Genomic DNA, 1099567 nt, shown 5'->3' with positions numbered 1-1099567 from the left:
GTTAGTCATACTAGAAATCAGCATTAGGTGGCACTATAACTAAGACTTAGCTTTTCACAGAATTAGTAAAGTTATGTCAGGCTGAGCTACTTAAGTCTGCAGCTGGGGGCTTACATGACTGAATGCTCCCTCATACCACAATATCCCTGCATATAGAAAGTAAATGTCTGGGAGAAGGGTTTAAGTTTAGCAAAGGTTTTGGGAGGGTTGCGGGTGGGTGAACATTCCATGATGTTCCACTTGCAGTCTGAAATGGTACAGCTCAAATACCTGTTTACCATTTCAGTGATGTAACTACTGCAGAGATAATCTCTCAAATGAAAGGGGTGGGGAATCTTCCAAACCATGCTGCTTGTCATGGGAATAGCAATACATAATCTCTCCCCCCCCCCAGCCCCGAGAACTCAAGTGTTGTGATACCACTAACAGAAAAAGGGATGAAAATAGTTTCTCATACAGAAATAGAGCCAAACTGCAAACAAGGAGAAATGGAAAGCAAGGGGGGTTTGCTACACAGAACGGTCTTGTTTATGTAGGAAGATTTTTTGAAATGTTACTATATCATTCCCAGGATTTGGGGGTTTGAAACTTTTGAAGCTTTTGGTAACTTGTAGGGAACGTAATGTATAGAAAAATATATTAAATCGGCACCTTGAGTTTGGCAAAGGTATATCACAGAAATCACAGCACAGCACAGCAGACCAATCAGGCCCTTGTTAGATGCAACTAGTGGAGCAAATTGTCATGCTTCTTCCCCTTCCAGCTCTCCTCTTGCTCTTAATGAGTTCCCAGAAAGGAGAAAGGCACCTAAACTGACAAAAAGGAGCTGACGCTGCCACCAGGCAGAGAGCAGAGGGCAGAGTGACACTCAGAACCAGAGGCCACCACAAGTACAGCAAGCATCAATAGAAGTTATCCTCACTCCCACCCGCGAATAATGTAACTTATGAGCTGGCTCTTAATTTCTTACTTACTTCTTTTTAAATCACACTCACAGCATAATGCAAATTCTGTGGTAACCCCAACCAAGTGAACCAGAAAATTCTGCTGAGGAAACCTTAAACCTGTTTGATGTGATTATAAATGTACTAAAAAAGACATTTGGTCTTACTGCAAAACTGTTTTCTCTGTGCATGTCAAATATGATCTCAGGTGCGTAGCTAGCTCCACCTAGCAGTTGAAGGCACAAAGAGCGCTGGTCAATTTTGCAGGAACTTCCTGCTCTCTGTGGCTTCTTATCACAGTTCCTTTGGACAAGCCCATTAGACAAATATAGACTTAACTTATCAACTGAAGAGAAACAAACAGCACTCACACACTCTCTGCAACAACAGGCTTACTGAAACGATTATAGCAGCCCAGCCTTCATAGGGAGTGGCCCTGAGGTCATATTTGACATTCACAGAGAAAACCGTTTCACGGTAAGACCAAATGTCTTTTCTCCTGTGCATGTAAAGATGACTTCAGGTAGGACATACCAAAGCTGACCCATGAAGGGTGGGAATATAGCTGGGCTGTAATAACCTTATTGGTCTGGGAGAACGTGTTATAGCACTCTCCTTCCAAAGGCCACCTCAGCAAAGGCATAAGCATTTATTTTGTAATGTATTAGGATTAGCCCATGTAGCCATTCTGGATATCTTCAGGAGAGAAGCATTGCAGGAAAACGCTGCGGATGTGGTTGTCACCCTGGTGGAGTGGGCCACTACTTTGGTTGGGCAAATCAGTCTCAGGGCAGCATATGCTAGCGTAATGCACGCTTTAATCCACCTTGCTAGTGTTGAGGTGGAGAACTTCTTTCCTAATGAAGCTGGATGAAAGGAAACAAATAAGGTATCTGTTTGGTGGAAAGGTTTTGTTTTTGCAATGTATACTTTTAAGGCTCTTCTCATATCTAGTGAGTGCCACACCTTTTCTGTGGGGTGGACTACGTTGGGACAGAAGGAAGGAAGCACTAGCTCTTGTTGACAGTGGAAGTTAGACAACACCTTGGGACAGAAGGGACAGTGTGGAGAACAACCCTATATTTATGAAACACACAGTAACACCTTGAAGGGCAGAAGACGAACATAAACTTTACTAGTGGTTTGAAGGGAGGTTTCTGGAGGGCAATTAGTGCTTAGTAGTGCTCTGTAGGTGGCGCCAATATTGTTGCTCCGCAAAGGAAATGCTTCAGGAACGGATGAGATCCCAGTGGTGTGGCGCTTCAAGGTGTTGGGTCTGAGTCCCAACGCTAACCCGTCTTGTAAGAAGGAGAGAACTTCACTGATACCTGCTTTCCTAGGAGGCATCTTATTTCTCTGAGACCAAGCTGAGAATGCCATCCAAGTGCCTTCGTAAATTCGAATAGTGGATGGATGTTGAGAGGCCATCATTGTCTCCACTACCAATGATGAAAGGCACTTTCTCAGCAGGCATCGTCTCTCAACTTCCAGACATGAAGCGCCAGCCATCCCGGTCTGGGTGGAGAAGCTGTCCTTGTGACAGCAGATCCTCCCTGGGGGGAATCTGCCATGGGGGGTGGGGACTGCCAGGTCGAGTAGTTCCGGAAACCAGGCTCTCCTTGGCCAATACAGAGCAACCAGTAGGGCTGTAGTGTTCTCAGTCCAGACCTTTCGGAGTACCCTTGGAATAACTGGAAGTGGAGGGAAGGCATACAGCTGACCTGCAGGCCACTGGGATGTCAGGGCATCTATTCCTTCCACCTTTGGTATTGTGTATCTGCGGAAAAACCTTTTTACCCGATAGTTGAAGTGGGTAGCAAACAGATTCACTTTCACTCTCCCAAAGTGGTCCACTATCTGCTGAAAGGCTATCGGATGGAGTGTCCATTCCTCTGATGGATTTGCTGCCAACTCAACCAGTATGCTTGACAGTTGTCCGCCCCTCTGAAGTATTCCTCCAGGATTGAATCCAGATGGGCCTCCACCCATTGGAACAGTAATGAGGCTTCCCTTTGAAGCTGAGCTGACCTTATGCTCCCCTGATGATTCAAATGAGCTTTGGCAGTAACATTGTCGGTTCTGACAAGCACCACCCACAACTGCCTCAATCTCGCAAAGTGTTTTAGAGCTAGGTGGATCGTGCGCAGTTCAAGAAGGTTGATGGGAAGCAAAGACTCCTGTGCCGACCAAGTTCCTTGGAACATCTGGCGATCGCATATGGCTTCCCATCCTGTGAGGCTAGCATCCAACGTGATGAGCATTCGCCAAGGGTTGCGAAATGGGATACCCCTTTGCAGATTGGGCTTGTGCGTCCACCATAATAGGGAGTGACGAACCTTTGGCGATAACAACCTTCGATTACTCCTGGGCACTATGTCACTTTGGAAGGATAGTAGTGCCCACTGGAGGGGACGTGAGTGGTGATGTGTCCAGGGAGTGGTTTAAAATGTAGAGACCATCAGCCCTAGGGCTGCTGCCAACTGCATGAGGTCCACTGATGGAGAGGTCAGAAGATGTGACAATGCAGTACGTATCTTATCTATTCTGTCCTGTGCCAGTCTTATAACTCTGTGTTCCAAGTCTATTGTTGCTCCCAGATGCACAATGCAACAAGATGGGCACAACTGGCTCTTGGCATGATTGATTAAGAATTGGTCCTTTAGACATGCTAAGATTAAGATTAGTCCTTCAGACATGAGTAGGTCTTCCCATGATTTGTGAATTGATGGGGATCAAATTAGGAAATCGTCCAGATATGGAAAGACATGTACTCCCTGTGTCCTGAGGTGAGCCACCAGGGTCACCACGACCTTTGTGAAAATCCTGGGGGCAGACAACAGACCAAAGGGCATGGCCCTGTATTGGAAGTGGTCTCCCCGTACTGTGAACCTGAGGTAGTATTGGTGGGGAGGGAGAATAGGGATATGCAGGTACGCCTCCTTCAAGTCTATTGAGGTCTGTCTCAGGGTCTCCTTGATTGTCATCAAGGTGTCCATGCAAAACTTGCAGTATGTGACATACTTGTTCAAGTTCTTCAGGTCCAGTACTGCTCTGAACGAACTGTCTTTTTTCCCAACTGTAAAGAAGGGTGAGTCGTTTCCCAAAAATCTCTATCCTGTGGGGACAGGTTCTATTGCTGCTATCTGCAACAGGTGAGAGATTGCCTGTTGGATCCTCTCCCTTTTGTGTGGAGACGAGACGGGAGACAGTACAAAATTTGGGGGAGGCGAGGATGTGAACTCCAGACGTAGTCCATGCCGGACAGTCTGCAGCACCCATTGGTCTGATATGTTCCTCCATCGATGGGCAAACCGCTGGAGGTGCCCTCCCACTGGAGTGGTGCTGGCATCAGAATTGGTGTTTGTTCCCACACGATTGGGACCCGAAACCAGTCCTGTTGCAGTACTGCTGCTGGCCCCTGACATGGTTGCTCTGCCTATTCCAGAATGGGCAGCTAGGCCTACCTTTTTTGCCCTTCCTGGCAGCCTGGAACCTCAAAAGGACTGGAACATCTGGCAAGGATGAAATGTTCTGTGAAAGGATCTGCTGTTGTCTCTTTTACTGGATGGGGTCATAGATTTCTTCTTTTCTTTAGATTCCAGGACACCTGCAAGGGTACCATCCCCAAACAGGTTTCCTCCTACGTAGGGTTCTGAGGCCAAATTGGAATGAGCCAATTGGAATGAGCCAAATTGGAATGAGCCAAGCAACAGGAGCTTGAAGTCTTAGTGCATCAAGGCAAATATGACTTCATAGGGATAACAGAGACTTGGTGGGATGACTCCCATGATTGGAATATAGCCATTCAAGGATATAAACTCTACAGAAAGAATAGAAGCAACAGAAAAGGAGGGGGAGTAGCGTTATACGTCAAAGACAAATACACCTCTATGGAAATCCAAGAGAGCGAACAAAGGGGTCCGGTAGAGACCATTTGGGTAAAAATAAATGGAGAAACAAATAAAACCCACATGGTAGTAGGTGTCTACTACAGACCCCCTGGCCAAGAAGAGGTGGCAGACGAGGCCTTTCTCAAACAAATCTCTGAAATCTCAAGGAGGCAAGAAGTAGTAGTGATGGGGGACTTCAACTACCCGGATATCTGCTGGGAGACAAACTCTGCGAAGCACAAAGCCTCCAACAAATTCCTGATGGACCTTGCTGATAATTTCCTCTTTCAAAAAGTAGAAGAAGGAACAAGGGGATCGGCAATCCTGGACCTGATCTTAACTAACACGGACGAATTGGTCACGGGAATTAAAGCGGTTGGTACCTTGGGGGAAAGTGACCACGTAATGCTGGAATTCGTGATTCTGGGGAAAGCCAAAGAAGAATATAGTCAAATATGGACCTTGGATTTCAGGAAAGCAAATTTTAGCAAGCTCAGGGAAATGATGGGTAGGATCCCATGGCTAGATAGACTAAAGAAAAAAGGAGCCCAAGAAGCGTGGGAGTTCATGAAGAACGTATTACAAAAAGCGCAATCGCAAACAATTCCAAAGAGGAAGAAAAACGGAAGACATTGGAAAAAGCCAATGTGGCTACACGGAAGACTGGTGGAGGAGGTAAAAATAAAAAAGAGCATGTATAAAGAATGGAAGGAAGGACTCATCACCAAGGAAGAGTACCGACGAGCGGCTCGGGCTTGCAGGAATAGCGTAAGGAAAGCTAAAACCCAGAATGAGCTGAGGCTGGCGAGGGAAGCGAGGAACAACAAAAAGGGGTTTTTCAGATATGTTCGAAGCAAGAGAAAGACCAAGGAAACGGTGGGACTGCTGCTCAATGAGGATGGCAAAATGCTGACAAGGAAAAGGCAGAACTGCTCAACGCCTATTTTGCCTCCGTTTTCTCCCAAAAAGGGAACAGTGTGCAACCTTGCATTGGTAGCAATCTCAGTAAGGGGTCGGGATTGCAGTTCAAGATTGATAAGTCAGGAAATACCTAGTTAACCTAAATGAGTTCAAGTCTCCAGGGCCTGATGAACTGCATCCCAGAGTATTGAAGGAACTTGCTGATGTACTCTCGGAACCTCTTGCCATCATCTTTGAGAAATCCTGGAGAACGGGAGAGATGCCAGAGGATTGGAGACGGGCAAACATCGTCCCACTCTTTAAAAAGGGTAAAAAAGAAGATCTGGGGAATTACAGGCCGGTCAGTCTGACTTCAATACCGGGAAAGATATTAGAACAGATAATAAAAGAGTCCATTGGCAACTATCTAGATGACAATGCTGTGATTAGAAGGAGCCAGCATGGGTTTGTCAAGAAAAAATCCTGTCAAACTAATCTCATCTCTTTTTTTGATCGGGTCACTAGCTTAGTAGATGGTGGAAATGCTGTAGATGTCATCTATCTAGATTTCAGCAAAGCGTTTGACAAAGTCCCCCACGACCTTTTGATTAGCAAACTGGTCAAATGCGGACTACATGGAAATACTGTCAGGTGGATTCACAACTGGTTGGAAAACCGTACTCAAAGAGTGGTCGTCGGTGGCTCTGCTTCGGACTGGAAGGAGGTCTCGAGTGGAGTGCCACAGGGTTCTGTCCTGGGGCCGATACTGTTCAACATTTTTATCAATGACTTAGATGATGGGGTGGAGGGAAGCCTTATGAAGTTTGTAGATGATACGAAACTGGGAGGGATAGCTAACACTATGGAAGACAGGAATAAAATCCAAAGGGACCTGGATAGACTAGAAAATTGGGCTGAAATTAATAAAATGACATTCAATAAAGACAAATGCAGGATTCTGCATTTAGGCCACAAAAACAAAATGCACGGGTACAGGATGGGAAATACCCGGCTTAGCAGTAGTGCGTGTGAGAAGGACCTTGGAATTGTAGTGGATCGCAAGTTGAACATGACCCAGCAGTGTGATGCTGCGGCAAAAAAGGCAAACGTGGTTTTGGGCTGCATAAACAGAGCTATAGTTTCCAGATCGAGGGAAGTAATAGGCCCACTATATTCTGCATTAGTCAGGCCTCATTTGGAATACTGCGTTCAGTTCTGGGCACCTCATTTTAAGAAAGATATAGACAAGTTAGAGCGGGTTCAGAAGAGGGTGACGAGGATGATAGCCGGTATGGAGAACAAGTCTTATGAGGAAAGGTTGAAGGAATTTGGCATGTTCAGTCTGGTGAAGAGAAGGCTGAGGGGTGACATGATTGCACTCTTTAAGTACCTGAAGGGCTGTCACATAGAGGAGGGTACAGATTTGTTCTCTGCTGCCCCAGAGGGTAGGACTAGGTCTAATGGTTTGAAGTTGCAGGAGCGTAGATTCAGATTGGACATTAGAAGGAACTTCTTGACAGTAAGGGCAGTTCGGCAATGGAACCAACTGCCTAGGGAGGTGGTGGGATCCCCTTCGCTGGATGTCTTCAAGCAGAGGCTGGACAGCTATCTGCGGGAGATGCTCTAGCTGTGGATTTCCTGCTGTGAGCAGGGGGTTGGACTCGATGGCCTACAAGGCCCTTCCAACTCTATGATTCTATGATTCTATGATTCAATGGCATAACCACAATGTCCTCCTAGTAAAGATGCCTTCTGCAAGCAACTGTGCTGAGAATTGCATGGCAACCATTGAAGCATCCGCCCTGGCGATTTTCAATACGGACTTGCATACTCGGGCTGGATCCTGCTGCGGACCGTCCAATAAGTCTTCCAACCACAGCAGGGAAGTTCTAGCAAATACAGAGGAAGTTGATGATGCTCTTATTGATAACGCACTGGCTTCATGGATTCTTCTGAGACCCTGATCCATTTTGCGTTCTGTAGGATTACAGAATCCCAAGGATTACTTTGGGAAGAAACAATGGGAGCTTAAGTACCTTGGTTTTGGCTGTGGGTCCAGACACACAACAGACACCCTAGATGCCATGGGGGCTGGAGGGTCCTCTAGGGCATTTAGACTCAAAGTTTCCATTGCCTTGCAAGTAGGGGCAGAAATGGGCGTCCTGGAAGATCCTATTGGTAGAGACCTCTTTGGATTCCGAGTCCCCGCTCCACTCTTCCTCATCCTGTAGCCATGGTGTCTGCCCTGAGCAGCTGCATGAGGATCCAGCGATGCACGGTTGGTCGGAAGCGGTCTTGAGGCTGGTCTTGGGCCAGAAGCATGAATGTGCTATGTCCTCCCCAGATTCTGAGTTGAGGGTCCAGCAGGCCCCCCCCCCATTTTGTCGAGGACATAGTGAAGAGGCTGTTGGAACAGACATGTCTCTAGCCAAATCTACTAGCAGGGATTCCCTCAGCTGTTCCTTCAATTATTGAAGCATCGGGGTGAAAACTGCAGTTGTAGTTACTGAGCATGGCCACCTGGTGATTAAGCATCCTCCCTTTCTGACTCCTGCTGGGGTAGAAGTAGACTGGGGGTGTCTTGAAATCATGAGAACTCCTCAGAGGAGGATGTGGTGGAGAAAATGTAGGTTAAAGATGGATTGGGCTGCCCCCCTTCTTCCTCAGAGAGAGGTTCCTGATCCCTTTGCAGTCTGCACTCAGAGCGGTGTGAGTTTTGCACAGCCATGCCATATATATAGCCCTCATGCTCCCTTGTATTATAATCCTGCCTATTCACATGTGAATGAGCTTCTACTGAAGCCACTCTGCCCACTTGAATACATGCCTCCATAACCTCCTGCCTGCCGGTAGAGGGGCAGGCTACTGCTGATTCAGCAATTATTTCCGACGTCTGGTGGTCTAGGACTGGTGGGAGCAGCTTGACCGTCTTAGCAGGGGCCTCTGATTTTGTGGTTGCTTTCCCCATGGGAGCAACGCACCGCGTGGGCCTTACGGAGGCAGTAAGAAAATGGAGGCCTGAAGCTGGAGCTGTGGGCCTTTAGAGGCAGGAGGTCGATTAGAGGTCTTTGTTGGGCCTGCTGCTGGAGACACCAGAGATTGTTAATGGCCACAAAAGGGCTCCGTTGGGCCTGTTGTGACCTACGCTGAGGATGGGTGATGGCAGGGAGGGGAGTCGGTGAGGTAATGATTGGTGGCCATGAGCGGCCCCGTTGGGCCTGTAGCAGCCTTCGTTGGACCTACCACGTCCCTCCCTCGCAGTCCAAGATGCTGCAGAACTCCCTTCCTCTTTGTTATTTTTTTTAAGTCTATGGGGCTAGGGAAGGGGTTCACTAGCCTACACAAGAGGAATAGATACTACAAGAAAACAGAGACAAACACAGAAATATACAGGCCTGAACCAAGAGGAGAGAGCAGATACAACCATCTTTGGTGAAGGCAGAAGGAGAACTGTGATAAGGAGCCACAGAGAACAGGAAGTCCCTGCAAAATTGAACAGCGCTCTTTCTGCCTTCAACCACTAGGTGGAGCTAGCTACCCACCTGAGGTCATCTTTACATGCACAGGAGAATAAGCCACCCAAGGCCCGACTCTGTTACATGATAATGCATTTCCATGTTTGGGCTGGGAAGCACAGCACTTCTGGTAAACCATTTTAAATCCTGGATGCTTTCACTGTCAAAGATCTCCTTTTTCTGCCTAAAATTGGCTCAACGCTTTGTGACCGTGGACGGATCTTCATCTCGGTGTAAGGGATGGAAAATAAGTGGCCTTTCCATGGCTCCCAGTTAATTCCCTGGAAAGAGAAAATACCTAATCATACATAACATAAGAACAAAGGAAGCTGCCCTAAGGTATACCAGGTCAGACCATTGGTGTGGTATTGTTGACAATGAGTGCCAGTGCTTCTCCAGGGTTTCAGGCAAGAGTCTGATTGAACCTGGGACCTTTTTAATGCAAAACAAATTTCTTGAATCTATGGACAAACATCCAAATCCCTGCATATGTTTAGTATAGAATAGTCTCATTACAACTGTACAGAGCTTGGAAAAGTTACTTTTTTGAACTACAACTCCCATCAGCCCCAGCCAGCTGTTCTGCAACTATATCATTGTTCAGTTACTGTTAATAGCCTATAACAATTTTGTGGATTAAGGCCTATGCCAAAACCTTTCAATAATTTGCCAGGCACCCTGTCTATGAAACTCCCTCCCAATACAAATTCGATAATTCCAACATTATATTAGGCATCAGCTTAAGATCCATGTATTTTTGCAGGCTTTCAGAGCAGAGCAGGAGAGGCTCTATCTGTCTAATTTGTCTAAAATGTTTTCTGTTCCACTGTCTTGAATATTGCTGATGTCATATCCTAATGTTATTGTACTTTGTTGTAAATTCTGGTTACAATCTTCCATTTTATGAGGCATTTTATGCATGTTGTTAGCTGTCCTGGTCTCTATATGAGGAAGAGTGGAATATAAAAACTTAATAATAACAATAGCAAATATCACTTTTATAGCACTTATGAGTATATTAATTCTGAGTGATCAAAGCATTAGTTACCATGGTGCTTCAGTTCTGAATTGCCCCTTTTGCTACTGGCATCTCAGAAATGCTTGGTGTCACTGTGCTTTGCAGCAGATATGCAACAAAAAGGCATGTGCCTTCAAGTTGATTATGACCAAGGACATGGTAGAACCATCTGAAGCCCACTGTAATGAATTTGCTAGGCACTTCCCGGATAAAATCTTTAGCATCCACCAGGACTTAGACTCCAGTGTTACAGCAGGTGAATCAAGCGAGGTATCCAGAGCACAGCCTTGTCCCTATTTCTTGGATGAGTTTCGGTTGGTGCAGCTTGAGGACGTTGACAAGGTGCTTGGACAGGTTTGTGCAACCACTTCTGTATTGGATCCTTGCCCTTCTTGGCTAATAAAAGCTAGCAGGGATGGAACAGCCGGCTGGGCCAGGGAAGTGATTAATGCCTCTCTGCGAGAGGGGGTGGTCCCTGGCTGCCTGAAAGAGGTAGTAGTGAGACCACTCCTGAAGAGATCCTCCCTGGACCCAGAAAATCTTAATAACTATAGGCCGGTAGCAAATGTTCCATTCCTGGGCAAGGTCTTGGAACGAGTGGTTGCAGGCCAGCTCCAGACACTCTTGGATGAGACCGATTATCTGGATCCATTTCAGTCGGGTTTCAGGCCTGGTTTTGGCATGGAAACAGCCTTGGTCGCCCTGTATGATGACCTTTGTTGGGAGAGAGACAAGGGGAGTGTGACTGTTGATTCTCCTTGATCTCTCAGCGGCTTTCGATACCATCGACCATGGTAACCTTCTGGGGAGACTAGCTGAGTTGGGAGTGGGAGGTACTGCATTGCAGTGGTTCCACTCCTACTTGGCAGGTCGCCTCCAGAAGGTGTTGCTTGGGGAACATTACTCGGCATCCTGGACTCTCCAGTATGGGGTTCCGCAGGGGTCAGTTCTGTCCCCCATGCTGTTCAACATCTACATGAAACCGTTGGGTGTGGTCATCCGGAGTTTTGGAGTGCATTGCCATCAGTATGCTGATGACACGCAGCTCTATTTCTCCTTTTCATCTTCTTCAGGTGAGGCTGTAAATGTGCTGAACCAGTGCCTGGCTGCAACAATGGACTGGATGAGGGCTAATAAACTGAGGCTCAATCCACACAAGACTGAGATGCTGCTAGTGGGTGGTTCTTCTGACTGGATGATGGATGTCCAACCTGTCCTGGATGGGGTTGCACTCCCCCTGAAGGAGCAGGTTCGTAGCTTGGGGGTTCTCCTAGAACCATCTCTGTCACTTGAGGCTCAGGTAGCCTTGGTGGCACAAGAGTGCCTTCTACCAGCTTTGGTTGGTGGCCCAGCTACACCCCTATCTGGACAGGGTTAAGTTGTCCATGCTCTGGTAACCTCCAAGTTAGATTACTGCAATGTGCTCCATGTGGAGCTGCCTTTGAAGACAGTTCGGAAACTGCAGCTAGTGCAAAATGCAGTGACCATATTGGTAATAGGGACCAGACAGTTCAACAAGCCTTTTAGGTTGAGACCTATTCCAGTCTGCATCTGTGTTAGAATTGCTTAATATGTATTTTAATAATGTTTTTAACCCTTTTTTGAAGTAGTTTTTCTTTTTAAAAGTTTTTAACGCTGTTTTGTTTTAATGTATTTTAAGATCTGTTTTTTATGATGTTTTAAAGTATTTTTAGCGCTTTGTTTGCCGCCCTGGGCTCCTGCTGGGAGGAAGGGCGGGATACAAATTAAATAATAAAATAAATAATAAATAAAATAATGTTTCCAAGCTCAATTCAAGGTGCTGGTTTTAACCTATAAAGCCTTACACGGCTTAGGACCACAATACCTGATGGAACTTCTCTCCCAACACAAACCCACCCGTACACTATGTTCAAGATCAAAGGCCCTCCTCCGGGTGCCTACTCCAAGGGAAGCTGGGAGGCTGGCAACAAGGGAGAGGGCCTTCTCAGTAGTGGCCTCCAAATTATGGAATGATTTCTCTGACGAGGTGTGCCTGGTGCCAACACTGTTATCTTTTCAGCACCAGGTCAAGACTTTCCTCTTCTCCCAGGCATTTTAGCATGTGTGTTTAAATTGCTTTTTAAAAATGCGTTTTTAAATTTGTATATTTAATTGTTGTAAACCGTCCAGAGAGCTTCAGCTATGGGGCGGTATACAAATGCAATAAATAAATATGACTTATGGCAACCCTATGAATCAGCAACCTCCAATAGCATCTGTCTTGAACCACCCTATTCAGATCTTGTAAGTTCAGGTCTGTAGCTTCCTTTATGGAATTGATCCATCTCTTGTTTGGTCTCCTCTTTTTCTACTCCTTTCTGGTTTTCCCAGCAATGTCTTTTCTAGTGAATCATTGTCTTCTCATTATGTGTCCAAAGGATGATAGCCTCAGTTTCATCATTTTAACTTCTAGTAATAGTTCTGGTTTAGTTTGATCTAACACCCAATTATTAGTCTTTTTCACGGTCCATGGTACCCACAAAGCTCTCCTCTAACACCACATTTCAAAGGAGTTGATTTTTCTCTTATCCACTTTTTTCACTGTCCAATTTTCACATCCGTACATCGAGATTGGGAATACCATGGTCTGAATGATCCTTACTTTGGTATTCAGTGATACATCTTTGCATTTGTGGACCTTTTCTAGTTCTCTCATAGCTGCCCTCCCCAGTCTTAGCCTTCTTCTGATTTCTTGACTATTGTCTCTATTTTCGTTAATGACTGTGCCAAGGTATTGATAATCTTTGACAAGTTCAATATCCTCATTGTCGACTTTAAAGTTACATAAGTCTTCTGTTGTCATTACTCTAGTCTTTTTGACGTTCAACTGTAGTCCTGCTTTTGTGCTTTCCTTTTTAACTTTCATCAGCATTCATTTCAAATCAATACTTTTGTCTGCTAGTAGTATGGTATCTTCTGCATATCTTAAATTGTTGATATATCTCCCTCCAATTTTCACACCTCCTTCACCTTGGTCCAATCCTGCTTTCTGTATGATATGTTCTGCGTATAGATTAAATAAATAGGGTGATAAAATACACCACTGTCTCACACCCTTTCCGACGGGGAACCAATCAGTTTCTCCCTATTCTGTCCTTGCAGTATCCTCTTGTCCAGAGTATAGGTTGCGCATCAGGACAATCAGATGCTGTGGCACCCCTATTTCTTTTAAAACATTCCATAGTTTTTTTCTGATCTACACAATCAAATTCTTTGCTATAATCTATAAAGCACAGGATGATTTTCTTCTGAAATTCCTTGGTCCGTTCCATTTTCCAATGTATGTTTGCAATATGATTTCTGGTACCTCTTCCCTTTCTAAATCCAGCTTGGACATCAGGCATTTCTCACTCCATGTATGGTAAGAGCCTTGTTGTACAATCTTGAGCATTACTTTACTTGCATGGGATATTAAGGCAATAGTTTATTTATTTATTTATGTATTTATTTTATTTTATTAAATTTCTATACCGCCCCATAGCCGAAGCTCTCTGGGCGGTGCACAACAGTCAATACAATACAATAAAATACAATAAGTCACATATAAACAAATTTAAAAACTTTTTTAAAAACTTTAAAATTATAAAATACCCAGAAAATCAAGACAGTTTTCAACACATACTAAAAAGCTAAAATGCCTGGGAAAAGAGGAAAGTTTTAACCTGGCGCCGAAATGATAGTAATGTTGGTGCCAGGCGTACCTCATCAGGGAGATTGTTCCATAATTCGGGGGCCACCACTGAGAAGGCCCTTTTCCTTGTTGTCACCCTCCGAGCTTCCCTATGGGTAGGTACCCGGAGGAGGGTCTTCGATGTAGAGCGTAGTGTACGGGTGGGTTCATATCGGGGGAGGCGTTCCACCAGGTATTGTGGTCCCGTGCCATATAAGGCTTTATAGGTTAAAACCAGCACTTTGAACCTGGCCCGGAAACATATAGGCAGCCAATGCAAGCGAGCCAGGATCGGTGTTATATGATCGGAACGCCTAGTCCCTGTTAACAATCTGGCCGCTGCATTTTGTACAAGCTGCAGTTTCCAGACTGTCTTCAAAGGCAGCCCCACGTAGAGCGCATTGCAGTAATCTAATAATTACTGCATTCGCTGGGGTCCCCTTTCTTTGGAATTGAACACTTCCAGTCTATGGGCCATTGTTTTGTTTTCCATATTTGTTGACAAATTTTTGTCAAAATATGGACTGATTCAGTCTAAGTAACCTGTAGCAACTCTATTGTCATCTATTCCTGGTGATTTGTTTCTTCCAAGTATTTTAAGAGCAACTTCCACCTCGCATTCTAAGATTTCTGGTTCTTCATCATACTGTTTCTCTGTGAATGAATCTGTCATCCTTGCATCTCTTTTACGGAGTTCTTCAGTGTATTGCTTCCATCTTCCTTTTATTTTATCTTGGTCAGTCAGTGTATTCCGCTGTTGATTATTCAACATCCCTTCTCTCGGTTTAAATTTTCCTTTAATTTCTCTAATCGTTGGGAATAAAGCTCTTGTTCTACCTTTTTATTGTCCTATTTCTATACAATAGTTGTAATAATTCTCTTTAGTTGCTGTATTATTGCATTTAGGGTTCTGACCATGTTTCTGTCTCCTTTTGCTTTCCTTCTCTTTTTAACAATTTTCAGAGTTTCATCCATCATCCATTGAGGTCCAATTCCTCCTCTTCTGTGTTTGCCGTTGGAGCTTAGACTTGGATAATGGTTATGTTAATACGTTTCCCATTGACTCTCATCGATATCACTTGCTCACACCCAGCATTATAGCTCCTAATTTGCTACATCACTTCTCACTATTAAAGTAATCCTGTTTCTTAATTTCACATTTCCTGCATAAAATATCTTGTAGTTGCCTGAATGAATGCCTGTAGTTGCCTGTAGCTGTTCCATTCCTGCCCATTTTAATTCACTCATGCCAAGTATTGTAATGTGGATAAGTTCCATTTCTTGATTGACAATTTCTAACTTTCCCTGGTTCATGCTTCTCAGATTCCATGTTCCTACTGTGTACATCGTACTACTCCGCCTTCTCCTTTCGCATCTATGCGCAACAATCTCTGGGCTTCCTTTCAGCTTTGACCCAGTTGTGGCAGTCACAGCACTACTCGTACTTGTCAGTTGTTCTTCCCCAGTAGCTCACTGTGCCATCTGACCTGGGGGTATATGTCATGTTGCATTTTGGATTCTCTGTTCATAGGGTTTTCATGGTAAGAGGTATTCAGAGGTGGTTTACCATTGCCTTCCTCTGAGTCTGGATGCATCTTAGTCTGGTGTCTCAGCTTTGACCATTCAGCCTTGGGTGCCCCTGCTAGGAGTCTAGCCTCTTGGTCTAGACTCCTGATGGCATTGCTCTCAGCTTCTTCAACACACTCAAACCCCCTCACCACGTTAAGGTGTACATCCTAGAGGGCATAGTGCCTTGTAATCCCAGCTTCCAAGATCTTTGTTCTACACCTTATTATTTTAAGTCATTCTGAAAAAAGTATGAAATTACAGTGCTCATGGCAAAGTGGTGAGAATTTCAGTTTTCAGATTTTCTAACAGCTCCATGAGAAAGCCTGAGGTTGCAATCCTATATACATTTACATGGAAATAAGTCCCAGTGAACTGAAGGGGTCTTACATCTGAGTAGACATATGTATAGGATTGCATTGTAAAATTGCATTAACCAATTAAACATTGCAGTCCTAATAATAATAATTCCTCACCTAAATTCAGAGTCAAGAGATAATAGAACAGAAGGGTTTCCTGTTCCATTTGGAGCACAGTTAAGGAGCTTCCAAGCTTCTAATACAGCCACAGGGAAGTTCCTTATGTTGCCAGTAATTTGTCATGCCCTTGAAAAAAAATGGCATACCTGATGTATAAAAGGAGGACTGAAGCTGTACAGAGTGCCTATTACTCACCTCACTGTGCTTATTTTCTCCATATTTGCCATTGAGATTAGCCAAGTGGCAGTTCTTATACCACCAGCCACCGTAGTGTGTTATTGCACAGTTGCTAAGAGCAATATCACTGTCCCTGTCCCAGGTAGTAAATTTCCAACCGTTATGGTAAGACATGGCATCCCCTGATTGGGAAAAAAAGAGTGCATTAGGACCTTAGGGATCCCGACTTCATTAACACCGTTAATTCCTGAAATAAGAGCTGCAAAGATATGCCTAGAGGCATCACAAATACAAGGGAACCTCTTTCAATGTCTAGCATATACAGCTACAACTAAATGCAGAGAAACGTGCACAAATTCCTGCACAGATTTGACACCAGCTAATCTTAGGAAAATGTATGGCTGTTTCGATGGATGTTGGAAATGTGGTTAGCTAATGGTGGACTTTATTCACTGCTAATTAAAATGCATGATTATACAGATATACTGGATGCAAATTATTCATAGTAGTATAGGAAGTTTGCTGCCACTGAAATTATCTTCTGAGTTGGGTTTACTTCTGAGTAGATATGCATAACATTGCACTGTTACAGGCATAGCTACTAATAAACCTAATATTAGCTAGTAATACATCTCTTAATAGCCCCTACCACTGAGATACCAAAAGTCTAACCCTCTTCTGGTAGAGAAGCGGTTTGTGGGAGGTTGTGAAATCATTACATTGATGAAGCTGACAAATATGGTCAGAGTATGAGAAGGGTGGCAAAGATTTTTTCTGTCAAATTATGTATTGGCTACTAAATGAATAAATGAAATAATTATTTTGGTTGGAAGGGTAATGTAAAAAATATTAATGGCTCCTTAAGTGCCAGGGTCATACTCTAATTATGTATAACTTTATGCTGTCTATGCTGTTTTTGTCTCTTTATATATTGTCTTATAGGTGAATATGAGAGCCAGCATGGTGTAGTAGTTTGAGTGTTGGACTGCGACCTGGGAGACCAGGGTTCGAATCTCCACACAGCCATGAATCTCACTGGGTGACCTTGGGCCAGTCACTGCCTCTCAGCCTCAGAGGAAGGCAATGGTGAAACCACCTCTGAATACTGCTTACCATGAAAACCCTATTCATAGGGTCGCCATAAGTCGGAATCGACTTGAAGGCAGTACATTTCCATTTCCATAGGTGAATATGGTATGATTGAAGCTGGAGCGGGGAAGAAATACAAAGAAACACTTGCTGCTTGCTATCAAACTCCCCTTTGCCAACCTAGTGCCCTCCAGCTGTTTGGACTATGACACCTTGTGCTGACTCAGGCTGATGGGTGCCATAGTCAAAGACAGCTGAAGGGCACCAAGGCGGTAAAGGCTATAATAAACTATTTAGACTCTGACAACTTTAACACATTCCAAGCTAGTCAGCCCCACACAGTCCTCGTGAAGTAAGTCTCACTAGTTCTGGTCCAGTGTCCGTGTGCCAACGCATGATGTTGCAAACCTTACCAGCAGTGCCTCTGTACTTTCCGACAGAGAGCCTGTATCTATCTCTGCTGGAGCCCACCTGGAAGAGGTCATAGACAGCGTATACAGACTCATTGTAAGTTCGTAAATCCACCCGCAGCTCATATGGAATGGAGGCGGTACTGGTGAGATCATGCAGCTTTTCAAGGCCTAAAAGGAATGATCCATTAAGAAAAAAAATCATTAGGAAAAAAGAGGAAAAAAAGAAGAAAAAACCCTGTCAGCTCACATTAACAAAACATTTAAACATCTATACAACCATTTAGTTTACACATATAGATCAATATTTGCCATCCAAATGTCCAAATACATATCCAGACAAAGTTGGTGTTTATAGAAGGTATGCTCAAATGTAGCAGGGCATTTAGGTCATCAAACCATTTCCTAAGAGTTGGCAGGTATTTGTCCTTCCAGGCTCCCATTATGTCTCTTATCAAACATTAAGTCCGTTCTTGTTTCCCTGCCGTTAATCCCCATATAACCCAAATTGTGTTTGCATTTTTACAAATTTGTAGGGCAGTACAATATCTCAGAAAGGAGATCAGGTCTCCTGCTCCCCATATCCCCACTATAAGCTGCCCAATTTCCCTGCTTTTAAAGTTTGATAGAAATATCTGTTGGCTATAGGTACATTCTTAAATCGCAAGGGTGGGAGATACATTCAGATTGGCTTGGAAATGTTATTTCCTCAGGTTGTGGGGAGTGCTTATTCATCACCAGTGCTGGCCAGAAAGACTGGATAATTATGCATGTATTAACAGTGGCACTTTTGCAAAGCCTATCATGCCTTTCTCTGATCAGATACAGAATACAAATACAGTACCAAGCCAAAATTCCCCAGTAGGATCTCCAAAGCCTTCAACATAATTCCTCCAGCGCTTAAAGAAATCCAGCTGACCTGTGTTGCGCCTCTGAAATACCTGCAGAAGCAAACAAAAACCAATTGATTGATCTGATCCACTGAATGCTGATTCCTTAATACTGAATATCAATGACAGGATTATAGATGAATATTGAAGATAGGAAGACTCAAACTATGGGCAGAGCAGAAAAATCTAAACTGAAGAGACCAATGTAAATTTACTATGAATTTTAGAATTCTTCCCATATGAATTTCTCCTTGAATTTGGGGTTTGTATTACCCAATCTTGCTTGTGGAGCAACACCAATGCATTAGTGATCTACTATTCTTACTTTTTAAAAAATTCTGTATTCAAATGATTGCACTTGTGCAGTTCTATGCAGTTTTTGGTTCTCGTCTCCCCCTTCTCTCAAGCACAGGTGTGCACTGAGACTGATTAAATCACAGGAGAAAAGGGAACCCTTTTATGATCTCCTCAAGATTCCTTTTTGTGCAGAGTTCATATCATTGTGCATATGAACTCATGCATATCAGTAACCTATCAAAAAGGGTGTGGAAGGAAGGCACACAAAGTAAACACTCCACCAATTCCCAAATTAATTTTAGAAATTATCCATGTTAAACCAGAATGCAGGCAGAGCAAAACACGGGGCAGAACCAGTCCATGAACAAGAACAGAATGCCACAGGGGGGTTCACTCATCCCTAAGAAAAAACCTTCAAGACAGACTATTTGAAATATGCCAAGACGTTGCATCTGCATTATCACATGTCTGATGAACACTGCTAATTCCCAGGGTACACCCTACTTGTGGGACTTGTGCCTTGACCTGCAGTCTGCTGCTCACCTTCTTCGCCCACAATAGGGTTTGAATTTTGGTGCAGGGTCTGCAGAGACAAGTGCAGCTTTGGTGGAATTGGGAGGAATATTACTAATGAGTTACAGTATGCTTCATCATTCCATTTGGGTAAATAGGCAAACTCATTTTCGGGAACAGTTTGGAAAAAGGTTGAAAACAAAATGCTTTCAAAATCAATTAACAGAGCAGCACCCTTCTTAGCAACACTCACTATCCATCCACCACTGTCGGTGGTCATGTCACAGTACACCTGCAGGGGCCTGTTGATGTCGCCATTCAAGTAGATGGTGTACATGCCGTTGGTGGAGTGCCCATTTTGTTCAGTCTGGCTGCAATCTGCAGGGTAGGGATTGCGTATGCTAACTGCAAGAACAAAGGAAAGAAAAAGCCACCTCAGCAAGTCCAAAAAGATAAAGCCAAAGCATAGTACAGTAATAAAAGGAGGCTGAGGCAAAGCAACCCTAAGAGATGATTGGATATGTCATTTTTGGTTTCCCCACGTTTTTCAGTTTTCCAATCTTCAGTTTGGTTCACCCCATTTCTGCATCAGTTGCAATTAAAAAAACGAGTATGGATATCTGCATATGTTTTTTGTGGATTTCTCCTAAAATACACATTTTTGCAAGGAATTTAATACAATGCATTTTGTACACATGGTTTGTGACATCTACCACCCAATCACAAATACCCCCTTTCTGGGAAAGGTGATTGGGAGGGTTGAGGCACAACAGTTGCAATTACTCGTGGATGAAACAGCTTACCTTGATCCATTCCAATCTGAGTTCAGGTCTGGTTATGGGATTGAATTGGCCTTGGTCACTCTGATGGATGACCTTTATCAGGGGAATATCAGGGGAGTGTGACCCTGTTATTCTTACTTATCTCTCAGCGGCTTTTGAACCAGCTCTGTGACATGGGAATTGGGGGCACTTCATGGTTGGATTCAAAATTCAAAGAATAGCATCACTCATAAAGCCCACTGACAGATATCCCTTTCTTTCCATTTATATGGGAACAAATGATACTGCCAAGCGGAGCTGTGAAGAAATCACATAAGACTTTGAAGCTCTGGGAAGGAATCTCAAGGACTTTGAGGCCCTGATAGTTTCCTCGTCCTTTCCTCTTAACCAACAGAGATGACTTGGCAGATGAAGTGGCAGTTACGGGAACTCTGGGGGAAAGTGATTATGCTATACTAGAGATTTTAATCAAGATTTTAAAAGAAGCAAAAGCTGAGAGTAGCCATACATGTACCCTGGACTTCAGGAAAGCCGATTTTAATAAGCTCAGAACAATGGTAGGGAAGGTTCTGTGGCAAGCAACCCTAATGAGAAAAGGAGTCCAAGATGTGTGGGAGTTTTGAAAAGAGGAAATTCTAAAGGCACAATGGCAAACAATTCCAGGCCACAAAGGAAGACTACAGACAGGTAGCATGGAATTGCAGGAGTGGTGTCAGGAAGGCTAAAGCTGAGAATGAGTTGAGGTTAGCGAGAGATGCCAAAAGCCACAAAAAAGCTTTCTTCAGGTACATCCATGGTAAAAGACAGAGAAACGATATGGTGATACAGCTACTCAATGAGGATGGCAAAATGATAACAGATGACAAAGACAGAAGTGCTCAATTCCTACTTTGGCTCAGTCTTCTCTCAAACGTTCTGTTGGCAACCGTGAAGTTGGAGGGGCAGGATTGCAGCTTGAGATTGATAGACAAATGGTGAAGGAATACGAATATCTAATCACTTTGAATAAGTTCAAATCTGCAGGCCTGATGAACTGCATCCTAGAGTATTGAAGGAACTGGCTGAACAACTCTTGAAGCCACTTTCTATTATCTTTTAACGTCATGGAGGATGGGTGAGGTGCCTCATGACTGCAGGAGGGCTAATGTTGTCCCTATCTTCAAAAAGGGCAAAAAAGAGGAACCAGACCAGTCAGTTTGACATCAATCCCCAGCAAAATTCTGGAGCAGATTATAAAGCGGTCAGTCTGTAAACACCTTGAAAACAATGCAATGATTACTAGAAGCCAGCATGGATTTATCAAGAACAAATCCTGCCAGACTAATCTTATCTCATTTTTTGATCGGGTGACCTTCCTGGTAGACTGCAGGAATGCTGTGGACGTAATATATCTCGACCTGAGCAAAGCATTTGACAAAGTGCCCCATGATATTCTGTGGGCTGGAGGGAATAGCTATCAGGTAGATCAACAGTTGGCTACAGAATCATACTCAAAGAGTGCTTATCAATGGTTCCTTCTCAAAGTCGGGGGAGGTAATGAGTGGGGTACTGCAGGGCTTGGTCCTGGGCCCAGTGCCCTCCAATTCTTTTTTTAATGACTTGGATGAGAAGGTGCAGGGAATGCTTATCAAATTTGCAGATGATACAAAATTGGGAGGGATAGCTAATACCTTGGAAGACAGAAACAAAACTTAAAGTGATCTTGATAGGCTGGAGCATTGCCCTAAAACAACAGAATGAAGTTTAACAGGGATAAGTGTAAAGTTCTATACCTAGGAAAAAGAAATCAAACGCACAGTTATAAGATGGGGGATATTTGGTTCAGCAATACTACATGCGACAAGGATCTTGGGATTGTTGTTGATCACAAGCTGAATATGAGCCAACAGTGCAATGTGGCTGCAAAAAAGGTGAATGCTATTTTAGGCTGCATTAACACAAGTATAGTTTCCAAATCGCATGAAATACTGGTTCCCCTTTCTTCAGCACTGGTTAACCTCATCTTCAATAATGCTTCCAGTTCTGGACACCACACTTTAAGAAGGATTTAGGCAAACTGGAATGGGTTCAGAGGAGGGCAACGGGGATGATCAGGGGACTAGAAACAAAGCCCTATGAGGAGAGACTGAAAGAACTGGGCATGTTTAGCCTGGAGAAGAGAAGACTGAGGAGAGATATGATAGCACTCTTCAAGTATCTGAAAGATTGCCACACAGAGGAGGGCCAGGATCTCTTCTTGAGCATCCCAGAGTGCAGGACACGAAATAATGGGCTCAAGTTACAGGAATAATGGGCTTAAATTACAGGAAGCCAGATTTTAGCTGAACATCAGGAAAAACTTCCTAACTGTTAGAGCCATACAACAATAGAACCAATTACCTAGGGAGGTGGTGGGCTCTCCAACACTAGAGGCATTTGAGAGGCAGATGGACAGCCACCTATCGGGTATGCTTTAATTTGGATTCCTGCATTGAGCAGGGAGTTGCACTCAATGGCCTTATAGGCCCCTTCCAACTCTACGTTTCTATGATTCATTGGGTAATTATCTCTCAGCCCCCAGGCAGTTGTGCTGTGCTGTGCCACAGGGCTTCACCTGTCCCCAGTGCTATGTAAGAGCTACATGAAGCCATTGGGAGCAGTCATTAGGAGATTTGGGGCTAGGTTTCATCAGTATGCTGATGATACCCAGCTCTGTTTCTCTGTATAAAATCTGAATCAAGAGAGAATGTGCAAGCCCTAGACTGGTGCCTGGACTCAGTGGTGGGCTAGATGAGGACCAATAAACTAATTCTGAATCCTGGCAAGACATAGGCACTGTGGGTAGGCAGTTCCTGAGTCTGAATAATTGGTCAATCGCTTGCTTTGTATGGAGCTGTACTTTCTCCGAAGGAGCAGGTTCATAGAGTGGGGGTGCTCTTGGACACATCTCTGTTGCTAGAGGCTCAAGGGACCTCAGTGACTAAGATTGCCATTTACCAGCTTTGGTTGGTAAATGTCCATTTCTGGATTGGATAGCCTGACCACTGTCTTCCATGAGTTGGTAACCTCCAGATTAGATTACTGCAATGCACTCTATGTGAGGTTGTCCTTGAGACTATCCTGGTAGCAGCAGCTAGTGCAAACTGCAGCTGCTCAACTGCTTATTGGGGCAGAATATCACCATCATATTATGCCACTGCTGAAAGAATAGCACTGGCTGCTAATTAGCTACCTGGCTAGGCTCAAGGTGCTGATATTGATGCACAAAGCCCTAGACAGTTTGAAACCAGGATACCTAAAAGTTCTTCTCCAATTCTATGATTCACATACATGTGGAGCCTACTGCAACAGCAGCTTTAGGGGCTGGGTAAGGAGGCATTGTGGGGCAGATGAAGGATTTTGAATCCCATTGCCCCTGTTGAAGAAACAGTGGGTCAGTGATCCTGACAGCTTTGTTGATATGTCTTTCTGAGTTGATGCAATGTAGTGAATAACCCAGCATGACCTGTTAGCTTCCAGTTCAAATCCCACTTGAGTTATGAACCCACAAAGGCTAATTACATGGATACATATTCACTAATAGGCAAAAAACCTTGCGATTTAAGAACGTACCTATAGCCAACAGATATTTCTATCAAACTTTAAAAAGCAGGGAAATTGGGCAGCTATAGTGGGGATATGGGGAGCAGGAGACCTGACCTCCTTTCTGAGATATTGTACTGCCCTACAAATTTGTAAAAATGCAAACACAATTTGGGTTGATCTTTCACAGTCCAATCCACTTCCTTTGTAGCTTGGAAGAATTTGGTAACATGTGCCTCTGAGCATATGGTGAGCACATGGGGAGGGGAAAGAGGAGAAGGAGGGGGTTGGAAGGGGATGAGGAGGGGAAGGGAGGGGTGAAGGAAAGGAAAGGGGCAAGAGGGAGGGGATAGGAGGGAGGAGGAGGGGAAGGCAGTTTTGATCATTTGCATGATTTTTAAGTTCAGTGGGATTTACTCTTGTACAATGATGCTTAGGATAGGTGAAACTGACCTGGGGGAGGGGCAGGGAGGGGAGCAGGAGGGCAGGAATGGGAGGGGAGGGAGAAAGGGAAAGGGGAGGAGATTGGATGGATGGGCACTGGGCAGAGGGGAAGCCCCTTTCCTTTCCAAAAGGAAAACGTTGTAAACAGTATCATTCTTTTTCAGGGTTTACCCCTCCTTTTTATTCTACAGCAGGCACATGTAGCCTCCTACACAAATTTAAACCAAAGCTGTCCCAGGCTACATCCACACCAGATCTTTATTTTCCCTTTAGATAGTCATGGTTTCTCCCAAAGAATCCTGGGAAGGGTGCTGACAGTTGCTAGGAGATGCCCTGTTCCCCTCACAGAGCGTCAATCAGAGTGGCTGACTGTTAAACACTCTGGCCACTGAAGGGGAATAGAAGACTTCTCTCAGCACCCTTCACAAACTACACTTCCCTGGATTCTTTGGGGAAAGCCAGGACTGTCTAAAGGGGAATAAAGATCTAGTGCGAGTGTGGCCCCTGATTAGACAAACCAAGCAGCTGTGAGTCTGGCTTTTATAACACTGACAGTTGGTTCTTACTGAGCATGCCCGACATTATCGTTGAGTTCAATACTAAATTTCTTAAATTAATTAAAAATCAGCCAGTCATTTTTTTAAACTTTTACACTGCAGATCAAGGTCAGAGTATGGGGCAAGGCCAGTAATAGGATTACAGGTACTCTGTGAACATGGGTGATTTTAAATTAATTTCAACAGATTATGAGAACTCTGACAGAAAAGTCTAGAAGGGATCTGGTTTTTCTCTCTCTCTTTTTACACTTTGAATTCTTGATTCTATCTGACTGTTTTGTGTATTGCCATGAAAATTTAGAGGGTTGTTAAACAAGTGTTTCTGAGTTCAGGACTATAAGTTTTGTAAGGTTTTGTTTTGAAATGAGCTTAAGAGAAGCACCAGAATGGCATGGGGGGTATTTTCGATTTAACATTGCAGAATGCGAAAAATGCATGCTGGCTACAGTATGCAGCCACTCTCATGGCTGTATAATTATAGCAAATCTATACACAAGCCCTGCTTATGTTTGACGAAGAGGCTTTGCTGCACAACATGATGGCTGAAGAACAAGACATCTTTAAAGCTTTAATAACAAGTAGGCAGTTTTAAAGACCGCTTGTTCTTCAGCCATTGTTTTGTGCAACAAAGCCCCTTCTTCAAACAAAAAAAGGAAGCATTTTGTGTATAGACTTGCTATAATAAGTTTTGTGCTTGTCCCATTTAATTTGTAAGTATGCCGACATTTAAAAAAATGATTTGTTTGGAGCTTTATTTGACTTTATGGTTGCTTTTTACTCCAGCAACAGAAATGTTCTTGACAAAATGTTCAAATAACACTTGCCATTTGTTAATTTTGACAAGAGTGGTATATTCAAATAGCAGTATGAGTGTAAGATTTGCTCACACTGGATTTATCCCGCTGTATTCCAACATCTAGTAATATCAAACGAGGTTTTGTGCTCGTGCCTCACGTTTTAAACCTCTTTATAAATGATTTAACATCTGAATTAAAATAGGATCGTTACTTTCCGGTTATGGCCAGGGATAGAAGGCTATTTCTGCTTCTCAAAGCTGGTGATAAGATCTTCTCATCTCATTCTCTGGTGAAACTTCACAGATTTTAGCATCTTTGAGTGCATTTTTATTTATTTATTTATTATTTGATTTATATTCCACCCTTCCTCCCAGCAGGAGCCCACATGAAGTTTTCCACATGAAGTTATCAAGTGTAACCTAAAACTAACATCCTTCTTGCTAGCCCCAGACCAGCCCTTCAGAAATTGCGTCTTGAAAATCAATCTATTGTTCAAGTGAGATTTCATCAATTGAGTTATTATTTTCCACTTCTGGGGCTCAGCAGCCACATCTTTATGCTGTAAAATTAGAAGCTGAACATCAGGTACATGGTACTTTGAAATTCTAGCATCCTTATGGAGTGCTGCCAGTTCTGGACCTGTTGAACTTATTCCAACATTTCTATTCAAACCTGAGATGTGAGGTCTTTCATCAGATTTGGAATGTCTTCAAAACAGGTTATTTATTTATTTATTTGATTTTATTAAATTTCTATACCGCCCCATAGCCAAAGCTCTCTGGGCGGTGTACAAACTAAAACTTCCATCTACAATTAACACACATATTTAAACAATTTTAAAACTACATCCAAATTTCAAAATTGTAAACATTTTAAGACAGACAAAAACACATATTAAAATATTTATTTAGGTTATTAAGATCAATTCTTGAGACTCCTTCAAATACTGATCACCACACACATGAGTTCAACCTCTCAAAGGAAAAGTACATATTAGCTGATGATGGGTGAATTTCCCCAGCTCAGTTCAGAACTGATTTGGCAAACAAAGCTATATTAAACACATACCCCAGCACAAGAACGCAGGAAGCTGCCTTATACTGAGTCAGACCATCTAGCTCAGTTTACTCTGAGCCCAATTTGGGTTCCATGGCACTCCTGATGACATCATCAAATACTTGGTTAGAAAAATTAATATGTATTATTTATGATTTTGGTTTTCAGTTGCATATTTTCCTACTATTATTCCATGCAGTGCCAGTTACTTCTTCTCCTGGAGTTCCTGAGAAGGAGCCTAAAATTGTGAAATTTCAGATCCAAATCGTGAAAACAGACTCCTTGGCCTCTTTCCAAACGTTCATTATACAAAAATCTGAGAAGAACAGTGCAGATTTAGCTGGCAGTTCCACGCTTCCAGTTTTGAGGTCAAGCACCATTTTGAACATCATGTAAAAGACATCTTGCCTGCTACTGTTTCCAAGGCCTACCTGTAGAAAAGGTGGTGGCTACTTTTCGGCTCCAGTGGTCTCCCTTAAAAGCCATAATATGTATGGTGTATTTAGTTCCCCGACCAAGGCCTTCTAGCACAAACCTTTCGTCATTAGGACCTAGTTGTATTTCCTGCCACACAAAAGAAAAGAGAGGCAAAAATTACACTCCACTGAGAATTTCACTCCAACCCCTCCTGCCCTTCTCTCCACTCTTTGTGATCTGCCCCCTGTAAAAACCAATGTGGAGACAGAGAGAGAAATTATTGACCACCAAAACATTGTGGTGATCCATGGGGAGATGAAAACTTCAATTTCCCTTGAACAGGGATGGGGAACCTGTGACTCTCCAAATGTTGCTGGACTGTAACTTCCATCATCCCTGACCATTGGTCATGCTGGCTAGCGCTGTTGGGAGTTGGTCCAACAACATCCAGGTTCCCCTTCCTGCTCTAGGGGAACAAGTCAGAGGCATACAGTGAGTACTTGAGTTTACTGGGTGACCTTGGGCCAGTCACTGCCTCTCAGCCTCAGAGGAAGGCAATGATAAACCCCCTCTGAATACTGCTTACCATGAAAACCCTCTTCATAGGGTCGCCATAAGTTGGAATCGACTTGAAGGCAGTCCATTTACATTTAGTGTGCATAGCATTCATAGACTAAGATCCAGTATTTGAAGGGAATATGCTGTATTCATATCCCCACAACACAGGCACAGGGCAAGTCAAATTAAAAAGCCTAATTTTTAATCGCTGAAATCACAACTGTTCTTTCACTTTTAAAAAACTGCTGTTAAAATATACTGTTTTATTCCTGTGCTGCATTTTAATTGCTTTTATAACTGCTGATTCTTTGCTTTTATGTGGTTTTAATACCTTATTGTTGTTGCATGTCATAAACCATCTTGCATGTGGGATAGAATTTAAAAAAAAAAAACAGGCAAAAGGGCCCACATGAGTATATGTCAGCTGCATGCCAAATCCTCATGATGATTCAGCATTACTCTATAGTGATGCCAGTTCCTTCCCCTACCAACTTTCCAAAGGCTCTAGACATTTTCTAGGTGCAGTGCAATTCCATAATTTTAGGTTTAAGTAGCTACTTGTTTGTGGGTGCATTTATATCGTAAGCTTACTATCACTTTTTTAAAAGGTTATTAAACAATGAAATATCGTTTTATATCCTGAATACATCAGACATGGTAGGCTAAAAATCAAAATGAGTAAGTGAAGGTCTACAGAATCACAACAAAGAGGAATATGAAGGTGCATACTGTGAATGGGAATTCCCAGGTGGCTAAGTGAGCCAGTCACTCATGGGTTGAGAGACCCCTGATTCACCCAAGACAGGGACATGTGACTAACAGATTTAATTATGCTTCCTTTTACAGGGTTCTCTTTCAGTTTCCATACATAACTAAGCTCATTCAAATAACAGTTCCAAGAACCTAGATAAAAAGCAGTAGACAGACAGATGGGAGATAGCTCCCAGAAGCAGGAGGCTTGAGTAAAGCTGGCATAGCAGAGAGAGGGATCTGCTGTAGTTGACAGTGTAGTGTGTGGCTGTGGCTGGCTCACTTATCCACCCAAGAAAGCCCATTCATAGTAGGGATCCAGTGTTCCTTTCTTGGATGGATAGTGAGCTAGCCACATATGGGACCTCCCAGAGCCTTTGTAGACCTACGGTGGGTGATACTGAAAAGGCCGCTTATGAGGATGGCTAGATGTTCACTAGAACTTGCCTGCCAAATGCTGCCTTTGCCAAGGCATGAAGGTTCAGTTTACAGTGCCTAGTGATTGTAGAGGCGGAGGACCACATGGGCACACTGCGGATCTCATTAGCTGACAGCACTGCTGAGGTGACTGCAGCCCTAGTGAAATGGCATAGTCAAATGCTGTGTCTCATAGTCTAGAGCAACCATACCTTGATCCACCATACTGTTGTGGTGGATTGAGCTTTCTTCCCTAGGGTAGTTGGGTGGAAGGAAACAAAGAGGTTGTGAGTCTGCCTGAATGATTCAGTTCTGTGAATGTATCTTCTGAGTGCTTGCCTTATGCTAGGTCCTGTCCACAGGGTGGTATGGGGTGAGGACAGAAGGAAGGTAGGATCAGTTTTTGAAATCTGTGGAAGGTAGAGTTGACCTTAGGGATAAAGGTGGGGTCAGTGTGTAGAATTACCCTACCCTTATGAAAAATGCATAGGTCTTTGTTGACAGAGAGGGGGTGAGTTCAGACACTTGCCTCGCTGAGGCAATGGCCACAAGGAATGCCACTTTCAGAGACAGCAGCCATTGAGAGATAGATCTGAGGAGCTTGGATGGTGGCTGCAACAAGGCCTTGATTACTGTATGGAGTTTTACACAAAAGAGCAGTCAGTTATAAAAAAGAGTGTCACTCCAAGGGCTCGTCCACACGGCAATTTAGTGGTGCTACTTTCATCCCCTTGTAATTTGCATGGTTCACATGATGTTGCGGGCAAGCAGAAGCTATTAAGCCCTTTTCCCTTTAAGTCCGTATTAACCCAATCCAATTATAATGTGAAAAGGAAGGCAAAAAAAACCTCAGCTGCGCTCCTCCTTGTAGGTGCTTTGCTTCAATGTTTTTTTAGTGGGCGGGCTATCTTTTAATGCCCCATCGCCCTCTCCCTCTCTGCCACCCACAAAAGCTGCCACAGCCACTGCCTACTTTGTGTTTTCACTCACTCCCCCCCCCCCAGTCCACCTTTCACTCAGGCTGGGACAATGGAGAAAGAGGGAAGGTCTAGTCAATTTCATTTTTTCTTGTCAATTTCACACCGAGGCACTTGCCCAGAGGGAGTAAACATGTAAAATTAGAGGGCGGAGCCACAAGTAAACAGCGACACTGATCGTTCACAGAGGAAGGCCTACTGGTGTGAATGGAAAATAGCAGATTTGAAGCAAGCCCCAAGTCAGGCAATGATTTGATGTTGCACTCATGAAAGGCTGCCACTTCCTTTCCCTTTCCTGCCTCCTGTACTTGCAAGGTCAAATTTTACTTTGATTTTTAATATAGCTCTTTTGTGCAAAAGCAGTTCTGCACAAAACAGCTGTTTTAAAAATAAAAATACCATGAATGTGCCTTCAGCAGCAACCAGTGAAAAAGGGCAAGCGGCATCCTTTCCTTTGGGCTGATGGAAACAAAATGGAAGAAGGGGTTGTGGTGACAGATGGCACCCATTGAAATGTCATCACACATGTAAAAAAGCCTGCTCACACAATGAGTCTACTGTTTGGTAACATGTGAATTTATAGTTGATTTTATTCCCTTGCAGGATAATCCATGGACCAGAAAAATCTGAATTTATTGGGGGAAAGTGCAGGCCGCTACTTGGATGAGGAGGCCAACGTGTGGGTGCTGCAAAAGAAAAGAAAAGTAGAGACACAAGCAGCTTCAAACCACCACATTAAACTCCTTGTTAAATCTGTTAGTCATGTGTCCCTGCCCTGGAAGAATCAGGGGTCAATCCATGTGCGGCTGGCTCACTATCCACCCAAAAATATTAAATTCAGGGGCTCATTCAGTATCTTCACATCAAGTACTTCCTAAGTCCATGTGAGAGCAAGGCACATTCTCCTTGCTAAAAAAAGCACTGAAGTTGAAGTCTTTTGTTCTCTATAGACCTCTTTATAAATTATATTTTTTAGGAGTAAACTAAACAAAAACAAATTACACATACACCTAAAAAATAGAAAATGCAAAGCAAATGCAGCAAACATGTTTGGAAGGTGCATGTTTTATACAGGTAAGATTGGCTGTGATTCCCTGTTGAGGGTACACTCCGTGGCAAATCTGGGTTCTGTGTTGTACAGCGTATGAAACTGCCCCATGAGACCTCCACACTGAAAAGCTTTTGTGGTTTTGAACTGCTGGCTTGACTAATCTTACGTTCAGTCACATAGCAATTTACAGACTTACCCTGATGGTACCATCTGGTTCCTGATAGGTGAGAAGATAACCACTGATCTGAGCATCAGGTGGTGTCCAAGTGACCAATCCACTTGACTGTGTCACATCTGATACACGGACATTTCTAGGAGGGTCAATTTCTAGGCCAAAGACAAAGGGGGGGAGGATTTGAAGCTGCCATATAGCTTATTCATTACAATAACTGGCAGAGAAATAATGTCTGTATATTCAGATTTGACCTTGCCATATTCATAAGAAGAACTGAAAGGATTATTCTGCTTTCTCCATTTCCCTGAGTTGTCGGAAATGCTAAGGTTAGCCTTAGTTGTTATCATCATCATTTATTACTCGCCCTTCACCCTAAGATCTCAGGGTGGGTTACAACAATTTTGAAATATGACATTCAAAACAATTTGAAAGCAACCTAAAATCCCAAAATAGAGTGCATCCTAAAAATACATGTCTCAGGTGTCAAAGGCCAGGGTGAAGACATACATCTTCAACATTCACCTAAAACTGTACAGCAAAGTTGCCAGGCATACCTCAGTGGGGAGGGAGTTGCACAACTTAGGGGCCACCACATAGAATGCCCTCTCATGGGCCACTACCTTCCAAGCTTCTGAGAGTGGCGGAACTACCAAAAGGGCCCCCCTCTGCTGATCTCAAAACCCAAGAGGGTCTGTAGGGAAGGAGGCAGTGTTTCAGATAGTTGACTCTTGAACTACAGCCACAGGAAAAGAGCAGACTGAGTTTGAGGGCTCATCCAGACGACTGCAAAATGTGTGACATGCGCGCTATGTGTGTTCATTATTTTTTGGTCGTCCAAATGACGCGTCGCACTGTTACACATTTTCGCGGGTTAAATCCGCTCCTTGCAATACCGGCAAAAATGTGATTTGCTGTTTAAAATCAGGAATCATCCGCTGTGCCTTCAGGAGGTAGGATGCAATACCGTGGACTTTACAGCTGATGGGTGGTTCTTGGGCAGTTCCCCTTGCCCCTACTCCTCATTCCAGCCAATCACGTATCTGCACTTTTGCTCATGTGCGAGAATAAGCCCGGGAAAATTGAACCAATCATCGCAATGGTGGGGTGTTGGGGGGGGTTCTGCAACTACTGCATTCTATTTTTTGCCAGCCTGCAAACTGGGCGGCCGCTCTGGGTGAGATCTGCAATGCACAGCAAGCAAGAAAGGGGCTACTAGTCGGTTTCATGCCTGCCTCCGGAAAGCTTTGTCAATTTCATTCTACTGGCTGGGTTTTTTTTTCAAATCATTTCGCCACGGGAAGAAAAGGGAGAAGGAGGGGTATGTGACACGTTTCTTGCTTTTTGGAGAAATAAGTGCGATTGCCAGCGTGTGTATCTCCTTAAATATCCATAAAGGCAGAAAAGCATACATAAGCATAATATCGCAAATACAAACAAGAAAGCAAGCAGGCTTCAAATGGGTAGACCTGGTGGCCTAGTCTACCCATTGAAATGCATAGACTTTCCGGATGCCAGGTCTACCCATTGGGACGCATGGGCTTTTCTGCCCCCAGTTCTACCCGTTGAAAGTAATGGGCATTCCCTGCCCTGCATATGAGTGGTTTGCTACAGCGTCCCCTCCACCCGGAACCATAGAGACTGGAGAACCATAGAGCAAGAAACATGTCACCCCCGCTCCTTCTCCCTTTCCTTCCTGGGGCGAAATGATTTGAAACAAAAAACCCAGGAGTAGAATGAAATTGACAAAGCTTTCCAGATGCAGGCGTGAAACCGACCAGCAGCCCCTTTCTTGTTTGTATTTGCGATATTACGCTTAAACAAATGTATGCTTTTCTGCCTTTATGGATATTTAAGGAGATACACACGCTGGCAATTGCACTTATTTCTCCAAAAAAGCAAGAAATGTGTCACCCCCCCTCCTTCTCCCTTTCCTTCCTGAGGCAAAATGATTTGAAGCAAAAACCCCAGCAAGCTGAGTGAAGTTGACAAAGCTTTCCGGAGGCAGGCTGAAACCGACCAGCAGCCCCTTTCTTGTTTGTACGTGCGATATTACGCTTAAACGAATGCATGCTTTTCTGCCTTTATGGATATTTAAGGAGATACACACACTGGCAATTGCACTTATTTCTCCAAAAAAGCAAGAAATGTGTCACCACCACCCTCCTTCTCCCTTTCCTTCCCGAGGCGAAATGATTTGAAGCAAAAACCCCAGCGAGTAGAATGAAATTGACAAAGCTTTCCAGAGGCAGGCTGAAACCAACCACCCCCCTCCTTCTCCCTTTCCTTCCACAGCGAGAACTCCTTTACAGCCATATTGTGCTTCGTTGCAAAGGGGGAGAGGAGCATACGTCATTTTTTTGCTGACCAATTGGTTGATAGGGGGAGGTTTTAGAGGCGGAGCTTGGAAAAAGCGAAAGGAATGTAGGGGTCTTACCGCTGCTTGTGTGGGTGCAAAAAAGCATTTTTTTTAATTGGGAAAGAGCAAACTAAAAGGCAAAGTGAGGACTATCAGATGACAAACCGAATATGGAAACCGTGGATTATCCCGCTCCGTTTGGATAAGCCCTGAATTTAACCAGTGCTATTTCAATCCAAACATACAACAGAGATAGTTGCCACAACTAGCAGAGCTCCAAAATAATAAATACCATGTTTTGATGCCATTATGCATGCCATGGAAAAAGTGCATAAAGAAACATTTTTCTCCCTCTCTCATAACACTAGAACTCGTGGACATTTAATGAAGCTGAATGTTGGAAGATTTAGGCCAGTAAAATAAAGTACTTCTTCACACAGTGCATAGCTGAACTATGGAATTCACTATGGTAGTGATGCTCACCAACTTGGATGGTTTTAAAAGAAGATTAGACAAATTCATGGAGGAAAAGGCTATCAATGGCTGTGCTCTGCCACCAAAGTCAGATGCAGTATGCTTCTGAATACCAGTTGCCAGAAGCAGCAAGAGGGGAGAGTGCTCTTGCACTCAAGTCCTCCTTGTGGGCTTACCATGGGGATCTGGTTGGCCACTGTGAGAACAGGATGCTGGACTAGATTGGCCACTGGCCTGATCCTTCAGGTGCTTATGTTCTTTTGAAGTTCACACTCAATTACTAATTGAGGAAGGGCCTTAGCTCAGTGATATACTGCTTATGCACAATGTCCCAGGTTCAATCTCAAGTAGCAGTCCTTGAAAAGACCTCTGCCTGAGACCTTGTGGAGTCATTGCAATGTGGAGAAAACAGTACTGGGTTAGATGAATCAAGAGTCTGACCCTTGGCTTGATGAACATGTTGTTGCGGCTGCTATTGGTGCTGTATATACCACTTATTGCCAAAATGGCTTCTAAGCGGTTTACAAGTATAAAACTGATTATAAAGAATATAGCCACACACAACTGAAATACCCAATAAAACAGTTCCATGAAAACATTAAAATAAACACCCACAATTAAAAGATACAATAGACAAGCCAATTAAAATAACATATCAATTAAAACACCAATTAAAACAGGAGGCTCAAGCCAGGAGATCAGGGGGATGCTTGTCTAAATGGGTGTGCCTTCAAGAGCCATCTGAATGCAGGGAGAACATTCCACAACACTGATGCCTCAGTAAGTTACACACAGTATGTTACAGTAAGCCAGGAGTGGGGAACCTGTTGCCCTCCAGATGCTGCTGGACTACAATTCCCATCATGACTGACCACTGGCCATGCTGGCTAGGGCTGATGGGAGTTGGAGTTCAGCAACATCTGGAGGGCCACAGGTTCCCCACCACTGCAGTAAGCCATAGTTAAATGACATAGTTAAACCACAAATGAGCAGCATGTTTACTGATATACTCAGCTCAATTGGGCCTCCTTTGCTCCTTCCCTGCTTGTCTTTGTCCTCAGCTAGAGGAAATAAACCAGAGCACTGGCTTATTGCTACACACGAAGCAGAACTTGTGGCTTGTTTCTCTCTAAATAAAGAGAGAAACAATATTTCTCTCTAAATAATGGGTGGAAGCCAAGGTTTGTTATTGGCTTACTACTCGTTGTCTGTCTGGGGAGGGAGGGGAACCAGAACTGTTGGTTTGTACACAACACTAAACCAGCCCTCTAGTCTGTTTTCTTCCATTTAGGGACAAGGGGGAGCAGAGGAGGAGTGAAGCAGGCACAACTGAGCAGCACACACCAGAATGTTGCTCATTTGTGGTAAACTATAGTTCATTTTTAACTATGGCTTACCTAGAGTGTGACCTGGACCAGAGTCAAACAGCTTCATATATTCATTATTACATGTTACAAGTTTAGGGACTTAGCATCATATGACGCTGCCTTCCAGAGTCAGATGAGTGTAATGCAGTATTGTCTGGTAGTAGCTGTCTAGCACCTTTTACCCTGGACAACCCTAAAAGCAGTACTGGGATGACTAATAACACCAACTAAAAATGAAAGCCAGCACATGCACAGCAGATTATAAACATCACCAACCAAGCCCAGTCCCACTAAAGAAAAACTTTGGTGTTTATAATTTAAAATTCACAGGAGGAGCCACAGAAGAAGGGGGGGAAGGAGGTGACAGTAAATTGGGGAGGAGAGATATAATTTCAATTCAATTATATGTATTTAGGGTTTGATTCTGCAGGTAATTCCTATTGATTCAATGGGGCTTCCATTGAATGCTAATGGTGTTAGCATTGCTTCAGTCCTTTGCACGTTTTCCTGGGAGGAAGCCCCACTGAATCTATATGACTTACTTCTAAGTGGAATTTAATTTGGGCTACTTATGCATAGGGTTGTGTCGGATGTGGTTAACGGTCTTGTGGAAGAGATTCATTTTGAGGCTGGACATGAAAAAAGGAAGAGAGGCAACTTTGTGTGTATTTTTAAGGGAGCAAGGAAGAAAGGGCCCAGCTAAGCGAGAGAACAGGAGCCTTTCAGATGGCTGGGGATGGTGAAGCCGGAGGAGAAAAGGTCAGGGGCAGATATGTATACTGTACAGAAGAATCCACTTTTTACTCTACCGTCGTCATCCCCCCCACATAACATTTTGCATCTCCTAACTTATTTTACTGTCTCTTAGAGAAGTTGTAAGGTTCCGGTCCCAGATACACGTCACACACGCACCAGCAAAGTTAGCATTGTCTAAGAAGAGAACCCAGCAGGATATGAATAATTTGGCAGTGTAAAATTAAATTATACTCTACCCCACAATCACACTCAATAAATGTGAGAGATAAAAATGTAACATTAAACAGATAACATTGATCCCATCAGAGGGAACTGGCATGAAAAGAAGTTTGGAGTGTGAGCGTGTAATCGCCTACAGCAAACCATTTCCATTGGCCGCAACTGGAGGGGAAGCAGGTTGATCTACTGACCAGTTGCAAAATCTCTTTGATGCAATTTTTTTTACATCACACTCAAGCTGATCCCACCAGGTTTTGCAGTAAAAATGGGTTTGACGAGGGTCATGTGCCCCCGTTTTTAGAAAAGAGAGGTGGAGATGCACTGGAACCAGCAGAACAGAGTCGCAGTGTGAACCAGCCCTAAGTGTGATTTTTCCCTAAGAATTTTCAGTGCATGTGATGGAGAATTCTTATATTCAAACAATAGATAAAAATATATTATTTGGGAATTATAAGGTTATAATATTTCTAATAGTGTAGCAGTCATCTAAAAATCCTTTCCTTGGTGTACTGTCTCTCCTGCCTGCTAAAGTTAAAATGCATAAAATGCTTGGCACAGCTTGAACACTGAAAAGATAAGATAAAGTAGAACACTGTGCAGAACATCTCGGTATCTCCAAGACGTAGGAATAACTGCAATAGCTAAAATGGTTAGCTCAATAGCGGGAGTATTCAGCTCATAACGAAAATGTACTGAGATGTGAAATGCTGAACATTAACAAATTGACTAGAACATAACGTAAACAGTGTAATGCTCATGCAATGTCTATGCAATGCCTATGTAATAATGATGTGTAAACTCCTGATACGTTAATGATAATTTCTTTCTCCTGAAGTGCATAAAAACCCCAGGCAAGCACAACCATGCTGCAGTTCTCCACTCATTCAAAGGGTTGCTGAGGTACGCTTGTCATCCAATAAAGGCCTACCTTTTTGCTGCAAGCCTGTGTCTTCTATTCCCTCAAGGACCCCCAGTCCAACGAACTTAAAAATTCCCCGTCACATGCTTATTCTCATGTGGACAGCAGAGGGAGCTGCAGGGCCTTGCTAGGAGTGGGTATATCATTAGGCGTATCACGAGCATTAGCTGTGCTTTTCTTACAGATTTTGTAGTAGCCCATGATGGCAGTAATGCTGCTATTTGCATCATGAAGAAGCTCCATCAGTATCCTGTTATAGTGTTGGGGCATGGCCATAGAGCAGGTGTCTGCATTTCCTTATGGGGTGATTTGATTCACAATCAGAAGCATCACTGAAAGCAGAAGTTACCTGGTGTGACATAATTGCTCAAGGGCCAAAATATGCATGAAATTAAACACGTGGTTTAATCTCAGTTGTACTGTGGTGTGTGTGTCTGTGTGTTTAAAGCTGGAAATAGCAGCTGCTGAGAACATGGAGCAGGGACTGGAGAAGGCAGGGGAGCTAATATTTCCCCTACTGCACCCCCCCCGCTGCGGTTTGCATTGGGAGGAAAGCTCCTGGATACCAATGGGATCTTCTTTCATGATGCAAATAATAGCTTGGGGGGGCATTTTTCTTGGGATCCTGATTGGGGAGAAAGGCTTAAAAAACCTCATTATCTATGCATTCTGATCCTAATCAATACCTCCTCCCCCCCAGTGGCTGTTTTAGTTTTTTAAAGGTTTTTAAAGGAGAAAAGGGGGGGCAACCAAAAGTCTCCAGGGGAGGGATTCCATGGCCTAGTTACACCCTGCATCTTCTATGACAGTGCAAACAGCTGGGCAGAGCCTCTGATAGAGAGCTCTGCAAGAAGGCAAGTGGAAGGCAGTCCTCAATCCCAGAAGATGTAGGGCAGCCTTCCCCTACCTGTGGCCCTCCAGATGTTGTTGGATTCCCAATTTCCACCCCCAGACATCAGCAATGGGCAGAGGTTGTAGTACAACAACAACATCAAGGGCACCATGTTGGGAAGGGTGGTTTAGGGCTTTACAAATGAGCATCCACACTTTGAATTGGGCCCAGAAACCAACAGGAAGCCAATGTAGCTATCTGAGCATCCTTATACAATGCCCAGAGAGACAAGCCCAGTTAACAGTCTGATCACTGGAAAGTACAGCTGGTCTAAATTACAAACACTTTTCAGAAGCAGCCCTACAAAAAACATAATTAAGTGATAATAATCCTGCCCTACCTTATAGGGCTGTGAAAAGATCACTGAAATAATGTCCTTAGGATTTATGTAGTTCAATGCTCTTAAGTATTATTGCCAACATCACTCCAAGAAGCTCCTATGCCAACAGATATTAGCCATGTCATCTAGTGCTGATCCTACAATTGTCCCTACCAGCTATACGAATGAGTCTTTAGGCAAAATAGAAGCAAATTCTGTTACTGAGAGAGGAAATAGCTATTGTGCAGAAGAACAAGTGACTTCAGATTATAATCTCATTGGATCTCTGCTTCGTTTGCCATAGTTCCTGGGGCTAGTGAAGCATTTACTGCTCTCGGACATGCATCTCTGCTTTAAATAATGCTTTGTCTTCTGCTTTTGGATCTTCAACCCTGAATACAACACGCAAGGGAGGAGGATGAGCCATTATGGGATTAACGCAGTATCTAAGGTAACACATGCAGTGCTCACACAATCAACATCAAAAGTGTTGTCTGTGTATGAACCAGTGGAAGTATGAGCACATGTAGTCAATATTTCAACATGCTCAGTATGACACATCCCTCAAGTCAGCTGGTCACTGGCTGTTTAAGCACTAGCAGCCCATGGATTTCTGTTTGGAGAAACATAACTTTCCTTAACCTATATTGCCAAATACTGGAATGCTGAAAAGAATGGGGGGAAATGGGTCAGTGTTGTTGGGAATGGGTCAATGGAATGCAATATTTTTCTTCTTTTTCCTGTATGGATTTGAAATGGCACACCAAAGGCTATTTGCACTGATCTGAATTCAGAGCTTGGAAAAGTTACTTTTTTGAACTACAGCTCCCATCAGCCCCAGCCAGCATGGCCACTGGATTGGGCTGATGGGAGTTGTCGTTCAAAAAAGTAACTTTTCCAAGCTCTGGATTTGATGCAGAAAGCATCTGAACAGTGGATCAAACTTACAGATTCTCTCCATACTAGGCCCCTTCAGTACTGCTGAGGTATTGATCTTCTGCAACTAGCTGGAAGATTTCTTGTAAACTGCTTAGAGGTTTTCTTACAATCAAGTGGTATATCAATTTTATTAAATAAAGTAAGATGGATGAAAACTGTGCATCCACATGACACTTAATATAACACTATATTATTAGTATTATTAGTATTATTAGTATTATTAGTATTATTAGTATTAAAAACCTGTTGGTTTAGACCAGAGCTAAGGCACTCTCATGTTGACTCAAGCTCCACAAAGCTGGAAACTTGAAGTCTGTAGCTAATGTCTTTGCAGATGTGCCCTGTGAGGTTGTGACCATGTAGTATCACAAATTGTGCTTAGTTACAACTTACTCTCCATGCAGCCACACTTGTCCTTGGGGCTTAAATCCAGATAGAAAAGAAATGGAGTGGCTGGGACTCCATCCTTGTCCTGCATTGCTTTATGAAGCAGCTAAGCCTTACTAGAGGAATCCTCCTATCAGTTGAGTCATCCCTCCAGGGAAATCAGCTCCTTAATTATTTTTCCTTTTACAGTCCGAGTAATCCGACCATGTGCATAATACACCCAATTATTTTTATTTACACAACTACAGTTTAGTTAAAAACAAAACATTTCATTAGCTAACTTGCAATTAACTAAAATGAGCTGTTTTTTAACAAAAAAAGGAAGAAAGGAAAAAGTCAAACTGGTTCTGCAGGGTCCCCATTGCAGGACATGGTAATGCCAGGGCAGCCACAAAATGCAAAGCAAAGAAACAGAAGAGTGGGTTTTCACCAAATAATAATAATAATAATAATAATAATAATTTATTTATTGGTCGCCTATCTGTCCAGGTTAGTGGACACTCTAGGCGACTTACAATAACAAAAAGCTATACATAATATACATATACAAAAACAAACCACAGTCCTAAACAATTTAAAACCAATTTCCAATTAAAACATCATAAAATTAATCCTCCTTAATCCCACCAAAAAAAAAAAGCAGCACACAACAAACAAACACCCAGGCCACCCCAGCCAGCCGGCTTATGTATTCCTCCAAAGAGGGACAGGTGGTAGCAATCAGTCCCAGCTGGCTGGGTACCTGGGGCCTGGTCCTGCAGGATGCAGGTCTGTCAGGCAGAAGTCCCACAGGGAAGGGTGGTGGAGGTGGTGATCCCACAGCAGCAGCAACAGCAGCAGACTCTCCTTCCCTGGGTGGCGATGTTCTCTTCCTGCAGGCCCTGGGTCTGTCAACACCAGCTCTCTAACAAATGCTATGAGGCACATCAACAACATTTTGCCAGTCCACACTGGACAAGCTGGTGCTCTTATTACATTCAAAGTCAGAAAATTCGTACAAGGTCTTTTAAAACTACGGGAGGATGGCATGGAAAATAAATGGAATGGAATGGCTTGAGAGCAGTGTCATCTGGAATCTCTGTTATAAATGCTTCCAGGTAAAATGTCTAGTATGGAAGCAACATTTATTTGCATCAAGACATTTTGGTGCCTGTGACCAAAAAAAAATAAAATTGTAAATTCCAGCAATGGAAACTTTAAGTGCAATCCACCAAGAAGTTCTCCAGAGACACCACCAGGCATATCCAGTGGGTACCCATTTCAGCCCTATACAATAGCTACTGCTATAGCAGTGCTGCTTATACTAATGGGACTGGCTTTGGCTTTCTTTGTATGAAGACTATCGAAATCTTTGTGACCAGAGACTGCAGCAAACCAAGCACAATAAGTACACTTTTCATTTGTACACAGACTTTGTATAATGTTTGGAAACCAAATATGCAGTGCGTTTTTGTGATGGTACCAGAGTACTGTCACTTTTTTCTTTTTGCTGCTGCTCCTGCTCCGGCTGCTGCCATTTGTTTGTTTGCTTCTGTGCTGCCATGCAGCTGCCTTTTGCAAGGGGAGGGAAGAAAGGCTCATATAGCTTCCTCTGGCTGCAACGGGACTTTAGAAAAGCCTTTTTTGATTTTCGGGGTGTGTTCCATTCACTATGTCATGTGTTTGTGGGTGCACCACAGAACAATACATTTCTGCAGAGAGTGATGTATTCCTTGGCTGTTTGTGCATGTGAAAGAAAGAAAGGGAGGGATGTGCGATCTGGGTGTGTGTTAGAGAGTGCGGGGCTTATATGTTTGGTCTGTGAGGGAGGGAATGTATTGTGATTAGAGATGGAAAGATCTGTCACGTTTGGTTCTCTCAGTGTCGCATTAGGTTCACCACATTTCTGCAGCAATTTGAGAATTTTCTTTTTAAAACTCCTCATGAAAATGTTTTAGTACTTTAGTGTGAATTTCTCCTAATAAATATATCTTTGTACACATTTTTGCAAGCAGTTTATCCTTATATATGCATTTTACATGTTATTTTCACCAATGTATTCATTTTGTGCACACTTTCCCACAATATATGCATTTTTGTAAACACCGCATGGTTGGCAAATGCATTGCAAAATTCAGATAAGTGCAAAGTTTGAAGGATGGCTGTGTTTTATTTCTAATATTGTTTTGGAAAGCGTGAATTTGATAAATTTACCTTTAAATGTGAACTAAATCAAATTTCTCCTCCAACCCTTATTGTTCTCTCTCTCTACCCCCCCATATATGTCAGAGAGGGGGAGAGATGTATATTTGTGTGGTCTGAAAGAGGGACGAAGGGATGTGGTGTCACCCGGTGCGGCCCGCAGCGCCTTCTCCCTGAGACTGTGAGCGATCGTGTGCGTATAGCGCACGCGGCCAAACAAGAGGGGCCGGGAGCGCGCTGCCGCCGCTTCCACCTTCTAACAGCCGAGGAAGGCAGCCATCACGGCACGCGAAGGCTCTCGGTGCCTAGGTGGTGCCTGGGGGGGGCGGCTCTGGGTGTCACCCCCGTCTGGAGGTGTCACCTGGTGCGGCCCGCACCTGCCGCACCGCCCTAGTGACGCCCCTGATGTGAGGTCTCTGTGTTTGCATGAAAGGAAAAAGGGAGAAGTGCGTGCGTGCGTGCTTGTGTGTGTGTGTGTGAGAGAGAGAGAGAGAGAGAAAGAAAGAGAGAGAGAGAGAGAGAGAGAGAGAGAGATGCACTTGGGCAGGGAAGGAGGAAAACATGTATTTGTGTCTTTGTATATGTGATGTTTGTGTGAGAGAGAGAGATGCACATGTGTCTGTGGTCTGTATGTGTGGCAGTGAGTGAATGAGTGAATGTACATGAAGAAAGGAGGGGAACAACCACTTTGTATATTTTTCCTGGAACTGGGAAATAATTCTTGTTAGACAACGGTATCATCAGGACAACAGGACATAGGTGACCTCCCACAGTAAACATGAAGTTGTCAGGAGCTAACAGGAGAAGCAGGAATGAGTGTACACTTTCTAATATTGTGTTAAGCCATACTTCCCCGTGCCAGCCATTTTGTCCTGGTGCCTATGGCACCTTCATCAAGAAATGAGTACAGTACTGGCATCTCATTTTTTACACAAAAAAGCACTGCAAATACATACATGGTGCTTTGGTCACAGCAAGTACTCAGTGGCTCATATTCTAAGTAACTGTTACGTGTGGTTACATGTACAATCTTTCCCAAGGGCAGTCAAGAATCCTGTCATCTCTTCCCATTGCCCACTCAAGTTACCTGTCATTGACTTTGTGCTTGTCCTCTTGCTCTGCTGGCTTCCCTTCAGAGCCCAGATGTAGATGATATACTCCATGCCTGGCTTCAGTCCAGTCAAGGTGGTGCTGGTCTTATCCTTCCCAACTGCAATCTCTTTACTTTCTCCATCAGCAGAGGTATAGCCAAGTATGTATTGTTCAATGGGAGCTGAGGCCTTATTCCAAGAGACGGTGGCTGTGCTCTCTGTTGCTTGGTTTGTTTTCAGGTTTGTAGGGCCATCTATCTCTGTGAACCAAACTGTAGGTGTTACTATTGTTTTCTTTCAGTATCAGTTATAATCTTCTTGAGACTTCCAGTTCTTTTATTGTAAATTGTTTTATAACATTAACCCACAAGATGTTACTGTAGACAAGCACCACAACAATGGGTAGGTTTTCCAGCAGTTTTTAACAACTATATCTCAGAAGTGAAATGTTATGCATGCTTGCATCTTGATGCCTGAGGATTTGAATTAATTAAGGGGGGATCTGGGAAGACAAGGATCCTCCGTGGCGCAGAGTGGTAAGCAGCGGTAACGCAGCCAAAGCTCTGCTCACGGCTGGAGTTCGATTCCAACGGAAGGAGGAAGTCAAATCTCCGGTAAAAGGGGTCGAGGTCCACTCAGCCTTCCATCCATCCGTGGTCGGTAAAATGAGTACCTGGCATATGCTGGGGGGTAAAGAAAGGCCGGGGACGGAACTGGCAAACCCACCCCATATATACGGTCTGCCTAGTAAACGTCGCAAGACATCACCCTAAGTGTCGGAAACGACTTGCACTATATGTGCGGGGACACCTTTACCCCAGAAGATGGAATTAGCATTGACAATACAGATAATTTACTTAACAGAATGTTTGTCAGACCCAGAGCCTGTTAAGGAAAAGGCAGGAGCACTCTCCTTATAACTCAGACTAGTTAGCACAGCTGAACTGGAAGCTTTTATGTGGATCACATTACCCTTTCTGGCCTATGGCAGTCAAGAAATTCTTTACTGGTCTGGCTGTAGTTCCCTCTATTGGTCTGAGCCTGGTTATGAATCTCCATTAGGCACCTATCTGGATCTAGGTTCAGAACATGCAGCAAGCTTGCCTTCACAATGTGAAAAGTGCTCAACAGAAGATGTTATGCATCTTTCAGTCAATGACCTGCAACTTACCACATTTGCCATTACAGTTCTGGTTACAGGGACCATACAACTCCCTTGTTACGACAGCTCCACTGGAGGCCAGTTTGTTTCTGGTCACAATTCAAAGTGCTGGTTTTGACCTATAAAGCTCTATACGGTCTAAGTCCAGGCTATTTGTCAGACCATATCTCCCCATATGAGCCTGCCCGGGCGTTGAGATCCTCAGGAGAGGCCCTTCTCTCAGTCCCAACACCTTCGCAAGTGCGATTGGTGGGGACGCGAGATAGGGCCTTCTCGGTGGCTGTCCCCAGGTTCTGGAACTCTCTTCCTAGGGAAGCACGAATGGCCCCTTCCTTGCTATCCTTCCGTCAGCAGGCAAATACTTTTTTATTCCGACAGGCTTTTGGACTAGAAGATGTTTAAGATAGGGCCTCATAAGGTCTGTTGTAGTGTTCGATGGTCCTATTCTTAATGTTTTAAATTGTCTTAGTATCTTAAGTGTATGTTTCATGGTTTTAATGTCGCAAATAGTTTAATTCTAATTGTATATTTTGTATGTTTTTTTACCTATGTGTAGTTTTTATTTGTAAGCTGCCCTGAGTTCCAGTTTTGGGAAAAGGGCGGGATAAAAATAAAGATTCATTCAGTCAGTCAGTCAGTTCTGATCTTCTTTCATAAATGGATTCTAGTTTTAGGATATCTGAAAAGGGCTGCATACTGTATGAAAATAATAAACAATATATAGGCAGAAAGGAATATAGCACATTTCATAATATAACATCTGTGGGTTACCTGTCTCTGCTTTTGTGCTAGCCTTCCTGCTCTGCTGGGTTCCCTTCATGGCCCAGATGTGGATAGTATACTCCATGCCTGGTTTCAAACCCATCAGGGTGGCGGTTCTCTTGTCTTTCCCCACAGGCATCTCTTTGGTGTCGCCATCAACTGAGGTGTAGCTCACCACATATCTCTCTATTGGAGCCTGGGCCCCATTCCAAGAAATGGTAGCTGTGTTTTCTGTTACTTGGTTGGTTACCAGATCAGTTGGGCCATCGATTTCTGTGAAGGGAATAAGGAGGTTTGGTTTTGACAGTGATCCTGACAAGATTTCTATAAACCTCTGGGAGCCATTTCTTCAAGGCATTTTGGTTCCTGAGGGCATAAAATCCAAGTGGTACTCTCTACTCCCACCAATTAACATGGAACACAGTCTGACCATTAAAAATTAATGGTAGCCATGCAACAGCACTACCTGGGGCTTATGCAGGAGAACTTGCCAATGGGTCATGCCCCAATGGTCAGTTCTGTCTGTCTCCTACTCTGTCAATAATTTAATAGCAATCCAAATTTACTACCCAAAATGGTTGCTTCATCTTATTTCATAGTAGAACCTTCTTCTGCATTTAATTTCAATACTTATACCAGCATCTGTCTACATTATGATCAACAGGGTAAGATCTCTTTAGTCAAAACCAGCTCCAAGTTTCTGTGCTGCACCAACTCCCATTGCTTCAGACATCAAAATGTACCATACTAAAATGTACTCTATCCATCACATTTGTATTTCATCCTTTCTACAAGTTGATTAGGATAAGTGTTCCTAAGATAATCTTATGTTATGGTCACCACAGCCCTGTGAAGTAAGTTAAGTTCAGAAAGGATGAATTGCTCACGGTCACCCAGTGAAAGGAACCTTAAACCCAGACTTCCCCAGTCTAAGCCAAACCTTCTAGCCACTACACCATCTTCATGAAGTGTGTCCAGACACTTGTAGACAACCTCTCAGATTTTAAGGGCTTTCCAGATCAGAAAATGAGACGACAAATACAAAACGAGATGACACTTAGGTAGTTAATACTCTTAAAGAAGGAAGGAAGGAAGAGAGCAGACAGTTGTCAGCTATAGTATAAGGGTCCATGCTACTTACACAAAAAGAAATAGAAAACCCAGGAGTAACCATGGGGTTGCTAACACTGTAGTTAGTATTACTAGCAGATGGCAACATCTTTTGGCCCTGCAGCCTGGGGGACTGAGGAGAAGCAGCAGGATCTATTCTGTTATCTTGATGGCAAGCCTCTTGGCTAATGGTTTCTCCATTAAGGAACACTTGATGACATTATTTCACTTACTGTTCTGTTGAAATCAATGGAGCTTTGGTATTCTGAAGTAAGGCCAGCCTGGCATAGGCAAACTTCTGCATAGTAGAACTATTCCCAAGACATACTACTACACACTAAAGATGGGGGATTGACTGTATGAATGCTGCTTTATAGGGGGAAAGTTCCCTACATATCAAAAATGACCATGTCCAGGAGAAGGCTAGGCTACATCCTTTCTCCCTAACATGCTAGTTTTCTATGTGCAAGGGTTTGGGGCTTTTTTAAAAAAAATATGGAGGAGCATTAAATTGTGTGAATATTCTAACTGTACTTCAATATAGTACATTATAGGACAGAGCATGGAAGTAATTAGTTACAAATAACTAGTTACTTGTAATTTATTACTTTTTTGAGTAACGAGTGGGTAATTCATTACATTTTGCTGGTAATAGAACGGGTAGTAACTTCATTACTTTTGAGCTGTAACTGTAACATTTCCAGAGTTACTTTGGGGTGTTACTTGAAGGGGAGCAGGGGAAGTCTTCTGCTGCTCTGATTTGTGGATAAAAATCATGTGCTTCAAATTGGGCTTCTGTGCAGAGTCACTCTTCCCTTGTGTTCTATGGGTACTTAGGAGGTGATGAGGGAGGAGGTGGTGAGCAAGACAGGGTGGAGAAAACAATTGAATTGACTGAAGCTCAATCCAGACAAGACTGAGACGCTGTTGGTGAGTGCCTTCTCTGCTCAGATGGTGGATGTTCATCCTGTTCTTGATGGGGTTACACTCCCCTTGAAGGAACAGGTTCGTAGCTTGGGAGTTCTTTTCGATCCTTCCTTGTCTCTTGAGGCCCAGGTGGCCTCAGTGGCACGGAATGCTTTTTACCATCTTCGATTGGTAGCCCAGCTACGTCCCTATCTGGACAGTGACGACCTCACTTCAGTTGTTCATGCTCTGGTAACTTCTAGATTGGACTACTGCAACGCGCTCTACGTCGGGCTGCCCTTGAAGACTGTTCGGAAACTACAGCTAGTCCAGAATGCAGCGGCCAGATTGTTGACGCAGACCAGAAGGTCCGCTCATATAATGCCTGTTCTGCCCTGTCTGCACTGGCTTCCTATTTGTTTCCTGCCTAGATTCAAAGTGCTGGTTTTGACCTATAAAGCCCTACACGGCATGGGACCGCAATACCTGGTGGAACGCCTCTCCCAATATGAACCTACACTGCGCTCAACATCTAAGGCCCTCCTCCGAGTACCATCCCATCGAGAAGCTCGGAGGGTGATGACTAGAACCAGGGCCTTTTCAGTGGTGGCCCCCGAACTGTGGAACAGTCTTCCCGATGAGGTGCGCCTGGCTCCGATGCTACTATCTTTTCGGCACCAGGTGAAAACCTTTTTATACTCCCAGGCATTTTAAAGTGTATTTTAACAGCATTTCTGTATTTTAGACGCTGTTTGGTTCTTTTATTGTTTGTTTGTTTTGTTTCTTGATTTACTGTATTTATTGTATTTATATATTATGCTTGTTTTTATCTTTTTGTACACCGCCCAGAGAGCCTTCGGGCTTAGGGCGGTATATAAATTAAACTAAATAAAATAAATAAATTGTTTAAAGATGGACAGGAGTGGAGGGAGAAAAGAGCCAGAGGGCAAGGAGGCAGCAGAAAAATGGACATGAAGAACTGGCTGCAGAGGTGAGAGATGACGATGTGTGTGTGTGTGTTGCGCAAAGCTTGAGGTGGCTTTTGCCTCCCTCTCCACCTCTCCTCTCTTACCAGCGGAGAGAGACTTGAGCCAAAAGCCAAAAGCCACGGCTTCAGAGTGAGCGAGGGGCAGGCAGAAATTGCAGCAGCAAGCAACCAGGATCCTAAAGAGCGGATGCTTCCAGATTTCTTTCCTGCCCTTCCTTTCTTGTGAGGAAGATATTCCCTGGAAGCCCTTTTGTGAAATCCTCCTCCCAATGTCAAATGCAAAGAGTTTCAAACAGGCACTTGTCCAGGCTAGGGTTGCCAGGTTCAGGACCTGAGACTGATCCTGTATCTTTAGGAGAAGAGAAAGTCAGCCAAGTGCAGGTGTTCTTGCAACACTGTAATGGGAAAAACCACAAGGTGGAATTCTCCCTTCCCCCTGCACAATTTGTAAAGATACAGAAAACCTCTTGGAGGTTGTAATTACCTTACTTTTTGCTTTCAGCCTACTGAGATTAAAAAGCTTTCCATATGTTCGATATGTGATTTCCACGCCACTGGGAAGTTTCCCCTCAACAAGGTGTAGAATCATGGCAATGAAAATAGCAAATAAGGTCGGAGCAATGATGCATCCCTGTTTGACGCCTGATCCCACTTTGAATGGATCACTTTGAGAGCCATTGTTATCCAAAATTGTCACCGTCATGCTGTCATGGAGGAGTCGCAAAATATTCACAAATTTATCAGGGCATCCAATTTTCAGAAGGATGGTCCAGACAGCAGTTTGATTTACAGTATCAAAGGCCTTAGTCAGATCAATAAATGCCATATACAGAGGTCGGTTTTGCTCCCTGCATTTTTCTTGAAGCTGTTGTGCAGTGAAGATCATGTCCACTGTACCCCTGGAAGGGCGGAAACCATTCTGGGATTCAGGGAGGATGTCTTCTGAGATAGGTAGGAGGAGATTTGTGAGGATCCTTGCAAGGATTTTACCTGCGGTAGCTAGAAGAGAGGTGCCTCGGTAGTTCCCACAATCTGTTCTATCACCCTTCTTGAAAAGGGTGATAATTATGGCATCCCTAAAGTCTTCCGGGATCTCCTCCCTCATCCAGATTTTTTCGATGAGCTTATGAAATTGTTGTGTAAGTTCAGGCCCACCTTCTTTAAAGACTTCAGCAGGACCACTAGCTTTGTTATTCTTCATTTGATTAATGGTTTTACTGACTTCATCCAAATTAGGGGATACTGCAAGTTCATCTCTAATTTGTTGTGGGATTTGTGAGAAGACCTCACCAGCCACATAAGAGTTATGATTAAGGAGGTCGCGGTAATACTCTTTCCAATGCAGTGCAATAGACTCTTTGTCCTTTAGAAGTTTGGTACCATCTATTGAACGTAAGGGATTTGTACCATAATTTGTTGGTCCATAGATGGCCTTTGTGGCATTAAAAAAGCCGTGTGCATCATGAGCATCTGCAAAATGCTGGATTTCTTGAGCTTTCTTTATCCACCAGGCGTTCTTAAGTTCTCTAGTTCTTCTTTGGACCTCAGCCTTCGCACTGGCATAGATTTTTTTCTTAGCAGCACAGTTAATGTCTTTTTGCCATCTCTGGAAGGCTTTCCTTTTCTTGTAGATGATATGTTCAATCTCACTATCATTCTCATCAAACCAGTCCTGATGTTTCTTAGTTTGGTATCCAATAGTTTGTTCACATGCTGCAATAATGGAAGTCTTCAGTTTAATCCAGTGTTCCTCGACGTTTTCAGGGAGTTCCGTCGGTAGATGTTTCTTGAGAGTTGTTTGAAAGCAGGCTCACTTAATAGGATCTTGAAGGGCGCGGATGTTCATTTTACGCCTTGGTTTTCTTCCTTGGAGCCTACGTTGAGGAACAATATTAATGGCTATAGTGGATCGAATTAATCTGTGATCTGTCCAGCAGTCATCGGCGCTCGTCATGGCCCTAGTGAGGAGTACATCATGACGATCTCTGGCACGGACAATTATGTAATCCAGGAGATGCCAGTGCTTCGGCTGAGGGTGCTTCCATGATGTTTTAAATTTATCTTTCTGGTGAAAGAGTGTGTTCTTAGTAACAAGATTATGCTGTGCACATTTAGTCAGAAGTAGCATGCCATTCAGGTTGCTATTGCCAACTCCTTCTTTCCCAATGGTTTCTGGCCATAAATCAAAATCACACCCAACTCTTGTATTGAAATTGCCCAGGAGGATAATTTTATCCTCCTTAAGTATCTCTGATAAGGTGGTGTCCAGCTGGGTATAAAAAATTTTCCTTGATGTCTTCATCAGCATCTAATGTTGGTGCATAAGCACTTAGAATAGTTGCCTGCTGGTTTTGGGCGAGTTTTAATCAGAGAGTTGAGAGTTGTTCATTGCCAGTAGGAACTTCTGACAAGAGCTTCACAAGATCGTTTTTAATAGCAAAGCCTACTCCATGTATTTGTTGTTCTTGTTCAGGAAGTCCTTTCCAGAAGAAGGTATAACCTCCTTTTTCTTCCTTCAACTGTCCTTCTCCTGCTCTTTGAGTTTCTTGGAGTGCTGCTATGTCAATATTAAAACGTCTCAACTCCCTCATGATGATGGCAGTCCTGCGTTCAGGACATTCACTATCTGTATTGTCCAGTAATGTCCGTATATTCCATGTTCCAAAGTTCAATTGTCTTTTGCGACTGCTAAGTGGTGACCCCACTGGACGTGGTGATCCAGTCAGGGAGAGAGATGAGGCAGACTATGTTTAGGGCACCTTTTCTAGACCCCTCCCCATACGGGGTGAGCAGAGTGGATCCTGAATAGGATTGCTCAGTCGTGGATATAGCTGCCAAACTACTCAACTGCCTCGGTCCTTGAGCCAGGACGACTGAGTCTGTATCCACCGCCCGTGTGCCGGTCCATGACTAGGGGCTTCCAGATTTCACAGCCCTGCCCCCGTTGCCATTCGCCAATCGCCATGGGACTTTTGGTTTGGTTTGGTTGGAAGACGCCTGTGTGTGAATTTGTTTTATGTGGGGAGATAGGTGCACGACGATCAACACACAATCTTGACAGAAAAAGGCTTTGATCCAATGGCATGGATACCATGACGATTGGAAGTCACTACCTCAGCCTCTTCTGTGAGCAAAATGAGGTTAGACTGCAATGCTCCTCAATCCACTGGCCTGAGATTAAACCCAACAGAGCAGAGTGGAACTTCTGAGTAAATACACATAGGCTAAGGCTCTTAGATATCTGAATCTTTTTGAGCTTGACAAGTAGCCCTCTTCAGGCATTCTATTTGTATATATAAGTAACACATGAGCAGGGAGAGAGGGGATGTGTGTGAAGCTCCATCCCCTCAGCTGCTGACCCCATTGCAACATCTGAAGTAGGGAGCCTCCTATACTGATGGAGGCCCCCTGCATGATTTAGAACTATGGAAATCGGGGGTCTAAAGCACGCTGAGCATCTGAATGAGTACAGGAGGCTCTCTGCTTCAGAAGGTCACCCTCCATGGTGGGGGCAGCACATGGGTATGTGTGGAGAAGGGAAGGAAAGTTCTGTCAGTTTCAGTTTTCTCAGTTTCTCATTTTTCCAATCTTAAATTCAGTTTTCTACATTTCTGCAGCAATGTGTGGCTTTTCTTAAAAAAAAGTTACCACGAAAATTCTCCAGCATTTTAGTGTGAATTTATCCTATTAGATACAGTTTTGTAGGCAGTTTTGACTAATGTACACATTTTTGCAAACCATTTCTCATCATATAATGCATTTTTGCATGTTATTTTCACTCATATATTCATTCTTATGCTCAGTTTCTCCCAACATATGCATTTCTGTTAACACTGTTTGGTTGGTGAGCTGCATTGCAAAATTCGAATACGTGTGCGTTTCGAAGGATGGCAGAGTTTCAGTTCTCATATTGTTTCAGAAAGTGTGAATTTGATAGATTCAGCTTTAAATGCAAACTGAATAAAATTTCTTGCCCATCCTTAGTGTGGAGACGAGTAGTGTACTTGTTCCGGCTCTCGTGTCCCCTTTACATGCAAGTATAGCACCTGAAGAGAGTGAATATAACTCTCAGAGAACCAATTCATGTACTGGAGTCGACAGCAGAACAAACATTTTGTTACTGAATGAATGAAAACAAGTTCAAAATTACACTTAGATCAATCATCCTAACAGCCTTGAGTTGTACTTTAAAATTCTTCACGCTGCCTGCAACACATGGCAATTCACAACAGATATTGTTCAGGGTGAAGTTTATCAATAATAGAATGGCATTTATATGGGACTTTGAGTGTTCATAGCGGTTCACGTACATTACCTCAAAAATCCTTACATGATGGTGGATGGGTATTACTGCCATATTGCACAAAGGGTCTAAAGCTGAGGCAATAGTGGCTTGTTAAAGGGCACCCGCTGAATGTGTGCCTGAGGCAAGACTTCCCATCACACATTCTTAGCGACTGTACTCCACCAGCGCCAGCCAGTCAGCAGCTACCTCCATGTTCCAAAACGCTTCCTGGTATTACCTGTCACAGCTTCAATGCTTGTCTCTTTGCTCTGCTGAGTCTTCCTCTCAGCCCACAAAGTATTCCACGCCTGGTCTCAGGTCTGTCAGGATCATGCTGCTTTTGTCTTTGCCCACTGACAATTTCCCATTGGCAGAAGTGTAGTTTACCATGTATTTGTCAATCACAGCCTGAACTTCAGTCCAAGAGAGGGAGGCTGTGCTCTCCATCACTTGGCCTGTCAGCAGGTTTTTGGGACTGTTGATTTCTTTTTTAAAAAAGATCTTAAATAAAAGAGTTGAACAGCGGTGCTACAGCAAGGCTTCCCACAACCCTATCCATTTGGGAATGATTCTGAGTTTGCTTGATATGAGTACAACCATTTTTATAATGCTCAAATTCTTTTCTGGGAATCATTAAATAAAGAGCAAAGTAGGTCCAGAGGAGCAGCAACAAGGAAATTTGGAGAGCCTATATGCAACAGTAACTGAGGAAGAGTTGTTGCATATGTAAAGGCGCTATGAAGGAAAGTCCATGTTTACAGGGAGAGGAGTTATTTAATGTAAATGTTATTACTGCCAAATATTAAGAGCATGTGCTGTTTTCCAAGTCAAAACAGTGAAGTGACAAACAATGTCTAAAATAGCCCATCTGACAGAAAATGGATTCTTAGGAAGGATAGCTAGTTGAGTAGAACGAGGACCCAACTTCAAGAAAAAGGTCTGCTGAAAAGCAGAGAGCTGTCTCCAAAATCATTGACCAGCCAAAAGCTGGTGTTTGTGATGACAAGGTGAAGCTCCAAAAGCATGTAGGACAAGCACAAGAGTAGTGATTTTTACCTCATCAGTTGTTAGGATACATAAGATGAAGGTCAAAATCACAGCTGGGAGAGTAGAGTAGAAGCTTACTGGTAAGAAGTATGGCTTGGGTTCGATACAACATGCTCATCAATTAGCAGTTAATGAGCAGTGAGCCTCTTTTCTGACTAATTACCTGTCACAACTTTAGTGTTTGCCCTCTTGCTCTGCTGCCTCCCCTTCTTAGCCCAAATGTAAATGATGTATTCTTTGCCTGGATCCAGACCTGTCACGGTGGCGATGCTTTCATCTGTGCCTACAGATACCTCTTTTATATCTCCATCTGCAGAGATGCATTGTGCTGTATATTTGTCTATGAGAGCTTGAACTTGTCCCAGAAGACTGTAGCTGTATCCTCTGTTACTTGCTCAGTCACTAGATTTTTGGGAATGTCAATCTCTTTGAGAAAAAGATTAGGAGTTACAAGTAGGGTCTATTTCATACTCAGCACTCCTGTTTCCGCCACCACCCACTCCACATATGAAGTCTGTGCCAAGGAAACTCATATTCTGAACCATGGTAATCCTTTCTGCACCATGGTATTTCTAATACTGGGCTTGAAATCAATCATACAAAAAAGACAGGTCACACAAATTTTGTCATTTGCATACATTTGCTTAATTCACATGCTTTATATTGCATATGCTGACATTTGAGATTTTTTACAGAATTTTAAATATACTCATCATTCAACAAAGGAGCAACAAGGGAGGCCAACCTGGTATTCTCCAGATGTTTTGGACTACAACTTCCATCAGCCCCAGCCAGCACAGACATGATGGTGGGAGTTGCAGTTCAAAACATTTGGAGGGCACCAGGTTGGGGAAGGCTAACATAGTTATACGGGAGAGCCTTCAGGGATTTGCAAGCAGAAAGAACAAACCAAAGGCTGAGGGGAAGAGCTGTGCCTAAAGCTATGAACGAAACATGGGGGATGCCTTTCACAGGCAATGTTTGCAGTGTTTTAAACCATTGCTCCATGACTAAAAATGCCTTGAACCAGTTATTGAGATTTATGTATATGAGGGGCTTCCGTATATGCATCACTTGCTGGATCAGAAAGCTCAGGTATAAACTGAATGCATACCCAAACATCTCAGAATTGATGCTGTTTATCCCCACTGTGTTGCTTTCAATGAGATGCAGATTCTGCATCTGCTTCCAGATTCTGGCAGAATGGAAGCTGTCATGTATAAATAAATACCATTTGAAACACAACTGTATCTGGATAGGGGCAGGAGAGAAGAAACATGCTTTAAAAATAAATAAATCTGAGACTGTCTTGATGCTACCTGTATCCAATCGCAGCGTTCGCAGGAGAGCAGCCAAAAAAACCCTCAGGTAATATGATGACCCAGAAGCCTGGGCTATTCTTATTCCATAATATTTTGCTCTTAATGATTTCCAGGAAGTCAGGTCAAATATTATTATTATTATTGTTGTTGTTGTTGTTGTTGTTATTATTATTATTATTATTATTAATTACATTTCCATCTCACCCTTCCTCCCAGAAGGAGCCCAAGGCTGCAAACAAGGGACAAAACACTAAAAACATCATAACACATCTTAGAAATATATTTAAACACATCTTAAAAAGCAATACGGGGTGAATCTTCATGGAAGCAGGTAAACGCAGTTGGTATTATGCCACAGGGTTGATCTGTGCTTCCACTTCAAAGGGTCCCACTCAGCGCACCTCTACCTTGTGACACAGGATGGAAATTGGCAGGTAGCATGTAGAAAGACACACCCAATCTCCCACCTGGATTTCTGGGGCAGGTTATCGATGCTGATCAGCTGCCCATTTCTAGGCTGCCTTGGCTGTCTCTAACTGTTCTTGTAACATCTGTTGCATTACTTGTAACTCCTGAATATATTCGATAGCTGCAGTAACAGCCAGCGTCGTGGTGGGGTTGTGAAAGAGTGTGGGTGATATCCATAACTGGCAAAGAGCAGCATCTGTTGGGTGGAGGAATGGACAGAGTTGTTGTAGGCAAACTCTGCTAGGGGCAGCAGGGATACCCAGTTGTCCTGTTGATAGTTGACATAATAATGAAGACACTGGTCTAATGTGGCATTTACCTTCTCTGTTTAGTGTTTACCCATCTGTTTAGAGATGGTGCACAGAAGATAGGCAGAGTTCTATTCCCAGCAGTTGTAACAATGAATGCCAGAACTGTGCAGTAAATTGGGTGCCCTGATCTGAAGCTAAATTGTTTGGGAGACCGGAAAATGTGCTTAATGAACAAGTGAGAAGTCTCTTTGGCAGTAGGAAGGCCAGAGCATGGAATGAAATGGGTCATTTTACTAAAAGTGTATACCATGACTAGGATTGAAGTATTTCCTTGCAAGGGAGGGAGGTCCATGATAAAGTCCAGAGTTAACAATCTTCACAGTCCCTCTGGTGTGGGTGAGGGTTTCAGTAGGCCTGTAGGTCTTCCTGGGGCATGTTTTGCCCTCATGCAGGTGGAACAGGAGTGCACGTATTTTTCCACATCATACTCAGGGCCACCAAAATTCTCAAGTAATCACCTGCAGAGTCATGAACACACTGAAATGCCCAGTGGCGGGAGTGTCATGACACTGTCACAGAATCTTGGCCCAAAGCCCTTCCAGAGGCATGTATAGAGCATCATAATGGTAGAGCAACTCCCCCTCTCCTTGTGAAGCTGGGAACAGTGTTCCTGAGTGAAAGGGTCTTGCTCCTGGGCTATGTGCAGTTCCTCAACCCATGCTCTGAGGATAGGTTGCCATTTTTTTTAATTGTCTGCTGCTTCCAATAGGCTCTGCTTGTCTATTTATGAATAAAGCAAATAATACAAATACTGTACACCATACTTTCCAATGGTCTTTCTTTCCAAAGGGAACTAAACCCTGTAATGCTATCTTTGGAACTTCTCATTGCTTCAGAGGTGTGGCGTGGAGGTGTACCAATACTGTACACTTCTACTATATTATACCCATGAGCATTACAAGGAGAAAGCGGAAAATCTTTAGGGAGAGTCTGTCAATCCTATAGTTTTAATACAGACCTGGAATCAAATCCCAGGACAGCCATTGACTCAGGGTTAATTCACTCATGTGCTCATAAGAACATAAGAAGAGCCTGTTGGATCAGGCCAGTGGCCCATCTAGTCCAGCATCCTGTTTTCACAGTAGCCAACCGGATGCCTATAGGAAGCCTTGCAAGCAGGATCTGAGCGCAAGAGCATTTTCCCCTCCTGTGGTTTCCAGCAACTGGTATTCAAACACATACTAGTAGCAATTGTGGCTAGTAGCCATTGATAGCCTTATCTTCCATGTATTCAAGTGTTCAGCTTGCATATCATTTGACAAGTCTTAGTAGATTCACAGTTAGAAAATAACATCTGTTTTATACTAGTAAACATATCTTGGTTTATCCCTGGAGACGGTGGTTTGCTGAAGGAGTTAAATATCCTCAGTTAAGGATCACTACACCCTCCCTCACAACATTTGTATTTCCCATCATTTCCTGAGGAGAGTGAATGTATATTAAATCAGTTGCACTCTGTGGGAGGGATATGTCATCACAATAACAGCAAATAATGTGTTTCATTGTGAATTAGGAAGAAAATGACATGGAGTGATGTGCTTGCATGTCATCAGCCCCCATCAGAAACTGGGTGGTTCAGTTGCAGTTTATCCTGACAGAAAATGGTAAAAACAATATCCTATTTTATGGAATTATCAGAATGAACAAGGAAGTGTAACATACACTGAGCCCTAGGTGAGTTAATGTATACACAGTAAGGAATACCAGGGCCGGTTCCAAAGGGCGACCAGGTCGGGCCTTGGCCAAGGGCCCCTGGAGCCACAGAGGCCCCTGAGGGGCCTCTCAATAGGATGGGGGAGTAGTAGCAGAGTAGCTGCCACGGATAGCAGAGAGAGAGAGCTTCTTCTGCCTGCCTGTCTCTCCTATCTTTTGAGTCTGCACAGACTGTGCACGCAGGACTGCCATTAACCAAGATGGTGGCTGAGGTTTCCCTAAGGCGCTGAAGCCTCCGGCACCATTTTGATTGATGGCAGCGATGCACATGCATAGCAGCCCGCGCAGCTGCAAAAGACAGAAGAGACGGAGCCAGTGAACAGATGGGCAGAAGAAGCTCCCTCCCTGCGAGAGACAGGTAGGTGTGTGTGTGTGTGTGAGCGCACACACACGTGTGTGTATGAGCAGGCCCCGGCATGTCTGAAGCCAGCCCTGAGGAAAACAGACAGATTATATATTTTGCTCCAACTCTTGTAATTGTTTTTGTTGGTACTTTTAAGTTCAAAAGTGAATGTAGATAAAATGGTTTGCTAGACCTCTGCATCTGTCCATTCCTACCCATTTTCATTACTGGTTGAATATGAATATAGTTATGTGGCAAAAGGTCATTTTCTGAATTAAAACACACACGCACACTAAGCATAAAGAGACAATTGCAACAGTGCAAGGGTTAGCACTAGCACAATGGGATTTCTCCTTCTTCCGTATGCCCTCTGTGCTGTCCCCAAATCTGCTCTGAACCTCCAGAACAGATTTTGGGAGTGTGTGAATCATAGAATCATAGAATTGGAAGGGGCCTTGTAGGCCATCGAGTCCAACCCCCTGCTCACAGCAGGAAATCCACAGCTAGAGCATCTCCCGCAGATAGCTGTCCAGCCTCTGCTTGAAGACATCCAGCGAAGGGGATCCCACCACCTCCCTAGGCAGTCAGTTCCATTGCCGAACTGCCCTTACTGTCAAGAAGTTCCTTCTAATGTCCAATCTGAATCTACGCTCCTGCAACTTAAAACCATTAGACCTAGTCCTACCCTCTGGGGCAGCAGAGAACAAATCTGTACCCTCCTCTATGTGACAGCCCTTCAGGTACTTAAAGAGTGCAATCATGTCACCCCTCAGCCTTCTCTTCACCAGACTGAACATGCCAAGTTCCTTTAACCTTTCCTCGTAAGACTTGTTCTCCATACCAGCTATCATCCTCGTTGCTGTCTTCTGAACCCGCTCTAACTTGTCTATATCTTTCTTAAAATGAGGCGCCCAGAGCTGAACGCAGTATTCCAGATGAGGCCTGACTAATGCAGAATATAGTGGGACTATTACTTCCCTCGACCTGGAAACTATAGCTCTGTTTATGCAGCCCAAAACCGCGTTTGCCTTTTTTGCCGCAGCATCACACTGCTGGGTCATGTTCAACTTGCGATCCACTACAATTCCAAGGTCCTTCTCACACACACTACTGCTAAGCCGGGTATTTCCCATCCTGTACCCGTGCATTTTGTTTTTGTGGCCTAAATGCAGAATCCTGCATTTGTCTTTATTGAATGTCATTTTATTAATTTCAGCCCAATTTTCTAGTCTATCCAGGTCCCTTTGGATTTTATTCCTGTCTTCCATTGTGTTAGCTATCCCTCCCAGTTTCGTATCATCCGCAAACTTCATAAGGCTTCCCTCCACCCCATCATCTAAGTCATTGATAAAAATGTTGAAGAGTATCGGCCCCAGGACAGAACCCTGTGGCACTCCACTCGAGACCTCCTTCCAGTCCGAAGCAGAGCCACCGACGACCACTCTTTGAGTACGGTTTTCCAACCAGTTGTGAATCCACCTGACAGTATTTCCATCTAGTCTGCATTTGACCAGTTTGCTAATCAAAAGGTTGTGGGGGACTTCGTCAAACACCTTGCTGAAATCTAGATAGATGACATCTACAGCATTTCCACCATCTACTAAGCTAGTGACCCAATCAAAAAAAGAGATGAGATTAGTTTGACAGGAGTTTTTCTTGACAAACCCATGCTGGCTCCTACCAATCACAGCATTGTCATCTAGATAGTTGCCAATGGACTCTTTTATTATCCGTTCTAATATCTTCCCCGGTATTGAAGTCAGACTGACCGGCCTGTAATTCCCCAGATCTTCTTTTTTACCTTTTTTAAAGAGCGGGACGACGTTTGCCCGTCTCCAATCCTCCGCCACCTCTTCCGTTCTCCAGGATTTCTCAAAGATGATGGCAAGAGGTTCCGAGAGTACATCAGCAAGTTCCTTCAATACTCTGGGATGCAGTTCATCAGGCCCTGGAGATTTGAACTCATTTAGGTTAACTAGGTATTTCCTGACTATCTCCTTATCAATCTTGAACTGCAATCCTGACCCCTTACTGAGATTGCTACCGATGCAAGGTTGCACACTGTTCCCTTTTTGGGAGAAAACGGAGGCAAAATAGGCGTTGAGCAGTTCTGCCTTTTCCTTGTCAACATTTTGCCATCCTCATTGAGCAGCAGTCCCACCGTTTCCTTGGTCTTTCTCTTGCTTCGAACATATCTGAAAAACCCCTTTTTGTTGTTCCTCGCTTCCCTCGCCAGCCTCAGCTCATTCTGGGTTTTAGCTTTCCTTACGCTATTCCTGCAAGCCTGAGCCTCTCGTCGGTACTCTTCCTTGGTGATGAGTCCTTCCTTCCATTCTTTATACATGCTCTTTTTTATTTTTACCTCCTCCACGAGTCTTCCCTGTAGCCACATTGGCTTTTTCCGATGTCTTCCGTTTTTCTTCCTCTTTGGAATTGTTTGCGATTGCGCTTTTTGTAATACGTTCTTCATGAACTCCCACGCTTCTTGGGCTCCTTTTTTCTTTAGTCTATCTAGCCATGGGATCCTACCCATCATTTCCCTGAGCTTGCTAAAATCGGCTTTCCTGAAATCCAAGGTCCATATTTGACTATATTCTTCTTTGGCTTTCCCCAGAATCACGAATTCCAGCATTACGTGGTCACTTTCCCCCAAGGTACCGACCGTTTTAATTCCCGTGACCAATTCGTCCCTGTTAGTTAAGCTCAGGTCCAGGATTGCCGATCCCCTTGTTCCTTCTTCTACTTTTTGAAAGAGGAAATTATCAGCAAGGCCCATCAGGAATTTGTTGGAGGCTTTCTGCTTCGCAGAGTTTGTCTCCCAGCAGATATCTGGGTAGTTGAAGTCCCCCATCACTACTACTTCTTGCCTCCTTGAGATTCCAGAGATTTGTTTGAGAAAGGCCTCCTCTACCACCTCTTCTTGGCCAGGGGGGTCTGTAGTAGACACCTACTACCATGTGGGTTTTATTTGTTTCTCCATTTATTTTTACCCAAATGGTCTCTACCGGACCACTTTGTTTGCTCTCTTGGATTTCCATAGAGGTGTATTTGTCTTTGACGTATAACGCTACTCCCCCTCCTTTTCTGTTGCTTCTATACTTTCTGTAGAGTTTATATCCTTGAATGGCTATATTCCAATCATGGGAGTCATCCCACCAAGTCTCTGTTATCCCTATGAAGTCATATTTGCCTTGATGCACTAAGACTTCAAGCTCCTCTTGCTTGTTTCCCAAGCTCCACGTGTTGGTATATAGACACCAGAAGTCTCTTTTGTCCTGATTGGATTCCTCCATTAATATACCGTGAGCTTTGCCGTGCATCTCTTTCTCTCTCCCAGTGTCTCCTGTACCCTTCAAATCCTTGCGTTTACAACCCACTGTCTTTGGATCGGTATTTAAGCTATCATCTCCATCCTCTAGAGGCTTTAGTTTAAAGCCCTCTTGATGAGTTTTGCCATACTTCTGCCAAAGAGATTTTTCCCAGTCCTTGTGAGGTGCAGCCCATCTTTTGCCAAGAGTCCCCCCTCCAAGAAGCTTAGACCATGGTCCCAGAATCCAAACCTCTCCTGTCGACACCATCTGCGTAACCAGTCGTTGACCTGCAGTATCTTCCTTTCCCTTTGTAGTCCTCTATCCTTCATGGGAAGAATTGACGAGAAGACCACCTACGCCCCAAAATCCTTGACCTTCTTACCCAGAGCCTCATAGTCTGAGGTGATCTGTTCCAAGGTGTTTCTGGCCATGTCGTTTGTGCCCACATGGATGAGGAGAGGGGGAGTTCATTCTGTTGCACATCGAGAAATCCGTGTGCTGACAGAACAGTCTACTTAGCGTTGTGTTGAATGAAGTTGTGGTTGGTGCCCACTAGATTTGGTGGGGCTGCTATGGGGTCATGACCAATGAGGTTATGACCAATGAGGTCATGGCCAAGTTTTGTTTTTCCCCATTCTCCTCCCTTGCAAACATACTGTGGACACTTAAAGAATTGCAGTTTTACAAATAGCACCTAACTAAACTGTAAAGTGTCTTACTATGATTCAGAAAGGTACCTGCTGTCATAGTAGCTTCTTAGATGGAAAAAAAGTTGTGTGGCCTCCACCTATTTTGGTTCTTTCCCTGTCCTTCTCCTTTGCAAAGAAACAGTGGACACTTAAACACTGCAGTTTAAATAACACTGAGCACCTAACAGAGCTTTAATCCTATGCTCATTCTCATGAGTGTCCACACAGTTAAGTCGCACCACCTCAGTTGTGAACAGAAACTTAGATCTCTGCTCATTCAGTAAGGCTCTCCCAATCCTGTTTAAAAACACACACGCACAAAGTGAGTGAGTTACTGGAAACTCGCATTTAGAAGGCACTACAAAAGGCTTTAGTCCTATGCTTGCTCTCATGAGTAAGCCTCACAGAGCACAGTGGAGGCTTACTGATTTCTCAATAAGATGAAGAGGGTTGTGTTAGTAACCAGCAGTGCTTGGAAAGTTCATTTTAAAAAAGGAACAAAATAGTTCAGTTCAAATTCATCCAAACACACTTTTAATTCATAATAAATTCTGCCTGCCATGCACAAGGCACAAGAGTGCTGCTCTCCCCCAGTGCCAACCCTGAACCATACAAAGAACTCTAATGAAGAGTAAAAATAAAAGAAAGACATATTTATATTTTTAAATTAAAACATATTTAAAACAAGCATTTGTAATTGTATAAACGTAATGGTTAGAGTGTTGGACTAGGACCTGGAGGACAGGGTTCAATTCTACACCCACTTAAATGAATACAGCGGGGCTTCTCAGTAAAATGAATAGGCTTATGTTAGTTGCTACAGCTAAATCATACCTCCTTCCTCAATATGTGAGATTTTGTGTTACTTCTGTGGAAAAAACAGCAAATATTATATTCAGGAATATTATGTTTTATTTAAACTATTCCTGGTTTATTCCCTGGTATGCAGAATGAACCTCCCTGACCTGGAGCAGTGTATTCAAGTATCATGGATAATAGTCACTGGCTAAAGATTTCCAGAGTTTCTTTTTAAAAAAAATAAAACCAATCCTGTAAATGGTAAGCTCCTATGCTCAGAGAAAAAGATATGGCAGGTGGGAAAGACATGAAGCCAAAATGTTAGAAAAGCCCATTTTTATACCCTATGATCAGTTCTAAATAGCAGGCAGTTCCGCACGTTCCTTCAAGATTCCACTGGTGCAGGGACTCAGACATTTACACAAAGTATCTCTAAGTTTCTTGGTTTTTATAAAAGCCATCACCACTACCACCACCACCACCTTATGATGCCAGCCAAACATTTTTAGAGGCAGTTTGCTATCAAGAATCTCCTTTCCCATCTCTTCCCCCCTACAATAAATAAGGCCCAGTCTACCCTTTGAAGAAACTAGATTACATACACACACACACATATACACAATATCAGAGCTTGGAAAAGTTACTTTTTTGAACTACAACTCCCATCAGCCCAATCCAGTGGCCATGCTGGCTGGGGCTGATGGGAGTTGTAGTTCAAAAAAAGTAACTTTTCCAAGCTCTGCACAATATTATGATGCTAGCTAAACAATTTGGGGGACAGTTTGCCACAAAGAATCTCCCCTTCCCCTCACCTTGACAATAAAAAAAGCCCAGTCTGGCCCATGAAGAAACCAGATTCCCCACCCCCCATTATGATGCCAGCCGAACATTTTTAGGGCTGTTTGCCTCCAAGAATCCCCTTTCCCATCTCTCCCCTCTACAATAAATAGGGCCCAGTCTGGCCTATGAAGAAACCAGCTTCCACCCACACCCCCATGCCAGCTAAACATGCTTTTGGGATCATTCACTACTACTCTTCTCAAAGATGGTTGGCCAGAACAAAAGGTGGACAGAAATAAGTCCAGAGTGTCTCTAAATGTGAGGTAATGTATTGAATATGACTGTAAGGAACAGAGAAGGGACTGGGCTATAGGTTTGGGGTTTTAGGGTGGGCAGTGCCCCACCTGCCCTTACTGAGGGGCCTCCACTGGTTGAATACAACCCAGATGTTCCACATATACTCCACTTTATAGTACTGTCAGACAGCACATGATGATGACAATGTTAAAAAGCAATAAAGGATAAAGACAGAAACTGAGATATGCAGAAACCAAGTGCCTATGGAATCATGGCACATTTTTCAGCCTAGTAACTGGTACAATGGAGGTTGGGGGAGAGGCCTGCTGCCACAACCTCAATTCCCCCTCCGTGCATTGATTTCAGTCTGTCACACTGAGCTGGTGCTGTAGACAGGCTGGCAGTATCTTGAAAATACTCCTTTAGCATGTGTGCGCCTGTCAGGAGGTGCCACATTTATATAGCCAACATATATTCTCCATGGCCAACCAATTTTGTGGAGGTGGAAATTCTCCACAGGATTTTATACAGAACCAGAAAAGAAATGATTCTTTTCGGTAAATTCATTTCATTCCTTTTTTAATTTGTATACCACCATTCTACATTACTGTTCTCAAGGTGGTTTACAACCATAGAAATGACAAAATATACCAACCCCCCCTCTCATCCTATAATAATTCATAATATAACTAAAAATAAACAATTGGCAAAATTCAAGGATTCAGTTCACATATTATCATAGTGACAAAATATCCACTAATGACAACAAAACAAAAATACCTTCACCAATTACAATAAACCATCACGATTACAGTGCAGATCAGAACATAGTAATGCTAATGTAGATGTAAATTTAGGTCTCTGAGCAAATGGAGATGGTGGCTGGCTGGGGCTCTCATCAGCACTGTGCTTTGCAGCATGCCCAGCAGCCCTGTAAGCAAAGCAAGGCAAATAAATAAAACAAAAAGGTGCAAGTGATGCAGGGTCTAGCCCAGTCCCAAAGTCCCAGGACTTGACTGTCCCAGGACACCCCCTAACAAATGCCTGCACACGTATATTTATTTATGTAAAATATTTATATACTGCTTGTTCCATGGTCTATCGACAGGTAGTTGGCCAGTCTGTAAGTTGTTTTCAACATGCCGGACAATAATTTTAGGTTTGAATAAAGTTCAGGGATCACTGGGGTCACTGGGAAAACCATGTCTCACCTTTCCTTAGAAGTCAAGCAAGATACTTTATTTGTTGATGCAGGAGTCTAGAAAATCTAAATCTAAATTTGTGTCTGGGCTATACTCAGACTGTAGTTGATAGCTCACAAATGGAACAGTTATATCAGAGATATAAGGAGGTGCTGCTGTGGGTGGTGGGCTGCCCAGAGATGGAACGGCACTTGCAGGGGTGACACCTAAGGAAGTCATCTCTTTGGGCCATCCCTTGGGGGAGAGGCAGGAGGCACTCTCTTTGTTGTATGGATCCTCCTGTCTGTGTGGCAGATGGGGAAGGGAGGGGTTTTTGGTGGGGCCTCCCCTGCGTGAGGCAGGTTGGTTTCATATTTATACTCTAAGTTATTGTGATTATTTGATGCCTTTAGTGGGAATCTAGGGTGAGAGGTCAGAGTGAAGGAGGTGGTCAAAGCCATCTCTTGTTGACAGAAGAGTGCCTCCCTGTGAAGACTGATGAAGATATTATTTTTTGAAACACTTTATCTGATCAAGTTGCTATGAAATGTGTGCACTTAACTTTTAGCCTCTATAAATTCTTTATGCACTTTATAGTATTGCTGTAAATCGCTCAGAGAGCTTCAGCTATGGGGTGGTATATAAATGTAATAAATAAATAAATAAATAAACAGTATAGATTTATTAACTGCAAGTTATTTTATAGTATATGATAAAGCTGCTCGGAGCAGTGTGCTCTTAAATGTTTAAGCCTCTATGAAAATGTTTATACACTTCATTAGTTTTGTATCATTTGTTATAGTCCTGCCATGCAGTGTCTGCTGGTTATATTACTGCTGACATGTGACTACGTTGGAGGGTTTATTATATTTTTAATTAATTAGAATGTTTTAATTGATGGTTTGTTTTATTATGACTTTAAATGAATATATAATCAAATTGAGTTATTTATTGGATTGTTGTTATGTTTTGAAATGATTTAGTATTTGATTGTTATTATTTGATTACAGTAACATTTCTGTTCTATTGTGTGAGCCACTTGGAGCATATTGATATGGAAAAACAGCATACAAATTTAAATAATAAATAAATAAATAATGGTACTCTGTACAAAATAATAATGTTAATGATAATCTCCTGATAGAAAGCAAACATATTAGAAGGATTCTAGTATAGTCTTCCCATAATTTCTTATTCTTCTTGGTGGAAGAATGTTTTTTGTATGGAGCAATAATGAAGCACGAAAGCCCCTGCCTGCACTCTGAAGTGGTACAGCCCAGACACAGGTTTACCATCTCAGTGAGAACTAGGCGCATAAGAAATGTGATACTCTGAACAATGAATATGCCCAAGAAATATATCAATATTTTGAGATATTACAAACCTTTACAATTTATACAGAAAGAAGTAGCGGGATTGCAGTGACAGGTCCCACCCCAGCTACCATCAGTCTACCATCCTGAGCACAGAACCTCTGTATGTACAAGCAATATGGTGCACACAGGCACTGTTCTTGGCACTGAGAGAGACTATGCACATATAGCATGTACACACAAAGAGTCTGTGTGAATTTCGTCATTTTCAGATTTGTTACTGTATTTTGTCAGCATCCTTAAATCCTGTATGTCTTTGGATCAGGTTTGACTAATGCTTGCAACTGTCACACTGGCTTTTTTTAAAAAAAATATCTGCAGCTAATTTGACATCTTTATTAACATAAATAACTGCTCTGAAGTACTGCAATGTGTATTCATTTGAAGTTCTGTCTCAATGAGGTGATAACAGTCACCATTAACATCTTTGGTCAGCACCACAGTAACCTGAGGCAAGAGGCAGAATTGACAGGTGATGATCTGCCTAATTTAAATTTAAATGGAAAACCCAAGAGTAGAAAGATCGCCAACAGCATTAGCAATTTCTTTAGCTATTACAAGCAGATCGGAAATAGCAAAAAAAAATGGGAGGGGGGGAAATGTTACGCATCAGCACCACAAGCCAGTTGCAAAAACCAAAACATGGACTGGATCCAAAGCGCGAACCCCATCCCTAGTGCAGAATAGCAAAACAACATGTGGAGGTTAGTAGTGCTTTCAGATCCCACTCTCCTTGCCCCTCTGTGACCTGATTGTACACAGATTTTACTTTGACAAAAGTCTTGAGAAAAAGACGGGGCAATTAGGAAGGCTCAAAAAATCACACTGTATGACAGATTGCTATGGCAGCTGTGACAACCTGTAGCGATTGTGCTTGTGCAGTGACGTAGGTACTTCATCATGCAACAGCCAAAGCCATTTATTTATACCTGTCCAGGCATTCACAGAGGATGGCTTCCCTTCCATCTCATCCTTCATGGATATGACAGTGATCGCATACTGTGTTCCTGGTTTCAGGCCTGTAAAGAAAACAGAACAGAATGAGGTAATGCAAATTATTCTGAGGCACAGCTGCATCTTATGTTTCCTCTTCTTTCCGGATTTTATGTGGAATGTGTGTTTCAAAGCCCTCTTTTTTGTTGCATATGGGATATGTCTAGCTTGATATTTGGGGGAGGGTAAAATTACACCTTAATTTTTCCCTGTGTTTGCAGTTCTAAACTAAAAAGCAAACCTCACCGGAGAAGCAGAGGGCCTTGTTCTGCATTCCTTCTTTTACTGTGAGAAGATCAACACCAAGACAGTGTCAAGGTAGGTCTTCTCAGTTGCAACTTGCAGGGCTTACCCTCTGGAGTCCCTAACGGTTGGTCTTCTCTGTGCACCACTTATGTCACTAGCTGAAAATACTTATTCTTCTCTAACAGGATTTATTTGCTTATTTTTGCTGAAGGCTGGGGACTTACTGGCTGTTTGTTCTGCTGTTTTTACTTATGGGTTCTTGGCAACTAAATTCTTTTTAGAGTAGACCCACTGAAATTAACAGACCTAACTCAGCCATGCCCATTAATTTCAGTGGGTCTACTCTTATTATGATTAATGCTGGATACGACCCTATGTTTTCAACTCATTTTTAGTTTTTACTGGGTTGGATTTTTATTTTTAATGTTATATATCACTTTGAGAGCTCTCAAGTGACTGGAAAATGCAATTCTATAAATAAAGCAAATATTTAAGGTTTGGCCTGAGAACAAAAGAAGTCAGGAATCAGAATTGTGCAGAAACTATAGATTTCTGCTAGAGACCATGTTCCACACAGATCCTATATATGTATATTCTTATTTTATGCCAAGGATGGCTAATCTGTGGCTACTCCAGATGCTGCTGAATTACAGCTTCCATCACCAATGACAAGTGGCCATGGTGGATGAGGCTGATGAGAGTTGGGAGTCCAATATCTTCTAGAGGGCTGTAGGTTATCAACCCTTGTCTGATATGCCTTCCTTTCTGTCCTGATGCTCAAGGCACTCTGCAGATTAATTAATAAAACCACAAACCTAAAACAACACTGTTGTGATATTCAGGAAGGTTTGGAGACAGAGGATTGATGGAGCCATAAATACTGCTGGGGGGGGGCTCGCCCCAGGACAGATGATGATAAAGGCACCAGGCACATCTTTTGCTAGGGAGATTCCTGACTGATTGCTCTAGATAAGTTGGATCTTCCTTACATTTTCTGAGACAGGCAGGGGGGGAGAATACTCACCCACCCACCCCAGCTGATGTATGTGAAAGAAAACAAAGGGGACAGACTGCAGCTTTGGAGTGGTATACAGAAGCAGCAGCAAAATGTTGGCCTCCATAATTTTGGGTGCTGGCTGCCTCTCTGAAGATCTGATGTGGGACAATGGATTTGGCTGTCTGTTGGAATGTTTAAAACCTTCAACTAATGTTGAGAAAGAAGTCACACTAACTGTTTCTGGGGTGATTCTGGGGTGATTCCATTGACTGTGGGCTTCCCAGGGGCATCTGGTTGGCCACTATGAGAACAGGATGATGGACTAAATGGGCCACTTGCCTGATCCAGCAGGCTTTTTTTTGTATTCTTATTTCCAATTTATAGCAGCCTGATATTATTATTTATTTATTAAATTTATATCCCGCCCTACCTCCCAGGAGGAGCCCATATTTGTGTCTGTGGTATAAGAAGAAGTGTGCTTGACAATACCCAAATACGGTCCCAGAGCAAAAAAACATTTATTCAGAGGAAGTTGAATGTTTTTCTGCATTTGGCTCCAGTGCTCTTTGTTGACCTATCCCTGACCATTTTTCTATTAAAAAAATGATGGGGTGTTTTTACTACCCCAGTCTGCTAACATTGTCTGTGTCAGTAAATACACGCCAATGTAGTTCTGGCACAGTTTATGTCCCACGTGGCTTTTTATTTGTTTGTTTCCAGAAGGAAAATGGTAAGCAGTAACTGGCTGAAATTTGGGAACGTTGTACAGGTGACTTCTGACAATGTTCTAGAAATACTTCCCTGTAGGTCTATTTATCTGTATATTGCACCATGAAAACTGTGCCGGGGTAGGTTTTTGCCCCACAAAACTGGAGTAAGCTGTGCCGCCACGTGTGCTCAATTTGTATATTTGTAGATAAACATATATTAGAGAATGCCAAAAGACTCCAGTGACCTCCTTCCAAAGGAAACCAAATTTGGGGAATTGCTGCAGCCTGGAACTTCTCATCACTTGGAGAAGTAGAAAGAGAGTAACTATATAATAAAATTCCCAAAACAACTTCACTGAAAATAACAGAGAGAATGCTCTGTTTTTCATGTCATGCACTTTGTCCACCAACTGTATATGTGTACTGATGATGATATATAAACAAACAAAGTCAGTTCTCTTTCCAGTTTACACTGAGAAAAATCAACAACTTCCCACCATAGTCCTCATTCCTGATGAGCACAAATGCATCACATTATCACTTACCTGTGATGACATATCTGCTGTTGACATCACTGCTTTTAGGAACCAGCACCTCCTCCTCCTCCCCTGGCATGAGCAAAGAGTTGAATCTTAGCTTGTAATAATCCACCTCTGTTGCAGGATTCTCCCATTCCACTTCCAGGGAATTTTCTTTCTCTTCTGTCACCCAGATAGCACCAATGGCAGAAGTAGCTAGAAAAGGGAGAATAAGCAAAGCTGAAACAACATATTACAACCAATCCCTTTGCTTTCCAAGTGTTAATTATATGACAAGTTTGGATAAGGAAGATAAGGCAATTGCTTGGATATAAGAAGATAAGGAAAGAGAGGAGTTTTTGTCAGCAGTTTCTCCATAGAACATAAGAATAGCCTGCTGGATCAGGCCAATGGCCCATCTAGCCCAGGCCCAGCATCCTATTCTCTTTGTGGCCAATCAGATGCCTATGGGAAGCCCACAAGCAGAATGTGAGTGCAACACATTCTCCTCACTTGTGAGTCCCAGCAACTGTTATTCAGAGGGATACTGCCTCCAACAGTAGAAGTCAGAAGGGTGAGGAAGCGGTGTTCACCTAACCTCCCATTGATGTGCCACTGCTGCTTACCAGAGGTAGAGGAAGAGGAGTAAGTTAGCGGCAAGTCAGCATGCTATTCCCACCAATGCATTTATACCATGTCAGCCTCACTGCTATCTTGGCCCTCCCACTTTATGTCCCAGTAAGCAGCAGCAATGCAGGTGATTGAAGGTCAGGTGAGTGCCATCACCCTGCCAATCACTACTGCCATTATGGTTAGTAGCCATTGATAACCTTATCCTCTATGAATTTATCTAATCCCCTTTTAAAGCTATCCATAAATTTGTTACTGCATCTTGTAGCAGCAAAGTCCATAGATTAACTATGTACTGTGTGAAGAAGTATTCCTCTTGTCTGCCCTGAATCTTCCAACATTCATCTTCACTGAATGACCGTAGGTTCTAATGGAGAACCAGTGTGGCGTAGTGGTTAGAGCGTTGGACTATGACCTGGAAGACCAGGGTTCGAATATGCACATAGGCATGAAGCTCACTGGGTGACCTTCTGCCAGTCACTGCCTCTCAGCCTCAGAGGAAGGCAATGGTAAACCACCTCTGAATACCGCTTACCATGACAACTCTGTTCATAGGATCGCCATAAGTTGGAATTGACTTGAAGGCAGTCCATTTCATTCAGGTTTTAATATTTTAAGAGAGGAAGAAAACCTCTCTCTGTCCACTTTTGCCACACCATGCATAATTTTATACACCTCTATGCCCCACCCACTCACCTTTTTTTAAATTAAACAACCCAAAATGTTGTTCGTTTTGGATGCCCTTTTCTAAATCTTTTCTAGCTCTACAGTATCCTTTTTAAGTTGCAGCAGCCAGAACTGAACACAGTATTCCAAATCCCATCACCTCATATAGCAGGGGTGGGGAACCTCAGGCCCAGGCCCAAATGCCGCCCTTCAGGCCCCCAGAACTCTCCCTACGCCACTCCCCTCTGCTTCTGTTTCTTACCCTGAGTTTTTTTGCCTGGCTGAAATGTGTCCTTGAACTCTTGCTTGTCTGTGTGAAGGTGTGTTGAAACTAGCCCTAAAAATGTCCCACCCCCTTTTGTCCCACTCCTGCCATATAGAATTTTTATAACAGCATTATGATATTGGCAGTTCTATTCCCTAATGATTGTATCACCTGCACCCACTACCACATCCCTTAGAGATGTATCTTCCAAGTAATGAGCTCCTTCAAAGGCATCATTCCCCTGTTCCTCAGAGTGACATCCTTTTTCACCAAGACCCTCATTCTCTATAACAGCAGGAGAGCTGTCACCCTGGAAATGGGACACCACTATCATGTCCCCGAGGCCTCGTCCACCAAACTCTGATTCTCTCAGTTTTTCCAGGTCAGACAACTTGCCTTTCTACCTGCAAACCTGTTATAATATTGTTAATTGAATTAATTTACTTTGGGGCTTGAGATTTATTAGGTCAAAAAATTGAGAAGTAGGCCCTATCCTCTCACCCTGCTATCAAACTCTCACCCCCTAACTCACTTGTTACCTTGGCGCTTTGTCATTGGGGCCAAGACGCTTCGTCAGCTGGGCCCAATCTCTTGCTTGTAGAGTGGGCTTCCTCGCTAGGGTGCCCTGAATTTATAGCCCTGCCTGGCTTCCCCCCCCCGATGAGGTGGTCCACGTTTGGGGGGGAAAACCTAAAGAGGTGAGGTTCAACTACTGAGCTGCACCAAATTCCAGTGAACATAAATTTGAAAGGAGGATTTAGGTCAGTTTCACCCTCTGAGAATGGGGATTTTTGTCAAGGGAATGGACAATGAATGGTGATTTCGTGGGGAGGTAAGAATGTGAGATTTTTGTCAGGGGATTAGACAGTGGGTGGGATTAAGATGAAGATATGGGCAGTTGAAGTCCCTCTAGAAATGATAGGGTCTGACTCACTGTACAAGTTGCTGATTTTCACACAAGAGAGGTACGGATGCATTGCTGTTGCTAAGGTCACACAGGCTGCAATCCAATACATGTCTACACAGAAGTAAACTCCATAGGATTAAATGGGACTTACTCCCAGGTGTGTGTTGGATTGCAGCCTTAGTCACTTAATCACTGTTGCTAAGCAATTAGAAGGAAGGAACATGTGGCATCTCCTGTATCTTCCCTGGTGATGAGATTCACTGTCTTCCACCAAAGCAGTTTGTGCTGAGAAGTACAAACAGAGAAACAAAGCAAATGATGCCTTGTGCCTTTAACAGCTGTGTCACTGGCACAAATTAAACAGGGTAAACCTAGTATGGAAATAAAATTATTGGGGAAACTTCACCTGGTGACATTCTGTCTGTCAGACATCTTATTGCTTGTGTGTGGTCCCTGATTTGCTGGCGAGGGAAGCGAGGAACAACAAAAAGGGGTTTTTCAGATATGTTCGAAGCAAGAGAAAGACCAAGGAAACGGTGGGACTGCTGCTCAATGAGGATGGCAAAATGTTGACAGATAACGAGGAAAAAGCAGAACTGCTCAACGCCTATTTTGCCTCCGTTTTCTCCCAAAAAGGGAACAGTGTGCAACCTTGCATCGGTAGCAATCTCAGTAAGGGGTCAGGATTGCAGTTCAAGATTGATAAGAAGATAGTCAGGGAATACCTAGTTAACCTAAATGAGTTCAAATCTCCAGGGCCTGATGAACTGCATCCCAGAGTATTGGAGGAACTTGCTGATGTACTCTCGGAACCTCTTGCCATCATCTTTGAGAAATCCTGGAGAACGGGAGAGGTGCCGGAGGATTGGAGACGGGCAAACGTCGTCCCGCTCTTTAAAAAGGGTAAAAAAGAAGATCCGGGGAATTACAGGCCGGTCAGTCTGACTTCAATACCGGGAAAGATATTAGAACAGATAATAAAAGAGTCCATTGGCAACTATCTAGATGACAATGCTGTGATTGGTAGGAGCCAGCATGGGTTTGTCAAGAAAAAATCCTGTCAAACTAATCTCATCTCTTTTTTTGATCGGGACACTAGCTTAGTAGTTGGTGGAAATGCTGTAGATGTCATCTATCTAGATTTCAGCAAGGCGTTTGACAAAGTCCCCCACGACCTTTTGATTAGCAAACTGGTCAAATGCAGACTAGATGGAAATACTGTCAGGTGGATTCACAACTGGTTGGAAAACCGTACTCAAAGAGTGGTCGTCGGTGGCTCTGCTTCGGACTGGAAGGAGGTCTCGAGTGGAGTGCCACAGGGTTCTGTCCTGGGGCCGATACTCTTCAACATTTTTATCAATGACTTAGATGATGGGGTGGAGGGAAGCCTTATGAAGTTTGCGGATGATACGAAACTGGGAGGGATAGCTAACACTATGGAAGACAGGAATAAAATCCAAAGGGACCTGGATAGACTAGAAAATTGGGCTGAAATTAATAAAATAAATTCAATAAAGACAAATGCAGGATTCTGCATTTAGGCCACAAAAACAAAATGCACGGGTACAGGATGGGAAATACCCGGCTTAGCAGTAGTGCGTGTGAGAAGGACCTTGGAATTGTAGTGGATCGCAAGTTGAACATGACCCAGCAGTGTGATGCTGCGGCAAAAAAGGCAAATGTGGTTTTGGGCTGCATAAACAGAGCTATAGTTTCCAGGTCGAGGGAAGTAATAGTCCCACTATATTCTGCATTAGTCAGGCCTCATCTGGAATACTGTGTTCAGTTCTGGGCGCCTCATTTTAAGAAAGATATAGACAAGTTAGAGCGGGTTCAGAAGAGGGCGACGAGGATGATAGCCGGTATGGAGAACAAGTCTTATGAGGAAAGGTTGAAGGAACTTGGCATGTTCAGTCTGGTGAAGAGAAGGCTGAGGGGCGACATGATTGCACTCTTTAAGTACCTGAAGGGCTGTCACATAGAGGAGGGTACAGATTTGTTCTCTGCTGCCCCAGAGGGTAGGACTAGGTCTAATGGTTTTAAGTTGCAGGAGCGTAGATTCAGATTGGACATTAGAAGGAACTTCTTGACAGTAAGGGCAGTTCGGCAATGGAACCGACTGCCTAGGGAGGTGGTGGGATCCCCTTCGCTGGATGTCTTCAAGCAGAGGCTGGACAGCTATCTGCGGGAGATGCTCTAGCTGTGGATTTCCTGCTGTGAGCAGGGGGTTGGACTCGATGGCCTACAAGGCCCCTTCCAACTCTATGATTCTATGATTTGGAGCCTATACTTCAGCACAGCAGCTTGTAACATCCTGAATGTGTTGTTGTTGTTGTTTGCAAAGGATGAACTTTTTATTAACCAAAAAGGTCATCTGGATGAACCAGTTCATTTTGTAAAAGGACCAAGTTGAACTGAAGCCAGTTCCTTTTTACAATTAACTTTCCAAGCACAGGAAGAAAGTTAGTGAAAATAAATCCTAAAATGATCCCAAACTGCAAATCTGTGTAACAGAACATGACACTTTCTCCCACAGAAATATAGAAGGGGGTGGGGGAGATTGGAAGATGGGGAGCTCTGTAATGGAGCCTTTTGGCCTCACTTTCCCCCCCTCTCTACCATTCATGTAGTGGTAAATTCAGAAATGTGGGGTCCCTTCATGATAGTCACAGCCACACACCCTCCCCCTTTTTTTCTTTTGCTGCTGGGTTGAGAATGAGATCCTTGTTAATGCCTTCTCCCACAACAACAGATATCCCTAGGACCAATCAGCATGAAAGGGAAGAACCTTCTCAGTGGCTGACTTACCTCCTTTCTCTCTGATTGGCTCCAGTCACCAGGAAAGGACAAGGAAGCAAGTTAGAAACCTCTTCTCAGTGTCTAGCATATCCCCCTTTCATGCTGATTGCCTTGTAGGACACTGGAGATATAGGGACCCTGGTGAGACTGCTCCCAAAAAAGTAAAGGGTCTAAGACCCCCTGAGACCCTGGATGACTACACCCCTGCTCTCTACTCATTTATGTGTGTGTGTGTGTGTGTGTGTGTATATATATATATATATATATATATATATATATATGCAGTGTCAAGCTAGAATATCACTTCATGCATGTGATGAAAATATAGTCCATGAAAATATATGCCATCTTTAAGATGCCACAAGACTTTTTTTACTCTGCATCAATTAGTTTCATTAATTGCCAAAGCCAGGTTTGGCAATCATTCTTTGTTGAGTGTGTACATGATAGCAAAACTGAGTCTGATGCTATGTCATATGCGAAATAGGCTGATATTCAGAAACTGGAGCAATGATTGGAAATTGAATAGACTGGGAAAGGTGACCCTTAATAAGAAAACAATATTGACAAAAAATGAGAATGATGGGAGCCTTTTCAAATAGGAAATCAAAGGAAATACCCACATAATATCAAGTTAGATATGCCAAAACCATGGTTTGCATTTGAAGATGTATAATAAGCAAGCCATGTTTCATTGCTATGTTCTGCTTTAACCTTTTTTTTTTTTTTGCACTCCATCTCTACGTGCAGTGATCTCTAGAGGTGAAGCAATGGTTTGGCAATTCAGGCATCCTACCAAATGGTTGTTAGTACAAATCATGGTTGGCAAACTGACTTTAAACCATAGTTGGCAAATTGACTTCAAGCCATATTTTCCAACTGCAGTCACAGCCACAGTGTGTAAACTTCAACATCACACCAAACCATAGTTAATATTTTTTAAGCATGGTGGGAGTGAAGTCACTTTTTCCAAGTTTTACTTTTTCAGCCTGCTGATGTGAGCCAGGCACCACAGATTTTAGAACAGGTGAAGGGATATTTTAGCATTCTTACCTGTGCTGGCTTGCAGGAGTTCTGGGGCACTAGAAACCCCCTTCTTTACATTGTGTAGAGTGATTATATACTTTGTACTAGGAAGAAGACCCAGAATCTTGTAGGTGATCTGATCTTTGGGCACTCGCACTTGCTTCACAGAGGCCTCATGCCCAACAGAAAAATAGCTGATGAGGTAATAGTCCACATCAGTCATCTTATCCCAGCCAATGCTCAGAGAATCTTCTGTGGTCTTGAGGATCTGTACATTCTGGGGAGCAAGCACTGGGGCAAAAAAAGAAGGATGTCATCCAAGGGATGGAGCCAGTGACTTCAAGAGGCTTTGAACAAGAAGCATAATTTTTTTCAGTTCTTCTGAGTGGATTACTTGGCAATGGCAGGTTTACAGACTGCCACTATATTACATTCATTAATAGGAACACGGTGCCAAGTTCTTTTATCGTTCAGCTTTGTAAGTCATAAGGTAGGTTCACAGTCTAGTAAAATTTAGCAACTCTTACATTTTCATCTCAGTGCAAAAATAAATGAAATGTGGGAGATCTGTGATTGGATCTCTCAAGGTTTTCTTTTTACATAAAATCATTAATAATTCTTAAAGATACTTTGATTGCTTAACTTTTTCATTCCAGATTAAGGTGATTATATAGATTTTTTCAAGATATATACACACACAAAGAAGAATATACAAACTAAGACAGCCAATAATATATATGTGATCATCCTTGTGCACTACTGCATCCCTGTGGTTTGGTGCATGATGGTATACTCTGGAGTGCTGACAGCATAACCTTAACTTTATATGCTTTTGTATTGCCGGCACAATTGGTTAAACATCTTGGCAACCAACTCCATAATTTTGTAAATGGCACAGTTATTTAAGGTCCCAATAAGGCAGAACTCAGCATCATTGCTTTGAAGCTTTTGCAATAAGAGTTAAGTGTTGTGACCACAACTTAAGTTGTACTGTTAAGACTGAAGATAATGCCAGTATTTGAAATCTGAGTTAAGGCAAAATTAGTCTCAACAGATCTCTTGGTGGCTGATACTGAAGCAATCATCAACAAATAGCACCGGCAAAATTCTGACACATGAAATGCAAACAATCAAATTTCTCACCCATCCCTACTCCTCACAGAGCTACGATTCCCAGCACCCTTAACAAACTACGGTTTCCAGGATTCTTCGCGGGGGGAACCATGTGCATTAAATGTATGGTATGGATATGACCAATTAAGCAATTGATGTAGAGTGAGTTGTTTGGTAGTTGGTGAACACTGCTACAGAGGCTGGACTAGATCAAGTGAGGAGGAACCAAATATCATTTCTACTCTAAAGCCTTTCCCAAAGAAAATACAGTTTAGGGCCAAACTGGGTGTGACAGCAATGGCCTTGTGTGCAGAAATTAGGTCTACCACTAAATCCTTTCAAAATGTCAGGGGGGGGTTTTAAAATGCAGCAAGGTCAGGTGGAAGCAACTGAACCTCCATCTGCCCATACTTCTTCCACCCCAAACTGATTTTTATAGCAACTCTGTAACAGGTAGGATCCACCCGTGAGTGAAAAAAAAATAACCAAAAGCAGTTTGGGATGAAAAGCCTGAGTTCAGCTCCTCCTTCCTACCAAACTGTGTTGCATTTTACTGGCCTTCTCCCCACCTCTGCTTTGTAGGGAACCACGTCCTGCTGCCATCATATCTAGTTGTGCCCTGATTAATCTGTCATAGTTAAATTGGTGACCCTGAGGTGACTAATGCCTCTTTCTTACCCAGCATGGCACCAGTTTCTCTTGTCTGCCCCCTAGGTGGCATAATATTGCAACCTGGTTTATAGTTTTTGCTGATACAATTAAGCTAGCTACTGATGGTTCCACAGGTTCATCAGTTAGTGCCAGTAACAACAACCCAGACACCTCCACTGGATGACACTATGCAGATGCAATGTCACCATCAACATTATACAGTACGGCCCCACTCAAACAGCAGGTTATGTTCCAGACCCCCGCCTAAAAGCGAAACCCCCGAAAAGCAGAACTCCATCGATAAAATGGTGCCCAATGCCCCCAAACTGCCATAAAAGCGGAACAAGCGCCGTATGAGTGGGGCATTACTCTAATTGAAAGCTGCCGTATTAGCGGAACGCTGAAAAGCTGGCTGCCGAAAAGCGGGGCCCTACTGTACAGAATAGACCTTCTAATGAGCTCGAAGTGGTTTCCATTTAGCTTAACCAGACATGGCCAAGTTATCATCGCTTTGTCTCTTAACAGTTCTTCAGAATACCAAGAAGCTACTTCAGTTCTGTGCAGTGGAAGATGGCAAAGAATCCCAGTCTCTTCTCAGCAGGGATGCATAATCCACAGATCTTGGAAGTAATTAGCTACAAAAAACGAATTACTTGTAATTTATTACTTTTTTGAGGAACGAGTGGGTAATTCCTTTACATTTTTATTGTAATAGGAGTGATTTTATTACTTTTGAGGAGTAATTGTAATGTTTCCAGCATTACGTTTGGGCATTACTTGTGGGGGGGGGGGAAAGGGGAAGTCTTCTGCTCCTCTGATTTGTGGATGAAAATCATGTGCCTCAAACTGGGCTTCTCTCGTGTGGGTGGGTAGGAGGCGACAAGGGAGGAGGTGGAGAGCGAGACAGGGGTGGAGTGGAAAAAACAATTGTTTTAAAAAATGGACGGTGGTCGAAAAGAATGGAGGGAGAAAGGATCCGGAGGTCAAGAACATGGATAAAGGAGGAGAAGGAGGGAGCAGCCGAATGGAGATAAAGAACTGTGGAGGTGAAAGATGACAGTGTGTGTGTGTGTGTGTGTGTGTGAGAGAGAGAGAGAGAGAGAATACTGTATTTGCACTTGGCATGCAAAGTGGCCTCCGCCGCCCTCCCTGCCTACTTTGCTGCATTTGCATTTTGCATCTGAGGGGAAAATGTTTGCTTGGGTGGGCGTCCTTTAGTTGGTGGCAGGGCAGGGTCCAGGAGGTGGTTAAGTGAGAGAGATTATGCTTGCTGGCTGAGGGGGGGGTTGCACTTGGTTTGACGTGCAAAGGTCTGAGTAGTGGCCTCTGCCTCCCTCCTTGCCTCCCTTTATCAGTGGAGAGAACTTATGGATAAAAAGAATTATTCTACTACCTCTCTCTGTGTGTTTATTTTTAATGTTGTTTTAGGCAACTTAGCATGCAGCAGCCAAGGCCAACACTTTGTAGGCACTCTAGATTTTTTTTAAGTAACATAAGTGTAATGGTAGTGATTACTTTGGAGTAACGGTAAAGTAATCAATTCCTTTCAGAACAATTGTAATGGTAATGGTAATTTATTCCTTTTGGGGGGCATGTAACAGGAATTGTAGTTTATTTATTTCTAAGAGTAATCTTCCAAATTCTGATAATCCAGCTAATTCCTCTGACGAATCAGTGTCTAATGGTGGGAAAGAAACAACTAATCTCTCAACCGCCTCAGCAAGAAGGGGATCTGCCTCTCTCCCTTGAGCAGAAGTGCTTGCCAGAGCTCAAGGAAGCCTTTACCGGAAAGCATCCCACTTTCCAGGTTCAGCTCTGCCCAGACGGATCCCAAACCACAGTTCTCCTCAGAGAAGAAGGAGGAGCAGCAGCAGCAAGACACCCCCCGAGCAGATCTCCATACTGCTAGTGACCCTAAAGTATTGTTGGATCCAGACATTCCTGCCTCAGGACTAGAAGTCCCCACAGAAGCTGCCTGGGTTTCTGACTGTCTCACAGATCCCTCCTCAACCCCCCCTCCCAGGAGAGAGGAGCAGAGGAGACAGTGAGGCTACTCAGGAGGAGGGGTAGTGCATAGAAACACCTGCCTAGATCAGGGCCTTGCTGAGAGAGCTGGGAAAGGGTGGAACCTCCAATTCCTATATAAGCAGTCTGAGCTGCTTAATTGCTGATGCAACAGTTCTCTTTCAAGTTCTTCCTCTTTTTCTACTTCTTTCTCTTTTTCCAAGCATTATTATCTTTTCTAATGAATGGAATAATAGAATACTAGAGTTGGGCCAGGAAGGCCTGGGCACAGATCTCACAACATAACATGCCACAATCTCTGAGCCTAGCCTACTTCTCTGATGGTTCTTGTGTAGTTAACTGCAACAACAACCCATAAGTAACCACCTACATGCCTCAGGTCCCAGATTCGATCCCTGTTATCTCTGGTTAGAATGATCTAAGGTAGCAGAGATGCCAGTATAAGACTTCATATCCTAATGTGGGTTGGGATATAAAAGAGATGAAGAATAAAATAAATATTGGTGACAGGTGAGGCAGGCCTGGCGCCAGCCGGCGACCAGGGTGGGCACTGGCTGAGGGCTCCTGTGGCTGAGAGGGGCCCTTGCTGCTGAGGCTGGGTGAGAGTAACTCCTGCATCATGATCTGCACTATCATTGGGTTGTGGAGTGTGTCCCCTGCAGCCTGATGCTGGCACGGATTGCGGAGCAGGAGCCACCCTCCCAGACTTCACCACCGCCAGCACAAGGTTGCCCATACTACTTCCCACATCACAGTGTCTGTGTGCTGCCACGCATGTTTGCCATCATGATGCCCCCACCACAATCTTTGGTGATAGCAGCCATGTGCACACAGGTGCTAATGTGCTGGTGTGGCCTATTTAAGCCCCTGGCAGCGGCAGTGCCACCCACTGCTCTCACTGCAGTCTGGTGCCAGCCCTGGGATCAGGCAGTCCTTTTCTGATACTACTAGAACCTGGAGTCATCCAATGAAGCTGAATGTGGGACGATTCACACAAAAGGAAGTATTTCTTCACATAAAAAAGGTAAAGGTGTCCCCGCACTTGTAGTGCGAGTCGTTTCCGACTCTTAGGGTGCTGTCTTGCGACGTTTACAAGGCAGACCATATATATGGGGTGGGCTTGCCAGTTCCTTCTCCGGCCTTTCTTTACCTCCCAGCATATGCCGGGTACTCATTTTACCAACCACGGATGGATGGAAGGCTGAGTGGATCTCGACCCCTTTTACCGGAGATTCGACTTCCTCCTTCCGTTGGAATCAAGCTCCGGCCGTGAGCAGAGTTTCGACTGTGTTACTGCCGCTTACCACTCTGCGCCATAGAGGGCAGAGTTAAACGATGGAATTTGCTACCACAAGATATAGTGATGACCAGCAACTTGGACAACTTTAAAAAGGGATTAGAGAACTTCATGGAGGATAAACGACTGGCCTGATGGATATGTGCTACCTCTGCTGTTGAAGGCAGTGTGCGTCTGAATACTAGTTGCTGGAAATCACATGTTGGGGAAATGGTGCACTCAGGTCCTGCTTGTGAACTTTTCATAGGCCTTTGTTTGCCTTTGTGAGGGCATGGTGTTGCACTAGATCAGCCTTTGATCTGATCCAGCAGGGTTCTTTTTACATTCTTATGGTTACTGGGTGGCAATATTGCAACCTGTGTAAATTTCTCCTTTTCAGAATGCAAATATTCAGAATGCAACATCATGACCTATTCAATAAAAAAATTAGCAAGCCGAGCACAACCTGCCCACACAGATCCCATTGACATTAATGAATCCTGTGCAGGAGTGGTAGATTATACTAGTTATTTTGTTAATCATTAGGTTCCTTCTTAATTTACTGCTGAATGTCAGTGAGAAATCTTGATTTCCCTGTTTCTGGTTTTTCTCTTTCTTTGTGCCAAAGCACTCCACCAAATATTTTCTATATTAATAAGGAGTTAATGAATAATAAGATATATAATTGGTAAGGAGCAAGCCTAGGACTTAATAGGATTTCTGTATGTATAAATCATATGCATAATCAAGGCTCTCCATAATATGTGCCTTAAAGTTAATTTTTAAGAACAAAAAACAAACCCTTCTTGTACCAAATCCAAATTTTGCACCATGAAAACTCATATTACATGCACAAAATAATTTTGCACATGAATGCCATCTTTGCTGTGATCATTTTCCATACCTTATCTTGAATCAGATCACTGCAAAATTTGGGTTTTGCTTTATTTTGTAAGAAGTAACAAGTGGAACCTGCAACAAAATGTTGCAGTGTGGAGTGTTCTAGCCACCCTATTCCATTCCCCATCCTTCCTATTTTTCCATTTCCCCACCAACAGCATTCAATGTCATCTGAGCATGCCTAGTCATCATTTGGGAGTTCCTTCCCTTGAATATTTTTTGAAAAGTTTTATGTATTTCTGCAAATCCTCAGATTCCTCCAAGCCTGCTGATACCTCCTTCCTATGCAGGGACAGTGCTGTTTTGACAATATAAAAATCTGCACTCGGAGAACTGATGAATATGCATTGCCAATCATCTTCCTGTCGCAGCATCACAAGAAACACAATGAGATTATGCAGATAAAGGGATAGGACTATGCTGGTAGGGGCTTTCTCAGCTATTAAAGACTCCCATTAAATTATATGATAAGAAGTAATTCTATATCTTCCTGCTTAGGTGTGTCTGTCCAACAAAAGGAAGGGTCTCTTACCTTTGGAGCAGTCAAGTCCCGTGAAGCCATCCTTACAATAACACTCGCCACTATCACAGTACCCATTTCCACTGCAGTCATTGGGGCACCTCTTCTCACTGCAGTCGTCACCAATGAATTCCTTGAAGCACTGACATACACCGTTGACGCAGACCCCATTTCCACTGCAGTTCTCAGGACACAGGAGCTGGCTGCAGTCCTCACCAGCGTAACGTGCATTGCAAATGCATTGACCATTAATGCAGTGCCCATTTCCACTGCAGTTTCCCAGACAGGCAGAGCTGGAACAGTCCTGGCCTTCCCAGCCTTCATCACATTTGCAGGCACAAATCTCTTGGATGAAAGTTCCGTGCCCGCTACAGGATGAAACCTCTGTCCAAAATGAGAGATAGAAACATATGAGAGACAAAGAGGCAAAATTAAAAAGATTATGAACATGAAAATCATCCTAGTAAGAACACAACAGTGGAATTACCAGTTGTTAGATTTGGGGAGAAGACTTTCCCCCTTTACTGGCCTCCCCAGGTTTTAGACTGTAAAGTGCTTAGGGCAGGAACCTATCTGGAACGGAAGACTTATTTGTTTTGCACACTTGGAGGGAGGGTAGAAGTGCATGACAGACTTTACATAATTAAAGCCCACTGTTCTAGTTCAGGCTTACAGGGACCCATTAAGCTGAATCCATCCCACCACCCATGTATGTGAGGCAATCCAATGTTCAATAAGTTTCCTGATTTTGCTGTTTGCTTAGGGCAGCAAACCCGGGACGAGGAGGTAGATGTCAAGCATTTAAGAGGCCACAAACATAAATAGTGGACTGCATTTGGCTTGGTAGGTTGCAAGTTGTGCAGGCAAACCATGGTCACCTTGTGGTTCTCACCTTGGCCTCTGCCACAGCACCTCTGTGGACTGCAGATCCCCCTCAGATGCACCACTTCCATCTCCATCTTCTCTAGTCTTTCCAACAAAGCCTTGAGCTGGCCTCGGACTTCACAGTCAGCTTTGGGAGTCTGCAGCCAAATGTTGTGCTTGAATATAATATTTTGTTCCTCACCCTCATCCATTTCGCCAGTTGCCAGCATGTGGCTTTCTTCTTGAGGGGGATGTGGGTCAGACTCCACCTTGACCTGAGAGGACTTGGGCACATCAATCTTGTATGAGTGACTGAAGGAGATCTTCTGGCTTTTGGCAGAGCAGTTTTCAGGTTGAACTGGAAGCTGTGCTGGGGCCCCATGGACTGAGTGGTGCAGCAGAACCCCCAGAAGGACATTCCAAAATACCATCTTGTTTCTGTGCTTATTATTAAATGAGCAAAGCTAATTTGGAAAGAGAAAAAGTGAAAGGAAGAACAAAACTGTCATAAAAGCAAGATTCTATATACTTGAATATTGCAAAAAGATATCAACCAGGCAGCTCTCTTCTGGGAACTCACCATCTACCAGATGATCTGCACATGCAGTAGAGTCACATGACAAAGCTTTTCTTGGACTATATATCCCTGGAGACATGAAGTCTCCTTGCACATAGAGAACTGGCATATCAGGGTGAAGGCTATCCTAGAATCCGTCTCTGACAAAGTTAGATTAATATGTGCATGGAGGATTTTTTGGATGGGAGTATTTGATCATGAGGTTTCCTACTTGCCATCTGATGTGATGCATTCTGCTGCCGCTTGTGTATATTCAGTTCAAATGAACAAGGTTCCACAAGCACATTTAGGGCCAACCACCAGAAATAGCGATTAGGTGTTTATAGCTATCTGCAAATTTAGAGCTTTATGCTACCATCCCTTATTTAAGCAAGGCTTTTGAACTTATTTCTTGTTATCAGAGGGCTGCATGAAATAAATTAATTTAAAATTTGAAGGCTCCCATGAGCCAAAGTATCTAAGGCTGTCTGTGCTACAGTGTATGCATGCTTAGTCATACCTAAGTCTTAACAGTGTTCAATGTACCTTTGCTTAGAATTGTAGTCTCACTGCTCTGGATCTGCCTCCTTCAAATCAAGAAGAAGGGAGGGGAAAAGATGTCAGCTCCTCTGAGGTTGGCTAATTCTGCCAAATCTCTGCATCAAAACACATACCCAAAAATGCTCTGACAGCTTAAAATGCCATTTTATTGAATGTTGGTTTCTGTTCATATTACAGACTGACAAAAATATGTCTCTTGAGCACATTGCTCAAGATCATAAATTGTTTTCATCTAATGTTCTGACTGTGTCAAAGCCATAGTTAAACTGTGTGATAATTTCATATATTTATCCTGATATCTGTTCTAATTCACTTCTGAAATTGTGTCTGAAATGTACTTAAACTTTTCTTTGTTCTTTTTGTGATGATGTTAATTTATTTCCTATAAAATTTAAATAAAAGCAATTTTTAAAAACTATAGTGTTAGCTGAGGGAGGTGGAATTAAATTAGCTTGTAAGCTCCAAATATGTGCTCTTAGTATAAACAGAAACAAATGCTGTGTGACACTACAGTTTCGATCCTTTTCATCAAAATTGTCCAAATCCAACACTATCTTTGTAGAAAAATGAAGACCATTAGAATTCTATCTACAACACTATTAACAGTACAGCAAAGTTTTGCTGGATTGCGCCCCTCATATGTATCATTCTAATTTTGATATGTTGTGCACAGGACATCAAGCACATTCTTTGCATTTGCACTATTTACACTTAGTTAAATTAACCAATTTATTTCATTAAATTACTAATTAAAATTTGTGGCATTCTTTAAATTAACTAATTCATTTCATTTAATTACTAATTAAAATTTGTGAAAAGCTTTACTCTTACATGCTCTAAAAGTAAACGTTTTTGAGGTACAAAAGTGAAATGGGTCATCAATGTACCTAAAAGAGAAACGATCAGAAATTTGGGAAGATAGGTCTAACTGAAAGATGTGTTTACGTGTAGTCTTTTAGTGCTGGGTAACATATATATATATATATATATATATATATATATACACAGATTTTTAATTTTTGAAGCATACAAATCCAAAACAACAAATTCACACACACCCCAGAACTGCACAACAAATGGCATTATGAAATATTGACTCTATTCTAATGCCCTCTTCTTTTCAGGTTATAAGTCCTTTGATCTTTAAAGCCTTATACATTGCAGAACTCCTATACCTAAAGGACTACATTTCTCCATATGAACCTGCCCAGGCCCTGAGATTGTCAACTGTGGCCTTTCGCTGCATGTCACCTCTAGGGGAGGTCCAAAGGATGGTGACAAGAGACTGGCCCTTTTTTGTAATAGCTCCCAGTGTATGAAATAATCTCCCCAGGGAAGCCTGCCTAGCACCAACTTTGCCATAATTTCAGCACCAGACACAGATTTTTTTGTTTTCTTGGGCATCTGGGCAGTACCAATGGTTGCATGTTTTTAATCTGATTATGTTTTTAATATATTTACGTACTTTTATTACTGTGTGTTATTTTTGTATGAAATAATCTCCCCAGGGAAGCCTGCCTAGCACCAACTTTGCCATAATTTCAGCACCAGACACAGATTTTTTTGTTTTCTTGGGCATCTGGGCAGTACCAATGGTTGCATGTTTTTAATCTGATTATGTTTTTAATATATTTACGTACTTTTATTACTGTGTGTTATTTTTGTTGTAAATTGCTTTTTTATTATGAGAAGCGATTCATACATTTAATAAACCTAACCTAATGTAACGGGAGTTCCAGTGTTGAATACTAGGATGAAAGCGCTCTCTCTCCCTCCCTCCTCATCTCACAACATACCATTCTGCTGAAGCAGCCTTGTCCTTCTCATCCTGTGGTTAGTCTGGCCACCTGTCATGCAAGGGACATCTCTAATAATCTGCTATTTCATTTTCCAAGCTCTCCTGCTCTTACCAAAATGCCACAGAAATTAGCTATCTCTGTGGGTGCTCAAGTCCCAGGTTTTCTCAGACAAATCAGCAAATGAAGACTTCGTCAAAGCTTTGGACTAAGGTAGTATTTAAGTTCCCCCAGACTGTCACCATAAACCTCAGTAAGGATTGTCCAAAATTTTGTTTTGCAGTCTTTGTGTTAAAAGACTGCCAGACCAAAAAAAGGCACTTAGAGAAAGAGGGGGGACCTCCTTCAGCTCTGCTGCATGCCATTCTCAGCCATAAACATGACTTCATAATTAAAGTCTGTCCAGGACCACAAATTGATTCCAGGTTGGCCAGTCTCTCAAAGTAAAGTCCCAGAAGGATCCAGCTCTTTTAAGCAGCATGATAAGAGGCTTTGGCTTTCTTCTGGGGACAGAGCATCCTATCGTTTCCTGTTTTTAGGAGACTTAGGAGGGACGAAGGCCCATTACATAATGATCTCAATGAATCATGGGTTATTTTGTATAAAACAGCATAACTTGGAGATCTGAGATGACAGTAAAAGCAAAGGAAAATATTGTACTGAATTATAGGAAAAATTCATAACAAGAAGATCTATTAGTTTATGGAAGGTTCTCCTAGACATCACAATGTTAGCAGCTCTACACTGGCATACTAGCCAACAGAAATAGTTTTGCTATTGATTAAAAAAACAAATGTTATGAAATGACCAATCTGATAATGGGAACATTAAAAAAAATAGCACTGAGATGGATAGAAAAGGACAGATGTCTGATCTTAATTGTATCCCAGAGAACAGCACTAGTCCTCTGGCAGTGTACACAGAGAGCCCAATCTAGGAGAATTATTCCACACATGAACACCATGTGTTAGAAGTGGAGGTTTGGGGGACGGGTTGTCTGAGTGGCTCAGCACACTTCTGCACAGTGTATCCATTTCTAAATAAATAGTTCAAAGCCTTTTACTTTAGCAGAAATAGAACTAAAGGAAGGACATCGACTAAAAGAGAACTTGGGCACATCCAATGAAATTAATTGGCGGTAGATTCATGATACACAAATGAAAGAACTTCTTTGCACAAGGCAAAACTAAGGGTAGAGACACACTTGCCAATTTGCTGGCTTCAATCAGCACGTCTCCACCTCCACTTTCAGAACATAACGCTAGTCAAACAATGCTAGTTAAACTCCATCCCCTTTTACTCCAAAACATCACAATTTGCAGCTGGAGCACATTTTACCTTGAAGTCAGCTTCACACAGACTTCAGAATGGATTGGCCATCAATCCTGTTGTCACTCCAGGTGTGTCCAATGTGAACACTTTGCTGTAGTGCTCAGGCAGACACAGTTATTGGCCCAATGCTTTACTGCAGGCAGTTCTAATCAGCAGTGGGGAAGGGAGATGTGTCCAGCTGTGGGCCAATACATTTGAAACCACAGCCAGACAAAACGGTCTCACTGCTTTTAAAATAACTAATATGCACGTAGCTTAAGTTATTAAATTACACAAGATGTGGTGATGGCCTTTAGCTGAGATGACATTAAAAGGAGATGAGACATATTAACGGAGGATAGTTCTTTCAATAGCTATTAGCTATGACAGCTATATGGGACATCCATGATCAAAGGTTCAATGTACATCACTGAAAATAAGTTGTGGGAGGGAGGAAGCAACTGCCTTCAGGCCCTGCTTGTGGGCTCCTTAGAGGCATTTATCTGGCCACTGCTGAAGAAGGACTACAGAACCAAACTATGTGCTTAGGTAATTCTGCAAATCATAATCATTCCCTTTGTTTCTGATGTTCAGGCATGAATACTTGAAGTTAATATGGGGCTACCCACACACAAGAGGGAAGTAGCAGCAGGACTGGAGTAACCCCAAGGCTTGGGGGGGGAGGGATCTAGGAGTGGGAAGAAGAACAATCAGTTGAATGAAGCCACAGCATGCTGATTGACACCTGCCTGAGGAATAGGGGAAATAGAACACCAGGAGGGACTGAGTGGGGTGTCCTGCAGAAGAGCATAGCGGCTGGCTGAAGTACTGAAGAGGAATACTCCATGCTGTGTTTTGTTACAGTTGCCGCTTGTAACTTTTCTCAGCAAGGAAAAATGCCACCCTGGGCTCCTACTGGGAGGAAGGGCAGGATATAAATTTAATAAATAATAAATGGTTTTTTTATTATTATTACAGCTGTCCCCTGTGACACAAGGCAGCCCATTTTCTTAAATTGAGGAGTTTAAAAAGCAGTCTGTATCAATGACTTTGTTTATTGTTCAAAGCAAAACGGTTTAATACCTCTGTGGCAATCATAATGCCAAAATACAATTTTATCATACAGAGATAAATACAATAAATACATAATACCAAAATACAATTTTATCAGGGAAGAATGCAAAAAGAAAATACCTCTAATTAAAAAGAGAGAAAGAAGTCAATGGATGACTGAAGAAACTCTTAAAATGGTTCAAGAGAGAAGGAAAGCAAAAGCAAAAGGAGACAGAAACACAGTTAGAACCCTAAATACACCAATACAGCAACTAGTATGTAGGGACAAAGAGAACTATTACAAAAGTTATTGTCTAGAAACAGACGAGTACAACAAAAAGGGTAGAACAAGAGCCCTATCTCAAAATATTAGAGAAATTAAAGGGATATTTAAACCAAGAGTAGGGATGTTGAATAATTGACAGGGGAGCACACTGACTGACCGAGATAAAATAAAAGGAAAAGGGAAGCAATACACCGAAGAACTCTGTAAAAGAGATGCAAGGATGACAGATTCATTCATGGAGGAATCATATGAGGAAGAACCAGAAATTTTGGAATATGAGGTGAAAGCTGCTCTTAAAATACTTGAAAGAAACAAATCTCCAAGAACAGATGGCATACCAATAGAGTTGCTACAAGCTACTGAGACTGAATCTGTCCAAATTTTGACAAAAACTTGTCAACAAATATGGAAAACTAAACAATGGCCTACAGACTGGAAGCATTCCATATACATCCCAATTCCAAAGAAAGGGGATCCCAGGGAATGCAGTAATTTTTGAACCATTGCCTTAATATCCCATGCAAGTAAAGTAATGCTCAAGATTCTACAACAAAGGCTCTTACCATATATGGAGCAAGAAATGCCAGATGTGCAAGCCAGATTTAGAAAGGGAAGAGGTACCAGACATCATATCGCAAACATACATTGGATAATGGAACAGACCAAGGAATTTCAGAAGGAAACCACCCTGTCCTTTATAGAGTACAGCAAAGCCTTTGACTATGTACAGATCATGAAAAATTATGGAATATTTTAAAATAAATGGGAGTGCCAGAGCATCTGATTGTCCTGATGTATAACCTGTACTCTGGACAAGAACAGAATATTGAAAAACCGCCTGGTTCCTGATTGGAAAGGGTGTGAGACAGGGGTGTATTTTATCACCCTACTTGTTTAATCTATACACAGAACATATCATATGGAAAAACGGGATTGGACCACGATGAAGGAGGTGTGAAGATTGGAGGGAGAAATATCAATAATTTAAGAAATGCAGATGATAACATATTGCTAGCGGAAACCAGTAATGATTTGAAACGAATGCTGATGAAAGTTCAAGAGGAAAACACAAAAGCAGGACTACAGCTGAACGTTAAAAAGACTAAAGTAATGACAACAGAAGATTTATGTAACTTTACAGTTGACAACGAGGACATTGAACTTGTCAAGGATTACCAATACCTTGACACGATCATTAACCAAAACGGAGACAATAGTGAAGAAATCAGAAGAGGGCTAGGACTGGGGAGGGCAGCTATGTGAGAACTAGAAAAGGTCCTCAAATGCAAATATGTAATACTGTACACTAAAGTCAGGAGAATTCAGGCCATGGTATTCCCAATCTCTGTGTACGGATGTGAAAGTTGGACAGTGAAAAAAGCAGATAAGACAAAAATCAATTCATTTGAAATATGGTGTTGGGGGAGCGCTTTGTGCATAGACTGCGAAAAAGACAAATATTTGAGTGTTAGAACAAATCAAACTGGAACTATCACTAAAAGCTAAAATGATGAAATGGAGGCTATCATACTTTGGACACATAATGAGAAGACCTGATTCACTAGAAAAGACAATAATGCTAGGAAAAACAGAAGGGAGTAGAAAAAGAGGAAGGCTAAACAAGAGATGGATTGATTCCATAAAGGAAGCCACAGACCTGAACGTACAAGATCTGAACAGGGTGGTTCATGACAGATGCTACTAGAGGTCACTGATTGCCCTAAGTCGTAATCCACTTGAAGGCATATAACAATGGCTCCCACCTCGCCAAAAACAAACAAAGAAACAAACACCTCATTGACTGGCTGTACACAAGCCCCTGACTTTAGGAAAACACAAGTCCTTGGTTTTCCTAAAGTAGGGTTGCCATATTGCCCAGTTAGCCGGTTTTTACCGGGATTCTTTGCATGCCACCTGGTGCCCATTTAGCCCCTTAGGTGGCCTGGATTCTCGGCTTTAATTTTAAAAAAATTAAGTTTCTAGGTGGTCCGGTTCTCAAGATATAGATAAAAACGTTAATTTTTTTTAAAAAACAAATCTGTCCTTTATAGCACTTCGTAGCTCAGTCTAACCCCGGCCGTTCAGGATTGCAGCCAATCAGTGTGAAGCCAGTTTGGTTGACCTGGGCAGTGTCTAGAAAACCTCATTGCAATGCCAGAAAATGGTGGTTTCCCCCCCCCCACGTTTATCTGAAAATCTCATAAATTGGGTAAGTATATACATTTCAGGTTTTTTCCCTCTTGTGTGCAGGAGTCAGATCCTGGGCAGTGTTTTGAAAACCTTCCCAATACTTGCTTTTGTGGGGGTAAAAGCATGCTAATCCCATATGTCCAGAGTAAATCCCATTTAATTCAACAGGACTTACTTTTGAGTAGACATGGTTATGAATGTGCTGTAAATTAATGGGACTTTTGAGTAAATGTAAAAAAAAATTGTGTTTGTGTTCTAACTATTTCTGTCCCCCCTCCAGTCCTATTTTAAAGCAAGTAGGCAGGTATTACAGTTTTTATTCTGTAGGAAACTAATACTGATTTTTTTTAAAACTAATACTGATTTTTCTGCAATGACCAACTGGTTTGACAATAAACTATTATATGGGCTGTATGTATTTATACATCTGCAGTGTGTGTGTGTGTGTATGCAGTCTTTCCAACAACCCTGTGAGGTAGGGTTGGGAAACCAAGGCAACTCACAATAAGAAATAAATCCCTTTAAAATCCAATAACCATAAAGCAAGAATAAACAGTTGGAAAACAGCCTAAAGAGGTATGATTCTGAATTTTGGGTTGGGTGAATGAAGTTTATTTATTTATTATTTGATTTAGTAGTAAATTTATTAACGATCCATTGATCCATACACAATATCATACATTAACCATATTAATTTACAAATCCAAAAATATTTGTTTAAAAGGTCACTCCAGTGTTAAAAAATTGTTACAAGCTCTGGACAAATGTACTTCTTACTGAAATTGCTGCTACTGCAAATTTTGCTACTTCTACAGTAATTTCTTCCTTATAATCTGATAATAGGTAATTTACCTGTAGGTGTTCTGGGTTTGATTTTCGATAATCTAAAAGAGGTACTATTAAAAGCGATTGCAGATGTTCATATATAGGGCAGTGTACCATGGATATTAGTTTCGACTTCCCCTTTTCCACAGGGACATAGGCGTTCTCCATACGGAATCTTATTGTAACGTCCCTCTAATACCTTTGATGGGAGAACATTCATTCTTAGCCAAATAAATGCTTTTCTATACTTTGATATGTTTAAATTACTTAGATAGGGCATGGGGATAAAATATTTAGCATTATGTCTGTATTTCCTTGCCTGTTCTAAATGGATTTGGTAATCAACATCTCTAATCCGTTGTTTAATATTTATCCTAGCAGTCTCACTACCCATTTGTGTTAAAATTTGCTTTGAGAAGCCGAGATATTGGATTTTGTTAACAATAGAAGAGTTCCAAGTAGAGTTGAAATTATCTATTAGTATATGAGGAGCTAGTCCTTGAGGTTCCAGGATTAATTTTATCCAATAATTGATCTTCAATGACCAAATTATTGATTCTATGGATTGGACCCCCATTTCTAGTCTTATTACACTGTTAGGAACGCAAGAAGGTATTGCCAGAATAGATCGTGTAAAGGAAGTCTGCACTACCTCTAACTCTGGGAATTTATCTCTTGTTGCTTGCATGCCGTAAATAAGCTGAGGGATTATTTTAGCTTGAAATACTTTAATGGCTGGAATAATCAACTGGCCTCCATTAGTATAATAAAACTTTAACAATGCTTTAGATGTTTTCTTTGCATTTATTATAACTGATTTTATGTGATAGCTATGGCTACCTGACGATTGGAAAGTGAATCCCAAATATTTAAATGAATTCACTTGGTCAATTGATCTCCCATTTAGTATCCATTGGTATTTTGTTCTTTTCTTACTAAACAGCATTACCTTAGTTTTTTGGTAGTTTATATCCAGACGTTCTGACTGACAATACTGGGCTATACCTCTTAATAGTTTCTTTAGCCCTATCGGAGTCTTTGATAATAAGGTCAAATCATCTGCATATAAAAGGGCGTTTCTTGGGGCATTAGCAAGCATTGGGGAATGGATTGCGTACGCGTCTAATTTTTTAATAACATCATTAATATACAAATTAAAAAGGAGGGGTGACAGAATACATCCTTGTCTTACGCCTTTTAATGTTGTGATCGAATTAGTTAAATGACCCTGCATGTTACATCTAACTTTCAGTTTGGTATTTTTATATAGTCCTTGCATCAACATTAATAGACGTTTGTCTACTCCTAGATGGTATAATTTTGCCCACAATCTTGATCTTGGTATCGAATCGAATGCTGCTTTGAAGCCAATGTATGCCACACAGAAAAGACCCCCTTTTCTATGCGCGTATTTATCAATGATATGCTGTAACACTAATATGTGATCCAAAACAGATCTTTTTGGTCTAAATCCTGCTTGTTCTTGACTCAGTATATCCATTTGTTCTACCCAAGTAATCAATTTATTAAATAGGTGGGCAGCATATAGCTTACTAATAACATTTAACAGGCTAATTGGTCTATAATTTTCTGGGTCTTCCAGCGAGCCTTTCTTAAAAATGGGCACTACTGTCGCCATTCCCCACTCATCTGGTATTGTCATCGTGGAATCAATATAAGAAAATAGTGATGCTAATACAGGGGCCCACCATTCAGCATTATTTTTGTACACTTCGGAAGGGACATTATCTGGGCCAGGTGCTTTATTAGGTTTTAGATTCTTAATCAGTTCAAATATTTCTTCCTGTGATACTGGTGTCCATTTTGGTAGTACATTCAATAGTGAGTATTCACATATCCCCTCTTCTTCTGGGCTATGATATAATTTTGTAAAATGCTTCTCCCATACTTTTGCTGGAATGTTACAATTAAAGTGGGAGTGTGATTTCGGCCAATAAGATGTAATCAATTTCCAAAAAAGATTTGTATTTTTTAATTTAGCAGCATTTTGCAAACGAAGCCACCTTTCAGATCTTTCTGTAAGTTTTTTCCGCTTAATTAGTTGTTTATATTTTCTCTTAACTATCGCGTATCTTTGTAAATCATCCGAACGGCCTGACAAGGTATATGCATTGTAAGTTACTCGAAGTTGCTTTTTAAATTGGATACAGTCTTGGTCAAACCAAGATTTTGTTCTGTTAGATTTACAGTTCGAATTGCTTCTTGAATGAGATAGACTATGGAAAAAAGTGAACTTTGTATGTTTTAGGGGTCAAGTTTGATATATATTATGTACCTATAGCTGATCTGTAACAAATCGGAAGTCAAGTTTTTTCTTTTTATTTTTGCTGTATTGTTTTTGTTGTTCGATTTTGTTGTGTCTGTTTTATAAAAATTTGAATAATAAAAATTATTACAAAAAAAAAAGAATTGCTTCTTGAATGTTTGGTCAAATTCTTCGTTAACGTCATCATTATTTTGTTAAGTTGATTCAAGGGATCGAATGACTCTGAGCTAATTGTTAAATCTTGTCTGATCTTTATTATCTCCGCCGAATTAAGTATGTTGGTGATCTGATCTGCAATTCTAGGGATCCATCTCACTCTATTCGAGTATATATCTATATTTTTGTCTGGAAAGGAACTTTTAATTAAATGAATAGATTTCTGTCCGGAATTTACTTCTAAGACAACTGGGAAATGGTCACTTTCCAATCGTCTGACAACCATGAATTTTAGTACAGAACCAAATAATTCACATGAAATGAAACTTAAATCTATAAGTGACGTTCCTGTATATGAGACATAAGTAAATTCGCCCTCAGTATCACCAGGAGAGCGACCATTCAACAGAATCAAATTGATCTTAGTTGTTAGTTTCATTAAAAGTAGGCCCGCATAATTAATCCCAGTATCTTTTCTAGTTCTCATTGGTATATTCAATATTTCATCCGGAATTAAATGTTGTTGGAGATATTTAGAATATAGTGCTGCATCAGAAGGACCTAGCCTTGCATTAAAATCCCCCATTAACAAAATCGGTAGTGTTGGGTAGCATTCTGTCAGCTCTTCTAAGTATTTTTGTAAAAGGTTAAAATGATTAATAATACTCTCCTTGGAGCGACCAGGAGGCAAGTAAACATTAATCAGAATTATTGAAAAATTAAAAAAATCAATTATTATAGCAACTGCCAAATCTTTAAGAATTTTTAATTGTTTTACTTTGACTTCTAACGATGTTGAAATTAATATAGCTATACCACCTTTAGAGCGCCCTCCCTTGATACTCGGGGTAGCTTGTATCTCAAATGATGTAAATCCAGCCAAATATAATTTTTCTTTTAACCAGGTTTCTTGCAGCAAAATAATATCATGGGCTAGCAAAAACTGTTTTAAATCTGCGTTGTTCGCCTTGTTTTGCCATCCGGCAATATTCCATGATATTATTTTGAGCTTATTCAAGGAGGTGCATTTCCTCTGTCATCGAGATAAGCATTGGACCTTGCTATTCTTATCATTTTGGCCCCCATTAGGTATATTATTTATAGATATTGTTCCAATAGGATTTGTCATTAACTGTGCAGGTGGTTCTAATATCGGATTATTAACTGAAAAATCAACAGATATACTCTGGTTTGATCTTATTACTGTTGAGTGTTCATCTCTAGTATTAACTGATGTCCCTATCTCTTCTCCTTCAACAGAAGTTAATAACAGTTTCAATCTATTGACAGTTTTTAAACGCTCCGATGCACTTTGTCTGTTACAGATAGTTATAAGCATCCGTTCCTCTGGTAAAATTGGTGAAAGTATGTAGTTATCTATTGCTATAGTCTTTTCAAAAACTTCTTGCAGACCAGTAAAAGTCGTTTCCAATGAATCATTTCGCATTGTTACTTTGGGAGCGGTTGGCTCTTCCTTATTTGCTGATGGTCTATCTATTTGTTTGATAGACTGAGGAATATAAAGGTTCATCGGAGGTGCAATGTTTTCGAATAGTCTCGATACTTGGATATTTTGATAGTTGAAAATTGATCTTTTATTATATATCCGCTGTACATCGTCACGATCTTTAAAGGTTACTATCGCTCTTGCCTTTTTATAGTTGAAATGTAAATATTGGATCGATAATATTCGATCTATGTTTATTAAACCCTGTTCACTAGCTTCTATTATTTTCCAACAGTGGCGTCTCCATTGATAAGTGGACAGCATACCTCTCGGTTTGGGATAGTTTATGAACACCAGTTTATAGTTGTTTAAAGTTAGTTTCCATCTGTGATCTACTAAGATTGAATTTTCATCTTGTAGACCATCAGGGTCGGGCTGGACATCCTTTTCGATGAGCTCCGGTCCTCTCTTCACATTGTTCCAGTCATCACCAACTTCATCGGTCTCTCCATCCTCTTTTAGCAAAGGGGGAGGAGTGTTCAATATAGGTACAACCCTGTGAGGTAGGGTTGGGAAACCAAGGCAACTCACAATAAGAAATAAATCCCTTTAAAATCCAATAACCATAAAGCAAGAATAAACAGTTGGAAAACAGCCTAAAGAGGTATGATTCTGAATTTTGGGTTGGGTGAATGAAGTTTATTTATTTATTATTTGATTTATATCCCGCCCTTCCTCCCAGTAGGAGCCCAGGGCGGCAAACAAAAGCACTAAAAGCACTTTAAAACATCAGAAAAAACAGACTTTAAAAAATATTAAAACATCTTTGACAATATTTCTTAAAAGCGTTAAAAAAACATCTTTTTTAAAAAAAGAAAAGGCTTAAAAATTTTTAAAAAGCAATTCCAACACAGACTCAGACTGGGATAAGGTCTCAACTTAAAAGGACAAGTTGAAAGACCAAGTTCCTTATCACTTGAGGCTGTAGTTCTCTGCACACTTCCCAGTTTGTGTAAGCCCCATTGAGTACATTGGGACTTGCTTCTGAGTAAACAAACATCGGATTGCACTATAAATATATTTACAGATTGTGTAATTCATAAACATATTTGATAGTCATGTTTATATAAATATTTCTTCATACTATGTCCCAATAAGTATTTGATTTCACACTATGGTTGTAGATGATTTTTTCCTCTACATTTTAAGTGTGCCCTTCTTCCTGGGGGTGTTCATGGTTCTCCGTTGTTTTCATCCTGAGGGTAGGATAGGCTGAGAGATGGTGAGTAGTATATTTAAGGTCTCTTCACCTCCCCCCCTTTTTTTATTTGTATTTATTTTATATGTCTCCAATATCTTCCCCTGGCTGTTTTTATGTATTTTAAATATTTTTAGATTAAATAAATAGGAAATCATAATTGTGAACCTCCCTAAAAGCAATTTACCTATCCTTATGTTTTGGCAAAGTGATGGTGTGAAGGCATGCTGGTAGAACAAGAGACCATGTCTGAGGCAGGTTATAAGGTGTTTGAGGACTTTGTCACATATTACTTTTTGAGACCTGTAGATTCATGTTGGAAAGAACACGTGCACGTATTGAATGGTGGCTTGGGTGCTGTTTTTTCAGTCTACGCCGCATGCGTAGGGAAGGTGATACGTTATCTGGCAGCTAGCTTCATAATGTGAGAATGAAAAACATTTCGATCACCATTCACTTGTTTACTTTTCTCACTATTGAGACCACTTCATATATTACTTTTTCGTACACAGAAATTTAATATTTGTATAGGAAAAAGTATTTTGTAAAATATGAAGGACAGTGGCTGCCCAGTCAGTATACCCACTGTACAAGATCTACTCAGCCACTGTAATTACCTTTTTGTTTTGAGTGCCCTGTTGTCTGGGTCTTGGCTCAGGTGTGTATCCAACCTTGATGTGCTTATGGAAGGGGTGTGCAAGTAGTGCCCCCCCAAGTGTGGAGGCTTGGACAAACATTGTGTTATGGAAAACCAAAGTCTGTGTGAAAGTACATATTTGGGAATGCCATCAGTGTAATCCTAAGCACACTTAATAATGTCACGTCACTTGCACGTCACAAAATATTTTACGGTCATGTCCATAAGCACCAGAAGTGTAGTCGCCCAGGGGGTCTTAGTCCCTCTGCTTTTTTGGGAGCAGGGTCCCTATGTCTTCAAGCATCCTACAATCAGCATGAAAAGGGAGTGTGTTAGTCACTGAGAAGAGTCTTCTAATATGCTTCCTTGCCTTTCCTGCTGATTGGAGCCAATCAAAATGAAAAGAGGTGAGACAGCCACTGAGAAGACTCTTCTCAGTTGCTAATGCTCTCCACTTACATGCTGATTGGCTCCTAGAGATGTTTGTTGTTGTGAGAGAATGCATTAACAAAGATCTCATTCTTAATCCAGGAGCAAAAAAGGGTGTACGTGGCTGCAACTATCATGAAGGGACTCTGCACTTCTGAATTTTCTACTAAACAACTGATAAATACCTATGTAACTTTGTGTCTGGAGACTTATTATTAAGAATCACTTTCCATAATTGTAAGGAGGTATGTCCACACACATGCATCCCAGGCACCTAAATGAGGGGTGAGAGCAGCATAGGGACATACTTCTGTATTTTAATCTTTTTGTACACCGCCCAGAGAGCTACTTGCTATGGGCGGTTTATAAATGAAACAAATAAAATAAAAAATAAAATAAGCGGATGTCTTATACCAGGGGTTCCCAAACTTTTCTTCTACATAGACCACTTGAAAATTGCTGAGGGTCTGAAAGTATCTGAAAATTTACTATGGGCATATGCAAGATAATTAACTCCCATTAGTGATAAGAGCAAGAATTTATAATTATTATTTTAATTAAAACAAGAGGCTTATCAGTACTTTGAAGAGGTTGTTGTTGTTCTGTGCCTCCAAGTTGACTATGACTTATGGCGACCCTATGAATCAGCGACCTCCAAGAGCATCTGTCATGAACCACCCTGTTCAGATCTTGTAAGTTCAGGTCTGTGGCTTCCTTTATGGAATCAATCCATCTCTTGTTTGGTCTTCCTCTTTTTCTACTCCTGTTTTTCCCAGCATTATTGTCTTTTCTAGTGAATCATGTCTTCTCATTATGTGTCCAAAGTATAACCTCAGTTTCATCATTTTAGCTTCTAGTGACAGTTCTGGTTTAATTTGTTCTAACACCCAATTATTTGTCTTTTTCGCAGTCCATGGTATGCGCAAAGCTCTCCTCCAGCACCACATTTCAAATGAGTTGATTTTTCTCTTATCTGCTTTTTTCACTGTCCAACTTTCACATCCAGGACTGGGTCTTTCATGATGCCCGGTGGGGGTGGGGGTGGGAGCAGGAGAGTAGTTGATAAGACAGACATCCTGGCATTGGTAATCTAATTAGCAAGGTATGTGTGGGGTTGTTGCACACTTTCAGGCCCAGTTTCATTTTGAGTAGGGAGGTGGAAACTGTGTAGGTGTGGTTGATCAAAGGGAGAAGAAATTTTGAGTTAAGCAAAGCCCAATTCAAGGTGTTGGTTTTGACCTTTAAATCCCTATATGGTTTTGGCCCAGTCTAAAGGAGCGCCTCCAGCATCATCAGCTATGCCGCCCAACAAGATCAGCCTCAAAAGACCTTCTCTCCATCCCATCAGTCAAAACAGCCAAACCGGTGAGGACTAGAGAGAGGGCTTTTTCAGTTGTGGCCCCCACCCTGTGGAACTCCCTCCCAAATGTTCTCTGCCACGCCCCTTCCATGATGAGTTTCCGCCAGGCCTTGAAGACCTGGCTCTTCAGGCAGGCTTTGGGGGTTAGCTAGATTTTATCTTCATTGTTTTTAGTTTTTTAATGTCTAGGTATTGTATGCCTATTTTGTACGTCGCCCAGAGTGGCTGGACAGCCAGCCAGATGGGCAACTAATAAATTCAATAAATAAAGTTCAATAAATAAATAAATAAAACCTAAGAAACATACAGATACTTTGAATGTCTGAGTGCCTGCACCAGTGGAATACTGGAGGAACTTATTAAACTTGCTGCTACAGTATTTAGAACTGAGCATGTGGTGTGAAAGACTCCTTTTTCTAACATTTTGGCTTCTTGTTTTTGTCCACCCACCACATCTCTGAAATATATCATATACAGTAGGGCTCCATTAATACGGCGGGTTAGGGACCAGGCCCCCGCCGTAAAGTGGAAATCGCCGTAAAGTGGAACCCGTTGACTATAATGGGCCACGTCGCACGAAAATGACGCGAAAATGTCGCAAAACGCTGTAAAAGCGCAAAATTGGCTTTAAAACAGGGAATTTCCCTGAATTGAAAGCCGCTGCATGAGCGGAACGCCGCAAAACAGAACGCCAGTAAGCAGGGCCCTACTGTATGTAATGGTTAACCCGACTGGTGCCCTGACTTACTTTATGTTTGTTGCTATTTTGTGTTTTTATTGTGTTTTTGTATTGATTGTGTATTTTTATTGTTTTTATTATATTTGTAAGCTGTCCTGAGCTCTGTTTTTAACAGCAGAAGGGCAGGATGTAAATCCTCTTACTCAATCAATAAATATTCCATAGTGTTGGAAACTAGAGTCTAGGCATTTAAGGCTGAAATTGTAAATTTTTAAAAAAAAGATTTCTCACATCTTTCCCCAGTTTTTGGTGGTAATTCCTAGGCACAAAAACAAAACAACTGGACAATCCAAATATTAATATGCAAATATTTGCATAATATGCAAATAATATGCAACTACTTGCATAATCTGCAAATTAGCCTGCCCGGATTTGTGTTACTGGAATATGGCAACCCTATCCTAAAGCAGTTGCTAAATCCTAAATGCACACATTTTATTTTGTTGGATACAAAAAATGAAAATCCTTTTTTTCCCTTTGCTGTTCTTTTCTAGCGTTGTTTTCTGTGGAAAGCTTCTCCAAACAATTATAATTGCCTGTGTGAGTAATGATGATGGTGATGATGATGATGATGGGTTTGTATGTGTTTAAATCTCATACTGCTATTTTGAAACACAAGCATGTTTTATACATTTTGCTTTGAATGTGTTAAACTCCTTTTCCATCAACTCAGTAGCCTTGTCTTTGTGTGCAGTTTTTCATTTTTGCCCATGTGAGCTTTTATTATTATCTGGTTATTATTTAATAGTTAGATATTGTTTCAAAATATATTTGTTACAGTGAATGTCCACCATTTGGTGAATATTGACAGCCGCATGTGAACAGTTACCAACCCAGACTAATTTCTTCAATATCCAATATATATTATCTGCTCACTGGACATACAACAGTGTAGGCTGTCAACACTTTGATGACTGAGAAGATTCTCCATTTTATATCCAAGGTCTTGAACATTCATAACATTTGTGTAAGATTGTGAATGTCAAACTCAACATTCAGTCTTTCATTGTTACTCACCGCTGTGAGACGGAGTTCTGGACAGAAGGGAGTTAATGGAGCCAGGATGACAGCAAATATATTTTGTTAGACCATGGCAAAGTTGCCAGATACATATTTTTATTTTATTTTATAAGGAAAAGGATAACACAACATACAAGATAAACTGGAAACACAGTTATAAAATAAAAGCAATAACAGCATTGACTTTATTCTCCATCCATAAAATTGAGAGCAGATCAGACAAGGGAGGGATAAGCAACTCATGGGGGATTCCAGGGGGCCAGATGTCTAAAAGATAAAATAGCAAGGGGGAGGAAAAAGAACATAGAGATATCAAGGGGGGGAATGAAAAAGAGGGAAAGAGAGAGGAAGAAAAGTTTTTTACAAGCAGGGCCAAATAAAATCATGGTTATCAGGGATCAGCAGCCAAAGTGGGCAATCATTAACACAGGTTATAAACAACCACCAAACTGCAGCATACTTCTCTGTTTCAGCCTTGCCTCATAGCACTGTAAGATGATAAGCCTTTCAGACAATATAAAGTGACACTATAGGTGATGTGTTTCCATGGGAACTAAAACTTATGTTTTCTGAATTCAGAAAAATCATACTTCCCTGCCCACTATGGGTCTGTGTGAACAGTAGGGGTGGAAAGATCTGTCACTTCTGGTTCTCTCAGTTTCTCATTTTTCCAGTCTTAAATTCAGCTCTCCACATTTCTGCAGCAATTTGAAATTTAAAAAAATCTTCATGAAAATACTCCAGCATTTTAGTGTGAATTTCTCCTAATAAACACATTTTTGTAAGCAATTTTGTCTAATGTACACATTTTTGAAAGCCATTTCTCATCATATAATGCATGTTCATATATTATTTTCACATATATTTTTATGCACACTTTCCTCTAACATATTCATTTTTGTAAACATTGTTTGATTGGAGAACTGCATTGCAAATTGTAAATAAGTGTGAATTATGAAGGATGGCTTTGTTTCAGTTCTCATATTGTTTCAAAAAGAGTGAATTGGATACATGTTGCTTGAAAGGCAACTGAATCCAATTTCTCACCCATTCCTAGTGGACAGAGGCAAGAAAAAGAATCTACAGTTTGAATCAGAGAGTGAGAGACACAGAGAAAGCTAGTTTTTGCTCTGAAAGCTAGTAGCATTTTCGGGTGCCATCTGTCACTCTGGAGATGATGTGGGAGCAGTGAATTTTGGTTGTATTCAAGTTGTGACTCCACCTGTACACAGTCTGTATATTTATAAATATACAGGGAGGGAGGGGATAGGAGGGAGGAGGAGGAGAAGGGCAGGTTTGATCAATTGCATGCTGATTGAGTTCAGTGGGATTTACTCCTGTGCAATCATGCTTGGGATGGGTGAGGCTGACTTGGAGGAGGGGTGAGGGGGAAGGGGAGGGAGGGGAGGAAGGATAGGGGTAGGGAGGGGAAGAGGAAGGAAGGAGATAGGATGGGTGAGCACTGGGCAGAGGGAAAGCCCCCTTTCCAAAAGGGAAACATTGTTAACAATATCATTATTTTTCAGGGTTTCTCCCACTTTTTTTGTTCTACAGAAGACACCTGTAGTCTCCCACCCAAATGTAAACCAAAGATGACCCTGATTAACCAAGCCAAACAGCTGTTAGTCTGGTGTTTAGAACACTGACAGTTTTTGCTAAGCATGCCTGCGCTATCATAGACTCCAATATTAATTTTCTTAAATTAAATAAAAATCAGTCATGCATTTTTTTAACCTTTAAACTGCAGAAGATGAAGATCAGAGTATGGGATAATGTCAGAAATAGGATTATAGATACACTGTGAACATTGCTGATTTTTAATTAATTTCAACAATTTATGAGACCACTGACAGAAAAGTCCAACTGGGGTCTGGATTTATTTACGCTTGTTTTGGACTTTCAGCTCTGGATTCTCTCTGAGTGCTTTGTGCATCACCATGAAAACTCAGAGGGTTTCTGAGTTCAGGACTATAAGTTTTGTTTTGAAATGAGCTTATGGGAAACAGCAGAATGGCACGGGGGTTATTTTTAATTTAACATGGTGGAATGTGAAAAATCCATGCTGGCTATAGTATACAGCCACTCTTGTGACTGTTTACTATATATATGAGCCTTACAAATCACTGGAATTTGAGGTATAATTCCTTTTATGTTACTGAAACACTTAAAGTAAGAAAGAAGGTTTTATTTGAAATATTAAAAACAACCTATTTTAACAACGGTCTCAGAATCTTTTAAGCTACTTTGGAAAACATTGTTGATGAATGGGAGAAAGATGGGATGTAAAGGAGTGAGCAGATTGGGGGGGTTAACTCAGAAACCTGCAAGTTCACAGCAGGAACAGTGCAAGCCCTAAACACACTGTAACAGCGCAATCCAAACCATCTTTACTCAATAGTAAGTCCTATTGAATTCAGTGGATCTTACTTCCACATAAGTGGGGTTACACTTACAGACTAAGCCCACTGAAATCAGGGGACTTACTTATTGGCCAACACTAATAGGTCTCTTAGCCCCTATGGCACTGGTCTTCAGTTGATGGCTGCAACCCACAAATAGATTGCACCCTGTTGCAAGTTCGGTGGGTTAGTTGTGCTTCTAAAAAGGTTACTGATGACTGTCCTACAGTGTGGGGTGTTTTGAGGTTACAGTGGTGCAGTTGTTAATATGACCGATCCATTTGCTACCCCTGGAAGGATAAGGATGTATTTTTGCTTTAATCAAAATGAACATAAAGGTAAATATCACTTTGAAACATATGCTAGTATTCTGAATAACTGGTTTATAATTTTTGCAATGGAAAATACAGTGGTTTTATAAGGACCATACAAACTAATAACATATCCAACTAAAATTAGTCATGTTTAAGTCACATTAAAGTAATTTGCAATTACAGTACCTTATTCTATTGATTTCAATAGGACATCGGAATGGCTAGCGTTACTTAGGCTTAATATAATTAATTTATATAGTATAGATTGCAATCATAAGCATACTTATCTGGAAGAAAATCCTTTTGAAATCAACGGGACTTACCGCCATGTAAACACAGTTAGAATAAAGTTGTTAGAAATTTAAAATTTCCATTTTAAAATTTCAATTTTTTCATGATTTTGTAAACTCCTGTGGCCCAAATAAAATTAAATATCTTAGCCAGGCAAGACCACGTGTCAGAATGCTTAAAGCTCTGTAGTCAGTATTATTTGTGAGATAGAGAGAGAGACAGACAGACAGACAGACAGACAGACAGACAGACATGTTCACCACTAAAAATTACAAACCAATAAAAAGGGAGGGAAGGAGAAAGAGAAAAGCAGTTAGAAAAATGGAGAAATCTATATATTAAGCAACTTTCCCCCACATGAGGAAAAGTGTCCAAATTAATGAAGCATCAATTAACTGCAAAGAAACACTTGAAACATACTGGATGTTCAAGGATTTCATTAGTAATCCCAGGATAAAAGCAGAAGTTATATACTTAGATGATGACAATTCCCCCCCCCCCAAGAAACACAGTGTTTACTTCAAAACTAAAAACAGTCTAAGGAAACAATCCTCTCCTCTCCACAAGACCAACTAAAGAGTCTTAAGAAGCTGCGTAACAGAAACAAATGTAAACTAGCAGGACAACACAGATGCCACTGGAGGTCCCCCAATACGTAAGTGGAAGGCTCTGCCAACATAGATGTTTTGCTGGAGAAGTTGCGCCAACAGAGCAGGAGAAAACAGGGCATGTCGGGGGCATGTGTGGATATCATCCACACACCCTTCATTTCTTGGACACGCTCACAGAAATGTCAAAATTGTGCACCAACACTGGGGCTGATGTAGTAATATTTATTTCTCTCCCATTACAGTCAACAGGAGGGGGAAAAGAAATTCTGTCTATCCACACCTCACTCCCTGATAACTGCAGAACAGCAAGGCAATAGATCTGGCAGTCACTCTGTGAGCAGACTCCACCACTATTCTCAGTGTAAAAGTAAGTTAGGTCTGTTCTGCCCATTTCACAGATTGGTGTCAGAACCTACAGAGCAATTTTGAAAATTAATGGTATAAAACGAATTTAAAAGGAGCAGATAATACAAATCAAAACCTTTAAAATACCCCAAATCCTAATGAGTTAATGACAGGGGTGAGACTTGAACCTTCCTGCCCTTGGCAATCCACTATTCCCTTAGTCAAAATTTCCCAACCCATGGGATTAATCAGTGCTTTTTTTGTGATGGTGCTTGTCAGTACAGAGTATTGACACCTCTTTTTTGTTGCCCACAGCAGCTATTTTGTGCTGGCATGAAGCACCCATGGAACCTATATCAACATATGAGTACCGGCATCTAATTTTTTACCAAAAAACCCCCACTGCAGTTAATACTATTGATCTACCTTGCAAGGTTGTCAAAAAGATTACTGAATTAATGTATATGAAACACTCTAAAACACTATATAAATACTATTAGAAGTATTTTTACATTAGGGAGGTGATGTAAACTGATACATGGGTGAAAGGACTGGAAGTTCCAGTCACCAAATAAATTATTTGCATTGTGAACTATAGTCCACGAAAGCTTATGCCATAATATTTGTTAGTTTTTAAGGTATCACAGGAAGGGAAGATTGGCTACCCTTCTAGAAATCGTTACAAGTAAATTATGTTCTTTTAAATAAACTTCTCTAGTAATACTCATATGATTGGGATAGCAGGGGAAACACACCAGAATTATGACACATGGCAAGTTTTTATTTGAAAACGTTTTAATTATTGATTTCAAAATAAACCCGAGACAAAACATCAGCTTAGAAAACAGTAGCCTGAGAAATGTACTTATTTAAAGTCAGTGCCTTTTTACTCTTTGAATTCAGTTCACATAGTAACAGCTGACTTTACTATCCACTTTATTTTATTTTGTTACATTGAGCAGGCAATATGCACTGTGTTTTCAATAATATTTCTGGCCACTGACATTGCATTTGGCTTTTGTGTTAGCTGTAAGCAATCAAACAGTACCCTGATTTCAAAAGTGTGCATTTGTACAAAAGCAATTCACACACACACACCGCTTTGACTGCAGGAAGCTTGCATTCCAAACCCAGGTATGTTTTACACAGAAATGTGTTCTAAGCACAGGATGGGACATTCCATTAACTGGAATTACAATGAAATATAATATTAGATAGAAATACTGAAGTAAGGCAAACAATCAATGTTATGCATTTCATCCACTTCAACCAAACCTACTCTTGTTTAATTGATGACAGAAATAACTTTTTTCAGAAAGTCGAGATGATGTTGCTGGTTTTCATTTTTAAAACATTTTGAGGGGGAAGACTTCACATCTAGTTTGTTTGGCCCTCAGTTAAACTTTACAGAAAAAATCTTCCTTACCTTGGAGATGTACTTCTGGTCTCAGGTAAGTAGTAAGATCCTTCTGATATATTCAGCACCTATTGAAAGGAAAAGCAAACCAAGGCTCATTTACTTATTATTGTTTGCCTGGGAATGCCTCTCCTCTCCTCTTGAGGTTTAAATTTCTTTGGGACCTGATGAAAGAACCAATAGAGATATTTGGGTGGTTCCCTTCTGAGGGCTTCCCCAACCATTTTCCCTTCCCTCCTCCTCAGGATAGATGTGGTTTGAGGGATGGAAAAATAAATTCATGATCTTGCACTGTCACTCTTAGCTGGAGAAACCAAGTTCTATCATGTAAACAGATATTCAAACTAAAAGCAAAAGCTTGCTTCTGCTGAGATTGCATTGTGGCTGCATTTGACCCAGGAGGAGACTTGAATTCCAGTCTGCGGTAAGCCATGTGCCTTTCGCGATGCACATGCCTGAATCCCATTTTGTAACATGGAGATTCTCCAAGAGTGGTTGTGAAAACAATATCTGAGATATTGGAATGTTATCTACCCCAAGTTTCAATAGCAGGCTGTACACCTAATTAACAACTTTGCAAACACAGGAATACAGCTGTGTCCACACCATACATTAAAATCACATTATTTTCCCCAAAAGAATCCTGGGAAGTGTAGTTTGTTAAAGATGCTAGGAACTGCAGCTCTGTGACGGGTAAACCAGAGTTCCCAGGATTCTTTGGGGGAAACGATGTGCTTTAAAAATATGGTGTATATGCAGCCTTCCCTCCTCTAGGATGCACAACTTAACGTGGTGAGGGGGTTTGAGAGTGTTGAAGAAGCTGAGAGCAATGCCGTCAGGAGTCTAGACCAAGAGGCTAGACTCCTAGCAGGGGCACCCACGGTGGAATGGTCAAAGCTGAAACACCAGACAAAGATGCATCCAAACTCAGAGGAAGGCAATGATAAACCACCTCTGAATATCTCTTACCACAAAAACCCTATGAACAGAGTATCCAAAATGCAACACGAGATAATGCTGGAAGATGAGACCCCCAGGTCAGAAGGCACTCAACAAGCTACTGGGGAAGAACAAAGGACAAATAGGAGTAGCGCTGTGATTAATGACGCAGCTGGGTCAAAGCAGAAAGGAAGCCCAGAGGCGGATGCGCACAGATGTGAAAGGAGAGTCCAGAGTTGTACAACGCACACAATAGGAACATGGAATGTGAGAAGCATGAACCAGGGAAAGTTAGAAATCGTCAAGCAAGAAATGGAATGCATCAACATTACAATACTTGGTGTGAGCAAACTAAAATGGACGGGAATGGGACATTTCCAATCAGGCAACTACAAAATATTTTATGCAGGAAATGAGAAATTAAGAAGAAATGGGGTTGCTTTAATAGTGAGAAGTGATGTAGCAAGAGCAATTAGCTACAACGCAAGGTCTGAGCGAGTTATATCAATGAGATTAAACGGGAAACCTATCAACATAAGCATCATCCAAGTCTATGCTCCGACGGCAAACGCAGAAGAAGAGGAATTGGAGAGGTTTTATGCAGAAGTACAGGAAGAAATTGATCACACACCAAAACAAGATGTGCTGATAATCATGGGGGATTGGAATGCAAAAGTAGGGGACAGAGAAGAACTAGGAATTGTGGAGAAATGGGGCCTAGGAGACAGAAATGAAGCAGGAGAAAGACTTACTGAATTCTGTGAAGCCAATAATTTGTTTCTTGTGAACACATTTTTTGAGCAACCAAAAAGATGACTGTACACGTGGACATCACCAAATGGTCAATATAGGAATCAAATTAATTATATAATTGGTAGCAGAAGATGGAGAAGTTCCATACTTTCTGCAAAAACAAGACCAGGAGCAGACTGTGGTACAAATCATGAACTAGTCATATCGAAAATCAGAGTAAAGCTAAAGAAGACCAACAAAGCAATCATAATGCCAAAATACAATTTAAATAACATCCCAGAAGCATATAAAGATCAAATAAGGAACAGGTTTGAGGCTTTAAACTTAGTTGACAGAGAACCAGAAGAACTATGGAGTGAAATCAGAGACGTTATCAGGGAAGAATGCAAAAAGACAATATCTCTAGTTAAAAAGAAAGGCCTCAATGGATGACTGAAGAAACTCTTCAAATGGTTAAAGAGAGAAGGAAAGGAAAAGCAAAAGGAGATAGAAACACAGTCAGAACCCTAAATGCAACAATACAGCGACTAGTACGTAGGGACAAAGAGAACTATTACAATAGTTACTGTATAGAAATAGAAGAGGACAACAAAAAGGGAAGAACAAGACCCCTGTTCCAAAAGATTAGAGAAATGAAAGGGAAATTTAAACCAAGAGTAGGGATTTTGAATAATCAGCAGGAGAACACACTGACTGACCGAGATGAAATAAAAGGAAGATGGAAGCAATACACTGAAGAACTCCGTAAAAGAGAAGCCAGGATGACAGAACCATATGATGAAGAACCAGAAATTTTAGAATGTGAGGTGAAAGCTGCTCTTAAAATACTTGAAAGAAACAAATCACCAGGAATAGATGGCATACCAATAGAGCTGCTACAAGCTACTGAGACTGAATCTGCCCAAACATTGACAAAAATCTGTCAAGAAATATGGAAAACTAAACACAGACTGGAAGCATTCCATATACATCCCAATTCCCAAGAAAGGGGATCCCAGGGAATGCAGTAATTATTGAACTATTGCTTTAATATCCCATGCATGTAAAATAATGCTCAAGATTCTACAACAAAGGCTCTTACCATATATGGAGTAAGAAATGCTAGGCATCCAAGCTGGATTTGAGGCACCAGAGATCATATCACAAACATACGTTGGATAATGGAACGGAGCAAGGAATTTCATAAGAAAATCACCCTGTCCTTTATAGACTACAGCAAAGCCTTTGACTGTGTAGATCATGAAAAACTATGGAATGCTTTAAAAGAAATGGGGGTCCCACAGCATCTGATTGTCCTGATGTGCAACCTATACTCTGGACAAGAGGCTACTGTAAGGACAAAATATGGAGAAACCGATTTGTTCCCCATCGGAAAGGGTGTAAGACAGGGGTGTATTTTATCACCCTATTTATTTAATCTGTACGCAGAACATACCATACGGAAAGCGGGATTGGACCAAGATGAAGGCAGTGTGAAAACTGGAGGGAGAAATATCAATAATTTAAGATATGCAGACGATACCATACTACTAGCAGAAACCAGTAATGATTTGAAACGAATGCTGATGAAAGTTAAAGAGGAAAGCACAAAAGCAGGACTACAGCTGAACGTCAAAAAGACTAAAGTAATGACAACAGAAGATTTATGCAACTTTACAGTTGACAATGAGGACATTGAACTTGTCAAGGATTATCGATACCTTGGCATAGTCATTAATCAAAATGGAGACAATAGTGAAGAAATCAGAAGAGGACTAGGACTGGGGAGGGCAGCTATGTGAGTGTCAGAGGACTCATCAGACGAGGATGACTCAGGAGTAACAGCAGCAGACCCAGAAGCAGCAGACCCAGAAGGAGAAACGGAGGAAACTCCTGAGAACCCAGCTCCTTCTCCCCCTCAGCTGCATTCCTTGACAAACTCTGTTCTAGACTGGTCGATTGACCCTAGATGTGCTGTGTTCGGGGATGCAGTACCGGATGGGACTAGGGACCTAGCATCTGAGTTGGCTCTCGCTGAGGCACAAGAGGCACAATCTGCTTTAGATGAGTTAATGGTCAAACAGATAGATGAAATGGCAAGGTGCCCACTTCTCCCACCCCAAAATGGGAACTCTAACATCCAAGAATCAATTAACCTAAAATATGAGGCGGAACAACTAACAATCAAGCAGCTGTTTGAAATTGAAAAACGGACAAATGACATGCTCAAGGACCTAGGTTTAATCAAATCATTCCTGGTAGAGTGTAATGGGTTACTAACTACAATGGTAGAACTTTGCAGAAGGGGAAATATTGGCTCCATACAAAGGGAAAATAAGCCTGGGTTTTCCCAGAGTGCCTCTAATGCTGATAGGCCTATTGGAACATGCCCTAAGCATAGTCTGAAGGTAATTAAAAGAGGAAACAGGAATGGAAAAAAGAGTAAAAATATAAAGTGCATAAAAAATAAAAAATAAAGGGCCACACATTTGGATAGGAAAATGTATTTTAAGAAATTATTCAGATTGGTAGATAAGATCCCTAAGAAAGTAAACGACAATGTTTCAACTAAAGGGGGAAAGCTGTCTAAAGGGAAAATGAGCAGAACTCAGAAAGTTGAAGAGAAACCATTATGTGATCAGTCAACTAAAACATCAGTTGGACTTCCTCTTTCTACAGATGGGAACTGTAGGCTGAGGGAAATGAATAACCCATGGAAATTTGTGCTTCATAACCAGGGACTGAGGCTTGAAACTGGGGCAAATGACAAGAGTCAAGGGCCAGAAGAGACATCTAATTGGATGGTGTCAAAAGAATCATAGAATCATAGAGTTGGAAGGGGCCTTGTAGGCCATCGAGTCCAACCCCCTGCTCACAGCAGGAAATCCACAGCTAGAGCATCTTCCGCAGATAGCTGTCCAGCCTCTGCTTGAAGACATCCAGTGAAGGGGATCCCACCACCTCCCTAGGCAGTCGGTTCCATTGCCGAACTGCCCTTACTGTCAAGAAGTTCCTTCTAATGTCCAATCTGAATCTACGCTCCTGCAACTTAAAACCATTAGACCTAGTCCTACCCTCTGGGGCAGCAGAGAACAAATCTGTACCCTCCTCTATGTGACAGCCCTTCAGGTACTTAAAGAGTGCAGTCATGTCACCCCTCAGCCTTGTCTTCACCAGACTGAACATGCCAAGTTCCTTCAACCTTTCCTCATAAGACTTGTTCTCCATACCGGCTATCATCCTCATCACCCTCTTCTGGAGCCTCTCTAACTTGTCTATATCTTTCTTAAAATGAGGCGCCCAGAACTGAACGCAGTATTCCAGATGAGGGCTGACCAATGCAGAATATAGTGGGACTATTACTTCCCTCGACCTGGAAACTATAGCTCTGTTTATGCACCCCAAAACCACGTTTGCCTTTTTTGCCGCAGCATCACACTGCTGGGTCATGTTCAACTTGCGATCCACTACAATTCCAAGGTCCTTCTCACACGCATTACTGCTAAGCCGGGTATTTCCCATCCTGTACCTGTGCATTTTGTTTTTGTGGCCTAACTGCAGAATCCTGCATTTGTCTTTATTGAATGTCATTTTATTAATTTCAGCCCAATTTTCTAGTCTATCCAGGTTCCTTTGGATTTTATTCCTGTCTTCCATTGTGTTAGCTATCCCTCCCAGTTTCGTATCATCCACAGACTTCATAAGGCTTCCCTCCACCGCATCGTCTAAGTCATTGATAAAAATGTTGAAGAGTATCGGCCCCAGGACAGAACCCTGTGGCACTTCACTCGAGACCTCCTTCCAGTCCGAAGCAGAGCCACTGACGACCACTCTTTGAGTACGGTTTTCCAACCAGTTGTGAATCCACCTGACAGTATTTCCATCTAGTCTGCATTTGACGAGTTTGCTAATCAAAAGGTCGTGGGGGACTTTGTCAAACGCTTTGCTGAAATCTAGATAGATGACATCTACAGCATTTCCACCATCTACTAAGCTAGTGACCCGATCAAAAAAAGAGATGAGATTAGCTTGACAGGATTTTTTCTTGACAAACCCATGCTGGCTCCTACCAATCACAGCATTGTCATCTAGATAGTTGCCAATGGACTCTTTTATTATCCGTTCTAATATCTTTCCCGGTATTGAAGTCAGACTGACCGGCCTGTAATTCCCCGGATCTTCTTTTTTACCCTTTTTAAAGAGCGGGACGACGTTTGCCCGTCTCCAATCCTCCGGCACCTCTCCTGTTCTCCAGGATTTCTCAAAGATGATGGCAAGAGGTTCCGAGAGTACATCTGCTAGTTCCTTCAATACTCTGGGATGCAGTTCATCAGGCCCTGGAGATTTGAACTCATTTAGGTTAACTAGGTATTTCCTGACTATCTCCTTATCAATCTCGAACTGCAATCCCAACCCCTTACTGAGATTGCTACCGATGGAAGGTTGCACACTGTTCCTTTTTTGGGAGAAAACGGAGGCAAAATAGGCGTTGAGCAGGTCTGCCTTTTCCTTGTTATCTGTCAACATTTTGCCATCCTCATTGAGCAGCAGTCCCACCGTTTCCTTGGTCTTTCTCTTGCTTCGAACATATCTGCAAAACCCCTTTTTGTTGTTCTTCGCTTCCCTCGCCAGCCTCAGCTCATTCTGGGTTTTAGCTTTCCTTACGCTATTCCTGCAAGCCTGAGCCGCTCGTCGGTACTCTTCCTTGGTGATGCGTCCTTCCTTCCATTCTTTATACATGCTCTTTTTTATTTTTACCTCCTCCACCAGTCTTCCCTGTAGCCACATTGGCTTTTTCCGATGTCTTCCGTTTTTCTTCCTCTTTGGAATTGTTTGCGATTGCGCTTTTTGTAATACGTTCTTCATGAACTCCCACGCGTCTTGGGCTCCTTTTTTCTTTAGTCTATCTAGCCATGGGATCCTACCCATAATTTCCCTGAGCTTGCTAAAATTGGCTTTGCTGAAATCCAAGGTCCATGTTTGACTATATTCTTCTTTGGCTTTCCCCAGAATCACGAATTCCAGCATTACATGGTCACTTTCCCCCAAGGTACCAACCGCTTTAATTCCCGTGACCAATTCGTCCGTGTTAGTTAAGCTCAGGTCCAGGATTGCCGATCCCCTTGTTCCTTCTTCTACTTTTTGAAAGAGGAAATTATCAACAAGGTCCATCAGGAATTTGTTGGAGGCTTTGTGCTTCGCAGAGTTTGTCTCCCAGCAGATATCCAGGTAGTTGAAGTCCCCCATCACTACTACTTCTTGCCTCCTTCCAAACAGTGTTGGAAGTTGAGGCTTGTATGTCACAAATTGGCTTTTTCAAATTATCCTAAGCCAAATGGTGTGTTAACCCAACTACAACGCAAACTTCATTTAATACAAATTTTAAAATTAATTGCCCCTGCAAAAATCTCTGCTCCAGATATTATCCATATCGAATACCTATTTTTCAGTTATAAATATGCCCATGCAAATGGCCAGGGAAATATACTGTAAAAAGGAAGAGTTTCTAAAAACAGGACTCTATGTTTCTAGAATGTTTGAAAATATCGCTCCCGCCATGCCATTAGTGAAGGGAAAATTATGGGATGACCAGTATAAAAGCCTATGTGCATATAAAGTGACCAGAGGTGAGAAAGATCTTATAGACCTGAATGATTCAGACGTGACCTATATATCCAAGATTGCCAAGACAGGAAGGACTCAGGAAAATTAGGGGAAAGAAAAAATAACGAACTCAAAGAAGACCTGTCTGTGCTGGAATGTTTTGGAAATGATCTTTTCTCTGAGAGGAAGAGCTTTCCAGACTTAGCTGGTTCTGCACCTGCCCAAGCTCAAAAATGGCAAAGGTCATCTAAGGATTTTTATAATAATGAGGAGAAAGTGCTTTTAGAGTCATTTTGTGCTCTGTCTCTAGAGGCACAGAATGAAATAGTGTTGAGACTTGAGTCCTTAAGAGATCACTTGATTAACATGCAGGCAGAGCGAGATGGACTCATAGAGAAGGAGGGTACACAACAGGTAGTAGTAGACGGTGGTTCTGCTCAACAGGGAAACAGGCTGAAGGGAGGGGTGGGAAATGTACAGAACCTCCCTGGCATGGAAAGGAGTACGAGGAATTGCTTGGTTACAGCTGAGATAAATCCCCTAGTAAACAAAATCAAGCCCAGTTGTTCTGGGAGCGGCATAGCCCTTAAAACATTAGACGCAAACTCTTTGATGATAACGCCTTCTATGTGGCTTGATATGAGATACCTGGAAGATAGGGAACTGGGATCTACAGAAAAATCAGTCTATAAGAATCCCTATCCTGTAAAATCTGTGTGCCCTGTGATCTCTAATGTCAGCAGGATGTGTCCACAATTCGATGAAATTGAGTATCTGGAGCAGGATCTGGAAAATTGGGGGAAGCAGAGCAAAATTCTGAAGGGTACAAATTGACATCATAAACAGCAGATCACAGGTTTGCCAGACCCATTGATAGTGACATCAACAGCTGGATCCCCAAAGAAGTCAAAAACAGGAAACTATGATCACTCTGACAGGTCTGTAGGTATCATGTCTTGGAATATAGCTGGGTGGAAGGCCAGAGCCTATGACAATGATATTATCGAGTATTTATCTAAGTATCCAATGATAGCACTGCAAGAAACTTGGCTCACGGCAAAGGATGACTTAGTGTTACCAGCATTTATGTCATGGGTTAACTCAGCACAGAAAATAAAAGATAGAGGCAGAGCTATAGGCGGTTTAGCCATTTTGGTTAAGGAAGAGCTGGGATGGAGGGGAGAATTGGTTGGTACAGCAGCCCTGACTACCAATTCTTTGGTGGTAAAATTCGTGGTTCAAGGTATGGTGCTTATCCTGGTAAATGTTTATATACACCCAACTACCTCTCAATATTCTTGGATGAAACGGATTATCTTGACCCATTTCAGTCTGGTTTCAGGCCCGGCTACAGGACAGAGACGGCTTTGGTCGCCTTGGTGGATGACCTACGCAGAGAGCTGGACAGGGGGAGTGTGTCCCTGTTGGTTCTACTGGACCTCTCAGCGGCTTTCGATACCATCGACCATGGTATCCTTCTGGGCCGCCTTGCTGGGATGGGACTTGGGGTCACTGTGTTGCGGTGGCTCGGCTCCTTCCAGGAGGGATGAACCCAGAAGGTGGTGCTGGGGGTTCGACTCCTTGGCCGTTGACATATGGGGTCCCTCAGGGCTCAGTTTTGTCCCCCATGTTATTTAACATCTACATGAAACCGCTGGGTGAGGTTGTCTGGGGGTTTGGGGTTCGGTGTCATCAGTATGCGGATGAAATTAAATCCAGACAAGACAGAGGTGCTCCTGGTTAGTCGAAAGGCAAATCAGGGAATAGGGATTCAGCCTGTGCTGGATGGGGTTACACTCCCCCTGAAGACACAGGTTCGCAGTTTGGGTGTGCTCCTGGACTCAGCTTTGAACATGGAGGCCAGTGGCCAGGAGTGCTTTTGCCCAGCTAAGACTGGTGCGCCAGCTGCGCCCATTTCTGGAGACGCCTGATTTGACTACAGTGATGCATGCCTTAGTTACATCCCGTTTAGATTACTGTAACACGCTCTATGTGGGGCTGCCTTTGAAGACTGTTCGGAAACTTAAACTAGTACAAAGAGCTGCAGCCAGAGTGCTCACTGGAGCTGGTTTACAGGGACCATACAACCCCCTTGTTGCGACAGCTCCACTGGCTGCCAGTTTGTTTCTGGTCACAATTCAAAGTGCTGGTTTTGACCTATAAAGCTCTATACGGCCTAGGTCCAGACTATTTGTCAGACCGTATCTCCCCATATGAGCCTGCCCGGGCATTGAGATCCTCAGGAGAGGCCCTTCTCTCAGTCCCAACACCTTTGCAAGCGTGATTGGTGGGGATGCGAGATAGGACCTTCTCGGTGGCTGCCCCCAGGTTCTGGAACTCTAGGGAAGCACGAATGACTCCTTCCTTGCTATCCTTCCGTCAGCAGGCAAAGACTTTTTTATTCCGACAGGCTTTTGGACTAGAAGATGTTTAAGATAGGACCTCATAAGGTCTGTTGTATTGTTCTATGGTCCTATTCTTAATGTTTTAAATTGTCTTAGTATTTTAAGTGTATGTTTCATGGTTTTAATGTTACGAATAGTTTAATTCTATTTTAATTGTATATTTTTGTATGTTTTTTACCTATGTGTAGTTTTTATTTGTAAGCCGCCCTGAGTTCCAGTTTTGGAAAAAGGGCGGGGTAAAAATAAAGGGTAATAATAATAATAATAATAATAATAATAATAATAATAATAATAATCTTTGCCTGAGGTTTGGGTGCACCTTGAACAACTATTAGAGGAACTGGGCACTAGGTTTCCAAATGCCCTGCTTATACTATTGGGGGATTTTAACGCCAGAATAGGCCCATCTTTGACAAAGGTGGCTGAGCAGTGTGGACTTTCAGAAAATGATCTAACAGACTTTGTAGATCTGAATTACTGGAAATCCAGGAATAAGAAGATAACAAAGCTGGTGTAAATCTGTTTAGGATAACATATATGTTTGGATTACGGATAGTAGGCAGCAATAATCCTAACATTCCGTACCCTTTTACCCATTTCTCTGCGTGTTCAGGCAGTGTGCTTGATTATATCTGTGTCTCCAGAGGGAAAGTTCACTTGTTCTTGGGTGTAATAGTAAATTCTAGGGAGGATAGTGATCATTAACCCATTAAAGTGAAGATAGCCATTGAATCTGATATGAGGACGGTGACCTACTCAGATCAATGGTTATCACAGCAAGTGGAGGTTCAGGGGGAAAGGAGACTGAAATGGCAAAAGGTAAATGTGAGCAAACTTAAAGACTTCCAGAACTCAATTATGGGCAGAGTACTTGGCAATATAATTTTAACCCCTGATGCCAATATTAATGCGGTCCTGGAAGCGTACCAGGAGATATGTAATAATTTGAGACCTTTTCTAAAAACTGATACGAGCCCAAATGAATTAAAGCCTATGAAATCTTTATGGTTTGACACAGAGTGCAGAGTATTGAGAAGGAAATTGAGAAGACAGATACGGAAAGCACATGCCTCATTTGATCCTGAGATACAGAATATCATGTTAAAACTTAGAAGTGATTACAAAAAATTAATCTCAATTAAGAAATCACAGTTTCAGAAACTTTTCTGGGCTGACCTCGAACTGGCAGCAACAGGGTCAAATTCTGCCTACTTCTGGCATTTGGTCTCTGGCGGACTCAGAGAAACAAAATTTACACTTGATATTCCTATTCCAGCCCTAATTTGGGAAAGGTTCTATTCAAACTTATTTAGAGAAGAAGAAGAAGATGTAAGGACAGTTAGTAGTTCTCCGTGGGCATTGGACATCACCTCCCTTCCTTTATGGTCATCTGTAACTGCATTTGAAATTAAATCTCTTATACAGACAATGAAGAACAATAAGGCCCCAGGTGACGACTTTCTGCCCTCAGAACTGTTTAAAAGCGATGCTGACTGGTGGGCCTCATTATTGGCAGGGCTATTTACCCATATAAACAAGACAGGCTGCATCCCAAAAGGCTGGAATCTTAGTATAGTAGTCCCAATATTCAAGAAAGGTAAGTGGCAGGATCCTAGAAACTACAGACCAATTAGTCTGATTAATATCCCAGCCAAAATTTATGCAAAGCACCTCTTGCACAAAGTAGAGGACTGGGCGGAAGAAAATTCTATTTTAGCTGAAGAACAGGCTGGTTTCAGGAAAGGCCGATCTACCTTGGATAATGCTGTATATTACTCCATCTGATAACTAAGTATTCCACAAAGGGTGGACAGCTTTTTGCAGCTTTTATCGATTTAAGCGCAGCTTTTGACTCCATAAATAGACGTCGTCTCTGGGAAATGCTGCCAAACACAAATAGACAGGAGACTCTTATTCCTAATGAAAGCACTTTATGCAGAAACTTACTTGAAGGTTAGAAACAGGTTCAAGTTTGGTCCTGACAGACAAGATCACCACACATAAAGGTGTAAGCCAAGGTTGTATTTTAGCACCGTTCCTTTTTAATTTTTACATTAATGATATTGTCGTTTTGCCCCAAAATCAGAATTACCATATGCCCAAAATCTTAAACAGAGTGGTAAATATATTATTATATGCAGATGATATGATCCTCCTTTCAACATTCCAAGTCGGCCTGAAAAGACTGCTAAGACAGTTTAGCTCCTACTGCACAGAAAACAACTTGGTTATTAATAACAATAAATCTAAAGTAGTAGTCTTTGGTAGAAAGAGGAAATCTCATAGATTGTTTAAATCTGTCGCCAGTTTGCAATCCTTAAACAGATTACTAAACTATAGATACCCAGGCTCACTACACCCTGTTATAAACATCTTTAAAGCAAAGGTGATACCAATGCTAATTTTCAGCTCCGAAATTTGGGGCTTTGCAGATCTTTCTAAAATTGAAAATATTCAAAGTTGCTTTTTGCGTACGATTCTAGGGGTTTCAAAATCTACTCCAGCTTATTTAACTAGAGCCAAACTGGGCATAGATAAGATCTCAGGGTTAATATATGTCAGGATGGTAAATTACTGGTGCAGAATAAATAACCTAACGGAAGACAGGCTCCCTAAGATCTGCCTGGAGGAACAGAGGATATTCCCCCAAGGAAACTTTTGGTTGCAGAAGCTTGTAAAACTTCTCCCAAATTTTGGTTTCTCTGTTTGGGCATTGAATCTGAGGCTGAACGTTACTAATAAGATCTTTAAACAAAGAGTATCTGATGTAGGTGCACAAACTGACATAACTACCCTTTCATCCGCAGGAACAGTGAAATGGTTAGCTAGCGTAAAACGTGAGCATAAATATGAAAAATACCTGTCATTCCCCTTGAAAATGGAATTGCGTAAAGCCTTCACATGTTTACGCTTTGAACAAATGGACACAATGATGAAATGGGGGAGATTTTATTGTATGCCAATACATGATAGGTTGTGTGTCTGTGGAGATCCAGTTCTGGAGGATCTGGCTCATTACATACTTGAGTGTCAGTTATATACTGACATTAGAGAAAGTTATTTAGAGCCTTTCCTAAAGAAAATGAAATTTTGGGGTGTGAAAGAGAAACTCTGCTTCTTGTTACAAAGAACAAATCAGTATGTGATCCGGAGGGTTGTTGCATTTGCGATGAAGGCTGCTAGATGCAGGGAAAAGTCCTGGACTCCATTTCTGTTAATTGTCATAGAGATTCGTAGATATGAGTGTATTAAATGGTCTCTGCTATGTTATCAGATGTTATGTCACTCTACTCTTTGCCATTGTGAGGTTTATTTGCTTTATAAGTTAAGTTTTATTTATTCTAAGGTCAGTTATATACTTTCTTATTCAATTTTAATTGATATACTACACTTGATCTTAGCCAAAAGGCCGAGAAGCTTTCGATCTTATTCCCAGAGATAGGCTGTGGGAAAGATTTGAGGCCACAAACATCGACAGGCGTCTGCTATTACTTATTCGGTGGCTACATGAAAATACTCACTTACGCATAAGATGTAACAACTCCGGTAGCCTGACTAGACCCATTCCCACTTTTAAGGGAGTTAAACAGGGCTGTATCCTGGCCCCCTCCCTGTTCAATTTTTACATCAACTCCCTGGTCAGCAGCTTGACGTCAGTCTCCTCCCATCACCCCACTCTGGTGAATAAACCCCTGTCAGTTCTCCTGTATGCTGACGACGCAGTACTTCTATCTCTAACAAGTGTTGGCCTGCATCGCCTGCTGAGGGTGCTTGGGAACTATTGCAAAAAAGATCTGCTAGAAATTAACCAGGCCAAATCGAAGGTAGTGGTGTTTACCAAAAAGAAGCTGAAGCACCGCTGGCTCTTAAATGGCCGCCAAATTGAACAAGTACCATCGTTTAAGTACTTGGGAGTAACTTTCCATTCTACGGGATCATGGCAACTACAAACTATAACTGTCATTGCTAATGCACAGAGGAACATCAAGGCTCTCCTGTCCTTTTTTCCCACTAAAGGTGGGCAACATGTTCCCTCTGTCATACAAGTCTTTGTTGCCAAAGTAATCTCACAAATGACATACGGCTCCCAGATTAGTGTATACGATAAATACACACCATGTGAAGTGATCCAAACCAAATTCCTGAGGATGATTTTGGGCATTCCATCCTGCGTCCCTAATGCCTACCTTTGCCTGGAAACTGGGCTTCCCTCGAAAGAGGCCCGTATATGGACACTTAAGTTTAAGTACTGGTTAAAACTCCTGTTTCTACCTGTGGGTCTGGCCAGGTCTTCCAGTCTAGGTGGAAGAAAACTTTAACTATGAAACTTTCCACTCTAGGATTTTCGGCTACTGCTGTGCTTTTGTTAGGCCATACCAAGGCGATGGAGGCAATCTCTCAACGAATCCTCGACACTGAACTCCAAAATCATCGTTCTCGACCAGTGCCCAATTTTGGAGTTATACCTTGCCCTGGACCCTTTACCCCTGCGTGTTACCTTGCTTCCCTTCCTACCCCAAGGCTCCGGAAAGCATTCATGATGGCTAAGATTAATGTACTACCCTCGGCCTTTTTAGATGGCAGATTTCAAAAAATCCCCTATGCCGAGCGACTATGCCCCTGTGGAGTGGGTGCCGTAGAGACTGTGGGACATGTTCTATTAGACTGTGCTTTTTATAATGATCTCCGACACACGTTGATCACCCCAATCACACAAAGTCTCCCAGGCAAGGACGCTGCTTTCCATGTTAGATATCTTTTATCTGACCAAATTTCGCAGGTCACAATTAAGGTAGCGAGATTTTGTGCCGCTGCTATTTCACTCCGAAGAGCACAATTAACTCAACTGCCAATACGGATCTGAGTTTGGGTTTTTAGTGATTATTTTTATCCAAAAAATGTGTGTCCTGTCATAGTTATCTGTTTTATGATTATTTGACCCTGAGCGTATTTAGTCTGGTCTTTGACCGTAATAAACTATGACTACTTATTCAATTTTAATTGTGATTTCTGAAATTACATGGAAGTCTTAAATATTTTAATGTTTTGTATTCAGTGTCCCCTTGCAATGGCCTTCGGACTAAGCAATAAATAAAATATACATTCATTTTTTACATTTTCTAGGTTTCTTCACTCTCCCACACATGCTTCTTATTTTAAAATATGTTGTCCTGGAGTGCTCCAAGCACTAGAGGCCTAAACCCAAGTATGGAACACATCTCTTCTAGTCTAGCACCGGAAAGCACACCAGGGCAGTTGTTCCACAGAGTCTACAAACCTATAATAATTATAGATATGCCATGCATTAATTAGTGCATGGTGTGTGCACATCACCAGCGGCATCTTAAGGCAAAAGGAGGGGCGGAGTACCTGAACCTCAGTGTATGAGGTGCAGTCAATGAAGGGGGAGCAGAGGGAGCTGCTTGCCACCAAGTCAAACCATTGGGTACATCTATCTCTGTACTGCCTACACTGACTGGCAGCAGCTCTCCTGCGTTTCAGGCAGGGAGTCTTCCCAAGCCCCACCTGGAGATGCAGGTTTACAGCAATAGGGACCTTCTACATGCGAAGCAAGTGCTCTGCCCACTCAGCCACAGTCCTTCCCCAGGGAGTGTGGGGAGTTCCGGAGGGGGGAGAGGATGCCAGGGGTGGCTCAAGGCATGTTTGGGGAGATGGGAAACTGGGGGAAGGGGGACTCTTTTGGCAGGAGCCCAAACTGTAGTCAACCTGCCAGAAGGTGTGGCATGAGGGGGTGCCCACCTGCATTGACCCAAGTGTGCGAGGAGGGTTTGGTTCAGTTTTGTTTTTTGTGACAGGGGGGCAGGAGACTATTAGAGGGTGTTTAATCCAGGCAGTGCCCTATCAGTCCTGGGGAGAGAGCAGCACCAGGGATCAAGGGTGGCTCTCTAGTCCTCATGGAGGATGGTGGGTTAAGAACCTAAGAACAGCCCTGCAGTGCTGGATCAGGCCAACGTGGGCTCATCCAGTTCAACACATCCTCTTCTCACAGTGGCTGACCAGCTGCAGGGCCCCTGCACTCCCCTTCCGCAATCTGTGGCAGGATTGCAGGGCAGAAGCTTCAGAGCTGCCCACCATTCTCTCGCTTCACCTACCTTTCTCTCTGCTGTTTTTTGCAGCGTGCACAGGTTTGCCATCAATTAAGATGGCAGCCGAGGTTTCCCTAAGGGGCTGAAGCCTCAGCTGCCATCTTGATTGATGGCAAACCTCTGCGTGCTGAAAAAACAGCAAAGAGAAAGGTAAGTAGAGTGCGGGAATGGCGGGGGGCTTAGGATCTCCTGCCCTGCGGCCAGCCCTGCTGGGTGGCCATGCCACGCCACGCCACACCAAAAACCGGAGATCCAGGGACAGGGTGTGTGGTCTGGCCGGGGAGCCAGAAAACACCCCCGAAGCCATAGACTCTGGCCGAAAACCGGAGATCTGGTTGTGAAATGAGCCAAAGTTACCCCATATTTCTGAGACCATGTGATTGACAACATAGTCTCCAGGCGAGCAAGAGATGTACACACAGTTAAATCTGCTTACCTAGTGGCTTCAGCAGTAGCAGAGCACCACATCCTGTTCTTTTAGCTTATTCGATGTAGCATCCTGTTATTAACCACAATCTTTGTTCCAGTAGCCTGCTTTGTCCTAGACAATGTGCCTCTGTGGTTATGCAGAGTATATTTGCCATGCTTGTTTGAACCATATAGCCTGTGTGGTTAGCAAAGTGCTAAGTTCTTATCTATGCAAAGAATACGTGTCTATGATGCAGGAACTGGTATGCAACGTATGTAACCAGAAATGTATAAAAATAACTTGTACCCGGTGTTCGGAACTTCAGTTTTTTTGGTTTCAACTGAGGTCTTAGCTCTGAGCTAATACACTACCGCTCCTCCAATAAATTGTTGCTATTTTTTTATTACTTTACATCTTGTTGAATGGCTGTTATTTGCAGTACCTAGAAAAGATCCCAGAGGGAATATTTTTCCTTACCTCATGGTAACTCTAACACACACACATCTCAGACCGTTGACGATCTCTGCTCATTTATACAAATTTACATGACAATTACATAGTGGTTATGCTGTCTTCATTAATCTTCCAGCCAATCAGGTAATTTCTCAGTAATTCTAATACCAGCGCATTTCAGCTATGAGTTATTAGCTATGAGTGTTATTTTGTCCCAGGCCTTGGAGAGCACTGGGATGTTCAGTACAAGTCCTGTTCCACTTATCTTATCTTTGGAGTCAAGCTGTACCAAGCATTCCAGGCATACCAGTCAACATGGATACCAGGCCGAGGAGACAGCCTCAAGTTAAGGATTTTTAGCTGGCCTGTTACAATACTATTAAAATATTATAACCTTATAATTCCCAAAGAAGATATGTATTTGTTTGAAAATAAAAATTCCTCATCAGCTTCCCCCTTTGAAACTAGCTAGAATACTAGCTTCACACAATCACATTTTCTATGTTGTTTATCAAATGATTTGGTGAAGAAAAGAGAAGAATGGTATTACAAAATTACTGGTTGTGTGGCAGCATTAATCATTAATCCTAACCCATTCCTAACTTTAAACTAAAGAAATAAAAGGTCCCTATTGCTGTATACCTCCCAGAGAGCTTTGGCTAAGGGGAGGTATATAAATGTAATAAATATATAAAATAAATAAATAAGGAAGTATAATAAAAGGAAGTATAATAAAATCCCCTGGTTATAAGGAACGACAGATACAAAGATTACCTATCCTAGGCCCAGGAGTGGGCAGTGGAATACAGCTGAAGTGGTGTGAAGGAGCTCCAGCCAAAAAGCATGAAGGAATCTGTTTGATCAAGGCTTGTGCCAAGACCCAGCCTCCCTTCCTGTTCTGTGGCCTGCAGTCCTGTGTTGCATTCCTTAAGACCATACTTACGCATGTTGGATCTCAGATCACCATCACCGCCCACCTAGGTCTCAAGCCCTGCTTTTATTCAGCCATATCATCCAACCCCAAAATAAAGTGATATATCCGTGCAAATGTTTAAGGACTACAGAGATCTGAGGTATTTTTAAAAACATAATTCAGAGATCAAATGCTCAGAGACAACAGTAAAAGACAAACTGCATTTGGATAAAGGCATCATAGTCTTTTTGTTATTAAGATAATAAGACTATGATGCCGTTATCCAAATGCAGTTTGCACTGAATATCAGTGAAAGAAGCCTGCATTTAGCTGCTTTTTCTGGAGCAGGTCAGGAGGGGAGCGCACTGTTAAGAACCTGATTTCCTGAGATGCTAGTAAATGCTTCTCTGGGACGTATTTTCTTGAATGAGCTAGGGAAGTGTAAGCTCAATGGGTTCCAGTTAATCTGGTTAATAATGCTAAATGCTTTCACAACTCAGAACTCAGGCTACCTTCTAATGCTGTCTTTTTTCCTTGAGGCTGCCTTTTAAACAATGGGATTGTTCTGCTGAACTTGAGGGAAGCCTGCCGAGGAAGAAGATTACATTTATTTCAGTTTCTCTTTGTTATTCTAGGTGCCAACAGAATGGCCTTGCTGCTTGTCCTCTTTCACAGTTCCTCAGGAATGCACAACAAGGCATAAAACAAGGGGTGTGAATTATAATTCAGATGACACCAGGGCCTTGTCCCCTTGACTCCAAATGAACCAAAGTGGGGGTTAGTCCGAGTACTTGTAACAACAGATGTCTTTTCACACCTTAGACTCCTCTGTTCTGCCACTGACTCTTATGCTTCCATCTTGTGTAACTGCCATTTGGGTCTTTATCCATCCATCTTACTATGGCAATCATAATGATAGTAGCCAATGTGACATATCAAGACCCTCGCAATGGGATGGGTTATAGTTAAGAGAACTCCCATGGCATTTTCACTCCAGCTGAGCAGGTCCACAATTTATGTGTGCCTATATTTCTAATCCTCCGTGGCTCAGAGTGGTAAGCGGCGGTAATGCAGCCGAAGCTCTGCTCACAGCCGGAGTTTGATTCCAATGGAAGGAGGAAGTCGAATCTCTGGTAAAAGAGGTCGAGGTCCACTCAGCCTTCCATCCATCCATGGTCGGTAAAATGAGTACCCAGCATATGCTGGGGGGTAAAGAAAGGCCGGGGAAGGAACTGGCAATCCCACCCCATATATACCGTCTGCCTAGTAAACGTTGCAAGACATCACCCTAAGAGTCAGAAATGACTCGCACTACAAGTGCAGGGACACCTTTACCTTTTTTTATATTTCTAATCTTAGCTGCAGTATTGCTGATATTGTGGTGTAATGTGGCTTGTTCTCCCATTTGCTTAACTCTTTCTAAGTGTTTCTGAAATTTAGGGTGAGAAAGTAACTGTTGAATATCAGCGAGCTCATAGCTTAATGCAACAGGTTCAAGATTTTACACAAGATTTTACACATCTTAAAACAAATAGCTGAAACATTGCAAAGCCTCAGCTAGGAAAAAGCGATGATGCCATTCACTCCCATTGACAAGCACATGCTGACACATCCATATTGATCAGCTTATTTTACAAGCTTAAAGCCAATGTAGTGTAGTGGTTAAGGTGTTGGACTACGACCTGGGAGACCAGGGTTCGAATCCTCACATAGCCATGAAGCTCACTGGGTGACCCTGGGCCAGTCACTGCCTCTCAGCCTCATGAAAACCCTATTCATAGGGTCGCCATAAATCGGAATCGACTTGAAGGCAGTACATTTACATTTATACTGACAACTTATACAAACATTCTTTACCCACATAGAAAATGGAAATGGACTGCCTTCAAGTCAATTCCGACTTATGGCAACCCTATGAATAGGGTTTTCATGGTAAGCGGTATTCAGAGGGGGTTTACCATTGCCTTCCTCTGAGGCTGAGAGGCAGTGACTGGCCCAAGGTCACCCAGTGAGCTTCATGGCTGTGTGGGGATTTGAATCCTGGTCTTCCAGGTCATAATGCAACACTCTAACCACTACACCACACTGGCCAATGCTAAAAACCATTCTTTAAGACTTTGTTAAGAAAACCAAAGAACACCACTTTTCTTAGGATTTAAAAAGCAAAATCCGATTCTATAACACTTGGATTATGTAATGAAAGATAGCAAAAGTTAGATTAAAGCACAATGCATGAGTATCAATTACATTCAAGAATACAATGAATAGCTACCAATTGTGGAATAAAACCATTTTTGTGATCTTGAAACATACTGCAGGGTGGCTTGTAAAGAGTTCATCCTCATGAAACCAGATGGTTATGTTCAGTGGAAGCTGAACTGAACTGTGTGTGGTTTGTTGATGCTGGCCAGAGAATGTGAATAATGAGAAGAAGAATCAACCCCCTCCCCTTGAGTGACTGTGGTAAAAGGTTGCAAGCTTGCACAATATGGGACATCTTGCCAGAAGAAATACTGGTCTCCACTGCAGGATGATGGCCAAAGTAGATGTGTTCTGTAGTTGAGAAAGAATAAAGCAGGCCTCTTCACTGTTATTGCAGCAACGCAGGAAAAACGGCATGCCAGTTCCATATCTGTGTCCTGGTCCCGGAGCAGTTAGTACTTCCTCACCCTCCCTGAGTTCTGGAAACATGAGGTCCATTGTGGCCATATGTGCAGGTATCCAATTATTAGGCCTATTATTTCTACCATACTATCAATATAGGGCACTTTTACAAAAAAAGACAGGCTCCTGCCCTCAAGAAGCTTACAGTCTGAAGGACAAATCACTCAAGGGAAGGATGAGCATATGCTGTTGCTTTTAGAAGATAATATAATTATATGTTAATATATTTAGTAAGATAACATTTCAAGTTAATTATTACTAACTTCAACCTGGGTGTGGTTTAGAAAAGTGTTGAATTGTATTTGTCAGCTAGACTTCCACACCTTTGCTGAAGCATGTAGAAGTTTCTATCAGCTTCAGAGATATCAAGGAGGCCTGTCCTGACTGGGTCTCCCTAGCTAGGCTGAATGTTCGGAGATACAAAAAAAAAAATAACCTCAACAGCTGAAGGTATCTTGCTTTAGAGAATAGTGCAGCCCTGTTGAAGGCAATCTTGAACGCAAATGAATTTTTCACATAATTTAAAATAAACACCACAAGCACAAAAAATAATGCCCCTATGGGAACTGTGATTATTCTGAAAAAAAGTGCAGAAGCAGAAACAGCCACTAAAGTATTTATGTCAAACTGGCAACTTTGTTACTGTTGAGTTTGAGGCATGGAAGTTGAAAAGGGCATTTGTTGGCCAGGTGATGGCAATATGTTTATGAAGGGGGAGTACTTCCCTGACATTTGTCTTCCTTGCAAATGAGTTGAGTTGAAAAGAAATAAATCATTAGGGGGTTGCCCCAGCCAAGTGTAAATTCCTATGGGAATTACAACTTCCCACATGGACTTGATGCTGCCCTGCAATTTGTGAATGCATAATAAAATGTCATATGCACAGGGTCTTGCTTGGGAGGCATTTATTTGTGGATGAATTGTCACATGTTAATTACTACAGGGCCTCTATCAGGGTTGAAAATGTTGTGGAAAGAGGACCTTGGGGTTCAATTCAAAGATAGTGATCAAATTCATGGTTTTAAAACCATATAAATCCATAACCTCTAAATTAGATTACTGCAATGCACTCTACGTGGGGCTGCCTTTGAAGACGGTTCGGAAACTGCAGCTTGTGCAAAATGCAGCAGCCAGATTGGTAACAGAGACCAGACGGTCTGAACATATAAAACCAATTCTGGCCCCCTTGCACTGGCTGCCTGTATGTTTCTGAGCTCGATTCAAGGTGCTGGTTTTGACCTATAAAGCCTTACACGGCTTGGGACCACAATACCTGATGGAACGCCTCTCCCGATACGTTCAAGATGAAAGGCCCTCCTCCGGGTGCCTACTCCAAGGGTAGCTGGGAGTCTGGCAACAAGGGAGAGGGCCTTCTCAGTGATGGCCCCCGAATTATGGAATGATTTGTTTGATGAGGTGCGCCTGGCACCAACACTGTTATCTTTTCGGTGCCAGGTCAAGACTTTCCTCTTCTCCCAGGCATTTTAGCATGTGTTTATATTGTTTTAAATTTTTAAATTGTGTTTTAAATTGTTTTTTTAAAAGATGTATATGTGTTTAGTTACTGTAAACTGCCCAGAGAGCTTTGGCTATGGGGCGCTATACAAGTATAATAAATAAATAAATAAATATCAGCTTTTGTTAGAGAAGTCACGCTCAAACTCTGTCATCAGTGGTATAGGACCTCGGCCCAGCTTTCAGGCATTACTTACAGTCTTTGTCCAGAATGTTGGAGAGGGTGTGGGGCCCGCAGTACCTATTTTCATCTATGGTGGGAATGCTCCCATATAAAACCTTTCTGGATTGAGGTTTCTGAAGAACTATCTAGATGGTACCCTAGTTGGCCCTCCATTCAGTTTTTGATTATTGTAACAGTACTTTGTTTAAAGATCTTGTAATGTATCTTTTATTTGCTGCCCATCTTTCAATTGTTTAACTAGTCAGTGTCTCAGAAATGCTCACTTAACCGAACTTGACCTTAACCAGCAAAATATCCTGTGCCAGGTTACAGGGCTATTAATTTATTGAGTTAAAAATATTTTTTCCACTAGCTCAAGTGGGATCCCACAAAGAATGTAGCACAGTTATGCAACATACATGCATATAGAAGCATTTCCAACCATTTTTCTCTTGGCACAAGGCTCAAGGCTCATAATTGTTAATATCGGATAAATGGCACACACTTAATCATGATCAGGAAATAACTGAGAAGCTGTGAAATGTTACATCTGTAAAGTGATTCATAGGCATCGAGAATAAATCAGTCATACAGAAGTCAGAAGGAAAGGATTGATAGAGAAACCAAATGTGTAGTAATTATAGAACTGCAGGATAGGCAGACATACTTCAGGAAAAAAAGTAACCACATATGTTCTTTATCCTTCCATAGTATCATATTTTCCTCTTGGAACTCCATCCCACATGATTTTTTTTCAATGAGAGCTGCCCTCCCAACCACCAGAACTTTGTGGTCTGCAGAAACCCTTACTTGAAGGTTTTGCAATGGCTACTAGCAGCTGAATCCAATGCAAAGGACATTTATATGCACTGACATCAGCACTGGAATGAAATCCTGATATAACCCAATAATAGATTTTTTTAAAATTCTCATTCCATGAAGATGCTTCATACTTGTATATGTAAGGGTACATAATACATGATAGTTTACTGCGGAATTTAACATGCGACTAATTCAGGAGTTAAAAGGTTCACATATTTTCCAGGTTAAATCAGAGAGAAAATGGAAAATGGTCTGCCTTGAAGTCGATTCCCACTAGGGTTGCCAGGTCGGAACCATCCAAAAACCTGAGAAAATGGGGGCGGGCCCTAGTGACGTCAGGGAGCGGGCCCTAGTGATGTCAGGGGGCGGGCCCTAGTGACATCACAGGGCAGGCCCTAGTGACATCAGGGGGCGGGCCCTAGTGACGTCAGGGGGCGGGCCCTAGTGATATCATTCAACATGATACATTGTATCAACCACAGTTGCTTGGAGCATACCATTCAAAAAAAATTCTCTGGAGATTAAAATAGAAATCTTACCTAAAATAGGGTGTTCCTAGGTCCATCTGAAGTGACAAGGTCATTCTTTCTCACAAGCTTAGGGTGATGCAAAATGGAAATGGACTACCTTCAAGTTGATCCCAGATAGGATCTTCATGGTAAGCAGTACTCAGACAGAGGTGGTTTACTATTGCCTTCCTCTGAGTCTGAGAGGCAGTGACTGGCCCAAGATCACCCAGGGAGCTTCATGGCTGTGTGGGGATTCGAACCCTGGTCTGCCAGGTCACAGTTCAACGCCTTTAGTGAACATTTAATCTAGTTTACTTGCTTCTGGCAAGAAGGGTTTACGTGCCCTCAGGCCAGGCCATTATTGGAAGAAAGGAGCTTAGTGTTGCAGGGGCGTTAGATGGGAGCACAGATAGATGCCCCTGAAGGCAGCAACTGTAAGCATGCTTATTAAGGAACTAAGCCCCATAGAACTCAATAGGACTTACTTCTGAGTAGATATGGTTGCAGCCATGTTAAGGACAAGGGAGGGCATTCTAGGCAAAACAGACAAATAATTGGGTGTCAGAACAAATTAAACCAGAACTATCACTAGAAGCTAAAATGATGAAACTGAGGTTATCATACTTTGGACACATCATGAGAAGACATGATTCACTAGAAAAGACAATAATGCTGCGAAAAACAGAAGGGAATAGAAAAAGAGGAAGGCCAAACAAGAGATGGATTGATTCCATACAGGAAGCCACACACCTGAACTTACAAGATGTGAACAGGGTGGTTCATGACAGATGCTCTTGGAGGTCACTGATTCATAGGGTCGCTATAAGTTATAATCGACTTGAAGACACATAACAACAACAAACCTCCCTGATAGACTGTGGGAATGCTGTGGACACAATATATTTCAACTTTAGCAAAGCTTTTGACAAAATGCCACATGATATTCTGATTAGCAAGCTAGCTGAATGTGGACTGGATGGAACAGCTATTGGGTGCATCCACAGTTGGCTACACAATCATATTCAGAGTGCTAATCAATGGTTTCTTCTCAACCTGGGGGGGGTAACTAGCGGGCTACTATAGGGCTTGGTCTTGGACCCAGTGCTCTTCAACATTTTTATTAATGACTTGGATGAGGAGGGGCAAGGAATGCTTATCAAACTTGTAGATGATGCAAAATTGGGAGGAATACCTAATTCCCTGGAAGACAGAAACAAAATTCAAAGGGATCTTAATAGGCTGGAGCATTGGGCTAAAAACAGCAGAATGAAATTTAACAGGGATAAGTGTAAAGTTCTACACCTAGGAAAAAGAAACCAAATGCAGTTATTAAGATGGGGGATACTTGGCTCAGCAATACTACATGCAAGAAGGATCTTGGGATTGTTGTTGATCACAAACTGAATATGAGCCAACAGTGTGATGTGGCTGCAAAAAAGGCAAATGCTATTTGAAGCTGCATTAACATTTGGAGGCAATATGCCTCTGAAGGCCAGTTGCGCTTATTTATTTTATTTATCTATTAAACTGATATCCCGCCCTTCCTCCCAGAAGGGTCCTGCTTGCAGGCTTCCTATTACGGTTGGGGTGAGGAACTAGATGTTCTTATGTTCTTAAGGGAACCTGAAAACTACTGAAAGGTACCAGGAGAACAGATGGGCCCAACTCCTGCTGTGCAGCTCCCAGCACAGGCAGATGAAGCAGGGTGGCCAAGGCAAACTAAGACTCCGAGCCCTGACCTGAGGCAGGATTGGACCAGATGCGAGGATCCGCTTCATTTACCCAGGAATGTTGGATGCAGACCCATGGATGCTCTCTAGCCCAGTGCTGTCTGCACTGGCAGCGGCTCTCAGGGCTTCAGGCAGGGGTGTCTCTTAGCCCTACCTGGAGATGCCGCTGAGGACTGAACCTGGGCCCTTCTGCATGCGCAACAGTTTCCCTAAAAATAAAGTAAGATTCTAGTCCTTATGGTTCTGAATGAAGGGTGATTTAAACAGGGAGCTGCTTTATACTGAGTTAGGCCATTGGTCCATCTGGTTCAGCATCAGCACTGTCTACAGCGACTGGCAGCGACTGTCCATGTTCTCTACCACTGAGTTACGGCCATCTTCCCTTGATTTAAAAGGGGGGGATGGGCTCTGGCCTGCAGGTCCCCCAATATCACCTGCTCCACAGGCTCTTCTCAGGCGGGAGGGTGTTCAGCACTGGGCAGTCTCTGCTTGAGGAGAATTTTGAAAGTGCACATTGGGCAGGCTGGCAGCTGACCCAAGGCATCTTCTCCTCAGGCCACTGACCCACAGACAAAGCCAGCTGGGGCCTCAGGTTGATTTGGCTGCTGGTGGTCAATGGCTCTTGACAGACAAAAAGAGGCTTCCTACTCTGCTGCGGGGGGCTTTGCACGCACACTGAGAGGTTTAACTTCCAGAGTCTTGAGTGGAGGCAACTCAATGCTGAAAAAAGACTAGAAACTTGTTAGCAGAGTTAGGTTTGGGATCAAGAGCAGACCCAGCGCTGATGTGTGTGTGTGTATATGTGTATGTGTGTGTGTGTGAGAGAGAGCGAGAGAGAGAGTGAGAGAGACTTTCCCTGTGAAGTAGCAGACTTTTACGCTGCAGCAATAACTGAGGATTCAGACTTAGTAAAATAAGGAACAGCTTGCTTCATTGAAGGAAATACACAATAGATAGGAAAGGGATTCTAGTTCTAGTAAACTACCTGCTTCGGAGGTTCATGGACCTGACATGGCCTTTGCCCTCATGCTGCAGGTGAGAGAGACAAAGCAAAGACATCTCTTCTCTTCAAGAGACAGAGAAGAAGCAGGAAGGAGAGAGTTGGAAGGTGTGGTCAGCATTCCTAAGAGGTATCAGTTTTCAGGAAGGAAGATGAGCATATGACCAAAGGAAAGGCACTGCCTAGCAACCTGGAGGTCTCCTCTCTGTCTCCCTCCAGACGTGGAAACACCCAAATCGAGTTGCATTTCCACGATTCCAACACAAGTGATGCTTAAAATGGAAACTGTGATTTATCAGGGACAGGGATTAGGAAACAGACATTGTTCCTGGGGAACCTGGCCTGGTTTTCCCTGCCTTCCATCTGCAAGATTCTTTCTTTATTTTAAGACCCACTCTGCACCCACCTGTTCCCGGGGCTGCCAGCTTTCTTTGGGTGGCAGCCAGAAATTCAAGACGTAGAACTTTCATTGTCACAGAGATGAGGGGACGGGCCTGTTCACCTGCTGAAGTTCCATACACACACAAACCCAGCTGGAAAAATCACATGGCAACCTCATCCTGCTATACACTTTGCTTATTTAAACATTTGGTTTTCAACAATCCAAGGAGCAGTGGCAGACATGGAACCACCAGCTTTCCACAATCAGAAAAGGAAGGGGGGGGGCAGGGTGTGAGAGTGTGTGTGTGTGTGTGATGGAATTTCCTCCCCCAAGGTGTGGTGATGGCCAGAGACTGCTGAGCCCCATCTCTCAGGCCTCTCTCTCTCTCTCTCTCTCTCTCTCAGGCCTCTCTCTCTCTCTGGCCTCTCAGGCCTCTCTTCTCTCAGGCCTCTCTCTCTCTTTCTCTCTCAGGCCTCTCTCTCTCTCTCTCTCTCTCAGGCCTCTCTCTCTCTCAGGCCTCTCTCTCTCTCAGGCCTCTCAGGCCTCTCTCTCTCTCTCTCAGGCCTCTCTCTCTCTCTCTCAGGCCTCTCTCTCTCTCTCTCTGGCCTCTTTCTCTGGCCTCTCAGGCCTCTCTTCTCTCAGGCCTCTCTCTCTCTCTCTCAGGCCTCTCTCTCTCTCTCTCTCTCTCAGGCCTCTCTCTCTCTTTCTCTCTCAGGCCTCTCTCTCTCTCTCTCAGGCCTCTCTCTCTCTCTCTCAGGCCTCTCTCTCTCTCAGGCCTCTCAGGCCTCTCTCTCTCTCTCTCTCTCAGGCCTCTCTCTCTCTCTCTCTCTCTCTCTCAGGCCTCTCTCTCTCTCTCTCTGGCCTCTTTCTCTGGCCTCTCAGGCCTCTCTTCTCTCAGGCCTCTCTCTCTCTCTCAGGCCTCTCTCTCTCTCTCTCTCAGGCCTCTCTCTCTCTCAGGCCTCTCAGGCCTCTCTCTCTCTCTCTCTCTCTCAGGCCTCTCTCTCTCTCTCTCTCTCTCTCTCAGGCCTCTCTCTCTCTCTCTCTGGCCTCTTTCTCTGGCCTCTCAGGCCTCTCTTCTCTCAGGCCTCTCTCTCTCTCTCAGGCCTCTCTCTCTCTCTCTCTCAGGCCTCTCTCTGCAATCAGCCGCAGTCCAACCTGCTCCTGCCACCCAGCAGCCTTCTGCTTCCAAACGAGATTCCACACTGGTCTATCGCCCGTGATGCAAACCGCAGCCAGAAACGCCCAGCGTGGCAGCTCCTCCCACCCAGCAGCCATGCGTGTCAATCACGCATGCGTGCCTGAGGGGGAGGTCCAAAAGCCGGAGATCAGCCTCTTCACACCAAATATGGCCAGAGGCCGGAGACGGACCACTTTTGCCGGAGACTCCGGCAGAAAACCAGAGACCTGGCAACCCTAATTCCCACTAATGATGACCCTATGAATAGGGTTTTCATGGTAAGCAGTATTCAAAGATGGTTTACCATTGCCTTCCTCTGAATTTACTGAAGTCTATGGACAGATTTAGAAGACCTGGCTTCAGATCCCAGCTTACTCAATAACTGAGGATGCTCTGGAGAGTGTGTTGGGAAAGTCACTCTTTCTCAACATCAATTCCCTATCTATAAAATGGGGATTTATAGTGACAAGTAGAATTTGTAACAAAATGTGGTAGTATATTCGCATCCCTTAACAGAAGTGCTCCTGTCCAGCTTTCCCATCCATCTGATTCCTACCCCAGATACTTTAATTTGTTGGAGGATTAAGCCAGGCATTCCACCCACCCCCCATTTTTCTTTTCCAACTGACATTCTTGGAGAAATCCAACATTAAATCCCCTACAAGCTCCCCCAATTTATTTTAAGCACATGTGTTGTAGTTATTTCTTGGATATATCATAATAAGTATAGCCAGAGCTTGGAAAAGTTACTTTTTTTGAACTACAACTCCCATCAGCCCAATCCAGTGGCCATGCTGGCTGGAGCTGATGGGAGTTGTAGTTAAAAAATAACTTTTCCAAGCTCTGAGCATAGCCTCTAATCCTTAAGATCTGTCCATCACCATCTCTAATATAAGGATAATACTGACCTACCTTATAGAATTGTTGTAGAGAGAATAGTAGAAGGCCAAGTACAGAGCCCTGAGGAACCCCAATAGCGAGAGGGAAAGCAGAGGAAGTGTGTCCCCCTATGGGCACAGAAACAGTGATCAGACAGGTCAGAAGTCAACCAGCCGGGGCATAACAGGAATAAAGTAGGAGGGAGTTTTCTGAGGTGTTAAAGGTAACAGAAATGTCAAGCAGGATGAGGATTGAGTACACAGGCCCATCAATTTGGCAGCAATGAGGTCATCAATGATTTTCAGGAGAGCAGTTTTAGCTGCGTGTGAGTGCAAGGAATTGAGGCCAGATTGGAGGGAGGCAAAATTTATTTATTTATTTATTTAATTAAGCTTATATACCGCCCGACTAGCAACAGCATTGGAGGAGAGAAAGAAAGACAATGGAAGTCAACCTGCTGCAGGAGCTTGGAGGGAAAGGTTACAAGGGGAATTGGGCAGTGGTTGGAGAGGAAGGATGGGTCAAGGGTGGTTTATTTTTTAAGAATAAGGGACATTTCAGTGTTTGAATGCTGAAGGGAAAGCATGAAAGGATAGAGAGAGGTTGAGCATGTGGATGGATAATAGCAGGGGAGATGGCAACTAGAGGTTGAGAAGGGACAGGGTCAAGGGAACATGTGGAGGGGTTAGATGAGGCTAAGAGGGTAGTCAACCCATCAAATGTCACAGGGGAGAAAGAAGAAAGGGTAGGAGGTGCTGGGGGAGGACAAAATGGAACAGAGGGGATGAAGAAAAGCTAGAGAAGTCTGAGTGGACGGAATCAATTTTAGTATTGAGGATGGAGGCAAAATCTTGAATAGAGTGAGAGGCTTTAGCAGGGCATCAAAGGTAGAGAAGAGGTGCCTGGGATTCCTAGGGCTGGTATGGATCGAGAGGTGAAGAGTAGTAAACAACTAGATTGACAGCAGTTGAAAAAGAGTGGAGGTTAAATTCATAGCGGACTAAGTCAGCCAAGTCTTTACACTTCCTCTAGAGGTGTTCAGCTGTGCAAGAACACGAAGGAAGATACTGAATGGAGTGAGTGAGCAAAGGCTGAGGATGAGAGGAGTGAACAGTTCACCAGGTGAAGGTTGAGAAGAGGGACTACCTGAAGGTTCAAACTGCAGAGTCTGACAAGTTGGAACAAGGGGTGCTTCCAGACTAGAGATGGGCGACAGTTTTGAATAACTTCTCATTTAAAGCCAAATTTATCCAATCCACACTTTCCTAAACAATATGAGAAATGAAACACACCCATCCTTCAAAAAGCACACTTAGGGCTGGTTCACACAGAGATTTCATGTGAGATGGGTGCCACCTGCACCCCTGTTTAATTTGCACAGTTTACATGATGTTGCAGACAAAGGGAAGGTGTGTCACTGCTTTTCCCTTTAAATCCGAATCAACACAATCTGCTGAAAATGCAGTAAGTGTAGGAAAACCGTCTCTGCTTCGCCGTGCTCCTGCCATGTAGGCTGTTTCCTCTGAAGTTTTTTGCTGGGGGGTGGATCATCACTTCAGATACTCCCCTTTCTCTGCCCACTAAACCCTCCATGAATTCCATTTCACTTCCCGTTGCTCAAGAATCAACTTCCAACTGGCTGCTCCCAAACTGCTGCAGCCCTCCTTTTTTGCCCCTTATTTGCCCAGTAAACTGCCTTCCTTCACTGCTGTTCTTTCAAACTCTTTCCACCGAAACTCCGTCGGGCTTTGCAAAAGCAAAGCTGAACTACCCCCATGTCTTTCCCGCACAGTGGGGACGGCAGCGGCAGTGGCTACTTTTCATTGCAGCATCATTTCACACACACACACACACACACACACTCTCAACCTGTCTCGGACTATCTAATTTTAAAAAAGAAAAAGGAAGAAAGGGTTTTACTAGGAATAGGAGGGGGGTCTAGTCAGTGTCATGTCAATTTCAGGCTGAGGCACTCTCCCCGCTTCAGCCTTTAAACCCAAACAGTCATGGGATTGCACCTCCCTCTTAATTCTGAGTTCCATACACCCAATGTGACAGAAGGCATGAGAAACACACACACTTCCACTAAAAATTGCATTTCGTAAGTACTTAATAAAAAAAGGGTTTTGCTATAAATATGTCAGGAGGAAATTAAACTGACAAAATAAAGTTTTTCATGTAAATTGTATCAGGGCTTCAGCAAACCTACTCCCCTTCTCCATTAGCAATACTCCAGAGGGAGCAAACATGTAAATTTGGGGGCAGGGCCACAAGGAAACAGCAATACTAAATATGACAAAAACAACAAACAAACAAACATCCTTAAACAGCCCCACCCCTCGCTAAGGAAGGAAGCCTGCCTTCCTGCCTTCAAAGGAAGGAAGCCTGAGATAATCCTAAAGAGTTAAGCCATCAGCCTCAATTAACACATCATTGGCTGGCAGCAGTAGCTGGGAGGGACCAGCCACACATATAAATTCAGAGCATCCTAGCGAGGGAGCCTGCTCCACGAGCTAGAGGGAGCCCTGGCTGACGAAGCGTCAAGGCCCCGGCCCCGGCTGACGAAGCGTCAAGGCCCCGGCTGACAAAGCGTCAAGGCCCCGGCCCCGGCTGACGAAGCGTCAAGGCCCCGGCTGATGAAGCGTCAAAGCCCCAGCTGACGGCCCCGGCTGACAAAGCGTCAAGGCCCCGGCTGACAAAGCATCAAGGCCCCGGCTGACAAAGCATCAAGGCCCCGGCTGACAAAGCGTCAAGGCCCCAGCTGACAAAGCATCAAGGCGAGTTAAGCAGCAGAGCGAGTTCGGCAGCAGGGCAAGGAGGCCAGGCCCCCCACTCTACCCGTCTGTTCCCTGACCACAACTAAACTGCAGTCCCCAACCCACTGACGTAATAAACCTTAAACAAAACTATGCAGCAGGGGTGTGGGGGCTTTCCAGTGTTTTGTACTGCCTGCAGCATGTACGACTATCTGCCTGTTGGACAGAAGTCGTGGGTGTGCTGTTGGTGCAATGAGCTCCTGGCTCTCCGGGAACAACTTCATTTCCTTGAGGCCAAGGTGTCTGACCTGGAAAAGCTGAGAGAGGCAGAGAGGTGTGTGGAGGAGGCCTTCAGGGACGTTAGAGCTGTGTCCCACTCCAAGGATGATAGCTCTTCTGCTATCATGGAGAACAATGGTCTCAGGGAAGGAGAGCATCCAGCTGAGGAAGAGGGAAACGATCTCTTAGAAGGGACCCTTTCCTTGGGGGATGAGCAGCTATCCTCTCGTGCCGAGGATATCTCTCCAGGGGGTGGAGGGATCTTTGTAGTGGGTGATTTGATCATTAGGAACATAGACAGTGGGGGGTGTGATGGGCATGCAGACTGCAAGGTATTTTGCCTGCCTGGTGCAAAGGTTGCGGATATCACCCGTTGTTTAGATAGTTTGGTAGACATTGCTGGGGAGGAGTCAGTGGTTGTGGTGCACGTTGGCACCAATGACATGGGGAAATGCAGCTGTGAGGTCCTGGAAGCAAAATTTAGGTTGCTAGGTAGGATTTTATAATCTATCAAGGTACAGGCTTGTTATATATTATAGACTTATAGCTGAATTACGACAAATTGGAACTCAATTTTTTATTTTTTTTATTTTTATTGTATTAGTTATGGATTTGTGTTTTTTCTTTTTGTATTGTTTTGGTTTTGAAAATTTGAATAAAAATTAATTGGGAAAAAAAGGAAGTTGTTTAAAAACACTATATTAGAAGCTCAACTGGAGTGCATACCGCAGATCAGAAAAGGTACCACCAGGGCCAAGAAGATGCCAGCATGGTTAACGAGCAAAGTCAAGGAAGCTCTTCGAGGCAAAAAATCTTCCTTCAGAAAATGGAAGTCTTGTCCAAATGAGGAAAATAAAAAAGAACACAAACTCTGGCAAAAGAAATGCAAGAAGACAATAAGGGATGCTAAAAAAGAATTTGAGGAGCACATTGCTAAGAACATAAAAACCAACAACAAAAAAATCTATAAATACATTCAAAGCAGGAGACCATCTAGGGAGGCGATTGGACCCTTGGATGATAAGGGAGTCAAAGGTGTACTAAAGAACGATAAGGAGATTGCAGAGAAGCTAAATGAATTCTTTGCATCTGTCTTCACAGTGGAAGATATAGGGCAGATCCCTGAACTAACATTTACAGGAAGGGATTCTGAGGAACTGAGACAAATAGTGGTAACGAGAGAGGAAGTTCTAGGCTTAATGGACAATATAAAAACTGACAAATCACCAGGTCCGGATGGCATCCACCCGAGAGTTCTCAAAGAACTCAAATATGAAATTGCTGATCTGCTAACTAAAATATGTAACTTGTCCCTCGGGTCCTCCTCTGTGCCTGAGGACTGGAAAGTGGCAAATGTAACACCAATATTCAAAAAGGGATCCAGAGGGGATCCCGGAAATTACAGGCCAGTTAGCTTAACTTCTGTCCCTGGAATACTGGTAGAAAGTATTATTAAAGCTAGATTAACTAAGCACATAGAAGAACAAGCCTTGCTGAAGCAGAGCCAGCATGGCTTCTGCAAGGGAAAGTCCTGTCTCAGTAACCTGCTAGAATTCTTTGACAGTGTCAACAAGCATATAGATAGAGGTGATCCAGTGGACATAGTGTACTTAGACTTTCAAAAAGCTTTTGACAAGGTACCTCACCAAAGACTTCTGAGGAAGCTTAGCAGTCATGGAATAAGAGGAGAGGTCCTCTTGTGGATAAGGAATTGGTTAAGAAGCAGAAAGCAGAGAGTAGGAATAAACGGACAGTTCTCCCAATGGAGAGCTGTAGAAAGTGGAGACCCTCAAGGATCGGTATTGGGACCTGTACTTTTCAACTTGTTCATTAATGACCTAGAATTAGGAGTGAGCAGTGAAGTGGCCAAGTTTGCTGACGACACTAAATTGTTCAGGATTGTTAAAACAAAAAGGGATTGCGAAGAGCTCCAAAAAGACCTCTCCAAACTGAGTGAATGGGTGGAAAAATGGCAAATGCAATTCAATATAAACAAGTGTAAAATTATGCATATTGGAGCAAAAAATCTTAATTTCACATATACGCTCATGGGGTCTGAACTGGCGGTGACCGACCAGGAGAGAGACCTCGGGGTTGTAGCACAATGAAAATGTCGACCCAGTGTGCGGCAGCTGTGAAAAAGGCAAATTCCATGCTAGCAATAATTAGGAAAGGTATTGAAAATAAAACAGCCGATATCATCATGCCGTTGTATAAATCTATGGTGCAGCCGCATTTGGAATATTGTGTACAGTTCTGGTCGCCTCATCTCAAAAAGGATATTCTAGAGTTGGAAAAGGTTCAGAAGAGGGCAACCAGAATGATCAAGGGGATGGAGCGACTCCCTTACGAGGAAAGGTTGCAGCATTTGGGGCTTTTTAGTTTAGAGAAAAGGCGGGTCAGAGGAGACATGATAGAAGTGTATAAAATTATGCATGGCATTGAGAAAGTGGATAGAGAAAAGTTCTTCTCCCTCTCTGATAATACAAGAACTCGTGGACATTCAAAGAAGCTGAAGGTTGGAAGATTCAAGACAGACAAAAGGAAGTACTTCTTTACTCAGCGCATAGTTAAACTATGGAATTTGCTCCCACAAGACGCAGTAATGGCCACCAGCTTGGATGGCTTTAAAAGAAGATTAGACAAATTCATGGAGGACAGGGCTATCAATGGCTACTAGCCGTGATGGCTGTGCTCTGCCACCCTAGTCAGAGGCAGCATGCTTCTGAAAACCAGTTGCCGGAAGCCTCAGGAGGGGAGAGTGTTCTTGCACTCGGGTCCTGCTTGCGGGCTTCCCCCAGGCACCTGGTTGGCCACTGTGAGAACAGGATGCTGGACTAGATGGGCCACTGGCCTGATCCAGCAGGCTCTTCTTATGTTCTTATGTTCTTATGCTGAAAGCCAGGACCTCCAAGGTGGCTTTCTCTGAAATGCTACCGGTTCCACGCGCAGGACCAGCCAGACAGGCCCAGCTTTGCAGTCTCAATGTGTGGATGAGACGATGGTGTCGGGTGGAAGGGTTTGGATTTGTTAGGCACTGGGGAACATTTTGGGACAAGCCGGGCCTGTACAAAAGGGACAGGCTCCACTTGAACCAGAATGGAACCAGACTGCTGGCACTTAAAATTAAAAAGGTGGCAGAGCAGCTTTTAAACTGACTGAGGGGGGAAACCCGACAGGAGCTGAGGAAGGTCCGCTTCGGAGTAAACCTCCCCCCTGGGATAAAGACCAAAGAAATGATGACATTTTAAAAGGGCATTGTGAGAGCAGGGGCACAGGATATAAATTCAGAAGAGCAAAATTACCACAGGCCAAACCACAAGTGCCAAAGACACTTGAAGAGAGACACTGCTTACAAGTGCCTGTACGCTAATGCTAGGAGCCTGCGAACCAAGATGGGAGAACTGGAGTGCTTGGTATTTGAGAAGAGCACTGATATAGTGAGCATAACAGAGACCTGGTGGAATGGAGAAAACCAGTGGGATACGGTTATCCCTGGATATAAACTATATCGGAAGGACAGGGAAGGACATATTGGTGGCGGAGTCGCTCTATACGCGAAAGAAGGCATTGAATCCAGCAAGCTCGAAACCCCCAAAAAGGCGGACTCCTCCACAGAATCGTTGTGGGTGGTGATACCATGCCCCAGGAGGGATTTAATACTGGGAACGATCTATCGTCCCCCTGATCAAAATGCTCAGGGAGACCTGGAGATGAGATATGAAATTGAGGAAGCATCCAAACTAGGAAATGTGGTAGTAATGGGTGACTTCAACTACCCGGACATAGACTGGCCGCATATGTGTTCCGGTCATGACAAAGAAGCAAAATTTCTAGATATTCTAAATGACTATTCCCTAGTCCAGTTGGTCATGAAACCGACCAGAGGGACGGCAACCCTGGACTTAATCCTCAGTGGGGACTGGGACCTGGTGCGAGATGTAAGTGTTGTTGAACCGATTGGGAGCAGTGACCATAGTGCTATTAAATTAAACACACATGTAAATGGCCAATTGCCTAGAAAATCCAACACCATCACATTTGACTTCAAAAGAGGAAACTTCACAAAAATGAGGGGATTGGTAAAAAGAAAGCTGAAAAACAAAGTCCAGAGGGTCACATCACTCGAAAATGCTTGGAAGTTCTTTAAAAACACTATATTAGAAGCGCAACTGGAGTGCATACCTCAGATCAGAAAAGGTACCGCCAGGGCCAAGAAGATGCCAGCATGGTTAACGAGCAAAGTCAAGGAAGCTCTTAGAGGCAAAAAGTCTTCCTTCAGAAAATGGAAGTCTTGTCCGAATGAAGAAAATAAAAAGAACACAAACTCTGGCAAAAGAAATGCAAGAAGACAATAAGGGATGCTAAAAAAGAATTTGAGGAGCACATTGCTAAGAACATAAAAACCAACAACAAAAAAATCTATAAATACATTCAAAGCAGGAGACCATCTAGGGAGGCGATTGGACCCTTGGATGATAAGGGAGTCAAAGGTGTACTAAAGAACGATAAGGAGATTGCAGAGAAGCTAAATGAATTCTTTGCATCTGTCTTCACAGTGGAAGATATAGGGCAGATCCCTGAACTAACATTTACAGGAAGGGATTCTGAGGAACTGAGACAAATAGTGGTAACGAGAGAGGAAGTTCTAGGCTTAATGGACAATATAAAAACTGACAAATCACCAGGTCCGGATGGCATCCACCCGAGAGTTCTCAAAGAACTCAAATATGAAATTGCTGATCTGCTAACTAAAATATGTAACTTGTCCCTCGGGTCCTCCTCCGTGCCTGAGGACTGGAAAGTGGCAAATGTAACACCAATATTCAAAAAGGGATCCAGAGGGGATCCCGGAAATTACAGGCCAGTTAGCTTAACTTCTGTCCCTGGAATACTGGTAGAAAGTATTATTAAAGCTAGATTAACTAAGCACATAGAAGAACAAGCCTTGCTGAAGCAGAGCCAGCATGGCTTCTGCAAGGGAAAGTCCTGTCTCAGTAACCTGCTAGAATTCTTTGAGAGTGTCAACAAGCATATAGATAGAGGTGATCCAGTGGACATAGTGTACTTAGACTTTCAAAAAGCTTTTGACAAGGTACCTCACCAAAGACTTCTGAGGAAGCTTAGCAGTCATGGAATAAGAGGAGAGGTCCTCTTGTGGATAAGGAATTGGTTAAGAAGCAGAAAGCAGAGAGTAGGAATAAACGGACAGTTCTCCCAATGGAGAGCTGTAGAAAGTGGAGACCCTCAAGGATCGGTATTGGGACCTGTACTTTTCAACTTGTTCATTAATGACCTAGAATTAGGAGTGAGCAGTGAAGTGGCCAAGTTTGCTGACGACACTAAATTGTTCAGGATTGTTAAAACAAAAAGGGATTGCGAAGAGCTCCAAAAAGACCTCTCCAAACTGAGTGAATGGGTGGAAAAATGGCAAATGCAATTCAATATAAACAAGTGTAAAATTATGCATATTGGAGCAAAAAATCTTAATTTCACATATACGCTCATGGGGTCTGAACTGGCGGTGACCGACCAGGAGAGAGACCTCGGGGTTGTAGCACAATGAAAATGTCGACCCAGTGTGCGGCAGCTGTGAAAAAGGCAAATTCCATGCTAGCAATAATTAGGAAAGGTATTGAAAATAAAACAGCCGATATCATCATGCCGTTGTATAAATCTATGGTGCAGCCGCATTTGGAATATTGTGTACAGTTCTGGTCGCCTCATCTCAAAAAGGATATTCTAGAGTTGGAAAAGGTTCAGAAGAGGGCAACCAGAATGATCAAGGGGATGGAGCGACTCCCTTACGAGGAAAGGTTGCAGCATTTGGGGCTTTTTAGTTTAGAGAAAAGGCGGGTCAGAGGAGACATGATAGAAGTGTATAAAATTATGCATGGCATTGAGAAAGTGGATAGAGAAAAGTTCTTCTCCCTCTCTGATAATACAAGAACTCGTGGACATTCAAAGAAGCTGAAGGTTGGAAGATTCAAGACAGACAAAAGGAAGTACTTCTTTACTCAGCGCATAGTTAAACTATGGAATTTGCTCCCACAAGACGCAGTAATGGCCACCAGCTTGGATGGCTTTAAAAGAAGATTAGACAAATTCATGGAGGACAGGGCTATCAATGGCTACTAGCCGTGATGGCTGTGCTCTGCCACCCTAGTCAGAGGCAGCATGCTTCTGAAAACCAGTTGCCGGAAGCCTCAGGAGGGGAGAGTGTTCTTGCACTCGGGTCCTGCTTGCGGGCTTCCCCCAGGCACCTGGTTGGCCACTGTGAGAACAGGATGCTGGACTAGATGGGCCACTGGCCTGATCCAGCAGGCTCTTCTTATGTTCTTATGTTCTTATGCTGAAAGCCAGGACCTCCAAGGTGGCTTTCTCTGAAATGCTACCGGTTCCACGCGCAGGACCAGCCAGACAGGCCCAGCTTTGCAGTCTCAATGTGTGGATGAGACGATGGTGTCGGGTGGAAGGGTTTGGATTTGTTAGGCACTGGGGAACATTTTGGGACAAGCCGGGCCTGTACAAAAGGGACAGGCTCCACTTGAACCAGAATGGAACCAGACTGCTGGCACTTAAAATTAAAAAGGTGGCAGAGCAGCTTTTAAACTGACTGAGGGGGGAAACCCGACAGGAGCTGAGGAAGGTCCGCTTCGGAGTAAACCTCCCCCCTGGGATAAAGACCAAAGAAATGATGACATTTTAAAAGGGCATTGTGAGAGCAGGGGCACAGGATATAAATTCAGAAGAGCAAAATTACCACAGGCCAAACCACAAGTGCCAAAGACACTTGAAGAGAGACACTGCTTACAAGTGCCTGTACGCTAATGCTAGGAGCCTGCGAACCAAGATGGGAGAACTGGAGTGCTTGGTATTTGAGAAGAGCACTGATATAGTGAGCATAACAGAGACCTGGTGGAATGGAGAAAACCAGTGGGATACGGTTATCCCTGGATATAAACTATATCGGAAGGACAGGGAAGGACATATTGGTGGCGGAGTCGCTCTATACGCGAAAGAAGGCATTGAATCCAGCAAGCTCGAAACCCCCAAAAAGGCGGACTCCTCCACAGAATCGTTGTGGGTGGTGATACCATGCCCCAGGAGGGATTTAATACTGGGAACGATCTATCGTCCCCCTGATCAAAATGCTCAGGGAGACCTGGAGATGAGATATGAAATTGAGGAAGCATCCAAACTAGGAAATGTGGTAGTAATGGGTGACTTCAACTACCCGGACATAGACTGGCCGCATATGTGTTCCGGTCATGACAAAGAAGCAAAATTTCTAGATATTCTAAATGACTATTCCCTAGTCCAGTTGGTCATGAAACCGACCAGAGGGACGGCAACCCTGGACTTAATCCTCAGTGGGGACCGGGACCTGGTGCGAGATGTAAGTGTTGTTGAACCGATTGGGAGCAGTGACCATAGTGCTATTAAATTAAACACACATGTAAATGGCCAATTGCCTAGAAAATCCAACACCATCACATTTGACTTCAAAAGAGGAAACTTCACAAAAATGAGGGGATTGGTAAAAAGAAAGCTGAAAAACAAAGTCCAGAGGGTCACATCACTCGAAAATGCTTGGAAGTTCTTTAAAAACACTATATTAGAAGCGCAACTGGAGTGCATACCTCAGATCAGAAAAGGTACCGCCAGGGCCAAGAAGATGCCAGCATGGTTAACGAGCAAAGTCAAGGAAGCTCTTAGAGGCAAAAAGTCTTCCTTCAGAAAATGGAAGTCTTGTCCGAATGAAGAAAATAAAAAGAACACAAACTCTGGCAAAAGAAATGCAAGAAGACAATAAGGGATGCTAAAAAAGAATTTGAGGAGCACATTGCTAAGAACATAAAAACCAACAACAAACAATTCTATAAATACATTCAAAGCAGGAGACCATCTAGGGAGGCGATTGGACCCTTGGATGATAAGGGAGTCAAAGGTGTACTAAAGAACGATAAGGAGATTGCAGAGAAGCTAAATGAATTCTTTGCATCTGTCTTCACAGTGGAAGATATAGGGCAGATCCCTGAACCTGAACTAACATTTTCAGGAAGGGATTCTGAGGAGCTGAGACAAATAGTGGTAACGAGAGAGGAAGTTCTAGGCTTAATGGACAATATAAAAACTGACAAATCACCAGGCCCGGATGGCATCCACCCAAGAGTTCTCAAAGAACTCAAATGTGAAATTGATAATCTGCTAACTAAAATATGTAACTCGTCCCTCGGGTCCTCCTCCGTGCCTGAGGACTGGAAAGTGGCAAATGTAACACCAATATTCAAAAAGGGATCTAGAGGGGATCCCGGAAATTACAGGCCAGTTAGCTTAACTTCTGTCCCTGGAAAACTGGTAGAAAGTATTATTAAAGCTAGATTAACTAAGCACATAGAAGAACAAGCCTTGCTGAAGCAGAGCCAGCATGGCTTCTGCAAGGGAAAGTCCTGTCTCAGTAACCTATTAGAATTCTTTGAGAGTGTCAACAAGCATATAGATAGAGGTGATCCAGTGGACATAGTGTACGTAGACTTTCAAAAAGCGTTTGACGAGGTACCTCACCAAAGACTTCTGAGGAAGCTTAGCAGTCATGGAATAAGAGGAGAGGTCCTCCTGTGGATAAGGAATTGGTTAAGAAGCAGAAAGCAGAGAGTAGGAATAAACGGACAGTTCTCCCAATGGAGGGCTGTAGAAAGCGGAGTCCCTCAAGGATCAATATTGGGACCTGTACTTTTCAACTTGTTCATTAATGACCTAGAATTAGGAATGAGCAGTGAAGTGGCCAAGTTTGCTGACGACACTAAATTGTTCAGGGTTGTTGGTGAGGGCCTCCTGCAGATACCATCTTATCAGGAGGTTAGTTCTGCACAATATAGGAAACGGACCTTTAGTGTGGCGGCACCTACCCTGTGGAATTCCCTCCCCTTGAATATTAGGCATATTACTGCCTTTTTGCCGCCTTTTGAAGACTTTCCTCTTTCAACAAGCCTTTTAAGTTGAGACCTATCCCAGTCTACGTCTGCTAGAATTGCTTGTTAATATTTTTAATAGTGTTTTAACCCTTTTAAAAAAGATGTTTTTAAAGCTTTTTAAAAAAATGTTTTTAATGTTGTTTTAATTTATTTTAAGGTGTTTTTATGATGTTTTAAAGTGTTTTTAGCGCTTCTGTTTGCCACCCTGGGCTCCTGCTGGGAGGAAGGGCAGGATATAAATCAAGTAATAAATAAATAAATAATATGTATATATTTATATATATGGGCTAAGCTTTTGTGAACTACAGTACTTTTCATTTGTCAATGGAGTTTAGTTCCTTTAATGGCATTCTGGCATATGCATTTTTACACTGACTTTGTTAAAAATTCTGTGAAATTTCAGTGTTCTTCTTCGACTAGCTTTGCAAAGAAAAACTAAATGTGATAAAAGTTGTGCTTTGTTCTGTCTCCTCCTCCTCCTCGCGGCTCATTCCAACACAATCTCTCCCAGCTTCCGGATTCGCTGCTTCACGCCCCTTCTGCGCCTGTCCCCTTCCTTAATGTTCAGCCCCTCCTCCCCGGGCGCGGCTTCTTGCGCATTCTCCGCCACTTCGCGAAGGTAGCTCAGCCTGGTGCGGGCAATACATGCGCAGTTGCACGCAATGTCGTCGTTGGCGCGTAGCATTGTGGGGAAAAGATGGCGGCGGCCGTGGCGAGGGTGTTTCAAGGAGCGTCTCGGCAGGTCAGAGTCGTGGTCGTACATATTTCCTCATATATTGCCGTCCCCTCCTGGCGCTGGGATGTCTCGGTTGTACATTCTTGCTTATTTATTTTGAAGTGTGTTGCCCACACCTTGCACATATTCGCTGCGCTCATGTCTAATAATACGATGCTGATACTATCCCGCTATGGAACAATGCCCCGTCGAGCTCGGTTAGGCGTACTCCCTAGTAAGTGTGGGTTCCCTTGCAGCCTAAGTGTATTAATCGGAAATGCTTAAAAGCGGTAGGTCACTTGTGCAGAAAAAAAAACCTTGGTTCTGTTATGCATGACTTGCGAATCCATCATGAGCCTGCCCCTGAGCCCACTGATGTACAAATTTGTTAAATTACAGTCAGCTGTGTGTACCTTTGTTTATGAGAAGAAAGCAGGCTTGATTTATGAAATCTCAGTTCTGTGCTCAGGGTGGCAACATGGGCTTTTCATTTAGGCTCACAACAACATGGGTGATACATGTTACTACCGTGTTTCAGAAATGGAGGCTGGGTTGCTCAGGACATAAACGCAGTTGGTAAGCTAATGAGTGAGCTGGGATTTCATCCCCAGGCGCCAAACACAAGCCATGTTTTCTGGATAATCCAGAATAAGTCTATTCACTTAAAGCACATTCTCCCTCACCCACCAAAAATATTGGAAATGGTAGTTCACTTCTCACAGAACTACAGTTCCCAGTGCCCTTAACAAACTAAAGTTCCCAGGATTCTTTTTTTTTTGTGGTGGGTGCTTTAAATGTATGATGTGTATGTAACAGGGCCAACATGTAAATAGCCATTGTCCTGGCTGGCTGTAGCAAGTAAGAATTTCTTTCAGGTTACCAATTTTTTTCCCCCATGCATCATCCTTCAGTGTGCTAGAAATTACTAACGGTGGTTCTGGGTGGATAGGCTAGTAAAATTATTATGGACTCATACTTTTGTGGCCTTTTTCCCCAAGACTAAATCTGGGAAAAAACTTGTCATCAAATTAGATAAAAGTGTAAGATTTTAAAAATAACAGCTGCGCTAATGAACATCTGGACATTTGTACTTGATCGCTTACACAATTTACCAAACCTTGACCCTAACTAATTTTTATTATAATAGATCTTCTCCATATCATGTATTGGGCAAGTAAGGAGTTATTATGTTGACTGGAGGATGGTGCGTGATGTTAAGAGAAGGAAAATGGCTTTTGAATATGCAGATCAGAGGCTGCGGGTGAATTGCCTTAGAAAAAACAAAATTTTGCCCAAAGAACTCCAGGTAAGGTGGAAATTACTCTGCTCGAGTTATTCTGGATCCTAACAATGTAGTAACTATTCACTCCATCCCAATTATATCACAGATTCCAAAAATTATTTTATTCCAGTATGATATAAACAAAATCAGCATTCTGCTGGTTATGAACAGAAATCCATTTCTCTAATAATTAATTTTCCACAGAAAATCCATTACTTCTGCATACTTTTTCAGTCATCAGTTTATCCAGTTTGTTTTTTCTAGGAGCTAAGCAACCACCCAATCATTCATGAAGCAGGTTTCCAGTTGTGTGCAGTTATGAATTGCTTGGTAAAGCATTACATTGAGTGTCAGTGTGGAAAAGAACCTGCTGTTGAAGGATCCTGCCATGTGGCATTGTTATTATGGTTGGTTCCCTGAACTGGAATTTATTATTTATTTAAAACGTTTTTCAGTTAAAAGATTCCAGTTGGTTTTCAGTTGGTTATTCTGTTCAGGTAATTGGTCTGTGTTCCTTCTTATTTTGAAAAAGTATCAAAAGTATTGATGGTTTAACAGTTAGTTTTCCTCCTTGGTGGTTCTGTCCTTTTACAAAATGTTTTCCTTTTTTTAAAGTGGTGGTATTATAGGTAAGCTCTGAAATGCAGTATATTGTGTTTTTGTTAAGTACCTGTGCACATGTGTGATTTGAACAGTCCAGGAACATGTTAAAAGAAAACAACAGAGTGTTATGACACCTTAAAGACTTAACAAATTTATTAGGGTATAAGGTTCTATACATCAGATGCATGAAGTGTTGCCCTTGGTTGCTAGTTTTTTTTTCCTAAACAGCTGCTGCTGTTAATGTAATAATCAGTCTTTACTGTTCTGCATTTCATTAGCTTCAGTTACCCCGCAACCCCCCCACCCCACCCCCTACCTGCAACTCAAGATAACATTTCATGAATCTGATATATAGCCCTAAATGCTTTTGTTTTAAATGTCTTCAAGTCAATTATGATTTATGGCAACCCTTTGAATCCTTTGGATATATTCATAGGGTTTTCACGGTAAGAGGTATTCAGAGGTGGTTTACCATTGCCTTCCTCCAAGCCTACGGCATCTGGTATTCCCAGGCGGTCTCCCATGCAAGTACTAACCAGGCCTGATCCTGCTTAGCATCTGAGATCAGACGAGATCAGGCGTGTTCAGGGTAGTATGGCCATAGCCTAAATGCTTATGCCATAATAAATGTTATTCTGTAAGGTGCTGCAACACCACAAGAGGACTACCCCTCTGAAAATAGTTAGGGGAGGTATTAATTTTAGTTAGGAAACCTTGGTTCCAATTCAGGCCTAGTTCTTACTGGAGTGGTAAACCTGTATTTAGGCTGTATTATTAAAGACTACAGGTAGGGTAATCACTAAGGTGATGAACGCACCTCTATACAACTCACCCCCCCCCCAACACTTCCACATAGAAATCTAGCATGTCAGGAAGGATAGTCTAGAATCCTTCTCTGACACCTAGTTTTTGCATGTAGGGAGTTTTCCCCCCAGGTGCATTCAGTCATATGAGCTCTCACCTGAAGTCTGAAGTATAGCCCAGAAACAGGTTTATACCTCAATGAGGAGTGTATCCTGTTAACATAATTAGAGGTGGCTGATATACACCATCCTTTAGACTGTGGTTGCATTGCAACAGCCCTCTCTTTATATTATTTAAGACATTTATATACTACTTAATCATTAGCATTTCTAAGCAGTGTACATAAACCATTCAGAAAATAAAAAAGTTATAAAACCAAGCATTTCTTTAAAATGTCTGCTGGAACAAGAAAGTCTTAAGTCATGTGCCTGAAGTTCTGTAAGGAGGGTACTTGCTTAATCTCAATTGTCAGGGAGTTCCACAGGCTGGGCGACAACACCGAAAGCACAACTTTTAGTAGTTGCAGGCCATGCATCTGAGCCGTGAGAGACGGACCACCAATAGAGACTCCCCCAAATATCTCAGTAATTCGGTTGCAATATAAAGGATTAAGCTATCTTGGACCCATGTTGTTAAGAGCCTTGTAAATAAATATAAGAACCTTGAATCTGGTCTGCTAGCATATAGGTAGCCAGTGCAAGCTTTAAAGCACCAATGTTCTGTGCTGGTGGAAGTTTGTCCTCATCAACAATCTAGCCACAGGACTTTGGACCAGGCACAAGGGTAGCACCACATAGAGTGCATTGCATTAATCAAGCCGAGGTTACCAGTGCTTGAGTCACTGCAGCCAGGCTATCCATGTCTAAGAACAGCCATAGTTGGTGCATTAGCCATAGCTGATAAAAGGCACTCCTAGCCCCTGAGGCTACCCAAATCTCTGTGACAAAGAAGGAATCAGGAGCACCTCCAAATGACAGACCTATCCTTTCAGAGGGAGAGTAACCCCATCTTAGACAGGCAAATGGCCAGTCTCCCAGCCACCAGAACCATTCAACCACAGTGCCTGTCTTCACAGGGTTCAAGCTCAGTTTATTAGCCCTCATCCATTCCATAACTGCATCCAAACAATGTTGCAGATCATAGTCTCCATTGACTCAGATGTTATGGAGAAATAGAGCTGTGTATCATCAGTGTACTGATGATACTTTGCCCCAAAACTCCTGATGACCACTCCAAACATCTTCATATAGATTTTAAGCAGTACTAGCAACAGGATTGTGCCCTGTAGCACACCATAGCACAAAGATTATGGGGCCAAGACACTCTCTGGACATGGGCCTTATACACAGAGCTCTTACTTTGCTGTTTCTTCTAATGGCTTGTTCTGACAGTATCTGCCATCTCACAACCATGTGTACAAAGTGTGAGGGGCCCCTTTTCTTCCTAGGAGAGAACTGCTCACATCTCATATGGAATAGAAAGGCTGTCATGCACAGGGAACATAATGTGAGAGACCTAGAATGGTGTGAATTCTAAAACTGGTTGCTAGAGTAAACTATCTGAATTTACAAGTAGCTACAGGCGAATACATAATTTTGAGCACAGAAAATGTATGCTCCACTGGGTTTTAACCCTTTAAGCAACTCCTTCTCTAAGAGATAAAAACTTGTGATTTCTGCTAGTAGTTTAGTAGGGGGAAATTCAAGCGTTGGGTCACAGCCGAAGTGGTTGTAAAATTGCTGCTGTGACATTTACTTCCTGTAGCGCTAAACTTTTAAGAGATCAAAATGTCTCTGTGAATTATATGTACTACTAAGTCCAGAACACATGATTACCACTGCTTTTAATTTGTTTCAGGAAGTGGCAGATAAAGAGATAGCTGCCCTACCCCGGGACAGCTGCCCAGTGAGGATCCGAAATAGATGCGTTCTGACATCCCGTCCACGAGCTGTAGTGTGGCGATGGAGACTCAGCCGCATTGTCTTCCGCCATCTGGCTGACCATGCGCAGCTCTCTGGGGTACAGAGAGCAATGTGGTGAGCCATCACCAACAAGGCTTTTCATCAAAAAGACAAAACTGAATTCTATTTCAACTCCTAGGATGTATTTAAGACAAGCTATATAGCTTGCAGCATTCAAGGAATGGGGAGAAACAGAGTGTGCAAATTGGTAGCAGATTGCTGTATAGAAGATAAGCTAGTTTAGTTTTGTCAAGATTTCTCAACCTGCTCACGTTGCAACTTTAAAAATGACACGGAAAAATAAACAGTCCCAAGCTTGACTTCTGTTCATTCCTTGCATTTAAGGTTTGATACATTTAACATTACAGTGTTGCAGGGCACATACTGTTAACAAATCTGAAAACACCATATATAATCAAACTGGCTTATACAGAGTATCCAGATACACTATACGGTTATTACTTATATTATCTTCTTGACTAGGCTGTTGATCAGCGCAACTCTTAACTGGAAGAATGCATGGTCCAAGAACAATGGTTAGAAAAATGAGCGATTAAGTACAAGAGGTGCATTAGTTATCCTTTATTTTTCTATTTCTATTGGTGGGTCAGAGGCCTTGGCCTCAGATGTTCTTTTGACTATAGCTTGCTCAGTCCATAACTGCTCTTATGGCATACCTCAACAAGGACAGATTAATTTCATCTGTGCTGATGACATGAAGGTTTGTTCCAGATTGAAACTTCAGTAACCATCCCCAGGAGCTTCTCAGCAATGTATGTATTTACTTAATCAGCATGCATTAATAATGTTCTTGGAATGTGCAGAGTATATAAGCACCCTTGCCTATGTATGCAGCTTAACATACACCTGCCCTGAAACACATTTCCACAACTTTCCTCTGCTTCTCATACAAAACCTGAGCAGGTGAAGCATAAGTGAAGAGATGTTGACAGCAGACAATACACAGATGCATTCAAACTAATTTGCTAATTTTTATCAGTTTCACAAAAGCACTGAAAGCCCTAAAGCCTTAAGGAAAAAGGGCAACACACTTTAAGAAAATGCATTTTAGCATGTTTCATTTCCCATCTCCAACCTGAAATGTAACTCATTGACATTTGCTTAGAAGGTTATGTAAACACCACACTTTCTCTGATCTCAGCAGAAGTCCCATTCAGAAAATGTACACTTAAACCAATCTCCATCATTTGTTCAAATATCTATTGGTAAATCATCTTTAGCTTGTTTTTCTCGGCTCTCAACCCAGGCTTTGTTAATTGATCTCTTCATTTCATCATCTCCTTCAGCATACATCTTTTTCAGGAGATTCATCAATCCTTCACTGGGGTCTGATGTGTCATAAGAAGCTTTCCTAAAGTAGGCAGATATAAACAGAGAAGAAATGACATTATCCATTACACACTAACTTTGGTATGCCTCTTGAAACATTTATATACAAGTAATTAAATGACCAAGTGACTAATGCTCTAATACTAAACATGTTTACCTGAAACTAAGTTTTACTGAAAATCAATGGAACGTATCGTGAGAGATTGCTAGGATTAGGCTAAGAGTGACTGGATGGGAGAGATAGGAAATCTACATGACTTTCAATTCCTGTTCTGTTTCTCTCTGCTCCTGCTCACAAATCTCCCAACTCTCAAAACTGAATTTGTGCCCTTCTATTTTCAGATACACAGGCTACTTCTGACTAAAGGGGAGCAGAAGTGAGACAATGAAAAAGTGCAGGCATTAAACAAATCTGTCACTTGCACTTCCTATTATTTCTGTTTTATCTGCAGCCCCTGACAAATAAAAGAAAAATAGCTAAGCCCACTTATATCCTTGACGGGGGTGGGCGGGAATCAAAGGTAAATGCTATGTGTTACTCATAACTCAACAAGGTAGTCTTAACACCCTCAGAAGAATCTCAACAACAACAAAAAAACTTGAAAATATGATTGCTTCATTATGTTCCAGGCTTGAAATCAATGCCACATAAGGGCAGAAAAAAAATACACATGGGCACGGCTCTGGTAAACTATCCATGCATCCCTCGGGGACCTTGCTTTGCAAATTGAGAACCATGGATTTCACTCCAGGACAGATGAGTTCCTGAACATCTGGCAGAGTAGTAATTCCACAAAAATGCCATGAAGCTTTTCTGCAGCAATACAAGCAACCAACTTCTGTATATATAATGGGATATTAAGTATTTATATTCTTAAATACTGCTTACCATGAAATCCCTATTCGCCATAAGTTGGGATCAACTTGAAGCTAGTCCATTTCCATTTCAAGAACACAGGGAGGATCTCATTTAAAATACTGTGGTCAGTTTTGAGTACAAAAAACCACCAATAGAAAAATAAGTTTCCACAAAAAATATTACAAGCAGAGATTAAAAGCTCATCCTGTTTCAGCTTAAAAAGACATGGGGATTGCATTCTATTCTGAAGATAAACAAGTTCTAGACAAGATGAAGATTTAGCAGAGCTTCTGACTAAAATATCTGCCCGTCATGAATACACATTAAAAGGGTGCAATTTGAGTCTCTGATAGGGGAACCTGGACTATTGTTTTGCCACAAAGTTTCTAGACCGCCACAAATGGAGAGACCACAACGATGCTTCTCAGCTTCAAAAAGTAGCTCTGTCTCAAAATATTTTGCATTGATCAACACAACTCTGGGTTAAACTCAAGCTGCAAGTCCTTTTCTCTAGAAATCACCGCGACAGAACAAGAAATAGAGGTACACCTACTCCTTCTCCTTCGTCTCTTTTTCAACCTGCGTTAGGCACTCCCATTTTTCCTCTTGCTTTTTCTTACATAGTATCAGGACCATATCTGTTTTGATCTGAAAAATAAGAAAAGCAGTACTCCAAAAATTGAAATGAGGTGACAGAAATACCATAACTTTATTTTTTAAACAATTGAAAGAATGGCAACTCAACCCTGTAAGCTAAAATTACAGAATACAGAAAACAGGCAATACTGTTCCAAAAGAATATGGTATTTTTTAAAAAATGGGAGAAATCCAACAGTTAGCACAAGTGGGAGAGTTGGCATTTTTGCACAAGCTATTTTTGCACAACTGTTAACAGTATACACTGCGCAACCCTTTTGGCCAAAGCCATCAACTGGATTCAGTTGTGTGATGTGAAGAAAGGGGCTTCTGCCAGCAAAATGTCTGTTGCCAATGATTTGAGACAAGATAATGGTTTACAACTGTTAGAACATTATTTTTCAGCTATGTTAATCCTCTATACCAGGTGTGGGGAAGCGTTGGCCTTCCGGATGTTGCTTTACTATAACTCCCATCAGCCCCAGCAAGCATGGCCAGGGTGAGGGATTATGGGAATTGTAGTTCAGCAGCATCTGGATGGCCAAAGGTTTCCCAAACTGATGTATGAATGTCAGAATAAATGTTCTTGTATACATGTGCCATGTGTACAATGTGTGTTTGTTTTTCTAACGACCATTACTGGATCAAAACAGCAAGAGCCACAGCCACTGGCAAGTGAATGTCTTTCTGCTGTGCTCAGGAGACAGAAGGTTTCCTACTCCCAACAAGACCAACATTGCCTGCTAAAGTCTACGAAACCAAATGTGACATGGATGAGACTAGGCTCCTTGGGTGGTATGCAACCAAGTGCTTCTACTAGTGCAAGGACTTTTGGCTGTGCAATGGAACTTCCACTCCCTCTCCCCCACATACCCCCTAAATCTGAGCTGGGGTTCCCCAAGCCTCGGGAGTAGACGGGGGGGGTCATGGGGAGAGGGGAAGTTCCATTGCACAAGCAGAAATCCTTATAAGAAGCACTTTGTTTCATACGGCCCCTTCTCCAACATGCTTTCTTTGTGAAGGAACCTCTCTTGCTGTGGTCATCTGAAATGGTACAGTCCAGATATATCACTCTAGTGAGAAATACACCTGGGTGATATGTGGCTGACTGTCCTTCATTGCCCAGTAATACTGAAAACAGAAATGAAGTATTTGGACAGGGAGCCTATTGGGGGCAGTTATCTATCCATCTTGAAAACGGATACTGCAGAAGTCATGGCTCAACCTTTGGTCCAGCAAGTGTCTAATTATTCACCAGATCTGCAGTAGATAGCTGTTATTAATTTGATTTATTAGACGCTTGCTACCCGAAGGTCTCCAAGCGGCTTATAACATTGTTAAAAACTAAAATATATATACCATAAAGCAGCAACCACCCCCAGGGTACCAGCTATGTCCACCAGGGTACCTGGTCCACCATCAGGGTAGTCCTGAGGGTCGGGGAGGGGGGGCTGCTGTGGTCTATAGGAGCTCCATCTTCCTCTGCAGGCACCCTGTCCATGTGACTACTGGTCTGGAGTGTTTGCACCTTATGTTGGGTCAGCGGGACAGACTGGGGATTCTGTTGGTGTACCGCCCACCCCGCTGCCCAACAGAGTCCCTAGCTGAGCTGACGGAGGTGGTCTCGGCTGTACTGTTGAGATCCCCCAGACTGTTGGTTCTGGGGGATGTCAACATCCATGCCGAGGCCACCTTATAGAGGGTGGCTCAGGATTCCATGGTCTCCATGACAACCATGGGACTGTCCCAATATGCCAATGGCCCAACACATGTAGCAGGGCATACTCTAGATTTCGTTTTTGCAACTGGACAAGGAGATGGTGATCTGAATGTGGGGGGCCTTACATCAGTCCCTCTGTCATGGACAGATCACTGCTTGCTGAAGTTTAGACTACAGTGGCTTTTCACCTCTGCAAGGGTGGGGGACCTGGTTCGCCCCCAGAGACTAATGGATCCGGATGGTTTCCAAAGGGCTCTGGGGAGTTTTCTGGCTGATAGGGCTGGCACTCCTGTCGAAACACTGGTTGAACTGTGGAAAACAGAAATGACCCGGGCGGTCGACATGATTGCTCCTGAGCGCCTTCTCCTGTGTAGAACTCGTACAGCTCCATGGTATACCCCAGAGTTGAGAGCAATGAAACAATATTGGAGATGGTTTGAGTGCAGATGGAGGTGAACTCCTAGTGGATGCAATTATACACTGGAAAATGCCTATGGTAAGCTGTATTTAGGGGCAGTGAGGGCAGCAAAAAAACAGTATTTTGCTGCCACTATCAAATCATCATTCTGCCGCCCAGCGGAGCTCTTCAGAATTGTCCGGGGGCTATTACATTCTGGCCCCAGGGACATGGTAGAACCATCTGAGGCCCACTGTAATGAATTTGCTAGGCACTTCCAGGATAAAATCTTTAGCATCCGCCAGGACTTAGACTCCAGTGTTATAGCAGGTGAATCAAGCAAGGTATCCAGAGCACAGCCTTGTCCCTATTTCTTGGATGAGTTTCAGTTGGTGCAGCTTGAGGACATTGACAAGGTGCTTGGACAGGTTTGTGCAACCACTTCTGTGCTGGATCCTTGCCCTTCTTGGCTAATAAAAGCTAGGAGGGATGGAACAGCCGGCTGGGCCAGGGAAGTGATTAATGCCTCTCTGCGAGAGGGGGCGGTCCCTGGCTGCCTGAAAGAGGCAGTAGTGAGACCATTCCTGAAGAGATCCTCCCTGGACCCAGAAAATCTTAATAACTATAGGCCGGTAGCAAATGTTCCATTCCTGGGCAAGGTCTTGGAACGAGTGGTTGCAGGCCAGCTCCAGACACTCTTGGATGAGACCGATTATCTGGATCCATTTCAGTCGGGTTTCAGGCCTGGTTTTGGCATGGAAACAGCCTTGGTCGCCCTGTATGATGACCTTTGTTGGGAGAGAGATGGGGGAGTGTGACTCTGTTGATTCTCCTTGATCTCTCAGCGGCTTTCGATACCATCGACCATGGTATCCTTCTGGGGAGACTGGCTGAGTTGGGAGTGGGAGGTACTGCATTGCAGTGGTTCTGCTCCTACTTGGCAGGTCACATCCAGAAGGTGGTGCTTGGGGAACATTGCTCGGCACCCTGGACTCTCCAGTATGGGGTTCTGCAGGGCTCAGTTCTGTCCCCCATGCTGCTCAACATCTACATGAAACCGTTGGGTGTGGTCATCCAGAGTTTTGGAGTGTGTTGCCATGAGTATGCTGATGACACGCAGCTCTATTTCTCCTTTTCATCTTCTTCAGGTGAGGCTGTCAATGTGCTGAACCAGTGCCTGGCTGCGACAATGGACTGGATGAGGGCTAATAAACTGAGGCTCAATCCAGACAAGACTGAGGTGCTGCTAGTGGGTGGTTCTTCTGACCAGATGGTGGATGTCCAACCTGTCCTGGATGGGGTTGCACTCCCCGTGAAGGAGCAGGTTCATAGCTTGGGGGTTCTCCTAGAACCATCTCTGTCACTTGAGGCTCAGGTAGCCTCAGTGGCACAGAGTGCCTTCTACCAACTTCGGTTGGTGGCCCAACTACATGCCTATCTGGACAGGGATAACCTGGCTTCAGTTGTCCATGCTCTGGTAACCTCTAAATTAGATTACTGCAATGCACTCTACATGGGGCTGCCTTTGAAGATGGTTCGGAAACTGCAGCTTGTGCAAAATGCAGCGGCCAGATTGGTAACAGGGACCAGACGGTCCGAACATATAAAACCAATTCTGGCCCCCTTGCACTGGCTGTCTGTATGTTTCCGAGCTTAATTCAAGGTGCTGGTTTTGACCTATAAAGCCTTACATGGCTTGGGACCACAATACCTGATGGAACGCCTCTCCCGATACGAACCCACTCGTACACTACGTTCAAGATGAAAGGCCCTCCTCCGGGTGCCTACTCCAAGGGAAGCTGGGAGTCTGGCAACAAGGGAGAGGGCCTTCTCAGTGGTGGCCCCCAAATTATGGAATGATATAGCTGATGAGGAGCACCTGGCGCCAACACTGTTATCTTTTTGGCACCAGGTCAAGACTTTCCTCTTCTCCCAGGCATTTTAGCATGTGTTTTATACTGTTTTAAATGTTTTAATTGTGTTTTAAATTGTTTTTTAGAAGATGTATTTTAAATTGTATTTGTTTTTAGTTACTGTAAACCGCCCAGAGAACTTCGGCTATGGGGCGCTATACAAGTATATTAAATAAATAAATAAATACAACCACAGAAAGCTTTGGCAGCACACTAATACAAACATCATCATCTTGGTCTATCAAATGCCTGGCAAAAAAGAGAAGTCTTTATCTGGTGCCTAAAAAGATGTCAATGAAGGTGCCAGGTGACCCTCACTGGGGAGCGTATTCCACAGATGGGGAGCCACAACTGAAAAGGCCCTCTCCCTTGTCACCACTGCTGAGCCTGAGGGGGGACCTGGAGAAGGGCCTTATAGGAACATACGAAGCATCCCTGAACTGCGGAAATCATGGGAATCTAAAACATGTTAGCACATACAGAAAAAGATGCACTGACCTTCCATGAGCTGCTTTCTGCAGAGATGGGTTTCAGAAGGTTGTTGAATGTCATAGCGTAGTTCTTTTTATTCAGATTCTTCACCAACAGATCAAATGATCTAGAAGGGAGAGAAGATGAGTCATAAATCCAGTCATAGTCTACCAAATTTAGAGAAAACTGACATGGAGGGGGGACTGCTTTGGGCCTACAGTCTAATACCTGAATATTTGGAAGAAGAAATTTGGATAAAATAGTGAATAGGTAAGATACTGTCAACAGTCTCAGTATTCTGGCACCTGAAAGTGAGCCTTATCAACATATTTGAGATAAGCAAAGCTTGTAGAATAGAAGCCACCTCCGCTTTCCCAATTTTCTTAAACCCTGCAGGCCAATGTTGACAGGTAGACGGGGCCATCCACCTGTTAATCAATTGATGCCACAATGACATCAGGTGGCACAGTACTTTAAAGTCCCAACAAGCACCTGAGGTGCGCAGGGCTCTTTGGAAGAGGCTTGAAAGAGCCCTGTGCTGTGTCCATCAACTGCTTTTCTATGGGTTTGAAGCTCCTTTTGGCCCAACCACCTTTTTACCTGCCCGCACCTGACATCAGGTAAATTGGCAGAGTGGCCAATAGCAGAGTGGCCAAAGTGGCCTGCAGGTCAGAGGTTCCTCACCCCCAATTAGGAAGAACAGAGATGCAGTCTCTCCCTATTTTACCTTATGCTTTTGTACTTGCAGTGTCTACGTAAGACCAGTCAAGAGCAAAAATCCCTCAATTCCCAGAGTTCTCTACACATGCCAAGTGGGAATGGAGAGGTGAATGACAATGCAAGAAATGGATTTGGGTATTAAGCCTAGCTAAAGTTTGTTGATCACTGATAATACAGGCGGGCCCCGCTTATAAGGCAGGTTCCGTTCCGGACTGCCGCCGTAAAGTGGAAATCACCGTAAAGCGGAACCCATTGACAATAATGGGGCGCGTCGTGTGAAAATTACATCAAAATTGCGCATGATGTTAAAAAAACACCATAAAAGCGGAACAAGCGCCTTAATGCAGGGACTTTCCCTAATTGAAAGCTGCCGCATTAGCGAAGCGCTGTAAAGCGTGGCCCTACTGTAACCGTTTAATTCATAGATTGAGAAGGAAGTTTAATACTTGGGAACTATTTAATATGATTCTGAAACATCTTTATATGGGAACAAGCAGCAAGGGACAAACAATGCAAGAACTGATTCAAATTTTAATCTGTACTTTCTGGTGTTTAGTAAAATACCCACCTTTCTGTGAAGTGTACCTGCACGTTCTCAGCTGGGAGATGCTGAACTCCATTTAAGGTGATGTAGATTTTCACAAATTTATCTGATTGATCCCAAGCTAAAGGGATTAAAAGAAAGCCAGATTACAGACGTGATTCCAAAATGCTCTAAAGAGGTGGAGAAAAATGAAAAGTTTGCCTTACCATGAAATGTCTTTCTGATCAGCGGAGAGTGGAGCATACAGGCAAGAGCTGGTTAACTCTTCCTGGAGGAAGAGGCAAAACACTTTTTTGGGGGGGGAAACTTTCTGTGGCCAGCCAGAAGGGGAGGTAACCTTCTTTCAACTTCCAGTATGTGACAAAGCCTAACCAGTGAACTGCTAACCATCTTTTAACTAGAGAAAAGGGGGGGGGGGAACTAGAGAAACAGAAAATATAGGAAAGAGGGTTGTCATGGGAAGCCCTCTCTGTCCTGATCAGGTTATTGTGCAAATGTGAAATGCTGGGAGAGCTGTCAAGACATCCACAAACACCCCATATTGGTTCGACTGACAGGATGGGCTGCATGTTCCACACTCCCCTGACCAGAGAAATGCCACAGAAAGGCCAACTTTCTGTTCTCTGCTACCATGATTTTGGTGAACACCTGTGGGGCTGAGGCAAGGCCCTGTATTGGTACTCGTGGTGGCCGTGCACAAAGGGGAGGAAGCATCTGTGCTGCTGGAGAATGGGGACATGCAGGTATGCCTCTGTGAGATCCATAGATCCCAGGAAGTCCCTCGGTTGAATGGCTTTCGCAATAGACCTGAGTGTCTCCATCTTGAACTTCTTTGTCCGCAGCAAGCGGTTCAGGAACTTTAAATCCAAGATGGCACGGTAATCACACATTTGGGGACTGTAAAGAACACAGAGAAGATTCCTGAGCACCGCTGATGCTCTGGCATGGGTTCTATGGTGCCTATCTTGAGAAGGTGAGAAATGGCATCCAGGGTTCTCTGTAGCTTCTCTGAGTGACGCGATGGAGGAGCTGCCCTCCATCTGTCCTGTGGAATGGTGACAAACTCTAGGGAGTAGCCGGACTGGATGGTGCTCAGTATCCATTTCTCTGAGGTGAAAGCAAAAGAGTGAAGCCTGATCTGGGCCTGACCTGGCATCATGTTAGGCTTTGCTTGACACTCAACTTGAGGTTTAGACGATGTTTGTTGCTGCCCCCTCCCCACTGGATGGTGTGGACCAGGTGTGCTGGCAGGAGGAATTCTAGGAAGAGTTCCAGGACCCACTGCACTGTTGAATAGCCCTTGGGATGAAAGGAATGTGGCGTTTTCTTATGGGACTTGTTATCCTTCCTGGGAGCGGAAGAGCCTTTTTATCCTTGGTCTCCACCAGGTGGCACTCTAGACTTGCCAAAAAGTTGACCACCTGAGTAAGGCTGTTACTTGGCTGTTGAATGATGGTCCACTTCCCACTGTTTCAGCCAGATACTGTGTCTTACTACCACTCCGTATCCGTGTGCCCGCACTGAGTACTGCAAACTGTCCAAGGAGGAATCTGCTAGGAATTCAGCTGTTTTTGCTAATTTGTGCAGCCCTTCCCTGATGTGCCTGGCATCAGGAGGCATTTCTATTAGCAATGCTTTAGCCCACTTTACCACAGCCCATGCCAGGAAACAGTGGGCTGCCGAAGCACTCATGGCCAATGCAGATGCTTCGTGTGCACATTTTAAGATAGCCTCACTGCACCTGTCACTTTGGTCTGAAAGAGTATCCACTCCTCCTTTGGAGATAGCTGCCTTGGCCCTGAGGGCAGATACAGGCTCGTCAATGGCTGAGACTTGAAAGGTTGCCATGGTTGTGGCAGGAAGTCCATATAGCTTTTTGGACAGGGCATGAGGAGCTTTGGATTTGGCTGGATGATCCCATTCTTCCTTAACAATGTCCTTGAAGAACTTTGGAAAGGGAATAACCATCTTCTGTTCCCGATCTGGGTAAGACGTCTGAAGTTCCCTGTTCCTCTTCCTCTAGTTGCCCCTCCTGAAGAGTTTTCTTAGGAGGGTCTAGCTGAAGGTAGGCCATAGCCTTAGAAATCAAAATAGGATAGGAGTCAGGAGAATATAATATCTTATGCACCGGGTATGGCATAGGGGAACCCTCCCCTGAGAGTCCCTCTTCCTTCTCCAAGTCTGAAGCAGCAGATGATGGGAGGATACCCTCCCCCCAGGAGTCTGGGTTAAGGGAAAGGCAGTGAGGCTGGAACCCAGAACTGGAGCATCTTTTGCATTTATCCTTGTGGGGTTTAGGCTTCTGGAAGAAGTCCCTTCTTTTGCTCTTCCCCCTTCCTCTATCTGGGCTGGCATCCAAGGAGGAGAAAGAGGAGGAAGAAAATGAGAAGTAATCATGGCAGCGGGCCCTGGAATGCTTGGAGCCTTTTTCCTGTGCGCACGGGCCCAAGGCTTGGCTAAGAAAGCCCCCGCCTCCCTCATTGTGGCCTTGTTAAGCCAGGCCAGCATGGCTGACGAGGTAGAGGGCTTATCTAAATGGTGAGATTTGGCACACTTTTTTCCTGCAGGAGTCACGTGTGCATCTTCCCCTCGCCCTGGTTGAGTAGAAGGGAGATGAGAAAACAAAACTATTTCAGGCAGGGAGTCTAGCATGGCACCTGCCACTGAGGCGAGGGTGACTAGGGGATTGCTTAAATGAGAAGTAGATTCCCCCCTGCTCAGGGAGCCATTTTCTTCAGCCGAAGCACTGTCTCTCCCCTGAGGCATAGTTAAACTCCCAGCTGAAAGGAAGGAAAGGCTGGAGCTGGAGATCCCTCCCCCCCCCCGATAAGAAAAGCTTAGTGGCTTTACCTGAAAACAAGGCAGCAAGGTGGCAAACCGCACCTCGCAGAGGCCTGTTGCCCCAGGGGGGTTCCAAATGAACAAAAAGCCTTGGATAGCAAGGGACCAATCCCTATTTCTCCCAGGCTCTTTAGTGGCAATGCTCCTGAAAAGCTTCCCTCTCTTTAGGGCTGCAGAAGAGCGTTCCTATAAAGGACAGCAGGGGGAGGCACAAGACACATCCACCTCCGCCGCACCCTGGCGCTTCCCGTGCCTCTTCAGAAAACAATTCCTCTCTTCATTCCTCAAAACTGCCTATTCTCTTAGGGCAGGAAGTGAAAGAAGAGAGGTGCAGAAGTCTGTGTGCTGCAACGGCAGTCCAAGATACACTCTCTGAAAAGAGCGGAGAAAATAACTAAACTGTTCCCAAATCCCTTATGGGGGCCATGAAGAACAGGTTGACTCTGTTACTTGCTGAAGGCAGAGTCCAGAACTGGAGAAGGTTTCCTCCTCCTTCCGGCCAGCCACCAACTAAACTTTTTTTATAGTGCTGACTCTGCCTCCAGGAGGAGTTAACGCATTCCTGTCTGCTCCACTCCTCCGCTGACCAAGAACAAACATTGTTTCATACGTTCAGCCTCGTATACCAGTTTTGATTATACTCAAACTGGAAAACTGCTGTTTAATCTCTGCTTATTAACCAAGATGCAAATCTTAAGTGTCAAATAGTAACCTGAGAAATGACTCAAGTGACAGAGGGTTTGCTGCTCAAGTTTTGGTGTACTCCCATCTCCTTCCCTGTGGGTCATACAGGCCTAATCTTCCAAATGGATAAGTAGTTTTGGAACCTCTGCTCTCATACTACTGCTTGAGAAAAGGGATAGAGTTGCTTGTGGGTAAAAGGATAACATTGGTTTGGCTATAGATCCCATTTCATCCCATATGCCAGGAAAGGGGTTCCAGCACAATTTCCAAGTATTTCAACTCTTTCATCCTGCCTTGATTGAGACTACAGGAATACCCCGCATTAACGTACGCAATGGGTCCAGAGCGAGTACGTAAACCAAAAATGTACTTAAAGTGAAGCACTACCTTTTTTCACTTGTGCCGCCACTGTGTCACCTCTCCTTCACGCGGAGCCTCAAAGCCCTGCGCTAAAGCCTCTGCTGCTGCACCGCCGCACCTCCCAGCTGATCACGGTCGCGCGGTTGCGTCTCTTTCCACTCCCCATGGACCAAAAGAACAGGCCACAACCAAAGGTTAAGTGTCCGTTCTTGCGAAGCAAGCGTACGTAACCAGGGGAATGGTGCTACTGTAAGTATGTCCATACTCCCAAGAGTCCTTAAAGTGAAGGTCCGTATAGCGGGGTATTCCTGTATGGTTTTGTTTAATATGCTGCCAGACCTTCCAGTGGCTGCATGGGGGTGCTACTGTTTTGTTGTTGTTAATTGTTATGTTTTTATGGTGTTGTTTGTTTTTGTTTTAACATCGTGTGAGTCGCTTGGGAACCATTGGGTATTAAGCGACTAATAAATCAAATAAATAATGGAAGGCTTTTGCTTCTCCTTCTGTCAGCCTCAGATACTAGTGCAGCAGAGTTTAGTAATTTTCTTCAAGGCACCAAGATTTGGAAGAAGCACATCTTCTGTTCTTCACCCGCAGAGTTTTTCTGGGTTATTACAATAGTTGCCCTATCTATGCCAAAATCCCATGAAACTTTAGATGAAGTGTCAAGTTTATTCATGACCAGGATTGTGTGAATTCCATTCTAAATCAAAATTCAGCATCTATTTCTCCAACAAGAAGAAATACTTCCGCAACCTGTACCACACAAATTAAATAAATGTGCAGTCTTTTTACTAAGTCATTCTGCTTCTGCTAGTCATGGATAGAGGCAAAGACCAATAAAGAGTTGAAGTTTCACCCCAGCTCCTGAAAATCTAAATGAGCAATTTATCTGGCTTCTATTTCACCAGATTCAGTCCACACAAGCAATTTTGGCAACCATAAAGGCTAGAAACTTGCTTGTTTATTTTTAATGAAAGCTGGGGTTTCCTGGAAGCAATTCTAATACCATTTGCAATGGCTTTAATGTGTTTCTGTAGGATTGCACACACAAAAAACTGTTCATGACAGAGATATATCAATCTCTGCACAAAAACCTACTTTTCCAGAGATAAACCAACCTATTAATTGCTAGACATTGGCTCTGTTGTTAACTGAATAGATATAACCAGTACTCTGCAAGCTTATTTTCTCTTGATTCTACTGCATTAATAAATCTGTGAATCAGCCCTACCATAGTTATTGATTTTCACTGTGTATCCTGTTGGAAGTGGTCTTTCTTCTTCAGATGTCATTGGTTTTAGTTTGAGAGGCTGCTGGTCCTTAATTTCTTTTTCTATCTTATTTTTTTCTTCCAGCAAGACATCATGAACTCTCTTTCTTGATGCTTTTTTCAGAAGCTCTTTCACCTCATCCAAATCTTTCTGTAACTGGATCAAATACATAAGGCACACAAATCCATTAATGCATATACTACTACATAAGCTGCCCTGAAAGCAATTGCTGACAGTTAAAACAACAAATACAGTAAAGATCAAAACACAAAGTGCAGAACAGCAGACACAAGAATAAAACCAACATCCATTATTAGGACAATATCTTTATTAGGCCAACCAACATTTCATAAAAGAGTGTGCAAGGTTTTGACATTTCCAAAGGAACTGATGAGTTCTGTAGAGCTCATCAGGCTACCATCTAAGCTGATGAAGAGTTCTGGAGAACTTGAAAGCTTGCACACTATCTTCTGATATTTTGGGTGGCCTAATAAAGGTATTGCCTTAATATATATTTTGGAAATTTCTCATGGGCCAATACTTTACTTTTTTAGAATGGAACCAGACTGTTGAGTTGTAAGAAAGGTACGGGAAGAACATTCAAGAGACAAGGCACCACTACTGAAAAGGGCCTCTCTATAGTTACCACCTGCCTAAATTCAGAAGGTGAGGGCATCTGAAGAATAGACAAGACTATCACTTTCACTATAGATAGAAACAGGTGGTAGAATACATGGCAGAACAGATCTTTTCCATGCTAACATTCCAAATCTGAAAGCTCTTTCAGAATGCAACCTTTTTCACATCCCCAGGATTATCTGAAAGGCTGCTTATGTTTTATGCTTTAAAGGCAATGGATAAATCCGGTTTACAGCAGTTATAGGCCTGTAAGCCCACAATTTGAACACATACAACTGGCTTCCCCACAGAAGAGCCAACTGTGGAGTGCTTTTGATGTCATGAGGACACAAGCATATGACTTCTGTCATCTTGTGTCTTCAGAGCACAAAAAGCAATCATGGAGCTTCGGGGAGCTTATACAAGTTACTCATGTTATAATTACAACAACATAGGAGTAGAAGTACAGAGTGTTTTACACAAGATTGATGAAATAGGTTTGCAGTTTGGGAGTGCTGTTGGATGGACAGGTGGTGGCTGTGGGCATACCTGCATACCTTAAGAAGAGCAAGTGCACCAGCTGCACATTTTCTTGGAGAAGATGGATCTAGCCAGTCATATATTGAACTGCAATGTGATCTACATGGAATTACCTTTGAAAAGTGTTCAGAAACGTCTGCAGATTAAAAATGTGGCTTCCAGTATTTGGATGAGGGCCTTGCTTGTCAAAGCACATGACTCCAATATTCTACAGTCTTCAGTTGTTTCTGGTCCATTCCAAGCACAATGCAGTATGTTGGTTATTGCCTTTAAAGTCCAAAAGAGTTTGAGGCAAGGATATTTAAAGGACTGCCTGCTCCCACAGGAAGCTGCCTGTCCACTCCAGTCTTTCCTGGGAGATTGATGTCTATGTTCCACTGTTAACTGCAGCATGGGTGGTAGAAAGACAGAACATCCAGGCTGCAGAACTCCTTACCTTAGGTCGGAGATCCCCTCCCTATTGCCATTCAGATGCCCTATAAATAGGCCACATTTTGTTTCATTGGGTCTTTAGCATGTATTTGAACTGAACTGTTGTTTCTTTCCTACTGTTGTGCCACTTTTTATATGCTTACTTTTTACAAAGTGGATATTAATCGTATTGTGTTATATTTTACAATTTAATAGTTAGGAGCTTTGGAAGTTGCTTTTTTTTTTTGCAGCTAAGCAGGAATGAATGCATACCTCCGCAATCCCAGTGTAACACGCTATCCTTTTTCACGAGTTGCCCTCCATGCATATACGCATGGAGGAGCTCTTTACCCTGCCCCTGATGTCACATGCCCCCCCAACTCCACACACCCACTTTTGCACAGATTATGACAGCCACAGACTGTACACTGTTGCAGGCACTAGACTTCCACACAAGTGGGAACCTTGCCCAATCACAGTATATATGCACACTCCCTTTTGCTAATATGTTGCTCAAATCTACGTGTGTGTACCTGTGTGTGTGTGAGAGAGAAAGGGCCAGTGGGGATTAGAACAGCCAAGTATGAACATGCACTGAAAGAGTCGCAATAGCCACCCTACACGTTTTCTGCCATACCTGCAATATATATCTAAAAAGGCAGTTAATCCATATTAAGCCAGTGCTGACTCATGTAATATGATCCTCGAACCATCCCAAAGGGGCAGCCTGTATTTCCAAATAAACACCCAGCCACAACACATCTTCTATCCCAGTCCTTTTCCCATAAGGAATCTATTTCCATCAATATTGATCCAAAACAGACAATAACATGTATTCTCAAACCAAATTCACTGGGGCAGTAATACCTTGATTAGGGTTAATCAGTATTCCCACTGGGATACAGTGATACTATTTGGTATTTATTTAGCACTTTAATACTCCAAACATTTTGCATAAATTGTGCTCAGGAATCCTCCCTGATGCCTTCTTAAGTATGTTTCTAGCCCCATACTGGACAATGGGTGGTAGGAGGGACGTTAAGAGACTTGCCGAAGGCCACCTAGTAAATTCACGGCTGAGGCAAGATTCAACCAGGAAGTCCCTTAATGCTAGCCACGACTCTACAGTAGCTTTCAAGTCATACAGAGTACTTCCAGTCCCTATGCAAGTTTCTCAGCTTTACAGTTCTGCGGCAAAAGAAAAACATTTAACTATTTTAAAGGGGATGGGTAACACACACACACACTTCAGGACCCCTATTTAATTTTTTAAAAATCCCAATCACCTTTGGGAATTATTTTTATTTGGACGCAAGATCTGATTTTTATTTTATAACTTTTTAAAAAAATCATTTTTGCGTCCTCAAAGGAACCCCTCATTCTGCACATGAACAGAAATCCTCTTCTTCCACACACCAGTTTTTCCTCTCTCCCCATGAACAACCCCGATCTCCGCAATAGCCCTCCCACAACCTTTCAGAAAGTCGAAGAGGGCACAAGCCATCCCCCTCGCTCATTCCTACAAACACCCCATGCGCCTCTGCCTCACCTCCTCCATGTCAAGACCGGATACCCAAGAAAAGGACGACGCAGGCGGACACGGGGGCCGCTGTTCAGCACTTCTTCCGGGGGCAGCCGGAAGAGGTGCATGCGCGACACCCGCCCCCAATCCAAACCGCGCCGACTCTTCTGCCTCTGAAAAGGCTTTGCTCCACCCATCTGTCGGACTTTCCCGCCTTAATCGTCACTGCTGTCAGCTCAGCCAATAATCGGAACGCAGCCATACCGGAAGTACAAGGGATGGGTTTTTAGAAAAATATAGATGAAAAAGGCAAGAAAAGAGGCTCCTTCTCTGAATACTTTCCGGGTCTATCTTGGAGAAGCCATTTTAAAATCTCCGTCAGGGCGCAGGTGAGAGCTGCCCATTGAAGTCAATGCAGAAATTTAAGATTTTAGTAACTAGACAACATCTGTGTTCCAAACGAAAATAACAAAGAGATGTGTCCATGGTGTTTCCTAAATGTTTTAAAAAACGTAACATGTTTAAATATTAAAAAGACCCATGCCAGTGCATATACAGTCTACAGCCTATTATCCCCACATTGCGAGAAGCAACGGCTGTGCCTGAGAAAACATGTCTTACCCTGCATATTCCAGTATTGCTATAACCATGGGGCGGGAGGGGGTAAGAGACAGTACCGTGCAGCGACCCCGCAATGTAGTGCAGCAGAGTTACCCAATATGCTTACTCTTTTTGTATAATAAAAACCCAATTATTCATCCTTTCCCTTGAAGGTCATTTTTGGGACCAAAATCATTCCAAAGTGCGTGTGGTGGTGGAAATAAAGGGAGCATAAAAACAGCCCAGAGGCAGGAAGTTAATCGGTCCTTTGCTGGCGCCAGTGCTGTTAACTTGGTCATAGAAGCTGCACCTGCTGGAATCCCCTCTTCTACATAAGAATTACAGGCGCAGCCAGCAGCCGTTTTCTTTTCCATCTGAGCATCCTACCTCAGATTCCCCCACCCCAGTCCTGAGTTCAGTTACATGCCAAAGCCTTGTGCACCACTGATTTGCGTGCGGTGGCGTTGCGCTTTTGTCTGGAGCATAAAAAAGACAACAATTAAGTCCATGAGGAGGTTGTCTCGTGAGCAAGTCTAACATGCGGGTCTAGATTGCTGAATTGGACAACCATCTTGCCCTTGTAGTTGTTACCATAGCAACACTGGAAAAAAGCACAAGAATCATTTACCTTGGGATCCCTCAGAAACCCTCTCACCCCCCCACTCTCCTTTGCCTCCGGTGTCTAATAATCTACACGTGAAGGTGCTGTAGCAGAATGAAGCGATATCATGCTAACGCAGGGAGTAGAGTTAAACATTTTTACACGGCTCAGGTTTTTTTCCTTAGTTTTTTGTAAAGGAAATGCAGGATCTGGGGCTGAGAAATTGAACATAACTGTAATGGTTTTTGCAATCCCCAGCTTACTTTCCAAGAGTCCTTTTACTTCTTTTCCCCAAAGATAAGAACGCAGGTTTTTTGGGGGGGGCTTCAGAAATGGGCAACTGGGAAAGCATTAATTTCACTCACGCTTGCATTTTCCTTATAAAAAAAATGACAGACTTCACTAATTTCTAAGCATGTGTAGTCTGAACCTCAGCGTTGTTAAAAAGCCAGTGCTTAATTGCTGCATACCATAGCCAGCATGGATTTTTCACATAACGCAATGTTAAATTGGAAATACCCCCTTGATATTCTGCTGCTTCCCATAAGCTCATTTCAAAACAAAACCTTACAAAACACAGTCCTGAACTCAGAAACACTTGCTTAACAACTCTCTAAGTTTTCATGGTGATGCACAAAACACTCAGAGAGAATGAAGAGTTCAAAGTGTAAAGAGAGAGAAAATCCAGACCCGTTGGTCTTTTTTCTCGGTGGTCTCATAATTGGTTGAAATTAATTATCAGCCATATTCACAGAGTACCTGTAATCCTATTACTGACCTTGCCCCATATTCTGACCTTCATCTTCTGCAGTTTAAAAGTTAAAAAATGCCTGGCTGATTTTTAATTAATTTAAGAAATTTAACATTGAAGCCTATTATAAAGTCGGGCATGCTCAGGAAGAACCAAAAAGCCAGGCTCACAGCTGTTTGGCTTGCCTAATCAGGGGGCCACACACACGCCAGACCTTTATTTCACCGTAGATAGTCATGGCTCCCCCAAAGGGAACTGTAGTTTGTGAAGGTGCTGAGAGTTGTGAGGAGATTCCTATTCCCCTGATAGAGCTCCAGTGGCCAGAGTGGTTTAACAGCCAGTCCCTCTTCTGTGGATTGTACTCTGTGAGGGGAATAGGGCCCCTCCTTAGCAACTCTCAGCACCCTTCACAAACTACACTTTCCAGGATTCTTTGGGGGAAGCCATGAATGTCTAAAGTGATATATAGGTCTGGTGTGGATGTGGCAAGTTTAAATTTGGGTGGGAGACGACATGTGCCTGCTGTAGAATAAAAAGGTGGGGGAAACCCTGAAAAACATTGTTCACAATGTTTTCTTTTTGGAAATGAAATGAAAGGGGCTTTCTCTCTGCCCAGTGCCCACCCACCCAATCTCCTCCCCTCCACCCTCCCTACCTCTACCCTTCCTTCCCTTTTCTTCCCTTTCCTCCTTCCTTCCCCTCCCCCAGGTCAGTTTCACCTTTCCTAAGCATAATTGTACAGGAGTAAATCCCACTGAACTAAAAAAGCATGCAAATGATTCCTCCTCCTCCCTCCTATCCCCTCCCTTTTGCCCCTTCACTCCCCCTTCCTTCATCCATCCTCTTCCTTTCCTTCCCCTTCTCTCTCCTACCTTCTCCTGTCCCCTCCCCTCCCTCCTCCTCTATGGTCAGTTTTACCTATTGTAAGCATGATTGCATGGGACTAAATCCCATTGAACTCAATAAGCATGCAAATGAACAGACCTGCCTTTCCCCTCCCCTCTCCTCCTCCCCTCCTCTCTCCTTCCCCCTCTGTCTTCCCCCTCCCCTCTGCCTTCCCCCTCCCCTCCTTCCCCCTCCCCTCCTTCCCCCTCCATTTTTCCTCCCCTCTTCCTTCTTCCTCCTCCTCCTCTTCCCACATGGTCAGTTTCATTTATCCTAAGCATGATTGAATGGGATTAAATCCCACTGAACTCAATAAACCTGCAAATGATCAAACCTGCCCTCCTCCTCCCCTCCCCCTCCTGCCTGCTCTCATCTCTCTCCTCCCCTCTCTCCTTCTCTCCTACCTCTGCCCTTCCACCTCCTCCCCTCCCCTCCTCATCCCCCCCCCATGGTCAGTTTTACCTATCCTAAGGATGATTGCAGGGGAGTAAATCCCATTGAACTCAATAAGCATGCAAATAACCAATCCATTCTCAGCAAACTTGCACATGATCCCATTTCTTACCTCCTGGATTAGAAAGCAGATATATTCATTCATAGGCAAAAAGACCCTTGCAGTTTAAAAACGTACCTATAGCCAACTGATATTTCTATCAAACTTTAAAAAAACAGGGAAATTGGATGGCTGTACTGAATGCACCAGGGTGCAGGAGACCTGACCTTCTCTCTGAGATACTGTACTGCCCTACAAATTTGTCAAGTGGGTTGGTCTTTCACAGTCCAATCTACTTTCTGTGTAGCTTGGAAGAATTTGGTAATATGTGTCTCTGAGCATATGGTGAGTGGTGGCAACACCTGCCATCTCCAAAGCTGGAGAATTATATTTTTGTATGTTTGTTGGTTTTCTTCTTACTTTGCTTTTTTTATGTGTTACTACTGTTTCTACAGAGAATATAACCTAGAAAATTATATTTCTCTCGTTATTCATCCTTGAAATCTGTGTCAAATTTATTTTTATTAATTGCAAAGTCTTTTTATTGGTTAATGTCATATGATGGTGAAGACAGCCTTTTGTGTTTCAAACTGGGGTATGCTCTATTTCTTGGTCTTTCACAGTCCAATCCACTTCCTGTGTAGCTTTGAACAATTTGGTAACATGTGCCTCTGAGCATATGGTGAGTGGTGGCAATACCTGCAATCAGCCCAAAGAACAGAAACAAGACATGTGATGTGCTGATCTTGTTTTAGGAGGTAGGAAACAACAATATAAAAACAGCTGATAGAGCTCAGAGTCATTTTAAATAAGTTTGATTTCCTTTACAAGTTTAGTGACGTTTCCTAAAGCAAATCATTTTCTTTTGCTTCTGTTTCTGTGAATATGTGAAGCACAGCAACAATTTGCACAATTTACACTAAAAAAACTCCAAAAACAATTGTGGAATGATGGCACTGACTATTCTGCAGAATAGTCTCCAGTGGACATGAGGAGTGTCTCAGTTTGCACAAGATAAAACAGTAGGAGGTGAAATATATTCTAGCAAATTTCTAGGTGTGCTCTATGTTTTTAATTGACTCTGTCCACCTTTCCTTCAGTGGAGTGTTTTAATCATAGCAGACTGAAAACATGCATCTTGGGCAGACCAAGTTTGTTCTTTCCAACAGCTAGAGGTATTGTCATTTTGTATTCTTCCCTGAACATGTCTCTGACCTCAGTCCATAGTTCTTCTGGTTCTCTGTTAACTAAGTTTAAAACCTCAAATCTGTTCCTTATTTGATCTTTATATTCTTCTGGGATGTTACAGTAGGGCCCTGCTTCTTGGTGCTCCGCTTTTCAGCGTTCCGCTAATACGGCGCCAGCGGGGCAATCAGCTGGAGCTCCCCGCACTCCAGCTGATTACGCCAGAGGAGGGGAAGATCAGCTGTAGCGTGCTACAGCTAATCTTCTCCTCTTCCGGCACAATCAGACTCCCCCGCTTGAGCTGATTGCACCGGAGGGGCTACAGCTGATCTTCTCCTCGGGGTGGTGGTGGTCAGAGGCGCACACTCCAGCTGATCGTGCTGGAGGAGGGGAAGATCAGCTGTAGCTCACTACAGCCAATCTTCTCCTCTTCTGGTGCAATCAGACTCTCCCGCTTGAACTGATCCGCTTGAACAGGAGTTGCTCTTGCCCCACTTCCAACACTTGCAACCCCAGGGTCAAGACAGAGCTGGGACTGCAGATGCACGCTGGAACCAGACAAGGTCAGGCTCAGGGTGGATGCAGGAGATGAAGGCTGGAGGGACAGGTGGGGAACCTGTGGCGGCCTTCCAGATGAGGTTGGATGGCTACACCCACCCTCTGACCATTGGCCATGCTAACTGGGGCTGATGGGAGTTGGAGTCCAAGAGCAGATCGGAGGGCCACACATCCCCCTCCCCCCCTGGTCATCCCTGGGCCAGAAGGGAGCTAGCAAATAGGCTTTGGCCCTAGAGGGAGGTAGGAGCACAGGGAGGTTCCCACTCAGAAGCCCCCAGTAAGGTCTGGGATGAAACAGGAAGCGAAGCAGCATCTGGGCCACTTCAAGCATTCTGTGGGCATAAGGGTCGCCCAAGCTTCTCCTCTTCCACCAGCAGCATAAATGCTGCCCCTGGGAATGAAAAGCACCACCTGGAGCTTTCTTTCAGTTGCAAGGCTCATTTGTGTGTGTGTGGAGGCTTGCAGGAGGTTCAAGGGGAGCCAGTGTGAAGCGGTGGCAAGAGTGTTGGACTGGGATGGGGAGACCCGGGTTCAGATCCCCACTCAGCCATGAAGTTCACTGGGTGACCTCTTTTCTTGGGCTACCCCACCCACAGGGTTGTTGTTTGGGAAACGGAGGGGAAGAGCTGTGCATGCCTCCTTGAGCTCTTTGTGGGAAAGTGGAATATGCATGTAAATAAATAAAGCATAGAGAAGGGCAGCAAGTGGGGACTGGAGATGTCTCCATGTGGGGCCTTGAGAATGGCACCTAGTTCTTCTGGGAACCTGCCTTTACATGCTAGCTGGTGCTGGGACCCCTCCCTCCAGCCCACAAGGTCCTTTTGGTCCCAGAGAGTGGAGGGTACAGTGCCTGCCATACTCCCAAATGCTAATCATTCTGGAATCATTTACTACACCAGTGTAGTGGTCAGAGTACTGGACTAGGACCTGGAAGACCAGGGTTCAAATTCCCACTCCGCCATGAAGCTTGCTGGGTGACCTTGGGCCAGTCACAGTCTCTCAGCCTAACCTACCTCACAGGGTTGTTGTGAGAATAAAATGGAGAGGGAAGAGAACCATATGTGCCACTTGGAGGAAAGGTGGGATATAAATGTAATAAATAGATAATAAATAAAATTAATATTCTTTATTAGGGGCTGCCGCCCCTGCTCTCTTCACGGGCCAACACTGCTTACACACCACCCTACAGCACCCCCAAGGCCTGCCCCCACCTCCTGTGCCAGGTGCCCCCTGGCCATCTCTCCATCCCCTCTGCCATACCGCCCCCCTTCCACTCCCCCCATCCCCTCTGCCAGGTACCCCTATCAATTCCTCCACCCCCTCACCAACCCCACCCTAACCACCACACACTGGTTACCAGAGGTCTCCCCCTCTAAGGGTCTCCCAAGCCTCCCCCCCCCTCAGGTCTCCAAACCTTTCCTCCCACTCCCCTGATGGCCTTGCTGCTGCTGCTGCTGCTCACTCACTTGCCGGCTAGGCCCTGGCTGGAGTCCCCCGCCACCCCTCTCGTCATCGTCACTTCCTCCTCCTTGCTGCACCACTGCTGCCAAGGTTTGCCTCTCCTTGCCTGTTAGCATCATGCTACCTGTGAATGCTTCAGTGCAGGCACACGCCTTTATGGGTAGACTAACACAAAAACATAATATAGTAATATTAGTGGGGGTTGTACCATGCTGGAGAGGATGCATGCTCAGTGCTGTGTAAATTCTTGTGTGAGGCAAATCATATGCATAATCATTTATCATAAGAGGTGGATGTAGTACCAAGCTGATAGTACTACAAAGATAGGACTGCAGGCCCAAATGTCTGAATCAGGTCTCATTAAATATCTAGTTAAGACTTCAAAGTGAGTTAGATCACAACCTAGGCTGAACCCTGGAAGGGTTGGGACGTCCATGACAATAGGACCCCAGGAACAAACCAGACGTTTAGCATGCTATTAGGTTGCAGCACATGGGGTGGGGAGGGATTAACAGCCATAACCCTGATGAAAATCATCTGCACAGTGCAATTACCCTTAGGAAAAAAAAGGCTTTCATTGGCACCAATGCTAATTGTAACAGTAACTCTAATTGCAGCACCGGGGTGCATGGGTGGGTTTGATTTTCATTGGGATCATGGCTAGGGAGGATGCAATAAATACCTCCCTGTGTGTTGCCTTCCCAATAAGAATTGCCTCCTCCTTCCAGTGTATACTATTAAAAAAAACACAGATGTGGTTACATTACAGTAGTAATGTAAAGTCTGGTTTGGCCCTCCGTTATCATGAGCAAGTAAAACTTTGCACTAGAATGTTTAAAATGTCTAGTGAAAGACAGGGTTGATAAGGAAGCACTAAATGAGCATCATTAACCTTTATTGTACAGAACTGACTGATAGGCTATTGCATTAATTTGAATTAAAATCAGAACAGGACAATGTCCCTGGGAACACTTTTCAAAACATGAAAACCAATTACATAACCAACTTCTCATCCAATAGTGGTGTTAACCTGTGAGACATTATTATACACATTACGTATAATAAAAAAAATATTTCCATCAATTTAAGCAATAGAATAATTCTCCATGAAATAAGCATTTCTATAAACATTTTATGTTGAATTCAAAAATGTAACAAATGCTTTTTTGCACTTTAGAAAGATATAAAATAAGTATGATTTCCAGACAGACACAGAAATCTTCTGAAAAATTTGCCCTGCCAGTCAAAGGTGAGGGTCACCTTCCATCAAAGCACTTTTGGACACATTTTACCAGGAATGTCTCCTGCAGAAACCCTGCTAAAATTAAGGGGAATTGTGCAAGAACACATTAGGCACAATCCACCAGGAAGCTCACGTCCACTAGCCTCTATTCATTGCAAAGGGGATTGCCCATAAGAACTTTTGTCAGACTGTGCCCAGAGTCTGCTGATTGGCAAAAGAGAACAGAGGTGTGGGGAAGGTCTCCCTTTGTTGCAATATATGAAATTGGTTATGGAATGCTTAAAGGCAGCATTAAAGTAGATGTGGTTTTATACATGTTCCCATTTAGTAGCTTTATAAGAGTTTTTAAACAAAAATACTGTTGTCCCACTTGTTACAGATGTGGCCTGAGACTCCAGCCTTAAAAGAACAGATGCATCTTTGCAGGGTGCAATGCAGCTGTAAACCGTTGAACTGATCTACCAGGAAACTGTCTGGTATTATAACAAATGTGCTTTTTCGTCATTATTTTACCTTGTCCTCTCTCTCTTCTCCCAAATGTGGAAAACCCTCTAATGCAACATAAATAATTATGAATAATTTTTAGCAACATACGGAACATGTATTTCTGAATTATTTGTTACTTTTTTTAACATCAAGGCATACAAATTAAAGTGTAAAATGTGATGGTATCAGGATGTGGCTTTTGGCAAGGCATCTGGGAATGAGTTTTCCATGTAAAAGGATTCTTTAAATAACTCCCCTTTGGAAAGGGCCACATCATAACAAATGACAGACACTGAAGGAATTTGTTTCCAGGTTGTCTCTCCTGCCTGTTTTCCTGCTTCCCTCCTTGGACAGGTGCTCTGGAGGAATCTTCAAGGGGCATCAGCTGCTTTGTCCATTGTGCTCTTGTGCTTGGAATCCAGCTGCCCAACTATGTGCTGCCCTCTTTGGGCGATGGTGACAGCGGAGGCTGCTGTAGTGGCTGTGTGCCAGTAGCCGTTTTGATAGAGTTCAGGGTTTTGCTAAACCAAGAGTTCTTGGCAGCTTGGACTTCACTCATAAGTGCTCCTCTCTGGTGTTCTAGCTCCTAGGGAAGGAAAAGAGTCAAGTGGTGATCAGAGAACTATTCAGCAGGGCAGAGAAAACTTGAGTCATTTTTGGTGAAATGATGAAATTAACCAGTTTATAAGAATTAGGATTAGAAATGATTGTCAATTACTAGATAAATTAACCAAGAATGTTTCTCAAACTGCAAATCCCAACACGGTAGATGCATAATTCCTGCCCCCCCAGCCCATTTCCAGAGCTTTTCCTTTCACTGGGTTGACAGCACACCATTATTGCTGTGCAGACCCTATAAGAGACATGCTCCCCCTCCCTAGCCATTATATGTCATGATTAAATTTATTAGCAAAAAAAAAAAGATATATTAAAACATCTTAATTGTCAGCCACTGGTGTAATATTCTTGTATTGTCTCTTGAACGGGGAGGGGGGGGAGTAAGGCTTGGAAATTAGTTTACAGGTGTGACCCTCTGTAAACAATTATTTTTGTATGTCTTTGAAAGCCAAAGTGGATCTCTATGAACCTCAAAGTGTTCACTAATGATTCAACAACTTCCCTAAACAGAGAATAGATCAGTTTGTGTTAGCCACATACTCTCTGTTCCTATCCATACCTTTAAAACACATTTGAAGCACATTTTCCCCCTAAAAGGATTCTGGGCACTGTAGTTTGTTAAGTTGTTGGGAATTGTAACTCCGTGAAGGGTAAACTACAGTGCCCACAATTCTTTGAGGGGAAAAAGTGTTTTGAATGTGCTTTAAAGGTATAGTGTGTGTACAGATCACTCAGCATGCAACTTTAACTAATTTTATTTATTTATTTAATTTAATTTATATACCGCCCTAAGCCAAAAAGGCTCTCTGGGCGGTGTACATAATGTTGATCACTAAGCAGATCCAAAAAAAGACACAGTAGATTGTGGGGAACCTCCCCCCCACCTTTTTGAAATAGCAATTGGAGGCTGTGGCTGTGCTAGCGTTTAAGAAGCAGCCCTTCCCTTTTCACCAAATAAGACAAATGCACATCCCAGGACAGTTACTGGCTGATTTATCACAAGAGGCCACCAAAGAATGATTCATTGTTAGTGGAGATGTTCTCATCAAAGACTCCCCAATACCTAGAGGGGCAGAAAAGATACAATTCATTCCTTCCCACACCAAGAGATGCAATGGCAATCCGTGTTTTCAGCAATGCAGCACAACAGTCATAAAATCACATTACCTGTATTTTGCATTTGGCTTCCACAAGCTGCAGTTTGGTCTGTGCCAGGTCTAGTTCCATCTCTCTAAGCTGTTTTTTAAGGGCATCTTTCTCATCATCTGTGTCTGTTCTCAGTCTCTCTCCAGGTAGAGCAGGCACTTTCAATGTCCCCTCTTTACTGAATATTTCACTACAATGTTTGCAAGCCATCACGTTACCCTAAAAGAGCCAAAGAGAGAGCCAGTTAATTGCCATGATATCAAAGAGGCTTCTCACTAAGCCAGGTTTATGTCATGGGTGGCAACAAGAAAGTCACTGAGTAGGTGGAGTCAGGTTGCCCCATGTGGCTCTTCCTGGCCAAACGTGTACCAGTGTTTCCTGAATTTAAGACAACATAGCGTCAAAAGTTATTACAGCATCTGGGATCAGTTTAGCATGATACTCTGAACCCCCAATATATAGTTGGTGCCACAGACTGGACCATGTCCAATTTCAGAAACCTATTTATTGATGGCATATATAATTTACTGCCTTTTCTCACTCTCACTTTTTGAACCACTGTAGGGCGCCATACTTCTTAAGTAACCCACTATATGCTGCATTTTGCTTGTATAATTGAAATATTTTAATATGCATATTAAGGCCAAGAATTATACAGCCACAAGAGTGGCTATATACTAGAGTCAGCATGGATTTTTCACATAACGCAATGTTAAATTGAAAATACCCCCATGCCATTCTGATCCTTCCCATAAGCTCATTTCAAAACAAAACCTTACAAAACTTATAGTATTGAACTCAGAAATGCTTGCTTAACAACCCTCCAAATTTTCATGGCGATATACAAAACAGTCAGAGAGAATTGAGAGTTCAAAGTGTAAAAAGAGAGAGAGAAGAAACAGACCACTTTTGGACTTTTTTCTGTCAGAGTTCTCATAATCTGTTGAAATTATTGAAAAATCAGCCATGTTCACAGAGTACCTGTCATCTTATTACTGACGTGGTATGATAGAAGGTGGTATGAAAGAATGATACTGTTCAATGAAGAATGATACTGTTCACAATTTGGGAAAGGAAAGGGGCTTCCCCCTCTGCCCAGTGCCCAGCCATGAAATCTCCTTCCATCCCCCTTCTCCCTGCCCCTCCCATTCCTGCTCTCCTCCTCCCCTCCCTGCCCCTCCCCCAGGTCAGTTTCACCTATCCTAAGCATGACTGCACAGGAGTAAATCCAACTGAACTCAAAAAGCATGCAAATGATCAAAACTGCTTTCCCCTCCTCCTCCCTCCTATCCCCTCCCTCTTGCCCCTTCCCTCCCCCTTCCTGCACCCCTCCCCTTCCAATACTCACCTTCCCCCTCCTCCCCCGTCTCCCACATTGTCAGTTTCACCTATCCTAAGCATGATTGCATGAGAGTAAATCCCAATGAACCCAATAAGCATGCAAATGATCAATCCTGCCCTCCCCTCCTCTTCCCTCCCATCACCTTGCTCTTGCTTCTTCCCTCCCCCTTTCTTCACCCCTCCCTTCCCTTCCCCCTCCTTCCCTTCCTTTCCCCTTCCCCTCCCCATCCCTTTCCAATCTCCTTCCCTGTCTCCTGCTGCCCTGGTGCATTCACTATAGCTGCCCAATTTCCCTGCTTTTTAAAGTTTGATAGAAATATCTGTGGGCTATAGGTACATTCTTAAGCCGCAAAGTTTTTTGCCTATTAGTGAACATTTTTTGTTGATGACTCAGTAAATCCTCCTGCGCTCTCTCTCTTGACATGTCTATTTGGAATTTTTATTCTGTAAACACTGACATAAACATTCCTCAGAATAGACATTTTAAAACAGAAAATAAATATTACTAAGGGTAAAAGCATTACTGCTTCCATTTTGACAAGAGACAGGACCAACAAAGAGAAAGAAAAGTATCTCCCAAGCTAGTTCTCCCTATAGTTGAGAAGGCAGAGTTATGTGCCTAAGGATGCCAGGTTTGTCTTTATTAACTCACAAACACACTTTTAAATAAGCAGTTTTCAAGAAGCAATGGCCTGGGTTGCACTTCACATTAAACCATAGTTTAAAACAAACCATGGTTTACTGTGAATAAACAGCATGCTGGTGCACACTGTTTAAAAGTTCCCACAACATTCTTCTTCCTGCTGTTGTGCTGCAGATGAAGCTGGTCAGAGTCTAGTTTGCTGTGTTGTCTAAACCCAGGCTTGTGCTTTATTTCTCTCCAAACTACACATGGTAACCAAGGTTTGTTCTTGGATTACCACTCATGGTGTGTTTGGGAGAAACAATTCAGTAGCTTGGATTTGGATGCATTTTTGTAAACATTGCTTGGTTGGAGAAATGCAAAATCCAGATAAGTACGAATTCCAAAGCTGCGTTTGATTCTCAAATTGTTTCAGAAAATGCAAATTTGATAAGTTCGCCTGTAAATGCAAACTGAATCCAATTTCTTCTCTATTCTTAAGCAGCATGCTGCTCATTCACATTAAATCAGTTTGTTTTAAACTATAGTATAGTGTGTGAACTGGGCCTATTTCACTTTTGTCTTAGTGATTTCCTTAATTGCTGGAGAAAGAAGTAGACACAATAAGGAGTTTTCTCAAGAAAGGGTTTGGGATTGCAGTCATGGAAATAAGCCTCATTGCTTTGAGCCCTGGCTACGCTTTGCTGGTGTGCCACTGACCATGGCTTTTGCTTAACCAGTGACTGGGATTGTAGCTCATACACCTCCAACTGCAGGACACTCCTCTGCTTTCAAAGCATGATGTCCTTATTCAACACTGTCAATCCTGGTCTGGCGCCTAGGTTTCTTGGAGAGCTATCTGGAAACTTATTGGAAGTGGATTTATAACAGAAAACTCAGACAAGACAGCAATGTTGCTAAGACTAACAGGGGAAAGTACTCCTACAATGGCCTCAGAGGCAGGAAGTGACTGTCTCTCTTCTATACAGTCTGAAACAGTCCTGTGTGTGACATCCAGGATTTTCCATCATCACAATGTAAATATATGGAGGGGTACCCCTGCCAAATGGTTACTAAAGATGATATGCAAAGGATAGTCTGTAAAACTTATTCTCTCTCTTTTGAGAAGTCCTTGCCTTTCTCCCAGGCTTCAACTCCAGAAAAGGCATCTTCAAATGTAGACAGGAATTTTACACTTGCTTTTGAGGCCAGCCTGTAGCTGCCATTGCAGAAGAGTTATTAGGGCAGTCCCTAAGAAATAGGATTGTAAGCAAGTTTGAACAGGAAATGGCTGAATAGTTTTTGTGAAGAGAAGGCTGTTGTGGGATAGAGATGCCAAAGACCACCAAGAAGATGAGACCACTAGATATATCAGAAAGTGCCTGGAGAGGTTCAGATATCCTGAAACTTGTTGAGAGCAAGAAAAAAACCCATCACTGGAATCTAATCAGGTATTTGCCTGAAGATGGGAGGGGCTGCACACGCAAGCCTTGACCCTGACATCTTTGGGCGTACAGGCTCCACTTCCTCTTAGAAGAAATTCTAAGCCCATTCTGTTAAATCCACTTAGACACCTCTGAAATTAGAAGCCCTGATTAAACAGGATTCCAATCACTGTTTAAGCTTATTCAACAGCACACTTAGAACTCCTCTTCAAATCTTCATGCTAAATATGTGAAGGTATGAAGAGGAACTGTGCACCCGAGGATACTGGGAGTGGGATTTGTGTGTGCCCCATCCACAAATAAAGCATTCTTGTGTTCAGGTGAACATTTGAACACTGCTAGGATGACTTCTGCCATTATAGTGTGACAGAAGTCATTAATATATCTACCAAAGCAGGTCAGCCTTTCATAAGAACATAAGAACATAAGAGCCTGCTGGATCAGGCCAGTGGCCCATCTAGTCCAGCATCCTGTTCTCACAGTGGCCAACCAGGTGCCTGGGGGAAGCCCGCAAGCAGGACCCGAGTGCAAGAACACTCTCCCCTCCTGAGGCTTCCGGCAACTGGTTTTCAGAAGCATGCTGTCTCTGACTAGGGTGGCAGAGCACAGCCATCATGGCTAGTAGCCATTGATAGCCCTGTCCTCCATGAATTTGTCTCATCTTCTTTTAAAGCCATCCAAGCTGGTGGCCATTACTGCATCTTGTGGGAGCAAATTCCATAGTTTAACTATCCGCTGAGTAAAGAAGTCCTTCCTTTTGTCTGTCCTGAATTTTCCAACCTTCAGCTTCTTTGAATGTCCACGAGTTCTAGTATTATGAGAGAGGGAGAACTGTTCTCTATCCACTTTCTCAATACCATGTATAATTTTATACACTTCTATCATGTCTCCTCTGACCCGCCTTTTCTCTAAACTAAAAAGCCCCAAATGCTGCAACCTTTCCTCGTAAGGGAGTTGCTCCATCCCCTTGATCATTCTGGTTGCCCTCTTCTGAACCTTTTCCAACTCTATAATATCCTTTTTGAGATGAGGCAACCAGAACTGTACACAGTATTCCAAATGCGGCCACACCATAGATTTATACAATGGCATTATGATATCGGCTGTTTTATTTTCAATACCTTTCCTAATTATCCCTAGCATGGAATTTACCTTTTTCACAGCTGCCGCACGCTGCGTCGACATTTTCATCGTGCTGTCCACTACAACCCCGAGGTCTCTCTTCTGGTCGGTCACCGCCAGTTCAGACCCCATGAGCGTATATGTGAAATTAAGATTTTTTGCTCCAATATGCATAATTTTACACTTGTTTATATTGAATTGCATTTGCCATTTTTCCGCCCGTTCACTCAGTTTGGAGAGGTCTTTTTGGAGCTCTTTGCAATCCCTTTTTGTTTTAACAACCCTGAACAATTTAGTGTCGTCAGCAAACTTGGCCACTTCACTGCTCACTCCTAACTCTAGGTCATTAATGAACAAGTTGAAAAGTACAGGTCCCAATACCGATCCTTGAGGGACTCCACTTTCTACAGCTCTCCATTGGGAGAACTGTCCGTTTATTCCTACTCTCTGCTTTCTGCTTCTTAACCAATTCCTTATCCACAAGAGGACCTCTCTTATTCCATGACTGCTAAGCTTCCTCAGAAGTCTCTGGTGAGGTACCTTGTCAAACGCTTTTTGAAAGTCTAAGTACACTATGTCCACTGGATCACCTCTATCTATATGCTTGTTGACACTCTCAAAGAATTCTAGTAGGTTACTGAGACAGGACTTTCCCTTGCAGAAGCCATGCTGGCTCTGCTTCAGCAAAGCTTGTTCTTCTATGTGCTTAGTTAATCTAGCTCTAATAATACTTTCTACCAGTTTTCCAGGGACAGAAGTTAAGCTAACTGGCCTGTAATTTCCGGGATCCCCTCTGGATCCCTTTTTGAATATTGGCGTTACATTTGCCACTTTCCAGTCCTCAGGCATGGAAGAGGACCTGAGGGACAAGTTACATATTTTAGTTAGCAGATCAGCAATTTCACATTTGAGTTCTTTGAGAACTCTCGGGTGGATGCCATCCGGGCCTGGTGATTTGTCAGTTTTTATATTGTCCATTAAGCCTAGAACTTCCTCTCTCGTTACCACTATTTGTCTCAGCTCCTCAGAATCCCTTCCTGCAAATGTTAGTTCAAGTTCAGGGATCTGCCCTATATCTTCCACTGTGAAGACAGATGCAAAGAATTAATTTAGCTTCTCTGCAATCTCCTTATCATTCTTTAGTACACCTTTGACTCCCTTATCATCCAAGGGTCCAATCGCCTCCCTAGATGGTCTCCTGCTTTGAATGTATTTATAGAATTTTTTGTTGTTGGTTTTTATGTTCTCAGCAATGTGCTCCTCAAATTGTTTTTTAGCATCCCTTATTGTCTTCTTGCATTTCTTTTGCCAGAGTTTGTGTTCTTTTTTATTTTCTTCATTCGGACAAGACTTCCATTTTCTGAAGGAAGACTTTTTGCCTCGAAGAGCTTCCTTGACTTTGCTCGTTAACCATGCTGGCATCTTCTTGGCCCTGGCGGTACCTTTTCTGATCTGAGGTATGCACTCCAGTTGCGCTTCTAATATGGTGTTTTTAAAGAACTTCCAAGCATTTTCGAGTGATGTGACCCTCTGGACTTTGTTTTTCAGCTTTCTTTTTACCAATCCCCTCATTTTTGTGAAGTTTCCTCTTTTGAAGTCAAATGTGACCGTGTTGGATTTTCTTGGCAATTGGCCATTTACATGTATGTTTAATTTAATAGCACTATGGTCACTGCTCCCAATCGGTTCAACAACACTTACATCTTGCACCAGGTCCCGGTTCCCACTGAGGATTAACTCCAGGGTTGCCGTCCCTCTGGTCGGTTCCATGACCAACTGGTCTAGGGCATAGACATTTAGAATATCTAGAAATTTTGCTTCTTTGTCATGACCGGAACACATATGCGGCCAGTCTATGTCCCGGTAGTTGAAGTCACCCATTACTACCACATTTCCTAGTTTGGATGCTTCCTCAATTTCATATCTCATTTCAAGGTCTCCCTGAGCATTTTGATCAGGGGGACGATAGATCGTTCCCAGAATTAAATCCCTCCTGGGGCATGGTATCACCACCCACAACGATTCTGTGGAGGAGTCCGCCTTTTTCTGGGCTTCGAGCTTGCTGGATTCAATGCCTTCTTTCATGTATAGAGCGACTCCGCCACCAGTACATCCTTCCCTGTCCTTCTGATATAGTTTATATCCAGGGATAACCGTATCCCACTGGTTTTCTCCATTCCACCAGGTCTCCGTTATGCTCACTATATCAATGCTCTCCTCTAAGACCAAGCACTCCAGTGCTCCCATCTTGGTTCGGAGGCTCCTAGCATTAGCGTACAGGCACTTGTAAGCAGCGTCTCTCTTCAAGTGTCTTTGGCACTTGTGGTTTGGCCTGTGGTAATTTTGCTCTTCTGAATTTATATCCTGTGCCCCTGCTCTCACAATGCCTACTTCTAGGCCTACCCCTTTTAAAATTTCATCATTTCTTTGGTCTTTATCTATTTTCAACTTTAGAATTCCTGTACCTTTAACTTTCAAACAGAAGAATTAAAGCAGATGCAATGTGTCATGGTACTCCAGGGCTTTGAAAAACAGCACCTATGCAATCTAACATAAATATCTAATTAACACCATGTCCAGGAGGCAGTTCATTGATCATGGTGTGTTATGGTAACAGTTCCTGACAGACATATTTCAGATCACAAAATGTTCCATGTACTTTTTACAGGAAGTCCCAATATGATGTTAGAAGCCTTTTCGAAGGAGTGTACCACTGCAGTTTACCTCTGTTGAAACTCCACCGAGACAGTCTGTTATGCTAGACCTAGGACTGTCAGCAATAACATATGACTATTCTCAAGTAGACACAAATACAGAGTATTCTCACCTTCACAGCCTCAAGTTCCTCTTTACTGGCTGCCTGTTGTTTCTCCAGCCTGCTACTCAACTGGGAACAAATCTAGGAGGAGATTATATGCTTTGAATTAAATTTGGTTTCAAAGAAAAATAAAACTGAACATATTTAACCAAGGCATTAACATTTCATCCTCTTGCAGCCTATTGTAAGCTTTTACCCTGTCAAAGGTCAGGGTGGTATAGTGATTAAAGTGTCAGACTAGCATTACCTCCTGGCTATAAGTATTTTGTGGGAGGGATTCAGTCGCATACCAGAAACTTAGGTTTGTTTAGATTTAAGCCTTCTGTTGCAGGAAATCCAGTTTTTTTAAAACAGCAGGCTTTTTCCAGTTAAGAAAGTGATGTGGAAGTGCAGTAAAAGTGTGGGATAAACAAAAGAGGAAGATGTATAACCACTTTGTAAATCCTATCAGGATGAAAGCTCCTTGTCATATAATCTCCCCATAAACAACAGAACAAATGCTCGATAAAGGCCAGACATTGTCTAACCTCTGTGTAAACTTTATGCAAGCAAATTAGGATTAATGCTTAATAAACAGTCTGGATGAGCCCTAGATATGGAGAGACCAGAGTTCAGATCCTCACTCAGCCATGCACCTCACAGGGTGACCTTGGGCCAGTCACTGCCTTTCAGCCTAACCTACCTCACAGGCTGTTGGGGGGGGGATACAATCAAGTATGCCAATTTGAACTCTTTGGAGGAAAGATGAACTATAAATGTAATAAATACGTACAAGTAAGGATCATTCCCTCATAGCTCTATGCATAGTAGTTGGAAGGCTCACTATTAGCTCTATAAATTAGCATTGAGAAACGTCAACAAATGGAGTGAAAGCTACAATTAGCAAACCAATTGCCCTCTAACTTGCATAATGAGGAAAACATGCTTGCTCTTTGATTGTAATGGGAGTGGCTAAGTATTTAATTTTATGTACAATTATTTACTCTTCAGGAATGTACACATAGTGAAAGGGGAGATGAAAACATTCAAAAACACACATTACCTGTTTATATTCTGCAATAATGGCTGTTGTCTTCTTTATCTCAGATTCTGCCTTCTCCAGCTGTTTTCTGAAGATCTCTTTTAACTGAACACAGATGGAGAGAAAACAAATTTACACTAAGTCTGAGGTATATCTCAAGCAGTCAAATAATTAATCATTTTCTGAAACATGCCCTTTAACAACAATACTCTGTATTACCATTTGTCACCTCTCAGACCATTTTAGCAATCCATAGCACAATCCTCACCATGTCTACTCAGATATAACTTACACTGAATTCCACAGGGCTTACTCCCAGGTAAATGGGGTTAGGATTGCACCTTAATCCCTAGGTCAAGGGTAAACATTTCATAGGGTGCAATAATTTCTCTCTCTCTTTTGAAATAACTACTTTTGATTATGGATCGTTAGGACCATATATCTAGTGCAATATTTTCTATCCAAAGATAGATGTATATAATCTATTCCATAAATAGAAAAGCCTACAACTACAACTGTAGGAAAGAACTGGTAACCTTCCTTTTTCAATTGCAATTAAATGTTGTTCCCTAGCTCTGTTTTTAGACTCTCTCTAGGACTTGGGGATCATATCTGTCAAAAGTATACTGTAGTTTACAGTATTCTAACTCCCATTTTGATGTCTTGATAATTTGGACCTCATATTGATAGGTTTAACATACTTTGGGTAGGCCACTATAATTTCCATGTTATAGATGAGGGTTTTGACTTGGCCAAAGGGGAGTGGAATACAGATTAGCCAAGCCCAAAACTATTCACAAAACCACAACCAGCAGACTCCAGTGGCTAGCAGTATTGCAATGATGAGGGAGTAAGAGACAATGACCTTGAAAGAGATTAGCTGAGGATCTTTTCATGAGGAAGTATAGTGTGAAGGCATTGCCAGTAAAGCCAAGGATAGGGCAGAAAACTAAAGTGAATGCCTTTGCCAATACCTTTTATTCCTTAACAAAATGCCATTGTGCACGCTGGAAATTAAGACCCAGGAAGGCCCCCAAAACATTAATGAATCCCTACCCATGGCCCTATTACATCCTCCAATGATCATGACATCATTGTGAAGCATATGTTGGGAGTAGTGAACTTAGAAAAATAGTAATAGCTAATGCAGGATTGTTGTGCCCTTGAAGTGTGTTTTAAAGACTTGGGGTGGTATTTGCTGCCCTGGGCTCCTCCCTGGAGGAAGGGCGGGATAGATAGATAGATAGACAGACAGACAGACAGAAAGAACCCCCAGAGCAGGTTCAGGGAGTGCGCAGAGGGAGGAGATGGGGAGAATGTTCCATTGCGCAAGTAGAAATCCTTGCACTAACAAAACCTTTACTGTAGCATATGTTGAATACAACCCCATGGGATCTTTTTAGTTATTTAAGAAAGGACAAAATAGGAAACAGAACAAGAGCACCTAATGCTGCAGGACTTTGAGGGAAAGGGAATTGCTTATTTTATTCAGTGAAGAAAAGCATTGGGAGTTGGAGGTACCGCTTGGCAGTGGCTCCGCTCCTACTTGGAGGATCGTCTCCAGAAGGTAGGGCTTGGGGAACATTACTCGATGCCCTGGACTCTCCATTGTGGAGTCCCGCAGGGATCGGTCCTGTCCCCTATGCTCTTTAACATCTATATGAAGCCGCTGGGAGCGGTCATCAGGAGATTTGGAGTGCGTTGTCACCAGTATGCTGATGACACGCAACTCTATTTCTCCTTTTCATCTTCTTCAGGTGAGGCTGTTAACGTGCTGAACCGTTGCCTGGCCGTGATAATGGACTGGATGAGAGCTAACAAACTGAAGCTCAATCCTGACAAGACTGAGACGCTGTTGGTGGGTGCCTTCTTGACCCAGGTGGTGGATGTTCAACCTGTTCTGGATGGGGTTACACTCCCCCTGAAGGAATAGGTTCGTAGCTTGAGGGTCCTTTTCAATCCATTCCTGTCTCTTGAGGCTCAAGTGGCCTCGGTGGCACGGAATGCGTTCTACCATCTTTGGTTGGTAACCCAGCTGCGCCCCTATCTGGATAATGTTGACCTCGCCTAAGTCGTCCATGCTCTGGTAACCTCGAGATTGGACTACTGCAATGCACTCTACGTGGGGCTGCCTTTGAAGACAATTCGGAAACTACAGCTAGTGCAAAACGCAGCAGCCAGACTGCTGACGAGGACCAGACGGTCCGCACATATAACACCTGTTCTGGCGCATTTGCACTGGCTACCTATTTGTTTCCGGGCCAGATTCAAAGTGCTAGTTTTGACTTATAAAGCCTTACACGGTGCGGGACCACAATACCTTGCAGAACACGTCTCCCGCTATGAACCTACCCGCTCACTACGTTCAACATCTAAGGCCCTCCTCCGAGTCCCGTCCCATAGGGAAGCTCGGAGGGCTGTTACTAGATCTAGTGGCCCCCGAATTGTGGAACAGTCTCCCTGATCAGGTGTGCCTGGCGCCTACTCTTCTATCTTTTCAGCACCAGGTTAAAACCTTTTTATTCTCCCAGGCATTTTAATTGCTTAATGTTACGTTAATTTTATATCAAGTTGTTAAATGCTTAAGCTGTCTGTTTTAAGGATTTTATCTGATTTATTTTTTACTGTATTGCATTTTATTCCTTGTTGTGAACCGCCCAGAGAGCCATAGGCTAGGGGCGGTATAGAAATGGAATGAAATAAATAAATAAATAAATAAATTAAGCATGCTTACAGAATTCAAAATATTTATGGCGTGAGTCTCCTGCAACGTCACTGGTCATTAGGCCAGTCTTGAATCCCTGGACTCATCCTGCTTCTAGCATACATTGGATTTGATAACATGAAGAATTCATGACAAATATTAGGCAAGCTTTGGTCAAATATATGATGTGCACACAAAAATGGAATTTTGATTTGCCATGAATTTCTGTTTGATTTTGGCCATGGAGGACATTCTGTCATAGGGATAACTCCTCCCACTGGACTTGACAGACAGGGTCCAGAAGCCTCTCGCCTCCTCTACAGGGGGAGGAGTTATATCACCCATCAGTCTGACTGGCAGAGCGAAGATGACCCCTCAACCCCAAACAACCATCGTATATTTCACTCCCAGGTATCAAGAGCAGGAAGAAAAGCAGCCTCTGAGATGAAGAATCATAGAATCATAGAGTTGGAAGGGGCCTTGTAGGCCATCGAGTCCAACCCCCTGCTCACAGCAGGAAATCCACAGCTAGAGCATCTCCCGCAGATAGCTGTCCAGCCTCTGCTTGAAGACATCCAGCGAAGGGGATCCCACCACCTCCCTAGGCAGTCGGTTCCATTGCCGAACCGCCCTTACTGTCAAGAAGTTCCTTCTAATGTCCAATCTGAATCTACGCTCCTGCAACTTAAAACCATTAGACCTAGCCCTACCCTCTGGGGCAGCAGAGAACAAATCTGTACCCTCCTCTATGTGACAGCCCTTCAGGTAGTTAAAGAGTGCAATCATATCACCCCTCAGCCTTTTCTTCACCAGACTGAACATGCCAAGTTCCTTCAACCTTTCCTCATAAGACTTGTTCTCCATACCGGCTATCATCCTCGTCGCCCTCTTCTGGACCCGCTCTAACTTGTCTATATCTTTCTTAAAATGAGGCACCCAGAACTGAACGCAGTATTCCAGATGAGGCCTGACCAATGCAGAATATAGTGGGACTATTACTTCCCTCGACCTGGAAACTATAGCTCTGTTTATGCAGCCCAAAACCGCGTTTGCCTTTTTTGCCACAGCATCACACTGCTGGGTCACTCAGAGAAAAACAAGCAGTCAACCAGAACACATCAATAGCAGACATGGAATGGTCAAAGACAAAAGACTATCTATTTTATACTCTTTATGACAAAAGTGTGCAGCATAACCCACATAGCAGCTCTGCATATCTCTGATACAGGGAAACTGATCTTAAAAGCAGCAGAGACTGTCACCCCCTGGACCACGTGTGCAGTGAGACCACCAGGTGGGTCTTGACCCATAGCTGAATAGGCCTGAGAAATAGCTGACCGCAACCATCGAGAGCTGTAAGAGGATGAAATTTTCTTTCCCTTAGATAGCCCGGGAAAAGCAACAAAGAACGCCTAAACTCCAGCATCCAGTCCAGATAGAATCATAGGGCACAACCAACATCCAGAGAATGCCAGCCTCTCTCTTAGGAGCACAACGGATTTGGGCAGAACCAAGGAAGAACTCCTGTGTTCTATGAAAAACTGAGTTGACCTTGGGCAGAAATGATTAATCTGGACACAGGATTACCTTGTCCTGGTGAAAAACACACAACTGGGGATCAGCCAACAAGGCTCCCAATTCAGAGACAGCAACAAGAAAAACTGTTTCAAAGTGGATCCAAAGCTATGGATCTTCCAAAGGGACCCCTGGTCAAAGCAGACAAAACTCACTTGAGGTTCCAGTTGGGAAACCTATGAATAACTTGAGGAGAAATGAGGGACACCCCTTTAATGAGCCATTTATACAAGGGGTGAGCTGAAAGGATCTGACCTCCCAAACTGGAGAAGATACTACTCAGAGCAGATGCCTGTCTTTTAATAGTGCTGGCACTCAATCCTTTGTCCACTCCTGCCTGTAAAAAAATGACGAAGTCGTACACCTCCGTAGAGGGTCCATGCCCACCCTGGAACACCAGGACAAAAATGTTTTCCAGGTAGTGCTGTATACTTTATTAGTGGATGCATGCCTGGAAGAGAGCAAGGTCTATTAAGAATCCCAGCTAGGTTACCCAAAGCCACTCAGCCTCCAGGCTGTCAGCTAGAAGAGCTCTGGTCTGGGATGAAAAACTGGTCCCTGAATCCATAGGTCCTGACATACTGGTAGATGCCATGGGCCTCTCACAGACATATTCATTAGGTTGAGAAACCATGGCTTTCACAGCCAATGAGGAGTCGCCAGTATTACCTGTCTTGAAATGGAAGAATCCTCTACAGTGTCTGTTGAATTGGGGGGGGGGCAATCAGTATCCAATGAGTCTGTCCCCCAGGCTGCCACATATGGAAGAAACACGAGATAAAGACCTGCAGTTGAGCATTCTTTAGTGAGACAAACAAATCCATCACCAATTGTCCCAAATGATCTGTCATCGTCTCAATTCAACTATCACCCTTGGATTCAATTGCCACTCCACTTTCTTTATGGCAGACCAGCTCAGCCAATCTGCCATGACATTCTCCAGACCTGCCAGATGCTTGGCTTTCAAAGACAGCAGATTCTGCTCCACCCCAGAAATGACTGTCTGCTTCTGAGATCAGGGCGGAGGATCATCTCAGTGAAGGCATATATGAAGAAGCAAGGAGAGATGTTGTCTGTGCAAAAAAGAAGGCGAGTGTCTGACCTCTGATGTCAAGGCCCTTCAATCCCAGGTGCATCGTGTGGAGCTCCAAAAAAAAAAAAAAGATGTTCAGCTGCAAATCCTTTGTGGTCCATGTGCCCTGTATCCCTCGGTGTCCAATATGATGTCAGGCTTAGGTGGGCAACACAGCCAGTTCCAGACAAGACCGTTAGGAGTTAAAGACACAGTGAAGCCGGTAATTGACAGCACTTGGCAGAAACGCCCAAGGTCAGGCTGCAGCTGTAACCGATAAGTGAAGCAGCAATAAAAAGGCTTCAATGAGCACACAGAGGTGTGGGGGTAATAGGAAAGCATTATAGAGTTGGTTGGTGAGCAAGAGACGGAGCACGGTGTGAAAACAGTAAAGTTTTGTTCTCTTAAAGACTTGGCTGATGGTCTATTATTTTGGTCGGTGACTGGCACTGATAAGCAAGCTAAAACGCTACTGGACTCTACTGGTTATACTGGTAAATTGGTGCTGCACTCTACAAGGGTTATGGGCCCAGTTCCAAACCATTAACACCCAGTTAAAACCAGTGAGCAAGCTTGTGCTACGCCGGACAACCGAAGGAAGCTGAGCTGGTGAGCTGTGGGAGAGCGGCAAAGCAGAGATAGAGAACCGTGTTGCCTGGAAACCAAAGTGATAAGAGGTCTGCAAGAATGACTGGAGTAACTTTGGCTGGCATTCCACTGGAACGTCTCTCTGAACGAAATTACTCATGCTGGCGGCTGCGGATGCAAGCCTATCTAAACAGAGAAGAATTATGGAAAGTAATTGACCAACAACCCCCCTCCGTTCCACCACCTGCTGAATGGCTACGCTTGGATGAAAGAGCGAAGTCATTAATTATCTTGGCTGTTGGAGACTCGCAACTACTGCTTCTAAGAGGTAAAGAGACTGCTAACGAAATGTGGACTGCTTTAAGAGCATATTATGTTCAAGAAACAGCTAGCAGTAGAATAAGTCTTGCGAGAAAACTATACAGAATGCAGCTAACTGACGAAGTAACTATGTCAGAACACTTAATGAACATTACAAGCCTGTTTGTAGAATTACAAGAAAGGGGAGTGGAACACTCTGAAACGCAGAAGATCTATATCACTCTTTCAACACTTAATGACTCTTGGAATCCTGTTATCAGCGCACTTGAAGCGATGCCCGATTCTGGACTTTCGTTTTGATATGTTGCAGACAAACTAAAGCAAGAGTGGGAGAGAAGAAAAGAAACAAAACAAAGGCAAGAGGGACGGAATGAAAGGAGTGAAAGAAAAGACTGAGATAAAGGCTTTTGGGACTAAAGCTTGTTACAACTGCGGCTCCTTGCATCATTTAAGGCGGGACTGTGACTTACTGAGAAGGAGGAGGGATGGAAGAAAACCCTCACACGTGCAGTTGGTGAGTGCAAAGACAAAGAATGAAAAAGACTTTGTTAACAGAGACAATAGTTTGTGGGTCCTGGACTCAGGTTCCACCCATTCACTGATAAAAGTCTATTTAAAACAATGGTGCCAGCTAATGAAGACGTGAGTTTAGCTGATGGCACTAAACAACAGGTGATGGGTAAGGGTACTGTACAGTTATGTGCTTTACAAACAATAATGACAAATGTTTTATTTGTGCCTAATTTAACTAACAACATTCTGTCAGTTTCAAAACTATTGCAAATGAATTATAGTGTGTTATTTAGTAACAAGAAATGTGAAATAATGAAAAGGGGAAAGGTGTGCCTAAAAGGATATTGTAAGGAAGGCATGTTCTATGTAAATGTAAACCCTGCAGTACAAGCCTCACTAGTAACGCATAAGAAAACACATGATAGATGTATCCATGAATGGCACCGAAGGCTGGGGCATGTAAATTATGAGACTGTGAAAAAGGCAGAGCAATTCAGTGCTGATGTACAACTAAAAGACTGCAAGCAATACATGCAGTGTGAAGTATGTCAGCAGACAAAGGCCACTGTAGCTCCAATTAACAAAGTAGCTGAAAGAAATACAGATAAGCCTTATCAGACAATACATGTTGATTTAGCGGGACCATTTCCCAAAACAAAAGGTGGTGCTAAATATTTTCTCGTGATTGTTGACGATTTTTCAAGATTTTGTCATGTAAAGTTATTGAAAACAAAAGATGAGGCTGCAGAGCAATTAAAACGTTTTCTAAACAGAGTAGAAGTGCAGCATGGTACACAGGTGCAACAGATTAGATCTGACCAGGGCAGGAAGTTCACAGGAAAGTCCCTGGAAGAATATTTTGAAAAGAAAGGAATAAATCATGCTGTAACCGCCCCGTTTTCTCCACATCAGAACGGGACAGCAGAAAGGAAAAACAAAACATTGCAGGATGCAATGAGAGCAATGTTAAAGGATTCAGGCCTTGATCAATCTTTCTGGGGAGAAAGTTTAATGTATGCTGCTTATATTCAAAACAGAGTACTGCATAGAACTATTGCCATGTCACCATATGAACTGTTGTACAAAAGAAAGCCCAGACTACTACACATACTGAGATTTGGTTCCCCATGCTGGTTGCATGTTCCCAAGGGAAAGAGAAAGGGAAAATTGGCTCCCAGAGCGAAAAAGGGATATGTGTTGGGGTTTCAACATGTGAATTACCGTGTGTGGGTTCCACAGGATGGTAGTGTAACACTCAGCAGGAGTGTTAGAACACAAGAACAAGACTCAGAGAACCACAAAACATATGTAAATCTAGATTGCAGTGACACAAATGGCATAAATGCAACAGAGCCTGCTCAACAAATAAAACAGGAAAGGGAAGAAACAAAACAGGAGATAGAGACAAGCAGCTCTGATTCCAGTAGCAGTGCATCAAGCACAGACATAGATACAGAACAGGAACAAGAAACAGAAACATTAAGGAGGTCAACAAGACAAAACAAAGGGAAACCGCCAGAACGTTTCCAAGTATCAGCCATACAGGGTGAGACAAACAAAGAGGAAAACAAACAGTGCAAAGTAATAACAGACAGTGATACTCTGTTCATAAATAGCATAAGAGAACGAATGGCAAAGTATGCTCAAGAAGGTGACAGTGACTATGCATATATGTGTTAAATGTGTAAAGAATGTAGAAAAGTGAAAAATGCCTGAAGACTGTACAAATGTAAAAAGCAAATGTATGTAATAAAGGAAATGTATAATTGTACTGTGAAAAAAAAATGTAAAATTGTAACTTGAAACGTCTGTCTGGAAGGTGGGGGCTGTCAGGCTTAGGTGGGCAACACAGCCAGTTCCAGACAAGACTGTTAGGAGTTAAAGACACAGTGAAGCCGGTAATTGACAGCACTTGGCAGAAACGCCCAAGGTCAGGCTGCAGCTGTAACTGATCAGTGAAGCAGCAATAAAAAGGCTTCAATGAGCACACAGAGGTGTGGGGGTAATAGGAAAGCATTATAGAGTTGGTTGGTGAGCAAGAGACGGAGCACGGTGTGAAAACAGTAAAGTTTTGTTTTCTTAAAGACTTGGCTGATGGTCAATTATTTCGGTCGGCGACTGGCACTGATAAGCAAGCTAAAACGCTACTGGACTCTACTGGTTATACTGGTAAATTGGTGCTGCACTCTACATATGAGATCCCCACATCCATTTTAAGAACTATTATAAGAGGCTTTTCCAGGCTTACACCGTCCATTATTCTTCAAAGGTCCAACCAACAAAGTAGTTCCTGTTTCAGACAAGCCAGAATGGGGAGAAGGTATTTAGCTTTGAAAGGTCAACAGAAGCTGTTGAAGGTTGTGGGAATGGAAATGTGTCCAGTGAACAAGATCGTAAAAGGACATTAGAAGCCTCTGCAGACACACCAAGGACATCAGAATCATCATGGCAGCTGTCCTCACTTGCAGAAAAGCAATGATGATCTCCACACTTTCTGGTGTGAGACACATATGGAATAGAAGAGTGTTGAGCTGCATTCTGGGGAGAGTAGAGAGAGGTTGAGTGGGAACCAAAGAGCTCTTAGAATCATAGAATTGTAGAGTTGGAAGGGGCCTATAATGCCATCAAGTCCAACCCCTGCTCAATGCAGGAATCCAAATTAAAGCATACCTGACAGGTGCCTGTCCACTGTTGGAGAGCCCACCACCTTTCTAGGTAATTGGCTCCATTGTTGTACCACTCTAACATAGATTTGCCTTTTTTGCAACCACATTGCACTGTTGGCTCATATTGTGATCAATAATCCCAAGATCCTTCACACATGTAGTATTGCCGAGCCAAATATCCCCCATCTTATAACTGTGCATTTGGGTTCTTTTTCCTAGGTGTAGAACTTTGCACTTCTCCCTGTTAAATTTCATTCTGTTGTTTTCAGCCTAATGCTCCAGCCTATCAAGATCCCTTTGAATTTTGTTTGTGTCTTCCAAGGTATTAGCTATCCCTTCTAATTTTATATCATCTGCAAATGTGATAAGCATTCCCTGCACCTCCTCATCCAAGTCATTAATAAAAATGTTGAAGAGCACTGGGCCCAGGACCGAGCTCTGCAGTACCCCACTCATTACCTCCAATTTATTTTATTTATTTTTTTATTATTTGATTTATATCCTGCCCTTCCTCCCAGCAGGAGTTTGAGAAGGAACCACTGATAAGTATCCTTCAAGTACGATTCTGTAGCCAACTGCGGATCCACCTGATAGTTGTTTCATCCAACCCGCACCGAGCCCTGTGAGACCCCGCTCATTACCTCCCCCCAACGTTGTCAAATGTTTTGTTGAAGTTGAGATATATTATGTCCACAGCATTCCTGCAGTCTACCAGGGAGGTTACCCGATCAAAAAATGAGATAAGATTAGTCTGGCAGGATTTGTTCTTGATAAATCCATGCTGGCTTCTAGTAATCACTGCATTGTTTTCAAGGTGCTTACAGATTGACCACTTTATAATCTGCTCCAGAATTTTCCCAGGTATCAATGTCAGGCTGACTGGTCTATAGTTCCCAGGTTCCTCCTTTTTGCCCTTCCTCCCCCAGTCCTCCACGATTTCGCAGAGAATAGACAGTGATTTCGAGAGTTCTTCAGCCAGTTCCTTCAATACTCTAGGATGCAGTTCATTGGGCCCTGCAGTTTTGAACTCCTTCAAAGTGATAGACCATTTGTCTATCAATCTCAAGCTGCAATCCTGCCCCTGCAACTTCATGTTTGCCAGGAGGGTCATAAACCCTCTTTTGGGAGAAGACTGAGCCAAAGTAGGAATTGAGCACTTCTGACTTTTCTTTGTAATGTTATCATTTTGCCATCCTCACTGAGTAGCTGTACCACCATTTCATTTCTCTGTCTTTTACTATGGACGTACCTGAAGAAAGCTTTTTTGTTGCTTTTGGCATCTCTCGCTAACCTAAGCTCACTCTCAGCTTTAGCCTTCTTGACGCCATCCGGGCAATTCCGTGATACCTACCTGTAGCCTTCCTTTGTGGCCTGGCCTTTCCACTTCCTGTATGTGTCCTTTTTTGTTTTCAGGTCATCTCTTAGCTTTTTGTGAAGCCACATTGGCTTCTTCTGCTGTTTTCCCCCTTTTTTCCTTGTTGGAATTGCTTGCCATGGCGCTTTTCGAATTTCCTTTTTTAGAAACTCCCACCCATCTTGGACTCCTTTTCTCATTAGGGTCGCTTGCCACGGAACTGTACTTACAGTTGTTCTGAGTTTATTAAAATCAGCTTTCCTGAAGTCCAGGGTGCGCGTATGGCTACTCTCAGCTTTTGCTTCTGTTAAAATCAAGAATTCAAGTATGGTGTGGTCACTTTCCCCCAGAGTTCCCATAACTTCTACTTCATCCACCAAATCATCTCTATTGGTTAGAATCAAGTCCAGGATAGCTGATCCTCTGGTTGCTTCCTCCACGTTCTGTAGGAGAAAGTTATCTCCAACAGAAGCCAGAAATTTCTTGGAGGGGGTGTGTTTGGCAGAATTTATCTCCCAACAGATATTGGGATCATTGGAATCCCCCATTACTACTACATCATGCCTCCTTGAAACATTGGCAATTTGCTTTTCAAAAGTTACATTCTCATCTTCTCCTTGATTGAGTAGTCGGTTGTAGACTCCAAGCACCACATTCCTTTTATTACTTGCCCCATTAGAATACAGACATCAAAGACCATGTGATTTATGGCTTGGCTTCCTTACTACATTTTTCTGAGGACTGTTACTGGGCCCTATTAGAGCCGATCTCTCTGTTCCCAAAAAGGGATCAAGTCAGAGTGTAGAGAGGCCACAACTGCTGGGAGGTGAAGTGGCATTCCAAGTGAAAAGCAGCTGCAACCGCTGAGGGAGAAAATGGCACACCCACCTTTTTCAGCATAGTCACTACTACTGCTAGGGCCAGCCCCAAACTTAGTTGTGGCCCAGAGCAAACCCTAGCAGAACTTACTGGCCCAAATTAGATTGTGGCTACCACTACTGAGGAGAGGGTAAAAAGGCATCCCCACTGTGGAGTAAGGCCACTTACTCCAACACTAACAAAGACGCACAGGGCAAACTGCAACAGACACAGACACACCCCGCAGGGTTTCCTCAAAAAAAGTTCTCCCACAAAATCACAGACCCCAAAAAGGGATGAAGGGAACAAGGGAAAATCAAATGGGAAAGAAAAACACACAACAAATGGGTGAGAAGTGGGCAGGGAGACAGGGAGGGAGAACAATGCAAACACACACACACTCCCAATCATCCCCAGCATTGACAAAGAGAAGATAAAATACAGAGGGGGGGAAACACAGATAGAATAAGGCTAAGATAAAAAAACACAGAGTAATTTAGCACCCTCAAGGACACCAACTGTTGTCAAACACAGGCAGAGTTGGACTGGAAGGCAGGATGATTCCTCCCCCTGGAGAGGAGATGAAAGGCTTCTGGACCCTACCTGTCAAGTCCTCCACTGCCAACAGTCCATTCTACTGAATATCCTCCACTGCCAATAGGCAAAACATTCATGTCATATGAATTAGTCACCTACTAGCATGATGTAATCACCTTTTTATGTTGTCAGAATCAGTGGTAAAAGGCTGAATATCCTACACACCTCACTCTGATGTATATTTATGCACGGAATTGGAATCCTAAACAGAGTGTGGAACCAGTTGTGTTTTTTAATTCATATTGATCTGGAATAAAATGGATCTCTCTTATGCATGCATCCTTTTCAGAACAAAAAATTCCCATTGCTTGACATACTTTAAATAGACTATAGGTAACTCGCTTGAGGTTGTTTAATAAAACACTGGAAACATGCCTCCAGCATATGACTGACCCAGCATATTTGGTGCCCAAAGACAAAATTCCAAATGGTACACTAATTAATGGAGTGGGGTTCTACTGGGAAACAACTGGAGCTGTGCAAGGAGAATGTCTCAGTTATTGCTTCCCAGTATCTGCCTCCTGCTCTGCCATTATTAATGGTGCCCAACATCAGCACAAGGGCTAAGCTAGTTCCCACTGGCACCAATGGAAGTCTCCTGAAATACAAACATCAGTTTTGGTAAGGTAATTTTTGTCTGGACCATGGCAGGGAGAGAGACATTTAAGTTTCTCTGCCTGAGGTTGTTCAGGACTGAAGCTACTATGTACATAACAAAAAACATGCATATTAAATTGTCCGACTAATTTGGCTCTCTAATAGCTGTCTCATAGCAGGGCTTTATGATGTGAAACTGCCTTGTTTTTTAACTTAAGTCCTATATTTTTGTTGTGACCCAGGCAGGGAGGAGGGCTGGCAGGAAGAGGACTCTGACTTTGAGGAGTGAGGGTTTGAGGAAGAGGTCTTGCAGCATCCCCAGCTTCCCCCTTCCCCTGTGGGAATGCAGGGATTGCTGTCAGAGGGCGCTGTCGAGGGCACACACCCCACTCCAGCGGCGGAGGAGACACCTGACCGCTTGGCAATTCCCAGCCAGATGTCCAGCAGTTTCCCACGCCCGCCCAGATGGCCAGCCCCCCTCAGTCAGAGGGGGAAGTCGAGATCCAGCCCCTCTCCCCCCACTCTCGGAGGGATTCAGAGGCGCGAAGAGCAACAACCTGCACTTCAAAGGAGCAAATGTTTGTGTGCGAAAGAGAAACCAATATAAAGGGGAGGAGACAAGGAAGGGGTGCTGAGTCAACGTCTGCAACTGGAGAGTAGGATAGTCAGTGTCAGGCAGGGAAATAGTTCCTAGAAAGCTTAGTTAGTGAATGAGCCGAAAGACATTTAAGGTGAATGTTAAGAGCTCACTGGGTGGCCTTGGGCCAGTCACTGCCTCTCAGCCTCATGAAAACCCTATTCATAGGGTCACCATAAGTCGGAATCAACTTGAAGGCAGTACATTTACATTTTTAATAGAACGAGAAAGCTTTACCGAAACGTGTGAACCTGAGTTTCTTGCCTCTGAACAGGACAACTTTCCCCCTTTTGATATACTGTGTTTAAGTGTTGTGCACATATGTTAATAATCTCCTCCTCCTATACCACCTCCACCACCACCTCCACCACCACCTCCACCACCACCTCCTCCTCCACCACCACTGAAGTCAGTTTTACCTGGGCTGTTTCTTCTTCCTGTTTCCTCTTCTCCTCCTCAGTATCCACGAGCTTTTGTTTAGTCAGAAGGAGCTCCTTATTCAAAATATCTGCTTTGTCTTCAGCCTGAGAATTCAAAGAAAGGCCCAGCTACACAAGATTGGCTCATGAGCAATGATAACACAATCTGAACCTGTCATCTGGAGCTACAATTCTCAGTAGAATGTGTGCACTGACTGCTTTGTGTGTGTGTGTATGTGTGTATTGGTCATCCTTCTTGGCAACTTTAAGATAAGTGGTTAAGACATAAATAATGATATAACACATATATAAATATTGGATCTGGAGAAGCAGACTCCAACATATATCTTTACAATGAAAATCTACACATAGGCATCTATGTGGTCTTCTATTTAAGTTGATTAAGCATGCAGAAGGGTATAGGAAAAGCTCCTATATAGTGGAATGTTTACTTTTCACATATATTAATTACAGCATGGATCTTTTCCTTCTTTTGATAGATATCTGTCTTCTCCTAATAGCCCAAATGTGTACATGGCAAACTTGTTGCTCTGACATTGGGGAAAATCCTTGGCCTTGACAAGGCCAGGGATGGAGGACCACATTCTTTCATGAGCAATGGTGGGACCCCAGTGGTAGATATGGTCAGATAAATTCATTTATGGTATTTATATCAGCAACTGAGAATCATAATTCACTATCTCAAAATCATAATATGATAAAATATTAAAAATATAAAAACCATTGCAACATAAAAATTCGCAGCAGAGAGAGACTAAAACCAAATTTACTATATAACTGAAAATACACAACATACAAGCAGTGGGATAAAAGTTCAGATTTTAAGATCACAGATTGAAAAGAGGGGGACTAAAAAGTTATTCACGTGGTGCTGAATACACTATAAAGAAGATGCCAAGTGAACCTTTCTAGGTAGGCTATTCCACAATCCAGGTGCCATCACCAAGAAGGCCTTCTCCAAAGTAACTACCCATCTCACATGCCAAGGGAACGTGAAGAAGGTGCTCCAAAGATGATGTTAAGGTCTGGGTAGTTATATACAGAAAGTGGCAATATTTCAGGTAACCTAGTCCCAAGCCATTTGTGTTTTTTTATTATTTATTTATTAAATTTATATCCCACCCTTCCTCCCGGAAACAGCTCAGAGCAGCAAACAAAAACACTAAAAGCACTATAAAACATCATAAAAACAAAAGACTAAAACATATTAAAACAAAACATCTTTAAAAACTTTTTTTTTTAAAAAAAAGCTTTTAAAACATCTAAAAAAGTAATTCCAACACAGACGCAGACTGGTATAAGGTCTCTACTTAAAAGGCTTGTTGAAAGAAGGACTTCAGCAGGCACCAAAAAGATAACAGAGATGGTGCCTATATAATATTTAAGGGGAGGGAATTCCAAAGGGTAGGTTCCACAACACTAAAGGTCTGTCTCTTATGTTGTGGAGAACAGACCTCCTGATAAGATGGTATCTGCAGGAGGCCCTCACTTGCAGTGGTTGACTGGGTATATAAGGGGTAAGATGATATTTCAAGCATCCTGGTCCCAAGCTGCATAGGGTGCATGAAAACCATAACCTTGAACTTGGCCAGGTAGCTAATGACAGCCAGTGCAATTCTTTCAGCAGCGGGGTAATATGTTGGCAATATCCTGCCCCAGTGAGCAGTTGTGCCACCACATTTTGCACCAGCTGCAGATTCTAGACCAACCTCAAGGGCAGCTCCACATAGAGCGCATTACAGTAATCCAGCCTGGAGGTTACTAGCGTATGGACAACAGTGGTCAGGTTATCCCAGTCCAGAAATGGCCACAGCTGTCTTACCAGCCAAAGCTGGTAAAAGGCACTCCTAGCCACTGAAGTCACCTGGGCCTCTAGTGACAAAGATGGATCAGGAGTACTCTCAGACTATGAACTCTTTCAGAGGGAATATGACCCCATTCAAAGCAGGCAATTGACCAATTATTTGAACTCAGGAACCACCAACCCACAGTGCCTCCATCTTACTAGGATTCAGACTCAGTTTCTTGGCCCTCTTCCAACCCACCACCAAGTTCAGGCACTGGTCCAGTGCTTGCATGGCCTCTCCTGATTCAGATGTTACAGAGAAATGGAGGTGAATATCATCAGCATCCTGCTGGCACCTCACCACAAATCTCCTGATGACCACTCCCGAGGGTTTCATATAGATGTTAAACAGCACTGAGGACAAGATGATACCCTGCGGTACTCCACATGACAACTGCCAGGGGGCTGAAAGATGATCACCCAATGTTATTCTCTGAAAAAGACCCTGGAGGTAGGATTGGCTCACCAAGTCGATTCAGAAGGATACTATTGTCAATGGTATCCAAAGCTGCTGAGGGAATAACAGGGTTGTACTCCCCATCCTCCCAATAAAAGTCATCCATCCGGGGGGCCAAGGTTGATTCAGTCCCATAACCAGGCCTGAACTCAGATTGGAATGGGTCAAGATAATCTGTTTCATCCAAGAGTACTTGCAATTGTTGCACTCTCACCTTCCCTAAAAAGGGGGCATTTGCGACCGGATGTTAATTGTGACAAAGCAATGGATCCCAGGTGGGCATTTTCAGAGCGGTCAGATCACTGCATCTTTCAGGGTGGCTGGGACCACTCCCTCCCGCAAAGATGCATTGACCACATCTTGGATCCACTTGGTCATACCCCCTAAGCAAGCTTTAATAAGCGAAGGAGGACAAGGGTTGAGAGGACACGTTGCTATGTTGGCCCTATTGTTGCAAGCACCTTGTCCATGTCATCAGGCTTTAAACTTAAGGCCAGCACTTTAGAACACTAAATACCATTTACAATTATCAACCATCACCACCCACCTATAACAACAATTATACTTGTAATTCTACTCTCCAATTGCAAGCACAACACTGTGGTTTCTGTAATTTCTGCTGAGATCCACCTATTGACAAAGGCTTTTCTCACCTGGTCCAAGTCATTTCGTAGAGCAATTTTGCTTGTTACAAGTTCATGGGCAAGGTCATCATTCTCTTGCTCAAGTCTCATGCTGGCTTCCTGAAGCCTGCGGTTTTCTCTCTGCGGAAAAAGAGGAACCACCAAAACAGGAAGTTAACTTTTGCCAATATTGAGCAAGATAGAGAGCAGATGTGCAAGCCATTTGAGCTACAGAAAGGAGGTTTAGAAAGTGCTACTAATCCAAGAAGATGCTAAGCAGTTAATGATATATTGTTCACAAGCATATTATGGAAGATATGAAACCAAGTTTTGGTAAAATAGAGGCTTAAATTCTGCTAATCATGTTCACCTTAACATTTATCATGCATGTGGATGTTATCCTCAGCCCCTTTTTCTGTGATGATTATCATGTGAAGCAGAGTGATTTTGCCTTTAGCATGAAAAGCCTACAATCACTGTAACATTCCTTGCCTCTTGAACAAAAACTACCCGATTAGGAGTACTATAGGGAATGAAGTTGAATTCCTGATTTCACTTGTGATGTGCTTTTCTTGTCTCGTCAGCAGGCTTTGTCTTATAAGAGTTTGAAATTGCTTTGCTGTGGACTTTTCACTCTTGCCCTTAAAGCAGCAATCTTGTTTCATGGGATTTGCTGAGGAGGAGGATCAGGAGGAGGACCAATGGAAAAGCTCAGGCCTTTTAAAATAGCTTGATATTTAATATGACACCTTTTACTGAATCTTTAGTTTTATTCTGTTCTTTTAGTGTTTTTGTATTTTAAAAGGTTTTAAACTTTGATCAGTTTTAAGCCACTTTGGAAACTCATAGGGGGTGAACAGTTTTTAAAATAAATCTTTGATAATGTTCATATCTATGGTGGCATAGTCCACAATAAATTCAACATTAATGGATGCAATATGCATGTTTTTCACCTACTCAAAGTAACTGTAAAACCTATAAAGAGAGTGCATTGCAGCTGGCAGAGAAATTAGGGAACAATTCAAACCTCATATCCACTGAGATGAGCAGACTTTGGAATAGATGGATCTTCAGCTGAGCCTTGGCTAAGTTCTCCATCCCAGCTCAGCTGGCTCAGTTGAGGCCAGGGTAAGTCCTGAAAAAGAGGCATTCTAGGGGCACAGCAGGGGAGACTTTCCCCTAGTTCCAAGCTCCATTCAGCTTGGTCATGTGACCTAGCAATCTAGCGGAAATAACACTGGCAAAAAGGGTGGAGTAAGTCAACCTCTATTTTCAAGGCTTGTTTTCCCTCTGCCAGAGTCAGGCCACCAGCCAGCTGGCAGTAACCTTGCTCCTGAATAGAGTTTGGAATAGGGGAAAGTTACAGCAGTGTGATTTAATCCAGTGTAATTTACACTGGCTTCCTACAGTTTGGATTGCTCTGCCCTAATACTTCTAATGTTGTGTAGAGATTAGTTACCAACCTTGTCATGGGGCTATTGGTACAGGTCCTTTCCACTGTTTACTCAATGTATATTTGGGATTGCAGCCTCAATCAGTAAACTATAACTAAGGGAAGCTCGGAGGGTGGCAACAAGGGAGAGGGCCTTCTCAGTGGTGGCCCCCAAATTATGGAATGATCTCCCTGACGAGGTGTGCCTGCCGCCAACACTGTTATCTTTTCGGCGCCAGGTCAAGACATTCCTCTTCTCCCAGGCATTTTAGCGTGTGTTTTAAATTGTTTTAAATTTTAAAATTGTGTTTTAAACTGTTTTTAAAATAGGTGTTTTAAATTGTATATTTGTTTTAATGTTTTTGATTGCTGTAAACCGCCCAGATAGCTTTGGCTATGGGGCGGTATATGTGCAATAAATAAATAAATAATAAATAAACTGTGAGGAAGGTCCGGTTTCCACATCAGGTTAAACCATAAGTTGTAGTCAACTTGGAGGCACATAACAACAACAACAACAACAACAAATGTTTAATTATAGTTTAATCAAACAAGCAGCATTACATGCACACTGTTCAAAATCCCTGTTTTGCTCCTACCCCACTCGTGGCCACACCATCATCCAAACTCAGGGTTGTGGTTTGTTTCTCTCCAAACAAACTATGAGCTGCAGTCAGGGTTTGTTATTGGCTTATTGGTTGTTGTACGTTTTGGGGGAAACAAACCACAAGTCTGAGTTTGGATGACACATCAAGCCAAACTTGTGATTTGTTGCTCCTGATACCGCACGGCCATGAGTGGTACTTTTGAGCAGAGTGCATCAGCATGCTATTCATTTCCATTAAACCATATTTAAATATTAACTATGGTTTAACATGATGTACAAACACATCTGAAGTGAGACACGTCAGAAACAAATAAGGATTATGCTTGCCTTAGTACTGGGTTATAGCATCAGAGCTACCTTGCCACCTTGATGGAATACAGGAGTAAGATCAGGTAAGCAAAAATAGATTTATTTTTATTAGGAATAATTTAAATCTGATAAAGATATGAACATCCCTTATGTGCTGCAATTCTTTAGAAACACTGTGCCCCTCCATCTAGTATGAATGCTCAATCAAGGATAAGGATATATTTTTGATCACTTTGTGGGGTCACTACAATGTTACTGGCACAAAATATGCTTTCCACTTTCTGCAGCTGCCTTGGAAATAACATTCTTCCAAACCTCAGCACCATTTTTGCCACCACTTGAGAGGACTTCACATGTGGTCTTAGCACAGAGAAGTCTCACCCAGCAAGCTATATCTAGATCAGCTTTCTCCAGCCTTGGGTCTGCAGATATTGTTGGACCATCATACCCAGCCAGCATGGCCAATGGTTAGAGATTATGGGAGTTCTAGACAACATCTGAGGACCCAAGTTTGGGAAAGGCCCTGCTGTAAAACCAAAACACTCCACGTTTCATAGTTTCTCTTTTAAGGTGAATCTCTTTTTAAATAGCCCCTGCATTTTCACAAAAAATTTAAAGCTCAGGCCATATCTTTTGGCTTTTTATATTTATACAAAGCTCTTTTACTGAATTTACTCTATATTCACTAATAGGCAACAAATCTTGTGGTTTAAGAACATAGCTATAGCCAACAGATATTTCTATCAAACTTTAAAAAGCAGGGAAATTGGGCAGCTATAGTGAATGCACCAGGGGAGCAGGAGACCTGATCTCGTCTCTGAGATATTGTACTGTCCTACAAATTTGTCAAAATGCAAACACAATTTGGGTTGGTCTTTCACAGTCCAATCCACTTCCTGTGTAGCTTGGAAGAATTTGGCAACATGTGCCTCTGAGCAACAGGAAATTGGATGGGCAGAGGGGAAGCCCCTTTCCTTTCCAAAAGGAAAACACTGTGAACAGTATCATTCTTTTTCAGAGTTTCCCCCACCTTTTTATTCTACACAAGGCACATGTAGCCTCCCACCCAAATTTAAACCAAAGCTGTCCCTGGCTACATCCACACCAGACCTTTATTTCACTTTAGACAGTCATAGCTTTTCCCAAAGAATCCTGGGAAGTGTAGTTAGTGAAGGGTGCTGAGAGTTGCTAGGAGATGCCCTGTTCCACTCACAGAGCTTCAATCAGAGCGGCTGACTGTTCAACCACTCTGGCCACTGGAGCTCTGTCAGGGGAATAGGAGTCTCCTTTCAGCACCCTTCACAAACTACACTTCCCAGGATTCTTTGGGGGAAGCCATAACTGTCTCAAGTGAAATCAAAGTCTGGTGTGGGTGTGGCCCCCTGATTAGGCAAGCCCAGCAGCTGTGAAGCTTTTAGAACACTGACAGTTGGTCCTTACTGAGCATGCCCGACATTATCATTCAGTTCAAGCCAAAATTTCTTAAATTAATTAAAAATCAGCTAGGCACTGTTTTAACTTTTAAACTGCAGATAATGAAGGTTAGAGTATGGGGCAAGGTCAGTAATAGGATTACAGGTACTCTGTGAACATGGCTGATGTTTAATTAATTTCAACAGATTATGAGAACTCTGACAGAAAAAAGTCCAAAAGGGATCTGGGTTTTCTCTCTCTCTTTTTAGACTTTGAACTCTCGATTCTCTCTGTTTTGTGTATTGACATGAAAATTTAGAGGGTTGTTAAACAAGCGTTTCTGAGTTCAAGACTATAGGTTTTGTAAGGTTTTGTTTTGAAATGAGCTTATGGCAAGGATCAGAATGGCATGGGGGGTATTTTCAATTTAACACTGCGGAATGCGAAAAATCCATGCTGACTATAGTATACAGCCACTCTTGTGGCTGTATAATGATGATTATGCATTTGCACTAAATTTACCATTAGAATTACTACTAGAAGAGATGATTTCCCCCAAAACAACACTAGCTCTTAGAGGAGTCTGAATTTTAAAGGATAAAAAGAAGTTTCGTGCCATGAATTCCTGTTCTCTCTGTCTCCTGAAGGGCATTCCAAACCTTCAGGAGTAGTTTCTCTCCCAGGCAGAAAGGGCCAATTAATATTTTCCTTCTCCTGGGGCTACCTTGCCTTTCCATATTGGATTGGAATATCAAAGGCAAATCCTCTAACCCAACATCAACAATAACTTCTGTAAAAAGAGAGCAAAGAGCAGCTTGCAGAAAAAGGCATGTAAAGCGTAACTCTTCATAACTTCTGAACAGAAATGAGGAAGGAAAAAATAGGATGGGGAAAATATCCCAGGAATCCATGTAGTCCATTCCCACATGTGTAGCAGGAGTGGAATGGGATCCACTGAAACCCAAGTGGCATCTAGGAGAACAGGAATTCACAGCAGAGACTTTTTCCTTTGGCTCCTGCAAGGCATTCAAAACCTTCATGATGTAAAATAACAAGTATAATAGGGTGGGTTGCCAGTGGATCAAGATCTAATCAGTGGGCACTGCAGGATTCACCTGCGAAAGGCAGCATCCACAGAAGAAATATGTTTTGTAGAGTTTAGCAAAACTACACAGAGAAGCCCACCTGGCCAATCTACAAATATCTTCCATAGATGTGTTTTCCTGAAAAGCTGCAGTGGTAGCCACCCTTCTGATGGAATGTGTCATGATACTCAAAGAAGGAACCTTCCTAACTGATTGATAACTAAGGCTATACAGTTGTGCAGCCAGTGTGATATGGAAGAAAGTGAAATTTTCTTCCCCAGTAAACTATCCTGGAAGGACACAAAAGGGGCTTCTGACTTTCTAATCATTGCTGTTGTGTCAAGGTAGAAGCAAAGTGCCCTCCACATATCTAACTTGTGCCACACCTACTCTTGTGGATGTACTGGATGAGGACAAATGGATGAAAGAACTTCCTGAGTTCTAGAAAAAGCTGAATTGATACAGGGCAACAAATATAGGGTTTGTTCATAAGAGTACCTTATCCTAATGAAAAACACACAGCTGAAGAAACCCACCCAGCAGAGATGATAGTCACCAAATAGATCGTTTTGAGAGTCAAATTCTTGAATGAACACATGGACAAAGGTTTGAATGATGGTCCCAAGAATGTCTTCAGTACCCAATTCAAGTGCCATGTAGGAAACCTATGTCTACTAGGATGAGTGTGTCTGTGCCTACTGCTTCTGGACACAGTTGTCTTGTGTGGTACTTTCCACCTGGGCATTTTCTGCTGTGACAAAGAGGTCTCCAACAAGAACCCTGAATTGTTCCATCAGTGGGTGAAACACTTGTGGATGGAGCTTCTATTCCACCTTCTGAACAGACCGCTTGCTGAGGCAGTTAGTGATGGTGTTTGATTTCCTTGCCAGGTACACTGCTGAGATAGACAGCAGGTTTCTTCTTGACTTTGTGCCCCCTTGGCCAATGCAGTCTCCATTCATACTAGAATGTGGCAGTTGATTACCTGTGTTGCAAAGGCTAGAAGAGCTAATCTGATGGCCCTTAATTACAGTAAGCTGATGCCCTCCAGCTTGTCCACTCCCCTTGTGCTATCAGTTCCCCTAGATGGACTCCCCACCTGTATAGAGTGGCATCCATTGTGACAGCCACTCTTGACGGTGATTTCAGGCTTGTCCTGGCTGTGAATCTGCCCTTGGACAGCCACCATGTCCAGGACTCTTAGGCTTCACAGGATATGGATCCACCACTGTGCCCCGTTGTCTATCTGATCCTGGAACAGAAATAGCATCTTCTAGAGTCCTCTGTTGTGAAATTGTACTCTACCAGGTACTGGCAAGACACTATCAAGCCCATGAAGCATACCAATGTCTGTATGTTCCACCTTCTGTTTGAATCAGAATGATCTTCTGTTGATATTCTGATGTGAATCAGTTGGTGTACAGAATCACTCTCATGTGTTCCAGAAATTGTGAAGGCATTAGTGAACTCTTCACCATGTTTACTACCAAGTCATGCCTCTGGAGACATAAAAATGCGCTCCATATTTCTTTCATAGCTTTCTCCCTGGATGGAGACCAGATAAGAATGTCAAGCAGGTACAGGTACAGATAAATGTCCTGTAATCACAAGTGTGCCACTAATGTAACCTTGGTGAACACTCTTGGTGCCAACATCAACCCAAATGGGAGTTATCTGTACTGGAAGTATTTTTGTGTTGTATATAAAATGTAGGAACTTTCTGTGGCTGGATTTGATGGGGGTGTGGAGATAAGCTTGTGACAAATCCACCAATTCCAGAAAGTCATCTTTCAACTGAGATGCCAAAGTGGATCTGAGCATCTTCATCCTGAGATTTTTCTGGAGGGAGGAGAAACTTGTTGAGCCACTTTAAGCCCATAATGGCTCTGAATTTTCCATTCTTTTTTGGCACCAAGTAAAAAAAATGAATAGACCCCAGACCATCTCTAGATTATGGAGACAAGCACTATTGTTTTAATGTCCAGAATTTGCTTAATGGTTTGCAGTACTGCCCAGTGTTTGGATGGATTTCATGACCTTAGTGGGGCCATGAATTTGTTTCTTGGGCCCACTCCAGTGTGTAACCCAGAGAGACTGTCTCCCAAACCCATGAATCTTCGTAGTTCAGAACTGGTTTGATGCATAGTAAGGAGACATCCACCTATGGTCATTGGCAGGAAGCTGGCATCCAGAAGAGGAAGATTTCTTCTAACCCTTGCTGAACCTAGCAGATGTGCTTGTGCCTGGTTGAGTTTGGGTGAAGTAGCACACAAACCTTTTGGATAAAGTCCACTTTAACTTGTACTTTCCTGAAGTCCAATTCCTTGTGAGATGAGCCCATGAATGTAAAGACTGTCACCACTTCAGTTTCTCTTCTTCCTTTCTAGTGTAGGCAATGACTTCTTTTTGTCCTTGGTCTGTATGAGTAGCGGTTCCAGCGCCTTGCCAAACAGCTTTTTACCTAAGAATGGATGCTCTAGCCAGGCTGGCAGAGAGTCAGCATCAGGTTTCCAAGTCCTTAAGGAGATGTTATTCCTGGCCACCACAGTAGCTGTCATGGCTTGAGACTGTAACTAGGGTATCCATAGAGGTATCTGCTGTTAGCATTGAAGCCAGTCCAATTGTCCTGAGACCATCCTCAATTACCTTGGGCACACCTTCCATGCCAGCCAGTTCCTTGAACCACATAGAAACATTTCTTGTGAGGATGGAGCTGGTAACTAAAGCCCAGAAAGTGACTCTACTATTGGAGTCTTAAGCATTTCCATTACCTTGCTTGGGAATAGGTAGAGCTTGTTAGCTATATGAAGTGAGGATTTCCCCTTTACTTTGTTAATCCACTCTGCTTTGCATACTTTGTCAAAAAGTTCAGGAACAGAACAATGTGTAGTTTTGGAGGACCCTCAGGAAAACTGCTTTAATGCACAGGCTGGCTGAACAGTTCTACCTTCAAATACTGCAATGCCAGAACTGAGTTATTAAGTTCATGTGGTTTTGCCCAATAAGGTGGGAAAGTAATCAATAGAAAAAAAGGTAATCCTGAGATATGGAGGTAGCATTAACATCCTCTTCCAACAACTCCCCATCTTCCTGTGTTTCAGGTTCAATAGAAACCTTGGTCCTATCTGCAGAGCCTCCTGTGTGATCAATCCCTGTGTGGGATAGAATGCATTCAAACTGGAACAAAGAGATGCTCCTACCCCTCCTGTATGTGCAAGGCATACTTCCAAGTGCAATAGTAAATGATAGTTCTATCAAAAAGCATCCACAATTCTGTTTTCAGTTACAAGAAAATATTAGTTCCTTAAACAAAGCTAGCTGACAATGGTGAAAAGAGGCTCCAGTTGGCAACTCTTTCACCTAGTTTTAAAAAGACCCTAAAATTCTGTGAAAATTATTGAATAGTGGTATGTGACTAATAACTGCACTAGTGGGGCACCAACAGGACACTTCCCCCTTAAAGCTAAAGGTAGGGAGTTGTTCCTATCTTAGTGGGGGGAGTGAAGAGGTAATCCCCCCTTACTGTCCACTGCTGTCATGGTGAAAATTGGGATCTCCCACCCCAGGAATTTGTTAAGAAAAAATAAGATATGCAATTGACTGATATGTACTTAACATACATGTACTTTGGTCCTCAGCTACACTCTCTGGAGCACTGAAGAAAGATTTTCTTCATAAACAATTGTTGCCTTCACATCCTTTGTAATCTGTTTGCTTTCTTTTGGGTGTTTGCAAAGCAAGTAGCACAAATGTGAGTTTCAGATGCCTGGCTACTCATTTACAGACAAGTGGGCAAGCAAGCTGTGTGGTAAGAATTGCAGTGGCCTCCCCTCCTAGAATAATATATATTTGTAAAAAATAGGCCAAATTTAAAAATAGATATGCTCCATTTATTACAGCAAATGATTGAATCCCTTGGGTCAAATATATTCTTATATTTTGGCTAATGGTTACTATCAAGCTGTTTTACTCCTTTGTGCTGCAGAAGTAACTGACTGAAGCCTGATTCAAGCCATGCTTTTCTGCTGCAAAGAATTAGCCCCTATTCTCTTTAAGGAGTTCTGCTTCTTCTTGAAGTAATAGTTTTTACAATGCTTAAATTCTGGAAAAAGTGAGAATCCCAGAGCTAAAGACACTTAAATTATGCATCTCAAGGAATAAGCAGGTTAATTTGTTGCTTCTGGGGAAGTTTCAGATTCAACTGAAATATAAAAAAATGTAAATGTACTGCCTTCAAGACAATTCTGACTTATGACGACCCTATGAATAGGGTTTTCATGAGGCTGAGAGGCAGTGACTGGCCCAAGGTCACCCAGCTTGGTCATAGCTTCATGGCTATGTGGGGATTTGAACCCTGGTCTCCCAGGTCGTAGTTCAACACCTTAACCACTACACCACACTGGCATACCCACTTGTAAATGCTCCTGTACTCTGGAGGCAAATGTTTGTAACCATGCTAGCCAAATTTAAGACAAATATGTACTAAATCCTGTACTAATCCCTCCAGTACTATAAGCGTGCTAGCTACAACCATTGCATCCTCAAATCCAAGTTGTAGGTCTCTGCAGCATCGACAAGGAAGGTGAATGCAGGTAAGGATATTGCTTGTTATAAGCTGTCAAGGAGGGTACTGCATTTCCGAAACAGAGAAGAAAATACATAATACAATAATACACATATAGATAAAACTTACCTCCATAAAAGTCACAGAGCAACTACTGTTTTCAATCATAGGTATAAAGTTGAGAGAGGTAATCTAGTGAAATTTAAATATCAACCAACAATAATTAGGAAGCAGACAAAACCCAACTTGAGAGAGTTCTGTGTGAGGGGCTTTGGCTTGTTTTTATATTCCTATTCCAGCTGTATTAAAACAAACAGTTGATTGAAAGGAGGAAGCTCAAAATCAGAAGACAAGTCCCAACTCAGGAAGGTGTACCCTGAACTCCACCTTCAACAGTTCTCATCCAGCATGAAGAATCAACATGTAGGCTGATGAAAATGTATTACAATATTGTTCCTAAAGCTGGGTGTGACTCAATGTGTCAGACACCTTGCTAAACGTCTTCATTATATTTCATTGCAACAGAATGACTATTTGGACACTGAGTTGCTTCAATAAAGGTAGTTATTACAATTAGTAAGCATATCAGAATCTTGGATGTCAGTTGGTTTGAAATGCAGCAAAAAAGGAAGAAGTTAAAAGAGAAGATGAATTTTTGGAAACCATCAACATTACCAAGCTATAACAGCTAGTTAAGACTATGTGGTTTGTGGAGCACATCACTAAGTTTTTCCACTGTGTTGTCTGTTGCTATGGGTGATTTAAATACATACTCTTCCAAAATACCATTATTCAGAATGTTGTTCTTCAAAAAGAAATATGATATTCAAGATGTGATTATTTTTTCCCACTCTTGCAGTCAGGGAAATCAACAGAAATACAAAGTAGAAGTTATTGGGTTCTTTATATGTACACCTAATGTAATATAATATGGAACAAATAGGGCCAATAAGAACATATTGAACAACTAGTGGGACAGAGCCCCCCCGCTTATTTTGCTCACCAGTCCCCACCCCGAAGGCACCACCCACACAGAGGAAGACACACAGCCCAGACACCTCCAAACATACACACGGACTCACACACACACAGCGACTCACAACCCACTCTCCTCCTCCAGAAGCTTACAAACCTTACTGGGCCTCCGACCTACCCAGGCCGCCACCACCACTGCCCTGCCCTGGCTGCTTACCGGCCTCCCACTGAGGCTGCCGTTGCCACTAGCCTCCCTCCCGTCCCCAGCCTTGAGTCCAGCGTGACTGCAGTTTGCCTCCCATCCCTCTTTGCCATCTGCTGCTGCTGTTACTGCCACTGCTGTGGCAAGCAGCTGAAGTGTTCATGCTGCAGTTCACTCACTTCAGACACCTGCCTCGCCTGCACACTCCACTTGCTGTGATCACTTCAGCAGCAACCACCGCATGCCTGCACTGAATCATTCATGGTAAGCATGACACTCGCAAAAAAAATAAATAGGAAGATAAAACACAAGCAGATGGCACAATTGGAAAGCCAGCCAGGCCCTACCATTAGGCAGAGTGAGGTGGCTGCCTTAGGTATCTAATTCTGGTTGCCACAAAAAGTTATTATTATTATAGTTTTATTCCCAAAGAGGGGGAAGAAGTGTTTCTTTGATTTTCAGGTGCCAAAGTAACTGAAATCCTGTAAAGCCATTGCCAGCCAATCTTCAGACTCAGGACCCACCTTTAACCCAAACATGCATTTGGGGACCCATTTTTTTTTCTTAAATTTGTATGGTGGTAATGCTGCTGTTGAGACTCACCTTAGATCAGGCCATGGCCCGATCCACCAGTTGAAGACCAATGAGCCAAATGGACTAATATTCTGACCTGCTATAAAGCAGCTCCCCACATTTCTAATCCTAAGCATAATTAGCCAGAATCAGAGGGACATTACCAATGAAAAATGTTCAGAATTTTAGAAAACAAAATATTTTGTTGCTTAGGTAAAATATCCAAATGACATTCCACAAAACCCACTAGAAATTTTCTTGTACAAGCCACATTTGTGGGAGCAAATTCCATAGTTTAGCTATGCGCTGTGTGAAGAAGTATTTTATTTTGTCTGTCCTGCATCTTCCAATATTCAGCTTTATTGGATATTCTTATGTTCTAGTGTTATGAGAGAGCGAGAAAAGCTTTTCTCTATCTACTTTCTTCATGCCATGCATAACTTTGTCACCTTTTCTCTAAACTAACATGCCTCAAATGCTGTAACCTATAGGGGAGAAGCCCACCCCTCGATCATTTTGATTGCTCTTTTCTGAACCTTTTCCAGCTCTACAGTATTCTTTTAGAGGTGAGGCAACCAGAACCGTACATAGTATTCCAAATGTGGCTGCGTCATAGATTTATATAATGGCATTATGATATTGGCAGTTTTCTTTTCAGTACCTTTCCTAATGAACCCCAGTATAGAATTTGCCTTTTTTACACCTGCCACACACTGGGTCGACATCTTCATCAAGCTATCCACTACGATCCCAAGATCTCGTTCTTGGTCAGTCATTGCTAGTTCAGACCCCATGAATGTATATGTGAAATAGGGATGGAATCTGTTGTCCAGTTCTGGTTCGAAAGCATTCCATCAGCCTAACAGGCTGGCACTGATTGGAGTTCATTCTGTATTTGCTAGCCGCTGCTTTAACCGATCCATTTTTTTGTTTTGGCTTGGTCCATATTAATATTGATATTTTCAAAGGAAATATTGATATTTTGAAGGAAACATCTATAATCATTCTTATAACGGATGTTTTAAAGGGTTTTTTTTAAACTCCATTTTCAAAAATAGCCATGGAAATTTGCTACATTAAAATCTGATCCTCAGCAATTGAGAATAAGCGAATTCATGAAAATTCGGTACCAAATCTGAATTGGGAGGAATTCTAGCACATCCCTAATATGATTTTTGCTCCAATATGCAAATACCCTGAATAATTTAGTATCATCAGCAAACTTGGCCACCTTACCGCTCATCCCTAACTCTAGATCATTTATGAACAAATTAAAAAGCACAGGTTAAAATACTGATCCATGGGGGACTCCACTTTCTACATCCCTCATTGGAAGAACTTATTCCCATTTATTCCTACTCTCTGCTTCGTGTTTTCTAGTCAGGTCCTGATCCACAAAAGGACCTCTCCTCTTATTCCATGACTGCTAAGTTTACTCAGGAATCCTTGGTGAGGTATTTTGTCAAAAGCTTTTTGCAAGTCCAAGGGCATTATGTCAACTGGGTCACCTCTATATTAATAGGTTAGTGAGACTCGCAAGTGGACGCCATCTGGACCCGAAGGCTTGTCAGTTTTTATTTTGTCTATTAAGTCTAGAACGTCATCTTTCATCACCACTATTTACCTCAGACTTCCTTCAGACTTCTGCACTTCTGAGATCTTCCTAGTGGACTGCTCCCAATGGATCAGATCAATCTGCCTCCCATTCTGCTGCCATTATTGGTATGGAGTACATAACTGGATTTATATCATTTTGCCATTGGGCCTGCCAGTCCATTTTGGCTAAGCCATGTCCTACACTTGGCATAATACATGACATCAATGTGGACAGGTAAATATGCAACTGCAAAGTGCTGTGCAAAGTGCTGTGCATCTTGTTTCACATGCTCCAATGGTAAGCTGATTGTTTGGTCTTGCAGACCTCTGTGCATGGGGCTTTGGAAGACCCAAAAATCAAATGATCATCAATGCTTTATGGGTTGTGCTTTGGCCCGCATGGTTTAATTTCAAACCACATAGGCAAAAATGCATCACCTGACATCACTGTGAAATTTGGCCTGTAAAAGGAGGGGAAGATATAAGAACCTAAGAAGAGCCTGCTTGGATCAGGCCAGTGGCCCATCTAGTCCAGCATCCTGTTCTCACAGTGGCCAACCAGGTGCCTGGGGGAAGCCCGCAAGCAGGACCTGAGTGCAAGAACACTCTCCCCTCCTGAGGCTTCTGGTCCACTGGCCAGATCCAGTCCCCCCCATTTATGGGATCCTGTAAGTTGGAGGAGGAAGCACCATACAGATAAGATCTAATTTTCTGTCTGATCTGAGCATTTTTGTTTTTCCAAGAAGATCGGATATTTGTATGTTCTGTACCAAAAAAGGAGGGACATTGTTTCTTTTCTTCAGTACATAACAATGCACCAATCTTAAATCAGGATTTCAAATCCTTCTTTATTATAATGAAGCTGAAGTTGGTGTGCACACCTACAACCAGATGATCTCCACAAACACTTCCAAGTGCGTGATTAAATGCTAACCAATGATTTTTTCAAATATAGTGGACATTACCTTGCCTGTTTAGATGCCTATATTGTTTGGAAGCTGAAGTACTCATGATGGTGTCAACAACCCAAAATATGTCTTCCTTGCAGACCTGGGTCTAAATTTTATCAAACCCAGACAGAGAGTTTAGAGACATTACCAGCTTGCTGGGATGTGTCAAGAGAGGCAACCTCAGAAGTTATAGAGTCTGTTGCTGCTGACAACATGAAAAAGGGGAAAGTGTAATCTCTAGAGTTGATACAATGACAGAAAATTGCAGCAACAATGCTTCATATAATGTGTGTGTGTGCATGCGCTACTCATGCAGTTGAGAAATTGTGTGCTTAGGCTGTTTGAATAGCATGTGCTATGGTTCCATGGTCTCTGTCGTTAGGAGTAATTTCCAATTCATGATTAATGAATGTTACACTTATGCAATTGTTATAATTATATGTATGTTAGTGGCACAATATGTTTCATGTTTAAAAAACAGTGGGGTCATTTAGACCACACAAAATATTTTGGGTTTTTTACTTTACAGGTGAGGTATTGTTGACTCTGATGATTTATATACAACTATATTAGTACTGGACAATGAAGGTCTCAATGATGTTATTACTTTTTTTCTTGGACATTGTGTCATTTGCATTTGGAAAAGAAGAGGCAGCAGATCAAACAGAACTACAATAGAACGGGTGGCATTGGGGGATGAGGTTTCAGACCCTTGGCCTCTCAATTGTGGTGTGCCACAGGGTTCTATCCTCTCCCCCATGCTATTCAACATCTATGTAAAGCCGCTGGGAGCCATCATCAGGAGATTTGGGCTGCGCTGCCACCAATATGTGGATGACACCCAGCTCTACCTCTCGTTTAAGTCCTCACCAGAGTTGGCTGTGGAGACCATTTCCAAGTGCCTGAAGTCAGTAAGTGAATGGATGGGAGGAAATAGGCTGAAACTAAACCCTGACAAGACCGAGGTGCTGCTCGTGGGAGACAGGAGAAGGTTGGGAGACATAGACCTGGTGCTAAATGGGGTAAAATTGCCCCTGAAGGACCAGGTCCGCAGCCTCGGGGTCATCCTTGACTCCCAGATGTCCATGGAGGCTCAGGTCTTGGCAGTGAGCCCGGCAGCTTGGTATCAATTACATCTAATACAGAGGCTGCGACCCTACCTTCCTGTCCATCTTCTCCCACAGGTGGTGCATGCCCTGGTCTCCTCTCGCTTAGACTACTGTAATGCGCTCTACGTTGGGTTACCCTTGAAAACGGTCCGGAAATTACAGCTGGTACAGAACGCGGCGGTGCGTCTGATTAAGAACAGCCGTCGCCGTGATCACATCACTCCGGTGCTAGAAGATCTACACTGGTTACCAGTTGTCTACCGGGCCCAATTCAAGGTGTTGGTATTAACCTTTAAAGCCCTATACGGTCTTGGCCCAGGTTATCTAAAGGAGCACCTCCAGCATCAACAAATATGCCGCCTGACGAGATCAGCCACCCAAGACCTTCTCTCGGTCCCACCAGTTAAAACAGCCAGGCTGGTGCGGACCAGAGAGAGGGCATTTTCAATTGTGGCCCCCACCCTCTGGAACTCTCTGCCTTATGATCTTCGCCATGCCCCCTCCCTGCCAAGTTTTCGCCAAACTTTGAAAACCTGGCTATTCAGGCAGGCCTATAAGACCCCTGGGGTAGCCTAATTTTATCTGCTATAGCTGTGGGCGGTTTTAGTTTAATTTTATATTAGATTTTTGGTTTCTATGTGTATTTATATGCTGTATTTTACTTGATTTTGTACGCCGCCTAGAGTGGCCGCTGGCGCGGCCAGATAGGCGGCCTACAAATAAAATTTTATTATTATTTATTATAAAAGGTACAGCAGTTTCACTGTTGCTAATGCATAGCAAGAGAGTTTAAATTATGCCTGTCTCATTAGCCCAATTTGGAATTGGTAGGGAAAAACAAGCACACATTTTCATCATTACTCAGTCTGAATAAAAGTGAGGGACCACATCAATTGCTCTGCATGACCAACATGGCAACTAAGATATTAAGAAACATACCTTTCCTCTTTCAACAAGCCTTTTAAGTTAAGACCTAGCCCAGTCTGTGTCTGTGTTGGAATTGCTTTTAATATGTTTTTTTAAAACCTTTCTTTCCCTAAACAATATGTTTTTAACCCTTTTTATTTAAGATGTTTTTAAAGCTTTTTTAAAGAACGTTTTTAAAGTTGTTTTGTTTTAATGTATTTTAAGGTCTGTTTTTATGATGTTTTAAAGTTTACTGCTCTTGTTTGCTGCCCTGGGCTCCTGCTGGGAGGAAGGGCAGGATATAAATTAAATAATAAATAAATAAGATTTTCATCCATAGAATAGTGACTTTTCTGCTATCTCTCTTTTCAAGCTGGTGATGGAAAGTTCACTTTAATTCCACTAATGTAACACGAAGTTTATTCTACAAAGTGTCCATTATTGCCATACATCTCCTGGCCCTATTCCAGAAGCTCAGCAACCTGCCTTAAAGGTATTTGCCTTTTGTATGCACATTGTCAGATTAAAGAGGGATAACTAGTGATATAGTAGTAGGTGCCTTCTGGAGGAAAAAAATTACCTGACCAATGAGGATGGGTGTGCAAGGAGTTCGGTTTCATCTCAACTGCCACCTCTTTTGCTAAAATTGACAGCATGCACAGATTTTCAAGTTTCTTGTGTTTACCAACCTCTGAATAAAAAGCCTAGTTCAGAAACAGACGGAGACCTACAGATCTGCTCACCAGAAAAAAGCAGACTCCTGCATTACAGTAGAAGCTTAATGAACATTCCTGATCAATACTTTAATTAAACAAGTAGACAATTGTCAATATATGTCAAACTACATTGATCATATTAACCATAACACCATGAACAAATTATTCTAACCTCCAATCCAAGCTATGCAATAAAAGAATGAAACATTCTACTTTTCAGATTTGGCTTATCAATTCCAGTCAGTAAGGGATAATACAGATTTATTTTTGTTGCATTGCTAACACCACTTAGGGACCCAAATAGGTATTAGGGTGCCATATTAACAAAAGTTCAGGCAGGGGAAAAGTTTTATTTTATTAGACCAGTTGGTAGTTTTACACAATGCAACCCATCAGATTTAATACTTAGCATTGATGTAGCACATTTTAGGTAATCAAAGCACTTCACATACATTATCTCAATAATCCTTACAACAGCCCTGTAAGGTAGGCCAGTGTGATTATCATGATATTGTAGATGCTGAACTGAATCTGAGGGTACAGTGATTTGCCTGGTAAATTTATGGCTGAGATGAGATTTGAACTAGGGACTTGCTGCTCATTTAGGGTGCAATCAAAGTGCTATTTACGCTGGGCTGAGGGGAGTTGGATGTGGTGAACCTCCAGCTAAGCCAACTCAGCTGGGATATACTGCATAAATCCCTAATCCTGGCTCAGCTGGAGATTTCCCAGAGGAGCCAGGCTGCCAGGGTAGCCGGTGGAAGCCAGCAGAAGGCCCCCAAAAAGGGGCATTCCAGAGAGAGGCCGGGGGGAGCTGATACTACATCCAGGTTCCACTTGCCTCCCTCCTGGCAGTCAATACATGCATTTTGTTTCCTTCTGCCGTGCCCTGCTGGCACAGCCAACGTCCTCCTCTCCCAGTTGTTCCTGGGTGACACTTAGATGTGACGGCCCCTCCTGCTGCCTCCATTTCCGCTGGCCTCCCCTGAGTTGGAATGCTCTGTTAGCCAGTATGGTACATCAGAACTTCTTAAGGCATCAGAATTCAGAACAAAATTATAATAAAAATAGGTAAGACACTGCTTCACCTTACCACCATGACTTAAGAACAAATTGTTGCAATCAAAGATAATATTTCACCTATTCTATGCCTTTCATTCTGTGTGATAAACACAACTACAAACATGAACAAAATTAACAGAAAGATTTGCACCATAAAGAAGAAAAAGTCAATCTTGGAAGCATTAATCTTCCAAAATGTGCCTATGTCAGTGAACCACACAGAGATTTGTCTAAAAACATAATGTATTTCCTCCTTTCTGTGTCAGTGTAGAGAATCACATTCTCCCAGCATCCCATGCAGTTTCTCAGAAAGTATCAACAGCAGAGGAGTTACCTACAAACATATAAACTGAAAGAATAAAAATATTATGTGGCAGCTTTTATGATGCCTTTCAATTATTTAAAATAAAATATAAATGTATATTTCAAACAGTAAAATGCCTGATTTGTATCTTTTTAAATAGACTATTGCATATAACATGCTAATACAGTAAACAATATTACAAAACCTTTCAGCTTGTGCAGGTGATCCCTTTTTGCATAAGTTTTTTGAATACTTTGTATCCTATTACCTTGTATCTGTCCAGAGGGTCTTCCTGCTGCAGCTGATTCTCTCGCATCATTTGATACTCTCTCTCATATTTCTTCAGCTTCTTTGTGGGTACCTACAGGAAGATAAAAGTAATTCTAGTAATGTTAAGAGAAAAACTGGGGAGGGGAGAATAGGACAAAATACTATAACAACACACAGTGGGTAGCATAAGGTATGGACATTCTCTACTAAACTTCAGCAAATTGGTAACGTGAACTTGATAAAGCCTGTCACTGGATTTCAAGCAATGTCTACACTCTGAAACTGTATATGTGGTGACCCTGCCCACATGGGAAGAAATATGGGAGATAAAGGTAGAGGGCCTTTTATAAAATCCACAAACCCCACTCTCCAACTCCCCCAAATTTATTTATTTATTTATTTATTTATTTATTTATTTTATTACATTTCTAGACCGCCCTATAGCAATAAGCTCCCAGGGCGGTGAACAGCATAATAAAACAGATTAAAATACAAGCGGATGTAAATACAATACAGTACACAATAAAACATAATTAAAATTCCAAATTTAAATTCAATTTAAAATTTTTTAAAATGCCTGGGCAAAGAGGTAGGTCTTTACCTGGCGCCGAAAAGATAACAGAGAAGGCGCCAGGCGTATCTCGTCAGGGAGGGCGTTCCATAGTTCGGGGGCCACCACCGAGAAGGCCCTAGCTCTAGTTGTCGTTCTCCATGCCTCCTTATGCGTTGGGACACGGAGAAGGGCCTTCGACGTCGAGCGCAGTGACCGGGTAGGTACATAGCGGGGGAGGTGTTCCGCCAGCCAAATCCCTCTGTAGCCTACTAAAAAACGTAGCTAAGTGGGCAATCACAAAAGTAATAAAAGTAGTAAAAGTAAAAGGGTCTCCTCTGGTCTATCTAATTTGAGCACTGTTACCAGAGACTCTTGAGCATGGGAATGTATTGTTCCATCCTTCAGCAGTGCTGTACTACCCTTCAGGACAGAGATTTGTAATAACAAACAATATTTTGAAAACTAGTGTGTCCCATCATCCACAATGTTCTAGCTCTATCTCCTCCCAAAAACTACGTCCTAGATGAGGGCAATGAGTCTCCATACCAACACCTTCTTCAGTGTCTGGAGCCCTACATAGTATTTAGCTGTCCCAATTGATAGATAGGCAATGAGAATGGATCAGGGAGGCAGTGGCCACTGGGATGCCCTCACAATGATATTATGAGCAATAAAAGCAGCATAAATATAGGAAACAAAGATTAATGAGCAACAGGACATACTTCAGTGAATAAAGACTTTGGCCCTGATGCATGTATAGCTGGTGTCCGCAGTATAGCAGCCATGGGCACCACGGTGCCAGCAGATAACATGGTGCCACCAATGCCCCGTTCCCTTCCCATTTTTTAATTAGTTTCTCTGTGGATGGTGAGCTACCTGTTTTCTGGAGGATGGCCTGCTTTTTTTTGTCTGTGTTTTATTTCTTTTGGGAAGTATATAGGTTTTTGTCTGCTGGGGAGGTGATTCTGAATATCTCTGCTGGGACTGAGTATTTTGTGATGCCCACAACAGTTTCTTTAATTTCCAAATGGGACCCTGAACCCAAAAACTGCAAACTGTACATACAATAGGGTGATGGGATATCTATAGCTCCTTGAATGGGAGTCTCTTGTGTCACTGCCAGGTGCTCAGGGAAGGAAATATCCTGGAACTTGGTGAACAAAATGTAAGCTACATGCAGACAGACTAAAACAGGGGTTACCAACCTGTGGCCCTCCTGATATTGTTAAACTCCAACTCCCATCAGCCCCAACAAACATGGCCAATGGACAGAAATGATAACAGATGTAATCTCACAACATCAGAAAGGCCATGGACTGGATACTGCTCAGCTAAAGACAGACTGGCCAAGGACCAATAGTTTGGGTGTGCAGACCTAGGAACTTTGTGGCTTTCCCCAGATATGATAGTTGAGTCTGAACAAGTCACTACCTGTGGTACTGAACTGACCCGCAAACCAGGAGGACTGTTGACCATTAAGCAAGTCTCCAGGTTGGAATTGCCTGCTGTTCCCCCTTCTGGCCATCAGTCCCAATGGTGCAGGTAGCAAGGAGCTAGCGTCTGATCTGTAGGGTTCAGGTCCCATGGCACCCAACAGCCACTGACTGTGTTTGCACACAACACAAGACCATGGTTACATATTTGTGCATGATCTGCAGCGAGCTCAAATGAAGTATTGGGCTCCTGAGCTACCTTACCCCATGTGGCTGAGAATGAGAGGACTTTGTTGGAATAATTTCATTTTCAAAGAATGTTGGTTTGTTGTATCATATGAACCAGGAATCCTGGCTTAAAACAAGTTCTGTCAAGAAGCCAACTTCAAACCACTGGTTATGAAGCTAGGGCCATTTAACACAAAAGCTAGGACTCCTTGTTCATATGACATGACAAGCTAAAATTCTTTGAAAGTAAATTAATTCACTAACAAAATCCTGCTCCTGGCTGCGCAGGAGAGGGGAATACATGAGCCCAATGTTTCACTTGGGCCTGCTGCAGTTCATGCATTTAGTACTAAACCATGGTTTAGTGTTGCATGCAAACACTGCCACAGTGTGTCAATACATATTAACTTCAATGGAATTCAAAAGTATCAGCACAATTGCCCTTGGTGAGAGGAACTGGAACAGCAGTCTTAATCTTGCTGCATCAAATGACTTTGCCAATTTCTTCCCAAGAGAAGAAATTCAGGATATGCAATAATTTTCAGTTTTTATAAAAGGTAGGTAACAAATGAAAGTAAATCAGAAGACAAAAACCTTCCTTCCTTAGCTACCCGAGGCAGTTTCAGTACAATTCCAGAGGCAAAAAGATGCTTTTATTTGATCAGCCATGAAAAAAAACCCCAAAGTACATAAGACTGCCTTCTGTTCCCTCATCACTGTGCTGACGTTTGTGCTTAGGGACACAGCAGATCCCTAGCATGTTAAGTTGCTAGGATACTTCTCAGCAAATGCATAGCTTGTATTCTCTGATGTTTTGCCAGTGCCCTTCTACCAACAGAAGGAAACACAGGGAGAGGCATAAGCTAGTGGGGAAACCATTGCCAGGAAGGCAAGAAAAGGCAAAAGACACCTGAAAATCTGCAGAGGCAGAAAAACTAAAGTAGACTTTTGAGGGAAAAGCAGTAAGTAAAATGAATAGCTGTTAAAGACTTCCGCTTAGTGTGCATGAGGAAAAATCAGCAGCTGCAAACCTCAGGCTCATGAACTATCCCCCTCCCATCCTGGAGGCTTTGCTTTCAGTTTTGGTTAACCAAAGTTTGTTGTGTCATCCATAGAGATGTGAAGGCCTGGGAAAAATCCAGAAAAAAATCCACATTTTCCTCCCAGATTTTTCCTGTTTTTTCTGGGCCTTCACATCACTAGTGATCCAGTCTTAAAAAATGTGGTTAACATTAGGTTGAAGCCAACTTCAAACCACGGTTCCTGAACCTCACATGTTGAAACTCATTTTAGTTAGTTAACCACCACCGAGTGTCTAGATAATATGGCAAACAATGGTTAACCAAAATTGAAAGCAAAAATGGAAGTTGTCCTCCCAACCCTGTTGGTGTAGAAGGGGTTAGTGTACGAATCCATGGGTCACTAAGTCATCTTCCTGCTCATGACATGTGAATGTGATTTAGCACACATGCATGTGTGTCCTATTAATGCATGTACAAGCAGTAACTTCTGTCCATGCTCCAATTCCTAGTTTAACTAGGAAAGTAGCTGTACTTTCTTTCCTGAGTTTGTTTCAAAGAGGCAAATGAATGCTTATACTCCACAGTATATCTATATTAGTTGGGAAAGTTTTATACTTGTAAAAAATTTTTTTACATTGTTTTTCAGTTATAGAAGCTCAGCCCAGATTCTATGTAATTGCTCAGAACAGAGGCTACTGCAACAAATTATGATCACATAAAGCCCATTGCCTCATAGTACAAGTTATTAATCAGTTTGTTCCAGTTAATGACCTGTGTTACATAGAATACACCAATTAAATTAGGGTAAAAGAAAGATAATATACTGTCACTCATATAGTTGTAAATGTTTAGAATGTATGCTGCCCTGATCTCCTTCTGGGAGGAAGGGTGGGAAATAAATTTAATAATGAGGAAGTCAGATACAGAAAAAGAACTCTCATGTTTTTTGGATGCTTCTACTGTCCTTCCTCGCTGAAACAGTAATACTGCTAATATGTCTGAAGAGACATGCTGTTGGAGCATATTAGGCTCAATAAAGTGTAAATATACTCCCTTCAAGTTGATTCTGACTTATGGCGACCCTATGAATAGGGTTTTCATGAGGCTGAGAGGCAGTGACTGGCCCAAGGTCACACAGTGAGCTTCATGGCTGTGTGGGGATTCGAACTCTGGTCTCCCAGGTTGTAGTCCAACACCTTAACCACTACACCACACTGGCTCAAAGATACACAAATAAAGACTCCTTTCAAGGGAGAGGAAAAAGTCAAAGTAAAATTTCAATGAGGGACACGAGACCCATTGTTCTATTAAGTTACATGAAATCTAATCTAGAGAACTAATATACTAGATCAGTGGTTCCCAACCTTTATGAGCATGGGACCCCCTTTATAAGCTGAAATTTTTTTGTGACTCCCTCCCCCCAGGGAGGCAGGCTGGCTGCCAGGAAGAAAGGGGGAAAGCAGCCTTTCTTTGCAGGCTTGCTTCTTTTTGCTTCACAAGAAGCCCTCTCCTCTCATTCTAAGTAAGGGTGTTGCCAGTAGTGGCAGTGCAAGGAGACAGGAATCAGTGATAGTAATCCCCTCTTCTTCCTAGTAGCCCCACCCTCAGTCTCCTTTGGCATCTGCCATGTATTTTATAGGCAGATGCCTGCCCTTAGTGCACCTGAAAGATGCTCTGGTGCTTCAGCAAAAGGCCTCCCCTCTCGTTTGGAGCAAGGGGGAGGTGTCATCTGCAACGGCAGTGGAAAGCAGACAGTGTAGAAGGAGTGAAGACTTTTTAAAAATAATAATAATAATTCATTTCTTTACTGTTCACGGCCCCCTCTGGATTACTTCGCGGCCCCCCTGGTGGTCCCGGCCCCCAGGTTGGGAACCACTGTACTAGATCTCATACAGGACACAATCCATACCCACAAAATTCTTATCATTAATTTCTTTTTACAGAAGATTCCGGGAGGGTATACCAAAGAATAATCCAAATGTGACACAATCCAAACATTTATTATGGGAGAGCTGTTTAATTATAACCACAAGGTCTCCAGAGGAGGGGGGGGGAAGTCCAATGCAATTCCAGAAGAGTGGCCATGTTAAGGCCAATTTATACATTAAAGCGGTACTGTGGAGCTGTTTCCTCATGGCTTCTTCCCATTGCCGCTCTGGCAATATTTGATACAGAAGCTACTTCAACAATCCCACCAAAGTGGTTCCTACACCTAAATATTATCAGAGCATAGTGGACAAACAACATTCATCTGCAAGGAGTGACATCATTGACACCGTTCATGCAGTTCCAACATCACGGAAGAGGTATGAGAAGAAATCTGAGGAAAATTGCTTCCATGCTGCCACAGTAATATATGAACTGTTCATTACTCTGTAACAAGACTATCACAGGCATTGCCACCTTTAAAGTTCAGTGGTGGATTGCAATCTGTTTCTCTCTCAATTAACAAAAAGTCCTAATGATTTGTAAGCAATGTAGATGAATGGAACTGCAAAAAGAATCCTGCCTTTTTCATTAAACATGGGGGGGGTAGCCAGACAAAATTTCCTTGAAATATACATGCAGCAGCAAATGCCTTTATTTTTACAACTTGTACTTTCTTTAAATCTTTCAACTTTGCCACTGCTAGTACATATTGACCATAATGGCAGAGTGTGCCACGTATACGGAATATATATGACTGAGCCTGCCCAGAAGCTTTCCATGAAAGAAAGAAAGAAAGAAAGAAAGAAAGAAAGAAGGGGGGGAGGAGGGTAGTATATTATTGTTGTTGTCATACCACTAAATGGCTTTACATCACACCCCAGTGCACTAAACCAAAGGTCCACATTATTCTGTACAATGAGTGACTGTTTAGCAAGTCCACCACTGTTCTCACATACACTCACTGTTCTGAAAGCTCTTGGAACTAGACCTGAAGTGAGTGAAACTCAGACTTTGGAAGATTACTTTTAAAAAGGAATAAATTACAATTACTGTCACATGGCCCCCAAAAGGAATAAATTACCATTACAATTACATTTGCTCTAAAAGGAATTGATTATTGTACCATTACTCAAAAATAATCACTACAATTGCAGTTAAGTTACTTTAAAAAAACAACTAGAGTGTCTACAAGGTGCCTTGTAGAGTACCTTGGCCGTTGCACACCTAAGTAGCCTAAAACAACATTAACAACAGAGGGTAGTAGAATTTTTTTTATCCATAAGATTAACAGAATGGCATAACAGAATCTTACTTCTACTCCCACCCACCCCCAACTTCAACTGTGATGCCATGTGAAGTGTTCCCCCCCTCTCTTCCCCATCCTGCAACAGCCCTCCACTCAGAGTGTAAGGAAGCAGGCTGACAGCACAATTAAAAGAGATCCTCTGAATAGTTTTTGCTCACTGAATAACCCCTGCCTTGGCCAGTCATTTAGCCCAACCTACCACCTCACAGGGTTGTTGTGAGAATAAAATGGAGGGGGGAGAGGCACATACAATTAATTGCGGTAGGATTTGAAGATGATATGATAATAAATATGCAGCATTTCAAATTAAATCTTCATGAGAAGCATTCCATGCCAAGCTTGGAAGACTAAGGAGGTATAAAATTTAACAAAAATATTATTAATAATAATGGTAATTAATTAATTCTGCACAAACCTCTATGCCCTATTACAAAATTACCTGTCACGGAGTGGGCCATGGATGCATTGAAACGGGTTTGTTTTGGAACTTTAGAAGGAACTATATGGAACAAACGAGGGCCTGCTCCAAGTTTCTGGGGCACAGGTATCAGTGGGGCCCTTAGCCCCACCCTTTCCTCCTCAAACTATATTCCTCCCTCATGGCCCCACCCCTTTCAACTAAAACACATTTTGATAAATATGGCAACCCCCATCATAAAAAAGATGCAAACTATATTGTTTCAAACATGTCCAGAAAAGCATGACTCTTAAATTCTATGTCTGACAGCACGTTCCTTTCAGAGGTAAAAATTAGCCTGTAATCCTATATACGTATCCTTTTAACTCAATGAGGCTTAATTCGAAGTAGACATATATAGGACTGTAGTCCTCCAGAATACATTTCAGGATTTCAGGGGCTGCATTTTATTAATGCTGTACCAACTACAACTACCAATTTCCGCTTACGTACATATATTGTCTCAGACTAAACTACCTCACAGGGTTGTTACAAAGATATATGGGGGGGGGAAGGGCAATGCACACGTATTCACAAATCGAAAGTAAATCTGGGGAGGGGACACACACAAGTAATAAGCTGTCTGACAGACAGAATGTTAACAGGTGAAGCTTTCCCCATAATCGTATTTCCATACTAGAAAAGGCTTATCCCATTTAATTTCTACCTGCCTCACAGCTGTTAAATGCCCAAGAGTCCTGATCTCCTGCAATGCCAACCCGCAACCATGCAAGGAACTCAAGTTAAAAAAAAATAACCACAGAATTTAATTTTTTTTTTAAAAAAGAACATCTGTAACTGTATGAAAAATGACATTCTCAGGCAAAAAGAAGTGGTGAGACCCCAGACATAAAAATACACAAGAAGCCTTGACAAACAGCACCAAAAATACTCTTACTCGCCAGCACTCCCACCTCCCTCCCTGCACATAGGTCACCAGTGTCCCCCCTCCCCCCATGGGTCACCTGCATTCCCCCTCCTTCCCTTCCCCTCCCTTCCCCATGGGTCCCACTGCTACCACTCCCATGCTACCACTCCCTCAGGTTACCAGCACTCCCCTCCATGGGACACCAGCCAGCCCTGCCCCCTCGGGTCACCAGATTCCCCCTGCCCTCCCTATGGGTCACCAGACCCCCCTCCCACTTTCCCCCTTGGACTCCCCTCCCTAACCCACCCACCTACCGACTAAGGGCCACGCCTAGTCAGCACAGCCGCAGCCACATCTGGGCACCTTATGTGCCTCTTTCATTCACCCCTCTCGCTCTTGCAGTGCTGCTGCCACCACCAGGCACCTCACACACCACCACCACCTCCTCAGCCCCTCTTGCTCATGTGCTGCCGCCACCCCCACCAGGTGCTTCGCACACTTCCACCCTCGCGCTCGCTACTGTCAGATACCTTGCCTTGCCTAGCAGCATCATGCTACTTGTGAATGCTTCTGAGCATGCATGCACCTGTGCAGAAGCATTCACAGGTAGTGTGATGCTTAGAAAAATACCCACCCTTCACCCTGAGGTCTCAGGGTGGGTTACAACAAATTAAAATCACCCCTAAAACAATTTAAAATAACTTACAATCACAAAAATAGGGTATGTCCTAAAAAATACATATCAGGTGTCAAAGGCATACAGAGGTATGTGTTCAGCATTCACTTAAAACTGTACAATGAAGTTGCCAGATGCACCTCTGTGGGGAGGGAGTTCCACACCTTAGGGGATGCCACAGAGAAGGCCCTCTCCTGGGCCACCCTCGTCCCCAAGCTTCTGAGGGAAGTGGACTACAAAAAGGGTTCCCTCTGCTGATCTTAACATCCAAGAAGGCCTGTAGGGAAGGAGGCAGTCTTTCAGATATTTGGGGCCTAAGTCATCTAAGGCTTTAAACAATAATGTGAGCACCTTAAATTAGGCCTAGAAATGAACTGGCAATCAGCACAGCTGTTTTAGAACAGGGGTTATATGAGTTCTAAATGGAACCCCAGCAGGCTGCTGCATTTGGGACCAGATGAAGTTTTCGAGACATCTTCAAGGTCAGTTCCACACACAGCGCTTTGCAATAATCCAGTCTAGAAGTTGCCAGAGCAAGGAGTACAGGTGCCAAGCTGTTTCTATCCAGAAGGGTCTGTAGCTGGCGAACCAGCCAGAGGTGGAAAAAGGCATTCCTAGCCACTGAGGCCACCTGAGTCTTCAGTGACAGTGTTGAATCCACCTCCAACCTACGGACCTGCTCCTTCCAAGGGAGAGCAACACCATTCAGAATAGCTCATCTACCCACCTCCCAGATGTTAGAACTCAGGACACATACCACCTCTGTCTTTTCAGGATTCAGCCTCAATTTATTGGCCCAGATCCAGTCCTTCTCTGCCTCCAAGCACTAGTCAAGCACCTCAGCTGCCTCTCCTAATTCCGATGGAATGGAGATGTAGAGCTGGATGTCATCTGCATATTGATGACACTTCACTCTAAATTGTCTGGTAATAGCTGCCAATGGCTTCATATAGATGTTAAATAATATGGGGGACAAGATGGAATCCTGCAGGACAGTTCCCATGGTGCCGAATAGTAGCATCCCATAACTACTTTCTGGAGGCAGGAGTGGAACCACTGAAGTACAGTGCCCCCAGCCCCCACCTTCTGAGACACTCCAGAAGATACTGTGGTCCATAGTACTGAAAGCTGCCGAGAGATCAAGAACAACAACCACGGTCACACTTCCTCTCTCTCCTCTCAAATGTCATCAGCCAGGGCAACCAAGGCAGTTTTAGTGCCATGGCCAGGCCTGAAGCCAGACTGGAATGGATCCAAGTAATTAAGCATGCTTGAAACTGGATTGCCACTACCCTCTCAAGCACCTTATTCAAAAAGGGATTATTTGTCACTGGACAATAGTTGTTAACACTTCTGGACCTAGAGAAGTCTTCTTAAGGAGGGGATGCACAATCGACTCCTTCAAGGCAGATGGTACCTCACCCTCCTCCAGTGAAGCATTCATCACTCCCTGGACCCTGCTAGTTAACCCCCTACAGCTAGCTCTAAGAAGCCAAGATGGGCAAAGTACAAGGGGGCAGGTGGTTGGCCACACTTCTTCAATCATCATGTCTGCATCCTCAAGCCACAATAACTGAAACTGATCCATTACAGACTGTGGTATCCAATGCTGTCCCAGTCTGACTCCAAGTGTGTCAGAGCAACACTCCCATTCACCACTTGGACAAGGTACTACCTAGAAGGCCACAACACATTTCACCAGATAGAAGCTCTGTAAATACAAAATTGCTATGTGAGTTACTCAAAAATCAGGTTTGGTTATATAAAGGCAAAAGACCCCACACACAACCCTACAATGGTCTACCAACACAAGCTGGATGATTTTTCTATTATTTTTGGAAGAATTCCAGAAAGGCCACATCTGTGGACCCATTTTTAAGTACTGCAGCATTGCATATTGTTTCACTAAAGGAGTATACCATCTATGTAAAGTATTAAAATGATGCTGGTAGTCAATGGGAGAAATTTGTGTAGTAAGTAAAAGATCCAACCTGTCCCTCAGAGATCTATAAATACTGTAGCTGGCTCAGCAAGAAATATTTCTAAATAGTATGTGCCTCAACTGCAAACTGTACCACTTAAATTCCTTGAAGCCTATATTTTTGCAGATAAATTGAGAATTAACATTCCCAAGAATAAAGCTACTCAGTTCTTGTATAAGCAGCATAATGACGTCTGTAAAATGTTAAGTACTGAGCATGCACATGACTTCCTCTCCTCAAAACTCACCTTTTCCATGAAGATTCACTCCTTAGTTCCCATTGCCAAATAAACTATATATAACTGCAGTCACTCACATTCCCTTCAGTCTCCCTTATATAAACATATATAAAACAAAGATTAGGAGAATATCTTTGGTGCAACTTCAGCTCACTAGTCCTACAGGTTAAGCAAGGCCAGGCCAGTCTTAGGCACAAACAGTTGGCTTGAGGCATCAGCAGAATCTCTTTTAGAGTAACACCAAGGATAAGCAGGATGACAACAGTCTATGGTTGCTCTCACTGGTATTTTTGTTTAAAAATATGTGTGCGAGAGAGTGAAAGGTTTTTAGCACAGTACTATTTGGGCACCCTGTCAAGTCAATGGGGTCTAAAGGAGACTGGGCTAGAAACACTATCTTCCATATTACAAACATTAAAGAAAAATTAGAGTAAACAGTATTTAAAAATTCTAGACACCTACCACATATTTGGGTTTGCTGATTGCGACCAGGCCGGCCAGAAAGTCTTCGTCGTACAGCTGGCTAAAAACATGGGAGTCGTAGGCCACCACAATGGAAATTTCTTCCATCATTTTGTCAGCATGCATTGATAGTAGTGGCCAGCAACAGGTTCAGTATCCAACGATAAAGAATTAGCTTAGCTTTGACGATTGCTCTCACCCACTTGAAGAGTCTATGTGGGTGGAACGTCACAGAAGGAGCAAAAAAGAAAGAAACACAGCAGCCAACCACCTATATGTTGCTTTCCTCCAGGAGCCTCCCTTAGGAAATATACAGTTGAAACACCTGTTCATACGCTCAGATAATAAAACAGTCATTCACTAAGGTCAATCATAAAAAGTCCTTTTTCAATAGCAAATTAAAGTCCAAAAGAAGCACGGATACATCCAAACACTTCAGTTCATAATGTTGTTCTCTCTTGTGTTTCCCACAACTCCTTGTTCTTTAAATGCAATATTTCACCACAGTAAATAGCTTCTTTTTAGTGGAGGAGTACAGATTCTCAAGTTGACTTGCTTTGGGTTTATTCCACAGATTCTTAGAGAAGGAGTGAACAGTACACTGCCACTCTTGGGATTTTTCAGTCTCTGATCAGATACCTGGGGAAATAGTGCATTGTCTTTTACAGATTTGGTCTGCTGTGGGGTGCTTTTGTTTGTCTTAAGAGTTATTCTGACATAAAACAGAAATATAGAGCTTCGTCAGCCTTTTAAACTGCTGTATTGAAACAATCTCACATACCAGAAGGGTTACTGAGAAGTTTTCATCATTAGTCAATGAGTTAAATCCTAACTCAAAAGGAAGAAATCTCATCTAAATGGTCTTCCTTCACAAGAAAATGCATACCTTTTTTCAATAAAACAGAAGGGTACAGAAACAGAAGAGCAAAGAAGCAAAATCTTCTTTGTGGGCAGCACCGAGTCCTTCTGTAGCTTTTAATGGCGTAAGGACTTTGCCATTTCAGATCAGTAAGTTTATCAGTAATATGTCAAGGAAAAAATGCCAAAAAATCTAATACATTAGAGATTTTTCTACTATAATTTTACAGAGTTATGCACAATCATGTAAAAATCCATGCCCCTCAAATCATACCTCTCAACTATTTCACATGGAAAAGCAGTATTCTTACATTAAAAACAAACAAAAAGGAGGGAAAAAAATCAAGACCTGTTTCTGACTTACTTATTGTATATTTTCCCGTTCTTTAGCATTCCTTCCAGTTCTAAGGGGAGATACACATCCAACATTTATCACAAACCAGAGTACATTTTGATTGCTGCAAAGATCATATGGCATTTCCTGGTCCAAGCTATTGGAACTTTGTCATATGCTTGTTCTTCAGAATAAAATAAAATAAACTGCTCTTCTCTTCATCGTGCTTTCCTAAAGAATCTCTCTCATGAGCTGCTTCAATTACATAGGAAAGCTGGTGCACAGCTGTAGTGTGCTTGATGTAAAAATCTGTTTTAATAAGGGAGGGTTAAAAACCACTTATTGCTAGGAAACAGCACAGAATTTTAATAGGCTTAAGTTAGACAAAATGCAAAGAAATCTTCTCAAGAAATCCTTGAGATTAAGACAACTACTGATCATATTTAACTAGCGAAGAACAATGAAAACCCTACGTATTCTACTTGAAACCTGGCAACAATGCAATTCTCTGATACTGAGGCTACATTAGTCTTACTTCTTTTCCCAGTGGAGGTAGTTCAGATCTAAGTAGTAAACAGGCAATTCTTTCTGGATTGAAGTGAACAGAATTCCTACCTGAAAAATTCTATTTTCCTAAGCATATTACTTGCTAAATGGAACCTCTTCAAACCAGGCATTTCTCCTTCAGTTTGGCTTCAACTTCCTGGTAGAAAATGCCTGCTAGAAGTGAAAGCAACCTGCCTTTGTGGTTTCATTGTCACAGTGACTCAGCTTGGATACATGATAATGTGTGCACAAAGACACCTGTTGGAGGAGGAAGTAGGGAGCAGAACTTCCTGTGATCCCATGCTCCCTACCAGGAAGAGATGAAGTTACAACTATCAGCCTATATACTGTAACTACCTTCACTCCTTTCTTAAAATTATGTGACAGAGACCAAAGGAGGTGGGGAATAAAAGATCCCAAATTAAAAAACCTTCAATAGTATCCAGATACCTTTTAAATTAATTATTTAATATAAAAAATATTAGGAGTTAGATGTAGTATATCCCACCCTAATCTAAAGCAGCTTTTTGTGGATTTTCAAGTGACATAGTTTGCCCCTTTCTATTCTTAACAAGTGAAAACAGCCACAACATTAATCTCAAACACACATCCGCTAGCTCCCCATTCTAGCTACCTACACTTTGGCTTCCTAGGAGACAAAACAGGAGGCAGGAATCACTCCATTCTGTGATTCCTTCCACTTTCTTACTGAGTTGTGCAGAGATCCCACGTGCAGAGATCCCTTTAAAAATTTCAAACCATTTTCTGTAGAATAATTTACTGTCACTAGTAACTTGCCGCCCTGGGCTCCTGCTGGGAGGAAGGGCGGGATATAAATCAAATACTAAAACAAACAAACAAACAAATAAATACACTGCTTTCTCTACTTTGAATTAAACACTGCTACTGCTTGAAGATTTCACAATGATGTTGTAGTAGAAGTCATGGCGGAAGTGGTTTTACACCCTCCTTTCTTTACTCTAGATTTCATGTATGAGCAAATTTAACCAGACATTTTCCAGTCCTAATTTAAACATTTGTTCTAAACTTGGCATGCATGTGCAGGCGCACATTCCACACCGGACTGTCGGATTTTAATTCATTGTTAACAAGGTATTTAAAGTTATGGTAAATATAAATAACAGGGCCCTGCTAGAACAGATCACAGGTCCATCTAGATCAGCATCCTGTTTGCTAGAATAGCAACCTGACAATTAAGGGGAAATAGAAGCTTATATAGGAATCTACTGTCCTTCTGACTGGCTTAAGGTTGGGGACTAAAAATATTGCGTATAGGCCAAGTTGGAAAATAGGATAGTTAGTTGCAGATTTGAAGAGGGTAAGAGCTGTCAAGTCTGAAACTTGTAGATCTGAAAAAGGGCTGAAACACTGGAACATGTTACAGCAGTTCAGTACTGCAGCAGAAGCCAGCAGAGGACTGTGAAGAGACTCAAAAGCTGAACAGAAGTTGCAAATGGATACATATTGACTTCATTAGGGAAACAGTCTAGAATAAGCAAAGTGTTATCTCTCTTTTTTATTATTTCATGTTGTTGTTATGTGCCTTCAAGTCGATTATGACTTATGGCAACCCTATGAATCAGCGACCTCCAAGAGCATCTCTCATGAACCACCCTGTTCAGATCTTGTAAGTTCAGGTCTGTGGCTTCCTTTATGGAATCAATCCATCTCTTGTTTGGCCTTCCTCTTTTCCTACTCCCTTCTGTTTTTCACAGCATTATTGTCTTTTCTAGGGAATCAGGTCTTCTCATTATGCGTCCAAAGTACGATAACCTCAGTTTCATCATTTTAGCTTCTAGTGATAGTTCTGGTTTAATTTGTTCTGACATGCAATTATTTGTCTTTCTCACGGTCCATGGTATCCGCAAAGCTCTCCTCCAACACCACATTTCAAATGAGTTGATTTTTCTCTTAACCGCCTTTTTCACTGTCCAACTTTCACATCCATACATAGAGATCAGAAATACCATGGTCTGAATGATCCTGACTTTAGTGTTCAGCGATACATCTTTGCATTTGATTATTATTTCATACAAGCTACATTTATTTTTTAAATTATTTTCTCAAACTGTTTGCATTAATAAAATCTTATGTAAAAGCGTATTTTGTTGAGGAAAAAAATTGGTCTGAGGACTGTCTAACTGCCATACCACTATACCCAGTATTAGGAGGAGGTTGGGCCAGTGAAGTCCAGAAGATTAAATGGCTCTTTAGTGGAGACAGTCAGAGGGAGGGATTAGTAGGAAGGACCACTGGTACATATATATTTTAAAAGACCTGGGGCACAGACCCATGACAGATCTCTGGGCAACTCAGGATGTCAGGTGGCTGGGGTCTTACTAGCACTGCACTTTGCAACATGCACAGCTACACTGTAAGCAAAGTTTAAAAAAATGGTTTTAAAAAAAGGAAGGAAGGGGCAGGAGATATGGGGCCTAATGCAGAAGATCAGGGTTCCTGCCTCCTGAGCCACCCCTAATAATGCCCTTCTGCAAAAACAATAGCTGTCTCCCGTTCTGGCTCCTCTGCAAATGGTATTTAGTGGCATATCACTCATGAACCTGATAGTTCCACATAGCCATCCTGAGTAGTAGCCAATGACAGGCATCCTCCATAATTTTTTCTAATCCCCTTTTAAAGACATCTATGCTAAGGCCAAACTATGTCCTGCGGCAGAGGATTCGATAAATTAACTTATAAACTATGTGAAGAAGTACGTCCTGAATCTCTTGCCAATCAGTTTCTTTAAATGACATTAAGTTAAAGTGTTATGAGAAAGATCAATTTCATCCCACTTTTCTCCTAATGAAATTCTCCCTAATAAAATATCATTTTATACATTTCTGTCAAAAGCTTTTTGGAAGTCCAAATCCAAATACCAGTGGTTCCTAAATTAAATCTTAATTTCACACACATGCTCATGGGGTCTGAACTGGTGGTGACTGACCAGGAATGAAACCTTGGTTGCAATGAAGATTTGTTTGACGTGCCTTCCGCTTAGCTCGTTTGTCCCGTTCGCTCTGTATTTGTGCTTCTTCAAAGTCCACAGCACCTTTGATAATAGCCGACCTCCATTTGGGACATTCATGGGCCAAGGCTTCCCAGTTGTCGATGTTCATGTTACATTTTTTTAGATTCACTTTAAGAACATCTTTAAACCTCCTTTGCTGTCCACCGATGTTCCGTTTTCCATCCTTAACTTGGGAGTAAAGTAGCTGCTTTGGAAGACGGTGATTAGGCATTCGAACAACATGGCCGGCCAGCGAAGTTGATGTTGAAGGATCATTGTTTCAACACTGGTGGTCTTTGCTTCTTCCAAAACGCTAACATTAGTCCGTCTGTCTTCCCAAGTAATTTGCAGAATTTTCTGGAGGCAGTGTTGGTGGAATCTTTCAAGAAGCTGGGAGTGGCGTTTATAAATGGTCCATGTTTCACAGGCATACAGTAAGGTCGGTAGTACAATGGCTTTGTAAATAAGCATTTTTGTCTCCCTGCGAATATCCCGATCCTTGAATACTCTATGCTTCATTTGGGAGAATGCGGCACTCGCAGAGCTCAGACGATGTTGAATTTCAGCATCGATGCCAGCTTTTACAGAGAGATGGCTGCAGAGATAGGGGAAGTGATCAAGGTTCGCAAACGTCACACCATTAAGTGCAATAGATTCTTTATCCTTAAGAAGTTTGCTACCATCCATTGAACGTAAGGGATTTGTACTGTAATTTGTTGGTCCATAGATGGCCTTTGTGGCATTAAAAAAGCCCCGTGCATCGTGAGCATCTGCAAAGTGCTGGATTTCTTCAGCTTTCTTTAACCACCAGGCGTTCTTAAATTCTCTAGTTCTTCTTTGGACCTCAGCCTTTGCGCTAGCATAGATTTTTTTCTTAGCAGCACAGTTGTCTTTCTGCCATATCTGGAAGGCTTTCCTTTTCTTGTGGATATGTTCAATCTCACTATCATCCTTATCAAACCAATCCTGATGTTTCTTAGTTTGGTATCCAATAGTTTGTTCACATGCTGCAATAATGGATGTCTTCAGTTTAATCCAGTGTTCCCCGACATTTTCAGGGAGTTCCATCGGTAGATGTTTCTTGAGAGTTACTTGAAAGCAGGCTCGCTTAATAGGATCTTGAAGGGCATGGATGTTCATTTTACGCCTTGGTTTTCTTCCTTGGAGCCTACGATGAGGAACAATATTAATGGCCGTAGTGGATCGAATTAATCGGTGATCTGTCCAGCAGTCATCAGCACTACTCATGGCCCTAGTGAGGAGCACATCACGACGATCTGTGGCACAGACGATTACATAATCCAGGAGATGCCAGTGTTTAGACCGAGGGTGCTTCCATGATGTTTTAAATTTATTTTTATGACAAAAGAGTGTGTTTGTAATAACAAGATTATGCTCTGCACATTTAGTCAGAAATAGAATGCCATTCAGGTTGCTATTGCCAACTCCTTCTTTCCCAATGGTTTCTGGCCATAAATCAAAATCACGCCCAACTCTTGCATTGAAATCACCCAAGAGGATAATTTTATCCTCCTTAGGTATCTCTGATAAGATGGTGTCCAGCTGGTTATAAAAATTTTCCTTGATGTCTTCATCAGCATCTAATATTGGTGCATAAGCACTTACAATAGTTGCCTGTTGGTTTTTGGCAAGTTTTAACCGGAGACTTGAGAGTCGTTCATTAATGCCAATAGAAACTTCTGACAAGAACTTCACAAGATTATTAATAGCAAAGCCTACTCCATGTATTCATCATTCTTGTTCAGGCAGTCCTTTCCAGAAGAAGGTATAACCTCCTTTTTCTTCCTTCAGTTGTCCTTCTCCTGCTCTTTGAGTTTCTTGGAGTGCTGCTATATCAATATTAAAAAGTCTCAACTCCCTCGCGATGATGGCAGTCCTGCATTCAGGATGTTCACTATCTGTATTGTCCAGCAATGTCCATATATTCCATGTTCCAAAATTCAATTGTCTTTTGCAACCGCTAAGTGGTGACCCCACTGGACGCAGTAATCTAGTCGAGGAGAGAGATGAGGCAGACTATGTTTAGGGCACCTTTTCTAGCCCCCTCCCCATATGGGTGGATCCTGAATAGGACTGCTCAGTCATGGATATAGCTGCCGAACTATTCAACTGTCTCGGTCCTTAAGCCAGGACGACTGAGTCTGTATCCACCGCCCATGTGCCGGTCCATGACTAGGAGCTTCCAGATTTCACAGTCCTGCCCCTGTCGCCATTTGCCGATCGCCATGGGACTTTTGGTTTGGTTTGCTTGGAAGACGCCTGTGCGTGAATTTGTTTAATGTGGGGAGATCGGCACACGATGATCAACACACAATCTTGACAGAAAAAGGCTTTGATCCAATGGCATGGATACCACAACGATTGGAAGTCTTTTATCTGCTGCAGCCTTCATCTGCCTTCACAGCCGTTGTAAATTACACATTGTTGTCCTCCACCTGTTCTGCCGTTGAGAACTTTCTTGGATCGTTCTTTGCCTGGTTCCTCTCCCTTGACCTTACCGCCATAGGTGACCCTGCTGGGAGTACATGATTCCCAACGGCATCGCTCACAGGGTTCATTGGAACATGCAAGCCCACTCACCACTACAAGGTGACGATCCCGCGAGGTGCTGATGGAATTAAATAGTTATAGATTGCCTAGCTAAATGTATCTTCAAGGACTAATTGTCCTATCATCAACTTTGTTTTCTCTGAGAAGTCCTCTTTCTCTTTATCCTCAGTAACATGACAGTCTCCCAGGCATACCATCTTGGCTCCAGCAATTCCCTCCTGCTGTCATGGCCCCGTCAGAGGACTCATCAGACGAGGATGACTCGGGAGTAACAGCAGCAGACCCAGAAGCAGCAGACCCAGAAGGAGAAATGGAAGAAACTCCTGAGAACCCAGCTCCTTCTCCCCCTCAGCTGCAGAGCACCCCAGACACAGCTGAAGTCCACTTAAGGCCAAAACGCTGATGGCTCACACCTGCTGACAAACCTGCTCCTTAAAAGTCAAACCTTGGGTTCAGCTTGTTGCTGACTACAACGTCAGGCGTGACCACTGTGTGTCTTCCTATCCCCTGAACCTTGACTTGGACTGTTCTCTCGGCAAACTAGACCCGGACCTTCACTGATGTCTCTTCTGTATTTCTGGCTTGGCACGTAAGCTTTGAACGGCCTCTGCCCTTATCTTGCTTCCTCCTTGCTAGCCTGGCAGATTTATAGCCAAGCTGCCGGCTGAGGACTTACGGCCTGGCAATTACCAAGGAATCTCCAGCCCTGCCTGCACCCCCACCGACACTGCTGTCTCAGTGAAGAGCTGACACCTGCAAATAATTGTGTTTGACACCAAATGGCATTTTGACTCCTCTGAATACCACTTACCATGAAAACCCTATTCATAGGGTCACCATAAGTCAAGATTGACTTGAAGGCAGTCCATTTCCAAATATGTGAAAATATATAGCTAAAAATAACATTAACGGGAACAGCACCTGATCCAGCAGAGCTCCTGAACTTTGAAACAAGGGGGAGTGTGGCCCCATACAGAATAAGCTGTATACTACTCTGAGATCTCCTGAACCATCAACCATCAACACTTCCACCTTGTGTAGATGAAGTCAAACAAACTTATAAAGGCCATGTTTACAAGACAGACATGTATTACCCAGACTTTCTGTCCTTCATGGAAATGGAGATGAGGAGCTGTTAGCCTCCTTAAACAATAACTCTTCTGGGACCAAAGCCAAGGCTCCCTTCTGCCTCCTGATGCAGAGTCTGCTAAAATGGTGGGTTTTTTTTTTAATTTGGGAAGAACTTTAGATACAAAGTTGCCACTCATAATATTGCCATAAAATTGGTCAAGAGAAGAACAAGACATTTCTGCTTTATCACACATTCACTAGTTGTGATGTTGCCATTATCATTTGCTGGAAAAGGGAGAATCACAGCATAGGACACATGATCAGTTTTCCCAGACATACCCAATTTAGGGGGTGGAACTACAGATTCTTGTTTGTTTTATACACAATGCAGCCACTAAGACTGTGATCTGAAGAGGAATGAGGGGAGTGGCTTCTTAATCTATTTTCCTCAAACAATTTTGCTTCCACCCAATCTTTGTAGAGTAATGAAGTCACATAATGTCTTGTATTTTTCACTAGCTAGCGGAACCTGAAAGGTGACTGCAAGAACCAAGAACTAGGAAAGCCAAATGTTTAAGGTTCAGCTATTTTCTAGTTTGCCATTGCTTGAGATCTGGCAGTATTTCTGGTAAACAGTTTAAATCTTCATAATTGATCTTTGGTCTCCATAGATTTTTTTAAAAAAGTGAAAGCTGATAACCTTAATTGAAAAAGCTAACACAGAAACCAATATATGTCAAGAAAATAATTATAAAAACTCAAATACAAACATTGAATATAGATAACAAAATATGAATGCTAAACATCATGGCACAGAGGAGGTTGATCTGGATCCATCCACTAGCCAAAGGAGAAGCTGCAGGGAGTGAGCTTTCTTTCTTGATTTATTTTTTACATTTATATACCACCCATCCAGCCAAGTTCTCTGGGATTCCCCCATCCCTTACAAGTGTTCTCAGAGTTAGTACTTGAAGTTGCTTTTTCCTTCCTCCCTGCAATCCCTTTTCCTTGTGTCTCTTAGGCTTACTACTTAGCTAAGGGCAGGGCCTGTCTCATTATTGACTGCTATGAGCCACTCTGGGAGCCTTATTCAGTTAAAGGGCAAAAATACTTTTAACTATATATAGCAATTGCTCATGTACAAGTAATAATAAACTAGGTAAACGATAACATATCCATATGAAATTGTATTACCATGCATTTCAACCTAATAGGAGGTTTTCTAACCCACTTGAGTGGGAGGGGTGATGGGGAAACAGAGGAAATTAGTGAAATTCACCTCTCTCCCCCCTTCTGTAACCAGAACCCACTCACACCCAACCCACTGATTTCATAGATGAATAAACAGATACAAAATCACAAGAGTTTCCTTTGTTATTATCAAATTGTGGTTCACGCCTGTAGTTCTGATTTTGAAGTATAAGGAACTTAAACACTTTATTGGGCTCTTTACACAATCAAATTCCATTATGAATATCATTATCTTATGGTGGGAGAAAACAATAGCTGAATTAACCAATGAGAGAGAGAAAAGGAAACAAATCTATCGGCGTTAATGTTATCTCCATAATAACTACTCTGCTACGAGTATCCTCCTCACATTGACCTCCATGGAACAAGTTACAAAACCTAAGGGTGCCAGTAACTACTCTCCCTGCACAGAGAACACATGGGTATAATCTGAAAACATACTTAGACCGTTCTATTCAGCCAATGTTATACATCTGCCATTATCAGTGGGTTTATGTAAGATAGAAAGTTTTCAAACAAAGTTAAGATTATGTTATAGATCCAGGTTTCTCATTTATTCAAAGTATGTTGGGGCAGCAGTGGTGGGAAAAATGTGATGATATAGAAAGGAAAAGACATGACCTAGATGTTTAACTTTATTTTTTAAAAAAACTTTGCTCTGTTTCTTTGATCCAACTGCTAAAGGGGAGGCTTAATTTTACCTTATTTACAGACAAAATGATACTTCTTACCTTTACATTGCAGGCCTGTTCCATAAGCCTTCTAGCATTCTCTTCAGCTCTGTACCTCTTGGGCAGCTGTACCCTAAAGAACTTCAAAGCCCCTTCAAAATCAGCTTGGAGAAGATCCTCCTTAGAGGTCTGTAATGAAATACATTTGAGAACTAGTGTAAGCTCAGAAGATAATCACACTGGCTCTGTTATGGGCTGGACTCATAATCTATTGAATATATTTAACAACATATAGCATTTATGTGAGCACAAATCCCTGTTCCAGTAGGAGGCAGGAGGGAGAGGAGCTGTTCTCTGAAGACAAGAGCTCATTCATAGAAAATTTCAGACAGAGCAACATGAGAGTTTAACAAGCTGATGTACTTATTGATCTATACCTAGAAGCTAATCTGGAAGAGTCGGTCATTGTAGAAATTTGCAAAGGAAAAGCAGTAATATTAGAGTCCTGGAGATATTCTTTGTTTCTCAAGTTTCTAGATGATTTTTCTAAAACTGTTAAAAGCTCTTGTAAAGCTTCACATATGACAGAACATAACAGCAAAAAGTGTTCACATATAACAAAGGCCTCAACCAAGTGAAAAGGTGCAAATATAAGTAAAAATATGGGTAAGGAAATGTACACCAGCTATAACATTTCTCACAATATTGAAATATTAGGTAAGCTGTGTTAAAAACAAAACACAAGCTCATAACTTTGAAAAGGCTTAATTTAAGGCAGAGCTCAGCCTCTGAACCTGTTTTCAGATTGTGTACGCACCATACTTTTAAATCACCCCCCTCCCCAAAAAAAGGAATCCTGGGAACTGTAGTTTGTTAATGGTGCTGGGAATTGTAGCTTTATGAGGGATAACAACACAGAATAAGAGCCTGCTGGATCAGGCCAATGGCACATCTAGTCCAGTATCCTGTTCTCGTAGTGGCCAACCAAATGTCCTTGGGAAGCCTGCAAGCAGAATCTGAGTGCAACAGCACTCTCCCTAGCTGTGATTCCCAGCAACTGGTGTTCAGAGGGCTACTGCCTCAGACAATGGAAGTAGAACATAGCCATTATGGCTAGCAGCCTTCATGAATGTGGCTAATCCTTTTTAAAAGTCATTCAAGTTGGTGGCCATCATTACATCTTGTGGGAGAGAATTCCATAGTTTTACTAAGTGTTGTGTGAAGTATTTTTTTTTGTCTTCATTCTTTCAACATTCAATAACTTTGGATGTCCCCGAGTTCTAGTATTATGAGAGAGAGAGAGAGAGAGAGAGAGAAAATTCTCTATCTTCTCCACACCATGCATAACTTTATACACTTCTATCATGTCCTCTGTTACTTGCCTTTTCTTTAAACTAAGAAACTCCAAATGTTGTAACCTTTCCGCATAGGACAGTTGCTCCTTTTGGTTGCCCTTTTAAGGACATAAGAACATAAGAAGAGCCTCCTGGATCAGGCCAGTGGCCCATCTAGTCCAGCATCCTGTTCTCACAGTGGCCAACCAGGTGCCCGGGGGGAGCCCGCAAGCAGGACCTGAGTGGAAGAACACTCTCCCCTCCTGAGGCTTCCAGCAACTGGTTTTCAGAAACATACTGCCTCTGACTAGGGTGGCAGAGCACAGCCATCACGGCTAGTAGCCATTGATAGCCCTGTCCTCTATGAATTTGTCTAATCTTCTTTTAAAGCCATCCAAGCTGGTGGCCATTACTGCGTCTTGTGGGAGCAAATTCCCACAACTATGCGCTGAGTAAAGAAGTACTTCCTTTTGTCTGTCCTGAATCTTCCAACATTCAGCTTCTTTGAATGTCCACGAGTTCTAGTATTATGAGAGGGAGAAAAACTTTTCTGAACCTTTCTGAACCTGAAAAGGTTTTCTGAACCTTTTCCAGCTCTACACTACCTCGTTTAAGATGAAGTGACCAGAACTGTACAGAGTATTCAAAATGCAGTTGCACCATAGGTTTTTGTAACAGCATTATGATATCAGCAGTTTTATTTTCAATATCTTTCCTAATGATCCCTAGCACGCAATTTGCCTTTTTCACTGCCGATACACACTGGATCGACATCTTTATTGAGCTATGCACAACTACTCTAAGATATTGTTCCTGGATAATCACTGTCAGTTCAGACCCTATGAGCATATATATGAATTCAGATTTTTTTTGCCCCAACATGCATCACTTTAAATTTGTTTACATTGAATTGCATTTGCCATTTTACCACCCATTCACTCAGTTTGCAGATATCCTTTGGGAGCTCTTTGCAATCTCCTTTTGTTTTGATGACCCTGAACATTTTAGTATCATCAGCAAACTTAGCCACCTCACTGCTCACCCCAACTCCAGATTGTTTATGAACAAGTTAAAAAGCACAGGTCCCAAAATCTATCCTTTGGGGACTCCAACTTCTACATCCCTCCATTGGGAGAACTGTCTACTTATTCTTACCCTCTGCTCCCTGTTTCCTAAGTCAGGTCCTCATCCACAAGAGGTTCTCTCCTCTTATTCCATGATTGCTAAATTTACTCAGGAATCACTGGTGAGGTACCTTGTTGAAAGCTTTTTGAAAGTCCAAGTGCACTATGTCAATTGGGTCACCTCTATATGCTTGTTGACACGCTCAAAGAATAAGTTAGTGAGACAGGACTTACCCTTGCAGAAGCCATGCTGGTTCTGCTTCAGCCAGGAATTTTCTTCTATATGCTTGGTTATTTTATCTTTAACAATAGTTTCCACCAGGTTTCCTGAGACAGATGCCTTTAATTTCCAGGATCTCCCCTGGATCCTTTTTAAAAGATGTGTTACATTGGCCACTTTCCAGTCCTAAGGAGTGGAAAATCTGAGGTAGATCTGATGGACAAGTTACATATTTTTGCTAGGAGATCAGCAATTTCACTTTTGAGTTCTTTGAGAACTCTCATTTGGATGCCACCCACACTCAGCAATCTGTCAGTTTTTATTTTGTCCAATAGGCCTACAACTTCATCTCTTATACCACTGTCTGCCTCAGTTCCTCAGACTCCCTTTTGTTGATAAACTACAGTTCCCAGGATTTTTTTGGGAAAATAATGAGCTTTAAATGTATGGTGTGCTCCACCTGTCTGGGCCAGAGTCGAGCCCTGGAATGTGTGAAATCATAAAAGCAACTTTGAGCATCAGCAAATGCCTTTTTATGCTACTCAGTATCGAGAGCAAATTTCAGCACATCCAGAATAATCAGGAAGTATTTCTAGATCAGAAAGTACAACCTTTAGGAAGGCATGAGCACTAGCACATTTTGAGAGAAAGCACTGAAACAGAAATTCATCCCTATTCTCACTGTATGTCAACAATGAGGGAAAGGAAAACAGTTTTCTGAAGTAACCATTTGTTGCTGGTGGTGTAAAAGCAATAATCTTGTCCAGTTGCTTCAAAAACACAGAGAAGGAACAAGCCCCAAAGCCCCCAGACCCCTTTAATGTATGGTTCTAAATATATTTGCAAGAGAAATTATGGATGGGGTGATGGTAAGAGAGGTAACTAAGTTGTTTTCTGTGATAAATCATAACTTCTTTCCAAACTGCCTTATTGAATTTATAGAACTTAGCTCTGCTTACAAACAAAGGCAACTTTGTTCCTGCACAAATCAACAGTAGTGATATTTAAATAGCCATATTTTAGCTTAGAAAGCAGCTCCCAAACCTAAAGCACATAACCAATTAAGCTTCTCCTTCCCTACAATTAAGCACTTATTATCCTTATACTCGCACATTCCCTTCCCACCCTTGAGATTGCTGCCCTTGCTTCTCATTTCTCAATCAACCTTAGTTTGCCTGGTTCAGATGAAACAGCAAACTATAGTTTGTTGAAAGCTAGGAAGAAAAGGCAGGAATCACTCTGCCTCCTCCAGAAGGAGGAAGCACATAAGCCTCAGGCTCCTCGGGACTTCATCACTTAATGATTAAACCTGTGATTTAGCATTATGTGTGATCAATCCCAACAACATGGTGCAGATCAGAATATAGATATACAGTAATATTCATTACTAGGCAAGTTGTAATTGCAATGCCTTGAATTGTCTGGCTTCTTTTCTTAAATGGAGTTGCTAATGATAATGCATATGTCAACAAAGATCCTGCTTGTAAGAGAATGGGCCTATATCAGTTAATAGATCCATGGAAATTTTCCAAGCAGCTGCAAAATTAGCCTAAAGTGTGCGATATTTGAACACTCTTTCTCCCTCTCCCACGTATCAGGAAAACTATATCAATCTCTAATATGTATAAAAATGCAGCAGTATCGAACTGCAAATATAGTGGTAAAAAGCACCACTATTTAGGATGCATTTTAGTATACAACAACTTTGTGGCTTTCTTAGTAGATGACTAGACTACCAGACTGAAAAATTACTAACATACAAGGATCCATGGAACTGGCTGGTGGTGGTATAACTAAGCCCCTAATTCCCATTTAATGGGCCTGGTAGTGTCTGGCATAACACTTCATAATTTGCAGTAGAAAAAATATAAACTTTGGAGCATGTGAAATGCTGGAGATGTGATATTGAGACAGCAGATTTGATGCACATTTGTATTACTTCAAGTTTATAATTTATTTCAGATTATCAAGGACATTGCAAGTCCTGAGCTACTTTAGAATCCCGTTACCATGTTTATGCAGTCTATTCTTTGAGAATGTCAAGAAACAAGGTGATGGAATTATCTGATTGACATGTAACTTCTAAAAACATTTTTGTCATCTTCCACTGAAATGTAGCAGTTACAGGATGAGGACAAAAAACATTGGTAATTCACTAAAGTGAAAGGGAGGGTGGAAATAAACCAGCAGTTTTCATAGCTGAGAGAAGTAATCAGTCCCTCCCCACAGTACTGGAACCAATGTTGTTTCTCAAAATGATTTGGAGTCAGGCATGAGCAATGAGGGAACTAAGTTGCAGATAACACCAAATTACTCAGGTTGGTGAAATGGACACCAAAATGACAGAGCAACATAAACAAGTGCAAAGCAATACATACTGGCACAAAATCCCTAGCTTCACAAATACACTGATGGGTTCTAATTGACTGTCAGTGCCTAGGAAAGAAAGATTGTGTAATATTGGAAAGCTCACTGAAAGCATCAACACAGAGCACTGAAAGAGTGAAAAGGAATAGAACCAATGGGTAGGAATTATTAGGAAAAAGATAAAAATATGGTACAGAATATAAACCCATGATATTGCTGCATTTAGAATAGTGTTCAGCTCTCATCACCCCATTTCCAAAAGGGCATCACAGAACTGGGGAAAATCCTGAAAAAAGGAAACTAAAATGATATAGGATAAAGAGGTTGAGGGAAGGGCAGTAGCTCAGTGGGAGAGCATCTGTTTTGCAAGCAGAAGGTCCGAGGTTCAATTCCCAACATCTCCAGGTAAGGCTGGGAGAGAACCCTGTCTGAAACCTTGGAGAGCTGCTGCCAGTCTGTGTAAACAATACTGAGCTAAATGGATCACTGTCTGACTTAGTATAAGGCGGCTTCCAGTGTTGGGTATTTTTAGTTTTAGAATATGACAAATGTTTACAAAATTATGACTAGTGCCTGAAAAGTGTAAACCTGTATAAGTGTTGAATACTAGTACTCAGGATCATAAGAAAATAAAATATATTTCTTTATGCAACAGAACGTAAGAGAATTCACCAGGAGAGAATGGGATGATGGCCAGTTTTGTTGTTTGTTTGCCACCTGGGGCTCACTCTGGAAGGAAGGGCAGGATATAAATGTCATTTATAATAACAACAACAACAACAACAAACAACATGTGAGATACTGGGGTCAAATTACAGCAGGGAAAAGCTGTCCTAACCAGGTCCTGCTTATGAGCTTCTAGAGGCTCCTGGTGGCCATTGTTGGAAACAGAATGTTAAACTAGACAAACCTTAGTCCAACAGAGTCTGGTTTTACATTTTTATGAAGATTATAGATTTACAAGGTTGTTGAATGGCACCAAATATAAAAATATGCTACAATTTTAAATGTCAACAAAGCAGGAATTTTGTTGGAAGAATCTACAGAGGTAAAGGAGGACACTACAGGATCCATCCACAGGTGATGGTATCTGATTTGCTGAATTTCTAGCCACACACTTTTTTTTTTGCAGAGGACTAAGTTGTAGGTAGTAATATGTGTTCTCTTTCAACCTGGTGTATATTGACAATGCTTGTGGCTAAACAGATTCTTAAATATTTTCAGAACAGGTGGAGCAGGGGAAGTGCTCTTCCATATAGCAACATCTCACTCTCAGTATCAGAGTAACACTGACCTGCCTCTAGAAATGATTGCATGAAATAAGGAAATTTTGGAACCCTCAAAGTCTACAACTTGTGATGGATTACAAACAAGACAATAAAAAATTGGAATATCATTGAGTTCTAGACATGTATCTCAAGAGTCAGACACGGGGAGCTATGCCTTTTGTTTTAGCGTCATTATTGTTGAATATATTGTCAAGATGATTTAATTTCATTTTGGCAGTCTAATAAATAAACTGAAGGACTGGAATACCTGTGGTGCTAAGAAATAGAATTCTTGTAGTAAAAGAGCTTTAGGGATAGGTTTCGATCACTCAAACCTACTATTTGCCTGTCATTTGTAGTTCTGAAAATAGATGTGTTTTAACTTACTCTTAGATTGTCTTTGCTTTTTCTGATTTACATTGTAATGGCCACTGACTACAAACAATAAAATCTGACTGACTATTTGCCAGTCACAGAAGAACTGCATAGTCACCATCAAACCAAGGACTACAAATTAAATCTGCATTTATGTTACAGGGACATAGTTAATTTGTTCTATTAGATAAGAAAACACAATTTAATAGTTTCATATGAAAGTCTTCAAATAATTTTTTTTGCTACCAGACCCAATCTCATAATCAACCACAAAAATATTAGATTTGTACTATTACTGTTTACCAACAATGCAAAAATTATAGTGATACCTTAGTAGAAAGGCAAGATAGATTTTGCTGATGCTGATAATGCTGATAGTAATATCTTGAAATTGTCAAGGCCAATGGCTAGTATAATGAAGTTGATGTTGATGATGTTGAATTATTATAATATCAGCAAAATATATAATATCAAGTTTTAAACATCTGAGACACTATTGCATTTTTTTAATTTTTATTTTTTTTCATTCCAATTAAAAATTCAAAGGTATAGAAAATTGTTTGGAAATCAGATCCAACTGTGACACCATTGGCAAATAGAGGGGTGGCAATGTTGGACTCAGAAGGGAATCTAATCCAGTTCCCCTGCTCAATGTCTAGAAGGAAGACAGCCAGGAGCCATTACGTCCTAAATGTACTGCTATAAAATAGAGTAACCTTCATGCAACCACCCATGCAATAGATCCTTGGAAACAGTTGAGTGTGAAGAAGAATGGCAGATTTGCTGTGCATCTATTTCTAGAAAACAAGGATCTCACCGCAAGAAGCCGGGGCACAAACAGGCGATGCCCCATCCCCAGAAATTCCAGCACTCGACAGGCATATTCATTCACAAGCTTGCTTCTCTCATCGTGTATATCCTGGGACTTCCTGATGGGTGGTGCAAGCTTGGGAGCTGGGGTTGGGCAAGGCACCCCTTCTTCCATCAGCAAAAACCAGCAAGTATCCAGAGTGAGAAGCCCTGTCCCCTTAAGCCACAATTTCACACTGTGGTATTATCGGAGTCAGCTTTAGTTGTCTGAAAGACCAACACATTTACTCTCTAAACTAGAGACTGTCAGATACAGTCTTAAAAACTAGAAAACATATTTGCTAAATAACACAGAAGCAGCTGATATTCCAAAGTAGGCTGAAAACACAATCCAAAGACATGGATCTAAAAATGTCTGAAAATAGGGAAAATGGCAGAGAATGATGTAGAGAAAATGCTGCGATGGCCCAGCTTGCCTGTGAATGTGTGTAAGAGCAGACAGGAGCAGCAGTAAGAACCAGGCCAGTTGTAAAGCTGCAAAGAGAAAAGGGATGAGCTCATTGCAATCCTTGATTCGTGACAAGCGTGTCTCAGCTGCTGCTGCCGCCTCTTGCTGTGAATCAGTAATAAAGGGGCAGGAAAAGGAGGGGGAAGGGAGAGGCGGAGGTAGGTGAATGAGCATGCAGAGGGTGTCTCAGAGGAGAATGCTGTAATAAGAAGCCAATAGTGAACTCTAGGACAGATGAGCTCCCCCCTCTCAATCCACCTTCCATCTACATTAGTCTGACAGCTACCCAAGCCTATAGACACACTGTAGCTTCAGTGGCTCTTGCTTGGAAGAAGTCAGACAGATAGCTAACCAAAATTCTGGCCTCCATTAATATCTGCTTTCAAATAAAGATTCAGTTCTGCCTAGGCATGCAAAAGGGGTGGGTGGGAGGAAGGGCAAGGAGACCCATCAGTCCCACCCAGATTGCTGCATGGATATAAGACCAATAGGAGGACAAAACAGCTGGGTGGTAATAATGCATGAGCAACTGAAATGGTACAGTCTGTATTGTCCATATAGCACTAAGTTATCATTTCCATGGTGGAAAAGCTTCAAAGCTGTTTTATATGGGGAAACATGATGTGATTGAAGAGAATTGCTCTAAATACATAAAATAAGCATACTGAATCAAAGGAGCAATACTGACTGGAAGATGTAACACAACAAATTGTTGAGATAGTTGACTTCATAGGACCGTCACATTGGAGATATAGGAAAAAAATCTTATTTGCATACACATTTGCATAGGGGACATTAAACACTTGTTCCACAACATTTATTTCCCCCCAAAATTGCTAAACTTTCAAATGTAAAATCATTACTCTAAAAATCTTAATATGTGGACCTGGAGACCATTAAATACAAGATTATTTGGACTCTCCACTTTTTCTTCATTGTTCCTACTCCATTTTTTACAAACATACTGCATTTGTAGTCATCTCGTTTTAAAAAATATCTGCAATTCTCACAAAAGTGACTATGGCCCACACATAGACCATGAGCCACATATTACCCAGCCATATTGTAAAGTCACAACTCTCAATGTGTCTGGGATCAGGTCAGATAACCATGAGTACCATAGTTTCCCAAGAATTCACCTCACTAAGGGGAATGCTGAATTCAAACTACTAAATTCTGCATGTGAAACTGGTCTTCTATATATTTAAGGTGGCGAGATGACTCAGTTTTTAAAAGATTACTTCTCCATCCCCACCCCAATTAGAATAAAAAGGATATACCACCTAAAGAACTAAATAACTAAAGAAGAAAATCTAAAACAAAGATTTATCTACAAGGAGAAAATTTTCAATTAAACTACACTGAATAAATCCTGCATATTGGGGAAGACAAATATAAATTAATTTTCTGGAATGAAGTAGAAATTCTCTTATCAAAGAGTGATTACAAAAAGAAGGCTGTAGAGCACAAGTTTAGAGACCATATATACCAACATGCGACAACTCTTCAGAAAATAATGTTGTGAATTTCCTGATTACTGTGAATGGATTTCTCACTATGGTTTTAACTAACATGACTCCAGATAATTCTTTATTCTATTCCTAGGCCTTACACCATTACTAATATCACAGCCCTTCTACTTATAACAAGGCACTAGACAGGGCTACTCTCTCTTCCCTAGTTTACATGGTTCAGCAAAACCCCAGAATTAAAGGATTAAAATTTAAAGACTCCGAACATAAGGTTGCCCTATGTGGTTATGATACCATATTGTTTCTTGATGACTCAGAAACTTCATTATCAGCTTTAATTGATTTGATTCACAAATTTGAGAATCTTTGAAGATACTGTGTAAATTGGTCTGAATCAGAACTAACACCCTTACAAAAGTATACCCCTTTATCTTCACATTCTTGGAACTTCAACATCTGACCCACAGACCTAACATTCATAGGAAATGAATTCATAGGGTTAAAAAAACATGGACCATATCATGTCACAAATAAAATCTGACTCGGCTAGGTAGGCTACATTTCCTGTTAATGAATGTGATGCATGCTTAATTTATAATCATGTGGTTCCCTGTGGAAACTCAAAAATGATATTGTAGAGCTGGCTGCTGTGAGAATACACTGCTGGACTAGATGGGCCTTTGGCCTGATCAAGGGCTCTTCTTATGTTTTTAAAATAAATAATTATTTCATAGCTCTGAACAATGAGTAGTAGTTAATAAAGATGTAATCAAAATGAAAACACTATCAGGCCTTTCAGCTTGCTCCCGTATTAAGGATATTGAACAGATAGACCCAGGGCATTGTTGCCAACATCTGCTCAGCTAAACAAAAGTTTTAAAACAAAGGCTAACATAGAAGAAATGTTAACAAAATAGATTAATTTTCTATGCTTTAGAAATATCTTTTTAAGTCCTTAAAAAAAAAGGGATGCACTGCCATGCACTTCCATTTATTGAGATGAAATTGAGGACAACATTTGGTAGGGCTTGTCTCATGGTGGCCCTTCCCTGGAACTTCCTGACCAGGAAAGCACACCCAGCAAGTTCCCTGGAAAGCTTCAGGGAAATACTAAAATGCCTTCTCCCAAGTACTAACTGATTATTGTCATTAACTGTTCTGGTTGTTTGATTAATTTTGGTACTACTTACTGGAGATATTAAGAATTGAACTTAGGACCTTCTGCATGCACTCTATGAGCAACCTATGGTTTTGTATTTATATGTCATCCTGAGCACATTTTTACAGAATTGCTTTTTATTTTAATGTACAAACATATACTTCTGCATGCTTAGTGAGTTGCTTGACTATATAAAAATGCTACCTTATTTTGGAGTGGCTCTATTTTGCTTCCAAATTGAACTTAACCACCCAAGTGCACTATTAGAGGTCTTTTTATTATAACTTACACTCCACAACTTGCTTAACAATGTGTGAGCTTCCAGGATGTAGGGAATTTGGATGTAATGACAGAGAGAGGGAGAGGGAGAGGCAGGGGGGACAGAAAGGGAGAGGTGGAAAGAGAGAAAATTGAGAGGAAGAAGGAACCAACCTGTTCAGTCCCCTAACAATTTATAGTACGCTGAAAGTGGGAGAGGGGATTAGGGTTGATGGGATGCATATTGCGAAGCCAGAAATTTCCCACTCTTCAGATGCCTTTCCTGCCAATCTGCTATATAAGTATAAAAACACCCAAATTTGGATGGTGGTGAAGATTCTGTACATGAATCACACTTGTGCTCCGATTTCTGAAACAGACTCCTCCAGTACAAAGTACCTGGGTGAACCACTGAGCTAAAAATACAAAATGGGATTGCAGGAAAAGTTTGGATACACTATCAAACAGGGATTGCAGTGATGCAAGATAAAAAGTTTGTGAGCAAATATTTTCTCACAGACGGAAATAGCCTTTTCCTATTAAAGAACACATCTGCCTTTGCACAATTCTCATAGAATCATAGAGTTGGCAACCCCTGCTCAATGCAGGAATCCAACTTAAAGTATACCCAACAGATGGCTGGTCCAGCTGCCTCTTGAAGGCCTCCAGTGTTGGAGAGCCCACCACTTCCCAAGGTATTTGGTTCCATTGTCATACTGCTCTAACAGTTAGGAAGTTTTTTCTGATGTTCAGCTGAAATCTGGCTTCCTGTAACTTGAGCCTTTTATTCCCTGTCCTGCACTCTGGAATGATTGAGAAGAGATCCTGGCTCTCCTTTGTGTGACAGCTTTTCAAGTACTTGAAGAGTGCTATCATATCTCCCTTCAGTTTTCTCTTCTCAAGGCTAAACATGCCCATTTCTTTCAGTTCTTCTTCATAGGGCTTTATTTCCAGTCTCCTGATCATCCTCATTATCCTCCTCTGAACCCGTTCCAGTTTGTCTGCATCCTTCTTAAAGTATGGTGTCCAGAACTGGATGCAGTACTCAACATGAGGCCTAACCAGTGCCAAATAGAGAGGAGCTAGTACTTCATGCAATTTGGAAACTATACTTCTGTTAATGCAGTCTAAAATAGCATTTGCCTTTTTTGCAGCCACATAGCACTGTTGGCTCATATTCAGCTTGTGATCAACAACAATTCCAAGATCCTTTTTGCATGTCGTATTGCTGAGAGAAGCATCTACCATCTTACAACTGTGCATTTGATTTTTTTCCTAGGTGTAGAAGGATGCACTTATCCCTATTACATTTCATTCTGTTGTTTTTAGCCCAATGTTCCAGCCTATCAAGATCACTTTGAATTTTGTTTCTGTCTTCCAGGGTATTAATTATCCCTCCCAATTTTGCATCATCTGCAAATCTGATAATAATTTCCTGCACCTCCTCATCCAAGTCGTTAATAAAAAATTTGAAGAGCACTGGGCCTAGGACCAAGCCCTCCGGTACCCCACTCATTACCTCCTCCCAGTTTGAGAAGGAACCACTGATAAACACTCTTTGAGTATGATTCTTTAGCCAACTGTGGATCTACCTGATAGTTGTTCTATCCAGCCCACACTCAGCTACCTTGCTAATCAGAATATCATGGGGTACTTTACCAAAAACTGTGCTAAAGTCAAGAAATATGCCCACAGCATTCCCCCAGTCTACCTGGGAGGTTACCCAAACAAAAAATGAGGTAAGGTAAGTCTGGCAGGATTTGTTCTTGATAATTTCATGTTGGCTTCTAGTATCACTCCATTGTTTTCAAGGTTCTTACAGACTGACTGCTTTATAATCTGCTCCAGAATTTCCCAGGGATTGATGTCAGACTGACTGGTCTGTAGTGCGCAGGTTCCTCCTTTTTGAAAACAGGGACAATATTAGTCCTCCTCCAGTCATCCGGCACTTCACCAGTCCTCCATGATTTTGCAAAGATAATAGACAGTGGTTCTGAGAGTTCTTCAGCCAATTCCTTCATTATTCTAGGATGCAGTTCATCGGGCCCTGAAGATTTGAGCTCGTTCAAAGTAATTAGGTATTTCTTGACCATTTGTCAATCTTAAGCTGTTATCCTACCTTTCAACTTTTACTTCATGCTTGCCAGGAGGCTCATAGACCCTGAATGGAGAAGACTGTCAAAGCATGAAATGAGCCAAAGTAGGAACTGAACAGAGCCTTTGTCTTCTGTTATCATTTTGCCAAGTAGTTGAACCACCATTTCTTTTCTCTGTCTCTTATTGTGCATATACCCGAAGAAAGCTTTTTTGTTGATTTTAGCATTCCTCGCTAACCTTAGCTCATTATCAACTTTAGCTTTCCTGACAACATCCCTGCAATTCTGTTCTACCTGTCTGTACTCTTTCTTTGTGGCCTTGCCTTCTTTCCACTTCCTATATGTCTCCTTTTTTGTTTTCAGGTCATCTCTAAGCTTTTTGTGGAGCCACATTGGCTTCATCTGCGTCTGCTGTCTCTCAACTTTTTTCCTTGTTGGAATTGTTTTCAATTGTGCCTTTAGAATTTCCTCTTTTAGAAACTCCACCCATCTTGGACTCCTTTTCTCATTAGGGTCGCTTGCTATGGAACCTTACTTATCATTTCTCTGAGTACTATACTCAGCTTTTGCTTCCCTTAAAATCAAGAACTCAAGTATAACATGTTCACTTTCCCCCAAAGTTCCTGTAACTGCCACTTCATCCATTACGTCATCTCTATTGGTTAGAATCAAGTCAAGGACAGCTGATCCTCTAATTCCTTTTTCCACTTCCACTTTCTCTAGGAGAACGTTATCAGCAACACAAGTCAGGAATTTCTTCTCCTAGATTGGATGGTCAGCAGTAGACTCCAACCACCATGTTCCTTGTATTCCTTGCCCCATTAATTTTAATCCAGGTGCTCTCAATGGGGCTACCAAGCTCATCCTCCTGTAGTTCTGCACAGGGATATATATTTGTCACATATAGTGTGACTCTGCCCCTTTTCTATTTCTTCTGTTCTGTTTGAACAAATTATATCCTTCAATTGTTGTAGTCCAGTCATGGGAGTCAACCCACCAAGTTTCAAGTTGTATTCACCCTCCTGTATTAAGAGTTCAAGTCTGTCCTGTTTGTTTCCCATACTCTGGTCATTAGTATACAGAGGACTGTGATTTATAGTCTGGCTTCTTTCCTACATTTTTATGAAGACTATTATTGGGCCCCATCAGAGATACTGTCTCAGTTCCTGTTACTGTGCATAAGCTTTTGTCAGTTGTTACCTCTAAGTTTCCATCTTCCTCCCCATTATGATTCCTTGTAAAACCCTCCAATGAAGTTCTCCATGCTGTGGCCAAACACATTCTTCCCAGTCTTTGTGAGGTGCAACCCATCACTTGACAGCAGTCCATCTTCCAGGAAATGTAGCCCATGGTCCCAGAATCCAAATCTGGAAGGGTGCCTAAGCGGGCCCCAAAGTCCTTGAGTTTCCTTCCCAGAGCTTCAATGGTCATATGGTAGTGATGCAGAGTGTGTTTATGTGTCTCATGGCTGAAATCAACTGATACTTGGCCAATTTCATTACTTGAATTTGGAAACTGTAGTCAATTATCTTATAATCATTTAAATTAATTGTGGCATATCAAAGTCATATTTTATGACATATGCTTTGATAAATAAGGACCCACTTCATCAGTGAGGAAGATAGGAAGCTGTCTTGTACAGAGTCAGACCACTGGTCCATCTAGCTCAGTATTGTCTACATTGATTGAAATCAACTCTCCAGATTTTCAGGCAGGATTCTCTCCGAGTCCTACTTGGAGATTCCAGGGATTGAAACTGTGACTTTCTGCATGCAAAGTCATTGTGCTACCACTGAGCTACAGCCCACAATCCATTAAACCTCAGATGGCAGAATAATACATGCACACACATAATTTAGAGACAGACAGACACACAGAGAGAAAATAAAATTGCAAGTACTGTAGTGGGGTTAAAATGCTGTAAAATGAAGTAGGTAGAGTAAGCCTGTGACATTTTTATGGAAAGCTCAAAGTCTTTCAAGGTAAGAACAGCAACAATTCTCAGTAACTTGTGATAACAGAATCTTTCTATCTTTGGTATGCTGATTTAACACCTAAGGTGATAGAGAAACCCATGAGCTAATTAAGACCTAAATAACAAGAATCACATTTTCTATCTGTCACCTGATTATTATTTTTTTTACAATAATTTTTATTCAAATTTTCATAAAACAAACAAAACAAAATCATAAAACATTCAAAGACAAAAAACAAAACAAAACAAAAATGATTAAACAAAAAAATAAAATGTTGACTTCCCATTTGTCGCAGATCAGTTATAGGTCTACAATATATAACAATCCTGTCTCTTAAATCATATTATAAAATCACTTTCCTCCAGTAGTTATCTTAATTAATCATCAAATCTCATAAACATTACTTTATTCTTTCCACAAAAAGTCAAAGAGAGGTTTCAATTCTTTAAGAAATATATCTATCAATTTTTCTCCAAATAAACATGTCGATTAATCCATCTCGTTAATAATAATAATAATCTTATTGTCATAACCATAGTCCAAATAAACATATCGATTAATCCATCTCATCAAAATCTGTTAGGTCCAATAATTTCAATAGCCATTATTCCATTATCCATATTAATTCCATCTTCCATCTTCAATAGTCCTGTTAAGTCCAGTAATTTCAGTGTCCAATCTTCCATTATCAGTATTCCATAATAATCTTGCTGTCATAGCCATAGTCATATAATAAGAGTCTGATGGGAATTTCCTCTATCCCAAATATTTTCTTGCCATCGATTCTGAATAAGTTGCTGAAATATTGTTGTAAAGTCATATCTCTGTTCTTCTTTTTTACAAAATGCACTGGCTCATCTCTTGAGAGTTTTTCCATTGTCACATGGCTGCAGTTAATTCCATAGATTTTCTCTATATCAAGCTCCATCACGTCATTCCAGTCCAGAAAATTATCCAAGCCATTGATAACTTTATCTCTAATATCTTCATTAATTTCTTCAGAGATAACGTTAAATTCCAAACAGTAGATTTTATTTCTAAAATCCATAAACTCCAGATCTTTTTCCAATTCCACATTTGTTCCAATCTCCAGGGCTTGTATCTTCCCTTTATTTTTTCTTTTCTCATCTCTGATCTCATTCTCCTCTCTCACAGGATCCCCTATTTCTTTAAGCTCCTGCGTCATTTTGCTCAGTTCAATTTTCAGCTCCTTACTGCCCTGTCGCAGGGTTTGTTTCGTTATCTCAATCTCATGCATTATTTTCTGAAACATAATTACTTCCAGATTCTCAGCCACTTTCTTGATTGCCATTTTTAAAACCACGAAAACAAAACAAAACAAAAATAAAGAAGAACCACTTCTTATTTCAGCAACAATTGGGTTAATATTCCAGGCTTGATGACATCACAGTATAAACAGAGCAGCCTGCCTTATCTCTCTATGTTCAAGAATACAAAACAAATTTAGTTCCCAGCATCAAAACAGTTAGTGGCGTCGTGAAGAAGCAGATTCGTCAAAATAAAATAGACCAAAAAGAGAATAGTCCCAGACAATATAATGTTCCAAAGTTCATATTTTTTATTTTTTTCTCCTCGGAATAGAAATCCCTCTTCTGTTTATATCTTTAGAATGCACTTCCAGGACAGCTTTTTGCAATAGAAGCAGAGATAAGCTGTTAATTTCGTGAATAACAGAGAAGAGTTATAGCTCACCCAGAAGTTCTTTAAAGCTGATTCATTTGACAAATCTCTTTTTGCTGCAACAATTTAAACCAAGTAAAAAAAAAAGATAGAAAGAAGGGTGCTTGCCTGTTAGTCCGTTTTCTCTTTGAAGAAAAGATAAACGTGTCGCATTAATCAGATAGAGCTTGTTCGGAAGTCCGTCCGGCATTGCTGGCTGGACCTTCTCTCATAAATTAATGAAATCCAGTCCTCCCAACAAAAACAGGCTTTTGAGGTTGATCTCTACGTTTCTCCCTGCCCGGGAGAAATTTCATCTGTCAAAAAAAAAATGTTCTGACTGATTTATATCTGAAAAAGCTTCTTCTGAGGTGGGAGCCCGTCTCAAAAGCAGGCACAAGCGAAGTCACCCTTCCCGGAAGTCTCTATCTGTCACCTGATTAAAGAAATCTTAATTATACAGGTTTAGTCAATTAACCCTTTAATTAAGTTCCCGTGAACGTCAAACAATGAGGAACAGTTAAGATTTTTATGACTAAAAACATAAATATATTATTGAGTGAGCACCTGTGGTAATACAGACCTTTCCACACTGTGATATCAATTCCAAAGGATTAATTGCCATCATCCATCTCATGTTTCTGTCTAACATCTGATATACTTTCCTTTGCTGACTATTAAAGAACATAAGAACTACCATTCTGGATCACAGCAAAGATTTATCTTGTACATCATTCTAACAGAGGCAAGTCAGGTGCTTCAAGAAGCATTCTTAAGATGCCAGCGGGTTCCTTCTCAAAGCATCTTTGTCATGGTACATGGCACCTTGTTTATATTTCAGTTTCCTTTAATAATGTTTATTTATAATGGCCCTTCCACCAAAGGGTGGCACACCAAACATATACAATTAAAATAATAACAATACATAAGTTAACGTAACAACTCCTAATATCTATCATCGTTGTAAAAGGCATCTAACACCATAATCAAACCAAAGCATGTATTCTCCTACAAACCATCCCCACCCCAAGCCCTCTCAGCCACAATTAATTAGCCCATTTGTTTACTCCGGCAAATCAAAAAGGAAAGTTTTCAAATCCGTCTGAAAATAGGTAAAATCCTCCTCCAGCTGAAACGCCACAGGAAAGCTGTTCTTCAGATGCAGTACCAAATGTTAAGATGTTAAGCATTTTTATTAATGACTTGGATAAGGAGGTATAAAGCATGCTTATCAAATTTGCAGATGATACAAAATTGGGAGGCACAGCTAATACTGTGGAAGACAGAAACAAAATTCAAAGGGACCTTGATAGGCTGGAGCATTGGGGTGAAAACAACAGAATGAAATTCAACAGGGATAAATGCAAGGTTCTACACTTAGGAAAAGGAAGCCAAATGCATAGGATAGGGGATACTTGGCTCAGCAATACGACGTATGAGAAAGATCTTGGAATTGTTGTTGATCACAAGCTGAATATGAGCCAACAGTGTGATGTGGCTGCAAAAAAGGCAAATGCTATATTAGGCTGCATTAACAGAAGTAAAGTTTCCAAATTGTGTGAAGTATTAGTTCCCTTCTATTCAGCACTGGTTAAGCCTCATCTTGAATACTGCATCCAGTTCTGGTGTCCCCAATTCAAGAAGGATGCAGACAAACTGGAACAGGTTCAGAGGAGGGCAACAAGGATGATCAGGGGTTTGGAAACAAAGCCGTATGAGGAGAGACTGAAAGAACTGGGCATGTTTAGCCTGGAGAAGAGAAGAGAAGACTGAGGGGAGATATGAGAGCACTCTTCAAGTACATGAAAGGTTGTCACACAGAGGAGGGCCAGGATCTCTTCTCGATCATCCCAGAGTGCAGGACATGGAATAATGGGCTCAAGTTGCAGGAAGCCAGATTTCTATGATTCTATGAATGAGCAGCAAGCACATTGATACACTCATTCCACACACCTGCTTCACTCATAAAGCACTGCCTTTCCAAAAATTAAAAATTTTAAAAAGAGGCATAACTTAAAAAAGAATTAATACACTTCTCATGCAGCAGAAAGGCCACATTGCTATAGCTCCTCATAATCTGGACCCCTTATACTGCCGCACTGGCCGATTCCTGAGGCCTCTTGAGAGACCAGACACTACATTGTCAGAATCCTGTTTGCCTTCCTGATCCTTTCATACTAAGAAATAGTTTAATATTGTTCACCATGTTGATATTTCCCTACAATAATTCTTAAAAGAATGACTTCTGATTCAAGTTCCTTTACCTGATTAATGTGTATAAGAGAAATAATCTATGAACTGTGTGGACAGGCTTCTAACAGCATTTAGCAATAGTGAATAAGAACTTCCTCTTAGTCACTAGGCAGGAAAGCGTTTATAAATTGGCAGGGAAGCCAATGAGCATCAAATGATGAACGCAAGTATATGTGGACAGGCAGGATAGTAAAAAAAAAATTTAATGAGTAATTTTTGTGGAGTTACACATGTAAGGCCATGTGTGGGCATAAAATAACTGGAATAATACAGAGATGGCTTACCTTTAGGAGAGCCAATGCTACATTAAAGATTACATTCAAACCCTAAAAAAAAGGGAAATAATTGATATTGATCCTGCTTATACATTTTTTAAACAAAACACCAATATTATTCATGTCACCACAAATAATTAAGATCTACTTCTGTAACAAGGAATAATTCACACCAGTTATAAAGCAGAAAAACATTTCCTTGACTACACCCGTCTGCAGATAAATAGTTGAATGCTTACCTATGAAAAAATGTTAGTTTTGTTTTATTTATTTACATTTAGTTAACAAAATTTATATACTGCTTGATTTTAAGAGATTTTTAACAGAAAAAAATGCTATTGAATTTTAGCCTAGCTTTAAAGAACTCTTATGTAGTTTTCTACATGTAGGGTTGGTTATTAGATGTAGAAGAATTCTATTATGTGATTCCCACCTCTAGCTTAAAACAGAACAGTCCAGGAATCGTTTTATCACTCTACCTGCTCTGTTTATCAGCAATAGGGATGGGTGAATCTGTAAATTTTGGTTTCTCTCAATTTCTCATTTTTCCAATCTTAAATTCAGTTCTCCAGAACATTATTGTTATGTGATTATTCTTTTTTTATAAAGTTCACTGTAGTGTGAATTTCCCTAATATACATGTTTGTATGCCTAATAAACACATTTTGCAAAGCATTTTCCTTAATATAATGCATGTTTGTATGTTATTTTTCACTTATATGCATTTTTATACACACGCTATCCTAGTATATGCATTTTGTACATGTTACTTGGCTGGAAAACTGTGTTGCAAAATTTGCAGATTTCGAAGGATGGCTATGTTTTTGGTTTGTGTATTGTTTCACAAACTGCGAATTAGGTAGGTTTCTTTTAAGAGAACTTCACCAAATTTCTCCCCCATTCCTTATTAACATGGCCTAACATCTCATTCCAAAAAACGATGCCCATCTGGTTGTAGCAACTATAAAATTAAAGTTTTAAAATGCTATAGATACACATTCAAATATTAGCAATCTCATGCAGAAGAGCAATAATTCAGAGTTAAAGAATTACATTTATAAGGAATATAGTATGTTGAGAATCAGAAACAAATACTATTAAAAATAAACAAGACGAGATTGTTATTATGTTTTATATTGTTTTATAGTACCCCACCCTGAGCTCATTGTCAAGGAAGGGTTGGCTAAAAGTTTTCTTAAATAAATAAGATAAATAATGCTAAACTATAGTTTTGCATGAGTACCCAGAAGCCTTAGGCTCATATGCTCCAACTTTCCTCATGCCCCATGATCAGAAATTTCAAATTGCAGTTTGTGGCAAACCACAGTTTGCCCCAAAGTCAGGACTTATTAGAAGATTCCAACTACACAGTGCATGGGGTGGAGGAGAAGCATTGCTACTGCCCTGGGATCCCTTTGGGAGGAAAGGCAGAATATAAATTTAACAACAACAACCTCAAGGCTCCTGGTTTAGCATGATATGAACAGCCAGCCCCAGTAACTTAAAAATAATATTGGCCACAGTCTGGTACGAAGTTAAACATGCTAAAGTTGTTCTTAACATGCCCTAATTATACATACAAATACAAAAGGAACAATATTTAATCATGTATTGTAAGCTAAGTGCACTTCATCCACTAGAGGTCAGAATTGTAAAAATAATTAAAAATACCAGACCCAATAGGCAAGAGCAATTACGTACACATTCAGAACACAATGTGTAACAAGTCTTAAATACAAGATAATGAAAGATAATGGCTCAATTCAGATGCAACACCAAACCATAGTCTGATGATCAGCAGGCTCGCACACTCCCTCTTCCTAGCATGTGTGGAAGGCTTCCTGGTTTTCGTTAATTATAGTCTGCTGTGACATACTAATTGGCAAAATTTGAGTGTTAACCTCAATCAATGCCCAAGCATTATTTCTCTGGGCCTATTACAAACTTGTAACATGACCAACCCCCATCTCCACCAAAAAAGACACTGTCTATTTTGAAAAACTGGAAAATTGGTTGGGGTCCTTTATTGGTCTCTTTATTTAAGCTCCTTAGATTTCTGCCTGTCTGATTTGTATCCATAGCCTAAACAGCAGTATGGCATGTATTAATTATGAAAGTGGCAGGGATGCGCGTGCATAGCATGCATGCATGCCATCAGCCAAGATGGCAGCAGAGGCTTCAGCCCCTTAGGGAAACCTCGGCCACCATCTTGGTTAAAGGAAGCGCTATGCGCACAATGGCCGAGAAAGGTAGGTTAAGCAAGGGAATGGCGGGGGCTCTGAAGCTCTTGCCGTGCCATCCGTGGCAGCAATTGTGCCACGAATCATGGAAGGGGAGCAGAGGGGCCCCTCAGGGGCCCCTGTAGCCCCAGGGTCCCTCAGCCAGGGCCCCATCTGGCTGCCCTTTGGAACCGGCCCTATATTCTTATTTAATATGACACAGTCTTCCCTGAGATCCAATAACAAACATAAGCTCAAGAAAAGTGGCAATTCATTTCATGCAAAGCAAAACTCTTCAGATTGGTTTTATTTTACCTCACAAAGGAGTAAATCAATTATGTGGAAGACCATGCAGAGTGGGAACTTGGCAGTGAAGAGAGTGAGAAACCACTGGGATGCATACATATGAACTTCCAGGTTCTGTTCCAAGAAGTGGTTATACAAATCAGGCAGCTGCTCCTAGAGGTGAAAGAGAAAGCTGATTCCATCTTCTGCTCTCTGAAATACTTTCTATGCAGGCTTCCAACAATGAAATACTTCATTACCAAGTGCTAGCATGCCAAAATACATTTCAAATACATAACTTATGACTTACCTGTGATGAATGCTTATCAAAATGTATTGTATCCCTTTTCAAGAGAAAAGTGGGTTTTCTTTACCTGTATTTCCCCTCCAAGAGCATCTGTCAATTAATATCCACTCTACCCATTAACACTTGCTTTCTGACTTACAATTTTAGAACTGAGGGAGTCATATTTAGTTTAGTTACAAGCTGTGTCAAAAGGGGGGGCATAATGCTAGCTCTTTATATTAATAGAAGTGTCTCAATGTATTGCTTTCCATATGTTTATCTTACCAATATATCTGTAAACATGGAAATTTTCTTACTATGAATGTGGTAAGACTCCTAGAGGGCATTCAGCAGCAGTGGGATGGCATCTCCCCCTAGAGCAGATAGGCAGGGCCCATTGTCTGCCTTCTCCAACAAGAGAGGCCACACTGTCCTCTAACACCAGACTGCAACAGCAGAGGCTGCCACTGCTACCCCTAGCTGGAAAAGAAAAACATGCCAAATGCGTGTGAAATTTGAGGAATAGTTAATCAAAAGAATAATTAAATCAGGATCGAGTAGATCATTCCAGGAGACAATGCCTATCTCCCTCACGTATATGATAGAGTTAAAAGCCACCAAATCCACCTATAACTGGTTAGTCTCAGAAGAAGAGATGGGCCATATGCCCTCTGGGAGACTCTGAAAACAGAAATTCACTGTACGGAATTTTTTTTCCTCCTGAGGCTCCCAGAGTACACTCAACAACACTGGGATATAACAGGGTAGTATACATTCAGCGCGGGCTTCTGAAAACCAGAAGTGATTATGTTATAACCCTCTGCAGAACATTTCTGCTAAAAACAGCTTTTGCTGAGGAAATAATAAACTATATAATACTTTGTAAATGTGCAGACTAAGGCCCAAACATCCTCAGTAGGAAAGCTACCCTTGAGAGCTGCAGCTATAGCTGCCCCTCTGAGAGAGTGGGATGTGATGCCCACCAGTGGCCTCTTCATCAAACTCTGATATGCCAAGACAAAACATCATTTCATCCACCTGGAGATGGTGGCTTTAGAGACTTTGGTGCCCAAACATCTGTTCAGGAAGGAAATGAATAGACCCAGATTTCCTAGAGTATGTCATTCTATCCAAACAGATGCAAAGTGCCTTAGACGTTTCCAGCCTGTGCCAGTCTTATTCCTTGTGGTGCACTGGCTTAGGGCGAAAACCAAAGCAGTGATATTTTCTGTGACATATAGAAAAGTGTGTTAATTTTTGGAATAAAAGAGAAATGGGATCTGAGGGCTATTTTATATAAAGAATGTATTACTGCGGGTTTACTGATAAGACCCGTGCTCTGAGACTGTCCAAACTGACACAATGACTACCAGGATACTATCTTAAGCTACACACATTCAGTGAGCATTTGGCCATGGCCTCAAATGATGGCCCATGAGGACAGTGAGGACCCAGTTGAAGTTCCAAGAAGGAAATCTATGAAATGGGGGGTTGAGGAACCACTTGACATGCAGGAGGGCAAAGTGATGAAGCCCTTTCTCTTACAACCTAAAATGCTCCCCAGGGCTGCAGCCTCATGCTTAAAGTTGCTGGTGCTGAGGCCTTTGTCCAACCTTTTACTGCAAAAAATCTAAAACCTCTTCGTCACCACTGTGATTCAGGGTCTTGTCCCTCCTATGACACCATATGGTACTATATATCCTCATGGTGGAGGCCCACCAGGATGACATCATTTTTAGGATGTCTTTTAGATACTCAACCTGGATTATCTATTATTTATTTATTTCATTTATTAAATTTATATCCTGACCTTTCCCCCAGATTAGTCATTACTGCTCAGCCTTCAAGCTGGTATTTAGAAAAGATCTGGTTGTGGGTGCATTACTCGGCCCTAAGAAAACTCCCTTTGACTTGGAAGAAGCCAGGCATCTTGTACCAACAGACTGAACCTTGGGTTCCTTAGCCAGTGTGGAGCAATGAGGCTCACTTGCACCTTTCCTTGGCATATCTTTCTAAACATCTGCAGCAGAAGAAGGAGCAATGGAAAAGGGTAGAATAAGCTCTCTGGCCATACTGTCTCTAGGCCATTAGTTGCTAGGGCTCCTGGACACTGGTACCTTGCAAAAAATCCTCAGTTGTATGCTTCCAGAATTAACAGCAGATATGCACTAGACTGACTGAACCAGAAAACTCTGAAGACCTGTGGATTGAGCGTGCACTGTAACTTCTGGACTGACGTCATGCTGACCCTGTTTGTGACAGAATTGGGTTGGTTCCACCAGGTGTTCCGCTTTGATATTGTCAGCACGTATTTGCAGCTCTGTTTTTGTGGGAGTGAGGTGGTGTATGTGTGATGAGAGTGTATGTTTGTGAATTGGTGCGTGAGTCTTAGGTTTACATTATGTGCCTGGGTGAAGGGATTCAGAATCGAGTGGGGAGATTTGAGGGGGCCCCAATTGGCATGGTGACGGGCAGAGGGAGATACGGCATTGTGAGGAAGACTTGCCAGGTGAGGGGAACTCGGCCCAGGCAGCTAACGACTGTGCCTTGTTCCGGTCTTCCTCACACCCACAGGTTTTTTGGTTGTCCTATCAGCCAGCTCTCGGATCTCCGGATGTTGCTCCTAAATGCCAGATCGGTACACAATAAGATCTCCCTCATCCACGATTTAATTGTGGATGAGGGAGCTGATCTGGCATGTATTACGGAAACCTGAGTGGGTGAGCAGGGAGGAGTTAGTCTCTCCCAGCTGTGCCCACCGGGGTATCTGGTTCAACATCAGTGCAAATCTGAGGGACGGGGAGGGGGAGTGGCTGTGGTCTATAGGAGTTCCATCTCCCTCTCCAGGCACCCTGTCCCTGTGGTTACTGGTCTGGAGTGTTTGCATCTTGTGTTGGGCCAACGTGACAGATTGGGGATTCTGTTGGTGTACCGCCCACCCAGCTGCCCAACAGACTCCCTAACTGAGCTGACGAAGGTGGTCTCGGATGTATTGCTGAGATCCCCTAGACTGTTGGTGCTGGGGGATGTCAACATCCATGCCGAGGCCACCTTATCTGGGGCAGCTCAGGACTTCATGGCTTCCATGGCAACCATGGGGCTGTCACAATATGTTGTTGGCCCAACACATATAGCAGGACATACTCTAGACTTAATTTTTGCCACGGGACAGGGGGATGGTGATCTGTATATAGGGAGTCTTACATCAGTCCCTTTGTCATGGACAGATCACCGCTTGTTGAGGTTTAGACTTACTGTGACCTCTCCCCTCTGCAAGGGTGGGGGACCCATTAAGATGGTCCGCTCCCAGAGACTAATGATTCCTGAGGATTTTCAAAGGGCTCTGGGGAGTTTTCCGGCTGATAGGGCTGGCGCTCCTGTCGAAGACCTGGTGGACCTGTGGAACACAGAAATGACCCCGGCGGTTGACACGATTGCTCCTGTGCGCCCTCTTTGGTGTAGAGCTCATGCAGCTCCATGGCATACCTTGGAGCTGAGAGCGATGAAACAGCAGAGGAGACGGCTTGAGTGCAGATGGAGGCGAACTCCTGATGGATGCAATCATGCACTGGTAAGTGCCTATACTAAATTGTACTTAGGAGCAGTGAGGGCAGCAAAAAAGCAATATTTTGCTGCCACTATTAAATCATCTCTCTGCCATCCGGCAGAGCTTTTTAAGATCGTCCGAGGGCTTTTGCATTCTGGCCCTACGGACATGGTGGAGTCATCTCAGGCATGCTGTAATGAATTTGCTAGGCACTTCCAGGATAAAATCTCTTGCATCCGCCAGGACTTAGACTCCAATGTCACAGCAGTTGAATTGAATGAGGTGTCCAGTGCACAGTCTTGTCCTGATGAGTTTCAGTTGGTACAGCTCGAGGACGTCGACAAGGTGCTTGGACTGGTGCGTGCGACCGCTTCTAGGTTGGACCCTTGCCCTTCTTGGCTAATAAAAGCTAGCAGGACTGGAACAGCCAGCTGGGCCAGGGCAGTGATTAACGCTTCACTGCGAGAGGGAGGGGTCCCTGGCCGCCTGAAAGAGGCGACAGTAAGACCACTTCTGAAGAAACCATCCTTAGACCCGGAAAATTTTAACAACTATAGGCTGGTAGCTAATGTCCCATTCCTGGGCAAGGTCCTGGAACGAGTGGTTGCCAACCAGCTCCAGACACTCTTGGATGAAACCGATTTTCTGGATCCATTTCAGTTGGGCTTTAGACCTGGTTTTGGCACGGAGACAGCCTTGGTCGCCCTGTATGATGACCTTTGTCGGGAGACAGACAGGGGGAGTGTGACCCTGCTGATTCTCCTTGATCTCTCAGTGGCTTTTGATACCATCGACCATGGTATCCTTCTGGGCTGACTCACTGATTTGGGAGTGGGCGGTACTGCGTGGCAGTGGTTCCACTCCTACTTGGTGGGCCGTCTCCAGAGGGTAGCGCTTGGGGAGCATTGCTCGGCACCCTGGGACCTCCAGTATGGGGTTCCGCAGGGGTCAGTTCTGTCCCCCATGCTTTTTAATATCTATATGAAGCCACTGGGTGCGGTCATCAGATATTGAAGATGTATTTTTCCTCTTTAGAGAGCAGGAAGTTAGGGAAGAAAAAAATAAAGACGAGATGATATTTTGGTATAGAGTTAACCTTTTGTATAAAACAGTTTAGAATTTTCCAATTAAACAAATGCAATTATACCAACAGTAGTCCCTTGACTGGAAGTAATTTCACAAAATAATAATAATTTCACAAGAAATGCACATTTGTCTCGAATACATCAGTTCTTAGGAGAGCTGTAAAGGTTTTTAATGCTCTCCTTCCTTGGTCTAACATTTTTGTAATGTAAAGATGGATTCCTCATCCTGGGCTTACCTGCATAAGTTTCTCCAGTTGGTAAAATTTGCTACGAAGATCTTCTAAGTTGTTTTTATAGAGGTCCCGCAAACCATAATCATACATGATCTTCACCAGCACACAGAATGCTTGTTCTTCAGGCATCTGCAGGGAAACCATTTAAATGAACAAAATGAGACCCTCAACTGAGTACTGCTAATCTTTTAGCCTACAATGTTTTGTACATACAGGATTATATGCAATGGGAGTGCAAATCAAAACAAAAAACTTCAAATATTATATTTGGAAATGATGTCTTGGAAGTGGGAATTTACATTTCCTTTTGAGCAGAGCAAGTTCTAGCTAGGCTACTAAGTACATGCACCTGCCATTTTATTTATAATAAAACTAGTGATGTTGCTGAAGTTCAATAATATGTGGCTGGCAATGCAAATGTATTTCCAGGTGATCTCCCTTAACCCTGAGAAAGGTCTTCTGATTCTGCTCAATAAGCACAAATGGAGCTCTACCTGATGAAGTGTTTCAGCCCCACTGACGAACCATAAAGTTAACAGACATGGGAAGCATTTGTACAAAATTAGCAATGGAGTGAGAAAGCTAGGGCATTCAACTCTTCCCCTTCTGATCTCACAAATCCCAGGTTCCCAAGTAAACAAACTCAATAAATAATTACAGTTATGAAAGTAGAAACCAGAAGAAGTTTTACTGGTATCCAGTGTATTTCACAAAGGGTTACATATCCATGTACTTGAACAAACTAGACATGATAGCTATATATAGCCTCCAGTATATGCCTTTAAATATATGTTGTTGGGGATTTTGAGTGGGATAGTGCTATTGCACATATGCCCTCGTTTTGGGCTTAACATAGGCATATGAATGGTCACTACTACAAGACCAGAATGCTAGACAGGTCTCTGGTCTGATCCAGAAGGGGTTTTCTTATGTTCTTCTTATCTCAATGTAAAATTATGATTATTACAAACTTAGAAAACTATTTTGCTCCTGTATGGTCCACATTCCAAAAACTAGACCCTTTACAAGGCAGCTGTGTTGCTGGCAGTTGGTTAGGTATGTTTTTCACAGCTGAAATTGACCTCTCCTTATAAAAAAGTGGTATGTAATTTACAGAACAATACTATAGCTCCTCAGGCATGTCTTGCTGTTGGAAAAAAACTCCATTTGTGGGAGTGAGGCTTGCCTCATGAAGAACACCACCAACCAACCAACGTTAAAATTTGTCAAACACATCAATTTAAAAAATGGCATCCTGACCCAACTCGATAACCAATAACACATGAAGAAATGGAAAAATATATTTAGAGAAAATCCCAGCCTTTGTGACCATTGTTCAGTTTCATTATACTGTTTTAATGAATTGCTCACAACAGGACTCATTGCCATCCTTGGATCCTTTACCTGACTTGGACAGATCTTCTTTGATTCAACTACACAATTAATTGAGTGCAAGGGAAGCAAGTCACCTTCTGGGTCAGTCTGTTCTCTCAATGGTCTAGGATTATATTCTCTTGGCTTTTTAATTTGTGTGCATAGTAGATTGTTTTGTGTTTGGGTTACATGGTCACCCCCTTCTCATGACCTTATATTATATATATGAGGTCACCTCTTGCTTAAGCCACACTACCGCAAAGACCCAGCCAATAGTAGTCTCCCCATGCCCAGGTCCTATATTACAATTCCCAAGTGGCAGTATTCTAAACCAATTTAGAACCCTTGGGAAAAGCCATCTTAAAATAAATAAATACTGAAGCACAGCGCATTTTCCCACATTCCCACTTATCATCTGAAGAATCTATACAATTATTCATTAATGAGCTTCAGATAGCTGGTTTAAAGCAATCTAAAGTTAAAGGAGTCAACTAATATAAGGTTGTGATTTTAAAATTCTTATATGAACGGGACTGGGAGCGGTCTGTTATATAAAGCCTTTGGGATGAAAGGAATTCTGTTGAACCAAATGAGTCTGAGGCCAATTCTCATATCTGGATGAACACTTTGCACCTAAGTATAATAGCTTCCTGGGTCAAATAAAAGCCTATCAACAATGGGAACAAACACTGAAAATAGAGGAGGATGCTAGAGACAGTTAATCAAAAAACAACTATTCCTGTTTTAGTTTTGTTCTGGACAAAAACAAGCTTGATCTCTTCTCACAAGTGGCATCAAGAAAAGAAGATTAAGTAGGAAAGGGAAACTTAGAAATATTTGATAGGTTGAAAGCATAAATCTTTTGAATGCTTTGGCTCATTACGCAAGAACATCATTTTTGTAGTTTACTCACATGCAGTAGAAGAACAGCAGCTAGAAAGGAATGACCCTGGCAATAACCAATTTCTTCATCATACACTGAATATGCCTGGAATAAAAAGGCAAGTTTGGTTACAATAGAGAATAATGACAGTCCACTGTCACAATTCAGGGGACGGCACATTCCATGGTCTTTTGAGTTGCCTTATTTTAGCAGTACACACACAGAGGAAAACAATAGACTGCTTTTGAAACTCTGAAAAATTCATATGCCAGAGGTCTGCTGTTCTCAGTGTATGCAGCTCAAACAACTCCCGGCTTTATAGTATATGTCAAATAGCACAGTATAATTGAAAAATGTAACCTTAAATGCAGATGCAGCAAAAACAATCACACTGTCTGACCTGGGGCATATTTGTACCTCAATTAGATTTCTAATGGAAGGATGAGGTAACTTTGTCCCCCAGAGACCATTTTTGTTTGTGCATGACAATACCAAAGCACCTCGACCCAAAAACCACTTATTCAGAGGAAGTAAAAATTTTCTAAACAGTATACAATGGCGCCTTCTTCATGCATACTGAGTAAAGTACACAATTTCTGGAGTATTTTTGGACCCCAGTGACTTTTTTGTTTCCAGAAGGAAATGGTCAGTGGTAATTGGCTGAAATTTGGGGATGTTGTACAGGTTAATTGGCTGAAATTTGGGGATGTTGTACAGGTTAACATTTGTGACAATGTCCTAGAAGGACACCTCTGTAGGTTTACTTATGTGTAAATTTCACAATGAAAAGTGCACATGAGGTCCAAATGTACTACAGCATTCCAGATGGACCAGTTATTTCTGCACTCTGCTGCAATATATATATACATACATACATACATATATATACACACACACACACCAAAAACTCAGGTTATGGGCCCAGTTTACTAATAGAGCAGAAAGTTTGAATGAAAGAATAATGGTGCAGAGAGGTATTAATAGACATGCCTTGATCCCAAAATTGCAACCAGAGAATTTCCATGCGTGGCTGTACAGAACTGAGATTCAGCTGGATAAAGGAGGGCTTCTGGAAATATTGAGGACAGGAAAACCCACTGAAAGAGTTGATAGCATCGTAGAATGGGATTCCAAAAATAATAATGCAAAAACCCTATTAACCCAGTGTTTGGTTGACTCACAGTTTATACATGTGAAGAAGGAAGGAACTGCTAGAGATATATTATTAGTCTTGAAAAATCTATATAGGAAAACTGGGATGCTAGATCAGATTCAGATTTACAAAGAACTGTTTTCTGCTCAATTAAAGTAGGGAGGATCCCTTGACACATATAGAAAAGTTGTGTGGATCAGTTGCACACCTTAGGAGGGAAATTGGATAATGAACAGAAAATTGCCATTTTGCAGGTATCGCTACAACAGGAATATTCTGCTTTTATTTGTACTGTTGATGCAAAGGCAAACCCAGATGTTAAAATGGTCCTCGCAGACTTTAAGAAAGAGGCTGGGAGACATATCAGCTACTTCATCAGAGAACTAGTGTATCAAATTACACAGTCAAAGACAAAAGGAAAGCAAATTTGTATGCATGCAACCAAGAGTGAATCAGAAAAAGGAGCTCAGCAAGTGTGTTTCAACTGTGGTCAGAAAGGACATTACAAAAGGGACTGTTTAGTAGCCCATGAGAGCTCTTCCTTTGTACAAAGACAGGCTTCCAGGCAAAGAGAAAGAGCTGATTCTATATGTGTCGAGGGATCCTCCCTACTTTAATTGAGCAGAAAACAGTTCTTTGTAAATCTGAATCTGATCTAGCATCCCAGTTTTCCTATATAGATTTTTCAAGACTAATAATATATCTCTAGCTGATTCAAACCAGCAGTTTCAACCACAATCAGAACCGATCCTTGTAGTCATATAGGTTTTTCAAAAAGACAAAATAATTCAAAAAATGGACTATGGCTCATTAATAGTGGGCTTCATCCCACATGACATCAATGTGAATTTTTTCAGCTAATTTGACCCAAATAGAAAGGGTCATGTTTCATTGCAAATGGGAACTGTTAAGGGATGCGGAGCGGGAGTTCTGACCTGCAATACAGAAGTTGGAAGCCATGAGACATAAACAAGAGACATTTATATTTGTTCCAAATTTGAATGGAAATGTTATAAGTGTTGCCAAAAAGGACTTCAATGTGAACTTTGTGACAATTTATGCGCAATAATGGATGGAGAACTGTATGCCACAGCTTTTGAAAATCAGGGTGTCTCTGAACAAGACTGTCCAAGGGAACAGGGAAACATGATTAAAAGCTGTGTAAGTACAAATTGCCTTGAGCTATGGCACAGATGTTTTGGACATCATGATATAAATGCCATACTTGATCTGGAAAGAAAGAATCTAGCCAAAGGCATAACAGTAAACATGCTCAACAGTGGCAAGGACAGGTGTGTGAACTGTATAAAGGGGAAAGGCACTAGGCCATTTTCTCCCAAATAGAGTGAAAGGCACCCAAATAATCCACTCAAGCTGTTAAACTCTGACCTATGTGGCCCCATCCACACTTCTAAAGCAGGAAACTGCTATTTACTAACAACTGTAGATGACTACAGATTGTATTGCATAAGCTATCTGTTGAAGGAGATGAACCAAACCCTTCATCTTCTGAGACCGAGAGCAATCAGTTATGCAGGAATGGGGATGAGTACATGTTCATAGAAACACAGAATAGTAGAGTTGGGCCTATAAGGCTATCAAGTTCAACCCCCTGCTCAATGCAGGAATGCAAATCAAAGCATTCCCAATAGATGGCTGTCCAGCTGCCTCTTGAATGCCTCCAGTGTTGGAGAGCCCACTACTTCTCTAGGTAATTGGTTCCATTGTCGTATGGCTCTAACAGTTAGGAAGTTTTTCCTGATTTCCAGTCGAAATCTGGCTTCCTACAACTTGAGCCCATTATTCCGTGTCCTGCACTCTGGGACGATCAAGAAGAGATCCCGGCCCTCCTCTATGTGACAACCTTTCATGTACTTGAAGAGTGCTATCATATCTCCCCTCAGTCTTCTCTTCTCCAGGCTAAACATGCCCAGTTCTTTCAGTCTCTCCTCAGAGGGCTTTGTTTCCAGTCCCCTGATCATCCTTCTTGCCCTCCTCTGAACCTGTCCCAGTTTGTCTGCATCCGTCTTGAACTGGATGCAGAATTCAAGATGAGGTCTAACCAGTGCTGAATAGAGGGAAACTAGTACTTCACGTGATTTGGAAACTATACTTCTGTTAATGCAGCCTAATATAGCATTTGCCTTTTTTGCAGCCACATCACACTGTTGGCTCATATTCAGCTTGTGATCAACGATAATTCTAAGATCCTTCTCATGTCGTATTGCCGAGCCAAGTATCCCCCATCTTATAACTGTGCATTTGGTTTCTTTTTCCTAACTTTATATTTATCCCTGTTGAATTTCATTCTGTTGTTTTCAGCCCAATGCTCCAGCCTATCAAGGTCCCTTTGAATTTTGTTTCTGTCTTCCATGGTATTAGCTATGCCCCCCAATTTTGTATCATCTGCAAATTTGATAAGCATGCTTTGTACCTCCTCATCGAAGTCCTTAATAAAAATGTTGAAGAGCACTGGATTCAGAACCAAGCCCTGTCATACCCCACTCGTTACTTCTGCCCAGTTTGAGAAGGAACCATTGATAAGCATCTGGAGCCAACTGTGGATCCATCTGATAGTTGTTCCATCCAACCCACATTGAGCTAGCTTGCTAATCAGAATATCATGGGGCGCTTTGTCAAATGCTTTGCTGAAGTCGACATATATTATGTCCACAGCATTCCCAGTCTACAAGGGAGGTTACCCGATCAAAAAATGAGATAAGATTAGTTTGGCAGGATTTGTTCTTCATAAATCCATGTTGGCTCCTCGTAATCACTGCATTGTTTTCAAGGTGCTTACAGATTGACTGTTTCATAATCTGCTCCAGCATTTTTCCAGGGATTGACATTAGGCTGACTGTAGTTCCCCAGTTCCCCCTTCTTGCCCTTTTTGAAGATAGCTCTCCTCCAGTCATCCAGCACTTAACCAGTCCTTCATGATTTTGCAAAGATAATAGACAGCGGTTCTGAGAGGTCTTCAGCCAGTTCCTTCAATACTCTAGGATGCAGTTTATTGGGCCCTGCCGATCTGAACTCGTTCAAAGTGATTAGGTATTCCTTGACCATTTGTCGATCAATCTCAAGCTCCAATCCTGTCCCTTCTACTTCATGTTTCCCAGGAGGGTCATAGACCCTTTTTTGGGAGAAGACTGAGCCAAAGTAGGAATTGAGCACTTCTGACTTTTCTTTGTCATCTGTTATCATTTTGCCATCCTCATTGAGTAGCTGTGCCACTGTTTCTTTTCTCTGTCTTTTACTATGGACATATCTGAAGAAAGCTTTTTTGTTGCTTTTAGCATTCCCTGCTAGCCTCAGCTCATTCTCAGCTTTCTGACGCCATCCGGACAATTCCGTGATACTCCTTTGTGTACTCTTCCTTTGTGTCCTGTTCTTCCTTCCTGTATGTGTCCTTTTTTGTTTTCAGGTAATCTCTAAGCTTTTTGTGAAGCCACATTGGCTTCTTCTGCTGTTTCCCCCTTTTTTCTCTTGTTGGAATTGCTTGCCATGGCGCTTTTCGAATTTCCTTTTTCAGAAACTCCCACCCATCTTGGACTCCTTTTCTTATTAGGGTGGCTTGCCATGGAACAGAACTTACAATTGTTCTGAGTTTATTATAATCAGCTTTCCTGAAGTCCAGGGTGCGCGTATGGCTACTCTCAGCTTTTGCTTCTGTTAAAATCAAGAATTCAAGTATGGTGTGGTCACTTTCCCCCAGAGTTCCCATAACTGCCACTTCATCCACCAAATCATCTCTATTGGTTAGAATCAAGTCCAGGATAGCTGATCCTCTGGTTGCTTCCTCCACTTCCTGTAGGAGAAAGTTATCTCCAACAGAAGCCAGAAATTTCTTGGAGGGGGCGTGTTTGGCAGAATTTGTCTCCCAACAGATATCGGGAAAATTGGAATCCCCCATTACTACTACATCATGCTTCCTCGAAACATTGGCAATTTCGTTTACAAAAGTTACATTCTCGTCTTCTCCTTGATTGGGTGGTCGGTAGTAGACTTCAAGCACTACATGCCTTTTATTATTTGCCCCATTAATTTTAATCCAGATACTTTTGGTGGAGCTACCAAGCTCATCTTCCTGTATTTCTGTGCAGGGATATATATTTTTAACATATAGCGTGACTCCACCTCCCTTTTTATTCCTTCTGTTCTTTTTGAACAAGTTATATCCTTCAGTTGCTGTATTCCAGAGAGTGTATGGCCAGAGAGTGCCAGATCTTCTCACAAGGATGAACTGCACAGGGATAAACAGAAGACAGGTAGAACCAACTCCTGCTGATGATGTAAAGAGGAGTCCACTTTGGGCATTATGAAGTGATCCATTTGCAAAATGACCCCATCTTTTGAAAGATACCTAGATGTTCGGCAATGTACAAAGTGTTCAGCTCTGAAATTCAACTTGCAGAACTAATTGCAATTATGAAAAGAACCTTATATGTAAATGACTGCAGAAATACTGAGCAGAGTGGTTTGAAGGGAGGGTGTTGAAGGGTGAGCAGAACCTTACGCAAACTCCAGGATGGGAAACAGTGGACCACCAGTGGACACGACATTGATGCACCCCATAGAAGCACTTCAGCAGAGGATGAGCACCCACAGACTCTGAAGAATATCACCCCCGACGGTGGTGAGAGCGCCAAGCTTGAGGAGCACAGGAGAGTGGCCGGGCGTGAGGGGATCACGGAGGATCTTGGCTGGGCCTGGCGGCGGTGGCAGCACCGTGAGAAACTCTGGAGGCGCCTGGCGGTGGTGAGAGCATCGCGGAGGGAGCGCCCGACGATGAGAGGGCATTGTGAAGCAGCGGTGAGAGCGCTGCAGAGGAGTGCCTGGCGGTGGTAAGAGCGTTGGGGGGGAGCGCCCGACGGCGAGAGCGGCGGCGAGAGAGCGCCGTGAAGAAGTTGTGTTCCATCTCCGGCCTCTGGCACCGCAGCCTCGAGTTGTTTTGAGCACCGTGCAGCAGCGGTGAGAGCGCTGCAGAGGAGCGCCCGGCGGTGGTGAGAGCGCCGCGGGGGGAGCGCCCGATGACAAGAGCTGCGGCGAGAGAGTACTGTGAAGGAGCGACTTGGCAGCGGTGAGAGCGTTGCAGAGTTGGGTTCCATCTCCGGCCCCTGGAGTCGTGGCCTCGAGTGGGGTTTGGACTCGGCGTTGTTTTCTGGGTCGGCTCCATCCATCCATCTAGCGCTTCTGGGCCTATTTATTGTTCTTGGCCCCTGTTGTGATGGCTACCATTACTACTGTTTGTCAATCGCCGTCGCTGCCGTTGTTACTGTCTAGTTGTATGAGTGGTTGTATGAGTGAGGGTGTGATTGTATGAGTGAGGGTGTGACTGTGTAAAGATTATGAGTTTTGTTGTTTATTTTATTTTTATTTTTATCATGTGCCTGGGCGGGAGGATAGGGTACAGGGAGGGAGGACCAGAGGGGGCCCCTATTAGCGTAGTGACGGGTAATGGGAGGTATGGCGTTGTGAGGAGGACATGCCAGTTTAGGGGAACTCGGCCCAGACAACTGGTGGCTGTGCCGTGTTTCGGTCCTCCCCACACCCACAGGATTGCTGGTAGTTCTGTCAGCCAACTCTCGGATCTCCAGTTGCTGCTTCTTAATGCCAGATCGGTAAATAATAAAACCTCCCTCATCCATGATTTAATTGTGGATGAGGCGGCCGATCTGGTGTTTATTACCGAGACCTGGGTGAGCGATCTAGGAGGCATTAATCTCTCCCAGCTGTGCCCACCTGGGTACTCGGTTCAGCATCTGGGTAGATCCGAGGGTCAGGGAGGGGGAATCGCTGTGGTCTATAGAAGTTCGATCCCTCTTGTTAGGCACCCTATCCAGGTAACTAATGGTCTGGAGTGTCTTCATATTGCGTTGTGTCAGCGAGACAGACTGGGAATACTGTTGGTGTACCATCCTCCCTGCTGCCCAACAGCTTCCCTAACTGAGCTGACGGAGGTGGTCGCGGGTTTGGTGTTGCGATCCCCCAAATTTTTGCTATTGGGGGATCTCAACATTCATGCCAAGACCGCTTTGTCTGGGGCGGCTCAGGACTTCATGGCCTCCATGACAGTCATGGGGCTGTCTCAATTTGCTACTGGCCCTACGCACATTTTGGGGCACACTCTAGACTTGATTTTTGCCACTGGATTGGGGGATGGTGATCTGGGAGTGAGGGGTTTTACATCTATTCCTTTGTCATGGACAGATCACCGCCTCTTGAGGTTTAGACTCACAATGTTTTCTTCCCTCTGCAAGGGTGGAGGACCAATTAAGATGGTCCGCCCCCGGAGACTAATGAATCCTGAGAGTTTTCAGAAGGCTCTGGGGAGTTTTCTGGCTGATAAAACTGACGCTCCTGTCAAAACCCTGGTCAATCTGTGGAATACAGAAATGACCCGGGCAGCTGACACGATCGCCCCAGTGCGCCCTCTCCTTTGCAGAGCTCAAGTGGCTCCATGGTTTACCCCGGAGCTAAGAGTGATGAAGCAAGAAAGGAGACGGCTTGAGTGCAAATGGAGACGAACTCCCGACGGATGTAATCTTGCACTTGTGAGGGCCTCTACCAAGCTCTATGTGAAAGCGGTGAGGGCAGCGAAGAAGCAGTACTTTGCTGCCTCCATTCAGTCATCTTCTAACCACCCAGCAGAACTTTATAAAGTTGTTCGGGGACTTTTACACTCTGGTCCTCAGAACGCAATAATACCATCAATAGCCCGCTGTAATGAGTTTGCGAGACATTTCCAAGACAAGATCATGAACATCCGCCGGGACCTTGACTCCAATATTGTAACAGTTGAACCTAATGAGGTGTCCAGAACACAGTCTTGTCCTGTTTTATTGGATTAATTTCAGTTGGTACAGCTCGAGGATGTGGACAAGGTGCTTGGACAGGTGCGGGCGACCACTTCTGCTCTGGACCCTTGCCCCTCGTGGCTAATAAAAGCTAGCAGGAAAGGAACAGCCGGATGGGCCAAGGAGGTGATCAATGCCTCTTTACGAGAGGGAGTGGTACCACCCTGCCTTAAACAGGCGGTGGTGAGACCGCTCCTAAAAAAATCCTCCTTGGACCCTGAAAACCTTGACAACTATAGACCGGTAGCAAATGTTCCATTCCTGGGCAAGATTTTAGAGCGTGTGGTCGCTCGCCAGCTCCAGGCTCTCTTGGACGAAACTGATTATCTAGATCCATTTCAATTGGGTTTTCGGCCGGGGTTTGGTACAGAAACAGCCTTGGTCACCCTGTATGATGACCTGTGCCGGGAGAAAGACAGAGGGAGTGTAACTCTGTTGGTTCTCCTGGATCTCTCAGCGGCTTTTGATACCATCGACCATGGTATCCTTCTGGGGCATCTTGCGGATTTGGGAGTTGGAGGCAGTGCTTGGCAGTGGCTGCGCTCCTATCTCAAGAATCATCTCCAGAAGTTGGTGCTTGGGGAGCATTACTCGAATCCCTGGGTACTCCAATATGGGGTCCCGCAGGGTTCAGTTCTGTCCCCCATGATCTTTAATATCTATATGAAGCCGCTGGGTGAGGTCATAAGGAGATTTGGAGTGCGTTTCCAGCAATATGCTGATGATACGCAACTCTACTTCTCCTTTTCATCTTCTTCAGGTGAGGCTGTTGATGTACTAAACCGCTGCCTGGCCGCGATAATGGACTGGATGAGAGCTAACAAACTGAGACTCAATCCTGACAAGACTGAGATGCTGTTGGTGGAGGGGCTCTCTGCCCAGATGGTTGACGTCCGACCTGCCCTAGACGGGGTTACACTCCCCCTAAAGGAGCAGGTCCGTAGTTTGGGGGTCTTATTAGATCCGCTCCTGTCACTGGAGGCTCAGGTAGCCTCGGTGGCACGGAATGCGTTCTACCAGCTTTGGCTGGTGACCCAACTATGACCCTACCTGGACAGGGAGAACCTCGCCACAGTTATCCATGCTCTGGTAACCTCTAGATTGGATTACTGTAATGCACTCTACATAGGGCTACCTTTGAAGACGGTTCGGAAACTTCAGCTGGTGCAGAATGCTGTGGCCAGAGTTCTTACTGGGACAAAGAAATTTGACCATGTAACACCTATTCTGGCCCAACTGCACTGGCTACCAATATGTTTCCGGGCCAGATTCAAAGTGTTGGTTCTTACCTATAAAGCCCTTAACGGCATCGGACCGCAATACCTGGCGGAACGCCTCTCCCGCTATGTATCTACCCACTCGCTGCGCTCGACGTCGAAGGCCCTTCTCCGGGTTCCAACACATAGCGAGGCCCGGAGAGCAATAACTAGAACTAGGGCCTTCTCAGTAGTGGCCCCCGAATTATGGAACGACCTCCCTGACGAGATACGCCTGGCGCCTTCTTTGTATCTGTATTACATAGGCACTGTATTACAGTGGTTCCATTCCTTTCTCTCCGACAGGTACCAACAGGTAGCGTTGGGGGAGGAGGTATCAGACCCTTGGCCTCTCAATTGTGGTGTGCCACAGGGCTCTATCCTCTCTCCCATGCTATTTAACATCTATATGAAGCCGCTGGGAGCAATCATCAGGAGATTTGGGCTGCAGTGTCATCAAGATGCGGATGACACTCAACTCTATCTCTCGTTTAAATCTTCACCAGAGTTGGCTGTGGAGACCTTGTCCAACTGCCTGGAATCCGTGAGTGGATGGATGGGAAGGAACAAGCTGAAGTTGAACCCTGATAAAACCGAGGTACTACTTGTGGGGGACAAGAGAAGGTTGGGTGACATTGAACTGAAGTTCAATGGGGTGAGTTTACCCCTAAAGGACCAGGTCCGCAGCCTTGGGGTTGTGCTTGATTCCAGGCTGTCCATGGAGGCTCAGATTTCGGCAGTGAGCCAGGCAGCCTGGTACCAACTACACCTCATATGAAGGCTGCAACCCTACCTTCCTGTTCATCAGCTCCCACTGGTGGTACACGCCCTGATCACCTCTCGTTTGGACTACTGTAATGCGCTCTACGTGAGGTTACCCTTGAAAACGGTCCGGAAATTACAACTGATACAAAATGCGGCGGCTCGACTACTTACGAATAGTCGCCGCCGAGATCACATCACACCAGTGTTGTTCGACCTACACTGGCTTCCAGTTGTTTTCCGAGCCCAATTCAAGGTGTTGGTATTGACCTTTAAATCCCTATACAGTTTCGGCCCAGTTTATCTAAAGGAGCGCCTTCAACGCCACCAATTATGCCGCCCGACAAGATCGGCCACACAGGGCCTTCTCTCAATCCCGCCAACAAAAACAGCCAGATTGGCGGGTACAAGAGAGAGGGCATTCTCAGTGGCGGCCCCCACTCTTTGGAACTCCCTCCCACAAGATCTCCGGCATGCCTCTTCCCTAAATGTATTTCGGAAAGCCTTAAAGACCTGGCTTTTTCAGCAGGCCTTCGGGGTATCTGGGGAGGGTTAATTGTTATGACTGAAATGCCTCCTACCCAGTTTTAATATTGTTGTTGTAGATCTATTGTTTTTATTGTATTACTGTATTTTATTAATTGTATTTTAATAATTTTGTAAGTCGCCTAGAGTGGCCATTGGCCAGATAGGCGACGAAGAAATTAAAGTTATTATTATTATTATTATTCGGCGCCAGGTAAAGACCTATCTCTTTGCCCAGGCTTTTTAAATTTAAATTTTAAATTTCAAATGTTAATTTTTTTTGTTGCAATCTTGTTTTCACATATGTTTTATAGTGCATTTTATTTATACTCACTTGTATTTTAACCTGTTTTTATTGTTGTACACCGACCTGAGAGCTTATTGCTAAAGGGCGGTATAAAAGCACAATTAATAAAAATAAATAAATAAATAAATAAATAAATAAATAAATAAATAAATAAATAAATAAATAAATAAGAGTGTAAAGACAATACGGAATATAAGTTACCTTCCTCTTTCAGCAAGCCTTTTAAGTTGAGAACTTATCCCAGTCTGCATTTTTGTGTTGGAATTGCTTTTTAATGTTTTTAAACCTTTTCTTAAAAAAATAAATAAATATGTTTTTAGCCTTTTTAAAAAAGATTACTTGAAAGCTTTAAAAAAATGTTTTTAAAGATGTTTTGTTTTAATGTGTTTTAAAGTTTGTTTTTATGACGTTTTAAAGTGTTTTTAGTGCTTTTGTTTGCCACCCTGGGCCCCTGCTGGGAGGAAAGGTGGGATATAAATAAAATAATAATAATAATTTTTAAAAAGATGTGGCCGACACCTGCCAATGGAGTATGTTGACTGAGACCAAAATGAAGACATTCTGAAGAAATCACAAGACATGGGTAATCTTTGCCTGAAATGGGTGCACCTGCTTCTGGGCACATCAAGTGACAGAACACTTCCATGTGGATTGATAGATGTGCTGAATGGAAGGGCACCTAGAGGACCTGATGATATCTCTGGAAAGACCTCAACATCTCAGGAAGTGGCATTCAACTGCTACGCTGTCAGTTTCCACCATTCGGGGTCCAGGTTCCACACTGAGCCCAGGGACAGCAGATCTAGGTAAGTAGGTAGCCTCCACGGATTGGCCCTGGAGAGACAGAGGATTTTAGAAAACCATGGACAACATGGCTAAAAGGAGCAATGAGTATCAGATCCACCTTCTCCGCCTGTAGTTTCTTCAGAGATCAGGAGAGCTGTTGGTGAAAAGACATAGGAAAGGCCCCAAGGGCATGGGGAAGGAAAAATCATCTTCTGCCTCCTCCTGAATGGTCTAGTATTGGGCAAACAAGTGCGGAACCTGGCAAATGGTATACGTGGCAAACAGATCCAGTCAGATCTGACCAAAGTGGTGTTCTATGTCTCTGTAGACCCTTGGATGGAGCTTCCACTCCCTAGAGACATCTGTTGTTGACTGAGCCAATTCGCTTTGGTGTTCAGGTCTCCAGTGAGGTGTTCTGCTTGAATTGAGAGAAAGTGACACTTGACTCAATCAAAGAAAATAACAGCTTTGACTTGAAGGCTCCGAGATCAACCCCTCCCCCCCATGAATGATGTGGGCCTTCACAATGGTATTGTTGGTGCGCAGGAGGAACTGGCACAGTTTGGGCAGTTGGCTAAAATGTTGGATTGTCAGAAGAGCCACTGAAAGTTCTAGCCAGTTGATGCTGTGATGTGCCTCTAGAAGCATCCACTGACCCTGGATAAACTGACAGCAGCAGTGTAATCTCCATTCTTGAAGACTCACAACCGTGGTGATGAGTCCTGAGAGGATCCTGGAAAGGAATGCCCCTTTGAAGATGGTTGGGTGTTGCCCACCAGACAAATGACTCCCAGAGGTGTGGAGACAGGAGGATCAGGTAGTGCCAGCTGGCTCTGATGTCCTGCTGATGAGGCAAGAGTGCCCACTACAGGGGCCTTGAATGATGGCGAGCCTAGGGACTGATCTGAATAATGGACATAAATAATCACAGGGTTTGGCAAGGAACATGACACCCACCAACAGCAGCAGAAGGTATCAGGCAATTTCATTGACAGTACTGATTTGCCATGGAGAATGGTTGCCGACACCATGTCCAGGATGATACCTAGATGCTGGGTGCAGTGATTTGGCAGGAGATGACTTTCGGGTTTGTTGATGAGTAACCTGTGATCTGCTAGGGCTGACAAGGACTTCTGGACATCTCAGTCTGACCAAAGGGTGCTCTCCAACCTGATCCAACAGGTCGTCCAGGTACAGAAAAATATGAGCACCCTGGAGATGCAGATACCAGGGTTACCATAATTTTTACAAACACCCCTGAAGCAGAGGACAGACCAAAGGGCATAACCCATCATTTATAATAACTGGTTGCATAGGCTAAGTAAAGGTATTATCTGTGGCTGGGATGGATGGGCACATTGAGGTACACTTTCTTCATGTCTATTGATGCAAGGAGGTCCTAAAGTTGTAACGTTTTCCTGATGGAGAGTGACTCCATTTGGAAATGTCCGTATCTGACAAAGCTATTGACACACTTCAGGTCATAAATGGCTCTCCACAATTTGTCATGCTTGGAAATGACAAAGAAGATGGAAAAGACCCCAGAAAAGCGCTCTTCGGGAGCCACCACATCAAAAACTGAATCTGTAGGTGGTGTTGAAAAGCCTGCATCACTACCTCCTGTTTCCTGGGACAATGGGATACAGGGGAAGGAAGGTACCTGGCATATGAGAGGGAGAGGAATTCTATCTTGTAATCACAGGCAATAGATTCTTGAACCCTGAAGTCAGAGGTCAGACACTGCACTAATCTGTACCCCATTGCCAAAGGGAGATATCAGTACTGTTGCTGCTGCAGTTGATCTCCCTTGGGGCCTGAAGAGGACTTGCCAGCAGCAGAGGGTTGCGATCTTCCCTGGAATTTGTTTTTGCTCTAAGATACCCATGAAGCCCTTTAGTCGTGGCCTGATGCCCTGCTAAAACAAAAGGGCTGATAGGACTGAAAAGAAGACTGATACAAAAACTGGTACAGCAAGAACCTGCAGAAATATTGTTGTTCATCATGTCTGAGAAACCTGCTGGTCAGCCAAAATGTGTGAGCTGAAAAGTTTGGTGTCTACGTAGGGAGCAGTGGAAAGGTTCACACATACTGCAATATCCATATCCCAGTGGCACAGCCAGAGGGTGCACCTGGCAACAATACTGGAAGCAATCAAACAAGCTGAAAACTAAATGGTGCCCAGTGTGGCATCTGTCACAAAGATAGTGGCCTTGTACAACTTCAGCAAGGTTTTATGGATATGATCCTGATCTTGAAGGGGATTGTCGAGAAGGTCATGAAACCACAACATAAAAATCCTACTGAAGACTGACACTGTGCAAGTAGTCCAGATAGACAGGGCAGTGGTTTCATGAGAACTTAGAAAGGGCATAGTCTAATCTGCACTCAGATGCATCCTTGAGATGGGTGTTTCCTTCTTTGGGAAGCAAGGAACAGGAAAATCCACTCCAGGGAATTTCAGGGTATCCATGAAAGCAGGCTCCTAAAATGTATGGGGTCCTTCTGGAGTGGAGTATCCCACTCTGCCTTGGTAATCTTCTTGAAGGGTCCTGGCACTGGAATCCCCTTGACCTAGGACTTTGGCTCTTTGAAAAGTGATGCTTCTCTGGATGAAGGGGGAGGTGATGTCTCAGGAAGTGGATCGTTAAGTTCTAAGTCCTCTAAGTGCTTACAGAGGAGTGGCAAGAAGTGGTTGGACTGAAATAAGCAATGAGATGAAGATTCTTCCACTTCTCTCGCTCTCACTCCATTCACCCTCATCACATTCAGGGTTGATAAAGGTGTCCATCGAATCTGGACCTGGAGGACAAGGGAGCATGTGCTTGGAGATGGTGGAGAGATCAGGTGAAGAGGCCTCATCCTCATCTGATGAATGACTCACGAAGGAGCCTGGTAGGGACTTACACCATACCCTAGAGAGATTGGTTGACGTCTGGTGGTGCACTTATATTTAGAAACAGGAAGTTGCCCCACCCGAGGAAGAGAAAACAGTTCAGGAGAGAGAGCCCCAAGGAGAGCCACCTTAATGTTAGACAGAAGTTGGCAAGACTGATGCAAGGGCTGTGATTGAGGCTGACTGTGCCCAGGGGTTTGCATGAGTGGGAGTGGGGGAGGTAGAGGTGGCAGAAACAAACTTCCAGCCACTGATGAAGCTTGTACTGGATCTCAAAATCCTTCATAATTACCTCCTGCAGACGCCTGTGTAAAATAAAAAATGTCCACAATTGCTTGATTCCCGTCAACTTTATCCTCTGAGAGGAGCTCTTCAGACTGCTCACTTTCACCTATGGGTTGGAGAAGAATCCATGTGGTCTCCCCTTTTCCCATATAAAGTGCCCTCAGGAGACGCCAGTTGTTACTGCTTTCAGATTGGCATGCTCAGACTTGGTGGGTGGAGACTCAGTGACTGCCTGCATAACTTTCTTTTTCTTTAGAATCTCTGTACGAAGTTGTGAGAAGAAGACAGGCATGCAAGACAGCAGTTGTGGTGGGGGGTTGGGCACTATCCAGAAGATGAAGGAGCCAAGTCAACAGAGTAGGAAACAGGGGTAGTCCTGTCAGAGAACCAAGAAGAGGAACTTGAGATTGCCATTACTCAACTCATGCACACAACTCAGGGTACGCAGGAGGATTGAAAGGAAGGAAGGCTATCTAAAATTGATGGCAGGCACTAGTTGGGCCCCAACAATTAAAACCACTTCACACACATCACTGTCCAAATGGAGATGGGGGGGAGAGGGAAAAGCACACACAGGATTGTTTCTTTTTAAAAAATATTATTCTGGAAACAGCAGAGCACCCAATAGGATATTAAAGTGGAGAACACCAAAGACAAACTAAACATGATGATTAAGATGATTAAGATGATAAGAGAAAAAACCCTGCTGGGTGGCTAGAAAAAGCAGGGGAGGTTGACAGGAACATTTCACAAACAGAGGAGACTCGCAACGCACAAAAACACAAGATAGACGGATCATATAACATGCGAGGCTGAAATCAAGCGGGGAGAGAGAAAACCCAACTGCCTGGACGTGAAGACAGGAAATGGACCGGCTGATCTCCTAACAAGAGGCTACCTACTTCCTCAGAATTCTGTTACAATTCCTGTCTCTGGATGGTGGTGGTATTATTATTATTATTATTATTAATTACCTGCCCTGTGCCCAGACATCTGAGGGTAGGTTACAACAATTTTAAAACACATAATTAAAACAGATAAAAACAATCCAAACCTAGATGGCAGCAATTACCCACCTGATGGACCATCTTTCAAATAGAAGTCTTGTATCCACAACTACTAAGACTATTGAATTGGAACCCTCTTTCCTGAAAGAATGCCAGCCATCGACACACCTATATATTCCAACAGAAATAAAAGTCATGGTAGACTATGGTTTAGCAAGATGTGAACATGCCTAGCCTCCTTCTGGATGCTACCCTCATCCCTCCTTCCTTTTGGCTGAGAGGAGGATTTGAGAAACTTTTGCTTTTAATTAACTGCAGATTCCCATGTTGTCCAAACCAGGAATTGCAGTTATCACTAACTATGGTCAGCTTAAACAAGTCAACTTAAAATCATGGTTTAAACAAACTAGCTTCAGAAATCACAATCTGAAGTTGGCTTGTTTTGAACTGACCACAACAAACTCGCCAAACTGAAATTAACTAAAAGCAAAAATTTCATAATTACTACTCCCAGCTGTATGGGAAGAGAGAAGAGGTGAGAGAGAAGCATTTGAATGTGGCAGAAGGCTTGGCTAGTTCACATCTTGCTAAATCATAATTTAGTGTTACATCTGAATGTAACCAGTATATGTCTCCCTGACCAACTTAGAGGATGGGTAGAACATAACCCAAACTAACAAATAAATCAACAATTTCACTAGAATAACTTCCCAATATGCCTCTACTTTTGCTCCTTGACTCATTTCCCTGCTCATGACATCTGGAAACTATTCCTATTCCCATCTCTTATTCCTATTCCGTTTTACCAATGATGCGATACACCATATTTAAATATGATGTATTTAAACATCCAGAAAAGGTGTTCATAATAAAACATTCAAACTGTGTAAATATATACAATATATTATGACGCATAAATTCTGCTATCAAGGAGGAAAAAACCTAGACTTTTCCATGTTTATTACATACAAATCTGGCCATACCTTGCAGATCTTATAAAGAGATTCCTGCCCATCTCCTCCTGTATCTTTAAAATATTCATGTGCTGGAAATGTACGATGAATGTCTCGTGTAATTACACTCTCCTGTGAAGAGTCCTGTAAAAAAAGGGGGAAATAGCTTATTCAAACTATACTTAAAAATAGGGAAGAAAAATACTGTCAATGCAGCATGAAAAAAAATCCCTGACAGATTCTACCAGCAGCAGCAGCTCCAGAAGGCTTACCTCCATAATAAGTTGGCAACTATGGCAGGATGGGATCCAGAAGATGTGTCCCATCTTAAGATTTGCAGGCAATTATTAGCCATTTAATCAGAAGTAATTGCTTCATGCATTCACAAAACAACACATTAGTCTTTGCTTTTTTATGACACACTTTGGAGGAAGCTATGGCCCGTTTTTGGCACATGATTGACTATAATGCCTTCTCAATTCAAATTAGAAGAAAGCAGATCCCACCGCTACCACCAGCTATAAGGAAACAGTTCCCTCGGTTGCATTTTGTATTAACACAGTAGTTTAGGTATTTGTGTTTCTTTAATTTTTATATTTCAGGGTCTAAGAAACCTGCTACTGTAACTTCCTCATTGTGACCTTTTGCCGCTGCCACAAATTTTGTCAGAATACTTTCAAAGCCTTCCAGTAATTTAGGCTTGAGATTGTACCAACACTGGATAAAGAATGGAGATGATTAGTTTAACATTCAGCCATCAGCTGACCACTTTCATCTCAGCATTCACTGATTTTTGCCTCACATGTCCCTCATCAACTCACTTTCCAACGCCACATTTATTTCTCCTAACAGTTAACTGACAATTAACTGCCCTTTGTTCACTCTAAGAATCTCTAGCCAATCAGAGTTTGTTGTTTCCCAGACCAATCAAAATGAATTTACCTGATCCAGATCCTGTCTTTGATCCAATTCCTTAGGCAACTCCAACACACCACGGAAACACAACTAGCAAGAACTGCCCAAATTATAACTGGTTTAGTCCTGGGTCCTTACCTTCCTACTGCTTTGTCTCCATATGGCAGAAAAATGTCACTTTGGCTTTTGTTTCAGGCAAAATTCAACCCTACTGTACCCCCAATGCTGACTCCCTAATTCAGAATCCCTGCCTTTTACTGCTGTTGTGGACATGAAGCCCTCTCCTCTCTCTCGCATGCTAAAAGATATCTAAATCTTCAAGTGAAAAAAAGACTGACAAAATTAAATGTAAATTTCTATCTGCATCCTTCATTCAACCTACTCTCCAGCTTCAGTCCATTCACCAAAGTCCTCTAGCAAGTTACCTATTACTTAAACAGAGTTTGAATTTCTATATTTTTATGAACATGCTGCCCCAATTTAACTTAATCATGGACTTTTTGAATCATGAAATCTGTCTGCAAAACTACTATGCCTACATGTGAAGACGAAACTGCAAACGAAGAAGTTGGGAGTGAAGCGGAGATCATTGTAACACATACAGCTCCAAAATCACACATTATAGTGTTTAAATAATTCTGTTTTATTAAGACATTTGTTAAGTTACAAAAAGAATAATTCTACAAATACACACAATTTACAGGATTCTACTATAAGCAGCAGATGGAATAATCAGTACAATATTAGCCTTACAATTAGAGATGCCCTGACCATAGACACCCAACACAAGCATAATCCTAATCTGTTTTGGATCCATGGAGATTATACAGCTACAAGAGTGGCTGCACACTATAGTAAGCATGGATTTTTTGCATTCTGCAATGTTAAACTGAAAATACCCCCCATGCCATTTTGCTGCTTCCCATAAGTTCATTTCAAAACAAAACCTTATAAAATTTATAGTCCTGAACTTAGAAATGCTTGCTTAACAAACCAATAGGTTTTCATGATGATACACAAAACACTCCAAGAGAATCAAGAGTTCAAAGTGTAAAACAAGAGGAAAAAAATCCAGACCCCTGTTGAACTTTTTTCTGTCAGTGGTCTCATAATTGGTTGAAATTAATTAAAAATCACCCATGATCACAGAGTACCTGTAAGCCTATTACTGACCTTGCCCCATACTCTGACCTTCAGAATCTGCAGTTTAAAAGTTAAAAATATGTCTGGCTGATTTTTAATTTAAAAAAATTAACATTGAAGTTATTATAGCGTTGAGCATGCTCAGTAAGAACCATCAGTGTTCTAAAAGCCAGACTAACAGCTGTTTGGTTTAGCTAATCAGGTGGTCACACCCACGCCAGACATTTATTTCACTTTTGATAGTCATGGTTTACCCTGAAGAATCCTGGGAAGTGTAGTTTGTGAAGGGTGCTGAGAGGAGACTCCTATTCCCTTACATAGCTCCAGTGGCCAGAATGGTTTAACAGTCAGCTCCTCTTCTGGGGATTGTAGCTCTGTGACAGGAATAGCACCTCTCAGCACCCTTCACAAACTACAATTCCCAGGTTTCTTTGGAGGAAGCAGTGACTGCCTAAAGTGAAATAAAGGTCTGATATGGATGTGGCCAGGGACAGCTTTGGTTTAAATTTTGGTGAGAGACTACACGTGCCTGCTGTAGAATAAAAAGGTGAGGGAAACCCTGAAAAGCAATGATACCGTTCACAGCGCTTTCCTTTTGGAAAGGAAAGGGGCTTTCCCTCTGCCCAGTGCCAGCCCATCCAATCTCCTCCCCTCCCCCTTTCTCCCTACCTCTCCCCTCCCTCCCCTTCTCTTCCTCTCCACTGCCCCTCCCCCTGGTCAGTTTCACCTATCCTAAGCATGATGACACAGGAGAATATCCCACTGAACTCAATAAGCAGGGAAATGATCAAACCTTCTTTTCTCCCCCTCCCATCTGCTCTCATCTCCCTCCTCCCCTCTGTCCTTCCTCTTCCTCCCCTCCCCATCCCCCAGTGGACAGTTTCACCTATCCTAAGCATGACTGCAGGGGAGTTAATCCCACTGAACTTAATAAGCATGCAAATGATCAATCAATTCCCAACAAACCTGCACAGGATCTCATTTCTTACCTCCCAGATTAAAAAGCAGAGAAATTCACTAAGAGGCAAAAAAACTTGTGGTTTAAGAACATACCTATAGCCAACAGATATTTCTATCAAAGCTATCAAAGACAAGAAAGCTTCCTTCAGAAAATGGAAGTCTTGTCCAAATGAGAATGAAAATGAACACAAACTTGGCAAAAGAAATATAAACAGACAATAAGGGATGTGAAAACATCATTTGAGGTGCACATCATTAAAAAGGTAAAAAGCAACAAAACTAATTACATTATTCATTTATTTTATTACATTTTTAGACCGCCCTATAGCAATAAGCTCCCAGGGCGGTGTACAGCATAGTAAAACAGGTTAAAATACAAGTGGATGTGAATACAATACACAGTAAAACATAATTAAAAATCTTCAAATTTAAAGTCAGATTTTAAATTTTTTTAAAATGCCTGGGCAAAGAGGTAGGTCTTTACCTGGCGCCGAAAGGATAACAGAGAAGGCGCCAGGCGTATCTCGTCAGGGAGGGCGTTCCATAGTTCGGGGGCCACCACTGAGAAGGCCCTAGCTCTAGTTATCGTTCTCCGTGCCTCCTTATGCGCTGGGACACGGAGAAGGGCCTTCGACGTCGAGCGCAGCGACCGGGTAGGTACATAGCGAGAGAGGCGTTCCACCAGGTATTGCAGTCCGATGCCGTTAAGGGCTTTATAGGTAAGAACCAACACTTTGAATCTGGCCCGGAAACATATTGGTAGCCAGTGCAGCTGGGCCAGGACAGGTGTTATATGATCAGATTTTTTAGTCCCAGTAAGAACTCTGGCCGCAGCATTCTCCACCAGCTGAAGTTTCCGAACCGTCTTCAGAGGTAACCCTACGTAGAGTGCATTACAGATTGGTGGGAATTCCGCTGAATTTGTATTTAGCATTGGATTTTTCAATGGTCTCCATATTCTCCATATTTGTGGAACTATTCTGTTTGCTCCAAAGTTCAGTGGCTTTCCCCAACACTGTTCCCCCCCCTCAAATATTCCCTTTTAGATGTTGTTTTTTTACTTCTTTTATTCACAGCACAACAGTCCAGCTCTCGTTCACTCTCTGCCGCCGCCCCCCACCACTTAAACATTCAAAATTCTAACTGGGAGGGAAAAAAGCCAAGTCTCACCCACACTGATACTAAGAAGGGTGGGGCAGGGGCACTGAAAGTTGCTTTCCTCTTTTTCTTTCCAAAAAGAAAACAGCCAGTCTCTGTTTGCTTGCTGATATGAAAACTGACCAGCCTTAGTCACAGCAGAGGAGGAAGAAGTGGTGAAACTGCTTTTCTTTATTAATATTTTCTTTCAGAATACCAAATATTGATATTTTCTTTCTTTCAAAATAGATATTTTCTTTCATTTATCAGTATTTCCTTTCTAAATATCAATATCAATATTTTGAAAGAAAATATCAATATATATATAAATATTTTTGGTGAGGGGAAAATCATACCAGTAAAAGCAGCTGATAGCAGACAAAGAATGAACTTCAATTGATACTGCCTGCTAGAATGCTTTCGAAGCGGCACCAGCAAGCAGATCCCTCCCTACATTGCATACATTAGAAGCTTTATTTGCTTGCTGCCCTTCAACCCCTGCATCCCCTGTAAATTATGGGTCCACAGTAGAAGAATTCATAGACCTGAAATTGTTTTTGGAAATTGACTATTGTTGATTATTCTTGGATACAAAAGCAATAAAAATTCTTTTAAAATATTCATTAGAAACAAGAAATTAGTTAGTGAGGTAGTTAGACTGGAGAAAATAAAAAGGGTGCTAAAGCAGGATAAGGATGATACCGGCAAGACCAGCCCCCTTACTTGTGAATGCACACGGTTGAGGGTTTTTGATTTCTCCCTTGATCACTGTCTACTCAGTCCTTATATGTTGAACATTAATTCATCTAAGCTGACAGATTTCCAACAGCAGCCTTCCATAGTAGGCATTCAGACAGAGACCCCACCAAGAATTCTTGGGTCTTGGGAGGTACCAGAAATATTCTGTTTGGGAGCTAGACTTCAGCCACAAGAAGAGTCTTATGATATATATGCTATTTATTTATATCTTGCACACTACATCTATTAAAATGTATTCTAAGTGGCCTTAGCCATCATAGCAGAAACAGAAAATGAGGATACAAATCATTCATTCATTCAACATCAAAGTGTAAGACCTTGAAGGTACAACTTAATTAAGTAACAACCAATGAAAGGATTGACTTAAAAGCTTGTTACAGAGCCAAAGTACATGAAAATACATCTCACCCATCAGATGACATAGATGGCACAGCACACCTGCAGTCTTCAGCCCACTCTAGCCAGAGACGGGCCCTGAGTGCTAAATTATTTGGCTTTTTATACACTTTCTTATCACAGAGAGGGGGTATCTTGCTTCTGCAGCTGCAGGAACCTGACTCTGGTTCTTGCCTCTGGTTCTGACGCCATCCAAAACCCAGACCATGACCACTACTACCTTATATGGAATTCCATGTAAAGCTAGAGCTATTATCAAATATTTGACCACAATAAAAAACACTGGCTATCTTCCCAGAAATTTATCTTTTTGTCTTCTGGTAACTAACTCTGGAAGCAGACACTGCCTTACAAAGAAAAGGCGAACAGAGAAATCCCTTTTTTTAAAAAAGACCTTTTTTGCTCTTTTGCATTATACATTGAAATAAGCAGACTACATAAGCTATTACAGCAGTTATTATACAGCCACAAGAGTGGCTGTATACTATAGATGGCATGGATTTTTTGCATTCCGCAATGTTAAATTGAAAATAGCCCCCATGCCATTCTGATGGTTCCCATAAGCTCGTTTAAAAACAAAACCTTACAAAACTTATAGTCCTGAACTCGGAAACGGTTCTTAACAACCCTGTAAATTTTCATGGCGATACACAAAACAGTCAGAGAGAATAGAGAGTTCAAAGTCTAAAACGAAAGAGAAAACCCCCGGAGCCCTTTTGGACTTTTTTCTGTCAGAGTTATCATGAAATTCATTAAAAATCAGCCATGTTCACAGGGTAGCTGTAATCCTAATACTGACCTTGCCCTATACGCTGACCTTCATCTTCTGCAGTTAAAACGTTTAAAAAATGCCTGGCTGATTTTTAATTAATTTAAGAAATTTTGGCTGGAACCCTATGATAACGTGGAGCATGCTCAGTAAGAACCAACTGTCAGTGTTCTAAATGCCTCACAGCTGCTGGGCTTGGCTAATCGGGGCCACACACACACCAGACTTTGATTTCATATGAGAGTCATGGCTTCCCTCAGAGAATCCTGGGAAGTGTAGTTTGACATGCTGAGAGGAGACTCCTATTGCACTGACAGAGCTCCAGTGGCCAGACTGGTTTAACTGGTTTATCTGGCCTCTCGGTTCCAGATAATTGGCACCTACGCTCAGACGGAAATGGGGCACGGTTAGTTCTTTTCAGAGACTTATGGGAGATCCTGTGTAGTGTAACTCCAGTCTGGCAGTGATTTTTGGGATGAAAATGCCTTTGTTTTGTTTAAATACTGGATCCAAATCTCAGTTTGCCACCACTTCGACTGTCCTGACTATGTGTAATTGTATATGCAAAGTTGTGCTTTTCCACAGTCACAAGCACCTCCTGGCTTGTAGCTGATTTTATATCCTTGTTCTCAGATCTTGTATACAAGTCTGACTTACTCAAAGTTGTTTCCAAGATTGCTGATAGTTGGCATGAGCAAATTGTTCAGTCAGCCTAATTTTTCTTTGAATTTTGGACGTGTCCAAGAACATTGCAGTGGTATGCCTCTAATGTTCTAGTTCAACTCCATTTATGAAGCTGCCTTAAGTTTATGAAACATGGGCTACAACAAGCTACCTGGGCATAGATTTGTGTAATATTGTACAGAACTGTGTAAACAAATGTGAAGCATGGAGCAAGTGTGTGATATTCCATGAGTACACCAAATGAGCAGCTGCTAGCTGGTGTATTTGGAGGAGAAAAAAGTTGGATGTGTCATCTCCATTGTGGAACACTCAAAGCATAGCCTTATGCTGGTCTATCAGACAAAATGAGTTGACACTAATTCAAGGTTCTGGAAATCACGAATCCTGTTTTGAGAGATCCTTTGCTAGTGTTTTGTACTAGCAGCCTCTTCTTTTAGGTTTAGCTCTTATTTTTGCTGTTGCAATCAGTAATTAAGGGTGTGTTTTTTCCCAAAGTCAGTCAGGCAAGATAAAAACCTTGGCTCGACTGTTTTCATGTTTTCTGCTGTATAGGGAGGGCATAGATTACTGCAACGCACTCAACCTGGGGCTGCCTTTGAAGACGGTTCGGAAACTGCAGCTTGTGCAAAATGCAGCAGCCGGATTGGTAACAGGGACCAGACGGTCTGAACATATAAAACCGATTCTGGCCCACTTGCATTGGCTGCCTGTAAGTTTCCGAGCTCAATTCAAGGTGCTGGTTTTGACCTATAAAGCCTTACACGGCTTGGGACCACAATACCTGATGGAACACCTCTCCCGATACGAACCCACCTGTACACTACGTTCAAGATGAAAGGCCCTCCTCCGGGTGCCTACTCCAAGGGAAGCTGGGAGTCTGGCAACAAGGGAGAGGGCCTTCTCAGTGGTGGCCCCCAAATTATGGGATGATCTCCCTGATGAGGTGCACCTGGCGCCAACACTGTTATCTTTTTGGTGCCAGGTCAAGACTTTTCTCTTCGCCCAGGCATTTTAGCTAGTGTTTTAAATTGTTTTTATATTGTTTTAAATTTTAAAATTGTGTTTTAAATTGTCTTTAAAATATGTGTTTTAAATTGTATATTTGTTTTAATGTTTTTGATTGCTGTAAACCGCCCAGAGAGCTTCGGCTATGGGGCGGTATACAAGTGCAATAAATAAATAAATAAATAAACAGTCAGCCTGAAGCTCTGTGAGGGGAACAGGGCATCTCCTAGCAAATCTCAGCACCCTTCACTAACTACACTTCCCAGGATTCTTTGGGAGAAGCCATAACTGTCCAAAGTGAAATAAAGGCCTGGTGTGGATGTGGCCAGGGACAGCTTTGGTTTAAATTTGGATGGGAGGCTACATGTACCTGCTGTAGAATAAAAAGGTGAGGGAAATGCTGAAAAGCAATGATACTGTTCATAATGTTTTCCTTTTGGAAAGGAAAGGGGCTTCCCTCCCTGCCCCTCCCCCAGGTCACTGTTGGACTACGACCTGGGAGACCAGGGTTCGAATCCACGCACAGCCATTTTCCGGCTGATAGGACTGGCGCTCCTGTCGAAGCCCTGGCTAATCTGTGGAATGCAGAGATGACCCGGGCAGTGGACACGATCGCTCCTGCGCGCCCTCTCCTTTGTAGAGCTCATACAGCTCCTTGGTATACTCCAGAGCTAAGAGCGATGAAGCAAGATAGGAGACGGCTTGAGCGGAGTTGGAGACGAACTCCTGACAAATGCAATTATGCGCTGGTCTGTGCTTCTACCAAGCTGTATGTAGGAGCGGTGAGGGCGGCGAAGAAACAACATTTCGCCGCCACTATTAAGTCATCTCTCTCCTGCCCAGCGGAGCTTTTTAGAGTCGTCTGAGGGCTACTCCATCCAGGCCCACAGGACATGGCAGATACATTGGTAGCCCGCTGTAATGAGTTTGCTGAGCACTTCCAGCATAAGATCTTATGCATTCGTCGGGACCTAGATTCCCATTTTATGACAGTTAGTCCTAATGAGGTGTCTGGAGCACATAGTCATGTTTTGTTGGATGAGTTTCAGTCGGTTCAGTTCGAGGACGTGGACAAGGTGCTTGGACAGGTACGTGCAACCACGTCGGTACTTGATCCTTGCCCCTCTTGGCTTATAAAAACTAGCAAGGATGGAACAGCTGGCTGGGCCAAGGAAGTGATAAATGCCTCTTTACGAGAGGGAGTGGTCCCTGACTGTCTGAAAGAAACAGCGGTCAGAAAACTCCTGAAAAAACCTTCCTTGGACCCAGAGGACTTTAACAACTATAGACCAGTGGCAAATGTTCCATTCTTGGGCAAGGTCTTGGAACGAGTGGTTGCTGACCAGCTCCAGGCGCTATTGGATGAAACCTATTATCTAGATCCATTTCAGTCGGGTTTCAGACCTGGTTTTGGCACTGAGACGGCCTTGGTCGCCCTGTGTGATGACCTATGTCGGGAGAGAGACAGAGGGAGTGTAACTCTGTTGATTCTCCATGATCTCTCAGCAGCTTTTGATACCATCGACCATGGTATCCTTCTGGAGAGACTTGCGGAGTTGGGTGTTGGAGGCACTGCTTGGCAGTGGTTCCGCTCCTACTTGGCGGGTCGTCTCCAGAGGTTAATACTTGGGGAACATTGCTCGACCCCGTGGGTTCTCCAATATGGGGTCCCGCAGGGTTCGGTCTTGTCTCCCATGCTTTTTAATATCTATATGAAGCCGTTGGGTGTGGTCATCCGGAGTTTTGGAGTGCGTTGTCATCAGTACGCTGATGACACGCAGCTCTATTTCTCCTTTTCATCTTCTTCAGGTGAGGCGGTCGATGTGCTGAACCGTTGCCTGGACGCGACAATGGACTGGATGAGAACTAACAAACTGAGACTCAATCCTGATAAGACTGAGATGCTGCTGGTGGATGGTTTCTCTGGTCAGATGATGGATACATACCCTGTCCTGGATGGGGTTACACTCCCCCTAAAGGATCAGGTTCGTAGTTTGGGAGTCGTTTTAGACTCTTCCCTATCACTTGAGGCCCATGTAGCCTCGGTGGTATGGAATGCGTTCTACCAACTTCGGTTGGTAGCCCAGCTACGTCCCTATCTGAGTAAGGAGGACCTTACATCAGTGGTTCATGCTCTGGTAACCTCACGTTTGGACTACTGCAACGCGCTCTACGTAGGGCTACCTCTGAAGACGGTTTGGAAGCTACAGCTAGTGCAAAATATGGCGGCCAGACTGCTAACAAGAACTAAGCGGTCTGAGCATATAACACCTGTTCTGGCTCGCTTGCACTGGCTTCCAATATGCTACCGGGCCAGATTCAAAGTGTTGGTACTAACCTATAAAGCCTTATATGGCGCGGGACCACGATACCTGCAGGAACGCCTCTCCCGTTATGAACCGGCTCGTACACTACGGTCTACTACGAAGGCCCTCCTCCGGGTCCCGACCCATAGGGAGGCCCGGAGGGTAGTAACAAGATCTAGGGCCTTCTCAGTGGTGGCCCCCGAATTGTGGAATAGTCTCCCCGAGGAGGTACGCCTGGCGCCGACACTATTATCTATTAATACCTTTCTCTTCTCTGAGGCATTTTAATCTAAGTTATTTATGTAAATGTTGTAATTTTTATTTTAGATGATGTACTTTTATATTTGTTATATTGATCTTGTAATTTTATTATTGTATATGTTTCTATGTTTGCTAGTCGGGCGGGATATAAGCTGAATAAAATAAAATAAATAAATAAATAAATAAATGAAGCTCAATAGGTGACCTTGGGCCAGTCACTGCTTCTCAGCCTCAGAGGAAGGAAATGGTAAAACCACCTCTGAATACCGTTTACCATGAAAACCCTTTTTATAGGGTCGCCACAAGTCGGGATCGACTTGAAGGCAGTCCATTTTCATTTTCAAACATGATTGCACAGAAATAAATCCCATTGAACTCAAAATGTATGCAAATGATCAAACCCAGCCCCCTTCTCCTCCCTCCTATCCCCTCCCTCTTGCCCCTTCCCTCCCCCTTCCTTTGCCCCACCCTCCCCATCCCATCCCCTTCCAATCCCCTCCTTCCCCTTCCCCCTCCTCCCACCCATAATCAGTTTTACCAATCTTAAGCATGATTGCACGGAAGTAAATACCATTGAACTCTATAAGCATGCAAATGATCAAACCTGCCCTCCCCTCCCCTTTTCTTTGTCCCCCTCCAATATGCTCCTTCCCTTTCCCCCTCCCCCTCTTCCTCCCCCATGGTCAGTTTTTCCTTTCCTAACCATGATTGCATAGGAGTAAATCCGATTGAGCTCAATAAGCATGCAAATGATCAGACCTGCTTTCCCCCTCCTTCCCCTCTCTTCTCCCTTCCTCCTCCCCTCCCCTCTTTGTTCTTCCTCCTCCCCTGCCCTCCCTCCGTCCCCCCCGGTCAGTTTTACCTATCCTAAGCATGATTGCACAGGAGTAAATCGCACTGAATTCAATAAACATGCAAATTATCAAACCTGTCCTTCTCCTTCCCTCCCCCTCCTGCCTGCTCCCATCACAGTCCTCCCCTCTGTGTTTCCTCCCCTCCCTCCTTCCCCTCCTCATCCCCTGTGGTCAGTTTCACCTATGCTAAGCATGATTGCATGGGCGTAAATTGCAATGAACTCAATAAGCATGCAAATGATCAATCCATTCTCAGCAAAATTGCACATGATCCCATTTCTTACCTCCCAGATTAAAAAGCAGGGAAATTCACTAATAGGCAAAAAAAACCCTATAGCCCACAGATATTTCTATCAAACTTTATAAAGCAGGGAAATTGGGCAGCTATAGTGAATGCATCAGGGCAGCAGGAGACCTGGCCTCCTCTCTGAGATATTGAACTGCCCTACAACTTTGTCAAAATGCAAATACGATTTGGGTTGGTCTTTCACAGTCCAATCCACTTATAATAATAGAAAGACGTGCTGTGCTGATCTTGTTTTAGCAGGGAAGAAGCAACATTATCAAGACAGTTGATGTAGTTCAGATCGTCACTTTAAATATGTCTGATTTACTTTGCAATTTTAGTGAAGTTTCCTATAGGAAATCATTTTATTTTGCTTCTATTTCTGTGAATATGTGAAGTACAGCAACACTTTGCAAAATTTACACTAAAAAAACTCCAAACATAATTGTGCAATAATTGCACTGACTATTCTGCAAAATAGTCTCCAGTGGACCTCAAAAGTGTCTCAATTTGCACAAGTTAAAACAGTTCGGAGGTGAAATATATTCTAGCAAAATTCTATGTGTGCTCTATGTTTTTAATTGACCGTGCCCATCTTGCCTTAAATAAAGTGGTTTAAACATAGCAGGCTGAAAACATGCATCCTCTTTTTCCGAACAGCTAGAGTCATTGCTGAAGTAGCAACATATTGTAATCAGTCTGATTTTACGTCAAACTGCAGTTTCAGATTCAACTGTTAATGCACCCAAAATAGAAATAGAACGTAACCTCCAATCTGAAACACAAAAGGCTGTTGTCAACATCATATGATATTGACCACTAAAAACGCTTTGGAATTAATATAAGCAAAAAAAACCTTGTGGTTTAAGAATGTACCTATAGCCAACAGATATATCTATCAAACTTTAAAAAGCAGGGAAGTTGGGCAGCTATAGTAACTGCACAGGGGAACAGGAGACCTGACCTCCTCTCTGAGATATTGGACTGCCCTTCAAATTTGGGTTGGTGTTTCACAGTCCAATCCACTTCCTGTGTAGCTTGGAAGAATTTGTGCAATCATGGCTAGGATAGGTAAAACTGACCATGGAGGAGGAGCAGGGGGAGGACAGAGTAGAGGGAAGGAAGAAGGGCAAGAGGAGAGCAGAAAGAGGGGAAAGGAGGGGATTCGAAGGAGCAGGGGGAGGGGCAAAGGAGCAGGGGGAGAGGCAAAGGAGCAGGGGGAGAGGCAAAGGAAGGGGGAGGGAAGGGGCAAAAGGGAGGTGATAGGAGGGAGGAGGAGGGGAAGGCAGGTTTGATCATTTGCATACTTATTGAGTTCAATGGGATTTATTCCTGTGCAATCATGCTTGAAAAGGAAATGGACTGCCTTCAAGTCAATTTCGATTTATGGCGACCCTATGAAAAGGCTTTTCATGGTAAGCAGTATTCAGAGGTGGTTTACCATTGCCTACCTCTAAGGCTGAGAAACAATGACTGGCCCAAGATCACTCAGTGAGCTTCATGGCTATGTGGGGATTTGAACCCTGGTCTCCCAGGTCGTAGACCTAGGATAGGAAAAAATGATCATGGGGAAGGAGGACAGCAAGGAAGGAAGTGGAGGGCAGGTTTGATCATCTGCATGCTTTTTGAGTTCAGTGGGATTTACTCCTCTGCAATCATGCTTAGAATAGGTGAAACTGACCTGGGGGAGGACTAGGGGGAAGAGGACGGCAGGAAGGGAAGGGGGTGGAGACTGGGTGGGTGGGCGGGCATCGGCGAAGCCCCTTTGCTTTCCAAAAGGAAAACATTGTGAACAGTATCATTCTTTTTCAGAGTTTCCCCCACCTTTTTATTCTACACCAGGCACATGTAGCCTCCCACCCAAATTTAAACCAAAGCTGTCCCTGGCTACATCCACACCAGACTGTTATTTCACTTTAAGCAGTCATGGCTTCTCCCAAAGAATCCTGGGAAGTGTAGTTAGTGAAGGGTGCTGAGAGTTGCTAGGAGATACTATCTTCCATTCACAGAGCTTCAATCAGAGCGGCTGACTGTTAAACCACTCTGGCCATTTGTCAGGGAAATAGGAGTCTCCTCTCAGCCCCCTTCACAAACTACTCTTCCCAGGATTCTCTGGGGGAAGCCAGGACTGTCTCAAGTGAAATCAAAGTCTGGTGTGGGTGTAGCCCCGATTAGGCAAGCCCAGCAGTTGCGAGTCTGGCTTTTAGAACTCTGACAGTTGGTTCTTACTGAGCATGCCTGACATTATCATTGAGTTCAAGTCAAAAATTAATTAAAACTTAGCCAGGCATTTTTTTGTTAACCTTTAAACTGCAGAAGATGAAGGTCAGAGTATGGAGCAAGGTCAGTAATAGGATTACAGCTACTCTGTGAACATGGCTGATTTTTAATGAATTTCAACAGATTATGAGAACTCTGACAGAAAAAAGTCCCAAAGGGGTCTGGTTTCTCTCTCTCGTTTTACACTTTGAACTCTCTATTCTTTCTGACTGTTTTGTGTATCACCATGACAATTTAGAGGGTTGTTAAGCAAGTGTTTCTGAGTTGAGGACTATAGGTTTCGTAAGGTTTCGTTTTGAAATGAACTTATGGGAAGGATCAGAATTGCATGAGGGGGTATTTTCAATTTAACATTGCGGAATGCAAAAACTCCATGCCATCTATAGTATGCAGCCACTCTTGTGGCTGTATAATTTGTGAAGAAATCATAAATGTGGAAGAGTCCCCTCAGCCTCCATTCTTACCAGGAGATATATCTGTTTTTATTATAAAATTTGGGATGGAAGAAGAGAGGAGTCAAGGGAAAGTTTAAGCCAATTAAAGTCTTTTCACACTTCTTCCAGTGGTGATTTTTCTAAAAAATAGTGTGTTCAGAGAGCTATTGCTAGTCGGGCGGTATATAAATTTAATAAATAAATAAATAAATAAATTCAAAGGTAAGCCATCTATCAGTATATTCTCAATTTGGACTCATCATTTCCTTGTACTGTCTAAGATCACAAAGATAAGGTCATAGAGTTGACTGGCTTTATAGTATAATTTTAGGTTGGGCATCCCCCAACTTCCTACCTTTATCTGTCGGTATATTCATTTTTCCTGATTCTGGGTCTCTTAGATTTAAATACAAAAAAATCCCATTCTTTTTGCCATATTTTAAACTGTTTTCTTAAATCCATATTGAAAGTGTATGAAACAGAAAGGTGAGTCAGGGAGGTGCATTTATTTTGAGTGCTGCTATTCTTGCTGTTAATAAAGGATTTAGTGTGCTCCATCTATTCCCATCTGTTTTAATAGATGTCCAAATAAGTCTGAAGTTTGCTTGAAAGAGTTTATTAAAGTTTTTATGCATCTGTACTCCCAAATAACTTAGTTGTTTGGGACAAAGTTTTATGCCTAAAATTTCTCTAAAAACATTTTGATCTCTGGGGGCTAAACGAAAACATAATGCCTCTGATTTTTGGAAATTAACTGTCAATCCTGATACCTGAGCAAACTGATCGACTTCTTTTTTAATGGGGGAGGGGCTGCATTTACTGGGCTGGTGACCAGCAATGCCATACCATTGGCATAGAGGCTTAGTAAGTGTGTATCCCCATTGATAGCATTGTTGTTCCTAAGATGATGTGCCAGGGGTTCTATGGCTATCAAAAACAGGAGAGGAGAGTGCACCCTTGTTTTGTCCCCCTTTGAATAGAGATTAGGTTTGAATCAATTCCATTTACTCTGAATGATGCAAAGGAGGTATTATATACTTTGTCTATAATTGATAACATTGTGGGGTCAAAATTCATTTTGTGTGCGATTTCTTTTTTAAAAGTTCAATTACCACAATCAAAAGCTTTAAAAATGCAATGGATAATTTATTATCTTGACAATGTTTAATTAAATTTAAAATACATCTAATAGGATCAGCAATTTGTTTCACTGGGACAAAACCTGATTGGTAAGGGTGAATTAATTTTGTGATAATTGAGTTAATTTGTTTGATTAAAACAGATGTAAAAACCTTATAATTTGAATTTAACAGTTATCAGTCTATATGATTCCAGGTTTAAAGGGTTTTTTAAAGGTTTTGGTAAAACCACTGTCTTGGAATATTTCGAGGAAGAGCATCACCAACTAATATTCTGTTAAATAAACGTGTCAGCCTTGGAGTAAGAAGCTCCTTGTAATGCTTATAAAACTCATTGGTGTACCCATCTGGACCTGGGGATTTATTAGTTTTAATTTGCTGATGATTTCATCAATTTCTTCTGACTGAATGGGGGCTACTAGTGCAGCTCTCTTCTCTCCTGTTAAAGTTGCCAATTGCACATCCAATAAATATTCTAGGATTGTGTTTACTGAAATGCCATTGATCTTATACAGTTCACTGTAAAAATAAGCAAACTCCCTTCCTAGAGCATATGTCTATAGCTTATTTTTTAAAATATTTGCTAATTCTTTTATACAGATGCCATGCACCACCGCCTTCATAATTGACAATCACTCGTGGCCGAGTAAGATTGTCTTCCAAGATAAGGTCTTTAACAGTGGGTCCGTAAGTGACTGTGGAGGCCAATTCTGGATCCACACAGCCTCCCACAGTGAGGACATAGGTTTCCAGATGGAAGATGGTCGCAATGAGGATTTGTTTGACGTGCCTTCTGCTTAGCTCGTTTGTCCCATTCGCCCTGTATTCGTGCTTCTTCAAAGTCCACAGAACCTTTGATAATAGCCGACCTCCATTTGGGATGTTCATGGGCCAAGACTTCCCAGTTGTCGATGTTCATGTTACATTTTTTAAAGGTTTGCTTTAAGAACATCTTTAAACCTCTTCTGCTGTCCACCGATGTTCCATTTTCCATCCTTAAATTGGGAGTAAAGTAGCTGCTTTGGAAGTCAGTGATTAGGCATTCGAACAAAATGGCCAGTCCAGCTTTCCATCTGTTCGATATATGATTTCCACACTAGTAGGAAGTTTCCCCTCAATAAGGTGTAGCAATGAAGCAATGAAGATAGCAAATAAGGTAGGAGCAATGACGCATCCCTGTTTTACTCCTGATCCGACTCTGAATGGATCACACTGAAAGCCATTGTTGTTCAAAATTGTTGCTGTCATGTTGTCATGAAGGAGTCGCAAAATATTCACAAATTTATCAGGGCATCCAGTTTTCAGAAGGATGGCCCAGAGAGCGGTTTGATTCACAGTGTCAAAGGCCTTAGTCAGATCAATAAACGCCATATATAAAGGTTGGTTTTGCTCCCGGCATTTTTCTTGAAGCTGTCGTGCAGTGAAGATCATGTCCACTGGAAGGGCAGAAACCAGAGGACATCCTCTGATATTGGCAGAAGGTGATTTGCAAGGATCCTTGCAAGGATTTTACCTGCGGTAGCAAGAAGAGAGAAACCTCAATAGTTCCCACAATCTGTTCTATCACCCTTCTTTAAAAAGGTGATAATTATGGAATCCCTAAAGTCTTCCGGGATCTCCTCCCTCATACAGATTTTTTCAATGAGCTTATGAAGTTGTTGTATAAGTTCAGGCCCACCTTCTTTAAAGACTTCAGCAGGAATCCCGTCAGGTCCACTAGCTTTGTCGTTCTTCATTTGATTGATGGCTTTACTGACTTCTTCCAAATTAGGGGACACTGCAAGCTCGGCTCTAGTTTGTTGTTATGGAATTTGCAAGAAGACCTCATCAGCCACAATAGAGTTACGATTAAGGAGGTCGCGGTAATGCTTTTTCCAGTGCAGTGCAGTATTTATTTATTTATTTATTTTTATTTAAAATATTTATACCCCGCCCTTTTTCCAAAGAACCCAGGGCAGCTTACAAAAATAATCATGAAGAGTTAAAACAGTAAATATACAGAATTAAAATAGTTAAAATGAATTAAATCAAATACAAGGTAAGAGTTAATTACCAATTCAATTAAAAGCCCGTCTGAATAGGATCGTCTTCACCTTAGCACGGAAGGAAAGAAGTGAGGAAGCTAATCGTACTTCACTGGGGAGGGAATTCCACAATCTGGGGGCAGCCAGCGAAAAAGCCATATTTTGTGTCTTTACAAGAGAAACTTGTGAAAAAGAAGGAGTAGAAAGTAAGGCCTCACCGGATGATCTCAGAGTCCGGGCAGGATCATAGGGGGAGATACGATCTAACAGATAACCTGGACCTAAGCCATATAAGGCTTTATAGGTCAAAACCAGCACTTTGAATTGTGCCCGGAAACATATTGGCAGCCCAGCTCCAGTTAACATTCTGGCTGCAGCTCTTTGTACCAATTTTCCGAGCAGTCTTCAAAGGCAGCCCTACGTAGAGCGCGTTACAGTAGTCTAATCGGGATGGAACTAAGGCGTGTGTCACCGTAGTCAAGTCAGACAGGTCAAGGAATGGGTGCAGTTGGCAAACTAATCTTAATTGAGCAAAGGCACTCCCGGCAACAGCAGAAACCTGGGCCTCCAGGCTCAAAGCTGAGTCCAGGAGTACCCCCAAACTGCGCACCTGCGATTTCAGGGGGAGTGTAACCCCATCCAGCACAAGTTGAATCCCTATCCCCTGATCCACCTTACGACTGACAAGGAGCACTTCTGTCTTGTCAGGATTTAATTTCAGCTTGTTCATCCCCATCCAGTCCACCACTGATACCAGGCATCGGTTTAGAACCTGGACAGCTTCCTTGGCATCATTAGGTGGAAAAGAGGAGTAGAGTTGGGTGTCATCAGCATATTGGTGGCACCGAACCCCAAAACTCCGGATGACCTCTCCCAGCGGTTTCATGTAGATGTTAAATAACATGGGGGATAGAATTGAACCCTGAGGGACCCCATAGGTCAATGGCCAAGGGGTCGAACAGGCATCCCCCATAACCACCTTCTGGGTTCGTCCCTCTAGGAAGGACTGAAGCCATCGTAACACCGTGCCTCCAAGTCGCATCCCAGAGAGGCGGTCCAGGAGGATACCATGGTCAATGGTATCGAAAGCTGCTGAGAGATCCAGTAAAACTAACAGGGACACACTCCCCCTGTCCAGTTCCCTACGAAGGTCATCCACCAAGGCGACCAAAGCCGTCTCAGTTCCATAACCGGGCCTGAAACCAGATTGGAATGGATCTAGATAGTCTGTCTCATCCAAAAAACTCTGGAGCTGAGTGGCCACCACCTGCTCTATTATCTTGCCCAAAAAAGGAATATTGGAGACTTGGTGGTAGTTGCCTAATATTGAGGAGTCCAGGGAGGATTTTTTCAATAAAGGTCTTATCACTGCCTCCTTTAAACTAAGGGGCATTCTGCCTTGTTGTAAGGAGGCATTAATCACTTCCCTGGTCCACTCAACCAGTCCCCCTCTGGCATTTTTTATAAGCCAGGAAGGGCAAGGATCTAACATGCAGGTGGTCGGACGTGCCTCTCCGAGAATTTTGTCCACATCTTCGGGTTGAACAAGCTGGAAAGAATCCATTTTAATTAGACAAGCAGGGGCCAAAGTTACATCCACAGAGACTGTATTAATTTTAGCGTCTAAGTCGGAGCGAATCTGAGCAACTTTATCTACAAAATATCACGCAAACTCAGAACAACGGGTTGCTGAGTGGTCAACATCAGATTCATGGGGGTCAGGGTGTAAGAGATCCCTGACCACTCGAAACAGTTCCATTGGGCGAGATCCCGCAGATGCAATGGAGGCGGAGAAGAAAGATTTCTTCTGGGCCCGCACTGCCATGGAATAGGTCTTTAGGTAGACTCTGGCCCGTGTTTGGTCAGATTCGCTCACAGTTTTCCGCCAACGTTGCTCTAGTCTCCGTCTTTCGCGCTTCATTGCCAACAAATCCTCAGTAAACCAAGGGGAGGACTTGGCTCCAAAGCACGAAAGGGGATGCTTAGGAGCTATTGTGTCAACGGCCCTGGTCATTTCCTCATTCCAGAGGTCAACCAGGGCTTCGACAGAATCACCTGCCGAGGTGACAGGAAAATCCCCAAGAGTCATCAGAAAACCATCTGGATTCATCAGTCTCCTGGGGCGGACCATTCTAATTGGTCCCCCACCCCTGCAGAGGTTTTGAGCTCCAGTGAGTTTGAACCTAACCAGGAAGTGATCTGTCCATGACAAAGGAACTAATGCCAGCTCCTCCACACCAAGATCACCTACATCCCATCCAATACAGAAAACAAGGTCCAAGGTATGACCAGCAGCATGCGTGGGGCTAGATATTATTTGAGACAGACCCATGGTTGTCATGGAGGCCATGAAATCCTGAGCTACTCCAGTAAGGGCAGTATCGGCATGGATATTGAAGTCACCCAGCACTACAAGTCTTGGGGACTCCAGTACCAGATCCGAGACTACCCTAGTAAGCTCAGGAAGGAAGACAGTTGGGCAGCGGGGTGGGCGGTACACCAACAGAATCCCTATTCTGTCTCGAGCACCCAGCTTCAAATAAATGCATTCGAACCCTGAAGACTGTGGGAGGGGATGCCTGGTTAGGTAGATGGTATTTCAAAAAATCACTGCGACTCCACCTCCCCGTCCCCCAGGTCTAGGCTGCTGATGAACAGAGAAACCAGGAGGACAAAGCTGGGAGATATAAACCCCCCAGCCTCATCCAACCAAGTCTCTGTAATGCACGCCAGGTCAGCGTGCTCATCCAGTATCAGTTCCTGAATAGCACTGGATTTACCATTCACTGACCTGGCGTTCACAAGCAGTATTTTTAGCCCGGGGGAAATGTCACCAAGGCTTTCCAGGTTATCTGAATGGGGAGACAACTTGGGGGTAACCAAAAACCTAGTAGGTTTCTCCTTAGCTCGAATGCAATTGTCTCCCAGGACCGTATCTTCCCCGCCACTTCAAGACACTAATGGGCGCCCCCGGAACCCCCTCCCTTGATTCCTCATTTACCCATATAGAGGATTGATTCCTCTTATTTATAGGAACTATGCGCAGTCAAGGTTTGATCAATCAACCCACTGAGACGGGACGTGGAAGTGCTAAGTCTGGTAAAGCAGGAGTATTATTAATCTCAAAGGATTCATCTGGGATGAGTTCAATTTGTTCTAGAACAGGGTCCAAGCAGCATACATTTGATAGGTGTGCTTGTTTAAGGTTTGAAGAAGAACCTCCCGAGGTATAAGCCTTTTGAGGAGAAGCATCTTCACCATTATCCAAGAGCCCTACATCAGTCCAATGAGATAGTAAATTAGACGATGCTGTCATAGTAGGGGAGATAGCTGGACAAACACTCTCACCAGGACCCTGAGGTACATTAGAAAAATTGGACTTAACATCTGCTGTAGGTATAGCGGCAGTGCCGTTACTGGTTACAGGTGGTGCCAGAATTAGTAAACGAAGATCTTCCCCCCATTTATCATTCTTCGGAGTCAGTGACTGAGATGGAGGATCTAATGGGTAAAGAGCGTCAACTACGGGATCCAATTCAAGTAAGTCCCCAATAACAGCTGGTTGTAATGTTATTAATGGTCATCGAATTATCTTACAGATACCATTAATAAGGGGTTGTGCAGGGGCTACATTTTCAAAAAATCTCATGGTTTCTATACCAAGTGATACCAAGAACCGTTTATGTTGGAATAACCATCCAGCTTTTTCATATGAGTTAAAAGACACTACAATATGAGCTGTAATCTGATTATAGTGGAGATATTCCACATAATCTATGTCCTCCAAGGAAAAGAAACCGGGCAAAACACTTTCAAGAATTCTCAAAAGGTGAATTTTTTGATCTTTTTGGGCAATATATCCCCAAGGTTTAGGGTAATTTAATAGCACCAGTTTCCGGCGATTAAGAATTAACCGCCATGGTGGAGCAGTAGTGTGCATCTGTTCAGATGTGGCATTGGTCAAAACAGAGGACCCAGGTATTTGCCGCTCAAGAATATGATGTTGCAATGAAATGGTAGTTGGTGAAGGAGAAAAAGGTAAAACAGATGGTTTACAGGCCAAAACAACTTTATCATCCTCTCTAGTATCAGCAATCATAACGTCCTCTCTAGGGAGGGGTTGTAAGACAGAGTGTGTCATCTCAATCTTCTTTGGAGAGGAGAGAGCTTCTAACGCTTTAAATAATTTAGTAAAATTCATTTTTCTGTACCGCTGAAACTTCGAGTGTTTAACATTCTTGCTCAGTTTAATAGTATTGGTTTTATTTCTCCATATAGGAATCCTCGACCGTCTAGTTCTTCTACTGTTTAACTTCCTGAAGGCTTAGTTATCATTGGGTATTTATATGTTTGAGTACCCTGTGAAATAAGGCCAAATGAAGGAGAGTTTTTTCTACCAATTTCCACCAATGTAGTTAAACAGTTGTTAGTTGGTCAGAAAGTTCTTGATATGATCAATATCCTGGGCTAACATATAAAGCCACCATTCAATAGGAAGATGATCCACCAAATCAGTCCGAGGTTTCTTGTCTTGAGAGGTCGAAGAATCAGATGAATCCAGAATAAATTGAGGAGTACAGTCTAGGTGGTCCGACGGTTGTTGAATCTCTCCTATTTGTGTTGTAGGAAGACTTGTTGGCAATTTGTCTTCCAATGAAAGATGTAGTCCAGTCTGAGTCAATTTTCCAGCTGTCAAATTCACTTGCCAAATCAGAGGAGGAAAGAATAGGAGTATCTAGTTGTAAAGCTCCATGAAGATCTAACGTCCAATCCAAGGGTGTGTTAGCTTGAAGGCAATCTGCTACATCTGGCTTCAAGGAGAGATTTAAAGAACTATTGCTGGCATTTGATTTCACGCTCAGGTCAGCTACCATCCCAGACAGTCCCGTCTGTTCTTTAGGGGAGAAAAAGTTAGTAATCTTCGCTTGTTTTGATTTAAACTTTTCCACTTGAAGTGTTGACTCCAGAGGTATCAGACCTCGTTTTTTATAATCCAATCTGGTAAATACCATAGTATAGCAATTCCCCTTTAACTAGGGTGAATGAGAAAATAGTGAAGAACGTAAAAAAGGTTGTCCAAAATAAAAGATTTAGAGAAAGATTCCTTTCTATTTCGTTCGACTTCAACCTAATTTTATTTAAAATAAAGGAGTCTTCTGCCTTTGCTTCTCAAATAACAGCAGTTAATTAAAGAAAGAGCAGCTAGTAGCAATCTAACATGATTCATTGCTTCACCATTTTATCTCTTCCGCAAGTTACTCTCCCTGCATAAATCAACGTCTGTGGCATCTGCAGCAAAGAAATTATAGTTGGAATTATCCCGAAAGACCAGTAAGCGATACAAAGTATAATGTTAGCAGTAATACCTTGTTAGCTGACCAATAATTAGCAGATTGGAAAGAGAAGCTAAGCAAACACCAAGAGCAGACAAATTGTTGGCTATCGAGCAGACGCCATGTTATCAGCATCTCTTTATCCTTAAGAAGTTTGCTACCATCCACTGAACATAAGGGATTTGTACTGTAATTTGTTGGTCCATAGATGGCCTTTGTGGCATTAAAAAAGCCCCGTGCATCGTGAGCATCTGCAAAGTGCTGGATTTCTTCAGCTTTCTTTATCCACCAGGCGTTCTTAAATTCTCTAGTTCTTCTTTGGACCTCAGCCTTTGCGCTGGCATAGATTTTTTTCTTAGCAGCACAGTTGTCTTTCTGCCATATCTGGAAGGCTTTCCTTTTCTTGTGGATATGTTCAATCTCACTATCATCCTTATCAAACCAATCCTGATGTTTCTTAGTTTGGTATCCAATAGTTTGTTCACATGCTGCAATAATGGATGTCTTCAGTTTAATCCAGTGTTCCCCGACATTTTCAGGGAGTTCCGTCGGTAGATGTTTCTTGAGAGTTGCTTGAAAGCAGGCTCGCTTAATAGGATCTTGAAGGGCATGGATGTTCATTTTACGCCTTGGTTTTCTTCCTTGGAGCCTACAATGAGGAACAATATTAATGGCCGTAGTGGATCGAATTAATCGGTGATCTGTCCAGCAGTCATCAGCGCTACTCATGGCCCTAGTGAGGAGTACATCACGACGATCTGTGGCACAGACAATTATGTAATCCAGGAGATGCCAGTGTTTTGACCGAGGGTGCTTCCATGATGTTTTAAATTTATTTTTATGACAAAAGAGTGTGTTTGTAATAACAAGATTATGCTCTGCACATTTAGTCAGAAATAGAATGCCATTCAGGTTGCTATTGCCAACTCCTTCTTTCCCAATGGTTTCTGGCCATAAATTGAAATCATGCCCAACTCTTGCATTGAAATCACCCAAGAGGATAATTTTATCCTCCTTAGGTATCTCTGATAAGATGGTGTCCAGCTGGTTATAAAAATTTTCCTTGATGTCTTCATCAGCATCTAATGTTGGTGCATAAGCACTTAGAATAGTTGCCTGCTGGTTTTTGGCAAGTTTTAACTGGAGACTTGAGAGTTGTTCATTAATGCCAATAGAAACTTCTGACAAGAACTTCACAAGATTATTAATAGCAAAGCCTACACCATGTATTCATCATTCTTGTTCAGGCAGTCCTTTCCAGAAGAAGGTATAACCTCCTTTTTCTTCCTTCAGTTGTCCTTCTCCTGCTCTTTGAGTTTCTTGGGAGTGCTGCTATGTCAATATTAAAACGAGATGATGGCAGTCCTGCGTTCAGGACGTTCACTATCTGTATTGTCCAGCAATGTCCGTATATTCCATGTTCCAAAATTCAATTGTCTTTTACGACCGCTAAGTGGTGACCCCACTGTACATGGCGATCCAGTCAGGGAGAGAGATGAGGCAGACTATGTTTAGGGCACCTTTTCTAGCCCTCTCCCCATCCGGTGTGAACAGAGTGGATCCTGAATAGGATTGCTCAGTCGTGGATATAGCTGCCAAACTACTCAACTGCCTCGGTCCTTGAGCCAGGACGAATGAATCTGTATCCACCGCTCATGTGCCGGTCCATGACTAGGAGCTTCTGGATTTCACAGTCCTGCCCCGGTCGTCATTTGCCGATTGTCATGGGACTTTTGGTTTGGTTTGGTTGGAAGACGCCTGTGTGTGAATTTGTTTTATGTGGGGAGACAGGCGCACGACGATCAACACACAATCTTGACAGAAAAAGGCTTTGATCTAATGGCATGGATACCATGACGATTGGAAGTCTTTTATCTGCTGCAGCCTTCATCCGCCTTCACAGCCATTGTAACATACACATTGTTATTCTCCGCCTGTTCTGCCATTGAGGGTTTTCTTGGATCGTTCTTTGCCTGGTTCCTCTCCCTTGACCTTACCGCCATGGGTGACCCTGCTAGGAGTACATGACTCCCGACAGCATTGCTCACAGGGTTCATTGGAACATGCAAGCCCACTCACCATTACAAGGTGACGATCCAGCGAGGGGACCGCCTTCATAGCCTCCCATTGAATAGTGTCAGGGGTTTTATTTTCTGTAAAATAGCTTTTTAAAGTATCTTTTATGGTGTTTGTGCTATCTGGGGTAATGAGAAGAATGGGGCTAAGCCAATTAGAGCTTTGATGAGTATTCAAGTTCAAAAAAGATATTGTGCTAGAAGCATGACCAGTAATTTATTTTTTGTTTGTTTGCTTGTTTGTTTGATTGATATCCCACCCGTCCTCCCAGCAGGAGCCCAAGGCGGCAAACAAAAGTATTAAAAACCCTTTAAGACATTATAAAAACAGACTTTAAAATATATTAAAACAAAACAACTTTAAAAACTTTTTAAAAAAAGCTTTGAAGACATCTTTAAAAAGGTTAAAAAACATATTGTTTTAAAAAAGGGTTTAAAAACATTAAAAAGCAATTCCAACACAGAAGCAGACTAGGATAAGGTCTCAACTTAAAAGGCTTGTTGAAAGAGGAAGGTCTTCAATAGGCACTGAAAAGATAACAGAGATGGCACCTGCCTAATATTTAAGGGTAGGGAGTTCCACAGGGTAGGTGCCGCCACACTAAAGGTCCGTTTCCTATGTTGTGCAGAACGGACCTCCTGATAACATGGTATCTGCAGGAGACCCTCACCTGCACAGCACAGTGATCGACTAGGTATATAAGGGATAAGACGGTCTTTCAGGTATCCTGATCCCAAGCTGTATATTATTATTGTTGTTGTTGTTGTTGTTGTTTATTTATTTATTTATTTATTTATTTGTTTGTTTCATTTATAGACCGCCCATAGCGAGTGGCTCTCTGGGCGGTGTACAAAAAGGTTAAAATACAAAATATTAACAATAAAATCAGACAACAAACAATAAACACAAGCAGCAACTAAAGAAAAAAATAAAAAATAAAAAATTTAAATTATAACATAAACGCTTAAAATGCCTGGGAGCATAGCCAGGTCTTAACCTGGCGCCGAAAAGATAGAAGCGTAGGCGCCAGGCGTACTTCTTCGGGGAGGCTGTTCCACAGTTCGGGGGCCACTACAGAAAAGGCCCTAGATCGAGTAACTGTCCTCCGGGCTTCTCGATGGGTTGGTACCCGGAGGAGGGCCTTAGATGCTGAGTGAAGTGACCAGGTAGGTTCATAGCGGGAGAGGCGTTCCACAAGATATTGCGGTCCCACGCCGTGTAAGGCTTTATAGGTCAAAACCAGCACCTTGAAGTTGGCTCGGAAACAAATAGGTAGCCAGTGCAAACGGGCCAGAACAGGTGTTATATGTGCTGACCGGCTGGTCCTCGTCAGCAGTCTGGCTGCTGCGTTTTGCACTAGCTGAAGCTTCCGAACTGTCTTCAAGGGCAGCCCTACGTAGAGCGCATTACAGTAATCCAGCCTAGAAGTTACCAGAGAATGAACAACTGAGGCGAGGTCATCCCTGTCCAGATAGGGGCGAAGCTGGGCTACCAACCGAAGGTGGTAGAACGCATTCCTTGCCACCGAGGCCACTTGCGCCTCAAGAGACAAGGAAGGATTGAAAAGAACTCCCAGACTACGAACCTGTTCCTTCAAGGGGAGTGTGACCCCATCTAGAACAGGGTGAACATCCACCATCTGGGCAGGGGAGGCACTCACCAACAGTGTCTCAGTCTTGTCTGGATTGAGTCTCATTTTATTAGCTCTCATCGAGTCCATTATCGCGGTCAGGCAATGATTCAGCACATCCACAGACTCACCTGTAGAAGATGAAAAGGAGAAATAGAGCTGCGTGTCATCAGCGTACTGGTGGCAACGCACTCCAAAACTCCTGATGACGGCACCCAGAGGCTGCATGTAGATGTTAAAAAGCATGGGGGACAAAATCGACCCCTGAGGGACTCCACAATGGAGAGTCCAAGGTGTCAAGCAATGTTCCCCAAGTACTACCTTCTGGCGACGATCCGCCAAGTAGGAGCGGAACCACTGCCAAGCAGTGCCCCCAACTCCCAACTCCGCGAGTCTCCCCAGAAGGATACCATGGTCGATGGTATCAAACGCCGCTGAGAGATCAAGGAGAATCAACAGAGTCACACTCCCTCTGTCTCTCTCCCGACAGAGGTCATCGTACAGGGCGACCAAGGCTGTTTCAGTGCCAAAACCAGGCCTAAAACCGGATTGAAACGGATCCAGATAATCAGTCTCATCCAAGAGCACCTGGAGCTGATTGGCAACCACCCGCTCCAGAACCTTGCCCAAAAAGGGGATATTTGCCACCGGTCTATAATTGTTCAAGTTATCTGGGTCTAAGGAAGGTTTCTTCAAAAGAGGTCTCACTACTGCCTCCTTGAGGCTACTAGGGACTACTCCTTCACTCAAGGAGGCATTTATCACTTCCTTGGTGTTGTTGTTATTGTTATTATTATTGTTATTGTTATGTTATTGTTATTATTGTTATTATTATTATTATCTTTATTTATACCCCGCCCTTTTTCCAAACTGGAACTCAAGGCGGCTTCCAGATAAAAATAAGTACATATCATTAAGAACCTATAAAAATATAAAACATATAAACATATAAAATCAGCATTAAAACAGGATTAAACTATTAAGATGTTAAAACCAATTACTCTTAAAATACTGCAACCCAGTTTAGGAGCATACAAGTAAAACAATAACATACAGCATCCTCTTCAGTCACTACCCTTAAAACCTTCAGTTCCAAAGGCCTGCCGGAAGAAAAAAGTCTTTAGCTGTCGGCGGAAAGACTGCACAGAGGAGGCCATTCTTGCCTCTCTAGGGAGGGAGTTCCAGAGCCTAGGGGCAGCCACCGAAAAGGCCCTATCTCGTGTCCTCACCAGTTGTACTTGTGAAGGTGTTGGGATCGTATAGGGCTTTGTACACCAAAATTAGAACCTTGAACTTGGCCCGGTAGCAAATGAGCAGCCAGTGTAATTCTTTCAGCAGCAGGGTGACATGTTGGCAATACCCTGCCCCAGTGAGCAGTCTCGCCACTGTATATTGCATCAGCTGCAGCTTCCGGACCAACCTCAAGGGCAGCCCCACATAGCGTGCATTACAGTAATCCAGCCTGGAGGTTACCAGTGCATGGACAACAGCGGTCAGGTTATCCCAGTCCAGAAACAGCTGTTTTACCACCTGAAGCTGGTAAAAGGCACTCCTAGCCACTGAGGTCACCTAAGCCTCTAGAGACAAAGATGGATCTAGGAGCATCCCCATACTACAGACCTGCTCTTTCAGAGAGAGTAAGACCCCATCCAAAGCAGGCAACTGACCAATTATCTGAACTCAGGAACCACCAACCCACAGAGCCTCTGTCTTGCTAGGATTCAGACTCAGTTTATTGGCCCTCATCCAGCCCACCACCGAGTCCAGGCACTAGTCCAGGGCTTGCACGGCTTCTCCTGATTCAGAGAAATAGAGCTAGGTATCATCAGCGTACTGCTGACATCTAGCCCCAAATCTCCTGATGACTGCTCCCAAGGGCTTCATATAGATGTTAAACAAAATTGGGGACAAGATGGTACCCTGTGGCACCCCACAGCACAACTGCCAGGGGGCCAAAAGACAATCACCCAATGCTGTTCTTTGAGAACAACCTTGGAGATAGCATCAGAACCACTGTAAAACAATGGCTCCGATACCCGTCTCAACAAGTCGGCCCAGAGGGACACCATGGTCTATGGTATCAAAAGCCACTGAGAGATAGCTGAGAGATTCTGATAGCCCCATGGTGGCACTTGCCACATGTGTCAATAATGTCGCTGATATTAGAATGCTGTCCAGACATGTCAGAGTGTGGTGAATATTTGAGGAAAAAGTGAAACTGTTGTCTCCAGGATGTATTTCAGCCTAAATGTCTGTCAAACCAAATTTATGTAGCAATTTTAAGATTTGTAGTTTTTTCTTAATGTATTATTTGCCTCTGAGAATTGATTTCTGTAATTTAGATTTAAAAACCAAGAGCAGATGCCTCTGACCAGAGGATTGGGTTTGGAGCAGGCACACCTTGCATCCTTCACTCTATCTCTGGGCCTTCCCTTCCTAATCCCAGCTTCTTCCGGGGGGGGGGATAGCCTGGCATTCCCACCATTTGCAAACTAAAATGTACTTTGCTTGTAGAAGACCTTTTTTTCCTTCCAAAAACCAAAAGTGTGTCCTTCTGCAACAATGGGACCTTGGAGATGTAATTACAAGATTGTTTACTCCTTTGTCACATGACTGCAAGTTTACTTGTTTGGGAGCAGAAATTTAACTTCAGTGCTCTTTGTTGACCTGTCCCTGACCATTTTTCTATTTAAAAAAAACCCATGGGGTGTTTTACTATCCCAATCCGCTAACATTGGCTGGGGTAGAAATATGCCCCAATGGCAAAATTCAATGCATTTCTGGGATATTTTATGCCCCAGGTGGTTTTTTTGTTTCCAGAAGGAAAATGGTAAGTGGCCTAAATTTGGGGGCATTGTACAGGTTACACTTTGTGACAGTGTCCTAGACAGATGACCTTGTAGGTGTACTTATTTATTATTATTATTATTATTATTATTATTTTATTTTATTTTTAAACCGCCCATAGCGAGTAGCTCTCTGGGCGGTGAACAAAACAAGATTAAAATACAATATTACAATAAAATTACAATAAAATCAGCAACAAGTTAAACGAAAAACATTAAATGAAACACATTAAACATTAAAATGCCTGGGAGTATAGCCAGGTCTTAACCTGGCGCCTAAAAGAAAGTACCGAAGGCGCCAGGCGTATCTCCTCAAGTAGGCTGTTCCACAGTTCGGGGGCCACCACAGAAAAGGCCCTAGATCTAATAACAATCCTCCAGGCATCCTGATGAATTGGTACCCGGAGGAGGGCCTTGGATACTGAACGAAGTGACCGGGTAGGTTCATATCGGGAGAGGCGTTCCACAAGGTATTGTGGTCCCACACTGTATAAGGCTTTATAGGTCAAAACCAGCACCTTGAATCTGGCTCGGAAACAAATAGGCAGCCAGTGCAGGCGGGCCAGGACAGGTGTTATATGCGCAGACCAGCGGGTCCTCGTCAGCAGTCTGGCTGCCGCATTTTGCATTAGCTGAAGTTTCCGAACGGTCTTCAAGGGCAGCCCTACGTAGAGCGCATTACAGTAGTCCAGTCTAGAGGTTACCAGAGCGTGAACAACTGAGGCGAGATCGTCACTGTCCAGATAGGGGCGTAGTTGGGCTACTAAGCGAAGATGGTAAAACGCATTCCGTGCCAAGGAAGGATCAAAAAGGACCCCCAAACTACGAACCTGTTCCTTCAAGGGGAGTGTAACCCCATCTAGAACAGGATGAACATCCACCATCTGGGCAGGTAAAGAGCTCACCAACAGTGTCTCAGTCTTGTCTGGATTAAGTTTCAGTTTATTAGCTCTCATCCAGTCCATTATCGCGGTCAGGCAACGGTTCAGCCCATCCACAGCCTAACCTGAAGAAGGTGAAAAGGAGAAGTAGAGTTGCGTGTCATCAGCGTACTGATGGCAACGCACTCCAAAACTCCTGATGACCGCACCCAGAGGCTGCATGTAGATGTTAAAGAGCATGGGGGACAAGACCGACCCCTGAGGGACTCCACAATGGAGAGTCCAGGGTGTCGAGCAATGTTCCCCAAGCACTACCTTCTGGCGACGATCCGCTAAGTAGGAGCAGAGCCACTGCCAAGCTGTGCCCCCAACTCCCAACTCCGCGAGCCTCCCCAGAAGGATACCATGGTCGATGGTATCAAACGCCGCTGAGAGATCAAGGAGAATCAACAGAGTCACACTCCCCCTGTCCCTCTCCCGACAAAGGTCATCATACAAGGCGACCAAGGCTGTTTCAGTGCCAAAACCGGGCCTAAAACCGGATTGAAACGGATCCAGATAATCGGTTTCATCCAAGAGCACCTGGAGCTGGTTGGCGACCACCCGCTCCAAGACCTTGCCCAAAAAAGGGACATTCGCCACCGGTCTATAGTTGTTCATAATATCTGGGTCCAAAGAAGGTTTCTTTAAAAGAGGTCTCACTACCGCCTCCTTGAGACTACCAGGGACTACTCCCTCTCTCAAGGAGGCGTTTATCACCTCTTTGGCCCAGCCGGTGGTTACAGCCCTGCCGGCCTTCACCAGCCAAGATGGGCAAGGATCAAGGGCAGACGTGGTCGCCCGCACCATTCCAAGCACCTTGTCCACTTCCTCGAGCTGCACCAACTGAAACTCATCCAACAATGAAGGACAAGACCGCGCTCTGGACACTTCAATGGAGTCATCTGTCATAACATCAGAGTCTAAGTCCCGACGGATGCAAGCAATCTTGTCCTGGAAGTGCTCCGCAAATTCGTTGCAGCGGGCTTCCGATGTTTCCTTAGTATCAGGAGGGTAAGAATGTAAAAGCCCTCGTACCACCCTAAAAAGCTCCGCTGGGCGGCAAAGAGATGATCTGATGGTGGCAGCAAAATATGACTTTTTTGCCGCCCTAACCGCTTTTACATACAACTTAGTGGAAGCACTCACCAAAGAATGACTACATCCGTCAGGAGTTCGCCTCCACCTGCACTCTAGCCTCCTTCTCTCTTGCTTCATCACTCTCAGCTCCGGGGTATACCACGGTGCTGTTTGAGTTCTGCACCGAAGGGGGCACACGGGAGCGATCATGTCAATGGCCCAGGTCATCTCCGCATTCCACAGGTCGACCATGGCCTCGACAGGAGCGCCAGTACTATCAGCCAGAAAAACTCCCAGAGCGCTCTGGAAAGCAACAGGATCCATAAGCCTCCGGGAGCGGACCAACTTAATAGGTCCCCCACCTCTGCAGAGGGAAAGGGTTGTCGTGAGTCTAAAGCTCAGCAAGCAGTGATCTGTCCATGACAATGGAGTAGATGAAAAATACCCCACCTTCAGGTCACCATCTCCATGACCAGTGGCGAAGATCAAATCAAGGGTATGTCCTGATACATACGTCGGGCCAGTAGCAACTTGAGACAGCCCCATGGTTGTCATGGAGGCCATGAAGTCCTGAGCCGCCCCGAACAAAACAGCCTCAGCATGAATGTTGACATCCCCCAGTACTACAAGTCTGGGGGATCTCAACAATACCTCTGAGACTATCTCCGTCAGCTCAGCTAGGGAAGCCATTGAGCAGCAAGGTGGGCGGTACACCAATAGTATTCCCAATCTGTCTCCTTGGCCCAGCACAAGATGAAGACACTCCAAACCAGTCGCCGTCTGGACAGGGTGCTTGGTGAGAGAGAAAGAACTCCGATAGACCACAGCAACCCCGCCTCCCCGGCCCTCAGATCTACCACAGTGCTGCACCGAATACCCAGGTAGGCAAAGCTGGGAAAGAGCAACTCCTCCCTGCTCACCCACCCAGGTTTCGGTAATGCACGCAAGGTCGGCACCCTTCTCCACAATCAAATCATGGATAAGGGGAGTTTTATTAACGACCGACCTAGCATTTAAAAGCAGCACCTGGAGATCCGAGAGCTGGCTGACAGTACAACCAACAGTCCTGTGGATACGAGGAGAACCGGAACAAGGCACAGACACAACTTGTCTGGGACAAGTTCCCCTTACCTGGCACGTTCTCCTCCCAACGCCATACCTCCCATTACCCGTCACAACGTTAATTGGGCCCCCCGAAAATCTCCTTGCGAGGCCCAAGGCATATTCTCCCAGGCACATCTTAAAATAAATCTAACACAGCAAAACACTTAAACAGCATAAGCACAAACACACACACACATTCACTCAATCTCATTCACACAACAACAGACAGACAAACAAACAAATTAAAATACAGCCAAACAACAACAATAGCAGCCAGCATTAAAAACCCTCCTCCATAGTAAGTCTTATCTACAGGGGATATCATCAACAGTACTGGAGAGTATCCCTCGTAGCGTTTTCCTGCCGCCGTCGTCGCCGCCAGCTGGACCACGACGACAACCTGGCCTTCTCCTGCGGTGCTCTCACCACCGCCGAGCCAGGATATTTCCAACAGAGCCCCACGCTCAACTGTTCCGTGAGGCGCTCTCTCGTCGTCGCCACTCTGCGCCGGACCAGCCCAAACCGCACCCAGAGCCTAACCAGCCTTGTCGATGCTCTCACCACCGACGAGCTGCTACATGGCCCTTGGGCATTCACGGATGAGCCGACGACAATAACAGCAGACAGGCGGCAGACAGCAACAAAGAGCAACGGCCCCACCACAATAACGGTATCCCGAGGAGCGGGTCGACCGCAATAAACATACACAAGCCGCAATGATGGAATCCTAGGCGGCAGCCAAGGCGCACGCAAACAGGCGGGGTGATGGAAGTAAACGCCACAATACCGCGATGGCGCCCCCAGTAAGCGACACAGCATCTGCCACCGGAGGCACAGGACACAGCGACAAGGCAAAACAGCAGTAATAAGCTTGAGCCAACGAAGGACGTCTCTCACCCGACCTCGGCGCCTTGAGGAACGGCTCTCGCCCGAGCCTCGCAGCACCAGCTCTACAGCTGATGGTAAGTTCACGCTCGTTCCTGTGCTTGTTCTTATTTAGCGTTCATGCAGCTAATGGCTCTTGTTGCAAGTTGTAAACTTATTGCAAGTTGTAAAACGGAGGGGAGGCGTTCCGGTCTCAAAAATAATGCTAAAAGATGATTAAAAGGTGTTAAAAGAACATATGGTGGCGGAGCTCCAGCCGTAGCGAGCTCTTATGCCGCCATCTTCAGTTTTCCTGTTTAATGGTGAACAGGAGCAGAAACTTATGTTTCAACTGCACAACAAAACTGAACCTGGAGTAGTTTTTCACCCCAGAAAATTGGATGAATAAAATTTATGGTCTTTTCTCCATAGTTTCTTTTATATATTATATATTAGACAGGAATACGTTAATAAAAACAATAAACAAAATATTACAATAAAGAGAACTCTATAGCTTACTTTCATGTAATGGTAGTTATACCACACAAAATGAATACCAAGAACTCTGCAGACAGCTGTGCTGATGGCAATTTTTATATATGAAATAATTACTGTGTAGAGAGGCAACAGATGGTCAAAACCAATGAAGATGAACTTTTACACTATGCTAATTAGTAGAATACATTCTGTTTCCCTTTCAGTTTGAAAAGTATCACAAACCATGAAGACATTACTAAATTAGCAAAAATGGATATTAGTACCCCTGTACCCTGTACTTTTAGGGAATGTGTTAATACTTAAAATTCATTTTTAAAAACAGACATATAGGTTGGGTTTTATGCTTTAAAACAATATCCAAGTTAGGTAGTACAAAATGGTGACATTTATAGACAGTAGGTTTTTTAAAATGCAGCCAACTTAGCTTGTTAGTCAAGATGTTTAAAAATAGTTGACAGCAAGGAGTAAAACAAATTCAAGCAGTACTAAGACTGACATTTTGTCTACTTAAAATATTCCTTCATTCTGTGTTTTGTTGAGCGAGAACAAAAGGCAGTATATTTTATGGGGGGGGATTGCCTGAATTAGTGCTAGAGAATTCATAACATGGATTCTCTTTTCCCCCCTACAATGTAGATCCACAAAAGAATTCCACAGTTTAAGTATTTCATTCTTACCTTAGCTTTGTTATATCCCACTGCCAAAAAAGAGGCAGCAGAAGGATACTCTTATCCTCCCTCTCTTCGCCACCCACAACACAATCCAATAAGGAAATCATATATGCATCTGTCTACAGATCTGCAGTAACTTGATTTCAATGTATTGCAGAGCAATTGCCACAAGGGTGGAGAACACTGTGGCCAATTGGCTAGATCTCCCCACCTCTGGAAGGCCAAATCACCACCTGTCAATCACTGAACACCATTATGATGCACAACCAAACTGAGTGTAGGTGAAATCCTGCTGCTTTGGCTGCATATGATATTTCCCTATGGGGAACTGGTGGCACGCCACCAACACATCAGCTAACATCACCTGTCGATTATAGTGATTTCAGCTGATTGGCAGGTGGGTGTGGCTTCAGAAAACTGGTCTCACATACCAAAATGGACCCCCTGGCTGCTGCATGTTGGGCCAGTTGAAGTATCTGAGTTGTCTACAATGGCAGCCCCACATAAAAGTGCATTGCAATAATCCAGCCTATCAATTTCCAGAACATGAATTACAGCAGCTAAGTCATCTCTGCCCAAAATGGGCTGTAGTTGGCAAACTAGCTAAAGTTGGAAATAGGCACTCCAGTAACAATGTTGGGTCCAGTAGTACCACAAACCACAAACCTTCTCCTTCCAGGGGAGTGCAATACCATCTGTCATGAGTTCCATGGAGAATCTTGGTAGGACTGGTTTGAGGAGGAGGTCTTGAATCTAGGGGAGAGGCCCAATGGTCTGGGAGTGACAGATGAAGATGCCAGGGAGGGCCAAGTAATCTGCCTATCAAAAGCCCCTCTCCCAAAGTGTTGGGCAATGTGGATGAAGGGGTTGAATTGTCAATCAATTCCCCTTACCCCACCCCTATCAGAGGCTGCACAGGCATGAACAGACTGAGCCCACTTACCAGCCTAATTGTAGAAGTTCCCGTTCGCTTGCCCAGTCCTGAGCCAAGAGCCAAGAGACAAGGAGAAAGTCCTCTCCTTCCTCCAATGAAGCATTAGTCACTCCCTGGATCCACCTAGTCAACTCCCAATGGCTAGCTCTAAGAAGCCAAGATGGGCAAGGGTCAAGAGGGCCAGTGGTCTGCTGCACTTCTCTAAGCAGCTTGTCCAAGCCTCAGATCTCAATAGCTGAACATGATCCAGTATGGATGTTACAGACAGTGCTCTGGATGCCTCTATTGGATTTATTTTAACCATGGCTTGCCCCTGAAGCACCTCACAAATTTGTTACAGCATGCTGACAAGGATGTCAAAACAACACTCTCTTGGCCAGATAACAAAAGCCCGTTCACCACTTTGAAAAGCTCCTCCAGACAGCTACTTGCAGATGCAATGGTGGCAGAGATGTAAGAGTTTTTGCTGCCATCTTCACAATTCATTTGTTGATATTCCCTCTCAAAGGCTTATTACTTGTGCGTGCCTGTGACACCCTTCCCCGGCTCTCCCTGTCAGGTTCCTACCTGCTCGTGGCTACTGCCTTTCACTAGGCACCACCAGGGACTCCACCAGTCTGGACTGTCCTTTTTTATGGTTTCTCTCTCCGCTCTAGCACAGATCTCAATAGATCCCCCTGCTAGGCAGCACCACCAGTCACGTTCTACAACCAATGTTCCCAGAGACCTTGCCTGAGTGTCTCTATCCGGTTACATTCGTGACTGCGCGCCTATGCTGTTCCCAACCCCCTTGTATCAATGCAGATAACTCATAACTCGGGGTTGCTCTGGATACTTATAATGTTATCTTCTCCTCTTCACCGCTGCCACCATTTGTTACTGTTTCCCTTCAGCCTTGGTCATTACCTTACCCTCCCTTCTGGTCTGTGAAACCCCAGCCAAGGATCAGGCCTCCGGTAAACCAAAATAGTGTTTATTAAATATTAGAAATAACAAGATTACTTTATAAAGGCACATAAGCATATGGTTTCATCTATTCCTGTGATACTTGTCTTAGTATTAATCTGAACTCCACACTCTCCCCACATCCACCTCCAAACACCTCTCAAACACCTCTCAAACCCACCAACGTCCACCCAGATTCAACTGTCATTCTTCCATTTATACTCTCAGCCATTCAAATGCTCAGCCAATCATCCAGAATTCTGCTGCTCATCTACTCCCCCCTCCTCTTTCATTCCACTTACCATGTATCTTCTATACAAACAGCACTTACCATATTTACATTAATACAGGAACATCACAGTGGCCCCTGACATAATTTTGGGCCTGCACCTCACCCACAAAAGAGGATACAAATTTTAATAGGATATAAAGTATATGCAATTTGTTTGTCAAGGGGAGTGCAGAGGGCCCAATTAACATACAATATACTGCACTCTGAAAGTCCTCTTGGCACCCTTGTGTGAAGGAGAGGGAGTTGGCCTCAGAAAATAGGTTAATTCCACCCAACCCTGCAGCCTTTTAACTGGCAAAATTTCCTTGGGGATGGGGAGAAATTAATTTCTTCTTCAGCCCAACTCTAGCAGGTGAGGGCTCATGTCTGCATATTATTTTCAACTTGCATGCTTTTAAAGGAGGAGTGGACAATTTCATGGAGAATAAGGCTATCAATGGTCATGATGACTGTGTTTTACTGCCACTGTCAGAAGCAGCATGCATCTGAAAACCAGTTGCTGGGAATCACAATGGGGGAAAGCACTGTTACACTCAGGCCCTGCTTACAGGCTTCCCATGGGCACCTGGTTGGCCATTACAAGAACTAGAATGCTGGATTATATGGGCCTTTGGTCTGATCCAGGGCTCTTCTTATGTTAACTGCCAAATGTAGCAGACAGGATAAAAACAATGCACATATGCAACCCTTGGCCCCTGTAATCTAGAGAAGAGAGGGTAGGTTTGTTTGATTGCTATGACACCTGCCATGTGAGGGCTTAATATTTCCTCTAATGTCATCTGGTATCCAAATCTGACGTCATCTAATCTGCTATATAGTCCCCCTCTAGTTGAGATCACAATTTAAAAGATGTACAAATGGCACCAAAGCTCTAGCACAGTGTGACAAAGTGGTTAGAGTATCAAACAAAGACCAGGGAGACCCAGATTCAAATCCCCATTCTGTCTTGGACTAGTCACTACCTCTCAGCCTAACCTACTTTGCAGTTTGCTTTGAAGATAAAATTGGGAGGAGAACCCCATATACTTGGGATCCTTGGAAGAGAGGTAGGAAATAAATATACGAAATAACTGACTACTGGGGCTGTGAACAGACACAAAAGCATATTACCGTAGGGGTTTTTCCACATGCCTTAGAAGTCAAGTTTTGCTTCAAAACCTTTTGACAACAACAAAAAATCATTGCAGCACTAAAAACAGGTTATAAAATGCTTCAGAACTAGGAAAGGAGACTTGATTCTTGCATTCCCACGCAAATTAGATCCATGAAAGGAAAGACAGAATGCCTAATTCTGCATTTTTAAACTAATCTGAAATCTACATATACAATTAAATTCAATGTACTTAAGTTGCTATGGCAGCAGAACCTCCCCAGAACAATACATTCCTGAAGTTCTAATCAATAGTGCCACCATGCTAAACTTGCATGGCTATCAGAAGCAGGGTGGAAGAGCAATGAGTGAGAATGGTGGTTCCCCCCCCCCATAAAAATTATCTTGTACTTTTCTATACTCAGAAAAGCTGAGACAAGAAATCTAGAAAAGTTATTTAGGCAGCTCCCACCTCCCCATCTCCGTAGTGACCAAAAACATCTCTAATTATTTCACTGGCCTCAGGATGATTGGTATGAGCTATAAATAGCATATTCTGCCATCTGCTTTTGTATTCCAGTGCTAGCACTGTTCACACTTCACTGGTACCAGACCTAGTACTGCACATCCAGCAGCAAATCGTGCAAGGCACTTATAATGAGATGAAAAAGGAACTCTTACTACTATAATTAACACCATTTTCAAAAAATGTCCAAGAATTAATTACAGGGGTGCATATAATGTTGCACAGAAAGAAAGGGTCAATTCATGAAGATATAGAAAGAGGATCATTAATTTAACAACACTGCAAACCCACCAAAGTGTCCAAGAATTAATTAGATTAGATTATGTAATGCATAGAAAGAGTCACTTTATGAAGATATAGACGGAGGGCAACTTATTTAACAACAGTGCAAATCCACCAAATTGTCCAAGAGTTACAGAGAGGTATATATAAGTGTGAGGATGACTATTTAGAGGGGAGCATGAGGCAGCTCTTACTCTGAATGCCACAAATTGTATAAGAAAGGTAAGGAGAATGGGGGCAGAAAGCCACAACAAATCCAACCAGCCACTTCACAAGTCAAGAGAAAAGCAGTCAGGCTATATAGAGGGTATATAGATAGGGTGACTATATGGGGGGGGGGAGTCAGAGGCAGCTTACGGCCTGAACTCCAAAAATTGGTAATAAAGGTGAGGAGAACAGGGTCACACAGCCACAAAAAAAATCCAACCAGTCGCACTACAACTCAAGAGAAAGCAACCACACAGTCTGATACTTGTTGCCTGTTGCTCCTCATACTAGGAATGACAAGGGAGGAGGGAGACGTCTCTTTTTATGGGAGACAGCTGCCTGACCCCTATTGGCTTCCAAAGGTGGCATGATGAGCTTTCCTTTCTCTCCTCTGCAAAACATGGATGTGTGTGTGGGCTCCTGCTGGGAGGAAGGGCGGGATATAAATCAAATAATACATAAAAATAAATAAATAAAGGCTCCAGTTTGGAAAGCTTCCCAACTGAAGCCCTATGAGATAACGTTGCACAGCCCAGCTTAAACCTTGAAGCCTCCATCCCCTGCCCCTTGCAAAGTTTGGCTATGCATTCCTCCTTACTTATGAAAGGGAAGACTATGTCCCTTCTCCTCCCCAAGCCTGGCTAAAACCTTGGAGTTTCCCTCCCCTTTCAAAGTGCAATGGTGGTCAGCCTACTGAAGCCCCATCAGTGAAGGCACTCTCCCCTTCCTTCCCCTTGGAAAGCCTGGCTGAGTGGCAGTGCAGCAGCAAAAAGAAGAAGTGTCAGTTCCTCCTAGTTCCAGTACAACAAAGGTACTGCTTATCAGTTAAAACAAAAACTACATTGCCAGAATATCAACTGTAGAAATCAGATTTAATAACCTGCTTCAAGGAGCAAGTGGATGTCAACATTACTCACTAAATCAGGCAGAAGATCTCTCGTATTTCCCTCACAGCAGCATTAACATAATTAATATACTGTAGTACACTTTACATTCTACAGTTTTTAATTAGTTATTTTCAAGCAACATTTCCTGTCTCTAGATCACTTCCAACTGTTAGAATGCATTTCCTTTTTTGGAAACCTCTAGCACAGCAACCTTACAGACACTGAGAACATGCACACACTGCTTTCTGAAAAAAATGGCTTCCCCAAAGAATCCTGGGAACTGTAGTTTACCCTTCACAGAACTACAATTCCCAGCACCATTAACAAAAATGAAATGTTTCCTTCCCATGAATTTCTGTTTGCAGGTAGGAATGGAAGACCTTCCTGAATAAGGATTACTCCTCCTACTGGACTTGACAGGCAAGGTCAATGAAGGCTTTCAGCTTCTCTCCAGGGGTAGGAGTCAACCTGCCCCCCAAACAAAACTGACAAAGACAACTCCTTGACCCCTTCAACAATGTGCACCATCAACCTCCCTCCCTCAAATGCTGAGAGGCACTGAAAGTTGAAGCCAAGAACAATGCAACATGAGAAAAAAGAATGAATACAAACTCTAAACATCATGTAAGATATGTGAGGCACTGGCAGAACGCAGAGCTTGGAAAAGTTACTTTTTTGAACTACAACTCCCATCAGCCCAATCCAGTGGCCATGCTGGCTGGGGCTGATGGGAGTTGTAGTTCAAAAAAGTAACTTTTCCAAGCTCTGGGCAGAAGCCTAGAATTCCATCCCTTACTCCAGAGGGCAACTGCAGGGGAAGGAGAAGCTGAGCAGAATGTCCTCCACCCCTACCTGCAAACAGAAATTCATGGGAAGGAAAATTTATGGTTTTGCCAGATAGGGATGAAGGACATTCTTGATCAGAGATGTAGCACAGCAATACACAGACTTCCTCTGCACCCACCCTACTGATGCAGCATCCTTCCTACCAAAGGCCAAGTATGAAGATGAATCTACTTTACAGTGTTTCACAAATGTGTGCGGTGACACCCTTGCAACAACCCTGCATATGCCCAGAATGAGTAATCCAGCCCTACAAGCAGCTGAGGTAGTTGCCCCACTCAGAGAATGGCATGCGAGACCTATGGGATGTTCCTTACCCAGGACCCTATAGGCCTGGCCAATAACCTCCCTTAGCCAATGAGCAACAGGGAAGAAAACCTTCCTGCCCTTTAAGGGACCAGCAAAGACCACAAACAGCTCCTCTTGATCTTTTAAACTCTAATTTCTTCATCCAGACAGAAATGCAGGGCTCTCCTGACATCCAGAGACTGCCACCGACACTCTTTAAGAACATGAAGGGTTGGGGCAGAATGAGGGTAACACTACCTCTTGAGAAGTGTAGACTTGGTAGGAACAATGGGTCTGGAAGCAACACTGTTTCATCTTGATGAAAAACACAAAACTGACGGTCAGATGACAAAGCTTCCAACTCTGAAACTCTATGTGCCGACATGATGACCACCAGGAAAACAGTCTTTAAAGTCAGTAGATTTATGGCCATTGCTGAGAACAGAAGCCAGGTAATAGTGAAAGCACCCAATTCCAAGCAAGATTGTCTGTGGATTACCTGTGGTGAAACCAGGTCTACCCCTTTTATAAAATATTTATACATAGGGTGGGAGAACGGCTGGAAAGATGTTTAGTAGTGGCAGCACACAAACCATTATCCAGACCAGCCTGCACAAACCCAACAGATTCTGAATGTTCCCAGAGAGTTGATCAACATCAGCATTAGCACACCAAGACAGGAAGGTCTTCTATGTCATGGAATACACTCTGTTGGTAGATGGACAACAAGATGCAGGTAATGTCTACAGAACCTTCCCAAAGAACCCCAAGTCCATCAGCCAGAGCTGCTCAGCCTCTAAGCTGTCAACCAGAAGAGCACTGGCTGAGAATAGAAACCTGCGTCCCGGATTAACAGGTCTGGCTGAAATGGAATCTGCCATGGCTCCCTCAACAACGTGTTTACAAGGAAACCACAGGTGTCTGGGCCAAAAAGAAGTGACTACGATGATCTCCACCTGAGGAAGTGAACCCCCTAAAGAGAGCAGTGAATGAGGTTGAATGGAGGGAGCACATACAGTAGACTCCATGGCCAGTCCGTCTTGAAGGCATCCATGTCCAGAGGCTGTTCACCCTGGATCCAAGCAATAAATCATTCCATTTGAGCACTGTCCAGGGTCACAAAGAGATCCACAACTGGACACCCCATGACTCAATCATACGATGAAAGACCAACAGGTTCAGCTGCCATTCCATCTCTTTGATGGCCATCCAACTCAGCCAATTGGCCACCAAGTTAGTTTCTCCATCAGATGTTTACCTTTCAAAGACAATAGGCGCCACTTGGCCCACTTGAACAAGCAGTTCGCCTCAAATATCAAGGCTCTTGAATATGCCCCCACTACTTGTTCACATATGCTTTCCCTGGCATATTGTTGGGGTATATGAACCCCTCAGGACATGAACCCCCTAGATCTCTGAAGCAAATGCCTTCAGGCCAAGCCATATCATTCAGTTTGAGGATGATAGTGCTTAGGTCCAACTCTCATGCGGACCACACCCCCTGTATGACCTGCTAACCAATATGAGCACCTCACCTATAGAGACTCACATCAGTTGCAAGAATGATCCACTGAGGATCCTCCAGACTGACCCCTGTAATCAGACGCCAAGGTGCCAGCCACCAACTGACCTCCAACTTCAAATAAGATTGTCTTTTCAGAAAAATCTGATCCTGGTAAAGAAGCTGGTAAAGTGCTCTGGAATGGTACTGAGATCACCAAACTGTGTTGTAAGCAGAAACTATCAGGCCCTAGAGGTGTGCAAGGACCATATGACCTGAGACATCAGGCCATCACCTGTGACAGACATTAGAGCAGCTTTGCCACTCTTTTGGGGGTCAGACTCATGTGGAACCAGTGCATATCCACCTGAACTCCATGATGTGTAATTATCTGAGCAAGATAAAAGCACTTAGAATCATAGAATAGTAGAGTTGGAAGGGGCCTATAAGGCCATCGAGTCCAACCTCCTGCTCAATGCAGGAATCCAAATCAAAGCATTCCCGATAGATGGCTGTCCAGCTGCCTCTTGAATGCCTCCAGTGTTGGAGAGCCCACTACCTCTCTAGGTAATTGGTTCCATTGTCGTATGGCTCTAACAGTTAGGAAGTTTTTTCTGATTTCCAGTCGAAATCTGGCTTCCCAGCCCTCCTCTATGTGACAACCTTTCATGTACTTGAAGAGTGCTATCATATCTCCCCTCAGTCTTCTCTTCTCCAAGCTAAACATGACCAGTTCTTTCAGTCTCTGCTCATAGGGCTTGGTTTCCAGTCTCCTGATCATCTTTGTTGCCCTCCTCTGAACCCGTTACAGTTTGTCTGCATCCTTCTTGAAGTGCGGAGACCAGAACTGAGCGCAGTATTCAAGATAAGGCCTAACCAATGCTGAATAGAGGGGAACTAGTACTTCACGCGATTTGGAAACTATACTTCTGTTAATGCAGCCTAATATAGCATTTGCCTTTTTTGCAGCCACATCACACTGTTGGCTCATATTCAGCTTGTGATCAATGACAATTCCAAGATCCTTCTCACATGTCGTACTGCTGAGCCAAGTATCCCCCATCTTGTAACTGTGCATTTGGTTTCTTTTTCCTAAGTGTAGAACTTTGCATTTATCCCTGTTGAATTTCATTCTGTTGTTTTAAGCCCAATGCTCCAGCCCATCAAAGTCCCTTTGAATTTTGTTTCTGTCTTCCATAGTATTAGCTATGCCCCCCAACTTTGTATCATCTGCAAATTTGATAAGCATGCTTTATACCTCCTCATCCAAGTCGTTAATAAAAATGTTAAAGAGCACTGGGCCCAGGATCGAGCCCTGAGGTACCTCACTCGTTATTTCCGCCCAGTTTGAGAAGGAACCATTGATAAGCACTCTTTGAGTACAATTCTGGAGCCAACTGTGGATCCATCTGATAGTTGTTCCATCTAGCCCACATTTAGCTAGCTTGCTAATCAGAATATCATGGGGCACTTTGTCAAAAGCTTTGCTGAAGTAGAGATATATTATGTCCACAGCATTCCCACAGTCTACAAGGGAGGTTACCCGATCAAAAAATGAGATGAGATTAGTTTGGCAGGATTTGTTCTTCATAAATCCATGTTGGCTCCTAGTAATCACTGCATTGCTTTTCAGCATCAAAATGATTGCCTCTTTGTCACTGATTGTCCAACTGAAATACAATCTCACTGTTCTGGTGAGATTGATAGCTCAATTGAAATACAACCACAATACTGTCGAAGAAGCAGCTATCTAAGAAGTCACCTAAGAAGGATTCCAATCTATCGCTTTTAGTTCACGAGACGTCTATGGTGTCTCGTGAAACACCACCACCCATGGTTGTTAAGAGGCAGAGGGCTCTTCCTGCCAGGACTTTTTCTAAAAAAGATGATTCAGAGTATTGGTCCTTGCAACTTAGTCGGAATAAGATAGTCTTATCTCATCTCCCTTGTCCTAGTAATAGGGATCAGTACTTAAATTGGAAATTTTATATTTTAAAATTTTGACAATCCTTGAATGTGACCCCAATTAAATTACAAGATATACTCAAAGTAGAAATCCTTACTGTAACGCCTTTTGATTTGGTGACACTATTAACCTTTAGTTCTTATAGAATGGCAGATATATTCTTAGCTAATAGATCTTCCCTGTTGTGGTTTGGTATCCAGGTCCAAAGGCATTTTACTAATTTAGTAGAACCACGCCCTTTATGTGTAAAATGGCGTCGGTTTGATCTAACAGCCCATACTCAACCCTTAGTTTGAGAGAAATCTTTCCAGGACAATGATATATCTATGACAGCTACCCATTTTAACATCACGAGTAGTGATATTGTTGTCCTGGATAGTTACAGTGGCCCTACTAGCCCCTTAGCTATAGATAATTTAGTTCCGTCACCATTAGAGCCATCTACTCAGGGTCACTTTGAGGACATGTTATCTGTACCCTCCTATGATGGAACAGACAAATTATTGTCTAATTTCACTAGCTTTTCCGATAATGCCCAGCAAGATATTATTAGTAACTTGCAAAAACTTCTAAAAAATTTACAGGATAGGAGGTTGTCCATTCGTTTCCTCAAGGATTTCGGACCTGAGCTACCTTATAAAGGCTATACTATAGAAGTACCAGCAAATGTTGCTTTACTGGATACTGCTTGTCAGTATCCAGTTTCAGCCCACCAAGAGGAACCTAGACCAACTTGATGTCATATGTTCCAGCCAGTTATCTTGCCTTTCTCTCCTGTAGCTTTGTTAGGGACTACCAACGAGGACTCATCAATGGCCCCAAGGGACCCTCCCATTGGGGAATTTATGACAACTGTGCTCGGTAGAGGAAGATATGATATGAGGAAAATCTCATATCATCCCAAGAGGAATCAATTCCATTGCTGGTTATCGATCCCTGTACGACTTCCTCGGGCAAATAGACAGGTGTACTTGGATGACAGTTCCCCTGGGTTACTAGTTCTTCTTTTTAATGCCAGGTCGGTAAATGGTAAAACCTCGATCATTTATGATCTTATCTTAGATGAACATGCCGACCTGGCGTGTATTACAGAAACCTGGTTGGATGAATTAGGTGGGGTCAATCTCTCTGATCTCTGTCCACCAGGTTACTGTGCACAACATCAAGTTAGACCTGAGGGTCGGGGTGGGTGAGTCGCGGTGGTCTATCGTGATTCCATCCCCATGACCAGGTGCCCTCTCCTGCAATTTACTGGGTTCGAGGGTCTCTACCTTAAGCTTGGTGGTTGAGATAGGATAGGGATCTTACTGGTTTACCGTTCTCCCCAATGTCCAGTGCTCTCCCTATCCGGGCTCTCTAAGCTGGTCTCTGAGTTGATGTTGGAATCTCCTAGACTGTTGGTTCTTGGTGACTTCAACGTCCATGCGGAGTCCGTACTTTATGGAGAAGCCTGGGACTTTATGGCTGCCATGACAACCATGGGGCTGTCTCAACTGATATCTGGCCCTACCCGTGCAGCTGGCCATACCCTCGACCTTGTTTTTGTTGTTCAGGAAAGCAAGCTATGAGACTCACAGACAGGGATTTTTTAGTGAGAGAAGGAAACCTGCAATAAACGGGTTAAGCAGAGCAGAACAGAGCGCCAGGTTTGCCAAGGTCAGCAGCTGGTGGGCAAGTAGATAAGAAGGAACTTGCAGAAGCTCTGGTGTGGGGGGAAAAGTAGTTTGGAGAGAGAGAACTGTGCTTTAGTATTTTTGTCAGTAAAGACTCTTACAAGAAACTTGCCTGGCCTGGCTTATTTACTGATCTATGCGTCCCTAGAATTTCTTCCTTGTATGATCTCTATACGCACACACCGCAAGGGGTTCTGGGCCCAGCTTATCATACAAAGTAAGGGGTTCGAGTGACGTTGCTGCAGAGAAAAGAAAGTGCAAGAAAGAGGCAAGTAAGAGTGGACAACATGGCTGTAAACCTGTCATCCGGGATGCCGATGGAGAGACTGAATGCTGTAAACTACTCCAGCTGGAAATGGAGAATGAGAGCAGTTCTGATTAAAGAAGATTTGAATGATGTCGTAGAAAAACCCCCTCCGGCAGCTCCTTCAGCAGCGTGGACGAAGAAAGATGAGAAAGCGAAGGCTTTTATTACTCTGGGGCTGTCTGATTCTCAACTGTTGCTGGTGAGTAATGAGCCGACAGCTAATCAAATGTGGGAGAAGCTAAGGGCCGCTCATGTGTAGCAAACCGCAGGGAGCCGGCTGTGTTTAGCACGGAAACTTTATCAGATGCGTTTTACAGATGAAGTGACTATGACAGAGCATCTGGCTGAATTTCGTAGATTATTTGCTGAACTTCAAGAAAGAGGAGTGCATCATAGTGACATTCAGATGGTCTATATACTGTTATCTTCATTTGATCGAAAATGGGATGTAATGGTCTCGAGCTTAGAAACTTTACCAGACGGAACTTTAAATTTGGACTTTGTAGAACAAAAACTTCAACAAGAATGGAATAGGAGACACGAGAGTAAGAAGACTGAATTAAAAGAGACTGAGGCTGTACAACAACATCAATATCAAAGAAACAGGCAAGAGAATAAAATATGTTATTTTTGTGGGTCCCGAGGACATATACAGAGACATTGTTTAAGTAAGAAGAGAAATAACAGGGACTTTGGACGTCAGAGAACAAGCGTGAACTTTAGTACTAAGGAGGACAATAAACTAATTAACTCTAAATGGCTGTTAGACAGCGGAGCGTCTAATTGCCTGATCACAGACTCTAGTTTATTTTACACATCAAAGCCAGTGCAGGAGAAGATTTATCTGGCTGACGGATCGACTCAGGACGCAATTGCAAGAGGCACGCTCAAGTTAAGTAATTTGGGAACTATATTGACAGATGTGTTATTAGTTTCTGGTTTAAAATATAACATTCTATCGGTACGAAAACTAGCTCAAATAGGTTGTAAAATTACATTTGAAGGGGATAGATGTTTTGTGAGAAAAGATGGTGAAATCTGTATGCAAGGGAAATTACAGAACCAAATGTTTATGGTAGAGAGCAAGCTTGATAAACCCACGTGTGCCTGGATAGGAGTACATAAAAACAAACACAAAAACTGCATACATGAATGGCACAGAAAATTAGGGCACGCACATTTTGAGAAAGTGAAAAATACTCCAAAGCATAGTCAAGATTTGGAACTAACGCATTGTGAGCATGTGGATGAATGTGAGGTATGCTATAAAACAAAAATGACTGTGACTCCTGTAAATAAGAGCTGTGAAAGTACTACCACTAAACCCTATCAGCTCATACATGTGGATTTGGCTGGACCTTTCCAGTGCTCAAAAGGTGGGGCAAGATTCTATTTAGTGATTGTAGATGATTTTTCCAGATTTACACATGTATTCTTATTGAAAAAGAAAAGTGAAGCAGAAGAGAAATTAAAGGCATTTATACAGAGGACAGAGACACAATATGGGGTTGTTATCAAAAATATCAAATCAGATCAAGGTGGGGAATTTACCAGTAATTCATTTAAAACATATTTGGAAAAGAAGGGAATAATACAAAGTCTCACTGCTCCCTTCAGCCCATCCTCCAACGGAACTGCAGAGAGGAGGAACCGGTCACTGCAGGATTCAATGAGAGCCATTCTGGCTGATGCAGATATGAATAACACCTATAGGGGTGAATGTATTCTGTACACTGCTTACATTCAGAACCGCCTTGTGCACAGAGTAATAGGCATGTCTCCATATGAGAAACTGACTGGAAGAAAACCCAGGGTAAAACACATAGAGCGTTTTGGAGCAAAATGCTGGGTGCATGTGTCAAAGCAGAAAAGACATGGTAAATTAGCTTCAAGAGCTCAGGCAGGTCGTATTTTGGGATTTCAGAATTCATATTATAGAATTTGGTTGCCTGAGAACCAACAAGTAGTGTTAAGTAGAAGCATAAAGGTAATAGATAAACCTTGGAGAGACAGTCAAACAGTAATACTTGATAGTGCAAGCAAGCGGGAAGCAGCAGATGTTCCTTTTGGGCATCAAATACCATTAAGAACCGCATTGACTGACTTAATTCAAAGTGGCAAACGTACTGTGAAAAGACTGAGGAGTGAAGACATGGCAATGCAAGATAAAGAGGTGCCAGGTACTAGTGCAGGAATAAGTGCAGACACAGGTGCAGGACCAAGTAAAATTCAGAGTGAGGAAGAAATGGAAATAGATACTATTAGACGGTCAGAAAGAAAAACGAAAGGAAAACCACCTCATAGATTCACATTTAACGTTACACAAAAGAATGATGAAACAGATGAATATCCTGTAGAATGGGAAAAAGAAGGGCCAATAGACAAAGAAACAATGGATCTCATGTGGAAATACTGTATTGAAGAATGAAATATAAATGAGTGTTATCAAATAAAAGTGAACAAAACTCTGTAAAACTTGTATGAATAAAGAACAAAAACTGAAATGGAAATGTAAATAGATACTGTAAGGAAACATGTACTGAAGTGTATTGAAATGACAAGTTAAGAATGTATAAAAGTAACAATGACATGTAGTTTTGTAATCTGTGAGTCTCAGGTGGGGGCTGTTGTTCAGTAAAGCAAGCTATGAGACTCACAGACAGGGATTTTTTAGTGAGAGAAGGAAACCTGCAATAAACGGGTTAAGCAGAGCAGAACAGAGCGCCAGGTATGCCAAGGTCAGCAGCTGGTGGGCAAGTAGATAAGAAGGAACTTGCAGAAGCTCTGGTGTGGGGGGGAAAGTAGTTTGGAGAGAGAGAACTGTGCTTTAGTATTTTTGTCAGTAAAGACTCTTACAAGAAACTTGCCTGGCCTGGCTTATTTACTGATCTATGCGTCCCTAGAATTTCTTCCTTGTATGATCTCTATACGCACACACCGACAGTTTTTTATGTGGGACAGGATGATAATGATCCGGGAGTGGTGGATCTTTCAATAGTTCTGCTGTCTTGGACAGATCACTTCCTGGTCAGTTTTAGATTAACTGCGACTCATACCCCCTGCAGGAAGAAGGGAACTATTAGAATGGTCCGCCCCAGGAGATTAATGGATCCGATTGGTTTCCTGGCAGCTCTTGGGGAGTTCCCTGTCCTTCAAGTAAGCGATCCTGCCGATGCCCTGGTCATCTTTTGGAACAACTCGATGACCAGGGCAATAGACACAATCGCTCCTGAGCGTCTCCTTGTATGCATCAGAGCAAAATCAGCTACATGGTTTTCCAGTGAACTGATAGCTATGAGGCGCACTCGTAGGGGTCTAGAGCGACGTTGGCGGAAAACTCGAAGCGAATCAGACCGACTTCTTGTTAAAGTATTCTCAAAAATTTATTCATCTACAAGACGAACTACGCAAAAGGCTTTCTTTTCAATGTCTATTTCCACACCCGTTAATCAACCAGCGGAACTTTTTCGAGTGGTTAAAGGCCTGCTCAATCTTGATCATCAAGAGATTGACGTGGACCTCTCACCATCTCGTTGTCAAGAATTTGCCTTTTATTTTGCGAACAAGATCGATCTGATCCGCTCCGACCTGGATGCCAATTTTGATGCAGTCTCCTTGGATGTACCCCCGGCTTCTGTCTGTCCTATTAAGATGGATTCTTTTCAACTTGTTCAACCTGGAGATATAGACCAGCTTCTTAGAGGGATGAGACCTACAACCTGCCCACTTGATCCTTGCCCTTCCTGGCTCTTAAAACAGGCCAGAGAGGGTCTGGCCTCATGCGTCTGTGGGGTAGTTAATGCCTCTCTTCAACAAGGCTCTTTTCCAAGGTGCCTAAAAGAGGCAGTTGTAAGACCATTGTTGAAAAAACCCTCTTTAGACCCATTGTGTTTGGGTAATTATTGGCCAGTTTCCAATCTACCTTTTTTAAGTAAAATAGTGGAGCGGGTGGTGACCACTCAACTTCAACGCTTTCTGGATGAAATGGATTATCTCGACCCATTCCAGTCCGGCTTCAGACCTGGTCACGGGACTGAAACGGCTTTGGTCGCCTTGATGGATGACCTCCGCAGAGAACTAGACAGGGGGAGTGTGTCCCTGTTGGTTCTTCTGGATCTCTTGGCGGCTTTCGATACCATCAACCATGGTATCCTTCTGGATCGTTTATCCAGGATGGGACTAGGGGGCACTGTTTTGGGCTGGCTCCGTTCCTTCCTGGTGGACCGGACCCAGAAGGTTATGCTGGGAGACTCCTGTTCAACCCCTTGGCCTTTGACTTGTGGGGTTCCGCAGGGTTCTGTTTTATCCCCTTTACTATTTAATATCTATATGAAGCCTCTGGGCGAGGTCATCCGGAGGTCTGGAGTGTGTTACCATCAATATGCTGATGATACTCAACTTTATTTCTCCTTCCCTCCTGATATCAAGGAAGCCGTCCAGCCCCTGAACCAGTGTCTGTCTTCGGTGATGGATTGGATGAAGGAGAACAAGTTGAAATTAAATCCAGACAAGACAGAGATGCTTTTCGTCAGTCGTGGGACTGAACTGGCAATAGGGAATTTACCTCTGTTGGATGGGGTTACACTCCCCCTGAAGACCCAGGTTCGCAGCTTGGGCGTGCTTCTGGACTCGGCCTTGAACCTGGAAGCTCAGGTCTCGGTTGTATCCAGGAGCGCTTTTGCCCAGTTAAGACTGGTCCGCCAGCTGCGCCCATTCCTAGAGATGTCTGACTTGATGAAAGTAACACATGCCTTAGTTACATCCCGGTTGGACTACTGCAACACACTCTACGTTGGGCTGCCCTTGAAGACAGTTCGGAAGCTTAAACTGGTGCAACGTGCAGCAGCTAGGATGCTGACCGGGGCTGGCCTTCGTGCCCATACATCCCCCCTGTTACAACAGCTCCACTGGTTACCGATTTGCTTCCGGACCCAATTCAAGGTGCTGGTGTTGTCCTTTAAAGCCCTTCACAGCTTGGGCCGTGTATTTGTCCGATCGGTTGTCCTTTTATGAACCCTCTCGTCCCTTGAGGTCATCTGATGACTTCCTTCTTGGGATCCCCTCTGCTACAGAAGTTCGTTTGTCTAGAACCAGAGATAGGGCGTTCTCTGTCATCGCCCCTAGACTCTGGAACGCTTTACCTTTGGAGATACGATCTGCCTCTTCGCTTTTTGCATTTCGCCGCCTGGTTAAGACGTTTCCATTTCGGGTTGCGTTTAATTGGAATGCGGAATAAGATTCTATAACTTGATTGTTTATGATAGTAAGTATAAGTTTATTGATTGTAATTTTTTAGTATACTAATTATTTATAGAGATTGTAAACTGTATTGTGTTTTATTTTCTTATGTTTTTATTGTCAGATTGTTCGCCGCTCTGAGTTTCCAGGAAAATAGAGCGGGTTAGAAATGTTTTAAATAAATAAATAAATAAGGTGCTTACAGATTGGCTGCTTTATAGTCTGCTCCAGAATTTTTCCAATGCCAACCCAAGTCTCCTCAGCCAACACAGGGTGATCATGGTATCTGCCCAACATTGTTCCAATGGGGCCCTTAGCAGGATGTCGTCCAGTAAGAGTGGATGCAAATCCCCATGGTGCAAAGAAAGATGACAACAGCCATCAGCACCTCCATTAAGGAAGTGCATGTCATCGTAGGAGAAGAAACCACCTGTGAGTCTGTAGAATGGGAATGTGTAGATACACCTCAGAGAGGTCCACAGAGGTCTCCTTTTCTTAATGCTGCAACTATGGCCCTGAGTGTCTCCATCTTGAAGTGTTTCTTTGAGACCCCCTTGTTGAGGCATTTGAGATTCAATGTGGCCCTTATGTCACCATTCTTTTTGGACACTAAGAAAAAAATTGAATAGAACTCTGTTTTCCTTTGTGAGGGTATGACAAGTTCAATGGCGTTTATTTCCAGCAGGTGACAGATCAGTGAGATAGTTGTTGTATTTCGCTATATTCTGAGAACAAAAGTTAGAACAAAAAGTTCATGGGGAACCTTAGTGAACTCTAAGATGTATCCGTTAGACACAGTGTCTAACACTCATCTGTCTGAGATAATCTCCCCCCACAGATGGGCAATCAATAACAGTGTGGTACCCACAGATCCCATAATCCCGCACAGTATGGGAGTTAAAGAACTCACAGCCCACAAGGAGCTGCCAGGAAGAAGTGTGGATCAAAGAAGTTAGACAAAATGGTGGCCATGATTCACTAACAAGAATCGGGATGTGCTGAGCTCCGGATAGTCCTGCTGCCTGAGTAGCCACTGAGAGGCCACTTACTTCTCAGTCTGAATAAATACACTCCCTTCCAAAGGCCCATGGTAGTGTCCTGAGAACAAACAGACACAGACACACAGGAATTCAAGGAGGAAACCGAAGGAACGTAAGGGGGGAATGAATAAATGGCTCTGGAAGAAGAGAAGACAGGCTAGAAAAGGAGAGGAACAGGCAGGAAGAGAGTGCTAAACATAGGCAAGGTGAGAAGGAAACAACAAACACGTGAGGTAGACTCGAGGAAACAAACTAAGGACTAAAATGCAGAGGGGGAGAGGAAGGAAAACTGTAGTTTGCTAGATATAGAGGACATTCCTGAATAAGGATGACTCCCCCATTGGACTTGACAGGCAGGATCAAACATGGCTTTCACCTCCTCTCACCCTCCAGATCGATCCTGCCTGCAGTTAGGTCTTTCACTCTCTCTATTCAATTCCTTGGTATTTCTTCTGCTTTCTGTGCATTAGAGCTGTGAATTCCCAGGATTCCCTGGGGAAAGCCATGTGCTTTAAATGTATGGTGATAATGTGAGCACTATGTAAGCCTGTTTTCAAAGTAAAGCATCAAGAATACAGGAAGAAAGTATCACTCTAAAACATCTCTAAAATGTTTGGTATTGCTGGCCAGTAAATGTTAAGAAAAACTGGTAACAATTAGATGGCTTTAAAAGAGAATTAGACAAATTCATCGAAGATAAGGCAGTATGCTTCCAAATACCAGTTGGTAGGAACCGCAGGAGGGGAAAGTGCTCTTGTGCTCAAGTCCTGCTTGTGGGCTTCCCATATGCATCTGGTTGGCCACTTTGAGAACAGGATGCTGGACTAGATAGATCATTGGCTTCATTCAGCAGGTTCCTCTTATGTTCTTTTCACTCCCTGGACTCACCCAGTCAATCATCTATGGATACCTCTAAGGAGCCAAGTTGGGCAAGGCTCAAGAGGGCAGGTGACCAGCTGCACGTCTTGGGCAGAATGGTGCACTAGAGGGGAAAGTGGAGCCCAGCTCTAGGTATGTTTGGAGGAAATTTATTATCTAGATCTATTTAAGTCGAGCTTTAGGCCCAGTCATGTCACTGAACCAACTTTAATTGATGACATCTGTCAGAAGAAGGATCCAGAAGTGTGTGTGTGTGTGCAACCCTGTTCATTTTCCTTGACCTCTTGGTGGCTTTTGATACTGTTAACTATGGTATCCTTCTGCAACAGCTCAGGGAAGTGGGGGTTGGGGGCACAGTACTTCACTGGTTCCATTCCTACTTCCAGGTTGTTTACAGAAAGTAGTTATGGGGACCATTTTTCAGTGGTATGCAATCTGTCCTGTGGTGTCCTGCAAGGTTCCATCTTGTTCCCCATGCTATTTAACAATGGCCACTAGCCATAATGGCTATGCTGTGCCTTCATAGTTGGAGCCAGTATACTTCTGATTACCAGTTGCTGAAAAATGTAGGAGGGGAGAGTGCTCTTGCACTCAGGTCCAGTTTGTGGGCTTCCCACAGACATCTGGCTGGCCACTATGCTGGGCTGAATGAATGAATTGAATGAATGAATGAATTGAATGAATTGAATGAATTTTTATTGTTACAGTCAACAGACCACTCCAAACATCATACAGTTAAAATAATTAGCAACGATCCAATATTTGGGCTACAATAAATTAGTTAAAAACCACTGGTGTCATTTTGTGATTGATTATCATAAGTGGTTACTCCTTGTTTTCCTATATTGAATGGCTGCTGCAGTAAATTTGGCGACTGCAAAAGTCACCTCCGGTAAGTAATCTCCTAATAAATGGTCTAAATAGAAAGTTTGGGTCCTACCTGGAAAAAGTGATAAAATAGGGAGAATTAGTTGGTTTCTTAAGTCACAGTAATAGGTGCAATGAAGAAGAACATGCTCATTAGTTTCAATTTCTCCGTTCGCACAAGGGCAGAGTCTCTCAGAATATGGAATTTTTTTATATCTGCCATCAAGGACGGCAGACGGAAGAATATTTAATCTCATTAACGTAAAGGCTCTACGATAGTTAGGGAGCTCCAAGGTCGAGAGATAGGACATTAAAGTACAGAACCTGGGGTTATGTCTTTGATTCCTGACAAGAAGTAGATGGTGCAGAAAGTCAGTATCTCTTAGTCATTGTTTGACTAATTCCCGGGCTGGCTCAAAGCCTAATTGTAACATATAGGATGGAGAAAGGCCTAAACTTGATATCTTATCATGAATCATTTTTTCCCAAGGGGAATGATAGTTGTCTATAAGAATATGGGGAGCCAAGCCTAGGGGATTGAATATCAATTTCAACCATAATAAAATTCTCAGCTTCCATACGCATGATTCTATGGATTGAAGTCCACATTCTAGTCTCAAAATATGGCTGGGAATACAAGTAGGAACTCCTAATATAGATCTTAAAAAGGAGTTCTGGATAGCTTCTAGCTTTGTAAAGTTCGTAAAAGTACTAATTTGAGCACCATACAGAAGTTGCGGAACAATTTTGGCAACAAATACTTTCCTAGCCGGGGGAACAAGTTGACCTCCTTTAGAGTAAAAAAAGGATAGTAAAGTCCTAGCTGTGCGCCTAGCATTTAGCAAACTGGAAGTAATATGCTGCTGTTGAGAACCTGATGATTGAAAAATGATTCCAAGATATCTAATGGTTTTAACCTGCTCGATAGGAAGTTTGCCAATTCTCCAAACATGTTTTATCTTTTTTTTAGTAAAAACTAACACTTTAGTTTTCTTTTTTTTTTTTTTTTCAATAATTTTTATTCAGATTTTCATAAAACATACAAGACGAAATCATAAAACATTCAAAGACAAAAAACAAAATCAAAAATAGTTAAACAAAAAAAAAAAAAGAAAAAAAAAAAAGAAAAATAAAAAATAAAGAGTAAAATATTGACTTCCCATTTGTCAAAGATCAAATCAGTTATAAGTCTATAATATATAACAATCCTGTCTCTTAAGTCATATTATAAAATCACTTTCCTCCAGTAGTTATCTTACTTAATCATCAAATCTCATAAACATTACTTTATTCTTTCCACAAAAAGTCAAAGAGAGGTTTCAATTCTTTAAGAAATATATCTATCAATTTTTTTTTCCAGATAAGCATATCAATTAATCCATCTCATTACTAATTATGATAATCTTATTGTCATAACCATAGTCAAAATAAACATTTCAATTAATCCATCACATCAGAATCTGTTAGGTTCAGTAATTTCAGTAGCCATTGTTCTATTATCCCTATTAGTTCCATTTTCCATCTTCCATCTTCAGTAGTCTTGTTAAGTCCAGTAATTTCAGTATCCAATCTTCCATTATCAGTATTCCATAATAATCTTGCTGTCAAAGCCATAGTCATATAGTAAGAGTCTGATGGGAATTACCTCTATCCCAAATATTTTCTTGCCATCCATTCTGAATAGGTTGCTGAAATACTGCTGTAAAATCATATCTCTGTTCTTTTTTTCAAAATACACTGGGTCATCTCTTGAAAGTTTTTCCATTGTCACATGGCTGCAGTTAATTCCATAGATTTTCTCTATATTGGGCTCCATCACATCATTCCAGTCCAGAAGATTATCCATGCCATTGATAACTTTATCTCTAGAATCTTCATTAATTTCTTCAGAGATAACATTGAGTTCCAAACAATAGATTTTATTTCTAAAGTCCATAGACTCCAAATCTTGTTCCTGTTCCACGTTTGTTCCAATCTCTGGGATCTCCTCTCTCACAGGGACCCCTGTTCCAGTCTCCAGGGTCTTCTCTCTCACAGGGACCCCTGTTCCAGTCTCCAGGGTCTCCTCTCTCACAAGGACCCCTATGTCTTTAATCTCCTGTGTCTCCAAACAATAGATTTTGTTTCTAAAGTCCATAGACTCCAAATCTTTTTCCTGTTCCACGTTTGTTCCAATCTCCGGGGTCTCCTCTCTCACAGGGACCCCTTCCAGGGTCACCTCTCTCACAGGGACCCCTATATCTTTAATCTCCTGCTTCATTTTACTCAATTCAATTTTCAGCTCCTTACAACCCTGTCGCAGGTTTTGTTTCGTTATCTCAATCTCATCCATTATTTTCTGAAACATAGTTATTTCCAGATTCTCAGCCACTTTCTTAATTGCCATTTTAAAAGAAAAATATAGGAAAACCACTTCTTATTTCAGCAACAATTGGGTTAATACTCCAAACTTGGTGACATCACAGTATAAACAGAGCAGACAGCCTTATCTCTCCATGCTTAAGTAAACAAAATGCAGTTCCCAGGATCGAAACAATTAATGGCGGTCGTCAGGAAACAGATTCGTCAAAATAAAATAGACCAAAAAGAGAGTAGTCTCAGACAATATAATATTCTTCAAAATAAAAAATCTGGAATAGAAATCCCTCTTCTGTGTATATCTTTAGAATGCAAATCCAGGACAGCTTTTTGCAACAAAAACAGAGATAAGCTATTAATTAGTGAGTAGCAGAGAGAAGTTATGGCTCCCCAGTGAGATGTCAAAAACCGATCAATCTGGCAAATCTCTTTTAAACAGCAACAATTTAAGTCAAGTAAAAGAAAAATATAGAAAGAAGGGTGCTTGCCTGTTAGTGCGTTCTCTCTTAGAAGATAAGATGAACGTTCGCTTTATCAGATAGAGCTTGTTGTTGAAAATCCGTCCCACCTTCGTCGGCTGGACCTCGTCCCATAAATTAATGAGATCTGGTCGTCCCAACAAAAATAGGCTTTGAGGTTAATCTCTTCGTTTCTCCCTACCCGGGAGAAGTTTAATCAGTCAAAAAAAAAAAAAAATCTGACTGATATATCTGAATAAGCTTCTTTTGAGGCAGGAGCCCGTCTCAAAAGCAGGCACAGGCTAAGTCACCCTTCCCGGAAGTCCAGTTTTCTGATGATTGACTATTAGCTCTTCTTCTAGGCAGAATGATGTTAAAGTTCTCATCAGTCTTTTAAGACCAATAGGAGTCTGTGATAGCAGAACTATATCGTCTGCATATAGTAGACAAGATCTCGGAATATGGGACAGTATTGGAGGATGCGAAGAAATAGGTGCGAGAGTGTTCACTAGGGCGTTTATATAGATGTTGAATAATAAGGTTGCAAGTACGCACCCTTGTTTGACACCCTTTGAGGTGGAGATATGTTTCGTTAGGTGGCCATTGTTGTTGCATCTAATTTGCAAGGTAGTATTTTGATAGAGGCCTTGTATCAAAGCTAATAGACCCCTGTCTATTCCCAAATTTTGCAGTTTCAGCCAGAGTCTTGTTCTAGATACTGTATCAAATGCCGCTTTTAGATCGACAAAGGCTGTAAATAAAGCACTACCCTTAGTACTACTATATTTGGAGATCAAATGCTGTAAAACCAGAGCATGGTCGCAAGAAGAGCGTCCAGCTCGAAAACCTGCTTGTTCTGGTGCTAAAAGGTCCATATGATTAACCCAATCTAAAAGTTTCCTATATAAGAAAGTGGCATAAAGCTTGGTTATTATATTCAGCAAACTTATTGGCCTATAGTTTGCTGGATCCAAACGGGATCCTTTTTTAAAGATGGGAATTATTATTGAAGCGCCCCAGCCTTCAGGGATGACCATTGAGGAATTTATCTTAGTAAACAGGGCAGCCAAAAAAGGAGCCCACCATTTTGGATTTAATTTGTAAATCTCCGAAGGGATATTATCTGGGCCTGGAGCCTTGTTTAGTTTAAGAGAGTCTATAAGGTCCAGGACTTCAATAGTGGTGACTGGTGGCCATGTAGGAAACTCCATAGACGGGCTTGATGGAACCTCCGCATTTGCCGTATTAGATTGATACAGGGTGGCATAGTAACTTTCCCAAACAGGTGGGGGAATGGTACAATCTAGTTTAAAACTAGGTTTAGGCCACTGTTGGGATATTATGTGCCAAAATATAGTAGAATTTTTTAGTTTTGAGGCCTGGATGAGGTTTTGCCAAGTTTGTCTCAGGGCAAGGTTCTTTTTTATTTTTATTAGCTATTTAAAGCTTTTCCTAATCTCTCTGAATTTTTCCAGACATTCAGGAGTTCCATGTAATTTATACTCTTGATGTATAGATTTAACTTGTTTCTTAATTTCAAAACATTCACGATCAAACCAAGAGTTCTTCCTATGACTAGATCTACTTGAGGGAGCAGCTAAACCTTTACCAAGGAGGCCTTGGATAGTAGTTATCAGTTGATATAGATGTAAGGTACAGTATCATCTGGATCTAGTATAAGTTGATTTTTAATAGTCACCAGTTCCGAGGAATTTAAACATTCAGATATTTCCTTCTGAAATTTGGGGACCCATTTTATCCGGAGTGGTCGTATTTCTATCTCCGTTACATCAAAGGTTCATTGGTCTAAAAAAGGAGATTTGTTGGTGTCGTAAATTGAAAAGATCACCGGAAAGTGATCACTTTCAGGGCAAGCCTGAACTTTACAACAATCAATTGAAGCAAAAATTTCCTGTGAAACAAATATCATATCAATAACTGACGCACCTCTAGCCGTTACATAGGTTAGTTCCCCCTCTAAGTCTCCATTAGTACGTCCATTCAGCAGTATTAAGTTCATCTTCACAGACAGTTGCATTAAGAATAATCCCGCATAGTTTATGCCCTTATCCTTAGATTTTCTCATAGGAATATTTGATGTACCATCTAACACAGGGGGTTCTAAATGGAATTTGGTATAGAGTTCATTATCTGCAATACCCATTCTAGCATTAAAGTCCCCTGCTAAAATTAACATGGCTTCGGGAAAAGAATCTGTCAGGTCTAAAATATAAGTCTCCAGATTCTTAAATTGTTTTTTAATCAGATTTTTATTATTATTAGGTGGAATATAGGCATTTATAATTAGATAAGTGAAATGTGAAAATTTTAGTAGTATTGCAATTGCTGAGCCCAAAAGAGGGGTCAAAGCATAAATTTTAACTTCCAACTTGGTGGTAACTAAAATGCACACTCCACCTTTGGCTCTTCCTCCACTAGTGCTCGGTATAGCATCCAGTGCAGAGGTTGAAAAACCATCCAAATATATTTCACCGATTGTCCAGATTCTTGAATTAGAATAACATTGTAATTAGATAAAAAGTCCTTAACAGTTGGAAGTTGTATTTTACTGGACCAACCGGCAATATTCCATGAGACTAATTTCAAAATCCAATTTGGGGCAGAAATTATTGGTCAAATTGCAGAAGAAAGATGGGAGCTGGAATTAACTAAACATTTTGACTGAGGTAAATCTACTGAGGGGCCCTTTAAAGGTTTAGTATTAGTGGTCTTCGGAATGATATGTCCCTCTTTTGGAGGGACTAGATGCTGGACTAGATGGGCCATTAGCCTGGTCCAGAAGGCTCTTCTTATGTTCTTATTCATTTTTCAGTAACAAAAGAGAACAACATTAAGGGTGGCATTCAAAACAATCCCCTCCACTGACAGAAGTCATCCATTAGTGGAAAGGGAAGGAAGGTATTTTTAGTGATTTCTCCCCTCTCCCCTGCACTTTTCCCAAAACTCTGCTGCAGAGGGTTGGAGAGCCCTCCAAAGCAGGATGGGGGAGGCATCCTGGTGGAAAGGGGACTCCCTCTTCCTGATGGATGCCTTCTGTCAGCAAAGGGGACATCATTGGAACCACCCTAAGAAAGTATTTTTACAAGGAATAAGAAATATTAGGAAATCAAAACTGTCCCAGAGATAAAATCAATATAGAATCAATCTGTCTAAAATTCGGCAACTGAGAAACCATATTCTTCAAGCCACATGAACCGCATCTATTAACTCCATTAGAGAAACAAAAAGACTGAAACAACCCTAATTCTCCTTTGGAAATTGCAATTGCTTCCTTTCCTCCCCAACCCTTCCCAGATCTGCAAACTACCTTATCCAGCTCATGTTCATTGCAAAGAGGGGATGTGATCCCCTCCAGTTGTTTACGTATTATTAGGAACAGAAAGCTTGTATTCTTCAGCTCTATGTGTTCCTATGCATGTTTACTCAGAAGTAAGCCTTCTGTAGAAAGAACAGCTACTGCTCTTTTTTTGGATAAAGCAAACTGATATCCAGCGACCTTCATTACCAAACGGAGGAGTGCAGATCAAGTAGGAAAAGTGGTGGCTGTATTGCTGGAATTGAAACTGGTGCATTTCAGAACCCTAGGGGCTTCTGTACCATAGGCAGGTTGGCTTGATGTACCACAGACTACCACTTTTGATAAGCTATATTGGTGGCAGAGAGTGTAAGCAACTCTATTATTATTTATTCAGTGTATATCCTGCCCCTCCTCCCAAAGGAGGCCAAGGGCCTAGCCTTGCTCCTAGGGCTCCTTGCTCAGGGTCCAGGGTATCTTACATGTGTGCAGCAGCCCAATTTCCAAAGGGTTTACAAGAACATCATTTTGGTAATAGATGTTCCTGTGTGGAGAGCGGTTAAAGAGCAGCACAGGAGAAAAGTATTTATCACTGTTATTCATGTCTTAATTACCTTTCTCCCACACCATCTGAGGCCTGCTATTTTTAAAGAACTACTTTCTGTAGTAATGCTGTAATTATCTTCACCCCTCTCTGCTTATAAAGATCTGCACATTTGAAAATTACCAATATATTTCTATGGAGACCTCATTATTAAATTTATCTCACATTAAATAAACTCAAAATATATACATATATATATAATTTTAGAGTGCATGCTGGAAGGCCTAAATAATCAGAACCATTCATTTACATAGTAAAACTGTTTTTGAAAGTCAGTAATGAACAAACAGAATGAACATACAAGTAGAGCAACGTGGCAGATGAAGCTTGCATATAATAATATTTTTATGTAGGCCCCTCTCAGGGCTAGAAAATCCACAGAAAAGCAGAGGAATATGTGAGATAAGTGGCTTGGGGAGGGGAGGGGAGGTGCCTGGGGGTGGCAGTGAGGGGAGTTGGGCATTCAGGGTGCCTGGATAATGGGGAGTTGATGAGTAGGGGGGCAGAGCCCCCCAACATAACATATTTACTTACAGGTAAGTGTGTTGGTAATTGCCATCAGATGATACTATTACTTTGTAAGATTATGTTACATAACTTGCAACAGTGACACTGTTGCTTTAAGAAGTACTATAAACTAGTTCTAATACCTATACAAACCTGTAATCCAATTACCCTTGTTATCTCCACCACTGTTAATTTACAAGTTTGTTCAGAGGGATTCACTAGAATTCTTCCCTCTAGTGAGTGTTTGCTTCCACTCAGGTACCTACAGGCTTTTCCATGGTCTTCAAAAGAAGTTGTCTCTGTTCAGAGACTCTCCAGCTGACACACCAGCCTCAGTTCGCCCAAGGACTACTGCTGGTGGTTTCTTCTTTTTTTAGCAGACCGTATTAGTTTCTGCCTTCAATAATTTCAGTTCCCAGGTTGGATCTTTATTATCATTAGCTGCCAGCTGCTGGTGGTAAGTGGTGGCTGGTGCCCGTTGGGACAGGTAGGGCAAAAGACAGGGAGGCCAACAGTAGAATCATAGAATCATAGAGTTGGAAGGGGCCTTGTAGGCCATCGAGTCCAACCCCCTGCTCACAGCAGGAAATCCACAGCTAGAGCATCTCCCGCAGATAGCTGTCCAGCCTCTGCTTGAAGACATCCAGCGAAGGGGATCCCACCACCTCCCTAGGCAGTCGGTTCCATTGCCGAACTGCCCTTACTGTCAAGAAGTTCCTTCTAATGTCCAATCTGAATCTACGCTCCTGCAACTTAAAACCATTACACCTAGTCCTACCCTCTGGGGCAGCAGAGAACAAATCTGTACCCTCCTCTATGTGACAGCCCTTCAGGTACTTAAAGAGTGCAATCATGTCACCCCTCAGCCTTCTCTTCACCAGACTGAACATGCCAAGTTCCTTCTGTCAAGAAGTTCCTTCTAATGTCCAATCTGAATCTACACTCCTGCAACTTAAAACCATTAGACCTAGTCCTACCCTCTGGGGCAGCAGAGAACAAATCTGTACCCTCCTCTATGTGACAGCCCTTCAGGTACTTAAAGAGTGCAATCATGTCACCCCTCAGCCTTCTCTTCACCAGACTGAACATGCCAAGTTCCTTCAACCTTTCCTCATAAGACTTGTTCTCCATACCGGCTATCATCCTCGTCGCCTCTTCTGAAACCGCTCTAACTTGTCTATATCTTTCTTAAAATGAGGCGCCCAGAACTTAACGCAGTATTCCAGATGAGGCCTGACCAATGCAGAATATAGTGGGACTATTACTTCCCTCGACCTGGAAACTATAGCTCTGTTTATGCATCCTAAAACCGTGTTTGCCTTTTTTGCCACAGCATCACACTGCTGGGTCATGTTCAACCTGCGATCCACTACAATTCCAAGGTCCTTCTCACACGCACTACTGCTAAGCCGGGTATTTCCCATCCTGTACCCGTGCATTTTGTTTTTGTGGCCTAAATGCAGAATCCTGCATTTGTCTTTATTGAATGTCATTTTATTAATTTCAGCCCAATTTTCTAGTCTATCCAGGTCCCTTTGGATTTTATTCCTGTCTTCCATTGTGTTAGCTATCCCTCCCCGTTTCGTATCATCCGCAAACTTCATAAGGCTTCCCTCCACCCCATCATCTAAGTCATTGATAAAAATGTTGAAGAGTATCGGCCCTAGGACAGAACCCTGTGGCACTCCACTAGAGACCTCCTTCCAGTCCGAAGCAGAGCCACCGACGACCACTCTTTGAGTACGGTTGCTGTGAATCCACCTGACAATATTTCTATCTAGTCCGCATTTGACCAGTTTGCTAATCAAAAGGTCGTAGGTGGAGCCAAAGCCAATGGCAGGTAAAGCCAGCTAATTCTAGTTTTGTCCTCATCCTCCTCCCTGAAGAATTCTATGATGGCAACACTGAGATTAAGGAGGAGAAAGCAGACAACCAGTTTTGTCCCCTGGAGTGGATGTCAATAAGGAAGGAGGCAGGTGAGGGCTGGCTGACAGCAGACTGAGGTTGGTGGGAAAGTGTCTATTTCCCCTCATGGACCAGCCTCCACAGCTGGTGGTACTACTACAGACTCTTTCTCTCTCTGCTTCCTTCTCCTCTGTAGTCTCTTCTTGAGTCCCTCACTGAACGTCTTCATAGTCCACCAACGAATGACACAACTCTGCTGACAGAACCTGATCACACTGACTCTGCTGACACAACTGACCCTGAAACAATGCTGAACTTGCCCTCATATTCCCTTGCAGCAGAATCTTCTAACCAATCAACACAGGAATTCTGATCCCTCATTGGCTTATAATTATGGACCAACAGATTTTAAAGGAATGTTCCCTAATGGACCAATCTTAATTATTTTGTGTGCTCTTGCCTCATAAAGGCTGGGTTTGACTGTTGAACTGAAACCTCACATTACATAGTCCTCCTTAGCAACAGTGACAGTATAAATGGCTCTTGGCAGGCTGCCAGCAGAACTCACATACAGTATCTTTCTCTGGCTCTAAACAAGGAGTATAAAACACCAAGGTTTTTTCCTCTTTACACAGTTAACTATTTTCAGACCAAACAGAGTTCATATCATATTCTTATTTTTAAACTTTATCTCATGAGAATCTGGGTTTCTCTACATCAGGGATGGGAAATTTTGGCCCTCCTGATGTTGCTGAACTACAACTTCCATAAACCCCCACCTCATGGCCAGGGATGAGGAGAGTTGTAGTTCAGCAACATCTGACGAGCCAAAGGTTCCCCACCCCTACTCTACGCCCTGTCAATTGGTCCAGTGAGGTGGCTGGGAGTCTTGATAGTGTGAGTATTATACACTGATCTAGGGCACTGCAGCTGAAAGAATCACTGTTTGGGAGCACTGTCTTAAGGCATCAGCAATATCTCCATTTACTGGGTGAGAGACAGCCTTATCACATGGTAGTGGCAAACAGATGGGTAGCTCTGGCAGCTGATGATGAACTTGAGTTGCAGGAGAAAGACAAGAAGCTACTACTTCTGTAGAATTAACTGCTACAAGTTGTGATGGTGGCTATTAGCTTAAAAAGATTTGACAGATGCACGCAGGATGAGTGCATCAATAGCTACTATTCATAACGCCTATATGGAACCCTCATGTTCAAAACAGAATGTCTCTGAGTAACAGTTTCTGGGGAGCAACAATAGGAAACAGCTGTAACCTTCATGCCCTGCTTTTAGACTTCCTACAGGCAGCTTTTGGACACTGTTAGAAGCTGGATGCTGGACTAGATGAATGTTTGGTCTGATCCAGCAAAAAGCCTCTCTTCTGTTCATTTCTATCAGTATCCAATCAATTTCATTTCAGTATACAAGCATTTCTGTAAACTTGAATTACTTTCCTTTATTTTGCCTTATCAGACTACTTTCCAAAATTCTAGAAATACTTTTCACATATGAGTTACCATGGAATCCCAGTTTGTTGCTGAAACTTCTGCTACATGTACTAGGACACACAGTTATTGCAGGGCATTGACCAAGACTGCTTGGTTTCTTCATGTAAACTGAGAACATGGCCTAACAACCTTAACTGGATATTTATTTATTTTAAGATTTATATACCGCTTGAATGTAAAAACCTCTAAGTGGTTTACAAATGGGGAGCAAGCTGACTTTCAGAGAAACCTGACCATCTTTTATGATCTTCTCATTGAGAGACCTCTGATTAGCTTTCGAGAGATCCCAAAGTTCCACATAAAGTTTGAAATCCACTGATCTTTATGATACTGTATGTATTTTTCCTTGAAACTTCAAAACATATGTAAGCAAATAAGAGGAGCCTGCTGGATCACGCCAATGGCCAATCTACTCCAGCATCCTGTCCTCACAGCGGGCGACCAGATGCCTGTGGGAAACCCACAATCAGGACCTCAGCACAAGAGCACTCTTCCCTCCTGCAGTTTCTAGCAACTGGTATTCAGAAACATACTGCCTCCAAACGTGGAAGCGTAACGTACCCATCATGGCTAGTGGTATTTGATATCCTTATGCTCCATGAATCTTTTTTTAAAGCCACCCAAGTTGGTGGCCATCACTGCCTGCTCTCGGAGCAAGTTCCATAGATTTACTATGTGCTGTCTGAAGAAGTACTTTTTTTATCTGTCCTGAATCCTCTAGCATTCAGCTTGATTGGATTTCCACAAGTTCTAATGTTATGAGGGAGAAAAACTCTATCCACTTTTTCTATCCCAAGTATAATTTTATAAATTTCTATCATGTTGTTATGAAAATTAAGAAATATTATGTTGAATTGGAATGACCAGGGATCTTGCTGCAAAGCTTGCTGTTATGCACATCTATAACCTGGGCCTCAGAGAAGCATGGTGCAGATCAGGGGAGGGGACTGGGGTTTCCTGTTTTACCGGTTTGAGGCAGATGTTGCTGACTGATTTCCAAAAGGCGTTGGCTGCTTGTTTGGGGCAAAACTGTTAAGAGTTCTGTACTTTTCCACTGACCACGTGTTTTGGTTCTGATAAGGTATAAATACAAGCCTGCCCTGACGTAGGCAGGCAGCTCACTCTTGGCGCTTTTGCGTGTGGGTTGGTGCCTCTGCTTTGCAAAGTATAATAAAGCTTTTGAACTTCTGACCGACTCGCCTCTCATCTTGTTGGGAATTTGGGCATCCCACCAGGTAAACGAACTAGCAAGAGTTTTTGCAACAATGTCACCTTTTACTCTGCTTTTCTCTAAACTAAAAAGCCTCAAATACTGCAAACATTCCTCCTAGGGGAGTCACTCCAACCCATTGATCATCTTGGTTGCCATTTTCTTAACCTTTTTCCAACTCTACAATATCCTTTATGAAGTGAAGTGACCAGAACTGCACACAGTATTCCAAATGCAGTTGCACCATAAATTAGTATAATGGCATTATGACATCATTTCTCAGTACCTTTCCTAATAATCCTTTGCATGGAATTTGCCTTTTTCACAGCTGCTGCATACTGGGTTGACATCATGCTATCTACTACAACCCCAAGGTCTCATTCCTGTTCAGCCACTGCCAGTTCAGACCCCACAAACGTATATGTGAAATTAAGATTTTTGGCCCAACATGAATCACTTTACACTTGCTCACATTAAATTGCATCTGCCATTTTACAGCCCATTCACTCAGTTTGAAGAGGACCTTTTGGAGCTGTTCAAAATCTCTTTTTGTTTTAATTACCCCGAACAATTTAGTATCATCAGGAAACGTGGCCACTTCACTGCTTGCCCCTATCTCTAGATCATTTATGAACATGTTAAAAAGCACAGATCCCAATACAAATCCTTGGGGGACTCCCATTTTCTACAACCCTCCATTGGGAAAACTGTTCATTTATTACTACTCTGCTTTCTGTCCCCTAGCCAATTCCTGATCCACCAGAGGAACTCTCCTCTTGTTCCATGACTGCTAAGCTTACTCAGGAGTCTTTGATAAGGCACCCTGTCAAAAGCATTTCAAAAGTCCAAGTATGCTATGTCAACCGAATCACCTCTATCTATATGCTTGTTGCCACACTCAATGAACTCTAAAAGGTTGGTGAGACAAGACTTGCCCTTGCAGAAGCCATGCTAGCTCTGCTTCAGCAAGGTTTATTCTTAGCTAAAGCTGAGAATTAGCTGAGGTTAGTGAGAGATGCCAAAAGCAACAAAAACCAATGGTTCCTTCTCAAACTGGGGGGAGGTAACAAGCGGGGTACTACAGGGCTCGGTCCTGGGCCCAGTGCTCTTCAATATTTTTATTAATGACTTAGATGAGAAGGTGCAGGGAATACTTATCAAATTTGCAGATGATAAAAAATTGGGGAGGGTAGCTAATACCGTGGAAGATGGAAAAAATTCAAAGGGATATTGATAGACCGGAGCAATGTGCTAAAAACAACAGAATGAAATTTAGCAGGCATAAGAACAAAGTTCTACCCCTAGAAAAAGAAACCAAATACACAGTTATAAGATGGGGGATACTTGGCTCAGCAATACGACATGTGAGAAGGATCTTGGGATTGTTGTTGATCACAAGCTGAATATGAGCCAACAGTGTGATATGGCTGCCAAAAAGGCAAATGCTATTTTAGACTGCATTAACAGAAGTATAGTTTCCAAATCGCGTGAAGTACTGGTTCCTCTCTATTTGGCACTGGTTAGACCCCATATTTAGTACTGCGTCCAGTTCTGGACACCATACTTTAAGACGGATGCAGACAAACTGGCACAAGTTCAAATGAGGGCAGTGAGAATGATTAGGGACTGGAAACAAACCCTATGAGGAGAGACTGAAAGAACTAGCCATGTTTAGCCTTGAGAAGAGAAGACTGAGGGGAGATATGACAGCACTCTGCAAGTACTTGAAAGGTTGCCACACAAGGAGGACCAGGATTATATAGCCACGAGAGTGGCTGTATACTATAGTCAGCATGGATTTTTTGCATTCTGCAATGTTAAATTGAAAATACCCCCATGCCATTCTGATGCTTCCCATAAACTCAAAACAGAACCTTACAAAATTTATAGTCCTCAACTCAGAAATGCTTGCTTAACAACCCTCTCAGTTTTTATGGCGATACAGAAAACACTCAGAGAGAATCAACAGTTCAAAGTGTAAAGAGAGAGAGAACCAGACCCCTACTGGACTTTTTTCTGTCAGAGTTGTCATAATCTGTTGAAATTAATTGAAAATCAGCCATGTTCACAGAGTAGCTGTAATCCTATTACTGACTCTGACCTTCATCCTCTGCAATTTAAAAGTTTAAAAAATGACTGGCTGATTTTTAATTAATTTAGGAAATCTACCATTTAACTCAAAGATAAGGCTGGGCATGCTCAGTAAGAATCAACAGTTAGTGTTCTAAAAGCCAGACTCACAGCTGCTCGGATTGCCTAATCAGGGAGCCACACACACACCAGAACTTTATTTCACTTGAGACAGTCATGGCTTCTTCGAAAGAATCCTGGGAAGTGTAATTTGTGAAGGATGGTTAGAGTTGTTAGGACACTCCTATTCCCGACAGAGCTCCAGTGGCCAGAGTAGTTTAACAGTCATCCACTCTGATTGAAGGTCTGTGAGGGGAAGAGAGCATCTCCTAGCAACTCTCAGCACCCTTCACTAACAACACTTCCCAGGATTCTTTGGGAGAAGCCATGACTGTCTAAAATAAAAGAACAGTCTGGTGTGGTTGTGGCCAGGGACAGCTTTGGTTTAAATTTGGGTGGAAGGCTACATGTGCCTGCTGTAGAATAAAAAGGTGGGGGAAACCCTGAAAAAGAACAATACTGGAAAGGAAAGGGGCTTCCCCTCTGCCCAGTGCCCCCCCATCCAATCTTCTTCCCTCCCCTTCCTGCCCTCCTCCTCCCCCAGGTCAGTTTCACCTATCCTAAGCATGATTGCACAGGAGTAAATCCCACTGAAAACCTGCCCTCCCCTCCCTCCTCTTATCCCCTCCCTCTTGCCCCTTCCCTCCCCCTTCCTTCCCCTCCCCCTCCCCTTCCTTCATCCCTCCTTCCCCTCCTCCTCCATCCCCTTCCTTCCCTCCCCCTTCCCCATGGTCAGTTTTACCTATCCTAAGCATGATTGCACGGGAGTAAATCCCACTGAACTCAAGGCACATGTTACAAAATTCTTCCAAGCTACATAGGAAGTGGATTGGACTGTGAAAGACCAACCCAAATTTTGTTTGTATTTTTACAAATTTGTAGGGCAGTACAACATCTCCGAGAGGAGGTCAGGTCTCCTGCTCCCCTGGTGCATTCACTATAGCTGCCCAATTTCCCTGCTTTTTAATGTTTTAAAGATATTTAAAAGAAATATCTGTTGGCTATAGGTATGTTCTTAAACTGCCAGGTTTTTTGCCGATTAGTGAATCTCTTCTCAATAATCCCAGAGTGCAAGACATGGAATAATGGGCTCAAGTTACAGGAAGCCAAATTTCAGCTGAACATGAGAAAAAACATCCTAACTGTTAGAGCGGTAGGACAATGGAACTAGGCAGGTAGTGGGCTCTCCAACACTGGAGGCATTCAAGAGGCAGCTGGACAGCCACCTGTTGGGTATGCTTTAATTTGGAATCCTGCATTGAGCAGGGGACTGAACTCAAGGGCCTATAAGGCCCCTTCCAACTCCATAATTCTATGATTCTATATAATTAATACTTTATACTTTCCACCAGTTTTTCCAGGACAGACATTACAGCTAACCGCTCTGTAATTTCCTTATTCCTCCCACGCAACCCAGATTCCTTTTTAAAGATTGGTGTTGCATTGGTCACTTTCTAGTCTGATCTGATGGCATGAAGTGCATTTCTTTGTTAGAAGATCAGCAATTTCACATTTAAGTTCCTTGAGAACTCCCAGGTGGATGCCATCTGGATCCAGCAAATTTGTCTAATAGGCTTAGAACTTCATCTCACACCACCACTATCTGCTTTAGTTCCTCAGACTCCCTTCCATCAAATGTTTGTTCAGGCACAGTGATCTGCCCTATATCCTCTGTTGTGAAGAAAGATGCAAAACAATTCATTCACCTTCTCTGCAAATTTCTTAACCTCCTTTCGCACACCTTTGACTCTTTTGTTATCCAAGAGTCCAACCACCTCCCTAAACAGTCTCCTACTTATGTATTTTTTTAAAAAAATATTGTTGGTCTTTGTGTTTTTAGCAATGTTTTCCTCAAATTCATTTTTGCCATACCATTCTGCTTGCCCTTCTTTTGCCAAAGTTTGTGTTCCTTTTCGTTTTGCTTATTTGGAAAAGACTTCAATTTTTGAAGGAAGCTTTCTTGTCTCTAATAACTGACTCTGCTCATTATAACCATGCTGGCATCCTCTTGGCTCTGGTGGTACCTTTTCTGATTTATGGTATACAGCCCAGGTGAGCTTCTAATATTGTATTTTTAAACAACTCCCAAGCATTCTAGAGTGATTTGACCTTCTTGACTTTGCCTTTCAACTTCCTTTTTATCAATCCCTTATTTTTGGGAAGTTCCCTCTTTTGAAGTCAAAAGTAACCTTGTTGGCTTTTCTTGGCAATTGGCTATTTACATTTAAGTTTAATGTATGGTCACTGCTCCCAATCAGTTCGACAACACATATTGCACCAGGTTCTGAGCACCACTCAAGATTAAGTCCTGGGTCACCACCCTTCTGGTCGGTTTATGACCAATTGTTCTAGGGCATAGTCATTTAAGGTATCTAGAAATTTTATCTGTTTGTCATGATTAGAACACTTATGGAGCCAGTCGATGTGAGGGTATGCTTTCTTAATTTCATTCATTCTTCATCTCAAGATGTCTCTGAACATTTTGATCAGGGGGATGACAGCATATCCCTGGTACTAAATTACATTTGGAGCCTGATATCACCATCCACAACAATTCTGTGAGTCTGCCCCTTTTGGGATTTCTAGCTTGCTGGACTCAATGCCCTTTTTGAATACAGAGCTACACTACTCCCAGTACTTCCCTGTGTTTTTCCTATAAAATTTATATCCAGAGATAATAGTGTCCCACTGGCTTTCTCCATCCCACCAGGTTTCTGTTGTGCCCATTATATTAATGCCATTCCCCAAGACAAAGCACTCCAGTTCACCCATTTTGGCTCAGAGTCTTCTAGCATTAGCGTATAAACACTTATATACAATGTCCCTCTTCAAGTGCCTTTGGCATTTTTTTTTTTTGCCTGCAGTGCTTTGGCCTCTCTGAATTGCTATCCTGTGCCCCACTTAAATTTTCACCTGTTTTATCTTCATCCTGGGGGGAAGACTCGTTCCAAACTGAACCCTCCTCAGCTCCTGTTGGCTCCCCCTCTCCACAATCAGTTTAAAAGCTAGTGGTTTTCTTTCAAACACAAGAAAGCAGGAGCCACAAATACAGCTGTCTAAGGTTCTGAAGTCATACTCCCATAAAAACTGATGGCTGACAATACGGTAAGGTGCTGATGTGTACTAGAACACTCCTCCAACTTAATATGTGAGGCAGTGAAAATATGTCAGTGTGACAGAAGAATTTAGGGGAAATGCATATAGCTTGCTCTTTATTCTGAAGGGAGAAAATGGATATCCACTCCTCAGTGCACAGGTTAAAAGTATTAAAAAAAACCCACCCCCTCATTCCACTGCCCCAGCCCTTTGTGAACATTTGCTCAGGCTTATAAAAGCTCAGGGAGATTTTTACAATATCATAGATTTGTTGTGTCACTTAAACATATTATGTATGGGGAAGATATCAGAACATTAATGGGATGAACTTCAACATTTCACATTTTAAAAAACAGAATTACCTTGCCAATGAGGTAATTACATTTAATTGAAATGATACATTTGCTAAATTTATTCATCTTATTAAAAAACCTAATTTTTAGAACAACTGAATAATTCTTTTTAATGGCAAATCAATGTCATTTCCAGTTAACACCTAATAATACAGAGGAGATCTTTAAATTTTGCTCTAAAATTCCTACATTTGTATCTTCTGCTTTTCCTTTAAAAGAAAATACATTCACATAAAATTAAAACCAAAATTTACAAAACAATTACCATACAAAATCCTCCAACACATCTAAAAATCTAGAATAGTTTCTCCCAGGAGGAAAAAAACAGATATGTAACAAGGAATACCTGGGGCCAATCATAATTATCTGTGTTGAGTAAACAAGCCTCAACACCCAAATCATCATGCAAACCCCATACTTTCATCCATCTTCCAGTAGCCCCCCTCACCACCTTCCACACTATTCTCCACTCCACTCCAACTCTGGAGCAAATTTTCAGAGAGCAAAGAGAAAATAGAAAAAGTGAAAATCGCCTTCCCCCTTCCAGTGGAGCATCCCATAAGAAATTTCTGCTCAAGGGAACTCTGGATCTAAACCACAGTAACCAAATGCTGGAATAGACTGGCAACATTTTAGGGAGCTTTCTGTTCTCCAAGAAATGTAGAATCAAATAAAAGCACAGAGCTTCTACATTTACTAAAAACGGCCATTTTGTTCTCAAAACATCAATGCCTGAGGTATCTTCAGGCTTCACTCCAATACCTCCAAGACATTTGCTGAGCTATTGAGAGTGTCATTAAACACCCATAAATATTCTGATGTCTATGCCAAGGAATGTCCAGATGGAAGAGACTGGAAGGTCATGATGAAAAAGGATGCAGTGTTACCACAGTGGTTATCATTTGTTAGGCTTAGTGTATGAGTAGGGATTGTGTGTACCTGCACACATTTACTAGTACATGAGGTGTGTGGGTTGACAGCATGTGGGTAATGGGAGCAGGCAAGGCAGTGCAAACAAAAACACTGCATATCATCTCAAGTCTCCAGTTTAGTTGTGACTCTTAACAAATTATGTTGAATCGGTCTAAACTGAATTCATGCAATTTGTGTACATTATAGCATGGAACAAAACTAAAAGCCATACAAATTTTAGCACAGAAAGTTGGCTTTATCTCTGAATCTGAATAGGTTACCAAGAAACCAAAAGGTTATAGTGGCCCAACATTTTATTTATTTTCAAGCATTTATAAAATTTCTTACCCGTCTTTTACTACAAGGTCGCAGGCCAGGTTATAGCAATGAAAATACAATTATAAAAACATATAAAATAATTACAGTTATAAACTACACAACACAGTTCCAAATAGAACAGAAAAACATAAATTCAGCATAACAGGTGGGTCTCACAAAACAAAGTATCTTAACTGCCATAGGTCAAGGTAAAGAGTTACATCTTCAGGATATGGTGTAAGCTGTACAAAGAAGATGCTGTCTCTGTGGTGAGACAGACCTATAATTTACAGGCTGCCACAGACAAAGCTCTCTCTTGGGCTGCCATTCCCCACACTTCTAATGGTGGCAGAACTACCAAGAGAACCCCCTCTGCAGATCTTAATGCTCGAGCAGGCCAGTGGGGATAAAGATAATCTTTCACATATTTGGGGCCGAAATGACTGAGGGCTTTAAACACTAATATAAGCATCTTTATTTGGGCTCACAAACAAACTGGCAATCAGAGCAACTATTTAAACACAAGGGTTATATAAGTTCTAAATGGAACCCCAGCCAGTAATCTGGCTGCTGCATTTTGGACCAGCTGAAGTATCCAAATACCTTCAAAGGCAGCCCAATGTAGATCACATTGCAATAGTCCAGTCTAGAGGTTACTAGAATGCAGATTACAGTAGCCAAGTCAACTCTGTTCAAAAAGGGCCATAGCTGGTGAACCAGCCAGAGCTAGTAATAGGCTCTCCTATCCACTGAGGCTACCTGAGCCTTCAGTGGCATTGTTGGATCCGAGAGTACCTCCAAGCTACAAACCTGCTCCTTACAGGGGTGGGCATTCCCTCCACAACAGACCATCTTCCCACTTCCTAGATTTAAGAACGTGGAACACATAACATCTTGTCTTTTCAGGATTCAGCTTCAATTTACTGCCCCACAACAAGTCGAACACCATCTCTAAGCACTTCAACCCCCTCTTCAGATGGAACAAAGAGATAGAGCTGGGTGTCATCCACATATTAGTGGTATCTCATTCCAAATCTCCTGATGACAGTTCCCAGAAGCTTCAGAGAGTTCTTAAATAGCATGGGGGCAAGATGGAACCTTGCAGGACACCACAGGACAGATCCCATACCACTGAAAAATGGTCCCCATAACTACTTTCTGGAAAAAGCCTTGGAGACAGGAATGGAACCAGTGAAGTAGTGTGCCTCCAACCCGCACCTCACTGAGCTGCTCCAGAAGGATACCATAGTTAAGAATATTAAAACCCACTGAGAGATCAAGGAAAATGAACAGGGTTGTACACATATACACACTGCTTCCTTCTCCTGGCAAATGTCATCAACTAAGGCTGGTTCAGTGACATGACCTGGCCTGAAGCTTAAATAGGTCCACATAATCAGTTTCCTCCAAACATGCCTAAACCTGGGCTCCACTTTCCTCTCTAGCATCTTGCCCAAGAAGTACAGCTGGTCATCTGCCCTCTTGAGCCTTACCCATCTTGGCTCCTTAGCGGTATCCATAGATGGTTGACTGGGTGGGTCCATGGAGTGAAAAGAACATAAGAGGAGCCTGTTGGATTATGCCAATGGTCCATCTAATCCAGTATGTTGTTCTCACAGTAGCCAACCAGATGCATAAGGGAAGCCCACAAGCAGGACTTGAGCACAAAACACTCTCCCCTCCTAAGGTTCCCAACAACTGGTATTCAGAAGCATACTGCCTTATGTTTGATGAATTTGTCTAATCCTCCTTTAAAGCCATCCATGTTGGTGACCATCATTGCCTCCCGTGGGAGCAAATTCCATAGTTTAACTATGCACTGCTTAAAGAAGTACTTTCTCTTTATCCTGAATCGTCCAACATTCAGCTTCATTGGATGTCCATGCATTCTAGTGTTATGAGAGAGGAAGAAAAACTTTTCTCCTTGCACCTTCTCTATGCCATGCATAATTTTATACTCATCTTTTCTCTAAACTAGAAAGTGCCAAATACGGCAACCTTTCCTCATAGGGAAGTTGCTCCATCTCCTTGATCATTTTGGTTGACCTTTTCCAAACCTTTTCCACCTCTACAATAACTTTTTTGACATGGGGGAACCAGAACTGTAAACAGTATTCCAGATCGCAGTATCATATAGAGCATAGTGAAAGGAAACGGGAAAAGACTGGTAAGTCCCCAGGCAACTGAAATTCATTGGAAAGGGGCAGATGGCAAAGAACCCTGTAGAAGTAATTCACTAATAGTCAAAAAACCTTGCGGTTTAAGAATGTACCTATAGCCCACAGATATTTCTACCAAACTTTAAAAAGCAGGGAAATTGGGCAGCTATAGTGAATGCACCAGGGGAGCAGGAGACCTGAACTCCTCTCTGAGATATTGTACTGCCCTACAAATTTGTCAAAATGCAAAGACCATTTGGGTTGGTCTTTCACAGTCCAATCCACTTCCTGTGTAGCTTGGAAGAATTTGGTAACATGTGCCTCTGAGCATAGGATGAATGGTGGCAACACCTGCCATCTCCAAATATTGAGAATTATATTTTTGTACAGTATGGCCCCGCTTATACGGTGGGTTAGGGACCAGGCCCCCGCCATAAAGCGGAACCCATTGACTTTAATGGGTCGAGTTGCACGAAAATGCCATGAAAATGCCACAAAATGGCAAAATCGGCTTTAAAATGGGGAATTTCCCGATTGAAAGCCGCCGCACCAGCGGAATGCCGTAAAGCGGGGCCCTACTGTATGTTCGTTGGTGTTCTTCTTACTTTGCTTCTTTCCTGTGTTACTAATGTTTCTACAGAAAATCTAATCTTGAAAATTTTATTTCCCTCATTATTCATCCTAGAAATCAGTGTCAAATTTATATTTATTAATTTCAAAGCCTTTTTATTGGTCAATGTCATATGATGGTGAAAACAACCTTTTGTGTTTCAAATTGGAGGTTATGCTCTATTTCTATTTTGGGTGCATTAACAGTTGAATCTGAAACTGCAGTTTGATGTAAAATCATACTGATTACAATATGTTGCTACTTCAGCAATGACTCTAGCTGTTGGAAAAAAGAAGATGCATGTTTACAGCCTGCTATGTTTAAACCACTTCATTTAAGGCAAGGTGGGCATAGTCAATTAAAAACATTGAGCACACCTAGGATTTTGCTAGAATATATTTCAACTTCCACTGTTTTATCTTGTGCAAACTGAGACACTCCTGAGGTCCACTGGAGACTATTCTGCAGAATAGTCAGTGCCATTATTCCACAATTATGTTTGGAGTTTTTTTAGTGTAAATTTTGCAAAGTGTTGCTGTACTTCACATATTCACAGAAACAGAAGCAAAAGAAGATCAGCACAGCACATCTTCTTTCTATTATTTGGGCTGATTGCAGGTGTTGCCACCACTCACCATATGCTCAGAGGCACATGTTACCAAATTCTTGCAAGCTACACAGCAAGTGGATTGGACTGTGAAAGACCAACCCAAATTGTGTTTGCATTTTGACAAATTTGTAGGGCACTACAATATCTCAGAGAGGAGCTCAGGTCTCCTGCTCCCCTGGTGCATTCACTATAGCTGCCCAATTTCCCTGCTTTTTAAAGTTTGACAGAAATATCTTTGGGCTGTAGGTACATTCTTACACCGCAACTTTTTTGCCTATTAGTGAATTTCTCTGCTTTTTAATCCGGGAGGTAAGAAATGGGATTCTGTGCGAATTTGTTGAGAATGGATAGATCATTTGCATGCTTATTGAGTTCAGTGGGATTTACGCTCCTGAAATCAAATTAGGATAGGTGAAACTGACCACAGGGGATGGGGAGGGAGGAAAAGGTCAGTTTTGATCATTTGTATGTTTATTGAGTTCAGTGGGATTTACTCCTGTGCAATCATGCTTAGGATAGGTAATACTGACCTGGGGCAAGGGAGGGAGGGATGGAGTGGGCAGGGGAGGAGGAAGAAGGAAGAGGGGAAGGGAGGAAGAAGGAAGAGGAGAGGGAAAGGCAGGTCTGACCATATGCACGCTTATTGAGATCAATGGGATTTGAGATCAATGCAATCATGGTTAGGATAGGTAAAACTGACCATGGGGAGAAGGAGGGGGAGGGGAAGGAGCAGATTGGAGGGGGGCAAAGGAAGGGGGAGGGCAGGTTTTATTATTTGCATGCTTATAGAGTTCAATGGTATTTACTCCCATGCAACCATGCTTAAGACAGGTAAAACTGATTATGGGGAGGGGGAGGGGATTGGAAGGGGATGGGGAGGGAGGGGCAAAGGAAGGGGAAGGGAAGGGGCAAGAGGGAGGGATTGGAGGGAGAAGGGATGGTGGGTTTGATCAGTTGCATACTTTTTGAGTTAAATGGGATTTATTTCTGTGCAATCATGTTTGAAAATGGAAGTGGACTGCCTTCAAGTCGATCCTGACTTATGGCAACCCTATGAATAGGGTGTTCATGGTAAACGGTATTCAGAGGTGGTTTTACCATTTCCTTCCTCTGAGGCTGAGAGGCAGTGACTGTCCCAAGGTCACCCAGTCAGCTTCATGGCTGTGTGGGGATTCCAACCCTGGTCTCCCAGGTCCTAGTCCAACACTGACCTGGGGGAGGGGCAGGGAGGGTAGGAGGAGGGGGAGGAGAGGAGATTGGGTTGGTGAGCACTGGGCACAGGGGAAGCCCCTTTCCTTTCCAAAAGGAAAACATTGTGAACAGTATCATTGCTTTTCAGCATTTCCCTCACCTTTTTATTCTACAGCAGGCACATGTAATAATAATGATAAAATAAAATTTTATTTGTTAGTCGCCCATCTGTCCGAGTCAATGGACACTCTGGGCGACGTACAGCAGTTCAAAATACAATATAAAAACAATATACAAATCAACAGATCACAACAACAACATCAATTTATCTAAACCATCTTTCAATTAGTACACCATAAAACTAATCCACCCCAGAAATCCCATAGGCCTGCCTGAATAGGCAGGTCTTTAAGGCTCGGCGAAAACCCATCAGGGAGGAGGCATGTCGAAGGTCAAAAGGAAGCGAGTTCCAGAGGGTGGGGGCCACAATCAAAAATGCCCTCTCTCTGGTCCGCACCAGCCTAGCTGTTTTCACCGGCGGGACCGAGAGAAGGTCTTGTGAGGCTGATCTTGTTTGGCGGCATAATTGGCGATACTGGAGGCGTTCCTTCAGATAAACTGGGCCGAAACTGTATAGGGTTTTAAAGGTCAATACCAACACCTTGAATTGGGCCCTGTAAACAACTGGTAACCAGTGTAGATCTACCAACACTGGGGTGATATGATCCCGGCGATGGCTCTGCTTTATCAAGCATGCCGCCGCATTCTGTACCAGCTGCAATTTCTGGACCGTTTTCAAGGGTAACCCCACGTAGAGCGCATTACAGTAGTCTAAACGAGAGGAGACCAGGGCATGTATCACTCGTGGGAGCAGATGGACAGGAAGGTAGGGTCGCAGCCTTTGTATCAGATGTAGTTGATACCAAGCTGCCCGGCTCACTGCCGAGACCTGAGCCTCCATGGACAGCTGGGAGTCAAGAATGACCCCTAGGCTGCGGACCTGGTCCTTCAGGGGTAATCTTACCCCATTGAGCACCAAGGTTAAATCTCCCAACCTTCTCTTATCACCCATGAGCAACACCTCGGTCTTATCGGGGTTTAGCTTCAGTCTGTTCTCTCCCATCCATCCACTTACGGACTCCAGGCATTTGGACAAGGTATTCACAGCTAACTCTGGTGAGGACTTAAATGAGAGATAGAGCTGAGTATCATCCACGTATTGGTGACACTGCAGCCCAAAACTCCTGATGATGGCTCCCAGCAGTTTCATATAGATGTTGAATAGCATGGGGGAGAGGATAGAACCCTGTGGCACTCCGCAATTGAGAGGCCAAGGGTCTGAAACCTCATCCCCCAATGCTACCCGTTGATGCCTACCGGAGAGATAGCAACGGAACCACCGTAAAACAGTGCCCCCTATTCCCAATCCCTCCAGGCGGTTTAAAAGGATACCGTGGTCAACGGTATTGAAAGCCGCTGAGAGATCCAGGAGGATGAGGAATGTGTATTCTCCCCTATCCAGCGCCCTCCTCATATCATCTACCAGAGCGACCAAGGCTGTAGCCTCCCATCCAAATTTAAACCAAATCTGTCCCTGGCCGCAACCACACCAGGACTTTATTTCACTTTGGACAGTTATGGCTTCTCTCAAAGAAACCTCGGAAGTGTTGTTAGTGAAGGGTGCTGAGAGTTGCTAGGAGTTGCCCTGTTCCCCTCACAGAGCTTCAATCAGAGTACCCTTCACAAACTACACTTCCCAGGATTATTTGGGGAAAGCCAGGACTGTCTCAAGTGAAATCGAAGTCTGGTGTGGGTGTGGCTCCCTGATTAGCCTAGCCAAGCCAAGCAGCTGTGAGTCTGGCTTTTAGAACACTGACAGTTGGTTCTTACTGAGCATGGCCAACATTATCATTCAGTTCAATGCAAGATTTCTTAAATTAATTAAAAATCAGCCAGTCATTTTTTAAACTTTTAAACTGCAGAACATGAAGCTCAGAGTATTGGGCAAAGTCAGTAACAGGATTACACATACTCTGTGAACATGGCAGATTTTAAATAAATTTCAACAGGTTATGAGAATTCTTGAGAGAAAAAAGTCCAACAGGGGTCTGGGTTTTTTTTCTTTCTTTTTAGACTTTGAACTCTCTATTCTCTCTGACTGTTTTGTGTATCACCATAAACATTGAGAGGGTTGTTAAGCAAGCATTTCTGAGTTCAGGACTATAAGTTTAGTAAGGTTTTGTTTTGAAATGAGCTTATGGGAAGCATCAGAATTGCACGGGGGGTATTTTCAATTTAACATTGCAGAATGTGAAAAATCCACACTGGCTATAGTATATGCCACTCTCGTGGATGTATAATTGCATATAGGACATTTGGTTAATATTTCCCAGGTGTTTCTGCAAGCGACAACTATACAACCTATCACTTATAATAGGCTTAATTAATTCCAAACTGGACTGATTTAACCTCTAGCCAACAGGTTTAATTCAACTAATCCTCTAATTCCTCATCTTTCATCTTTTTATTCTTTTTAGAGACATCACTTACTTTTCTCTTTAATTAGATTATATCCAAGAAAATCAACTAATATGAAAAAGTAGCATGTTAGTGTACAGTTTGCTGGGCAACAGTACATTTGTTGAAAAGATGCATAGTGTCTCTTTGGTTTCAAGAAAATCCATTTCAGGAAAGAGCTAAAAATAGTTTTACAAGTTCAAATGGTGGCCATACATACATTTTGCTAAGGAAAGTTTTTGAATTACAGTAGTACTTTGCATTCTTGTCCTGGTCTCTAGGATCTGTGCTCTTTAGTTTCACTACTGGGATCTTTCCCTTATCTTCAGCTTCCCTTCCAAAGCTACTCCTGACTCTAACGCCTACTTCTCTTTATATACCCCCCACATACACTTACACTTAGAAATCTACATGCATAGAAATCTACATGCTATATAACACTAAGAGGATTTTCATGAATGCAATAGCACTCTCTTGCTCATCTTCCCCTGCAACTGGGATTCAGAGACACACTGGAAACAGCAATTGATAGCCATATCTTCCACAACATTTTTCTAAACCCTTTTTATAATTTGTCCATTCAGCCAGTGCAACATAGTCCCACATTTTTATAATCAATTTTACAGCCTTGTTACTTGATACATGAACTGAGCAGCAGTTCCTGCAGCTATCCAGTTCAGTATGCTCTTTTATCTTGCCTTTTTACACATGCATTTATTGACCACTTAATGTATCTTTCTCTAATAGTTTGAACAGATTCAGTAGGATGGCTTTCTTTAGATAGAATCATAGAATAGTAGAGTTGGAAGGGGCCTATAAGGCCATCAAGACCAACCCCCTGCTCAATGCAGGAATCCAAATCAAAACGTTCCTGACAGATGGCTGTCCAGCTGCCTCCAGTGTTGGAGAGCCCACTACCTCTCTAGGTAATTGGTTCCATTGTTGCACGGCTCCAACAGGAAGTTTTTCCTGATGTTCAGTCAAAATCTGGCTTCCTGCAACTTGAGCCCATTATTCCATGTCCTGCACTCTGGGACAATCGAGAAGAGATCTCAGCCCTCCTCGGTGCGTCAACTTTTCATGTACTTGAACAGTGCTATCATATCTCCCCTCAGTCTTCTCTTCTTCAGGCTAAACATGCTCAGTTCTTTCAGTCTCTCCTCATAGGGCTTGGTTTCTGGTCCCCTGATCATCCTTGTTGCCCTCCTCTGAACCTGTTTCAGTTTGTCTGTATCCTTCTTGAAGTGCAGAGACCAGAACTGGACACAGTACAGCAGGGCCCCTCATACGGTGGGTTACATTCCGGACCCCCGCCGAAAAGCAGAAACCGCTAAAAAGCAGAACTCATTTAATAGAATGGTGCACGATGCCTGAAAACCGCCGTTAAAGCGGAACAAGCGCCGTATGAGTGGGGCTTTAGTTTAATTGCGTCTAATTGAGACTGCCACATTAGTGAAGAGCCGTAAAGCAAAGCGCTGTAAAGCAGGGCTCTACTGTACTCAAGATGAGGCCTAACCAGTGCCGAATAGAGGGGAACTAATACCTCACACGATTTGGAAACAATACTTCTGTTAATCCAGCCTAATATAGCATTTGTCTCTTTTGCAGCCACATTGTACTGTTGACTCATATTCAGCTAGCGATCAACAACAATTCCAAGATCCTTCTCACATGTCGTATTGCTGAACCAAGTATCCCTCATCTTATAACTGTGCATTTGGCTTCTTTTTCCTAAGTGGAGAACTTTGCATTTATCCCTGTTGAATTTCATTCTGTTTTTAGCCCAATGCTCCAGCCTATCAAGGTCCCTTTGAATTAGCTGTGCCACCCAATTTTGTATCATCTGCAAATTTGATAAGCATGCTCTGTACCTCCTCATCCAAGTCGTTAATAAAAATGTTTAAGGGCACTGGGCCCAGGACTGGGCCCTGTGGTACCCCACTCATTACTTCCGACCAGTTTGAAAAAGAACCATTGATAAGCACTCGTTCAGTACAATTCTGGAACCAACTGCGGATCCATCTGATAGTTGTTCCATCCAGCCCACATTTAGCTAGCTTGCTATTCAGAATATCATGGGGCACTTTGTCAAAAGCTTTGCTAAAGTAGAGATATATTATGTCCACAGCATTCCCACAGTTTACAAGGGAGGTTACCCAATCAAAAAACAAGATAAGATTAATTTGGCAGGGATTTTATAAATCCATGTGGGCTCCTAGTAATCACTGCATTGTTTTCAAGGTGCTTACAGACTGACTGGTTTATAATCTGCTCCAGAGTTTTTTCAGGGATTTATGTTAGGCTGACCGGTCTGTAGTTCCCCGGTTCCTCCTTCTTGCCCTTTTTGAAGATAGGGACAACATTAGCTCTCCTCCAGTCATCCAGCACTTCACTAGTCCTCCATGATTTCACAAAGATAATAGACAGCAGTTCTGAGAGGTCTTCAGACAGTTCCTTCAATACTCTAGGATGCAGTTTATTGGGCCCTGCCAATTTGAACTCGTTCAAAGTGATTAGGTATTCCTTGACCATTTGTCTATCAATCTCAAGCTCCAATCCTGTCCCTTCTACTTCATGTTTCCCAGGAGGGTCATAGACCCTTTTTTGGGAGAAGACTGAGCCAAAGTAGGAATTGAGCACTTCTGCCTTTTCTTTGTCATCTGTTGTCATTTTGCCATCCTCATTGAGCAGCTGTGCCACCATTTCTTTTCTCTTTTACTATGGACGTACCTGAAGAAAGCTTTTTTGTTGCTTTTAGCATCTCTTGCTAGCCTCAGCTCATTCTCAGCTTTAGTCTTCCTGATGCCATCTCTGCAATTCCGTGATACCTGCCTGTACTCTTCTTTTGTATGTGTCCTTTTTTGTTTTCAGGTCAGCTCTAAGCTTTTTGTGAAGCCACATTGGCTTCTTCTGCTATTTCCCCCCTTTTTTCCTTGTTGGAATTGCTTGCCATTGCTTTCACAATTTTCTTTTTTAGAAACTCCCACCCATCTTGGACTCCCTTTCTCATTAGAGTCACTTGCCATGGAACCATACCTACAATTGTTCTGAGTTTATTATAATCAGCTTTCCTGAAGTCTAGGGTGCGCGTATGGCTACTCTCAGCTTTTGCTTCTGTTAAAATCAAGAATTCAAGTATTGTGCCAGAGTTCCTGTAACTGCCACTTCATCCACCAAATCATCTCTATTGGTTAGAATCAAGTCCAGTGATAGCTGATCCTCTGGTTGCTTCCTCAACTGTCTGTAGGAGAAAGTTATCTCCAACACAAGTCAGAAATTTCTTGGAGGGGGCGTGTTTGGCAGAATTTGTCTCCCAACAGATATCGGGATAATTGAAGTCCCCCATTACAACTACATCATGCCTCCTTGACACATTGGCAATTTGGTTTACAAAAGTCACATTCTCGTCTTCTCCTTGATTGGGTGGTTGGTAGTAGACTCCAAGCACCACATTCCTTTTATTACTTGCCCCATTCATCTTAATCCAGATACTCTCGGTGGAGCTATCAAGCTCATCTTCCCGTATTTCTGTGCAGGGATATATAGTGCGACTCCACCTCCCTTTTTATTCCTTCTGTTATTTTTGAACAGGTTATATCCTTCCGTTGCTGTATTCTAGTCATGGGAGTCATCCCACCAAGTTTAAGTTATACCTATCAAGTCATAATTACCCTCCTGTATTAAGAGTTCAAGTTTGTCCTGCTTGTTTCCCATGCTCTGCGCATTAGTATACAGACATTGAAGACAATGTGATTTATGGCTTGGCTTCCTTACTACATTTTTCTGAGGACTGTTACTGGGCCCTATTAGAGCCGATCTCTCTGTTTCCGTTACTGTGCACAAGACTTCATCAGTCATTACCACCAAGTTTATGTCTCCCTCCCCCTTAGGATTCAGTTTAAAGCCCTCCTGATGAACTTCTGCATGCTGTGGCCAAACACATTCTTCTCAGTCCTTGTGAGATGCAACCCATCACTTGCCAGCAGTCCATCTTCCAGGAAGCATAGCCCGTGGTCCCAGAATCAAAATCTCATGTCAGCACCACCTTCATAGCTATTCATTCACATGGAGTATTTTTCTTTCCCTTTCTACTCCTCTTCTAAGTACTGGGAGAATGGATGAAAAAACTATCTGGGCCCCAAAGTCCTTGAGTTTCCTTCCTAGAGCTTCGAAGTCTGATGTGATTTCTTCATAGCTCCGTGTGGCAGTATCATTTGTTCCCACATGGATGAGGAGAAAGGGATACCTATCGGTGGGCTTGATGAGTGATGACAACCCTTCTGTCACATCTCTAATCCATCCTCCTGGTAGACAGCATACCTGGCGAGTCCACGGATCTTCTCGGCATACTTGGGTTTCAATCTCATGCAGTAGGGAGTCTCCCACTACTAGTACTCTTCTCTTCTTGTTGTGGGGTGTGGTTTCATGGTCCCTGCTTGATTTAGCTCTTGTTTGTTGTCGCACGGGGTCTCCTGTAATCTTTCCACCACAGGCTGTCCTCCAGTCTCATCCTCGTGTGGCTGAAAGCGGTTCCAAAGTTCCACTGGTGAAGGGTGTCTTCTAGCTCTTCTGCTCCTGTCACCCTTTCTCATGGAGTTTCCTCTACTTCTTTGTTCCTCTCCTCTTCAGTGTGGCCACCCGCCGTTCCAGGCCTCTCACCTTTTCTTCCAACAGTGCCACGAGCTTGTACTTGTTGCACGTGTATGCCATGTTGTTTTCAGGCAAGAAAACTAACATGGCACACACCTTGCAGCTCACAATCAATGGAGTATCCTTCTCATTCATACTCTCTTCTACCTTTTGTTTCTTTCAAACTACTTGGTTTGGAGTGGCCTGTGCTTTGTCCTGTCCTACTTCAGGGTAAACTTGAAAGTCCCACTGGTATGTGGTGCGCTATACAAGGAGAATTAGTAATTGAAAAAAAAAATTAGGGACCTCTCCTGTCAAACTCCTTTGTGAAACTCCTGTTTGCTCTCCCTCTTCGCTCGCTCTCTGAAAGCTGGTTTACTTGTATCTCCTCTGCTGTAGACCAGCTGTGACAGCTCCCTCTGCTCTGCTCAGTTAGGAGTCAGGAAACAAGGGATGGCAAGAGTCATATTTTACTACTGAATAAAAACTGAACAGAGGATGCAATGAACACATAATTCACTATGGTCACCCTAACTGGATCTAAATACATAAACTTCACATCCGAATCGTCCTTAGAATTCCCAACATCCTATCCTTATTTGCCAATATTTGTTCCCTATCAGCCTCATTATTTAACTGGCAGCACTTCATACAAGTTTTGTTGCTACAGCTAAGGCTTTGGTAAGTTTCTGTTGCTCAGGAACAGCCCAAGGATTTAAAGCCAGAGAAAGGGAAGGCCAGTGCATAAGAACATAACAAGAGCTTCTAGTATTCAGAAGCACACTGCCTCCAACCATAGATGGAGAGCATAGCCATCCTGGCTCGTAGCCATAGGTAGCCCCATCCTCTATGTATTTGTCTAATCTTCTTTTAAAGCTATCCAGATTGGTGGTCATCACTGACTCCTATTGAAGTGAATTCCAGTTTAACTTTGTGATACATGAAGAATTACTTTCTTTTGTCTCTCCTGAATCTTCCAACATTTAGCTTCATTTGATGTTCCTGGGTTTTAGTGTTATGAGAGAGGGAGAAAAACTTTTCTTTATCCACTTTCTACATGATATACATAATGTTATACACTTCTTTCATGTCAGCTCTTACTCGCCTTTTCTCTAAACTAAAAAGCCCCAAATGCTGCACGCTGTCCTGTCTGGATTACTGTAATGTGCTGTATGTGGGCCTTCCCTTGGAGACGGTCCAGAGGCTACAACTAGTGTAGAATGTGGCTGCTAAGCTGGTAAGTGCGGCAGCCCCATGGAATCATGTGTCAATGCACATGAAAGAGCAGGGCTTGATTCAAGGTGTTAGTATTAGCATATAAAGCCCTAAATGGCTTGGGACCCAAGTACCTAAAAAAGCATGTTCCCCAGTATCAACCACCACAGACCCTACAATCAGCAGGTGAGGCCTTCTTGGTGGGGTTGCCACTGGGAGTGGTGGGAGTTGACCTATGACAGGGCCTTTTCAGTGGTGACTTCCTGCTTGTGGAATGCCTTCCCCAGAAAGGTGTGTCTGCCTCTATCATTATTGAGTTGCTGTTGTTAAATGGTTTTGTTGACATGTTTGCCACCCTGGGCTCCTTCGGGAGGAAGAGCAGGTGGTGGTTGTTGTTGCTGTTCCTATTGCTGTTGTTGTATCACCTTTTGATCATTTTGGTTGCCCTTTTCATAACCCTTTCCAGCTCTACAATATCTTTTTGAGGTTAGGCGACCAGAATTGTACACAATATTCCAAATGCGATTACACAATAGATTTGTATAATGGCATTATGATATTGGCAGGTTTTTTCCCAATTCCTTTCCCAATAATCTCTGCCATACACTAGGTCAACATCCACCATGAGCCCTGGTCAGTCAGAACCAATTCAGATCAATGAGCATATATGTGAAATTAAGATTTTTTTTGCCCCAGCATGGATCACTTTACACTTGTTCACACTGAACTGCATTTGCCATTTTACCACCCATTCACTCAGTTTGGAGAGGTCCTTTTGAAGCTCTGCACAATTCCTTTTTGTTTTAATGACCCTGAACAATTTAGTGTAATCAGAAAACTTGGCCACCTCACTGCTCGCCCCTAACTTGGATCGTTTAGGAAAAAGGTAAAAAGCACAAATACCAGTATCAATCCTTGGGAGACTCCATTTTCTACATCCTTCCATTGAGAGAACTGTCCATTTACTCCTACTCTCTGCTTCCTGTTTTCTAACCAGTTCCTGTTCCACAAGAGGACCTCTCCTCTTATTCCATGGCTGCTACCCTTATTCAGGAGTCTTTGGCCAGGTCCCTTGTCGAAAGCTTTTTGAAAGTCCCAAGTACACTATGTACAACAAACAGTTCAAAGGATCTAGTGGTTGCAAGAGAATGCAGAAAGTGAATGTACTACTTTAGCTCACAATTGTTTAAACTGTGGGCCAGTTATACCAGTCAGCCTCAGCACAGCAGTCTGCCTTCTGGTCATGCCGTAGCTTTTTTGTTGGAAGAAGGGAAGGAAAGAGGAAAGAAATGATATGGCTAGCCTAGTGTGACAGAAGGAAGAGTAAGAATGGGAAGGAGGGAAGCAAAAGGGATGGATGGACTGAAGGAGAGGAATGGAAGCCACCCCCAGAAATGCTTCTGAATGTTCTCTGGCCCATCCTCTTCTCTAACACACACACACCAGTCCTATTTCCTTCCTGCCCAGTCTTCTCCCAAGCAGGAACCCTGGCCTCCTTTCTCTGAAGGGAAAAGGCCAGAGGTGATGATGAAGCAAATCAGAGAGAGAAGGTTAATCTTTTCTAAAGTAATAATAATCAGAGCTTGGAAGATTACTCTGAAAAAGCAATAAATTACAATTACTGTTATATGACCCCAAAAAGGAATAAATTACCATTACAATTATAATTGTTCTGAAAGGAATTAAATACTTTACCGTTACTCAAAAGTAATCACGATAATTACAATTAAGTCACATTTTTTTTAAAAAACTAGAGTACCTACAAGGTGCTGGCCTTGGTTGCTGCACTTAAATAGGCTTAATATTAACAAATAAAAAACACACACGCAGAGGGTAGCAGAATAATGATGTAATTATGTAACTAATTACATTACATACATAACAACATAAAACTATGCTGGCTACCCAATTAGATTAACACAACTCCCTACCCAACCTACCCACCTGTTTCAAACATGTCCAGAAAAGTATGTCTCTTAAATTCTATGTCTGAGAGCACGTTCCTTTCAGAGGTAAAACTTAATCTGCAATTCTATATACTTATCCATTTATCTCAATGAGGCTTAATCTGGAGTAGATATATATAGGACTGGACTCCACTAGAATACATTTCAGCATTTCAGGGACTATACTTTCTTAATGCTGTACCAAAAACTACAACTACCAACTGAAACTTATGTACATATATTGTCTCAGCCCAAGCTACCTCACAGGGTTGCTGGAAAGATAACCAGGGAGAGGGAAGGGCAATGGTTATGGCATTCACAAATCAAAAGTAAATCTGGTGAAGGGGGCACACACAAGTAATAAGATGTTTGACAGGCATAATGTTATCAGGTAAAGCTTGCCTCATAATTGTATTCCATAGTAGAAAAGGCTTACCCCATTTAATTGCTCCACAGCTGTTAAATGCACAAGAACCCTGATCTCCTGCAGTGCCAACCCTAAACCATGCAAAGAATGTGGGCAATGTTTTAAAAAAGGACATCTGTAACTGTATGAAATATGACATTCTCAGGCAAAAAGATGAGACACAAGACATAAAACACACACAAACAACAAAAATTACTCTGAGCATGAGCATTTTCACATTTTAAATTTTTACTCATTGTTTTTGCTTATTTACTGCTAGGGTTACCAGGTTCTTGGCCTGAGACTGATCCTGTATCTTTAGGAGAAGAGAAAGTCAGCCAAGTACAGGTGTTCTTGCAACCCTGTAATGAGAAAAACCACAAGGTGGAATTCTCCCTTCCCCCTGCCCAACTTTTAAAGATACAGAAGACCTCTTGGTTGCCAGGCCCGGCGTCCAAGAGATCTTCTGTATCTTTAAAAGTTGTGGAGGGGGAATTCCACCTTGTAGTTTTTCCCATTATAGTGTTGCAAGAACACCTGCACTTGGCTGATCTCCTCTTCTCCTAAAGATACAGGATCAACCTCAGGCCGTGGACCTAGCAACTCTATTTACTGCCTTAGACCGTTCCTTAACTCTCAGCCTAACCTACCTCACATGGCTACAGAAGGCAGAATTAAAATGGCTACAAAAGGAGACTAAGGCTGCAATCCAATGCCTGTCTACTCAGAAGGAAGCTCCATTGAGTTCAATGGGACTTATTCCCAGGTAAGTGTGTACTCCAATACACCTGGGAATAAGTCCCATTAAACCCAATAGAACAGACGTGTATTTGATTGCAGGTTAGTCCTTGTAGTGTAGGCAACAAATTTTATTTGCCTTAACCAGAGTGATGCATCTTTGTTCTATAAACTGTCATATTTTTTCTCTCCCCCCCCCCCCCCGCAAATTAGTACAGCTTCAAGACTTCAACCAGTCCTTATCTGGCCTAATTAGTGCAATCTTATACCCAATTTGATTTACCTGGGAGTAAGCTCCATCAAACATTGAGACTTACTTCTGAGTAGACATGTATATATTGTAGTGCAAGTTAACTATACAATGATTTTGAACAAGTGTCTGGACAAGTGCCTGTTTGCAATTCTTTGTATTTACCAAGGGGAGGGGGATTTTTTTAATTTGCACAAAAAAACTTCCAGGGAATACCTTCCTCAGAAGACAAAGATGCATCCTGGTAGGAAGAAAGGAAGGTCAGGAAAGAAAACTGGAAGTAACAGCTCCTTAGGAGCCTGGCTGCTTGCTGCTGCAACTTCTGCCTGCCCCTCGCTCACCCCAAGCCATGGCTGTGAGGAGGCTTTTGGCTCCGCTCCTTGGTCTCTCAGCAGCCCTGCTACTTCTAGGCGGCTAGTGAGCAGTGGCAGCTAGCTAGCAGTGGTGGTCTCTCTCTCCACTGGTAAGAGAGGGGAGGAGGGGAGGGGGGCAGAGGCCACAGCTCAGAGCTTTGCGCTCCAAACCATGTGCAAACCCCCATACATTCTCTCTCAGCCAGCAAGCATAGTCTCTCTCACCCAACCATCTCCCAGACCCTGCCCTGCCACAAAGCAAGCATTTTCCCTTGGGGTGCAAAAAAGTTAAAATACTGCAAATACTCCCTCACACCAAGTGTAAACACAGTATTCACACATACACGCGCGCGCACACACGTATAATCTTCTCACCTTCATGTCCATTCTGCTGCTGCCTCCTTGTCCTCCAGCTCCTTTCTCCTTCCACTCCATTCTTCACTTTCCCATTTTTTTAACAATTGTTTTCTCCACTCCACCCCATCTCTCTCTCCAACTCCTCCCTCGTCACCTCCTAAACACCCAGAGCATGAGGGAAGAGTGATGCTACGCAGAAGCACATGATTTTCATCCATGAATCAGAGGAGCAGAATGCTTCCCCTGCTCCCTCTCCCAGTAATGCCCAGAAGTAATGCTGGAAACATTACAATTACAGCTCAAAAATAGTAAAATTACTCCTCATTTATTATAATCAAATGTAATGAAATTACGGATAATAATAAACTGGGAATAAGGAGGAAAAAGAAAAGAAAGAGGCTATTTTAAGGGGAAAGCAGCAACTGTAAAAGTAGGAGGAACGAAAGAAACTGAAAGGGTGTGGTGGGAATAGGCAGTGATGGCTAATATCAATTGGGAATGGTATGGGGGAAGGTAGGAAGACCAACAGTAGGTACAACCAACGTCAATAACAGGTAGAGCCCACTACAGTAGGGCCCCACTTTCCGGCGCTTTGCTATTGCCATGTTCCATATGTTCGGTGCTTGTTCCATTTTTGTGGCAATTTTGCGGTATGATGCGAAGAGTTTGGAAAAGAGAGACGCTGAGTGCAGAAATTGATGGCGCCCAACGCCCTGAGTGCATCGTCAGAGCTTGGAAATGTTCCTTTTTTAAACTATAGTTGGCCTGATGGGAGTTGTAGTTGAAACAAGGAACGTTTCCAAGCTCTCACAATGCGTTCAGCAGCTGAGTCCGAGAAGAGCGTCAGGCACCATTTTACGGTATTGTCAGTGATTCAGTCTGATTCAGCGTTTGTGCATTTAGCATCTCTCTGTATTCTGGCAATTTTCCAAACGTTCAAAGGTTAAGATTACTGTATTACATTATATTATACACTGTATATAAATATACATAAAAATATAATTTATAATACTTATAAGTTATTTATAATATATAAATATAATATATAATATTACAGTAATACTGTATGATATATATTATATATATAGTAATATACAGTATATAATATATATTGTACTGTATATAGTAAAAATATAAAAATATATACAGTACAGTAATATTTTTGTGTTAATTACAATGGCATCTCAGTGTAATACTAATGATAAAAAAAGGAGTCGTAAGCCTCTTACTTTAGCTGCCAAGTTAGAAATGACTGAACTAAGTGAGCAAGGCATGTCTATGGCTGAGATAGGCCGTCAGCTAGGTTTGGTTCGCCAAACAATTAGCACAGTTGTGAACACTAAGGAGAAAGTGTTGAAGGAAATTAAAAGTGCCACACCAGTGAACACTACAGTTATAAGAAAACGTGATAGCCTTATTGCTGACATGGAAAAACTTCTAGTGGTGTGGATTGAAGATCAAACCAGTCACAACGTGCCTTTAAGCCAAGCCATCATCCAGGGCAAGACTCTAAGATTTCTAAGTTATTTATTTGTAAACATACAGGCAGCCAATGCAAGCGGGCCAGAATTGGTTTTATATGTTCGGACCGTCTGGTCCCTGTTACCAATCTGGCTCCTGCATTTTGCACAAGCTGCAGTTTCCGAACTGTCTTCAAAGGCAGCCCCACATAGAGTGCATTGCAGTAATCTAACTTGGAGGTTACCAGAGCATGGACAACTGAAGCCAGGTTATCCCTGTCCAGATAGGGGCGTAGCTGGGCCACCAACCAAAGTTGGTAGAAGGCACTCCATGCCACTGAGGCTACCTGAGCCTCAAGTGACAGAGATGGTTCTAGGAGAACCCCCAAGCTACGAACCTGCTCCTTCAGGGGGAGTGCAACCCCATCCAGGACAGGTTGGACATCCACCATCCGGTCAGAAGAACCACCCACTAGCAGCATCTCAGTCTTGTCTGGATTGAGCCTCAGTTTATTAGCCCTCATCCAGCCCATTGTCACAGCCAGGCACTGGTTCAGCACATTGACAGCCTCATCTGAAAAAGATGAAAAGGAGAAATAGAGCTGCGTGTCATCAGCATACTGATGGCAATGCACTCCAAAGCTCCGGATGACCGAACCCACCGGTTTCATGTAGATGTTGAACAGCATGGGGGAGAGAACTGACTCGTGTGGAACCCCATACTGGAGAATCCAGGGTGCTGAGCAATGCTCCCCAAGCACCACCTTCTGGAGCTGACCTGCCAAGTGGGAGTGGAACCACCGCCATGCAGTCCCTCCCACTCCCAACTCAGCCAGTCTTCCCAGAAGGATACCATGGTTGATGGTATCGAAAGCTGCGGAGAGATCAAGAAGAATCAACAGAGTCACACTCCCCCGTCTCTCTCCCAACAAAGGTCATCATACAGGGCGACCAAGGCTGTTTCCGTGCCAAAACCAGGTCTGAAACCCGACTGAAATGGATCCAGATAATCGGTCTCATCCAAGAGTGTCTGGAGCTGGCCCGCAACCACTCATTCAAGGACCTTGCCCAGGAATGGAACATTTGCTACCGGCCTATAGTTATTAAGATTTTCTGGGTCCAGGGAGGGCCTCTTCAGGAGTGGTCTCACTACTGCCTCTTTCAGGCAGCCAGGGTCCGCCCCCTCTCGCAGAGACGCATTAATCACTTCCCTGGCCCAGCCAGCTGTTCCATCCCTGCTAGCTTTTATTAGCCAAGAAGGGCAAGGATCCAGCACAGAAGTGGTTACATGAACCTGTCCAAGCACCTTGTCAACGTCCTCAAGCTGTACCAACTGAAACTCATCCAAGAAATCGGGACAAGGCTGTGCTCTGGATACCTTGCTTGATTCACCTGCTATAACACTGGAGTCTAAGTCCTGGCGGATGCTAAAGATTTTATCCTGGAAGTGCCTAGCAAATTCATTACAGCAGGCCTCAGATGGTTCTACCATGTCCCTGGGGCCAGACTGTAATAGCCCCTGGACAATTCTGAAGAGCTCCGCTGGGAGGCAGAGTGATGATTTGATAATGGCAGCAAAATATTGTTTTTTTCCTGCCCTCACTGCCCCTAAATACAGCTTACCATAGGCAGCTATATCATCTAGTTTTGAGGAAATCACAGAAATTTTAGATTCCAGCGGTTCCAAAGCTTTTGCCAAGTCTTGAGACAGTACTTTATATAGTTTGTCAATGTATTCATCAGATTCAGAAGCAGTCAAAGCCTCACTGGCCAGTTTCCCACCTTTTACAGCCTTTCCTCCATTAAGAGCCATGTCTATTCCACTGTCTGAGTTTGACAGCCCCTTGGTAGTAGATCAGATTACAGGTACTTTCTGGAGCCGTGGAAATTTAGCCTGAAACCACAATGGGCTTGTATTCATTCCCCTTAAGTTTACTTTATGCAGTTTCAAAAAAGGATTGCTTTACCTTGCCATTCGATTCTTATTCTAAACCCGAATTGTGGGAGCTAAAGGACAACTTAATGCTGGTAAGCCACACTCCCATTCTCCAAATTCTTAACAATTATTCCACACCAACAGTCCCATATCTGCCACAGAATCAGCCAATCCTGGCTCCATAATGTGACTGTATGATTAAGTGCTTGGCACATTCAAAAAGTGGTATTTGAAGAGATCCTAAGGATTTTCAGAGCAACTATAAAGGTGATGAGTACATGACAGTGTAATGTTGACACAATAGCCCTCCTTGCAATACCATCATGTATGCAAGTCTGCAGGTTTAAGAAGCAACAGAAGGCCTTCCTGGCAATGGCACCCCAATTATTGAATACAACTCCCCCCCTCGAGCTTCAGCTGGCATTGACCAGTATTGTAGGAGTAGAATGTAATTTTTATTGAACTAAATATTTTAGTTTTAATTGTGTGCTTTATGTTCTAAGCTGCCTGGGGGTCTTTGACAAAGGAAGGAATAACGACAGCAACCACCGCTTTCCATCTTAATGCTTCGAAGGTCAAACTAGACATGGCATAGCAGTTCCATGACTACAGGAAGCCAGAGTTTGACTGAACATCAGGAAAAACCTCCTGTTAGAGCAGTACGACAATAGAATCAATGACCTAGGGAGGTGGTGGACTCTCCAACCCTGGAGGCATTCAAGAGGCAGCTGGACAGCCACCTGTTGGGGATGCTCTAACTTGGAGGAGAAGGGAAATCAAGACTGGGACTGCAATATGGTGGGGAAAGATAGAGGTTTTTTAACCCTTTCCTTCCATACTGTTTTTCTGCTGAAAATCATCTCCCTGAAACTTCAATTTGGCCACATTGGGAAAACAAGCACACAGGGGTAAACCCATGAAGAAAATATATATATGGGCATACCTATTACATATTTATGAGCAAATAGCAGTCAGGGAAAGAGGAAATGTTGCAGGAAAAACAGTGAGGGGAGGTTTAACCCCCCTCCCCATGATCCTGATCCAAATCACCTCCCCTGCCCCCACAGCTAATTTTTTGTAAGAGACATCAGCAGTTCCAATCACAGAACTCCTACACCATATCTTGTTTGCTCCTGTCAATCAGTTGTCAACTCAACATCTCCCGACTCACCAATCTTATATTATACTCTATTCTTTGAAAAACTAAACTAGTCTCGATGTATCCCCACCCCGTAAAAGGGGTGTTTTAAAAGGTTTTTTATTTATATGCAAAACAGAAATAGAACAGCAAAAGAAATAAAAAAATACAATTATAATAAACAGAGGTGGGAAAGGGGTGTTTAATCTCCTTGCCAATAATCAGGTAGAAAACAATTATCCTTAGGATATGTTTATTTTTAAAAATAAAACTTTTTTCATCATCCATAAATTTCCCAATCTCTTCTGCTATGACCCTTTTTCTTAATAGAAGCCATATCCTTTCAATATAGCATTAAAATGTCAATATTCTTTATCTGATATAAGTCTCTTGAATACATATTTTCCAGCCACACCACTGCAAGAAGCTTCCCCGACTCCCAATTAAGGAGCATGCACTTTACAACCCTACAAGGGGCAAAGCCCCTGGAGAGGAGGGCATGATTTGGGTCAGAAAAAGACTTCAGGACTCTTCTGTTGTTTTTGTTATTTTGTTAAGCACTGAGGGTCTAATATGTATGTCTGCACATACTGTAGTCAGCTCACTAGAAGAGGACCCAACACAAAAGTTCATTACCTTCAGTGCAAAAAGATATAAGGACAATTCTATTAAAAATGATATTTTCATATTTGGCCCATGTCAAAAGACTGGCAGCTTAAGTAAAAATTCATATGTAAATATTGTACCGATAACTGTGAGCACAACCCAGCCCATGTTAAGTCTCACTAATTTTAATGTGAATTGGATCATGCTCCACACACTTTATGAACCATCACAAATTGATTATGAAAGTCCAGATACAAGTCTCCTTCAAAAGCGCTTAATCTGTACAGCTCAAACAAGACTTGTCTAATACATATTTATCACTTCAAGAAGTATGTCTGTAAAGCCTAGTTAAAATTGTATTTATCCCAAGTTTAAAACAGTTATTTAACAATGTGCTAGGAAACCCATTAGGCACATAACACAAACTGATCATTAAAAAAAATATACAGTATTATATACATGACGAGTTCATGTAAAATACAATGCATTAGCAGCTATAGTAAGTAAACTAGAATCTGCTTTTTTAAATTTACATTTTTAAAATGTTATTGAGCAGCTAAGTGACACTGCTATTTGATGTTATTGTATGTGCAATATATTACAAAGCAAAAGCATTAGCACAAAAAGACTCCATAAATGTGTGCTAATTTAGTAGGCACTAGAAGATACAAGTTAATTTCAGTAATTTGACAACTGTTTCATTCACAAAGGTATAATCTCTCAAAGCTTGCCCTAAGCATACTATCTTTCTGTTTCAGTTGGGTATTCAACAGCAGTCACATTTGTGGATTGTGCTCGAAGATTATTTAAGCCTCCTGCAACAGCCTGGAGGAAGCAGCTGTAAAGGGGGCAGCTATATGGGCTTTAGAGAGCCAGTGTGGCGTAGTGGTTAGAGTGTTGGACTACGACCTGGGAAACCAGGGTTTGAATCCCCACACAGCCATGAAGCTCACTGGGTGACCTTGGGCCAGTCACTGCCTCTCAGCCTCAGAGGAAGGCAATGGTAAACCACCTCTGAATACTGCTTACCATGAAAACCTTATTCATAGGGTCACCATAAGTCGGAATCGACTTGAAGGCAGTACATTTACATTTTTATATGGGCTGGATTGGCCCAAGAATAAATAATATGCCTGCACAATGGGGACAAAAGATTTCAAAAGAATAGAAAAGTAGTAAGTAATTCGTACATATTATAACACAACATTAAAATATACATTATTTCCCTGCAAAAAATATTTTTTATTTTAAAAACAGAGTAGTTTAAAAAAATTGTACAAGAGACGAAAACTACAAGACTGAAGATGCCTTATATTGAAACATTTATTTTGTATCTGCTGAGGACATAATTGATAATCCATTACTTACTGTCTTAACTAAGTTTTATTTTAATACAACATATTACTACAAAATTCATCCACATATATAATATGTGACAATTTCACAATTAATGCTGATAAATTACTTTTCAACTCTGCAGATTAGTTCATACTACTGGAAGCTTTCCCTTACCAGTGATTCCATCATACACCACAATTTCAGCAAGGTTCCATCTCTAACCATTGTAGTATTCTTCTGGAATCCATCAACATGTTGTCTTACAAGTCACCTTTCAATCCATAACCTAGCCCATATATTGCATTGTATTTGAATGTTTTAATTCTCCTTAGATGGAGCAGGAATTGGCCCGTTTTCTAGGAACTGGGTCTTGAACAATGCTGTCTTTTTTATGTATACAAGATGAACATATTGTCTCTGACAATCTCCAAAGTCCCAGTCTGAAAACACTGTTTGAGAGACTATATACAACACAGTTACAAAAACTATTGCTTATAGCAAGCCAAGTTGTTAAGAAAGACAGTGCTGGATTTTCCAGCACCCTAGAGCTCTCCAGCATAAAGTAGATGATGTAGGGGAGCCAGAGCACATAAAACACACTAGTTATACGAAATAAAACCATAGCATAGTGCCAGTCAGGGCCATGCCCAGTTTCTGCAGCAGTATCTACTTCATGACTAGGAAAACGAGCTCTCCTGGCGTTTATCTCTTTGGTGTGCTGCTGGCAGATTCTGAATATGTGGAAGTATGTAAAACAGATTATGAAGGCAGCTGGAGCATATAGTAAGAACACAATAAAGCCAGTAAAATAGGCATTGGTAAGCCAAGAGGTTGCACACCATTCAAAGATATCTCCATGATAACCTGGCTTTCCCCAGCCAAAAAAGGAAGGCAAAAAGATAAGGCAGGAATAGAGCCAAATCAAAATGATGCAGATTCTCAACCGGCAAGGTGTAACCAACTGGTTGTAGGAGAGCGGTTTTGTGATAGCAAGATAGCGATCCATGCTAATAAAAGCAAGGCATGCCATTGAAACACTTTTCAGTACAGAGATGACATATCCAAAAACTTGACAAGTCAAGGACTCATGGACACTTGTAGAGTAGTGCAGCAATGACAAGGTAGGAATCAAGCAGCTAACCCCAACAAAAAGATCTGCATAAGCCATAGTCTGAATAAAATAGCTGGTGGTATAATGATGTAACATTGGAGCACAATGAAAGACAAAAATAACTGTTAAGTTACCAGCTATAATTAAAAATGTTAGTAACACAATAATGATAGTCTCAAAGATGCAGATATCAATGGCATTGTAGTGTCCAAAACCAAATGGGCAGGAGTAATGCTCAGATACATTCATAATGCTACCACTCATATTCAGAGTCTTCCGTTCAACCCAAATGGACTGGTTCATGATCTACATTATATAACAATGTGGCCAGAACTCAGAACTAGGTGATCTGTGAATCACCAACTAATTTTGTTTATGTCTTAATTTCTCTGAGTAGATTTTAAAACTGCTTCTAAAATGGTTAACTTCACAATGCAGAAAGTAAGCAAAAAATGCTACTACTCAGCTTCTCCCTGTGCTCATTTCTTCCTTAGCAAAAAAACAAGGCACTTTTAAACAAAGCACTTTGTTTAAGCAGTACTTTTGAAAGAGAGAAGAGAAAAGGCCAATGTTGTGATAAAAATCTCTGGAAGTGCATTTTCCTGAAAAAACAAAAATAAAAAGGAAGGAGTTATTCTCAAAATTTCTCAAAATTTTCTAAACCAAAAATTTAAAATCTAGGAACAAAGTGACTAAGAAGTTCAACAAGATTCTCATTCTAATATATTGTATCATTTAGTTCTATTCAAGTAATAATGCCATTTGTATCATCTTCATTCTGCATTACTAAAGTTAGGTTTTTGGACATCTTAACACAAACAAAAGTCACTATTTGGTAATAAGTAAAGGAATATGTTGGGACAGTAATCAGTGCATGGAGAACAGGTTCGTCCTTTTGATGCACGACATCTTCTCCATTTAGTTAAGATCATGTATAATAAAGGAAAGACACAAACAGACATGCTGTTGGAGTTTCAGTCAAGTCAATTTGAAATATATGCTGTCCATTACAATATTAGAAGTCAGCAGGATAATCCAAGGTTCTCATGGAATACAAGTCATCTTCCATTTAATTTCAGGAGCAATTAAATGAAATAATTTTCTTTAGAAAGCAAGCCACAGTTGCTACAGTAGAGGATCATTACAGTGAAGTTATATCCATGTTATTTCTCACCTCTATAATGATGTCCACATTCTTTCATATGCCCCAACACAATAAGATCATTAATTCTCATCTAAATTCTTCTGAGAAGCTAACAAAATGTTGATTTAACAAGAAAAGAGGTCCTTACATTCTGTTACTCAGTCAGTCTTCTGGCTTCATTTATCCAGTTGCTACATACGAGTTTTCTTTAGACAATTAAAATGGTAACCATCTGCTTCAAAAACTATTAATCTTGTAAGCAAGTACTACCACATCCATTACATTTGCCACTATGACACATCCAGTTGGGTAAGAAAGCTCTTTCAATCTTCACTAATAAGCAGGTATTTGACTACTGTATAAATCTGTCATTCGGTACATGCAGCAATCTTGCTTTTTAACACCCCCCCCCATCATCCACACCCAAATCAAATGCATTGTTAATCACTTAAAGATGCCAGGGAGAAATATTCGGCTCACATATTTTAATTCTTTTTTTAAAAAATCCAAGGTCATTTCAATTTTATGTTAATAGTGGATTCTCCCTCTTTTCTTTTTTGTAGTGCTGGAATCTTATTGGTGCTGTTTAATAATCCTTGCCATGCCTTCTGAAAAAGGAATTTCTTACATCATAAAGAAAAAATTCTCTTGTCCTGCTGCAGCATTGGAATGGATAAAAAGCATCCTTTTCTAAGTTTCATGTTCATCACCACCACGCTGTGCTGAAGGTCCTTATGCTTTTATAACATCCAGAAAATGTTGCCTATTACTCCACATCTGCAAGCAGTACAATCTATCACAAAATTAAAATACTGTTAACATTAAATTCTCTGTCAAAGCACTAAAGCAGTGCCTCACATATATACATTTGCTTTGTCAGAAGCTGTGATGTAGACACAGAAATCCTTTTTACTGTGATGAGTTTTCAAGATGCTACTGATATTTCTTAGATGCTCTCTCATGATATTACAGCTTGCAACTAAGCCTGCCTTTCTTCTTCATCCATAGCTGATGCAGAAAAACTCACCATTAGAAATGTGACTTGGTCCTTCAGCCCCAATCAAAAGCGCAGTCAATGGCTACTGCAGCTGAAACTATCACTAGGTAACAGTTGCCAGGCACAATGCCGGCTTATAGCCTTCCACAGCAAGCAGTGAATAAGACAGACAAATGAAGACAATTGAAAGTGACCAATCCCAATTCATATATTGAAGATTTTAGGAACAGAGAGGTTACGCAGAGCTACTTTTTTCCATCTAACAAGCCACAAAAATATCCACAGAAATAACTTACATGCTCCAACTCCTAAGACACCTTTAATATTATACTATAAACCACCAGCAGCTAAACCAAATCTGCAGTAATCTAATCCCCACTGGCAAGAAAGACCTATTAATTATTAAACTCACAAATAAGTAAAAAAAACCTATGAAGCCAAATGATTGCTTAACATTTGAAATTACAAAGTGTTTTATTGCAAGTAGTAAACTCCTATAATATAACCATAACAAAAATGCATACAAATAAAGGTTCCCTATAAACATGATTGACACACACTTGTTTACATAATTACACATGGGAAAATAATTGCAACTAATGCTAAAATTCCCAATTAATTCATGCAATATGGCCAACTCAGATTAATCTTTATCTATAATATGTATTACCACTACAATGCCACATAAGAACTTTTATGTTAATTACAAATAAAATCAAGTCTACAGAATTTTATTTGTACTTTTGACAGCACTCCACGATTCAAATTTTTTAAAAATTAATCTACTAGCTGCATCACAAAATTCCCTGAAACCATATAAATTAGAATAAATGCTTTTGACCGGCAGCAGGGTGGGGAGGATAAAACTGAAGAAAGAGGTCATTACAGCTGCCACTGTCCAGCATGGAGCTGCTGTCTGACATCAAGAGAACCACCTCCAAGGCAGCTAATGAAATGGAGTGGTCCACAGAAAGAACAGGACCACAATTGGAAGCTTTAGATTAAAAATAATAATAGTCAATTAGCATACTGTTTATATTATTATTTTCCATTGATAAGACTGAAGATATGTGCAAAGCAATTTTAAAAAGTGGATGATATCCATGATTCTTAAATTTGACATTTATATATAAAATATTCAGCATAGAATTATGAACATATACACTAAACTAGTGGCTCCAAACTTTTCCCTCCATTGACCACTTGAAAATAGCTGACGATCTTCACAGAACACTCAATATTTTTTTTGTCTATTGTAGCAATTGTTATGTGCTGTGCTAGATGCTGTATGATTTTCATTGTGCTTTTATTGCTTCTTTTATTTAAATTGTATTACAATTTGAATTCTAAAAACTCTTAAAAACTGTCACCTTCTCCTCCTTCACCCTTTCCCTCCCATGTATAATCACAGTTTTGTCTCTTTTTCTCCTCAAACCTCATCATGCAGCTCATCCCATGTATATTTATTCAGAAGTAAGCCTCACCAGGTTCAATGGCAGATGCGTATAGGACTGCAGCCTGAGATGCTTGATTCCATGCACCTTTACTCAAAAGAAAGCCCATGTTCACAGCCCTGTAGCCAGGGTGGAGCAAATAGGTGCGCCCCCCTAAAATTTATTTATGTATTATTATTTATTAAATGTATATCCCACCGTTCCTCCCAGAAGGAGCCCAGGGTGCCAAAATTGCTAAAAGCACTCTAAAACATCTTAAAAACAAGACTTTAAAACATATTAAAATAAAACATCTTTTTTAAAAAAAAAGCTTTAAAAAATCTTAAAAACCAATTCCAATTCCAACACAGATGCAGACTGGGAAAAGGTCTCTACCCAAAAGGCTTGCTGAAAGAGGAAGGCTGTGCTTTGCCCTCACCCCTAGGATATTTTTTTAATTTTTTTTAATTTATGACACGACAGACAATGACAGCTTCCATTTAAAGAATGACAGCTTGTTTTCAGAACAGGAGCAATTTAAGAATAGGATCCTCTGAAAAACTCAGCGACTAAGGCAGGGCAAATGCACAACAAAAGCTTCATCTGGAAGAGCCCCCCAGAATCTGCTCACTTAAGACTTTCCCTGACTGAGGGTGGGTTTTTCATGATCACAATCACCCAATAACAGGGATGGGGAACCACAGCCTCAGGGGCCAAATGTGGCCCTCCAGGCATCTATATCTGGCCCTTGGAACTCAACCCTCACTGGCTCTGTTTCACATCTCACACATCCCAAGCATTGTTACCTAGCTGGAATGTACCCTTGAACTCTTGCTTCTGTGGATGGAGGACAGAGAAGTGTGTTAGTGCATGTAGAAATTAGTCTACCAGCTGACTGTACAAAGGTAACATTTATATGGCTCTGCCCACCACTGGCATGTGGCCATTGGAAGGTTGCCCAGAAGGGAGTGTGGCCCTTTGATTGAAAAAGTTTCCCCACCCGTGCCTTATCATTCCTTAAGTGAGCCTGAAAAGTGCAACCTATATAGTAACATGACCCTTGAAGAGTTAAATATTAATTATATTAAAGCTCATTATGAACTAGTTAGACTCTACCCCTTGGACTTTCCTTTGCTCTGCTTTTCTGTTTCAGTTGTGTTCTCTACCCAGCCACCATCTGGAGCCTCCAGACCAGGCCCAAGGGTTGTCCCACATAGAGTATACTGCAATAATTGAGTCTTGAAGTTACCAATGCATGAACAACAGTGGCCAGACTATTCCCATATGAGAGTCCCTGTAGTTGGCGTATCAGCTGTAGGCACTCCTAGCCACTGAGGCTACCCAAGCCTTCAGTGACAAAGATGGATCGAGGAGCACACCCAAACTCCAAACCTGTTCTTTCAAGAGGGGTGCAACCCTGTCCAGAACAGACAACTGGCCAATCCCCGGACACGAAAACCACCTACTCACTGTGCCTGTTTTTCCAAGGTTCAAGCTCAGCTTATTGGCCTTCATTTAGTCCACCACAGTGCTCAGACAATGGCCCAGTCCATGCACAGGCTTTCCCAACTCAGATGTTATTGAGAAATAAGAGCTGTGTGCCATCACCATACTGATGACTCTTTACCCCCAAATTCCTAATGACTACACCCAACAACTTCATATAGATGTTGAACATCCTCAGATCTGCCTGCTGCTTGAGCTACTGAAAAATCAACAGCTGTAAGTATAAAGCTTTTCAAGTAGGTTTCTTCCACACAGTTATTACCATCAATTCAGATTAAGTACAAAAGGTTCATGTCCTACTTTCTACTGAGCGGAATCATGAGCTTTAAGGAGCATCTGTAGAGTTCCCAGCAACATTTTTTTCAGGTTTCATGTCATCATAGGACTAATAAAGATGCAAGTAGCCTTACAGCATTTAAGCAATGAAGTATTTTTACTATAACTCTACATTAGCTACTTTTGCTTGCAAACATTCACCAATGATACAGTAAATTAATTGCTGCCAAACCACAACCCAATGGAACATCCCCATCACACTTTAGGCAGTTTTATAATGAGTTTTTTAAAAAGGGCATAAAGGAAAAGAAGAGGAAGAAGAAAGCCAATGTTTCAGTTGTGTGCTAATTTCATCATCCTCTCCAGCTCGTTTCAGTTCCAAGGGATACAAAAAGACTCAAAATTTAGAAACAGCCTGGAAATTCTGGATCATATTTGTAGCTTATTTGTAGCTTGGAATAAAACAAATCTGTTCAACAGCCAAGGTTTTGCTTTAAACACTTTAAATACTGCTGTTGGGAACACATTTGCCTCAGGCAAGGGTAAATTTGAACACTAAATCTAACACCACTGCAGGGATGAACAACTCAAAAACACCGCTTTTTTATTGTGTATATGTGGTGAATTATAAGTACATTTCACTATAAATGCTATTTTTAAAAAAATATCTTCACTATACTAAAACAAACACTTGTACCTCTATCTGCATTTTAAAAAGGCCATGGTCTCCAGAGTTTTCTTCATATTAACCACTGCATTAAGCAACAGACAATATGCCTACTATTATATAGCCACAAGAGTGGCTGTATACTATAGCCGGCATGGATTTTTCACATTCTGCAATGTTAAATTGAAAATACCCCCATGCCATTCTGATGCTTCCCATAAGCTCATTTCAAAACAAAACCTTACAAAACTTATAGTTCTCAACTCAGAAACGCTTCCTTAACAACTCTCTCAATTTTCATGGCAATAAACAAAACAGTCAGGAAGAATCGAGAGTTCAAAGTCTAAAGAGAGAGAGAGAAAAACCAGACCCCTGTTGGACATTTCTGTCAGAGCTCATAATCTCTTGAAATTCATTAAAAATAAGCCATGTTCACAGAGTACCTGTAATCCTGTTACTGACCTTGCCCCATATTCCAACCTTCATCTTCTGCAGTTTAAAAGTTAAAAAAAAAACTGGCTGATTTTTAATTAATTTAAGAAATTTTGCATTGAACTGAATGATTATGCCGGACATGCTCACTAAGAACCAACCGTCAGCGTTCTAAAAGTCACGACTCACGGCTGCTTGGCTTGCCTAATCAGGGGGCCACACCCACACCAGACTTTGATTTCATGTGAAATGGTCATGGCTTCCCTCAGAGAATCCTGGGAAGTGTAGCTTGTGAAGGGTGCTGAGAGGAGACTCCTATTCCCCTGACAGAGGTCCAGTAGCCAGACTGGTTTGACAGTCAGCCACTCTGATTGAAGCTCTGTGAGGGGAACAGGGCATCTCCTAGCAACTCTCAGCGCCCTTCACTAACTAATTTTAATTAATTTAATTTATTAAATATATACCCCGCCTTATGGCCAAAAGGCCCTCAAGGTGGCTTACAAAAAAAAACATGAATATAACAATACCTCAATAGAACATAATACATCAATAAAATAATTAAACGAGGAGGATGATAGCCGGTATGGAGAACAAGTCTTATGAGGAAAGGGTGAAGGAACTTGGCATGTTCAGTCTGGTGAAGAGAGGCTGAGGGGTGACATGATTGCACTCTTTAAGTACCTGAAGGGCTGTCACATACAGGAGGGGACAGATTTGTTCTCTGCTGCCCCAGAGGGTAGGACTAGGTCTAATGGTTTTAAGTTGCAGGAGCGTAGATTCAGATTGGACATTAGAAGGAACTTCTTGACAGTAAGGGCAGTTCGGCAATGGAACCGACTGCCTAGGGAGGTGGTGGGATCCCCTTCGCTGGATGTCTTCAAGCAGAGGCTGGACAGCTATCTGCGGGGATGCTCTAGCTGTGGATTTCCTGCTGTGAGCAGGGGGTTGGACTCGATGGCCTACAAGGCCTCTTCCAACTCTATGATTCTATGATTCTAATATAATTCTCAAAATTAAAGAAAAATTCTCAAAGTTAAATAACAAATGACATTATTAAAAGCAAATTATTGAGCAAGTGTTACTTTAAATACTTGTATATACATGTCCACAAGCCAAGAACAAGAATAATGCTGGCAACTGTGTTCTTCGTTATCAGTCAAATTACTCATCATTTTCACAGTCAGCTGGGTTTTTCCTTTTCAGACGTTCAAATTCTTTGGTCCCCCAGGAATAAACGAGATAGGTTCTGATGAAGGGAGGGGCCACCCAGAAGACCTGAGAATTAAACCGCCTCCAAACATTGAGAAACTTGATATCAGTGGCAAACTGCTTGGCGTTCTCCAGGTTGTGAAAGATCTTGTCTGGTGGGAGGGTAATGCTCTTATCCAGGCTGCTGCTAACAATAACGACGCTGCCACCGCCGCTGCAGCTGTTCCAACCACTGCCTCGCCTGCCCTGCTCCGCCATTTTTCCACCTCTGATATAGGATGCTGGGCACACAGCTGGGTGTAAGCCGCTGGTCCTGGTGGGCACGGCCACCCCGGAGAAAAGCGAACAGCGGGACAGCAACGCACCCGAGGAAGTGGTCCATGCTGACGAGGGCCCGCTGCCAGACGGCGTCTCGACGTCCAGCTTGGGGAGTAATAGCTTGGGGAGCTTCCATGTTGCATAGGAGGGTGGGCTCGCCAAGTCCTGCAGCACCGGAGTCTCCTCTCTTCCTGGCAGGCCTCTCTGTGAAAGTAAATCCACAAACAGGGTGCCAGCTCTGAGAAGGCTTAGCTCAGGTATTGATTTGCCTGACCTCAGATTTTGATTTGCCTGACCTCAGATAGACACCTGGAGAGAGCTTCCAGAGATGACCTCAATACATAACTACACTTCCCAGGATTCTTTTCAGAGAAGCCATGAGTGTCCAAAGTGAAATAACAGTCTGGTGTGGATGTGGCCAGGGACAGATTTGGTTTAAATTTGGATGGGAGGCTACATGTGCCTGCTGTTGAATAAAAAGGTGGGGGAAACACTGAAAAGCAATGATACTGTTCACAATGTCTTCCTTTTGGAAAGGAAAGGGGCTTCCCCTCTGCCCAGTGCTCACTCACCCAATCTCCTCTCCTCCCCCTCCTCCTACCCTCCCTGCCCCTCCCCCAGGTCAGTGTTGGACTAGGACCTGGGAGACCAGGGTTCGAATCCCCACACAGCCATGAAGCTCACTGGGTGACCTTGGGCCAATCACTGCCTCTCAGTTGCAGAGGAAGGAAATGGTAAAACCACATCTGAATACCGTTTACCATGAACACCCTATTCATAGGGTTGCCATAAGTCGAGATCAACTTGAAGGCAGTCCATTTCATTTTCAAGCATGATTGCACAGGAGTAAATCCCTTTGAACTCAAAAAGTATGCAACTGATCAAACCCACCCTCCCTTCTCCTCCCTCCTATCCCCTCCCTCTTGCCCCTCCCCTCCCCTCTCCTCCCTCCTATCCCCTCCCTCTTGCCCCTCCCCTCCCCTCCTTCTCACCATGGTCAGTTTTACCTATCTTAAGCATGATTGCATGGGAGTAAATACTACTGAACTAAACAAGCATGCAAATGATCAAACCTGCCCTCCCCTGGCCCTCCCCCTCCAATCCCTTCCTTCCCCCTCTGTCCACTCCCCTCTCCCTTCCCTTTCCCCTTCCTCTCCTCTCCCCTCCCCCTGCTCCTCCCCCATGGCCAGTTTTACCTATCCTAAACTTGATTACATAGTAGTAAATCCCATTGAATTCAATAAGCATGCAAATGATCAGACCTGCCTTCCCCCTCCCCCCTCCCCTCCCCCTTCCTCCTCCCCTCCCCTCTTCCTTCTTCCTCCTTCCCTGCCCACTCCAGCCCTCCTTCCCTCCCTCCCCCAGGTCAGTTTTACCCATCCTAACCATGATTGCATGGGAGTAAATCCCACTGAACTCAATAAACATGCAAACGATCGAATCTGTCCTTCTCCTCCCCTCCCCCTCCTTCCTGCTCCCCTCCACCTGCTCCCCTCCCTCTTCCTCCTCCCCATCCCCTATGGTCAGTTTCACCTATCCTAAGCATGATTGCAGGGCAGTAAATCCCACTAAACTCAATAAGCATGCAAATGATCAATCCATTCTCAGCAAGCTTGCACAGGATCCCATTTCTTACCTCCCAGTTTAAAAAGCAGAAAAATTCACTAATAGACAAAAAACTTTGCGGTTTAAGAACGTACCTATAGCCCACAGATATTTCTATCAAACTTTAAAAAGCAGGGAAATTGGGCGGCTAAAGTGAATGCACCAGGGGAGCAGGAGACCTGACCTCCTCTCTGAGATATTATACTGCCCTATAAATTTGTAGATAGTCACTTTAAATATATCTGGTTTACTTTGCAATTTTAGTGAAGTTTCCTATAGGAAATCATTTTTTTTTGTTTCTATTTCTGTGAATATGTGAAGTACAGGAACACTCTGCAAAATTTACACTAAAAAAACTCCAAACATAATTGTGGAATAATGGCACTGACTATTCTGCAGAATAGTCTGCAGTGGACATCAGGAGTGTCTCAGTTTGCAGAAGATAAAACAGTGGGGGGTGAAATATATTCTAGCAAAATTCTAGATGTGAATAACGAGATAAAAAACCCAACAAACATACAAAAATGTAATTCTCCATCTTTGGAGATGGCAGGTATTGCCACCACTCACCATATGCTCAGAGGCACATGTTACCAAATTCTTCCAAGCTACACAGGAAGTGGACTGGACTGTGAAAGACCAACCCAAATTGGGTTTGCATTCTGTCGAATTTGTAGAGCAGTTCAATATCTCAAAGAGGAGGCCAGGTCTCCTGCTGCCCTGGTGCATTCACTACAGCTGCCCAATTTCCCTGCTTTTAAAGTTTGATAGAAATATCTATGGGCTATATGTACGTTCTTAAACCGCAAGATTTTTTGCCTATTAGTGAATATATATCAATCCCAGGCTATGCTCTGAAGGCACATGAGGCCAGCACCTTGCTGAAGCTAAGCAGCCCTGCATATCAGTGCAGGGTCTGGTCAGTGCCTGGATGGGAGAAGGCCTGGGACATACATGTCCACACATGTTTAATACATGTTTAATGCATCTTTATTAGTCCTATGATGACATAAAACATGAAAAAATACAAGTGGTATGTATGCTGCCTTGGGTTCCATGGTGAAAGAAAGGCAGGGTATATATGTAACAAATAAATAATAAATATATTTTCCACTAGTGGCAAATAATTCTTCAGTAATTAATACAACAGGTGTCGTATTAATTCTTGTTTTTAAAGATGAAATACCAACATATTAATTAATGCTTAGTGAAATGAAAAAGCTCACACTAATACACTCCTATTTGTCTCTTTTATGTTGAGAGTTGTGAAAAAGTCAACAAATTGTGCTGTACGAAAATCATGCCACAGGAGCATGTTCCAACTTTTCCTCCTTATTGAGACCTTCTACACAGCTGAATAGGCAACATGACGTAAAGCACATTTTCTCTGACAGAAGGAGAAATATGTCAGAGGAGGAGCTCCTGCTGCACTTGATGATGCATCTCAGAGCAAGTAGCTTCTAATCACCTCAACTAAACATTGCAGCTACGTCTACTATTTGTCCAGTTAGAGCCTGATACAAACAGAAAGACCTCATGAAGGCCACCTCTATGGACCGTTTATATTGCTGTAGTAAATGCCCTGGTTCTAGCATTCAAGGCAGGTATCCAAGCCTTTTATAATAATTTGCTATTTTCCTCAACATATCTTTCCTAACTTCAGTCAATAATTGTTGTATCAGCAGATATCACCCCAAAACACAAGTAGACATACAGAGTGAATGCATGTGAAACAACAAACTTCAGTCAAACCTTAATGTACATTTTGCAGAGAAGTTTTAAAAATGCTGATGCTACGAAGTTTAAACTTGTTTTATAATTATCCAGCAAATACTTGAAGCAGCTAGCAGTAAAACCGTATCTTTGTCTATTGTGTTGGACTATAGCTTTGGACTGTTTTCTACACTGAACACGCATACGTATGAAGTACTCTGTACTGCACAGCAGCATAGCTAAGAGTATACTGGCATTTGTGTTTTGTGGCACAGTCAGAAATAATTTGCTGGCTAATTAAGTCAAAGTAACTAACAGAGCCACAGGCAAAGTTATCAAGTTCAATACCATTTGCTTGCATGTTGTTCTGCATTTAACCTTTGCTTCTAGCTATGTGACTAATGCTTAAGTGGTTTGTGAAAGAGTATTTAAGATCTAAAACAGTAACTTATTTTTGAAAACTGCCCTTTGCATACCAAATTAGACAGCACTTTCCCATAGCTACCTAAAAGCTGTGTGTTTTATTACAAAAACTGTGCTGATTAAATCTAAAATGCAGGCCTGGCATCCACATGCAGAATGGACAAGCACGTGTCAGTACACCATAGGGCCCACTGTAGCTGACACCTCCTCAGTAGTTGACTATAGTGCCTCTTCCATCTGTTAATCTCGTGGGGGTGCTGCTTTGAGGGGGGGCGCAGAGGGCACACTGCCCATGGTGTTTTCATGAGTATTTAAATATTTATCTGTCAAATGCTAAGAATAAATCCCAGTAATGCATGCTGTCTTGGGCAATATGTAACAAAGCAACAGTACTAATGAATAATGTTGTTGTTGTTATGTGCCTTCAAGTTGATTATGACTTATGGCGACCCTATGAATCAGTGTCCTCCAAGAGTATCTGTCATGAACCACCCTGTTCAGATCTTGTAAGTTCAGGTCTGTGGCTTCCTTTATGGAATCAACCCATCTCTTGTTTGGCCTTCCTCTTTTTCTACTCCCTTCTGTTTTTCTCAGCATTATTGTATTTTCTAGTGAATCAGGTCTTCTCATGATGTGTCCAAAGTATGATAATCTCAGTTTCATCATTCTAGCTTCTAGTGACAGTTCTGGTTTAATTTGTTCTAACACCCAATTATTGGTCTTTTTCACAGTCCATGGTATGCACAAAGCTCTCCTCCAACACCACATTTCAAATGAGTTGATTTTTCTCTTATCTGCTTTTTTCACTGTCCAACTTTCACATCCATACATAGAGATCGGGAATACCATGGTCTGAATGATCAATGACTGGACAATATTTGAAACTGTTCAGGGATCCAAACACTCCACCTACTGCATTCTAATAACAAAGCACAGACAATATCTTGATGGAATTGCATTTGAAGTATGTATCCTACCCATATAGAAGATGAAATGCATCGGGAAAACGTACCCCCGTTAGATTTCACCTTAACTGATTTGCAGCAACTACAGCATATAAATGTGGTGTGGTCTCTGCATAAAGTGCTTGCAATCTACATTAAACAGACAGAATGCTGAGGGAGAAAGGAAAGTGGCGCAGGAATGGTGAAGACTAGGAAAAGGAACAAGACCGATCACTTGTGGCCCAAAGGAAAAGGGAGTAATGTTCCAGGCAAAGGATGTGGAATGCAAAAAGCAGAGATTGGAAGAGGAGATAATCGTTGAGCTGGCACAAAAGCAGAGAATGGAAAATAAATTGTGAAAAAATTGGAGTTACAGAAGGAACGGGAATAGAAAATATATAGCATTTGTATACAAAAAAATAAAGAGGAAAGATTATACAGTACTTAGTTCTCAACTGAAACTGAGAACATATCTCCAACATATCTCTGAGGTATTGCTGAGATCCCCCAGACTATTAGTACTGGGGGATGTCAACATCCATGCCGAGGCTACTTTGTCTGGGGCGGCTCAGGACTTCATGGCCTCCATGACAACCATGGGGCTGTCCCAATATGTTAGTGGCCCAACACACATGTCGGGGCATACTCTAGATCTTATTTTTGCTACTGGAGATGGTGATCTGGATGTGGGGAGTTTTACATCTCTCCCTTTGTCATGGACAGATCACCGCTTGTTGAAGTTCAGACTCACAGCGGCTTTTCCCCTCTGCAAGGGTGGGGGACCTATTAAACTGGTCCGCCCCCAGAGACTAATGAATCTGGAAGGTTTTCAAAGGGCTCTGGGGGATTTTCCGGCTGATAAGACTGGCGCTCCTGTCGACGCCCTGGTTGAACTGTGGAATGCAGAGATGACCCGGGCTGTTGACACGATTGCTCCTGCGCGCCCTCTCCTGTGCAGAGCTCATACAGCTCCATGGTACACCCCAGAGCTGAGAGCGATGAAGCAAGATAGGAGGCGGCTTGAGCGGAGGTGGAGGCGAACTCCCGACGGATGCAATTATGCACTGGTAAGTGCCTCTACTAAGTTGTACTTAGGAGCGGTGAGGGTGGCAAAAAAACAATATTTTGCTGCCACTATTAAGTCATCTCTTTGCCGACCAGTGGAGCTCTTTAGAGTTGTCCGAGGGCTACTTCATTCAGGCCCTAAGGACTCGATAGTATCATCAGTAGCCCGCTGTAATGAGTTTGCTGGGCACTTCCAGAATAAGATCCTATGCATCCACCGGGACTTAACTCCCAGTTTATAACAGTTGATCCGAATGAGGTGTCCGGAGCACAGTCCTGTCATGTTTTATTGGATGAGTTTCAGTTGGTTCAGCTCGAGGACGTGGACAAGGTGCTTGGACAGGTCCATGCAACCACTTCTGTTCTAGATCCTTGCCCCTCTTGGCTTATAAAAACTAGCAGGGATGGAACAGCTGACTGGGCCAGGGAAGTGATAAATGCCTCTTTACGAGAGGGAGTGGTCCCTGGCCGTCTGAAAGAGGCGGTAGTGAGACCACTCCTGAAAAAATCCTCCTTGGACCCCGAAAATCTTAATAGTTATAGACCAGTCGCGAATGTTCCATTCCTGGGCAAGATCTTGGAACGAGTGGTTGCTGGCCAGCTCCAGGTGCTATTGGATGAAACCGATTATCTAGATCCATTTCAATCGGGTTTTAGGCCCGGTTTCGGTACTGAGACAGCCTTGGTCGCCCTGTACAATGACCTATGTCGGGAGAGGGACGGAGGGAGTGTTACTCTGTTGATTCTCCTTGATCTCTCAGCGGCTTTTGATACCATCGACCATGGTATCCTTCTGGAGAGGCTCGTGGAGTTGGGAGTTGGGGGCACAGCTTGGCAGTGGTTCCACTCCTACTTGGCGGGTCGTCTCCAGAAGGTAGTGCTTGGGGAACATTGCTCAACACCGTGGGCTCTCCAATGTGGAGTCCCGCAGGGGTCGGTTTTGTCTCCCATGCTTTTTAACATCTACATGAAGCCGCTGGGTGCGGTCATCAGGAGTTTTGGAGTGCGCTGCCATCAGTACGCTGATGACACGCAGCTCTACTTCTCCTTTTCATCTTCTTCAGGTGAGGCTGTCAATGTCCTGAACCGTTGCCTGGCTGCGATAATGGACTGGATGAGAGCTAATAAACTGAGGCTCAATCCAGACAAGACTGAGATGCTGTTGGTGGGGGGTTTCTCTGATCAGATGGTGGATATTCACCCTGTTCTGGACGGGGTTACACTCCCCCTGAAGGAGCGGGTTCGTAGTTTGGGAGTATTTTTAGACCCTTCCCTGTCACTCAAGGCTCAAGTAGCCTCGGTGGCACAGAATGCGTTCTACCAACTTCGATTGGTAGCCCAGCTACATCCATATCTGGACAGGGAGGACCTCACCTCAGTTGTCCATGCTCTGGTAACCTCTCGACTGGATTACTGCAATGCGCTCTACGTAGGGCTGCCTTTAAAGACGGTTCGGAAGCTACAGCTTGTGCAGAATGCGGCGGCCAGACTGATTACGAGGACCAGGCGGTCTGAACATATAACACCTGTTCTGGCCCGCTTGCACTGGCTACCAATATGTTTCCGGGCCAAATTTAAAGTGCTGGTTTTAACCTATAAAGCCTTATACGGTACAGGACCACAATACCTGCTGGAACGCCTCTCCCAATATGAACCTGCCCGTACACTACGATCAACATCGAAGGCCCTCCTCCGAGTTCCGACTCATAGGGAAGCTCGGAGGATGGTAACAAGAACTAGGGCATTCTCAGTGGTGGCCCCCGAACTGTGGAATAGTCTTCCCGATGAGGTGCGCTTGGCGTCGACGTTGTTATCTTTTCGGCGCCAAGTTAAAACCTTCCTCTTTTCTCAGGCATTTTAGTTTTTCTTTTAAGTATGTTTTAATTGATTTTAGATCTGTGGATTTTTACTTACGTGTTCCTCGCACTGAATTATAGGATTTTATTGTATATATTTATATTTATATTTTTTCTGTTGTACACCACCCAGAGAGCTATGCTAGTCGGGCGGTATAGAAATTTAACAAATAAATAAATAAAATAAATAAATAAACAGGAACAAAAAAAAACAGGTAACGCAAAGCATGATTTTGCATTCTCTAATAAAACATTTTAGCTTAATGTCTAGGTTCTGTTAATCCATTGAAGAAACACTGTTGAGATCAATATGAATTTATAATCTTCAATGTATTTATTACATATTTAAAATAAATAAAAAGTTACTACAGTATCAGAGTGGGGAACTTAAGCTCCTTGCAATGTTAGTTTAAACCACTATGTAACATGTGAAATGCTAATGTTTTTATTTATTTGACCGTGCTCTTCAGTCAAAAAGGTTGGCAAATTAAAAAACAAACAAACAATAAAGTACTCACCATGAAGTTTACAATCTAAAAGGCAGAACACAAAAGGAAAAGGGAATAAATAAGGAAGAGGGGAAAAACAACTCAGGCAGTAGTTCTTAAAGTTACAGAGTTCTTATACAATGACCAGCTGGGATGAACAGTTTGGGTAGATCATCTGGGTAGCTTAATGGAATGGCTGCTGCTAAGGGACAGTTGAGAGAGAGAACACGCTAAAGGCTGCTGGTCCTAAAGCAGAGCTGATGGAGCTCCATCTTCCCAGAAAAATCTTCCTGTGCAGGCAGCGTGGGCTTAAATAGGCCCACCTACCTCATCTACTTCTCATGTGGCTGCGTTAGGACGCCACATGTACATGCCGGCTATCACCCAAGATAGGTGGGGTGTCCCTAAGCAGTTGAGGCCCTTGCCACCGTCGTGATAGCAGGCATGTGCACATCGAACACTAGCACACTGATGCGACAACTCAGGAGGTAGGTTGGGTGGGCCTATTTAAGCCCGCAGTGCCTGCGCCAGGAGGGGGTGTTGGGGAGCATAATGACATGAGCCTGGGGCAGTCTGATGCACAAGGGCCCATTCATGCTTGGTGCCATCCTGTTTACTCAGTATCCATGGTGTTCCTAGTGCTGTATTTTGAATCTGTGTACACATGTTATTTTCAAGAATGCACATGTATCCCGTTGTGTCTCATAAACCATTACGGTTTGACAGACTGCAAAGCAAACAAGCTTCACCAGTTTAAACTCATCTATAGCCCTGGTGGGTACAATAGCTTCTCAGATGGTTGGGGATGGGCCTACAATTTTGATGTCAATGTGGGTGTGTTCTTCCTTGCAAGCCAACATTCTATTGCCTCTTCATTTTAACCACTGGTTGTTCAAGAGAATGAAGATTGCAGCAGTGAACATTGCAGAGCCTGAAGAAAGGAGACGCTCTTCTACGCAGGAGGAAAACTCCCTTTATACAATCTCTACTTTCAAGATTTATTATGCTGAATAAGGCAACACATCAACAACTATAGTGGGGCAGGGCATTGCAAATTAGAGAACAATGAAGAGGGTAATAAATCTTGGCAGCCACTGTGAGGGTTTTGTGTGCCTGTTGCTGGAAGTATATTGTCCTGCTGATGCTGCTAGCACATGCCCAGCATGTCATACAAAGTTCTTTTTAGAAAATTAGGGGTTTGGGGTGTTTTTTTTGCAAGAGTATTAGAAGCATCAGAGAAAGTGTAGGAACAGGAGAATTGGCCCAACTGAGCACTCACAGTGGTTTATGTTATTTATTTTTAATAAAGAAAACTTTCAAGGTGGCCCACTCCAAAACCTGTGTAGCTTGAGCTACCTTGCCAAGCTATTGTAAAGCTATACAAGGCAGAGCCCAAATGGCAAGTGGGTGTGGCAGTGTCTGGGAATGCCCTGAAAGTTGTTATCACTTACCATCAACTGACTTTTTCTAACTGACAACTTGAGCTACCTTGCAGGGCTGTTGTGAACCTATGCAAGGCAACACCAAAACAACTGGACAGGGAGACTTGAGCAGCAATGGCAAGTAACCATGTGTGTGACAGTGTATGCAAATAGCCTGTACGTTTTTATCCTTTCCCATAGACTGACTTTTCCTAACTCACAGTTTGAACTACCTCAGCAGGGCTGTTGTGAAGCTCTGCAAGGCAGAACCCAAATGGCTAAAAAGGGAGACTTGAGCAGCAATAGTAAGTAGGCATTGTGTGGAGGTGTCTGGGAATGTCCTGAAAGTTGTTATCCCTTACTACTGACTGAACAGCTTGAGCTATCCTGCAGGCAGAATAAGGACAAGAATGTCAATTACACAATTTAGGTTGAAAAAAAAGACTTCACAGGAATGACAAACTCATCATTTCCGGAATTGCACACTTACAGTTTTTATTAAAAAATCAAGCAGACTGGCACACTTTGAGGTCATTAAAAAAGATGTGTGCGCACAGGGCAGGGGCATGCATGCCCTGACCAGGCAGGGAAAGTGCATCAGGTTAAGACATGTCCGCCCTGTCTGTGCCCCTGGTGTGGACAAATGCAACACCGACTTAAAGAGAAAAATGGGCCCATGCTGATGTGTACAACAAATGCATTTTTGCAACCAAGCAAATAAGAACTTCACTGTGTTTTAAAGTGGTGATGTGTACATGGCCTATATAAACAAATTCATTTCATATTCTCCAAATGCTGGCTTGGAAAGAAAGAAGAAAATACACATTTGGAGTATAAATCATACCAGGAACTTCAGTCAGGTGAGTCCCATTGACTTCAGTGGGATTCATCCATGAGTAACCAAAATGCTAGATTATTATTATTATTATTTACATTTGTATACCGCCCCACAGCTGAAGCTCTGTGGGAGGTTTACAATTAAAAACATTAAAAACAAATATACAAATTTAAAAAAACTTAAACACACACACATAAAACCCAACCAGGAGGTGTTTCTATCACAGTAACTATGTCAAAAAGAAACACTCAAAAAGCTATACTTTATTGTTATGGCAACTGTTTTGCTAAAAGAGAAAAGAGGTAATAAAGTTGTTATGGCAACTGGAATTTAAAAAGCCGTTAAAAGTAGACAAACCAATCAATCTCAGCCCACTTGTATGACTAAACTTTCAAAAGACCTTCAGATATTCCTTTATAACATTTCGTCTAGAATGCAGAGTGATTGTATAAGTCTTCAGTGCAGCAGCAGAATAACATATTAAGTATCTTCGGATTCTAAAACGCAAAATAGTAGGATTTGTTCTAGGATTTGTTAGATATCCCACATCCCAATTAGCTAAAATATGAATCAGACTAGATCAGATCTCTAATTCAAAATCCTCAAGCTCCTCATGAGACTACAGGAGTGTGGGCATTACCTGTGATAGCGACATTAGTTTTGTTTCTTTTTTAATGAGTGGGGAAAGACAGAAGTACCAGATAACGGGGAAAGACAGGAAAACATTCTGTAATGTTTTCCTGGTATAACAATCATAGAATCATCATAGAGTTGGAAGGGGCCTTGTAGGCCATCGAGTCCAACCCCCTGCTCACAGCAGGAAATCCACAGCTAGAGCATCCCCGCAGATAGCTGTCCAGCCTCTGCTTGAAGACATCCAGCGAAGGGGATCCCACCACCTCCCTAGGCAGTCGGTTCCATTGCCGAACTGCCCTTACTGTCAAGAAGTTCCTTCTAATGTCCACTCTGAATCTACGCTCCTGCAACTTAAAACCATTAGACCTAGTCCTACCCTCTGGGGCAGCAGAGAACAAATCTGTACCCTCCTCTATGTGAAAATAGGAGAAGGGTGTGACTGGGCATGAATCAATTTCTCCCTCACAACAAAAATAAAGAAATCCCACCCTTTGTCCAAAAACTTCCTGGCAACTTTATTCTCACAACTCTGTATGGCTGGTTTGGCTGAGAGTTGGTGACTGATCCATAGGCTTTCAAGTAAGTCTTTTGGGTGTACTGGGACTGAATCCGCTTCCACTATTACAATAGCTCTTTTTTTACTCTCATTTTCTCCCAAATAGCTGCTTCTTAGGGCAGAACTACATATTACAGAAGAGCTCCTCCAAAAATAGGATGCATGGATAATGTGCAGTTATCATTATTATTGTATTATTATTTGAATGTATATCCTTCCCTTCCTCCTGAAAGTGCTTATTGGACACCGTGTGAAAGTCCAGGAGCAAAAAACACACAGACTAGACTGGGGAAAACCAGGACACAGCTTTTATTTTCCTTTTGGTTACAGTAAAAACACAGGCTGACATGGCATACGGCTAGTATCCAATGACCAGGTAGCCCACTTGATGGTTGATGCTCCCATCCCCACCCTGCTGGCTAGAGGAACCACAAGGGTGTTAACCAGCAAAAGAGGCCCACCTTGGTGTGGACCATTCTGGCTAGGTCTTGCCTATAACCTGGGTGGGTAGTGGCTGGCCTTAGCCTCCTGAGGTGGGGCCATGGCCTTAGGGGCAGTCCCCACCTATGACCCCTTATGAGGGTCCCCCTGGATGACTATGGATCCTGCCCAATGCCCTTTGCCCACTAACCAAAGTTATGACAAAAGCAGCAATATACCGCAGAAAGACTCATCGCCAGGAAGATGAAAACCTCACCAAGACAAGGCCAATTATGTGAAGAGTAAAATTCCTTCCCAGCCCAGAGAACCAGTGACTAAACATGTCCATAGCAAGAGCACTTAAAAATAAGGGAAGGGGGGTGGAGAAGTTGCCACGCCCAGAGAAGTGGTTGGGGGGCAGCATATCCTGGTCATTAAAGGCTTGATGTAGCCCAGAAAAGAGATGTGTTTGCCGTGATCTGCACCAATTCATCACCTCCTGGCTAGTCAACAGGACCAAGACTGGCTCACAGAAGAGCCAATGAAGAATGCTGCCCCTCAACTCTCCAGAAGCTGGAAGGCTCCTTTCCTCTCACCCATGAAGAAGCATTAAGCATCACCACTGCTTACAAGCGGCAAGCAGGGAATTATCCCACGGCATGATATTCTGCACTTCCCAATTTCATGTTGCTGGCTCTCACTGGAAGGGATGACCTTGCAGTGGCTATCCTGAAATTTCATAGAAAGGAATACATTCTCTTTTTTTGGGGGGGGGGGCAGAGTGTTCTCTGTTTTTTTTAAAAAAAATCTTGTAACCATTCTTCATTAAGTGGTCCTTTTTGCCCTCAAACATCTGGGATCATATAAGAGCAATATATAATGCAGAAGTTTCTAAAGTGCCCAACAAGGATGATGTGTACATGTATATGCTCTGCTCCTTTTCCTTTGAGAGACTCCTCTCGAAGACCAAGCATGTTTCTACTTAGTTCTCTTCCTAGTTTGCACAAAGGCCCAGTTTACCTTGGTAGTACTGCCATTATCTACAGCAGGAGAAAACAGGGGCATCTACTTGAAGATCAACAGCCAGGTACCAAAAAAAGTTGATTTGGAATCATAACAAGGTTTGTTAACTAGGGTTGGGAACAGTATGATATGATGCGTTTTGATGGTTAAAAACCTGCTTGTCACTTTTTATGGAAATTAAGCATTCAATAAAATGGCCTCAGATCACTGCTGTTGAAGATACGAAAGAGGCAGATGGTAAATCCAGAACTAGTATGGTATAAAACACTGCATCAACAGATCCTGCATCTTGCTTTGAGAACGTGCCTCCTTTGGGGTAGTAGGTTGATTGGCTCTGCCAAGAAGTACTAGGCTCTAGTTGTTGCCCATATCATTTCAGGTCTGACAACAAACTAGTGGAGGATATAGTCTTATTTCCTTTCTATTACAGAATTTACTGATTTGCAGCATTTGTATATCAGCAGTTTAAAATAATCACATAAGCCCTAGAAAAAATTGACACACCAGGGAAAATATTCAGCATGCACATGTAGCAGCAGAAGAAACCATACTACAAATCCTGTAATACAGTTGCCACACCTAGGAGTTAATTATATTGCCTTTCAGCCTCTTCAAAAAGATATCAAAAGCTAAGGACCCCTTCACCTCTTTTGGTTTTAGTGTTATCCAATAGCAAGGTGGCTTGAATCCTGTTGTGACTTTTAACTACCATTGGAGTTGCAACAGATTTTATTTATTTATTAGATTTATATCCACCCTTCCTCCCAGTAGAGCCCACATTGATAGATTTATTGAAATATTTATATCCCACCTTATTAGGAGTGCCCTTAGCAGTCAGTAACAATAATTTTATATTTAAGAAATCAAGAACAAGAAATAAAAAATTCAGAAAGCAAGGGAGCCAGGCAAGTTAAGACTTAAGCACAGTGGATAATAGTGGATGCAGGTCAATAAAAAGACTCGAGACAGATAAGAATAGATGAACAGATACTATTCATCAGTGGTTTGTGTCTAATTAGGCAACATTCAACATGATACACTCCCCTTGAAAAACAGGTCCTTAGTTGGGAGTGTTCTTAGACCTAGCTCTGCCACTTGAGGCACAGGCAGCCTTAGGCACAGAGCACTTTTTAGCAGACTTGTCTTTGTACAATAACTACAAGCCTATCGGAAGAGAGACTGCCTTAAGACAGTAATCCATGCTCTAGTAGCCTCCCAGTTGTATTATTGCAATGAATTATATGTGGAGCTGCCTTTGAAAGTGGTCCAGAAACTTCAGTGTGCACAAAATAGAGAAGCAAGATTATCAGTGGGGATTGGCAGCACTTGTTGCATGCATTGCCTTCCAGTCAGTTTCCAGGCCCCACTGTAATTGCTGATTGAAACTTCACAGCCAACAACAGCCAGCACTAAAAAAGAAATGGAAAGGGAAGCCATGAGAGAGGGAGGGAGAGGGAGGAAATGTGCACGCTCCAGTTTCCAATCCCCCATATCTAAACTGAGCTTTTGCCCAACCTGCACTTGCCAACTATTACTTGCTAACCACTTCTTCCTCCAATCCCTTTTACTTTTCCCTCCCAATCCAGTGAGAATTTTCTCCTTTTACTTGTGCTTCATCCATGTTACTTCATTCTCAAGTCTACTTAGCAACATACTTTGTCCAGCGCCAGACACATTGCTGGCACTAAAGAAACAACACACTTGTTTATAGCTTTCTCTACTCTTTGTTAGGTTCATAGCATTATTCAAATAAGCTCTGGTTAGGCAAAAACCTTCAAAACACAACTTCAAATCAATATTATAAACACAAGTATAAAGTTTTAACATACATTAAAAACAATTTATCCTTAGTTGTGGCGCAGCAACTGCAAGTACTCTTGGATGAAAAGGATTATCTTGACCTATTCCAATCTCAGTTCAGGCCTGGTTATGGGACTGAATCAGCCCGGGTCACCCTCATGGATGACCTTTATTGTGAGAAGGGCAGGGGTGTGTGACCCTGTTATTCTTACTTGATCTCTCGGTGGCTTTTGATACTATTGACCATGGTATCCTTCTGAACCATCATGGTGAGATGGATATCAGAAGCACTGTTCTACAGTGGTTCTGATCCTACCTCTAGGGTTGTTTTCAGAGAATAGCATTGGGTGATTGTCTTTTGGCCCCCTGGCAGTTGTGCTGTGGGGTGCCGCAGGGTACCATCTTGTCCCCCATGCTGTTTAACATCTATATGAAGCCCTTGGGAGAGGTCATCAGGAGATTTGGGGCAAGGTGTCAGCAGTATGCTGATGATACCCAACTCCATTTCTCTGTAGCATCTGAATCAGGAGAGGCCGTGCAAGCCCTGGACCACTGCCTGGACTCGGTGGTGGGCTGGATGAGGGCCAATAAACTGAGTCTGAATCCTAGCAAGACGGAGGTGCTGTGGGTTGGTGGTTCCCAAGTTTGGATAATTGATCAGTTGCCTGCTTTGGATGGGGTCGTACTCCCTCTGAAAGAGCATTTCCGTAGTCTGGGAGTGCTCCTGGTTCCATCTTTGTCACTAGAGGCCCAGGTGACCTCAGTGGCTAGGAGTGCCTTTTATCAGCTTCGGCTGGTAAGACAGCTGTGGCCATTTCTGGACTGGGATAACCTGACCACTGTTGTCCATGCATTGGTAACCTCTAGGCTGGATTACTGTTATGTGGGGCTGCCCTTGAAGTTGGTCCAGAAGTTGCAGCTGGTGCAAAATGCAGCAGTGTGACTGCTCACTGGGGCAGGGTATCGCCAACATGTTACCCCACTGCTGAAAGAATTTCATTGTCTGCCCATTAGCTCCTGGGCTAAGTTCAAGTTGCTGCTGCTTTTGGTGTACAAAGCCCTATACTGCTTGGGACCAGGATACCTGAAATATCATCCTACCCTTTATATATCCAGTCGATCACTACCCTCTGCAGGTGAGGGCCTCCTGCAGATACCATCTTATCAGGAGGTCCATTCCGCACAACATAGGAAGCGGAACTTTAGCATAGTGGCATCTACCCTTTGGAATTTCCTCCCCTTAAATATTAGACTTGTGCCACCCATCTCTATTATCTTTTCAGCGTCTACTGAAGACCTTCCTCTTTCAACAAGCCTTTTCAGTAGAGACCTTTTCCCAGTCTGCGTCTGTGCTGAAATTGCTTTTTAAGATGTTTTTTAAGCTTTTTTAAAAAAAATGTTTTTAAAGATGTTTTGTTTTAATATGTTTTAATGTCTGTTTTATGATGTTTTATAGTGTTTTTAGTGTTTTTGTTTGCTGCCCTGGGCTCCCACTGGGAGGAAGGGCAGAATATAATTTTAATAAATAATAATAAACAATAACAATATTAATTTCATCTGTTAACTAAATAAAAAAAAATATTGATCGCAATGATACTAACATAATATTCCATAGTTTAAATTTTCAGTTTAATTGAACTTGAAAGAACTTGAAAGCAAAGAAGAGCTCTACCAATCAATGCTTCCATTAAATCTAGAGCCTTTCCTCTTTTAAAGGGAGCCTAAAGGATGAAAGGTGTTTTATACAATAAGAATTAAAATCCTGTGGTACATACAAAGATATATGGAGTGTCTTGTCGGGATCATAAGCATTTTGGCCTAAAATACCTTTACCATTCATAACAGAAAGTCCAGAGCAAGTGGTAACAGAAAGCTAGACAATACACTGAGCACCTCATAACTAGACTTGAGCTGTGGATATGAACCTGATGCAGGAGGCCCTCTGCAGGTGAGGTCCACCTGCAGATATCATCTTATCAGCTGAACATCAGGAAAAACTTCCTAACTGTTAGAGCAGTACGACAATGGAACCAATTACCTAGGGAGGTGATGGGCTCTCCAATACTGGAGGCATTCAGGAGGCAGCTGGAAAGCCACCTGTCAGGTGTGCTTCGATTTGGATTCCTGCATTGAGCAGGGGGTTGGACTTGATGGCCTTATAGGCCCCTTCTAACTCTATGATTCTATGTGCAATTCTATGTACATTTTGTCTACCCCACTCCCCCCACTCTAAAAATCTCCAAATGAAGAGAACAAATGAAGAGGAAAACCAACAATAGTCCAAAGAGGAGTGAGCATGCTCAGTGCACACAAAACACTGTCCGACTGTTGGAAGAGGAATAAAGGAGAATGGGAGGAATGGAGTGGCTCTAACCTTGAACAGAAGCACTCCACAGTAATATGTTGTTGTAAGGCCTCAGTTTCCCCCTCCTAACAGCAAGCTTAGGGGATTAAGTACCTACTCATTTGGAAGCAAACCATAGCCACCCAAACAAAGTTTCAGCATACTTGGAGGACTCCCTAGTATTCAGAAATATGTGTGTGTCTGAATTAAAGAAAATGTTTAAACTCAAAACATATTGTGATAGACTAGTGAGCATCTAAGACTGAAGACAGATGCAGGCATCTAGAGTTTCTCATCTCCTTGTCTAAAAGGGAACTTTAGGATTCACATTGTAGTCAAAGACTACTTAAAAACTAGTTCAATTTACAACTTAAAACTAAAGGGTAACTCGCACTTTAAAAGCTTCAGTTTTTTTCCAACTTTATTTAAAAAAGAGGGCTTTTTGATGAAAAAAAGTACAACTGAAAGTTTCAGGTTTTAGTTCAATATAAAACCAGTTAAAAGCTAGTTAAAGTTTTTTTAAACAAAGTTTAAAAAACACAAAGCAAGCTTTTGCAGGGAGTTAATCCCCAGTTAACTCACAGCTCATTGCCCAACCCTCCACTTAAATCAGCACCCGTTGCTGGGCTGGTTTACATGGAGACGTACTGTGAGATTGGTGCTATGTGCATCCCCATTCAATTTGCATGGTTCACATGACGCTGCATGCAATCAGCAGCTAGAACACAGTTTTCCCCTTTAAATCTGTATCAAACCAATTCAATTATAATCCGAAAAGGGAAGGAAAAAATGTCTCCACTTCGTATCTCTAGTGCTTCCAGACGCTGTGCTCCAATGGTTTTAGGTGGGTGTGTCAATCATTCCCCTCTCCACGCCCACCCCCTCCTCCTCCTCCTGGCTCCTGTTCTGCAAGCCTGCTGCAAATGGTGCTTTATTTTTCTTTCCCCCATAACACAAAAAAGCATAACACTGTTCAAACAAATATTTGTATTTCAGCTGGATTGTAGCAGTGAAAATACAAATAATTTTACCTCAGGAGTTTTTGAGGTTTTTTATGAAACTTACTCTAGAACAAACTGAGCATGCTCGGTTGCCAAGGTAACCAGAGGAAGTGGTATTTTGACCTTAAGAGGGTGTGGTCATTAGGAAGCTGCATGATTGATCCTTTCCCTTTAGTGTGAATGGAAAACAGCAGATTGGAAGGTAGGAAGTGTGAACCTTGCAAATCTACTGAGATGGCAAAAACTCCATCTTTAATATGAAGTACAGCTCCCATGTGAATGAGCCTGTTGTCCATTCCCATGGGGCTAAATTGATCTAATTCTATCCCCCTTTTAAAATTCCCACTTTCTAGAATTTGAACCACACCACCTGATCTCATTGGCTGCATTAGCAGTTGGGGAAGTTAGTCCAGCCCAGCCTAGGTAGAACAGCCTAGCAAAGCAGCCTGCTCCATTAGCTAGAAGGAACCACAGCTAACAAAGCATCTCTGCCCCAGTGACAAAGTGTCAAATTAACAGGCAAGTTAAGCAGCCAAGTGACAGCCGTGCTGTCATGGAGGAGGAGGGTCTCAGGGATGGGGAAAGGAAGAAAGACAGAAGTGATTCTTTAGAAGGGACCAATTCCACAGGGGTGAGCAATTATCTTCTTGTGTTGAGGATACTCCTCCAGGGGTTGGAGGGATCTTGGTAGTGGGTGACTCAATCTTTAAGAATATAGATAGCTGGGTATGGACTGGGTGTGCATATTGCAGGAAGAATTGCTTCCCAATACAAAAGTGGATTTTGTCCATTGCCTAGATAGCCTAGGGAGGAGTCAGTGGTTGTGGCTCACACTGGCACCAATAACATGGGAAGTGTAGTTGTGAGGTCCTGGAAGAGAGATTTAGGTGGTTTGGTAGGATGTTGAAAGCCAGGACCTTCAAGGTAGCTTTCTCTAAAATGCTACCAGTTTCACATGCAGCCAGCTAGACAGGCACAGATGTGCAATCTCAATACATGCATGAGGCTGAGATGTCCAGAAGAGCGGTTTGGATCTGTTAGACACTTAGGAACACTTTGGGACAAACTGGGCCTGTACAAAAGGGTCAGGCTCCATTTCAACTAGGATGGAACCAGACTGCTGGCACTTAAAATCAAAAAGGTGGCAGAGCAGCTTTTAAGCTGATTGTGGGCGGAAAGCCAATAAGAACTGAGGTGGGTCCAGTATCAAAAGCAATTGGAGACACACACGGTATATAAGAGTTTATATGCTAATACTAGAAACCTCTGAGCCAAGATGGATGAACTGGAATGCTTCGTCTTGGAGGACAGCATAATGGGGATAAATGAAACCTGATGGAACAGAGAGAACCAGTGGCACTCTGTTATCTCTGGATACAAACTCTATAAGAAGGACAGGGAAGGATGAACTGGAGGTGGTACTGCTCTTGTATGTGAAGGAAGGCACTGAATCGAACAAGCTAGAAATCCCAAAAGAGGCAGATCCCTCTACAGAATCATTGTGGGTGGTGATTTCTGGCTCCAAAAGTAATTTAGTACTAGGGACATGTTACTGTCCCCCTGACCAAAATGCTCAGGGTGAGTTTGAGATGGTGAATAAAATCAAGGGGATGTCATGTCCTGGTCCAATGTTGGATCCCGTGGAGAAAGCGGCAAGGCTGGAGGCTAAGGCTATAGGGCGGTCTAAAAATGTAATAAAATAAATAAATAATAAATAAATAAGGCAAGGCTGGTGAAAGGTTGCTGATAGCTCCAACTGATTAACTTCCTCTGACAAAGGTTAGAAGCAGACTGAGGCCTTGTATGCCTGTCTTCAGACTGCCACTTTGAGGCTCCACTCCCTTAAGAGAACTTCAGAACCTTAAAGGGCCAACTCTCTAGCTTGAAGATGGGCACTCCTACTCCATTCCATATCCTCTCCTCCAGGTGTGTGCTCCCTACACTGCCGGACTGGTAATGTGCAGTGGGAGGCATCTGGCCCTTCAGACTCAGGGGAAGGTACCCATGAGGGTCCATGCTCAGAGAGGTTCCCTTGAGAGTTCCTGTCCAACAGCCTCAGGTGCAATGGTCAGCTCTGAGTCCTGATCCAGGTCCTCATCTGGTGCCCCTGCAGCCTCCAACTCTGCATCCAGATTACTGCTGGATAGAGGGGTCATGAGAGAAGGCATCCAAAAGAGGAAATGCTGTACTACAAGGTGACTTCAACTATCATCACATAGACTGGGGACATGTGTGTTTCTAGATCAGCCTTTCCCAAACAGTGTGCCTCCAGCTGTTGTTGGACCACAACTCCCATCAGCCTCAGCCAGCATTGCCAATGGTCAGGAAAGATGGGAGTTGTGGTCCAACACCATCTGGAGGCACACTGGTTGGGAAAGGCTGATCTAGATACCCTAAATGAATGTGCCCTAAAACAGTTGATCATGAAACTGACTAGAGGGGCCTTAATCTTAAGTGGCAACCAGGACCGAGTACAATATGCAAGTATTGCTGAACCAACAGGAAACAGTGACCACAGTGTCATCAAATACAATATATATGTAAACAGAGAATTCCTAAAAGTCATATTTGACTCCAAAAGAGGAAACTTCTCAAGAATGAAGGGATGAATAAAAAGTTGAAAGGCAAAATCAAGAGGGACAAATCTCTACAAAATGTTTGTGAGCGATTTAAAACCACAATATCAGAAGCTCAACTAGAATGTATACTGCAGATCAAGGAATATACCACCAGGCTCAAGAGGATGCCTGCATGGTTAATAAGCAGAGTCAAAAAAGCTATTAGAGGCAAGGAGGCTTCCTTTAGAAAATGGAAGTCTTGTCCAAATGAGGAGAACAAAGAGGAACACAAACTTTGCCAAATGAAATGCAAACATACAATAAGGGATGCTTAAAAAAGAATACAAGGAGCCCACTGCTAAAAAACATAACAACCAGCAACAAAACTTTATTTAAATACATTTGAAGCAGCAGACCAGCTCAGGAGACGGTTGGACTACTGGATGACAAGGGACTCAAAAGTTGGCTAAAGGAGGATAAGGAGATTGCAAAGAAGCTGAATGAATTCTTTCAATCTGTCTTCACAGCAGAAGATTTTTGGCAGATCCCTGTGGCTGAACTAACTTTCACATGAAGGGAGCGTGAAGAACTGAGGCAAACAGTGGTGACGAGACAAAGTTAGGCCTTGTTGACAATATAAAAACATATAAATCACTCAGTCCAGATAGAATCCACCAAAGTGGATGGGATTCACCACTGCCTCCAGGTCAGATGGTACCTCCTCCAACCAGAGCTTGGAAGATTACTTTTAAAAAATAATAAATTACAGTTACAGTTACATGGCCCAAAAAAGTAGTAGTTACCGTTACAATTACAATTGCTCTGAAAGTAACTGGTTACTTTACTTTTCCTCCAAAGTAATCACTACAATTACATTTCAGTTACTTTTAAAAAAGCCTACAAGGTGCTGGCCTTGGCTGCTGCCTAAAACAACATTAAAAACAAACAAACACATACAGAGGTAGTAGAATAATTATTTTTATTCATAAGATAGCAATGGTGGTCTCTCCACTGATAAGGGTGGTGGGGAGGGAGGCTGAGGCCACTACTCAGATCTTTGCACGTCAAACCAAGTGCAACCCCCCCCACTCAGCCAGCCAGCATAATCTCTCTTACTTAACCACCTCCCCTGCTCTGCCACCAACTAAGGGACACTCACTCAAGCAAACATTTTCCCCTGAGATGCAAAAAAGTTAAAATACTGCAAATGCAGCCCAGTAGCCAGAGAGGATGGTGGTGGCCACTTTGTGTGCCGTGTGCAAACATAGTATTCACACACACACACACACACACACACACACACACACACACACAAACACATTGTCATCTTTCAACTCCACAGTTCTTTATCTCCATTCTGCTACTGCTGCCTCCTTCTCCTCCTTTATCCATGTTCTTGACCTCCAGATTCTTTTTCCCTCCACTCCATTCTTCACCACCACTATCCATTTTTTTAAATAATTGTTTTCTCCACTCCACCCCATCTCACTGTCTGCCTCCTCCCTCGTCGCCTCCTACCCATCCACAGAGCATGAGGAAAGAGCGACACTGCACAGAAGCCCAGTTTGAGGCACATGATTTTCATCTACAAATCAGAGGAGCAGAAGACTTCCCCTGCTCCCCCCCCCAAGTAATGCCCAAAAGTAATTCTGGAAACGTTACAATTACTCCACAAAAGTAGTAAAATTACTCCTAGCTCTGTTGCAATCAAAATGTAAAGGAATTACCCACTCGTTACTCAAAAAAGTAATGAATTACAAGTAATTTGTTACTTGTAACTAGTTACTTCCAAGCTCTGCCTCCAACAAAGCATTAATCTAGATGTAATAGATAAATAAAACATGACAAATCATCAGATCCAGATGGCATCCACCCAAAAGTTCTCAAAAATTCAAATGTGAAATTACTGATGTATGTAACTTGCCCCTAAGATCATCCTCCATACCTGAGGACGGGAAAGTGGCCAATGCAACACCCTTTTTTAAAAAAAGGGATCCCGGGGGATCCTGGAAATTACAGGCCAGTTAGCTTAACATCTATTCCAGGAAAACTGGATAATCATATTGACACACTATATTTGGACTTTCAAAAATCTTTTGGCACAGTACCACAGCAAAAGCTCCTGAGTAAGCTTAGCAGTCATGGAATAAGAGATGTTCTCTTATGGACCAGTAAGTGGTAGAGGAACAGAAACCAGAGAGTTGGAATAAATGGACAGTTCTCTCAATGGAGAGATGTAGAAGGTGGAATCCCCCAAGGATGGGCATTCAGGCTTGTGCTTTTTACAGTAGGGCCCTGCTTACCGGTGCTTCACTTTCCAGCATTCCGGCGGCGGGCAATTCCCCGTTTTAAAGTCAGTTTTGTGCTTTTGTGGCATTTTTGCGGCATTTTTGCGGCATTTTTGCACGACGTGCCCCATCATCCTCAATGGGTTCCGCTTTATGGCGATTTTCGCTTTACGGCGGCAGTCCGGAATGGAACCTGCTGTATAAGAGGGGACCGCCTGTAACTTGTTCACAAGTTATCTTGAGTTAGGGATGAGCAATGAGGTGGCCAAGTTTGCTGATACTAAACTGTTCAGGGTCATGGGCTGTAGGTCGGTGGCAGAGCATTCAGAAGGTCCCAGGTTCAATCTTCAGCATCTCCAGGTAGGGCTGGGAATGTCCCATCTGAAACCCTGGACAGCTGCTGCCAGTCAGTATAGACAATACTGATCTAGATGAACCGATGGTCTGACTCAGTATAAGGCAGCTTCCAATGATCCCACGGGCATTAAAACAAAAAGGGACTATGAAGAGCTCCAAAAGGACCTCTCCAAACTGAGTGATAAAGTGAATCATGCAATTCAATGTAAACAAGTATAAAATGATGCATGTTGGGATGAAAAACCTTAATTTCACATATACTTTCAAGGGTAACTGAACGGGGAACTAACTTGGAACGAGACCTCAAAGATATTAAATTAGTGTGTAGCAGTTGTGAAAAAGGTGAATGCCATGCAAGAGATAATTAGGAAAAGAACTGAAAACAAAACTGCCAATATTATGTCATTATATAAACCTATGGTGTGATTGCACCACAGGTTGAGTTAATTCAAAAAGTATATTGTAGAGTTGGAAAAGAGGTTGATCTGTGTTGGCCTGTATCATGTATAATATTGCTTAGCACTTGGGACACATAACCAAGTAGAATAACTGTATATATAGATGCTTTCTGCAAGCTCCACACTTATGCAACTCAAAACTCTTGGAATAGATGAGTCCCGTAGTGCAGGCTGGCATTCAAGGTGGGTCCCAGCTCTTAACAAGTTTAAAAACACTCCCCTGAAAATACTGATCAAAACTGCAAACTGTAAAAGAAAATGAAACTTTTGGTATAGCTGTGCAATCTAATTACAAACATTCTTTAAAAATCCTACTTCAGAGTTTCAGAAACTACACATAACAGCAGATGTCACACAATATCAAGCATCCAGGCTATGGATTTCATTTCTACTTGAAGCAAATCAGTGGGTAGCCACAGCAATGAGTTGAGTATTCTAGTCACAATTTCAATTGGTTTTTAAGAAATAGCTTTATTATTTCACACACACACAAATCTGCAATACATATTTATATATATATATACACACACACACATATAATACCAATATATTAATGAAAATGTTGACTGACCTTTGTGATGAGAATTCGATATTTTTCCAACATTGCTTGGTTATCGTGGCATCCTGCTAGCAATTGCCATACCTCAGCTCTTAATGCCTCTGGAACACCGCTCTTCACCAGTGAAGACAATCCTTTTGGTCTCACACCAAGGTTACTGTGCCTAGCAAAAAAGATGGACAGTTTTTAATTATGTGAACAGCGCAAGCCTAAGCTACACACACACACATACCTTCTATCAGAGCCCCCCCCGCAACTGAGGTAGTACCTTTGCTGAAGGCTGCTTATCTAGGGTGTCACAAACTCTCCCAACAGCCTCTCTCTACCACCTAGTAATAGAAGAGGTAGGAGCTTTATTCCAGCTGAATGCCCTGCAAAGGAGAGAAACAGGAATTCCAACTTTCAGATTTCCTCAGTTCTATCTAGCTAGACCCCCTTTAGGATGCACACCTTAACGTGGTGAGAGGATTTGAGAGTGCTGAAGAAGCTGAGAGCAATGCCGTCAGGAGTCTAGACCAAAAGGCTAGATTCCTAGCAGGGACACCCAAGGCGGAATGGTCAAAGCTGAGACACCAGACTAAGATGCATCCAAACTCAGAGGAAGGCAATGGTAAACCACTTCTGAATATCTCTTACCATGAAAACCTTATGAACAGCGTATCCAAAATGCAACACGAGATAGTGCTGGAAGATGAGACCCCCAGGTAAGAAGGCACTCAACGAGCTACTGGGGAAGAACAAAGGGCAAGTATGAGTAGTGCTGTGACTAATAACGCAGCTGGGTCAAAGCCGAAAGGAAGCCCAGAGGCTGATGTGCACAGTTGCGAAAGCAGAGTCCAGAGTTGTACGACACACACAATAGGTACATGGAATATGAGAAGCATGAACCAAGGAAAGTTACAAATTGTCAAGCAAGAAATGGAACGTATCAACATTACAATATTTGGCGTGAGTGAATTAAAATAGACGGAAATGGGACATTTTCAATCAGGCAATTACAAAGTATTTTATGCAGAAAATGAGAAATTAAGAAGAAACGGGGTTGCTTTAATAGTGAGAAGTGATGTAGCAACAGCAATTAGGAGCTACAACACAAGGTCTGAGTGACTGATATCAATGAGATTCAACGGGAAACCTATTAACATAATCATTATCCAAGTCTATCCCCTCGCTGGATTGTCGCCTTGCAGTGGTGAGCGGGCTTGCGTGTTCCAATGAGCCCTGTGAGCGATTCCGTCGGGAGTCATGTGCTCCCAGCAGGGTCACCCATGGCAGTAAGGTCAAGGGAGAGGAACCAGACAAAGAACGATCCAAGAATGTCCTCAACAGCAGAACAGGCAGAGGATAACAATGTGTTTTACAATGGCTGTGAAGGCGGATGAAGGCTGCAGCAGATAAAGGACTTCCAATCATCGTGGTACCCATGCCATTGGATCAAAGCCTTTTTCTGTCAAGATTGTGTGTTGATCATGGTGCACCGATCTCCTCACATAAAACAAAACCACACACAGGCGTCTTCCATAACAAAAGTCCCATGAAAAGACTTTATTTTGAAAGACAATCTTACTCGGTCACGAGTGATCGCCAAGCTAATCCAAGTCTATGCTTCAACGGCAAATGCAGAAGAAGAGGGATTGGAGAGATTTTACATAAAAGTACAGGAAGAAACTGATCACACACCAAAACAAGATGTGCTGATAATCATGGAGGACTGGAATGCAAAAGTAGGGAACAGAGAAGAACTAGAAATGGTGGGGAAATGGGGCTTAGGAGACACAAATGAAGCAGGAGAAAGACTTATTGAATTCTGTGAAGCCAATAATTTGTTTCTTGCAAACACATTTTTTGAGCAACTGAAAAGACAACTGTACACGTGGACATCACCAAATGGTCAATATAGGAATCAAATTGATTATATAATTGGAAACAGAAGATGGAGAACTTCCATACTTTCTGAGAAAACAAGACCAGGAGCAGACTGCGGTACAGATCATGAACTGCTCATATAAAAAAATCAGAATAAAACTAAAGAACAACAAAGCAATCATAATGCCAAAACACAATTTAGATAACTTCCCAGAAGCATATAAAGATCAAATAAGGAACAGGTTTGAGGCTTTAAACTTAGTTGACAGAGAAAAAGAAGAACTATGGAGTGAAGTCAGAGACATTATCAGGAAAGAATGCAAAAAGGCAATACCTCTAGTTAAAAAGAAAGACCTCAACGGATGACTGAAGGAACTCTTAAAATGGTTAAGGAGAGAAGGAAAGCAAAAGGAGAGAGAAACATAGTCAGAACCCTAAATGCAATAATAATACAGTGACTAGTATGTACAGACAAATATTTAGAGAAGGATGAGGTATCAGAGACCAAATAGCAAACATACGTTGGATAATGGAATGAACCAAGGAATTTCAGAAGAAAATCACCATGTGCGACATAGGTTACAGCAAAGCCACTGATTGTGTAGATCATGAGGAAAGTTAAAGAGGAAAGCACAAAAGCAGGACTACAGCTCAACGTCAAAAAGACTAAAGTAATGACAACAGAAGATTTATGCAACTTGTTGACAATGAGGACACTGAACTTGTCAAGGATTATCAATACCTCAGCACATGCATTAAGCAAAATAGAGACAATAGTCAAGAAATCAGAAGAAGGCTAGGAGTGGGGAGGGCAGCTGTGAGAGAACTAGAAAAGGTCCTCAAATGTAAAGATGTATAACTGAACACTAAAGTCAGGATCATTCAGACCATGGTATTTCCGATCTCTATGTATGGATGTGAAATCATACATGACCCAGTGCCTGCAGGAGGAAGGGGACTACCATCGCCCAGGGAAGAAGGAGAGCCATTTGATGCTGCTGCCTGCCTGCCTGCCTGCCTGCTGCTGCTGGTCAGCTACCACCGCTGCCCTCTCCCTGTTGGACCTCTGCTCTGCAGGTGTCACGCCTTGCAGGACCAGGCCCCCAGGTACTCAGCCAGCTGTTGCTGGTATCGTCCACCTGTCCCTTCCCTGGAGGGGATACATAAGGTGGCTGGCTGAGGTGGCTCCTGCTTTGCAGATTGCCTGGCTTTTTGTGAGACTTGCAGGTCTTGAGTTATGTGCCTGGGAGAGAGGACTCAGAGCCAAATGGGGAGATTTGAGGGGGGCCCAGTTAGTGTAGTGACGGGTAGAGGGAGATACGGCATTGTGAGGAGGACTTGCCAGGTAAGGGGAATGCGGCCCAGGCAGTTAACGACTGTGCCTTGTTCCGGTCCTCCCCACACCCGCAGGTTTGTTGGTTGCCCTATCGGCCAGCTCTCAGACCTCTGGATGCTGCTCCTTAACATCAGATTGGTGCATAATAAGATCTCCCTCATTCATGATTTAATTGTGGATGAGGCAGCCGATCTGCTATGTATAACCGAGACCTGGGTGGGTGAGCAGAGAGGAATCAATCTCTCCCAGCTATGTCCGGCAGGGTACCTGGTTCAGCATCAGGGTAGACCTGAGGGTCGGGGAGGGGGGGTTGCTGTGGTCTATAGGAGCTCCATCTCCCTCTGCAAGCACCCTGTCCCTGTGACTACCGGCTGGTGTCAGTGGTGAGTAACAACTTCTGAGGATCCTCCAGACTCACACCCTCAATCAGATGTCATGGAGCCAGCCACCATTGCATATTGTCTGGAAGGACCACCTCCAGCTTTGCCCTTTCCATGATTTTGTCCTGAAAGGGCAGGTGGAGCTGCTGAAGCAAGAATGGTACAGAGCCCATGGAACCAGATTGTGACAGGTTACCATCATTCCTTAAACCTAAGCCAGGGTCAAGAGATCCAGTTACTGTGAGGCAACCACCACCTCCACTAGCTGCAACACCTCCTGAACCTGCTCCAGAGTCAGATACATCTAAAACCAACCCATGTCCATAAGCACACCCAAGTGGGTGAGAGATTGCATGGGAGTCAGGAAACTCTTTTCCAGATCGACCACAGAAACCCAGGTCTTGTAGGCACCAAAAAGTCAACTGTGTATCTTGAAGACACCTTTCCGAAGACAAAGTCCAACTACAATGTCATCCAGATTGTGATGAAGACAGATCCCTCTGTTGCGCAGGTGAGCAACCAAGGGCACCACACCTTGGTGAACACTCTTGGAGCCAAAGACAAGCCCAGGAATGGAAGTGTTTTTTGTCATACAAGAACCGAATAAAGTTGCAGTGCCTTGGCCAAAGCAGAATGTGAAGATACGCCTTGGAGAGATCAATAGAGGTCTCCCTCTTCTTAGTGCTGTGACAGTTGACCTGAGGGTTTCCATCCTGAACGTCTTCAGTCATGCTTTTGTCGAGCCACTTGAGATCCAAAATGGCCCTGATGTTGCCATTTTTCTTGGGGACCAAGAAAAAGACTGAATAAACACCACACCTCTACTGTGAGGTGGACGCCAGTTCTATCATGCCAATGGCAACCGGATGGTCAATGGTCTTGTTGTTCTGGTGCTTGTCAGGTTTCCAGAATCCTGGAGTGGGAAGAAATCTGTTGTGTGGAGTTCCAGAGAACTCCAGTGTGTAGCTGACTGTGGCGCAGTCCAGTACCCATCTGTCCAAGGGGATGCTGTGCCACTCATGCATGAAGTGCAGCAGCCAAGCTCCCACAGGAAGCTGATCCAGATCCCAGGTAATGTCAAGTGGAGGTGGGCTTCTTGGCACCTTTGGAAAACCTGGAAGATGAGGCAGAGGCACCACTGCCTTCTTTAGAGGCAGATTGTCCCCTGCCCCAACCAGGCCTTGCCCAGTAGGCCTTGAAATGAGCAGAACCTCTGGGCTTCACAAAGCCTTTAGTATTTGACCAAAGGAAGCATCTTTTTCTTATCTTTCATCTCAACCTAATGCTTTTCAAATGATTCCCTGAAAAGTTAAGAGCCAGAGAATGGGATGCTGGCCAGCTTCTACTGAGAGGGCTGACCCACCTCTCACTATTTGAGCCAAAAGTTTCTCCTTACCACCATAGTGGTCGCCTTCAACCTAGCAGGACTACATCCAGTGAGGCATCCACAGACAAGGCCGAGACATGCAAGATCTTTTTCAAGGAATCGGTGTGGAACTTGGGAACATCTTCCATCACTCCCAACTCCTCAGCCCACATGAAAACCACCTTTGCAAAAATAGGTTCCTGCTGCCCTGAAAGCCATAGCATCTGCCTCAAAACTATGCAGAAGAGCCCCCTCAACATCACAAGGGTCCTTCAGCCCTCCTTCCCCTTCAGAAGGAATGGCAACAGAAGCCAAAGTAGCCACGGGCCATGGGCTGATCCACTGATGGAACTTTAAGGCACTGCATTGCCTTATCTGAAATATAATGCTGCTTTGTCAGTTTTGGAACATTCTTAACTTATTGGGATGTGCACATTCTTCCAAAAATCCTCCAGTGACTGTTGGAAGGGCACCATGGCTGGCTTTGTGGCCACAGAAGCGAAGGCCCTGCTAGCTCCAGGGTCCAGAGCAGTCTAGGCAACCTTAGCCAAGAACGCCTTTAGAAGCTACAGAATCCTGCACACTTTCGGCAAGGAAACATTAGAGAGAACCTTTTTTATTAATGACTGGGATGAGGAGGTGCAGGGAATACTTATTAAATCTGCAGATCCTACAAAATTGGGAGGAATAGCTAATACCTTGGAAGACAGAAACAAAATTCAAAAGGGACCTTGATAGCTGAGAATTGCTCTGAAAACAGAGCAATATGTATTTTAATTTTTGTAGTATTTATTTTGTTTTTGCTGTGCTTTTCGTTGTTTGTTTGTATATGTTTTTGGATTTTTATTATGATATATTGTATTTTATTTTGTTTGTTCACCGCCCTGAGAGCTATTTCACTAAGGGCGGTATATAAATTGAAATAATAAATAAATAAATAAATAAATAACAACAGAATGAAACTCAACAGGGATAAGTGCAAAGTTCTACCCCTAGGAAAAAGAAATCAAATGCACAGTTATAAGAATATTTGACTCAGCAATACGACATGTGAGAAGGATCTTGGGATTGTTATCGATTACAAGCTGAATATGAGCCAACAGTGTGATGTGACTGCAAAAAAGACAAATGTTATTTTAGGCTGCATTAATAGAAGTATAGTTTCCAAATCACATGAAGTACTAGTTCCCCTCTATTTGGCACTGGTTAGGCCTCATCTTGAGTACTGCAACCAGTTCTGGACACCGCACTTTAAGAAAGATGCAGACAAACTGAAACAGGATCAGAGGAGGACAATAAGGATGATTAGGGGACTGGACACAAAGCCCTATAAGGAGAGACTGAAAGTACTGGGCATGTTTAGCCATGAGAAGACAGTGTGGAGATACGATAACACTTTTCAAGTCCTTAAAGGGTTGCCACACTTTTCGATCATCCCAGAGTACAGGGCATGGAATAATGGGTTCAAGTTACAGGAAGCCAGATTTCAACGGAACATCAGGAAACATCTCATATTGCTCTAACGGTTGACAATGGAACCAATTACCTAGGGAGGTGGTGGGCTCTCCAACACTGGAGGATTTGAAGAGGCAGCTGGACAGCCACTTGTCAGGAATGTTTTAAGATGGATTCCTGCATTGAGCAAGGGGTTGAACTCAATGGCCTTATAGGCCCCTTCCAACTCTACTATTCTATGATAAACAAGTGCTGCTGCTGGGTGACCACTTCAAGCTCCTCATCAGACAGAACCTCCTCTCCCACCTTCTCATCCTTATGAGAAAGCTCTGACCACAAGGGAACATCCTCCACCAGGGCAGGGTCCCTCTCCATCCTCCCCCCACCCCAGGAGAAGCAACCACTACCTGCCCCAGTCTGGCATAGGTCTCTAGAGAACAGGGCCTTTTCTTCGGGGGTGGGAATGCTAGCATGCTTTTTAAAAAATACAAGTTCCTCTTCCCCTTTGATTTTTAGTTATTTTCCCCCTAAAGGTAGAAAAGCACCTTTTGTTTCTTTCTGAGTCAGTCCACAATTCACAGTTTACGTTTTAATTAAATGGCAAGAAAAATGTAAAGCATCATTTGAGATACAATTATTGTTAGAGCTTTCAGAACATTATTTTTTATGGTGGTAGGGTGTAATTTATTTTTGTTATATGCGTCTACTCTCTTTTTTTAACACTGGAATTAATTTTGTTATGGTCTATTTACTTTGGACACATAATGAGAAGACATAATTTACTAGAAAAGACAATAATGCTGGGGAAAAGCAGAAGGGGGTAGAAAAAGAGGAAGACCAAAAAAGAGATGGATTGATTCCATAAAGAAAGCCACAGGCCTGAACTTACAAGTTCTGAACAGGGTGGTTTACAACATATGGTATTGGAGGTTGCTGATTCATAGGGTCGCCATAAGTTATAATTGACTTGGAGGCACATAACACATACACAATATTAGTTTGAAAATTTTTGTCTCTCTACCACCATTTCACATACACTTGCACAAACATTCTAAAAAAATTAATCTGTTCTTCAGAAAATTAGTTTCTGAAGAAATTAGATTACAACATGAAGCCATTAATGAAAGGCTTCTACAGCTGAGCTGGCCTATGAAAATCAAGCATCCCCCCCCCCGATTCCCAAGGAAGCCTATATAGCCTTACATGGAAAAATGAGTTTTTAAAAATTTTGAAAAGCTTTCCTAGCAGGATTTCAGAAACTAGATCGTGAATATGGTAAAAAAAACATATATTCCAGATGTATACTCTAAATGAAGGATGTATTTGCAAGCATAGTTAGATTAAAGCTAGGCCATGTGATGGGAGCTTTATAATCACAAAGGCCTTTTGAAGCAATAAAACACACAAAAAAACCCTAGTAAAACCTGTAACTGCTCTAAGAACTAAATCTAGAACCCACAGGTCCTTTGGAAATCAGAGCAAACGTATAAAGATCAACAAAGCAGTCTATATATATGTTGGCAAAGTTAGACTTTAGGGATCACACTGAACAACAACATCAAACAGGAGCCAAACTGGGTGGTATTATAGTTGGTGGAGGGCTATTTGCTGGGTAGCTTTGCATCTGCTCAAGATGATGTAAGAATCAGTTCACTTTGTATTAAATATTCTCAACATGCATTTGAAAACGCAGGATGAAAAAACTGAAAGAAAACCCAGTTTTAAAAAGTGCACTAAGATTTAAGAAATGAAGCACCACAGTACTTTTACTAGATGCCTTACAAAAATACTGGGGGGAGGGGGGAGAGAGAGAAAGGTAACATTTAAGTAATGGATATGCCCCCCCTCCCCTTTTGGAAGAGATTACGAAGTATTTTGCTATGCTTCATATTTTTATGTATAGTAAGGTAATTTATTACAGTCAGAGACCAGTCTAAAATACACATAAACTTGGGTGATCACAAAACAAATATTATAACAGGACACGTTTAAAAGCAAAAAACCCCAAAATCTCAGGTCTATACTGGTTGTTGAGTTAATCGTGCTGTTTGGTGGGAAATAGCAGCAGCACAAAATCTCGCAACCATAATTGTGACCTGAGAAATTTGGTCGGATAAAAGGTATCTGACATAAAAAGCAGCGTCCCTGCCTGGGAGATTCTGCGTGATCGGAGTGATCAGCGTGCATCAGAGATCATAGTAGAAAGCACAGTCCAATAAAACATGTCCCACTGTTTCCAATGCACCCGCTCCACAGGGGCATAGCCACTCAGCACAAGGCATTTTTTGGAATCTACCATCTAAGAGGGCCAAAGGTACTACATTGAATTTGGCCATCGTGAACGCTTTTCGAAGCTTCGGGGTAAGGAGGAAAGTTAGGTAATATGCAGGGATAAAGGGCCCAGGACAAAGAATAGCTCCAAATTCAGGCACTAGTCGAGAGAGATGGTTTTGGAATTCAGCATCGACAATTCGTTGGAGAATTGCCACCTGCGCCTTGGTGAGGCCTAGCAAAAGCGTAGCAGTAGTCGAGAATCCTAAGTTGGAGAGTTCCATAGTTAAAGTTTTCTTCCGTCTCAACTGGAAGACATCTAACAGGACAAGAGGGGCCAGGCCCACAGGTAGAAACAGGAGTTTTAACCAGTACTTGAACTTGAGAATCCATTCCCTCCATCAAGGGAAGTCCAGTTTCAAGGCGGAGGTAGGCATTAGGGACACAAGATGGAATACCCAAAATCGACCTCAAGAATTTGGTTTGGACCACTTCAAAAGGGGTATATTTATCATATACACTTATCTGGGAGCCATATGTCATTTGAGAAATAACTTTGGCAACGAACACTTGAATGGCAGAGGGAACATGTTGCCCACCTTTGGTATAAAAAAAGGACAGGAAAGCCTTAGTGTTCCTCTGCGCATTGGTGATAGCGGTTTTAGTTTGAAGTTGCCAAGTTCCCAAAGAATGGAAGATTACTCCCAGGTACCTAAAAGATGATACTTGTTCGATTTGGTGTCCATTTAAGAGCCAGCGGTGCTTCACCTTCTTTCTGGTAAACACCACTACCTTCGATTTGGCCTGGTTAATTACTAGCAGATCTTTTTGGCAATAATTCTCTAGCGCTCTCAGCTAGCGACACAGGCCAATGCTTGTTAGAGATAAAAGTACTGCATCATCAGCATACAAGAGAAGTGACAGAGGTTTGTTCGCCAGAGTGGGATGATGGAAAGAGACCGACGACAAACTGCTAACCAGGGAGTTGATATAGAAATTAAACAGGGTGGGAGCCAAAATACATCCCTGTTTAACTCCCTTGAAAGTAGGAATAGGCCTAGACAGACTGCCAGAGGTGTTACATCTTATGCGCAGTTGAGTGTTTTCATGAAGATGCCGAATAAGTAATAACACACGTCTGTCAATGTTCGTGGCCTCAAATTTTTCCCACAACCTGTCTCTAGGAATAAGATCAAAAGCTGATTTAAAGTCGATGAAGGTGGTGTAGAGGGCTCCTCTCGGTTTGGTTGAATATTTTTCAACTAGATGCTGGAGAACCAGTCCATGGTCAATAGTAGAACGCTCCGCCCTAAACCCTGCTTGTTCCTGTGCCAGAATATTTTCATGCTCAAGCCAGTTTTGTAATTTTTCCAATAGGTGGCTGGCATATAATTTACCGACGATGCTTAACAAACTAATAGGTCAATAATGGGCGGGATCAGATCGAGAACCTTTTTTGTAAATTGGGATAATAGTTGCTAAGCCCCAATCGTCAGGAATGCAAGCAGTGCGATCGATGCACGTAAATAACGCTGCTAGGACTGGTGCCCACCACTCAGCATTTGATTAAAAAACTTCAGGGGGGATATTATCAGGCCCCGGAGCCTTAGCTGGCTTCAGCTTTGTGATTAATGTAATGACTTCCTTAGTTGAGACCGGAGGCCACCCAGGAAGATCCTTTATAGGAATTTCAGCAGAATGAGAACGAGTTTGGCCGCTAGCATAAATGTTATAAAAATGCAGCTCCCAGGAGAACACAGGAATATAATAATCCGAATTGGTAGAAGTTTTAGGCCAGCCCCTAACCACCAGCCTCCAGAAGGTGGCTGAGTCCTTAGACTTGGAGGCTTGTATCAGAGACTGCCAGTGCTGTTTCTGGGCCAGACTTTTCTTGTCTTAATTAAAAGTTTATATCTTTTCTTCAGATCTAAACATTCAGTAGGTAAAACTGGTAAGTTCATGTCTCTGTACAATTTGTATTTCTTAATTAGCAGTTTTTTCATGTCTATACATTCCCTGTCAAACCATGGTTTGGAGTTGCACGGGCGAGAGTGGAGCTTCATCGAGGGCGTAACGAATTTTATAGGTCCACCAGCAGATCTTGATTCCGTGGTTACTGCAGTCGTCAAGGATTCACGTTGGCGGAGGCCTCAGGGAGAGTATAAAATTCTCTTTAGGTTGGTCTCTAATTTAAGAGACCATTTAACACGAGCAGCTCTTATTTCATATTCTTCTTCTAAAACTGGATCACGATCGGCATGAATGGTCTGATTTCCACAAAGGAGGAATAGGGTAAGGGGTAGGTGGTCACTTTCCGTGTGATCGCCTACTACACAGGAGGATATGGCGCTAAGCAACTCGGGGGAAACAATAAAAAAATCTATGGAGGATGCACCAGTGCCAGAAAAATAAGTAAATTCGTCATAATGGTCACCTTCCACTGATCCATTTAGCAGGACAAGATTCAATCTGTGAAGCATTTGAAGTAGGTAAAAGCCAGCATAATTGTATCCCAAATCTTTGGATTGTCGTTCTGGTAAATTAAGAGCCTTGTCCGGAGCTGGTGGGATTTCATGAAAATGGGCATACAGTGCTGTATCATCTGGGCCTAATCTAGCATTAAAGTCGCCGGAAATCATCACCATGGCTTTTGGGAATAATGCTGTTAAATTAACAATATAGTCCAAATTTTGATAAATAGTTGTCACCATGTTTTTTCGACATAGGGAGAGGAGATAGATGTTTATAAGTAGAAGCCAAGCCCATTTAAACTTGATAACAGGCGACATAGCTAGACCCGACAAAGGGGTTGGTCTAATAAGAAGCTCGGAGATTGGTGGCAACCAACACGCAAAGACCCCCTTTAGGTCGTCCCCCTTTATCGCTTGGGGTAGCCTCCAGAGAGTACACCGAAAAACCGTTCAGTTCAGGCTCCTCTCTGGCCCAGGTCTCCTGAAGGAGAATAATATCATATCTTTTCAGGAAATCCAGTAAGGATGGGTCTGAGGCTTTAGTCTTCCAGCCTGACATGTTCCGCGAGAGTATAAATAGGCGAGATGAAGAGTAGGTCATGTCATGCTGAAGAAGATGTCCGTGTGGCATTTGGTTGAGCCATAGATTCATCCGGTCAGCAGTTGTAAATATTGCAGATAGCATTTCCGGCGAGGAAGTTATTGCCTCTAAATAAGGATCCAATCGGCTGACATTTGACACCACCAGCTTAGCAGGAATAAAAGTGGGGGCCGTATAAGCTAAAGCCTTTTGCGGTGAACCTTCTTCATTTCTTTCCAGGCGTCTCAAATCTATCCAAGATGGAGTTGGGCATAATGCAGTTCTTGTCTTAGTTGAAGTGAATGCTGAGTTGTTTAAAGGACGTTTTTGGACTAAACTAGGTGCTGGCAGATCAGCTTCAGGCACTGTCTGGAGGGGGAGGTTACATTTGCCTTCCGGGGATACCCAGGTTTGGGGCTTGCATTCTTCACAGCTGACAGTTTGCGGTTTGGAAAGCTCTTCAGTTCTTTTGTAGTCTGTTTCCTCGGGACAGGTACCGCAGGTTTCATCATCCTGTCGCAAAGGTGTAAGGTCAGTCTCTGAAGTCTACAGATGATATCGGTTTGGTCTGATGGAGGTAAAGCTCCAAAGGCAACAAGTAGCCTCTCCTCCTCTTCCGTACACGGTGCAATCCCGCCATGGTTCTCTATATTGTCATTAGCGGATTCATGTTCGTTAACAGGCACATTCTCCTGAAGTCGGAGGGCTTTGGGTGGTGGTGGGGCTATCTCAGCTTCCAGAGTGTTGAGTTTTTCGACTGCCAAACAATGCGGAACTGAAGGGCACACTTTTCTGTGTGGTAAAGGGCAGGCAATTAGAGGTTGAGGACGGACACTGTTCACAAAGCTTCTGTGCATCACTATGCCCAGTGAACAGAGTGCTTCTTTGTTTTTAATGAGAAGACTAGGTTTAACTGAAGTGCTGAAAGTCACTATCACGCGTATATTGATGTAACTGTAATGCAGATATTCTATCTGAGATATGTCCTCCAAGTTGAAAAGACCAGGAGTTATTCCTTCCAAGGTCTTCAGAAGATGGAGTTTGCGTTTGAACTGCGTACGACAGCCTGAAGGTTTCGGGTAGTTAGATAAAACTAACTTTTGGTGATTAAGCACCAGACGCCAGCTCAGCTCTGGGGGGAAGTTCCGAGAATGTATTGATTCCTTAGATGCAAGCGTCAATAAGTCGCTTCGGTTTGGGCACAATAATTGAGGTGGGCTATCAATTTGAGGAAGCAATGGGTGCGGAGTAACTATTTCGCCAGCCTGATTAGCATTAGCAGTATCATAACCCTGCTTTGCAGGGTTAGCTCTCTGGATTCCCCTCAGCTTGGCAGCAGAGTCTAATAATTTGAAAAGTCTGGTGAAGTTCATTTTACTATAACGAGGAGGCTTTATGTTTTTAATGTTCTTAGACTTCTTGTCAGTATGGTCCCTTCATTTACTGGGGCATCTCTTAGGTGCACTAATGCCACTATGCTTTAACTTGGCGGGTGTCGTTGATTGAACATGACTTGTACAGTGCCGGGTACTCATGTTCTTGTTTACAGAAAGTAAATTAAATTTTCTGTAAGCCTCAACTAATATAGTTAAGAGCTTATTGGATTCAGTCAGAAAATTTTTAATACAAACAATGTCTCTAGCTATCATGAGGAGGCAGCACTCCATTGTGAAGCTGTCCTCTTTATCTTGTATCTCTTTATCATGTAGGCTTACCTCGGTTATCGAGTGGGAAAACCCAGTTGGGTGAATACTGCTTTTTAAATCGTTGCAGTTTGGCTGCATAGATTGATGCAACCTCCAGTTTGGTGACTCATGCGGTTGTTTATTATCCAATGGCTCCAATAGCTTTGGTACTTCTTGCAATTTCACATTTTCTGCCCATGCTGTCTCCTGGGCTAGACTGAAGAGGGGAGCATCACCGGTGGCCGTTTGAAGGGCCCCATTGTTGTCAAGCGACCGGTCCATGGGGGCAATTGGCTGGGTAGTATTATCTGCATCTGTCTCCACATCTTTTTTGGAATAACTCCCCTTGAACTTTATTGCTGCCTCAGTGCCCTCTGATTCCTCAGTTCTATCAATTCTCTCTTTAGGAGAGAAAAAATGGGAGATCTTCGTTTGCTTTAATCCTTTAGGATGCAGAGACGTCTCGTGAAGAGGGATTATTCCCAGATTTCTGTATCCACTTCTAGTGAGAACCATAGTGTGATGATATCACTTTAAGAGGGGGGAATAAACTCACTATTGGAGTCAAGGTATAACAATGGCAATAAAACAGACCTTGTCATATTTTTGTTTGTCTGCTCCTTATCAGTTCCTCAGAGCCCGGCAGCACAGGAATTAAGATAGGTAGGTAAATAGAAAGGTTGCTCACAGCTAAGTAGATAAAGTATCTGCTTACTCATTGCTGTTGAGGCCCGCTGCAATCTTGAACAAAGGGAGAAAACGCCGAGCAGAAGAGAAAGCTACCAAGGTCGTCCAAGTCGGTGGCAATTAGGAGTTAGTTAATAATGCAGTTGCAGTAGATAAGAGGAGGCGAAGTGCCAGATATGCCAAGCATAAAAAAATATAATGCATTTAGAAGTCATTAATGAGAAATAAGCTGCGGAGCTACCGGCGCGGTGTGTTCCTAGCTATCTGCCATCTTCCAAACCTTATTAGTAAAGACTAATAAGTATTACAGCTAGTTCAGCATGAAAAATGGAAATGGACTGCCTTCAAGTCGATCCCAACTTATGGTGACCCTATGAATAGGGATTTCATGGTAAGCAGTATTCATTTTTTTTTTTTTCAATAATTTTTATTCAGATTTTCATAAAACATACAAGACAAAATCATAAAACATTCAAAGACAAAAAACAAAATCAAAAATAGTTAAACAAAAAGAAAAAAAGAAAAAAAAAAAAAACAAAAATAAAAAATAAAGAGTAAAATATTGACTTCCCATTTGTCAAAGATCAAATCAGTTATAAGTCTATAATATATAGCAATCCTGTCTCTTAAGTCATATTATAAAATCACTTTCCTCCAGTAGTTATCTTACTTAATCATCAAATCTCATAAACATTACTTTATTCTTTCCACAAAAAGTCAAAGAGAGGTTTCAATTCTTTAAGAAATATATCTATCAATTTTTTTTTTCCAGATAAGCATATCGATTAATCCATCTCATTACTAATTATGATAATCTTATTGTCATAACCATAGTCAAAATAAACATTTCAATTAATCCATCACATCAGAATCTGTTAGGTTCAGTAATTTCAGTAGCCATTGTTCTATTATCTCTATTAGTTCCATTTTCCATCTTCCATCTTCAGTAGTCTTGTTAAGTCCAGTAATTTCAATATCCAATCTTCCATTATCAGTATTCCATAATAATCTTGCTGTCAAAGCCATAGTCATATAATAAGAGTCTGATGGGAATTACCTCTATCCCAAATATTTTCTTGCCATCCATTCTGAATAAGTTGCTGAAATACTGCTGTAAAATCATATCTCTGTTCTTTTTTTCAAAATACACTGGGTCATCTCTTAAAAGTTTTTCCATTGTCACATGGCTGCAGTTAATTCCATAGATTTTCTCTATATTGGGCTCCATCACATCATTCCAGTCCAGAAGATAATCCATGCCATTGATAACTTTATCTCTAGAATCTTCATTAATTTCTTCAGAGATAACATTGAGTTCCAAACAATAGATTTTATTTCTAAAGTCCATAGACTCCAAATCTTGTTCCTGTTCCACGTTTGTTCCAATCTCCGGGATCTCCTCTCTCACAGGGACCCCTATTCCAGTCTCCAGGGTCTCCTCTCTCACAGGGACCCCTGTTCCAATCTCCGGGGTCTCCTCTCTCACAGGGACCCCTTCCAGGGTCACCTCTCTCACAGGGACCCTTATATCTTTAATCTCCTGCTTCATTTTACTCAATTCAATTTTCGTTATCTCAATCTCATCCATTATTCTCTGAAACATAGTTATTTCCAGATTCTCAGCCACTTTCTTAATTGCCATTTTAAAAGAAAAATATAGGAAAACCACTTCTTATTTCAGCAACAATTGGGTTAATACTCCAAACTTGGTGACATCACAGTATAAACAGAGCAGACAGCCTTATCTCTCCAATAGTTAAGTAAACAAAATGCAGTTCCCAGGATCGAAGCAATTAATGGCAATCGTCAAGAAACAGATTCGTCAAAATAAAATAGACCAAAAAGAGAGTAGTCTCAAAACAGTATAATATTTTTCAAAATAAAAATCTGGAATAGAAATCCCTCTTCTGTGTGTATCTTTAGAATGCAAATCCAGGACAGCTTTTTGCAACAAAAACAGAGATAAGCTATTAATTAGTGCGTAGCAGAGAGAAGTTACGGCTCCCCAGTGAGATGTCAAAAACCGATCAATCTGGCAAATCTCTTTTAAACAGCAACAATTTAAGTCAAGTAAAAGAAAAATATAGAAAGAAGGGTGCTTGCCTGTTAGTGCGTTCTCTCTTAGAAGATAAGATGAACGTTCGCTTTAACAGATAGAGCTTGCTGTTGAAAATCCGTCCCACCTTCGTCGGCTGGACCTCGTCCCATAAATTAATGAGATCTGGTCGTCCCAACAAAAATAGGCTTTGAGGTTAATCTCTTCGTTTCTCCCTACCCGGGAGAAGTTTAATCAGTCAAAAAAAAAAGAAAAAACTGACTGATATATCTGAATAAGCTTCTTTTGAGGCAGGAGCCCGTCTCAAAAGCAGGCACAGGCTAAGTCACCCTTCCCGGAAGTCATGGTAAGCAGTATTCAGAGGGGGTTTACCATTGCCTTCCTCTGAGGCTAGTCCTCCCCAACTGGCAAGGACATGCTCAGCTTGTCACAGCTGCACATGTCAGCCCCTTCCTTTTCCGCAGCTGCCAGCTGGGGGGCAACTGGGCTGCTTGGGACTATGCAACTTGTCCACAGCTGCATAGGTGGCAGGGCACGTAACCTCTGAGCCACTCACTGTCCCACTATGTCACCAGTAGGGATGGGGTTTGCTGCCTAGTTCCAATCCACTTGTAGTCTGCCGTTTGTTTCCAATTCACCCTTTTTTTGTTCCTGCTTGCTTTTGCACTTGCGGATTTGAGCTGCTTTTTTTATTCGCAAAAAAAAATTACAAAATTTTCACAAAAATGCTTATGAAAATGATTATGGTGTTCCATATGTTTTTTTCCTATTTACATATCAGTTAGGCAGATACAGTAACGCCCCACTTGTCTGTGCCCCACTTTTCAGCGCTCAGCTAATACAGCTGCGCCAGTGGGGCGATCAGCTGTAGAGTGGGAAACTCCAGCCACTGCGCTCCAGCTGACAGGGATCAGCTGTAGCTCGTGATCAGCTGTAGTGTGGGGAGCTCGTGCGCTCCAGTTGATCGCTGTCAGCTGGAGTGCAGAGGCTGGAGCTCCCTGCACTACAGCTGATTGCTGTCAGCTGGAGCGCAGTGGCTGGAGTGCTACAGCTGAGTAGGGCCCCACTTTCCAGCGGATTTTGCTTTTCAGCAGGGGCCTGGAACGGAACCTGCTGTATGAGTGGGGCCCTACTGTAATCGCCTTTGAGTCTGTCTCTTGCCTCAGGCTAACTGTTGTGCTGCTTAATTCCCTCCCTTTCGCTCTTAAAAGGTGGCCAGAGGAAGAGTGGAATGGTAGCCTATAGGATTCCTGAACTGGTAAGCACTGCAGCCTAGAGGATTCCCTCTGATGATGACAAAGTGGGTGTGCACGCTTATGTCATATAACAATGGGATGGGCGATGCCAGTGGCAGACACACACACACCATGCACTTCAGTACAAATAAGCATCATTATCCCCCCTCCAGCAGCAGCACTCTGGGGCTTATTTTTATAACTTAGAAGCCAAGGCCAAACCAATTTGCTTGCTGAGTAGTACCTCCTGTTGCCTTCAAAGAGTTGTGTCCACTGCATTGCAGTAAAACCTAAGTATTTTCATAATTGGCATAATGGGCAGACCTGACCAATTCATAAGAAGCAGTCAATTTTTTCATGCATGCGTGTAAAATAGCATTGTAGTAAGTCAGTACAATCCACACACTCTGCAACAAAGATTATTTAAGGTCCCAGCCTACACAGAACACCCAAGCAGAGTGTCTGCAGTGCTGTTTGCGGTATCTGTGAAGTTGTCACTAAGGAGAAAAGTTATGTAGTCTTTCATAGATGAAAACATTGCATTGCACTGAAACATCATTGGGTAAAACTACAGTTTGTTCTGCAATTTATTTTGACACTGAATAATGACTGAAATGATTACTTAACCTAAACATCATTTAAGGAACAGAAGAATTAGAGAACAGGCAGAATCAGACTAAGAAAAAACAACAACATTAATGTTAATGGCCATTTCTGAGAATCAACAAAACAAATAGAAAATTGGTGGGAGGTTAATGGATGTTAACGGCAATCTTTATCACCTAGACAGCTGCTTAGAATGCATCAACTTAGAAGAAATCCAATTACGAAGATAATTATGTACAATTGGGGGGAAATTGGGGAAAACAACCATGCCAATGACAGCCACAGCCTGCCGCAAGAAATCAGTGCCAGTTTGAAAAGACAGTGGACTGTCAGACTGAGTCTAAATCTGGTATTAAATTTGATTTTGCAGATATTCTCCCCCATCCCTAGTTACTAGCAGCACTTGGGATGTTATGGAAGGACTCAGTGAGCTAATGCAAGAGCAGACATTTTGCTGTACCACTTCAGGTTTGCTGTTGAGGTGTTACTTCAGTATATCTGAAACTGAAAATTAGTTTTTAAAAAACCCTATGGACATCTGTAGATTTTTAAAAACACAAATGCCATCAAAATGTAAAATGCTCATGAACGCTAAACTGTTAGTTGCCTTGGGCCAAATGATGAGGTATAAACTTTAAAGTACATAAATGTTTAATAATTGCATATCGCCTAAAATCATGAGATTAAATTAATTAGAATAACTTCTTACAAGCACATATCCATACAGTGGGTCCCCTCTCCCATTAAACAGAAAAAAGAGGCTCTGACATGCTAATTCAAGCATCTAATCACAGGAAGCCACAACGAAACTGGACAGAAATATGCATCACCCACAGATCTCCTGTAAGTGGCTAGCCACCACAATGTGGAGAATGTCACACATCAGGCAGCTTCTCTTCCCACCCCTCAGTACAGCTAACTTTTTTTTGTTTTATGCTAAAGCACACAGAGTGAGAGAACCTCCTATGCAAATTATTCCCAAGTCTTTGAGATATACTGCCCTCTTTTAAGCACATTTCTACAATCATGAGGGCTAGAACCTTTTAAAAAAAATTAAACACAGAGTTCGATGAAAATGCAAAGTGCCACATGATGCTACATGAAAACCCCACCAGCCAAATGTCTCATTGTTTCTAAATTTTGTTTTTCTACTCTGTCATTATTTTTTCTTCCAAATTAATTCTAACTAATTCTTACCATCTTCCAAGCAATTCTCCCCAAGAATACAAGATCTTTTCCGTGCAATCCTTTGATACATCACCAGTGCCACTTGAGAGTTCATTATCGCTTTCTGCAAGGGGAAAAACCAACACACGTATTTATTAATGTCACTGTCACAAGACATTCCAATTCCATTCCACACTTCTTATGGCTATGTAAACAAAATTAGTGCAAGATGGAAAACAAATCACTTTATTAAATAGTGAGGAATTTAATCACCCACATGAGGTGCTTCCAGGCACTAATTTTTAGTGCATAGTTGTCTAGTCTTTTTCTCTCAGCTTTTTTTTTTAAAAAATCCTGCTTTTCTCCAAACATGGAACCAAATCAGCTCACAACTGATTACAGTAGGGCCCAGCTTCTCGGCGCCCCACTTTTTGGCGTTCTGCTAATACGGCACCAGCGGGGTGATCAGCTGGAGGGTGGGCTGGAGCTCCCCACGCTCCAACTGATCTCGCCAGAGGAGGGGAAGATCAGCTGTCATGCGCTACAGCTGATCTTCTCCTCTCCTGGCGTGATCAGACTCCCCCGCTAGAACTGATCATGCTGGAGGAGGGGAAGATCAGCTGTAGCATGCTCCAGCTGATCTCCTCCTCCTTGGGGGTGGTCAGACTCCTCCGCTTGAGCTGATCGCGCCGGAGGAGGGGAAGATCTGATCTTCTCCTCCTCTGGTGCGATCAGCGGGTTAGGTTCCAGACCCCCGCACTACAGTTGATCCACTTTTTGGTGGTTTTTGCTTTCTGGCGGGGGTCTGGAACCTAACCTGCCGTATGAGTGGGGCCCTGCTGTAAAATAAAAACAGAAAACTGCAACATAAAGCCACTAAAATCCAAACTATGAAGTACACAATATAAAATCCCAATATCTCACCAGCATTCCACCTGCAATACTAGGAAGATCCAATTCTTTCCCACCTAGGCCACATTGTTCTCTCAGAATGTGGCACTGCAGACATCAAAGTACTTGCTAGATCAGATATGGGGGACCTCTGGCCCGCAAACCAAATTTTGCCCACCATGCCTCTCCATTTGGCCTGCTAGGCTGTTTTGGCCAAGCCACAGCCACCTGGGGGCAGATAAGAGCAGAGCTGGGCTGAAATGGGCTTTGCACGGTGCTTTCCAAACACCTGACCACAAGCTGATTGTTCTGCACTTCAGAAACACTGCACAAAGTGCTTTGGAAGCTCAGTACTTGGCACTTGGGAAACAATGAACAAAGAGCTTGCAAAGTGCTTTGCACAGTGCTTCCTAAGTGATTGTCAGGCATTTGGGAATACTGTACACAGGAATGAGCAAACCCTATCTTCACCCACAGACCAACATTGACAGGTGTCAGTTACCTGTTGTCACTATGATGTCAGATGATTGACAAGTAAGTGGTCCCTACCTACCTATCAAAGTTCGCTTGCAGGGGTGGGAAAGATAAAGATCTGGCCCACCAGGAAAAAGATTCCCTATCCCAGTACATTTCCCAAGGGTGGGAAATCTTTTAGGCTCTGCAGGCCAGATCTTTAACTGCCCCTACCCTGTGGGGCCAGCTTTGACAGGTGAGCAGGACAACCCACATCATAACATCATTATGACATCAGATGATTGACTGGTGGCTCATCCTGCCCACTTGTCAACTCTCTTGTGCAGCAGTTCCCAAGCACCTAACATTCCCCAAAACAGATTTTGGGGGGCATGGAGGGAGGAAAAGGGGAGATCGCTCTGTTGCACAAGGAGAAATCCTTGCACTAACAGAATGATCTGTTTAGCACTACATTGAATTCAGCCCATGGCAATTCATCACCAAGTGAATTTACCGATTACTGTTTATCAGTAGTAATTACACATCTCTCCTATTTGAGGCGCATCCCTGCAAGCATAATTAGGAAGATAAATATATAATGTGATGAAATATAATGTGAATACAGACTGTACAGGTATTATCAAAGGTCATTTTACTCTTACCCTCTTCAGCTTCATCCTCTTGCAGAGATATTTGGTCTACACCACTTGATGGACTGACTGTTTCTTCCTCTCTTTCAGAATCTCGGTGCAGACTCAAGACTTCATAAATCATATCTTCAGCATTTGAGTGACTTTTTCCTTCACACTAAATATGATAGAAAATGCATTTCAGACTATACAGCTCTTTTTGTTAACTTTTGCTTACTGTAATCTTTCCTTTCGTTGTTCTATTTTTGTGTGTTCTTTTCAGTGTGGAAAAATCATTAAAGTAAAGCACAGAGAAAATTATTGTTTTATGTTTTTTTACTCTATTAATATTGCAGGGTCTTTAGAACTCTGTATGACAAGAATATAAAAAGAACTGAAAACACAGGATGTTAAAGCAATCTAGAAGAATAATAGGTACCCACAATGTACGTAGACACACAGAAACATAGGAAGGTTCCTTATACTGAGTCAGAGCATTGCTTCATCTAGCTCAGTATTGTCTACACTGACTGGCAGCAGCTCTCCAGGGTTTCAGGCAGGGAACTCTCCCAGTCCTACCTGGAGATGCCAGGTCTTGATCCTGGGACCTTTGGAGTTCAAAGCAGACTATGCTCTACCCCTGAGCTATAGCCCTTCACCAGTATGACCATCAGCACGGATGACCCAATTTCCCCAGGAGCACATGACATGGCTTGTTATTCTTTAAAGCTTTCAGCTGGCTTTAAAGTTATCCAAGGTGGCTAACATAATAAAACATATCATAAAAACAGCCAATCATAATCACATGCATCCTGTATACTCAATTAAAATATAAAGAGAATATTAAATACACTTTTAAAAGCAGCAGTAGTTAATCAATATTAGGACCAATTACCCATTATGGAGATGCCATATGGAAAGTCCAGAGAATGTCCATAGGAATAAAGTTCCTGCCTCTTCAACTCAGATTTTTTAAAAAAACATTCATATACCACCAATCCATGTAAGACAACAAGGTGGTACACAGGGGGGCATGGTTGGCCATTGGGCAAAATGGCGGTTTAGAGCCAAATCTCCTGAAGCCACGGGGACATTTTTGCACTTAATGTCCTGTCATCGCTGAGCACACTGACCACAAATAATCTCTGGGTAGGTGATGCCATGGGCCATGCAATGAGCTTGATCTAAAGTCCCTAAACCATTTGATCTCTGCTATAAGTGACAGTTCAGCCACACCTTCTGAAGATGAAGGCAAAATTGACATGGCTTGGGGAGGCCAGAAAACACCTAAGGGCAGGAAACTGATGAATGCACTGTCAGATGACACTGAATCAGATGAATATATTTCTAAAATAAGGAAAGCACTCGTAGCTGAGTGGGCATCAGCACTGCAACCTATAGAAAGGAAAATTGAAATGCTTTCTGCCCAGATTAAAGACATCTTGAAAACAGCTAATGCAACCATGAACCTAGGCCTTGGGCACAGTGAGAAGTTAGAACGGCTTAAAATGGCGACTAAAGAGCTGAAGTTACGTGTAGCAGAGCAGGAGGATCGGACTCACAGATACAATATTCATCTGAGGGGAGTCCCAGAGAAAGAGGAGGGGGCCGATATGCATGCATTTCTTGTGAACTGGTTAAACACTTTGAATCTGGATATTGTTCTTACTGCAGATGATATAGAAAGAGCACATAGAGCACTTGGCGCTCGTGCTAGACCGGATGGCCCTCCAAGGGACATCATAGTGAAATTTGAAAGATTAAAAGTAAAAGAAAAAATCCATAAACCCTTGCACAACCACCATGTAATAAAATACAACAATGCCATAGTTGACGTATATCAAGACCTGAGCCCTGACACATTACAACGAAGGAAGCTGCTGAAACCTTACATGGGAGCACTCCAAGAAGCAAGAATTCGCTATAGGTGGGGGTTCCCATTCAAGCTAATAGTACTGCACAATGGGAAATATCTTACAGCTAGCACAAAACGTCAGGCAGAACAACTTTTGCAAGATCTCCACTTAAACCCCATACATGAGCAACTCAGAGAGGAATGCAGTCCTGCTAGCAATGAGAAAGACAGGCAATGGGAGTGTAAAAAAAACACAAAAAAGATAAGAGGAACAAGAAAATTAATCTTACAGGTCTCAGGCCGGAAAGCGATCACAGCAGACACTCCACCCCAAACACAGACAACAATGAGGACTGAACTTTAAAATCTTGATTGCCCTACCCAGATTTAAATCTCCAATTTTATGACAGGACTATATTTTAGAATTCTAAATGGCCACTCAGTCATTATCAAACCCACCCCCTGTGGCGGGAGAGGACCTATCATTGTATATGGTCCCTGCTAACTCCCCTGATCACAAGCAGTACAAGGTATTTCTCAGCAAAACCTCATGGCACCTCACAACCATGCAGGTGGCACCGCTTGTTAGTTTTGTTGTTTTACTATTTTGCTTATTATATGAAGTTACTCAGAGTACAATTACCTAGGATCTTGCACCAGAACAAACCATGGAACATTCTGCCCACAACCTCAACACTCCCTTCTCAACGACACAGTCACTAGATAAACACAGAATACTCTCCTTAAATGTCAACAGCCTTGGCACAGCCATCAAATGGCAGCACTTAAGCATGACTCTCCTCATTTGATTTGTTTGCAAGAGACCCATCAAAGCAAAAACCAAAAAGGCTAACTCCTTAAAGGAACCTGGATAGGAAAAGGAATTTGTGCCAAAGGAACGTCAAAGGCCAGAAGGACAGTGATACTGATAGCAAAACAAAATGCCCTCTGATAGTTTCTGACTCACTCATGGACCCAAATGGATGTTACATCATTGTTAATGGCACGCTAGACGGCAAAAACACAACTGTGTGTTCACTCTATACACCTAACACTGGACAGCTAACATTTCTTCGAGAAACTCTTCACATTATTTCCGATTTCGCCCATGGAGACATAATTATCGGAGGTGACATTAACTGCTGCCTGAATGATATGTTGGACAGAAGCGGTCATCAATATAGCTCATCTACAGATGGTTCCAACATTATGTCCTTAACCACCCAGTGCAATCTGACAGACACCTGGAGAGTACTTCACCTGCTGGAAAGGGAATATAAGTTCTACTAAAACAGATTTAAGATGCACTCCAGGCTCAATCACTTTTTTATCTCTAAAGGTTTTGGGGGGAAACTCTTGAAAGCTGACATGGGGTAAAATCAGTGTCAGATCATGCTCCAGTCTTGATGGAGCTATCCAGGTTATTCCCACCCGGAGGGGCATTCTCCTGGAAATTCAATTCCAATCTGCTCTCTCAAGAGCTTACAGTCATTAAAATGAAGGAGGTATTAACTCAATATTTCAATTATTAACTCAATAATTGGGATGTTGACATACGTATCATTTGGGACACTATGAAAGCCTTCACTAGGGACACTGTATCAAAGAAGCTAGCTTTCTTGAGAGCCAAAAGCGGTCAATTCCATTTTAGAGGATATTGTAGTGTTAGATTTAGAATTTAAGAGAACAGGAGACAGAACTATTGGTTAAACTCTCCACAATAAGCAAAGGGAACAGCAGTCCCTTGAAACGGATAAGGCCTACATGGCAATGGCGCACATCCACAAGCATGATTATGAATTTGGCAACAAGGGGTCCAAATTGTTAGCTAATGCCCTTAAAAAACAGCCCTCAAGACACCTAATTTCTGGCATTAAGGACAGATTGAGGCCCATAGTTTTAGAGCACAAATGCATAAATGAAGAATTTATGGCTTTTTACTCAAATCTGTACTCATCTGACTCCCCTGAAGAACAACACATTACTTCTTTCCTTTATCAATTTCTGCCAAAACTTCTCTCTCCTGAGCATCAGGAGTATCTGAACCAAAGAATATCAGAGAAAGGTGAGCAGGACCATAAATACTTTTTTAAATGGCAAGTCCCCGGGGAAGGATGGGTTCACTAGCAATTTTTACAAAGAGTTTAGGTCTGAACTCACTCCATGGCTCACTGAGCTTTTTAACACCATCCTGTTGGGAAACGATATCCCTGATTCATGGGAAAAATCAAAGATTGTGGTACTTTTGAAGCCAGATAGGGACCCCCAGCAGGTAGGCTCTTATTGTCCTGTTGCACTTATTAACCAAAATGTCAAAATACTGTCCTCTATGATAGTTAAGTGCATGAACAGGTTTATAGGGCATTATATAAGCCCAGACCAAACAGGGTTCATACCCAAATGAAATATTGCTGACCCCATTTGCAGAACCTTGAATGTCATACAAATAATAAAAAAACCCACAAACTCTCGGCAGCCTTAGTCTCGCTGGATACCTTCAAGGCATTCGACAGAGTGGATTGGGGGTTCCTCAAAACACTATTGGAGAAACTGATTTCCAAAATTCATTTTTTGCATCTAATAAACCAGTTATACTCAGAGCCATCAGCAGTGATTTGTACAAATGGCATGGAATCTTCCCACATAAAACTCTGCAGAGGGATGAAGCATGGATGCCCCTTATCTCCATTGTTATTTGCTCTTGTTATTGAAACCCTTGCTATAGCAATTTGGAGTAACCCGGAGATAGGAGGCATCCAAGCTGGAGGCTCAGAGCACAAAAATCTTTTTGCAGATGATGTACTCCTAATGCTTAACCATCCCCACAGGGCGATTCATGGCTGTCGTGACTCTCGTGTCGTGACTCTCTCTGTTCATGACTGTCGTGGCTGTATAATTTGAGTAGTAAGTGTTAAAACAGTGATAGTATACAGGATGCAATGTGATTTCTCCCACCTCCTTTTATGATTAACAACCTCCGATATCATACACACGCAAACGTATTGGTCAGGTTGTCTTTTGCCATCCCCTGTCACCTAGCAGCAGCCATTCCATCAGGCTGCAGAGCAAGAGGAGATAAGGGAAGAAAGGTTATTCTATCACTTCTAGTGAAAGACCAGTTGCTTCTGGTACTCCCTCATCTGTCACCTAGCACCTACCTAAACTGGGTCCCAGCTGGGCATTACAAAAACATTTTGCCACCCTGGGCTCCTACTGGGAGGAGATTGGGTGGGTGTAATAAACAAATAAAATTTAAACAACTTTTTATTAATTTTCATTTCTTTAAACAATAAGACAAAAAAATATAACAATAACAGAGGAGTCATGATCACTCCAGTAATGCATTACAATATTGATCCATCAAGAAAGAGTCTTTCCAAATATGGTCATGAGTCAATAGGGAAGGGGCAGAAATTGATTCAGTTCATGTTTACAGTCGAATTTATAAAATCTGCACTTTCCTAAACAATATGAGAACTGAAACACAGCCTTTCTTCAAAATTCACACTTGCCCAAATTTTCTGGTCCAGTTCTCCAACCAATGTTTACAGAAATGTATATATTAGGGGGAATGTGCATAAAAATGAATATGTTAGTGAAAACAACAACCAAAAATGCATTATATTAGGAGAAATTACTTGCAAAAAATGTGTACATTAGTCAGAATCTGCATGCAAAAATGTGTTCAGGAGGAGAAATTTGCACTAAAATGCAGGAGAATTTTCTTGAGGATTTTTCTTAAAAAAACCCAAAATTGACAGATCTTTCCATCCCTATGAGTCAAATGAGGCCAAAGCCTGTGTTCAAATTTTATGTAGCATATAAAGCATGTATAAAAATAAACCAGTTTTCATAAAATTTTATAAATGCATGTTGAATCCTCTCTCTTAATTGCCAAGTCAGTCCTTCCATGAGAACAAGCTGCCACATTTCTTCATGCCAGTCTTTCATCAAGTCAATGTCCAGGAATCTCAAATATTGGTAACAGTCAGTTTTAAGGCTGTTAGTAGGAAGGAATCAAGCCCTTATGCATCAAAGATACGGCTGAATAGCTGAGTACTAATACCAAGTCTAGTTTAAGGTTAATCACTTCCTTTGGGATTTATCTAATCCTCTCTGAAGATCTTTAACCAAAAGGCATTTAATTTAGGTCACAGACACCATAGATGGAAATAAGATCCTATGAGGCAGTTACGCCAGCAATTATTGTCAACCGATTTAGTGATTTTACTTAACAAGCATGGGGTTATATACCAGCAATGGAAAATATTCAAAAAGTTTTCTTTACCCTGGTAGACATTGTTTTAAAGGATGCAGAGTTCCATAATTCCCCCAAATCATCTGGAGGAATCTCTTCTCTCAGGTCATACTCCCATAAATGTTTTAAGCCCTCGTAAAAGCCAGACATTCACATTACAAGAATACAATAAATAGCAGACATAATACCCTTATCCGAAACATTATATTGTGCTATTAATCCTTCAAATGCAGGTGGCAGCCTCATGGCTTGAGCTCTAATCTGACACACCGCAATAACATGAAGGATATGATGCAATTGCATAAAGTTATATGGAACATTTTTTAAAGCATCTTGGGGCAGAAAACCAGTTAATGGTTTTGTGTCTTTAAAAAAGTCTCTAATAATGTATAGTGAGGCCCATTCCCAACCAGCAAATTGCCAGACCCAAAGTGATAAAAGAAAGGGTGAGGTGATATTGGTACCAGAGGGGAGGTTGAGGGTGCCAATAGCTTTAAATTTCCATACCTTAAGATCACTCAACTTTAAGAGCCAGTAATTTTGTTAAGAATTTGAGGCTGTTTAACCAGGAATGGAATGCCTCAAAGTATTTACATCTCCCTCAAATTCCATTGTTAACCATGGAGTGAGAGGGTTGCCTTGAATAATATTTTTAAACAGAGAGAGAGAAGCAACATTATGCCAACTCAAATTATGCCAGCCAACATTGCACGTTTTCTCCTTTGTCCATAGGGGGAGCACCTGGATGAAGTAGAGTAGCCTCGGCAAAAGCATCATTTTTGCAAAGGCTACCCTACCAAACCAGGATAGGTGAGTTTGTGACCAACCTTTTGTTTTTACTTTAAGTCCAGATATTAGAGGCTTATAATTTAACTGTTCTATTTTTGCTAAGTTTTTTGGGATAAGATCTTCAAGGTAACAAAAATGAGATACACATATCTTTCAATTTTTGGATCTCAAGCTGGGTTGCCAGGAAATACACATTAGTTCAAACTTCTGGTAATTTATATGAAAACCTGAGACCTTGCCATATTGATCAAATTCTTTCATCAATTCCTTAACAGAGTAAATGGGACATAAAGGCCACATACTCAGTGAACCTATTCGGCAAACGTTAGCATTATTTTTCACCGATATCATCAGTGGCTCCATGGCCAGGGCAAAAAACATGAGGGATTATGACACAAAGTCCTGGAAGAGGCATTTCCAATGCTTCAGGCTCCATGGGGGAATAAGCTCAAAACCGAGCCACAAATGTGGATCCAACATGCTGAGTGCTGCTACTCACACTGTACTGAGGAAAGACTGAAGGTTGCAGGCCAAGTCATCAGACTTCAAAAAGCCTGCCAATTACCTGTATAGCCACAGACAGCTGTTTCTCTATGCCCACTTTTTCACTTCTCAGTAGTGTTGTGGGCTTTTTGACTGATCCAAAAAATTGCTGCCTTGCTCGCTGCTGGAACTCCAAGGCTTGACTTAGAAACCATGGGTAAGCTTTTAACATATTCATTCTTTTCTCTTTTCTATGAGTATGTGTTAAGACATCTGGATATCTAGATTGCATTATTGACTTATATGGAATAATATGTTGAATACCTCAATAGTTTAAATGATGTAAGATACTGTGTAACAGTCTTTAACATTGTACTGTATTACTGAATAATTCTGATTTACTGGCTACAGCCAGAGTCTTAGCTATTAGCTACCACGCTAAGTGCAAGGTGCTTTTGGTGTACAAAGGCCTATGCAGCTTGGGACCAGGATACATGAAAGACCGTCTTACCCCTATATGCCCAGTTGATCACTGCACTCTGCAGGTGAGGGTCTCCTGCAGATACCATATTATCAGGAGGTCCGTTCTGCACAAGATAGGAAACGGACCTTTAGTGTAGTGGCACCTACCCTTTGGAATTCCCTCCTCTTAAATATTAGACGTGCGCCATCTGTTATCTTTTCAGCGCCTAGTGAAGATCTTCCTCTTTCAACAAGCCTACTAGATAGAGACCTTATCCCAGTCTGCATCTGTGTGGGAATTGCTTTCTAATATTTTTTTAAAGCTTTTTGTAAAAGATGCTTTCAAAGCTTTTTTTAAAAAAAAGATGTTTTTAAAGATGTTTTGCTTTAATATGTTTTTAAGGACGTTTGTTTTAATATATTTTAAAGTCTGTTTTTATGATGTTTTAGAGCGTTTTTAATGCTTTTGTTTGCCGCCCTGGGCTCGTACTGGGAGGAAGGGTGGGATATAAATCTAATAATATAAATAAATAAATAAATAAATGTAGGACTTGTATATCTATATAGCGTACTATGTAATCAATAAAAAGTATAAAATTCTTCCTCTGTGTAACTCTCATTATTTTTCCTGACACACCCTCAGTCCTAAGAAAGTCTTAGGTGGGGTTTCCACTTTGGCTTGTTCAAACTGCTGTTAGAGACTGCACAAGCTTAGGTGAGCATGTCACCTGACATACAAGGACTCTGAATGGCCACAAGGCTAAAGGGAAAGCATAAGAACCCTCAATCCTGTTTGTACAAGAAAGAGATGGTTCAAGGCCATTCATTGTGCACCGGGGCTCCAGCTGGGCAGTGAATAATCATTTTGAATTGTCCTGTTAAGGTATTTTTTACCTTTATTTATTAAAAAGAAAAAAAAGCATTACCTGTTTCAATTTCATGTAGAACGTTTCTGTGAAAGTTTTTCTGCTGAAATACCAGAAGCGCTCATTGGGAGGATAGACACGTACAAGTGTCTCTAGCAGAAAACGAACTGGCTCTACCACTTCTGTGACCACCATATCTACCGCTACAGTCATGTACACACGCGTATCTGTAGCACAAAACAGCAAGTTCAAGTTCACATAAAATAATAGAGGATTAAATATTATAGCACGAAAGCAACATTTTTTTCCATCTTGTTTCCTATTTGCTGACAGTCTTCTCTTGTCTAAGCTATAAGTTGAAATGATTTCATACCTCCACCCACTCACTTGGTATCCCCATTTCTCTGGAACTCTCCACACCTTCACTTTTTGCAAATGTTTAAATAGCATCTGAAAACCTACTTCTCTCAAGTTTTTAACCTCTGATCTTTCTCTTCTTCTCCTTCCTCTTTCCTTTGGGTCTCCTCCCTTTCTCATCCATACCTCTGTTTAATCTGTAATGTCAGCCCTTTGTGTCCCCATTAATTCACCCTTGTCCATATGACTCTCCCTGCCAACCGCTGCCCTCCTCAATTTTCTCGTAACTAAATCCAGAGTTTCCTTATGCAGCAATAAGCCAAATAGTTCTGGGCAGGGAAATTCTAGATTTAGTCAGGAGAAAATTGGGGAAGGCAGTGGATGGCAGGGAACGTCGTATGTGTGAGGGTGAATTGACGGAGATACAAGGAGCTGACATTACAGATTAAACAGAGATATGGATGATTCCTATTTTCTTACTTTTCTTATTGGAACCCATGCACACAGGTTTTATTCCTTTTAACCAACTTGCAGTACACTTAGGGCGGCATACACACCATTCATTTAAAGCACACCCCTCCTCCCCCAAGAATGCAGGGTACTATAGTTTATCCTTCACAGAGCTACAACTCCCAGTACCCTTAACAAACTACAGTTCCCAGGATTCTTGGAGGGGAAGGTGCTTTACACGTAAGTTGTGTATGCAGCCCTAGTGCTGAAGTGATTTGTTCCATTATCCAGTCTGGTCTATGAAGACTCAGGAGGCTGTACTACTTCTTCAATTCACTTGCATTCCAGAAATTATATGAAGTACCAAGTTTACAAGTAGCATTTAAAAGCATAATTACCTTTAGAAGTTTCTTCATTTAGGACTAAAAAAGTAGGTGTGTTAGGATTCCAAATCCCAGTAATAATGTAAGCTTTTCCATCAGAGCTTTTCCCCATGGACTCCTAGGAACACAACCATTACATTTATAAAGATTAACCCTCACTTATCAATTGTACACCTGGACAGCTCTCTGACAAGTGTATTCATTTTAATAATTATTATTCCCAATTAGTGCAGGAGATTAGCACTAAACAGAGCCAAAATGTTGCACTTCTGGTCTCCAGCTGCATATTTCACATGGAAATTGTATGCATATGAAAGTTTACAGATCCAAGGCAACATGTGAAGTCTGTGAAAATAATTACATCAATGACGAGATCTGTCTAGCAAATACATCAAAATACACCAAAACTTCAGAAAAATATCCCAAAGTAGATGGTTCTTCTTACCATGAAGATGTAAATATGCACATATAAATAGTTCCACTGTCTTGCCTGCTACTGCTGGGTTGTAAATGATTCACTCCCAGGTGATTTTCAAATTTCTGTAAGTCTACATTCAACTTCCATGCAAAATATGTAGCCAGTAGCCAGAAATACATTTCTGAATACAGAAATATTCCTGCACCAAGTAGCCCTGATAGTGATAGCTGGAACAGAGCATTAGATACAACGATACATTTTACAAGGTAATGGTAGGGGATACTGACAAAAGCCTCAATCCTAAAATTTAGACAGTTGTGGGCATAGTTGATAAACCATTCATATTTATTTTGATATATATAGTACAAATCAGCCCAAAGCACTGCATAAAATTAATATGGGAAAATTTAGAGCATTTTGAACATTTCAAGGAGCCACTCCATATCCAACAGTACCTATATAATATATATGATATAATTAAACTCTCTGAAGAACTAAGTCAGAAAAGTAAATATTTTAGGAAGTTGACAAATGAACCTTTGTAGAGGAGTGCAGTCAAATTGAAAGAGGTCTTAAAACATATGTACACTTTTCTAGGGTCATTTGGGGAGAGGGGGAAATCTGCAAGCCTGCAGCAGAAGCACTGTTGATAGCACTGACTGGCTCTTGCTTACAATATTTTCACACACAAATACACATATACCTGAGCTGTTTTATAAACATTGGCAGGGTTTTAAAAAAAAATTAAATTAGGTGATGGATGAATAGAGAAATGAACACACATTAATGCAGCGCTTTAAACATTCACACATGCACACACAGGCAAGCAGCACAATATGAAGAATGAAGAGGGGGCAAGACTGATGGTTGAACCAGAGCTCAATTCACTAGCATGTATGTCAATTGTTAAAATTGTGAAGCCAGAAAGAAACCAGGTTCACAACACAGCTAAAGATCCCCTCAGAGTCCTTTTTTGCAATATTGATCTTTGCCTTTAGAGTCTTTACACAGTTCCTTTCCAGCAAAAGGGCCTTCTCATTTACCTTCATTCTCCTGGAATAAATTTATACTCTAAACTGCAAATGCACAGTTCACTCCAAAGAATAGCACAAAAGTTACTTGTAAATAATCTCAGCCAACCATGAACAGATCTGCTAAGGGGATAAGGGAAAATTATTCTACGCTGGTATATGAATCAAGCTAAAGATCTTTCCTACCAGCAGTCCTGCTTCCAGGAAAGCAACCCTACAGTGCTGCCTTCTAGGATATCACGTGGAAAATCATGGGAAGGTGAGCCTCTGAAGGACTCAGTTTCATGCAATAAAATATGCAAGTAGAGAACCAATCAAAGATTCTACACAGGATGTGCACTGAACTACACAACCATTACTGAGACGTATCCTAGGAAACACACCAATTAAGAAGGAAGAGAATTTCAAATTCCACTCTGTTTTTAGTCCTTACGTCAAAGACACATTTTCACAAAGAAGCAAACATTTTCATTTCTGACTCCAAGAGAGGCTATTTAACATTCAAGTGGATTTTGCAAGAGCACATCCTGGACAACTTGACACAGCGCTTATTTATAAAGAAAGACCAACTGTATCCCCTCAGTCTCTACTAGCTATATATTCATATATACCTAGACCCAGTGCCTACAGGAAGAAGGGGACTACCATCGCCCAGGGAAGAGGGAGAGACATCTGCTGCGGCTGTCTGCCTGCCTGCCTGCCTGCTTGCTTGCTTGCTGCTGCTTGGCTACCACCACCGCCCTCTCCCTGTTGGACCTCTGCTCTGCAGGTGTCATGCCTTGCAGGACCAGGCCCCCAGGTACTCAGCCAGCTGTTGCTAATATCATCCACCTGTCCCTTCCCTGGAGGGAATACATAAGGTGGCTGGCTGAGGTGGCTCCTGGTTTGCAGATTGCCTGGCTTTATGTGAGACTTGCAGGTCTTATGTGCCTGGGAGAGAGGACTCACAGCCAAGTAGGGAGACTTGAGGGGCCCCCAATTAGTGTAGTGACGGGTAGAGGGAGATACGGCATTGTGAAGAGGACTTGCCAGGTAAGGGGAATGCGGCCCAGGCAGTTAACAACTGTGCCTTGTTCGGGTCCTCCCCACACCCACAGGTTTGTTGGTTGCCCTATCGGCCAGCTCTCAGACCCCCGGATGCTGCTGCTAAACGTCAGATCAGTGCATAATAAGATCTCCCTCATTCATGATTTAATTGTGGATGAGGCAACTGATCTGACATGCATAACCGAAACCTGGATGGGTGAGCAGGGGGGAGTCAGTCTCTCCCAGCTATGTCTGCCAGGGTACTTGGTTCACCATCAGGGTAGACCTGAGGGTCGGGGAGGGGGGGTTGCTGTGGTCTATAGGAGCTCCATCTCCCTCTGCAAGCACCCTGTCCCTGTGACTACTGGTCTGGAGTGTTTGCACCTTGTATTGGGTCAGAGGGACAGACTGGGGATTCTGTTGGTGTACCGTCCACCCTACTGCCCAACGGACTCCCTAGCTGAGCTGACGGAGATGGTCTCGGGTGTACTGTTGAGATCCCCCAGATGGTTGGTTATGGGGGATGTCAACATCCATGCCGAGGCCACCTTATCCGGGGCGGCTCAGGATTTCATGGTTTCCATGACAACCATGGGACTGTCCCAACATGCCATTGGCCCAACACGTGTAGCAGGGCATACTCTAGACTTGGTTTTTGCAACTGGACAGGGAGATGGTGATCTGAATGTGGGGGGCCTTACATCAGTCCCTCTGTCATGGACAGATCACTGCTTGCTGAAGTTTAGACTTACAGCGGCTTTTCCCCTCTGCACGGGTGAGGGACCTATTAAGTTGCTCTGCCCCCAGAGACTAATGGATCCAGATGGTTTCCAAAGGGCTCTGGGGAGTTTTCCGGCTGATAGGGCTGGCACTCATGTCGAAACCCTGGTTGAAGTGTGGAATAAAGAAATGACCCGGGTGGTTGACATGATTGCTCCTGAGCGCCCTCTCCTGTGTAGAGCTCGTATGGCTCCATAGTATACCCCAGAGCTGAGAGCGATGAAACAATATAGGAGACAGCTTGCATGCAGATGGAGATGAACTTCTGGTGGATGCAATTACACACTGGTAAGTGCCTATGGTAAACTGTATTTAGGGGCAGTGAGGGCAGCAAAAAAAACAATAGTTTGCTGCCACTATCAAATCATCAATTTGCTACCCAGCGGAACTCTTCAGAATTGTCTGGGGACTATTACACATTGGTCCCAAGGACATGGTAGAACCATCTCAGGCCCGCTGTAATGAATTTGCTAGGCACTTCCAGGATAAAATCTTTAGCATCCGCCAGGACTCCAGTGTTATAGCAGATGAAGCTCAGGTCTCGGCTGTGAGCCGGGCAGCACTGTACCAACCTCATCTGTATCCCAATCATCTGCTTCCGTCGGTGGTACATGCCTTGGTCTCCTCTCGCTTAGACTACTGTAATGTGCTCTACGTGGGGATATCCTTGAAAACGGTCCGGAAATTGCAACTGGTACAGAATGCGGCGGTGCGCCTGATCAAAGGCAGCCGCCGGCAGGATCACATAACTCCAGTGTTAAAAGAACTACACTGGCTACCAGTGGCTTGCCGGGCCCAGTTCAAGGTGTTGGTTTTGACCTTTAAATCCCTATACGGTCTGGGCCAGTCTCTCTGAAGAAGCGCCTCAGCATCATCAGTTATGCCGCCTAACAAAATCAGCCTCAGAAAGCCTTCTCTCTATCCCATCAGTGAAAACAGCCAGATTGGTGAGGACTAGAGAGAGGGCTCTTTCAATTGTGGCCCCCACCCTGTGGAACTCCCTCCCTAATGATCTCCGCCTTGCCCCCTCTATAATGAGTTTCCACCGGGCAGGCCTTTGGGGAGGATTAGATTTTATTATTATTATTGGTGTAGATTTTAATGTTTACTAGATTGCTATGTTATTAGATGTGTAGATAGATTTTATTATTGGCTCAGATTCTAATGTTTATTGCACGGATATGCTAATTTGTACATCGCCCAGAGTGGCTGGAGAACCAGCCAGATGGGCAACTAAGAAATTTAATAAATAAATAAATAAAACGGTGTATCCAGAGCACAGCCTTGTCCCAATTTCTTGGATGAGTTTCAGTTGGTGCAGCTTGAGGACGTTGACAAGGTGCTTAGACAAGTTTGTGCAACCACTTCTGTGCTGGATCCTTGCCCTTCTTGGCTAATAAAAGCTGGCAGGGATGGAACAGCCGGCTGGGCCAGGGAAGTGATTAATGTCTCTCTGCGAGAGGAGGTGGTCCCTGGCTGCCTGAAAGAGGCGGTAGTGAGACCACTCCTGAAGAGACTCTCCTTGGACCCAGAAAATCTTAATAATTATAGGCTGGTAGCAAATGTTCCATTCCTGGGCAAGCTCCTTGAACGAGAGGTGGCAGGCCACCTCCAGACACTCTTGGATGAGACTGATTATCTGGATCCATTTCAGTCGGGTTTCAGGCCTGGTTTTGGCACGGAAACAGCCTTGGTCGCCCTGTATGATGACCTCTGTCAGGAGAGAGACAGGGGGAGTGTGACTCTGTTGATTCTCCTTGATCTCTCAGTGGCTTTCGATACCAACCACCAAGGTATCCTTCTGGGAAGACTGGATGAGTTGGGAGTGGAAGGGACTGCATGGCGGTGGTTCTGCTCCTACTTGGCAGGTCGGCACCAGAAGGTGGTGCTTGGGGAACATTGCTTGGCACCCTGGACTCTCCAGTATGGGGTTCCACAGGGGTCAGTTCTGTTCCTCATACTGTTCAACATCTACATGAAACCGTTGGGTGCGGTTATCCGGAGCTTGGGAGTGCGTTGCCATCAGTATGCTGATGACACGCAGCTCTATTTCCCCTTTTCATCTTTTTCAGATGAGGCTGTCAATGTGCTGAACCAGTGCCTGGCTGTGAAAATTGACTGGATGAGGGCTAATAAACTGAGGCTCAATCCACACAAGACTGAGATGCTGTTAGTGTTGGTCAGTGAAGCATGCTGTGAGACTCACAGACAGGGTTTTTAGCAGAGAGAGTGAAACCTGAAGTAGAAGGGTTAAGCTGTAAGAACAGAGTGCCAGACTGCCAAGGTCAGCAGCTGGCTGGGAAGCGTGATAAGGTGGGAGACTTGCAAAATCTCAGTGTGGGGGAAGAGCTGTCTGTGAAGAGAACTGTGTCTAATGTCTTTGCCTAGTAAAGACTCTTACAAGAAACTTGCCTGGCCTGTCTTATTCCTGTTCTAAACGCTCTTGGATTCCATCCTTGTATGATCTATACACGCACACACGCAACAGGGGTTATGGGCCCAGCTTATCATACATGGTAGCGGGTTCGAGAGCTGTTGACGTGACGTTGTTGCTGAGAGAAACAAAGTGCAAGTAAGAGTGGGCAACATGGCTGTAAACCTGTCATCTGGGATGCCGATGGAGAGACTGAATGCTGTAAACTACTCCAGCTGGAAATGGAGAATGAGAGCAGTTCTGATTAAAGAAGATTTGAATGATGTTGTAGAAAAAACCCCTCCGCCAGCTCCTTCAGCAGCGTGGTTGAAGAAAGATGAGAAAGCGAAGGCTTTTATTACTCTGGGGCTGTCTGATTCTCAACTGTTGCTGGTGAGTAATGAGCCGACAGCTAATCAGATGTGGGAGAAGCTAAGAGCCGCTCATGTGCAACAAACTGCAGGGAGCAGGCTGTGTTTAGCACGGAAACTTTATCAGATGCGTTTTACAGATGAAGTGACTATGACAGAGCATCTGGCTGAATTTCGTAGATTAAATGCTGAGCTGCAAGATAGAGGAGTGCAGCATAGTGACATTCAGATGGTCTATATCCTGTTATCTTCATTTGATCAAAAATGGGACGTGCTGGTATCGAGTCTGGAAACTTTACCCGACGGAAATCTGAATTTGGACTTTGTAGAACAGAAACTTCAACAAGAGTGGAATAGAACACAAGAGAATAAGAAAACAGAGTTAACAGAGGCTGTGGCTGTACAACAACAACAATATCAAAGAAGCAGGCAAGAGACTAAAATATGTTACTTTTGTGGGTCCCGTGGACATATACAGAGACATTGTTTAAAGAAGAGAAATAACAGGGACTTTGGAAGTCAGAGAACAAGCGTGAACTTTGTTACTAAAGAGGACAATAAACTCATTAACACTAAGTGGCTTCTCGACAGCGGAGCGTCTAATTGCCTAATCACAGACTCTAGTTTATTTTACACTTCAAAGCCGACGCAGGAGAAGCTTTATCTGGCTGACGGATCGACTCAGGACGCGATTGCAACAGGCACTCTGAAGTTGGGTAATATGGGAACTATATTGACAGATGTATTATTGGTTTCTGGTTTAAAATATAACATTCTATCAGTGAGAAAATTGGCTCAAATAGGTTGTAAAGTTACATTTGAAGGGGATAGATGTTTTGTGAGAAAAGATGGTGAAATATGCATGCAAGGGAAATTACAGAACCAAATGTTCATGGTTGAGTGCAATCTTGATAAACCCACGTGTGCCTGGATAGGAGTTAATAAAAATAAACATGATAATTGTTTCCATGAATGGCACAGAAAACTGGCACACGCACATTTCGAAAAGATACAAAACACCCCAAAACATAGTCAAGATTTGAAGTTAACACATTGTGAGCATGTGGATGAGTGTGAGGTATGCTATAAAACAAAAATGACTGTGACTCCTGTAAATAAGAGCTGTGAAAGCACGACCACTGAACCCTATCAGCTCATATATGTGGATTTGGCTGGACCTTTCCAGTGCTCAAAAGGTGGAGCAAGGTTTTATTTAGTGATTGTGGATGATTTCTCCAGATTTACACATGTGTTCTTATTGAAAAAGAAAAGTGAAGCAGAAGAGAAATTAAAGGCATTTATACAGAGGACAGAGACACAATATGGGGTTGTTATCAAGAATATCAGATCAGATAGAGGTGGAGAATTTACCAGTAATTCATTTAAAACATATTTGGAAAAGAAGGGAATAATACAAAGTCTCACTGCTCCCTTCAGCCCATCCTCCAACGGAACTGCAGAGAGGAGGAACCGGTCATTGCAGGATTCAATGAGAGCCATGCTAGCAGATGCTGATATGAATAACACTTATTGGGGTGAATGTATTCTGTACACTGTTTATATTCAGAACTGCCTTATGCACAGAACAATAGGCATGTCTCCCTATGAGAAACTGACTGGAAGAAAACCCAGGGTGAAACACATAGAGCGTTTTGGGGCAAAATGCTGGGTACATGTAGCAAAACAGAAAAGGCATGGTAAATTAGGCTCAAGAGCTCAGGCAGGACGCATTCTGGGATTTCAGAATTCATACTATAGAGTTTGGTTGCCTGAGAAACAACAAGTAGTGTTAAGCAGAAGCATAAAGGTGATAGATAAACCTTGGAGAGACAGTCAAACAGTTATCCTAGATAGTGCAAGCAAGCAGGAAGCAGCAGATGTTCCTTTTGGGCAGCAAATTCCATTAAAAACTGCATTGACTGATCTAATACACGGTGGCAAACGTACTGTAAAAAGACTGAGAAGTGAAGACATGGCAATGCAAGATACAGAAATGCCAAGTACAAGTACAAGTGCAAACACAGGTGCAGGTCCAAGTAAAATAGAGAGTGAACTAAAATGACTCTGTGAAACCTGTGTGAATAAAGAAATAAAGAAACCTGAACTGAACTGAAAATGTAAATAGAAGCTGTAAGGAAACAAACTGATATGTATTGTACTGTAAAAGTTAATGTTGTAGAAATGTAATAATTGTAACATGAAGTTTTGTAATCTGTGAGTCTCAGGTGGGGGCTGTTGGTCAGTGAAGCATGCTGTGAGACTCACAGACAGGGTTTTTAGCAGAGAGAGTGAAACCTGAAGTAGAAGGGTTAAGCTGTAAGAACAGAGTGCCAGACTGCCAAGGTCAGCAGCTGGCTGGGAAGCATGATAAGGTGGGAGACTTGCAAAATCTCAGTGTGGGGGAAGAGCTGTCTGTGAAGAGAACTGTGTCTAATGTCTTTGCCTAGTAAAGACTCTTACAAGAAACTTGCCTGGCCTGTCTTATTCCTGTTCTAAACGCTCTTGGATTCCATCCTTGTATGATCTATACACGCACACACGCAACAGTTAGTGGGTGGTTCTTCTGACGGATAGTGGATGTTCAACCAGTCCTGGATGGGGTTGCACTCCCCCTGAAGGAGTAGGTTCGTAGCTTGTGGGTTCTCCTAGAACCATCTTTGTCACTTGAGGCTCAGGTAGCCTTGGTAGCATGGAGTGCCTTCTACCAACTTCAGTTGGTGGCCCAGCTGCGCCCCTATCTGGACAGGGATAACCTGGCTTCAGTGGCCCATGTTCTGGTAACCTCCAAGTTAGATTACTGCAATGCGCTCTATGTGGGGCTGCCTTTGAAGACGGTTCGGAAGCTGCAGCTTGTGCAAAACACAGCGGCCAGATTGGTAACAGGAACCAGACGGTTCAAACATATAAATCCGATTCTGGCCCGCTTGCATTGGCTGCCTGTATGTTTCCGAGATTGATTAAAGGTGCTGGTTTTAACCTATAAAGCCTTACACTGCTTAGAACCACAATACTTGATGGAAAGCCTCTCCCGACATGAACCCACCTGTACACTACGCTCAACATCTAAGGCCCTCCTCTGGGTGCCTACTCCGAGGGAAACTTGGGGGATGGCAACAAGGGAGAGGGCCTTCTCAGTGGTGGCCCCCAAATTATGGAATAATGTAGTTGATGAGGTGCACCTGGCGCCAACACTGTTGTGTTTTCGGCACCAGGTCAAGACTTTCCTCTTCTCCCAGGCATTTTTGCATGTGTTTTTAAAAAATTTTAAATTTTTTAAAATTGTGTTTTTAAATTGTTTTTGTGTTTTAAAATTTGTACATTTGTTTTTAATGTTTTTAATTGCTGTAAACCTCTGAGAGAGCTTCGGCTATGGGGCGGTATATAAATGTAATAATTAAATAAATAAATAAATAAATACTTACCATATCCAGTAAGTGCATGTCACTGTTTTTGACATTTCGACCTGGACTTAGCAGCATTCCAAAGCACCTACAAATGATATACAGAATACAACACAAGAGTCTCTATTTAAAAATCTGCTTTTTATAAATATCAACTACAATTTTCCATTTAAACAGGAGAACCACAGTATGATGCTGGGGCTATCAGTTCTTGCAGCCTGAGGCTGTGAACACATTTTTTGGAGGGGCACAACTTAACAAATGTTCACCTGTCCCTTGACCTCCACAGCTTGTAACATCACCGGGGGGAGGGGAATAGAGAGAAGAGAGGTAACTTATCCTCCTTAGAGGATAATCACAGCTACCTTGAATAAAACCAGGGAGTCAAACATAAGAGACTCCATTCTGGTTGGCAGGCAAGAATACGGGCAGAATGCATGTTAGTCCCATCCTCTGGTCAAAGAGAGGGCCAGTAAAAACCATCAGAAGTGCCCCATGAAAGGATCTCAGTAACTGAGATGGGGCATAGGGAACCAAACAGTCCTTAAGGCACTTTGGACCTAAGTTGTAAGTTAGCACAAGTATCTTGAACTCGCAAGCAACTGCAGCTCTCTCAACAAGATGTTGCCAGTAATCTGCTTCTATGGGCAGTCGGGCTGCTGCATTCTCCACTAACTGAATCGTCTGGAGCAGATACAAGGGCAGCCCCATATAAAGTCTGTTATAGTAATGAAGCCTTAGGGTTACCAATGCATGGACCACTGTGGTCAGGCTGTCGAGGCACAAGAACAGTCACAGCTGGCATATGAAACAGAGGTGGTAGAAGGCATTCCTGGCCACAGAGGTCATTTGGGCCTCTAGTGACAGGGATAAATCAAGGAGACTGCACCTGCTCCTTTAGAGGGTGTGCAACACCATCTGGAACAGGAAATTTACCTATCTCCCAGACATGGGAACCACCTACCCACAAGGCCTCCGACTTTACAGGATTCAGGCTTAGTTCACTGACCATCATCCAGTCCATCACTCTATCTAGGCACTAGTCCAGGACTTGCACAGCCTCTCCTGCCTCAGATATAATGGAGAAATAGAGTTGGGTATCATCAGTGTACTAATGACACCTTGCTCTAAAACTCCTAATGACTGCTCTCAACAGCTTCATAGATACTGAATGGCACTAGGGACAAAAAAAATGCTCTGCCACACCCCACAGCATAAACACAAGGGAGCCAAACAGCACTCTCCCAATGCTACTCTCTGGGCAAGACCTTGAAGATAGGAACAGAGCCACCAATTCTTTTCCCACAAAGTTGGTCCAGAAGGATATCATGGTCAATGGTATTTCAAGCCACTAACAGATTGAGCAGAAGGAGCAGGGCTACATTCCCCCTGCCCTTTTCTCTATAAAGATCATCCATCAGGGTGACCAAGGCTGTTTCAGTCCCAAACCCAGGCCTGAGCCCAGACTGGCATGGATCTAGTTAATCAGTCTCACTTGGAATGTCTGCAGTTGTTCTGCCACAACCCTCTCAATCACTTTCCCCAGAAATGAAGTATTTGAGATAGGATGCTAGCTGTTATAATTCAGTGGGTCCAAGCATAGCTTTTTCAGTAGTGGCCACACCACTGCCCCCTTTAAGGCAGCAGGCATCACCCCCTCACACAAGGAAGGATTCACTACTCCCTGGACCAACACAAGCCTATCAAATACTTCTAACAAAAGTTGAATGATTGGCCCAGATGGCTGCCCAACATGAACCAAAAAATGGCCCATTAATATCTACAGCTGTCAAGATCACAGCTCCTCAGAAAAAATGGGACACAACTGGGGTTAGGGGAAAGAGGGGAGAATGTCCACCTGAAAAACAAGCTACAGAAATGCACTTGTGACCCAAGAACTAACAGTAAAAGGGGCAATAGCTCAATGGTACAACACATACTTTGTGTAGAAGCTCCCAGGTTCAATTCCTGACATCTCTGAGTGGGACTGAAAAGACCTATCTGACCCTCTGGAAAGCTGCTGTCAGGCAGCATAGACATGAGATAGATGGACCAAAAGTCTGTCATGGCATAAGGCAGATCCATACATGCGAGTTCCTAGGAATCTGCTTTACAGGAGATAAACATGATTCTGAGCATCTATAAACCCTAGACTGTCTCAGGTAAATGTAACGAGCCCTTCATGCTTTCCGCTTATTCCAGAGTTTCTCCCTAAGATAAAAGTTGGACAGAACAATCTATTATCTTTGATGAGCAAAAGAATTTCATTTTAAGTATAAAGGATGAGTGTCTGCTCAGAAACTGATAATAGAAAAAACATTGCTCTTTTAAAATGGATATGGTCTCAATTCTACTGAATCGCATGGCTTGGACTGCAAACCAACCATGACTTACACCAAGCTGTGTGGAGCAGAGGCATCCCTCAGCCAGCCTCCTGCTGGCCACAGCCAAACAGAGTGATGCATTCTTGCATACTTCCCCTTTCCGTTTGCTGAACATGCAAGCAGGCAGAAAGACCACTGGGGCATTCCCACCAGTGGAAAGCCCTGAAAGGGGTGTTGTAGGGAAGATAGGACTCAGCCAGTCTGGATCCACTGGACTGCAAGGCACTCTCAGCTGGTGTCAACCGGTGGAGGGCCTGGTCTGAGTCCAACTGCTGTGCCAGCCTGAAGCTGGCGCAAAGATCAGGCCCATTCATCTGCCCCCCCACCTTCCACCACTGCTGCCACGTGTAGCTGGGCTGCAGGTGTGGTGGTTGCTCCGTAGAGCTGCTGCTGTAGCAGCAAGCACTTAGGATTGCTATCTTACATAAGAGCAACTAGGAAAACTATCTGCAAGGCAATTCTTTGACAGGAATGTCCCTTATGGGCAAATAGGAAATGTGTACGCTGGGAGTGGGGAAATTAGTAATGTGTCCCCTGAGAACATGCTCAATATGAGGGCAGCTGTGTAGTGCTGCTAGGTCGCTTGGGGACACTGTCCCTTTACTTTTTTGAAGCCAGACCCCTCTCGGTCCGTCTGTCTCCAGTGCTACAGCCAAACAGAAATCAGCAAGAATCCCCTTTCATGCTGATTGGTTCCCACCATCTGTTGACTCATGACAGAGTCATGAGGAGAGTCACAAGGAGGCGCAAATGACAACAGTGGGTGTGAGAGAGCATTTTACAGAGAGGACAGGAAGGTTGACAGCACACTCAGGTATTTACTTTCTTTAATTAATTAGGTAGAGGATCCCAAACTGTGATCTACACCTCCTTTGCCCCTTGGGCTTCCTTTTAAAAAAAAACTGTGCTAGGGCTAGCTGCAGAGGAAGGATATTGCTACAAGCTCAGGTGGTCAGCCAGGCAGCAATGCTGCACAGAATCATAGAAGAGTAAAGAGGGAAGGGGCTATGAGTCCAACCTCCTGTTCAATGCAGGAATCCAAATCAAAGCATACCCAACAAGTGGCTGTCCAGCTGCCTCTTGAATGCTTCTAGTGTTGGAGAGCCTACCACCTCCCTAGGTAATTGGTTCCATTGTCATACCGTTCTAACAGTTAGGACATTTTTCCTGATGTTCAGTTGAAATGGCTCCCTGTAACTTGAGGCCATTATTCCATGTCCTGCACTCTGGGATGATCGAGAAAAGATCCTGGCCCTCCTCTGTGACAACCTTTCAAATACTTAAAAGAGTGCTATCATATCTCCCCCTTAAAAGGTTTGGGGACAGTGAAGCTTGCTTTTTAAAAAAAAGTTTCTCAGGGAACGCTGGAGTAGTGGGAGGCACAATGCAGTGGGAAATCCTCCTCTGCAAAGAATACTGGATCAGGTACATTGTGCACTTGTGTAGCAGGCACTATACTGCATCCCAAGTATTCAGATGTAGGTGTAGATCAGGACAGACTACAATCCTCAGCATACTGTCCTGCCTGAAGTCGAGGAATGGAGACTAACTCGGCTCTGTGAGGTTTTATTTATTTATTTATTTAAATTTATTATTTGATTTATATCCTTCCTCCTGGCAGGAGCCCAGGGCTTTTCTCGTTTTAGTAAAGTTACATCAAAAGCTTTACAATTCATCCATCTAGCTATGCTTTCTAAGAACTTTGCCCTGACTAACTCTGTCTAAGCATGACTCCGCAGCAATTCAAAATTGATGCAGCAAAGAACACCCACACCTCCTTAAGAAGCCTGGGTTTTCACACGAAGACATTGACTCCTCCTTAATGACACTTGCAATTCCCTTTCCTGCCACCAGCATGAACAGGGGGAAGGGAACAGGGGGAAGGGGGCTGGCTCTCGCCTTCTCCCTTTGAGAGTTGCAAGTGGCCAGCCTGCTCAACCATGGGAACCTGCGGGGTGCCCGGCTGGGAAACATTAGATGTAGCAGGCAGCACCTTGACTGTGGGCGGTGGAGCGGGGTGTGTGTGTAACAGTTCAGTCTCCACAGGGGCAGACTCCTCCAGCCCTTGTTGCACTTCAGCAGGGAGGCCAGAAGTGGGGGAAGTCAAAATGTCAGTGTCTGAGATGTGCATGCTGAGAATTCTCCCTGCTGCTTGTCCCCTCCCCCTCCCCCTGCTCCCAATCCTCAGTGTCAGAGTCTGGTGCCTCAAAGCCTCCCCTATCCACCTGTCACTACATCATCCCCCCTATACCGAATCTTCCCCCACCCCAGAGGCTTTGGCTTGTCAGGGTAAGCTTCATGAAACTCTCACCAAGTCCAGCGCATGAACGTCAGCTACTGCCTCCCAAGATCTTTCCTCTGGACCAAAACCCCTCCAATGGATCAAGTATTGCAGTTTTCCCCAGTGCCAATGAGAGTCCAGGATTTGCTCCACCTCAAACTCCTCCTGACCATCAATCCAAATGGGGGGCAGGCGGAGTCTGAGGCATTCTGTCGGGGTCTGATAGTTTCTCTGTTAACAAGGAGCGATGAAAGATGGGATGGATCTTGAGAGAAGCAGGCAGACGTAGATGAAACGCCACTTCAAAGGGGCCCAGGCTTCAAGCCTCTAGTTTATGGCTAGGAACTCAGGTGGGCAGATGTGGAAAGCCACACTTTGTCTCCAACTTGTATCTCTGGGCCAGGCTGGCAACGTTGATCTGCCACGTGCTTGTAGTCGGCTTTCGCTCGCGGAAGTTGCTCCTGTAATAAAAGCTGCATTGCCTGCAATTCTTGCAAAAACTCTGTTGCCACTGGGACAGCCGGAATAGAGCCTGGGTGGCAAAAGTACATGGGTGGAATCCAAAGTTGGCAAAGAACAGTGTCTGACGTGTGCACTGAGTTGTTGTAGGCAAACTCAGTCAGGGGCAATAATGTCAGTCAGTTGTCTCGCTGATAATTTACATAGCAGCGGAGATATTGTTCCAGACTGTTCTCAGTCTGTCCATCTGTCTGAGGGTAGTATGCAGATGACAATCTTAGCTCACTCTAAAGCAGTTGCCACAAAGCTCGCCAAAAACACGCTGTAAACTGGGCTCTCCAGTCTGAAACCAAACTGGTGGGGAGGCCATGCAGGCAGAAAATGTGCTGTACAAACATTTGGGCAGTCCCTTGGGCGGTTGGCAACCCTGCACAGGGGATGAAGTGGGCCATTTTACTGACAGCATCCACAACCACCTCGACAGTAGTCTTCCCTTGGGGTGCGAGTAAATCTGTGATGAAGTCCAAAGTCACTATTCACCAGGGCCCCTTGGGTGTGGGCAGAGGCTCCAATAAACCCGCAGGTCGCCCTGAGGAGTGTTTTGTCCTGGTGCAAATTGGACAGGACTGAACATATCTCTCTACGTCATGTTTAACCTTTGGCCACCAAAAGTCCCACGTGACAGCTTGTAGCATTTTAAAAACCCAAATGACTAGCCGTAGGGGTGTCATGACACTAGCAAAGCAACCTGGCATGCAACTCGCCCGCGGGCACATACAAAGACTCATAATGATAAAGAAGCCCAGCTCGATGGCAGAATCCTGGTGCACAGTCTTGCTGTGACTGCTCCAGCTTCCGCACCCTTTCCTGAGTGAATGGATCTCGTTCTTGGGCTTTGCGCAGTTCCTCAAAACATGGGTCAGGGTAACTGGCTGCAACCATCTTCGCCAGGGGAATGATGTGACCTAGCTGTGTGGTAGGCTGGGTGTCTTGGTACTCAGGCTTATGGGATAACGCATCCGCCCAGCGGTTCTGAGCCTGGGGAATGTAATGTATGCGAAAGTGGAACCTGGTGAAGAACTGTGCCCACCAAATCTGTCACTGATTCAGCTTGCGGGCCATCTGTAAACTTTCTAGGTTTCGGTGGTCCGTACGAACCTCCACGTCGTGCCGCACCCCTTCTAGCAGATAGCGCCAGGTCTCAAAGGTATCACAAACAGCCAGCAACTCCTTCTCCCAGATTGCATAATTCCTCTCAGCGCTTGATAGCTTTCTGGAGAAGTAAGAGCAGGGTCATAAACCTCCCCTTTTTGGTTGGCTGCAGTAACACTGCTCCAATGGTTACATCCGATACAGCACTTTCCACCACAAAGGGTTGCTGGGGATCAGCATGCTGGAGAATGGGTGTGATGTTCCTGTATTAATGTAAATATGGTAAGTGCTGTTTGTATAGAAGATACATGGTAAGTGGAATGAAAGAGGAGGGGGGAGTAAATGAGCAGTAGAATGCTGGATGATTGGCTGAGTGTTTGGATGGCTGAGAGTATAAATGGAAGGATGACAGTTGAATCTGGGTGGACGTCACTTCCCAGGAGAATCCCTCCGCCTGTGCAGCCTCTGAGACGGGCTGCCGTCTTGGATGAAACTTTTTCAGTTTTAAATCCAATCAGAAGGGTCTTTTTTGACTGGGAATAATTTCTTCCGGATAAGGAAGAAACGTGAGATTTCCCACACAGCTTTGTTGTGATTGTTGGAGACTGGAATTCGTCAGAATTGTCTGTGAAAGAAGGTCTTCCAGCAGCTCGGACGGAGCGAGGATTTCTAGCTAGCTCAGCTGAATAAGTGACCCGTTTTTTTTTTCTTTAAAGAAAAACGGACTAACAGGCAAGCATTCTTCTGTCTACGCTTATTACTTTCTTATCTATACAGCTAAAGAGATTTGTCAAAGAACCAGCAATTAAGCAAACCTGGGTGAGTCAAAACTTTCCTTCTCTTTTACTCATGGAACTAAGGGGGAAGAAAATAAAAATAGCCTATCTTTCTTTTATTGCAAAAAGCTGACATGGAAAATAGCATTATAAAGATTACAACGGATGAGGGGTTTCTGATTGGAAGAGAAAAGAAAAATCTTTTTGATTTATAAGACTTTTGTGTAATATATGTCTGGGACTATTTTTTCTGATCTACTTTTTTTTGTCTGCTCATTCTTTCTGCTACTAGTTATTTGGACGCTGTGAACTAAAGCTGTTTTTGCACTTCTGGGCATATAAGAGATAAGGGCTGTCTAGAGTGTGACGCCAGTTGGTTTGAAAGATTAACTCCTTTGTAACTGGATAAAGAAATAAACTGCTCTTTGCTTGGGACATTGAAAATTGAAGGAGTTTTGTTCCTTTGGCTTTAAGAATGACAATTAAGAAGATCATGGATGTACAAGCAGGGACTTTATCTTTAGACATGTTTCAGAAAATAATGAATGGGATTAAGTCAATAAAACAAGAACTGAGAAATAATAGTCAAGCGTTGAGAATTGAATTTGACGAAATGAGACAGGAGCTGAAAGAAATTCAGGATTCTATGAGAAAGGAGAATAAAGATAGATCTGGAAAACCAAAAAAGGATGAAAGAGAAATTAAAGGCAAGGTTCAAACTATGGAGATTGGATTAAATATGGACATGGAAAAAGATTTGGATTTCCTGGCTGTGATGGATCCTGGAGACAAATATTACGGTTTGGAACTCAGCGCTGTCCCTGAAGGAATTGAAGAGATTGGAGATAAAGATATTATCAGTTCAAAAAAATTCCTGGACTGGAAGGATTTGATGGAACTTGAAATGGAGAAAGTTAACAGAATTAATCCCTGTTTTGTGTCAATTGAAAAATCTTCAAGAGATGTGCTAGTGTATCATGTAAAAAAGAGGAACAGAGATGCGGCTTTGCAACAATACTTCAGTGATACGTTCGGAATTGATGGCAAGAAAATATCTGTGATAAAGGAAATTCCTATCAGACTCTTATTATATGACTATGACAGCAAGATTATTGGGTGCGTAAAGATGGAAGATGGAACCAATACGGATAATGGAAGAAGAGCGATTTGAAATTACTGGACTTAGTAGACTTGATGAGTTGGATTAATTGACATGTTTATCTAGAAAAAAAATTGATGGACATATATCTCAAGGATTGGAAACTTCTCTTTGACTTTTTGTGGAAGAATAAAATGATATGATGTTAATGAGATTTGAAACCAATTAAGAAAACCGCTGGAGGAAGGTGATTTTATAATCTATTAAGAGACAGGCTTGTTATATATTATAGATTTATAGCTGAACTACGACAAATCGGAAGTCAATATTTTTATATTTTTTTTCTTTTTTATTGTATTAGTTATTGATTTGTGTTTTTTCTTTTTGTATTGTTTTGGTTTTGAAAATTTGAATAAAAATTAATTGAGAAAAAAAAGAATCTGGGTGGACGTTAGTGGGTTGTTTTGGTGGAGTTTGGAGGTGGGTGTGAGTTGGTGTATGTCAGGAGAGTGTGGAGAAAGAGGGAGGTGGAGTTCGGATTAGTAATAAGTCAAATATCACAGTAATAGATGAAACCATAAGCTTGTAGATCATTATCAAAGTTATCTTGTTATTAATGTTATTTAATAAATACTATTTTGGTTTACCGAAGGCCTGATCCTTGGCTGGGGTTTCACAGATCAGAAGGGAGGGTAAGGTAATAACCAAGGCTGAAGGGAAACAGTAACAAATGGTGGCAGCGGTGAAGAGGAGAAGATAACATTATAAGTATCCAGAGCAACCCCGAGTTATGAGTTATCTGCATTGATACAAGGGGGTTGGGAACAGCATAGGCACGCAGTCACGAATGTAACCAGATAGAGAGACTCAGGCAAGGTCTCTGGGAACACTGGTTGTAGAACGTGACTGGTGGTGCTGCCTAGCAGGGGGATCTATTGAGATCTGTGCTAGAGCGGAGAGAGAAACCATAAAAAAAGGACAGTCCGGACTGGTGGAGTCCCTGGTGGTGCCTAGTGAAAGGCAGTAGCCACAAGCAGGTAGGAACCTGACAGGGAGAGCCAGGGAAGGGCGTCACAGGTGTTGGCTGTAGCGGTGGGATACGGACAAAAGAGAGTCCCTAACAGTGGTGTGGCAAACAGAAATAACAAATAAAGATTACTTGTGAGAGTGTGTGGCAAAGAGTGAGTGAACTCCAACACCATGGCTGAATATATAAAAATGAAAAGAGAGGAGCTGGTGGAGAAGTGCATAACATTCAATTTACCTCACGAGGGTAAAGGGGTAGATGAACTGAGGGTAGCACTAATAGCATTTACAACTGTCCAGCAAAAACAACCTGTCAGGGAAGAGACCCCAGAAGGGTATTCAAGCAATCCCGCTTATATAGAGTATTGGAGATAGAAGTTAAGATGGGAGGCTGAGGAAAAAGACAAACAGCGGGAGTTGGAAATTGAGAGATTGAGGAGGGAAACGGATGAGAAAGACAAACAGAGGGAGTTGGAAATTGAGAGAATGAGAATGGGGTTTGAGGAGAGGGAGAAGCAACGAACATTGGATGTGGAGATACAGGTGGAAAAGTTAAAATTTGAAAGAGAGAAGTTTCATTCTGATGAAACAAGAAAGGACAGAAATGAAACTAAAATAAAGGTGACACCGAAAGATTTTGCAGTGTTTGAGCCGGGACAAGATCCACAAATTTACCTCAGCACTTTTGAAAAAGCGGCTCAAATGTGGGGGCTACCGGAGGATAAATATATGCAATATTTATCAAACCTGATCAAAGGGGAATTGGCTGAGGTATACCAATATTTCCCCTCAGACAGGCCCGTCACATATGCCGAGTTTAAAGAGGCAGTATACAAAAGATTCAGACTGGGACCTGACTACTTTAGGAAGTTATTCCGAAACTGTCAGATCCAAGCAGGGAGGTCTTTTGTTGAACTGGGAGCAAAGTTGATGGATATATTTGGAAAGTGGATGAGTAGTGCCAAAGCTCAGTCAGTGGAAGAGGTGAAAAGCCTCATGATACTGGATCAATTATTCCATCAGTTACCACCAGAAATAAGGCTCCTGGTCAAAGACCGTTCCCCTACATCGGTGCAGGAGGCCGCCGAGATGGCGGATCACTTTGCCTCCAATAGAACTGGCTGGGTGGGGAAAACATCAAGAGAGTTTAAACCCAGACCATATAATGGTGGCAGAAAGGATGTGGTACCACAGCGAGTGAGTCCTCCAGTAACGTTTTCAATGTGAGGTTGCCAACCCCATTAGTAATCCTGCTCAGGCAAGGGCAGTAAAAACAGAACCAAAAGAGCTGGAAACAAAAAAGGTTCAGTTCTGCCAGATAAACTGGACCGAAGTAAAATACTTTGATATGAGTCTAAGAGAGGAAGCGTGTGTTCAGGGGGCAAATTATTGGGCATTGCTTGATACTGGTGCCGCCCAGACGTTACTGAGGCCAGATTTAATAAAATCTGAGGAAATATTACCTCAGGAAACTGTGACCATCCAAGGAGTGAGGGGTGAACCAGAAAACTTACCCATGGCCCTAGTAAACATACAGTGGAGAGGCAAAGAGGGAAATTATAAAGTATGTATTAATGCCCAGCAACAAGAACCAGTGATACTGGGAAGAGATGTAATGGGGGCACAAGGAAAAATATATGTGGTGACCAGACGACAGCTTGGCAGAGAGACAGAAGCCATGTTAACAGAGGCTGAAGAAAACAGGGTGCAACCTGTTATCGAGCCTACGGTCACCATAGCAACCCTTGGCAGGCCTGCTGAAGGAGACAAACTGTATCAAATGGTCTCTGGGGAAGAGGCAGAGCAGTTCAGGGAAGAACTGAATAGGGATACAAGTTTGAGGCAAATAAAGGAGCAAGCCCTGACCCAACAGATTCCTTTCACTGACAAACTGAGGAATCAAATTGTGTGTGAGAATGGGATTTTATATAGACTGTGGATGCCTGCTGAGAGAAAGGATGAATGTGAACCAGTGAAGCAATTGTCTATCTTGTGGTATATGCCAAAAGGTGGGAAAAAGTGGAGTAAAGACTAAGGCACCCTTAAAGCCCCTTCCTATAATTGGACAACCCTTTTATAGAGTGGGAGTAGATTTGGTGGGCCCTTTTTCCAAACCCACAAGGCATGGCAAGAAATATCTAGTGGTGGTGGTGGATTTTGCCACCAGGTACCCAGACGCGGAAGCATTAAGATCCGTAGAAGCCTCTGTAGTGGCAGAGGCTTTGTTAAAAATCTTTATGAGGCTGGGTTTCCCTCATGAAGTGCTGACGGATCAAGGCAGTGTATTCATGGGAGAAGTGATGCAATGTATGTGGAAGTGTTGTGGTCTAAAACATCTAAAGACCACCACTTACCATCCAGCCACTAATGGATTGACTGAGAGATTTATGGGGGTTCTGAAGGGCATGATAAGAAGTTATGTTCAAGATCACCCACAAGACTGGGATGAACGTTTGGGGTGCTTCTTATTCGCGTACAGGGAAGAACTGAATAGGGATACAAGTTTGAGGCAAATAAAGGAGCAAGCCCTGACCCAACAGATTCCTTTCACTGACAAACTGAGGAATCAAATTGTGTGTGAGAATGGGATTTTATATAGACTGTGGATGCCTGCTGAGAGAAAGGATGAATGTGAACCAGTGAAGCAATTGTCTATCTTGTGGTATATGCCAAAAGGTGGGAAAAAGTGGAGTAAAGACTAAGGCACCCTTAAAGCCCCTTCCTATAATTGGACAACCCTTTTATAGAGTGGGAGTAGATTTGGTGGGCCCTTTTTCCAAACCCACAAGGCATGGCAAGAAATATCTAGTGGTGGTGGTGGATTTTGCCACCAGGTACCCAGACGCGGAAGCATTAAGATCCGTAGAAGCCTCTGTAGTGGCAGAGGCTTTGTTAAAAATCTTTATGAGGCTGGGTTTCCCTCATGAAGTGCTGACGGATCAAGGCAGTGTATTCATGGGAGAAGTGATGCAATGTATGTGGAAGTGTTGTGGTCTAAAACATCTAAAGACCACCACTTACCATCCAGCCACTAATGGATTGACTGAGAGATTTATGGGGGTTCTGAAGGGCATGATAAGAAGTTATGTTCAAGATCACCCACAAGACTGGGATGAACGTTTGGGGTGCTTCTTATTCGCGTACAGAGAAGTCCCTCAGGAGTCAACAGGCTTCTCACCCTTTGAACTGATGTTCACTAGAAAAGTGAGGGGACCCTTGGAACTGTTAAAAAATTCATGGGAAGGAACCCTGGGAGAGTACAAAACATCTGTAGTTGACTTCCGCAGCAAATTAACATCGATGATGGAAGCTGTACAAAAGAATTTGAGTCAAGCTCAGGAGAAGCAAAGTTACTGGTATGACAGAACAGCCAGGGAACGTGTGTATGATGTGGGAGATATGGTTATGGCATTCATACCCAGGAAACATGATAAATTACAGGCTAACTGGGAGGGACCATATACCATAAGAGAAAAGCTGGACACAGTGACGTATGTAATTACCACAGTATTAGAGGCATTAAGAAAAGCAGGGCTAACAATAAAAGCTAAGAAATGCCAGTTTGGATTGAATGAGGTCATCTATTTAGGACATAAGGTGGGGAGTGGGAAAATAACCCCCTTATGGAGCAAAGTTGAGGCAATACAATCATGGCCTATCCCCTTAACAAAAAAACAAGTTAGGGCATTTTTAGGTGTGGCTGGATTTTACCGAAAGTTTGTGAAAGATTTTGGGGAAATAGCAACCCCCTTGCATGAGCTGACAAAGAAAAAGTGTGCTGAATGTGTGGTATGGACGGATGAATGTCAAAAGGCTTTTGATCTTCTGAAGCAAGCCTTGTGCCAAGGACCTATATTAATAGCACCAGACTATGAGCAACCATTCATCGTGGCTACGGATGCGTCGGACCTCGTGCTGGGAGTCGTCTTGCTGCAGGAGAGAGGAGGCACCAGACATCTGGTGGCGTATCTTAGTCGCAAGCTAACATCGAGGGAGAAGAATTATTCGTCGGTCCAAAAGGAGTGCCTAGCGGTCGTGTGGGGACTGAGCAAGTTGCGCCCATACGTGTGGGGACAAAGATTTACAGTGACGACAGATCATCGGGCCTTGTTATGGTTACAGACTATGAAAAATCATCACTATGCTGCAGAGGTGGTCCTGGGCTCTACAAGACTATCAAGTGGACTTCAAGTTCATAAAAGGCAATGTATTGGCCGATGGACTTTCAAGGCAAGTGGCCGGGACTGCAGTGACGTGACGCAGACGTAGGAACAAAAAAGACATTTTCCCCATAAAGACTTGGTTTTATTGTTAACGCAGCGTATGAATCCTAGAGCAGGAATAATACTCTGCCGTTATTTTTAAGGGGGGGGATGTGATGTTCCTGTATTAATGTAAATATGGTAAGTGCTGTTTGTATAGAAGATACATGGTAAGTGGAATGAAAGAGGAGGGGGGAGTAAATGAGCAGTAGAATGCTGGATGATTAGCTGAGTGTTTGGATGGCTGAGAGTATAAATGGAAGGATGACAGTTGAATCTGGGTGGACGTTAGTGGGTTGTTTTGGTGGAGTTTGGAGGTGGGTGTGAGTTGGTGTAAGTCAGGAGAGTGTGGAGAAAGAGGGAGGTGGAGTTCGGATTAGTAATAAGTCAAATATCACAGTAATAGATGAAACCATAAGCTTGTAGATCATTATCAAAGGTCTCTGGGAACATTGGTTGTAGAACGTGACTGGTGGTGCTGCCTAGCAGGGGGATCTATTGAGATATGTGCTAGAGCGGAGAGAGAAACCATAAAAAAGGACAGTCCGGACTGGTGGAGTCCCTGGTGGTGCCTAGTGAAAGGCAGTAGCCACAAGCAGGTAGGAACCTGACAGGGAGAGCCAGGGAAGGGCGTCACAATGGGCTCTGAGGAAAACAGCTGCTTCAGCTCCTCGAACACTTGTTGGGCTGCTTCAGACTAATGAAAGAGTCCAGGGCCTTTCAGGCAGTCAGCGAGTGGAGCGGTCAGGTTCGAGAAAGAGGTGATGAAGCGCCTGTGGTAGTTAGCAAACCCCAGGAAATGCTGAAGGTCCTTTTTTGTTTTGGGTGGGTGCCAAGAGAGCACACTATACACCTTCTTCAGGTCCATCTCCACTCCTGCTGGAGAGATGGGATAGTCCAAGAAATCCAAAGTGGTCAAGTCAAATCCGCACTCCTCCAGCTTGGCGTAGAAGTGATATTCTTTCAGTCTCTGCAGAACCGCCGTCACATGGCCTCATGCTGCTCCAGGGAATTAGAGTAAATAAGAATGTCATCTAAATAAACTATCATGAAGCAGTCCAAATAATCCTGGAAGATGTCATTCATGAGATTTTGGAAGACAGCTGGAGTGTTCAATAGTCCAAACGGCATGACCAGGTATTCAAAATGTCCATATCGGGTCTTGAATGCGGTTTTCCACTCATCTCCCTCCTTAATTCTGACCAATTTGTAAGCTCCATGTTAAGTCCAGTTTGGTGAAAAAATTTGCCGTCTGTACGCGCTTCAGCATCTCACTGATAAGGGGCAGGGGGAATTTGTTGGGGATCGTGATCCAGTTCAACTCCCTGTAATCCTGACATGGGCGTAACTCGCCATGCTTTTTCTTGACAAACAGCAAATGTGTGCCAATGGGGGACTTGGATGGCCATATGAATCCTCACTTTAAAGTGGTGTCCAGAAACTCCCTCAGTGCTTCCAACTTTGGTTCTGAGAAGGAATAAATGCACCCCAAAGGGATGCTTGCCCCAGGCACTAAGTCTATGGCACAATCGTAAGGGCAGTGGGAAGACAACTCGTCAGCTTCTTTTAATGTCAAACATGTCTTTAAAGTCCCGATACTTTTCTAGCAACCGCGTCTCTTCTGGTGGAGTGGTGGCTGCCAAGGTGACAGGTTCTGGTTCCTCTGGGGGCTGGCAGTGCTGCTCACAGTATTCTGATTGGAAGGTCATGGTGGCCTCCTTCCAAGAGATGACCAGATCGTGCTGAGCCAGCCAAATCATGCCCAGCACTACAGGAAACTAGGGCAGCGCTGCCAAATAAAACAACATTCTTTCCACATGTCCTGGTAACTCCATTTTCAGGGGCTTGGTGGCCTTGGTGACAGTCCCTGATTTCAGCAGTCAGCCATCTAAGTTCTCCACCGACAACGGTGATGTGAGCTGCATGATGGGCACACAATGCTTTTTTGCAAAATCCAGGTACTTGAAATTGGTGGAAGTGCCTGAATCCACTATGGTGTAAACTTGGTGATCAGGACCCTCTGGCAATCCCAAGCGAATTGGCAGGTGTAAGGCAGACTTAGGCGGCAAAGGCTGTTCCTGAGGTCTCTGACTCAAAGTCGTTCCCAGCTCTCTGACTTCTATAAGAGCTGGGATTTGTAGTTTTCCTGCACCAACGCCTTTTCAGACTTGGCCAGGCAGGATTTGGCCATATGCCCCAGCTTACCGCAACATAAGCACAAGCCCTCCTTTTGCCACTTCTCCTTCTCCACCTCTGTTAAACACGGCCGTCCCCCCTAGTTGCATGGGTTCAGACTCTGTCTACGGCAAGGTTCCTACACTGGGGGTGTAGTGGGTGTGAGGAAGGGCGTGGGAGGCACGGCTCTAGTAGATTCCGCTCTGCGCTCCTGATGGTGACCTTCAAGCTGACTGTCTATCTGCAAGCACAGATGAATGAGAGCCAATAGGCATTGAGGCAGAGTGATGCACGGCAGCTCATCCAAGATCTCCCCACTAAGTCCTTCTTGGTAACGGTACATCAGAGCTGAGTCATTCCAGTCCAACTCCTGAGCCAGGATTCGAAAGGCATTGGTATAAGTGGCTACAGACAGGAGACTTGGCTCGAGGTGCAGGATTGGGCAAGGCAGCTGCTGCTCCTGGCTGCAGGTTGGCCATCTGGGTAGCTAGCTGGGTCATTTGCTGTCGCAAGGTCTGATTCCTGGCACAAAGTTGCTGGAGCTCAGTTAACACATTGTGGAATGCTCCCTGGAGACCTTCTCATCCTCCCCCACTCGTTTCCATCTCTATCATGGTGTCGGTGGGGGGAGAAGTAAAGGACTGCGTCAAGCTGTTTTTCTTTTTATTAAAGTAGCAGTTACATCAAAAGCTTTATGACACACCCACCTAGCTATGCTTTCTAAGAACTTTGCCCTGACTAACTCTGTCTAAGCATGAATCCGCAGCAATTCAAAGTTGACGCAGCAAAGAACACACACACACCGCACCTCCTTAGGAAGCCTGGGGTTTCTCATGAAGACGTTGGCTCCTCCTAAATGACACTTGATTCCCTCTTCTGCCACCGGCACAAACAGGGAGAAGGGGGCTGACTCTTGCCTTCTCCCTCAGAGTTGCGGGGCACCCGGCTGGGAAACGTTAGGTGTAGCAGGCGGCACCTCAACAGTGGGTGGTGGAGCGGGGTGTGTGCATAACAGTTCAGTCTCCACAGGGGCAGACTCCTCCAGCCCTTGTTGCACTTCAGCCGGGGGTGCCAGAAGCGGGGGAAGTCAAAGTGTCAGTGTCTGAGATGTGCATGCTCTGAGAATTCTCCCTGCTGCTTGTCCCCTCCCCCTGCTCATCCTCCCAGTTCTCAATGTCAGAGTCTGGTGCCTCAAAGCCTCCCCTACCCACCTGGGTCACTACACATATGTACGTGAAAGTAAGAACATAAGAGCTCTGTGAATCAGGCTGCCAGAGGGCTATCTAGCCCAGCATCCAGCAGTGACTTTAGACTGACAGTGGCCAGGAAGCACACAAGACCTGCAGGTGATAAACTTCCCTCATTATTTATTCCTCCATCTGCTGTTCAGAGGTATACTACCTCTGGACATGGAGGTTCTAAGGCCAACAGCTGTTGATACACTGATCCTCCATGAATTTGTCTAATCTTTTTTAAATGCCGTGAATTCCATAGTTTAATTATGCATTCCAAATACATCTCTTAGTGCTGAACTCCATGCATCTGCTTAAAAGTACAAAGGTACTTTACAAAGAAAGTATTGTCCCATTTTAAAATATACATATAAGGATTCTACGATTTGTTTAAAAAGTACTGTATAAAGTATACTGAAGTATGAATTTAATCAATATTCTCTAGTTTGGGACTAATTATTCAGCAAAGCTGCCAAAAGCAGTAGTCTGCTCACTTTCTCTTACCCAGGGAAAGGCCAAGGGGAAACAACACAGACAACTAGTTTGTGTATTTGTGAAGCATGTGTGAGTGAAAGACAGGAAAATGCATATGTACCTGTGGTCTGTATGTGTATGGTGAATGTATGTGTGTGTTCTGTGTGTGCACAACAGAGAGGATGGTTGGCTACTTTGTATATTTTTCCTGATAGCAACGAATGCTTCCTGTTGCTATCGGACAACAATAGCATCTATATGTGTGTGAGTAGGTGTGGGTGTGAGGGGGGGGAGAGAGAGAGAGAGAGAACCAATACTGCGTGATTGCCACAAACAGGACCAGCAGGACATAGCACTGACTCCCAAAGTAAGCATGACATTTTTTGGGGGGGGGAAGCATCAATGACTCTAATTTTGTGCTCCTCATGACAGTGTGTGCTATACCACACACCTGGACATTTTGTGAGTGGTGCCATTGGCACCAGTCTTTTTAATTTTTTATATATCATTTAAAAACATTAAATATTTTGTTTTTTATTTTGTATTTTTCATTTTTATTATTGTTACAAATTCAGAAGAGAAGGAAGGGTGGAGCAGAAGAGGGGCATAGCTGCAAGGCATGACTCATGAAGGGACCCTGCATTTCTAAATTTGCCACTACGCTACTGTATGAGGGAATCAAGAAACAGAAAATTGATCTCAATATCCATTACACTATCAAGAGCCATGATTTGCTTCCTCAGGGTGTTAGGCCCTTATTGAGACCTTTTTAAAGAAAATCTAAAATCTCTGGGATTGAGGCAGATTGGTTGATCAGTGACTCAATGATAAATATTATTACAGCTATCACTATACAATGTTCCTCTTACAATTTACTTGTCTAAAACTTACAATCTTCACCTCCAACTTTAAAAAAAATGGAAAAAGTAACAAAACATACAGCAACAAAAGCTGAGCAGTTGCATCTCTATGGTGTTTTTTAAAAAAACTAAACATGCTGCAATGTTAAAGTCAATTTTTAAAAGTGACTGGCCTTCATATATGAAACAAAAACCCTGTTTAAAATCTTATGAGACGTTCGCCACCTAGGGGAGTTTCTTTTTAAATACAACTTAACAAAATCTGTTCAGAAGTATTTTTCCATTAAGGGCAAAAACTACTAGACAAGACGTGAGAGATCCATGATTGGATCTCCAGACATCTTTTTTGTTGCTTAAAAGCAGCTGCTAGGGTGTGTGAGGATGTAGGTCTGTTCTGGGTATAGCAGGGAGGCAGATTCAATCCTTTCCCGTGCCTTTTCTCCTTCTGTAGTAACAGCAGCTTCAGGAAAAAATATCTGAAAAACAGCTAAAAATCCTCTCCCCACACACCACAATTCTTCCCCCATACATAGAAACACACTTGCATTCACACACACACACATGCACAGCATCACGTCCCACAAAAACCTTTAAAGCAAAACTTTTTAAAAGACACTGGGAAACTTGAACATGGATCCCACATATCACATCTAGTTTTGTCCTAATTGATGGATAATTTCAATACAGAGTATAAGGAAGCAGAATATTTTCATTTTTTTATTTTAGCATTTATTCCAATGTGACTACACGGCATTTATGCATTTCTAACAAATGTTAGAGGAAAAACAGAATAGTTGATCTCACCTGAAGATTTCTCAGAAGGTACTAGGTCACCACTGTGGAAGCAAGTGGATAATGTGTTCTTATTGCTTGACACAGGAAAATATAACTCCCCAGGAGCCTCTCTGGTACTTCCCCCCCCTTGGAATGTCAGTTCAATGTCTGGCCAAGCTTGTTACTTCCTGGACTTTCCATTGTTAACCCACCTCTTGACTAACTATATTATGCATCCCTGGATGAGCCCTGGTGGTGTCCTAATGCCTCCTGAGAAACACCTTTCAGACAAGACCAATAGTCCCTTCTACAGTGGGCGCTAAGACAACCCCAAGTGGGATGTTCCTTTGCTGACTGAATGAGCGGGAGGAAACTACTGAATAGGAAGAACCTACTGGAGGACATGCCTTGCAAACAATGCTTCTGAGGAAGCATATATGTCAATTTTGTAGTGTCAAGTAAATGTATCTGTAGTAGCCCAAGTGGCTGCCCAACAAACTTCTTGGAGAGGCGCATTTGTTGAAAATGGTGTAGATGCAGCAGCAGCTCTTACAATACTTGCTGGTGGGGTCAGAGAAAGAGAATTGTATGCTAAAGGAATATGAGCTTTAATCCACATAGCTAGAGTGGTTGCTGAAACCTTTTTCTCCAGATTAGCCACACGGAAGGACACAAAAAGAGTCTGTTTGCCAGAAGGGCTTTGTCTTATTTATATAACCTTTCAGAGCCCTGCAGACATCCAGAGTGTGCCAAGATGGGATGGTGATGGACAGAAAGTAGGTAGCACCAACTCCTGCTGGCAGTGAAAAGCTAAATTTACTTTCGGCAAAAAAGTTGAATCAGTCTGAAGAATAACTATCTCTGTGAAACAGACAAATGTGTTTTGCAACAGTGTTCCAGTTCTGAAATCCTTCTTACTGATTTTATAGCTATCAGAAAAAAGTACTCTAAAAGACATCACTCATGGTGAAACAGACTTTAATAGTTCAAAGTGTGGTTTCTGCAGGACAGCTGGAACTCCATTTAAATCCCAATTGGAAGCAAATGTTGCTCTCGTGACCAAGCCTGGTGAAGCAACCACATCTCAAATTGTCCTAATAATTCAGTTCAGACTATGCTTCTTGGATTAATCCCAGAACAACACATAACTGGGGGCTATTTGGTTAGCTCATGACAGGATCTTTTCAAAGTGGCTCCCCATTTGTGGAATGCCCTCCCTGGTAGTGCGTCGGTCTCCATCACTATTGACTTTTAGGAGGAATTTGAAAACATTCCTGCTTACTCATCTGATGGCTGAAGGAGACTGTTCTGACAACCCAAAGATTACTGGATGAAATTATGTTTGTAACTGTTTTTACAATGTTTTTAACTGTAACAGTTTTTAGAATGTTTTTAACTGTTTTTAGAATGCATTTTTTGTTGTTAAATTGTTCTGTTGATGTGTTTGCCACCCTGGGCATCTTCGAGAGGAAGTGTGAGATATAAATTCAATGAATAATAACAAATAATATTAAGAGATGGCACTGTTTTCTAGAGCCCTAGAAGTCAGAGAGATTTTATTTATTTATTTAAAATATTTTTACCTCACATTTCAGGACAGTGTCCTCACGAAGGCAGCTTACAATCAGCAAATTAAAAAAATAACAATGGGTTAGATCCAGAGAAATATATTTTTAACATAGCTGGTTGAAGCAATTTCCCTGTTTCTCCAGCCCCACAAAGGTTGGAAAACCTGGCTAAATGATAAGAGTGACACTGGATGAGAGGCTGTGTGAACAGGATGTTTTATGTTGATTGGGATTTTGAATCATGCTGCCAAGTATTTTTTTCTTTTATTTATATAAATATGATTACTATGGAGATCAACATTGTTATTTCGATTATGACTTTTCTTTATTGTAAACTGTTTTCATAGCAGTGGGTAGCAAGAAGTCCAAATGGACCAAATAAAATAAACAAATTCAGGGAAAAGCTAACAAACAAATGAGTTTTCAGGCTCCATTTAAAGATGAGGCTTGATGCAGATCTTGGGGAAGGAAATTCCACACATAAGGGGACATCACCAAAAAGTCCCTCTCCTTGGTATCCACCAATCTGATTTTCCTTGGTGGGAGACAAGAGGATTGAGAAGCTGAGGTCAATCTTAACACAAAGGCTGGTCTAGGAGGTCCTTCAAATAACCTGGTCTATAGTGTTTGGGCTTTAAAGCTAAAGACCAGCACTCTGAATTGGGGCAAGAAACAATTTGGTAAGCAATGTTGATTATGTTGGATTGATGCAGAATTTATTCATTTGTAATTATTTTGGCTTTGCAGTACAAATAATTATCTTGTAAGGACACTGAAAATATTATTAATAAAGCATTTCCACACTTACGGGTTCTATCATTACCTTTCAATTGCTAATTCTTTGTTGGAAATCTGCTGTACAGTGATCACAACTTTCTTCTCAACTCCCTGTTTCAGTTTGAAATAAAATTTCTCTCTGTCCTTTGGTACTGGGCTAAAGAAAAATTCATAACAATAAAACTCCATTAGCACACACTTAACAATCATAGTGTAGCATCAACCCCTTGAAAATATCTGCTGTAAATTCAAGATCATTTACATCAAAAAAATGGAAGAACATCTAAGCGAAGCCATAAAATATACTCTGATATATGAAAGTACAGTTCAGAATGTTGCTTCTTCTGTGCTTATATGGCTTCTGATAGGCTATATAAGGAGTTTACTTATTTTAAGACTCCTGCGACAGGTCCGCCTGGTATGTCTGCCCACAGCTCAGGAGGAGTGCCAGAGAGAGAGTTAGAGGGGGATCTAGCAGAGTCATCCCCACCCCTATCACTATGGACATGGCATCGGTGGTGCAGATGAGAACAAACTGAGCCTGTTAGCCAGACCTACCCATAAAAGTGCTCACTTGCTTGCCCAGTCCCAAGCTGAGATAAAAGCCCCATGGAAGTAGATGTGCCTGCCCTGTCCTTTATTAAGGGGGTTCAGGGGGCATGTCATGTATTGCAACAACTTCTTCACTTGTATAGCTATGCCAATTCATGCCTTGTAGTGACGCTAGATTTTGTATGCTGTATCCTCACCTATGTTCAAGTCAAGTCCAGGAGAGTGTTCAAATCTTATGTGATTTGCTGGAGCCATTTCCCCCCACATTGTTATAGGCTTGTACCCTAGACCAGACCTCCTAGACTACTAGATGCCAGTAAAAAGGATCCATTCATTTCCTTCCCCTTTTATGCTGGCTCCCTGACTGGGAGCACAATGTATGCTGTTCTGAGCTTCTTGGAGGAAGGGCAGACAGTTAATTTAAGCAAAATAAATTTAATCATAAGGGTTTAAATGGCTGATCTTTTTCTGATTTTTCTTCACTTCTTCCATTTACCTGAAGTTTCCTTTACCATCATCTTCTTTGACCTCTAAAGAAACACTGAAAGTGAATATATCACTGTCAGGAGTTGGAACTATAGTGTCCTTTACATGATCTGATGCTTGTTTGGAGGAACGTTTGAATGCTGTTGAGAAACTATACAAAATTCGGCTGACCTAAAATTGGACAAAGGGAGGAGGGGGAAAGTAATTAAACCAATAATTTATGATACAAAAACTAAGTGTGCAACTGTAATGCATTAGCCTAAGTGGCTATTTTACACTACTGCAAAGCTTGAGCACAAAAGGAATCTACTCCAACAGACAGGATAATTGTGAAACAAAAAAGGTGGGATCAAATCTCAAGTCATATAACTTAGCAATCAATCTCTATTAAAATTATTTTATATAGCAAATGCAAGTAAAAGAGTATAATTAACATAGTAGATTAACTTAAAAAACTGAAACTCGATAACTAATAAACATCTAAAAATACTATATGGACTATGAAAATCTGACCAAGTGTATATGACTTAAGGCTGGAGCCCATTTTTTACACTACTATCCAGTATAATTCTTCACCCACATGCACAATTCTGCACAATCTGCAACCTCTTTTGTTTTTTAGGTCTTCCAGTCAGCAAGTCCCTGGAAATAGAAAACATATTGGGCTAGGCATGGCAACAGAACTATGGATGGCTTAAGAAGCTGCCCAGATAACTTGAGAAAAGATATCCATGTCTATTACTTTGCAGAAAAATCTGTCATTTAAAGAATTCCTAAACAGCAACATACGGATTCAAGTAATAAAACTGTACAAATTCTCGACCTTTGAAAGAAAGAGTTCAACACTATTATTAGCAACCACACATTTCCCAAATTAACACATTTGAGATGAACTCTCACTGCAGAATTTCCCTTGTAACAGAGAAAGCATACTTTCTTTTAATAAATAAAGATGTGTTCCTATACCTTACAAGTAAGTGACAATCCCTGAAAAAATAACAATACTAAAGTATGTAGGCATTGCTTGGCAAATTCCATCCAAGATCCACTTTACAGAACTTAAGCAAGGATTTACAAAAATGAAGACAGTGAACTGCAAAATCAAGTTCTTGCAGGGTACCCCAGGTGTGTATTGCTGGAGGAACAAGTTGGTATGCTGTCCCATTACTTTTTCTGCAGATGACCCCCTCTGATCCACCACCCATACACCTACACCACAGAAAAGGAGGAGGCAGGAGGAGAGGGGCTCCAGGGCTGAACAATACAGCCCACCCCAGCCTACAGCCTGTCTCCTGCCCCATGGTGTGGCACTTCCTCTTCCTGTGTCTCCTCCGCAGGCTTTCACTGCTGGGGAGACTATTGCTGCGGTGGCTTTTGCTGTGGTCTCCACTGTATTGATCTGCCCACGGGGCTCCTGCCTCTTCCTTCTTCATGGTAGTGAGGGTGGTGGATCAGTGGCAGCGTGGGGTGCGTGTGTGAGAGAGAAGGGGGCTGGAGTGAAGGGATCCTGCACTTGAGAGAAGGAGTTTACACAAGAGGAGGATGGGAGGCAGTTGTGACCCCATGAATGGCGCTATTTTGACTTCAAATCACCCAGCCTAGGAAGCAGCTGGATGTTGTGCTTGCTTCTTGGGGTTGGTGGTTTTTTTTGCCCCTCCTAGAGGTAATGAATCAGTTTAGGTTTCAAAAGAGGAGGAGTGGCACAATAGTTGCAAAGTATCCGAAAGGGTTGAAGAATTGTGCCCCTCCTTCTCTCTTGAAAAGAAGAGGCTTTAGAAGTTTGTAAGATCTTCCCACCTTCTCCCCACTCCAATTCCCCCCATGCATCCGATAGTATTCCTCAAACACTTCTTGGTTAACAAGGAGTGGGTGGAATTCTGCGTCAGGGTGTGTTTGCTCTCCCCACCTTAATTGTCAGACTATCTGGCTGCAAGAGGTGTTCACATAAAGCATTATAATTTGCAAAAGCAGAAGGATTGGGTGCTTCTTGCTTCAGTTTATTATATGAGCAACAAATTATTCAAAGCAATGTCTTCCCTCTCTCTGTCAAACTCTGCCAAACAAAACCAGTCTCCCTCTCTCTCTCTCTCTGTCGAGTTAACAAACTAAATCTGCTCCCTGTTGGGAATGGATGCTGCTGCTGGGGGCGGGGGTGGTGGTGAACAAGGAAGCAATTTTCTCAGCTAGGAAGGCAGCAATGCGCAGAGCTTGGAAAAGTTACTTTTTTGAACTACAACTCCCACCAGCCCAATCCAGTAGCCATGCTGGCTGGGGCTGATGGGAGTTGTAGTTCAAAAAAGTAACTTTTCCAAGCTCTGGAATGCGTATATGTTAAGGCTAAATTGGTTTGCTTGGGAGTAAGCTTCATTGATCACAGTGGGGCTTGCTTATGAGTAAACATGCAAATGATTGGGTTGCACGATACTATAGCATATTTATCTTTATAAAATAGGTTATTAATTTCTTTCTTTGGCTGGATTGTATGAGAGAAGGCATGCAAGGCTGTTTCAACAAATGAGCTTCTAAAACCACAATACGCTTTTTAAAAAATTCCTTGACAAAAATAGACTTTAAATGGGGAAGGGCTGTAGCTCACTGGCAGATCATCTGCTTTGAATGCAGAAGGCCCCGGGTTCAATCCCCAGTATCTTCAGGTAGAGCTGAGAGACATTTCTGCCCGAAACCCTGAACAGCCGCTGCCAGTCAGTGTAGACAATATTGAGCAAAATGGACCCAAGGTATAAGGCAGTTTCCTGTCTTCCCATTTAAATTCCTAGACTTGATTTGAAGTCTGTGACCTAAAAAAGCCTATCAGTCATGTTGGGTGGTTTAATGGAGACTTGACAAAACTCCTAATTTTGCTGTCTATATGAAATTACAAAAATGCAGGTTGTGAAGTACGTGCAAGCTACAATAGGCTGGTGAATGGGGGGGGGGTAATTATTTTGTGGAAGGCCAATAGGCAATTTTGAGGCTACACAAGCGTGTAAAAGCACTGGTTAATCTATGTGAGCTGGTGAATCAAATAGGGAGGAATCTGTCCATGAGGACTGAGCTGAGAAGGTGAAACTTCCATACAACATCATGAGTTTTTTTCTTCTTCATTGCAGAAGCTTTCTGAGTCAGTTATGTAGGCCCCAAGGAGTGTCAATTGTACAATCTTAGAAGAGGGCTTGCCTGTGGGGGCATGGCGTGACTCATGAAGGGATCCTGCACTTCTAAATTTGCCACTACACTACTGTGTGGCCCTGTCCACCAAGGCCAATATCCAATGACTAGAGCTTGCACCCATAACAAGAACTTGTTCACACGGAGCAGAAAGTATTTTACTGATGAAGAGGCTTGAGATTACTACAGGCCTGTTTTGAACATTATTTATAAAAGTATATACCAGGGCAGTGTACAGTATTAAAATATAAATAATTAAAAACAGCACAAAACCACTATTAAAAGGACAGGCCAGCCGAACAACTTCAAACAGCTGCATAGGCATGTCAGCATAAAAAAGTCTTCAAGAGACACCTGAAAGGCAAAAGCAAGGATAATTACTGAATCTCTTCCTAGAAGTGTTCTACAGCATGGGTCTGGCAACACTAAATGCCCGACTTCTAGTTGAGACCTGTTAGGCCTTTGTAACACAGGGGACAACTAACACAGCTCCTCCAGATGATCTCAGTGAATGAGCGAAGGTATAAGGGCTCAGGGGGTACTTAAGATATGCTGGACCCAAATTGTTTGGGGCTTTGTATATCATCGCAAGAGTCTTGAACCTGCCTCCGTAGCATATGGGCAGTCAGAGCAGATGTTTCAGCAGACATGCCACATACTGTCAGCCGTCTGTCCCATGAGCTGCTACAATCAATGATAACTGGAGCTTCCAGACCAGGCCCAATTCAGCCCCACATAAAGCGCATTACAGTTATGGGAGTCCCGAGGTTACCAGTGTATGTACTACTGTGGCCAAGTTATCCTGCCATATGAGATGGTGGTAAAAAGGACTTCTAGCCACAGAAGTCACTTGGGCCTCTGATAACAGAGATGTATTCAGGAGTACCCCCAAGCTATGTACTTACCCCTTAAGAGGTAGTGCAAACCCATCCAGAATGAGCAATTGGCTTATTGGCTTATTGGCTTATTTTCCAGATATAATAACTACCAACCACAGAGTCTCCATCTTCCCAAGACTCAAACTCAATTAACTGGCTCTCATCCAATCCATCACAGAATTCAAACACTGGTCCAGGGTTTGCACAGCCACTCCCAATTCAGATGTTAAAGAGAAACAGAGCTGTGTGTCATCAGCATACTGACAACATCATATTCCCAAACTCCTAATAACCACTTCCAACAGCTTCATATAGATGTTAAATAATATTGGGGACAAAATGGTGCCTGTGATGTTCCTGTATGTGAATGTAATGCAAATATGGTAAGTGCAGGTTTATTATAGGAAATATGGTAAGTGGAATGAGTGAGAAGGGGGAGTACATGGGCTGTAGAATGCTGGATGATGATTGGCTGTGTGTTTGAATGGCTGAAGGCATAAATGAGAGGATGACAGTTGAGTCGGGGTGGGGGTTGGACAGGGTGGTTGTGGACAGGGTGGTTGATGTGGAGAGTAAGAGGTGGCTGTTGAGAGATTGTATTGGGAGTTCTGAGGCAAATAGTAGGAATTAGGAACATAAGAGAAACATATATGAAACCATATGCTTGTCAATGAAATCTATACGTAATCTTGTTATTCTTAGTGTTATCAATAAATATTTTCTTGGTTTACTTAAAGCCTGATTCCTCAGCTGGGGGGCACAGACCAGGGGGGAGGCAGAGTAACCAAGGCTGAAGAAGAAATAGTATCGAATGGTGGCAGCGGTGAAGGAAGAGATATTGTATCAACATCCAGTACCACAGAGCAACCCAGAGCTGTGAGCTTCATAGGCAAGAGGCTTCAGGGGGTATCAAAATAACCAGGAAGAGACTAAGGCACAGTGTAGAGGTTATAATGGATACACAGAGTGTTGGGTAGTGTGGCCTAGCAGGGGGATCTTTTGAGATCTATGCTAGAGCGGAGAGAGGTAAAAATAAACACGACGATCCTGACTGCTGGTAGCCATGAGTGAGAGCGACACAGGTGGTGCCAGGGAAGGACGTCACAGTGCCCTGCAGAACCACATAGACAAGTGCCAAGAGGACAAAGACCACTCTCCCCAATACTGTTCTATGGACTCTACTGCACTGGTAGGAACAGAGCTACTGTAATACAGTGACTCCAATACCCATCCCACAGTCAGTCCAGGAAGAAACCACGGTCAATGATATCAAAGTCCACTTAAATTCTCACACTCCCCCCTGACTTTCTCTCAATAAAAGGTCATCCACCAGGGTGACCAAACCTGATTCAGTCCTGAACCCAGACTGAAGTGGATCCAGGTAATCAGTGACATCCAGGAACATTTGCAGTTGCTCCACCCTTTATGTTATACTATTTATTGTACTAAAAGCATATCTAAAGATTACTTGGACAATGCTTAATATTACTGCTCAGTATTTCTATAATATATTTGGCAGGGGGGGTCCAGCAAACAGCTACACCACAGATATATGTGAGCTCTCCCCAGCTCCCATCTGAGAAACTTTCCAGGAGAAAAAAACACACAGAAGAAGTTGTGCGATTTTTCTTAGACAATCAGAAGGCTTAGAATAATTACGAGCCCATCTCTACCACACTTCTGTCCAAAAAAGCCATCCTCGCCAGCCTCTACGTCCACCACTTATTTCCCTTTCCTTACTTTTAATTGGCAAAAGTGACGACAGAGACGAACAGCAAGAGAAGAGACTGTTTCCCTTCCTTCCCTCCATCACTGTGATGCGATGAATAACAGTGTGCCAAGGCATGATGCAGCAGCCCTCAGGGGAACTATAACTCCCATGATCCTTTGAAGTCTAACCATGCAATTTCCATATAACTATAGAGATTTAAATGGCTTATTTGTGTGATAACCTGCAGCTCTAGTAGAAGGTGAAATTTTGTAGGTGAGCATTTCTAAGCTCACAGATGCCAAAGTGGAAGGACTAATCCTGCATGAAACTGCATACAATAATAAAACAAATCAGAAAGATTGGGTATACTCCTCAAAAGGTTTATAATGTGGTCATTAAAACAATAATACTTTCTACTCACTGCCTCTTTAATTTCACAAGAGAAGACATGAATCTGGAATTCATCCGTGCCAGAGAAGCTCTCAGTAAATGCAAAGCAGTCACTTTCCAAAGTTCCATTTCGCCCACGGACACAAAACAACACTTTGTAGATTGGGAAAGAAGCAATTTCTGTACTATTGGACTGATCTATTATTCTAAATGAGAAGAGGAAAAATGGAAAGGCTTTTGTAACTCAGCAAGCACCAAACAGAAAATTCTGCTTGCCACTTTTGAAACCCACAAAAAACTTCATTAATTTAAAATCAAGATGAATGTTCATTGTCATATAGGTATGGCCTCTCTTACATATCAATGGCCTCTTTTAATGTGGCGGGTCTTGCAAGACCTGTCTTTATCTGTACTGATCTGTTTTTAGATTTGTTGTTTCCATTGGGCTTGTTTGTTATAATTGGTTTAACCTTATTGTTGTAAGTCACTGTGGGTTGCCTTACAAGGAAAGCGACTAATTATTATTATTGTTGTTATTGTTATTATTATTATTATTATTAAACCTTCCCATGAACAAATCAGAACAAATGCTCAATAAAGACTGGACACCACTGCATAAGCTTTGTCAAGCAAACCAAGATGAATATTCAACAAAAAGGTTGTCTGGAGGAACCCAAGGTATCTTCTAAAGAAACCCACTGAAGAGAACATTTCAAGTTCCAATAATGCTCTTAAATGACTTTAAAGTAGAGATGGGGAACCATTGGCCCTCCATACGTAGCTGAACTACAACTCCCCTTATTCTTGGCGACTGGCCATGCTGTCTGGGGCTGATGGAAGTTCTCGTTCAGCAGCATCTGGGGGTCCAAGATTTCCCCACCCCAGCCTTAATAATTCTTGAACACAGGAACATGCTGAATTACAACTTAGCAAGAAGTCCAGTTCTGTCATCTGTGGCCTGAATTGATTTAATGGGTTTTTGCCTCATGGTAGGTGTTAACTTAGTAAGGCCAGATGAATGGTCATTGTGCTATTTTGCACACACTTAAGCTTTAGTACAATTGCCACAGACTTATTTTTTGCATTTAATTTCCCTCTGTCCTCATTGTTCTATTTTTCTTCTCTCTACACTCATGTGTTGGCAAATACGTACCTGCCAACTGTGGATACCACTTCATGCATGACTCTAAACCAAAGTTTGGTCCTCCAGATGTTGCTGAGCTATAACTCCCATCATCCCTGGCCATTGGACATGCTTGCTGGAACTGATGGGATTTGTAGTTCAGCAACTTCTGGAGGGCCAAAGGCTCCCCAACCCTGCTCTAGACCATGAAAGCTTATGCAATAATAGTACAAGACTGTTGCTTTCAAAATCATTAAATACATTTTACAATTTTATTCAAAAACCCAAGATGGCTACAACAGCAAGATCATAATCAATTTTTTAAAAATCTACCAGTAATAATCCTTGATAATGTTCACTTTGTATATTTTCCTACAGAAATGACTGGTATTCTGAAATTTCTATTACAGTCCTCATTAATTTCACTGGGAATCCTGTGTGCATTGAGAAAATGTTAGCTTTTTAGTATGTACAAATGTGGACTCACCCTCCCCACAAAAAAAAGAACCCTACATAGACGGAAGAAAAGAGGAAGGATGAAGAGAGAAATTCTCTCTCCTTTTATCCTTCGTCTCCCCCACCATGCTTCCCCACTACAATCACATTAAGGAGAGCTACACGCAAAACCAGCTTTCTCCACACTTATCATTTGCTGAATAAAGGAACTGGGGGTATAAATAAAATGCAGATAAAATAAGGATGCTGTCTGCATCATTTTCAATGTCTACATAACACTTCCAGTGAGTGGCACATGTGCAGATGGCTGGTGTGTGTCATGGGACAGAGCCACTCTCCCGACACTTGTGTCACTGCTGCTTACCTGAGCTGAGGCAAAGCGACAGCCAGGTTGGACTTGCACAAGTACACCAGAGCACTGGATTGGTGGAGGCCATCCCACTGGTACAACCAAAAGGCCCCAACTTTCCAATGACTCCACCAGGATAAGCAGTAGCAGTACTGGTGTCAGGATGGTGGTTGTGCCCCATCACACATACCGCTACTTCAAAGCAGCTTACTTGGATCGTGGCGCCTCAAGCCAGCTCTGCAAACAATTGGTGCAGCCCCTCTACTCAGAAGAACAATCTGGGCTCAGAGGAGATACGCTGCACCAGGTTGAACACCTTTCCTCTTCAGGTCCCAGGCTGGAAAACCACTTGTTAGGTTGAAGACAAAGTACTAGCATCTGCACACCACTCTCTGTGCCAACATTTATTTAGCCCTAGGCAGCTTGAGAGATTTTGGGGGTATAGGGGAAGCACAAGGTTTTCCTGCACACGTATTCAGGAATTTACTCTTGCCCACTTCCGAGGCATGTTTGGGCATCCAGTGTTCTCACACAAGAAATACTTATATTATTAATGGGGGAAGTATACAGGTAAAATGGATAGCATATCCAGTAATGTGTCACACAAGTATGAATGTATATTATAAGTTTAAATAGCAGTGGTAACTCACCTAACAGAACCATCTGGGATATTTGGAACATACAGAGTCACAGGGAAAGGTGAATGACTTGAGTTTTTCAGAGCGGCCATTGCACACAATGCCTCTGATTCACTACGAGGAGCAGAAACCTTTATACATCCAAGATATGTTAGTTTGTTGAACAATACGCTCTCCTCTTCTGAGGGTACAGTAGGTGAATATGGTCTCTGTGACAAAACTTCTGAAAGTGAATAAAATTCAACCATTACCCACAATCATCTTATTTCCTTGCCAAAGTCATTCATAGCTGCATATATCTTGACTAGTGTATTCAAGCTCTCCTTGAAGTCTCTTTAAAGGGTGCAGCTGGTCATGGTCATGGCTTATAAATGTCTGCATTGACTTCCAGAGCTGCTCAAGTACAAATTTAAAGTGCTGATTTATACCATAAAATAGCATGAGTTAACAATACCTTTAAAAAAAAAGAAAAAGGCATTCCTAATTTGTCATTTCTAACTTAAGATCCACCAAGTGTAACTCCATGCACCATTTTTAAATGGCAAAGAGATGTACTTCTTGGCTACAATGCAGTTACTGAACTTTCCTTTGGATGCTCAAAGGTCAAACTTTTGGTTATCATCTGTTTTAAAACTACACTGTTGCACACTTCTTCTAACCTCTTATTAAGGGTATACCTTACCTATGTTAAGTTGCTGCTTTTTCATATTATATAAGTCAGCCCACTTTGATTGGAGTACGCTAGGGCAAGTATACTTACAACAGCCTGCTACACCGAACACTGTTCATTTCAAGTATAAAAATGATAAAATTATATGAATATTCAAGAAGGAAACCAAAGTGAAAACTAATCAAAGTTTGTTACAAAACAAGGCATGATAGGGAGTTTCACTGTTCTTTAAGAAAAGCACAGGCTTCCCAACCACCATCCAATTTCCCCTTTCCCTCCCCCACATTTCTCCTATACAAAACATTTACGCTCGGACCTGTCGTGGGAGAATCAAGCAGGAGTTGCATAGAAGGCTGGCTGACAGAAGTATCTCCAAGTGACTGCCTGCAATCATCACTCAGCTCTACACAATCAGTACCGTGTTCCTGGACTTTATCAGAATCCCTTAGTATCTCTTCCATGGCTTTCTCCATTTGTTCATTTGTGTTTGGAAACATCTGAAAGAGGACAACAAGGACAGAGATTTTTGAATAAAATTATTCTGCGAAATTTTACATTGGGGTAGGAAACCTCCAGGCCATGAGCCAAACTTGGCCAGCCAGGTCTCCCCATTTGGGCCATGAGGCCATTTGGGGAAAGCCACACCCACGGGCTCCACACATAACATCATACATGACATCAGGTGTGGGACAGGTAAGGGCAGGATTTTAAAGAAACACAGAGAAGCTTAGAGTGGGCTCCCAATTGTTCCTTTGCTGGAGCAAAGTATACTCCCAGCTGCCCATCAGCCAATGGGTGGTGGGAGCACGCCTTGCTCAAGGAGGAAGAAGCAGATTCCATTTAATGGAAATTGCCTCTTGCTCCCAGCATGGCTTCTTTCCACATCCAACATATGAGGTGGAAAAGACCCTCATGGGGAGGCTTTTAAAACCCTTTGTGATCTTCTCTGCTGTTCTCCTTTGCAGTTCTAACATCGGGGGCTCAAAGGAGAAGTGCAGGGAGGATCACAAAGCCCTTTCCCATGCTCATCCTTCAACCTCCAATATTGCAGCTTGAAAGGGGGAGCTTGCGGCAAGCTTTACTACCTTTCCCATCCTTCCCCTTTAAATCTCTAATGTCAGGATTTTGACAGGTGGGCGGTTAGCTTACCTATCAATCATGTGATATTATAATGATGTTGTGTGATTGACAGGTGGACTGCCCTGCCCACCTGTCAAAGTTGGCCCATAGGGTGGGGTCAGATAAAGATCTGGTCCCCAAAGCTAAAAAGGTTCCTCATCCCTGTTTTACATAGTTAAATTAGACCCTTCACAATGCTGTTCACAGATAAAGGATACTTCTGAATTGCCAAAAACTGGAAATATAAATTTCATTTAATGTGGCTGAACCATGTATTCATATTCTCACATCATATCTAATCTTTACTCACATAATTATAACAATACAGTATACCAAAATGCAAATATCAAGCCTTTTGGTACTTCATTTCTTAAAAAGACAATGGCCTTGAAGCATGCATGCCATACCAACTGGCAAGTCAGAATGAGTTGCAAAAAGCTACGCTTACTTCTTCACATTTGTCTATGCTGTATGTAGCATTTTCTAATTAATTGAGGCCCATTTGTAGAACAGAATGCAACTCATGGGCAATGATAGAAGTGTGAAAACTGGTAAGAGTATCTTTTAATTAAAAATCAAGGAAATGTTACCATTAGCTGGAACTTCTCATCTTTTTCACACACACCCTCAGGGTTCTTATTAACCAGAACATATTCTTCCTGATTTACTACCAACACAGTTTCAGAAGAAAGACTGGCATTGTCAAATGAAGATCCAATGTCCATTTCAGAATTATGACCCCTTCTGCCACAAGAATAAAATGTAAAAATACCACTATCAGCTACTGTATTAGATCAAGTTATTACTACAACAACAAAAACTTCAATCAATATTACAAACTTACAACCAGTGCAACAGTTGCCAAAAAACAACTAATACCATACATAATTCCATAATGTTATCAAATAAATCCTCTCCCCCAATATGTCATGTATCTACGGCTCAATATATTACATGAAAACCAAACAGTAAGCAACTGAAACTTATGTGATGAAAAGAAATACAGAGAATTATCTCATAATTATAATATTGTCACCTCATAATATAAATATTTTAGGCAATGTACAACAAGTTGAAGGGTAAGTGAGATTGTTAAATGTATTTTCTGATATGTTTGTTGTTGCTGAAAGGCTGACCGCTGTCTCTTAAATTAGGAAGATATGTTTTGTATATTCATGTGTAGCATATTGTATCAAATACAATAGGTGGAATCCAATGCTGTGAATGCAGACTTCTGCTTATGCAATGGAACTTCACCTTCTTCTCTTCCCACCTATAGCCCCTTGCATGCTCCCCAAAACAGCTTTAGGGGTCCTCCAGGGCAGATTTTGAGAGCATACAGGGGAAAGGAGACGGTGAAGTTCCACTGTTCGAGTGGAACTCTGCTTCATTTGCACAATTACAGAATTATATACAACCCAATATGTGAAATTAAGGATATGCTTGCTGTACTGTTAAGGTTATATTTCAGATTTTAACTATGATATGGTTTTAATTTTTCTTGTTCTAATGGGATTGTGATTTGTGATTTTATATTGTAAAATTATAGAATACTACTTATGGAAAACAAAGAAAAAGGCTGAAATAGAATGGACCGTTGGTCTCACCTGAAAAGTGGTTTTCCCAGGTGTCATGCCATCAGGTGGGTTATAGAGCCACTTTCCCCAGGTAGCACGCCATAAAGTGGGATGTACCAAAGCACTCCCACTAGGGAGGGTCCACCCAGGCTGCCTAAATATGGCATACCATGTGTTAGAAAATGCGCCCCCCCAGGGAAAGTGTCTGTAAAAGCATAACAATATAACTTGCAGTGCAAAATAAACAAGTTAGGACAAGACTAAACAGTGGCCTCACATATGACCGCAACTGGAATGTTAGTGGATAGAGCAGTCAAGATGGCTGATGACCTTGTGCAGTGAAACATGATGTAATGAAACCCCAGTAACTTCAGGGACCCATATGCTAGAGAAGTGCAAGCCCTTAGCTAGCAGGACAAGATAGAAATTGAAACCTTTTCTCACAACAAGCAGGACAATATAGAAATTGAAACCTTTCCCCCCAAAGTTCTTGAATGGAAGAAGACAAATGGAGACTGAGGCCAATGAATGATCCGGGTACAAGCGAGGTAAACCTTGAGAGTCCCTTGCACATCTAATGAATGCCCAGCTTTCTCCAAAAGATAAGCTGGATTGGAATGAAACGGATTGCCACAAAATGACCAAAGCAAGCTCAGTAAAGGGTGTCCTGGCAGACAGAGTGCTAGGCTTCAGCCCCATCTTCAAACCTGGAAGGATGTACCCCCTGAGAAGAACACCGCTTGGAAGGAGTGAACCATGAACTCTGGTAAATCCAGATCCTGAAGGATAGGATGTATGCAATGACTGCACTGGAAAAAGACCCCCAACTTACTGCAACTTCAGGATGCTAGAAAGTTGCCCAGGACAGAAGACCAGCCTCGTTGGCAACCTCCTCGAATCCATGATGGACAGGCTGAAGTGAACTGAACACCATGGTCAGCGTGATCAGTACAAGATGGAAGAAACAGCTGAATGCAGTTACTGGATAGTCCGTCCAACCAGGAGTAAGGCGGCAAGGCGTAGAGCAGACTGTTTGGCCAAGGAGCCAGAAGGCATTGACTACCTCTACTTCCATCTCGTGAAGAAGCAGAGAAAGCTGAGTATTATGTATCAAGACAAACAGATCCAGAGACAGAGGACCGAGCCTACAATGCAACTGGCGGAAGACCTCAGTATGGAGTCTCCACTCCCATGGCATCACTTGTTGCCTGCTAAGCTGGACCACTTCAAAGTCCATGTTGCTGTTGGGATGTTCTGCCCTACAGAGGTGACACCCAGTCTAGGGGACTAGAAGAGTTGTGCCTGCTTGAAGACTTGTCAACTGAGTACCCCAAAAGAGAAAGAACCACAGCAGGAGCAGACAGAAATCTGTGCCATTTGTTAAGCTTGAGACCCAGCAAAATAATTTCACCAAGCAGTGTAACTTTCTTGCGAGAACACTATGCAACCAAACTGCACTAATTAGATTCAGGCAAGGCCAATGGTATGTTAAGATGGGACAAATCACACCAAAATGGTGGCAAACGTGTCCCATCAAAAATCAGCCTTCTCCAACACACCAGTCAATCACAAGACAGTCAACTTCAAGCAGACCGGTTTAGATGGTTCATTAGCCCCTGGAACGTTCAATCAAACTGGACTAGGATGCAAAACAGGACCTTGAAATGGCATGGTGGAATGCAGTGGAAGATGCCATGGTGGAGGAAACTCCAACCTTACTGTTCCCAACAAACAATGGCCACCTGGGCCAGAATGTGCTGATACACTACTATAGTGTGTACTTACCATATCCTTTCCATGCCCCAGCAGTAGAGGTAGAGGCTGGCAGGGAGCCATGTTGTGCCTGCCTAGAGAATGTTAGGGTACAGTAAGTATGTAAGATCCAATCTTTTGCAATGGATAGTTAAGACCTTGGATTCCTAACAAGGAACATGGAACCTGACAAATACAAGATGACTTGCTAGAAACCGACTAACACTGTGTCATATGGTTACCTGGTAAAATCCAAATTCCTATTTGAAAAAGAAACTGGTTGCATGATTAAATGGCTTGAAGCTAGAGTGTACCGCCTACAGGAGAAGGATTGAAATTAAAAGAAGAGAGTTTGCAGTAAACTCTGAAAGTTGACCTTGAAGAATTCCAAAATGAAAGAAACTGCTCTGTGACCACTGCCCACAGAAACCAGAAATCGGAATTCCTTGTGGAGCTTCTGGGAGAAGAAGAAGGACATTGCATCTCCATGGAGTTCCTTGCTATCCTGTAGTCGCACAGGGAGATAGCCAGCAGCTTGGGTAGCCTTACTATTACCTTAAGGCCACCTTATAGTTACACAGAGAGGGAGCCAGCAGCTTGGCTGGGTCCAAAAGGATCAGGCAAATACACGGAGGAAGGCCACCGGTGGCCACCCACCACAATGGTAATGTTCTGACTTCATGACAAGAGTAATATGCTTCAAAACAGTAGCCAGCCTGCTGCACTCATGTCCTGCCTCCAAGCCTCCCCTGGACATATTGGGCGGCTGGAGAATCAGCCACGGGAAATAAGTACCCAGTGACCTGTTTTGACTAAGTACCTGTACAATGTACACCAAAGAATGTGGGTAACCAAACATCCTAAATGCCTCGTAGCAGCCAGAAAGGGAATTATATTCCAGGAAGTCGCAGACCAGTACCATGGAAAGAGCACCTGAAGAGTGCCAGTAATATCAAACTTAATATTAAACAGCTGTATGAATGGACAAAAAAGAATAAGAGACCTGGGAACCTGTTTACTGAAAAAAGGTATCTATGTATCTTCTTATTCTATTAAAAATATCCTCAAACCCTTCCAAAAGACTACCTGCCAAAACAAAGAGTAAAATCAGAATATGCTTACATTTAGAGCTTTTTATTATCATCACTGAAATGCCTAATTGCAGGAAGGGAAGCAGAATATCACCTCGATACATATATGCCAATGTGTGTATCCTTGAGCCAAGTCACACAAATTGAACAGCGAAGTAAGCCTTAGCAAGACTAAATTGCTTTGACAATTTTAATATGGAACTTTAAATTGTTGTAAGTCACCCAGGAACCTGCTGGTGAAGGATAACTGAGCAACTACCACCTTAATAGGCAGAACAGAAAACCTCATGTAATTTGAAAAAGCTTAATTTACATTATCCTGCCTAGCTACATGTACTCAGCAGGATAATTATACAATCCTCCTCCAGGGGACCCTTAAAGCTCCTAAGATAGTTATTGGATAAATCTAAATATTTATTCAGACAGTTATGAAGGGCTGCAGCTGTTCAGAGGAGCAAACTGGAGTTTTGATCTAAAGCTCATGAGGCAATTCATATGCCTACCCAACACTGAGGCCCTCTAGAGGAGCCACCATTCTACTGTTGCCTCTGGAAACAGCTTGCTGCTGTTCAGGCCTTGGGAGAAAGAGAATCAAGTCTCTTAGAAGAATAGAACCTACTGTTCTAGTGCCTCCAGTAAAAAATGGCAGGAAACCTCCTCAGCAGAGGACTATGCCACAACTGTGCCCAAGGGTTCTGAGGAAAAAAGCTAACTGCCATTCCAGTCACTGGACAGGCTAGGACAAATTGCAAAGATAGGTACCATAGGTTGAGAGGAGAACCCCTCAAATATTTCCTCTGAAGCACAGTGGAGAGTGACAAAGCACTGCACTTTCTCTCAAACATAAACAGCATCCTCAACCAAACGCTGCCACTCTGGTGCAATATCTGAGGAGGTATACTCGGAAGGCCCCAGCTTGGATGTCTTGTGCTTCCTTACCTGAGGGCCTGAGGTGACCAAAGTGACCAAGGACTGAGAAGATGATGGTGGTGCTATCTCGCAGGGTTTTACGTTGCAGGGCTGCTCATTAACATGGTATATGCGACACTGTAGAGCAGTGGTTCTCAAACTTTTTTTGTTCGCTTCGCACTGTAAAACATATAAAAAATTTCTGGCGCACTTTGTGTACAAAATTAAAAATATATTAATATATTTTAAACTATGAATCAAATGTTCTCTCTTATGAGAGGGCAAATTCGGAAAGTACAAGTCCAGCTAGCTCCCCCTCCTATTCTTTTTGACTGAATTTTCTTGGGAGGCCTGATCAAGCAACTGTGCCGTCTGGAAATGCTGCCGGCTGGGAAAACAAAATTTCTGACCTTGACCCTGCCCTTAGAAAGGTTCAAGATAGTACCCCTTTTCCAGAGCCTCGGTCCAAAGATGACCTATTTCAAGGCTTTCGGTTTTCTTATAACGGCAGGATGTGCTCCCCTCATAGTAGGTCAGGGAGGTGGATCCAGGTGGCTCCCATTAGTACCATAGAGGGCAGAGGGAGATACGGTGTGGGGGGACAGCGATGTTATCGGGTGAGAGGGATATGCAACAGGACGTTGGTTGCCCCCAAGCTGTCTCCCCACTCAAATAACCTGGATAGCCACGGTGTCAGTCCCCCTGGGTTGAAATTGCTGCTCATGAATGCCAGGTCGGTGAATGGTAAAACAATGGCCATTCAGGACTTGATCCTGGATGAGCACGCCAACCTGGCCTGTATTACTGAGACCTGGTTGGATGAAGCTGGGGGGGGGTTAATCTCTCTCAGCTCTGCCCATCAGGTTTCTCGGTGCAGCAGCAGGCGAGACCTGGGGGGCGGGGAGGAGGAGTCGCAGTGATCTACCAAGATACCATCTCCCTGACCAGGTGCCCTGTCCCGCAATGTTCTGGATTCGAGTGTGTATATTTGAAGCTGAGTGGCCGGGACAGAATAGGGATTCTGTTGGTGTACCGCCCACCTTGCTGCTCAACAGTCTCCCTTCCTGAGCTAACTCGGGTGGTCTCAGGGTTGTTGTTGGAGTCCCCGTGGCTTGTGGTGCTGGGGGATTTCAACATACATGCCGAGGCCGCCCTGTCAGGAGTGGCTCAGGACTTCATGACCTCCATGACAACCATGGGTCCGTCCCAAGTAGTAACTGGCCACACTCATGCTGCTGGTCACACTTTGGATCTTGTTTTCTGTGTGGAGAAGGATGATGGTGATCTTGGTGTGGAGGATCTTTTTTTGGCTCCTTTGACATGGACAGATCACTACCTGGTTGGGTTTAGACTCACTGGGACTCAGAACCTCTGCAAGGGTGGGGGACCGATTAGGATGGTCCGCCCCAGGAGCCTGATGGACCCAAATAGGTTCCTGAGGACTCTTGGGGATTTTCCTGCCACCTTGGCAGGCGATCCTGTCGAAGCCCTGGTTGACCTCTGGAATGAGGAAATGGCCAGGGCGGTGGACACAATCGCTCCTGAGCGTCTCCTCTCACATAGTGGAGTCAAACCTGCCCCTTGGTTCACCAAGCAGCTGGCGGTGATGAAGCAAATAAGATGGAGACTAGAGCAATGCTGGCAGAAGACTCGGAGCGAATATGACCGAACACGGGCTAGAGCCTATTTGAAGGCCTACTCCGTGGCAGTACGGACAGCAAAGAAATCTTTTTTCTCTGCTGCCATTGCATCTGCTGGGAGTCGTTCAGCGGAGCTGTTTCGAGTGGTTAGGGGTCTTTTACATTCGGACCACCGAGAGGATAATATACACCACTCAACAACCCGCTGTCAAGAGTTTGCACGACATTTTGCGGGTAAAGTCGCTCAGATTCACTCCAACTTAGACAGGATTGATACAGTCTCAGGGGATGTAACTTTGGCGCCTGCCTGTCCAATATTGATGGATTCTTTTCCATTCGTGCAGCCTGAGGATGTGGACAGGATCCTTGGAGAGGTGAGAGCCACCACATGTCTGCTGGACCCTTGCCCTTCCTGGCTTATAAAAAAGGCCAGAGAGGGACTGGCTGAGTGGGTGAAAGGAGTGGTCAACGCCTCCTTACAAAAAGGCAGAATTCCAAGGTGCCTAAAGGAGGCAGTTGTGAGACCTTTATTGAAAAAACCCTCCCTGGACCCCTTAAACATGGATAACTGCCGGCCAGTGTCCAATATTCCATTCTTGGGTAAGGTAATAGAGCGTGTGGTGGCCTCCCAGCTCCAGAGATTCCTGGATGAAACGGAGTATCTAGATCCATTTCAATCTGGTTTCAGGCCTGGGTATGGGACGGAGACGGCTTTGGTCGCCTTGGTGGACGACCTACGCAGAGAACTGGACAGGGGGAGTGTGTCCCTGTTGGTTCTGCTGGACCTCTCAGCGGCTTTCAATACCATCGACCATGGTATCCTCCTGGACAGCCTAGCAGGGATGGGACTTGGGGGAACAGTTTTGCAGTGGCTCTGGTCATTCCTGGAGGAACGAACCCAGAAGGTGGTATTGCGGAACTCCTGTTCGACTCCTTGGTCGTTGGCCTATGGAGTCTCTCAGGGTTCAGTTTTGTCCCCTATGTTATTTAACATCTACATGAAACCGCTGGGAGAGGTTGTTCGGGCGTTTGGAGTTTGGTGCCACCAGTATGCTGATGACACCCAACTCTATTTCTCCTTTTCACCTTCTTCCAAGGAAGCTGTCTTGGTTTTAAACCGGTGTCTGACGTCAGTGGTGGATTGGATGAGGGTGAACAAATTGAGGCTTAATCCACACAAGACAGAGGTGCTCCTGGTCAGTCGTAAGGCAGATCAGGGAATAGGGATACAGCCTGTGCTGGATGGGGTTATACTCCCCCTGAAGACACAGGTTCGCAGTTTGGGTGTCCTCCTGGACTCAGCTTTAAATTTGGATTCCCAGGTTTCTGCAGTGGCCATGAGGGCTTTTGCACATTTGAGATTAGTGCGCCAACTGTGCCCGTTCCTTGAGCCGTCCGATTTGACCACGGTGACACATGCCTTAGTCACATCCTGTTTAGATTACTGTAACGCATTCTACGTGGGGCTGCCTCTGAAGACTGCTTGGAAACTTCAGCTGGTACAATGTGCTGCAGCCAGAATGTTAACTGGGGCTGATTACAAGGACCATACAACTCCCCTGTTAAAAAAAGCTCCACTGGCTGCCAGTTTGTTTCCGGACACAATTCAAAGTGCTGGTGCTGACCTATAAAGCCCTACACGGCTTGGGTCCAGGCTATTTGTCAGACCGCATTGCCCTCTATGTGCCTGCCCAGGCCCTGAGATCCTCAGGAGAGGCCCTTCTTTCAATACCTTCATCCACACAAGTACAACTAATGAGGATACAAGATAGGGCTTTCTCGGTGGCTGCCCCTAGGCTTTGGAATTCCCTCCCTAAGGAGATAAGAATGGCCTCTTCCCTGCAGTCCATTCGTCGACAGGTAAAAACTTTCTTATTTCAGCAAGCCTTTGATTCCGAAGGCGGCTAAGGATAGGCCCAAAAGGAGGTTATATTGTTCTTGCTTGTTTATTTTTAATTATTCTGATTTTATGAGTATAGTTTTTAATTATCAGAAACAGTTTAATGCTATTTTAAATTAGAGTTCATTTTTTAATTATATCTGTCTATATTTATTTATGTATTATATGTTTTAACTTTGGTAGGTTTCAATTGTATGTTTTTTATCTGGAAGCCGCCGTGAGTTCCAATTTGGAAAAACGGTGGGGTATAAATAAAGTTAATAATAATAATAATATGAATATGAATATGAATAAAAATAACTTAAACTATAGAAAACTATTTCCCTATACAAATGGGTTTCTTCTCATTTTTAAAATATACTTTCATAATATTTGAGGCACACCTAGCCACCTCTTAGGGCGCACCAGTGTGACTGGGCGCACCATTTGAGAATCACTGCTGTAGAGGAATACAGCAACCAGGCATCACACACAGAAGAAGGGTGCAGTATCCAGATGTCAACACACACACTAGAAGAGGGGTGCTATGGGCATTGGGACGTGAAGACGCACGCACACAGTAAAGGGGTGCAGTGAAGCCCAAAGCATAGGTCAACATTCTTTCTAGTGGAAATCCGGGCCGAAGACACATGCCCACAGTAGAAGGGTGTGGTGAAGCCAAAGACACAGGTCAACATTCTCCTAAAAAAACCTTTTTTAAAAAAACTTTTCCCTTATAACTTCTCCCTTTGTCCAAGATGAGAAGGGGAGAAGAGAGTAAAAAACAAGGAACAGGCTAGATAGCAATAGAGAAGACAAACAACAAGTTTCCTTACTCCCATTTCTGTTTGTTTTTTGTTTTTAATGGGGAACCACCAAAACTACAACAGAGGATAAAAAGAGCGGGAAATTTCAGGAGGCAAAAAATGGCAGATGGAGGGGAAAAAGAAGGCAAAACTTTAGAAAATGGCAGCTAGACAAGGAAAATGGGGGAAAGCACCAAAATAGACAGGAATAGCTGACAAACAGAATAAAAAACTGGGGACTGAGAGGCAGTGAGTCCAAACATACCCCAGGGACAGATGGGGAAGCCGCAAATGGAGACATAGTTGCGAGCTCTGAACAGTGGCTGGGAGGAGCGACTGCAGCCAGCTGTGGAGGGTCCACAGCCTAGGGGCAGAGACAGGGCCAGAGCACAGGCCGGAGCAGTGACTACCGTTGACGGAGCCGAGGAGGCTGGCAGAAGGAGAGGCTCCAAGGAGAAGCTGGGCAGTGGAGAAAAGCTGCCTCCACGAGCTCCGAGAAGCAAGCGGTGGCAAGGACAGCTGGAGCTGCAGAAGCAAGGTCGAGGGCAAGCACGGCAAGAAGAGGCAGCTGCCACTGCGAGCTCTGAGGGGCGATAGCAGGGAAAGCCAGAGCTGCAGAAACAAGCTCAAGGTCAACCAGCAGCCGGAGCTGGAAAAGTAAGCTCTGAACAGTAAGCAGGGAGGAGGGACAGGGCCACAGGGAGGATGACACCAGAGGCAGCAAAAAGGTTAGCCTTGGGGGGAAAGCTGGACAACCCCCACTAACAGGAAACAAAAACTTTTTTTTTAACAAGTACAAGTAAATACAAAAAATACAAGTAATAGAAGAAGAAATGGAAAGAGAGAAGTACAGGAAGAGACTCTCAAAAAACTGACTAAGCTGAATGAGCTAAAGCTGAAAGATCTGCATTGGATAAAGGCAGGAATGGACTGGGGTGAATACTGGCTTGACTCCTATGCATTCCTGCCTTTATCCACTAAGCAGCACTATAGCCCACCTGATAACATGCTAACTGGGGGAAAACTTGCAGTAATTTTACAGTGTTTTAATGACATTTGATTCTCCTCCCACATCATTCTAAATTATATTATGGATATGTCAGTCTCTAGTTTACTAAAACTATAAACAGTACATTCTGATCTGTTGCCAAAGTGACATGCTAAGTTCCAACCATCCCATGTAATGACATCCTGCCACATAAGCAGCTGTGGCTAAACTTTTTTTTTTTTTTAAACCAGCCCAACGACTTCACAAGAACCTTTATTCAAAGGAGAGGACACAGTAAGAAAACACACAAGCATTACTGGCTCTTCAATAAAATGCATATTTTGGATTTCCATCTCAAAACTGAACTAGTTATTTCAGTATAACTGGGTTTTTTTAAAAACATACTTCAGAAAGACATGGAATAAAAATTATTTACTCTTATCATTCTTTCTATAACAAATCTCACAACTTCCACCCTCACCTCATGCATATTTTATTCTAGATAATAATATTTGTTGCCTTCTTTGCAGATGGCAAAATGGAGCTCACACTGCAATCCTATAACGTTTACCTGGGAATAAGGCCCATTAAACTTAATGGGACTTACCTTCAGAGGGCCAGCCAGTACCAAATAGAGATGTATTAGTACTATATCCAAGATAAAATAATTCTGCTAATGCATGTCCAGTGTGGCCATTATTGCTAATAATGTTTAATGTCATGAATAAACCTATGCTTATCCATAGTTCACTATATCTTTTATCTCCTATATATACTCTACTGCAGCAAACCTGCAGGTAAATTATTTATTTAAAACATTTATACTCTGCCTTCCTTATAAAGAGGTCAAAGAAGGTAACAAGAACAGGGTTAGAAGAGGTCATGGAACAGCTCAACAATTCTTTCCTCAGTACAAGAGGAAGAAATGCCCCTGGAAAGCCAGTGAGAGAGGCCACAACATAGGCAGCCTCTTGCACATGGCAGATGACTTGGGATGCGCAATGGAAACCTCTGACCATGACAACAGACAACAAGGTGTTAGAATAGCAAGATGTGTTTTACAACTTCAGTACTTGCAGTTTTTATAATATTCATATGACAAAAGGATTAGACTGCAAAAGTTTACATGAAAACAAATCTATATTTTTGTGAAGGGTAGCAGTACTATGCCGTAGATTTCAGTAGTTTCTTAAGTCTGTTATTGTTTTGTTAACAATGGCAGGTTTTACATATCTATGCAATAGTACAAAAAAATAAGAGAACTACATGTAAAATCTTGATATCTACGTAACTTGCCATTTCTTTATACAGAACACATTTTGGGTTGTTAAATATATATATATATAAACATTATAAGAAAGATTGTAAACAAAGTTGCTTTATAGAAAATGTTTATATGAATCCCTATGAAAAAATAAAACAAAAAAGAGGCAGTGCATTTGTTTAGCATCATTTCAGCTCTGTTCTTGTACCAGAATATATTCATGTTCTGTGTTCTTTTCCTCACCAGAGAATTTCTGCAACTATGAACACACATTTCTCATTGTTCTGTGTCTGACTAGCACTGGCTTAAAAAAAATATTATCCTGAACTTCCAGTTGAGGTAGTTTTTCACTTCCTTCCAAGTAGAAACTAAGTCTTACAGGAATTTATCCAGCAGGTTTATTGATGGTAAGTCACTTTGGGTATACTTTTGTGAAGAAAAGTGACTAACTAATTAAATAAATAAATAATAAAATAAAATGAATTTAATATATATTTAAATATTTTTAAATTGATACCAGTGAAAACAATAACACTACATTCACAACAGCAGTTCAGCAGACCAAAATCAATACAATAAGATATCTACAATCAAAACGCCCTCTTATAAAAGGAAGGTTTGACTAACCTCTAGAAGTCTGTTAAAAAGAAGGCAAGGCCATTAAAGAAAGTATATTCAGAGCCTAGGTGCAGCCACAGAAAAGGCCCTCTCCCTGCCCCCAACGAAGCATATTTCAGGTGATACTGGGAGACAGAGGAAGGCCTCTGAAGGTGATCTCAACTGAGGAGGGGAGCAGGCTCATACAAAAGGAGGCAGATACCCTGATCCTAAATCACTGAGAGCTTTAAAGGTCATACCACCACTTTGAATTGTGCCTGGAAACAAATTAGAAGCCATTGTAGTTGTTTTAATAAGGGAGTCACATGCTTCCTACATGCAACCTCTGTGAACTGTCTGACTTTTGCATTCTGGTCCGACTGTTATTCTAAGACAGCTCTACGATGCAATAAATATCAACAAGGTAAGATCTGCATTCTCCAGGCATAGTTGGCACAGCAGTCTCAGCTGGGCATAGGCACTTCTGGCCACAGCCACACCTGGCCATCCAGGGTCAAAGCAGCATCCAGAAGAACCCCCAAACTATAAGCCTGTGTTTTCAAGGGACTGGTCGAACACTGGCTGAATCTAATTCCTAAGTCAGTTCTAATGTCCATAAGCCACACTCCCCCTACCTCTTAGTCAGTCAGTCAAACTTTATTGCCTAGCCATAGGCCTACCTCTTAGGCTTTGCTCCATACTGCAAGTCCTATATATTTAAGACATGCACAGAAAGAATAATTTTTGCGCAGTATTGCAGTGAAAGAAGCTACACCTTATGGAACTCTCCCTTTCAAAATGCTAAAGATACAGTGGCACAATCAGTGTATGTGCACAACCCCAAAAGCAAAAGATAGGCCACTTCCCAAGGAACTCACAGACCAAAATTTAGACACACATAGAAAACAGAACAGAAAGGGAACAAGAAGCGCAAGTGGAGCAAAATCAGTAGAGAGGAAAGGAAAGATTGGCCCTTTTATTCGACAGAAAATGTTGACCATCATGAAAGGGCAGCAGAGCTGTCAGTCACTTGTTTATTTAATTTGGTACTATATTGTTTTGCTGTGGGGGTACCATTTTGACATTTAGTATTATATTTTTATGGGAGGAGCCCATTTTGATTTTCTACTTCAGTTGCCAAAGTGGCTTGGAGTGGTCCTGAGTGGAATGACAGAGGCAAAACAAATGACAAATGCAAGCAAATACAATTACATATTTCACCCAGGAACAATGACTGTTCCCTCCCAACATAAAGACTTTCTTAGAACCACGGTGTCCCAAGTCTGTTTTTTCATTGCAAGCCTGACACAGCTACCCTTTTGCTACTTCTTAAGTAGAACTTTCTGCCATTAAAGGAGTTCAGGATAGCTATATCAAATGACCCATATCTAAAGTAGCTATTCAAACAATTTATGGCCTTGTTTGCACATAAAACTAAGCCAAACGTTGAATGCATACTGCTTGTGGTCTGTCTGGAGTGAGACAAACCACGAGTCCCGATTCAGACTAACTCAAACCATGGCTTAGCTCTGGGTAGCGCAGCAGCAGGAACAGGAGAAAAGCAAAGCTGCTGTGATTTTTACTGCAAATATATGTGCGCTCACTCATTCATGCTTAGCCATGGTTTGACTTAGCATAATATGCAAACTGGGTCTATACTTGTTTAGTAATTAATATTTAAGATGAGGCAATACGAAAAAATTGAAGAGAGTTGATTCAGTCTGTCTCTCTTATTGGGCACAGTTTTTCACTTGAGGAAAATATTATTAAACCATCCAGTTATTTTAAACTTTGGAAAATATGTCAATGTAGGCAAAAGTAAAACAACTGACTGAATTCAGCTGGAGTTCTGGTAAGATAATTCCATAGACTAAAAGTTAATTGTTGTATTAGCTATTATTTTCATCTGTGTTTTAATCAGGATCAATTTTAAAAAATATCACCATTCATTTTTAAAATCTACACACCTAAGCACAAAGAATTTAATAAAAATATCTAAGAAAGTCGTGCTTTCATTTTATATTGATTTGATACAGTGTTTGTGAAAGACTCTAGTGATTTATGCTAAGTACTAGTTATGAAGAAAAGCCTTGGCCTCCTGCCCCTCCATTTTGGCTAAACCACCAAGTCTCCAAATCTGCCGATTAAACATTAGAATGTCTGGCAGGGAAATGGAGAAATCCTGATGGCAATTTTCAACAGTGATAGTCATCTTCCTCTATATCAGGAAATGTCTACCACCTTCCCCCCAGGTCCCAAAAGGTATGAAAGGGGTACCTGAGGAACATGAGGTGAGACATTAATGGCTGTCAGGTGACAATCACAGACAACCTGGGTTGGAAGCCCTTAAAAACAGGGCCTGAAAAGACAGCCTTTGTCCCTCTCTGACCATCGAGCTGCGTTATTACACATGAGGTGACTAGACACCTGCTTTGTAAGTAAGCAAAGGTAGATAAATTTCAGCTACAGAGCTCCTTCTATTTGCACTATTTTGCTTTACCCATTTATCCTCTTCCTTCCTTTTTTGTTCTTAATAAATATTATATAATTTGACAGTTGGTTCTGCGTGTATGATTACCAAACACTCCCACAGGCCTCAGTCACTTGGTTCATGCTACAGAGGTATAGGATTGAGGCTGACAGAGAAAAGTAGGCTGCTCTCATATATGAGAGAGACAGAGGTTTGGGTGGTGGTTCTGCTTCTTGTAACCTAAATGGGATCTTGGCAGTGGTAAGCAAGTTTGTTTCCCCCAGGGAGGGCCAAGGGAATGGGAGGCTACCTTTGAGTCCTTATTTAATTATTTGGCCTGAAAACTCCAGACTTCCCTCTCTTCTAGGAGCTGTAAGCACAAAGAAGGGTGGTGGCAAACTGACCTACTTTCCACTTCTTCACAGTGTAACTTGTGAGGAATATCCTATGAGATCATTTCAACACATTAACATCTTTCATGCACAATCTCCAGTTTGCCCTCACATCTAAAACCACTATTAGTCCTGAAACGGAACTGCAGCTGCCTATAATGCAATGATTCACCCTTCCCACATTTAAGCCACGTTTATATGCACTTTCCAAACATTTGGTGGACACTTTGATTCTCAGAATTATGCAGTTATCTCAAAAGTTTTCAAATCCAGGACTCACTAACTGAAACTTAGAATAAGAAATCCTCTTTATTACATTTAAATCATATTTGCCCATCTTCCAGCATTTCATAGAATCACAGAATTATAGAGGCGGACAAGGCCTTGGAGGTCGTCCAGTCCAACACCTCACTCAATGCAGGATCTGCAATGCAGGATGCAACTTCAGCCACAGCATCTCTAACAGGTGGCCTTCAAGCCTATACTTAAATAGCTTTTCTGAAGGATAGCTCATCACTATGAAGCAATACACTGAAGAACTCTATAAAAGAGATGTAAGGATGACAGATTCATTCACGGAGGAACCATATGATGAAGAACCAGAAATTTTAGAATGTGAGGTGAAAGCTGCTCTTAAAATACTTGGAAGAAACAAATCACCAGGAATAGCTGTCATACCAATAGAGTTGCTACAAGCTACTGAGACTGAATCAGTCCAAATTTTCACAAAAATCTATCAAGAAATATGGAAAACTAAACAATGGCCCACAGACTGGAAGCGTTCCATATACATCCCAATTCCAAAGAAAGGGGATCCTAGGGAATGCAGTAATTATCGAACTATTGCCTTAATATCCCATGCAAGTAAAGTAATGTTCAAGATTCTACAACAAAGTCTCTTGCCATATATGGAGCAAGAAATGCCAGAGGTCCAAGCTGGATTTAGAAGGAAGAGGTACCAGAGATCATATCGCAAACATACATTGGATAATGGAACGGACCAAGGAATTTCAGAAGAAAATCACCCTGTGCTTTATAGATTACAGCAAAGCCTTTGATTGTGTAGATCATGAAAAACTATGGAATGATTTAAAAGAAATGGGGGTGCCACAGCATCTGATTGTTCTGATGTGCAAGCTATACTCTGCACAAGAGGCTTCTGAAAGGACAGAATATGGAGAAACCGACTGGTTCCCCATCGGAAAGGGTGTGAGACGGGGTGTATTTTATCACCCTACTTGTTTAATCTATACACAGAACATATCATACGGAAAGCAGGATTGGACCAAGAAGAAGGAGGTGTGAAAATTGGAGGGAGAAATATCAATAATTTAAGATATGCAGACGATACCATACTCTTAGCAGAAACCAGTAATGATTTGAAACGAATGCTGATGAAAGTTAAAGAGGGAAGCACAAAAGCAGGACTACAGCTGAACGTCAAAAAGACTAAAGTAATGACAACAGAAGATTTATGCAACTTTACAGTTGACAATGAGGACATTGAACTTGTCAAGGATTATTAATACCTTGGCACAGTCATTAACCAAAATGCAGACAAAAGTCAAGAAATCAGAAGAAGGCTAGGACTGGGGAGGGCAGCTGTGAGAGAACTAGAAAAGGTCCTCAAATGCAAAGATGTATCACTGAACCCTAAAGTCAGGATCATTCAGACCATGGTACTCCCGATCTCTATGTATGGATGTGAAAGTTGGACAGTGAAAAAAGCTGACAAGAGAAAAATCAACGCATTTCAAATGTGGTGTTGGAGAAGCTTTGCGCATACCATGGACTGCAAAAAAGACACATAATTGGGTGTTAGAACAAACCAGAAATATCACTAGAAGCTAAAATGATGAAACTGAGGTTATCATACTTTGGACACATAATGAGAAGACATGATTCATTAGAAAATAATGCTTAGAAAAACAGAAGGAAGTAGAAAAAGAGGAAGGCCAAACAAGAGATGAATTGATTCCATAAAGGAAGCCACAGGCCCAAACTTACAATATCTGAACAGAGTGGTTCATGACAGATGCTCTTGGAGGTCACTGATTCATAGGGTCACCATAAGTCATAGTCGACTTGGAGGCACATAACAACAACAGCTGATCACCTCCAAATGCAGTCTGTTCCATTGTTCAACAGCCCTTACCTCACGAAATGTCTCCTATATTTTACCAAACTCTACCTCTCTGCAATTTCCACCCATTGGTCTAATCCTGCCCTTTGGAACAACAGAGGAAAAAAACTGCTCCATCTTCAAGGTGTCAGCCTTTCAAATATTTGAAGACCATTATCGTATATCTTCTTAATTTTCTCTTCTCCATGGTAAACAAACCCAACTCTTTAAACTGGTCTTCATAGGTCTTAATTTCCAAACTCTCGCCATCCTGGTTACCCTCCTCTGGACACACTGCAGTTTGTCAATGTCAGTGTTAAAATGTATCACTGTCGTGCCCAGGGTGAGTGGCAATAACGGAATTCGAGGGTGTGATTAATTCTTTCTTTATTAAGGAAATTTCCACATTGAATTTCCTGCGCTTCATGTAAGCCTCTAATCTAACCCACTAGATTTCCTAAGTGCCTATTCCTGCAGCATTGAAAGAAAGTTGACAGAGCGAAGTTTTTCCTGCCTCCCCACCCCTTATGAAGGAGGGAGGCGGTCACGAAGCCTTGCGCTCCTTCGGAGAGATCCCCCTCCCTCCGCCTTTCTCTGTTCCTCCCTCCTTTGCTGTCTGCGAGCTCTAGGGGAGGGGGGTTCCTCTCCCTCTGAAGCACTGACGTCTCTAACCCGTGCGGGGGGGGGGGCGGGTGAGTGGAAACTGGACACCGGCTTCTTTACGGGGATGCCGGGCTGAGGAGGGGTTAGGTATCCTCTTCTCTCCGACTCCTCTTCCATCTCCCCTCCCCGCTGCTCGAAAGGAGGCGTGAGAACTGGCTGGGTTAGGGTTAGGGCATCTATCTCTCTCCCCCCTCCTCTTCACTCCCTAGTTGCAACTCCTGGAATTCTAAATCCCCCTCCCCACTCTCTCCCACCTCGTCTTCAGGATCTCGTTCCAAAGTCTCGACAGTCACACAGAACTGGACACAGTACTCTAAGATGCAGCCTTACCAGCATAGACTAGAGTGGAACTATTAATTTTCATGATCTGGACACTACTGTTAAGTGTAGCTTATGACTGCAGTAGCTTTTTTAACAACCACAACATACAGGTGGCCTACGTTCAGCTTGTGATCAACAAAAGACACCTGGATTCTTTTTACATGTACTACTGCCAAGCCAGGCCTCCCCAATACTCTTCTTGTGCCTTTGATTTCAATTTAATTAATTTATTTAGCACCTAAATGTAATCTCTTTTGAATACAATCTTGTTCGTTTTGGCCCAGTTTTAATATTATTCCAAGCCTATAAAGATTGTTTTGAATCTGTCTTCTGTGGTGTTAGCTATTGCACCCAGCTCTGTCTCACCTGCAAATTTGATAAGCATCCCCCATCAAGTCATCATCCAAGTCATTCATAAAAATTTTAAGTAGCACAGGGCCAAGCAGACAGCTCTGTAGAAGTCTTCAAAATCTCTCTCCTGGCTGACACAAAACTGACAGAGTTGGGAAAAACTGTTCAACCAGTGGTGGATCCACCATGTAGCATCCAACAGTAGCATCATGCTGCCCAAATTTTACCATCTTGTCAATAAAGATCTCAATGGATACTGTCAAACGCTTTGCTTAAATTATGATACACTACGTCCATGTGATTTCCATGATTTACCAAAGTCTATTCAAAAAGGGAAGGTTGTTCTGGCATGATTTATTCTTGATAAACCCACACTAGCTCCTAGTAATCAATACATTATTTTCCAGATGCTGACAGACCAACTGCTGTTGTATAATTTTCCCCTGTATTGATATTAAGCCGACTAGTTAGTAGTTTCCCAGACCCACCTTTTCCCAATTTTTGAAGATAACAACATATGTTTTTCTCTAGTTTTCCAGACTCTAACCTGTTCTCCAAGAATTCTGAAATATTAGACTTCAGTAATCAAAGATTATAGAAATAACATTCAAAAGCTTCTTAAGCACCATGGTATGCAATATATCTGGCAATGGTGACCTGAACTCTAGGCTCTAACCATCTTCTTTAAGGTTACTTAGAACACAAAAGTTAGGCAGATGTACCTTGTCAGGAGAAAAGTAGCACATGCTGAAATTCCTTGTTCTACACAATTATTACATTTACAGAAAGTCAGTTCTCCTTCGCATCTGGCCCCCTCTGTCTCTGAAAGTCCTTAAACAAAAGAAGGTGGTGGTCCCAGTGCCACAAAGTTAGGGCACAAATCACAAGTGGGTGATGCATCAGTTAAAGACCAATCACATAATGAATCAATGACTGGACTACAACTTGCATTTCTCTGAACATTTGTTTCAGCAATAGTTCTCTTTTAGCTAGCTGTCTGCAATTTCATTCACCATGGTGAAAGTCTCCCTGCCGTTTGGCAAGCAAAACAAGCCTTGGGTTTTCCCAGTTCTTCAGGCTGGGTATTATTCAGCCCCTATTAAAAATTATATTGCACATCTGAAGTATCACTACTTTAGGAATGATTCTCCTATCCTACCCCTCAGCTGCAAACTCAACCGAAATCCTAGTTAACAAAAGATTATTAATTACTACTTAATTAAGAATTATTATTAGCTTTGTCAGAGACTACAACATTCCTCTAGATATGGTTATTTCTGATTCCACTACATGACTAGTCAGATTGTACATCCTTCTGTTCAGCCAAGATTGGCTCCCAAAGCTGTTTAAAGTTGAGAGGCTGGTAAAATTCTGTGAAGCCAGGTTCAGAAAAGAACTTCAGGAGCTCAGTTAGCACACTTAAAAATGAGATGAACTTTAAAAACCCTCAAATTCTTGTCTGGTTCAGATAAAAGTCCAAGCTATAGAAGAATTCCCTTATTTCCCACACCCACCTATCTCCATGGCCCTCCTCATCTCCAAAAGACATCCCTGCACCCCTCACCCCAAACACATTCTGCCTCTCTCTTAAATCAGCATTGGCAAGTGCAACAGAGAAGGCATCTGGAGAGAAAAGAGGGGGGAATGTGCTTTCCCCACTCTCCATCACCCTATCTCACCGGCTAATAGTGTGCAAGGGCATGCAAGACTACAGGAGATACAACTACAGGGACTCTTGGGAGAAATAAATATCCCATTGTCACCCATACCCTGACATGCTATTAGACAATGGACTATGGCTTCTGCCACCACCGTCACCAATTTAAGATAAGGGTCAGGAAGGGGAGAAGCAAAATCTCTGTAGGGCGAGATGACAGGGATGGCTTTTGGGAATAGAGAACAGCAACAAAGTTGGGTAGGTAATTTTACTGAGCACCTTGAACTAGCTCAGAAAAATTATCTGAAATCTTCTATTTTGGAGAAAAGATCTCAAATAATGTCTGAGTTAATCCAAGGCTAGCTTCAGAGAGGTTGCTCGCTTTCCAGATGCTAATGGACTACAACTCCCATCATCCCTGGCTATTGGCTGCGCTGTCTGGTGCAGATGGATTTTGAAGTCCAGGACATCTGAAGGGCCAGAGATTAGCCACTCCTGATTAATAGGAATAGGAGTAAAATATTGCACATAATCTACAATTCAATATAATTTAATGAATTCAATGGGTCTTGCTCCCAGGTAACTGATTATAGCAGGGATAGGGAAACATTTTCAGCCCAAGAAGTCCCATTCTGTCACAGGCAACCTTTCAGAGACCACATATCAGTGGTGGGCAGGGCCTGAGAAGAAGTGAGTGAAGCAACGGATGCAGTAGGCTACATTCCAGCCACAAAGTTAGTAGTGTCTACACACACTTCTCTCCATCCAAGCAAGCAAGCGGCATTATCATAGTTCAAGGACACATTCCAGGCAGGCAAAAGCACTTAAGGCATGCATGTAGCAGAGTAACTGAGGGGTGTGGCCTGGGGAGGGTCCTAAAAACTAGTCCAAGAGGCCTGGAAGGTCACATTCAGCTCCCTGCCCTGGCTGAGACTTCTTATTTCTATGTATAGGGTCGTCTCCAGATTATCAACTGGCAAATACTGGAAGCTAAAACAGTCTCTGACAACTTTGTAGTAACAAATTTGAGTTTGGGATACTGCCTTTATGAAAAAACTCACTCACAGTTTAGACAATCTGGTCAGGACCTATCAGAACAATTCTTAGAAAATTGCTTTTCTATGCTACAGATATAAATTGTCAGTAATATCAAAGCACTAATATAATGTGCGTGTACATACACACATACATATAAAAAATGAAAACCTACATAGTGTAGTTCTTATAGGCTTACTATATTATTCTCTTTATCTTGCAGCACTTACCCATTTCCTGTTGCCAGACCTTAACATAAGGTGTAATATTAACAGGGCTTCTTCAAGAAAGCTTCTCGAAAGAGGCCTTCATCAAAAGTGGCCTTTCAGTCACTTATTTCAAAGCAGACAGGACCACTCCCACATTCTTTAAGCTGTTAATTACCCTTTGGACCAAATAAGACAAGATGGACGCAGATCAGCCATATAGTCAGCCACACCCCTCAGAACAACTTATGAACATCCTCAGGCTGCAAGAATTAACACTCATCCAAGTAGATGTGATTACACAGTTGCAATATATTTGTGGAATCCAATCAGAGCATGTATATTTGTTTTTTTACCAAATGTTTTGCAAATAGGTCACACGGGGCTGCCCAAGGTTCAGATACCCATCTTCAGGCTGAGGTGGAGAAGACCTCTCACTCAAGCAAAAAACAGCTCTACAAGTCAGTAGTGCACAGATGCAACTGTTGCAATTTCTCTTCCCTGTCCATGTTGTGGCAGCAGTATACAATTTTTGGCTGACCCAAGCCAACAACAACTTTTTTATTTGTTTAGCAATATGTCATTACAAACACAGATAATTCAAAGTTGAGACACAAATTTAGCTCTTAATTTCCTATCTGCCAGAGCAAATAGGGAAACACACATTAAGATACAATTTTCCTTGTCCGATAGCAAAAAGCACACAAACTCACTTGGTGTAACAATAATTTTCCTACTAAACTCAGACAGAAATCTTTCATGAGGATCTTTATATAAAGGACACTCGGTAATTTTATATAAAGGACACTGGGTAACATAATGAACAACACATCCTTCATAAACTAAAAACAGTAGTCGCTAGTACATTGCCAGCACCCCACCCCCCAACCAGCAAGCCCAGGCTAGAAAAGGCTGGTGGGGAGTTAGCATGCCTGCCTGAATATTTATTCTGCATAAATGTAATCTGGGTTCCACTTGACACAGAATGTATACTGCTGCTGCACACACACAAAAAGGATTAAAAATACATGATATTCCAAACCCCCAGAGCATCAAGTTGCATATATCTTAAGCAGATATGTTTTAAGTTATAAACTTTTAATATATGAGTTTAAGACAGACAATGGAGCAGGTATTATATTATACTCCTACGTAAAGAAAAATTAGAAATGAATACTAGGGAGACAGTCTCATGACTTATTTTAATTTTTCAGATGCATGTGAACTGAAACATTAAGGGACAATTATAATGAGAAGGAGAGGCGGCGGCGGCGGCGGCGGCTGCTGCTGCTGCTTTCTTTTTCTTTTCTTTTTTTCTTTTTTTTTACTTTTTTGTTGGTGTGTTGATGCAATTTGAGATGAATGGGTGCCTGATTATATGAATGTATGTCTGAGTGAGTGTGTATGTTTATATGCTGTATATATGGCTGTTTTTATACGTTTAATTGTTGTATATTTTAGTTGTATTATGTGCTTCGGAGAGAGTTTTATCCATCAGGCGGGGAGACTTGAGGGGCCCCCAATTACTGTAGTGACGGGCAAAGGAAGGTATGGCGCTGTGAGAAGGACGTGCCAGGTAAGGGGAACGCGGTCCAGACATGTTGTGGCTGTGCCTTGTTCCGGTCCTTCCCACACCCGCAAGGTCGTTGGTAGTCCTATCAGCCAACTCTCAGATCTCCAGTTGCTGTTATTAAATGCCAGATCGGTATATAATAAAACCTCCCTCGTCCACGATTTGATTGTGGATGAGGCAGCCGATCTGGCATGTATAACCGAGACCTGGGTGGGTGAGCAGGGAGGAGTTGGTCTCTCTCAGCTCTGCCCACCGGGGTACTTGGTTCAGCACCATGGTAGATCTGAGGGTCGGGGAGGTGGGGTTGCTGTCGTCTATAAGAGTTCCATCTTACTCACCAAGCACCATGTTCATTCAGTTACTGGCCTGGAGTGTTTGCACCTTGTGTTGGGCCAGAGGGACAGGCTGGGAATCCTTTTGGTGTACCGCCCACCTTGCTGCCCAATGGCTTCCCTAACTGAGCTGGCGGAAGTGGTCTCGGATATATTGTTGAGGTCCCCCAGACTAATAGTACTGGGGGATTTCAACATTCATGCCGAGACCACTTTGTCTGGCGCGGCTCAGGACTTCATGGCTTCCATGACAGCCATGGGGCTATCTCAATATGTTAGTGGTCCAACACATGTATCGGGGCACACTCTAGACCTTGTTTTTGCTACTGAGCATGGGGAAAGTGATCTGGATGTGGGGAGTTTTACAACACTCCCTTTGTCATGGACAGACCACTGCTTGCTGAAGTTTAGACTTTCAGTAACCTCTTCCCTCTGCAAGGGTGGGGGACCTATTAAAATGGTCCACCCCCGGAGACTAATGGATCCTGAAAGTTTTCAAAGGGCTCTGGGGGATTTTCCGGCTGATAGGACTGGCGCTCCTGCTGAAGCCCTGGTCGCTCTGTGGAATACGGAGATGACCCGGGCTGTAAACACGATCGCTCCTGCACGCCCTCTCCTGTGTAGAGCTCATACAGCTCCATGGTATACTCCGGAGCTGAGAGCGATGAAGCAAGATAGGAGGCGGCTTGAGCGGAAATGGAGACGAACTCCCGATGGATACAATTATGCGCTGGTTAGTGCTTCGACTAAGCTCTATGTAGGAGCAGTGAAGGCAGCTAAAAAACATCATTTTGCTGCCACTATTAAATCATCTCTTTGCCGCCCAGCGGAGCTCTTTCGAGTTGTCTGGGGGCTTCTCCATTCAAACCCTCCGGACACGGTGGAATCATCGGAGGCCCGCTGTAATCAGTTTGCCGATCACTTCCAGAATAAGATCTCATGTATCCGCCAGGACCTAGACTCTCAAGTTATAGCAGCAGATCCTAGTGAGATGTCCGGAGCACAGTCTTGTCCTGTTTTGTTGGATGAGCTTCAGTTGGTTCAACTCGAGGACGTGGACAAGGTGCTTGGACAGGTACGTGCAACCACTTCGGTACTGGATCCTTGCCCCTCCTGGCTGATATAAACTAGCAGGAATGGAACAGGTAGCTGGGCCAAGAAAGTGATAAATGCCTCTTTACGAGAGGGAGTGGTCCCGGGCTGTCTGAAAGAGGCAGTGGTGAGACCACTCCTGAAAAAGCCTTCCTTGGACCCAGACAATTTTAACAGCTACAGGCCAGTGGCGAATGTTCCATTCCTGGGCAACATCTTGGAACGGGTGGTTGCTGGCCAGCTCCAGGCGCTATTGGATGAAACTGATTATCTAGATCCATTTCAATCGGGTTTTAGGCCCAGTTTTGGCACTGAGACAGCCTTGGTCGCCCTGTACGATGACCTATGTCGGGAAAGAGACAGAGGGAGTGTAACTCTGTTGATTCTCCTTGATCTCTCAGCGGCTTTTGATACCATCGACCATGGTATCCTTCTGGAGAGGCTCGCGGAGTTGGGAGTTGGAGGTACTGCTTGGCAGTGGTTCCGCTCTACTTGGCGGGTCGTCTCCAGAAGGTAGTGCTTGGGGAACATTGCTCGACACCGTGGGCTCTCCAATATGGGGTCCCGCAGGGGTCAGTTTTGTCCCCCCTGCTTTTTAATATCTACATGAAGCCGTTGGGAGAGGTCATCCGGAGTTTTGGAGTGCATTGTCATCAGTATGCTGATGACACGCAGCTCTACTTCTCCTTTTCATCTTCTTCAGGTGAGGCTGTCGATTTGCTGAACCGTTGCCTGGTCGCGACAATGGACTGGATAAGAGTTAACAAACTGAAGCTCAATCCAGACAAGACTGAGATGCTGTTGGTGGACGGGTTCTCTGATCGGATGGTGGATATATACCCTGTTCTGGATGGGGTTACACTCCCCCTAAAGGACCGGGTTCGTAGTCTGGGAGTCTTTTTAGACTCTTCCCTCTCACTTGAGGCTCAAGTAGCCTCGGTGGTTAGGAATGCGTTTTACCAACTTCGGTTGGTAGCCCAGCTACGTCCCTATTTGAGTAAAGAGGACCTTACATCAGTGGTACATGCTCTGGTAACCTCACGTTTGGATTACTGTAATGCGCTTTACGTAGGGCTACCTTTGAAGACAGTTCGGAAGCTACAACTAGTGCAAAATGCAGCGGCCAGATTGCTGACAAGGACCAAGCGGTCCGAGCATATAACACCTGTTCTGGCCAGCTTGCACTGGTTGCCAATATGTTTCCGGACTAGATTCAAAGTGTTGGTATTAACCTATAAAGCCTTATACGGTGCGGGACCACGATACCTTGCGGAACGCCTCTTCCGATATGAACCGGCCCGTGCACTACGTTCTGCTACGAAGGCCCTCCTCCGGGTTCCAACTCACAGGGAGGCCCGGAGGGTGATGACAAGATCTAGGGCCTTCTCAGTGGTGGCCCCCGAACTATGGAACAGTCTCCCCGAGGATGTACGCCTGGCGCCGACTCTGCTCTCCTTCTGGCGCCAGGTCAAAACCTTCCTATTCTCTGAAGCATTTTAAGTTACACTGATTTACTTTTTAAAATGTTTATTGTATTGGACTGATGATTGTATTTTAGTATTATTTTGTTATTCATTGTATTTTTATGCTATTTTATGTTCACCGCCCAGAGAGCTATTGCTAGTCGGGCGGTATATAAATTTAATAAATAAATAAATAAAACATTCAGATAGGCAAGAAGACTGATATAAACCTTTTAGCAGCACCCATACAACATGAGAAAAACAGAGAGAGAGAGTGAAGGGATCACTATTATATCAAAAAGGTTATTCAGAGAAATTGCTGCTGCAAGTTAGAAAGGTAACAGCACACCAAGAACTTCACATTATCACATATGCATAGTGCTGTCTTGTTTTTCATCACTAATAGCTGATCCCTAAGTATTATGCATTACAAAACATACTAAAGTTTTACTTTTTAAATAAACATTTATACATGTAATTAAGTATATACCAAATTAGATTCAGGGGATTTATTCAGCAAGTAAAGTCAAGTACCAGCAGCAGCAAGATCCCAAAATCACAACACGCATAAACTGAAGTGTTTTTTGCAGAAGATTATATGAACCTACATTATACTTCACTGATCCAGTGGCCCATCTAACCCAGTATCATGTATTCTGGCTAGCAGTGGATCTACAAGGTCTTAGGCAAGGGTCTTTGCCAGGTCTATTACCCAAGATCCAGGGACTGGATGCCAGGGACTGAATACTAGAGGACATGCTTTGAATGCAGGAAGTCAACCACTTGTATAGCATCCCTTGCTCAATATAGTTTGAAAATCTATTCTCTCTCGCTCTCTCACCCTTTACAAGCCCTTTGTCATCTGGCCCCAGGGCAGAGATACATTACATCACATAAACACATATATACAATACCACATTATAAAAACAAAACATAAATAACATATTAATCAGGCAAAAAAATCAGAGTGATTCAAAACTCCAGTGCTCCCAAAAGCCTGAGTAAAGACATGGGTCTTCAACTGTCAATAAAAAGTCAACAAGGTGAGGATTCGGCACAACTAAGAAGGGAGGTTGTTAAAGCAGGGAGCTGCCACATATGTAAAATTCATTACAAGGGTTGTTTGTCACACTTCTAAATACCATCTTCATCCATTTCTAGTGTATTCCCATGAAAAATATAAGTAGTGGGCAAATTGGACATATAGGTTTTCCTAATCATAACATACTGAGGTTTGCAGTACCATCTGAATCATGTTTGCCTCCCTCAAGTTCAACAGGACTTCTCCCTAATAAGCATGCATAGAAATGCAGTCTTAATCATCTCAGGATCCTGCTGATTCAGCTGACATTGTTAAGTATAAGCATAATGTTTCTGCAGAACCAAATTTGTCAGGTTCTGTGTAACTTTCTTGAGATTGACTGTGACAGGAAGCAACTTTGTCAAGTGGTCTGGAAATCTAGGCTGCATACAAACCATATATTTAAAGCACATTTACTCACCCATCCCAAAGAATCCTCCAAGAGTGAACATTCCCAGCACCCTTACCATAGTTCCCAGGATTCTTCTTAAAAACCAGAATTTGGTTTCACCTCACAAAAGGAATCAATAAATAAAGTTTTCTGCACAGAATTATTCTTGAACAAAGTCTCAAGTATGAGAAATGCTTTACTCTCTGGGTCACAGTTTCAGTGCTAAAGTGCACGCAAGAACTCACAAAAAAAAAACAGACAAGCCTTGCTTATTGGTTCTCCCAATTCATTTTTGGACCTGGACTTTTGTACAGAGCTAGTTCAACAAGATCTATCAAATTGTTTGCTAGCAGAGTTTTTCATTAAATTGCAGCTATTACATCTCTGCAAGAGTGAAAATTAGTTTAAGATCTCTAGACTTACCTAACAAGAACATCTATACCAAACATCCACAGCTTTCTAAAAGAAAATAAAAAGGCTGCCCAACAGCAACCCTCAAAATACACCCAAAGTACTTACTGAGAATATCTAGCAACTATTGATCGTTGCTATTTCTCTAACACCGAAATGCCTCTTTGATTTTATAAAGTGCATTTAGGACTGCTGCAGCTTAGAAGGCCGCAAGCAAGTAGAGCATCACCAGCATCCAGGTTCCTGCCTAAGCCCTGGCAAAAAGCAAGCATATCTGTTCTCATTTTTAAAAGGCTTTGGATGGATGCAGAGCGGGAACTCACAAAAGTTCATATGTATCTGCGCACACACTGCTCTCTCTGTCTTCCTTGGCCATCCCTTCGATGCAAACAGCGACTACAATCCCTAACAGATGGGGGGAGGGGGGAGAACAGCACTGAAATTGTTGTCAAGTCAAAAGTAGTTGCTGCTGTCCCTCCTCCCCAGTTGCAGAAGCCAACTGTCCCAGAACGGTTTTGCAGCCCTCACCTTGTTTTACTCGCCAGTCACTCCACAGACGGGAGCCTCATAGAATAAGGAAAGCAGATCCGGAGGAAGGACTACCCTCGCCCCCCTCCCACCCCCAGGCCGAAATCAAACTGCGGCTTGATTCAGAGCCAAAACAATTTAAAGTCTACTATTCGCCACCTTTAGCCCATGCACACGACTTTTCCCTCCCTCTTACGCATACCTCTTCTATTACAGCCAGTGACATCACAAAACAGCGCCCCCGGCGGAAGAGCAAGTCCTGTCCCCACTTACCGGCCGGTACTAACTCCCCTCACGGTGGCAGAAGCGGTGGTGGCAGCGGAGGCCCTCCGTCACTGACTTCCCTCCCAACTGAAGGGGACGGTGGAGATGACGTTGATGGTTCTGTTTTAGAGAAGGGGAGGGAGGGGAGCTGAGGAAGGAGGAGGAAGGAGAGAGAGGAAGAAGATAGAGCGGTCACAAAACAACAACTGCGCAAGCGCGAGATAAGCCCCTTAAGGGCGCGCCCGACATTCCAGTGTCAACTGGACGAGCTAAAGGAGGGGGAAATAGCAGCTGTGTCGGTAGCCACAGAAATAACAGTTCATCGAAAGCGAAGCGCGAGTGAGAGAGGAAAGCAAGTCGCATTTCTGTTTGCTATTTATTCCTCTGTGTGTCTCTCTGTTTTCCTTCCCTCTGCCCCGAACATTTTCAGGCTCCGCCAGCACGGCGAATGAGGAAAGCCCCGTACCCCCCATCACCTCCCGCCTCAGTCATTTCCAGTCATCCAGGGGTAAGGGTCAAGCACGCAGTCGACAGGCCAAAGTCCTCCAGGCGTTCGTTCAATCAGCACCCGCAGACTACAACAAATTAAACTGATCCCAAATAACAGCGAAAATATGGTACTTGGATCTGATCTGGAGTCCATCTCAGAATGAATGTGAGCTATTTTTTCCCAGGTTTAAAAAAATGTAGGTGGGAAATGTCTAAATAAACGAAGTACAATGTCACTGTTTATGTTACCCCTTTATTTAAACCGAATCAGTTTGTGTTTTTATACAGCCACCATCAATGTTTCACGTTCCACCATATTAAATTGAAAATATCCCTCCATGCCATTCTGCTGCTTCCCATAAGCCCATTTAAAAAAAAATGTTACAAAACATATAGTCCTGAACTCAGAAACACTTGCTTAACAACCCTCTAAGGCAGTGATTCTCAAACGGTGCGCCCAGGCACACTGGTGTGCCCTAAGAGGTGCCTCAAATATTATAAAAGTATATTTTAAAAATGAGAAGAAACCCATTTGTATAGGGTAATAGTTTTCTATACTTTATTTTTATTCATAGTTTAAAATATATTAATATATTTTTAATTTTGTACACGAAGTGCACCAGAAAATTTTTGTTTTACAGTGCGCTGCAAACCAAAATAGTTTCAGAACCACTGCTCTAAGGTTTTGTGGTGATACACAAAACACTCAGCGAGAATCAAGAGTTCAAAATGTAAAACGAGGGGGGGAAATCCAGACCCCTGTTGGACTTTTTTCTATCAGCCGTATAGTAGGTTGAAATTAAAAAAAACAGCCATGTTCACAGAGTACCTGTAATCCTATTACTGACCTTGCCCCATACTCTAATCTTTATCTTCTGCAGTTTAAAAGTTTTAAAAAATCCATGGCTGATGTTTAATTAATTCAAGAAATTTAACGTTGAAGTCTATGATAGCACAGGTATGCTCAGTAAGAACCAACTGTCAGTGTTCTAAAGCCAGACTCACAGCTGCTTGGCTAATCGGGGCCACACTCACACCAGACCTTTATTTCACTTTAGGCAGTCATGGCTTCCCTCAAAGAATCCTGGGAAGTGTAGTTTGTGAAGGGGGCTGAGAGGAGACTCCTATTCCCCTGACAGAGCTCAAGTGGCCAGAGTGGTTTAACAGTCAGCCTGAAGCTCTGAGGGGAACAGGGCATCTCCTAGCAAATCTCAGCACCCTTCACTAACTACACTTCCCAGGATTCTTTGGAAACAGCAATAGTATTTTAAATACTCTAATTTATTGACTGATTGATTTAAAAGCATTTATACACCGCTTAATATTTCAAAAATCTCTAAGCGGTGTACAGTCTAAAAAACATAATATATCATTACAACAAAAAGACAACCTGGAACCCAAAAAACAGCAATACAAAAACGCATAAAAGCAAGTATGATGCCAAACTTGCTTGGACCCTGCAATACTATTGAAGATGGTAAGGAGTCAGGTTGCCTGCTCTTTAATTTATAACCTGATGGATTTGAAACTATGGATAGGTTATTAAATTGGATCTTAAGCTGTGATCTTGGTAATGGGTTGCTCTTAATATAAACATCACATAATCTAAAAACACGAAAGACCTATAATTTCTCAAAGTGTGCATGTTTGAACAAATAATTCATATATTTCCAAACTGAAAATAGATTTTAAATCTGGACTTGCCTCATCAATGCAAAGTAAGCCTTCATTTGTAAACTAGAGAAGGGATGTGCGCTAATTCCAGTATGATGTGGTCTGATTTGAGGTTAGACCTGTGTAAATAGTTGAGATGGACATTTTGTACAGAAAGGCGATCTCTACAAACTGGCACCACTTTCAGGCATGGGTGATGCCACCCCAATTTCAGTGATCGCAGGTAGAGGGAAATATAGCCATGGGGAGGTGGTGAATTACCACAGAATATGAGGGAAAGGCTATCAATTAGTGATTAGTGATTACTCACTAATTAATAGCTTATCTCTGTTTTTGTTGCAAAAAGCTGTCCTGGATTTGCATTCTAAAGATATACACAGAAGAGGGATTTCTATTCCAGATTTTTATTTTGAAGAATATTATATTGTCTGAGACTACTCTCTTTTTGGTCTATTTTATTTTGACGAATCTGTTTTCTGACGACCGCCATTAATTGTTTCGATCCTGGGAATTGCATTTTGTTTACTTAAGCATGGAGAGATAAGGCTGTCTGCTCTGTTTATACTGTGATGTCACCAAGTTTGGAGTATTAACCCAATTGTTGCTGAAATAAGAAGTGGTTTTCCTATATTTTTCTTTTAAAATGGCAATTAAGAAAGTGGCTGAGAAGCTGGAAATAACTATGTTTCAGAAAATAATGGATGAGATTGAGATAACGAAACAAAACCTGCGACAGGGTTGTAAGGAGCTGAAAATTGAATTGAGTAAAATGAAGCAGGAGATTAAAGATATAGGGGTCCCTGTGAGAGAGGTGACCCTGGAAGGGGTCCCTGTGAGAGAGGAGACCCCGGAGATTGGAACAAACGTGGAACAGGAAAAAGATTTGGAGTCTATGGACTTTAGAAACAAAATCTATTGTTTGGAGACACAGGAGATTAAAGACATAGGGGTCCTTGTGAGAGAGGAGACCCTGGAGACTGGAACAGGGGTCCCTGTGAGAGAGGAGACCCTGGAGACTGGAACAGGGGTCCCTGTGAGAGAGGAGATCCCGGAGATTGGAACAAACGTGGAACAGGAACAAGATCTGGAGTCTATGGACTTTAGAAATAAAATCTATTGTTTGGAACTCAATGTTATCTCTGAAGAAATTAATGAAGATTCTAGAGATAAAGTTATCAATGGCATGGATAATCTTCTGGACTGGAATGATGTGATGGAGCCCAATATAGAGAAAATCTATGGAATTAACTGCAGCCATGTGACAATGGAAAAACTTTCAAGAGATGACCCAGTGTATTTTGAAAAAAAGAACAGAGATATGATTTTACAGCAGTATTTCAGCAACCTATTCAGAATGGATGGCAAGAAAATATTTGGGATAGAGGTAATTCCCATCAGACTCTTACTATATGACTATGGCTTTGACAGCAAGATTATTATGGAATACTGATAATGGAAGATTGGATACTGAAATTACTGGACTTAACAAGACTACTGAAGATGGAAGATGGAAAATGGAACTAATAGGGATAATAGAACAATGGCTACTGAAATTACTGAACCTAACAGATTCTGATGTGATGGATTAATTGAAATGTTTATTTTGACTATGGTTATGACAATAAGATTATCATAATTAGTAATGAGATGGATTAATCGATATGCTTATCTGGAAAAAAAATTGATAGATATATTTCTTAAAGAATTGAAACCTCTCTTTGACTTTTTGTGGAAAGAATAAAGTAATGTTTATGAGATTTGATGATTAAGTAAGATAACTACTGGAGGAAAGTGATTTTATAATATGACTTAAGAGACAGGATTGTTATATATTATAGACTTATAACTGATTTGATCTTTGACAAATGGGAAGTCAATATTTTACTCTTTATTTTTTATTTTTGTTTTTTTTTTTTCTTTTTTTCTTTTTGTTTAACTATTTTTGATTTTGTTTTTTGTCTTTGAATGTTTTATGATTTTGTCTTGTATGTTTTATGAAAATCTGAATAAAAATTATTGAAAAAAAAAAAAAAAAAAGGGAAAGGCTATCTGCACTTTGTTCCTTGCTGCCACTCCTCTCATGGATGGGATTCCTCTTTGCTCATCTGCTGTGCCCACTGGCCTATGTGTGTTGTTTAACGCCAGATTGGTGCACAAGAAGACCACTCATCCATGATTTGATCGTGGATGAAGGTGCCAATTTGGTGTGCATTACCGAGACCTGGGTGGGTGAGCTGGGAGGAGTTGATCTGACCCAACTTTGCCCTCCTGGATACTTGGTGCAACACCAGCACAGGCTACAGGGACGGGGGGGGGGAGTTGCTGTGATCTACAGAACTTCCATCTCTGACGTCAGGAAACCACTCTGTCTTGGAGCTGGTTGTGAGGGCCTGCACCTGGTGTCAGGCTGAGGACACAGTAAACGAGGGTTGCTGCTGGTGTACCATCCACCCTGCTGCCTGGCAGCTTCTCTGACCGAGCTGGCAGAGGCTGTCTCGGCTGTGGTGTTGAAGGAATCCAGAACGATACTGCTGGGTGATTTCAATGTTCATGCTGAGGCTGCCTCTAGTGTTCCGGCTTAGGACTTCATGGCCTCGATGATGACCATGGGGCTGTCTCAAGTTGTCACTGGCCCGACATATAGGGCAGGGCACATCCTCGACTTGGTTTTTACTCCAAATGGAGGAAGGAGTGGTCTGGAGATGGGGGGGGTGGATGTCACCCCATTGTCATGGTCAGATCACTTCCTGGTGAAGTTTAGACATGGTTCCGATCCTTCTCTGCAGGAGTGGTGGAGAGATTAAGATGGAATCCACTGGATTCCTGAATGCCCTGGGGGAGTTCCCAGTAGATAGAACAGGTGACCCTGTTGAAGCCCTTGTCACGCTGTGGATCAGCAAGGCGCATTGGGCTCTTGACACGTTGCCCTTGAGTGCCCTCTCCAGCATTGCGGAGCCCGGTTTGCACCTTGGTAACACAGTGAGCTAAGGGCAATGAAAAAGGCTGGACGACGGCTAGAGCGCAAGTGGCTAAAGATGTGCTGTGAGGCTGATCAGGCACAAGTAAAACAATCGTGCCTACTGTGTGGCAGTGGGGCGGCAAAGAAGGCCCACTTCTCTGCCTCCATCGCATCCCCAAGTAGCTGTCCAGTGGAGCTTTTCCGTATTGTCAGGGGGTCTGTTGACATCAACTCCAGGAAATGGAGCCTTAGACCCTTCAGAGGCCCACTGTGAATTGTTTGCAAGGCACTTTGAGGGTAAAGTTGCTCGCCCCCGCAGCAGTCTTGATGCCCCATCCACATCTCCTGTAGTCCCCAATGAGGTGTCCAGTGCAACGTCTGCTGCAATTTCTTGGGAACGGTTTCAGTTGATGTGGCCTGATGATGTAGACAAAGTTTTTGCATTGATGCGGCCAGCAACGTGTCCTCTCGACCTTTGCCCTTCTTGGCTTATTAAAGCTTGTCAAGGGGGTTTGACAGTGGATCCAGTCTGTGGTCAACGTATCATTGTGGGAGGGAGTGGTTCTAGCTGCCTTGAAAAAGGTGGTGATCTGACTGCTGCTGAAAAAGCTGACCTTGGACCCATTAGTTTGTGACAACTATTGACCGGTCGCAAATACCCCCTTCTTAGGGAAGGTGATTGAGAGGGTTGTGGCACAGCAATTGCAAGTACTCTTGGATGAAACAGATTATCTTGACCCATCCCAGTCTGAGTTCAGGCCTAGTTATGGGACTGAATCGGCCTTGGTCGCCCTGATGGATGACCTTTATTGGGAGGACAGGGGGAGTGCAACCCTAATATTCTTACTTGATCTTTCGGCAGCTTTTGATACCATTAACCATGGTATCCTTCTGGGCTGACTGAGTGAGATGGGTATTGGAGACACTGTTTTACAGTGGTTCTGATCCTATCTCCAGTGTTGTTCTCAGAGAATAGCATTGGGTGATTGTCTTTTGGCCCCCCGTTAGTTGTGCTGTGGGTTGCCACAGGGTACCATCTTGTGCCCCATGCTGTTTAACCCTTGGGAGCAGTGATCAGGAGCTTTGGGGTGAGGTGTCAGCAGTATGATGACGATACCCAGCTCTATTTCTCTGTAACATCTGAATCGGGAGAGGCCATGCAAGCCCTGGACCTCTGCCTGGACTTGGTGGTGAGCTGAATGAGGGGCCAATAAACTGAGTCTGAATCCTAGCAAGATGGAGGCACTGTGGGTTGGTGGTACCTGAGTTCAGATAATTGGTCAATTGCCTGCTTTGGATGGGGTCGTAATCCCTCTGAAAGAGTAGGTGTGTAGTCTGGGAGTGCTCCTGAATCCATCTTTGTTGTTAGAGGCCTAGGTGACCTTCCTGGCTAGGAGTGCCTTTTACCAGCTTCAGCTGTTTCTGGACTGGGATAGCCTGACCACTGTTGTCCATGCACTGGTAACCTCTAGGCTGGATTACTGTAATGCGCTGTATGTGGGGCTGCCCTTGAGGTTGGTCCAGAAGTTGCAGCTGGTGCCAAATGCAGTGGGGAGATTGCTCACTGGGGCAGGGTATCAACATGTCACCCTGCTGCTGAAATAATTGCACTGGCTGCCCATTTGCTACCGGGCCAAGTTCAAGGTTCTAGTTTTGGTGTACAAAGCCGTATACAGCTCGGGACCAGGATACCTGAAAGACCATCTTACCTTTTATATGCCCAGTCGATCACTGCGCTCTGCAGGTGAGGGCCTCCTGCAGATACCATCTTATCAGGAGGCTCGTTCTGCACAAAATAGGAAACGGACCTTTAGTATGGCGGCACCTGCTCTGTGGAATTCGCTCCCCTTGAATATTATACAGGTGTCATCTCTTATCTTTTCGGCACCTTCCTCTTTCAACAAGCCTTTTAAGTTGAGGCCTATCCCAGTTTGCATTTGTGTTGGAATTGCTTTTTAATGTGTTCTTAAACCTTTTTTAAAATGTTTTTAATCTTAGATGTTTTGAAAGCTTTGTTTTAAGAAACATTTTTGAAGATATTTTGTTTTAATGTGTTTTAAAGTTTGTTTTTATGATGTTTTAAAGTTTTTAGTGCTTCTGTTTGCCGCCCTGGGCTCCTGCTGGGAGGAAGGGCGGGATATAAATCAAATAATAAATAAAAATAAATAAATAAATTTACCAGAGACCACCCCTTAAATGCCTCTACACGTACTCATAACACTGGCACTTTTCTTGAAGATGCTCAGCATGAATTCTTGGATTATTGCCAGCCCTAATCTCTACTATATGACAAAATGTGCTCAATTTTTTCTTTAAAATATATTTACATAGTTACATTTTTGTTTTAAGTCCCTCCAGCCAGATGTTTGAACTATCCATGTTCAAAACAAACATTTTCACTGTGCTCTCTATACAAAGGTAAGACAAAGAACGAATCATTTGCAGCAAAAATAAAATATTATGCTTGGTATCTGATCTCCTCCACTCAAGCAGTAGTGTCATTGACAAGAGCCATGGTGAGAAGGGCTGCCTCAGAAAAGTGGTGATAAGTTGCTCTATAAATAGCTCACATGTGCAAACGTTTGACTCACCAGTCTCAGTGAGACAAAATAAAAGAGCGTAAGAAGAGCCCAAAGACCCACCTAGTCCAGGATCCTGTTCTCACAGTGGCCAATCAGATGCCTATGGGAACCCTGCAAACAGGACTTGAATGATTCCCAGCAACTGGTATTCAGAGGCATGCTACCTCCAGCAGCAGAGTAGAACACAGCCATCATGGCTAGTAGTCAGTAATAGCCTTATTCTCAGTGAATGTGTCTAATCTTTTAAAAGACATCCGAGTTGGTGGCCATCGCTACATCTTGTGGGAGCAAATTCCATATCTCCCTTCCTATCTCAACTGATATTAAGAGAAATGTAACCCACTGTTCAAACACTTGATTTCCTTCCTCTGTTGGGATGTGAATATTATTAGCCAGAGTTCAGTTTGTTTGAAGAATATATTGCCTCTTTTCACATGTAACCTAAGGAGGCGTGGGACCTATTTCTCTGTGGATGTGACCCCATGCTGCTGCAATATAAATACCAGAATCACATTTTTTTCTCCCCCAAAGACAAAAATCAGGTGGGGAAAATCCATGCAATTCACCTTGCCCACGTTATTCTGGTATTCACACATATTGTGCCTGTGGAGGCTCACAGTTCCTATATATAAAACCATACAGTAGGAATGGATCTTGGAGATGATCTGGTCCAATCTCTTGCTCAATGCAAGATACAACTGTGGCATCCCTGACACATGGCCATCTATTATCTGCTCAAATGCCTCAACAGTCTGTTCCACTGTCAAATAGCTACCATTAAGATGTTTATCCTAATGTTCATTTGAAATCGACTTCCCCACAATTCCCACACACTAGTATTATTCCTGCCCTGTGGAGCTATATGGAACCAGTCTACATAGGCTGTGTAAACCACATTTACCCCCACAAGAATCCCGGAAACTGTAGCTTGTTAAAGATGCTGGGAACTGTAGCTCTGTTAGGGGTAAACTACAGTTCCCAGGATTCTTGGGGTGGTGGAGATATGTTTTAAATGTATGATGTGTACACAGCCTTAATCTGCATGACAGCCTTTCATATATTTAAAGACATTATAATGTCTCCTCTTCTCCAAGCTAAACATACCAGACCCCTCACCGTTATGTCCATCCTCCCCTAGACATGCTCCAGTTTGTCAACATCCTTCTTAAAATAAAAGTTCAATTAAGTTTGCCAGCAAGCCCAGTATCAATGAGCATTCAGGTTGGGTCCTGGCTGAGAGCCCCTAAAGGGCCCCTTCTTAGGCTGGGATAGTGGAGCTCCCACTCCGTGATCTGCACCAGCATCAGGTTGAGAGACACAGTGACCTGATGATGATGTCAATAGCAGAGTGTAGATTTAAATAAGCCCTCCCCATCTATCTCCTGCATTGCCTTGTCAGCATGCTAGCATGCTGCACACACATGCCTGCCATTACCCAAAATCGCAGCAGAGGCATCTCTAAGGGGATGATGCTCCCGCCACCATCTTTGGTGATGGCAGGAGTGCGTGCATAGCGCGCTTATGTGGGAGGTAGGTGGGGTGGAGGGAGGTGTGGTGGACAGGCTTATTTAAGCCCCGTGACGCCTGCATCAGGAGGTGGTGTTGGAAAGTATGACTCCTGAGGAAGGCTGGTGGCCAAGGGTCCAGTCATGCTTGGTGCTGGCCCTGTAAACACCAGCCATAAAAACATAGCCATCCTTCAAAATTCAAACATCTGAATTTTGTGATGCACTTCTCCAACTAAATAGTGTTTACAAAAATGCATATATTAAGGGAAAGTGTATATAAAAATGAATATGTTGGTGAAAATAACATACAAAAATACGTTATAGTAGAAGAAAATGCTTGCAAAAGTCTGTACACGAGTGAAAACTACATACAAAATGTGTTTATCAGAAGAAATTCACACTAAAATGCTGAACAATTTTCATGATTTTTTTTTAATTGTAAATTCCTGCACTAATTAGAAGAAATTTAATGAAACAATTACATAGAGCAGCTACATTCCAAATTGTTCTACAAAGATCTTTTTTTACTTGTATTCAAGGCTGTGTACAGTTCTGGTCGCCTCATCTCAAAAAGGATATTATAGAGTTGGAAAAGGTTCAGAAGAGGGCAACCAGAATGATCAAGGGGATGGAGCGACTCCCTTACGAGGAAAGGTTGCAGCATTTGGGGCTTTTTAGTTTAGAGAAAAGGCGGGTCAGAGGAGACATGATAGAAGTGTATAAAATTATGCATGGCATTGAGAAAGTGGATAGAGAAAAGTTCTTCTCCCTCTCTCATAATACTAGAACTCGTGGACATTCAAAGAAGCTGAAGGTTGGAAGATTCAGGACAGACAAAAGGAAGGACTTCTTTACTCAGCGCATAGTTAAACTATGGAATTTGCTCCCACAAGATGCAGTAATGGCCACCAGCTTGGATGGCTTTAAAAGAAGATTAGACAAATTCATGGAGGACAGGGCTATCAATGGCTACTAGCCATGATGGCTGTGCTGTGCCACCCTAGTCAGAGGCAGCATGCTTCTGAAAACCAGTTGCCGGAAGCCTCAGGAGGGGAGAGTGTTTTTGCACTCGGGTCCTGCTTGCGGGCTTCCCCCAGGCACCTGGTTGGCCACTGTGAGAACAGGATGCTGGACTAGATGGGCCACTGGCCTGATCCAGCAGGCTCTTCTTATGTTCTTATGTTCTGGTACATACAAATATGGAAATCCTAACAATGGATAAGGTCTCCACTCAACTGAACAAAAGATGTAAAATCCCAAATATCCAATTTTCTATAAAAATGATTTTCCTTCCTGACATGTATGGATTGAGAGAACCTTTTTATAAAAGGTCACCAAAATGTTGAACAATATTTCTTTATTAAGATACATAGAAATTTGAAGTTTTATAATGAAAGATCTACTTCTTTAGTGCAATCTATGGAAGATTTTATATTACCCTTATGTGAAACACTGACAAAATTGTAAAGTCCACGGTGTTGTGGGTTTATTTAGAACGTTTGTACCTTGCTGTTTAGCCACAAACACTCTCAGAGCAGCTTACATACAGCTAGTTAAAACAAGACAATTCATATCCACAGTCTTACAATAAAAAAGGGAAAGGAGACAGGGAGGGAAAAGAAAAAATAAACTCCAATTCCAATTCTTAAAGTTAAATAGTAGTTCTTGTAATGATCAGCTGGAATAGAAGCAGTTCAGCAGCAGGAGACTCCTGGTGGAGCTGGTTTTTTAGCAGAGCTCACGGAATGAGCTCTGCTTCCCATCTCTTCTGAGGCAGCCTGCTGGATTGGCTGCTACCTAATGACATTTGACAGAGAAGAGGCCCGATGGTGCCTGGCTTTTCAGCAGAACTGATGGAATGAGCCCTACTTCTCTGGACCCAGTCCTCTGGCTTGGAGCCAAACTTGGAGGGAGAGGTGGTATCACTTGCAGAGCTGTTGCCTCTCACCCCAGGACCATCCAGGACAGAGGTTTTCTATGATTAAGCAGTCTATCACTCTTGGTTAAATAAACAACTCCTTACTAAACACCTTCATCTGAGAAGACACCCCTTCAATTTTATGCCAACAGTTTAAAATTTTCTTGAGTAATCAGCCATTTTAAGGATTGTTCCATACTGCTTTTAATTTTTTTATGTTGCTGTATACCACCCTGATGTTTTTTGAGAGGGTAGTATATAAATACTTTTATAAATAAATAAATCCCGCACCACCTCCATGCCATAGTAGCCAGTAGTTACAGAATACCGTGATGGCCCTTTAAAACAGCAAACATCTCCTCAGAATGAACGAGGTAAAGAGGAGGTTCAGGCTGGCCAGCCTTCATAAGGCCTCAGAAGGTTTTAGCATGCTGCTGAGGCAACAGCTGTCCCTGACAAGACTTATTTATTTTATTATTTATTTATATAATTTGTATCCCGCCCTTCCTCCCAGCAAGAGCCTAGGGTGGCAAACAAAGCACTAAAACACTTTAAAACATCATAAAAACAGATCTTAAAATACATTAAAGCAAAACAGCATTAAAAACATTTAAAAAACCAACCTTTAAAAAGGGTTAAAAACATTATTAAAAAACATATTAAACAATTCCGACACAGATGCAGACTGGGATAGGTCTCAACTTAAAAGGCTTGTTGAAAGAGGAAAGTCTTCAAAAGGCACCGAAAAGATAGCAGAGATGGCACCTGCCTAATATTCAAAGGGAGGGAATTCCACAGGGTAGGTGCCGCCACACTAAAGGTCCGTTTCCTATATTGTGCAGAACGAGCCTCCTGATAAGATGGTATCTGCAGGAGGCCCTCACCTGCAGAGCGCAGTGATCGACTGGGCATATAAAAGGTAAGACGGTCTTTCAGGTATCCTGGTCCCGAGCTGTATAGGGCTTTGTACACCAAAACTAGAACCTTGAATTTGGCCCGGTAGCAAATGGGCAGCCAGTGCAATTCTTTCAGCAGCGGGGTGACATGTTGGCGATACACTGCCCCAGTAAGCAGTCTCACCGCCGCATTTGCACCAGCTGGAGCTTCCGGACCAACCTCAAGGGCAGCCCCACATAGAGCGCATTACAGTAATCCAGCCTAGAGGTTACCAGTGCATGGACAACAGTGGTCAGGCTATCCCAGTCCAGAAACAGCCGCAGCTGTCTTACCAGCCGAAGCTGGTAAAAGGCACTCCTAGCCACTGAGGTCACCTGGGCCTCTAGCGACAAAGATGGATCCAGGAGCACCCCTAGGCTACGGACCTACTCTTTCAGAGGGAGTACGACCCCATCCAAAGCAGGCAATTGACCAATTTTCCGAACTCAGGTACCACCAACCCACAGCGCCTCCGTCTTGCTAGGATTTATTGGCCCTCATTCAGCTCACCACCAAGTCCAGGCAGAGGTCCAGGGCTTGCATGGCCTCTCCCGATTCAGATGTTACGGAGAAATAGAGCTGGGTATCGTCATCATACTGCTGACACCTCACCCCAAAGCTCCTGATCACTGCTCCCAAGGGTTAAACAGCATGGGGCACAAGATGGTACCCTGTGGCAACCCATAGCACAACTAATGGGGGGGGCAAAAGACAATCACCCAATGCTATTCTCTGAGAACGACCCTGGAGATAGGATCAGAACCACTGTAAAACAGTCCCTCCAATACCCATCTCGCTCAGTCGGCCCAGAAGGATACCATGGTCAATGGTATCAAAAGCCGCCGAGAGATCAAGTAAGAATAACAGGGTCGCACTCCTCCTGTCCTCCCAATAAAGGTCATCCATCAGGGCGACCAAGGCCGATTCAGTCCCATAACTAGGCCTGAACTCAGACTGGGATGGGTCAAGATAATCTGTTTCATCCAAGAGTACTTGCAATTGCTGCGCCACAACCCTCTCAATCACCTTCCCTAAGAAGGGGGTATTTGCGACCGGTCAATAGTTGTCACAAACTAATGGGTCCAAGGTCAGCTTTTTCAGCAGCAGTCGGATCACCACCTTTTTCAAGGCAGCTAGAACCACTCCCTCCCACAATGATAAGTTGACCACAGACTGGATCCACTCGGTCAACCCCTCTTGACAAGCTTTAATAAGCCAAGAAGGCAAGGGTCGAGAGGACATGTTGCTGGCCGCATCAATGCAAACACCTTGTCTACATCATCAAGCCACATCAACTGAAACCGTTCCCAAGAAATTGCAGCAGACGTTGCACTGGACACCTCATTGGGGACTACAGGAGATGTGGATGGGGCATCAAGACTGCTGCGGGGGCGAGCAACTTTACCCTCAAAGTGCCTTGCAAACAATTCACAGTGGGCCTCTGAAGGGTCTAAGGCTCCATTTCCTGGAGTTGATGTCAACAGACCCCCTGACAATACGGAAAAGCTCCACTGGACAGCTACTTGGGGATGCGATGGAGGCAGAGAAGTGGGCCTTCTTTGCCGCCCCACTGCCACACAGTAGGCACGATTGTTTTACTTGTGCCTGATCAGCCTCACAGCACATCTTTAGCCACTTGCGCTCTAGCCGTCGTCCAGCCTTTTTCATTGCCCTTAGCTCACTGTGTTACCAAGGTGCAAACCGGGCTCCACAATGCTGGAGAGGGCACTCAAGGGCAACCATGTCAAGAGCCCAACGCGCCTCGCTGATCCACAGCGTGACAAGGGCTTCAACAGGGTCACCTGTTCTATCTATTGGGAACTCCCCCAGGGCATTCAGGAATCCAGTGGATTCCATCATAATCTCTCCACCATTCCTGCAGGGAAGTGCCCTGCCCTATGTGTCAGGCCAGTGACAACTTGAGACAGCCCCATGGTCATCATCGAGGCCATGAAGTCCCAAGCCGGAACACTAGAGGCAGCCTCAGCATGAACATTGAAATCACCCAGCACTATCGTTCTGGGTTCCTTCAACACCACAGCCGAGATGACCTCCATCAGCTCGGTCAGAGAAGCTGCCACTGTTGAGCTTGCCAGGGTGCTGTATTTTGCCCTGCCCTGGATCTGGCGGTGCTGGAGTGGAGTGGACTGGGTTTGGCTTGAGCACATCCTTCTCTTTGGGATGTGACCTCTGTCTCAGTTACCAGTGAATGCCCTGGTGTCAACACAGATTTGTCTGGGACCCTCTGCTACAAGAAGTCAGAATGCATAGTCAAGAATAATTGTTTTATTATTCTGTTCCTGTGTTTCTATTTTTCAATATAGTAGAAAACCATCACACACAAGTGACTTGTTAATTAATGTAGATTAATGAGATTTTGGGGGGATTAATATACAGATTCTCTAATAGGCAAAAAACCTTGCAGTTTAAGAATATAGCTATAGCCAACATATATTACTATCAAACTTTAAAAAGCAGGGAAATTGGGCAGCTATAGTGAAGGCACCAGGGCAGCAGGAGACCTGACCTCCTCTCTGAGATATTGTACTGGCCTACAAATTTGTCAAAATGCAAACACCATTTGGGTTGGTCTTTCACAGTCCAATCCACTTCCTATGTAGCTTGGAAGAATTTGGTAACATGTGCCTCTGAGCATATGGTGAGTGGTGGCGACACCTGCCATCTCCAAAGATGGAGAATTACATTTTTGTATGTCTGTTGGTGTTCTTCTTACTTTTCTTCTTTGCTGTGTTACTACTGTTTCTACAGAGAATCTAACAGAAAATTATATTTCTCTCATTATTCATCCTAGAAATCTGTCAAATTTATTTTTACAAATTTGTAGGGCAGTACAATATCTCAGAGAGGAGGTCAGTTCTCCTACTTTCCAGAGCTGAGGAACACAGACACACTCGGTTCGGTAAGGTTTTCTCTTTATTAAAGTTACAGTTATATCAAAAGCTTTTTGAGTCATTCACGTAACTATGCTTTCTAAGAACTATTACCCTGACTAGCGCTGACTAAGCAAGCCTCCAATTGCAGACATTGGTTCAGCACCCCCTCCTTGTTAACGCCCCCCTTAAATAGGTTTCACTTTCGTGCGCAAACGACGGCTCCTCCTGCCAGCCATTGTTCTTCGCGGGGTGAAAGGGGCTGGACCTCAACTTCTCCCTCCGAATGAGGGGGGCTAGCTCTGGGTAGGCATGGGAAACTGCTGAGTGCCCAGATGGGAATCAAGTGGATCAAGTGGCTCCTTGGGCGCAGAAGAAAGGGGCATGTCCTCAGAAGCAACCTCTGACAGCTGTCCCTGGACTTCCACGGGAGGAGTTGGGATTTGGGTGTGCTGAGATTCTTCCTCCCTCAACCCCACACCTGAATCCTCAAAGTTAGAGTCCTCCTCCTGCAGGCCCTCCCCCCTGGCCTGGGTCACAACACCTGCTCCCCTGGTGCATTCACCATAGCTGCCCAATTTCCCTGTTTTTAAAGTTTGATAGAAATATCTGCTGGCTATAGCTACATTCTTAAACTGCAAGGTTTTTTTGCCTATTAGTGAATTTCTCTGATTTTTAATCCAGGAGGTAAGAAATGGAATCCTGTGCAAGTTTGCTGAGAATGGATTGATAATTTGCATGCTTATTGAATTCAGTGGGATTTACTCTCCTGCAATCATGCTTAGGATAGGTGAAACTGACCACAGAGGAGTAGGGAGGGGAAGAAGGGCAAAGGGGAGGAGCAGGAGGGGAGCAGGCAGGAGGGGGAAGAGAAGGGAGGACAAGGGCAGGTTTGATCATTTGCATGTTTGAGTTCAGTGGGATTTACTCCCATGCAATCATGCTTAGGATAGGTAAAACTGACCATGGGGGGAGGAGGGAGGGAGGGAATGGGCAGGGGAGGAGGAAGAAGGAGGAAGGGAGAGAAGAGGGAAAGGAGGGCAAAGACAGTTCTGATCATTTGCATGGATATTGAGTTCAATGGGATTTACTCCTGTGAAATCATGGTTGATAGGTAAATCTGACCATGAGGGAGGAGGAGGAGGAGGGGGAAGGGAAAGGAGAGGAGAGGAGAGGGGAGGAGGGAGGGGAGAGGGGAGCAGAAGGAGGAGGAGTGGGAAGGAGGGGATTGGAAGGGGAGGGACAAAGGAAGTGGAAGGGATGGGGCATAAGGGAGGAGGAGGGGAGGGCACGTTTGATCATTTGCATGCTTATTGAGTTCAAGGAGATTTACTCCTGTGCAATCATGCTTAAGACCATGGGGGAGAGGGGAGTGGGAGTGGGAAGGATTGGAATGTCCCAGGCTGTGGTCTGAAGGCACATAAGGCCAGTACCCTGCTGAAGCTAAGCAGGTCCAGGTCTGATCAGTGCCTGGATGGGGGACCGCCTGGGAACCACATGTATGCTGCCTTGGGTTTCTATGATGAAAGGGTATAAATGTAATAAATAAATAAATAAATAATAAGGGGATGGGGAGTGGAAGGAAGGGGGAGGGGAGGGCAGGTTTGATCATTTGCATGTTTTTTGAGTTCAATGGGATTTACTCCTGTGCAATCGTGCTTAGGATAGGTTAAACTGGCCTGGGGGAGGGGCAGGGAGGGGAGAAGGGCAGAAAGGGGAGGGGAGGGTAAGAGATTGGTGGGTGGGCACTGGGCAGACAGGAAGCTCCTTTCCTTTCCCAATGGAAAACATTGTGAACAGTATCACTGTTTTTAAGGATTCCCTCCACCTTTTTATTCTACAGCAGGCACATGTAGTTTACCACCAAATTTGAACCAAAGCTGTCCTGGGCCACATCCACACCAGACCTTTATTTCACATTAGACAGTCATGGCTTCTCCCAAAGAATCCTGGGAAGTGTAGGTAGAGAGGAGTGCTGAGAGTTGCTAGGAGATGCTCTGTTCCCCTCACAGAGCTTCAGTCAGAGTGGCTGACTGTTAAACTACTCTGGCCACTGGAGCTCTGTCGGGGAATAGGAGTCTCTTCTCAGCCCCCTTCACAAACTACACTTCCCAGGATTCTTTGGGGGAAGCTAGGACTGTCTAAAGTGAAATAAAGGTCTGATGTGAGTGTGGGCCCCTGATTAGCCAAGCCAAGCAGCTGGGAGTCTGGCTTTTAGAACAATGACAATTGGTTCTTACTGAGCATGCCCAGCCTTATCATTGTGTTCAATGCAAAATTTCTTAAAATTAATTAAAAATCAGCCAGGCTTTTCAACTTTTAAACTGCAGAAGATAAAGGTCAGAGTATGAGGCAAGGTCAGTAATAGGATTACAGGTACTCTGTGAACATGGCTGATTTTTTATTAATTTCTACAAATTATGAGAAGTCTGACAAAAAAAAGTCCAACAGAGATCTGGATTCCCCCCCTCTCTTTTTACACTTTGAACTCTTGATTCTCTCTGTTTTGTGTATTGCCATGAAAATTTAGAGGGTTGTTAAGCAAGCGTTTCTGAGTTCAGGAGTACAAGGTTTGTAAGGTTTTGTTTTGAAATGATCTTATGGGAAGGATCAGAATGGCATGGGGGGTATTTTCAATTTAACATTGCAGGATGCTGGCTATAGTATACAGCCACTCTCATGGCTGTATAATATAGACTTCTAGTCCACTCGTATCTAGCTCTTCTCCCTAAGTATGTCTCAGTTCTGTGAGACTTTGCTTCCAGGTAAGTGTGTTTTTGAGACAGAGAGACTATAGCCTTAACTATTAAACTATAAAGTTTACCAAGGAGTGCAATGGGCTGTCCCTGACACTCATTTTCAAATTCCCTAGTTCCATTAATCTTAACTGAACAGATAATATCCCACTGCTGTTGTTTTTCTACCTTTCACACTTTGGGCTCATCCATACATCTGTATAACCTGTAATGAAAGCCCCTCATCCTCAACCATATGACATTCTTCTACTTTCTTGTCACTTGATACAGAGTTTCCAAAACCAAGTATATACCAAAAAGGAGAGAAACACCAATTACAAGCAACTGCTGAGGAGGGAAGTCAGTTGCTTTGCCTCCCAATTTCCTATGTATATGCTTCTAACTCTACCACCTTCTACACCTCCTGCTTCTGTTGGGTTCCCATTGGCTCCCTCACCACTCTCCCTTCTGATATGAGCCAATCAGCAAAACAACAAGGGAGGTGGGAGGGGGAGTTTGTAAACAAAAAAGGGCACACCTACAAGTCTGGATGAGGAAAATGTTTGATTTGAGTACAAAGTGCAAAGTAATAAGGTTTGGACTACCAGCAGACAATACAAATAAGGAAAATGTAGATTTTTAGTATGGTCTGGATGACCTGGCAAAGGTACCATGGGACAGGAAGGAATGAGTTTCCCTAACAGAAGTGGGTTCACATTCCATATATCCATATACTATTTCATTAACTGATATGGTGCCTTGTAACCCTTTGCAACTTCTTGTTATTACTCAGTTTTTTTTATTTTCCCATTTATTTCAAAATAATAAAACCTGAAGTTTTCTTCTAGTAGCCAGCTTCTGGCATGTTTGCACTGTAGATTTCTTGACTTTGGCTTCAGCTGGAGATGGCAGACACACAGAACTAATAATTCCTTACTAAACAAGAGTGCTGAGTACAACTCTGCATTACTAACAATGATTCAGGTTGCTTCTAAGTTGCTGGCACCACACCCAACCCAGATTGCAGGGCAAATGGGTATGGATCAGGTATAAGGCACAGAGCTAAACCTACAGGTCTAGTCTGACACACAGACAGAAAATTCCCAAATTGGCAGCAACACAGAGAACAGCTCTAATGCTAATGCTGGGCTGGGAAGTTGGAGAGCATCACCAGAAGAAAGGAAAGGAAAGGTTTATAAGAAACAATGGTGCACAAAGGTCCAAGGTGGGGAACTGAAATTCTATGTGCTTCTCTGCCATGGTTGGTCATATAGCAGGACTCCAGGGCAGTAAAACAAAACTAGTTTCCAGGAGGCAATGCAATAATACATATGCATACAACACCTAGGTAGGAGTGAGTGATAGGGATTGCAATTGTATTTTGCTGCCCAGAGTGAGAGTCTGGGATGTCATGTTTTTGTGTGTTTCAAAGTTGCTCAATACCGCTCAGTGTCACAGACTGAACTTTTTATAGAATGAAATAAGTATCATCAGCACATGTGCACCAACATCACAAGATGGAAGAGTTCTCAGAAAACAAACTTTTTTCTGGACACCAAGAAAGCTTGTTAATATCACACTGATGCCAAAATGATCCAAGAGGAGCTGATGGCTGCCCATTTTTAATTATAAACCAATAATAATAATAAAAATCCAACAATTCTCATCCTTTAATTCTCATTTTTTATAGAACTAACGCTGAAATCCCATGCAAACTTACTTGGGAATACGTATGCACAGGTCCAGGAATGCATATGACAGAAGTTTAGAATATGACAATTGTTAAGAAAATGGTTTGTCTGCTTAGGCATCTTGCTAAGAAGATGATTTCCAGGGTCAGAGCTGAGGCCTGCTAATTGGGAAAGTTGGTTCAGCTCTGGGCCTCTGGGAAAGCAGCACATCAAAGTACTGAAAAGTTCTAGCCTAGAATCTTCCTAATTGGCTAACAAGATTCCCCCAATTGCTGTGCTTTTCAGTGTAAATCTAGGCCTACTCTTGGTTTAGCTGCCCTATAACTTTGCCTGATATCTTAACAATATATTCTGTGCTGTGTGTTTTGCCCCTGTGGGATCAAATGTGCTTTTTTGTATATGTAAAGCTAGGACAAGTTAGCTTTATTGTTTTATTCTGGTTTATAATTCCCAACTGTATCTTTTAACTATTTCTTAGATATACAGTAGGGCCCCACTCATACGGCGGGTTACGTTCCAGATCTCTGCCTAAAAGCGAAACCTGCTGAAAAGCGGAACTCTGTCAATAAAATGGCGCCCGATGCCCGAAAAATGCTGTAAAAGTGGAACAAGCGCCGTATAAGTGGGGCCTTACTCTAATTGAAAGCCACCAAAAAGTGGGCTGCCAAAAGCGGGACCCTACTGTATATCTTAATGGCTTCTTGGTTTTCCTTTCTGCTGCTATTTTTATTTTAATATATCTAAAGTCTTGGTACTGAATCCAGTTCCTAACTGCTTGGTTGCTTGCTGTTGAGTAATCTTGCTAGCCTAAGGCTCAAGAAGCAGAGAGTCTGATTTTAGCTATGCTTCTCTGGAATCTTTGGAATGTCTCATAAGGCCTGGGAGTCTCCTGATCCAGGCTGGTTGAATATAAAGAATAGTGGCAGCATACTACCTTGCTGAGTTGGTTTTAGTCTCTGGACATTTGGTAACTGCTGACAACACTAAGAACTGGTTCCTGACTAGTCCCTGACAGCAACTTCAGGCATTGGAACTATGCACTGAAACCTCTGTGTGTTTTCAGAAATTAGGTAGATAGATAGCTCTGTAATGAAAACACTAGAGGGCACTAGATCGTCAGATGAGCATGTGCAATTTGCTGAGGACTGGTGAACTTAGAGCAATGTGATTTAGCAATATCCTTTAAAATCTTGACAAAGATTAATAAAAAGCATAACAATTGAACATCCTGGTATGAGGCTGGCAACCATTGATTTCTACACAATGATTATTTAATAAATTTCTTAGATGCCTTTCTCAGAAAAACCCAAGACGACTTACAAAAACAAAAGGTCTACAAAATTTGAAACAAAGCAATAAAAACAATTATCCATACAATTATTCATAAAATACTAAAACCACAACAGTTCATACAATTAACACAATCAACAATGGCAAAAGAATACATCAAAAAAGATTTATACATTTTAGTCAATGGAGCAGACTTGCACATCACTTGAAAGCTTAAATAATGTGGGAGAAAGTTGCAAGTCTTATAAAGATAAAAAGGGGTTTCCATATCACTTCTGAATTCTGCACATACTATGTTTTTCTTATTAGTAAGACAATGGGTTGCATCCAGTGCTGCCATTCCATTCATGCAGCAGACTTTCACTTATGCAACAGGACTTCCCTCTCCTCTCCTTTGCAACCTCTTGCACCCCTTCAAAATTGGGGGACCCTCTGAAGCAAATGTTGGGGTGCATGGCGAGAGGAAAGGGAAGTCCTATTGCACAAATGAAACTTCACTCACCCTGTGTTGAATACAATCCAATGTATATATTATCCCCATGTTAAAATTACATCTTTAGGAACAGGTCTGGCTTGCAGGTATACTTTTTAAGGGCCCATCCATACCTAACTGCAAAACCCATGTTTTCCATATTCAGTTGGTGGCCTTGGGAGCGATACATGTCCTGTTTGTGATTGGATTTTTTTTTTTTGCCTAAATTGCTTTAGCATTGGCTACCTCACCTAAGTCCACCCCTTTTCAGTGATTGGTCCATAATAGTAATTTGCTTTTCATGTGCTTTTTCAGAAGAGTGTAGAAATATATATCTTTTTTTTAATTCCCACACATGTGCAGGTTTCTGGATTTGATATTGGGTGGGAAGGAGGCAAAGGGCTTGGCATATAATGAACACTCATGGACTGCCTATTGCATCCAAGTACACAGACATTAATGCAATTGATTATCGGTTTAGGAAAGCATATTGGTTTTTCAGTGGTATTTCTAATGCAGATTTGTGAACACAAAAATCCGTACTAGCTTGCAATGCCATATGGACGATGGTGAATTAATGAGGACACAAAGTTATAATATTGCAGATTATACAGTTGTATGGACAGGCCCTGAGACTGTAATGTAGGAAATGAGCAGACATCTTGCCAAAAGCAGATAAAGTAAAACTGAAGATGTAGCATTATTAAATTGCATGAAACTATGTTCTTAGATTTTTAATTGGTTGTGGAAGATTATATCAAAACCTAGCAGCAGAGCAGGTGATTTGTTTTGACAGGTAAGTCCTAAGGATGTGTTGCTTCACTGATGCTACTATACAACACACAAACACCCCCTCCCGTATTGTCATAACTGATCACTGACCCAACTATGCTCAGGGAATTGCTGGTTAGTATTTTGGTGAAAGTTGCAATATGTGGATTGCTATGACTTGTCATAGAATATTGTCCATTGGCTGTTATATTCTCAGGGACTTTGCCAGCCCATTCCCCCATTGTGGCAGCACAACTACCTGACTTTTGTAGTCATGTCTAAGGAGACGGGGGTGTGGTCTTTCCACCAGTCTTCCAGGCTTGAAGTAGACAAGTGTTTGTGGGAGAAACCTGCGTCCTAATCCTGGTGGAGTTCTGTCTTAAAGTACCCAGTGTTACCATTCCCCAATATTGATTGTTAATTTTAGGCACATTGAGAATGTGTTCTAGTCTAGATGTGTGGACTTCCTTAATTCATAACTAGTATGTTGACTGGAACATGTTGTGCATGGAAATTGATCCCCTTTAGAGATGTGCAATGGTTTATTTTGCAGTGTGATTGGGGGCGTTGGCACTTGTGTGTGTGGTGAGATGAGTAAACTGTTAATCAGCTGTGAGGATTAGATTTATGTTTAGAGATATCACTCATCATAAGTAAAAACTCACTATTGTGCCTACTTTGCAGTGGTGATGGTGGCAAAGAATCAGTTTTTTTCATCACCACTGCATCTTCACAGTACTGTCTGGTGCAGCTTTGCTGAGTGGTTTGGGGCATTCTGCAATCTGGTCTGGTAGGAGACATCAAGCAAACCTCAGGAGTGTACTGTGACATGTTTGCTAAGCACTCTGAAGATAAAATGCCTCACATCTGCTATGACCTGGATACCATGGGTTAATGCATATCAGCCAAAGGAGGTATTCAAGACACCATTTGAAATAATTATATTGGATGACTTTTAGTGATTGAGGCCTGAGGATGTGGACAAGATGTTTGACCAAGTCTAGCCAACCACCTCTATTTGCTTATTACATCTCTTGCCTCTCTATGCTTATTACATCTAGCAGAGACGGAGAGTCTGGCTAGGTCCAGGAGGTGGAATTGCCTCTTTGAAAATGATGGTGGTTCCAGCTCTCTTAAAGGGGATTGCAATACAAATGTTCCTGAAGAAATCTGCCTTGGACCAGGAAGATGTGAGCAGCTGTGGACGCATAGCTGGCATTCGCTTCTTGAGCAAGTAATAGGTGGTTGCTTAAGTAACCTGCTTAAGTAGGTGGTTCCTGGCGAACTCAAAGCAGTGTTGAATGAAACTGGTTTTCTCAATCCATTTCAATTGGCTTTCAGGCCTGGTTTTAGCACAGAAACAGCTTTGGTCACTGTCATCCTTTCCCCAGGGAGGGAAACAAAAAATCCACCCTAGTTTGTGGAGGTAGCAAATAATGTACATGAACAGCTATATCCTTTATTGGCTCACCAGTTAGTAGCTGGATTATCTCATGAGTCCAACTCTTCCTTTATGGAAGGTGTGGGGAACCTTAAGCCCTCCAGCTGTTTAGGACTTAAAACTCCCATTATCCCTGTTCAGTCCACTGAACATGCTTTCTGGGGCTGATAGGAGTTGTAGTTCAGCAACATCTGGAGGGACAAAGGTTCCCCAAGGCCTGGTTCCTACCCAAGGCATGACAGCAGAGGTGCTCACTTGTGAGTAAGGGAGACATTTATTAAAGCAGAGTATGATACAGCTGCAGCAGTGGGCAAGAGCTAACTCTGTTCCAGAGCTCCTACAAATGGGATGGAGGAGTTAACAGAGCAGGAGCATGGCTAAGAGTTCAGAGTCAAAGCTCAGGGAACAAAGTTCAAAACTGTATGAGAGCAGCAACATTGTCCCAACAAGTTCTCACACCCACTCAAGAAGCTGAGGTGGGGCTCACACCTTCTTGCAAGAATCAGCTTTGTGAGAATGCCTAGCCTGAAGGCATGTGCTCCATTGGGGCTTGCATATCTGCTCCCACCAGAGAAGGCATTGCCTGGCCCTGTGAGATGATGCCAGACCCTCCTTTCTGTCTGAATCCTGTTCAGCCATCCCAAGCAGGGGCTCTGAGCTCTCCCAAGCCTCCAACACCATTCCCTTCTCCACAGGAAGGGAAGGAGAAGCTGGGACTTCTGTTCCAGCATTACCATTTGACAGGGGAGGGCTTTCCTCAGATAGGCTTTGCTCTGATGTCTCAGTCTCCCCTCCCCATTCCTCTTCATCTAACTCCAGACAGCCCTGTACAGGGGCATCACTACCGGGGTGTGGAGGGTGCAAAGGAGCCGAGAAGTGCTCCGGGTTGGCGCAGCCAACTCCTCCTCGGAGGCAGGCAGGCAAGACCGACAGCAGACACCCGCTTGCTGGTGGTGAAGCCGGGACGGGCCTTCCACCACCAGCCTGGAGCGCGTGGTGAGTGCGTGCGCGTGCATGCATGTGCAAAACCAGCCACCCCCGTCCATGCCCTGGGAGGGCGCGCGCTGGAGGTCCACACCCCTCCGCACTCCAGCTAGTGACGCCGCTGGCCCTGTAGACAGCCTTCCTTGTTAGGTGGGTCACCCACATTTTTAGGTGGAACATTTGGGAGGGAGAGGTGGATAGCACCAGCCAATCCCCCCATCCACTGGTGAACAGGAAGTGAGGGCCAGGCCAGGGGAAGGGAAAGGCAGTGACCTTCCCCATCACTCCTCCAACCAGAGAATGTGTTAACTACATTAATGAAGTTTAATCTGCTGAATTGTCTCACCCTCTTTTCAGAGATCCCCAGAAATACCAGACTCAAAAACTTGACAGTCCCCTTTCAGCTGTGGTTTCTCTCTGTGTTCTGATTCTTTATGAACTGAACTACAGGCATACCCCGCTTAACGTTGCTTCACTTAACGTTGCCTCGCTATAACGTACATGCTCCATACATCCCCATACCCCGCTTAACGTTTGCGTGCTTTGCAATAACATATACTTTATTGGCATGACCGCTGCCATCTAGTGGTGATGGCATGCAGTACAAGTGAAGACAATTGCTTCACTTAAAGGTTATTTTCGCTTAAAGTATACTCTCCAGTCCCATTGCGAACGTTAAAGCGGGGTATGCCTGTACTTTGTTAAAAGACAGTGAGCTCCTGAGCTTGGCTTTGATTTTGATTGGCTTTTATTTGGATTTGATTTTTTTTCCTGTGGACAATCAAGGGAAAACTTTTTCAGTGGCTGCTATATAAAGGATGAACTAAGCAATTGGAAACTAATTGTGGAAAGCAATTCAATTTTTTTTACTGGTTGCTGGGTTGATTTTTCTGTCCACAAACCCTGAAAAGGCCTCATGCTAAGCTGCACATACTGAGAAAATCAGAAATTAGGTCTGAATTACATCCTAGGTGTTTAGCCCGCCAGCTAGCTAGCTGTAGTGTACAAAGCAATATTTCTATTCCTCTAGGGCTGTTTTCATTCTTTGCCATCAAGTAATAAAAAAGAAGAAACAATAGCCACTTTGACTGTGAGTATAGTTAGTGCTTTAAAAGAGTGAAGGGTAACCATTTTTTCAGATCACTTTAAGTTACCTCTTTATTTCACCCTTTAGCAATAAGCACCCAATCCTGCTCTACTCGTTATAATAACTGCAGAAAAAAACAAACTCTTACTACTTTCTGCTGGCCAACAAACATGCATCTTTATTTCTGTCAGAATAGAGAACACAACTGAAACAGAAAAGCAGAGCAAAGGAAAGTCCAAGGGGTGGAATCTAACTCTAGCCCATAATACAGAGTTCTAATATTTAACTCTTTAGGGGTCATGTTACTATACAGGCTGTTTTTTTCAGGATCACTTAAGTAATTATAGGGTGATTGTGGTGATGAAAAATCTACCCTCAGAGAAAGTCTTGAGTGAACAGACCTTTTGGGGGTTCTTCCAGATGAGTCTTTGGTTGTGCACTCACCCTGCCTTATTCACTTAATTTTTCAGAGGTCCTATTCTTAAATGAATCCTGTTCCTAAAACAAGCTATCATTCTTTAAATGGGGGTTGTCATTGTCTGTCATGTCACAAATTAAAAAGAAGTCAATTTCCTAAAAAAAAAAAATTCTGGGGTGGTGGTGAAGCACAGCTCTAGGTGGAAGGTGCCCACATTTCCCCCCTCACCCAGCTACAGGCCTGCTTCCGGAGCCTGCCATCCCAAGTCTACACCTAAAAGTGCTTAAGTGACTCATGACACCCTACTCCTGCTTTATGGCAAGGAATTGCACTAGACCCCTGTATGTGGGTTCAGAGGCAAGTGCTTCTCCCATGGATGGTGATCTTTCAAGGAGGTAGGTGTTATACCTTCTCTGTTGTTTCTTGCCTATGCTTTTCTGTACTCTCCAGGTCACCACCCTAACATAGTACCATGATTGCCACAAAAGGGAGTTACTTCTTGGTATGTTTACCCAGGAGACAGTTGCAAAGTAGTAAAGAAAAAGCCTTGCAGCAATGGAGTAATAAAGCCGTTTTCCAACCCTTTCCCTGCCTCTAAATTCCTCCCTGAATTTTCCCCTCATGCCTTCCTTTCCCCTCCTCTGACCTTCTTGATAGCCTCCACGGTTTCTTCTCTTTCTCTCTCCTCTGAGTGTTCTAAGGCCAAATAAATGGCCCTGCAGCAACACCTGGTCGTGCTGTCTCACTCTCAACTGGCTGCAATCACCATTCTAGCAGGCTGTCAGACTGGCCAGCAAACAAACATCACCAATGTGTGGCATCACCAGCAGCTGACTACACTCATGACTATCCTGACATGGCCCCCACTGCAGCCAAGGAATCAGGGAACACTTCTGCAAGCTCCAGGGGATGACGTTTCCCAGGCAAGATACTGAAGGAACACAACCCTGTTGATCTCCTGCTCCTTTCAGCAGTTTTTGGTACCATTGACCAGGCTATCCTTCTGGAGAGGTTGTTCAAGTTCAGTGTGGGAAATTCTACTCTCAAGAAGTTCCACACATACCTAGATGGCCAATCCCAGAAGATAGTTCTGGGCCAGGGAGTTCCTGCTCCACTTGCATTGATGTGTGAGGGTCCCATATGGTTCTATTGTACAGTGAGTGAGGTCATTTGGAGATTTAATAGAATCATAGAATAGTAGAATTGGAAGGGGCCTATAATGCAGGAATCCAAGTTAAAGCATACCCTACAGGTGTCTGTCCAGCTACCTCTTGAATGCCTTCAGTGCTGCAGAGCCCACTACTTCCCTAGGTAACTGGTACCATTGTTGTACTGATCTAACAGTTAGGAAGGTTTCCCTGATGTTATCTGGCTTCCTATAATTTGAGCCCATTATTTCATGTCCTGCACTGTAGGATGATAAAGGAGAGATCCTGCCCCTCCTTTGTGTAATAACCTTTTAAGAACTTGAAGAGTGCTATCACATTCTCCCTCAGTCTTCTCAAGGCTAAATGTGCCCAGTTCTTTCAATTCTTGCTCATAGGGCTTTGTTTCCAGTCCCCTGATCATCCTTGTTGCCCTCCTCTGAACCTGTTCCAGTTTGTCTGCATCCTTCTTAAAGTGCAGTGTCCAGAATTGGAAGCAGTACTCAAGATGAGATCTAACCAGTGCTGAATAGAGGAGAACTAGTACTTCACACATTTTGGAAACTATACTTCTGTTAATACAGCCTAAAATAGCATTTGCCTTTTTTATAGCCACGTCAGCTTATGATCAACAATTCAAAGATCCTTCTCTCATGTAGCATCGCTGAGCCAAATATCCCCCATTATATAACTGTGCACTTGGTTTCTTTTTCCTAGATGTAGAACTTTGCACTTCTCCCTGTTAAATTTCATTCTGTTGTTGAATTTTGTTTCTGTCTTCCAAGGTATTAGCTATCCCTCCCAATTTTGTATCATCTGCAGATATGATCAGCATTCCCTGCACCTCCTCATGCCAGTCATAAATAAAAACGTTGAAGAGCACTGCGCCCAGGACAAAACTGTGAAGTCTTTTTAAGTCAATTTGCAGCATTCCATTCTCCAGATCTTTATCAAACCTTGCAATGTGCTAAATATGAATTTAATAATTTATTTTCTGCTAAAGCTGAATTTGCATTGATGTGTGCATCAGAGGTATCGGGAAAGTGGAGAGAAACCAGGTCAGATCTTGGTTTTTAATTCAAAACATCAGAAAAGCCAGAATTACACATCCCACTGATTAAAGGAGAACATAATATGGTATGTACAACACCAAAAGAAATTCAGAATTTCAGTAGTAGTATTCTAAATCATATAGGAAGATTAATGACCCTACAGGCTGTGAAGTTGAATGCTTTTTCTCACCATTAACTCTCCTAAAGCTAGATACACAGCAAGAGGAAATTCTTTCAAAACCATTACAGATAGAAGAAATTAAGATTGTTATTCATGAAATGAAGACAGGGAAAGCTCCAGGGCCAGACAGGTTTCCTGTAGATTGGTATAAGACAGATTGTTTGGCACCTAAGCTTCTAAATGTGCATTAAAAGGCCTTTGAATTAGGCACACATGTATGATGCATATATTTCTATTATATCTAAGCCTGGCAAGGATCATACTAATTGTGCAAATCATAGGCCAATTTCTTTAATTAATGTAGACATTAAAATACTAACAGCAATTTTGGCTAATAGAGTTCAGGCAGTATTATCAACAAAGAGTATATTCAGATCAAGTGGGTTTTTTTCTGCATTAACAAGGAGCCGATCATTTAAGATTGGTAACCATTCTTGGTGGCCTTAAAGAGTCATAGAATAAATCTGGCTGCACTTATTTCTTTGGTTGATGAAAAAGCATTTGACAAACTATATTGGCAGCTTATGTTCGCTACTTTGGAGAAGTTTGGATTTTTTTCAATGATTTATAAAATGGATTAGAATTTTATACCTCTCTCCTAAATCACAAGTAAGGACAGATGGAATTCTTTCAGATTGGTTTGGTTTAGAGAGAGGCATAAGACAGGGCTGCCCTCTGTCTCCACTGATATTTAATCCATGTTTGGAACCATTGTCATGTGCAATCAGCCAAAATGGGAGATTCATTATTTTGTTCATGAACAAGTAGGATTTAAATTAGCTTTATACATGGATGATTTATTACTATATATTAGTAAACCTGAAATGTATACTAGAATTAATAAAAATAATTAATAGTCTCAGTACATTTTCAAGGTGTACAATTAATTGGTCAAAATCTGAATTAATGTCAGTGGACAACTGTAGATCACTGTCCTGGCCCAACCCCTTGTAAATAGACTCTGGATCACTGACATGCTTTTTCCGGTTATTTTTAATGCAAAACATAACTTTAGAACAGTACATAGATCATTTTACAGATATACAGGTCTTTAGGTCTCTGCACAGCACTTCTAGGCATGGCTACACAAGTGAAAATGTTGTTACAGCACTGGGACATGCCCCCCTTCCAGGCCCCTTAAGTAATCTCGAGGTAGGAATACTACTTGTCTGGGAACTGATTCCTGGATCGGGACTGGATGAGCAAATGGGAACTCCTATGGATGGGCTGAGATGCGGGCGCCATCTGTTCATGCCTGCACAGACAACAGAGAAGGAGACATCTCAGCAAGTTGTTCCCCAAGCTCCACCGCCACATGCTCCTGGGAGGGGGGCAGGAGGCAGCTGTGAAGGTCGATGGAGAGCAGGGTGATGGGAGAGATGTCCTCTGACCCACCTACTGCAGCCAAAGCCTTAGGGGCTGGAATGTCACTGGGCAGACTACTGAAGTCCCCCTCAGTTCCTTCTCCTCCCCTGGATCCCAATCTTCCTCCACTGTTCCATTATGCCAAGGGTTCTCCACAGGGATCATGACATCACCCCCCTCCCAGGTCATTCCTACCCCCAATCTTCTGGCTTGGGCTTATCTGGATAGCATCCATGGAAACACCTTACCAAGTTTGGTGAATGTACATTGAATGAATGAATGAATCTTTATTTTTACCCCGCCCTTTTTCCAAAACTGGAACTCAGGGCGGCTTACAAATAAAAACTACACATAGGTAAAAAAACATACAAAAATAAACAATTAAAATAGAATTAAACTATTTGTGACATTAAAACCATGAAACATACACTTAAGATACTAAAACATTAAGAATAGGACCATAGAACAATACAACAGACCTTATGAGGCCCTATCTTAAACATCTTCTAGTGCAAAAGCCTGTCGGAATAAAAAAGTCTTTGCCTGCCGATGGAAGGATAGCAAGGAAGGGGCCATTCGTGCTTCCCTTGGAAGAGAGTTCCAGAACCTGGGGGCAGCCACCGAGAAGGCCCTATCTCGCGTCCCCACCAATCACGCTTGCGAAGGTGTTGGGACTGAGACAAGTGCCTCTCTTGAGGATCTCAATGCCCAGGCAGGCTCATATGGGGAGATACGGTCTGACAAATAGCCTGGACCTAGGCCGTATAGAGCTTTATAGGTCAAAACCAGCACTTTGAATTGTGACCGGAAACAAACTGGCAGCCAGTGGAGCTGTCGTAACAAGGGGGTTGTATGGTCCCTGTAACCAGCCCCAGTTAGCACTCTGGCTGCAGCTCTTTGTACCAGTTTAAGTTTCTGAACAGTCCTCAAAGGCAGCCCCACGTAGAGCGCGTTACAGTAATCTAAACGGGATGTAACTGAGGCATGCATCACTGTAGTCAAATCAGGCATCTCCAGGAATGGGCACAGCTGGCGCACCAGTCTTAGCTGGGCAAAAGCACTCCTGGCCACTGCAGAGACCTGGGCCTCCAAGTTCAAAGCTGAGTCCAAGAGCACACCCAAACTGCGAACCTGTGTAACCCCATCCAGCACAGGCTGAATCCCTATTCCCTGATTTGCCTTTCAACTAACCAGAAGCACCTCTGTCTTGTCTGGATTTAATTTCAATTTATTCACCCTCATCCAGTCCATCACTGATGCCAGGCACCGGTTCAGGACCAGGACAGCTTCCTTGGCTTTAGGTGGAAAGGAGAAATAGAGTTGGGTGTCATCCGCATACTGATGACACCGAATCCCAAACCCCCAGACAACCTCACCCAGCGGTTTCATGTAGATGTTAAATAACATGGGGGACAAAACTGAGCCCTGAGGGACCCCATATGTCAACGGCCAAGGAGTCGAACAGAATCCCCCAGCACCACCTTCTGGATTCGTCCCTCCAGGAAGGAGCCGAGCCACCGCAACACAGTGCCCCCAAGTCCCATCCCAGCAAGGTGGCCCAGAAGGATACATTGGCCGCCACTTTCCAGGAATGTTCTGATATTTCCAGTGGATCAGGTATTGAAGCTTTCCATGATGATAGCGAGAGCCAAGAATTTGTTCCACCTCATACTCTTCATGTACGTCAATCAACTCAGGTGTGGGTGTATCAACTTCACAGTCCAGGAATGTTCTGATCTTTCCAGTGGATCAGGTATTGCAGCTTTCCATGATGACAGCAAGAGCCAAGAATTTGTTCCACCTCATACTCTTCATGTCCGTCAATCAACTCAGGTGTGGGTGTATCAACTTCATAGTACGAGTGGGCCGGATTGTCAAGTCTCAGGAGCAACCAATGGGACACCGAATGGATGCACATGGAAAGTGGGCAGACAAAGTCAGAATGTGACAGGGTTGATCTGGGCCTCCAGCTTAAATGGTTCTATCTGTTGGGCCTCCATCTTGTGGCATGGGACATTGATCGGCAAGTACCACGTTGACAGCCAGACCTGGTCACCCACATGAATCTTCTCTCCAATCTGCTGATGCCGGTCCACAGCTTTCTTATACACTGACTTGACCTTCTCTAGTTGCTCTTACAGTAACTGCTACACAGCTTGCAGCTCCTGAACATACTCTATCACTGGGACAGCCATGGTTACAATGAGGTTTTGAAAGGACCAGGGATGATGCCCATAGTTGGCACAGAAGGGGGTCTCTTGTATGGAGGAGTGCACTAAATTATTATAGATGAACTCTGCCAATGGTAGCAAGGAAACCCAATTGTCCTGTTGGTAGTTGACATAGTAATGCAGATATTGCTCCAACATGCCATTGGTGCACTTTGTCTGCCCATCCATATGAGTGGTGGGTGGAAGACAGGTGAAGTTCAATCTCCAGCAGCCACACCAGGAGCAGATGGTGAATTTGGGGGCCCAGTCTGAGGCCAAACTATTGGGGAGCCTGTGCAGCTGGAACACACATTTCACAAACAACTGGGCTGTTCTTTTGCTGTGGGCAGGCCTATGCAGGTTGTGACATGGGCCATCTTGCCAAAAGCGTCCATCACCACCAGCACTGTAGTTTGTAACTGGGAGGGCAGCAGGTCGGTGATAAAGTCCAGTGTCGCCATCTGTGATGTTCCTGTAGGTTAAGCATCTGTAAATATGGTAAGTGCTGGTCTATTAGGTGATGTATGGTAATTGACTGAGGGAGAAAGGGGGAGTACATGGGTGAGAAGCTGAAGTATGCTGGATGATGATTGGCTGAGTGGCTGGCTGGCTGGCTGAAGGTATAAATGGAGGTTTGTGAGTGATGAGGGGGTGGAGTTGGTTAAGGGGGAGAAGTTGTTGAGTTGGTTGGAGTGAGGTCATCTGGTGAGGGTTGGTTGGCAGAGTTCTGAGGGAAGTTTGGATTGTATTTGGCTGACATTTAAAGAGCATGTATATGAACAGGAACATAAAGAGTGACCAGATATGAAACCATACGCTTGTGAAACATTCCTAAAGTAATCTTGTTATTTCCTGTTGTTAGTAAATAAATACTTATTTGGTTTACCAAAGGCCTGATCCTTGGCTGGGGGAATATACAGACCAGAAGGGAGGGCAAGGTAATTACCAAGGCTGAACAGAAACAGTATCTAATGGTGGCAGCGGTGAAGGGAGATATTGTAACAAGTCAAGTATCCAGAGCAACCCAGAGTTGTATGCTTTATATATAAAGATACAAGGGGGTTGGGAACAGCATAGGCACACAGTCACAAAGTAACCAGCTATAGAGAGACTGAGGCAAGGTCTCTGGGAGTATTGGTTACAGGAAGTGACTGGTGGTGCTGCCTAGCAGTGGGATCTAGTGAGATCTGTGCTAGAGCGGAGTGAAAAACCATATAAAGGACGGTCCTGACTGGTGGTGTCCCTGGTGGTGCCTAGTGAAAGGCAATAGCCACTAGCAGGTGGGAACCTGACAGGAAGAACCAGGGAAGGACATCACATGTGGTGGTAGTGGTGGGATACGAACAAAAGGAGGTGGGATACAAACAAAAGGAGAGTCCAGATACAAACAAAAGTCCCTTAAAATTGGTGTGACTGTAAAGGAATAACAAATAAAGATTACTTGAGAGTGTGGCAAAGAGTGAGTGGGCTCTGAGAAACATGGCTGAGTTCATGAAGATGAAGAGAGAGGAGCTGGTGGAAAAATGTATAACGTTCCAGTTACCTCATGAGGGTAAAGGGGTGGATGAATTGAGGGTGGCATTAATAACATATACGACAATCCAAACCAAAGAACCTGCAAGAGAAGAAACCACAGAAGGGTGTTTAAGTAATCCTGCTTATGTGGAGTATTTAAGAGAGAAGTTAAAATTGGAGGCTGAGAAATTGAGAAAGGAAAGTGAGGAAAAAGATAAAGACAGAGATTGAGATGATGAAACTAAGGATGGAGATTGGAGAAAAGGAAAACCAACGTGTGATGGAGGCTGAGGAGAAGGAAAAGCAACGTGTGATGGAGGTGGAGGAAAAGGAAAAGCAGCGAATGTTGGAGATGGAAAGGTTGAGAATGGATACTGAGATACAAGTGGAAAGATTAAAATTGGATAGAGAGAAATTTCACTCTGAGGAGACAAGGAAAGAGAGAGATGGAACAAAAATAAAAATTACTCCAAAGGACTTTGCTGTCTATGAGCCTGGTCAGGAACCTCAAATTTACCTTACAACGTTTGAAAAGGCAGCTCAGATGTGGGGACTACCTGAAGATAAATACATGCAGTATTTATCAAATCTGATTAAAGGGGAATTGGCTGAAGTGTATCAGTACTTCCCCTCAGACAGGCGAGTAACATATGCTGAGTTCAAAGAAGCAGTGTTTAAAAGATTCAGACTGAGGCCTGAAACTGCCAGATACAGACAGGGAGGTCTTTCGTGGAGCTGGGGGCAAAACTGATGGATATATTTGGGAAATGGCTGACAAGTGCAAAAGCTCAGTCTGTGGAAGAGATGAAAAATCTCATGATATTGGATCAGTTGTACCATCAATTGCCACCCGAAATTAGGTTGTTGGTGAAAGATCATTCCCTAAAACTGTAACAGAAGCAGCGGAGCTGGCAGATCATTTTGCCTCAAACAGAACTGGGTGGATGGCAAAACCACTAAGAGATTTTAAACTGAGACCAAACCACAATGGCAGAAAAGATGTGGCACCACAGAGAGTAAACCCTCAAATAAAATCAGAAGGGCACAAGACACCTCATTTTGGGTCTGTGTTCCCTAAAACAGAGGAGAAAATCTGTTACCGATGTGGGAAGCCAGGCCATCTGCGTTTTCAATGTGAGAGTGTAAACCCCCTCAGTAATCCTGTTCAAGTAAAGAGTGAACTGAGAGAGGGAGAACCGAAAAAGAGACAGTTCTGTGAAATAAGTTGGTCAAAGGTCCAAGATTTGGACTCAAGCTTGAGAGAAGTGTGTGTGCAAGGGGCAAAATATTGGGCTTTGCTAGATACTGGTGCTGCTCAGACCTTATTGAGGCCAGATTTGATAAGATCTGAAGAAATTTTACCTCAGGAAAAGCTGGTAATGCAAGGAGTGAGAGGCGAACCAGAAAGCATTCCCATGGCCCTAATAAAACTAAAATGGAGGGGAAAGGAGGAGACGTACTAAGTGGGTATCAATGCTCAGCAAGAAGAACCTGTGATTCTGGGCAGAGATATTATGGGGGCAGGAGGAAAATTTTATGTGGTGACCAGACAACAACTTGGCAAAGCAGCAGGAGCCATTTTGTCAGAGGCTGAAGAAAACAGGGTGGAACCTGTGATCGAGCCTGGGGTTGCCATAACAACTGCTAGTATGCCTAGAGTGAATGAAACATTGTTACAAATGGGGTCTGCCACAGAGACACAGCAGTTCAGAGAGGAGCTGAAAAATGATAGCAGTTTGAATGTAATGAAGAAAAAAGCCCTCCAAAGCAGAATTCCCTTTACAGAAGCTCTGAGGGATCAAACTGTGTGGGAGAATGGTGTGCTGTACAGGATGAGGTTGCCTAATGAATGGGAGAACCACTGTGAAAATATGTGGAAAAGTGGGGGGAAATCAAAAGCTCTACTAAGATTTCCTATTCCATTGGTGTGCTATGTTGTGAGAGCAAGATGGCGCTTAGCACTAGACGTGTTTTTTATTAGCTCCAAATGAGCTCTGAATGTTTTAAGCTTTTTATACAAAGCACAACTTTGAAACTACTGGGAATTTTTTATTCAGTTGAAACTAAACTTAAAGGATTAATCGCTGAGCCGTAAGCGAAAACACAACCTTGAAGACTTGGCTACAAGATATAGTCCTACAGTTACTGTTAACAAACCTTCAAGGATGCTTTGAAAATACTCTTGTTATTTTTACTAATTTTATCTGGCAATGAAAAGACAAACAATCTACTTCATTAATAACCAAACCTCTAATGCTTAAATGATTGGGATGTCTAATGGCAAGTGACCAAAGATTTAAAACATTGTAACTGCTAATTCAAATGCTGAGAGTTGTTTCTTCGCAGTGAGTATCTTTTTGCATTCGAATTTTTACCTGAGGGGATCCTTAAGAAGTAAATTTATAGTACATCTTCGCTTATAATATATGAAAGAATGGTGCTAACTAGAAAATCTTACAGAGAGAAGGGTATTTTACCCACCTCCTTTACTGCACTTACTTCTGAAAAGAAACGCATGAAAAGCTGTAAGCAACCAAAGATTACTCAATTTTATAAGAAGAAAGAAATAACACCATCTAATTTAACTAATGAGCAGAGACTGGAAGATAATTGGGATGGGACAACTTTAAGTAAATCTCCCACACAATTACAGACTGTGAAAGGAACTTTTCCTTTAAGAACACAAACTTGTGATATGTCCTCGTTAAATCTTGCTCAGGACATAAGAATGGCAGAGGAACTAGAGGCTAATCTCTCTAGAGCAGATATAACTCCTGAAGAAGTAATTGGTAATTACTCTACTTCAAGCTCTATGCCTCCATTGGAATCATCCTATAATGACCTAATAACCGAATCATCAGTATACACTAAAGAGACTGAAAACACCAAAAAAACAATTTAGAGACATCCCTGCAAGAAGATTATATGGTTACGAATGCTTTTAATTTTACTCAGTTCATTGAAAATATATACAAAGAAACTTCAGTAGAAACTGTTCTTCCTCATAACTCCATTGATAGTAAGCTCAAGCGTGCTGTGTCCTTTACACAGGATACTCCTAATACAAATGGGACTTTGGCGTCTGCAGTTACTCAATCTCTTTCGCAAATATCTAAGTTTGTGGCGGAATCTATTTCCTTGTTATCAACTATAACAAACCTTATTTTGAAAGTTGACTTTCAAGCAAAGTCCCAGAAATCTCTTCCCATACAAACATCACAAAGTACCCAAACCATGAGATTGAATTCTTGTATGTATTGCTATTCAACTATTAAACATCATTCATTAAAAAATAGGAAAAAGAGCAAGAACATTAAGAATTACAGATTTAAACGTAAATCTCATCTGAACTTTGGGAAACTCACCAAGCTATTAGATGCACCACAAACTACAGCAAAAAAGGAAAAGAAAAAGAAGAAAAAGAAAGCTAAGAAGGATAAACTAATGAACTCTAATCCTCTTCCTGATATTAATATCAACTCCTCTCTCATTGAAGCTAGTCAAGAAATCCATCTAGTATCCCCAACAAAGGAGATTTCGGAACAATTTAATTACGCTCAACATTTACAACAACCCCTCATTCGAGACAAACCAAAAAATTCGACTTTACAACAATGGAAACTTGTTTTAAATAAAGAGAAGTTAGTTATATCAAATTTACCAAAACCTACCACCTGGCTCAATCATAGAGCACGGAGATATCATTTATGGGAATTTTTGGAAAACTTACTCCCGGGCCTGATTAACTTCAACTCAATTAAGTCAACTCAATATCTACCCTACAATTATATATCAACTAGGGCCCTAGTAGCTTTCTATGATCCTGCTGCTGCAAAACTTCTTTATGAAGAAATATCTTTTCTAGCCATTCACTATATTTGGATATCAAGATTTTTTGAAAATCATACTTCTCCTATAAATCTCTGTTCCCTTCGTTCAACATTATCTACTCAATATAATTTGCCTAAGATAATGGAAGATTCTGAAAAAAATCTTCAAACAAATATACAAAATTATTCTTCTTCAGAAATACTTCAACATCTGCAGGATTATAAGAATTTAAACAGTGAATCCCTTTTAAACAATGCTCCTAACTACAAGAAAAATGAAATCTTACCTGAGGAGTTCTTTCTTCTTGTTTCTTATAAAGATTTCACTCCAGATGAGCAGTTCGAGATAATCATTAGACTAAAATAATTATTGTCTGCTCTTGAAAGCAAGAAGATCCCAGACAATTTCTCTCTTTGCCCTGAAACAATTTCCAAGGAACAAAATCAGATCCCCTGCATAAATATATTCTCATTAAGTGAGAATCAACAGAAAGTGCCGATGGATCAAAGTGGAAATGTTACCTTTCAATCACATAGCCAATTAATAGAAGGAACAAATACAATAGAATCAGCAAATCATCAAGGAAGCTCCTTAAATCACTGTTCAAACTGACTAAAAACTATACCTCAGCCTGGAATACTAAAAATTATTACGTGGAACATTGCGGGCTGGAATTCTAAATCTACTTCCCAATATATAAAAGATAATCTGTCATCTTATGACATTATATTATTACAAGAAACCTGGTCAGTGGAATCGCCTATATTAGAGGGCTATTTGTCCTTAGATCTTCCAGCACGATCTAGTTCTAAAGGGGGTCGTCCAAAAGGAGGAATTTGCGCCTTTATTTCAACTGCATTAAGGATAAAAGTCACCCCCCTAAGTCCGTTTCAAGATATTGTACTTCCACTTATTGTGGAATTTCCTCACATTTCGATAATAATTCTTAACGTATACTTACCTCCTATTCGAGCAAAAAATATGGTTATGGAAAAAATTACACTCTTAGAGACATATATAATAGATCTTACTGCTAAATATCCAGAAATGTATATAATTCTATCGGGCGATTTTAATGCCAGAATAGGTAATTCGGACCTGGCATTATATGGGAAATATCACCACTTAACACTGATACCAGATGAATTCACAAATATTCCATCGAGGCAATCAAAAGATCTAGGGATAAACTTTGCAGGAATATCATTAATGAAGATGACTTCTAAAATTAATCTTGTTCTCCTAAATGGTCGTGCTCCAGGGGATGCTGTCGGAGACTTAACATATTTTTCTCCTAATGGCTCATCACTTATCGATCTAACTTTTATTTCAATTTAACTATACCATCTGATAAGAACATTTAAAATTATTAATAGACCAGAAAGTGATTATCTTCCAATTGCCATAGAGATTGAGAGCCTGGAGAACAATATACATCTTAATTTGAAAACCTTCTCTAATAAGGAAGCAGATATTTATCCGACTAGAATCAAATGGATTCCAAAGCTAGAAAAGGAGATTTTTAACATCTTGGCTTTGCCTCAAACTCTCCTAATTAAAGAGGAAATCATCCAGGCATCACATAACAATAGTCCCCTTGTAAGATTTCATGAACTTATGACAATGTTGCAACTAACTATTACTAAAAATTCACAAAAGAATTCTAGTCATGCATATTGTAGATCTAAGTCATGGTTTGATAAAGAATGTTTTGAATTTAAAAAACAATTAAATAGTACTTACCAAAGTTACAAGTCATTGGGAACTAAAGAATCTCTTTCTTTATACTGTAATACAAAAAAAGGATATAAAAAATTAATAAAAAGGAAGAAAATAAAAGAAAACTCAACTATATGGCAGCAAATATTAAATGCAGTTAAACTTAATAACTCATCTATTTTTTGGCGCCTTATTGCACAACAATGGCCGAAATCACATTCCCATATTAATTCTGTAATTGCTCCCTATGTTTGGGAAAATTATTTTTATAATTTATTTTTAGATCAAACGGAACTTAAATCTCATCAGTATTTACTTACCCCTCAAACACAAGAGTGGCCTCCAGTAACTATCGAAGAAGTTGCTTTACTCATCTCTAAACTTAAATCTAACAAGGCCCCTGGTCCAGATAACATCCCTCCGGAGGTTTTCAAAGCCAATGAGCAATGGTGGGCCCCGGTATTAGCCTCCCTTTTTTCATACATCGATTCTTCAACCATAATTCCTGAGGATTGGGGTACAAACACGATCATCCCAATTTACAAAAAAGGATCGCCTAACGATCTGGCTAATTACAGACCAATTAGTCTTATTAATATAATAAGTAAGCTCTATGCAGCACATCTCTATTCTAAACTAATTAACTGGATAGAACAGAACGGCATTTTAGCTATTGAGCAGGCGGGCTTTCGCCTAAAAAGATCGACAGCTGACCATTCTCTCGTACTACATCATTTAATAGCTAAATATGCTGGAAAAAAAGGAGGGGCCTTTTATACGGCATTTGTCGACTTAAAGGCTGCTTTCGATTCTATATCACGTCCCTGTTTATGCAGTAAACTTAATAATATGGGAATCGATAGACGTTTACTTATATTGATTCAAGGTCTGCATAAAAACACCTCACTCCAAATCAGATGTAGCATTAAGGGACATCTTTCTAATACTGTTCCAACAACAAGGGGGGTCAAACAAGGTTGTGTTTTAGCCCCACTACTTTTTAATTTATACATAAATGATATAGTTTCAAATTTAGCTCCAGTTTCCTTACATCCCCCAATTCTAGCTAAAAAGCCAAGAAACATATTACTATATGCAGATGAAGTGGCACTGTTATCTAGGACACCAGTAGATCTAAAACGGCTGTTAAGGAACTTAGCAAGATATTGCTCTACTGAATATCTCACAATTAACCATCAGAAAACTAAAATTGTAGCTTTCACTAAGAAAAGATCTAAACACCAATGGCAAATCGATGGTCAGCCAATTGACCAAGTCCAATCTTACAAATATCTTGGCCTTGTATTTCAATCCTCTGGTTCACACCAACTTCATACCAAAACGACTCTTAATGCCCGACGAACTATGAAAGCATTCCTAACATTTTATTATACTAAAGGAGGGCAAGCTTTTTTCCCAGCTCTTAAAATTTTTAATACCAAAATTATTCCTCAAATGATATATGGCGCTCAAGCAAACATGAATGTAAAATTTAATGACTTTGAGGTAGTCCAAAATACATTCTTAAGAACAATAATGGCTGTACCTAAATGTATACCTAATTGTTTACTTCGATTAGAAGCAGGAGTTCAAACTATTGAGTCTAAAATTTGGCTACAGAGGATTAATTCATGGCTAAAACTCTTTTTTAATCCAGTAGGTTTAGCCCCTGATATTTTAACAGACAATTTTCAATCGCCATGGGCGAAATTGATACATGATAAACTTGCAAAACTAGGCTTCTCGCTGTACAGTGTTCAACAACTTGGTTTTCAGAACGCCTCAACAAAAATACGCCAACGTCTGAAAGATATTGACTTCCAACATCAATTACTGCTGATTAAAAAACAAAGGTATAACCCCAGATGTTTTATCTCAATGCCATATTTGTCTAATTTAAATATTCCTAAGTATCATAAGGCATTTACTTTGATCAGACTAAATGTTCTTCCCTCGGCTCTTCTTGAAGGGCGTTTTGCGAAGGTCCCTTACGCAGATCGGCATTGCCCCTGTGGACAAGGAATGGTTGAAAACAATAGTCATGTTTTACTTCACTGCCCATTTTATAATGTCTCTAGACAACAATTTATATTACCTCTTTTGAAAAATATACAACACAAACCATGGGTAGCTTTGAAGAATATCTTCTGGAAGACCGCTCTCCAAAAATCTCATTAGCAATAGCAAAATTTTCTGCAGCGGATATAGTTACCAGATCTGATATTATAAATAACTCTTTAAAATATACATAAATTTGATAATAACTGTAAGCAAAATTTATATCTGTAAACTCTGATATTGCACCCAACTAAGACTTTGAGGAATAGTATTTTATATATCCCGTTTGGAACAATGTATCTTTTTTAGATGTGGTTTTATTGTAATACATGTTTGTTTTACATTGTATTGTTTGTATTGTTTTATATGTCTATCTATGGCCAGTGGGCCGCAATATTAAATTACTACTTACTATGTTGTGAAAGAAACCTCACCCATTTGGTACTTTTTTGGGGGGAAGGACTTTGGAAGTGCACCACCTACATCTTTGGTTAAAAACTACATTAGTCTTCAGAGTTTTCCTTCTCATACATCCACGAGGCATGGGTGTAATACATCCTGTGGGGAAAGAGGAAGGAACCCAGATTTCTTGATGGAAATACAATTAAGCAGGGTGAGATTCAAGTCTGAAGTATATCCATCTGGCAAATCAGAATGTGAAGTCATCTTGTTAAAGCAACCAGTTTCTTGTCAAGTGGTTGTGGTTCAAGATCTTGAGAACAGAGATCGTTTGGATACATCTCAGATGAATAAATTTCTATACCTTTACTGTAGTAAAGAAATGTTTAGAAAGGCACATTCTAATATGTTGACAGTCAAAGCATTGCGTGTGCATCCTGAGTCGGGCAGATCACAAGAGTGTTGTTTACGAGTGTCATTAGTGCCACTTCATCTCAATATTGATCAGGATACCCTGGGGTTCTTGAAGGATTTCTTCACTAGTCTGTCTACAGAAGTAAAAATCCTAATGACTCTAGATCATGGGGTTAAAAAGCCTCATGGTGCAGACATAACATGTACCTTACCCAAGCATCCCAGTAGTTTAAAGGAGCCAAGTCTGATTATTTCTTTCTCATTACACAAACGAGTGAGTCAGAATGGAAGAGTGCTTGAGGAAATCAGGAAACAAGTGAGAGCATTTTTAGGTATGGCTGGTTTTTACAGAAAGTGTATAAAGGGGTTTGGAGAGATAGCAACTCCACTGCATGAGAACGCAGAAAAAGTGTGCTGAGTGTGTGAGATGGGATGAATGGTGCCAAAAGGCTTTCGACCAACTGCAGCAAGCGCTGTGTCAGAGTCCGATATTGATAGCTCCGGACTTTGAACAACCATTTATAGTGGCAACAGATGCATCTGATTTGGCTCTTGAAGTTGTGCTGATGCAAGAGCGAGAGGGCATCAAGCATCCCATTGCCTACTTAAGTCGCAAACTGTCATCAAGGGAAAGAAACTACTCTTCGGTCCAGAAGGAGTGTCTGGCAGTCGTGTGGGGCCTGGGAAAGCTGAGACCCTATGTCTGGGGAAGGAAGTGCACAGTCATCACGGATCATCGCACGTTGCTGTGGCTGGACACTATGAAAAATAGCAACACCATGCTGCAAAGGTGGTCCTGGGCACTGCAGGAGTACCAGATAGACTTTGTTTACATCAAGGGAAAGGACAACGTGTTGGCAGATGGACTTTCGAGGCAGATGGCGGATACTACAATCAAGTGAGCAAGATGTAATTTAAAAAGGACACTTTACCCCAAAGTGATGGACACTTGTATATAAACGCGATGTATTAATCCTGGGTACAGGAGAAATACTCTGCTGTTATTTAAGGGGGGGGATGTGATGTTCCTGCAGTTTACGCATCTGTAAAATTACCAAGGCTGAACAGAAACAGTATCTAATGGTGGCAACAGTGAAGAGAGATATTGTAACAAGTCAAGTATCCAGAGCAACCCAGAGTTGTATGCTTTATATATAAAGATACAAGGGGCTTGGGAACAGCATAGGCACACAGTCACAAAGTAATCAGCTATAGAGAGACTGAGGCAAGGTCTCTGGGAGTATTGGTTACAGGAAATGACTGGTGGTGCTACCTAGCCGTGGGATCTAGTGAGATCTGTGCTAGAGCGGAGTGAGAAACCATATAAAGGACGGTCCTGACTGGCGGTGTCCCTGGTGGTGCCTAGTGAAAGGCAGTAGCCACAAGCAGGTGGGAACCTGACAGGGAGAACCAGGGAAGGACGTCACACCATCCTCCACACCATCCTCCAAAGATTGGCTGGTGTGGGCAAGGGCTCCAACAGGCCTGCCATCAGTCCTGGGACATGCTTGGCTGTCCTATACTTGAGGCAGGTTTGAACGTAGTGTTCTACATCATGTCGAACCAGGGGTGACCAAAATTCCTGAGTCACCATTTGGAGTGCAACATTACCTCATCATCCTGGCTCATAGCTCCCCGGGGGGTACCTATAGCACATCATAATGGTATAAATGTTCCCCAACCCATGCAAAGCCCAGTTCTGCCTCTGCATTATGGTCTTGCAGCTCTTACACTTGCAGCTCTTACATTCTGGGTGCTGGGGATGTAAATCATCTGGAAGTGGAAATGCACAAAAAACTGGGACCACCACACCTGTAATTGCTTGAGCTTCCAGGCTGACTGAAGGGTCTCTAGATTGTGGCGGCTGGTCTGGACCTCCACCACATGTTGAGCCCCTTCCAGGTGATGCCGCCGGTCTTCAAAGGCATCTCAGATGGCCAGCAGCTCCTTCTCCCAGACCATGTAGTCCTGCTTGGGTGCTGTTAACTTTCTACAGTAATATATGCATGGGTGTAGAACCTCATTCTTCTTCAAAACCACTGTGATCGCCACATCTGAGGTGTCCATCTCCACCATGAATAGTAGCCAAGGGTCAGCATGCCTCAGGAATGGCTCAGGGGCAAATAAGACCTTGAGATGTTCGAAGGCCTGTTGAGTGATCTCAGTCCATTGGAAGTGTGCTTGCCCTTCAGACAGCCCATTAAGGAGGCAGTCATTTTGGATAACCTGGCTATGAACTGCTGGTAGTAGTTGACAAACCCTAAAATGCATTGCAGGTCCTTTTCAGTTTTGGGTGGTTGCCAGGTGAACACGCAATGCACTTTCCCTGGGACCATCTCCACTCCTGAGGGGGCGATGTAATACCCCAGAAAGTCAAAGTCAAACCCACACTTCTCCAGCTTGGTATACAGATGATGTTCTCTCGGCATCTGCAACACTGGTCTGACATGGAACTTTTGCTGCTGTGGTGAGTCCAAGTATACAAGGATATCTGTCGTGAGCCCTGCCGGGCAGGGGTGAACAGGCAGAGGCAAGACAGAAGATGAGGACGTGGACTGGGATGAATGACTTGGGGAGGGGGCAAGCAGTGGAACGGACCTAGAGGGTGCCCCAACCCATCTTTTACACCACAGCCCCCACAACTCCAACTATAAATGATGATGAACCCCCCCCGCAGGAGCTCAACCTGACCCATCAGACGCTTCTCAGCCAGGTGCACCTCTGCTTCCCATGCCTGAACTGACCATTAGCAGCCCCCTTCCATCAGAGGGGAAAGACAACAGACTGGCCAAGGCTCCACCTTTGCCCTGCACTCAAAGATGCTTGAGGTGGTAATTCAACAGACACAGCTAAGGAGGAGTCTCTGTTTATGTGCAGGCTCTCAACCTACTTAAGCAGACTGGGGGGGCCGGTTAACAGTTGCTGAGTCAACGTCTTGGAGTCGCGAAGTCATGCTTAGCTAGTGCTAGAAAGGGATGCTGAGTACCTAGAAAGATTAGCTAGTTACATGAGGCGCTCTGCACTGCAGCTGCCTGTTACTTTAACAAAAGGATAAACACCACTGTCGAGTCTAAGTCTGAGTTCCTCAACTTCAGGCAGGACGATGTCATCCATATGCACAATCACAAACTTGTCCAGATGATCTCTAAAGTTGTCATTAATGAAATGTTGGAACACTTCCGGAGCATTGGTCAAACCAAACAGCATGACTGTGTATTTGAAGAGTCCATCTCATTTTAAACACCATTTTCCATTCATCCCCTTCCTTGATATGCACCAGGTTATAGGCTCTTCTCAAGTCCAACGTGGTGAAAACTTTGGCTGAGTACAGCTGCTCTAGCATTTCATCAATGAGTGGAAGAGGATAATGGTTGGGAAGCATGATCTTGTTGAGTTCTCGGTAGTTATTGCATGGATGTAGCTCATCCGATTTCTTTTTCACAAACAGCAATGGCACTCCTGCTGATGAGGTGGATGGTTGGATGAACTCCCGCTTGAAGCTGACATCAAGAAACTCCCTTAGTGCCACTACTTCTGGCTCAGACTGGGAGTAGATGCAGTTGGTGGGGATCTCCGCTCCGGGTATTAACTTGATGGAGCAGTCATAGTGAGAGTAACTGATCCACTGCCTTCTTGAACCCATCATAATAGTCATCGTACTTCTTTGGTAGGGGCCCCTCTGCAGGAGAAGGAACAGGCTGCACAGTGGCAGCCATCACTTAAAACTACAGGGGAATTTGCATTGTTAAAAGTGTTATCAGCAAAAAAAATTGAAATAAAAGCTAGGTAGCTTTTCTTAGTATCATCAGTAAAGTTATTAAACAGGCCTCTCTCTCAGGAAGGAAGACTGTTAAATCCCAAGAAATAAATCTCAGTTGACAGTTGAGCCACCAAACTCAATTAGCTACTTCTGTTCACTTCCCATTGTTCTCTCCCCATCCCCAGGGAATAAACTGCCTTAGAGCAGGAATTTAAGCCACACCCCCTGAACTCATTGGCTGGCAGTACAAGGTGAAAGGAACCAGCCATGCCTGCCCCACAAGCTAGAGGGAGCCCCAGCTGTCAAAATCTGAATTAGTGCTAGTGGGCAACTGTAGATCAGTGTCCTGGCTCAGCCCCTCAGAATCCCTGTCATGTTTTTCTTCATTATTTTTATTGTGAAACTTAAGTCTAGCTTGATGCATAGATCAGGTTACAGATTACACTGGTCTCTAGACTACTCAAGCAAAGTCATTGTCACAGCAGTTGGACACCACCCCCTGAGACCACTGAAGTAATCTCAGGATGGCAACCCTACATGCATGGGAACTCTTTCCCAGATCGGGACTGGGATAGCAAATGGGCACTCCTACAGATGGGTTGAGATGTGGGTTCAGTCTGTTCATGCCTTCCCAGATGGTGATGTGTCCTTGGAGACAGGCAAGGAGATATCCCAGCCAGTTCTTCCCCAAGCTCCACCTCTGCACGCTCCTCTGACTCTTGCAATGCTGAAGGCGGAGCAGGAGACAGCTCTGGAGGCTCAATGGAGACAGAGGGCAGGGTGATGGGAAGGACACTCTCAGACCCGTCTATCACAGCCAGAGCCTTGGGGGCTGGCTGTCACTGGGTAGTCTACTGAAGTCCGCTCAGTTCTATCCCCCTCTCACTACAGACCACTGGGCCCCTCCCCTGGATTCCACTCTTCCTCCTTCTCCATTCTGTTCTGCCAGGAGTTTTTCACAAGGCTCATCACGATCACCTATTTTGTATACTAATTGACAGTATTCCCCAAATATATTTTCAAAAAATTAATGGGATACTCAGAAAAATTATTTGGGATAATTCTCCACTTCATTTAAGAGAAAGCAGCTGCCAATATTGGAAGTTTTAATTTTCCAGATATTAACTTACATAATAAGGCACATACAAATGATTGGCAAATTTCTCCTATGAATACCCCAGCTTGTGTAATTATAAAAATGGCTTATTTAACACCCCTTTTTGGATGGCTAGTATTGAGGTCTATGTATAATAAAAAGAAAGGCTGATACCAGCTTCAGTTTTAGCAACTAAAGATACATGGTATATAGTGGCTCTTCAGTTACAATTCGCCCCTTATACTCACACTAAATTAGCCTTATGGGCTAACCCAGATTTGAAGATAGAGAGCATCCTTTTTTTGTGAAAGAAATGGGCTGAATGTTGGATATATACATTAGGTCAAATGATAAGCTCAGATAGAGAATTTTTGTTATTTCCTATTTTACAGCTTAAATATCAGTTACTGATGACTGCGGAGTGACAATATCTTCAGTTAGAACATTTGCTAGTATCTGTTTATGGCCCATCTGCTCTGAGTGCTTTAGCATCTCCTAAACTGCTGGAACCTTCAAAAGGCTAAACCTATAACAGTTGTTTATAAATGTTTAATGGATCTTTGTCAGGTAGAAATTCAGGAACTCAGAGAGGTGTGGAATTGGGAATTAGAATGTATTATACTGCCTAAACAATGGAAAATTGCTTTAGAATCTATACAAAATGTTTCAATAGACCTGAAATTGAGATTGATTCAGCAAAAAATAATATTTTGAGTATACTGGACTCCATAGTGTTTGTATAGGATGGCGCTGTTCAATGCAGATGGATGCTGGAGGTGTAACGCTGAAAATGCCTCATTGAGGCATGTGATATGGGCTTGTCCAATTATATATTCTTTCTGGTCTGAAATTGTTATCTGTATCAATTTTGTACTGGTGAAATCCTTGATTTTTGCAGGTGTTCATACACTTTTAAATTATATTCCAGTGTTATGGGGGTTAATAGTAGGACAACAAAAGTGGACTCTGTGAGCCCTTTAAGGTTGCTAAGAGACTCATCAACCTGGAAGAATAAATACCCACCATCTATTACACAATGGACTAGAGATGTGAAGGCTTGGGAAAAAACCAGAAAAAATGGGGGGGGGGAGTTTTTCCCTTTTTTTCCCTGAAGCCTTTTTTGTTTTTTTTCCAAAACTTTGGAAAAATTGAAAAAAATTAAAAAATGGATTATGGAATGTTTTATTTGGGCATGACAAATAAAATGTTTCATTGAATCTTAGTCCCCCCCCCTTTTTTTTCCCTCAGTTCTTTTTATGGGAATGGATGCTTTATGTCTGCTTGACACTGTGGAGGACTAGCAGAGACATAAACAATTTTCTTTGTTATTAATGTTGATGGTTTCTTCTGGTTTTTTTTAATTGTTTTTTGCCTGCTCATAAAACGGCAAAATGAAAGAAGTTCCTTACAGTTCAGGTGAGCTTGTAGATCCATTTGTTACAAAAAAAGTAAAAAATCAAAAAAAGTAAATTCAATTTGTAGTAATTGCTTGAATAAAATGTACTTTTAATATACCAAATGTAATACCTTTATGCCAAACCGACTTGTACATAATTACATTTTATGTTCCTGAAGTAACAAAGTGACTTTCAATCTGTAAAAAGTGCTATTATTGTATTTTTTCAGTTTTTCCAATAATTTCCTTTTTTTCTGAAAAAAAAACAGAAACAAACATTTTTTCCCCCCTGGCTTCAAAATTTCCAGAAATTTTACATCTGTACAATGTACTGAAGACCTCACTGCCCTGGCTATATTTGAACACATGGCACGTAGATGTCAATTTTGAGTTGATATCTATTTGGATATCTGGAGGGCTTATATTACTTTATATGCTTAATTCAAGATGCATGTATTGATTGGCACAGTATTTGTAATGTAAAATGATGGTGGTTTATTATTATTAGTATTCATATCTTTAATGTTTTTGTACCTTCAATTTTTAAAATTTTATTTCTTTTCTCTTCTTTCCTTTCATTGCTAAAAAAACCCAACTACTTCTTTTCATCTAATGAAGATGAGGCAGCATGACTGAAACAATAATGAGCAGGATGAAAACCAATTGTCCTGAAAAAATTGCACCACCACATGGACGACTGAGGCAAGAGGCAAGGCTGGGAGTCAGTGCTGACCTGAAGCTGGGGTACTTTCGTGATCCTGGACAGAGCTGAAGATCCTGATCCACATCTGACAATCCTACTGTGAAGACAAGTTTGCTTAGCACTGGCCTAGAGCAACAGCCATGAGTTTATCGTTTGTCCAGGAGAATTATTCTGAATGCTCCACCCCTCGTGTGCTGTATCTGGCCATCTCAAAGGGCCAGTATATTTTTCACACAGTTGTTGGCCTTTTTTAGGAGTTGTGGCTTAGTAGGGGAATGCTCCTCAGGACCTTTCTGTTCCTTAGAGTCTGATGGTAGTGGTCCAGGTCCAGGAATCAATGGACAGGGTGCAGGATCTTGTGGAGGTGGGGTGCATTGCTTCAGAAGGACTGGCAAGAAAGTCAGACTCCTCCTTGTAGAGGACCCTGCTGCTTGAGGACCCCATCTCCAAAGAACCATAAAGCTAAATCCAGACAAGATGGAGGCACTGTCAGTGGGAAGTTTGCCTGTCCAAGTAAATGGTGTTCATCCTATTCTAAAAGGGCTATCATTCTCCCTAAAGAATAATGTTCATCCCTGGGATGCTCATTCATCTGTTGTTGTCATGAGCAGAAGTATTCTCTGAAGCCCATATCACCTTTTACCAGCTTATGTGGTTTGCCAGCTAAGACACAGCCTGGTCAAGAATTGCCTTGCTTCAAGTTATCTATGCACTGGTTACCTCCTATTTGGACTACTGCAATATATTATATACAGAGCTGCCTTTAAAAATGGTCTGGACATGGCTTGCCATGGTGCAAGATGGCTTCTTAGTTTTAAGCTCCACTCTCAAACAAGGCCTTTCTCTCTGAATAACAGCAACTTTTAAATGAATCAACACTTCAAAAGCATTATGTGCCCTAGAGAATGGCCTAGCATCAGCCGCAGGCTTTGGAACATTTCTAAACACAACTAGCTGTCAGATAACCAGTCTGATGGTTTGAGCTGTCAAGTAAAGATGGAAATTGACATGGCAAAATGGGAAAAACAAAGGCAGTAAGACTCTGAAATTGACATACCAGCTGTCAGTCCACAGTGAGCTTGCAGATCATTTTAGATCAATGAAGAGTGCTTTTGCAGATGATCTAAAAGGAGCCTTGTCCCCAGTAAGTCTAACCTTGAAAGAACTGAATGCCTAAATGTAAGATATAGCCAAAACAGCAAATGACAACTTTGAATTCAGAATTCTTATGTTTGAAGACAGGTATTGACAAATTAAAAATAGCATTTACATATGGAAGAACAGGAAAATTTAGGGAAGTTAATATTTGGATATGGGGGATCTCCAAACTGGAGGGGAGAGAAGCAACTGCTTTTATAATTAAACAGCTTAAAGATCATGGGATAGATTACAGGCTTTCCCCAGATGATTTTGAGTACATCTATAGATCTTCAGGTCAGAAGCCCCCAAATGACAGGAATGCCAGAGATCTAATTATAAGATTTGATCGATACTGTATTTATAAAAAGGTGTATCAAGCTCTGTGCAACTTTTGGTACGATGGAATTTAGAAAGGACATGAATCAATGGCAAAAACTGAATCTTGCCCGATTAGGTACAGTTACTGCAATTAAGATTACCCTTCTCCCTAAGCTTCTTTTTTTCTTTTCAGGCTTTGCCAGTATGGTTGGATGCTGGGATTATTGGAAAATGGCAGGAAGTGATCAATTAATGCTAGTAAACAGTCTAGAATAAAACCATTTTCTACAGATCTTGTGAAGATGGGGGGTTGGGAGTACCGAACCTTCAACTTTACTATGAAGCTTGTCAAATTAGGCAGTTAATTTCCATAATAAAGATGGCCGCCGTAGGGAGAGGAGTGTTTGTTTCATCCTCTCCTCTTCTCAGCAATTAGTGGGACTTCTTGGACTATTCTTACCCACCCCTTGAATGACGGTGCTGGGTCACTACTACAGCATTGAGGATATCCCATCTGTGGACGAGGGTGAGGACGGGGGTGGCATGAACCTCTTGAACCAGTTTGTGATCAAGAAGGGGCAGGTAGAAGAGCTCTACTGCCGGATTGCTCCCTCTGTTCCCCTTGCTCCCTTCGCAGCCACTGCCACCGTTTTTTCTCCTTAGACTACGTCGCTCAATTAACTTACCATCTGGCTTGCCGTTTGATGTTCGTTTGCCATCCATTGTGGTGCTGCGGGTCGCGGGGAGAGGGTGGCCGTGTGTGCCTCGCCGCTTCCCTATGCCTTTTTGCAGTCGCTGCTTGTGTGCCTTGCCCACTTCGTTTTTTCTGGCTTGCTGGAGATGCAATGTGGGGGAGATTCTAGGAGGAAGGAGGTGTTGCTGTTGCCGCTGTCGTTTGCTGGAGGAAAAAGCTGTTGCTATTGTCCGTGACTATGCTGTTGCTCTTTCGGAATTGTTACCATCACTATCTTTTCCGGTTGGACTGCTGTAGTTTGGCTGGTGCTGTGCTTTGCAGGACTGGGTCCTGGATGCTAGCCGAGCTGTGACTAACTTTTTTCCATCTGCCTGTCGGGAAGGGCGTCACTGCCGCTCGAGGAGGAAGAGGAAGAGCCGCAACTGCTGCTAGTTGCTGTTGTTACTGTCCCTCTGGCTGCTACCATCGCTATCCAATTTTTTATCTTTGGAAGGAGAGCTGCTAATATTGTTGCGTTAACATGTATTTGCAGCTTTTGTTTTTATGTGGACGTGTGGTGGTGTGTGATGAGAGTGAATGTGTTTGTAAATTGTGTGTGTAAGTCCTAGGTTTATATTATGTGCCTGGGTGAGAGGATTCAGAGTCGAGTGGGGAGATTTGAGGGGGCCCCAATTGGCGTGGTGACGGGCAGAGGGAGATATGGCGTTGTGAGGAAGACTTGCCAGGTGAGGGGAACTCGGCCCAGGCAGCTAATGGCTATGCCTTGTTCCGGTCTTCCTCACACCCACAGGTCTTTTGGTTGCCCTATCAGCCAGCCCTCAGATCTCCGGATGCTGCTGCTAAATGCCAGATCGGTACACAATAAGATCTCCCTCATCCACGATTTAATTGTGGATGAGGGAGCCGATCTGGCATGTATAACTGAGACCTGGGTGGGTAAGCAGGGAGGAGTTAGTCTCTCCCAACTGTGCCCACCGGGGTATCTGGTTCAGCATCAGGGTAGATCTGAGGGTCGGGGAGGGGGGTGGCTGTGGTCTATAGGAGTTCCATCTCCCTCTCCAAGCACCCTGTCCATGTGGTCCCTGGTCTGGAGTGTTTGCATCTTATGTTGGGCCATCGAGACAGATTGGGGATTCTGTTGGTGTACCGCCCACCCAGCTGCCCAACAGACTCCCTGACTGAGCTGATGGAGGTGGTCTCGGATGTACTGCTGAGATCCCCCAGACTGTTGGTGCTGGGGGATGTCAACATTCATGCCGAGGCCGCCTTATCTGGGGCGGCTCAGGACTTCATGGCTTCCATGACAACCATGGGGCTGTCACAATATGCTGTTGGCCCAACACATTTAATTTTCGCCACTGGACAGGGAGATGGTGATCTGAATATAGGGAGTTTTACATCAGTCCCTTTGTCATGGAGAGATCACAGCTTGCTGAGGTTTAGACTTACAGCGACTTTTCCCCTCTGCAAGGGTGGGGGATCCATTAAGATGGTCTGCCCCCGGAGACTAATGACTTCTGATGATTTTCAAAGGGCTCTGGGGAGTTTTCCGGCTGATAGGGCTGGTGCTCCTGTCGAAGCCCTGGTGGAACTGTGGAATGCAGAAATGACCCGGGCAGTTGACATGATCGCCCCGTGCGCCCTCTCCTGTGTAGAGTTCATGTAGCTCCATGGTATACTTTGGAGCTGACAGCGATGAAACAGTATAGGAGACGGCTTGAGAGCAGATGGAGGTGAACTCCTGATGGATGCAATCATGCACTGGTAAGTGCCTATACTAAGTTGTATTTAGGGGCAGTGAGGGCAGCAAAAAAGCAACATTTTGCTGCCACCATTAAATCATCTATCTGCCGCCCAGCGGAGCTTTTTAAAATTGTCCGAGGGCTACTGCATTCTGGCCCTACGGACATGGTGGAGTCATCTGAGGTGCGCTGTAATGAATTTGCTAGGCACTTCCAGGATAAAATCTCTTGCATCCGCCAGGACTTGGACTCCAATGTTATAGCAGCTGAATCGAATGAGGTGTCCAGAGCACAGTCTTGTCCCGATTTCCTGGATGAGTTTCAGTTGGTACAGCTTGAGGACGTTGACAAGGTGCTTGGACTGGTGCGTGCAACCACTTCTAGGTTGGACCCTTGCCCTTCTTGGCTAATAAAAGCTAGCAGGACTGGAATGGCCGGCTGGGCCAGGGAAGTGATTAATGCCTCATTGCGAGAGGGAGTGGTCCCTGGCCACCTGAAAGAGGCGGCAGTAAGACCACTTCTGAAGAAACCATCCCTGGGCCCAGAAAATTTTAACAATTATAGGCTGGTAGCTAATGTCCCATTCCTGGGCAAGGTCCTGGAACGAGTGGTTGCCAGCCAGCTCCAGATACTCTTGGATGAAACTGATTTTCTGGATCCATTTCAGTTGGGCTTTAGACCCGGTTTTGGCATGGAGACAGCCTTGGTCGCCCTGTACGATGACCTTTGTCGGGAGACAGACGGGGAGTGTGACCCTGCTGATCCTCCTTGACCTCTCAGCGGCTTTTGATACTATCGACCATAGTATCCTTCTGGGACGACTCACTGATCTAGGAGTAGGCGGTACTGCTTGGCAGTGGTTCCGCTCCTACTTGGTGGGCCGTCTCCAGAGGGTATGCTTGGGGAGCATTGCTCGGCACCCTGGGACCTTCAGTATGGAGTTCCGCAGTGGTCAGTTCTGTCCCCCATGCTTTTTAACATCTATATGAAGCCGCTGGGTGTGGTCATCAGGAGCTTTGGAGTGCGTTGCCATCAGTATGCTGATGACACGCAGCTCTATTTCTCCTTTTCATCTTATTCAGGTGAGGCTGTCAATGTGCTGAACCGATGCCTGGCAGCGACACTGGACTGGATGAGAGCTAACAAACTGAGGCTTAATCCAGACAAGACTGAGATGCTGCTGGTGGGTGGTTCTCCTGACTGGATGGCGGATGTTCGACCTGTTCTGGATGGGGTTGCACTCCCCCTGAAAGAGCAGGTTCGTAGCTTGGGAGTCCTTTCAGAACCATCCCTATCACTTGAGGCTCAGGTAGCCTCAGTGGCACAGAATGTTTTTTACCAACTTCGGCTGGTGGCCCAGCTACGCCCCTATCTGGACAGAGAGAACCTCGCTTCAGTAGTTCATGCCCTGGTAACCTCTAAACTAGATTACTGCAATGCGCTCTACGTGGGGCTGCCTTTGAAGACGGTTCAGAAACTGCAGCTCATGCAGAATGCAGCGGCCAGACTGTTAATGGGGACCAGACAGTCCGAACATATAACACCGATTCTGGTCCGCTTGCATTGGCTGCCTATATGTTTCCGGGCCCGGTTCAAAGTGCTGGTTCTAACCTACAAAGCCTTACACGGCACAGGACCACAATACCTGATGGAACACCTCCCCCGATATGAACCTACCCGTACACTACGCTCAATATCGAAGACCCTCCTCCGAGTGCCTACTCATAGGGAAGCTCGGAGGGTGGCAACAAGAAAAAGGGCTTTTTCAGTGGTGGCCCCTGACTTATGGAACAATCTTCCTGAGGAGATACGCCTGGCGCCAACACTTCTATCTTTCCGGCGCCAGGTTAAAACTTTCCTTTTCGCCCAGGCATTTTAATATGTTTTAGTATGTGTATCTCTTAAAAATTTTTAAATCTTTTTAATGTGTTTTAAATTGTTAATATGTGTTTATTGTATTTTGATGTTAGTCTTGTGAACCGCCCAGAGAGCTTTGGCTATGGGGCGGTATATAAGTTTAATAAATAAATAATAAATAAATAAATAATAAAAGGAGATCCTGATGTAGACTGGGTATCCATAGAGATTGGGTATAACCCACAACATAATTGGCTTTCCTTTTTTTGAAACTATCATGGAGAACTATGTTAGGAATAAGCAAGCCTTTTCTCAAAACTACTCTCAAAGGGTGGAACTTGAAAGTACAGTTCCTTGCACCACAAACATCTCCCCTGTCACCCTTTTTATAGCATCCTAAATTTGCTGAAAACATGATTTCTAAGCAACTGGAGGCATTTATAGATGGCGTGATCTGTTTACTAATAATCAAGCCATTACTGATGTTCAGTTGCGAAATGTACTAGGTAGGAAACGTGTTGCCTGGTTTCAATCACTACAGATATGACCTTTTTACAAGTTACATTACAAACAAATGCAACAGTTAGAGGAGTTACATCTTGTGAGAATTTGTGCATACATTCCAGTATGAATCTAAAAGGAGTTATTTCCATGCTATATAGACATTTTGTATATGCAGCGCCTGACTCCATGCTATGGGAATCAGATCTCAATCAACCTATGTAGAGGGTACTTGGAATAGTTAATGGTCCAAACTACATCTCAAAACAAAATCTGCATGTGTTCAAGAAACAATGTTAAAGGTAATCTACATGTGGTACTGCGCCCTGGCCAAACTGAATCGTATCAATAAGCCTCTTTCTTTCAATTGCTGGAGAGGTTGTAATTTGTGGGGAGGATATTTTCATATGTGGTGGGAATGTCCAGTAGTACAACTGTTTTGGCAAAGAATATTTCAAGAAATTTCAGCTATTATTCATCAGATTCCACCACTGGATCCTGGATTGGCTTTATTGCCTATCTTTCCAGATACTTCCCAGAACCTTATTCACAAAGTTTTGATCATCTTCTTGTTAGTGGCAGCACATCTTGAGGTTGCCCAACGCTACAGGGTTGGTAGTCTAAAGTTTGGATGTTAGCATTAGAAGAGAAACAACATCTAATAGGGTACTTTGTAGAGTTAAAAAGGAGGATGTGTTTTTGGAATCTTGGTATCCTTTACTCATATTGTCAGATAATGTGATTCTATATTCCCAGTAGCCTCTCAAAGCTCTTGTTGGCAAGGAATACTACTGAATCATATGTGCTTCCTTGGATAAGTATTATACAGCCACAAGAGTGGCTGTATACTATAGCCAGCGGGGATTTTTTCACATTCCGCAATGTTAAATTGAAAATACCCCCATGCCATTCTGATGCTTCCCATAAGCTCATTTCAAAATAAAACCTTACAAAACTTATAGTCCTGAACTCAGAAACGCTTGCTTAACAACCCTGTCAATTTTCATGGCAATACACAAAACAGTCAGAGAGAATAGACAGTTCAAAGTGCAAAAAGAGAGAGAAAAACCTCAGAGCCCTTTTGGACTTTTTTCTCTGTTCTCATAATCTGTTGAAATTCATTAAAAATCAGCCATGTTCACAGAGTACCTGTAATCCTAATACTGACATTGCCCCATACTCTGACCTTCATCTGCTGCAGTTTAAAAGTTTAAAAAATGCCTGGCTGATTTTTAATTAATTTAAGAAATTTTGGCTGGGACCCAATGATAACGCGGAGCATGCTCAGTAAGAACCAACTGTCAGAGTTCTAAAAGCCTCACAGCTGCTGGGCTTGCCTAATCAGAGGGCCACACCCACACCAGACTTTGATTTCATGTGAGACAGTCATGGCTTCCCTCAAAGAATCCTGGGAAGTGTAGTTTGTGAAGGGTGCTAAGAGACTCCTATTCCCCTGAGAGAATGGTTTAACAGTCAGCCACTCTGATTGAAGGTCTGTGAGGAGAACCGGGCGTCTCCTAGCAACTCTCAGCACCCTTCACTAACTACACATCCCAGGATTCTTTGAGAGAAGCCATGACTGTCCAAAGTGAAATAAAGGCCTGGTGTGAATGTGGCCAGGGAAAGCTTTGGTTTAAATTTGGGTGGGAGGCTACATAATAATAATAATAAATTTTATTTTTCAGCCACCTATCTGTCCGGGTTAGGGACACTCTAGGCAACGAACAACAAGAATAAAAACAATACATATACATCAACATAACCAAATTTTAAGCTAAAAAGCCATTCATTAATTCAATTGTAACATAAGTTAATCTGTCGCAATCTTGTAGGCCTGCCTGAACAGCCAGGTCTTCAAGGCTCGGCGATAGCTGGACAGGGAGGGAGCATGTCTGAGATCGAAAGGGAGAGAGTTCCAGAGGGTGGGGGCCACAACAGAGAATGCCCTCTCTCTGGTCCGTACCAGCCTAGCTGTTCTCACCGGTGGGACCGAGAGAAGGTCTTGCGAGGCTGATCTCGTCAGGCGGCACAATCGGTGATTCTGTAGGCGTTCCTTCAGATATACTGGGCCGAAACCGTATAGGGTTTTAAAGGTCAACACCAACACCTTGAATTGGGCCCAGTAGACAACTGGTAGCCAGTGAAGATCTAATAACACTGGGGTGATATGATCCCAGCGACGGCTATGCGTAATCAAGTGTGCCGCCGCGTTCTGTACCAGCTGTAATTTCCGGACCGTTTTCAAGGGTAACCCCACGTAGAGCGCATTGCAATAGTCTAAGCAAGAGGGGACCAGGGCATGTATCACCTGAGGGAGCAGGTGAACAGGAAGATAGGGACGCAGTCTCCGTATCAGATGTAATTGATACCAAGCTGCCTGGCTCACTGCTGTAATCTGAGCCTCCATGGACAGCTGGGAGTCAAGTATGACCCCAAGACCGCGGACCTGGTCCTTCAGGGGTAAACTTACCCCATCAAGCATCAGGTCAGTAATTCCTAACTTCCTTTTATCTCCCACAAGTAATACCTCAGTCTTGTCGGGGTTCAGCTTCAGCCTATTCTCTCCCATCCATCCACTTACGGATTCCAGGCACTTGGACATGGTATTCACAGCTAACTCCGGTGAGGACTTAAAGGAGAGATAGAGCTGAGTGTCATCTGCGTACTGATGACACTGCAACCCAAAAGTCCTGATGATTGCTCCCAGCGGTTTCACATAGATGTTGAATAGCATGGGAGAGAGGATAGAACCCTGTGGCACTCCACAATGAAGAGGCCAAGGGTCTGAAACCTCATCTCCCAATGCCACCCGTTGCTGCCTATCCGAGAGACATGTGTCTGCTGTAGAATAAAAAGGTGGGGGAAAGCCTGAAAAAGAATGATTCTGTTTACAATGTTTTCCTTTTGGAAAGGAAAGGGGCTTCCCTTCTGCCCAGTGCCCACCCACCCAATCTCCTCCCCTCCCACTCCCTGCCCCTTCCCTTCGTCAGTGTTGGACTACAACCTGGGAGACCAGGGTTCAAATCCCCACACAGCCATGAAGCTGACTGGGTGACCGTGGCCAGTCACTGCCTCTTAGCCTCAGAGGAAGGCAATGGTGAAATCACCTCTGAATACCGTCTACCATGAAAACCCTATTCAAAGGGTTGCAATAGGTGGGGATCGACTTGAAGGCAGTCTATTTTCATTGTCAAACATGATTGCATAGAAATAAATCCCACTGAACTCAAAAAATATGCAAATGATCAAACCCACCCTCCCTTCTCCTTCCTCCTATCCCCTCCTCTTGCCCCTTCCCTCCCCCTTCCTTTGCCCCTCACTCGCCATCCCCTTCCAATCCCCACTTTCCCCTTCCCCTTCCCCCTCCTCCCCTTCCTCCTCCCCATGGTAAGTTTTACCTATCTTAAACATGATTGCACGGAAGTAAATACCATTGAACTCTATAAGCATGCAAATGATCAAACCTGCCCTCCCCTCCCCCTTCCTTTGCCCCCCTCCAATACGCTTCTTCCCACCCCTCCTCTTCCTCCCCCATGGTCAGTGTTTCCTATCCTAACCAAGATTGCATAGGAGTAAATCCCATAGAAAATAAGCATGCAAATGATCAGACCTGCGTTTCCCCTCTCCTCTCCCTTCCTCCTCCCCTGCCCACTCCAGCCCTCCATCCCTCCCCCCCCCATCAGTTTTACCTATCCTAAGCATGATTGCACGGGAGTAAATCACACTGAATTTAATAAACATGCAAATGATCAAACCTGTCCTTCTCCTCCCCTCCCCATCCTGCCTGCTCCCCTCCCAGTCCTCCCCTCTGCATTTCCTCCTCTTCCTCCTCCCCTCCCCATCCTCTGTGGTCAGTTTCACCTATCCTAAGCATGATTGCAGGGGAGTAAATCCCATTGAACTCTATAAGCATGCAAATGATCCATCCATTCTCAGCAAACTTGGACAGCATCCCATTTCTTACCTCCCAGATTAAAAAGCAGGGAAATTCACTAATAGGCAAAAAACCTTGTGGTTTAAGAACATGCCTATAGCCCACAGCTATTCTATCAAACTTTAAAAAGCAGGGAAATTGGGCAGCTATAGTGAATGCACCAGGGGAGCAGGAGACCTGAACTCCTCTCTGAGATATTGTACTGCTCTACAAATTTGTCAAAATGCAAACCCAATTTGGGTTGGTCTTTCACAGTCCAATCCACTTCCTGTGTAGCTTGGAAGAATTTGGTAACATGTGCCTCTGAGCATATGGTGAGTGGTGGCGACACCTGCAATCAGCCCAAAGAATAGAAAGAAGACATGTGCTGTGCTGATCTTGTTTTAGCAGGGAGGAAGCAACATTATTAAGACAGTTGATATAGTTCAGATGGTCACTTTGAATATGTCTGATTTCCTTTGCAATTTTAGTGAAGTTTCCTATAGGAAATCATTTTCTTATGTTTCTATTTCTGTGAATATGTGAAGTACAGCAACTCTTTGCAAAATTTATACTAAAAAAACTCCAAACATAATTGTGGAATAATGGCACTGACTTCTGCAGAATAGTCTCCAGTGGACCTCAGGAGTATCTCAATTTGCACAAAATAAAACAGTGGTAGGTGAAATATATTCTAGCAAAATGCTAGGTGTGCTCTATGTTTTTAATTGACTATGCCCACCTTGCCTTAAATGAAGTGGTTTAAACATAGCAGGCTGAAAATATGCACCCTCTTTTCTTCAACAGCTAGAGTCATTGCTGAAGTAGCAACATATTGGAATCAGTCTGATTTTTCATCAAACTGCAGGTCCAAATTCCACTGTTAATGCACCCAAAATAGAAATAGAACATAACCTCCAATATAAAACACAAAAGGCTGTCTTCACCATCATATGACACTGACCAATAAAAAGGCTTTGAAATTAATAAAAATAAATTTGACACAGATTTCTGGGATGAATAATGAGGGAAATAAAATTTTCTAGTTTAGATTCTCTGTAGAAACATTAATAACACAGGAAAGAAGCAAAGTAAGAACACCAGCAAACATGCAAAAATATAATTCTCTATCTTTGGAGATGGCAAGTGTTGCCACCACTCACCATATGCTCAGAGGCACGTGTTACCAAATTCTTTCAAGCTACACAGGAAGTGGATTGGACTGTGAAAGACCAACCCAAATGGTGTTTGCATTTTGACCAATTTGTAGGGCAGTACAATATATCAGAGAGGAGTTCAGGTCTCCTGCTCCCCTGGTGCATTCACTATAGCTGCCCAATTTCCCTGCTTTTTAAAGTTTGATAGAATAGCTGTGGGCTATAGGTATGTTCTTAAACCACAAGGTTTTTTGCCTATTAGTGAATAGTCTAATAGTTCTTGAGCTCCACTGTCATCATAATCCATTACTTGGCTGTTTAATAACATTTATGTCATGTGTGTGATGTGGGTATTTGTTGTATTGTATTTATGTTCTTTAATTATATGAATGTTTAAAATTTCAATAAAGAAATAGTTTGTTTTTAAAAAATAGTCTGGAAACTTCAGTTAATTCAGAAAATGGCTGTGAGCTTGCTGAGATTGGACTGTATGAAACACATCACTCTGGTGCTCCAGTATTGTCCCTGGCTCCTTTTCCAAGACCAATTTTAGGTTCTTGTTCTTACTTTTTTTTCCCCTTTGCAGTTTTGATAGACCACTTCTCTCTACATGTACCTGTCAAATCCCTGAGATCTTCAAAAGCCCATCCTGAAGTACCCCTGCCAGGTGGATGTGTGATAGGCACCTATAGGTAGAAGGGCTTTTTCAGTGGTGGCACCACAGCTCTGGAATGCTGTGTCCAGAAATCTTCCCTGGCACTTATTTTGTTGCTAGGTGAAGGCCTTTTTATTTTCCTAGGCCTGTTTATCTTTTTTAGTTTTAAGCTGTTTTTACCTCTATTACTTGTGTTAATGCTTTATTTATACTGTGAATGTAGTTTTTATTTAATTTTAATTTGTAACATTTCTTGTTCTGAGCCACCCTGAAAACTTGTTATAGGATAGCCAATAAATAAACAAATGTTTTGGCAGTGTATTCATACCTAGTGTGGAATGGGGTCCTGTACCTTGTATTGTGATTTTCCTCCAGACCTGCCTCCACCAATTTTGGACATGTAGCATCTTGCTGAGCTCACCTGCACATGTACACTTGCTTACATGCAGCTGTGCCACCCAGTGTTTTTTTGCATGTGCAACGTACATGCTGCAACAGCGCTGGCTTAATGCAACCTGTCAGCTAGGGTCTTGCACCTCTTCAAGACAAATTATTTGCCATCCTTGGGTTAATCTTTCACATATCAACAGGCTCCAGTGAACGGGATCAGTCTATAAATATGGTAAATAAATAATTCACATTATATTTCTTTCTATCACTGAGAATAACCTACCTTGATTTTCATCACAACTTGAAAGGGCAGCATAATTTGTAAAATAAAATTGTGAATATTTAATATTATTTAAATATATATATTTTAACTGTTAATGAGCCAATGCGGTATAGCGGTTAGAATACCAGACCTGGGAGACCTAGATTCAAATCCTCACTCGGCCATGAAGCTTACTGGTAGACCTTGAGTCAGTCACTCTCTCTCTCTCAGCCTTATCAACATCACAGGGTTATTGTGAGGATAAAGTTGTGGGGGAAGAACTGTGTAGACTGGCTTGAGCTCTTTAGAGAAAAGGCAGGATATAAATGTACCAAATAAATAATAAAAAATTGACTTACTGAAGTTTGTTCCTTTTTAGGCCTCTAAAAGGGTTTTTAAATTGTTTTATTTAGAAAATTAATCACTTTATATTCAAAAGAATCTTAAATGTACAAAATAGAAATCAAACAGAATATATTAATCAAATAAAACCCTATTAAAATAACATACTATTCAACCAATAATGCACACAATCATACCCAAGCATATTGTTCCATACAAAATCTCAGCCAGTCACTTTCTACAACAAAGATAACTGACCAGATAAAAATTCATTTTGGGCTGGAAAGGTGTCTTTCAGACAAAAAAGGTATTATTATTATTATTTGTAAGACTACTATGGTACAACAAAAGAATGGGATATGGCTAGGAGCCAGGACATCTGAAATAAAGAACAGCTGTTTTGTTTGGTTGTACATCACATAGCCTAGCTGACAATTTACTATTATCATCATTGTTGTTATTAAAAACCACAAAGGGCTTGTGGCACCTTAACAAATTTAACATGGCATGAGCTTTTGTGTATTATGAATCTGAATTAGTGGTCTGTAGTCCATAAAAGCGTGCAAGTAATAATCTTGTGCCACAAGACTCTGGTCTTGTTTTTCCTGCAACATAGTTATCCCACTGGCAATTATTATTAAGCTGTCTTTCTACAGGATTCTGCATTCAGGATGATTTACAGTATTGTAAATACACATGAATACAATAAAAATACTTATACTCTGAAATGAGTTACAGCCTAAACCTGTGCATTTTTACTCAGAATAGTCTCACTGTGTTGAATAGGGCCCACTCCTAGGCAAGTACGCGTAGGATTGCAGCCTGAAAATAAAATATTAAATGTAGGTGGATTATTCTAAAATAAAGGGCATTTGACAACTTTGCTTCCTATCTTCAGTCACGGACCGTTGTGACTACTGCCTGAAGGGCAACAACTTTACCACAACTAGTAGCAACGGTGTTCTCTTCCCTTTTCAGATAAGAAGGAAGCTGAGGTGCCGAAGGAACAGTCGATGACTGCTCCGCCCCTCTAGTGAGCAGGAAGGGGCGGGAGACGACCAAGTGAGTAATACATTAGCAGCGACGGCCCTTTAGGCGAGGCAGGACTCTGCTGCTGAGGCGAGCAAAGAGGCACCCAATATGGCCCCTGCTGCAGAGGCAGCTGTGGTAGCAGCAGAGGGCCGGAGGGTAGACGAGGAGGCCGATGCCGGCCGGCTCTTGCTGCTAGTGAAAAAGGAGAAGGAGGATGCGATGGCAACCGTGGTCCGCAGCTGAGAAGAGGTGCTGTCGCCGCCGCCGCGAGGTAAACAAGAGTCCCTCGGGTGGGGGAACAATAGGGCGGAGGCTGCGGCCTTCTCTTTTTCTTTGCTTTGGGAAGAAAGAGCGACGTTTTCTCTTCTGCGAGGGCTGGTTGTCTCTGCATTGTGACTGGCATCTCTGCGTGTCTCTCCCTGCTGCCTCTTCCACTGTTCTCCACGTTTCCCTAGTGTTTAAGGCCTCAGGCTTTTGCCGGGCTGTGCTTCTACCATACTTCGCACCGGTGGCTTCGTAACAGGCCAAGAAATTTTTTTGTGTCATGTGTTGGAGGCAGACGGGAGTGGTTAATTCGTGGTTTCTACTCATTTCTGAGCCTTTTCTGATGTATTCTAGGATAGCGAACAGGGAAATGTAACTTTAGGGAAAAAAATTATACGTTTTATAAATCTGCAGTCTTTGCCTGGTGTGAGTCCCGTTGACCCCAGTAGAATGAACTCTGACAGCGCAATCCTATGCACCGCAACTCGGAAGTAGAAGTAGTCCTATTTAGTTCAGTGGACTTATTCCTAGGTAAGTGTGTGGGGATTTCATGCTAAGTAAACATACATATAGAATCACACAGCACATGTACAATCCTGTCCATATTTAAAGGGAGAGTGCACATTCACCATTGGCTCACATTTTGAGGCTCATGATGCAAAGGTCCATTATATTGATGGACCTCCTTGTCCCTTCAGCTTAATTGCTGTATTTAGTCTGATGCTTAATGAATTCTGTCATTGTCCTCCCCATAATCTTTTGCACAAAGAGTGCTAAAATATAGTTAAAATGTGATTTTAACATTCTGAGGGAGTAAAGATGTGCTCCACTCTTCCTTGTATTTACTAGATATGTAACTTTTCAATGTTATGGTTCAGAGGATGGAGCAAAACATTTATTTGCCACAAAATTAAAGGTCTGGTTGGATATCTTATAGTACTCCAAGTAACACATTGTCTGTGTCCAGGGAAATAGTAAATATGGAGCAGGAAGTGACAGCTCAGTAAGAAGCCATGTAATATTTAATTGCACAAAATTAAGATTGTTTACTTTATTCCTTGCCCATCTCTTCAGAAACACTTAAAATTTCCACATTGTATTCTTTTGTTCAAGAAATTGTGAGATTATTTTATTTTGACTTTTATCAGATAGCAGTTTGGTTATGAGAGATCATTGTGAATTGTGATATGTGAAAATTAACAGGCATTCCATTCTACAGTTAAATAAGTCAGCTTTGTATTTAATCGCCTGGTCGACATAGGTGATCATCTTCATTCTTAACCACATGGAATTCATTATTTAGGGAATTTTTATCCCACTCTTCAGCTGAAAAGGCTTTGAGAGTAGCCACTACCTGTTCCCAGGCTTAACAATAAAAAATGCTATCTCAAAATCCATTCAAGCAAGTGAGTGGACTGGCAGAGGAGCATGGATCACTCTGCCTTTTCTCTGCTAGTTTGCCTGGCTTCTGTGCTCTCTTGAAAGTGAAGCCTCTTCCCTGCAAATATGGAAACACTGTGGCTTGGTGGAAGAGGGTCAGAGAGGATACTCTGTTCCTTCAACAGTTCACTCAGGTTCTTTGCTGGCTGTGTAGGGAGTGAAAACTCTTCCACTCTGACCATCACAGAAATCAAGCAAGCTGGTGGAGGAGGGACACTGTGATCCATTCCTCCTCTGTGCTGCATTTTCTTGCAGGATGAGCAGGAAGCAAAGCTCTTTCCTGCATGTCCATTATAGAAACGGGGGGTACTGCTGGTGAAGGGACAAGGAGATAATTGACTTTGCCACCAGCCCACTGCACTTCTGCGCTGGATGCACAACAAATGTAGTTCCCCTGACGTGTGCAGCATAGAAATTAAGTGGGCTAGCAAAGGAGATGGGGAGTGCTCTTTTGGCAGCCTGCTGTGTTTGACGTCTGCAAAATTTACTACCCTGCTTTTTACCAGCAGATCATGTTAACTCTTAAGACAATGTGTGTCTTGTGTCCAAATGAAGCACTGGGCTGGATGTGATGATACACTTGCTTTGTAGAAGACACTACTGGGAATTTTGATGACCATACAAGACATTCTAGATCTTATATTCCCTGCTGGTGAAAGCAGGTTGCTTTCACCTTGCTGCATGGCAGAGCTTGCTCTGGGTAAGATTTATATAAACTATAATTACATACAAAACCAAGAGATGGATTGATTCCATAAAGGAAGCCACAGACCTGAACGTACAAGATCTGAACAGGGTGGTTCATGACAGATGCTCTTGGAGGTCACTGATTCATAGGGTTGCCATAAGTCGTAATTGACTTGAAGGCACATAACAACAACAACATACACAAAACAGTATGATAGGTGCGGGTCTACCACCCATTTTCCGTGTTTTGGGGTGTAGATCTTGCAAGAAATCACATTTGCTGTTGTTCACTATATTTAGGAATAACTAGATGTATAGTTAGATCATCCCAATAGGTAATTGACTTCTTCCCCTGAGCTATCAGTTTGATCTGTCTCTGTCCCGAATGCCATTATTTTGTGCCCAGCTTTGGTTGTGTGGATCTTTGGTTTCTATTAAAAATTAAGTAGAACCCACAAATCTAGTCTGCCCATGCTTGCTACATATAGAGATGTATGATTATCCAAATTAATTTCCATGTCTTGATTGCAAGGTAGGAATATTCATTTTCTAAACTCTTATAGTCTAAAACAGTATTTTCTTTTAGCTCCTCTATAACAATGCTCAAGATCCTCCGTGGCGCAGAGTGGTAAGCGGCGGTAACGCAGCCGAAGCTCTGCTCACGGCCGGAATTCAGTTCCAACGAAAGGAGGAAGTCGAATCTCCGGTAAAAGGGGTGGAGGTCCACTCAGCCTTCCATCCATCCGTGGTCAGCAGAATGAGTACCCAGCATATGCTGGGGGTTAAAGAAAGGCCGGGGAAGGAACTGGCAATCCCACCCCATATATACGGTCTGCCTAGTAAACATCGCATGACATCACCCTAAGAGTTGGAAACGACTCGCACTACAAGTGCGGGGACACCTTTACCTTTTATAACAATGCTCAGATCTACATAATTGTTTCTGATCCCATGAAATAACTGTCCTTTGCATGCTACAAAGATTATGACTTCAATTTTTAGTACCTCCCCTCTTTTTTCAAACGGAAGAAACGAAAATATACTCAGGCTGCAGTTCTAGTCCCCTGTATGCTGATTCTTTGGAGGGTTGTGGTTAGGATGGTGTGAAGCTGCCTCTTGGTGGAGAGAAATGCCACTAGTGGATGTCCATTGTAGCCGTAGCTCTGAGCTTTGCAATAGCCAGAAAAGTGCTGTGTTGGGAGCAGGGCACTGGAGGATTTGAAATCAATGGTCCCAAACCCCGTAGATCCGCAAAGGGGCGTGGTCTTTCAGTGCCTTAGCCTGGAACAACTACAACAAAAAAGAAATGAACCCATCATTCCCACCTTCTGCCATGGCTGGCAGAAGTGAGCAGGGCTCCTGAATACCAGTTTCACAGGTGTTGTTGTAGTTGGCATTCTCAAGTCCTACTTCTGGACTTCCCACAGACATTCAGTTAGCCAAGGTGAAAACAGAATGCTGGACTTGATGGGCTTTGGTCTGATCCAGAGGGTTCCTCTTAGATGCTATGGTAAATCAGCTGGTCTGTGCCTCCCCAGCCCCTTGTTAGGATTACTCTGCCTCTTTACAATCCTGTACCTACTTATGTAGGAGAAAGCATCATTGAATTTAATGGAACTTCTACATGTATAGGATTATGCTGATATGTACCTTAAGTTTAATATCTTGCAGCTCCATCTATAATACAAAGTGCATTTGTTATTTTTGACTAAAACTAAGGCATTTATATTTGTAAATGGCATCAATGTACCAAGTGGTGAGCTAAACATTCAGTAGCACCCCTGAGAACTTGTTGAAGGGCAGGATATAAATAGCTTAAATAAATTAAACATTTTTATTTAAAAAAAAAGGATATTTTTTTTTAAATCAAAAGCAGCTAAAAAACAACCAACACATTAATCAAAGCAAAAAACAAAGTAGACAACACATAGTCATTGCAGCAAGAAACTTGATCCTTGCCCGTTACTGCTCATAAAATCAATGTAGTTGAGCTGCGGAGGTACTATGCCTTTATACATTTGGCCTAAAAAGAGGCAGTGGTACGGCCTGTTGGGAAAAAAGGTGTCTTTGGATCCCTCAAATTTGAGTGTCACCCAGTGTCTTAAAAAAGCAAACCACCACTACGTTGTTTACAATCAGAGAATCATAGAGTTGGAAGGGGCCTATAAGGCCATTGAGTCCAACCTCCTGCTCAATGCAGAAATCCAAATTAAAGCATACCGGACAGGTGCCTGTCCAGTTGCCTCTTCAGTGCTTCCAGTGCACCATCTCCCTAGGTAATTGGTTCCATTGTCGTACCGCTCGAACAGTAGGAAGTTGTTTCTGATGTTCGGTTGAAATCTGGCTTCCTGCAACTTGAGCCTGTTATTCCGTGTCCTGCACTCTGGGATGATAGAGAACCTGGCCCTCCTCTCTGACAACCTATCAAGTACTTGAAGAGTGCTATTGTATCTTCCCTTCTGAAGGTTAAATATGCCCAGTTCTTTCATTCCCTCCCCAGAGGGCTTTTTTTCCTGTCCCCTGACCATCCTTGTTGCTCACCTCTGAACTAGTTCCAGTTTGTCTGCATCCTTCTTAAAGTATGGTGTCCAGAACTGGAAATAGTATTCACACTAACTAGTGCTGAATAGACGGGAACTAGTACTTCACATGATTTATACTTCTGTTAATGCAGCCTAAAATAGCATTTGCCTTTTTTGCAGCCACATGACACTATTGGCTCATATTCGGCGTGTGATCAACTACAGTAGGGGCCTGCTTATACGGTGGGTTCCGTTCCGGACCCCCGCCGTAAAGCGGAAAACACCGTAAAGCGGAACCCCATTGACTTTAATGGGGCGTGTTGCGCAAAAATGCCGTGAGAATGCCGCAAAATGCCGTAAAAGCAGCAAAATCGGCTTTAAAAGATGGGAGGAAAGCCACCGCATTAGCGCAACGCCGGGAAGTGGGGCCCTACTGTACAGTCCCAAGATCCTTCTTGCATGTAGTGTTGCTGAGCCAAATATCCCCCATCTTACAACTGTACATTTGGTTTCTTTTTCCTAGGTGTAGAACTTTGCACTTATCCGTGTTCAATTTCATTCTGTTGTTTTCAGTGCAATGCTCCAACCTATCAAGATCACTTTGAATTTTGTTTCTGTCTTCCAGGTATTAGCTATCTCTCCCAACTTTGTATGATCTGCAAATTTGATAAGCATTCCCTGCACCTCATCCAAGTCAATAATAAAATGTTGAAGGGCACTGCGCCCAGGACTGAGCCCTACAATACTCTGCTCATTACCTCTCCCAGTTTGAGAAGGAACCCTTGATAAGCCCTCTTTGAGTACGATTCTGTAGCCAACTGTGGATCCACTGGATAGTTGTTCCTTGCAGCCCAAATTCACATTAACTTGCTAATCAGAATATAATGGGGAACTTTGTCGAAATCTTTGCTGAAGGCGAGAGATATTATGTCCACAGTATTCCTACAGTCTACCAGGGAAGTTACCCAATTAGAAAATGAGATAAGATTAGTTTGGCAGGATTTATTTTGATAAATCCATGTTGGCTTCTAGTAATCACTGCATTGTTTTCAAGATGCTTACAGAGTGACCGGTTTATAATCTGCTCCAGGATTTTCGAAGGAATTGATGTCAGGCTGACTGGTGTGTAGTTACCAGGTTCCTCCCTTTTTGAAGACAGGGACAACCTTAGCTGTTCCCCAATCATCTGGCACTTCACTCATCCTCCATGATTTTGCAAAGATAATAGACAGTGGTTCTGACAGTTCTTCAGCCAGTTCCTTCAGTACTCGGATGTAGGTTATCGGGCCCTGCAAATTTGAACTTGTTCAAAATGATTTTGTATTCCTTGACCATTTGTCTATCAATTTCAAACTGCAATCCTGCCCCTTCAATTTTATGTTTGCCAGGAGGGTCATAGATCCTCTTTTGGGAGAAGACTGAGCCAAAGTAGGAATTGCGCACTTCTGTCTTTTCTTTGTCATCTGTTATCATTTTGCCATCCTCGTTGAGTAGCTGTACCACCATTTCTTTTCTCTATTTTTTACTATGGACATACCTGAAGAAAGCTTTTTTGTTGCTTTTGGCATCTCTCGCTAACCTCAGGTCATTCTCGGCTTTAGCCTTCCTGATGCCATCCCTGCAATTCCATGCTACCTGTCTGTACTCTTCCTTTGTGGCCTGGCCTTCCTTCCACTTCCTGTATGTGTCCATTGTTTTTCAGGTCATCTCTAAGTTTTTTATGAAGCCACATTTTTGTGCAAGGATATATATTTTTAACATAGCATGACTCCGCCTCCCTTTCTATGTCTTCTGTTCTTTTTGAACAAGTTATATCCTTCAGTTGCTATATTCCAGTCATGGGAGTCATCCCACCAAGTTTCAGTTTCAAGTCGTATTTACTCTCCTGTATTAAAGGGTCAAGCTTGTCCTGTTTGTTTCCCATACTCTGGGCATTACTAGCATCGAAGACCATGTGACTTATGGCCTGGATTCCTTCTTTCTGTCATTTTTATGAAGACTATTACTGCACCCCATTAGAGCCATTCTCTCAGTTCCTCTTATTGTGCACAAGCCTTTGTTAGCCGTTATTGCCAAGTTTACATTTCCCTCCCCCTTAGGATTCAGTTTAAAGCTTTCCTGATGAGGTTCTCCACGCTGTGACCAAATATTCTTCCCAGTCCTTGTGAGGTGCAACCCATCACTTGTCAGCTGTCCATCTTCCAGGAAGCATAGCCCATGGTCCCATAATCCAAATCTCTCACATTGGCACCACTTTTGTAGCCAGTCATTCACGCAGAGTATATTTCTTTCCCTTTCTATTCCTCTTCATAGTACCAGAACGATGGATGTCAAAGACAACTGGGCCCCAAAGTCCTTGAGTTTCCTTCCCAGAGTTTCAAAGTCTGGTATGATTTCTTCATAGCTCCTCCTGGCAGTATCATTTCTTCCTACATGGATGAGGAGAAAGGGATATCTGTCAGTGGGCTTTATGAGTGATGGTAATCCTTCCATCCTATCTCTAATCCATCCTCCAGGGAGACAGCATACCTGGCAAGTCTATGGATCTTCTTGGCATACTTGGGTTTTAATCCCACACAGTAGGGAGTCTCCCACTGCTCCTCTTGTCCTTGTTGTGGGGCATGGTTTCATTGCCTCTGCTTGACTGAGCTTCAGCCTCTTGCTCTCTGTCATGTGGGGTCTCCTCTAGTTCTTCCCCTGCTGGCTGTCCTCCAGTCTCATCCTCAAGTACCTGAAAGTATAGTTCCACTGGTGAAGGGTGTCTTCTAGCTCCTTTGCTCCTAACTGTCACTTTTTTCCATGGAGGAGTTGTTAGTCTACACAACAGTCTCTTTTTCTGCTTCAACATGCTGTTGTTCTCCCACCTCCTGTACTTCTCATTGCTATTTCTGTTCGAGCATTCTATCTAAGAACTCTTCATGTTCTCTTATACTGTTCAGTGTGGCCACCTGCAGTTAGAGGATTCTTAGTTTTTGCACATGTACGCCATGTTGTTCTCAGGCAAGAAAACAAACATTGCATATGCAACCTTGCAGGTCACCACCACTGGAGTGTCCATTCCGTCCATAGTCTCTACTGCCTTTTCTTCCTTTCTGCTTGTATTGAAATGGCTTGTGCTTTGTCCTGTCCTCCTTTAGGGTAAACAGAGTCCCACTGGTATGTGGTGTACCATACAAGGGAAAAAAATTAGGACCTTCCCTTTGACCTTTCCCACCAAACTCTGCCAAACTCCTGTTAGCTCACCCTGTTCACTCGCTGAGAACTAGCTCACTTGTATATCCTCTGGACCAGCTGACACAGGTCCCTCTGTTCTGCTCAGTTAGGAGTCAGGAAACAGAATGTTAAAACAATTTTAATTAATTTCAACACATTATGAGAACACTGACAGAAAAAAGTCCAACAGGGATCTGTTTTTCCCTCTCTTTTAACACTTTGAATTCTCTCTGACTGTTTTGTGTATAGCCATAAAAATTTAGAGGGTTGTTAAGCAAGTGTTTCTGAGTTAAGGTTTTGTTTTGAAATGAGCTTATGGGAAGGATCAGAATGGCATGGGGGTATTCTCAATTTAACACTGCGGAATGTGAAAAATCCATGCTGGCTATAGTATACAGCCACTCTTGTGGTCATATAATGTAGCTTTGTGACTTACACTTTTTGGGGAAAACTGTACTGCATTATCTGGATTTCTAGACTGAGAAGTATTGGAACACTTTCCTTGTTGAATTTTTTAAAAGCCATAAGAAAAAAGTCTAACATTTTTCAAGTATACTTGGTCATTTATTTATTTATTTATTAAATTTATTAGTCGCCCATCTGGCTGGTTGTCCAGCCACTCTGGGCGACGTACAAGATAAAAACAATACATTAAAATGTTAAATTTTTTTAAAAAATATGCTAGCATATATTTTATAGAGGAAATATGCTTGCACTCCTCATTAATATTATTATTTATTTATTGCATTTATATCCCACTTTTCCTCCAAGGAGCTCAAGGTGGTGTACATAGTTCTCCCCCTCCTCTTTTAATCCCCACATTGACCCTGTGAGGTAGGTTAGGCTGAGAAGCAGTCACCCACTGAGCTTCATGGCTAAGTGGGGATTCAAACCCTGGTCTCCCAGTTCCTAGTCCAACACTCTTAACCACTGCACCACACTGGCTTTCTCTAGAAAGGGGGGAACCCAAACCCATCTGTCTCAGGGATCATAAACTGTGGCTGGCTTTGGCGGTGAGCCACTATTTATGGTTGTCATTGAGTTAGACCCCCTAAGTCTTACGGGGAGGGCGGGATCAGTCTTTCATTTCATGCCAGGGTTTGGAGCCATTCAGTAGAAGTGAAAAAGATTCTTGCTGCTTCTGTGTGTTTTCAAAGACAAATGCAAACTTGTGAGAAGGATCAATCTTATTTTGAAAGTTATTTGTACATAACATAGAACTTCATGGTGGTTGTAGGTGAAATTTTTCTCTCCCAGCCGGCATGAAATAAGGGAGCCCTCCAAGTTTTCTATTGTGCGTAGAATTTGGGGGAAGGGTGTCACACTTTGTGCTCGACTTTCAGGGGCAGATGGTGACCAGAAAGAAAATTGTGGTTGCCACTGGCAACTGCTTTTGTAAATTCCTGACCTGACACAATTGAGGCATATTTTATATTTGTTCTGTGTCAGGTACTAGTACCCATTGTGAAAGAAGGCAGAGTGTTGGAAGAAAAACCTGAAAAATGCAATGATAAAAATGTGAGGGAGTCAACCTCCAATTTTCTAAGCAGAAGTACTAACACTAGAAAATTAAGATGACAGCACAGCAGTCTGAATTTTATCTTACATTTCATAGGAGAATCGGTTTTTAATATTTGACATGAGAGCTGTCAAAAAGATCAAGCTGAAATGTATTCCTCTTTCAACAAGCCTTTGAAGTAGATACCATATCCCAGTCTGCATTTGTATTGTAATTGTTTTTAAAGATGTTTTGTTTTTGAAGTGTTCTTTTAAAGATGCTTTTAGCTTTTTGTCGCAGTCACTTTGGGCTCTTCTTGGGAGGAAGGGCAGAATAAAAATTTGATAAATAATAAATGCTGACATGCCCATGTTAATTCATAAACTACATAAGTAAATTTATGGCAGAAATGCTAATTTACCCTATTTGAAAAACTTTAATCTCTAAACCTATGTTATGTAGTCGCTATCAGAATATGTAACTAAATCTGAACATCCCATAATCCACTGCTATGTTGGGTGTATTGACAGAACTGCTTTAAAAAAATAAATGTTACTGCCTTAGACTGCCTAATTTTTCCCATGGAGTTAGTAGGCTGGTTCAGATGTAATGCTAAACCATAGTTTAGCATAGTAGTGGGGAACCTCCAGCCCACAAACCTAATTACTCCTGTGTGGCCTCTGAAGTTGATCTACCAGGCCATTTGGGGCAAATGATGCCCACTTCTCCATGCCAGATGTTGGGTGATTGACAGGTATGCAGCCCTACACACTTGCCAAAAGGGGCCCACATAGGGATGGACACTTGTGGATCCAACCCTCCTCCTGGAAGTGATTCCACCTCCTTCTTTAACATTACAAGAACATGCCCAGGTTAAGCATTGACTCAAATCAAGTTTGACCAGGAGGAGGTGTTTAGAAGCTTTTGCTTGTGTTTGAGATCAATCACAGCTTGTTGTGTTGTTCAAACCTGGACAAACTGGTTAATCTTAACTGAGCTTTATGGAACAGTACAGCTTCAAATCATAGTTTAAGAATCTGGCTTGTTTCAATGAACCATAGGTAGGATTAACCACAGTTTTAATATTCAGATGTAATATTGAAAATGGAAATGGACTGCCTTCAAGTCGATCCTGACTTATGGCTACCCTATGAATAGGGTTTTCATGGTAAATGGTATTCAGAGGGGGTTTACCATTGCCTCCCTCTGAGGCTAGTCCTCCCCAGCTGGCTAGGGCCTGCTGATCTTGTCACAGCTGCACAAGCCAGCCCCTTCCCTGTCCACAATTGCCAGCTGGGAGGCAACTGGGCTCCTTGGGACTATGCAACTTGCCCACGGCTGCACAGGTGGCAGGGCACATAACCCCTGAGCCACTCACTGGAGGTGATCTTTAGCTGGCCCTTGACACCCAGGAGACACAAGTGGGGATTTGAACTCACAGACTCTGGACTCCTAGCCAGGCTTTCCTTGCCACTGTGCTATATTAAGCTGTGATTAATCTGAAATTGAAGTTAAAAGCTTTCCTTTGCTATCGTCTTGTTATTTATGCTGGCTCTTAAAAGTTGTTTTACTCTGAATTTTACTGTGTTTGTGAATTACCCTGAGGAATTTGCAAGAAGACCACACTTGGGATATAAATAAGGGCAGTATATATGAGGATTAATACTGATTGTGTGGCATTAGTGTTTCTATGCAGTGGGGGCAGCCAGTGTGATTAATGACTCTTGAACACTGTGGCAGAGCAGCTATCTTGCAGATGTGTTTCCAATGGATTATATTCCAAAATCCATGATTGGACTATATCTTTATTAGGACTAACCAAAAAATAATAAAAAGTTTTTGTATTCTTCAGAACTGTTAATAAGGCTTTATGTTAAGCAAGCAGGGATGGGGAGAGAAACAAACTGTCTTGATGATGCAGACTTTGTCAGTGCAACATCAAGCCAACTTGTTTCTCTCCTCACCTTTGCTGTGCTTAACATCCAACCTGATTGCTCACTATTTTGTCACACTTTTGGCTGGTCTAATAAAGATATTACCTGACCGATGAATTCCTTACTTTTAATGAATTATATGTGATGGTTTTAACATAAGAACTGGCCCTTGGTGATGAGTGTTTATCCTTGTCTTTTACTTTTGTCTGCATTACAACCTGTCATCTTTAGAAACAGACCACTGTGGTGGTGGTGGGTTTGTGAATTTTGGGTAGCCCTAAGGTTCTAGACTAGCCTTTTTGAACATGGTACCCTCCAGATGTTTGACTTAGTCAGATATTACCCATAGTACTTAGAAAATAATATGGATTAAGAATAGCAGTATAATTGCGTTGACAAAGCAATGGAGTTATTTGATTGAGAATCCTAAGCCAAATCTTCCTACTCAAACTGAAGATTTTGCTTTTTTCTAACCACAACCAGTCCACATAGTTTTAAGAAGAATTTCTACATTTCCTGGCATATCCTAACATCTAGTAATTTGGAATAAGTTCATAATTATATAGCCAGTACCACAAGCCATAATGCTTTTGTCTTCAGGTAGGTGTACATGAAAGAGAGTTAGACAGGAAGAAGGCGGGGGGGGGATGAGTCATTTTACAAACATGTTGATGAGGGACCAGACCAGACTTCCCCCCCTATCTTTTATGGAAATTCCATTTCTTACCTAGGTGAATCTGCATAAGATGTAGATAATGGATATCTACAGTAGCACCCCACTTTTCGGTGCCCCACTTTTCGGTGTTCCACTGATACGGCACCAGACCCGTCCTCCTCTGGCGCGATCAGCTGTAGCTCCCCCTGACCGCGTGCTACAGCTGATCGTGCCGGAGGAGAAGATACACAAGAGTCCAATTTCCTGCTTTTTTGATTTACTGTACTCTTTATTTTGTACAAAATATCATTTTCCCCTTAAGAGTTCCCCCCCCTTTCCTCTCAGTTGTAACGTTGTTTGTTCAATAATTAAAATAAAAATGGGGAAGAGAGTATAAGTGGGGAAAATATGTATTTACAGGTGGTGGTGGAGAAAAGGGTAGTTAACAGCAGAGTGAAGCAGTGGGGGGGAAGTCCCCGAGCGGGATGTGTGCGCGTAGGGGTGGTATTGGTTGCCATCCCTGTTTGTGGCTGCAAAGGTGGAGGGAGGGCGTTTCCATTTCCTCCCGTCCTTCCCCCAGTATTGGTTCAAGGTGTCAGTTTGCAGCGGGAGCTCCTCCTCTTCCATCCCGGCCCCTCGTTCGCATTTTTGACCCCGGGTGGGCTAGGTAGGGGTCTCTGCCAGCTGCTGCCGGAGCAACTCGGGCATTTTGCCTCGCTCACCTTCCCCCCTCCCAAACCCCCGCTGGGGTGCCGCCTGCCCTCGATCTCTTCCTTTCCTGCCTATCCCATCCCTTCAACACCAAAAGAAGATAAAAAAAGCTTCATGGTGCCTACGTGTTCTTCTCTGTCCCCCTTCTCCCCTTATTGCAAGTGTCAAAGTTCTATTTGGGCGGTAGCAGCAGCGCTGGGACGGGGCTGAGGCGGGAGGCCAGGTTGAGGCAGGAGGGGTGCAGGGAGCCCCCCCACCACACCAGGAACCCCACCGCACCATGCCTCAGCTGGTGGCGGCAGTGGCGGCAACAACCTGGGCACTCTGGACGAACTCATCCATTTCCTTGACAAAGAAAAGGCAGAAGTGCTCAATTCCTACTTTGGCTCAGTCTTCTCCCAGAAAAGGGTCTATGACCCTCCCGAGAAACATGAAGTAGAAGGGGCAGGATTGGAACTTGAGCTCAACAAACGGTCAAGGAATACCTATCCACTTTGAATGAGTTCAGATCGGCAGGGCCCAATAAACTGCATCCTAGAGTAATAAAGGAACTGACTGAAGAACTCTCAGAACTGCTGTCTATTATCTTTGCGAAATCATGGAGGACTGGTGAAGTGCCGGATGATTGGAGGAGAGCTAATGTTGTCCCTATCTTCAAAACGGGCAAAAAGGAGGATCCGGGGAACTACAGACCAGTCAGCCTAACATTAATCCCTGGAAGAACTCTGATTATAAAGCAGTCAATCCGTAAGCATCTTGAAAACAATGCAGTGATTACTAGGAGCCAACACGGATTTATGAAGAACAAATCCTGCCAAACGAATCTTATCTCATTTTTTGATCAGGTAACCTCCCTTGTACTGTGGGAATGCTGTGGACATAATATACCTCGACTTCAGCAAAGCTTTTGACAAAGTCCCCCATTATATTCTGATTAGCAAACTAGCTAAATGTGGGCTGGATGGAACTAAATGGATGGAACTAAATGTGGGCTGGATCCACAGCCGCCTCCAGAATTGTACTCAAAGAGTGCTTATCAATGGTTCCTTCTCAAACTGGGTGGAAGTAACAAGTGGGGTACCACAGGGCTCAGTCCTGGGTCCAGTGCTCTTCAACATTTTTATTAATGACTTGGATGAGGAGGTACAAGCATGCTTATCAAATTTGCAGATGATACAAAATTGGGGGGCATAGCTAATACTGTGGAAGACAGAAAGAAAATTCAAAGGGACCTTGATAGGCTGGAGCATTGGGCTGAAAACAACACAATGAAATTCAACAGGGATAATGCAAAGTTCTACACTTGAGAAAAAGAAACCAAATGCACAGTTACAAGATTGGGAATACTTGGCTCAGCCATATGACATGTGAGAAGGATGTTGGAATTGTCGTTGATAACAAGCTGAATGTCAGCCAACAGTGTGATGTGGCTGCAAAAAAGGCAAATGCTATATTAGGCTGCATTAACAGAAGTATAGTTTCCAAATTGCTTGAAGTATTAGTTCCCCTCTATTCAGCACTGGTTAGGCCTCATCTTGAATACTGTGTCCAGTTCTGGTCCCCGCACTTCAAGAAGGATGCAGACAAACTGGAACAGATTCAGAGGAGGGCAGCAAGGATGATTGGGGACTAGAAACCAAGGCCTATGAGGAGAGACTGAAAGAACTGGGCATGTTTAGCCTTGAGAAGAGAAGACTGAGGGGAGATATGATAGCACTCTTCAAGTACATAAAAGGTTGTCACACAGAGGAGATCTTCAATCATCCCAGAGTGCAGGACATGGAATAATGGGCTCAAGTTATGGGAAGCCAGATTTCGACTGGACATCAGGAAAAACTTCCTAACTGTTAGAGCCATATGACAATGGAACCAATTACCTAGAGAGGTAGTGGGCTGTCTGACACTGGAGGCATTCAAGAGGCAGCTGGACAGCCATCTGTCGGGAATGCTTTGATTTGGATTCCTGCACTGAGCAGGGGGTTGGACTTGATGGCCTTATAGGCCCCTTCCAATTTTACTATTCTATGATTCTAGGACGAAGGCAACGAGCAGGACAAGGGCGTGCTACAGCTATCGCATTGAAGGAGGAGAAGATCAGCTGTAGCGTGTTACAGCTGATCTCCTTCTGCTGTGCGATGTGGGTTAGATTACAGACCCCCGCGCTACAGCTGATCTGCTTTTTGGCGGTTTTCGCTCTTTGGCGGGGTCTTGAACCTAACCCGCCCTATGAGTGGGGCCCTACTGTATATTCTACCTACAGAAAGCATAGTAGTTGTTCTTTACTTGAGTCACTTTGATACATTCCAACATATTTTTCAGAACAGTCAGTGTTATAAATCACATTTGCTGGAACATTATTATTCTCTTTACTTACTACTCATGATGTTTTCTTTACCTTTATTAGGGTTTTGTCACTCAGAATGGCAATGTCTCACATAACTGCCACTGCAATTCAGTGAAAGTTTCAAGCAGTTTGTATAAAGTTGTACTTTTCCATTATTATCACCCAGTTTGGTCCATCATGACTGCTCTGATGTTGAGCTAGCTGGGCCTGACTTACACTCATAATGTAAATTCTCTGGATTAAACAATAAATAGAACTAAAACAATCCTAAAACATAGTGTGAATGTCATAACCATCAATAAGCACACAAAAAGTAGGCAATTAAAATACAGCCATAATTCTTTGTATTTCCAGTATTCAAGATTTTAGTGCCATCACTTGTGTAGCCAAAGCAGCAGCAGCACCCATATACAAGTGGGAGGTATGGCAGATTTGGGGGTGAGGGGACGCTGAAGTTTGTACTATAAAATAATATTTTAAGAAAACTCGGGGGGGGAGAATCAAAAACATCCCAATGAGGGAAAGGAAAAAAATGAAAACCAGGTAGGAGGGAGAATGGAATGGCTGGAATCCTGAACAGCAAGAGTCCAAACTCATAGGTCCCACTTGTCATTACCTATAGCTGCTCATACACAGATTCATAGAGGATAATACTAATTTCCTTTTAAAGCTATCTAGAGTAAATACCTCAACCTATCTTGTGAAAGCAAAATTCCATAAATGACTTGGGCATTGTGTGAAGAAGTGGGTTTTTCGTCCATCATAAATTACTGGCAATCAGTTTAACCTCCAAGTTACGGTATTATGAGAGGAGGAGGAAAATCTCTATCCACTTTCTCCATTACATGCATAACTTCAGGCATTTCCCCTTCGTCATCATTTTTCTAAATTTAAAAAATTGGCAGTTGGATGGAGTGAATTGTCCTGGAGTGAGACACATCAGCCTGGTAAACTACAGTGATGGTTACATACTCTCATATTGCTGCTTGTGCCAGCTGGGCAAGAAATGCTGCCTTGATAGCCCTGGTAGTCAGGATGCATCCCTAAAATATGGCAAGATTTGGAAGTATCTCTCTTTTTCTCTCCTGCTATCATCCTTCCTGATGGATGTGCTATTTGTTGCAAAGTCTCGCTGTCACAGGCACTATGCAAAAGATGATTATGGTATTTCCATAGATTACTGTTACACTGCCCAGTAATGGCTCTTTGAAACACTGGAGATCAAGTGTGAATGTGATTATGGTATCCTTAGCATTAGTAAGTGTTTGGGGTCCTTTTTGACCAAGAACATAATAGAGTAGGGGTAGCCAGCATTGTGCTCTCCACATGTTGTTGGACCACAGCTCCCATCAGCCCCTGCCAAGGTAAGGGTGACAGGAATTGTTGTCCAACAGCATCTGAAGGGCATTACGTTGGCTACCCCTGCTGTAGAATGGCAATGAATTAAAAAAATTTCCTAATTAAAATGACTGGTTGGTAGGTCATAACTAGGTACAATATTCCAGTATTCATTGGTCATAATGCAGTGGATGCTGCCCACTCAACAGACAGAAGTATCTTCTCATTTGCATGCCCAGTTGGGGATGAGCATAGTGGAGAACAATGGATTCAATCGGTAAATATGCAGGGAGTTTGGAAGAAGATTATCAATTTGAGCAATAGAGATGCTGGTTTAGTCTTAGTTAAGCCAGAAAAAAATAACAAGGGGTGTTCCCAAAGCTATTTCTCCTCCCCCCAAAACTGAAAGAGTTTCCTGGGCTTTTAAGCTGTGCAAACCCCTGATACTGATGAGATCCTTCCTGTTTGACAGAGATCCTTCTTGTTTGACAGACGAGTTAGCTGAAAAGAAATATTAAGGACCAGAGTCAGAAGGGCTAGTGGCTGAGTGTTAATGATTTGGAGAAGCAGAGAGTTGAAAGAACTAACCAATTCAAATATGTTCATTTTCCAACCTTGTTAGAGGTGGCAGTATTGATTTCTAGAATACTTTGTGCCTAGAATTGAAAATTTATAAGTAGGAAAGAGCAGCCATCATTCTGAGGACGATGGTCTTGTTAGAGACCTGGTAAAAACACAAGAAGAGCCTGTTGGATCAGGCCAGTGCCCCATCTAGTACAGCGTCCTCTTCTCACTGTGGCCATCCAGATGCCCATGGAAAGCCGACAAGCAGGACCTGAGTACAAGAGCACTCTCCCCTCCTGCGGTTTCCAGCAACTGGTATTTGGAAGCATTCTGTCTCCAGCTATGGAGACAGAGCACAGCCATCATGGCTAGCAGCATTCCTCTATGAATTTGTCCAATCCTCTTTTATTTATTTGTCTGTTTGTTTGTTTGTTTAATTTGTATCCTGCCCTTCCTCCCAGCAGGAGCCCAGGGCAGCAAACAAAGTGCTAAAAACAATTTAAAACATCATAAAAAATCTTAAAATACATTAAAACAAAACAGCGTTAAAAACATTTTTAAAAAATCAACTTTAAAAAAGGGGTTAAAAACATTATTAAAAAACAGATTAAGCAATTCTAACACAGAATTCTAACACAGTCTCAACCTAGAAGGCTTGTTGAAAGAGGAAAGTCTTCAAAAGGCACCAAAAAGATAGCAGAGATGGCACCTGCCTAATATTCAAAGGGAGGGAATTCCACAGGGTAGGTGCCGCCACACTAAAGGTCCGTTTCCTATATTGTGCAGAACGAGCCTCCTGATAAGATGGTATCTGCAGGAGGCCCTCACCTGCAGAGTGCAGTGGTCGACTGAGTATATAAGGGGTAAGACGGTCTTTCAGGTATCCTGGTCCCGAGCTGTATAGGGCTTTGTACACCAAAACTAGAACCTTGAATTTGGCCTGGTAGCAAATGGGCAGCCAGTGCAATTCTTTCAGCAGCGGGGTGACATGTTGGCGATACCCTGCCCCAGTGAGCAGTCTCGCCGCCGCATTTTGCACCAGCTGCAGCTTCCGGACCAACCTCAAGGGCAGCCTCACATAGAGTGCATTACAGTAATCCAGCCTGAAGGTTACCAGTGCGTGGACAACAGTGGTCAGGCTATCCCGGTCCAGAAATGGCCGCAGCTGTCTCACCAGCCGAAGCTGGTAAAAGGCACTCCTAGCCACTGAGGTCACCTGGGCCTCTAGAGACAAAGATGGATCCAGAAGCACCCCCAGGCTACGGACCTGCTCTTTCAGAGGGAGTACGACCCCATCCAAAGCAGGCAACTGACCAATTATCCGAACTCGGGAACCACCAACCCACAGCGCCTCCGTCTTGCTAGGATTCACACTCAATTTATTGGCCCTCATCCAGCCCACCACTGAGTCCAGGCAGCGGTCCAGGGCTTGCACGGTCTCTTCCGATTCAGATGTTATGGAGAAATAGAGCTGGGTATCATCAGCATACTGCTGACACCTCGCCCCAAAGCTCCTGATGACTGCTCCCAAGGGCTTCACATAGATGTTAAACAGCATGGGGGACAAGATGGTACCCTGCAGCACCCCACAGCACAGGCCAGGGGGCCGAAAGACAGTCACCCAATGCTATTCTCTGAGAGCGACCCTGGAGATAGGATTGGAACCACTGTAAAACAGTGCCTCCAATATCCAGCTCACCAAGTCGGCCCAGAAGAATACCATAGTCAATGCTATCAAAAGCCGCCGAGAGATCAAGTAAGAATAACAGGGTCGCACTCCTCCTGTCCTCCCAATAAAGGTCATCCATCAGGGCGACCAAGGCCGATTCAGTCCCATAATGAGGCCTGAACCCAGAACCCAGACTGGGATGGGTCAAGATAATCTGTTTCATCCAAGAGTACTTGCAATTGCTGTGCCACAACACTCTCAATCACCTTCCCTAAGAAGGGGGTATTTGCAACCGGTCAGTAGTTGTCACAAACCAATGGGTCCAGGGTGGGCTTTTTCAGGAGTGGTCGGATCACCACCTCTTTCAAGGCAGCTGGAACCACTTCCTCCCGCAATGATACATTGACCACATCCTGGATCCACTCGCTCAGACCCCCTCGGCAAACTTTAATAAGCCAAGAAGGGCAAGGGTCGAGAAGACACGTTGCTGGCCGCATCATTGCAAGCACCTTGTCCATGTTAAAGCCATCCAAGTTGGTGGACATCACTACCTCTTTTGGGAGTGAGTTCCATAGTTTAACTATGTGCAGTGTGAAGAAGTACTTTCTGAATCTTCCAACATTCAGCTTCACTGGATGTTCACAAGTTGTAGTGTTATAAGAGAGGGAGAAAAACTTTATCCACTTTATCCATGCCATGCATCATTTTATGCACTTTTGTCAGGACACATCTGACTTGCCTTTTCTCTAAACTAAAAGGTTCCATATGCAGCAACCTTTCCTCATAGGGGAGTCACTCTGCCTCCTTGATTTGGTTGCCTTTTCCTAAATCTTTTCCAACCCTACGATATACTTTTTGAGGTGAGGTGACCAAATGTGGCCACACCGTAGATTCGTATAATGGCATTATGATATTGGAAGTTTTATTTTCAGTACTTTTCCTAATGATTCTTTGCATGAAACTTTGCCTTTTTCACAGCTGCTGCACACTGGGTCGACATCTTCATCGAGCTATACACTAGAGTTCCAAGGTCTCATTCCTGATCAGTCACTGCCGGTTCATACCCTACGAGCATATGTCTGAAATGGATTTTTTGCTCCAATATTCATCACTTTACACTTGTTTACGTTGAATTGCATTTGCCATTTTACTACCCCATTCACTCAGTCTGGAGAGGTCCATTTGGAGCTCTTCGCAATCCCTGAGCAATTTAGTATCATCAGCAAACTTAGCTACCTCGTTGCTCACCCCTAACTCTAGTTCGTTTTTGAATGATGTTGCATTTTGTGAATCCTAGTTTTTTCTGAAGTATTTACTTCACTTTACTCCTGCTATTCTTTATGTAAATATTTCAGCTTTAATAAATCTGAAAGACAGATAGTCCTGCACTTCCTTCAATAACTCAGGAGGCACCTATTGAGGTATTTATAATAAGAACATTTTGAAATTGATTGATCAACTAATCAGTTCAAAAACAAAAATTGAACAATTAAAGATTCTATATTGGGTTATTAGCCCGGTTGAATAGTCTGTAGCCTCAGTCTGCTCCACAGTTCATTTAGATGTCCCATACACAAACAAAACACTCTAGCCATGCTGATGCTTAATTAGCATGATAGGGCCAATTTGAGACTTAGATTTGAAGAGTACTATCGCATCCCTGGCCCTGTGTAAGGACTCTAATACTGATCAAGATGACATGGTGTCAAGTACTTGTGGCTCTCCAACACCTTCTGGGAATAAGTTGATGATGAGTTGTAGTGCGGAGTGTGTCCCTCTGTTAGATAGGGAGCCAGGTGCCAACAGTCCAAGTCCTTCAATTGGTTGCCCTGCCAATTTCCTTGAGACCTCCTGTTTATCTATTTCTCCTCACAGGTCTTCCAAAAGAGGCTCAAATAGTGCTGGACATTGGCCCAGAGTGTGGTCTCTTAAGGGATCCATGCACCACTGAGGATATAGGGTACAGTTCTGTTCTGGAGCTATCCTCAGTCTTGTAGATCAGTGGTTCCCAACCTTTATGAGTATGGGACCCCCTTTGTAAGTTCAAAAAAGTTTGACACTTTCCCATGCTAATTGTAATTTTAGTCTCTGTTAATTGAAAAAAAGCTGTGTGAAAAAATCATATGTCCAAATACCCCTTTCCATTAAAATCTCCCTGCAGCCAGGGAGGTGTTGCTTTCTTAATGTAAAGATCCAATCAAATTGGTATCCCCCTCCCCCACGCACAGTCTGAAGATGTACAGTCCTGTCTCCCTACACCAGTAGGTTACAGTGTTAGACTAAGAACCAGGTTCAAATCCCTACACAGCCATGAAGCCCACTGGGTGACCTTGGACCAAACATAGTGACCTATCTCACAAGATTGGTGTAAAGATAAAATGGAAGGGGGAGGGGACCATGTGCACCACCTTGAGCAGCTTGAAAGAAAGGTGGGAAATAAATGCAATAATAAATACATTTCTTGTCGTGCGGGATATCGGGGGGGGGGTCTTGAAGAAGAAGAAGAAGAAATGTACTGCCTTCAAGTCGATCTCGACTTGTGGTGACCCTATGAGTAGGGTTTTCATGGTAAGCAGTATTCAGAGGGGGTTTACCATTGCCTACCTCTGAGGCTGAGAAGCATTGACTGGCCCAAGATTACCCAGTGAGCTTTATGGCTGTGTAGGGATTTCAACCCTGGTTTCCCAGGTCGTAGACCAGCACCTTAACCACTGTACCACATTGGCTCTCGGGGGTGTCTTAGACCCTTTACTCTTTTGGGAGCAGCGTCCCTATATCTCCAGTGTCCTACGAGTCAATCAGCATGAAAGGGAGTGTGTTAGCCACTGAGAAGAGCCTTCTGACATGCTTCTTTCCTGCTGATTGAAGCCAATCTGAGTGGAAGAAGGCAAGTCAGCCCCTGAGAAGACCCTTCTCAGTGCCAACACTCTCCTCTTTGATGCTTATTGGTTCCTAGGCATTAACAAGGATCTCATTCTCAACCCCACAGCAAAAAAGCAGAGAGGGGCATGGCTGTGATCAACATGAAGGGATCCTGCACTTCTGAATTTGCCACTACGCTACTGAACACCAGGATTCCAGCCTCAGCCAACCTGCTGAGTTTTTTTTTTCTTTCTTTTTAAAATAATAATCAAGAAGCAACAATGTGTTGGTGATGGGGATGCTAGATTGTACATTGCAGACAACTAGGCGCACAGATTGAAGAGGGGCATTAGTGCTTTTAGGCCTTAGGATGATCATCAGAACTAATGGCTTGTTTAGTGTGCACTTGGGGACTGAAAGCAGAACAGAAGACAGATCAGCACATGCACACCCAGACAAACACACCTGTTCCTCCTGCAAGCATCTGCAGGTGTGCATGCATTCGGATACATAGAAGGGGGGAAGCCCTCAACTGCCACAGTGAAGGTGGAAGGAAGGAGGGATACTGGCACACACCCTTGGCTTCAGAAATGGAAGGTGAGCAAGTCCTGTGCTTCCTCGCTGCTTCGTGGCTCTGTCTGAAGGCGAGATCTGGATGGCCTCGCAAATAAGAATAATTTTTAAAAGATGTCAGTGAAACAGGAGCCAAGAAAGGCAGGCAGGTTGGCTACCAGGAAGGAAGGGGAAAAGCAGCCTTTCCTTTGCAGTCTTGCTTCTTTTTGCTTCACGAAAAGCCATCTCTCATTCTGAGCAAGGGCGTCGTCAGCAGTGGCAGTGCGAGGAGATGGGGGTCGTAGTTAGCTGACTAAGGAGGCATTTGTGTATAAGAGGTGATTCCTAAGTGGAAATATATTATGTGGTTTTTGCAATAATTGGAATTCATCAATATGACTTCATCCTTTATATAGCAAATGTATATCCTTCTCTGGCCCAGAAGTTCAGAGCAAGTGACAGCATACTTTAAAAAGCACTGAGAAAAACATACTTGTAAACTTTGGAAGTAAAGTTTTGAAATTGCAGTTTTAGAATTCAGTATAATATATCAATGCAAGTGATGGGTTTTGGTGACATCATCAGAATTAAAGTATTTGTGACAATCTCTTTAAGCGTTGTGGGATTCATTTTTCTGTTGAAAGTGAACTGATTTTTTAATATATTTACATTGTGCTTTGTTCTCTCCTTCACAAGTCACACACTTTAAAAGACATGACACAAGCAACTGTAACGGGCATGCTTTGAAAATAATTGGATAAAAAAAACCTGCCACTATGTGTTCTGGCTGAAGTCAAAGGAACAAAAGATTTCCCATCAAAATCTACACCCATTTTCAAAAGCCCTTTTCCTCAACATTGACGCAATGGTTTTCTACTTCACTTCATTTTATTTTGCCTATAAAGTGAAAAACTAGAGATGGCACATCTGCAAGGAGTAATAGAAAGAGGTAAATAACCCTAGTGGAATCACTATCAGAAATCCGTAACATAGACTGAGAGCAGATCTAAGTTTACTAAATCTTGTGGTGAGTAGGACTCTGGTGACAGTGAATATGCACCTGCTTTGACTGGACAGCCCACATTCATGGTATTGTAATAAGGGATTGTCATAGCCACGAGACAGTTCCTCAGGTGAAATAATTCACTTTTATTACTTTACTTGGGGCTTTCACTACCTCATTCTCTTAAAGCTCACCAAAAGCCTTTTATGATCCTTGCCCCCGCTTCCCTTTTGCCCCCTGACATGGGGGGTGGGGAGGAGAAGGGCAGGGAGGATCACAAAATAGACCTTATGCTGCCACTGCCCAGGAAATTAGGATGAAGAGTCAGTTTGGCACGAAAAGCCACATGGGAAGTAGGAAGGCAGCCTGAGGCTTGATGACAACTACAACAGCAGATTACCAAGCTGGCTGGCTATGCTTCTGGCTGCCTTTCTCTTTCCCACACTGTTCCTCCTAATTGCCTGGGCAGCAGCAGAAGCAGTGAGTCAGCATGCTGGCAGGAAGGGCAGAGGGTGGTCAGTAGCTGCACTGGCACACCTGGGGACCTGGATGCAGGGTCCACAAGGCTGACAGGCTGAGGAGCCAGAAGAGCTGGAGGGCTGCTGGAGCCTGTCCCGGGTGTCTCTGCATAGCTTGTCCGGGCCTCCCAAGGAGCATTTCTTGTCATGCTGTAGTTCACAGTGCCACCTGCTTGTGGCCAAGCAAACTGCAGTGTGATGGCATTTTTATGTATATTATGGAACATGTCTTCATCCCACTCTTTTTTCTATGGTGCTCAGGGCAGCATACATGGTTTATCCCTCCTCCCCCTGGCCCATTTTATCAGTTCAACAATATTCTAAGATATGTGGATAGTGTGACTGGATCTCATCAAGTGTTCATGGTCAAGCTGGAGATTTAAACCCAAGACCCTCTGTGACAGTGAGCTCAGACAAGCAAAGGCAATGAAACCATGCCCCATGACAAGAATAGTAGTAGTAGTGGCAGAATCCCTACTACATGGGATTGAAACCCAAGTATGCTGAGAAGATCCATGGACTCGCCAGGTTTGCCATCTCCCTGGAGGATGGATTAGATATGAGACACAAGGATTACCATCACTCATAAAGCCCACTGACAGATATCCCTTTCTTCTCATTCATATGGGAACAAATGATATTGCCAAGTGAAGTTACGAAGAAATCATGTCAGACTTTGAAGCTCTGGGAAAGAAATTCAAGGACTTTGGGGCCCAGATAGTTTTGTCATCCATCCTTCTGGTACTTTGAAGAGGAATAGAAAGGGAAAGAAATATACTCTGTGTGAATGATTGGCTGCAAAAGTGGTGCTGATGTGAGAGATTTGGATTCTGGGACCATGGGCTACACTTCCTGGAGGATGGACAGCTGACAAGGGATGGGTTGCACCTCACAAGGACTGGGAAGAATGTTTGGTCACAGTGTGGAGAACCTCATCAAGAGAGCTTTAAACTGAATCCTAAGGGGGAGGGAAATGTAAACGTGGCAGTAACGACTAACAAAGGCTTGCGCACAATAAGAGGAACTGAGAGAATGGCTCTAATGGGGTGCAGTAATAGTCTTCAAAAAAATGTCAGAAGGAAGGAATCCAGGCCGTAATTCACATGGTCTTCGATGCTAGTAATGCCCAGAGTATGGGAAACAAACAGGACAAACTTGAACTCTTAATACAGGAGAGTAATACGACTTGATAGATATAACTGAAACTTGGTAGGACGAGTCCCATGACTGGAGTACTGCAATTAAAGGATATAACTTGTTCAAAAAGAACAGAAGACATAGAAAGGGAGGTGGAGTCATGCCATGTTAAAAAAATATATCCTTACACAAAAATACAGGACGAGGAGCTTAGTAGCTCCACTGAGAGTATCTGGATTAATATAAATGGGGCAAGGAATAAAAGGAGCATGATTGTTGGAATCTCCTACCAACCACTCAATGAAGGAGAAAACGAGGATGAAACCTTTGAAAAGCAAATTGCGAACGTTTCGAGAAGGCATGATGGGGACTTCAATTACTCAGATATCTGTCGGGAGGCAAATACTGCCAAACCCAGCCCCTCCAAGAAATTCCTGACTTGTGTTGGAGATAACTTTCTCCTACAGAAAGTGGAGGAAGCAGCTAGAGGATCAACTATCCTTGACTTGATTCTAACCAATAGAGATTATTAGGTGTATGAATTGGTAGTTATGGGAACCCCGGGGGAAAGTGACCACACTATACTAGAGTTCTTGATCTTAAAGGAAGCAAAAGCTAAGAGTAGCCATACGCATACTCTGGACTTCAGGAAAGCTGATTTTAATAAACTCAGAACAATGGTAAGTAAGATTCCATGGCAAGAAACCCTAATGAGAAAAGGAGTTCAAGATGGGTTCGAGTTTCTATAAGAAATTCTAAAGGCACATTGCAAACAATTTCATCAAGGAAAAAAGGGGGAAGCCAGCAGAACAAGCCAATGTGGCTTCATAAAAAGCTTAGAGATGACCTGAAAACAACAATAGACACATACAGGAAGTGGAAGGAAGGCCACAAAGGAAGAGTACAGACAGACAGCACGGAATTTCAGGGATGGCATCAGGAAGGCTAAAGCTGAGAATGAACTGAGGTTAGCAAGAGATGCCAAAGGCAGCAAAAAAGCTTTCTTCAGGTACATCCATACTAAAAGACAGAGAAAAGAAATGGTGGTACAGCTACTAATTGAAGATGGCAAAATGATAACAGATGACAAAGAAAAGACAGAAGTGCTCTGTTCCTACTTTGGCTCAGTCTTCTCCCAAAAGAGGGTCTGTGACCCTCGTGGGAAAAGTGAAGTTGAAGGGGCAGGATTGCAGTTTGAAAATGATAGACAAATGGTCAAGGAATACAAAATCACTTTGAACGAGTTCAAATTTGCAGGGCCCAATTAACTGCATCCTAGAGTATTGAAGGAACTGGCTGAAGAACTCTCGGAACCACTGTCTATTATCTTTGCAAAATCATGGAGGATGAGTGAAGTGCTGGAGGAGAGCTAAGGTTGTCCCTATCTGTCAGCTCTTCACTGAGACAGCAGTGTCGGTGGGGTTGCAGGCAGGGCTGGAGATTCCTTGGTAATTGCCAGGCCGTAAGTCCTCAGCAAGCAGCTTGGCTATAAATCTGCCAGGCTAGCAAGGAGGAAGCAAGATAAGGGCAGAGGCCATTCAAAGCTTACGTGCCAAGCCAGAAATCCAGAAGAGACGTCAGTGAAGGTCCAGGTCTAGTTTGCCGAGAGATCAGTCCAAGCCAAGGTTCAGGGGATAGGAAGACACACAGTGGTCATGCCTGATGTTGTAGTCAGCAACAAGCTGAACCCAAGGTTTGACTTTTAAGGAGCAGGTTTGTCAGCAGGTGTGAGCCATCAGCGTTTTGGCCTTAAGTGGACAGGCCTGCCCCTCTTCTGCCTGACCTTCTGTTGTCTACGTTCTGCAGGTGAGGGGGGAGTATCCTGTTCACTGCCTGCGTCTGGCTGAAGGGCTTCAGCTGTGTCTGGGGTGCTCTGCAGCTGAGGGGGAGAAGGAGCTGGGTTCTCAGGAGTTTCCTCCATTTCTCCTTCTGGGTCTGCTGCTTCTGGGTCTGCTGCTGTTACTCCCGAGTCATCCTCGTCTGATGAGTCCTCTGACGGGGCCATAACACTGTCTTCAAAAAGGGAGGAACCTGGTAACTACAGACCAGTCAGCCTGACATCAATCCCTGCAAAAATTCTGGAGTAGATTATAAAGCAGTCAATCTGTAAGCACCTTGAAAACATTGCTGTGATTAGTAGAAGCCAACATGGATTTATCAAAACAAATCCTTCCTTATTGGTCTCCTTGGTAGACACTGGGAATACTGTGGACATAATATATCTCACCTTGAGCAAAGCTTTTGACAAAGTGCCCCATCATATTCTGATTAGCAAGCCAGCTGAATATGGGCTGCGTGGAACAGCTATCAGGTGGACCCACAGTTGGCTGCACAATCGTGCTCAAAGAGTACTGCCATGCTCGGTCCTGGGCACAATGCCCTTCAACATTTTTATGAATGACTTGGATGAGCTGTGTGGGTTGGGGGATAGCTTCTACTATGTTGTTTAGTTTTATTGCTTCTTTTTTGATGTTTATATACTTTTATGTCTGATGTTTATATGCCTTTATTTTGTACGTCGCTCAGAGTGGCTGGGTTTCCAGCCAGATGAGCGACTAATAAATCGAATTAAAAAAAAAAAAAATGAGGAGCTTCAGGGAATGCTTATATTTGCAGATCATACAAAATTGGGAGGGATAGCTAGTACCCTGGAAAACAGCAATAAAATTCAAAGTGATCGTGATAGGCTGGAGCATTGCGCTGAAAACAACAGAATGAAATTTAACAGGGATAAGTGCAAAGTTCTACACCTAGGAAAAAGAAACCAATGCACCGTTATAAGATGGGGAATACTTGGCTCAAGCAGTACTACATGTGAGAACAATCTTGGGATTGTTGTTGATCACAAGCTGAATATGAGCCAACAGTGTGATGTGGCTGTAAAAAAGGCAAATGCTATTTAAGCTGCATTAACAGAAGTGTAGTTTCCAAATCGCGTGAAGTATTAGTTCCCCTCTATTCGGCACTGGTTAAGCCTCATCTTGAGTATGGCATCCAGCTCTGGACACCATACTTTAAGAAGGATGCAGATAAACTGGAACAGGTTCAGAGGTGGGCAATGAGGATGATCAGGGGACTGGAAACCAAGCCCTATGAGGAGAGACTGAAAGAAGTGGGCATGTTTAGCCTTGAGAAGGACAGAGGAGATACGACAGCACTCTTCAAGTACTTGAAAGATTACCACAAAGAGGAGAGCCATGATCTCTTCTCGATCATTCCAGAGTTCAGGACATGGAATAGTGGGCTCAAGTTGCAGGAAGCCAGATTTCAGCTGAACATCATCAAAAACATCCTAACTCTTAGAGCGGTACAACTATGGAACCAATTACCTAGGGAAGTGGTGGGCTTTCCAGTACAGGAGGCATTGAAAAGGCAGCTGGACAGGCACCTGTTGGGTATTCTTTAATTTAGATTCCCGCATTGAGCAGGTTGGATTCGATGACCTTATAGGCCCCTTCCAACTCTACAATTCTGTGATTTCCCAGGTCCACATCCACCACTCTGTTCATTTCTCATGAAATTCTGTCACATGCATAAAGACTATTCCAGTGGGACTATTTTGTGAACTTCGTCAGTCTTCTAAGGTAGACGTAGAAATGTGGCTTGTTGTATCTATTGTTTTCAAAAATGCTCTGTTTTAATGAAACAGATACAGGACTGAGTTGGATCCAGATTAAGTTAGTTAAACTTTTGTTTTGGAAATAGGGGTGAGGGCATGGCTCTGATAAGTGTAATTTTTAATATAATATACAAAGACGTTACAGTAAGAAGACACTGTGGTGGTGGTGTGTGTATATGTATATAGTCTGCTTCATTCCAAGTAAGCCAGTGTCCTGCCACAATATGGTTAGTAGAGCTGTTACTATCTCCTATTTCAGTATAGGAGGAGTGGATCATAGTTCAGTCATTATGAGGCGCTTAAGTTGGGCTTTGTTCTTGTTAGCCAATCACTGGGCTTGCAAGTGGTTGCTTATTTGAATAGCCAGACCTATATAAGAGTAGATTAAGGGACAAGGCAGTGGCATTTTCAGGCGGGCAGGGAGTTTGGCTGTGTGAACTTAGAGTCAAACGATGGCTGCTACCACCCCGAGAAGCAGGAAAAAGGGTCAGGTGCGCCAAAGGCAACGGTACAGAAGCCAATATAGACAGAGAAGACCCAGAGGGAGAAAGACTGTTGGACGGCATGCAAAACACGGCCATGGAAAGAAGTGTTCTGTCAGAAGGTCTTCCAGGAGAATGCAGGAACTCCGGCTGGATAGTGTTCGAATGACCAATGAGGCCCAGAACATTCTGCACTTCTGTGTGCATGACCTCTACAAGAAGGTGTCCTTGGCAGCTGAGCGCTTGAGGAAAAAGAAGCGGCATGTCTCTATTACTGTCTCAGATGTAAGAAATGCCCTGAAAAAGATAATGCCAAGGAAGTATGACCGAAAGTCTGTATCCTCCATCTCCTGCAAATGCCGTTAGAAAGACATCTCTTCTCTTTCCTATGATAGGCTTAGAAATGGAGAAAGAGAAGGGAAAAAGGAAAAAGCACAAGCGTGAGGAAAAAATCCAATACTTTGCCTGCCTGAAAAAATACCACCTTCAAATTTCCAAGCAATCCTGTAATCTACCTTTTTATTACTAGATCAACATCACCACTAGTAATGAACTCAAGGAAAGACAGAGTCTGGCATTCTGAATATCATGACAGGATGATTATCATATTGCCCTTGTGCTGAATCAGGGAGATAGATTATCTGGTGTTGGAGGAAACAACTAGCAAGTTGTGGAATGTCAAGGACATGGGGCATGTGAGGTGTTCCCTGAAGGGATATATACTCATTTTCAATAAAACAGGATCTGTGCAGGATAATTCATTTCACTGTGTCTTTTATATAGGGGTGGCTTGTTTTCCAAAGTTATGAATATACTAAGGTGAAAGATAGCTTTGTGGAGGCTGTGCTTTGCATATGTTGGAGTCTCTAGAGCTTGTAATAACTTTTGACAGCTGATGTTCTTAAAAGGAAGTGATAACAGAATTACGTACAACTTTACATAGTATGTAGATGCAACACGTTGGCATTTTATCACTAAATATCGCTGTTACTGAATCTTGTATTGCCTTCTTTAAAATGGTAGAAAAGGAATTTAAGTACAGCATCCTGTTTGGGAACTAATTGATCCCAGAGACACCTAATAAAGGATTGGGATTTTTCATTGGAAACCTCCTTTTCCCCTTGCCAGTGCTTTCTCTCCTTGCTCAAGAAAGCTTCCCTCATCTCAGTACTTCCCAGACTATCTTGTAGGATGTTCCTTTTATTGTTTTAGGACCTAATGTTTAGGCAATTCACTGTTGTGAAGCCCATACCATACCAGTATGGGTTGCTCCTTTACTCAAGTTACTAATTTGTTAGAGAAGGGTACTGTAACCATAAAGTATTATATAATGCCCTTGTAAGAAATGTCTGGATAGAAACCCTGTTATTACTAAAATTTATATCCTGCCCTTCTTCCCAGAAAGAGCCCAGAGTGGCAAATAGGCCACAAAACACTCAAAACATCTTACAAATCTTTAGGGGCTGGTTTTGATGATCTGCCACTTGGGAGGCTTGATTCTGTTTGTGGCGGCTTAGGACTCCTCCTTCTTTGTTTGCCCTCAGAAATGGTATGGCAGACAGAGAAGGGGTGGTGCTAGCACCATTCCTTCTCTGTCAAGGCATTTAAGTCCTTGTGGTTATGAAAATAACTTGGTTCCCAATCCAGATATTCCCCCACCATTAGTGGTGCTAAGCCCCCACCCTCTGATTTCACCTGTGAAGCTTGAGCAGAAGCAGGCGAAGAGGTGTACTGGCCATGAATGGTAATCACTAGCAATTGCTAACAATAGAATGGAACCAATGTTGTACACAAGAAAAATCAAATGCACAAATAAGATGGCATCAAAGAAAAAGTGAAGGATTGTAACATATTACAATCAGCGAGGCCTGGGCAGTGATAGATTATATCTAAAGGAACTTTATTTCTGAAACTCCGGGGAGTAATAGTTAATGTTTAATACTTGTTAAGACCTAATTTGAAATACTGTGGTAAGTCATAGATGTAGCTCAGGAGGCATGTAGACAATTTGAAAAGGGTTCTAAGGAGAGTTTCAAAGATGAGATGTTTAGCTCAAAACAGCTCTTCAGAGCTTGTGACCAGAGCTTGGAATCATGGGAACTGCAGTTTGTTAAGAGTGGTGAGAACTATAACTGTGAGGGGGAAATGACACTTCCTAGAATTCTTTAGGGGAAGTCATGCGCTTTAAATGAGAGTTGGATGTGCTTTACACATATTGTGTGAATCTGCTTAATAAATTTTGCCTGCATGTAAATTGTTTTAATTAATTTTTCAAAATGAAAATAAGCTATAAAGTGTAGTGGGTGACCATGGGCTATTCACCATTTCTCAGCCTATCTGCCCCTCAGGATGAAAACAATGGAGAACCATGACTACCCCAAGGCATACTTAAAATGTAAAGGAAGTATTGTACAACCATAGTATGCAATTGGATACTTATAGGGACACAGCATGACAAAACTGGGTGGAAGTAAAAGTTCTACACTTAGGAAAAAGAAACCAAATGCACAGTTATAAGATGGGGGATACTTGGCTCAGCAGTACGACATGCAAGAAGGACCTTGGAATTGTTGTTGATCACAAGCTGAATATGAGCCAACAGTGTGATGTGGCTGCAAAAAAGGCAAATGCTATATCAGGCTGCATTAACAGAAGTATAGTTTCCAAATCATGTGAAGTATTAGTTCCCCTCTATTCAGCACTGGTTAGGCCTCATCTTGAGTGCTGTGTCCAGTTCTGGTCTCTGCACTTCAAGAAGGATGCAGACAAACTGGAACAGGTTCAAAAGAGGGCAACAAGGATGATCAGGGGACTGGAAACAACGCCCTATGAGGAGAGACTGAAGGAACTGGGCATATTTAACCTGGAGAAGAGAAGACTAAGGGGAGATATGATAGCACTCTTCAAGTATTTGAAAGGTTGCCACACAGAGGAGGGCCGGGATCTCTTCTCAATGATCCCAGAGTGCAGGACACAGAATAATGGGCTCAAGTTGCAAGAAGCCAGATTTCGACTGGACATCAGGAAAAGCTTCCTAACTGTTAGAGCCATACAACAATGGAACTAATTACTAGAGAGGTAGTGGGATCTCCGACACTGGAGGCATTCAAGAGGCAGCTGGACAGCCATCTGTCGGGAATGCTTTGATTTGGATTCCTGCATTGAGCAGGGGGTTGGACTTGATGGCCTTATAGGCCCCTTCCAACTCAACTATTCTATGATTCTATGAAAATATTTATATAAGCATGACTATCAAATATGTTTATTTATATAAACTGTAAAGATATTTATAGTGCAATCCTATGTTTGTTTACTCAGAAGCAACTCCCAATGTATTCAATGGGGCTTACTCAACCAGGGAAAACTGCAGCCTCAAGTGATAAGGAACTTGTTCTTTTAACAAGTCCTTTAAGTTGAGAGTTTATCCCAGTCTGCGTCTGTGTTGAAATTGCTTTTTAATATGTTTTTAAATTTTTTCTTAAAAAAAATGTTTTTAAAGCTTTTAAAAATGTTTTTAAAGATGTTTTGTTTTAATATATTTTAAAGTCTGTTTTTATGATTTTTAAAGTGTTTTTAGTGCTTTTGTTTGCTGCCCTGGGCTCCTACTGGGAGGAAGGGTGGGATATAAATAAAATAATAATAAATAAATAAACTTCATTCATTTTTTAAAAAAATGAGTATTAGTTTCCTACATAATAAAAACTGTGATAAACCCTGCCTAATTTCTTTAAAAATAGGGTTGGAGGGAGAGAGATTTACAACACAAACACAAGTCTGCACTTTACTCACAATCATGAAAGGGCGGGGTTGCAGCCAGAGCTTTGAAAAGTTACTTTAAACTACAACTCCCATCAGCCCCAGCCAGCATGGCCACTGGATTGGGCTGATGGGAGTTGTAGCTAGAGCATGATCTGTTTAAAAAAAAGTTGTGCAGGGGGGGTTACGTTTTGGTGTATATCTCGGGAATTAGACCACCTAGAAACTTTTTTTAAAAAAATTGAAGCGGAGAGTCCAGAGAGTAAGGGGTGGTAGCCAGAGAGCCGGAGCTCCCCCCCCCAAAACCAGAGACTCCAGCCAAAAACACACACACCGGGGCACACACACACACAAATCATTGTCACTCACCTCCACAGCTCTTCGCCATTCTGCCTTCCTTGCCCTGTCTTTTTCCTCCGGCGTCCATTTTTTCCTCTCAGAGTCAGACGCTAGCAGGCTCCCCCTGCCTATTCATCTCTTCTATCGTGCCTCCTAACACAGATCACGAGGGAAGAGACAGTCTGCGCAGAGGTCCAATCAGTGTGAGGCACATGACTTGTGTTAACCAATCACAGCCAGGAGCTGACTTCCCCTTGTTCCCGCCCCCAAGTAATGTCCAACCTAACGTGGAAACGTTAAAGTTGAAGCTGAAAAGTAGGGAAATTACTATTCGTTCCGTTACTTGCCAAATGTAATGGAATTACCCACTTGTTATTTAAAATTGTAACGAATTAAAAGTAACTCGTTAAAAATAACGAGTTACTTCCAAGCTCTGCTTGTGACCCACATACAGCAGCCTGCCAGATACTTGACATGCTGCCCTGTTCTTTAGAGTCCCAGGCAGGCAGCAAAACCATGAACCTTTCTTGAGCTTCTGGGAAGTTGCATTCACCCTGGTAGGTCATGACTTGTACAGGCTGAGTTGTAGAGAAAAAACCTACCAGATATAAGTTGGAGGTTTGTTTGTACTCAGATACTTAAATGGTTCCGCAAAAGCAGTAAAGGGCAACAACATTCACCAGTCCACATAAAAATTAAATGTAAAGGAAAGTATTTGTCATGAAAATGATTGTTGTATTTTAGCTCATGTTCTGTGGTTATGGTCTTTTTTCCAATTTGTATTTTAAACTGTTAATCACTGTTTGTGTTTGTCTTTTTAAACTTTGTAGTGAAAAGATTTTTGCATAACATAATAAAATAAAGTAAAATATTGTTACATAGCATTAGATTAATAGAGGTGTTGATAATATAATCAATAATAATATGCCGCCCTGGGCTCCTACTGGGAGGTAGGGTGGGATATAAATCTAATAATATAAATAAATAAACCAATAGTGGGAAAACTTCAAATTATTCATGTTGAAGGGGAAATTTGGCATCATGGTTCAACAACTTTATTGGCTTGTATGATCTTTGCTTAGTTTCAGTATCACTGCTATTTTAGACTGACATCCCAGAAATGTGCAAACCTCTATCAGTTTCTGAGGAGCTCATTACACATAGCCCATACTCATGACCTGGTTCAGTTGGAAAGTTACATTATGGAAGATTGGGAGGGGGGTACTGTCCTGATCTTGCTTTGTTTCTTGACTCATACAGCTGCTTAACTTACCTGTCAGCTTATTAGTTAGCTCTCTATGTGGGGCTGCCCCTGAAATTAACCTGGAAACTGCAGTTAGTGCAAAACGCAGCAGCTTGCCTGCTCACAGAGACAGAATATCACTATCATGTTACACTGCTGTTGAAAAACCTGACAACCTGGTAGCTAACTGGCAGTTTGTTGATTGATTGATGATTGGTTGGTTGGTTGGTTGATATCCTGCCCTTCCTCCCAGCAGGAGCCCAAGGCGGCAAACAAAAGCACCAAAAACACTTTAAAACATCACAAAAACAGATCTTAAAATACATTAAAACAAAACAACTTTAAAAACATTTTTAAAAAAGCTTTACAAACCTCTTAAATAAAAAGGGTTAAAAATTGTTTAGAAAAAAAAGGTTTAGAAAACATTAAAAAGCAATTCCAACACAGATGAGGACTGGGATAGGTCTCAACTTAAAAGTCTTGTCGAAAGAGGAAAGTCTTCAATAGGCGCCGAAAAGGTAACAGAGAAGGTGTCTGCCTAATATTTAAGGGGAAGGGAGTTCCACAGGGTAGGTGCCGCCACACTAAAGGTCTGTTTCCTATGTTGTGCAGAACGGATCTCCTGATAAGATGGTGTCAGCAGTTCAAGGAGCTAGTGCATGTCTACAGAACCTTACACTGCATGGGACCAGGCTACCTAAAATATAGTCTCAGCCCTTATGTACCCAGCCAATGACTGCACTGTGCAGGAGAGGGGTCCTGCAGATACCATCTTATCAGGAAGTCCATCCCATGTAATGTAGGAATCGGACTTAATATGGCAGCACTTGCCCTTTGGAACTACCTCCCATTATACACTGCCTTGCAAAAGTAATCAGACCCCTGACCAATGCTGTCATGTTACAAATGGTACATTGTAATTTTATTCTGTATGATATTTTATTTTGAAACACTGAAACTCAAAATCAATTATTGAAATGTGACATTGATTTTATGTTAGGAAATATTTGTAAGATACATAAAAAACTGAAACACGTTGCTGTGGAAGCTTCCAGTTTACACAGATGAAAGAAATTGCCCTATCGAGGACACAGTTACCTTACTATTGGCCTCTACCTGTGAACCATTAAAGTTGCTATCACATTGTCAGGATAAAAACACCACTGTTGAAGGATCATTGGTCAGGCAGGAAAGGAAAATGAAGACCAAAGAGCATTCTACAGAAGTGAGTAATACAAATGCATAGATTAGGAAAAGGGTACAAAATAATATCCAAGTGTTTGGATATCCCAGTGAGCGCAGTTGGATCAATAATCAGCAAGTGGAAGCTGCATTACACTACCCAGGCACTGCCAAGAAAAGTCTGTTGCTCAAAACTCAGCACTTGAACAAGAAGGAGACTTGTGAGAGAAGCCACAGAGAGGCTAACAATCACTTTGAAGGAGCTACAGAGTTCAGTGGCTAGGAGTGGAGTAATGGTGCACCAGTCAGCCATATCAAGAGCCCTGCATAACACTGGTCTATGGGAAGGTGGCAAGAAAGAAGCCGTTACTTAAAAAGTACCATCTGAAAGCACGTCTGGAGTTTGCCAGAAAGCATTAGAATGTCCCAGCGGCGATGTGGGAACAGGTTTTGTGGTAAGATGAGACTAAGATTTTTGGCCAAATCTCAAAGCACTGTGTGGCGCAAACCTAACACTGCCCATGCCTCAAGACACACCATCCCTACAGTGAAGTATGGTGGTGGCAGTGTCATTCTGTGGGGATGCTTCTCATCAGTAGGGACTGGGCATCTTGTTAAAATTGAAGGAAGAATGGATGGAGCAAAATACAGAGAAATTCTGCAAGAGAACCTGCTTCAGTCCACTAAAACAATGAAGCTTGGAGGAAATTCATTTTTCAGCAGGACAATGATCCCAAGTGCAAGGCCAAAGCAACATTGGAGTGGCTCAAGAATAAAAAGGTGAATGTCCTACAGTGGCCCAGTCAAAGTCCTGATCTCAGTCCCACTGAGAATCTGTGGCGCTCCTTGAAAATTGTGGTCCACAAACGACAACCAACCTGAACAACCTGGAGCAAATCTGCCAAGAAGAATGGGCCAAAATTCTTCTGACACTGTGTGCAAAGCTGGTACATATCTACCCTAAAAGACTTAACGCTGTTATTGCAGCGAAAGGTGGCTCTACCAAATATTAATGTGTGTGGGTTGAATACTTATACAAGCAACATGTTTCAGTTTTTTATGTTTCTTACGAACATTTTCCAACATAATAGCAATGTCACCTTACAATAACTGATTTTGTATTTCAAAACAAAACATCATACAGAATGAAATTACAATGTACCATTTGTAATTCAGTAATAGGAGAGCATTGGTCAGGGGTCTGATTACTTTTGTAAGTCCCTCTGTCTCAGTGAGGGAGGGAGGGAGGGAGGGAGGGAGGGAGGGAGGGAGGGAGGGAGGGAGTGAGTGAGTGAGTGAGTGAGTGAGGTGTCTGCTCAGGTCCTAGCCTAGTCTCTTATTGATAGCTGCAGTGGAGCTGATGTAGGCTGCAATCCAATACACACTTACCTGGGAGTAAGTCCCATTGAACCCAGTGGAACATACTTCTGAGTAGACATGTATTGGGTTGCACCCTAGACTCTTAGCCAGAGCTACTCTACACTATGCTTGAAGCTGTTCAAAGCCAGTAATTGGAATCCAATATTTCTTCAAAAAGATGCACTACATTTATTTATAAGAATTCTCACCAGGGTGGGTTATAACAATATAATACACAGTTATAAAAACAAAAGAGGTGGGTCCCATGAATCTGAACTGTCAAAGGGCAGGGTAAAGAAGTGCTTCTTAAGCATGCAGTGAAAGCTATATAGTGAATATGCTAGATGCCTTTGTGGGGAAGGAATTCCACAGTTTAGGGGCTGGCACGAAGAAAACCCTCTCTTAGATCGCCATTCCTAAGTGTGGCAGAACCACAAAGAGGGGCTGCTGTGTTTATCTTAACATGCAAGAGGGTCTGTAGGGTTGGACAGTGATCTCTTTTCCCTCCTTGCCACAAGTACCTTTTATTGACTGTCTAGACCAGGGGGGTCAAACTGGCTCATGAATAGCTTTTTTAAAATGGAAGGAGATCTGGACTGAAACTTATGGTGCAAACACTGAGTCATTAAGATTGCCTCTTCCATTCCCTGTCCTGCCTTCAGGTAATTGATCTCCCACAAACAGCATTATTTACTTATTTAATTTATATCCTGCCTTTCTTCCCAAAGGATCCCTTCAATATTAAAACAATACAATTAAAAACATCTAAAAACAATCTCATACTCTCGCAGTAACAATTTCAAGGTTGCCAGGAGCAGAACCTCTCAGCCATCAAATGCCTGGGTAAACAGGAATGTTTTAAACTCATTGTAAAGAGGGGGAAAGACACACCTCACCAGGGAAGGCATTCCACAAATGAGCACTAGCCATGTTGCCTGGAAAATCTCCCAGAGCGTTCAGAAACCCATCAATCTCTGGGGGTGGACTAATCTAACTGATCCCCCATGAGGGAGGGGGGTCAGTCACAGCTAGTCACAACTTCACCAGGGAATGATCCATCCATGTCAGTGGGGTAATAATCACACACCCCTTCTGTAGCAAAGACCAGATCTAGGTATGATCTGCAATGTGTGTTGGGTGCACCATGTATTGAGACAGTTCCATGGTTCTCATGGCAGCCATGAAGTCCTGAGCCAGACAAGATAAGGCAGAAGTGACATGGATGTTGATGTCGTCCAAGACTAATGCCCTTGGATTCTTCAACACCACACCAGAGACAGCCTTCGCCAGCTCAGTCAGAAGTAGTTAGGCAGTGGGGTAGACAGTACACCAACAAGATCCCTGTGCTATACACAAAATATAAACGCTTGAATTCAGCTTCCAGACGTACTGCCTTCCTGGTGAGAAAGATGGAACTTTTGTGAATGCCCTACTCCCTCCAATCTTGACTGGTGCTACACCACACAGGTGGGAAAGCTAGGTAAGGCCAGGGCATCCCAGCTCCCCTGCCCATGTGTCAGTAATGCATACCAGGTCAGCCACCTCATCCATGATCAAATCATAGATGAGAATTGTGGACTGATCTGGCAGTAAGTAACAGCACCACCAGATAGCAGGTCAGCACGGATACCCAAGTTGCTATTAGAGTGGTGGTGGCTAAGCAGGGGCAACAGCTGCCAAGTGTCTGCCCCCCACTCTTATATTGTTTAACCCCCCAGTTCCATCCATCCCCTTTCCCAGTGGCAGCTGGTGCCCACTAGACCTGGTGGGGCTGCTAGGAGGTCAGAGGGGTATGGTCAAGTTGTTTTGATTTTCTCCCCATCCTCCTCCCTTGCAATGCTACTGTGGACACTTAACTATTTGTAAATCTGCAATGTTTAACACTAAACTAAACAAAAGAGTGTCTTTCTTTGATTCAGAAGGGGGTCTCTGCTGTCACAATTTCTAGTGGGAGTTCTTGCCAAAGAAGCTATACATTACTCAGAAGCAGGCCCCTCTGAATTCCATTGAGATTGCGCCCTGATATGTATGTACAGGATTGCAGCCTGAATTGGTTAGTCTTAAAGGTACCACACAGGACTGTTAACAAGAGATCCCATACATTTATAGACTTAGGGGAAAATATTAGTTCCATCCCCCAGCTTGATCACTTCTGCATTGTTTTCCAGAATGTGGAATAAGGTGGAGGGATATTAAGTTGACTAGGACCTGGGAGAACAGAATTAAAATCGGCCATGAAACTCATTGTGTGATCTTGGGTCAGTACCTATCCTGCAGGGTTTCTGATAGGCTGACATGGGGAAAAGGAGACCCATGAATGCCACCTTGAGCTCCTTGGAGGAAAGGTGGAATAAATATAGATGCAATACTGATAAATAAAGAATAAACATAAGAAGTCTCTCTAGTCTTCCTGCTCCCAGTTTTGAATTGGGGGAGGGGAACCAGATTTATAATAATGAAAAAAAGCCTCACCTAAAAATCAAAGAAAAATCTGGGACACAACTGGGATATTCAGGCCTACAAACATTGGACTTTACATGTAGATCTATAACAAATCCAAAACGTGGCTGTCTGATAGGACAAGCTTGCCTGGGTGGGGTGTGCAGGTAAGGTGCAATCCATGATCCCATATTACATAAAGGCTCTGCACACTGAGTTCTTACCTGAATCATTTTCTGCACAATCCTACTTTTTGTAATAGCATTTTAAGTTTTTTGGAGTGTTTTACAGTCTTTTAATCCTTACAACAACCCTGTAAAGTACATCATACTACAATTTTAGCACAACAAAAAGAGCAGTAATATCACCTTAAAGACTAACAACTTTCTTATGGCATAAGCTTTTGGGGGCTAAAAGATTTTTAAGTTAATTCTCCAGCTGCTCTGGTGTGCTTGTTTTTTTAAAGGTATAAAGACAAGGAGGCTCTTGCTAATTGGCCTACTGAGAAGAATATGCAGTCAGTATTCTACCCAATCAAATTGTGATGTCGCCTAAGGGGTTTAGCTATTAGCACCATCAACTCCTCACAAACGACAGCCTCCTCTCAAAGACTTGAGTAGAGGACACACGATTAGGAACTATAAGCCTCAGAGATAAATGATAAGCATATGCATGGGGTGCACCTGCCTCACCAATAAGGAACCTATGTTTGTATTTAATAAGGTAAACAAATATCCTTTGTATAAACAGTGCTTCTTATAATCACCACAGTGATCCAGAGAGGCTGCTGAATCAGGCAAAGGCCACCCATCTAGTCCAGCGTCCTGTTCTCACAGTAGCCAAACACACAGCATTTTTAAACCTAAATAAAATCAGGAATGCAAAACCTCGACACTTTTCTCAAATCTAGAGGCATACCCTACAGTTCCAATAACACACAAGTGTTGAAAGTTGCACCACACATAGAAGCCACAAACCATTTATTCTCCTCTATTCACATAAATACAAATAAGTAAAAAATAATTACAGTAGGGCCCTGCTTATTTGGCAGGTTAGGGACCAGACCCCCGCCGTAAAGCGAAAATCGCCAAAAAGCGGAACATCGATCAGCTGTAGTGTGGGGAACTCCAGCTGACAGTGCTTGGCCCCGGAAGCTCCCTGCGCAACAGCTGACTGATGTTTCGCTTTTTTCCGCCTCCTCCCTTGGTCGTCCTTGCCCGCTCGCCCTCCCCTCCACCTGTTTGCTCAAGCGCTCGGTTGCCCTCCACCACCTCCCTCGCTTGTCCCCCCTGCCCACTCCCACTCCCCTCTGCCTGTTTGCTTGCTCGCTTGCTCACTCGCCCTCCGCTGCCTCCCTTGCTCATCCCTTGCCCCCGCCTGTTCGCTCAAGCGCTCACTTGCCCTCTGCCGCCTCCCTCGCTTGCCCCCCCCACCAGCTTGCCCCCCCCACCCCCTCACTCGCTCGCTCACTCGGTAAACACACATTGCTTACTTTGGCTGCAGCGCTTCTATCTTTGCCAGGTCTCCTGGCACAGCGCCGAGGAGTGCTTTGGAGCTGATGCAGGTGTTATTCCTGCACACGCAAAGGTGATCATCCTCTGGGCAGAGAAGTGCTTGGCGTAGTCTGCCCTTTCATCCTTTGGGGTGTTGAGATTGGGCCGTTAACATAATGGTAAGAAAGTCAGAAAAGTGGGCAGCACAGGCAGGAGAGAGATGGCGGAGACTGATGATGTACCAACACATAAACAGGTGATTTCTAAGGGTCAGAACTGGCTGGAAGGAGCAGCAGTTCCTCCTTCAGTCTGCCTCACAGCAGATGGTTCTGTACTGTATAGACGCCCAAGTGCAAAGTTCTCCCAAAACAATTACTGAAAGGCTGGGTAAAAAGAAGCACTTGCTACATCCTTTAGGGCTGTAAGGCCGGCTGGCTCTCTGTTGCATACCACATTTTCATCATCTGAGTCCAAGTCATCCAAGTCTCCATTTGACTCATCATCAAATCTTACTCATTTTGATGGTGGAGACTTGGATGAAGCTGTTGATGTTGATGTTGACGTTGAAAGTTGTTCAAGGCAAGTTGTAGCTGTTGCTGTCGAAGGTTGCAGTGGTACTTTCTTAAAGTAGGAAAGCAATGAACTTTGCCTGATGAATTCCTGTCTCCTTTCCCTTAGTATTTCTTTATAGCATGCAATATCATTTAGAAGGCTTGCATTCACTTTAGAACTTCTTTTGAAATTTGGATCAATCCTCTCAAGAGCTGCCACCCCCATTTCTATACAGTGATAGCTTCTTCCAATTCCTTGGTTGTTATTTCTCTCATGAAATATCCTTCTTTGCTCTTCAATCAGAAAAAGATCGTCTGTTAGGGTCTCATCATGAGAGACAAGCAATTCTGCCACATCCTCAGGCTGACTTCCAATTCTAATTCCTTTGCCATTTCCACAACATTTGTAGCGACTTCCTCCACTGGATTCTCAAAGCCTTCAAAATCGTCCATAAGTGTGAGAATTAGCTTCTTCCAAATACCTTTCAATGTTGTTTCTTTAACTTCCTGCCATGCATCTCTAATAGTTTTTATACCATCCAAAATCATGAAGCCTTTCCAAAATGCTTTTAATTTATTTCCACTTTGCCCAGCTACTGTATCTCTGTCTAAGGCATTTATAGCCTTAGCAAAAGTTCTTCTTAGGTAATAGGATTTAAATGCTGCAATTACACCTTGGTCCATAGGCTGCAGCAATGAAGTTGTATTTGCAGGTAGAAAAATAACATTTATCTCCTTGTGCATATCTCCTAGAGCTCTAGGATGGCCAGGGGCATTGTCTGTAAGAAGTAAAATCTTAAAAGGATTTTTCTTTTCCTGGCAGTAAGCCTCAACTGTAGGCTTAAAATAGTCTGTGAACCAATTTGAGAGAAGATTGCCAGTCATCCAAGCTTTTGAATTGATTTTTAAAAGATGTGTTTTAAATTTGTATATTTGTTTTTAATGTTTTTAGTTACTGTAAACCGCCCAGAGAGCTTTGGCTATGGGGTAGTATACAAATACAATCAATCAATCAATCAATCAGTCAGTCAACAAACAGGGAGGCTAGCTTTTGCATAGTTCTTTAGGGCCCTAGGATTTTCAGAGTGATAAATCATCATAGGTTTTAACTTGCAATCACCAGCTGCGTTAGCCCCTAACAAGAGAGTTAGCCTGTCTTTTACAGCTTTGAAGCCAGGCATTGACTTCTCCTCTTTAGCAATAAAAGTCCTAGACGGCATCTTCTTCCAATATAGGCCAGTTTTGTCCACGTTGAAGATCTGCTGCTTAGTATATCCACCATCTTCAATGACCTTTGCAAGCACACGTGGATAACTTTCTGCAGCTTTTGCATCAGCACTAGCCGCTTCACACTGCACTTTGATGTTGTGGAGATGGCTTCTTTCCTTAAACCTATTAAACCAGCCTCTGCTAGCTTTGAATTTATCTTCAGCAGCTTCCTCGCCTCTCTCAGCCTTCATAGCATTGAAGAGACTTAGAGCCTTGTCCTGGATGTTAAAGGCACGTTATAGCTGGTTTGATTTTCAATCCACACCACTACAAGTTTTTCCATGTCAGCAATAAGGCTATCACGTTTTCTTATTATAACTGTAGTGTTCACTGGTGTGGCACTTTTAATTTCCTTCAACACTTTCTCCTTAGTGTTCACAACTGTGCTAATTGTTTGGCGAACCAAACCTAGCTGACGGCCTATCTCAACTATAGACATGCCTTGCTCACTTAGTTCAATCATTTCTAACTTGGCAGCTAAAGTAAGAGGCTTACGACTCCTTTTTTTATCATTAGTACTACACTGAGATGCCATTGTAATTAACACAAAAATATTACTGTCCAGTACTGTATATATTTTATACAGTACTATACTGTACTGTATACAGTATATTTTTATATTTTTCCTGTATGCAGTACAGTATATATTATATACTGTATACAGGTATTACAGTATATATATATATATATATTACTATATATATATTATATACAGTATTACTGTATATAATATATAATATATATATAAAATATTTATATATCATAAATAAATTATAAGTATTATAAATTATTATATTTTTATATATATTTATATATAGTGTACAGTATAATATAATATAATACAGTACAGTACTGTAAACTTAACCTTTGAACTTTTGGAAAATTGCCAGAACATAGAGAGATGCTGAATGCACAAACACCGAATCAGACTGCACCGACAATACAGTACACTGTAAAATGACGCCCAACGCTCTTCTCTGACTCAGAGCTTGGAAATATTCCTTGTTTCAACTACAACTCCCATCAGCCCAACTGTAGGAGGGTTCATCAGTTGCGTCATACCGCAAAATCGGAAAATCACCGCAAAAATGGAACAAGCGCCGAACATATGGGACAGGAACACAATTCAAAACCACCGCATTAACGAAGCGATGTAAAGCAAAGCGCCGTAAAGCAGGGCCCTACTGTATAAAAAGATGCACTCTGTCCACCATTGTGCTCTCTTAACAAATATTAATTTAAAAACCCCCAAGCTGCTTAAACTAGCAACCACACCCTTCTCCTGGTTACCTACAAAGATTGTGCTTTGAGGTGTGGCCTTCAAGGAAACAGTTCTGAGCATGCTTGGACTGCCCTTCAGGGCAGCCCTACTAGGCCTATACTGAGGTATCATCACAACAGGAGGGAGGGAAAACCTTCCCAACTGGGCTGGAAAGCTAGTAATCCTACTACTCAATTTTTACATGGTTTTTTTATTCAGAGACACATGGAAGGGACCTCTTTGTCATAACTATACTTTTGGATTAGAACTGAGTGAGTGGTACAGATATGTGATTGGCTAGAAAGCAGAATATTGACAGAAATGTTTATAGAGCTTCTCAGAGTTCAGATAGAAGTATAAAATATGTGTGTAACAGGAAAGAGTTTTTGGCTTAGATTTTTTCCCAGGAAATTATTTAAAAATTGCTTTACATTTACCTTGGGAAGGCTTTGTCCCAGTAGCCCTGGTGGACTAGCAGGGCCAGCTTCAGGAATGCCGGGGCCCTTGGGCATCACCTTGCTGTGGCCCCTGGCGTGTGTGTGTGCGTGCGCACATGCGCACGTACGTCCCCCTACCTGTCTGCTGTCTTTTATCATTGCCCTTAACGAAGATGGCTGCCGCATTTCCCTAAGGGGATGACGCCTCTGCCGCCATCTTTGTGGATGGCACATGTGCGTGCTACGCATGCGCATCTCTGCCATCAACTAAGATGGCGGCAGGGGCTTCAGTACCTTAAGGAAACCATGGCCTCCATCTTCGTTAAGGGCAATGGTAAAAGACAGCAGACAGATGGGGGGGATCACAGAAGGGGAGCAGAGGGGCAGTTGAGGGGCCCCCTGTAGCTCCAGGGGCCGTCAGGCCAGTGCCCCACCTGGCTGCCCTTTAGAACCAGCCTTGTGGACTAGGCTCCACTCCTCATCCCCAAGACCCTGGCAATAGCAGTCCTCTCTTCCACCTTCACCTGTTCCCTCTGGCCCAGGTACATGGCACCTTTGTTGTTTTTTCCTTCACCACAGGAGAGCTCAAGATATTCGTGATGTTGAGACATAAAGTAGTTGTTATCACACAGAAGGAATATGCTGTGCTCAGAATACAAAGAGGACAACATGCAAAGAGTATTTAACCACCTGTAGACAGCTTCAACCTTCCCTCCAAACCACCTCCCTGTCTTGCCCAGAAAAACCTTTCTATCTGCACCCAGCTCTTGCCTCTTACTCAGAACCCAAATGCAACTCCAGACTCTCATTCTGGTCCACCTCTTCCTTCTGTCATTCAAGCTGTCAATCAGAAACACATGCCAGGGGTTCACTTCCCTGCTACTTTTGTAAGCTCAAAAAGACTTCCCAAAGGGCCTGCCGGATGGCAACCACAGTTGGCTGCTTTTTTAATCTACCAACACAGCTAGCTAGCTAGCAATCACTGGAAACTGGGACCTGAGGCCAGGTGTTTCCAGTCACTCACTCACCCAGCCACTTCTCCAAAGCTCTCTTGTACAGTGTACTTGCTCCTCTTCCTCTCATGAAGTCCAGGCAGCAGTGACTACTTCTCAGGAGCAGAAGGGCTAGATGTTGCTTACCACTGCCTCTCCACTTGTCTCCACAATCCTGCTGTTCCCTTCTCTTGAACTTCTAGAAAACCTTCACTTAGGAAAACTTCTACCTGAGGTATATTGAGGGAAAATAGTAATTAACAGCTGGCAAATAGTGACCTGACATAAATTACTTTCTAAAATGCCATGAGATACCCTGTTCTGCCCTAGTTGGGCTTCAGGGTTCTAAGGCAGCAGCCTCTAGTTGTGGAACTTGTGAGAGGAGTTGGCCTAATAACAGATGAAATAGATGAGGACTGTTAGAAACCTGGACAGCAGTGCTGAAGAGGAACTGCTGCTTCAGCAAGTTGCAAGGGCCTTTTGAAGGCTGGTTAGAGTAGTTCTGCTGTTGACCTCCCTGCCACCCCGGAGTCATTAAAGGAGCATAGCCTTGTTCATCAGCCATTAGCTCTTATGATGTGGGGATGATGGGGGCTGTCCCAGAAGGGAGGACTGTAGTAAAACCATGTCTTCTGATCTAGAAGGACCCAATAGGGCAGATGGAGACATCCTGATTGTACTTTGAGCTTGAGGGAGTGTGGGTTGAACATGACACTGTCCTCATTAAACAAATAAAAATATATGCCACAGTGACTCCTACATTGGCAACCTCAATACTGACTGGATTATTGTGGCGTGCCCTAAATGCTGGCTTGAAACCTACAGGTGGTGAAAAATGTAGCAGTTATGTTGCTAAATGGAGCACCATTCCACATATATAACATCTGTACTAAAGGAAAGGAACTGCACAGTCAGCAAATTTGCTAGTGAGTTAAGTTTGACAGGGTTTTTTTATATATAGTTTTCATTAACTTTTTGTGAACAAATTATGCATCAGGTACAGCCTCCCAACATGAGTACTGCTTGACATAAAAAGAAAATTATATAACCAGAACAAACCTGGAATTCCCCCCTCCCCCTTTGCTGTAGAATATTGAATTTAAAGCCAAACGCATAGCATTAACCACAAACAGTTTTAGGCATTCCAGATTTGAGCGTAATGTGGTACAGGCTCTCTACCATGTTCTTTTTGATTTACCTAACCTATAAACAGATACCAAGTTTCATAGAAATTATCTTTCTTGGTGATACCCTGGGATACTCTCAATTTGATTGTTAATTTTTCCATGAAAGCAAGATACCATGTTTTCCTATACCAATAATCTACTGTAGCTCCTTGTAATGTTTTCCAGTGTGTAGCTGTAGTGATCCTGGTGGCCATCAATAAGTGACCTAATAGAGTTTCGTAGATTATATCTTTGTTTGCTCCTTTGAATAGATTCAACACCACCAATTATGTGTTCTGTCTACAGTTGGGCCCTGCTTCTTGATGTTCTGCTAATATGGCACCAGTGGGGCGATCAGCTGGAGCTTCCCGCGCTCCAGCTGATCTCGCCCGAGGAGGGGAAGATCAGCTGTAGCGCACTACAGCTAATCTCCTCTTCTGGCATGATCAGACTCCTGCACTTGAGCTGATCGTGCTGGAGGAGGTGACGATCAGCTGTAGCGTGCTAAAGCTGATCTCCTCCGGGGCAATCAGTGGGTTAGGTTCCAGACCCCCGTGCTACAGCTGATGCGCTTTTCGATGGTTTTCGCTTTTCGGCGGGGTCTGGAACCTAACCTGCCGTATGAGTGGGGCCCTACTGTATTTGGAGATTATTATTTCAATTTCATTACATACTAAATTAAATATTAAAATCCAAAATTTTTGTACTGAGGCACACTCCCACCACATGTGGTGGTAAGTTCCGGCCATTGCACATCCTCTCCAACATCAGGGGGAGTGTACCTGATTAATTTGAGATAGATATATTGGTGTTAAATACCATCTGTGAACTATTTTTAACATGGTTTCTCTTATTTGATTGGAAGAAGTTTGACTGTTTTGCTATTAACTTATAAAACCCCAAACAGCTTAGGACAATTCCAAAGATACTGTCTCCTGCATAGACTTGCCCATCTTCGGAGGAGGCCCTATTAATTGTTCTACAGCCTGCAGAGGTTCATCTCATGGCAACTTGGAAGAGAGCCTTCTCACAGTGTCCCCCAGCTTGTGGAATAAACACCCCACTGAGAAAAGGCTGATGCCAACTATGGTGAGCTTTGTCAGCTGTTAGAAACATAAATATTCGCTTAAGTTTTCTCTGGTCTCTGATACATTAATGGTTACTGACTTCTGCAATTGTGATACAATGTTTTTATTGTATATTGAATTAGTTTTGAATTGTTGCTTTATTATTAAATTGTTTTATTGTATACCACCTTGGTATTATTTTAGTGAGAAGTGATATATAAATATTTTAAATAAATAATAAATAACTCATGAAAAAACATGGAGGGTATTCCTTGCTGTCAAATGAGACAGATATAATCTGACAGCTCTCTGATTCACTAGGCCAATTACATCAAGAATAGTGGTAAAAACACTTAACTAGATATTGTTAGTATAGGGTAATTGTCAGGCCCAGGATGCGACTCAGGAACCAGACCAGAGGTTGTAGTTAATTCGTGTTTTATTAGAGTAATGTCCAACAAAGACTGCGCTTTCTCATGAAGCAATACAGGGATACAGGTCCTGCAACATTGGGAGAAAGTTGACAGAGCAAGGGGCTGCTTCCCGCCTGTTCTTTAAGAAGGGGCTAAACGGGCGCGCAACCTTTCGCTCCTCCTTAACTCCCCCTCAGGTACTGCCCGCCTTCCCCCCCTTCTCTCCTGTCTTTTCAACCGTCTGCGTGTGCGTGGTGAGGGGGGAGGCATCACCTCCTCCTCTTCTGAAGTGTCCAATTCCCCTATTGGTGATAAAGGAGGAGCTGAGGGTAAACCATCTCTCCGCCTTTCTGCTGTGATCAGCCCTCCCTCTTGCTCTGAGCTGCGGAGAAGGGAGGGCCTGGGAATGTCTGGGGGGGATTCTAAAACTTCAAGGCTCTCAGGCTCCCCGTTGCTAGGCGACCCTATCTCTGGCATGTCCTCTGTTTCGGCTTCGCTCCACAGAGGGTAAGTTCCTCCCTCCTCCCTCTGCCAGCCATTTGAATCCTCTTCTGACAACCCCCCAGGAGCCCAGCTCATCCTCCCGACAGTAATGCAGCAAAGAATAGTTCTGAATGGAATACAGAATTCTATTTCTCTTGCCATATTCTTTAAGAACCATAAAGTGCTCTGAAAGTGAGGAAGGATTCATTGTAGCACAGGGCCCCTTAAAATTCCTAAAAGGTACCAAAATATTGGAGAATGTGTCAGTGGAGTGGATACAGTGGCGCAGTTTAAATAGCTAAGAGATGATCTGATGGCCATCGGGTCATCTGTGCTGCAGCTAATGGAACTGAAAATGAATGACGTTTCAGTGGAACTTACAGCATAATTGAGACAGTGAACTCAGTGGTTGCAAATAGCAATCTAAAATAAAATGAACATCCATTAATGGCAGTTAGGGAACTCCAGCTCAAAATATAGGGGCTAGAAAATAGAAATAGTTGCCTGAACGTACAGTATGTATCTGCAGGATGGAAAATGAGAGGAAGGGGGCTACATGACTTGCTTCATAAAAAGAGCCCTATTGGATCAGGCCAAAGGCTTATCTAGACCAGTAGATTGTTCTCACAGTGGCCAACCAGATGCCGAAGGAGAAGCCCACAAGCAAGAGCAGCAGTGCTCCCCTCACTTGTGATTCCCTGCAACTGGTATTCAGAGGCATACTCCTATGATGGAGGTAGTACATAGCCATCATGGCTAGTAGCCACCAATGAAATTTGCCCAGTTATTCACCTAAATAAAAATACTTAGAAATTACCCTCTGCTTGTTGGGTACAGGCCCTTAAAAGAATTATATCCGTAAACAAACTTAAATTCCATTTAAAAGAGAATTCTGAGATTTCTTGTGGTATTATATACACTGAATTCAATTAGACTCATTTTCAGATACCTCTAATCTGGTGGGTTTAAAAAGGAACAAGTGCAGTATACAGTGCTGTCACAAGGTTGTGTGGACAGAACCATCAAGAAGGTCTGTATCAAGTTGACTTGTTAGAAAAAAAAGTTTGTTCTTCCTTTTTTAAAAAAAAGTTAAGTGCATTTTTCAGCAGTAATAATACACATCTAGATACATATAGCTTGATAGATAGAGCTGTGAAGGAATCAGTGGTCATGTTGCACATCGGCACCAGTGACATGGGGAAATGCAGTTGTGAGATCCTAGAAGCAAAATTTAGGTTGCTAGGTAGGAAGTTGAAAGCAAGGACCTCCAAGGTAGCTTTCTCTGAAATGTACAGGGCCAGCTAGATAGGCACAGCTTTGTAGTCTCAGTGTGTGGATGAGGCAATGGTGTTGGAAACTTACTGTTAAATAAGCAATTATGGACAATGTTTACATTTGCCCTGTGAAGCTTATATATCTTGCTCAGCAACTGGGCCAGTTTGAGAAAAGAGAGGTGATGGGCCAGTGCCTTATCCCACAGCCACTAAGGCTGCAATTCAGTACATGTCTTCTCTGAAGTAACCTCCATTGGGTTCAGTGGGACTTACTGTAAGATGAGTGTGTGTTGGATTGCAGCAAAATTATCTAAAGTTCACTTTCCACAGATGCTTTTCCGTCAAGTCTGATAACTTGGGAGTCAGACTGCATTTCTCAGAGAGCCATGTTTAGGCCAGGGGTTCCTAGATGCTGACTCCTATTGTAGAGACACTGAAAGCATAAATAAAAATACTCTGAAATGCAGGTATATGACATGATTGCTATGTAATAATACACAGTTTACTCAGAATAATACATAAAATACCTCAGGAAAGTAGGTTTTCAAGTTGTTCATACTTGGGTTTGTGTACTTGCATGCATGAACATGGAGAATGATTTCTTCAATGGTATTAACAATCTGGCATCAGAACTTAGTTAGCAAATATACTAATATCTAGAGCCTGATGCAATATAGATGAAGTGTTATGCAAAGAAGGTTGTTTAAGTTGTACTCATCTTTCAGATGTCCCTTCCAATGTACTTACTAATAACTAGTTGCTAAACTGTGAGAAGGAATTCAGAAGAGAGCACTTGCAAACTGGAGTGACTTGTCCATCTTTATAATTGCTAGTATTTCTGGCTTAACCAGAAAATTATTCAAGTAACTAGACTAGAATTTTTTTCTGTGTTATGTGTTTGAAAGGAGGTTTATCCAGATTTGTTTTGTGTGTATGGATGCACATACAGTTTAAATCCTATTGAATATTGTGCAATAAGATACAGTTGCATTTAATCAGAAATTTCACTCACTCAGACACTGTTTCACTTGCTTGCCTTGGGCAAGTTAATTGTTGTCACAGACCTTGAATAGTTGTCACCTATCTCACAGGGATTTTTTTTAGGACAAAATGTAAAGCACTTGGTATGCTGAAAACAGCTGAGAAAATTATGTATGTTATATTGGATTTTTTTCTTGTCTCTTCTCAAGGATTCAGAGTTGGCCTAATGCATACACACAGAGATCTTGCAACTGGTGGGTGAGATTGGGATTCAGCTTGCTGTTTTGTGCCTGCCTAACTTTTGCATAGTAGATATCAAGTTTGTGTACGGCTTTCAAACATGGACCTGATATATGAAATCCCCTTAAAATCAATGTGTGACAGTCATGGGGATTATGCCTGCTTTAATTGGGTTTTAATTTAGCTCATATTCAAACATCATATTTAATATGTGGACATTAGGCTAGTCTGACCCTAATCCTTCTCCGTGCATAGGGCTCAGGTTAAAGATAGAAGTTTTTGTTTCTTTATTTAAATAAAGCATTTCTTGGAACACAGTTCTAATTTGCAGATCAGACTTTCCCTAAAAATTGCTCCTCAAGGAGCCCTCCTTCTCCCTCAAAAAAGCTGTATACGTAGAATATTCAGACTCTGTAATGGTGCCTCTGGCTATTTGTGCCATAGTTTACACTGTATTTGCTGATGCATTGCCTCTTCCCAAGAATTCAGTTGGTCTAATTAGCTAGCTTAGTTTTAATTAGTTTTTTATTTAATTAATCAGTTTAACCAAAATGTAAATAAAGGGTATTAACACTATTGTGTTAATTTTGAGTGGCACAAATGGTTTCAGAGATATAGCAGGAACAAGATCAGAACAAGGTTCACCCTAGAAGACCATGCTGAAAACATATCCTAAGACTTTGAATTCAAGTAATCTGAAGTTGTCATTGCCATGGAATATATGTTAATACTGCATATTTTAATTTTGAAGATACAATTTAAATAAAATACTAAAATGTAATAACACATACTACATATGAATTATGAATTTATGCAGATATGTGTCTTTTTGGCATTTGTTACATAACAGGAAACTGGTGGTAAGCAAGGGCTGGTAGCCAGCTGGTATATGCAAAACATTGGAAAGCACGTTGAATAATAACCCCCTGCTGGATCATATTACAATTCAGCATCCTGTTAGAGATGTAAAATTTCTGGAAATTTTGAAGTCATTGGGGGGGAGGTTTTTTTTTCAGGGGGGTCCAGGAAGGGGGGATGGAAATTTGGGGGGGGGAAATGAAAAATATGCAGTAATTTTTAAGTGCCCTTTACAGATTGGAAGTCATTTGTTACTTTAGGAATATAAAATATATTTTGTATAATTTGGTTCGCCATTAAATTACCAGAGGGTGTTTGAAGACACATCCGTAGCTGATGCCATCTTCAACTTGACCTTAGCACGCCATCTTCAAGCATGACCTTAGAGAACAGGATAGAAAGTGATCACTTCCCGTTAAAACTTAAACTTTATACTCAAAACTTTCACTCCACTGTAAAATCAGGCCTCCATATGCTCAGACATCTACAGGGGGTTAGATGCCTTAAATGGTCCCAGGAAATAGGTACTAATTTGGATCGGATGCTGCAGTCGGATAAATTTCTCCACCTCCGCTCTATGACAGCCGAATCCCTAGGGCACATTTCCCAGATCTACCAAGACATAATCAGTGAAATCAGACCCCTTGTCACCTCAAACTTAGTTAGTAAAACTCCATGCAGACCTCAATCCTGGTATGATAGCGAATGCAGAGCCAAGAAAAGGGAACTTCGCTATCTATCCAGAGCACCAGTCCGTACTGGCTCCATATCTCTTTTCCAATGTTGTCGGAGAGATTATAAATCTCTAATGGGGGGGGGGAAGGGCCTTTCATGCCGACAACTGGAAAGCCCTGGCTCTTGCACTGAGTGAAAGGAATGAGCCTAAATTTTGGGAATTGATACAAGCTGGGCTTACATGTGTCGATTACCGGGTAGCTCCACCGATTCCGTCTGAAACATGGGTTACTCACTTTTCCAGTATCTTTGGAGGCAACATAAGTTCACCCACTGTAGCTCCAGGGAATATCTCCACCCTGCCATCTTGGCCACCTGTCACCAACTCCGAAATGTTGGAGTTAATTTCCCAGCTTCGTCCTGGCAAGGCCCCAGGCAAGGATATGATTCCCCCTGAGGCATTCTTATCAGATGCCAACTGGTGGGCACCAGTATTGGCGTCTTTATTTACCTATATTAATGCGACTGGCGTTATCCCCTCAGGTTGGCGCTCCAGTATAGTTGTCCCTATATTCAAGAAGGGAGATGCCTCGGACCCGAGGAATTACAGACCTATCAGTCTTCTGGATATCACCTCCAAATTATACGGATGATATTTATTAAATAAGCTCCTCGTCTGGGAAGCCAGTAATACCATCTTTCACGAGGAGCAAGCGGGATTCAGGAAAGGCAGGAGCACCATCGATCAGGCATTTGTTTTGCAACACATAATTCGCAAATCTATTGGGGGCCCAAACAAATCCCTGTACGTAGCTTTCGTAGACCTCACTTCCGCATTCGACCTTATAGATAGGGAGCTATTACGGGGGAAAATGGCCCAGACCAATGTTGATAAGAGATTGCTTCATCTTATTCGGTCTCTCCATCAAGCCAATTCCTTGCAGATGTGTCTGGGCCTGCAGGGTACTCTCTCTCGAGTGATTCAGATCAAAAGAGAAGCAGGGCTGCATTTTGGCCCCTTTTTTATTTAATTTTTTCATAAACGACATTGTCCCTGCAATGACCTCTCCCTCTTTTCCCCCCCTTGCATTGGCAACCACAAGATCTCCCTCCTGCTCTACGCTGATGATCTGGCTTTGTTATCTCTAAATAAAATCGGCCTTAAAAGAATGCTAACTCAGCTTGGCACCTATTGTTCAGAGCACCGTTTGACAATTAATTACACCAAAACCAAGATTATGACCTTTGGTAAGAAGAAGACAATTGCAAACCGGGTCCTTAATGGACACCCCCTAGAACAGGTTCACCTATTTAATTATTTGGGCATTTGTTTCACTGAGAACCTTTCTTGGAAGTCCCACCTAAAGTCAATTAAACTCCTCAGCGCAACTTAGAAGGTTCTTTTATGCTAGAGGGGGCCAACTGGTCAGCCCAATAATTAAGGTCTTCGTTGCAAAAATCTTAGCCTCCATATTATATGGAGCGGAACTTTGGGGGGAACTCATAAAGCGGGAGATAGAAACCCTGCAAAACAAGTTCCTGAGGCAGACCTTAGAGCTCCCCACGAGAACCCCTGCTGCATATCTCAGAGCGGAGCTCGGCCTACCCTCATTGGCAGCCAGAATAGATTTGGCTTTCTTCAAATACTGGCGCAGATTATATAGGATTCCCAATTCTTCCCTTACCAGACAGTGCTGGATGGAGCAATTGGAAAATAGGGGATGGGCCTCTAATTGCCAAAAAATGCTGGAGCAGTACAATCTCCCCTTGGGGGAATTTTTGACTCTTAGTCCGCGTGCCCTTAGGGGTTGGATTTTCAACCAGGACGCGCGCCGAGACCGGGTGTCTATCTTAATAGCTTGCTTTTCCCCATGGTACCCCCAACTCAAACTTAATCATGTTAAGTCACAGTACCTGGAGGTCTTAACACACACTCCCTTACGCAGAGCTTTTTTGGAACTCCAATTCCAACAGATGCCTTCTGCCTATTTAGAAGGGAGATATCTAGGAACCCCACTAGAGAAACAGAGTTGTATTTTTGGATGTAACTCTGTCGAAGACATCACCCATTATCTGTTGTACTGTCTGCTATACGATAACCCCAGACGGAAATTCCTGGCCCCTCTCACTCATCTCTCGCCAGACAAATGCCCCCAGGAGCTGGTAGTGGAGTTATTGGGCGACAACGTCAAACAGGTGACAGCCTCCGTGGCCAACTTCGTGCTGGCCGCCAGGAAGCTGCGTATGATTCACACTCAAGATTATAAAGCCTTTTAATGTTTTGTAAATGGTTTTAGCTGTATTTATCTGTTGATGTTTTATAATTGTTGCATTTTGCGATGGCCTATGGCTAAAAGCAATAATAAATTACTAGTACTAAAATTACCATGTTTTGTGTATTAAAATAAAGTTTATTCAGAGAATAATTACAAATTGAATTGCTTTTTAATTTTTTTGTTACAAATAGAGATACAACCTGCTGAACTTTAAGGAATCATTTTGCCAATTTATGAGGATCAGACAAAAAACAATAAAAACAGAAGAAACCATCAACATTATAGTTTAAAAAACCCTGTTATTTATTCTGAAAATTATTATGTCTCCTCCAGTGTCACACAGATATAAAGCATTCATTTCCATAAAAAGAGCTGAGAAAGAAAGGGAAGGGGAATCAATATTCAATGAATACTACAGGAAATGTAATTAGTTTCATTTTCTGAGCTATCGTTATGAATTTCTGCTTCTTTCTGTTCTCATCATATTTTTCATGAAGGTTTGCCTGGATTGAAACAGGTGTCTGTATCCTGTCCCATGTCATAGTCCAGCCTTTTTCCAGTTGGGGGGATGATGCTAAAAAGGCTTTGGGGAAAAAGGGGAAAGTTTTTCCCTGATTTTTCCAGTTTTTTTCCTGAGCCTTCGCACCTCTAATTCTGTTTCTGACAGTAGCCAGTCACATGTTTCTATGAAACTTACAAGCAGGGCCTAAAGGCAGCAGCAGTAATAGTAGTTTCCCTTGTTTTTACACGCACTCTTGAGCAATTGTTATTCAGAATCTTGCTGTTTCTTAAATTTCAGCCCCTTTACATTGAGTTTTAACATGTAGGTCTCTAATTTTTGACTAGTTTAGTGTTTTTGAACAAATCACTATTTGCATATATCCAGAATCCTTGCATTTTGTTGACTGTGAGAGCAAATTCAACTCCTATTAAGGAAAGTAGGTAGTGTACAGCAGTTGTGCTGGCCAAACTCCTGCTTAGACATATGTAGAGCTCAACCCTGGGACACAGGGTGCTAAGGGACATGCGCTGGATGACAATGAGGCAGAGAATCTTGATTTAAAAAGTAGAAGTAATATTGAAAGAGGCAAGTAAAATGAGTCACTGGCTACCATGCTTATTTGTTTACCAGATGTAAAAGCTTTCAAATATAATTATGGTTAATTAACCCAGGAAGTGCTGTGTTGCAGTGTGCCAAGAAGGTAGGAGGGAAATGGTGGTACAGGTAAAGAGCGTGCAGGCAAAGTCACATGCATATTGTCTTAATAAGTCAAGCTATGTATGTTGAAACTAGCTCTATGTTTTTCCCCTTCTTAATGATTTTCTCCTAATTTCACACTATAGTATGCCTGCAGGTGTTAGGCAGTTGTTAAGAGATATTGCCAGAGAAATTCCCTACAAGGAGCAGAGTTCCAGACTAAAGTGCATGGAGTGGAACAGTAGTGCTTAATGTGACCACAAACAATGCTTTCCTTGGCAATGATTGGGCAGAAAAATTTCAGAAGGTTTTTTTTCTCCCTGTAGGATTGTGTGGACCATATGTAACGAATTCTGGGTTCCATCTAAGTTAGCTGCATCTCTTTCTTGTAATTTTTTAAAAGTAGAAGACTTTTTTAAAAAATAGAAGGTTGCTGTTCTTAGTCTAATATGGTTAATGCCTTTCAAAACATGGATTTCTGACAACTCTGCGTCACCAAGACAGGCGCTGGTATAATTGTGGGATTTTTTCCCTTTCTTTTGTGTGTGTGTGTGTGTGTGTGTGTATCTATATCTATCTATCAAGAAGAAAATCTTGTTTTCAAAGGCTGTTCTGTATAGTTGGGTGTGGAAATATTACATAAGATTTTCATTTTGCAATTGAGTCATTTTTTTATTTTGAAAAATGTTTGAATTGTGAATGCTTTGCAGGGCTGTTAGAATAAGGATTTTCAAGTGCAAGAGACATGTTTTTAGAGATGGTTTTGCTGTTACTGTACAGAGGAGGTGATGATCAAAGTATATCATTTATTTCAAAGTATGCCAGCTGAGCAAGAAATGCAGACCTGCAGTGAACTTGGTAATGATTCTTTTTGTGAAAGTCTTTACTACATTTCTTAATGGGGAAAAGCTAGTTGGGTATTTTGTCCTTTAAAAAAAACACCCAAGCCTTTTTAGCAAGATAATATTCTACAACCTATATAAACTATGCTAATTTACAACATTTACATGTCTGCTTTTGCATGATTTATTCTTGTTCTGCTGATCATGGGGAAGGCACTGATAGCCTGCATCCTGACCAATGGAGTTCCACTCAACCTTCAGAGATTTCACCAGACTCTGTTCATATTCTTTCAAGTCTCTTTGCAGCAATAAGGGCTGAAAATGTTTCTTCTCGTAAAAAGTGAATGCAGACTCAGGACGCTGACAACCATGCCCAGTACCAAATATGTCACTTTTTCTGTGCTTAAAGCAGAATTAGCGAATACACACATGAGAGATGCATTCATTTTGATCTGCCTAGTGTGAACAGAACATCTAGAATCTAAATGAAAGATTATTTACTTGAGGTGGCTTTGAGGTTGTACACCTGCGTATATTGGCTAGTGGAAACACACCTCAAGAAGCCACTGTATTTTACAATGGTCAAAAATGAAAAGAACAATATGGATTTTTGTGAAATGGGTATTTCCACTGAGTGTCTTTTTAAGAATTTGTTCCTCTCTCTAGTCTTCCTTAAGAAGTGATTTCACCATTACTTCCTGTGAAACACAAGAAACTGCCAGCTCTCTGAGCCAGAACATGGAACAAGATAGACTGGTCATCTCCATAAGATGGCATTTCAGTTCTGAAAGAGCTTCTGGATATAACATAGCAGCTAAGAGTAGGGACTACAAGCTAAGTAGTCCCTGACTTCAGAGTCATTCACATTTATTACAAATGTATGTAGCTGACCCTAGGCAAGTGTCTGTTCTCTCAGCCTCCCTTCACATTATGTGTATGTAATAAAACTGGCTAAAATTATGATGTATCTATATTTGTGTTTGCATGTCATGGTAAACCCAGGATGGCCAACATGGTGTTTTGCCGATGTTGTCAGCAGTAGTCAGGAATGATGGGAACTGTAGTTCAACAACATATAGAGGGCACCACGTTGCCTATCCCTGTGCTAAATCAGCACTATCAGTATAGCGTGCATAAGCAGCAGTGAGCCTCAGACCCTTTCCCCCTCTCCTCCTATGTGGCCAAGAGGAGGACTTCAGAAATGTTCACCTTTTGTTTCCCTTGTCTTGTCTGAACCGTGAATTGTGATTTACCATTAACTATGGTTAGTTTTAAAATGAGCCAACTTCAAACCATGGATTATAAAGCTGCCTCATTTAAACCATGGTTTAACTTAAGCATGATGTGCAAATGTAGCTAGTGTGTGTCAAATGGCAACATATTCTGTCTACTTTCTCTTTGGTTGGTAGCATGTGAAAAGTAATCTGTGGTTCTTCAGTTTTATGAGTTGCACACAGGTGTTGGGAAGGGGGGATAATTTGGATTTCTTAATAGCAAGATCTCCATACTGTCTTTCCCACTCTTATTTGAGATGGTATAATCTTAACCAGTTTATCCAGTTGCAGTTGATTTTAGGTTTTGAAAACAAGATTGATTAGATCTGAAGATACAAATGCCTCTGTAGGCAGCCCTGATTAAAATGTACATAGTCTCTGGGGAGAGGGGGAGCGTCTCTTTGAGATTCTGCAGTTTTTGAACATTTAATACAGCATAGTAACTAACTGAAAAGATGCTGTATGTACAGAATGTCTTTGTTGTTTTAACATCAGAGCTTTGTGAGCACCAGGTGTCACATCTTGAGAATCTCAGCCGTTGTCGCCATCTTATCACCACCACCAAGTTTCTAGACAGTTTGGCTGTGAAGATAGTCTTGAAAGTGTGTGAGCAATGTCTGGTGAGATGTACAAAGCCTGGAAATAGGCTCAATAGTGGTCACGGTTTGGTCCTTCATTGCGCTATGTAGCTCCTTTTTGGCTGCAAAAAAGGCAAATACAATTTTAGGCTGCATTAACAGAAGTATAGCTTCCAAATCACCTGAAGTATTGGTCCCCCTCTATTTGGCACTGGTTAGGCCTCATTGTTGAGCCCAGGGGTGTTGAGCCTGAGGATCAAGGAGGGGGAAGGCATGAATTGCAGGCGCCTTAGCCGCCAGCGGGCATGGACGATCCAGCTGTTGTTGAGTCTAGACCAGACCTTGAGGAAGAGAGAGAGCTAGCTGCCCTGCCAGTTCCCACGGATGGCCCTGTCCCTCAATGGGACAGCGCTTAGCCATCGAGCACCCCTACGGAGCTGTTAGGGGAGGATTCCGAAAGAGCAGTAACTCCTGTGCCAAGCAGTATCCTAGAGACGCCCAACGCTTCCCAGCCCTCTGCTTCCCTGCCTGCAGATGAGGACCCTGTTCTGTCAGATGAGCCTGTGGAGGCTCACCCCCCTTCACCACGCTCACGACGTAGGGAGAAGCGGACAAGGCAGAGGGCATGTGTGCGAAGGAGTGAGATGCTACGTTCCAAGACCTCTCCTATTTAAGACTGCCGCGCTGTGAAGGGGGTGCTGAGTCAACGTTCATCACATGTTGCAGAGGGACTCGTAGTGAGTTAGCATAGGGTCTTTTCTATGAGGCGCTTAGCCTTTGATGTATCCATTACGTTAATAAAGGAAGAGTTCCTTGCACCCTCGTCTCCGACTCGTGTTTCCCGCTCTGAACCGGACACTCATCTTGAGTACTGCGTCCAGTTCTGGACACCACACTTTAAGAAGGATGCAGACAAACTGGAATGGGTTCAGATGAGGGCAGCAAGGAAGATCAGGGGACTGGAAACAAAGAGGAGAGAGTTTAGCTTCGAGTAGATGCTATTGAAGGTCACTGATTCATAGGGTCGCCATAAGTCGTAATAGACTTGAAGGCACATAACAACAACAGAGAAGACTGAGGGGAGATATGATAGAACTGTTCAAGTACTTGAAAGATTGTCACACAGAGGAGGGCCAGGATCTCTTCTCGATCATCCCAGAGTGCAGGACATGGAATAATGGGCTCAAGTTACAGGAAGCCAGATTTCAACTGAACATCAGCAAAAATATCTTAACTGTTAGAGCAGTATGACAATGGAACCAATTACCTAGAGAGGTGGAGGGCTCTCCAACACTAGAGGCCTTCAAGAGGCAGCTGGACAGCCGCCTGTCAGGTATGTTTTAATTTGGATTCCTGCATTGAGCATCCACTCCGTGACCAGAAGCAACAGAATAAATTATGTAAAACAAGCAAATACAGACAATGTTGTATAACTAAACAGAATTTAATGTTACTGTGGCACTTAGTTTCAACTTTATTGATACTGATCAGTCCTACAGATAATGAAAAGTTGTTCCTACCTCTTTGTGTGTGAGGGGACTGTATTATGGTGCCTGTGCATTTGCATAGTTATATGTGGTGAGTAAAAACTTCTTCCAAACAGGAAAGCTTTGTAGATGTTTGGCTTTTTAATTCAGACGTGACTGAAGGGTATGTTTGGATAGTAAAAATATTTTTACCAGGGCTGTGGAGTCGGTACGCCAAACCTTCGACTCCAACTCCAACTCCGACTCCTCTATTTTTCTACTGTCCGACTCAGACTCCACCCAAAATTGCTTCCAACTCCACAGCCCTGGAAAGGGCTGTAAATGTCTTTTTAAATTGGAAGTTCTCGTAGGAGCATTTTTATCGCTGCCTGAATATGCGCTGATCTTGGCATCACAGCATTTGTCTTCATCTGGGTCCTGTGTCATACACTGATACACAAAATGTTTTCCATCTTGAGTTATGGTGAAATGCTCAACTACAGCTGACTTCATGGGAAGCTTCTTTGACATTTTGAATTTATATTTTTTAAAAAATTTGTCAATCAAAATTTATTTTGGAGTCGGTATATTTCTTCTGACTCCACCCAAAATTGCTTACGACTCCAACTCCACAGCCCTGATTTTTGGGCTAGTGACATTTTGGACTGACGGGTCTACCCTTGCAGTTGCTACTTACACCAGCATGCTGAGCGCAATAGCAGTGACATTTTACCTCTGATTTAGTACCATTGTTCCTTGTATAGGTGGCCTCTTACAGCAAGGGATTAGTTCATTGCATTTCCATAGTGCACATTTTCTCTTTGGTATGTATTCTGTGAGAGCCATTGTGGCGTAGTGGTTAGAGTGTTGGACTACGACCTGGGAGACCAGGGTTCGACTCCAGATGTTGCTGGATCCAGCACTCATTAGCCCCCATCAGTATGGCCAATGATAAAGAATCAAGAGAGTTGTAGTCCAGCAAGGAGGGCCAAATGTTTCCTACTCCTGTCATAAGGAGTCAGGGTTTGGGGAGAAAAAAGAATAAATCTGCACACTTGTCACAGTACGTCTATGCCTAACACATGTTACATGCTGCAGTGAGGGCACAGGGCAGCATGAATGGTTAGAAGTAGGCTGACATGGAATAACATGCTTTGAAAAAAGTGTGTTTCCCTTTCTGCAGTAGTGAGTTATGTTACAGGTAGGGAGGGGGTACTGTTAGTGAGAGTTGAAATGGTAATTATTGTTTCTCTTGAACATTCTTTTCTAAGATTAGGAACAGGGGAGTATTTTACAACCAGTACAGGTCTCAGTATAATTTTAGGTTCTGCAGATTTTTACATGCTGCTTTCCCTGAGACAATTTGCATTCATGGGAGTTTTTCTTCAGGTTATTCCTGTTAATCTCACACAGCCTGCAAACTGTATTCACTTATCTGGGAACAGGCCTGTTGAACTTAAAGGGGGAAGAGCAACTCAACCTTAGAGAGCAACAGGCAGATTGCAAACACACACATGTGATTGGGGAGTTCATTCATAACCCAGCCCAAATGCTATGGAACTTGCAATGAATTTCTGAGGAACTCTTGATTGGCTGGTAGTTTAATCCATTGGGGAAAGTAGGAAATAAAATAAAAATGAAAGTTCAGAGAGGTCAGCCACTCCTATTGGAATTTGTTATTTTAAAACTTTTTTTTAATTTCTGGAGGCAGTGGTAGGACCATAAGGATTATTGTTATTGGCTGTGCTGCCAGAGATGATTGACCAGCACAGGAGGACAGAAACAAGTCTAGAGTGACTTTAAATGTGAGGTAATGTATTGAATATGAATGCAAGGAACAGAGAAGGGGGAGGGAGTTAGTGTGCCCCACTTGCCCTAGGTGAGGGTCCTCCACTGAGATTCCATTTCCCCTCCTAAGGTTTTATGAAACTTGTCTCAAAATATAGCTCTTCCAATCTAATCAAAATTTCAAATCTGTTACTGTTTCTAAGTTTGGGACCCTGATGTTTTACACCAGCGGTTTCCAACCTTTATGAGTACACGACCCCGTTTGTAAGCTCAAAAAAATTCATGACACACACCCCCCACTAATTGTAATTTTAGTCCTCTGTTTATTGAAAAAAATGGTGTGCGGCAAAATCACATCTCCAAATAGAGTAGGGCCCCACTCATATGGCGGGTTAGGTTCCAAATCTCCACCGAAAAGTGGAACATAGCCCAAAGCCTCCTGCTGCACCGGTGCGATTGCAATGGAGACACCAAGGTCAGTGCCAAGGGACAGAAAGACGAAAAGTGTGTGTACGTGTGTGTGTCTGAAGGGGGTGAAGACAGCAGGTAGGAAAATGGGCAGGCCGGAGAGGAGAGAGACTTGGAAGAAGCCGCGCCACTGTGCCTCCGTTCCCTCCCCATGTCGTCATCGTCCCCCTTCTCCCAGCCTGCCAATCTTCCACTGGGGGGCTGTGTGTGTGTGTGTGTGTGTGTGTGTGTGTGTGTGTGTGTGTGTGTGTGTGTGTGTGTCGGAGGCGGGAGCCATATGGAGAGGGTACACCCTTGCAACCGTTGCTTCGCCTCCTTTCAGGGTCATCATTTGTAGCTTCATCTACAAAAGCAAGAGGAGGATAAGGATCCCCTCCATTTCCCCAGGGTCCCCTTTTGGCCCTTTCCCCTGCTCCTTCCTCCTCCTGGGGGAGGGAGGAAGAAGCTTCATGCCGGGCATATGGGGGAGAACAGGTGGCGGGGGAGGGGAGGAATGAAGGATGACTGGCACTCGCCTTCCCCAGTGTGGGCACCTGGGCAGGAAGGTGGTAAGCAAACGCCCAGCCCCAAAGTCTGCCACTTGGTAGTCCCTCCCCTTCCCCTCTAAGCACATTCCCGCTGCCACTTGTCCCACATAGGCTGCTGCTCCCTGCTTGCCTGGCAGAGTGGGGGCCTGTCTGTCCATTTCTCTCTCTTTTTCCCCACCTCTCTCATAATGGTAGAAGAAAGGCGATCAGCTCCTATGTCACTGGCATAGTGGGCTGGAGTTTCAGAGTGGGGCGGAGGGGAGAGAGAGACAGGAAACTGTCGTAGTCGTCTTGTTCTTTTTTTAAAGAGGCCCTGTCCCTGAAGCTCCCCGCGCTACAGCTGATCATGCCGGAGGAGGAGGAGAAGGGGGCGGAGGACAGGGCTGGCGCTGTATTAATGGGGCACCAAAAAGCGGGGCCCTACTGTATCCCTTTCCATTAAAAGCTTGCTTGCAGTTGCTTTCTTTTCTTAATGCAAAAGTCCAATCAAATTGGGATCCCCCTCTGCCCTGACAGCCTGAAAATGTACAGTCCTGTCTCCCAACACTGGTGGGTGACAGTGCTGGACTAAGATCCAAGTTCAAATCTCCACCCAGCCATGAAGCCCACTGGGTGACCTTGAACCAGACACAGTCTCCCAGCCTGACCTATCTCACAGGGTTGGCGAAAGGATAAAATGGAAAGGGGGGGGAATCATGTGCACCACCTTGAGCAACTTGGAGGAAAGTTGAGATATAAATGCAATAATAATTAAATAAACACATTTCAGCAGCAGTATGTGGACCTCAGCCAACTTGCTGAACTTTTTTAAAATCGTCATCCTCATCAAGAAGCAGCAATGTGGTAGTGGTGGAGATGCTAGATTGTGAAGACAAAAGGGTGGAGAGATTGAGGAGGGGGTTAGAGCTTTTAGGCCTTGGGATGGTCTTCAGAACTGATGACTTGGTTAGCGTGCACTTGGGGAATGAGAGCGGAGCAGAAGACAGATCAGCGCATGCACACACAAACACATCTGCCCCTCCTGTAAGCATCTGCAGGTGTGCATGCATTTGGGCATCTGCGAGGGGGAAACCCTCAACTGCTGCAGCATCTTGGAGAGAGAGGTTGGGGAGGCGGAATGTAGGTGGAAGAAAGGCATTGGCTCACAAACTTAGCCTCCGAGATGGGGGGGCGAGCAAGTCCCGAGCTTACCTCACTGCTCCTTGGCTCCATCTGGGTTGAAGGTGAGATCTTGGCAGCCTTGCACATAAGAATAATTTTTAAAAGGAGGTGGCAGTGTATCAGGAGCCAAGAAAGGCAGACAGGCCAACTGCCAGGAAGGAAGAGGGAAAGCAGCCTTTCCTTGCAGCCTTGCTACTTTTTGCTTCACAAAAAGCCCTCTCCTCTCATCCTGAGTAAGGACGTCGTCAGCAGTGGCAGTGCGAGGAGACAGAAGTTGGGACAGTAATCCCCTCTTCCTGGTAGCACATCTCTCAGCCTCCTTTGGCATCTGCCATGCGTGGTATAGGCAGATGCCTGCCCTTGGCGTGCTGAAAGACACTCTGGCTCTTCAGCAAAGTCCTCCCTTCTTGTTTGGAGCAAGGGGAGGTGTCATCTGCAGCAGCAGTGGGGAGCAGACAGTGTCCAGGGACTGAAGACTTTAAAAATAAATAAATAAATAATTTCTTTGCTGTTCGCAGCCCCCTCTGGATTCCTTCATGGCCCCTGGGGGTCACGGCCCCCAGATTGGGAACCACTGCTTTACCCTTAAGGTTGGAAGTTAGACTTTTCTATCCACTGTTGAAACTCGAGGAGATCCAGCTCTCTCCACGAAGGATTATAGAGCTGAAGGGCCCTTTAGGCAATTTAGTTCAATTCCCTGCTTGTTTCAAGAAATGCAGAGCACATGCACCTTATCCAGTTCATGTAATTTCCCAAAGCTCTGATAAAAGCAAGTTGAGAGGAGGATTGCTGTGTTCTTTTCTTCCAGTTCACTTCCATCACAGAGCTGGGATCCAGAGAGTACTGACTGAAACTATGTGCTTCCAGTCGTGGAAGAACATGATCCACCCCTTCATGTTTTTCTGTATCCTTTGGAGCTGTTAGCTGGAAGAATTTGCCAAGCTCAAGGGAGTTATCGCTTGGGTATTTCTGAACTGATGAAGTATAGAAAAATAATTTCATCAAGCAGTAAATTAAAAAAAATATTTCAAATTTTGACACAAGCAACTTCAACTGGTTTTTCATATTTTACAACTTTTGATTACGTTTCCCGTTATTATGTGCTTTGCCTTTTACGTAGAAATAAAACTGTTTCTTAATGTCAGCTCTTTAAAGAGTCTATGATATACAAAAAAGGCTATGCATTTCTGGGTAGTTGCCTTTAGTTGCTTATCTGATTTTCAGAGGCCTTGTATGTTGTTTCTGTCTCTTTTTCCAGTTCAAATACTAAAAAGTCCATGTCTCAACAGGTCACAATTTGCAAGTGAATCAATTATGCAAACTAACATAATGTGTAAAGGCTGTGAATACCTTTTGAACTCAACTTTTTTTTTGATGGCACAGTGCATGAAGTATTCTTTCTGAATGCAGAATAGTAGGAAATAAGGAAGGATATGAGCATCTGGCATCTTAGCACTAATTAGAGGAAAGGATTTAGACACTGCAGTCCATGATGGAGGCAGGGTATGATAAAGGGTAAGATGTCCCTTGGTTAATTGAAGACCTTCCCAGGGCCCTTCCTAGCATAGGAGTAATAAAATGAGATGTGTGGCAGCACTAGAAGGTGACAAAACACAAGAATGAGGGTGAATTAAAATGTTTATTCTGGCCAAGTGAGCATAATGAAAAACTTAATATGCTTTTATTAAAGTCTTTTATGGGGGCAATAGTATGATTTCTCCACTCCCACTGCCCCGCTGCTGCCAAAAACTCTTGGAATCTTTTCTTTTGAAAGATAACGGGTACTCCAGACCCACAATTTGCAGTATTCTGTTTGGTGCAGTAAAATGGTGGCCTGGTTCAGGTGTCCTATAAAACCCTAGTTTAAAACAAACTATGGTTTAATGTGAATGAGCTGGTGCATGTGCTCAAATGTTCCCACAGCACTCCACCACTCCTGCTTCTGCTGTGCTGCAAATGAAACAATCTAGAGTCTGGCTTGTCTTATCATCTGAACCTAGGCTCATGGATTGTTTCCTCCATATTCTTCTTGGCTTAGCATTCATTGTTTGGGGGAAACAAGCAATAAGTCTGGATTTGGATGACACAATAAGTCAGACTCTGGCTTATTTTGTCAATGGTGTGGCAGCAGGTGTACCCCAGGAACTTTCAGAAGTGTGCATTAGCACACTGCTCATTCACATTAAAATATAGCTTGTTTTAAACGGTGGTCTAATGTGATGTATGAATTTGGCCAATGATTCCAAGGCTTGGAGGTAAATGGCTTACCCAAGTCAGTTATGGGAATAAAATGGAAGGCACTACTCCCAAATAGTTTGTTAAAACCATTGGATTATGTATGCCTTAATAGGATAGATGAATCTCTTTTCCAAGAATTTTTAATATAGCATCTATATGTGCTAATTTCTTTCTTTGCTTACTTTTTCAGGTTATATTTCACACTATGTGCTGATTGTCTGTACTTACAGAAGATATTTAAAAACAAAATTTTCAAAAAAAAAATTGATTCCAGTGGAATCTGTGCTTTAGATTTTGTCTCGTGAAGTAACGCCTGAAGCAATGCCTGTGCAAGCTCCACAATGGACAGATTTTCTTTCCTGCCCTATTTGCACACAAACATTCGACGAAACAATTCGGAAACCCATCAGCCTGGGCTGTGGCCACACAGTATGCAAGATGTGCCTGAACAAACTCCACCGGAAGGCATGCCCCTTTGACCAGACCACTATCAACACAGATATCGAACATCTTCCTGTGAATTCAGCCTTGCTGCAGCTTGTGGGTGCTCAGGTAAGGGTATCTTCACCTTAGTTTCTTTGTCTTTCACATTTTCCCCAGTAGGCATGTTTACTGTGGAATGAGCAAATATGTATGTTTTTAAAATATCATACAAAGATAAAGGACAATAGAAGTCAACAAATGCTAGATTATGAAATATTTAAAAATTCTCAAATGTATGAAATCTTCAATATGTTGGAGGGAAATGGAGCAAGTAACCACTGAGGTGCAGAATTAAGCTTTCCAAAGTTATTGTTATCTAGCCACTATCCTTTATTGTAAAATGCTTAGATAAGCAGGTGACAGTTTGCTGTGTGAGAGCACATTGTGAAACCTGCATGAAGATATATAAGAGGGGTTTTAACTACTTAAAACCTTTAAGTTGTAACCCATTCTGTCCCTAACATCTAGGTCACAGATGGGAAACCTCCGGCCCATGGGCCAGTTTTGGCCTGCTGTCTAGTTTGGCTCATGAGGCCATTTTCCATACCAACTAGTCAATTAGCTGGTGACACTTGTGATATCAGCTGATGGACTGGGTTAAATTCTGCCTTGCCTGCCTGAATAGGTGCTTACAGCCCAAACAGGTTTTACCTCCCTGCTTGTCAGCTGATGAGCAGGGGTTAAATTCTGCTCACTTTGGCTGCATGCGCCTGCTCCCTCATGGGAACAGGTGTGCACAGCCAAGGTAAGCAGCCCTGTTCTTGTGAAGACAGGACAGACTGCAGGAAGGACTTTCCCCACCCGCTACCTGTGCTTGTAAACTGCATCTTGTGATCTATTATCATCTTCCCTCACCATCACTTTCTGTCTGCTGATGGGTGGTAGAAGAGCACCATTCAATGGAAAGTGCTTCTCCCTCCCCATGCTGCTTGCTAAGGGGTTTTGTAAGCCATTTTGCACATCTCCTTTAAACCTCTGAAATTGCCTTGCAAAGCCTTTGGAAGCCACTTCATGTTGCTCCTTTACACCTACAAAACAGAGGTTTAAGGACCTCATGGAGAAGGAGAAGCAATTTTCCACTGAAAGGAATTCATTTCTCTTTCAAGGCATGAAACTGCTTCTAAAAGGCTTTCAAGCAGACTGTAGCTGCTGGAAACGGTGGCTCACTTCAAACTTACACCCAAAACATGGTAAAGAAAGCTTAATTGCTGTATGATATGATATGAAATTCTCGCACTGAGCTTAAGCATTTTGTCTGTTGGACTGTACTTCAGGTATTGCACCAAGAAGTTGGGAGGTGTTTAGCCTTCAAGGCCATTTTAGTTGGCCCTTGCACAGTGTAGGGATGAACCATCCCAAGGTAATATAATGGTCTACTTCCCTTTTTCCAGCAGTTTGAGATAGCTGTAACAAGGGCTTCACTAATAGAAGCAGGGCTGATATTGGGGTATTTGAAGTCTTACATCTTCCACTTGCATTTGTTTCAAATTATCTGGAAACAGAAGATCTGCTAATGATTACTGCTTTCTCTTTTTTTTCTTTTTCTAATTTGATATTTAGGTTTTTTTCTCTTAAAACCTCACTTTCTGAGGTGAGTTTTTGTTGACTTTTAATTCTGTCTCAGAAGCAGAGCTACATATTTTTAGCTGGATAATTGCCAGTTCCCTAGTTCATCACTTTGTTCACCGAATGTAAACATTAGGTCATCATCAGATCACCTAACACCTTTTCAGCTCCATGTTCTGCATTGATTTCTACTGAATAAAGCAAATATAATAATATTTATTGTTGGGTTTATATTTTTAAGAGATTTAATTTGAGTGAGTTTTGTTATCACAGGTCATAGACTCCCAAATGTTGGTTCTTGCCTCAGTGACTTGAGCACCTCTCCAAAGGCACGTGAGGCAATATGTATTAAGACTTACAGAATCTGAGGGAAATTACATATATTAATCTGAAAGTAATTCATGCTGCCTTGAATCTATTTTTTATAGACAGACGGTATATAAAAGTTGGAAATAAAGAAAAGGAAATCGTTTCACATTTGATAAGAAAGATGAATTGTTTGCCTTTTTGTATATATAAATATACAGGTGTATTTGAGGAATAGTTGTGAGGTCATATATTGAGTGATAAAAACATGGTGAATTTGATAGATTCACTGTAAAAGTAAACGATTTGAATTTTTGCTTTGAGTTTATTTAAAGCTGTTCTTGGTCAGCGGAGGAGTGGAGCAGACAGGAATGGGTTAACTCTCCTGGAGGCAGGGTCAGCACTATAACACAAAAGTTTAACTGGTGGCCAGCCGGAAGGGAACCTTCTCCCATTCTCCAGTTTTTGACTCTGCCTTCAGTGAGCAACAGAGTCAGCCTATTCCTCCTGGGTCCCCATAAGTGATTCAGGAACAGTTTAGCTATTTTCTCTGCCCTTCTCAGAGAGTTTATCATCATTAACTGCAGTCGAAGCGCACAGACTTCTGCTTCTCTTCTTTCACTTCCCTCCCTCACTGAATAGCCAGACTGGAGGGGGAAGAGAGGGATTGTTCTTTCGGAAGAGGTGCTGGAAGCTCCTGGAAGCAGCGAAGGCCGGGATCTGTCTCGTGCCTCCCCCTGCTGTCCCTTATTGAACGCTCTTTCACATCCCAAGGAGAGGAAAGCTTTCACGAGCATTTTAAGACCTTGGAGGAGCAGAGATGGGTATTTCACTATCCAAGGCGTTTTGTTGATTCAAAAAATCCCCTGGGGCAACGGGCCTCTGCTAAGCATGGTTGACCTCCCTGCAGCATTGTTCTCAGGTAAAGCCGCTAAGCTTTCTTTTTCTAATGGGGGGGAGGGGGCATCTCCAGCCCCGGCCTTTCTCTCTCTTCAGCTGGTATTTTTAACTATGCCTGGGGGAAGAGATAGCCCTTCTCGTGCCTCTGCAGAGGAAGATGAGTCCCTGAGTGGGGGGGAATCTACATCTCAATTAGGCAATCCATTTGTCACTCTATCCTCAGTGGCGGGAAGCATGCTAGACTCCCTGCCTGAAATAGTTTCCTTTTCCCAGCCTGAAGTAGTTTCGTTTCCTCATCTCCCTTCTACTCAGCAGGGGGGTGAGAGCTTCTTCACCAACAGTGGCTCAATGGGATCTCCAGACTGCCATCCAGTATCTGGAGAACCATGGCTTCATCATCAACAGGGACAAGAGCCATCTGATACCTACCCAGCGCCTTCAACATCTGGGAGTGGTCATCGACACAGCTCAAAGCAAGCTCTTCCTGTCCACCGATCGCATGGACAAGCTCCTGCGCCAGCTGCACACGTGCCTGCAAGGCAGCCAGGCTCCTCTAATGGAACTGGCTCAGCTGCAGGGCTCCATGATAGCGGCCATAGATTCAGTGCCATGGGTGCGCTTCCACTTAAGAGTCCTGCAGTGGCTGCTGCTTCCATATCAGGACCAGATCACCTCGCGCCAGAACTGGCTTATCACCCTCCCGAGGCCAAGTGGTGGGCCCGTCTACTTCATTTGGAGAAAGGCCTTTCCATCAGATCTCCAACAGTCTCAGTAGTCACCACAGACATGAGCCTGTATGGCTGGGGGGTGACCTGTTGCTCCAACATCGCACAAGGGAAGTGTTCAGGAGCAGTGCCAGTCAATCAACTGGTTGGAGCTCAGCGTGATCCGACTAGCAGTCCAGGAGTTCCTACCTCTTATCTATCAGACTCATGTGCTAGTACGCACCGACAATGTCACAGCCAAATCACATGTCTGCAAACAAGGGGGCACAAAATCAGGCCCTCTTCACAGGGAGACCAACCTGATGTTCCAGTGGGCAGAAAGGCACCTGACTTCCATTTCAGCCATACATGTACAGGGGATCCTGAAACAAGCCAACTGGCTGAGCCGGGAACAAGTCCACCAGGGAGAGTGGGCCCTTCACCGGGACGTGTTCTTAGAGATCACTCAGAAGTGGGGGCTCCCATGCATGGACCTGTTTGCCTAATTGGTGAATGCCCAACTGGACCAGTTCATGGCACAACGCTGGGATCCATGCAGCTATGACATAGACGCCCTGTCAGCCCCTGGCCTCGGGGACTCCTTTACTCCTTCCCGCCTCTACCTCTTCTGTCCAGGCTGATACACAGAATCAGAGTTCTCCAGGCCCAGGTGATAGTGGTGGCTCCATACTGGCCACGGAGACCGTGGTTTTCCGACCTAGTGGACCTCAGCTCCAGTCCACCAGACCCTCCAGACCGGATCTCCTCTCACAAGGACCCGTCCTTCACCCAGACCCAGAGTGGCTCCAGCTTCATGCTTGGAGGCTGAGCAGCAGTGGCGAAGTGAAGAGGGGCTGTCTGAGAGGGTTGTTTCCACCATTCTTGCTTCTCACAAACAATTCACCCAGAGATTTATGACCTCACATGGAAGGCGTTCAACAGGTGGTGTAGATGCAAACAGTTACCTGCTGCGGAATGCCACATTCACACCATTCTCGACTTCTTGCAAGACGGTCTGGACCAGGGGCTAGGCCCCAACACGCTCAAGAGACAGGTAGCGGCCCTAGGCAGTGTGTTTCCGATGGTGGGGGACCATTCCATTTCCTCTCACTCTCGAGTCAAACACTTTCTCCAAGGGGCAATCCTGCTGTCACCTCCAGTGCAACACAGGCTTCCCTTCTAGGATCTTTCGTTAGTTCTTAGAGCTCTCTCACAACACCCATTTAAACCAGCACGTTCAATACCAATCCAGGACCTCACCCTCAAGACAGTTTTTCTGGTGGCAATCACCTCAGCCAGGAGGGTGGGGGAATTGGGGGCCCTCTCCATCCGGGAGGAGCTATGCATTTTTCACCCAGACAAGGTGGTTCTTCGCCCTGATCCCAGTTTTCTACTCAAGGTTAATTCCTCATTCCACAGGGGACAGGACATTTCTCTACCCAACTTCTGCCCCAAACCAGTCCATCGCGGGGAGTAGAAGTGGCACAAACTTGATGTCAGGCGGGCACTTCAGATCTACTTGGACTGTACAGAACCATTCAGGAGGTCTGAGGGCCTGTTCGTGTCTTTTAAACAAGGGGTGCAGGAATTAAAGGTGTCCAGGTCCACCATCAGCCACTGGGTGAGGGATTGCGTAATTAAGGCCTATCAGGCAAAAGGGAGAGCTCCCCCTCCAGAGACCACTGCACACTCAGTTAAAGGGGCTGCCACCACAGCGGCGCTCCACAAGGATGCCCTGCTGGAGGAAATCTGCAAAGCTGCCACCTGGGCTCCCCCATCCACCTTCATCAAACATTACAAGGTGGATAAATTTGCTTCTGCTGAAGCTGCCTTCTTCAAAGGGTGGCGGCCTAGGTTTGCTCCCACCCAAGGATGTAAGGGGAGTCACTGCTCAGGTACATCCCATTCCTGTCTGCTCCACTCCTCTGCTGACCGAGAACAGAAAGTTGGACTTACCATGAAGTGTCCTTCTGGTCAGCGGAGAGTGGAGCAGACAGCCCCACCCTGCAGCAAAACCTAGGCCGTGGGGTGGGGAGGGCTCCTCTCTGGAAACCCTCTGGCGACCGCCAGTTGCTCACCCTCTGGATAGAGTAGTAAGGCTCCCTTCATCCCTTCTTGACACCGTGTGGTGATTTGTTAACGCTTGTTCTTATTCTATCCTCTGTTCAAGTTTTCAAGTTCATGTAGGTGGAGTGGCCGGCTGCTCAGTACTCGGTTTTTTACAGCTGTGTCACAAACTGTGTCCTCCCCTTCTGGCCAGCCACCAGTTTAACTTTTGTGTTATAGTGCTGACCCTGTCTCCAGGAGAATTAACCCGTTCCTGTCTGCTCCACTCTCCGCTGACCAGAAAGACACTTCACGGTAAGCCCAACTTTCCGTTTTGTATTAAAGTGATATATGTTATTAAATGTCAGAATTTCACAGGTGCCTTGCGTTACCATTAGGTAAGGTAGATGATGGGAACTGGCAATCTCTTTTCACTTTTGTGATTTGGTTGTTATCTTTGCGCAGGTGCCAGAACAGCAGCCAATAACTCTACGTAGTGGTGCTGAAGATACCAAGCATTATGAGGAAGCCAAGAAATGTGTAGAAGAACTAGCCTTGTACCTTAAACCACTCAGCAGTGCAAGAGGTGAATAAGTGACCTTTCATACACTGTTAGAAAACTAAAACTGAAAGGAACATCTATTGGTGTAAAAAATATGTATACTCCAACGCTGTTACAGTGGCTACATTTGTGAGAATCTACAGCTGAAAAAAAAATCTATTTTGAGTGCTGAAGCAATAACATTATAAAAGAAAAATTGCAAATAAAAAATACTATACACAGTATTTTATTAACCAGCCTGCCTACACAATATTAGATATTTGTGGTCCATCAGTGGCCTGAAGGGAATGAAAAAGGAACCAACTTGCTTTCAATTTAGAAAAGTTAACTTTGGTTGCTCATCATAGGTATCATGAGTGCTATTTACTTGTGTTAAGTTCAGCAGTCAAATGGATCAAAAATTGTGACTGGTTATTCCTTGTTTCCAAATAGCAGGCAGAAATATTTTGCACTAGGACTGTCCTTAGCTGATGAACTGTGTGAATTTTGAACAATTAATTGATCAGCTAACTATGAATTTGCATATGTGTAGAACAGGGATGGCTAACCCATGGGCTCTGTATAGCCTTCCAAGACATTTTCAGTGGCCTGCAGAGACATTTAGTATTTATAAAAAAAATAAAAGTTTTTTTAATTTAAATTTTAAAAAATCCTTGCATAGTTTTATTTTCTGTGGGTCTTGCAGTCTTGTCTGAGTACCTCAATGCTATTTTGGGGTGTTTTCAGGTGATCTATATGGAAAAAACCACTCTGTTTCCAAGCAATAAACTACACAGAGCTTCCTGAGCACTTGTGAACATTCTGTTTCCAGTGGAATGCTTTGCAATGCTTTGACTGCCAAAGGGGGTGGGGGCGTGATCTTAACCTATCCGTCCCAAGAGCTGCCAAAAGCATTGCAGGGTTAGCTGGATGAAATATCACAACTTCAGTGTCAAACTGCACTTTACCCCAGCAATAAATGTAGTGGTGAGGACTGAATTAGTTAGCAATGAGTAAAGACAGAAGAAAAAAGGAAATGTGGGGGAGTGTCATGAGTCTGTGAAATGGTCTTGGAGCAATGAAGGTGAACAGGAGGAACTGAATGGGTCTTGGGTGAGGGTCCCAGTGATTGGCATTAAGAGGGGATGGAGGCTGATGGCTTCAGTTCAATTGACAGTGACAGCTCCGCTCCTGTAGCTCCCATTACAACTGATGAGGCATTCCCTGACCAGGAGGCTGCCTCTTCACCATTCCTACACCCTCTTCTTTACTCACCCTGCCATCACTGCCGTGCACCCCTCCTCTTGAGGAGAAGGACCTTGCCAAAGTGTCTTCACCGCCCTTGCCTTGGACACGTAGGCTACTGTGTTGGCAGGCTCAACGGGTTCCCACATTTCCCCTGAGGTGCAGCACTTGTGGGTGTGCATGTGCTCCTGACAGTGATTCTTGTCTCATGCAAGTAGAAGGAGCTTGCCCACATTTACTTAAGGGTTGTAAGGGGGCATGTCTAATTGCTGCAACATCTTAGCGCAGTATAGTCATGCCTAACTAAGCTTAGTAGAGATACTGAATCCTATGTAACCTCTGCTGTTTCATGAAGTGCTCTGAACTGAAATTTTTCTTTAAACCTATTTTTAAAAAGCATACCTTAGTGTCTGCATCTGACTTCAGTGGGTTTGGGCAGGACAGTTTATCACAGCCCCTATCTCCTCTGCTCGATGACACGATGAGCAAGATTGGAAGCAAGCGGCGGGGCAGAGGAGGACATGCAGCATGTCTTGGAAACCGTGCTAGCCGAGCTCCAGACTCTTTGAGCCGAGACTCAGACTCTTCAAGTGGCAAATCAGAACCTGAAAATTCAGTTGACCCAGCTCACAACCAATACAGCAGCCTTGCAACAGGGGGTCGTTCCAGCCCAGCTGGTGCCCACCTCCGAATCAAGATGTCTGTGGGCCTTCCCTTAGATACAGCAGGAAGCGTGAGCAGTTTGCAACATTCATTGCACAGTGCAAATTGTTTATCAGAGTGTGGCAGTCAAACTTTCCCAATGATATGCTGAAATGGCCTTTGTGATTAGCCTATTGGAGGAGGAGGAGGCCCAGTGGTCTACCACTCTGCTGTTATAGAACAATGTAACAACTTCATTGCTGCCATGGCAAAAACCTCTCAATATCCCAACTCCGCCAAAGCCAGCCGTGCATCTGTTGCTTTGTTTGGGGTTGTCCTCGGAGCATCCAAGTCCAAGCCATGGTAGATTCAGGGGTGTACAGTAACTTTATGGACTTGGGCTTTGCCACAAAACACAACGCTCCCATCACCTCATTGGATGCACCATTAGCTGTGGAGACAGTTAAATGGATGGCCCTGACTCAGGAGCAGTCACCCAGACAACCTCGGTGCTGACTGTGGAGTTACCTCAGCATCACAATTAGCTATCATTTTACCTTTCCATGTTTTCCTGTGGTCCTGAGAATGACTTGGCAGACACAACAGGATCCTACAATTTCATGGTGGGGATGCTTCTGTGATGTTTCAGTCAGAGTATTGCAAATAGCACTGCCAGCCTGCTGGGGCTCCAGCTGTGGCAGCAGCTGTTGCCCAGTCTCCTTCCATGTCACCTGTATTGCCAGCCAAATATCAGGATTACTGTGATGTGTTTGACGAGGCTGACCAGTTGTCTCCCCATAGACCTTATGACTGTATCATTGATTTGATCCCAGGCGCTAGGATTCCCTCCGGCCTCATGTACTCACTGAACCAGAGCTAGCCACTTTAAGGGCATTCCTTGATGACAATTTGAAGCAGGGGTTTATCCACCCTTCCAAGTCCCCGCTGGGGGCCCCTTGCTTTTTGTTAAGAAAAAGTATGATGGACTCCTTCCCTGCAATGATTACAGAGAGCCAAATAAGATTACCATCCCTAATAGCTACCCACTCTCCCTCATCAATGAGATATTGGAGCTCCTGAAAATGGGTAAAATCTATGCTAAACTGGTCTTGTGCTAAACCTCGTTAGGATTAGGAGCCCTGGTTTAAATCACTTTGAATACCTGGTCATGCCCTTTGCACTATCAAATGCTCCTGGAGTCTTTCAACATTTCATGAATGACATCTTTTGGGACTACTTGGATCACTTTGTGATTGTTTATTTAGATGGCATCCTTATTTACTGACTACCCGGAACAGCATGGCACTCATATGAGGGCAGTGTTACAGAGACTGAGAGAGCATCACTTGTATGCCAAGTTGGAGAAATGTGGGTTTGACCTAACCACCTTGGACTTCCTAGGCTACCACATCACACCATGAGGGGGTGAAAATGGACCTGGGAAAGGTGCATTTTGTGCTCTCCTGGCACCCCCCTAAAACCAAGAAGGATTGGCAATGTTTTCTGGGATTTGCCAACTACTGCCAGCAATTCAGAAGATACCAGAACTAATACCAGAATGTCAGAAGAACTTTACTGTGAGTCACCAAGATGTTCCACAACACTGCTTGCTGTGCGGGGAAGGATGACACTCCAGAAGTGGGGTCACTGTGCTTACCAGAAGAAAGATGGAGATGAGCAGGGCTGAAGGGGCTATGCTAAGCTATCCGTGCTTATGGGCTGAAGCTGAAGATGAACAGTGCTACTCCACCTCCCACCCTCCATTTCCCTTGCTACATCATGTTTAGCATAAAGCCTATTCAGATCTTCAAGTGGTGGTGTTGATGATGGAAGCAGTTCTGAGCTGAAGGAAGTTGACCTGCTTGGGTCAACTATTTTATCCCAGTCTGCATCTCTAGTGTAATTGTTTTTAAGATTTTTAAAAAATATGTTTTTAGTGTTTGATCGCTTACTGTTTAAGTTTATTGTTTAATAATGTTATTTGTTATTTAATTTTTGTAAATTGTATTCTTTTATTGATGTATTTTTATATTTGTGTTTTTCTTGTAAGCCACCTTGAGGGCCTTTTGGCCATAAGGCGGGGTACAAATAAACTAATAACAATACTACTACTTCTTCTTCTTCTTCATAGCTGCTTTCTCCAAACTGACCACCTCTTTAACAGACTGTCTCAAGGGTCCTGGACCTTTTCAGTGGATTGAGGCAGTTCAACAGGGTTTTGACCACCTTAAAATGTTCTCTGAACCAACATTACATCATGCCGACCCCCGCTGGCCTTCGTGATGGAAACAGATGCCTTAGGCATAGCCATTGGAGCGGTGTTGCTACAGCCTGAGAAGGCGGGGGGACGTGCACCCCTGTGCATACTTCTCCTGTAAACTAAATGACTGAGCAAAATTACACAGGATGGGAGAAGGAACTCTTAGCCATTTGTGATGCCTTTAAGACATGGCAGCATCTCTTAGAAGGGGCATGTCATGCTGTAAAGGTTCGTACTGACCACCGAAACCTCAAAATCCTCCAGACAGCACACAGATTGAATCAGCACCAAGTATACTGGTCCCAATTCTTTGTCCAGGTCCAGGTCCTCATTACCTACATTCCACATGCCCCAAACCGTAGAGCTGACACGCTCTCTCACAAACTGGAATACAATGAGCCCAGGGTGGAACCTCTTTGCCTTATTATACCTTTGGACAAGATTGTGGCAGCTGCCTGTACTGACCCCTGGGTTGAAGAACTATGGGCCACCCAGAAACAGGACCCTTGCACTCAAGAACAGGTCAGAGAATTACAGGAGCCTCCTCAGGACAGTTCTCTGGGCTTCACAAAGAGGGTAGGGCTGCTCTATCACTACAAGGACCTGTACATGCCTCTGGGGGATCTTTGGGCCAAAATTAATGCTACATGACACCCCCACTGCTGGGCATTTTGGCATCTTCAAGACTTTGCATGCAGTTACACAAAAGTTTTGGTGTCCCCGGATAAAACAATGTGGAAAAATATGTACAGTCTTGTCCCCATTGCATGAGAGCAAAACATGCCCCGGGACAACCAGCAGGCTTGTTAGAGCACTTGCCCATGCCTGAGGGGCTGTGGAGAATGGTGACTATGGACTTTATCACAGACTTACCCCCCTTGCAGGGAAATACTACCCTCCTGGTTGTGGTAGATGCCTTCAGTAAAATGGCCCACTTTATTCCTTGCTGTGGCCTCCGCCATGCCAAGGAAACTACTCACTTGTTCATCAAGCACATATTCAGCCTGCATGGCCTCCCAAACAGTCTGGTGGGGGGGGGCTCAATTTACCGCCTGGCAGTTGCTGAAAATTGAACTGCACCTATCCTCCACATATCATTTGCAAACAGAGGTTAATACCACCCTCAAATAGTATCTATGTTGTTATATTAACTATCAACAGGGCAACTGGGTGTCCCTGTTGCCTCTAGCAAAATTCACCTATAACAATTCCTTGCATTCTTGTACCCAGCAGACCCCTCTCTTTACCAATTATGAGTACTACCCACGCTCCTTTCACAGTCCCACAACTATGCTGACTATTCTTGCAGCTACCAAATATGTTCAAGAGTTACAGTTGATGCAACAGATGCTGCAAGAATAGCTAGAGAGTTGACCCAAGGCTGCCTACAAACGGGTAGCCAATTAGCATTGACAACCTGTTCTCAAAATCCAGGGAGATCAGATGTGGCTTTCCATGCATTACCTGACAACTTCCACCCTGTGCCATAAATTAGAGGTGCACTAAGTGGGGCCCTTTGAAGTGGAGGCACAGATCAACCCAGTGGCTTATCGACTCCATTTACCTGCCTCCATGAAGATACACCTGGCATTCCACCATTCACTGGTGACTCCTGAGAAACTGCCACACCTGTATCGGACCCCTGAGCCTCCACCTGCTTCCATACTCATCAGTGGTGAGGAGGAATATGAGGTGAAGCAAATTCTCAACTCCTGCAGGTGCCAGGGAGGACTGCAGTACCAGATCCATTGGAAAGGTTTCAGACCGGAGGAACATTCCTGGGAAGCAACGTCTGATGTCCACACCCTGGATTTGGTGATAGAATTCCATGGATGCTATCCTGGTAAACCCAAACCTCCGGGGTGGGGGGAGGATCGGCATGGAGGGGGAAATAGTGTCATGAGATCCATGGTACAGTTCTGGAGCAATGAGGATGAAGAGGAGGAAATGGAATGGGACTTGGGGGAGGGTCCTGGTATTCAGAGGGGATGAAGGCGAATGACTTCAGTGCCACTGACAGTGGCAGCTCCACCCCCGTAGCTCTCATTATAAGTGATGAGGTGCTGCTTGACCAGGAGGCTGCCTCTTCACTTTCACGACACCTCCTTCCTCACTCACCCCTCCACTGCCTCTTGAGGAGGAGGATCTTGCTGAAGTGTCTTGTCACCCTTGCCTTGGACATGTAGGCTACTGTGTCAGCAGGCTCAACAGGTTCCTACAGTTCCCCTGAGGTGGAGCACTCATGTCCGCGCATGCTCCTTACAGTGACATTTTTCTTATGCAAGTAGGAGCCCACCCACACTTACTTAAGGGTTGTAAGGGGACATTTCTAACTGCTGTGACAATGTCTTAGCGCAGTGCAGTCATGCTTAGCTGTGCCTAGTAGAGATGCTGGATCCTGTGTAACCTCTAAGCTGATTCATGAAGTGCTCCGAACTGAAATTTTCCATTAAACCTATTTTAAAAAGGCTCACCTTCATGTCTGCGTCTGACTTCGACCAGTTCGGGCAGGACAGAGAATTCTTTGAGATTGGAACAGAGCAATTACTTTGGACAATGAAATAACTTGGGGGGTGAGAAGTGGAAGAATAAATTGATTAATTTTGAAATGATTTCTAAGGAAATGAATGGGGAGGAACTAAAAACAGCAGGAAAACAGGAGGGATTTCTTCATGACAAATGGATTCCACTGAAAGACAAAGAATTTATATTGGATTTAGTCAGAAGGCAATACATTACATTTGGAAGGAGAAGAGAAAGCATAAACTGATTCATTTGTAAGGCAATGAATTACATTTGGCAGGGAAGGGGGAAAAGAGCATTTACACTTAATTTGCACTTAATAGTTCAAACTATACGAACCCACCCGTACACTGCGTTCAAGATCAGAGGCCCTCCTCCGTGTGCCTACTCCAAGGGAAGCTTGGAGGGTTGCAACAAGGGGGAGGGCCTTCTCAGTGGTGGCCCCCAAATGATGGAATGATCTCCATGACGAGGTGCACCTGGCACCAACACTGTTATCTTTTCGGCGCCAGGTCAATACATTCCTCTTCTCCCAGGCATTTTAGCATGTGTTTTAAATTGTTTTTATATTGTTTTAAATTTTAAAATTGTGTTTTAAATTGTTTTTAAAATATGTGTTTTAAATTGTATATTTGTTTTAATGTTTTTGATTTCTGTAAACCACCCAGAGAGCTTCAGCTATGGGGCGGTATACAAGTGCAATCAATCAATCAATCAGTAAATAAATAAATAAATAAGGTGAAGGTTACAGCCAACATATATAACTGGGGGAAAGAGAACTTTTCTGCTTCAACCATTGCCACTTTTATGCTTTGGCCCTGCCTACTTTGATATGCAACCCTGGAGGGTTGACCTATGTTAATGCTGCCATCAGCCTAAAAAGGTTAACCACCCCTGGTTTAGAAGAGAAAGGCATTTTTCTTCGTGGTTAGATGATACACATATGCTGTAGCAGTTTAGATGATACACATCATATGATAAAAAGATGATACACAGCCATGCTAGAAAGAGGCACTCTGCAGTTTTGTAACTACTTGTATGAAAAATAGTGGATTTTAAAAACAATTCTGCTGCCTGATTAATTGGCAGTATCTCTTTAAAACATCTTTTGATCAATTACTGACTGATCAGCAAAACTTTTCAGTTCTGCTCTGTACTGTTCCAGTTCCTTTGTAATGATTTTATTACACATTTATCCAGAGCGACTTTCAGCAGGGGCTAGCCCCTGATGTGGATAAACAAAGACAACATTCTAAAGGCTTATAAAGCTCTAGGACTAGTACCCTTCCATTAACCAGCCAACGGATTGTATGCATTGCCCTTGAGAAAATGAGAAATAATTCCTCCCCTTTTTTTCTTTACACAGGTGTGGGACTGAACAGCACCACTCAAAGTGTACTCAGTCGCCCTATGCAAAGGAAGCTTGTGACACTGGTCCACTGCCAGCTAGTGGAGGAAGAAGGAAGGATCAGGGCTATGCGTGCAGCACGATCACTGGGTGAAAGAACCGTCACAGAGCTCATTCTTCAGCACCAGAACCCTCAGCAACTCTCTTCCAACCTTTGGGCTGCAGTGAGAGCCAGGGGCTGCCAATTCCTTGGACCAGGTATATATCAATCAGGCAGTAGCTTTTGGTACAGTAGCAAGAGTTACAGGAAAGAGGGAGTTTAGATAGTTATAAATTTAGATGACTGAAATACTGCCTATGCAACTGAACAATAAGAGATATCCAGCTTATGTCTATTGGTTTCTATGAGTCTACTCTGTGCATGACTATTACTAATATTGCATATTGCCTTAAATGTCTGTTCCTTATAAAATGTTGACTGCTTGAACAAGAGAGTTTTACACAGTTGCCTAAAGGTCAGGAGAGTGCACCATTGCACTTCTTATGGAAGGTAATTCCGTAGTCCAGGAACCACTACTGAAAAGGCACTGCTCTTACCTGCAAATGACATAATATTTCTTAGTGAGGGGGCACAGATGATCTCAGCAGACAGCCAGATTTATTGTTTGTGTTACATTTATATTCTGCTTTTCATCATGGAAACGAAAGGAGGATTCATGGGTTTCTAGGAAGTCTCCAGATCCAGAACTTCTTAGCTTCAGTACGATAGCTGCTTGTCATGTGCCCTGGAACACACACATAGTTCCCTGGTTCCTTAACCGCTGGAGTCCCCAATCAGAGGTTTAAAATTATATTTAGTGAATACTGCCAACATGTTACCAAATTATTGTTTACAACCATGTGGTCTAGGTGTCTAGCAATCTCGTAATGCTCAATCCACAGTGCAATTGAATACAAAGCAGATTTATTGTTGAAAATATTAAGAAGCCCAATTCATTTTGAGCTTAAATGCTAAATATGAAAGCAAATGGTCATTTTAGATGTATTTCAGTACTATGTTCCACACAATCTGCACAAAGTTCCCTTCAGCCTTCATATATCAGACTGTAACTTATAATGCTATAATTTCTCTTGATTTGAAAACCTGGGTGTAGCAAAAAGCACAGTGGGATTCTCAATGGTATTTTTAACAGTGGACCTGCTTTTAACTTTACTTGACCTGCCTTTACTTGATTTGAACAGTTTTTAATCATATGATAAAAAGATTTATTTAAGTTAAAATGAAAATTGTCACGATTCTACTCAAGCTGCTTGTTTGTGCAGTGGGTGCCATATCTCACAGCTTGACTATGACATAACATGGAAGTTTGTAGAATCTCTGGTACAGTCATTAAACCTAGTATAAGTTGTGTACAGTGTAATCAAAAAAGAGTAAGTAGTATATATCTGATACTGCTCTTAATAGCTGATATTTTGTCATCCTACCCTTTATTTTCCAGCAATGCAGGAGGAAGCCCTCAAGTTAGTACTTTTGGCTCTGGAAGATGGTTCTGCTTTGTCTCGGAAGGTCTTGGTTCTCTTTGTGGTACAGAGGTTGGAGCCACGATTTCCTCAGGCTTCTAAAACAAGCATTGGGCATGTTGTCCAACTTCTATACAGAGCCTCCTGTTTCAAGGTACAAAACAAGCTATTCTCGTTGGGTTTTTAGTGGTTTTGAGTTGGATATTGAGGTGTTTTGAGTACAAAATGAGTCTTCTCCTCCACATGATCCTTTTATACAGTAGGGCCCCACTTATATGGCAGGTTAGGGACCAGACCCCCGCCAAAAAGCAAAAACCGCCAAAAAGTGGAACATCGATCAGCTGTAGCGCAGGGAGCTTCAGCTGACAGCACTTGGCCCCTGAAGCGCCCCGTGCAACAGCTGATCAATGTTCCACTTTTCCATGCATCGCCCTGTCCTCCCGCCCCTTCGCTCACTCGCCCTCGTTATGGTGGGGGAGTAGTGTTCCCCTTTGGATCGCAGGGAGAGAGCTGCCCACCCGCCTGCTCCTGCTCGCTCACCCTCCGCCACCTCCCTTACTCATCCCCGCTTGCCCTCCCCCCTGCCTGTTCGCTCGCTCACTCGCCCTCCGCTGCCTCCCTCGCTCGTCCCCCCTTGCCCGCTTGCCATCCCCCTGTCCTCTCACTCACTCTTCCCCCCACCGCCACCCTCATTCATCCCCCCCTTGCCTGCTCGCCCTCCCCCCGCCTGCTCGCTTGCCCTCCCCCCTGCCTGCTCTCTCGCCCTCTGCCTTCCTCGACAATAAAATGGCGCCAGACGCCCTTCTCGGACTTACCTCCTGAGCGCGTCGTCAGAGCTTGGAAATGTTCCTTTTTTGAACTACAACTCCCATTAGCCCAACTGTAGTTTAAAAAAGGAACGTTTCCAAGCTCTGACGACGCACTCAGTAGCTGAGTCTGAGAAGAGCGTTGGGCGCCATCAGTTTGTGTGCTCAACATCTCTCTGTATTCTGGCAATTTTCCGCCGCAAAAACGGAACAAGCACCAAACATATGGAACTTGGATGCAATTCAAAACCGCCGCATTAGCAAAGTGCTGAGAAGCGAAGTGCCAGAAAGTGGGACCCTGCTGTATGTTTATAAATACTTTGTGTTTCTCTTTTGTCAATTTTGTAAGCAGTATATCCAAATAATTCCATATGGGCTCCTGCTGGGAGGAAGGGCAGGATATAAATCAAACAATAAATAAATAAAATAAATAAATAATTCTTTTGAATAGCTTTTGCATTTCTTTTAAGCAATGGGAACTTCTTCGTACAGCAGAAGTGAAGTGTGAGAGCAGTTGCGAGTGGCTTCTCCTTGATGCTCATATTGTGTGAATTGATGCCGATAGCTAAAGAGTATTATGTTTTGCTTAGAGATAATATGTGAGTTGGCCGTGATACAGCTCAAGTTATCATAGGGATTTTGCACTAGCTTAATGGGGACATTTGGAGAGTGCTGATAAAGCTAAATGTGTTTTTGAGAGCAGAAATTTATTAATAGAGAGGTAGCTGAAACAAGATCCATACCTCAGTAGTAGTTAAAGTACTTGACAGGTTATCAGACAGAGGAGGGCCAGGATCTCTTCGCGATCATCCCAGAGTACAGGACACGGAATAATGGACTCAAGTTGCAGGAAGCCAGATTTCAGCTGAACATCAGGAAAAACTTCCTAACCATTAGAGCAACCTTTCCCAACCAGTGTGCCTCCAGATGTTGTTGGACCACAACTCCCATCAGCCTCAGCCAGCATTGCCAATGGTCAGGAAAGATGGAAATTGTGGTCCAACAACATCTGGAGGCACACTGGTTGGGAAAGGCTGCATTAGAGTGATACAACAGTGAAACAATTATCTAAGGTGGTGGTGGGTTCTCCAACACTGGAAGCCTTCAAGAGGCAGCTGGACAGGCACCTGCCGGGTATGCTTTAATATGGATTCCTACATTGAGCAGAGAGTTGGACTCGATGGCCTTATAGGCCCCTTCCAACTCTACTATTCTATTATTCTAGTAGAGCATGTATTTAATAGAAGTTCCCAGATTGAGTCCTTGGTGTTCAGGTAAAAGGATTTCAGGTGGAAAAAACCTGTTTCCTTGGAAAGCTGCTAACAAACTAGAGAAACGCATGATATAAGGCAGATTCGTATGTTCATAACCAAGGTGGGAAGTGCATAGCTGGGTTTCTTATAGTACAGTGTTCTTGAGCAGAATTGAAGGCACAGTGTCTGTATTAGTCACTGAAATATTATATTTCCAGTTGTGTAAGCAGTGTTTTCTCAGAGCTTGTGAATGTGCCCACTTCTAAACTTTCTCTGCCTTCTGCCCATCCTGCACCAAGAGATAAGCATTTGATATGAGCCAGTTTGTGTGTGCCAAGTCAAAGGCACAGTAAAGATTATTTTAGCAGGAGTGGCCCTCTCCCCTTCCCCTCAACCCTTCTCTTGCTTGGCCCCCATTCTCTGACTTCATGCACTGCATTGCATGAAAAAAATCCAATACCCCATTCGTTTTGAAGACAACTAGCTGGGCCCTGCTGGCTTCTCTGAAGGACAGGAACAGAATAGTTCTGTAGCTGCACTTTGTCAAGTTCTTGGTTTAAACAGATACAGAGTCGAGTTTTCCTTGGAGAGAATGGACCCCCCTCCTGAATCACTGCTCACCTTTGGCTACACTGAATCACTGTCCTAGGATTCACAACTGCCCAAAAATGTTCTCTGCCTGCTTATCTTTTATTTTGTTACTAAATCTATCTATAATGTACATATTATTTTAGGTATACCTGTTTCCACTTTGCATCTGATTGTGGGAGAGAGGATCCCTCCCCATAAAAATAGGAAGAATTATTCTTGACTAATAGTACTTGCTGTCATAAATCTTGATAAGCAGCTAATACTGTTGGGTTTGGGAACTGAACTGAGAAAATGTTCCTTTACTTGATTAAGTTTTACTGTTTGGTTGTTGTCATCTTACCTAATCCTGATGGTTTTATTTCTGTCAGGTTACTAAACGTGATGAGGATTCATCCCTGATGCAGTTGAAAGAGGAGTTCCGAACCTATGAAGCTCTGAGACGAGAACACGATTCCCAGATTGTGCAAATTGCTATGGAGGCTGGTTTGCGCATTGCCCCAGATCAGTGGTCTTCATTGCTATATGGCGACCAGTCCCACAAATCCCATATGCAGTCAATTATTGACAAGGTAAAGCCTCTACAAATGATTCCACTTCCTTTGATTTTCCACTATGCTTTTAAAGCTGATATTAGTTGTAAGAGGAGATAGTCAATTCTGCTTACCATGAGGAGTGTCCCACTTGCTATCAAGAGCCTCCCAAGGCATAATCCCTTCAGTTATACTATGCTTCTTAGTACAAAGAACAAGCCCCAGCCTTCCTCTTGAGTTTGGAGCAGGAGAGGCATTGGGAGAATGTGCTGTGCTTTGGAGGCATTCAGAGGGCATGAGTAGAAGGCTGGAGCCCATCTGTGTCATGCTGTACTTAATACATCTGGGAAGTGTAAAATAACTCCAGAGACAATTTGGAGAGGATCTCCATATTGTTAGAATATGCACAGACATAGTTTGGAGCCACATCCCAGCTTTGTTTCTTCTCAATGTTTCCATGGAGATGAGTACTGCCTTCACTGCAATAATATTGCACACGTATAGAATAGGAGAAAATGTATGTAACAATTCTTTTACATAACACCAGTTTAAAACAACAACAAAAACCTTCAGCAGGGAAATTAAGTCAAATGGAAGTTGAAATAGAAAAAAATAAATATCCGTTCTGTAAGACCAGTAGAAGAACATTTCCTCCTCTAGTAGGTAGAGTGTTCCAGAGCCTATGAGCCACAGTAGAAAAGGAGCTGGTGGGCTTCCCAACACTGGAGGCCTTCAAGCGGCAGCTGGAAAGTCTTATTTCTAACCCTGCCTTTCTAGTCTGGCAAAGAGAAGGCATATAGGACAGGTCCTGGTTCTGAACCGAGTATGGTGCCTAGACTGATGTAGACAGATGGCTGTCTTTCATTTTCAGAAACTCTAAAAATAATTCTTGATCTTCTGTCTAAATGTTTTATTACATTAGCAAGTGTGATAGGGGGAAAACTCATACTTTTTAGCTTGATAGGCAGAAAGTCATTAGGTGCTTTTGTAGCAAGAGATTTATGTGAATGTATAGCAAGTTATTAGCAGCACCTATAGAATTTCTGCCTGGATATTTTTATTGATGCATGAGGAAGAAATGCATGTGTGTGTATCTAGCAAGTGCTTGGGAAAATGCACCCATTGAATATGCCCTTGATTTGAATTTCATTCTTTATTTTGGCAAACTGCTGAAAAATTAAAGCCCTAAGTATGGAGCTGCTGCTGTATACTTTATAAATATACATCCCTCAATTAAGAAGACCAAGAATCATCCATCAGTCTCTTGTACTTTTATTCCGAATATATGTGTGCTCTACTAAATTATACTAATTATATCAGTGTATGCCTTTGTAACATGTGACTGATCATCTTGTGGAGTTGGGAGGAGGTTGGTGCATTGTCGCAACAGATGCCAGTTCTGTTTTCACATCTATAAAAGCTGTCCTCTTAATAACAATCTAATACCAGAGAGCCTTGGTGTGTTCTGTGCTGGAATGTGCAAGTAATGCAAACTGTGTTACTGGAAAGGTCCTAAGCTGTGATTTACCAGTAGGAATCACAAAAAATCTTGAATCCTACAGTAAAGTGTAACTCTTCTGTTAGGCTGAAAAAATTGTTTCATATAAAGAAACCTGTGTTATTGAGGCAAGAAATTTGAAAATGGTTTGCTGATGATTGCCTCAAGGAGTACAGAAAGCAGTTCTAATTATTATGTGTATATATATAATTAAGTTGCAGACCCCGGCCTCTTTTGCCCAGAGTGTTCAGGAACTAACAATTGCTCTCCAGCGGACTGGTGACCCAGCGAATCTGAACCGGCTTCGACCCCATTTAGAACTCCTAGCAAATATTGATCCTAGTCCAGGTATTGTTAAAAAAAAAGCTTTACATTTATACTCACTGTAACAGAAAACCATATGCATATCTTTCAATCAAAGCAGACATGTCGAACTGAGAAGCACCACTTAACAGGGGGCCTTGCTGGTTTCCTTATTAACATAATAGTGGTTTCCCTAGAGATACACTACTCCTTGTTAGAATCTGGGGTGGACAGACTTCAGGCTTGCAAGATATACTTTGTTTTTTACTAGAACCCTAAGACCCATGAACCAAATCAGGGTGCAAAATTGTGTCTGGTCTGGAACCAAATGCAAAATGTTTACTCATGACCTATTTTACCTTGAGCCATAAATTACAAATCTGTATCTCTGTTACAGCAAATCATAGATTCTAATGCACAGCTCTAAAACTGGCCACCATTGCTGCACAAAGTCCTGGTCAAAGGCAGCTAGTTAATATTCATATTTTACAGGTGAAGAACACGGAAGCTGAAAGACAGTCAGCTTAGCATTAAGCCAGCCATGGGAGAATTGTTGTTGTTTTACTTGCAGTTTTACTTGGTAAAGTTAAACTATTGGAATTTAGAAACTCTTGCTGATATACTGCAGTTCACTTAAGGATTACTGGTAGATTCTGATCTATCATCTGTTCACCCTGTCTCTAGATTCTCAAAATGGTGGTAATCTCATCATTAGAATACTTTAAGCATAAATAAAACTGTGAGTTGAGGCTACCGAGGTGGAGGACCTTTTTCAACCTGAGGGCCATATTCCCTTATGGGGAATTTCCCAGGGGCTGAATGCCAGTGATGCCAGGGTCGGATATGAAAGTGGCAGACCAATGGATCTGACTCCTCACTTTTGTACAGAAGGCTGTGTTGCAGCCATGCAGAGACTGGAGGTTGACATACACACAAAAATTGGAGGTTTACATAGACACGCACACACATACACACCAGACGTTTCTATAAATACACATCTCTCCATTGTGGCAAGCAAGAGGCACCACAGTTCAATGGCACACTCTAGCCAGGCAAAAGCACTAAGAGGGCACAGAGTAGGAATGATGAAGGAATGGCCTAGGGAGAGTTCCAAGAGACCGGAGGGCCGCATTTGATCCTGGGGCTGAAGTTCCCCACTCCTGCTTCAGGTGTTTGTTTACACTGCTGATCTTGCTATGCCTACTCATCATGATCATTAGTCGGGAGTAGGTCATACACATGCTGATTGGCTTGCCCACAAAAGTTTATGCCACAGTAAAGTTATTTGTCTTTAAGATATCCCAGGCCTCTATTGTGTTTGCAGCAACAGACTAACACAGTGGCTACTTAAGGATGTACCAAAGGTGTTGAAAGTCCCACAGACCTTACCACCATAGGAAAAGGCCCTGTCAGCTGTTAAAATCTGAATAATTCTTAGGCCTTCAAACTGCACGGGTTGGGATCCTAGTGTTCATTTTCTCTGGATTCATTAAGATGGTCCAAAAATAAGGAAGGTCTGCCATCTTGTTAAATCCTGCCCAGCCCTTTCTGAGAAGGATGTGTTTGTGTATGCCTCTCTATTTTTCACTGTTGTAGCAGGGATCTAGTGCCATGTTTTAACAAGAGTAAACACTTGTTAATGGGGCAGACCTTTCACTGACATTCTCCTATCATGCTATACCCCTTACTTGGCTTGTCTTAGCTCCAGCAGGCTTTCCTTGACTGTTTCCAATCTTCTCATATCTCCCACCATTACAGTATTTTTCTTGTGTATGTCTCTCAGAGTGCTCAGGTGCTCTCAAGCGCTCCAATTTGAACATTTCTGTTCCTTACTAACAAGCAGAAAGTGTTTGCTGCTGCTCCCAGAGTCTGTTCTTTAGTCCTCTATGTCAGTTTATTCCTTTTTCAGAACTGATTTAAATTTTGCACATTTTAAAAATGTTGATGCTTGTTATGATTCAGAGGACTTTGTTTCTATATGATTTCTCATTTTCTAGAGATAAATTAAGCTGTTCTGTTTATTGTGAACACTGTAGATGCCCCACCACCCACATGGGAGCAGCTTGAGAATGGACTGGTTGCTGTGCGGACTGTGGTACATGGGCTGGTTGATTACATCCAAAATCACAGCAAGAAAGGAACAGATCAGCAACAGGTACAGTCTTGTGCAGAGCTTCTCACAGTGGAAAGGCACACTTTGTCATAGTACACCTTGCCATTGAGAAAGAAAGAAAAATGCTTCCCCAGGTGTATGTAAGATAAAAACAAAGATGCATCAGTTGTCAATATCCAGTCTTGCAGTTGGAGCAACAAACAAGAAAGATGTTTTAATAGCTTGCCTGGAGTTCCCTGAAGGAAATCTAAGAAAACAAAACTTTTGTAAAGATTAGAGCCAAGATGGGGAACCTCCACCCATGGGCCAAATTTTGAGGGAGACATGCCTACCTGCCCTACACTTGATGTCACCTGCAGGGCAGGTAAGTACAGGGCTTCAAAGGAACAATCAGGAGCTTAAAGTGGGCTCCCAATTGTTCCTTTCCTGGGAGCAAGGGATGCTCCCAAAAGCCCATCAATTGATGGGGCAACCTTGCTCAAGGTTGGGGAGAATGCCTTCTTCTCAGTGCTGCGCTTTGAAGCCTACACACACATCTCTCTTCCACCTCTGACATTGGGGGATGGAAAGGAGAAGTATAAGAAAGCTTCCAAAGCATAGGGCTGGCATTGCCCCTTGCATTGTGGTTCCCAAGCTTGAGATTTTGACAGGTGGGTGAGACAACCTATCTGTCAATCAAGAGACATCACAATGATATAATATGATTGATGGGTTGCCCCACCCACCTATCAAAGTTGGCCCGCATGGTGGGGCCAGATTACCTGGCCCCCAGAGCCAAAAAGGTTTCTTACCCCTGTAATATGGGTCTCCATCAAAATCAGTGAAGATGGGATGCCATGCACACTTGAGGCTGTGTACAGAAAATAGTCTTTCAGAGACTTGAAGGATGTAGAATTAAGCTATCAATACCTATGGCACACATGTTTAGTTTTTTCTCTCTTGTTTTGATTTCTGGGTAAGGAGATTTTTGAAGCACTGCCAGAGTTTGACCAAAGATCATAGTAGTACCGAAAAAATAAATATGTTCAACTACAGACAGTGATTATTCTAATGAGTATCAGTGCTGCCTGTAAATCCATGAAAATGCATAATCTAGCCACATTATCTGAAAAAGGACTGATTTAAATATACAAAATACATTGATATGAGGTTTTCTGGAAGCCATATCTCTTAGAGCAGTGGAGATCTATAAATAGAGGTATGCAGCAACAAACATGGAATTGGATCTGGCAAAATGTTACTTCAAAATGGTTATGAACCTTTCAGAGGTATTGAGCTTTCATAAATTGCAACTAATTTAGAAGCCAAAGAACCATGCAGTTAGTTCCACATGCCCAGGGAAACTTTGGACTTGTGTTTCACAAATATTACCATGCTGCATGACAAACCTCTTCTAAAACTTTTAAAAGGAGTTTGTGATATGGCATGGAGGTCTGCTGTTCCAAGGCTGGACATTCTGCTAGGGTGAACCCAAGTCCTTAGGCATGACTATATTAGCTTTTTAGATCCTGACTAGGATCAATTGATACGAAGAACAAAAAGGGGGGGGGACCCCAGAATGATGAAAAAACGTGTGGAAAATATCCAAATGGTTTATTTGCAAGCTTATATCATTAAAATGTCTTTATAAAAAGCCCAACGCGTTTCGGCTATTGGTGTGCAGCCTTCATCAGGGGCTATTGTTGATTGTCTCAATAAAATTCTCTTGAAAGTGATCTCTGAAAAGTATTGTAGTCAATATTTCACTTATCTAAGGAAATCTACGAGAGATGACCCCCCCCAGCGCTACAGCTGGCGCTGCTGTATGAGCGGAACGCCAAAAAGCAGGGCCCTTCTGTATATATAAGGCTCGCTAGTATGTGATATTTTTTGTCTTGTTTTGAATTTCTGTGATAATTTATGTATGATATTATTTTATAAACATAATAAGTCTGAGAGAAGACAAGCCAAAACAAAAGAAAAAGTCTGTGTATGCGCATGCATGTGCCATTGGCCTGCTTTAGAAATAATTGCCAAATCATAGTTTGGCTGTTGAGAATATTTTATGGAAATTTGCACTTCCTTCTCCCTTTACACATACAAAGCCCCTCATCCACTCAACAAATTTTATTTTATTTATAAGATATGTAGACCACTTTTTACCATCAGAGTGGTTTGATATGATGACTGAATTGGACTGCAATCTGTAGTCTGTTTTCAGCACCAGTAAATGTGGAATGCTTAAAAAAAGTATTCAGTGATTTTACATTTGTGTAATATTTTGTAACTCTTGTAGCATTAATGGAGAAGACATTAAAGGTTTGTCATTAAAACAGTTGAATTTATGATGGCAAAACAACTTAAAAAGGGAACTCCACCTTGGCATTCCAACCCTAGAATGTCTATATTGTTGGGAAGAGTTTTATCTACCAGTGTTCCCATACCTAACTCTATCAAGGTGTTAGGTAATGATGTAGCTGAGTTCTGTTTACAAAATCTGCTATCACAGCACATGCAGCATAATCCAATGCATATTTATTTGGAAATAAATTCCATTGTGTCTAGTAGGGGTTTACCCCCTAGTATATAGGATTGCAGTCTTAATCATGAATTACAATTATTCTTGGTCAGTTCTCTTAACACAGCTTTCTTTTAGGAAATCTTTCCACATTCTTTTTTGTAAATATTCTGGATTTATTTTGGAGCATTATTTTTCAGAATAATTGTGGGCTTTGATAAATTTTGGTCAGCTTGTTATTTTTTCGTTTGATTTAGCCTCCTCAGCACAGCAAGTATAAGACCTATATGTGCCGAGACATGAAGCAGAGAGGAGGATGCCCCCGTGGGGCCAGCTGCACCTTTGCACACTCACAGGAAGAACTAGAAAAGTAAGAGTTTATATCTTATTCTAACTCCTACAGATTGTGAATTATCAGAGTGCTATGATTGTGCAAGCAGAGCTGGGGGGCATACTGTTCAGAATGAATCATTCCTAAAGGATGAAGGTATAAATGTCTCAGATCATTCAAAAGGGAATTGGGTAGAACATGGCAATCTATAAAGAAAAAAAAAATTGTGGTGAAGGGATGAAATTCTAGAACTTGTCAATAAATTTAAACAGCTAACAAGGCTCGTGCAAAGATACGTCCTGTCTTCACTACCCTTCTTGAGTCTTACCCCAAATGGCTTGCTGTTGCCATGGACACTAGTGTATGGGTTTTATTGCCAAACTGGAATTATGTCCCGATTTTCCCATCATATATAGAACCACTGAGGTTCGTGCACTACAGGCTGCTAAATAAGAAAGGGCTGAATAAAAATGCTTTAAGTTATATATTGACTGTCCCAGCAACTGAATAAGATGTGTGATTTATTTATTTTTAATAAGCACCAGGCATCAGTATTTTGTTGCATGGTATCCACTCTCCACAAATTCATGGAGAATTGTGTGTTGACCTCGTTTCACCAAGAAGGCTTGGCATAGCAAACATTCTGGTTGCAGTTATCATGCCTTTATTTAAGTTTGCAGTGTAGCATTTGTTGAGAAACAAATGTAACGGTTCAAAGTGAGCGATTTCTAATTCTTGTTCTATAATTTCTTGTGCTTTCTTTTTTTCTGAAGATTTCGTAAGATGAACAAACGTCTGGTTCCTCGAAGACCCCTGAGTGCCTCTTTAGGCCAGCTGAATGAAGTGGGTCTATCGGCAGCAGCTATCCTCTCAGAGGAAGGGACCATGGACTTGCCCAGCAGAAAACAGTCTGCCTTGCCTAATGGGATTGTTTCAACGGGCAGTGCAGTGACACAACTTATCTCTCGTGGAACTGACTCCAATTATGATTCAGCTGTGAAGCCCGGGAAAATTGATCACCTTAGCAGCAGTGCCCCTGGATCACCTCCTGACTTGTATGCTTATCCTTTTATAGTGTTCAAAAATTTGTGGACTTCCCAATCTAGAGAAAGCAATCCATATGTGAATTCTGTGTGCATAAATTGGATATACATCCAAATATGATCTGAATGCAGAAGTTGTATATCTGGGCTGCATTACTATCATACCTACATTCAAACTTAAATGGCAGTGTGCATGCACATTCAGATATAGATCATGATATTTCCATTCAAAACAAGGTACCTCTTCACACAGCACATAGTTAAACTGTGGGATTTGCTCCCATGAGATGTAATGATGGCCACCAACTTGGATGGCTTTAAAAGGGGGTTAGGCAAATTCATGGAGAATAAAGCTATCCATGGCTACTAGCCATGATTGCTGTGTACTGCCTCCAGGCTTGGAGGCCTATAAGTATCAGTTGGTGGGACTCACAAGTGGGGAGAGTGCTGTTGTGTTCACGTCTTGATTCCTGTTTTTATCTGATTGGTCACAGTGAGAGCAGAATATTAAACTAGGAGGGCCTTTGGTCTGACCCAACAACACTCTTCTTCTTTTCTTCTTCTTAGAGTGCTTCCAGACTGAGGTTTATTGTGGAATTGGTGCTGCTCATGCACCATAGTTTTTTCCACCATCCACATGATAACATAATCAAAATGCGAGCCCATACTTTATTTTTTTTTTACTTTTAATCTGAGTTTCTTGTTACCATCTGTAAAGAAAAAAATGACCCATTATACATCCATGGTCACTGATGCTGTGAAAGTTGTTAGTGGATTTATTTATTGTGGTGGCTGGTTTGCCATGTATGTGGTGATGTTGCAGTGGGCAGTTCTATCTACACAGTCCTGCTTCCATTTTCTTCTCACCTGAACACAACCTAGCCATTTTGCTTCCAGAAGTCCAGATGATATGAACATGCCTTTTTCCACTATTGCTGCATGCTGAAGGCACATTGGAATTTCAGCAACCCAGTTCAGAGGAACTGTTATTTCAACATGTATGGTGAGATTACTTTGGAGACTGAAATCAAAGTCCATACATTGGGACATTAACACAGAATTCTTACATAAGGTCTCTTGATCAGAATTTTGGTATAAGTAAAAATCAGCCTTTACCAAGACCTCCATATTAAAATATAATGAAGAAACAAAATGGATATTCTGCTCTCCAAAAATACAAGTCTTCATTTTTGCCCAGTGTGAAACATGATAACTAGAGTCTGATAACTTTCTTGTGTATTTCCTTTGGGAATTAAAAAAGGTGTGTGCACACAGGATTGTATTCAATGTAGCGCTAAGATGAATGTTCTATCAGCATGGGGATTTCTCACACAACTGAACTTTCTCCCCCTATGCACCCCCTAAATCTGTTCTGGGGATTCCCCTAGCCCTCTAGAACAGATTTGGGGATGGCATAAGGGAAGGAGAGAAGGAGGAGTCTTGTTGCACAAGGGGAAGTTGTTTCGCTTGAACAGTTATTTAGTTGAGTACCACCTGCAGGTACAGAAGTACCTGTATATATGCTCAGAACAGGAAAAGGTAGTGGAGGGCAAGAGAGTAGTGATTGAGGGAAGGTACAGAATTGCATCACACAGAAACATTCAGGCATGGAAATATTCTCATCTGCTGATGTGGATGAAAAATAGAATACCTCTGAAAAATCTAAGACTAAAAAAAAAAAGTGTCTGTGGACAGTTGTGTGCCAGTTTGGTCACATAGAAAATTTTAATCCAAATGACTTGTTTGTTACATAAAACTCCCATCTGGATGCACCCTAAGTCCCAGCTTTTGTTGTGCTTATTGCTTTCTGTAAGGCTGAATTGCAGCAGCTGCTGTAACTGTAGTTGGGATCCATGTAATATCTGCTGATAGTGCTGATGCTTCTGCTGCCCCTTTGATATGCATGATGGCTGAGGAGAAGGGAGTGGGAAACCTCTGTAAACTCCCTAGAAATCAATGTAGGCTGCAAAGCAAAGCCTACTTTGGTGGAATGTATCCCAGATTTGTAATTGTCCTAATGTTGTGATCAATCTGTTCTAGGCTGGAATCTGTTCCCAAGAGTTCTCTATCTGCCTTACCAGTGAACTCTCACCCAGTAGCCCCCCGAGGACCTGTAGACCTGCCTCCAATAGCTGTTGGCAAGCAACTCCAAATGGTACCACGAGGCTCCCAGTTGTATTCAGCTCAACAAACAGATGTGTTTTACCCAGATCCTCGAGGAGCAGCTCCACCGTTTGAATCTCCACCTTACCAACCAGGTAAGAATGCCATCTGGGTAAAATTTGGACTTGGGGTGAAGGTTTGCATCTTCTGGGAGCCCTGGAGAAAAAGTGAGGTGCTAGATGCCCACATTATGCTACAATCCCAACCGCACTTACCTGTGAATTAGCCCGCTTGAATTCAATAGGACTTACTTCTGAGTAGATATGGATAGGATTGCTGTATTAGCATTTTAATCTTTTTCAGCAGAGGAGTGGTGCACACAGACAAGGGTTAAGTCCTCCTGGAGGCAGAGCCAAAAACACTTAAAAAAATTATTAGTGGCTAGCCAGAAGGGGAGGTAACCTTCTTCCAACTTCCAGTCTTTACTTTGCCTCCAGTGAGACAACAGAGTTAGCACTTTGCTGCTGTATCAACATAATGGGTACAGGGGAGAATTTTTTTTTCAGTTTAAAGCCTTTTTCAGCATCATCAGCTTTCTTCATTTGCTCTCACCCCTCAGTCATTAGATAGTAGAAGGAGGGAGGAAGAAGGAAGATCTTTTCTCAGGTGCTCCACGACGTTCCGTGCCAGGATCAGTCCCAGACCCCTCCTGTGCCTCACCTCCAGCAGTCTCTAACGGATACTGGTGGTGCTCTGGGGAAGTAGGAATCATTGCCTTGCCTCCACTCAGCGCAATAGGTGCATCACCACCTAACGTATCAGGGCTTGCTTGGGGGGGCACATCCCATCTGCCCCATTTGCCATAGCTTAGCCTTAACTCTTTGTCGATGGCCTGGGAGGCATCTAGTGCCATTCCTTGGCTGAGGAAGACAGCATGTCTCTTAGTGGAAAGGATCAAGCATCTTAACGGGAAACCCACTGTCCACACTCGCCTGGGTGGTGGACGCTATGTAGGATTGTCCACCTGAGGTGGTTTCACTTTCCCAGGTCTCCACTATACAATGAGGGGAGGGGGAGCAGGATTCCTGCGCTTCTCCTGGGGGAAAAAGCAATCCAAGCATAGCTTTTTTGAAGGGTCTTCCTCCATAGCCATGATGGCCTGGTTTAACAGGCTATGGTGCAAGAAGTACAGACCTCCTTAGCCAAGTGCTGGGCCCATGCCCACAAGAAGAAACACTCCAAGCACTACAGGATGCAGTCTCCATCCTACACTCCCACCTGCTTTTCCTCCAACTCCAACCCAGACAGGAGGGAGAGCAAATGCAGAGGCTCCCTTCCTCATTGCAAAACTAAGGCCCATCACAAGGATAAGTGCACGAGGTGCACTTCCATCTACAAGGCTCTCAGCATCAGCAGTAATCTGTCCCTATGTCCAGATTCCCTTAGGGAGGACAACTTCTTTCCCTTGGACTCTTCTGGGTCAGGGAGGGCTGAGGGTGAGCTTGCAGTGGATGATCTCCCTTCCCCCCCCCCAAAAAAAGTCTGTATCTACCAGACTCGTATCCACTCCTAATCTGCAAGGCTATGGCCTCACTTCAGCTGGAGCCACTCAAACAGTCTGCCACACAAACTGAGGAGGGGGAACAACGATCCTCAGATGTTTTTCCCAGATCAGAGGAACAGCATGCAACTATCACTTGAAAGTTGAAAAGATGTCAAAGAGAACTGTGAGCATCTGGCCAAACCCAAGGTCCCCCATTTCCTATCCAAAAGGCTCTGTGGCCTACCTGCTGATGTAATGGATAGCTTCAAGATCCCAGCCATTGATGAGCCTGTCTCCACCCAAGGGGTCAAAACGGTCATTCCCAAGAAATGGGGGGGGGTACAGACACGATGCAGCCTTGAGGTGCACACACGAAGCTTCAGCCTTGTCTATGAGGCTCTCAACTGCTGATCCATTCCTAGCCCAGGCTGTGGTCAAATGGGCCAGAGCCCTTATAGCAGAAATCCCACCGGAGGACAGATACATCATGGAGGGCTAGCCAAAACAGCTGAATTCCTGGCTGACTCATCCATGGATAGCCTCCAATACTCAGTCCATGCTCTTGGTTACTTGGTGATAGTAAGTCACAATATATGGCTCAAGCAATGGGAGGTGGGCTGCCATTCCAAAGCTAGTCTATCCATTTTTCCACACACAGGAAGCCAACTCTTCAGCAAGTCCTTAGACCTAGTAGAAACCAAAGACAAAAAGAAGGCTTTATCATCCACCAAGAAGGATGACAAGTCTTACAAGAAATCCTCCCAGTCCTTTTATCCAAGAGGATATCCTTGTATCTGCAGAACCACACACCTGTTTTGTGGCTTCTGGAATTCACCATGGAACTCATCATGCCAGCAGAATTACTCCAACTCTACGAGCAGCAGGTTCAGCAGTGCCAGGCCAAGCCCATTTGTAAACAATCCATAGCATGACGGCAGGGGATCCCAGATGTGGGGCAGGCTCCGGTTATTTGCCAGCACTTAGGCACACTCGATATTAGAAAGATGGATCCTGAATACCATCGGAAGGGGCTACTTCCTTGAGTTCACTACCAGGCCATGAGACAAGTGGCAGCACTTCATTCACACCAGCCAAACTTCAGAGAACCCTGGATGCCATCTCTCATTGAAATAGGTGCCCTATAACCAGTTCCAGATTACCAGTGCTTTTCTGGAGTCTTCTCGGTGTTCTTCATGGTGCCCAGCCACAATGCGCTTTTCAATGCCATCCTAGATTTGAAGTTTTTGAACTGTTTCATACAGACCATTAAATTCAAGATGAAGACCTTTAGGTCCATTGCAGAAGCAATCTAGCCAGGAGACTTCCTACCATCGATAGACCTCATGCCTGTACTACCTCAACACCACTGCTTCCTACATTTTGCCCACAGATGAAAGTACAAGTACAATGGCAGGTGCTGAGGGGGATGGGCCTGTTGGACAAAGTCACTGACACCACACTAGCCTCGTGTCGGGCCTCCATGCAAAGAATATCCAATCTTGCTTGGAAGACCTTCAACAGGTGGCATATGCGCAAGTAGTGGCTAGACAGGCAGGGTCTTGTGATCATCATATTAGACTTTCTACAGGATGGCCTAGACACACTTAGGAGAATCAGTAGCCTTAGGTAGAGCCTTTGGGAGGCCATTCTATAGTGGGACATCCCCAGGTCAAGCAATCTCTTAGGGGAGCTGTCCTCTTATCACCTCTGGTCAAGCACAGGTTCCCAACCGGGGATGTTAACCTGGCCCTAAGAGCTCTCTTGGCCTTGCCCTTGGAGTAGGCTCTATTCCTCTGAAAGAATTCATCCTCAAGACCTACTTCCTGGTAACTATCACAGCAGCCAGATGGGTAGGGGAACCAGGAGCCTTGTCCATCAGAGAGGAACTTTGCACATTCTACCCCAACAAGGTGGTCCCTGACCCTGATCCTAGCTTTCTCACCAAGGTTAACTCTTCATTCCACAGGGATCAAGACATCCTCCTCCTTAACTTCTGCCCCAGCCCAGTGCACTGCAGGGAAAAGAGATGGTACAAGCTGGATGTCAAATTCACATAGTCTACCTGGACTGAACCAAACCCTGTTCATCTCATTCAAACCAGGAGTGTAAGAAAAAAGGTTGCCAGATCTACCATCAGCTGATGTGTAAGGGACTACATAGTCAGTGCCTACCAAGCAAAGGCCAAACCTCCACCTCAGGGGATCACTGCCCACTCTTTCAATGGGGCAGCAATCATGGCAGCACTCTACAGTTGGAGGAAATTTGCAAAACCACCATCTGGACACACCCATCCACCTTCATCAGACATTACAAGGTGAACAAATAAGCTTCCTCCAATGCCACTTCCGGCAGGAGTGTGCTCCAAAGACTGGTGGCTTAGGTTTCTGTCCCACCCAGGAATGGAGAGGGTCACTGCTTCAGTACACGCCTTCCTGGTATGCTCCACTCCTCCACTGACCAAGAACGGAAAGTTGGCCTGACCATGACGTGTCCTGGTCAGTGGAGAGTGGGGCAGACAGCCCCACCCTGCCAGGAACCGAGACCGAGGGGTGAAAGAGCCTCACCTCTTAGGCATGTTCATGTTTGTGTGGTAACCTAGACAGAGTAGAGAGGTCAACCCTCTTATCTGCACTCTCAACATTCCTTTGGTTTTGTATCCACAGGTTTTGTTCAAATTACATGGTTGGCTGCTCGTTGGTTCAGCTGTGTCACAAACTAGAAGTGAAGAAGGTTACATCTCCTTCCAACTGGCCACTAATAGATTTTTTTCAATAAAAAGGGGGGGGGTTATTCTGCCTCCAGGAGGAGTTAACCTTTGCCTGTATGCTTCACTCTGCTGACCAGAAGGACACTTCACACACAGTAAGGCCAGCTTTCCGTTCCGTATTGGTACTTTGATTCACAACATTCTTATGGATCTTACTGGATAAAAAAAAAATTAACATATCAGACCATAATACAATTAGTATAGTTTGTGGAGAAAATTCTTACGGGATACTGTTTTGTATTTTTCTTACGTTAGCCCATGTATTTCTTGCCATGTGTACTGGGTTTCAGAGTTGCTACCCCAATATTTTACACTCTGCTGCTTAGCTGCCTCTGGACCATAGATCTCCTACCTAACAACCTTGCCATGTGCAAAGAAAATATCCTCCCTATCTGCTTTTTAGTTGTGTGTTCATACATCCTATTATTGTAACTGCTTGTGAATAACACCAAATATATCCTAACTGTTTACACAGAGAGTTCAGTGTGTGAGCTGAGAATGATGCAGATCAATACAATTTGTCCAAACCTGACTATTTTACAGGTGCAAGCTGTATCCTGAACCAGATAAGTGTGGAATTTGGAGTAGTGTGGTGAGAAAAAGTGTCAGTATAGGACAGGGATAGGGTACATCTGGCCTGGGGACCAAACTTGGTCCACCAGGCCTCCCCGTTTTGCCTGCCAGGCCATTTTGGGGAAGTCACACCCACCCGCCCTACATTCAATGTCATACATCAGTTAAGTTAAGACTAATGATCTATCATTATAATGTGACATTTTCCCAAGCTGTTTCAGAACAGTCATAACGTGTAAAAATGAACCAACATCTTCAAACATAAAGTGAGAAGCAGATTCCAAATTGCCACTTTCTTCCAGACTTCAGTTCTCTAAAGTAATTGAAAGAATTAATTGCTCCAAAGCATCTTTCCCAAATTTTGTTTTGTCTATTTAGGTGTGTATTATTCTGCAGCTCAGTCTTCACAGTGTATGTCTCGATTTGTCCGACCTCCTCCATCTGTTCCTGAACCGGGTCCTCCTTATTTAGAACATTACCCGCCATACCTCCAAGACCGCATGGTGAATTCTCAGTATAGTGCACAGCCACAGCAATACCCTTCTCTGGGACAGCCCATATATCCTCCCCACTATGACAGCCGGCGTGTGTACCCCCCTGCCCAGCCATACCAGAGGGAAGAAATTGTCCGAGGAAGTCCTGTGCCGATTGAAATTCCTCCACCAGCTGTATCACCATATGTACCTGAAACAAGAGACAGATACCCACAAATTGAGGGCTACTATCCAGTCGGGCCACATCTGAGTCAGATCAGACCTTCATATCACAGAGTATGAGTTCTATATGCCATTTATTGTTGATCTTTGTGGGGTGGGGGTTGGTATTTTAATGTACAATATTCTGTACGATCTTTATTCTTGTAGCAGCTCTTTGAACTCCTGTTTTATAGATGGGAGCACTAGAGAGTTGTGCTTTTGAAGTTCATGACCAAGCAGGGATTTTCACCTAGATCAGACCCTTATTTATTTTTCATTAAAAAAAAATATTAAAATCTATATCAAAGTAACTCAGTTTCTGCAACAAGAAAAGGTAAAACTTTGCAATATTTATAATTAAGGAAATTTAGACCCTTTGGAGGCCCACTGTTTGCAAGACATTTTGAGGGTAAAGTTGCTCGCCTCCATAGCCATCTTGATGGCCCATCTATATCTGCTATATTCCCCATGTGTCCAGTGCAATCTCTACTGCAACTCCTTGGGATCAGTTTCAGTTAATTCAGCCTGATGACATGCGACAATGTGGCTAGCAGCGTGTCCTCTCAACCCTTGCCCTTCTTGGCTTATTAAACCTTGCCGAGGGAGTATGACCGAGTGGATCCAGACTGTGATCAACACATCTTTACGGAAGGGAGTGGTCCCAGCTGCCCGGAAAGAGATGGTAATCTGATCGCTCGTGAAAAAGCCCACGGTAGATCCATTGCTTTGTGACAACTGCCGCCCGGTCGTAGATACCCCCTGTAAGGGAAGGTGATTGAGGGGTTTGTGGCGCAGCAGTTGCAAGTATTATTGGATGAAACAGATTATCTTGACCCATTCCAGTCTGGGTTCAGGCCTGGATATAGAACTGAATCAGCCCTGGTTATCCTGATGGATGATCTTTATCGGGAGAAGGATGGGCAGTGCGGCCCTGTTATTCTTACTTGATCTGTCAGCAGCTTTGATACCATTGACCAAGGTATCCTTCTGAGCCGACTTGGTGAGATGGGTATCAGAAGCACTTTTTACAGTGCTTGCAATCGTAGCTCTAGGGTCGTTTTCAGATAATAGCATGGGGTCATCTTTCAGCTGTGCTTTGGGTGTCGCAGGGTACCATCTTGTCCCCAGTGCTGTTTAACATTTGTATGAAGCCCTTGGGAGCAGTCATCAGGAGATTTGGGGTGAGGTGTCAGCAGTATGCAGATGATGCCCAGCTCTGTTTCTCTGTAACATCTGAATTGGGAGAACCTGTGCAGGCACTGGACCAGTGCCTGGACTCGGTGGTGGGCTGGATGAGGGCCAATAAACTGAGTCTAAATCCTAGCAAGACAGAGACACTGTGGGTTGGTGGTTTCCAAGTTCGGATAATTGGTGAATTGCCTGCTTTGGATGGGATGGTATTCCCTTTGAAAGAGCAGGTTCGTAGTATACGATACTCCTGGATCCATCTTTTTTGTTAGAGGCCCAGGTGATCTCAGTGGCTAGGAGTGCCTTTCACCAGCTTCAGTTGGTAAGACAGCTGCAACCATTTCTGAACCAAGATAGCCTGACCACTGTTGTCCATGCATTGCTAACTTCCAGGCTGGATTACTGTAATTCGCTCTGTGTGGGGCTGCCCTTGAGGTCAGTCCAGAAGCTGCAGCTGGCGCATAATACAGCGGCGAGACTGCTCACTGGGGCAGGGTATCACCAACATGTTACCCCACTGCTAAAAGAATTGCACTGGCTGTCCATTACCTACCGGCCAAGTTCAAGATTCTCATTTTGGTGTACAAAGCCCTATGCAGCTTGGGACCAGGACCAATTGATCACTGCATTCTGCAGTTGAGGGCCTCCTGCATATACCATCTTAACTGGAGGTCCGTTTCACACAGCATAAGAAGCAAGACTTTTAGTGCTGTGGCACCTATCCTTTGGAGTTCCCTCTCAAGTATTAGACAGGCACCATCTCTGTTATCTTTTCAGTACCTACTGAAAACCTTCCTCTTTCAACAATCCTTTTAAATAGAGACTTTAGTCTGTGTCTGTGTTGGAATTACTTTTTAAGATTATTTAAAGATTTTTTTAAAAAAAGATGTTTTGTTTTAATATGTTTAAAAGTGTTTTTAGTGTTTTTGTTTGCTGCCTGGGCTCCTTCTGGGAGGAAGGGTGGGATATAAATTTAATAAATAAATAATAAGCTATGATTTAGCATTATGAGAATAAACCGTAGCTTGCTTTCTTCTGCCTCTCCTTTAGCACAGCTTCGAGATTAGAAGCTTCCACATCTATTTTAGATTAATCAGTTTAACATGCTATCTGAACCCTAGTCTGTAGTTAATCTTAACTTTGATTAGTTGAAATAAGCCAGCTTCCTAAAATGTGATTTGAAGTTTTCACCTAGTTGACTTACTGGATAGCTTTCTCCTTTGGAACATGTTGTCTAAATATGCAGGATTTCAGTTTCCAGAGGATTCTAATCTCCAAAGGAGTTCAAATGAATTTTAAAATCAGACAGAAATGCAGTGATTCCTCCCCACACATTTTTTTAATGCTTACTCTTATTCAGTATCATTGATGTGAATCTAACAAATTTAGCTGGAGTACCTAGTTATGGATTGCATTGGAGAGATAGCCTTAGATTCACTTGTAGACTGCATAATTCATTGTGTCTTCAAAGTATTACTTTTTAAAATGAACCTCTATAAATCTTCAGGAGCCTTATACCCGGCCTCCACCTCACTCGCATCCCAGTCTAGATGAATTGCACCGACGACGAAAGGAGATCATGGCTCAGCTAGAGGAAAGGAAGGTCATCTCCCCACCTCCTTTTGCTCCATCACCAACTCTGCCACACACTTTGCACACTGATGAGGTAAACATATTTTTAAAATACAATTATTGAGGTATTTCATTAGTACTTATGGAGGTGGTTAGTAATGAACAAATATCAGTAGATTGACCTGTGGGAAGAAGGATAAATGTCCAGTTTGATCAATGCTCACTCTATCCAACCATGTGTAGAAGAGAGATTATACCTTTCTGTCCTGCCTATTGGGTGTATCTGTCCCACCAGATATTCACACATGGGTGTAGTGTTTATATAGGGCATACATGTATAGGCCTGAACAGCATGGCAACATGTCAGATGAACTCTAAGAGTTCTCCACATGATTTGAGCCTATGCATACTTTATTTTAAGCAAGTACACCATACTAAAATTTTACACCTCAGGTGGACTTTCCCTGGCCTCAGGAGGCAGGAAAGGCTTGTCAGATTGTGTGGGGAGGGAAGGTGTACTCTCACATGTCTACCATGCTTAAGATGGAGATTATGGGAGAGTACTGTCTGAACTGGGCTAGAGACATCGGGAGAAACTACAGCATTAATGTATCAGTTTTCCCATTGTAGAGCTGACATCTAGATAAACCAATCTGTTAGGATGTCCATCCAATATTAGTGGAACCTGAGTGTACTCTTCATATCTGGAGGTTATTTGTGTTATTTGTATTAATAGCCATATGTCATGTTTCCATTAAATATTAGAATGGTGTTAACTAGATTTTGCTCGGTTGGGCATGCTTATTTTATGCAAAGTTATGCAAGAAATATTTTTATAGCCAGATTAGAAGCCTCTGAGCACTTTCAAACCACTCAGTTTGTCTCAAAGACCATTTTGGAGCCAATCTGAATGTTTAGTGAAGGCATATAGTATTATTCTTGTAGGCAAAGATGTTTTGTTTTTATTAGTGCTATGACAATAACTGTGAATGTCCCATGCATGCTTCCTTTCCTTCACTTACAAAGCTGGACTTTGGTTTTTATGCAGTATATGGATGAAGATCTGAAAGTAGCTGGCAAATACAAAGGAAATGATTACAGCCAGTACTCTCCCTGGTCATGTGACACCATTGGCTCCTACATTGGAACCAAAGATGCAAAACCCAAAGACATTGTTGCAGTGGGACTTGTCGAGATGGTGGTAAGCATGCAGAGAAGATCAATCAATGAGTGCTAGAGAGTGCTGTTTGTGTTCAGTAAATCACCCAAATTGGATCTTCCGCCAGAAGGGAAGATTATGATGGGTAGGCTTTAGCATGTAGTGAATCGTAGCTCTACATCATTTTATCCTATTGACAACTTTTGGATTACTATACTGCAGTGCAGATTCAGGTCCCCTTTCTAGTGATTAGAAGTTCAAGTCAGGCATCATGCTCTTAAAAGAGAATGAATAAGAAAACTTAGATACAGTTTGGCATGATACTTGAATTGACAAACATTTGTTTGCAATTGACTGAGAAACCAGAATTAGAGGCCAAACTCTAAAGCTTCTTTGCAAACCATTATTTGTGCTAACAATGGCTTGTGATGTCTGAATTGACAAACCATAGTTACAGTGATTACTTTCTCTACAGTATAGTTGGTTTGTTGTATGTTTGAAAGCTCAAATCAGTGCTTGGGTTCTTCTAAACTGTGATGTGGTATGAATAGAGCTAGAAGTTAGTGCCGTAACTTCTGAATGGTGTAGCACAAGAGAACTGTTGGTGCTGTGAGAAATTAATTAATTTTTAATTAAAGGCTCCTGTGAGAACAAAGGAGGCTGTTTGCTGTGTGTCTGCGTGATTCACTGCTCTGTTCTTGCCTCCTTTATCAACCTGTGTGTGCTTATTTAGAGTTGAGTCAAAATGCCCCCACATCATTTTGCCACTTCATTTGCATACAGTAAAATGGGGAAGGCATTTCAGCTATTTTTTTAAGGGTGGGCTTGAACCAGGTGTGTGTGTGTGTGTGTGTGTGTGAGTGAGAGAGAGAGAGAGATTAACTCTGACTGCATCCTGTTCCTCTTGGTGACTACTGGCCAGCAACCACCATTTCCCCCTCCCCTATAATGCCCGAGTGAGTGATACTACATTTGGAGGAGGGGGGAGTAGTGGGCTGTAGTGGCATAATTTTTTCACCAAAGGGGCAGGATCTAAATGTCTTAATAACCTTTTAATATCCCTCTACTTTGCTTAGGCAGCCACATTACATAATATTCATATATTCAGTGGTCCAAGGGACATTCTGGATACTATTAACTTAAAATGTTTGCCTAAATCAGCCTTTTCTAACCTTTGTGTCCCCAGATGATGCTAGACTACAGCAGACCCAATCAGCATAGCCAATTGTCAGGAATTATGGGAACTGTAGTCCAGCAACATCTGGGGGCCCAAAGATTGGTATAAGTGTCTTTCTCTAGATATATCCCCCACCCCAGCTCTCTGTGAAATAGGAATTTTATCCCTACTGAGAAGAGTCAGTCAAGATGGAGAGCCGTGCTTTTAATTCCCCTTCCTTTTTGTTCGTCTTTCCAGAACATAGATAGCAAGGGGATGCGAGACCAACGTTTGGATTTGCAAAGGAGAGGAGCAGAGACTGGTGACGATGATCTTATTCCATTTGGAGATCGACCTACTGTATCAAGGTTTGGTGCCATCTCACGTACGTCCAAAGCGATGTATCAGAACCCTGGTCCCATGCAAGCCATGACAGTTCAAGGGGCTTCTACAAAACCAGGCAACATTTCAGGTATAAAGCTTGCGCTTTGGAGTCCTGGGTTTTATTTTTCTTATACAATGGGTTTACACCAGTACTCAAGTATAGAAGTAGGCAGCTCTAACTATAGATTGGTAGTTGCTAATAGAGACCGAGAACAAGAGAGAACTGGTACAGAAATAACAACATTGGCTCCCCACTAACTGCCGTTACAAATTTAGGATTTAGTCTAGGGGCTTCCTCCCTTCAGCCCTACCCTTGGGGAAAATTCCACAGCTAGTTCTGTATGCCCAAAGAGAATTTGGGCATATTTTTTTGAAGTAAAGCCCCTATGGGAATCCCAAAAGTGGTTTGTGATTTGTCACAGGGACATGCTTTTCAGTTAGCTTTGTAACAACTCTTGGGGGGCTAACTTAAGCCCTTTAACATAAGCCCTTAAGCATGCCTAAAGTTGCCCCTTGGATCCCAGTCCTTGTCTGCAACACTTGCAGCATGAATTAGATTAGAGCAATGATCTCAAGTTACACAGAGACATACCAGGACAAAGAAGAAAACTGAGGTGTTCCTTTGGAACAATTAATAGTAACACTACATACACACACTGTTGCAAGTGGGCACATGAACCAGCTGCACTATTGCTAGTTCAGCATGCTCACCATAGCAAACATTGAGTGGACCTTTTAGTGCTGGGCATACCAGCAAATTCTAAATGCAAAAGGTATGTGCTAGTGGGTAGATTTTCCCACTTTAGCATTGATAAATTTACAAGATCCGAATAGGGTGGTTCACGACAGATGCTAGTGGAGGTCGCTGATTCATTGGTTCGCCATAAGTCATGATCAACTTGAAGGTACATAGCAGCAACAACAAGCATTGATAAGCAGGCTTTTCCCATGCAAGAAGGATTTTTTTTCTCACTCTGTAGATATATCTTCCTTTTTGGAATAGGTATTTTAAAGGTTTCCAACCTTTTCTTGGCCAGGGAGGGAGGAGTATATTTTCTAGCATTTGGAGTTCTTCAACTGCTCCTTGTTCTTCTCCTTCCTTTCCGTCCCATCCACCAAACATTTTTGGTGTGTCTTTTAAAAGAAGAGAAAAACGTGATCCAAAACTATCAGTAGTTTTGCAAACTTGCTTTAACAGACATATATGTCTTGCACTTCCTACACAAAAGCAAAGAAAAAACTTCCAACGAAACTGAATGTTGGAAGATTCAGAACAGACAAAAGAGTACTTCTTCACACACCACAAAGTTAAACTATAGAATTTGCTCCCACAAGAAACAGTGATTTGGCCGGCTTTAAAAAAGGACAAAACAAATTCATGGAGGATAGATCATCAGCTCTACTAGTCATGACCGCTATGTTCTGCCTCCATGGTCAGAGGCGGTATGCTTCCGAATACCAGTTGCTAGAAACCGCAGAATGGGAGAGTATTCTTGCACTCAGGTCCTGCTTGCAGGCTTCCCATGGGCAACTGGTTGGTCACTATGAGAACAGGATGCTGGACCAGATGGGCTATTGGCCTGATCCAGCAGGCTCTTCTTATGTTCTTAGATGCTCTTTAGTGATTTGCAATTCTAAATGAAGCTGTCCACAAGGATAACATTACATAGATACATAAATACATACATTGTCTTAGCAATTGGTCAACTGCATCTTCTCTGCCATGAATCTAATATAAGCACTTTTTAAATAAATCTTTCCATTTTCTTTCTAGATTACAGCCCTTATGAAACACACAGTGCATGGGGAGCCTCACCATATTCACCGCATCAAAACATACCTCCTCAAGGACGCCTTAGTGACAGGTAGGAGTATTTGAGCTTGCTATTTTTGGGTGGGCATACTATGCAAATTTTGATTTGTTTTTTCTAACACCTTGAAAAGTGAGAACTGAAACATTTGCTTCTTTTTTCAACAAACTTTCTGTCACCAAAGGGAGAGATTGTCTATGACGGATGTGGCTGGCCATGGGAAGCCTTTGCCTTCATCTGAGAGGGAACAGCAGCTTCGGCTTGAACTGCAGCAACTAAACCATCAGATTAGCCAGCAGACACGAGGACTGGAGGTAGGTACTTGTATTCCCAGTTTTTTTTCTAGCAGGGATTCCAAGAAACTGGGCAAGAGAGAAAACACTGTTAATATAATTTATCCTCTGATTGTGTTACATTCAAATATTTCAGAGCATTTAGCAATTTGAAATGTGGGCTTAAAGTTACAATAATTAGAGAAAAGTTGTTGGCACAAATACCACAGTTGCCTAAAGACTTCCAATTATGTATTCTTTCATATGCATGTTCTCTCTCACACACCACACATACCCATAAATTATTCCTTTGGAGAAAAGGTAGGTTTTATTAACCATGTGTCTGGTCTTCAGTGTAATAGTATATTGGGTAGTGAGCTTCCTGTAGTATTTATCATCTAATTTTGTGTTGTTTGACCTTTGCTTCCTAAACAATACAATGCCCAACAATGGTTGTACCTAATTTACTAAAAAGTCATCTTAAAAGTCTTACAGTTGAATAGATTTCTTGCAGTGAGAATTAGTATTTCTAACAATAGTGATAGACACTATCCTAGAATAGAGTGTCCTTGCAAAATCAAAGAGAGATTATGGCAGTCTATTTGGGGGCCTATAGCTACTTCAGTTCAGGTTTTCTTCAGTGGCAGTAATGTTTTAGGAAGGCATAGCTTATCTGCAGTGAGGGAACATGGATGGTTTTTCCATGCACTACGGCCACCAAACAGACCGTCCATGCACTCCCAGGACCCAATTCCCCACCCCGGGCAATTGATCCTGGCAAAATACCGTCCCTTGCCAAGGATGTGCAACACCACCACTGCAATGTAGGTAGACTGCCGTCACCCCTTAAACTGATTAGCTACTCTGAGTCAGGGGAAACCCAGAGTCCAGAAATAGTTCTGCCCAGGATTCCAAAAGACAAGAGCCAAACAGGCACTCCTTCTCCAGGAACCCCAAGCAACCCCAACACACTGTAGTCAGTGGTCAGCAGTCAAGGTACAAGATTCAGAGCCAAATTTCCCCTCCTGCAAAGAACACGCATGGGTAAATAAGAAGTAGCTTTATATGAATAAAACAGAAGTGCACAATTAATAGCAGCAAAATAGTTCCTTAAAACCCATACCCAAAACAGGGACTAGGTAAAAAACAGAGTTCAGACACAAAGCAAAATAACAGAACTAACTAACCGATTCTACTTACAGAAGAGGTAGTTGTTGCAAAGTCTCACCTCTCCCTAGAGAGGCATAGTTTGGGTAGTGAAAGGCAGTGGAACCCCACTCAGGTAACCACTCGTCCAGATGGAACCCAGGGGAACAAAGGTTATAGGTTTCACCCCCTATACTTAAGGGAAAGTCCCTAGTAACAGACCATACTAATTTAGCCAATTGGGGCTTTCTTGTGAGGTAATGCTTCTCGAGGCGTCTCCAGTCTTTGCCCCTAACAGGCCAGTTTGACCTTGGCACCAGGCTCTCATCAGATAAACAGGTGACTCTTCACAGGCCTCCTAATTAACTGCAGCTAAGAAACAAAACAAGGATTTTTCCACTCACTCAGAGGCCCATCTCTGCACAAGATGAAATTCCCACAATTTTTTGCATCAGAGCCTTGTTACAAACAACCATTCTGACAAGTTCTTGACAGTTTAATGAATTTTGTCATTTCTGTGAGCAGAAATGATAGATGTAAGAAGAAACATTTCTCAATTACTTAAGAAAGCAATTTGTTACATTCTTGTGCTCGTGTTAAAGAAGAAAACACAAATCAGTGCTTAATTTTTGCATGCCCGCCTTTGCTGATGCTGTAATTGGATGGTTTGAAAATACCCACTTGACTGTTGCTCTCCTTTATTATAATTATTATTGATTGAATGGTCTTCTGATGTGCTAGATGATGTACAAGTTAAAAGCAAAAAAAACCCCCACAAGCTATCCACAGCTGCTTTGTAACACAGTCATTTCTCAACTATTCAAACTTCAGTGATATGTAGACCTTTAAGATGAAATAATTCCAGCAAATCCTCATCTATATAATTAGAAGCTTAATTTCAAATGTCTTTTGGATACTTATGATATTTATATTTTCTTAGCTCAGGTAGGTACACATAGCTGTGCTGCAAACTATGCAGAAATATTTGCTTTAGAACAGTGGTTTTCAGACTTGAAAGAACCCATTCCACAATGATTGATTTGCTACAGAGCTCCTGTGCATGGTTGAATATCATGGGGTATATTCTAGGATGTAACTTTAAAGTTGACAACAAGGACATTGAACTTGTCAAGGATTATCATACCTTGGCACAGTCATTAACCAGTAGTCAAGAAATCAAAAGAAGGCTAGGACTGGGGAGGGCAGCTGTGAGAGAACTAGAAAAGGTCCTCAAATGCAAAGATGTATCACTGAACCCTAAAGTCAGGATCTTTCAGACCATGGTATTCCTGATCTCTATGTATGGATGTGAAAGTTGGACAGTGGAAAAAGCTGATAAGAGAAAAATCAACTCCTTTGAAATGTGGTGTTAGAGGAGAGCTTTGAGGATACCATGGACTGCGAAAAAGATAAATAATTGGGTGTTAGAACAAATTAAACCAGAACTATCACTAGAAGCTAAAATGATGAAGCTGAGGTTATCATACTTTGAACATATAATGAGAAAACATGATTCACTAGAAAAGATAATAATGCTGGGGAAAACAGAAGGGAGTAGAAAAAGAGGAAGGCCAAACAAGAGATGGATTGATTCCATAAAGGAAACCACAGACCTGAACTTACAAGATCTGAACAGGGTGGTTTATAATAGAAGCTATTGGAGATCGCTGATTCATAGGATTGCCATAAGTTGCAATCAACTTGAAGGTATATAACAACAACAAATATTCTAGGATGTAGTCAGTTTATCATGAGCACTGGCCAAGCTCATGATGAACTGACTACATCCTAGAATATATGTTGCCCTGTATTAATGCATTTTAAGTTACGCACAGCATTCCTGCAGTTACAGATTACAAGGGAAGATCAGTAGTGATAGGGAAACTGTATTTCAAAGAAGTTTAACTGCCACCACCTCATTAAGGAACCCCTGATAAGCTTCCAAGGAATTCCAGAGTTCCCCAGAATGCAGTGCTTTAAAACTACTGCTTCAGAACTAGGTCGGAGTGGGACTCAAGCTTTTGTATGTTAGGGAATGGACACTGCAGATCAGCTTCACCTCAACACAACGTACAGTAAGCGTGATTACAGATGATCATTAAGATACCTTGAGTGAGGCAGCCAATTCTTGCATAAAGTTTAGATTGCAGAATGTAAAAAAGGTAGCCATGTACAACTATGTCTCCCCTTCAATCACACGGTGAAATCAGTAGACAGTAGAGCTAGGTCAGGGAGAAGAATGTGCTACTTCAGATAACATGTAATTAACTTACAGAATTCATTGCCACAAGAAGGAGTGATGGCCTCCATCTTGGATAACTTCCCAAAGAACTGGCTTATTAATGGCTATTGGTCATGATAGTTATTCAAAGTATATCTCTGAATATTGGGGATTAATAGTGGGATGGTTGTCACCATCTTGCTGTGCTTGTGAGCTTTCCAGAGTGGCTGGCTGCTGCTAGAAAGAGAACTCTGGACTAAATTAACTCTTGGTCTCATCCAGCAAGGAACTTCTTATGTCAGTGGCATTTGTTTTTGTCACACAACTTTCTTAGAGCATGTTTCCACACGTCACTACATTGCAGCAAGCTGAAATGAAAGACTGAATAGTTTTTTTAAAATCCAGAAAAACTGCATGTTTGATAAACTGTATTTCTATTTTAAGATTGTTGTCATGTGTGTGTGAAACATCCTTGGGAATAATGGCAAATTTGTGTATTTCATGTGAGATCAAGGAAGGTTGGGCTTTGGGAACCAAGCAATACTCCTAAACTTTGGCCTGATTCCCATGTCTGCATGGTGTATTTTGTGTGCTCAGTTGTGTATGTGCTTGGCTTTGTGCATTTAGGCTGTTAGTAACAGGCTGCTGTTGCAGAGGGAGGCGACCCCCTTGGCAGGCCAACCACAGCCCCCACCGCCACCTCCTAAGTGGCCTGGAATGATCTCAAGTGAACAGCTGAGCTTGGAGCTGCACCAGGTGGAGAGGGAAATCGGGAAGAGAACCCGGGAGCTGAGTATGGTGAGTGCTTTGTAGGGTGAGCAGAGGAGACTGAAGAAGTTGCTGTTGCTTGGTGAGTTGCTATGCTTATACATTGTACGAAGGTGTTCTACTGGTTGGCTGCTGCCAGTGTTCCTGTTTCTGAGGCTAAGAACATAGGGACTATCCTGGGAAAACTGGTGGGAAAGTATTGTTAAAGATAAAATAACCAAGCATATAGAAGAACAAGGCTTACTGAAGCAGAACCAACATGACTTCTGCAAGGGTAAGTCCTGTCTCACTAATCTAGTAGGTTCTTTGAGAGTGTCAACAAGCATATAGATAGATCCAGTTGATACAGTATACTTGGACTTTCAAAAAGATTTTAGCAAGATACCTCACAAAAGACTCCTGAGTAAGCTTAACAGTCCTGGAATAAAAGGAGAGGTCCTTGTGACAATCCCACCAGCTGGCTCTACCTGTGATACTCCCACCAGGGCCACCACCTGTCAGGATCTCGGTTTTTATTAGTTCTCTCACACACTCTAGCACAGATCTCACAAGATCCCACTGCTAGGCAGCACCACCAGTCACTCCCTGTAAACAATACTGCTAGAGACTTTGCCTTAGTCTCCCTATGGCTTGTTACTTTGTGTCTGGGTGCCCTTGCTGTCCACAACCCCCTTGTATCTTTGTCTATAAAGCATACAATCCTGGGTTGCTCTGGATACTTGACGATGTTACAATATCTCTCTTCACCGCTGCCACCATTTATTCGATACTGTTTCCCTCCAGCCTTGGTAATTACCCTGCCCTCCCTTCTGGTCTGTGTATCCCCAGCCAAGGATCAGGCTTTTGGTAAACCAATAAAAGTATTTATTTGATAACACCAGGTAATAACAAGATAACTTTAGGAATGTTCAACAAGCGTATGGTTTCATATAGTGTCACTCTTTATGTTTCCAGTCTTATATATTCTGCCTAAATACCAGCCAAATATAATCCAACCCTCCCTCAGAACTCTGCCAACCAACTCATCCAAATAACTCTCCACTCACGACTCTCACAACTCCCCCCCGATTCAATTGTCATCCTCTCATTTATACCTTCAGCCATTCAAACACCCAGCCAATCATCATCCAACATTCTCCAGCATTCTAGTCCATGTACTCCCCCCTCTCATTCAGTCACTTACCGTATATCGCTTAATAAACCCGCACTTACCATATTTACAGATATTAAAATACAGGGACATAACATTTACCCCCCCTTTAAATAAAAGCAAAGTATTACTCCTGTACCCAGGAATAATACGATGCGTTATATACAAGTGTCCGCCACTCAGGGGTAGAGTGTCCTTTTAGTCTCACATCTGGATCACTTGATTGTAGTATCAGCAGTCTGCCTTGAAAGTCCGTCCGCCAGCGCGTTGTCCTTTCCCTTGATGAAAACAAAGTCTACTTGATATTCCTGCAGTGCCCAGGACCACCTTTGCAGCATGGTGTTGCTGTTTTTCATAGTGTCCAGCCACAGCAACGCACGATGATCCGTGATGACCGTGCACTTCCTTCCCCACACGTAGGGACATAGCTTTCCCAGGCCCCACATGACTGCCAAACACTCTTTCTGAACCGATGAGTAGTTCCATTCTCTCGCTGACAGTTTTCGACTCAGATATGCAATGGGATGCTTGATGCCTTCCCTCTCTTGCATCAGCACAACTCCAAGAGCCAAATCCGACGCATCTGTCGCCACGATAAAAGGCTGCTCAAAGTCCAGAGCTATCAATACAGGACTCTGACACAATGCTTGCTTCAGTTGGTCAAAAGCTTTTCGACACCTTTCATCCCATCTCATGCACTCAGCACACTTTTTCTGCGTTAACTCATGCAGTGGGGTTGCTATTTCTCCAAACCCCTTTATAAACTTTCTATAACCAGCCATACCTAGAAATGCTCTCACTTGTTTCTTGTTTATGGGAACAGGCCAAGATTGGATAGCCTCTACTTTATCCCATAAGGGGGTTATCTTTCCACTCCCCACCTTATGCCCTAGGTAATTTACTTCGTGTAACCCAAACTGGCGTTTTTTTACTTTGATGGTTAAACCAGCCTTTTTAAGTGTGTCCAACACTGCTGTTAAATGTTGAACATGTTCAGGCACTGACTTGCTGAATATAGCTATGTATGCCACAGCAAAATCTGACATGCCTCTTAGAATAGTGTTAATTAATCTTTGAAAGGAACTTGGTGAGTTCCTAAGCCCCATAGGTAGTGTTGTAAATTCATACAGCCCATCAGGTGTGTTAAAAGCAGTTTTAGCCCTGGATTGCTCTTCCAACTCCATCTGCCAAAACCCTTTGCATAGATCTATTGTGGAGATGATTGTTGCTGCCCCCAAAAGTTCTAACATGGTGTCTACCCTAGGCATGGGGTATGCATCCAGAACTGTGATTTTATTTTAGCTCTATAATCAATACAAAATCTGATTGTCCCATCTTTCTTTGGTACCAGCGCTATACTAGAGGACCAGGAACTAATTGATTTTCAAATCACACCCAACTCCAGCATATCTCTCACTTGCTTTCTGATTTCGTCCAACACTCTTCCATTCACTCTATAAGGGGTAGATCTAATTGGGGAATGATTTCCAGTGTCAATAATATGTTTTGCTACACTGGTTCTACCAGGTCTATTGCTGAAAAGTTCCTTATATTTGTACAAAACACTCATAATTTCTTCCTGGACTTTTCCATCTACCTCCTCCGATCATTCCAACTGATCTAACCCACCTTCTGCCTTGCTTTCCTGTACTAAGTCTGGTAAATCAGGACCACTTCCTTCAGGGAACAAGGTAACTTGCAAAACCTTTGCATCCCTGGTGTGATAAGGTTTTAACATATTCACATGTACTACCTTATTTTTTTTAATTTGTCTGCTGTTATTACATATGTCCATGTGTCAAGTTTTTCTCTAATAATGTATGGTCCCCTGCTGGCTTGTAGTTTATTGTATTTTCTGGGGATGAATGCCATGACCTTATCTCCCACTTTTTGGCATATAACAATAGTACTGTTTGACATCCTTGGAAATATTTGGCCAATAATAATGAGCAGTCAGCCTTTTCTTTGTCTCTTTTATTCCAAGATGTCCTGAACAAGGAATATCATGTGCCATGTCTAGCAATCTGGGTCTGAATTTGCTAGGCACAATCAATTGTTTAACTGGTTCACAGCAGTTCTCTCTCTCTTTAGGTAACCACAGTCTATACAGTACACCATTCTCCCACACAGTTTGATCTCTCAGGGTCTCTGTAAATGGGATTCTTTGTGTAAGGGCTTGTTCCTTTATTGGATTCAAACTGCTATCCTTCTCCAACTCATCCCTGAACTGTTGTGTTTCTGCAGTAGAAAACATTGGTAACAAAGTTTCATTCACTCCAACACACTAGGAATGGCGACCTCAGGCTCGGTTACAGGTTCCACCCTGTTCTGTTCAGCGTCAGATAAAATGGCTTCTGCTGCTTTACCAAGTTGTTGTCTGGTCACCACATAGATTTTTCCTTGGGATCCCATAACATCTCTGCCAAAATTACAGGTTCATGTTGCTGGGCATTTATACCCACTTTATACATCTCCTCCTTTCCTCTCCAGTTCAATTTCACTAGGGCCATGGGAATGCTTTCTGGCTCACCTCTCACGCCTTGGATTACCAACTTTTCCTGAGGTAAAATTTCTTCAGATCGTATCAAATCTGGCCTCAGTAAGGTCTGAGCAGCACCAGTGTCTAGCAAAGCCCAATATTTTGCCCCTTGCACACATACTTCTCTCAAGCTTGAGTCAAAATCTTTAACATTTGATCAGCTTATTTGACAGAATTGTATTTTCTTTGTTTCCCCCTCTCTGTTTGCTTTTCACTGCTCTTCCTTGAACAGGATTACTGATAGGGTTTGTAGCTTCACATTGGAAACGGAGATGTCCTGGCCTACCACATTTGTAGCAGAGTTTCTCCTCCCTTTTAGGATACACAGACCCAAACTGAGGTGTCATGTGCCCTTCTGATTTTATTTGAGGGTTTACTCTCTGTGGTACCACATCTCTTCTGCCATTATTATTTGGTTTTGATTTAAATTCTCTTGGTGTTTTCCCCATCCAACCAGATTGGTTTGAGGTAAACGATCTTTGACCAGCAATCTAATTTCTGATGGCAATTGATGATATAATTCGTCTAATATCATGAGGCTTTTCACCTCTTCCTTTAGCACTTGTCAGCCATTTTTCAAATATGTCCATCTGTTTTGCTCCCAACTCCATGAAAGACCTCCCTGTCTGTATCTGGCAGTTTCTGAAAAGTTTTCTAAAATAATCAGGCCCCAGTCTAAATCTTTTGTACACTGCTTCTTTAAATTCAGCATATGTCACTGGCCTGTCTGAGGGGAAATACTGATACACTTCAGCCAAATCCCCTTTAATTAAATTTGAGAAATACTGCATGTATTTATCTTCAGGTAGCCCCCACATCTGAGCTGCCTTTTCAAATGTTGTGAGGTAAAATTGTGGATCTTGACCAGGCTCATACACAGCAAAGTCTTTAGGGGTAACTTTTATTTTTGCTTCATGTCTCTCTTTTCTTGTCTCCTCATAATGAAACTTCTCCCTTTCTAATTCTAACCTTTCAGCGTCCATTCTCAAACTTTCAGTCTCCAACATTCACTGCTTTTCTCCTTAGCCTCCATTCTCAATCTCTCAGTTTCCAACACACGTTGCTTTTCCTTCTCCTCAGCCTCCATCACACGTTGCTTTTCCTTTTCTCCAATCTCCATCCTCAGTTTCACCATCTCAATCTCTCTATCCTTATCTTTTTCCTCACGTTCCCATCTTAACTTCTCTCTTAAATACTCTATATAGCCAGGATTACTTGAGCACCCTTCTGGGGTCTCTTCTCTTACAGGTTCTTTGGTTTGGATTGACGTATATGTTATTAATGCCACCCTCAATTCATCCACTCCTTTACCCTCATGAGATAAATTAACAGCTATACATTTTTCCACCAGCTCCTCTCTTTTCATTTTCATGAACTCAACCATGTTTCTTAGAGCTCAGACACTTTTACCACACACTCACAAGTAATCTTTATTTGTTATTCCTTTCACAGTCACACCACTTTTTAGGGACTCTCTTTTGTTCGTATCCCACCACTACAGCCACTACATGTGACAATCCCACCAGCTGGCTCTACCTGTGATACTCCCACCAGGGCCACCACCTGTCAAGATCTTGGTTTTTATTACTTCTCTCACATGCTCTAGCACAGATCTCACAAGATCCCACTGCTAGGCAGCACCACCAGTCACTCCCTGTAAACAATACTGCTAGAGACTTTGCCTTAGTCTCCCTATGGCTTGTTACTTTGTGTCTGGGTGCCCTTGCTGTCCACAACCCCCTTGTATCTTTGTCTATAAAGCATACAATCCTGGGTTGCTCTGGATACTTGACGATGTTACAATATCTCTCTTCACCGCTGCCACCATTTATTCGATACTGTTTCCCTCCAGCCTTGGTAATTACCCTGCCCTCCCTTCTGGTCTGTGTATCCCCAGCCAAGGATCAGGCTTTTGGTAAACCAATAAAAGTATTTATTTGATAACACCAGGTAATAACAAGATAACTTTAGGAATGTTCAAGCAGCATATGGTTTCATATAGTGTCACTCTTTATGTTTCCAGTCTTATATATTCTGCCTAAATACCAGCCAAATATAATCCAACCCTCCCTCAGAACTCTGCCAACCAACTCATCCAAATAACTCTCCACTCACGACTCTCACAACTCCCCCCGACTCAATTGTCATCCTCTCATTTATACCTTCAGCCATTCAAACACTCAGCCAATCATCATCCAACATTCTCCAGCATTCTAGTCCATGTACTCCCCCCTCTCATTCAGTCACTTACCGTATCGCTTAATAAACCTGCACTTACCATATTTACAGATATTAAAATACAGGGACATCACAGTCCTCTTGTGGATCAGGAATTGGCTAGGAAACAGAAAGCAGAGAGTAGGGATGAATGAACAGTTCTCCCAGTAGAGGGATATAGAACGTGGAGTCCTCCAAGGATCAGTATTGGGACCTGTGCTTTTTAACTTGTTCATAAATGATCTTGAGTTAGGGGTGAACAGCAAGGTAGCCACATTTGTTGATGAAACTAAATTGTTCAGGGTTGTTAAAGCAAAAAGGGATTGTGAAGAGCTCCAAAAGGACCTCTCCAAACTAAGTGAATGGGCGTTAAAATGGTAAATGCAATTCAGTGTAAACAAGTGTAAAGTTAAACATACTGGAGTAAAATATCTTAATTTCATGTACATGCTCATAAGGTCTGAACTGGTGGTGACTGACCAGGAACGCGACCTTGGGGTCATCATGGATAGCTTGACGAAGATGTCGACCCAGTGTGCAGCACCTGTGAAAAAGACAAATTCCATGCTAGGGATCATAGGAAAGGAATTGAAAATAAAACTGCCGATACCACAATGCCGTTTTACATACCTATGGTGCAACCACATTTGAAAATATTGTGAATAGTTCTGGTCTCCTCACCTCAAGAAGAATACTGTAGAAATAGAAAAAGTTTGTAAAAGGGCAACCAGAATCATCAAGGGGGTGAAATGACTCCTGTGTTAAGAAAGGCTGCAGTTTAGAGAAAAGGCGAGTAAGACATGACATGAAAGAAGTGAAATTATGCATGGCATGGAGACAGCAGATAGAGAAAAGTTTTTCTCCTTTTATCGTAACACTAGAACTCGTGGACATCCAGTGAAGCTGAATGTTGGAAGATTCAAGACAGACAAAACAAAATACTTTTTCACACAGTGCGTAGTTAATCTGTGGAATTCACTCACACAAGAGGCAGTAATGGCCACTAACTTGGATTAGCTTTGATTAGAGAAATTCATGGAGGATAAAGCTGTCAGTGGCTGCTAGCCATTATGGCTATGATTGCGTCCACTATCGGAGACAGTCTGCTTTCATATACCAGTTGCTGGAACCCCAGCAGGGGAGAGTGCTCTTGTGTTTAGATCCTACTTGTGGGCTTCCCATAGGCATCTGGTTGGCCACTGTGAGAACAGGATGCTGGACTAGATGTGCTGTTGGCCTGATTTCAAATTGCACTAGTGTTTGTGACAGATCAGCATAGAATAAACTGCAGAATGTGAAAAATAAGCAGACGCCAGATACTCTTTCCTTTTGGGAAGGGATATCCTACTTCATGTTAGCAGTTTAAATAGTAATACTTCTTTGCACGATTGTACATATTTCTAATTAAAAGCTAAAAGATGCATTTCAGCTGGCTGAAGATCTTTTGTTAATTCTCAGTGTGTGTTACAGATTGAGCCTATGCAGTCAAAAGTATGCACCAATGCATAGGATTGCAGTTGTGTCACATAGCTGATCATATGAACCCAGGTCTCCCCCCACCAAATTCCAAAAGCTAACCACATACCACCCTTTGCCAGCTCACCTAAAAATTGGGTATTATAATATAAAATGGATTAGCACAGCTGCCTACAGATTTAGACTTTCCTTGGGAGGATGTCCTGGGAGCTCTCATGATGAGCTCCTGCACTTCAAAATTTTACCACTACACTACACACACTGTGTTTCAGCCTGCACAGAACACCTATTGAATGGCATTTGGAAGTGGGGCAGTTGTTTTCCAGCCTGTGGTGATAAACTTCCTCAGACCTTGCTGCTTGGTATATGTCCTTTTGGGAAGCTGTGTATCCTGTACAGATAGACAGAACCCAGATGTCTAATATCATGTTTCCTTGCCCTATGGATTTTGTGTCAGTTTGTCTACACAATATGTTTACATTTACCTTTTTCTTCATCTGTGGAACAGGCATGGAGAATCTCTTTTTACATAGTGAACTGTAGGCTTTCCTATCATTTCCCCAGGAGAGCCAATCTTCATTGGAAGTGAAAAGCAAAGTGAGTGCCAGTAAGCAGACTGAAAATGGACAGCAAAGCAAGGTACCATCTGAGGATCTTGCACTGACATTCAGGTAATAGAACAACTTTTGCTCATAAATTTGTATCTGATTGATGCTGATGCTGATGCATTGCCTTCAAGTCAATCCCGACTTACGGTGACCCTATGAATAGGGTTTTCATGGTAAGCGGTATCTAGAAGGGATTTACCATTGCCTTCCTCAGAGGCTGAGAGGCAGTGACTGGCCCAAGGTCACCCAGTGATCTTCATGGCTGTGTGGGGATTCAAACCCTGGTCTCCCAGGTCGCAGTCCAACACCTTAACCGTTACACCACACTGGGTCTGATCTGATTAAGGTATTCAATATTAGGCACAATTATTTTCATTTTGTAGCTGTGGTTCAAAGCAATCAAAGCTGGGGGGAGGGACAGTCATGGGAAATGGTACTTCTCTGATATCAGCATACTTTTTTCAGTGGTAGTTGTTTCTCCCAAACACATGAAATCATTCTACATACATTAAGAATAAGAGCATTGTTGTTTTCAGTACTGTCCAGCCACCTTAGCAGAATGATTTTGGTTTCAGCACCTTGGAAATATAGACATCAGCTGGCTTAAATCTGATCAGGATTCTAGATCAAGCTAACCAGATTAGGCCACACATCAAGTCAAATTCAGTCTAGCTACCATATATTGTGCCAGATGCATGACAAATCTTCCTCTTAGTGCATTTGTAGAGACTCAACAAAAAGATTTTATTGAGCCCCTAGACCTAGAGGGCCATAGTACATGGCTTGATGGGCTGCCCTTAGCTTGGTGGGTCACAAATTGTGCAGATCTGTTCTAGATACTTAATAGGTACAATTGTATTTCAAAATTACATACTGTGAAATACAGTTTATCTACTTATGATGGCTAAATTAAATAGGTTGGACAAAAAAACAGAAATCTAACCTCATAGGTCATAGGTTGGTTGAACTGTGTTTTCTATACTCTTTAATTGAAGATTTGCACTGACCACTAGATAACTGTAGAGTTAACAATAATGTAAGCAGTGTTATTGCTTGTATTTATATGGTTATGACTTTGAAAGTACTGCAAATAAATCTACTTTTTAGTTGGGCAAATACGGTCTTTATCAGTGCATTTAGTAGGAGTATTATATATTGCCAGACTCCATTGAAGATGCTCCTTAAGGAGGCTAAATGTGGATTTTTTTCTATGCAGTAATTCTAATTTTCAAATCTGACTTGGAAAGCAGCATCAGCAAGATAAACAAAAAGTGGTGTATCTTACAGTTAGTCAAAGTAAAAATACAGATTAAGGTAAAGCGTGTTGCTTCTTCATGTAAATGGAGTGGATTACATGCTATTGTTTAGTAATCATTTTCAAGATTTCAATGAGAAAGATAGGAGGGGTTCATTTGACTCTACCACTAAAATGAATGATACTTAAACTGCTCAACTTTGGCAGGATTGTGTCCATTTGTGTTTCCTTTTGGTTCCACCAGATTTCCAATGTAGCAACTTCATTTTCCTATAGGAACCTCAAAGATACTTGCAAAATTGGTGTCTAACATTGCAGTCCTATTGTTTTTTTCTTACAGCATAGTTCTCAAGACTTACCTAGTTCAGAGGGATATTTTTGGTTCACCTACTAGTCATTTTTATTCCACACCTCCCCAGAAGAATTACTCCTGAACTGACACCTTTTGGAGAGTGATTGGTAAAAGCTGGTGACAGACACATGTCTCTAGCATTTTTTCTTCCCTCCCCAGTGTGATCACCAGCATAGAGTAGCTCCTCTGCCTGGTGTGCAGCCCTCACTAACCCCCTAAGCAAGCTGATTTCTTTTCATCTGATGTCTAAAAAAAGTGATTAATTATGCTACCTTGAAAACTAAGCATTATATAATCCAATGTTGTTTTAATAACTGTCAAATATTTATTAAATTACCTTTGCCCAATTACCATCTCTCTCTATGCTGTGCTTGGAGAAAAAAGCATCTAACATCTAATCCTAGTTACACTACTGGGTTACTGCTCCCTAAATGAGGATGAGAAAGTTCAAACAGATGCAACTTAACAAGACAAATGAAATAAGTTAAAGTAAATATGGACACACTCTCAAAATACATCCAAGACAGTTGGAAAATAAATTGTCGTCTTATATATTCTGTTTTGGTGATTTATGACTATACTATGGCTGAACACAAAAATGCATTCTAAAGTATGAAGAATTTGCCTCAACACATATTCCTTGCCTGGAAAATCTGTATCTCAGAATAAAGAAATGTAAATTGAAACCAGTCCCACTACACTTCAGAATGCATATCTGTCTTCACCAAGTATGTAATTAGAGCATTCAGTATTGGATTGTCATTGGCAGGGGCCATCTGGGACACCATGCCCACCCATATTCAGGGTGTCTTCTCATTCTTCTTCCTTTATTCAGTTTCTCTCTCTCTTCTTCCCTCACCGCACTGCCTTCACTGTTCTTTTTCCTTTTTGACATACATTCCTCAGCAGTGATGTTCCAAATGGATCAGCTCCAACCCAAGAAACCATTGGCCTCCTCTCGAAAAAAACTGCAGCTCTGAGCTTGTCAGAGGATACTGAAGGGGGAGGAAGTGACCAGGATGCCCAGAGGACAGGAGCAACGCCCTCTTCTGCTCCCTGAAGGAACAAGAGCCTCTCTCCACTTCTGTCAGGGGGTCACCTTTCCCCTCATTGAGATAATGGGAGACACTGAGCAAGAACTGCAACAATGGCAGGTCCTGAGACAATGTGCACAACACCACTACTAGAACAAACCCTGCACATAGTTCACATTAACACATTTTTTAATTAAAAAAATGAAAATTAGCAGTATCTGCAAGCAACTCAGATTAAATTTGTTTTTGTTCTGTGAATGAACTTTATTTTAATAACTTTGGATGCCTTGAATGCCAGGGCTTTAAAAGAAACATATTATATATATAAATATATATACACACACTCTGTTTGATTAATTGTATGACCTTAATGAGGTAGGTTTTCTCTTTTATTTTGGTATTATTACATACCCAGTGTATAATTCCTCTTTCCTCCTCCCTTCAGAATAAGCTCACCACTGTTTTGTGTGAGTGAAAAAAAAAACAGGGAATGAGACAGAGGAGGAAGCTCTAAATTGCCTTGTCAGAAAATGTGTAACAGAGTTTCTGAAAGTAATTCTCTGTAACAGTGCTAGTTCCTTGCAATTTACCATCATATTTTTTCTAAATGTGATAACTTTTTAACTTTGATTTGTGAAGCATTTATCATCACCTCAGCAATAACAAAACTATCGTACAAAGAAAACCTCAGAGTGAAAATGATTTTTCCATTTCTGAAGAGGCTAGAGGTATCTGATTCTTCATTCAGTATAAATTGGCTAATATTTCATTTATCTTGGCACTCTCTAGAGGCAGCCAGTCTTCTCAAGTGTAGAGTAGCTTCAGATGTGCTAGAGATGGGTGTTAAAGATGAGAAATGCCGGCCTCTCTGCTTCTTTGTCAGGTCCAAAGCAGAACTTCTGTTATTTTTTTGTATTCTGAGGGACTGCATAGTATCCTAATGCATCTTCTGCATCTGCCAAAGGTGAGAACTGCTAAAGCTCTACTATGGGTGTAACGGAGAAGCATGAAGACAGAAAATGCAGGCACTTTTACTTCCTGTTCCCTCTGCCTCTTTCTTGCATCCAAAGCTGCTCTTAGTTGTCACACACCTGCATTGGAGAGGCATGTTGACTCTCCTTGCCATCTTCAGTCTCTGAAAGTCAGGGGTTTCTCTGAGACTCGCTTACAAGATAATAAAACTCCTCAGTTTTGCTTTCAGCAACTCTGTCTCAACAGCAACACCCTTCAGGATATACATGGGATAGAAACACTTGTTTCTGCAGATGCCATTACATTTAAGACTGTCCTTAAAATGCCACTATGCAGACGGTAGTCCTACTCATGCTGTGCATATTTTGACTTCCTCCTCTTTCCCTCCGACGTATATGTGGGTAGACAAGCCTGCTTCTCCCATATGGATTAGACTACTATAAATCACAGAAAGCACTGGTTATGTAATAAGCTGAAGCATTGCTTTGGTTGGGTAAAAGCAGAAGTTTATAAATCTTGTTTTAAGTTGTTTTTCTTCCCTTACCCTTTTGAGGTCATAGCAAACTTCAGTTATTTTGCATCTGTCTTACTGTTATATAAAACATAATGGTGGGGATACAGGCCCCCTGTTGCCTACCAGTAGGAGAGTCTAAGCAGAAGACTCTGTTGAGTAGTGATTATTTAATTTGCCCAGTCAAGGCACCGCATTTATATACTATTTCACATTGAATTTGATTATGCCCTACAGACCTGGCTGGCCAAAAAAATTGATAAATGTATTGGCTTGGGATTCGAGCATTCATTTTTTTATTTAAATAAATATATATATATATATATGTATGTATGTATCTATATATACACACATATATGTAATTATATCTGTATATATATTGGGTATGTTTTAAGAATTTTTTCACATGAGCGCAGCTGTTATAAAACATCTGGGAGGTAGAGGCACTGAAAAAATAAAGGGCATTTTAACTTTCATCTTCCCTTTCTCATAAATTCACATACCACTCTAACCCAAGAAATGTTTCTTGTTCTTTCACACCACCTTTCTCTCCCCATCCCCACCCAACCTCCCCACTTTCCATTGAAGTCTGGATAGAAATAGTTCTTAAGAGAATTGCTTACTTGAGAGAGCCCTTCACACCTTTACAATTTTCCTGATGAGGGAAACCGAGAGAGGAATGAAATAAGTAAGCACTAAACTACCTTTGCTTGTAAAGACAATTATTATTATCATTTCTCATGACACAGGAACTCTTTTCAGCTAACCGGGTCCATTATTCCTAATCTAAAGGGCCTAGCCCAGAATACAGCTGTCTCATTTTTGTTTACAAGAAAAAAAAGTTTAGTCAACCTGGGACATATATTATGCAGCTCTCTCTTACAAAGATCTTCCCCTCCAATAAGAGTCTAGTTTGGAGAAAGAAAAAATTGCTTTCTGTTAGGTGTACCAAGGAGCTTAATTTCCTGTACAAGAAGTTTTCTGACTGCATTTCATTGTGCATACAGTGAGTATATGTAAAAGGCAGGGTGGAGAACCTTTAGCCCATGAACTAATCTTGGCTTGCTAGAGGTTCCAGTTTGGTCTGTAAGGCCATATTTCATAAACCACCCCCGTCTAGCCATCAGGTGACTTCATCTGATGGTCAGGGGGATTCAATCCCTTCAGAAAGCAGGATTGAAACCCCCACCCATGAGCTGATGGGCAGGTAGTTCAATCCTACTAAGTTCAAGTGCATAAGAGAGTACCCCACAAGGAACTCTTATCACTCACCTGAAGCCTGCAGAAAGTAAGACTGAACTCCCTGTGCATCAGCTGATGAGCGGGATCACCCATCTGCCAATTACCTGGTATCATCCTTATGTCAGACTACCCACCTGTCAAAGTTGGCCCATGGGGTGAGGTGGGGGACATAAAGATCTAGCCCACCAGGCCAAAAAGGTTCCCCACCCGATACAGGGGAGTGGGATCATGGTGGCAAGCCCAGCCACCTTACATTCACTAGTCTGTCTAAACTGTTCCTCTGCATGTACAAACTATGTGCCTAGATTTTTATGCATGCTTAGGGACATTGCAAAAAGTAGTTTGTACATGTGCCTAATCTGTTTGCCATGTGTGCCATGGGCAGAAAAACAGAAAATGTCATTGCTGATCCTGTTTGAAAAGTTTCTGCTATAAAGGTACATGCTCTCAATGTGAGCTTACAAGGCAGTCCTCTTAATATTTGTCTCACCACCACCTGGAGCTGCACTTTGTGCAGTGTCCTGTCTAGGTTATTGTCCTGTTTGCACAAGGAAATCGTTTTGTTTAATCTCCTCAAACCACATTGATCTTGGCTTAGTTTCCTATTTCCCTCATTTTTGTGTGTGAAATTTAATCAACAAATGTGAACACATAAGGAATTAGGAAAAGGCTCTGAGTTTTTCAGTGACTGTTTGGTGAAATGTACTGAATAGAAGAATCTGTAGTTCAGGAGTGGGAAACCTTTGGCACTCCAAATGTTCCTGGACTCTAGATCTAGCAATCGGGGTCAGGGATTATGGGAGTTGCAATACTGCAACATCTGGAGGGCCAAAGGTTCCTAACATCTGTTGTAGTTGATCTACTTTGGCCTTTTATAATCTAATTTTCCTGGGGTCCTTATACTGGGAACTTTTAATGCCATGTAAGGTAAAGGGCTGGGTGGGGGCAATCCTTCTCTAGCAAGGAGATTGAGTAATTATTGAAACCTGAGAAATAGCAGCTGTATGATAATTCCAGTGGCTCTCAAAAAAGCCCTTTTCAGAATCTTGAGTTACAAGTACATAAACTTGGAGAGAAAAGTCCGCTGGCATTCCCCTTGCATCAATTTTTTCTTGCATATAGTTTCTATCAGGTTTCTTAGAAATATCACAACACAGTGGGCTTTTGAAACCATCCAATGGGATCCAGAATCTGCTAGCTTTGACACCAGCTTCCAGATCCTGTACCTTTGTACTCAAGATGCCTCATTACAGTTAGGAAACAGGAAAACAGTCATATACATAGATACACATACATCACCATCATAGATGAACCATACAGGAGCATCCTTCATATATGCTGTGCTTGAGTGTCTGACATATTTTTCTCTGATATGTTTAGCATAAAATTTTCATAGCTGTGATTAGTGAACTCTTCCGTAGATTACCACTTTCTTTTCACTAAGTGATAATGGATTCTAATTTTTATTTTTTATTTAATCTCCTGTTCCCTTTAGTCCTTGTTAGAGCATTATAGTCATTTGTTGCCCTTTATACTTTGGTGGTATGACATCAGATAGTCGGCTTAGTAATGTGTACTCACTGAAACACTCCTTGATAAATAGAACAAAATTCAATCCTATGGAAGATTTATGAAGGATTTACAGGTAATACTTTTAAAAGTTTAACTGAGGATCAGAATAATATTAAAGAAACTCATTCAGTGTATGAACAAATGTAATTCTTATTGCCCTAGAATAATTTAAGTACGTTCTTACTCTTTCAGGTTAACTTTTTGCAGTATCCATTCTAATTTAGCTATTCTGGCTCCTTCTGCTTCTTGTTTTTTCATTTCCCTCCATCACCCTCCCTGATCATGCACCAATTGAAAGCTTGCTGCCTCAAAACAGAGCATTCAGATGAATTCGCTTAGCCAATAACTTCTGTGAAGTTGCCTTTTCTAATGGTGTTATTACTCAGTGATGCACAAATGTGGTATTGTCCCTACTGGTAGGCAAATGAGGGGGGTCTGTATAAATGTGGGAAATACCCCCCTCTTTTTTGTTCAAGGAGAGCCAAAGACTTGTGCTTTACTCTTGATTTGGAGGGGGGGCGCGTTATTTTATTCATTTTACTGGGTTAGCCAGTTTGGATTTAACATTGTTTTATGTTTTCAGCTCTTAACACTGGTAAACATATGTAAACGCTCATGACTGTTGAGCCTTACAAAAATACATTCAGTGATGGTGAATTATTAGCACATTTCAGAAGTGGTATGTTTAAGCCTCATTAAATTTGCAGCCATTTATAGCTCCCCTTTTCTATTTTTTTAAATGCTTGAACAATCTCCCATCATGGTTCAATTTGCAATTTGCAAAAAAAGGCTTATTAAAAAGCTATTGTTTACTGTCATTGTTCCTGCTTCAAGTTTTCTATTGAACGCTAGTAAAAGTAAATATAAGGAAGCTTGAAGAATTTGAATGGAAGTAGCACCAGATGTAATGAAAAGCAGAAGTAAATGCATGGAGACACACTGCTCATGCTGTTTGTGCAGGTAGATCTGTGGTACTTGGCTACAGAAAGTATATTGCATTCTGTCCTGGAAATATGACACATTACATCCTTTTTCTGCATATCCAAACTATATAGAACCCTCTCTCATTAGTCAAAGATTAATACATGAATTCATAAAGGCAATAATATATAACCAAAAATCACTTGGTTTCATATTTCCACTAAAGCAGGCATTGGCTTCTTTAAAGTAAACAGCCCCAAGGAGGTTACTCTTCAGTTGTTTTCCCTAATTTCATCAATACGTTCATAGTGTAAATTACATGATGGTCTACAAGTTTGTAAATCTTTCTCTCTATGGAAGGAAACTTTTTTCCAGAGCTAGGTTTGCCAGGCTGTACTCTTGAAATCCTACCTGTTTCTTTAAAAGATCTGGAAGGAGCAGAAGAAAATATACCACAAACACATTTCCCATCCTTATTCCATCATCCACTCTCACACCCTATTTGTTACAATCAGGACTCCAGTTTTATCTTATACTACATGGAGGTAGATGGTAGACAAGTATACCAGTGGGAGAACTGGATGGAAAGCCTGCAAATTGCATTCTCTCCCCTTGCCTCAAAATATTTAAAGGGGCAGACAGAACTTCCCAATTGGAGTCTGACAACCCTAGATATTTACTTCGTCCAGTCTGTGTTGTCAAAGTCAACAGTTTACATTATTAGTATGAATGAGAATTTTAAAAGAAAGCTTCAGTGGTATTGGTTGATTAAAGTCAATATTTGACTTTATATTCTAAATCAAGCCCCCATAGTGGCCTGCTCCAGAAAGAATATGACAATGGCCTCATTAAGACATAGTGCTAAAACATGTTTTTAGCATTACAACAAGCCTGTGTTAGTCTTTGCATGCTCCTTGGAACAGCTGCAAGGAGGGGTTCAGAATATTTTGTTTGTTTTAGATTAACTACAGCTTGCCATGTGGTCTGTACCAGGAGAAAATGCTCAACTTCTTTTTTTAGACAAGCCAGCTTCAAACCATAGATTAACTACATTTTTTTTTTGCTTGGGCAATATGGTAAACTCTGGCTAATCTAAACTGGAAACAGAAGCTTTCAAGCTCCTTCTGGCAACCACTTTGGAGGAGGGGATGAGTGCACAAGTCCAAGGTTCATAGAAGCTCATTCTTGTAATTCTAAGCATCATGTCCAAATATAGTGAACCAGTTCACACATCGCATTAAATCATTGTGTAAAACAAATTATGGTTTCATGTGAATAGTGAGTATGCTGGTGCATGCTGCTCCAAAGCTCTGTCACCAAACTGCAGATGAAACAAGCCAAAATCTGGCTTGTCATGTTGCCTGAACCAGGGCTTGTGTTTTTTCCCCTCCAAACAAACCATGAGTGGTGACCAACATTTGTTCTTGGCTTGCTGCTCGTACTGTGTTCAGAGAAAACAAACTTCAAGCTTGGGTTTTAGACAACATGACAAGCCAGTAGAAACATTTGAGGAGTATGCTGCTCATTCACATGAAACCATAGCCAGCTTTATACTATTATTTAATAGTATAAAATTAAGCCAATTAAATGTTGGTACAGAATTCCCCATTTCCACTTCTTTACTCCCCCTCAATATGGCACATACCACAAAGGACGATTTTACAGTTCACAGTGTTCACTCTCTCTCTCTCTCTCTCTCTCTCTCACACACACACACACACACACACACACACACTCACACACTGATTGATTAAACTATAAATTGCATGAGATTAAATATGTCCCTGCTTCACCAAATGGTTTCTGATGTAACTGCTCTTTACAGAACATGAATAGAGACTAACTATATCTTTTGTAGGGTGCAGAATGCCATTTTCCCCCCAGAAAGGGAATCCACAAAGCACTACAAAAATACTTCTTCAACTTCACCATCTCCCTGGTGCGTGAGTTGATCACAGGTTGTTTGTAATTTGCTTCTATTGACAAGCAGCAGATATTCAGTTCTGGGGGAAGACAATCCACCATTTTCAGGAACAGTTGTCCAATATTCATCAAAGTAATAATTTTTAAACACCCCAAATTATTTCCTTTTTCACTGAATCAACCCAGAGACAGTTCTGTAGTTATCAAAACTGTAGCTTATTAGGGACATATTAATGATGTCCAAAGTAAAACAGGAAAATTGCCCCTTCACTGCTTCAGTGGGATTCCTGTGGTAAACATGTCTGGAATGGTCAGTGTTTTAATGAATTACTATGGCTGAAATTGTTTTTTTATTTCTCTGAGCTACTGCAATAAGGGTCTGGTTTTGAAAGGCAGTGATTACTTTCAGCTTTCATTATGATGATATCTTAAAAGTTCAGTAATAGCTACAATTACCATCTGACTGGATTGCTTCAGTTCTGATATCTAACATTAGTTGCCTATACCTAAATAACTTACATATTTATAGCCAGATGATGCTTTTTTTCCCCCCACATACAAAAAAGTGTTTCATTTTGGAGCCAACAGTTTGGGATTTTTTTTTACCAAAAGAAAAACTATAAAGCTTAAATACAGTCTCTCTCTGTCTCAAAATTAAAAGTATTAGATATGCTGATGTTACATGTATACATATCTTTTATAAAAACAAAATCCTGTGGAGTATTTGGTGTTTGCTATAAACAAAATTTGTTTGCTTCTGTGTATGTTAAAGTGACTTTGGGCACAATTTGTAAGTGGGAATATCTTCGTACACAAGTCACATTGAATACATGGGATATGTGCAAGAAGACCACCTCTGTGCCCTCTTGTCATTAATGTTAGTTTGTTGTGGCAGACAATACTCACAAGTCTTTGGCATCCAAAACCAGGTTGTGTAACTGGATCAGAATCCCTCAACTGGATTTGCATAGGGAGAGCCTTCCAACTGAGCATTAGATAAAGGTAGCTAGGGGTAGGGAACAAGACTGGCAGTCCCACTTATTTTGCCAGCTGTCTACAGAGCTGAGTTTCAAGCTCTGTACAGATGCATAAATTGATTCTCTGCTGCCTATTGTGAGTTTACAATTGCCTTACAGTCTCTGCTTGCTATGTAAGCAGCCTCTTTGCTAACCATGGACCCCTTTCCTTGAAGGCGACTTTATCAGCAGCATGGTGGCATTTTAAAACTAGTTTTGAAGGACCTGCAGTCAATAATCTAGATTTTGCTCCTTATTTTTCTTCATCAAACCTGCCTCGCTCTCAAATTCCCCTGACCACTTCCAGTTGTGGGATTTCTCTAAACGTGTGTGCATCCTTTATGGTTGTGTGCGGGGGGGGAGGGGGTGTTAAGCCAAGTTTCCTTTGGTCTTTTTAGGATTGTACCAATCTCCCCGAGACATTCTTAAGTCATTATCACCTTTTTGGGTGGAGTTCATTTTTTAATAACTTTTTTGACATTTTGGTGCATATATGCTTGGGATAGAGCTCATGTAATTTACCAATCGTATTGATTGTATGTGATTGTGCCCTGCAGAGGTATATTTAACAAAAATAAAAAATAAAAAATTAGTCTAGGATGATGCTGATGATAATAAAGAAGACTCCAAGACATTGAATTCAGGTAGTGACTGTCATTTGCTTGGAGGTCATGGATTTGACAGCTGTTATGAACATTCTTTTGCATTTTGAATTATTCTTTCCCTCAGGCCTTTGCCTTCCCTAAGGGATTTCTCTCACAGCTCTGCCACTCAGAATATACGTAAAGGGTATCTGACTTCAAAGCTTGAACAGTTGATATTCTTGAATTTGCTTCATGATTAAATATTAAATTAGCACAGAAAAAAGAAACCTGCAGCAAAGGAAAAATGAAGTCTTTTACAAAGAAGTTTGAGCAACAGATGTTACCTTTTGCACACTTGCGTCAGTTGACATACCACTGCTAAATCACGTGCAATTTTTGGTAGGTTATTTCCAGTGGTAGCTAACCAGCTGCAGTAATGTCCATGTCAGCTTTTAAATTATCTTAGAATAAGAGGCTTATCACCAGAAGCAAGTGATCGTCCTTTACCATTTGCTTGTTAATCCCCAATTTAAAGTACAAGTTTTTTGTTTTTGTGTTACATGAAGGAGGCTCATTTGAGAGGAAGAACGTGACAGTTGGATGGAAAGGGTTAGGGGAATTAATCTCTTCACATACCTTTTTCCCCCTCAACAAATGTTTTCTCCCCTTGATGTGATGTCATCTTTGGCCAAGAATGGAAATAATGCATCTTTCCTGTAAAGAGTCCTTTTGTGTAATTACTGTGTAGTAAATAAATATATCCCCAACTTCCCCTATAGAACTACCTCAGCCGCTTATAGGTTCTGTGTCTGGAACTACCCATTTATTTTTTTACCAAAAAACCTACAAGTGATAGCTCCTTTCACCACTGGCAGTGGCTTTTGGCTACCATTTGCCTTACTCTCAGCATGTATTATAAATGATGAATGAACAAAGAACATAGCCTCTACTTTCCCTCTTTTCAATTTGTTGCAAGCCAATTTGTTCCTTAAAGCAGCTATAGAATTGTCCAGTGAGCCAACATAGGGATGAATGACCTTAATTAGGCTTGGAAAATTCCAGCAGTTTGCACTCTGAATTTAGGGAGTAGTTTCTTCACATCCAATTAAAAAAGGAATGATGCTGCTGCTAATAACATTTCTCTAATTTCAAAAATCTCTTAGTGGTATACCATCCAAAAACAAATATTTCATTAAAACAAAAACACACCCTAAAACCATATTAGAAACATTTACATTAACAAATGTAAAACAGGGTCCAATCTTATGGGTCAGGAAAAGACTGGTCAGATTTTTTAAAAATAGATATATATTTATTGAATGTTATGCAATAGAAACCTGGGCAGATATGAATTTATTTCAGATCAAACTCTAGCACCCACAGCAGTGTTCCATGTGAGAGATTATACAGGGATAGGATGTGAAAGGATTTCAAAATGTAGGCCCCTTTGAGTAGGCCCTGTCCCATATAGCTACCATCAATATTTCAAGCCATGAGGAGAGCACGGTCTCTGCCAATGATGAGTGCCTTTAAGTGCTAACTGTTAGTTCACCAAGTCACTAATAGTTCACTAACTTCAGTTCACCAGCTGGGTACCATCAATGATTGTATCACAAGCTGTTCTGGTCACGTACAAGAACAAAAGAGATGCACTTACTATATCCAATTCAGAACAAAAATCATCCACCAGCTGTCCAAGGCCCTTTTCAGAACCAGAATGATGGAGCCATATAACCAGAATATCCAAAAATACCTGGTGATGGGCTATCATCACAAACAGGAACCTTGTCCAAAAAAGTATATTTGAATGATTGTTTGGAGTAGTCCACCAAGGACTTTTTTCAATAGAGGTCTAATAGAGGCTTTTTAAAAATTGTGCACAACATCGTCTTTTAGCAAAGCACTTTTTTCCACTGTCTGGCCAATCCTCTTAATTCTGCATAGGGGACAAGCATGCAGGTGAACAGCCTTTCCATCTCAAGATGGTTCACAAAATCATAAATCGATTAAAGGTTTACATGTCAAATTGCAATAATATTAAAACATTTTACTCCACACCAGAAAAAAATAGCAATTAAAATTACAGTTTTAAAGAGAACACTAACATCCCGCATACACTCACTATTTAATTAATGAACAGGTTTAAACAGGCAGTGTCTTATAAGACCTGCTTAAAAGCAAAAGCAGCCAAACACATTTCCTTACTGGCAGGACTGCTGTGGCTGAACAGGCTCATACACATATAGGCTGTCCTTAATACAGTCCAAGGCCCCTTAGGGTTTTAAAAGTAATGACCAACACTAAATTGGGTCTGGAAAGGTCCTGACAACCAGTACTGATGGCACAGAATTGTTATATGCCCTGATTTCTTGGCTCCCACAAGCAACTCAGTAGCTGCATTCTGCACCAGCCAAAGCTTCTGAACTATCTTCAGTGGCGGCACCACACAGTGCATTGTGGTAATCTGGTCTGGATGTAACCAAGGCATGAAGGACTGTAGCAAGACCTTTCTCTAGATAGGGGACTAGCTGGTAGAGCAGCCAAAATGAGAAAAGGGACTCCTGGATACTGATGACACCTGTGCCTCCAAAGTCCAGGAGAAAACCTAAATAGCATATATGCACCTTCAGGGGAATGCAAACCCATCCAACACAGGTCTGACATCTCTACCCAGAATCAGGTTACTCCACCCACTATACATTTGTCTTACTAACCTTAAGTATCAGTCTGTTTGCTTTCATCAAACCTTTTCAAGACATCCCTGGGACTAGTAGCTGGAAATGAGAAATAGACTGTTTAGAATTGCAGCCTCCAGGGCATCCATCTTTAGAGCTGAAGACACTTTAGCCCAAACCTCCAGTCAGCAGAGTTACACAGCAGTGGGAATAAATCAGTCTGTTAAGACCACTGGTAAAAATGAGAAAAGCTGAGGTTTATACATAGTCTCTTTGAGTGAGAGCACAGGATGGCATGACTTCACTAAATGGAGGGAGAACAAAGGAAAGTGGTCCAAGAAGAAGCAGGAAGAGATACTTAAGCAAAATTACAAGATAGTGAGAAGAGCATAAACATTACCCTGTCTATAACATGTTCCCCCCCCCCGGTAACTAACTACAAGTGTCTTATTCCAGCATGGATCACTTCTCTAAGCATCTCCATGTAAATCAGTGGTGCAGAATCTCTGGCCTACAGGCCTTCCATTTAGCCTGTGAGGTTGTTTTGGTCAAGCTTTGCTCACCTGCCCTACACCTGATTTCATATAGGTGTGGGACAGGTAAAGACTCAGCTTTGCGAAAAGGGGGCTTATGATACAGTCAATCAGCTGACTGGCATCACCTGCAAATCAAGCCCCCACAATCAGCTGATTGTGGGAGATTGCAGAGCACAGGGTACAGCACTACATAAGACCCAACAATCAGCTAGTTGTTTGTGTTTGGGAAGCCCGACACATGGCAAGACTTGACAATCAGGTAATCATTGGCTGTTTGTGAACTGAGCCTTTGTCCACGTGGTTTGATTTCAGTGGGTCAGCTGACACTAGGGTTGCCAGGTCAGAAGCATCCCAAACCCTAAGATTTCAGGGGCAGGCAATCCCACGGCATGTGGCTGCACAAAAACTGAAGGTAGCTGAATCATCTTATCCTACACCCTGCTGGGCTCTCACCAACAGGGTGGCTGTGAGGATGGAGGAGTATGTTTACATTCATTTCCAGGCTAGTTATTTATTTACTTATTGATATGATTTCCTTCCCACTGGAAACAATAGAAGGAGAGATTTAGAATAACTCCTGAGCATAGTTCTTCAGTTTGGGGCATGTTGTGGGACCATTGGTTTTTGGATTAGGGTTGCCAGGTCAGAAACATCCCAAACCCTGGGATTTCAGGGGCAGGCCCTAGGGATGTCACGGGGTGGGCTCTAGTGACATCATTAAGCATGATGCATTAAGCATCAACCACAGTTGCTTGGAGCATACCACTCAAACAAAAAAAAATGATCTGATAGGAAATTCAATTAGAAATCTCAGCTAAAGAGAGTATTCCTAGGTCCAGCTGAAGTGACGGGATCATTCCTTCACACCTGCTTAGGGAACCTGGATAGGGAACATTTAACCTAGCCTATTTGCTTCTGGCAAAAAGAGTTTAAGTGCCCTCAGATGAGGCTAATCACCAGAAGGCCATTGTTGGAAAAAGGCAGCCTAGTGTTGTGGAGATGTTAGATGGAAGCACTCAGGAGTAAAGATGGATGCCCTTGAAGGCTGCAATTCTACTGGACTAAGCCCCATAGAACTCAATAGGACTTAATAGGAATAAGAAGATTCTCCACCCTTTCCTGATACCCTGTGGGTTGCTATAATCTCACTTTGACAGCCAACCCAATTCCAGTGAGTAATAATTGACAGACAGAAAACACACATGGTTGGGTCTACCTTCTCAGGCAGTAGCTTAGGAACAACAACAATTGCAGCCACACTTCCCAGTATGTGAATTTTCTTTTACCACTAGTGTGCAAGAAACAAAATATCATGCAACTAACAAGGTGCATAATCGGACTGAGCTGAGTGAATGGAACCACTGTTGTTGCTTCTATGGATGTAAGGGAGTGAGGTCAGAGGTAAATGAAATGCAAATAAAAAAGGAAAAACAAAAGATAGTGATGATTTTCTAAATGCAATGCCATACCAACCACAACAAGATTCCTATGAGTAAGGCAGAAAACTCAGCATCCTGCAACCAGTCAGGGTTCCTAACCAAAAACCAAAACTAAAAAAACCAGCCAAGGTCACAGAAATCCCCATGCAGCACAACGTGACCCAGGGACTGCAGTTAATGCAGAATGCTGAGCCATGATTGCTGACATGAGTGAGACCCTATCAGCACATAATACCTTTGCTCTGAAATCTGCACTGGTTGTTGATTTGCTACCAAGCCAAGTTCAAGATGTGTTTTCCATGCTACGGGTTCCACATACTGTACTACTTGTTCGGCTCTTGTAAGAAATTGATCCTTTAGTGTGGCAACACCTACTCTTTGGAACTCCCTGCCTATTGACATTAGGCAGGCACCTTCATTGTACTCTTTTCAGCACCTGCTAAAAACATTCTTGTTTAGGCAAGCCTACCCAGGTATGTAGAAGCTATTATGCTTTTTATCTGTTTTTATTTCGTTGGTTTTATTACATTTTTAAATACTTGTTTTTAACTGTTTTTGCCAATATTTTTGTTGTTAAATTCCGTCTGTAAACTGCCTTTTTTTTTACAATAAAGCGGTATATATATGTTGTAAGCAACATACATAAATAAATTTCAGAGTCACTGTAGCCCTTGGATCTGTTTCCTTTTTTAGGAACAGAGGAATCTGCTGTATACCAACTCAGACCATTTTGTACCATTCAGCTCATGATTCCAGGCAAATAGTCTTTTCCAGATATAATTTTGGACTTTTGCATGCAAAACATGGGTTTATTATGTTTTTAAATAACTGTTTTTAACTGTTTTTGCCAATAATTTTATTGTTTTAATTCCTTCTCTAAACGGCTTTGAGATTTTTTAGAATAAAGTGGTATATAAATGTAAGTAAAATACATAAATAGATGAGTCACTGTGGCCCTTTGATCTCTTTCATCTTTCAGGAACAAAGGAATCTGCTTATACTGACTCAGGCCATTTGGTACTATCTAGCTCAGTACTGATGACATGGAGTAGCGCTGGCTGTCCAGGATTCCAGGCAATAGTCTTTTCCAGAGATTGGATTTTGGAGCTTTGCATGTAAAGCATGTGATCTACCACTAAGCTAAAGCCTTTCTTTTAAAATTTTACTTTTCAATTCAATTCACAGCAAACCTAGGGCAGATCCACACCATACATTTAAAGCACATTTGACACACATATGGAGCACATGAATCCCACTACAGGACCCTGGGGACTGTACTTTGCTAAGGATGGTGGAAACTATAACTGTGAGGGGGAAACTACACTTCCCAGGATTCTTTGGAGAAAGTCTTGTGCTTTAAACGCGAATTGGATGTACTTTAAATGTATTGTGTGGCTCTGCATTACTTTGTAAGCTTTGCCTGAATATAAATTGTTTTAATTAATTTTTTTTAAATGGAAATCACTACAAAATATACTGGGTGACCATGGGCTACTCACTATCTCTCAACCTAATCTTCCCCTCAGGGTGAAAATAATGGAGGTAAACCATGACCACCCCAAGGAAGAAGGGCATAATGTACAACCATAGTGTGAAATCAGATACTTATTGAGACATAATATGAATAAATATTTATATAAGCATGAATGTCACAGATGTTTATTATTTACACAACCCGTAAATATATTTATAGTGCAGTGCTATCATGTTTACTCAGAAGCAAGTCCCAATGTATTCAGTGACTCAGACAGGGAGGTGTGTAAGGACTGCAACCTTAAGTGATAAGGAACTTCACTCAACCAACCCAAAATTCAGAATAATGTCACTTTAACCTGTTTTGCAACTGTTTTATGCTTGTTTTATGGTTATTGGATTTTAAATGGTTTTATTTCTAGTTGTAAATTCCATTAGTTTCCAACTCTACCTCACTGGGTTGTTGGAGATACTCCATATATACACACGATGGAGATGTAAAAATACATACACCCCATATAATAGTTTATTGTCAAAACCAGTTAGTCATTGCAGAACATTTTAAAAAAAATCACTATTAGTTTCCTACCAAATAAAAGCAGTGACAGTTAAGTAAGACCTGCCTAAGTGCTTGAAAAATGATTGGAATAGGAGAGAAAGATTTACAACACAATCCTTTGCTATATTCACTCAAAAGCCTCATTCATTTACAGCACAATCCTAACCATGCCTACTCAAAAGTAAGTCCTACTGAATTTAATGGGGTTTACTCCCAGGTGTGTAGGAGATGTAAAACTGCAGCAAAATTTCCAAAAAAGTGAGTATGGGAAGGTTTTCAAAACAGGCTATGAATTAAACCAATAAACAGCCCTCTTCAACAGACCAGAAAAATTAAACTTCATGGAATCATGGAAGAGTCCTATAAGGTCATCAAGTCCAACCCCCTTCTCAATGCAGGAATCCAAATTAAAGCATACCTGACAAGTGGCTGTGCATCTGCCTCTTGAATGTCTCCAGTATTGGAGAGCTCACCAGGTAATTGGTTCCATTGTCATACCACTCTGACAGTTAGGATGTTTTTCCTGATGTTCAGTCAAAATCTGGCTTCCTGCAACTTGAGCCCATTATTCCATGTCCTGCACTCTGGGATGAACGAGAAGAGAAACTAGCCCTCCTTTGTGTAGCAACCTTTCAAGTATTTTTAAATGCTATCATATTTCCCCTCAGTCTTCTCTTCTAAAAGCTAAACATGCCCAGTTCTTTCAGTCTCTTCTCATAGGGCTGTGTTTCCAGTCCCCTGATCATCCTTGTTGCCCACCTCTGAACCTGTTCCAGTTTGTCTGCTTCTTAAAGTGCGGTGTCCAGAACTGGAAGCAGTACTCAGGACCAGTGCTGAATAGAGGGGAACTAATACTTCACGCGAATTGGAAACTATACTTCTATTAATGCAGCCTAATATAGCATTTGCCTTTTTTGTAGCCACATTGCACTGTTGGCTCATACTCAGCTTGTGATCAACAAACAATCCCAAGATCCTTCTCACATGTAGTGTTGCTGAGTCAAATATCCTCCATCCTATAACTCTGCATTTGGTTTCTTTTTCCCAGGTGTAGAACTTTGCAATTATCCTTGTTGAATTTCATTATGTTGTTTTCAGCACAATGCTCCAGCCTATCAAGATCACTTTAAGTTTTGTTTCTGTCTTCCAAGGTATTAGCAATCCCTCCCAATTTTGTATCATCTGCAAATTTGATAAGCATTCCCTGCACCTTCTCATCCAAGTCATTAAAAAAAGAATTGGAGGGCACTGGGCCCAGGACCAAGCCCTGCAGTACCCCACTCATTACCTCCCCCGACTTTGAGAAGGAACAATTGATAAGCACTCTTTGAGTATAATCCTCAATTACATGAGAGGAATGTTTCTTTTTGGACTTCTTTCTCTAAAAATAAGAGTTTCTTCTGCTTTCTGTGCAATATCTTGTGGAACGCCTCTCCCGCTATGAACCTACCCGGTCACTTCGCTCAGCATCTAAGGCCCTCCTCCGGGTACCAACCCATCGAGAAGCCCGGAGGACAGTTACTCGATCTAGGGCCTTTTCTGTAGTGGCCCCCGAACTGTGGAACAGCCTCCCCGAAGAAGTACGCCTGGCGCCTACGCTTCTATCTTTTCGGTGCCAGGTTAAGACCTGGCTATGCTCCCAGGCATTTTAAGTGTTTATGTTATAATTTAAATTTTTTATTTTTTATTTTTTTCTTTAGTTGCTGCTTGTGTTTATTGTTTGTTGTCTGATTTTATTGTTGATATTTTGTATTTTAACCTTTTTGTACACCGCTCAGAGAGCCACTCGCTATGGGCGGTCTATAAATGAAACAAATAAAATAAAAATAAATAAATAAATGCTGAAACTAATATTGTTCTAAGACTAAACAACAAATCATTCCTTTATTGATTCCAATTTCCAGTTGATTTACTGATTCCAATTTTCAACTTTCATTGTATATCCTTTGTGACTTTTCCAATTGGTTACTCAGTAACTGGATTTATTTGTAATTATTGTTTTAATACAACTAAGATATTTAGGGTGAGCTGTCTCTGAAATCAAAGCCAGAGTTCCAAAATTAGTTCTGATGTTGCATCCTCCCTCCCCACTGCCACAGAAACCTTGGCCCAGCTGATGTCAGAGTGACTACAGTAGGGCCAAAAAAGGGGTTGTGTGAGGGCAATTTGGGGAAATTGGCTGGGGGGAGTGGACATTTTTGGATGAGAAGGATCCAGTTTTCACCCAGAGACTCCAGTTTTGGGGGTGCTCTCTGGGTCTCCAGGTGATTTCCCCCAATCTCTGGAATCTTAGCTTTCATTTAAAAAAAGTTTCTAGGTGGTCTGGTTCAAGAGATATACACAAAAATGTCAGCCACTCCCCTTCCGCAATTTCTGTGAGTACCTTGTGTCATGCTTATATAAATATTTCTTCATACTGTATTTCAATATGTATCTGATTTCACACTATGGTTATACATTATTGTTTCCTACATTTTAAGTGTGCCCTTCTTCCTTGGGGTGGTCATGGTCCTCTTCTGTTGTTTTCACCCTGAGGGGAGGATTAGGCTGAGAGGTGGTGGGTTGCTCATGGTCACTAAGTAAACTTGGTTTTAAATGTAAATGATTTATATGCACACAAAGTATTTGAAGTAGTACAGATCCACACAACACATTTAAAGCACATCCAATTTGCATTTAAAGCCCATGACTTCCCCCCCAAAGAATCCTAGGAAGTATAGCTTTCCCATCACAGTTATAGTTCCTACCACTCTTAACAAACTAGAAATCCATTATTATGTGGTAGGATTCATGTGCTTCAAATATGTGTTGAATGTACTTTAAATGCATGGTGTGCTGTGCATGCATTAGTGAATTGAAAAGTTATTTTTTTTAAATTAGCAGGTGCTGAAAAGAGTACAATGAAGGCTCCTGCCTGATGTCAATAGGCAGGGAGTTCCAAAGCATAGGTGCTGCCACACTAAAGGATCAATTTCTTACAAGAGCAGAAGTCGTACTGTGTGGCATCCATAACATGGAAAGCACAGCTTGAACTTGGCTTGGTAGCAAATCAACAACCAGTGCAGATTTCAGAGCAAAGGTATTATGTCCTGCCAGGGTCTCACTCATGTCAGCAATTGTGCCACAGCATTCTACACTAACTGCAGTCCCCGGGTCAGGTTGTGCTGCATGGGGATTTCTGTGACCTTGGCTGACTGGCTGACAGGTTTTTTTAGTTTTGGTTTTTGGTTAGGAACCCTAATTGGTTGTGGGATGCTGAGTTTTCTGCCTTACTCATACAAATCCTGTTGTGGTTGGTATGGCATTGCATTTAGAAAATCATCACTGGCTTTTGGTGTACTTTTTTTATTTGCATTTTATTTCATGCCACCCTGGGCTCCTGCTGGGAGAAAGGGCAGGATATAAATCAAATAATAAATAAATAAATAATTTGCCTTTGACCTCACTCCTTTACATCCATAGAAGCAACGACAGTGGTTCCATGAACTCAGCTTAACCCTCTTTAGAGATTTGCTCAAATTTCTCAAAATTTGAATTTGACACTGGATTTCCTATTTATTCGTTTTTGTTTGTCCTCAGTGATCAGGGTTTTTTCTAGTGGTTTTCTGCAGCTGAAGCGGATGTTTAAAAAAAATGCCTCAAAAATATCAATATTAATATTGATATTTTCCTCAAAATATCAGTATTAATACTGATATCTTGAAGAAAATAGCAATATTTTTTAAAATCTATGAAAAACAATACTTAAAAATATAAATATTAATATCTATAATAAGATTGATATTTTTGCAGGGAAAACCAAATTACTATTTATTGCAAATAGTGAATGTTGATCCCTTACAAAGTGGTACCGGAAGGAAGTGCGATGAAGCGAAAACTGAACCAGCACCAAAATGCAGATTCCCATCCCTAACCCCCATGGACCCATTGATGATGCAGTTCATGATGGTTTGTTTCTTGCCCACTGGTAGTTAAAGGGAATTCACATACTGGAAGAGTGGCTTCAATTGCTGTTGTTCCCAAGCTACTGCCTGTGAAACCATGTGTTTTCTCTCTGTCAATTATTACTCACTGGACTTGGGTTGGCTGTCGCAAACTATATCTACTCAGAAATGTTGAGTTCTATGGGGCTTAGACCCTTAGTAAGTGTGTTTATAATTGCAGCTCTTCAGGGGCACCCATCTTTACTCCTGAGTGCTCCCGTCTAGCATCTCCACAACACGAGGCTCCCTTCTTCCTGCACTGGCCTTGTGGCGACTGGCCTGGCCTGAGAGCACTTCCTGAGGCACTTGCCAGAAGCAAGTAGGCCAGACTAAATGCTCCCTATCCAGGCTCCCTAAACAGGTGAGAAGGAAGGATCCCGTCACTTCAGCTGGACCTGGGAACACCCTCATTTAGCTAAGATTTCTACCTTAATTTCCAAACATATTTTTTGTTGTTTGAGTGGTATGCTCCAAGCAACTGTGGTTGATGCTCAATGTATCATGCTTAATGACATCCCTAGGGCCCACCCCTGAAATCTGAGTTTGGCATGCTTCTGACCTGGTAACCCTAATCCAAAGCCAACTGAGTCCCACAACATGCCCCCAAATTGAAGAAATATTTAGACCTGCTCAGGAGTTATTCTAAATCTCTTGGGAGGGAAATCATATCAATAAGTAAATAAATAAATAGCCTGGAAATGAATGTAAATATGCTCCTCCATCCTCATGGCCACCCTGTTGGTGAGAGCCCAACAGGGTGTAGGTTAAGGTGATTCAACTGCCTTCAGTTTTGGGGCGCCCACATGCCACAGGACTGCTGCCTTACACTTCTGCATTTCATAAAAATGTACCAAACTTCTACCACTGCATGTTTTAAATAATACATGATACATAAGAACATAAGAAGAGCCTGCTGGATCAGGCCAGTGGCCCATCTAGTCCAGCATCCTGTTCTCACAGTGGCCAACCAGGTGTTTAGGTTTGATAAGAAAGTATTACATCTTTCAATCTGCACCCCCAATTTCACACAAACACCCACACACCGAAAAAATGGAAATAAGTTTTTTCTAGATTTCAGAATTTCTGCCTTATCTCATCTTTTAGAAATCTAAGACTGCTAAAGGAAGATGCACTGACTTTAAAGGATATATGGCCTCATCAACATGCAAAATATTGCACAATCTTCTTAAGTATTCAGTATCCTACAGCAAAGATCCAGAGTACAGGGTAAAAACTCTCAGTTAATCCAAGGTGTATAACTATGTCATATGTTTGCAAGACTCCTGCCACTGAGCTACACATAACATGCGTTATATATTTGGCAAACACAGGTCAACCTACCACAGTCCACACTCCAGCTGTGACACAAGCACAAAGCAAGAACAAACAATGCATGATTCACAGTTCTTTAGTGAGTCTTACTAAAGACACTTTTAATTTTGTGAGGCACTGAGCATTCTGTGATACAGCTTCCTAGACCCCCTCACAGAACTACAGTTCTTAGGGTCCCCTGGGATGTGGAATTACTATTACAGTAGTTTATTTATTTGTTACATTTATATATTCGCCCCATAGCCGAAGCTCTCTGGGTGGTTTACAGCAATTAAAAACATTAAAAACAAATATACAACATTTTAAACACTAAAAATAATTTAAAAACACATGCTAAAATGCCTGGGAGAAGAAGAAAGTCTTGACCTGGCGCCAAAAAGATAAGTGTTGGTGCCAGGTGCACCTCGTCAGGGAGATCATTCCATAATGTGGGGGCCACCACTGAGAAGGCCCTCTCCCTTGTTGCCAGACTCCCAGCTTCCCTCAGAGTAGGCACCCACAGGAGGGCCTTGGATGTTGAGAGTAGTGTACGGGTGGGTTCATGTTGGGAGAGGCGTTCCATCAGTTATTGTGGTCCTAAGCTGTGTAAGGCTTTATAGGTTAAAACCAGCACCTTGAATCGATCTCGGAAACATACAGGCAGCCAATGCAAGCGGGCCAGAATCGGTTTTATATGTTGCAACCGTCTGGTCCCTATTACAAATCTGGCCGCTGTGTTTTGCACAAGCTGCAGCTCTCAAACCGTCTTCAAAGGCAGCCCCACATAGAGCACATTGCAGTAATCCAACTTGGAGGTTACCAGAGCATGGACCACTGAAGCGAGGTTATCCCTGTCCAGATAGGGGCGTAGCTGGGCCACCAACCGAAGCTGGTAGAAGGCACTCTGCGCCACCGAGGCTAGCTGAGTCTCACGTGACAGAGATGGTTCTAGGAGAACCCCCAAGCTATGAACCTGCTCCTTCAGGGGGAGTGCAACCCCATCTAGGAAGAACCACCCACTAGCAGCATCTCAGTCTTGTCTGGATTGAGCCTCAGTTTATTAGCCCTCATCCAGTCCATTGTCGCAGCCAGGCACCGGTTCAGCACATTGACAGCCTCACCTGAAGATGAAAAGGAGAAATAGAGCTGTGTGTCATTAGCGTACTGATGGCAACACACTCCAAAGCTCCGGATGACCACACCCAACGGTTTCATGTAGATGTTGAACAGCATGGGGACAGAACTGACTCCTGCGGAACCCCATACTGGAGAGTCCAGTATGTTTCCCCAAGCAATGTTCCCCAAGCACCACCTTCTGGAGCCGACCCGCCAAGTAGAACCACCGCCATGCGGTCCCTCCCACTCCCAACTCAGCCAATCGTCCCAAAAGGATACCATGGTTGATGGTATCAAAAGCCGCTGAGAGATTAAGGAGAATCAACAAAGTCACACTCCCCCTGTCTCTCTCCTGACAGAGCCAACTGAAATGGATCCAGATAATCGGTCTCATCCAAGAGTGTCTGGAGCTGGCCTGCCATCTCTTGTTCAAGGACCTTGCCCAGGAATTAAAGATTTGCTACCGGCCTATAGTTATTAAGATTTTCTGGGTCCAGGGAGGGTCTCTTCAGGAGTGGTCTCAGTACCACCTCTTTCAGGCAGCCAGGGACCATACCCTCTTGCAGAGAGGCATTAATCACTTCCCTGGCCCAGCCAGCTGGTCCCATCCCTGCCAGCTTTTATTAGCCAAGAAGGGCAAGGATCCAGCACAGAAGTGGTTGCATGAACCTGTCCAAGCACCTTGTCAACATCCTCAACCTGTATCAACTCAAACTCATCCAAGAAATTGGGACAAGGATGTGCTCAGCTCCAGGGATTCTTGGATGAAACGGATTATCTTGACCCATTTCAGTCTGGTTTCAGGCCCGGCTACGGAACAGAGACGGCTTTGGTCACCTTGGTGGATGACCTACGCAGACAGCTGAACAGGGGGAGTGTGTCCCTGTTGGTTCTACTGGACCTCTCAGCGTCTTTCGATACCATTGACCATGGTATCCTTCTGGGCCGCCTTGCCGGGATGGGACTTGGGGGCACTGTGTTGCGGTGGCTAGGCTCCTTCCTGGAGGGACGAACCCAGAAGGTGGTGCTGAGGGATTCCTGTTTGACTTCTTGGCGTTGACATATGGGGTCCCTCAGGGCTCAGTTTTGACTCCCATGTTATTTAACATCTACATGAAACTGCTGGGTGAGGTTGTCCGGGGGTTTGGGGTTCGGTGTCATCCGTATGCGGATGACACCCAACTCTATTTTTCCTTTCCACCTAAAGCCAAGGAAGCTGTCCTGGTCCTGAACCGGTGCCTGGCATCAGTGATGGACTGGATGAGGGTGAACAAATTGAAATTAAATCCAGACAAGACAGAGGTGCTCATAGTTAGTCGAAAGGCAAATCAGGAAATAGGGATTCAGCCTGTGCTGGATGGGGTTACACTCCCCCTGAAGACACAGGTTCGCAGTTTGGGTGTACTCCTGGACTCAGCTTTGAACTTGGAGGCCCAGGTCTCTGCAGTGGCCAGGAGTGCTTTTGCCCAGCTAAGACTGGTGCGCCAGCTGAGCCCGTTCCGGGAGACGCCTGATTTGACTACAGTGATGCATGCCTTAGTTACATCCCATTTAGATTACTGTAATGCGCTCTACGTGGGGCTGCCTTTGAAGACTGTTCAGAAACTTAAACTGGTACAAAGAGCTGCAGCCAGAGTGCGCTGGTTACAGGGACCATACAACCCCCTTGTTACGACAGCTCCACTGGCTGCCAGCTTGTTTCCGGTCACAATTCAAAGTGCTGGTAAAGCTCTATATGGCCTAGGTCCAGGCTATTTGTCAGACCGTATCTCCCCCTATGAGCCTGCCCGGGCATTGAGATCCTCAGGAGAGGCCCTTCAATCAGTCTCAACACTTTCGCAAGCGCGATTGATGGGGACGTGAGATAGGGCCTTCTCGGTGGCTGCCCCCAGGTTGTGGAACTCTCTTCCTAGGGAAGCACGAATGGCCCCTTCCTTGCTATCCTTCTATGTTCTATGGTCCTATTCTTAATGTTTTAAATTGCCTTAGTATCTTAAGTGTATGTTTCATGGTTTTAATGTCGCAAATAGTTTAATTCTATTTTAATTGTATATTTTTGTATGTTTTTTTACCTATGTGTAGTTTTTATTTGTAAGCCGCCCTGAGTTCCAGTTTTGGAAAAAGGGCGAGGTAAAAATAAAGATTCATTCATTCATTCATGCTCTGGAAACCCCAATTGATTTACCTGCTATAACACTGGAGTCTAAGACCTGGCGGATACTAATTACAGCAGGCCTCACATGGTTCTACCATGTCCTTGGGGTCAAAGTAATAGCCCCCGGACAATTCTGAAGAGCTTCACTGGGTGACAAATTGATGATTTGATAGTGGCAGCAAAATATTGTTTTTTTGCTGCCCTCACTGCTCCTAAATACAGCTTACCCTAGGCACTTACCAGTGTATAATTGCATCCACCAGGAGTTCGTCTCCATCTGCACTCAAGCCGTCTCCTATATTGTTTCATCACTCTCAGCTCTGGGGTATACCATGGAGCCGTACAAGCTCTACACAGGAGAGGGCGCTCAGGAGCAATCATGTTAACCATCCGGGTCATTTCTGTATTTCACAGTTCAACCAGGGTTTCAACAGGAGCGCCAGCCCTATCAGCCGGAAAACTCCCCAGAGCCCTTTGGAAACCATCCGGATCCATTAGTCTCTGGGGGCGGACCACCCTTGCAGAGGGGAAAAGCCACTGTAAGTCTAAACTTCAGCAAGCAGTGATCTGTCCATGACAGAGGGACTGATGTAAGGCCCCCCACATTCAGATCACCATCTCCTTGTCCAGTTGTAAAAACCAAGTCTAGAGTATGCATGTGTTGGGCCAATGGCACGTTGGGACAGTCCCATGGTTGTCATGAAAACCATGAAATCCTGAGCCGCCCCGGATAAGGTGGCCTCAGCATGGATGTTGACATCCCCCAGAACCAACAGTTTGGGGGATCTCAACAGTACACCAAAGACCACCTCCATCAGCTCAGCTAGGGAGTCTGTTGGGCAGCGTGGTGGGCAATACACCAACAGAATCCCAGTCTGTCCCACTGACCCAACACAAGGTGCAAACACTCCAGACCAGTAGTCACATGGATAGGGTGCTTGCAGAGGGAAATGGACCTCCTATAGAGCACAGCAACCCTCCCCGACCCTCAGGTCTACCCTGATACTGAACCAGGTACCCTGGTGGACATAGCTGGGAGAAACTGACTCCTCCCTGCTCACCCACCCAGGTCTCGGTTATACATGCCAGATCAGCTGTCTCATCCACAATTAAATCATGAATGAGGGAGATCTTATTATGCACTGATCTGGCGTTTAGGAGCAGCATCCAGAGGTCTGAGAGCTGGCTGATAGGGCAAACAACAAACTTGTGGGTGTGGGGAAGACCAGAACAAGGCACAGTCTTTAACTGCCTGGGCCGCATTCCCCTTACCTGGCAAATCCTCCTCACAATGCCATATCTTCCTCTACCCGTCACTACACTAATTGGGGGCCCCTCAAGTTTCCCCGCTTGGCTCAGAGTCCTCTCTCCCAGGCACATAACTCAAGACCCGCAAGTCCCACAAAAAGCCAAGGAATCTACAAAGCAGGAGCCACCTTGGCCAGCCAGCTTATGTATCCCCTCCAGTTGAAATAGGCAACAGAGGCAGGCCCTATGTAAATATCTTTGCCCACTCTTCTTCCCACCCGTCATTGAGCTGTTCCCATCCTGCTCCCCACAGTTGTATTGTTACATCTCCAGGTGCTGATCCCAGATTCCCAGCAAGATGTGTTTTTATGAAAGAGTTTCAGGAAGTACCATCGTTCTGATCAACATTTTTGTGGGTGCATGACAGTGCTCACTGGTACCAAGTGCCATCACCTCTTTTTTTGCTGCCCATGGCAACCATTTTGTGTGCCCATGGCACTTTTATCAAGATATGGGTACCAGCACATCTTTGACCAAAAAAAGAATTGGTTCTAATCTTAGTGCCCCTAAAAAGCAGGCTAGCTGAGTGCTCCCTTCCTTGTTCTTTTTCATCCTGATGACCCTCACTTTGACTCTGCAGGAGCCATCATTAAGATGCCCTGCCTGTTGGCTGTGAAAGATCATGGCTGTGAAAGAGGAGAGTTTGCTTGCGAAATTACTTTCAGGAAAAATGACTTTGGTCTGCAGTCGCCTTCATCTAGTATTATGTTGGGTTAGTGATTTGTATTGTATTTTCAAGAAAATGAATAAAAAATAATTTAAGAATGAAAGAAAAGGAAACTACTTTTCCCCGCTCTTGCTTCTGTCCACTGTCTCCGCAGTTTGGTATGTGCAACATATATTGAAACATTCCCTCATTGAGTTGAACATTAAATCTCCTCTCAGATCAAACATTGCTTTGCCCCACTCTTTGTTTAACCTCCTTCAACCAGTTGTTAGCCTTTGACCTCCATGGCCTTCCCTTCCCTCCCCTCTCTTTGTTTTGGCTCTGACTGAGAGTAGAAGGAAAACTCTTACTGACTGGGATGAACTTTGTCTAGAGCACGCAAACTAGCCATTTGTTCATCCTGCCTTAAGAGGAGAGAAAGCCCCAGGAAGTTGGAGGTAAGAGATCCCAGCTCTTTGGGGGGCAGGGGTGAGTCAGAAACAGCGGTAGAGTTTGGTGTACCATTAAAAGACAGCAAATAGTCAACTATTCAGTATCTTGTTATATCCTTCCCTCAGTGAGACAGCCATTTGGATTTTCTGCATCAAAATGTCTTCAGCTGCCTTTGTTGTTTTAAAAAGGTGAGTATGGGAGAACATGATAGACGTATATAACAGTATGTTTGTTGTGGATAAAGACATTTTTTTCTCCCTCATAATACTAGAATCCAGGGCCATCCAATGAAGCTGTGAATGATTCAGGACAGACAAAAGAAGGTACTTCTTGATACAATGCATAATTAAACTCTGGAAGCCGTTATGACAAAAATGTGGCCATCAGCTTGGGTGGTTTTAAAAGGGGAACAGACAAATTCATAGTGGATAAGACAATCATAGGCTACTAGCCATGATGGCTCTATTACCTCCATGATCAAAAGCAGTATCTTAGACCCTGGACTTAAAGCACTTAAAAAAAAAAAGATCATTGCATGTATTACTTCAGTTGTGCCGCATGCAGTTAACATTCCCCTTCTCTTTTCACCCCCCCCATGCTTTACAACTGCTACTGTGTTGCTAACATGTTAGAACAAATAAACATTTTGCTAATTCTGGTAAATATATACTGAGCATGTGCAATTACACATTTCAAACTCTTAAATTTTAGCACCATCATTACAGGAGTTTGCTTCTGCTGACCTGCTGATAAAACACAGTTACTTGGGAATAAGCACCATTTTATAGAAAAGCATATTTTTGAAGTAAAAATAAAATGGGCATCTGTAACCATGTAACTCCCAACTATAAATTAAAAAAAAAGATAAGAAAGGATGCTGCAGCAACCAGCATCAGCCTCAATGATTAAACATTGAAGTGATAGGGAAGCCACTTCAGGTTAAGCTCAAAGGAGAGAATGCAGGTGTAATGTGGCAATGCCATGGGTTTTGACAGACAGTTAACTGGTACAGGAGGTTACTTACACATCCAGGTCTAGAGAGGCAGGGAAAGGAACATGGAATGGTCCTATCAGAGTAAGATAGGATGCCCAAGACAAGGATGGACGGACAGAATGAACAGGCTGACATGTTACTGGATGCTGAACAGGGTACCACATTCCAAGAGTTAACTAGGAACAGTAGGGTTGACAGATCAGAAGCAGCCCAAGCCGTGAGATTTCGGGGGCGACCCCAAGTGATGTTGCAGGCAGGCCTGAGTGATGTCATTAAGCATGATACATTAAGCATCAACCACAGTTGCTTGGCACATACAATTCAAACAAAAACATTTCTCTAATTGAAAATTAAGATAGAAATCTTAGCTAAAAGATGGGGCCTTGGCAGGGAACATTAAACTAGCCAATTTATTTCTGGCAAAAAGGGTTTAAGTGCCCTCAGGCCAGGCCAGTCACAAGAAGGCCATTGTAGGAAAAAAGGAGCCTAGTGTTGTGGAACTCTGGAGTAAAGATGGATGCCCCCGAAGGCTGCAATTCTAAACACACTTACTAAGGAACTAAGCCCAATAGAACTCAATAGGACTTACTTCTCAGTAGATACGGTTTGGATTGTGTTGTTGGTAAAGCTTGACTAGGGATCCTCTGCAAAGATATCCAAGCAGGGTTGGCAACCCCCTGCCTGGAATGCCCTGCCCCTACCTTTTAACATGGCTGCTCCAAATTTCTTTACAGATTTGACCCTTCACTTCAGAAAGAAGTGATCTGAAAAATCGGAAATAGGTCTGAGAAATGAGTAAGAGTAAGAAGATTCTCTACTCTTTTCTGTCCACCCTGTGGGCTACTATAAACTCACTCTAACAGCCAACCCAATTCCAGTGCATAATAATTGACAAAGAGAAAACACACAAGGTTTGGTCTATCTTCACAGATTGGGAACAACAATAATTGCAGCCACTCTGCCCAGTATGTGAATTCTCTTTTACCGCTATTGGGCAAGAAACAGACAGTCATGCAAACAACAAGGTGCATCATCATGGGCAGAAGGGAGTTGGGCAGAGTGCATGGATGAAAGAGAGTGAGGTTAAAGGTGAATGAAATGCAAATAAAAAAGGAAAAACAAAAGACAGTGATATTTCCTAAATGCAATGCCATACCAACCACAAGATTCCTATGAGTATGACAGAAAACTCAGCATCCCACAACCAGTCAGGGTTCCCAACCGAAAACCAAAACTAAAAAAATCTGGCAGCCAGTCAGTCAAGGTCACAAAAAAACCCATGGAGCACAGCCTGACCCGGGGGCTGTAGTTAGTGCAGAAGCTGTGTCACGATTGCTGACATGAATGAGACCCTGGCAACACATAATACCTCTGCTCTGAAATCTGCAGTGGTTGCTGAATTGCTACCAGGCCAAGTTCAAGGTGTGCTTTCCATGTTACGGATGCCACATAGTACTACTACTGCTCTTGTAAGAAATTGATCCTTTAGTGTGGCAGCACCAGTGCTTTGGAACTCCCTGCCTATTGACATTAGCATGTCCCTTCATTGTACTCTTTGCAGCACCTGCTAAAAACATGTTTGTTTAGTCTACCCATGCATGTAGAAGCTGTTTTTTATCTGTTTTTAACTCATTGTTAGTTTTATTTTGAATATTTTTAAATACCTGTTTTTAACTGTTTTCCCCAATCATTTTATTGTTTTAATTCTAATTGTAAACCGTTTTGAGATTTTTTTTCTTACAATAAAGCAGTATATAAATGTTGTAAATAAAATACATAAATAAATTTTAGAGCCACTGTGGCCCTTGGGTCTTTTACCATTTTTAGGAAAAGAGGAATCTGTTTTATACCAACTCAGGCGATTTGGTGCCATCTAGCTGAGTACTGATTACATGGACTAGCATTGGCTGTCCAGGATTCCAGGCAATAGTCCTACCATTGAGCTACAACCCTTCCCCTGTTTAAAGAAAATCTTTTAAAATTGTTATTTCAATTCAGTAATGAATGCACATCATAACTAGGCCACACTATTCATTGAAAGCACATTCAACACATATTTGAAGCACATGAATCACAGCACATAATAATGGGAACTGTAGTTTATTAAGGGTGGTGGGAACAATAACTGTGAGGGGGAAACTACACTTCCCAGGATTCTTTAGGAGAAGTCATGTGCTTTAAATGCAAGTTGGAGGTGCTTTAAATGTATTGTGTGGATCTACTTAATAAACTTTGCCTGCATGTAAATCATTTTAATTAATTTTTTAAAATGAAAATGAGCTATAACGTTTACTGGGTGACCATGGGCTACTCACCATCTCTCAGCCTAATCTGCGCCTCAGGATGAAAACAACAAAGGGGAATAATGACCATCCCAAGGAAGAAGGGCACACTTAAAATGTAGAGGAAATAATTATGTACAACCATAGTGTGAAATCAGATATTTATTGGGACATAGTATGAAGAAATATTTATATAAGCACGGCTATCAAATATGTTTATTATTTACACAACCTGCAAAGATATTTATATTGCAATCCTACATTTGTTTACTTGCTCCCAATGTATTCAATGGGGCTTACTCAAACAGGGAAGTGTGCACAGAAATATAACTTCAAGTGATAATGAACTTCATTCACTCATCCCAAAATTCAGAACCATGCCACTTTAGGCTGTTTTGCAACTGTTTACAATTGTTTTTATCATCATTGGATTTTAAAGGGATTTATTTCTTATTGTGAGCTGCCTTGGTTTCCAGTCTGCAACCCTACCTCAAAGGGTTGTTGGAAAGGCTTCATATACACAGTCACACTGGAGATGTAAAAATACATACACCTCATATAATATTTTATTGTCAAAACCAGTTGGTTATCGCAAAACATTAAAAAACACACCAGTATTAGTTTCCAACATAATTAAAGCAGTGATACTTAAGTAAACCCTGCCTAAACTGCTTTAAAATGTAGGATTGACGGGGGAAAGATTTACAGCACAAACACAATCCTTTGCTATGTTCACTCAATTGAAGTTCCATCAATTTACAGCACAATCCTAACCATGTCTACTCAACAGTAAGTCCTATTTAATTTAATGGGTATGTGGGATTAGCATTGCGGTTTTACTCCCAGAAAAGCATGTACTGGATTAAAGCTTCATATTGGGAAGGTTTTCAACAGCCCAGAAAAATTTAAACTTGTTGGACTCCTGCACTCAAGAAAGAAAAAGATGGAAAGCTATATGCTCACTCAATTTATGAGATATTCAGATAAGCGGGGGGGAGTTTTCTGACTTGCAAATAGGTCTAGCTACTGCCTTGTCAATCACAACTCTGACTTCCCTTATGGCTACAAACCTGAAAGGGCAGGATTAGAGCAGCCAGCTATGAGCTCATTTAACTGAAGTTGCGGGGGGCGAGCAGCTGACATTTTGGTGTATATCTTGTGAACCAGACCACCTAGAAATTTAATTTTTTTTAAATGAAAGCTGAGAGTCTGACGATTAAGGTGACTCACTTGGAGACCCAGCGAGCACCCAAAAAATCCGGGGTCTCTGGCCAAAATCCTGGAGACCTGGCAACCCTAAGGAACAGGGTAGTGAACATTACCACTGAGTCACAGTCACAATCCTAGTGGGTTATACACAGGGCTCATTAGTATAACTTGCTGTACAAAAATGGCCTCTTGTAACCAGGTGGACTTGCCATTTATTTATTTGGGATGGCAGCAAAAGTAGCAGTAGCAATAGGAAAGAGGGATGCCAACCTTGGTCAGTGCCTCCAAATGTTTTGCTTGCTCTCTCTCTGAGGGCCGAATTGGACAAGCAAAGCTTCACCTATATTAGGGGACATTTAGCATCTAGAGGCACTTGGCCCAAACCTGCTGCCTTGGCCTTCACTCTGTTGCCAGCCTTGAAGCAAGAGAGTCTGCCAGCTATAAAAGGAAAACCAGTTGCTCTCTATTTTCTTCTGCTAAGATATGTTGTGTTTGGCTGTTTCAGCAGGAAGTGAGTTGTTTATGTGTATGCATGTTCATTTCCGTTTGAGAACGATGCATCTCTTTATATCCAGTCTGTTCCCCATCTTGCTCACAGGAAGATGCAGCTCCTATTACTATTTCTCAGCTGCATGTTGTCTGCTTTAGCAGCACAGCACCGCTTAGTGGAGGATGTATGTACTGCCAAGCCAAAGGACATCCCTGTAAATCCAATTTGCATCTACCGCAACCCTGAGAAGAAGCCCCAAGAGACTGCAGACTCTGGGCCTGTTCGGGAGAAAACCCCCAGTTTTACCAACCCGCGTGTCTGGGAGTTGTCCAAGGCCAATTCTCGCTTTGCTGCTCTCTTCTACAAGAATCTGACCAACTCCAAGAACGGCAATGAGAATATCTTCATGTCTCCATTGAGCATCTCCACAGCCTTTGCCATGACTAAGCTGGGGGCCTGTGGCAACACCCTCCAGCAGCTAATGACGGTAATATAAGGGCTGGACTGTGTTTGGACATCCTTGCTGTTTAAGAGTGAACTGGAGTTTTCCTTTTGGAGGACTCACCTCTTTCTACTGTAAGCAGGGCTTGTTAATATTTCCTCACAAATCTTTCCTTTGTGAGTGTATTAGTTCAGTTTGTTTAGAACCACAAAGCATTCTCATAATTCATAATCACCTAAGACTTCACATTTGATAGAATAAATATACTGTTAATCTTTTCCACTGCTACTGAAAATATTGCTCTCTGTATGTTGTGTATTTGTCCTAGTCTGACAATCGGTACATTTCTTATCAAAATTACTTGTGTTAGCAAACCTGATATACAGTCCAGATAGGATCACTTCCCCCTCTATGTCTGTATGTACAAATTCTGAAAATCTCAATCACAGGCTTTAATTTACCAACAACAACAGTTTCTCATCCTTATGGCTATAAATCACAGTGATTTGTTTGGAATGTTAGGTACAAATCAGGAAAACTGCTATATAATTATCTGGGGCCCAGTATATCTCTGCACTAGGAGCTCTGCTGTGCTCTTACTCAGTTCCTGTTCATTTCAAAGGGGCTTGCCCAGGAGAACTTCCAGGTGGCTGATGCCTTCCTTACCTCTTCCGACAACATACATTGAGTAGTCTCATACTCCCCACCCAAAGATACATGGGAAAGATGGTTCTTTTTAAAGCAAATAAATATATAACACCTTAAAGATTAAGAGTTCTCCCAGACTGTCAGCATTTAGCTGGAGGGATTCCAGTGAATACTAGAACTTTAGGTTGGTGCAATTAAAGTGGATTGAATGGGTCTGTCATCCTACCACAAGAAATCCACTTTTTGTAGTTAGGAAAGTGAGAGGGAAAGATGTGTAAACACTCTGCAAGCAAATCAAGATGAATGCTCATTGTCATGTTACCATCCCGTAAACCAATCAGAACGAATGCTCAATAAAGATGGGACATAGTTTAACCGTAAGCTTTGTGCAAGTAAATCAGGCTGAATGCAGAATTAGCAGGTCATCTGAAGGAGCAGTAACAAATGAATTATATGCTTTGATACATTATAGCCCGCTTCATCAGATGTACTCCTTTGGAAATTGTTAACAATGGGAAGTAGTTATTCACTGTAAATGTGTTAATCACAGTTAGTTTTCAGAGTCCATTTGGAAATCCCTTTCTTGGCTAAGCTAGATTTCCAGCACATCAGGCTTCCAACAATGGCTCCAGCTTCTTAAAAAAGATTTTTTTTAAAAAAGTGCAACTTTGTGTATAATCATACCCTTTGCTGTTCAAGTGACTCAGTGAGGTTGGCCATGTAGCTCTTGTAGCCAAGACACTGCAGCATGTTCAAGTTCCTGAGGTGCACAGACAGACATCAGCCACCTTTCTGGCCTAGTCTCCAATTCCTGTTCTCATTGCTCTGTTTCTCCAGGTTTTTCAGTTTGACACCATTTCAGAAAAGACATCGGATCAGATCCACTTCTTCTTTGCCAAACTGAACTGCCGACTTTACAAGAAAGTCAACAAATCTTCAGAGTTGGTGTCAGCCAACCGCCTCTTTGGGGAGAAGTCCCTGGACTTCAATGAAACCTATCAGAATATTAGTGAGGTGGTTTATGGAGCTAAACTCTGGCCGTTGAACTTCAAAGTGAGTCATAAATGTGCTGGTGCTATTAAGGAGTTGTGAATATACTTCTGAAGTAGCTCTCATTGTCTCACGTATTTCTGACTGAAGAATGCCTACTGATGAACATCAAGTAGGAGTTAATGCAGGAGTTTTGTTTTTTTGTTTTTGCTACTGGTAGGGAGCTTAGGTTGCCCCCACCTTTGCTCCCCAAAGGACACACACATCCTTCTCTCAATCTAGAGCTGAGTGCCTCTTCTGCTTTGCCTCTCCTTCCATGCATAAGTTGGGCTGACCTTTTTTCAAGCACTTTGCAAGTTTATTTGATTACGAATCTGTTCAATACTAATGTTTTCTAGTTCTAGTGATGTTTCTGGATGTGGTCTAGCTCTAGGGTTGCCTGTGTATGTGCAGCTCATTTATAAATGCAGCCACCTCCACTACAGCATTAGCGTACACGTGAATGCTACTTATAACATAGCAACTACTTTTTTTCTTGCATTTTTCAATTCTGCCACCTGGCCAAGAAGATAAATTTTATTGGCCTGTAAAATTTTGGCTGGCTGGCGACTCTTTGATCAGTTCTTAGACACATGGCCAACCACCTATTTTTCCCAAATAGGCTGATGGTACTGTCTCTTCCAGTTCTCTATACAGAAGAATGCTGCCCCTCACTGTAAAACTCAGGTGTTGAGAGACCATACTGAAGGGTTGCTGTTGAAAAATTGCACTAGCGCTGGAATAAAATAGAAAGTAGAATGTCTAAATATGTTGTCTGGCAGAATGTCAGATTTCACAAAGCTTGACCTACTGTACCTTGTGATTGCATTCCTCGCATTATTTTGTTGTTGTATTCCTGTTCTTTCAGTGAGGTTTGAAAATTAGCCTTTTCTGTTTCCTGTTTCAGGAGAAGCCAGAATTATCTAGGGCACTCATTAATGATTGGGTGGCAAATAAAACAGAGAAACGCATCATGGATGTGATCCCAGAAGGAGGCATTGACGACTTCACCGTTTTAGTACTAGTCAACACTATTTACTTTAAGGTATGGAAAGTCTACCATAGAGAGAACCTGAATAAATGAAAGGTGGATTAACACTCACTCACAGAAGGCAGGGGAGATGCTAGTGGTATGAGAAAATCATTTTGTAAAAAACCCCACAAGCTTAGCTATATTCCTTACAGCAAAGTGGCAGTGTGGCAACCATGCCCAATAAGCAAGAGGTCCATGTCAGGAATATCCCATGGCTGCAGAAGAGGGGAATGAGAGATCACATAAAAACAGCCTGCTGCATCGGGCTCATCTAGTCCAGCATCCTGTCCTCACAGTGGTCAAGCAGATGCCCCCAAGGGAAGCCCACAAGGACCTGAGCACAACACCACTCTCCCCTCCTGTGGTTTCCAGGAACTGGCATTCAGAAGCAGACTGCCTCCAACAGTGGAGGCAGAACATATCCATCAGGGTTAGTAGCCATTGATAGCATTATAAATTTGTCTAATCCTCTTTTAGAGCCATCTACTGCTTGTTTGTCTGCTCAGCCTTCCAAGGCATTATTGTAAACATCAGTGGGAATAATAATAATAATAATAATAAATTTATTAGTCGCCCATCTGGCTGGATGTCCAGCCACTCTGGGCGACGTACAAGATAAAAAACAATACATTAAAACGTTAAAATTTAAAACCATAACAGTAAAAACCTAACCCACCCCCAAAGCCTGCCTGAAGAGCCAGGTCTTCAAGGCCTGGCGGAAGCTTATCATAGAAGGGGCATGGCGGAGATCATTTGGGAGAGAGTTCCACAGGGTGGGGGCCACTATTGAAAAAGCCGTCTCTCTAGTCCTCACCAGTCTAGCTGTTTTAACCGGTGGGATCGAGAGAAGGTCTTCTGAGGCTGATCTTGTTGAGTGGTATCCCTGACGATGCTGGAGGCGCTCCTTCAGATAGACTGGGCTAAAACCGTATAGGGTTTTAAAGGTCAAAACCAACACCTTGAATTGGGCCCGGTAAACAACCGGTAGTCAGTGCAACTCCTTCAGCACTGGAGTGATGTGATGTTGCCGGTGGCTGCCCTTAATCAGACGAGCCGCCGCATTCTGTACCAGTTGCAGCTTCCGAACCGTTTTCAAGGGTAACCCCACGTAGACCGCATTACAGTAATCTAGGCGAGAGGTGACCAGGGCATGTACTACCAGTGGGAGCAGATGGTTGGAAAGGTAGGGGCGTAGCCTCCGTATCAGATGGAGTTGATACAGCGCCGCGCAGCTCACAGCCGAGACTTGAGCTTCCATGGTTAGCTGGGAGTCAAGAATGACCCCCAGGCTGCGGACCTGGTCTTTCAGGGGCAGTCGTACCCCATTGAGCACCAGGTCCACATCCCCCAGCCTTCCCTTGTCTCCCACAAACAGTACCTCGGTTTTGTCAGGGTTCAGCTTCAGTTTATTCCTTCCCATCCAGCCACTCACCGACTCCAGGCACTTGGACAGGGTTTCTACAGCCAACCTGCGAGATAAACAGTTTACGTGTCCAAATCCTGTTTCTGTTATGATCCCTTTTCAAAGGGCCTACATTCGAGCCCTCCCAACATGAATTAGTTACCTCTTAACCTGCCTTATTCACCATCTTGTACTCAGTAGTTTAAAAAAGGTGGGATTTTCTCTACAAGTCCCAATCTAAGTGAGAAGTGAATTGCACTGGACAGTCCAGATATCTGGCAGTGTCTTGCTGATTGTCCTCTTTATTTTTGATGCATTGACCCAGGGCCACTGGAAATCAAAGTTCCATCTTGAAAACACGAAGGTGGAGACGTTTTTCAGAGATGCATCTGAGCCCTGCCAGGTGCCAATGATGTATCAGGAAGCCATGTTCCGCTACGCTTCCATCTCAAGCTCCAAAGTGCAGGTGCTGGAGTTGCCCTACAAAGGAGATGATATTACTATGGTGCTCATCCTGCCCTTTACAAATACACGCCTGGCGCAAGTGGAACAGGAGTTTAATGCAGAGAAGTTGGAAGGCTGGCTTAGTTTCCTGAAAGATGTCTCCATCTCAGTACATCTGCCCCGTTTTCGGATAGAAGACAGCTTCAGCCTGAAGGAGAAGCTGCAACAAATGGGATTGACAGACATCTTCAGCCCTGAACATGCTAGCTTGCCAGGTCAGTGCTGAAAGGCTGCTGTGCTTGGAGAGAAGCTAGAATACTTGTCTACCCGTAGTTAGCCACCCTCAGCTTTTTATTTTTCATAATTTTCATGCATAGAAACTAGCATCTAGTTAAAACAAATATTAATTTGTTTAAGCCTGCATACTCTTCCGTATTCAGAAGTTAACCACTTGGATTCCTCAGATCCTCATATCTGATTTCAAAACATAAAAACAAGTTTCTAGATCTCCTAGTTGTAAAGACACGTTGACATGGCCATGCTTGTTCTCAGGTGGTTTACCTGTACCACTAATCTTGCTGCTACACTGATGCTGTCTTAACAAATCCAGAACTTTCAAATTATAAAGTCTGGGTTCAAAATAATATCCAGTTTTAACAAACATATGTAAAATTTTGCTTATATGCTGTTGACTCCCCTCCCCCCCCCATACACCTCAAGCACACACAGTTTACTTTGGCCCTGGGCCAATTACCATGAGAGGAAAAATAAAAGTAGCCTCTGGATTTTCTAAAAATGTACAAGTTTCTTATTTATATTCATGAAAAAGTGAAATAAAAACTCGTAAGAACAGTCCAAATTACTCAAATAAATGTCATACAACTGTGCCCTTTTTGCACAGGTTTAAGAAGTCCACCACCCCAGGTCTATCTGTGTATCTGGTAGATAAAATGATGGACTTCTCCTGAAACTCCTGTAGGCCACTGTATAGTTTATATGATCTATCAGTTTAGACTAGGGTTGGCCTCCAAGAGGTCTTTTGTATCTTTAAAAGTTGTGGAGGGGGAATTCCACCTTGTGGTTTTTCCCATTACAGAGTCCTGAAACTCCTGTAGGCCACTGTATAGTTTATATGATCTATCAGTTTAGACTAGGGTTGGCCTCCAAGAGGTCTTCTGTATCTTTAAAAGTTGTGGAGGGGGAATTCCACCTTGTGGTTTTTCCCATTACAGAGTTGCAAGAACACTTGCACTTGGCTGACTTTCTCTTCTCCTAAAGATACAGGATCAGTCTCAGGCCCTGAGCCTGGCAACCCTAGTTTAGACCATCAACACACATACAACCTCCAAGGTCCAATCCAGAGATCCAGTTTCTGCTGCTCTGAGTTGGGGGATAGAAGCTCACTGCCACATCTGGAGGGCATTCTAGCCACTGCCCTTTCTGGACCTTCCCCTGCATTTCTTTTGTTATAACTGGTTCTGCAATTCAATTAGTTTCAGCCAGGTTTGTGATGCTGTAGGAAAACCCAGTGGCTGCAGTCTCTGCCTATGCATGCACACACACACTCAGTGCTCACTCTTTGCATCCTCTCCACAGCTTCTCATGCCATACACGAAGCAGTGCTTGACCTAAGTCATCTCCAGGAAGTCTATATTTGTTTTACAAGCTTCCAGGCAAGTGTGTTTTGCAAGTGCTTTCTAGAGAACTTTGCTCCTCAACTGAATGTTAGCAATTTCTCTCCAGAATCAATGATTAGTAGTTACATCATAAACTTCTGTGGCCTTCTGCTTTATTCCTAAAGGCAGTTTGCGCTCCTTAAAATTACACTGTAATTTTACAGTCTTATCTTTTTTCAGGTATAGTTGTAGATGCCTGGAGAGATCTTTATGTATCAGAAGCTTTCCACAAAGCCTCCCTAGAGGTAAGCCAGGCTGGGCTTCCTTCCCTGCCTCTAGCACGTCCACCTCATTTTTGAAACATTTATTCATAAGATGAATTTAAAAATTCAGGTAGCCATGAAGCTGATCACAGTTCATCTTGGAGAACTCCAGAATATGACCAGCAGTGAAGACTGCATAGCACTGGCAGAGCACAGTCATTTTGTATCAAATATTTTAATTATTTTTATCCCTCCCAGGGACTCAGTAGTGTGAGACATCTTCCAGTTAGACCACCTGGGCACCTCATCCCCTCCTTCGGGTCATGACATGACCTCCCCAGGCATTTGGATTAAAATATCTTACTACTTTCTCAATTGCCCTGCTCAGAGGAGACTTTATATGCAACCTACGTGCACTGTGGAAATGGGATTGCATCAGCCACTTGTGTTTTAGAGACCACATTAGAATAAAGGCCTATGGTTATAGAGAGCCCAACATATGTAATGTCCATTGCAGCCATCAGATGGGCCAAGAACCATCAAGAGAAATAGGACAGGTGCAATCTTGCATTGCTAGGCTCAAGAGTCAGCCTGAATAGCTTGATTGAGAAAGGTAACAAGGTAGTCCAGGATTCTTAAGCTGCCCCACATAATTGTTCCTTCCTTTACAATGTAAAAGATAAAGCAAAGTAATGGCTCAGTTAGTTTCACCCACTCCTCTTAGACGGGGAAAATGAAAACTAAAAAATGGAGTGGAACTACATTATTTTGTAATTAAATATGCTTGCTGATCAAACGTGTTTGTCAGTCAATCAGTTAAGCTTCCATAAGTTTGCACATCAGTAAAAACAATCGTTCTGAGGCAAGAAGTATACTTACTCTATTTTTGGATGCTAAACCTGTATTGCATTAGGTATTATCTTAGAAGAGACAGCCCCTCCACTGTAAAAGAAAAGATGATTGCCAGCTATAATTTTGATGAGCATATATAAATGAGCAGATTTTACAATCTGCTGCCCAATTAATCAGGAGCACTTATTTAATTAATTAATCTAGCCAGTTAATACATTAAACATGCACCCTAATTATGGTGCTCTCAAGAGAGGAGCACTGTTGAAGAAGAAAGCTCTTATTTCTATTGGTCTCCGGTGCTGTCATTCTTGAAAATGTGTTTCCTAAATTCTGTGTATGTTTTGGCAGGTGAATGAAGAAGGCAGCGAGGCAGCCGCTGTCACAGCAGTCTTGATCACGGGTCGTTCATTTCCTTTGAACAAACTTGTCTTCAATGCTAACAGACCCTTCTTGGTGCTCATACGGGAAGTTGCCATCAATTCCATCCTCTTCATGGGCAGAGTAGCCGATCCCTGCTCCTAACACTTAAGTTGTTTTCTAATGGTCCTTGTCCTGTTTCTAAACAGCTAATAAAAAGGTATCATTGCTGTATCTCTCTTGCAATGTAACATGGTCAGGAAACTATAGCCACCTAAGTGTCACCTTGCCAGAAATTCCTCTTACCTAACTGAGCAAATGCCTGCATTTCAATCCTGCTTCAACAGGACTTGCAGAAGAATTTGGAGAGATGGGTCTTTAAAAAAGGTCACCATCTGCCTCTGTTATGTGTGTTTATTCTAACCTTGATGCCTTCCTCTTGGCAACATTTCCCCATTCTTTGAAAACTGGAGTCTTGGGAAAATAAATTGCTCAAGGTAAAGAAACATAGGGTTACACATCTAACAGTATACTACGCACTCTTGCCTCTCTGGCAGTGTTTAGAGAGAGCAGCTTATTAACTGATGGTACCTTCCAGTGAACTCTTACCTTTAACATGGCAGATATTTCGGGAGGATAAATTATGGAGGTTTCCTCCCCCTCTCCCCCCATGCCATGGCCACTTTGTTCCTGAAAACTCAGGATGGTATGAGGTCTTGTTGGAAGCCAATCTCAAATGATGGCAGCTATACTAAATAAATGGTTGGATATGTAAATTCCAGTTCTAATGTGCTGGCTTCCATTGATGCAATAAAGATCTTAAGTCCCATGCATAAGTCTTGGTCACGGAGACAAGGGCTACCTATTAAAAAGAAAACAAAAAACACCCTGCCTACCTCCTGATGTGTACGGCAGTCAATCTGTGATCTTATTTCCACTATAAGAACAACCTATACTTACACCTCCAACAACTGAAATGAGTTCTACCTTGAATATGTGCAGCCTGAACCTATGCATGTTTCCTCAGAAGTGATTATCCTTTAGTCCAATGTGCCTTGCCTCCTTGTAATTGTGCCTTAGGGAGCTTCTTTGGTGGTTGTCACCATTGAAACCTATTGCTGAAGAGGATGGAACCTGCTGTTAGAAAATGTGCTTAGTTGTTTGTTAAAGGCCATGTTGGGGTGTTTGGATGAGCCTCTGCCACAGAAACCAGTAAATTACAGGGCTGAAGTCTATCTACTACTGTACAACCAGGAAGGGCAGCCTTGCATAACTTGTGATCCACCAAGGCAAACACAGGCCACTAGCCATATTTTGCTCAGTGCTTGTCAGCTTTCATGGTGGGCCACCGCACATAGCTAATAAGTTGCATTTGGCTTGGAGGGTCACAATGGGTAAACACATGAGGCATTACTAAAGCACAACCAAGCCACCATTGTGAAACTGAGCATGCTGAAAGTGGAATGATTTCTTGTCCACAAAGACCAATGAGGGACTCCAACAAGTAAAAAAAACTAGGGAAAACTTACTTTGGTTGACTAGTAACCTTCACGTGGGGACTGTTAAAGGACAGAGGTGCTGCATATGACTGTGGTCAAACAAAAAAGACAGTGCCCTCTAGCTTTGAGTATTAAACCATTTAATTCTCAAACCACTCACATGCATAACGTTTCTTTTACACAGTGTTAAAGAGGAAAATGCATTTGTTTTAAAATACAAACAGAATTTCAAGTATACATTTATAGAATTTTTCAGAGTCCTAACCAAGTTTCTAAGTTTTCATTCACATTATTTTTAAAGCTGTTCAACGAGAGCTTTTTTTTTTTGCTAAACTGCTTTAAATAAGTTTGTACAAGTTTTCACCATTCTGTTTTATTCTCCTCCTCGCTCTACTAAAAGATACACCCACTAAATAATGACCCTATTATCTCCCTTTTCTTTTCTCCCTCCATGTGCTTAGAGATCACTGGGAGAATAAAAGGATGCACAAGAACTGGGTTTTGGAAAATGCTAATTAAAAATAAATTGGGCTGTTCTGCTACCAATCATTTTCAAACAACTGGATCACATTTCAGCCTGCTGCAAATGTGAAGCACGGATTTTGTTCTTTGCAAATGCAAACCAATGCACCAGCACCAAATAGAGCAGCAGAACAGGAAATCTCAGAACTCCCAACAGAAATTCCATCTGCTTCAGATTCATAGAGCAATTGTTTTAAAGGGTATGCCAGGTGGTGGCTAATTTGTTTTAAAAAGGAAAAGCAATAACAAAGAAGATCAGGATATCTCTGGAACAAAGAAGACTTGAATATTTAATACTTTGGGGGTGGGGTGGGAACCAAAATCAGATGAGAGAATTCATCAATGACTGTGATCCATTCTGAATTGCACTATCCTCGATTCCCACAAGTGGGCATGTGTGTCACCATGTGAAATACCACTGAGTATCTACAATGTGCAATTCAGACAGATACTCCATTGGTGCTCTCATCTGTGATGTGGCCACATGCACAGCATATGGCTGTAATGCATGGGTTCAAGGTAGAAGAATAGCATCCTCAGGAGGCCTGTACCTTACAGGCACTCTCATTTTGTGTGAGCGGTAGCATTCAAGATGATGGCATCCTAACCCATAATATCCAATAAGAGCCAGCTTTCAGTTGGTCTCAGCAAGTATCCACCCAAGAAGAAATTTTTGAGGCAGAAGTTCAGGAGGAGATACATGTGGGTAAACCTAAAACCTACACGATTTTCAATACAATTTTGATCCCATGGCAGTTTAGCCCATCCCTCTTTAAAACCTGTGGCTTGGCTGATTTTTTTAAAACCACAGCTTGGCTTATGAGAACAAACAAAATGGTGTAGCCCACTTCACAAAAGCCACTTCATGCCAACTTTCCAGGTGCTATATATGGGCGATGCCCTGCATCTAGCTTTCACACTATTGAGTGTTGTGCATTTGCTGAGACAGGAGAGAGTGCACACAATGCCTTTGCCTCCTGAGATGGGGGAAACAGCAATGCCAGGCAATGCCAACATCATCACTACACATTTTCTATTCAAGACAACCCTTCTATGCGTAACAGCTAACAGTCACAGAGTTTAAAGTGCATATGGGAAGGAAAGGAGAAAGAAAGTGAGGGTGCTTAAATAACCTACTTAAAGTGCCACACTACTTTTGAAAGGTGATTTGCAAGAGATAACAGAAAAGCTGAGCTGTTATATGCATTTTGGAATACAGGTTTGCGTTTTCTTGTATTTGTCAGCTCTATAAAGCTATGTGAGTTTGTTTCACATCCAGGTCAGGGATTACAAGTATCACTAAGGGGGCACTCCACATTGCCCACTGAGCAAGCCCCCTGTACCTACCAGAACTTTGTGTTACACTCTATTTTGTAGGTCTCCAAGTGGCTCAGAGAATCCTCCCTATCAACAATGCTGCATGATAAAGAAGATAATCTAAAACTCACATTCTACAGCTTAAAGCCCAACATCTATTTTGGTATGGATTTTTCTGAGAATTTCTGGACTAATTTTTCTGTGACCTACAATTTATAACCATGTAATCTGCAAATGTAAACCTAGCGTGAGTATACTGAACTTGGAAGCACTGGCTTGGACACTGTTGGGCATGAGAAGAACCTCCTAGGACCGTGGTTCCCAAACTGTTTTCCCCATGGACCATTTAAAAATGGCTGAGGTTCTTGGCAGACCACTGAATGATTTTTCTGCCTGTTGTGGCAATTGTAACTCCATAGAATTTAAAATACAATATAAAAAAAATAAAAGTAGTAATAAAAATAGAATTAAAAATCAATGTGAATATTCAGTACAATGGATTTACTATCTCCCATCTTCAACCACAAATACACAAACATGCTGCAGACCACCTGAATGAAGTTTGTTGACCACAGTATGGGAACCCCTATCCTAGGAGAATTGACAACCAACAGAAAAAAAATATGAAAAACCATCCTGAAATAGTCACCTTTTGGATTAACTTCAAATTGAAAACAGTACTGAGAGAGAGAGAGAGAGAGAGATCTGAGCTCTTTGGTGGAATATACATACAAACATCATGAAATTCCAATTTACATTTGTAAATTGAATACAACAATCTGAAGTTTGTGCTTCAGATCAGGTTGCACCCTAGGTGGTAAAGAGCATGACAGCAAAGCCAGCAGCTGGAAAACAGGATCTTAGTTATGCATAGAGCAAGTAATAGCACCAGAGCAAGTAGTACAGAAATCTCTGCTAAGGTTTAGAGTCAGGATGCTGAGCAGACCTTCACTGCAAACATTCAGTGGTTACTAGAGCAATAACATGATGTCCAAAGTTCTTTACCTCCTAAGTGCAAAATGAGACATCATCAAAACCTGAAGTTGCCATCCAAGCCGGTGCCTCCCCTGCTCTCCCATTTGGTTCATAACCACACATTCTCTTTCTCAAAAACATCAGGGGAGACTTTGTATTGTTGCAGTTTGTTGTTTCTTTTTCCTGCAAAGAGCAAAAAATGTTCTAACTCTCTCTCTAAATGATGAGCTCTCTGAGACAAACAATACTGAAAATAAACAATAATTTATATCATAATCTAAATCTATGGTGTGGATGCATTTGCAATACTGTGTACAGTTCTGGTCGTCTTACACCAAAAAGTGTACTGTAGACCTGGAAAAGGTTCAGAAAAGGACAACCAATATGATCCAGGGATGGAGCAACTCCCCTATGAGGAAAGGTTACAGCATTTGAGGCTTTTTAGTTTAGAGAAAGGATAAGAGGTGACATGACAGAAGTGTACAAAATTATGCATGGCATGGAGAAGGTGGATTGGGAATAAGTTTTTCTCCCTCTCACATAACTCTAGAACTCATGGACATCCAATAAAGCTGAATGTTGGAAGATTCAGAACAGACAAAATAAAGTACTTCTTCACACAGCATATTGTTAAACTATGAAATTGGCAGTGATAGCCACCAACATGGATGGATTTAAAAGAGTATTAGACAAATTCATGGAGGATACAGCTATCATTAGCCAAGATAGCTATGCTCTGCCTCCATGGATGGAGGCAGTATGTTTCCAAATGCTAGTTGCTGGAAATCACTGGAGGTGAAAGTGCTCTTTGCATTCAGGTCCTACTTGTGGGCTTCCCATGGGCAAATGGTTGGCCACTGTAAGAACAGGATGTTGGACTAGATGGGCCATTGGCCTGATCCAGCAGGCTGTTCTTATATGTTTGAGGGGAGGGCAGGGCACAACATGATATTACCTGAAACTCAGCTGCCGTTGAAAACAGCATTCTGTGTATCCAGTTCCACATGTTCCCCCTCTTCCCCCCAACCTATATTAAAGAAATGTATGACACTTTTTTTTCATACACACAGATCCCACCCCCTAATGCCCCATGAAATGTACCATGTGATGAAGAACATGTATCTTATGGTCCCTAACAGAACATTTTTGGAGAGAGTACTCAGGAAAAAAAGGAATAAACCACAGCCATGCAAAGTCTTCTTTACGTTTTTGGAAAGAAAACAGTTCTGTGCTGAACACATGGGCCACAGTCTGCTGGGAAATCCTCCTGCAGAACCCCCACAGTAGTGCAGCTTCCCCTCACTTTAGTGGGACTTCTGCAGGAGGTCTGCCCAATCAGTTGTGCCCATGCTCAACTGCTCCCCCTTGAAGAGCTCTCCTGACATTTAAACCTGATTGAAAGTTTGGTTTATTACAATTCAGGTGAGATTAACAAACAGCAATACAAAGCCACATTGAATTTGAAAGCTCACTCCTGTTAATCTACATACATGATTATTCCTTATTCCCAGTACTCCTTGGGGGGGGGATGTGCCCACACCATCACCACTTGCCATTTCAGGTAGTTCTAATATTTGTATGTGGGTCTGAATCCTCATTCTGGAGATATTCAACTAATCTTTGTCTGGTGCAATTATCAGGTAATCAAGAACAGAAGTGCACCTCATGCCTTGCAAGGCATCACAAAAGAACAGCACCCTTACTAACCATCCCATTCACAAGTTCTGTTCAGAAGCAAAGTTTGGCAGCAAGAAACCAACAAATTCAGCCAGGAAGAAGCATAGAAACTTTCACCACAATAGTCATTTTCCTGGACCTATTGTTCTAGCAGAATAATGTTGCACACATCATACACTTTGCATTCCCAACTTTAAACAGTTCTCCACTACATTGCTTTCTTCTGCCTCTGACCCCAAATGCACAATAATCTTCTGGCAAAAGCTGAGCAAAGGGAACCCTGAAAGCTTGTTCAGTTAATTAGATCACACATTTTCTAGCTTTGCTTACTGAATGAGCACAAGATGCAAGGAGCTTCAATGCACAACACTAAAAAAAATTTCGGACCTCCTCATTTGTCACTACTGAATGTTAATGTAGTACACAAACCATTTTGTAGTCCATGCAATGCTTTCATCCAATTCACAAGTGCAAGAAATGTGAATTTCCGTTTTTAAAAAGTTACATATAACTGGTTTTGAAACCATCTACTTGCAGGGAACGCTCACAACACTGACTTGTCTACCACAGAAATGGGAGCTTCTCTCCCAATGCAAACAGCGGCTGTAGAGAGGAGCATCTGGTTTGGGACCATGATGGGGGCAAAGGGTTAAAGCCAACCTCCCACACAGTCCTGATCCAGATCACCCACCCACAACTGCTGCTATACATGTATGCAAGTTAATAATTGCACAAATGATGTTGTGTCTGTTTTGGCCCAGAGCCTCAATACATGACAAAGAATTTCTGGGGCATTTTGGAAGGAGCTCAACTAACATGGGGCACTCGCCAGGTCTGTTGGGTTCTACCATCGGCCCACGTTAATGGAAAGTGTGGTCTAGAACATATCCAACAATCTGCTATGGCTGTGTCTTGCAGGGCAAGATTAATAGCAGTAGATAAACAATCTTTTGGAGAAGTGTATCTGCCATCAGTGATATTCTTGAGAAATCTTTGCATTCCCCAGAACACAATTTGAAAACATGAGGGCCCTATTCCAGCTATAGTTGTGTTCAGCTTGAGACAGCAATTGGAGAATGTACATTCCCATTTGCATTGCAAACCAGATAGAGATGTCCACAGCCCCACACAGCGTGAACAGAAGTTGCATATGATACCTCCCACCTGAATGCGCATCTGCATCCAGCATTCATTAGACAATGTGCATGGAGAAGCTGCTCCTATATGCATCTTCTCCAATGCTTAATGAGGGCACAGTAGTTTAAAAAATCACGAACAGTTTGTCATGTTCAAAAACCTGAAATAACTCTGGTAAGATAAGCTGTCTATACCAAGTCAAACCATTGGACCACCAACCCCAGTACTTTGCATTTTGATTGGCAGCCATTCTTCAAGGTTTTAGCTGAGGTCATTTGAGTTCCTTCCAGCTAGAGAAGTTGGAGACAGAAGTTGGGAAATCATGCATTCTCCTACTAAACTATGGACTATATGCTGAAATGTCTCAAAAAGCAACACTGCATCATCATGGCAGGAATGTTAAGCATCACTATGCCAGAATCTATCAGCCATTTTAAATTATTTTGCTAAGAAAAAATACTTCTGTGGTATCTGGAGAAGGAAGAGAACATGAAGAGAAGGAAGAGAGCTTGAATATTCCTGAGGAAACTGTGCCTCCAAGTTTTTTAAAAAAATAATTCCTAGCATTACTAAAAAATCTCCACCCTTCTAATAAAAGTATGTATCAACTCACATATACAGCTTTTATGAGGACAGTGACTGTACAGATAATTTCTTTTATTCAAACAATAACTTGCTGAATTCTGAAGTGACACAACCATAAATTCTGTATGGATATATTCTGTATGGACAATAAAACTGACTCGATACAAACAATGTTTGTTTTACGCCTGTGTTTTACAATGGATGCAGTTGGCTTTTTGTTACATGTTTAGCAATGTGCTTAAAGGTTTTAGCTCGAGCTTTAAACCTTATGAATTCATCAGCAGAAGGTCTCCCTGTGCCAGTAATTCATTAAAATTATTTAATGGGATGGGTCTAAGACCTACTGAGCAGAAAAAATACACTTGGAATAGAACGTTTCAAATGTTTTCAAAAGTTACACTGCAAATGTAAACACTGTTCATATGGAAGTCTCCATCTTCACATACAAAATGGAAAAGCTCTGTCCCACCAAGCATTGTGTGGGTTCGAATTTCAATCTGTTCATTTTTGGGGAAAAAAGAACAAAAGTTTACTTGCAACCAGTACCATGCTCCAGCTTAGATTAAACATCATGACAACAACTGCAGTGAAAAACGCACATATTATTCAGAGCTGTTAGACGTGGAAACTATTGCTTTATACCATCACAGGAATTAACTCTCACTTATGCAAAAAGCCCATGATATCTGCAAAAGAAGGCTTGCCGGCAAGTTGACTTAGCATTGTATGCCAAGCAGTTTCTGTTTTTCCCTTGGAAAACAAGCATTAGCAGGGGAACTCCTTCAACGCAAGGGCCATGGATCCAAGAGAATACTCCTGATTTCTTTACACCAGCAATTAATGGATGTCTATACACCTAGCACATGCACTCCTGCAACAGAATGAAGAACAGGTGCACTCCTCAGAATAAGGAGTGAATGGCTCTTATTAGCAAGGGGGCACCTACATATTCAAAACTGTGCGTTCAGTTAGGAGGCCAAACTAAATTAGGAAATCACTGTAGGTTAAAAAAAATATTAGGCACACAGTGCAGCAGATTTTTAAAAATTTGTACATCTCCAATTGTGATATTGCAATGAGGTCACCAGTAAAACTACTTATGTCCTCATCTATTTGTTGTTGCATCAGTACCAATACTCTTTAAGTTAAAAGGCAAGGTTTAACTATGAATTTACTGCAGAACAGGAAAAAGAATAAAAATAGGCTTAATGTAATGCGCTGCTGCCTAAAGCCAATTTGCCAGTTGGGGGACAAGTATCTGCATTTTTCTGCTTCGCTGCAGGGGAGGGCCAGGACAGGTCATGCTGAGGCTCACATATTCTATCCAAGAACATCACACTGCACTGCTGAAACAGGCAGGGCATAGCCAGACATGTGACTCAAATAAATAATGGTAGGGTTGCTTGCCAGGAGGAATTCCAGCTCTGCCCATTTTGCGTTAAATTAAACCACTAAAGCAAGGCTCATGGAATCATGCTGGAATTTGCTATTGTGGGTTGTGCTGCAAAGGACCTTTTTGGGAATTGCTGATACCAACAATTCAAGCAGTCCCTGGACAAGCAAAAATAAAGGGGGGAGGAAGACTCCTCTATGCTAAAGGGAGAATTAAGTGAGATTGAATCCCATTTCTGCAATTCTGGCAGCATCTATGGGAGATAAAACAATTAATTTTAGAAACCTACACCCAAAAGTTGAATTTGAGCACAAAAGCCTTCACAGAGACGTTGCACAGTAGTTTCAAAATACCTCAATGTGTTTTCAAATACTACTACTGATATGAGTTGGCAAGCCCTGGAGTGTTTACCAGTTAAGTATGTTGCCTTGCTTGTCCGATTAAAGATGGCAGAACATCAAGGGGGGTTGTTGCGAGGATCATAACAGCTCAAAATTTCATGGCACTTGGGTGACTTGAAGCATTCAATGGAACACACAATTCAACCTCTGACTACTCCACAAGGTCCCAGAAGCAGTATATTGAAGACTAGGATACAGGCCATAGAACTAATGACTCACATTTATCTGTACCTCGGAATGTTTTCACTTCTCTGCCAGCTGAAAACAATTCCACTTATGATCATGCCTCATGTATCAAAATGGAAAAAAAGTAATTTCAAATCCTACTAGTGCTGTGAAGAGATTTAAAGTTGTAAAAACAGCAAAATTTATTATGCATGTTTCTCCAGGAACATCATAAAGCAGAAAGTAATTCTATCCAGAAAGCAAAACCTGAAGGGAACATGGGAAGCTGCCTTAAACAGAGGCTTCATCAGCACTATGTATTTAAAGCAGTATCATACCTCTTTAAATAGTCATGGCTTCTCCCCCCAAATCCTGGGAACTGTAGTTTGTTAAGGGTGCTGAGAGTTGTTAGGAGACCCCCTCTTCCTCTCACAGAGCTACAATTCCCAGACTTCCCTGGGAAGAGTGATTGTTAAGCCACTCTGGGAATTGTAGCTCTGTGAGGGGAAGAGGGGTCCTCTTAACAACTCTCAGCACCCTTAACAAACTAAGTTCCCAGAATTCTTTGGGAGAAGCCATGGCTGTTTTTAAATGTTCAGTGCCGATGGGACCAGAGTCAGACCCACTGGGTACTGTCAGTATTGTCTACGCTGAATTGTGTCAGCTCTCTAGGGTTTCAACAGGTTTCACTCAGAAATACCTGGAGATGCCAGGGATTGAACCGGAGAACTTCTACAAGCAAACTCTTAGGTTTGTCCCACAGCACAGAATTCTCTGGCAAATTGGAATACCAGTGAAGACAAGACAGACTCAAAGAATTATTGAACAGAGCACCATATAAACATAACCATGAAGAAAAAAAATACTCGCACACATCTACTCAAATTATGCTGGATGGGCTGGGAGAGAACATACCCAATAAATATAGAGAAGTGAGCTAAAACAGAAAGGAGTTCATTGTGTCTCTTCAGCTACTTCCCTGGGGGTGGGGGTTGCTCTATACACCAACAACTTAAGCAGGTCTTAACCAGTGACTAGAATCTATGGATAAATGTAGCAGGGAAAGGGGAACAGTCTCCCTCTTTTCACTCTGCATCTATGGAAGCAGAAATGGCCCTGTCTTCTCATCTCCCCATTTTGTTCCATCAAAACACTGGCCACCAGGAAGAACGTAGGGGACAAGCTTGCACTGGACCCATAAAGGACTTACAGACTGGAAGTCCTGCAGGAACAGATGAAGCCATTCCCACTGTAAAAGGCAACTGCAATGGAATGGCTTGGCAGGAAGGAACAAGGAGGCTCGGGAGAGGCAGCGGAGAGGATGCAGGTTTCAAAAGTGTAATTCCGGGAGGAAGGGCAGGATATAAATTTAATAAATAAATAAATAATTTAATACAAAAATGTGGAATAATTGCAGAAGGGTCTTGCCAGAATATTTTATTTAGTTAGTACATTTTTATCCTAACCTTTCCCGAAGGAATCACGGCAGTAGAGATGGTTCTTTCCTCAGCCTCTCATAACAACCCTGTGAGGTAGGTAGGTTATGCTGAGAGTGAATGCCCAAAGTCATTCTGAGAGCTTCATAGCTAAGTGGAGATCTGAACCTCCCTGATACTCTAACCACAACAGCACATTCGTAATAGAAGGGGATGCAGTGGATGCCAAGCACATGTGATTCTTATGGGAACAGAACTTCTCAGTTTGAATGAAACAAGCTAGCCCATGCTCTCTAAAATCTATTTGCTTTCCTCTCCAACACAGAGATGTTCATTTCCATGTTACACAGCAACTGCTGGGAATTAACATCAATATCTGAATTTATCATGGCGATTATCTATGTGTCTGAGTGGGCTGTGAGATTATTATGGTACATGGAGTATGATCTTAGGGCTGGAAAGTATTATTTTATATTAAACTGCTGAAATGGACCACAAATATCATATTCACATGGACAGCCTGTAAACAAGTACAAATCTATAGAAATCTTCTTTCATGTAATTCAGGGCTTTTTTAATATTACTTTTTGCAGATTCAGGACGCTTTCCAGGCACAGCAAGTAAGTCTTCCACAACCCCATACAAGTCTGGATTATCACACGTGGCAAAGAATCTGGCTACTGATATAGAATCTTGGTCATCTCAGCTTGCTGGGGGGGGGAGGGAAGGAGGGAGAAGAAAACATTCTATTACATGATCCAGCAAGAGAATTCTTATGCTAAGTACTTCTTACACAATTAATGTACAGAATTTAAAAAATGCATTGATCCACCACCAGGGTCTCCAGTCACTCTCCTGCTGCGGCCGTGTTATGCCATATGGCTCCACCCATGCCTCCGTTACCCATAGTTTCCTTGCCAACTTGCTTCCTGGCCCAAAGTATCAATTTTTCAAACAAATTCAAAGATCAATTCAGAGAAAAGAGAATATTTATGTAAAATAAAATTTACATATATTATATATTTTATTCTGAGCACAGGTTACATTTGATTGGTACAGAAATCTTTTTGCTTAAAAGCAAAATAAAATTATGTTGTATATAATTTTTAGTGGTCTTTATATCCAAGGCCAATATTTTACTTCGCTGCTAATATAACATAACTGACAAATTCTCCTAACTGTGCTTTTATTTTAAAGAGCTAATCATATTCAAAATGTGAACATAATGCTAAATAATGCACATAATTTAGTCTAATTTGCATAAAGTTATTTATTAGTATACATTTATATGTGCAAGATTTCATTCTCTGAAGTGCAAACACACCAATCAGCCCAGTATATATATTGCTGGCTTTCTTCTAACAGACTCATTATCCAGACATCGACTCCGTAGCAAGTACATGAACTGGATGACACTGATTCATCTATGCAGATAGGAGAGCAACTCCTGGGAGCCATCCTCTATCCACAAGATGTATTACAAGAAGCAACTTTCAGATACTAGATTTTAACCCACTAACATTAAAGCAACCAATTCCAGCCATTTTTTCAGTACATCATCAAGTCATATACCAGCCTGGAAACTTCATGGTTCCCTATCAAGCCAAGCAAATTTCAGGTCTTTCTTCTTTTCCCAACTATCACCCCAAAGCTTTTAAATTCCACTTAAACAACCTTGGTTTGTTTCTGTAGTTAATTGATTCAAGTGGCTATGTTTTGTTCAGTATGCTTAGCTGCTTACTCTGGTGCAATCTTCTTCCAAATCATAGACAGGTGTTTTTTTTTAAAGAGTGAACAATTTTTTTCTTACCAGAACATCAACCCCATTTGTATTCGGCAGATTTCTAGGGTTTTGTTTTGCTTTTTTAAAAAAATGGACATAGTAGTTCCATCTGTGTTATTCTTAAACTGAAAATCTGCACATAAAACACAGCACAAATAAAAACCCACTAACAAGAGAAACATTTTTCTGAAGCTTTAAATTCTTGGCAACAGTTATTTTGAAAATGCTCCATACTACAAGCTCCTATCTGACAAAGAACTCTGTGTTACTAAAAAATTCTGCTACTTGTCATCAACTTTTGCTCTGTTCCTGCAGTTCTTATGGCTCACGCGGGTACTTCAACACACACAGAGCTCAGCATGAGCAGAGGCAGCTCCATCTCCAGTTAGTAATGTTCCATATGCCAAGGAAATAGGGGATTCTCAACACTTTGTAGATAGCATTCTCTGTCATCAAAGGAACAAAGATACCTCTTTTCATGTGGAAAGCTGGAGCCTCACTGGGTGAAGTATCCCTCATTCCTTGGGAGCAACACAGCAACAACTATAGCATCTTGCTATAAATATAGCCACTTCTGCTGGTTAGATCTTGTTAAGAATCTGTTGGTTAGATCTTGTTAAGAATCTGTTGGTTAGATCTTTCTGCTTTTCTGCTTCACAGAGCTACTTTCTCATACCAGTTGTTTTAAGGTCAAGACAGGCAACTTTAGAAATGCAGCACAGCTGTAGGTAGGGTTATTATCTAGGTAAGTGATGCAGAATCTGTGACCCTCCAGATGATGTTGGTTTCCAACTCCCATCAGCCCCAGCCACCACAGGGACAACGGGAATTATAGTACAACAACATATGACCAACAAGTTGGCTCCTTCTGATCCAGTGCCAGCAGCTCATTTAAGACAAAAGATATTGAAAGAGGCACATGCATAGCCAATAGATTTATCCTGTATTTCTAACTAATGTCAGTAAAGCTCTGTGTGGTCCTCATGTATAGCCATGGGGCTGTGTTGGCAGTTTCCAATCCAGAAACAGAGTGCAGAGTAGCTCAGCTCCACAAACAGCCCACACAGCACTGCTTTATTCCTCAGGTTGGAGTTTGTAGCAAACAGCAGTTCATGCCATCATGACTTTAAACAGCAGGATACTGTGTGGCATGCCACTGTGATGGAGTAAGTCATTTAGTTAACTTGCACTGCATCTGCTCACCAGGGAACAATTGCTAGTCATCAGCAGTGGACAAGGAAGTGGCAAATTACAAAATGGTATGACACTATCCCAAACCCTTCTTTTACCAAACCTAGATTTTATTTAAAAGCCCTAAAGTAGGATTTACACTATTGTTCTTTATCTTCATGCTTGAAAGGATGTCACACAGAGGAGGACCAGGATCTCTTCTCGGTCATCCCAGACTGCAGACCATAGAATAATGGGCTCAAGTTACAGGAAGCCAGATTTTTACAGGAAGCAATGGGACTTTCCCTTCCTCTTCTAACCTTGAGTATCCCCAAAATCTGCTCTGGAGGGTCTCTCAACCCTCTAGAGCCTATTCTGAGGGTGTGCGGGGAGGAGAGCTGCAGGGGAGGAGAGGAAGGGAGATTCAGTGTCCCAAGTAGACATCTCTTGCACTAGCAGAGCAAGAATGTTGGATCATAGAATCATAGAGTTGGAAGGGGCCTATAACGCCATCGAGTCCAACCCCCCGCTCAATGCAGGAATTAAAGCATACCCAACACATGCCTGCCCAGCTGTCTCTTGAATGCCTCCAGTGTTGGAGCCCACCACCTCCCTGGATAATTGCTTCCAATTACGTACCGCTCTAACAGTTAGGAAGGTTTTCCTGATGTTCAGTTGAAATCTGGCTTTCTCCAACTTGAGCCCTTTATTCTGTGTGCTGCACTCTGGGACAATTGAGATGCTGCCCTTACAATCCAATCCCATGCATGCCCCATCAGAATTAAGTTCAACTGAGTTCAGTGGCACTGTCAATCTACATTTTTTTTTATTGTCAACTATTTGTTTCCTAGTGCAGCAATGTTATGGTTCAGAATTACATCAGATTCACTCTATTGCTTTTGGCAACATAAATGCATAGCAGCAGACTCAGGGAGACAACTGCAAATTTCACATTCTGAAGGTTATTATTACTTGCATTTTATTTTCTGTTTTCTTGCAAGCATAGAGCGATGAAATCTATCCTACCCCTCAAGAGGGAATTACCTTAGGCAAGCTATCAAAATTAGACTTCTTGGCCTTTTCTGGCATTGAAGGAGAAAACAGTGGCCTGATCCAGGTAATATTAGTTTTTATTAAGTCCCGTTGAAAGGAATGAGACAAGTTATTCACCACAACTACCAGGCTATTGGCCACTAGTTAATGAGGTATTATGATATGGAAGGGTTTCACTTCCCCTTTGAATCACAGTTGAAATCACAGTTTAGCAAGGGTAAAAACCTGTAGCTGCACTGAATAGAAAGGCAGATTGCCAGCTCATCTGCACTGGAGAATCCAAACAAAAAACTATATTTGCCTCCCCTGTGGCTGAGATCACAGTATAGTCACTCCTTAGTCTTCCCTAAGGACACAGCGCCTGGACTAGGCTAATACCTTTGATGGCATATGTATTAGCAGAGTCAAGGCTGAGGTTTTAGCAGCAAACATGGTAACTCCTGTATAAGCAACTGCTCCACAATGGAAAAATTAGTCAAATGTTAAGTATCGACAGGTTTTTTTCAGTTATACATAACCCTACTGGCAACATTTGCCACTATCTTTTGAAAATAGCTAGCAATACACAGGGATATTATCAATATTGCTACACAAAGCATGAAGATGTTGAAACCAGTTTGTGTATGCAACAAAACCAGCCTGGCAAATGAGCCCACAAAATGTGTTACGCATCCACCAGCCCACACACACCTGCGTTAGTAATTTGCAGTCTAATAACTAAAAAAGAATCAACTTCAGAAAAAAGAACTGACCTAATCCTTAGGGTTTGAATTTTAGCCTTCTTCTCTGAGTACCCAGGGGAAAGGGTACAACCCCAGGGTAGAGTCAAGGAACACATCAGGCTGTTTTCTGTGTGGTTTGAAGAGGTTTTGCTATTTGCTCTGAGCTGCCAAGCAGAGCCAAATTTTTCTCCCAACTGGCCAAATGCCATCCTCTTTAGGCACTGTTGGTTCTGTCCTCTGGTCTACCAGACACCATCCCTTTTATCTCAAGCTCCGAGACTCAGGCATTTGCAAGGCTGATCAAATAAACTCAATTTTAATACTCTGCAACTGGAATCAAGCCCAGTTCCAGGTAGCCCTTGGTTAAAGTGCTTTCTAGGTGGCAGGCCATGGCAGTCTTACCTGGCCATGGTGGCAACTGTAGGCAGCCACAGAGCTCTAGATCAGTGCTAGATGCCTAGGAGCCACTCCTTTAATTTTCCACAATGCCCCAGAGTAACTGTACATTGGGGAATTGTGAGAAATGTAAATAGCAGCTCCCAGATGCAGCCACTTTTTTAAAGGAGGGTGGTCCAAAGCAGGCATCAGCAGTGGGCCCTCCTAGGGCCCCAGCAGCTACTCAAGAATGGCATGTACTGATGCCAGGCCTGATTGGAACGATGCAAATCACAGCTGTTTGCAGACATTCATGTAATGTTTGTGTTTTATTTAGGTGTACAATCTGAATGCAATTCTCTACAAGATTTCTACCTTTTTGTTTTCATTTATTCTGTCACAATCAAGAAAAAAGCTGACACACTAAAAAAAATCAGTCAAAAGGTTACATATCTCTGCTGAGTGCAGAAGGGCCAGTCCCTTACTATCAATATCTTCCAGAATATTGAAGGCCCGTACCTCAATCTAGCTCCAAAGGAATTTCAGGAATCTCTCTGTTACTATCAGGGCTAGAACCTTGCTTTCTGAATAAAAGGTCACAGTCTCAGGAGTGTTTTGTTTTTTTTGGCAATAACTAAAACTTTGTTAAGAGAGTATCTGACAGCCAAAGAGAGATCTAGATCCCCCAAGTTCTTTGTACACATTTGCATGCACAAAATAATGTTCCTCAATTGCATTCCTTAGTGGCTGCGTTTGGACATAATGTAAACCAAGTAGCATTGTAGGAATAAACTGCAGCAAGCCTTGAGCTCCTGTGCTACCCCCTCCCCTCTCCTTCAGTGTGGCTGCACAGAAATTGGAAGCTTCTGCTTCTGTTTTAAATTAACTGTAGGTTTGCATGTCATCTAAACCTTGAACTGTAATTACAATCTTAACTATAGTCCATTGAAACAATTCAGCTTCATGAATTATGGTTTGAAGTTCGGTTGTATGAACACACCCTAGAGTTCAGACAACATGCTAACCTCTAGTTAATCTGAAACAGAAACCAAACCTTGTGAACTCATTCTTGCGGCTGCACTAAAAGAGGGGTGGGTGGGAATGTGCAGCCCTAAGGATCATGTAGATTTGTTCTCATAATACTAAGTGAAAGTTTAGTGTTACATCTGAATGAGGTCACCCACTTTAGCTACAAACTGCAAACCTCATTTCAATGAGATCTGGGCAAGAATATTGGCTCGTTCACATGCAATTAGAAAAGATATGTTTCTACAGTGGCAAGTTAAAAACACCTTTCACAAGCTTTATTTTTCTATTAAAACTAAGCTCAGGCAAAAATGTAAGAAGTGTTTAATAATTGTGGCCAAGCTAACTAAAGAGGAGTCTTATCAGCAAGCAGGGAATTGCTGGCATGATCCTGGATTTCTTGGCTGCTCCTCTGTTCACAGTACTAGTACAACAACAACTTGTTCAAGAAACTCACACTTCTGTGAATACCACGTTCAATATTCCACTTCAACTCGATGCCACCTAAACTTGGACGGATTTTGCTGCAATTCTGTTTTGGAGAGAACTCTTCTGTATAGCCATTACAACACCATCACCAGCTCAGCTGAGAAACTTTCCCATTATAACTACATATAACATAAGTGTAGATAAATAAATGTATGCCTTACAGTTTGGTAATATTTTTAAAGTTCTATTTTTAAACGCTTAAAATCTTTGTTATAAGTAACTAGAAATATCTTTCAATGCTCTTTAGTGTAATTTTTCTTTTTTTGGTAGATTTGAAAGCTATAACTAAAGCAGCATATATATTCATATCTCTCTATTACCCTCCCTGCTTCAAGCCAAATGAGAGTGCGAGAGAGTTTGTTTAGGAGGGTCTCTTTCAACACTTCAGCTTCTTTTTGATGGTTCCATTTTCTGTGACCACAAAGCAAAACAACTTTCTCCCCATGAGATGGAGAACAGGATGAATTTCTCAGTTAATACAAAAAAAACAGAAGGGGGGAGGAAATCGAACACGTATCTGCTTTCCTTTGTTCTACCACTCAAAACAGCCCCATTTTTACAAGCAAGGAAACTTGTCTCAGGAGACCGGACTGGCCCAGTGTTAGTATAAAGAACCAGCATGTTTGCCATAAGGCCATCTCTTCCTTCCCATAATGACAGCATGATACCACCACCACCCCATTTAAAAACCTCTGCCTTCTCTTCGCTTTCCCTGTTCTTTTCCCATCAATCAGCTAATTACTTGATAATCACGTCATCAGCAATACCAGCATGATACCAGCTGCAAAGCCTGTGGCTCTTGGCCTTTTTTGTACATCAACTCAGTTCAGCACCAAAGCAGAGCTTAAACTGTTGCTGCTTATTTTGCAAGTCTCCGATACACATTCAAGAGATTTGCCCTTCTGCACCTGTAACCTTTCACTGACAAGCAATGTTCTGGGAAACTTGAGATAGGTATTTGCTGGGGTTGGCAGCTGCACTCTTATTCTTCCAGTAAACTCGTATGAAAAAATCCTACATAGGTTCAAGAAAATTGAAATTGACCCTTCTAAATTATGTAGATTGTTTCTGCATTTTTTCATAGAAAAATACCAAATACAGAGACATTCATAAACAGACAAGCCATGATTTCTTTCCCCATTGGGATTTGACTATTTTGATATACACATATTGCTGTTATATTAGATCAAGTGCAAGGGAGGCAAAAGATGACCTTTGGGACAAAGCCGCTATCTTAACAATTCATCATGACTAGAAACCTCATTCTATTTTTATAGTCTTCGCAGAGCCCAGACACTGAGCAAAAATTGCAAAGGATTATGAGCTATCCACCTTTTGCAACTGAAAATATTCCCCCTAAACATGGCAGAGCCTCACAGCCACTACCCTCTTTTTCAGTAGCTTAGTTAATTAAACATTGTGTCACCTAAAATACTGCTCAAAAGTTGCTTGCCTCATCACAAATAGGCAAGATCATGCACCTTGAATGGGCAAGCCAAAAAACCAAAAACCAAAAAGTCATTAAGTAATGGGTCAACTTTTAAGAGACACACTAAAATAAAATGAGATAAAATAGACAAGTTAGGTTTTACCAGGACAACCATTCTTCTCAAGAATTACCTGGAAAGTTTGAGGGGGCGGGAGCGAAGAGAGAGGGAGAATAACCAGTTCTTGTCTTCATGACTTCTTCAGTGATACAACCACTCTGATGAATACAGACACTAGTGCTCTGCATTCACCACAGCTATACCTCTACAGCCCACAGGACTACAGGGTCTGCTGCCAAGAAATAAAAAAGCTGTCACTTCTTGATCTCTACTGAATACATTTTTTAAAAAGCCCCCTCCCCCAAAAAAAGCTGTCAATCCCTGAATCAGAGGTTAGTTGGCCTAGTTTTTGTCCCATCCTTTTTTTTTGTATCTGTTCTATTTTGGCAACATCTTGGGAGCTTCTTTGTCCGGCGGCGACATTGCACAAATGAGAACACAAGCTCACCATCTCACTGGGGTTTGCTTACAGCTAGAGAGGATCCCCCTCACACACCCTTGCATTCCACTTCAGTCTGGCCCAGTGGTGGACACAGAACCCTGTGCTGTCTCCCCCACCAAGCTGATTTCTTCCTGAAGAGGAGATTCCTCCTCAGCCTGCCCTCTTGACGTGACAGTGGTCTCTGGGGAGATGCTGTGTGGCCCCTCCAGAGGCATGCAGCCAGGATGATTCTTACGAAAGTGCTGGTTGAGGATGGCCTGGAAGGGGAAGCTCTTCCCACAGACGTGGCAGTGGAAGGGTTTGTTGCCTGTGTGTTTGCGGATATGGTACTCCAACTGATCCTTGCGAGTATACTTTTTGCCACACATACGACAAACAAAGGGTGTGATACCCATGTGGAGCCGCATGTGCCGGTCCAGGCTGCCCTTCTGGTTGAAGGATTTGGCGCAATAGATGCAAGTGAGACGTGGGTTGTAGCGAAACCACCGTTCAGATACTTCCTGTTCCCGGAGATATTCAACATAGCCACTCACTCCTACTATGGCAGACTCTTCCACCTAGACAGAAATATTACAGACAAAGAGGAAAGATAATTAGCTAGTTTGTATGTGGGAACAGGATCATTTTTTTTCTTCAACATAAAGATTATAAGAGAGCCAGTGACTTGGGCTGGGAAGACCCATGTTCAGATTCCCTCTCAGGGCCAAAATAGATCCAACATAGGCAAGCACCTTTGTGTAGTCACATGTCTCCTCCATTATTTGTATTTATTTAACAAGATTTACACACGTCACTAAATCAAAAATATCTAAGTAGTTTAATTATAATGTTAATTAAAAATAGCAATAAAAGCAAACAGAAAACACAAACATTAAAACAGATAAAATAGTTTTAAAAAACCAATGTCCATAATAAAAGTTACATTTAACTGTGTAGATCTGCATAAACAAAAACATTTTTAGCACATGTTGAAAACAGTATAATGAAGGCACCTGCTCAGTATCAATAGGCAGAGAGTTCCAGATAATATGTGTTGGCACACGACAACAACGGTTTCTTGTAAGTGCAGATTCAACACTGTGGGGCACTTGTAAAAGTACCAATTCCACAGATTAACATATGAAGCTTATGGGTCTAGGTAAGGAAAAAAGTATCTACAATGATGTAGTGCACAGAGGCAAGGCAGGATTCAATTCAACCTATCCACATGCCCCCATTTAGCACTGCAGGCACAGGGTTTGGATTGAGCAGAAATACTTAATACAAGCACATACAAGAGAACTGGGAGGCCCAAATTTAGGGCTGTATTATGACTCGCCACAAACAACTTTATATTCAAAAATAACTTTTGAATATAGTTGGGGGTGAACAAGATATTCAATGGGTCTTTACAGAGCTCACTTATGTCCCATAACTGATAATAGTTCCTTTCTATCTCTCAACCCCTCATTACTTGCAGCAATAACAAGTCCCTTCTAAAAAGGCAACACTGGAGGCATGAAAAAGATAAGATTCTGCCACATTCAATATGGTCTTGGAATGGGAACAATTTACAACTCTTTCATGAGCAGAAAAATAAGCAATATTCAGGTTAGAAATCAAGAGGGCTATGCAGACATGAGGGATCTCTTGAACAAGGCTGGTCAATTTGAGCTGAGAAAATATTTAAAATCAATTGGTTAGTTACAAATGGCATCATTCACCAGCAGAAACTACAAATGAAGCTTTGTGCAACTTGGATTGTCTTTGAAAAATGTTGTGATCAGTCTTCAAGAGGGACAAAAGGGATTATTTCATTCATCTACATTACCACACTATATTGAAACTCTAAGGATATGATGGTGGAATGGAGACAAGGGGACCTTGAGATTGTAATTCCACAGAAGAGGTAGAATGGTATGTGGAATATCCAAAAGGAGTCTATGCTGATGCTGGTACACCACTGGCATTTGAATCTGGGGAAAATGCATTACATCAACACTGTCACCTGCGAGTTGGAGGGGATGTGTAATGCAAGGTTGTCTCTTCCATCTATAGTGGAATTGCCTGTTCATGCAGGATTTTTTATTAAACATCCATGGGATGACATTTGATATAACCAAGCAGCTGATTGCACCAGACCCAATGTTTGTGTTACTGCCCATCTCCGAGCCTCAGAAAATGCCTGCTGTAACACATTAGTATTAATAATGCTAATGGCCACTTGTGCGGAAATAGCCAAATACTGGAAGTGGCACTACAAGGGCTTACTTTAATTACAATATGAAATTGGTCTAACTGACTTGTTCCACATTTTTTTCCTTGTTAAAGTGTTTTTGTTATGATAAAAAAACCTGTTCCCCTTGCCCCTTTATATGTGAATGGGCAGACAAACATGGCTTACACTGCCACATTCCATATGACCACCGCGTGACCTTGAGTCAGTCACTCTCTCTCAGGCTATTTAACAGGCTGCTGTTAGAGTTTGCACTCAGAATTCATTGGAGGAAATGCAAGATTAAACCTTGACAAATAAAGCTAAACTTCAACAGACCTCAAATCTGACATAGATTGATTGTATGAGGATGAAGCATTTGCATCCTGATCTTCTAAGGGGCTCTGAGTTGTGTCCATCAAGGATTTAATATCTTCTCTTAGTAATGACTAAGTCCAGACAGAATCAGAGAAATTTATATTTCTCTGGCATGATTTTGATCAGATGTCGGGAACCTTTGGCCCTCCAGACGTTGCTGAACTACACCTTCCAAAATCCCTGCTTGCTAGAGCTGATGTGAGGTATAGTTCAGCTACAGCCGGAGCCAAGGTTGCCAACCTTTTTGGACCCGAAGGCACATTTCAAATTTTGAGTGAGTGCTGGGGGTACCAGTCACAAAATGGCTGCCATGGGGGCATGGCATAACACAAAATTAGAGTAGTTATGGTGAAGCTTTTTCTATAATTGTCTTTCCATACTAGAAAAGGCTTGACCTGTTGAATTTCTGCCTGCTGTAAGACAAAGAAACCTGTTTTCCCTCAGTGCTGGCCCTAAACCAAAGTCTAGCCTGCCATCCTATACCCATTTACCTGGAAGTAAGCCTTGTAAAACCCAAACAGAACTACCTCTGAGTAGACATGTATACCATAGTAAATTAACTATACACTGAATTCTTAATGGGTTCCTGGTCTTTAGCTGGAGATGTGCCTAAGCCTCTTTGCAAAGTTGGGGGGGAGGGAGGTTGTTTATTTATTTATTTTATTTATTTTATTTAATTTATATACCGCCCTAAGCCCAAGGGCTCTCTGGGCGGTGTACATAAAATAAACATTCACCCATACTTATTGTGTAGTAGTATTTGCAGAAAATAAGTTCTAGAGACTACCTGATTTCAGGTGAACCCAGCACAGGAAAGATTCATCCTGGTTGCTAGGGAAAAAGGAAGGGCAAATTCCAAGAATTAGGAAAAAAGACAAAAGCAGGAAAAGGGCACTAAAAGGGAGGGCAAAATAGCAGCTCTTTAGAACCCTAGGGATTCCTGTTGCATGGTGTCCAAACAACTCATTTATCAATCACAGCTCTGACTTCACTTATTGGCTTAATAACACAGACAGGAAGCAGCAGCCAGGCTGGCTCATTTCACATAAATTGTTTAGAAGAGTGCCTGCACATTTTGCTCTATAACTTTCTCTCTAGGAGGGCTAGAGACTTACTTTTTAATGAAAGTTCAGATTTTGGGCTACCTGCTGGGGGTGCTACTGAAGGCCTTTAAGGATGCCATGGTGCCTGTGGGTGATGGGTGATGACTCATAATCTGGAGGACCAAAGTTTCCCCACACCTGATTTATCTGTTGTTTAAGGGCAGAATCATACGTTACAAGGATAATACAACCCAAAAAGTGGACCCTTGCATTTCATTCTTCTCCGTCTGCAGTATATAGTAACAATTTTGCTAACTGCATATGATATAGCCATCCTGTATCATGGCTTCTGCAAGCAGGGAAAAGCACAGCATGGTAATGTTGCAGTTCTGGAAAATTATGCTCTGTAAGGGGAGAGGAAGAATGGAACACAAGGGTTCCCTTTTTGGCATGTGATGGCCAAATAGGGTTAGAAATTCAACATATGTATCCCTCCAAAATAAGACGGCGGAAGTGGTGGGCAGATTCCACTGCCTTGGTGATTGATGTATATGAGAAATAGGGACCAAGCATCCAAAAATCCATCATGGTGCATTTCTCATCTGACCTGTTTACTCCACTGAGTTAGTTTCTCATTCAGTGCCAAATGCCAGACTCTATACTACCACCTTTTAAGAGAGAATTTGGCTACACCTTTCCAGTTCTATGCAATTTCCAACTTCTAACTTATTGCCGTAAATAACAACTCAGTATTTAAGTCTTTGTGCAACTATTTCAAGTTTTCATCCTTAAAAAGGGTGAGCAGCACAACAGCAAGATCTCCGCTTATGAGCAGTAATAGCATATGCTCCAGAGAAGCAAAGATTACAGACCAAAAGCTTTGCATTGAACACAAGAGGGTTTTAAAGATTTAAGACACACACATCTGTTTTATCAGGGGCATCATTACTGTCTACAAGCAGTCTTGATGCTTTTTCCTAAATGGAAATGGTTTGTGTGTTTTGTAAAGATGTTGGATTGAAGTAGTCTGGAGGGATGACATAACAGAGGTTTACAGAGCTGCGTGAAGCAAGTGGCAAGAGACACGTTATACTCTCTAAACTCAGAATCATCCAATGAGACAGACTGAGAGTAGGTCCATAATTAAGAGAAGTATTTCTTAACACTGAATACTGGACAAGGTAAGCATTTCCCCGATCCAGTAAGGTACTCTTAAATTCTGAGAGATGGACTATACTTATGCATTTAAGTTTAGATTATTTCTTTTGTAATATTGAATTTATTTTATGTTTGCTAAATTGTTTATTGTCTTATTTGAATGTATTGCTATGTTTTGTAAATTGACTTCTCTCCCTCCCCCAGGGCTTTTATTTTGAGTGCTTGTTATAAGCCACTTTGGGCACAGGTCACTGTGGAAAGGGGACATATAAATAAACCCAATCAACCAATCAAATTCTTATACAGAATATTAAAACCACAGTCAAAGGTTTGGGGCCTTGGAGAAATCCTTGGACAGCCAATGAATTCTGTGGGGTTTTTGCCATGTTTTGCTGCAACTGGCTGACCAAAGTGTTATCTCCTGCATGCCTTTACTCATACTTGCATGTTCAGACTATGGAGTAATTGCTGCCACAGTGTTATCAGAGCAAGAAAGTACAGCCTCACTGCTCAGGATAAACTATGGGTGATATCTAGCATTAGACATACCCATTGAAATCAATGAAAATTGATTTCAATGGGTCTACTCTGAGTGTGACTTTGTTAGGTATCACCCTATGTAAGTTAAAGTTACTTAACTTACTTTGTATAATCTATTCTGCTAAATATTTACAGCTATACAAATTCATTTAAGCAGAGTGCTTTATACTGAGGGCAGATAATTTTCTCAGAATGGCTGCTTTAGGCACAGATTACTGCAGCCTTATTTTACATGTTATAGAATTCACTAACAGAAGATGCTATAATGGCTTTAAAAGTGGGTTCTTAAAAGTATCGAGCATAAGTCTATTTGCCAGTAGCCAAGTGGAATGTCCAGATTCAAAAACACTATGTATAGTTTTGTTATATACTTAGTATAGTATATCTTAGTATAGTATATTCATACATGTAAAACATAAGTACATGAAACTGCAATAATTACATATTGTCCCATTGTTTATTCCATCTCCATCTTATTCCTCTTTCTCAGTTTTCCCCTTCTGTAATTTTCTAGATTGTAATTCTACTCATTCCGTGTAAAGTACATGTATATAAACAACCCAGTAAAACCTATTATTCATCATTTCTTCTGCAGCGTACTCAGTAAGTTTCATTCTTTTGGTACATGACTCTTTCTCTGATCCCCCGTCCTTTATTCTTGTTCAATTTTGCTGAACTTCTTAACCCCTTCCCTTCCCATTACCCTCCCTACTGTGTCATGTCTTTCAGACTGCAAATCCATCTATCACTTGCTGCCTGCTCCACTATAAACAGCCTATTTGTAGACACCTACATGAATACTAATACAATGGAAGCTCATTATAACACAGGGTCGGGGAACAAAGGATGCACCTGCGCTATAAGGTTTCCATGTTATAATGAAAACCATGGTACTGTACACAGTATTGTACTTGGGGACATAGTTATACCCACAATATATCCAAATCTATTATAACAAACGAGTTATAATGTGCTTCCACTGTAGTAGTAAAGCCCTAGTAAAAGAATACCCACCTGGGAACTGGGTTGCTTAGGTTCATCCATCCGCCATGGAGATTCACTTTTTGACCTGTACCGCTCATTGACAGTAACCACACTACCAGAAGGGCTAAATCTGTGAATGGAAATAGAGATTAATGGATATTTGGGCAATATAATAATATCTGGAACAAAAGAAATGAGAAACAGAAGATCTGTTCAAAAATATTAGTCATAACATCAGATTTGTTGTTGTTAATAAAGTTACTTCTGTGTTGCCAATGAAGATATGTTAAGGCAACCCAGCAACTTACAAATGTACCCAGAAGGTTTAAGAAGCAACGTAGCTTCCTGGGGGCAAGAAGAGTAGTTAGGACAAGAAGAGAGGATGAACTGTCTCAGGCCTATTCACTCAAGGAGAAATTCACAGTGAACACTATTACTATGCAAATCTCTGTTCAAGACAGAAATCACTTTTGTTATACTTACTGGTATGTCTGACACATGAACCTCAGTGACCACCTCTTCTACAAGAGGAGCCAAGAGTACTCTCACAGTGTTACTATTTCTGTTTCAAGTAAGAACACTATGCAAACAAAAAGGCTCAATTTAGACATTCTGCCAAATCATATTAAAGAAGCTTAACCATAGAAAATTCACCATATCTCAATAGACAAACCATGGTTTGAAAACCATAACTTGTACTAACTATGGTTTGGTGTGATGTCTGCATTGACAAATCCTAGTTACAGCCCCTGCTCCATCTTCAGAGGCCACTGTACCTACAGATCAGACAGCTGTGCAAATGGAAGAAGAAAGCAGGAAAGCAGCTCAAAACTACGAATTGGTACGATGCCTAAGCTGAACCAGTGACTGGCTCACAGCTACAGAATTGCCTTCCCTTAAGTGATCCATCTCACCCCTGTGCAACTTTTTTGGCTGAGATTTTTAGCATGTTTTTATATTTTGAATCTGTATTCTGAATACATGTATGTTACAAAAATTAGTTACCCACTTAGAGCCTTCAGGGTAGAACAGGCTACAAAAAGATAGATTGGAAATTATTACTTTAGTTTAGATCAAATCCAGTTAAGATATAAATAAATACAAACCTAGGGAGGCCAGGCAATATGTGACACATCTCAAAAACATATTAGATTGTGTACAAGAGGTGTTGAAGTCTTACCATAGAAACCACTTCTGAGAAAAGGTGAGTAATCTATCAGTGAATGTTAGGGACTTATTAGCAATTTCCAGAAATAGGAACATGAAGAAGATAAACCCTTCATAGCATCCGATTTCCTTTCAAAAGCAATACCATAGGAAATGGATAGAACATATATCTGCTGGGGTAGATCAAATTCCACTCTGGAGATTATGTGAAACCTAACTGAGGGATGGAATCTCATCACCATATTCTAGAATACCCTCTGACTGCCCAATTCATCATTTCTGCACATTCTGCTGTTTTCTCTGCAAACTGTAACATCAGTCCCTTTTATCATGCCTTGTCCCCTGTGACTTCTTTGGACTGTAAGCTCTAGACAGCAGGAATTATGGTGCTTGCACATTGCCCAGAGCACTCTCGGAAGAAAATCAGTATTAAAAAAGTAATAATAATAGACAGTCTCACCTGTCAATCTCAGTGCTGGTTGGCCTGGCCACTTTTGCTCCTGATGAGCCTAAAGTGTAACTTTCCTGTCCCATTGATCCATGGCCTGTAGTATCAATTACCATGGCGGTGACCTCCTCAGCACTGCTTCCATCTTCTCCAGATGGCTGATTTTCTGTCCCCAGCCACTCCTCCAGGTTTTCTGTTTTGATTCGTACTGCTCCAAGAACTTTGACATCATCATCACCCTGCCCACCATGGTCTGCCACTCCCGTCTCCACATACCACTGACCTGCCCTATTAATCCTCAGTATGGGCTCCCTGCTCTCCACATCTGAGCTCTGTTCAATTATCTGAGGGCTTGTAGACTCCTCAGGAGGACTAAGTTCCCGAATGTCCAGCACGGTGCTGACCTGGCCCATTCGGCTTCCTTTTGGGGTGCTGTGGTGTGGACTCAAAGAGCGATTCAGAGATGGGGAAGCCCGATGAGATTCTGGAGGCCGTTCTTGATGCTTTGCCCTTGTTTGGCTCAATTCTGCTTCAACCTCAGCCACATTAATTTTGAAATGAATGCCCTCCAAGATCTGTGTACACTTGTCTATAATATGTTGCATCTGCAGAAAACTGGCTGCAGTCAGGTAGCTTATGATATCAGCCAACTGGAGGCATATCCGCCCAGTGTAGCAGAAAGAGAGCAGTTGCTCAAAGACAGTGGGGTTCTTGATGACAGAGATGGAGACGGTGCTCATCTCGTTGAGTGACATGTGGTCCCGGAAGTAAGGCGAGCTGGCAGCCAGCACTACCTTGTGTGCCCTGAATGCCTGGCCCTGCACATTGACCACAATGTCACACAGCCGGCCCTGCATGCGCAGCTGGTTGAGGTGGCTCAGAACAGAATTGCTGAAGTCAGGAATCTCCAACTGAATGTTCCCACTTTTCTCCATGACGGCTCCAGTTGCAGGTGGAGCAACCCTAACAAAAGAAAATGGCACCACCGGTAGGATTAGAAAATATTTATCTTGATGCCTGCTTCTCATACTGCATGAGGAAGACAATAGGTCAAAAATAGTCAGTTCTCAGAAAATGAATTTGCATACACTTTTGGAAATGAATATGACTCACAAGAGGCTAAAATGCATACAAGTTCCCTTAAACTTATTGCTCAAAATGGGTGGTGGTGGTGAGAGAAACAGTAGTAAAGCAATTAGGGCTGGTATATATAATACCTAATTCAGATCCATAACATTAGAATATTGGCCATCTAACAGTACACATTGTCTAAACCAATTGGGTTTCAGGACTGGTCACGGAACTGAAACAGCCTTGGTCGCTCTGGTAGATGATTTGAGGAGGGCATTAGATAGGGGAGAATTCACCTTTCTTGTCCTCCTCGATCTCTCAGCGGCTTTTGATACTGTTGACCACAGTATCCTGTTACATCGCCTGGAGGGATCGGGAATTGGAGGCACTGTATTACAGTGGTTCCGCTCCTTTCTCTCCGATAGGCACCAACAGGTATCATTGGGGGAGGAGGTCTCAGACCCTTGGCCTCTCAATTGTGGTGTGCCACAGGGTTCTATCCTCTCTCCCATGCTATTTAACATTTACATGAAGCCGCTGGGGACAATCATTAGGAGATTTGGGCTGCAGTGTCACCAATATGTGGATGACACTCAGCTCTATCTCTCATTTAAATCTTCACCAGAGTTGGCTGTGGGACCTTGTCCAAGTGCCTGGAATCCGTGAGTGGATGGATGGGAAGGAACAAGCTGAAGTTGAACCCTGATAAGACCGAGGTGCTGCTCGTGGGGGACAAGAGAAGGTTGGGAGATGTTGACCTGAGGTTCAATGGGGTGAGTTTACCCCTGAAAGACCAGGTCCGCAGCCTTGGGGTTGTACTTGATTCCAAGCTGTCCATGGAGGCTCAGATTTCGGCAGTGAGCCGGGCAGCCTGGTATCAACTACACCTTATACGAAGGCTGCAACCCTACCTTCCTGTTCATCAGCTCCCACAGGTAGTACACGCCCTGGTCACCTCTCGTTTGGATTACTGTAATGCGCTCTACATGGGGTTACCCTTGAAAACGGTCCAGAAACTACAACTTATACAAAATGCGGCAGCTCGACTACTTATGAACAGTCGCCGCCGGGATCACATCACACCAGTGTTGTTCGATCTACACTGACTTCCAGTTGTCTTCCGGGCCCAATTCAAGGTGTTGGTATTAACCTTTAAATCCCTATACGGTCTCGGCCCAGTTTATCTAAAGGAGCGCCTTCAACACCACCAATTATGCCGCCCGGCAAGATCAGCCACACAGGGCCTTCTCTCAATCCCGCCGACAAAAACAGCTAGATTGGCGGGAACTAGAGAGAGGGCATTCTCAGTGGCGGCCCCCACACTCTGGAACTCCCTCCCACAAGATCTACGGCATGCCTCTTCCCTAAATGTATTCCGTAAAGCCTTAAAGACCTGGCTCTTTCAACAGGCCTTTGGGATTTCCGGGGAGGGTAAATTGTTATGACTGAAATGCCTCTTACCCTGCATTAGTGCTGTTGTTGCTGCTGTATTGTTTTTATTGTATTATTGTATTTTATCATATTGTGTTTTAACTGCTACATGTACGTCGCCTAGAGTGGCCATTGGCCAGATAGGCGACACAGAAATTAAATTATTATTATTATTATTATTAAACTTTCTCCCTCAAGCATTCTCCTTCATAATAATATAACTATCTTACAGAAGAGATACTTTAACTCTGCCCCTTAGCTCTCCCTTTTGCCATATTTCTATTCATTAGCTAATCAACATCTACCGCAAATGAATCCCAAACACTTTATATGAGTATCATCTCCTGCTCCAGTCTTGCTGACAAGAATGCTACTTTCACAAGAACAAACACTTCTTTCAATAGCGTATGCTCACTTCCAGTAAACTGAACGTGCTAAAACTTTAGAGTGGGTTAAGGTAAGGGACACTGCTCAGGTTATAGCTCATGACCTGCAATGTTTGACCACTGTAACAGTCACCTATTTATTTCAGATTAGCCAAAATACATTAGCCACACACTAATCTACCAGTCACAATATTATCGCATATGCTAAGCGGGATTTTCAGACTATTCTTTAATTATAAGCAAAGCAGAAATAAGTGTCCTGAAACTTTCTGAAGGTTGTAGCAAAAAAATATTTGGGACCAATTTACAAAGTGCCCAATGAGAGAAACAATATATACAGAAATATATACAGAAATATATACACAATCATTTGACTTCTGCTATCCTTTCGGCTGGTAAGCATAACTCTAAATAAGATGGAAAACCTATAGAAAGAGTGAGAGGGCAATAGAGACCACAAGGCTATTTACTGGAATCTAATCTGTGTGATGCCACTGGATACGGGGCCAAGAACTCAATGTACCCAAGTCTAGACACGGCAGTGGGGTACCATGCTCAGGCATCATGATGTCATTGTATGCATATGTCATAATGTACTCTAGGAATAGATCAGAATAAGGAAAAACTCCCCAACACTATTAGGTGAAGGTTTTTCAGGATGTGAAGCAAAATTCTGTACCTGTACACACCCTTCCCCCAAAGCAATTCTGGTTCCCTTTCCACCTCTCACATCATACTCGGCACATAAATCAGTATTCCCAGATGGCTAATAATCCTTGGAAAAATAAATTATATATATTTCACACTGAAGGAGAGCCCTAAAATTGACTCCGATGTTAAAAGTGTATACCTAGTTTGTAAACTTGTCCAAAGTCACAAGTACCACAAGGCAGCAACTACGATAGGATGCCAGATGGAGGCAGTATGCTTCCAAATGCCAGTTGCTGGAACCTCCAGAATGGGAGAATGCACTTTGCACTCAGGTCCTGCTTGCAGGTTTCTCATGGGCAACTGGTTGGCCACTGTGAGAACAGGATACTGGACTAAATGGGCCATTGGCCTGATCCAGCAGGCTCTTATGTTCGTATGATTAGGAACACACACCCTGCTTAACCACACAGAGAAATCAGCATACTATGCTTTACAGTGCCATTGATCTGAACACCACTTGATACAACAATTCCATACAATCCATATTGTAAGACAATAAAATAAATAAAAGCAGCAATAACAATATAATTAAAAATCAAAATGAATATTAAATGTGATAGATATGCCATCTCCCATCTTCAACTCCAAATTCACAGGCATGCCAGACCATCCGAACAAAGCTTGCAAGCCACAGGTGGTCCACAGACCACTAGAGGATAGGCTGAAACAATTAGGAACTTGGATAAGAATCTTACTATTCATCTGCTACATTTGACAGTGTGTGTTTTGTGTGCTCCTGCTTTAAGTTAGCAGTACACTACCATGCACTATAATGCGGATCATTAGTAGTAATTTTTTCAGAATGGGAATCCATCTGAAATTCTCAGGAGACCCATCTTTAGTTTGTCTCTCTCCTTTTCTGCCTATGCAGAGCAGAAGCAAAGACAGCCAGGGCTCATGTACTTTCAACATCCCCTCATCAGTATAATTTTTCAAGGAAAAATGTTCTCTCCTCTTTTGCTTCTGGTAATAACCACCCTTTCCCGCTTCTCAACCCATCCTCCTCCTCCTCCTCCTCCTCGGAAGAGAGAGAGAGAGAGAGAGAGAGAGAGAGAGAGAGAGAGAGACGGGAGGGAGGTGGAGGTTGTGGAGCCATCCATATTAGGTTGGGGCATGGTGTCCCCTCCAGTTGAAGACCAATGATCAGGCTGAAGTGGGGTGCTCAATAGGTGATTAACACTGAAGGATGCTGCCCTAACATAAAAGGAAGAGGTTATTCAGGACTGTTATCTTCAAACTGCTTCTGTGGTCTTTGTACATGGGCCTTTAAACATTCAAAATTTAAGGTACTAGCAAATGCTTCTGCGTTCCATTCTTACATGACAAAATTAATATTCATTTGCTATGCTTTTCTTTAATCCATCACTTCACACTCCCTGCAGGTAAACTAGGACTTTCAGGGTAGGTACACCTTCAATAAAAAGGAAAATTTGGATAAACTTCTTGTAGAGCAGAGGTTTCCAAATTGCGGTCTATGGACCATCAGTGGTCTGTGAGCTTCATTCAAGTGGTCTGCAGCATGTCCATGTTAAATATTCATACTGACTTTTAACTGTATTTTTATTGCTTCTTTTTTCTTATATTGCATTTTACTGTATTATAATGTGCATTCTATGGAATGCACATTGTAATACAAAATAACATGAAATGAAATGAAATGGACTGCCTTCAAGTCGATCCCAACTTATGGTGACCCTACAAATAGGGCTTTCACGGTAAGCGGTATTAAGAAGGGGTTTACCATTGCCTCCCTCTGAGGCTAAGAGGCAGTGACTGGCCCAAGGTCACCCAGTGAGTTTGATGGCTATACGGGGATTCGAACCACGGTGTCCCAGGTGGTAGTGCAACACCTTAACCACTATGCCACACTGGCTCTCCACAAAATAACATACAACATAATAAAAGAAGCAATAAAATACAATTAAAAATCATACAGCACCTAGCACAGTACAGTATAATTTCCACAACAGGTAGAAAAATCATTAAGTGTTCTACCAAGACCCTCAGCAATTTTCAAGTGGTCCATGGGAAAAAAAGGTTGGGAACCACTGTTCTAGAGGATCTTCGTTAGTTAAATGATTAGACACCACTGTTTCAAAATAGTTGGCACATAATAAGTTGACAACAAATATGTCAACACAGAAATCAATGAATTATTTGCTGGGTGACACTGTCTCACACAATCCTTGCAAGAGTACAGACTAGCCATTTCTAGTGTGATGACTAGGAGATAATGGTGACACAATAGCAATGCTAGTTTTAGGTTAATTAACCACTGTTCCCTGCTTCTGTGTTCATAATATCTAATGTAGATTGAAATGGTCAGTCTATAGAAACATGCATTAAAATCTTTTCTTTCAAATCAACAGCATATAGTAGGTGCTCCCAGTAATTGCAGAAGCAGCGGACTTGAAAAAATGAGATGGCCATTCCTGACTGCTCTGACTACACTACCAAGGAAGCCCTTACAATTTTAAATTAGGTACCAAGATAGATATACAGAAGCAATGAGTGGTGACCCACCTAACATAGTTGTTATGATGGAGAAGATGAGGCTGTAAAAGCTTTATTTGGAATTTTAATTCCAGAGGACCTGAAGTTAAAAGCTTACACACACAAGTTTTAAAAGTGTTAAACTCTTTGCTTCATTACCACTACTTTTTGTCTTTAATTTTTTTAAAAGTCTTTATAGTTGTCAATTTTCAATGTAATAAAACCAATTAAAAACCCGCAATAAAAGCATTCTGCTGGGGATGGGATACAGGAAATAGAAGAGAAACAAAGAAATATACACACAAAGGTGGAAAGTAGTATACTGAAAATCATATCAGAGAATATCATTAAACCTGCTGTTCTCCCAATTATTTTTGGAAATGATCCTTTAAGAGGATCTGACTAGTTTCTTTTATATTACTTCTACATGGGAGGTATTTATTATTTCATTATCTGCTTCTCTCTGCAAGCCTGGGCATGGATGTAAGAAGCTTCAATGAATCAAATGTGTCCTGGTTCACGTTTGCCAGTTGTATGTAGGCTGCTGGTGGAGCCTGACCATGTACATTCATGCAAACAATAAAATGATGCCATTTTGCCATAAATACACCATAACTTCTTTGTTCATTTATAATTTTTATGTTATGGGCAAGCTTTACGAGTTATGCTATATGCCACACTTGGTGGTACCATGATTCCAGCATGGCTCCCAAGAGCTCTTTCCATGTCCTGGCTATAATTACCCTGGCTGCAGTGAGCAAATGGCTTATTAGGTCCTTATTCATTAAATCCAAGTTTTGCTCCATAAACAAATTTAGGAGGGCTAATTGAGGTGTCATCTTAACATCTTGGTTAGTAATTATTTTGATTTCCAAGAAAACTGTGTTCCAGAAATCCTGTATTTTCTTACAGTCCCACCACATGTGGAAATATATTCCAATTGAGGTGCAGCCCCTCCAGCATTTTGCTGAATATGTTCCAGTGACATGTTCAAGCTTCCTGGGTACCACTTATGCACCAATTTAAGAATTGTCCCTTTATTCTGTGCTGATACTGATATGAAGAGTGTTTTTATCCAGATAACTTTCCAAGCCTTATAATCAATTTGTATTTTTAAAACCTGCTCCCAGCCAACCTTTAAGTCTTGCGTTGTACCTGAAGTAGTATCTGTTAACATTTTATATATGTACGAGAAACCTGGCCCCTTGAATTAGGTGATGCTTCCCTTAACTGTCCCCACGCAGTTACTGTCTGTTTGCAGCTGCTTTTACAGCTGCTGTCACTACGAAAGATGAAATTTGATTCCAGAATAACCATGGGATTGAGATTTCCTGCAGAATGTCACTAGCATCTCATTTAGTCAATGGAATATTGTTTTTATAAAAATTACACATCCTACATAACTTTTTCACTTCCCAATCATGAATATTCTGTGGCCTGTCGGATGGTAAATCATGGAGATCAGAGGGGAGTATGCTGGCATTAATACTGTCACCCTGCTCTTCAGACTTTAAATGATAAATCTGTTTTTAACACTCGGCAGGTTCCTAAATATAATTTTAAAAAATGGGATAAACCATTAAGGGAATTCCATCTATCCCACATTGTTCTAAGTGCACCACTGTTTAGTGTTATCATAATTGATATTTGGGACCATGTGTTTCAGTGGATATGCCTTATAACACAAGGGAATATTTAGGATTGCCCATCTGCCATTCATGGAGTGCTTATATGACAATGTTCTCTAAAGCTGTAGTTTCTTAGATTCAAACATAAGTGATTCTAGTTTTCTCTGACATAGATACAGCTGTTTAAGGGGGATTCAAATAAGTAAGGTTTGAAACAGATATGCTCATTTAGGTAGTGCCATCCTTTTTATACCTATGATTCTATCCATCAAAGAGAGTTTAAGTTTCTTCCATAAAACTGTATCTTTTGTAATTTGATGCCATATAGGGCCATAATTAACCCAAACTAGCTTATTTTTTTAGTAATTTGGATGCCCAGATATCTAAATTTATTATGACATACGGGGATATTTAATTACTTAGAAAGAGCTGTTTGGTGTTTTGGTGAGACATCCCCGAACTCTTGACTTCTTAAAATTTACTGGATGTCCTGTTACCCTTTTAAATGCTTCTAATTCAGAAAGCAATAGTGACACTGTTTCTAGTGGTGTTGTGGTAGTTATCATCATGTCATCAGTGCACAGTCCCAGTAGGTATTCATATACCTTACATATCCCTTGAATGTCTGAATTATTTTGTAAGTTAATTGCCAGTGGTTCAATAGCTAAAATAAAAAGCAGTGGGGATAACTGACATCCTTGCTTCGTCCCCCGACCCAATGATATTTGTTTTGATTCTATATTGACTCTTAATTTTAGCATAACAGGTATAATAAATCTGTTGGATAGTATGTGTAAGTTTAGAGCCAAATCTCCTTATTTGAACCACTTCTAGCAAATATTATGATCCAACAGTCAAAAGCCTTTTAAATATCCAATGCTAACAGTGCAAGTGGGGTGCGAATTGTTTTACAACAATGTATTAAACTTAATAATTTCCTGATAAGATCTGAGATTTGGCATTGTGAGATTTCCCTTTACTCATCTCCTCCTCCCTACCGTATCCCTTCTTCATGTAGTCCTGCTTCCAACAGAGACATAACATTATCAGACCCTCAGTGAAAAGCAGAATAGCTGAATTGGGGCAAAGATTCATCTAATTGTGCATTCCATTTCCAACAGTGGCGAGTCAGACACGAACAATGCATGAGAACAATAGTACTTCTTTACCCCCAGCAACTGTATTTAGTGGCATACTGTCACTGAATACGACGCAAACTGGTCCATTCCCCACTTAAGGACACCTAAGCCAGTGCCTATTGGCACATCTTGTAGTAGTCAATTCTATATATTTATTATACATTGTGTGAAGAAACACTTTCTTTGGTCTGTCTGAATCTACTGCCAGTCAACTGAATTAGATAATACAGTGTTAGGGGACAGCAGGGGAATTATTTGCAACATTCAAAGAAATTGGCTTTCAAGACAAGCCTCATATCCAGTTTTTCCACATTACACATGGTTTTATAAATATCTACTATGAGAATAATCACAAACACTACAGCTCTAGCATGAAGTAGGTTGCAATCCTACACGTGTTTACTTGGGAGCAGGCTCTACTGAGCTCAGTGAAGGATTACTTCTAAATAAAAACTTGAGAGGGCCAGGCTACAGAGCAGTATTTAAAACACTTCCCAAAGCTTCAACCTCCCTTTCCTCGTCATAAATATTCTCACTTAAATAAGAAGCATTAACTCACGCACGCGCTTCTCCAGTACTTAACAACTTCCAAACCCTCAACACGCCAGAACAAAGTATAAACGCTTTGTGTATGAAAAAGCAGTAAATAAAGGTAATGGGATAATTAAAACAATTAAACACAAGAAGGAACGAGTCAAGACAGAAATAAATGAAAATTGACACTCTAGACTGGAGCTGATAAGTGTGGTATGCTAAAAGGCGGGGCGGGGGTCACACAACTTGTTACCCAGAAACAGCGGAAATGGGGGACAAACTCCGTTGGTAAGAGTCAGGCGAGTGGGGAGAGAGACTAGGAACTGGGTCCGGGAGAAAGCCCCCTCATTTTAGGAGTACTTTAGGCCACCCCAGGGAAACTCTCGTCGGGTTCACCTGCCAGGCGAGCGGAGGAAGCGAGAAAGGAAAGAGAGACAAGAACTCTCTCGACCTTCTTCCCTTTCCCGAGGGGACCGAAATATACCGTCTACGTACCTCCAGGGGGGGGTGGGACGAGCCCGAACACCCTTCCGGAAGCGAAACCCCCAGAAGAGCCGCGTCCCGGAAGAACATTCCCCCCGCTTCCCTGATTGACTAGCCTTTCCCCCCCTGCCCCAGAGAAACGGTTTTCGCGTCAGGTAGCCACACCCACAGGCATGAATCCGCCATAGGGGAGGGGAGGGTGGACCCTGGGCGTCATGACCGCCAGTATATTTGCTGTCGTGGTGGTGGGGAAACATCTGAGGGTGGGAACGTTTCTTCACTGAGGGGCGGGAAACGGGAGGGGATATGCAAAATAAACTCTGAGCCCTCACGTGATCCTAAGTGACGTACGTACGTATATAAAAGGAGTGGCTCCGCCTAGTCCTTTCTCTTCCAGCTCTTCTTTTTGCGGTGTTCGGCAGCTGTGGGTAATCGTGGTGAGTTGTGGTGCTAAAGTGTGTGGGTTTCCTTCCCCCCGCCAATACAGCTTTAATTAATTTTTATGGAGAGTGTAGGGGATTTAGGACGTGTTGTTTGCCGTAGATGGTTTTGGGGAGAACGGATGGAGATGGATTTTTGTTTTTCTCACCCCATTCCTATTTTTCCCTTTGCTCTTCGGGCCTTGCGTGCAAATGGTGCCTAAAGAACTACGTAAAACACGGCGTACAGGCTTCTCTTTTTTCCTTCTAGATGAGCCTTATTTATGCGTTAGTCTGGGGAAGGGAAAGGTAAAAAGCGATCCTTTCAATTGGCTAAATCCTAATTAAAAGTCTAAGCAGCGGCTTCTATTAGAAAGGATCCTTGCAGTGATAATCAAGCAATACCTTTATTAGGATCAGTAAAACAAATGCAAAGTAATGTAGAAGTTCTTGAGTTGCTGAACTAGCTGCAAGCTAGTTGTGAAGAGTGAAAGGTAAGGTGGTGGTGGGTGGCTAAAAACCCAGTCTCCTAGTCATTTGGTGTGCCTTAGGCAGATTTAACAAGGTTCAGTTGCAACTTGTCACATTACAAAATGTGTAGTCCATCTCAGACTCTAGGCAATGTGGGGGAGTCACTTAGGAATGCTTTAATTTTGTCCTAGGCTTCTTGTAGCACTTACATAGATGATTTTTTCTAGGGTGCGATAATGGGGAAGGTATCTTAATGAGACCTTGCTTTTAATAGCGGGTGAATGTTGAATCTTTGGGTTTTGTGCTATAGTAGCTACCTATGGGCTGTGTACAGAACAGCTTCATATTAGTGTAAATCAGCCTTGGGTTTAAGTGCTCACCTAGGAGCCATAGATGGCAGAATTGAATGAATCTGAGTGCATGGAATTTTTGCTGGCAGAAAATAATGCAGAATGCTTTCTCTGCATCTAGCATAAAAACTCGTGTCCTTCTGCCACCTCCTAGCAGGCTAGTAATTTCCCCCACATAACAAGTTTTCTGGGCTAGAAACTTTTGTGGGGTTATTTACAAGACTGGTGTAAAAGACATAACCCTCAGGAGGGAAGTGTTGATTACATCTATAAAGTACTAGGAGTGTGGCTAGTGCAAACAGTTGTACTGGGGCAGCTGTAGTTACCAGTAAAGCTGGAATGAGCTGCGCCAGAGTCTGGCATAGAATGCAGAACATCATACCTTGTTGAAAATTTTAATGTAGCTTCCTGAGCTTGCCTTCACTGTACCTGCACATGATGATAAATGATGTTGGTAGGGACATCTGAGAACATGATGAATACCAACATCTCTGAGCAGGGTAAGGGGCTTGGATGTATTCATGGTTACTTATCTCAATTTCTATGAATGTCTTCTAAACTTAATTCATTTATTAGAATTATATCCTGCCCTTACTCCCAGTAGTGTAGTGGCGAATCCAGAAGTGCAGGGCCCCTTCATGATATTCGTGCCACACCTCACCTGCTTGCTTGCTTTCCACCATCATCTCCACACTCCTTAGTCCTTCCTTCATGTACCTTCTCCTACAACAACAGACATCCCTAGGAGCCAATCAGCATGACAAGGGAGAGTGCTAGCTATTGAGAAGAGTTCTCAGTGGCTCACTCACCTCCTTTCACTCTGATTGGTTTCAATCAGCAAAAAAGGACAAGGAAGCAGGTTAGAAGGTTCTTCTCAGTGACTAACAGACTCCCCCTTCATGCTGATTGGCTCATAGGATGCTGGAGACGGGCCCTGCACCTAAAAAAATAAGGGGTCTAAGACACCCTGAGAACCCAGATGACTACACCTCTGCTTACTTGATTTGCACCTCTTTACTCCTATGATCTGGTCTGCAGATGAGTACAAAAATCTTGTACATTAGGTGTGTGTATGCGTGCAGCCTGCTGCTACGTGCGGGATGCAGGATTGAAGGAGCGTTTGCACCTCCTAGTTAGTGTAAAAGGCCCTTAAGTCATATCATTCCTCTGTGTTTATACCAGCATATCAAGAAAACTTGGATTTGTTGCTGTTACACACAATATGTTTTGAACATTACTTTAAACTCCAGTCTAAAACAGGCTTTAATCCTTGCTCCTGGAGGAGTAGAATCCTCTCCTAGTAACCATGGGACATTGAGTCAATGAGGGGAGGGAGAGAGTGGAATGTAGAATGGGATGGCTGGATAAAAGAGGGCGGAGAGAAGGGCATGCCCTGGAGGCTTCACAACACTGTTCATCTGTGGGTGGGTGTCAGGTTGGCTGAGAAAGAAGGAAAGGAAGGGGGGGAGGTGTGGCAAGGAGGAGAGTAGAAGGTGAACAGTTGTTTCTGTGCCTACCTCTGTATTTTGCTGTTTTTGATGGTGGAAAAGCCATGTGTCCACAGAGATGGAAGTGAGAGCTGCCCATAGAAATTGGAGTATGTACTGTAGATGGGACTGGACACGCACCCCCCAAAGTGGCAGCAAAGTATTCCTGCACTTTCTAACTCAATTATTTAATGTGAAACATTTAATAATAACCCTGCTAATGCAAATTCAGTTCATTGTTCCCATTTTGGAAGGGTCTGTGGCTGGGGGAGTGAGTGGTTTATGACAGCACTCTAGCAAGTGGTAGCCCTGCAATGTAATCCACTGTTAGTACTGCAGGTCAGAGGTGAGGTTGATGCTAGTTTGCTTTCCCAATCAAAAACGCATCACCATTTTGCGACAGAACTCCACTTCTTTGCTTTTAGTAGATGTAACTCAATTTTTACTGTCTGAAAAAGGTCTAACCTATTTTTTGTGTTCTTTATAGGCTCAGAAGGTGAATGCTGTACTATTCATGGAGGTACATTTTTCTGTTGTAGATTTCAAAGAAGACTTTTTAGACTTCTTAAATGCAATCTATAGCTTGTTTGTGAACTTATTTCGTGCCACAATGATGACACTTATTTGCTACTCTTGATTAGAAGAATGATGAGACTGCTTAACCACCTATAATTGAAACTGAGGCACAGAAATTGCTCTTAAAAGTATATTCATCTTTAAATTGCTTTTGAATAGGCTTTGTAACATTTGTTGTTTTCCATGCAGGGTTTCACATATAATTCAGTACTTATGGAAGGAAGATATCTTGGTAAGAGTCCCAACAGAAGAGCAAGTGATCTGTATCTGTTGAGATGCATGTCTGTGTATAAAGAAGTACAGGGAGGATTTTCATACCATAGAGCACTGAGGGTGGTATTCCATGTTAGTCCTACTCAGTAGACCCATTGAAATTAATGGGCATGACTAAGGTACATTAATTTTAATGGGACTCCTCTGAGTAGGACTTAGTTGAATACAACCCTGAATCTTAATGTACAAAAGCCTTGCTAAATAACATTTTCTTGCAGGTGAATATGATAGATTAAATGTGCTTGGTACTAAATTGAGATAGATAGCAGCATCAAATGCAACTTTTGGTTTCTCTGTCCCTTGTGTATAAAGGATGTATATGATGACAACATAGTTCAGCAGATAATCTGTGATGAATGCTTGATGTCTTTCGCTCCTGTCTGATGCATCCTTGTTCTGAGCCTAGCTTCTGTACTTACTGCCTAATATTAACATATTCCTTGCTTGTCAAGGAGATCAATTGCTATATAATATACCTGTTTACTACATGGAACAAATGTGGATGTTTTTAGCTGAAAGCATGTCCCCTAATTAGTTAGAATTTTCTTTGTTTCTACTGATGGAACCAGTCAACTGCAAGTTAATACTGTTAACAGTGAGAAAGTGTTTTTGGGTTCAGTCCAAATTTAGTTTGAAACAATTTGGGTGGCAAAAAAGGATTTCAACTATTAAGGTCATAAGTCTTTTTAACATCATTAAATTTCTTTTGCAGGTTCTGCAGCAAGACTAATGTGTAGTGCAGTGTGGTCTAGCTGCCTCTGTTATAAACTTCAGTACATCTACTTAGCATGGGCTGAATGCCAAAAAGGTATGTTGCATAGAAAAAAAATGTGTAGTGATAGCAGAGGGCTTTTAGCAATGGCAAGGCACCCCTCGTAAATAATGGTAGTGACCACAGCATGCTTAGGCTGCCCCAAGTTCTCTTGGTTAGCATTATTAACAAGCACGCAAGATGGATTATGCTGGAAAGCAAGTGCAAGCAAATCTTGTTAGCACCCATTAAATTCCATGCTTGAATCCCGTGCTTACATGAATTGCTGCAATATAAGAATGGGGAGACCTCCGCTGGAGAGTTTGGTCTCTTGCTAGTTGAACTTTTTAAAGGCATCCATTCAAGATTGTATCCATCCAGGGTTGACAAGCATTTCATATACCCAGGCAAATGGGCTTCTCTCAGCACTGGTCTTGAATTCTCACCTTAAGGCAAAGTTTATTTCACTTATGTAAAAATATTGGACCATAGCCTTAAGCAGAAGAATGTCCTTATATCCTTAAATAACTGTTCCAGAAAATTTTGTTACTTTTGTACACATTTGTCACCACACTTCTTAATTGTAAATAGCACGGGGATTTAATTGGATAATTTTTGTCTTGTCTTTGTTCTCCAAGCATTTGACAGCAGCAGTGTTGCTGATATGAAGATTGGAATAGGAGCTAGTCAAATAAATGTTAAATCTACTGTACATGATGTTGAATCAGGTCGCTGATACAAATGAGGATAATTGAGTCTACACTGATACAGTGGATTATTGTAGTTTAAAAAGGGGGTGAAGCTGAGTGCAAGTCTAAAAGCAGCTATTGTCTCTTTACAGGCCGCCTTAACTTGGCTGTGGGCTGAAATGTCAGAAGGTTGGATTCAGAAGCAAAAAAGGTTGGTTAAAGTTACAGAAAGGTGACTTAGCAGCAAATGCATCCTAGCTGTAATACTAGTTCAGTAGTGTGATAAAACCTTAAAAAAATCATGCTTACGAATGATCCAATAAATCTTTGTCTGTCCCTCTGAAATAAGGGTATAATTAATTCCCAGCGCAACTATAAATACCGCACATGCAGCCTTCCCTAGGAATTGCCAAAGCCTATAGAAAGCATTGAACAACTGAATATCTTCTGGTTATGTCAGTGAAGGTGAATTGGATTACGTGCAGTACCATTTTCAGTCTCTGCCTGTTGCTTAGTTGTGTATTGCAAGCAGCCTATGTGATGAGAAGCCAATAAAGCTGACTTAAATAATGGAGGTCTGTAATTAGCTCTACCTGAATTGGGGCATCTGCTTGCATTTTCTTGTTTAACGGCTAGCTTTCTTTGGACTGCCCTTTAAAATAACCTTTCTTTCCAGGTGTTGGAATGACTTCGAATATCTCTTTAGAGTTGCACTGCAGATAATGGTAAGTCACTACAAGACATCTAATTTGAATGAAATTTGGGTAGCGTTGGGAGTAAGATCAGTGATGCTTTAGAAGGACCAAACAATGAAGTGGGGATTAGTGTGGGTGACTTGTCAGCAATTCCCTGGTATGCCTTCCAGCTGGGACAATTGAATGCATTTATACTACACAAACTGACAGCTCAAATAGGACTCTAAAAGGCAACAACCAAAAGGAGAGAGGCATTATAAAAATGTGCTTGCTCGACTTGGTGGGGGCAGATGAACATTATAGCACCTGTCTGGTTGTATAGCAGCGTACCTTAAATTTGAGATTAAGGCTTTCCTTGGGTTAAGGATGGTATCCAGCTAACTCATTATGTCAGCATAAGGATTTCTGCTTGCACGGTGGAATTTCTCCCTTCCCAACCCATCAGAGCTGATTTGGGGAGGGAGAATGTGAGGACAGGAGGGGAAAGTTACACTGCGCTGACTGAGCAAGTTGGTTGGATACTTCCCTAAGGCTCCAATCCTTACCTCACTTAGGTGTAAGCACCATTGAATTCAGCAGGGCATCCTTCTCAGTAGACATGGTTAGGATTGCAGTTTAAATCTGTTAAGGTTGTAGTCCTGCTTCTTTTTGGACACCTGTCAGTCCTGGCCTAGAAAGACTATCCAGATTTTTCAGCTGAGAAACACTAGGAGAGTGAGTTGATGCAATTATTTCTGTGGAATGTACCACTATCTTTCATGACTACTGTGCTAAGAAATCCTAGAGTAAAATTAACAGGGTTCAAAATGATGCTTAAAATGTCTGATCTGACACCAGCATGTGGATTAATCATACTGAAAAACCCTGTAAAGTTACCTACTTTTTTTGTAGCAATTGATTTCTAAAACATTTAGCTTTGTGTATAAAGTGGAAAACAACTTCTCTTTGATTCTTAAATAGGTTCTGACCATGGAATTACTAACCTTGGGTAAGAGCATATTTTTAATTGTTTGCGCCTTAGCTTTACACATGTTCCATAGGTAGCTCAAGCCCATGGGGCACACTTGTAACCAATGATGATACTAGATTCTGCCAAATGACTGCTCATGATATTAACATCATTCCGTTCCATTTACTGAGGTTACATTGCTCATTGATTTGCTTTCCAGTCATAGTGTCTATGCAATATGGGAGTATAGTAAGTTCCTTAATACTGAGGTTGGGGATAGGCAATTTTGTTATGAGCTTCCATTGCAACTTTATAACAAATGTTTTGTCTCTTTAATGTACTAGTGGACAAGGATTCTCAGATTTTAATTTGCCTGTTGTGAGAGGTTAGTATATTGCTATACGGTTTCTTAATTGATTAGAAATCAGTGTATTAAAATCTGACTCTGTAGGCTGTGTGTTTTGGGAGGGGGGTGTAGCACAATAAAGCACATAACTTGATATGTAGAGGATCCCAGGTTCGATTTCTGATGTCTCTGGCATATAGGAGACTGGAAAGCTGCTGGTAGTTGGAAGTACACAGTAGGTTAGACTCTTTTTGAAATATAAACCACCAAAATTAAGGCGGGCCATGCTAATGGAAAAAGCCAATGATGTTTTAAGAGTAGTGGACAGAAGATGTTTCTGAAAACCTTGCACTGAGGCTTTTGGAGGAAAATGCTATAAGAATTCAATCCGAAGCTTGGGATGGCTGAAGATGAGAAATTTGGCTTAGGTCTGATACATCAAGTAATGGTAAAACTATGGAATTTGTCTTGATTTTAGGCACAGTGGAAGCTAGTGAAAAGAGGAATGGTCTGAACTTCACAGCATATTGGTAAGTAGAGGGTGCATGGTACTTGTAGGGTGATGTGTACCACTGTTGAGATTGTGCCCTTCCCATGCCCTACCCCATCCCAGTGGCATTCATTTTAAAAAATGTATTTAACAAAGGTTATATACTGCTTGATGGTTAAAAAAACCTAAGCTGTTTATAAGAAGCATTAAAATTATCAATTAAAATATTGAAAAATAAATATTTTTTTAAAAAAACTATTAAAACAGCAGTAGACTAAAACACATAGACATGTATGTGTCTGGATAAACTTGCCTAAACAGAAATGTTTTAAGCAAGCACTGAATATACAGCAAAGGTGCCTGTCAGTAGGTAGTGAGTTCCAACGGGTAGCTGCTGCCACACTAAAAACGATTTTTTACAAGTGCAGAATGAGTATTATGTAACAGGACTAGTACTGCAGATCAAAGTGGCTGAGGGGTGCATAACGGTAAAATCAGTGTGTGTCCTACTCTTGTAATTGCTTTCCTCAAACTCCCACAGACAAATCTTGATCTATATCTGATGGTTCTGGAGCCAAATATGGCCTCTTCTGAAATAAGTTCTATTTTTCTGACATTTCTATCCCACTGTTTTTTAGAAGAGAATCTAGGTGGTTTACAAACAAACCAGTAATCAGCAGTAAAACGATAAAAACGAGTTAATGGTTAACAAGGGTAAAAGCACCCATAGTTGGTAAAAAGTGAAAAAATAACCAAAAACCCAAACTGCTGACCAGGACTCAAATAAGGAAACATGGAAAAAATTCTCTAGTATTAACCACATCTGCTGAGATACTTGAAGTGAAGATGCATGTAATAAAAAAATTTAAAATTGATATTTGTACTGTTAATGATGAAATTGTATAAAACAATGGGAATCTCTCTGAAAGGAGTGAAGAGAATTTCACACTGAAACAGTACAGAAATTATGCTGCCTTTTAGTATACTTACTGCTGCTTGGGCTCCCATTTGTAAATTTGTTACTTTATTATAGATTAAACTGGCAAATGTTCTGGAAGAAGAAAGTAATCTTTTGTCTGCCTGAAGTAAGTGCTATATACTCTGGTTTGGAAGAAATAATGTAGTCAATATTTTTTAAGTTGGCAAGTGTTGCTCTAGTTGTGTTTAGAAGTACATAGGAGCTATCCAAAGTCAGATTTGTCTCAAAAGCTGCAGCCACAAATAAGTTACATTTTTCCCTACAGGAAGTGGAAGTAAAGAGCTTGAAGGAGTGGGTGGTGGAGAGAAGCAGAGTTGTTAACAATGAACAGATACAGTGATGATAACATAGTTCAGCAGATGCAAACAGTGGTGAACTATCTTTCGCTCCTATCTGATGTATCTGGCTGTATAGTTCTTCAGGCAATTAAATGGGTTGCATTCACTTAAAAGTATTGATCATAAAGTCAATGTCTTTTGCTTTCAGAAAACATTTGTACAATTTCAGTGATAAATCTTATTCTAAATGTAACTCAAGACAAATGTGTGCACCTTGATTGCTGCAGAATAGATTATTCCAAATGAATCAGTTATTTGATTTGTATTTTGTGGTTAAGGCATGATCAATTTTCACTTCATGTACCTAACAGTTCTCTCAAATTCTTGGTGGTGAACAGCTTGAACTGACCAATGAATGTGAAAAGTAAGTATTTTGTATCAAATACTAGTTTTTGTGGGAATGGATACATGATGATAAACTAACCTTGAACTCTCTCTCTGACTATGTGATGGAAAAACTCAAGGTCTGATCTATTCATCTTTCAAAATCACTGTGCTTCTGTATGGATTGCTCTGCCTTCACTCTTTTTCTCTTTTATGCTAGATATGAAGCTGCAGCCTTGCCCAGGAGAAATTTAACTTGAAAGTAGTGGAAGATCATTTAGATTCAGGTTTTGTGACACCTGGAAAATAAAATGATTCTTTATCATCGATTGTAATTTTTTATTTATTGTTATACAGCCACTCTCATGGCTGTATACTATAGCGAGCTTGGATTTTTCACGTTCTGCAATGTTAAATTGAAAATATCCCTCATGCCATTCTGATGCTTCCCATTAGCTCATTTCAAAACAAAACCTTTCAAAACTTATAGTCCTGAACTCAGAAACGCTTGCTTAACAAGCCTCTCAGTTTTCATGGCGATACACAAAATGGTCAGAGAGAATAAAGAGTTCAAAGTCTAGAAAGAGCGGAAAACCCCCCAGAGCCCTTTTGGACTTTTTTCTGTCAGAGTTCTCATAATCTGTTGAAATTCATTAAAAATCAGCCATGTTCACAGAGTACCTGTAATCCTGTTAATCACCTTGCCCCATACTCTGACCTTCATCTTCTGCAGTTTAAAAGTTAAAAAAAAATGCCTGGCTGATTTTTAATTAATTTAATAAATTTTTGCTGGAACCCAATTATAACATCGGGCATGCTCAGTAAGAACCAGCTGTCAGTGTTCTAAAAGCCAGACTCCCAGCGGCTTGGCTAATCGGGGCCACACCCACACCAGACTTTGATTTCACTTGAGACAGTCATGGCTTCCCTCAATCCTGGGAAGTGTAGTTTGTGAAGGGTGCTGAGAGGAGACTCCTGTTCCACTGAGAGCTCCAGGGGCCAGAGTGGTTTAACAGCCATTCTGATTGAAGGTTGGTGAGAACAGGGCATCTCCTAGCAACTCTCAGCATCCTTCCCAGGATTCTTTGAGAGAAGCCATGACTGTTCAAAGTGAACCAAAGGCCTGGTGTGGATGTGATATGCCTGCTATAAAATAAAAAGGTGGGGGAAATGCTGAAAAGCAATGATACTGTTCACAATGTTTTCTTTTGGAAAAGGAAGGGGCTTCCCCTCTGCCCAGTGCCCACCCACCCAATCGCCTCCCCCTCCTTCTCCGTTCCCTGCCCCTCCCCCAGGTCAGTGTTGGAGTACGACCTGGGAGACCAGGGGTCGAATCCCCAACAGCCATGAAGCTCACTGGATGACCTTGGGCCAGTCAGAGGAAGGCAATGGTAAAACCACCTCTAAATACCATTTACCATGAAAACCTTATTCATGTTACCAAATTCTTCCAAGCCACACAGGAGGTAGATTGGACAGTGAAAAACCGACCCAAATTGTGTTTGCATTTTGACAAATTTGTAGGGTAGTACAATATCTCAGTAGACTGTCCGTGGCGCAGAGTGGTAAGCGGCGGTAATGCAGCCGAAGCTCTGCTCACAGCCAGAGTTCGATTCCAACAGAAGGAGGAAGTCGAATCTCCAGTAAAAGGGGTCGAGGTCCACTCAGCCTTCTATCCATCCGTGGTCAGTAAAATGAGCACCCGGCATATGCTGGGGGGTAAAGAAAGGCTGGGGAAGGAACTGGCAATCCCACCCCATATATACGGTCTGCCTCGCATGACATCACCCTAAGAGTCGGAAATGACTCGAACTACCGAGTGCAGGGACGCCTTTACTTTTTTTACAATATCTCAGAGAAGGTCAGGTCTCCTGGTCCCCTGGTGCATTCACTATAGAAGTTTGATAGAAATATCTGTGGGCTATAGGTACGTTCTTAAACTGCAAGGTTTTTTGCCTATTAGTGAATTATGTAATATATATCCCACCCTTCCTCCCAGTAGGCGCCCAGGGTGGCAAACAAAAGCACTAAAAAAAGCTTTAAAACATCATAAAAACAGACTTTATATTACAGCATCTTTAAAAATATTTTTAAAAAGCTTTAAAACCATCTGTTTTAATAAAAAAAGTTTTAAAACATTAAAGAGCAGTTCCAACACAGACTGGGATAAGGTCTTAACTTAAAAGGCTTGTTCAAAGAGGAAGGTCTTCAGTGGGTGCCAAAAAGATAACAAATGGCACCTGTCTAATATTTAAGGGGAAGGAATTCCGCTATAAGATGGTCTTTCAGGCAGCCTGGTCCCAAGTTGCGTAGGGCTTTGTACACCAAGATCAGAACCTTGAACTTAGCTCGGTAGCTAATGGGTAGCCAGTGCAATCTTTCATCAGCAGGGTGCCATGTTGTTAATATCCTGTGCCAGTGAGCATTTTGCACCAGCTGCAGCTTCCGGACCTACTTCAAGAGTAGCCCCACATAGAGCACATTGCAGTAATCCAGCCTGGAGGTTACCAGTGCATGGACAATAGTGGTGAGGATATCCTGGTCCAGAAAGGGTTGCAGCTGTCTCACCAGCCAAAGCTGGTAAAAGGCACTCCTAGCCACAGAGGTCACCTGGGCATCTAGCGACAAAGATGAATCGAGGAGCACCCCAGACTATGGACCTGCTCTTTCAGAGGGAGTACAGCCCCATCTAAAGCAGGCAACTGACCAATTATCCGAACTCTGGAACCACCAATCCACAGCATCTCCATCTTGCTAGGATTCAGACTCAGTTTATTGGCCCTCATCCAGCCCACCACCAACTCCTTACTCAGATATTATACAGAAATAGAGCTGGGTATTGTCAGTATGCTGCTGTCACCTTGCCCCAATTCTGCTGACTGCTCCCAAGGGCTTCATATAGATGTTAAACAGCATGGGGATCTAGATAATGTGTTTCATCCAAGAGTGTTTGCAATTGCTGTGCTACAACCCTCTATTTGTGGCCAGTCGATAGCTGTCACAAACCAATGGGTCCCACTCCCTCCTGCAATGATGTATTGACCACACCCTGGATCAACTTGGTCACCTCCACCCCTGGCAAGCTTTAATAAGCCAAGAAGGGCAAGGGTCGAGAGGACACCTTGCTGGCAGCACCATTGCAAGCACCATGTCCATGTCATCATTAATTTACATTAATAGACTCAGAATAGTAGAGTTGGAAGGGGCCTATAAGGCCATCGAGTCCAACCCCATGCTCATGCAGAAATCCAAATCAAAGCATTCCCAACAGGTCCAGCTGCCTCTTAAATGCCTCCAGTGTCGGAGAGCCCACTACCTCTCTAGGTAATTGGTTCTGTTGTTGTATGGCTGTAACAGTTAGGATTTTTTCCTGATGTCCAGTTGGGATGATCGAGAAAAGATCCCAGCCCTCTGTGTGACAACCTTTCAGGTACTGGAAGAGTGCTATCATATCTCCCCTCAGTCTTCTCCAGGCTAAACATGCCCAGTTCTTTCAGTCTCTCCTCATAGGACTTTGTTTCCAGTCCCCTGATCATCCTTGTTGCCCTCCTCTTAACCTGTTCCAGTTTGTCTGCATCCTTGAAGTGCGGAGACCAGAACTGGATGCAGTATTCAAGATGAGGCCTAACCAGTGCTGAATAGAGGGGAACTAATACTCCGTGGTGCAGAGTGGTAAGTGGCGGTAACGCAGCCAAAGCTTTGCTCACGGCCGGAGTTCGATTCCAACGGAAGGAGGAAGTTGAATCGCCGGTAAAAGGGGTCGAGGTCCACTCAGCCTTCCATCCATCCGTGGTCAGTAAAATGAGTACCTGGCATATGATGGGGAGTAAAGAAAGGCAGGGGAAGGAACTGGCAATCCCACCCCATATATGTGGTCTGCCTAGTAAACGTCGCAAGACGTTACCCTAAGAGTTGGAAACGACTCGCACTACAAGTGCGGGGACACCTTTACCTTTAATACTTCAAACGATTTGGAAACTGTTTGTTAATGCAGCCTAATATAGCATTTGCCTTTTTTGCAGCCACATCACACTGTTGGCTCATATTCAGTTTGTGATCAATGACAATTCCAAGATCCTTCTCACGTGTCGTATTGCTGAGCCAAGTACCCCCCAATCTTATCACTGCATTTGGTTTTTTTCCTAGGTGTAGAACTTTGCATTTATCCCTGTTGAATTTCATTCTGTTTTCAGCCCAATGCTACAGCCTATCAAGGTCGCTTTGAATTAGCTGTGCCCCCCCCCATTTTGTATCAGCTGCACATTTGATAAGCATGCTGTGTACCTCCTCATCCAAGTTGTTAATAAAAATGTTGAAGAGCATTGGGCCCAGGACCGAGCCCTGTGGTACCCCACTTGTTACTTCTGTCCAGTTTGAGAAGGAACCATTAATGAACACTCTTTGAGATATGGAGTGGGGAGACAGTTATGTCATCGGGGGAGATGGAAGCATAATAGGGTGTTGGTTGCCCCCAAACTGTCTCCCCATTCAAATAGTCTGGACAGCTGTGGTGATAGTTCCCCTGGGTTAAAAATGCTTCTTGTGAATGCCAGATCGGTGAATGGTAAAACGGCCATTCAGGATTTGATCCTGGATGAGCACGCCGACCTGGCTTGTATCATGGAGACCTGGTTGGATGAAGCTGGGGGGGTTAATCTCTCCCAGCTTTCCCCACCAGGTTTCTCTGTGCAACAGCAGGCGAGACCTGGGGGATGGGGAGGTAGAGTTGCAGTGATCTATCGTGATACCATCTCCCTGACCAGGTGCCCTCTCCCACAATCTTCAGGGTTCGAATGTGTATATTTGAAGTTGGGTGGCCGGGACAGAATAGGGATTCTGTTGGTGTACCACCCACCCCGCTGCTCAACAGTCTCCCTTCCTGAGCTAGCCGGGGTGGTCTCGGGGTTGGTGTTGGAGTCCCCACGGCTTGTGGTATTGGGTGACTTCAACATCCATGCAGAGACCGCTCTGTCAGGAGTGGCTCAGGACTTCATGGCCTCCATGACAACCATGGGTCTGTCCCAAGTATTATCTGGCCCCACTCATGCCGCTGGCCACACTTTGGACCTTGTTTTCTGTGCAGGTTGGGATGATGGTGATCTTGGTGTGGAGGAACTCTCTGTAGTACCGTTGTCATGGACAGATCACTACCTGGTTGGGTTTAGACTCACTGGGACTCAGAACCTCTGCAGGGGTGGGGGACCGATTAGGATGGTCCGCCCCAGGAGACTGATGGATCCGGATGGTTTCCTGATGGCTCTTGGGGATTTTCCTGTCACCTCAGCAGGTGATTCTGTTGAAGCCCTGGTTGACCTCTGGAATGGGGAAATGGCCAGGGCGGTGGACACGATCGCCCCGGAGCGTCCCCTCTCATGGAGTGGAGCCAAACCAGCTCCTTGGTTTACCAGGGAGCTGGCAGCGATGAAACGAATAAGACTGGGACTAGAGCGATGTTGGCGGAAGACTCGGAACGAGTCTGCCCAAACACGGGCTAGAGCCTATTTGAAGGCCTACTCTGTGGCAGTGCGGGTAAAGAAGAAGCTTTTCTTTTCTGCCACCATTGTGTCTGCCAGGAGCCGTCCAGCAGAGCTGTTTCGAGTGGTCAGGGGTCTTTTACATTCAGGCCCCCAAGAGGGTAATATAGACCACTCAACAGCCCGCTGTCAAGAATTTGCACGGCACTTTGCAGATAAAGTCGCTCAGATTCGCTCTGACTTGGACGCTAAAATTGATAGTCTCAAGGGATGTAACTTTGGCTCCTGCTTGTCCAATAACGCATTCTTTTCAATTTGTACAGCCCGAGGATGTGGACAAGATCCTTGGAGAGGCGAGAGCCACCACATGTTTGCTAGACCCTTGCCCTTCCTGGCTCATTAAGAGTGCCAGAGGGGGACTGGCCGACTGGGTGAGGGGAGTGGTAAATGCCTCTTTACAACAAGGCAGAATTCCGGTGTGCCTAAAAGAGGCAGTTGTAAGACCTCTGTTGAAAAAGCCTTCCTTGGATCCCTCTATAATGGGTAACTATCGGCCAGTCTCCAACATTCCATTTCTGGGTAAGGTAATAGAGCGTGTGGCGGCTGCCCAGCTCCAGAAATTCTTGGATGAAACAGATTATCTTGACCTATTTCAGTCTGGTTTCAGGCCCGGCTACGGAACAGAGACTGCTTTGGTCGCCTTGGTGGATGACCTATGCAGAGAGCTGGACAGGGGGAGTATGTCCCTGTTGGTTCTACTGGACCTCTCAGCGGCTTTTGATACCATCGACCATGGTATCCTTCTGGGCCGCCTTGCCAGGATGGGACTTGGGGGCACTGTGTTGCGGTGGCTTGGCTACTTCCTGGAGGGACAAACCTAGAAGGTGGTGCTGGGGGATTCCTGTTCGACTCCTTGGCCATTGACATATGGGGTCCCTCAGGGCTCAGTTTTGTCCCCCATGTTATTTAACTTCTACATGAAACCCCTGGGTGAGGTTGTCCGGGGGTTTGGGGTTCGGTGTCATCAGTATGCGGATGACACCCAACTCTATTTCTCCTTTCCACCTAAAGCCAAGGAAGCTGTCCTGGTCCTGAACCGGTGCCTGGCATCAGTGATGGACTGGATGAGGGTGAACAAATTGAAATTAAATCCAGACAAGACAGAGGTGCTTCTGGTTAGTCGAAAGGCAAATCAGGGAATAGGGATTCAGCCTGTGCTGGATGGGGTTACACTCCCCCTGAAGACACAGGTTCGCAGTTTGGGTGTACTCCTGGACTCAGCTTTGAACTTGGAGGCCCAGGTCTCTGCAGTGGCCAAGAGTGCTTTTGCCCAGCTAAGACTGGTGCGCCAGCTGCGCCCGTTCCGGGAGACGCCTGTTTTGACTACAGTGATGCATGCCTTAGTTACATCCCGTTTAGATTACTGTAACACGCTCTTCGTGGGGCTGCCTTTGAAGACTGTTCGGAAACTTAAACTGGTACAGAGAGCTGCAGCCAGAGTGCTCACTGGAGCTGGTTACAGGGACCGTACAACCCCCTTGTTGTGACAGCTCCACTGGCTGCCAGTTTGTTTCCGGTCACAATTCAAAGTGCTGGTTTTGACCTATAAAGCTCTATACGGCCTAGGTCCAGACTATTTGTCAGACCGTATCTCCCCATATGAGCCTATCCAGGTGTTGAGATCCTCAGGAGAGGCCCGTCTCTCAGTCCTTTAAGATAGGGCCTCATAAGGTCTGTTGTATTGTTCTATGGTCCTATTCTTAATGTTTTAAATTGTCTTAGTATTTTAAGTGTATGTTTCATGGTTTTAATGTTACGAATAGTTTAATTCTATTTTAATTGTATATTTTTGTATGTTTTTTACCTATGTGTGGTTTTTATTTGTAAGCCGCCCTGAGTTCCAGTTTTGGAAAAAGGGCGGGGTAAAAATAAAGGGTAATAATAATAAAGTAAATTTGAGTACGATTCTGGAGCCAACTGCGGATCCATCTGATAGTTGTTCCATCCAGCCCACATTTAGCTTGCTTGCTAATCAGAATATCATGCGCCACTTTGTCAAAAGCTTTGCTGAAATAGAGATATATTATGTCCACAGCATTCCCAGTCTACAAGGGAGGTTATCCGATCAATAATAATAGATGTGAATCCTTAAGCACCGGGTCAAAGTCAATGTACTGTATCAAAGATGGATTTTATAAGAGTACAGCAAGAGAATTGGGGCAGCATAAGCTTGCCCTGCTGAGCAAATACCTCATGAAATCTGACAGCAAACTACAGAGGAAGCAAATTTTCTAATATGGCCCTTCATGTATATCAAAGCGCAGTGGGACAATTTGGAGCAAGAGGGGTCCAGAAGAAATGGACCAGTCACCCCGACTTACATGAAATTTGAAAAGCTGCCTTTGGATGACTGAGAGATGAGACCAATATAAGGAAGTGCCTGTATTTCCATATCAGTGGTTTAAGCCCCATTTGCCTGGTTGTGTTATTGACCCATATGGCTGCATACAGTTTTAAAGTAGAAGGGCCAGTCAGATGGCTGGAAAGGTGCCCCTCCTTGTAGTTCAGATGGATGAATAGTATAATTTCACAACAGACAATATGGGGAAGCAAGACAGAAGATAGTAGCATATTCTGTATTAATCTTGCCAAATGCCTCTTATGTAGTAAAAAAATTAAAAGGATTTAATTCAGCCTCAGATTGCATTGGTTTTTTTTTTATTGGCTTCACCCATCAGCTTTTTTCTTGTTTTTAAATTATATAGACTTGATGAACCTGGGAGAAAGGTGTATGAAAGTAGGCAGAGTCACTCATTAGTGATGTTGTTACCTGCTAGCAAAGCCCCCATTCTATTTTTATGTATTCTTTTAGGAACCTTGACAATTAGGTAATGCATGAGAGCATTTCAATATAGAGGTTGTTTCCCTTTGCTTTCAACATTCAAACATATATTACACATCAAGCTCATATTGTGCTTGAGAGAATTTCTGATCTAACCATCATTTCATCTCCCTCTGCTGCCCTTTCCACTGACAAGGGTTGTTCAGGATAATTGCACTAGTTCATCTATATTAGCTATGTCAGACAATCTGTGGAAGGAGTGGCTAGCCCTTTTTGGCTCAAGGGCCCCATTGACCACCTCACCTTAGCTGTTCTTTGCAGATGAGGAAAGTCCTGGCTGTCACCCTTCTCCATCCATGAATGACTAGAGAGGGATCATATTTCCTCCCCTTCAAGGTGCTGGGCTCCACCACATCAGCTTTTATGTTTGAACTGATATTTAACACTTAGCGTCAATGTAATTATACATAAATTATATAATCCTATCTTAGTCCTTAAGAAACACACATTTAAATTTACGTGTGCTGTGGCATGTTAGCATCACTATCAGTTAACTGTCAGCAAATCCCCCCCCAAAACATGGTCATTTTGACCTCAATACATGCTATTAAGCCTCCCTTCAAATATTTGTCTCTTCTGTGGCTCCTTATCTTCCTTTGACTATCCAACTGGGCTCGCTCTTCTCTCACTTCTAATACACTGTAATGCCTTCTATTGATCACAATGCAACTTTTAAAAAAAATCTTCCTTGGTGGGGGTCCTCGGGACCATGGGCCAACCATGGCCCACCAGACTGCACCTGATGTCCAACATGAAGTCAGGTATTTGGCAGGGCTTCAAAGTAGCTTAAGGTAGGCTCCTGAGTGTTGCTTTGCTGGTCCAGCAGGGCAACTGGGGCGGCAGGAGGGGGAAGCTGTTCCATCCCAATGCTGCTGTCTGAAGCTGCCCCTCACAGAAGTGGGGGGAGGCTTGCAAACCTGAGCTGATACCTTGTGCTATGCTTCCCATGCTTGAGAATCCTGTGGAACAGATTTTTTGCAGGTTGGGTGGGATGTCAGTCATGTGATGTGATTTATGGGTGAGCCGCCCTGCAGGCTGGAGCCAAAAATATTCCCCATACCTGTCTTATGTTAATATATTTCACTCCATTTCCTCCTTTCCATTGCTCTTCACTTGTGCAGTTTCCTCCTTAACTCACTTTATTTTGGCTTATGTTTTTAAATTGTGATGTGCAAGGCAGAGCTTTGTTTAATTGCTGCACAGCAGTTGATATACTAACCTGCATAATTATGATGGTTGTGGGCAGCGTTCAAATCCTGACTGCCATGAAACTTACTGGATGACCTTTGGCCAGTCTCCTTACAGCCAAACCTACCTCAGAGTTGTTAGGATAAAATGGGGAGAACCATGTACACCACCTTGAGTCCCTTGGAATAAAGTTGTAATATAAGTAAGATAATAAAACGTGAGATCCAGAGAAACTGTTGGGTTCTCTGCATCAAACAGGTATTTTTCACATTGGTTAATGAAAGTACTACAAAATGGCCTTGCAATAATCCAGTACAGCTACCAAAAGATTTGAATAATGCTGTATTATAGGGTGGATTATGGTAGTCTGTACAATTGTATTTACAGGCCCCAATTCTTCTGAAGCTGACCCCCCCCATCTGTCTGTTTCTGCAAGTCCCTGGCTTAAAGCTACTATCTTTTCTATTCACTGGAATTTTTGACATTTCATACATACAGACAAGGTAAAGTCTCAAATCTCATTATACTGGATACCCAATCACATTTCCATCTGGTGCTTGGAACACAAAGCAAGAAATATTTCTTGGTGGGATGGGGCAAGCAGTGTGGACAGGCCCTTGAAATCTATCAGTGTTTCCCCACCAACATTTTCCTGCCAGTTACAGAAATCCAACAGGATGACTAGTAGATGTCCCATGCTTTTGATTCCTGGAGGGAGTATAGTAGTCTGTAGCAAAATTAGTTGGTTGTAATCAGTTACTGTTGGCTTGTGGCACAGGCCATGCAACTTGGACATGGTATACCTCAAGCTCTCCTGGGGCAATGTAATCTGGAGCATTGCTCATCAAGTCTCTTCCCTTGAAGGATTTGGGGAAGGCAATGACATCGCGAATGCTTTCAGCTCCAACAAGGAGACAGATCAGTCTGTCAAGCCCTAAAAGAAAGAGACACTAAACATTAGTGGTAGCATCCAACTTAAAGAGGTGTTGGAAATATCAGCTTGGCTGTGAGGCTACAGGAAACAGTAATTTTCCAGAGCACCATTATTAAAATACATTGGATGTGCAAATGACTATGCTCAGTTCATATAAAACTGGCTAGAGTAGTAGTAGCTGTGCTTGGTTTTATTGGCAGGCATGGCCTCTGAGATTAGGAACATAAGTGTTGTGAGCTTTGCTTCTAGCCACAGAGACAAGGAACTGGGGACAAAGAACAGAGTGGTCTCCAGAAAAGATTGGTTGAACATATGAAGACCTTGTGTTCAAGCCTGCATTAGAGGCTTTGGTTTTAGCCATCAAAGATGGTTGCCTCTGTTTTGGAGATACTGTTGGCTATAGGCTCCCAGCAGGCAATGCTTCCCTTCAAGAGGCACAGAAAGTGGCTTGCTTGTACTAGGGGCCAAACCAGCCACCGTATTTGCGGTGGGAATTAAACAATTCTGGGAATTTTTGCTCATTTGTTTCTAGTTTTGCAGGTTGTAGCAATCTGGAGCAGTTGGTTTGGGTACTGGTATTTCCAATGTGCACTTTCCAATTGTGGGTGAATTAGTCTGAAACTGGATGACTTTCAAATTGAGAAGCTGCAAGCATGAACATAGTCTATGTCTAAGAGTGCCTTGCACATAAGGTATTTTTATACTAAATTACAAGAGTGACTTGCTTTGCAGGCCCAGGGGGCTGAACTCGATGGCCTTTTTGTTACACTTAAAATGTTATGGCTAGATTTGCTAAATGGCCACTTTGACAAGGGTGGGGGTTAGGCCTCCATACCCTCAGCTCTAAAATAGCCTGTAGCTAAATCAGATTGCCACAAATGCTGCTCATCCGCACACCCTTTTCTCTCTGGAATTGCAACTGGGACGGGTGGCATCAACACAGAAAAGGAGAGATGGATTTCACCCAGGGATTGCCAATTGCTACGCTGTATTTTTGCAGTTTTGTCCCCGCAGCATCAAGGAAGTTGGTGTGTGTATGTGGAAGATAGTACTAAAAGTAAAATTTGTGCAAAGACACAGGAAAAAGCTTATCAGTGTTAGTTGTATTTCAAGTAAAAGGACACACTGACCTAATGCAATTCCTCCATGAGGGGGTGCTCCACTATCCAGAGCTTCAAGCAGGTGAAAGAGTATCTCGGTATCCTCCTACAACGAAACTGACATTTAATAACCAGAATGGCCTAGAAGATAAAGGGCTGGACTTGGTAAATCTGGTTTCAAATCCCTACTCATCATGATGAAGTAGCTGAAACCCTTATAAAGGTTACAGATCACAGGTGAAGTCTTCACCCATATAAGTATTCCATGTACAGCTGGTCAGGTTTAAATGCAATTCTCAAACATGTAGGCATGCCAGTGGCACACCCACCCAGGCCATTAATAATTGGAATGCTAGTGTTATCCATGAATGGACCAACACATTAAGTGAAGTTTAAAACATGGCCTTGTTTATGTGTGAATTTACTTGTGACATTGCTTTGCTGTAATAAAGCCTTATTTCTCCCTCATCTGATGAAGTAGGCTGTTGCCTAACAATTTTGTGCCATAACTAAGAATGCTGACTATTGGGTTAATGATAACAAATTTTGGTTGAACAACACCATGAAATCCAAATAGGAAGGGGGCAGTATATAAGTGTTGTAATTAATAAGGTGCAAAATCATGTCTGCTGTTACCTTCAGGACTGTCTCAAGTATGAAACGTTGCAGCTTTGCATTATGTATTCGAATTGAGCCACCTCCAATCTCATTACCATTTAGCACCAGATCATAGTGCTGACCACGGACCTGGGGAGAAGAGAAAGAGAATGTGACTATTAAACTCTCCTTTTCCCCCACACAGATACAAGGGGTGCAATCTCTCCTGTGACAGTCTTATTGAAATGTATGGAAGCTAAGCATTGTAAATCAATAGAGACAGAACAGACAGGGAAAATTGGGTATCCAAAACAAGCATCTATTAAAATCAGATTAAAAAATATAAAGCACTATCAGGTGAAAGTTGAAATCCAGTTAACTACAATGGAAGAAGAGCAAGTACATACCTTAATTCTACTAAAATTAGGGGGCCACTGGTTGAGAGCACAGGTAATTAAAATATAAAAAAATCGGGTGGGCCAAATTTAGCAGGTGGGTGGGGTCATCCACATGTAAATCACATGGTGTTATGACATCACATGACTGACCAGTGCTTTGTCACACCCACCTGTCAAAATCCTTTACACAAGCTGGCTGATGGGTGTTTGGAAACTGCAGCAGCAGTGGGGGAAGTGAAGGGGGAAAAAGGTTTTCTCCTCTTTGTCATCCCCCCCCAGGCCAATCAGGGAGAGCAGGGTTCAATTCTACATTGGCTGAATCCTGCAGCCAATGGAGAAGGATTTAAGTCCTGCTTGTCAGCTGATGCATGGAGGTTAAATTCTGCTCAGGGAACAAGCCCATGCCGCCACAGCTGCAGGGAAGCCCAAGAAGGGAAAATGCAGGCTTTCATGTGCTTCTTGGGAGCAAGGCATGAAGGAGAGAAAGGAGTCTATGACCCATGTTTTGTAAGATCTACATGAAACTGCTGGAAAAGGTCTTCTGGAGATTTGGGATGACAGGTCACCACTATGCAATGATAATTAACTCTGTTTTTTACATCACCATGAGTTTCCTCAGTGCCTGTATGGAGTCAATAATACATCAGGTGAGGGTGAATAAACTGCAGCTCAATTCAGATAAGATGGAATTGTTTGTGGTAGGAGGCTGAAGCATCCAGGAAGTTGTGGATTTACATGCGCTAGCTCACACTTTTCTTGAAAGATAACGCTGGCAAGTAAGTGGGAAAAAATAAAAAATGTTTTAGAGGTGTTTAACTTCGGCTGAATGGAACCTACAGTGGATGTAACACTGGCTTAACCTTAGCTATTGAAAACTAGTTGCCATAAAAATTCTTTGAAGTTTTCTGAGTATCATCTCCAACAGACAAACCTCCACAAGAGCAGCACACACATGCATACCTACAGAGGTTGAACAGCTCATCATGGGCTGCTTTGCCTTTCTTCTTCTAACCCTGCTTTGTATACCCAAAATATGCTGCTATGAAGCAAAAGAACAAAGTCACCTTTGCAGGCTCTGTATAGAGGAGGGGCTCATCAGAGGGGTGGGGGGCAGTGAAGGGATGGTGAGCTGATTCCAGTGCCTTGGGGTTTTCTTTCTTCCAGAGGAAAAGTGGAAAATTCACCACCCACAGAAAATGGAATGCAGAGGGGTTGCGAAGGGGCAGGCCTCTAGCTTCCAGAAGATCAACAACCTCCAAGCGCAACTTTCCCAAAGTAGAGCACTGAAAAGAATGGGGTGACAAACTATAACTAAAGGAGGAAACAAATCCTATTCCAAGGTTTATTTTATTTAGTGAACAATACAGGTAGATAATTTAGTGAATTGTATTATATGTGCTTCACGTACAGGTCTTCAGGATAAAAAAAAATCAGTTTAAGAGACGGGTTAAAGTACTTACTAGTTTGTTCATGTATGAAACAGCAGGGGAATTGAAGTCAACTGACTTCCATGCTACGTGAACAGTAAATATTCTCACATATTGTGCATGCTTACAACTAAGCCTTCATGTATCCATTTTGGAACAGGAAAACATTAAAAGTATATTATGAATTTTCAAAAAGTAAATGAAAAGCACATTTCAGTAGCACACTTGAATTTTTGGAACCATCTACAGCTTCAGGGTTTAAATCTCTCATTCACCAAAAACAGTGGAAAACACTTTGTCTTTAATTTTAAACTGCTGCTACCTAGCTATCTGGGATCTGAATTATCCGAAATTCAGATAGTGTGTACTCCTCACTTAAAAGATAATCCACACTATATTTCATTGGGATAAGTCAAATCATTCCTGTTTTATAAGGAATGCCTCAACTCTACAGCCATCCTTTCAATTTGTAATATATTCAGATAGAGGAAACATTCTGACCTTGTAGATTATTTTGTGGAATTAGTCAAATTTTATCAGGTTTTGCAACACGGTAGGCCTGAACACCTTGCAACCTATCAGGCTAAACACAGCTCATTAACATCTTGGTAAACCTGTTTTTACCTTCTGCAAAATGGGGCTTGTTAAGGATCTGGTGGCCATCACATAGCATACATAGACTACATTCAGCCTGGAGGATTTAAAATGTTATATCCTGCTTTTCCATTCCAAGGTTGCTAACACAATTCTAAATAATACATCTTAATATACCAATGAAAAACTGCAGATTGAACAGATTTATAAAAAGTCAGGAGAAGGAGGGTGAGAATCAAACACCTGAAATGTACCATTGGTATCACCTGAAGGGTGATTTTCTCAGGTGGTCCGACATCACGTGAGATATAGCGCCATCTAGCGTCCGAAGGCAAGAATGGATCGAAGTCAAGACCTGGGGCATCGAGCCCCTCCCACTCCAGTTTATTCGTGACGAGACCGAAGTGTAATATATATCTGAAAAGACAGAAAAGGCCAATGGGCCTAACAGCAAGGAAACAGTGTCCGAAAGCATAACCCAAAAATCGCAAGCATATTAAACAGGTCCAAATTGGTCTTGACTTGGCAAAAAAGTTTAAATATTATAACTCTGAAGAGTGATAATTAGTAAGATAGCAAAAAACCCCAAGATCCTCCAAAAAGGGAGGGCCGTGATGTCGGACCACCTGAGAAAATCACCCTTCAGGTGATACCAATGGTACATTTTCCTCAGGTGGTCCGACATCACGTGGGATGTACCAAAGCAGCCCCTAATAGGGAGGGACCGCCTCCTGGCTACTCAGCAGAAATAACCTGTTGTAACACACGCCTCCCGAAGGAGGCATCAGCAGAAGAGTAACAGTCTATCTTATAATGTCTTATGAACGAATTAGGGGTAGACCATACAGCCGCTCTGCAAATCTCTGCTAGAGGAGCATTGGTTGCAAAGTCAGCTGTAGTGGCCGCTGACCTAGTGGAATGTGCTGTTATGTTACGAGGCACTGGCAGCTGAAGGGACTCATAGGCCAATGCAATACAGGCACGCAACCAACAAGATAACGTCGAGCTGGACACCTTTTTCCCCAGAGTACGTGGGTAAAAGGATACAAATAGGGAATCTGTTGACCGTATGTCCTGGGTGCGAGACAGGTAGGTCTTGAGGGCCCTCCGGACATCTAGCGAGTGGCAGGCCTTCTCGAGCGGATGAACAGGGTCCGGACAGAATGAAGGCAAAACAATGTCCTGATTACAGTGGAACACTGAAATGACCTTGGGACGGAAGGAAGGATCTAGACGTAGTACCACTGAGTCCTTATGGAAAATACAGAGATGGCAGTCCGAGGACAGTGCCCCCAACTGAGATTCTTCTCGCCGAGGTGATCGCCACGAGGAACAGGACTTTGAATGCCAAAAGATGTAATGGCACAGATCAAAGGGGCTCAAAAGGAGGCCGCTGCAGGGCTTGCAGGACCTTCGATAAACCCCATGAAGGAAAGCGATGACAAACTGCTGGCGACACTAGGACGGCCCCCTTCAAAAAACGTTTGACAAGTGGGTGTGAACCCATAGGAACAGTAGGAGATGTGACAGAGAGAATAGATGATATGTTGGCGGTGTGGTGACGTAAGGTGTTAGGTTTCAGTCCCATCTTCAGGTCTCTATGTAAAAACTGCAGTAGATGTTGAACATTGGCCTGAGATGGTAGAACGTTTTGAGAGTCACACCAACTAGAGAAAGCAGACCAGGTGCTCTGGTAGACACGAGAGGTCGACTGCTTTCGAGACGCGAGAATTGTGTCCACAACTTCCTGAGACAGTCCGGAATGAATCAAATGTCCCCGTTCAAATGCCACGCTGTCAGATTGAGCCATTCGGGATCAGGATGCCAAATCGGGCCCTGAGAGAGGAGATCTGGTCTGAGTGGCAATCTCCAAGACTCTGTCACTGAAAGGGAGAGCAGATCGGAGAACCACGGCCGACAAGGCCAGTACGGTGCTATCAGGACCAGACGGGCCCTTTCTCGTCGCAGCTTCCTGAGGGTCCTGCCCAATAGCAGTATCGGGGGAAAGGCGTATAGGAGGCCTGCTGGCCACTGATTCCGCGTTGTTGTCCAGATACCTGGAGAAGTGGCGAGGTAGCTGGTAATTGTGACTGGAGGCAAACAGATCCACCAAGAGGATGCCGAACCGTCGTTGGAGAAGGCTGAACACCATGGGGTGTAGCTTCCATTCTCCCGGGATCACTTGTTGTCTGCTGAGCCAGTCGGCCGCAACGTTTAAAACACCACTGAGGTGTTCTGCTCTCCGTGAAAGTAGATGTATTTCGGCCCATTGGAATTGGAGTTCCCCCTTGTCTGTTCAGATGTGATTTCACACAAGTATGCTTGTATTCACTCACCATATGCTCAGAGGCACATGTTACCAAATTCTTCCAAGCTACACAGCAAGTGGATTGGACTGTGAAAGACCAACCCAAATTGTGTTTGCATTTTGACAACTTTGTAGGGCAGTACAATATCTCAGAGAGGAGGTCAGGTCTCCTGCTCCCCTGGTGCATTCACTATAGCTGCCCAATTTCCCTGCTTTTTAAAGTTTGGTAGAAATATCTGTGGGCTATAGGTACATTCTTAAACCGCAAGGGTTTTTGCCTATTAGTGAATATATATATATATATATATTAATACCAACACACGCACAGAGGTGGGGGGTGCTGTGTGGCAAGGGACTTTCACCAAAGGGACTTTCACCAACACACAGTATATATATATATATCACCAACACACGCACAGAGGTGGTGGGTGCGGTGTGGCGTACAGTTCCAATATGCAGCTGCTGCTCAGATAGGTCCCAATTGCAGAGTGTAGAGGAACTGTTGTAGAATTAAGCCCTGCCTGGCTAAATAACTGCACAGTCAAGTAAATCAGAACAGAAAGGGCGGGAAAAAAGGACAGAACAAAATGGCGCCCGTGAAAAGGGTGGGAAACTCATTCAAAATGTCGGCCGGGAAGAAGGAACAATGGCGGGCAGGCAAGGGTCCCTGGTGCTCCAGAAGGCCTGTAACGGCCATGGTAGGAGTCTGGCAAACAGTTAGGGGTGGAGGAGCAAGGGCGAGCTCCAAGCGCAGCGTATAAACAATAATGCGCTTTTAAGCAACGGCCACAGTAACTGCAATGGCGGACAGGCAGAGGGTTCTGCGCACTCCAAAAGGCCTGTAACGGCCGCGATAGGTGCCAGGCAATGGGGGAGGAGGAGCAAGGGTGAGCTCCTACAAATTAAAGTGCTGCTGACGTTGGCTAAGTAGCTAGCAAGAAGCTGGAGGGAAGCTGCAGCTGCAGGCTCCCTGTGAGGCAGTGACGCCTGTACGGGCAATCAAAGCTGGCAGTAAAAATTAGCTAAGGGAGCCGCAGGGGCGAGCTCCAACCACTGGTTGCAAAAAGGAGACTGCAGCCTTCCACTGCAGCCAAAACCAGCCACCACCGTAAATTGGCGTTAACAGAGGATGAAGGGAGAGAGCCACAGCTGCGGCTCTCAACTAAGGCTCCTCTCACAAGAGGCTGGAGCCTAAGGAAGGAACGGCAGCTGCCGGAGCCCCCAACAAAGGAACAAAATGTGGGGAAAACAAAAAGTCCACCCAACAAACGTCCCAGGAGTACAAAAGGGGTGAAGGAGGGAAGGGAACAGAGGGAAAGACCACAGTCTCACACACTCAATCACCAAACCTAGCTAACACTATAGAAGTAGATCCAAACACTTCGAACGAAGGCAAGAATGAACTGGAGTGGGAGGGGCTCGATGCCCCAGGTCTTGACTTCGATCTGTTCTTGCCTTCGGATGCTAGATGGCGCTATATCCCATGTGATGTCGGACCACCTGAGGAAAACTAGTCATGCCATAGCTACATCAGAACAAAACAGCCTTCAGTTGCTATTTAAACAATCCAAGGAGATGTACCAAATCTTTTGCTGACCTGACCCGAGTCATCTGGTTGAGCAGAGAACTCTGGGGTAACTACTCATACAAAAAAGAAAGAAGAAAAAAAGACTAGGTACAATATTCTTCTTACCACTTTCTCATGCTCTCCAGCTGCCAGCAACACCACATCATCCAAATTGGCCTGAACTGCTCTGATAAGCTCCAGTTTTTGCTCCTCATTCAGGAACTTACCAAGCTGGGACTTCATGCTGCCACCAGGCTTCAAAATCAAATGCAATATCCCCTGTTCAGGAGAGAAGGGCAGAGGGAAATCTCAGAAGCTTCCTGAAAAGGACACAGATACAAGGAAGCCAAAGCTGTGCCAGCTTTGACCTCCAAAGTATGGCAACTGTTAGCCACAGACATTACCTAGCAAGGAACACAACTGAAAAAAGTTTCTTTACCAAAAAAGCAGATTTTATAACTGTCAACTCATTGAGGGATTTCTGCAAAAGAGCCAACCACCTGAACATGTCACTGAAATAAACAATCTGAGCATGAGAAATGCGGAGAATTAAGGCAAATGGAAGGATGGGATAACAGGTGATAAGTAGTTCTCAAACACTTCAATATGTCCTCAAAACAGCAGCGATGGTATAGAAGAGGTAGGCATGGCTCAATCTGGCTCCCGAGCATAGCCTCAAACCCAAAGTTCCACCCAATAAACTTCATCTGCATTATTTTGCATGCACCCAAACACAGGAAAGTAGCTCAGTAATCCTGAATTCCCCACTCAACGATGTGAACAGCCATACAGGCTTTAGAAGAGTTCTCCCCTTATGCGCCCCAGGTGCTCATTCTTGCCCTGTGGTTGGTGCTTTAATAAAGCTCGAAGATTTTTATTCTCATGACATTGTAAACTAACTTAGTGTAAAGACTAGAAAGACTAACAACTGCTTAGCTGGATCAGATTGAAATCTACCTAGTCCAGCATTTTATTTCCAGCCACCGCCAACCAGATACTTCTGGAAATCCGCTTGCAGAGTCTGATGGTGATGGCTATTTCATGTTTCTCATTCCCAGCCTCCAGTACTCAAAGGCACTGAATTTGACCGATTTTACTATTAGGGCTAATAGCTGTTGATAGACCTGCCTTCAGTGTTTATTTTGATCTTGTTCTCACTTAATGAAAAGCCTATGTTTTACATAAGCTCTCCATCTTCTCTTTTCCAACTAATATGACCTGATGTACAATCAATTCACCAGAATTTCCTCCTGTCCCAGCCTCATTGAAAGAAATTCCTGATGTAATGTGCTCCTGGGTTGGAAGTCTCTGTGCCCTACCTGGTTAAACTGGGATTTTGCCAATTCATTTAATGACTCCAAATCTTTATTCTGAAGATGCTCCTAGAGAAAAGATAGCAACAGAGAAGAACAGATAGTCCAGTTAAGTCCATTATACCTCAACCGATACTATTACTATCCTTGTCCGTGTGGGTTTAATGCTCCATATTTAAACATGTTTTACATTATATTTTCCAACTCCTTACATTACAGTACAGCAAAACAAAGAACAGCAATAAGGAATTAATTAGCTTACAATAACAAAATATAGAATACAAAGCAGGGTAGCAAAACACACACACAAACCCCACCACAGCAACAACAAAACCCAAGGAAAGTAAACTTGTAATGATCATAATAAAACTGTTTCCTGTCAGTCTTAGGTACAACAAAAGTACAGCCACTATCATGCAAAAACTGTATTAAATTTGATCAGGTTTAATAAATTGCCTCTCTCACCATCAACATGAGATAAAAAAGGGAACCACTTGAAAGCCCTTTGATTTGCCCTGATCTCCTGCAGCTTGAAACTGATGAGAGTGTTTCTCCATTGTCACAAGAATTATGCTGGGTTTGAGCCTACTACTTACAAGTGTTACACTAAGGAATCAAGCACCAGATGAGAAAATTGTCCCCTCACAAGTGGATGGCTGCTTGCTCCTGCATATCCAACATGTTCCTCTACTGAAAATAATTGCGAGAATCAATGTGGCACAGTAGACACTGCAGTGCAGGAATGGAGATATTGTTGGATTTTAGATCTCATCAACCCTGACTGCTGCCCATATAGGGTGAAGCTGATGGGAGCTGGAGTCCAACAACATCTGGAGGACCACAGGTTCCCACCCCTAGTGTAGGGCTTGGACTACTGAGACCTGAATTCAGCCAAGAAGCTCATTGGATGGTCCTGCGTCAATCACTATATCTCAGATTAGTCTACTTTTTAGGTCTGTTGTAAGCATAACCCCATATGTAGTTTTTAGATTGTAGTGCAGATATACTTAAAAAATACACTGTAAGACACCTTGAGAACTTCCATTAGTATATGGGGTATAAATACTTTAGCTGAATACATTCCCATGTTATGTAAGCCCTACTCAGAATACGCCCACTGAAATTAATGAACCTTAATCATGTCCATTAACTTCAATGGGTCTACTCTGAGTAGGACTAGCATTGAATACCTCCCATGTATTCTGGGCTCCTTGGAGAAAAGGTCAGATAAATCTATGATAATCCCCTAATCCCCTTTTCCATAAGTAAATTTTTGTAATCCTTATGATCGTAGAGAAAAGTTTGTGAGGTGCAAAAATCCAGGTGCTCAGGAGCCACAGGCTCATTCAGGAAGGAAGAAATAAGAGAAGTGTCTGTGAGGATAAGCGGAGAATCTTTCTGCAGCCAGTAGCCACTAATTGTAGGAAGGACTCCCACATCATCAAGGGCGAGGAGTTCATGGCAGGTACTTCTCCAGGAAGCCTTCCAGGAAGGAAGGTGGTGTGGAAGGAACCTGCAGGGGCTGCGGAAAAGAGGCCAGCAAGAAAAGGAAGCTGTTTTAGGTCTCCTTTGCCTCTTCCAAAGTGGCTCTTAGAAAATCTGTCTGTCTTCTACAATTTACAAAAACATTCAGAAAACATGATATTTGGTGCATTAAAAAAAATCTTTCTGAATGAATCCCCATCTCCAAACACATGCTTTATCCAGCAGAATTCCTGCAGCGCAAGGTACCTCTATAAACAGATACACAAACCTTCCTATTTCTGGCAAAGCCATTGTTTAGAAAGCATGCCATAAACCAATTTATGAGATGGTATCACAATATTATTTTATCTTTATTTAAAAATGTATCTCCCCTCATGGTTGTTTTTTAAGTGTTTGGGTACTCTTCACCTTTCATTTGGTCTTTGCTTGTACTAGTACCAATCTCTATACAGGTAAAACAGACAAGAACACTTTTGTAGGGCTGATACATAAAGAACAACATTATAAATGGCAACATATGAAAAACAGGCCAATATCACTCACCGCTCCCTTTGGAATGCAAATGGCTCTGACTGTGCCCCGGGGCTCACAGAGAGATTTCTGCAAAATTTCAGCTTCCACATTCCTGAACACATCACTGACATCAACAATCTGAGTATTAGAAGTAAATGTGGAGAGCTATTAAGGCAGGCACGTGACACACAAGGAATAAAAGAAGTCAGCCAGCAGAACCAGCACTTTCAAGCACGGCAAGAACAGGCAGCTGAGGACAGAATCGCTCTGGCTATGAAGAGCTTCTCACCTCACCCCACATATCCTCCCTACCACTTCTGCATGCCAGCTGCTAATTTCAACACAAGCCACGACATTGGCAAAGATCTTTGTACCCTTTCTACAGAGAGCTTCTCTCCCCACACCCCTCCACACCCCTAGGAAGTGAACAGAGGTTTTGGAAGAGTTCTTCCTTATGTGCCTCATGTTCTAGCCATGTTAGTCTGTTGCAGCAAAGACTTCAACATAGTGCTTGAATTGGGGTGTGGGGAATGGAGGGAGAGCCTACCCCTGTACTTCCCACCCCAAAGTTTAACCAAATCATGGCTTCCCTGTAAGTCCACCTGGACACACTGTTAATTAATACTACAAAAAGACTCTTATGACCCTTTAAACTATTTTATAGTGGCATCAGGTTTTCGTGGCGCAGAGTCCACAAATGCACCTGACAACATTAACCTCGTTATTGTAAAACCAAAGAGACTTCTTGATGTTTTTATGTAGCTCAGGTGCTTGCTCTTGTCCTGCTCCTTCATTCACACACAGGATTGAATGATAATTTAACAAAATTATGATTTAAAAAGCATTTGTACTCATTGGCTAGAACTTTGGAGCAGGTTTGCGACCAACTGAGGAAATCAGGAGGCTACTGCCTACGCATTTTCCTTATACTTACATCAGGGGTTCCCACACTGTGGTCCACAACAAGTCCACATTAAATATTCACACTGATGTTTCATTCTATTTTTATTGTCTTGTTTTGTATACTGTATTTTATTGTGTTACAATGGGAATTCTATGGAATGCAAATTATAAGACTATAAAATACATTATAGAAAATAAAAGAGCAATAAAAATACAATGAAACATCATACAGCATCTAGCCCAGCACATGACAGTTGCTACAACTGGCAGAAAAATGATTAAGTGGTCAGCAATTTTCAAGTGGTCTGTGAGAAAAAAAGTTTGGGAACCACTGATCTACATTAAGAGAAGAGCAGAGAAACTTTTTTCAAAAACTCAAAACCGAAAATTCAGGGAAGGGGTCTGGAGTGTGTTTGAGTGGTCAGTCTCTCTCCACCCCCCACAATTGCTACTGGCCTTATCACTGCTTGCCTTCTCAGTCCGGAACTTCAGGAACTTGGAAGACCCAAAGAGCAACAACTGAAAAGGGACCAGAAAGAACTGGGAGTGTTTAGCCTTGAGAAGAGAAGACTATGGGGAGATATGATAGCACTCTTCAAGTACAGGAAAGGTTGTCACACAGAGGAGGGCTGGGATCTCTTCTCGGTTGTCCTACAGTGCAGGACCCGGAATAATGGGCTCAAGTTGCAGGAAGCCAGATTTCGACTGGACATCACTAACTGCTAGAGCGGTACAATGTAACCAATTACCTAGGGAGGTGGTGGGCTCTTCAACTGTAGAAGCCTTCAAGAGGCAGCTGGACAGCCACCTGTGGCATATGCTTTAACCTCCTACATTGAGCAGGGGGTTGGACTGCTATTCTATGATCCTATGAGCTGATCTGCGGTTAGAAGCTTGCTGGCTCGCAGAATTAAAATACAGCTGTGACAAAGAACTTAACTTGAGAATTTCTAAACTGCATACAGTAAACAAATGTATGCCCTTGAGAATCAAGGAATAAATGCAGGCAGACTTCCAGACTTACAAGGCTCTTAACCTATTCCCACGTGAACTGAGGTGTTATATGTGGCTGCCTGAAACACAACAGCATCGTGAAGAACTGCATGTTAAGTTCTCCTTGTCAAGTGATGTGTTGAAAAACTGCTAGTGCTGTTCCTTCACACAAATCACTTGGTACATGAGGCAGCCTGCACATGACCTAACATGCCAAGTACACCACCCACATTACTTATATACATGAGCCATCAAACTGAAGCCTCAAGAGCGGGGGGGGGGGAGTTGATGCCAGGATTTCAGAGAGGCAGTGCTTATGTAGAGGCATCATTGAGGGACTGTGTCCTTGGCCACAGTCTTCTTCCAGGCCCTTTTAAGGGCTGCCATGATTGTAGAAATCTCAACAGCTTCTACACCCTGGGCTCCTGCTGAGAGGAAGGGCAGGATATAAATAAAATAATAAATAATAAATAAATAAATAAATAAATAAATAAATAATACACAAGAGATGCATGAATTCACCCAAATCCCATCCCTCTGCAAGTACTGCCTGGCTGTGAACATGGTGCAAGTCCCCAAGGCCCTCAGATCTTAAGAGAGAATCAGCCCTAGGAACTTGGCCAAAGGAGGAAGAGAAAGACAGACCAGAAGGATCAGCATAAAATGGATATGCAAAGTAGAAGATTCCCAAAGAGAAGGCACATGACTGACTCAATGTCATATTAGCAACATTCAGTCTTGGAAGTACAAGGAGATGAAACTTCAGTTTCTAGACTTTTCAGAAAATGATCAAAAACACTGCAGAAATGGGACTTAACACAAGTTAATCACACAGAAGTAAAAGGAGGAAGCTGAGACGCTAGATAATTTTGGTGGGTAAGAATGAAAGCCGTGGTAGTGATTTCAAAGATCATCTAATCAGTGCAGGAAATCCAATGTTCAATCTAAATCCTTTTTCTTGAAATTTGAACCCATTGGTTTGGGTCTGACTCTCTGAAGCAAAAGCAAAGAAATTTGCTCCATCACCTATGTGACCACACTTCACATATTTGAAGATGGCTATCATATTGCTTCTTAATCATTTCTTCTCCAGTCTGAACATATGGAACTATTTTTAATTATTTTTATATATGGAATTGTTTTTAAATGTTTTGTATATACAACTGTTTTTAATTGTTTTTATACTTTTCTTGTTTCATTTTGTAACTGTATATTTTAACCTGCTCTGGGACGTTACTGTAAAGGTCAGGTAAGAAATCAATCAATCAAAAAAGCAAACAAATATCAATCACACCCAGCTCTGTATACTTTTCCTCCAGAACATACCTTCATTCCAAAGCGAGTGTCTGGCTTATCAGTCCCATAAGTGGCAAGAGCATCATCATAGGTAATAGATGGGAAGGGTACTGTGATGGGCCCCTTTTCCTCAGGCCAGGAATATTGGAGCAAACCCTCAATTAAAGTCTGAATCCCAGTTTGGTCCACAAATGACATCTCAATATCAATCTTTACAGGGGAAAAAGAGTGAACAAGGGACAAAAAGAAGTATTAAATAACAGCCACAGGCACCGTAAGATCACCATTATTTCCATATTTTAAATTCTTACAAAAGACTTAAGATATTTATAATAAAAACAAGATTATCTTCTAATGGAACAGTTGAACTTCCACAGAAGTTACATTTCCTGGGGAATATAGATTCATGGCATCCATTTAAAACTAAAGGATCTGAAGTCCTCAGGTTCTGGAGATGTGTTTGAAATCTTACACTGTCATTCTTCATGACTTTTTAAAAACTAATGTTTAAAATTAAAATACACAGCATTAGAAGAAACAACAACAAACAAATGAAAGGAAGACAATCTTCCCACCCCCCAATGATTCTTTAGCCCAACTCCTTTACCCATTCCACTTGGGCTTTCTATAAACCCATGCTTTCTAATGTATTCTAATGTATAATGTTTCCATAGTGGTAGCTGTGTTAGTCTGTTGCAGCAAAATAAAGAGTCTTGTGGCATCTTAAAGACTAACAGTGCAATCCTAACCATGTCGGCTCAGATGCAAGTTCTAATTAATTCAATGGGGCTTACAGCCAGGTAAATGTGGACAGGATTGCAGACCAATACATTAATTATGACATAAGCTTTCATGTTTTAGAGTCCACTTTATCAGATGCGCTCTACGTAGGGCTGCCCTTGAAAACTGTTCGGAAACTTCAGCTAGTGCAAAATGCGGCAACCAGGCTGTTGACAAGGACCAATCGGTCTGCGCATATAACACCTGTCCTGGCCCGCTTGCACTGGCTACCTATTTGTTTCCGAGCTAGATTCAAGGTGCTGGTGTTGACCTATAAAGCCTTACACGGTGTGGGACCGCAATACCTTGTGGAACGCCTCTCCCGCTATGAATCTAAGGCCCTCCTCCGGGTACCAACTCACCAGGATGCCCGGAGGACTGTTACTAGATCTAGGGCCTTTTCTGTGGTGGCCCCCGAATTGTGGAACAGCTTACCGGAGGAGATACGCCTGGCGCCTACGGTTCTCTCCTTTAGGCGCCAGGTTAAGACCTGGCTATACTCCCAGGCATTTTAATGTTTAATGTTTTATGTTTTAGTTTAATGTGTTCTTTTCTGTTATTGATTTTATTCTATATTGTATTTTAATCTCGTTTTGTACACCGCCCAGAGAGCTATTAGCTATGGGCGGTCTAGAAATAAAATAAAATAAATAAATAAAATAAATAAATAATGCATCTGAGGAAGTGGACTGTAGCCCACACAAAAGCCTATGCCATAATAAATGTTTCTGGCAAAGCTTACAGTAAGAATTGGCTTTAGAGAACAGCACACAGTGCACAAAACCCACAGCAGACTATTTTGCCAAAATTCTAATACTACTGCGATTGGCACTTGACATACCTTAAAGTTTTTGGCTTGGCCTTTAATATTAGCAAATGCAGTCTGGAATGTTAGAAAGTCTTGATTCCCAAAACTGTAGCAAAAGAACACTTAACGTGACAGAAAGATCATGCCTTGTAACAGCTGGACAAGTTGTGTCTATCATGTGCAGTTCAGAACTTTGCCCAAGATTTCCTTATGGCTTTTGAATCTTGCCCCAAATTGTAAAAAAAAATAGCAATGGATATAAATTACCTGAGTGAATTCAGGCTGCCTGTCTGGTTTTGAACCTTCATCTCGATAGCAGCGGGCAACTTGGAAGTACCTGCCATTGGAATTGAAGGTCCCCCCAGTTACATTCCGCTTACAAAGTTGATTGTTTTATTAATGGCATTTTCTCCAAAGACAGTCACCATGGGGGTGGGGAGAGCTGTTAGTATAGCGGTTATGACCTCAACCAAAGGACAAGGATCAACTCTCTTTCTCCTGTTAGGAACTGGAGTGAGGTGGGTGGGCACAGAAGAGAGGTTAAGCAAGGATCAGTGGTGAGAGGAAAAAGGGACAATGACTGGAGGACCACAGTTATGGTTTATATTTGACTGCATATTTTTAATGACCACTCAGCCCACTTAGAGCTCCACATGTTTTGGCTTGGCTTATTTGACAAGCCATAATTAGTTGCCGCCACAGACCACCCACCCCCAGCACAGTATCTCTGCATTGCCATTGCCAAATGGGGGAGGGAATGGAGATTCTCTGCCATACTGCAGAGCTATGGGTCTCTCATGCTGCTTGTTCGTCCCTCAACTCAGCAGTGCAACATGGGAAACTGCTCCACCAATTCAGGAGAGAGAAGCAGGGGTCCTTGTCAGAGTACCATATGCTCTTGGTGAGTGGATTTGTGGAGGCTTGCTAAACAGTGCCAACCTTATTATGAATCCTAACTACTCACATGGGGGGTAGTTTGTGTGACAAGATATATCTCTGCTGCCCCACCCCATTCTGGAGAATAGAGAGTTTCCATCCACTCATATAGGAGGAGATATTCCCCATATAACATTCCTTTAGTCAACGGGTGCCCAAGAAACTCACCTGTCCAGGCCTCCTACCATCAGTAGCTGCTTAAACTGTTGAGGACTCTGGGGCAGTGAGTAAAACTTTCCAGCCTCTCGTGAGGGCACCACAAATTCCTTTGCACCCTGGTATCAAAAGGAGGGTTTAACACAAAGCAGGAATTGCGCTGATTTTGCTGGTCTTTGTGTAAAATGCCGAAACTTCTACTTCAAAACATTAAGCTGCAACAAAGGTCCCCAAATATATATTTTTTCTTCCAAGCTCCCTTTGAAAAATTTAACACTCTCCCTCAGCACTCATCCAGTAAATGGAAACCCACTAATTTATTTATTTATTTTATTTATTTAATTTAATTTATATACCGCCCTAAGCCCGAAGGCTCTCTGGGCGGTGTACAAAAAGATAAAAAACAAGCAATATATAAATACAATAAATACAATAAATCAAGAAAACAAAACAAACAAACAATAAAAGAACCAAACAACATCCAAAAATACAAATAATGATGAAAATACCATTAAAACACACTTTTAATGCCTGGGAGTATAAAAAGGTTTTCACCTGGCGCCAAAAAGATAGTAGCGTCGGCGCCAGGCGCACCTCATCGGAGAGGGTGTTCCACAGTAATGCACCTTTGACCACCAAACCTAAATTGGGACTTCTGTTTTTCATTGAAACAACACTAAATTAAATGAGGATTCCTGAAACACACTAGGGATGACCTAGTATTTCTTTTCAGTAGTCAAGCAGGTTCTTCATCTTCAATTAGAACCCAATTTGATACAAAACATAATCTGTTTGGATGAATGAGTTAACCCTTAGTTTTACCTCCCTCCTTGCAAGTCAGGTGGGCTGTTTAGTTTGGTTTTTAAAAACACATATTTACACAGTTATATTTCACCTTCTTTTTTTAAGCAAACAGACAAAAAACCTAAAGTGTGTGTGGGGCAGGGTGGAGAAAAAGATTGGAGATGTCATGGATGCTGTTCTGTTGGTGTCCATCAAAGTTGTAACACAATCAGCATCAGAAGACAACTAGGCTTTTCTTTCCTTCAACCTGAAACTCTATACCCCCTTCACTCAGTACTTGCATGAAGGGACACTGTGTGATTAAAGCCCCCTGCATGGCATTTAGCTTTCCCTGGCTCCATCCACACATCAATGTGGACTTCTGAGGCAAGGAAACCTATATGTGTAGACCTATGTGTGTAGGGTTACATGGATTGTGGAAACCAGCACCATTAAGAGATTTGTGGACCGAGGAAGCCTACACATGGAGGCTTCCCCACTTTAGATGACAGTGGGAGCCACACATCATGGGAGCTGGGACCAGAGGCACAAACCCCACAGCCACGTTAATCACATGATACCCCTTCATGCAATTGGGGTCCAACTCCCTATCTCCTGGGACAAGACTGGGGATTCACAGGGCGAGAGGGATTTACCCTATGTATTGGCCCGTGGGCAAGTTCAGCAGCTATATTAGCAGAATAGCTGCCTGCAGGCAAAGGGGGGTTTGTATTCCCCCCCCCAGCCTTAGTTCTCTAGTCTAGCATTCAATATCTAAGTATGAGGAAGATGGTTCAAGGAACGGTCAATGAATTAGCTCAGAGCCACCTGGAGTCTAATCTGGGGTTCCTAATAAGCATTCGGTGTGATGCTCTGCCAAGAGTGATTCTGGTATGCTGGGAAGATGCCTTGTTAACCAAGATAGCGTAGATTTTGGAGCAGTTAATGCCCAGTTAGGCAATTAGAGGCTTGGCTTATCAGTTGTTGTTATGTTGTATGATGTAGCCTTTCCTAGTAATTAATGCTTGTTTGAAGTTGCCTTGTTAAGTTAAAGATTACTAGAATAGATGCAAGGATTTAATGCATCATATTAATTAATCCTTATGTAACCTCATTATTGAGCTGGTAAACATGTATGCTATAAAAAGGGGTCTGGGCTGCTTGGTTCAGTGTTCAGCCTGGTCCATGTTTGTGCAGAGCCTGGCAGCCTGTCCCATTGTGTATTGGGTATACCTGTGGGTTGAAAGCTACTCAATAAACACTTTGTCTCCTTGTAAGTAAACCTGCGACTCCATCTGCCTTCTTCATCTCTCTGGTGCCTTGAAAACCTAAATGCCCAGGAAGGGAGGGTACACCCTCTGAACCTACCCCAGACATTCTCACTGCCTCATATGCTCCACTCAGGAAAAGCCCACCTCTCTGGCCTGATGAAGTTGCACTTCTGTCCGACTCCAGGGCCAAAGCCACAGAAGAATAATGATCTCCTCTGTGGTGGGGAGTCAAAAGCTACTGAAGCAGGCTAGGACTTCTTTGAGTGAAGGGGCTTCACTCATCAGATGTGCAGCCAGATGGAGTTGCACCTCTGTTTAAGGCTCAGTCTGGCTTTGCTTGTCACAGAAGCAACATTTGAGCCTGCTCCCATAACTTGCTAGCCTGAGCTTCACATGGAGCAGTCCAGGGTGCTGCCTGCACTTGGACTTTACCTTATCAGAACCTGACCTCTACTTTGCTCAACCTTACCTTATGTCAACTTTCCCCAACCTCCTGATGTTTTGTACTGCCATGCCATCAGCCCCAGCCAGCATGGTCAATGGTCAGGGATTATTTGAACCGTAGTCCAAAATATTTGGAGGGTACCAGGTTGGAGAAGATCACTTTATGGGAACTGAGAACCTTAATTTGGACTTTTTTGACTTTTCCTTGCTTCCCTTGCTAGAACCCAAACTTCTGTGTAACACCCCAGTGCCACTGCTCAGGCTAGAACCCCATTTGGCTGAAACCCCTGACTAAGTAATGCATGAAGGGGGCTTGCACAGAACAGTGTTTTGTTCCCCACTTCCAGACCTCAGTTTTTTCTTCAGAGCTCAGGACTGCGAAAAAAAAGTGTTTGTTCTGAGGACAGCAATGGTAGTTTCAAACAATCTCTGCCACTCTTAAAGTGTAATGTATGTCTTCACTCTCCCACTCCAGGGGGGGGGGGAGGGATCTGAACGAAATGCTGTCTGAATCAAACATGTGGGATGATTAAAAACGTTTACAAAACAATATACACACAGAAATACCTACTCCTGGAGTCTTCTTGAATAGTGTTGGAGTTTCTACATCCACAAACCCTAAAACAAGATTTCATATATAATTTCACTTAGGATTAAGCGGAAGGAGAAAAGGAAAGGCATTACTAAATTACTGATATCAATTAAGAGTACAAGAAGCTGCTTTAAACCAAATCAGACCATTGGCCCATCTAGCTCAGTACTGATGACACTGAGAGGCAGCAGCTCTCCAGGGTTTCAGGCAGGAAATGTTCCCAGGCCTGTATGGGGATGTCAGGGATTGAACCTGGAACCCTTTGCATGCATAGTAGAGGCTCTACCACTGACCGACAGTCCCTGCCCAATTCTGTACACTTCTCTCACCATGACGATTGCAGAGGTATTCACGCATTCTCATCACCATCTGAGATCTCAGTCGTAGGTTGTACTGCATCTGGACACTCCGCAGGTCTAAATAGCGATACTTCATCCGCAATGCCTCATTTTTCTGAGCAAAAAGGAAGGGGGTTGTTGTTTAGAAGGAAAAGAGACATTTGTTGGTCTTACCGTGAAATCGGTCTTCTCTGTGCATGTCAAAAGATGGTATCAGGTGGGTAACTAGCTCAACCTAGCGGCTGAAGGCAAAAGAGCACTGTTGAATTTTTGCAGGCACTTCCTGGTCTGGTCCTGTTCCTGCCTCAGTTCTCCATGACAAGCCAATAAATGAGGAAAAATGATAGGAAGAACACACTAATAGAGGAAGACAACAGTACACTCTCTGCTAAAGGCCTATTTGAGCTTGTAATGGCAGCCCAGCCCTCCTAGGGAGTGGCCCTGATATCATCTTTTGACATGCACAGAGAAGGCCAATTTCACAGTAAGACCAAATGTCTCTTCTCCTGTGCATTAAAAGATGGTATCAGGTCTTCAAGGTGCCAAATGGACTAAATGAAGATTTAAATTGGGCCCCTTTGCTGTAACAAGAAGTATTTTGGGTTCCTGTATCAGTAATTTTTGCTAAGCATATGTGTGATCTGCATTTTGGAATTTTTGCATGTTAATTTATAGCTATTTAGACAGTTTATTGGCATACAGGTGGTCTATAGCATTCTTATGGTGAAGTGCCTCCGGTAACCCATTAAGGGTAAATGCAAAATAGTTTAGCTAAAGCAAAATATGTTAGTGATTAATTGGAATTGTAGATCAACGTGGGCTTCTTTCCAAACCACTTTTTCCCTAGAATGGACATGAAGAGGATTGGAAGAACAAGGCCCCTGAGGAATTCCAAATGTACATTATACCAAACAGCCCACCACACAGAAATATGATGGGGAAAACCACCTTGATGAAATCTTTCATTTCAAAAGGAAGTTTCTTACAGGTGCTCAGGACCTCTGCTGTTTCCACCTTCACTTCAATATCACCTGTTGGCAATCTCTAAAAATGGGCAAGAAAGAGGTAGATTAAAGAATCATCATCACGATTTTTACATACAGCCCTGAGATAACGGTGCATAGCTGTGCAGATACTGTGTCAAACTTTATTATTTTACTGAACCATTTCTGGTCACTTTAACTTTTGTTTATTGCCTGATTAAGCCTAGCCAATGAAGAAACAAATGTCTTTCTCCCTTCCTCTGTTTGGAGTTGGAAGCTTACTTTGGCTATGCATGGGACTGGCACTTGAAATGCCCAGCCAGCAGAAAGCCAAGCCAATATAGCTCCCCACCCACTGCTCAACTGAGAGCTGCACAAGAAAGACAGGCTTCCACTTGGCACTGTCCAGATCACAGCTCCCAGCCAACACAGAGTCAAGTCTACATACCTCTGTCTCCTCCCTCTAGCTTGGAGCTGGGTGGGGAGGAAAAACAGGCAGGGACTTGCCAGTTTGGCCCAGTAACCTATTTTCAGGAATCAAGACTGGAAACTTGCTTTCAGGTCAAGTTGATGTCAGGAAGTTACAGGCCTCTAATATGGTATATAATATGAAGAAGTGGCAAAGGGATATAAATTCAGATCCATGCTCCACAAATCCCAGCCTCATATCACATGCAGGGAAACACATTCATTTTTCAAAAAACAGCTCCTGGTGTCTTGAAGTAACCTAGCTATACTCTGACCATCTTAGAAGGGAATCCTCGTCAAAGCACTCACAGGGTTTGCCTGTCCTGGAGGCCGGGGGACAACAGTTCCAGTCACCCTCACTACAGATTCAACAGGAATGTCAGACAAGGTCTTCTTCAAATTGGAAGCAGCCTGCAGAAAGAAGGAAACAACACATTAGATTCCACAGGTGTATCATTTGGGAGCACCTTCAATAAAGATTTAGAATTGATGATCCACCTTGGTCATGGGCCAACTTCAGTCGTTATTTTTGTTTTTAAACGAGAATTTCCATAGTCCACAAATGTGTTTTAAATTCACATGCAAGAATGCATACGCTGGATATCTTAACACTAAGGCTTAGCTAACCTCTGTTTCGAAGTCATGCTGAGGTTGACCTCTGCCTTAATAACACAAGAGGTGAATCAGATTAAATCCCACCTAGCCCAACATTCCTTGTAAGAATCCCAAACAGTAACTGCAGGGCTGGCTCTTGGTTTCCATGGATGCTAAACCAGGAGACTATCAGTGTGCCCCTTTAATTTTGCTTGAAATTAATAACTGGTAATATAAAAAACACATTCCTTTTATCCTAAATGAATGTCTGGATGGGATTAATTTTAGTTTGATGAGAAAGGCACTCCACACACATTGAGATGTTCACACATGTACTTTGTATGCTCCAAAGTTGAGCTATTTTGAAAGAAAACACTAATTACTGGTCTTAAGGACTACAGGCACTATTTGCTTAAATTAAAACAAAGCTGAATATATTAATTTTTTCTTCATTTACAGTTAAAGATACATATGTCATTTTCACTCCCTAGATTACGACACACACTTAACACAGTATTTTCTCTGACAATAGCTTAGCATTCTACATATAAAATGGGCAATTTAGACTTTGGTGGAGGAAGAATGCTTCTGATCCATTGTTCTAGTATTTCACTGCTGTTGAAAAAATGTGTACCCTTTGGAATGGGGAATTTGATCTCATTTTCAAAAGTTAGTCAATATTTTATTTTGTGCCAGCTTCTAAGCACAAAATAATAAATTCTTTCTAATGGAAGGGGATAAGTTGAATTTTCAGTTTTGAAAAGTTATATTCCTTCACAGAAAATAAAAACACTTTCAAGAGTTGGTGGCTATTTTATTCCTCTACAAGCTTATTAGAAACAGGCCACCTTGAAGAAATGTATGAAATGTAACATGTAACAACATAAAATATCCTAACTCTTCATGAACAATTTCAGGAGATTTTTCCTTTTTTCAAAAAGACCTTGCCAAATAGAGAAATCAGCATTCTCCACTTTCTTATCTTCTGATTTGAAAAAGTTAGGGGACATCTTATTTTGTTCCATTTATTAAAACAGTTCATACAGCATAGACTGGGACAGTGTTCTCTCTCTAGTAGAATATGCACTTCTTCAAAGGGGTGGGTATTAACAAAATTAAATTAGTTGATATTGATTAAAACACTTATTTTAATCAACAAATCGGGCCAGAATTTATGACCCTATTCTGGCTGCCTCCCAAAGGAACAAATAATCAGGCAGAGGGGGTGGCAGCAGCTCTGTGCACTACCTGCTGTTTGTCACAACAGCATTATGAGTGTAATTCACTCATCCCAAGTGAGCAAAAACGGCACGAATGCCACCCGTCCCCATGCTGTTCACACCTCTTACAAAAAGCCTACCAGGCAGAGCTTTATATTCTGATGTGTCAATCATCCAAAGTTTTTGTGTTCCCTTTGAAAGTGATGGCCTTGGTGGTAGATGCCAGCTGCAGAACTGCCCCTAGTGTTAACCTGAGACCCTACATGCTCTGAGCAATCCAGATGGACATCTGACGGAGCTGCAACCTCAATTACTTTGGCTGCAGGGTGGAGGTAAGCAGCAAGAAACAGGCAGGTAATCCACACACGGAAGAGGTTGAGGTAAGGGGCAGCTTGTGCTTCCTACCTTTAAACGTGCCATGGTCTTCCTCATCCTTATTGCTGGCTTCCTTCCCTATTTTATCCCTTTTGGCAGTGGACATGGCAAAGAAGAGTAGCAGCAGGAGCAGCCATCCCAAGAGATGGAGCTACAGACAGGAGGTGGCGGCTGCTGTTGCTGCTCCTTCCTGTGCTGGCCAGAGGGGCCGGGTCCAAGGGCAAACTGGTGGCAAGGAGAAAGAGGCCTCACAGCAAGTTCATATGCTATTTCTCCTCAATGCTGGTTTTCTCTCTGCTCATCTTCCTCTGGGCAACAAAATGGAGCCACGATGCTTCCAACCTGGTTGGATGAGGTGGGGGAGTTGTGGATCGGTTACTCCAAAAGAGAAGGTTGGGGTCAGTGATGGGTCATCTGCTGGTGTGTGAGCTCTGGCAATTGACTAGCCACAATGACAAAACAATATGATAAAAAGTCACAATTTTATTCCGTTTTTATAAATAAAAAATGTATAAAAAGCCCAACGCGTTTCAGCTAATCACATATAGCCTTCATCAGGGGATGCTTGTTTAAATTCTTCCTTCAAAGTGATGTTATTGATATTATTCAAAAGATTACAAATTGTCAGTAACACTTTCGTCAGGCAGAATCTGGTAAAATTGTGACTTTTTATCATATTGTTTTGTCATTCTGGGCACCTCCCTCCAGCTATTTGTTATATTGAATGACATCCACTTTTTTCCACCACCAATTGACTAGCCACGTCAGGTTCAGATGCCAGGCTGAGCCAGGGGTTCTACCTTCTTCCTACCCCAATTTATCTGAAATAATCAATTCTCAGGAGGCAAACATTCAGTAACAAAATGCAACAAAAGATAGTTTGACCAAACAGTCAGAAGGAGAATTTGTTCTATGCAACTTTTAGCAGAAATGCTGTATCAATATTTCAAAAATGTATCTGACCTCCTTAACAGCTGCTGGTGTGGTGTACTTAGAATACTGGACTAGGATTTAAGATTAAGTTCAAATCCCCACATACAGAGCTATGAAGTTCATTGGGTCACCAGCTCAACTAAGCCTACCTTAGCTGCCTTCCACAACTGTTATGAAGATAAAAGAATGAGAGGAAAGAGAAGTATGTAAGCTGCTCTGAGGCATTTGGAAGAAAGGCAGGATAAAAATGTCATAAAACAAAAACAAAAACAATGAATATGTTTTATATTGTGAGATTTTTGCAGGGGCGGTTCTAACTAAGGTTTAGGGATAGAATGCTGGACTACAAGTTTCATGTTCTAGCACTCTTGAACATATGAAAAGGGGAGTTATATTTGGGCAGCGGGGATGCAGAGCAGAGCAGAGGGTTCAGGAATTTTGGGGGAAAAACAGCTCTCATACAATAACTCAAAAGCCCTTTCCAGACACTGTCCACGTGCTGAAATGTATCCTCAACATCAGTGAGGACTAAATCATATTTTTTTAAAAAATGAGCACAGAGTAAAAGGAATCCACTTAAGACTGTATATTCCATGAAAAACGTTGTTAAGTGCGCAGTCACACAGAACGAAGATCTCTTGGTCATCTGGTCAACTTGCAAATGATCAGGGTACCTGTGAGGATCCCACAGCTGGCTCTACCTGTTATACTGCCACCAGGGCCACCACCTGTCAGGATCTTGGTTTTTATTTGTTCTCTCACACGCTCTAGCACAGATCTCACAAGAACCCACTGCTAGGCAGCACCACCAGTCACTCCCTGTAAACAATACTGCTAGAGACTTTGCCTTAGTCTCCCTATGGCTTGTTACTTTGTGTCTGGGTACCCTTGCTGTCCACAACCCCCTTGTATCTTTGTCTAAGCAAAGCCTTATGATCTTCGCCATGCCCCCTCCCTGGTAGGTTTCTGCCAAGCCTTAAAGACCTGGCTATTCAGGCAGGCATACAGGATTGCTGGAGTGGACTAGGGTTAGCTGTATAGATGGGCGGTTTTAGATTTTCATTGACTGTTGTTCTGGTTAAATGTTGTATTTTTATCCTTTTATCTTTTTATGTACGTCACCTAGAGTGGCCGTTGTCGTGGCCAGATAGGCGACTTAAAAATAAAATTTATTATTATTATTACAATCCTGGGTTGCTCTGGATACTTGACGATGTTACATTATCTCCCTTCACAGCTGCCACCATTTATTCGATACTGTTTCCCTCCAGCCTTGGTAATTACCCTGCCCTCCCTTCTGGTCTGTGTATCCCCAGCCAAGGATCAGGCTTTTGGTAAACCAATAAAAGTATTTATTTGATAACACCAGGAAATAACAAGATTACTTTAGGAATGTTCAACAAGCGTATGGTTTCATATAGTGTTTATGTTTCCAGTCATATATATTCTGCCTAAATACCAGCCAAATATAATCCAACCCAAAACCAACTCCAATCCACACTCCACAACCAATCTCCAACAACTGCCCCCCAACTCAACTGTCATCCTCTCATGTATACCTTCAGCCATTCAAACACTCAGCCAATCATCATTCAACATTCTCCAGCATTCTAGCCCATGTACTTCCCCCTCTTACTCAGTCACTTACCATATATCACTTAATAAACCCGCACTTACCATATTTACAGATATTAAAATACAGGGACATCACAGTATCCATAACAGAAGACAACAAATAATATAAGCAGTACAACTACAGAAGCAACTCTTGATAGCTCACCTCATCCTGAGGTATGACAATCTGGGTGAGTCCCTGGAAGTCTCTCAGAACCATGAACTGCCCCTGTCTAACCATAGGAGACACAAAAAGATTTGTTTAGGTAAAACCCCTACATTAGAGCGATTTTACAGTAGGGCCATATTACCTATGCAGATAACTAATACAGTACAGAGTTCCTGAGACTTACCATTTCAAGCTCTTTTCTGGGGTCGGGGGAATCCCTGCATATTGAACATCTGAATATCAGGGAAAAGACTAGGCTGGGACTTTCCCCCTGAAATGCCATATCCCCCAAACTCCCCTCCCACAAAAGCTGGCCATTCAAGTAGGAGTGGGACGACTGCAAATCAGTGCCACTCACTCCTAACTCAGACTGTTGTAGGACCAGAAGGATATTAAAAACTGTCAATAAATCAAGAAGCACCAACAGAATCGCACTTCCCCCTGCCCTCTCCTGACGCAGGTCATTGTAGAGGGTGATCAGGTCAGTTTCTGTGTAAAACCTTGGCCACAATCCCAGTTGAAACTGATTCAAAAAGTGAAGAGAGCTTGGATCTGATGAGCAATGTAGGAATTGGTCCTTGGTGTCTTACATTTAGTACACTGCAATAAACTTTTCAATTTCTAGAATGGATTTCTCTCGCATCTCTTTTTAGACATTAAAGTCAATACAAAGAAAGATATTACATTATAATAGATAACAAATTATTATTATCAAAAATAAAGAGATGCAATTTTAAATCCCATTAATTTAAGTAGAGTTAAGTATATATGCTTAGATATCTGCCTTTAAAATCCAGTGCTCAAACTTTGGCTGGATTGTGATCCGATTTTATGTTGTATCTGAAGACAGTATCTCCAGGGAAGCAAGAAGAGACCCATTTTGTTGCATTCATTCCCAGATGCACAATCCACCATGAAACTCTCCTATGAAAGCACTAGTGAAATTGTACAAATGGTTATATAGTCAGAAGCTACTGGTGCCACTCCTCTTCATTTCCATACTGCTTGTGTAGGAGAATTTCCCAGTGGATTATGTCTAAAGAAGATTCTTGATACATGTCAAAATCACAATTGAAGTGCTCTATTCTAAATGCCCCCCAAAAGAAAACAAGAAGTCAAACCTGTTACATTTCTCCATCAAGGATGGTCTGAACTCCAGTAATAAAAACTAAGATCCGAAGCACACACATAAGCCATATTCTACTCATGGTTAACATCAACATGTGAACAGGAAGCGAGGCTTCTTTGTGTGGATTCCAGGGAAAGAGGCCATTTGGTGCAACCCCACTTCCTCTCATGTATTAACTGTGAGTTAACAGGGCTATATTTGAAAGTTCTGTTTTCAACAAGGTATAAGTAGTGACCTTATCCCAGTCTGCTTCTGTGTTGGAATAGCTTTTTAAAAAAGATATTTTTAAAGATGTTTTGTTTTAATATATTTTAATGTCTGTTTTTAAGATATTTTAAATTGCTTTTAGTGTTTTTGTTTGCCGCCCTGGGCTCCTACTGGGAGGAAGAGTGGGATATTAATTAATTAATTCAACTGAACAAGAGCACAATGTAGCCTAGTACTAATAACTCCATATGCTTTTATATCCCACCTTTCTTCCATCATGGAACCCAAGGCAGCCTACATGTGGTTCCCACGTGGTCACCCATCCAGGCACTAATCAGTCCCGGGCCTACTTAGCTGCAGCAAGGCGGTAACTTCATGTGCTTTCAGAATATACAAGGTATTTAGTTTTTAAGAGAAAAGGAAGAAATAAAGCTATCTAGAGGGATATAATATAGAGCTTAGAATGATGGATTAGGACTGGGGACACCCAGCTGCAAATCTCCACTCAGCTATAAACCTCTTGGGCCCATCAATATTTTGCAGCCTAGTCTACCTTACAAGATTGCTGTGAGGATAAAATGGGATGGGGAAGGAGAACACTGCACACTGTCTTGAACTCACTGGAAGAAAAGCAGGATATAAATGTAATTAAAAATCACAACAAAAGCCCGGTTACCCACCAACTTCAGTTGAAATGGCAGAATGCCCAGACAACGGTTTGTGTTCAAACACTGTTGCCCCATCATCCAAAAAAAAAAAAAAAAAAAGATGACTGTTGCAGAGTAGGAAAAGATGCGGAAAGGGCAACCAAAATGATCCGGAGGATGTAGCACCTTCCCTATAAGGACATGCTAAACTGTTTCAGGACTTTTAGTTCAAAAAAAGACAACTCTGGAGGACATGGCAAATATCAAATTATGGTCATAGATTCAGGACAGACAAAGCAAGAAAGATATGGTGATGGCCACAGATTTATGGAAGACTTTAAAAGAGGATTAATTTTAATGGAGGACAATGGCTATTTGCCACAATAGCCAAACAGAACCTTTTTCTTCAGCTGCAGCATGTGTCTAAATATCAGCTGTTACAGGGCAAACAATGGAGGAGGCTTATGGGCTTCATGTCCTGTTGTTGGGCTTCCCAGAAGCCATCTGGCTGATGTTTCTTGGAAATAGGATTCTAGATTAGATGGATCTTGGTCTGACCCAGAAAGGCAATTCTTATGTTCTTAGTTGACTTAAAATTTGCCCTAACACCCACAATATAACCATCCTGGGTACATTTACTTTCTATTTACCTCCGATACTGAATCCATCCGCAAAGAGTGACCTCTTGACCTACATGAGCAGAGCGCAATTCCCCACAAGTTTTGGTCCGGTTAACAAAACTATTGACATCTTGGGCAAAGAAAAGAACAATTAGATATAATGAGATTCATAATAAGTGTAAAGAATTCAAATAAAGTTTTCAACAGTGTATCAAAGATTATCAAGACAGTTACAGATTCCAGTTACGATCATGAGTGATATTAACAATGCAATCCTATACATGTCTATGCAGAAGTAAGTCCCACTGAGTTCAATGGGGCTTTATAAGAGTTATAGCCTAAGTGGATATGACAGAAGGACAGGGAAAGATGTATTGCTCTATATGTGAAAGAGAGCATTGAATCCAACAAGCTAGATACCCTAAAAGAATCCTCCACAACATTGTTGTGGATGGTGATACTGGGCTGCAAGAGTAGTTTAGTCCTCGGGATGTTCTATCAATTCCATGATCAAATGCTCAAGGAGATCTTGAGATGAAAAATGAAATAGAGGAAGCATTCAAACTAGGAAATGTTGTAATAATGGGTGACTTCAAGTACCCTGGCACAGACTGGCTACATATGTGTTCTAGTCACAACAAAGAGGAACCATTTCTAGATACCCTAAATGACTGTGCCCTAGAACAGTTGATCATGGAACCAATTAGAGGGGTGGCAACCTTGGACTTAGTCTTAAGTGGTGCTCAGGACCTGGTGTGACATGTAAGTGTTGCCAAACCAATTAGCAGCAGTGACCATAGTGCTATTAAATTAAACAGACATGTAGATAGCCAGTTGCAGAGAAAACCCAACACTGTCACATTTGACTTCAAAAGAGGAAACTTCCCAAAATAAGGAGATTGGTAAAAAGAAAGTTGAAAGGCAAAGTCGTGAGGGTCAAATCACTCCAAAGTGTCTGGGAGCTGTTTAAAAACACAATATTAAACACGCAACTGGAGGGCATATTGCAGATCAGGAAAGGTACCAACTGGGCCAAGAAGATGCTGGCGTGGTAAAGAAGCAGAGTCAAAGAAGCTATTAGAAGCAAGAAGGCTTCCTTCAAAAAATGGAATTGTGATCTGAATAAGGAGAATAAAAAGGTATGCAAACTTTGGCAAAAGAAATGCAAGCAGACAATAAGGGATGCTAAAAAAGAATTTGAGGAGCACATTAAAAACATAGAGGCCAACAACAAAATTAAATACATTACAAGCAGGAGACTATCTAGGGAGGCAGTGGGACTGTTGGATGACAAGGCAATCAAAGGTGTGCTAAAGCAGGATAAGGAGACTGCAGAGAAGCTATATGAATTCCTTGCATCTGTCTTTACAGTGGAGGATACAGGGCAGATCCCTGTGCCTCAGCTAACTTGCAGGAAGGGACTCTGAGGAACTGAGGCAAATAGTGGTGATAAGAGATGAAGTTATAGTATTAATAGACAAAATAAAAACTGAGAAATCACCGGGTCCGGGTGGCATCTTCTGAGAGTTCTCAAAGAACTCAAATATGAAATTGCTGATCTTCTAACAAAAATATGTAACTTGTCCCTCAGATCAGTCTCCACACCTGAGGACTGGAAGTGGCCAATGTAACACCAATCTTTAAAAAGGGATCTGTGGACGTCCTGGAAATAACAAGCTGGTTAGCTTAATGTTTTTTCTTTTAAAGATAAAATAACCAAGCATATAGAAGAAGCACCCCTGCTGAAGGAGAACCAGCATGGCTTCTGCAAGGAGAAGTTCTGTCTCACTAACCTATTAGAGTTCTTTGAGAGTGTCAACATGCATACAGATAGTGATGATCCAGTTGACATAGTGTACTTGGACTTTCATACAACTTTCAACAAGGTACCTCAAAGACTTCTGAATATATTTAACAGTCATGGAATCAAAGGAGAGGTCCTCTTGTGGATCAGGAACTGGCTAGGAAACAGAAAGCAGTTCTCCCAATGGAGGGATGTAGAAAGTGGAGTCCCCCAAGGATCAGTATTAGGACCTGAGCTTTTAAACTTGTTCATAAACGATCTAGAGTTAGGGGTGAGGAGTGAGGTGGCTAAGTTTGCTGATGATACTTAATTGTTCAGGGTGGTTAAAATAAAATGGGTTTCCAAAGAGCCCCGAAAGGACCTCTCCAAACTGTGTGATTTGGCAGTAAAATGGCAAATACAATTCAATGTAAACAAGTGAAAATTATGCATATTGCTAGTAAAAAAGTCTCAGTTTCACATATACACTCATGGGGTCTGAACTGTCAGTGACTGACCAGGAATGAGACCTTGGAGGCTTGGTGGATAGCTCGATGAAGATGTGTGGCAGCTGTCAAAAAGACAAATTCCATGCTAGGGATCAATAGGAAATGTATTGAAAATAAAACTGCAGGTATCATAATGCTGTTATACAAATCTATGGTGCTACAGCATTTGGAATACTGTGTATGGTTCTGGTTGCCTCACTTCAAAAACGATATTGTAGAGTTGGAAAAGGTTCAGAAAAGGGCAACTAAAATGACCAAGAGGATGGAGTGACTCCCCTATGAGGAAAGGTTGCAGCATTTCAGGTTTTTAGTTTAGAGAAAAGGTGAGTAAGAGATAGAGTAAGAGATTGCCATGATAGAAGTGCATAAAAGTTTGCATGGCATAGAGAAAATGGATAGAGAAAAGTTTTTCTCCCTCTCTCATAACGCTAGAAGTCATGGCCATCCAACAAAGCTGAATGTTGGAAGATTTAGGACAGACAAAAGAAAGTACTACTTCACACTGCATAGTTAAACTATGGAATGTGCTTCCAGAAGTGGCAGTGATGTCCACCAACATGGCTTTAAAAGAGGATTAGACAAATTCAAGGAGGATAAGGCTATCAATGGCTACTAGCCATGACAGCTATGCTCTGCTTCCATAGTCAGAGGCAATATGCTTCAAAATACCATTTGTTGGAAACTGCAGGAGGGGAGAGTTCTCTTGCGCTCAGATCCTGTCACGTAGGCACCTGGTTAGCCACTGTGAGAAGAGGATGTTGCACTACATCCGTCACTAGCCTGATCCAGCAGGCTCTTTTGTTCTTATAATGTAGAATTAATTAAAAATTGTACAAGGTATCTGGATAATATCTAATGTCACTAGCCATCTTACACAGCTAATGAACATCAATTTCTGGGAGCTAAAGCCCAGTCCACTCCATCAGATGCAATGGTCACCGAAGCTGGCAGGCATACACTGTATATACCCAGAGAAGAAAGACATTTTAGTTGTGGAGTCCAATATGAAGCGTACACAGTGTCCCGCTCCTGACAATAACAAAAACGTTCACACCACACTTTCCGCCGACCGGTGTTACACCTTATCCCGGCCCACGAGTATTACAAACCTGGAGGGGTCACGTCTGCATTAATCGTCCAAGTACTAGAAATGTACCTGACCCAGGACTTGGCTGCCCCTTTGCAGAACAATAACGACAGAGGTGTGTTCAACCCACGCATGGCCCTAGCAAAGAAATCAAAACACCAAACTCTGCGGTGGACTAAACTCCTCACTCCGCACTCTCACTCTGTCTCCCGCCGGACCACTAATCTAAGGATTACGCATGTCTCCACGTTTTTCATTGGCCACGTGAATTGTCCCTTCGCAGCCACCACAGCAGCCATAGTCGCCATCATTAGTTTGGGCAGAAATAATTTCGCTATGCCTTCACCACGACTGTATGAAGCCTGAATAAACACTAGCAGTGACAGCAGCGCCTCGAAAAGCAACCAATCAATATCCCAAGTTTCCAAAGCATGCGCAGAACAGTCCCGCCGCCGAACTGGTTGCTGGGAGGCATATTTTTTAAAATCGCCCGCCACACTCACACAAGGCTTCTATTTATTTGTTTGTCTAGTCGGGGGGGAGAAGGAGGCTTTCTCACGGTTGCCGATGATGGCGCAGGTTCAGCAACAGGTAAGGAAAGATCTCGTGGGGGTTGAGTTCACTTTCCTTCACGGGTGAGTTAGGGCGTTATCTGCCCTTCCCCTCCATTCTTTGTTGGATTTCTTATAAAATGTGTCGTGCTCTGACGAGGTTGTTGCGGGAATCTGCTTGTTTCTTACTGAGGTGAGAAGCCTGTTTCTGGGCTGTACCACTTTCTATTACAGGTGGAAGCTTCCGTATCTGGATGCTCCTTTGTATTCCTCACGGCAAAAAAAAACACCCTCTCCTATTTGGAACTGCGTGTGCTTCCTTCCAGTATGCTATCTCCCTTAGCATGGTCGTTTTCTCTGTGCAGGGAGACTGTCATTTAGTTATGCGAATTCGCACCTGCTGTATTTATTTATTTGTAGGTCATCTTTTGTCCTGTAGGATCCCCAGCCAGTGTACAGAGTAACCAATTCAGATATAAACATAAGCATTAGTTTAAAGCAAGCTAAACCCAGTTTCATAAAAAAAAAAAACCTGTGGAGCAGACATGAAGGTACACAGGCTTACGCTCCTGTTCTAAATACCTGATGAAAAGACAATTTTAAGTTCATGCCAAGAGGTTATTGGCGAGAGATACAACTATATTTCCAAAGGGAAGGGAGTTCCACAGATCAGGTACCAGGATGCAGAAGGCCCTATATAGCATCATCACATAATGGGCTGTACCTTTGAAGAACTCAAAGCTGGGTGGTGGATATGAGGAAAGGCACTTCTTCAAATAAAGAGTAAATAACATGCTGAGTTAAATAATAAGCTCATTAGGAAAGTAGCAAGTCTTGTGCTGTACAAAGGGGTGACAGTAGTTAAAATGAAAAACTTTGTCCAGCTTGATCCTATTCATGTTTACTCCCAGTTCACTGGGATGGCTTCCTAAGTAAGTGTGCCTGTGTTTGGAGCATTCTTTGTTCATGTTCAGTTGCCAAACCACAATTTCTTGTGCTATTTTTATTTTGTTCTCTCTTCAAAATATGGATCAAGGAGTGAAATAGATTGTTGCACTGTCCCCAAATTTATTTTCAATCCATTAGTCTAGTATTCAACAGGGCTGTGTTAGAATTCCTTAGCACTCTTCTCCACCTCCCCTTCAGTACACCTTGCCTGGCTTCAGCCCTTTGTGAGCTCAGTGATCGTTTGCATTTTCTTATTTTGTATAAACTAGCCTAACTTTTGTTCCTTTTTGCCTATTGATGGGTAACTACCAGTATGTAGAGGGTACTAGGACTTCTGGCTCCAGAAGAATGACTGCTTTTGGAGGAAAAACTGCAGACCATGGAGTGAACTTCTCTAACACTGCACATCTTTCAAAGGGTGTTGTATCCCTCAGGAAAGGAAGCCCGTTTAGTCATACCCCAGCTAAGCGCATGATTCTACCTACTCTTTACCTGCAGGTAACTCTTTGGTGGGCTTGGTATAGCTGGCAAACAATTGGAAGATATTGTAGCTTTTTATTTGGTGCAAAGAAGAAAAATTAGGGTAAGAGTTTATCAGTAGTAGTTCTGGGACAATTTGGACCAGAAGAAAGGAAACAGAAGTGATATTATTGTACTCTGTGTAATAGTCTATATAAGAGTATGTGTGAGTGTGAGAGTGTACAACTGACTACAAAGGTCTTGAAACGGATACTATCTCCTGAAAAGGTAATGCTGGCCTAGGCTTTGAAATATTTCCCAACTCTGATTCAATGATTTGGTTTTTAATATATTACATACATTCTAACTACTAGTACCATTGGTGTTTTTAATAATCTTACACCGCTTCAGTCAAGTTAGTTGGTATTTATAGCCTCAAGTATCTAAGGTTTAAAGTGGCTTGCTTAGCACCACCTAGTTTGAGAAAATTCTGAACAGCATGTGTATGCAAAGTATGTATTTACTGTCCGGGATCCCTGGGCCACATGACTTTTATATGGTACATTACATTTTCTCATTACATTAGCTGGATGCTTATTGTAGGGGCCCTTTTCCTCCCCCCCCTTCTAGTTTATATATTAAGGTGCCCTTCTCCTTTTTGTTGCAGCTGCTCTGCCATAATACCTCTGCTTTACCTGTTCCAGGTGGCAGAGGAAAGACAGGGTGAAAGAGGATCTGAACCTCTGTATGGTGGCATGGGAAAATACTAAGACTGGTGATGTAGGGTGCGAGTGAGTTGTTAAATTAGTTGCAGAATAGAGTTGGATGAACCAAAGGTTCTTAAAAAATTGTTTAATACAAAGCATAATAAGTACTTGTTCATATTAAAACTTCCTCCACTTTTGGAAATTTGGCTGGAAAGTGTAAACTGTAGATGCCATTTGTCTGCATTTTTGAAACTTAAAAACCTCTTCTTCCTGTTCCAGGAAAATGCTGATCCTCAGATAGGCTTGCTTCTCTGTAAACAATGGACTTTATACAGTGTTACTCCTCTGTACAACTTCTCTTATGGACAGCTGAATGAATATTCTAGACAGTTGAGTCTCTTTATTGCAGCTGAGAAGCAGAAGAGGCTTGCAGTGGAAGTTGAATCCGATCTTGCATTTAAAGTGAAGTTCTCCTCATTCTCAGCTTTGAAAACCACAGAACAGGAACCAGCAGCAGTTCTCATACAAGTAGGTAGTATAGTCCCTATCATTAAAACACCTTTGGGTTTGTATTAACAGTTTTGAAGGATACTGTTGCACACAGTCTAGCAAAGTCACTCATTCACCTTGGTATAACACTATTGTTATCTCACTGTTCTTAAATAAAATGGATTTGGTTTCGACACTAGGGAAGCATGGTTAAAACAATAGGTGAGTTAATCTGAATACTTTTCACACAGTCTCAATTATGTATTTTTCTTGAAAAGTGGTTCTGAAAAATTGCAACAGAGAACAACTCTAACATCAAAGGCAGGCAGCCGGCAGGCACGTGAATCCCCTTCAATTATCAACACACAGAGGCCATGCAGAGCTTAGAATATTGAAAGTGTGGATCCAACTGGCTCTGTACTTTCAAAGGGTTTCTCTGCCCAAAAAGGGAAGAAGTGACTTCCTCCTCATGCAGAGAGCACAGCATTTTGAGAGAGGGGTGGTGGTGATAACCTTACAATACTGTTTCTGAACCTGGAGGTTCCCTATAGCCATTGATAGACCTGTTAAATTCATGGCATATCGCTATCTTTTTAAAGCCATTTGCCTGCCATTCTAAGTTACTTTTTGGGAAGTAAATCCTGATGAATTCAGAATCCTGATGAGTTCAGAGGAAGGCAACAAAGATGATCAGGGGACTGGAAACAAAGCCCTATGAGGAGAGACTGAAAGAACTGGGCATGTTTAGCCTGGAGAAGAGAAGACTGAGGGGAGATATGATAGCACTCTTCAAGTACATGAAAGGTTGTCACAGAGGAGGGCCGGGATCTCTTCTCGATCGTCCCAGAGTGCAGGACACAGAATAATGGGCTCAAGTTGCAGGAAGCCAGATTTTGACTGGACATCAGGAAAAACTTCCTGTTAGAGCCATACGACAATGGAGCCCATTACCTAGAGAGGTAGTGGGCTCTCTGACAATGGAGGCATTCAAGAGGCAGCTTGAAGAGCATCTGTTGGGAATGCTTTGATTTGGATTCCTGTATTGAGCAGGGGGTTGGACCCTATGGCCTTGTAGGCCCTTTCCATCTCTACTGTTCTATGATTCTATGAGAATTTCTGTGAAAACATGCATCGGATCAGTGGCTGTGAAGGCTATCAATATGATAGGTGCTGTAAACATTTCTTATATCTGTTTGTGTGCGTAAGACTGTTATGCTGCAGTTTGCTCGGCTGCTGACAGATAATGCTGCAAACTATTTTATTAAATTTATATCCTGCCCTTCCTCCTAGAAGGAGCCCTGAGCCGCAAACAAAAACACTAAAAACACTCTAAAACATCTTAAAAACAAAATACTAAAACATATTAAAAGAAAACATCTTTTAAAAAAATCTTTAAAAACAACTAAAAAAGTAATTCCAACATAGATGCAAACTGGGATGAGGTCTCTATTTAAAAGGCTTGTTGAAAAAGGAAGGTCTTCCAGTTGTCTACAGCATGAGAGCAAATTTTCCAAGATACTGCGCCCACCTGTCAGTTAGCCCACATATAGGAGCTAAAAAGGCTCCATACCCCAAGTCTAAAAGGCTAGTATGTGAGAGGGAGTGCAGAGAGGATGAATAGCAAGGTCTAGGGGATGAGATGAGGGTTGGCAGGCAGGTGTGCAGCCCTTAGTGTTGAACTACTGAGGGAAATGACTCCTATTAATACTTACCTAGTTTTTGCTTACCATAACAAATGAATTGTAGGATGGGTTACAAAATTATATTGACTCAAGCAATTTCATAGTTGCAATATGTGCATTGTCCATGTGCTTATCATTTTTCCCTAGATCATGCAGAGGTCTCAGGCGGCAGCTAAAAATGAAGAAGGCAAAGTGGTATGGACGGGCTGGTTCAGTTGTACTGGTGGAAATGACATTTTTGTGACGGTCATGGAGGATTTCACTTGTCTGCCCTTGTTCCTTGTAAGTGGGGCAAAAGGTCTCATGCTCCTTGTAGAAACTTGGCTTCAGCAGACCTTTGACTGTTGTTTAAGCCCCTTGCACATCACCCCTATCAATCTTGCCTGGATGGCTGCAATATGGACTGGGTGTTATATGGAAAATCATATGGCTGCAACAGAGCTGACTTTCTCAGTACCCGGCCCTGCTTACCCTCTGGATATTTCCTATGCTATCCATCCTGAAGATGCAAAAGCCCTTTGGGATTCAATCCATAGCACTCCAGGAGAAGTTGGACAAGAAGAAGTGGAATTATTCATGGACTGCCTTTACAATCACTTTCACAGACACTTCAAGATCTACCTGTCAGCTGCGAGACTGGTGAAAGTCTCTACTTCTGTAGCCTCTGTCCATTCTGTTGGGAAAATAAAGGTATGGAGCCTGGCTCACTTAGCACTAATAGTAAAGGGAGACTTGCTTTAGAACTTTCTAACAATACTGGGAGCTGTTTGATCACATGCAAAGTTGATACACTTTTGAGAGTGACAAATTGTAAATAGATGGATGTTTTATTACTATTATTTATTACATTTGTATACCGCCCCATAGCTGAAGCTCTCTGGGTGGTTTACAACAATTAAAAACATTAAAAACAAATATACAAATTTAAAAACACATTTAAAAATAATAATTTAAAAACACGTGCTAAAATGCCTGGGAGAAGAGGAAAGTCTTGACCTGGCGCCGAAAAGATAGCGGTGTTGGCGCCAGGCGCACCTCATCAAACAAATCATTCCATAATTTGGGGGCCATCACTGAGAAGGCCCTCTCCCTTGTTGCCAGACTCCCAGCTTCCCTCAGAGTAGGCACCCGGAGGAGGGCCTTTGATGTTGACTGCAGTGTACGGGTGGGTTCATGTCAGGAGAGGCGTTCTATCAGGTATTGTGGTCCCAAGCCACGTAAGGCTTCATAGGTTAAAACCTGCATGTTGAATCGAGCTCAGAAACATAACAGGCAGCCAGTGCAAGTGGGCCAGAATCGGTTTTATATGTTTGAACCGTCTGGTCCCTGTTACCTATCTGGCTGCTGCATTTTGTACAAGCTGCAGTTTCTGAACCGTCTTCAAAGGCAGCCCCACATAGAGGGCATTGCAGTAATCTAACTTGGAGGTTACCAGAGCATGGACAACTGAAGCCAGGTTATCCCTGTCCAGATAGGGGCATAGCTGGGCCACCAACCGAAGTTAGTAGAAGGCACTCTGTGCCACTGAGGCTACCTGAGCCTCAAGTGACAGAGATGGTTCTAGGAGAACCCCCAAGCTATGAACCTGCTCCTTTAGGGGGAGTGCAACCCCATCCAGGACAGGTTGGACATCCACCATCTGGTCAGAAGAACCACCCAGTGAAGCACAGCTATTCCATAGTCACTCAAAGATTTTATATCTGATGTTTGTAGCAGTGTGAATTAGCAGTGTAACAATATTCTAAAATACTGCTTTGCAAATATTGTGCTTATACTTCCGAAAAAACAAATCAAGGCTTCCAGATATTCCCAAAGTTTTCAGTGGTTTTCATTTCAGGTCATGAAGGGAAAATCTCTTTTCCTCCCCACTCCTGTCATATTTCTTCTTCCACCCCCTTTTTATCACTACAGGTAAGTAACAGAGGGAACTTTGCAGATTAATTAAACAAAACTGGTTCAGAGGGGTTGTTTTGATAGCTTAAATACTTCTAGATGAATAAGCTGTATTTACATGCTATTTTGATCCAACGGCAACTTTTTAAAACATTCTCCAACTTTTTTTTGCAGATTCTCCATGCCCAGCATCTGATAGGAATTCTGTCACTGCTCACAGAACTGGCAGTTTCAAAAACAATGTGATGGATTTTTTGTTGTACTTCAGTTACAGAAAATATATCCATTACAGTGATGACTTGTAAGCTGCTTTTGTGCACGTGTGATTCTTCTTGCTAATTGTTCACTTGCTGTGTCTCCAGTGCAAGGAGGTCAGCATTTCTATCTTCATGGTTAAATATCTGATTAAAGGCCTCACACCTGCCTCAAACTATCATGGATCATTAAACTATAAACCCTACAAATAATGCAGCAGGTGCTGTATTTGAATAGTGATTTCTGTGATTATAATGACAGTGCAGTTTCTTTGATCACAGTTCATTTTGTCCAGTGCACTGGTGTATGCCCGGGCTTCAGCTGCACATGAATTTGATACTATCATATTAAAGAAATACAGAGCTGCTTTGCTCACATACTGTTTTGAAATAAGCAGCCCAAAGTTTTGAGTCCAAGTAATTTTATAGATGTAGTATATCTGAGAGCTCTGTTCTGTCAGGTGAGTCATGAGAAAACACACACCAATTGATTTTATTAAGGTAACACTATTTATACAAATTAACTCATGCTAGAAAAAGCACAAATGATATGTAAACAAGTGTTTACAGAATACTTTCTCTTTGTAAAGGTGCAAACATTCAGAATGTAAACACAAGAATACCAACTGTCAGGGCACAAAGAAGGGCTTCCTCTCTTCCTTAAAACTCCACTTGTGTTAAGTCCCCAACCCACCCAAAGACATGGAAGTTTACAAATAAAGCTACTTTTTAAAGGAAGTAAAACACAACTTAGTTTCATGGGCATTCCTTGTAACCCACCACACCCAATGCTGCTATCAGTTTTCCTTTCTGTCCTTTGCTCGTGAATTAGGGGTGGTGAACCTATAGCCCCTCCAGCTGTTGCCGTTGGACTTCACCTCCTGTCATCACTGGTCATGCTGGCTGGGGATGATGGGAGCCAGAGTGCAACCAACGACTGTAGGGCCACAGCTTCCCCATCCCTTGCCCTAACGCCCAATAATTTATTGATGGAGTAATAAATGACGGTGACGGAGTCTCGCCTTTAGGGTAAAAGATGGCAGTTTAAAGAAAGTCATAATGCTTATAATTCTAACCACTTCTTTCAGATGTATATGATAAGGCAGTCATCTTTATGCCTTCAAAGCCAGAGATGTAGCTACCATTTCATTAAGTGTGTGTGTATATATATACATATACACACACTACCTGCAGCAAGTGTTGTGAAATTAATAACAGATAATAGGTAGCCTATTTATGATGCAGTACTTTTTTTCATTAAGTCAAATGCCTGTAAGAATATCTCAGATTTGCATTTATGTACTAAAGTCACACTAGTTCATGTTCCTACTATGCCCACTGTAGGAAATACAAAGCTGATGCAGTTTGAGCATGAAATCTATACAAGGACATTTTCCTGCACAATCACCACGGAAAGGAATAGGAGCAGCACAGAAGTACTACTGTGCTCCTCCCATTCAGTTCAGTGGGACTTGTGCAGGAGAACTTCCTGGGAGACTGCCCAAATTTTTATAGTTCTATTCCTTGTTCCAGTACCATGAGTTTTAATCCTTTGCTCTTACTGCAGCATTGCCAACAACAAGAAGGACTTTATTGGATAGCTCTGTGCTTTTAAAGATTTTCTCCGTAGGCCAGAGCTTACAAACAGCCTCTTTCAGAAAGGTGCATCTAATGTAGCTACTCATCAAAATTTCACAAGGAGGGGGAGGGCCATCACCTTATGGTATCAACAGCATGGTAGAAATAAAATGGAATGGATTTCAGCATATAGAAAGGTTTGCCCAATGCCTGTCAAATTCCTGCAACAGCATCTCCTACCTAAGCCTTGTTGAAATCAGGGCTGTGGAGTCGGGAGCAATTTTGGGTTCAGTCGGAGTTGGTAGAAATATACCGACTCCGACTTCAAAATAAATTTTGATTGACAAATTTTTTCAAAATGTCAAAGAAGCTTCCCATGAAGTCAGCTGTATTTGAGCATTTCACCATAACTCAAGATGGAAAACATTTTGTGTGTCAGTGTATGACACAGGACCCAGATGAAGACAAATGCTGTGACGCCAAGATCAACGCATATTCAGGCAGCGATAAAAATGCTCCTACGAGAGCTTCCAATTTAAAAAGACATTTACAGCACTTTCCAGGGCTATGGAGTCGAAGTCGGAAGCAATTTTGGGTGGAGTCGGAGTGTAAAAAAATAGAGGAGTCGGAGTTGGAGTCAAAGATTTAGCATACCGACTCCACAGCCCTGGTTGAAATGAATGGGCTCTAATGCAACTCCCATTCATTTAAACTGAGCATGAAGACCCTGCTTGACTACATCCTCCATAAACAAAACCAATGATGTTTCCGATAAACATTCTTTCATCTGGGCAGACGCCTTGTGTACCTCTGAATAAGCTCCTCACTCTGATGGAATCCATATACACCCTGAGGTCTTCATTGCTTGTAACATTGCATTCCAGTAACAGTAAAATTGAGATGGAGTGACAAAGACAAGAAAAACTATGTGTTCCAGGTAGGTTCCTGGAGTTGCTTAGTCTGGTCTGTAACTAGTAGAGGAGGGGAAATATACTTGCAACATCCATTATAGTCTTATAGGAAGAGGCATCAGTGAAGAAATGTGATCTCAGTTTTACTAGAGCCTCAGAGCTCAGTAGTCACCAAGGTGACCAGTTTCAATAATGAACACAAATTTCTCTTCCATTGGCTTTTTACCATATATGGGATTCACAGTGTGTCATTTTGATAACTCCCACTCCACCTCCAAGTCGACGATAGTTCATTCCTCCATACAGTCTGCAAAGAAAAGGCACATTTTGTTATTCTGATTTAGCCCCTCTTCTTACAGAACAGGAAGTGCAAGAAACAAAGATATGGCAGTCAACATTGGTGGTCTCCAAATGGCTACATTATGGGAAGGTCCCATATGACAATGCTTCAACTTTAAATAGTTGTAGCCACATTCTCTTTCAAAAGCATTTTCACAATGTAATCCTATGCATGTCTACGCAGAAGTACTACTGAGTTCAGTGGGGTTTATTTCAAGATAAGCAAGTATAGGATTGCAGTCTAATTTACTTAGTTTGTCCTATAATAAAGAATTTTTGACAGTGGATCTAGCAATCTGAGGCCACAGCCAGACCAGCATAGAAAGCAGAGCATGCCCAAGACATCAGCCCTCACTTTTTTTTAAAGAATGCCAGCTTCTTATCATGGTTGCAGAAAGAAGCTGGCCGGGCCAGAAGGTTTCACCTTCAACTACCATGGCCTCCGCATACACAGGGCCAATTGTGCAAGCTAGTGCAGAAATCAGCATCTTGAGGCTTTGCTTTCATTTTTAATAAAAAGCATATTTCTTAATACAAAATTAGTTACTTTGGAACATAACTTGATTTGTTTTAGCCCATATGAGACACATCTCTACTTAATCTGTCTAAAACAATCAACCTGAGCCTCAAAACTTTCTGGAGCACAGTATCTTCACCCCCCTGCACCCCCCTACCAAAAATAGGAAAATAAAACGAAAGAGTTGTGTCCAGTGCTGTCCATGCGAGAGTGAAACAAACTTCCACTCATGCAACAGGGCTTCATTTTGTTCTCTTCCTCCAAAGACCTCATGCATGCCCCATGTAGAATTGGGACCCCCAATTCTGAGCCCAGGAACTAATTTTGAGTATCAGTCCTCCCACACAAAAATCTACTCTTCATTTCAGCAATATAAATTAGGACAGGTGGTGGGACAAGTCATTTTGTTGCTATACACTTTGGAGTCAGAAATCTGACAATCTACTGTAAATTACTCAGTTTGCCCACCCCTGTTCTAGAACATGCCCCCAAATCTAGGGATTCTATGGCCGACATAAACAGGCTCTGTATGTCGAAAAGATTCCCTCAAGGTAGAAAGTCTGAAAAGTTGCAACATTATGCAATACTGGAATCTCAATCAATCTCTATTTCTGAAAATACAGAGTAGAAAGTATTTTAATTTTGACCTGGATTCAAATTCCAGCTCAGCCTTTACAAATAAAAATGCAGAGTCCACATATCACTGAAATCAGAATCCACTAAAGTAGCTCACACTGTCTTAAGAAAAGCTGAATTCTACAACCACTATAGATTAAGCAAATTATATATATTTGCATTTGTTGTCACGTGCCTCCAAGTCGATTATGACTTATGGCAATCCTATGAATCAGCGACCTCCAATAGCATATGTTATAAATCACCAGCTCTTGTAAGTTCAGGTCTATGGCTTCCTTTAGGGAATCAATCCATCTCTTGTTTGGCCTTCCTCTTTTTCTACTCCTTTCTGTTTTTCCCACCATTATTGTCTTTTCTAGTGAATCATGTCTTCTCATGATGTGTCCAAAGTATGATAACCTCTGTTTCATCATTTTAGCTTCTAATGATAGTTCTGGTTTAATTTGTTCTAACACCCAATTATTTATCTTTTTCGTAGTCCATGTTATCTGCAAGGCTCTCCTTCCAACCACATTTCAAATGAGTTGATTTTTCTCTTATCCGCTTTTTTCACTGTCCAACTTTCACATTCATACATAGAGATTGGGAATACCATGGCCTGAATGGTCCTGACTTTAGTGTTCAGTGATACATCTTTGCATTTGAGGACCTTTTCTAGTTCTCTCATAGCTGCCCTCCCCAGTCCTAGCCTTCTTTTGATTTCTTGACTATTGTCTCCATATTGGTTAATGACTGTGCCAAGGTATGATAATCCTTGACAAGTTCAATGTCCTCATTGTCAATTTTAAAGTTACATAAATCTTACTTTACTACATAAAGATTACTTTAATCTTTTTGATGTTCAGCTGTAGTCCTGCTTTTGAGCTTTCCTCTTTCATCAGCATTTGTTTCAAATCATTTACTGGTTTCTGCTAGCAGTATGGTATCGTCTGCATATCTTAAATTATTGATATTTCTCCCTCCAATTTTCACATCTCTTTCATCTTGGTACAATCCTACCTTCCGTATATGTTCTGCATATAGATTAAACAAATAGGGTGATAAAATACACCCGTCTCACACCCTTTCTGATTGCAAACCAATTGGTTTCTCCATATTCTGTCCTTACAGTAGCCTCTTGTCCAGAGTATAAAGTGCCTTATGAAAGTATTCAGACCCCTGACCAATGCTCTCATATTTCTGAACTGGTACATTGTAATTTCGTTCTGTATGATATTTTATTTTATTTTGAAAAGCTGAAACTCAAAATCAATTATTGTAAGATAATATTGGTTTTATGGTGGGAAATGTTTGTAAGAAACATAAAAAACAAACGTTGCTTGCATAAGTATTCACCCCTGTGCTGGGAAGCTCCCAGTTTACACAGATGAAAGAAACTGCCCAATGGAGGACACAGTTACCTTACCATTGGCCTCCACCTGTGAACTATTAAAGTTGCTGTCATATTGTCAGGATAAAACCCCCACTATTGAAGGATCATTGGTCAGGCTTTAGATCTGAAGGAAAATGAAGACCAAAGAGCATTCCATAGAAGTGAGAGATCATGTAATACTAATTCATAGATTAGGGAGAGGCTACAAAATAATATCCAAGTGTTAGGATATCCCAGTGACCACAGTTGGATCAATAATCAGGAAGTGGAAGCTGCATCACAACACCCAGGCACAAAGGCTGTCCCTCAAAACTCAGCACTAGAACAAGAAGGAGACTTGTGAGAGAAACCAGAGAGGCCAGCAATCACTCTGAAGGAGCTACAGAGTTCAGTGGCTGGGAGTGATGCACCAGTCAGGCATATCAAGAGCCCTGCATAACACTGGTCTATGGGAAGGTGGCAAGAAAGAAGCCATTACTCAAAAAGTACCATCTGAAAGCACATCTGGAGCTTACCAGAAAGTATGAGTGCCCCAGCTGCCATGTGGGAAAAGGTTTTGTGGTCAAATAAGACCAAGATAGAGTTTTTGGGCAAAACTCAAAGCGCTATGTGTGGCGTAAACCTAACACTGCCCATGCCTCAAGACGCACCATCCCGAAAGTGAAGTATGGTGGTGGCAGCTTCATTTTGTGGGGATGCTTCTCATCAGCAGGGACTGGTCATCTTGTTAAAATTGAAGGAAGAATGGATGGAGCAAAATACAGGGAAATACTACAATAGAACCTGCTTTAGTCCACTAAAAAACAGAAGCTTGGGAAGAAATTCACTTTTCAATAAGAAACCGATCCCAAGCACCAGGCTAAAGCAACACTGGAGTGGCTCAAGAACAAAAAAGGTGAATGTTCTACAGTGGCCAAGTCAAAGTCCTGATATCAATCCCATTGAGAATCTGTGGTACTCTTTGAAAATTGCAGTACACAAGCGACATCCAACCAACCTGAACGACCACGAGCAAATCTGCCAAGAAGAATAGGCCAAAATCCCTCCAATACTATGAAAACCTGATGCATACCTACCCCAAGATACTTAAGCTGTTATTGCAGCGAAAGGTTGCTCTACCAAATATTAATGTGCGGGGGTTGGATACTTATGCAAGCAACATGTTTGTTTTTTATGTTTCTTACAAATATTCTCAACATAAAACCAATGTCGCCGTACACAATAATTGATTTTGAGTTTCAGTATTTCAAAATAAAATATTATCCAGAATGAAATTACAATCAGATTCCTATATTGACCATTTGGTGATGTCCACGTGTACAGTCATCTCTTCGGTTGCTCAAAAAATGTGTTTGCAAGAAACAAATTGTTGGCTTCACAGAATTCAATAAGTGACTCTCCTGCTTCATTTCTATCTCCTAAGCCCCATTTTCCCACAATTTCTAGTTCTTCTCTGTGCCCTACTTTTGCATTCCAATCCCCCATGATTATCAGAACATCTTGTTTTGGTGTGTGATCAATTTCTTCCTGTACTTCTGCGTAAAATCTCTCCAGTTCCTCGTCTTCTGTGTTTGCCATTGGAGCATAGACTTGGATGATGGTTATGTTAACAGGTTTCCCGTTTAATCTCATTGATATCACCTTGTGTTATAGTCATGTTGTGTATAGTCAGGGATAGCCATGTTAGCATTTTGCAGCAAAAACAACAAAGCCTTATGTCATGTTAAAATTTATTATGGCATAAGTTTTCGTGGATTACAACTCACATCAGATGCTCATGGGGGTTAGTTTGGAAGATACTGGAGCCCCATCCTTTGACTATTGGTAACCTTACTTTGTAAAGTTTCTGAGATTTCACCCAGCATTACTCACAGATTTCAAGCTTCTGTAGTCTTAAAATTACTTTTATTGTTTCAGAAGCTTTAGGTGCTGAATTCTGCACCCAATGCCAAATTCTGAAGATGTGAGGTACAACAGTATAATCCCAGCACCAAATGGGAACAGTTATCTCCATGAGTGTCTAGTTTAAAGCCTCCCCTTTTTTTTTTAGGGACAGACTGGGTAGACAACATGCTCAAATAAATGTGGTGCAGCCTATTACATTCTCCTTGTTTTGAGTAGGAATGATACATATAAGGGCCCAAAACATAACTGTTCCCATGGAATAAAACACCTGAACAAGCCCTGTTTACTAACTGAGATAAATGCCAGTGCTATTGCTTCAAATAATGTAAGGAACTTTCCCAAGAGCCCCTAATCATCCAAGGGATTATTTTCTTGCTCTGAGTTTATTTATTTATTTATTTATTGTGCTTGTATACTGCCTCATAGCCGAAGCTCTCTGGGCGGTTTACAGCAATCAATCACTTCTGACTATGATTTATGCCTTGATAATTTTGCATTCAGCATAATCCCTTGTTAGTATGGAATCAGAGTGCACCAAGGAAAAAGGGAGTGCATGAGCTGAAATTATTTCATGTAATACCCAATCAAGGGCTGACATTAAATCTGAACCAAGCCACAGTATTGTTTCCAAGGTAAAACACATTCCTCATTATGATCTTCAAAGTTATTTACCTCCATGTGTTGGCATCTGGATCAAACACTTCAATGGTCTTCAAGTACGTTGTGCCATCAAAGCCTCCCACAGCCATTAGCTGTCCATTTACCACAGTGAGGCCAACCTAGATAATGACCAAATATGTTACTTGTGTAAGCTGGGATGTCTAATATTCTAAAGGCAAGAACTTCTGTAGAAGGATATTCAGTGGGGTCAAATACACAATTTATATTTTCCCCTTGGCAGAAGAGCAGCTAAGAACGGATAATATGGCTAAGCGGAGTTAGTGGGTCTTAATTCATCAGGCAATATCCCTCAACATCCGTATATCCAGAGTGGAGAGAATTGTGCTGGTTCACCTCAAGTCTGGTTTGCTTTTTTGGCCTGAGGGCTGCATAGACAGGCAGCCATCTCTCTGAGGGCCACATACCAGTGCTGGGCATGCCTAGTGTATGTGCATGTACAGCACACACAGTCATCAAACATAGAGGCATACAATTCTCCCCCGCATTTCTAGCCCTCCAGTGACTGGAAATGCTGCATTTTATCCTGGAGATTCTCTAAAGAGGGCTTCTCTCCAACCTGAGCTTAAAGCCAAGACCAGAGATAAAAAATCCCTCTTGCCTGCTCTTTACAAAACCTAAAGCATCCTGTCTGCTCTTTAAGATTGGTCTCTAAAAAAAACAGAGCTTTCTCTCCTGAGCAGAATGGGAGATAAAGCTGCAATGGCGAGTGGGCCACTCCCTATGATTTAGTGGATCAGATCTAGCCCTCACGTAAGCCCCTGGTCTAAAGACAGTCTATTCATGTCATGTCCCACACACATAAGCCTTGTCTACAATTTACATACATATCACTTTGGATGGTACAGAATTCAGAAAACCAAGATGATGCTCAGATATCCCATTTAAACACTGCAACCAAGGATGATCTTCCTTTTACGAAACTGCTTTAAAAGTTGTTTCTAAATATTTTTACTGTACTATTTCAGCACCCCATACTATATAAATGGGTGCTACATAAATTACTAGTATATTGCAAACTGACTTAATGCTGACTTCAGGAGAGTTTATTCTCTTATTTGAAGGTTTCTAACGGAAAGGCAGGCTGGGCTACGTATCGAATACGCACAGTTCCCAAGATCTAAACTCCTAACACAGTTATCTACACTATTCTTTCTCAAATGCTAAGTGTCCGTCAGCTTCCAAATCCCAAAGCCATACAGATTGCCATATCACAATTAGCCTCTTTGAAAGGCCTCTTACATGCATGATTGTCTAATAATGAAAGTTGAGCAGGAACAGCAGACAAATCAACCAAAGCTTACCCCACTACGTCGTGAGGTCATGGCAACCACAGGAGACCACTGGTTGGTTCTGGGGTTGTATCGTTCAGCGCTGCTAAGTTCAGTAGTATCATCTCTGCCTCCCACAGCATAGATCATGTCTTGATATACTGCACAACCTAGGTGCTTACGTCGAGTGCCCATGGGTGCTATTGTGTGCCAACGGTTCTCCTGGGGGTTGTAGCGCTCCACTGTGGAAGGTTTGTATACATTTATCAAGGGAAAAAGAACAAAAAGAATCAAAAAGAAAAGCCAAACACCAATGGAAGCATTTGTTCATTCACACTTCTATTCCATCATAAGATGAGAAAAGCCCTGTTGCATCAGACCAAGGGCCATCAATCTTGCTTCCAGTACTGGTCAGCCAGATGCTTCCAGGACACCTGAAAGCAGCAGCCCTCACCTTTTCCCCCAGAATCCGGTAAGCTGAAGTGTACTGCCTCTGAACCTGGAGGAACGTCAGCTATTCAGCTTCAATGGCTATTCAGTCATCACAGAGAATAGCTATTGACAGACCTACCCTATATGAACATAAGAACACTGAATGACTAGGATCTTCAACAGCCCGCAATCAAAGATTTATCTTGAGAAATCAGATGGAGATATCCAGATATCTACTTAATATAAAATGAGTGAAAAATGGTAATTTGGTAAAAATGAGCGTTGTGATTACAACCCGCACTATTGCTTTCTCAGCAAAACCTTCTTCAAATGAGTCACATAAAAGTTCCTCAGCAGCATCTGGTGGGTAACTGTTGGCAGCACACACTGAAGATAAAAGCTCTTGTATGGAAATACCTGTGTTCAGAGGTGATGTCCCATCAGAGCCTCCAACAGCATAAAGGAAGCCCCCTAGCACAGCCACAGCCACCCCAAGGCGCCTAGTACTCATGGAAGCCACTCGAGTCCATTTGTTCTCTTTTGGGTCATACCTGAAACAAAACATCAGGAGCATCTCATCAAGTATAACCAATTCCACCTCCTTTCTGGGGCCATTCAAGTCCCACCTTGCTATTTCCTCCCTCCCTTTTATAAAAAATACCTTTCAACTATGTTAAGACAGGAGACGCCATCCTGGCCACCCACAGCATACAGGTAGCCACCAAGAACTGCCACTCCAACACTGGTCCTGCACGTGCTCGTGGGTGCTACATCACTGCTCCACTGATTGGTTTTTGGGTCATATCTAGAAAGGGCAAACATGTTGGGTCTACATGAATACTTAATCTTTTGCATTTTCTAATTAATTACTGTCCTTCCTTCAAAATTTCTCATTGGATGATGTCATTAAGGGTTTAACAATCTAACCTGGACAAAAATTAACCACTGCATCTGGAAGAAAGTTATTTCCAGAGGCAGAACCCCTGCTCCCAGATTTCAGATCACATAGGATCAGGAGCATCATGTCATCAGTTCCCTTGTGTCTGATGTTTAGGCTAGAGTGCTGATGCTCAGTTAGTAAAAATGTCACACCCATGCAAAAGAGGAGGAATCGGCAGGCTCAGGTTAGCCCTGACATTTGCACATGCCTAACTCACCCAGGTCCATAGCCAAAAAAGCCCCCATTGGAACAAATTTTTGCACCTGGACAAGAATACTTTCCGCAGAGTTCAGCTATGTAGCTGGAAGCTAAGCCTGGGAAGGAGAAGGAAAATTGGATGTTGTCTAGCCCCCTTTCCCTCAGTATAAGACAGGGGTGGGGAACCTTTCTAACTGGTGGGCCAGATCTTTATCTCCATACCCCTGGTGGGCAAAATCTGGCAGGTGAGCTGGGCCGTCCATCTGTAAACCACCTGATGTCAGGTGATGCTGTACCTTGTGGCCCTGATTTCATGGCTTGAAAGCACAGAGCGGGTTTTTTTGAAAGCCCTTTGCAAACTGCCCTAGCACAACTCTTTGAATCTTAGCTTTTAATGGAAACTGCTTCCCCACTCTGAAGAATGACAGGCTCCCACTGCCCATCAGCTGATGGGTTATGGGAGCGCTCCTTGCTCCAGCAAAGGAACAACTGGGAGCTCATTTTGAATTGTCTCTTTGAAGCCCTGCCCCACACCTGACGCCATTGGGTGTAGGGTGCCTTAGTTGGTGTGGCTTGCCCAAAACGGCCTCATGGGCCCCTGGTCTAAGGCCTACATGAAAGAATTCTGTGCTTCCTTCACAATCCTGCTGTAAACCCACCCGCCTCAAATAGGGATGATATAAAGGTTAATCAAGAGAGTGAAGAACAGACGTAGCAAATCCCATGCAGTGTGCAAGCACAGCCTCTAACCTAACCTATCTCTATGACAATCAGATTTAGAAATTTTATGTAAAAAAGAGAAAAAGAAAGGCAATATTCTTAGGGATCCAAATGATGGGCTAGATATGAGAACCCTTGCAAGCAACAGCTGCTCAAACTATACTATGCATACAAATATTTTAAATTTAATTAATACTAATATGGGAAAATCTTTGGATATTGGTCAATCTTCCTTTTTTATATATTGTGAAATGGTTACAATTAGTGGTCGGGAATGGTTCTTGCATTGCTGGAGGAAGCATCAGGTTACTTTTAGTGTAGTTGTTTCTACTTTGCATTGTGGTGTGAAATGTAAGCTATCATGAGAACTTTAAAAACATACCTCATCTTTCCAAGAAAATAAATAAATAAATGAGGTACGGAATGGCAGCTTGTGTAGAGCCCGATTAAATACGTTGCTAAAATTTCAGCAAGCATATAAGCACCAGAGAACCTGAAATTCTATCTGAAAAGAACTTACCTTTCTACACTGTTAAGATAGGAAGAACCATCATGGCCTCCCACTGCATAAAGAAGGTCATCCAAGACACTGACTCCAACACCACACCGCCTCTTGCTCATGGAAGCCACCATCCGCCACTCATTTGTCTGAGGATCGTAGCGCTCAACACTGGAAATTGCATCCCCGCTGCACCAGCCACCCACTGGAAGTCAAATTGGAGATAATGGAGTGGCAGTGTATAATTAAAATACATAATTCTATTTATATAATTAAATATAAAAAAGAGTGCACACCTAAAGCTCAGAAACACTGCATAAATGTTTGCTGCCATTGCCACCGCCTTTGAATGTGTAACAAATAGGATCCTGAACCCAGCTGCACCTTCCTCCCTGCACTAGCCCAGATACAGATGGACTGAATGGCCCTGAAGTAGATTCTCACTTGCCCACATTGGATTTGTGGGATAACTGCTTCCTCACCATTCCAATCTGATTTGGGATGAAGAGCTGCTGATTTGTTATAATGGTATTTTCCTGTGCATTGTTCTGGGTGATCAGAGATAACCTGTTCTGACCTTCTTCTAACACCAATGTTAGGTTTGTACCCCAATCCAAAGACCTTTGCATGCAGGCAAGGATCGCTGCATGTTCATCTTTGCATGCAGATAGTTAATAATGGCTTGGGTGGGGGCAGAAGGTAGAAGACATTCAGAAGGTACTGTAGCTCTAGCTGAAAAGTTTGAGAAAGCCTGGCTTACATTATAACAGTTCTTTTATACCAGGAACAGATAATCTTGTTCCTTACATATCCCAAGCCAGACAGCATTCATTTCCTAAATTCAAGGCTGGATGATGTTATCTTGACAGAAACAGAGACTGACTTTCTTAGTACAAAGAAATTATTTACAGCTCACTTTCAAAGGTAGAGCACTTTGCACACAGAAAGTCAATCCCTTACCATTTCCAGTTAAAAGCAACTAACATGAAAAGGATAGGAAAGAATTTGCCCTGAAAACCTGAAGAGCCACTGGTCTGACATGGTCATCCAATTTCCTAGGTTCTGATGCTCATGAGTCCTACTCATGGTGGAAGAGCAGCAACAGCACACACCCTGCCCCAGTCTCTACAGAGATAATGTCATCCCTGGGCTCCTACTGGGAGAAAGGGTGGGATATAAATCTAATCAGTAAGTAAGTAAATAAATGTTAATCTACAAAGGCACTTGCTCCATGAGGTTTCTCCACTAGACCTTTTAAGGATTGCCTTAAAACAGGTGTCCCTGTGTGAAGCACCCACTTCCAATGTGACATAATCTCCGTGATGGAGGAGAGGGGCTTACACTTCTATGGCTCAGGCTTTTGCTCATGGATTAACTCAGTACTGTGTGTTTGGCAAGAATGAGAAAATAACCAAAGTTTTCAGGTTGGGAGACAGCACCTGTGGCAGTGTAGGCTGCACCCCTAGTTTTATCTATTTTTTGCATTTTTATCCCACCCTTCATTCACCCCCCCTTTTATCTCCAAAGTCACCCTGGGAGCTAGCTTAGGCTGAGAGATAGTGTCTCACGAAAGAGCATGCACCCAGTGTATTTTACAATCCAGAAATTTGAACTCACTGTGCCACACCAGCTTTTGCACTAGTCAGTTCACTATCTCAGTCCTGCCCTGTTTGAGAGGCTTCTAGCAGGTCACAGTTGGAGACAAAATATTAGACTAGATTAACTGCAATCTGATCCAGCAAAGCATTCCTTAAATTCACAGATAGCAACAGTGCCATTTGAAACAACATGTATGATCATAACAACTCCCTATTTGTCTCATTGACTACTGGAGAAAAAATAAGCTGCTGCCCATTTTTAAGGATGTTTTTCCTTTCCTTGGGAGCTTTACATAACACCACAGGCTTGTATTGCCATACTATCTTCCTCCCCCACACACACTTGGTACCATACCGTACCGTACCCCATACCCTCCATCCATCCATCCAATTAATTAATTAATTATATCCCACCTTTCCTCCAACTAGCTGAAGGAGGCATACATGTTTCTCCTCCCTCTCCATTTAATCCCAACAACAACCCTGTTAGGTTGACGGACTGTGACTGGCCCAAGGTCACCCAGCAATCTTCATGGCTGAGTGGGAATTTGAACCCTGGTCTCTCACATATAATCAAACACTTTAACCACTATACCATGCTGGCTCTTCTGCTCAGCCAGAATTTTACCATAGATACATTGATAGGTAGGTAGACAGACATATTCAAGTTTATGTCACATGCCAGTATTTATAGTGTCAATTCTCCCTGCCCCCCAGTTAAAGGTGGCCCACTATGACACAGCCAGAGATCCTGTGGTCTAGAACAAAGCTAAGGGCCTGGCTGCCATGCTATACTATTGACAGAAACAGTACACTTACTCTAGCCCCATGCCTCACTGACCAAGTCTACAGCCATACATACATACCTGCAAAGAGTACTTCTCCACAGCGGATAGGTTTGCGTGAACGAGTTCTTGGTCCCTGCATCAGTGGTCGCTCTTGGGGCAATAACAAATAGTTCTTAGCTTCATCCACTAGGTCCCTGCACAGGAAATGTCACAAATGTTTTTTACTCTGATCAAACCATTTTGCAAATCACCAACACCCCTGCTCCAAAACAAGGCACAATTCATTATATAATCAAAACTCAAGGACAGTTTACATAACTAAGCAAAGTTTAACATAACCTTAACTATCCTGCACACTTTGAAAACTCTGATTAAACTTGAAAACTCTGATTAAAGTAGCAATGTTAATATTAGTAGCAATGCTTTAAAGGGGAAGGTGAGTCACAGCACTTTGGTAACTGAGTGGATTTACATGTCAAGATTTAATAATTTAGTTTTCTTGGGAAAAAATCAAGACAACCCACCTGTCAATCACCTGACAGCAATATGACATTGGATGATTGACAGGCAGGTGGTCCCATCCAGTTGTTAAAGTTGACCCATGGGGGGAGAGAGATAAAAGATCTGTTCTCCACCCCTGATGTGGATAGAGCAGGGTTTCAATCTTGCATGTATTTAGTGCTGACAAAGCTATACTGCAGAGGAATTTACTTCACAGTAAAGATGCTGTATAAGTTAAATTTATCAGCAGCAGATTAAGAATAATCTTTTTTTATGTTGGGCTCACAGACGTTTGTGCTTCCAAGAATCTCTCAGCTCCACCCTAACAGAAGATGCTTGTGAGAAAAATATTTTCTGAAAAGACATTCTAACTTTCTGAAACGATCCGTTTATTAGAAAGAAAGCATTATATAATAGCAGGGATGGGGAACCTGTGGCCCTCCAGATGATGCTGGACTACAATTCCCATCATCCCTTTCCATTGGCCACGTTGGCTGTGGCTGATGGGAACTAGAGTCCAACAACATCTGGAGGGCCACAGTTTCTCCATCCCTGCAGTAAAGATTGCTACAGTCTAATGCCCCTGTGTTGAAGGGAAACACCATTAGTTTCATGCTAGAATGAAATGCAAGGCGAAGGATATGCGAGGATCCAACATTTGAAGTGACATGATTCTGTGAAGTAGATGGACTCTTGCACCTATTCAACAGTCTGCTAGAGACAACTTTGTTGTGTGAGCCATATAGAATAAAAGATACATTTTTACTGGATCAATTGTGGTTTGTGTAAGTGGATGAAATATACATACATCTCCATTAACCAACAGAAAAAGATATTGCCATCTATTTTTCTTCCCCTACCACCATACATTTCATATTAACTTCCAGTCCTGGAAAGGCAATTAAACATTTAATTTTCTGATAAGTCAAAAATGTACCTTAATTATTATTTTTTTAAAAAAAAATGGCAGTCTGACACACAAAAATAGTCACAATTTCAGAAGATAACTTCTGGCAAAGGATTTCATCCACAAAGACTTTTCAGGTTTCAAAATGCAAAATGTACAGTGGCGACTTACCTACATTCTTCATCACTTTTAATGAGTGGATCAGAACCAACTGTGCCTACCAAGAACTTGGGACTGAGCAGTGGCAGGCGGACATGTTGCAACACCTGCAAATCAAGAACAGTGGATCAGAAATGGGATACAACACTGCTGAAGAGTCCCATAACTGCTGGTATATGGTAAGCAGTGTTCTCTGCGATGTCAACTCAACAGAAGATCATGTTATCAGATGTTCCATTCAGCAATCATGCCAAACACTATTTGTGGTTCTCAGTTCTAGGCCTGAACCAAAATGGGACCCCCAATTTCACCACCCTGCCCTATTCACAGTGAAGAAACGGGAAAGATTCAGCAGTGCCCAGTGGCTTCCCACAATTCCTCTCTGAACACTGCTATGTAATAACATGGTTCAGAGGGGAATTGTGGGGGAAAGAAATGGCACCTGGCACAATTGCTGGGAGGAGTGCTGCTGCAGAACAGATGGTGACTTGGGGGGTAAGGCAAGGGTGAGGCAGGGTGTGGTTTTGGCACTTTTTGCCCCCTCAACCCCATCTGCCAATAATTCAAGCCAAAGCTTCTCTGCAGAGAAAGTTATTGCTTAGCCTTGTTTAGTCCTTGGCAGTTTTTAGGGGTCTCTAGTTCCCTCTTAAGTGCATTTGCACTCACGGCCTCTGTATGTTTCTCTGCTTTCTGGCTTATTGGCACTCAGCTTCAAGTCCACTCCTGTCTCAATGGTGTAACAACTCCTGGGAGGAAGGGTGGGATATAAATCAAATAATAAATAAATAAACAACTTCTGGATGTGAAGTGATGGCTATATCTATTGCTCATCAAGTCAGACATCACACCAAGCTATAGTAAGCACAAACTATGGTTTGTAAATCCACTTCAAAACCTGGTTATGGATTCTGTTTTGCTGGCTGATCAACCATAGTGTGTTGGCAGTAGATTCAGGACAGATAAAAGAAAGTACTTCTTCACACAGTGCATAATCAGTTTATAGAATTAACTGCTTCAGGTAATGGTGATGGCCACTACTTTAGATGCCTTTAAAGCAGGATCAGACAAATTGATGTAGAACAAAGGTTCCCAGGCAGTGCTCCATGAGCTTCATGCAGGTGGTCCACAGCCTGCCTGTGGATTTGTGGCAGAAAATGGAGACAGCACATACATCATATTAAATATTCGTATTGATTTTTTATTTGTCTTTTAATTGTTTATTTTATTTATTATATTGTATTTAGTTGTACTACAATTTAAATTCTATGGAATACAATACATTAAAATACAATATATAAGTAAAAGCAGCAATTAAGAGACTATTAACAGCATCTAGCATAACAAATTACAAAATGGGCAAAAAAAACCATTAATTGGTCCACCAAAACCCTCAGGAATCTTCAAGTGATATGTGGGGGGAAAAGTTTGGGAACTGCTGATATAAAGTTATCAATAGCTATTACTCATGATGGCTACTACAGAACATTCAGATTCAGAAGCAACATGCCACTTAATACCAATTGCTGGGGAGACAGCTATTGCCTTCAAAGCCAGATTGGCTTCTCAGGAGCTGCCAGACTTACACAGATAAGTAAGAAAATAGATTTTGTAATAGGTAGCTGATGATCTGTGATTTTAAACTTTTATGTGGTTTTTATTGTGTATGTGTGTGTGTGTACTTAAAAAGAAAAAGGGGGGGAAACCCAAAATGCTTGAAAAAATATATTTATTGAGACAAAAGCCCAATGCATTTCAGCCACTCTGTGGCTTGGCCTTCATCAGGGGCTGTAAACAAAATCATGAGAACACACCATATTACTGTATAGGAATCTCATACAGCATAAAACCATAATATATCTCTGAAAAAATAATAATTTTTACTTACATAAATGGGTCTAAAATATTCTTCTCCAGCAAAACTACTCACCCTGATAATGACCATGAAGAAGCATTCACTGAGCCTGCTCATATATATACACAAACCCAGGTGCCTTATTGCAGGTATAACAGGGAATTATACAACTGAGGCAAAGGAGTATGAAAGGGATCATCAGTATTTGGTGAGATTCACAAGAGAGGAAGAAACTCTAACCCAGCCTTTCCCAACTGGTCTGCCTCCAGATGTTGTTGGACCACAACTCCCATCAGCCTCAGCCACTGGCAATGTTGGCTGAGGCTGATGGGAGTTGTGGTCCAACAACATCTGGAGGCACACTGGTTGGGAAAGGCTGCCCCTCATTGAGACCACTAGGGGTCAACGTTTTCAGTTCCAAAAGCCAAGCTATTTCTCTCCTTAATAAAACTTGACTTTTGTTCACACTTATTTTTTCTAATACCAAAATTTAAAGTTAACAAAGGAATGATGACATCTTGTTGAAATCTGGCTTCCTGCAACTTGAGCCCATTATTCTGTGTCCTGCACTCTGGGCTTTGTTTCCAGTCCCCTGATCATCCTCATTGCCCGCCTCTGAACCCATTCCTCTTTGTCTGCATCCTCCTTAAAGTGTGGTGTTCAGAACTGGATGCAGTACTCAAGATGAGGCCTAACCAGTACCGAATAGAGGGGAACCAATACTTCACATGATTTCGAAGCTATATTTCTGTTAATGCAACCTAATAAAGCATTTGTCTTTTTTGCAGCCATATTGCACTGTTGGCTCATATTCAGCTTGTGATCAACAATCCCAAGATCCTTCTTGCATGGAGTGTTGCTGAGACAAGTATCCTCCATCCTATAACTCTGCATTTGGTTTCTTTTTCCTAGGTGTTGAACTTTGCATTTATCCCTGTTAAATTTCATTCTGTTGTTTTCATCCCAATGCTCCAGCCTATCAAAATCCCTTTGAATTTTTGTTCTGTCTTTCAAGGTATTAGCTATCCCAATTTTGTATCATCTGCAAATTTGATAAGCGTTCCCTGAACCTCCTCATCCAAGTCCCTAATAAAAATGTTGAAGAGCACTGGGCCCAGGACAGAGCAGTACCCCACTCATTACCTCCCCCAGTTTGAGAAGGAACCCTTGATAAGCACTCTTTGGGTACGATTCTGGAGCCAACTGTGGATCCACCTGATAGTTGTTCCATCCAGCCCACATTTAGCCACCTTGCTCATCAGAGTATCATGGGGCACTTTGTCAAAAGCTTTGCTGAAGTCGGGATATATTCTGCTCACAGCATTCCCACAGTCTACCAGGGAAGTTACCTGATAAAAAAATGAGTCTGGCAGGATTTGTTCTTGATAAATCCATGCTGGCTTCTAGTAATCACTGCATTATTTTCAAGGTGCTTATGGACTGACTGTTTTATTATCTGCTCCAGAATTTTCCCAGGAATTGATGTCAGGCTGACTGGTCTGTAGTTTCCAGGATCCTCCTTTTTGCCCTGTTTGAAGATAGGGGCAACATTAGCCGTCCTCCAGTCATCTGGCACTTCACTGATCCACCATGGTTTCACAAAGATAATAGACAGTGGTTCCGAGAGTTCTTCAGCCAGTTCCTTCAATACTCTAGGATTCAGTTCATCAGGCCTTACAGATTTGAACTCATTCAAAGTGATTAGGTATTCCTTGACTATTTGTCTATCAATCTCAAGATGCAATCCTGCCCCTTCAACGTCACGTTTCTCAGGAGGGTCTTTTGGGAGAAGACTGAGTCAAAGTAGGAACTGAGCACTTCTGCCTTTTCTTTGTCATCTGTTATCATTTTGCCATCCTTATTGAGTAGCTGCACCACCACTTCTTTTCTCTGTCTTTTACTATCGATGTACCCAAAGAAAGCTTTTTGAGATGCTTTTGGCATCTCTCGTTAACCTCAGCTCATTCTCAGCTTTAGCCTTCCTGATGCCATCCCTGCAATTCCATGCTACCTGTCTATACTCTTCCTTTGTGGCCTGGCCTTCCTTCCACTTCCAGTATGTGTCCTTTTTTGTTTTCAGGTCATCTCTAAGCTTTCTGTGAAACCACATTGACTTGTTCTGTTATCTTCCCCCTTTTTTCCTTGATGGAATTGTTTGCCATTGTGCCTTTAGAATTTCCTCTTTTAGAAACTCCCACCCATCTTGGACTCCTTTTCTCATTAGGGTTGCTTGCTATAGAACCTTACTTACCATTGGTTCTGAGTTTATTAAAATCGGCTTTCCTGAAGGTCAGGGTACGCGTATGGCTACTCTCAACTTTTGCTTCCTTTAAAATCAAGAACTCTAATATAGTGTAGTCACTGTTCCCCAGAGTTCCCGTAACTGCCACTTCATCTACCAAGTCATATTTGTTGGTTAGAATCAAGTCAAGGATAGTCAATCCTCTAGTTACTTTCTCCACTTTCTGAAGGAGAAAGTTATTTCCAACATAAGTCAGAAATTTCTTGGAGGGGCCGTGTTTGGCAGAATTTGTCTCCCAACAGATATTAGGGTAAATGAAGTCCCCCATTACTACTACATCATGCCTCCTTGAAACACTCGAAATCTGCTTTGCAAAAGTTTCATCCTTGTCTTCTCCTTGATTGGGTGGTCGGTAGTAGACTCCAACTACCATGTTCCTTTTATTCCTTCCCCATTTATTTTAATCCAGATACTCTCGGTGGAGCTACCAACCTCATCCTCCTGAATTTCTGTGAAGGGATATATATTTTTAACATATAGTGTGAATCTGCCTCCCTTTTGATTTCTTCTGTTTATTTTGAACAAGTTATATTTTTCAATTGCTGTATTCTAGTCATGGGAGTCATCCCACCAAGTTTCAGTTATACTTATCAAGTCGTATTTACTCTCCTTTATTAAGAGTTCAAGTTTGTCCTGTTTGTTTCTAATCCTCTGGGCATTAGTATACACACATTGAAGACTGTGTGATTTACAGCCTGGCTTCCTTCCTACATTTTTAGGAAGACTATTACTAGGCCCCATTGGAAGTGTTCCCTCAGTTCCTCTTACTCTGCACAAGCCTTTGTTAGTCATTACCACAAAGTTTATGTCTCCCTCCCCCTTAGGATTTAGTTTAAAGCTCTCCTGATAAAGTTCTCCATGCTGTGGCCAAACATATTCTTCCCAGTCCTTGTGAGGTGCAACTCACACTTGCCAGCAGTCCATCTTCCAGGAAGCGTAGCCCATGGTCCCAGAATCCAAATCTCTCATGTTCCTTCGCAGCCAGTCATTCACCTGGAGTATTTTTCTTTCCCTTTCTACTCCTCTTCTAAGTACCAGAGGGATGGACAAGAAAACTCTCTGGGCCCCAAAGTCCTTGAGTTTCCTTCCCAGAGCTTCAAAGTCTGACGTGATTTCTTCGTAGCTCCACTTGGCAGTATCATTCATTCCCACATGGATAAGAAGAAAGGGATATCAGTAAGTGGGCTTTATGAGCAATGTCAACCCTTCCATCACATCTCTAATCCATCCTTGTCCTGCCCAGAGCCTGAGACACGAGCCAGAGGCGAGGCTTGGTTTAATTCTCATTTTATTAGTGTGATGGTTACATCCAAAGCAGTGCGCTTCATAAACCTGTCTATTCTGGCTCACTACTTTCCCTAGCTAAGCTACCTAAACAGTCTCTGCAGCGTGTAGAGAGAGTTGACTCAGCACTAGAGTCTGGGTGGGCACCTGCTTAAGTAGGGAAAGTCTTCACCCGTAAATGCCGGCTCCTCCAAATTCCACCCTCTGAAAGTCCCTCTGCTCGCGCAGTCTCGTGCAGGATGAAGAGGGGCGAGCCTCCAACGGCCCATCCGACAGTGGGGCTTCGCTAGGTGATGGCTCGCCTTCAGGGAGTGGAAAACTGGTTGGCAGAGCAGCGTCTGAAGTGCCAGGCGGGGATTCCTGTGGGGGTGACGCACGCACAGGGTCGCTTCCCAACGGCTCAGGCAGGGAGCTCGCAGGCAGAGCAGAATCTGCCTTGATGGGAGGGCTGGCTGAAGAAGTCTGTGGGCTGACAGTACTCCCCCTTCCTTCAAAGTCCCCGAGGACCTCATCCTCATGTGACTCCTCTCCCTGATCTAACTCCCCTTGCGCCTGGGGCGCAACAATCCTCCAGAGAGACAGCATACTGGCAAGTCCATGGATCTTCTCCGCATATTTGGGTTTCAATCTCATGTATTAGGGAAACTCCCACTCCTACTCCTTCTTCTCTTCTTCTCTCCTTCTACTCTTCTTCTCTTGTTCTTGTTGTCGGGTGGAGTTTCATTGCCTCTGCTTAATTGAGCTTCAGCTTGTTGCTCACTGATGCATGGGGTCTTCTGTAATTCTTCCCCTGCAGACTGTCCTCAAGTCTCATCCTCAACTGCCTGGAAGCGGTTGCACCAGTGAAGGGTGTCTTCTAGCTCTTCTGCTCCTGTCACCTTTTTCCATGGAGTTTCCTCCACTGTGTTGTTGCTCTCCACAACAATCTCCTCTACTGCTTCAACATGCTATTGTTCTTCCACCTCCTATACTTCTCTTTGCTGTTGTTGTTCCGGCGTTCTATCTAAGAACTCTTCATCTTCTCTTATACTCTTCAGTGTGGTCACCTGCCATTCCAGGCCCCTCACTTTTTCTTCCAAAGGCTCCATCAGCTTGCCCTTGTTGCATGTGTAAACCATGTTGTTCTCGGGCAAGAAAACAAACATTGCACACACCCTGCAGGTCACCACCACTGGAGTGTTCTTTCCATCCATAGTCTCTACTGCTTTTGTTTCTTTCTATCTACTTGTACTGGGATGGCCTGTTATTTGTCCTGTCCACCTTCAGGGTAAATAGGAGCGTCCCACTGGTATGTGGTGTGCCAGATAAGGGGAAAATGTTTTTAGGGACCTCCCTCTTGACCTCCCCCACTGAACTCCTCTGCCAAATTCCTGTTAGCTCTCTCTGTTCACTCACTTTCTGAGAGCTGGTTTGTTTGTATCTCCTCTGGATCAGCTGACACAGCTCCCTCTGCTCAGTGAGGACTCAGGAAAAGAATGAAAACTCCCAGAACGCACAGCTGCTCCTAGTTGCACTCTGCAGCTATCAGGCCACACCCCTTCAGCCAGCAGCTATCAGGCCACGCCCCTTCCTATCAAGCTGCCATGGAGCCCTTCAGAACACACAGCTTCAGAGCCTTCTTAGTCTGTCTTTTCCTCCCTACACCTCCTCTGCCAAACTCCTGTTATCTCTCCCTGTTAGCTTGCTCTCTGAGAGCTGGCTCGCTTGTATCTCCTCTGGACCAGCTGCTCTGCTCAATGAGGAGTCAGGAAACAGAATGAATAAAGCTATTTCATTAAATAGTTCTAATACATTTGATTTTAATAAAATTTAAGGTGGAAACAAGTGTCAAGTGCTCATTCATAATTCCAATGCATTTGCACTCATTGGTCAGAATACTCAAAAGCAGGAGCTGGTTTGCTTCTGACAGGAAAAATGCTATCTGTATGCTTTCCTTTTGACTCTGTAAGTAAAAGGAAAAAGTAGAAACTGACACTTCCCCTTCTCCTTCCTCCTTCGTCTTCACTGACATAATATAAATTGTAAGCTCCCTGGTTACAACAAGCTGTCTTTTTTGCTCATGTTATTGGGGATGATGATAGTGCTGTAAGTAAAGCAATGCATATCTTAGCCAAGTCCCATCATGTGGAATAGGGAGATCACCAGGGCAATAGACTGGGTGGCCCCGAAACGTCCTCTCCCCCTGAATAGAACTCAGATCGCACCCTGGTATACACCACGGTTGCGAGGTCTGAGACAGGAGGTGAGACGACTAGAGCGCCGGTGGCGGAAATCTCATTCTGAAGACGATCGGACACTGGTTAGAGCAGCAATAGCTGTCTACCAGGTGGCAACAAAGGCAACAAAGAGGGACTTCTTTGCTGCCTCTATTGCGACCGCAGAGTGTTGTCCCAGGAGGTTGTTCCAAGTGGTCCGAAGCCTGGTCGGTCCAGTTGTGCAGGAACCTATGGAGCAGTCAAATGCCTCCTGTGATATATTTGCAAAACACTTTGCCGATAAAATCGAGCGTCTGAAGAGCACGATTCCGTACGCCGTGGATACAGGAAGTGGGCCAGAGTCGGCCAGTTGCATTCCGGTCCGATGGGATCGGTTTCAGCCTCTTCCCTTTGAGGAAGTGGACAAGGTGATCTCTACTGTGAGGCCAACCACCTGTCTGTTTGATCCTTGCCCCACGTGGCTCATTGTGGGCTGCAAAGAGAGACTGAGCAAAGGGATCAAGGCAGTGGTGAATGCTTCCTTGGAAGAGGGTGCTATGCCATTAGCCCTCAATGGGGCAGTAATAAAGCCCATCTTAAAAAAGTCCTCCTTGGATCCCCAAGAGCTGAATAACTTCTGCCCAGTCTCTAATTTACCATTCTTGGGCAAGGTGATTGAGCGAGTGGTGGCCAAACAGTTACAGACACACTTGGAGAAACAGATCCATTCCAGTCGGGCTTCAGGACTGGACATGGAACTGAAACAGCCTTGGTCGCCCTGGTGGATGATATGAGGAGGGCGTTGGATAGGGGAGAATGTACATTCCTCGTCCTCCTGGATCTCTCAGCGGCTTTCGATACCGTCGACCACGGTATCCTTCTGGGTCGCCTGAGGGGAATGGGAATAGGGGGCACTGTTTTATCTCTCAGACAGGCATCAACGGGTAGCAATTGGCCTCTCAATTGTGGAGTGCCACAGGGTTCTATCCTCTCCCCCATGCTATTTAACATCTACGTAAAACCGCTGGGGGCCATCATCAGGAGATTTGGGTTGCAGTGTCACCAATATGCGGATGACACTCAGCTCTATCTCTCGTTTAAATCCTCACCAGAGTTGGCTGTGGATACCATGTCCAAGTGCCTGGACTCCGTAAGTGAATGGATGGGAAGGAATAGGCTGAAGCTGAACCCTGACAAGACTGAGGTGCTGCTCATGGGAGATAAGAGAAGGTTAGGAGATATAGACCTGGTGTTTAATGGGGTAAGATTGCCCCTGAAGGACCAGGTCCGCAGCCTCGGGGTCATTCTTGACTCCCAGCTGTCCATGGAAGCTCAGGTTTCGGCAGTGAGCCGGGCAGCTTGGTATCAATTACATCTAATACAGAGGCTGCGACCCTACCTTCCTGTCCATCTGCTCCCACAGGTAGTACATGCCCTGGTCTCCTCTCGCTTAGACTACTGTAATGCGCTCTATGTTGGGTTACCCTTGAAAACGGTCCGGAAACTCCAGCTGGTACAGAATGCGGAGGCACGTTTGATCAAAAACAGCCGTCGCCGTGATCACATCACTCCGGTGTTAGAAGAACTACATCGGCTACCAGTTGTGTACCGGGCCCAATTCAAGGTGTTGGTGTTAACCTTTAAAGCCCTTTACGGTTTCGGACCAGTTTATCTGAAGGACCGCCTCCAACATCACCAAATATGCTGCCTGACAAGATCAGCCATGCAAGACCTTCTCTCGGTCCCACCAGTTAAAACAGCTAGGCTGGTGCCGAACAGAGAGAGGGCATTCTCAATTGTGGCCCCCACCCTCTGGAACTCCCTGCCTTATGATCTTCGCCATGCTCCCTCCCTGGTAGGCTTCCGCCAAGCTTTAAAGACCTGGCTATTCAGGCAGGCATACAAGATTGCTGGGGTGGACTAGGGTTAGCTGTATAGATGGGCAGTTTTAGATTTTCATCGACTGTTGTTCTGGTTAAATGTTGTATTTTTATCCTTTTATCTTTTTATGTACGTCGCCTAGAGTGGCCGTTGTCGCGGCCAGATAGGCGACTTAAAAATAAAATTTATTATTATTATTATGCATACCCTTGTAAAAGAATGATCTTGTAAGAAATGTATCTGAGGGTTACCTGGGGGAGCTGAGGTCGTCTCTCCTGAATGCTGTATTTCACCCAGGCCATCACTGCATTGAACACTTGCTCTTCACTCCGGACATTCAGTTCATCACTGGATATGATGTCAATAAGCTGATTGGCTGGAAGCAACATGAACTCCTCACTCTCCATCACCTGAACGAAGAAGCAAGAATACACAGTCATGGAAAGTTTTTAGAGCAACCAGCAAGCATTTGGAACTGTAGATGTGAAGTTCTATTCACCTAAGCAATTGGGCATCTTCTGCAGATTTTAGCACAGGCACTTTACAAGCCTCATAAAGCAACATCTTGGGCAACTTTTAAACAATGCTACAGATCAAAATTAGCCTGGGCCAGTAGATAGACTGATCTGCTTTGGATCCTTACCAGCTATGAATTCAGAGTGGTCTTGGACAGGACATTATTGTAGCCTTAGTTTTCCTTTTGGTTGTCTGGAAATAATGACAACCATCCTTAAAAGGCTATCGAGGTAGGCAGTAGACTAAGTTATTTAAATCTTCCATTATTCATCTTCCAAATTAACAAAAATAATATTCAGCAGTGGATGACAGGGTTATATACATGAATGGGGAATATCAGCTATTAAATCAGTTATACAGCCAAAAACTAGATCAGAAACAATCTAAAATAAAATTACCTCAGGTTTTCCAGAAAATCTGAAAAGCCTTTGTGGCCTTGGTTTGCAGAAGGAGACAGGACAAAGGGATGGACATTTGATCCCACCCATTCTATTCACTTTCTCTAAATATACACACAGAGGCCATGAGTGCAAATGAACTTCAGAGGGAACCAGAGACTCCTAAAAACTGCCAATGACTTGCATGAATTACAAGCCTCTGACAAGTTGCAAACATGTTAATAAATTTCCTCTAAGCCCTAGATAGAAAGCAAGTTTCTCAGAAGATATGAGAAGACTCAGAGAGATTGCTCCTTTTTCGCATGTGGAACAGAAGAAAAGACATTGACTGTATGATCCCATTGCAGCCTGTCAAACTTTCTACAGCAGTTTGTAGTCCTACAGAAGCCAAATGAAGGATTCTACAAGGCTTGCATAACTTATGAGCCACCAATCCACTAGTGGGCATTTATAAACATATTGTTTTTGCTGTCTGCCTGGGCCAAAATAAGTGACTGTTTGGCTATGTTCAGCTTGGTGGATCACAAGCTCTGCAGGGTTTGGCCTCAACCCAAATGGCTAGAACAAAATGAGCAATTTACTGCTCAAAAGGCAACATGCAAGGTTATTTCTGATAACCTCTAGGAGAAGAGGGTGGAAAAAGAGATGACAGAGATAATATTGGGTGTGCAGAGCTGAATCAGCTACAGAACATACCTAGACAACAACCATTCCTTTTACCAGAGGACTCCTTAAATGTAGTTATGAAAACATAGTTCTAGCTCAAACCACTCTAGCACACTGAAGGTAGCCACGGAGACAGGCCAGTGGTCTGCTAATCCAATTTCTTGTTGACATAAATCCCACAATATTTATTTTATTTGAAAAAAGAAACCAAGCAGCATCAATCAACCCTAGAGCTGAAGCTATACAATCTAACAGAACAATCTAATAGAAGATCCAATAGAACAGGCTGAGAAGAATTTAACATGTGCAAATGGTGTTGTAGTACTTGTAAAAGGCTCTAAGAAATCATTTGGGAAAGTGTTAAATTTGATCAGACAATCTGAGAAGACCTCAGGATACAAAATAAATATTACAAAATATGGATGGGTTTTAATCTGGATAAATCTGTTGTAGAAAAAGTAGCAAAACATAAAATACTATTTTAAGACCCTCTGATTAAATATCCTGGAATATGGACAACAGAATCTGGAAGCTTTAATCATGATAAATTATTATAGGAAGTAAAAAAACTAGATAAATCATTGGACACATTTTAAAATATAATGGATGGGGAAAATAGCAGCTTTAAAGCTGATAATGTTGCCAAAAATATTATTTTCATTTTTAAACATACTGTTATGGGTTCATCCAAAGGTAAATGATAACTGGCAAAAAACTATTGATACACTTTGTTTGGGATAAAAAAACCCTGAGTTGCTGGAAAAACACTAACAAATATATTTGCATATGAACGCTTAGCATTCCCAAGCATACCAAAATACTATGAAACACCCATGCTAACACATTTTAAAAGCATGGTTCCAGTGTGACAAATCTTTAATCTTAGAACAAATTAATGTTTCAACAGAATGAAGAAACACTCTTCGATACTGCACTCAACTTGACAAGGAGATTACTAGATCAAACCACTGTACTAAATGGAAACCAAGCCCAGGGCTATCACCACTTACCAGCAGCCTTCTAAGATGGAGAAATGGCAGAAGATAACTTAGAGAGCAATCCAATTCAGGGGAAGCTGGTGGAAGAGGAGCTGGCGGAAAGGTCCGCAGCATCCAACAGCTTTTCGGGTGCCTCCAGGCTGGCTGAATGTGGGCTCAGCTGGGAGCTGCACGCAGGAACCAGAAAGTACAAGCTGGCTCTCATGAACACCACTACCAGGGAGTAAGCGCTTCCACAACTTCCATTGTCATTATTTTCATAGACCGACCTTTTTCCTGGTGAAACTTTGGCCCAGATCAGGACCTGCAGGAGTGCTCTAAACACAAGTTGGATGTTGCCTAAGTCCCCCCCCCAGCCCCTACTCCGACAAGCCCCTGGAACACCCCTTTTTTGGGCCTTCCACTGGCTGGCTTCCACCAGTTCCTGTTCCACCGGGCTGGGCTTCCCCAGCAGATCCCTCACTCTGCTGCAGCTAAGCCAGGATGAAGGGCCTCTGCTGGCAAAGCCTGGCTGAGCTGGGGGGTCCTCCATATCTACCTCTCCTCAGCCAGGTGTAAACAGCAGTTGGACTGAGCCCTTACTAGGAGAGTATAGGAAAATTATGGATTAACAGAGCTCAGAAAGCTATTTAATGACTTACAATGAAATTAATAAAGAAATGCAACAAACATAATGAAATTAACTTATAATGAAACTTATCATAGAATCATAGAATAGTTGAGTTGGAAGGGGCCTATAAGGCCATAAAGTCCAACCCCCTGCTCAATGCAGGAATCCAAATCAAAGCATTCCCGACAGATGGCTGTCCAGCTGCCTCTTGAACGCCTCCAGTGTCAGAGACCCCACTACTTCCCTAGGTAAACTGGTTCCATTGTCGTATGGCTCTAACAGTTAGGAAGTTTTTCCTGATGTCCAGTCGAAATCTGACTTCCTGCAACTTGAGCCCATTATTCCGTGTCTTGCACTCTGGGACGATTGAGAAGCAATCCCCGCCCTCCTCTATGTGACAACCTTTCATGTACTTGAAGAGTGCTATCACATCCTCCCTCAGTCTTCTCAAGGCTAAATGTGCCCAGTTCTTTCAATTCTTGCTCATAGGGCTTTGTTTCCAGTCCCCTGATCATCCTTGTTGCCCTCCTCTGAACCTGTTCCAGTTTGTCTGCATCCTTCTTGAAGTGCGGAGACCAGAATTCATAATGAAATTAACAAAGAAATGCAACAAATGACCACAATTCTTTCAGCATCTATAAGTGAAAAATATTGCCCATAACTTGTGAGCCACCAAGCCAGACACAGCCCACCAGCAGCTTGATAAACACCGTTTCTCTCACCTACTGCAAAAAAAGAAGAAAAAAGGGGGAGGGGTACTGTTTAGAACCTGACAGGATGATTGTAGGCAACATTCAGCTTGGTGTGTCACTGATGTCTGTGTTACATATGAGCAGGTAATCCTGCACCTGTGGGCTAATCCAAGCAGATGATCTTTGGGTGTTGTGTTTTTGCTCTGAGATTTTGAACACTTTACATTGCTCATTTTGCAGATGACCTCATACAAAGTTGCGTAAATCCTTACTCTGAACTCTACTCATAGGGAAGTTCGGAGGGCGGCAACACGAAAAAGGGCTTTTTCAGTGGTGACCCCCAAACTGTGGAACAAACTCCCTGAGGAGATACTCCTGGCGCCAACATTACTATCTTTTTGGCGCCAGGTTAAAACTTTCCTCTTCACCCAGGCATTTTAATTATGTTAGTATGTGTTGGAACTGTTTTAATCTTAACATTCTAAATTTTTAATTGTTTTAAATTGTTATATGTTTTTGTATCTCTGATGCTGTTCTTGTTCTTGTGCACCGCCCAGAGAGCTTCAGCTATGGGGCGGTCTATAAGTTTAATGAAATAAATAAATAAATAATACTATGAAAAATAATCCATGTATAATCTACCAGTTATGTAGAACCACAGGACTAATAGATACACGAAGGGTACAGTGAGGCATTCCTGAAAGTTCTCCACAATTTCAGAATTATCTCCCAGATAATGAATATTTACTGGAGAGTAGTCAAACTTCCTCATCCAAGCTTCCTTCCAATAGTTAAGAGTTCCATCAATATACTGTATTTTAGCAAGTCATATTAAATGCAGTTCTGCACACCACAAGCTCTCACATAATTAAAATCAAGAACACCAAGATACAGTGATAATCTGTAATAGTTCTCAGTGAAAATGCATTTCTGCTGTTCCAAGGCCATCCTTGCTTGCTGATTTATGAATCAACATTGAACAGCAAGGGAAAAGGGGTTTATCATGTGAGAAGGCTTGTAAAGACATTATAAGTTTGGCCAACATATGGATGGGTGTCTTAGTGTCTACTGGAGAATGGTAGAATTTTGGCAGACAGAGATTTTATGGTGCAGGGACATCTAACCCATATTGCACCACACATCAGATGATGATTTGAGCAGTCATATTTAAGTTCTTCTAAGTTTTTCTATCATCAATTACGTCCCACCAAAGAGAGAACAACCAGTCAATATTTTGAAAAATATGAGAAGACAAATTAATGTCTTCTCCCAGAAACAAAGTTAAGACACACATGATGTAAGACAGACTTCTGGACTGTACTCCAGCCTGTAGATGGAGAGATATCACTTTAGAATGCTCACATTTTTAAAAATCCCTTTAAGGTTTTTTTTTTTAAAGCACATAAAGGAGAAAGGTTCTAGCCCAACTATCTCCCTGCTATGTTGGTTGTCTAATTGCAGAGGCAGTTTTTTTTAAAAAAAACAGAGGAATGCCCCAAAATGTGATTCTCCATATGCAGTGGAAAATTTACTTTTCCACCTCATTCCTTTGCATGTGTAGACCACAGGGGCCACTTACCTCTTGAAAGTTATGTTGGGTGAATTTGTCAGCAATTCTTAGAAGTTCTCGGCAGGAGTGTGTATCAGCAAATGCTCGGATGCCAAGGCAATTGGAAGGATCCAACTGTCTTTTCAGGAACTCACAGCAGGCTTCCTGGATCTCAGCTAGCTGGAGGAGACAGGCAGCTGGCAATAACGTCTGGACATTGCCCTCTTCTACTGTGATTTGGGATGTGTATGCAAAGTCAATCAGAAGCTCCATGGCCCTTTCATCAATGTCTCTTATTACCACCTCAGTCTGCCGGCTCTCTGCAAGCTCCCCTGTGAACATTGCTCGGAAGTAGGGGCTGCAGGCTGATAAGATCACCCGGTGGGCATAGATCTTCTTGGCCCCCACAACCAACACCACATCACACAGCTCTCTATGCTTCCGCAACAGGTTTATGACCTCCAGTGTTTGTCGAGGATGCTTGTCTGAGATGTAAGGCATGCGAGCAGGCTGTGGCACTCCTTCCGGCAGCTTGTTGGGATCTCCGAGAGTGCAGCGGCTTGTTACGTCCATTCCAGTTTCTCCTGCTCGATTACTAGTACACCTGGCAAAGGAATATTCCAGCCATACCAAAGGTTAGAGAACAGAGCCACCAACAGGTATAAGATTAGATGAACTGCTAGCAGACAAGATAGAGCAAGTCCACATCTCTCATCTTCCACACAAAGGCCGTTAAGTTCCAGCCACCTTATCTCAAGGCTTATCAGTGGATCAGCAAAAGTTGCCATCAGTGGTATTCCAGGGTGTTTTAGCCCTTGTTTATATATAACATTATTCCAAGGGCAAATGCAGTATGCCACAGTATATAGCTGGGAATAACACAATAAGGACTGAAGACAACTTTTAAACTGAACAGATCTCTAAGAAATCATTTAAATAACATATAGATAAAGCCACTGTGGAAAAGCCAGAACTCAGAATAGGAATGAAGAAGAACAGCAGTCACTTTGGTTAGAAGAAAATCTCATTTTCCTTTATTACTATATAATTGTTTTATTAATCTCATAGAAGTTCCCCTCACACCTGTAAGTTCTAATAGAGCAAAATGGTTATCTTTTAAAAGATTGCTCTTGAAAATAACAAGTTTACCTGTCCAAGGGAGAACTTATAAACTGGAGGGAGCATACCATCCAAATCTCCCATCGCTTAATAAGGGATGTTTACTTATCCCTTAGTGGTGTAAAATATTCCACCCACAAACCACTAGTATAGGCAAGAGCATCTACTTTTGCTTCTGTTGGCCTAGCGTGCATTCTAAATTAATAATCAGCTTTCCTAATTTAAACACTACTACATTCTTCTTTACATCTATTCTCTGTCCTACAAGGGGCTTGTAGTGCAAGAGAGAGACTTGGCTGACAGCTTTTATAAATAAGGTCCATTTCTAATCTAATAAAGTCTACAGGACATTTCTCCACAGTGTCTTAAGACTGAAACAAGCTGCAGACAAAGATTTAGTTCTTCCCCACTCTACACTTTTAGATTTTGTTTTTCTTGAACATCTCAGCCTGAGGAGGAATTCTGTACAACTGTGAAGTTGATATGCTGCCTTGTGAACACAGTCCCACTCGAGAATAGTTGTGATACCCAAATCCAAGAGGGATTCTATCCTTCTGGAGTCATATCACTCTCCTCAACCAGGAACCAAAAATTTTCACCACTATTATAGTAGCTCAACTTAACAGGCAGATTGCGGACAACAACCATCTGGACCAGGCAGGTTTTATCCCAGACAGAGAGATGCCTTCTTGCATTTGAGAACTCTTGAATATTATACAACATAGTAAGATCTCTGGCAATCTATTAGTACTCATAACCCTCAATGCCTACAAGGCCTTTGACTGCTTGGAGTGGCCCCATCTACTATAACAGTTGCATAAAATACCAGATTGGGGAGGCTCTGGAAAGTGTCGTATCTAAATTATACTGCCCCACACATGCTGTATCCAGACCCTTTTCACTTACACTAGGGCCCCCTCTCCCCCTTATTGTTTGTATTATCCTTAGAGCCCTTTGCTCTTTCGTTCTGCAATAAACCAGATTTGAAAGGTTGTGATTTTAATGGCCACCCCCAACTCTTAAGCCTTTTCGCAGACAACATAGTTGTCCTTCTCTCTGACCCAGTTTCCTCCTTACCCATTCTCTGTGCAGGAACCGAAGCTTTTAGAACATTGGCAGCATTATGTATCACGTATGAAAATACGAATCTTTATTCTGGAATATAGGCCCTAGGGCCCAACTATTTATAAGGTGGGAAATGGACATTAAAAATTTATCCAACCATCTCCAATATTTAGGTGTTCACATCCCCCAAAATTTGTTCATACTTTTTAATTTGAATTACCCTTCCATTTTGTCCTGCATTACTCGGTTTTTCACTCCTTGAGGAATTTAAATCTTTCCCTTGTAGGGCCAATTGCATCGTTAAAATGATTGTTTTGCCCCACATATTGTTTCTTTTCCAAGTTTTTCCTATCTCCATCCCTAATAAAACCATGAAGTCTTGGCAGTCACTATTTAATAGATTTATTTTTCAGCCAAGAGGTCATATTTAGAAGCAACCCCTCTTTACACCAAATCCAGATTTCGGGGGAAGGTGTTCCCCATCTCCAGCTTTACTTTGAGGCTTTCCAGTTATGCCAAATTATTTCAATCATAAGATGAGCGACCTCTTCTCCTTGGGTCTTGATGGAAGACTGTAAGATTGGCAGCAGAACCCTAAGTACATCTTTATTCAACCCTTCCCTAATGAAGTCTTGGTCCTAGGTGACTAACCCATTCACAAGAATCATGGTTATGGTATGGAGCAAGTGGTCTAAAAGGTTCCTTCGCACTCCATCTCTCCTACAGCCCTTACCTTATCACCCATTATTTGGTCTTCTTGATAAGGCCACACTGACTTCAAGGCTTACAGAGGCTGGTTTCCATCATCTGAGGGATTTCTATGACCATGGTTCTCCCTTAACACACCAACAATTGCTTACTAAATTAGTTAATCCTAGACTTAATTGGGGGATAAGGATCTATCGAATTATAAACTTTATCACTGTTGTACGCACCCACACCATTAGATTCCCATAATCAATGGAGGCTATTTTCTCCTTCCAGATGCATGCTTTAAGGGCCTGGTATCTCATCTGTACACCATGCTACTGAGTGCTGTGTTCCCACCTTTTATAGTTTTGAAGGAGGTGTGGGAGACGGATTTGATTGAGGAATTAGACACAGCTTCATGGAATTTGATTTGGTCCACTAAGCCATTTTCTTCTGTATCAATCAACATCAGAGAGAATTCCTTGAAAACCATTCATAGATGGTCCTACAAGTCAGTGCAAATGGCATGTATTCCAAACTCAAGTAATCACCTCTGCTAGTGGAATGGTGGTCTATCAGTACTTATTGGCACATTTGGTGGTCCTGCCCTAGCGTACAATTTTTTTAGAAAGCTGTCTTAACAGAAATCGGAATCATTATGAGCTACACCCTAGACCCAGATCCTAAATTATGTTTGCTTTCAATGTTTATTGGAAAGAATTTTGGATTTCCTTTGAAATAGCTGATTAGCTACCTTTGGGTTGCTACTCACTTGACTATCACTCATTGATGGAAAGATGCTTCATCTATTACTTTAGATAGGTGGTATAAAAAGACTTTGGATATTGTTATTGTTGAATAACTTACTACCTAAAAGTACTGAAGTGTGATCCTGCACCTGAGGGCTTTGCGGCAGTTTGGTGGACTTTTGTTACATATATGAATGATCAACACCTTAAGTCCCTTCTCCTTGACAAGTATGAATTGGGAAATATTTGTGAATTTATCCTCTTCTATACTACCCACCCCACCCTTCCTTGTTTCATGACCAGTCATTCCCCAACATAACCATATTGTAATTGTCCCCCCATATGGTTATCTTCCCGTTTTATTATACATATGACATCTTTAATTCTGTATACCTTTTTGCCTGTTAGCTTAGGCCTCACCACTGACTCTTTTTATTATGTTTCCCTTGTTTCTTTTCTGTCCCTGAGCATTTGTTATTTCCAAGTTTTAATTTTTTTTTAAAAAGTCACAACAAAATGTTAGTTTACCAACTCTGTAAAGTTTGTTCTAACCAGAGCCCTTCTCAGTCCCTATGATATTTCCTACTACTACTCAACCAGCACACGCTGTCTCATGATCTCTTGTTCACTACAACCACCATTCTCCCTTGTGCTCCCTTTTGTACAGAGCAGCTGTATGGCACTATCTCTCCCTCTCTGCCTTCAAATCCAACTTCAAAACACCCTCCTTCATAAAGCCTTTGGCTTACTTCCATAGTCTTCATCTCATCTCAAACTAAGACCAAGTACATAGCTGCATTTGTTCACATTCGAACACTGCTAGTCCTTCCCCTCTGTTTTTTTCCTTACTCCAGCCTGCCTACATCCAGACTGTAAGCTCCTTGGAGCAAGAACCTATCCTGCTTTTTATGTATGTTACTTTGTAAAGTACCCCACACACTAATTTCTTCTTCATTTAAAAGTACTAATACTAACGCATTAAGCAACTGACGTTTACATTAAGAGACACTGATACCCACCATAGCTATGACTACTAAAACATGCTTTGGATTTGTAGCTTTATATGGAAATAAATTTTACAGAAATCAATGGAACTCGCATAGTGGACCTCATCTGTCATATTTTAGTTCTGTAAAATATAATACAATATCCTTGGACACAACAGATAATTAAATTACTGTTGAGGAGCATGCTGTATTTGTTCTACAACATCTGTATTCTGAAACTGTTGCTCTTAAAATATAAAGAGTAGAATCTGCTCTTGAAAGGCCTCATAAGAATTTTAAAACATAGAATTTCTTTTTTTATTTATCTCTGTAGCAGTTTTGCTGTTGCACTTTTCAAACTGTGCAACCATGAGGGCTAGAAATGTTATCTTGAAAATGTGTGGTCCAATCCTATATACACAACTCAAACACAGATAGGATCAGGGTCCTATTAAAAATAGTTTATGACAACTTATCTTCAATATCGCTACTTGAGGTTTACAATTTAAAAATGGTAGACACCAAGAATTGTCAAGCACTGACTCAGTTCAAGCTGCACACCAAACCATAACATTTAACTATGGTTTGGCATGATGTCTGAATTGAGAAACCATGATTTGTGCTACATATAGTTTATTGTGAAATCTGAATTAACAAATCATACTTACAACTATCACTTCATCTCAAATCACAGTTGCACCACAGAAACAGGAGTACTGAGAAGAAGGAAAATGAAAAGCAGCTCTAAACCATCCTTGCCTGTATGAATGGACACTCAAACATAGTTTGGGTTCTACCCTGGAATTGTTATAAACCATGGTTTGGTGTTATGTTTGAATTGAACCAATTACTAAACAAATAATCTCTCCTGCATCTTACCTGCGCATTGGCTTTCCGTCCATACACTGCAAAGAGAAGTCTTCACACTATGCTTCTACTCCAGTCCTAAAGAAAAGAAAGAAAGAAAAATTCTACTGATCTGCACTCTATTAGTGGTATTCAATGCAGTGTTCTTCAACCTTGGGTTCTCAGACGTTGTTGGACTACAACACCCATAATTCCCAGCCAGCTTCACCAATGGTCAGGGACGATGGGAGTTGTAGTCTGACAACATCTGGGGATCTAAGGCTGAAGAACAATGAACTAGGGCAGGCTTTCCCAACCTTTGAGTCCCTAGATGTTGCTGGACTACAACTCCCATCAGCCCCAGTCAGCATGGCCAATTGTCAGGAATTACACAAACTGTAGTCGAGCAACATCTGGGGACCCAAAGGTTAGGAAAGGCTGAACTAGAACATACTCAGAGTAAACTAATTGAAATCAATGGACTTTAGTCATGAGTAACTTAAATTCATTGATTGCAATGGGTCTACTCAGACTTAGGCTGTATCCAATGCTGCATCTTCAACGGCACAATGGACTTCCCATGGACACAACAAAGCTTTCTCTTCTGTCCCCTCCAGCTCCCTGCACACCCTCAAAATCTGCTCTGGAGTGTTAGGGGATGCCCTGGAGCAGATTTTAAAGGCACACAGGGAGAACAGTAGAAACAGAAATATTGTTGTGCCAGTGGAACTCCACTGATGCAGCACTCAATACAACTCCATGTATTTAGGTAACTGTCAGATCCGAAGTGCTGCAATGACAGCAAAACAAATGCTTAGATGCAGGGCCAGTGCCAGAGGGCAGCCAGGTTGGGCCCTGCCTGAAGGGCCCCTTCTTAGGGTAGGTGACACTCCCGTTCTGTGATCCATGGAAGCATCAGGTCCTACAACCCAACAATGCTGCGGATTCTGGAGAAGGCGCTCTCAGGCACCCTCCAATACAGACGGTACCGGCTTCAATAAGCCTGCCTGCACCCCACCTACCTCTCCAGTCAATGTGAGTGCCGTATGCGCTATGTGTGCGTGTCTGCCATTACTCAAGGGGCTGATGCCCCCACTGCCATCTTGAGTGATGGCAGGCATGCGTGCTACGCATGTACATCATTCACCCAACACAAGAGGTAGGTGGAGTGGGCGGGTGGCCTTATTAGCCCTGTGGCACCTGTATGGGGGGTGTTGGGCTATGGTGCTGCAGGCCCAGGGCACGCTGGTGCCGGCCCTGCTTAGATGGAACGCTGAATTGCATGTAATTTCTAAAGTTAATTAGAAGGAGCAGGTTCGTAGCTTGGGGGTTCTCCTAGAACCATCTCTGTCACTTGAGGCTCAGGTAGCCTCAGTGGCACGGAGTGCCTTCTACCAACTTCGGTTGGTGGTCCAGCTACGCCCCTTTCTGGACAGAGATAACCTGGCTTCAGTTGTCCATGCTCTGGTAACCTCCAAGTAAGATTACTGCAATGCACTCTATGTGGGGCTGCCTTTGAAGACGGTTCGGAAACTGCAGCTTGTGCAAAATGCAGCTTGGTAACAGAGACCAGATGGTCCGAACATGGTTTCTGACGAGGTGCGCCTGGCACCAACACTGTTATCTTTTCGGTGCCAGGTCAAGACTTTCCTCTTCTCCCAGGCATTTTAGCATATGTTTTTAAATTGTTTTTATATTGTTTTGAATTTTAAAATGGTGTTTTTAAATTGTTTTTAAAATATGTTTTTAAATTGTATATCTGTTTTAATGTTTTTGATTGCTGTAAACCGCCCAGAGAGCTTCGGCTATGGGGCGGTATACAAGTGCAATAAATAAATAAACAAACAAACAAACATATAAAACCGATTCTGGCCCGCTTGCACTGGCTTGCTTGTATGTTTCCGAGCTCGATTCAAGGTGCTGGTTTTAACCTATAAAGCCTTACACGGCTTGGGACCACAACACCCGATGGAACGCCTCTCCCGATACGAACCCACCCATACACTACACTCAACATCCAAGTCTCTCCTCTGGGTGCCTACTCCAAGGGAAGCTGGGAGTCTGGCAACAAGGGAGAGGGCCTTCTCAGTGGTGGCCCCCAAATTATGGAATGATCTTTCTGATGAGGTGCGCCCGGCGCCAACACTGTTATCTTTTCTGCACCAGGTCAAGACTTTCCTCTTCTCCCAGATATTTTAGCATGTGTTTTTAAATTGTTTTAAATTGTTAAATTGTGTTTTAAATTGTTTTTAAAAGATGTGTTTTAAATTTGTATATTTGTTTTAATGCTTTTGGTTACTGTAAACTGCCCAGAGAGCTTTGGCTATGGGGCGGTATATAAATACAATAAATAAATAAATAAATTACCACCAGTTTTGTCTGGACACTTAAGACTACATTCCTAAATACACAGATTAGGGAGTAAGCCCATTGTTGTTGTTGTTGTTGTTTCTCTTTAGGATACTGAAATCATCTCCTTGGTGTCCCGAATCACCACCCCATGGGGATTATGTGATATATTTTTGGGAAACTTTGTTTTATGTGAACAGTTTTTTTTCCAGTGCTGAAGCAAGTGCCAGTGTTTTATTCTGAGGGTGTTTTTTTAAGTATAGATTAGGGAAAATATTTCAGATTCCTAGGTGTTATAATTGAATTTTTAGGCACCTGGGTGGTCACTTACCAGAATTTTTTTTTGTCCAGCCCTGCTCTTCTCAATGGATAAAATGTATGGAAGGGAGATATTCTTGATTACTCAGGGCTTGTGACTTACTTCAAATTCATCACAGAGTGAGCGACTATAAACATGTTTAATTCATCAATCGGTTTTAATTTTTTTATATGGGTTATAATATATAATTATTAATTTATTAAAATATTTTAAAGCCACACTTTTCATAAAAGTTATCAGGGTAGCACTACAACATACAAAAACAGAAAGAGAAAGGCATATGCACAAGCCATCTAAGGTTACAATCCTATACACAATTTTCTGGAAGTAAAACCCTAACTCAATGAGACTTAATTTTGAGTAGACATGTATAGGATTATGCTGCAAATCACTGCAGTCCAGTGCATCCTACCATCCCGTCCCTCACATCCCATTTCGAACACATGGCGTCTTTTACAAGCTCCCCACTCGACCCCACTGCCGACCCCAGTTCTCCGCCACCACAGGAAACTGACCTCCCGGCTAAGATAAGAAACTCGTTATAAGGAAGCCTCCACGGCGAAGACGGGAGCTATCGAAGAGCAAAGGGGCCTTCACTCCACACACTATTAGACATATTTGTGGGGAGGGGGAGTGAAGGGACCATCCCAACTTCTACTACCGCAGCGGCTCCTGCACCTCCTATTGGTCCCGGAAACTGCCAATAGCAGCGCACCCCACTCCGTGTACACTACCAACCGGAAGCAATCCGTTCCTGTTAGAGTTCCGAGCAGGAACTGCAAATACTCGCACGGAAATTCCGGTCTCAGGACTTCTGGTCTGTTGTTATGGCGACGGCAGCAACTGCTATGCTAAGGAAGCGCTGAAGAGATCAGAAAGAGGTCTGTCTTGAGAGGGCTAAGGAAGGGAGGAAAAGTTCATAATGTTGGCATAGGGCAGGCGGGATAATATGGGGCCCTAGAACTCCATGGTTGTGTTGGACCAAATCCTAAATCCCTTGGTTAATTTATTATTTATGTAGTCTTTTCCATGCATATGGCAGTTTACAAAGAATAGAAGGACAGGTCCCTGCCTCAAGGGACTCACAATCAAGAAGTTGACACGAAGGAAACAACAGGTGAAGGGAAAGGAAGTGGAGGCAGGAATAGAAGGGGTCAGAATGTGCAATTATTTTAGTTAAACGTACTCAGAGTAGGGATATGCCAAATACTTCATGGAAAGGCTGGCACTTAGTATTGTACCAGAGAGGCCTTCCCCATCTTGATGTTGTCCAGATGTTTTGGACAACAAATAGGCACACAATACCTCCTCCCCTCCCCCCCAACCATATTTCCCACCTTCTCTCCATCTACCTAAAATCTACTAGGGCCCATTCACATTATCTCCTGATTTCCTTATCACACCTGATTTGTGGAGGATTAACAGCTAAATGGATCCTCCATGTTAAGCAGTAGAATTCTGAATAACAGTTCCTGTTTAGGAGAACGAAAAATGCGATGAGAGCTACTACATTCATGCCCTACGTGGAGGTTTCCTGAAAGAATCTGGCTGGTAACTCTTGGGGACAGGATGCTGTATGGACCTTTGGTTTGATGATCTGGCTGGACTCTTCTAATGTTATGCATCCTGTATGCAGTCCAGTGCATCCTACCATCCCGTCCCTCACATCCCATTTCGAACACATGGCGTCTTTTACATGCTCCCCACTCGACCCCACTGCCGACCCCAGTTCTCCGCCACCACAGGAAACTGACCTCCCGGCTAAGATAAGAAACTCGTTATAAGGAAGCCTCCACGGCGAAGACGGGAGCTATCGAAGAGCAAAGTGGCCTTCACTCCACACACTGTTAGTCATATTTGTGGGGAGGAGGAGTGAAGGGACCATCCCAACTTCTACTACCGCAGCGGCTCCTGCACCTCCTATTGGTCCCGGAAACTGCCAATAGCAGCGCGCCCCACTCCGTGTACACTACCAACCGGAAGCAATCCGTTCCTGTTAGAGTTCCGAGCAGGAACTGCAAATACTCGCACGGAAATTCCGGTCTCAGGACTTCTGGTCTGTTGTTATGGCGACGGCAGCAACTGCTATGCTAAGGAAGCGCTGAAGAGATCAGAAAGAGGTCCGTCTTGAGAGGGCTAGGGAAGGGAGGAAAAGTTCATAATGTTGGCATGGGGCAGGCGGGATAATATGGGGCCCTAGAACTCCATGGTTGTGTTGGACCAAATCCTAAATCCCTTGGTTAATTTATTATTTATGTAGTCTTTTCCATGCATATGGCAGTTTACAAAGAATAGGAGGGCAGGTCATAAGAACATAAGAAGAGCCTGCCGGATCAGGCCAGTGGCCCATCCAGTCCAGCATCCCGTTCTCACAGCGGCCAACCAGGTGCCCGGGGGAAGCCCGCAAGCAGGACCCGAGTGCAAGAACACTCTCCCCTCCTGAGGCTTCCGGCAACTGGTTTTCAGGAGCATGCTGCCTCTGACTAGGGTGGCACAGCACAGCCATCGCGGCTAGTAGCCATTGATAGCCCTGTCATCCATGAATTTGTCTAATCTTCTTTTAAAGCCGTCCAAGCTGGTGGCCATTACTGCATTTTGTGGGAGCAAATTCCATAGTTTAACTATGCGCTGAGTAAAGAAGTACTTCCTTTTGTCTGTCCTGAATCTTCCAACATTCAGCTTCTTTGAATGTCCACGAGTTCTAGTATTATGAGAGAGGGAGAAGAACTTTTCTCTATCCACTTTCTCAATGCCATGCATAATTTTATACACTTCTGTCATGTCTCCTCTGACCCGCCTTTTCTCTAAACTAAAAAGCCCCAAATGCTGCAACCTTTCCTCGTAAGGGAGTCGCTCCATCCCCTTGATCATTCTGGTTGCCCTCTTCTGAACCTTTTCCAACTCTATAATATCCTTTTTGAGATGAGGCGACCAGAACTGTACACAGTATTCCAAATACGGCCGCACCATAGATTTATACAACGGCATTATGATATCGGCTGTTTTATTTTCAATACCTTTCTTAATTATTGCTAGCATGGAATTTGCCTTTTTCACAGCTGCCGCACACTGGGTCGACATTTTCATCATGCTGTCCACTACAACCCCGAGGTCTCTCTCCTGGTTGGTCACCGCCAGTTCAGACCCCATGAGCGTATATGTGAAATTCAGATTTTTTGCTCCAATATGCATAATTTTACACTTGTTTATATTGAATTGCATTTGCCATTTTTCCGCCCATTCACTCAGTTTGGAGAGATCTTTTTGGAGCTCTTCGCAATCCCTTTTTGTTTTAACAACCCTGAACAATTTAGTGTCGTCAGCAAACTTGGCCACTTCACTGCTCACTCCTAATTCTAGGTCATTAATGAACAAATTGAAAAGTACAGGTCCCAATACCGATCCTTGAGGGACTCCACTTTCTACAGCCCTCCATTGGGAGAACTGTCCGTTTATTCCTACTCTCTGCTTTCTGCTTCTTAACCAATTCCTTATCCACAAGAGGACCTCTCCTCTTATTCCATGACTGCTAAGCTTCCTCAGAAGTCTTTGGTGAGGTACCTTGTCAAACGCTTTTTGAAAGTCTAAGTACACTATGTCCACTGGATCACCTCTGTCTATATGCTTGTTGACACTCTCAAAGAATTCTAATAGGTTACTGAGACAGGACTTTTCCTTGCAGAAGCCATGCTGGCTCTGCTTCAGCAAGGCTTGTTCTACTATGTGCTTAGTTAATCTAGCTTTAATAATACTTTCTACCAGTTTTCCAGGGACAGAAGTTAAGCTAACTGGCCTGTAATTTCCGGGATCCCCTCTGGATCCCTTTTTGAATATTGGCGTCACATTTGCCACTTTCCAGTCCTCAGGCACGGAGGAGGACCCGAAGGACAAGTTACATATTTTAGTTAGCAGATCAGCAATTTCACCTTTGAGTTCTTTGAGAACTCTCGGGTGGATGCCATCCGGGCCCGGTGATTTGTCAGTTTTTATATTGTCCATTAAGCCTAGAACTTCCTCTCTTGTTACCACTATTTGTCTCAGTTCCTCAGAATCCCTTCCTGCAAATGTTAGTTCAGGTTCAGGGATCTGCCCTATATCTTCCACTGTGAAGACAGATGCAAAGAATTCATTTAGCTTCTCTGCAATCTCCTGATCGTTCTTTAGTACACCTTTGACTCCCTTATCATCCAAGGGTCCAATCGCCTCCCTAGATGGTCTCCTGCTTTGAATGTATTTATAGAATTTTTTGTTGTTGGTTTTTATGTTCTTAGCAATGTGCTCCTCAAATTCTTTTTTAGCATCCCTTATTGTCTTCTGCCTCAAGGGACTCACAATCAAGAAGTTGACACGAAGGAAACAACAGGTGAAGGGAAAGGAAGTGGAGGCAGGAATAGAAGGGGTCAGAATGTGCAATTATTTTAGTTAAACATACTCAGAGTAGGGATATGCCAAATACTTTCTGGAAAGGCTGGCACTTAGTATTGTACAAGAGAGGCCTTCCCCATCTTGATGTTGTCCAGAGGTTTTGGACAACAAATCCTATCATCCCTGATCATTGGTCATGCTGGCTGAAGTGGATGCGTGTTTTGTTCCAACATCTGCTTTAAGGGTTTTTTTGTTTTTTGTCAGCTCTTTAAATAAAGCCATAACAGGGAGGTAGTATCTGAACTCAACTGAAAAGAATTTGAGCACTTCCCTGCTACTACAGGCCCCTTCCAGATAGCCCTGTGCTTTTTCATCAGCTTTTTATAGGATTGTATCACTTCCAGTTGCAGGTGGGATGTGAAAGTTCATCTGATTTAGTGATTCACATTACAAAGAGGATTCCTACATACAGAAAATTAGTATGTCAAGGCACAGCAGCTTTGGTGCCTCAGTAATAGGCACCATCTCTGGCAGTGTTTAGGTGCAGGAAGTCTTGAATCAGAGTGAGGCTGGACTAGATGATCCTTTACATTCCTATTAACCTTACAGTTCTAGGAATTCTGCTTTTTCTTTTTATCACATTGAGATACATCTACACTACAAACCTAAACCTGTAGTTCATTAGCCAAATATTTCCTCATTGCAACAAAGAATCTTTGAATCAAATTGGAAGGGAAATAAATTGCCTTGGCAAAAAGATTTTCATAAGGTTTGCAGAATACAAAGAACACTAGATATTCTCATTTGATCATTTTCATACAGCTGAGATTAATAACAGAAAGCTATATTTTAGCGGGGTCCCTTTTTATCCGATCTCTTCAAAATGCATTTTACAAAGCTGTTATGCCAGTAGTGCAGTCAAATATTGGTGTGTCACATTTTTTTAAAGTTATGTTGGAACACTACAATCCTATGCACACTACCTTAAGACTAAGCCCACTGAATTCAGTGGGACTTACTTCTGAATAAACGTACATAGGATCATGCGGTGAGTGTAGGAGTTCTAGAGAGAAAAAGTTTTTCAGAAGTAGTGTTTCTAAACTCTTGCTTATTCCCAGAGGACCCAGGAAAACCTTATAGTGATCAAGAAGTATGGGGCCCACATTTTTTTTCAGCCACAGATCTGATTGGAAAATGTATGAATAAAATGGGGAAGTGAAAAATGGGATCTTGGATGGTGAGCAGATAACCTAAAGGTTTTCTTTCTGATTACCTTTCCTCCTACATCCCTAGTCAAAAGGAAAGGATACTTAGAAACCTAAAGAACTCTGGATTTGTCCTTTGTAAAACAGTATGAAATTCCTGCTGACAAAAATTAGGATGTTCCATGCAGATGCAAACCACAATCCATGATTACATTAAGAGCTTCCATTTTGTTCCTTTTCAAGTTTATCCCAAGAAAATGGAAACAACAGAGGATGCAACAAAAAGTGAGCCCGAGGACTTGGGGCCTCAAGGGGAACCAACATATTTCAATCCTCTCCTGAGGGCTTGTCTAACTGGTGACACAGAGGAAGTACAACAGATTTTTGAGGACCTGGAAGATCCTGATCATGAAAAAGCCACTGAACTATTAATGGAAAAGGATATTGTAGGCAGAAGCCTGCTATATGCAACTTGCATGGCTGGGCAGAGCGACATTATCCGGACACTGGCACGATATGGGATTGATCTGAAGGATAAGATCGCCAGAGGTACATAACCGAGTAGATTTTTGGAGCAGGGTTATTTGCTATAATTTTCTAGCTACAGTTTTAATCCTATCAAAGACACCGCGAGGTTTGTCACTGAACTGGGCTATCTTTTTGCAGCTATATATGTCAGTTAATTCTCCTCCACTGTTCTGTTCCTCATGTCTCCATGTGGCTTTTTAGCAACCTCCTTGTTATGCTTATTCACTGTTTTATTTTATTTGTGTGTGTATTTAGGATTCTGCACCAGACTTGCAAAAAATATCAGTGAAAACTGTAGTCTACAACATGTTTAACTAGCCCAACTGCTTGTACTTTTTTTCCTCTTTAGTTGAAAAAAAACACTTTTTACCTTGTTGACCGAAAGTTAGTCTTCCTCTCTGCAGACAATCATGTAAGCAATTCATAACAAGTCTTTTTCCTTAAAATGCCCCGTAAAGTATTAGCAGAACTTCAGTTATTACAGTAGGAATACATAATACAAATAATAAATTGGACAGATGAACCTATATTTAGTATTTACAGACTTTGCACAATCTGTTTAGGGGGCAAAAAAGTTGGGTTTTAAAAAAGAATTTGTAATATTATTACAGTGTCCCAAGTCAATCACTGAGATAATCTGGTGGAGCACTATTAGCATCCCGCATGGACCAGAAGCATGACTTATATCAACAAGAAGCCGTGCCTTCAGTGTTGAGGGCTCAACTTTGCAGAACTCTCTCCTATTAGAAGTCAAACAGACACTATCCCTGGCGAATTTCAGATGCCAGGTTAAAACATATTTATTTCAGGAGGCTTTTGTATCATTAATGCTTCCCTGCTTTTTGTTTTATTTTTCTAAATGTCTGAGTTTTTAAATTTTTGAGGTTAATTTATGTTTTAAGTTTGTTATATTGTACATTTTTAGCATGGAAAGATGCTTTGAGACCTAGATGGTGAAAAGCGGGATATACATTTTTTAAATAAATAAAATGTTGACAGGACAATGGGAATCATGGAGCATTGGTGAAGAGGTTTATAAGAACAGACTATAAGAAGAAGGATTTATAATACACTGTATATGGAGCACAAAAATCCCTCTTGTACCAGAACCTTTAGTTGACACTTTTCTCATGTGTATCTGTGAATGAATGCTGGTAAGTCCTTTAAAAATGAATAATGGCTTGATTCTCAAGACTGTACTGCTAAAGGTGCAAGAGCTCTAACCAAAAATGGTGGACAACTGTAATAAGGATGCTTAACATTAGTTACATTCATAATTTGATTGAGAGTTTATTCTAAATCACAATGGCTTTATGGATGCTGAACAGCTGGACAGCCACCTGTCAGGTATGCTTTCATTTGGATTCCTGCATTGAGCAGGGGGTTGGACTTGATGGCCTTATAGGCCCTTTCCACCTCTACTATTCTATGATTCTGTGACCATTTTTTTGTTAAGATGGTGATTTGTTGATGGTTGAATACTGCATGAGGTATTTTTGTGAATGTTGAATTACAGAGAGAGCAAACGCTATAAAAAGGTATTCTATCTACAACTATACATACTGATCTTGCTCACTCTCTCAGGTTATACACTCCTCCACTGTGCTGCAGCCTGGGGACAACTAGAGACTTTGAAAACTCTTATAGAACTGGAAGCTGACATTTATGCAACCACCTCCCGGGGTGAGAAGGCCAGAGACATTGCCTACCGATATGAGCAGACAGAGTGTGTTGCATTCTTGAATTGGGCAGGTAAGATAAGATCACGATTCTTAACAGGTGTAAATGATTTGAACTACCTGAAGATCCTTTTTATCTGATGCAGCGCAGGACCTGGGTCATAATCTCCAGGTATTAGATCATCATTCATACAATAGTAATCTTAATAATGTATCTCAGTGGTGCTCCTGGAAGCTCTCTCCTTCAGCCCAGACATCAGCCTTCAAACTTAGCTCTAGACTGTGACTAGAGCCCAGCAGTCTCCTAGTGAACTTCCCGGAGCTTCAGTAAGATCAGTTCTGCAAAGATTCATAGTGAGCCTAGAAGGGCAGGTCCTAACAATGTATCCCCTAATGCTTCTTTTCACTGCAGTCTCATCATCTATTTCCTGAGAAGCAGCATAAAAGTTACTTAAACAAACAAATCAACATTTGCTGCCAAATATTAAGCAGTTGCTTTTAGGATAGCCACTTTTGCACATAGTCTCACAGTGGTCTAAATAGTACGGCCTTCCAAATCCTGGCCAGCCTTCAATGAACTCTGAACAACAGGTGACGCTGGAAACAGAGTGTAAGTTACATAGTTACTAACTTTTGACTGGCCTCTTTCCCTATGCTTTTAACAGAAGCTTCATCTGCGGATATGAGAAGCTGATAATGCTTATCTGCATGCTGTGAAACACTTCAGTTGATGGTTTTCATATGCTGCTGTTAAATGCAGAATATAAGACACTGGGAAAATAAGCTGGGTTTTTTTCTGGGCAGCTGGGTATCCCAAGGGCAAAAAAACTGTGCATAAAAGCTTCCCAGTCTTTACCAGGGCATAGTGTGGTGTGAATGGTGCAACAAGAGCTGGTATATAGATAGGTACAGTAGAGACTTTATGATGCAGCAGCATTTAGCCATATTGCCCCATATATCAGATGCTGCTACAAGAAGTTTCTAAGGCATAGTCCTATGCTAAATGTTGGCAGGCTGGGACAGCCTTAGGTTTTTGTTGTAAAACCCTTTTGTTAGTGTATCCTGAGATATGGCACTACTACATGCTGGTGTAATATTAGAGATACACATAACTATGCCACCAGGGCCACTTGTGTGTGGCATGCTGCTGTGACATGATGCACAGTGCACATATTTAACTCTATGTGGTGTCAACACTACCATCATCCTTCATCAAGATGTCCAGTATTGGAGCCACTGGAGAGAAGCAAGGCTCCCTTCTCAAAGGTAGCAAGGGAGGCATGGGACACCAGGTTCTCTTCAGCAGCCAAATTAGTGGCCTAAAGAGAAGGCCTGCCTGTACAAGCTGGCTGCCGCCACGTGCAGGATGGCAGTGGTCTACAGATAGCAGTGGGGCAGCAGCCCAGACTACTGCATGGTCTAGGAGGTGGGAGATCAAGTGTCAGGCCTAGATCTCCATCCCTAGGATGGGGCTGCCACATTAATGTATTAAAATTACAGATAAAAAGGAGGTCCAGGTATTGCATTGCCAGTGCTTGGCCATCAAAAAAAGCAGTAACCCAGGACCTGCCAGCAGAGGAGGCCTTCCTGGCCAGACACATCCCATCAGAGCTAGTGCAGGACACTGAAATTGACACCCTGGATGCTTGCCAAGATGCAGAGGGTTGGATGGGGTGGAGTGAGATGGTCAAGAAGATGACCTGACCAGTGCCCTTCTTCTCTGCCAGTGCCCAGAAAGCCATTGCCAGTGACTGAGTTCTATACCTCCTGCCCGGCTATATCCACCAGTGAAGCAGCTAGTGGGTGAAGGCTGGGCCACTTAGGCCCACAGAGGAGCCAGTGCAACTCCTTGTGACTGAGAGCCTGTATAAGCAATGCGGTGGTCAGGGGAATATGGAGCAGCCCCAGTATGCCATGCCCAATAGACAATGGGCATTAGTGCCACTGTGCATGGTGGGTAAAATGTGGGGTGGCTCTTTTCTGTCCATGGGCAGGTATTTCCTTTCTGTGTGCCCCCTCCAATAATTTGTTCTTATCCCCAGCCTCCATAAATCCCACGTGTGGCTTCACTGTGGCACAGACATAGCAACACATGCTGAGTGCACTGTGTGTGTATGTGTCAGGTTCTTCTCTTTGGAGCTGTAGCTCAGTAGTAGAGCATCTGCCTTTCATACAGAAGGTCCCAGGTTCAATCCCTGGCATCTCCAGATGAGGCTGGGAGAGGCTCCTTATCTGAAACCATGGAGAGCTGCTGCCAGTCAGTGTGGACAATAGTGAACTAGATGGACCAGTGGTCTTAGTATAAGGGAGCTTCCTATATTACAATGTTGGACAAGCTTACCTGTCCTCCATGTTATGTGGTCAAAAGTGTGGCAGCCTCAAACCTATCAGCTGTCTGAAGTGTTACAGTGTGCTCTTTCCGAGGGCATTGTAGCAACTGTATTGTTTCTTATAGGAGGCAATGTCCTGTGGTGTCTCTCTGCCCTGCAGTCATCCATGACTTGGCTGCCACTATGCCTGCCTGCTGAGAGGATTGTCCTTGCAATGCTGCTCTCTGATTGGTGTGGGTCTGCAGCAGGGCTGTAATGGACACTAGGGGTGTGGCTGTTAGTATTGCTATTCTGTGTTTTTAGAGTGTTTTTATTTTCTTCTATTTTGTGCTGGGAATTTGCAAGTCAGGTTATTTGAATAGTCTAGTAACTTTCCATTTAGTTCATACATAAAACATCCTTTCAGCAATAAGGTCCTATTTATGAAACACCTCCTTAAAAATAAAGTCACCTATTTTTTTAAGATGTTGAGAAAATGCACAAATTAATCTAATTCACTCAGAAATTATGGTAGGCTTATGGGCATCCACAATTATTTTTCTGGGGCTGGGGGGGCAGGTAAAACCGAAAGAGGGAGCAGGCTAGTTTCTCACAAAAAAATAAAAATGATGAAAGAATAGTGCCCGCATAGTGTAGATGGTTAAGGTTTATATATATAAAATGTAACCATCTGAACTCCATTATGTGAGCCTACCTTCATTTCTCAGTGAAAACATTAACATGTGTGCTTTCTTCATATAACATATGCATTTTTAAAATGTGAACAATCAAGTGAAACTTTAAAAAAATATTTAAGAATGTATTTTACATTTTAATACAATACAAAACAAATCCCTACCCTGCCTGCTGCTCATTCCTTGCCAATATTTGACCCTACAATTGTTAGTAGAGTGACTGGAATAAAGCAGATGGAGTCCAAAGAGAAAAGAAACTGATAACATTTTACTGAGGTAAAATGAACAAGAAGAGTATATATGGAATCAGGAGAAATAAAACAGAGAAGTTTTTCTTAGGTCAGTCCTACACAGGGGAAAAACTCCTTTGGAACTACTTGTCCCTCCAGCTACTCCAACTGTCAAATCCCATCCTTTTCCTCACTGACATTTAACCCCCAATTCAGACCAAATGCCTTTCTAGTCCAGCATTCTGTTCTCACAGTGGCCATCCACTATAGTATGGGAGACAAGCCAACAATGCGCTGTGTGGAGATGGGGGAGTGAAGCTGTCTAGCCAATCATCCTAAGCATCTCCTCTGCCTTAATGACTGCACAGAGGATACCTCAAAATCTAGCATTAATGCTGTGGTCCAGACATTTAACCATGAGGGGAACACACTTCCTGGTGAGGATTCCATGTTCAGTTCTTAGGTGAGCAAGGATAACTTTCTACATGGCATTTCTTGATTGTGTTTGCTATATTGCTTTGGTTTGAGTTTTCTGTTGTTTTGGCTTCCCAAGAAGAGTTGGACTGCATGTGTTTGTGTGAACTGGGTGGCATGTAGTAAGCCCTTCTTCTCACTACATGCACACACTGCAACTCTTAATGATGTTACCTATTATGATGCACTCCACAAAGGCTGCAAAAGGCATCATTGCCTACCATGCAATGGGTTGCAGGCTCGGTTGTTCCAAAGAAAGGGAGGAAGATTGAAGAGGAAACCAAATGTGTTGAGCTAGGTTTTGCTGGGGGATTTTTTCACATCCTGCCTTCCTGTACCTTTCTCATAGGTGAGTTGCGGTTCACATAAACTTGACCCTTAGCCACTGGATCTCTTACCCACCCTGTACTTTTCTTGGTCACTTGCCTGTTGCCTGACCCTTTCTGTCTCTCTATCAGGCCTTCTGACCGTTTATTCTCTGCTGTTTCTGAGTGGAGGCTATATCAGGATAACACTGGGAAGGGAAAATCCTTTTTATTTTCTGCTACCATAGTAGTGCTGCCTTAATGGTAAGGCTGGATATGAAATCTGGTGAGATGGACTGGTGTAAGATAGCACTTTTGTTCCTTGTGAAAAGGTAATGCTCTAGTAGACAAATGTAGTATTGTTTACCCTAACTGTGTATAATTGAAGTAGCTTAACACAGCAGGTCCACAGCATTATCTACCAAACACAGTCTTTAATTTTTGGCTAGGCCTTTAAAAATGTTTAATAGCCCTTCTTTGGGGCCTCTTTTGCCTCAATCATCCACAAGATTCTTCACAAAATTCTTCACAAACATGTTGGGCAACATGTTAAGACTTTGATTGTTTACTTTGTCATCCTGCTGACTTAGGAGCATCATTGCAAAGATTATGAAAGGAAGAGCTGAATATGGCAAGGAAGAATGTTTCTGGTTTTCTAGGTTTTGTGCATTATGTCTCTCCACTGGAGCTGTGGTTGTGGGGACAAATTGGGAAGAGCTGTTCGTCTTCATCAGTTTTGTTGACTTTACTCTTTTTGCTTAATTTACGATACTTGACTTCTTTCTTGTAACAGTGGTTCATGTATTTCATCATCTTGGAAGTGTTGGCCACCAATCTGTAGAGCATTTTTTCCATCTTGTGGGTGTATTTATCATTCACTTCTGTAACCATTGGAACTTCAGGTGTCTGGATCATTACCTGACAAGGCTGGAAAAAAACAGAAAAACAAGAGTAATACTTTGCATCAGGAACAATAAAAAATTAAGCAGAGTTGATATCTCTTTTACTTAGCCTGCTTGTATGTCTTTTAAGAGGAAGATATAGGGCAGATCCCTGTGCTTGAACTAACTTTTTCAGGAAGACAGTCTGAGGAACTGAGGCAAATAGTGATGATGAGAGACAAAGTTCTAGGCCTTACTAACAAAATAAAAAACGACAAATTGCTGGGTTCGGATGGCATCCACCAGAGAATTCTCGAAGAACTCAAATGTGAAATTGCTGATCTTCTAACAAACATGTAACTTCTCCCTAAGATCAGGGTCCATACTTGAGGATTGGAAAGTTGCCAATGTAGCACCAATTTTTAAAAAGAGATCCAGGGGGGATTCTGGAAATTATAGGCCAGTTAGGTTAACATCACTTCTGGGAAAACTGGTGGAAAGTATTGTTAAAAATTAAGTAAACAAGCATATAGAACAACAAACCTTGCTGAAGCAGAACCAGTGTTGCTTCTGCAAGGGCAAATTCTGTCTCAATAATTTATTTATTTTTATCATTAATTTTATTCAAATTTTCAAACACAAAACAAAACAAAAAAGAAACAAATTAAACAATAAAATAAAATGTTGACTTCCGATTTGTCGCAGATCAGTTATAGGTCTATGATATATAACAAACCTGTCTCTTAATATATTACAAAATCACTTTCCTCCAGTAGTTATCTTAATTAATCATCAAATCTCATTAACATCACTTTATTCTTTCCGCAAAAAGCAAAGAGAGGTTTCCACTCCTTGAGAAATATATCCATCGATTTTTCTCCAAATAAACATGTCAATTAATCCATCTCATCAAGTCTGCTAGGTCCAGTAATTTCAATAGCCATTTTTCCATTATCAGTGTTAATTCCATCTTCCAACTTCCATCCTTGCACCCATAATAATCTTGCTGTCATAATCATAGTCATATAGTAAGAGTCTGATGGGAATTTCCTTCATCACAACTATTTCCTTGCCATCAATTCTGAATGTGTTGCTGAAATATTGTTGTAAAGTCATATCTCTGTTCCTCTTTTTTACGAAATGTACTAGCACATCTCTTGAGAGTTTTTCCATTGTCACATATCTGGAATTAATTCTATAAATTTTCTCTATTTCAAATTCCATCAAATCATTCCAGTCCAGAAATTCCATTGAAACATTGATAGCTTTATCTCTGATATCTTCATCAATTTCTCCAGGGACAACGCCAAATTCCAAACAGTAATCTTTATCTCCAGGATCCACAAACTCCAAATATTTTTCCAGTTCCACACTTGATATATCTGTTCCAATCTCCATGACTTGCATCCTCCCTTTAATTTTTGCCATAAAGTCCAAATCCACATTTGATATATCTGATCCAATCTCCAGAATTTGCTCCTTCCCTTTAATTTGTTTTTCATCTTCTATTGCTTGTTTTCTATCTGCTTCTTTTCTCATATAATCCTTTATTTCTTTCAGCTCCTGTTTCACTTTACCAAATTCAGTTGCCATCTCTTGTCTACTCTGTCCCAGTTCTTGTTTCGTTATCTTAATCTCATCCATTATCTTCTGAAACATATCCAGAGGGGAAAACCCTTCCAGGGGTACATCCAGGGTCTCTGCCACTTCTTTGATTGTCATTCTTAAAGCCGAAGAAAAAACCCTTCTAATTTCCAATATAGCCACAATTCCCAAGCAAAGAGTAATTTGCTTCTTTTTCCAGCAATAAGGGAGTTAATATTCCAGGCCTGTTGACACTGTTCCCAAACATAAAGGCAGTCTATTTCCAACAACAAAAGAGTTAATATTCCAGGCTTATTGACATCATCTGGCCAGCACAGTTCTTTTTTTTTTTTCAATTAATTTTTATTCCAATTTTCAAAACCAAAACAATTCTTATCTCCCTCACGTCCAAGAATGCAAAACAAATTTGGTTCACAGCACCGAACAATTAGTAACATACACGAACAGCAGATTCGTCCAAAGAAAGTAGTCCAAGAAAAAATAGTCCCAAATACATATCAATCAAATAATCATCTAAATTAGAGTTTCTCATCGGATAAGTTGCCCCTCATCCGTTTTAATCTTTATAATTCCAAATTCAGGCCAGCTTTTTGCCATAAAAAATAAAATAAGTTGTTTAGATTTTCTTTCCTCCTCGATTCCTTGTATAAAAAAGAAAAGTGTAACTCACCCAGGTATCTTAGTTGCTGATTCTTAAACAAATCTCTTTTTCTGTAGTAATTTAAGCCAAATGATAAGATTAGACAGAAGAAGGCTCGCCTGTTATAGATCATTTAAAAAGAAAATAAACGTCTCGCTTTTTTCAGTCCAGCTTGCTGGAAGTCCTAACTCCGTCCTCGGCTGCTAGGTATACTTTCCTTTCCCAGGGGGTTCCTGGTCAATTCCAGCCACCGACAGCCCAACGAAGTTTCTGTGGATAATCTCTTCGGTTCACCCTTGCCTGGGGGAACATTTACACCAGTCAAAGTTTCCTCTTGACTGGTTTTAAACTGAAAAAAGCTTCCTCTGAGACAGAGCTCAGCTCAGAGGCAGACACAGGCGGAGCAATCCTTCTGGGAAGTCCCTGTCTCAATAATTTATTAAAGAGTTCTTTGAGAGTGTCAACAAACAAACAAAAGAGGTGATCCAGTTAACACAGGGTTTTTGGACTTTCAAAAAGTACCTCAGCAAACACTCTTGAGTAAGCTTAGCAGTCAGGAATAACAGAAGAGGTCCTTTTGTAGATCAGGAACCAATTAAGTAACAGGAAGCGGAGAGTAAGAATAAATGGACAGTTCTCTCTCTCTTTTTTTTTTTACAATAATTTTTATTCAAATTTTCATAAAACATACAAAACAAAATCATAAAACATTCAAAGACAAAAAACAAAACAAAACAAAAATGATTAAACAAAAAAATAAAATGTTGACTTCCCATTTGTCGCAGATCAAATCAGTTATAGGTCTACAATATATAACAATCCTGTCTCTTAAATTATATTATAAAATCACTTTCCTCCAGTAGTTATCTTAATTAATCATCAAATCTCATAAACATTACTTTATTCTTTCCACAAAAAGTCAAAGAGAGGTTTCAATTCTTTAAGAAATATATCTATCAATTTTTCTCCAAATAAACATGTCGATTAATCCATCTCGTTAATAATAATAATAATCTTATTGTCATAACCATAGTCCAAATAAACATATCGATTAATCCATCTCATCAAAATCTGTTAGGTCCAATAATTTCAATAGCCATTATTCCATTATCCATATTAATTCCATCTTCCATCTTCAATAGTCCTGTTAAGTCCAGTAATTTCAGTGTCCAATCTTCCATTATCAGTATTCCATAATAATCTTGCTGTCATAGCCATAGTCATATAATAAGAGTCTGATGGGAATTTCCTCTATCCCAAATATTTTCTTGCCATCAATTCTGAATAAGTTGCTGAAATATTGTTGTAAAGTCATATCTCTGTTCTTTTTTACAAAATGCACTGGCTCATCTCTTGAGAGTTTTTCCATTGTCACATGGCTGCAGTTAATTCCATAGATTTTCTCTATATCAAGCTCCATCACGTCATTCCAGTCCAGAAGATTATCCAAGCCATTGATAACTTTATCTCTAATATCTTCATTAATTTCTCTTGACTTAATTTCTCTAATTCGTGACTGACCAGGAATTAGACCTTCGGGTTGTCGTGGATAGTTTGATGAAGATGCTAACCCAGTATGTGGCAGTGAATAAGGCAAATTCTGTGATAGGGTTCATTAGGAAAGTTGAAAATAAATCTGCTGATCAGGGCTGTGGAGTCAGAGTCATGGAGTCAGAGTTGGAAGCAATTTTGGGTGGAGTCGGAGTTGAAGGTTTGGCGTACCAACTCCACAGCCCTGTTGCTGCTATCATAATACAAATCTGTGGTGCAACTGCATTTGGAATACTGGGTATAGTTCTGGTTGCCTCACCTCAAAAAGGATGTTATAGTGTTGGAAATTGTTCATAAAAGGGTAACCAAAATGATCAAGGAGATGGAACGACTCTCCTATGAGGAAAGGTTACAACATTCGGGACTTTTTAATTTAGAGAAAACACAAGTGTAAGGTGACATGATAGAAGCGTATAAAATTATGCATGGCATGGATAATGTGGATAGAGAAAAGTTTTTCTCCTTCTCTTATAATGTTAAAACTCATGGATATCCAATGAAGCTGAACATTGGAAGATTCAGGACATACAACAGAAAGTACTTCTTCACACAGCGCATAGTTCAACTATGGAATTTGCTCCCACAAGAGGCACAGATGGCTTTAAAAGATTAGACATTTTTTGGAGGATAAGGCTGTCAATGGCTACTAATCCTGATAGCTATGTTCTGCCTCCGTTGCCATTTTATGACTAGCACCCTCAGCACTCTCAAATTTGAAATATGCCTCCCTCCTGGTGCAACAAGGTTGCTGACCCATGTTTACTTGTGGAAAGATTGCTCCAAATGTTGATACCCACTAATATAATCCATCTTATTAAAGCAAAGGATGCTTGGTTCTTAGTGGTATTCTGAAGTCCAACACAAAGCTTGACAATATTTGGAACAGGAGGAACATGGAGGATAAGACTGTCAGTTCATGACAGTTCATGATGGCTATTCTCTGCCTCTACAGTTGGAGACAGTATGCTTCTGAACACCAGTTGTTGGAAACTGCAAGGGAGGGGAGCGCTGGTGCACTTGGGTCCTGCTTGCAAGCTTCCCATAGGCATCTGTTTGGCCACTGTGAAAACAGGGTGCTAGACTGTATGGGCCACTGGCCTGATCCAGCAGGCTCTTCTTACGTTACCTTGATGTCTTTTAATAGGAGCAGGGTATGCTTTTTGTGGCACATAGCTAAAAGTGATAGGGAAGGTGCTCAGTTTCTTAGTGCTTAGCTATTCTTAAAAACGTATGACCAAGGTCAGTAAACAGGGTGGCAACCTTAAGCACTGCAAGATGCAAATCTTGAACTTGGGTCCTTTATTGCTGTAAGTACCTAATTGATTTTCAAGCCCTACAGGCAGTGCTTTTATCCTAACCTTACTTCTGCCTCGAAGCAATTATATAAACTGAGAGACACTGGAAAAATGCCTAATTTCTTCTCTATTAATTACTTATTTTATTTATACTTATGATAAAGCTGTATTTTGATCCTGCTACATCATCAGATTCTGATGAGTGATGGTTTCACTCTGTCAATTCCACCTTCCTTAAACCTTGTTAACTCTACTTCCGATTCTCTCCCAGGGCCTAGTATCATCCCTGGCCCCAGCTTTTCACTGTACCTGAAAATTTCCCCCTCTCTCTGCTCTGCCCTCACTTCTGGCCTTAGATTGCTGTCCTGAATTTGACCCTTAGCATAAAAAAACTCAACATCTGCTACTCCTCACCTTTGGCATCATGGTTATTTGCAAATTGGGCCTATGTCTGCTGTTCCCTGAGAGCATTAGGGCTGATTGAGAGGTCGCTTGATTCTTTAAAACAGAGGTAAGTATTCCTTACTTGGCACCATTTTACTCAGAGTGGCAGCCTCTATTGGAAATGTACATCAACCGGAGTCTGAGGTACTCAAATCAGACTATGTTCCACCCAAAATCTAAATTAGGCACAAATATAGCTACTGTACTGTAGTTAGACAGTCCAAGGTTTGAATTCAGTTGGTCATAATTTAGATTTTGGGGTGCAAAGTACATATAAGGGCATGTCTAGATACCAGACTATAGTTGGTTTTGTCCTTGCAGAGAACTAGGCAAATTGTAGTTCTGTGAGGGGTAAGGAACCCTAGCAGAATTCCCAGGACTCGGTAGGGATAATCATGTGAAATAAAAACCAGTATGTTTATAGTGTAGCTATGCCCAAATTGTCTTGGGTATTATGTGTTACTTAGAAAGTACTTCTATGGTTTGTGTGTGTATATATTTCTAATACATTGGAATTTTAAGTTAGGGGTAGGAAATTAAAGCTGCGGGGGAAGACAGTGGTCCAATTGAGAGTGAGTGGACCATCCCTTTCATTATCTTACCTTTGTGGTTTTTGTCAGTTTCAGTTTGAGTAACAGGTAGCGTATAGATAAACTTCCAATTATTAAAAATGCCACTTTACAACTAGCATATACAACTTCTAGACAACCTTTGGATAGTCCCATGCCAGAAAAACAATGGCGTACTTGACACATTGAGTCATGAAGACAGTTAGATTGCTCTTTAGCCACCAGTTCTTCCAGATCCCGTGGAGTCATTTCCCAAGCAACTCTTGTCCAAGCTGGTCGTTCACAAAAACCAAGAACATCTTGAAACAAGAAGACTGTCCAAAGGAAAATAACCTGACCAGAACTTTGAGAAAACATTTTGTGAAATTTTCAGTTGGAAATGTCCCCCATAAGTTGATGTTCCTTGCATAGGAATTGCAGCAAACTACCGTTTAAGTTCATACTGATTATCACAAAAAAGAATTCTAATCAAATAAAATTTTCCATCATTACCAAGCTCCCAGCTTGATTACTGGAAAGACTTGAATGCAGGAAGTATAATCAGCCCATCAGCTGAGGAAAGGTTCTGTGATGTCATAAAGGGGCTCCTGACCTTTATATGAAAGCTTCTATGATGTCATGATTGCAAAGCTTTTCCCAACAACCCTTTTCTTAGTACACATAATTGACATTTTCTAAAACTATTTTAAAAAGCTTACTTTCTATTTGTCAGATGAGGTAAATATAAGAAGCATTTTTTAGTATAGTTCACTTGTGATTTTTAGAGGATGAATGCAACTGCGAGGGGAGGGGAGTCTTAGGCTAGGAATCATGCAAATCAGTGTTCTTCAACTTTGGGTCCCCAGAAATGATTGGACTACCATTCTTACGATCCCTTGACCAGTGGCTAAACTGGCTGGGGATGATGGGATTATAGAACAAGAACATCTAGGGACCCAAGGTTGAAGAACAGTAATGTAAATGTTGTTGCTAATGAGTGAGATCCAACGTAGCATGAGTGGGCATCTGTTTGTGCAACAGGGATTCTTGTTCCTCTCCTCCTCTCTGCAACCCCTGTGCACTCTGAAAACCCACAGGGTTGGGGAACTGTACAGAACAGATTTTGGAGACTGTAGTGGGGAGCAGAGAAACTGGAAGCCCCGTTGTGCAGCCTGATTTTCAAAGCAGAATCAGGCAGACATCATGTCGGCCAATGTAGTTACATAAAAGCATTTAAAATGTTACTACTTTTGAATTAATTTTAGATAATAACCCTATATATTATGTATGGAAATGCATACTTTAATTACTGAAAGCATTATATATATATATATTATGGATAAGGCATCTCACAGTTCAGCTAACAAAAGATAATGGTCTAGAATGGAAGTTTATGAAATGTGGTTCGCTTTTTTTTTGGCTGTTAAAGACATTACCATAGTATCATTCAATTTTGTTAAGCATTAAAGAACTAGTGCAGTGGTTCCCAACCTTTATGAGCACGGGACCCCTTTTATAAGCTGAAATTTTTTGTGACTCCCTCCCCCCAGGGAGGCAGGCTGGCTGCCAGGAAGAAAGGGGGAAAGCAGCCTTTCTTTGCAGGCTTGCTTCTTTTTGCTTCACAAGAAGCCCTCTCCTCTCATTCTAAGTAAGGTGTTGCCAGTAGCGGCAGTGCAAGGAGACAGGAATCAGTGATAGTAATCCCCTCTTCTTCCTAGTAGCCCCACCCTCAGCCTCCTTTGGCATCTGCCATGTATTTTATAGGCAGATGCCTGCCCTTAGTGCGCCTGAAAGATGCTCTGGTGCTTCAGCAAAAGGCCTCCCCTCTCGTTTGGAGCAAGGGGGAGGTGTCATCTGCAGCGGCAGTGGAAAGCAGACAGTGTAGAAGGAGTGAAGACTTTTTAAAAATAATAATAAATAATTCATTTCTTTACTGTTCACGGCCTCCTCTTTATTACTTCGCGGGCGTCCCGGCCCCCAGGTTGGGAACCACTGAACCAGTGTACTGGGTTTTGACACAATGAGATTTAATAATATTACAGAAAATTGGCATTTTAATGTAAAAAAGTAATTCCACTCTTAATATCCCCCCCCCAAATTCTACAAGCATGAACCAGGGCTTCAAGGTGAGCGGTGGGGAGACACTGGCTGCATTCGGCTATATTTTGGCTTAATGAGCCTCACGCCTCTACAAGCAGCAGCTTTGCTCATCCAAACTGCAGAACTATGGTTAATGGCTTCAGAGCAAGTCAGAATATGAAGCCAGCTTCAAACCATGACTTCATATCCTGGTTTGCTCCAGAGTCGTTAACCATGGCTTCCCAATTCAGACATAACAGGAAACTATAGCTAACAGAAGACTTCCTGGTTTGTTCACTCACTCACATGAAAGGAAAAGGGAAGCAGTTGCATGTGGGGGATGAGCCTTATTTACATCTTGGCTTATTAAGCTAGTTATGATCATTTGAAAGTGCCACTGTAGGTATCTGTGTTTCAGTGCCCTGTACTTCATGGGGTGCTTATGGGGGAGGATTGGAGAGCGTTCAGGAATTGTACTATGAGGCCTCCTGTCCCTAGTGCATTTCCCTTTACTGTTTGATGTGTCTTGTCTTTGCACCTCATATCCATAGGTAGCCAGAGGTTACAAGGTATGTCTTTATATGGAAATGGGTCTCTTTCAGATTTGGGGCATAATATCATAACACATAAGGTTTAGAACAAATAGAAAGGAACTCAGTTACCATTTCAAACTAGACAGAAGACTTAGAACATGCCCCAGGGCAAAATACAGTTCTCCAGGTCTGTCTGGCCCTTGGAACTCTCTCCAGGCTACACCCCTTCACAGGCCACACCCATCACTGGCTCTACTCCACCACTCCCTTGAGTGCTATTGACTGGCTGGAATGTGTCCTTGAATTGCGATAATGCCTCTTCTCTGAATAGAATGTGTGTATAGAAACCTGTGGATTTTGCATGACTTTAATGTAGTCTTCTGTATAAAGGCAAGAGTCACATCTGTTGCTCCACTCAATATTTTTCTTCTGGCCATGCCTATCACTGGTATACATCCCCTCCCACCCCGCCCCCCAAGGTTGCCCATGAAGGAATGTGGCCTTCTGCCTGAAAAAGTTGACCCACTCCTGACTTAGAGATAAGTTTGTATGAGAAAGGACAGTGTTGCCCTGTAGTGTACGATTAATACCTGCCAAGAAGTGACTAGATCTCTGTCCAAAGGAGAAAATAGATGGGGGTCTATATAAGTTAGTAAAGTTATACTTTGGCAGTCTTAGAATTATAAAAAGGGACTGTATTTTAGTGTGAAAAACTATAAAACAGTTATACAGAAGAAATGTAGGTTTGTCTTGAGCGCAATAATGTTGCAAAAATATAAATAGCCTAAAATGGAAACAGAAACAAGAAATTATTCTGAAGCATTAAAAAAAAGGGGGGAGGGGATTCTAATAATGTATTCTTTGGTCACATGCTATTGAGCATACAATGCCGTGAGTAGATAGTCATCAGTACTGTCTACTCACATAATGAGAATTTTACCATGCCTTTGCTTCCCTAAATTTGCTGTTGCGAACAGGAATGTGCTAACATTTGACAGTATACATTACCAGCTTCTCGCATTACATGTGCACTGTGATAGTTGACTGGCAAATGAGAATCTAGAGGTACCTTATAAAATGTGCAGATTTAGACAGAAGCTTATTGGTACTGAGTTAATGGTCATTTTTACCTTTCACAATACCTTTAGTTTATAGTCATACAAATACTTACCTGGGGTTCTTAACCGTTCTCTCTCTCTCTCTCTCTCTCTCTCTCTCTCTCTCTCTCTCTCTCTCTCTCTCTAGAAGCCAAGCAAAACTTACGAAACTTTATCTCCCAAATCCAGGCAACCGTCACTGATCCTGAGAAAGTTCAGGGAAGGCTTAATAAAGAAGATAAGGTATAGTGCAGAATAAATCTCGCTAGTATTATATAAAACATTAGTGTTCAGTGGTATGCTCAATGTGAACATAGCAATCCTTCTATAGGATCATTAAGAAGCTCTGAAGTTGCTGGTAATAGTCACAGTTTAAATGTCAAACTAACCCCTTCAACAGTGAGCTTAGGGACTAATTCAAGAAGAATGTTATAAGGGAGAGAGAGGCTCTCTAAGTAAGACTGATTATTAGCAAATGACTTTTCTTGCACAAGCAGAGGGCAATGTCTGATAATTGGATCATAAATATGTATTGTTGTGCACTCCCCACTTTTCCGAGTGATGAGCAGTTCTAGTAGCAGCGCTACCCAGGTTTTGGATTCTTCTGTACAAGAGACCATTGGGCACTTAGGGTTCTTTTTGTAACATCTGCTTATTTACAACTATGCAAGTAAAGCAGAGGCAAGGAGTGTGTACTGCTACTAGGCAACAGCCCTGCTATCACTGATCACAGCAGTGGGGAACCTTTGGCCCATGGGCCTAGATAGGCCCAGCTGGGGGCCTCATTTAGCCCATGAAGCTGTTTTCCTAAAACCAGACCCACCGGCCTCACACCCAAAGGGATGTCTGTCTCCCCCCCCCCACTTCTCATTCTGTTCCTGTGTATTCCAAAACAGCTTCTTTTGTTCCTTTGTACCCACAATTTAGACACACACCTCTGCTTCAATGGGAGGGTGGGATATGTCACTTTCCAAACCTCATAGCTCTCTCATTCAAAATATTCCAGTTATTATTATTTATTTATTCATTCTATTTCTATGTCACCTTTTGGCCAAAAGGCCCTCAAGGCGGCTCACAAAAATAAATAAACAATCACAAATACAAAATACACATCAGAAAAGAATACAGTGCACAAAAATTAAAATAACAAAATATTAACATTGTTTTTAAAAAAAGGTTCTTTACAGGCCTGGAGATAATCTGTCCTAAAAATGTAGTACTGCCTCTTCAAGAATTTTAGTCCTCAAACATTGAGCAGCTGTTGTTGTTGAGAGTAGCCTAATTAAGAACAAAGTAAGGGTGATGTTTAAAGTGCATGTATAACATGTAGCAATTCTTTTGCTGAGTGTGTATTTCTTGCTGTGCAACATTAGGCAGCATTTGAGATGTGAAATTAGACGCACATGTATATATTCCCACTTATTTGAAAACAATAAAATGCATTGGGAATAAAATGAACATGTATAGTCTCACCACTATAGAAATAAAAGTATATCAGTCATAAGATAAGGGGTTGTATTCACTTAAGTCTACTCAGAGTAAACCCATCAAAATTAATGAACCTAAAATAAGATATATTAACATAACTGGTCTACTCTCAGCAAGACTAGCACTGAATTAACGTAACTGGTCTACTCTCAGTAAGACTAGCACCCAAGGAAACCTGGCAAAAAACCCTCTCCCAATTATTTTTTAATAATTCACTGCCAATGAGGAAACATGTACCAAACTTCCTGGTCTATTAATATGCAATCTGCCTGACAAAGGAATGGCTGCCAACTGTCCTAACAGTATTTAGGTGTATTTACACCTTTACTATGTAAAACAACTTCGCCTCCATATGACAACTCTTTTTTTTAGTATTTAAAGTAGGTCACTTACATGTAATCCTTGGGTCAGCACCCAGGTTCAGTGCGTAGGGATTATTCTTCTGTTATGTTCCCGCTGAGAGTCCAATTTGGATATATGAGTAGCAGCCTTCCCTCAACCCACACACTCCTAAGATATGTGCAAGCAATGGCATTTATTCAGCTAACAGTGAATCAACAAAAGATTAGCAACAGAAGGAACAGTACGAAAATATCTTTTAGCCCAACACATTCCATCTTCTTCTAAGGTCTACCTATGCCAAAAGAAGTCTGTGCCCTTAGGCCTTATAGTCAGTTTGGGGGTGCAGCCAATAAGTTGGGTTCTTCTAGACCCAGGATTGCTAATCTGGAGCCTGTGGGTGCACAGGTGCTGCAGAAGCTAAGCTTTTATTTTAAAAAGTAAGTCTCTAGCCCTCCTGGAAAGAAAGTTATGAAGCAAAGTGCACAGGTACCCTTCTAAGTGATTTCTGTAACATGAACCAGCCTGGCTGCTCATGCCTGTCAGTGTTTTTAGCCAATGAATGAAGTCAGAGCTATGAGTGATAAGTGACTTGTTTGGTAACCAGGCATCAGGAATTCCTGGGGTTCTAAAGAGCTTCTGTTGCCCCCACACCTTTTCTACACTTTTCCTGCTTCTGTCTTATTTTCTAGTAATGTAAATGTACTGCCTTTAAGTCAATTCAGACTCATGACGACCCTGTGAATAGGGTTTTCATGAGGCTGAGAGGCAGTGACTGGCCCAAGGTCACCCAATGAGCTTCATGGCTATGTGGGGATTCGAACCCTGGTCTTCCAGGTCATAGTCCGACACCTTAACCACTACACCACACTGGCTCTCTAGTAGTCCTTCAAGTAGTCTTCTAGTAGTTCTTCAAATTTCCATAGTTTGCCCTTCCTTTTATGATAGCAACCACAATGCATCTTTCCTATGGTGGGTTCAACTGAAATTAGATATTCCCTAGAAGTTATTTTCTGTAAATGCTACTACACAATAAGTGCAAATAGATGTTAAAAAATCCCCTCCCAAAATGACAAATGCAAAATACGACAAATTTGCAAAGAGGCTTAGGCATGTCTCTTGCTGTCTAGGTGTTCATTGAGGAACAGGATTTTTATGCTTTTAACAGCTGTATCTCCACAATCAGGGCCAGCAGAACATAGCTGACTTCCTATGGCAAATATGAGGTTTTGGGGGAGAAACAATTGTACTCTCTCTTATTTTGTTATGCCATGCCCCCCACAGCAGCCCTGTGACTGGCACCCTCAGCACTGTCAAAATTCAAAATATGCTGCCTTATCCAAAAAGGTTAGCAACCACTGGTGTATTTCTCTTTAAATTATAATTATTTCAAAATTTGTGTGCATGTATATGAACATTACCATATGCAAATTGGCACCCTCTTGTTTGACAATGTGGTACTGGCCATCCTAATGAACTAAGAGCGTGCTTGCTATGATGCATTAACTTTTCGTTCTTTGTGCAGAATACTTCTCTCAAGGCCTGTCAAGCTAAGTCAGATTGGCTTGAAAACACCAAGGAGCCTACCATGCAAGATTTTGTAGATCAGAAGCAGCAGCTGGAGGACATAATGCTTCCTATCTTTACAAAGTTGGCTACACCCCGTGAGTACCAGGGTCCTCCTGTTAAATAGATATAAGTTTCTTTGAGGGTTTTTTTTTCAGGGATCCTTTCTTACAGAGAAAGATTTCAATATACTACTGGGTATCTTCTTTGGAAACTCTGTACATTCTAGAGGATGCTGAAGCAAGTTGGACCTCATGTTAGTGGAAACTGCACCCTACAATATAGTCAGAGCTCCAGCAAGCTGCATATTAAAGGGCAAAATCAGTAACAGAAAAGAAGCTGGCTTTGAGGGAAACTTGCCCACAATAGTTTATAGTTATTTATGAACTTCTGAAAAGCTTCCAACTACTGTTCTATCTCCAAGTATTGAAAGCTCAAGATAAACTCAGGATCCAATTTCATACATTCATGGGATTTCCACCCGAGTGGAAAACTCTCTCCTACGACTAAGAAACAAGTATTTCAAATGCCTTTGGCTATAGCAAAGCTTGACAATTATGGACTTATGAGCACTTTCCTTGCTTACAATTCTATGCCATCCAAATTCTGCAAAACCCAGGATCTTGGAAGCAGAATGGATCTTGTCAATGAGGCATAATTGATTTTGGTAAACAATATACATTCACCACCTGTGTCAGAAGTATATTCTTTAATCTTCCCTGGAAGAGATTATAAAATTACAATGCAATAAGAAAAACCAAATTACGGAGATAAGCAATGCAAGAATCAGCCCTGTCTGGAGGTAGCCTTGTGTTTTAGAGCCTGCCTGCAACGTTTTTCCTAAGCAAGCCAAGTTTAGACATGGCCCACTTTATTAAGGCTAAAGACATTTTACAAAAGAAATTTAAAAAATAGGACTAACCTCAAAGTGTTCTATTGGATCCCCTCTCCTCTTCCATTCTGTCTTTTCTGATCAGACCCAACAATTGCTTGAGATAGAGAACACTTAAAGGCACAGTGCCAGAAGCTTTTGAGTTTTATTCATTATTCCTGTATATGTTTATGCATATGGATATTGTTTATATATTTTGCTTTGTAAATTAATTTGATACTTTTTTATGGTACCTTGTGTATTCTATTTTAAACTGCTTTGAGATCTTTTAGATAGTAAGCGGTCTATAAATGGAAACAACAACAACTCCTGCTCGTATCTAATCTCCTTATGCAAGCCTTTTCAAATTGTAAAAAGTGATTTAACACTCCAGTGCATTTTTAAAAATCCAGTAGCTGAAGTATTTAATGAAGTAAAAGGCATTTGCCAGGATCTAGACTAGAGGCAGGCACCATTTATTTATTTGTAAAATATATAGCCCTTTTGCAAAACATCAGGGCAGTACATAGCAACATAAAAACATTTGAAAACATTATTAAAATGACTGGGTACTCAAGAGACATTTTAACCAACTACATACAACATAAATTATAAGCTCTTTCTGCAGCTGTTTGGCTGTTATATGCATTTTTTCAGTTTCCCACACATTGCTATTTGCAATATTTAAGCATTAGGTGATCATAGAGTTAAAAGCATTTTAACAGCAGCATAGGCTAGATAAGCCAAAGTAACAAAAATAAAGCAAGACCAAATACTGCATTTAAGATGAAATTTACAAAACTGAAGTTAAAATATAAGTACTCTAGCATGATTCATTTCTTTAAAAAGTAATCATTTTCCTTTCTTGGACGGACCAAAGTCACTATTTATTTAGAATACCTGTATCCTATTTTATAACCCCAAGAAGCTCTCGTAGTAGCTTACAAAAGATTCTCACACACACAGTTCAATTACATTCAAATGTAGTATTAGGAACAAAACATGCTGTCCGTGTGATGCCAGGACGATTCAGGCAGTGTGTCTTGGTCTTCCCTGCTATCACCAGTCAGCAGCTCTCACCAAGAATTTCTGAGGCAAGATTGTGGTGCTAAATACTTGGAACTCACTTAGCCCATGATGGCAGCAAATCTTTCCTTGTTGGCAGCTAGCCATATTGGAGCAAGGAAGCCAATGTAAGTCACCTTTCTCAAGGGCTGAAGGTGGGCTAGGTTGCAGAGCTTTGTACTAATCATGTTTTTAAAAGCTCTAGGTATAAGGGGAAAGGTTTAAACAACCTTCTTCTAGCAGTGCTGCTTGATCTAACATCAGGAAATCTGCCTATAGATAGGCTGTGTCACACCTGTTTCGGCCCAACAGGAAGCGCAGGCACTGCCAAGATTGAATATGGCATTTCAGCCCCAAAGGAGTCAGTGAATTTACAGGACCAGAACAGGTGTGGAAAGTGGGCCTTTGCAAGCTCTGAAACTGTTGCAAGGTAATTTGTAGCTGAAGCAATATCACTCTTTGTTGCAAAGTTTAAGATAACATTTTACATGAATAGATACTAGCAGAATGAAAACCTGACCAAGTACAACTTTGGGGATCATTATAGTGAGGTGCATATTTATCAGTATTTTCCATATTTCATGGAAGCCTCTATAGTAGCAGATATGATGGCCCTCCAGATGCTGATGAACTTCCCATAATCCCTGACCATTGGCCATGCTGGCTTGAGCTGATGTGAATTTGAGTCCAGGAACATATGGAAGGGCCACAGGTTCTCCACCCCACTCTATAGTCAATATTGTTTCCATTCTCATGTAGTTATTAGATAGCAGTAGAGACAGCTGTGATTATCTGATGGGTTTCCAGCTTATATTAGCTGATTTTAATATAGCCTTGTATGCTTCATGATCTGCATTTTCAAAATGCATGATTTTTTTTAAAAAAATGCATGATTTACATTTTAAAGAATGAGTGACTAGCAGACAACACCTTTTAATAGCTAGTTTTATTTCCTCAATAAGAGTGGTGAAAAATTACAAGTATTTCTGGTAAAGCCATCAGTCCAAAGTATCCTATGCAGAATGGACAGTTAATGAGCCTTTCTAAATTAGGGTTTTTGATTAGTACAATATATTAATTTGAAATAAAGGCACACAACAATTGCAACAAGCTTCAGCTGTGGAAACAATCTGCTCACAATAATTTCTAATGAACTTTGCTCAAGAATCTTACCTCATGTGATCCTTGGAGCCTTTACAATATAATGTATGGTTGGCTAAGGTGTATTTTGTGATTTTCTACATGTGGGAGCACAAGAAATTGTTTGCCCACTTATTAACATTTTCAATGCCAAAGAATGTTATCCAAAAAGTGTTTCACATGGCTGGAGAACAGAAATTGATTATTCATTTAAAGTAAATCCAAAACAACTGATTACATGTCTGAATAGAACAAACCTACACTGACTAGGTAAGATTATAAGTCTAGACCATAGAGATTCACCCACTGTACTTAAAAAAAAAGAGCATCTAAACAGTAAAGTCTAACTATACTGTCCTTGGCAATATCTTTTCCAAATCTCCTTCCACACAAGACAGTTACACAGTTAAACCAGCTTTCCGGTTTGTTCGATCTCTCTTCACAGTTGCTATTGAGGCTGAGGTGTATAACGAAGGTATTTCTTGCCTGATGGAAGTTCTTTGGTGTGAACTCCTCCTGGGAACAGCTTTTTGGCCTCTTCATCTGGTACACTTGGAATTACCATGACCTGGTCCCCAGGCTCAAAGGAAAGAGGGGGGGGGTTTAGTAAGAAGCACCATAATTGGACAGGTGCAGACACAGTGCCCCCCCAGTTCTCATCTGTCAGCAAAGACTAGAACCTTCAGTCCATCAATGCTTACTGCATTTGTGAAAAAACACATCTTATACATAAGCTTCCACTGAAGCTGGAATGTATATTCAGTTTCCCACATTGATATTCACCAGTGCATATCCAATGATTAGATGTGTCTACAGTCAGACAAATCCTACATATAGATGCCTTATATATAAGGTTGCATAAATGCAAGAACCAAATTTAGTCAAGCCATGAGAAAACAACACACACACCATCAGTTCAAGGCAAGATCAACAGTTGAAAGGATATTTAAAGATCTTTGTGCCCTGAGGGAAGACCTTAAAAGCTCAGCTCCTATAGGGATAACCAACGTCCAGAGAAGATTTCCATCTTTTGTCTGTTTTGTACTGTATTTATATACTGTCTTTCTATGAAAATGTTCAAAGCACTTTACAATTTCAACTATACAGGCTACCTTGAATGCCTTGGCAGAAAGGGAATATATAATGTGGTGAATAAACTAGGCTATACTTAGTTACTTGGGAGTTATCACCATTTCATTCAATAGGATGAATTTCTGAGTAAACATGCAAAGGACTGTGCTGTAAATAATGTTCAATACCACTTTTTCATTATGTACAAGCAAAAACAAAATCATATTATATTCCCAGAACCCAAAGTTGAGAATTTGACAAATCAATTACCAAACTGTGCTTTTGAAAAGCTTATTTTGATATTTTAAGGTTTTTGTTTTTTTAAGGAGGAACAGTTACTTACTGAGATAGCGACAGGAACAGATGGGCATGGATCAGGAGCCATAAAGCGAAAAAGAGATGCAGGGTTCAAGAAGACCCACCTTCTGGTCACTATGACTTGATGACTCATTTAATTTTGGAGTTTTCAGATACATATCTGCAACTTTTAATTTTTATTTTCTCAGGAGGAGGAGTTACCCTCCTTTATCAAATGATTTAGGTAAATGCTAATGGTATCAATAGACTCCTGAGAGAAGTCCCTTAGGCTAACTGGATAAAAGTAATGAGATAGTCAAGCTTACCTCACTGTCATCTAGCTAGGTTATCCTATTTGAACTAGACAGTATTTCCCTCCTCTTTCCATAAAGCATAAGTTGCATTTACAGAATCCTGTAACATTTTGGAAGATACAACTATCTGACAGCTTCCATGCTATATGGGCAAATGTGCAGAATTTAGCGTTATTAAAGTATAGTCACCTTCCAGTCAACTGGGGTAGCAACCTTCTGAGCGGCGGTTAGCTGCAGGGAATCAACCACTCTTAGAATCTCATCAAAGTTTCTGCCAGTGGTTGCTGGGTAGAGGATAGAAAGTTTGAGTTTCTTGTCTGGCCCAAAAACGAACACCTATAAAAGCGGAGGCAAAGAATGAGAACCTGAAAATCATGGTACATGAGCTTTTCTTTTATAATCAATCCTTCACATTCACTCGTTCCCAATAATATTTTCGAATTATAGTTCTCCATCAGTTCTTTTGGTAGAAAGGAGCACTTCCATGGGATGTGTTCTCCTCGGGCGTCTGGCATACAATGATCTAGCCATAATCTTTTTTACCCTGCATTTGTAGTTCTACACTGGCATGGTAGTGATAAGATTTCTTTACTGTTGGAACTGAAAAGATCTTAGCAGCTGCTTTTTCTAAAGGTAACTTATCTAAAAGACAGTAACAATTCCCTAAAAATGCTTCCTATGTAAATCTCTATGCAAAGGGTCACCAAAATTTTGGGGCCAGTGAGCACGTCTGGAATTTTGAGAAAGCATCGTGGTGTCAGTCACAAAATGGCTGCCTTATCTAAAACAGCAGAAAAAGGAACAGGGACAGAAAATGATATGGGCAGTATTTTCTCTCCATTTCTTGTATAATATGCTTTATAGGCTTTGGATTCTAGGTAAAATTACTCCGATTTTTAGATTTAGAGTAGGGGTGGGGAACCTTTTTAGCCTAAGAGCCAAATTCAAATGTAGTCAGTGTTCCAAGGGTCACTTTCAGTTGTGGGTATGGCCAAAGATGGAAATAGGCAAGGCACAGTAGTTATGGCCAAAGACAAAGCAATACACAAACAAAATTCCCTCCAGTGGAATAAAAATTAAAAACAATGCCCTTCAGTGAAATAAAATAAAGCAGTGTATTATTTCTTCTGAATGTCTACCTTTCACCTCACCCCCTTCTGTTGTCACTAAAAGCCTCTGATCATGCCACCCAACACTGTTGCAGCTCATTTGCCATCCTCAGCACTCACAGGTAAGCCACAGAGCAGCCAGAGCATCAGATTAACTTGGGAAAGATTGTCTGCTTCTGGTTTCTAGAAGACACTAGCAACCAGACTCACACGATTGCTCCCGAGTTAGAGGAGCATGGAAAACAATTTTGCTATCTGATAGCAATCTTTCCTTGCTACCCAGCTGGTTAATCTGCTGATGGCAGAGGGGGAAACTATGTGAGCAAGCATGAATGACTGAGGGTGAATGTGAGCATATGTTTAGCATGAGCATGTTTGTGTATTAATAGCCCAAGCTACTGCCAACCACACCCACTGGCTTTTAGCCCCCAAGCACTCACCCACCACTGCATGTAGGCAAAAGGGTTATCTATTCCTGAGAATATGGATTATACTAGAAGAGCTAGTAATCCGGCGAGAAAGCTCAAATTGTAGGAATGCAATGTTAAAAGAGACAATGAATACTTACAACACGAGCAGTCAGAGGGATGCCATCCTTGTCTCTCTCATCTGGGTCCAGCATGCCCAGCTGAACTGCAAGCTCCCGTTTTGAGTCAGCAATTATTGGAAAGGGGAGCTTTTCTTTGGCCTCGTCACCATTGTAGGCATTGATGTCCTACAGGATAGGAAGTCATTAGTGCTTTGCCACCAATATACTAAACCCCAAAAAACATAGGAAAGAGTACAAGTGGGACTCACTTGTTCCTGGCATACACATAGAAAATAAAGACAGGAACGGGGATTACAGTCTTCTTCCTAACAAGCTATTAGTTTTTATTATTATTCTTTATTTATATCCCGCCATCCTTCCAACACTGGAACTTGCTGCGGCTTCCAGATAAAAACACATACAATTAAAACATACAAAATCTACATTAAGATAGAATTAAACTACATCCAATATTAAAACCATTCAGACTGATAGCTAAAAGAGGATCAAAGCCAATTTAAAATAACGATATTTGGCATTAGCAGTGCAGGTCCTGGCAGTCCTAACTTTAGCATCCATCAGTACCAAAAGCTTGTTGAAATAGGAAAGTCTTTGCTTGATGCCGGAAGGACTGCAGGGAGGGGGTTATTCTTATATCCCTAGGGAGAGAATTCCACAGCCTAGGGGCCGCCACCGAGAAGGCCCTATCCCGCAGCCCCACCAGTCAAACTTGAAGTGGGTATGGAGAGAAGGGCCTCTCCTGAAGATCTCAGGGCCCAGGCAGGTTCATACAGGAAGATACGGTCTGATAAATAGCCTGGGCCTAAGCCATATAGGGCTTTATAGGTCATCACCAGCACTTTGAATTGTGTTCGGAAACAGACTGGCAACCAGTGGAGCTTTTTCAACAGGGGAGTTGTATGGTCCCTGTAAACAGCCCCAGTTAACAACCTGGCTACAGCACATTGAACCAGCTGAAGTTTCCGAACAGTCTTCCGAGGCAGCCCCACATAGAGCGCGTTACAGTAATCTAAGCGGGATGTAACTAAGGCATGTGTCACCGTGGCCATGTCCGATGGTTCAAGGAACGGGCGCAGTTGGCGCACTAGTCTCAACTGTGCAAAAGCGCTCCTGGCCACTGCAGAAACCTGGGAATCCAAATTTAAAGCTAAGTCCAGGAGCACACCCAAACTGTGGACCTGTGTCTTCAGGGGGAGTGTAACCCCATCCAGCACCAGCTGTATCCCTATTCCCTGATTCGCCTTACGACTGACCAGGAGCACCTCTGTCTATCTGGATTAAGCTTCAATTTGTTTGCCCCCATCCAGTCCACCACTGCTGCCAGGCACTGGTTTAAAACCGAGACAGCTTCCTTGGAAGTAGGTGGAAAGGAGAAAATAGAGTTGGGTGTCATCAGTATATTGATGGCACCGAACCCCAAACCCCCGGAGAACCTCTCCCAGCGGTTTCATGTAGATGTTAAATAGCATAGGGGACAAAACTGAACCCTGAGGGACCCCGCAGGTGAGCGGCCAAGGGGTCGAACAGGAATCCCCCAGCACCACCTTCTGGGTTCGTCCCTCCAGGAAGAAACGGAGCCACTGCAGAACAGTGCCCCTGAGTCTCATCCCCACAAGGCGACCCAGAAGAATACCATGGTCGATGATATCAAAAGCCGCTGAGTGGTCCAAGAGAATCAACAGGGACACACTCCCCCTGTCCAGCTCCCTGCGTAGGTCGTCCACCAAGGTGACCAAAGCCGTCTCCGTCCCATAACCAGACTGAAATGGATCAAGATACTCTGTTTCATCCAAGAATCCCTGGAGCTGGGAGGCCACCACACACTCTATTACCTTCCCCAAGAATGGAATATTAGACACTGGCGGGTAATTGTCCATTATAGAGGGTTCCAGGGATGGCTTTTTTAACAAAGGTCTTACCACTGCCTCCTTTAGGCAACCTGGCATTCTGCCTTGACATAAGAAGGCATTACTACTCTCTGTACCCACTCAGCCAGACCCTCTTTGGCACTTCTTATAAGCCAGGAAGGGCAAGGGTCAAGCAGACATGTAGTGGCCGTCGTCTCTCCAAGAATCTTGTCCACATCCTCGGGTCGAACAAATTGAAAAGAATCCATCATTACTGGATAGACAGAAGCCAAAGTTACATCCCCTGGAACTGTATCAATTCTAGCGTCTAAGTCGGAACAAATCTGAGCAATTTTATCTGCAAAGTGTCGTGCAAACTCTTGACAGGGCCAGAATGTAAAAGGCCTCTGACCACTTGAAACAGCTCTGCTGGACGGCTCCTTGCAGATGCAATGGTGGCAGCAAAGAAAGATTTCTTTGCTGCCCGCATTGCCACGGCGTAGGCCTTCAAGGAGCCTCTAGCCCATATTCAGTCAGACTCGCTTCAAGTCTTCCGCCAACATCGCTCTAGTCTCTGTCTCATGCGTTTCATCACCACCAGCTCCTTGGTAAACCTGAGCTAGACTTCCATATGTAAGCATTTTTTTCTTTAGAGAGAAATTCAGAGCACAATACTATGCACATGTCTGCTTGGTTCCATTCAGTTATATTTACTCCAGGTGTTAAGAATGTATAAGACTGAAGCCTCAGTCATGTGAACCCCCACCTGTAATCTGAAGCGGTATAGCCCAAACAATGGCTTACTATCTCATTGAGAACTAGGTCTTACATACAAGTTCCAATGAACTATATGACACAGTTCAGCCTAATCCGTGCATGGTTAAATAGAAATCAAGCCTCTCTCACAGGCCAGGATTAAGCAAAGTACATATAGCCCACCTATTTGGAGACAGGACTAAAAATATTTCATTGTTAATACAGGTGTGCAAGACTCTGTTGTCAACAAAAAAATAGGAATTCCTTCTGGTAAGTGACAACCTAAGCTACAACTAGAGTCACAAATAATTGTGATTAGCATCCTTATTCAGCCAAACAGTAAGTATTTGATAGTAAGTTGCTAAGGACCAATCTGGCTGTATAAAGTATTTAAGAGGGCTTTGGTGATAGTAGTGTACTTACCACTACAGAAACTCTTAAAATTTCTTTCAAACCTTATACAGATAGATTCTATTAAGTCTCCTCTCAGATGATCCATCTCCTGTGCAGGCTGAATCACAGGCTGCAATTGAGAAGGACCACAAGCTGGGCCTGAGCTACCTACTGAATGCAGATGCACTAAGGAGCTATCCATAAAGTATATCACACATAAAGAATGGGGATGTGGTAGAGAAGGCAGTAGCAAATTGTGACAAAAACAATATTGCAGTTTTGGAATAGGGCCGGCAAGGGGATGACAAGAGGTACCTCAATGGCTTCAAAGCATAACATACTTCATTCTTTAGAATCACCCAATTCTGCTTTTTTCCCATTTGTCTGAATTTTATGCATAAACTGGGAGCCTTTTAAGTTGATGAGTGGTATAAAATGCTTTAAATAAAATCTGCCTTGAAGACCTTTCAAGTAAAGAAGTGGTAATTTTTTAAAGCACACACACACACACAAGAAGGATTTTTATTTTAATAACTCTTGTGAGGTATACTGCAAATTCCCAAAGCACATTAGTGATTAGAAGTGAACTCAGCTGATGTGTTCTAGAGACTTCTGCGGTCAATCTAGAGTCAGTACTTGGTACAAAAGAAATCAAAGGCTTCACTTCCAAGTGTTTATCTTTCTATGAAAATTAATTTTATAGACAACTAAATAAAATCAATTATTCTGATATATGTATGAATGTATTTTCCCCCCTCAGGAGAACACTAAACTTTTTTTCACTCGGCATCAATGGCATCCTGACGTTCCACTGACATCTCAACACAAATGCTACTGTTCACTTACCATCTCTCGTCTGAAGACAGCCAACCTTTATTCACTTTTCAGATATCAAATGTGACATAACTTATTTTTTATTTTTCTACTTACTGTCCAACAAGTAGACACTTAAAGCATGCTTGTGCTCTCTAGAGAAGCAATTGCTTTTTGTTTTACTAGGACCAACTAGAGTCACAAAGAAGCTTTCAAGTTCATACTTCCTCACTCCTTTGGCTTTTTAGTTGAGCCCAATAAAAGAATGATGCTACTGCTGCTGTTTGGATTTTACTTAATGGACCAGAATGGATACCTGTACTTTTTTTTGGAGACAAGGCATTAGTTTTCACTTTTGACAACTGGTCAAATGGCACATTTTCATTCTAAAGATAATTTCTACATGTTGGAAAGATACACAACCAGTGTTATTACTGCGTTGGATCCAAGAAAAAAATAGAACAGTTCCAAACACTGAACAAAATATATTCTGTTTGTACTTTTTCTTTTTGCATTTCCTTTATATGTATTTGGTGATCTAGAGAAAGCGTCAAGCAGAGCCTTGGAAGGAAATCATCTTTGCCTGACAAAGTTATGTCCCCCCACTGTCCCTGAAACACTGTCTTTATCACATAATGTGACTTTATAACAAACCTTCCCCTGTGCTCTCAGACAACTGGCTGGCTTGACAGGGTGGCATTATCAGCTATTTGGCACAGCATTTTAAAGGGACATTTTGGACAGCTTGGCAAGGGGCACTTCCTTTACTTCCTCTTATATTTGTGCCCAAACTTTAATCTTTTTATGCATCATAAAAGGCATCCTGGTGGAACGCCTCTCCCAATATGAACCTACCCGGACACTGCGCTCAACATCTAAGGCCCTCCTCCGAGTGCCATCCCATCGAGAAGCTCGGAGGGTAGTGACCAGAACCAGGGCCTTTTCCGTGGTGGCCCCCGAACTGTGGAATAGCCTTCCCGATGAGGTGCGCCTGGCGCCGACGCTACTATCTTTTCGGCGCCAGGTGAAAACCTTTTTGTACTCCCAGGCATTGTAAAGCGTGTTTTAATAGCATTTTCATCATTATTTTGTTTTTTGGATGTTGTTTGGTTCTTTTTATTGTTTGTTTGTTTTGTTTCTTGTTTTATTGTATTATTGTATTCATACACTGCGCTTGTTTTTATCTTTTTGTACACCGCCAAGACAGCCTCCGGGCTTAGGGCAGTATATAAATTAAATAAAATAAAAAAATAATAAATAAATCATAGACTGAGACAGATCCTTCTAACTAAATGGGTAATTCCTCACCTTAAAATCAATTTAAAGTCGTCAGTTTTAACAAGAAGCTTGTTACACCATTACATCCAGAATCCAAAATAAGAAAGCCGGATACGAATTAATAAACTCAAGTTAAACTAAATCTACTATATAAAGAGTAGTTGCAGCACATAACAAGCCAAAAAAGAGACATAGAAGCACATGGTAATGGAAAGACACACAGCAGCACATTTTCCCACTTGTGCTGCAGTTTGGGGAAATCAAGAAATTGGAGAAATTAAACAGTTCAAGAGACTCCTGGTGCACCTTCTCTATAACTCAAAGTAAACTAGAGAAATCCCTGCATCTTTCTAATATCCTCTATGCATGCCAAAGGATTTTTTTATTGGGAGGGGGGAAATGATTAGTGAGCACCAAGACAACATTTGTGGAACCTTGGAACTTGTGATTGGCAGCTTTGGAAAAAAAGCTTTAGAGATCCATGAAGGGTCCATGAATGGTATCCTCACATATTCTTTTCTCATCTTGAAAGTCCTGGGCTCATACTGGGAGGAAGGGCAGGATATAAATCAAGAAATAAATAAATAAATAAAATAAAAGACTAACCTGCACCACTGAGCAGGTTGGCACCACACCACAGCTGCACCACAACTGAACTACTGTTATGTGATGCAATCATTTCCTTTAGTGTTTTGGTGAAGAAATATCAGCAATGGCCATGTTTCCTTAATCCATTAACATCCCTGCAGACTATAAGGCACTCATGTGATTCTGCTGTGAACAGTTAACAAGTCAGAAAGGAACTGAGTACTTTGTTCCATTGTCAGAAGGGCTGCTACCTGCTGGCTGCTAATGCCAAGCTAGGCAACTTAATACTACTCAGTACCACGACCATCTCTATAAGAAAAAAGTTAATGCTGCATCGTACCACAATGCTTCCTGGATTGCAATTAAACTATGCAATCCTGTTACTATGGACAGTAATGAATAGTACAGAGGTAAAACTGCAGCACCTCTAAATGCATTCTGAACTTGTGCAAAGACTCTTGCTGAACTGTCCATTGAACAAAACTCCATTTCTAGCCCCTATGGTTGTAGCAATTTGCTTGATAATATGATAGCAAATATGCTAAAGAATCGAAACATACCCTTTGTTTTCAACTGCACCGTGAAGTCCACATATAGTATCTTGGTATTGGTTTCAAGTACAAAGGAACACATATTTTAACAGTGATTATTTCAGTTACATGCTCAAACATGCACATTAGCTGCAGCCCTTCAACACATTAACTACTTGTTACAAACCTTCAAGCTGCCCACTTTTGGGATATAGTAAATAAATACTCTAGCTTTTGCAGACTAGATTGATTTGAGATTCGAACTTGTTTTGTGATATTTTGTGGTGTTATTTATTGATACTATTGACTTATGTTCAGAATTGTTATTATATTGTTTTATTCTTGCTATGGAAGCTGTTTTGAGGTCACTTGGTGATGAAAAGCAGCATACAAATATACTAAATATTTATCTACAATTATGTGTTCACCTTGGAACCTAGATACCAGTGTTTTGTCTTGTGGAACTCTGATACTCATCACTAAGAAGATCAATCAAAATCTTAATCCATTTTATAAAGATGAGGGACTGCCAGTTATTCTCAGTACAAAGAAGGCATCACCTTGGTGCCAGCCTGAGTGTTAGGAATCTATTCCCTATCCAGCAGTTCTTGCTTTGGAATCATATTATTCAAGGAACATTATTATTGCCAGAACCATGAGTTCTGGTACAACAGAATAATCCACGTGTCAGATCAGCAAAGTCACCAATACAGAAACATATAACCACTTTAGTGCCCAATATACTTATGACACGATGTTGCTTCTACAGTTAGCAGTACAGGAGTAAAAAGCTCCTATGAGGGAAGATACCATACTTCCCAGTCAAGCTGCAAACACCTGTGTATAATTAATGAAATATATTTACTGAAAAGGAACAAAAATGAAGATCAAGCTAGAAAAGGAGAATCATGTTTCTCACAGAAAAGCATGATGCCAGACCATAGTTTGCGCCAGTCATAGTTTTGAATTCAAACCTAAAGGCTCAGAGCTGCTCTAGAGTTGCTTAGCAATCGTGCTTTTAGAGTTATATGCGAACGAGCCCAATATCTGACTTGAGCCAAAATGGTGGTATGTTAATGCCACAGGATGAGCACAGTTCCTGTTTTGGAGATATGAAACAGACAATGCCTATAAAGCACAGTTCGCCAAACTCTGCTGTTGCACATTTTTCATTCACATCAAAAGGAGCTTGGACTGCACTGGTCTGCATTGCAATGGAGGAGATGCAGTGGCAATGCTTTAGTTGACTTCACTTAGTAGTTGTGCTTAACACTTGTACAGAGCCAACAGAGGGCAAGCTGCAGCAAACCTCAAGGTGGTGTGCTTTCCCCCCCAGCACACCAGTGAGGAGTTTAGGTGCTTTTGCTTCCGTCTTATACTAACTGCAGCTTATGACGTCCAAACACAGACAAACTGCGCAAGTCTTAATTATGATTAGTTTGTGGTTTATGAACCACAGAATCATGGTTTATGAAACTGGTTTGTTTCCATAAACCATAGTTAGGTTTAACCACACTTTAGGGTTCATATGTAATGCTAAACTATGTTTAACCTAAAGCAGAAGTTTCTAATCTTAAATATGCTCCAGAGAAGGAAGGGAGTGTGGAGTGTGAGTCAAGAGTCACTGGGGCTCATCCTTATGCGAACCAAGCCTGCGAGTCCTACGCTCCTTCAGTTAACTAGTATCATTATTTGTCTCTATAATACCTTGCTCCAGCAGAGATGATCGCTGACATCATCAATAGATAGGGCTATCATTTTAATGTTACGCCTGGCAAACTCTGGTGCCAGCTTTGCTGCTCGACCAAGCTCCGTTGTGCACACTGGAGTAAAATCCCGTGGATGAGAGAATAGGATGCCCCATCTGAAAGAAAAATAACCATATGATAGTCTTGATGAGCAGGTAACACTAAAACTTGGTAGTACAAACAGTAGGAGCAGTAAAATGGCTTAATCAGACCGTACAATTAAAGTTTCTTTTTACATTAGTTAAAAGTTGAACAAGCTTCCTTCTTACATTTTTGTCCTCTCTTAGTTATCTTTGGCATCATCTTAATCAACACCATTCTTCATGGGGAGTTAATATTTTCTGAACTGAAGCATGACACAGTTGCTGCTCCACTGATTGCTAATACTACCTCCATGACTCAGAACTGGTCTTCCCACATTTTTTCTTTTGTCTTTGGGGGCACACCATAGCTTTCCACAGTGCAAAGTTTGCCCCAATGGTCATACTGTTCTTTGTTTAAAATGACTACTACTCTTTATTTTATTTATTTATTGCATTTGTATACCACCCCATAGCTGAAGCTACTCTTTTGCAAGATATTGTGAGTCACTAATGCTTAATCTCAAATTGTATACTACAGCCAATTTGAATATTGTTAAGGGCTGGCATTGTCATTTTAGACAGCTAAACACATTGCTGCTATGGGTACAAACCTCACTGTACGATTGGTTCTCCCTTTGCTACTCTTTAGAGATTAAGGATAAACCAGTCACTGATTTTCATTAAATACACACCCTCCTCCATGAGACGAGTACCTTTTAGACAATATGCTGCAAACTTATAAAATTTTATTTATTTATTTTTTATTTACTGAATTTATTAGTCGCCCATCTGGCTGGCTGTCCAGCCACTCTGGGCAACGTACAAAATAGGCATGCAATACCTAGACATTAAAAATCTAAAAACAATGAAGATAAAATGTAGCCAACCCCAGAAGCCTGCCTGAAGAGCCAGGTCTTCAAGGCCTGGCGGAAAATCATCATTGAAGGGGCATGGCAGAGATCATTTGGGAGGGAGTTCCACAGGGTGGGGGCCACAACTGAAAAAGCCCTCTCTCTAGTCCTCACCAGTTTGGCTGTTTTGACTGATGGGATGGAGAGGTCTTTTGAGGCTGATCTTGTTGGGTGGCATAGCTGATGATGTTGGAGGTGCTCCTTTAGATAAACTGGGCCGAAACCGTATAGGGATTTAAAGGTCAAAACCAACACCTAGAATTGGGCCCGGTAAGCAACTGGTAACCAGTGCAACTCTTTTAGCACTGGAGTGATATGATCTTGCCGGCGGCTGCCTTTAATCAGGCGTGCCACTGTGTTATGTACCAGTTGCAGCTTCCGGACCGTTTTCAAGGGTAGCCCCACGTAGAGCACATTACAGTAGTCTAGGCAAGAGGAGACCAAGGCATGTACCACCGATGGGAGCAGATGATTGGGAAGGTAGGGGCGTAGTCTCCGTATCAGATGGAATGGATACAGCGCTGCCCTGCTCACAGCTGAAACCTGAGCTTCCATGGACAGTTGGGAGTCAAGAATTACCCCGAGGCTACAGACCTGGTCTTTCAGGGGCAATTGTACCCCATTGAGCACCAGGTCCAAATCCCCTAACCTTCCCTTGTCTCCCACGAACAGTACCTTGGTTTTGTCAGGGTTCAGCTTCAGCTTATTCCTTCCCATCCAGCCACTCACCGACTCCAGGCACTTGGACAGGGTTTCTACAGCCAACCTCGGTGAAGATTTAAATGAGAGATAGAGCTGCGTGTCATGCGCATATTGGTGACACTGCAGCCCAAATCTCCTGATGATAGTCCCCAGCGGCTTTATATAGATGTTAAATAGCATCGGGGAGAGGATGGAGCCCTGTGGCACCCCACAAGTGAAAGGCCAAGGGTCCGAAACCTCATCCCCCAATGCTACTCTTTGGTGCCTATCAGAGAGGAAGGAATGGAACCACTGCAATACAGTGCCCCCTATGCCTAACCCTTCCAGGTGATCCAGAAGGATACCGTGGTCAACGGTATCAAAAGCCGCTGAGAGGTCCAGCAGGACAAGGAAGGTGCACTCACCCCTTTCCAACGCTGCCCTCATATCATCCACCAAGGCGACCAAGGCTGTTTCCATCCCATGTCCAGGCCTGAAACCCGACTGAAATGGATCCAGATAATCCGCTTCCTCCAATTGCGCTTGCAACTGCTTCGCCACCACCCGCTCAACCGCCTTGCCCAAGAATGGTAAGTTTGAGATTGGGTGAAAGTTGTTCAAATCTTGGGGATCCAAGGAGGGCTTCTTTAAAATTGGTTTTATTACTGCCTCCTTGAGGGCTGATGGCATTACACCCTCTTCCAAGGACGCATTTACCACCGCCTTGATCCCTTTGCCCAGACTGTCCTTGCAGCTCATAATGAGCCATGACAGGCAAGGGTCGAGTAAGCTGGTGGTTGGCCTTAAGGCTGAAAGCACCTTGTCCACTTCATCAGAAGGAAGAAATGAAATAAATGCATGCTTACCACATTAGAAAAGATTTACCGCTCAGAAGGTGTTTCCAGAACCACTGAATTTATGTCTAGCTAGGATTTCTGTCCCGACTGCTAGTACACATTAGGTTTACATGGAGGTCTGTAATTTATCAAGGTTCCATTAATGGAACAGGATAACAGGTAATGTTCATGCCGTTTTCATGCTCAACTCTCTCTTTTAAAACCAGACACTCACAATAGTAAAGAGCAACTGTGATCACTTGGGACTCATTACACATTCGCTGATTGCTGTCTTAGTATTTGGATATGTTCTGCTTCATTTTGCAAAAAAGCCTGTTACTACTAATAATCTCTTGCCTTAACTTGGTATCAGGATAGCCCTATCTCAAGTGGGTAGGGATAGAATTGAGAAACTTGCATCCCCTGGGCTTTGCAGGGGAAGGTATGCGACATGTAAGCCTCAGCAATGGAAAAAGAGTAATATCTCCCCGTTGTTCTAGAAGCAAGGCTAGGAATAGTCTGGAACCCTAAAAGGTCACTGTTGATTTCAACATGCATTTTACAACACTGTACAGTTGTTTTCCTATACCAGCCCTGTCAGGTGGTTTAGAATTACTACAGAACATGCAGCAGACAAACCAAAAAGTGAATTATACTACACATTCATAATTCTTCCCTAGTCTTCAGTAGATAGGTTTTCATTTGCCTTGTAGCCAAGTAACATTTTCTGCCCTGCAAACTTGCCCAATTCAAAGGTTCATTCTCTTGTCAAACATAGCACACTGAGCCTTGATAAGCTGTGGAAAGCGACAGCAATCCGCCCTTTGTCCTCCCAACTGTCACAGTTGCATGCCAGCATTTTAATACTTAAACCATGGAATTGCAGTGTCATTCCTCAACTATAAAGAAAACAAATATTGACTCAGCCAGTTAGCACTGCAAGTTAAGATAAACAAGTTAAACAATTACTTTGGAAACATTCGTATTTTCACATCTTTCAGAATAGCCACACTGTATTTCAAGGTCGTCCTGTAAAACTAGAGCTATAAGATACAGTTATTGCAAAACCTATGATCATGTATGTTTCCATATCTTAAACTGGAAAAGTTATCAAAGTTATAATTCAACCTTTGATACTTCACTTCGTAATAAACTGTTGTCTCAAATTAGTGTTCTAGTTTTGAAGAAATCTTATAACATTGCTGCCTACAAGAAAAATGAACCTCCAGCATGCAGTACTGACATGCTTGCTGTTAACAGTGCTGCAAGTATTATTCTAGAGTCACTGCATGCTATTTAGTTCAGTTGAATAAGGAGAGCACTACCAGTCTGATCCATTTGAACTTGAGACAATAGTGGGTGCAAGCCATAATGTTTTTAAATCCATCATTAGCAAGCCGCCCATTATCTGGGATATTGTATATGCATGTAAAATTTTGTACTGGGCTTCTTGTATATTGTATTAGTACAATATAGATACTATTTGTATATATTTGGGTCTCTTCATTTATTGTGTACAGCACTACTGTAATTGCCTGTATTTTGTGACATTCTGATTGGTAGTAAAAAAGTTATTGCCCAAGTGTGGATTTTGGCATTTTTTCTATTATGGACCAATACGGCTGCCTTTGCTTTTTTATGGTGAGAGACTTCCTGTATTGATGTCTCCATGCCATAATAAGAGAAATGAAGGGACTGCATGCACAAGTAAAAGGTCCATGCAGATATCAGTTTAATAAGCTGAGATATGACTGTCCAAGTACAAGCACATAGTCCCAAGCTATGGTCTGAAAGCACATGAGGCCAAGCAGGTCTGGTCAGTGCCTGGAAGATTGCCTGGGAACCACATGTATGCTGCCTTAGGTTCCATGGTGAAAGAAAGGTGGGGTATAAATGTAACAAATAAATAAATAAATACAACCAATGTAGGTTAGAAACAAGATGATGAAACACTGTAAAAGTCTTCCTAACTGTAAAAGCTTTCCTAGTACATCTGCAGAAGCAAAGCGTTCAGTGACTTCAAGAAAAGAGTTGGATAAAATTCATGATACATTTTCCATAATTTAACCTTGTGGTCCCTGGGAGCAGGAAACATTTAATTCCCACTCAAGAGCTTGATTAGTTAAAAGCATTAGAAGAACCACAAATAAAGAAGAAAAGAAAATATCCCATAAAATTCTAATGACCAAGAAGGATGATCAACAGAGTCCAACTGGTTAACAATTATATTTGATAGCAAATAGTTTCTCTTAGATCACAGTAACCCCCTAGTTTTTGTAGGATTGCTTTCTGCAATAGGTGGCTCAAGTCATCTTGATTTATCTTCTTTGAAGTCACTTTTTGCTTGATCCATTATCTCAGCTTCTAGCAAAAAATGAGGTAGATTGCATAGATTAGTCTGTAGAACAAGGGTGGGGAACCTCCAGCCCAGGAACCAATCTGGGCCCACTTTAGCCCATTAAGACTTTTTCCCGAAACCACACCCACCCACCCACCAGCTGACATCACTGGTGACATTAGCTGATGGGCAGGACGACAGGGTTTAATTCTGCAATGCCTGTGAGAACCTGTTTTCAGCAAGGAGCAAGATCACACAGCCATAGCAGCAGGATTTAATTCCAATTCATGAGTTATGAGCAGGGGTTAAAGCCCTGTGCAAAAGCACAAGTTACTTCAAAGAGTGCTTTTGCACGCCTTTAAGACAGCTCCTGTGCTCCAGATGGGAACTTGGAGACTGTCTTAAAGCATTTTAAAAGTCTCCTCCCTCTCCCTTTAAGCCCCCGATCTTGGAAGCTTAATAGGGGAGTGTGGGGAGATTTGCAAAGGGCACCCAATGGTCAATCATGTGACATAATTGCATCATAATGATGCAATGTGATTGACAGGTGGGCAGCCCCACTCATCTGTTATATTTGGCCTGATAAGGATCTGGCCCATAGAGCCAAAAACGTTCCCCACCCCTGTGGTCTCTATGGATGGGCTTGCTGATTTCTGAGTATCTTCTACAACATGCCTTTATGTAAATTTCCTTTTGAAAACTGAAATCAGATTTCATTAAGGAGAAGCCTTCATAATCCTCATGGTTTTGAAAATAAGGAACAGATTAAGAAGCCATCCATTTAAAAAAGACCTGTATGGCAGGCAAGTTACTATAGCACGGGTCACTAACCTGTCACTGTGAATGCCATGGTGCTCACATCCGGTAGCCCAGAATTTCAGCTTTCATTTTTTTTTAAAAAAGTAAGCATCTCGCCCTCCTAAAAAGGAGGGTATAGGGGGGAAATGTGCAGGCACCCTTCTAAATGATTTATGTGAAATGACCCTGCCTGGCTCCTCCTGCCTGTCAAGTGTTATTAAGCCATTAAGTGAAATCAGAGCTGTGACTGATAAGCCAGTTGTTTGGACATCAGGCAATAGGAATCCCTGGGGTTCTAAAGAGCTGTTTTTTTGCCCTCTCTTTTTGCCTGCCTCTTGTCTTTTTTCCAGTCCTTGGAATCTCCATGGCTGGCCCTTCCTTTTGCCCTAGCAACCAGGATGAATCTTTCTTGTGCTGGGTTCACCCAAGTTCAGGTAGCGCCTAGACGTAATTTTCTGCAAATGCTACTACACTATAAGTGTGGGTGAATGTTAAACAATCCCTCTCTCCCGCCCCAAAGTCAACTTTGCAAAGAGGGTTAGGCATGTCTCCTGCTTTGCAGGAGCTAAAGACCAGGGATAGTTAATTTACAGTACAATGGTACATGCCTACTCAGATGTAATTCTCTTTGTGTTTAATGGGGCTTACTTCCAGCTAAGTGGGTACAGGATGGCAATTGAGACTTTAGTTTAGAGTTGGCACTGGGGAAAAACAGGGTTCTTGTGCCTTTAACAGCGATTACAAAGAATTTAATCCCATGTTCAGTGGTGCTAAGAGCCCAATTTTATGTTATGAATTCCAAGCCTACCATATGACTTTCAGGAAATGACTGAATGTTGAGTCTAAAAATTTAGCAGTTTTGGTATAAATCAGTATATCCTCACACGAAACAAGCATAGCTTTTTTCCAGTGCTTCTCTGAGTTACTAGGACCCACTGCATATTTTCTCTAGCTTAGTATATACAGTTTAAAGAGATTTTGAAAAATATTATTGAAGATGGAAACCTGCCCTAATCATAAGCCCTTTTCAGAATCCTTAAGGAGTATATGAAACATATTTAAGTTCAAATAGTGCCTTCTATGAGTATGCCAATAGAATTTTATGCATGTTGACACCGCTTTGATGGATACCATTTTATGCCACTCATGTGTTGTAATGCACAACATGTAATGCATATACAAATACATCCCTGGAATTTCACTTGTCTTGTTATAATCACTGGATGTGGAGACACTATGAAAGCAAGACTTACCAATGCTAATGGTTCCAAAGAACAGTAGGAAACGTGAGGTGGAGGGAAAAATATTAATCAACTAGAAGTAATCATATTCTGTTCTGGGGAATTTCATGGTTGCTCAGAGATCTGATCTTCAGATATAAAGAGATCTAATGTAGTAAGAAATAACCATGAGAACAAACTTTGGTTATAGCTCATGGTTAGAAAGCTTAACTGAGGGTCCTGGTTTGGATGACATACTAAGGTAAATATTGGCTTAACTTGGTGCAGTGTAACAGCAAACAAGGGCCAGGGATAAACAAGTCAGCTGGAAGTTCCTCTCCAGGAGCCCTCCCACTTGTGCATTCACTAAGTCAAGGTTTGGCTTAGCATGTCACATGAACCAAGCCATTGTGTGAATCGGTATCTAGTGACCATCAATTTCAATGGGTGACTCCAAGTTCCAGTATCAGCAGAGAGAGAGAAAAATTGTCCATCCACTTCCTTCACATTACACATAATTTTATACGTTATTTATTCATTTATTCCACTTTTTAGGGTATAAGTCCTTTAAAGGCAGCTTACAAGTGAAATCAGAATATAATCAAATAATGTACGAAACAAAAACAAGTTCTTTCCCAGACGGCAACTGGTGCGGGGGGGGGGGGCACCCTGGGAAAGGAGACAACAGCTAGACCAGGCTCCCAAGTCTTCTTTGCCAACCTCCCACTCCTGGAATCCTTTCCAAAGGGCAGCTGGTAGCAAAAAATGTGAGGAAGGGTGAAACATTCCTCTACTTAAGTCATTTGTTTTCTAAACCAAGCACTTCCATTAGCTTTTCCTTATCGAGAAGGTTTCCCAAGTCCTTGAAAATATTGGTCTTGTCTGCAACAAAGGGCTGGTGGCGGCGGCTCCATTCCTGCCCAGTACAAGGGGAAGAAGGGGTCAAAGCGCTATCCTCCTAAGGCAATAAAGGCCGTGCAAGACGCGATCGAGTAAGGCAGCAAACAGCTGAAGCTCAGCCCTTACGCAGCGACTACCACCACTACTAGTTAGTACTCACGAGCTTCCCAGGAATTCGTGAAAGTGGATAGGGCCGTGCGTGGTGTCCGCCTGGAAGTTGGGCGCGTCATCTCCCAGCAGCAGGCCTGGCATGATAACGGCAAGGCGACTTAGTTATGTCCTGTCCGCGCAACAGAAGACCGAGGCAAGGTGGGAGCGAAGAGAAAGCAACTTGCAGCACGGCAGAGGAAGGGGGCGTGGGTGAAGGGGCCGGACCGTGGGGCGGGCATATGGAAAATTCCACTTTGGCGCCCCTAATGTTGCAGTGCTGCGTTCAATGGGGCCTTCTCCCAGCATGCATAAGATGCAGGCTTGCTTTGGAGAAAGGCTGAAAACCTTTATGGACCTTTTCTTGTGACCAAGAAGGTTGATGCGAAACAAAAAAACAAAACAGCGCTGTAAGGATTGTTTCTGAGGTTAATGCTGCCGTTTTGGGTGGTGAAATTAAAGTGGGCGGGCGCTTCTAAAAGCCGCGCTTGCCATGGCGACGTACGTGAGCGAACTGGAGGTAGCCAAGAAGAACCTGAGCGAGGCTTTGGGCGAGAATGTGAAGCAGTGAGTGATAAGTGTGCTTGTTTCTCTTTTCTGCATTCCTCCAACCGCTAAGTCGCCCAACCGTAAGAGAGGCCTAGTAGGTCCTGCCGATCGGCCTCGATTTTTTCTTGCACCGGATGGTGCGGGGATAATTCATAAATGGAGGATCTGTACATAGATGGATAGATATTATCTACCTGTGTCCCCTAATTTCAGTGGAATTTTCTTATGTTATAATGTGTCTCACCTGTTTCCCACACCTCATTTTCCTGTAGATCATTGTGGGCATGCTTTATTTCAGATCCCACGGCTCCAGAAACGTCCCTTGTTTTGGAAATGTTGATCCGTAGAGATTAAGGTGCTGTTGACCCTTTGGGAGCAGGAGCGAAAGATATGTGCCCCCCCCCTTTTAACGGATATGCCCCCCTTCAAAAGGCTGTCTCTGAATAAACTATGCTGTTAAAATGCCAACATGATAATTTAATGGCGAACCAAGTTATACATAAATACATTTTATGTGGTGCTAAAAAAAGTATTGCATATTTTCCAACCCCCCCCAAATTTCCATATTTGTTTTTTTAAAAACATAATCCAGAGAAAAACATCCCCCCCCCCCACGGCTTCCAACATTCCAGAATTTTTACATCTGGAATATCCACAGGTTCTCTGGTTTTCGAGTAACTTACTAACATAGCCACCCCTCTGAATTTGCTGTGTATTTCCAGTTATCCTTAAAACAGTCTGCCATGGGAGACCAGATGTCATAATAATTTTGTTATTAATATCTTTGAACCCCCTTATATTATAAATGTTTTTAGATTTTTTATGTTCTTTTATGAACTTCTTTGAGCATCTTTTCAGTCAAAAAGGAGTGTATAAATAATTACAGATGAATCAAGGCAGAAACATCATGGCTTCCCTGTGACCATGTAGTGATCCCAGTTCCTCTCACGAGTGCATTTCTGTTATTTCACACATCCCAAACAACCCTATTTTTTTTTTAAAAAAATGTTTGACACCACTAAATGTTTGAAACTTCATACTGTAGTTATAATGTGGGGGAAAATACTGAGTTTTGGGTGCATGGGAAATGGGGGCTTTGCTCTAAGACCAAGATGAAAATTCTACCCTGAGCATTTTCCTTCATTTGGCTCCAGCCGATTGAAAAGAGGTAGTAACTTAGGAGAATCAGTGGGGTCTATGTGGATAGAGGGTCTGTTTTTAGCTTGTCAGTGCCTGGGTGTTAATGAGGATGAAGGGGTGGCGGGAGACATCATGTATCTGGTGCTCTCTTTAAGGTTTCTGAAGGAAGGATGAGAAAGAAAATATAGTTAATCAATATTAATCAATAATATATTAATCAATTAACTTTTTAGCCTTGGAAGAATACATCCCAAGTCTTGTTAGCAGCTTACACTTGGCTCTGTCGTGCCCAGGATGGGAGGAAATGACCGAACTCGTGGGTGTGTTTAATTCTTTCTTTATTAAGGAAATTACAACATTGAATTTACTGTGCTTCATGCAAACCTCTAACTCACTAGATTCCCTAACTATCTAATCCTGCAGCATTGAAAGAAAGTTGACAGAGCGAAGTTTTCCCGCCTCCCCATCACTTATGAAGGAGGGAAGCAGTCGTGCAGCCTAGTGCTCCTTCGGAGTGATCCCCCTCCCTCCGCCTTTTTCTGCTCCTCCCTCCTCTGCCGTCTTCGAGCTCGAGGGGAGGGGGGCTCCTTGGGTCCCTCTCCTTCCGAGGTACTGAAGTCTCTATCCCGTGGGGGGGGGCTGGTGAGTGGAAACTGGACACCGGCTTCTTTACGAGGCTGCTGGGCTGAGGAGGGGTTACGTATCCTCTTCTCTCCGACTCCTCCTCCATCTCCTCTCCCCGCTGCTCGAAGGGAGACGTGAGAACTGGCAGGGATGATTCCCGGGCCGTTGGAATCCCAAGGTCTCTCACTGTAGACATCTCTCTCCCCCCTCCTCTTCACTCCCCAGCTGCAACTCCTGGAATTCCAAATCCCCCTCCCCACTCTCTCCCACATCGTGTTCAGGATCCCGATCCAAAGTCTCGACAGGCTCTTTTTTTCCAGCTTTCTTTAAAGGTCTTAGAAGATCTCTCAAGAAAGCTGGAAGTGTCTTTCTTGAGAGACTGGAAGCATAGTCGTTCTTCAAATGGCATTTGCCACCAGTGGAGAGATCAGGACTGCTTCATCTCTGGGAGGAATCAGATCTCCTTCAAGCAGTAATTATACTGTGGGCATAGGGTGGGAAAAGGCTTGATTCCTGTGACATTGTCATACACTGCTGAGGAACAGGGATACTCTATTTAATAATAATAATAATAAAATTTTATCTGTGAGTCGCCTATCTGGCCGAGTTAATGGCCACTCTAGGCGACGTACAATAATACAATAAAAATACAATATAAAATCAAAGAGGACCACCATTCATCTCATACCACTCTTCCAATTAATAACAACGGTAAAAACTAACCCATCCCAGAGATCCCGTAGGCCTGCCTGAACAGCCAGGTCTTCAAGGCCCGGCGGAAACCTATTAGGGGAGGGGGCATGGCGAAGATCGAAAGGAAGGGAATTCTAGAGGGTGGGGGCCATGATCGAAAATGCCCTCTCTCTGGTCCGCACCAGCCTCGCTGTTTTAACTGGTGGGACCCAGAGAAGGTCTTGTGTGGCTGATCTCGTCAGGCGGCATACTTGGTGATGTTGGAGGCGCTCCTTCAGATAAACTGGGCCGAAACCGTATAGGGCTTTAAAGGTCAACACCAACACCTTGAATTGGGCCCGGTAAACAACTGGTAGCCAGTGTAGATCTACTAACACCGGAGTGATACGATCATGATGACGGCTGTTCTTAATCAAACGTGCCGCCGCATTCTGTATCAATTGTAATTTCCAGACCGTTTTCAAGGGTAGCCCCACGTAGAGCGCATTACAGTAGTCTAAGCGAGAGGAGACCAGGGCATGTATCACCCATGGGAGCAGATGGGCAGGAAGATAGGGTTGCAGCCTTCGTATCAGATGTAATTGATACCAAGCTGCCTGGCTCACTGCCGAAATCTGAGCCTCCATGGACAGCTGGGAGTCCAGAATGACCCCAAGGCTGCGGACCTGGTCTTTCAGGGGTAGACTTACCCCATTGAGCACCAGGTCTATATCTCCCATCTTCTCTTGTCTCCCACGAGTAACACCTCGGTCTTGTCGGGGTTTAGTTTCAGCCTATTCCTTCCCATCCATCCACTTACGGATTCCAGGCACTTGGACATGGTGTCCACAGCCAACTCTGGTGAGGATTTAAACGAGAGATAGAGCTGAGTGTCATCCGCATATTGGTGGCACTGCAGCCCAAATCTCCTGATGATGGTTCCCAGCAGCTTTACATAGATGTTGAATAGCATAGGGGAGAGGATAGAGCCCTGTGGCACTCCACAAGTGAGAGGCCAAGGGTCCGAAACCTCATCCCCTAATGCCACCCGTTGGTGCCTGTCTGAGAGATATTTGTGAATAGTTTGCGAGTACTATGTACATGTGTACCAAAAACCTTCAGAGGGAAAGTTGTGTTAGTTTCATAGACTTTCATATACTTTGTTGATTTTCCTGGTGTGATAACAAATAAGGTACTAAAGCTAGAGTTGTCATAGCACTGCGATGCTATTTCCATTGTTTGGAAAGAGAGGTGCAGAACTGCTATTCTTACTGTCTCTTCTTGCTTTAAAGACCCAGACAAAAAAAGCGTTCTGGTGATGGTAGGGGAGAATACAATTACCCGTATCTTAGAATCATAGAGTTGGAAGGGGCCTATATGGCCATAGGGTCCAGCCCCCTGCTCAATGCAGGATCCAAATTAAAGCATACCCAACAGGTGCCTGTCCAGCTGCCTCCTGAAGGTCTCCAGTGTTGGAGACCCCACCACCTCCCTAGGTAATTAGTTCCATTGTTGTACCACTCTTAACAGTGAGGAAGTTTTTCCTGATGTTCAGTTGCAATCTGGCTTCCTGTAACGTGAGCCCATTATTCCATGTCCTTCACTCTGGGATGATCAAGAAGAGATCCTGGCCTTCCTCAGTGCCTTAGTGACATTGAACTACTGCAACATGCTCTATGTGAGACTGCCTTTGAAGAGTATTTGAGTATATGAAAATGTAGCAGCAAGGGTCCTTGCTGGGGCTAGTTGCATGGACACATTTCTCTAATGCTTTACCATCTGGTTTCAAGGATCCTCTCAAAGTGCTGGTACTGTTTTTTATACTTATTTTCCTGTAGCAGACCACCTGCTTTAGAGTAAATTTATTTCAAAGGTGCAGCATCAGCAACTTAAGAGTATTATACAACCACGAGAGTGGCTGTATACTATAACCAGCATGGATTTTTTGCATTCCACAATGTTAAATTGAAAATACCTACCATGCCATTCTGATACTTCCCATAAGCTCATTTCAAAACAAAACCTTACAAAATGTATAGTCCTGAACTCAGAATCACTTACTTAACAACCCTCTAAGTTTTCATGGCAATACACACAACATTCAGAGAGAATCGAGAGTTCAAAGTATAAAACAAGAGGGGGAAATCCAGACCCCTGGTGGACTTTTTTCTGTCAATGGCCTCATAATTTGTTGAAATTAATTAAAAATCAGCCATGTTCACAGAGTAGCTGTAATCCTATTACTGACCTTACCCCATACTCTGACCTTCATCTTCTGCAGTTTAAAAGTTATAAAAATGCATGGCTGATTTTTAATTTAAGAAATTCAACATTGAAGTCTATTGTAACGTTGGGCATGCTCAATAAGAACCAACTGGCAGTGTCGTCAAAGCCAGACTCACAGCTGTTTGGCTTGGCTAATCAGGACACCACACCCATGTCAGACCTTTATTTCACTTTAGACAGTCATTTAGAATCCTGGGAAGTGTAATTTGTGCTGAGAGTTGTTAGGAGACTCCAGTTCCCTTGACAGAGTGGTTTACAGTCAGCCCCTCTTCTGGGGATTATAGCTCTGTGAGGGGAAGACTCGGCACCCTTCACACACTACACTTCCCAGGATTCTTTGGGGGAAGCCATGACTAAAGTGAAATATAGGTCTGGTGTGGATGTGGCCAGGGACAGCTTTGGTATAACTTTGGGTGGGAGGCTACATGTGCCTGCTGTCGAATAAAAAGGTGGGGAAACCCTGAAAAACAATGATACTGTTCACAATGTTTTCCATTTGGAAAGGAAAGGGGCTTCCCCTTTGCCCAGTGCACACCCACCCACCCAATTTCCCCCTTCCTCCCAGAGGCACATGTTACCAAATTCTTCCAAGCTACACAGGAAGTGGATTGAACTGTGAAAAACCAACCCAAATTGTGTTTGCATTTTTACAAATTTATAGGGCAGTACAATATCTCAGAAAGGCGGTCAGGTCTCCTGCTCCCCTGGTGCATTTGTTATAGCTGTCCAGTTTCCCTGCATTTTAAAGTTTGGTAGAAACATGTCCTTAAACCACAAGGGTTTTTTGCCTATTAGTGAATATTTCTGAGGACTGCAAGGGAGTTGGGGCTCCACCTGTTGGCTATTCAGCTACTTAGCTACTATTAGCATGAAAGTTATTGCTTAAACATCCCTGCTCTAAATTGCTAACTATTAATTGGTGAAATATTTTCTGGCTTGCCCTTAGCTTTATGATCTACTCAGAAAAGGTGAACCATCACTACACATTGTTTTTATAATGGTTTCAAAAACAATGTGATTTAAATTAAGACTGGGCAGGTAGGAGTAATATGTAGTGAAAACAGGCAGTGGGAAGAGTCCTGGCCTGTGATGGACGTGACATGTGGCTGCTTTGGGAGACATTTCCAATCCAGGAGAGTTAGCTGCAGAGTGGCACTTGGAACATTTGAGAACTAGGGGAAAATTATATGCACGTTTGTCTATATGCACTTATCTGTTTTGTTGTCTTTTAAATACCTTGCAAACTACCTTAAGGACTTTATTTAATAAGTGGAATATAAATACTCCAAACAAATAAATAAAAAGGGTCCCCGTATCTGTAATAGTTAAGTAGAACAGGGAAGTTCAGTGAATGCAGTTTCTTCATCCCTGAATAAGTTGTGCCTGTTTAAATGCCCGCTCTTATACACTCTGAAAAGTGCCTATCCTTTGCATGTGGTCACCCTAGCTGAAATTGTACTTGTGTTAGATATAGAAACTATCTTCAAATGGCTCAGTTGGGCAGTGGAAAAAGTTACGAAGGAAACTGGGGGGATCTCTGTTCTGAAGGTATTTTAGAGGCTGAAAGAGCATCTTTCAGGAATAGAGTAAAGGTACAAGAATCCAGCCACTCCAAGGGAAGAGTTTCAGTCCAGATCTGAGGTGGACAGACCTCTGGCTTGTGGGATCTACTTATTGTTTTTGTTTATCAGAGCCAGTCAAAAATGCAGCTTAGGGGCAGAAATGGTCGCAGTCACCTGCTGCACCCCATGAGCCATACACTGCAATTGTATGCCTATGTAAATACTAACCTACATCTGAGTTACTATGGATCAGGGATTCCAACATCTCCTCCTCTATTTTGAATGTTCAGGCATGAGTGCCATTGCTTATGTAGCCAAAACAGCATAACCCACGCACAAGAGGGAGGTATCAGCAGGTTTATGGGAGCACCAAAGTTCTAACCATCTTTTTGCAAAAAACCTAAGGCACAGAAAAAAACCCGCCCCAGTCCAATGAGGAAAAAGTATACTCAGTGGCCACATAATACAGAGTTACTGTTGGGGTGTGGGAATGGAGTATTGTGGCGGAGGGCATGGCTGACTGGAACATTTTGTTGTGGGTCCCACTTGTCAACCCCTAAAAATGCACTGTAACTGGCAGAGCTATGTGTTAGTATTTGAGTTGAATACTGGCAGTTGAGTTGAATACTAGCTGAATGGTGACAGGATCCCTGTTGAAGGATCACACTTTATGGTGGATATAATCACACTGAAACTCTGCCTTTAGGAAAATAAGAAAGCTTACATTTGTTGTAGGAAATACATACTGGATAGGAAAGATCCTAGTTCTAGCTAACTAAAGCTGGAGATGCAAAGAGCCATGCTTGCTCTTTCACCTCTGCAGGAGACAAAGGAAAGGTGACTCCAAGAAGGGAGGAGCAGGAAATGAGGTCAGCAACCCTAAGAGCACCCTATCTAGCACCTGAAGGAAGATCAGCACAGGTTAGGTCAGGTCAGAAAGACAGTCTAGGAAGTTTGGAGGTTCCCCTTTATCTACCGTTTCCCATGTAACCCCCCCCAGCAAGCTGAGTTGCATCCCAGCACTTCCAACACTACACAGACTTCCCAATCTCATGCAAAGCTCATCCTAAACTGAAGATCCAAGTCTTAAGAAATAAAACCAGCACAAATTTTACACTCAGGCATTATGAGAATACCAGACTTGCTAACTAAACTCTCATTCCTTCATTCATGCACAGAGAGTTTTTCTGTAACAACTACATAAACTTTCACACACAGCTGGGGTTTTGAGGAAGTTTCCAAATCAGAGGATGTATGTGCTAATTTGAGACCTAACCCTTTTCCATTTTAGAATTCAGAACTGGAAACCTACAAATATAAGCATGTAGTAATTGTAATATAAACATGTAGTTATTGTACAGAACACCATTTGTAATTGCCCCAAAGTAAACATAGGGAAAAAGCCAACATAAATTGAATTGCTGGCAAGGTAATTTCCCAGTGCTTTATTTGAGTGGTCCAATGGGCACAAGTGAGACTATGCTGGAGCTAGACATTGGAGATGCAATTTTTTTAAAATTATTTTTGGATGAAATATCCCTGTTCCATCATTCTCCAAAGTGCTTCATTCTGCTCCCAGATGCACATAAAGTATAAAATGAAATCCAGTAGGGAACCATGACAGTCACACTCAACCTGAAATCTATTAACCGTGATTGAGATTCTGCTCATCCTTGGACTAGATGACCCCTGAGGTTCCTCCAATTATATTGTATGAAACTACATGATAGTCTGAAAAGCAAAGTCTATCAGTTTATTATTTATGTCTTGCATAGATACTGGGCTAATTTGAAGCTGTGGTTTAAGCAAAAGATCAGCAAAGAAGAGTTTGACCTGGAAGCACGGAGGCTTCTCACACAAGATAATGGTAAGAAAAATGCATCTGTGGTTGCCCCCGAATTATGGAATAGTCTCCCCGATGAGGTTCGCCTGGCGCCTACACTTTTATCTTTTCGGCGCCAGGTGAAAACCTTTTTATTCTCCCAGGCATTTTAATCTTTTTTTAAGCTTTTAATGTATATTTGGTTGTTTATTGTTTTAATATTTACACTCTACTGTTTTTGTGATTTTATTGTATTTTATCCTATGTTGTGCACTGCCCTGAGAGCCTTCGGGCTGTGGGCGGTATATAAATTGAATAAAATAAAATAAATAAATAATCTGAGTTGCCCTATCTTTCATCCATAAAATCCATTCTTAACTTGGGTTTAGCTCCAGTGCTGTGCACTAAGCAGCATCTGAGTCAGGTTTAGTTGCATCAAAATGATTCAGTTATAGACAGGCCATGGGAAGGTTGAGCTATAGGGCACTCAAACTGCACCATAATCAATGGAGACACCATGTAGCCACCCCTTTGGATTTGGAGATTTCACCAGGATTGCTCATACACTCTAAGCGTATCTTTGCAGTAGTCATAAGGGCTCTGTAGAAGATGAAGGCTGAGATGATGTTGAATTATATGCACAATATCTAGTTATGTGCTCACTGCACAGACTCAAAGAGCATCTTCTGTGCTACTATATGATGCTAATACAAACGCATGTTTTGTTGTAAAATGGCTTGCTGTCATCTGTATGTGAGCTCCCTCTTCTCTTTTGATAGTGCATTCTCACAATGACTTCCTGTTGGCTATTCTCACACGATGCCAGATACTGGTTTCTGCACCTGGTAAGTCAACTATAAAAAACTCATGCAAACAGACTATAGAGCTTTAGCAGCAGTTCTGATGTTCATTTCATGCTGCACAAGTATTTTAATATCTCTATGGGTGTTATTTTAGCATGATTAGATACATGCTGATTCAAGCTGGTATAGCACAGTGGGGAGGGAGAGCCTGGCTGAGAGTCCAGAGTCTGTGAGTTCAAATCCCCGCTCATGTCTCCTGGGTGTAAAGGGCCAGCTAAAGATCACCCCACAGTGAGTGGCTCAGGGTTTACGTGCCCTGCCAGCTGTGTAGCTATGGGCAAGCTGCATAGTCCCAAGGAGCCCAGTTGCACCCCAGCTGGCAGTTGCGGACAAGGGGCTGGCTTGTGCAGCTGTGGCAAGCTGAGCAGGCCCTAGCCAGCTGGGGAGGACTAGCCTTAGAGGGCGGTAATGGTAAACCCTCTCTGAATACCGCTTACCATGAAAACCCTATTCATAGGGTAGACATAAGTCGGGATCAGCTTGAAGGCAGTTGTTATCCTTATCCTAGATGCATGCTGAGTTCCTGTCTGTTTCACTTCCCAGAAACAGACAGAGTCGATTCCTTTTCCAAAATAGCTTTCTTTGAAACTTGGAAATTGATATACCTCTCATTGTTCTAAAGTCACATTGGCAAGGGTCTTAAGGTTGCTATTGGTAAGTAACAATAATAGCAGATGTATACTGGGGATTGGATGGGACCGTGAGCAGATACAAGTAGAAAAAGGGGTCCATTTCTTCCATTCAGCCTTGGCACTTTGAAATTTACTATTAGAATTAAGCACACGGTATCAGCATTCATGTTCTCCATGGGATGATGTAAACAGGGCAGTTGCAGCTATTCCAGGATGCTTCCTCAGGCTTCCCCACCCTAAATATCTGCAAAGAAGCAGGAGAAGGCGATGTCAGGCTTGACTGACTGGTTGGGAGAACAACAGTATGTGAACAAACTCCACACAGTTCCCCCACTAGTAGGGATGGAAAGATCTGTCAATTTTGGTTCTCTCATTTTCCAATCTTAAATTCAGATCTTCACATTTCTGCAGCAATTTGTGATTTAAAAAAAAAATCCTCATGAAAATTCTCCTGCATTTTAGTGTGAATTTCTTCTATCACATCCATTTTTGTAGGCAGTTTTGACTAATGTGCACATTTTTGCAAGCAATTTCTCAAAAATATAATGCATTTTTGTATCCTATATTTATTTTTATGCACACTTTCCCTTGATTTCCTTATCCATGAGATCCAAGAGAGCTGCACATAGTTCCTGGGATAAGTTGATATAGCTAGAATCCCTGACCTACATTCCTGTCTTCTTATTAGTGAACAGTGTCTCAGCATTGCTCTTGCAGCAGCTTCTGCCCACTTTAGCTCACAGTGTCTTCCCAGAAGTACAACAGGATGCAACGTAGAGAAAAATCTACAAGTAGGCAATAAAACTTCCAGAGTGTGATACAAAAGACTAAAATGTAAGATAATTTTTTTCATGAAAAATGGAGGAGGTCATTTAGACTCTTTTGTTTTCTCTGTATGGTTGTCAATTTTAAAAAGTAAATTAAACTTCTAGATCCAAGAGAAGGTGCAGTTTTTGTTTATAGGTGGACATGGTTTTCCATTGAAAGTATGGCTGGATTTTTTAAATGTGTTCAAAATACTAGTCTGTTAAAACATACTTGGGGTCAAGGAAGATGTGATGGGGCAACTATATTTTGTTGTCCATATTTCTGTTCCATTTACGTATAAATGGAGATCTGGTTTTATCAAAAGAGGTGTGCAGATGAGCTGAGCTGAACCCCCTTCCTAAACTGTCACCCCAGTTTTTCTTTCTGTACACACCTTCAGTAGTAGAAGTGAAGTGGGCTGGAAAGAAAAGTGTCTGGAGCAAATAAGGTAAGTCGGGGAGAGTTCAATTCCCATCGCATGTACCTGTTTTAATAAAACCTGCCATTATACATGAATAGAGCAGGCATGTGATTGATGTGTTCAGCCCGTCAGTCTGCTCCAAATGTCTGTGTGCTGCCAACCAGTTCCTCTCCTTCAAACCCCATTTCAAAGCATTCCTGTTCTTTGGAGGTCTTTGGCTCAGTCCCTCAGGCTTTGTTCCCAATGCATATCAAGCCTCAGTTTATTGTGTGTGGTCACATTTCCCCCTCTTCATGGATTGTGTTCAGTCTCTGTTGTATTTCTCCTGCCCTTGAGTCTAAATGTAAGCTCCTTGGGACAAGGAGTCTTTTTAAACTTTTATCGTGTGGACTTGACAAAGGCAACAATTTGTACATGGGCACCAGGAATATATTCTGTTTTGTTAAAAAAGTTCTTTGCCTCCACGGTTGCAGAGATAAACTTGAAAACATGAAGAGAGTGTCACTGATAGGCTTGGTTACATGCATGTGAATAGTAAGCACCACATATGGATGATGTCGTCGAATCTTGCACTGTAGTCAGCCCTTATTATTAATTATTATTAATGCAGTATTATTATTAATGCAGTATTTAAAGCATATAGTGCTTTACAGGGTAGCATAAGCAAAAGACTTAAGTTACCCTTTCTGATACTTTGCCCATGTACAAATTGTTGCCTTTGTCAAGTCCACACGATAAAAGTTTAAAAAGACTCCTTGTTATGTTATGTTATGTGATACTTTGCCCATGTTCAGATTGTTGCCTTTGCCAAGTCCACACGATAAAGGAAGCTTGTTCAGGGCTACATAGCTTTTCTTTGACTCTCTCATTCACAAAACAAAATAGGAGACAGGAAGAACTTTGGTAGTCGACCTCTCTTTCATGTGCTGCTTCTCTTTTTGTTTAGACCTGAAAAAGAAGTGTGTCACCTCTTTGTGTCAGTTCTTTTTTCCCCTCTTTCAGATTCTGAGTTCATCTCATGTTGTATTTTTCTGTCACAATTTGGCAGGGCATGGGAGAGAAATGGTGGGAGCGGTTATGTAAGATGTGTGCAAAACTCTAACAACTGAGGAGATGGGGAAGACTAAATTAAAACCCAAGAAGTGTCTCCATGTACTCTGCAGATCTCAAATAAACAAAGAGTGACTTAGGTTGCAACCCTGTGCATACTTAGCTGGGAGTAAGCATCATTGAGCATAATGAAACTTACTTCTGAGTAAATATTCATAGTATTGTGCTGTAAGTGGTGAACAGCCAGGTAGGCAGAGGTGGCTATAAAAATCTGCAAAAGGATAGAAGGAAACATAAACTGTGGCACAACACAAGTACAGAATAGAAACCAGTTGTAAGTTACAATTGTGGGGTTGGTTTTAAGTAGCTGAGGGCTGTGATCCTATGTATGCTTAGTTGGGTGTAAGCCCTACTGAATGCAGTGGTTTTTACTTCCAGGTAAACATTTATAGGTTCAAGCTGCAATTTGAAATTTAAGTCCCGTTGATTTCAAGTAAGTGTGCTTGGAATTACAGTCTTAAATGTTTTTTTAAATCCCATTTCAGAGGTTCAGGCATAAGTCTGATCCTGAATTGTTAAGGAAACAAAACCTTGATCCTGTCCCTGTGTAATATAGTTGGTTTGTCAGTTGACACATACAGAACATTCTCTGGATGTTCTTCAGGCAGTAAAGTAGAATGCCTGTTGTGAAAGTGATTAAAATCCTCCTTGGAGCTTGCAAGAGAAGATGCCACTTTTCTCTTTTTTGATGCGTGAGAGTACCACAAGTCAAAGAAGCAAGGGATCTGTTTTTCTTTCTTTTCAAAAAATGCTTTTGTTATTTTCCATGCAAGATTTAGCCTCTTTCCCTTACTACCATCATGCCCTGCAGCACACTCTGTTTATTTATCAAGAGTCACTGAGACTCACTGTCACTCTCTCTGTGTTGTTATATTGTTGCCCTTCCATGTCCATAGAGAGTTTTGCCATAATACAGAAGATGATATAGTAGGAAACCTTGGTGGTTTTATGTTATCTCCTGGTTCTCATCACCACAGCTTTCTGCAAGTTGCACTCCATCAGAGTAACCCTGCTCTGTTAGTATAAGAATATAAGAAAAGCCTGCTGGATCAGGCCAGTGGCCCATCTAGTCCAGCATCCTGTTCTCGCATTGGTTGAGCAGATACCTATGGGAAGCCTACAAGCAGGACTTGAGCACAACAGCACTCTTCCCTGCTGTGCTTTCTAGCAACCGGTATTCAGAAGTACACTGCCTTTGAACATGGAAGCAGAGACCATGCCAAAAGTAAACAGGGGTCACCAACGTTTTTGGACTAGGGGGCATATTTGAAATTTTGAGTACTGAGGATGTCAGTAACAAGATGGCTGCCATTGGGGGCATAATACAAAATGAGAAACAGTGAAGTCATTGCTGCTTCTCCCCCCCCCCGGGACAACCTCATGTTTACCATGGAAAGTCAGCTGTGTCCTGCTGGTCCCAGTTGTGGAGATAATGCTGTCAAAGACACAAGAATCCTGTTTTCCCCAATGCCAACCCTAAACCAAAGCCTAGGCTGCCATCCTGTACCCACCTGCATGGGACTAAGCCCCATTAAATACAAAGAGACTTACTTCTGAAATAGACATGTGTACTACTGTACTGTAAGTTAACTATACAAGGAGTTCACAGCAGGAGACACATCTAAGCCTCTTTGTAAAGTTTTCACATTTTGCATTTGCCATTTGGGGATGGGATTCTTTAACATTCACCCAACGTATTGTGTAGCAGTATTTGCAGAAAATAATTTCTAGGGAGTACCTGATCTCAGACGAACCCATCACAGGAAAGATGCATCCTGGTTGCTTGTTTAAAAAGAAAAGGCAAACTACAGAGATAACAAAGACTACTAGAAATTAAGACAGAAGCAGGAAAAGTACACTAATGGGGAGATAAAAACAGAAGCTTTTTGGGACCCTCAGGGATTCCTATTGTCTGGTGTCAAAGCAACTCGCTTATTAATCATAGCTCTGACTTCACTCACTGGCTAAAAACACTGACAGATGACAGCAACCAGGCTGGCTTGCTTCATAGAAAATGCTTAGAAGGATGCCTGCACATTTTTCTCCATAACTTTCTTTCTATGAGGGCTAGACACTTATTTTTTAGAGATGAAAGGTCAGAGTTTGGGGCCCTTCCTGAGTGTACCAATTAAGGCCTTTGGGGACAACCCTGGTCTAAAATATGAGAGTGTAACAGCCTAAGGCACATGCACACTAACATGTACATGCATGTTTTATTGATTTATTTATTATTGTATTTACATCCAACTTTTTTCTCCAAGAAGCTCAAAGTGACGTGCATGGTTCTCCCCCTCCTAATTTAATCACCACAACAACCCTGTGAGGTAGGCTAGGCTGAAAGGCAATGACTGCCCGAAGGTTTTCCTCCGGCCTAGTGAGCTGAGGAACACATTGTGGCAGAGGATAGGAAAGGAAGGCAGGAAAGTAATCCTGACACTGTGCCACAAGTTGGCCATTCAAATACTATAGTATGGAATTACTTCCAGCAGAGTCTAGAGGAGAAACAAGGAAGGTGGTATTTCTGGTTATGCCCATATCTCTTGGTGATTTAAGCTGGATAGCGTTGGCCTGCCCTCTATGTATACTTTCTTGTATAGTAAAATGTCTGACATTTATTATTTATTTTAAAAGTACAATTTCTCATTGTTAGCTATGCAAACAAACCAATAAATCAAGTAAAGTGTTGTTTAATTTAAAATATGACGTTTTTCAGTATCTGATAACCAGTTCAGGGCCCCATCGATGTAAGTAATGTATGAACGTATAATAAAATGGAGCCTTTTTTCTCTAGAGAACGCATTCTAACATTTATTGGCTATGGTTCAGAGATCTGAATGTGTTGCCAAATGTTTGCATTTTGCATGAGCAGCAACCCCACCCAACTGAAAATAGTTTAGCACAGAAATGTTTGAACTCTGATTTGGCAAGCGGAGACTGCTGGAGTGGAAATAAAAATACCGAGCTGAGCACAAGCAGCCTCTGGCGCTTGTAATAGACAGCGGTTGGGTTATGACCGAGATAGATGTCCAATGAAATGGAAGCAGCACATTTGCTGCTGAAATGCACTTAAATTGGGCAGGGGACGATGGATGTTTACATCTTTGCCACATCTAAGACCTGCTGTTTTCTTCTTTCCTATTTCTAGAGGGTGCTGGCTCTCTGCCATGGACTGGAGGTTCTGCAACAAAACCTGGCAAACCCAAAGGGAAGAAAAGGTTTTCTTCTGTTCGGCAGAAGTTTGATGTAAGTTTGTCCTTTCTTATGCACTTCAGAAACTGAGCCTAGATGTTGGAAATCATCATGATAAGTAACGCAGGGCTACCACCATAAACAGCAGGCCCGTGTCAAGTTTCCCTCACCCTCTCGATGACATCCACTACAATTTACTAGAAGCATCACTGTGCTATGTATTTTCACACCTGCACCAGTGGTAGCCAGTGAGGTGGAGCAGGGATGTAGAAATGCTTAATGGAATGATGTTGGAGAGCAGAAGGGAAGAGACTGGCATTTTGGGCAGCAGTCACGTGGCACAATTCTTACAAGATTTTATTTACATTTTCATTCCCTGCTTTTCCCCTTCACAAAGGAGTTGCTCAAAGCAGCTTGCAAATAAAAGGCAAAGATAAGAGCAACAAAAGACCCCCAAACTATTAGAATACAAATTATAAAACTAAAAACAGCATCAGAAAGCAAAAACAAAAAGAGCAGCACCAGCAACCAACGCAAGAGAATTGAAAGCTTGTTTAAAAAGAAAAGTTTTCGCTTGCTGGCAGAATACAAATAAAGGCAAGGATAGCCTACATATAGGGTGCCCATACAGAAAAAGCCCTCTTGCCTGTTGCCATCAGCCTTGCCTCAGAAAGCCATGGCACACATAAGAGAGACACAACAACCACTCTTAAATGACAGATTTGCATAATGTAATTCTTAAGGCTTTTGCAAGGGCTTGGATGGTGGAGGAAAAGGGAAGGAGGAGAGCAGAACAGCTAAGTGGCCAGTAGAGGTCAGTATATTAAGAAGCAGCAATCATAGACAGGGATGCGGGTGGAGGGTATTAAAAGTGTGCCTGCCCAGTCCCAACATGCACAGCCCTCCTGGTTTTTGAGGAATCTTCTGATACAGTTTGCATATTTTCAAGCTTTACTCCTCAACAACATAGACTGGAGACTCTGCTTTTTTAAAAGTGCAAGAGAGATTAATGAGACACATTCCCTGCTTTGGTGCAAAGAATGTGCAGAGCCCTCACTATGGAGGCAACTTTCAACAGGGAGCTGCAAGTAGAAGCATTATATTTTTCATTTGTTTTGTTAGATTTTTTAAAAGAAACTAAACACTAAAAGTAGCTTGTAAATTATATAAGGTTGTATCTAATGGTAATCCTACTCCAGGTAGACCCACTGAAAATAATGGCTCACTTAGGTCTATCAATTTCAGTGGCTCTACTCTGAGTAGCTTAGTTGGATATAAATAGTAATAAAATCAGCATAGCTGTAGCCATATGTTTAAAAGTGGTAGAGTGCTATCTTCTGCACTAACACGTGAGGACATGCTGTGGTGGCTGTTTGGCTTTCCGAATTTGCAACCAAGAAGTTTTTTAAAATGTATGCAAAGAAATAAATGCGGCTTAGACAGAAGACAACTGCCTTTGAGAATCTGGTGACAACTGGAATTAGTAACAGCTAAATCGATGTCAGAAATGTACAAGGATGTGATAAATGTGCAAAAACCAAGGTAAAAATACACACATAAATATATGGGGGAAAGGTTTGCATTGTGAAGTACCCAAAGAAATGTGAAAGTACATATTTTGCAAAGATTTTAAATAAGGTTTGCAATAAGGAATAAAGAAAATATATTTAAGATTGCCACTTGGTGGACTTGGTAACTGTGTGGAAAATGTTTAAAACATATAAACAAGAGAAGGGAATTGATTGACATGTGGGAAAATAAAAGGATGCTTTCTGTTTTGGTTAAAAAAACGAAATCTGGTGACAATTGGAATGAGTAAAGTTAACTGCTTGAATGGGGAATGTTTTTGATATATAAAGATGGAATACCTTTTAAATTGCACAATTCTTTTTTGCCTTTTGTAAACTTGTAACTTTTCAATTAAAAATTGTGTGGGTTTTTTTAAATGAAGTTAGTAAAAAAAAACCCAGCATAAACGCATATCAATGAAACAGATAAATCTAACAGACGTACTAAAACATGGCAACAGGATTAAAAAGGAAATTCAGCTAAGACTTCCGACTGCTTTTCAAAATAAAAATGTTTCTGCTAGCCATCAAAAAATAAGGAGATAGCTGGCTGGGCAGGTCTCTTGGAGCAGAGAAGTCCCACAGTGAGTGCGCTATTGCCAAAAGGGCCCTGCTTCTTGTGACCATCTTCTAGCCCAACTAGGTAGCGGCTCATCAAATGATGATCTCAGCATACAGAGCAGGGGTGAGTGCATGGTGTGTGTGGCAGGGACGAGGTTGAGATTTATTTATAAAAAAAAAAATTATGCCACTGTATCATTGTAACGGGGGTGTCCCTCATTTTAGTGCCAATCCTATAGGGTAAGCTCAGGGGAACCTGTCTTGCTCCTGTCTCTCGGCTGCCACCGCCCACTTATGGGTCACCTGAGGCAAGGGTGCGGGATTCCCACCGCCTTGTGGGAGTAGGGGAACAGCCAGCTGATTCCACATCTCCTTCTTGGCAACTTCAGCCCGTCTCCCCGGAGCATAGTCCAAGCAGCCCAAGCCCCGTGGAAGGACAGCCAGCCCTGGAGTGTGTTCAGAAACCAGGACAGCCGAGAAATCCAGTCCAACATTTTATTCAAACAGAGGATAGGTAAAAAGGGACGTTGCAACTCAAAACTGAAATAAAACACTATGCCAGAATATTGGTCTAACTAACTAATCTTACCAACCGAAACTAACATTTCAAATTTATTCTCAATGGTGCTGGTGCTGCAGCTTTAGGTATCAATTGCAGGATGGGGGGCTCAAGGGGACAAAGACTGCAAGGCTGCAGCCCTCTTTTTTTAAGGGCTTCTTACCCACATTGCATTTGCTTAACATCTGGCACTTTCCAGCCAATCATAACTCAGCTCACATTTGCCAGGTAACCATTGTGACAACTTTTCATGAGTTGGGGAAGATGATAGACACCTCCTGGAGGCAGAGGAAGAGGGTTATCACTGGTGGAGATTACCCCGTGGATTACTCTGTCTCCTTGCTAAACAGGATTTAACCTGCAACTTTGTGTACTGGAGAAGGAACATGTCTTCTTCACTAAGTGTAATGGGGCAGGAGACCAGACTTTGCCACAATAAAAACACACACACACACACACACACACACACACACACACACACACACACACACACACACACACACACACACACACACACACACACACACACACACACACACACACACACACACACACACACACACACACACACACACACACACACACACACACACACACACACACACACACACACACACACACACACACACACACACACACACACACACACGTCAAAGCAGTTTACATCAAACTATACATCTATACAATAAAAACCACATAAACATTTAAAATCAGATAATCAACTATTACAGAAACACGTTTTCTTAATTGCCTACATAAGCCTGGTGCCATTAAAACATTTTCAGGAGATATGTAAAGGTTGAAACAGAAGGTGCCTGCTGAATCTCTGTTAGCAGAGCATCTCACAGGACTGGGCTGATGACAGTAAGGGTTCAGTTTCATGTTGCTGTCAGATGAGCCTCACCAACTTGGGGACAACCAGTGACACTCCTGCAGATGATCTAAGTGATTGAGCTGGGATGTAAGTGTTCAGGCAGTCCCTAAAGTACCCTGGAGCTAAGTTGTTCAGGGCTGTAAATTAATACAAACTGGCTTATTAATTTATTTATTGTACTTATATACCACCCCATAGCTGAAGCTCTCTGGGCCATTTACAGTAACTAAAAACATTAAAACAAATATACAAATTTAAAAACACATCTTTTAAAAACAATTTAAAACACAATTTAAAAATTTAAAACAATTTTAAACACATGCATGGGAGAAGAGGAAAGTCTTGACCTGGCACCGAAAAGATAACAGTGTTGGGGCCAGGCGCACCTTGTCAGAGAAATCATTCCATAATTTGGGGGCCACCGCTGAGAAGGCCCTGTCCCTTGTTGCCATCCTCTGAGCTTCCCGAGCTTGGTAGTAGATAGGTAGCCAGTGCAACTGTTTTAACAATGGTGTCATATGCTTTAGCCATCTGCCCCCATCAGTGGTCTTTCTGCCGCATTCTGCAACAGGCCCAAGGACAACCCCACATAAAGCATATTGCAGTAATCCAGTCTTGAGGTTACCAATGCGTAGACTACAGGGTCAGGCTATCCCTGTCCAGGAATGGCCATAGTTGACGAACCAGACCAAGCTGGTAAAAAGCTCGCCTAGTCACAGAGGACACTGGGATCTCTAGTGACAGAAATGTATCCAGGAGTACCCCCAATCTACATACCTGCTCCTTCAAAGGGAGTGAGACCTCATCCACAATAGCTAATTTGCCTATCTCCTGGACAGAGGAATCATCCACCCAATCCTTTCCCCCAGGATTCAAGCAACTTATTGGCCCTGATCCAGTCACTGCATTCAGACAGCAATCCAGTGCTTTTACAGCCTCTCCTGATTCAGAAGCTGTGGAGAAATAGAGCTGCATGTCATCAGTGTACTGATGACACCCTGCTCCAAAACTCCTAATAACCACTCCCAATGTCTTCATATACATGTTAAATAGCACTGGGGAGAGGATAGTACCTTGTAGAACCCCACAGCACAAGTATCCAAGGAGTACTCACCTAGTGCTGCTCTTTGAACAGGCCCTGTACAGGCCCTGACCATTAATACCATGCCTCCAATACCCATCCCACTGAGTTGGTCCAGGAGCATATCATGGCCAGTGGTATCAAAAGCCACTGAGAGGTCAAGCAGAAGTAACAGACTTGCACTCCTGTCTCACAATAAAGGTCATCCATCAGGGCGACCAAGGCTGATTTGGTTCCAAAATTTATTTTATTTATTTATTTTATTTCATTTCATTTATAAACCGCCCATAGCCAATGGCTCCCTGGGCGGTGTACAACATACAATAATATAATAAATGAACCCAGATCGTTGTGGATCTACATACTCAGTCTCATCCAGGAACAGCTGCAGTTGCTCCACCACCATCTTCTTCACCATCTTTGCCAGTTTGGGCTGATGTTGTGCTGAATACCTGGGTGGGCAAAGCTGAGACAGATCTGGCCCACCCAGCTCCCCCAGCCAGGTCTTAGTGATACATACCAGGTCAGCCCATTATTATACACCAATCTGGCATTCAGCAGCAGAATTACCAAACTGTTGGAGACAGTGGTAGAAGCATCCATTAGTAGAAGGTATAGGAGGAACCTCAGCAGGGGATATCAGGTGCACGCACTCTACAATCACCCCTCCAACATCTCCCCCTACCATGCCTACCCTTCCCCTCTCTTTGATCACTGAGATAGGTCAGCCCTCTCCTCCAATATCCTTCCCCTGAGACATCCTGTATATAGAACACTTTGCAAGAAAAATTCATTACACAATTTATTATGCCACCAGGCCATGTAGACATGAATCCATAATAGTCAGATCACATATAGCCACCCTCAATATGCCTGCCCTCTAGCTGAGAAAAAGAAAATACAATATGTTATAAAGGCATTCCACCCCAACTCTCACCCGGGGCATAAAACAATCATTTCTCTATAGGGAAAGGCATTGCTTTCAGTCCTTAAAACCCAAGTTGTGATCTATGGTGGATCTTGATCAGGACAGTATAACTAAATTGATCATTTCTTTAGTCGTACGTACTGCTTTTCGCTTTTTGGAGGCTTGGATCAAAATCTGTAACCTGTAATTTGCATATTGTTTCTTTTATGTTTCATAGTTTATTTTGCTTTTTCAAGTCATGAAAAAGGAGGAGGAGTTATGCTGGACACTGAAGTTTTGTTCCCTTGAAATACTTTCCCCATTTTCCTGGTGTGTTTTGCAAGCATTGGCTACGCTGCTTTAAGAATATATCTTTGCAGCTATAAGTTCTAGACACATCCCCCCCCCTTTTTTTTTTTAAGGAAGCTGCGATCATTAAGATACTACACTGTGTGTCTTCCTTTACTTTTGTGGAGTTGCAGTATACACACAGTTCTAATTAATGTGACCTGCATTCTTAAGACTGCAATCCCATACACACTTCCCTGGGAGTGTGTAGTGTTGAACCCTGCAGAGCTTTCTTCAAAGCAGACATGTAAAGAATTGCACTGTAAGGGGCTTCCATGATAAGAAACATTCTTAATTTCTTTTATCTACCTGAAGTCTCAGCCATGTGGCAGGCTATATATCCAAATGGTTCATTATTTAATCTCACTTGATGTTGTAGGCTAGAAAACTGAAATGTATTGCTATCTTTAACAGCATCGATTCCAGCCTCAGAATCCATTATCTGGAGCTCAGCAGTTTGTAGCCAAGGACCCGCATGAAGATGATGATCTGAAGCTCTGTTCGCATACAATGATGCTTCCCACTTGGGGGCAGCTGGAGGGAAGGATGATTGTCACAGCTTATGAGCATGGTCTGGACAATGTCACTGAAGACGCAGTGACAGTTGTTGTCTATGCTGTAGAGGTGAGATTACACAGAATGACAACTGTGGTCCTGGTCCTGCCATAGGCAGAAAACTCAGGTGTTTTGTGTATAGTATGGAATTAGAAGAAACTTCTGGATTAGCTGTCTCTGCAGAAATAGGAGCAAAACAGATACCCATGTAACAAAACACACACACACCACTGTCTGCTAGTGTGTATGATACTACTTTTGGTGTATTTCCTCAGTGTATGCACAAGGCAGACTGATCTTTTTCTGTACCTCTTCTGGCATGCAAACCTGTGCTTACTATTTGTAAAGTACCTGTTATTGGCTTAGGTGCTGAATAAAAGAAAACAAAACCATGCCGGGTTCTGATAAGGAATCCTGCCTTGGATGTCTAAGAATCTCAACTTTTTTTGCTTCCCATTTTTTTAGCTCATGGTTGTAAATATACATTTGAAAACATGTTGGCATTGGCCATGATCCAAAGATCAACAGAGTGCTATTGCATACTCAAGCCCAGGGACTGCCTTGTCTTTTGTTTTCCCATGATCATTCAGTGCACATACAGAGTTTTGCACAGCCAAAAAAGCAGAAGGAGAGGCAGCCCCTTTGTGGGCATTAGGCCTCTGGTCTGCAAAATTCAGGACCAAACTATATGTGGTAGAGGCAGCCATGTTTGTTGCTGAAGTGGTTACTCCATTCACATATAAAACAAAATGAGAGGGATCCAATTTCTACGTCAGACTAAGGATGAGGGTGGTTGAACCCTTCCCCACTTGAGATTCCCATTCTCCATTGCTTCAGGGACTTCTGGAGGTCACCCATTGACAGATTGTGAAGAGGTAAAGCTGGAGAAGATTCCACTCCCCTCATCCATGAGCTGTTTTTGATGTTAAAATTAGATCCTCTGTTTCTTCTCCTCCCTGCCTTTATTCTTGAATGAGACAGACATGAATAAACAGATGTGATCCTGATTCTGGAGACCCTGACTTCAGGGCCCCCAGTCCAAAGGGCTTAGGCCCATTCATGATGCTGAAGTAGGGTTGCCGGGTTCCTGGCCTGAGACTGATCCTGTATCTTTCGGAGAAGAGAAAGTCAGCCAAGTGCAGGTGTTCTTGTAACACTGTAATGGGAAAAACTATAAGGTGGAATTCCCCCTCCACAACTTTTAAAGATACGGAAGATCTCTTGGAGGCCGGGCCTGGCAACCAAGAGGTCTTCTGTATCTTTAAAAGTTGGGCAGGGGAAAGGGAGAATTCCACCTTGTGGTTTTTCCCATTACAGGGTTGCAAGAACACCTGCACTTGGCTGACTTTCTCTTCTCCGAAAGATACAGGATCAGTCTCAAGCCAGGAACCTGGCAACCCTATGCTAAGGCCTGGGTCAGTTTCCAGCATCTTTACCTCCAGTGTCGCTGGTCTAATGGACCTAGCCATCCTCTGTTCATTTAAATCAATCAGAGCCCAGGCTGATGCTTTGTTTGGGGTCCTGACACTTAGTCTGGCAGTATCTTCTTATTAGAAGACAAGTTGTGCAGACCTGGATCAGGCTCATGGGTGGCAACTTTTAAAGAGATGCATTGATTCTATGGGCTGCCTCTGGGTAACAATTTAACCTGCAATTTCTTTGGCCAATTTGATGGTGCTGTTAGCCTAGCCAGCAGGAGTACTGGTTTCAGATCCTTTTGTCTTACAAAGTATTTACAATGCAATAATCACAGGATAGAACTGGAAATTGTGCTTTGCAAGGTTTTACATTTTCTAGAATGCTCTTTACAAGCAGTAAATATGAGTTCTGTCCTTGCAGAAGCATCTGAAGGATATCCTTACATCTATAATATCAAGGAGAAAGTCCTACCGCCTCAGAGATGGTCATTTCAAATATGCCTTTGGAAGCAATGTGAATCCACAGCCTTACCTGAAGAACAGTGTTATTGCTTACAATAATTTAACTGAGTGGTAAGAAAATACCTATTTGAATGCAGTATGGGACAGAATTTCAGAATATGAAATTTATGTTTTTCATTCAAAACTCCTTATTTAAACAGTCAAAGGTTTAAAAATTAGATGTTAGCCAAATTTATTTTAATTTTTGTGTCAAAATTTGCATGTTTTCCGAATTATGAAAAGGCATTAAAATGTTGATGATCCTCCAGCTTTTCTTCTTTTTTCTTTGTGTTTGTTTTAGATTGTAAGCTCTAGGTTTGATTTTATTTTCATATTTTTCAGAGTTCCTAATTTTTATTAATGTTATGTATTAAATGTCATGAAATTTTGCTGATTTTTATCATAGAATTATACAGCCATGAGAGTGGCTGTATACTATAGCCAGCATGGATTTTTCGCATTCCGCAATGTTAAGTTGAAAATACCGCCCATGCCATTCTGATGCTTCCCATAAGATCATTTCAAGACAAAACATTACAAAACATATAGTCCTGAACTCAGAAACGCTTGCTTAACAACCCTCTCAATTTTCATGGTGATAAACAAAACAGAAAGAATCGAGAGTTCAAAGTCTAAAGAGAGAGAGAAAAACCCCGGAGCCCTTTTGGACTTTTTTCTGTCAGAGTTCTCATAATCTGTTGAAATTCATTAAAAATCAGCCATGTTCATAGAGTACCTGTAATCTTAATACTGACCTTGCCCCATACTCTGACCTTCATCTTCTGCAGTTTAAAAGTTAAAAAAAATGCATGGCTGATTTTTAATTAATTTAATAAATTTTGCATTGAACTGAATGATATCGGGCATGCTCAGTAAGAACCAACTGTCAGTGTTCTAAAAGCCAGACTCACAGCTGCTGGGCTTGCCTAATCGGGGCCACACCCACACCAGACTTTGATTTCACTTGAGACAGTCCTGGCTTCCCTCAGAGAATCCTGGGAAGTGTAGTTTGTGAATGGTGCTGAGAGGAGACTCCTATTCCCCTGAGAGAGCTCCAGTAGCCAGAGTGGTTTAGCAGTCAGCTACTCTGATTGAAGCTCTATGAGGGGAACAGGGCGTCTCCTAGCAGCTCTCAGCACCCTTCACTAACTACACTTCCCAGGATTCTTTGATAGAAGCCATGACTGTCCACAGTGAAATATAGGTCTGGTGTGGATGTGGCCAGGGACAGATTTGGTTTAAATTTGGGTGGGAGGCTACATGTGCCTGCTGTAGAATAAAAAGGTGGGGGAAACGCTGAAAAGCGATGATACTGTTCACAATGTTTTCCGTTTGGAAAGGAAAGGGGCTTCCCCTCTGCCCAGTGCCCACCCACCCAATCTCCTCCCCTCCCCGTTTTCCTACCCTCCCTGCCCCTCCCCCAGGTCAGTGTTGGACTACGACCTGGGAGACCAGGGTTCAAATCCCCACACAGCCATGAAGCTGACTGGGTGACCTTGGGCCAGTCACTGCCTCTCAGCCTCAGAGGAAGGCAATGGTAAAACCATCTCTGAATATAATTTACAATGAAAACCCTATTCATAGAGTCGCCATAAGTCGGGGTCAACTTGAAGGCAGTCCATTTTCAAACATGACTGCACAGAAATAAATCCCATTGAACTCAAAAAGTATGCAACTGATCAAACCCACCCTCCCTTCTTCTCCCTCCTATCTCCACCCACTTGCCCCTTCCCTCCCCCTTTTTTATTTTCTTTTTAGGGACCTCCAGGCTAGGCTGAAAGATGGGGACAGACCCAGTGTCACCCAGTGACCTTTGTGGCTGAGTTGGTACTTGAACCCAGATCTTAGTCCTAGTCTGACATTGTAGCTGCTACATCACACTGGCTCTGTTAAAAAGCCATAGAGTGATCCCTGCATCCCAAAATTTGAAAAATAAAGTGAACAAAATCAGTTTTAAAAGAGGCTTTGAATTTAAAAATGCACATTTCTTGTATGTGGACAAAACCTAAGCCAACACCCGAGAGTTGCCCCTGCTTTTCCCAAGTGTACTGCTGGATCTTTTTTTGTCTATCACATTTCTTTCTTTCTAGCCCTCCGACCTGCTTAGCTTCTCCACTTGGTCAAAACCTCGCTTCTCATCCACCTTCCGATGATGCTGAGCAGCAAGCAGCCCTCCTCCTAGCATGTTCTGGGGACACTTCGCCAGCAACTCTGCCACCAGTGAACATGCATGACCTCTTTGAGGCCCTGCAGGTAACTTTCTTATTCCACTAGTTAGCCTGGCTTGGAGGGGCTGTTTTCTTGGCAAAGTCCAACATGAATAATGTCAGGGGTTGTAGTAAGGAATGTTCTTGCCTGTGTGAGTACATATGTATATGTACTTCCAGGTTGTATCTGGCAATTAACCCAGCAACTGTTTTAGGTTGTCCAGTGAACCATGTTTAATTTACTACTGCACCTCCAGAAATTCAGGCAAACATGTCCCTTTCCCACTCTGTGTACTTAATCAGCCATTTTATCTGTAAGCCGCCCTGAGTTCCAGCTTTGGAAAAAGGGCGGGGTAAAAATAAAGATCCATTCATTCATTCATTTTTCTATAAATACCAAGCATTATTGCACCAGGGGGTGGGGGACTCACTTGTTCAGATGTGCATACTGTGTAATGCATATTCTGCTTATACAGCTGTTAGTACAGTGCATCCCAAACTGAATGCTAGAAGCATAGGAAGCTGCCTTATTCTGAGTCAGGTCATTGGTTCTTCTGGCTCAATACTATCTACATTGACTGATGTACAGGGTTTCAGACAGGGGTCTGTCCCAGCCCTACCTGGAGATACTGAGGATTCCCCAGGTAGCATGCCATCAGGAGGGTATTAGCGCCACCTAGTGTGCAAAGGCGGGAATGTACGGGAGTCAAGACTTTGGGTGCTCCTTCCAGTGAGACCCCAGTCCATTCCTGCCTTTGTCCTGGCTTGGATCCTTGACCTTAGCTCTTGCGAGTTTGTGCCTGTACTCTGTTTTTGAACCTGTTCTTTTCTTTTTATTCCTGTTGATCTCTTGTTCTGTTTCACAGTCCTTCCCTAAAAGGAGTTGAAGTGTGTCCTGAAAAATTAAGTCACCATAATACATTCATCAATCAGTCTATGCCCATTGGAATGGTGAATAATGCAGCACACCCACCTCACCTATATATAGGCAGCAACATCATCATAGGGTATGGGAGTAAGAATGACCTAGGATTCTCTGACTTAGCATTATGGCTGATAGATGCAGCGGAATCCTAGAAGCATCTCTATTATCCCAAAAGTCCAATTTTGTTCCTCAATTGGGTGAAGGATAGGGTGGGATGCTGTAAGGCCATGTGAGCTGTCCTGTGTGTGTGTGTGTATATATAGATATACATACACACAGAGAGAGGTAAGAATGAAGTGTACTTACAGTTTTAATCTAGAAAAGAAATGCTCCCTCAGGTCTCACAAGTTTGGAAACACCGATATAGAAGTAATACATGAGTTCTTGAGGCTGCAGACATCATTTTGGCTGGAACCCCAGCAGAGACATCTTACACGCACCCCCACCTAGCTAACCAGTTGGCTGACAGATTTGACCCCACCCCCATGCCTCCTCCCTCTGTCACTTGTTTCTTTTACCCTCTCCTCTCCCATCTCTCTCTCTCTAACCCCTCTCTTTCCCACTTTTCTGCTGTCTCTGCCTCTTGCACCCTTTGTGTGTGAGCTTGACGGCTGCCTCTCTCATGCTGGCGGAAAGAGTGGGTGAGGCTGCCCAACTGGTGGATGTCCAGGTGAGGTGCATTGGTCTTTGCTCTGATATGGTCCCATAGAGTTCTAGCAAGGCAGCCAGGATACCTCCCTTCAAGACTGTCTCCCTAATGCTGATTGTTGCGAGGCTTTACCACAAGCACAATACAATAGAGGCTGATGAAGCATAAAGAACAAGCATCAGATATGCCTAGTAAGTTCCAGTTGGAGAATTTAGGTATTTTAAGCTCAGAATTGGTTGCTAATAAGATTTCCTCATACATAATCTGTAGGTCCACCGAGAAGTGGTCCCTGCGCACACAGTCTATGCCCTCAATATTGAAAGAATCATCTTGAAGCTCTGGCACCCCAACCATGAGGAGCTGCAGCAAGACAAAATCCATCGGCAGCGGCTGGCAGCAAAGGAAGGACTCCTGATGTGCTGAGGCAGCCGGTGGTGGCCAGAGCGGGCTGTAGGCTCGGCTAGTATTTGTTGGACCTGCCAGTTGGGCACTTCGACTTCGGGATCACAGGACTTGTATTATTGTGCCAGCATTTCCAAGTAGAAATGTGGACATCTTTCCTATGGAAATACTACTTGAGGAACCCGAGTGCATTGTTGCTGGTACTAGAAAGCCATATAGCAGAAGCATTGCCATGACTGCTTTGCTGAGACACTGCTCTTTTAACTGAAGGGAACAGCAGTCATTCCAAAAATAATTGTGCATCACGCTGGAGATGGAAAAGTGACATTGTTTGCTATGGAGAACCTACTCCTGTTGTTCCCTTCATGACATGAAAGATTGTGGTCAGCCAGCTCCTGTACTCCAGAGATTGACTGAGACTGGTTCTTAGTTAGAGTTGCCACGTTTTAGGGCTGCAGTTGAGCCACTGCCCTGAGCTGCCTTTGCAACCATAGAGGTGTGCATAGCGAAGAGTTGTGTTTGCTCATGTTTGTGTTGGTTTTATATAAAGCGGCTATATGACAAACTGGAGAAATTTTGTTCCATGCTAATAGACTTGGCTGTAAGACAATTTTCATAAAATGGGTTCTTACTTTTATCCCATTTTTTAGCTTTATAATTGGTTTTGCTCAAGTAAAAGAAAATCAGGCCATTTTTCTTTGGCAAATCACAAAAATGTGTATCCGAGAAAGGAACTTCAGAATAATCTCGTCATCACCCTGAATTTCTGTGGTTTTGAAAGTGAACTTAGGCTGTTTGAAACTGCTCCTATCCTTGTTGTTAAGAAGGTGTGAAAACTGAATTCAGAGTCTTTTTTTTTAGTGAGGTGTCCCTTACACCAGGAGTGGGGAACCTTTTTCAATCTGAAGGCCTCATTCCCTCATAAGCGAGTAGAGCAACAGATGTGACTTTACCTTTATACAGTAGGCCACATTCTAGCCATGAAGAATCAGGTTTACACACACACTTCCTTCCAGGCGAGCAAGAGGCATTATTCCCATTCAAGGACACATTCCAGCCAGACAAAAGCACTTGAAAGAGGGCATGGAGTAGGTCCAGTGAAGGGCATGGGCCTTGAAGAGTCCGGAGGGCCATATTTGCCCCCCTATGTCTGAGGTTCTCCACCCCTGCTTTACATTCCCCTGCCTCTGTCTCACTCTCCCTTTTAAAAACTAAAAATACTAGAGATAAAGGCACTAGTGTGCTCTTATACAGCTCCTGTTCACTTCTGTGTGGACTTAGGCAGGTAATATCCCAAGCTGATTGTGTTAAAAGACTGATAGTTTGACCCCATCTTTATTTGAACACTGACTTTAAAAAAAGAAAGTTGGGGAGATGGGACAGTACCGGACAGATGTAGTGTGTGGAACTGAATGAGTGTCCCTGAACAAACCTGAAAGAAAGAAAAAAAGATGATGTGTTAGCAAATATCTAGGGGGGGAAGTGCAAACATGTCTGGGAAATGGACAAAGCACCAATGCGTTCCCTTGTACATAGATTTTTCATTACTGAAAAGTATCTCAAACTTAGAGAGTTCATAAAACAAATGAACAATCACCCTCAAATGTACCAAACTATTCAGTCTGATAGCGAAGGACCAGACTGCTCAGAATTAGCAAAGTGATCTTTCTGCACTGTCGTAACCTTACAGCCCAACCCTGTGTATGTTCACTCAGAAGGAAGTTCTGCTATGTTCAGTGCAGCTTAATCCTGAGTACATGTGCATAGGATTCAAGTTTTGCTCTTGCCTTTATCCCCATTGTACAAGTGGGGATCTGAAGGTTGGTGATTGTGCCTTGTCTAAACCCATTTGCACTGGTGTCATGTAGCAGCTAACAGACTGAGTTCCCAGTTTAAATCCCACCTCAGCGCAGAATACACCAAGTAGCTTTAGGCAAACTACACAATAAGTCCACTATTTGCAATATGCGGATATTTAGGCCTGCCTTACAGGATTGTTGTAAGGATTACAAGATAATGAGCATGAAGCTTTCTGAACAAGCACCATATAAAGGCTTGTCTGTTTGAAGGCAATGGCTAAACTAGAGTTTTGACCATGCTGGCTCTCTTGCACTACTTTGGATTCTATGCCCAGTAAGACTAATATAAATATGACTTCTTCTGTTATGAAAAGAGAGACACAAACACAATGTATCCTAGACTCGTGGTCCACTTGGAAGTTGTACCCCTCTCTCCCAGGAAGAACACACTATAGCACTGTGGATCTCATGACTTTGAGATTCTCCTGCTGATATTGGTGGTGGTCCTATCAATTTGGTAGTCATCTTCTAAAATTGGGAGGTGACTCAGGCAGTTTATTTATTTATTTATTATTTGATTTATATCCTGCCCTTCCTCCCAGCAGAAGCCCAGGGCAGCAAACAGAAATGCTAAAAACAAACCTTAAAATACATTAAAACAAAACAACATTAAAAACATTTTTTTAAAAAAGCTTTAAAAACATCTTTTTAAAAAAGCTTTAAAAACATCTTTTTAAAAAGGGTTAAAACATATTTAAAAAACATATTAACAAGCAATTCTAACACAGATGCAGACTGGTATAGGTCTCAAAGACTTGTTGAAAGAGGAAAGTCTTCAAAAGGCACTGAAAAGATAGCAGAGATGGCTCCTGCCTAATATTCAAAGGGAGGGAATTCCACAGGGTAGGTGCCGCCATACTAAAGGTCCATTTCCTATATTGTGCAGAATGAACCTCCTGATAAGTTGGTATCTGCAGTTGGCAGAATTACTCCTAAATGGCCACTCCCACTTGGTAGAGTCTTGGTTTTCTGAGGAGCAGAGGGAGTGAAACAGCTGAGACAACAGCTGGCATGAAATATTGTTCATCTGATGACGCAATGCATGAGCAGGATGCAGGTTCATGCCAAATGCTCCCTGTCATGCACTCTGTAACGTCAACAACTCTGGCATGCCCTGACATCCATGTGCACATCATGGATATCTGCAGCAGAGAAGATTTTACCCATACAATTGTACCTGTGAAGGCTTCGCTGCTGCAGATGTTAGCACTGTACACTGGAACTGTTCCAAGTGGTTAAATGTTTATTACAGTTTGGACCTCAGCATAAATTAGAGCAGTTTGCAAAGCACTTCAGATAAAATCGCTTGTATTTGCTCTAGCTTTGACTCCATAGATCTGAATCCACTTCAAACTAGTTTCCAGCCTAGTGTTAGGACTGAAATAGCCTTGGTCACCCTAGTGAATGGCCTGTGCTGGGCAAGGAACAAAGGGCATGTGACCATGTCAATTCTCTGGGATCTCCCAGCAGGTTTCAATACCATTCACCATGGTATTTTTCTGGAGTGCATTCCTGGGATGGGACTGGGGAAGGGGTACTGTATTTCCTTGCCCCTGGTCATTACTGGAGGGGGGATCTCAAGACAGTGGTGCTCCACCTTGTGGCCAGTGACACACTGGGTGCCACGACATGAGTTTTGTCTCTCATCTGTTCATCATCTACATGAAACTACCAAAGGAGGTCATCTGAAGATTTCGATTGAAATATCAGTATGCTGAAGTCATCCAGACTAGATGGGAATACCATTGGCTTGAAGATGGGTAAGGTATTTATAGATGCGGAGAGGATTTTAAACTTCTCTTAAGACCATGAACCAGGGGCTTATTTCAGATTCATTAACTTTGTATAAGGATATGATCTTGTGACTATGGAATTTTGTCCATAACTCAGCCATCCCAAACGTCTACTCTGTAAAAGATCTTACAAGACATGTACATGAGCTAGCCTCATAGGCTGCTAATAACAGCTAGTGTAATCTTAACAGACTAAGGCTATAATCCTATATACACATACTTGGAAGAAAGTCCCATTGAACTCAATGGGATTTCTGAGTAGACATGGATGGCACTATACTCTATGAAACAGGAAGCCTGCATTTCAAATACCACTCTGCCTTAAGCCACTTACTTGGCCTCAGCAGTATGGCAATAATAATGAGCAAACCTACATAGTTGTAAGCAATACCAGAAGATATTGTATGTTAAGCCCTTTGAAAACTATATTTATACTAAAAGAATACCAGGAGCACTGTCCAGCCACTGTCCAGCACTTCTTGATTTCAGTAGGAGAGATTTAAGCATATGCTTAACTCTCCCATTGAACCCAATGAGACTTAAGAGGGCTAACTTTGTTTAGATCTTAGATACAGGACTATTAATCACACTGGAAATACTTGGAGGGCCTTTCCATAAAGGTGGTTTTGGAGAAGCTGCTCAATGAAGTGCAACTATTTAGAGGTGAAATTAAAATTATATATACCATTTGATATTACTTTATTGAACATATAGCAAAATCAGAAGATCCCAACAGAAGACCAGCATGGTATGCGCCAATATGGAACCAGTAAGCCAAATGTTTCTTGTTTTCAGAGCCTGAAAGTTCTTGATGGACACAATGAGTCATGGCTCTTGGCCATTTCTGTGAAGCAACATATATTTAAAAGATGCTAGTACAATTATTTATTTTATTTTGTTGTTATTGAGGTATGTGTTATGATAAGTGATCCTGAAAAAAATTCGTTCGTTCTCTGCAAATACACATTCTGTTTTATTCAATAACATTTTTGATTTTTAAAAAACTTTGACTACATTATGACCAAAGTTTTATTATGAGTATTATATTAATTTTATCAACAGTTTGATAAGGATTTGCTTTTCGTGAATGCTGTAATCTGCTTTGACTATGCAAAAAATAAAATATCCACGTGGTTGGGGCAAACTTTCTTCTGATCAAAACAAACATGGGCAGGAACAAAGTAAAAAAATGCTTTCATTATGTACTGCCTTCAAGTCGATTCTGACTTATGGCCACCCAATGAATAGGGTTATCATGAGGCTGAGAGGCAGTGACTGGCCCAAGGTCACCCAGTGAGCTTTATGGCTATGTGGGGATTCAAACCCTGGTCTCCCAGGTTGTAGTCCAACACCTTAACCACTATGCCACACTGGCTCTCGCTTTCATCATCAACATACAGATGATTTCACATGTTCCAAGGATGGAAGTTCCAAGGGAGCAACATACTATTCTGGAGTTCTGCTGAGTGACTGACTATAACTACAATATAATACTATTTTTTAATTATGATTTATAAAGCAAATTTATGGTAAAGTATGATTAGAAGTAGCAAAATGCCTTGGTCCTACTCTGCACAGAATCAGCCACAAGAAATGTAATTTGATGAAGTGGCCTTTGGTGCATAGTAGGGAAGGTGGCTGCTTTGTGCACAGTGGCTGCCAGTTGCTGCTGGAGTGGCATTATGCTTTCCCACATCTGGCAGCTTTTTAGGCAGCACCCCAGTCCTGCTGTGAAGGGGGTACTGCATTTGTGCCTGCAACAAAGTCCTTTCGTTTGATTTCATGCCAGGAGAACACAGGAAGACAGGATAGGAATCCAAAATGATTGTAGTTGCTGATGGTAGATGTTAATGTTTATATGTCTAGGTTTATTAAGAGCATTAAAATGGACATTAAATCGTGTGATTCCATGAGAATGCCATCAGTTTTGTAACTTTAAAAATGTGGTGTAGAAAACAAAGAAAATGAAAATGCCATAGATGAGAAGAATCTGGCAGTCACCCAATAACATATATGTATGTATGCTTGAGTATGTATGTATGTATATATTCTTGAGACAACAGCAGCTAACTTGTAAAATGCAGAAAGAGAATAAGGGAAAGACCACATCTCTGTCTCATCATGAGTTCTGTGCCTGACCAGCTACTGCTTCTCCACTCAGAATCGCCACATTGGACGTGATTGGCCAAAGGGGTTGGCCAGGATTCAAAGCAGTCTCTATATATTTCTGAAAAGAAGCAGGCTGCGTTACAGAGAGAGACTCAGCCTACTTCTTGCACACAATCTTCTTGACATCAAGGACACAATAACCACACAGCAAGATGTGCAAAGGATTAGCAGCCTTGCCCCACACATGTCTGGAGAGGTGAGAGAACAGGTTTATTTCTTTCAAACAGGGATATTAATGGGGTGATGGAGTGAAGGGCAGTGCGGCAACAGTTTCTCAGCATGAGACTTGGCCAATGTATGTGCAAAGTGAAGATATAAAATATATGTCCTTAGGATCAAAACTGCCTAAAGAAATGATAGGAAGTTCTACTCCCATTCAGTTTAGAGCAGATGGTGCAGAAGAATTGCCCAGTGGAATGTGCCCATGGTGTTAGGATGGTTTTTAAAAGCTTGACTAACATTTGAAGAGAAATTAAGTGACTTAACAGAACAGAAAATTATATTTAACTGAGTAATTTGTTTCCTGTGGTGCATGAAACCAGAAAACAAATTAAAGTTTGGATTTATAGAGGTGAACTGTTATTTTGACAAATGGTATAGAAGCGGTAGCAGGTCTCAACCTGGGTCCTGTTTACTGGGGGCAGGGGAGAGCTGTTTAAAGGAAAGCATGAGTGGGAAGAGTGAGCTGAGTTCTCCTGGTGCCTCTGCTTTTCCACCAAAACTACATTTTTAAGGCTGTTTTTATCCCAGTAGTATTTACATCCATTCTTAAACCCATACTGGGAGGGGGGGAATGTCTTAAATAACAGGTGGGGGAGAGTGGGGGAGAAGGGTTTAGCTTCTCTATTCATCCTTGATGCATTTTAAATCACACACACACCACTTTATATGGGTTTGGTGGTAGTTCCAGTTCTGCACATGGGCCTGCTTTTAATCTTATTTATTGATGTTATATATAAAAGTATTTATATACCACCATTACATGCAATGTAACATGGTGGTGTACAGCAGTATATACAATAAAATATAAAAAGCCATAAAACAGTATAAAGTGATTAAAATGACTGGCTGATCAAAAAACATTTGTATAGGCCAGTCTACATGAAAATGTCTTCAGTTTGGCCCTGAGGCATGAGGTCACTGGATGGTCTTTGGAAAGATACTCTGCTGCTCCAAGCCTCAATCAGCCACCTGAAATATCAGGATAATGAAACTGAAGTAAACGTTTTAGGATTTTCAATAAACCAGATAACAACCTGAAGATAACAGATGAGTTAACAGTGTAAACATTGTTATAAGCATCTAAAAACAACTACATAGGTTGTAATTTAAACAAGAGCAAAGAAACGTCTTTGTCTTGATGAAACAAACTTGAGGCAAGAAGGTTCCCAGATTTGCTCCTTGCTTACATGTTTTCCTTTTACTCCCATGGTTGAATCTGAACCACCAAGACCACACCCCAGTTGGTGGACAGATCATTTCTCAAAGTTCACAGAAATTTTATGATAGTGCTTACCACAAGTTATTGTAAGGATTACTGAATCATGTAGGAAGTGCTTTCAATATTCTAAATGCTAACGATCCTATATACTAACAGCTGAGGCTGCAGTCTTAACTAAGTTTACTCAGAAGTAAGTCTCACTGAATTCAATGGGGCTTACTCCCAGGTAAGTAAGATTAGGTTTGCAACCTATGTAAATTCTTATGCAGCCAAAATGGCGCCATCCATGCACAAGAGTAAAGTATCAGCAGACTTTGGGGAAGGTTTGCAGAAGAAATCTTGCCGGTGGGGTGGGGGGTGGAGAGACCTAAGGAGACAAAACAATCAAACATACCACCAAAACAACCTAGTGAGGAGGATTAAGCTTGATCCATGTCTGTTATGCGGTGGCATGGCAGTGGGGGAAGGGGGAAACAGAAAACTCTGTGTGAGTAAATGGAATGGAGCATTCTCAAAGAAGGCTGGGAAGCTGAAACCAGGTCTGCTGGAGCCCTGAACAGAGTGCACTCCACAATGCAACTTTTTTTTTGCGGGTCTCACTATTTAAAAGTGAACCTCTAGTTCAGAGCTTCTTATCAACCAATGTGACAAAGGGCTATTAGTGATTTTTTAAAAAGTGATTTTTAAGTGGAGACCTTATCCCAGTCTGTGTTAGAACTGTTTTTAAGATGTTTCTAAAGATGTTTTTTTTAAAACATATTTTAAATATATTTTGTTTCAAGATGTTTTAGAGTGCTTTTAGTGTTTTTATTTGTCGCCCTGGGAGGAAGGGCGGGATATACATTTAAGAATTAAATAAATAATAAAACAAGGATTTCTCCTTTTTTATTGTTCGGGAGTGGGGTCAAGCTATATCTGGATGAGAATTTGGCAGGGGGAGAGAATCTCTAGGCCTGCTGTGTGCAGCCCTTACTTTGGCTTTATAGGGTTTATGGATTGCTGACACATTAGTTTGGATTTCTCAGTAAAAGTGCATATATTTTAGGATTTGTTAGATGAAAATAGGTACAATTTTTTTGTATTACCTGAAAAAACAGTTCTACATAATAAGGAAGATAGCAAGCTAATTATGGCATGCCTCTTTTAAGAGCTTTGGACATCTTAACAATCAGTCATTCTTAGTATTTACAATCAACCAGCTTTTGAATGTTCAACAGCACTCATGACAATCTTGTCACAGCAGGGCAGTATCTACCTATATTGCACTGGTGCCTGTGGCGGTGATGCCTCATCACAAACAGCACATGCATCTGGCAGGCAGGAGGTGCCAGAGAGAGAGAAGGGAGAGGTGAAAAACAGCAAGATTGTGGAGAAATACTAACTACAATGTGGGGGTGCAGGAGAGACACTGTAGTGGGTGAAAAGGTGATGTGAGAGACAGAGGTTGTTTCCACATTAGCTCTTTTCTCTGGAATTACCATTCTTTGTTCACATTTTGCATTTCCCATGTAGTTCTCCTACCTTTTTACATGTTGTTGTTGGTGGAGGGTTGTAATGAAATAGTTACCACGCCAACATGTCAGGTGTGAACAGGCAAAAAACAGGCAAGTGAGAAATACAAAATGTCAGGGCTCCTGTACCTTGAATTAAAAGCAACCTGTTTGCCAGTTCAGCCAGTTTCCTGTAGATCGTAGATAGGGGTGGGCTGGTTACTGATTATATTAGCTTCTTATTTGCTGCTTGAACAGCCTTTCATAATTCCCAGTGATTGTCTATTTCTGTTCCTTGGTGGTGGATGTATCTTTTAATATATATAGCATAATAATGCTATTTAACTATGTAAAAATTGGAAGATAAAACATGAGGAAACCTGTAATGAAAGGTCCTCCCTTTCTACCCTTCACAGGAAACAAAACTGACAATAAGGTGTTCAATCAGCAATAGAAAGGTTTTAATTAGCCCCGCTCAGTATGAAGTAATAAAATGCATTGAATCTGCAGACAGAACATTGTTAATTAACATTGGCATGGCCCTTTGCTGAATGAGACTGCTGGGGCAAACATTACAGAAGGATCTTGCCACAGGGAAAGGCATTGCTAGGTAATATGATGCGATATTACATGCTATGTGGAAACACTGTTTTAAGTTCAGGTAGAAAAGACTGCTAAAGTGCAATCAAAGACATGCAGATTACAAAGACAAAGATGACATGGTGGTGTGAAAGAGGTAAGTTAGAAAATACTTGTCTTGTGGGGGACAAGTTCATGAGGTGAAAGATTCTCCCATGGATTTGAGTAGAAGGGGAGGGATTTTAAAGGGGATGGGGGGTCCTAGGGCTGAGAATGTAGCATGCTTAAGGCCACCTACACAGTTTGTGGTTGAGATCATATTTGAACCAGAGACTTGCTCATGCATTTTAGCCTGCATGGCATGACACTGCACTGCACAACCTTTCTCACCTTCAGAACTCTTCCCAGCCATGTAGATAATACCCTTTTTTACATTTTGATACTAGCTGTTTTGTGCTACCTTACTCCCATATACTGTTTTTTCAGAGGTTTTTTTTAAATTTTTTTTATAATCTTCAGATTTTATAGAGTAAAAATTTTTCTAACCAAGAGATATAAAATAAACAAAATAAAATTCCATCCAACTAGATATTGGTTTGGATTCCAAATAAGTTTATGGAAGGAAAGTTTCCCTTCTGTTCCTCCCCCGTGGAGACATGTGCAACTCCTGAAAAGTCTTTTTGGGGATGGGGAACCATGCTGGGCACTGCAGGGGTTGCTGGGGGAACAGGGGATGGGAAACATTGTTTCCATGAACTCCCTTATCTTAGGAGCTAAGCCCAACTTCTGGCAATTTCCCCCTTCCCTCCACAGCCTCCTGCACCCCATCCCCCATTGTTCAGAAGGTGTCCCCCCGATCCTCCAACGAGACTTTTCAAGGGGTGCAGAGGAAAGGAGACTTAAAACTTTGCGTCCGTGAACTTTCTAAAATTATCTTCAGATACAAATCTTTATAGAGTATAAAGTGGAAGAATGGGCATGGAAGGATTAAGAGAATGTTGATAAATTAAACATCATTGTTTTATAATTTATAATACAACAATCCAGTTTAATAAAAAGTACAGGAACAGGTGATGACATTGTCCTCAAGAGCACATAATTCTTATTTGCTGATCAGCTATTGGGGAGAGGGATTCTAGCCTGGCCTTCTCTCTGATGTGTTACTTTTGCTGGGGGGGGGGGGCGGCTATGGGAGAATATTAAAATGTGTGAGCCCTCACCAGCAGTGTGAAGTAACCAGGGATGGAAAGAGCTGTAAAGTTTGGTTCTCTTAGTTTCTCATTTTCCCAATCTTAAATTCAGTTCTCCACATTTCTGCAACAATTCGTGATTTTAAAAAAATCCTCATGAAAATTATCCAATATTTTAGTGCACTTTTTCTCCTAATAAACACATTTTTGTAGGTAGTATTGACTACTGTATACATTTTTGCAAGCAATTTCTCCTCATCTGATTGCATTTTTGTGTGCTATTTTCACTCACATATTCATTTTTACGTACACTTTCCCCTAACATACACATTTTTGTAAACTTTGGTTGCTTGTTGAATTGCATTGCAAAATTTGAATAAGTGCGAATTTCAAAGGTTGGTTGTGTTTCAGTTCTCATATTGTTTCGGAAAGTGCAAATTTAATAGATTCAGCTTGAAATGTTAAATGAATCAAATTTCTTGCCCATCCCTAGAAGTAATGTAGGCTAGACACTGGTTTGCCATATCAGGGAGCAGCACTATGGCTAGAGATAGGGAAGAAATTTGATTCAGTTCGCATTTAATTACAGCCAAATTCGCACTTTCGAAACAATATGAGAACCAAAGCACAGCCATCCTTCAAAATTCACACTTCCCCAAATTTTGCAATGCAGTTCTCCGATCAAGCAGTGTTTACATTGTTAGGGGAAAGAATGCACAAAATGAATATACATTAGTCAAAACTGCATACAAAATGTATTTATTACGAGAAATTTGCACTAAAATGCCAGAGAATTTTCATTAGGATTTTTTTTACAAAAATTACAAATTGCTGCAGAAATGTGGAGAACCAAATTTAAGATAGGAAGAATGAGTATCTGAGAGAACCCAAATTCGTAGATCGTTCCATTTCTAAATGTGGCCAAGTCTAAATGCTTCCCTGGTCTAATCCTGTCCTTTCTCCCATGTCTATCCTGCACCTGCTCTGTGTCAACACCAGCTGCTGCCTCCTTCAAGTCCGGCTTTGCTTGACAACAACTTTGTGTTCCGGGTGACGTGGTAATTAAAGAAAACAAATTGCTGGTGTTGAAAAGTTTTATTGGTCATAGGGCATGACAAAACAGAAACAGAATAGAAACAACAAGGACAGGGTCCCTAACATGAAAGCATACAAGGCAAGAACTATCAATCTAAGAAAAAGCCTGGTTTTCATCAGAGGATTAAATTAAATGGAATAACAACCCAAACATAACACAACAGCATAAAGACTTAACCAATGAAAACCACAGAGGTCCTAGCTTAAAACAAAAGGAAAAATAGCCCTCTTGAATCTTTTTGCCTTAAGATGAAAAAACAAATTGGCATCTAAAGGGCTTCTGGATCTACAGCTGGAACATGTCTCCATTCTATGGTTTTATACTACTAGTCAAATCCAAACCTCTGTAAGGGGGCAGATAATTTCACCAAGCCCACAAGGAAGAAGGCAAGCCATGACCAGCTTCGACACTAGATATGTTTCCATGTCACCACCTAAGATTTAGTGTGAATGGCACCAGTTCTTCCCAGAATATGTCCTGGGAAACCAGCTGATGCAAATACAGCCTTAAAATGGGAAAGAAGAACCAGCAATTTTCTTTCTTTATTGTGAATGACATTTAATTTGGCAGAGCCAAACAGACACTCGTTTCTGACTCATGGGATGGATTATGTTATATTTTTTTTCCATAGGAGGCTTTTGGAAAATCCGGGCCCTTGGATGTCATTTTTTTTATAGTTGCCTTTGCTTTTCTTGTTTCACCATTCAGCTTTTGTCTGAACACTTGGCTATTTTAATCACATTTTTGGCAGCACCATCTTAGTGTTGCTGATTTACAATAAACAGACAATTCTATTTACATGACTAATCTAGCTGATGGGAGAAATGGGGCATGCTTGCAATATTCAGACTTCCACAGGTTGCCGGCTGCTAGCATTACATAGACTGTGCACCCAAATAAGGCCTGATTCGCTCAAGTAGGTAGGGATGGAAAGTTGTCTCAATTTCAGTTCTCTGTTTCTAATTTTTCCAGTTTTAAATTCAGCTCTCCACATTTCTGCAGCAATTTGCAATTTTAAAAAAAAATCCTCATGCAAGTTCTCTGGCATTTTAGTGTAAATTTCTCCTCATATACACATTTTATAGGCAGTTTTGACTGCTTGCAAAAGTGTGCATTAATTTCTTATATAATGCATTTTTGCATGTTATTCTCACTCATATATTCATTTTTATGCACACTTTCCTCTATCGTATGTATTTTTGTAAACATTGGTTGGTTGGCAAACTGCATTGCAAAATTTGAATAAGTGCGAATTTTAAAGAATGGCTCTGTTTCAGTTCTCATGCTGTGTTGGAAAGTACAGATTTTATATATTTGGCTGGAAATGCAATTTGAATCCAATTTCTCACCTATCCCTACACTCAGGTAAGAAAGCTATATTTTAATTGCAGCACTGCAGAGCCCAAAAGACAAGACATTGAGAGCACTGTGATTGAATCTCCCTTGGTCTTTTAAAGTTAGAAACAATTGGGTAAGGGGGATCATAATCCACCCAGAGAACATTTTTGTCAGTGGGTAGTATAAATATTGAAAATAAATTAAACAGGATTGTGGCTCAGGACGTATCCATCCCCCCCCCATGAGGACTTTGCCTTGGAAGGCTAATAGCAGTTTCATCAGGGCTGTGGCAGCTGGGTTGGCTAAACCCTCCTCCCTATGCACCACAATCCCAATCTTGCTTGCTATCCCCTTGCAGCAGTTACATTTTTGCTTGCCAAAGCAATAAGTGGCCAAGGGTTGTTCAGAGCTTGGAAAAGTTATTTTTTTGAACTACAACTCCCATCAGCCCAATCCAGTGGCCATGCTGGCAGGGGCTGATGGGAGTTGTAGTTCAAAAAAAGTAACTTTCCCAAGTTCTGGGGTTGTTTACAAAGGTGCCCACTGGCATGCCCAGCCTGTCCAGACATGGTAATCATTTTGGGAGAAAGTTGAAGGGAGCTGGAACAATGTGGGATCACCTGCTGCATCTTCAGCACAACAGAGAGTTGCTACCTTTCTCCCACCCATTGCCCGGCCCTTTTGCAATAGCTGACAGCAAGGCAGCAGGAGTCTTGAACCAGGACTCCCAGTGGCTAGGCTCCAGTGCTTAGCTGGCTCCTGCATTACCAAAGCGGCCTCAGGATGCATGTCTGCCAGAGGAGTTGAGAGCTGAACCATAGCCCCCGTCAGCTGATTCAGTATCCAGATGGGTAGCCTACCACCTGGTTCCATAAAGTCTCAGTCTGGAGAACTGGTCTTTAGTCTGAGCAGTTCATCTCCCAATGCGGGGTGGAGAACCTTTTTGGCTCTGTGGGCCAGATCCTTATCAGATCATAGTCTTGAGGGCCAAATTTGATACGTGGGCAGGGCCACATACCCATCATTCACTGACATCACAATGACACCTGGTGACTGGGCACTCTGTACATGGTGCTTTATTGCACACGAAGCTTCAGTGTACCATCCATCAGCTGATGGGTGATAACAGCCTCAGCCTGTTTTCCATGAGCATTGCCTGTGTGAGCTGATGGGTGCTTTGGAAGTGCACCCTAAGGCATCGGCAGCTGCATCTCTACCTTCCCCATCACATATGTGGGGTGGGACAGGTGGGCATAGATTTAGGGAAACAACCTCGCGGGCCAAATTTGAAACTCTGGTGCCCCACATTTTGCCCCGTGGGCCAGAGGTTCCCCACCCCTATCCTAATGAGAAGGCTTGCTAGACTGAGCTTCAGCTCACTGTCCATCTGTACAAGAGCAGATGCCTCTGGAACCTTACTGTTTGCTTACCTGGACTATATTACTTACCTCTAACTCCTATCTGGCTTGCTGCCTCCTGATCTTTGGGCTCTGTTCCTGTTACCACCTGAGATGCTGATGACCAGTGAGCTCTCACCTAAACAAATTCAACAGGTGAAGCCTTTCCTGGCATGGAGACATGGCAATAATTATCTACCTCAGTAATTTAATGTGCTGGAACAACTGACTCAGCAACTCTAGTGCAGATAGAAGAGGGACCGGAGGTGAAATCTACGGCCAACTTTCTGGGAATGCACCAGTGAAACATTCAGTTGTGTGCTATGCAAGCAAATGAGAAGCACAGGAAGCCACCATCCAGCAGCTCTGTTATTTCAAATAAGTTTGCAGAGCTTCTCCTGCTTATGGTCATTAATCTGTGTTCGTTGCAGCGGAGCTGTGCTTACATAAGGAGCCTTTGTTTTAATGAGGACAGGGATCGCCAGCCTTTTTGGACGAAGTGGCACAATTTGAATTTTGAGAAAGTGTTGAATGTGCCAGTCACAAAACGGCTGCCGTGGTAAGCATGGCATAACATAAAATTAGAGAACAATCATTCGTGCTTCTCTTCCCCCCACCCCACCCCGTCCTGTGTTTACCATGGGTAGTCAGCTATGTCTTGCTGGTCCTGATTGAGGAGATACAGCTCTTAAAGGCACTAGAACCCTGTTTTCCACAATGCCAACCCTAAACCAAAGCCTAAGCTGCCATCCTATACTCACTTACCTGGAAGTAAGCTTCATTAAACACAAAAATACTTACTTCTGACATGGACAGGCAGGGCCAGCGCCAGAGGGTGGCCAGGTCAGATCCTGGCCGGGAGCCCCTGTGGCCCAGAGGAGGCCCTGAAAGGTCCCTCCTTAGGGTGGGAGGGTAGTACTCCCATTCTGTGATCTGCAGCAGTCTCGGCTCCTGATCCTGCCATGGATCGCGGAGAGGGAGCTCCCAGGCACCCCCCACAATACAGACAGCACATGGATTTCAGTAAGCCCCCCCCCACAGCCCCACCTACCTCTCTCATCACTGTGAATGCCATGCGTGCTATGTGCTCATGCCTGCCATCAACCAAGATGGCGGGCAGCTTCCCTAAGGGGCTGATGCCCCGTCGCCATCTTAGCTGATGGCAGCATGCGCACTATGCACGTGTCACTCACGTGAGACTATGCAATGCAACAGGTACGTGGGATGCCCAGGCGGGCACCACAGGCCCTGGGTAGGCTAGTGCCCAAGGGCCCAGTCATGCCTGGTGTCGGCCCTATGGACATTTATACCATTGTACTGTGAGTTTCAGCACTTTGGATGAAAACTTCCAAGGTAGCTCCAAAAATGGTAGGAATATAAAGTTTGCCTTTACTGTAGTAGTTCCAAAAGAGGCAGATGTAGTAAGTCAGGTGCCACAGGATCATGTGCTATTGTTCTCTTTAACTAAGTTGGACCTGTAGTGAGAACGAGGGCTACCAGCAAGATGAGTTCTCTTTTTTGGTCTTAGAGGTGAACTAGAAATTTGGCCGAAAGCAAAATATGAAGGAAATCTGGGGGTTCTTCCTCAAGCAAAAATATGTTAGGACTTTCCAGGGAAGCCATAAAAGTTATAGTAAATCTTGCAAAAATTACCAAGGTGTGTAGGGTGTCTTTGCACATTCCTAGGCTAGTTCTCACTGTAGTGATAAAATATGTATCTGGCTATACCATTTCATTGTGTGGATAGGAGATAAAACAATTGCATACTCCTCCATACATGGAAAACTACATGTTAGGGAGAAAGTTTCTAGACTTTTATTGCTCTAGTTTTCTATGTGCATGGATTTTAAAAAAACAAACCACAGATTAAGTCATGTGGCCAGCCACCTGCCGCTGAAAGGGTTACAGGCAAGACACTGGCTTATCATATCAGCAAGAACCAGGTTTCAGTTACCCTTTGGAAGGCTCAAACAGTTTTCCCTTGGTTTTGAAAGGATCTGTCTGAGAATCTCTCCTGGGTTGAGGCAAAAATAGTCAGACACAGTCATAAAACCAGTGAAAAGGGTTGAAGAAATGGCTATAATTATATGCTAAAATCTTGCATACCAAAACTATGCTTTGTGTGTGTTATTTATTTTTATGCTTTAGGACTCCCACAATATAAAGTATTGCAGGATGGGGGAGAAGCAGTTTGGATACACTGTCAATGTGCAGTTCTAATGAGAGCATCCTTACTCCAGAGACACCTCGGTCAAAAGGGAGCATGGGGACTTAGCCACCCTTTGGCCTATGAAAAAGGCTTTTCCCAGGTCAAGTGAACAGATTTCTTGGAACTACTGATGATGGAAACAGCCTTAGCATCTGCTGACATCCTCCAAAGAGACTGATGAGTGAGACTTTGACTCCAGGGTCTAATAAGCCAAGAACATAACGGTCAATCTTAAGAACTCTTCAGATTTCCTGTCTATGGAGAAAGAAGAGGAAAAAAGTAAAGAAAGAGAGAAAAAGGGAAGGAAGGAAGGAGAGAGGGACAGAATACTTAAGACTGATGAGTAACAGGGAAACAGCAGTTCAGGTGGTGGTGGTGGTAATCAGGTTGGGCTGGGGGGAGGGGTTTTTAACTCTTTTCCCTGCTGTGGTCCTAATAATTTGTAAAATGCATCTTTTATCATTTTTAAGTTTTATGTTTATGATAGCAATTGCAAAATAGTGAAATTGTGCTACTTTCCATCCCTCCCCCACTTTCATGAAAAGATTATGGGCAAATTAACATGAAGTAATTAATTAAATAATTTTAAAAGAAAGGGTCAAGGGGGAAGTGACTAATTCACAAACCAGCTGCAGGGAGAATGAGGACTTTTGTAGATAAGACCTTTGAGTATATACATGCTGGGATTCTTTGCTTGTGAGGGGGAAAATCCACTGCCAGACTTTTATGGGGGAAATACTGTTATAATTCCACATCCTCCTTAGCAGCAACGCCCTTCTCAGAAACCTAGAAACCTCATTGAGAATATTCACTAGGGTCCTACTACCGTGTTCTCCTAGTTCTCCCTTCCTTGCTCCCATAGCCGCCTTCCCCACATTACTTCACCCTCCCAGCTGGCTCTAAGGTAAAATCCCATAGGAGTAAAGGACATGCTACAACAGTTGCCACCGATACAGAATATAGCTGCTACACGTCTTCCTCATTCTTACACTGCTTCGCTTGCTCACCCTCTTCCTTTGAGCATTACAGATAGCAGAATCATTGTGGTGGTGTACCAGTTAGTGTGTTTGACATGGATCATGGAGACCTGAGTTTGTTCCTTGCTTATGAAGCTCACTAGCTAATTTTGGACACGTCACAGGCTGCTTTCACACTGCACTTTATTCCATTATTCTGACGATTTCTTACCTGGTGAGAGCCAGTGTGGTCTAGTAGTTAAGGTGTTGGACTATGATCTCGGAGACCAGGGTTCGAATCCCCACATAGTCATGAAGCTCACTGGGTGACCTTGGGCCAGTCACTGCCTCTCAGCCTCATGAAAACCCTATTCATAGGGTTGCCATAAATCGGAATCGACTTGAAGGAAGTACATTTACATTTTTCTTACCTGGTAATTTGCGCATTATATTTGATCTTTCATACAACGCACAAGTTAGCTCCAGAATTCTAGTGGAATATAGTGCAAGTTTAGCGCTAATTTCCGCAATAAATGATACAAGAAATAATCTGTTAGCAAGGCTGGGAACCCGGAAGATTGCAGGAGTTTATTGCTCGCTGCAGCTGCTCATGTAACAGACATCCCAGCATGCAGTGCGTTCCCACCCTTTAGTCGTGTAGGGTTTTTTCCCCTGATGAACGTTGTATTGGTATTCCGGCATTGGCGCAGATAGCAGCAGCATTTCACACACACACACGTCTTGATACAACTAAAACAATTTAAAAAGTCAGATCCTAAATGGAGAGGGCTTTCATGGTGATGGGATGAGATCTTAGACCTCCTGCACAGTGAGGAACAGTGTGCATGGGTGAGGGACAAAAACAAGCTGTGTGAAAACTGAAATGTTCCTTATCACAAGAGGTACTGCGGTGTGAAAGGGATTTTAGAAATCGGGAAACAAGCGCTACCTTTTTAATCCGTTAAACTAACGCAATCAGCCCTATGTGTGAAAGCAGTCACAGTCTCTCCCAGTCTACTGCATAGGGCTACTGTGAGGATAAAAAGGGTAACCTTCACGTACACCCCAAGCACTTTGTTGGAACATAATAAGAGCCCTGCTGGATCGAAGGCCTGTCTAGTCCAGTCCAGCATCCTGTTCCTTACAGTGGCCAACCAGATTGATTGATTGATTGATTGATTGATTGATTGATTGATTAGATTTATATTCTGCCCTTCCTCCCGGTAGGAGCCCAGGGCAGCAAACAAAAGCACCAAAAACACTAATAAAAAATCATAAAATAGACTTTAAAATATATTAAAACAAAACATCCTTAAAGACATATTAAAACAAATCATCTTTAAAAACATTTTTTTTAAAAAAAATTCAAAACATATTATAAAGCAATTCCAACACAGACACAGACAGATGCCTATGGGAAGCCCACAGCATAGCCCTCTCCCACTCATATTCAACTGAGAAGCAGGCAGGCAGCTTCTGATCCTGGAAATAGTATACAGTCATTATGGTTATGATCCTTACACATCTCATGGTAGCAAACTGTGTAATTTAATTATGTGCTTTTTGAAGAAGTGCTTTCTTTTATCTTTCCTGAATTTTCCAACATTCAGCTTTAAGGTGGGATATAAGTATAAAAAATGAATACAAAAAATACATTTTGGAAAGCTGTTTTGCAAATTTAAAAAACAAATAATTCCCTCTCCTTCTGCCAACTAAGTAGGAGGAGAACGTGGGAACTTCAGTTTGTTAAGGATGCTGAGAGTTGGTAGGAGACCCCTCATGGAGCTATGTTTCCCAGCACCCTTGATAAACTATAGTTCCCAGGACTCTTTGGGGGAAGCCATGACTGTTAAAGTGGTATGATACTGCTTTAACTGTATGGTGTGGATGTGACCAGTGGAAGAATGGTTGATGCCCAAGATAAAAGGGGGTGATAAGGTAAGAATGGTACCTTAACTGAGGTAATGATTCCAATTTCAGAATGTAGGAGGAAGGTGACTTAAATCTATGTCTCATAAGTTACAGTAAATGTACTCTGTCGCAGCCCAGCATACCCTGAACACAAAGGCAGCTGCACTCATGTATTTTTTTCATAATCTCTTCCTCTAGAGCCAAGGAGATCAAGACCAAGTTGGGCACATTGCTGCAGAAGCCCGACTCGGCTATTGACTTAATTATCCCTTACCCAGAGAAGCCGGAGAAGCCAGCAAAGGCCCAGAAGTAAGAATATAATCATTGGTCCATTTAAGATATACTTTTGAAAAAACAATTTAAAGCTTGCACTGTGACCTAATTATCTGCTGTTTTTGTTTTTCCATTTTACTGAGTGCCATTTTCTTATAGTATTACTTTTAAAGGTGTGGGTGGGTGAACTTTTGCAAGTCACTTATATTATGCAAAAGTAATGTAAGACCTGGAAGGTTCTTACTTATTACACTACCCTCTGTGAACTTTGCACGAAGTGTAAGGAGAGATGTGTAAACTGTAACAATTATCTTTTTCACAGTTATGAATTGAGATCTACCACTGTCTTTAAAAAACCATGCTTTGAGTCAGTTCAGCTGAGGATAAGAAATGGGTATATATTTAGAGACAGTGGAGTAATAGCAGCTACTTAAAGAAAAACTATGAGCATGTTTGCATTATAAATCTAAGCTGGTATAACTAATATGGCTTCTCATAAAGGAATGGTGGGTGGTGTAGTTCTGTGAAGAGTCTATGGGGCTCTATCAATATTCTCAGCATCCTCACAAAACTATAATTTCTCACAGTGCTTTCCCTTCAGGCTTAGACCATGATTTTTTTGGGTGTGTGTGTGTGACGTCCTTCCCTGGTTCTCCCTGTCAGGTTCCCACCTGCTTGTGGCTACTGCCTTTCACTAGGCACCACCAGGGATACCACCAGTCCGGACCATCCTTTATATGGTTTCTCACTCCTCTCTAGCACAGATCTCACTAGATCCCCCTGCTAGGCAGCACCACCAGTCACGTCCTATAACCAATACTCCCAGAGACTTTGCCTGAGTCTCTCTCTAGCTGGTTACTTTTGTGACTGCGTGCTTATGCTGTTCCCAACCCCCTTGTATCTTTATAGATAACGCATACAACTCTGGGTTGCTCTGGATACTTGAATTGTTATTATTCCTCCCTTCACCACTGCCACCATTAGATACTGTTTCTGTTCAGCCTTGGTAATTACCTTGCCCTCCCTTCTGGTATGTATATCCCCCAGCCAAGGATCAGGCCTTTGGTAAACCAAATAAGTATTTATTAAATAACAAGATTAGTTTTAGAATGTTTCACAAGCGTATGGTTTCATCTATTCCTGTTTTGTATTTGACTTATTATTAATCAGAGCTCCAACTCCCTCTTTCTCCACACTCCTGACCTCCACCCAGATTCAACTGTCATTCTTCCATTTATACTCCCAGCCATTCAAACGCTCAGCCAATCATCCAGCATTCTACTGCTCATGTACTCCCCCTCCTCTTTCACTCCACTTACCATATGTCTTCTATATAAACAGCACTTACCATATTTACACTATAAGCAGGAACATCACAGGGGGCTCAAGGATAGTCTGTGGGACTGGAGGTTGGTGGGGACAAAGTCCTGATGAGGTCAGCTTTGATCTGAGAACTTCATGTCTAACTTCATGAGGGTGGAGGGAGAGGTGGAGGGCAGGGGCTGGGGAACAGGAGGAAAGCCAAAATGGATGAAGAGATGGAAGCAGGAGTGCGGGGGAACCCTCTGAGTAGTAACTACAGACCTCTGGCACAAGTGATCTGTCCTTTTCCTAGCAACTTGCTGGGTGGAAAGGGAGAGGAGGATAAAAGGAGTTCGCAAAAAGAGCATGAGAGAAAATACTCCTTTTGGCTCTTGTTTTGCCCACCACTGGGTTGTCTTAACCCATCACTGGCATTTGGCCCAACAGGTGTTTGAGGAAATGTGACCCTCAGCAGAAAGTGATTCATTACCTCTGATATAGAGGATGGATACCAAAAACTCACCATGCAGAAATTATCCTGCTCCTTTTATTCTGATCCCTCACCCTGAGATTTTATGTCTTCCCTAAAACCTTAGGGCCTGGAAACACATGACCCTTTAAAGCATGTTTGCAACACTTTTTGCTGAAATAAATTTGTAACACACACGTAAATGTAAAACCTACACTGTCCAGAATTTTCCTTTGCATTATAAGTTCCCCTTTCCCATTTTTTGTTAACATGGATCAAAATGCACATAATTCACATGAGAGAGGCTAAAATCGCAATTTAAGGACTTGTTCACAGTGGAATTGATGGTGTGTTTGCAGCTGTTTGCATTCCCATTTAATTTATGTAGTCCATATGACGTTATCCTCAAACACCAATCTCAGGGCTTTTCCGTTGTAAATTTGGGTTTACCCAATAAGGGGAAAATCCAATAAAGTGGGGGAAATTGAGCTCCAAATTGCTTCAGTTGGGGTTGCAGACAATTTGTTTTGGTATTTTGGAGTGGGTGGATCAATCATCACTTTCTACTACTTCCTTTTCTATGCTCTCTCGCTACTTCCTCAAGGCTTTCATTTCTTTTCCAGCAGTCCTCCTAGCTATTTCCATCATGCTCCTGGATGATGTATTTATTTTCTTTTGATCTCTCAGATTTTGCCCAAAACTAGAAAGCTGCACATTAAAGTTTTCCACACCAGATGTACTGTCCAGTGGTCCTAACTATTTCAAGTATGTGTGTGTGTATATATAGACCTCTACAATAGAGATCCTCTGCTACAGTTTCTGCCACCTAAAACTTGGACACCGAACATTAACAGGAATCCAGTCCTAGAAACCTTTCTCTTATCAATAAACAGAGTCATCAACAACCACACACCAACTCCTATTCACGACAACCTTTCAAAAGAAGAAAGAATAGCCCTAAGGAACCTTCAGATGAGAAGGGATGTTGTCATCAAGCCTGCAGATAAGGGTGGTGCTGTTGTGGTACTTAACACTACAGACTATATAGCAGAAGGTCAAAGACACCTAAGGATGAAACAACACATAGCTTTCTTGACAGATCGCAATACTTGTATCATTACATCTATACAAAACCTTACAACTAGGAAACTTCTTAAAGAGGAAACTGCTGATCTCCTTGTTAATCCAAATCCCACCCCTGGAAGGTTTTACATGCTGCCTAAAATCCACAAAGCCAACAATCCTGGTCGCCCAATTGTCTCAGGTAACAACACAGCTACTGAAAGGATTTCTCTGTACAGTGACTTAAATTTACAAAACATGGTGCAAAACCTCCCATCATATATCAAAGACACCAAGGACTTCTTGCTTAAAATTGAGCCTTTAAACAAGCAGTATCAATTCCACAACATTACTATACTAGCTACTTTAGATGTCACATCTCATTACACCAATATACCACATAATGATGGGATTCAGACTTTAAATGAGTTCCTTAACACCAGAGATATGAACAGTCCTCCAACAGAGGTTCTCACAACTTTAGCTACGCTAGTCCTGACTTGTAACAACTTTTCATTCAATGGAGAACACTACCTGCAACTACAAGGCACAGCTATGGGGAATTGCATGGCTCCATCATATGCGAATCTCTTCATGGGTAAACTGGAACAGGAGATCCTCAAAAAGGCCATCAACAAACCACTTATATGGTGGTGATACATTGATGACATCTTTATGGTCTGGACAAATGGAAAAGAGAGTTTGGAACAATTTAAAAATTACATCAACTCTATCCATCCCTCTATTAAGTTTACATTTAATAGTACAAATGACAGTCTGCACATCCCTTTTCTGGATGTCCTTCTCACCATTGAAAGCAACAAAATAGCCACTGATCTCTACAGCAAACCCACTGATGCCCACACCTATTTAAACTGGAAATCCTGCCATCCTAGGCATATAAAGGAGAACATTGTGTATAGCTTAGCTCTGAGAATCAAACTTATTTGCAACACTGAAGATAAATACCAGAGAAGGATCAGTGAACTTAAAGAACACCTTCTTCTAAGAGGATATTCTCCACATATTATCAATTGCAACATCCACCAAGCTTCCATTCTGTCCAGAGAAAACCTCCCCCATCATACTGAGGTGTCAAAGAGCAGAGAGCAACGGATTCCATTTGTGGTAGATTTCCATCCAGCATCCCCTATCACTAAGCAATCAGGGAGAGCTACCCATTGCTGGCAAACTCTGAACATCTTACTAGAGCCATCAACAGGCCTCCTGTTATAGCATTTCGCCAACCACCTAATTTGCACAGACTGTTGGTGAGAGCTGTGCTTAAGCTACCTATCACCAATCCAGGGTCTCATCCTTGTCACTCCAAACGCTGTATCACCTGTGTGTACCTCAGGGAGACAGCCACTTTTACAAGCACTAGGACAGGCAGGACATATTACATCAAACAGAACATCACCTGCAGGTCCTGCAATATAGTTTACATCATCGAGTGCAAAAGACCAGGATGTCATATCCAATACGTAGGAAAGACCACAACTGACCTACGCACGCGCTTCAGGAACCACAAGTTGGCAATTTTGACAAAAAAAAGTGGAGCAACCAGTTGCAAAGCATTTTAACATCGAGGGTCACAGCCTGTTGGACTTTTCCATTACAGCAATAGAGATGCCAGCAGATCCAGCAGCATTGACTAAAAGGGAGAACTTTTGCATTTACTCCCTGGCCACATTGGCACCCCATGGCCTGAACCTGGAGGACAGTACCACCACTACTTAGCTTCTGCAAATGAAGCCCCTCTGAGCATTCCATCCTCAAAGCTCTATAACTGCCACCTTGGTAACAGCATTTGTATGTTAGCAGCTGATGAAGGCGGAAGCTGAAATGTTTTGTTAATACAATAAAAACCTCTGTTTGGTTAATCACAATTACATTCATATATATATACACACACACATATATATACACACACATGCTTGACTGTATGGTTTTATGCATTTACTGGATGGGGATTTTTTTTAATGTGTCCAAGTGGCTATCTGCAGGCATGCCTTGTCAGTCAGCATAACAAAATCAACAAATTGGAAAGTGGGGAGAAAAATGCAAAAGGGAGTATCTACTGGTATGAACGGGAAAGACGGAAGTTGCTCCTCATATACAAATTCACATAGGTGCAAGTGTGAACTACTCTAGCCTAATTCAAATGGGGGGAAAGGAGATTAACAGCTAAATAATGTTTGGTTCATGACAGATGCTCTTGGAGGTCACTGATTCATAGGGTCGCTATAAGTCGTAATCGACTTGAAAGCACATAACAAAAACAATATTCAAATGTGGACAAGCCCTAACTCTGAAAATGCATGGTAAGGCCCCTCATCTTCCAGCACTATCTCGTGTTGCATTTTGGATACTCTGTTCATAGGGTTTTTGTGTTAAGAGGTATTCAGAGGTGGTCTGCCATTGCCTTCCTCTGAGTTTGGATGCATCTTAGTCTGGTGTCTCAGGTTTGACCATTCCACCGTGGGTGCCCCTGCTAGGAGTCTAGCCTCTTGGTCTAGACTCCTGACGGCATTGCTCTCAGCTTCTTCAACACTCTCAAACGCCCTCACCACGTTAAGGTGTGCATCCTAGAGGAATGTGTGTGTAAGTAAAGTATGTAAGTAAGTAAAGTAAGTAAGGGAATATGTAAGTAAATTTTCACTTACATATTCCCTCTTCAGAGTCACCAAAGATAAATTCACTGAAAGCATAATGCAGGGATTCTCAAACTGTGGCCCGTGGACCACCAATGGTCTGCGAGTTTGATTCAAGTGGTCTATGGAGTGGGTATGGATTTGTGGTTGAAGATGAGAGATGGCATATCCATCACATTTAATGTTTTATTGCTTCTCTTATTTCATATATTGTATTTTATTATATTACAATTTGATTTCCAAGGGATTACAATTGCTACGAAGAAAAAATCATTAAGTGGTCCACATCAGTGCTGGGAGCATCCATCCCCCAATTTAAATCAGTTATTTAAGGCATTAAAATTATTATGGAGATAAATCATTATGGAGCCTGTATTATAACTGCAGCTTAACCCTGGCTCTTGACTAAGGCCAAACTAGACATGTACTTAATTACACAACAGACAGTTTTTTTCTCCTTAACTACTTCAAGGGATGGGAGGTCCCAGGTCTCACTGGGAAAGCAGCCTGCAGGAAGGGGATAAACAGCAACAAAAATACACTAAGCATGTGCAATTTTACATTTTTAAAATTTATTTACCCATCATTTTTTTTGCTCACTTACTACCTTGGGCCAGCCACTAACTCTCAGCTTAACCTACCTCATATCGCTATTGCTCCACTGAATTCTGCGAATTCTGAGGAGACCTGGTTAGGATTGCAGCCCAAGTCCTTATATTATAGACATAAGTTTTTACTTCTTTTAACCAGTAAAGCACCATGTTCCCTCCCCCCCAAAAAAAGTACTTTTGGGGGGAAGGGAACATGGGCTGCAATCCTAACCAGGTCTCCTCAGGATTCTGAGAATTCAGTGGAGCAATATGAGGTAGGTTAAGCTGAGAGTTAGTGGCTGGCCCAAGGTAGTACGTGAGCACTTCAGAGCTTCAGCAGAATCTTAGTCTGGTCTGATTACTGCAGTTTGATTTGCCATTAAATATGAAGAGAGTCGATATGTATACATTGTACTATAAACTATACAGGGAATTTTTAAAGAGTGCCCAGGTATGTGTTTGTGGGGGGACACTCCGGGCTCTGTCCCATCACTTTTTTTGGCAAGCAGACCCCTCACGAGGTCCCTCTGCCCCTATAGCCAGAGCCAATCAGCTTGATCAATCTTCTCTCACTGCCGCTGACAAAAGAGGGGGGGAGAGGCACTGAAGCCTAAATAAGCCCAGCTGGCCCCTTCTCTTGATTCAGTTGCTTGGGTGCTGCTCAGCTCTCTGTGTGGCAGGAACTGACTGTGCTGGCTGGAAGGAAGGACGGGGAGGCAAAAGTGGCTGCATGCACATGTAGTGCAGGCTCACAAGTTGATGGCGCACAAACCAGCCATTAATTATTTTTTAAATTAATAAATAATTCTTCACTTGGCTCTTTCCCACCCCCCTGGGATGCCTTCCTGACCTCCCCTGAGGGTCCTGACCCCCAGGTTGGGAACCACTGTACTAGTGCAGGGGTTAGTGCTAGCACAACGGGATTCTCTTTCCCCTCCCCCCCACACAGACCCTTCACTGTCCCCAAATCTGCTGGGGGTGGGGTTTTGGTGAACTCCCAGAACAGATTGAAACAGGGGCAGAAGGGGGGGGGGAGAGTGTTCCATTGCACAAGGAGGAATCTGCACCATGTTGAATACAACCAGCTATCTTTTTCTGCTCTGGGCATGCACTCAGATGTACATTTGTGAGCATACCTTAAAAAAAAAGGAAGACCTTTTTACAAATGTTATCAGCCCTTACTTATCATGTTTCACAGTAGTAGACACAATGGAGGGGCAATATGCATCTCCATTTTTATTTATTTATTCATTTATTACACTTTTATACTGCCCCATAGCCGAAGCTCTCTGGGTGGTTTACAACATAAAAATCAATATAAATTCTACATTTGATTACAATTGCAGTAACAAGAAAAACAATAATTCACATTTTAAGTAAACATAACTGAACAATAAATCTCTAAGCAATATACATAACATGAGAACAAAATAAATCATATACAAACAAAAAAGAAAGAATATAACAATTATAAAATATATCTAAAAATTTCCATGAGTGTTACACTAAAAACATATATGCAATATCTCTATCAATCTCAAACTGCAATCCTGCCCCTTCAACTTCACCTTTGCCAGGAGAGTCTGTTTTAGGAGAAGACTGAGCCAAAGTAGGAACTGAACACTTCTGCCTTTTCTTTGTCATCTGTTATCATTTTGCCATCCTCATTGTGTAGATGTACCACCATTTCTTTTCTCTGTCTTTTGCTATGGATGTAACTGAAGAAAGCTTTTTTGTTGTTTTTAGCATCTCTCGCAAACCTCAGCTCATTCTCAGCTTTAGCCTTCCTGATGCCATTACTGATATTTCGCTATACTGAAATTCTGATAAAAAGTTCTTGCGCAAGACTTCTGTATTATTATTAAAATCCAAATGTATGTACTGTGATTACAGTTTCCAAGGTAATGCTTCACAATCTGTTAAGATCTGAGAAAATGGCTTCTCTGAACTGGAGTGTTGAAATTCTGACATGATGTCAGCATGGGGTAGCTGGTTGGTGGAAACAGGCACATTCATGTCATTTGGGCTGCTGGAAGCAAAATGGCTAGGCTGTGAGGAGGAGCAAATAAAAATAGAGGTATGGCAATAGAGACCACCCCCCTCACACAACAAACTGCTCAGCCCCCACAATGCACTTAATGAGCTTTCACACCAGCAGTGACTACAGAGGTATAATATTTTTTATTAAAAATCCACATTAAATGTAAAAAAAGGTATGGGCTGGCATTTTGATGATAACATCATGTGATGGGTGAGAAAAACTTGCATTCATGAGCAGTAATGATTTAACAAAAGATCTCCACCTGGAAGCCCCCTAAGGCTCCTGACCCAGTGGGAGGGGGAGCCAAACTCCCTTGTGTTCTGAAGAGATAGACTTCCACTTCCCACAAGCTGCCCTCCTCGTGAGAATCAGGCTGCCCGGTTATTTAAGAGAAATGAGATATGTGGCTGCCTGCCTATTTACCACATGTCTAAGTTTGGCTATTATTAATGGAATTTCTCTGCATGGTGAGCAAAATGATATGAAAAATAGCAAATTCAACAGCAAATAGCAAAAAAAAAAAGCAAAAACAAAGTAGAAAACTTTTCTTCCAGTACTAATAATGGAAAACAGAATCCTCTCCTTCCAAAAAATCAGAGGGGCAACTGTCTAACAACGTGGGACTGCTGTTTCCATTGTCAGGACAAGGAGTGAAGGTCTTCAGAAGCACCCCTGGTTTTTAATGGCTTTCAAAAACAAAAGTGCACTATCTATCTCATTTCTGTCTCTAATCATTGTTAAAACTAGGCTAATAACAGCCACACCAATCGTGATGCAATCTTCAGATCAGCCTATCTGCAGAGCCTTCTATAATTGGAAACAGATTCCAAGCTAGTTTCCCTTCTCACATTGAGGGCACTCTTTTTCCTAACAGAATCAAATGCTACTGGTGTTCGTTTTGTTCCAGTTCCTGGAACTGATTTATCTTCCGTAGAGATGGGAGACTGTTTTTTCACAGATAAAAATGACAATGATTAATGATTAATGTCATAGATGGGCAGACAGCAGCGCTTTGCACAAGGTTGCAAACGGATCCATCCACTCTAATACTCTGCATCAATACTGTCTCCTGGCAGTAGTGTTACTACTTTTCTCTGCACACTTCTTAGAAAACTCTTATTCTAACCCTGAGGTTTTACTGACAGGCACTTATATAGCCAGTCTCTCACTCCAGAGTCCTTTGAAAACCATGGGATCAATTTAAAAATAATTTTCAGGCTGATTTTATTTCCCCTTTTGTAAAATTAACTTTAAGTCTCTCATATATCACAGAGGCATTTAATTACTTGTTTAAACACTAATTTCTAAACCCAGGAGGGCAAACACATCAACAAAACAATTTAACAACAATAACAAAAAGCATTCTAAAAATAATTTAAAACATTCTGAAAACAGTCGCTTTAAAATATTCTAAAAACAATTTATTTATTTATTTATCTATTGTATTTGTATACCGCCCCATAGCCGAAGCTCTCTGGGCGGTTTACAGTACCTAAAAACACTAAAAACACATATACACATTTATATGTAGGTAAGTAAAAGCATTATAAAAGCTGTTACAGATAAAAACACTCTTTCATCCAGTGATCTCCAGATTGCCAGGATCAGTCTCTTTCAGCCATCAAATGCCTGGGTAACTAGGAATGATTTCACATTCCTCCTAAAAGTAATGATGGACAGGTGCATCTCACTGGGGAGGGCATTCCACATACGGGAGCCACCTAAGGTTTATCCTAAGCTTTTTTTTCTTACGGCACAAGCAGCCAGCTCACTGCCCACCCCCGAACTAGTGAAGTAATTAGTCCCATAATATTTATTTATTTATTTATTTATTTTGTTATACTTGTATACCGCCCCATAGCCAAAGCTTTCTGGGCAGTTTACAGTAACTAAAAACATTAAAACAAATACAATTTAAAACAGATCTTATAAAAACAATTTAAATCACAATTTAAAAATTTAAATGCTAAAATTCCTGGGAGAAGAGGAAAGTCTTGACCTGGTGCCAAAAAGGTAACAGGCGCACCTCATCAGCCACATCATTCCATAATTTGGGGGCCACCACTGAGAAGGCCCTATCCCTTGTTGCCACCCTCCGAGCTTCCCTTGGAGTAGGCACCCGGAAGAGGGCCTTTGATCTTGAACGTAGTTCGTATCAGGAGAGGCGTTCCATCAGGTATTGTGGTCCCAAGCTTTGTAAGGCTTTATAGGTCAAAACCAGCACCTTGAATAGATCTCGGAAACATACACGCAGCCAGTGCAAGCGGGCCAGAATCGGTTTTATATGTTCGGACCGTCTGGTCCCTGTTACCAATCTGGCTGCTGCATTTTGCACAAGCTGCAGTTTCCGAACCGTCTTCAAAGGCAGCCCCATGTAGAGTGCATTGCAGTAATCTAATTTGGAGGTTACCAGAGCATGGACAACTGAAGCCAGGTTATCCCTACCCAGATAGGGATGTAGTTGAGCCACCAACCAAAGTTGGTAGAAGGCACTCCGTGCCACCAAGGCTACCTGATTATACTATTAATATAGATAGATAGAAGAATTTATTACAGTCATAGACCAAACAAGAACATTAAGATATTTATGAAACCAACATTTATCACTAAAACATCACTTTAAAAACCAAACATTTTCCTTTCCACTTTTCCTATAAGACTTAAAATTATGCTTGACATTTCAGCAAAGTAGGAATTTATCTAACTAGTCAGGTGCACCACGAGGAGCATCAGTTTCTGTGAAATATTTTACAGAACAAACAACATCAGCAGAGTATAATAATATTACATTCAATTAATAGAAGCTACTGAGAATCTCGCACAAGGTAAGCAGACACCACAATCTTCCTGACACAGATAGCGGCAGCACAGAAACTAGCTACCGTAGCTGTCACAAAAGAGACGTGATCAGACAAAAGATAACCCACAGCGAAGCTTTCGTGTCTAGGAGGAATTCTCTGCAAAATTGGTGTAATTAGAATGGGTCGGAGATCATGATAAAAAGGGCAGTGGAGTAACACATGACAAACCAACTCCACTGCATCATTGCCACATGGGCATTTCCGTTCGTCATATTTGATTTTTTTGCAATCTGCCCTCCAAGAGTGTCGATGCTAATACATTAAATTTTGCAAGGGTAAACGCCCTCCTAGACCTTGGGACAGTCAAATTAAACAAATAATGAGCCGGAGCAAATAACCCTGTATTAAACCTAAGTTCTGGGTATGTTTCTGTCCTGGTTAAATGGGCTTGTAATTCTATGTCATAAATTCTTTGGAAAATGAGGGATTTTGCTTTGGAGAAACCCAATGTCAAAATCATAGGTAGAGAGAACCCTAAAGATAATAACTTGCTTGATAGAGACTATTTCCATTTTGAGCAAAAAGCATCAGTTAACAATGTTAGCCATAGTTTAAATTTAAGCAACCAAATGCAGGCCTCGATCATAATGAGACCTGCTTCTAGGCGCAATATGGAGTTAGGGACACAGGATGGAATACCGAGAACTGATCTCAAAAATTTTGTCCGAACTACCTCCAAAGGCACGTAGTCATTATAAGTACCTATTTGGGCACCATATAATAGCTGGGCGATTACTTTGGCCTCAAAAATCTGAATAGCGGAAGTAACATACTGTCCTCCTTTGTTATAATAAAAGGAAAGAAGCGCCTTAGTGGTTCTATGAGCATTGGCAATAGCATTGTTTACTTGGGGTTGCCAGGATCCTGAGGAATGAAATATCATCCCAAGATATCTAAAGGATTTAACCTGCTGTATAGGATGATCGGTGATATGCCAATGGTGATTTAATCTTCTTCTGGAAAAGACCACAACTTTTGATTTGTTATGGTCAATTTCCAGGAGCTCATTCTTGCAGTAACTAGCAAGGGCATTCATTAATCGTCTCAACCCTACAGGGGTCAACGAGAGGAGAACAATATCATCGGCATATAGGAGAATAGATATAGGCCTCTTGGATAAACTGGGATAATGATTTCCTATAGATGACAGAGTATTAACCAAGGAGTTGATATATAGATTAAACAGCCTGGGAGCCAAAATGCATCCCTGTTTAACGCCTTTGAATGTTGGAATGACCAGCGCTATTGCATCTAATTCGTAAATAGGTGGATTCATATAGACAACGTATTAGAGCAAGCAGGCATCTGTCTATATTAATAGACACTAGCTTTTCCCAAAGTATATATCTAGGTATCATATCGAAGGGTGCCTTAAAATCGATAAATGCTGTATAAAGAGCTCCTCCAGGGGGTGTTGAATATTTTTCTATCAGATGGGATAAGACAAGACCGTGATCCATTGTGGAGCGACCAGCTCTAAATCCCGCCTGTTCTTCTTCAAGAATATTTTCTTGTTCCGTCCAAGTTTGACATTTGTCACTTAAGTGGCTGGCATAGATCTTGCTGATAATATTTAACAGACTGATCAGTCTGTAATTGGCTGGATCAGATCTAGAACCTTTTTTGAAGATTGGAATAATTATTGCCAAGCCCCCGTCATCTGGAATGACAATGTCAGAGTCAATACGTTTGAATAGGGTAGCTAGAACCGGCACCCACCAGTCAACATTAGCTTTGAAAAGCTCTGGTGGAATATTATCTGATCCAGGTGCTTTTCCTGTTTTCAATTTAGCAATTAGATTGACTATTTCTTTAGAGGTGACAGGCGGCCATTCAGAGAAATTGTGACCCTGGGACTTGATAGGCTGATAATATACCTGTTCTCTTGCATAGATTTTAGTGAAGTGGTCTTCCCATATATTATCACTGATATATGATAATCCAAGTTAGGCGCGGAACTAAGCCAACCCTTTGCAACTAATTTCCAAAAGGTAGATGAATCCTTTACTCTGGATGCTTTTAACAGACATTGCCAGTCTTCTTTTTGTGCCAGAGCTTTTTTGACTTTAATTAACTGTTTATAACGTTTTTTCTCCTCCATCCATTGTAAAAATAGTGGAGGGAAATTGGTGTCTCTATAAGCTCTATACTTTGCAATAAGGAGTTTCTTCTGAGCAATCATGATCGAACCAAGATTTGGAATAGCAGATAGATCTAGAGGGCTTAGATGCCACTTTGGGTAAAATGTTCTTTTGAAGGATCGATATCAGTTGTTGGAATTTATCTAGAGCAGAATCAGCGGAGGTTGTAGCTATAAGCGCATCACGCAATGACAGGCAGCGTTCAGAGTTTAATAGCCAGTGTCCAATTTGGCCGACCATCTGATGCGTGCCACTCGCACTTCAAATTCCTCATTAAGGATTGGTCTTTGGTCAATATAAATGGGTTGGTTGCCACAAGACAGAGAAAAAGAAAGCGGTAAGTGGTCGCTTTCAGGGCGATTTTCCACAATACAGGTGGTTACGGCATGAAAGAGCTCTTGGAAGACGATGAAGTAGTCTATAGTAAATACTCTAGCACCAGATGCAAAAGTGAATTCACCGTTGTTATCTCCATTGGCTCGTCGGTTTACCAGAGTCAGGTTCAGATTGTTCGTCAGCTGCATCAGACAAAGCCCAGGATAGTTAATGCCTCCGTCTTTTAAGTGTCTGGTCGGAATGTTAAACATATCCCCTATTACTGGCAGAGGTTCATTAAATCGGGAGTAAAGGGCTTCATCAGATGGGCTGATTCTTGCGTTAAAGTCCCCTGCTAAAATGACCATGGCGGTTGGGAATAAAATGGAAAACTTAGCAATATATTCCTCTACCCTTAGCTTTGCTGTCTTCGCAGATTTGTTTTGACAGCATGGAGGTAAGTATATATTTACAATCAATATCTGAGCCCAGGTAAAATTGAGGACTATTGAGACGGCCAGCCCTGCCAGCGGGACCATGTTAATAATAGTGGCTCGTAAGATGGTAGAAATGAGCAAACACAGTCCTCCTTTAGGCCGTCCACCCTTGGTACTTGAGATTGCTGACTGCGTATAGGACATATATCAATTCAGGTGGATTTCCCCACTTGACCATGTCTCCTGCAACAGGATGACATCATGTTTTTTGAGGTAGTCTAGAAAGTTTGGGTCATAGGATTTGTTCTTCCACCCAGCGATATTCCATGACAAAAATGCCAAATTTGCCATAGGCTGCTTAGCTGGTTGTCAGATTAAAATAAATTGAGCAGATGGATAAGTTTGCTTTATCATTAAAGTAGGTGGTATGACCATCGAAGGCTCAATGGAAGTGATTTCCTCCAAAGATGGGTCCATCCTACTTACATTAGATATTATTGGCTTCTGGGTAATTGGTAAAGAGTTATTAAAGTTGCCTACTTTCTGTGGGGAACCAACTTCATTAGCGTCAAGCTTTCTCATATCCGTCAATAAAGAACAGCAGGTAGCATGTGAGGGAGAGGAAGCAATTTCTATTAATATAAGCTTATGAAGATTTTAAAGGAGCCAATCTTTATCTTCACTTTCTATTTCTTTTTATCTTTTCTCATCTGTTTCTTTTTTAAAAACCACCTACCTCTTTGTTAAATCCCGTATGCCCAACTGCACAAAAACATATTTCACACTGCACAATTTATTTTGACACTGCACAAATGTGTCTAGTTGCGTGTTAGAATAAACCCTGAAAAGGCCAACCAGGCAGTGGTTGCACCACCAACAAGACCTCATCGGCCGACTGTAGGGTCCAAGACAATTGATAATGAGGAAGGTGCTCCAGGTCAGAAGGCACTCTCCGAACTACTGGGGAAGAACAAAGGACAAGGACAAGTAGCGCTGTGACTAATGACGCAGCTGGTTCAAAGCCGAAAGGAAGCCCAGAGGCTGATGTGCACAGATGTGAAAGGAGAGTCCAGAGTTGTACACAATAGGAACATGGAATGTGAGAAGCATGAACCAGGGAAAGTTAAAAACTGTCAAGCAAGAAATGGCACGTATCAACATTACAATACTTGGTGTGAGAGAATTAAACTGGATGAGAATGGGACATTTTCAATCAAGCAATTACAAAATATTTTATGCAGGAAATGAGAATTTAAGAAGAAATGGGGTTGCTTTAATAGTGAGAAGTGATGTAGCAAAAACAATTAAGAGCTATAATGCAAGGTTATATCAATGATAATGAGATTAAACGGGAAACCTATTAACATAACCAACATCCAAGTCTACGCTCCAACGGCAAACACAGAAGAAGAGGAACTGGAGAGATTTTATGCAGAAATACAGGAAGAAATTGATCACACACCAAGACAAGATATTCTGATAACCATGGGGACTGGAATGCAAAAGTAGGGAACAGAGAAGAACTAGGAATTGTAGGAAAATGGGGCTTAGGAGATAAAAATGAAGCAGGAGAGAAAGACTTATTGAATTCTGGGAAGCCAATAATTTGTTACTTCCAAACACATTTTTTGAGCAACTGAAAAGACGACTGTACACGTGGACATCACCAAATGGTCAATATAGGAATTCACATTGATTATATAATTGGTAGCAGAAGATGGAGAAGTTCCATACTTTCTGCGAAAACAAGACCAGGAGCAGACTGTGGTACAGATCATGAACTGGTCGTATCGAAAATCAGAATAAAGCTGAAGAACAGCAAAGCAATCATAATGCCAAAATACAATTTAAATAACATCCCAGAAGCATCAAGTAAGGAACAGGCTTGAGGCTTTAAACTTAGTTAACCAGAAGAACTATGGATTGAAGTCAGAGACATTATCAGGGAAGAATGCAAAAAGACAATACCTCTAGTTAAAAAGAGAAAGACCACAATGGATGACTGACAAAACTCTTAAAATGGTTAAAGAGAAAAGGAAAGCAAAAGCAAAAGGAGACAGAAACACGGTCAGAACCCTATATGCAATAATACAGCGACTAGTATGTAGGGACAAAGAAAACTATTACAATAGTTACTGTATAGAAATAGGACAACAAAAAAGGTAGCCCTATTCCAAAAGATTAGAGAAATTAAAGGGAAATTTAAATTTAGGGATGTTGAATAATCAACAGGGGAACACACTGATTGACTGAGATGAAATAAAAGGAAGATGGAAACAATACCCTGAAGAACTCTATAAAAGAGATGATAACAGGATGACAGATTCATTCATGGAGGAACTGTATGATGAAGAACCAGAAATTTTAGAATGTGAGGTGAAAGCTGCTCTTAAAAAAATTGAAAGAAACAAATCACCAGGAACAGATGGCATACCAATAGAGTTGCTACAAGCTACTGAGACTGAATCTGTCCATATTTTGACAAAAATTTGTCAAGAAATATGGAAAACTAAACAATGGCCCACAGACTGGAAGCGTTCAATATACATCCCAATTCCAAAGAAAGGGGATCCCAGGGAATGCAGTAATTATCAAACTATTGCCTTAATATCCCAGTAGATAGAGCAGGTGACCCTGTTGAAGCCATTGTCATGCTGTATATTGGGCATATTGGGCTCTTAACACAGTTGTCCCAAGCGCCCTCTCTGGCATTGTAGAGCCCATTTTGCATCTTGGTACACCTATGAACTAAGGGCTGGATGACAGCTATAGCGCAAGTGGCAAAAGACGTGCTGTGAGGCTGATTGGGCACAAGTAATATATCATAACTGTGCCTGTTGTGCAGCAGTGAGGGCGGTGAAGAAGACCTACTTCTCTGCCACCATTGCATGCTCAAGTAGCCATCCAGTGGAGCTTTTCCGTCTTGTCAGGGGTCTGTTGACCCTTCGGAGGCCCACTGTGAATTGTTTGCAAGGCACTTTGAGGGTAAAGTTGCTCATCTCCGTAGCAATCTTGATGCCCCATTCACATCTACTGTAGTCCCCAGTGAGGTGTCCATTACAACGTCTGCTGCAACCTCTTGAGATTGGTTTCAGTTGATGCGGGCCAATGACTTGGACAAGGTGCATGCGACGATGCTGCCAGCAATGTGTTCTCTTGACCCTTGCCCTTCTTGGCTTATTAAAGCTTGCTGAAGGGGTTTGACCAAGTGGATCTAGGGTGTAGTCAGCACGTCATTGCAGGAGGGCGTGGTTCCAGCCACCCTGAAAGAGGTGCTGAGTCCTGCTCCTGAAAAAGCCCACTCTGGACTCACTGAAACCAAGTCTAGGTCTGAGTGATTTAAAGCAAGGTAAAAGCTCACTTTCTTTCAGGTAAAATCACACTCATGCAGCACAAAGTGCTGAGCAAGCTGCACTAAGCTAAACTCTGCTAATTTGCTAAATCTCTAATTGGTCTACCAGCCATTGGAGATCCCAACAGGTTACTGGGCCTAGAGCTTGGTTTTGAGTTGCGTGCATTGAAAACCTGCTGGACAAGTTTTGCAAAGAGCTGTGTGCTACAATGGAGGCTTAGGAAGGAAACGTTTAGGACAGGAAACAATGGCAGAAGAGTCAGTCTTCAAAGCTTCCCTTGGGAAACTGAATGAAACTAACTATCCCCTGTGGAGTGTTCGAGTTAAAAGGTACCTGGAAGAAGAAGGTTTGTGGAAAATCCTTTCTCAAGAAAAACCTGGAGCCGAGGACCAAGAAGTTGCAGCATGGGAGAATTCAAAAGTTATGAGTATTTTTATAGCATGTCTAAATGATAAGGCTCTGAATGAATGCCTGGAATGTGAGACTGCTAAAGAGATTTGGGGGAAATCTTAAGAAAATGCATCAAAAGTCTTCAAAAACATACTATGTTCATGTATAAAACACTGTTTACACAGAGAAAAGCTACCAATCAGTCTCTTGAACAGCATATAGACAAATTCACATCTTTAATCTGAGATCTTGAAAGATGTGCCCAAATTATAACTGAGGAGCAGAAATTAGCAACTTTATTTGCAACTTTTGGAAATGATTAAAATTTTCAAATGATTGTGTGCATTCTGGAACAATCAGGAAAATTATTCCAAGAATCTCTAGCATCTCTGAAGGAGTTTGGTTTTAAACAGAGAAATAGTGAACCCAGGGAAAGTGTTAATGAACTGTCTTATTTATTTTATTTATTTATTATTTAATTTATATCCTGCCCTTCCTCCCAGCAGGAGCCCAGGGCGGCAAACAAAAGCAGTAACAAAGGACATCTTGCAGACAAAAGATGATGAGTCATCATTCAAAGCCCTTAAGGCAGCCTTTCCCAACTAGTGGGCCACCAGATGTTGTTGGACCACAATTCCCATCTTTCCTGACCATTGGCGATGCTGGTTGAGGCTGATGGGAGTTGTGGTCCAACAACATCTGGTGGCCCACTAGTTGGGAAAGGCTGCCTTAAGGCAACAGGGCAGCAATAAAACAGAGAGACAAAAGGAGAATACACATCTTTTCAAAAATTGCCCAAGAAAACTTAGAGCACAGAAGAGCAATTTTAAAGACAAGAAAAGAGATCCAAAATGGAAACAGTCTAGTTTTAATATTTCTGATGAGGAAAAGACCAAAACAAGTGGCAGAATTCTTTTTTGTCTCTGGGGTGAGCTATCATATTAATAATAATAAAAAAATTGTTTAACATTTTGAGACCTTGTTCAAGAAAAGTTTATTTGCCTTCAGGACAATGGATTGAAGTAGAGGCAGTAGGGAATGTAATGTTGTTATGCAACACACCAAAAGATGCTAGAGAGCTTGAATTTAAGGAATCATTCTTCATTCCTGAATTTCCGGGCAGTTTAGTGAGTGTACCTACCACCTTCATGAAATTTGGGGCTTATTTGCATTTCTTTAATAATATTTGCAATGCTTTTGATGGAGATGAAATTTGCTGCACAACAAAGCTCAAAGGTGGATTTTTAGAACTGCAATGTTACCCACCTATGCATGCCAACAATGTTAGAGATGAATGTGGTGTAGGTTGCGCTTGTGTCTGGCATGGAAGATTGGCACATGCCAATCTTTCTAGAATTAATGCCCTAGAGAAGGACAGTTTGGCTACTGGGCTACTGGTGGGATATAAGTAAGCAAGTAAATAAATAAATAATTGAAAATGCAAATCTACAGAAAAGTGTGAATGCTGTTTGAAAGCTAAGAGTACAAACCCAAGTTTTCCTAAGAAAAGTGAGAGGAAAACTAAAAGGCCTCTAGAATTGATTCACACTGAAGTATGTGGACCCTTAAAGGTGGAAACTGTCATTATTCAAGATATACTGTTATGTACCTCTTGAGAGAGAAGTCAAGTACTTTAGAAATTCAAAGACTGTGTTCGAGCTGTCTCCAGTAAGTTTGGCTACAAGCCAAAAATATAAAGATCTGACAATGGTGGAGAATTAGTATCCCAAAACATGGAAGATTTCTTGTGCAAGGAAGGATAGAACACCAGACCACTGTCTCACATAGTCCACCACAGAATGGGATCACAGAACACTGGAACAGGTCCAATATGGAAATGCTTCACTGTTTATTAGAAGATGTGCAGTTACCACAGAAGTACTCAGGAGAAACAGCGGTTATTGCCACCTACCTGCAGAATTGGCTTCAGTGTGAATAGAATGTTTGCAGCTGGCATTGAGCCCTTATTGCGGATGGTGCATATAGAAAATGGAGGTAAAAACAGCATCTTTAGTACAAAGTAATGCTCTTATGTGGGTAAGCCCTGGATTACTAACAGTTCTTACTGTACCTTTTCATGTAGCCTTTTGCCTGTTAAAAGTGCTTCTTTACTGACTATATGGTAGTACTAGTCATTAATATTTTGACTTTACAGATGGAGAACTGAAGCTGAGAAGGGGAAGAAGGTACTCCTACTAGGGTACTCCTACTAGGTTCCTACTGGGAGGAAGGGTGGGATATAAATCAAATGGTTGGCCACTGTGAGAACAGGATGCTGGACTAGATGAGCCACTGGCCTGATCCAGCAGGCTCTTCTTATGTTCTTAAATAATAAATAAAATAAGGTAAGAGGAGAGAGTGTGTAACTGACTCACGTACCAGGATCACACAATTAGTCCATGATAGAAGTGGCAACCTAGAACTCATCTTTATTGATTCTAGAATTCCCAGATCCATGTCCAGCCTCCAGCTTTCTATTTGTGGGCCACATGAATGATGATCTTGATGCACATACCCTCTCTCAACCAGGCCTCTCTTCTCCTTCGCACCTGTTGTCTGCTTGCATACCCCACCATACACAGCTTTTGTTGTTTTTGTCTTAAACAAATCGCTTAATTTCAAGTCCTGAAAGTCTGAGTAAAATCAGATTATTATTATGTGCTTTGTTGCTGTGAGAACCCTCTGGCATGCCTTGCCTGAGACAAAGGGGGTCATTCACTACATCCCTCAGGAGGGCGTGGGAACAGGCAGTGGATCTGTGGGAGGGACAAAGGCAGACCCCAAAGCCACAGCCGGAGCAAGGAAATGATTTGAACCTTGCAGTTTTGAGACAGAATGAATACTCAAGGGATGTGGATGGAGAGGATCATACCCCACCCTTCTCTACTCTGCTTCTGCCGGATTTCACCCAAAATAAACTGGGGAAGTTATAAATGGAAAAGGTGCAAGCGATGTCAGAATTACCGGATATTAAGAAGAGGAGTTCCAGAAGCAGCTTTACATAGTACTTCAAAATGTCAGGGGAGAACTATGTATTATACCCAACCCAGGACTATTGCCCAATACTGCAGCCCTCTGTTGAATTCCTCCCCTCTTGCTCATAGCATATAGGATCACCATGTGACTTTCCCCAGCCCCACTCTACCTCATGGGAAAATGTATGATGAGAGAACATACAGGAAGTGATCCTATATGTCAGTGGTGGGGAACCTGGTGAGAAACTTGTGGCCCTTAAGTTGTTGTTGGATTCCAACTCCCATCAGCCCCAGTCAGCATGGTCAACAGGGATGGTGAGAATTGCAGTCCAACAACATCTGAAGGGCACAAGTTCCTCACCACTGCTATATGTAGTAGAGGAAAGGGTAGAACCTTGACACAGGGACACCATTTTTGGCAGCAATTCCATGTCATGTGTAATGTGTAGTTCTGCCCTCAATATATCTCACTCTAATTGATTCTGTGGGTCTTCTCTTTAATTCTATGGTTACTATGGGACTTGTTTATTCTGTCATTTGTACTGGAGTTTGGTGTTCTGCAGAGTGCAGACATGAGTAGTCTGGTAAGACTGGTGACTGAAAGAATAAATCAACTTTAGGTTTATTACAACAGGGAAAATAAGGCCATTCTGACTACAGGCATACATGTGGTCACTGTAGAGCCATGAGGCTAGTACCCATACACGCAATCTCTGACTAGCTAGAAAAGGAAGTAAAGCCTTCTCAGTGGTGGCCCCCGAATTATGGAATAGTCTCCCCGAGGAGGTGCGCTTGGCACCGACACTACCATCTTTTCGGCGCCAAGTTAAGACCTTTCTCTTCTCTGAGGCATTTTAATGTAATTTAATTTAATTTTAAATTGTTGTAATCTGATTTTATATTGTACAGTTTTTATATACTTGTTCTATTAGATTGTGTAATTTTATTGTATTTTTGATGTTCACCGCCCAGAGAGCTATCGCTAGTCGGGCGGTATATAAATTTAATAAATAAATAAATAAATAAATAAATAAAAAACAGTTATTACTAAAGAAGGAATCAGTAAGGGAAGAATAGGTTGCCTTTTTGTCTATCGTTCCCCACTGTTTCAAGTTACTTGTTACAAGCATTGGTGTTTTACGCCTAACAATTTGAAGTGGACATCACCAGATGGTTGAAGTAATTAGGGGTAGAGTTCAGAGGATTCCAAGACAGCTGTCTTGATACAGAGTTAGAGGGAAGGTCACATCCTTTTAGCACATTGTTAGTATTGGTTTAGTGGGAGTTATTAGGCTAGAGACATAATAATATTTAAGACCGTTGAAGGTAGTATGAATAACAAAGCTACAGCTGTCCATGATGTACTGTACAGACTCCTATTGTTCCATTATTATTTCTTGTTAAATAGGGTTTGAAGGCTTTGAAGTACTACAAAAACCTGCAAAACTATTTGATCATGCATAATAGTGAGGTAGGTGTGACCACTGGGGCAATTGTGCCTCTAAACAGGGCTGGCATAACATGGTAAGCAAGGAAAGCATGGCATGAGGGTGTAATGCTTGAGGGGCGCCAGAGGCGCCCCTAAGCCTGCAAAAAAAAAATTAAAACGCCTGGAAACACGCTCTTCTCACATGCCCTCCCTCACTTCTGCCTCTCCGCTCGCAGTCGCTCCAACTCCACCGCTGCCGCCGCCAGCCCCCTCCGGCAGCTCCTGACATCAGTTTCGCCTCCGGGGTCTGCCGAAGCAGATGGGGAGCGGAACGCCAGAGGCGCCTCATCCCAGCCCCAGGAGCGCGTCCCCTTGGCGACCATCTGCAGCCTTGGGGCGTGCTGGTCTCTCTGTTCCACTCACTCGGCAGAGGCTGCTTGCCAGCTGGTTTGCGCTTTGCGCGTAGGCAGGAACGGAGGCGACATCAGGAGAGAAGGGATGGGGAAGGTTATGGGGGGGAAGAGACCTGTACCTTGGGGAGATCAGGGGCGGCGCGGGGCCTCTTTGCGACAGGCCCCATTTCAAACGGCAGGACCGTCGGCTTGGAAACGTGTGCCTCTCTGTGCAGAGGCAGTCCGTCCAGCCGCTAGGTTTCGTTTGGGTTCCAACTTTCTTCTGAGGGCCAAACTAGACGGGACCGGGGTGATCGATCACTTTGTCTCTGGTTCAAAGCAGCTGTTTGAGCCGGGGTTGGGATTTAGATCAGGGTCGCAGCACTGGGGAAGGATCTGCCAACCCTTTCTCTCTCTGTGGTGGGACGGCGTTTGGAATGCTGTGTGCAGTTCTGGTCGCCTTACATCAAAAAGGATATTATTGAGTTGGAAAAGGTTCAGATAAGGGCAACCAAAACGATCAAGGGGATGGAGGGACTCCCCTGTGAGGAAAGGTTGCAGCATTGGGGGCTTTTTAGTTCAAAGAAAAGGTCAGTAAGAGGTGACATGATAGACGTGTATACAATTATGCATGGCATAGAGAAGGGGAAGTTTTTCTGCCTCTCTCATAAAACTAGAACTTGTGGACATCCAAAGAAGCTGAATGTTGGAAGATTCAGGACCAGTAGTGTAGTGGCATATTCAGAGGTGTGGGGTCTCTTCATGTTAGTCACAACCACACTGCTCCCCCCCCCCTTTTTTTTGCTGCTGGGTCCAGCGCAGGAATCCAAATCAAAGCATTCCCAACAGGTGGCTGTCCAGCTACCTCTTGAATGCCTCCAGTGGAGAGCCCATACCTCTCTAGGTAATTGGTTCAATTGTCCTATGGCTCTAACAGGAAGTTTTTCCTGATGTTCAGTCGATATCTGGCTCCCTGCAACTTGAGCCCATTATTCCATGTCCTGCACTCTGGGGCAATCAAAAAGAGATCCCGGCCCTCCTCTGTGTGGCAACCTTTCATGTACTTGAAGAGTGCTATCATATCTCCCCTCAGTCTTCTCCAGGCTAAACATGTCCAGTTCTTTCAGTGTCTCCTCATAGGGCTTTGTTTCCAGTGCCCTCCTCTTAACCTGTTTCCAGTTTGTCTGCATCCTTCTTGAAGTGAGGAGACCAGAACTGGATGCAGTACTCAAGATGAGGCCTAACCAGTGCTGAATATAGGGGAACTAATACTTCATGCGATTTGGAAACTATACTTTTGTTAATGCAGCCTAAAATAGCATTTGCCTTTTTTGCAGCCACATCACACTGTTGGCTCATATTCAGCTTGTGATCAACAACAATTCCAAGATCCTTCTCACATGTACCATTGCTGAGCCAAGTATCCCCCATCTTATAACTATGCATTTGGTTTCTTTTTTCTAGGTGTAGAATTTTGCATTTATCCCTGTTGAATTTCATTCTGTTGCTTTCCCAATGCTCCAGCCTATCAAGGTCCCACTGAATTTTGTTTCTGTCTTCCACAGTATTAGCTGTGCCCCCCCCCAATTTTGTATCATCTGCAAATTTGATAAGCATGCTCTGTACCTCCTCATCCAAGTTGTTAATAAAAATGTTGAAGAGCACTGGGTCCAGGACCGAGCCCTGTGGTACCCCACTTGAACTATATCAACTGTTTTAATATTGTTGCTTCCTCCCTGCTAAAACAAGATCAGCACAGCACATGTCTTGTTTCTGTTATTTGGGCTGATTGAAGATACTGCCACCACTCACCATATGTTCAGAGGCACGTTACCAAATTCTTCCAAGTTACAAAGGAAGTGGATTGAACTGTGAAAGACCAACCCAAATTGTCTTGGCATTTTTACAAATATGTAGGACACTACACAGGGCCACATTATGACTTTCGTGGGCCCCTTCCTCCATAATAATATCAATATTAAAAATATTTTTGATATAACTTTAAATACTTCAACGTTTATTTTTTTTCTGTTTTAGGCAAAATTTAATAGATTTTCGTGGGCCCTAAAAATTTCATTTTTTTCTGATGTGAGAAATTTTTTAAAAAGATTTTCTTCGACCCTAGAAGTTCATTTTTTCTTCTGATTTTAAAAGAAATTAAAACATTTTCATGGGCCCCTAAAAGTATCGTGGGCCCTAGGCACTGTGGCTACTGTGCCTAATGGATAAATTGGCCCTGGCAGTACAATATCTCACAGAGGAGGTCAGGTCTCCTGCTCCCCTGGTGCATTCACTATAGCTGCCCAATTTCCCTGCTTTTTAAAGTTTGATAGAAATAACTGTTCTTAAACCGCAAGGTTTTTTTGCCTGTTAGTGAATACAAATCAAGTAAAGAATTGAGGAAAGTTATAATTTTAGCATTTCATACTCCAGTGAACAGGAACCAAAATAAAAAATGGGATAAACAAACTGAAAACAAACAAATCCCAACTCCACTGTAGCAAGGTTCATGTACACTGCCAAGTACTGGCTCAGCCTGCAGGAAAGAAGGGTGGGCGGTGGAGACTATGTCTAACACTAGATCCTCTCCCGCCACAGGGTAAATATGAATAGTAGCTTTTGTAGGTTATGACTACCCATGTAGTGATCTTGTTTCTGACATATGAGCATACCATTCAGGGTAGAAAGCATACACAGACAACAATATTAACATTCAGTTGTCAATACTGTTATAGGATTGGGGGGTTGGTCTGGATGATGTCTGTGGTTTTGTTATCTGTAGATACGCAGTTTGTGTTAGAGATCATTTCATAAGTTAATAGTTCTGGCCAAGCCAGCCTCTTTGTTTGTTTATGGGCCTGTTGAGTGGCCACATGTCTAAATGTGTGGTCCAACAAAGTCCTGTTGCTATGCTGTCCGCCATCCTGGGGCCAGGAGGTAGCCTGTGTGTGTCACTTAGTTGGAGGTGAAGCTGGAAAGCCTCTCTCTCTGTTCTGAACCCCAAGCCATAGCTTGGAAGACTCCTCTAGAAGCCTAATGAGAAAGCAGGATCCATTGGAGTGTTAATGCTGTGAGCCCCTCCATTTTATGCTCAGGTTGCCTATATGTGTAAATAAAACTATATATCCTAAAGACACCACAGTCTCTGCTGACCATCATTCTAAGGAAACCAAACCCTGTATAAGCACAGGAACCTCTGAAAGATTGGAGTGCACTTTCTAGGGTGAAGGCATTGCACCTGCTCCTCTACCCACCAGTGGCATCATGAGGGGGGTGCGGACCGCACCAGGTGACACCATCAGTGGGGGGTGATTCTCAACTTCAAAAAAAAAGTTTCTAGGTGGTCCGGTTCTCGAGATATACATAAAAACGTAGCCGCCCCCGTTAAATCTTTTTTTAAACTACTGTATAGCACTTCGTAGTTTTAACCCCGCCCATTCAGGATTGCAGCCAATCAGTGAAGTGTTTGTTTGACCTGTGGCAGTGTCTAGTAAACCTCATTGCAAGGCCAGAAAATGGTGGTTTCCCCCCGTTTATCTGAACATCTCATAAATTGGGTAAGTATATACATTTCAGTTTTTTCCCCTCTTGTGTGTAGGAGTCAGATCCTGGGCAGTGTTTTGCAAACCTTCCCAATACTTGCTTTTGTGGGGGTAAAAGCATTGCTAATCCCATATCTCCAGAGTAAATCCCATTGAATTCAATAGGATTTACTTTTGAGTAGACATGGTTATGAATGTGCTGAAAATCAATGGGACTTTGGAGTGAATGTAAAAAAGAATTGTGTTTGTGTTCTCTTTCTGCCCCCCCCCTCCTCCAGTCCTATTTTAAAGCAAGTAGGCAGGGCTTACTTAGGTATTACAGTTTTTATTCTGTAGGAAACTAATACTGATTTTTTAAAAACTAATACTGATTTTTCTGCAATGACCAACTGGTTTGACAATAAACTATTATATGGGTTGTATTATACATATCTAGTGTGTGTGTGTGTAGTCTTTCCAACAACCCTGTGAGGTAGGGTTGGAAACCAAGGCAGCTCACAACAAGAAATAAAGCCATTTAAAATCCAATAACCATAAAGCAAGACTAAACAGTTGGAAAACAGCCTAAAGAGGCATGATTCTGAATTTTGGGTTGGGTGAATGAAGTTTATTTATTTATTATTTGATTTATATCCCACCCTTCCTCCCAGTAGGAGCCCAGGGCGGCAAACAAAAGCACTAAAAGCACTTTAAAACATCATAAAAACAGACTTTAAAATATATTAAATCATCTTTGAAAATATTTTTTAAAAGTTTTAAAAAAACATTAAAAAAAAAAAAAGGCTTAAAAACATATTAAAAAGCAACTCCAACACAGACTCAGACTGGGATAAGGTCTCAATTTAAAAGAACAAGTTGAAAGAACAAGTTCCTTATCACTTGAGGCTGTAGTTCTCTGCACACTTCCCAGTTTGAGTAAGCCCCATTGAATACATTGGGATTTGCTTCTGAGTAAACAAACATCGGATTGCACTATAAAAATATTTACAGATTGTGTAATTCATAAACATATCTGAGAGTCATGTTTATATAAATATTTCTTCATACTGTGTCCCAATAAGTATTTGATTTCACACTATGATTGTAGATGATTTTTTCCTCTACATTTTAAGTGTGCCCTTCTTCCTGGGGGTGGTCATGGTTCTCCATTGTTTTCATCCTGAGGGGAGGATAGGCTGAGAGATGGTGAGTAGCACATTTAAGGTCTCTTCACCTCCCCCCCTTTTTAATTTGTATTTATTTTATAATTCTCCAATATCTTCCCCTGCCTGTTTTTATGTATTTTAAATATTTTTAGATTAAATAAATAGGAAATCATAATTGTGAACCTCCCTAAAAGCAATTTACCTATCCTTATGTTTTGGCAAAGTGATGGTGTGAAGGCATGCTGGTAGAACAAGAGACCATGTTTGAGACATGTTATAAGGTGTTTGAGGACTTTGTCACACCTTACTTTTTGAGACCTGTAGATTCATGTTGGAAAGAACACGTGCATGTATTGAATGGTGGCTTGGGTGCTTTTTTTTCAGTCTACGCTGCATGCGTAGGGAAGGTGATACGTCATCTGGCAGCTAGCTTCATAACGTGAGAATGAAAAACATTTGGATCACCATTCATTTGTTTACTTTTCTCACTATTGAGACCACTTCATATATTACTTTTTCATACACAGAAATTTAATCTTTGTATAGGAAAAAGTATTTTGTAAAATGTGAAGGACAGTGGCTGCCCAGTCAGTATAACCACTGTACAAGATCTACTCAGCCACTGTAATTACCTTTTTGTTTTGAGTGCCCTTTTGTCTGGGTCTTGGTTCAGGTGTGTGTCCAACTTTGATGTGCAAGTAGTGCCCCCCCCAAGTGTGGAGGCTTGGACAAACATTGTGTTATGGAAAACCAAAGTCTGTGTGAAAGTACATATTTGGGAATGCCATCAGTGTAATCCTAAACACACGTAATAAATAATATCGAACTTGCACGTCACAAAATATATTATGGTCATGTCCATAAGCACCGGGAGGGTAGTCGCCCAGGGGATCTTAGTCCCTCTGCTGTTTTGGGATCAGGGTCCCTATGTCTCCAAGCATCCTACAGTCAGCATGAAAAGGGAGTGTGTTAGTCACTGAGAAGAGTCTTCTAATAGGTTTCCTTCCCTTTCCTGCTGATTGGAGCCACTCAGAGTGAAAGGAGGTGAGTCAGCCACTGAGAAGACTCTTCTCAGTTGCTAATGCTCTCCACTTACATGCTGATTGGCTCCTAGAGATGTTTGTTGTTGTGAGAGAATGCATTAACAAAGATCTCATTCTTAATCCAGGAGTAAAAAAGGGTGTATGTGGCTGCAACTATTATGAAGGAACTCTGCACTTCTGAATTTTCTACTAAACAACTGATAAATACCTATGTAACTTTGTGTCTGGAGACTTATTATTAAGAATCACTTTCCATAACTGTAAGGAGGTATGTCCACACGCATGCATCCCAGACACCTAAATGAGGGGTGAGAGCAGCATAGGGACATAAGCAGATGTCTTATACCAGGGGTTCCCAAACTTTTCTTCTACATAGACCACTTGAAAATTGCTGAGGGTCTGAAAGTATCTGAAAATTTACTATGGGCATATGCAAGATAATTAACTCCCATTAGTGATAAGAACAAGAATTTGGGCTGTGCGTATGATATTATAATTTAAAGGTGTAATCTTAATTTTGCTAGTTGTTTATGTCACTACTATTGCCATTACATTCAGTGATATACGGGAATTACTATTTATGAGTAACATTAGTACAAAAAACATTACTAAGGGTTCTGTATTGTCTGGTACAGGAGGAGGTCCATGGGGGTGACACCATGAGTTACTGCACCAGGTGACACCAACCCTAGTGACGCCACTGCTACCCCCCCCCCCAGCCCAGGTTCCGATGTGGCAGTGTCTTTATTCCTTTTATCTCTCCTGCTCTTCCTTTGTTCCTAGGGTGAGTCCTACCTTTCACAATCATGCTCATCCCCTTCCCTTGAGGATGCATTAGCAAAGGAGACCCAGAGATCGCGCAGAACCTTTTAAGCTTGCTTTTCTGAGCTTGCAATCAGGAATTTGCCATGATGAAGTTTAAAGGGGAATCCCCAGTGATAACAAAACCTGCATCCTATAGAGCAGTTGTAATGGGTTTGAATAATTGTCTCCTGCGCAAAGTGTCAGAGCAGAGACCTGGAAAGATTTCAGTCACACACTCAATGTATTTAATCACCCTAAGGTTGAGTATCAGGGAAGAATGCAAAAAGACAATACCTCTTGTTAAAAAGAGAGATGACTGAAGAAACTCTTAAAATGGTTAAAGAGAAAAGGAAAGCAAAAGCAAAAGGAGACAGAAACACGGTCAGAACCCTATATGCAATAATATAGCAACTAGTATGCAGGGACAAAGAAAACTATTACAATAGTTATTGTATAGAAATAGAAGAGGGCAACAAAAGAGGTAGCCCTATTCCAAAAGATTAGAGAAATTAAAGGGAAATTTAAATTTAGGGATGTTGAATAATCAACAGGGGAACACACTGATTGACTGAGATGAAATAAAAGGAAGATGGAAGCAATACCCTGAAGAACTCTATAAAAGAGATGACAGGATGACAGATTCATTCATGGAGGAACTGTATGATGAAGAACCAGAAATTTTAGAATGTGAGGTGAAAGCTGCTCTTAAATGTCACTACTATTGCCATTACATTCAGTGATATACGGGAATTACAGGATGACAGATTCATTCACGGAGAAACCATATGATGAAGAACCAGAAATTTTAGAATGTGAGATGAAAGCTGCTCTTAAAATTCTTGAAAGAAACAAATCACCAGGTATAGACGGCATACCAATAGAGTTGCTACAAGCTACTGAGACTGTCCAAATTTTGACAAAATTTGTCAAGAAATATGGAAAACTAAACAATGGCCCACAGACTGGAAGCGTTCAATATATATCCCAAAGAAAGGGGATCCCAGAGAATACAATAATTACCGAACTATTGCCTTAGTATCCCATGCAAGTAAAGTAATGCTCAAGATTCTACAACAAAGGCTCTTACCGTATATGGAGCAAGAAATGCCAGACATCCAAGCTGAAAAGAAAGGGAAGTGGCACCAGAGATCATATCGCAAACATACGTTGGATAATGGAACGGAGCAAGGAATTTCATAAGAAAATCACCCTGTGCTTTATAGACTACAGCAAAGCCTTTGACTGTGTAGATCATGAAAAACTATGGAATGCTTTAAAAGAAATGGGGGTGCCACAGCATCTGATTGTTCTGATGTGCAACCTATACTCTGGACAAGAGGCTACTGTAAGGACAGAATATGGAGAAACCGATTTGTTCCCCGTCGGAAAGGATGTGAGACAGGGTTGTATTTTATCACCCTATTTGTTTAATCTGTACGCAGAACATATCATACGGAAAGCGGGATTGGACCAAGATGAAGGAGATGTGAAAACTGGAGGGAGAAACATCAATAATTTAAGATATGCAGACGATACCATACTCTTAGCAGAAACCAGTAATGATTTGAAACAAATGCTGATGAAAGTTAAAGAGGAAAGCACAAAAGAAGGACTACAGCTGAAAGTCAAGAAGACTAAAGTAATGACAACAGAAGATTTATGTAACTTTACAGTTGACAATGAGGACATTGAACTAGTCAAGGATTATCAATACCTCGGCACAGTCATTAACCAAAATGGAGACAATAGTCAAGAAATCAGAAGAAGGCTAGGACTGGGTAGAGCAGCTGTGAGAGAACTAGAAAAGGTCCTCAAATGCAAAGATGTATCACTGAACACCAAAGTCAGGATCATTCAGACCATGGTATTCCTGATCTCTATGTATGGATGTGAAAGTTGGACAGTGAAAAAGGTGGATAAGAGAAAAATCAACTCATTTGAAATGTGGTGCTGGAGGAGAGCTTTGCGGATACTATGGACTGCAAAAAAGACAAATAATTGGGTGTTAGAACAAATTAAACCAGAACTGTCACTAGAAGCTAAAATAATGAAACTGAGGTTATCATACTTTGGACACATAATGAGAAGACATGATTCATTAGAAAAGACAATAATGCTGGGAAAAACAGCAGGGAGTAGCAAAAGAGGAAGGCCAAACAAGAGATGGATTGATTCCCTAAAGGAAGCCACAGACCTGAACTTACAAGATCTGAGCAGGGTGGTTCATGACAGATGCTCTTGGAGGTCGCTGATTCATAGGGTCGCTATAAGTCGCAATCGACTTGAAGGCACATAACAACAACAACAGGGTTGAGTAAAGCTTTATGCATTTTTCTTTCACTTTATTTATTTATTTATTATTTTATTTATACCCCACCCTTCCTTCCAGCAGGAGCTCTCAGAGTTCATAATAATGTCTTGGGGAGAGTCATCTGACCTGGGACACAGCCATATCACGCTTTGCACTCCTTCAATATCATCTTCAGTAAGAGTCACCCCAGATTAAGGGAATTAATCAATCCACCAAGAAAGTAATAATATCAGCCTCCTCCTCCTTCTCTGGAACCCCCCAAATGTGCATATGGGTCCTGTGGATCCGGTCTTCCTGTTCTACTCGGAGCTCTAGCTGCTGCGTTGCCATTTTCAATATGTAAATTTTACTATCATGTTCAAGGCCTAATCAGGGATGGTGTACCTTTGACACTCCAGATGTCGCTGAACTACAATTCCCATCATCTCCAGCAAGCATGGCCCATGTGCTGGGATGATGGAAGTTGTGGTTCAGCAATATCTGGAGTGCCAAAGGTTCGCCACCTCTGGTAGATGCATAAGCCATTTTTGTAATGTCTTTAAACTGCAGCAATATTTTTCCTTCTATTGGCTGTGAAGCCATTGTCCCAGTCTGCTAAGCGAGCTTTCTGGATTTACCCAAGGTACTCATCTACCTCTCTCTCATCTGAAGGTTTCTTAGTTTCCTGCCTCAGATGTTTTCTTGCCTCCCTGCAGCATGTCAGTTTCACTCTCCTGATCTAAAAGGTCAGAGGAGTTAGGGCTAATAACAGTGTCAGAACTAGTTTTGGGAATTTTCACCCAGCTCCCAAGCTCTGCCCTGTATCACCTACCCTTTAACACTGTTTTGGAGTTAAATATTCACAAGTGAAATATACACATGTGGCTTTGGGAGATTCAGTGCTATGCCCAATGGCATACTCCGTCCCCCTGTACTGTGTCATAATATAATAGCACATTATTCCCATTATAATGATTTCCTCCCTTTTAATCAGGGAGAAGATTGTTGTTTGTTCATATTATTGTCCACAATCTGGGATCATGAGGTGGAAGAAGAGATGGAAACTGTGTATCTCTTAGGGAAAGGGGATGGTCACTTGGGAGCAGGAAGTGTGCAGAGGTGTGTGACATGCTTCCATCAGATGTGTCCTCAGAGGAGGATGAGGAGCAGTGGATTGGCACAGCAGACCCAGGAGAGGGAACAAGCAGACTCACCCAAGATGCAGCTTCAGACCTCTACCTGCAGGAGAATGCTCAGGACACAGCTGGAGCTCCTCAGTCAGACTCAAAGAGTGAACAGGAAGCCCCTCCACTCCCTGCAGAGCGAAGACGCCTGTGAGTAATACAGAAATGCAGGTGTTCTGGCTGTTTAAGGCTACAAGTTCCCCGGAGTTGGAGGGCTGATGGCTAGCATCTGAACCAAGCATCTGCTTAAAAGGCCTTTGCCCTCCGCTGGAAGCATTGTCAAACACCAGTGTCAGACCCTCACCAGCCATGTCTTGAAACCTGAATTGCCTTGTTGAAATATTGAACCTTTGCTTTGTTAACTGACTTTGCCTTTTGGAAGATGAACCAGTATGTGTAGTGAGACCCCTTGACCCTCTCCCTTGCGTATCTGCTTTACATCCAAGCCCCTCCTAAGGCAGCTGCCAGCTAATTGTTTTACAGCACCATTAATTACCTTGGTGCAGTTGGCAGAAACTGACATTGTACAGGCTGGTGGCTTTTGCATCCTCAGCTGCTTTCACACTGCACTTTATTCTTTTATTCTGACGATTTCTTACCTGGTAATTTGAGCTTTATATTTGATCTTTCAAACAATGTATAAGCTAATTCCGGAAATCTTGTGGAATATAGTGCAAGCAGTAATTTTTATGATAAATACCAGAACTTCATCAATCAGTTTATTCCAGGCAACCAAATAACAGGTTTTAGCCAGATAATATACTAGTATACAGGCAGTATCTAAAAACGTTAACAGTGGTATCTAAAACTGTAACAAAAATTATAAAAATTATAACATTATAAATACCAGAAATAATCCATTTGCAAGCTAGGGAACCCAGAAAATCACTGGAGTTTTTCACTAGCTTACAGCTGCTCATGTAACAGGTACCCCAGCATGCAGTGAGTTCCTGCCCTTTAGGTATGCAGGGTTTTTTTGCCTGATGAAAATTGTGCTAGTATTCCGATGTAGGTGTGGGTATTAGCAGCTTTTCACACACACACCCCTGTGTCTATACAACTAAAAAAAAAGTATTAGTATATCAGATGCTAAAGGGAGAAGGGTTGCATGGCGACGGGATGAGAGCTTAGACCTCCTACACAGTGGGGAACTACAAGGCACATGTGTATAAAGGGTGAGGGACACAAACAAGATGCTGTTGGTTGCAGCTGCATGAAAGACATTTGTGCAAAATACCTATATAACAGCTGAAAAAGCTACTGTTCCTTAACACAACAGGTACTGCAGTGTGAAAGGAATTTTAGAAATCAAGACAGAAGTGCTACCATTTTAATCCGTTAAACTAATGCAATAAGCCCGATGTCTGAAAGCAGCCCTGGTGTCCACTTCTTCATTTAAGATGGAGTGGCATCAAGTGATTGAAACTTCAAGGCAAGAAGTTTCTTGCTTTGCAGCTGCAGCTTGGATTCTTTCTGAACTTTCCCAGCTTGAACTTTCCCATGTCTGACATAAGATATCAGGTGCAGAAAAGGTTACTGTGGTTCACCCAAAACAGCCTGGTAGGCCAAGCTGAGAGGCCTAGCAGCTTTAATTAGGCCTACAGACCAGAGGTTCCACACCACCAATTTAAAGAGAAATCTGCAATTTTGAAGGCTACTTCTCAAACCACATTGAGCAGGTTTATGGATGACTGCGAAATTACTGGTTCTACTTATGCATACTGTACTGGTTTCAATCTTATCAGGCCTCAAGCATGCAGCATGCTCAGACCTGGAGCCTGAGGGAATCTGGAGTCAGTGTACCCATAGGTTTTACCTAATGATATTTTTACAAAAAGTGAAAGAGTTGTTAAATCTTAACATAGATCCCTGTTGTCTCATCTAGGTGAGCCCTGGGCTACAAGTCAGGAAGTCCTTTGGTTAACTTCTCCTTATACAATAAATTCATTTGCTGGATTTAGGCAAGCCACTACTTCTCTGCATCAATCCTCCCATCTGCTGTATGTGGATGATAATACTGATGGATGGTGTTCAATGCTGGTCCTACTCAGAGTGCACCTATTGAAGTGAATAGACATGACTAACTTAGGTTCATTAATTTTCATGGGACCACTCTGAGTAGGACTTAGTTAAATACAACTCGTGTGTGTGAAGTGCTTTAAACAAAAATATAATCAAAATGCTATTGCCATCATCAATCCTTCTCCACTGTGAGGTGTTCAAATGCTGTCAAAATCTTCCTGCTGTATTTTACCAGTTACTGTTTTCACTGGCTTTAATGGATGTGCTTACATTTTTTCCCCTTCATCTTCTCAGACCATCTCCAGAGGAGGCTTGGCAGTGGCGCAACTCTCTAGAGAAACTCCTGCAAAATCCCTGTAAGTTTGCTGTGAAGTTCTCTTGCTCTGGGAGCATCTATTCTAGCAATGTTAGGGTACTTATGGGATGTGGGTGTAAGTTAAATAATCACTTAGGAATGGCACTATACAAATAAAATTATAAATATATTAATTGCTAAAGTGTTTAATGATGATATTATGCAGAGCTTTTGATAAAAACTGAACAGTATTGCACCTCAAATTAGAGACTTGGAGGAATCCAGGTATACAGGCCTGTAGTAAGGAAATATGAAAGAGAAAAACCTGGTGTGTTTCAAGCAATACATACACATCACTTGTGCAGGAGGTGAATTCCAGCCACAAGCAGTTAAAGCAATTGACTTAGGCCATTTGATACCATCTAGCTCAGTATTGATGACATGGACTAGCATTGGCTTCCTGGGATTCCAGGCAATAGTCTTTTCCAGAAATTGAATGTTGGATCTTTGCATGCAAAGCATATGCCCTGCCACTGAGCTACAGCCCTTTATGTGTTTAAAAAAGTATCTTTAAAAATTGTTCTTTTCAATTCACTAATGAATGCACATCATACCTAGCCTAGGGCAGATCCACACCATTCATTTAAAGCACATTCAACACCCATTTGAAGCACATGAATCACACCACAGAATCATGGGAACTGTAGTTTGTTAAGGGTTGTGGGAACTATAACTGTGAGGAGGAAACTACACTTCCCAGGATTCTTTAGGGGAAGTCATGTGGTTTAAATGAAGAAATATTTATATAAGTATGACTGTCAAAGATGTTTATTTGTTGTACACCGCCCTGAGAGCTTTCTGCTATAGGGCGGTCTAGAAATGTAATTAAATAAAAAATAAATAAAATAAATAAAATAAAAATAAATAAAATTTATTATTTACACAACCTGCAAAGATGTTTGTAGTGCAGTCCTATGTTTGTTCACTCAGAAGCAAGTCCCAATGTATTCAATGGGGCTTACTCAAACAGGGAAGCGTGCACAGAACTGCAGCCTCAAGTGACAAGGAACCCTAACCCAACCCAAAATTCAGAATCATGCCACTTTAAGCTGTTTTGCAACTGTTTATACTTTTTATGGTTATTGGATTTTAAAGGGATTCATTTCTTGTTGTGAGCTGCCATGGTTTCCAGTCACCAACCCTACCTCACAGGGTTGTTGGGAAGACTCCCTATACACACACACACACTGGAGATATAAAAATACATACACCCCATATAACACTTTATTGTCAAAACCAGTTGGTCATTGCAGAACATTTTTCTTTAAAATAAAATCAGTATTAGCTTCCTACGTAATAAAAGCAGTGATACCTATATAAGCCCTGCCTAATAGCTCTAAAAATCGGATTGGAGGGGGAAAGATTTACAACACAAACACAATCCTTTGCTATGTTCACTCAAAACTGCCATTAATTTACAGCACAATCCTAACCATGTCTACTCAAAAGTAAGTCCTATTGAATTGAATGGGGTTTATTCTGGGTATGTAGGGTTAGCATTGCAGTTTACTCCCAGAAAAGTTAATATTGGATTAAAGCTTCATATTGGGAACATTTTCAGAACAGTGCCCTCTTCATGGCCTCCATGACAACCATGGGTCTGTCCCAAGTAGTATCTGGCCCCACTCATGTTGCTGGTCACACCCTCGACCTTGTTTTCTGTGTTGGTCGGGATGATGGTGATCTTGGTGTGGAAGAACTCGCGGTGGTTCCGTTGTCATGGACAGATCACTACCTGGTCGGGTTTAGACTCACTGGGACTCAGAACCTCTGCAGGGGTGGGGGACCGATTAGAATGGTCCGTCCCAGGAGGCTGATGGATCCAGATGGTTTCCTGACGGCTCTTGGAGATTTTCCTGTCACCTTGGCAGGCGATCCTGTCGAAACCCTGGTTGACCTCTGGAATAGAGAAATGGCCAGGGCAGTGGACACGATTGCTCCTGAGCGTCCCCTCTTTCGGAGTGGAGCCAAACCGGCCCCATGGTTTTCCAAGGAGCTGGTGGTGATGAAACGTGTCAGATGGGGACTAGAGCGACGTTGGCGGAAGACTCAGAGCGAAGCTGATCAATCTCGGGCTAGAGCCTATTTGAAGGCCTACTCCGAGGCAGTACAGGCTAAGAAGAAATCTTTCTTCTCAGCCTCCATTGCATCTGCTGGGAGCCGTCCAGCGGAACTGTTTCGACTGGTTAGGGAGCTTTTAAGTTCCAGCGCCTGTGAGGGTAATTCTGACCACTCAGCAGACCGCTTTCAAGAATTTGCATGGCACTTTGCAGACAAAGTCGCTCAGATTCGCTCTGACTTGGATGCCAAAATTGATACAGTCTCTGAGGATGTAACTTTGGTGCCTGTTTGTCCAATTAAAATGGATTATTTTCAACTTGTCCTGCCCAAGGATGTGGACAAGATCCTTGGAGCGGCGCGTGCCACCACTTGTGTACTGGACCCTTGCCCTCCCTGGCTCATTAGAAGTACCAGAGGGGGACTGGTCGATTGGGTCAGGGCAGTAGTTAATGCCTCTCTACAACAAGGCAGAATTCCATCACGCTTAAAGGAGGCAGTTATAAGACCACTGCTGAAAAAGCCCTCCCTGGATCCCTCTTTACTAGGCAACTACCAGCCAGTCTCCAATGTTCCATTTTTAAGCAAGATAATAAAGCGTGTGGTGGTCGTCCAACTCCAGAGCTTCCTAAATGATACGGATTATCTGGATCCATTTCAATCTGGTTTCAGGCCTGGCTATGGGACAGAGACGGCTTTGGTCGCCTTGGTGGATGACCTACGCAGAGAACTGGACAGGGGGAGTGTGTCTCTGCTGGTTCTACTGGACCTCTCAGCGGCTTTCGATACCATCAACCATGGTATCCTTCTGGGCCACATTGCTGAGATGGGACTTGGGGGCACTGTGTTACAGTGGCTCCAGTCCTTCCTGGAGGACTGAACCCAGAAGATGGTACTGGGGGACTCCTGCTCGGCCCCCTGGCCATTGACGTATGGGGTCCCTCAGGGTTCAGTTTTGTCCCCCATGTTATTTAACATCTACATGAAACCGCTGGAAGAGGTTGTCCGGGGTTTTGGAGTTCGGTGCCATCAGTATGCTGATGACACTCAACTCTATTTCTCTTTTCCACCTGAAGCCAAGGAAGCCGTACAGGTCCTAAATCAGTTTCTGGCATCAGTGATGGACTGGATGAGGGCAAACAAGTTGAGATTAAATCCTGATAAAACAGAGGTACTCCTGGTCAGTCGGAGGGCAGATCAGGGAATAGGGATTCAACTGGTGCTGGATGGGGTTGCACTCCCCCTGAAGTCTCAGGTTCGCAGTTTGGGTGTACTCTTGGACTCAGCTTTGAATTTGGAGGCCCAGATTACTGCTGTATCCAGGAGCGCCTTTGCCCAATTAAAACTGGTGCGCCAGCTGCGCCCATTCCTGGAGCTGCCTGATCTGACTAGGGTGATGCATGCCTTGGTTACATCCTGCTTAGACTACTGTAACACGCTCTACGTGGGGCTGCCTTTGAAGACTGTTCGGAAACTTAAATTGGTACAAAGAGCTGCAGCCAGAGTGCTAACCGGGGCTGGTTACAGGGACCATACAACTCCCCTGTTACAACAGCTGCACTGGCTGCCAATTTGTTTCCTGTCACAATTCAAAGTGCTGGTTTTGACTTACAAAGCCCTATACAGCTCAGGTCCAGGCTATTTGACAGATTGTATCTCCCTACATGAACCTGTCCGGGATTTGAGATCTTCAGGTGAGGCCATTTTTGTGCTCCCCACACCTTCGCAAGTACATATGACGCGGACACGAGATAGGGCCTTTTTGGTGGCCGCCCCTAGGCTATGGAACTCCCTTCTGAGTGAGGTGCGATTAGCTCCCTGCTTGCTGTCTTTCCGGCGACAAGTAAAGACTGTTTTATTTCAACGGGCATTTGGGATAGAGAACGACCAAGATTAAATGTCATAGGATTGGTGTCTACAGTATATGATTTTATTATTTTAAATTGTCCGCTGTTTTTAACGTATGTTTTATGGTTTTTAATTTTTCTCATAGTTTAATTCTATTTTAATTGTATATTTCTGTATGTTTTACTGGTGTTGTTTTTAGTTGTAAGCCGCTCTGAGTCCTATTGGAAAAAGGGCAGGGTAGAAATAAAGTTTATTATTATTATTATTGTTCAACAAACCAGGAAAATTTAAACTTGTTTGACTCCTGCACACGAGAGAAAAAGACTTGCTATTGCTGAAAGCTATATACTTACTCAATTTATCAAATTTTCAGATAAGCAGGAAAAAACAATGGTTTTCTGGCCTTGCAATGGGGTCTAGCCTGGAGGTCAACAAATCCCTTGTCAATCACAACCCTGACTTCACTTATTAGCTACAAATCTGAAAGGGCAGATTAGGGCAGCTAGCTACAAGCTTAACAGGTTGCAGGAGGAGCCTGGCATTTTGATGTATGTCTCGTGAACCAGACCACCTAGAAACTTAATTTTTTAAAATGAAAGTGGAGAGTCCAGAGATTAAGGTGACTCACTTGGAGAGGGCCTCAAAAATCCAGATTTTCCAGGCGAAAACCGGAGACCTGACAACCCTAAGTGAGACATAAGTTTGTGCTCTGTTCTACTAAAATCTCAATAGATCTACTGAAATATATGCTGCTCTACTGATTGTCTGCAAAATACCTTGGAATGAGAGAAATCTACTGATATTTGGTCTTATGTGATTTTTTAAAAAAAATATTCCACAACAAAGCAGCGATAAACTCTGTACAAGTTGCTTCTTCAGCCAGCTGACTCAGTGGAATCAAAGCAGAGCCAGAGTCAGACTGATAGTTGTGTTCAGTGTATACAGTCAAAAAGCCTTTCATGGATGGAAGGAGCTCTTCTGTTCATAGAGGCAACACCTGGATCCAAGTTAAGATGGCTTGAGGCCTGGGTACCTTAAGGACCACAACATCCCACATGAATCTGGTCAAGTAGTATTAAGATCATCCTTAGAGGCTCTTATCTGGGTCCTACCATTAGACGTGAGATGGGTGGTGACTGGACTGAACTGCTTTTTTGGTCGTGGCACCCTGAATTTGGAACTCTCTCCACAGGGAGATTTGCTGGGTGCTAAGTCTGTTTTCTTTGCCGCACCACCATGGTGGACCTTTATGTTTGCCCAGGCCTTTTAGATCTGTAATTTTTAATCTTGTTTTAACAATGAAACACTGCTGCCCTACTGGCTAATGGAAGGATGGGGAACCTGTGGCCCTCCAGGTATTGATGAACAAAAATCTCCATCATCCATGGCCATTGGCTATGCTGGCTGAGACTGATGAAAGTTGGTGTCCAACAGCATCTGGAGAACCACAGGTGTCCATCCCTGACCTAATCTGTTGAATTGTTTTATTGATTTTTAAAATCATTTTCCTTGTCTTTAAAATTGTCTGGGAATCCTTTTGGAAGTGTTCCAAATAATAATCATTTTGTAAAAAGGGCTACCATGCTTTTCTTTATTTCTGGTCTCTGCCTTACAAGGGATCTTTGTGTAGGGATAGGTGAATCTATCAATTTCAGGTTCACTTTTCTCCTTTTACCAGTCTTAAATTCACTTCTCCACATTTCCATATCAGTTTGTAATTTAAAAAAAGTTTGTATGCAATTTTGCCTAATATACACATTTTTGCAAAGCAATTTTCTCTAAAATTATGCATTTTTGTATGTTGTTTTCAGTAATATATACATTTTTATGGACACTTTAGCATATGTATGTTTGTACGTTACTTGGCTGGAGAATAGCATTGCAAAATTCAGGGAAGGATAGATGTGATTTTATTTTTGTATTGCTTCAGAAGTGCCAATTAGGTAGATTCACCTTTAAATGTAAACATAATCAAATTTCTCCCCCATCTTTATCTGTGTGTTTCAGTTAGTGCCACAGACAGTGATGGCTAACAGCTGACTTTTATCAGCTATTGCTTCTTTGTCCCAGTATCTTTGGTGCAAATTGCAATCATTTGCAATAGGTATAAAATGAGGGCCAAACTAGACATAGTACAGGAGATCCATGATTAGGATCTTCCATAGTTTTCTCTCTCTCTGTTTCTTTGTTTTATTAACTCTATGGATGCTTTGAAGATTGAGGAAGTGGTACTCAGGGGAGATTTTATATTACCTTTTCCTCCCACACTGTTTTTCTATTCCTCTCCCCACCACTGCCAAAAAGTGAGCTGTGATTTCCTCAGATGAGGGAGGGAGAATGATAGCAAAAGTAAAGGAAGAATGGGTAAGATACCCTCTCCCAGAGCAACCACTTCCCTGATCTTCAAAGCAATTGTGTGGCAACCAATTAGTTTTTTAAAAACTGGGAAATCCTAATCAAGGATATCTTTTGTCACATCTCCTTTGGCCCTGACTTAATAAATCTAGGAAGAACTTCCTCAAACAACGCTTTAAGATAACCACACGTTGCAGGGATCCCACTTCACCAACAACACATTTTTCTCTTCTGTCCCAGTCCCCTTTTTGATAAGTATTCAACCTGAGGAAGAGTTCTGTCAAACTCAGAAGCCTGTGACTTTTAGTTATCCTCCACAAAGGCATTATGCTATTGCTGCTATTTGGATCCTTTCACCCTATTTATTAAAAGTCCTATAGTATGACTTGCTATAACCTGCTACATTATCCTCTTCTAAAAACTGCTTACTTACACTGATGGGAGAGATTCAAACATGAGAGAAAAGAACATGAATGACAAGTTGAGGGCAGAAATGCATTGTTTCACTATAGCAAACATAATCTGCATGTGTGATCAAACAAGGTTAATACAGATGTTGAACTGTAGGGGACTCTGCATTTTACTTGTCAGAGATCAAAGCTCTCTCTTATTGAAAAGGATTATAGTTAATCCATGATCTAAAAATTTCCCAATTTTTCTCTGTGCAGATGGGCTTGCCAGCTTCCAGACCTTCCTCCAATCTGAGTTCAGTGAGGAGAACATTGAATTCTGGATTGCTTGTGAAGACTATAAGAAAATCAAAGTGCCTGCTAAAATGGCTGAAAAGGCCAAGAAAATCTATGAGGAATTTATCCAGAGTGAGGCTCCCAAAGAGGTCGGTTGGTTACATTAAAAGGGAGCTCATGTATTTGCTGTATGCTAACAGCTGTCCCTGGTGGAATGATCTCATGAAATTATTCCCCAAATTGTGAGATGTTAAACCATCTAAACCATCCCTGCAACTAAACCATGCAAATTAAAAGGGGCTGTGAGTAGTACCAGACCCTCATGAAATCTCTGTGTGATTTCTATTGTGGTTTAAAACAAGGTTTGAGCACAGTGAGAAGAAAGTTTGGAAAGGCTCTGTTGTGTTAGCTTCTCTGTTGTACCCATCTCTGCTATTTCTCCTTGTTAAAACTTTTTTTAAAAAAAGAAAACCCTCAATGTTCCTCCCTTCCCAATCTACTCAGACCTCTCCCATTGTGTTAAACTACCACTTTTCGTCTGTCAGCGGCCTTCCCTTCTCACTCCCATGACATGGCCACTTATGTTGTGCAACCTGCCTTCTCTTTTGTTTCTCTACCCTGCCCTAACTTTGCACAAATTCACTTACAGGGGCTGTATGATGACACTCTTACATTTTTTATTATATGTAAAAAACTATTATCTAAATTAGAATTGCAATAGAACTTTAGTCCAATTAAAAGCCTGATAATTTCCCCCAAATATGCCAATATTTTCAGATTACAATTTGGATTTGTTGAAATTTTAAGTCTGTCACATGTAGCCCGCAACCAAGACCATGTACTTCTTCTATGGAAGGGGCAATAGCTCAGTGGTCAAGCACATCCTTTGCACGCCAAAGGTCCCAGTTTCAGTCTCGGGCATCCCCTGCCTAATTGAAATGTTCCATTTCAGACATAGGAAAGCCACTGCAAGTCTTGAGTAGGGATGGGATCCATTGGCCGGTGCCAGTTCAAAAGCATTCCATTGACGTATGCAGTTGCTACTAGCCCTAAATTTGCTCCATTCAGAGAGGCATATTGACAATTCTGCTACAAAGTGCAAAGTATCAGATCCTGCTTGTGGGCTTCCTGTAGGCAGCTAGTTGGCCACTGTGAGAACAGGATGCTGGCCTAGATGGGCCATTGGCCTGCTTCATTTGGCTTTTCTTATGTTTTTAAAGTATAACTCCCTTACTTTGTATAACACTGTGAGGTAGCGTGATTGGTCTGATTCCCACAGATATAATTTTTGTCTCCTTATCAGGTGAACATTGACCATTTCACTAAATCTGTGACCATGAAGAATCTGGTGGAGCCATCTGTGAGCACTTTTGACCTGGCCCAGAAGAGAATCTTCATGCTGATGGAGAAGGATTCTTTGCCCAGATTTGTGCGTTCCGACATATATCAGGAGTTAGTAAAGTAGCAGTGTGGCAGAGCTGTGCAAGGCATTGCTACTCCCATCTGCAAGCAGGGCCATTGCTTACTCCATTTATTAGTAACCAGTGCTTGTTATTCATCGTGGTGATTGCTTTGCTTTATACATATTCCAAGCTTCTAAAGTTCAAAGGCTGTGTTGTCAAAAGTCCTGTTTTGGTCTCTCTGCTGCTCCTTCCAGATGATTCTGTCATACCATTTTTACCATTTCTGTTCCTCCCCATCAATATCCCAATTACAAAAAAGAGGTTATATGAGCTCTCCTAGATACAGTACCACAAATAAATATTTTCACATACAAGGCCAAATAGGCTCTAGATCCTTTTACCCATCTTGTTCTGAGCAGCCTAGATTCAAGAAGAATCTAGGATATGTATCTCCATTTGAACTGTCTGTTCTAAGAGAATTATTATTATTAGTAGTAGTATTTTTATTATTACTATTTATTAGATGTATTAGTTGCTTGTTACCCAAAGGTCTCCAAGTGATTTACAACTTGTTTTTAACAATGTACCATATAATAATAATAATAATAAATTTTATTTCTAGGCTGCCTATCTGGCACAAGCGGCCACTCTAGGCGGCGTACAAGATAAAGTAAAATACAACATACAAACTACATAAAAACCCAAGAACTACAATATAAAACAAAACCGAACCCACCCATAGCTAAAACCAATGGCACCCAAAAGAAAAAAAAGGAAAAAAAAAAAGCAGCAAAACAAAAGACAAAACCCCAGGCCACCTCAGCCAGCCGGCTTATGTATCCCTCCAAAGAGGGACAGGTGATGGAAATTAGTCACAGCTGGCTGGGTACCTGGGACCTGGTCCTGCAGGAGGCATGTCTGCCAGGCAGCAGTCCCACTGGGAAGGGTGGTGGAGGTGGTGTTCCAACAGCAGCAGCAAGAGCAGGCTCTCCTTCCCTGGGTGGCGATGTTCTCCTTCTTCCTGCAGGCACTGGGTCTCCCAGGCCACCTCAGCCAGCCAGCTTATGTATCCCTCCAAAGAGGGACAGGTGATGGAAATTAGTCACACCTTACAATTAAAAACAAATAAAAACTAGAGTTCTAAACAGCATAATCTGTAGTTATCTGTCATTAATAACTCAATAGGTGACCAGCTTATAAAACTTGTGTTTATTATCCCATCAACTATCAATCACAAGTCATTGACTTGTCAAAGATAAGGAGGTTGTAGTGTCTTTTTAAAAAGCAATATGTTCTGCAGAACCCTAGTCTTAAATTGGTGAGCTGGCATCCGCTGATGGGATATGGCCTGCCCTAAAGTGGGTTGCAGCAGCAGAACTACCATCATACAATTATATGGTGTAAAAATAAAAAGTGGGTATCTAAATAATGCATGTTTGGGCTAAAGGGAGAGTGGTCCCTCATCTGAAAAGGTTGGGGACTGTTACTTTAGAAGACAGAGTCAGAACTGCATATGTCATCCTGTTATCTTTTATACATGGATGGTTAAGATAGCACAACTTAGCAATAGAAATATAAGAAAGTATGTGCATCAGCCCGTAGAAACGCAATTAGGTCTCTTACACCTTTTTACTTAATTCTTTCACTAAGGTCCTATTCACATACTACCATGTCAAATCTTTGTTATATACAAGGGCATTATATTACAGCAATTTCATCTGGTGAATATGTTATTCGAATATACTGTTATCTGGAAAGAGCTGGTATTTACCATGCCACAGTGAACCAACCAATGAATAATACTGAAAATACAAGGAAGAGTGTCTGCAGAAACATTTTTTGGGGGGTAAGGTCTATGAATTACTACAGTTCATTGGCAACCCACTCCACCTGCCATTACATTTAGAAATCCAAGGAAAGGGGCAAATGACCCCTTGCCTCCCCTCCCGGCAGACACCCTTTTAATGCAAGCCCTTACCACATAAGGGAGCATTCAAACAACATATTTACCATATCAGATTGATGACATAAAAAGCTCATCTTGCAATAATGAGATATATATTTACATGGGAATGTGGGAATCACACCTGCTGTTTTCAGAAAGAACAGCCAGGAGGTTGATCAAGCTTCTTGTGGGCTACATGTGGCTTGGTGGATCATAAGTTATACAGTTCTGCTGTACTGTCAAGAAGGCTAAAGAGAAAGTGACAGGTTTTCAGGCAGTGGTTGATGTCTCTCCAGCATGCTGTGCTGCAGTTAAGGGAAGGGACATGCAGATTATACCATTTTCAAAATACCCACCCCAGGTAGCAGTAACCAAAACATCTGGAGATGGAGAGAGGGAGAAAAATAAATCCAATCATCCCAGCCCAAACAGTGTGACTTGTTTAGCCAGCCAGGCCTCTTATATACTTAAATTTTCTGCATTAGCTTTATTGGGTTATAATTTCTGTAATGGACCTGCATAATCTCCAGTGCCTATGCACAGCCATATGTAATACTGCTGAAGAATTATTTTCTGAATTGTGATGAAAGTACCTGTAGTGAAATCTTCTTGTTCTCTTAATCATCTCTGTAGCAGGCTGGGCAAAGTGATATTTCATTCTAAACTTTAAAATTAGCATGTTATTGGAATACATATAACACTTTCATCTAGAATTCCAGCCTCTGAAGTTGCATGGAAATGGAAATTCATCTGAACCCAGATGAAGAAAATGAATTTAAATTCCAGAAAATATACCAGTGCTCAGAGCCGCCCCTAGACACCGGGAAGCGGGAAAGTTGCCCTGGGCCCCGTGCTTTGGGTGGGGCGCGCTTGGCGATCTGCTCACCAGCCGGCTCCTCCCTCCCTGCCTGCTCGCCTTCACCATGCCAGGCAGGGTGCAGTGCTCTCTCGCTCTCTTTCTCTCCACCCGGGACGGGCTCACTCGCCTGCTGCCTGCCTGCCCGCCATGCCGAAGCCACCGCCGCCACCACCTCTTCTGCTGCGGTCAGCGAGCGGTAGCCGCCCCGGGGACAGCGAGCTGGGCTGGCAGTTCCAGGGCTGGTGCCTGTGCACCTACGGTGACTCAGCCAAGACCAAGACGGTGACCCGGAGCAAATGTGGGGGGGGGGCAACTATGCTTTTGCCCCGGGCCCCGCACATGCTAAGGGAGGGCCTGCCAGTGCTAGACATGATTTTGCAGTCCAAGCCTTGCATGCATAGCTGCACAGATATTCTCAATAGCACCAACCAGCTATTCAGTAGGGGAAAATGATACTAATCCAGTCCCCAACCCAAACAGCTATCTGTGCTATTCAGGGTATCTGACCAGGGCTATGAACACACAGATACCTGCTAGTGGGAAATTACAGCACCCAAACCTAAATGCTTAACAAAACACAACAAAAAACTGATTGTCAAACTCTTTTAACTTCAAGATGAAAAGGAAATATAAAATCCAGACAGCTCTGGCACGATAGATTTTGATAGATAGGGTTTGGTTCATTAAAAAGCTAAGATTTTCCTTAAAAATATTGGCTTCTTATTGGTTAGAGTCCACAGGGGGGAGCTTATTGGGTTTTTAATGTTCTGTTTCAAGATAAGGCTAGAACCATTTCCGACCAAATGTCAAGCCCTCCCCTGACCCATTTAAAACCAGCCTTTGCCAAAGAAAATGCCTTAGGACAGCTTGCCTGCCATGAAGAAAGTCTTTGGTCTCACTCCAGTTTTAAGCTGGCAGGTACAAGTACATGCTCATTTTTATCCTGCCCTAACCTTACAGTTTTCCACACAGTAGTAGGTCACTGTTCATTTATTATCTTTCTTTACGGACAGGGGGAGCATGCTGGATGCTTACTCATTTCACTCGGGCTTGAGCAGTAGAACTTTTTTTGCTATTATGCCCAAATCCTATTATTTCTATATGGATACAAAAGGGAAAAGTTATAATAAAGTGTTTATAAGTAGCCTTAATAAAAGGGTTGTCTGTTCTAAGGGTTTGATTTAAAGTTTCAGGGTTTTAGCCTCGTTTGTAGGGTCTTCCAGGGGGAAAGACTAAAATCTCAGAGTCAGTGATAAGATCGAAGGTTAAGAACTGCCTGGTTTTTGCTATTTCCTTCACCCCACCAGCTTCCTCCATGATGAGGCCCCAGGCTCCACCAAGTGCAGCCCTTCAGTGGGCACCACCAAGCTCTGCCCCCACCAAAGTCTTTTCCTCTGACCTGCCAACTCTCACTACTTATGTGTCTCAGACGCAACTGGGAACTGGCAATTCTTCCCTTACCAATCATTATGATGGAATTAAATAGCTTTGCAAGTATAGATTTGAACTATTACATGTACCCAAAGTGCTATAAGTTAGTGCTGGAGAAGAACTCTCCATCAGCCTGGCCATCAGCCTCCTCCACCGTTTTCTTAAATTGCTCTATAAACTTACTCTCCTCCAAGTAAAAAGCGTACTCACTTACAAGCTAATTGAAAGCTGTCACTTTGAACGGAAATTCCAAGAAATAACTGATCTAAGACATTTTAATAATCGTCTTTTCCTAGGGAAAGATATGACAATGAGTGATTGATCAACCATGGTGTCTGGTTTTAGCCAATGCTTTATCCTGACCCATCAGCCATCTCCTGATGTAGTATGCACTTGTTTGGGGGACCTACATGGGAAAAGCTGGCTTATCCCCAGTGACCAGTTTTGGGAACACACTCTTCCTAGAGATGCTGATCACTGAACAAGCCATCAAGACGCCTCTCCTCACCCTCCACTCCCAAGACAGATTTTCCAGCAAGTGAGACACGAGGGAGCTTGCACGGCTGCTGCTAGGGCTGAGCCTGTTCAGCTTCTCTGCCTCTGAAGTTATAAACAGCTTGAGCTTGTCAACATGTTTAATTCAGCAGCCTGTTCTCTTGGGTCCCGCAGCTCCATGAGACAGCGTGTGACATGCAATGAAATAAACAAAGGCTCAACAAACCTGTTACAAGTACAGTAAAAAATAACTTCTGAAAATTGTTTCCATGGTAACTGCATAAAAATATAGTGCATGGCTGAAGGGTCAGGCTTGGCCTTTCCAGGAAAAAAAAACTTGTAATCAATTTATTTTTATTTTTTACCCTCAAGCAAAAACCATAGCCCGCATTATGCTGTGTTTTTTTTGCTGCTTTCTCAGCATAGGCCCGATCTGCACATCAAATTAAACCACAGTTAAAAACAAATTATGGTTTAATGTGAACAAGCAGCTTGCTAGTGCACACTGCTGAAAAGTTCTCACTCCACTCCTCCCTGCTTTTGCCTCACTGCCACAAAAGAAGCTAGAGTCTAGAGTTCATAGTTTGTTTCTCTTGAAACAAACCACAATCAATAACCAAGGTTTGTCCTTGGTGTACTGCTCATGGTTTGTTTGGATGAAAAAAACCATGAGCCAGTTTGGACATCATGAGAAATCAGATTCTGGCTGGTTTCCCACTGGCCACACAACAGCAGAAGCAGGAGAGAACTGGAACAAGAACTAGTCATATTAATCCACAGTTTGTTTATAACTATGGTTTATTGTGACATGTAAACCAGACCAGTGAATGTTATATAGAGCCAAATTCTTCCACAGACCTAGAAATGGAAAAAAATGATCTTAGGTATGCTTTATCTCCTAAATGAGACTGGGATCTTGCTGTCCAGTCTGTATCACAACATAATCATTGGAGAGCTTTCCCCAGTTCGTTACTGCATTATTTCCCAAAGGTCATTGTGGATCTTTGCACATTCTTGGATTGTGGTGCATTCTGGATGATTTGGAGAAGGTCTGAAACTGTTGTGAAACTGTTGTGGCCTAGGAAATTCTGTGCAAAAAGGATTAGGAGTTGGACTGTGTGGGTTCAATCTAGACACATTACTATCCCAATGTCTTGAAGCAGTTTCAGCTTTCTTTGCTACCTAGAGTGAAGGAAAATGAGTAGGAGATAAGCAAGGGATATGACTCCCCCCCCATTGTACAAGTTCCCACAACCTCTGGGACTTTCCCAACCCTACTAGGCTTCTACTGGGAGGAAGGACGGGATATAAATCTATATAAATAAATAATAAATTCCAAACATAATGCAGTTATTTGAGATACTGGTTGAGTCCAGTATCTAAGGAAGGATGTAGTGTGTCTATGACAGATAAGCAATTAGAACCCTATGGATCTCCAATGCAAGTGTTTCTCAAGGACATTGAAATGTGTCACGGCCCAAGAGATGCCTCTGGTTGACTCCTTTTCACATTTTCAGCCTGAAAGGAGCAGCATACAAGAGGTTCTCTCAATTTTTCTTTACATCAATCCTGAGGGGCAGATTGAGAGCGAGCGAGAGAGAGAGTGAATGGCTCAAGGCTGCCAGGTGAGCTCACTGCCCAGCACCCTCGGCACTTAAACCCCACACCACTGCTTTTCATTTCACAGCCTCTGTACCAGAATGACAGCTGTGCATCCGTGGTGCTTCCAGACTGTTGCTATTTTTGAGTGGATCCAATCACATACTGGCAAATTCAGGTTGCTCAATTAAATTTGATTTGGCACTCTTGCACAACAAACCGGCTTCCTCCCAGAAGCAGACTTTTTGTGATAAAGGGATGGAAAAGTGTGTTGGAAAGTATGGGATAACAATTGCTTGACACAACATCATATAACCTTCCCAGAAACAAATCAGAATGAATGCTTAATCAACAGCCAATGTCATCTAATCTCCCCCAAAACTTTGTGCAAACAAATCAGGATGAATGCTCAGGTTGTCTGGAAGTGACCTCAGATTCAAGGCCTCGGATTTGAAGCTTTAACTTGTAAAACCCCTGGAATATCTCAATATCACTTGTTTTTGGAAGGCAGTTTTTCTAAAAATCTGTAAGTATCAAATGTAAAGAAAAATATTCACGTGATGCTCAATCATGTAAAAACATAATTAGGTAATCCATTATTTTTGTTGTGTGTGGGTTTCTCACATTCACTCCAAATCGTTATGAGACACTCCGTGTCTGATGTATAAGATGGTGATGGAAGAGATTATCTTTCCTATTGAACATGTCATAAGAACATAAGAAGAGCCTGCTGGATCAGGCCAGTGGCCCATCTAGTCCAGCATCCTGTTCTCACAGTGGCCAACCAGGTGCCTGGGGGAAGCCCGCAAGCAGGACCCGAGTGCAAGAACACTCTCCCCTCCTGAGGCTTCCGGCAACTGGTTTTCAGAAGCATGCTGCCTCTGACTAGGGTGGCAGAGCACAGCCATCATGACTAGTAGCCATTGATAGCCCTGTCCTCCATGAATTTGTCTCATCTTCTTTTAAAGCCATCCAAGCTGGTGGCCATTACTGCATCTTGTGGGAGCAAATTCCATAGTTTAACTATGTGCTGAGTAAAGAAGTACTTCCTTTTGTCTGTCCTGAATCTTCCAACATCCAGCTTTTGAATGTCCACGAGTTCTAGTATTATGAGAGAGGGAGAAGACCTTTTCTCTATCCACTTTCTCAATGCCATGCATAATTTTATACACTTCTATCATGTCTCCTCTGACCCACCTTTTCTCTAAACTAAAAAGCCCCAAATGCTGCAACCTTTCCTCATAAGGGAATCGCTCCATCCCCTTGATCATTCTGGTTGCCCTCTTCTGAACCTTTTCCAACTCTATAATATCCTTTTTGAGATGAGGCGACCAGAACTGTACACAGTATTCCAAATGCGGCCGCACCATAGATTTATACAATGGCATTATGATATCGGCTGTTTTATTTTCAATACCTTTCCTAATTATCGCTAGCATGGAATTTGCCTTTTTCACAGCTGCCGCACACTGGGTCGACATTTTCATCGTGCTGTCCACTACAACCCCGAGGTCTCTCTCCTGGTCGGTCACTGCCAGTTCAGACCCCATGAGCGTATATGTGAAATTAAGATTTTTTGCTCCAATATGCATAATTTTACACTTGTTTATATTGAATTGCATTTGCCATTTTTCCGCTCGTTCACTCAGTTTGGAGAGGTCTTTTTGGAGTTCTTCACAATCCCTTTTTGTTTTAATAACCCTGAACAATTTAGTGTCGTCAGCAAACTTGGCCACTTCACTGCTCACTCCTAATTCTAAGTCATTAATGAACAAGTTGAAAAGTACAGGTCCCAATACCGATCCTTGAGGGACTCCACTTTCTACAGCCCTCCATTGGGAGAACTGTCCGTTTATTCCTACTCTCTGCTTTCTGCTTCTTAACCAATCCCTTATCCACAAGAGGACCTCTCCTCTTATTCCATGACAGCTAAGCTTCCTCAGAAGTCTTTGGTGAGATACCTTGTCAAACGCTTTTTAAAAGTCTAAGTACACTATGTCCACTGGATCACCTCTATCTATATGCTTGTTGACACTTTCAAAGAATTATAATAAGTTACTGAGACAGGACTTTCCCTTGCAGAAGCCATGCTGGCTCTGCTTCAGCAAGGTTTGTTCTTCTATGTGCTTAGTTAATCTAGCTTTAATAATACTTTCTACCAGTTTTCCAGGGACAGAAGTTAAGCTAACTGGCCTGTAATTTCCGGGATCCCCTCTGGATCCCTTTTTGAATATTGGTGTTACATTTACCACTTTCCAGTCCTCAGGCACAGAGGAGGACCTGAGGGACAAGTTACATATTTTAGTTAGCAGATCAGCAATTTCACATTTGAGTTCTTTGAGAACTCTCGGGTGGATGCCATCCAGGCCCGGTGATTTGTCAGTTTTTATATTGTCCATTAAGCCTAGAACTTCCTCTCTCGTTACCACTATTTGTCTCAGTTCCTCAGAATCCCTTCCTGCAAATGTTAGTTCAGGTTCAGGGATCTGCCCTATATCTTCCACTGTGAAGACAGATGCAAAGAATTCATTAAGCTTCTCTGCAATCTCCTTATCGTTCTTTAGTACACCTTTGACTCCCTTATCATCCAAGGGTCCAATTGCCTCCCTAGATGGTCTCCTGCTTTGAATGTATTTATAGAATTTTTTGTTGTTGGTTTTTATGTTCTTAGCAATGTGCTCCTCAAATTCTTTTTTAGCATCCCTTATTGTCTTCTTGCATTTCTTTTGCCAGAGTTTGTGTTCTTTTTTATCTTCTTCATTCGGACAAGACTTCCATTTTCTGAAGGAAGACTTTTTGCCTCTAAGAGCTTCCTTGACTTTGCTCGTTAACCATGCTGGAATCTTCTTGGCCTTGGCAGTACCTTTTCTGATCTGCGGTATGCATTCCAGTTGAGCTTCTAATATAGTGTTTTTAAACAACTTCCAAGCATTTTCAAGTGATGTGACCCTCTGGACTTTGTTTTTCAGCTTTCTTTTTACCAATCCCCTCATTTTTGTGAAGTTTCCTCTTTTGAAGTCAAATGTGACCGTGTTGGATTTTCTTGGCAATTGGCCAGTTACATGTATGTTTAATTTAATAGCACTGTGGTCACTGCTCCCAATCGGTTCAACAACACTTACATCTCGCACCAGGTCCCGGTCCCCACTGAGGATTAAGTCCAGGGTTGCCGTCCCTCTGGTCGGTTCCATGACCAACTGATCTAGGGAATAGTCATTTAGAATATCTAGAAACTTTGCTTCTTTGTCATGACTGGAACACATATGCAGCCAGTCTATGTCCAGGTAGTTGAAGTCACCCATTACTACCACATTTCCTAGTTTGGATGCTTCCTCAATTTCATATCTCATCTCAAGGTCTCCCTGAGCATTTTGATCAGGGGGACGATAGATCGTTCCCAGTATTAAGTCCCTCCTGGGGCACGTTATCACCACCCACAACGATTCTGTGGAGGAGTCTGCCTCTTTTAGGGTTTCGAGCTTGCTGGATTCAATGCCTTCTTTCACGTATAGAGCGACTCTGCCACCAATACGTCCTTCCCTGTCCTTCCGATATAGTTTATATCCAGGGATAACCGTATCCCACTGGTTTTCTCCATTCCACCAGGTCTCCGTTATGCTCACTATATCAATGCTCTTCTCTAAGACCAAGCACTCCAGTTCTCCCATCTTGGTTCGGAGGCTCCTAGCATTAGCGTACAGGCACTTGTAAGCAGTGTCTCTCTTCAAGTGTCTTTGGCACTTGTGGTTAGGCCTGTGGTAATTTTGCTCTTCTGAATTTATATCCTGTGCCCCTACTCTCACAATGCCTACTTCTAGGCCTACCCCTTTTAAAATTTCATCATTTCTTTGGTTTTTATCCCAGGGGGGAGGTTTATTCCGAACCGGACCTTTCTCAGCTCCTGTCGGGTTTCCCCCCTCAGTCAGTTTAAAAGCTGCTCTGCTACCTTTTTAATTTTATGTGCCAGCAGTCTGGTTCCATTCTGGTTCAAGTGGAGCCCGTCCCTTTTGTACAGGCCCGGCTTGTCCCAAAATGTTCCCCAGTGCCTAACAAATCCGAACCCTTCTACCCGACACCATCGTCTCATCCACGCATTGAGACGGCGAAGCTGGGCCTGTCTGGCTGGTCCTGCGTGTGGAACCGGTAGCATTTCAGAGAAAGCCACCTTGGAGGTCCTGGCTTTCAGCATCCTACCTAGCAACCTAAATTTTGCTTCCAGGACCTCACAGCTGCATTTCCCCATGTCCATACCTTGTCATGCCAGTAGTTATCCAGTGGCTTGATTGGGCCAATCAAAATAGTGAACATTCATTTTGCAAAGCATCATCACTTTGTAAAGAACAGGAAGTGTTTGCAACCCAAAAATTGAATGAATAACCAGCTTCCTGCAATCAGTTGATAGATACTGAAGTGAGAGCTCTGGCACTTCATACTTACATTTAGTATCAGCATTAGGGGCCTACCTTGATTGCTTGTGCCATTCTTCAGTTCTGCCACAACAAATGCAAAATGTAATCTCCTTTTAGACACATTTAAACAACATTCCAGAGAAGCTAGATTGTTATAAGTCACTTCATACCACAGAAGGCCTGTCAAATGCCCAGTATTTCTAATAAAGTACAGTTGTGCAACATCCTCTGTTTAATTTTTCTGGCATGCAGATCAGGAGGAGAGAAAAAAAAAACAGATTTTTAATTACTATTATTTTATTTTATTTTATTTTTGGGGCCTGCTACAGAGATGTTGAGATTGTGATAGCTTTATTTTCAGTTAAGTTATATATTTATCCTACTTTAATATTAAACAATGCATAAGTTATTAGTAGTATATTTATATTCATTATATTTCTCCATTATTATCTACAGGCTCATACATAATCATTATAAGCAGAATCCACTCTAAGGTTCTCCTGCACAAGCCCCATTAGAATGAATGGAACTTAATATGAATTAAAGTCTTCTGAGACTCAATTTCATTTGATTGGGGGTTAAGCAGGAGAAGCTTCCATTGAATCTTTCTTTCCTAAATATATATTCTATCCTAGAATGTTGTGATTTGTGTTTGGATTAAATAGACTGAATGGCTACAAATCTGAAAAATGACAAGTTAAAACTATTTACTCAGCTTTTTATCCAGTATGAAATAAAGTGTCTCACTAGTCTTTGTGACCTTTGTTCTTTTGTGCAGTATTGTTAGGCAACTAACTTTAGAAATGGTAAGAATTGCAGATTCAGATCTGAGCATCTATTGCATCACCTCACCCACTGATGACTAGTCTAGTATATGGTCACTCTTTACAAAATCATGGGACTCAAGACTTTTTCCAGAGTGCAAGTTTCCAGATTTGTGACAACTCATCTTCATAATTACTGCAATTTCTGTTACTTTTTCCATTTATTTTCTTGTGGCAATGTTCACTCTAGATTATTGAACAGAACTGTGCTTATTTAGTGCAGGACTATGCTCTCCAGATGCTGTTGGACTACAATTACCATAATTCTTGGCCATTAACCATGCTGACTGGGGCTGATGGGAGTTGTAATTCAACAATATCTAGAGGGCCACAGATTCCCCGTCCCTGGTTTGGTGCAAGATTTCAGACTCACAAATTTTATTTTTGCTGCTGCTTATATTGCTCATCATAAATATAGTCACCAGTCCTTGGGTTCCATACCTTTGTTATATTCTATATTATCTTACATTTGCATGACCAAGAAACAGGATCCATGCAAGTGAAGGGGTAGGGCTACATGGACAGACAGTGGCAAAGAAACAGACTGTTGATCAGCAAGGAAAAAAGTTGTTGCAGCAAGTCTAGCCCCACTAGAGTACACCCCACTCTCTTGGTTTCTCTTAAATACAATGGACTGGTGGGGACAGAGAATTGTATTGTTTTACCCCTCCCTGAGAGCTGAAGGCACTTTGAAAAGAACCACTGCTCTGGTGGATACACTCATCCCCTCCCTGTCCTCTCTACCATGTTTACCAGAGGCACAAGCTGGACAAAAATATGTGTGGGAAGGAATGCCTTTTTCACCACTCTTAAAAACTATTATCCGTATCCAGCTATGAACATCTGCCACTTCTGTGGGAAAATTAAGCTGGGTTGCCCCTGGGGTTAGGGTTGAGGTAAGAGGAAAACCTTCCCTTTAGACAAGGTTGTTCAACATCCACTGAAGAGAACCCCATGTAATTCCATTGTGTGTCTGTGGTGCCCATCTGAACAACAGGCATGTTGCTTGCTTCTGATATCGTGCAAACAGAATCCCTGCTACCAACACGTCTAGTATAGGAGGGGTGCCCTGTGGAGTGCAATGGCCTACGTTTAATTCCACCCTCTATAGTCAGGTATATCTAATAGCCAAACCCATGCTTTTAAAAAACATTAATGTAGCAGCAGGGTACACAGCATGGAGAGGAGGGGGTTTAACCCTTTATCTGTGTCATTTTCTTGATTAAAATTGCTCCCCAAAGAGCTATGATACTTAATGGGCATCCTAGATATCTAATTTTACTTCAGAGGACAAAGAGCAGCTTTGGAGGACAATTGTAACCAAGAAATCAGTGCAGGAAAAAGGGTTAACATAAAAACAACCCAGTCTTACAGTCCCAGTCTGATTTGGGACAAATATGACAGATGCTCTTTTTTGAAAATAATAATACTAATTTACTGCGGAAGCTCCTATTCATGTTATCTACATCATCACAACTTGCTCTCCCCTGGCCTGCTGTCTCCTCCATCCATCGTAAAAAAGAGGAAATGTCTTCCCCAAGGCAGTCAATAGCAGTTTATCCCTGGAGGCCTACAGCAGCTTATTGGACTTTGTGGGAAAATGAATAAAAACATTGCCGAACAAACAAGAAAAGTCTCGAAGGGATTTAAGGCGAGAGGCCATAGAGTGTGCATGTGTGTACACTGCCAGCCACATAGGCTTGAAAATTTGCTACCTGGCTTAGGAAATTGTCTGCATTACAAACCACAGCAGTTCTCTGTAATGAAAAGCTGGGACTATCAAACAAGTCAAATCAATGTTCTTCCACATACATACAGGTAAGCTCCTAATTAGGGAGGCCATTTTCATATTGCCAAAAAAAGAGGAACCCCCACCAAAAAGAAGACAAAAGAGTTCACCACTATGCATAAAATGTGCATATCGTAATTTATATGTATAGATGTAAATTTAGAAATAATTACTATAATTGAAAAAGAAAAACATCTCCCCCAGTGGGAAAGACTGTGAGCATGCTCAGTTTGCTCTCCAGATGGCAGGTGTTAATTGTTAGCCAACTTTGAGGCCCCTCCTTTCTTTGGTTCTTGGTCTTGGAACAGACAGCCCCTCAGACAGAGGACACCTTCAAACAGAGGACTGTCCTCTGACAGCCCTTCAAAATAGAGGACTGACTACCCTCTGTCAAGTAGGACACATGGGCAATTGGCACCTTCAAGTCAACAGATTTATTGTGCTTTACTATTTGGGAAGTAGAGCCCACTTTTTCAGATCCATGAAGTGGCAGATACATATCTAAGTAGGTACAAAAAAAAAGAAAAGAATTGTGAACAGAGAGTAAAAGGTCCATGAAATGCAAGAGGTTTATGATGTTTCTGTGCAAAGACCAAAGTATAAACCACAATAAATCTGTTAGTCTTTGAGATGCCAAAATACACTGTTTGATTTTCTAGAGTGTCAGCTAAGCCGCATGAAATGTGGGAGATCTGTGACTGGGCTCTCCTGATTTTTTAAACAATCATTTAAAGCATTGCAGAAGCCTTTCACATGCTAATGGTAGGAACATGGTGGGGTCAGGGTTAGCCTGCTTGGCCCTAGGACACCTCTGGGGGGGGGTCAACATGCAGAGAGGGCTTTTTTTTTAACCACCACCCCATTATGACAAAATCTAATAATTTCAGAGGCCCATTCACCAGCTCATCTTCCAGTCTTCCAGCATCTGGAAACAATGCTGTTCTGTTCTCTAATAATAAATCAAACTTAGCATTTAATTGGTGCTTTTAGAGTGTTCAGAGTGATGTCTATATATTATATTATTGCAGTCCTTACAGCAACTGTAATATAAAGCATCATTATTTCCCTATTGAAGATGTGTGTGTGAGAGAGAGGCTTGCAGTGGAGGCTGGTGCCTATTGGGACTGGTCGGGCAGAAGACAGGGAGGTGGAACCAGAGCCAATGGGAGGCAGAGCTAGAGCCAAAGATAGATGAACTTAACTAATTCTGGTTTTGTCCCCATCCTCCTCCCTGCCGAATTCTGCAAAGGCAACAGTGAGACTGAGGAAGGGGAGGGTGACAATCAGTGCCACCCCCTGGACTGGTTGTAAGTAAGGAGGCAGGCAGGTGGGGGCTGGCTGAGGGCAGACTGAGGGTGGTGGGGCAGTGCCCCATTTGCCCCAAAGGACCAGTCTCAGCTGGAGGCTTCGCTAAACCTGGTTAGTAGGTTTGTGGCAAAAGCAAACTTTGAACCAGAGGCTTCCTAGTTCATAGCTCAGGCTCCTAGCCAGCATGTTTACACAGTCTAAAATGTCAGCTGAGATGCAGGGGCCCAAGCAAGCACGCTGCTAGCCCGACAGGCAATGCTGAAGCTAAACTGTTGTTCAGGCAAGGTATCCAGTCCTAACTTGAATACATTGAGAGCCAGGTCGGGTCGGGGAGAATCAATGGGTTTCTGAGGGTGGAGCAATGCTAGAGCCTGAAGTGGAAAGTACTATGCCCCTTCCCTCTGCTTTGCAGTTTAGAGTGGCTCAGCAGAAGCAGCAGGTGCATGTGGGCCAGAAGTAGGAATGGGGGAGAAATTGGATTCAGTTTGCATTTAAAGCTCAATCTATCACATTTGCACCTTCTGAAACAATATGAGAAACAAAATGCAGCCATCCTTAGAAATTCACACTGACCTGAATTTTGGGATGCAGTTCTCCAAGCAATGTTTACAAAAATGCATCTTTTAAGGGAAAGTGTGCATAAAATGAATATATTACTGAAACTAACATAAAAATGCATGAAATTGGGAGAAACTGCTTGCAAAAAATGTGTACATAAGTCAAAACAGCAGCCAAAAATGTGTTCAACAGAAGAAATTCACAATAAGATACTGAAGAATTTTTTCCCCTGGTTGATCACTACTGGGCACATGTAAATCTTTATCATCTCTGATACATTTATTTATTAGTTAGTTATTATTTGATTTATATCCCACCCTTCCTCCCAGCAGGAGCCACATACACTTGTGACAATAGTCTGTGGCATGGCTCACTTGTCTAAAAAAAACTATATGTATGCATGTTTTTGAATTATTTGCCATAGATTAATTGATCACCCTTTGTTCAAGTATGATTGCTAATCAGCCTCAATATTCCCCACATGTAAAATGCAATAAATGTTTTCTAGAATGTCTGTATGCTTACAACAATGAGCTGTAAATCAGGGGAGGGCAGACTTCAGACTTGTGGGATCTACTTTCTGTTTTACTAGAATTCTGAGAGCACCCAGGCAGCCCCCCCTGAAATGACCAGGCAAAATCAATAGTGGTACAAGCAGTGTTCTTAAGTTCTGGCAAAAAATGAATGGTTTCGTGCACAAAGAGGTCTCCAGAGCATGAATATCCCTTCTGTAATCTATGGAGATCACATTATTGTGTTTATTTTGTTCTGTTTTCATCAAGGCCTTTGCCTGGTAGCCATTTTAGGAACAGTTCTAGCCAAGCAAACTGGAGCATGCTCAGTCTCTGTTTGAGTAGGGCCCTACTGTACTTCATCATGACATGACCTGCCTGCCAGTCTTGAGCCTCCTCCCACCTTAAAAACAGTTCCAGGGTCCCTGCACCCAGGTGCAAAAGGCAGAGCACTGGGGATGGACGAGAATTTCACCTAAATTGGACTTCCTGACAGTGCACGTCTGCTCTCTTTTTGGACCAATTCTTTTTTTTTTTTTGTAATAATTTGTATTATTCAAATTTTCATAAAACAAACACAACAAAATCAAACAACAAAAACAATACAACAAAAATAAAAAGAAAAAACTTGACTTCCGATTTGTTACAGATCAGCTATAAGTATATAATATATATCAAACCTGTCCCCTAAAACATACGAAATTCACTTTTTTCCATAGTCTATCTTAATTAATCGTCAAATCCCATTATCATCATTTCATTTTTTTCTTTCAACAAAAAGTCCAAAAGAGGCTTCCATTCTTTAAGAAATGTATCTGTCGTTTTTTCTCTGAGAAGGCATGTCAATTTGTCCATCTCTACTAAGTCCATTAATTTCAATAGCCATTCTTCCATTGTTGGTATTGATTCCATTTTCCACTTTTGTGCATATAATAATCTTGCTGCCGTAATCATATATAATATTATTCTTCCATATTTCTTTTCATTTTGTTTATCCATAAAACCCAATAAAAAAAATTCTGGCTTTGACTGAATATTTATCTTTAAGATTTTTTGCATCATCCTACCTATCTGTGCCCAAAATAATTTTGCCTGTTTACACGACCACCACCTATGATAAAAAGATCCTTCTTGTTGTTTACATTTCCAACATACATTAGAAACATTACTATACATTTTTGACAACTTTTCTGGAGTCATGTACCAACAATACATCATTTTATAAAAAATTTCTTTAAGATTATAGCATAATGTAAATTTCAAACCTTTTTTCCACATATTTTCCCATTGATCCATTTGTATATTATAACCAAATTTTTTTGCCCACTTGACCATACACTCTTTTACTTGTTCTTCTTCCATGTCCATTTTCAATAAAAATTTATACATTTTTGCAATTATACATTCATCGTTTGTACACAAACCTATTTCAAAATCAGATTTATTTATTTCAAACCCATACATTTTCTTATCCATTTTGTATCTTTCTAACAATTGTAAATAGGCAAACCATTGAGAACTATATCCTTCCTTTATTAGTTCTCTCTCTTTCATTATATATTCTCCATGCACATTTTCTAATAGTTCTTGGTAAGTTAACCATTTCTCTTTTCCAGCCATTTCTCTTCTATAAAATGCTTCTTGACTTGAAACACATAGTGGTATTTTCGAAAAAAACCTTGTTTTATATTTATTCCATATTTTCAACTAAGGACATCTTATAAAATGATTATTAAAATCCACATTAACTTTTACTTTATCATACCATAGATATCCATGCCATCCCCACTTCAGGTTGTGACCCTCCAAATCCAATAATCTTTTGTTCCTCAATACAATCCATTCCTTTATCCAGACTAAGCAACAAGCAGCAAAATAAAGTCTCAAATTTAGTAATCCCAGTCCTCCTCTTTCTTTGGCGTCTTGTAATAATTTAAATTTAACTCTTGGTTTATTCCCCTGCCAAACAAATTTAGAAATATCTTTTTGCCATTGTTTAAAAGGTAAATCAGAGGATATTACAGGTATTGTTTGAAATAGAAACATCATTCTCGGCAATACATTCATTTTTATTACAGATATTCTACCCATTAATGACAACTGTAATTTATCCCATCTTAACAAATCTTTCTTAATCTCTGTCCATAATTTTTCATAATTATTATGAAACAACTTTGAATTTTTATTTGTCATAATAATACCTAAATATTTCACCTTTTCTTCTATTTTAAAATCTGTCTTCTCCATTAACTCTTTTTGATCCCTTAAAGATAAATTTTTCACCAACATCTTTGTTTTTTGGTTGTTGATCTTAAATCCTGCTAATGGTCCAAATTCTTTTAGTTTATCCATCAATACTTTAATTCCTTCCAAGGGATTTTCTAATACAATTATCAAGTCGTCAGCAAATGCTCTCAGTTTATATTCCTCTTTTTTTATCTTTATTCCCGAAATCCTTTTGTCTTGCCTTATGTCTCTAAGCAGCACTTCTAGAACCAAAATAAATAAAAGAGGGGACAGTGGACATCCCTGTCTTGTACCCTTTTGTATTTCACATAAGTCCGTTAAATCCCCATTGACAATTATCTGTGCCTTCTGTGATGTATAAATCGATCTGATCCATTTTATAAAATTATCTCCAAAATCCATTTGCTCTAGAACCTTAAACATAAATTTCCAATTCAAATTATCAAATGCTTTCTCAGCATCCAAGAAAATCAAAGCTGCTTGTATGTCATTTCGTTGTTCTAGATATTCCAACACATTCAAAACATTCCTGACGTTATCACGTAGTTGTCTTTTAGGTAAAAACCCCGCTTGATCTTCCTGAATAAATTGTTGCAATATTATTTTCATTCTTTCTGCCAAAATCATTGTAAAAATTTTATAGTCATTGTTCAATAAAGATATTGGCCGATAATTTTTTGTTTTAGTTAGGTCCTGCTCCTCTTTCGGTATTAATGTTATATGAGCATTTTTCCAACTATCCGGTATCTTCCCCTCTTGCAAAATTAAATTCATTGTACATTGTAAAGGTAACAAGAGTTCCTCCTCCAAACATTTGTAATACGCTGCCGATAATCCATCTGGTCCTGGTGCCTTTCCTAGTTTAATTTTACTTATTGCATCAGATATTTCTCTTAACGTAATAGGACCATTAATAGCTTGTCTCTGAAAATCTGTGATTTTAGGCAAGTTCTGTTTAGATATATACTCTTCTATTTTTTCAGAAGGAATTTCCTGACATTTGTACAACATTGAATAATATTGATGAAAAGCTTTTTGGATTTTTACATTGTCTGTCAACATCTCTTCTCCTTCTTGTATCTTTAAAATGAGATTTTTTTGTTGTTCTTTTCTTAATTTATATGCTAACCATTTCCCCGGTTTATTTGCAAATTCAAAAGTCCTTTGTTTAGCAAAATTTAATTTCCTTTCAATTTCTCTAACTGTCAACATTGACACTTGTTTCTGTAACATTTTAATTTGATTTATAATGAAAACTTTAGTTGGATTCTTTTTCAATTCTTCCTCTTTTTGTTTTATTTCTTCCAAAATTAATTGCATTTTCTGTTGTTTCTTCTTTTTTAGTTCAGAATTACATTTAATAAAATATCCCCTCATAAATGCTTTACTTGTATCCCAAACAATATTTTCATCTGTTCCTTTGTATAAATTATGTTCAAAAAACTCTTTTAATTTCTTCTTACATTCTTGCATTACTTTATCATTCTGTAATAAAGATTCATTTAGTCTCCATCTAAATCCAAGATTTTGTTTTTTTTAAAGTCAATATCACAGGGTTATGATCCGAAAAAGTTTTTGGTAATACATCCATCTTGGAAATGTCTTTCACTAAATTTTTAGACATCCAAATCATATCAATCCTCGAAAATGTTTTATGTCTTTCTGAAAAGTAAGTAAATTCCTTTGCATTGTCATTTATATATCTCCAAACATCCACCAATTCTAAATTTTCCATCAATTCGAAGCAGATCTTCGGCAATTTGCCCTGTGTCTCTTTAATATTTTTCTCAGAAAGTCCATTTTTGGTGAAATTACCCCATTCCAATAACCCATGACACACCAATGATCATATGCAAACTCTGATAATTTTTCCATAAGTCCTGTATAAAACCTTGTTTTATCTTCATTGGGGGCATAAATGCCCACTATCAAAATTTTTGTACCCTGTATGGTGATTTCAACTCCCACAAATCTGCCACTATCATCCAATAATATCAATTTAGGAGGCAATTGTGAGTTAATATAAAGAACACCACCATTTTTTTTTGGATCCTGCCGAAATAAATTCTTCACCCAAATTTTTACAGATCAAATATTTAGAATCTTTCTTCTTAATATGAGTTTCTTGTAAACAAATTATATCCAATTTTAATTTTTTCAAATAATGAAATACTTTCTTTCTCTTCTGTGACGTATTAGCTCCATTTATATTCCAAGTTAGATATTTGTAATCCATTTTTAAGCATGTATTTTAGAAAAGTCTGTACCTGTTGCTCCCTTTAATTCATCATCATCCTTTTCTTCCTCTACCTGTTTCTGTTGACTTTGTTTCCCAGGAATTATATCCATGTCTTTGAGTTTGTCTTCTTCCATGTCTTTTGAAGCTTTTCTCAAGAAATCCCTTGCTTTTTGAACAGTATTCAATCAATACTTCTGTTATCTAAATGTAAAAATCACTCCCTCTGGAACATCCCATCTAAATTGAATTTTACATTGTTTGAGTTTTTCTGTGAAGAAAGCGTATTCTTTTCTCTTACGTAGAAGTCTAATAGGAATTTCCTTCATCACCAGTATTTCTTTACCGTCAATTTTGAAGACATTGTTAAAATGATGTTGCAAAACCATATCTCTGGTCCTCTTTTTTAGAAAGTAAACAAGCACATCTCTTGGGATTTAATTCTATAAACTTTATCTATTTCAAATTCCATCCGATCTTCATCCCAGTCCAAGGATTTTACCAAGGCATTAACAACTTTCTCTCTGATATCTTCACCTGTTTCCTCAGGAATTGCACGGAATCTCAAGCAATGTTCTTTATCTCTGAGTTCCATGACAGCAATATAGTCCAAATTTTTTTCCAATTCCACATTTAAAATATCTGTTCTATTCTCTAAGGTTTGCACCTTGTCTTTAACATTTTTTACATCCTGTGTTAGTTGCCCCATTGTATTTTTAATCTCATCCACTTCTGTTTTGATATGATCTTTTAAATCTTTAAAATCCTTTTTCATATTGCGAAATTCATCTTTAAATTCTTGTCTGTCCTGTTTCATCTCTTGTTTCATCTCTTGTTTAAGATCATTAATACCCTCCATAATTTTCTGGAACATGTCTATCCCTTCCTGTGTATCAGTTGAACCTCTTCGCTCTAAAACTTTGGCTGCTTTCCTGGTTGTCATTCTTGAAAAAAAAAACCTTTTCTATTATTAGTCAATGTTCCCAAACTTAGAGGCAAACTGTTTCTTTTTTTCCCCCAACAACAAAAGAGTTAATATTCCAGGCCTGTTAATATGATCTAACCAGCACGGTTCTTATCTCCAGCACGTTCAGGAATGTAAAACAAATCCAGTTCTCAGCATCCAGCAGTTTGTAACATACACGAACAGCAGATTCGTTCAAAAAAAATAATCCAAAAAAAAGGAATAAAAAAATAGTCTCAGATATATTTCCTTCAAATAATCAAACCATCTTATCTAATAAGTTGCCTCTCATCCGTTTTAATCTTTGTAATTCCAAATTTAAGCCAGCTTTTTGTCATAAAAAAATAAAACAAGTTCTTTGAATTGCTCCCTTCTTCCTTAACTTTATATAAAAGAAAAAAGTGTGACTCACCCAAGTTTCTGAATTGCTGATTCGTAAACAAGTCTCTTTTACGGTAGTAATTTAAGTCAAATGATAAGATTTAGACAGAAGGAGGCTCGCTCGTTAAAAACATTTTTTGAAAGAAAAAAAAGTCTCGCTTATTTTCAGCACAGCTTGTTGGAAATCCAGACTCCGTCTTCCGCTGCTAGATATGCCTTCTTATCTCAGGGGATTCCTGATCAAATCCAGCCATCTACAGCTCAATGAAGTTTCGTGGATAATCTCTTCGGTTCCCCTTTATCTTGGAGAACATTTACGCCAGTCAAAGATTCCTCTTGACTGGCTTTTAACTGAAAAAAGCTTCCTCTGAGACAGAGCTCCCTCAGAGACAACTACCAGCCAGCACTCCTTCCGGGAAGTCCTCTTTTTGGACCAATTCTGAAGGGTTAGAGTTTCCACAGCTTTTCCAAATGCTGGATTTTCCTCTGTAGTGTACTTGGAAATCTTGCTCCTCTGTCTGTTTTGCCCATAGCCAATTCTAAACTATTTTTTTCTCTTCTCTCCACCTCTCCCCCACACCACCCCGAAGTGCAGCAGATTCATACGCAGTCTTGGATTGGATCCCAGTTGCAAAGAGGGAGGGGGGAAAGGGGAAAACCTAGTGTTGGTTCAGACTTCAGCTTTGCTGACTGCATAGCTCTCAGTCTTTAGTCAATGGGAAAAGCTTTCACCCTCCCTGGCCAACTCCTTTTAAATGCAAGATCAACAGTGAGCTACTCCTTTCCCCAAAATACAAGGGTAGGGACAGTGGGGGGGGGGGAAGAAAGCAGCCCCGGGCTTCTTTGCTTCTTCTCCCACCTTCCACCCTCCCAGTGAGTGAAGAAACCCCATGATCCCTCATCTCTTGAAAGAGATGGAAACTAAGCCTGATGCATACTATATAGCACAACCTCAGTCCCTCAATGTTATAAGGGAAGCAGGCGATAGGAATGGCTCCTGGGCAGAAATCAAAAGAGGAGATATTGCAATGGAGAAAGAGCATCCATTAGCATGCATCCCTTTCCATTCCATCCCCCAAACACCTCTAGGGAACACTCCAGGAAAATGGAAAACCACCCCCCCAGTTTTGCTCCTGCTTTAGGTTTTGCCATTTGTGCATAGCTGCCTAGTGTGTAAGAAGATCTTCTTGATAATTGTTCCATTGGTATTACAAAACTTTGCAATCATGTCAACTTGGTTACAGGAGAATGGAGATTTAAAGGGTTAATACTTGATTAAAGAGGGCGAGCCTTTCTAGGCTTCCCTTTCACTGTTTGTGGTATTAGCTCTTTAAATGTCAATTCATAGTGGATAAGACTATCAGTGGCTACTAGCCATGATGGCTATGCTCTGTCTCCATAGTTGGAGGCAGTATGCTTCTAAATACCGGTTGCTAGAAACCACAGGAGGGGAGAGTTCTCTTGCACTCAGGTCCTGCTTGTGGGCTTTCCATGGGCAACTGGTTGGCCACTGTGAGAACAGAATGCTGGACTAGATGGGCCATTGGTCTGACCCAGCAGGCTCTTCTTATGTTCTTATGTCCTTAAATCGGACTGGATGAAAGCAGAACTTAGTGGAAATTATTTATTTATTTATTTATTTTCATTTCTAGACCGCCCATAGCTAATAGCTCTCTGGGCGGTGTACAAAACGAGATTAAAATACAATATAGAATAAAATCAGTAACAAAGGAACACATTAAACTAAAAACATTAAACATAAAGCATTAAACATTAAAATGCCTGGGAGTATAGCCAGGTCTTAACCTGGCGCCTAAAAGAAAGAACCGTAGGTGCCAGGCGTATTTCCTCCGGTAAGCTGTTCCATAATTCGGGGGCCACCACAGAAAAGGCCCTAGATCTAGTAACAGTCCTCCGGGCATCCTGGTGAGTTGGTACCCGGAGGAGGGCCTTAGATACTGAACGAAGTGAACGGGTAGGTTCATAGCGGGAGAGGCGTTCCACAAGGTATTGCGGTCCCACACCGTGTAAGGCTTTATAGGTCAACACCAGCACCTTGAATCTAGCTCCGAAACAAATAGGTAGCCAGTGCAAGCAAGCCAGGACAGGTGTTATATGCGCAGACCGATTGGTCCTCGTCAACAGCCTGGCTGCCGCATTTTGCACTAGCTGAAGTTTCCGAACAGTCTTCAAGGGCAGCCCTACGTAAAGAAAGATGGGCTGGGACTGCATTCCAGTTCATCAGAATGCAATCAGATCAGGAAAAACAAACATCCCAACCTGTTTTCCATCCTTAAGTTGGGAGTAAAGTAGCTGCTTTGGAAGACGGTGATCAGGCATTCGAACAACATGGCCGGTCCAGCAAAGTTGATGTTGGAGGATCATTGTTTCAACACTGGTGGTCTTTGTGACACCCTTCCCTGGCTCTCCCTGTCAGGTTCCTACCTGCTCGTGGTTACTGCCTGTCTCTAGGCACCACCAGGGACTCCACCAGTCCGGACTGTCCTTTTTTATGGTTTCTCTCCCTGCTCTAGCACAGATCTCAACAGATCCCCCTGCTAGGCAGCACCACCAGTCACGTCTTATAACCAGTAGTCCCAGAGACTCTGCCTGAGTCTCTCTATCTGGTTACCTCTGTGACTGAGTGCTAAAGCTGTCCCAATCCCTTTGATTTACTCAGACTGCTTATAATTCTGGTTTGCTCTGAATACTTGTGGTGTTATTCCTCCCTTTCCCGCTGCCACCATTTGTCACTCTTCAGCCTTGGTATTTACCTCACCCTCCCTTCTGGTCTGTGAAACCCCAGCCAAGGATCAGGCCTTTGGTAAACCAAATTAAGTATTTATTAAATAACACAGATAACAAGATTTCTTCATAAGGCACATAAGCATATGGTTTTATCTAATACTAATCCGAACTCCACCCCCCTCCTTCTCCACGCTCTCCTGACAAACAACTCTCTCAAACCCACCCAAGTCCACCAACGTCCACCTCACATCCACACCACATCCACCTCACATCCACCCAGATCTACCTGTCATACTTCCTTTTATACTGTCAGCCATTTTAAACATTCAGCCAATCATCCAGCATTCTACTGCCCATTCACTCCCCCTTCCTCTTTCATTCTACTTACCATGTATCTCCTATACAACCAGCACTTACCCTATTTACACTAATACAGGATCATCACAATCTTTGCTTCTTCCAAAACGCTAACTTTAGTCCGCCTATCTTCCCAAGTAATTTGCAGAATTTTCCGGAGGCAGCGTTGGTGGAATCTTTCAAGAAGTTGGGAGTGTCATTTATATATGGTCCATGTTTCACAGGCATACAGTAAGGTCGGTAGTAGAATGGTTTTGTAAATAAGCATTTTTGTCTCCCTGCGAATATCCCGATCCTCAAACACTCTAGGCTTCATTCGGGAGAATGCGGCACTCGTAGAGCTCAGACAATGCTGAATTTCAGCACTGATGTCAGCTTTTACAGAGAGATGGCTGCCAAGATAAGAAAAGTGATCGACATTCTCCAGCTTCGCACCATTAAGCTGGATTGATGGTGCTACAGAGGGATTGGTTCGCACTTGCTGATGAAGCACTTTGGTTTTTTTGATGTTAAGCGATAGGCCAAGCTTTTCATATGCTTCTGCAAAGACATTTAGGATAGTTTGAATGTTCCTCTGAATGTGCAGAGACTACATTATCATCGGCATATTGAAGTTCTATGACAGAGGTTGTAATTACCTTACTTTTTGCTTTCAGCCTACTGAGATTAAAAAGCTTTCCATATGTTCGATATGTGATTTCCATGCCAGTGGGAAGTTTCCCCTCAACAAGGTGTAGAATCATGGCAATGAAAATAGCAAATAAGGTTGGAGCAATGACACATCCCTGTTTGATGCCTGATCCCACTTTGAATGGATCACTTTGAGAGTCATTGTTATCCAAAATTGTTGCCGTCATGTTGTCATGGAGGAGTCACAAAACATTCACAAATTTATCAGGGCATCCAATTTTCAGAAGGATGGTCCAGAGAGCAGTTCGATTTACAGTATCAAAGGCATTAGTCAGATCAATAAATGCCATATACAGAGGTCGGTTTTGCTCCCTGCATTTTTCTTGAAGCTGTCATGCAGTGAAGATCATGTCCAATGTCCCCCTGGAAGGGCGGAAACCATTTTGGGATTCAGGGAGTATGTCTTCTGAGATAGGCAGGAGGCGATTTGCGAGGATCCTTGCAAGGATTTTACCTGCGGTAGCAAGAAGAGGGATGCCTCGGTAGTTCTCATAATCTGTTCTATCACCCTTCTTGAAAAGAGTGATAATTATGGCATCCCTAAAGTCTTCCGGGATCTCCTCCCTCATCCAGATTTTTTCGATGAGCTTCTCTAGTTCTTTGGACCTCAGCCTTTGCACTGGCATAGGTTTTTTTCTTAGCAGCACAGTTAATGTCTTTTTGCCATATCTGGAAGACTTTCCTTTTCTTGTCAATGATATGCTCAATCTCACTATCATTCTCATCAAACCAGTCCTGATGTTTCTTAGTTTGGTATCCAATAGTTTGTTCACAGGCGCAATAATTGAAGTCTTCAGTTTAATCCAGTGTTCCTCAACGTTTTCAGGGAGTTCCATAGGTATTTATTTATTTATTTATTGCACTTGTATACCGCCCCATAGCCGAAGCTGTCTTCGAAGGTAGATGTTTCTTGAGAGTTGTTTGAAAGCAAGCTCGCTTAATAGGATCTTGAAGGGCGTGGATGTTCATTTTACGCCTTGGTTTTCTTCCTTGGAGCCTGTGTTGAGGAACAATATTAATGGCCATAGTGGATCGAATTAGTCGGTGATCTGTCCAGCAGTCATCAGCACTCGTCATGGCCCTGGTGAGGAGTACATCACAACGATCTCTGGCACGGACAATTATGTAATCCAGGAGATGCCAGTACTTCGACCGAGGGTGCTTCCATGATGTTTTAAATTTATCTTTCTGGTGAAAGAGTGTGTTTGTGATAACAAGATTATGCTCTGCACATTTAGTCAGAAGTAGAATGCCATTCAGGTTGCTATTGCTAACTCCTTCTTTCCCAATGGTTTCTGGCCATAAATCAAAATCACGCCCAACTCTTGCATTGAAATCGCCCAGGAGGATAATTTTATCTTCCTTAGGTATCTCTGATAAGATGGTGTCCAGCTGAGTATAAAATTTTTCCTTGATGTCTTCATCAGCATCTAATGTTGGTGCATAAGCACTTACAATAGTTGCCTGCTGGTTTTTGGCAAGTTTTAATCGGAGAGTTGAGAGTCATTCATTAATGCCAGTAGGAACTTCTGACAAGAGCTTCACAAGATCATTTTTAATAGCAAAGCCTACTCCATGTATTCGTCGTTCTTGTTCAGGCAGTCCTTTCCAGAAGAAGGTGTAACCACCTTTTTCTTCCTTCAATTATCCCTCTCCTGCTCTTTGAGTTTCTTGGAGTGCTGCTATGTCAATATCAGAACGTCTCAACTCCCTCGCAGTGATGGCAGTCCTGCGTTCAGGACGTTCACTATCTGTATTGTCCAGCAATGTTCCACATTCCAAAGTTCATTTGTCTTTTGCAACTGCTAAGTGGTGACCCCACTGGATGCGGTGATCCAGTCAGGGAGAGAGATGAGGCAGACTATGTTTAGGGCACCTTTTCTAGCCCCCTCCCCATATGGGTGGATCCTGAATAGGATTGCTCAGTCATGGATACAGCTGCCGAACAACTCAACTGCCTCGGTCCTTGAGCTAGAACGACTGAGTCTATATCCACCGCCCATGTGCCGGTCCATGACTAGGGGTTTCTGGATTTCACAGTCCTGCCCCCGTTGCCATTCGCCGATCGCCATGGGACTTCTGGTTTGGTTTGGTTGGAAGAAGCCTGTGCGTGAATTTGTTTTATGTGGGGAGATAGGTGCACAACGGTCAACACACAATCTTGACAGAAAAAGGCTTTGATCCAACGGCATGGATACCATGACGATTGGAAGTCTTTTATCTGCTGAAGCCTTCATCCGCCTTCACAGCCATTGTAACATACACATTGTTATCCTCTGCCTGTTCTGCTGTTGAGGACTTTCTTGGATCGTTCTTTGTCTGGTTCCTCTCCCTTGACCTTACCGCCATGAGTGACCCTGCGGGGAGTGTAGTAAGCGGGGAACCCTTCCCCGTCTGCTCTCACTGTCCCGGGAGTCAATCCCCAGCCTTGGGCAATTGATCCCAGGAAATCCTGGTTTGCCAAGGTTGTGCACGCTCACACCAACCCTGCAAGGTAGTAACTGCCACCACCCTTCAGACTGGTTTGCTACTCTGGGGTGAAAGGAACTCCAGAGCCCAGTTAAACACCAGAGCTTCTTAGGGCAAGAGTCTAAATATACTCCTTGCCCCTTCTAAAGTCTCAGGTAAAACATTCCTTTGTTACACGGTAGTTGTAGTCAAATGGCAAGGACTGACCCCTCTCTCTGAAATGAACACACGCTGGTTAAAGTAATTAAAGGTTATTAAAAAGAAAAATAAGAAAAATATAAAAATGTTACGAAGAACAAAGAGGTGCACAAAAGTAAGTTTTAGCAGCAAATTGAATCCTGTTACCATACACCACAAACAGGGCAAGGTTTGGTAACAAAAACAGTAAAGTAAGTTTTTGGCACAAATCAAAATAACAAAGCTCTCTGGCCTAAAGCTATACTTACAGGCCAAAGGATCTCTAGCTGGATAGCCTTCTCCCCTCAGGGAATTGCGAGTCAGGATGGAAATGGAGCCACAACAGAACAGCACCAAAGAGACAAGGTGGTGCTCCGAAGTGGGACACTTAACCCAGAGTTCTGAGCTTCTTCTTATGGAAGAAATCTTCCACCCAGCCGGAGACAATTAACCAATTAACATTTTCATCAAAGGGATGAAAAAACTATGTTCCCATAGCACCTGGCGCCTCCTCTTGGTTTCCCATAACAATTCAAGGAGTTTTACGGCCTTGACGGAACCAGGCCCCTGCTGCTGATAAGAAGGTGCGAAGCTAACTGTAAGCTGATACAGCTGTGTTGTAAAATCATCAAGTCACAGTGATGAAGGGGGAACCAAATATTTAACTGCTTGCTAGCAGGTTAACAAAAAAGATGTCAAGGGGAAAAAATCCCCACAAGGCTTTGGTGTTCAGCCATTTTAACTGCAGGCCCGGATCAGGCTGGCAAGCTGGCACGACAGGGAGTACATGACTCCTGATGGCATCGCTCACAGGGTTCACACGCAAGCCCACTCACCACTGCAAGGTGACTGGAAGTTAGAAATCCTTGCTGATCTACTTCATATCATCCCGAGATCTACCAATAGATCTGGTTCTAACTTCTGGCTACCCCCTTGTAAACATGTGTGGGTTGATCTGATTATGTGGCATACAGTGCAATCCTTCATAGGTCTACAAGGACATTAAGTCCCACTGAGTGCAGTGCTGCTTACCCGTCTCAGGTAAGTGGATACAGGATTACACTCTACTTTTTTGAAGTATCTGTTCTGCAGTCACTTAATTAGTTCCTCCTGCTTGTTGCATATAAGATAAACTGACAGGTTTTCTGCTGGGCTCCACCTCTGGCTCTGGACAGGTGCCAGATATTTTGACTTCACGAGCTGGCAAATATACGGAGGGAAACCCAGGGCTGTCCTGGCCGAGGGCCCCGTGAAGGCCCCTCCTTAGGGTGGGTGGGCAGCACTCACATTCCACAATCCAAGGCAGCATCAGCTTCTTGTTGGAATGTATGAGGTTCAACTCCAACTTGTGGGTTGAGGCTGCATGGGGTTAAAAAGGGTAGCTAGAGAGGAGACCTCTTGGTTGCTAGGCTATACCTGTCCTTTGATCCCTTCCTGCTAGACTGATATGCAAAGGATGTTGATCCCAGTTCCTTCCCTCCTTCCCTCTTCTTCTTTCTCAGGAGGGCAGCAGACATCTTTCCTTTGTCTCTCCTCTCCTCCAAGCATGAGGGCAGACCCTGGGATAAGAGTCTGCTGCTCCACCTTAGCTAGTTAGCCAGATGTAAGGACTCTTTCCTATCAGGTGTGTACTTCCAGAATAAAGTAGTTATTTCTTATTTTAAAGCTTAAAGTCTCTGTCTGACTAATTTGCAGGGAAGGTAGAATCTTTAGCAAGGATTCAAACACACACACATAAGCTCGCTCAAAACTCTCCGCTCTGCTACACAACTCAATAGATTTCTGACACTCCTGGCCCTGACACAGATCACAGAGAGGGAGCTCCCAGGGATACACACCCCTACAACCATGCAGGCTTGCGATGCCCATCTGCATGCCCCACCTACCTCTCCTGTTGAGGTGAATGCTGGCCACATGCCTGCCATCAGCCAAGGCTTCCCTAAGGGGCTGATGCCCCTGCTGCCATCTTGGTTGATGACAGGCATGTGCACACAGCACGACCAGCACTTGCCACAGTGGGGGAGGTAGGTGTGGGAGGGTGCCGTGGGCCCGGGGCAGGTTGGTGCCCAAGGGCCTAGTCGTGCCTGGCGCTGGCCCTGGCGAAACCAGTGAAAATATGATACTTTTAATCCCCCTTAACCCACCGCCCTAGAATGCTTCAAACAAGCTTTTGAGGCATGTAGAACTTTGCCTTGGGCTTCAGTGTTCCAATGAAAATAAAATAAAACCAGCAATTCATGGTTTGGCTGATGTTTACCTAGACATGCCTGCTATCTGTCAGAACAAAGAAGCAGGAGGTTAATAATCTAATTTTTTCTTTTTCTAAATTAATGCAACCACTGTTGTTAATTTGATTACAAATTGTTAGACTTGCAGTTTGGATTCAAGTTCTAAAAACCCCTTTGGGGGAAAAGCAGATAATGTAATAAAACAAGAGCAGTTAGTTCTGCTGGCATTACCAGCCTACTATTTGGAACCCTTGAAGTTAAAGAACAACGCACTAGATTTCTTTTTCCATCTAGTGGTAGTCAAGAAGAACTGCATTTCCAGTCCCTCTCTTCTATAGTTTGCTTGTATTCTTCATCTACATAGTGCCATTACTCCCTCGTCTAGACAAGACTTGAAAGGTTAGTGGCAGTGGAGACTGGTCCACTTGGCTGAATGGGGCAATGCCCCACCAACTTTAGTCTGTCCTCAGCCAACCCCTATGTGCCTTCCTTCTTTCTTACAACCAGTCCAGGGGGTGGCACTGCCTGTCAGTTTCCTTCTCTTTAATTTCAGAGTGGAGTATGGAGGAGGAAGAGGACAAAACTAGAAATAGCTGGATCTGCCCATCTACTGTTTGCCTCTGTTTGGTGCCACCTACTGTTGGCCTCTCTGCCTTTTGTCCTACCTGTTCCAGTGGTCACCAGCCACCTCTGGTTAGTGGAACGGTGGTGGTGTCTGGTGCCTGATAGCCCCAGATCACTCTGGGCAGCCCAACCCAACCTGCACTGACCCAGGGTAAGTTGGGTGAAGCCCAGAACCCACTGAATCTGCACAATTCAGCTTGAGCTTTGGCCGAATCTGGTACACAGCCCTAGTATTTACATTTCTACACCTGAACGGTATTTCTGTAACTTGTGTGCAAGAGCAAATATTACTAGTCTTATCCAGCTATCATGTTTCACATGGGCAAAATAGGGGATTGTATTTTTTGGTGGGGGAAAAACTTTTTATTTTTTTTTAATGAACACAGAAGTGTTGCACAATAGTGCAAGAATGATAACTAGAACTTACATAAGACTTCCATGTTATTGTTTATTATACAGCCATGAGAGTAAGCATGGACTTTTTGCATTCCGCAATGTTAAATTGAAAATACTCCCCATGCAATTCTGATCCTTCCCATAAGCTCATTTCAAAACAAAACCTTACAAAACTTATAGTCCTGAACTCAGAAACGCTTGCTTAACAACCCTCTAAATTTTCATGGTGATACACAAAACAGTCAGAGATAATAGAGAGTTCGAAGTGTTAAAAAAGAGGGGGGAAACAGACCCCTTTTGGACTTTTTTCTGTCAGAGTTCTCATAATTTGTTGAAATTCATTGAACATCAGCCATGTTCACAGAGTACCTGTAATCCTTGCCCCATATTCAGACATTGCCCCATATTCTGACCTTCATCTTCTGCAGTTTAAAAGTTAAAAAAAATGCCTGGGTGATTTTTAATTAATCTAAGAATTTTACATTGAACTCAATGATAAGGCCAGGCATTCTCAGTAAGAACCAACTGTCAGTGTTCTAAAAGCCAGACTCACAGCTGCCAGGCTTGCCTAATCAGGGGGCCACACCCTCTGCCCTGTGCCCACCCATCCAATCTTTTCCCTTCCCCCTTCCTCCCTCCCTCCCTCCCCTACCACTTCCTGCCCTTTTCCTCCCCTCCTTGCCCCTCTCCCAGATCAGTTTCACCTATCCTAAGCATGATTGCACAGGGGAAAATCCCACTGAACTCAACAAGCATGCAAATGATCAAACCTCCCCTCCCCCCTCCTATACCCTTCCTCTTGCCCCTTCCTTCCCCCTTCCCTCACCACTCCCCTTCCCTCACCGTGGTCAGTTTTGCCTATCCTAAGCATGATTGCATGGGAGTAAATGCCACTGAACTCTATAAGCATGCAAATGATCAAACCTGCCCTCCCCTCCTCCTCCCTCCCATCACCTCCCTTTTGCCCCTCCCCTCCCCTCCCCTTCCAATCCCCTCCTTCCCTTCCTCCTCCTTCTGCTCCCCTCTCCCCTCTCCCCCCTCCTTCCCCTCCTCCCCCCCATGGTCAGTTTTACCTATCCTAGCCATGGTTGCACAAGAGTAAATCCCACTGAACTCAATAAGCATGCAAATGATCAGAACTGCCTTTCCCCTCCTTCCCCTCCCTCTCCCTTCCTCCTCCCTTCTTCCTCCCCTCCCCTCTTTCTTCTTCCTCCTCCCCTGCCCACTCCAGGCCTCCCTTCCCATGGTCAGTTTTATCCTATGCATGATTGCACAGGGGTAAATCCCACTGAACTTAATAAACATGCAAATGATCAAACCTACCCTCCTCCCCCCTCCTGCCTGCTCCCCTCCCCCTCCTCCCCTCCCTGTCCCATGTGGTCAGTTTCACCTATCCTAAGTATGACTGCAGGAAGTAAATCCCACTGAACTCAATAAGCATGAAAATGATTAATCCATTCTCAGCAAACTTGCACAGGATCCCATTTCTTACCTCCCAGATTAAAAAGCAGAGAAATTCACTAACAGGCCAAAAGAGAAACTTGCAGTTTAAGAACATACTTATATCCAACTGATATTTCTATCAAACTGTAAAAAGCAGGGAAATTGGGCAGCTATAGTGAATGCACCAGGAGAGCAGGAGACCTGACCTCCTCTCTGAGATATTGTACTACCCTACAAAATTGTCAAAATGCAAACCCAATTTGGGTTGGTCTTTCACAGTCCAATCCACTTCCTGTGTCGCTTGGAAGAGTTTGGTAACATGTGCCTCTGAGCATATGGTGAATGGTGGCAACACCTGCAATCATCCCAAATAACAGAAACAAGACATGCTGATCTTGTTTTAGCAGGGAGGAAGCAACAATATTAAAACAATTGATATAGTTCAGATAATCACTTTAAATATGTTGGATTTACTTTGTAATTTTAGTGACTTTTCCTATAGGAAAAGTTTATTGCTAGCACAATAAACATTTTTGACTTGACTATAGGAAATCATTTTCTTTTGCTTCTGTTTCTGTGAATATGTGAAGTACAGCAACACTTTGCAACACTATAAAAAAGCTCCAAAAACGATTGTGGAATAATGGCACTGACTGTTCTGCAGAATAGTTTCCAATGAACATGAGGAGTGTCTAAGTTTGCATTAGATAAAACAGTGGGAGGTGAAATATATTCTAGCAATATTCTAGGTGTGCTCTATGTTTTGCCCACCTTTCCTTAAGTGGAGTACTTTAAGCACAGCAGGCTGAAAACATGCATCTTGGGCAGGCCAAGTTTGTTTTTTCCAACAGCTGGAGTCATTGCTTAAGTGGCAGCATATTGTAATCCATCTGATTGTACATCAAACTGCAGTTTCAGATTCAAGTGTTAATGCACCCAAAATAGAAACAGAACATAACCTCCAGGTTGAAACACAAAAGGCTTTCTTCACCATTATATGACAATGACCATATTCTGAGTTCAGAGGAAATCCAGATTAAATGTAAAGAAAATATTGGCTGGCATTTTGATGATGACAATGTTGTATGGATGCACACCAATTCCACAATAACTCCTGTCTGGAAGCTCCCTTAGTGAAAACTAAGCCTTAGTTATTGAAATGGCCTGACCTGTAATATGCATGGTCCTAGACGCCCACCATGACCAGCTCCTGTGTGCCACATGTTAGAGGTATCATTAGCAGACACCTTAGGAAAAATAATTCTAGAGTGTGTGCAGAAGAAATCCTACAGCTCCACTGACAGCAAACCAGTGGACAGGGAGGAGAAGAGGTCAAGCTTCTTAGAAACTCTGCCCTCCAGTTGTCTCCACCGGGATCACTGACTGCTCTCAGCTGGAAATTAAGAAAGATAGCCCCATTGTATGGAGTGGTGGGAGCTTCTCTTGTCTGTCTGATATGCCGCCAAAGGGGAGCAGAGCAGCTCTGTAGGGGCACTCTCAACCACTAGCCAATAAATGATCTGAACTTCTCTGAGAACTGACTTCCGTAAAGATGGAAAGAATACATTAGTCTACAAGAAGAACAATGAGAGTGCTTTGTTGATAATCTGGTGGAAATAGGCAGCTGGAACACAGACCTGGAAGAGGCACAATGGACCTGTAAATGCAATGGGGCCTTATCCATATTCATCCCTGATGTCACAAGGGAGACCTGAGGCTTCTGGGAAGATTACTTGAGACAAATTACATTTGCACTGAATACCTGGGATGCATGGGATGAAGTGTTTCTTGCCTCAAGAAATCTTGCCATAAGCTCAAGAAGCCTGGGAAAGAATAAGCTTCAGGGTTGAGCTTAGCTGCCAGAGGGATATTCTTAGGGATAAATCCATTTTTAAAGCTTGGTTAGACTACCACTAGGTTTGCATGGCCTTTTTCTCTCATGTCTTGGGAGCATCCATAGTTTTCCCCACTAGTCCTTAGAGCTTAATCATCTTTTTGGTTTCGTTTTGTGCTCATGTCCTTGAGTAAAAATACACGATTCTTAAATTCAGTTAGACTGTGTGTCTATGCTTATAAAATACGGATTATTTTTACTAGCTGTCTGAAATTTGGCTGGTATGATCTCAGGAGCAGCTTACATTTTGCTTCCAAGAATGCTTTACTATAGTTCCCCACATCACTGATGACAACATGCACCATGGCCACTGAAACCTCCCCATTTCTATCTACTAGGCTATCTAGATGAGTTGTTAATAGCTGGGCATGAAGACTGCATGGTGACTTGCCTGCCTGGTACCAAGGCTGCAGAGATCCCTAATGACTGAATCGCCCACTACCAGGTTCCCTCTGCCCCCTAGAGGAGTATCCTTGGCATGAGAGGATAAATGCTCATCCCCCAAGGAATGGGTCCATTCTAAGATATCATTTCCCTCTTCCTCAGAGTGTTGCCCTCCTTTCTTGGGTCCCTCATTCTCCATAAAAGCAGGGGATTGTCACCCTGGGAGTGAAACACAGCTATCACATCACCAAAGGGGTCACCTATCTGCCTCTCTCAGCTTCTCCAGGTCAGCCACCCTAGCTTCAAGGGAATTAACTCATTCCCTGAGGGTGAGAAGCTCATTACACCAAGCACACACCCATCACTTCCATCAAGCAGGCAGATAGTCATACATGAGACATTTTGTGCAATACACTGGATAGCCTCCACATCCCTGCTGGTTTTCTTCCTGTTTTTTTAAATTATTATTATTCACTTGGGGGGGGGGATCACTAATAGGAGCGGCAAAGTAGTCTGACCAAGCAACTTCACTCTGCTGCTGAACTTGCTTCTTACCTTGAAGTTTTGTCACTGGGTCTGCGATGTTTCATCAGCTGGGGCTCTCCTCTTGCTCGTGGAAATAACCTTGTAATCAGGGGGGAGCACAAAACATAGGGAAGTAGAGAGTAGTGCTGAATCCTTCACCACATTTGCTTCGTGCAGTCCATTCCTCCTCCCTTTCAGCTTCCTGTGTCAATACAAATGTATGAATGTATGAATAAATTTAGACATGTATTATCTGAAATCTGTGCAGATCTGTGCATGCACCCTAGGTGGCTGGGGCCAGTTCATAAGCATTCCGTTGACCTAACAAGCTGATATTGATTCGAGTTTGTTCTTTGTCTGCTATCCGCTGCTTTTATGATCAGTTTTTTCTCCTCCCCCAAAATATTCATATTAAAATGAATTAAAATTATTGTTCTTAATAGTAATATTTTAGAGGCGGCTTTTTTAAAAAAAAGTTTTTGAAACTAGCCACAGAAAATCACCACATAAAAATCCAATCCACAATGACAGAGAATAAGCAAATTAATGGAAAATTTGGCCACAAATCCAAATTGAGTGGAGTTATAGCACATCCCAAATGCAAACACATATCAAGACAGGGTAGCTCCTTTTCTTTCTTTTTTAGAAAAAATGTTTATTATAAGAAACAAATAATATTCCAAATAACATAAACACCATAAATACATCTAAACAGTACAACCATATATAACAATGCATGGGGCCATCACATCCCAGGTGCAGGGGAGAAGGATTTCTCTGTTATATTTTTGCATTTCTCTGGCATTTAGATGGAGCCTAGCCTTAAAAGTGGCATCTCTCAACTATGGACTGTTGTTACCAAATTTGAATGAACCTTTTATGAGGTGTTTACCTGGTTAGGACTTGTGTCTCATCATCTTCCTGATTAACAAAAAAAAACGAAGTCACCAGGTTGTTGAAAATAAATCTGCTGCCTTTGGGTTTCTTAATGACTTGAGGTGGCATGTTAGAGCCTCTAAGCAACGTTCTCTCCAGCAGTTCTCTCCAGCACTCCCTGGATGCAGGGCATGTGCACCAGCATGAGATACCAGCACTGTATAGTGTTAAGATACACTCATACACTGGTCGACACTGGCCTTTTGTCTCATATGGCATTCCAGGCTTTGGGGTCTAGAAGTTCCCCCAAGTCTGTTTCCCGTGGTGATTTGAAACCATCACAATTATTTGTGGAGAGACTGAACAAAAGATTATAAATTTTAGAGACTAGTCCTTTGTATTCAGAATATTCAGCATTAAGTTCCAAGTCCTCAAAATGTGTCAGGGGCTGGTAACCTGCTCTTTAATCTGTGTCCCTGACTGTCAGCTCCCCCCTTAGTTGTCTTTTTATTGGATTATAGTTCATACTCCATATTTTGTTTAGGTTCTATATACTCCAAGATATTTTATTGCTTTGTAACATATATAGAACAAATTTGGGACTGCATCTTTGGGCCTATATTTACTTATAGGGAGTCTGGCTTTCCACAATTAACAGTGAATCCTGCCATCTCCCTATACTTGTTGATTATGGAAATGATCAGAAGATCTTCCTCTGGGTGAGACAAAATCAAAGCAACATTATCCGCAAACATGCTGATTAAATGATGTGTACCCTCAAAGTTGTAATCCCAGATTCTAGTCTCCTCTCCTAAGATTTGGGCCAATGGTTCCAAAGTCATGATAAATGGTAGGGGTGACAACAGGCACGCTTGCTTGGTGCCCTGTGATAGCTGAAAAGGTTGGGAGTCCAGATTATTTGTGTGTACTACAGCAGATGACATTGAATATAATTTACCTACCACAGTAAGAAATGTACTGCCAATCCTGTACTGCAACACTTGTTTAAGAAAAATGTACTCCAAACAGTCTTAGGCCTAAAGCACTGAAATCATGCTGCTTCCTACACTGCATGTAGCCCCTGACTCCAGGTAGCTCCTTTTTTTAGAAAAGGCCTGATAGCTTGGTTACATCAGTTCACACTCATTCTAGCCATATTTCCTGGCAAAGCAAGTCCTAAGTCTAAAACCTAAGTCTTGCAACCTGGCTGATAAATCAGAATCAGCCTTCCCCAGCCTGGGGAAGATGTTTTCTGGACTATAAGTCCCATCAGCCCCAGGCACAAGGACCAATAGTCAGGGATGATGGGAGTTGTAGTCAAAACTGGGCAGGTTAGGGAAGGCTGAGCCAGAATAAGAGTATCCCAGAGTATCCCAGAAGTTCCAGAGCTTGGAAAAGTTACTTTTTTGAACTACAACTCCCATCAGCACAATCCAGTGGCCATGCTGGCTGGGGCTGATGGGAGTTGTAGTTTAAAAAAGTAACTTTTCCAAGCAAGAAGGGTACATTCCAGCCATTCACCTAACAACACAGGGACATAAACATGCCGTGTCTCTTGAGAAACAAGTGGAAAAACAAACAATGATGTCCCACACAAGAAAAACACCCATCTATCTTTTGATGTCTGAAACAAAATAATCCCACTACCGCTACAAAGCTTTACACAGCTGTCCGGCACAGCTCACATAAACAATCATCTTGTTACTTCAATTTCTTAAGAAGGAAATAAGTCCTGAGAAAGTGGTTGTAAAAATGACATTGTTTTTATTTGAGGCTGAAATGAGAGAAGTGACTAGGGATTTGGAGGCCCACTGGCCTGAATCAGAATGATGCCTCATTTGAAGTTTCAGAAACTGATGGAGATCAAGTCAGTAATTGGCTAGCAGCTAACTAAGGCTCTCCTCCACTGTAGTGGCTTTCAAAGAGTGCTGTGGAGAACATAAGAAGAGCCTGCTGGATCAGGCCAGTGGCCCATCTAGTCCAGCATCCTCACAGTGGCCAACCAGGTGCCTGGGGGAAGCCCACAAGCAGGACCCGAATGCAAGAACACTCTCCCCTCCTGAGGCTTCCGGCAACTGGTTTTCAGAAGCATACTGCCTCTGACTAGGGTGGCACAGCACAGCCATCATGGCTAGTCCTGTCCTCCATGAATTTGTCTAATCTTCTTTTAAAGCCATCCAAGCTGGTGGCCATTACTGCATCTTGTGGGAGCAAATTCCATAGTTTAACTATGTGCTGAGTAAAGAAGTACTTCCTTTTGTCTGTCCTGAATCTTCCAACATCCAGCTTTTGAATGTCCACGAGTTCTAGTATTATGAGAGAGGGAGAAGACCTTTTCTCTATCCACTTTCTCAATGCCATGCATAATTTTATACACTTCTATCATGTCTCCTCTGACCCACCTTTTCTCTAAACTAAAAAGCCCCAAATGCTGCAACCTTTCCTCATAAGGGAATCGCTCCATCCCCTTGATCATTCTGGTTGCCCTCTTCTGAACCTTTTCCAACTCTATAATATCCTTTTTGAGATGAGGCGACCAGAACTGTACACAGTATTCCAAATGCGGCCGCACCATAGATTTATACAATGGCATTATGATATCGGCTGTTTTATTTTCAATACCTTTCCTAATTATTGCTAGCATGGAATTTGCCTTTTTCACAGCTGCCACACACTGGGTCGACATTTTCATCGTGCTGTCCACTACAACCCCGAGGTCTCTCTCCTGGTCGGTCACTGCCAGTTCAGACCCCATGAGCGTATATGTGAAATTAAGATTTTTTGCTCCAATATGCATAATTTTACACTTGTTTATATTGAATTGCATTTGCCATTTTTCCGCTCGTTCACTCAGTTTGGAGAGGTCTTTTTGGAGTTCTTCACAATCCCTTTTTGTTTTAATAACCCTGAACAATTTAGTGTCGTCAGCAAACTTGGCCACTTCACTGCTCACTCCTAATTCTAAGTCATTAATGAACAAGTTGAAAAGTACAGGTCCCAATACCGATCCTTGAGGGACTCCACTTTCTACAGCCCTCCATTGGGAGAACTGTCCGTTTATTCCTACTCTCTGCTTTCTGCTTCTTAACCAATCCCTTATCCACAAGAGGACCTCTCCTCTTATTCCATGACAGCTAAGCTTCCTCAGAAGTCTTTGGTGAGATACCTTGTCAAACGCTTTTTAAAAGTCTAAGTACACTATGTCCACTGGATCACCTCTATCTATATGCTTGTTGACACTTTCAAAGAATTATAATAAGTTACTGAGACAGGACTTTCCCTTGCAGAAGCCATGCTGGCTCTGCTTCAGCAAGGTTTGTTCTTCTATGTGCTTGGTTAATCTAGCTTTAATAATACTTTCTACCAGTTTTCCAGGGACAGAAGTTAAGCTAACTGGCCTGTAATTTCCGGGATCCCCTCTGGATCCCTTTTTGAAGATTGGTGTTACATTTACCACTTTCCAGTCCTCAGGCACAGAGGAGGACCTGAGGGACAAGTTACATATTTTAGTTAGCAGATCAGCAATTTCACATTTGAGTTCTTTGAGAACTCTCGGGTGGATGCCATCCAGGCCCGGTGATTTGTCAGTTTTTATATTGTCCATTAAGCCTAGAACTTCCTCTCTCGTTACCACTATTTGTCTCAGTTCCTCAGAATCCCTTCCTGCAAATGTTAGTTCAGGTTCAGGGATCTGCCCTATATCTTCCACTGTGAAGACAGATGCAAAGAATTCATTTAGCTTCTCTGCAATCTCCTTATCGTTCTTTAGTACACCTTTGACTCCCTTATCATCCAAGGGTCCAATTGCCTCCCTAGATGGTCTCCTGCTTTGAATGTATTTATAGAATTTTTTGTTGTTGGTTTTTATGTTCTTAGCAATGTGCTCCTCAAATTCTTTTTTAGCATCCCTTATTGTCTTCTTGCATTTCTTTTGCCAGAGTTTGTGTTCTTTTTTATCTTCTTCATTCGGACAAGACTTCCATTTTCTGAAGGAAGACTTTTTGCCTCTAAGAGCTTCCTTGACTTTGCTCGTTAACCATGCTGGAATCTTCTTGGCCTTGGCGGTACCTTTTCTGATCTGCGGTATGCACTCCAGTTGAGCTTCTAATATAGTGTTTTTAAACAACTTCCAAGCATTTTCAAGTGATGTGACCCTCTGGACTTTGTTTTTCAGCTTTCTTTTTACCAATCCCCTCATTTTTGTGAAGTTTCCTCTTTTGAAGTCAAATGTGACCGTGTTGGATTTTCTTGGCAATTGGCCAGTTACATGTATGTTTAATTTAATAGCACTATGGTCACTGCTCCTAATCGGTTTGACAACACTTACATCTCGCACCAGGTCCCGGTCCCCACTGAGGATTAAGTCCAGGGTTGCCGTCCCTCTGGTCGGTTCCATGACCAACTGGTCTAGGGAATAGTCATTTAGAATATCTAGACATTTTGCTTGTTTGTCATGAGTGGAACACATATGCGGCCACTCTATGTCTGGGTAGTTGAAGTCACCCATTACTACCACATTTCCTAGTTTGGATGCTTCCTCAATTTCATATCTCATCTCAAGGTCTCCCTGAGCATTTTGATCAGGGGGACGATAGATCGTTCCCAGTATTAAATCCCTCCTGGGGCATTGTATCACCACCCACAATGATTCTGTGGAGGAGTCCGCCTCTTTTGGGGTTTCGAGCTTCCTGGATTCAATGCCTTCTTTCACGTATAGAGCGACTCCGCCACCAATACGTCCTTCCCTGTCCTTCCGATATAGTTTATATCCAGGGATAACCGTATCCCACTGGTTTTCTCCATTCCACCAGGTCTCCATTATGCTCACTATATCAATGCTCTTCTCTAAGACCAAGCACTCCAGTTCTCCCATCTTGGTTCGGAGGCTCCTAGCATTAGCGTACAGGCACTTGTAAGCAGTGTCTCTCTTCAAGTGTCTTTGGCATTGTTGTTTGGCCTGTGGTAATTTTGCCCTTCTGAATTTATATCCTGTGCCCCTGCTCTCACAATGCCTACTTCTAGGCCTACCCCTTTTAAAATTTCATCATTTCTTTGGTCTTTATCTCAGGGGGGAGGTTTATTCTGAACCGGACCTTCCTCAGCTCCTGTCAAGTTTCCCCCCTCAGTCAGTTTAAAAGCTGCTCTGCCACCTTTTTAATTTTAAGTGCCAGCAGTCCGGTTCCATTCTGGTTCAAGTGGAGCCCGTCCCTTTTGTACAGGCCCAGCTTGTCACAAAATGTTCCCCAGTGCTTAACAAATCCAAACCCTTCCACCCGACACCATCGTCTCATCCACGCATTGAGACTGCAAAGCTGGGCCTGTCTGGCTGGTCCTGCGCGTGGAACCGGTAGCATTTCAGAGAAAGCCACCTTGGAGGTCCTGGCTTTCAGCATCCTACCTAGCAACCTAAATTTTGCTTCCAGGACCTCACGGCTGCATTTCCCCATGTCGTTGGTGCCAACGTGCACCGCGACCACTGACTCCTCCCCAGCACTGTCTACCAAACTATCTAAACGATGGGCAATATCCGCAACCTTCGCACCAGGCAGGCAAAACACCTTGCGGTCTACATGCCCATCACACACCCCACTGTCTATGTTCCTAATGATCGAATCACCCACTACAAGGATCCCTCCACCCCCTGGAGATATATCCTCGGCACGAGAGGATAGCTGCTCATCCCCCAAGGAATGGGTCCCTTCTAAGGGATCGTTTCCCTCTTCCTCAACTGGATGCTCTCCTTCCCCGAGATCATCGTTCTCCATGACAGCAGGAGAGCTATCATCGCTGGAGTGGGACACAGCTATAACGTCCCTGAAGGCCTCCTCCACACACCTCTCTGCCTCTCTCAGCTTTTCCAGGTCTGCCACCTTGGCCTCAAGGAAATGAAGTCGTTCCCGGAGAGCCAGGAGCTCATTGCACCGAGAGCACACCCACGACTTCTGTCCAACAGGCATATAGTCGTACATGCTACAGGCAGTGCAAAAAACTGAAAAGCCCCCACACCCCTGCTGGCTTCTTACCTGCATAGTTTTGTTTAAGGTTTATTACGTCAATGGGTTGGGGACTGCGGTTAAGTTGAAGTCAAGGAACAGATGGGCAGAGTGGGGGGCCCTGGCCTCCTCGCCCTGCTGCCAAACTCGCTCTGCTGCCGAACTCGCTCTGCTGCTTAACTTGCCTTGACGCTTTGTCAGCTGGGGCCTTGACGCTTTGTCAGCTGGGGCCTTGACGCTTTGTCAGCTGGGGCCTTGACGCTTTGTCAGCTGGGGCCTTGACGCTTTGTCAGCTGGGGCCTTGACGCTTTGTCAGCTGGGGCTCCCTCTAGCTCGTGGAGCAGGCTCCCTCGCTAGGGTGCTCTGAATTTATATGTGTGGCTGGTTCCTCCCAGCTACTGCTGCCAGCCAATGATGTGTTAATTGAGGCTGATGGCTCAACTATCAGCTGGGGCTTAACTCCTTAGGATTATTTTAGGCTTCCTTCCTTTGAAGGCAGGAAGGCAGGCTTCCTTCCTGAGCGAGGGGCGGGGCTGTTTAAGGACTTTTGTTTGTTTGTTGTTTTCCCACCTAGAACAGCCTGACCGTTCTTTAACCTAGGGAAACAGAGCTTGTGGTTGTGTTTAAGGAAGGCTAAAGCTGCCCTTTTTAGCAGACTGAGCTGACTCTCTCCCTGTATGTATTGGTGGAGTTTTCTTTTTCCCCTTCTCTCCAACTGGAATTTAGCCTTGTTTACAGTGTCCCCTGAAGCTTTCCTGCTAGGGTGGTGTTGAAAACTAGCTTTCTATAGGCTTCCTTCTCCTAGGATCTGTCTCCTAAGATATAGGTTCTTTCAGGATTTGGCTCCTAGCTCAGGGTTACCTTAGGCTGCCCTTATTACTTATTGCTCTGAGCTGTTTTAATTCAATTAAAGAATGAAATAAATGGGAGCTACTTACCTTCTTTTCGCTCTGCTGCTTAACTCGCCTTGATGCTTTGTCAGCTGGGGCCTTCATGGTTCGTCAGCTGGAGCTCCCTCTAGCTCGTGGAGAAATCTGAGGTTCCTTTAAAATTTGTTCAGCAGTTGTGAAAAAGGTGAATTCCATGTTAGGGAATATTAGGAAAGAGACAAAATAAAACTGCCAATGTCATAATATTGTACTACAAATATATGGTGAGACTACAGTTGGAATCATGGGTATCTGCAGAAATAATTGGGGGGGAAGCCTATGACTTGTAACTACAGGTGGCTGACTTGACTATTTACCATCTTTATACGACTGAAGCCCACACAACATTATATGGTGCTGAAGAGAAGCAATGAGAAACAATGGTGGGCTGTGCCAGTTCATGATTTACTGTATTGTGCGGGATTATACTTTTCAAAACTACCTTCTAACAAATTGCTCTGTTTGTCCATCTAACAAAAACATAGTAAGGCTTCAATTGTCAATTGAACAACAATACTGTAGGACTCTAAACCAAATTTAAAAACCCTAAGGCTGAATTTCCCACATTTTACATGGAATTTGCCTTGGCTATGGTGAATGCCAGACATAGGCCACATTCACACCATACTGTTGTGACTAGGGTTGCCAGGTCAGAAGCATCCCAAAACCTGAGATTTGAGGGGCGGGCCCTAGTGATGTCACGGGGTGGGCCTTAGTGATGTCATTAAGCATGATACATTAAGCATCAATCACAGTTGCTTGGAGCATACAATTAATACAAATCTTAGCTAAAAGATAGAGCCTGGGTAGGGAACATTTAATCTAGCCTACTTGCTTTCAGCAAGAAGGGTTAAGTGCCTTCAGGCCAGGGCAGTCACCAGAAGCCCACTGCAGAGACAAAGGAGCCTAGTGTTGTGGAGATGTTAGGTGGGAGCTTTGGGGAGTAAAGATGGAGGCTCCTGAAGACTGCAATTCTATGGGGCTTAATTCCTTAGTAAGTGTTACTAAGGAATTAAGCCCCATAGAACTCAACAGGACTGACTTCTAAGTAGATATAGTTTGGACTGTGCTGTTGGTAAACCTTGACTAGGGTTCTTCTGCAAAGACATCCATATCCAAGCAGGGTTGGCAACCCCCTGCCTGGAATGCCCTGCCCTTATCTTTTAACGTGGCTGCTCCAAACATCTTTACAGATTTGACCCTTCACTTCAGAAAGAGGTCTGAGAAATGAGTAAGAGTAAGAAGTATCTTTTAAAATTGTTCTTTTCAATTCACTCTTGAATGAACATCATACCTAGGGCAGATCCACACCATTCATTTAAAGCACATTCAACACCCATGAATCCCACCACAGAATCATGGGAACTGCAGTTTGTTAAGAGTGGTGAGAACTATAACTGTGAGGGGGAAATGACACTTCCTAGAATTCTTTAGGGGAAGTCATGCGCTTTAAATACGAGTTGGATGTGCTTTACACATATTGTGTGAATCCACTTAATAAATTTTGCCTGCATGTAAATTGTTTTAATTAATTTTTCAAAATGGAAATGAGCTATAAACTGTAGTGGGTGACCATGGGCTACTCACCATCTCTCAGCCTATCTGCCCCTCAGGATGAAAACAATGGAGAACCATGACTACCCCAAGGCATACTTAAAATGTAAAGGAAGTATTGTACAACCATAGTATGAAATTGGTTACTTATAGGGACACAGCATGACAAAACTGGGTGGAAGTAACGAGTGGGGTACCACAGGGCTCGGTCCTGGGCCCAGTGCTCTTCAACATTTTTATTAACTACTTGGATGAGGAGGTACAGAGCATGCTTATCAAATTTGCAGATGATACAAAATTGGGGGGCATAGCTAATACCATGGAAGACTGAAAGAAAATTCAAAGGGACCTTGATAGGCTGGAGCATTGGGCTGAAAACAACAGAATGAAATTCAACAGGGATAAATGCAAAGTTCTACACTTAGGAAAAAGAAACCAAATGCACAGTTATAAGATGGGGGATACTTGGCTCAGCAGTACGACATGTGAGAAGGATCTTGGAATTGTTGTTGATCACAAGCTGAATATGAGCCAACAGTGTGATGTGGCTGCAAAAACCGCAAATGCTATATCAGGCTGCATTAACAGAAGTATAGTTTCCAAATCATGTGAAGTATTAGTTCCCCTCTATTCGGCACTGGTTAGGCCTCATCTTGAGTGCTGTGTCCAGTTCTGGTCTCTGCACTTCAAGAAGGATGCAGACAAACGTGAACAGGTTCAGAGGAGGGCAACAAGGATGATCAGGGGACTGGAAACCAAGCCCTATGAGGAGAGACTGAAAGAACTGGGCATGTTTAGCCTGGAGAAGAGAAGACTGAGGGGAGATATGATAGCACTCTTCAAGTACTTGAAAGGTTGCCACACAGAGGAGGGCCGGGATCTCTTCTCGATTGTCCCAGAGTGCAGGACACAGAATAATGGGCTCAAGTTGCAAGAAGCCAGATTTCAACTGGACATCAGGAAAAGCTTCCTAACTGTTAGAGCCATACGGCAATTGAACCAATTACTAGAGAGGTAGTGGGCTCTCCAACACTGGAGGCATTCAGGAGGCAGCTGGACAGCCACCTGTTGGGAATGCTTTGATTTGGATTCCTGCATTGAGCAGGGGGTTGGACTTGATGGCCTTATAGGCCCCTTCCAACTCTACTATTCTATGATTCTATGAAAATATTTATATAAGCATGACTATCAAATATGTTTATTATTTACACAACCTGTAAAGATATTTATAGTGCAATCCTATGTTTGTTTACTCAGAAGCAAGTCCCAATGTATTCAATGAGGCTTACTCAACCAGGGAAAACTGTACCCTGAAGTGATAAGGAACTTGTTCTTTTAACAAGTCTTTTAAGTTGAGACCTTATCCCAGTCTGTGTCTGTGCTGGAATTGCTTTTTAATATGTTTTTAAACCTTTTCTTAAAAAAATGTTTTTAAAGCTTTTAAAAATGTTTTTAAAGATGTTTTGTTTTAATATATTTTAAAGTCTGTTTTTATGATTTTTAAAGTGTTTTTAGTGCTTTTGTTTGCCACCTTGGGCTCATACTGGGAGGAAGGGCGGGATATAAATCAAATAATAAATAAATAAAAATAAATAAATAAATAAACTTCATTCATTTTTTTAAAAAATCAGTATTAGTTTCCTACATAATAAAAACTGTGATAAACCCTGCCTAATTTCTTTAAAAATAGGATTGGAGGGAGAAAGATTTACAACACAAACACAAGTCTGCACTATGTTTACTGACAAGTCCCATTAATTTACAGCACAATCCTAACCATGTCTACTCAAAAGTAAGTCCTAATGGAGTTCAATGGGGTTTACTCCAGGTACATGCTTTACTCCCAGAAATGGCTTTACTCCCAGAAAAGCAGATATTGGATTAAATACTTTCATATTTCATAGCCCAGGGTCTGACCCTTGGACAGAAGAGGGGGGGAAATGTTAAGCCATATTACTTATGCAAACTGCAATAATCTTAAAGCCACCATTTTCTGATGTTGAGCCTAGGCATGCCTGGATCAACAAGTCACAACCCTGGCTTCACTGGCTACAATCCTGAAAGGGCGGGGTTACCGCCAGAGCTTTGAAAAGTTATTTTTTTAAACTACAACTCCCATCAGCCCCAGCCAGCATGGCACTGGATTGGGCTGATGGGAGTTGTAGCTAGAGCAAGGATCTGTAAAAAAAAAAAGTCGCGTGGGGGTGGTTGACGTTTTGGTGTATATCTTGGGATCTAGACCACCTAGAAACTTACTTTTTAAAAAATATTGAAGCTGAGAGTCCGGAGATTAAGGGGTGCTAGCCGGAGGGCCCCTCAAAACCGGAGACTCCAGCCAAAAACCGGAGATTATACAACATGGAGGCAATTCTGGCCGGAGGTGAGAAAGGCAAGGGCGGGGCCAGAGACTCTGGCTGTTTGCTGGAGATCTGGCATCCCTAGTTGTGACCCAGGTTGGGAAGCAGAGGCTTCAAGATGCCAGACTCTGACTTTGAGGTTGGGATTATGAGCTGCGGGAAGGGACTAGCAGCAGGGTTAGACCCCAGAGCATGCAAATCCCTGTCACTACAACAGGAACAAGGAGCTGTCTGCTACGTTCATAGCCCAGTGTGAGTCATATATCTGTGTAAGACAGTTGGACTTTCCTAATGATGCCTTAAAAGTGGCTTTTGTCATCAGTTTTCTAAAGGGGGAGGCAGCTCAGTGGGTGACTCCCCTGCTTGAAACGACCCTATGCCAAACTAGTTCGACAATTTTGTAAGGGAGATGGTGAACATAAGAACATAAGAACATAAGAAAAGCCTGCTGGATCAGGCCAGTGGCCCATCTAGTCCAGCATCCTGTTCTCACAGTGGCCAACCAGGTGCCTGGGGGAAGCCCGCAAGCACGACCCGGGTGCAAGAACACTCTCCCCTCCTGAGGCTTCCGGCAACTGGTTTTCAGAAGCATGCTGCCTCTGACTACGGTGGCACAGCACAGCCATCATGACTAGTAGCCATTGATAGCCCTGTCCTCCATGAATTTGTCTCATCTTCTTTTAAAGCCATCCAAGCTGGTGGCCATTACTGCATCTTGTGGGAGCAAATTCCATAGTTTAACTATGCGCTGAGTAAAGAAGTACTTCCTTTTGTCTGTCCTGAATCTTCCAACATTCAGCTTCTTTGAATGTCCACGAGTTCTAGTATTATGAGAGAGGGAGAAGAACTTTTCTCTATCCACTTTCTCAATGCCATGCATAATTTTATACACTTCTATCATGTCTCCTCTGACCCGCCTTTTCTCTAAACTAAAAAGCCCCAAATGCTGCAACCTTTCCTCGTAAGGGAGTCGCTCCATCCCCTTGATCATTCTGGTTGCCCTCTTCTGAACCTTTTCCAACTCTATAATATCCTTTTTGAGATGAGGCGACCAGAACTGTACACAGTATTCCAAATGCGGCCGCACCATAGATTTATACAATGGCATTATGATATCGGCTGTTTTATTTTCAATACCTTTCCTAATTATCGCTAGCATGGAATTTGCCTTTTTCACAGCTGCCGCACACTGGGTCGACATTTTCATCGTGCTGTCCACTACAACCCCGAGGTCTCTCTCCTGGTCGGTCACCGCCAGTTCAGACCCCATGAGCGTATATGTGAAATTAAGATTTTTTGCTCCAATATGCATAATTTTACACTTGTTTATATTGAATTGCATTTGCCATTTTTCCGCCCATTCACTCGGTTTGGAGAGGTCTTTTTGGAGCTCTTCGCAATCCCTTTTTGTTTTAACAACCCTGAACAATTTAGTGTCGTCAGCAAACTTGGCCACTTCACTGCTCACTCCTAATTCTAGGTCATTAATGAACAAGTTGAAAAGTACAGGTCCCAATACCGATCCTTGAGGGACTCCACTTTCTACAGCCCTCCATTGGGAGAACTGTCCGTTTATTCCTACTCTCTGCTTTCTGCTTCTTAACCAATTCCTTATCCACAAGAGGACCTCTCCTCTTATTCCATGACTGCTAAGCTTCCTCAGAAGCCTTTGGTGAGGTACCTTGTCAAACGCTCTTTGAAAGTCTAAGTACACTATGTCCACTATGGTGGAGATCTTTAGAGACCCTCAAAGGAAAGCCACTGGGAAAGCTGCAGCAGGGCAAGGACTCTGTGGCCATTTATACCAATGCCTTTCGAATCATGGTTTCAGGAGGAGGACTGGAATGAATCAGGTCTTAGTGAAGAGATTCTGGAGAAGTTGGTATGCACCCAGTGGTGTCATGAGGGGGGTGCGGGGTGTGTGGACCGCACCAGGTGACACCATCAGAGGGGGGGTGATTCTCAACTTTAATTAAAAAAAATTAAGTTTCTAGGTGGTCTGGTTCTCGAGATATACATAAAAACGTCAGCTGCCCCGTTAAATCTTTTTTTAAACTACTGTATAGCACTTCGTAGCTTTAATCCCGCCCATTCAGGATTGCAACCAATCAGTGAAGTGTTTGTTTGACCTGTGGCAGTGTCTAGTAAGCCTCATTGTAAGGCCAGAAAATGGTGGTTTCCCCCATTTATCTGAACATCTCATAAATTGGGTAAGTATATACATTTCAGTTTTTTCCCCTCTTGTGTGTAGGAGTCAGATCCTGGGCAGTGTTTTGCAAACCTTCCCAATACTTGCTTTTGTGGGGGTAAAAGCATTGCTAATCCCATATCTCCAGAGTAAATCCCATTGAATTCAATGTGCTGAAAATCAATGGGACTTTGGAGTGAATGTAAAAAAGAATTGTGTTTGTGTTCTAACTCTTTCTGCCCCCTTCTCCAGTCCTATTTTAAAGCAAGTAGGCAGAGCTTACTTAGGTATTGCAGTTTTTATTCTGTAGGAAACTAATACTGATTTTTTAAAAACTAATACTGATTTTTCTGCAATGACCAACTGGTTTGACAATAAACTATTATATGGGCTGTATATAGAAATAAGAAATATAAAGAAATAAGAATATAAGAAATATAAGAAATAAAGCCATTTAAAATCCAATAACCATAAAGCAAGACTAAACAGTTGGAAAACAGCCTAAAGAGGTATGATTCTGAATTTTGGGTTGGGTGAATGAAGTTTATTTATTTATTATTTGATTTATATCCCGCCCTTCCTCCCAACAAAAGCACTAAAAGCACTTTAAAACATCATAAAAACAGACTTTCAAATATATTAAAACATCTTTGAAAATATTTTTTAAAAGTTTTAAAAAAACATTTTTTTTAAAAAAAGAAAAGGCTTAAAAACATATTAAAAAGCAACTCCAACACAGACTCAGACTTGGATAAGGTCTCAACTTAAAAGAACAAGTTGAAAGAACAAGTTCCTTATCACTTGAGGCTGTAGTTCTCTGCACACTTCCCAGTTTGAGTAAGCCCCATTGAGTACATTGGGACTTGCTTCTGAGTAAACAAACATCGGATTGCACTATAAAAATATTTACAGATTGTGTAATTCATAAACATATCTGAGAATCATGTTTATATAAATATTTCTTCATACTGTGTCCCAATAAGTATTTGATTTCACACTATGGTTGTAGATGATTTTTGCCTCTACATTTTAAGTGTGCCCTTCTTCCTGGGGGTGGTCATGGTTCTCCATTGTTTTCATCCTGAGGGGAGGATAGGCTGAGAGATGGTGAGTAGCACATTTAAGGTCTCTTCACCTCCCCCCCTTTTTAATTTGTATTTATTTTATATTTCTCCAATATCTTCCCCTGCCTGTTTTTATGTATTTTAAATATTTTTAGATTAAATAAATAGGAAATCATAATTGTGAACCTCCCTAAAAGCAATTTACCTATCCTTATGTTTTGGCAAAGTGATGGTGTGAAGGCATGCTGGTAGAACAAGAGACCATGTCTGAGGCAGGTTATAAGGTGTTTGAGGACTTTGTCACACCTTACTTTTTGAGACCTGTAGATTCATGTTGGAAAGAACACGTGCATGTATTGAATGGTGGCTTGGGTGCTTTTTTTTCAGTCTACGCTGCATGCGTAGGGAAGGTGATACGTCATCTGGCAGCTAGCTTCATAACGTGAGAATGAAAAACATTTGGATCACCATTCATTTGTTTACTTTTCTCACTATTGAGACCACTTCATATATTACTTTTTCATACACAGAAATTTAATCTTTGTATAGGAAAAAGTATTTTGTAAAATGTGAAGGACAGTGGCTGCCCAGTCAGTATAACCACTGTACAAGATCTACTCAGCCACTGTAATTACCTTTTTGTTTTGAGTGACCTGTTGTCTGGGTCTTGGCTCAGGTGTGTATCCAACTTTGATGTGCAAGTAGTGCCCCCCCCAAGTGTGGAGGCTTGGACAAACATTGTGTTATGGAAAACCAAAGTCTGTGTGAAAGTACATATTTGGGAATGCCATCAGTGTAATCCTAAACACACGTAATAAATAATATCGAACTTGCACGTCACAAAATATATTATGGTCATGTCCATAAGCACCAGGAGGGTAGTCGCCCAGGGGATCTTAGTCCCTCTGCTGTTTTGGGATCAGGTTCCCTATGTCTCCAAGCATCCTACAGTCAGCATGAAAAGGGAGTGTGTTAGTCACTGAGAAGAGTCTTCTAATAGGTTTCCTTCCCTTTCCTGCTGATTGGAGCCACTCAGAGTGAAAGGAGGTGAGTCAGCCACTGAGAAGACTCTTCTCAATTGCTAATGCTCTCCACTTACATGCTGATTGGCTCCTAGAGATGTTTGTTGTTGTGAGAGAATGCATTAACAAAGATCTCATTCTTAATCCAGGAGTAAAAAAGGGTGTATGTGGCTGCAACTATTATGAAGGGACTCAGCACTTCTGAATTTTCTACTAAACAACTGATAAATACCTATGTAACTTTGTGTCTGGAGACTTATTATTAAGAATCACTTTCCATAACTGTAAGGAGGTATGTCCACACGCATGCATCCCAGACACCTAAATGAGGGGTGAGAGCAGCATAGGGACATAAGCAGATGTCTTATACCAGGGGTTCCCAAACTTTTCTTCTACATAGACCAATTGAAAATTGCTGAGGGTCTGAAAGTATCTGAAAATTTACTATGGGCATATGCAAGATAATTAACTCCCATTAGTGATAAGAACAAGAATTTGGGCTGTGCGTATGATATTGTAATTTAAAGGTGTAATCTTAATTTTGCTAGTTGTTTATGTCACTACTATTGCCATTACATTCAGTGATATGCGGGAATTACTATTTACGAGTAACATTAGTACAAAAAACATTACTAAGGATTCTGTATGGTCTGGTACGGGAGGAGGTCCATGGGAGTGACACCATGAGTTACCGCACCAGGTGACACCAACCCTAGTGATGCCACTGTACGGACCACACCGCCTGGATCCTTATCAGCTCTCATCCAGCTGTGTTTGCAGATAGACAGCCGGTTTGAAGGCCGCTGCCAGGAGCGCCAAGCTGAATCAGCCAGAGCCGTGCCTCCAACCCCCCTTCCTCATGCCCACTTCACTCCCAGTGTGGGAACCTCACTGCAGTCCAAGGTGGAGCCCATGCAACTAGGGGGAGCTCGGCCACACCTGACAGAGGCTGAGAAGAAGAAGCATCGAAAGGAGGGTGTGTGTTTATATTGTGGAAGGCAGGGCATATGGCCAAATCTTGCCTGACCAAGTTGGAGAAGGTGCTGGTGCAGGAAAACTACAAGTCCTGGCTCTCATAGAGGTCCAAAAGCTGGGAATGACTTTGAGTCAGAGACCTTAGGAACAGCCTCTCCTGCCAAAGTCTGCCTTGCATCTACCCATTCACCTTGCCAGAGGGTCCAGACATCCAAGTATTTGCTCTGGTGGATTCAGGTGCTTCCACCAACTTCATGGATCTGAACTTTGCTAAAAAAAACCCCACATGCCAATCATGGAGCACAGGTTGCTGCTGTAAGTGGAGACCATAGACAACTGGCTGCTGAGGTCAAGAAGTGTCACCAGAGCCACCAATCCCCTGAGAGTGGAGATACCTGGACATGTGGAAAGGATGTCATTCTATCTGGCAGCTCTGCCTCGCTTTCCTGCGGTGTTAGGCATGACATGGTTGGCTCAGCATGATCCCATCATCTCTTGGAAGGAGGCTACTGTGACATTTCAATTGAAATACTGTGAGCAGCACTGCCAGCCCCCCGATAAACCCAACCCTGTAATGTTGGCAGCTACCTCCCCACCAGAGGAGGTGCAGCTGCCTGAAAAGTACCAAGACTTTAAAGATGTGGTTGACAAAAAGGAAGCTGACCAGTTGCCCCCTCACCACCCTTATGACTGTGCAATAGACGTTGTCGGGGGCTAGCATCCCTTCAGGGCACATCTATTCCCTGTCAGAGCCAGAGTTGGTGGCGCTGAGGGAGTTCCTGAACACCAATTTACAGCAAGGTTTCATACCACCATCCAAGTCCCCCGCTGACACCCCATTGCTGTTTGTCAAGAAGAAAAATGGCGAGCTATGTCCTTGTCAGGATTACAGGGAGATGAACAGAATTACTGTCCCCAACAGATACCCCCTGCCTCTTATCAGCGAGATGCTAGAGCGCCTACAGTCAGCTGAAATCTACACCAAGCTGGATTTACACAGAGCTTACAATTTGATCAGGATCAGGGAGGGGGATGAGTGAAAAACTGCCATCAAGACCCGTTATGGACACTTTGAATATCCGGTCATGCCATTTGGCTTGTCGAATGCTCCAGCTGTCTTCCAAAATTTCACAAATGACATCTTCCGGGACTAATTGGGCCACTTCATGATAGTCTATTTAGATGACATTCTTATTTACTCTGACTCCCTCGAGCAGCACAAGGCACATGTGAAGGCAGTATCGCAGAGATTGAGAGAGCATCACCTATACGTAAAGCTGGAGAAGTGTGGGTTTGACCTGACCACTTTGGAGTTCCGGGGCTACCGCATCTCTTCTGCAGGAGTTGAGATGGACACGGAGAAAATGGACTGCGCGCTCTCTTAGCACTCTCCCAGAACCAAGAAGGACCTTCAGCATTTCTTGAGGTTTGCTAACTACTACTGGTGCTTCATTGCAGCTTTCTTGAACCTGATTGCCCCACTTACTGACTGTCTGAAAGGTTCTGGACCCTTTCATTGGTCTGAAGCGGCTCAACAAGCATTTAAGATCTGAAGTGGCTGTTTTCCTGAGAGCCCATACTCCGCATGCTGACCCACAGCAACCCTTTATAGTGGCAAGTGATGCCTTGGACATTGCCATCGGAGCATTATGACAGCCAGCCAAAAAGGAGGGGGGTTACAATCCTGTACTTACTTCTCGAGGAAGTAACAAGGGAGAAGGAATTGGAAGAAGGAATTGGCCATTCATGATGCTTTTGAGACCCAGAGGGGATGCAGCACAGAGTGGAGGTTCGTACCGATCACAGAAACCTAGAAAGTTTACAGAGAGCCTGCAAACTGAATCATCAGCAGGTTCAGTGAGTGCAGTTCTTTGCCAGGTTCCACTTCTGCATCAGTTACATTTCCTAGGCTCAGAACCGCCAGGCAGATGCATTATCCCGCAAGCCTGTGTACCAGGAAACACAGCCTACCATGCAATTACATCACATCACCCCCTTGGAAAATATGGTCACAGCCAGTTGCCCTGATCTGTGGTTCTAGGAACTGCGCAGAGCCTAAGAACAAGACCCATATGCTGAGGAGCGGGTGCGGGAACTGGAGCAATCACAGCAAGACTGTGTGCTGGGATTCTTCTGTCGAACTGGGCTGATCTATCACTATGAGACTCTGTATGTACCTCCAGGAAAGTTGGATGCCCAGGTGATCTGCCAGTGTCATGATACCCCCATTGCCGGACATTTTGAGGTTTTTAAAATGTTGCAGGCTGTCACACAAGACTTTTGGTGGCCAAGGGTTAAACATGATGTAGAGAGGTATGTTCAATCCTGTCCAACATACACAAGGGCAAAACACGACCCAGGGTGACCTGTGGGTTTGCTGAAGCCTCTTCCCATGCCCAAGGGACCCTGCTGAATGGTGACTTTGGACTTCATCACAGACTTACCTGCTTCCCAGGGGAAGATGACTATTTTGGTGGTCGTGCATGCTTTCAGCAAAATGGCTCCCTTCATCCCCTGTGCTGGCCTGCCAACTGCCCAAGAGACTGCCCAACTGTTTGTAGAGCACATGTTTCATCTTCATGGTCTCCCCACAAGTTTGGTTTTGGACCAGGCAGCCCAGTTCACAGCTCCATTCTGGCGCGCATTATGGCAATTGCTACAGAGTGAGTTAAAGGCTGTCGTCCGCACACCACCCCCAGACTGATGGACCGACAGAGAAAGTGGATGCTACTTTGGAACACTATATCTGCTGCTATGTAAATTATCAGCAAGACAACTAGGTGTCATTATTGCCCCTAGCAGAGTTTGCCTACAATAACTCAGTACACACGTCTACTCATCAGATGTCATTTTTTGCCAACTTTGGATTCCACCTGCATACTTTTGCTACCCCCGGCTCTATCCCGGCCGTCCCAGCAGTGGCAGAGTTTGTGCAAGAATTGCAGGCAATGCATCAGTTACTACAGGAGCAACTTTCATGGGTAAAAGGCGACTACAAACGGGTGGCATATCAACACTGCCAGCCTGACCCAGAGATACAGGTTGGAAACAAGGTGTGGCTTTCCACACGTTATTTGCTCATATGAGTTCCCAGCCATAAACTAGAGGCTTGAAGACTGGGACCCTTTGACATGGAGGCTCAAATCAACCCAGTGGCATTTCATTTATGTTTACCTGCTTCTCTCAAGATCCATCCCACCTTTCATCAGTCCTTGTTAACCCCAGAGAAAATGCCAGACCCCCACTGAGCACCCAAGACTCCACCTCCTCCCATCTTGATCGATGGTCAGGAGGTGTTTGAGGTGGAGCAGATCCTATACTCTTGCCAGCACTGGGGAAAGTTGCAATACCTGATCCATTGGAGGGGACTTTGTCTGGAGGAAAGATATTGGGAGGCAGCGGCCGATGTTCACGTGCCGGACTTGGTAAGAGAGCTTCATGATGCTTCCCTGGACAAGCCAAAGCCCCAGGGTGTGGGGGGGAATCGGCATGAGAGTGGGGATTATGTTGTGACCCAGGTTGGAGAGGAGGCTTCGAGACACCAGACTCTGACTTTGAGGATTGGGATGATGAGCTGGGGGAAGGGATTAGCAGCAGGGTTAGACCCCAGAGCATGCAGATGCCTGTCACTGATAGCTCAACTCCTCTGACTCTGCCCCCCCGCTGAAGTGCAACCAGATTTATCAGAGACTGCCCCATTGGAGACTGCTCCATTAGACACTCCCCCAGTACCTGCGTCCGCATCAGAGGTGCCACCTGCTTCACCTGTCATTTTCCAGCCAGGCACCCCAGTCGAGCAAGTCAACAGCCCACAACTCTCAGAGGGGGAAGCTGAGTCCTAGCCTCCTTTGCCCCATGCTTGGTGGTGGCTGAAGTGGGAGATTCAATAGGTGTTGAGGAGGAGCTAATGTTTATGCGTGAAAGCCAAGCCTACTTAAGTTGTTAAGTTGTTAAGTTTGTTGCTGAGTCAATGTCAAAGCGCTGCAAAGTCATGCTTAGTCAGAGTTAGTCAGGGCAAAAGTTTCTAGAAAGCTTAGTTAGGTTAATGAGGCGCACTGCTTTTGATTTAACTGTAACTTTAATAAAAAGAGAAAAAATCACAGCTGCATCTTTCAACTTCGGGCAGGACACATACATTTATTCCCCTTTTATTCCACTTTAGTGATGGCTTCCCCCAAACAATCTTGGGAAGTGTAGTTTGTGAAGGTGCTGAGAGATGTTAGGAGACCCAATTTCTCTAACAGAGCTACAATTCTCAGAGTTCTGTGGGATTAACAAAACCACTCTGAAAATTGTAGCTCTGTGACAAGAACAGGAGTCTTTTAACAACTGTCAGTGTCCTTCAAAACTACTTTTCTCTAAGGACACTCAACAAACACAAGCCAGACAATCAATCTTCACTTATTGTTGAATCTTCACACTGCACAAAGCGCTAAAAGAGTTATTCAGTTGTGCATGTTGTAACTGGGGGCAGGGGAAGTACTGTGAGGATGGCCATCTCAACAGCAGGCAGGCGTTTGGTGTGGTCCACCAGTTCAGTAAAGCTCATGTTACATATGTCACACAATGATGGGTGTATTTCTTTAGTATGTCTTATTGCTTGCAACTCATACCAAGTAACAGATTCATTCTCAAAATTTTCAGATTTGTAATGTTCCTGAACATGCCTGTTCCTGAATGTTCTTGAAAGGAAGGACACTCCAGTGGTAGTGACCTGCAAGGTGTGTACCATGTTTGTTTTCTTGCCTGAAAACAACATGACATACACTGGCAACAAGTGCAAGCTGGCGGCGCTGTTGGAAGAAAAAGTGAGGGGCCTGGAACAGTGGTGGCCACACTGAAGAGTATAAGAAAAGATGAAGAGTTCTTAGAACACTGGAACAACAACAGCAAAGAGAAGTACAGGAGGTGGAAGAACAATAGCATTTGAAGCAGAAGAAGAGTCTATTGTGGAGAGTAACAAAGTGGAGGAAACACTGTGGAAAAGGGTAACTGGAGCAGAAGAGCGAGAAGACACCCTTCACCAGTGGAACTGTGGAACCACTTCCAAGCACTTGAGGATGAGACTGGAGCACAGTCTGCAGGGGAGGAATTACAGGAGACCCCATGCGACAGCGAGCAACAGGCTGAAACTCAGTCAAACAGAGGCAATGAAACCACACCCCACGACAAGAAGAAGAGAAGAGTAGAAGTAGTGGGAGACTCCCTACTGCGTGGCATTGAAACCCAAGTATGCTGAGAAGATCTGTGGACTCGCCAGATATGCTGCCTCCTTGGAGGATGAATTAGAGATGTGAACTGAATTGAATTGAAACTTTATTTTTACCCCGCCCTTTTTCCAAACTGGAACTCAGGGCGGCTTACAAATAGATGTGGAGGAAGGGTTCTTATCTATGTGGGAATGAGTGATACTGCCAAGTGGAGCTATGAAGAAATCACATCACACTTTGAAGCTCTGGGAAGGAAACTCAAGGACTTTGCGGCCCACATAGTTTTCTTGTCCATCCCTCTGGTATTTAGAAGAGCAGTGGAAAGGGAAAGAAAAACACCCCGGGTGAATGACTGGCTGCGAAGGTGGTGCTGACATGAGAGATTTGGATTCTGGGACCACAGGCTACACTTCCTGGAAGATGGACTGCTGGCAAGTGATGGGTTTCACCTCACAAGGACTGGGAAGAATATGTTTGGCCACAGCATGGAGAAATTCATAAGGAGGGCTTTAAACTGAATCCTAAGGGAGAGGAAACGTAAACTTGGCGGTAATGACAAACAAAGGCTTGTGCACAGTAAGAGGAACGGAGGGAATGGCTCTAATGGGGCCCAGGAATAGTCTTCATAAAAATGTAGGCGGGAAGCCACATGGTCTTTGATGTCTGTATACTAATGCTCAGTGTATGGGAAACAAACAGGATGATCTTGAAATTCTTTTTTAAAATGTTTTTATTGGTTCTGGATAAAACAGAATACAAAACAAATATAACTTATAAAACAGTGAGAGAAAATAGTATAGTTATCAGTAAGAATTATTATACATGTAATGCTTTACAGAGGTAAGTATGAATTAAATTAATTATTCTCCTGTTTTATTTTACAGAGGTTATCCCAATGTGGACCGCCAAATCTGACCATGCGAGGCTGGAGGCTTGTAAGCCCCATCACTTTGACTAACAAATACAATAAAGCTATACCATTGTTCGTAAAACTTATCTGCTTCTGTTCCTTGTCTCATTGCTTTTAGAACTTGAACTCTTAATACAGGAGAGCAAATACAACTTGATAGGTATAACTAAAACTTGGTGGGATGACTCCCATGATTGGAATACAGCAATTGAAGGTTATAACTTGTTCAAAAAAAACAGAAGGAACAAAAAGGAAGGTGGAGTCGCACTATATGTTAAAAATATACAGTAATACCTCACATTAACGTACTCAATGGGACCAGAGCGATAACGTAAACCAAAAATGTCCTTAAAGTGAAGCACTACCTTTTAAAACTTTTTTCCCCTCTCCTTCATGCGGAGCCTCAAAGCCCCGCGCTAAAGCCTCTGCTGCTGCGCTGCCGCGCCTCTCAGCTGATCACGATCTCGCCTCCCAGCTGATTTGCGGTGGCGCGATCGTGTCTATTTCCACCCCCACGCGCTAAAGCCTCTGCTGCTGCACTGCATTTCTGGAGAAATACGGGCATATGGAGCATGTACGTTATAGTGAGGCTACGTTAAGTGAAGCGACGTTAAGCGGCATATGCCTGTATATTCCTGCACAGAAATACAGGAGGATGAGCTTGGTAGCTCCACTGAGAGTGTCTGGATTAAAATTAATGGGGCAAGGGATAAAAGGAACGTGGTAGTTGGAGTCTACTACCGACAACCCAATCAAGGAGAAGATGAGGATGAAACTTTTGAAAAGCAAACTGCCAATGTTTTGAAGAGACATGATGCAGTAGTAACGAGGGACTTCTATTATCCTGATATCTGTTGGGAGACCAATTCTGCCAAACATGGCCCCTCCAAGAAATTCCTGATTTGTGTTGGAAATAATTTTCATCTACAGAAAATGGAGGAAGCAACTAGAGGATCAGCTATCCTGGACTTGATTCTAACCAACAGAGATGACTTGGTGGATGAAGTGTCAGTTCCAGGAACTCTGGAGGAAAGTGACCACACTATACTGGAGTTCTTGATTTTAAAGGAAGCAAAAGCTGAGGGTAGCCATATGCGTACCCTGGACTTCAGGAAAGCCGATTTTAATAAATTCAGAACAATGGTAAGTACGGTTCCATGGCAAGCGACCCTAATGAGAAAAGGAGTCCAAGATGGGTGGGAGTTTCTAAAAGAGGAAATTCTAAAGGCACAATGACAAACAATTGCATCAAGGAAAAAAGGGGAAAGACAGTAGAAGAAATCAATGTGGTTTCACAGAAAGCTTAGAGATGACCTGAGAACAAAAAAAGACACATACAGAAAGTGGAAGGAAGGCCAGATCACAAAAGCAGAGTACAGACAGGTAGCAAGGAATTGCAGGGATGGCGTCAGGAAGGCTAAAGCTAAGAATGAGCTGATGAGAGATGCCAAAAGCAACAAAAAAACCTTTCTTCAGGTACATCCATAGTAAAAGACAGAGAAATGGTGGTACAGCTACTCAGTTTGGATCAGGGGTGTAGTTGTCTGGGGTTTTAGTCATTCTACTTTTTGGGGAGCAACATCCCTGCAGGATCCCTATGTCTCCAGCATCCTACGAGCCAATCATCATGAAAGCAGAGGGTGTTAGCCATTGAGAAGAGTCTTCTAACATGTTTCCTTGTCTGTTCCTGCTGATTGGAGCCAATCAGATTGAAAGGAGGTAAGTCAGCCACTGAGAAGAGTAGCTAACACTCTTTCATCTTATAGGCTCCTAGGAACATCTGCCATTGTGGAAGAAAGCATTAAAAAGGATCTCATTCTCAACCCAGCAGCAAATAAGGGGGGCATGGATGTGAGTATCATGAAGGGACCCTGCACTTCTGAATTTGCCACTACACTACTGATGAGGATGGCAAAATGATAACAGATGACAAAGAAAAGGCAGAAACAGTCAATTCCTATTTTGGCTCAATCTTCTCCCCAAAGAGGGTCTATGCTGCTCCTGAGAAACTTGAAGTTGAAGAGGCAAGATTGCAGCTTGAGATAGATGGACAAATCGTCAAGGAATACCTAATCACTTTGAATGAGTTCAGATTGGCAAGGCCCGATAAACTGCATCCTAGAGTATTGAAGGAACTGGCTGAAGAACTCTCAGAACCACTCTCTATTATCTTTGCAAAATTGTGGAGGATGAGTGAAGTGCCAGATGACTGGAGGAGGGCTAATGTTGTCCCTATCTTCAAAAAGGGCAAACAGGAGGAATCTGGGAACTACAGACGTCAGCCTGACATCAATTCCTGCGAACATTTTGGAGCAGATTATAAAGCGGTCAATCTTTAAGCACCTTGAAAACAATGCAGTGATTACTAGAAGCCATCCTGGAATCATCAATACAGGCATACCCTGCTTAAAGTCGCTTCACTTAACGTCACCTCGCTATAACGTACATGCTCCATACGCCACCATACCCCGCTTAATGTACGTGCGCTTCACAATAACGAACACTTAATGGCATGACCCCACTGCCATCTAGTGGTGATTGTGTGCAGTACATGCATAGATAATTGCTTCACTTTAAGTACATTTTCACTTTACATACACACTCTGGTCGCATTGCGTACGTTAAAGTGGGGTATGACTGTAATAAATCTTGCCAGACTAATCTTAATCTCGTTTTTGATCGGGTAACCTCCCTGATAAACTATGGGAATGCTGTGGACATAATATATCTCAGCATCAGCAAAGCTTTTGACAAAGTGACAAATTCTGATTAGCAAGCTAGCTAAATGTGGGCTGGATGGAACAACTATCAGGTGGATCCATAGTTGGCTACAGAATCATACTTAAAGAGTGCTCATCAAAGGTTCCTTTTTAAACTGGGGGGAGGTAATGAGTGGGGTACCACAGGGTTCGGTCCTGGGCCCAGTGCTCTTCAACATTCAAATCTGCAGATGATACAAAATTGGGAGGGATAGCTAATACCTTGAAAGACACAAACAAAATTCAAAGTGATCTTGATAGGCTGGAGCATTGGGCTGAAAACAACAGAATGAAATTTAACAGGGATAAATGCAAAGTTCTACACCTAGGAAAAAGAAACCAAATGCAGAGTTATAAGATGGGGGATACTTGTCTCAGCAACACTCCATGCAAGAAGGATCTTGGGATTGTTGATCACAAGCTGAAGATGAGCCAACAGTGCAACATGGCTGCAAAAAAGGCAAATGCTTTATTAGGTTGCATTAACAGAAGTATAGTTTCCAAATCATGTGAAGTATTGGTTCCCCTCTATTTGGCACTGGTTAGGCCTCATCTTGAGTACTGCATCCAGTTCTGAACACCACACTTTAAGAAGGACGCAGACAAACTGGAACTGGTTCAGAGGAGGGCAACAAAGATTATCAGGGGACTAAAAACAAAGTCCTATGAGGAGAGACTGAAAGAACTGGGCATGTTTAGCTAATAGCACTCTTCAAGTACTTGAAAGGTTGTCACACAGAGGAGGGCCAGGATCTCTTCTTGATCGTCCCAGAGTGCAGGACACGGAATAACGGGCTCAAGTTACAGGAACCCAGATTTCAGCTGAACATCAGGAAAAGCTTCCTAACTGTTATAGCAGTATGGCAATGGAACCAGGAAGGTGGTGGGCTCTCCAACACTGGAGGCCTTCAAGACACAGCTGGACAGCCACCTGTCATGTATGCTTTCAGTTGGATTCCTGCATTGTGCAAGGGGCTGGACTCAATGGCCTTTTAGGCCCCTTCCAACTCTATGATTCTATGAAATGAATTGGCATGAGCTTGAAAGTCTGTTTCTTCAGTGTGATATATCTGGGATGGATGTATTTTCAGCAAACTGGAAGCAGGTTGGTTTTCAGCACTGAAATGGGTGCTCAGTAATGTAATGAGTGAATTGAAGTAGGCAATGTAGGTGAACCACCAAGTAAAACTCTTCTGTGAATTAGCCCAGTTTTTCTTTTCAAAATATCTTTATTTAATTTTAGGTTTAAAAACATAAACAATTAACAAATACATCAACATTTTAAGAGAGTGACAAGACAGCAGACAGTCCAGTTTTTCTGTTGTATGGTTTGTCCAGGCACTGAAAGTTCTACATCCACTTCATCTGCTAGTTTCTTGTTTGTCTCTATGATTGTGCTAAAGAATAAGTGATACATGTAACCACAGCACTTCTCCCCTCCTTCCCTCATTTTGCCCAAGGTCTATGTCTGGCATCTTCTTTATTATACAGCCACAAGAGTGGCTGTATACTATAGTCAGCATGGATTTTTCACATTCCGCAATGTTAAATTGAGAATACCCCCATGCCATTCTGATGCTTCCCATCAGCTCATTTCCAAACAAAACCTTACAAAATTTATAGTCCTGAACTCAGAAATGCTTGCTTAGCAACCCTCTAAATTTTCATGGCGATATACAAAACAGTCAGAGAGAATCAAGAGTTCAAAATGTAAAGAGAGAGAGAGAGAAACCAGATCCCTTTTGGACTTTTTTCTGTCAGAGTTCTCATAATTTGTTGAAATTCATTAAAAATCAGCCATGTTCACAGAGTACCTGTAATCCTATTACTGACCTTGCCCTATACTCTGACCTTCATCTCCTGCAGTTTAAAAGTTTAAAAAATGCCTGTCTGGTTTTTAATCAATTTAAGAAATTTAGCATTGAACTCAATGATAAGGCCTGGGCATGCTCAGTAATAAGCAACTGTCAGTGTTCTAAAAGTCAGACTCACAGCTGCTGGGCTTTCCTAATCAGGGGGCCACACCCACACCAGACCTTTATTTCACTTTAGACAGGCATGGCTTCCCCCAAAGAATCCTGGGAATTGTAGTTTGTGAAGGGTGCTGAGGGGAGACTCCTATTCCCCTGACAGAGCTCCAGTGGCCAGAGTCAGCCGCTGTGATTGAAGCTATGTGAGGGGAGCAGGACATCTCCTGGCAACTCTCCAAGACAATTAATGGTTATATATAGTTATGCTCACCCCACTTCTTTTAGAGGTGAATAGTTCCACATGTACAGTGTCGGTGGCATATAAAAGGGTGGACATGCACTGTGAGTTCAGTTATGATACTGAAAAGAAATTCCTGGGCTTGTTCATTCTGAGTGATTCAAAGCTCAGGTATTTGTTTTCAGTATCAAAATTGAAGTCAGTCCTTTCACACAAAAGTACATTCATGGTTCCTCCCCCCCCCTCCAAGCTTTCCTCATTTCAGCAGCCTGATTTTGGAGAGGTTGCTGGTGTTTTCAGTTGTTGCTGCTGTTAAGCCAATGGGAATCGGAAATCCTTGGTGATTTAGTGCAAATAATTCCTGTTCTAGATAAAGCATACCTCTTTGAAATGACAGACATTCTGCAATCCTTGATGGTAGCCACCTAGAAAGCTTACAAAGACCCGTAGTGTAATCTAAGGTTGGGGAACAGGATCCGGCCAGTGGGCCAGATCCTTATCTCCCCCATTCCCTGTGAGCCAAGTTTGGCAGGTGGGTGGAGTCACCTGCCTGTCAATCACTGGATTTAACAATGATGTTAAGTGACCCGTTTTTCCCCATGTAAATGATCATCAGCCTTGCAACACACCCAAATTGGAACTATGCAACTCCTCATAATCAGCTGATATTAGGGGCTTGCATGGCTCCATGTGCAGTGCTTTGCAAGTCCTGATGACCAGCTGATTGTCAGTACCTGCAAAGCACTGTGCACAGAGCTTTGCAAGTTCTGCGGATGAGGTTCAAACCCCTTTTCTCCAGCTGCATCTTTACCTGCCCCACACCTGGTGTCAGACACTGGGCAGGTGGGTTGGTCAAAATGGCTTCATGAGACAAATGGGGAGGTCTAGTGGGTCTAATTAGGCCCATGGGCTGGAGGTTCCCTTCCTTTGCTGTAATTGATGGAGAAAACAATTTCTCATTGGTTTACCATGGCAATAGTGATTTATGGCATCTGCATTACAGACATATTGTTACATGTACCAGATTTCTGTGACTAGAGGCCCATCCATACCTAACCGCAAAATCTGCGTTTTCCATATTCAGTTGGTGGCCTTGAGAGCCATACATGTCCTGTTTGTGGTCAGATTATTGTGAAAACCTGATTATCAAGCGTCTGTACGTGTGAGCTTTTTTTCCCTTTTCTTTAGTATTGGCCGCTCCCCTAAATGCCCCCCTTTTCAGTGATTGGTGCATAACAGTCATTAGCTTTTCGCAGGCTTTTTTGGAAGAGCACAGAAACATGTTTTTTAATTCCCACGCATGCTCAGGTTTGTTGATAAGCAAAAGGGCAATGTTAATGACCCCCCCCAAGTGCAAGCAAAATAAACGTCTGGGTTGTTACATATAACATGGTGCATACTAAGGATGGAAGCCACTGGTTACTCCCGATTACATTGAATTTGTCAAACTGGGAGGCAAATCCCTTTCCGTGTTTGATTGTTTCCCACTATCTCCTGATGTTACCATTTTGAAAGGGCTTACCTTCTGCCCAGTGTACCCACCAAGTCTCCTCTTCATGCCTCCTCCTCCCAAATTGTTTTAGATACTCCACCACCCACTGTGGGAGAAAGCAAGAGATCACCTGTCATTCAGTTTCAAGTTAGCAAAGGGAGGACCCAGATAAGTCAGTGTCAGGCTTGGAGAAAAAGAACACAACTTACAGTTTGTGTGCTCACACACAGAGAGAGAGATACCTGGCTACCTGGAGGGAGAGAAGCTGAACTCCCCTTCCTCTTGTTCCCCGATTTTTTGCTTTTGGTATCTTTGGCTCCCCCTCCCATCCCCATCAGTTGCTGGGCAGGAAAAGAGAGGCTTTGCCTGCTTCTGTATTGGCTGCAAGATCAATGCCACATTAAAGTACTAGAGCTTGCTCTTCCCCCCACCTTTCCCCTATCGGCTCAAGGAAGCTCAGTTAAAAACCTCCTTTAAACTCCGTGTTTTCAATGAATTGTTTGGGTAGCATCACAAAATAGCTTTTAAGTGGACATATTACTAATTAAACATTTGATTTATGTTTGATCGCAAAATAGTAGCTTTTTTTAAAAAAAATCCCAATGAGATACAGTTACAGAAGCAGAAGGAGGAAGTACCCCAGTTCACTACCAGAAGCAGGAATGAACTGTAAGCAAGGAGGAGGAGGCGTGGGCAGAGGGTCAGGGGAAGGAGACAGGGCTTGGCATACAATGGAGGAATGCCCATGGACCACCTATTACAGGAAAGCCTGTGGCATTGTGTCTGAGCCGACGGACAATGTGATCGATCATTGGTTAGGAAAGCTTATTTGTTTTTCAGGGTTATTTCTAATGTGGATTTGTTAACGCAAAAATCTGTACTAGCTTGTAACGTCATATGAACGACAGTGAATTAATGAGGACACAAAGCAATTACATTGCAGATTATACAGTCGTATGGACAGGCCCTACGACTATCACTGTGAGTTCCCTTAAGATAAGCTGACACATTGCACTTCTTTTGCCAGACCATGTGAAGACCATGGAATTCTAAGGGGAAAAACAAAGCAGATCCCACAAGATCTGCCCATCCCTGATCAGAATATCTCTTTCTTTGGAGCACCCCTTTCTGTGGAAATTTTGATTTCAGCAGCCACTATTCTTGAACAAGAGAAGTGAGCCGAAAGCCTTACTCCAGCTCCCTGAGGTGAGAAGTGACGAAACCAAGGTGATAATGCTACTCCTGACAAAATTCCTGTACCTCAAGCAGATTTATTTTCTCCTTACATGGTCTGGTGAATGCAGTGCAATGTGTTGTCCAAAATATGTGACCTTGTAAGGAGGGTGGCATGCAAGAACACGTACAACAATCAAAATCCAGTCAGTGGGCTTCCTGCAGTGACTGTGTAATGGAAATTCTCTATTCCATCCATTAATTATTCTCCCTTGTAAACACTCCCACCAGTCTGAGAAATAGGAGTTGTTTGGCTGCAGAAAATAGCTTGGATACTGGGATATAGTGTTTGTGTATATAACATTATAAGCCTCATTTTCAGTTAGCTTTTTGGAGGAAAACACAACTCAGCCCTGAAAGATAGTTTTCTAATCCTTTCTTCACAGCCACATCTGCTTTTTTTAAAGCCCTGTTTTAAACCTCAAATGGTGGGCACAGTTTGACTGGGTGGTCACCTGCACATGCTCCATCAAAATGACTGGGAACTTTGGGGGCAGTATTAAGGCGGTGTGGATTATAGTCTTCACCAAACTAGACAGGACACAGGAGAGGCAGGTTTTTGTTTTGGCTGTATTGCTGATGAAGGCTCTTCCAAATTTGATTGGAGCGGTGGGCTGAGGGGTGGTTAACCCTTTTCTCACATGCCATTTGTTCCAGTAAATATAATCCTGCCTGGGCTGCATTTCTCCATGCATGGGAAAACATTTGTGGGCCCAATATCTTTTCTTTCAGATGTGTGTTTTATTGAATGGGGAAATGGCTGTGGGTAAGCTTTAAGCATTGCTGCCCCCCCATCACTGTTCCAATCAATTCAGAACTTTCTACACCTGGAAAGACAAAACAGTTAAGATACTCCATGTGTCTCTTTGGCCTTCAGCCCTGAAGCTTGCTGGGTGTCATTCTTAGCTCAACTTACCTTGTAGTTCCATCTCTCTTTATCTCTCTCAAACGATCTACGCAGTCCCAATCTCTAACAATCTGCAGAGGGGGTGCTGTAATGCAGCTGAAACCAGGCCAACAGTTCTCTCCATCTTCAAACTGCCATGGTGGTACAGGGCGTCAGGCTCTGTCACCAGAGTCAATGGCTCAAGACCCGCTGGCGCTTTATATACACTTTAATTTCATTTGCTGCTTTTTCTTCTCCTCTCAAATGAATGGAAGCTGCATTAACACATAGTTCATTTACTTATGTTATTTATTTAACTTATGACTCACTTCTTACATACAAAGCAGTCTCAAAGAGAGTGACAACCAGAATAAAATGTAATCCATAACTCATCAGAAGCATACCACCAATTAGCCTAAGTCTTGCTCAATTCAAGCTAATGGCTATAAGCATTAAATCCCGAAAGGATTTGGAACTGGAATATCTGAGGAACTGTAACCCTACTACCACTGTCCTGGCCTACCCCATTTGATTCAGGCTTAAAGTCACTGATGAACTCTTCTCCATTCTGTTTAATGTGAAATTGAACTCTAGAGTGTCTTATAGATCAGTTTACAAGTAACTAGTGATGGGCTCCATTTCTGCAATAATTGGATTTACTATTAGATTAATTATTATTTCTGATATTCTCTATCTTTGCAGAGAGAATTTTGAATCAGCAACTCTCTGCATCTGGTTTCTGATTCATTTTTTCCGGATTTGTTTTTTTTTAATAGTGAGCTCTTCAAATTCCCTTTCACTGATGTCAATGAAGTGTTGATTGTAACTAACAGACAGAAAGTACCAGAGTGGAATGAGGTGTTGTAAGTGGCAGGGGGGAAAGACTTGATTGCCTTAATCTGCTCTGCAGTGCACTTGAAAATGAATGTAAACAGGCAATAATTACAGAGTTCAGAATAAAGATTGATATCAGTGGAGACTTGTGAATAAATAGTGATTATAATATAGATAATTCTCTGCAAAGCAAAAAAAATCAGAGGAGATTGGAAAAATGAAACGTCAGAGGAAAAAGGAATTGGATCGTTAACGACCACGAAAGGGCCACACTTAAAAACAAAACATAAAAAAGGAGAGGATTCCATCCCAACAGATAACACAGGCTTCTGTGACTTTACAAGGCATAGTTGGGCATGGCTACTCAACCGAAGACATAGTTGCAGTAACTTAAAAACCCCCCTGAGACCCCTTAAGTAGGCTTGGGATAGGGTCACTACTTGTGCGGGAATAGTCCACTGGTTTGGGACAAGGCTCACAAATGGGCACTCCTTCACATGAGCTGGGAAGTGGGCTCAGTCTGCTCATGCCTGTGCAGCTGCTGACACATCCTTGGTGATGGGAGGAGATGCATTGACCAGCTTTTCTCCAGTCCCTTCCTCTGGCTGTGCTTCCTGCTCCTTCCCCAAGAGATGCAAGGTCAAAGGTGACTCGGGGGCTGAGGGAGTCAGAAGGCATGGTGGTGGGAGGGTTGCTGTCTGATACAGTCTCCTCAACAGCTATTGGAGGGCTGTGGCAAGAAGTCCTCTCAGACCCCTCTCTTTGCAGACAACTGGGGCCCTTACCTGAATCCCAGTCTTCCTCCTCTGCCAGAAGTTCTCTATGGTGCCCATGACAACCACCATATTACTCTGCCTGAGATCTTCTCTCCGCTTTGGGGACTTCTCCTTTGGGATCTTAAACAATGCATCTTTGGGTGTGGATAAGCATTTCATTCTGGGGCTACTACAGCTAGATTGGAGCTTCGGCTATGGGGCGGTATACAAATGTAATAAATAATAATAATAATAATAATATCATTCCTTTTTTATAGTATATGATGAACTCAGAAGCAACCAGTAATTTAAAAGATCTGTAGGATAGTCTCTTTCCTCTACATACTCCCAACCATAATTTGGCTGTATATTTCTGCCATTAGTAAGTAATTAGCAATTGCTTTATATCCTCAAGATCTGAAAGGTTGGCTAAGGGAAAATTACCCCCTTGGAGCAGGGCTTTAATGTAATTTTAACAAGCAGAAAATCATTTATTATGAGAGCACATGGGTGTGTGAGAGATGGAGAGAGGCAGGCGGAAGGGGCAAGAGAGAGAGCATGCTGGCACTAACTTATGGCCAGACTTTCCTCCCATTGTGAATAGCACAGGTGCAGGAGGGCCCAATTCTGATTGGGGGCAGAATGTTAACAAAACCCTCACCACCTGAAAAACAAACTTGTTCATACTACAAGTTTAGGAAAGGGCAGAGAGAAAGTACTTTCGGGGTTGTTTGTTAACTCCTCCTTGACAGTTCCTCCCTCTAGTCTTGTTCCTGACCTCTAGATTTTCCTTCCTATTGGACAATCAAGTGAAAACTTAAATATGCAGCTGTGGCAACTGCTTAAATACCTTGTTTCCCCTTCACTTGGAGGTGTCTGCTTTTTTCATTGAGAGAGCAGATAGACATTATCTAAAAAGTGGGTCCTCAGTCATAGTGTGCTTTGTCCCGGCTTTGTAACTGAAATGGCATAAATACATTCCAGTGCATTGAATGTTGGTCCTTTCATAAGTTTTGCCTGTCTCCCATTGTTCCAAGTGGCTGCCCATCATTGTATTAAGATGTTAAATAGAGCACTTTAAGGTCTATTCCCAAATATTTTAAAGAAAAAGGAGGGACTTAAAGTTTTCCAACTCAGGTATCAGTCTATGCATTTGGACTAAATGTTTGGATGGGGAATGAACGAGTGAAAGTTCAAGACAGTAGAGGAAGCACAACATTTGCTGGAAATAACCAATATCCTGTCAAAACAAACACAACTCAGCATAAAATCCAAAAGGCGGGGTGGGGGGAGCAGGATGGAACTAAGGGTGGAGCATCACTATTGTGCTCCTCTGCCCTTTTCCAGTTTTTTCCTTTAACAGTTTCCCTCTCATTGGGTACAGAGTGTGTGCTTGTGTGTGAATTTCCTGGTGGTCTGGCAGATTCCTCTCAGAGTTCCTGTCCAACAGCAATTTAATTTTATTTACTGGTTTGGGGTTGATTTTTCTGCCCAGAAACCTGGAAATCCTAGTTCCCTGACATGGCCCCAGACCAGGAATAAAACTACTCCAACCCTGCAGCTGATATAGTGACCTGGAAAAGGCCACATGCTGAGCTGCACACATTGGGAAAACCAGAAATTAGGCCTATGTGGTCCACCAGCAAGAGAACTATAGTATGCACAGCAGTGTTCCTATTCCTCTAGGGCTGTTTTCATCCTTTGCCATTAAATAAGAAAAAGAAGAAAAAAGCCACTATGTGAGTGTAATGAGTGCTTGAAAAGAGTAAAGGGTAATTTAGGGCATATATTTTTTTCAGATCACTTTAAGTTATTTCTTTATTTCACCCTTTAGCAATAAGCACCCAATCCTCTACTCATCATAATAACTGCACAATAAACAAACTCTTACATCAGGCAAACAAACATGCTTCTTTATTGTTGGCTGGGTAGAGAACACACCTGAAACTGGATCAAAAAGCAGAGCAAAGGAAAGTCCAAGTGGTGGAGTCTAACTCTAGCCCATAATACAAAGTTCTAGTTTTTAACTCTTCAGTGGTCATGTTATGTTATGTTATGTTAGCGTTTATTTCTAGGCTGCCTTTTGGCCAAAAAGGCCCCCAAGGCGGCTCATACACAAATAGAAAAACATAAATACTAATCAAAACAACACAATCTACAAGAATTCAAACCAACAAAATCGTAACATTTCTAAAAAGCAACAACTAAAAACAAAAAGCAGTCATCATCTTGATAAAGGACAGTCCCTAGAAAAATGTCACTAAGAGCAGGGGGCAAAACAGCAATACATCTCACTCTGCAGCTCCTCGTGATAAGATCCATGCAGAGGGGTGGGGCAAGGCAGGTGGAAAAGCTTGCCCCTTGATGGTCCCAGCACAGTCTCACCCCTGCAGCAATATGTTGCTCTACAGGCTGTTTTTCCCCAGGTTCATTTAAGTAATTAATGGCAACTAACTCAATTGGACTGTTTTGTCTGCTACAGTTTCTGATTTCAAGCGTTTTAACTTTTATCTTTTAATATTTAATACCATGTTTTTGTATCTGTGGTTGTTGTTGTTTAAGTAATTATAGGGTGATTGTAATCATGCAAATCCACCCTCAGCCAAGGAAAGTCTTTAATGAGTAGACCTTTGGGGGGGTCTTCCAGATGAGACTTTTCTTGTGCACTCATTCAATGAATTAATTGCTCCTGTTCTTGAGACAAGCCATCATTCTTTAAAAAGAGGCTGTCATTGTCTGTTATGTCACAAATTAAAAAGACAATTTTGGAAAAAAATGGAGGGGGGAGCACAGCTGAAGCGGGGCACCCATTTGCCTCACCCTGGCTACAGGGCTATTGACATGACACCAATGAAATTACAAACTGTCCTGTTTCCGCATGGGTCAGGAGGACTAAAGTCCATCTCATCCAGTTTCTGTGTAGATTTTCAGGAGAAATCTGGAACAATTCTTTAAAAATCCCATATGCAAAAGCAAACTTCAAAAGGAACCATGAGAGCATCCAAGGACTGTGGCACCTCTCTTTTCTAGGTTTTTAAAAGATAATTTCAATTATCTAGAGAAGCAGATGTCTAGAGAATCCCTGCTGTGCATCCCAGGTAAAGAACGCAGCAGGCTTCCCTGGGAATGATGGGACTGAATGAAATGTTAATCTCAGGGGGAATTGCACAAGAGAAAAAAACATAGCTACCCTATGGCTCAATCTGGGCTGTGGATTCTAAAGCAGAACCATATTCTGATCCATACATGGCTCCAGCCAGTGCACATCAAGCGAGTCCATTTAATGGAACCCATCCCTGTCCCCACTACCAACATCAGTAGACTAGAGGGAAGGAAGGAGGCATTTGACACTGTGTCAGCCTCTCTGAGGTTGGACCTCTCTGCCCTCAGAGAGGGAGACCCAGTGCTTTTTATGGCCCCTGTGATGCTCTCCCAGGATTGCAAGGTTAAGTACTTGGATATTTATTATTATTATTATTATTTATTACACTTATATACCGCCCGACTAGCAAAAGCTCTCTGGGCGGTGAACAACAAGGAAACCTGTAGTGGGTGGATAGGAAGGAACAGGCTGAAGCTCAATCCTGATAAAACCGAGGTGCTGCTTGTGGGTGACAGGGGAAGGTTGGGTGTTGTTGACCTGAAGCTTAATGGGGTGAGACTTCCCCTGAAAGATCAGGTCCGCAGCCTTGGGGTTGTTCTTGATTCCAAGCTGTCCATGGAGGCTCAGATTTCGGCAGTGAGCCGGGCAGCTTGGTATCAGCTACACCTCATACGGAGGCTGCAACCCTACCTCCCGATTCATCAGCTCCCACTGGTAGTACATGCCCTGGTCACCTCTTGATTAGACTACTGCAATGCGCTCTACGTGGGGCTACCCTTGAAAACAGTCCGGAAACTACAACTGGTGCAGAATGCGGCGGCTCTGTTGCTTACAAACAGCCGCCGCCGTGAACATATCACGCCAATGTTATTTCATCTACATTGGCTTCCAGTTGTTTTCCGGGCCCAATTCAAGGTGTTGGTGTTAACCTTTAAATCCCTATACGGTCTCGGCCCAGTTTACTTGAAGGAGCACCTCCAGTACCACCAATTAAGCCGCCCGACTAGATCAGCCACACAGGGCCTTCTCTCAGTCCCACCAATGAAAACAGCTAGGTTGGTGGGGACTAGAGAGAGGGCATTCTCAGTGGCGGCCCCCACTCTCTGGAACTCCCTCCCGTTCGATCTCCGCCATACCCCTTCCCTGGATACATTTCGCCAAGCCTTAAAAACTTGGCTCTTTGGACAGGCCTTCGGGATCTCCGGGGTGGGCTAATTTTTTATGATTGTTTTAAATTGTTTATTGATTGCCCTACATTGTTTTATACTGCTGCTATTTAAAATGGTTATGGTTGGCTACATTGTATTTTATTCTGTATTTATATTGTATTTTATTAATTTTAATATGTATGTCGCCTAGAGTGGCTTCGGCCAGATAGGCGACACAAAAATTAAATTTTACTTACTTACTTACTTACTTAATCTGGCTATTGAATAAAAGGAAAGGAAATAAAAGAGTTTACATTTTTCCTTTCCTGTTCATGTCAATTCTCCCCTACACATCTCAAGACACATACACCAAGCTGGTTTCTCCTTTGGTTTCATATCCTGTTTGGGGAATTAAAAACTACCAGACAGAAGAATCAGTTGCAAGGGTGAATTGGCAGGTAGGCAAAAGCTTAAGCACATGCATGCATGCAAGACACGCATACACTCATTTCATCCAGTTCTCCTCTGAAAATGCCTCACTGTCTTCACATAGGATGCCCATGTTCCCTTGTAACATCTAGTTTGACCCTCCAAAATGAACCAAGGAAGACAAATGTTTTAGAACCCAGTTCCTTGTAATGTAGCCAGTGCAGCGCATGTTGGGCAGGATGCTTTGTGTGGATGTATATACTGCAGTTTCAGTTCTTCAAAGTCCCAATGCAGCAGCCTATTTGTCTCTATGAGATGAATGCAGTAAGAGAAGGTATTTGGGGTTCTTCTGTTGCTTTGTGCTTCAGGCAAGCCTTTGTCTTTCAGTTGAGCTCTCTTTGGGAGACCAAGGAGAAATGGGGCAGCAGATGTGCTGGTGGCAGGGGAGGGGGCTTCCCAAGACGGAGATATGAAATGTGATTTGTGTTATATAAGAGGACAGGGTGTAACAGGGTATTGCAAACCACACAGGAAGTCAGTTGGTTTAGCAATTATTCTGCAATCCTTGCGGTGCAAGGATAAACTTGGTTCCCATGGGCTTGAATCCCATGTTATTCGCTTCAGTTATATACTAATTTACTGAATGGCCGGACTTGTGTCACAATTTAACATGCTGCTTCCATATATCCAGTGCATATTGCAAACTGCTGAGTAATGAGGTCCCTCAAACCTTTTTCAGCTTCAACTCTCTTTAAAACTGACTGGAAGCACACTTGCACTTATAAGGTTTTCAGTGTGTCTTCAACTCTGTCTTTTGAAAATGGGAGCACACAGCGTTAGTCAACCCTGCCCATTTTAAATCTGCAATCTGTGATTTTGAGTGTTGGATGCATATTTTCTTGAACTCTGCTTCACAACGATTTCATTTTTGCTGGATTAATTCAGCCTAGTCTGTGGTGTGCCTAGTGGAAATGCATTGCTGTGGGCAGTGCACAGTGTTCTGACATTGGCAGTGTGTACTGTACTCAGAAACCTTCTACCTGTTCCCCGCTTCATTTCATTTCCAGTCCTCTAGCTGCTGCTTTCCTTTTTTCTATATTACCTCTCTCCACCCTTACCACCTTCCTTGGCCAAACAGATGCCGCCGTGGAGAAAAATGTCCTGCCTAGTGTGTTTTTAATGTTTGTAATTTTTGGAATGTATTTTTAGAAGTATTACTTAATACTGTACTTACTAAAGTCTTGGATATTACGCGAGTGCATTAGCAGTTATTTACCTGTTCTACTCTATCCATTTTTCTTCAAAAATAAATCAATACATTCATTGCCTAACTCTGCTAGTTTGTGTCATTCATTTTCTTAGGTTTAAACATTTGTACCTTTTTTGTTTTTTTGCTTAGTGTTTCCTGCTCATGCGATAAATCAGATGCTGCATTTCTATAAAAAAATGCTCCTTTTTATTTCTGTATTAAAATGAAAGCTCTACTACTGTATCCATACACCTTTTCTGTTATTTTTGTTATTTCCTAAATACTTATCTGATGTCTTTCCCCCCTCACATGTTCCAGCCCAGAAAGCTACAATCCATGATGCTTTGCATCTTGTTTACCTGTGCACACACCCCTTTGAAAATTTGAAAATAAATCAATACATTCATTGCCTAACTCTGCTAGTTTGTGTCATTCATTTTCTTAGGTTTAAACATTTGTCTTTTTTGTTTTTTTTGCTTAGTGTTTCCTGCTCATGCAAGGAATCAGATGCTGGATTTCATCAGGAATCAGATGCTGCATTTCTATAAAAAATTGCTCCTTTTGGACTTCCGGGAAGGGTGATTCGCCTGTGCTGCCTCTGAGACAAGCTCTTGTCTTAGATGAAGTTTTTTCAGCTTTAATTAGTCAGAATGTTTTCTTTTTGACTGGTTAAGATTTTCTCCCGGTCAGGGAGAAACGTGAGATTAACCACAAAGCCTGTTTTTGTTGGGAGGACTGGATTTCATTAATTTATTTTTGTTCACTGCCCAGAGAGCTATTCGCTATGGGCGGTTTAAAAATGAAATAAATAAATAAATAAACAAATAAATAAATTTATGAGAGAAAGTTCAGCCAGCGACTGCCGGACGGACTTCCATCAAAGCTCTTGCTGATTAAACGACACGTTTATCTTTTCTTCAAAGAAAAACGAGCTAACAGGCAAGCATCCTTCTTTCCATTTTTTTTTTTACTTGGTTTAAATTGTTGCACCAAAAAGAGATTTGTCAATGCATCAGCTATAAAGAACTGGGTGAGTTAAAAAATTTCTCTTTCACTCACGAAACTAAGGAGGAAAGAAATCGAAAAAAGCTTATCTTTGTTTTTATCGCAAAAAGCGGGCCTGGAAGTGCATTCTAAAGATATTAATGGAAGAGGGATTTTTATTTCGAGGAGGGAAAAAAATAAACAAATTTGATTTATGAACTTTGGAGTATCATGTCTGGAACTTTTTTTTTTTTTTTGGTCTATTTCATTTTGACGAATCTGCTTTCTCACGACGCCACTAACTGTTTGAAGCTGGGAACTAAACTTGTTTTGTTTTCCTGAATATATATAGAGATAAGACAGGCTGTATTGATGTCTGCAAGCCTGAAACATTAACCCAATTGTGGCTGAAATAATTTTTTGTTTTTGTGGTTTTAAGAATGACAACCAGGAAAGTGATTGAGACCATGGAAGAAATTATGTTTCAGAAAATAATGAGTGAGATTGAGATAATGAAACAAACCCTGAGACAGGGCAGACAGGAGATGAAAATTGAACTTAGCAAAATGATGCAGGAGTTTAAAAAAATAGTGGATTCTGTGAAAGAGGATTTTGATGGGATTAGAGATGAGAAAAGAAAAATTAAAGGGAAGATACAAGCCATGGAGACTGGAACAAATGAGGAATTGGAAAAAGATCTGGAGTTTATGGATGTTAGAAATAAAGTTTACTGTTTGGAATTCAACGTTGTCTCTGAAGAAACTAATGAAGATATTAGTGATAAAGTTATCAACGTCTTGGATAATTTTCTTGACTGGAATGATGTGATGGAGCTTGACATAGAAAAAATCTATGGAATTAATTACAAATATGTAATTATGTAAAACTCTTAAGAGATGAGTCAGTGCATTTTGTAAAAAAGAAGAGCAGAGAAGTGACTTTACAACAATATTTCAGTAACATATTTAGAATTGATGGCAAGGACATATTTGTGAAGGGGGAAATTCCCATCAGACTCTTGTTATATGACTATGGCTATGACAGCAAGATCATCATGAGATACTGATAATGGATGAGTGGATACTGAAACCACTGGATTTAACAGGACTATTGAAGATGGAAGATGGAATTAATATTGATAATGGAAGAATGGTTATGGAAATTATTGGACTTAATAGATTCGACGAGATGGATTAATTGATATGTTTATTTGGATTATGGCTATGACAACAAGATTATTATGGGATACTGATAATGGAAGAATGGCTACTGAAATTACTGGATTTAACAGGATTATTGAAGATGGAAGATGGAATTAATATAGATAATGGAGGAATGGCTATTGAAATTACTGGACCTAACAGATTTGAATCAAGATGGATTAAGCGACATGTTTATTTGGAGAAAAATTGAAAGATATATCTCTCAAGGAATTGAAATCTCTTTTGGACTTTTTGTGGAAAGAATAAAGTAATGTTTATGAGATTTGATGATTAATTAAGATAACTACTGGAGGAAAGTGATTTTGTAATATAATTTTAGAGACAGGATTGTTATATATTGTAGACCTATGGTTGATCTGCGACAAATCGGAAGTCAACTTTTTTTTTATAATTGTTTTTGTTTTGTGTTGTTTTTTTGTTTTTGAAAATTTGAATAAAAATTAATAATAATAAAAAAATTGCTCCTTTTTATTTCTGTATTAAAATGAAAGCTCTACTACTGTATCCATATACCTTTTCTGTTATTTTTGTTATTTCCTAAATACTTATCTGATGTCTTTCCCCCCTCACATGTTCCAG

General features: G+C 42.4%; 17 protein-coding genes, 1 long non-coding RNA gene, 11 other non-coding genes and 2 pseudogenes across 77 annotated transcripts; 20 read left to right on the top strand and 11 right to left on the bottom strand.

Annotated features, from left to right (window-relative positions):
* Positions 1–9389: 9389 nt before the first annotated feature.
* TNN (tenascin N) lies at positions 9390–83204 on the bottom strand. The gene is given in 18 exon segments (XM_061630665.1): positions 9390–9530; positions 16199–16362; positions 17683–17850; positions 18524–18620; positions 19633–19784; positions 27008–27140; positions 30943–31073; positions 42818–43081; positions 44755–45018; positions 52273–52331; positions 52333–52519; positions 53245–53439; positions 53442–53507; positions 66597–66686; positions 69159–69347; positions 75452–75715; positions 81922–82291; positions 82788–83204. Coding segments are annotated over 18 exon segments (3351 nt in total).
* Positions 83205–147087: 63883 nt separating this feature from the next.
* On the top strand, positions 147088–152162 carry MRPS14 (mitochondrial ribosomal protein S14). Its single transcript, XM_061634162.1, has 3 exons — positions 147088–147219; positions 148340–148498; positions 151739–152162. Exons 1-3 carry the CDS (start codon positions 147175–147177, stop codon positions 151919–151921), a joined length of 387 nt encoding a protein of 128 aa, XP_061490146.1. The 5' UTR covers positions 147088–147174; the 3' UTR covers positions 151922–152162.
* LOC133388251 (5S ribosomal RNA) lies at positions 149565–149683 on the bottom strand (annotated as a pseudogene).
* Position 152163: 1 nt separating the features above from the next.
* CACYBP (calcyclin binding protein) lies at positions 152164–165782 on the bottom strand. Its single transcript, XM_061634161.1, has 5 exons — positions 165572–165782; positions 160477–160573; positions 159216–159315; positions 154605–154699; positions 152164–153214 (listed from the first exon to the last, which is right to left on the bottom strand). The coding sequence occupies exons 1-5, from the start codon at positions 165780–165782 to the stop codon at positions 153055–153057; spliced, it is 663 nt and encodes a 220-aa protein (XP_061490145.1). The 3' UTR covers positions 152164–153054.
* Positions 165783–176114: 10332 nt separating this feature from the next.
* RABGAP1L (RAB GTPase activating protein 1 like) lies at positions 176115–547871 on the bottom strand. Of its 23 annotated transcripts, none has more exons than XM_061634125.1 (27): positions 521337–521741; positions 497832–497981; positions 493063–493216; positions 491670–491850; positions 490696–490906; positions 488149–488323; positions 481981–482141; positions 480979–481089; positions 459655–459721; positions 450209–450311; positions 449064–449230; positions 440324–440468; positions 438348–438441; positions 419169–419319; positions 289408–289521; positions 272624–272698; positions 270340–270465; positions 265216–265359; positions 262691–262732; positions 243567–243695; positions 222018–222110; positions 203977–204087; positions 201000–201104; positions 187120–187203; positions 186087–186158; positions 178751–178948; positions 176115–177551 (listed from the first exon to the last, which is right to left on the bottom strand). In XM_061634125.1, the coding sequence occupies exons 3-27, from the start codon at positions 493195–493197 to the stop codon at positions 177396–177398; spliced, it is 3150 nt and encodes a 1049-aa protein (XP_061490109.1). In that variant the 5' UTR covers positions 493198–493216; positions 497832–497981; positions 521337–521741; the 3' UTR covers positions 176115–177395. The 23 variants fall into 23 exon arrangements, with proteins under 23 accessions (XP_061490109.1, XP_061490110.1, XP_061490111.1 ...); XM_061634126.1 differs by lacking the exon at positions 521337–521741 and adding an exon at positions 521064–521253; XM_061634127.1 differs by lacking the exon at positions 521337–521741 and adding an exon at positions 520859–520924.
* GPR52 (G protein-coupled receptor 52) lies at positions 385696–387147 on the bottom strand. The gene has a single exon (XM_061634160.1). The coding sequence runs from the start codon at positions 387122–387124 to the stop codon at positions 386039–386041; it is 1086 nt and encodes a 361-aa protein (XP_061490144.1). The 5' UTR covers positions 387125–387147; the 3' UTR covers positions 385696–386038.
* Positions 462780–468053, top strand: LOC133386817 (uncharacterized). 2 transcript variants are annotated; one of them, XM_061630587.1, is made up of 2 exons: positions 462780–462831; positions 466978–468053. In XM_061630587.1, exon 2 carries the CDS (start codon positions 467161–467163, stop codon positions 467854–467856), a length of 696 nt encoding a protein of 231 aa, XP_061486571.1. In that variant the 5' UTR covers positions 462780–462831; positions 466978–467160; the 3' UTR covers positions 467857–468053. The 2 variants fall into 2 exon arrangements, with proteins under 2 accessions (XP_061486571.1, XP_061486572.1); XM_061630588.1 differs by lacking the exon at positions 462780–462831 and adding an exon at positions 466689–466728.
* On the top strand, positions 540177–751416 carry SERPINC1 (serpin family C member 1). Of its 7 annotated transcripts, none has more exons than XR_009763638.1 (9): positions 733665–733765; positions 733886–733948; positions 738844–739222; positions 740663–740878; positions 741762–741899; positions 743615–744008; positions 745590–745654; positions 746813–747041; positions 750220–751416. XR_009763638.1 is itself a non-coding variant. In XM_061634157.1 (9 exons), the coding sequence occupies exons 4-9, from the start codon at positions 738848–738850 to the stop codon at positions 746984–746986; spliced, it is 1362 nt and encodes a 453-aa protein (XP_061490141.1). In that variant the 5' UTR covers positions 733721–733765; positions 733886–733948; positions 734032–734083; positions 738844–738847; the 3' UTR covers positions 746987–747055. The 7 variants fall into 7 exon arrangements, 6 of the variants coding, with proteins under 6 accessions (XP_061490139.1, XP_061490137.1, XP_061490140.1 ...); XM_061634157.1 differs by lacking the exon at positions 750220–751416 and adding an exon at positions 734032–734083 and having other exon boundaries at positions 733721–733765; positions 746813–747055; XM_061634155.1 differs by lacking the exons at positions 733665–733765; positions 750220–751416 and adding an exon at positions 540177–540182 and having other exon boundaries at positions 746813–747055.
* LOC133388038 (uncharacterized) lies at positions 550639–583984 on the bottom strand. The gene is made up of 5 exons (XR_009763634.1): positions 583930–583984; positions 562120–562200; positions 560216–560259; positions 558759–558890; positions 550639–550806 (listed from the first exon to the last, which is right to left on the bottom strand). It is a non-coding gene; the product is annotated as an uncharacterized LOC133388038 (long non-coding RNA).
* Positions 583988–716161, top strand: RC3H1 (ring finger and CCCH-type domains 1). Of its 6 annotated transcripts, none has more exons than XM_061634108.1 (21): positions 583989–584291; positions 631427–631608; positions 650517–650878; positions 656797–656917; positions 664909–665148; positions 666390–666565; positions 669430–669630; positions 671305–671437; positions 673429–673547; positions 676260–676372; positions 677107–677388; positions 679417–679634; positions 684741–685132; positions 687753–687911; positions 688866–689018; positions 690391–690604; positions 692291–692381; positions 692512–692641; positions 696594–696764; positions 704681–704787; positions 707238–716161. In XM_061634108.1, the coding sequence occupies exons 3-21, from the start codon at positions 650648–650650 to the stop codon at positions 707389–707391; spliced, it is 3405 nt and encodes a 1134-aa protein (XP_061490092.1). In that variant the 5' UTR covers positions 583989–584291; positions 631427–631608; positions 650517–650647; the 3' UTR covers positions 707392–716161. The 6 variants fall into 6 exon arrangements, with proteins under 6 accessions (XP_061490095.1, XP_061490096.1, XP_061490092.1 ...); XM_061634109.1 differs by lacking the exon at positions 631427–631608 and adding an exon at positions 584699–584815; XM_061634111.1 differs by lacking the exons at positions 631427–631608; positions 707238–716161 and adding an exon at positions 706320–707207 and having other exon boundaries at positions 583988–584291.
* On the bottom strand, positions 625357–627198 carry LOC133386893 (tigger transposable element-derived protein 1-like; annotated as a pseudogene).
* Positions 746512–784471, bottom strand: ZBTB37 (zinc finger and BTB domain containing 37). 7 transcript variants are annotated; one of them, XR_009763637.1, is made up of 5 exons: positions 784237–784286; positions 774460–775410; positions 772863–772962; positions 766167–767092; positions 746512–746554 (listed from the first exon to the last, which is right to left on the bottom strand). XR_009763637.1 is itself a non-coding variant. In XM_061634150.1 (5 exons), the coding sequence occupies exons 2-5, from the start codon at positions 775380–775382 to the stop codon at positions 766291–766293; spliced, it is 1224 nt and encodes a 407-aa protein (XP_061490134.1). In that variant the 5' UTR covers positions 775383–775410; positions 784237–784286; the 3' UTR covers positions 756899–766290. The 7 variants fall into 7 exon arrangements, 5 of the variants coding, with proteins under 5 accessions (XP_061490134.1, XP_061490135.1, XP_061490132.1 ...); XM_061634150.1 differs by lacking the exon at positions 746512–746554 and having other exon boundaries at positions 756899–766325; positions 766927–767092; XR_009763636.1 differs by lacking the exon at positions 746512–746554 and adding an exon at positions 756917–758638.
* Positions 784472–784631: 160 nt separating this feature from the next.
* LOC133388035 (uncharacterized) lies at positions 784632–801614 on the top strand. Of its 3 annotated transcripts, none has more exons than XM_061634102.1 (12): positions 784632–784760; positions 787538–787570; positions 787816–787858; positions 788612–788707; positions 789492–789550; positions 790016–790064; positions 790995–791022; positions 791328–791368; positions 791808–791859; positions 792853–792904; positions 793475–793500; positions 793681–801614. In XM_061634102.1, exon 12 carries the CDS (start codon positions 797994–797996, stop codon positions 799335–799337), a length of 1344 nt encoding a protein of 447 aa, XP_061490086.1. In that variant the 5' UTR covers positions 784632–784760; positions 787538–787570; positions 787816–787858; positions 788612–788707; positions 789492–789550; positions 790016–790064; positions 790995–791022; positions 791328–791368; positions 791808–791859; positions 792853–792904; positions 793475–793500; positions 793681–797993; the 3' UTR covers positions 799338–801614. The 3 variants fall into 3 exon arrangements, with proteins under 3 accessions (XP_061490086.1, XP_061490084.1, XP_061490085.1); XM_061634100.1 differs by having other exon boundaries at positions 793448–793500; XM_061634101.1 differs by lacking the exon at positions 787816–787858 and having other exon boundaries at positions 793448–793500.
* Positions 785989–786067, top strand: LOC133388221 (small nucleolar RNA SNORD74). The gene has a single exon (XR_009763700.1). It is a non-coding gene; the product is annotated as a small nucleolar RNA SNORD74 (small nucleolar RNA).
* LOC133388210 (small nucleolar RNA SNORD24) lies at positions 787654–787736 on the top strand. Its single transcript, XR_009763691.1, has one exon. It is a non-coding gene; the product is annotated as a small nucleolar RNA SNORD24 (small nucleolar RNA).
* LOC133388223 (small nucleolar RNA snR60/Z15/Z230/Z193/J17) lies at positions 788210–788291 on the top strand. The gene has a single exon (XR_009763702.1). It is a non-coding gene; the product is annotated as a small nucleolar RNA snR60/Z15/Z230/Z193/J17 (small nucleolar RNA).
* On the top strand, positions 789872–789938 carry LOC133388222 (small nucleolar RNA SNORD44). Its single transcript, XR_009763701.1, has one exon. It is a non-coding gene; the product is annotated as a small nucleolar RNA SNORD44 (small nucleolar RNA).
* On the top strand, positions 790836–790896 carry LOC133388239 (small nucleolar RNA SNORD78). The gene has a single exon (XR_009763716.1). It is a non-coding gene; the product is annotated as a small nucleolar RNA SNORD78 (small nucleolar RNA).
* On the top strand, positions 791103–791177 carry LOC133388220 (small nucleolar RNA SNORD47). The gene has a single exon (XR_009763699.1). It is a non-coding gene; the product is annotated as a small nucleolar RNA SNORD47 (small nucleolar RNA).
* On the top strand, positions 791628–791688 carry LOC133388240 (small nucleolar RNA SNORD75). Its single transcript, XR_009763717.1, has one exon. It is a non-coding gene; the product is annotated as a small nucleolar RNA SNORD75 (small nucleolar RNA).
* Positions 792701–792778, top strand: LOC133388212 (small nucleolar RNA SNORD79). Its single transcript, XR_009763693.1, has one exon. It is a non-coding gene; the product is annotated as a small nucleolar RNA SNORD79 (small nucleolar RNA).
* LOC133388224 (small nucleolar RNA snR60/Z15/Z230/Z193/J17) lies at positions 793127–793203 on the top strand. The gene has a single exon (XR_009763703.1). It is a non-coding gene; the product is annotated as a small nucleolar RNA snR60/Z15/Z230/Z193/J17 (small nucleolar RNA).
* On the top strand, positions 793537–793615 carry LOC133388211 (small nucleolar RNA SNORD81). Its single transcript, XR_009763692.1, has one exon. It is a non-coding gene; the product is annotated as a small nucleolar RNA SNORD81 (small nucleolar RNA).
* Positions 801615–803351: 1737 nt separating the features above from the next.
* On the bottom strand, positions 803352–837276 carry DARS2 (aspartyl-tRNA synthetase 2, mitochondrial). Its single transcript, XM_061634098.1, has 17 exons — positions 836921–837276; positions 833550–833649; positions 830914–830980; positions 826321–826422; positions 825509–825604; positions 824552–824675; positions 824202–824248; positions 821145–821251; positions 820308–820377; positions 818483–818662; positions 815291–815398; positions 813269–813331; positions 812076–812228; positions 807118–807336; positions 805695–805805; positions 805089–805164; positions 803352–803958 (listed from the first exon to the last, which is right to left on the bottom strand). Exons 1-17 carry the CDS (start codon positions 837030–837032, stop codon positions 803777–803779), a joined length of 1917 nt encoding a protein of 638 aa, XP_061490082.1. The 5' UTR covers positions 837033–837276; the 3' UTR covers positions 803352–803776.
* Positions 837202–843936, top strand: CENPL (centromere protein L). Of its 3 annotated transcripts, none has more exons than XM_061634103.1 (5): positions 837205–837489; positions 838710–838895; positions 839843–840091; positions 841882–842424; positions 843572–843664. In XM_061634103.1, the coding sequence occupies exons 1-5, from the start codon at positions 837466–837468 to the stop codon at positions 843647–843649; spliced, it is 1080 nt and encodes a 359-aa protein (XP_061490087.1). In that variant the 5' UTR covers positions 837205–837465; the 3' UTR covers positions 843650–843664. The 3 variants fall into 3 exon arrangements, with proteins under 3 accessions (XP_061490090.1, XP_061490087.1, XP_061490088.1); XM_061634104.1 differs by lacking the exon at positions 843572–843664 and adding an exon at positions 843802–843936 and having other exon boundaries at positions 837207–837489; XM_061634106.1 differs by lacking the exon at positions 838710–838895 and having other exon boundaries at positions 837202–837489.
* KLHL20 (kelch like family member 20) lies at positions 843280–883635 on the bottom strand. Its single transcript, XM_061634099.1, has 12 exons — positions 883412–883635; positions 880262–880327; positions 874804–875377; positions 869596–869754; positions 859843–859937; positions 858342–858457; positions 855899–856082; positions 854182–854325; positions 853938–854071; positions 853122–853330; positions 851812–851918; positions 843280–846677 (listed from the first exon to the last, which is right to left on the bottom strand). Exons 2-12 carry the CDS (start codon positions 880282–880284, stop codon positions 846593–846595), a joined length of 1830 nt encoding a protein of 609 aa, XP_061490083.1. The 5' UTR covers positions 880285–880327; positions 883412–883635; the 3' UTR covers positions 843280–846592.
* Positions 883636–884891: 1256 nt separating this feature from the next.
* Positions 884892–921569, top strand: ANKRD45 (ankyrin repeat domain 45). Of its 3 annotated transcripts, none has more exons than XM_061634093.1 (7): positions 884892–885016; positions 888710–889015; positions 890579–890746; positions 905508–905602; positions 908712–908850; positions 917998–918042; positions 918926–921569. In XM_061634093.1, the coding sequence occupies exons 2-7, from the start codon at positions 888724–888726 to the stop codon at positions 918934–918936; spliced, it is 750 nt and encodes a 249-aa protein (XP_061490077.1). In that variant the 5' UTR covers positions 884892–885016; positions 888710–888723; the 3' UTR covers positions 918937–921569. The 3 variants fall into 3 exon arrangements, with proteins under 3 accessions (XP_061490077.1, XP_061490079.1, XP_061490078.1); XM_061634094.1 differs by lacking the exon at positions 884892–885016 and adding an exon at positions 887199–887259; XM_061634095.1 differs by lacking the exon at positions 917998–918042.
* TRNAE-UUC (transfer RNA glutamic acid (anticodon UUC)) lies at positions 892809–892880 on the top strand. The gene has a single exon. It is a non-coding gene; the product is annotated as a tRNA-Glu (tRNA).
* On the bottom strand, positions 911618–931317 carry PRDX6 (peroxiredoxin 6). The gene is made up of 5 exons (XM_061634097.1): positions 931050–931317; positions 923082–923238; positions 915188–915334; positions 913700–913846; positions 911618–912408 (listed from the first exon to the last, which is right to left on the bottom strand). The coding sequence occupies exons 1-5, from the start codon at positions 931139–931141 to the stop codon at positions 912277–912279; spliced, it is 675 nt and encodes a 224-aa protein (XP_061490081.1). The 5' UTR covers positions 931142–931317; the 3' UTR covers positions 911618–912276.
* Positions 931283–959905, top strand: TADA1 (transcriptional adaptor 1). 3 transcript variants are annotated; one of them, XM_061634091.1, is made up of 10 exons: positions 931283–931603; positions 931884–931940; positions 932959–933045; positions 939645–939736; positions 940471–940536; positions 946670–946767; positions 953026–953235; positions 955006–955157; positions 957176–957338; positions 959137–959905. In XM_061634091.1, exons 3-10 carry the CDS (start codon positions 933020–933022, stop codon positions 959287–959289), a joined length of 960 nt encoding a protein of 319 aa, XP_061490075.1. In that variant the 5' UTR covers positions 931283–931603; positions 931884–931940; positions 932959–933019; the 3' UTR covers positions 959290–959905. The 3 variants fall into 3 exon arrangements, with proteins under 3 accessions (XP_061490075.1, XP_061490074.1, XP_061490076.1); XM_061634092.1 differs by lacking the exon at positions 931884–931940 and having other exon boundaries at positions 931520–931603; XM_061634090.1 differs by lacking the exons at positions 931884–931940; positions 932959–933045 and having other exon boundaries at positions 931284–931603.
* A 5275-nt stretch (positions 959906–965180) lies between these two features.
* Positions 965181–1033605, top strand: LOC133388029 (regulator of G-protein signaling 5-like). The gene is made up of 5 exons (XM_061634089.1): positions 965181–965285; positions 978895–979005; positions 1013705–1013766; positions 1020695–1020861; positions 1022016–1033605. Exons 1-5 carry the CDS (start codon positions 965242–965244, stop codon positions 1022175–1022177), a joined length of 546 nt encoding a protein of 181 aa, XP_061490073.1. The 5' UTR covers positions 965181–965241; the 3' UTR covers positions 1022178–1033605.
* Positions 1033606–1099567: the final 65962 nt, after the last annotated feature.

The sequence above is a fragment of the Rhineura floridana genome, chromosome 6 (assembly GCF_030035675.1).
Source record: "Rhineura floridana isolate rRhiFlo1 chromosome 6, rRhiFlo1.hap2, whole genome shotgun sequence".
Lineage (NCBI taxonomy): Eukaryota > Metazoa > Chordata > Lepidosauria > Squamata > Rhineuridae > Rhineura > Rhineura floridana.
Note: the sequence above shows the minus strand (reverse complement) of the source record. Positions and strands in the feature narration are given on the sequence as shown.

What these genes read in the sequence shown, in the direction of transcription:
- MRPS14 (XM_061634162.1), top strand. Translation starts at nt 147,175, where the DNA reads ATGGCGGCGGCCGTGGCGAGGGTGTTTCAAGGAGCGTCTCGGCAG. An exon ending in TTCAAGGAGCGTCTCGGCAG is followed by an intron (nt 147,220 to 148,339) that starts GTCAGAGTCGTG and finishes TTATTATAATAG; the next exon opens with ATCTTCTCCATATCATGTAT. An exon ending in TTTTGCCCAAAGAACTCCAG is followed by an intron (nt 148,499 to 151,738) that starts GTAAGGTGGAAA and finishes AATTTGTTTCAG; the next exon opens with GAAGTGGCAGATAAAGAGAT.
- CACYBP (XM_061634161.1), bottom strand. Translation starts at nt 165,782, where the DNA reads ATGTATTTGATCCAGTTACAGAAAGATTTGGATGAGGTGAAAGAGCTT. An exon ending in CAGAAAGCAGCTCATGGAAG is followed by an intron (nt 154,700 to 159,215) that starts GTCAGTGCATCT and finishes CTTATTTTTCAG; the next exon opens with ATCAAAACAGATATGGTCCT. An exon ending in AAAGAGACGAAGGAGAAGGA is followed by an intron (nt 153,215 to 154,604) that starts GTAGGTGTACCT and finishes TGCCTACTTTAG; the next exon opens with GAAAGCTTCTTATGACACAT.
- GPR52 (XM_061634160.1), bottom strand. Translation starts at nt 387,124, where the DNA reads ATGAACCAGTCCATTTGGGTTGAACGGAAGACTCTGAATATGAGTGGT.
- LOC133386817 (XM_061630587.1), top strand. Translation starts at nt 467,161, where the DNA reads ATGACAATTAAGAAGATCATGGATGTACAAGCAGGGACTTTATCTTTA.
- RABGAP1L (XM_061634123.1), bottom strand. Translation starts at nt 521,289, where the DNA reads ATGTCACTGGCTGTAATAGAAGAG. An exon ending in TGGTCACCTCAGGCCCTCAG is followed by an intron (nt 491,851 to 497,831) that starts GTAAGGAAGCAC and finishes GTCCTCTTTCAG; the next exon opens with ATGTTTCCAAACACAAATGA. An exon ending in CTTGTGAAATTAAAGAGGCA is followed by an intron (nt 482,142 to 488,148) that starts GTGAGTAGAAAG and finishes GTCCAATTTTAG; the next exon opens with GTCAGCCGAATTTTGTATAG.
- RC3H1 (XM_061634107.1), top strand. Translation starts at nt 650,648, where the DNA reads ATGCCTGTGCAAGCTCCACAATGGACAGATTTTCTTTCCTGCCCTATT. An exon ending in AAGGAACAGATCAGCAACAG is followed by an intron (nt 673,548 to 676,259) that starts GTACAGTCTTGT and finishes CGTTTGATTTAG; the next exon opens with CCTCCTCAGCACAGCAAGTA. An exon ending in TCAGACCTTCATATCACAGA is followed by an intron (nt 685,133 to 687,752) that starts GTATGAGTTCTA and finishes ATAAATCTTCAG; the next exon opens with GAGCCTTATACCCGGCCTCC.
- SERPINC1 (XM_061634155.1), top strand. Translation starts at nt 733,917, where the DNA reads ATGTCTTCAGCTGCCTTTGTTGTTTTAAAAAG. An exon ending in CCCTCCAGCAGCTAATGACG is followed by an intron (nt 739,223 to 740,662) that starts GTAATATAAGGG and finishes CTGTTTCTCCAG; the next exon opens with GTTTTTCAGTTTGACACCAT. An exon ending in TCCACAAAGCCTCCCTAGAG is followed by an intron (nt 745,655 to 746,812) that starts GTAAGCCAGGCT and finishes ATGTTTTGGCAG; the next exon opens with GTGAATGAAGAAGGCAGCGA.
- ZBTB37 (XM_061634151.1), bottom strand. Translation starts at nt 775,382, where the DNA reads ATGGAGAAAAGTGGGAACATTCAGTTGGAGATTCCTGACTTCAGCAAT. An exon ending in ACCAGCACTGAGATTGACAG is followed by an intron (nt 772,963 to 774,459) that starts GTGAGACTGTCT and finishes TTCCATTCACAG; the next exon opens with ATTTAGCCCTTCTGGTAGTG. An exon ending in CTAAGCAACCCAGTTCCCAG is followed by an intron (nt 767,093 to 772,862) that starts GTGGGTATTCTT and finishes ATTTCTGTCTAG; the next exon opens with GTGGAAGAGTCTGCCATAGT.
- LOC133388035 (XM_061634101.1), top strand. Translation starts at nt 797,994, where the DNA reads ATGCTTCTTGTGAATGCCAGATCGGTGAATGGTAAAACGGCCATTCAG.
- DARS2 (XM_061634098.1), bottom strand. Translation starts at nt 837,032, where the DNA reads ATGCGTGGGTTGAACACACCTCTGTCGTTATTGTTCTGCAAAGGGGCA. An exon ending in AAATGAAAGATTTCATCAAG is followed by an intron (nt 824,676 to 825,508) that starts GTGGTTTTCCCC and finishes CTTTTTGCTCAG; the next exon opens with AAAAATGAGGCATTGCGGAT. An exon ending in TTTGCATTCCAAAGGGAGCG is followed by an intron (nt 813,332 to 815,290) that starts GTGAGTGATATT and finishes TCTTTTCTCTAG; the next exon opens with GAGCATCTTCAGAATAAAGA.
- CENPL (XM_061634103.1), top strand. Translation starts at nt 837,466, where the DNA reads ATGATGGCGCAGGTTCAGCAACAG. An exon ending in TACCTACTCTTTACCTGCAG is followed by an intron (nt 838,896 to 839,842) that starts GTAACTCTTTGG and finishes TTCCTGTTCCAG; the next exon opens with GAAAATGCTGATCCTCAGAT. An exon ending in ATTCTGTTGGGAAAATAAAG is followed by an intron (nt 842,425 to 843,571) that starts GTATGGAGCCTG and finishes TTTTCATTTCAG; the next exon opens with GTCATGAAGGGAAAATCTCT.
- KLHL20 (XM_061634099.1), bottom strand. Translation starts at nt 880,284, where the DNA reads ATGGACGGAAAGCCAATGCGCAG. An exon ending in AAAAGTGATGAAGAATGTAG is followed by an intron (nt 858,458 to 859,842) that starts GTAAGTCGCCAC and finishes TTTCCTGTGCAG; the next exon opens with GGACCTAGTGGATGAAGCTA. An exon ending in CCAGATGCCAACACATGGAG is followed by an intron (nt 846,678 to 851,811) that starts GTAAATAACTTT and finishes TTTTCTTTGCAG; the next exon opens with ACTGTATGGAGGAATGAACT.
- ANKRD45 (XM_061634093.1), top strand. Translation starts at nt 888,724, where the DNA reads ATGGAAACAACAGAGGATGCAACAAAAAGTGAGCCCGAGGACTTGGGG. An exon ending in GGCTTAATAAAGAAGATAAG is followed by an intron (nt 905,603 to 908,711) that starts GTATAGTGCAGA and finishes TTCTTTGTGCAG; the next exon opens with AATACTTCTCTCAAGGCCTG. An exon ending in TACAAAGTTGGCTACACCCC is followed by an intron (nt 908,851 to 917,997) that starts GTGAGTACCAGG and finishes TTGTTAATACAG; the next exon opens with GTGTGCAAGACTCTGTTGTC.
- PRDX6 (XM_061634097.1), bottom strand. Translation starts at nt 931,141, where the DNA reads ATGCCAGGCCTGCTGCTGGGAGATGACGCGCCCAACTTCCAGGCGGAC. An exon ending in ATCATCTCTGCTGGAGCAAG is followed by an intron (nt 915,335 to 923,081) that starts GTATTATAGAGA and finishes CCTATCCTGTAG; the next exon opens with GACATCAATGCCTACAATGG. An exon ending in TCCCTCTGACTGCTCGTGTT is followed by an intron (nt 913,847 to 915,187) that starts GTAAGTATTCAT and finishes CCGCTTTTATAG; the next exon opens with GTGTTCGTTTTTGGGCCAGA.
- TADA1 (XM_061634090.1), top strand. Translation starts at nt 931,530, where the DNA reads ATGGCGACGTACGTGAGCGAACTGGAGGTAGCCAAGAAGAACCTGAGC. An exon ending in GCTTCTCACACAAGATAATG is followed by an intron (nt 939,737 to 940,470) that starts GTAAGAAAAATG and finishes CTCTTTTGATAG; the next exon opens with TGCATTCTCACAATGACTTC. An exon ending in GATACTGGTTTCTGCACCTG is followed by an intron (nt 940,537 to 946,669) that starts GTAAGTCAACTA and finishes TCCTATTTCTAG; the next exon opens with AGGGTGCTGGCTCTCTGCCA.
- LOC133388029 (XM_061634089.1), top strand. Translation starts at nt 965,242, where the DNA reads ATGTGCAAAGGATTAGCAGCCTTGCCCCACACATGTCTGGAGAG. An exon ending in CCCCACACATGTCTGGAGAG is followed by an intron (nt 965,286 to 978,894) that starts GTGAGAGAACAG and finishes CTCTTCCTCTAG; the next exon opens with AGCCAAGGAGATCAAGACCA. An exon ending in GAAACTCCTGCAAAATCCCT is followed by an intron (nt 1,013,767 to 1,020,694) that starts GTAAGTTTGCTG and finishes TTCTCTGTGCAG; the next exon opens with ATGGGCTTGCCAGCTTCCAG.